The sequence below is a fragment of the Pelodiscus sinensis genome, chromosome 6 (genome assembly GCF_049634645.1).
Source record: "Pelodiscus sinensis isolate JC-2024 chromosome 6, ASM4963464v1, whole genome shotgun sequence".
NCBI classification, from domain to species: Eukaryota; Metazoa; Chordata; order Testudines; family Trionychidae; genus Pelodiscus; species Pelodiscus sinensis.
This window is the reverse complement of record NC_134716.1, coordinates 71,348,401-72,482,500: the sequence shown is the minus strand read 5'-3', so window position 1 is coordinate 72,482,500 and position 1,134,100 is coordinate 71,348,401. Positions and strand designations below refer to the sequence as shown.

At 40.8% G+C, this 1,134,100-nt stretch overlaps 5 protein-coding genes and 2 long non-coding RNA genes across 30 annotated transcripts in view; 4 read left to right on the top strand and 3 right to left on the bottom strand.

Annotated features, from left to right (window-relative positions):
- Positions 1-137,365, bottom strand: part of ARB2A (ARB2 cotranscriptional regulator A) — a 340,644-nt gene extending 203,279 nt beyond the window's left edge. Inside the window, exons 1-6 of one of the 3 annotated variants that reach the window (XM_075932154.1) lie at positions 136,829-137,365; positions 109,075-109,198; positions 102,161-102,262; positions 98,428-98,528; positions 79,512-79,577; positions 71,374-71,565 (exon numbers count right to left, since the gene is read on the bottom strand). In XM_075932154.1, the coding sequence (XP_075788269.1) occupies positions 71,374-71,565; positions 79,512-79,577; positions 98,428-98,528; positions 102,161-102,262; positions 109,075-109,180 (567 nt within the window). In that variant the 5' untranslated portion in view covers positions 109,181-109,198; positions 136,829-137,365. The remainder of the gene's footprint in view (positions 1-71,373; positions 71,566-79,511; positions 79,578-98,427; positions 98,529-102,160; positions 102,263-109,074; positions 109,199-136,828) is intronic. The other 2 variants (XM_075932155.1, XM_075932153.1) reach the window with 2 other exon arrangements.
- Positions 137,366-167,320: 29,955 nt separating this feature from the next.
- On the bottom strand, positions 167,321-547,517 carry KIAA0825 (KIAA0825 ortholog). 14 transcript variants are annotated; one of them, XM_075932132.1, is made up of 25 exons: positions 547,380-547,517; positions 543,972-544,037; positions 532,973-533,084; positions 516,012-516,074; positions 515,750-515,866; positions 512,962-512,994; positions 485,656-485,795; positions 468,488-468,656; positions 464,342-465,017; positions 423,503-423,673; positions 416,591-416,685; positions 413,900-414,127; positions 411,716-411,981; positions 408,704-408,854; positions 402,350-402,540; positions 400,735-400,917; positions 388,214-388,324; positions 376,799-376,938; positions 373,659-373,847; positions 371,256-371,489; positions 366,092-366,500; positions 359,406-359,565; positions 352,658-352,810; positions 341,146-341,240; positions 255,596-256,201 (listed from the first exon to the last, which is right to left on the bottom strand). In XM_075932132.1, exons 7-25 carry the CDS (start codon positions 485,784-485,786, stop codon positions 256,033-256,035), a joined length of 3,921 nt encoding a protein of 1,306 aa, XP_075788247.1. In that variant the 5' UTR covers positions 485,787-485,795; positions 512,962-512,994; positions 515,750-515,866; positions 516,012-516,074; positions 532,973-533,084; positions 543,972-544,037; positions 547,380-547,517; the 3' UTR covers positions 255,596-256,032. The 14 variants fall into 14 exon arrangements, with proteins under 14 accessions (XP_075788253.1, XP_075788247.1, XP_075788252.1 ...); XM_075932137.1 differs by lacking the exon at positions 512,962-512,994; XM_075932127.1 differs by lacking the exon at positions 516,012-516,074.
- On the top strand, positions 286,286-296,462 carry LOC142829903 (uncharacterized). The gene is made up of 3 exons (XR_012904811.1): positions 286,286-286,393; positions 294,035-294,145; positions 296,363-296,462. It is a non-coding gene; the product is annotated as an uncharacterized LOC142829903 (long non-coding RNA).
- SLF1 (SMC5/6 complex localization factor 1) lies at positions 547,497-633,998 on the top strand. 2 transcript variants are annotated; one of them, XM_075932142.1, is made up of 18 exons: positions 547,497-547,641; positions 550,220-550,333; positions 550,519-550,594; positions 560,934-561,177; positions 567,176-567,338; positions 572,334-572,468; positions 575,178-575,231; positions 576,837-576,995; positions 579,670-579,836; positions 583,653-583,790; positions 584,538-584,703; positions 595,872-596,019; positions 603,847-603,992; positions 605,424-605,593; positions 606,060-606,193; positions 608,172-608,264; positions 608,680-608,862; positions 615,908-633,998. In XM_075932142.1, the coding sequence occupies exons 2-18, from the start codon at positions 550,220-550,222 to the stop codon at positions 616,408-616,410; spliced, it is 2,793 nt and encodes a 930-aa protein (XP_075788257.1). In that variant the 5' UTR covers positions 547,497-547,641; the 3' UTR covers positions 616,411-633,998. The 2 variants fall into 2 exon arrangements, with proteins under 2 accessions (XP_075788257.1, XP_075788258.1); XM_075932143.1 differs by lacking the exon at positions 547,497-547,641 and adding an exon at positions 549,738-549,945.
- A 307-nt stretch (positions 633,999-634,305) lies between these two features.
- Positions 634,306-1,025,169, bottom strand: MCTP1 (multiple C2 and transmembrane domain containing 1). 5 transcript variants are annotated; one of them, XM_075932144.1, is made up of 21 exons: positions 1,023,894-1,025,168; positions 886,452-886,566; positions 857,720-857,862; positions 854,954-855,033; positions 853,845-853,953; positions 844,230-844,268; positions 830,940-831,110; positions 813,985-814,115; positions 797,399-797,585; positions 792,519-792,612; positions 780,935-781,037; positions 778,837-778,939; positions 778,406-778,507; positions 777,985-778,059; positions 775,846-775,965; positions 708,749-708,868; positions 693,007-693,060; positions 650,972-651,081; positions 647,859-647,968; positions 637,190-637,287; positions 634,306-636,120 (listed from the first exon to the last, which is right to left on the bottom strand). In XM_075932144.1, the coding sequence occupies exons 1-21, from the start codon at positions 1,024,488-1,024,490 to the stop codon at positions 636,049-636,051; spliced, it is 2,733 nt and encodes a 910-aa protein (XP_075788259.1). In that variant the 5' UTR covers positions 1,024,491-1,025,168; the 3' UTR covers positions 634,306-636,048. The 5 variants fall into 5 exon arrangements, with proteins under 5 accessions (XP_075788259.1, XP_014426800.2, XP_075788260.1 ...); XM_014571314.3 differs by lacking the exon at positions 1,023,894-1,025,168 and adding an exon at positions 908,730-908,938; XM_075932145.1 differs by lacking the exon at positions 844,230-844,268.
- Positions 741,204-745,056, top strand: LOC142829904 (uncharacterized). Its single transcript, XR_012904812.1, has 2 exons — positions 741,204-741,388; positions 744,893-745,056. It is a non-coding gene; the product is annotated as an uncharacterized LOC142829904 (long non-coding RNA).
- A 42,219-nt stretch (positions 1,025,170-1,067,388) lies between the features above and the next one.
- Positions 1,067,389-1,129,804, top strand: FAM81B (family with sequence similarity 81 member B). Of its 4 annotated transcripts, none has more exons than XM_075932122.1 (9): positions 1,067,389-1,067,739; positions 1,071,814-1,071,872; positions 1,090,062-1,090,314; positions 1,103,328-1,103,446; positions 1,115,162-1,115,291; positions 1,120,649-1,120,755; positions 1,122,569-1,122,704; positions 1,126,494-1,126,686; positions 1,129,665-1,129,804. In XM_075932122.1, the coding sequence occupies exons 2-9, from the start codon at positions 1,071,832-1,071,834 to the stop codon at positions 1,129,796-1,129,798; spliced, it is 1,113 nt and encodes a 370-aa protein (XP_075788237.1). In that variant the 5' UTR covers positions 1,067,389-1,067,739; positions 1,071,814-1,071,831; the 3' UTR covers positions 1,129,799-1,129,804. The 4 variants fall into 4 exon arrangements, with proteins under 4 accessions (XP_075788237.1, XP_075788236.1, XP_075788235.1 ...); XM_075932121.1 differs by having other exon boundaries at positions 1,071,810-1,071,872; XM_075932120.1 differs by lacking the exon at positions 1,067,389-1,067,739 and adding an exon at positions 1,070,375-1,070,434 and having other exon boundaries at positions 1,071,810-1,071,872.
- Positions 1,129,805-1,134,100: the final 4,296 nt, after the last annotated feature.

The window sequence follows — 1,134,100 nt, the reverse complement described above, 5'->3', positions numbered from 1 at the left end:
TGCACTTGTAACAGGGATAATGGATCTCACTTACAATACCTACAAACTCAGCTGAGAGCCGTGCAAAGCAAATGGCCATAAATGCACCCATCCTGGCCCAAGTCCTGATGAATAAAAATGAAGATCTTGTCAAATAATAAAGTGACAGGTTAATTTACAGCATGGAATAGTGTGAACAGGGAAAGCACTGCTTTTCCAATCTGTATGAACGGTGCCACCTATCTGCAGATTAGCAGAAAGCTTCAGATATACTAATTCAGAAATCAGGATAAACACATGTGATGTTGCTCAGTTTTGTAAATATCAGAGGAATGGAATTGATGATAAAGGAAAATGTGAGATTAGACACACACAGTTGCTTTCGAACCAAAAAAACAAGATTTTCAACAAAGGACTGCTGTATCAAACAGTAATAAAGAGCCTCAAGCAGTTGTCTGTGCTCATGCCAGTTTTCATGCTTTAATTCTGCTGCCCTGTGGTTCTTAGCTTTGACATTGAGATCTGCACGGCCACCAGAGATAATTATTTCAACCTTCAGGCCATCAGGCGCTTATTTTTGATCATGGATATGTAAGTTTTTTTTTTTTTGCTTTCCAAGCTTGCCAAGTAGTTATCAACAGAAGGGTAAAATAAGCAAAAATGGTGAGCATTTTAAGAGAAACTGCAGACACTCGGCTGAATAAATGTTAGTTTTCCTGTTAGTTTTTCACGCATCACTGTTACTAAATGCTATCCATTAAATATTAAGAACACAAACAAATATTTTAACTGAATTGAATTTCTCATTCCAAGATGGTTATAAAAATAAATAAAAAATAGCTTTGACTTTATAATACTGCTGTCAGTAATGCTGTTCCAATAGCCTCTAATCCACTAAAACTGTTTACACATCATAAACCCACATTTTATATTCTTTTTGCAGCAATTCAGAGAAATTGCAATAACTTTTCTTCAACACCTAATATGAATAAGCTAATTTGCATTCTAACAACTACATTGTAAAATGTCATTGTTGTAGAGCAACAGTTTAAAGATACACATCTTTAATAGTGAATCTATATATTCAACTCACATAAGTTATCAATTAATTTTCAATGTTTTATTGAAATATGATATAGAAGATTCTATGCAATTAAATTACACTGTAATTCAAAAATTTAATACGCCAAATAAAGCACAAAGCTGAAATGCTAAGAATTCATTGGCCTCTAACAGTGATATGTTTAATACAGGACACTTATTTTAGTTTCTATTTCAGAATTAGATATTCCAATTCTTTTGCATTTAAATTACAATACATAGGGACATCAAAGCACTTTACAAATGACTTAAGTCATATATCATCCCTGTGAAGTTGAAAAGTACTACTATCCCCATTTCACAGGTTTACAAACTCGCATTAGTGAGGTTAAATGACATACCTATGGTCATTCAAAAAGTCCACAACAAAGATGGGGATAGATCTTCTGAATGCTGTATTTTAGTGGGAGACCCACCATTCCACTCATGCGGCAAAATAGATCAGTTTTAAAAATCAGAATCCAAACCTACAAATGTTAGTCTGAAGTATATTAGATTTGCTATCTAAGAAAATCTCTTCAGACCCAATGTATACTTAATACAACTGCCAAACTCAATAGCTCTGTTTGAAAGAAAACACCAAACCCAAATTATCTTGTTTAGTGATATATGGAGAAAGATAGAAAACTTAAGCCATCGTGTAAGGAGAAGTCACAGAAAGTTTTATACTATATAATAATGGGTTTTCATGTCTTTAAACATATTTGACTTGATTCCGCACAGAAAGACCACTGATACCACACAGTTTGCAAAGGACTTAGCTGAAGGACTGAGTAGATAGGAGAGGAAAGGGTTCTGAGTGTGACTTTGAAGCTATAATTTATATTGAAAATACTGACTGTAGAAGCCTTTATATCTACAACAACAAAAGGAGAAGGAAAATAAAATTTCTACCTCAGATATATTCTGTTGTACTTTGCATCCACCTCACTGCTCTTCTGTCAACATTTTGTAACAAATTGTATTAATTTTTAGAATGAGGAAAAAGTGGACTATATAAACAAAATGAGTTATACTTACAAATAACATTTGGGAATTGTCTGCATTTAGAACATTTTTCTTAAAAAAAAGGAAAAGAAACATGAAAGTTCCCATTTTACATCAAGAAAGTGGGTAAGAAGTAGCTCTGTTTCTCACAGCTAGCATATTTAATGTGTTCCTGCAATTGCTCTGATATACACTCATTCCCTTTATTGAACAGTAGGAGCCAAAATTAATGTCATCCTCAGGCATTGTAAACTTTTACACCTTCATGTCTCTAAAATACTCATTTAATAAAAATAAGAACTTCCCACATGTGAGTACAAAATATCTTCCAACTCATGGTGTCCATTTTTTGATAGATATTTTTGTTTATGTGGTTTGAATATAAGGACGATAAGAAGCAATCTTGGCAAAGAGGGATTTAGTAATTTGGAAACAAAACTAGATTTTGCTGAAAAAGGAACTCTCTCTGCGCTACAGTTTGCTTGTTTTTTAAACTCCAGCAGAGCTTAGAAGGATTAAAACAGCAAATTCTAGGCAACGGGTGATTACATGAGTATTTGCCTATTAAACCGAAAAACAAGGAAGCTAACATTCCAAAGAGCTATACTCCAATATGGAAAACATCAATCTATAACTTTAATTAAGATATTTTTATATTTCTTACTTCTCAACTATAGTCTGGCCGAATTAAAGAGATGGAGACTCTGAAGTTCTCCTGCTCCTAACCTACAGCAAGCCCCCAGTCTTCTTACCCCACACTCTACCCATGACAATCTCCAATAACCTAGCACTCTCTGAATTATCCAGACTCCCTAACAAAGCTCCAATGTCATGGTGATAGACTCAGTACAAAGCACTGAAACTTGTCCCTCAAGCCATTCCATTAATAGTAAAGGGGCACCTCCTCCTCACATGCTTCAGAGAGATATGTGCATTGTTAGATTGGGTGCAGTGTGCTCAGCATCACCCTTAGACTGAGGCTATAGAGACTAATATCTTAAGATCTCCAAGCCCTTCACAAATACTAACAAAGTAAGCTTCACAACCTGTGTGAAGCACACATTCAGAGTCTCAGGTTTTGTGCATGTCTATGTGTTACATTAATTGCAAGTGGCAAAGAGTCACTAATTTTTCCTTGGGGTGCCCCCAAGCAATAAGACAAATAAGGGAGGCAGACGTCCGTCCTTTGCATCCCTCAGAATAGGGGGTGGCTTGGGGAAGCCAGAGGTGACTGTCTTTTTAGGTTCTTGTAGTGAATCCATCACCATTACATTTGAGCCTGGCTAGGGAATCTGGATAATCCAGAGAGCATTAGGATATTGGAGACAGTCATGGACAGAGTATTGGGGAAGAAGACTAGAGCCTTGCTGTGTGACAGGAACAGGAGAGATCCAGGAGCAGTTGGTTGTTGTAAGACAGCAAGAGTCTGCAGACTTACTGGAGAAAGATTGGAGCATTCTGGATCTGCTGCCCATTAATTCAACATCCTGCACCATCTTATTAATTTCTTGTCTTCGTTCACTTCCTGCCCCATCACTGACTTGCGTCTCCTCACTCTTTTTCCCCTCCAAGTTAAAAAGTTGTGCAGCCAGCAGTCCCCATCTCTGTTTCCTACGTGTTTCATGAGCACCCTCACAGACAGCACTCACTAGCAGAGAAGATAATTTCCACATCCTGAGCACTGGCTTTGCAGTGAACTCAATGGTTAGGAAAACTGCTTGGGAAACCGTTAGAAGTTTCTTGGACATATATCGCTCCAGCAAAAATGTAAGCATGCACAACAGAGATGGGGGAAAATGAAAAAAAACATTTTACTGTTGTGACCACCACATTATTATTATTCCTTCTAGAGATGGAGAAGGTGAAGTTCAGGCAAATGAAGTGCCTTGCCCAGAATCACACAAAAATTCTGTGGCAGAGATATGAATAGCAGCTGGATCTCGGCCTCAGCTATTATCCACATGAACATCTATCCTTCCTACAACTAGATAATTTATAATTGGTTCAATAAAAAAAGAAGTCAGAAATCAAGAGGATTCAGCTTCACTAAAATGATGTCACGGCATTACATACCATATCTAATCCTCTGGCCAACACCAGGTCTAATTTGATTTAAATGTCAATGTCTGTCATGATCTGTCAGCCAGTAGGGAGGCTGGAGAAACTGTGTAAGAGGAAAAAAAGGAGTAGCACTGGAAAGGAAACAGATTTGTATATAGCTACTCTCCAACACCTGTACACCAAGCTGAACAAGTAGAGGTGCAAGGAGATAACTGATTGTTGTGTGTCACTGGGGGAAACCTGGGGGGGGGGGGGAGAAGGGGACAACCATAAAGATCCAATATAGGACACACTGGATTTTTATTTTATTATATTCAAATGAGACGGGCTAATAGGCAAGCAGCATAAGGGTTAGGTGTGTAAATTGTGTTAAGTGAAGAATCCGAACATCATGGCAATATTTATTTATATATACCATCTTCTTACTATATATTTTAGAAATGTGCATCTGTCAGTCCGTCCATCTGTTATTCCATTTGTTCAAGAACTCCTCCTAACGATAAGAGCTAGGAACACTAAATTTGGTATGCAGCTTCTTCTTATCACAACTTAAAGCAACGTAAAGATTTGGTTGTGCCAGGACAATGGGATGTGCCTGGAATTTGATTCCTTCTCTTAAAATGGAAAGGGAGGGACCTGGTAGGAGGGACAGGAATATCATAGAATGACCATGGGGGTGGGGGGTGTCCGAGGCAGAACATCAGAAATGGCTGCCCGTTGCAGGGAGCCATAGCCTGTAATACCTCTGAGGCTGGTATAGGGGGCTCTGTCTGTGAGGTGGAGTGTTTTCCATATAAGGGCATGTAAATTAATAATCTTCCCCTGCTCGCTCCACCCATTGCAGTAACAGATCAGCCAGTGGGCTGACTGGTGCTCAGGCCTGCTACTCCACCCACTGCAGCAAAAACCAACCTATGGGGTGATAAGTTCACAGGCAATAAAACAGGCAGGCAGCCCCTCTCTCACTGGGGATTTGCATTGAGTGAACGCCTGGCCTGATCACCCAGACGCCTTGCACCCCCCGCTCTTGAGTCTTACTGAGCGTACTCCGAGTTGGTCGACCCGAGTGGAGACAGTTTATGAGCGTGTGACCGGTACTTGTGTTCCTGCTGTCTCCAGAACTGGTATAACTCCTCCCCCCCCCCCCCCCGCCATCATCCCTATCCTAATTGATTTTTTAGTTGTCCTTATTGCTTGCCAAGTGACAGTGGCTAAAAAGTTACTAAGTTAGTTTATAAATAGTTGTGGTTTAGGTTTTTTACCGTTTCCTTGTATAAAGTTGTGTAAATAAGCAGCCCTATGGATAATACCAGTGTTAATTCAACTGTTCCTAACCCCTGGGCAGTTATTGGGAATTATTGTGATTTAGAAAAGCCTCAGGGAATTGTTTTGTGTTGCCTGGCAATCTGTTTAATTTTTGTTCTGATGATTGTCTGGCGCCATCAAAATAAAATCAGTTTGTGCTTTTTGAAACCCCCAGTTGCGGTCTCATCCTTTCCGGCATCCCTTCGAACCTCGTGTATTACGGGGACTGACAGGGGGAAGGAGGGAGGGAAACCAAGGGTCCTGAGATGGAGACTGGGACAGCTATAACCCCATTGGGCTGGCAGGGGTGGAGAAAGGCACAGTTATCTTCTACTGTATATTTCAGTGAATTTGTCTCTGTGTCCCCCAATCAGGGGACATGCACCCTTCCCTCAACTATACCCACTGAAGCTGCAATGGACAGGCGTATTTCACCTGTCTCCAAAGCTGCTGGAGCTGTCTTCTTTCTCATGGGCAACGTACACAAAGAAACCCTCATCTCCAACCCCACCTCAGAACAATGATTTAAATCAGTGTTTCTCCATGTGTGCAGCAGTTTCACTTTTGTAAAGTTGCTAGCAGGCACTTGCTGCTTTGTTTACAAAAGGTCCGTAGTCAAAGAGCCTCAGGCACCTACTGGCTCCGGTTCACTGTTTCCAGACAAGTGGAAGAGCCATGGGAAGTGGCATGGCCCTGACCACTGCTTCCCCTGGCTTCCCTTGGCTGGAAATGGGAAACCGGACCCAATGCATGCCATGAGGCTCTTTGGTTCCAGACACTTTGTAAACAAGGGCCTGCTAGCAGCTTTCCCATAGTAGGCCCACAGAACACTTTGAAAAACATGGATTTAAATGAAGAAAAACAACTTATTTAAGGAACTAAATAAATCTTATACATTTTTCTCTTTTTAAATATATAAAAAGTTGTGTGTTGCATGAGACAGCTCAGTCTATTCAATTTCACTGCCAGAAATACGTCTCATTGGGATCTAAGTCAGATCTGAGCTTCCAAAAATGCTTACTGAGGCTAATAGTAAGTACTAACTTATAATTATCTAAATAACATTGTTCATTTGGTTTAGGCTTACACTAAAATTTATTTGGGAAGATTAATTAACACATTTGGATGATATTGCTGGATACTAAGGAGACATACACTGCTCTACCACAAATCCTTAGTTGCTTATATTGGAAGCATTAGTAAGAATTAAGGTTTATTTGCATGGGAATAACATGTATTGCTATTTGTTGAGAAAAAATTCGGTGAAGATAGTAGATCTATGTATTTTTCTTTTGCTAAGTGTAAAGTAAGATTATGAGGTGCTTTGTGAGGGGATACAGCATATTTAACTATAAAAAAATTATCCTGTTAGACCAAATTTGCACAGAAAAAAAACCTTGGTGATATTCTATGGACATTCTATTAGACATTCTATGGACACTAAAAAGAATATAAGCTGAAAAAATTGAAATCTAACTGCATTTTATTTATATCAAGGATGAAGCATAATGGAGAAGAGAAGTATGCTAAGGATATGTCTATACAGTAGGGCTAAAGTCAATTTAAGCTACGCAACTTCAGCTACATCAATTGTGTAGCTTAAGTCGAAATAGTGTCTAAAGCCGAGTTAAACTGTTTACACAGCAGGAGTTCAAAGGAAGAATACTCTTCCTTTGACTTCCCTTACTCCTTGTAAAATGAGGGTTATGGGAGCAGGGCTGGCCCGAGCCCTTTTGGCACCCTTGGCCCGGGTGCACGGCTCCATCCCCGGGCACAGGGCACATGCGCAGGCCCACCCCTGGGGCGTGGGCCCGCCCCTGGGGCACACGGTGCATGCGCGCGCCGGTCACGGCCACTGGTGCGGAGCCCGGGGCCCACCCCTGGGGCGCTCGACACATGCATGGGCCGGTTATGGCCGCTGGCATGCAGCCTGGGGCCTGCTCCCAGGGCGCACGTCACATGTGCTGCCCAGCCTGGCCTGGCCAGTGCTGCTGGCGCGCACGCCAGGTCATGCAGGGCCCCGCAGCCGTGGGGTGAAAGGGCGCTGCTGGCCGGCACTGCAGGAGCCAGGCGTGCGGCTCCTGATGGCAGCTGTACGGGACGCCGCGCGCCCCTTACAGCTGCTATCAGGCACCCCTCATCGGTTGGTGCCCTGGGCAGCTGCCCAGCTCGCCCATGCCTCCGTCCTGTCCCGTACAGGAGTCAGAGTAAGAAGTCCTCCAGCTCTACATTATTTTGAAATAAAGGCTTGAAGTGTAGACATGCCATTTATTCTGAAATAACGCTGCTGTGTAGACATATCCTTAAGCACATGCCATGTCTGAAAATAGGAATTTTCTCTCCAGATTTTACCCGAAAGAGAGTTCTGTAAATTAGGTGTTGATACTGTAGGTTTGCTATAATCAGAAATTAATAACTCTCTGAAGGGCCTGCAAAGTATGTAGCTGGATGAGCACCCACCTGATACAACAACTTTAATAGCATATAAATAACACATTTAAAATAACAATACAATCAAATTAAGAGAACTGTGATGCTATAGTGAGTGGAGCCATATATAGCTGGATACCATCAGGAGTTCCTGCTCAAAACTAAAGGTTGTGAGTATAGGCAAATAAAAAAAACCACACTCTCTCTCTTCTGGTATGTACTCTGGTGCATCTCAATAAATATTCAGTGCTTATTTAGTAAAGCAACAAGCACTCTGGAAACAGTAAATATAATTAGATTATAAAAACACCCCTATATATTCGTGAGAGAGATGCTGAGAAGTAAACCAAAAATCTCTACCACCAAAAATGCATAAGCATAGAAAGTATAAATTTTGTTTGGAAGTAACTGAGGAAAATGTGCCACTGGGTGTTTCAAAAAATGGTTTCTGATTTCACTAAGTTCTCATCTACTAAAAATTATACAGACTACATGCATGTTATATTTTATATGGAGTTTTCAAGTTAAGCTCGTAAAGTTCTGCAGATAGAAGACAACAGTACACATATATTCAGAATTAATGAAATTTCACAATGAACATTTTTGTAAAAGCTCTTAAATTTCTAAGGGAAAGGTTTCTCTCCTGTGGACTTTCCAAAGCACTCATGTGAAGGTTTCCTTTCCACATGTATGGGACGGTATTCTGATTGTGTCTAATGAACTGAAACTTTTGATAATCCATTGGGCAGCCACCATACTATTGCCCCTGTACTGGAAGCAAGAAGCCAGCTGCAAGCATACATTTCTAAAACTTAGATTGCTGACATAATGGCCTTTTCTCTAATGAAGGATCTTTTAGGAACTTTGAACAGACTGGATTTAAATTAGTTTGCTGAATGTTCCCCTTTGTTATCTACCATATTTTTCCTTGGCTCCCAGAACATTTCTCTTGTCTTCTCTTCTCCCTTCTCCCCACTTCACATCATCATCATACCACCCTTTCTACGCCCAACAGCTCTCCTTTATTTTATTGCTCACTCTCTCCCCAGTTCTCTCTGCCTTCCCTTCCCTCTCTTTGATTATATTTGACCTAATCTTTGTCCTTCTTTAATTCACTATGCTCTCTACCTGCCAAACTTTTCCCCACCATCACTTCTGCTGGCCTAGCTGCTCCTTGCTCACCCTCCCTCTTCTCTTTCTCCTGTTCCCTCTGGAATGTTTGCATCATCCCATCTTCTCCACCCTGAAAACATCTCCACTGCCACATAAGATCTCTTCACTTCCCTCTCTTTCCATCTCCAAACTCTGATGCTCTTATGCAGCAGCACCAGAAAGTGTCTTCTCCTCCCCCCACTCCCTCAGCTAATTCATCTTCCAAAAATCAACATGGGACACCACGTTTCCCATTGCCCAGTCCTGCCACGTCTAACATCTCCCCCTTTCCAGTCTCACTCATTCTCTTCCTTTAATCAAAGCAAGAGAAAATCTTTGCTCTTCTTTTCTGTCTTCCTTAGCTGCTGATTACTTCCATTACTTTCTTTCCATCTCCTCTGACACTTGAGTTTTTCACCATCGCAAGGCCTGCCAAGCCAATTCTGGGTCAACTCCAATGCCTGTTGCCTGTTCACTTCTGCTGCTGCTGAGCATCTTTGGCAGAAGTAGCATGATCATATTGATTTTCTCCAAGTTCACTTCTTCCTTTAATTCTGCCATCTTCTTAGCTACCTTCTCTTCCTTCAGTGAACCCTGGACCTGTAAATCCAGATGTCTTTAACCACTCATCTCCCTTCTAAAGCACTCTGATTTCTTCAAAGAAAATAACAAGATCTCACATGACTCACTCCCCCCTTCATGTTCCTGCCACCATATCCCACACTTTTGTACTCTCTCCTCTTTCTTCCCCTTCTTTTGTTCCAGCCACTTTTCCTGGTTTAGTGACTACACCTATTTTATTAACCCCCTCCCCTTGCATCCTAAAACTCTCTCATTCATTGTTTCCTTCCCCACATAGTACAACTGTGCACTCATTTCCCGTATTTGCTGACCTTCAAACTATTGCCCAATCTCCAAACTCACTGGACATGCTGTCTACACCATTATACAGTTTCTGTCTTCAAATTTCATTCTTCAGTATCTCCAATCTGGCTTCTCCTATTCTACATTCAACTGAAAATACTTTCAGGGCCTGTGGCTATCTTCAATCTTGAACTTTTGACACCATCCACCAATCCCTACTTTTTGAAATATTTGTCCCATCCTGGGATTCACAGTTATTTCCTCCTGTTCTTCTATCACTATTCTAATCACTCTTCCAGTGTCTTATTTAGCAAGTCATGCTTTCCCACTCTTCTTCCTACGGGTCTCTCAAAGTTCTATCTGGACTTCTTCCTCTTATTCCATCATACACTCACTCTCTATACATGCTTTTATCTACAAGTGTGGCTTTGATTATTTTTATGTATAAAAAAAATCTCCACTGATAAGCTTTTTTATCCAATATATTATTATGGCCTGTGTTTCTGACATCTTTTTATGGGTGTCCAAATGTCATCTCAAACTCAGCATGATAAAAACTGAATTCTTGAGCTCCCATCCATCTCTTTCTTCTTTAGTAACACAGACCACAGTCCCATCCTCCCTTAAGTTTATAAGTCTGATCTGCTTATAACACTGGCCTCTCTTGAACCTACCATTTCATTTCTACATCTCACCAATTTCCTCTACATAACATATCTGAAACACAGCCTTTCTTCTCTGTTCACAAAACATTGTTGAAACTTTTTTCACTTTTCTATTAACTACTGCCACCTGCTCTTTTCTAGCTTTTGACTAGTATAATGTTGCTCCTGTCAAGTCTATTCAAAATTATGCTAAGATCATCATCTTAGTTAATCACTGTGATCACATCAACTCCCTGCTCTTTGAGTGCCGTCACTGGCACCCTCTTCACCCACTACCATCAAAAAAGACAACTTATTTTCTTTACCTTTAAGGCCCTTCACAACTTAGTCTCACCCTATCTTGCTGATTTACAAACTAACGGGAAATGACTTCTGCCTTTGTTCTGCCAATGTTCCAAGCTACCCACTTGTCAGCTTTTTCTCTAAAACATATCTATGCTTTCCCTGGTACTACTATTTATGCATGGGAAAAATTGCATGATAAAATTGATACAGCCTCTTTATTGTCCTTTAAATTCCTCCCTCAGTACACTTTGCCATAATGCTAGTCTTAGCAAGAGAGTTTCCCCTTCCCCTTCTTTCCTCCCCTCAGTTAAAAGCACCAAATAACAACATATGTAACTTACAAAGCTGTGCCAATTCTTCACCATTCTCATCTACTTGTATGTTCATCCCCAGACTCTATGCTTTCCCTTGTTTGTGTCTTTAGATTGGAAGCTTTCTGGAACAAAGTTTCTTCCCTCCCTCTCCCCATTTGTGCAGACTACATCATTAAGGGGACATCCTGAATCAGGCTTTGGGAGCTATCGTAATAACAAATTTTCTGTCCTTTATCCTCCCATCTCAAAATACATCTAGAAAATTCTGTCAAAAAATGACAGGTTTTTTTTTTAACATAGGCACACACTTAAAAATCATAAAATGACAACATTGAAATTGTACATTTCCCTGGTAAAATTACAAAACCACTCAACATTTATCAAATAAGAGCATATAATATCAGACAATGTTTTCTATAGCCATACATATACATACAGCACCTTGTAGTACTAACTAGTATTATGTGAATGGCTGGTAAACTGAGTCCATTTACTTGTGGAGAAATTCTGCACCAAACAATTACAAATTCAACACCAGTTCAAAGTTTATTTTGGCAATTTATTTCAAAATACCTGATTGCAAGTAAGTCTGTAATGATGCAGAAAACAAAAAAGATTCAGGAAATATTTTGACAGATTCCTTACTAGGCATTTTAATACAGAACAATGAGTAATGTATTTCCCATTCCCCTCAGAAGCATTGCAAAGACTTGGGGAAGTCAGGGGTTATGGAGAAACTACAGTAGAGGGGAGTAGTTGTTGTGAAAGAGCCTGGGAGTGAACCTGGAGAATTGCTGAGTGTGGGTGGGTAAAGTATGAAGCAGGGTGTATTTTTGGAGGAGTGGAAGGATTGTCAGGGAATTGAGGACCCTCCCGCCCAAGCACATTCTCTCTCACCCCTACCTTTTCTCATTTAGTCATATACATCTATCCCTGTCATCATGTGTCCCTGCACTCCCATTCACCCACTTCCTTCCGCCATCCTCATGGGTTTCTGCCCCCTCACTCAGCCATTTCTGCTCTCTCCAGCCCTATATGTTTCTGTAACAAACTCAGCCACTGCTCTTCCATTTGTCCCTGCATCCTGCCCTCATCCCCATGTGTCCATGCACCTCCAATCACCCCCTTTCTTGTATACCCATGTCATGATCATGAGGGTTAGCCAGCATCCTGGGGACTAAGGGGTTAAATATGTCCCTTATTTAAACCAGGTAGCGGGCAGCCAATAGAAATGTAGGTGGGAATTTCAAACTGGGACAGAGAAATTTTGGGTTTTTTCCCTCCTTTGCCTCTGGGGCAGTTTCTCTCCAGATATTGAAGGGGACAGGATGTTTCCCTCTCAGAAAATACTCTTCACAGTCTGTAAGTAGGATAAAGTTTAGCTAAATCCGTTAGGTTTTATTGTTTTATGGTTTGGGAAATGGGATCTGGTCTGTGCATTTAAAATGGGTTTTGCTCTCCTTTGTAACTAAGTTCCTGGCCCATGGTAAATTTCTCCTCCATGAGTATAGTGACTGTTTCATCTAGTCATTATGCTTGCAACAGGAATATTGTGGTGATAATAAAAATGCTTTCTCTTTTCTTTTTATTAACCTGGTATTAGTTAATGTGTGTGTCCTGGATTGTACTTTAGGGATGAGATTTCTCAAGTAGTTTCTCCCTGGTTGCTTTATTAATATTTGGGTGGTGGCAGCGGCGTTTTATTCCCAAAATCTAGGTTAAGATTTTGGGGGGAAGTTTTATACCAAAGCCTGGTAGATAATGTTTTGGGGTACTTTTGCTGGCCCCCACTTCTACATTTATCATGCCAGAGTGCGGAAGGAGCCATGACAACCCATGTGTCCCTCCACTTCCCTCCCCTTGTGTCCTTGCACCTACACTTAGCCACTCAGCAAGCCTGTCCCTATGTACCTCTGCAGACTTCCTGACTTCCCTGTGGTCCCACACTCCCACTCAGCCCCAGCCTAGTCTGTCTTCCCACTAGCCTTTTTCAATCCCAGTCTGCAGCCCCCTAAAGTAACATGTGCCCTGCTCTGTCCATTCCTCCAATATCCTGTACCTCTTCACCTGGCCCTACAGGTTAAGGGTTGTGAGGAACACAGCCTTTTCTTCTCTCTATCTGCAGGGTGCTGCACTCTGCCCTCTCTTCTGCCAACAGGCATGACTGCAGCGCCTCTCCAGCAGAATGTATTGTCTACAAAAGAAAAAAAAATCTGCAGGGAGTCATGAATATTGTATGGGTGCAGTGGCACAGAGTTCCTCCTTGGCTATGTCTAGACTGCAAGCCTCTTTCGAAAGAGAGCGTCTAGACTGCACGCGGAATTTCGAAAAAGCAAGCCGCTTTTTCGAAAGAAAGCACCCAGTGAGTCTGGATGCTCTCTTTCTAAAAAGCCTGTTTGCTTTCAAGAACGCCTTCTTTTGAAAGAGCACTTTCGAAAGAAGGCGTTCTTCCTCGTGGAATTAGGTTTACCACCGTCGAAAGAAAAGCCGCATTCTTTCGATTTAATTTCGAAAGAACGCGGCTGCAGTCTAGACGCAGGTGAAGTTTTTTCGAAAAAAGGCTACTTTTTTCGAAAAAACCCCTGAGTCTGGACACAGCCCTTGAGTATCCATTAAAGGAAATGTGTAAAAAGTATACTGCAAGCCACCCTCTAGCCTCAAATTTAAATATCACATTTCTATCTATTTTTAACTCATTACTAGAAATACCTAACCTTATTACCAAAACAGACTAGAGAAAAACTAGTTTGTTTGCCTTATGCATTTGACAGCACTGTGTGGTGTGTATATCTAGTTGCACTGTTTCCTGTTAATAGTCAGTCAGGTACCAGTTCAGCAAGTTAACTTTACAAATGTACAAAAGCTTCAGAGGGGTGGCCGAGTTAGTCTATAACAGGAAAAAAACCCTTAAAAATCAACAAATAGTCTGGTAGCACATTAAAGACTAACAAAACATGAGATGGTACCATGAGCTTTTCTGGTCATCTAAAGAAGTGGGCTGTGCCCACAAAAGCTCATGATGCTATCTGTATGTTTTTTTAGTCTTTAAAGTGCTACCTGACTATCTGTTGTTTTTTAAGTTTTTACAAATATAAGAAGTTGCCATTGAAGTCAAGTGTTTGCAGGATCAGGGCCTTCATATTTCCTTTGTATTCTGAATAGGGCTTTTGAAATAGCAACAGGAGAGAAGAAAATCATTTTTAAAAACAAGAAAATGAATTGACAGGGAGACTCAAGAGCACTTTAGTGTCTAAGTCATTTTTATTCTTATTATAATGGTAAAACATACTGCTATATATAAGCTTTAAGTTTGTAGCATCATTAAGCTGGGTGTGCACAACACCAATGTGATCTGGCTGTGAAAAAGGGAAATGTGATCTTAAGATATTTTAGGCAACGCATTTACACTACAGATAAAGGAGTATGTATTAAAGCCATTACACAAGGCACTGGCAAGATCTCATTTGGAATAGTGTGGACAATTCTGGTCATCCAGCTTCAAGAAAAATAAATTTAACCGCAACAGATGCAGAAAAGAGCCACTAGAGTGATCATGAGATTGGAGAGCCTATTTTGTAACGAGATACTTGGAGTTGCAAATGCAGGCAGCAGAGCTCAACAGCTCTGGAGCTCACTTCCAGTTGATGTCTTTTGTTCCTAAAAGTCAGGCTTCAGGGTAGTAGCTGGACACTTGCAGGGATCAGGAAGGGACCTTTTCTCCCCAGTATATTCTGGGCGATTTTTTATCGTCTACTTCCTCTGAAACATCAGGGATGGCCATGGACTGAGATGGGACACTGCCCAGGGTAATCCAGGACACCGAGTCTTTGTCTATCCTACAAGTTTTTTCGGCAGAAAATATGCTAATGAGGGACTCTTTAGCATGGGTCGCAATGTCATTAGCATATTCTCTGCCGATTCTTTTTGCGCAAGGGGTTTTTGCACAAAAAGAAGCAGTGTAGCCACTTCCGTTTTGTGTAAATCCCCCGTTTTGCGCAAGATCCTTATGCCTCTCCGTTTTTGCGCAAAACAGAAGCAGCTACACTCTCTCTCTCTCTCTCAGATGCTGGGCATAAGAACAGGCATAATGGGTCCAACAAAAGGTCCATATATCCCCGTATACTGTCTTTCAACAGCGGCCAATGCCAGGTGCCCCAGAAAGAATAAACAGAACACGCAATCAAGTGAACAATCCCCTGTTCCCAGCTTCTGACAAACAGTGGCTAGGGCAACTATATCTGCCGATCCTGGCTAACAGCCATTGATGGACTACCTCTGAATTAATTTATCTAGCTCTTTTTTGAATCCTGTTATAGTTTTGGACTTCAGAACATGCTCTGGTGGCAAGAAGTTCTGCAGGTTGACTCTGTTGTGTGAAGTAGACTTTTTTTGTTTTAAACCTGTTACCTATTACAGTAGACTTCTGATAATCCGGAACCTATGGGACCTAGGTGGTGCTGGATTATCAAATATGCCAGACTATCAGGAGGTACTATAAGATGGTTATATATATATATATATATATATATATATATATATATATATATATATATATATATATATATATATATATACATACACTGTATACATTATATACTGTATATAAAGTGTTCTTAATCCTTTTTATTGTACATACTGTATACAGTATACTGTAATGTTTTAGGTTTTTTAAGCCTTTTTTACCCTTTTTGCTCAGTTCAGCTGCTGCCGCTGTTACCTTGTGACTCATTTTTGGCTGAAGTTCACTCACTAGGCTCTTGCCATTTTGATGCCGGACTATCAGGAGTGCCGGACTATTGGAGTTTTACTGTAATTTCATTTTCTGATCTGTAGTTCTTGTGTTATTGGAAGAAGTAAATAACTCTTCTTTACTCAATTTTTCACACCACTCATGATTTTATAGACCCCTATTATATTCTCCCTTGGGCACCTCTTTTCCAAACTGAAAAGTCCCAGTCTTGTTCTTCCTCATGTTAACTAATCATATGTGGGGTCAGGAAGGAATTTACCCACAGGTCAGATGGCAGTGACTTGGAGGAGAAAGAAGAGGGGCTGCCTTTCTCTGTAGCATGTGGATGCAGGTCACTTGCCAGGATTATCTTATTTAATCATTTATCTACCACTGCAGGGACCTCAAGCACCTTGATCTCTCCTATCTCTGCCTGTGGAAAAAAAAAATCTTCTGTGGTTCTCATTTACTTTGGTCTCAAGTTGTTGGGTTTAGTGGGTAGGTGGTAAATCATGTTGATGGCTTGTGATAAACATGAGGTCAGACTCACTAGATGATCTAGTGGTCCCTTCTGTCCTTAAGCTCTAATAGGTATGTAGAAGTTTTATATCATGCCTGTCTACACTATAACTTTTAAATCATATCCAGGAAAGCAACTCTAGTTCAAAAATAATCAATATGGTTTATGATCATACTACAGGGATTTTTTATAGGTATGTGAAAGGACTCAACTAGAGAGGCATTTTAATCACAGTTCTGCTGAACACAGTTCATTTCAAACCAGTTTAACGCTAATGTGAACAGGACTCTATCGGTTTTATAGCTGAACCATGTTCATCAGTTCCTGCTGGGCAATCTTACAAAGCCCAACAGAATCCCAACAAAGGGCTTCATTCATTATTGTAGTTTTCTGTCAGTAAATCTCCTTTCAGTAAAGTACTCTGATGAATCAGGACCAGGTGTTTTCAGAGAATGTTCTTCCAAAGCAGGTAGGAGAAACACAGAGGTTTGACATGTGTACTTATTTTGATTGCATGGGCCAAACTGGTCTTGAGTGTTACTTAGTAAAAGCTATTAATGAAGGATTAATCTGTCCCAATGTGCAACTCTTCAAGTGCAAAGGGAGGGTGAGCGAGCATCTATCTCCAATTTTCTGGGAATAACTCAGTTTTAATGGCTTGTGCACAGCTCCTCGACAGTCTTCCCTAAACTGGTTCTAGTTTTAAAACACTGCTTTTGCCTCTGACACTCCTGACCTACAGATTATCAATTTCAATACCAGGAGGTCTACTAGCTGAAGAACTGAACATAGAGGATTTCTCACTTTTTGTCTTCATGATTACCTGTAGAAGAGAGACAGGGTCCATATAAGTAAGACATGCTATTCCTGCTGCTGTTCAAATGCAGACAGCCTGTAACTGCTGTGATGCCATAGTTCATCTCCTATCCACAATGGGAACTTCAGCACCATCAGGACAGGCAAAATGAACAATAAGAAAGAAAGAAGGGAAAAGGGCACACAGTCAGGACCATAAATGCTGGTGCTATTACTCTGATTGGCACAGTAAGTGTAGAAACACAGCTCTGCCAGGGAATAAGGCAGAGATGTTGGTGGAGACTGCACTACAGAATGAGGAAAAACATAGGCATCGTTTGCATCTATATTTGAGGGGACAGTTCCAGTCAGGCCAAAAGGGCCATGCGCAGAGAGGCAAATTCCATGCCTGCCTGAGACTCGCAGTTTGGGGAAAAGAACATTCTCTCCCTCCCCCCACCCAGGCAAGAAGACTTGGAGAAGAAGACAGAGTTACAATAAGCAACTGGAGCAGAAGAACCTGGGAAAAAATGGGTGGATATGGCTGGGGAATTAAGAAAGGAGAGAAATAAACTTGTAGGGCTTTGTACAGAAGTGGGAGGAGAAAAACTAAAGAGAAACTAGAAGTGATGAGATTGGGTTTTTATTCCTGACAGAATTCCTGGGGCATCTGGGGAAGCCATTCATGTTAGCATTTTTTAAAAGTGGCTAATTTGACACACTCTTATTATCTCAAGTACAGAGTGTATACTAAGTATCAGGGAGAAAAAAAACCTTATTGACTGTGATATGTATTAGGATGCAGAAAAGTCTCCCATGGGAAATGGAGGAAGCCTCATAGTTTGGAAAATTTATATAAATTTGGGTTGAACAAAGCACTCACTAGTATAATGGAGGAAGGGGAGAGAAACAGTGCTGAAGTCAGGAGGCTAACAATATCTAGATATTTTCTGCATCTGATTTTCTGGACCATTCAGGTGTTTAGCAGTAGCTAAGGAAGGGAAGATATTTTGATAGATTTCATGAGCATCATTCACCCAGAAAAAATTCTATAGTTGAAGGTGGGCGGGGGGGAGGGGGAGAGAAACATTCTTATGGTTATTGTTTTTCCACTAAGGATGTTACCAATATTTCTACATTCCAAGGGAGACTGAAATAACCTAGAGAAGTTCCACACATTATGACACTGAAATAAAGAGGATCTTAAAGGGGCTGTCACAAGTCCCAGCATCAAATTAAATGAAAGAAGAACAGAGTCATGTGTCCTTGGGGGAAAGAGTCAAAAAATTGTGAGGTTAGTGACACTGATAGTGGGGCTAATGATGTCCCATTGAAGAAGACATAAGACTAATATGAACCTAAATGTTGCTTATAGTGTCAATCTAGCAAAGAAGAATTTTTCAGGCTGCCTTACAGAAGTTAAAAAGCAGAAGCATTATTTTCATCAAGTAACATTTAAGTGGGAATCTAGCCATTTGGGCACTATTTTTCAGCATTTCAACAAAACAGCTGGATGGCAGCTAAAGCATGTGTCTAAAATGCAATTTCAGTTATTTATAGATGTAGGGAAGAAAACTATTTTGATTCTCATTTCTAAGGATAACAGTGCTGTAAGCACACTCATATTGTAGATGTTGTATTCAGAGTGTATACGCTGAGCTTTTATCTACAGTCACAACACAATTTTGAATGAATAGCTCTGAAATCAGCAAGCTGTGTTTTGTATAGATGTTTTAAATGTGGTTAATATAATCAGTGGGTTCAGGAACAGTGCTAAAAATCGATAAGGTGTTGGAATGTGTTGGGATTTGAAATACAGGTGCTTAAAATAATTTCTGCTTAAAGTTATAAAGGAAAGATAGCACTGTCTAGCTGTTTAACCACAGAACTGGAAATAAGGAACTCTAATACTAATTGAAGTTGTGCCACTGACTCACTGTGTGGTCTCAGACAAGTCACTGTCTTGCTATGTCTCAAATTCCATATCTGTGGAAGGCAAATAATATTTTTAATTTTAGGAAGTTTAGATTGTAAATTCTTTGGGGCAGGTAATGTGTCTTATTATAGCCTCATAAAGACCCAGGAAAATTAACAGTATTCTTTCTTCTTTTAATTGATTCCACTGTAAGTTTCTTGCAAGCAGTATCCCCTCTAGACAGTAGAAATGAGGACTGTTACATTAGTCAAAGAGTTCTCTTGAACTTGGCATTAGAACTAGCTGCCATGTCAAAGGTGTAATGCTTGACAAAAAGTCAATGGGTTGCTCCATGTTGCAGCTTTGCAGTTCCTTGATACTAACATGTTTCTGAAGTAGACTGAAGATGCTTCATTCGCCCTAGTAAACCATGCCTTCATGTTCAGAAGTTGAGGCTGATCAGGCAGCTGATAACAGAGGGATAACATTGCATGATCCACTGAGAGATTCTATGAAACAGATCAGTTTGGTGTTCTATTGAGCTAAATAAGGCCACAAAGAGATGAGGAAACAGTTCGAAGACTTTGGGCCTGGTTTGGTAACAGAGCACAGTTATGGAAGTGTCCAAGGTATGTCTCCTAGGCTGTGTCTAGACTACACTCCCCTCTGACAGAGGGTTGTAGATTAGGTACTTTGGAAGTACAAATGAGCCCGAGCTTCATTTGCATACTCACGTTCGTTCGGTCGCTGTGCCGATCACGTGCCCTTTCGAAAGTGAAAGTGAAGTCTAGTTGTGGCTCTGCCGACAGCAGGGAGCTTTTTCAGCAGATCCTGTACTCCTCAAAAAACTTAACTTTCAAAAGGACACATGATCGGCACAGCGACCAAACGTAAGTATGCAAATTAAGCCCAGGATATTCAAATCCTGGGCTCATTTGCACTTTCGAAGTGCCTAATCTACATCCCTCTGTCGGCAGAGGGATGCAGTCTAGACGTAGCCCTAGTGTTGAGTTAATCTTTGGGAAGGAGACTGGGTAGATTAATCAATTGATTCAGATGATGCTTGGTGATCACCTCCAGATGAACTTAGGATGTGGTCCCAAAATCACCTTTTCTCTTAGGCTGTGTCCAGACTCAGGGGTTTTTTCGGGAAAAGTAGCCTTTTCCCGAAAAAACTTCCCCTGCGTCCAGACTCAAGCCGCGTTCTTTCGAAATTATTTCGAAAGAACGCGGCTTTTCTTTCGATGGCGGTAAACCTCAATTTATGAGGAAGAACGCCTTCTTTCGAAAGTTCCTCTTTCGAAAGAAGGCGTTCTTCAATGTAAATAGGCCGTCTTCGAAAGAGAGCATCCAGACTCGCTGGGTGCTCTCTTTCGAAAAAGCGGATTTCTCTTTCGAAAGATCCGCCTGCAGTCTAGACGCGATCTTTCGAAAGAGGCTCTTTCAAAAGAAGCCTGCAGTCTAGACATAGCCTTAGAGAAGATGTGTAAGTGAATTAAGCCAGAAAGGTATAGAGCTTGCTGACCCTCTGCACTGAGGAAATGACAACCAGAAAGGTAATGTACTGAACAATCCAATAATTGTTTGAACAGAGGCTTCCTGTGTTTTAAGACAATGTTGAGATTCCACATAGGAATCAGGTTTTTATCAGATGAGTAAGAATGCAAGAGACTCATGAGGAATCTTGACACTTTTGGAGGTCAAAACAAAACACAACTATCTTTTCTCTTAGTTAAACTAAGCACATTGAGATTTTGGAGTCCATCACTATAAAGCATGTTTTCTAGTCCTTCACGGGCTCTTTTCTAAACCTTCTCAATTTATCAGCATACTTGTTCAACTGCAGACACCAGAACCAGACACCGTATTCCAGCAGCAGTTGCGCCCTTGCTAAACTTAATAACCTCTCTACTCCCACACAAGATTCCGGTTATGCATCCAAGGAGCAAATAATCAATGTTGGCTCATGCTCAGCTGATTATCCACCTTAAAATACAAGTCAGGATAGATTCCCTCCTCCTACAAGTACATGTCAGACCTCTCTTGTCCTGCATCCTTGGGACCAGACTGGTCCTGAACAATGGAGTTTGTCAGACAAGGGGACGTCAAGGCTCCCTACCCGGCTGTAGATTCTGCTTTCAGATGGGGGCTGTGCTTCCTGTCACTGCCTCCAGCCTCACACCGTTGCAGGCCTGCATCCCTCAGTGAGCCAGCCTTGGACAGGGCCCAGCTCCGCTGAGCCTCCAGGCCCGGTAGGGGCTGTGCCCCTCTCTTCCTACCCCACCATAGCACCAGTCCGGGCTGCACACCCAGCAACACTCCTTGCCGCTAGCCCCAACTGGGATTGCACTCCTCCACTGCACCAGGCCCCAAACAGGGCTGCACTCCTGGCCCCCGGCCCTTCTCCCTCCAGTACTGAAAGGGGCTGCAGTCCTAGCCACCAGACCTGGCCAGAGATGTGCTCTTCCCCTACGCCGGCCCTGCTGGGGCTAGGTTCCCCACCATCAGCCTAGGATTCTGAACTTGTTCACCCAGGGCTCTCTGGTCCAGCACTATCCATGATCCAGATGCTGCCAGACCAGAGAATCCCAGCTTTTAGAGGTTCAACTTGTATAACCTACATTCTTTACTCCTACATCTAGTAATTTGGAATGATATCAATATCAAGGCCTGACAGGGATGCACTGAAAGCACAGGAGAGACAGACTGTCTGCTGTCAATTCTAGAGCCTGGACCTAGCCCAGAACTACAACTGCAGGGAAAGTCCTGCTCAGCCCTAGAGTTATTCATGTTCAGGGAATTTAACTGTGAAGCTCTCATAAGGCCCTACTGACCATGATTTTTTTCAACATGTTATAAAGTGGCTAAATGTAGGTAAATTTCTATGCATATCGCAAAAAGCCATATTCTTGACACAAAAGTTACTCCTCTGTCAAACTTCAAATCCCTCCTCCTAAGCATACATGTGCTAAAGTTTTTCAAAGAAAAAAAATCATCAAAATTGAATACTGGTGAAACATTTTTCTCTGTCCTTTTATCAGAAAGGACCGATTTGTTTTGGTTGAAATTTTGCAAAAATCACCACTCTGGAGGCACACATTCAATATGGAAAATTTCAGCCTCAGCAGTTAAAATCTGGCACAGGTATATTAAACTGAAAACAGTCTTATAATGAGAATGTTGGATAACTTTAATATAGGCAGTGACACCAACCTCACTTATAATACACACAGACTCCTGAATTTGAAAGAGTGGCTATCTAAAATTAGGCTGTCCAAAATTTGTATTTAGATTCTAAATAGGGATTTAGACGTTAATTTTGACACTCATTTTGAAAAATCATGGCCATCATGACACACAGCCAATTAGTTCTGTACAAGGGTACTAAGTATGCATGCATATGTAAACACATGTGTATCATACACATGACCAGAGCATAGGTGAATCAGTGCATTTAAATTTGCAGAAACTTATGCACTTTTACATTTTCACAGAGATTTAGCATTCCTAGTTCCAACTTTGAGTTATACTGTCCTATATCTTCACAGAAATAGACACATTTCAAACTCTACTAATAAAGTTTAAGGAATCCCTGTACTGTACTATTATTGTAGTTTGAGATAAGCCCTAATGTGCAGTTAAGAAATGACATAAGATAACAGCCGTTATACTTGCAGTTTGTCTAGTCAGAAATCCTACCATCTTTATCACCTAAAAGAAGATAACAATTTCACGTAAAAAGACACGGCTCTTTAATAAAGCAGAAATGTTATTAAAAATAAGCCCATGTCAGCAAGGCTTATCAACTACATGATATAAACCTTAAATACAGTAACTATTTTAGAAAAAAATACAAAAGCCACATCAAAATGATACAAGGCAAACTCAAAAAATAAGGAAATTATTTCTAACAGACTGCTGCATACAGAATTATCTTTCTCTTCAACTCACTCCATTTTGCCTAGGTATTGCAGCTCACATGGTATTGCACAGTACTAAAATAACTCATTGTTCAGAGACCCTTATCAGCTGCAAAGCCAAAGCTGGAGCAGGGCCATATCAGCTGCAGAGCCAAGGCATAACAGAGTGGAGGGTGGGGAGCACAGATTGCAATATCTCCCATTCTTCTGCTCCTACAACAAAATATTAAACTCTGACTTTCCTTGGTGGTTTTTGTTAGGTGAACAGTTTATTTTTAAAACAGATCTGTAGTATATTAATGTGATAAAATGTCTGATACAAAACACGATTTTATAAGATGCTGCCAATAAGCATTTTATCCTTTTATAAAGGTTAATTTGTATATGAAACCTTGCCCAGTAAGTATAATTCACAGTAAGACTGCCTAATACTACACACAAAGGGCACGTCTAGACTTGCTTTCTCTTTCGAAAGATATGCAAATTTGGCACGAATTTTCATATTTTCTTCTGATCTTTTTTTGAAAGAGGTTCTTTCGAAAAAGTAGTCTAGATGTAGTTCTTTTGAGAAAAACCCTTTTTCAAAAGAACAGTGTAAACCTCATTTTTTAAAGAATAAAATCACTTCTAGACTACATTCTTTTTCGAAAGAACCTCTTTTGAAAAAGCAATTGGAAGATATGCAAATTTGGTACAAATTTGCATATCGTCTTTTGAAAGTGAAAGAAAAAGTCTAGACATGCCCAAAGATAGTATAGTGAGAATAATCTTAGTGCCTTTTGTTTTCTAAATCCCAAAGGAATACAAAGTCTAAATTCTTACCTTTAGTTTAGAACTTGAACAAAAACAAATACACTAAACACGCAAACTATCTCCAAAATCCAGCATTTGTAAGAAATAAATGATGACTATCATATCTACACTGGCAATTTTTACTCCAAAGCCTCAGTTCAACAAAATACTTAAGCACGTGCCTAAATTTTAGCATATAAGCTTTTCCACTCCAATGGGAGTGTGTACATGCATAGGTCCCTCACTGAATTAGAGCCTACATCTCAGCCAAGGTGAATTTGATATAGTGAGGTATTAGGTGCCCAATTCAGCAACACACTTAAGCACATAACTGACTTTCTGCAAGAACTTAAGGCCCACTTAAGTCTACAGGATTTAAGAGCATGTTTAAGTATAAATAATATCTAGTCCTTATATATGCTTTTCATTAGGGGATCTGAGAGCACTTCATGAAGGAGGTTGGCATCATTATCTCCACTCTACAGATGGGTAAACTGAGCCACAGAGAAGGGAATTGATTTGTTCAAGATCATCCAGCAAGTCACAGGCAGAGCCAGGAAGAGAAACCCACGTCTCCAGAGTCCCCGTCCATTGCCCTATCCACTACATGAAACTGCTGCTAAAAGAACACTTTGCTGAATAGGTATGAAGCTCAGTTCTTGCGTAAGTATTTTTCTGAACTGGACCCTAAGCCCTGAAATCAAGGTAAAAAACAATAATAAAACTTAAAAGTATATAATGAATCTTTGTTTAAAGATGCTTCCCCCAAATTAAGTAACAGCATACTTAGGTGCAGATGCGGCCGTATGGTGCAGAAGACCAAGCACATGTGCTTTGCACACAACAGCAGGCATGTAAACAGAGACTACAAGGCAGTATGCACCCTGTGCAAATGTGTATACCATAAGCATGTAAAGAACCCAAACTCTATGTGAACCAATTCTGTCATGGTAAAAGATGGGGACAAGATGGTGTCACAAAAGTAGAGAGCGGGGTTGCTGTGGACAGGCTGCCTTATATCAGACACTGCCAGATGTATTTCAGCAGCAGTTTCTTGGACAAGACCAACATCTCCTCTCCAAAACTTGACCCTGTCTCATTTAAGCTAGTGCCAAAACTTCATGGACCTCAACAGAGAAGGATCAGACCTGATTTACAAAAAGAAGTGGAAATGCATACCTGAGCTAGGTTGTACCCAACAGAATGAAGAAAACAGCAGCTATCAGCCTTTAAAAAGCCTCTCTTCAATTTTTACCAGTGCAAGATTTGTCCCATATCCACCAAGTGAGTTAATTGAATTTAAACAATGAGAACATATAATGTTTCTATAGCATCAATACCAAAGAGATTTTATTTTCCCAAATTGTACGCATAACGTTGACAAGGTGTAGGCTAGGGCCAACATTTTCCAACCCAGGAACCCAAGAGTAGACAAATATAGATTTAGGCATGTAAAATAAAAATAGCTTGATTTTAAAATAGGTGATCAACCTGATACTCCCCAACTTGAAGTTAATGGCAGCTGAAAGGTATACACAGAAACTTAAAAAATCATACATTTATATATAAGGCAGAGTATAAGTATAACACCCTTGGAAAGGTTAGCCTAATTGCTTAGGTTATGGCATCATAATTTAATCAATAGAGAACAAAACATTGCCAATGATCATAGCCAGGACTTGTCCAATGAAAACCATCTCAGCCATTTTGAATCTGCTTAATTTACCAGAAGTTAAAAAAAAAAAAAAACACATATAAGCACAGTAGACAAAATGCCAGTATTTATGTTAATTAGCTGTTTATGTTGAAGTTTGGAAATGTAAAAAATACTGAAAATTTAAGAGGTGAACAGAACGAAGTATTTTAAGAACAGTGTATTTTCAAAAGGCATCCAGTAAAACTGTGAAACCAGCTGATAGTTCTGCTGTGGTCAGGAAGTTATCAGGTGACATTAAAATGATCTGAATGCTTTCACTTTCAGGACTAAGACTGCAATACTCATTCCTTACTCTTTCTGACTACCTCTGCCAATCATGACTGCCCCCTGCTGACCATTTGGCTATTCTCTTTTTCCCCACTTTGTGCAACCTTTATTCATTTATAGCACTATAAAAAGATTAGATTTAATACAACTGTGTAGCTTGGCAGTCTTTGAACAGAGACTTTTCCATTTCTTTCTTAGGCAGGCTAACAATTTTCATTTGCAAAGGGGGAAAAAAATCCAACATGAATGTAGTTTGTAAATAAAAACTATAAAATTGGATTCTCAAGTAAACTATGCTAATTTACTTAGTAAATGTTAAGATTATCTTAAAGAAATAAAGCACAAAAACTATTTTTATACAGATATAGTACACACTTGTAAGAGTACATGTTAATTGTATATTTAGAAGCAGTATATTACAACAGCCACAGTTTTTAAAATATACATTATCACTATGGAAAACTTAAAAAATTATAAAAATAGATTAAAACATATTTTGAAATATGTGCTCACTACCTGGAAGTTACTCTTTATTACTCATTCTCTGGTAAAAGTACATTTCCCATAGGAATTATGCAAATACATACATATAAATAGGCAGATGAAGTAAAGTTGAAATGATAGGATATAATCAAGCCACCTAAATGCAAATGTATAAGAAAGTTTTTTTTCCATATCTTTCTTCATCTGGGGTCATAAAAAATGCAAATACTAGAGCTGTTTGTGTAAAAACTCCATATATAATTTCTAAAACTATTTAAACTTGAATAGCTCTAACAAAATTATAAATGGAGATGTTTTACACAGAAGAAAAAAGTGTTTGTGTATAGGGGATTTTATTTTACTTCCCTATTTTACAAAGATTTTAATCACAATAACTGCTAAAGTATTCAGGTACTGATAGCATAGGTGCAAAATCATCCTGGCTGATCAGAAATGGGAAAGATCACACAAGTCTTTACTGGTGTATAGTAGGATGATAAACCACAAGAACAATAATCTTACTTCAATCATGCAAAGCACTTTACTCTCAACAGCCACTCTCTAAAACACAGTTTTAATTTTAAACCACAAAAAACATTTCAGATTCTATACCCTTAGCAAAAGTCTTTCCATGATTTTATTATTGCTTATTGTGGGGCAAAAATAGCAATTGAATAGTTTTTTAACTGTATGTATTCGGGTCTTTTTACATCTATAAAACATGAAAGTATTTGTTAATGTTCATTTGCTGCAAGAACACACACATTCAGGGGAGAGCTATCAAAATTTACTATGTCTGTGGTAAGGAATATTGACGGCATTCTTTAACTTAACATTTTTCACTGAATTTTCCAACTTTTGTTTAGCACTGCTGGGGGTTTTTTATTTAGGAGATTAACTTTATTTTTAAAAACGTACGCTAAGAGTAATGAATTGATGACATGTTGATTAATGCATGAAACACTAAATGTGTATACAAATTGAAAAATAGTTTGATGGGCCAGTGGTACAGAAAAAAGGAAATTTCACTGAAAAAGATTTTCTCTCATTGCATCATCTAAACACATAGTCAAGAACTTACTCAGCAAGTAGCTACCAATCCTTCCCACATCTGAGGCAAATTGCTTAAAATATTAATCTGATCAGAAGGCAAAGACATGAGCTTATAAATGTAATTCAGGAACTTGACTACCTTTCCTTTCTATATTTAAATAGAAAAAAAAAGCAACCTGCGTTCGTCTTAGTGATGTGAGAGATTTCTTATCTGGAATTTCTGCTGTGTGCCTTAAACATTTGTACGTAAGATAAAATGATTCAAAAAGGCTTCTCAACTTCAACTGTGCTCAAGTGGGGAAAGATACATTAATATCCAGTAAAAGTTTCAAAGGAAGACATTTTGCCATTTCAAAGTACTTTGTGAACAAAAAAATTGATTATTAAAGCTAAATAAGAGAGACGTTCTAGACATTTTAATGGATTTGGAATATGCTGCAACAATCACCAAAAAATTAAGAGTTTATAAAAGTAAAAGATTCCCCAGCCTCACATATAGTCTTTTACTGTTTAGAGAGTGCTACAACATTAACAATACAAAATATATTATCAAATTGTTAGTTTTATAAAAAACTAATATTAAAACTTTCCCAAGAAGACCATTTTCACACATAAATATTTGAGTTTTAACTTATTTTACATTGCTCTTCTCTCTCTTTGATCTTCCTCAGTACTCCGGTCAGTGTTAACTATTCTGGGTGGTCTCCCATCAGGATTCAGTGATCAGTGTGTCTTTCCACTGCTTGCCTTCTAGGGGGATTCGTATCAGCTGTGTTCTTACATGCATCTGACAACTTTATTAGCTAACTCAGAACATCACCATAGCACATATACCCTTTCTCAAACAATCACATTTTTGTAGTTGACTCAGAACAAATAATTATATGAACACATCAGCTTTTATACTCGATAATAAGGTTGAAATGAAGAGAAATTCCACACAATGCACAAGTCGGACCTTGGTTTTCATGTTTGAGCTAAAAAAAAAAATCAATCCAGGATTGATTTTTGTGTATATATCGTTATTGTCAGAGGATTAATTGATGAATTTTTCATTTGATGAGTCAGGTGAAATGGGCTCTAAGGCACATAGTGAGAAGAATTCTAATTTACTTTGCTTCTTGGTACTAAGCAGCAAAATCATCCATCATGATACTTTATCATAATGTATTTGCTCCAAACAAGGAATAGAACACATGCCATGCAAAAGTAGACTTCTATTAATACTGTATATACTACATTAAAATATGGTTAATCTGAAACAGTTTTGTAAATTTGATTTATTTGTGTTTGTTGTATCTTTCCTGATGTTCAGATGTTTTAAAAGACAAACCTTTTTGAAATCCAGACATCTGGATCAATCACACCGGGAGTAATAAACTCTGACTATAGCTGAAAACAAGGTGTAACTACAACCTCTTGTTTAATTTACTGCATCTGGTACAAAAACATTTTTATAGCAGTATTGCTTTAAACAGCCAAGCAGAATTCTCAAACATAAAATCCCTCTGTAAGCATTTTCTAACTCAGTCATAGTCTATGATGCAGTAATCTCTCTTAGGTATTAAAATAGAAAACTATTAAGAATTCTTAAAGCTCACCAAAAAGACCTGCTATAGTTTATTTACTAAAGACAATGGCCCAGAACCTGACTACAGCTAAGGAATATGTAGCACAATGCGTAATACATGTGGGGTTGCCACAAAAATTCCTTTGACCCTGGACTTGCTATGTGCTGCTCTGGTTTCCCAATGTTGGTTGCAGTAGTTCCTCTACTTGCTCTTGAGCTAGAAACAGTCCTCAAGAATCTTATCCTGCAGTCAGGTCCATCCAGAATGCCCTTCAACAGAAGGTGATGGTTGAGCAGCTTCTACATCAATTTTGTGTCCCTGAAAGAATGCTTTGACTGAGGTCCTCTTTTGGCTGGTTATGCTTACTTTGGGGCAGGTATGCACTAGCAGAGAGGTTTGCACTAGCAGCTGCATCATAGCCCAGGATATGGACCAAAGTATCTGGGAGATAAAATTCAAGTACCTATTTTCACAAAAGACATTTTACTATTGCAGAAGGAAGAATAAACTGGAGAAAATATAATCTTGTAGCTAATGCATGGGGACCAACCACAGGCAGAGCTGTTCCCAGCTCTGACACAAACTTCCAAGGGCATGTTACTTAGTCTGCTTGTTCCTCAGGCTTTTTATCCATAAAATGATTAGCACTACAGAAATAGAGTACTAGTTGTTTAATATTTGCATTTTGATATAATTTAAGGGCCTTAATCAGGATCAGTGCCCCATTGTATTGGTGCTGTACAAATTCAATAGAAGAACAGTATTTTCCTCTTAAAGCTCAAATTTGTGCTTTCAGATCACATAAAAGGCATTAATAACTACAAATTATTACTAATTTTTCCTATTGAATATCTCTATTCATACCTCTACAACAGCAATTTATAAGAATTCTCACTATTATTTAAAATAAATAATTATACAGTGTAAAAAATGTTCATTTATAAACCCTCCCTTATTTACATTGTTAGTCAGTATTTATGAAATAGCTCTTCAGGGAAAACTCAAATGGTGGTAGTTTCTTCTACTTTGTTTTATATGTTTATTTAGGTTTGTTTTCTTGGGATGGTACCTTGCTTTTGTTTTTGTATGACACTTAACACAAGTGTTGTAAGTCCATGACAGGTGTCCTATGTACTTGTATGGTTCATACAAGGGTTCATACAAATGAAATATAGTAATTTGGACAATTCTTCTTAGAACTTAAAGATTATACCAACTTTTAAAGTTTCAATTTAGTTTAAAAGACCTTTTCAAGTATTACTATTTAAGTTTCAAAAGACAACAGCAACTTCAAGCTTCTGCTGACACCTTTGAATCAACTGTGAACCATTTTGGAGGTATTTAACCATGTACAATGGCTCAACAGGCAAGCTAGAGGACTAAAGTCAATGATTAAAAATTAGTATACGACAGAAACTGAGTACTACATTAGCTCCTAGATGAGTTAAGGGTATTCTTAAGGCAAGCAAATTTGTGAGCATGCTGTGTTTTGTGAAGGATGTAACTAGTCACAATGACAATGTTTTTTCAGGGGGAGGGTCTCTTGTTCTTTGAGACTTGGCAAAAGCTATAAAGTGCCAGATTGGAACTTACAACAAGAAAGAGGATCCTGGCCCCTATATACAAAAATCTGACCCTTAGAGATGGAAATTATGAAGGAACAAATATTTCTGGGTCTTTAGAAGCCGCCATAGAACATATGAATGTCACATTCACCAGGTTATGGTATTACTAGTCACATGGCTTCAGTGGGTCAATGCTAAACAGTGGCCTCACGATTAAAAAAACATTGGTCTATTGTGTCAGATGTCCTACATGAGTGGTTATCCCTAAAATTGTACTTAAACACTTGCCTGGGGTGCCATTTGGTCTAGGGCAATCCCTGATTAAAGAGGATCCACCTCAACACGCCAGTCATCATTCCTAATACGCTGTCTTTGACTCAATTTTTTTCATGATTCAGAATCTGCAGATTATTTGCAGATCTGAGTAAACTATTTTTGAGCTGTAAATTAGTATAGTACCACGTCAGTTATTTGAATTTGTCACCCGAATCTAGAAGTGAACTTCAAGTTATCTGCTGTATTTTTTCAAGAAGCAAGTCATAGGAGCATATGGCTCTAAATTAGGGAAACCCAAAGGATGGCCAGTTCAGACCCAGCTTGTTTTTTTTCCCTTAAGTACAAGATAAAAATAGGATGATTAAATTGTATCTTTTAGATTAAAGATAAAAATATGTATTTTATTTCAATAATGTATAAGACTAGTCAGACTTAAGTGATAATCACCCTAATTCATAAAAGGAACAGTGTACCATGTCCTATTATGGTATACTAAAACCTCAGACAGAACTCTTATTTTCTAATAATATGAGGCACATATATAGTTTATAATTGTGCAAGGTTCTTATAATTATATACTAAGTATTTATAATAAATTAAGAAAAATAATATACATGTAATTACATCTAACTATTGTGTTCTGTCAGATTATACTGAATGAAGTTCATAGAGTGCACTTTCTTTTTTAAAATCAAAGTTAAATCAAACTATCTTTTACTTATATACTTAAAAGTAGAGAGAATTTCCTCCTGGGTAGTTTGATGTAGATTATTTACATAATTTTCTCTGGGTAATGGTGGCCTTTTTCAGTTTTTAAAGACACAGACGAAATATTACAAAAAATGAATTAAAAATATGTATTGCAGTCTTTCTGCTGTCAGAGAGGAGGTCTTCCTAAAACATGTGACTATACCTTGCTTTTCATGCTGTAACCACATCCTGTGGCTCATATCCACTGTTTTTCAAAAGCGGCGAGGAGTCCTGTGGCACCTTATAGACTAACTGAAGTGTAGGAGCATGAGCTTTCATGGACAAAGACCCACTTCGTCAGATGCATGTATCTGACGAAGTGGGTCTTTGCCCACGAAAGCTTATGCTCCTACACTTCTGTTAGTCTATAAGGTGTCACAGGACTCCTTGCCGCTTTTGCAGATTCAGACTAACACAGCTACCCCTCTGATACTGTTTTTCAAGTAAAAGAGCTGCAGAAATGGAGAACAGATCCATAGCTCTTTATTTGCTGCTCGGAATGGGGTGGCTGTCCCACTCCAGCAGGGAGAGGGTTAAAAGGAGGTCAGAGGAAGACTGCACAAACCAAGACAATCAAGGTGCAACTAGCGATGCCCAATCAGAGCATGGCTGGATCCTATAAAAAGGCTGCAGGACAGACAGGAGCAGACTCTTGCCCTGACAATCAAAGGAGAAGCTGCTAAGTCTCAATAAGGAAAAGACCCAAGAGCACCTTGAAAAAAGCAATGCTGGAGAGGCTCGGGGGAGCCTAAGAGAAGCTTCAGCCTGTTACCACTTTGATATAAGGGCTGAGTAGGTGCATAGGTCAACAAGAAATGGCCCAGAGAACAGGAGCAGTCAAGGGGAGTGTAGGAGGGCAGGACATGTTTGCTGCCAGAGGGTTCTGGGGTCAGGACTGAGTGTAGTGGGTGGGCCTTGCACTGTAGCACTATTTGTACTGCATCTTGTACCATATCTTGCCACATTGGAATATGGACTGTGGCTTACCCCAGGGCAAGGGGGCTATACTTTGGGGCTGCAGCTGGCCCCAGTGACAGGTGTAAGGACTGAGGACTGCTGAGGGGGGAAGTACAGAGTGGTGGGCACTGCTGGAGAGCAGTGTCCTGAAGAAGACTCTGCAGTCCAGAGAACAGCAGAGTCAGAGACTGGAGATTGCGGAACAGAGAGCAGAGTGATGACATGCAGGACACTGATGGCTGTGCACTCCAATCGACAGATAATTCCTGGTTTGACCAGTAGGAGGAGCCATGATAGTGAGTACACCCCTTCTACACTGTCCCATACACACTATCCCATGTACGGGTAAGCCCAGAGAAGTGAGAGAGCTATTTATCTCAGTGTGCATGCACTGTCCTCAGAGGCTGCAGCAGGGCCCAAAAACTGTAAGCATCCCATTTTGACAAGACACCCCAGTCCAAAACCGAATGCCTGCCAACACTGGTATCAAATGACATTCAAATACTGTCCAAAAAAGGGGGGGAAAGGGACAAGGTAAGAGTCATGTGGTATATTTGGGACGGATTTAAAATAGATGAACCTAAAGCCATTGACTATATACTGTAGTTTAATTAAGAGGTCAGTCTTTGTGGGAAGCTTTGCTCAGAAATATTTCTTGTTCTATGCTGTGTTCACAAATACTTTTTCAGGAATGAGCCTTCAGTGTAGTTCAAACTATTACAAATTGCAGGTCATAAAAATTCTTCTATATGCTTATAGGACATTTCCTTATAAACAAAAATAACCCCAAACCAAATCCAATGGATGTGATATGAAGTAAGTCTAAGTCCAGACTAGACTGCATGAACATGATATGTACAACTACTGCCTTTATTTTTATTAGAGTAGACCCATATAAAAAACACACAACATAAAACCAAGATATTGGAACATTATAACGCCCATATGAAGAAGCTGCTAGGATTCAACTACACATGTTTTTCATGATGCAAATTGTAAACATCCATAATTCTCAATTTTTATTATTGTAAAGTGAAGTTCTTTTCTGAAATGTGGCTAAGATTGTGTTTACACTGCACCACACTTTGGATTACAGGAGTGTGAATTGAAGTGTCCTCTGAAGTGCAGTGCTACACTGTAACTACCTTGTATAGACACTGCTGGGACAAACTGAAAGGCGCCTAGTTTGTGTTCGCATACTACTCTTCAGGACTACATTACATTACCGTATTTTCCGGCGTATAGGGCGACTGGGTGTATAAGACGACCCCCTATCTTTTTAATTAAAAGATAGGGTTTCATCTTATACCCCAGCGCCCCTCCGCCTCCTTTGCTCCCGGTGTCCCTGGTCTGCTGGAGATGGTCCCCAGCAGACCAGAGGCACCGGGAGCAAAGCCGCCAGGAGCGCCTGGGCTGCCCCCCCCCCCCCCCCCCGCCGGAGCCCCTCCGCGGCTTTGAAAGCCTCGGGGGAAGCCGGCGGCGGGGCATCCCAGGCGCGCATAGGCTGCGCCCCCGCCGGAGCCCCTCCGCGGCTTTGAAAGCCTCGGGGGAAGCCGGCGGGGGGGCATCCCAGGCGCGCATGGGCTGCGCCCCCGCCGGAGCCCCTCCGCGGCTTTGAAAGCCTCGGGGGAAGCCGGCGGGGGCGCAGCCCATGCGCGCCTGGGATGCCCCCCCGCCGGCTTCCCCCGAGGCTTTCAAAGCCGCGGAGGGGCTCCGGCGGGGGGGCAGCCCATGCGCGCCTGGGATGCCCCGCCGCCGGCTTCCCCCGAGGCTTTCAAAGCCGCGGAGGGGCTCCGGCGGCGGGGCATCCGGCGTACAAGACGACCCCCGATTTTTGGGGGATGTTTTTTAACATCAGAGGTCGTCTTGTACGCCGGAATATACGGTAACTAGAAATCTCAGTTTGCATCAGCAGCATCCACATAATGCAGTTATAGCATAGCACTTGCTGAACACTGTAATTCGCATTCCAAACTATAGGGCAGTAGACAAAATGAAAATAGCCTCTTTTTACCATTTATAAATGATACTCCTTGATATACTGACAAACATTTACAATCTAATTTTTTAACAAAAGAGGGGCCTGATTCACTTTGCAATAAAATATGGATTGTACGCATCAGAATATGACTTGCATTGAGGTGGGAAAAATACATAAATTACAAACTTTTTATTTAGTGGAGAGATGACTCTCAAAAACAGCTAATATAATGATAGGCTCAGTGCACAAAATTGTTCCTTGCAGACACAGAAAACACACATACACAAACCATAAATGAAGACATATGCCTTTTTTTTAAATCATAACATGGCTTACATTGACACTGCAAAGGAATTAACATCTAACCCACCTAAAGCCACTTTGCTACTGATTTACCGAAAAAAGCAGAGATGCTATAGAGAAGTAACTTTTCAATGATTAATAAACTAGATTTTCTATACAGATTAATATTAAGTAATTAATATTACTTTAAAAATATTACTTTAAAAATATAAAAGATTAATATACAGATTAATATTAAGTAATTAATATTGCTTTAAAAATATTACTTTAAAAATATAAACGCTCAATAAGTTTACACTGATTAAGGAGAGTTACGCTTCTGCAAATTACAGTAAAACTCCATTGGTCTGGCATCTGATGGTCCAGCACTCCTGATGGTCCGGCACCATCAGGAACCCAGAAGTACTCCGGGCAGCCAGACCATTGGAGCTGCTCTGCCTCCGGCTTCCCCGATTCAGCTGTTGCTGGAACTGACTAGCGGCTGAATCGGGGAAGCCAGCGGCAGAGCAGCTGGAGTGCTCCTGGTAGGCCCGGTAGCACTGCCCCTCGGCACTGTGGGGCCAACCCGGCAGCAACCAGCACTCCAGCTGTCCCCGATTCAGCCGCTGCTAAAACTGACCAGTAGCTGACTCCGGGAAGCCCGAGGTGCCCCAGGCTTCCCAAAGTCAGCCGCTGGGCAGTTTCAGCAGCGGCTGACTTAGGGACGCCTGGGGCAAAACAGCTGGGGTGCTGCTGGGTTGCTCTCGCAGCGCCAAGGAGCGGCACTACCGGACCAACCCGGCAACACCCCAGGTGCTCTGCCGCAGGTGTCCCCGATTCAGCTGCTGCTGAAACTGACCAGCAGCGGCTGAATCGGGGACGCCTGGGGCAGAGCCTGACTGTCAGAAAGGGGGGGGGCTATGAGGGGTCTGGGGTGGCATCCCCCCCACACCACGCTAGACCCCTTATAGCTCCCCCTTCCGATAGTCCGGCATATCTGATAATCCGGCACCCCCTGGGTCCTAAAGGTGCCAGATTATCGGAAATTTACTGTACTCTTTTTATATGGAAGGTTACAACTACCCAACAAACATGACATTTTACAAGTAAGAAAAGTTAAGTTTTAAAACATTTCATTCAAAATGAAAATGGAAAAGTACAGTATGATTAATTTTCTAGGATGAACTCCAGCTATATAGTATAAATTACAATAACTGAATGTAATTATCAGTATGCAACGTTAGAACATTGTCAGGTCAGATATGTAATTACCTATCTTCTTGATGAAATATCACTGTCATCCCCACAGTCAAAGTTAGCCACACTGAGAGCCCAGTGGTTAAGAGAATATGAAGAGAATTATCCCTGCTAAGCATTATTACTCGATTAGATTTTTCAAATTTCCCTCTCCCATTCTTTTTTATATTTTGGTTGAATGCTCTATTCTGGCATGACCTACCTTTTAGGAGCTGTAGGATATATCTGGCTACCTTTAGAATGTGAGGATCGTCGTAATTGGAACATTAAGACTCAAGGGGATATAAACATTCAAAAGAATGTTTCTAAACTAAACCATAAAATTAAAAAGTATATTCATAAGTAAAACAAGAATTTTAAAAGCCTCTTTAAAGTATGCTTTACACCTGGATTTCTCAAACTGTGGGTCCCGACCCCCCGGGGGGTCGCAAGCAACTTAAGAAGGGAGTTGCGAGCAACTTAGAGGGGGGTCACAGTATCATAAAATTTGAGACCCCCTGCTTTACACAGTTCGGTTGCAACAAAAATATCATTAAGATGTAGCAAGTTCAACAATGTATACTTCCTTCTATATCTTTATTTTAGAGGTACAGCTTACTAGTTAATTTTTTTAGCAAGGATATTTACAGTAAAACAAGTTACCCATTGCATAAACACTAAGAATGTTAGCTGTTAGCTGGATAACTGTTTAACCAATAAGATATTGCTCATCAGCTCACTCTCCTGGTTAACCGCAACAATCCCTTCTTCCTCACGTGCTCTGCATTTAAAATTCAGACTGGTAGGAGAGCTCAGTCCCAGCTCACCAGTCTGAGTTTTAGATGAACAGAACACGTGCTCTGCCACCCCATGCTGCTGCCTCTGACACATGCGGGGCAGAATACAGGAGATAGTCCATGTGAGGAACCCTCCTTCCCCCCCCAGTTCAGGTTGGACCTCCCTGGTCTGGCACTCTCAGGATCTGAATGTCCTGGATCAGGGATTTTGCCAGACCAGGGAAAGTGATTCTGGCCCCCTTGACACCAATCCTCTCCAGCCCTGTCCCAATCCCTGGCCTCCTGGTCACATCCCTCTTCTTGCTGGTCCCCACTGCTCTGTTAGCCCCTATTGCAGCACCTGCCAGCCCCACCACACTCTTGCTGCAGCGCCTAGCAGCTCCACCACTTCTGTGTACCCTGGGCTCTGACTGCAGAGCCCAGCCACTCAGAGACATATGCGACCGGGGGCAAAGGTGAAATTTGTGGCCCCTCCCCCCCCCCACCCGAACCTGGCAGAGCCCGACCCTGAAGGGGGAGGGAGGAAAGTTGTACCGTGTGTTCCCCCACCTCTTCCAGTTTGTGGCTGGGCCCCCTCACACACTAATCCACCAGCAGAGATGGAGGAGGGTCAGACTGGGATCCGGGGGGAGACTCCAGCCAGCGGCGGCAGGCAGAGGAGGAGCAGGCAAGCCAAGGGATGACAGGAGGAGTGGAGGGGGACTAAATTAGTCCCTCCCATGTGTGTTGCCTGGGGGCACCTGCCCCTGACCAACTCTCCTCGCTACGCCACTGCAGCCCCTGCTGCTGTGCTGGGCTCCTGCTGCCCTATTAGGCAGCCCTACTACCATGCATGGGACTTGCACCGCTCTTCTTCGTGTTGGTCTCATTGCCCTGCAAGCCCGCAGAGCTCCCATGTACTAGCTCTCCACCAGGACTCTAGTCCTGGAACATCTGTGGTCCAGTTGCCAGACCAGAGATTCCCAGTTAAGAGAGTTTCAACCTGTATCATGAATAACTTGTAGTAAACTATAGAGCCAAAAGCTACCTTTGGAGCAGGATCACAGCAGCCCTCCAGAACTTTAAAGGTGACATAGTTGAGGAGAGAACTACCAAGTCCAAGGGAGAACTATCATTTTGCTGGCAGCTGCAGAATGTTAGATCTAACATTCAAAGCCCACACTTTCCAATAGGTGGCAATTGGGCTAACAGGACTGACATTAGAGGACACTCTGAACAAGCACAGCAGTCTTGGAATGGTGAATACTTCTTACCACCTGCTTGAATATCAAACAGTTAAGGGACAATGTTAACAACATCACAGCTTGGACTTACGTCATGAGAGTTGATAGTTCTATTGGTTAGTCAGGAAGACAATGGAAAGGGTATGGCCCTCCATTGTCTTCCTGACTAACCAACAGAACTATCAGTCATCAAGACTTAATGTAAGTTCAGGGAAATAGGCTAGGCCTCCAAACACAAAATGATCCAGAGAAGAACTCAACTTGCCCCTTTAGGAATGGAGGAGAGGACCAAGCATGGTAGGAAGTTCCCTAGGAGAATTCTGAAGACTACTAGCTACATGGAATAGCTTTCAAAAGTCTACAGGGAATTTTACTGAACAACTTGATTTTTTTGACAGTGTTGTTCAAGTTGTGTAAAATCTTTCTTTTTGTGCCTATATTTCCTGACAACTTTTAAAAAATAGAAACATGAGATTAAAAATGCCAAAAGGCTATAAACCAGTTATTTGCATGAAAAAAGCAGGAGATTGGAATTTGGACTGTATAAATCATAGGTGGAAAAGATCTATTTGGTCACATTTCCATACAAATATGTGGTAGCAAAATATGTTATGAATTTAAAAGTATTCTAGACATAACTTCTGGACAAAACTAAAATAAAGTTAGTTCTGTGGATGTTTAATTTTTTTAGGCATTACTCTTCTAAAACAAGTAGTCAACACTGATAAAACTGAAACAATTAAACAAGGATTATCAAAAAACAAATACACAAGCATAGTGAAGAAATGCGATCTAGTAGAATGAGCAGAGGACTAATATTTGATTTACAATCATGACTCTGGTATCTTTCCAGCATTGCAGAAATCACTTTCTCTTTTTTCCTATCTATAAAAGAGGGCTAATAAAATGTATTCAAGAATGTAAAAGGATTGTGAATGTTTTCTGCTACAAAGGATAGTGTAATTTTCAGGACCAATTTATGCATAACATTAAGAAATATATGGGCATCATAAGAAGCAGAAAAAACTGACTACAAATAGTTTAATCACATATAATAATGGAAACCATGAGCTGCTTCAGGAGTATGTGGCACTGGAATTGGATATTTAGGTGGGGGACATCTGCACGAATTCTCCAGGACTATTCAGAATTAGAGCATAGTAGTTCAACTGGAAGAACAGACTACCATACAACAAGATCAGCCAGGAAAGAAAAACATTAGCATGACAATATTTGTCAATACAGATAATTTCTGAAAGGATTACATACATGTGGTCTCATTTTCCCTCAATTCTGGGAGAAAGAAATAAAGTGCATAATTGTGAATAATGTCTTGTAATTACTGGAATAAGTCAGTATTTTTTTCTGCATATTCCCTTAGCCCTAAGGATTGTATTTATTCTTTCTTTGCATTGTCCTCAAAATTAAGTAGCCCTTGTACATACTAACGAGAAGATATTGAGACTCATGATGTCAAAAGTGGTACTGGAAATCTTGACATCAAAGTATTTTTAAGCAATCTCTCAGACCCGGATCAAGGAGCAAACTGAGAATACTGTTCTTGATTATAGAAAACTATTTAGATTCCAAACACCCCAGACAAAGCAAATATTACTAAATAGGAACATTATGAGAAATATTCTTACAAAAACCTGGTACTGAATTTCTTCAACTCCTCATCTGTCATGTTCAGCTTAATTTACAAACAGAAAAAAAAGTGTTTTTTTCTAAATAAATGATACAACCACACAAAAGTAAATTCTAACTGAATTACGAACTTTCTCGCAGAAACAAACAGACCAGTACATTCTCTTTATAAGATTTTATTCCAAGTACCCCTCTTGAAGCACATGAAGTGATAAATATGACCCCAGATAGCTGTACAATTCTGGGTTTCTATACAGAAATTTTTACATTGGGATCTGCGTTTAAATAAATTGGGAAGATGCTCAATAAGTAACAATAACCGCTTTTTGAGACAAAGAAGAAAGAAGGGCCAAAATGTTACTATAGCAACAGCTACTGGCAAGTCAAACCAGTATATGCAGTGTTCTGGAAGTGACTTGGTTCTGTTCTCTCAACAGAGAAGGAGGAAGTCCATTTAAGGAATGGCTATGGACATGTTTGCTGTATAGTCAACACCCTCACAACCTGGAAAGTAACAGCAATCCATAATGAAAAATTTGGCATAAAGGCCACCATGTACTCACTTTTAAAACCAGCATGGGTTTAGAAGAAAACACGTGTTTCATGGGTAATGTGTTTAAAAAAAAACAAGAGAGCCCAAACCCACCTTTTCCCTTTGCAGGCTATTGGTGCCTTCAAAGGGATGTTTTCTTGGTTCTGGCATGCATGTAAATATAAATAATTAATAAATATAAGGAAGATACACATGAAATTTAAAAGCATTGTTTTGAAAACTTCCATTCAAAACTTAAAACAAATAATTTTCAGACTCCATTAGAAATAATTAATTTTACCTAAGATCAAAAAGTTAATGTATTTTGATAATATCAAAAGCAAAAATAATATAAGTTTCCTCCACTGAAGACTTAGGCTTGGTCTCAAATGATAGTAAAGCCCATAAACCAAAAAAAAAGGGTCTACAAATAAAATTAAAGCCCGCTTTAAAAAAAAACATCCTAAAAATACCTCGTAGCCACAAAATATGTTAAAACCCCCAAAAGTAAACCCCCAAAAGTAAAGCCCTATTAATCCATTGGCAAATACTTGCTTCTTATAAAATCATATGGAAAAGACAATCGCCAGGCAAGTAAAAGTTTCATGGGGGGACATTTTCCCCAATCCAAAACTGCCCCCAGACACCCTTTAGAGAGGTCAGGGGTGGGGCTGAAGCTCCCCTCTCTGAGGACGTTGCTGGCTGTTCCCTCCCTTCATCAGGAAGTGAAGGGAAGTACAGTTTGCTGCATTCCTCATTCTGGCTGTGAAGCACAGAGCAGATGAACCTGGACTTGTCACAGCTGGGGACATGCACTCCTACCCCAGCTGTACCTGCAGTGGCCATGGAGAAATGCTTCTCACCTGGTCAAGCTGCAGCCATGAGAGAGGGCTGGCATAGTCCTCTCTCCCCAGGGCAGCCTGTATACTGAGCCCCTTTCATTTTATGATCCAAAAAATAAAAATTCAGTTAAGGACCCAAGCAACACTGAATAAATCTTCTAGTAGTATGTAAATCTGTATGCATAAAACCTAATAGCTTGAAGTAAAAGCATGCAGTGTATAGCAATCATTTATCAAATCAAAAAGCTGTATTCCCATTCATTTTTTCCCCAAGACCGCTTAACCCCCATTGCCTCTGGTTAACATGCTAGGTAACAATGATACCAAGCTGGGAACAAGCGCTTTGGAGGATAGGATTAAGATTCATTATGATCTGTGTAAACCAAAGAAATGGTCTGAAATAAATAGCATGAGAGTCAATAAGAAAAAATGCAAAGTATTTCACTTGGGAAGGAACTATCCATTATACATACACCAAATGGGAAAGGATTGCCTTGATAGGAGTACTGCAGAAAGTAATCTTAGGGTCATAGTGGACCACAAGCTAAGTGAATCAACAGTGTGACCTTTTTTTTTTTTTGTAACAAAGGAGCAAGAAGCAGCAGCAAACATGTTGGGATGTATTAGAGCAGGAGTGCTGTAAGCAAGAGACAAGTAATGCTTCCTTTCCACTCCCTTAGAGATACAGCCTCAACCAGAGCATTGTTTCCAGTTCAGGATTCCACATTTCAGGAAAGATGTGGACAAACAGGAGAAAGTGTAGAGTCTATTTGGCCGAATGAATGTGTGGGTCATTATGGTGGCTACTGCTTCAGAACTAGTTGGAAACTACAAGTCTAAAGGAAAGAAACAAAAGTTACCGAAGAGCTTGAAAATGTGACCTGTAAGTAGAGGTTGAAAAAAAATGGATTTGCTTACTCTACAGAAGACTTGCGGGGGCGGGGAGAGGAGACATGGTAACAATTTAAAAATACATGAACGATTGTTGCAAGAAGAAGGGAGAAAAAATGTTGTTAACTTCTCAGGATAGGACAAGAAGCAATGAATTTAAATTAAAGCAAGGAAGGTTTAGGTTAGACCAAGGGTAGGCAATTTTTGGTGGAGCCACTCCAAGTTTTTGGAAAGTGGTCAAGGGATGCAGTTTTCTGTGGAGGAGGTGTGGGGTCTAGGATGGCGGTTGGGTACAGAAGGGTGCAGGGGGTACGAGACTGGGGTGCAGGAGATAGTGTGAGGTCTCTCAGGATATTTGGATTCAGGGGGTTGTGACTTGGGTCAGGGGATTCAGATGTAGAGTCAGGGAGGGAGTGGGGGTGCAGGAGAGGATTCTGGCCTGGGGGAGGGTTGTAAGAGGAAGGTTGTGTGTGTGTGTGTGTGTGTGTGTGTGTGTGTGTGTGTGTGTGTGTGTGTGTGCGTGTGTGTGTGTAGAGTGATTGGAAGATGACCTAGGAGAGTGAGTTGGGGTGCAGGAGGGAAAGAGGTGCCAGAAGCAGGCTTTGGCTGGGAGGCACTTACCTAAGCATCTACTGGCCATCAGCCCCGCAGCATCCTCAAGGGAGGTTGGGATCCCTGCCTGCTGCAGCCTCAGGACATTGAAAATGCAACCTGCTCTCTGCACGTGACTCTCCACTCTGGGAGCAGGGAGAGAGGCTTCTGCTGCCCACATCTTCCGAACAATAGGAGCTGAGGATTAAGCTGAGATCACCTGATGCCTCCCCCTTCCCTCTAGAGTAGAGATTCACATAGAGCAGCCCAATTAAAACAAGAGCGACGAGGAGTCCTGTGGCACCTTATAGACAGGACTCCTCGTCGCTTTTGCAGATTCAGACTAACACGGCTACCCCTCTGATACTTGACACCAATTAAAACAGTGGCTGAGGGTCCTGGGAGGGGCGCCGCAGGCCAGATCTGGCTCGTGAAAGGTATCTTGTCCACCCTGGGTTAGACATTTGGAAGAACTTTCAGTGTAGTTAAGCACTGAAATAAATTCCCCAAGAAGGCGGTATATGTTTTAAAGAGCAGATTAGACGATCACCTGTCAGGGATGGTCCAGATAATTCTTAGTCCTATCTTGAGTGCAGAAAACTGGACTAGAAGAATTCTCCAGGTTCCATCCACCTATGATTCTAGGATTCCCAATATTTTCAAGCCCTGGATTTGAGGGTTGCACAGAAGATGCATGTTTCAACAACAAGACGCATGTGACCTTGCCAGACAGCAAACACACTTAGGGTACACAAATGCTTTATTGGATAGTTGAGTCGACTAGTCACTTCCCCCACTTGCTGCCTCTATCAGATAGAGGCAGCAAAGGAGGGAGAAGAGGGGGTTCTTCAAAGCAGCAGTGTTTTAAAGGGGCAATGCCGCACAGAGCCCCGGATCAGCTGTGAGGCACTGCCACTTTGAAATACCACCACAGCATTTCAAAGCAACAGCACACATGGAACCCGGAGTCAGCTGGGGAGTCACAAGTTGATCCTGGGCTCCGCATGGCATTTCAAAGTGGCAGTGCCACACAGAGCCCAGATCAGCTAGGGATTCCTCAGCTGATTCCGGGCTCTGCACGGCATTTCCAAGTGTGCGGAGCCCCAGGGCCAGCTGGCGAATCCCCAGCTGATCCCGGGTTCTGTGGAAATGCCGTACGGAGCCTGGTGTCAGCTGGGGAGTCCCCAACTGATCCTAAGTTCCGTGGAAATGTCACACGGAGCCCGGGGTCAGCTGAGGAGTCCCCTACTGACCCCAGGCTCCATGCGCGCGCTTCTGCTTTGAAATGCACAAAGGCCCCCACTGGGAACTCTTGTACATTTCAAAGCTGGCATGCCACCTGCACCCCGGGGTCAACAGGAACTCCCGCTGGCTCCGGACTCCAGCTTCTGCTTCTGCTTTGAAATGAGCAAATGACCAAGATTAGGAAAGACCTATGTGAGGAGACATAATGTGATTAGGAAGAGCAAAAATAAGTTACAATAATGAATTTGCAGAATAGATGGATACAATTTTCTTTAAGTAGCATTCCTAACATCCACATTGTAATATATTTTCTAATTTCAGAAACCATAGGATCAGATCAGTCCAGCAATTTATCTGTCTTAACATAGCACACATTTAAACAATCTAATTTTTTTCTGTGGGCTAGAGGTAGTAAAGTGAGCAAAATTAATATAAAAAACATCTTCTTTTCAGGTTACAAAGACCTACGCATGTTCAAATAAAGGTTACCAGCGTGTTCTGTAACCACTGTTCTCAAGATGTATTGTACATGTGATCCACTTCAGTGCACGAGTGCCCAGTGCACTGTTGTCAGGAAGTTCTTGCAAAGTTTTTTGGCCTTCATGAGGAACATTTGTGCAACCTAGTGGCTGATGCCTGAGCTCTATCCACAAAGTCATTGGTATCCAAAGCCACTTAAAGGGAGGTCTGGGCTACCAACTTTCCTACTTCATCTATCATAGTGAGGAATTCTTGTCTTGACGCCTCTTGCAATCATATATATAGTAGCCCAATGTCTGTGACTAACGCTGTAGCATTACGAGTCGCCTCTGGGGGGCGTTGTTGCCTCGTGCAGTAGCACTCGGCTGAGTTCTGAACCCCTCTGCCAGGCCGCTGCAGGGGAGAAAGCGGCGCAAGCGGCCGCTTGGGCCCCGCGCTCCCCATGCAGCACCCATGTGCTGCATGGGGCCCAAATGGCCGCTTGCACCGCTTGCTCCCCTGCGGCGGCCTGGCAGAGTGGTGCAGAACTCAGCCGAGCACCATGGCAGGAGGGGAAGGGGGCAGAGCAGTGACGTGCACTGCCCCGCCCCCGGCCATGTACGTCATTAGGGTTGGGTAAAAAAAAAAAAAAAACAACACTTGATTGGGGGCGGGAGGGGGGAGGGACCAGCGGGGAGAGGAGTGGGGGTGGATGGGGGGGAGTGGCGGAGGGAAGCAGAGCTCGGGGAGGGGTCGGGGGTCAGAGGCAGCGTAGCTGGCCAGGGGAAAAAAGGGAAGGTGCGGGGCTGGCGGGAAGCGAAGCTGTTCGGAGGTGGGAGTCAGGGGCAGTGAGGCTGGCCGTGGGAAATCGGGGGAAGGAACTGGCTGGCTGGGGGGCAGGGAGAGGGAATCACCTGGCGGGGAGCCGGACTCACCCGGGTGTGTGCAGATCCCAGAGTGCTTCCTGCCCCGCTCATGGTCCCAGCAAAGCAAGTCCAGCTGCGGCTACAGCAGGCACTGGAACATCACTCAGGAGCAGGGACAGAGCTTCCCCTGCTTCCCAGAGGCAACTAGAGGCTCCCAGAGCCGATCACGCCCCGCCTCCCAGCCACACCCCCGCCAGGCTTCCATCTGGCGCCCAGCCGGAGAACCAGAAAATACCGGACACTGTACATGTCCGGTATTTTCTGATTTTTTTTTTTTAAACAGACAGAGGGCCCGAAAACCAGACTGTCCATTAGAAAACCGGATACCTAGCAACCCCATATGTCACCACCCTGCCCCCACTTCACGTCCCACCATGATGCTCAGCTGAGTTCTGCGTCGCTCAGCTGGGCCACCGTGGGGGAGCCCAAACGGCTGCTTGCTCCACTTGCTCCACCGCAGCAGCCCGACTGAGCGGCGCAGAACTCAGCGAGCGCCACGGCAGGAGGCGAAGGGTGGCGGAGTGGTGACGTACACGCCCAGGGGGCGGGGCCTGGACAAGCGATCATCCCCAACAGAGACAGAGGAGAGCGGAGGGGGAGAGAGAGAGAGAGGCGGAAGAGGGAGAAGAGAAAGAGACACACAAAGCGGAGAGATTGAGAGGCAGGAGGAGGAGAAGAGAAAGGGAGAGTGAGAGGCAGGAGGGGGAGAAGAGAAAGAAAGAGGTGTAGAGAGAAGCAGAAGGCGGAGGAGAGCTGAGAGAGAAAGGGGGAGGCAGTAGTATGACGGGCTAATTGGCTAGTTTATTCATAAATTTCAAAACATTGCCCCAGAAGCCAAAAATCATAACAATCCAGCAATGTCTGCTAATTAGAAATCCTGAGCTGTAAACCAGCTGGTGGTAAAAACCAAAAAAGAATATCAACAAAACATAAGAACATAAGAAAGGCCGTACTGGGTCAGATCAAAGGTCCATCTAGCCCAGTAGCCAGTCTGCCAACAGTGGCCAGCACCAGGTGCCCCAGAGAGGGTGAACCGAAGACAATGATCAAGCGATTTGTCTCCTGCCATCCTTCTCCAGCCTCTGACAAACAGAGACCAGAGAAACCAATTCTATCCCCTGACTAATAGCCTTTTATGGACCTAACCTCAATGAAATTATCTAGCTTCTCTTTAAACTCTATTATAGTCCTAGCCTTCACTGCCTCCTCTGGCAAGGAGTTCCACAGGTTGACTACACACTGTGTGAAGAAGAACTTTCGCTTATTAGTTTAAATCTGCTACCCATTAATTTCATTTGGTGTCCTCTAGATTTTCTATTATGGGAACTAATAAATAACTTTTCTTTTATCTGCCCTCTACACACCATTCATGATTTTATAGACCTCTATCATATCCCCCCTCAGTCTCCTCTTTTCTAAACTGAAAAGTCCCAGTTGCTTTAACCTCTCCTCATATGGGGCCCGTTCCAAACCCCTAATCATTTTAGTTGCCCTTTTCTGAACCCTTTCCAAGGCCAAAATATTTTTTTGAGGTGAGGAGACCACATCTGTACACAGTATTCAAGATGTGGGCGTACCATAGTTTTATACAGGGGCAGTAAGATATTCTGGGTCTTATTTTCTATCCCTTTCTTAATAATTCCCAGCATCCTATTTGCCTTTTTGACCGCCGCTGCACACTGTGTGGAAGTTTTCAGAGAACTATCCACAATAACTCCAAGATCTCTTTCCTGATTTGTCATAGCCAAATTAGCCCCCATCATACTGTGCCTATAGTTGGGGTTATTTTTCCCGATGTGCATTACTTTACACTTATCCACATTAAATTTCATTTGCCATTTTGTTGCCCAATCACTCACTTTGGTGAGATCTTTTTGGAGTCCCTCACAGTCTGCTTCTGTTTTGACAATCCTAAACGGTTTGGTATCATCCGCAAACTTTACCACCTCACTACTTACCCCTTTCTCCAGATCATTTATGAATAAGTTGAAAAGGATTGGTCCCAGGACTGACCCTTGGGGGAGACCACTAGTTACCCCTCTCCATTCTGAAAATTTACCATTTATTCCTTTCCTTTGTGTCTTTTAACCAGTTCTCAATCCAAGAAAGGACGTTCCCTCTTATCCCACAGCCATGTAATTTACACAACAGCTTTTGGTAAGGGACCTTGTCAAAGGCTTTCTGAAAATCTAAGTATACTATATCTACTGGATGCCCTTGTCTGCATGTTTGTTAACCCCTTCAAAGAGCTCTAATAGATTACTAAGACAGGATTTCCCTTTACAGAAACCATGTTGACTTTTGTCCAACAAATTATGTTCTTCTACATGCCTCACAATTTTATTCTTTACTATTGTTTCGACTAATTTGCCCGGTACTGAAGTTAGACTTACCGGTCTGTAATTGCCAGGATCACCTCTAGAGCCCCTTTTAAATATTGGTGTCACATTGGCTACCTTCCAGTCATTTGGTACAGAAGCCGATTTAAAGGATAGGTTACAAACCACAGATAATAGCTCAGCAATTTCCCATTTGAGTTCTTTTAGAACCCTTGGATGAATGCCATCCGGTCCCGGAGATTTGTTAACATTAAGTTTTTCTATTTGTTCCAAAACCTCCTCTAATGACACTTCAATCTGGGACAGTTTCTCAGATTCATCACCCACAAAGGATGGTGCAGATTTGGGAATCTCTCCAATGTCCTCAGTCGTGAAGACTGAAGCAAAGAAATCATTTAGTTTCTCCACAATGACTTTATCGTCCTTGATTGCTCCTTTTATATCTCGATCACCTAGGGGACCCACAGGTTTTTTAGCAGGCTTCCTGCTTCTAAGGTACTTAAAAACATTTTGTTATTTCTTTTTGAGTTTTTGGCTAACTGTTCCTCAAAATCTTTTTTTTGCTTTTCTTATTACATTTTTACACTTGATTTGACAGTGTTTATGTTCCTTTCTATTTATCTCACTAGGATTAGACTTCTACTTCTTAAAAGATACCTTTTTGTCCCTCACTGCTTCTTTTACATGGTGGTTAAACCACAGTGACCCTTTTTTAGGTCTCTTGCTATGTTTTTTTAATTTGGGGTATACATTTAAGTTGGTCCTCTATTATGGTGTCTTTAAAAAGTTTCCATGCAGCTTGCAGGAATTTGGCTCTAATCATTGTGCCTTTTAATTTCTGTTTAACTAACCTCCTCATTTTTGTGTAATTCCCCTTTTTGAAGTTAAATGACAGGGTGCTGGACTGCTGAGGTGTTCTTCCCAGCACAGGAATGTTGAATGTTATTATATTATGGTCACTATTCCCAAGCGGTCCTGTAATGGTTATATCCTGGACCTGATCCTGCACTCCACTCAGGACTAAATCGAGAATTGCCTCTCCCCTTGTGGGTTCCTGCACCAGCTGCTCCAAGAAGCAGTCATTTAAGCCATTGAGAAATTTTATCTCCGCTTCTCTTCCTGAGGTGACACGTATCCAGTCAATATGGGGATAATTAAAATCCCCCATTATTATAGAGTTCTTTATTTTGGTAGCCTCTCTAATCTCCCTCAGCATTTCAATGTCAGTATCGCTGTCCTGGTAATATATCCCTACTGCTAATTTCTTATTATTGGAGCATGGAATTACTATCCATAGTGATTCTATTGAACATGTTGATTCATTTAATATTTTTATTTCATTTGATTCTACATTATCTTTCAGATAGAGTGCCACCCCGCCACCTACCCGGCCTGCTCTATCCTTTAGATATATTTTATATCCCGGTATGATTGTGCCCCACAGATTTTCCTCATTCCACCAGGTTTCAGTGATGCCTATTATGTCAATCTCCTCCTTTAATACAAGGTACTCTAGTTCACCTATCTTATTAGTCAGACTCCTAGCATTTGTGCAGAAGCACTTTAAAAATTTGCCACTGCTTATTTGTCTGCCTTTCCCTGATGCATTGGATTCCTTTATATGCGGTTGTCTGTCTGCTCTGGCCCATGGTTTGTCCTCTCTCCTTCTCTCTTTCTGACTATAGCTTAGAGAATCTCTATCAATGGATTCGCCTCTAAGAGAAGTCTCCCACCAATTTACATGCATCTCCGCACCAATCGGCTTTCCCCCATCTCTTAGTTTAAAAACTTCTCTACGGCTTTTTTAATGTTTAGTGCCAGCAGTCTGGTTCCACCCTGGTTTCAGTGGAGCCCATCCTTCCTGTATAGGCTCTCCCTCTCCCAAAAGTGTCCCCAGTTCCTAATAAATCCAAACCCCTCTTCCCTATACCATCATCTCATCCACACATTGAGACTCTGAAGCTCTGCCTGCCTACCTGGCCCTGCGCGTGGAACTGGAAGCATTTCCGAGAATGCCACCATAGAGGTCCTGGATTTCAGTCTCTTTCCTAGCAGCCTAAATTTGGCCTCCAGGACATCTCTCCTACCCTTCCCTACGCACCCTCCCCAGCACTACACATAAGTCTGTCTAGATGCTTCGAGAGATCCACAACGTTTGCACCAGGCAGGCAAGTGACCATATGGTTCTCCCGGTCATCACAAACCCAACTATCTATGTTTCTAACGATTGAATCACCCACTACTAACACCTGCCTCTTCCTAACAACTGGCATTCCCCCTCCCCCTCAGAGGTATCCTCAGTGTGAGAGGATACCACAACATCCTCTGGAAGGAGAGTCCCAACTATGGGATGGTTTCCCTCTGCTCCCATTGAATGCTCTGTTCCATTGAGACTTTCATCCTCCTTAAGAGCACTTGGGCTCTCAGACTGGAGGTGTGACAGTACTACAGTGTCCCGGAAACTCTCATCAACATATCTTTCTACCTCCCTTAGCTCCTCCAGCTCAGCCACCCTGGCCTCCAAAGCCCGAACTCTGTCTGAGGGTCAGGAGTTCCTTGCAACAGGTGCACACATACGCCACCCGCCCACAGGGCAGGTAATCATACATGTTACACTCGACGCAATGAACAGGATAGCCCCCACTCTGCTGCTGGGCTTCTGTCTCCATTTTTCTTATGAATAAGTTTAAGTATAAACTGGGCTTCTTTTTAAATCTCTGGAATATAGATTATTCTAAGAGTTAAGTTTTAAAGAAGGTCAGAAGTCACTAGTGCCCTCTAATCTCCCCCTCTAAACTCCCTCTCCAAACTCCCTGTTAGCTGCTCCTGTTCGCAAGCTCCCTGGTCACTGACTCACAGGCTTATATAGCTCTGGTAGCCCCTCCCCCTGACTGAGGCTCAGCCAATTAACAGAGGCTTCTAGATTTCAAACCTTTTAGAAGCTCCTTCAAACAAACAAACAAACCAACCAACCACAAGCTCAGCACACTGCAAATAACTCCCCCACCCCCCCACAAACACACACTACAGACAGCCACTTACCAAAAGGGTCCTGTTTTTACTCCTCTTTTACCTGGAGAACTCCCTCTCCAAACTCCCTGTTAGCTGCTCCTGTTCGCAAGCCTGTGGTACCTTAAAAACAAGGAGACCTGTGGCACCTTAAAAACTAACAAATTTGTTTGAGCATAAGCTTTAGTGGGCTGGAGCCCACTTCACTAGCCCACAAAAACATATGCCCAAATAAATTTGTTAGTCTTTAAGGCGCCACAGGACTCCTCGTTGTTCTGCTGAAACAGATCAACATGGGTACCCCTCTGAAATCAGTGATTAAAGTTTACAGCCAAACAGATAAGAATTACTATGCATCTTTTGATTTTGAGGTAGATAATTTCTGTGCCAGTACACTCTCTCATTATCAGCTGATGCTACCATCACCACCACCAGAAAGGGGTGCATGTAAAAACATTCAGCTCTTGGGAGAGAATATAATCCCTTCATATCAGCAAGGTGGTGTTTTCCACAGCACCTGGTAGGTTCGAAAATAGCCTTGTGAATAGTGAGAACTATTTGAGAAGGCCCCTCAAAGGCCAAGATCTCAACCAATCTGTGAGACTTCTCTTGAATGAACTTCACCAGGACATTAAAGACAGAAGCTACTCTCTTCAAAAGATCTAGCAGAGGTGAAGAAGCCAAGGCTGTATGAGGTGGAGCCCCTTCCAATTCTTCCACAGGGGAGGAAGTTCACCATAACAGATTGGTCCTGTTCTATATACATCCCAGTGTCTTCCAGCTGCCTCTGACACAGCTGATCTTAATATCTGCTCCATGAAGTGGTCCCAGGAGTGTTTGACAACAACCTGGAGGCACATGGAAATTCCAAAAATTTGAAAGTGCCATTGATATGGTCCAGGAAACCTAATTCCTTCTTAACTACACAAGTTTCCAGCCTCTACACAGCTTCTGCCAGGTACCTCAGAAGAGAATGGTGGCTAATGCAACATGGCTACAACATGCATGTAAAGTTTCACTTTGATTAATTGGATTATTCTGACCTAGCAGGAGTTGCTCCTTTTAGAATTAGGGATTGGTGCTGGACGCCAAGGGAAGAGGGGATCAGTGAGATTATTGCTTTGAGATGTTTGTTTTTGATGGCAGAGAAGTAAGCAGAGTAAGCAGTGGTGCTCATAGTAACAGTCATCACAAACTGAAAATCTTGACTAATAATTGTCTGTACTGGAAGAGAAGATTCTTGGACCACTGGCAAAACTGGAACCACATGACTCAGGAGGTTGAGCACCAAAGCACAACCAGAACCTGGAGTGGGAGTCAACCTAGAGTTAACTACACTCAAATAGTCTCATGTTGCTTCTGAGCCAATGAAGACTGTACCACTGACCCAGAAGGTACTGCCTTAGGTATCAGTCTCAGTGGGACAATACTAGTGACAAAATTGACAACCCAGAGTGTGGAGATCACTGCTTGAAGAAGTGCCTGGCATCAAATGCCCTCTCTTCTCCTTCCCAAGATGTAAGATGGACTTTGGTGCCTGGAATCTTGCAGGTATCTGATTTGATACTGACAAAGAGAAACTAGAAGAAGGTATCAGACAGGGAAACAAAACTGAGAGTGTGCCCAATTGGATTGAGTACTCCTGACTAAGCCAACATGTTTGGTACACACTCCAAACAAGAAGATTGTCAGGATGGATTCACAGCTGCCTCCATTAAATCTTCCTACCCCTTTTAATTCTTGGTTTAAAGTCCCTGCAGATTTGGCATTTATGTCTGATGGGAGCCTTTCCTATGGACTTCAGGCACCTGGAGTGCAGATCACTAGTCAGCTTCTCTCAGAAAACGGAGGCTTGAAGCCTGGTGACCAAATCTGCTTCAGTACTGGATACCAGTACACAAACAGTGAGAACCAAAGTATTCAAAAATAGTACTCCAAGAAAGGAAACCAACCACTAAAACTATACTAACGTTAAAAGCTATCTAGTATAAATACAGGTAGAGTTTATGTAAATTGGGACTCTCTGGTCCAGAAAAATCTGTGATCTGGCAGGACCACAGAGATTCCTGAAACTACAGAGCTATGGCAGCTGGGAGCCCAGCGGTTAGAGGGTTGACAGCTGGGAGTCCAGCTGGACCAGCGGTAGGAGGGCCAGCTGCTAGAAGGGGTGCTTGAGAGTGCAGTCTGGAGGCCAGCAGAGGAGTTTGGTGACCAAGAAGGAGGGTTGATGCTAACTTCCACTGGTCCAGTAAAGTCCCTCGTTTGGGACTGGTCAAGTCCTGAGGGTGCCAGACCAAAGAGGTGCAACCTATATATACAAATGTAAAAGGGAAAACTTGCAGTAGCAAAATAGACTGCTCCATCAACTGTCATAGGTGGTAAAAAGGAACTAAGGGGGAACAGGAGTAGCTCTGGCTTTTGTATCATTGCATAGCAACATGACATAGAAAAGAATACATGCATTGCCCCAAGGGAAACCACTGAAATTTCTAACAGTGAACTGAGTGCACACAAATACCTGGAGTGGAATGGACATGTGTGATCATTTTAATATAAGTGATTATATTTAAATTTCAAGAGTTCCTCACCTTCAATCTGACACTTCCCAACTAGAGTACATTCTTCAACTTCAGTATCTAATTTTAAAGGTCAAAAAGACAAGCTAACTCATCATATCAAGCTGGTTTTGTGATAGTTAATGTTGAGGGGGTTGACTTACTCCCTCCATTTGATCAGTGGTCCAGAGGACTTCCAGTGCCATCAGCCCTTTTGCTATGTTTTTGTATATATGCACATTTCTTATGCTTTTACAGAAGTCAAATATCTTGCTCCCCTCCTATCACCAATTAGCTTGACACACAACAGCATTGTGTTTACAACTGAACAGTCCATATTTGAACTAGGAAGCACTATGGGATAATGTTGGTTGACTCTCTGAACACAAGCCTGTAGACATGGGTCTTAGTTGTGTCCATGCTGCACAATCAATCAATGAGCTTGGACCAGTGCTAGAGCACGCCTCTGACCCACATATGTAGGAAGTCCACAAACCTAAGTGCTGAAAATGTTAGTGAGAGTTGGAAAGTTTTTTGTATGGACAGTATGGGAGGGTAGGGAACTTTAGGATTCAGTGTGAGCCTGGATTTACTATGCAGAGTAAACATCTTAAGAAAAGAAACCTTAAAAAAAAAAAAGACACAGAAATAAGCAAATGATGATACTGGTTTTTCCTTACTTTTAAGTGCTTTATATTGCAATCTTACCGTCCTATAAATTATTTTGTATAACATTCTTTTTTGTTTTTCTTTTAAAAAAAACAAACAACAACAAGACGACATTCCATCAAGTGGAACTATTTGTTCAACAGCAACAGAAATCCATGACCCACGTAGAATGCACACAAGGAGACAAAGGCTCCCTTGTAGCCTTGCCTCATTCCATAATCCCTATGAAACCTCATGGGTTGGATTCATTTTGGTCAATTTCACAATTATAAGGTTTTGAAAAATGGCAAATTTCATTATTTCAGATATTTAAATATGAAATTTCAAGGTGTTGTGACTATAGGGGTCTTGATCGAAAAAGGAGTTGTGTGAGGGTTGCAAGTTTATTGGAGTGGGTTACAGGACTGCTGCTGCCTTTACTTCTGTGCTATTGTTGGTGGAGTTGTTGCCTTCATAGCTGGAATGCGGTGGCTGCTGGCTGGGAGTCCAGCTCTAAAAGCCAACTACTGCTAGCAGCACAAAAGTAAGGGTGATATGAGTATGGTATTGCCACTCTTATTTCTGCATTGCTGCTTGCAGGGAGCTGCCTTCAGAGCTGGGCACCCAGCCAACAATACAATCCCTGCACTCCAGTTGCCCAGTTCTGAAGGCAGCACAGAAGAGTGGCACTACTGTGGCTCTCCTAAAATAGCTTTGTGATCCCCTTGCAATTCCCTTGGGGTCAGGACCCCCACTTTGCAGATATTATTTCAATGCCAAGTGGTGGCTCCCACATAACAAAATATGCCATTTTAGTTTGTGTCCTTAATAGCAGCCTCAGCATAGGAGATTTGAAAGTAATGAATATTCAGTGACCTGCTTACCCCTAGAGGTGGCCTCTGCAAAGCAAGGGTGAAGCACATTGGCAGGGGCTGCATATGAAAGACTGCACTGCTGCTGCCTGTTTTGTACCTATGTTCAAGTTTGGGGGCTTCACTCTTCAGGACAGATAATATGGTACCTTTCACAAGCATAAAGTTTATTTAAAAAATTAAAAGCAAAAGTAAATCTATTACCAACGATAATAATTACATCTGTGACAAATCACAGACTTCACAAAAATAAGGAAAAGTACATTAATGTTATTAGCATACTTGAGAGCATTAAAAAGAAGTGAAGACTCATGTAAAATTGAAAACTACTTTCTTCTAGTTCAATCCCAATTTGTGAATTTAGAAGAGTGGTTTTTTAAACTGTGGGTCAGTATGGGGCATGTTAAAGATTAAAGATAAGAACAGCCATACTGGGTCAGATCAATGGTCCATCCAACCCAATATCCATCTGCAGACAGTGGCCAATACCAGATGCCGCAGAGGAAGGGAATACAACAGGTAATCCTCACTTGATCCCTCCCGTCAGCCACCTCCAAAGAAACAGAGGCTAGGGACACCATTCCTACCCATCCTGGCTAATAGCCATTGATGGACCAAACCTGCATGAATCTATCTAGCTCTTTTTTTTAAACCCTGCTAAAGTCCTAGCCTTCACCACATCTCTGGCAAAGAGTTCCACAGAGTGACTGTGCTGAATGAAGAAAAACTTCCTTTTGTTTGTTTTAAACCTGCTGCCTATTAATTTCATGTGGTGACCCCTAGTTCTTATATTGTGGGAATAAGTAAATAACTTTTCCTTATTCACTTTTTCCACAATAGTCATGATTATACAGACTTCTATCATAGCCCGCCCCCTACTCTCCTCTTTCTAAGATGAAAAGTCCTAGTCTTTTTTCTCTCTTTCCAAATGGAACCTGCTCCAAACCCCTAATAATTTTTGTTGCCCTTTTCTGGACCTTTTCCGATGCCAATATATCTTTTTTGAGATGAGGCAACCACATCTATACTCAGTATTCACTGTACAAGATGTGGTCATACCATGGTTTTATATAGAGGCATTAATATATTTTCTGTGTTATTCTCTATCCCTTTTTAAATAATTCCTAACATTCTATTTGCTTTTTTGACTGCTGCTGCACACTGAGTGGATGATTTCAGAGAACTATCCACAATGACTCCAAGATCTCTCTTGAATTGTTGTAGCTAAATTAGTCCCCATAATATTGTATGTATCGTTGGGATTATTTTTTCCAATGTGCATTACTTTACATTTATCAACACGAAATTTCATTGCCATTTTGTTGCCCAATCACTTAGTTTGGTGAGATCTTTCTGAAGCTCTTCACAGTGTCTGCTTTGGTCTTAACTATCGTAAGCAGTTTGGTATCATCTGCAAATGTAGCCACCTCGCTGTTTACCCTTTCTCTAGATCATTTATAAATAAACTGAATAGGACTGGTCCCAGGACAGACTCTTGGGGGACCCCACTAGTTACCTCTCTCCATTCAGAAAAGTTATCATTTATGCCTACCCTTTGTTTCCTGTCTTTTAACCAGTTATCAATCCAAGAAAGGACCTTCCCTCTTATCCCTTGATAACTTACTTTGCTTAAGAATCTTTGGTGAGGGACCTTGTCAAAGGCTTTCTGGAAATCTTAGTATACTATATCCACTGGATCCCCCTTGTCCACATGTTTGTTGACCCCTCAAAGAACTCTAGCAGATTGGTAAGGCATGATTTCCCTTTACAGAAACCATGTTGACTTTCCCCCAACAAATTATATTAATCTAGGTGTCTGACAATTTTATTCTTTACTATAGTTGGCCAGTACTGATGTTCGTCTTACCAGTCTCTAGTGACAGGATCACCTCTAGAGCCCTCTTTAAATATTGGCATCATGTTAGCTATCTTCCAGTCATTAGGTACGGAAGCTGATTTGAAGGATAGGTTACAAACCACAGTCAATAGTTACATAATTTCTCATGTGAGTTCTTCCAGAACACTTGAGTGAATTCCATCTGGTTCCAATGATTTGTTACTGTTAAGTTTATCAATTTGTTCCAAAACCTCCTCTGACACCTCAATCTGGGACAATTTTTCAGATTTCTCACCTAAACCCATTAACTAGTTATCCAGTAAGCAGATGACTTACCAGCATGTTTACTGGGTAACTAGTTATGTGAAGGGTCTGCAGACGAGTCTGAGCAGAAGCAGCCTCCACAGAACCACAGTGAGCTGGGCTGGAGCAGCCCCCCTACCTGTGGCCAGTGGTAGGTGGTTTTTACATCCGTAGTCAGGATCCCATTTTAATGGGATTATCAGGGCTGACTTTTTGGGGCCTGGAGCCAGGACCAAAGCCTAAGCCCTACCACTCAGGACTGAAGCCGAAGTCCAAGAGTTTCAGCCCTAGGTGGAGAGGCTCAGGTTACAGGCCCTTTGGCTGGGGATGCCCCCAGTCCAGTATGGTGGGCTTGGGCTTTGGCACCGTCACTCAGGACAGCTGGGCTCAGGCTTTGGTCCTACCTTCTGAAGTCATACGATAAACATATATTGTTGAAAGGGGGTTGCGATGCAATGAAGTTTTAGAACCTCTGATGTAGAACTTTAAAAAACCTGGTGAGATAGAGCTAGGAATGGTACACCTCACCATTATATAGGCTGAAATTCAGCCTAATAATTACCTCATCTATTACTACTGATCCTGTACTTGGTTATTCAGAAACAGTAGCCAGATTTAATCTAATTGAGCACACAGTACTATAAGTCTATTTCTATACTATGGATTTTGCCGAAGAATCTATGAAAATGAAGAGCTGATTAGCATTTTGTCATGCTTCATTTGCATAATCTATTCCGAGCTGTTTCTGCGCAAAATCCTTATGCCTTCCTGGGGGAGGCATACAGATCTTGAGCAAAAAGGGTTTTTGCACAAAAAGGAAACATCCACCCTGCTGTTTTTTGTGCAAAAACCCCTTGTGCAAAAAGGTCTCAGAATAGACTATGCAAATGAAGCATGACAAAATGCTAATCAGCACTTCATTTGCATAGCCTCTTCCAGCAAAAGCCGTAGTATAGACAAAGCCTAATAGTTTTTCAGTTTATACTTTTTTCCACAAGATGACATCAACTGCCATTCTTATGATTCTTTTTCTATTTACAGAGTTACTGCCTATTCTTAACGAAGTCTTTCAACAAGCATGTCTGGAGGAAAAAATAACCACCACCAATGTTAAGTTAAATCATAAAACAAGTTAAGTTGGTATGACATTTTGAAACTTTTCATCATCATAATTCTTTTTAATGTATAAAATTATCAGGTTAAAAGAAAACTAACTTGAAATGGTACTTCTTTCATTCTGTGTAAACCAACATTTCTAAAAAATAGAAGTAAAATATGAATTCAGACCAAAAGTATAAGAAACTGGCTCACATCACATAAAATGAGTCATATAAAATGTTAACATTAATAAAGTTACAAATATTTTAGATACCTAATATTCATTTATCTCTCTATGAGCAAAAGTCATCTTGGGAGATACTAACTCTACTGTCAGAAATGCAGATGATTATCAAAACTGGGGACAAAAATTCTTTGCCTATCCACAAATTAAACATGACTGCACCATAACACAACCATAAGAATGGCCGAACTACAAAATTACTTTGGGGAGAATTCTGATGTATCAAGTTCTTAATGATGAACACTGAATTCATAAAAATGAAAATAGAATATCTTTGCAAACTATTAATTAGAACAAATTGGCAGATGTAGTATAAAGTAAAACTGTTTTGAGTCTGTTGCTTACAGGTTTTTCTATATTAGAATTATTGTGAAATTCTATATAATCTGATATTTAAGCATAGAAGTATAAGAAATTAGTTTCCCAGTGGAAATGTAAGTATTTTTTCCACTGGGAGGATGGATATTTTAACAACCCAGATGGACTCCGGCATATGTCCCTTAATTAGGCTACTCTCTCTTCCTCCACTCCCACTTTCACACTGAACTCCTTTTCAAACAATAAAATTTACAAAAGACTGCAGGACAACATAACTAGACAAAGAGAACAAATATAAAATGTTAGAAATGGTAAATCAGGATCAGACATTACAGAATAGAGTAACAATCATCTCTGCCGAAAAGAAGCATCTGATTAAAATATAGCTCTAGCCTCACAGTGATTAGAAAGATAATAAAACCCCCAAAATATTATGACAAAAATGACAATAGATTTTAATTACATTAATGACACTTGGATGAAGCAATTAAAACTTTTATTGGCTATGATTATTTAATTACACAAACTACTCATTAATTAACTAATGCTAACTTAATTATTAAATGTTTTCAATATCTTTCTGTTCAATAATGCAAGCAATCAGTTAAATGAATTCTAGAGTCACTTAAATCCCATCTTTGTAAATATTAGTGCTAGAGAGAGTTAAAAAGAATGAAGGTACATGATTCATGTTCATGGAAAAAGTTGTATGTCAAATCTTGGAAATCTTAGATCTTAACCATGCATGACATGGAAGGTGCATATTCCACATAAATAATTTTTATACTTCATGGAAAAGCCTAGAGAGATCAACCTTCCGGAACTCATTCCAGAATACACAGTCATGCCACTCTCAAAGCTGGAGTCACAGTTGGGATTCAAAACAACACAATTTCAGTCACAGAGGGTCATCAGATAAGCTCAATCTTCTGTGCACTGAAACACCAAGCATCTTTGCCAGGTACATCTCAAAAGATGTATAGGGTATAAACAAAATATTAACCTATTAGTCAAAACATCTTATGTCCTCTCTCTCTACAACCAGGTCAAAGATGACAGTAGGTAACATAACACAAATATTAAGGCCAATGATAACATTTAACAGGTTAATGTTTTAAAACCCTTTAATGCAGGGCTGGCAAAATATGGCCCAGGGGCTGGATCCGGCCCGCAGACCACTGGATTTCGCCCACAGACCACCCTGCTGGGACCCTCAGGCAAACGTAGCTGCTGCAGTATAAAACAGAGTCCTTGTGGCTCTCTGCTCTGCAGGGAGAGGGAGGCTTTGTGCGATCTTTCCATCCCCAGCCTAATCCTCAGCTCTGATCGGCAAGAAACAACCAGCCAATAAGAATTGACGTGAGCCAATCTCTATTGGCTGGAAACAGCCAGCTCATCAGAGAAGTGTTTGGCCAGCACAAATCTCTTCCTCCACCTGTAGCTGAAAGCCAGGTGGAGGGAGCAGCCTGTGGCTGCAACAGGCAGGGAGCTGAGCCTGTCTTGGGGGTGCTGCAGCCTGCTGACCAGGAGACACTTAGGTAAACTCTTCCCAGCCAGCGCCTGCCTCTGGCACCCCAACTCCGTCCTCCAGATCACCATCCAAACCCTCTGCACCCCCCAGTCCCAAGTAACAACTCCCTCCCAGATCCTGTAGCCCCTCCTAGAACCTCCGCAAGGCCAGAATCCTCTCCTGCATCCACACTCCCTCCCTGACCCTACACTCCAATCCCCTGACCCAAGTAACAACCCCCTCCTCCACCCAAACACCCTTTCAGATCCCACACCGTCTCCTGCAGCCCAGTTCCTTACTCCATGCGCCCTTCAGCACCCAACCTCCAACCTAGACCCTGCAGCTCCTCTACAGAAAAGTATGGCCCTTAACCACTTACCAGAATCTTGGATCGGCCCCACCACCAAACATTATTGCCCACCCCTTCTTTAATGCAGCAAATCTTGTTAATAAGAGCATCTCATTGCTACAACGCCAACAAATTTTGTCATAGAAAGAAGAGCAATTAAAACTAATCTCTACCCAAAAACTTGAAATGAAGGTTCAATAGTTTTCCCTCATGTACCAATAATACATACCCAAGCTTCATTATCTGTTCTTCCCTCCAAAGAAACCTGAAGTTTCACTGCCTTTGGCATTACACAGATTGGGGCTTCATGTAGCATACAATATAACAGGTTAAGAAATCCATGCCAATTTTTTTCTGGTCCTAAGAGGATTATTTCTGCAATATGGCACAACAAATGTTGTGAATAAGCAATATAGTACACCTGGACTATAAAAAAGCCTTAAGTTTAATATCCCCAAATAACTTTCCCCCCTTCTCTTGATGTTGAGAAAAAAGGAAATAAAGTCTAATGACCCCACCCTGTCATGCTTTCAAATGTTTAAAATTAGTAATATGTTCAAAAATTTCATTTAACCACCACAGTAGATTTCATCATTAAACTTTCATTTTCTTAGTTTTCTTGTTTGACATGCAAAATCCTTAGGATATTTTTCTTTATGAAATTATTGTCTAGGGTTCTTAATGACATTTTCACTCCATTAATTGTACATCCCCTCTTCAAATTTCAAGCAGAAGCATTAATTTCTCTATTATATGTATGCTATGAAACCCAATTTTTCTTCCAAAGGGAACACAGCAAATTGCACTGGATGGGTGATAATGAAAAAGCAACACCATTTATTAATTTTGTATAAGATAGCTTCCACCCTAGAGATTCCTTGGAGGGGAAGAACATGTCTGAATTCCACCATACTGTGCCACAGGCAGAGAGTGAGAGAAACTAAACAAGCACATCCTGAAGGGAGAGAAAATGCCTGCAGCAGCAAATGACCTACTACATACCTCACTAGCAAGGTTTTGATGTTCTAATTTGTTAATTTTAGGAATAAAAGAAATTACCAACAGTTTGTTTGTTCTACTAGATCTATTTTACTTTAAAAATGTTTGATCAAAAACAATATTGTTCAGAACAGCTATATATTTTCAGAAGATTATCATCCTAAATTATCTTCCATGACAAGTTCTTTGCCAAGTTTATTTTCTTATTACTTGCATCAAAGATAGTTAAAATATTTAGGATGAACAATAAACAAACCAAATTACTCACATAAATTGCTATGCATTAATGTTCTTTTTAAATATTTTCCAGTCCAGTGCATAGTAAGCAAAAGGTAATTTTATTCAAATATGCATTCCCTGGCATGAATAAGCAAGTACTCCTTTCCCCCCTGAATTGATAACTCTTAAGTAATATTGATTTGAAAAAACCAACAGTGTATTAGCAATTTGCTATAATTATAAATACATTTATATACTGTAACTATATCTAGACACAGTTGGAGTACAGATACATTATATAGGTGGTAGAATACTTGTTTAAGAAATATATTGCAACACACTACACACACACACACACACACACACACACACTTACACACTTTAAGGTTGATCCATTACTTCAAAAATATTTAGGAAGAAATTGCTAACCGATTGTTAGTCTGTTCTTACAATAAGAAATAATAGATTTAAAAATATGTTAACCTTACCTGATAATAAAAAAACTATATAAACTTAATTATGCAACTATCTTTTATGCAAAATATATCCTATACATATTTATGTGCATAAATAAATTACAAGCAATAAAGTACATGAAAAAATAATAAATGTAGTGTTTTAAGTATCTATTTTCAGAAATATTTAAAGTTAACTGTATCCTGAATGAACAAAGAATAAAGTACTGTTAGAATTATTTTCCATGCAGAAAAGTCTGATATCACAATATCACATACAAATATGTATAAAACAAATATTAACAAGACCACTCCAACTGGAAAACACAAGTGCCCAGACTCTTCAAAAACCATTTGAAAATACTAAGAACTCTTCAATATCCAGAGGGGTTTACCCAGCAGTTTGCAATGCTCACAAATATAGTTTCCATTCTTAATAGAGTAATTGTGCAGAGATGGGGAGACTTCCGTGAAATGATCTGATGATTTTTAAGAACTTTAATGAGATCACATATGCTCGAAATGTGAGATACAACTGCAGTTAAAACACTGAAACACAAGTAGTAATATACTATTCTGTACAATCTTTCCCAGATAAATTACAATCAACTGAAGAAATACAATAAATCGGAATTTTTTTCTATGAACTGTTTGATCATGTGTGAACAACTGTCAAATTGCTACCTCTTCTTCCTACTCAAAATACTTTTGAGAACCAAAATGTTGTAGTAAGAGTCTTTACTGTCTTCTAGAGTTCTTAATGGCCTTTAAACAACATAGCATAATCACAAGCCCACACAGGTAACTGTGTTATCTCTATGCACTCATGATTTTAAGTGCAATACATAATATCAATGACAGATTATATTACCACCAATATTCTGGAAATTTTATGATAGTCTGGTCTTTCATCTTTGGAACATCTAGAAATTCTAATTAAGACCTCAATCCTGCAATCGGATTAATTGCAGTCCACTGAAGGTTCTGTGAACAGATACCATGCTCTGCACCCACAGATCTAGTTACAGGAATGTGGCTTTAGTCAACAGAAGTTTTGGGTATACAATAAATGCCATGAGGCCCCAGATCTGAACATTCATAACAAAACCCTGCCAAAATGATCAAATATTCATGAAATATAGGTCTCTTTTGGAGATAAGAAACACAATCAATGCTATATTTATGAAAAATTCAGATGAAATCAGGTTAAGTCACTGTCCAGAAGTCCTGGCAGTGATTTTACATTTTCCTTTAAGAAAAACACAGTGTAAATATTAAATAATTAGTTAATAAAGGACAGGACTCTTTCATACTAAACTTAATCATACATGATTTATCAATATTTAGTATTTTCTACAAAGTTTATTGAGAACCACATTTTATACCACGCATTCTATTGCAAAATATTTTCCTGACAAAGTAACACATAAAAATAGGACGAAACTATGTATTGTAAATACCACTTCAAAGTATAAATGAATCATTTCTTATGTATAAATTATTTAGTTCTTTGTGACCCTAGGCACCATTATCTTTAAAATGTTACGTACTATTCCTAATTTTTGCCAACATTTGTAGATGAAATACATTACATATTTTAAATATTAGCTAAGGTTGAAAAGATCAAGTTGTACTTATAGGACTAACAAGGGCATATTTATAGGTGTGTTATTCAACAAATAAACATAGTATTTGTTCAATAATCCTCATAATTACTTGACTAAAAATATTCTGAAATGGATTGATTTTGTTGGACTGCATAACATTTAAACAAAGGCTTTAAAATTAAAAAGTAAAAGCAAGGGGAAAATACAATCTATAATCTTTTCTTTTTAAACGTAAGCTACTCAAGAGTCTTCAACTAATTATTCCATTTTATTGATGGCATTTTTCTCTAGGGAAGTTATTTTAAAAGTTTAACCCCCTGAGCAAGTCATGGCTTCTCCTGCCTTTGAAAGTGTCAAGTGCATTGATTATAACTGCAGGAAGTGTTACCTTCTACCCAGAGAATCTCACCCTGCTCAATCTTAAACACTATCTCTCCCCCAAAATGGCTTTGATTCAGCAATTCAGACTGTTTCGACTGATATTAAAGGCAGAAGCACCACAGAAAAGGGATCAGCAGTTAAAACGAAATACAAAGGGGGGAAAAACAGATCTTAGATAGTAGCACAAAACTTGAGAGAAAAGCAGATTTGAAAAAGACATCAGAGTGACTAAAAAAAGAACAACATGACAGAAATTAAACAAGATTTTTATGTTCTCATTCTATGAATTTAAACTCATCTCAATCTCTATTGAAATTCTGATCATACCTAAACCCCAAGGCTTTTGACATACTTTCAAAAATCCACACACCCCTTTTCTCTTTTCTCAGTCTCTGGAGTCATCGCTAGGTATCCAACAAGTTGGGGGGGGGTGGGGAGGTGGGAAAGGAGAAGAATTCTAATATGCATATGAACTAATGACAGGCCATTTTATCCTCACATTAAACTTTGTTGTTAAAATGATTATGAACTATTTGAAATATTCAGTGTATGTTTTAATTCTCATGCTTAGCCAGTGAAAAGAAAATTAATATGGTTTGAAAAATTCATCTCTTCAAGTCACACGGGCCCATAAAGGCTCATAGTAATATTTTGCTTAGCTCAATAACAAAATTACAGCAAACTAATGAAAGGTGTTCTAAAATAGCTAGCTACTATGGAAAGCTATTCACTAGAACACAAGAACTCTAAACATGTCTAATTAGTTATATATTCATCATAATTATAAAACTTAGAACAGGAGAATGCAGATACAAACAGCTATCACAACAAGGCTCAAACATATATGTATCATAGAAATGGTGCCCAAAATTCTGGACGGTAATTGGATTTTCAGAACTCCAAGAGGGTTTTTTTCCAATTCAGTCATGACAGGGCCAGAAGGTAATGATACATCTGCCATGATACAACAAGCAGACCTGTCTTCTGTCAAGAATTGAAATCATAAAGGAATAAGCTGTCGTTAACAACCTCTCTCCAAACACTAGAGCTGTCATCTCATTGTTTTCCTTTGCTGGTATGGGGGCTGGTGTGGGCTTCTACACCCTGTCAGTTCAAGATTACTCTAAGCTTTTAACCTTTTCTTGAAATTTTGGCTTAAGCAATCTTCTATGGAAATTATAAAACAGTTTATACTGTGTGACCAATTAATGTTCATTATAAGCCAATAGTAGAACTTATATTTATTTGGTAATGCTTCATTTCAGACCTATGTAACTACTTATGAAATCTCATTTCTATTAAAATATCATTCTCTTTCATTTTCACAAATTTAATAATTTATCATAATTTCCATATTTTAAGAGAGAATTTCACAAAAGTGTATGTCCAGTTAGTTATATTCCCCCTAAAAAGTATTTACAGACAAGACTGTTGCAGATTAACAAGGATGAACTTTACAACAAATACTGTACAGGCAGTCCCCGGGTTCCGTACAAGATAGGGACTGTAGGTTTGTTCTTAAGTTGAATCTGTATGTAAGTCGGAACTGACGACAGCCACTGCTGAAACTGATCAGTTTCAACTGCGGCTGAATCTGGATGCCAGTTCCGACTTACATACAGATTCAACTTAAGAAACCCAGGCGTCCCCAAGTCTGCTGCTGCTGAAACTGATCAGCGGCTGATTCCAGGAAGCCTGGGGCAGAGCAACTCTGCCTCGGGCTTCCTGTAGTCAGCCGCTGGTCAGTTTCAGCAGCGGCTGACTTGGGGACGCCTGGGGCAGAGCAGCTGGGGTGCTGCTGGGTTGCTCTAGTAGCGCGGCTCCTCGGCGCTACTGGAGCAACCCAGCAGCACCCCAGCAGCTCTGCCCCAGGCGTCCTGATTCAGCCGCTGCTGAAACTGACCAGCAGCGGCTGAATCAGGACTCCTGGGGCAGAGCAGCTGGGGTGCTGCCGGGTTGGTCCGGAGCGGCGCTGCGGGACCAACCCGGCAGCCCCCAGCTGCTCTACCCCAGGGGTAGGCAAGAAAAGCCTGGCCTTCTGTGGGGGGGGGCACTATTCCCCCCCCCCCCCAGAAGACCAGGGGGACAGGAGCAAAGCTGCGGAGCACGCCTGCAGCGGGACAGCCAAGGCACGCCCGGGCTGTCCTGCTGCGGGCGTGCTCCGCAGCTTTGCTCCTGTCCCCCTGGTCTGCTGGGGAGGGGTCCAGCAAAGCCGCTGGACCCCCCCAGCAGACCAGGGTCACCAGAGCAAAGCCGCCGCCTGGGCGGTTTTGCTCGTTTGCCCGGGAGCAAAGCCGCCCAGGCGGCGGCTTTGCTCGGGTGTCCCTGGTCTGCTGGGGGGTCCAGCGGCTTTGCTGGACCCCCCCAGCAGACCAGGGAGAATCTTTTCTCGCCCCGGAGGACACGGGTGGTGACCCGCCGCCCGTGATCTCCGGGGCGAGAAAAGCCCCGCTCGTAAGTCGGGGACTGCCTGTAGACATCGCCTACCTAAATTAAAGTAACATGCCAAATTCTTACTCATTATTGAATGAGAATAAAATGCTATCTGCATTATTGCTCATTTAGCAAAATTCAACTTAAATTTCTGCATAAAAGCAGTAAGATGTTCTAATATTTTTGAGTACTAGAATACGGTTTTACTTTTCTGTAAAAATTAGTAAGAAAAACTATCAAAATAAATATCCAAATGTTAGAAAATTTTAATAGTAGGAATATAAAGCAGATGTTCCCAGAAAGTCCATCTTAACTACTAATATGAAAATTAAAATGAACTAAGCACAAACAACAGAACTACATTTTAAAAAATGTCAGTTCTCTAAACTATAAATATGAAAAATGCATGTAAAACCATGAAACTTGTATTTTTCCATTTTGCCCTAAGAAATATCTGTAATGCACAAGTATATACGAGATTTGGGTCTATTATCTGTATACCATGCATTTCTTTGTTTGCCAGCCCAACTTAAAACAAAGCATCTCTGATGGAATAAATTTGTAATGCTAACACATAAAAATATGACCATAACTTAAAACTCTAGTTTCTCAATTGTCTAAATTTTGACAAGTTAAAGATAATGAAAGCATTTTCAAATCACACCAATTAACAACTAGAAAAGATAATTTTTGCCCATAAACATACTCTCCATAAATCTAATCTGCTGGTTTGGATTAGTTAGTTCTTCCTCTCAACTCCATCACAAAACAAACAAAAACCAATGCCACTGCAAGTAACACCTTTCCCTTCTCACAATTTTCTTTTCTATATTGGGCTGGAAGTCCAAAATTAGTTTCAGTAATGAAAATCAAAAATTTTAGATAAGCAATTCTCTTTCTATTCCTCACATCCATGAATAAGAAGAAGTTATACTTCCAAGATGGAGTACCAAATAAAAGGAAGAGACACAATAAGCATCAGGGAAACCAAAAATCAGAACTATTTTTATATTTTATCAGACATGGCTACAAGATTTCAATGGATAATGATAAGCCCAGATTAAATTTCTAGCCCTTTTTGGTGAAAAGAGAATCATAAAAATCATAGCCCTTTAGAGATCATCTAACCCAGTCCCCTCCAGTCATGGTAGGACTAAGTGTTACCTAGATCAGAGGCTCTGAAACAGACAGCACTGGTGGACCACAAGCAGTTTCCTCTAATCTTCTAACATAAGATTTTCTGTCTGAAAACGTACTGGCTCTTGATAAAAAAAAATTAAAGTGATATCGAAGAATATCTTGTATAACCAAGGTGAAAGATCCTGGTGTTGCTTATACCTCTCACCTCAATTAGAATGAATACAGCTGTGAATAGTTATTCTGTACTGTAATTGTAACTCACTGTCAATCATCTTTCCACTTAACGTATATATATTAATTTTAACTAAGCCCCTCTTGCTTTTGCTTATCCTTTTTTCTGTCCTCAGTGTATTCCACAAGGCCAACTCACTTTTGCCTTCCTTAAGTAGATCTCAATGTATTTTTTCTATGCTGTCTGTAATGGCTCTTGAGTCTTTTTCCCCCTCTCTCGTCCTCTATTTCCCCACAGTTAGTTCTAACTCGTCATATATTTTGTTTTCCTCTTCCATATCTCCCTCCAATGCTACTCTTCTCCATTCCAATTAATCTTCCCCTCTCATATACATGGAGACTGGAAATTTAAATATCCAAGGCACTTAATATCCAAAGGATTAAACCTACTAACTAAAGGCTGATAAAAAGATGGAAGCAGGAGCACTATATAGAGGCAATACAGTCAACCACCCCTGGTTGCTGGGATTCCTACCAAGGTGCTCTCCCAAAGCTATGGTTGGAGCCAGCCATTACAGGCTTGATCATTTTAAGGCCTTCCTCTCAATCCTTTTCCACTCCCACCCTCTAATCTGCTGGAATGAAGAAGGCACATTCTTTACCAGTTTCTTCTCTCATGCCAGAGCCTCCTGTTGTATTTCCTCAGCTTTCTGGCTATGAGAACAGCATTTCTATTTACTCCACTTTTTTCCCTTTTTATTTAATTACTCTACTACTTCCCTACCCTCTGTGTTTGGGTGGTCCTCTCTTCTGCTTTTCCTCAGAGCTCTCTCAAATACAGGGAAACCAAACCGATCTAGTCCTTGTGTGTGCCCACAGTCTGCTATAGAGCAACATCAAAAACTGACAACTCTGTTCCATTATCACTTGGACTATGTCTAGACTGCAGCCTCTTTCAAAAGGCTCTTTGAAAAAGAGCGTCTAGACTACAACCAGTACTTTTGAAAAAGCAAGCCGCTTTTTCGAAAGAGAGTACCCAGGCAGTCTGGATGCTCTCTTTCGAAAAAGCACAGTTTGCATTACATAGCACCTTTTTTCGAAAGAGCACTTTCAAAAAAAGACATTATTCCTCATAAAATGAGGTTTACCGCAGTCGAAAAAACTGCCACATTCTTTCGATTTACTTTCGAAAGAACGCGGCAGCAGTCTAGATAGGTAAAGCTTTATTGAAAAAAGGCCACTTTTTTCAAAAAAAGCCTGCAGTCTAGACACACTCTTGGACTAGAATTAGGGTCATCTGTAAGAAGCTACAGAGATTGAGGTTAAGATAGACAGGCCAGCACCCGTTTATGCTCACCTAACATTTAAAATGTTATTTGCACAAGCACTAGATCTAGACATTTTTATTTTATAATGAAAATTTAGATTCTGCAGAAGTTGTTGGAAGTCATCCATCCTAGTTTTTACTCACCACGAGTGGAATTTTCAAGCCTTTGACACCTATTATCCACAGAAAATTCATTTAGTATGTTGATGTGAAAGATACTACACTCCAGAGAATAAATACCTCCTTCTAAAGGACTATATATTTTCTCTACGAAGGAGACATTTTCTGCATGTTTTTTTTTGAAGACGAGACATCTATTTTGTTGCAAGAGTTAACAAAATATCAAGGCCAAACCAACAACCTGGAGTGGAAACAAAGTACCTGAATCAATACCTATCACAAGTTTCAGTTGGGCCATTACAATCATTTTCTGATTTAAGTACAGGTTGAATTCCCCCCTAGTCTGGCACCCTCTGAACCTGAGTGGTCTTGGAAGAGGGAAATTGTTGGAAAGGAGGAGATTAGGTGTCTGAGCTGTTACCCCAGGAGAAGTTGGAAGCCTGAGCCTCCTCCAGCCCACCTACCTGGGTCTCCTGTCTCCAGCCCAGTGTGCAAAGCAGCAGCCACTCCTAGGACTTTTACCCCCCAGGTCACTGGCTCTGTAGGCTGCATGCCACCAATCAGACTGGCTCCTTTCCCATCCACTCTTAACCACTTTGGCCATCGCACACTGGGACCAGAGATGTTGCCAGACCAGAGAGTCCAGATGAGAGAGGTTCAACCTGTACTTCCAACTCCCAGACACCATCTTGGCCCTCAAATTAGGGCAGACCTTCTTCCGTAAAAGTGACAGCCATGAAAAGGGCATTTTCTCTAATGTAATTTTTAACAGACATAAGCCTTGACTTGCTACACCATATTAAGTGCTTTTAGGAGAATATTATAGGTTTTATGGTGCTTAATTTCAACATGCTTTCTTAGGGCTGAGGTGAAATATCTTAATGTGTTCACAGGAGAAATTTAAGTGTTTCATGATATGCGATCCACTTGAGCATTGAGCACACTGAAGCAATTCCCAAACATTTTTTTTCCATCATATACTTTGTCTCAGAGGTCAAAACAGAAGCCTCATACCTAATAATGTGTGATTGGCTATACTGAGAAAACTGATGACAAGCCACACATTCAGCAACCTAAATGCCTTTGGAAGAACTGGATTTGAAAGGAGCCAGATCTGTGTAAAAATTCTGTCCTAACTTGATGTCTCTTATTCCCATTAAAAAAAGATTCAAGTAGGTGACAATCCCATCTATTCTAATATTTTATAATCAAACAGATTTATTTAAAGGTATTTCATTTCTATATGTACTTACCAAAGTTTTAAGCAAAACCAAATGTGCAAGTGCTATGCTCTTTTTATGCTAATAGCAATTACTATCACTAATAAGAGGCCTATAAATTGGAAACAAAATTAATAAAGATGATGAACTAAAAGCTTAAAGCAACAGATGTGTATTTTTGAATTCCTATGTCCTTATGTTGGTTATAAAGATTACGTGATCAATGAGCAAAGTATTTTAATTAAACTGTTTTGAATTTTCTTGAAAATCAGATAGAGAAAAATAAATTCTCAGATCTTAAAGTTTAGTAAAAAGTTAGTGCCTTGATTAAAATCAAGATAGGCCTTAATTTGGCAATGAGCAATAATAATAATTAAACTTAAAGTAGAAATATCACCAGAAAAAAGTTTGGATCCTTATACATGATTTTCAGATGTTTAGTGCAGAAAGTTTTAATTCAGTTAAGAGTGTGAGTGAGAATTCTGATGTAGAAATTTTCCAAATACTGCACAAATTACATACTGTTTTCCTATATATTACTACATATCCATACCATTGTGTGTGTAGGGAGTAGGGAACATCATTTAGCATGCTGTCCACAAAAGTGTAAATACTTTATATTTTCAGGTATGAATATGTGAACCAGAATTCATCACATCTCAGATCTAATATCAGAATATGATTTGTTTTATGAGGCGAAAACAACAACAAAAAAGCCCTTTGCACACCCAAAAACATTTAGTAGAAGATTAAGAAAGCTTGCAGAGATTTATTTAAAATGATCATATTATTATGAGGTTAATGATAGATATTGGAACGAGATCACACAAATCTAATGAGAATTAAAAGTAGTCCTAACTAATTTCTGGATTGCCTTCTTTTATATTTATTTTTCTTTCTTTAAGGTTTTGTCACTAACAGCCATATTATACCACATGGCAGTGCCACCACAAATGTCTCTCTTGCAGTATAAGTATTAGATAAAAGATTTTAAAAATAAGGAAACAAAACATCCCAATCATGAATAAAATTAGTTTATAAGAACACATTTAATATAAACTTAAAAATGTCAGAGATTACTGATGGTTGTTCTCTCTCTTTCACACACACTTACCTCAACAGCTCTCTTAATATATGGAATCTGTGTGCCACTGTCCAGATCTTCATTGATTATAAGCCTTCTAGCCCACTGACCTGCCCTGACAACACCACTACCATGAATTAAAACCATGAGTTTATCTGGATTTGTCAATGCATCCTCACTCATGAAGATAAAACTCTTTGGCTCACTCTCAGTAGCATCTACCTGAAATTAAAAAAAAAAATGTAACAAAAGTATTAAGAAAACTTAATAGCTGTAATTATAAATTAGTATTGGAATTTATACATAAACATCATTATTACTATTTATTAGGTTATAATAGCGCTCAATGCCATGCAGTGTTTGATGCTGTGCAAATAAAGAATAAAGGCAAAACTTGCCCTAAAGACCTTATGATCTAATTTAAAAATTAAAACAATACATTACAACTAAACACTTATCCAAAGTAGATTTTAAATTGTTACATCAGATAGACATAGGAAGTATGATTAATGTTAGCCTATAAAAGATACAAAAAAGAATGAGAGAGAAAGAATATACAAAATTCACATTATTGTCCATCAGTAAAAACTTAGTAAAAGAGGTATCTGGGAGAAAAAAACATTGTCACATCTTATTTGCCAGAAGCGGCAAAAATATATCTGTGATTAGTCCTAGCATTCCATTTCAGTCCTCACAACATAAATAACCAGTAATTCAAATATGAAACCGTACCATAACTGCATCAATTATAAACTTAAAAGAACAGATATCTACATACAAAATATAGGAATTATATAATTATAGGAATCCAATTTTTGACTAAAGAGTTGCTTTGAGCTAAGGCATTATGCTACCCCAGGAACAGACTGAGAAGTAGATTGTGATTCAGAGGGCCACAATCTAATATCTGGTGTCCCTTTTCTCTGGAGACAGTTTCAGTGTGTTTTCTTGGTTCTGTATCTGGAGTGCAGATCATTCAGCTTGAAGCACCAACAAAGTTATGCTGGCCTGAACGTTGAGGGAGTAGAGTCACAGATCACACTCGTCCCTTGCTCCCTTCTGTCCACAAGAATAAGCAGCAGAGCAAGGGCAAGGATGGGGGATTGCAATAGGCTATGCTACCTCCCCAATTACCCGCAGTATCAGCAACTGATGCAGGTATGTAAGGGGGTACCTTGTGTCATCTTCCTTCCCTGTGCAACTATGCAAATCAGACCCATGTGTTTGGGGGCAGGATATAGCAAATCAATGACTACTGATGAAATAGGATGCTCTGCTTCTCTAGGAGAAAAATACAAAAACTTCTGAACAATTAAAACACACCTAGAAGTTTTCTATTACATCAGTTTGCCTTTTGTGAATGGATGTTTATCTTTGTTTCATCCTTCAAAATTTATAGGGTATGGAGCTCAAACTTCTTAGTACAAGTAGTCCTTACCCACACAAGCAGTCTTATTGAAGTTGATAAGATTCATGCGGAACTTAGGACCACTCACCAGCGTAAAGCTCAGAGTCATGGCCAAATAAAACTCCTAGTTCGATACTAACACCTTAATCCCATTGTGTTTCATACATTCTACCTCAAGACAGCATACAATTTTGGGGAAAAAAATAGATACTTGGTTCCCCAGTTTTAATACACAAAATGTATCTCCCTTCTCCATCTTGTTTAGTTAGACAATAGGAGACAGTCCTTACCCAAAAGAGCCTGCAATATGTATGTACAATACAGTAGCACAGTAAGGTTTCAATATTGGTTGGAGCCTCTAGGCATTAGCAACAACAAAGAAAGATGGCAGCCATGTTGGGATTAGGACAAGCAAAAAAAATAAAAATTCTTAAATGAAGGCGAACTGAAGTTTTGCATACAATTTGAACTGAAGAAATTAAGATAAAACAATACAAACTGAAAAAGTATAATTGAGCTGTACATTTTACTATTGTAATAGCATGCAGTAGAAGACATAATATTAACTAGTTCACACTTCTCTAAATGGATTAATGCTGAACCAAGGACAAAAACCCTTATTCCCTTTCTCAACTTAATTGCATTTGGAAACTTTTCTTCAAACCAATTTGCCATCAAACAACAATAATTCATTAAATGAAGCTTTCATTAAGGAATACACATAAAGGTCACTTTTGTGCACAACCTCGCTTTATTGACAAATCAGCATACAATACCATTTAGTTCTAGTCAGAGTGAGACTGAATAAAGCAATTTGTATCTATTAACAATTTACAGGTTTAACACTTAACTATGATCTTAAATGCTCTTTCATTTCAACAGATTAAATAAACTCAGGAAAACTCTGAATTTCAATTAGTTTAGTTTAACAATTAGAGTCAGTATTTCTATTCACATGAATTACAAAGTTGTTTTGTACATAGGAACTTCAAATCTTCCTAAATTCAACTGGCATTTTAGAGGACATGCAATTTTTGACTGTGTTCCTCTTTTCCAGATTCTATTTTTAGTGAATTATATATGCTTTGAAGTTTTTCCTATACATACAGTAATTACTAGTTATCTAATGAGCTAATGCACTACAGATAAATTATGTATTTCAAGTTTCTAAACATTACTTCAATTTTTTCCACAAGTTAAAAGAAAAATTTTCATCTCAGAAAACCTCAGACAATAAAATTATAAATATGCACATCCTTTTCGCCAGCGACATAATATTTTGCACATACTTGATCAATATACGGCATTTAAGAAACTGTTTATTCAATAGTTTAGAGACTGTGTAGTATCAAAATATGCCTAAAATCTTCTCTATTTATTAAACATAGCAATTTTATACCACACTGTCATGCAAGTTCATGCACAAGTTCAGTTTCAAGTCTTCAGGTAGCCCAAGCATTGTGAGAATCTAGATTTTTTCCTGAATAATAAAATAAATCCACTGGTTTTCTGAAGTTTTCCAGGGACATTTTTTTAAATCTCTATATCAATATGAAATAATTTCATGAAACATTAGGCTTTAATTTCTCTTAATGAAATTTTTAACTCTTCTAAAAAACACTAAAAAGGAAATGATGAGATCATTAAAATTGCTTAAGAAACATTACAAAAATCTGTAGGCCTCTAGACCTATGAAGAAGAGGAATGGATGGGATCATTGATGTGTATGACTAGTGAGTGGAAGTAATTGTTATTGGATGTCAGAGAGAAAGAGGATTATATTGTGAATAGCATTGAGGGGTACAGGTTTATTAACTTCTAAAAACATCTGGAATGTGAGCAAGGGGTCTGAACACTAGGTTCTGAATAAAGCTGCCTGGTTCATTTTATTTTCCAGTCTTCACAATATTGAATCAGTAGGTTGTTGAGTCTCATTCTAACCAGGAGAATGTGAAAACTGGTTATACAACAAAAAGTGTGATTAGTATTTAGTGATTATCAAACACCAGTTTGTGAATTCATCTAAGTTATCATGCCTAAAATTTAAGAAGATTCTTTACTTTCTGCTAGATAATTATGGCCCTAAGTGAAATTTTGTCCACTTAAAAGGAAGAGTAAAACACTGCTGATTTTGAAGATACTGCAAAATGAGATTTTTTTTGTGATAGCTTTGCCAATGAAATAAAATTGTAATAATTAAAATTCCTGATTCAGGACTTCAGGTGGCTATAAAATGTAGCTTACATTAGTAATAACCTCTGTTAGATTTCAGCCCATACAACAGCAAAGATCAATAAATGATTATGCTATAAAAACAACAAATGTGATTTTATCTTTGTTATGCTAACTAACAATTCCTTCAATGAAGCACAAAATGAGCAATTTAAAGAAATTATTGAAATATTTCATCCTGGAATATACTCCTTTGATTTAAGCTTGTAAGTCCATTAGTAGATGTTACACATGAAGAAATAAGAAAAAGTGAAAAATTAAAAAAAAGACTATTATATATTTTGAGAGAGTTTCCCTGTCTGTTTGTCCATTAGTTACATTAAGTACTAGGACCACTATGGAATACAGCTTCCTTTTATCATACAAATGCATAACTTAAAGCAAGGTAAGGGTTTGGTTGTGCCAGGAAAATGGGATGTGCCTAGAATGGGATTGCTTCTCATAAAACCACACAGGAAAGAGAATCACCAAGCAGGTGAAAAGGGCTACCTGACCGTCTCCCCTCCCCCATCCCATCTGGAACTGCCCCAGTCCCAAGGCTTCCCCCCCAGGTGCTCTTTCAGAAGGTCAGAGGGGCTCAAGGCCCCCTTCTCCCATTTGTACAAGAACATTACTAGCTGCTCCCCATCATCAGGGAGCGAGGGGAAAACACAGTTTGCAGCATTCCTTGCTCTCGCTGGGGAGAACAGAGGGCAGAAGAATCTGGTCTTGTCCTAGCTGGGGATATACACCTGACAGAGAGAGATGGCTTCTCACTTTGTCCCAGGCTGCAAGTGAGAAAGGGCTGGAGTAGTCCTCTCTCCCCAGAGCACTCTGCATACTGAATCCCTCATCCTCATCCCAGAGTAATGACTGAAATGAAGCATATAAATTTTCATTTTATTTTTCAAAAAACAAAAATTCAGTTAAGAGCCTGAGCAATGCTGGGTAAATATTCTAGTAATGCAATATCAGAGAGAAAAGTTGGCCGTGGTAATATCTGTTGGTGAAAGAGAGGTACACATAGAGCTACCCAGACCTTTTCTTTAATCTTGAGAAAGATTCTCAGTTTATCAGCTAAATACAAGCTAGAGCAGATTTTTAGCATATGTAATTAACACATACTGTAAGAGACGATTCAAAGAACACTCTTGCACCAGCATCAGCAATTGAACCCGACAAGCTGATGGCTTTCTTTTATAGAATAAAGAATCTTGTGCATATGGGAGAAGTGGTGGATGTGGTATACCTAGACTTAGTAAGACATTTGATACAGTCTCACATGACCTTTTTATCAATAAACTAGGCAAATACAACTTAGATGGGTCTACTATAAGGTGGGTGCATAACTGTCTGGATAGCCAGTCTCAGAGAGTAGTTATTAAGAGTTCACAATCCTGCTGGAAAGGTTTATATAACAAGTGAGGTTCCGCAGGGGTCTCTTTTGGAACCAGTTCTGTTCAATATCTTCATCAATGATTTAGATATTGGCACAGAGAGTATGCTTATTATGTCTGTAAATGATACCAAACTAGGGGGGAAGGGGTTGCAACTGCTTTGGAGGATAGGGTCATAATTCAAAATGATCTGAACAAACTGAAGAAATGGCCTGAGGTAAACAGGGTGAAGTTTAATAAGGACAAATGCAAAGTACTTCACTTAGGAATGAACAATCAGTTTCACGCATACAGAATGGGAAGCTACTGTCTAGGAAGGATTACTGCAGAAAAGGATCTAGGGGTCATAGTGGACCAGAAGCTAAACATGAGCCAACCCAAGAGTGTGATGCTGCTGCAAAAAAGCCAAACATGATTCTGGGATGCATTAACAGGAGTGTTGTGAGCAAGACACGAGAAGTCATTCTTCTGCTCTACTATGCACTGATTAGGCCTCAGTTGGACTACTGTATCCAGTTCTAGCCACCACATTTCAAGAAATTGGAGAAGGTCCAGACAAGACCAACAAGAATGATTATAGGTCTAGATAATATGACCTATGAAGGAAGACTGAAATAACTGGGCTTGTTTAGTTTGGAAAGGAGATGATAGAGGGGACATGATAGCAGTCTTCAGGTATCTAAAAGGGTGTCACAAGGAGGAGGGAGACAAATTGTTCTCCTTGGCTTCTGAGGATAGGACAAGAAGCAATTGGCTTAAACTGCAGCAAGGAGGTTTAGACCGGACATTAGGAAAACACTTCCTAACTGTCAGGGTGGTTAAACACTGGAATAAATTGCCTAGGGAGGTTGTGGAATCTTCATCTCTGGAGATATTTAAGAGCAGATTAGATAGACATCTATCAGGGATGGTCTAGATGGTACTGGATCCCGCCGTGAGGGCAAGGGACTGGACTTGATGAGCTCTCAAGGTGCTGTCCAGTTCTAGCATTCTATAATTCTAAGCTATTATTTACAGGCAGTCCCCGGGTTACATGGATCCGACTTACATCAGATCCCTACTTACAAACGGGGTGAGGCAACCCCGCACTAGCTGCTTCCCCCCAGCAGACCAGGGAGACGCTAAGCTAGCGCCCCCCCCCACAGCAGACCTGGGAGACACGGAGTGGTTTTTCTCAGCAGACACCTCAGCTTGAGAATAAAGGACTGAGGGAAGTGAGGCGTGGGAGAATAAAACTGAGCTCTGGAGAAATGTTTGCCTAGAGTTTCCCCTACAATATGTACCAGTTCCGACTTACATACAAATTCAACTTAAGAACAAACCTACAGTCCCTATCTTGTACGTAACCCGGGGACTGCCTGTATAAGAAACCCAAAGATGACCACACTTACCTTCACATATACAATAACCACCCCAAAAACAAGAAATCTGTGTTGTATAGGTAGGTCCCGGAGGGCCCAGCTGATCCCCGGCTCTGCATTATGCGGCCCCTTTGAAGCGCCAGTCCAAAGCTTCAAATGGCAGAGCATTAGGAGACGGAGATCAGCTGGGCATTCCGGGGCAGCCCCTTCAACAGGTGCAGCCCAAGGCAGAGCACAGGATCAGCTGGAGTCCCCAGCTGACCCCAGCGTGGTGCAGTGCTGCCCCTTGGAAATGCCAATCTGGCGTTTCCAACAGGTAGCACCACAGGAGCCCGGGGTCAGCTGGAGTCCCCAGCTGACCCTGGGTTCCATGCACAGCTGCCCCCATTGAAGCTCCGCAGGATGGTTGAGGGGAGTCTAGACAGTCTCTCTACTTGCTTGAGTTGGGAAGACTACTATCGTCAGATTCTCCAGGAGTAGATGGGGTATATACAGACCACTAATGCTGGGCCAGGAGATGCTTGTGGAAAACCTAGTACACCTCCCACTCTATGCTCGGAAGAAGAGGGAGCATCTATTTGAGGTGGGTGCAGGCAAATGAACAGTTTGTTCCAAGTGTTACACAATGCGGAGAGTCCAAATCCAGTTCTCTCCCCCCCGGCAGTCACTTAATGTTCCCAATATGGTGTCCTCTGCACTCTCAGCTATGTCAGCAGCAAGGCCCAGGCTTGGAACATTCAGTGTTTTTGGCTGCCAAAAACTTCCTGAAGCAGTAAGTGAGAGAAGATCATTGTTAATATTTTATAGTTAAGACAAATCTAAAAGGAGTCACATGGGACAGAGCGTCACTTCTGTGGTCCAGAGGGATTCCCTATACCAAAAATAAAGGTCCTATTGCAAATAATGGGGGTGTAAAAACTTCTCATAGCAAAGATCACAAGAATGCTTCATAACGAAAGTTGTTAGGGTCACTATTCTTTTCTCCTATCATGTAAATATACACGGTAAATCATGGTAGTGAGTCTGTATACAGCTATAATTTTTTAATTTGAGGACAGGTGCATTACTATGAAATTTGATCAGACACTTGTGTATTGCATACACACCACATATTACTAAAACAACTACAATACGAGGATCTCTACAAATTATGAAATATGTTAGTGAGACTATTTGCTCCTCTCCTCTGCCTGTAAAGCTACTGACTTATAAGCTTTCAGGCCAGAAGGGATCATCATCTAGTCTGACATCCTACATACCAAAGCCCACACAACCTCACCCATTAATAGACCCATAATCTCTGGTTGAGTTACCTATATCCTCAACACTTTGTGTGACAACTTCAAGTTACAGAGAATCCACCATTATTTTCCTGCCTTTAGTTCCCTCAGCACAACTGCACAGGTCTCAGGAGAATCATGAACACTTATCAAAGTGACAGTTTTTGTATAACAAAAATATCACAGTTTTGAAGTTCTCATATCTCAGATTCTACCAGACTAGAAATGTGTTCTAAGACTCAATTAAATTTATTCACACTGAAATTTTAGATATATTACAAAACCAGACAGATGGTTTTATATACTTCTTTATGTATCAATGAACATGCAGCATGTTTAGTACTGTTTAGTACTGTGGTCCAAGTCAGCACCTTGACTACACCCTGAGCACTGCTTCTCTCATCTGTATCTGACATCTAGATTCCAAACCTCTCAGTGGAGGGATTGTGTTATTATTTATGCATTTTGTAGTGCCAAGGAAATATCATCTCTGAAAAAAAAATTGACTTACTGGGAGAGTTACTTTTTTCAAGTTGCATTCCTTTTCCAGTAGTTCATAGACATATCTAGTAATGATCTAAAAAAAATAAAAACAGAAGTTAAAGCACTTATGGAAACTGCTAATCTATTCATAAAAATCTTGGAATTGGGCTAGTCCAACTGCTTCTTTTTAAAAAACAGTGCATATTTGCTCTATGTTCTTCCCCAAACAAATAATTACAGAACACACACCTTTATGAAAACGGGTCCTCCTTTCCTCTCAGAATGTGCTACTTTTCAGTACAAAGAAATCCGAACTGTACGTGTGCCTCTACCACCTGCTGCTGTGTGAATAATTATGTAGCTCAAAACTAAGGATGATGACCAATTAACAAATACTCAAGGGTACAAAAAAGGCTCTCTTTTGCAAAGGAATACTTTTAAAACATTTTCCCATAAGCAGGGTTCCTTGAAACCCTCTTGAACCTGCAGGTTCACTTCATGAGCTAAACAGAGAGCAGATTCTTTAGTCATCCTGAGCAAAAGTTACCTTGCCATTTCAATTCACTAAGCAGGGGAGAGAAGTCAAAAGGTATTATAAATTGAAGAACTGAACCACCATCCCCTACATTGGGGGCGTGGAGGTTGAGGTTTGCATTCTCTAAGGAGAAATAAAGCTGAATTTTTAGCCTAAAACAAAGTGAATTATTTTAAAGATCCACCCTAAAAACAAAATCCTTCTATTCACACTAAAGACTGAGGCAACAAGACTCTCAAATTTAACAATAGATATTCTAACTTCAAAAGTTTGCCTAATACAGTATTTAGGTGACTTTTTCACCTACATATAAGGGAAAGAAAACTTTCTATCATCAGTTTTTGAGTTAAATTTGGGAACAAACGAAAATGCTTTAGTCCAGATGGGAATGTAAAAATGGTTCTGAAGTAAGTGTCTGGATTTCATTGGCCAAAGAAGCAAAGAAAATATGGCAAATTCCAAAAGGGGTGTGTGTGTGTGCTCATTAAGAAGCTCATATGTGGCTTTCCTCCCCTTTTAAGATTCAGGGAACTACACTTAAATTCCAGAGTTAAAGTAAAGGATAAGAGTGAAGTCCCAAAATATTAACTTAAGAATATCTGGGTGCAAACCCACCTGGTGTTCCTTAATGCAATCCCTCAAGGCCACAATTACAGCCATCCAAAGCACATTAAAACACAACAGAAACATAGCTATAACAGAATTCTCAAGTATGACATCTTAACAACACAGTGAACTAAGCAGGTAGGAACCAGGGCATAATAAATTTCAATTTTAATTTTCCAAATGCACAATTACCAAATAAAGTTTCAGTAAACTCTGAAAGTTTTCATTATGTGCACAAGAACAGATGTAGTACACAAACATTTATAACAAGGTCAATGAATTAAATGTATTGATGAAAGCTAATTAAAAACAAAACAAAAATGCTCTAGAAAAAGTCTTTACTAGGATTACATGATTTTTTTATATTCTGTTCCACTATATTTATTGATAGAACACTCAAAAAGCTTTACGGTTTTAAAGAAAATCAGTTACACTAAACATTACTATCTACAGGGAAACTGCATTAGGAGAGAGAACTTAGCTGTAAGCAATGAGTTGATTTAAGACATGTTTATCCCCAAAGCAGTATGTTAGGAACATGCATACAGTGTAATTTTACCCCCAGGGCCAAACTGTTTATGGTTCACTGAAATCAACTTCAGTATTATGCCAACAGTAAAGCAGTTAAGTTCCTGCAGTCTCAGATGCTGATGGCATACAGACGTTACAATGAGTATAATGATATGACCTCAAACGTAGGGATTTTGTTTTTCACACTAAATCCTGTATCAACTTCCAGTAGCTAGGAGAACTTTAAAAAAAAAAAAAAAAAAGGTATAAAAAATGCTCAAAGGACATTAAAAAAAACTGCTGTGAAGAAAAGCACATACATATATACACAAAAAATCATTTTTCTTGGCTACTAGTTTTTGTCCATTCCTGTTTGTCCATCTTATCTATTTAGACCATCACCTCTTCAGGGCAGGAACTATCTTTTTTTTTTACGTGTTCTGAAGACCTCAGCACTATGGGACTGTGATCGTGACTGGGATCTTTAGGTATTTTTTAAATAATATATAACATAATGCAGTGGTCCCCAACGTTTTGGAGCTGCCGGGTGCCCGGGGGTGGAGCTACTCACACGCCGGGCACCCGGGAGCGGGGCCACACATGCACCCAGGGGCGGGACCGTGCACATGCCTGGGGGCAGGGCCACCCATATGGCGTGCGCCCAGTGCTGGCGTCACTCATGCGCCTTACTCCTGGGGCCGGCGCTGCTCCTGTGCCATGCGCCCAGGGTTGGGGCTGCCCATATGCCGTGCCCACCAGTGTGCTGCATGCCCGGGGCCGGCACCACTCCTGTGCTGTGCACCCAGGGCCGGCGCCACCCTTGTGCCGTGCGCCCAGGGCTGACGCCACCCTTGGGCTGCGCACCCACAGGCTGGCACAGCCCTTGCGCCGCACGCCCAGGGGCAGGGCCACCCAAACGCTGAGCACCCAGGGGCAGGGCAGTCCATGTGCTGCACGCCCGGGGCCGACGCCACCCCTACGCCGTGAGCCCGGGGGCGGTGTGGGGCCAGCCCCGTTCACTCAGCGGGCGCACAGAAATGGCCCGGCGGGCACCATGGTGCCCACAGGCACTGCATTGGGGACCACTGATTAATGCAAATCCTGAAAAGACAGGAATGTTAATGTAAACCAACTGTATAGATTACAACAAAAATATTTAAAGGAATGTAAATGTTTAACCATAAAAAAAAAAGTAAACAAATTAAGCATGTGAGTGGTCCCATGATACGACATGTCCTTCTGTATCAGAGTCTCAAGGTAAAATATTAAAGAAGAAAAATACAAAACTAGACTCTACAATAAAATGAAGGTACACTACGATTTAAAGAGCATTTAATACTAAAACAATCAGAAAAAATTGGCAGCCAAAAGTATGACCACATGGTGGAAAGAAGCCTTGGATAATGGCTCTTCTTAAAATAAAAACCCTAAAATCCTAAGTTTTTAAATAATTAAAATAAATGAATTCTCAAATACCCAAAGCAAAATACAACTGATCTGCTTACTAGTGAACTCTTCCAGAATACCGATAAGCAAGATACATTACATCTGAATGATTTGCTTTACAACACCTACATACTCCAGAGAAATTGTTACAATATGAACCGTGTCAAAAATCTATGCCAGAATGAAGTGCAATCTTGATAGCACACCCCCTTCCATGTTTTACTTTAGATCCAGTACATCATGAATTGTTTTCTCTTAGGTGCATTCCAATTTTCAAAACCAGCTTCAGCAAATCTACCCACCAGAATGTAACATATAACAGCAAATCAGAGAGCCCAAGTGCATAGGAAAACAAACAAAAAATAGGCAATATGTAAATTTTAAAAAAGGCCTTCCCAGACTTGTCAACATGCCAGTTTTGTTTTTAAGAAGATCCATTGCTAAAAAGATAACATATATACTATATGGCCCTGGCTTAGGGAATTGGAATAGGATACAGAGCCTTTCACCTCTATAAAACTTTAGAACCTACAAGTCCACTCGGTCCTCCTTCTTGTTCAGCCAATGACAAAGACCAATGCGTTTACACGTACAGGAGATAACACTGCCTCTTCTTACTTACAATATTGTGAGAAAGTGAAAACAGGCATTTGCATGGCACTTTTGTAGCTAGCATTGCAAGGTATTTACATGCCAGGTGTACTAAATTTTTGTATGCCCCTTCATGTTCTACCACCATTCCAGAGTGCATGCTTCAATGATGATGATGCTTGCTAAAAGAAATGCATTAATTACATTTGTAACTGAATTCCTTGGGAGAGACTTGTATGCTCCCTGCCTTGTTTTACCCACATTCTGCCATATATTCCATGTTTTAGCAGTTTTGGATAATGAACCAGAACACGTAGTTCATTTTAAGAACTAAAAGATGATAGTGTAAGATTTATAAAGATAGCTACAACTCTGGACCCACGGTTTGAAGTATCTTCCAAAATCTGAGAGGGACAAGAAGTTGAGTATGCTTTCAGAAGTTTTAAAAGAACAGCACACTGTTTTGGAACTACAGAACCAGACCACGAAAAAAGAAAATCAACCTGCTAGTGGCATCCGACTCACATACATGAAAATGGAACATGCATCAGTCTTCATAGCTTTGGATTGTTACTGGGCAGAATCTATCATCAGTATGTCACCTGGAATGGTGGTTGAAGCATGAAGGGACAGATGACTCTTTAGCACATCTGGCACAAATCTCACAACACCAGCAATAATGCCTTGAGAATGCCAATTCTCACTTTCAGGTGACATTGTAAACAAAAAGCAATCAGCATTATTGTGATTCTATACCCCCATACTTTTATTGAAATATGTATGAATAGGAATATTCATAACTGAAATATGATAGATTACTTTCCCTGGTTTGAATCAATCATTCAAGAGCCTGTAATCCCTTGAATGTGTATATTCCATTTGTGTGTATGTATTATTCTTATATGTTAAATTAGAAATATTATATGGAAAACTGTTTTATTAATTCTAGGTCTTTCAGTGAAAACCATTCATAGTACTTAAGGAACTTAAAGGCCTGGAGCTCAAGACAATGATCTGTAAATGGATCTGACCATGCCAACTGGTGCTGGAATCCATCTCAAATTTGGTATTTTTCCAGGAGGCGGGAGAATTCCTGCCCTGGGCAAATTCTATTTAAGGGATGGGAAGTAAAGAATGATTGGTCTTCAGCTAGCTTTTGGAACTGCCTCCCCACAGTAAGAGGATACATAAAACACTTAGAAAAGACCAGAACTGTAACAAGAGGGCTAGAGGGCATTGGTGGCCCTGGTCAGAGAAAAAGATTAGCTCTGGCTTATGAATAATCACATGTGAGGTAAGATCTAGGATGAGAAATAATATTTGAAAAAACTTCTCTTAATGTAGTAGGCTTAGCCGGCATGTTTTATTTTAATTTGCTTATTAGATCACTTTGATCTGTCTGTTTTCACTTGTACTCATTAAAATCCTACTTTTTATACTTAAAGCACTTTTGTTTATCAAACCCAATACAAATAATTTTTAAAGGGCAAGGAGGAGAGAAATCAACAGCTATGCTTAACTTTCACTATGAAAGAAAGCAAACTATGAGCTTTCTTTGTGCAAAACTTTTATAAAGAGTAAGATGGTTTTAATTTGAGATTTTGGTACTATATGGGCTGTTCTGGTGCTGACAAGTCCCTGTAGCTGAGCCGTCCCTGAACTCAGCTGCTATCAGTATATGTGGTTCTGTGTTAGGAGGCTTTTTACCCCAACAAACTCCTTTTGCTGAGAAAGACCACAGCATCTAGCCCAGCAGACCAGATAGTAGGGCACCTTCAAGCTCAGTGGTTTGATAAGCACATTAGGTCACAGTGTCATGGGGATCTCTGTGATTCAACCCACCACAATTATCTCCTGCAAATGTATACAAACTTGTTTGTCTGAAGGTACATCTACACAGAAACATTATTTTGAAATAACTCAGTCCGCGTCTACCGCCAACAGTTATTTTGAAATAATGTTCAAATATTATCAAGCTCTTTACTCGGACACCTGTAACCCTCATTGTATGAGGAGTAAGGGAAGTCAGAGGAAGAGTGCTCTATTTTGAAATAAGTGCTGTGTAGATGCTCCCAATTTGAAATAAGCTATTTCAAAATAAGCTACACAATTGACGTAGCTCAATTTGCTTAGCTTATTTCGAGTTAAGCCCTGCTGTATAGATGCACCCTACATGACTAAACAAGATAAAAGACTGAGGGGACATGCAGGCTCTAAAATTTTAGATTGATTTATTTTTGAATGCAGGCTTTTTTAAATAATTCTACATTTGTAAGTTCAACTTTCATGATAAGAGATTGCACTACAGTACCTGTATAAAATTAATAGAAAATACTATGCCTTTTTTTCCCCCCCACAGTGAAAATACTCAAACAAAAATATAAAATTAACACTGTACACTTTTTATTCTATGTTGTAAATGAAATCAATATATTTGAAAATGTAGAAAACATCTACAATACTTAAATGGTATTCTGTTATAGTTTAACAGTGTGATTAATTGCATAATTTATTTTTTAATTGATTGGCAGCCCTAAGTTTTCATCCTCTCCAGCCTTCCCATAAGTTTCCAGCGGTCGGGAAAGACCTGACCAAATAACTTTCAGCTTTATAATAATAGTAATAACGAGCTTTATAGTAATGTAACTCATTAAAAAAAATGAATCATGAAAGAAGGACACTATTCAAATTCAACCTATGTTTTAACTTTTACAACTACAGAAAATTCAAGACCAAATACACAAATTAGGTGTGTTCTCTCTAAAGCTTGAAAATAAACAAGTACTAAATACACAAGTACCACTAAGAGAAAAATGTAACTAAGTTGTGGATTTTTTTTAAACAAAATTTGTTCCTTTATAGAGGATAAGCACTTAAATAACTGAACAAACAGTCTTTTATCATATAAGAAGTCAGCCCACAATTTTTTCACTTTGCAGCATTAGGGCAACAATGTACGATGAAAAACACAAAGCGAATTCCAACTGACTGCCCTGTGGCAAATCTCAAATAGTAGGATTGACTCAAAGCTTGCTACTATTGCTATAATAGCTTTGGCTGAATAAACTTTATTTTGAACTGTAAGTGACAATCCTGCCAATAAGTAACAATGAAAGATGCAAAGGCACATTTTGACACTGCTCTTGACATGCATGGGCTTACCTCACCACTGGAAGCAAAAAAAAAACCACACACACACACACACACACACACACACACACACACACCCTCCCCCTAAAAGCTGAATGATCTTTCTAAAGGCTCTGTTCGCTGCAAGTTTTAAAAAAATCAATAGCATTTTTTAAATCCACAAAAGACCTCACTTGGATTATAGTGTGGATGGACAATTCATTAGGATGGAATTGACATCACCTTTAAGGGATTTCTTGCTTTTTCTATTGAAAGTAATTCAAACAACACATGGATGTGACATTCTGGATTCTGAGTTGACTGATCACAAATAGGATCTCAAGATCTTTTGAGAGAAATTTAAAAAACAAAACAGGGATTTGTCAGAAGCACAACATATGCTGTTGATGTGATTTGACCTAATGTTTGTTACATGGTCTTTGCTGACACCTGTTGGTTTATTTTTTGTTTATTTTTAAAAATCATACTCTTCGTGCCTTAAGCTCTCTGTCTAAAGAAATGCCCAACACTCATCTCTAAAATAAATCTGAAATTACATTCATGAACATCTTCACATCAAGCTATATTATTTTAGTTACAGTAGTAACCAGAGGACACCATCACAATCGGATATTATGCTAGATGCTATTCAAAGTCAAAGATAAACCAGGTCCCTAACCCTAAAGAACTTACAAAGACAAGAAAGAGTGGAGAAAAGGGGCACAGCTAAATATAAAACAAGCTAAGCCCCTCAACCTAACCATCACACATTTGCCAATTGCTTATAGGAGTTGAAAGCAGAAATGGGTCCTGAAAAGTATCTTGGAAGCGGAAAGGGTAGTCGCCTTATTGATCATTCCAAGTATAAGGAAAAGGATTGGAGATAGCTGGGAGAGGTTTGCTAGACAAGCACATGACACAGTTGCTCAAATTGGCATTACTGTCAAAGTAGAACACTAAGAAGCTGAAACTACTTAATTTGGGTGGAAGGGAGGCAGTAGATTAAAAAAAAAAATTTCACTTCTTGTTGATATAAATACTAGTGCATATTAAGAATATAAAATATTCTTATACCTATAATATATGATATTTTGTTTTATGTTCCAGAACCTTTTTATATTTTGGCCATTAAATAATATTACACCTGCTCTTTACTGCATTGAGCACTCAACAACCGGAACGCAAATGTCACTGACTTATTTCCATAGTTATGGAAGACACCTGGGACTCTTACCTGCTTAGTGGATGACAGAAGCTCCAAATTCACTTTTAACAAAAGCAATTAACTTTCTTGCTTCTTTTCTAGTCAGTAGTTATCACATCTTGAACAAAACTTACCTTGAACAAAACTTCAATTAAAAAAAATGAATACAACAGGAAAATTTTGCCCCTCAGGCTCTCTTCTAGCAGTGTTAAGCAGAAGGTTAAAAAAAAACCCATCTCTGACACCTTGATTTTTTTCCTTTTCCTCAGGAAAAGATTGCCCCTTTTCTATTCCAGATGGCAGAAGCCATCTAATTATGTTATTGGATTCTGATGGTAGACAAACTCAGGCTGGCAGAAAACTACAAAAAGCTCAAAATACTGCAAGTATCAAGCCCTGATGAACTTCAGTGAGTTACCACAGATAAGGAAGACTCATACTTAGAATCTCAGGTGGGTTATCTAACCTAATGAACCAAAAAATTCCATACAACATGGCTTCACAAAAATCTATTTTGAAAAAGTTTAGTGATTTTTCTATTTTATTGCAAGAAGAAAATTTTGCAAAAACATGTGTTTCTGCATTTTAGAAATGTAAGTACACATAGTTTATATTACTTCAACTATTGTAATAAAAAAGTAAAGTATTGTTTACCTATGAATAGTTCATTAACTTGGTGACTAAAAGCATATAAAAGCCTCCACTGCCCAGAAATTATGATTTTTAATTTATATACTACATTGTATCATAAATAGGATCACGGAATATAAATTCATAAGAAAAGACATCACCATGTAAAAATATGGTATTTGTAGCAAATTATTCAATTTCTTATTACAAGAATACAATACCTAGACTGCTCAAAGCCAAATTTTAAAAAAATCTCTTTTAAAGACATTATGGGACAAAGCTGATTGAATGAGAGGAAAATCTATTCCTATACTTATTTGCAAAGAACTCACTCCAGATTTCATCCATGTTCATAGCGTTTTTTGTTCACTTTCCAGGGAAACTTTATATAATTAAGTTCCTTTTCACAAAATGTTTGGGGAAGGTACAAATATAGAAGTTGACATACAGCATGAGCCCAGTGGCCTATGTATTCTAATACCTTGTTTAATATTGACCAGTTTCAGATGCTTCAGAGGAAGCAGCAAGAAACTTCTTACTAAACAATTAGGGAATAATTTTCCTATGAGGGAAATTTCCTCCTAACCTTAGTACTTCTTCACTGAAGCACTAGGGTTTATATCTCATTAAAATACACAATTTTATTGATATGAAAAATTGATACTGGTGCATGTGGACAACATATTTGCATCCAAACTAATGTATTTGTGCTAGAACTGCATGCTTGACCAGCTCTATCCAAATTGACTTTTTGTGTTTGTGAGGAAGGGTACTAAAAGGCACGGAGAGATTGGAAGAACAATTAAATGTATATGGCCATCATATGAAACAAACAAATATAACACCAGCATGAGCAACAGTGAGGATGGGGCAGGGGAGGAGAGAGAATGAAAGATAGGGGAAGAAGAGAAACTCACGTAGTATAGAGGGATTTTATCGAGAAACAATCTGAATGTATTTACTGCACCCGAATTCGCAGCAAAGCCGCTGAAATTTGGCCAGATGAGAGTGAAGTAAGAGAACTGTCCGCCAGGGTCTGCTGGTCTATGGAACCACCTCCATGCACACAGTAAAGACTATGACTGGGGGGAGACTGTGGAGTCACAAATGAATAATCACTAAAATACATTCATTTTCCTGTTATCTTGTCTTCCAACTTCTTCATTTTTCCATCCGTCTGTTTTGCCGTGTTATAAACTAAAATATAAGCTCTTGGGGGCAGAGGCTGTCCTTTTAACCAGTGATAATATAATGGTTCCTTGATCAGGACCCAAAGGCACTACTGTGTCATATAGGTAACAGCTACTGCTGCATTTGACTGGAGGGTGGCATAAGCTTTGGGCAGTTTCTCTCGCTGATTGCATTTCTGAGAACAGGAGCTTGCAGGGGGCAAACAGCTACTGCAAAGGGACTAGCAGGTGGTGACAGAGGGCTTTGGACAGCTGGAGGAGGGCTAGCAGCAAATGCAAGAGCAATTGCAAGCAGCAATTTCCCTCACCTTCCTCAAAAAAGAGGCCAGGATTGATTCCCATGATGCCCTCTGCCTGTTTGAATTCCTGAGCTGACAGAAATTGTTGCTCCTGTATAGGAAAATGCCCCATTATTGCTATTTCCTCAATAGTCAAGAGGAGCTGGATTCTTGATAAACGGATTTCCTTCTCTTGGTGGAATTGGGGGAAGGGATTATTATTGTTCCTCATGCTAAGGTAGATATTGTTGCTCCCTCATGCTAATCTTTATTGTGTGTTATTTGCACAAAATAGAAGCAGAGAATACTAAGACTGTTAACTCCTATGGCCTTGTGCCCCAGCTCAGCAGAAATGTACCCCAGAAATTGTTGCACAATAAGGATTCATAGTCATGTCGGCTTCTATGTATGTATAAACAGCTTATTCCCTCAACATGATGTTCCAAAAAATTATAGATCTCTCAAGTCAAGAATATGGTCACACTTCTGGATACAGAGCATGTCAACACAAAATGGTACTTCTAAGCATTCTGTAATTCAATATAGTTCAAGATTTTAAAACTATCATTCTTCAGTTTCCAGCCCAATTTGCTTTATAATTACTGCCTTGAGTGGACCCATTCTCTCTCAGTATTAGAAATCTTTAGTACATGGGAACATTATGACCTTGGGTTATAGGTTATTTTTATGTCAAAGACTGATAGTCAATTATATCGCATTGAAGCCATATGAGGACTGCCTTTTAATGTATATAACAATGTCGTCAATTTGTGTCTCAGGTGAGTGCGAAGAGACCTTGTAAGCTCTTTTTTAAGTTGGTCACCTAGCATCTACAGCTGAAATTGTACCTTTCTTAAAGAAACAGGAAGAACAGACATCTTTAATTTTTAGATACAAGTTGTACCTCCAAAACCCGGCATTCTCTGATGTGGCAACATTCGTCATTTGGCAGGACCACAGATGCTCCAGAGCCGAGGAGCTTAAGGGGAGGAGAGGGCCAGCCAGGGCTGGGACAACAATGGCTGCCACCAGGAGCACAGGATCGGGGCTGGAGCCCCATGGCAGGAGCCAGAGTCTGTGTTGCCTAGGGAGCTGGCAGCAGCTGAGGAAGCAGCCAAGTCAGGTTGGGGGTATGGGAGGTCAAGGCAGGGTGCCTGCAGGAGTAGCCTATCAGCAGCAGGCAATGGGCTTAGGGGCTTCTCTGGTCCAGCAAATCTCCCCTGGTCTGGCAAATTCTCTCATTCAGAACCAGTCAGGTCCCAACAGTGCCAGACCAGGGAGATCCAACCTGTAGTTCTGAAATTTCAAAGAGCTTTTTCGTAACCACAGAGTCCAGACAGTCATCTTTTTGCAGACTTAGTCAAGAATTAGTCCAAATATGCTGTATCTGTATAACTACAAATTTAGTCAAGAAAGAAATAATGATATATTATTACTTTTGAAGTTTTGTTCATCAATGTAAAGCTGATCAAACATGTGAAGCCACATATTTGCAACTGAATATTCCCTCAGAACTAATTTCAATGTATCCGTTTTCAAAATTATTTAAATTTATCCACCTTTAACACTAGATATTTGGAAATAATCTTCCTTATTAGACATTGCAAGAATCCAAACACTGAATATTTCTGACATTTTATTATCCATTAAAAACCACGTTCTCTTTAGCAAATTTGCTTTGAGTTCTCTAGCACACTGAAATACCTTCAATGAAAAACAACAGGTACTGACCTAGAATTCAGGATAAACCTAGTTCTGTGCTGCTGTGCCAATGAATGGCTATGAATGTGATTCAGTGCATGTTTGTTACTTCACTTCTCTGTTCTCCCTTAACCTTTGGCTTGTCTATTCTGAGTACAAGCTTTTTGAAAAAAAGGGGCTACACAATGTTAATTCTGGCACTTCCTAACTTTCAAGTGCTCAACTTAGTAACCCAAGTATACTCTTTTAATATAAGTTTTTGCAAGCAATTTTTTAAGTATTTTTTACAAGGTTTAAAAAAACCTTTTATCTGCAATTGCCTCATCCCTTACTGCTCCAAACATACACACATCTCTTTTCAGCGAAACAGCAGCATCCAATATGTTGGAAACCAATCTAAAATGAAACCCGTTGCAAAATGGTGTTGATGTGTCTCAAAGAAAAATGTCAAGATCCTAGGATAAAGAGTAAAGTGACAAGTTATATATGCTGCTACAAACTATGAAAGAACTTGAAGGAACTCCAACTTCAAATCCATTTTTAAAAATAGAATGCCCTCCCAGATTTTGTACCAATTTTCTATTTTTACTTATGATATTTAAAAAAAATGTTTTCCTTCCTTTGTGATAATATAGGACTGTCAAACATTATATCAAAACAAAAAATAGCCTAACCAGAGCTCCAGACTGCGAGGAAAGCAAAAGATCACACATCTTCCCATGGCCAATTCAATGATGAGGGAAAAATTCCTTCCCTGGCCCTGAAAAGTTATCAAACCACCCTTACTACCAACAGCATATCCAGAAACCTAGTTCTAACAATTAACTAATGTAGCACTGGAATTGGAATTTTGTAACTAATAAGTCAGATATAATAAATGTATGTTATAGCAAAGGTTTGTATTAAACAAGACAGGCCAGGCAGTTTTGTTAACTTAGCTCCAGCTCTGTTTGATGGTAGCATGTTAAAGTGAAGGGATGGAATATTGTAATACATAGTGATATTAGGGTTAGATAAAGCTCTGTAGTAGATAGAAAGAAGTTTAATGTTGAAAGACTTTGTAACTTTGTTAAAGTGACTAGAAGTACCTCTTTGTTCCATGCTGCAATTCTGTAAATGTATTGTTTGCGTGAACGAGAGAGAGAATGTTTCAGGAGAGATAAGTGTGAAGGCCACTGCATGATCAAATGGTCAGAGGAGGAGCCGGAGACAGAGAAGCACCTAATAATCATCAACTAAGTGAAAGCACACTGAAGACGCAGACTACTGGGGCAGACTGACAAACCATGAAGCTAGTGGCAAGCACCCCTTGATAGGGAACCAATCACAACTTTCTCCAGAAAGACAATACCCAGAAGGGGTGTTGTCGGCATACGGATATCAGATGACTGTGAGAACAACTTCTTCCCAAAAAGCATACGTCATAGGAAGATTGACTGATGCTGAATGACCAATTATGACACAAGGCAAAATGCATAGATTTGCATTGAAGGAACATCCTATAAAAAAAAGGGTGTCTTGTGTGTATCTTTGGGTTCTGTACTACTAAGATCAAGACCAAGAGGAAGTCCAGACTGACAAGAACCCGGCTCCCTCCCTCGCACCTGACCTATCTGGCCAACTATTCCATCAGCAGGACGTGTGCGCGGGTGCATGCTACTTTGTTATACTGTCAATAAATGCCTTATCCCCCCGAAAAAGATCCCGTATGGTTCTTTTAAGCATAACACTAAATAGAGAAAGGAGGGAATTTTGATGAAAGCAACAGTAACAGAGCATCATATAGTGGCTCATATGGATGTGCAGGAGCAATTGGCTTCTGCACTGCTTTAAGAACCAGCCAATGAACCACCACATAAAAAAGAGTCACTCCCGTTCCCCCCTCTTCCCAGCTCACAAAGATGGGGGGCACACCACAAGATGAGATAGGGATTACAACTTGCTGCACAAGGGCCCAAGAGATGACTTTCATCTAGCAAAACCAGACAAAGCCCACCACTGCTGAAATGGCAGCAACAGTACGCTTAAGAGCTGAAATAAGTGGCCTGAACTGCCTGAATATCCTGAGCAGAAAGAGGATAAAATATTGAAAGAACAAAAATTAAGCTTCTGTCCTATTTTATAACAGCCAGAGAATTCTTGTTTTCTGAGGACGTCTACACTTAAAACACTGGATCAGACCAATTGAGCCAATTCAGCTATGCTCCTGTAGTGCTTTAATGTAGATGCTCCAAGTCAATGGGAGAGAGCTCTGTAGTTAATCTGCTACCCCAAGAAATGGTAGCTACGTTGTCAATAAAAGATTTCCTGCTGACACAGAACCATCTACATGGTGGAGGGAGGATTAGGTCTGTACAACTAAGTCTCTCAGATGTGTGGATTTTCTCACCCATGAATAATATAATTATACAAATATAGGTCTGCAATAGAGACCAGATCTCAGCTTCTCTCATTTTCTCCAGAAAACTGCTGGAAGTTTAAAAAAATCAGACCAGAAATAAAAATATAATCAAGACATCTTTACACTGTGGCAAGCTGAACCTAAATACTAAAACCTAAAAAGGGCAGGCTTGACATTCTATGGCAGTATTAGTTTAAATATAAAAATTATAAAGATCAATAATGGTATCCACAGTTTCTACTGAATTTATCAAAATGAACACATTTTATTTTACCATATGCCCGAGAAGTTCACATTGACAATGTATAACTGCACTGCCAAAGTTGTCAGAAGAAAGCTGGAAGTTTTGGCAACTAGGTTAAAACAAGTGAAAACTTTCACAGGTAAGTTTGGAGTTCTGGCAAGCAGTTAATGCTTTTGGCTCCAGGAAAGAAATGCTTTTCTACTTTCCCTCCCACTTGCAAACAGGAAGAAATGGGAACGTATATTTTTGGGATGAAGATAGGAGGTTTTTGGTTTTGACCTAACCAAGCTGTGACAGTGTCCACCTGATTCACTTCCCCTACCATATCCAACAACCAGCACATTAACTGGGTATTTCTGCTACACTGATCAGCCGATACTGATGGAATGGCCATCCAACCTGCTCTTAAATATCTCTGGAGATAAAGATTCTATAACCTCTCTAGATATTTTCAGAAAACTAAAAAAAAGTGAAGTTTGCTGCAGTTCTGTTTAAGAACTGACCTTTTATAATTTTTTTATTTTCCAACTATCTAATAAAGAAGCAGCATGTATGTTCACCACTTCTCCCACAAATAGTGGGCAGACTTCATATCCTTACTTTTCTCCTCTGTACAAAGAATGATTCTGCCATCTAGTTATTGTTAGGCAATGTGAACTATTAATATGAGAAATAAAGCTTATTTTGCTGTGCAATATCTGCTTTATTAAAAGCACTAAAATGCCATGGTAAAACTAAATTTAGATAGTATGTTTCAAAAGAAAAAAAAAACTAAAATAAAATACCCTGAAGGGTGAAAGAGATTACATGCTACTTCAAATCTACCATGACCATGCTATGAAGCAGCTGAAGATTTCACACTTATTCTTCATCCTCAAGTCTTCCAACTGCACGAAAATGGTATCTGCAGAAGTATAAGTGCCGACATACTCGATATCAGCCAGGATGCAAGACGTAGGATAGCCAAAATGGCTCCAATTCTAATTGAGATAAAGTTTCCAAAGGTTTTATTTTAAGAAACTCATGACTAACCCATTGAAACACCCACCCTATTTTTTAATTTAAGTGTAAGTAACATTCTTTAAATCAAAGCAACTTGCCAGTGGTTATATAAACAACCATCTGCCTTATTGTATCTTTTCTGTTTTTCACTGTTTTATCAATTTCAAAATGTAAAAACACATTTATCAACAATGTAACATACTCCCATCTGGGTTTTGTGAGACGTTCATCACTTCTTTCAAGAAATGTGCTAACAATAATTATGAAACTATCTGCGAACCCTGCATACTGTCATGTCACTGAGATGAACCTACTGCCAATTGCTGCCTACAAACTAGAAGGGCTCACTGATGCACATCTGACAATCTCTTCAGTAAAACTCTTTCCAAACATCAGATTTTCAAGAGTAGATTTAACATATGCAAATGAATCCGTACCAGCTAAGACATGAATTTGTATTTAAATTTAAAATTTCCATTGATGCTATTTAGTGGTCTCCATTCTTTGAACAGCTGCTTGGCCAAAATGTGACTAATTGTCTCTCCACCTTCTTTAGTCACCAAAAAACAAAGTTCATATTAAAGAGACTATTAAAAGTTAAACATTTCCTGATGCTACAAAGCAAGTTTAAAAATGTTATTTAGAGAGGGTTCCCTCCCTTCTATTAGTAAAAGCCATTTGTTTGAAAAACAAGCTTTTTGATTTCAGGGACAGAAAAAGAGGGAGAAAAAAGGAAACTAATTGCATAAAAATGTACTATTGGGATGGTGCAGGGAATACCCTCCACTTTCCATTATAACACTCCCATTTTCAGTTACTAATTTTTCCAAACTTTAGCCATTTGGGATAAAATTAGCATATTACATGTCCGCCTCAGAAGGAATTTACATTTCAACTACAACAGTTCAGTCACATATAGGAATGGTGTTAGGAAAAAACACAGTGTTATGAAATGACAAGACTGCAGACTAAGCCAGAGCTCTGCCATACAGCCTGGCTGAAAAGGGCAATGGAAGCCAGATGAGCAAGCACATGCTTCAGGGGCTAACAGGAAGCAGCTGAAAGCCTCATTAGCCAGAGGAATAGATAAGGCAGACAGAGGGGACATGGAAGAGGGAAGCCATAAAGTGGCTGAGTGTGCTCCCCAGCCAGAAGGAGAGAGTAGCCGAATTTGATACAAGAATGAGAAACAATGCTCTGTAACTAAAAGGTGGTGGGAAATTGGCACAGACAATAAAAGGCAAGGGTGATTGCACCAGAAAGGGTCTCCAGTTGATTTGTGGATGAAGAAGAGATTCCAAGGCTAGGGGCCTGGGCAAGGACCTTGACACACAGCATGTTTAAAAAAAAAAAAAAAAGACGACAACTGTCTAATTGAGAAGCTCTAACATCACTAAGTCTTGGGCCAGGTCTTGAAATTTAGCAAGTGATGGTTTCTGTGTCAGGAATGTGCTTTTATTATCCCTGTAAAACTGTACCCAAATTTGGCTAAGTTTTGAGCCGGGGGAGATGCAGTTCACGTACAGTAAGTAGAGATTTAGCAGCTTAATTCTCTGAACTGAATAATCTCCATCTCTCACAAACCATCAAATGAACCTGCAGATGTTCCATCCACCAGGCCAGGGCCGTCCTTAGCCATAGGCAGAATAGGCAGTTGCCTAGGGCATCAGTATTTCTGGGGCACCACTTTGCCGTGAAGGACAGGAAGCAGTGAGGCATGTGTAAGCAGGGGCTAAACTACTGCTTGCTATCAGCCAGCTAAAAGGAGAAAGCTGCCCTGTGGGTGGGTGTGCTCACTCCAATTGTTTAGCTCTGGAAGATAATTAACTGTTAACTGTTGATATGTAAATACAGCTCATGGCAGGAGGGGGAACGAATCCAAGGTGTGGTTATGTAAATCCAATTCATTTAGGGCTGATGGAGGATCAGTGTTGGAATGGAATGTGGTGTATTGTAACTAATTTGGGGCTGTTGTGGGGGTCACAAATTATGCCACCCCTAAATGTGGGAACTGTAAAATATGACACCAGTGCTTGCAGGAGACACACCATCATTGTAAGAGGTCTCAGAGGAACAAGCCTCCCCCCTGCCAGAGTTGAGTGAACTGAGTTGAGGGGCTGAGTCAGCCTGCTTCATGCCTGCCAGGTGTGCGCTGTAAGACTGGCTCAACCTACTCCATTCCCCCTGGTTTTAAGGACAGACCTAAAGCATACTTTATGAGGAGTCTTTTTGCTAGTCCAGTGGAAGCTGGAATCTTTTGCCAGCCTAGGTGGTGGCTAAAGAGTTGAAATCACTAAGAGCTGAAATCACTGGTTTAGCTGGGAGCCAGACCCATTGCAGCCAGTGGAGCAGCTGGTGGGAGCAGCCAGCAGACTACAGGAGCAGCACAAAGGTGGCCTAGCCTCAGGCTCAAGGAGGGGAGTCATCCGGATGATGTGTCAGATTCTGCACTGACTGGACAGAACTGTAAGTGGGGCATTTGAAGTGGGGTACAGAGAAAGTTTGGGTAAATGAACTCTGTTGTGGTATTTTCCCAATATAATGCCATATGACTTCTCTCTTTCATTAAAAGTTTCACTCAGACTCCGTGCTTGCGAGTGGGAAAGCACTGCCTCTCAGAGGCGCCCAGGGGTGTGTGAATTTCCCAGGCTACTGGGTGGGGGCTCGAGCTGGTTCTGTGTGAGATGGACCCCTAGATATTGAACCCGGCCCTGATTGCTGCCAGGTCTACACAGTGGAAGGTTTACACATGTAACAGCAGGGCTGGGTCCTAGAGAGGGCCAAATGTGCTGCCTGCAGCACTGTCTGAGGGAGGGGATTGGCTGCTGGGGTCTCTGGGAAGGGGAAGAGGTAGGGGTGGAAGAGCAAGTCAGGCATAGGGGCACCAGTTTAATAATCCCACCTAGGGTACCACAAATCCTAAGGATGGCCCTGTACAGGGCATGCACATCCTGGGGCTCCAGAGGCTGAACAAGATTTTCCCTAAAATAGTTTTTTGCTGAAAATCCATTTTTTTCAGTCCTACAAAACCCATCATGGTTTGGACACAAACTCAGAGAAGTTTGGGCCCAATTTATTTTTCAAGCCAAAGATTCCCATTCACAAAATGGCCAAAGGAAGAGGAGAGACACGTATTCTTCAAAAAGAGTATATGAATATTACTTTTTGTAGCGGTGCTGGTCATAGATATCAGAGAGACAGGATGGCTGATATCTTATTGGTCTAACATTTATTGGTGAAAAGGACTTTCACCCACCTTGTCTCTCTTCTGTTTGTACAGGTCAAACTATATTCTACTTTAAACACAAGAGTCAAAAGACATTGTCAAGAACTTAAACTGCAACATTATAAATTATACAGTAAATAATTCAAGTTATTGTTAAAATATTAAAATGTAGCAATTTTAAACAAAAATATTTAACTTCTACTTGTATTTTTAATACACAGAAGAAAAATATAAATACACAAAACATATACCTCTCCAAGAGCTTCATAGCGCTTTTGGTTCCATCTATGTAAATCTTCACGGTAGTTAAAAACGAATGGCTCTCCAGTTTTTATATGCCTTAATTGCCCCTCTATAAAATAAACAATAATATTATATTTAAATGCACATTTTAAGAGTTTTAAAAGCAGGGGTAACAATTCACTGTTAAAAACAAAAGACTAAGTTCATATGGAAGCAAAACCATGTTCTTTCATATACCACATTTTTTTTTCCTTCCCAATTACAATATAGGGCACTTAAACCAAAACAGACTGCATCAAGACCACCATCACTTGATTTAGAGGTGAATGCAGAGTACAAAAGATGACATACTGAACTTTAGGTGAAAATTTCCAGAGCCCTGCCGGATACAAAAGTGGTATCCCCATCTGAAAAAATGATCCATGGATATCTGCAGATTTACAGAGCACTATAAATTTCAGCCGGTCAGCCTCGTGTGTAACTAATATTTGTGTCCTAAAAGTATGCTATAAATGAAGAATTAGCAGCTGAATAGCTAACCATCTGATCTGTACCAATCAACCTGGTAATTAGATACCAACTATCAACCATTTGTACTCAATTAAATTGCACATGCAGGAAGTGTGAAAGGTACATCGTAATACAAAGTTTTTTAAAATTAAACTCTTAATTTCTAAAATAGTTTGTTATATAAATGTAATGCCTTAGCACCCCAATGCAATCAAGCAGGGGACCTTAGTTCAAGACACACTTTGAAACTCTTGCACCTTGAGTTAACAATAGAAAAATGATGCAGTATGTCCAATAAGAATACCCATAACACAGCAATTTATTTTGCATAGCAACATTACAGTCTCTTAGCTTCACAGCTAAAGAACATTAGCACATCCAAATACCGATGAAGGAAAGGCCTAGAGTGGAGATGACTGAGGAATAAAATGGCAGTCCACGAGGAAGTATACTTCTCCCTACTCCAGTTTACCATGTGTTTTACCAGTTATATCAATTGAAGCATCAAAATAAAATGTTATGGTCACAAAAGGTGATACAAAGTGATTAAAAACTAATATCTAAGCATATTATCCTAAAATGTTGAAATGTCTGACTGGTAGAAACAATGGTTTATTAGCACGATTTTTCTTCCTCTGCAACATAAAGACAAAGACATTAGCTCAACTGACATTTCCTTGTGAATTCTAAGCTTTGATAAAGAATTCTGTGAATGCAAATGTTATTTAAAAGGAGTAAGATAAGTTCTGAAGACACCTGAAGCTTCAAACAAAATAGGCATGTAAGCAACTAGTCGACTAGCGTATAAGCATATGCCTATCGGATAGTCTACTAGTGACTCGACTAACTGCTCCCCACACCTTACTTGCTCTAAAGCCGGTTCCACCCTACCCCAGCACCATCTCTGAGGGGGGCAGAGGAAACAGAAGCATAGGAGGGACAAGGCACAAGATGGGTATCAGCTGTTTCCCAGCTCGTTCCTGGTCGTCCCCCCTCGCCGCACACTTGCTACGCTTCTGCTTTTTAAATGTATCAAGAGCCAGACTCTTGATATATTTAAAAGGCTAAAGCGCAGCAGGGGGGACCAGGCACAAGCCAGGAATCAGCTGTCCCTTCTTGCACCTGGTCCTCCCTGCAGCACTTCAGCTTTTTAAATACATTAAAAGCCTGACGGCTCTTAATACATTTAAAAGGCAGAACAACAGCGGAATTAGCTCCCGGGGCCGGCAGCTAACCCCACTGCAGCTCCGCAGTTTCTCCCACTTATTGACTAGTCGATTCGTTGATTAAATACAATGTAACATCCCTAAAACAAAACATGTGATAGCTTTCTGCTGCCTTCAGTGTACTTACCTGTATACTTACTCATTTAATAACAGAAGATGTTTGACTTTCTCAGTCCTTCTATTACCTCAGTTTCAATATATTATTTTTTCCAATCACTAATCGCCAGGAAAGTGTTCCTTCCCAAGTTCACATCTAACATTTAAAGTTCCAATATCCCAGTCTTCACAGAACAATATAATCTGAGATGCCTACATTTTTAGAATTCTAGTATACATTGTTCCTTTTTTGCTAGTTATGATTCAGTATAGCTTATTTTAAAGTAGGTTACTGATGAAGTTTCTCTCTCCCTAAGAAAATCACAATCAATGTCAAGTAAGAACTGTAATTTATTTTCAAGTATTTCAAAAATCTTTGGAAATCCCATCTTCTCAATTTTACAAGGCAAATAAAAGTTTATTTGTCCTTCATAAATAGAAGTATAGAGATTATATCAGAAATGTTCTACAGTGTATATACACATGTTAGAAATATCAGAAGCAAACATGTCCCTTTTTGATGATACCCTAACTAGAAGCATATGCTACAGTGTTTATTACTCCCTAAGGAAGTCATTCAGAGTATTATGTTAGTGATGGAACTTTTAATAATATAATGCTAAAACATCGCACCCCCCCCCCCATTCACATTTCAACCCTTCTCTTTAAGCAGCCACATGTGCACCATTAGCTCAAGTCAGTAGAGCAGGCAGACAATAGTAGGGGCTGCACATATCTTTAAAAAAAATCTGAGAAGTGACAGAGTTAACCCCTCCCATCAAAGAAAGAGCATCACTTTCATGACACTTTTAGTCTCTAAGTACCTTCCTTTGAAAGCCATCAGGGTATTAAAAAGCTAAGTGTTGCATAAATGACTATCATTTAAAGGAAAGCTCTTTTTTCCCCCCTTAAAAGTGGAAGTTGTAAAATAGACAGCATTAGAAACTAAAGTTCTCTATTCACAGAACAGACACTACATGGCATAAGAGTGTACACTTCCCAGTCTGCCTAAATACAGGTTTTAAACAATTTTGTAGGGACCCCTTTTGGGAATCTGGTATTTGTTCAGCCTCCATGCCTATTTAAACCAGCATTTATCATCTGAGATTGAGAATATGAGTACAAACTAGAGATGTTAAAAACCATTTAATTAAGTAACAATGTAACTGCTGAAAATTTCAAATTGTATCGAGTACATGATTAGTGAGTTACCCACATCTTAATATCCTTATGGGAGAGTCTAAGGGGATTGTCTGTGATTCCTTGGTAAGAGTGGTATAGTGATTCAGGAGCTCTTATTTGTTTCTGGCTTGGTTCTATAAATAATTAGAGACACATTAGCAGTTTGTGGTGTTTGCCTTGTTTTTGACAGTCTGCCCTGAAGCAGACACTCAGGCTATGTCTATACTGCAAGTCTCTTTTGAAAAAGAGCATCTACACTATAACCAGTACTTTCGAAAAAGCAAGCTGCTTTTTCGAAAGAGCACCCAGGCATTCTGGATGTTCTCTTTCAAAAAAGTAGTTTGCATTACATAGTGTTCTTTCAAAAAAATGCGCTTTCGAAAAAAGGCGTTCCTCCTCGTAAAATGAGGTTTTCCGCGGTTAAAAAAAAACTGCCGCGTTCTTTCGATTCACTTTCAAAAACACAGCAGCAGTCTAGATGCAGGGGAAGTTTTTTCCAAAAAAGGCCACTTTAAATTTAAAAAAAAAAAAAAAAAACCCTGTAATCTAGATACACCCTCATGGTCATGACCCATTCTAGGCAGCGTAACAGTTATCTTTAAGGATAAAATTTTACTGCTTTAAACTATGAAATTCTAGCAAGGCTTCACAAGGTATAAACCATGTTCTAATAATCCATTCCTATACAATTTATAAGCGGAATCTTCACAAAGTATATTCTACTTACGTTCATTAAATGCGTATTCAAATCCTTCAAGAGTATCAGGAAACTCAAGTGGCGGCTCATCTTTTTTCATCAGTTCATCCAAATCTATCCTAGACAATAAATCTAAAAAGGAAAAGTACATCATAGTATGCCTGGTTTATTTTAACAAGCATATTGGATAATATTTTATGTAATGCTTGGTTAGTGTTGGTGTAATTAACTGTGTCCAGTTCTTTCTTTTAGAAAGATCCCATTGGACTATTTATTTTCCACTCCTAAGGACATTTTGTAGAGTTCCACAAGGCTCAACACCTGTCTGTGCCTAGATGGTGGTATCTTAACTGTAAGACTGTTAGAGAAGACTAGGAGATGGTTTTGAAAATAATATCCCCAACAACTCATCTCTCTCTCTCTTTTACCCCAGATCTGGATAATTCAATCTCAGGGGACTTTTTTTTTTTTGCTCAGGTGAGGTCAGAAATTATATTGGTTGGTAAAGTCTATGAAAAATTTGGCACAAGTTGTTTCCTTATACAGAGGAAAGGTTGGAGAGAAAGGAGGAGAGCTCCTTCATCAAAGGATTTTTGTTGTGTATTTTAAAATCCTTCTGCTACAGCGTCACTTTGTAGCATTGTCCAAGAGAGCTTTCTTCCAACAGTATTTGGCTGGAAGGTTATGCCCATTTCTATCAGAACTGAATACATCACAGTTCTCATACTTCTGTAATATGCTCTAGTTGGAGTTATTCTTATGGTCCACACAGATTCAGTAAGGGCAGAAAAATACAGACCAATGACCAGTATAGGCCAGGTGGAGCGCATTACATTTGTTCCACATTCAGAATTAGCTTTCTATTGGTGGCATGTGAAATTCAAACTCATAATATAGTTAGTCCCACCTGGGCTGGGTTCTTGTCATCTAGCTGACTACTTTCTACTTGGGTATCCTAAGATTAGATGAAGTACTACTGTTAAATGTCCTTAGATGTGAGCTTTTGGGAGCTTTGCTTAATCATTCATTTCTTACAACTAAGAAATTCTAGCAAGACTTTACGAAGTATAATTCATGTTCTAATTTGTTATTATATAATTTCTAAGTAGAACCTTCATGAAGCTCATTCAACTTACTTTCATTGAAGGCATATTCAAATCATTAAAGTGTGCTGGGAAACTCAAGTGGTAGAGGGCCTTAACTTGAACTCATCTCCATGTTGGTTCACTAGTGTTTAGGTTCGATGGATAGCAGGAGATGGGCTAAGACTTAATACAGTACAAGCTTTGTTATCTGGCACTTTATTATTCAGGAAACTGTTAATCAGCATTTGTCATAAATGGCAATAAAATTTCCCCTTCAGTTAATTGTAAAAATTCCAATAGCCATCCAGCATCATTTTCCAGTGCTTGAGGAAGCCACATTTATAAACTTGCAACAGTAAATGCCTTTCTTGTCCTAACTCTGAGTACAGTACTGTATAATACAGTGCCATCATTGGATATTATCCGATATATCCTGCAGCAGTGGCTAACAATACACCAGCAACAGGCAAAAGCAGAGAAGAAAATGTGTTGTTCTGACTATAACCCAGAAATTGGACCTAATTAGTTGCCTTGAAAGAGGAGAAAACAGGAGCCAACTGATGCAAGAATTTTGCGTTAACAATCTATGGTATTACAGTGCAGAAGGCAGACCTGATGAAATTAGCATTAAGTGCTAAGCAATTGAGAAACTCCATAGTTTGCACAAATCAAAATTGGAGCAATTAGATAACATACGCTATGAATGGTTTTCCTTGAAGAGTTCTGAGGGAACTCCAATTTCCAGCTCAATGTTGATTGAAAAGGCAAAGAACTTATATCAACAAATGGAAATGACGAAGACCTGCATTCTTCCGATGGCTCTTTGGCATGCTTTAAGATGCGACATGGTATCAGAAGGCTTGATGTCTCTGGAGAGAAACAGTCTGCTGATCATGAGGCCGCAGAAAGACACCGAGGCTATGTCTACACTACGAGTTTTTTAGGCAGAAAATATGCTAATGAGGGACTCATTAGCATGAGTTGTGACATCATTAGCATATTTTCTGCCTTTTCTTTTTGCGCAAGGGGTTTTTGCACAAAAAGCAGTGTGGATGTTTTCTTTTTGCAAAAAGAAGCAACAGGGGGTCAAATAGCTCAGTGGTTTGAGCATTGGCCTGCTAAACCAGGGTTGTGAGTTCAATGCTTGAGGGGACCATTTAGGGATCTGGGGCAAATCTGTCAGGGATGACGCTTGGTCCTGCCGTGAGGGCAGGGGACTGGACTTGATAACCTCTCAAAGTCCCTTCCAGCTCTATGAGATATGTATATTTCCATATATTAAAATACGCTAATGATGTCACAACTCATGATAATGAGTCCCTCATTAGCATATTTTCTACTGAAAAAACTCGTAGTGTAGACATAGCCTGAGTATTTTTTAAGAAGCTGGCTGGGGAGCATGGTGTAACCCCAGAGAATATCTACAATGTTTCGCAAAGGGAAAGTTGTGCCTGACCAATCTGATTAGCTTCTATGAGGTGGTAACTGGCTCTGTGGACATGGGAAAGTCAGTGGATGTGATATATCTTGACTTTAGCAAGGTTTTTTATATGGTCTCCCACAATATTCTTGCCAGCAAGTTAAGGGAATGTGGATTGGCTAAATGGATGGTAAGATGGACAGAAAGCTGGCTAGAAGGCCGAGCTCAGCGGGTGGTGATCAATGGCTCCATGTCAGGATGGTGGTCAGTTTCTAGCGGACTGCCCCACGCTTCAGTTCTAGGACCAGTTTTGTTCAATATCTTTATTAATGACCTGGATGAGGGGATGCATTGCACCCTCAGCAAGTTTGCAGATGACACGAAGCTATGGGGAGAGGTAGATACGCTTGAGGGCACAGATAGGGTCCAGAGTGACTTAGACAAATTGGAGGATTGGGCCACAAGAAATCTGATGAGGTTCAACAAGGACAAGTGCAGAGTCCTGCACTTGGGACGGAAGAATCCCAAGTATCGTTACAGGCTGGGGACCAACCAGCTAAGTAGTAGTTCTGCAGAAAAGGACCTGGGAATGAATGAGAAGCTGGATATGAGTCAACAGTATGCCCTTGTAGCCAAGAAGGCTAATGGCATATTAGGGTGCATTAGTAGGAGCACTGCTAGCAGATCCAGAGAAGTGATTATTCCCCTTTATTCGGCTCTGGTGAGGCCACATCTGGAGTATTGTGTCCAGTTCTGGGCCCCCCACTACAAAAAGGATGTGGACGTATTGGAGAGGGTCCAGCGGAAGGCAACCAAAATGATTGGGGGCTGAAGCATATGACCTATGAGGAGAGGCTGAGGGAGTTGGGCCTAATCAGTCTTCAAAAGCAAAGATTAAGAGGGGGATTTGATAGTAGCCTTCAACTTCCTGAAGGGAGGTTCCAAAGAGGATGGAGAGAGGCTGTTCTCAGTACTGACAGATGGCAGAACAAGGAGCAATGGTCTCAAGTTGTGGTGGGAGAGGTTGAATATTAGGAAAAACTATTTCACTAGGAGAGTGGTGAAGCACTGGAATGGGTTACCTAGGGAAGTAGTGGAGTCTCCATCCTTAGTGGTGTTTAAGTTTCGGCTTGACAAAGCCCTGGCTGGGTTGATTTAGTTGGGATTGGTCCTGCCTAGACCATGGGCTGGACTTGACCTTCTGAGGTCTCTTCTAGCTCTATGGTTCTATGAATCTGATAAAATGCTTATTAAATGGGACTTTTTTGGTATTGCCTGTCATCTTCAACCTTTGCCGGTACAGGTGAGGTTGGTGTGCCTGGATTTAAGAGGAACATCATTCCACTTACATGTGCAAATACTGCTGACACAAAATCAAGTTGCTACTGGTTTCAAAATTCAAGCAGCCAAAAGCATTCAAGGGTATTGTCCGTCTGCCAATGGAGTACAAGGCACAGCCTAATGAGTATATGGACAAGTTTATATTTTTGTATTGGTTCCACCATATCTTTGTTCCCGCTGTAAAAGATCACCTGAAAGAATGTGGTGTGCCAGTTATCTGGTTTTAGATAACTGTTGAGCTCACCCTTCTAACACAAAGCAGTATTTTCAAGGAACACTTACTCAGCCAACAGATCAATTATTCAAAATCTAAAAGTCATCTACAGAAGGGATTTTTTGAGGAAATGGTTCAACTTTCAAAGGAGCAATCCAAGATTTTCACTTGCAGTACAGCATCAAGAATGCAGTCTTCAATGCAACATGTTCCTAGTCTGTTATCAAGTCTACAACTTTAAAGAGCATGCAGAAAATTGTGGGTGGAAGTGATATTTGTGAATGGGACCTCTGATGAAGAAGCATTTCAAGGCTTCAATGTAAGACCAAAAAGGAGAGTGCTACTGGAGATAATTCACAGAATCATAGAACACTAGAACCGGAAGGGACCCAGAGAGATCATCAAGTCCAGTCCCCAGCCCTCACAAACAGGACCAAGCACCATCTAGATCAGGGGTCGACAACCTATGGCTCACAAGCCATAAATAGCTCACTTTGGAGCCAAAAATGACTTGTAGCTTCAGCTTAGCTCCCCTTGGTCTCCCCTCACCCACAATTGGGAGCCCATGCTGGTGCGACAGCCTCATGCACCCCACAACATTGGAACCAGCACCAGCTTTCTGCAGAAGGGATGGGGAGTGGGAAGCCCCAATGCTCCACGCCAGATGTGGCTTGCAGTGAAGCGTGTGCTGCTCTTCCCCTTCCCACAGCAACATGCACACTTCCTTATCCTCCCTGCCTTCCCCCCGTGCTCCATGGAGGTGGGACAAAGGAGCTGTGTGGCCTCCCCCTGCCTGAGAGCGCACTTGGCTGTGCTGGATGTGGTGGTGAAGTACATTATGCATGTAGGCGCCAGGTGGTAGGAGTGGCAGCTAAGATGGTGGTGGAGGAGCCGGGCTTTGGGGATGAGGAATATCTGGATTTCCTAAAGGAACAGCTTGTGTGCTTCTTCTAGCACTGTCTATAGATCCTGCTCCCTCCCCTCTGGCCAGACACCCACTCACACCCTGCTCCTCCACAGACACATAGCAACACCCTGCTCCCACCCCCACCCTGACACCAACCAGCACCCTGCTCCTGCCCCCTGTCCTCCTGGCCAGACACCTATCACCAGCTTGCTCCTGCACCCTGCCTTCACATTCTGTATGTGTAAAACTGATTGTTCCTTCCTAAGTGGCAAACTTTTCATTTGTCCTTATTAAACTTCATCCTATTTACTTGACCATTTCTCCAGTTTGCCCATTTTGAATTATGACCCTATCCTCCAAAGCACTTGCAACCCTTCCCAGCTTGGTATCATCTGCAAAATTAATCATCATACACTATATGCCATCAGCTAAATCATTGATGAAGATATTGAACAGAACCAGTCCCAAAACAGACCCTTGTGGAACCCCACTTGTTATGCCCTGCATAACTGATGTCCTTCAAAATGGAGACCCTACAATCCAATCACTACAATGAAAAATAATGAGGCAACTAACTTGCAGGCAGGCTGACATCTGTAAGATGCTTCAAAAAGTTTCTACAGCTTGTGCCACTAGTCCAACACCATCAACACTGACAGCAGAAGTTGTTGATATTGATGATCCAAAGGCAGTAAATAACAGTATTGTATACAGTAATAGTAAAAAAGATGTAATGTTAAGTATGATTATTTCATTTTTTCAACATTTTGGAGTTCAGAAAAATAACTGGCACATTTAATTAACCAGCAACCCCCAGTCTTCATTCATGTCAGATAGCAAAGCTTGTGCTGTATCTATTTCACTTGAGCTAGTGAATAAACAACTTTCTAACACTGATATCTTTTGTTAGATTCCAAATGACTCGTTGTCTCTAAGAAAGATTAAGTCCATAGTAAATTGAACAACAAGTTTTGGTTTTGTAAGTGCACAAAACAATTACCTGTAAATGTATTAAATTATCAAAAATACTATCCTCTTGGATAAATGACCCCCACCCCCCCAAAAAAAACAGTGGAATTTCAACAAACCTTCACCCAAGATCACCTTTATGCTGAGTAACAGCTAGAGAACTTACCGTAATTATACGGAAATTTCTCAAAAGCTTTGGGGTTTTTACAGGCCTATAATAGAAATGTCTACTCTATTCTCGTCATCATCATTTCATGAAAGAAATTTCTGTCAGCATATTTGTAGATCTTATTTTAATGCTGGCATTACAAGGTGTACTGTTATTTCCTTTGTAGAAGAGTATTTAGACAACAATGATTTAATGCAAGCACTTGCAATGTGAGCTTATCCCCAATGCAACAGAAATTGTGTCAAAGCTCCAGAAATCCAGTCTTTGTTAGCTGAGTTGTGGGAATAATATACACTATGTACTTCTACACTTGAAAAAGTGTATCAAGAAGAGCACTACACTTAATTAGCACTGAACAAAATAAACTATTTAATCTATTAAATCTTTTAGAGCCTATTCCTTTTATATAAATATACAGGAATCTGTAATTGTCCAGTTGGTCCACCTAGATCAATGCCTTGGAAATATATTTTGTAATATCTATATTATAAAGTCAACATAAATATTCCTGCCCTTCCCAATGGCTCCTGAAAAACACCATCTAAATGGCATCAATTGTCTTCTCTAATGACAATTTCTGCAAACATTCTTAACAGGTTATTCTCTTACCGAATACTGCAATTCAGACTTGCTGGGCCTCCCTCTAAAGCAACTGAAACTGAACCCTGCAAGAGACAGGATATTGCAGTGGATGGATCACCAGAGTAATCCATTTTGGTAACTCCCAGGATCCTTAACCACAGCTACCTCAAAGGAATTCTATTTTTATTTCCCTTTTCTTAATTTTAATAAATGTCTCTGAAATAGTTTGTATATAAACAAGCCAAATAAGTTTATACCTTTTAGTGCAGTAGTTTTTTCTTTTTCATCCGGGCCTCCTTGTTGGAGCTGTGCCATGTTTGTCCAAATTGTCAGCAAAATTAAAGTGATGAAGGAAAAGGACATCAATCTTCATAGGATGAGCTAAAAATCAATCATTGAAGTTAGAAACTAGCCAGTTCATTGATTTCTACTTCAGCAACTATCACATGTAGATAATTTATTAAATTGTGTGTGATTGTGTGTGTGTAAATAATTATAATTTAATGGTATGCATAATTTCAAAAGTAAATTTTCTGCTAGAAAGGAAATTAAATAAATGTGATATACTAGTCACAAAAAACAAGTTAGGGTTGATTTTTAGCTTTACTTTTAAAAAAACCACCAATGCATTTACTAATCCATTAACAGCAATACAATGCTTAAAATAGAACTACCTCATACAAATTAAGAAAAATAGTGTGGTCCCTTTATAAATCTCCTGCAATAACTGGTGAAGCATTCCTTTCACAGTGGTATTCCATTCAAGCCATTCCAACATAAGGTTAGAAGTATCAACCTGTTGCTCTTCCAGATTGCATATGGTTTACAATTACTGAAGATCAATGTAAGAAATAGAAGACAAACTAGAAGTGCAAATGACCAACAGCAACCCACAATCCAATTAGAATATTCCCACATTTAACTGCAATTGCCATTTACTGTCCTTGCTATATCACATGGGATTAGGTTTCACTAAATGTACATACAGTGACTACAGTTATATTACAGAAGCACAGTTTAGAGATTGAAGGGTTGTGTACAGAAAAACACTCAGGAAAAAAAAAATCAATCCAAACTAACTAAAAGGTATGAATCCTAAGTGGACTTAATTAAACCACATTAAGCCCCAATGTGCACACCCTTCTTCAAAATTAAGAGTGGCCTTACTTCAGTGAATTCCAAATTAAGGCCACTTTAATTAGGAATAGGTTCACGTGGGGCTTAATGTGGTGTAACCAATCCATTTTAAATTCACATCCTTAGTTAATTCAGATTCATTTTCCTGAGTATCCCCATGAAGATTTCACAAACCTGCTAACTGCATCACTCATCACAATATAATTGGCATTATGTTGCCACTGCTTACATGACAAGAGTAACAGCAGTTTGCCTATTGTTCTCTTCATTCTATTACATTTTTACCTCCAAAGTCTTCTTAGATGTAGCACAGCTGGTATATCCAAATCGAGATAATCAATTCCCTATTTTTCTTAATAAAAATTCAGAATTCTAAGTCTGCATAACCAAACGTAAATACTATTGAAAAATACAGCCAAGTAGTTGTTTGATATATTTGATATACATTAATATGTGCACTTGACATAGTTTATGTGGCATTAGTTTTCTGATGGGAGTTAAGTCACAGAGAATAAAGTGGCAGAAGGTTTTCTTGATGTGGATTGGGACACAGAACTGACACATTGTATAGCTCTTGATAACCACTACTGTTTAAATATGGGTTTGCAAGAAATGTTTTTAATCTATTATAACTATCTTTATGCAATTTTGTTCCGTCAACTACATCAAGCAATTATCATATCCTCTTGCATTCTACAATCCCAAAAGAGAATCCACTATGTATTAATGAAACTATAACTTGTCAAGTATAATCTTTATTGAGTCAGCATTTCAAAACAAAGAACACTGGAATATTTTTTGTATACACTCTTAACTCAGTATCTAGAAATGATAAAGAACACGTGTCCAGTCAAAGTATTTGTTTAGCATATGAGATCATTAGCAGAAAAAGATAAATTACATTTTTCCATTTTCAAGAGAGGACTTTCAACACTCAACACTGTGACCTATTTCTAGCCACATGAATTTGACACCAGGGAAAACATCAACATAGCAATTCAGCTTTATTTTTTAAAATAAAGGACTATGGGAGCACTGAACCTCACTGCGCCCTCAAGCTTTTCGGATTCTTGGTTACAGATTTCAATCACGCCATCTATCTGATTTCTCCTTCTCCACAATACCCATTATCATGGCTGTGTTTGCTACAAAAATGTGGTTCATGCAATTTGGAACCTTTTCCAATATAGGTTTGTTAATCTTCCTCCCAGAGACTAATATATCAGACATGATACTACTCCTGACTCTCTCAGACTTAAATCTGCAAGCAGGAAAGCCAAGATAATTTCCTCTCAGTTTTGGTAGTTTACTATGATACTAACTAGTTAAAAGCAATATTTCATATGTAAGCAAATCTTGGAAAGTTAAATGAGTTAGTTTTATTTAAACAATATAAAAACTGCTGTATGTTCTAAACAGATTTAGAATAATATGAACAAGGATGCCTTTATGGTCTCAAAGAAAAAGTAGCATCTAGTAGACTTTTTTTTTCTTGTGACCCAGTTGAAGAAAATTGTTGATGCCCATGACCCAACATAATTTGACTAGAATGTGGGCTCCGGGATGGGGCTGAGCACGAGAGCTTTAGGATTATAAGGGGGCTCTGGCTTAGCAGAGAGGTGGTCAGGACTGGAGCAGAAAGGACCTAACTTGAGCAGTTTCCAGTCAGTGGTGTAGCAGAGGTGCTAAGGCAGTCTTCCTGCCTCTCCTGGCACCGCAGACCATGCTGCACTTCAGAAGCCACTAGCAGCAGATTCCCAACTGATGGGAATGAGGAGCAACTGCTCAGGGCAGGAGCAATGTGCAGACCCTGTGTGCTTTTTCCACCCCTCACCTAGAAGCTGGACCTATTGCTGGATGCATCTCATGTCACCTGATCACCCTGAGGCAAGAAGGAGAATTAGTGCCTGATTTTCCATGACCCAGTATTGGGTCACGACCCTTAGTCTGAAAACCACTGATCTAGATAATATGTTGTATCCTCTGGTTTAATGTATGTGTATTGGCGGGAGGATGAGGACGAGTTATTTGCAGCAACATCAAAGGTTGCTGTTTGTCAGCTAAGGAGTACACAAATTCCAAAAACTGACATTAAGTCCAGTAAGTTATTAAGTAAGAATGATTCATGGGAGATCACCATTCTTTTTTCTGATACATCCCTAAGTTTGAGCAGTCTAATGTAAAATCCTGTTTAACTGGTTAACGGGTTAAACATATTGGTTAGCCAATTAAAGAGGAAGGGGGCTGGACTGTAGCAGTCCCCCACCTCCCCGCAAGCAGGAACAGGCTGTTTGCAGCAGGCTAGCCCCCGCCAATTAACCTTAACCAATAAGCTTTATCCGTAACAGGTGAGGCTTGCCAGTTAACCAGTCACATCCCTACTCAAAATTGACTATAGTGCAATGACAGCACCCTTTCAGTGCCTCTAAAAACTTTAACGGTTCCCCGCAATTCACCACTCCTTTTATGCAGGACGCAACTCAGATTCTGCACTTCTCCAGTTCTGACACATTTCAACATGATTAATCAAAACAAGACTAACAAAATCTACATATTCTAGCAAACTTGCATACTTACTACATAAATGTAATGTTGCAAAGATAACAGCAACTTAGATAATCACTAACAATAATAAAACTAGGTACAGACATTTACACATTTCCTGAAACATACATCTTACCCAACCAAAAAAATTTAAAGGATGAAATGCCTACAACATATAGAAAGTCTGGTCTCAGTTTTGCAATGTTTCCAAATAGACTATTTAAGCGAGAGTTCATTGAATATAAATTCCTGACAATTATTATGTGTATTTGTAGCAAAACAACTGTGATACCACATTGTAAGTAAATACAATAATGGCATTTATGGAAAAAGTCATTTTAATGAACATCTAAGTAGTATTAGAACCAGAACACTTGATCAATGAAACATATTTCAAAGAAACTACATTAGGCACTACAGCATGTGGTGTGGTGTCTGAAATAGTTTATACCTCCCAGGTCTCACCTAAATAAAAATTTACAATCCTATTTTAACAAAAGTTAGTTAAAACAATTACAGTGTGTAGACAAGTATCTGAAGACTTGTTACTGGTCAGGAAAAAAAAATTGTCACCTTTGAACATGTAATGAGATTAAATCAAAAAACAAATAGATCAATGAAAAGCCAACACTAGGGTAATGTCATATACAAAGGTTAGGTAAAATATGGGACTCTGAGTACTCTGCTCCTACAGATTAAGACTGGATTCATCTACTAGGTGAGGAGCCTGCTACTGAGCAAAGAATAGAAATCACCTGCCAACCTGTTTTGAATTCTGCTTTGGAAAAAAGACCATTTGCTGATTTTTCCAATTTAAAAAAAAAAAATAGTATCAGCTACTGCAGAGAGGAGTGATATTAGAATGAAGATAAAACAAACAGTATTTTATGCATTGTTTTGGCTGAACATAGCATTCTGTTGAATTCTTCATTGATACGTGTTTAAATGAAAAATGTGGGAAATTAGAAGAGAGGGTTATATTTCCTTTCTTTGAAAAACAGATGTTGATTCAACTAGAGTTTGTTGCTGTGCAAATGAATAGTGGGAAAATTATAAAGCCATCTGAATGATTATTTATAGGCAAATGCAGGAATTGCAGGCTATTCTAGGTTTGAGTTTCAAGCCTAGGCTTATAGGTTAATCTTGTCAATTACACACATCCCACCCTCCTTCCCCACTGCCTTTGTATGAGAAGCAGCAAGGGTGGGAAGCTGGAGCCCATGGCCGATTCTTCTGCCTGCTCCTCTCTTCCCCCCACTGCATCTGTAGGAGGCAGGCGGGTCTATGGAGCCAGCACGTATGGGGAACCTGCTTGAAAATAGCTCTCCAAGAGCATCAGATCCACCGGCTCCCCTCCCCCACCCACACACACACACATGCATTACTGCCTGATAGAGGGGCAGCAGCGCAGAGGGTGAGGGAGGGCAGGTTGTAGAGGATACGTGCAAGGAGCTGCTTTCAAACAGGCTCCCAGTGCATGCTGCCTCTTTGTAACCACTTGCTCCCCACAGAGACAGCAGGGAGGGGCGGATGCTGAGGCAAGCAGGAGCCAGTTCCCCCCAGCACCAGCTCCGTAGTGCCACCTTCCCCCTCTCCACACTGCTGCCTCTATCAGAGGGCAGGTGGTTCCCCGGGAGTGGAGCCATGAGAGCACTGGCTGCCGGCTCTGCCCCTGGGGACTGTCAAATAGACATGTAACTGCTAAGATTTCATGCAGTTAGATGATTATTCAATTACACAATATCTAACATCCCTAACTTGAAGTATAAATTCACAAATTTTACTAATTTTCTTGCATTAAGTATTCAATTAGATTTCAAAAATTTGTTCTTACACAGATACATAACTTAGATAATCCTTTCTACAAATGATTTATGTGGCCTTTTTTGTCATGAATTGTATCAAGCACAACTTTGAATTAGTGATGTAAAAGATTAACCAGTTACCTGGTAAGCATTAACCTTATTGGCATGCTTGTCTGGTAACCACTTAACCAGAGGGAAAGGGTGAAGCAGCCCCTGCTCGTGGTGCAGCCAGCTGGATACGGTCCGCAGGACCCCTTCCTGGAGCAGCCCCACTGTAGGACCCCAACTGCTCTGCACAAGTCCTCAGTTAATCAGTTAAATCATTTAACCAGTTAACTTTTTTAATGGGCATTACATTCCTACTTTAGTAAATTCCACCTGCAGAAATATTTAAAGTAAGGCAGCTACTTTTGAGGCAAGTTCATATTTATTTCTACAATTGATTGTACATGCACAACCCACACACACTCCTCCCCCAAAGGATCCAATGTATACTTTACAACTGTTCATTCCCAAAGTCTAGAAATATAAAATACAATTCAGTATGAAATATATTTTGGATTAATTGAAAATAAATGTTTTAGTGGTTTATTCAATATAAAGAGCTAAGAGGATGATGTTTTCATCAGACTTCCTTTAATACAATAGCAGAATTGGGAGGGAAGGGTACACAAAGAAATGGCTACTCAGGCACAAAAACAAATTTTCTTCACACAAGGGAATGTGCCTATATATTTAACATCCACATTCATGGAGTGGTACTGGAAATTGGGTCATAGAGCTTCAGGTATACAATAGTGCTAGACTTCAAATCAAACCAGACACCCCTCCGTGTGACTCCAACTACAAGTAAAATGAACATTTCCATTCTAGTTTCATTTGCTCTTGCCTGTATACATTTAGTGAGAGCTGATGTTACAAAGTTTAGCAGGTAGCAGATCCCAGTCTATGAGTGGAAGAATTGCAAAATACCACCCCACATTAGGTAAAGACATGAAATTTAACTCCCAAAAGGATGCACTCAGAGAACCCAGAAAGAGGACACAGATACAGGTAGCACTGATATACCTGCCCTCAAGTCTGCTACTAGATCACCCTTGAATTCTGAGGCATGCAAAGAACAGAATTCATTGTGGAAGTCTGCTATGGAAAACACCTCACAGTTCTATTGTCCAGGTTGAACATCTAAAATCCGGGATACACTTGTCTGGCAACACCCATGGTCCAGCAGGACCATGGATATTGCTAGACCAAAGAGCCCCAGGTGGCCAGGTTCAGAAGCATAGCCCCAACGGGAGCTGAAGTCAACAGGGCCAGCACCTGGGCACATAGCCCAGGCTGCCACTGTGGAGAGCACAGCCCCGGACCTGGCTAGTGCAGTGCGGGGGAGGGAGACCTGGACGCAACGGAGCAGGCAATACAGAGCTCAACCCCAGCCAAAAGCAGAACCCTACACCCAGGTAGAGAGATTGGTCTTCCCCTTGTCCAGCAAATTCTGTGGTTCGGGACCACTCAGGAGCCAAACAAAGGAGTTTCAACCGGTAGTGTATCCAGCACTCAAATATTATGATGGTATGGAAATGTCTAAGATGGATAGCACAGAGATTTTACTGTATAACATGCAAATTAAGTGATTAGTATTATGAAAACTATCCTAAACTAAAACATGTTTCAAAAAACTTGCATTTCATATTTGCACATATAATATTTTATTGCAAAATAATAAGCCTTTAATCTGCCAGAAGCTACATCCAAAATACGTTACCACAGGAGATTAAAATAAAAACCCCCAAAACAGAATTTTAAGGTAGAAATGTAATGATCGTAAGTGGAGAGAAACATATTTGTCACCATCTCTTTCATACTTACATCATTCTCCTCTACTAGATAAAGTTTAATGAAGGTAAATTGAATGCTTGTGATAAGCATTAAACTAATAGCCTGAGCGAACCGCACCACTAACCCACGTAGACTGCTTCAGAGAGGATGGGAGTTCATTGTTGATTTTATTTTCTTACCTTGACAAGATAGGGACTGCCCAAGATATTCCTTTTGCTTCACGCTATTGACTAGTCACCAGAGAATATGCCTAATAAAAGCAGTTAACATGGGAAAGGCAAGGGAGATTAAAGGAAACAGGCAAAGGATTAACTGTTTCCAGTGAGCATGATCAAGCAGAAGAGTGAGTGAGGATTGCATTTCTAGACAAAAAACTGGGCTTCTGCACTGACAGAGGGATTGCTGCCCCAGAAGGTAATATACAGTAGCAATTTACTCTGTTATGCTGCTATAAAACAGAGATTAGCCCTATAAAGTTACGCAATCAAAATAAGAATTTGGGGTTTTATGGTTCTATATATTTATACTGCATCCATGACCATAGCAGCTGAAGAGCTGACTTCCTAAATCTACACATAATGGTCATAACAAAAATAAAGTTAACTCAGAATTTGTTTGTAAAATAGTATAAGAAAAACATTTTTCTCAAATGTACACATCATATCAATATGATCTGTAGTAGTACTCTGTCCAATGTAATGCAAGATTATTCAAAGCTGTGTATGACATGTTACAGGCAACACAAATTTCAATATTTAGAAATCGGATATCAATAAAAATCTGTAAGATATTGCAGGAGTGAGACAAAAGAAAATGTCTTACTTATACAATAATGTGTTTTAAAATGAAAAAAGAAAGCAACTTTGAGTGCTATAAAACTGTTAGCGTCCACTGAAGTCAACTCGGTAATCTCTAGCATGAGGAAGTGCCCCAAATAAACATCACCCCCTACCTCCACCCTCAATACCCTGAACTCCCTCCCACACTCCTTTCAGCCCCCAAACTCCCTACCAGAGCCTATACCCCTCACGGCCTCCTACAACCCCACTCCCTGCCCCATTCCAGAGCCAGCACCCCAGACCCTCCTCCTATACCCACATTCCCTCCCAGAGTCTACCCTTCACACCCTCCTGCACCCAACCCCCCTCCCAGAACCTGCACACTGCATCCCCTTCTGCACCCCAATTCCCTGACCCAGCCCACAGCCTGCACCCAGCAACAAAACTCCATACCAAAACCTGCACACCTCCCCCACCAAAATTCCTCCTCAGGCATGTTGGGGGGGGGGGGGGGGAGAGAATTTTAGGTGGGGCAAGGGTGCAAGCTCAGGGTATTCTGGACACCACTAACATTTCTGCAAACCTTCAACCCTGGGTTAAACATATCCATCAATTTCTGGCCAGTGCAGACAAGGCCTTAGCAATATGTAGGTTTGATGATGGGACGGAGGGGGGAAAATAATTCCTGTAATGCCGGTCACCCCCACATTGATAGGAGCAGACAGGTATAAGGATTGGGATGTAAAATCCTGTTTAATTGGTTAAACATTATGTTTAACCAGTTAATCAATTGAAGGAGGAGTGGGAAGAGGAGCCCCTGACTGTGATGGGCCCGGGAAGCTGCTGCAGCCCCCTACCGGTTAGAAGTTTACTGGTTAACCGGTTAGCCACCCTTAGTAAGGATTTAATAATTCCTCCACTTGACTTCACTCATATCATATCTTTCAAAGTGAGAAGTCTCTCCAACTTTTCCTGTAACTTCACCACTTGCATCTCACAAGTGGTCCATTTTTGTAAGGCAGTTGGGATCCCTTCCTGCTCAGTACTCTGATCCAAAGCCTAAACAAAAACTCAGTATAGTAACTCCCCATTGATCTATGGATGTCATACACTTGCACAAGCTGCTAAGGGATACTGCAAGGTAAAAAAAAGGCTTGAACGGCTTCTTGGAAAGGGACAGGGGCTATGTCTACACTACAGAAAAACTCCTCCATGTCCAGGGAATATGTCTGCTCTTCTGACATTTTTTGCAGAAGAGCAGACATGCTCTTTCAGAAGCCCCGTAAACTCTTTATTTTAGTTCCAGACATCCAGCACTCTGATCATCTTAAGAAGTGGGCTGTGCCCACAAAATCTCATGATACCACCTACATGTGCTATTATATATATATTTGACCAATAAATTACGCCCTGAGGCAAGGACCTGAAACCAAACTCAGATGTGACAAACATTCTTTTCTTGGCTGGTGAGAAAGTCAACCAACTTACACACTAACATACATGATTCTTGGTCACAACCTAGAAAAAATATATTCTGAATTACACAAGTACAACAGTACTATACACTAAAACAGTGGCTTGAAATTTTCTAGATTACTATACCACTTGCAGAAGTCTACTTTGTCTTGGGTAACCCCAAATTTCACCTCAATTATAAATGACTCGCTTATACAATCAGACCTAAAAATAGCAGTTTTTCAGAAAGTTTCTCTTTCTTACCATATAATAAATCTTCTGGACTATAAATACTGTACTTTACATTTCAGTGAACAGTATACAGAATAATATAAGCACATAATTGTCTACATTAAATTTTGGTTTGTACTGCTTTTGCTAGTGGTTTTTACAAAGCCTATTGTAGAACTATTTTGTAAGTATCTAGATGAGTTGATGTATGCCCTGGAAAAAAGCTGCAACTCAAAATGCTAAGGCTACTGTTGCCAAAACATTGACTTGGTGATTATCCTATAATTATTTAAATGGACATTATTTAAATCACAAATGAGTTTGTGGGAGTTCGGGGTGCGATCACACCCTCTCGGCCCGAGAGGGGGGGCCTGCGAACCCTCTTGTCCCCTCTTGGCTCTACATCGACTCTCGGGTCCCTGCTATGGGGCCTCCCGATAATGGGTGCGATCACCCCCTCCCGGGAAGAAGGGGGGGGTCAGCGAACCCTGCAATAGTTACCTGTCTCTGCGGGGTGGGCGAAAGGCCCCCGGTTTGGGATCCCCCCTCGCGAGGTTGCGCCTTGTGCCTTCCCTTCGTGACGGTCTTGGGGAGAGGGATGCTCCCTTAAGGGAGGGAGGGGGACCCGGTCCCACCCTCTCTCCGGGTCCCAGCCCAGGGCCCTAAGCGGCGGGGCGAGTTAACGCTCCGGCGCGGTGGACGAGTCCGAAACTCGTCCACCCATGGCCGCCAAAAGCGCCTTGCCCCGGGCTCCTTCCTCCCTCCGGGTGGCTCCTGCCGATCACGCCCGGCGTCCCCGAACCTACCCTGGTTCGGCGTCCTGCAGTGCCCCGCGCCCGGGTGTGGCCTCCGAGGAGAGTTCTCGAGTCCCGGTCCGCCTCTGGCTGTCCCGCTCCCTTCTGGTCCGGCGCGGTGGGGTTCGTCCACCGTCTGCCAGGGGCAGTGGCTGTCCTGGAGGCCTCGGGACCAGCGCCGGGCCGACAGCCGTGCGGTGTGGTGCTCGGGCTCCGTCCTGCGGCAGGGGCTGCTCCTCCGCCGCCGCGAGGAGCCTGCGCCCTGCCCCGTCGGCGGTGGGCCCTTTTGAATTGGCCCGCCGCGCCGGCCGCCACCCGGGGCCCCGCCACCCGGGGCCCCGCCCCTTCCGGGCACGTCCCGGCGTGTGGCCCAGCCGTACAGCTGCGTTGCTCCGCCCCGCCCCCGCCGTCCGGGGCCGCGGGGAACGGGCTGTGTTCGCGCAGCCAGCGCAGGCGCGGGGGTAGTCCCCCCGTCCGCCGCCTCCTCCGGCTTGCGTTGGGGGAAGGCTGGGGGACTGGAGCCTGGCCGTCATCCCCCTGCCGGCGGGGGCTCCGGCCGCCCCGCCCCCAGACCAGTGACAGCCCGTCACAGAGTTGTTACAGTGATCTTAAATTAATCATAATAAAATATTACATCATACCAAGCCCTCTATGATATCCATATTTCAGAAAAATGTTTTATTCTTTGTCTACTTTTTTTATTCATGCATTTTGAAAGTCAGACACTTTAGTTATCTTAAGTCCCACTATACAGACTTCAGAATGCAAGAAAAATGAAAATGGAAAATGCCTAAAAGTTACATGTAGTATTAGTACAGTAAACTTCTGATAATCCGGCACCTTTAGGACCCAGGGGGTGCCAGATTATCAGACATGCCGGACTATCGGAAGGGGGGGCTATGAGGGGTCTAGGGTGGGGTGGGGGGGATGCCACCCCAGGCCCCAGTTAGTCCTCCCTTCCGATAGTCCGGCTCTGCTCCAGGCGTCCCCAATTCAGCCGCTGCTGGTCAGTTTCAGCAGCAGCTGAATCGGGGACACCGGGGGCAGAGCAGCTGGGGTGCTGCCAGGTTGGTCCCATAGCGCCGAGGGGCAGAGCTACAGGACCAACTGGCAGCACCCCAGCTGCTCCGATTCAGTTGCTGGTCAGTTACAGCAGCGGCTGAATCGGGGAAGCCGGGCGCAGAGCAGCTCCAATTGTCCGGAGCACTTCCGGGTTCCTGATGGTGCCTGACCATCAGGAGTGCCAGAGCATCGGATGCTGGACCAATGGAGTTTTACTGTAATGTGATTTCTCTATATGTAAGTGTCCCAGCTTTAAAGCTCAGAATCTCAGAATTTTGTAGTTTAGTCAATTTCAAAACTAAAAATCTTCCTGACAACATAAGGCTCCAATTTTCTGATTTTGTGCGTCATATTGCCTCAAGCTGCTATAAGTTTGAGGTGAAACCTCTACATCTTGGGAGAAAGCAGAAAACATTTTCTGTAATAATGAATTTTTTTAAAATGTATTTGAAAGCTGTACGGGTGTTTAGAATAAATGAGTCCTATAGGGACAAGACAGCAAGCAAATAGGTCAAAGATGACAAATAAATGAATTGATTATTGTACTCTGCAATGTATCGCATGTATATATCAGATACACACCACTTTTATATGGATCACTTCCCTTTCAAAGTAGCATTATGAGACCTTGGTTCATAAAAAGAGATATAAAGTGAACAGAAGCATAAAACAGCTGTCAATGGATACAAAGGAATTAAAAAAAAAACTTTTGATCTGAGCTTACGGTTTCACTCACCTACAAGGCATTGTGAGGGGGAAACTGTCTCCATCTAGGATTTTGCTTTCCTGACACAACAGAGCTTTTCATGTAGCCATCAGATTTGCCAAAGTCAGGACCAAGGCTATCCCCAAGAGATGTGAGTTGCAACACTGTAGAACCAATAATATCTAATCTTCATCTTAAATATGATGACTCTTCCTCAAACTGATAAAAGCACGGTGTGTGTAAAGCACACAAATTACAGGTTGAAACTCTTGCCTGGCGCTATCTGGCATGCTCACCAAGTATAAGATCTTGGAGATTTGGGATCTCTATTGGCAATGTGTGAATTGTGATTTTTCAAATACTTCTAAAATGTCCAAATTTAGGAGGATTTTCTCAGGGATGGCAAAAGGCACATGCATAACAGAGACCACTGCCTTGGGGAACTTCAAGTCCATACTTCACAACTGCTGGATGCCAAGTGTTTTTATATATGCTGCTAGAATTCTACAGACAAAATATTTTCCCTAGCCTTATTCTTAGAAACAGCTAAATCATTTTGACTGAGATTAAAAAAAACAAAACAAAAAGACCACCCTGAGGCACAAACCTACTATGGACAATTTCAGCCTGAAGCAAAAAGTTTGACAAACTTACAAGCAACTGAAAATAGTATGTTGTAAAGTATGCAAGTGTAAAGTAACTAACAGGCATTCTACCATTTCAATGTATAGTATGTATACCCACACACATTTTTGTAAATAGGATTTTAATTTTTTTTTAAAAACACTATGTTGTTTCTTTGTATCAAAAAATCTGTTCTCTAACGGAGGCATGACATCCTTGAGAGATGGGAGAGAAGAGATTAATGGTATACTATAAGGCTAGAACTATAACAGAGTTTAAAGAGAAGCTAGATACATTCATGGAAGTTAGGTACATAAAAGGCTATTAGCCAAGGGGTAGGAATGGTGTCCCTGGCCTCTTGTTTGTCAGAGGCTGGAGATGGATGGCACAAGACAAATTGCTTGATCATTGTCTTTGGTCCACCCACTCCGGGACACTTGGCACTGGCCAGTGTCGGCAGACAGGCTACTGGGCTAGATGGACCTTTGGTCTGACCCAGTATGGCCATTCTTATGTTCTTATATACAACTCCTATTACTAGGAATACGAGTAATTCATGATTCAAAAAAGCAAAACTATCCCCCGTTATATATGTAACATTCATTTCTGGACTTTGATATGCATACTGTTATTATAAAGTATAGATATCAGAAAGACAATATGATACCCTTCCTTCATGTGAAAAGATTTATCTGTACTACATATTTCCAGATATTTGTATTCATTTCAAATCAGAGGATGGCTTTGTGATTAAACATTGAACTGGTTATCTGGTTTCAATTTGCAACTCTGTCCCTGACTTCATGTTTGTCGTTCGTATCTTTAATATCTGTGTCTCAACTCCTCATATGTAAAATGAGGAAAATAATATTTATAATCAGTGTTTGTCAGTGGTTCATATACAATGGGGATGGAGCCATATACAAGCACTTAGATTGATAAACAAAAGATGTTGGTTTTGGCCATTTTCATTCTTTAGCTTTTCCCATCACCCTTTCATATACCTTGAAAAAATTACTATATAAAATTGGCACCTTCTTATTCAGGGCTGTGTGTTTAGCCAAAGACATACTTTCTTATTGTAGTCAAAACAAATGTATTAGTGATACAAAAGGTTAACCAGTTAACTGACTAACCAATGAGGGCTGGAGCAGCCCCCAACCCGCTGCAATAAAGGTGCTGCTTCAGCCCCAAGGGGCCTGCCACGGGCATGGCCTGGGTGCACCGCGGGAAGGGGGGCTGCCCCAGCCTCCCTACCCTGCTTCCCCCCCCCATTTAATTAGTTTAACTGGTTAATCATTTAAATGGGATTTTACATCCCTAAAGTTTATATCATTTTTTATTAGCCCTGCACAACCAAAACAGCTGAAAGAGAAGAGCTATATTTCTAATACACCTGTGCAATTCAACCGAAAACAACATGGTTGCAGAGGTGACAAATCTCTATTAGTAGTGATGTATGAAAGAATCTCATATCCCGAAGTGAACTTGCAGGAATGTCAATTATACACAAAAAACCCATCTGACTTACAAACTGAGCGCAATTGATCAAGGATCACTGAGACAGCAAACATGAAACCCTATGCTGCCAAACTTATCCATTAACTTTTCAGGGTAGAACTACACTTTAAATTACAGAAGGACCATACTCACGTGATTTTTTTTTCCACACAATGCAATTCCAGTCAACCTCATTAAGTATCAAAATTCTAAAATGCTGAAGCCTACCACCTCCTTCAAGACTGCTGGTTATCAAGTCTCCCTTGTCAGAGATCAAAAACAAGCATTCCATAGTTACTCAGAATAGTTATGAAACTCTTAACCCTGTCTTCACATCATCATCTTAGCCTTGAACCAGTAAAATTCATTACATAGGAAAAAATGCAGAAGGTTAATTTCTAGTTCCTGATCTCCTACTTGGAGAGTTGCCATTGAGTTCTCTCAGGAGTGGGGATTAAGGGAGGCAGAAATGGGGTTAACTTCCCTGAGACCCTATGGAATAAGTGTCAAGCGGTTCACCTTCTTAAAGGTATCCTCCTTGTAGTTCAAGGGTGTGCTCCCATCGCTTCATTTCTCTAGATACTGGACAATACTATGCAAGTTAAATGAATACTAAATAGATCCAAATTACCCAACTGAGGCATCTGCCCTGGAGTTGAGAGAGCGAAGTAAGTGGTAGCATGACAGAAACAATCCATCCACTCTCTGTCCCTTCCCAAACCAAAGAACTGTAATCTTATAAAAAGGCTTCCACTGAGTTTGAGAAAAGTAGAGAAAGACATGACAAAGATGCACACCTCCTCCAACCACATTTATTCACAGAATGGAAGGGAATTACCTAGCCTATTCCATTTAAATTCTATTGATTTCATAAAAATGTACTAGTATTGTATTTACTAAATAATTTATTGTACAGTGCAAGTTAAAATAATTAATAAATAGATGGTATTTATGGCCATTCCAAAAAAGAACCAACCAACCAACCTTTCAAGTGATGAAGAAATGTCTTATGTCACCTGGAATCATGCAGCCTTTCTATTCTTAATCATATCTGATCAAGAGAAATGTTTTTTGCCAGAAGAAAGAACTGTTATTTGCTTTCTAAATGGTAATAACCCTAAATTCCATCCTCAGAGTTCAGTGTGGATAATTAGCTTCTGCCTATCTAAATTCTCCCATTTCATATGGATATCAGTCTTCACTTCACCTAGTGCATACTTGCACACTATCATCACAACTGCATTTTATCCAAGTAATAGCTTAATTCCTTTGGAGAGTAAAATATCTGTCACAGAGAAGCATTGTGTCAATTAATAAAGTCCATGGGTTAAAGGCATGATTTAAAGTAATGCATGATAAAGTAACACATTGATATACAAACAAAAGGAAGTATTTCTTCACACAACACACTGTCAGCCTTTGAAACCCTTTGTCAGAGGATTTTGAAGGCCAAGATACTAACAATGTTCAAAAAAGAACTAAATAGATTCATGGAAGATAGGTCCATCAGTGGCTATTAGCCAAATGGGCAGAGATGTTTCCTTAGCTCTGTTTTCCAAAAGCTGGGAATGGGCAACAGTGGATGGATCACTTGATTGCCTGTTTTGTTCATTCCCTCTGAAGTATCTGGCATTTGCCACTGTCACAAAACAGGGTACAAAGCTAGATGGACCGTTGGTCTGAGCCAGCATGGCCGTTCTTATGGCACTACAGAAAAACTATGTCTAAGCTATTATACCACTATCTTCTACAAAGGAAAAATTCAGATCTGTTCAAATGTGTGACTATATCACACACACAGTGACTACATACTCACATACAAGACATAGTACTAAAGGGTATGCATCTAAATATGTTATCCTCAAATGTATGACATCACTTCTGTGAACTGCCCAGGATTCTTTGGAATTGTTCACAAGATCTCGATCTGCAATAAGGGGATGGGATTTGTAGAGCACACCAGTGTGTTGAGTAGGAATGTCGACATATAGTCAACTATACGGTTAACTGATAATCCTAGGCTAGTCAACTACACACTTTTTCTCTTCTCCCCCCTTTCTGCCTCTGTATCAGAGGCAGCAAAAGGGGAGTGGGAGAAGCAGGACTGGTGCTGGAGGGAGCCGGTTTAAAAGCGGCCTCTGCTCCATGGGAGGCAGAGCAGCCTCTGTCCAAGGGAAGATTGGACCCCCACCCGCCACAGACGGGCTGCTGCCGGACCAGCCTGTGTCTGTGGCCAACCCAGGCCACTGCGGACAGAGGCCGCTTTGTAGCAGCCTCTGTCCATAGGGAGCTTAGACCCACCCTGGACTGGGGCTCCTGCCACTCCACTATATTGCCTCTGTATCAGAGGAGCAGCACGGAATGGCAGGCAGCTGGCCTTTCGGGGAGCTGATTTTTAAACTGGCTCCCCTCGTGGACTGGCTTCCACCAGGCACCCCCTGCTGCTGCTTCTGCAGGGTGCTACCCGGGAGTGGGGCCGGAGTGCACTGGCTGCTGGCCCCACTCCCTGGGGCTATAGAATAGTCAAGTAACCAATAAAAATTCATGTGGTTACTTGAGTATTCAATTACCCAATATCTATCATTCCTAGTGTTGAGCTCCAATTCCCTCTGTGTAGAGCTTGCTAGTGCACATTCATGTAAATCAATTTCAAACAGGGCTATTTCAATGTACACCAAGAACTCTTAATGCATGCCAGAAGAATCCATGTAAGATAGTTAGGATGCAACACACTAGTGTTCTCTGTAGCTCACACTCCACTGTCCAGAACAACATTTAGCAAAACCTCATGAATAGACACACAACAACTTGGTCACGTTTAAGAGGCACAAGTCTGACAGAAGCTGAAAATGTGAGAGAGCAAGGGGAAATGACACTGATAGGCACTAACCCACCTACAGAAGAATAAATACTCAACCTGGAAAGTCAAAGAAAAGGAAACTTCAAAAAAGTCAAAAGAGAAATTCCTATGGTGGCTGATAAAGGGACAGATACCGGTCTAAATTAAAATTAAAAGCAAACCAAAACGGATCCCTTTCCCTTCTACCTTTCCCTTTCTTCATTTCTTTACTCGGCTTGTGGCACCAAGTGGCCATCATTGACTTCCTCAAGAAGAAAAGGGTAAGTCAAGAGTATTGGACAATTTCAAGAGAAATGGAGAATTTTAATGTTTATGTAAACATGAATGGAAAGACCACATACTTGATCTGTGAGCAATAGTTTGCAATTGTAAAAGAATATAGTATTCAAGCCATTTGAAAAATATTTTGAATAAGAAACATAACCATCTGTTACTGTAAATGTATAATTATTAGGATCCAAGCGCATTTATGTCTTTTTTAATATTGCAAAATACACACAGAGAACTGTGAAGACACTTAAAAATTAAAATAATCTTAAAGGCCACTACTTTGAGTCTGCTGTACCCAATATTTTGAGTCTTCCCTCTAGGCTTTTTTATTATTATTATTAATTATTATTATTATTATTATTATTATTATTATTATTAAAGGAAATGAAATTTGCAAAAGAAGCTAATTGTTTGGAGTTCAAGTTACTCTCTCCCAGACAATAAATTATACCATTGGTGTAAACTTTTTGTTGATATTGATTAATTTAGAGGTTTTTGCTGTGATCCTCAGTGATAGTAGTCATGAAAAGATGACTCTGCCCACGGCAGGCCCAGGCTCACTGTGGGCAAAGACTGCTCTGCATTCCGCGGATCAGCCTCTGTCTGCAGGGAGTAGATGAGGATGAGCGTGGTCCCAGCTCCGGCAGCAGCCTCTGTTCACAGCCAGACCTGGCTGCTGTGAACAAGCTGCTCCAGCAGCAGCCCCTGTCTGCAAGGGGTCCCAGCTCCCTGCTGGGACCCTCCGCCATCAGTGGCTGCTGGACCTGGTGCAAGCTGGGACTGAGCAAGCCTTGCTCAGTCCTGGCTCAGGCTGGGTCCAGGAGCTACCCTTGCTGCATCTCTGCAGTTGAAATGTAGTAAATGTCAGGTGGCAGGAAGCCCAGCTCCTACAACATTTAAATTGTAGAGCTGCAACAGGGAGGTAACTCCCGGAGTATTCCTCCCTTATCGACAAATTGTGTAGTTAATAGAATTTCTATTTATTGACTTCTTCATATCTCTAACAGAAACCTTTTGAGTTGTGGATTTCAAATGAGTGATCAGTCTTACTGAGTCAGGAGATGTATAGGGCATTGGCAGGAGCTGCATACCTGCTCTTGGGCTCTCTCATACTGTAGACTACATTCCTGGGTAAGAAAAGTAGATAAGAGCTTCGGCAGAACACAGTCCAATGTTTCCTCTAATTTTTTCCACCCATGTGCAGAATAAATTTTATATGCATCACCACCAGAAAGAAGAACCTTGCTGTGGGCGATCTGATAATCAGCTGGGCTGGATTCTCTCCTGCGCAACTGCACGAGTGCACGGCATCCAGGGAACACTGACCCAGTTCCCTTTCTCCAAAAGAGAGCTACTGAATTCTTTTCCATCCCACTCACTCCTGTACTTCGTGATCTGATCTTCAGGTTCTACATGATAGGGAACAAGAGCAAGTCAGCTGGCTTCAGACAAATCTCTTCACCTCTGTCTCATTTCAGCAACTTGGGAGGAGAGGGGGAACACTATAAGAAGTGGGAGAAAAGGAAAATAAAGTGTGTGATGAGTAGGTCTTTCTGAGAGTAATTTACTGTAAAGTCTCTTCCATTCTCTTGCTGAGGGAGCAGGTTGGCACTTTTCTGAAGAGCTATAACTCTTGCATGGAGATCAGGAAGACTAGCTTATCTTAACCTGCACAGTACTTATAGCAAAAGAGCTGCCAAAATGTATTGCCTTAAGAACATGACACCAGTCCTCCAGGATTTGTACTGTCTTTATCGGTATTGGTTTCTCACTTCAGTTCAAGATTTGGTTATAAAGCCCTAAAGTACTGGGAACCTACCTACTTGGGGAACTGTGTCTATGTGCCAGGAGTGGACAAAATCTGGCCTGGCAAACATTAAGATCTGGTCCACCTTGGTACTCTGGGCTGCAAGTGGGACCTTTGGGCAGGCTCCCTCTCTGCTGTGACCCCACAAGCCATCCAAAACAGACAGCTAATGGGGCCAGTGTGTACATCTCTGTGCAGTACACCCCTTGAGAGTGTCTCCACATAGTGCCCCCCAAACCCAGCACAATATTCGCAATTCTGGCCAATGGAAGCTGCATGGGCTGTGTTTGCAGACACAAGCAGGTCCTGGAGCCCCGTATTACCACGGTGTATGCTGTATACATGCTGGCCCCAGAAGCCTGTTCAAGGGTTCCACTTCACTGTTGGCAAGCAACTACCTAGGGTAAGTGCTTCCTGTCCAGCTTTTGTACCTGGTACTCTTTCGCATTACCCCAATTCCTTGTCCTAGGTCACAACTCAAACTCTCTGTGCCCCTCCTGCATACAGGCCCCAGGTCCACTCATCTTTCTTATAACCTTCCCCAGATCAGAATCCTCTACTCCACCTAACCCCTCTCCCAGACCTTACATGCCAATCCTCTACCTAGACCTCCCTCCTATACCCATTTTCCATCCCAGATCCGGCAACTCTTCATTTTGTTAATATCATAGATAAGTGTGGTGTTTGACCACTTATATATTCTTAGAGTGGTTCCCTGTAAAATATTGTGCTTACTCCTATTCTACGCCACATTGTTCCAGGTGAAATTAAAAGTGGGGCTCATGCTGGTTTAAAGCCCCTTGATTTAAAAGGGAGAGAGAGCAGTTGTCATGATTCAGTCCATCTCCATGACTTTGAAATGTACTCCCTCCCATGAATACTCATTTAAGTTGATCTTTAAGTCTAGTTTCCTAGACCTATGGGAAAATGCAAAAAATTCACGTGTGGATGCATACTAGGTCTGCTTATTTTCTTAGTTACTTTCAACTGCGGAGTCCGAGGTTGTGTGTTAAGGATTGCATTTAAAATATTTGTCAAGGGCTTCTAGGCCTTGGGTTGAGTGATGATGTATTGTTTTCAACAAACCAAAATAAATTGTCAGAAGTGAGAGTCATTCTCTTAGCCATCTTGTACCAATTCCATGGAAGGTATTGAAAATTAGCATCTCTACTTTGAATCTGAGGAATATTCCGTGAGGAGCCAGCATAGAGAGTAGGGTATTGAGATGAATTGTTGGTGACTGCTGCTAGAAAGATTTTTATAAGACATTCATTAAGTCTTAGAGTTATTCATTGTAAAGTGGTTTTTTTGGTTGGGTGTTTTCTTTTAATCATATCCTGGGTTGTATATGTTATTGCTTAACACTGGCCATTAAAGTACTCTACTTGCTTTTGAAATGTACAGACAGTCCCCGAGTTACGCGGATCCGACTTATGTCGGATCCACAGTTACGAACGGGGATTTTCTCGCCCCGGAGAACTGGAGCGGCGGGACGCCTGGTCCCGCCGCCAGCCTCCTCCGGGGCGAGAAAAGCTGCTCCCCGTCTCCCTGGTCTGCTGTGGGAGCCAGCAGACCAGGGAGACGCTGAGCAAAGCCACGGAGGACCCGGGGCCGGACCCGCGGCGCTTCCAGCTGATCTGGAAGCGCTGCGGTCCGGCCCGGGTCCTCCGCGGCTTTGCTCAGCGTCTCCCTGGTCTGCAGACCAGGGAGACGCTGAACAAAGCCGTGGAGGACCCGGGCCGTACCGCGGCGCTGATCTGGAAGCGCTGCGGTCCGGCCCAGGTCCTCTGCCGCTTTGCTCCGCGTCTCCCTGGTCTGCTGGGAGGGGGGGGGAGAACCAGCTAGTGCCCCCCCCCAGCAGACCAGGGAGACGTGGAGCAAAGCCCGGAGCCTGTGGTAGAGCAGGTGGGGCGCTGCCAGTTGGTCCCGCAGCACCGCTCCTTGGCGCTACTGGACCGACCCTGCAGCAGCCCAGCTGCTCTGCCCCAGGAGTCCTGATTCAGCCGCTGCTGATCAGTTTCAGCAGCGGCTGAATCAGGACGCCTGGGGCAGAGCAGATGGGGTGCTGCTGGGTTGGTCCAGTAGCGCCGAGGAGCGGCCGCGCTACTGGACCAACCCAGCAGCACCCGAGATGCTCTGCCCCAGGTGTCCCCAAGTCAGCCGCTGCTGAAACTGACCAGCGGCTGACTATAGGAAGCCAGAGGCAGAGTTGCTCTGCCCCGGGGTTCCTGGAATCAACTGCTGATCAGTTTCAGCAGCAGCTGACTTGGGGACGCCTGGGGTTCTTAAGTTGAATCTGTATGCAAGTCGGAACTGGTGTCCAGATTCAGCCGCTGTTGAAACTGATCAGTTTCAGCAGCGGCTGAATCTGGATGCCAGTTCCAACTTGCATACAGATTCAACTTAAGAACAAACCTACAGTCCCTATCTTGTACATAACCCGGGGACTGCCTGTATTGCTGCCCTATGAAATTTGCTTTGTCCTATGGAAAAAAAGACACTATTTTCTGTGTTTTAAAAAATGTAACCTTAAACTGTATCTGTGTTTTGAGAGTCAATTTCATTGGTTTGAATAGAGAAGAATCCCAGATTACATTTTAAAAATGATTATAAGTGGCTATTTTGGATTCAGATGGTTCCCTTTTTTCACTAAACTCTAATATGAAAATCTTTTTCTAATCAAGTAACAGTTAGAAAAAGTCATTACATCTACATTCTTAGTGCAAGTTGTACTGCCCTAACCGGGGCTCTCTGGTCCAGAAACAAAGCCTTGAGCCGACAGCCTGGTGGTATGGGAGTGGGGGAAATGGCTGGCATCTGACAAGTCCAGTCAGGACTAGCAGGCCAGCAGGAGAGGGGAGGAAGGGCTGGCTGGGCCTGAAGTGGTTTGGTAAGGAGGCTGGTGGCAAGGAACTTCCCCTGGTCCTGCAAAATTCCCTTGCTCGGAACCAGTCAGATCTCAAGGATGTCAGACCAAGGAGATCCAACCTGTATATTTTTAAGTGAAAGGTGACAGATTGACAGCCAAGGAAACTATATTATCACACAATAGGTAAGTACTGTCAGTACAAGCTTCTATGTGACACAATGTTCTTGAGAAGTGTCTGTTTATTCCTTGAGTTTTCTGCTAAGTTTACCAGCTAAGTTGCTAGTTAGTGCTAGGGATTTTGTGTAAATGTGTAACTGCTGGATTTTTTTTTTTTAGTAATTACACGTTTACATGCAGGGCGGTGGGGGCCACAGGCTTAAATGCTTGAATACTATATTCTGTGCCCTACAAATTCTCATGTTATTTAGCTTTTAAGAACCAAACAACATAAACAAAACAGAGTGATTGTCCATGAAGCCAAAATAAAATCATCAACAAATGATGAGCCCATCAGCAGAAAACTATACAGAAGCAAAAGTAGCAAAATATAAGGAGAAAGGAGAACTAAAAAATTAATACAACAAATTCAGTCAAGTAGTTACTGACAAACAACAAAAGCAAACAAAAAGTTGTTCAAAACCAAACCCTTGAAGCTCTGTTTCATGATAGTCGGGTTACCTTTTTAAAAAAGGAACAAGGAGCAGCTAATCTGGAAATCATAGCAAAGGGTTCAACAAGGAGCCTATGAATTTCAAATCCACTTCTATTGGGTATTCAACAATGAAAAGCATACTCTGATAAACAAAAAATAATTAAAAACACTACACTTATCTTATATTAAGGCGTGTTACAAAAATATTAAAACCAATAGTAAAAAAAAAAAAAACCAACTTTCACAAGTACTTTGCCTTGAAGTTTCAGTCTAAACATCAAAAGTGAAAGGAAACCAACAGGTAAGCATCAAACCTCCAAGCAAACATTATTCCGAAGGCAAATTAGTCTTAACAAAAATGGCATTAAAAGAGTAGTAAAATACAGAAGGGGTTATAGAGTACAACAAATTCCTGCTCCAGTCTCTACTACAGCATTGTTCCTCTCAGTGGAATGACACCATCTACATCAGTGGTCCCCATCCTTTTGGGGCTGCCCGGCGCCGGGACTACTCATGTGCCTGTCACCCAGGGACGGGGCCACAAATGCACCCAGGGGAGGGGCCATGCATGTGCCTGTGGGCGGGGCCACCCATATGTCGTGCGCCCAGTGGTGGCGCCACCCATGCGCCACACTCCCGGGGCCGGCGCCGACACCGCTCCTGTGCCACGAGCCCAGGGGTGGGGCTGCCCATATGCTGTGCACCAGGGCCGGAACAGCCCATATGCCGCACGTTTGAGGGCGGGGCCACCACTGCCCGTGTGCTGCATGCCAGGGGCCGGCGCCACTCCTGTGCTACGCGCCCAGGGCCGGTGCCACCCCTGTGTCACGCACCCAGGGGCCAGCGCCACCCAAACACCGCGCGCTCGGGGCCGGCGCTGGTCCTGTGCCACACACCCGCAGCCTGGACCACCCCTTGTGTCACGCTCCCAGGGCCGGCACCCCCCATATGCGTTTGCACCGGGCACCCGGGGGCAGGGCCACCCAAACGTTGCGCACCTGGGGGTGGGGCCGCCCATGTGCTGAGCGCCCGGGTCTGACGCTGCCCATACGCTGTGCGCCCTGGCGGCCGGCACCGCCCATGCGCCGTGCACCCGGGGGTGGGGCCGGCCCCGTTCACTCGGCAGGCACACAGAAATGGCCCAGTGGGCGCCATGGTGCCCATAGGCACCGCGGTGGGGACCACCGATCTACATGAGTGGACAATTTTGCTCACTATGTTCAGTTCTTATTCCTTTTCCAGAGACAGTATGCTAATATTTCTTTTGTTGTGAATTTCATAATAATTTAGTCTGACAAAGTTACTTTCACGGAGATACAAGCTCCCCTATTTATTCACAGATAAATTAAGGGCAGTGAGTAACAGCCTTCCCTATACTGATTCATCAACATACCGCTACCTGGACCAAAGGGACCATCGCTAATGTGAAAATACAAATTGGGTGGATGTTGAAAACAGACAGTGGATTCTCTGCTAAGACAGCTACCATCACATGTCAGGACAAGTCAACTAGGAACTGCATTAGGCTGAAATTACTAGCCCTTTTCAGAAAACAAATAGGTATCACAGTTAAAGATGTTTAAATGCGTGTAATTAGGTAAACAAAGAACCGCTGAAAAATTTCAGCAGTTACACTTGGGGTGGCAGAAGGCTCACTCTGAGCCAGTACACACTGTAAGCCGTCTTTTAAACCAGATTCCCATGTGGACTGGTAGCTTTGCATGTAGCCATGAACATTACCCAATGAGCCCAGGCTCATCAGTTAATCGTTTACATAGTTACACTTTCACATTCCTAATAACAGTAATAATTTTTTATTAGCAGGAATGACCAGCAACCTAGAAAAGGCTCTCTTATTATCACTGTCCTAAGCTGTCCAGTTCTCCAAGTATATCATTTGTAATGTTCATCTTATAACCTACATAAAAGTTAACACATAAGATCAAGTCTTGCAAAACTATTTCCCAGTAGCCAGAATCTATTTAGTGAAAGACATTAAATTTTTGCGTTTCTACTAATGAAAGAGAACAAACAGCCTACAAAATTTAAAAAAAAGAAAATGAATCCAATCAGTTGTATTGCCACTCCTACTATGGAGCATCTAAGAATCAAAGCCATGCCTAGTATCAGGAGTTTGATACTACTGTAGCTCTTGTACACAGCTTACCAATAACAGAACAGCAGTTACACTGACGTGATCTCCGTAAGTTTCACACTACTGTTGTTTGCCTTTCAGGAGGCAAGCGAAATAGAAGTACTGCTAGTTTTACTTCTGCTTCTTTCTATGGAGAACAGCAGTTTGAGAGGCAGGGCATGATGTAGAAACTAAGAAGAAAGATTTTTTTAATGAGATGCACACTACAACTGGCTGTTCAAAGAAAGGTTTGTCACTATCATACCCTGCATCAAGCCATTGTACCCATTAACCAGGTTAGTGCAAACCAAACGTATTGATGGTATAGCTTCCTCATTGCTGTTGGTGCTCCTTGTACAATTCCACAGTGTTCCTGCAATCCCTGTGCTTGACTACTTTCTTGTTTTGAGTTACCACAGCGTGTGTGGTTTTATTCCTGTGAATTTTCTATGTAATAAAACTTTCATGTAATTTTACAAAATAAAAAACAGCATGTACACTTCAAAGGCGAAAGCACTGCGGGGAGCACGGGGCTGGCAGGGCAGTCCTCCACTGGTCCCATGCTCTCTGCAGCGTTTCAAAGCAGCAGCGCTGATGTGGAGCCCGGAGTCAGCTGGGAACTCCCTTGCTAACCATGGGCTCCATGCGGCGCTGCAGCTTTAATATACTGCATGCATCCTGGGTCCAGCTAGGAAGTCCCCAGGCTGCATGAAGCATTTCAAAGCAGCAGCACCACATGGAACCCCGGGCCAGCTGACTCCAGGCTCCACAGGGCACCGCCATTTTGAAATGCCGCACGGAGCCCAAGGTCAGCAAGGGTGTTTTGAAACTGCTTTGAAACATTGCAGAAAACACTGGGCCAGTGGGGGGGAGGGGGGGACGACTGTTGCTACACTTGAAAAGCGGAGTCGCCTCTATCGACTAATGAAATAGAAAATGCAAATTGCATCGACTATTCCATTAGTCAATTAACTGAAATTTAACATCACTATCCGGGACATAGAACAATAACCATTAATACTGATGAATATTACTCGAAAGGAAGAAAAATAAATAGCTATTATTATTCATTGGGGAATGGTAGTAGTTGTACTGGAGGAAAGCACAGGTCAATATTTACTGTCAGGGGTCAAAAATTGGCAATAGTTCACCAGGAGCAAGTAATTGCTATTTCTATGATTAAGGAGACCTCATGACTCATATTGCTCAAGGAGAGAAAGATGACAATAATCAGTATTACTCTCAGGTAGAGGTCCTGGAAATTGTGACACTTGTGTTTTCTCTCTGCAGAAGATCCTGACCATTGTGATTCTTACTTCGGGGGAGGAGGGTGAAGAGGGAGGGAGAGCAGGCAGGCTCTGGCACAGTGATTTCAATTCTGTGGGTAAAGAAGGGAGTAGAACCATTTTACTACTCCATGTGCAGAGAAAAGGATCTGCACATCTTTTTCCATGATTAGGGCATGATTTTTTTTTACTCTGGATGGGAAAGAATGGAGAAATCCAGTAACATAAAATGATGGGCCCATAAGACAGTAACAAACAGATTTCTCAGAATCAGAAACTTCGAAAAAGTCTTATGATTGTGAAGGAAATCTGCTAAATATGAACTACAGACAAATCAATGGAAAACTGAAGATGTATCCTCTTTCTGCGTCTGCAAACAGACTAAACAGCTTTGAGAGTTGATAGTTGTCTCCACTCACCTCAAAAGCTTTTAGCTCTTAAAACACACAATTTTTATACCTGTATATCAGTTAAGGTTTAATTTTTTCCCCCCAATAGTGTTAAACCAGTACAACCCTTCAAGTGGATACTGCTATAAAGTTATAAATCCTCCATCCCATACAGGAACAGATGTACCAGTACAAACCACATTTACACTGGTATAACTATCACAACACTCGGGGGAAAACGGTGGCTTTCAATATACTAGTATAGGTAGAGCAATACCACTGCTGTTTGAAGACAAAACCTATATCAAATAACATTCTGAGAACATAATTTTCCAAACTTGAATGGCACAGCTGTTTGATTTGAACAGGCAATTACTTATAGGAGCATCCAAGTAAGAGCAGAAAGAATAAGAGCTGTAGAACTTGTCATCAATTTTTCCTTGCAGAATGAAATTGCTTTAATACAGTGGTACCTTTACTAAAGGCACAATCTTATAAATGCTTAAGAATGTGAGGAGTCCCCTACAAACTAATAGTACTGCTCACATGCATAAGTAGTTGGGAATATCAGCCATCATACATATAGCCACCACACAAGGAGAATATTCTACCCTTAATCTCAGTTCAAAACTGCATCATAAACTCTTAGAAGCAGGGATTAGATCTTTGCTATATGTTAATGCACAAGTCCCTGATCCCTAGGAAATCGCACAAATAATTATTTGCCTCACATCCATTATCAGGGGAAGTCTGATGGCCACATGCAACCCAAAGAGCATATCATTTTACGGGCTTTGGTCTTCTCGTGGAGTAAGTTTAACACGTGGGCGTTCGACCCCGCTCTCCCCAGGTAAAGTTCTGGCTACTGCGACTTCCCCTATCGGTCGCAGGGCTCGGTGACCATGTAAAAATGTAGGGAGGGAAACAGAAATTCGGGCCCTCTTTGATGGAAGAAGGGGGCATCTCTGGTGCCTTGCGTGCCAGGAGACCCGGAGACTGAGCAACGTGCCACTGGTGGAGAGGGTGGCGGGCTAGCTGCGGCCAGCGGGACTTGCTCTTCTCGCTGGTGGGTGGAGGAGACCCCGGCTCCAGTGTGACACTGTCAGCCGCAGGCACCGCTAAAGTGAGGCGAGGGACAGGCTGCGCCAGAGACTCTCTGGTGAGGGGCGACCCTGCCCCTGAACTCTGGCACCCCGGCCGCGCGGGGAGAGGCTGGGCACCGTGCCCCGGGCAGGGAAGCCGCTGTCACTGAGGGGGGAGGTGCCTACCGGTCTGATCGTGGCTCCAGCAGCAGCGCGGGGACGCGGCAAGAGCCCATTCCCCTCGCCCCGCCACGGCGGAGCAGCACGTACCTGGAGCCCCTTCTCCTAGAGGGGCCGGGCGCGGCGCGGCGCGGCGCCGTTACCCGGAGACGCGCCGCCTCGCCAGGCTATTTCCCTCCGCGATTCACGCCGCCGCTACCAATTTCGAGTTCCACTTCCGGGGTCTGTGGATGTGACGTCATCACGCACCCGCGCGGCAGAGAACCCGGAAGCGGCGCTTCTAGCCACTCGCGGCCGGCTCAGGGAAAGAGGGGACGGGGTTTGCCCAACGATTCGGGGAGGGGTGGTGCCTCACTCTTACGCCACAGGAGAGGGGCGGAGCCTTAGGACACGGAGGGCGGGGTCTGCTCGCGGGCTGCGGTTCTTGCCTTTTTCGCACGGTTGAGGCTCCAGGTCCAGGGCGAGACAGCCTGAGAATCCCCGCGGGAGCGCTGCCCAGCGGCGCGTCCCGGAGAACCCGCCCGTCAGGCCTGCGAGCCAGCGCCGTGTTTCCCTTGCAAAAGCCTCAGGAAAGGGGTTTGGCCGCGCTGAGGTGACGAAAAACGGCCTGGGCGGTCCCAGCAGGCCCGCAAGCCTGAGTCTGTTCGGGTCCATTTGAAACTGACCCAGACGAGTGTGTCAGCGTGGCCGTTTCCCCTGCCAGCAGTGCAGCGTGGCCGCGGGGGCGGGCATCCAGGCCTTGCCAGGGAATGGTGCTTCTTGCCCTTGTTTGCATGCTCTGGGGCAGTGTTTCCCAGTTCTGTTTGGCCATGGAGCCCTTTTAAACTAGAAAGAATTTTGTGGAACCGTAATAAGTCTTATATATGGAACTGAAAAAATACACAACAAATAAGTAAGGATAATAAAAAACAAATGTTAAACAAGGTCATGAGATCAACAGTTTAATTGCTTGTACATATTTAAAAACAAAAATCATATTTAATGTGTACAAAAATAAAGCTCAGAACCTAATATGCTTTAAATATTACTTACTATTTTTTAAATCATAAAATGTCATTGGAATGCAATTTTCTTGCAGAACCCTTATTTTCACTTAGCGGAACTCCAAGGTTCTCTGGAATGCCATTTGAGAAATACTGTTCCCAGTGGGATTGAAACAGCTGAGGAGCAACTGAGTTTTCCATCTCCATGAAAGGGCAGGCTCTAGCTATGCCTGTTTGAGGGGTAGTGTGTACACTTGTTTGTCCCATGTTAGAGCATATAAATGAAATGGAAAGGGGGGAAAGGGAGTATAACTACAGAATGAAAATTTTCTACTGTTCCTGTGGTTTCCCCATTAAATCTGTTTAGTGGGTTTCTATGGAAATCATAGAATCATAGAACTGGAAGAGACCTCAGAAGGTCATCAAGTCCAGCCCCCTGCTCTAGGCAGGACCAATCCCAACTGAATCAACCCGGCCAGGGCTTTGTCAAGCCAAGACTTAAACACCTCTAGGGATGGAGACTCCACTACTTCCCTAGGTCACCCATTCCAGTGCTTCACCACACTCCTAGGGCTCGTCTACACTGGCCCCTTTTCCGGAAGGGGCATGTAAATTTCATGAGTCGTAGTAGGGAAATGCGCGGGGGATTTAAATATCCCCCGCGGCATTTAAATAAAAATGTCCGCCGCTTTTTTCCGGCTTTTAAAAAAGCCGGAAAAGAGCGTCTACACTGGCCCCGATCCTCCGGAAAAAGCGCCCTTTTCCGGAGGCTCTTATTCCTACTTTGAAGCTGGAAAAGCCGGAAAAAAGTGGCGGACATTTTTATTTAAATGCCGCGGGGGCTATTTAAATCCCCCGCGCATTTCCCTACTACGACTCATGAAATTTACATGCCCCTTCCGGAAAAGGGGCCAGTGTAGACGTAGCCCTAGTGAAATAGTTTTTCCTAATATCCAACCTGGACCTCTCTCACCACAACTTGAGACCATTGCTCCTTGTTCTGCCATCTGTCACTACTGAGAACAGCTTCTCTCCATCCTCTTTGGAACCTCCCTTCAGGAAGTTGAAGACTGCTATCAAATCCCCCCTCACTCTTCGCTTCTGCAGACTAAACAGACCCAAATCCTTCAGCCTCTCCTAATAAGTCATATGCTCCAGCCCCCTAATCATTTTGGTTACCATCCACTGGACCCTCTCCAATGCGTCCACATCCTTTTTGTAGTGGGGGGCCCAGAACTGGACACAATACTCCAGATGCGGCCTCACCAAAGCCGAATAAAGGGGAATAATCACTTCTCTGGATCTGCTGGCAATTCTCCTCTTAATGCAACCTAATATGCCATTTGCCTTCTTGGCTACAAAGGCACAATGTTGACTCATATCTAGCTTCTCATCTATTATAACCCCCAGGTCCTTTTCTGCAGAACCACTACTTAACCGGTTGGTCCCCAGCTTGTAACTATGCTTGGGATTCTTCCGTCCCAAGTGCAGGACTCTACACTTGTCCTTGTTGAACCTCATCAGATTTCTTGTGGCCCAATCCTCCAATTTGTCTAAGTCATTCTGTACCCTATCTCTGCCCTTAAGCGTATCTACCTCTCCTCCCAGCTTAGTGTCATCCGCAAACTTGCTGAGGGTGCAATCCATCCCCTCATCCAGATCATTAATAAAGATATTGAACAAAACCGGTCCTAGAAACGAACCTTGGGGCACTCCGCTAGAAACCGACCACCATCCTGACATCGAGCCATTGATCACTACCCGCTGGGACTGGCCTTCTAGCCATCTTTCTATCCATCTTACCGCCCATTTATCCAATCCACAATCCCTTAACTTGCTGGCAAGAATATTGTGGGAGACCGTATCAAAAGCCTTGCTAAAGTCAAGGTATATAACATCCACTGACTTCCACCGAGCCAGTTACCTCATCATAGAAGCTAATCAGATTGGTCAGGCACGACTTGCCCTTTGTGAATCCATGCTGACTAGTCCTAATCACTTTTGTCTCATCCAAGTGCCTCAATATGGATTCCTTAAGGATCCCTTCCATGATTTTTCCAGGAACCAAGGTAAGACTGACCGGCATATAGTTCCCTGGATCATCCTTCTTCCCTTTTTTTGAAGATGGCCACTACATTTGCCTTTTTCCAGTCATCCGGGATTTCTCCCGATCTCCATGACTTTTCAAAGATAATAGCCAAAGGCAACACAATGACATTTGCCAACTCCCTCAGTACCCTCGGATGCATTAAGTCTGGACCCATGGATTTATGTACATTTAGCTTTTCTAAATAGTTCCTAACCTGTTCTTTACCCACCCCGGGCTGTCCATCTTCATCCCATCTTGCGTCACTTGGCGCAGAAGTCAAGGAGCCGACCTTGTCCATGAATACAGAGGCAAAGAAAGCATTGAGTACTTCAGCTTTCCCCACATCATCTGTCACTAGGTTACCTCCTTCATCCATTAGGGGCCGCACACCCTCTCTGATCACCTTCTTCTTGTTAACATGCCTGTAGAAACCTTTCTTGTTATCCTTCACATCCTTAGCCAGTCGCAATTCCATTTGCGCTTTCGCCTTCCTGATAACCCCCCGGCATTCTCGAGCTATACCTTTAAACTCCTCCCTGGTCATTTGTCCAAATTTCCACTCTTTGTAAACTTCCTTTTTGTGCTTAAGTTCACCAAGGATTTCCCCGTAAGCCAGTCCGGTCTCCTACCATGTTTGCCTCTCTTGCTACGCGTCGGGATGGTTTCTTTCTGTGCCTTCAATAAGGCTTCTTTAAAATACTGCCAGCTGTCCTGGACTCCTTTCCCCTTCATGTTAACATCCCAGGGGATTCTGCCCATCAGATCTCGGAGGGAGTCAAAATCTGCTTTTTTGAAGTCCAAGGTGTGTATTTTACTACTCTCTTTTCTTCCTTTGGTCAGGATCCTGAAATCTACCATCTCATGATCACTGCTTCCCCGGTTGTCATCCACCTCCACTTCCCCTATTAGTTCCTCCATGTTTGTGAGCAGAAGGTCAAGCTGCGCATGGCCCCTGGTCGGCTCCTTCAGCACCTGTGTCAAGAAGTTATCCCCAACATTCTCCAAAAACTTCCTGGATTGCCTGTGTACTGCTGTATAGGTTTCCCAGCAGATGTCAGGGTGATTAAAGTCCCCCACGAGAACCAGGGCCTGTGACCTGGAAGCTTCGCTCAGTTGTCCGAAGAAAGCCTCATCTACCTCATCCACCTGATTCGGTGGCCTGTAGCAAACACCAACCACAACATCAATGCTGTTGTTTGCTCCTTTAAACTTAACCCATAGACTCTCAACAGGTTTTTCTCCCTCCTTATACTGGAGTTCAGAGCAATCCTAGTGCTCTCTTACATGTAGTGCAACTCCTCCTCCTTTTCTCCCCTGCCTGTTGTTCCTGAACAGTCTATACCCTTCCATGACAGCGCTCCAGTCATGCGAGTCATCCCACCAAGTCTCTGTTATCCCAATTAAATCATATTTCTTGGTCTGGGCCAGGGCCTCCAGTTCTTCCTGTTTGTTGCCCAGGCTTCTCGCATTAATGTACAAACACTTCAGGTAACCAGTTGATCGTCCTATCTTCTCCATTCGAAACATGGGTCCTCCTTTCTTGCCCCTTCCTCTCTGCATTTCTTCCCGGTATCCGACTTTCCCACTCCCCTCAGGGTTTTGGTCACCGTCCCCCAACGAACCTAGTTTAAAGCCTTCCTCACTAGGTTTGCAAGCCTGCCCGCGAAGATGCTCCTTCCTCTCTTCGTTAGGTGGATCCCATCTCTTCCTAACAATCCTTGCGCCCGGAACAGAGTCCCATGGTCGAAGAAACCAAAGCCCTCTCTGCGACACCATCAGCGCAACCACGCATTTACGTCCTCTATTCGACAATCCTTGCCCAGTCCTTTCCCTTCAACAGGGAGGATGGAGGAGAATACCACTTGCGCTCCAAATTCTTGGATCCTACTTCCTAGCGCTACATAATACGCAGTAACACGCTCAAGATCATTCTTGGCTGTATCATTAGTTCCCATGTGGAGAAGCAGGAAGGGGTAGCGATCCAAAGGTTTGATCAGCTTGGTAAGCCTCTCAGTGACATCCTGAATGCGAGCTTCCGGTAAGCAGCACACCTCTTGAGATTCCAGGTCCGAACGGCAGAGGGATGGCTCAGTCCCTCTTAGGAGTGAGTGCCCGACCACCACCACCCGTCGTTTCCTTTTGGGGGTGGTGGCTGTGGAACCCCCATCCGTAGGACTACGCATCCCATGCCTTCCAGTAGATGGTGTTCCCTTCTGGTTTCTTCCTTGTGAGGTCCCTTCCAGAGCTTTCAGCACTGCAGAGCCTGTGGAGAGAGCTTGAAAGCAATTGCTTACCTCTATAGCATCGGGGGATTCCCGTGCTTGCCTTTTTCCCCTTCTAGAAGTTACATGCTGCCAGTTCTCTTTGGCATACTAGATTTCAGTTTGTTTTGATTGATTTTTGTTTATATTTTCTGTTTTACAAGCTGATGGCCAGAGCTTCAAACAGTATGAAGAAGCTTAAGTATAAAACAAAGAAAGGATATTTGGTGTGATAGAAGACTTCTCTTTTTTTTTTTTTTTTTTTTTTTTGACATTCCCCTCAAAATTAAAACTTTTATCTCCTCCAGCTGACTCACAAGAGGTGGGCAGGACAATCTTATCAAGTAAAATGGCTATTAAAATCACACAAGATGACTCTTACAAGTTGTAGTTAAATCTTCTATAGTGGTAGAACACTATAATCCTTCTTGCAGAGAATGTGCATTTGTGCGTTGTGTGGGATCATTCTAGGTACTAAGCACCCTCAGTTTCCAAGGAAGTTAATTTGCTGTTGAGAACACCTCACGTTGGTGGTTAGTACTTTGTACCAACAAGCCCTTAGTCTTTAAGTATACAAACATCAAGCACTTTATTTTATATGGGCCTGAATCCTATTCACATTATAGTGTTTATACTATTCCAGCAGGGCAAAAGGGCTTTCAAATGAGTGAACAGTGTAACCTAATTTTTGGCCTCTTTAGACTTTCAGGGAAGTGCAGAGAGGTCTTAGTCCAAATGAGAATCAGACCCCTGAATTTATTAGACTTCTACACAGTGCCCTAGTACATATTTTAAGTGACGAGTTGTGGAAGAGTACTAGGGATGTCATAGTGTAGACAACTACACAATTAACTGATAAACCTGGGCTAATCTGTTAATCCTGTTGTCCACATACATTCCCCCCTTTCTGCCTCAGTATCAGCAACATGGAGGGAGGCTGCTATTAAACTGCTACCATCCAATGTTGCTGCCTCTGTATCAGAGACAGCAACAAGGGGTGGCAGGCAGCCAGTCTGTGTGGGAAGCTGATTTTTAAACTGGCTCCCTTCACAGACCAGCTCCAGCCTGCCACCTCACGCTGCTGACACCTCTGATATAGCGGCAGCAGTGCGGGGTGGCAGGAGGCTCGCTAGGAGTGGGGCTGGAGCCCACTAGCTGCCAGCCCCACCCTCTGGGACTATTGAATAGTTGCGTAACCAGTGAACCACTAAGTTTTCATTTGGTTATGCAACTATTCGATTACACTATATATAACATCCCTAAAGAATACCCAACCCATTTCCTCAAACAATGCAACTCAGGAACTGTTAGTTCAGGTACTCCATTGGCTCACATGAGAATGGCTTTCAGGGGCTGGTTAAGGAAAAACCCATAAGAAAAGATGAAAGGGAAATAAATCTCATTGAGGTTATCAATACATTTTTTTTTCAGTTGTTCTGCTAGGGACTTAACATCCATGGAAGACACTTTGTGTATTTAATTCCAGATAACACTGAAATGGGCTAATTCGTTTTAGTAAATGTAATTGTTAACTTTGCTGCAAAATAGGTTTTGTTGGCCACTTTAGAGCATCCAAAAAAATTCCTTTCATTCTTATTTTAAATGAAATTCACAATATTATTAAATAGGTAAAATAAGGCTTCTTAACTTCAAACTTTTAGGTGCTTGCAAAAATATAAACCGTGGAGCTCTGAATAGTTCATAGGATCGATAGTGGATATAAATGTGACCGGTTTGGTCACAGAGATCAGCCCATCAGGTGACTGTCTCAAGAGAATCTCTGTGACTGAACCCATTAGAGTGAAACCCTTCACTTTTACATTACTAGGATGATTCTGACCTAAGTCTGTTGTGACCAAATGCTATTAATCTGCAAATGAGCTATTAGTGAAATCAGTTGGTGGTCTCATTTCATTGCTAGTATCATTTCCATGTAACAAATATAACTGCAACAAATAGCACTAATTAACATCCGTTTTGGAATTCTCACCAGAGAGAGACTTGAAAGGAAATTGAACTATTCTCTCAACTCATTGTGCATATGTCTTGGTCTGTGCCAGCACGTGAAAGGGCAGCATGGGGAAACAGATTGCTCCCTACCCATACATCATCACCATATCAATTTAGGACTAGAAGCTCTACATGGGTCTCATCGAGTAGAGTTTCCTGCTATTGCTGGCAACCCCCTCACATATTTTCTATTCACAAACTTGTCAAATTCTATTTTAAGACTAGTTAAACCTGTTCTGTGGTGTGAAAAATGAGAATGTATGTACTTTATATAAATATATGCACCTCGTTTTACCTTTTTGATATGAGCCTGCCTAACTGTAAGGAGTTAAAGGAGGCTGTTGAGGGGCAACAAAGCAGTGGCAAATGACAGTCTGCAGAACACTGAGGGCCCTTGGGGGAACAGTGAAGGAGTTATTGACTGGGGAATACCCCTGATCAGGAGTGGCAGGTTTGTAGAATTTTGGTGATGCCCAGAACGGATCCAAATCCCTCCCCCCAACACCTACCTAAGGCTCTTAAAGAGTGTTTGGGTGGGGTCAGGGAGTGGACTTTAGGAGTTAGTTTGGGTGTGGGAGGTGATCTGGAGTGCAGGCTGTGGACGGAGTTTGGGTGCTGGATGCATGCTCTGAGCTAGGGGAGATGATTGGGATACAGAAGAGGGTGCCAGGTGCAGGCTGGGAAGGAATTTGGGTATAGGAAAGGATTGGGGGTGCAGGCTCTGGGATAGAATTTGAATGCTGAGAGCAGATTCTGTGGTAGGGGGTGGGGATTCAGAAGAGGGTGAGGGGTGCAGGCCCTGGGGAGTATGGGTACAGAAGAGGTGAGAGTTCAAGCTCTGGTGGGAATCCAGGGTGCAGGCTCTGGGAAGGAGTTTGGATGCTTGGTGCAGGCTCTGGGCTGAAGCAGGGGGTAGGGTGCAGTAGAGGGTAATGGGAACAGGCTCTGGGAAAGGGTCAGAGCAGGAGGGTGGTTCAATGTTTTCCTGGGTCACCCCCTCTGGCAGCAGCTCCTGGAGGGGAGTCAGGAAGTCTGTGCACCCTGCTGCTTGCAGACAATACCCTTGTAGCTCCCATTGGATGCAGGGGCACTCAGTATAGGAGTAGTGCACAGAGACACACCTCCTCCCAGCCAGGAGCTACAGAGATGTGCTTGTAGCCACATGCGGAACAGCTGGGTAGGAAGTTCCACTGCAGCTTAGTCTCTTCGGTTACGTCTAAAGTTGTGTAAAAACTTCTTGCACAAGAATACATCCACACCTCAAAGCACATCGCAAAAGTGATATGCTTTTGCACAAGAGAGTGTCCACACTGCATGGACGCTCTTGCGCAAGAAAGCTCTGATGGCCATTTGCAAAAACCCCTCTGGAGTGGCCACGCTTACCTTTTTGCTCAATAGCTGTAGCACAATGCCTCGTAAAAGGAGGTTTACCTACACTAGCAAAAGCCCTCTCTTCTGCTGTTTAACTGTTGATTTACTTGTGCGAAAGTGCATTTGAGGTGTGGATGCTCCACAGGTTTTTATGCAAAAACCTTGGAGTGTAGATGTAGTGTTGATGTGGGTTCAGGGGATCTGTTGATTATGAGGGTTTGTGCCATTTGAGATCTACTAAATTTATTTACAGGGGTGTAAATCCTCGTGGGAGGTGTCACAGCATGAGTGGGTTTCTGCAGGGATCAATTCTGGGACCAGTTCTGTTCAATATCTTCATCAGTGATATAAATAATAGCTTAGAGAGAATAAGGTTTGCAGGTGATAGCAAGCTGGGAGGGATTGCAAGTGCTTTGGAGCATAGGATGAAAATTCAAAATGATCTCGATAAATTGGAGAAATGGTGTGAGTTAAATAGGATGAAATCAATAAGGACAAATCCAAAGTACCCCACTTAGGAAGAAACAATCCATTACACACATACAAACTGGAAAATGATTGCCTCGGTATGAGTACGGTGGAAAGGGATCGGGGGGGGGGGGTGGAATAATGGGTCACAAGCTAAATATGAGTCAACAATATGATACTGTTGCAAAAAAAAGCAAACATGCTTAGATGCATTAGCAGGTGTATTTTAAGTAAGACAAGAAGTAATTCTTCTTCTCTACTCTGCACTGATTAAGTATCTGCTGAATTATTGTATCCAGTCCTAGGAGCCACATATCAGGAAAGATGTGGACAAATTAGAGAAGATCCAGAAAAGAGCAAAAAGAATGACTAAAGATGTAGAAAACACAACCTATGAGGGAAGATTGAAAGAACTGGGTTTGTATGGTCTGAAAAAGGAAAGACGAACGGGACATGATCTAAAAGGCATCTAAGTATCTAAAAGGATGAGGATGAAAAATTATTCTCCTTAACCTCTGAGACTAGGAAAAGAAACAATGGTTTAAATTGCAGCAAAGGAGGTTTACATTGGACATTAGGAAAAAAAACTTCCTTTCAAAGTGGTGAAACACTGGAATAAATTGACTAGAGAGATTGTAGAATCTCTATAATTTGAGATTTTTAAGAGCAGGACAGACAAACACCTGTCAGAGATGGCACTTGTCATGAGTGCAGGGGACTAGACTTGATGACCTCAAGAGGTCCCTTCCAGTTCTATGACTCTATGACCCTCAAGTCCTTTAAGATGTATGTTACACTTTGGTTCGGTGATGTGATGGGAGCCTCAAGGGTTAAAGCTGACTACCCAGTGAAAACTACTGGATGATGGTGAAACAAATTATTTTTATTAAGTGGAATGATTTTTTTTTAAATCAAAACTAACAGCAAATGGTTTTTTTAAACTAGCAATTGCCCAATGCTTTTACAGGGTAGAAAACCCTAAACTTAGCTGTACTTAACTAATTACAAACTTCTTTTATTACAATTCAACTGTACCAAATCACTGTCTCTAATTTGCTTAACGAAAAATACAAAAACAAAGCCAATATAATGATAATAAAAACTCCGTCCAAAGCCAGCTCAGTTCTCTATGGTTATTTTAGGGCAGCTGGTGGAGTTAGTCATAAATCTACTTTTACAACTTAACAACTCCTGGGCTTCTATTTCTAACACTTACACTTAGCCTAAATACAACACTACTACACAACACAAGATTATACAATTTACACAGAACTCGTGCACCCCTATATTTGACTCGAAGGGTGGGGGGGCAGCCTCAGGGTGATCAATCCTTTAGCCGGGCAAAAAAAGATACGTGCCCTCAATATACGGAACCTCCGTCGAACAAAGGCCTGCTTTCCAACAATGTAGAGAGCTTCATCAAATCCACAAAGAGCTTGTGATTGCTACAAAGTCTTTGACAGTATTCTAAACGTTCCTTGGAAACCTTAATAGCTGCATCTGAGACACTCTGCTCATGTTCACTGCTGTGAAAATAGACCTTGCTGCATTATCTGCTGCATCCAACAAAGCCTACAGCTCTCCCTCTACGAGGAGTTGACCCCCTAGTATAAGGGACCTAAACTGGTCCTGATGTTCTTCCGGCAAATGTTCAATAAAATAAGTGAATTGTCATATTTAACCATGAGTATGTGATGGTTTGCTATTTTGAACTGAATGACCAATAGGCTAGAGCCTCTGGTAGGTCCTTACTGTATGGGTTGACTTTGAGCAATGTTGTCTGCCATGTTCATTCATAGCCTCCCCACTCAGGAAATTTAGAGTTGGGTGAAAAAATCGGAAGTGCAGTTCCTTAGCTGGAACATAATTCTTTTTATCTACCCTCTTGCAGGTAGGCAGTGAGATAGCTAGAGTTTACCAGACTACCTTAGCGGGCTCCATAACAGCTTCATTGATCAGAATAGCACTCTCCATAAAGGTCAAAGTGTGCAAAATATGTAGGGATATGTCTACACTACAGCGCTATTTCGAATTAACTTATTTCGAATTAGTTAATTCGAAATAACTCATCTAGACACAAAAACTAATTTGAAATAGCATTTTTCTAATTCAAAACAGAGCGTCCATATTGAGTGGACCCTGAATCGAAGGTAAGGCTGGCCGGAACCAGTGCCAGCAGGGCATCAGGGTCGGACTTAGTGTGTGGGGCTGCTGCCTCAGGCTAGCTGAGGTCTGTGCTTAAAGGGACCCGACCCCCACATCCCGGACAGACAGTTCTCAGGTTTCTCTGCTTGCTGGTCCACCTCGCTGAGGGACAGCAAAGCATTTGTGTCTTGGAGTGCTCTGCTTGCCCTCGCTCGGGACATCACGGCACTCTGCAACATGGAACCAGACCTGCCCCCAGGGACTCTGCTGTGTCTCGTGGACACATTGCTAGCAGCCTGCACTGTCTGCAGGCTGCCATCCGGGAGCACCAGCGAGGGGCTGTCGGGATCCAGGGGCCCTGCGGGAAAGCTTCCACTCTGAGGAGCGCTAACAGTCTCCTCGGTCTGCCCCACTAGGGGCTTGTGCCCCATTCCTCCCTCTTGTCCTTCCACTTACCTTTCCCAAGCCCCCCCTTCCCGATGTCAAATAAAATACATGTATTTTCAAAAATATAGCCTGTCTTTCTTTAACACAACTGCGGAGGGGAAATGAAACTCTGGGGACACAGGGGAAAGGAGGAGAGAGGGTGGAAGAGGGGAGGGGGGAAACTGGGAGGAGGGAGCTGGAAGGGGGAAGCAAGGGGAAGAAGGGGGAGGGGAAGCTCAGAACTCGGCTCAGGGTCTCACCGGGCCAACTGCCTCCCAGCACGGCGGGGGCGGGGGGACTCAGCATCCCCAGGGGAGTGGGGAGGAGGATGCGGAGGTTGAGGTGGGGGGTGTGGACATTGAGGAGGAGGAGGAGGATGTGGAGGTTGAGGTGGAAGCAGTGGGAGGGAGGGCAGGAGTTGGAGGAGGGACAGTAGTTGGGGGAGCAACCGGTGCAGGATGAGCACAGGGCACCATGCTCTGCAACAGGTCCTGCAGATTAGAGTTCAGCGCTCGGTCCTCAGCAAGCTGCTCCTGGCGAAGCTGCAGGTCCTCCAGCATCCAGGCCTGGATGGTGCAATGCAGGGCTCGCAGGGCCCCCAGGTGCTGGTCCCGGTACTCCTGCTGCTTGCTGGTGGTCCGGAGGAGACCGTGGTTGTGAGAGCATGTCCCGGGCAGGTAGGTGCGCCCTGCACAAGCCGCTGCTGCAGCTGTAGAGAAAGAAGAGAAGTGGTCAGTTCTCTCTGGGGACACAGTGGATGATGCCCAGCCCACCCACCCCTCCTGCAACGTGAGGGCGACCATGCCCTGCACCGTCAGAGCCGCTGTGCTTGTACAGAGACCATGGCCAGGATGCCTGGCTCTTTCTGGGACAGGGAGCTGCCCCAAGACCGCACCCATGCCTCTGTGCCGTGTATAGTGTGGCCGGGGCAGGGAGAGGGGAGGGGAAGATGTCCTCTGCCCCTGTGTAGAGGGGGCGTGTGAAGGGAGAGTGTCCTGCTAGGTCCGACCCCGGGGTCGGGAACGTGTCAGGTCTCTTCACACACGTCTATTGGGCCACGGCCCCTAGTGTCACGCAGCTGGAGCCACCTGCCCAAGGGTGGCATGGCACATGCTCGCACGTGCACAGGTGTCTGCGCAATCCATGGGAGGCATAGCCCATGCGCACAGTCCCTGGTCTTCCTCTCCACCTCCCCCCCGGGTAGGAGACACTGCTGGCACTTACCTGGTATGGCCTCCCTGACCGACCCTGCTGACTCTGGTGCCGGGACAGCTGGCAGTGGCCCCTCTGGTGTGCCCGGGTCAGGGCCCTCCGGTCCTGGCTCGCTGCCTCCCAGGCTGGTGTGGACTGCCCCACCCTCCAGGAGTTGGTCGAGGGTGGGGAAGTAGGGGCAGGAGTGAGCCCCCACTGCGGTGCCGCCCCTGGTGGCCCTGGCGTATGCCTGCCGCAGCTTTTTCACCTTCAGGCGCACCTGCTTTTGGGTGCGCCTGTAGCCTTTCCTGGCCATGGTGGCTGTGATGCGGCCATAGATGGCCGCGTTCCTCTGCCTAGTGCAGAGATCATAGAAGTTGGGGGCTTCCCCCCAAACCTCAAAGAGGTCCATGATCTCCACACTAGTCCACAAGGGCGCACGCTGTCTACAGCCCCTGGCTGGCCCCTGGATGCTGGGGGACTGGGCGGGGGAGAGCCGGCTGCCATCCTGTGGCCACTGCCTGAGGGTCTTCAGCTGTTCGCAGGCCTGGTTCTCACACGTGCCCAGTGGCCAGAGTCTGCCCCTTTAAGGGCTCTGGGGCTGGGGGAGAGGAGACAAGTTTTCCTGGTTGTGCCCAGAGTGGCCACCAGCGGGAACTGGGAAGGGCTGGAGGCCCCCTAATTCGAAATAAGTATCTACACAGCATTTATTTTGAATTAGCTATGCCTCGTAGAATGAGATTTACCTAATTCGAAATAAGGGCTCCGCTATTTCGAAATAGTGGTTTGTATGTGTAGACAGCTATTACAGTTAATTCTAAATAACATCTGTTATTTCAAATTAACTCTATAGTGTAGACATACCCCAAGAGATTAGGATGGGAATTTTGAACCTTTTATAAGGAAATTTGCTATGATTACAAGGAAGATAATCTGAACCCTCTCCAGTTTATCAACATCTTTCTTAAACTGTAAACACTAAAACTAGACACAGTATTCCAGGAGTGGTTATAACAGAGATTGGCACTGTAATATAAACTCCCTACTCCTATTTGAGATTCCCTTGTGTATATATCCAGGTATTGTACTAGTCCTTTTGCCCTAGCATTATAAAGGGAGCTCACATTCAACTGATTATTCACCATGGCCTTTCTCTAGTGTTACTGGCTACATGTACGCAAATAAATAAATAAATAAATAAAAACAAATAACTTCCTTCCCCTCCCCCCACAAAAAATAACAATGATCTGGTAATGCACTGACTTGGACTTGCAAGGCTCATACTACAGGGCTAAAAATAGTAGTGTAGACATTCCTGCTTAAGCTGAATCCTGGACTCTGAGATCTTCTCTGGCTTCCCCAGCTGACAGGAAACTAGGCAGATTTCTTTTGTAACTCTATCCAAGCAATCAGGGGCAGGTTTCCATTGGAATCCTGCCTATGTTTCCGTGGAAATTTGTCAAAACTAAAACATTTCTGGGAAACATTTTGATGAATCATTTTCTGACAAAAAATCTTTTGTTGGAAAATTTCCAGGCAGCTGTAAGAGACTAAGCAACAAACAAACTGAAGAAATGAGAGAAGATGAAGATAACAGTGAGACAAATATGGGGTTACATCTAGGCAAGTACACCTGTTTTTGAGTATTCTGACAATTTTTGTTTAAAGTTTTAAAATATAAAAATAAGCAAAAATGTTAATGAGATCAGCCTACCCTACTAGGTCATCAAGTTGTGGCAGACAGAGAACAGGGAGCTGCCGAAGCCTCGTGGAGGCACATATGCAAGGACTATTTGGTGTCCGGGAGGTGGGTAGGCGTTACCCTGCCCACATCTAAAGAACCTCCCCCCCAGCCTACGGGGAGGCCCCACAAGCCCAGAAAGCCAACTGATTATGTGGGACAAATAAAAATAAAGGGAATGGTTTGAGGGTCAAATGGCTAAAATGAGGGAACCGGATAGGGATACTGAGCAGAGAACCCCAGACAGCGTCCACTGCTCCCCGAAGGTCTCGAGAGAGCCAGCGGACGCTTCCCATTGGAACTCTGCCCAGATATGTGAGCGGATACAGGAACAGAAATAGGCCCCACAGTCGCAGGCCCCTCCCCCGGCCAACCTCTTCTCCCTGGTTTTATAGATTGCCAAATTTGGCCATAGCCAGGAGGAGATTGACCAGGAGGTCCCGTGACTTTGTGGGGCCACGGATGGCGTGTGCATAAATTAACAAGTGGGGGGAAAAGTGCAGCCAGAACCTCAATATGAGGTTCTGGAGGAGATGAAAGAGGGAGTGTGACCTGGCGCACTAGAGGTAGATGTGCGCCAGGGTCTCCCTCATGCCACAGAAAAGGCAAGTGTCGGGAATGGTGGTGAACAGCACCAACTACACACCAGTGCTCACTGCACCGTGCAGGATTCTCCAGCTGATGTCCCCGGTGGGCCATGGAACCAAGGTCGAATGAAGGCTGGCCCACCGGGGTTCCCCACCCTCTATTGATGGTAGGAGGTCCAGCCACTTGGTGTCTGGGCGGGACACGAGGGTGGGGAAGTGGAGTGTGTGAAGCACGAGTGTGTACAGGTGACTCTGACGTGGTTCGGCATTGCGTGCAGCCAGCTCGGGTGACAAGGGGGAGGTGGTCGGGAAGGTACATGGGGCTGGGGGCCAATGGAGAGATTGGGAGAGCGGGGGAGAGAGGTGGGTAAAGTGCGCCCTCTTACAGGACTTTGTTTAGGTACACCCGAGCAGTGGGTGGCAAAGCGTCCTTCACCTCCTGAAGTATGCGCCAGGGAGTACGTAGGGTAGAGAGCCCCATGTGCAGGGTGAGCGCCCAAGGATCCACCCAGTTTCCCCGGTCGTAGTCCAGGAGGTCTGACTCTGGTGACTTCTGCCAAGACCAACCTCTGGCGCACCCAGGGGGACTCTGCCGCCTGCACACATAGATGGGAGTTGTGTAGCAGGGGCTCAGCGAGGAGGTCTACCCCCACAGTGGCTCCCAAGGACCTGGTCGCTGCAAGCAGCTTCCAGGTCCGGAGGAGGTCCTGGTAGAAGGCCAGCAGCCCAGAGAGGTCTTACAGAAGACCTCTCAGATAAAGCCCTCTGAAGCTGTGAAGGAAAGTGTGCCCAAACGTGCTCCACGCTGGACTACCGGCATCAAATAGGAGTCTCTGAAGGGCCCAGAGGTGGAGGATGTGAACCCGTGTGCACAAACATATCAGGCCCTGCCCTCCCGGGGGGCCCTCCAAGCCCTCTCCTCCAGGAGGAGATGAAAAACCTCTGCAGAAACCCAATGCAGTCCTGGCCAGAAGAACCGCAGCTTTAGCTGCTGGATACGGGCCTGAAAACCCGGGGGCGGAACCAGGGTGTAGAGACGGTGCCAGAGCATGGACAGGACCAACTGGTTAAGTACTAATGCTCTCCCACGCAGGGAGAGACACCGGAGCAGTCCCGTCCATCTCTGCAACCGTCCAACCACCCTGGACTCTAAACCTTGCCAGTTCTCCGGCGGAGAGGGATGCGTGGCAGACAGAAGAACGCCGAGACAGAGCAGCGGACCCACACTCCACCTGATGGCCTGAAGCGCGGATGGGAGGGAGCCCGCCTGCCACCCAGCCCCTACCACCAGGCCAGAGCTCTTGACCCAGTTGACCCGGGCGGAGGAGGCCACCGAGTAGACAGCTTGGCAAGCCTCCACCTGCGCCTGATCACCCGGGTCCTCGACCACAAGGAGCACGTCATCAGCATATGATGATAGGACCAGCCTTGTCTCTGGCTCGTGGAGCACCAACCCCGCCAACCTCTTCCGAAGGAGATGGAGGAAGGGCTCCACAGCCAGAGCGTACAGCTAGCCTGACGTACTCCCTACTTGAAGCTGGCCGATGCAGTCAGGGTCCAGTTGAGCTTGACCAAGCACTCTGCGGAGGCATACAGCACCTGGAGAAACCCCACAAAATGGGGCCCGAAGCCGAAGACCCGCAGAGTGCCCAGGAAGTGCCTGCAGGGTGCCCAGGAGGTACCTGTGGTCCAACCGGTCGAACGCCTTCTCCTGATCCAAGGACAGGAGGGCGAACGACAGACCGTCCCTACACCCAAGCTGTAAGAGATCCTGGACCAGAAAAAGGTTGTCGAAGATGGTTTGGCCTGGGATGGTGTAGGTCTGGTCTGGATGGACCACGTCCGCCAGCACGGACTTCAACCTTAGGGAGATGGCTTTGGCAATGATTTTATAGTTGGTGCTGAGGAGCGAGATGGAACACCAATTCCTCAGATCGCGGAGGTCCCTCTTCTTGGGCAGCAAGGCAAGCACCGCTCGCCTGCATGATAAAGGGAGGACCCCGCTCTCCAAGGATTCCGCTCTCCAGACACTAGCAAGATCCGGGCCGAGGATGTCCCAGAATACGTGGTAGAACTCCACAGTCAGCCCATCCATGCCCAGGGATTTATTGCTGGGCATGAGATGGAGGACTTCCGAGAACTCTGCCAGAGAGAGAGGCAGATCTAGCCGGTCCCAGTCGCCTGCTCTGACCGTCGGGAGTTCATTCCAGAGAACCCTGCGGGCATCGGCATCAGTCGGATCCGGGGAGAAGAGAGAGGCATGAAAGGCACGAGCCCTCTCGCGCATCTCCATCGGATCCGTGAGGAGGGTGCCATCCTCTTCCAGAAGGCAGACGATGTGCTTTTTAGCCCGCCTCTTTTTCTCCAGGGCATAGAAGAAGCGGGAGCCTCGGAGATGGATATGAGACTGAACAAAGTCACCCCGGGCTCAAAGGTCCTCGAGGGCCCGGAGTTCCTCCCGCTTCTCCCGGTACGTTCCACCAAGGGGCGGAACCTCTCTAGCTCTAAAACCTCCCATTCCAACTGCTCTATCGCCGCATCCCTCTTCCGGCTGGCCCCCTGGGCGTAGTCACAGCAGAAGAGCCACGTGCTCACCTTCCCCACATTCCACTACCGCCTTGCCGAGGGAAAGGTACACCACCACCTGCGCCAGGCCAGCCAGAACTCCCAGAAGGACGCTATGAAGCTATGAAGCGTCTGCTTTTGAGCAAAATCTTGCCACCTGTCTACACTGGCCACGAGTACTTGCGCAAGAACACTGACGTTCTAATGTATGAAATCAGTGCTTCTTACACAAATACTCTGACGCTACCGCTCAGGGATAAGCCCTCTTGCGCAACTGTTCTTGCACAAGAGGCCAGTGTAGACAGGCAATGTTAATGTCTTACACAAGAAAGCCAGATGGCTAAAATGGCCATTGGAGCTTTCTTGCGCAAGAGAGCGTCTACACTGGCATGAATGCTTTTGCGCAGTGTAGACGATCTCTTACTCAAATACTCTAACGCAAAAACTCTTGCGTTAAAGAGTATTTGCGCAAAATCTTGCCAATATAGACGTAGCCTTGTTATCTGGCATAACCTTCCAGGTGCCCCACTATCAGTTTTCCCTTTTCATGTTTCTCAAGAATACTTCTCCAACATTCTCTTGGGCTAATAACATCAAGGTCATTGGGTAATTTATTAATATGGACATAGTAATTCCCTAAATAAAGTTCAATAACAATTCAAAAGGTTCAAGCTCCCTGCCTTTTGTGACTCTAAGCTCTTCAACAGTCATTCTAAACTGGTGGGCTCTCAAACTTACCGAAGAGTCCCCTCTAAAGTTCAAAAGCACAAACCAAGCAACAGTGCAAACAATATCCACCCATCTTGATCTTAATCAAAGTCTCATATCCCTCTCAGGATTTTCCAAGCTCCATGTATAGCACAGGCCTTGTGCTTGCTCCAGAGTCTCCAGCCAGGCTCTTTGGTTTCTGCTCTCTGCCAGGTGGTGAGAGCCCCACATTTGAGCACTTTCTCTTGTAGCTTTGTAATTTTGTAGGTAATAAATTACTTAGTTATCATGAATGTATTTTATAGCATAAGATTTGGATTAAACTTAAAGATGTCATACAGGCCAGACAGATTTGTTAACTTAGCTCCAGCTTTGTTTGATGTTAGCATGTTCTGATGTTAAAGCGAAAGGATGGAATATTGTAATACAGTAAACTTCTGATAATCCAGCACCTTTGGGACCCAGGGAGTGCTAGATTATCAGATATGACGGACTATTGGAAGAAGGGGCTATGACGGGTCTGGGGTGGGGTGGGGGGGATGCCACCCCAGACCCCTCATAGCTCCCCCTTCTGATAGTCCGGCTCTGCCCCAGGCATCCCCGATTCAGCTGCTGCTGGTCAGTTTCAGCAGTGGCTGAATCTGGGATGCCTGTGGCAGAGCAGCTGAGGTGCTGTTGGGTTGGTCCGGTAGCGTCGCCCCCTGGCAGCACCTTACCTGCTCTGACCCAGGTGTCCCTGATTCAGCTGCTGCTGAAACTGACCAGCGGCTGACTCCAGGAAGCCCGAGGCAGAGTTGCTCTGCCCCGGGCTTCCTGGAATCAGCCACTGGTCAGTTTCAGCAGCTGCTGAATCAGTGACACCAGGGGCAGAGCAGCTGGGGTGCTGCTGGGTTGGTCCTGCAGCCCCAAGGGGCAGTGCTATGGGACCAACCCAGCAGCACCCCAGCTGCTCTGCCCCCGGCTTCTCCGATTCAGCTATTGGTCAGTTTCAGTAGCAGCTGAATCGGGGAAGCTGGGCACAGAGCAGCTCCAATTGTCTGGCTGCCCAGAGCAGTTCCAGGTTCCCGATGGTGCCGGACCATAAGGAGTGCCAGAGCATTGGATGCTGGACCAATGGAGTTTTACTGTACATTGTGATGTTAATATTAGGTAAGGCCTTATAATAGATAGAAAGAAGCTTAATGTTGAAAGACTTTGTAAGTTTGTTAAAGTGCAGCAATTGTGTAAATGTAGTGTTTGTGTGAAGGAGAGAGAGAATGTTTTAGGAGAGATAAGTGTGAAGGCCATTGAATGCTCAGATGGTCAGAGGAGAGGCTGGAGACTGAGAAGCACCAAATAATTATCAACTAAGCTAAAGCACACTGAAGACACAAATTGGACCGAGGCAGATTGATGAACCCTGAAGTCAGTGGCAAGCACCCCTTGATAGGGAACCGATAACAACTTTAGCCAGAAGATAACACCCCTGAGGGGTGTCGTCAGCACACTGATATCAGATGATTGTGAGAACAACTTCCAGATTAACATATGTCGCATATAGACTGATTGTGATGCTGAATGACTGATTAGGGCCTGACAAGGCAAAATGCATAGACTTACATGGAAGGGAAATCCTATAAAGATTGGGGTGCTTTGTATGGTTCTTTGGGTTCTGTCCTGCTATGACTGTGGAGCATCAGTCCAGACTGACAAGAACCTGGCCTCCTCCTTGCACCTGATGAATAGGTGAATAGGTTGGGCCGAGCAACAGACTGGTAACTATACATCAGCAGGACACGCGTGCACACACACATGTGTGTGTGTGTGTGTGTAAATGCATATGCTACTTAGTTATATTATCAATAAATGTGGCATGTTGCCGTATCCCCCTGAAAAAAGCCCTGTGTGCTTCTCTTAAGCATAACAGTCTTGCGCTCCCTCTCTCTCTCTCTCTCTCTCTGTCTTTGCCCCCCTCCTGACTCACACCCATCTCTCCCAATTTCCTTCCCTCTAGGGGTATGTCTACACTACCCCGCTAGTTCGAACTAGCGGGGTAATGTATGCATACCGCACTTGCTAATGAAGCCCGGGATTTGAATTTCCCGGGCTTCATTAGCATAAGCGGGGAGCCGCCATTTTTAAATCCCCGCTGCTTCGAACCCCGTGTAGCGCGGCTACACGGGGCTCGAACTAGGTAGTTCGGACTAGGGTCCTATTCCGAACTACCGGTACTCCTCGTGAAACGAGGTGTACCGGTAGTTCGGAATAGGCACCCTAGTCCGAACTACCTAGTTCGAGCCCCGTGTAGCCGCGCTACACGGGGTTCGAAGCAGCGGGGATTTAAAAATGGCGGCTCCCCGCTTATGCTAATGAAGCCCGGGAAATTCAAATCCCGGGCTTCATTAGCAAGTGCGGTATGCATACATTACCCCGCTAGTTCGAACTAGCGGGGTAGTGTAGACATACCCTCGGTCTCAGGGTTAGATGACCAAACACAGGTGTACTAACCTCCTCAAGCACAAGTGCCACCTGTGATACACTGCCCTGACCGTCGGCTGACAGTAAGGGTGTGTGTGTGTGTGTTTCCGAGAAAAGGTTTAACGTCCGTGTCTTTACTGCTAGGACCGGGGTCCCATCGCAGAGGGTGGCCAGCAGGCCAAAAGACGCCCTGTTATATAGGAACAGCTTATTACACCTTAGATTTTAGCTGCTAGAACACAGGGGTTCCTTCACAGTGGGCAGCCTAGGAAAGGCTGAAAAGGTGCCCCAACGGATCTTGTCACCTGGGAGTGACACAGATCCAAACGCCCAAGCTATTCCTATGCCTGTCCCTTTATGACCGGCTGAAGTTCTTTTAAATTGTGCTTGGTTCTATTACAGCAACTGAAGGAGTCAGGTTAAAGCTTAAACAGTTACAGGTTTATTAAAGAAGCTTATAAATCATATGGTTACAATGGCTATTGCTCTATTTCTTAAATGTTAGCAAATATATATATATATATGTCTTAAAATGATTACAAAAAAAGGTAAAGATAGAAAATAGAAATAATGGTACCAAGTGACAGCTTAATCTTTAAAGAGCTCTAACACTATGTATATATATACTTAAACAAAGGACCACATCCAGGTATAATTTTTACCCCTTTCTGTGCCTCTCGACTCCAGCGTGTCAGGCCAGGGCTGGTCTCTCAATTCCTAGGAAAGACGACTACGAGGTGGGCGTCCCCTCTGGAACCTCGGGAGATCAAACACCTAACCCGACCAGCAGATAGATGGTAGATTGACACTCAGAGAAAATGTGCTGCTGGACCCATCTATATACCCCTGGGGGCCCGTATTCTCTTTCTTATCTAAGAGGCCAAATTGTACTGGTGCGTTTTGTGGCGCCAGTTCTTACAAGCAAGTTTCAAGTTAATTTACACTTGCAAGAGAGATAACTAAATTGTGAGTACTAGACATTTTTTTACTGGGCGAGAGATTCCTCCCCCCGCGGATGGATGTGTGTTCGTATCAATATGGGTTTGAGTCAAGGGCACTCCTTGGCAGCCTCTTGGTCAGCAATTGGCATATCTCTGTTTACAGCCATTCATGGTCACAGCAGCCTGGGCCTTCTGCTCTGTGTGCCCTGTATGCTCCAGGCAAGCAAAAATGGATGTTACAGGGGGGTTCCTGTCTGGCTACACTTACCCATGGTGGTCTTTCCAGGCAAATTAGCATGGCTATGGGGTCAGATCATACTAATGATGCAGTGAATAATCTGGTCCTTAAATCCCTATAGGTGCATCTACTGTGCACCCTTAGATCGAAATAAGCAGCACAATTTGAGCTACGCAAATTGCGTAGCTTATTTCAAGTGTATTTTGAAATAGCTTATTTTGTAATTTGGCGGTGTATACACAGTGGCAAATTTAAAAATAAACCGCTATTCTGAAATGTCCCTTAATCCTTGTAGAACAAGGTTTACAGGAGCATCGGAATAGCGCATCTGTTAGTTCAAAAAAAGACACAGAATAGCTATTTTGGGATACTGGAAATATCCCAAAATAGCACTGCAGTATAGATGTACCCTATGTCTTTTACAGTTATATCTTTCCTTTTGTTGAATTCACTCTGCTAAAATCTCTATATTTAATCTCCTAGCCTTTGTCTCCTAAGGATAAGTGTAAATATGTGAAAGACATTTTTGGACCAACACGCATATTAAAAAAAAAAAGCTAGTATGTAAATTACAGGAGCAATAAATGTATGAATGTCACTTTTAAAAATGAAAGTACTTTCCAGAGATAATTGAACTTTATGTATAATGTACAGACACTATTTTATGGGGAAAGTTATAGAAAGTAAGATTCTGTTGTACAAATATTCTTAATTTTAGATAGCAGTGAAATAGATGTAAAAATAAGCAGTTCTTTCAAGTGCTACTTAGTGTTCTCCTTCAGAAAAGGCATTAAGTAGAAAATAAACAATTTTTCTGACAAATTAATGGCATTCCATTTAGCAATCAAAACTATAAACCTCCACTGCTCTTATTCAGACTTAATTCCACTCAGCAAATACAGACTATTGGAAAAGTGCCTGCGTGGTACAAGTTATTTCCCCTTTTTGCTCCCCCCCAATTACAATTGAGAGTCTATATGAAGAGTTCCTTCTTACTGACTATACTTGTATTCACACTATGATTTACAGAAACTTCAGCTTTAAGTACTAATTAGTTAGAATTCTTAGATTTATGAAGACAGACTATATTTGCATAAAAAAAAATCCAAATAAGATACTGTGAACGTTTTCAGACTTTATTCAGACAGAGGATTCCATCCATCTCTTTAGCTTTACTTCGTAAAGATTAAAAATATATATACCTGCTATGGTAGATATAACTATCCCAGAGCTTTCTACTAAGCTGCTATTGAGCGAGGTGGGTATTGCAGGAAGATATTTCTTAATGTTTGCCCCCACATTTATTTTGGAATAAGGAAGGGTATCATATAAAGCATACCAATTCCAGAGTAACTCCCCATACTCTTAGCCTAGTCTACACTAGAGAGTTATATTGAAATAATCCCCTTTATTTTGAAGTTATAAACAGACCGTCTATGCTACCAAGCTTATGCTTTTAAAATAACAGGCTGGTTATTTAAATATCTGTACTCCTGATTTCCTTGAGAAATAATGCTAATTTTGAAATTTTGAAAGTGTGGACGATCTGGTGCTAATTCAAAATAATTGGCCTCCAGAGGCTTCTCATAGCTGCACTTCTAACAGCTTGGCCATACCTGGCACATCCACTGCTCCCCTTCTCCTGCAGAGCTTAAAACGCCAGGCTGCAGGAGAAGGACTTGTGCCACATGGATAGCTTTGCAAGCCCCGTTCCAAACAGTAGCATCTAAGGGTATGTCTACACTACAAAGATAATTCGAACTAACGGACGTTAGTTCGAATTAACTTTGATAGGCAAAGTTAATTCGAACTAACGAATGTTAGTTCGAATTAACTTTGATAGGCGCTACACTAGCGCTCCGCTAGTTCGAACTTAATTCGAACTAGCGGAGCGCTTAGTTCGAACTAGGTAAACCTCATTCCACGAGGACTAAGCCTAGTTCGAACTTACTAGTTCGAATTAAGGGCTGTGTAGCCCCTTAATTTGAACTAGTGGGAGGCTAGCCCTCCCCAGCTTTCCCTGGTGGCCACTCTGGGCACCACCAGGGAAACTCTTCTGCCCCCCTCCCGGCCCCGGAGCCCTTAAAGGGGCACGGGCTGGCTACGGTGCCCGTGCCAGGTTCAAGCCTGCCAGCACCCAGCCAGCAGACCCTGCACCTGGCACGGCTCGAGCCAGCCACCCGATGCCCCCCAGCCCTCCGCCTCTTCCTGGGACCAGGCTGGCGGCTCTTGGGAGCCTGCCCGGGACCGCAATAGGCGGGCACCCGCCTGGGCTAGTGCGGACATCGTGGACCTCGTCCACGACCTCCGCACTAGGCACAGGAAAGTGGCCGTCTAGGGCAGGAGAGCTGCCAGGGCCACCCAGGAGCAGGTTTGCATGAAAACAAAGGTCATCCACTGAGACCCCCGACACTGAGCCCTGAGCTTAGAATGGCCGTACTGGGTCAGACCAAAGGTCCATCTACTCCAGTAGCCTGTCTGCCGACAGCAGCCAACCCTAGGTACCCTGGAGGGGATGGACCAAAGACAGTGACCAAGCCATTTGTCTCGTGACATCCCTCTCCAGCCTTCCACAAACTTTGGGCAGGGACACCATTCCTATCCCCTGGCTAATAGCACTCCATGGACCCAACCTCCATGAATTGATCTAACTTCTCTTTAAACTCTGTTATAGTTCTAGCCTTCACAGCCTCCTGTATCAAGGAGTTCCGCGGGTTGATTATTTGCTTTGTGAAAAATAACTTTCTGTTACTAGTTTGAAGCCTGCTACCCATTCCTTTCCTTTGGTGTCCTCTAGTCCTTCTATTATGGGAACTAATGGAGAACTTTTCTTTATGCACCCTCTCCACACCACTCATACTTTTAGAGACCTCTATCATATCCCCCCTCCATCTCCTCTTCTCTAAGCTGAAAAGTCCCAGTCTCTTTAGCCTCCCTTCATATGAGACCTGTTCCAAACCCCTGATCATTTTAGTTACCCTCCCCTCTCCCAGCCTCTCTTCCCCTCTCCCACCTCCTTTTCCCAGTCTCCTCCAGTTTTGTTCAATAAAGAGAGATTCTATTTTTGAACACACTCGGCACATCACAGCACTCGGCCATCAGCCCGGCTGCACTTGCCGCAGGCTGCCATCCGGGGGGACAGGACAATCGGGGGGCTGCAGGAGAACTTCCACCCCGAGCAGCCCGCAGAGCCAGCCCAGTCCTCCCCATCAGGGGCTTGTACCCCATTCCTCCCTCACCTCCTTCCACTTACCTCTCCTTTAAATGGCCAAATGTATACTCCATCACCATGCGCACTCCACCACCATGTGTCATCTCCTCAGCCTGGCATTGAAGTGCTCTGTGGTAGGGTCCAAGCAGCCCATGTATGGCTTGATGAACCAGAGGAGGAAGGGGTAGGCTGCATCACCCAGGATTATAACAGGCATGTCCCCCTCTATGACTCTGATGGTGCTGTTGGGGAAAAAGTGCCAGTGTGCATCTTTCAGAACAGGCAGGAGTTCCGGAAGATGTGGGTGTTGTGCGCCCTCCCTGATCACTTGATGCTGATATCAGTGAAGCAACCTTGTGATCCATGAGGGCCTGCAGCACCATGAAGAAATACCCCTTCCAGTTTGAGGTCTGAGGCACAGTGGCGGGGGGCCAGGATGGGGAAGTCTACACCCCCTCTTCCCTCCCACCCTCGCAGTTGGGAAAGCCCTTGGCAGCAAAGCCATTGACGATGCTGTCCATGTTCCTCAGAGTGACGACCCTCTATAGCAGCACGTGGTTGATGATGCTGGCTACCTGCAGGCTATCCCTGACTGTGGATTTCCACATGACAAAGTGGTTCTTGACTTAGTGGTAACTGTCTGTCTTGGCAAGCTTCCAGAGCATGATGACAATGCACTTCTGCACGGGGATGGCAGGTCTCAGTCAGATGTCCTGTCACCCAAGGGCAGGGCCAAGCCACCGACGAAGGTGGCCTTCTGCATGCAGAAGTTCTGCAGCCACTGCTGGTCATCCCATAGCTGCAGGACAATGAGGTCCCACCACTCCAAAGTGGTCTCCCACCACCAGAAGAGGTGTTCTACAGTGTTCAAAGGATTCAGGAGCATGTGCAACAGGAGCACCAGGACCTGAGAGATCAGGGCCTGTAGTCTGGGCTGGTCCTCATCCTGCTGGAGCAGCATGTGGGCAGTTTGGAAGTACTGCATCATGAGGCACAGCTTGAGGCTCATGAGCGTAGTGCTGCTTTGCAGCAGTTCTGGCTCCATGCTTTGAGCACTGTGGCATTTGCAAGGACAATCACAGCACATTGCATCCCTTCTGTGTCCTACGGGGGGAGGCAGTGGAGGAGTAGCGTGTGAGATGCAGCCATAGAGAGGAGCTCCTGAATGCACATGTCACAGCTTGCCTGACCAGGCAGCCATAAGAAGTCTCTGCCCTCCTGTTGCCCTCCCCAGAATGCTTCTGGGGGCTCTAAATCTGAGGGAGGCTCCAATCAGTATGGACATGCGATTTTAAAATAATTCAGACTAAATTCGATGTTACCCCATAGTGGGGATACGCTATTTCAATTTTGTTAACTAAAATTGGCATAACTCTGGATTTATCTCAAAGTAATTTCCTAGTGTAGACATGTCCTTACTCTGGAACAAGAGTTCTTTTTTCCAAGTTAGCTATTTTAGTTAATTTCCCTGTGCAGACAATACAATAGATTAATTAGCTACTCTATACAGTAAAATAAATTTTGACAGAGTAGGACAGACTAATCCAAGTATGCTGATTGACCTCCACACACTCTACATTATTAATATGGGTAGAAGCATGTATGCCTCATTTGCCAGTATATAGCCTCTACCCTTTTAGGCAATTCCTCTAGCCACGTTTCAAGCTTTAAAAGCTTAGTTTTGGTTTGAAAAGTGAAATCCAAAGCACTTCTTTATGATATATAAAAACTGCTTCAAGATTAAAAACAGCAGCTTTTTCATGATTATTTTTAGAGATTAAAATATTTTAGAAATCAAATAAACTTTAGAAATAGGATTGCTTCCTTTCCTTCTCTTTGCTGGTAGAGTCAGGCAAGATCTTTGGAAGACTATGAGATGCAGATGTCATTTGAAATGGTCTAATGTTTGGTTTATGTTTCAAAAATGACCAGACAGGAGCAGGGAGAACTGCACGATGTAGCATCATTATTTATGTTTTAAAGTGATTTCACCAAGGTCATTTGGAAAAAGAGGTCACACTGGGTCCTGACTCTCTATTTGTTTGTCTCTATTATTGTAAATCAGGAGTAATTTTGAACAACTCGATAGAGTTATTCCCATAAAAACCTCCTGGGAGAGAAGATTCAGACCCATTGTTTGCTGATAGTAAGAACCAGCTCTCCTTGCCTAGGAAATGGAACAGGGAGGGCTACAGTTCAGGTCACAGCCCTACTAAACTATTGTTAGTATCTTCTAGCAAAGTAAGGGAAATGAGAACTCCACGCTTCTAATGCAGAAAAGCAAGTATAAAAAATGTCTGACTTCTTTTTACAATAGAGGAATGTTCATGAGATTGCCTTTGTAGGTGACCTCCAACAACAGCCTCAGGCATGTCTTAATGGTTTTTTAAAATTACATTTTTTGAAGGAGAATTTCAGATTAAAATACAAATTTTGACTATGGAGCCAGATATGAATTTTAGATAACACAGCTATACAGGGTTTATAATTGAAAACAGGAGTTTACATTAGAAAGAAGCAGTAGAGGGAAAACCAGATTTTTCATTCATGGTTCACTATTAAAACAGTTGTTGGGAGTATTGTCTACACTTCATAAAAGCATGTGTTTTTAAGCTTCAAATGCTGTTGGGAGCAATGTGCTTCTAAATCTGAGCCACATGGCATGGCGGATGAGGAGATTCTCTGCCTAAGTAGGGGCAGAATGTCTGAAGTAAGCACAGCTCATCTGGGGAAGCACTGGCTAACTCACCTCTGCTACAGTCTTTCAGAAGAGACAGCATGCATCTGCTGCACTCCACATAAAGCTGGGTGCTGAGGTGAGAGATCAGGTCTATGGTATAGCCTTGTGCACCTTTCCCTTCTTTGGGGAGCTAGCACTACTAACCTGAGCAGTCCTTTATAAAGCTGCGTTTGCATTGAACTAGGGAAGAGGTTTTCTGAACTTTGACCTCTATCCTACTGCACACCGACATAGGAGTAGATACATTTGGACCTCAGAATGGTATTTGCAATATACTGGCAAACTCAGGCTAGAGAATGTCCCAAGTAGTAGTATTTATGTAACCCTTGTGCTGGGTAGGGCCAGCAGCAACCAGGGCCGGTTTCTAGGGATCCATCTCACACGGAACCAGCTCAAGCCCCCACCCAGTAGCCTGGGAAATTCACACACCCCTGGGCACCTCTGAGAGGCAATGCTTCCCCACTCACAAGCACAAAGTCTGAGTGTAGAAAAGAAACTTTTAATGAAAGAGAGAAGTGACATGGCATTGACTTGGGAAAATACCGTGAACAGCGTTCATAACCCCCCGCGAGTAACCGTCCTAGCTCAAATGGATTGAGCAATGTCGTTGGCCTCTCAGGTTCACTAGTCCAACAAGGTAAGAGTTCGATTCACTTACCCAAACTTTCTCTTTACCCCACTTCAAATGCCCCACTTACAGCTCTGTCCAGTCAGTGCAGACTCAGACACATCACTCTGAGGACTTCCTTCATAGAGCCTGATGTGATGCCAACTGCGTGCTGCCCCTGCTTCCTGTTGGTCGTTCTTGCCAGCCGCTCCGCTGGCCGCCAGCCACTCATTACCACCAGCAGCTCCTCTGGCTGCCTGCCACTGCTCCTACTGGCCGTCCGCCAGACGTTCCCACCACCCGCTTCACCAGCCGCCTGCTGTTCCCGCCACCCACTTCACTGGCCGCAATGGGTCTGGCTCCAGGCCAAACCAGTGACTTTAGCTCTTAGTGATTTTAACTGTTTAGCCATCACCTAGGCTAGCAAAAGATTCCAGCTTCCACTGGACTAGCAGAAAGACTCCTCATGGAGTCTGCTTTAGGTCTATCCTTAAAACAAGGGGGAAAGAGGAACGTTGAGCCAATCTCACAGCTCAAACCTGGCAGGTATGAAGCAGTCTGACTTTAGCCCCTCCCCCCAACTCAGTTCATTCAACTCTGCAAGGGGGAAGACTTGTTCCTCTGAGACCTCTTACAATGATGGCATCTCTCCTGCAAGCACTGGTGTCATATTTTACAGTTCCCACATTTAGGGGTAGCATGATTTATGACCCCCACAACAGCTCCAAATTAGTTACAATACACCACATTCCATTCCAACACTGATCCTCCATCAGCCCTGGCTGAATTGGATTTACATAACCACAACTCCGATTCCTTTCCCCTCCTGCCATGAGCTCTATTTACATATCAACAGTTAATTATCTTGCAGGGCTAAACAATTGGAGTGAGCACACCCACCCTCAGAGCAGCTCTCTCCTTTTTCATATGTGTTCATTTTTTTAAATTGTATCCTTTGGTATATATGGTTCTGACTATTTTCTTCCACTATTTGATCTAAGGAAGTGGGTCTGGCCCACGAAAGCTCATCATCTAATAAATCATCTTGTTAGTCTTTAAAGTGCTACATAGTCCTGTATTTTCTTTTAGCTGGCTGATAGCAAGCAGTAATTTAGCCCCTGCTTACATTTATAATGCTTTGGTGAACTTTATGCTTCAAAAAACATTTTTCATTTAGCCTTCAGCTTCTTGTCTCCTCTGTGCCAAGATATGTTCTACTATATAACACAGCATTTTCACATTATTCTTGCACACACATTGCTGTTTTAAAGAGGTGACTAGACAGTAACAGAACAACATGCGTTAGCTTCTAACTGCTACTCATCAAGATACAAGTTCCTCAACTTTCTAGCCATGTAATCTATAATATATAAAGGAGAATGTTTGCATGTTTGTGCGCTAATAACTTGGACACTATAAGAGCTACCGCAACCAAACTTTCCATGAGATAACCTTTCATCCAGGAGAAGGTTTTAAGGTACTGTGGGAGGGAAGAGATGAGAGACCGACACCTTTCCCTGGGGCTGCACGGAACTTGGCAGTGCGGGGAGAAGCGACTTCCCAGGGGAAGTGGCAGGGACAGTCATTCACTAAGGCTGGCGGAGGGTGGGCTCGGGCGCCAGTGGCAGGCACATGGCTTTTTTTCCCCCTCCCTCTCCTCAGGCTCCTCACCTCACTTATACCAACTTTCCGGAGCAATGCCGGGTAACTCCAGTTAGTATATGAATAAATGGGATTTTTTTTAATAATCACTAAACAATTATTCTAATCATATTTAATTCAGCAGAAAGTGCTACACAAACTCTTTTCAAGGTGATAGTTCTTTATCTTCTGAGTCAAGAGGGGTTTGTATGAAACACACTTTTTTTAGATGTTCCACAATAGCTTTTTCCTCCTCTTCCAGGACTCCATCTTCTTTCATCTCCCATCTGAAAGAAAATATATGTTTGTTAATTTCCTTGTATTTTTCTAATCAGTCTAAAAAAGCTAATAAAAAATTCAAAATAGATACTTTATGTTTATTGCCAAATATATTGTGTTAACTGAAGTTTCTGAACCATATTAGATATGAACAGAAAAATCACACCCTATGCAAGCCTTCTGGCATTTAAACTGCCAAATCTCTGACAAGCTTCCTCCTGTGTCTATGCCCCAGCATTTTCCCTTTCAGTTGTATATCACACCTTAATAGCAAATTGACCAGAAGCAGTGTAAAACTGACAGAGAGAGGTGGAGCAGCTAACATGTGTTTTTGAGATGAAGGTTGGCAAATACTCCCCAGAGTTAATTACTTTAAAGAGAAAATCAGCTATCACAGGATTCTCTTTTCATGAACAGTATGGCAGGTCATCCTACTGTTAAAGTGGTACAAATTAATTTAAAGATCTGCTTAACAAAATGGCATAGTATTTTTGAAAATGCCACATACACGATCACCTCTAGAACTGACACATCTTCCCTTTCCCTCACAGGAATGCTCTTTTTAACCTACATGCCAGTGCTACCCCCATTAAAATTAATGGTAAAACTGCCATTGACTACAAAAGAATCACGATTGGACAACAGAAAACTGTAGACAGAAAATATGTATTTTAATTACCTTAATAGGTTTCTTTTTACTACATTCCCTTTGTGTCTGTATGCTTTTATTATCAGTGATATATTGGTTTGTTTTGAGAAATACTGTTCATATTTTATAATATTATCTTTCATATCATGATTAGGAACATCAGCAGGGAATGATTGTGCAGATAGTTATTTAGCTAGCACCATTCATATTTCAACATCAGTTATTGTAAGATACAAGGAAAGGTATTAAAACATATTTATTAGTTTAGTAAGCAGAACTGAATTTGCTTACAATGGGGTAAATTTTTACTAAAATCCCACAAACCACTCCATGGATTTTTTTTTAACGTGATAATGTAAGCAGCATTGTCTGGGTACACCAAAAAGGACAGGAAACATTTTATATGGATTTTAATCAGGTCACAATTTTATTATACAGAGTAGTGGATTTACCTGGTGTTGCCCCTTGTGGGGGCTCAGGTTAGAAGGGGGGGAGTTGCAGGGGGTTGGGAGGTGTGGAGGGACTCAGGGCATAGGGTGTGAGGTGTGAGAGGAGAAGACGGGGTAGAGGACTCAGGGCAGGGAAGCATCAGGAATCAAAGTGGGAGGGGCCCAGACCAGGGGACTGGGAGATGTGGGGGCTTACTGGAGCCATCTGTGGTGGTGATGATCACACTGCTCCAGCTGCAGCTCCTCCCAGGGGGGCAGGGTTGCACTGCTCAGCTCTCCCAGCTGGTGGTTACTCAAGAGGGGGTGGGCTGTCTAGTCCCCCTGGCAGCTCCTCAGGGGGGAGCCAGAGCTGGGTTGCTTGCCCCCCCAGTGGCCTTTTGGAGGGAGTTGAGCTGAGATGCCCAAAGGAGTACCCAAACCTCTTGCCCTGTTCTGTTCATTTTTCCATGACCTCCTTTTAAGTCCTTTTCCAGGCCATTTATCTGGTCCCTGGATGCCTTCCCTATAGAGTACCTGCACTTATTGGGTAGGTCTACAAGGAAGCATTATTCCATAATAACTGAGGTTATTCTGAAATAACAAAGAGTGTGTCTATACTGCAAACCATTATTTCAAAATAATTGCAAACTGGAGGACTTCTTAGGATGTGTCTACATTGCATTCCTCTTTCTAGAGAGGAATGCAAATGCAGCTAAGTGAAATTGCAAATGAAGCGCCGATTTGAATTTCCCACGCTTCATTTGCATAATCACGTCCAGGCACTATTTTGAAATACCCTATTTCGAAAAAAGAAATGCTATATAGATGCGGTTATTTCAAAAGAAAACCCTTCTTTCAAAATTACCCTTATGACTTAAACTTCATTTTATAAGTCATAAGGGTAATTTTGAAAGAAGGGTTTTCTTTTGAAATAACCGCATCTATACAGCATTTCTTTTTCAAAATAGGGTATTTCGAAATAGTGCCTGGAAGTGATTATGCAAATGAAGCATGGGAAATTCAAATCGGCGCTTCATTTGCAATTTTGCTCAGCTGCATTTGCATTCTTCTCTTAAAAAAGGAATGCAGTGTGGACATACCCTTACTCTGACTCCTGTAAGTCTCATTTCATGAGGAGTAGGGGAAGTCGGGCGTTCTTCCTTTGACTTCTTGCTCTGTAGACTGCGCTATAAACTGAAATAAGCTATTTCAACTTAAGCTACGCAATTGATGTAGCTCAATTTGCGTAGCTTAATTCAACTTTTGCCCTACTGTGTAGATGTGCCCCTAATGGCTTACCACCTTTTCTTCTTATCCGAAAAGGTTCTCTCTGACCCTTGCAGTCAGGAAAGAAAAAAAAAAAAGTACGTATCCAAGCCAGTCTGGTACTGAGGAAAACTGTTTTTCAAAGCATTTCTTGGAGCATTACTGGGAAAGACTGTCATAATTAGTAATCTAATAAAACTAATACCATGCACAATTCCAGATAAACAAGATAACCATTGCCAAATTATCTTAACCATGGAAGAATGATGATCTTGTGGCTAAAGTACATGATGGAGGTTCAAGAGAGTTAGCTAATATTCCCAATATTATCACAGAATCGTTTTGTAACTTTGATAAACCAATATGTGCCGCCTTTTCCTCGCCTATATAATAATATATTTTCATAAGGAATTGTGATGTTTCATTCATTATTTATAAGATGCTAAAATACTGCTGTGATGAAGTCTATAGAAATGCCAATAAATAAAATATACATTTTATTGATTACCACCACATAAAAAGTCAAAACAAATTACAAAAACTGTAAAACAGAGAAAAATTGCCTTTGCATTTTACAGACTGTGAAATGTTTTATTCATCAGTGCCAAGAAAGATTCCAGCTGTCAATAAAACCATTAATTGATTCTTGATTAAGCAGGATATTGACTAAATAAACTGCCAAGGAAATAAAGCTAATTCTCTCTAAGAAAAAGCAAAACATGAGAAGCTGTCTGATGTTTGTTCCTTTCTGCATATGTACACATGCTTTATTGCAATTTAATACTTTACAAATCCTCAGCAACATGATTATTGTAAACATAATATAGAACGGGATGAAATCTTGTTATTTACTGAGTTTTTCTTGTGTAAATGAGCTTTGCCATAGTTTGACTAATTCTGAAGATGGCATAGTTAATGCAAGTAAGGGGCTTGAAGAGGTTCTTCAGCTGCTCCATTACTGCAACCTATGAGCTGGGAAGGAAGATAAAAATCAATGGGAACCAATAAGAGTGGGATTTAGGCTCTTAAATCAGTTAGTTCATATCTACACTAGGAAACTATTTCAAAATTAGTAAATTTGACTTAATAAATCCCGATTTAACAAACTCGAACTAGCGTGTCCTCACTACAGGGAAACATCGAAATTAGTTAGAATTAGTCCAAAATAGCATGTCTGCATTGATTGGAGCCTGCCTCAGACTTAGAGTTCTTAAGTGATGGCTTGGCATAGCAAGGTGTCCCACCACAGAGACTGGAATAAGGCAGGCCTCTCCAGGAACTTTATGAGTAGGATCGAGGGGTTCTTGTGTGAGAGGATCATGGAGCTGAGTACTCCAGTCTGGTGTTCCACGTGCACACATGTGAACAGACTATTGTCCGACCCCCCAGGCTGAGTTGGCTGAGAGTAGAGTTGCAAGATACTTTCATAAAAAATACCGAACACGGCAGGAAAAAAAAAAGGGGAACCAAGGTTGTTGAGCAATCTGGCAACCCTAGCCAAGAGAATAGTGCATAGGTCTTGCAGCCTGTCGCCTAATCCCACTTGTAGATAGGGAAAATTATAGAACTCACATGAAATGCCTTCCTTGGGTTCCTCAGCAGCCTGGGAGATGTCCTGGGAGGGGGAGACCATCTCTAAAATGAGGAGCAGGTCCTGGCTGGCAGGCATGGTCACCTAGCAAGTCTCCTCCTCCTGCTCAGCCTCTTCCTCCACCACACTGCCCTCCTGCATGCTGATTCTGGGTATGTCTTGGCAAGACTCGATAACGATGGTGGGGGAGGTAACCAGCCCCACTCCCAGGATGGCATTGCTGGTCATAGTAGTGGCAGGTGTGTGGTGTTGCCCCAGAGTGTCAGCTCTGCTCCCTGACCTTGTGGTAGGCCTGCCACAACCCTTTGATTTTCATGTGGCACTGGTCGAGGATCCTGGTGTGCCCTCTCTCAGCCAGGCTGGTGGCAATCCCGCCATAGATAGCTGCATTCCTTTTTCTGGTGCTGAAATCCTGAAGGTTAGACGACTCCTCCTCGATGAGGTCCAAGATCTCCGCATCAGCCCAGGCCAAAGCTCCCCTGTGTCCCTGTGTAGTGGAGACCATGGGAGCATCAGAAATGCTGGCAGCCATTGGAGGGTCCAAGTGAGCACTGGAGTCGCTCATTTCTGCCTTGGGTCCTGGTCTCTCACATAGGGCTTACAAAGCTGGCCACATGCAAGAAGCCCTTCTCCTCATGCCAGGACTTTGAAAGCTCCACAGGAGCGGGAGAGCAGTGGAGATGCCAAGTGTGGCCAGAGGTACAATTGTGAGAGGCCTCAGAGAGCAATTATTTTGAAATAGCAGCAGTGGAGCATCCACACTACCATTGTTTCAAAATAACTATTTCAGAATTAGCATTATTCTTCATGGAAAAGCAGGAGTACAGATTTTGAATTAAGCAGCCTGTTAGTTTGAAATAAAAAGCTTAGTAGTATGGACACTCTACTTATAAATTCGACCTCATTGAGGTTATTTTTAAATAAAGTCCTAGTGTAGACCAGGGCCTGGGCATTGCAATACTAAGTGCAGCAATGCCTAACTACCTTTAGAAATCTGGGCCAAAGCTCTTGGGAGGAGATTTTGTGTAGTGCTTTGAACAATTGGATCCTTATGTAAACTCCTGATGGGGTAACCTCAGTCCTCATGTGAAGCTCAGCAGCACCAAAGCTTTTCAGCTTCGCTGGAGACAATTCTCCTGTGATGAGGGTCTGGCTCTGAGAGTGACTAATGTGAAATGCGAGTGTTACAGGACACCGGCTTGCTTTTAAGTGTTTGTCTGAGAGTGTTTTGTATACAAGCAATCTTCATAGGCTTTTACTACAATTTTATTTGTGGTATTATATTGCTGTTTTAATGAGACAATATTACCTATTTATGTGGGGCACAAGAATAATAAGAATACCCAATAGAAAATGAAAGTAAGTGGACAATCTGCAACTGACTTGAGTAGTTCTCACTCAGAATTAACCAATACATACTCTTCATGGTACACCAAATTCACACAATTTATATCAGCAATTATAAAATAAGCATCCAATAATGTTTTATGAACTTTTATTTATTTAGCTTAAAGAGATAAAAAGATGTTCACATAAAGGACCAGAAGCCTAAAATATATATAAGTCAAAAATGAAAGTAGCATTAAAATGATCTTTTAAACAAGAATTTAGCCCGCTACTAAAAATCTCTTTTCCACCTCTTTGCTGTTTGGGGGAGCATACTCAGTCTATGTCTACACTACAAAGATATATCGGAAAAAGAAACACAATTTGTGGTACAAAAATTGTGTATTTTTTTCTGATTTACTTCCCAAAGAAACTTTTCTGAAATTTGGCCATCTATATGGGGCCAAATTTGAGAAAAAAAACCCTTTTGGAACATTCTTTCTTCCTCGTAAAACGAGCTTTACTGGGATGCCGAAAAAACGAGTCTGCTTTTCCGACATTTTTTGGAAAAGCAGACATGTTCCTTGGATGTGGCAGAGCTTTTCTGGGATACCTTCACAGCCTATCAAACAATAAAATCTCAATTGCTGATCCTGCACTATAGTTTGATACCAGTCTAAGTAATTGTCAAATTCAGTGAAATTACACTGATGTAAAACGTATGTAAGGAAGAGAAGAATCAGGCTCCTGATATTTATCATTTAAGGACAAAGGGCATTTATCCATAAATAGAATGAATCACTGTCTTTAAACCAGTGTTTCTTAAATTGTGTCCCACGTCATACCGGTGTGCTGCGGAGGCAGTCGAAGGTGTGCTGCAGCAAACAAGAGTTAAAAATGGCCGCCCTTAAAGGGACAGGCGACTATTTTTTGTTTTTTGCTCAATACATTTTTTGCTTTGCTCAACGAAAAATCCTTGGTGTTCCTCAAAAAAAAATTGTTTGGTGTTCCTCAGTCTTAAAAAGTTTAAGAAACACTGCTTTAAAACCTTTCCAACTTAATTGAGGTTGCGGGTGGTTCTTGTCTGAGATCTCTCAGTAACATATTTGGCAGCTAGTATGACAATACTGCACAAATCTTTATAGTAATTTAGCCTTGATCAAAAAGTCCCAGCAGAAATGGCTTTCATAACAAAGACAAGTCCAGGTAAGTAATACATATTCTAATACCTTTGCTCACAGGACAAGTGGTCATGGCAACTCTAAATGAGAACAAGACTCCTAGCACTAAAAGCAGAACTAATATAATAAGAGGCACTTTTCAGAGGCTAGAATAGTTTGTGTTATTTATGTTTTACTTAAGATTCTGGGTCAGACTGTGGATCTAGATCTCCGTTACAGTGGTGTAAATCTGAAATAATTTAATTGATTTAAGTGGGGGGTTATGCTGAATTCACATCAGTGCAAGTAAGATCAGAATTTAGTTCTCTGTGCTCAGATCAAACAGCTCAAATATAAGCTTTCCCTCCCTCCTGCAAAGACTGCAAAAACCACTTGAAATGATTTTGGAAGCTGGACACCACTTTATTGAGACTGCTGAGTGGGAAAGAGGCACCTTTCATTCAAGCTACAAGAGGGAATGATTAAATGCGTCTTTGTTTAATAATAGATGAAACGATGGAAAACCACTTCCCACTGACTTGACTGCATGTAAATCTGGGCAGTGGTTGGGCCATGAGGTTTCTGAAAGGTCTCATAAAGAATGGGAACTGATCTGGTTGCACCTGTGTAATCTGTGTGGGTGGGAGAGAAGCAGCAGAAATATTAGAGAAGCAGACTAAGAAAACAGCAAAGAAGTCGCAGGGGCTGGAGAAACACCAGTGTCACCCTCAGAAAACTAAGGACATGTCTCTGCCCGGCCAGAGGAAAAGAATGTTTCTCTCACCATGCTTACATTTTATCAGTTACCTGCCCTTCTGGACTTTACTCCTTGGGGGATGAATCAGCATCACCATGTTAACCTACTCTGCTTTTACAGCTGTGTCCATGAGTCTCTCTTCTTCCCACCCTTGAAGTGATTATCCCTTCTCCTGGCAAGCCTGACAAAGGTCCCCAGCATTAGGCGTGTTGTGGTCAAATCTCACAGAGGTCCTTGGTTTCTCAAGTAAGAAACACTTTACCAAAAGCAATCCTCTCAATAGACTGATACAAGGTGCATGGCCATGAACAAAGTGCTGCAATAATTAATATGTTGTTATCCCATTTATATATGACTCTACTGCCACAGTTCAGCACAGTGAAGTGTTAATATCAGCTTCAGTATAAGAGTATTGTGATTGCTTGCTTCATCTTCAGATTTATGATATGACTAGAAGACTTACCTGGTATTGCCCAGGTGCTTCAGGGCAGGGGGATGGCTGTGTGGGGAGTGTAAGATTCAGGGCAGGGCCTTGAGGATATGGGGGGCTTAGGGCAGGAAGCCAGAGGGAGACCTGTGCAGGCCAGCCCTGCTGGCACTCCCTGGTCCCGGGCTGGAGTGGGAGCCACAAAGGCCAGCCCTATCAGTGCTCCCCGGTCATGGTCCAGGAGGCAAAGGTTGGGCACACAGGCTGGTGCTCCCATGTCCTGGTTTGGAAGGCAAGAGTGGCTGAGCAGGCCAACCCCAGTGGTACTTCCTGGGCCTGGGATGAGAAGTAAGGGGGAACCCATACAGACTGACCAGGAGATGTGCATGCAGGGCATCCCAGAAACATGGGGAGAGGTGGGCTGCGGCTCCTTGGGGGAGGGCTGCACTGGCTGACCCCAGCAGTGCTCCATGGAGGGGCATGGCAGTGGGGCCAGTGGGTCTTCCCACGCTCCCCCCGGTCCATCTTTGCCACTGAGGGCTGGGTGGGATGGGTTTGGGGGAGTAGGGTCACTTATCTGGGACAGTGGCTAGCAAGATGGTGAGTCCTGGCCCCAGCTGGCCACTCTCTTCTTTGTGCAGCAGCCCCCTATAGTCACTCTGTGGTATAGCAGTCCCCTGTGTTCGCTGCCCCCAGTGGTCACTCTTTAGTAGAGCTGTCCCTGTGATTAGCCCCCTCCCTTTTCATGTTATAGAAAAACAAATTCCAGGCACATCCCATGTCTCTGACCTTGCTTTATGTTAGGAGAAGAGGAAGCTGCACAAATTTGGTGGTCCTGGCTCTTACTGTTTAGGAGAAATTCTTAAACAAATGGACAGAGTGACATACAAATCTCTCCCTATATATACACATATATAGTATAACATCTGACCATGTAATTGGTTTTGGCAGCTATTTGTGGAAGCTACAGGTTGGACCTCACTAGTCCGGCACCCTGGGGACATGACTGGTCCCAAATGAGGAGATTTGCCAGATATAGGAATATCCCTCCCCTCGTAGCTGTTCTGTCCCTGGACTAGGGCTCCAGCCCCCCAGTGTTCTCCCTATCCCCGCTACTGCTGGGGCCGGAGTGCCACAGCCAGAACTGCGCAGCAGGAAGAGCTCCACAGCTGCCTGGCTCCACGGCTGGGGCTGGAGCTCTATGGCTTGGATGGAGGAATGGGGCTGGAGCTCTGTGGCCCAGGCCAGAGCTTCCTGGCTCCTGCTGAGGCTGTGTTCCCTGGCCTCTAGAGCCAGAACACAGCTGGAGCTCCACAGCTGGGCAGTGGGCCAGAGTTCCCTAGCTGCTGCTGCGGTCAGAGCTCCCTGGATGGGGCTGGAGGTCCATAGCTGGGCAAGACTAGAACTCCCCAGCTGCTGGGGCCAGAGAGGTCTGCTGGGGCCAGAACTCCGCCCCATGACATCCATCCTCTCCAACATATACATACACTCTGGGCTCTTGGCTGAGTTGCCAGTGTGCCTTACAGTGCTCCTGCCCAGCCGCCAGACCTCCCTCTTGCTGGGCTCTGTGGTCCAGGAATATCCGTGGTCCATGCTGGACCATGGATGTTGCCAGACCAGGGAGTTAAGGGAGGTGCAACCTGTACCTAATGCTATTAAGCAGAGTGGCTGTCTTTTTCTTCTTCTCTTAGTGCATCAGCAAGCATCTTCAAACCCAGGAAGAAGTGCAATCATTAATTTGAATTTTATGGCCTCTAGAGTCATTCTGAAACACCACTGAAGAGGTCTGAGTGATTCATTTTAATTAATCTGATTTGTTGCATATTTGTAGGTAGAAGAATTGTCTGCTCAGAAAGAAGGCAATTGAAAATGCTAATAGAACATGTTTTAAATAGTTCTGCTTGAGGTACAACACAAATAGAAGTATGGCACACTATGCCAATGACTGTTTGACTTACCCAAAGCAATAAATCAGGAAATTCTCTCTAGACTTATTGACTTCATATTTGTCAGTGCATTTCAGTAAAGAATTTGTAAAGTCTTTACACCAGTTCAAAAAGTTAAATAAAAATATTGTATTGTATATACATTATGTTGTTAAATTCACAATTACCTGATAGTATTTATTAAGTGTGTTGGAAAGACATTTGGTCTCTCTTTTCCTTCTAAATCAGTTGCATTAGTGTAAGTAAGCTCAATGTGTTATTACATAAACCTTAATGGACAACAAAAGTCAAGGCAAGGATCTGTTTGTTTTTCCAAAAGGGATGAAAATAATGTCTTTGTGTTCAAATGTAGGAAAGGATTCAACATTTACAACTCCAGGACTATCCAAAATGGAACATGTTTTTACTAGCATATCACAAATGTATGACAATTGTTTTGGCAGTAATAGCTGGCACACATTCAACCATGCAGTAGCCAGTTCAACTAATATAAATGTGAATGAAATTATGATCATGAATTGCTTACAAAATACTGGTTCCATCAGCTGAAAAGCCAACTTTCAAACTCTTTTATTTCAAATTGATACCAACATGGCTTTTAGAAAATACTTTCAAATATATAGTTGGCACATATTTTCGGTTGGTTTAAAATGTTGTAAGATTAAATTAAACCAACAATCCAAAAGGGACTAGAGGTATTTGAACCAACTCATGGTATAATTATTCAATATTTTGTTTGTAGCTCACATAACTATAATAAAATGAGTGTGTGTGTTCTGCAAATATCAATATTTTTTAATGTTTAGGACAAGACTGGGAAGAACACATTGAGCAAAATTTCAAGCTCATTTGAGTCTAGAGGTTTTAACATGGAAACAAATCCTTTGAAAAGTTCAAATAATGTAAGTTTTTAAAGGAGGCAAAGAGACAAAAATAAGATGTTTAAGCAATGCATATGGCACCAGAAAATCATCACTAACTAGGGGTACGTCTACACTTGCCCCCTAGATTGGACTAGGGAGGCAAATGAAGCATACTGAAGTTGCTAATGAAGCACGGGATTTAAATATCCCATGCATGATTAGCATATTCATGGCCGGTCGCCATTTTAAAATGCCAGTCACCTGAATTAACTCGCTGCGTGTAGATGCGGTAGTCCGATCCAAAACCTTTCCCTCAAATTAACTGTTACTCCTTGTGCCACATATTTTTCTGCCAAATACAACACAATGTTTCAGTAGCAAGATCAAACAGTCATTGAACCCAGTTGGCCAGATCATTGCACAGGACACTGGGTGGGAGATGGAGTTCAGGGTCTTTGGACAGTTGCTTCCCTACATATCCAAGTAGAGAGGGACTGTGACTGGGTGTATCTGTACCACAGTGACACCAAAATAAGTATTTTACAGTATCTTTTTAAAGTTCATGCATGGCAATTTAGCATGAATGCATTTAATAGATGATGACATATTTGCTCTACTGTCTTTTGGTTGCAGTATTGCGATAACATGATGTAAAATACATAGATACTCCTATGCAGACAGTTTAGGTTTTATCTATCACAGATTTCCATGCTTTATGTTAGAATTTATTACGGTGATTATTAAATCTAAATTATTTTATTAGTTAATTTGGGAACAAATTTTAATTTTTGATTGATTTGTGATTTATAACTGTGGTAAAAATAAAGATGAAAAAATATATAAAATTATTTAAAGCAAATGTCATTTGTGCCAGAGTAATACTACATTTTTTAATACAAACAAATTTAGAGCTATTAAACCTATTTGGGGGCTTCATGAAGATCTAAGAGTGCATCTACATTGCACCATAGGTCAAAATAAGATATGCAATTTGAGCCATGCAAATTGCATATCTTATTATGATGTTATTTCAAAATAATTTATTTTGAAATATGGTGCTATTTCGAAATGTTCCTTACTCCTCATGGAATGAGGTTTACAGGGACATTGGAATAGTGAGCCCATTATAGTTCAAAATAATGGGCTTGCTGTGAAGATGTGGGATAGCTACTTCGGGATACCTCCACCATCCCCAAATAGCGCTGCAGTGTAGACGTATCCTAAAAGACAAAAAGCCTTGATATCTTCCAAAGACTGAAAAGAACAGTATTAAAAAACAAAACAAACGATAAACATGTATGAAGTTCTGCTTTAATGTAAGTATTTTATAGCGGTGGTTTTCAACCTTTCTTGACAACTGTACCCTTTTTCAGGATTCTGATTTGTCTTGCATACCCAGTTGTGCTGGAAGTTGGGGTACTGTCACATACCTCCTGACTTGCAGTAGTAATAGCAAACAGCAACTACATGGTTTCCATTACCTGCACCCCCATTATAAAAAACAGTTTCAGAATCCAGGTTTTACTTTACTTTAAAAATACTTGCTTACAAAATTCAGACATAAAAAATATAAAAATGTCACAGGATACTATTACTCAAATTCCTTACATTCTACTTTTCTCAGTATGAAATTTTAGTTTACTGACTTTGTTAGTGCTTTTAATGTAGCCTGTTGTGAAACCAGGCAAATGTCTCAATGAGTTGAGAACCACTGATTTATAGGGTTTCAAATAATGCTATATTTTGTGCACCTCATTATAGAAACATTTTCACAGTAATGTATTAGATAAGCCCGTTTAGGCCTTTATGTAAATTCATAAATGTTTGGATTTCCATGTTCTGAGGATGACTTTTTTTATTCTCTAAAATTGCAATAGAACAATTTGCACCATCACTTGGTACTTTTAATTCATTAAATAATCGTAGCTCATAAAATCTTGAGGGCAGGCTGTATATTGGTGTGTGTCACTTTTGATCAGTTTCTGTGTTTAGAATTCAATAATCTATGACAATAAAATTTATGATAAATACGTTGTTGACATATGTATAATCTATCACTCATTATTAAGACAGCCCTTACACAGGAATGTAGTAATGCCATCTATTATGGAAGTACATTAAAGAATTAAATAGAAGTACAGTTCAGTGCCACTGAAAATTTAACTTTTCCCCATGGTCTCCAAGCAAGTACCATAATTATTTCACATTGTAAGATGGAGGGAAAATCTGGTATCTCAGACTCTATTATGTGATGGCATTTTAGTTGTTTTTTTGTACTTCAAACAGTAGGGAATACATATTTCCAATCCTTTATATGGCTGTTTTATTATCATTATTACTATTTGTCAAACAATATGCTTGATATTGGGCAAACAAAATGGAAGACACAATTCAAACCTAAACTAAACCATACACAGGCATCATACAATTCAGACATCATATCACTGGTTAAATATTAAAACTCTAAGCAATGCAAGATTTTAAGCTTACTCTTTTTAATTTGGAGAGTTATTATTGGAATGATCTACAGAAGTACTCTTTTAAAGAGAGATTTGGATGAAAACAACAAGCACAATCTAGTTCCAGCTTAGTATTACGTAAGAAAGCAAGAGTGGGGAATAATATGAAAGAGGTGTTTTGAATTCATCTTAAATTCCCATTTATCTTTGATTACATGGTTCAGGAAATGTGCTATGCAATTGAGCCACATGGCTTATGCAAATATATCTTTATTACTAATTTTCTTAATTAAGTTGTTTTGCCATAATTTTCCAGTATTTTTCTTTAATAATTGATAAATGGAATATGACAGCGGTAGGAGATAAACAACGGAAATATGCAATTTTTGTTCATAAAATCCATCACTGTAAAGATGTTTATAAAAGACTATTTTTCATATGTGAGTGCTGAAGTTAAAAATGTATTCCAGACAGGAAGTACAGATGAACAAATGAACTGGTTAGGTCATATTTTATCAGTGCTTATAATCATGGTAATACAAACTCTGAATTGTTGAAGACAACTTCTTTCTCAGAAGAGTAGGCAGATATTTCTGTTGTGGGAATGTACAAAGAGCCTCCTACTCCTGCCCAAAGATACTAAATCTGTCCCTGTGGGCAGCACAGATCCTATTTATAATTATAAGGGAATTTGATTAGCCATTTGAAGAGCGAAGGAGTCATTTGTGACGATGTGACTAGTGCTGCTTTAAAATAAAAAAGGAAAAAAGGCAAGTGAAACCATTTCTCAATGTCTTTTCTTCCCTGCTATTTCAAAATGAAGTTAAAATGAAGGACTTTTTTTCTTTTTTTGGTCAGCCTCAGGTCTTTGGGATTGATCCTGCGGGCTCTCCACAGGTTTGTGTGGAAATCTCATTGAATTAAGTGAAAATTTCCTGAGGTTCACAGGAACCATCCCATTATCCATAAATATTTCATATCCTCCTATATCTGAAGTAGAAATTGTGGAGAATCTGGTCTTTTTGATATTTCTGGGGTTTGAGACTTCTCTAAGTTAAAAGAATATCCTTTGTGTGTTAATTTATTCAAGAGCCACGGGACTGAGGAAACAAGTTCCTCATGGTGCATGAGTATATCATCAGCATACATGTTTGAATTTATGCTCTCTCTCAACAACAGTAATATGGCTTCTATCATAACATCATTGCTAAGGGTTCATCTTCACTAAATAAATAAAAAAGAAGGTATCTTCTTATTGTCCCCTTCTCAGGTGGAATGTAGAAGGGATATTTAAACTGTCCACAAAACAGTTACATGGACATTTCATCTAGAATAAAAATAGCAATCCAACTCTAAGTTTATTAAACACTGCCAATATAGCCATTCATCTATAATAATAGTATTCTCTGTGACTAACTGCAATGTATTTGTGGGGAAATGAGTATGATTAGATGCCTTATTTTTTATGTATTACCAGCTAATGAAGCATTTTTGGTGCATTATCTCCTCCTTTCATAAAACCTATTTATGAATATGAGAGTGGGTTTAGTGTCTTCCAGTCAGTTAAGCAACAACGTCATCAATGATTTTCACACTATATTTAACAGTGAGCTGGGGAAAGTCTCAACAGCCAAAGTCCAGTTTGTCATTTTTTTTTTAGAAAATCAAAGTAATTAGAGTTATACATATATCTCCAAGAATCACTCAGGCCTCAGCCAGTTCTAAAAATACTTATTATAGTGTAGGCAATGGTAGGCTAAGAAAAATATTTACAAGTCTACTGGAAAGTCAACTCAACCCAATGTTCCAATGCTTTGATCAAATTGTATTTGGTCAAATTAATTTTCTGAAGTCTGAGATAAATATTAAATTGCTTATTAAAATCTAGAAGTTCATTTATAATACATTTTTCTTTCTTGAAAATTTTTGTTTTAATTATTTTTGCTTGTAATTTCATTGCTTTAACTCTTTTAGATATTTTTCTTTAATTGTTTAGCATAAATGTTTCTGTCCTGAAAGAAATACAAAGTGGGAAAGCAGTCACAAAACAAACCTACTGCACTATCTTTAGACCATTCCTGGGAGTCTGTGACAAATATATAGTAAAAAACAGATCGACAGAGCCAAAAGACTACCCAGACATGAACTACTTCAAGACAGGCTCAAAAGAGAAAACAACAGAATTCCACTTGTCATCACCTACGGTCCACAACTTAAACCCCTCCAACGCATTACAGCCAGTCGACCGACTTATGACCATTGTTCTGCATTTTGCTTCAGCTAACCCAGACTAACACAGCTACATTTCTATCACTATTCTACATGTTTTGTTAGTCTTTAAAGTGCTACTAGACTATTTTTTGTGTTTTTTTTTAAGTTTTTAATGTTGTAATGTTCTTGAAAAATGTGACTTTAAGCAAAATACTGTAAAGCAAATCCAATTTCCACATAAGGAAAGGTATTGATATTCTTTGAGGTTATAAATTTACTAACTGCTGGACTTTGATTCAGGCTCTATTGTTCAGCCCCTTATATGCTGATCAGAGTAGCTGAGCTGGTGCAGGACATTGGGAGAGAATGGGTTCAGGTCAACTGTCAATTTATATTGCCTAGTGGCAAAGTCTATGAGCCAGAGTGTCACCCAGGATTATTTCTAGCGCTGTACAATATATGCAATGTCCTTCATTTAGGGCTGTTCCTAAAATAACAATGAAGCCAGATTTCAATCTAAAACTCTTTACAATTTCTCATATTAGAAATCTTCCCTTTGCTTATTTGAATACTTGAATCTACAACCAGAAGAGGTGCTGTCTAAAAAAATCTAAGTTGTAAACATTATTTGAAATTTGCATAGTATTTAAAAGAGAAATAGTAAAAATTATGTGATTTTATAAGGAGTAAGGGTTATTTAAAAAAAAGGTTTTTTTCTTGAAGTAACTGCGTATAAACAGCATTTTTTAATCTTGAAATAGGGTATTTCAAAAAAGCGGCTGGCTGCAATTAAGCAAATGAAGCACAGGAAATTCAAATCCACGCTTCATTTGCAATTTAGTTTATCTGCATTTGCATTCCTCTCTCAAAAGAGGAATGCAGTGTAGACATACCCTAAGGGAATATCTATACTACAGGATAAGGTGGAATTAAGATACGTAACTTCAGCTACATTAATTGCGTAGCTGAAGTTGTAGTACCTTAATTTGACTTTTGGCGCTGTCCACACTGCAGGAAGTCAAAGGGAACACACTCTCTCTTTGACTTTATTTACTCTTCATGAAAACAGGACTACCGGTATCAACCGGAGTGTCCCTCTGAGTTTGAATTAGCTATCTTCCTTCAGTAGGCCCGCTAATTCGAACCCGAGAAGATCGACAGTGGCAGTTCGATTTTTTCTGTAGTGTACATTTACCCTAATTTATTTTGGGACATCTGAAGTCTCAGAATACATACTTTGGATTCCTTAACATAATGATCCTGATTCTCTTGAATTAAGTGGGACAGTTGCCCCTTGAACAGGGATTCTCTATTACAGAGCAATGAATTCTAGGATGAATTAGATCCCAGGATAAGCTAAAGAAGCTTTCTGCTATTGACTGAAACATCAGGAGGAATTGCTGGTTAACAAAACATTTCCCCCAAGATCACAAATGAAGGTAAAAGGGTATATGTCACTGGACTCTCTATGGAGTTTTGGAGAATTATGGAATTGAGGGAGAGTCCTAGTCTTCTCTGAAATTCACTCATTTGAATTGAAACACAGCTACTTTGCATTTCAAATGTTCCCATACTGGTAATGACCATACTTAGTTATTTTAGCAGAAAAATGAACTCTCACGCTCTAGGAAGAGGTAGTGTTTAATATAATTGAGGATGGAAAAGTACAGATGTAATATATAATCTATAGATTATATAATATAACCTATAATCTATATAAAATATAGATTTAATGTTAGCAAAGTCACATTAAAAAGGTTCTTATGTTATTTCTTTGACTAAGACTTGTCAGTTTTCTTCATCTTCATAGAAATGTAGAAGCAGGAATGCTTCTGAAAACTTAGAGAAGTATCCTTTGCTGGGTTAATATTTCATATTTCTTATTGAAAGAGTGATCTCTGTTATATTGGTGTGTGCTGAACACATATTATTCCTATTTTCCTTGTCATTTTAATTGATAATATTGCTATAATGTCCAGTGATCTTAGTCAGGGTCTGGGCCCATTCTACAAGGCACAGAACAAACACACATAAAAACACTTTCCCTGCCTCTAAGATTTTAGAATCTGAGTCCTCAATTCAGCAATGCATTAAGCATGTGCTTAACTTTTGAGCAGATAGTTTAGACATACACTTGCAATGAAAATCCTTTGCTGAATTGTGAGACAAATGTGTGATCCTCCTCCTCTATTCTTTTTTAAGATCCTATCCTGAAAAACAGTGACTGGTATAAAGTTGGTCACATGAGTAGCAGTCCTAATGAATCAACTGGACTTCAGTTGGACTCTGCACATGTGCAAGAGTTCAAATTGGCAGATTTCAAAAGAGGACTGGAACCTAACATAGCAAAGCTGAGCCAAACTCTTGAATTCAATTTTTTTAAAGGTCTTATCTTCTAAGACATGTCTTCTAAAAATGTCACAACTTCACTATACAATCACAATGTTTGTAAAACATGAAGTATACACACATTTTATCTACATAGACATTTATTTCCTAATAATGGAAAATTCCAACACTAAAGATATATTTTGCTCATCACAACTTATTCCATCTTCAGTTTAACAAGGGTCATGTTGAAAACCCAAAGTAAATACTTTTAAAAAAGGCTTAAGTCTTCCAATTTGGTTACTGGCCTATATGTACATTTCATAAATATAAACACAAATTATATTTGCTGAGAAATTATATTTAATAATTTGACAGCCTCATAACACAACGGAATAAAAAATTCATACTTTGTCAACAATGAAATGCACTTTCTTCATTTGAACAGAGCAGGAAATTCCTGTAAGTACTCATTACAATACCATAATAAAGATGAACAATTAAATACTTTGAATACAAATATTATTATAGGGAAGTGATATCAATTCTATTATCTAAGTAGCTATAACCTTACATTATAAAAAAAACCATTTTTGTTTTTAATAGCTTTAAAGCTTCCATGATTTGCAGTGTGGCTTGTGGATAGTCATGGGTTTAGAAAGCTATCCTTAGCTGGCCCCAGGAATATGCATTCAGATTTGTTAATATTACCAGCTGTTCAAAATTATTATATTCTATCTGTGTTTTGCTCAGTATAGCTTTTTCCTCACTTGCTGAAGAAAACCCTGAACCTTCTATTAGGAGTGGATATGCATTGCTGTAGCATCTTGCTTTAGCGCAGTGTTTCTCAAAGCGGGCCACAAGTCTGCTAGTGGGCCTACACCACTTAGTTTACCTAAAGGGTCTATAGCCATGGAGCCGTGCGGCTCCCATTGGCTCTGGTTCACCATTTCTATAGGCCTCTGTCTGCTATAAACTCTACCTCTAAACTGAGGAATTAACCGTGCAGAGCTGGAAAATGAGCTGTTTAAGCATATGCTTCATAGTAAAATATTCAAAGTCCAAATAATAAAGCTGAACGATTGTACAAAATTAGCCTTACCACCATACATCAATCAGGAATCTGATATAACAGGAATAGGAACTGAACACACTATAGTTTTATGAAACTAGTTTATTATTTTAAAAGCTACATTTTTTGTAATTAGTCTTCAGTTATGCCCATCTGCTGCTGAACACAACTTAGGCCCTCGAACAATGTTTCAAATTTGCTGCTTAGAGCCTGACCACCAGAGGAGTGTGGCTGTTGCTTGCGGTTCCTCTGGGTGTGTTGTCTGGAGTGATTGTACTTGTATGGCCTATATTGAGGATGGTTGTAATATGAGTCCCTATTTCTACTGTAGGGGGCGTACTGCCTCTGCCTGTACAGTGGTGCGTACATTCTTAGGGTACGCAGTGCGGTACATGAATTCTTGCTGCGGTGTAGAATCTCATCAGTGTTGGTCACAAACCGTTTGTGCTTGTCAAATGGAAGGTCCTCCACCTTAGTTTGGAGTTCCTTAGGGACCCCTGCGGTCTGCAGCCATGATGTTCTCCTCATGTCCACGGCTGTAGCAGTTACTCTTACTGCAGTATCAGAAACATCAATTGCCGAGAGCAATGGCGTGAGGGTGATGGTGTGACCCTCATGGATGACTGCTCTAAGGATGGGTTTCTTGGTGTCTGGCACGTGTTTCATTAGCTCAGCTAATTTGGAGTAGTTGTCAAAATCATGATTGGCTAGAAGGGCCGAGTAGTTTGCTATTCTGAGCTGTACGGTGGCTGAGGAGTACACTTTCTTGCCAAATTGGTCTAGCTTTTTGTGGTTTTTTTGTCCCTGTTATTTGGTTTAAGGTGAGAAGCTTTTGCCCATTGGCTTGTAGCATCTACCATCAGCGAATTCAGACGGGGGTGAGAGAACAGGAAGTCCAACTCTATAGGGAACAAAATATTTCTTGTCTTCCTTCTTGCAAATTGGCTGGGCTGATACAGGTGTCTGTCAGATGTCGTCAGACACCTCCATAATGCCCACATGCCAAGCCGTCCCCCTGGTCATTCTGGGGGATGGGTTGGGTGGTAGCAATCGGTGGTGAGATCAGGGTCTTCTAATGCCTCTGAGATGTTAAAGAGGCAGAACTATGCTTCAGAGGTTCTGCTGTTTGATTTAGTGGAGGTTTCCCTGCAGGCTGTAAAGCCTTCTCAAGAAGGGTCATGTGGAACCTAAGCTCCCAATCCTTTCTCGCTCTGGCAGACAAACTATGGAAGTGCTCACATTTCTGTGGGGTGTGTAACTCCCCCAGACATTGAATACAGCAGCTATGGCCATCAGAGGCCGCATGGATTCATTACAGTTGCAGCATTTCTTAAATCCCTGTGGTCCCGGCATACTGGAAGCCATTGGTGTTCAGGACTGAGGGCTGAGGGGGGAGGGGTCTTAGTTAAGCTGTCAGCAAGCTTGTGTATAAAAAGCTCGCTGTTTTATGACTTCTTAATTTTCCCCCTTGCCTTTCTTCTTCTTCCTCCCTTTTTTCTTCTGCTTGTCCTTCCCCCCCCTTTTTTTTGTTAAAGTGGCAAGAATGTAACAAAACAATTTGTAACTAAGTGAGGTCAAAATGTGGTCAAGAGAGTAAAAAATTTTCTGTGAGGAGAGAAGTACCCGAAGCAGCAGGAGAGCTGCATCCACAACTGAGGGTGGTAGAAGAGGAACTGAGGAAAGGGTCTCAGGCCGCATTCAACTGTCAAACCGCCAGCAGCGCGAGATGCCTACTGCTAACTTCTATGAAAAAGTCTCCAATCCTGTGGCTCTGGGGATGATCCATCACCTTATGTGGAGCACCCACAGGAACATCACCCGAAGAAGAAGTACACATCTTCAACACGCAGTCAGTAATACCTACGCGGGCTCTTTTCTTCAAACTGACATAGGCCTCATCAAAACCCCAACAAAATGTAATGGAAGACTCCCATTGACTTCATTTGGCTTTAGACGATAGTTTCTATAAGAAACACCTACTGACTTCCACATAAGTCAATTATATCCTCCATTGGGAGAACATTTTTAAATTTACTCAGCACTAAATAATTCAAATTTAAGTGAAAATATTATTTTCCTAGTTGAACTATTCTAAGAGCTCAATAGCTAGTCAATTTTTTCAAATTAGATACCCCAAAAATGTTTTGTACTGCTATATTTTCCTGTTTTTCAGTTATAGTACAAATATGTCCTCTTCAAGAAAACATAAAAATAATCCAGGCCTATGTCCCGTTATCAAAAATTATGGTTACTATAATGAAATCTACAAATATCAACAAAAATTACTCTAGTACTTTTTTCTTCTTAGTTCAGCAATACAGTCTTAACAGTAAATTCACTCATGTTGTGTATCAACACACTGATTTTAATAGCCTAATGCTAAAATAGAGAAATGAATTCCTATCTGAAGGGCAGAGATAGAGATATAATATGCCAAAAAAGGAGCAAACAGAATAAATTGGCTTGCTTGTGCTTTTATGTACAAAAAGCAAGAATTCCAGAAACCCTGAAGCTTAACAGCTGCTTCTTATTTTATTTTCAAAACCTAGTGACTGGTTGTATAACCATGTCACACTCCCCCAGAGGATTACAGAGGCCAGCTTGAACATGGAACAACCAATTGATACTGAGATATCACCTCAAAGAAGAATAACATAATCTAGTAGATAAAAATCTACATAACCCAACAAATCAACCTCAGACAAGAGAACAGGTGAATAAACAAATGCTGACAAGGACATAAAAATACATAAACAGCATCCATATGTCCACACTATGCTCCCACAGTTAACAGTTCAATGTCTATTTAACTGGAGGACTGTAGTCCTTTACAAACGGCTGAGCTCTTTAGAGAAATAAATATCAAGTTTTTTATATGTATGTGACTGAAAATCAGATTAAACTCCCCGTATAACACAGTTCAGTACTTACAACCACTGAGAATATATAATCAAGATGCTACTCAAGTCCAATTAATACTTAAATCTAGAAATTAATATTAATACAGTGTTAAACTGAACCATATGAATGTTCAGAACAGATCACCTAACAAACCAAATCAGAACCATCATACTCTGATGGATTTGCTGTAATCAAAGTACTTATGAGTTTAATTGTATGTAAATACCTGTGGCCTGAGATTAGAGAAAAAACAGCTCTATGGATGACTATGATTTAAGAATGAGCTTTATTTGCATATATTTTCTACCAGAATTCCTCCAGTGATTCACTGATATTCCCTCCCAAATATAACTGCAATCACTATAAACACTCCCCCAAAAGTAATCTTGCCAGCCAATAGTCTATTAATTCAGTTATCTACCTACTGGAATGAATGTTCAAACATGTATATGTATCATATCAATTTCCCCTCCCTCACCTACTAAACCTCACTCAGTTTGGTGTCACTAGGTAGCATAGTCCCAAAGTCCTGAGGTGCACTTGAATAACAGTCTTGTCTGTCTACAGTTCCTTTGGAAGTGCTGCTTGGCTGTGAAGTGACTCCACCAGATAACCTTGAGGTACTGGAGGAAATTGAGGAAGACTAAAGAGACTGTTTTAAGTGAATAGGTTTCAGGCAAAAAAGGCCTTGAAGACCCAGTGGGAAGACTAGGAGCATGGATTTGATATGGACTTCATTTTGAGATTTTTTTCATTATTGTAATAAATCTAGTCCAAGGAGGATTAAGTAGAGCAGAGTTCTTGTGTGGAGTTCTTTAGAGACCTAAAGAGGGAGGAAAAGAAGCAGAGCACCACCTAGCCATCCCAGCTAGGAGGGAGTACTAGGGAGGCAGCCAATCCTACTACGTATGTTTTATTCCATTCTGAGGCTGTGTCTAAACTACATCCCTTTTCTCACAAAAGGGATGTAAATTAGACATTTCGAAATTGCAAATGAAGCCAGGATTTAAATTTCCTGCACTTAATTTGCATAATGCTGGCCATGGTATTTTTTGAAACGGGGCTTTTTAAAAGAAAAATGGCTGTTTAGATGGGGATCAATCGAAAATAAACCCTTTTTCGAAAGATCCTGTACTCAGTTTTTCAGGAGTTCTTTCGAAAAGCCCCGTTTAAAATCTACATTCCTTTTCTCAAAAAAGGGATGTACATTAGACACTTCGAAATGACAAATTATTTACATTTTCTGCGCTTTATTTGCATAATGGTGGCCATGTTTTTTTTTTTAGACAGCCTGAGTTCTTCCTTTCCTTTGGTGTTGAGATCATAAGTAACAAATTATTTCCTACTTCAATTAGATTGCGATTAGGTGGCTATTTTGATTATGCTGGATGTTTCAGCAGCTTTTAATTCAAATGTTCAGAAAACATTGTTTCAAGAATGAAAGGATATTGCTGGTGTGACTCAAATAGCGGTCCACTGGTTCTATTTATGATGGCAAATAATTGCACACTATCACCAATGTTCCTGTTGATTTTTTCCATCCATGTGCAGAATCAATTTTATGTGCAGTGAGGCATGTGTACCACTAGTAGAAACACATGCTGCTGATTGTGGGCACTGTGGAGGATCTCCTAATCATCTGGGCAGCATTTGAATCTCTCCTGGGCAGCCGCCCACGCACCCAGTTTACAGGGAACACTGGCTATCACAAAGAGATCAACATTCAAAAGATTTCTTTCAACTTGAATTCTTTTGTTTGAGTGAGAAAAAAATCAGTTTAGTTTAAAAAAGGAAAGCCGTTCTTCTTGAAAAAATGAGAAAGAATGGCTCTTGCACAAAAGAGGGTTTTTGCGCAAAAAGGAGCCATCTACATAGCTCTTTTTGTGCAAAAACCTCTTGTGCAAAAAGGATCTGAAGAGGAAATGCAAATGTGAGCGTGACATATCCAAATGAGCGCTCCATTTGCATTTCCTCTTGTGGAAAAGCCTTGAAGTATAGATGTAGCTTAGTGTGGGAACAGTAGACTTTATTGGATGACTTGAATAGTTTTTTTTTTGTCTGTACCATTCATGAATAATTGGGCCATCCAAAACGTGTGCTGATTAAAATGTTTATACCACTCTACACCATCATCTACCTATAATTCTACCATGTGTATATCCTCTGTCCAACAGACTGATTCAGGTAGATTCTGCTGTGACTGTCAAAATGGTTGCCAACTAGTGCCATCTGTAGTTGTCTGTGAAACATGTACTTGGCTTCTAGGAACTGGCCTGAAACCACATTTCATACAGGCTTCACATGTAATGTCTTGAGTGACTGGAATAGATTGGACTGGTGACAAAGCTGAAAGCTTTCCTATTCCTTTACAAACTATGCATCTCCGAGTTCTGTACTTTTTCTAATTTGTGAAAATAAAAATAAAAACAAAATCCACAAAACTGCCAGCTGCAGTTTTATCTGAGTAGCTGCAGCTAAAATAGAAGGATATTTTTAATGAAAAATGAAACAAAAGATAATGAGACATGTTTTCTGATCTGCAACAGGTTCCACATTTTTTCTCAAATCAAACAATCCTCTTGTGACCTGTTTGTGGATCATCATGTGAATTTAATTCTAGTATAAAATACTGACAGTAGAAGATATTGAAACAGCTTTAATTTCTCATGCCCTTTCAATGAAGAATGACAGCTTTAGAAATAAAAAGCCCTAGGATCATAAAAATTGGCACTTATAATGCCAACATCAACGGAAGACCGAGTATTTCTGCTTCTGAAGCATCCACACCTCTGCTTGAAACCATTTCTAGAAGAGAGAAATGGGCAATGTGTAAAAATATTCTTTAGGCATCATTTTGTAGTATATTTTAAATTATTCCCCAGATACTTCAAAGGCAGAGATAAAATGTTGATTCAGCCTACATTAAAGGTTTTAGGAGCTTAAGGACCATTGATGGGTGTGACGGCGCGTTGGGGGTCCCCCATCTCCTGCACCCCGAAACGGCACAAACAGACTCCACCAGCCAGTAGAATTGAGGGTGGTTTATTGCTCCTCCAGGATACAGCATAGCACAGATGTAATCTGGTTACAGGAACTGGGGCTAAGAGGCCTCCATGCCCCCTTTGAGATGGGGGGGATCCCAGCCCCCTCCCCAGTTCCTTCTTCCCTGCTTTCCAGCCAGGAACCAACTCACTCTCCTCCAGCCCTGACCCCCACCCAGGGCAGCATTCCACCTTCCTTTGTTCCTCTCCATGGGGGTCAGCTGGCCAAACCAGTTGGGATACCCTCTTTGCATAGTGACTCCTCGCTTGTCTGCTCGGTGGTGCTACAGACAGCAGCCAGAGAGTTAGCAGGTTACCCTCCACTATGTCACAGTTCTCCCCCCTCCGAGAGCGAACTGAGCAGGGTCACTCCGCTCATGACCTAGGGAAGTTCGGGTCCTCTGTGTGGGAACCAGCCCTGGGGACATGGGTGCTCCCCTTGACTCGGGCCGGCCGCGGCGAGGCCCCACATGAATTGGCTTTCCTCTGTCCACTCGCAGCACCGCTCCAGGGCGACTGGCACAGGCCTGTCCTCGGGGGTCACACCCACCCTTCCGCTGGCCTTGATCTCTGGCCAAGGTCTCTCGGGCTGGGGCCATGAGCCCAGTGGGCCTTCTCTGGACAGCCAGGGCAGCTTCCACACCCGACGCTCCATCCAGGGGGGACTTCCCCTCCCATAACTCTCTCAGGGTATGTCTACACTACCCCCCTAGTTCGAACTAGGGGGGTAATGTATGCATACCGAACTTTCTAATGAAGCCCGGGATTTGAATTTCCCGGGCTTCATTAGCATAAAGCCGGCGCCGCCATTTTTAAAAGCCGGCTAGTGCGAACCCCGTGCCGCGTGGCTACATGCGGCATGGACTAGATAGTTTGGTTTAGGCTTCTAATCCGAACTATCTAGTCCGTGCCGCGTGTAGCCGCGCGGCACGGGGTTCGCACTAGCCGGCTTTTAAAAATGGCGGCGCCGGCTTTATGCTAATGAAGCCTGGGAAATTCAAATCCCGGGCTTCATTAGCAAGTTCGGTATGCATACATTACCCCCCTAGTTCGAACTAGGGGGGTAGTGTAGACATACCCTCAGTGAGCCCAGAGGGTCCTCTATATGGGGTAGGGCCCCCCAAGCCGCTTTCCTCCTATCTTGGGCCTTCCCGCCCCTCTGGCAGGAGTCACAGGACCAGCAGTACCGCTGCACGGCTGCAAAAATCCCCGGCCAGTAGAAGTGTTGGAGCAGCCTCAGCCGGGTGCTCCGGATCCCCCGGTGGCCCACAACGGGGACATCATGGGCCAAATACAGAAGCTCAAGGCGATACTTCCGGGGGACGACCAGCTGCCGCTGGACCCCCCATGCCCTCACCTTCCTGGGGGGAAGACATTCCTGGAACAGGAATCCCCGCTCCCACCGGAATCTCTCCTGGCCACCTCTCCCCAGGGGCTGAGCTGCACGGAACCAATCCCAGGAACCAATCCAAAATTTCACTTAAAATATTGTATGTAAATAAAGTTGCTTGTTTGTTGGTTTTTGAGATTTAATAAAGTACTATGAACTATTTTTCACCATTACTAGCTTCTGTGCTTTCTTGTTTGTTGACCAAGTTAGAAATTAATGAGAAAAAAAAAAGGTTCTGGAAATCTTACAAAAATATTCTCACAAGATTTTAGACTTGAATTCTAGTCCAAAGTAGTTTAGCTTAACATCTAATCTTTGTGTGTGTATCATATATTGTGACTCACCCATTACCAATCAGGAAGTGTGCCTTGAAGATAGTGGCACGTGCATGCTCAATATACATGCATATTTATGCTTGCTAGCATACTTGCTTTGTGCTTTCATTTTATATTGTGAGTTTAAAATGTTCTGAGTGCAAGAGTAGAATTCAACCAATAAGCATAGATATGACAAACAATCCATCTTTAATTAAACATGTATAAAATGCATATAAAAATACAATTTCCAATATAAAATGTATACTTGCTTGCACTATGCATAGCTTAATATTCACAGAAATTCGTTATAGGAATTCTTTTCCCTTTCAACACCATCAAATCTAAAGAGGCACGCCCCAAGCACTTTTTTAGTTTAAATCTTTACTATTTTCCTCAAAACTAATTTGCCTCCTGTGGAACAATGCATTCTCATCATTCTAAAAGTCCTTATAGTTCACAATCCTCAAAGCAATTTAGCAACTGAAATGAGTGATGAAAGGATTTCCATTTATTTGTACACATATATAATACCAAAAAGATTTTGTTGTTTTTTCACTCATCTAAATATGCCTAAATATGCATATGGCCCACATTTTTCCTCCACAAAACAGAAATGTACACAGTAATAAGAGAGTAACCCCACTCTACAGCCATTTTTCTGAGGTTCAGAAATTGTCACGTGCATAAGAGCACATATGCAATTTGGTTAGAAAATTCTATAACATTAGTTTCCTGTTTAAAGAGGGTTTTTAAAACTTTTAAGATCTCATTTTTCATTCATTCTCTTTATTTTAAAAATACCATATCTGATTAGGGATGTAATAGTGTAGTCGATTAACCAATAAGCAAAAGCTTATAGGTTAATGCTGTAGACTACACAGTATGCCCCTTCCTCCTGCCAGTAAATTTTTTAGCAGGCTGGCCAGCAGCTGGCTCCGTCCTGGCTTGCATCAGGTCTGAGACCTACCCCTGCTGTGGCTCTGAATTTAAAGTATATTAGGAGCATATTAGCCCAGCTCAGTTCTGGCTCATGCTGGGTCTGGGAGCTCAGACCACCCCCACTCCCAGGACAGGGGCTGCTGCCACCCTGTGCTGCTGGCTCTGTATCAGAGGCAGCAGTGTGGGATGACAGGCAGCCAGTCCACGAGAGAGCTGTTTTTTAAACTGGCTCCCCTTGCAGACCAGCTCCTCCCTGGCACCCCACATTGCTGACTCTGATACTGAGGCAGCAGCATGAAATGGCAGGGGGCTCCTCGAGAGTGGGGCCAGAGTGCACTGGCAGCCGGCTCCACTCCTAGGGACTATAGATTAGTTGAGTTACCAATAAGAATTCATAAGGTTAATCAACTATTCAATTTACTAATATTTAACATCCCTATATCTGAGCCACAAACTTGTGTAATTTAGTTCTAATTCTGTTGCACAAATTGTAAATTTACTATCCAGGTTGCAATTCTGACCCAGAGAATGGCTTTATCCAAGTCTCTGGGCTTTGCATGATACAGATGATAAAGAATGACTGAAATGCTCAGGTACCAAGCTTTGCCAGCTACCTACTTTTATGCTTGAATATTAATCATATTTTAAATTTAACTATACCAGCAGACTTACCTGGCATTGCTTAGAACCTTCTGGGCAGGGGCTTCAGGATATGGGGGGCTCAGAACAGGAGGCTGGAGATGTGGAGGTACAGGAGTCAGGATTGAGGGGGCAGGGATCTGGGGATGTAATGGGGTGCGGGAGTCAGGGGTAGGAGGTGAGGAGAGGCTCTGGGCAGAGAATTCAGGAGTTAGGGCAGGAGGCTAGGAGGAGGGAGAACTTCAGGGAGGTGGAGAGTTCAGGGCGTGTATTGGGGGCAGTCACCAGCTTCTCCCCGGAGCTAGCCCAGGGCAGGAGTGTGTATGTGCACCCTGCCCACCAGCTTCTCTCCAGCTTTATGCTGGCCCGCAGCACATGGATGAACATCATATCCAGAAACTCTAATGGCGCAGTTGTGGTGGGGGAGAAAAGGGTGCTCCTCAGGCTTTATTTTATTTTATTATGAATTTGGAAAACTTCCCAGATTATCTCTCTAAAACTCAAATGTATACTCAGAAGATAAGGCTGGCCAGAATAGTATGCAGAACAGCTAAGTGTATTTGAAGTGGATAGACTTATTTATCTTTTAGATATATCATTGCTGGGTTATCCTCCTAACATGTGACTGCTGGCTAATAATGAAAAGCTGGAAAAAGTGTACTAGATGTGCAAAAACTAATGTGCACCACTACTGATCAATCAATTTGATAAACCACAACTCTTGGGTAATTTGATTTCATGTTGGTCGGAGGTGAGAAGAGACCACTGTTCACAAAAAAGAAGCCCTCCCCTTTTAAATGCTATTTCTATAAACTTACTTCTCAAGCTCGCTGAGAGTATTTATTTCTTTATGTGGTGGCAGTGAAGCAGACTGCTGACAACACAATACCTAGTGCAATGTACCCTGTGCAATAATTTTTCAGGTAATTTCCTCAGACACAAAAAAACTCAACCCACATTTTTTGTACAATGCTAGTGTGTAATTTACTTCTGGATAACAAATTAACAATTTAGTCTTTTCTTTAACAAAAACAAAATAATTTTCCTCTTTTGATTGATTTTAACTGTACTATTACAATATTATCCAATACTACTAGTATCATGCATATTTAATTTTATTTCAGAGATAAAACATTTTCTAGAAGGAGGGGGAGGGGAGGCTGACACAAAATGAAACAATTCTTCATGTTAAAAATAACCTGCATGAAAACACAGTTGCAAGAAAGGTAAATTATAAAGTATGCATTTATCCAATCATTTTAAATACCATAATTACACAGACTGCTCATCAAAAGACTTTTAAGACTCATTAAAATTATAAAACATTTCTAATTAAATCCATATTTAAATAAAGTTTCTATAACTAATCTATGTGGTACATTAAATCAAACAAAAAAAGTTATGTGAAAAATCCAATTAATATAAGTTTTTGTAAGAATTAAAGCCTAGTTATGGAGCAGTGGCATATTCTCCATAGTTAAGACTGAAACTATTTCTCCATTTCCAGTCTTAATTCCAGCCCATGCCTATCCAAAAAAAAAATCAATCTTACTGAAATTTTACATGCAAAATCATATTCCAGGGTACCATTTTTCTGGAAAGGATAGCAAAAATTAGACAAGGAGTCTTAGAGTTATGGGCACAGATTTTCAAAGCTATTGCAAAGATTTGGATGATAATTTTAGGAGTCTAAATTCTAGGTGTCCAAATATCATAGGTGGTTTTGAAAATCTCTACCACAGTTCTTTTGATAAAGTACAGTAAAATATGTAATGTTTTTTGTGGGTCAACATACCAATAGACATGACTAGAAACTCCAATTTATGTATTTATTGGTGGCAACTGCTGAGATGCGCTTTTATTGTTTTAAGGAAAAAAGGCCAAAATATACACTGTAGAGAGTTTTTAAATGTATAAAGGGCAATGTTCATAATATAAACCTTTGCTATGGCTCAGGACTACTTATGACTTGAGTAAAGGTAACAGAACTGGGCCTTAAAGACTACAGCAACAAATTAAGATGGTGAATTTGGAGGCAAACTTCTGTACCATTCATGGACTACTCAGTCCACTTAAACCACCTTTACCCTTTACTCCTTTGAACAGAGACAGCTAGAAAGAGGACAGCCTCACTGTCATGTGAGCTAGGAAATAAGGTTTATTCTGGTGCCTCTAATTTCATGTGTATTTCTACCGCCATCCCTTAAATATAACCACATCTACGTTGGGGTTTTAAGTGAAGATGACATCCCTTTCGTATGTTTATGGTAGCTATGCTCCAGCGTCCACATGGGCACTATGAGGTGATCAGCCTTGGTGTCCACACTGATTAGATGATCTTTTACCATGACCAAGAAACATCCTGAATCCTAACCTAATATAGCTAAGCACTTCTTTGTAGCTGTTTATGGTGTCTCAAATATGGAAGCATATGCAGTGACTATGAAAATGACTGCTGGCAGCAATGTTAGGTTATTTCAGAAACAAAACACAAGTATAAACAATAAGAAGTCCTGTGGTACCTTATAGACTAACAGATTTATTGGAGCATAAGTTTTCATGGGCAAAGACCCACTTTGTCAGATGCATGTAGTGGAAATTCCAAAGGCAGGTATAAATATACAGGCACATGAAAAGAAAGGAGTACCAATCAAGAGGAAGGACAGAGATAATGAGGTCAATTCAGTCAGTGCCACAGGACTTCTCATTGTTTATGCAGATTCAGACTAACACAGCTACCCCTCTGATGCAAAACATAAGTAGAAGATCTGCCTTTTGAAAGGCAAAACTTGTTAGTGAAACAGGATCAAGACAAAGAAAAAAAACCTATAAAACAATGGAAGTAAGCTCTTACAGACACAAAATTATGCCAAGTAACTGCACAACTTGTCACTGACTACTATAAACAATTAGAATACAATAAAAAAAAAAGTGGGGGGGGGGGAAGAGGGAGAAGGGGGAGGAACCAGCTTATAAAAAAAAACAGAGGGAAGAAGTTACACGGGTTCTGATCAATAATATGATGAATTGAAAGACGAGAGTGGTGGGACTGGGCTGCAATTCCTTATAACATCTTGTGTCTGACCTGTCTGTATCATAATGGAGCTTATATATGATGAAGCACCAAAGCTTTTGAGAGGGGTATCGCCAAAGGAACACCCATATACATCCAAGACTATGGATCTGATTTGTGTAGGCAACATACAAACCATCAGTTTACAAATATCCATTACAGCTACCTATAATTTTTCCCCTTCCAGATATACATGTTAAGCAACATTCTCTGGGAATATTTAAGTCATCTATTTTATGGCAGAGCCTCTTTTTTTTACCTCCCCTTCAACTATCAAATTAATGACCATTACCAGGTCTTAAATCCAAAACAATTACTTTAACATGCTTTATTAAGCTAGCCATGATTAATATGTTAATCGGGTCATTCTTCCCAGCTTGACTTCAAAACCCACATCAGTGAAACATTATTTAGATAAAGAATATGAAATTACTTATTACAAAGGTAAGTAGACTTAAAAATTGGACATGCTGGACCTATTACCAAGGTCTTATATATAAAATCAAGTTCTCTAAGAACCTGAAAGTTTCAAGCTTATCTCATTTAGTGATATTGATTGGATGGACTTTTGGTGTGGTGCCATGTATGGTTTCTCATATCTGGAATGTTAAAAAAAAAAAAAAAAAAGCCAAATACTCCAGAGAGTATGGGTTCTAAGGAGCTTGGAAATGGTATTTGGCAAGGTGAAGACTAGATCCTCTCTCCTTTAGATGAGTAAATCACCATACTGTTGATATGTGAAAACACCAAGCAAGGGAGCTTCCTGATGTCTCTTCTATATCAGTCAAATATACCGCTGCATTACTAAGACCAGCTTTCAGACACTTAAGTAAATAGTCTGAAAATAACTGTGTAACTATGGATAGGAACATTATTTTTAATCTATAATTAATACTTAGTGAAAATATATTATAAAAGAAATGTAACATTTTAAAACAAATTATTGTTGGGCTATTTAGCATTCTGGCATTTCTAAACACAAAAGAATCAAGCAGCAAAAATGGTAGTCATCAAAACCCACTCAGAGCCTTTACTATACTGCCTGATATAATTTAATGAATTTGCCTAACCATCCCTATTTGTTCAGAGCTTCTGGTCCCCCTAGCTCCTGGAAATATACACAGTACTTCAATGGTAAATAAAGTTAAGTATTTTAGGAAATAAATTTTAAAAAAATCAAATGTTTAATTCAACAAGATTTGTCCAGATATTGTTACATCTGTCACAGTTTACATATAATGACAAGAATTACCACAATGCAGTATCTCAAAGAAACAAAATGTTAGCAGCAGTTTTAGCAATGAACACTTGTAGTAGACTTCATAAATTCCTCTATACACAGAAATAACTAGACCTTCTTGAACCCTCCTAGTGATTAATTAGAAAGCCTGTCTTACAGATTTTTCTCTCAGGTGTAGTAACCTTGTAGACCTTCCCATTAAGAACTAATAAATAAATGCTTGGTTAAGCACAAACAGGTTGATAGGCAGTGAAAAAGAGTGATGATCTTGGTTTTTATGCAAGATGTTTTTACCTTGTCATTTTACCTTAGAGGACAAAATAATACCAAACAAAGATAAAAATTTGAAATGCCAAGAATAACAAATTATTGAAAAAGATCCACTCACTGTTTTCCCAATATGAATAAAATACCCGAAGGAAATCAGAACACAAAAGATATACCCTTTCAACCAGGGTGCAGTAATTTCATAATATGCTTACATAAGACATGCTTAAAAAAAAAAATCAAGAAAAGAGATGCCTACTAAAATAGATATTATACAGAATGCATGAACCACCAGTACTTGTGTCATAATATGTCTGCACACAGAAAGATAATGCTATAAAACATTTAACCTCCTAAAACATTCTACTTTTCAACTGTTTCCATATTATCACAATGCAGGATATGCCCCTTTAATGGAAATTTGACAGAATAAAAAATTTAATGAAACGATTGCCTATTCTCACAGATTACTTGGAATATTAAATGCAATAAACTTGCCTCTGTATTGTATGCATTATGGTAATAACCCATATTGGTTGCTAACTCTTCTGTTCTCTTTTTTACATAAATCGTATGAAATAATATAACAAACAGGAACTTTCAAGATCATCTGAAATGGTATGATAATCTTAGCACTTTCAGCCTCTAACACAAGTTTTCTTAAAGTACAATAATCATTTTAAGAAGATTGGGGAGAAATAAATACATGATTAATCTTAGACATATAGCTGTGTATTCACTAAGCTAAGAATTAAATAGCTGAGCTAGTTTAAGCTATATGATTTCCATATTCATAGATATGATTCATAGACTCAATTCTCTTACAAGACAAATCTTACAAGAGATTTGTTAGATGATATAGCAAAACTTTTTTTAAGTATAGCACACTGCAACTTTAATTTCACAACCTTATGTATAAGCAATGTGATACAGTCTTTAAACATACAACCTCAAATGACTTTTGCCAGGTTGGGTCTTCAGGATTTTCACCCAGAACTTCCAGATCCACAGGACAGAAATTTTTAAACTGAGTAAATCAAACAACTGGTAGCAAAAGGAGGCTGTTTTACTCTATGGAGAACAGCCCTTAAAGAGGAATATGACACAGATGTGGGAATGTGTGACAGGGCTGTGAAATGAAAAACACTTGCCATGTCTGTGTAAAATTGTTAATACCTGTTTTTGCAGGCATCAGGAAGCCAGTGACTCAATATAATAAAAAGATCTGTTATTACATGTGACAGTTTTTATTCCAATATATTTAATGGCTTTAGAAACTATACATTTTAGAGTTGTTGCATGCATGAAAGGCTTTTAAAAAATATGGTCCAGATTCTCCATTTTACCAGGTAAATGATAATTGGTTTGTGTATGTGTGTGCAGGGAGATGAATGAGAGTGGGAAAGAGGAATGCTATCAGGGAGTCAACTTAGGCTCCCTAATTTTCCAGATACTCTAAATACAGGCTAGCAAAGAGCCCGAGAATAAGCACATAACTAATCTGGCTTTACCTCTTTGACAAGAGGTCAGAATGCAACAGAGAATCTGGCCCTAAATCTACAGAGCAGTTTAGGGGAAAATAATACAAGGAAATTAAAATAAAATCCCTGTACACAGTGAGGTCCAGATCTCAGTATTCCTGAAAAATCTCTTCTTCAAAAAAGTAGAGTTCAGCCAAAAAGCTGGGTAAGCTTGTAATATTCTGCAAAATAAAATAACTGTATTCTGAAACAGCATGAGAGGTCAGATGCTAAGTACATCAGCAGATTTTTTTAAAGTAAGATATGAACTGTGCTGTGCAGTGGTAAGAAGCACATACATTTAATTTGACCTGTCAGCTGATAGTTGAAAGGGGTGTGCCCATGCTTAAATAAATCTTCATGATGCTTTTACTAATTAACAGTTGTAAAAATCTTAGGGTGTTTTCAGCAAGGTTATTTCTTCACTTCAGCAGTTTAAAGTTCATCATTTTTCTTCCAAGCCTCTTACTGAACCTGGAATTGTGCGATAGTCATTACATTCTTGAATTTGTGACAAAAGTGCCACATTTTAACCCTTCTTGTGCTTTTAAAGTTTGAATTCTGCATTTTGACAGCTGAACCTGGTTGATTAATGCCGTCTAGGAATCCCTATATGGCTTGCCTGTTAGCGATCTAATTTTGTGCAGGAATGCTTGGGCTGGTATGTTGAACTGATTCACCACCCAGGTGGCTACATTTGGACTAAATGAGCTGTGAAGGGTTTCATCTCTGCCCATCACAATCTTCCTTCATGGAGCCCCACAGTATGCAGCCACTGCTCCGACATGATTTGTCACAACCCATCAATAGAAAATAAATTATTGCCATTCTCACTTGTCAATGGGCTTGTCTTCACTTCAGCTGGCCTAATGATTGGAAGCTCAAAGGGAACATTTCCAGCCTTTGTGGAGCATGATTATGACTGAGCACACTACTCCCCTATGCATCTTGGCCAGTAAAAACATGTAGGGAAAGCAAATTAATTGGATGTTTTGCGCCAATGATTAGAGCATTATACATGAATACTACAGAAGCTTATATTAGGCAGTCAAGACTAGTTTATTCCTGACATTTATTTGCTTAGTATAACATTATTAGTAACTGCTTCATTCAAGGTTACAGCATTTATTTCTGCAGAAGGAAACAATTATAATGCAAAGATGCAAAAATGCAAGTAACAAAATGACCTTGATAGGATCAGAAATCTTTTTATGATGAAGGTAAACTGAAAGTAAAAGAGATCTCAACTAGTTTTAGAGTCATACCTTTGTCAGATATTCTAAACTAATTTTTTTTTGATTACCAAAGAGAAAGGGATTTGCAGAATGTGTAAGTGCTAAGTTCAGTAAACAAAGAATAAAAAAAATCAATAAGAGTTGTAACTGGCATCTTTGAACTAACTGCAGAAATATGCACTAGCTTTTCAGGCCACAGAAGAGAGAATGAGATAGAGAAACAGATATAGCATGGTGTTAATTCAGATTAAATAACTGAATTCTGTGATACAGTAGATAAAAGGGAAACTATTCAAATATAGATAGAGAACATGTATTGGAGGATATTTCCTTGATAGCTCTGTCTGCATTACATTGGGAAAAGGTTCTTGCAAATAGAATATCTGTTTTAAATTGAGAGATGATGCATAAAAACAGGATGTATAAAAAATTAGATTCTCCTATTTCCGATATTGGAAATGGCTCTAATATTTCACCATATTATACAGAGGCTATGAGAATAGTAACAGATTTTTATTAAAATATTAGTCTTGTATGGTCAAATATGGTCACCTAAAGCACACTTTAAAAATTCTGAATATTCAAAACCTACATTTGAATACATAAATTTGGCTAGCACAATAAAGGTGCCAAGTTTTGCAAACTGGGCCCTGAGACTTCAAAGACGGAAATCATCTCTGTAAATGATGTATTTGAACAATTTATGACATTTCTCTCACAAGAAACTATATTATTTAAAAAAAAAAAAAGCTGCAATGCTGCCAAATCCTGTCATTATATCATGTAGCCCCTGGAGTCATGTGATTATGTACGTCTCAGCTTTTATTTTAAAAAAAGTTTTTTGCTCTTATAGTCGAAAAATTTGAAAATGTGAACCCTAATGATTCAGAAACCAGAAGACAAATAAAAAGAACCTAACACTTTTTATCTTTTTTTAAAAGCTTACTTTTTGTAAGTGAGTCTTATGAATCTGGGACAAGACCCATGATTTTTAGTGTTTGTGATTGGCACTAGTGACATTGCAAAAGTCTATATTATATATAAGGCTGAACGCTATCATGCCCTGATCTTGAAATGACTCTGTGCAGGTGCAGAGAAGCACTAATCTGGACTCCATCATAGAATCGGCATCTAATACTGGATTTGAAATGCTTTTAGCAGACAGACAGATCACATGGGTAGACTTTTAATGAAAAATGGCCACATTAATTGTAATCCATGGTCATTGAAAATATAGAGGGGGGGATACAGTGGAAAAAAGGAAATGAGCAGAAGATTGTGAAGCAAATGTTAAATTAAAATGCATTTTGAATCCTCTTCCTATTAACTCCTATTAACTAAGCATTTATATCCCTTATCCTGACACAAGGGTGCAGTGCGGCTCGTTCCAAGAGTTTTTTTCAGTTTATCTATTCAGAAATGAAAAAAGTCTAGCAGTACCACATAAACAAAATATCTATTGTGCTGACTCTAGATATGCCATTTAATTCCAATTGTTATTGATGATCTTTTATATCTCAAACATAAGTTCATCACCAACTAATCAAAATAACTGTTTTGTCACCAAAATGTAAATACATAAATATTAAATTATGTAGCCCAATTCTTTACATTAAATATAAAGAACTATGTAGTAGTATAGTGTGCTATATATAATACCATACACATGAACTAAATGAAAACGTAATGAAGGTTGCAAAAGACAAACACTCAAAAGATAGGAATTGTCAGAATTAAGGTTGCCATTTCAACCTTAATTCAGACCCCTTGTGTGTCTGCTGTTTGATACATTCTTTACTAGCATGGTCACATTTTTTCCCATGAGACCCTGCTTTAATCAGTGCACAGAATAAATGGTGTCAGTTAACGAGCTGCTTTTCAGTATTTCATTTTTTTCCTTCTTGGTCTATGTGTGGTCCCATGCATTACTTATTGCTCACTATTTCAAAGCCTTCTCTGAAGACAGAATTAATCATTTCCTCATGGGCTTTCCCCTGGTGCTCATCACCATAGTATCTGAGTACTTCACAAATATTAATGAATTTATTTTCAAACACTCCATTGAGATGACTCAAAGAATAATAGAAATCTAAGGCTGGAATAGGGATGTTAAATATCGGTTAATGGACTAGTTGAGTAACTCATGAATTCTTATCAGTTAGTTGACTATTCTATAGTCCCTGGGGGCAGGGCTGGCAGCCAGTCCACTCCGGCCCCACTCCCGAGGAGTCCCCTGCCACTCCATGCGGGGTGCCAAGTGGGAGCTGGTCCACGAGGAAAGCCAGTTCAAAACCAGCTCTCCTCACAGACCAGCTGCCTGTCATCCTGTGCTGCTGCCTCAGTATCAGAGGCAGTAGCACAGGATGGCATTAGCCTTTGTCCGGGACGTGGGGGTGGGAGGGAGAAATGCGTTTAGTCTATAGCATTAACCTATAAGCTTTAGCTTATTGGATAATCGGTTAATCGACTGCACTATTACACCTCTTGGCTGGAAGGGATCACAAAGATGTAATTTAGTCCCCCCTCCCCCCCGCACTGATACTGGATTAAGTAAATCTAGTAAATCTGTCTGTCTAACCTGTTCTGAAAAAGTTCCATTGATGAGGATTCTACAACCTCCTTAGGTCAATCTGATCTAGTGCTTAACAATTATTATGGACAGAAAGTTTTCCAAAAATCAACTTGAATCTATCTTGTTGCAAACTAAGCCATTCATTTCCTTTTTACCCTTTACAAGGTATACATGGGGAACAACTGATTACAATCCTCTATATTGCAATCTTTTTTTGTTATTATGTCTCTTCCCATCTGATTGCCTCTTCCCACAAGCTTTTTCTTCTCATAAACATGGCCCTAGTTCTTTCAACCTTTCCTGACAGGTCATGTTTTATAAAATTCTTTATAATTGTTGCTGCTCTCCTCTGGGCTCCCTCTAATTTCTTTCTTAAAGTGTGGTGCCCAAAACTGAACACAGTTCTCTAACTGAAGCCCAGATGGGCGAGGGAGAGAAGGAGAGGGGAGAGAGAGATTAATATCAACGGTGTCTACTCATTTCAAGTGTCCAATTTAAAACATCAAGGACCTGATTTTCCAGAGGATGTAGCATCATACAGCACTTAACTTATTCAAAGAACATCTTCCATTGACTTGAGCTATAGATGTGAGTGTTCAATACTTCTGCACATCAGATTCACAGGTATCAAGTCAGGCACCCAGAAAAATGAAGAACACACAATCAGGGTCCATCTGTGAAATGCTTATTTTAAGTAATTAGCATCATTTAGGAATTTTGTGACAGAAGCAAGGATAGAATCCAGTTTTCCAAGGGAGCCTTCAACTGCCTTAGCTATCCTTTCCCTTCCTGCAGTCCCTTGCCTCATTCACTACACATCTTCCAGCTTAACAGAGACAGAGGTGCTACAAGCAACAGCTTCCTTCCCTATATAATGCTGATTCACTCCCAGAGCAGCTCCATCCTGTTCACGGAATGAGGTAGGGATACTATAGGAAAAAGTATGCACTAATATAATTTAAAGGCTGTATCATACAGTTGCCATGTGTTGATCCAGTCCTCTTCGCAACAGTCTTCATGTGTTTGTAAGACCTTTTCCCATATCAAATCCTAGTGTGATCCCACTCCTCCTGTGAATCCTGAGCTTGATAAGTGTTCTTAGGCTAGGCAACACTTCCTGCCTTCTGCCTCCAATGTCTGTTCTTCTTTTACATGCTTGTGGTCTGGCTCTCTTGCACAGAGAGACACCATCTTTCTAAAAACTCTTTCTGTCTCTTTTCTGCCCATGTGCTTCAGCTGGGGAAATTCCAGGCCCCTGCCTGCCATCCTCCCTCAACAGACTTGTACAGAATCATTCAAAGTCAGTGGCCTGACCAGTAGAAAACCAATTAATCCTATGGGGCACATTCATTCAGAGTTGATGCCTGTCTCATTGTTAACCCTCTGAGTTGTCCCATATCACCGCAGGATAGTGTCGAGACCTGATTGACCTTGTCTCAATACAATTTGGATGACTTAATCCAACATGGAGGGAGCAAGCAAAGTTATTATCAGTTGGTTTAAACTTCATTGGGTGGAATGTGTGGAACAGCTGAAATAAATGTGAGAAAAAGTTAAACTACAGCATGGAAACATGTAGCTGAAAAGAATACAGGTTTCATCCAAATCAGGCACATGTCACCACCCAAAATAAAGGCACACGTGGCAAAAGAGTTTCTCTAGGTATTGTTTTGTGAAGGTTTGTGTGTCTGCGAAAAAAAGGCAGCAAGTTCAGAAAAGCAGAGGTAGTGTGGCTAGGAGAAAAATCTAGGTGCTTTTAGGCTGAATGTTTTCTAGAAAGGATCTGGAGCTATGAGCAAAGAAAATGGCTCATGCTGTTTCATTCCTGTTGTGTTCAGGGAAACAGGACTTAAACTGCATTCTTTGTAAATAAAACAGAACTCCATCAAAGAAACACCTTGATTTGTCCTACATTTCTCCTAATAATAGAAACAACTGGCAGGATCCCAAATGAAGGAAAAAAACCCAAATATTGACAGGTGCAGTGGAATTTCAGTTGCTAATCATAATTAAATGGCCCATTTTCCCAGAACCATTTTATAAAGACATTTTAGCAATGAAGTCATTTTGTAATAAATTAGGGGATTTTTTAACAATTTTATTTCTTTAAAAAAAGAGAGAAAAAAGAGAAAACAGATTAATCCTGGAAAGGTTCAAGACCTAGAATAATCTTTAGTTTTCACCTTTGACCTGGGGACTGATTCTCCTTTCAATTTTCTTTTAAGTTTATATACCTGTAATTCTCTTGAGTTCATTGGAGTTACTTTTGATTTGTTAGGTTAAATGTGAATAAGGTCCCTAGAGTGTTCAGATGGCAAGTCCCTACATGATAATATTTTTATATGCCACTTAATAAGGAAAGTTTATTTGTTGATCATGGTAAGTTGAGTAAATTGAACATGATTTGCCCGCATATCTATTAAATAATTGCTAGAGGAGGAAATTTATAATGGTCAGCAAGTGAAATGCAATACAGGCAGTCCCCGACTTAGGCGGATCCGACTTATGTCCCGCCACCGCGTCCTCCGAGGTGAGAAAAGCTGCTCCGGGTCTCCCTGGTGTGCTGGGGGAGACTCCCCAGCACAGCAGGGTGACCCGAGCAAAGCCACACAGGTGGCGGGACCCCACTGCCCGTGCGGCTTTGCTCCTTTGTCCCGGAGCAAAGCCGCAGAGGCGGGGGACCCAGCCGCCTGTACGGCTTTGCTCCGGGGCAAAGGAGCAAAGCCGCATGGGCAGCGGGGTCCCGCCGCCTGTGCGGCTTTGCTCGGGTCGCCCTGCTGTGCTGAGGGGGACTCCCCCAGCACAGCAGGGAGACAGGAGCAAAGCCGCAGAGGCGGCGGGACCTCTGCGCCTCCGCGGCTTTGCTCGGATCTTCCTGGTCTGCTGGGGAGGGAGGGGGTGCAGCTAGTGCCCCCTCCCCCCCAGCAGACCAGGCTTTTGTTGTGGGACGCCTGGGGTAGAGCAGCTGGGGTGCTGCCGGGTTGGTCCTGTGGGGACCTACCCGGCAGTGCCCCAGCTGTTCTGTCCCAGGAGTCCAGATTCAGCCGCTGTTGAAACTGATCAGCGGCTGATTCCAGGAAGCGGGGGGCAGAGCAACTCTGCCTAGGGCTTCCTGAAGTCAGCCGCTGATCAGTTTCAGCAGCGGCTGAATCTGGAGCCAGTTCCGACTTACATACAAATTCAACTTAAGAACAAACCTATAGTCCCTATCTTGTACGTAACCCGGGGACTGCCTGTAGTCTAAATTTTCAAAAGTGACTACTGAATTTAGATGTTCAAATTGTAGCAACATCAAAGTTCTTGATTTTCACAGAAGAATTACTCAGCTCTTTCTGAAAAACAAGTATCTTGGAAGGTCTGGAGTTGGGCACCTAAAAACTGAGGCAATCAAAATCCCAAGTTATGTTTGAAAATTTAGGCCAATATAATGTGAATTTCATCACAACCTATAAGGACACTGTGCAACAGATGATGGGAGAGAGATAAACAGTTGCACTAATATAATATATAATTAACTTAGCTAATGCAGCTAATATCAGATGGCATGCTCATAAGAACACAGGAGTTGCTATATTAGATTAGATCTCTAGACTGTCTAATTTTGATACCCTACCTTCAGCAGTGATCAGGTACTTGCTCCTTGATAGGAAGGCAGCAAATAAAATTTCAAACAACCATTAATACAACTAGGGTACAGTTTTTAAAAGCACCTACATAGCATAAAATGTGCAATCCTGTAGTGCCATTTTTTTAAATAAAGATTAATTCAAACTGGAACAGATGCAGAGAAAGGGTACTAGGATGATCCAAGAAATGGAAACCTTATAAGAGCTGACTTAACCAAAAGAAGACTGAGGAGGATAGATACATCAGAAGAATAAATACTAGGGAGCAAGAGGAGTTATTTACGTTAACTGCCAATGTGGACACAAAGACAAGTGGATATAAACTGGCCATCAAAATGTTTCAGCTCAAAATAAGGCAAAGGTTTCTAATACCAGAAGAGTGATGATCTGGAACAGCCTTCCAAGGTAGAAATGGGATCATAAATCCTAACTAGCTTCACAACTGAGCTTGAGAAATAGAACTGCCTATGGTAGCATGTGGCCCATTAGCAAATGCCAGTAGCAAAACCCCCAACACTGAGAGACTGGACATAAGCTGGAAAGAGTTCTGAGTTACTAAAGAGAATTCTTTCCTAACTATCTTTCTGGTGGGTTTTGCTCAGGGTCTAACTAATCATCATATTTGGGGTTGGGAAGACATTTCCCTTTTGATCAGTTTGACAGAGACCCTGGGAGATTTTTACCTTCCTCTGCAGTATGGGGCATGTGTCACTTGCAGGTTTAAACTAGTTTAAATGATGAATTCTTAGTAATTTGAAGTTTTTAAGCTATGAATTGAGGACTTCAATAACTCAGCCAGAGACTAGGGGTTTATTTCAGGACTGGGTAGGTGAGGTTCTGTGGCCTGAAATGTGCAGGTGGTCAGACAATCATAACGGTCTGTTTTGACCTTAATGTCTATGATTCTATGACAATTATATGCCTAAATTCTGCTTTCAAAAACGCCATATTAAAAATTGGGTGTAGATCCCCAGGTAAAAGAAATCTCTCTGCAGGGTGCAGCAGTAGTACAAGCATTCACAGAACTGGTTCAGGCCTACTATCCAAAGCTATCAGATCTATCCAAAGATAGCGTTGTAGACACATATTTGGCAGCCTTATCACGCCTATCCATAATTTAGGCATAATGATTATACGAGAGAGAGAGACGTTACTGTGCTCTATCCCTCACTCCTTCCCAATTAAACACTCTTTGACATAAACCATGGGTTCTAGTCTATTTTTGTATAATGATTAATGTTAGTATTGTCATGCTGTTCAGCACCCTTCTACTGATCAAAGTATCATAAACAGTCCAGTGACATGCAGCTATCCTTTTTATAAATGCTACAATTGAGAGGCTGCTCTAGGTCAGTTTAGGAAGGGCCAGGAATAGAATACAAGTATCTACTGTATAGATTGATAGACCCAAGGTACATAAATTCATCACATTACTTTTAAAAATACATACACCAAATCTGTGCTTTTTGTTATGCTGCCTGTAATTGTTGTATTAAGCAGATACTCACTGAACTATTACTTCTCTCTCTGAGGGCATGTCTACACTACAGCACTAATTCGAACTAACAATTCGAATTAGTTAATTCAAATTAAGCTAATTTGAATTAGTGCATCTAGACCTAAAAACTAATTCGAATTAGCATTTTGCTAGTTCAAACTAGCATGTCCACATTGAGTGGATCCTGAACCGAAGTTAAGGCTGGATGGAACCAGTGCCGGCAGGGCATCAGGTTAGGACTTAGAGTGTGGAGCTGCTGCCTCAGGCTAGCCGAGGGCTGTGCTTAAAGGGACCCGACCCCCACCCCAGACAGACAGTTCTCAGGGTTCCCTGCTTGCTTGTCTACCTCGATGAGGGACAGCAAAGCAGTCCTGGCTTGGAGTGCCCTGAGTACCCACACTCGGCACATCACAGCACTCAGCCATCAGCCCGGCTTCACTTGCCGCAGGCTGCCATCCGGGGGAGGGGAGGTCAATCGGGAGGCTGTCAGGATCCAGGAGGCCCTGCAGGAGAGCTTCCACAACGAGGAGCCCGCAGAGCCACTCCAGTCCTCCCCATCGGGGGCTTGTGCCTCATTCCTCCCTCACCTCCTTCCACTTACCCCTCCCTAGCCCCCCTTCCTGATGTAAAAAATAAAGGACACGTGTGTTCAAAAATAGAAACTCTCTTTATTTAACAAAACTGGGGGGAGGGGATTAACCTCTGGGGAGACTGGGAAAAGGAGGTGGGAGAGGGGAAGAGAGAGGCTGGGAGAGGGGAGGGGGAAACCTGGGAGGAGGGAGCTGGAAGGGGGAAGCCAGGGGAAGAAGGAGGAGGGGAAGTATAAAACTATGGTACGCCATATCTTCAGTACTGTGTACAGATGTGGTCTCCTCACCTCAAAAAAAGATATTTTGGCCTTGGAAAGGGTTCAGAAAAGGGCAACTACAATGATTAGGGGTTTGGAACAAGTCCCATATGAAGAGAGGCTAAAGAGACTGGGACTTTTCAGCTTAGAAAAGAGGAGACTGAGGGGGAATATGATAGAGGTCTACAAAATCATGACTGGTATGGAGAGGGTGAAGAAAAGTTCTTCATTAGTTCCCATAATAGAAGGACTAGAGGACACCAAATGAAGTTAATGGGCAGCAGGCTTAAAACATAAAAGAAAGTTCTTCTTCACAAAACAAATAGTCAAACTGTGAAACTCCTTGCCACAGGAGGCTGTGAAGGCTAGAACTATAACAGAGTTTAAAGAGAAGTTAGATAAATTCATGGAGGTTGGGTCCATGGAGTGCTATTAGCCAGGGGCTAGGAATGATGTCCCTGGCCTCTGTTTGTGGAAGGCTGGAGATGGATGGCATGAGACAAATCACTTGGTCATTGTCTTCGGTCCATCCCCTCTGGGGTACCCGGTGCTGGCCGCTGTTGGCAGACAGGCTACTGGGCTAGATGGACCTTTGGTCTGACCCAGTACGGCCATCTTATGTTCTTATGTTCTAAGCTCAGGGCTCACGGTTGGGGGGTCCCACTGGACCAACTTGATTTTCATGTAAACCTGCTCCTGGGTTCGCATGTGACCTTTTTTACTGGCCAGGCTGGCAGCTATCCTGCTCTAGACAGCCGCATTCCTGTGCCTAGTGCAGAGGTCGTGTACGTTGGAGGCTTCTCCCCAACCCTCGATGAGGTCCACGATCTCCGCACTAAACCAGGCGGGCACCCGCCTCTTGCAGCCCCGGGCAGGCTCCTGGGAACCGCCAGCCTGGTCTTGGAAAGAGGCGGAGGGCTGGGTGGCAGCGGGTGGCTGGCTCATGCCGTTTCAGGTGCAGGGTCTGCTGGCTGGGTGCTGGCAGGCTTGCAACTGGCATGAGCACTGTAGCCAGACCGTGCCCCTTTAAAGGCTCAGGGGCCAGAAAAGTTTCCCTGGTTTGGCCGAGAGTGGCCACCAGGGAAAGCTGGGAAGGGCTAGCCTCCAACTAGTTCAAATTAAGTGGCTATATAGCCCTTAATTCGAACTACTTAATTCGAACTAGGCATTAGTCCTCATAGAATGAGGTTTACCTAGTTCGAATTAAGCGCTCCGCTAGTTCAAATTAAGTTCTAACTAGCGGTTTGTGTGTATAGATGCTATGAAAGTTAATTCGAACTAACGGCTGTTAGTTCCAATTAACTTTGTAGAGTAGACATACCCTGAAACAGTTGTGTAACTGTTTGGCAAAGTGTGTGTAATGTCCTCCCTTGACATGCTTTATTTTGCCAATCCAAGTTTTCTAACATTTTTTTAAAAATTATGCTATATATTGGTGGCCTATAGGTGAAAAGTTCTGTTGTCATATGTGTATGTGTGTGTATACACATACACACGTTCTAAAGTCAGAAGTTTGAATAGGAAATTTGTTCCCAGATAATGCAGGGTTGGCAGTCCCTATATGAGTTTGGTGGGTCTTGATTTTAGTTGCCATGTGTGCAGGGCCAGACGGAGGCATGGGCGAGCTGGGCAGCTACCCAGGGCACCAATCGATGGGGGGGGGCGCCTGATGGAAGCTGTAAGGGGTGCACGGCGACACCCTTCCCCCACGGATGCGGGGCCCTACACGGCCCGGTGCATGCGCCAGCAGCAACTGGGCAACGCTTGTGCCGTGTGCCCTACAGGCGGGCCTGTGCACCCTAGGAGGGCAGGCCTGCACATGCACCGTGCACCCGGGGCAGCGCCGCGTGCCCATGGCACCAGAATACCTCGGGCTGGCCCTGCATGTGCGTAGTGCTATCTTGGGAGGTATTATGGCTAGAGACAGAATCTACTTATAGGGTTCTGACTACAAGTTTAAAATTGTTCTTCCTGGTGTAAACCTCAAGAAAGGGCCACAGGATAACTTCTCTCTGTGCTCAACTGATCCTGCAGCTCCCAGAGAGGGCGGCTTGCTTTAGGGCTGTGCTTTGCAGCCCAGCACCAACTCTGGCTCACGGCTACGTGGTGGCTTCCTGGCTGCTCCTGCCTGGCTTTAGCTCCTGGGGAAGCTGGTGATGGCTGCCTGCTCGGTTCTTAAAAGTGCTGCAGCTGGGCCCCCTCCTTTTTTTTGGCTCATTTTTGCTCAGCAACTTTTTCCCCTCAGCTCTTTGCGCTGTATCCACCACTATTTTGGCTCTTCATCTGTAATGGGTTGGCCACCCCTGCAGTAAGGCTTCATCTTCACTACAAGTTTTTCCAGCAGAAAATATGCTAATGAGGAAGTCATTACCATGAGTTGTGATCTCATTAGCATATTTTCTGCCATTTTTTTTTGCACAAGGGTTTTTGAGCGAAAAAAGTATTGTGGACTTTTCTGTGTGTGCAAAACCCCCATTTTGCACAAGATACTGATGCCTGTCCGGGAATTCCAGAAGTGCAATACTCCCTAAGGCTGTGTCTACATTGGCACCCCTTTCCGGAAAGGGATCATAGAATCATAGAATCATAGAATAATAGGACTGGAAGGGACCTCGAGAGGTCATCGAGTCCAGCCCCCCACCCTCAAGGCAGGACCAAGCTCCGTCTACACCATCCCTGACAGATGTCTATCTAACCTGTTCTTAAATATCTCCAGAGAGGGAGATTCCACCACCTCCCTTGGCAATTTATTCCAATATTTGACCACCCTGACAGTTAGGAATTTTTTCCCAATGTCCAATCTAAACCTCCCCTGCTGCACTTTAAGCCCATTACTCCTTGTCCTGTTCTCAGAAACCAAGAGGAACAAATTTTCTCCTTCCTCCTTGTGACACCCTTTTAGATATTTGAAAACCGCTATCATGTCCCCCCTTAATCTTCTTTTTTCCAAACTAAACAAGTCCAGTTCATGAAGCCTGGCTTCATAGGTCATGTTCTCTAAACCTTTAATCATTCTTGTCGCTCTTCTCTGTACCCTTTCCAATTTCTACACATCTTTCTTGAAATGTGGCGCCCAGAACTGGACACAGTACTCCAGCTGAGGCCTAACTAGTGCAGAGTAGAGCAGCAGAATGACTTCACGAGTTTTGCTTACAACACACCTGTTGATACAACCTAGAATCATATTTGCTTTTTTTGCAACAGCATCACACTGTTGACTCATATTCAACTTGTGGTCCACTATGACCCCTAGATCCCTTTCCGCCATGCTCCTTCCTAGACAGTCGCTTCCCATCTTGTATGTATGGAACTGATTGTTCCTTCCTAAGTGGAGCACTTTGCATTTCTCTTTATTAAACCTCATCCTGTTTACCTCTGACCATTTCTCTAACTTGCTAAGGTCATTTTGAATTATGTCCCTATCCTCCAAAGAAGTTGCAACCCCACCCAGTTTGGTATCATCTGCAAACTTAATAAGCGTACTCTCTATCCCAATATCTACATCATTGATGAAGATATTGAACAGTACGGGTCCCAAAACAGACCCTTGCGGAACTCCACTTGTTATCCCTTTCCAGCAGGATTTAGCACCGTTAACAACAACTCTCTGACTACGGTTATCCAGCCAATTATGCACCCACCTTATCGTGGCCCTATCTAAGTTATATTTGCCTAGTTTATCAATAAGAATATCATGCGAGACCGTACCAAATGCCTTACTAAAGTCTAGGTATATGACATCCACCACTTCTCCCTTATCCACAAGGCTCGTTATCCTATCAAAGAAAGCTATCAGATTGGTTTGACAATGATTTATTCTTTACAAATCCATGCTGGCTGTTCCCTATCACCTTGCCACTTTCCAAGTATTTACAGATGATTTCCTTAATTACCTGCTCCATTATCTTCCCTGGGACAGACGTTAAACTGATCAGTCTGTAGTTTCCTGGGTTGTTCTTATTCCCCTTTTTATAGATGGGCACAATATTTGCTCTTTTCCAGTCTTCTGGAATCTCCCCTGTCTGCCATGATTTTTCAGAAATCATAGCTAAAGGCTCAGATACCTCCTCTATCAGCTCCTTGAGTATCCTGGGATGCATTTCATCAGGACCTGGTGACGTGCTGACATCTAACTTTCCTAAGTGATTTTTAACTTGTTCTTTGTGTATCCTATCTTCTAAACTTACCCTCTCTCTGCTTGTATTCACTACGTTAGGCACACCTCCAGACATTTACATGTCTGCCGCTTTTTTCCGGCTTGGGGATAAGCCGGAGAAAAGCGCCAGTCTAGACGTGATTCTCCGGAAAAAAAGCCCTTTTCCGGAGGATTTCTTATTCCTACTTTCAAGGAATAAGAAATCTTCCGGAAAAGGGCTTATTTTCTGGAGAATCACGTCTAGACTGGCGCTTTTCTCCGGCTTATCCCCAAGCCGGAAAAAAGTGGCAGCCATGTAAATGCAAATGCCGTGGGGGATATTTAAATCCCCCGCGGAATTTGCAATTCCAAAGTCTACATTAGCATCCCTTTTTTCCGGAAAGGGGTGCCAATGTAGACACAGTCTCCGGGTATGTCTACACTACAGAGTTAATTTAAAATAACAGCAGTTATTTTGAATTAACTCTAATAGCATCTACACAGCCAAACCGCTATTTTGAAATAAATTTGAAATAGTGGAGCACTTATTTCGAATTTGGTAACCCTCATTCTCTGAGGAATAACACCTAATTCAAAATAGGTAATTCGGAATAAGTGCTGTGTAGACACTTATTTAGAATTGGGGGGCCTCCAGGTGGCCACTCTGGGCGAAACCAGGAAAACTTCTCTCCTCTCTTCCAGCCCCAGGGCCCTTAAAGGGATAGACTCCAGGCACTGGGCACATGCGAGAGCCAGGCCTTCCAGCAGCTGCAGACCCTTGGCCAGTGGCCACACAATGGCAGCCAGTGGCAGCCAGCCGTCCCTCGCCCAGTCCCCTAGCACCCAGCGGCCAGCCAGGGGCCGTAGATGGCACATGCCCTCATGGACTAGTGCAGAGATCATGGACCTTATTGAGGATTTGGGGAGAGGCCCCCAATGTCCATGATCTCCGCACTAGGCAGAGGAACGCGGCCGTCTACGGCCGCATAGTGGCCACCATGGCCAGGAAAGGTCACAGGTGCACCCAGGAGCAGGTGTGCCTGAAAGCAAAGGAGCTGTGGCAGGCGTACGCCAGGGCCACCAGGGGCGGCACTGCAGCAGGGGCTGCCACCTGCCCCTACTTCCCCGCCCTCGACCAAATTCTGGGGGGCGGGGTGGTCTACGCCAGCGAGATGGGAGCTGAGGGCCCGGACCCAGGCGCAGCAGAGGGGCCAACACCAGCTGTCCCGGCACCGGAGTCGGCAGGGTCATCTGGGGAGGCCATACCAGGTAAGTGCCAGCACTGTCCCCTACTCGAGGTTTCCTTCAAAGTAGGAATAAGAGATCCTCCGGAAAAGGGCTTTTTTCCCGGAGGATCGGGGCCAGTGTAGACGCTCTTTTCCGGCTTTTCTACAAGCCGGAAAAAAGCGGCGGACATTTTTATTTAAATGCTGCGGGGGATATTTAAATCCCCCGCGGATTTCCCTATTACGACCTGTAAAATTAGCATGCCCCTTTCGGAAAAGGGGCCAATGTAGACGAAGCCTTCATGTGTAATATGTGTAATACTGTTTGTGCATGTGCAAATGTATATGTGTATGTGCACGTATGTTAGCAGAAACACACACACACAAAATAAAACACATTAATATTTAAAACAACCATAAGTTTAAGCAAACGCTTAAATCAGCATTTTAAATGGTACTCATAGTTTTAGTAGTTATTCTGAATAAGGGCTCATCTATTAAGAGAGGAATTCATGACAATTCTCTTTTAAAGAATAAAACTGCCTTCTTTAATTATTAGACTGAAGATTTTGTAATTCAACATCATAGGCCCACTAATAATTCAGTCTAGAAGAAATTTGCATGTTTTAAATTAGAGACATTTTAAAACACCATAGTTAAATCTTGATTCAAAGAAAAGTTCTTTTTTGGATTAATTTCAGCTTCTATCAGGTGGCATTATTTTTCCAATAGTCTCTTACTCTACACTTCGCATTTGAAACAGCTTATGTCCAACCTATAATTATTTTCTTCTAATTAGAGTAATTCATGGTTAATTATTCAAAAATGATTCCCCTTCAAAATCAAAGCCATTTCTTGCCATGACACTTTTTAAAAGCAAGGTATAAATAAAATATTCCCAGAATGCAAATTTTTGTAACAAGAGAATGCATATTTTCCTTTCTTAAAAAGCATTAATATCTTTCTACAGTGATACAGAATCTGGTAATGTCTATATTTTAGGCCAAATTTTCTGCTGGTGAAAAATGGTACAAGAGAGAGTTTGGCCACATATGTATTACCAAGAAAAGGTAAGCTAAACAGATGTCTTTGTTTATGAAAATAGGTGAAATGGATTTATATAGAACACATTTAAAAAAGGGAACAATAATATAACAAAATTAGACATAGTCCAAAACAATTTAGCATGATTGGACCAAACTGAGTATGGTATACATCGTGAAGTAAGAAGGTTCACTTCCATGGAAGGGTTTGGGCCAAATCCACAAATGATGTAAACAGTGGTGTAAATTAGTCAGAAAACAGCTGTAACTGTCAATATTGTGTAATTTGCACTGATGCAGTGTGTGTACATAATGGCAAAGGATATATAAACAAATATTTTACATAGTAAGGGTTGGCAGGAAAAATAATTATGTAGAGGGCTCAAACAGACCCTCCCCATCTTACTTTGTTATAAGGAAATATCTCCACTCCTGGATTTAAATTGAAACCTTGTAAGTATATACAACAATCACAGACTTCCAAAGAGTCACACCCATCTTTGCCAGGAGCTGAATTCAGTGTTTCAAATAGTACATACAGCATATTTTATCTACCCATTTTGGATGCCAAATTGTGCAAATTACACTATCTTACCACTTACACTCAAAAGGTAACTTACATCACCAGGGCTGAATGCAACCCAAATAGTGAAAAAAGAACAACAGTGTAAAGTAAGTGGAAAGTTTTACCTGTAAACATACACTGTATATTCTGGTAGAACTTTTTTGATTGATGTTTTCTGACAAACTTTGGGTAGTCTGTGACAGTTGCAAGATTCAAGAGGAGGTTACAATATAGAGGTATTCCTCAATATTGAATTGATATGCCTGATAATAATAACATCAGTTTTATATTTCATTTTTTCCTCTGACTTTACACACCGTATCTTAGATTAGAGGCCAGAAAACAGCATCAGATCTCATTTATGTGGATGATAATCCAGAATAATATGTAACATAAGTGGAAATTTACAATTTATAGTTACTTTATTAGCTTCAACAGAAAAAAACAGAATAAAATCTGTAGTGTAGTACTGTTTTCTAAATAAATTCTTATTTTTTATTTTGCTTCTAAAAGTTGAATGTCATAGAACACCTGATGGTATTAACAGACCTGCTCTATTAGCTTCATCCTTTGTACATGAAATAGAGATGGCCTCAAATAAGCATGGTTTGATTTTGTCTAAACTTGAAATCAACATATTCTACCTTTCACAGTCTTGCCAACCCCAGCTGTTCAAAAAATCATAAGTTTGTCTTTTAAAGTCACAAGATTATGTAAAAATAATAGATTTTTGTGTTCTTTTTATTTGCCTTCTGCTCTTTGAGCCTTTAAAGTGCACCAAGGTCACATTTTGAAGCTTTTCCCAAAGACATGAGGACTAGAAACTTACTTTTTCTTTAATAGTGAAGGCTGAGATCATCACATATTTACCTGACTCCAGGAACAGGGGTTTTAGGCAAAACAGTAAAAGTTGAAGACAAACTATTTCATAATGTTTTTGCTACAATAGACAGCTATTTCTCGTATACTAGTATGCGTACTTCTGCTTTTTGTGCACACATACATTTACTAAAGTCCCGATTACACTTGAAATGCTACAATGGCACCACTTGAGCACATCAGTGAAGACACTACACTGCCTCCTATCAGCATAGGTAATCAACTTTTCTGAGAGGCAGTATCATGAGTTTCCTCTACACTATAAAATTAGGTCAGGTTAATTAAGTTGGCTGGGGATGTGAAAAACCCACATCTCTGAATGGTGGTGTTAAGATGATTTACCTCCCTTGTAGATAGTGCTCCATTGATGGAAGAATTCTTCCATTGACCAAGCTACCGCCTGTCAGGGAGGTAGATTATCTATACTGACAGCAGAATCACTCTCATGGGGATAGGCAGTGTCAGCAGAACAGCTGTGCCGCAGTAGCATTTTAAGTATAGACAAGCCCTAGGTTGACAGAAAAATTCTTCCATCAACCTCATATTGTCTATGCTGGGAGGTTACACTGCTATCTAACCCTGTGAGCTGCAAAGACCCACTGCCTTCGTCATGCTCTCGTCTCTGAATTATAAGACTTATGCCCAGTTTATTTAGGAACAGAAACAATGCTGTATGACCTCAACTAAAGAACAAAACTATAATTGTGAATATCCACAATGGCATACTCACATAAACTGTCTACAGTTCCTCCATGGAAAGAAACAATAAATAAAAAATATTCAAATAATGTATAACGTTGAAAAAGTTTTCTGCTTAAAGAATGTCTAATACATACACGCAGAGGCTAATTTCACTGAGTAAATTATTTGCTGCTAATTACTCATCTCTAGGTTTTAGAAAGGAAGCTCTACCTGTTTTTTGATGAGAAAGCATACTTGTAGTGAATTTTGTTCATACAAGCGAACACCTGTTATTCAAATAGGTTGGTGGAGATATCCAGAATTCAGAAAAGTTAGAATGTGCAGAAAAATGAAATTTTAATTTCAGAGAACAAAGCTTAATTTCAGATAATTTGGGTTTGGATAATCAGAATCTATCTCTATTTAACTTTGGTGGGGAAACTTTTCGCAATTAGTGACTAGGCAAATAGCCTCATAGTAATCTAATCTCTTCCAATATGTCATGACACAGATAAACGACCTATACCCTGAACACCTCAAATCTAGTTTCCACTGTTTTTGTTCTACGATTGGTAGCTGCATTGAGTGCATGTCTCAGTAGGTTATGGATGATGTAGTGGTCTCTGTGTCTTTATCCATTAATAACCTTGTAGATTTAGGCACAAATGTTAATTTGGCTTTAGAGGCCAAATGGGAACCAAGGGAGGATGTAAAATTCTGCAGCGATCCTTCCTCAGTGGCTGTCCCACTAGGGAGATGGCTGTCTCTTTTCCCAGAAGCTGGAGTCTTTCATGCTCCTTCCTTCTGCTTTAGTTAATGTAAATTACAGTTAGTCAATCTAGATTTGACAAAACACCTGGAACACTGTGGCTGTAATATAATACTCTATTTTTGCTTTACACAACACAGCGAATAAACCCAAGTGAGTATTTAGAAGGTTCTAGGGAAAATGAAATGATACTGCAGTTCTCACTAAATAGTTCTCACCTTTGTTAAATGATTAAAGATCCATTGTGATAATCAGAAGCATTAATTCAATTTGCTAACTCTTTCAGATGTTTACATCAGTGGCTAATGTCTCTATATATTTCCTGCATAGTTTCTAATATTACCGAAAATAAGGATTTCCCCCCAAGAATGTTAGTTATCTCATTCTGATCTTATTGCACATCACTTCATGAGCACATTTTTGTTCTGTGTTAACAAACCTTTGTTCTGAATTACTTAATACTGATTATTTCATTTCTTCTACTTTAATTAACCTGCATATTCCAGTCTATGATTCCATTTGGGGGCTATGGGAGAGAAGGGAATCACCATCATTAATCAAATGCTTAGATTATGTTCTGAGATAATTGGACTTGCTCCTTTAAAAAGAAATTACTGCACAACTAAAAAATCATTAGCAGTTTTTAAACATATAAAAAGAGAATAAGTAATGTATTCTCTAATCTGAACCTTTAGGCTACCAATATATTTGGTCACAAAAGCTGTCTGCACTTCAGAGTACAGTAGCTATAATGTTTGCTTTTTGTCTGATGATACCAAAAGAAGGCCATGACTTTATCATTATTAGATATCTGGCACTACCCAGCAGATAAAAATATATAGGTGAAGTAACTCCATGTCCATTTAATATCTACCTGGGGAGCTTTAGCCACCCCTTCTTTTTCCATCCAGGTCCCGGACAACTCATTGCCATCTCCCTCCTCACCCAAGAAGGATTAAAATAGGCTACGAGGAAGGAGGGTTGTCTCCATGCCATGTAAGCCATAGAAGCCCCAACATCCTCCCACCAGTTCTGCTTCTTTAACAAATACCTTAAGTCCTTTACCAAGCCATTTACCTGGTTACTGTATCCCTCCCCTATGGAGTATTTGCTCTGGACAACTGGCCCACTCCTACATAATGAGTTGTGATACCATAGCCTAACTCCCTTCCCTACTCCTCAGAGCAAAGCGCTCCCCAAACATTCTGTGGAGAAGGCAAAAGAAAGGAAAAACCCACTCCACTCCAGTTTGGTGGTAAAAAAAAAATTCTTTTCCAGACCCCTAGAAAGGAGTGACTAGGGAAGGGAGGGCATGTGGTGTCTGGAAAAGGTGCTTCTTCCAACTCAGGATTGTCCCTTCAAGTCCCAGGGTATGAGTCAGTGTCACCACACTGACCTACTCCCCCTTTTGCAGCGGCCTCTGTACCTCTTTCCCTTCCCCACCACCCTCAGAGCACTATTCTCTTTCCTCAGCAAGCCAGACAAGCCCTTTCCCATTCCCCCTCCTGCTTAAAGATGAAATAATTTTATAACAAAAATATGTTGAACAATTGTTCATTTCAAGCAGAAAATGCATATTTGATAGAAATTCCTGTACTGTGCACCATTTTAACCCAGCAATTACAGATTAGACTGCCTATAATCTATCTGCCTACAGTTTCTATATATGTAACCCATAATGCTTACGTGGATCAATTGCCACTACCGTTCAATAAAGTTTACAGTTAAATAAGTAATTAAAGCATCAACAGACTAGATAGTGAATGACTTTTACTCTTTTTTAATCTTTAAGAACTATGATACTGTTCTTGAGGTTTCCTCTATTAGTGAAGTATCTGATTATACACAATACTATGCTTTTCATAATCACAAATGCTGTAAATACATTACAGTAAGTGAAATGAAGAGTTATTACATTGTATACATGGTACACACGTAATCTCATTTTGCTATTAATTTACTCTCTTTCTACACATATATTACAGTATTTCGTATTTTGGTTTGGAGAAAAATGAAAGGAAGCAGGAAAGATCTCTTTATAGTAGGGGGATCAACAGACTCACCGGACCCCTGGGCAAGGTGTGTGGGGGGACCTGGCTCTCTGCTCCCACAAATGGCAGGGTCTCAGGTGGAAGGAGTGTTCTGGAAGCAATTTAAAGGGCCTGGGACTCTGTCCACCCCTGCTCCTGTTTAAGCAGCAGTGGCAACTGGGAGCTCCAGGTCCTTTTGAATGGATGGGCTTCAGGGCAACTACCTCTTTGCCCTGCCCTCCCACAATCAGCATGCCTGACTTATACAAAAGAATAATATTAATGTAGATAATTGCTATATTCCCTAGAAACACTGAATCAATAAAGTGTATATATTTATGTCTTAAGAAAAAAGATATTTGCTTAAATTGTCCTTTTATATTTACAATTAGTTAATTACTTTACTTTGCCACAAATAAAGGTCATTAAAATCATCATGGAGCTTGATTTAAATTTCAGAACTAACCCGTAAGTTGTACAATCTTTAACTATGTTCCATTTAACACATTTAATAGATGTAAAAGCTCACAAGTGATGATATAAAGGATAATTTACGCTTGCAATGCATTTTTGTCCAATTAATAGATTGCCTGCGTGTTGCATATTTTGCATGACAAAAGAGCAGAATATTAAACTGCCATTCATAATGAAAATGCACTTTGCAAATTAAAAGTGCCGAAACAGAAATTTTTCACCCTGTTTAGGAAATAAACAGTCCTTAACCAATTAAACTGCATTGTAATAATTCTATGATTTATTGCAAGTTGTTTAACTTTCAAAACTCGGCTAACCCATATTAAGGTCACAATCCATCATGTCTTGCTTGGAAAGCCAGCAAATAATGGCTGTTGTATTAGCTGCTTTTGATGATAGTATGAAAGAAGTATTAGCACTTGTCAACAAAACTGCTTACAACATAACATTAGCATGCATGGGCTGCTGTACCTATTTATTATTCTGGCAGCTTCACACATATTGTTACAAGCTTATAAAACATTTTGTCGGGTGGAAACCGAATGTACACTGTTTGGTTTTCTGATAGACTGGCAGCATAAATGTCTGGGCTGACTTAGTTTAGTTTAAGTGTAAATAGAGACACAAATTCTTCAACCTGTTCTCTTATTGATACTGAAAAGTGCTGAATTATTCAGCATCCAACTCTTCTGTTTGTGTCTATCACAGTTATCAATTACCCATCAGTCTTCTTGTCAAAACAGAATGGATTAATCTGGCTGAAAACAAGACAAATAAATGGATACTATAACAGGGGTGCAGGGTTGCCAAACTGTCAAAGGGAAATCCAGGCAATGACATTTGCCGTCAAAAGTGGGATATCTGGCTTAAGTGAGCAAATTATTCCCCTTTACGAGCCAAGAATGCACTTAGCTTACCATAAGTAAATTAATCTGACTACTTTGCCTACTAATGCATTATCAACAGTGATAATAGTCACTAAAAATTTTTGTTGTATTGCTCAAATGCCTTCATGCTCTAATGCTTTTTGTGTATAAAATCACTTTAAAATAAAATATATGTATACATACATAATATTATTTTATATTAATAAATTAAAAAAGAAACAGTTGATGAATGAATGAAGCCCTTTTTAATACAGTCACTTGTAATAGGTTTGGGCCATTTTATAGATTTCAGCTGATGAGCTATCATATAACTCCTTGAACAGATGGCCAGTGGAATCCATCCAACTTGTGTAAGCTGCAATTCCCCCCCCCCCCCTTTTTTTTTGCCCCTAACATTTAACAAAGAAATCTCACTTGGCAACTTCTTTCAAACCATTCATTACTGTTCAAAAAGTTCACATATTCATGCCATTTCATTTGGCCTTTTGAGATAAACTAGTAATCTGACTCTTAATTTGGCATAGGTATAAGTGGTACTGATTGAGTCGTGTCAAGTTCCTATCAGAAACTTTTTACAAGAATTTTATCAGAAATTACTCTATTCTAGACCCGTTTTAAGTAATCAAAATTCATGCAGAGGGCCCTGAGATCATGAGAGAGTCAAAAGCCAATAGACCTTGCAAACCAAGAGTTTACTCTCGGTTACTATTATTAATCAGCAAAGTCAGTGCTACTATGCTGTATATATTTCACATATTTTATTGGAAACTCAGCTGCTGAACTATTTACATTCACATAGATGGCAGAATTTTTTTAAAGTATCACATTCTTGATGTCAGTATGCTACACAAAGAAATTCTTTATACTTTGAGTATAAATAAAGTAGCTACTCTCTGAAGTCCAGGACAAAATCTTCTATTTCCATTGAAGAGTTTTGACAGATAGAAAACATTACATTCATCATTCCCAATATTTTGTATAATTCTATCAAGCCTGGTCCAAAATTAGCCCTTCAAGGTCGATTTTCTAAGCAATGCATCCACACTACCAAGGCCGTTATTCTGGAATAAGGGGGATTTGAAATTAAAACTCTGTAGTCCTGTTTTGCACAAGGAGTAACACTATTCCCAAACTTGTAAATCCAAAATAATGTTAGTGTGGACACACCAGTGCTGTTAATTCTAACTAATTAGCTCCCAGGAGGCCTCCCCCAGCTCCTCAGAGTGCTTCCTGGAGCTCTGAGTATGATGCAGACTCCATGAATATGGATGTGCCACCTCAGAGTACATTCGATTCTTCCCCATAATGAGGACATGGAACTTTGAATTTGTAAAATCAGGTGCCTAGAAGTTGAATTTATTAAAGCTCTGAAATAATCGCTTAGTATAGACATAGCCTCACATGCAACTGCAGTCAAGAGTACTACAACATTAATAATATAACATTGAATCATCTTCTTTCTCATGCAGCATTTAGTCAGTGTTTGATTGCAGAGATAAGTCAGTAGAGACAATAATTAGCAGTTCTTGCAAACCCTGAAACCTCTTTCAATAGAGAATTACAGTCCTCTGCTGATATTTCTGTTTTTATATTTTCAAAAATAAATTTTACTCCATATGATTTTAAGGATTTAAACATTTTGAAACACATTTCAATACATTTTGGATTGTTTGACACAGAAAATATAAATTTACCTTATGTAATAAACAGAATCATTGTATTTTTTTCATCACTATTAAGCACAAATAAGTCTAATGACTTTGGCACCAAAATGTTTAGTATATTTCACAACAAAGATTTGGATTTAAAAAGCAATTAACCATGGAAAGTCACCAATTTATGTAGATTATGTTACACCAACATACAAAAAAGTGTAGTGGGGATTCTTCAAGGTGAGTTTACCTCATACTCACGCCATCAGGGTGGGTTATGTTACCTGTGTGGCTCTTGGCATTGTGAATTGGTGCAAAGGGTTGCAAAACGATTCAAGGCTGGTTCATCCATCCCTCTATAGATAGAGACAGAGGGGAGAGTGGCCCAAAGCTGAGTTGCAAGCCCACATATTGTATTGTAACACATTTGGTTTGGGAGTCTAATCATACATTTTTAAGGATGTTTGCAAGATTTCACAGACTTTATTCATATTCATGATTTCAGTGACCACAGGGACAAAAATCATAGCCCTAAGCACAAACAAAACACTGTGGACTTGCTTAATCTCTTGATATCAGACACCAGTTAACATGCATTTAACTGTCAACAATGGACCCTAAATTTAAAAAGTAATACAAACTGTTTGATTCAGCTCTGCAAGGTATCTGGCTAATTTTTCTATCTTTAACAACTTTGACACTGTCCTGTCAGGCTTGATAAAGACTGAGTATAGGCTGCCAAAACTTCTTGTTCACTTTTCTTAAATCTGCTCTGCATCAGTAGCAGAATTATAAAAATGTGGCCAAATTAATCCCAGACATAACTTTATTATCTGTTTCTAAATAAAGTAGTGTAGGGATGTTTCTAGGAATATTTCAAATTCAATTCCTGTAAGAGAGACCTCACCAATCTGGTTTTCAAACAACAGTCTGGCTTAGCAAAAGTCTATTTATAATTATTTGTTTTCTCAAATACGAAACTGTCTTGTAGAATAGGTACTAACAGGAGCTGCAGCTATTATAGAAGTAACCAAATTACCAACTGAAAGATGTGTGGACTTTCATAGCAAAGATTTTAAAATCTAATGTCAGCAACTGAAAATTATAGTGGAGATACATCTGTAGTGAAAGCAGTCCCTCCTCCACTTTAGAACTGTCAGTGCATTCACTCTTTTGAGTCAATAAAGGATTATTTAATTTTATCCCAAGATCAGAGTATTTGTTTAACAGTTATTAACTTTTGAGCACTGCAGTTTCTGAATGAACTCTTGAAGTACTACCCATTTTTCCTTTCAATATTCAGTCAAAGAAGAAAAAGAAAATGTTTTTTTATTACCTCTCTCCTATCTCACTGGGAAGGTAGGAGGACAAAAATTCTAGCGTAATCAGACTGTCAAATAGGCAATCAAGATTTTTCTTTATTTTTAGCCTCACTTGCACACATCTTTTTCATTGTAACACTGTTTTGGTTTTAGTGAAGATGATTTCCAAAACTTATGACCTTGATTTATTTCTTTCCAAAGCAAATTTCTGATGTAGATATAATGACTAGCCTGTTATTTTAGTACTTGATCAAAACAAAGGAACCTATCTCTAGAAAGCTATCCAGAACTGCATTTTACATAGGAAAATGATATGATCTGCTTTGATTTTTATGCTGTGGTTCAGAACCATGAAAATAATTACAAGATCCATATTATATATGTCCCTGAAGTCTGCCAACAAGTCCTTGTTCTAGTTTAGGCAGCAAAAAGCAGAAAGTGGTATAAGGGGGAAGATGAATTTCCCTTGGCATAGGAGAATTTCTGGATGTCACAAAATCAGTGTTGTTCACTCTACACTACACGTTCCCTTGGCTTAGGTACCCACATTGTGGAGGAGAAGAAACATAATGTGGTGAAGAATACTATGCACTGACCACTCTTAAACAAAATGATTCATGGGGAACCATTACATACAAGTGTAATTTAGAGCAGCCCTTAGATTGCTATAATTCATACCAATAGCTTATTTGCCCTTATGGCTGCCCCAAGACGGTTAAAGGTGGAGTAGAGACAAATTTGCCTCTTGCTTAGCATAGCTTGACTCCATTGGAATTAAAAGTATCACCTGCAATAAAACATAGCTAATTTAGTGTCTTTACACTTAGGTCTCCAACCTAAGACTGTCAGACCTTCTAACAAGCTATCACAAATTCATATTATTTTGATATTTTCGTCATCATATCCAAAGATATTGAGTGGTCTTCATGTTGTTTATCATAAAGTTGCAAAGTAATCTTTGAAAGGCAAATCAAAACAGAAAATTGAGGTAAGCACTAAGTTTTATGTTGATAAAGATGTGGCTGTGGGGGTATATAGCAAACTTGATAAAAAATTGCCAAGCAGTCTATTGTCTTATCTTTAGTGACTACTAAGTCCCTAAAATGTCTTACAAATGCCCCCATTAGGTTAACGTATTCATTTTCAGACAAGTGATCTTTCTATTGTACCGAATCCGCCAACACAACTATCTTAGCAATGTTTACACGTGGTTTTTGTTAAATTTAATGAATCTTTGTTGAATCCTTTTCAACAGGATTAAATAGTGTTACAGAATATAAGTATGAATGTTATAATAAACCTATCAGCCTGATGAAGTTTTGACTCTAATCTCAAGTTCCCAGAATAATCGGTGGCCCTTGGTATTAACTTTTATGTTGCAATTTGTAGAACCTGTCTCATTTAAAAACTACCCTCCAAGAAGAGTTAATGGATCAATTAGTTAGATATGTGAAAATATTCATACACTATAACCTCCATACTTTGGGTGTCTCTAATTTAGGAACACCTGTGGTATGAACCCTACCAGGCAGAGGCAGAAGCTGCTCTGTGCTCCTGCTACTATTTCTTCCCATCTGGGGGAACAGCAATACTGTGACTTTGCTGGAAGCTTTTCCCCACTGCTTTGATAGCGGTGGGCGGTGGTGCCTGGGAGCGGCAGAGTATGCAGAGCACCAGGTAAGCATCCTACCCCCACAACTGTCACTCCCTCTCTGGCCTGGCAAAATCTTTAATTCAGCAAACTCTATTTTTCAGGGTTGCCAGATTAAAAAGGTTCAAGTATATAACTGCAAGGTTAGGAAACATTTATAAAGTAATTGTTATTGTATATTTTGTTACTTTCATGTTATGTGCTCAGTTAAACATATATATTTCATATAAAATATGATTAATTTAACACTGAAATTGCACAACTAAGTATTGACAATCATTCAATGCCAATGTTAAAGTTAAATTAGGCACTCTTAATTCTAACAAAGTCATTTACAATTTAGCAATTAACACACCATTTTTCTAGAACTTTAGATAGGTCTCCTCAAAGGAATCTATTTCTTCCTCATCTTGTAAGTCGGTAACAGAACATTCTTTCTCAGAGGACATTAACAGGCTTTAGTGTTGTGGACTTACTATATTATGTTTTAACAAAGTTCTCCCCTTCTGTGGAGTTCCTTAGGTGAAGAATGGCTAAACAACAACTTCTGACTATGTCCATTGGAGCCCTTCTTCAGGCCTTTTGATTCTTATAAGGACACCATCTGAGAAGCACTTGCTTCAGTCCCTACATAACTTTAAGCCAAAAATGAAACCTTTTCCACAGTTCATATGGTCTGCAGAATCTGAGGAAAGGCTCTGCATTTTTCAAAGTCTGCAGAACCTTTCTCAGATCCTTTGTACCTTATCAGAAATAAAAGCAAGACTGTAATGAAGAAAAGCTCACTGATAATCACACTGAAAGTTTCATTCATTGAATTAAAATAACATTATAATGTAAACTTAAAGTAAGTTTATATTTTCAAAAATGAAATGAGCCACCAGTTTTGCCCCTAGACACAGTTTTTGAGGAAAAATGGTGGATGAATATGTCTGTCTCTTTATCCTGCAAAAAAAATCTATTTTAAAGGACACTCCCTCCCTCACATATTTTCTCCTAAGCCAATTTCTCTCTTTTTATTACTATCTCCTCCTTTGCCAGTTCTGAAAACTATATTGGGTCAGAGCCAAAAAACCCTGGCACCATGCCCGAATTAAAGTAATTTTCAAGGGCTACATTCACTGCTCAGGATTTTTACTTTTTTCTTTACAATAAGATTTTCATTGACTTGCGGTGGAGAGGGGAGCAAATATCAATCTTAATAGCTAGCTCTAGGGTGGTCAAGTGTCAAGTTTTCAACTGGAATGCTTGTTCAAAAAGGGACCCATTCAGGGCTGGATTACCCAATAGGCAGATTAAGCATGTGTTTAGGGCACCAGCAAAGCAGGGGAACAAAACAAACAACAAACAAACAAAAAAGATTTTACGATATAGTATTGTTTTTATTTTGAATTATATATGGGGGGCACCATAATCTTTTCAGAGCTTAGGGACTCTAAAGGTCTTAATCCAGACCGGGACCCATTTCTGCATTGACTGGCATTACTGACCATGATGGTAAAAGTCTAGTGCAACAGGGACCCTGTGCTAAGGCAGGCTTTCTACATGCTCTGACTCTGTTCTGCTCCTAGAAGTGACTGCCGGGTTCTTGAGGCCCCTAGGAACAGGGATGGCCAAGGACTGGGAGGCGCCACATGTTGGTCTTGCACCAAGTGCTGATTACACAGCTTCCATTAGTCAGAAACTGTGATCAACATGGGCATCAGTGCTTGAGCAGGTGAGGTTAGCACAAAGAGCTTCCTAGGCCCTGGCCAACCTCCTAGGGACCCAGCAGCCACTTCCTGGAAGCTGAGGTAAGTAACACAAGGACCCCACATCCCAAGCCCTAAGCTGCACCTACCTTAGCCCCAAGTCCTCTCTTGCACCCCAAGCCTCTCATCCCCATCCCAGAATCCATATCTATATCCTTAGCCTAACCCAAGAGCCCATCCCCATCCAGGGCCCTGATCTTTCCTGCATTCCAACCCCCTCAGGCCCAGCCTCCTCCTCCCCCAGTGGAAGCCCTCATACCCCTGCATCCCTGCACCCCAGCCTAGAGCCTTCTCCTGAACCCCAAGCCTTTCATTCACACTCCCAATCATAAGCCTGTATCCCAGATGGAGCTCTCACTTCCTCCCACACCTCAACCCCTTGTCACAGCCTAGAGCCCGCTTCTTCACCTTAAACCCCTCATTTCTGGCCCTATCCAGAAAGTGCACCCCCAGCCAGAGCTCTCTCACCCTCCTGCATCCAAAACTCCTGTCCTAGTCCAGTGAAAGTGAGCGAGGGTGGGGAAGAGTTTGTGGTGAAGGGAGGGGTTGAAGTGAGCAGGGAGTGGGGTTTCAGAGAAGTGGCAGGGCCTCAGAGAAAAGTGTGGTAACAATGTTCAGTTTTGTGTGATTCGAAAGTTGGAAACATTGGCTAGCACCAATATCTCTTGATTCTTTAAACTGACTGTTAGTGAGCACAGTGCTTCACCAGAGACACTCTTTAAAAGTGACCATTTGCATATTCTTAATGCTACAAGATTTGGCTGTTTTTTTGTTGACTCTCTAGTGATCAACATGGATACACAATGAGTAACCAGTCTCACATTCTCATCTACGATTCTCAAACATATAGCAACTGAGAAAAAATAATTGAAATCAATAGCAGTAGCATATGGCATTGGCCTTTTGTAACTGTAAAACACAATTATCAATCAGCATCTACTGCATGAGTGGAGCTAGCTAGGAATTTTCTAAACACACAAACTAAACAAAAAGGTAAATACATAAGAACAATTTTTGGTCAATTAAAATTCCTCTATTTTATGTTGGGAAAATTAAAATTAAATATTGCCATTTAGGTTATGTTGACTTGAACTGAAATATTTAATTTCAGGTTAGTTTGACAATAATCTGTGTCCTCTGACTTGCTCCAATACCTCATCAGAGTTATGTTTCAGAAACTCAATGGATCTGACTACCAGGTTGGACTACCTCTCTAGTGTTATACTGTCGCCCTCTCTCTGGTTGACCCACCACACTGAATTATGGGATTCCCATGTCCATGGTGCATCATGGAAATGTATCCATCTTGGGACCCAGGCTACAATGGAAAATGGGGCATGAGAGATGAACTCAGTCACTGTGGCATCTCAGGCAGACATCGTTTGATATCAGATAGTGATAGAAATGTAGCCGTGTTAGTCTGGTGTAGCTGAAACAAAAAACAGGACTATGTAGCACTTTAAAGACTAACAAGATGGTTTATTAGGTGATGAGCTTTCGTGGGCCAGACCCACTTATGTATTCATTTTTTTAAATTGTATCCTTTGGTATATATGGTTGTGACAATTTTCTTCCACTATTTGATCTGAGGAAGTGGGTCTGGCCCACGAAAACTCATTACCTAATGAACCATCTTGTTAGTCTCTAAAGTGCTACATAGTCTTGTTTTTTGTTTGATATCAAAGTGAGCTGAAAAAATGTTCTGACATTTCTGATTTTTTTTAATTGCTTGTTCCATGAAACATTTTCATAATTCCAGTTTCCCCTCTAGAAACTTACATAGAACATTGGAACTTGATCACTTGGGAATTTGTTCACGGGTCTCCCTCATGAAATCAGTACAGTACACTTAAACCTCTGTACTCCGTGTATAAGTGGCCCTCATTTGGGAATACCCATGGTACAGAGAAGGAAATGTCTCTGTCCACTGATACTCCCCTCCTTCAGAGCTGGGGAATAAGCAACCTGCAGAGTTGCTTCCTCTAAGGCTTTCTCCCGCCACACTCACAGATGCGGGGGGCGATGCCAGAGAGTGTCAGGGAGCGCCAAATCTTGTAACCCTGGATGGAGCTAAGATCTGAAACCTTAAAATTATGACAAGCAAAAGATATTTTAAATATATAAATTTCTAGAGTTCTCATGACATCCACACAGTTGAACTCCCTGTCTCTCTGGTTACTCAGCTCTGAAGGTAGCAGTGAAGAAGTAAGGGTGGCAAGCTGTGGCAAACAGCTGCCACTCTCTGGTCTTCCATCTCTCAAGGCTGTACAGAAATGAGGGTGGCAATATTGCAATCCTCCAGCAATTCCCTTTTCTGTCAGACCCCCAGTTTGAGAAACACTGGTCTTTCCCATGAAATCAATACTCTTAAAACTCTGTACTCCGTGTGTAGGTGGGCCTAATCTGGGAACACCCAAGGTACAGAGGAGGAAATGTTTCTGTGCACTGCTTCTCCTCCCTCACAGCCGGGGAATAGGCAATGTGCAGAGATGTTTCCTCTGAGGCTTTCCACCGCTGCTCCCATAGATGCACAGGTTTCAAGATTAAACTAGATGGGTTTATGAAAGGGATGGTTTGATGAGATAACATGATCTTGGTAACTAATTGACCATTCATTATCAGTGGGAATAGGTCAATGGAGGGATGATAGGAGTTACTATAGAGAACTTTCTGGGTGTCTGGCTGATGAGTCTTGCCCACATGCTCAGGGTTTAGCTGATCGCCATATTTGGAGTCAGGAAGGAATTTTCCTCCAGGGTAGATTGTCAGAGGCCCTGGAGGTTTTTCGCCTTCCTCTGCAGCATGGGGTACAGATCACAGCTAGAGGACTCTCTGCATCTTGGGGTCTTCAAAGTATTTGAAGGCTTCAATATCTGAGATATAGGTGAGAGGATTATTCTGGGAGGGGTGAGTGAGAATCTGTGGCCTGCATTGTGCAGGGGGTCAGACTAGATGATCATAATGGTCCCTTCTGACCTTAAAGTCTATGAGTCTATGAGATGCAGGAGGCCGTGCCTGAGAGTATCAGGGAGTGCCAGTTCATGTGTACGCCTCGGAGGAGGGTGGCAGGTAGGTGCACCTCCAATGCCCTCTCATGCTCTGATCCTGCAACACCTTCCCTGGCCCAGCAAAATTTTAAATCTGGAATATCCTGTTTCCCAGGGGGAAAAGCACACATACACACATAGGCTACGTCTACACTGGCCACAATTTCCGGAAAAGCCATGCAAATCAGGTAAGTCAGGATAGGGAAATCCGCGGCGGATTTAAATATCCCCCGCGGATTAAAAATAAACATGTCCGCCGCTTTTTTTCCGGCTTGGGGAAAAGCCAGAAAAAAAGGGCCTAGACTGGCGCGATCCTCCGGAATAAAGCCCTTTTCCGGAGGATCTCTTATTCCTACTTTGAATAAGAGTAGGAGTACTTTGAAATAGGAATAAGAGATCCTCCAGAAAAGGGCTTTATTCCGGAGGATCGCGCCAGTCTAGACGCTTTTTTCCCGGCTTTTCCCCAAGCCGGAAAAAAAGCGGCGGACATGTTTATTTAAATCCGCGGGGGATATTTAAATCCTCCGCGGATTTCCCTATCCTGACTTACCTGATTTGCATGGCTTTTCCGGAAATTGTGGCCAGTGTAGACGTAGCCATATAGAATAGTGATAGAAATGTAGCCGTGTTATACACACATATAAAACAGATTTCACTGCAGATGATAGATTTCATACTCTGTGACTTGTTTTTCATTGCTGTGAATTTGGTAGTGCCCTACTTATGGGGAACTGGAAAAAGAGTGGTAGTAGTAGTAGGAAGGGCATTGGACTAATTAGGTGGTGAGGACATTGATCAGGAAAAATTGGTGGTGTGAAAGGGGTTTTTCTAAGGTCTATAGGAATATTAGAAATTACATCTTATTCAGTACACTTTTGCAGGTGCACAGAAGTTGAGTTTTCTTGCAGATTTTAGGAAGACCACAGAGAGAAACTAGAGGAAACTTCAGAGCATGAAAAAAGCTTTAGGCTGATATGGGATAATCTGTTTCTATGAAAGTCTCCTAATCCAAGAGATAGATTGTTTTAACCCTGGAGTATAAGGTTTGATATCTCTCCAAGATCTTATTTGTGTCAATGAGCTTCAGTCTAATGAGCACTGTCTACAATTTTTTATCGGTTTTGAATTTGCCAGGTTTCAGTTTTATTGCATGTCCTCTTGTTCTTGCATTGTGAGGCAGAAAGAACAGAAGCTCCAAATCTATCTTCTATATATTATTCATTGGTTTATATATATTCATCATGTCCCATCTTATTTGTCTTCTAAGGTACAATGTTAATCTTTTCAATCTCTCTTCATATAAGGTTTTCCGTACTCCTAATCTTTCTCATCACCCTTCTCTGAACCCCTCTTTAATTCTGCAATATGCTTCTTGAGACGGGAGCATCAGTACTGCAAAAATATTCTAGATGAGTGGGAACCACTACTTTATATAATGGCATTGTAATACTATTTGTACTATTTTCATTCCCACTTTGTATGCACCCTAATTTTTTGTTTATCTTTTGACTGCAGCTGTACATTGAACAGAGGTCTTCAATTAGCTGTGCATAATAATGCCCAGGTTCTTTCCTTAAATTATTAATTTAAACCCAGTAAAGTGTATAAGTAGTTCATATTTTTCTCTCCATTACTCTGCATTTATGAACACTATATTTAATCTTCCATTGAGTTTCCCATTTATTTATCTTGGAGCACAACACAACCATTAAATCAGCATAGTAATCAACACATTTATTTGAAAAACTCAAAAAATAATTCTGAACTCAAGAAGTGAAGTAAGTTTCCTGCAGATACACTATATATATTATTCACAGATAAGATGGTCTAATGCCTGTTTAGGGGCAATTTGCAATGCAACCATACGTATGGAGTCACTATGGTATCGCTAATGCCTGTACGTGCATGCGTGTGAGAACAAGCACACATAGGGTGTGTCTGCACAAGCACAGTTATTTTGAAATAACTGGCATTTTTTCAAAATAACAATGCGAGTATCTACACAGCAATTCTGTTATTTCAAAATAATGGATGGCTTCTTTTGAAATGTGGAAGCCTCATTCCATGAGGAATAATGCTTATTCCCAAGTAGCTATTTTGGAACAGCAGTTGTGTGGGTGATCCACTGCTGCTATTTCAGAATAGCTCCTCCTCAGGGCCATTCAAAGTAATTACTCCCCAGTGCCTCCTTGGGCTCTAAGTCAAGGTAGCGCATCCACATTAGGGAAGTTTGCCTTGGATTAATTTTGAGACTTCCCTGTAGTGTAGATGTGCTATTTCAAAATAAACTATTCTGGAAAAAAATTCTGAAATAGCTTATTTCAAAATAAGCATGCTGTGCAGATGTACCCACACACATTGATAATGTGCAGTGACAATAGTACAGTCTTTTAAATACTGGAACTGATCCTACTCTGACCTAAATGAGAAGGAAGAATTCATTTGTAAAGACCAACAACCAGAATCATGAGCATGACCACGATTCTAATTAAAACAATTAAAACAATGATGCTTTGGTTTTCCTGCTCCCCAAATCCCTCCCTCAATCCACATGCTTTACCTAATATTTCAACACCAGAAACCTCATTCAACTGAGATTGACGAAGTGATCTATGTGTTTAGAAATTAGAATGTATCTCAAAAGCAACAAGCTCTAGCACCCAGCCCTTTTAATCAGTTGTATACTGGTATTAGATAGCTTTAAATAACTTTAATTAAAAATAAAAAGCAAGCACATAGTAATACAGGCCACAAATACCTTGTAAAAGTACCATTCAAAGACCTAATATCTTAACATTTCTCACTGGCATAGAATGAACAATACTATAGAGTCTGATTCATCTCAGTTGTTTCCCTTGAACAGTTAGACTGTATAATTGTTAATACAAATATTGAAATTTTGTTAGAGAATAGAACATAGAGTAATAATTTTTAACTGTGCTCTATTATATTATGCACATTAGCTTTAACTAACTAAATAATACAAAATCAAAGTAAACATACAACTCAAAAACCAAGAAACCTGCTCTCTCATTATCACTACAAAGATGATTTTGTGTAATTGTGAATTAATTTACAGGCTCATGTTAATATATACATTTTGTTCTCAATTTTAAAAAGTTAGGAAGAAAAAATCATTTAAAATATTTTGCTTTCAATCCTTCTCACTGTTACATTCTAAGACCTACTGAATGCCCCCCCCCCCTTTTTTTGCATTCTAACTCTCTTCATTATTTCAGATGTCCATGTAACAACTAGGAATGAACAAAATAAATTACAAGCATTTAGTAAATAAATTCTAGCTAAGGAATGAGATATGCAGTGCAAGCTAAACAGGACAGCATTTGCAATTTAAAATATAATTCATCATAATGAAAATGTAAAGCAGTAGTTCTGTTTTATTTGGCATGGCAGGTTAGGAATCCCTGTGAAGCTACATTGAAGCAAAGAGTAGATTAATAATTTAATTTGGTTCAGAACTGTGCAAGTGGGGCATCACAAGCTTTTATTCTGTAACCAGCTGCTGACCCTAATATGGATCAACCAATTAGACATCTCTATTTAATTGTTGGATGACCCATCTAAAACTCACTAGGAATTTTCATTATAAACAACACTCAACAGCCTGAAAGAATCCTAGTTATCCCCCTGGTGGAGATAGTTGGTTTGAAAGAAGCACACAAAGGAGTTCAGCAAACGGAAAAATTGCAAGATCATTTTAGGCTGTGTTCTGTAAAAGAACATCTTAATATAATGAGCCTTTTTTTCAATCTCCCTTGGCAGAGCATCAGCCCTCTCAGATAACCCCACACAAAGCAAATACCATTCGTCTGAAGTTACATTTGCTCCTTGTTATCACAACTTATGCCACTTAATTCATTATTCAACGAATTCACTTTCTTGTTTATTAGATGCAAGGTAGCCGCTCATCCCTAAAGGCCATGTATGCAAAAGACTGCTTGTAATCCTGTCACTTCAAACCTCTCTAGGCTTTTACATTGCTTCAGGAATTAGGAAGAAAGAAGCAAACAATTTAGATTTATTCATGCTGATACTAAATCTGTATATGATAAAGGAAAAAAGAGAAATGTTACAAATCAAACTTAAAATCCATTCATACCAATCGGTGGAATATGTTACTCCCTGTGTTTGTGAAAGGTAGCACATTCATTTCTGTCCTGTAGCAAACACACTGGATTATATCTTATGTTTTTAAAAAAATCTGATAAAAATAATTTGTTTCTCATACTGGTTGCTTCCACTGGAAGATATCTCAATCCTTCTCAAGTGCATTTGATATATTCAGTCTAACCTCAGTAGCAAAATAATCTGCTCAAGTACTGAAAGCTTGTATGGAACAATTTTCAGATTTGAAATCCATGGCATTTGAATGATAATTCTGCAACTTTTATAAAAGCTTTGACGTATACAGAAACTAAAAACATACTGCTGCTGATTTTGAAAACCTTAGTTTATCCTGTGTTCTTTACTATTTTTCTATCTATATTAACTGACTCTATTAAGCTTTTTGAATAGTATAAAACAATATAAGTATCTCAGTTCAACACATTATGTGATAATCATAGAGATGTTTCAGTATTATTCTGTAACCTTATAGTGTTAGGATCATTAAAATGCAAATGGATTACTGAATTAAACACAGTTCCAGTATACTCTTAGTACAATTAATATTGTATAAAATTATCTGCATAATTATACATAGTATGTTACATAAAAACACTGTACAAAGCTACCAAGCAGAATCTGGGTGAAAAAATGGAAGCACTGTACTGTCTCCTACATTTAGAATTATAATTGATGGTTTATTAGTAGTACTTTTCTTGACTGAAAATAGACTTTTACATTTTATGTTTTTTTAGTTAGAATGCCGAATAACTCCTTTCTTATTTTTCTTAATTTTAGTATATGCATTTCTTAGATGTAGCACTACACAGCTTTGTTCACAAAATTTAGTAGCAATATTTCCTCATTAGTAACTTAAATTACAAATTAACTGTTAACAATTCAATGCTATTTAATCAATAAAAGCCACAAAAACATTGAAAAGTTCCAACGCAAAGGCAGTTACATAAAAGAACAATAGACACCTTTCTCAACAGCATTTTAGAGACAGTCATTTTAAGATTTAAGTTGTCACTAATAAAATAGTTTCACAGAAACTTTTTTAACCTGCTCCAAAGGTAGCATAAGGGAAACCCTTGCTTTATAAATGTATATACACCATGTGTATCATAGTAATTATGCTACTGTTACATTGCACACTCACTGTGAGTATTGTGATGAATGAACTGATTCACCTAAACAATGAACTGTATTGTAGATACATTCAGATAACAGATGAATGCCTACTATTTGGTTTAAGACAAAGCTGTTTGGTTTAAGACAAAGCTACTTAAAAATCCGGCTTACTTAAATATAGTAGAAAAATTAACTGATTTCTGACACTCAGAAATTAATATCACCAATCAGCAGTGCAAGTGCTTTTGTCTGAAATTTTTGAAAATTATGAAAAAATTAATAGAGAATACTAATTATATATATATATATATATATATATATATATAACTTTTTTGTTGACATCTGAGTTTCATAACTTTATTATTTATTTTACAACTCTTGAATTTTTGCATGTGGGAGATTTTAAAAGTCACCTAGTGATTTTTATAGTGCAACCGTATGCTAGATAAAGATATTTAAGCTGTCAGTATAAACTGCTTCTGTTTTCATTTTGCATTTAATTTCAGTGCCAGACTCAAGGCATAAATTTTTCATCACCTGCAATGCTATGAATAAAAGATTAAAAAAAGAACTGAGAAGAAATTCTAACACATGTGGTGCATGCAGCACATTGTGCAGACACAGTGTGCATAACTAGATGTTTAATTTCTATCATTCTGTCTACGTCAGGAATGCTATTATTTGGATTAATACATCATGAAGCTAATTTCCAGTATTTCAACTGTGCAGCATTCAAGTTTACCTAGTATCCATTCAACCCTCTTGATATACGGAGTATAGATTCATACTAGAAGAGCCACACAATATTCAGTTAGCATAAAATATAGGCTCTCTCTGGCCATAGCATTGCATTGTTAAAATACTTTAGTAACACATATTCTTTGTTTTATTAAAAAAATTAGCTGATGAATTGAGCACCTCCAAAGTTCAAAAAACTAAGAATTATGAAAAAATTTCAAGCGAATTTCAATTCCTCATTAAGACTCACTTCATGTTTTAACCCAAAGGATGTGACCAAATCCCAAGAGGTGAAGTTATCAGCTCACTCTTAAAACATTTTTTATTTAGCACTTAAGAATGTTTTCAGTAGCACTATGCATCTTCAGTTTTACTTTATTAACACTGAGAGGGCCATGGTTGAAATTCTCTTACCTTCCTGTAACAGTCCCAGCTGCAGCAGGAAACGTGCTATGCCATACACCTTTTTTTCAGCAGTAATGGCTACCCTTTCACTTGTCAGAAAATAGTTGAGATTCATAGTTTGACTTTCACATGGTACCAAACTTCAAGCTACACTGAAAAATTCAGTCTAATGCTGACAATATTTATATATAGACTTGTGCCTAATATTTGGAAATAAATTGACATCTTTATACTACATCAGTTCATAAATAGGAATTCTGTATAGCTAACCACGCTAATGACACTGTATCTATTATATATTTGAAAGATTTTGTGAGCCAGCAAATCTGTCTGTTTGTTCAAGAACTCCTCCTAAACAGTAGGAATTAGGACCACCAAATTTGTTTTTTAGCTTCCTCTTACCATAATTTAAAGCAAAGTGAGGGTTTGGTTGGGTGGGCAAGAGAGGGCCTGAAGCTCCCTCCCCAGGTCTGCAGGGATACATAAAACTATACTGAAAAGAGACAGAATCATCAGGGAGATGAAAGGACCTGGCTGGAGCATGCCCTCCCCGCACCGCCGGTCCAGGACTGCACCAGGCCTGAGTCTCCCACTTCCCAGGTAATTCCCCCTGCTCCCCATTCATACGGGAACATTGCTGGCTGTTTCTCTTTGTTCCATTCCCCAATTTGGCGAGGAGCGCAGGGAGACTGAGGGGAATGAATTCCTTCCCCGGCTGTGTCCACTGGAACTGCAGTGGCCATGAAAAGGTGCTTTTCACCTGACCCCAAGCTGCTGCAGTGAGAGAGGACAAGGATAGTCCTCTCTCCCCAGGGTAGCCTACATACTGAATTCCTCATCCCCAACCCTATTCCAGAGCAATGATTTAAATGAAGAAAAACAATCATTAATTGACATAAGGATTCAAGCAACAATAGGTAAAGCTTCCAGTAATAATATATGTTTATATCACAACCTTTTATGCTAAAACAATGAAAAATAATGTTTTGGTATCAGGTAGTGTTGGCACAGTAGCATGGCATTACGTAGGACTCCAGTCTTTATACAGGTTGCACTTCCGTAAACTGGGACTCTCTCATTCGGCAACATCCATGGTCCAGCAAGACCACAGACTTTTCAGAACAAGAAAGCTCTGGGGCAGGAGGGCCAGTAGCTGAGAGCCCCGTGAAAGGCGAGGCTAGCGATAGCAGGGCCAGGCGCTCAGCGGACCAGTGGCTATAGCAGGGCTGTGGTAGCAGGACAGGGGCAGCCCATATGTGCCGACCCAACAGTGTTGTTGTGCTGTGGCAGCCTGAGTAGGGCTGCATACTGGCCTGGCTGGCAGTAAGGCTGGGCCACAGCAGCCCAGCAGGGGAAACCTGTCTGGGGCTGTGGCAGGTTGGCAGCCCAATTGGGGCCGTGTGCCAGCCAGCCGCGGGACTAGTAGGTGGCAGCAGAGCCAGGGCTGTGTGCTGCCATCCTGGCAATGGGACTGGAGCAGCAGTTATGGCAGTGGGGCTGGGGCAGCCATATCACCCAGCCAGCAGCAGGGCTGATTCCCTGGTCCGGCAAATTCCCTCATCTGGGACTGCTTTGGTCCCAAGAGTGCAGGACCACTGAGGTCCAACCGGTATGGATGATGATTGTGGGAACATGAATTATGTTGGAGGATTGGTAATGGAACAGGAAGATTTCACCTCTAGGTCACTTATTTGAAACTGTTAAAAAATGGTGCATGTCACCATATTATTTGAGAGATTTCTGGTGAACTTGGTGAAATGAACAACAAATGGTCTGGTAGCTCTTTATAGACTAACGAAACACGTAGATGGTGTCATGAGCTTTCGTGGGCACACAAAAAACTTTTCATATCCCCAACTCATAACTCTGGTCATCTGAAGAAGTGGGCTGTGCCCAAAAAAAGCTCATGACACCATCTACATGTTTCATTAGTCTATAAAGAGCTACCAGACCATTTGTTGTTGTTTTTTCTGTAACAGACTAACACGGCTACCCCCTGAAGCGCTTGGTGAAAGAGTTGTTGCTCTTATGCCATTTTCTAAAGCACAGGCTTAAATAGACACTAACTGGCACATTTGTTGACAGTTCCAGCAGATGCACAAAGGATAGAATGGATATGAATATTAAACTACTCTCTCACCCCTGAGGTGGTACCACTAGCGTAGGGTTGAAGCATATTTGTGGGGCTATGTGCAGAAGTTTGCACAGCTGTACTTTTTCTGTAAACATAAAACTTTATTTAATAGTGTCAATTGGGCAGCACTCACAGTGTTATTTATTGTTTGGCTATACAGAAAGAAAGGCAGGAGATATTTTATATGGGTTTAATCAGGCCACAACTCGATTATTAGATGTCTGGGAATACCAAGCAGATAAAACTAATCAGTGCAGATAACTTCTTGGTTGTTCAATAAATTACCTGGTGGGCTTCTGCCAGCTCCTCACCTTTTTCCTTCCAGGTCCATCCAGCCAATTCACTACTGGGGTCTCACTATTCACTTCCCCTTCATAGTAACATTAATATTGGCTAAAATAAAGGGGGGTTGGCTCCATGCTATACCAATCTCTCATAATGTGTGTCTACACTACAGGGTTTTTTCCGAAAAAAGTGGCCTTTTTTTAAAAAAAAACTTCCCCTGCATCTAGACTACTGCTGCATTCTTTTGAAGGTAAATCGAAAAAGAATGTGCCAGGTTTTTTGACCACGGAAAACCTCATTTTATGAGGAACAATGCCTTTTTTCGAAAGTGCTCTTTCAAAAAAAGGCGCTATGTAATGCAAACTGTGTTTTTTCGAAAGAGAGCACCCAGACTGCCTGGGTGCTCTCTTTTGAAAAAGCAGCTTGCTTTTTCGAAAGTACTGGTTGTAGTCTAGATGCTCTTTTTTGAAAGAGGCTTTTTCAAAAGTTTCTTTGAAAAAGCCTCTTTTGAAAGACGCTTGCAGTCTAGACGTAGCCCCACTTCCATTTCATTCCTTTAACAAACACCTGCTGGATGTGTTGAAATTTTTTTTTACACTTTTGGAGCTCAGTCCTTCAGGTTGCTGAGCATTCAAGCTCTAATCCAGCTAAGCACTTAACATGTTTAACTTTAACCAACTAAGTTAACTAAGTTAAATGTGTTTCTGTATCAGGACCATAGTACTCAGCACTATGCAGAATTGAGCCATCTGCCAATGGAATCTTGCAGTTTCTTGACTTAAGCTTTGAATGCTACAAGCACAGTTGTAATATAATTCTTAAGAAAGAAATTTCATGGCACCACAGGTTTATATTGGTAACCATGCCATAAAACCTATTACATAATGTCACATATGTACAAATAAGAGAATATAAAACTTGAGAATTCAACTTTAACTGCACTCCCTAAGGAGTGTAGCATTCAAGGAGTTAAATTAAAAATTGCTAGTGGAAGCCTGTAAGCCTGTGTTAGGAAATAGGAAGATGTACATGATATATTATGGAAAATAATATCTCTTTTTCTTTATCCACTATTTTAAATCAATATCAGTTTCAAAATACACTGAGAACTGCAAGGGCAGCATATTTTTTTCTATATCATATCCTTGGGGAAACATAATTTTAACACATTCTTAGGATAATTGGTACTATCACGAAGCTATAAAAAGTTTATAATTCAAGAGGCTAGGTGACAGGTATTGGTGGAGAATTGTAAGACTTTCTCAAGTCTCTTCTAATCCTATGTTCTTTGTTTATAGTGGTGGTGGATAATGGAGGTAAGGGTTGTGAACAAAATGGAGACCATTGGACCAAGGCTGCCTTTGTTTCTAATAATTTATCCATTAACTTATTTTTTTTCTAAAAGTAAAGGATGTGACATGATTTTTCAGTTGCATCTTGAATGAAGTTATGATAGTAATACTGCATGTGCATTTGACCACTTGTAAATTGAACCCGGGGCCAGCAGAGTTGTTGAAAAAATAGGTTTCAATCCCCAGCTTACTTGTTAACACTACATTTGGAATATGAAACCTGTAGGTAAGAGAACCCATTACATAAGCAGATATAATGACCTATTGATGTATTTTTAGCCAATATTGTACACAATTGGTCTTTTCATGCCAACACCATTGAAAAATAGAATCATAGAACCATAGAGCTGGAAGAGACCTCAGAAGGTCATCAAGTCCAGCCCCTTGCTCTAGGCAGGACCAATCCCAACTAAATCAACCCAGCCAGGGCTTTGTCAAGTTGAGACTCAAACACCGCTAGGGATGGAGACTCCACTACTTCCCTAGGTAACCCATTCCAGTGCTTCACCACTCTCCTAGTTAAATAGTTTTCCCTAATACCCAACCTGGACCTCTCCCACCACAACTTGAGACCATTGCTCCTTGTTCTGTCATCCGTCACCACTGTGAACAGCCTTCGTCCATCCTCTTTGGAACCTCCCTTCAGGAAGTTGAAGGCTGCTATCAAATCCCCCCTCACTTTTTGCTTCTGCAGACTAAGCAGACCCAACTCCCTCAGTCTCTCCTCATAGGTCATGTGCTCCAGTCCCCTAATCATTTTGGTTGCCCTCCGCTGGACCCTCTCCAATGCGTCCACATCCTTTTTGTAGTGGGGGGCCCAGAACTGGACATAATACTCCAGATGCGGCCTCACCAGTGCCAAATAAAGGGGAATAATCACTTCTTTAGATCTGCTGGCAATGCTCCTCCTAATGCACCCTAATATGCCATTAGCCTTACTTGTGGGAAAAACTTTCAAATTTCCCACAGCTTTGAGACAGATAGTCTCAGTGTTAGTGTTGTTTACACATATATGCTAACTAGAAGATTTACCCAGCATTGCTGGGGTCTTTAACTCCATTTTTATTTTTCTTCATTTAAATCATTGCTCTGGGGTGGGTCTGGCAATGAGGGGTTCAGTATGCAGGATGCCCCAGAGACAGAGGTCTACCCCAGCCCTCTCTCACCACAATAGCTTAGGGACAGGTGAGAAAGCACCTTTCCATCACCACTGCAGCTCCAGTGGGTACAGCCTGGGGGAAGATGCATGTCCCCGGTCTGGGTCAAGTCCAGGCTTGTCTACCCTTTGCACTCCCCAGCCAGACTGATGAAAGTACACTTTCCCCTCACTCCTTGATGAAGAGGAATAGCCAGCTATGTTTCCATATGGATGGGGGGGCAGAGCTGCAGTGCTTCCTTATCCTCTCTAACAGGCTCCTAAGGGGTGGAAAGCCCAGGGCCATGGCAGTTCCATACAGGGGAGGGGAATGCCCCCAGCCAGACCCTTTCATCTGCTTGTTGATTCTCTTTTTTGTATGGTTTTATGTGGCCCTGAACACATGGATGGGGGTGGGGAGGGAAGAGGAGGAGTGTCAGGCCCTCCCCTGAATAACCAAACCCTGACCTTGCTTTAAATTATGATAAAAAGAAGCTGTATACCAAATTTGGTGGCCCTAGCGCTTACCATTTAGGAGTTCTTTTTATGAGTCTCAGTATGACTCGGGGGAGGGAGGAGCTTCAGCCCTCTCTCATCACCCCTTTCCTTCTCCCTGTCTGTTCTTATATCACCAGACCCTCTGGCTCCATTTGTAGTGATGGAATCCTACTGAATTGATTGGATAGTAGCTACAGTCAGTGGTGAGAGATCAGACTGATTGTTTTGAAAGTTCTGTTTTATTTTATGGAATGTACACAGAGTTTCTTATTATGTGTAGTTGTTCCAATCTGGAATATAGGTTTTTTGTAGTTACTAGTAATCATTTACTGAGTTCTCTTCCACTACATTCTATTGTTTCCATGTATGTGATGAACTATTATATAATTTCACCTGCTACCTACCAAATTCACACCATCATGTTACAGCAGTGATATTTCCCTATTGGCTTCCAATGACGTTTCTGGTTGATTTCAGAATTCTTCTCATTTACAATTTGGCACTTTGGACCTTGCCCTGAGCTACAGTGGGTTTACAGAAAATTTCATATACTTCTAGCCACTCATTTGTGAACTACCTCTGAATAGTCTCCTGAAGATTCCTAAAAAAGGATTAATTTAGGAGCTAGATTATTTTTATAATGTGCACCAAGAATCCTAATTCCTTGACTAAAGAGATCAGGAGCATAGAAACCAGGTGTACTGAAATGAAGGGTACGTCTAGACTACATGCCTCTGCCGCCAGAGGCATGTAGATTAGGCTACCAGACATAGTAAAATGAAGCGTCGATTTAAATAATCGCCGCTTCATTTAAATTTACATGGCTGCCGCGCTGAGCCGACAAACAGCTGATCAGCTGATTTAAATCGCCGCTTCATTTTACTATGTCTGGTAGCCTAATCTACATGCCTCTGGCGGCAGAGGCATGTAGTCTAGACGTACCCCCAGTCTAAGGACTTGTTTGTTCAATGGTCATTAATTTTCAGTGGTTTTAACTTTACCTTATTTTTAAACTCTGCAATATTTTAGGGCCCCAAGCATGTTTACTACAACAATAATTAATAATTTTATTTACAAAGTTCTCCTTACTGCTGGGTACTAAAGACTACATGAAGGACATTATACAACTACATGCTATAATGAATTATAATATATACATACCATTCATTTATGTAAATGAAAATACAAAAGTGCAACATAAAGTGTTAAGAAGTTGATAAAAATCATTTTTCAGGGTTACATGTATGCTTGCATGCCTACAACTCAAAGATTTTCTTTCTTTCATAATACACTATAATATGGTTACAAGTGCATTGAAATTCATCTTGTTAGAATGGTAGTAATATATCCCACCAGGACTACTGTTCCTAGTAGCAATTTAAAATAATTATTGTGAGACTTGATGCTAGACATCAGGTTTGCAATAGAATTACAATGAGGGAAGTGTATTAGAGACAAAACATTGCTGGAAGAAAACTTCATAATGGCGCAATTTGGAACTAAGCCTCAATTTTACAGTAATAGATTCTCTTTATGATGGCACAAAGGAGTAAATGCACTTAGCAAATTTAAATCTATTATTAGTCATACTTTGTGGATTGCAGTGCAGGAAGGAGAAAAGAAATTAGCTTTTTAAGTATGTTTTTTATATAAAATAGGTTCTACTAAAAAGAGCATTATACAAAAAATCTCCTTGTTACAGTTCAGAAATACAGTAAATTTTCATAGCTGCAGGGAGTTATACAGATTAAAAATCATTCTAAAATAGTTTTTATGCATTCATTTTCTAATTAGAAGTTTCTCAAATCAGGATCCCCTACATCATCATCCAAACACTTGTGATTCTAGAAACATACCTAGCAAGAAAGACAGTTAATTTGGTACTCATCCACACTGCTTACTATAAGTTTCCTTGTATGGAGAGAAATTTGTAGTTCATATTAGTACTGTTCTGGTTTTATCTATATTACAATTATAGTGAAGAGAAATCTGCAGATTAAAGTTTATGTGGCTGGTTCATATATTTAAAAGCAGTAAGTGGTTTTCATCAAACTCTTTTTAAAGGGAAAACAATGGAAAGGATCCCAGCATGGATTTTAGCAAGGTTTCATACAGCACTAGAAAATAATAAAAACCTTCCTTGTGGAAGTTAAGTGAACATCTGTATTTTAAACTTACACTACATTTTTATTCGTAACTCCAAAAGAACTTACACATTTGCTGCATCTTTTATTTTGTGAATTACATTATTGAATAAAAAATTATGTGTAAATATCATTACAATGATTTAAATGGGTCATTTGATGTAATTGTATTTCTTGAGTAAATACAAATTTTGTCAACATTGCAGACATCAACAAAATAACCAAGTCAGCCACATAAAGATATGATACAGACATCCATCCACATTAGAATGGTAGTAACCATTTAAATGGACATATTAAACTAAGTATAGTTATAGGTAATTGATACTCTCTATCAACACTTATACATGGATGTGTAGAAGTTCTGCAGTAAGACTGGGAACTAAGCTACCTTTTACTGTGCTTTCATTTTATCATTTAAATGGCCAAATCTTTTAAAAACTGATTTATGGATAGGCACCTGTATTGGCTTTAGCTACCTCAGTTTCACACTTGCCCAATTGGTACCGTACTCTGAGAAGTTACTCAGACACTCCTATTTGGCTGTATTGGAAAAGTGACAGAAAACATTGGATGTGCTTTAGTTAGATTGTAACTTCATCCTTAAATGTCTGAGAGTACCCGGCAGACAAAAGTACAGTCCAAGTAATTCCATAATCATTTCAATATATATCCAAGGGCTTCCACCAGCCATTCCCCTTCCCTATCCTAATCCCCAACTAACCTGCTGCTAGGACCTCTCCCCTAAAACTGAGAGTTAAGGGGAGGCTATGAAGGAGAAAGGGTTGGCCCCCTGCTGTACCAGTCACAGGAGCCCCAAACTCCCCATTGCTGCTCTGATAAAGAATATCTCCTTTCAAACCTTTACCAATTCATTTTATCTGATCATTGCATCCCTTCTTTACCTGGCACCTGTTCTGGACATCCATTCCACCTTTACACAGTGAGTGGTGATATCATAATCTAGCTCCCATTTCATGTTTGCCCTCACTAAGTGCCCCCCCCAAACCATTTTGCCTTGACCAGTCTTGGTGGTGAGGGAAAAATTCATTACAGGCTCCCTGAGAAAGGAGTGCATAGCACAATGCCCACGGTGAATGCAGCTAATACTCCACAGCTCCCATTGTCCAGGAATCTGGGTTATGTTGGGCTGCTGACCACCAACATAACCCAGACATGTCTTGTGCCCCAGCTACAGCATGGAAAGGAAAAGGTTAAGCTTTAAGAATACATTGTACACTGGAGCCCAGGAAAACTAACTGTAGGGGTTTCAGTGAACCCAGCCAGAGAGTTTCAGCGGGGGAGGGTGACTAAGCAATGGAGAAGCCCATGCTCCCAGGTTCAGGACCCAGGGTGGAGGTGAAGAGGGAGCTAAGCCCATGCATGGGTGGCTGCTATGTTGCTTGCAGGATCAGGGCTCTAACATCACTTCTCCTTCCCTGCCACTCCAGAGTTTAGTTATGGGACAGAGAGGCTTCCCTGTGCCAGTGCTGTGGGGGGCTTTGCACACACAGGGCTTTGATCCTTCTGACCAGCATGCTGGGCTTCTTGGCTTTCCCAGGGTATCTGCCCACCTAGAGGCTGTGGGGGAAGGAAGGAGCATACAGGCTAGGCTGTTGGTGAGATGAGCAGTCTGACCAGGGATTGGTTCTCCACACAGTACCGTGCCTCGCTGTAGGTGAGAAGGGGGGGGGGGGGAGATATGAAGGGCTGGAGTGGGGAGAAGGGGCAATGCAGAGAGAGGACAGCAAGAGGGGGAGCATATAAATTAAACTCTATTTAAAAAGAAGGCCAGACTAATTTGTGTTATTCAGATGCTTACAGGTTACATGTGTAATGCAGGAGCATGACTTACGCTAAAAAAGACTCTTGTCCTCTGTTAAACCCTTGTTCATGCCACTGTAGGAGATGGATACATATTTACATTAGAAATTGGGAAAGGATGATAACATGATAAATCTGTTCTTAGTCAAATTATAAATTTGATAATCAGAGGGTTTTATGTACACTTTCTCTGAGTTGGAAAGGGTTATCTCTGACATTTGCAGCAAAAATTGTTCTGTGGTGTTCTCTACTTACAATCATTTGGACCTACCCCAAGATTATTTAATTACAGAACAGAAATTCGCTGTCATTGTACTGATGTTGGAAATTCATAAAAGAACTGACATATGCTTAACCTTCATTCTCTTTTTTACTAATGCATATGTGTACTTTTTGCTTTCCACATTACTGTTGGTCAAGTCCTGAGAAGGTAGTTGCAGCAAAGCACTTTTTTCTTGGAATAGTTAATATACACATACAAAGCTGTAGGATTATCCTAATTTGCATGCTAGCTCATTAATAAATTCTCAAAACTGTACTAAAGGCCTTAAGGAGGCTTTCTGAAGATAGATGATTATACTGGTAATCCTGAATGTGTATGGGACGCTTTTCCAGAGATGGTTCTAACTGCATAGAGTTTTCTGTCACACGATAGTTTCCACTATCGGCAACTTCTCTGTGCTGTATTATTCAATTTATGTGATATTGACTTTAAAGTAACATACCATCAAACGTATGTACATCTACCCTAAGGAGAGTTGCTACAATATATATTTGTCCTTTGTTTTTTATGTTTTTTATTTCATAACTTATCTTGAGAAACTAATAGAAAATAGTTTTCTCTGTTCAGTTCTCCTCCTTTAGACTCTTCTTTAAAACCCACTTTTTTCTCATAGATCCCCAACTCTGACTGCATCCTGGACTGTTATTGCTCATTAAAAGTGCTGACAGATGGGTGGAAATCAGGAAAATATCGCATTTTATTAATATCAGCAGAACTGACTTAAATGGGGCCTGCGTGTTGTGTAGTCTTGCCTTATCTTTGTATTCATGCCTGTAAGTGTGAAAGAAGCTATTTGCATATATTTGCATATAAATTTGCATGTATATGCAACTACACTTTAGTTGCAACCTTTGGCATGTGCTGTAAGTATCAAGGTGGCCCCTGGGGCTTACAGAGTTGAGTAGCCCTGATTTACACAGTGTGGATCACGTGCAATGGTACTCAACTTGGCATCTGCCATGCTTTCAGCCTTTCTGCTTAAAACAAAGTGCAGCTTCTCCCACATAGCATCCTGATTAAACAAATTAACTATGGTGCTGACTGCAAATGTACACACTAGAGTGCAGGAAATGAACAGATACAATGGCCAAGTCTGTATTTAATTTTAATTAAATTTCATTCTGTAGCTCAATTAATCCACATCTCCAAATGTCAGCAGGACTTAGGCAAATGGAATGACATCTGCTGCACTGCACACTGACTATAAAACCTTCACTACATGCTACAACTCTGGATGTATACCAGGAAAAATGAAATATCTTTATTAAGTGCACAGCAACATATAGAATTTTAACTGCAAACCTAATAAAAGTAACATAAACAACAAAAGAAAATTAGATGAGGATACTTTTTCCTATCCATCTCATTAACATTGGAAATATCTAGGTAGGTAGGTAAACAATGTCTCACATTATTTTCAAAGAGTTAGTGAGATTTTTAAAAGGTCATCTTCCATAAGATTTCTTTGGAAGATACGCTGCTATCATATATTATGACATTCAAACTACTTAAGAATTTCAATATTTTAGTGTCCAATATCATTGTTATTAATTACAACTATTTATTATTTGCATAGTAGTAGTTCCTGAGGGCTGCAGTAAAGTTTAAGGCCCTCCATGTGACATGGATAGAAAGGTGGGTCTCCTGCCCCAAAATAGTGTTTACCATATAATATAAGACTCCATATGACAAGTGAGTATGACAATCAGGATGAGGTAAATGTAAGAGAATAAAAGAATAATGGTGATTGTTAGCTTGTATAACTATGTGAATTTATGTACATGCTTGATGGATCTGAACCCTATTATCATAGTGAGCTTTGTGTTAGGTTTTCATTTTTGTTGTTGTTCAGCTTATTTTATTTTATTCCTTTGACTTAGCCATCTAGTCATCACAAAAGCTCATGATATATGTTTTGTTAGTCTATAAAGTGCTATCAGACCATTTGTTGTTTTTTTCTGTACAGACTAACTCAGCTACCCCCTGAAGCTTCTAGTCATCATTAGTTGTTTGATTTTTATTAAGCATGACAACAAATGTAATTCCTAACTGTCAGGGTGGTCAAATATTGGAATAAATTGCCAAGGGAGGTGGTGGAATCTCCCTCTCTGGAGATATTTAAGAACAGGTTAGATAGACATCTGTCAGGGATGGTGTAGACGGAGCTTGGTCCTGCCTTGAGGGCGGGGGGCTGGACTCGATGACCTCTCGAGGTCCCTTCCAGTCCTATTATTCTATGATTCTATGAAAAGTAGGCACCAAGAAGGGAGATGATGGACCGTGAATGGGGCCTCCAAGCTAGCTCAGAGAGGTGCTTCTATGCATAGGCAGTGGCATGGATGAAAATTGGGTAATAGCTTGATAAACAGAAAACTATTGATATCAGCATTTCTATCCTGACTGATGGAGATTATTTAGAATCCAAAACCAAGGTCATGTAAAAATGCAATAACACTTGTACAAGTCTATATGAATACAAAAGGTCGGGTTTTTTTGAAAGATCTGGAGAATTTGCATAAAAATGTTGGTGGTTTCCAAATATTGTTATTTAACAAATCCTCTCTACAATTCTAAAATATGATAGACTTTATGATAATAGGTGCTCTACCACTTAGGCCTCAGTCCTGCAACCACTTGAATTCAACTGGATGTTTCAATGCGTAAAGTTACTCACAAGTGTAACTGTTTGCAGGATTGGGGTCTTATTTAAGCCTGTAGGCTTATTTAAGTTTGTGCATCTGTGTGACTCATTTAATGTGATAGAAGACATTATCAATTGTTTCAAGGGAAACAGGGAAGCAACCTTAATGCAGCCCCATTGAACATATCATCATCATCAACAATCATGGGCTCAACACTCGTTGGTGTCCGATGCCTCCCTCACTATTTCCTTCCATCTTTCCCTGTCCAGTGCGAAGTAGCTTAGTTTCTGTAGACTAGCTCCGCACCAATCTACTATATCATCTACCCATTTTCTGTGGGGTCTGCCTCTCCTATTCGGACCATCCATTATGCTGAATATCAGGGTCTTAACTTTTCACTCATTGTTCATTATGCAGATATGCCCGAATAGCTGTAACTTCCACTCTGCAGTAGGTCATATGCATTCTGCAATAGGTCATATGCATTACATTATAATAAAATCATATCACAGAGGAAATCTATGGCTGACCTAGAAATAACACCCAGTTTTACAAGGTTGCAGTGTAGTGCCTTAACCACAAGAGAATATCCTTGTTCTTCTTACAGCCTCTGCCTCATTCAGTGTCCATCCTGAGTACTGAATAAAGCAGAGGTCCTGAAGAACAAATTACTATGTGATCACGTAAAACTGGATCATAGTATTTACTTGTGTAATACAAATGCATTTATGTATGTAACTTTCTAAAGATGTTAAAAAGAAAATGGTAAGAAAAACCCACCACAGAAATTCCATCATGCAGAGAGCCATATTCATTGCCAAAGTCAGTAGGGTTTGTAACCAAGGCATTTTTACACTGTGTTACATCATCAATAGAATAGACATGAGAGTATCTTACTATTTGCTAGATAGGGGTGAAATTTGGGGAATCCTAGAACTATTGCTGACTCTGGACAGGTGTGGTTACAAACAGCATAGCCAAATACATAGAATTTTCATGCCAATTTTGAAAGGAAGTGGATACATAGATAATGGCCCTTGGTCTCCTCTCAGTTCACAGTCTAGCACTCCTTCCCACAGCTGCTACTACTGCATCCTAAATGGACCTCATGCTGTGTGAGGCCTAGAGCATGCACAATGCAGACAGATAGTGATTGGAGCCAGAAAATATAATTAGATGCAAACAAGTTTGGAGATTTTAGTAGAAAGCTCTACTGAGCATATGACAAATAGTAATTTTAAGGCCTTATAACTTGTCAGGATATGGTAGATTTTCACGAGTCAAGTACTAGTAAAGACTCTAATCCTAGAATTATTCCTTCTTCAGAATTTCAAGTTTCTGCACTAAAACAGGAAGGCAGTAAACTCATCAGAGAAATGGTTGTGAAAAAGTTAACATTAGCTAAACTACCGATTTTCCTCCACCTTTGTTTTCAGAAATATCTGGATTCTTTTACAGGTTGGACCACCCTGGTCTGCCACCCTTAGGACTTGACTGACAATAGGCTTTGCCAGACCAGGGAAAGTCCCCTGCCACTGGCCTCCCAGCCCACCACCCCTCCCTGCTGCCGGCTCCTTCTAGCCTGTGCCCAGCCCCATTGGCCCCAGGCTCAGGCTGCACAGGGGTCTGGCCCCAAGCTTCTGTTGCCAGCCTGGTTGGGGTTCCCTAGGGCTGGAGCACCACAGCCGCCGGGGCTCCTTACCGTGCCACCTTCCTGCCCATAATGGGGCTCCCACCAAGTCGACGGCCCCCTTTGCCGTGCTCCTGGACCCATCCCTGTCCCTGGGCTCTGTGTTTCAGGAGCATCTGTGGTCCTGCTGGACCATGGGTCTTGCCTCACCAGATAGTCCCAATATAGGGAGGTACAACCTGCACCTAAAAGATGCCAAACCAAAACAAGCAAAAAGTCTGAAGAAAATATGGAAAATTACTTTCAATGACTAAAGTCTAACAACGTTATAAGCAACTGAAAAAAAGTGGCTTCTAGTAGAAATGTTAATCACCCTTCACTATAGAGATCGCTACCAGATTCACTCATAATAATAATAAATTATAGAATCATAGAACACTAGAACTGGAAGGGACCTCGAGAGGTCATCAAGTCCAGTACCCTGCCCTCACGGCATGAACCAGTACTATCTAGACCATCCCTGGTAGATGTCTATCTAATCTGCTATTAAATATCTCCACCTCAGCAGTTAGGAAGTTTTTCCCAATGTCCAACCTAAACCTTTCTTGCTGCGGTTTAAGCCTATTGTTCTTGTCCTTATGCTTGTTTTGAGACAGATCTCTTTATTTAAGTATATATATTTTAAGAAAACATAAAAATAAGGGTACAAAGGGACACAAAGTTAAAACATTCAATCGGGGCACTTAATTGGTATTTAATAAATTAGGAATAATTGCTCCAGATTTTCTCCATGCTGTGGCTATAAATTACTAGGATAAAGTAGGTGTAAACCTAGCAGAACTCACCCCTGGTCCTAATGATCCGACAGATCCTCTGGTGGCTTAGAACTGCCATAGTAGCTCCTACACTACTACCTTTTCTAAGTTTCCAGCATAAGGCATGACTTAAGAAAAAAATAGGAGCATAATCAGGGAATCCATATATCTTGGCAGTCCCCAGTGACTGGAACAGCTCTTCAGAGCCTCTGGAAGCCAGTATGAAGTAGAGCTACTTTACACAGGCTTTTCATAGAATTTCATATCAAGTACAATGTCTCCATCCACATCTTCAAAGTGGTCAAAGCTAGGCACAGATACAGTGATAACTCCACTCCTTTGGCACAATGGAACTCTCAACGGTAAAAGTAAAGCTCAACCATGCAGAAGGCAGAACTCATGGTGCGAGACACATTTTTTGGCATAGCTTTCTTAATATAGAAACAAGTATATTTATAAAAAACAAAACAACACCTACCAAAATAAGATAGTCCACTGCACAATATTTGTCTCTCTGTGGAGAGGGTGAGATGACAAACAGATGAGTAGTCACATTGCTTAAAGCTCTATTGGAAGGTTTTCCACAACTGTGGTAATAAGCCTGGTATAAAAACAAATGCAAAACAGAATAGAATAGAATAGAATAGAATAGAATAGAATAGAATAGAATAGAATAGAATAGAATAGAATCCCCGAGGCTATTATATCTCATGCTCGGGACTGGACCAGAAGCCAGCCAGAGTTAAAATCAAGCAGATGTAAAAGTATCTTAACAATAACTCTGCCCTCACTCTTTCTTGAGATGTGCCAGGAAGAACTCACATGCAATCTAGGATGTGGCCTTAGTATCTTTATTTCCAAGTGACTTCTCACTGTGGTTGAATCTGTACTTCAATAAAACAAACGTAGGTGTGTGCCTTGAAAAGATTTGGCCAAATGTACACTTCTTGAGTGTCTTCACTTGGGGTGTGTCTAAACTACATGGCTCCGTCGATGGAGCCATGTAGATTAGGCTGATCAGCAGAGGGAAATGAAGCCGCAATTTAAATAATCACGGCTTCATTTAAATTTAAATGGCTGCTATGCTAAGACGACAAACAGCTGATCAGCTGTTTGTTGGCTCAGTGCGCTAGTCTGGACCTCCCCGTTATGCCTCGTAGGATGAGGTTTACCGGGGAGGTCGATAAAGGGCTTTCATGTTGACAGGGGAGCGTCCAGACTAGCGCGCTGAGCCGACAAACAGCTGATTAGCTGTTTGTCGGCTCAGCGCGGCAGCCATTTCCCTTTGCCGAACAAACAAATCTACATGGCTCCATCGACGGAACCATGTAGTCTAGATGTACCCTTGGTGTCTAAATTTAGTGTCAGGAAACATTCAATATTGACAATTGTAAAGACAGGAGGTTTCTTTTTATGCACACAATAGTCACAATATAGACAGCAGCTGTGCAAATTCCCCCACACTGTCCCAACAATGTGCCTTAATATTAGTCCTATGGGACTTTGCCTATGGGTGAGAGATTAAGTCTCTCAATCCATTTAGTCTCTAAGGCCATGTCTAAACTAGGAAATTCTTTCAAAATTATCAAAATTGACTTAACTCCAGATTTAACAAAATCCAAATAGCATGTCCGCACTACACGGAGGCATTGAAATTAGAATTATTTTGAAACAGTGCATCCACATTGATTGGAGCCTTCCTTGGACTTAGAGCCCCAGAACCACTCTGGGGAAGGACTTGGAGGATGGATACTTCCTGTGGCTGTTTGGTCCAGCAAGCTGTGGCTTGTATTTATAGGGGCTCATGGGCCTCATGCTGCACCTCATGTACTTCCAGACTGCCCACATGTTGCTCCAGCAGGACGAGGACGAAGACCTGCAAGATGAAACCCAGCATGGACCACAGGACCTGCTCACCCAGATCCTGGTGTTCCTGTTGCTGTGCATTCCCCTCAATCCCCTGGACACTGAGGAATGCCACTTATGGTGGTGTGAGACAGACAGCAGCTATGCAGCGATGGGACAACCAACAGTGGTTGCAGAACTTCTGCATGAAGAAGGCCACCTTCCATGACCTCTGCGAGTTGCTCACCCCTGTCCTCAGGTTACAGGACACCCACATGAGACCTGCCATCCACATGCAGAAGCGCGTTGCCATCGCACTCTGAAAGCTCGCCACACTGACAGCTAATGCTTTGTTGCAAACCAGTTCGGGGTGGAGAAATCAACAGTTGGGGTCTTGCTTATACAAGTACAAAGGCAATCAACCACATGCTGCTACAGAGGTTGTCACTCTGAGGAACGTGGACAGCATTATGGATGGCTTTGTCACATAGGCTTCCCCAACTATGCTGGTGGAAGGAGGCTATAGACGGCACACAAATCCCCATCCTGGCCACTGACCACCATGCTTTAGACTACCTGAACAGGAAGGGGGTACTTCTCCATGGTGCTGCAGGCCCTCATGGATCACAAGAGCTGCTTTGTGGACATCAACATCAGGTGAATGGGTACATGATACCCACATCTTTCAGAACTCATGCCTGTTCCAGAAGATGCATACTGGCACTTTTTTTCCAACTGCGCCATGAGAATTGGGGAGGTAGACATGTCCATTGTGATCCTGGGCAATGCAGCCTACCCCTAGCTTCCCAGGCTCATGAAGCCATACATGGGCAGGCTGAACCCCACCAGGGAGCACCAGGCTGAGCAAGTGCCGCATGGAGGTGGAGTGTGTGTTCGGCTGTTTAAAGGGGAGGTCCTGGGGTCTCCACACCCATCTGGATCCTAGGGTGCACAACATCCTCTCTGTGGTGCTGCCTGCTGTGGGCTCCACAATCTGTCAGAGACCAGAGGAGAGACTTTCCTGCCAGGGTGGGGGGGCTAATTCTGAATGTCTGGCCAGGGAATTGAGCAGCCAGACACCAGAGCCATTCGGAGAGCACATCAAGGAGCTGTGCTCATCAGAGAGCCCTTGAGAGTTTCACGCAAGGCCAGTTGGGAGACTCTCCCCCGTGTCTCTCCACAAGGAGCCCCAGCATCCCCTCTGTGTGCCTTTCATTCCCCCCCCCCCTCCCTTCCCCTGCTCTCCCTGTCCACCTTCTCCTCTCTCCCCCTCACCGGCAGAGCAAAGAATAAAGCCACCTTTGTGGAAAAAACAGGACTCTTTATTGGGGGGGGCATAGAACAGGGGATGGACTGGGGAAAGAACCTGAAAGCAGCTGGTCCCAGGAGGCCTTCCTCTGCTCCTGCTCAGCTCAGGTGTGTTTCTACCTTTGGATCCTGTGGAGTCAGGTAGATGGTGTGGGAGGTGGGGAATGTGCCAGGCTCACATCTGGCCCAGCTTTGAACAAAAGTTACAAGGGCAGTCGTCACAGGAGACACTGTGTGTGAAGCCTAGCCTGAATGTCTGAGCTGACACTGAAGGTTCAGACATTAGCGATGTGCTTTGAACAAAGTTATATGTTGCCTAGATAGCAGGCCCTTTCCAGAAGGACACAGACATCCCAGGGGAGCACTGCAACACCCACAGCCCAGGGACAAGCAGGCATGGGAAGGTGCTGGCCAGGCCAGGAGCCTGCAGGTGGGAGGCAGTGAAAAGCAGGAGTACAGATTTTGAAATAAGTGGCCATTATTTCAAAATAATGGGCTTGATAGTGCAGACACTTCGTGTAGGGGTAAACTGAGGCAGTCCACGGAATTCTGCTAAGAACTCTCATCTAAATCCTACCTTATGAGGCCAGGTCTGAGAATGAACAGAGTAGGCAGTTAACTTAACCCTGGTCGCCCTGGCAACCACTTACCAAGAGGACCTCACTCCAATAAGGCCCTGGCTGGTACCATAACAAACGCACGGAAGTTCTTCTCATTGTCTCCTTGAATTTTAGATGCTAAGCCTGGATCTCAAGGACCCTGCCAACGTGAGGAAGTAATCATCTTGTAATAGATGCACCATAATTTCAGCAAACAAAGTTGTCATTAACATATCTGTTTGTTTATGTTGGCTTATTTAGTTTTTTAGGAATAATTATTTGTATTATTGATAAAATGTTTAATTGGCAATGGGCGGAGATATTGTGTAACCTTTGTAGTTTATTGGCTTATGTGCTCATTATGTTTCTGCTGGTAGACCTATCAAATCACTTCCCTTCCGTCCACCTGCTGCTTATATAATGTAATGTAATGTTTTGAATAACTAGTGTTCTCCAGGTTAACCCCTAGTTCATACTCCACCAGCACTAGTGTACAATAAATCCTCAGCTTGTTTTCACTTGCATCCACCAGAGTGTTGAGAATTATTCCCTACACTCTGCGTATATATTCAACCTAAGGGAGGTTATTTTGAAATAACAACCTAGTGTAGACCAGGGCTAAAGTCCCTATTGAGACTGCCAGCAAAGTTGCTAAGTAATGGTGTACACCTGATGTGGATTTCAGATGTCTTGAGCAACAGCAAGCCAGAATTTTGACGGAACACTGCATGATATTCTAAACCGTAGCAACAGCCATCAGCATGTAGAAAACAGAAACTAGTTGATTTCATATCAAAAGGTGCAAGAGCTGCCTTAGCAAAATCTATTCATTCTGGTACTTCCAGTGCTGCTTCTTTTGATGTCCAAAAATCTGTTGCACTACATCCCCTGCTGTTGTGTCACAGTAAAATTTCAGGTAATGAAGTAAGCAGTACACTTGGGTTCTCTACATGCCAAGATGAAGAAAATTAATTGTAATGCTAAAAAATGAAAGAACTGGTGCAGACGGTCACTAAATACTACCAGCTGCTATATAGTACTGGACTCTGCATGTTAAAGGAAGAAAAACAAGTGAGGAACAAGTTCTTGTAGTCCATTACTGCCTTGGGATAAGGGAAAGTAACATAGGAAAACTGAAATGTTAATAAAAGAAGGACCGTCTCTATGATCACTATCATAAATATGACTGTGCAAGGAAAAAAAGATGTAAGAAGGCATCTCTTGAAGGAAAGCATGTGCCTTCCTAATGCATTGGTGAAACTGTTCATCTTTATGACAGTATATTACACTAACTGGGTCAGTGTCTGAATAAGTTATCTGACATGCACTGTATATGCCAATCTTATATGTAAAAGCTGATAAGGGAAGATTTAATTTGCATAACAACATTTTTAATTGGCCTATTTTGTTTAGACATTAATTAATGCTTGCTCATTTTGACAAAGTTGCTTTTTTCAAGGAGCAGCTGAATATGGATCTATTACTGAACCAATTTTTTTGTTGTGGCGTTATTTTCCCATTTTATTTTAACTCTTTCTCTAAGATGAAAATCACAAGGAGAGATATAGTAACCAGCTACCAGTTACCTGTCTAAAGCAGAATAAGAAGTCACGGTATACGTTTAATTCTGTGGCCAAGATTTGAAGTACAGAGGTTCTCAAATGTTTTCTCTCCAGATCTACTAGCTACCTGAATAAATCTACCCTTCTCATCGTTGATACTTTGTGTTGTGGAGGCAGGGAAAAGGGAATAAGGGAATTTGTGTGAAGTCATCTTGGTCTTGTTAGCAAGAAAGCAAGAGTCAGGCTAAGTCTGCATCCTGACAACGCGAGAGCTGTAATAAGACGCTGCCTTTGCCTCTCGCCTCCATACGGAGATAAGGATAGAATGCTGACTCTGGCAGGGACCTTGAGATAAGGTGCATCTGGGTGGAACTAAAATAACTGTTAGCCATTGGTGTTTGTAATGGGAAGGACACTAATTGTTTAATGCTGTTATATGTAACCGACAGTATATAAACTGCTTCATAATTGCTTGTATTTGAAGATTTGCCTCGGGGAGGGAGGGACTTGCTGCAGCTCGTAATAAAACTGCCTCTGACTACTTGTTGCTTACAAACGCTGAGTGAGGACAATGTTTTCTTCCACAATGTGTTCTTCTTAAAACTACCTGTCTTTAGCCATCTGTTCACTGTTCTGTACAGATATAGTGTATGTAACCAAAAACAACCCCCTACGTTCTGAGCTTAGTTAGGCTATGTCTACACTGTGGTGCTATGTCAGTATACCTAAAGTATCCCGAAATAGCTATTCTGCGTCTTTTGAGTGTGACCATTATTTCAAAATATAATGGGCTCGCTATTCTGATGTCCTTGTTAACTTCGTTTCATGAGGGTTAAGGGACGTTTCGGAATAGTGCTTTATTTCAAAATTTGGTGCTGTGTATGCAGCGCCAAATTTTGAAATAAACTATTTTGAGGAAAGTGTGCAGTGTAGGCACACCCTTAGACTGGTAAGTTGAACCTGCACTATACAGTGATTGGAGGTGAAGGCTCCGTAGTGTAGCATCTTTGTATATCTGAGATCTTATTGGTTCATCTTATTGCCAAAGACTTAAAAGCTTTGTCTGGTAGCCTATTATGAAAACGCGATAAATGAAATAATTAATAAATAAAATATACTATTACACGGTTTCTCCCATATATTCCCAGCTCTTCCAGCAATGTCTCCCTTACCCCTGGGAATATGCAGATCACAGTTTGGGAACCCCTGTTCTAGCAGGTAAGTAAAGACAGAATTCTAATAAAGAAAAAAGAAAATTATAGGACATATCTTAAAATCAAACCAAAAAGTGGCCTCTAACTAAACTTAAGGAAGTAATAATCCATTATTCACTTGCAATCCAGCTAAGAGGGATAAACTTATGTAACACTTCAGAATTTTTTTGAAATCCCTGACTTCAAATTAAAATGAAATTTCAGAGACACAATGGCTCTCTTTTCTTCCCTAGGTTAAATAAATACTGCCCTAATTTGTTGACTCTCATATTTGTGGCCTGCATGCATAATATTGGATGAAAATAGGCCTGTTGTCCATTTCTGGACACCCTGAGAAGCAGAACAGAGATGGGATAGTAGGATTTTCATTCTGCATAGAGAGGGTAACAGAGATAAATTGGATTTTCTGACCAATCGTTAAACGGTGTATGTGGAAAAATTTCGTTTCTGGATTATATATACAGAATAGGATGTGATACGTTTTGGTCTCTTTACCATACCGTGAAGTTAAGATATGAAGAAGGGTTGTTCAGTCACTCATATTTATATTGGGTTTAACAGGCAAGATGTTGATGTCCCTGGCAAACAGTGAGTTGGAATTCATGAACTGGAAATGGCTTATGGTTTTGTCCGTGAGTCATATGTGGTGCTGATGATTTGACAACCATACTGAAAATATAAATTATATAGGCGCTGTAGTTATATAAAAGATTGTGGTCTATAAGACAAGCTGAGGGATGTGAGCAGTTATAATGGCAAGAACTCATGAATCCATACTTACTGTTCTCTTTTGATTCTGTGAATCCTAATGTGTATTAGTTGTTTTGTTTTAGGAATGGATTTACAACAATAAAAATAAACTAAAACTATACTTTTGCAAACAATAGTATCTAAAACTCTATTTAAAAAGATAAATGATACACCTTTGCATCAAATCACATTTTTGAGGATTTCAGACACAAGGACCACAAATATATTTTTGGGATGTCAGAACACTGGTGGATACTTATCTGAGCAAGAATAGTACTTAGAGCTGAGCCCAAACACAAAATCTTTGTTTCACTGAAGTCCAAGAGGTGCAACCACAGTGAGAATTTGGCAATTACATTCCAAGTTCTATTGACTACCTTCCATTAGCAATCCACAACATTGTAACTTTTCGGTTTTAAAGTTTAATGTATCTGAGAAGGATACCAGGGACAAGATTCTGGGCATCATGAATGTAGTCATTTACTCCTTTGAGTCTTGATTCAGGAAAGAATCCCTACTTAAACAGCATGTGATTACACCCTATTTTCAAAGTCAAAGCTAAAGTTATGCACATAGTTAAGTGCTTTTCTGAATCAGGACCCTATTTTTCATTTGTCTGATGCTGGTATTGAAGGATGAACATTAGGGTTCCAGGTTTTATTCACTCTCAGTTGTGTCCTTCCTTGATAGTTATTCCAGAGACTATTCTGCTAGCACTTTTTCAGCAATAAAGACCTGTCTTAGTTTATTTTAAACACAGTAACAAACGCATTTCTGTTGGGGCTACAGTTTAATATTATTGCTATCTCTACTATATTATTATTTTTATTCATAGAGTAGACACCTTTGCTTCTAGCTTATAGAACTCTCTTTTCATGTGAAAAATACTGCAGTCCTTAAAAAGCGGTTAAAGAACTGTCATACATATTGAGCATCATGTTACTAACTACAGCTTGAACATAAAACTTAACCCCTCAAAATATCTATTTACAACTTCCCACTAATTTTTGTGACATTGTGAGATATATATTAAAAACAAGATTTTTATAAAATATCTCAAAGCCATAAGTTATAATAAAACACTACCAAATCAGAAATAACCTCACTGCAGAAGATTTACAGAAATATATTGGTTATATATCTTACCAATTTCCACCCATGTTCCTTGGACTTACTAATATTAATGTTTGGGAAGTGTCTAAAAGTGAGTGATCAGACTTATTTAAATGATGTCTCTAATTTTATATCTATATTTAAAATATTGAAATAGGACAATATGCAGGATAAGACATAGATATAGATATTATCCATTATATGATCTTATTTGAATATTATTATAATTTCAGATTATATTATACCTTTAAATTATAAATTAAATAAATTACATATTATAATTATATTATAATTTAATTTTGGTATTGTGGCATATCCAGGGTTCCGTAGGATGGCTTATTGTTAGGCACTGCACAAACATACAAGACAGTCACACTCTTGAAGAATTTATCATCTAAAATAAAACTAAAAGCAACAAAAGGGTACAACTAGCATTTGGAGGAATAAAATAATACAGTCTCAGCAGGTGAAAGGAACATGATGATTTAAAGTACTAGCTAGGTGCACAGCTTAGGGTTACAAGTAATTTATATTTTGTATTTTTAAGAACAAGAGAAATAAGGGAGGGGAAAGGAAAGGAGAGATGAAGAAATCTGTTGCTGGAGATCTTCCTAGTTTCAATAAACACAAGACACTTACAGATTTAGTACTGAATCTCTTTTTTCCCCAAATATTTTGGCCACATTTTTGGATATAGGTAAGAGCTCTAGGATTTTGAGTTTCTGCATTGTGTTCTAAATCAATGAACTGTAACATGCAATAGCACCACAACTAATCTGCCTGCCATTGACTGTCAAACTGTGCCATTCCTCAGAAACTCATGAAGAGCATCACAGACTGATGTGCAAAGAACAATTTTCAGCTTCATACTACACTCTAGGTCTGCATTTTTTCCAACAGATTATATTTAGTTTGAACCAGATTGGAACTGGTTAGAAAATACCATACATAGAATGATTCGTAACGCTCACAATAGATCCAGCCATGTGTATTTTTCAATCTGACTGCATGAATCACCAACCTCTTTGGATCCCAGTACTTCTTCATACAAATAGATCCATGAAAAGCCAATAAAACAGAAGTGAAAACTAATGTAGTATTACTGTTTAAACATTTATTTTATCTTCAGCTCATAGCAACTGACAATAAACCAATCATTGTTCACAATAAAAAGGCTCAACTTAGAAAATGCAACTGAAAAATTATGTAGGTCAGAAATGGTGGCTTATGATCTACACAGGCCTATGATCAGCATAGAATCAGCTAGGAGTAGTAAAATCAAAGGGCTCCAAATATACATACACACACTGAATTCAAGAGAAATAGGACAACAGACCCTCTTAAAAGCGTGAAAGGGTATTCCTGTAGCATAAGCCTGGAACTGTAACATTACACAGAAGGGCAAAATCATGAGTGAGTTACTCTAGGTATTTTCAAATGAAAATCCATACCGTATCACCCCAATATTACTTGTTTATGTCACATTTTGGAGCAAAGTTGATTCAGAAATTTATTTTAAAATGCTAGTACTTGTGTTGTTGTTTTTATATACCTCTGACTCCTTAACACAGCCCTGGAGAATTTCTCTTCCTTGACAAGTGGCACATGGAAGCTTTTCGAAGTGCCTCAGTTCTGCAGCCACAGAGGCTAATTGCTCTCCCCAGGCAGAAATATAATTTTTATTTCCCCACCAAAGATAAAACACTTATTTAGAACCTGATCCTGAATTCATTCCTGCATGCTTGTTGAAGACAGATTCTGCACACAAAATTCTCATTGAGTCCAATGGGACTGATGCATCCATAATATTTACAGTATTGGGTATCAGGTGTTCCACTCTATTCCTCTTTCCCAAGTACATTCTCGCTTTGTTTAGGAGAATGGGTTTGCAAAAAGAATGTCAGACTTCTAATGTATTAAAACAGAAGAATCATTTTAACAGATACAGCCAAAATGCATCAAACTCTGTGTTGGATAATATAGGCAGATCTACGCTGAGAGAGGGATAACATGAATCTTTTAAACCATAAATTGTCTTTACTTTGGATGCTTACAAAAAATGAGCTATGAAAAGGCAATAAAATAGTCAGTGTACAGTTTGTTTTGAAGAAAATAATGTGAAATTAATAATTAAAACATTACTAACTATAGTTAATATAGTAATACCATTGTTACACAAAGTGCCTGCAAAACACAAAGGCTGTGTCTACACTGGGCCACTTATTCTGGAAAATCAGCCAATTTTCCTGAATAAGCTGCGAGCTGTCTACACTGGCCCTTGAATTTCCGGAAAAGCAACGATGCTCTACTGTACAAAATCAGCCACTATTCCGGAAAAACTATTCTGCTCCCGCTCGGGCATAAGTCCTTATTCCAGAACACTGTTCCGGAAAAGGGCCAGTGTAGACAGCCCCAGTAGTCTTTTCCGGAAAAAAGCCCCGATTGCGAAAATGACGCTCGGGGCTCTTTTATGGAAAAGCGTGTCTACATTGGCCACAGACGCTTTTCTGGAAAAAGGGCTTTTCCGGAAAAGCAGCCTGCCAATGTAGACGCTCCTTTTCCGGAAATACTTATAACGAAAACTATTCTGTTTTAAGCATTTCCGGAAATTCATGCCAGTGTAGACACGTGTCTAGACTGCATCCCTTTTCCGTAAAAGGGATGCAAATTAGACACATCACAATTGCAAATGAAGTGGGGATTTAAATCTCCCCCCGCTTCATTTGCATAAAAATGGTTGCCGCTTTTTTCCGGCTCAGAGCTTTGCCGGAAAAAAGCACCAGTCTAGACACGGATCTTTCGGAAAATAAAGCCTTTTCCGAAAGATCCCTTATTCCTCTTAAAATAAGGAATAAGGGATCTTTCGGAAAAGGCTTTATTTTCCGAAAGATCCGCGTCTAGACTGGCGCTTTTTTCCGGCAAAGCTCCGAGCCGGAAAAAAACGGCAGCCATTTTTATGCAAATGAAGTGGGGGGGATTTAAATCCCCGCTTCATTTGCAATTGCGATGTGTCTAATTTGCATCCCTTTTACGGAAAAGGGATGCAGTCTAGACACAGCCAAGATGGATTCTTTGTCTCAAACTTATAACTTAAGATAAGAAGACACCTGCAACACAGTATAAAGGTAAGGGATAGATGAGGAGAGAACGATATGACTACCTGGTCACTTTGGAAAGTAGTGGCTTGACAGGTGCCATATTTTAATAAATGTGTTTCTTTCATTTTATTAACTCTATCATTTATTTTTCAATTTTAAAACTGCTACGGGCACAGTATCTGCAGACTCAGCTGTAACACAGAAATTGTGATGTTCTCCATACAGAGGAATATGTAAAATGAATTATGCAAATAATCCATTTTATTTGTATCTGTTCTAAGAGTTGAGGATTGCATTACTGATCTCTCTGTGGTCCTGATTCTGAAGTTGGATCTGCCCAGGCAGGTCTGCCCTTATGCTCATTAGAGTTCCATGGAGATCTACCAGACTTCACAGTTGTCCAGGTAAATCTAGTTGCAGAATCAGAACCTATCATGTTACATTAATATGTTTCATAGGCAATCACAGTTAGTTTCTCCTTTGTCTACCAAATAACTTCCTTAATGAAAGAGGGGAAAATGTTAATCAAATCTGTTCTTAAGTCTAATGTAAACACTATGGCTACAGCTGTACAAGAAGCACAAAGTATTATAAAATTGGAGTTAAATTTCTATACACACACAGTAAAACAGAAACATTTTGTATGCCTGAGAAAAACAACTCTAAAATAGTTTAGAGTCTGAAAATGACCACTTGACCTTTTCTAAACTTATTTCCGTACAAAGTTTTACAAAAAGCCTCTCGGTAAACTTCAATTCATCTAGGAGACAGTTTCTTTGGAAGTTCTCTTAATGAACACTCCTTTTTATCTCTATGGAAAGAAAGGATTACTTAAAGACTTTATCCTTGGATGAGTATGCCCCCAATTTTCTCACACTGTCTCACCACCATATCAAAGAACCACTGCAACTACACACTTTTCCACTGTGGCTTCCAACTCCACCCAGAACTTGGGAAGCAATCAAAATATCACTCATTTGATCAACAGGTGGAAGAACTTGATGGAGGACAGTAGTGAAAGGAGGAAGGTACCAGCAGTAAGAAAAGGAGACACTCACCAAGGCTGTGTCCAGACTCCATGCCTCCGTCGACGGAGGCATGTAGATTAGCCAGCTCGGAAGAGGGAAATGAAGCCGCGATTAAAATAATCGCGGCTTCATTTAAATTTAAATGGCTGCCCCGATCTGCCGATCAGCTGTTTGTCGGCAGATCGGGAGAGTCTGGACGCGATGCCCCGACAAAGAAGCCTTTCTTCATCGACACAGGTAAGCCTCGTGAAACCAGGTTTACCTGTGTCGATGAAGAAAGGCTTCTTTGTCGGGGCATCGCGTCCAGACTCTCCCGATCTGCCGACAAACAGCTGATCGGCAGATCGGGGCAGCCATTTAAATTTAAATGAAGCCGCGATTATTTTAATCGCGGCTTCATTTCCCTCTTCCGAGCTGGCTAATCTACATGCCTCCGTCGACGGAGGCATGGAGTCTGGACACAGCCCAAGGGACAACTTCTTTGAGTCTCTGACACTCAATTGGCCAGCTGGGAGATAAGGGTGCTTATTGGCTAGCATGGTGGGATAAAGCTCAGCTTCCAGAATTTAACCATATGTAGAGGCCATATGGAACCTCTTTTAGATCATTTCCAGCCCTGTAATCCCTGTACTAGAACAAATTACATGCCTGGTACAGTAAAGTATATTTGATGGGCAGGTAGCATCCCTCCCCTGTGCTATAGTTATAGTTTAATAAAAGTTGCAGCTAGCAACATAATTCCATCCACATGGCAATCCTCATTTTGCTGCTGCATCCATGTCAAATGGTCTGCAGTGTGCACCCTAGAGTTGCCCGGAAGAAATTATGTGGCATCAAGTTCTAATGCACCTGCAAAAACACTTAGGCTATGTCTAGACTGCAAGCCTCTTTCGAAAGAGGCTCTTTCGAAAGATACTTTCTAAAGAGCCTCTTTCGAAAGAGAGCGTCTAGACTGCATGCGGAACTTTCGAAAAAGCAAGCTGCTTTTTCGAAAGAAAGCACCCAGTGAGTCTGGATGCTCTCTTTTGAAGAAGCCCTATTTACATTCAAGAACGCCTTCTTTCGAAAGAGCACTTTCGAAAGAAGGCGTTCTTCCTCGTACAATGAGGTTTACCGCCATCGAAAGAAAAGCCGCATTCTTTCGATTTAATTTCGAAAGAACGCGGCTGCAGTCTAGACGCAGGTGAAGTTTTTTCGGAAAAAGGCTACTTTTCCCGAAAAAACCCCTGAGTCTGGACACAGCCTTACTGGAAGTCTTATGAGAGCTACTAAAGGCTTTACTTAATAAATTTTACAAGCTGAAATTTAACTATCCTGCATTGTTTATATGTCAAACATATTACTCTATAAACAAATCATCAACCTCAATGAATAAAGTTTAAGTTTCTTTTAAGTATATATCTATACCAACTTAAAATAAAATATGCAAAATTATGGTCTAATCCTGCAAACACTTATACATGAGAATATTTGCAGGGTTAATCTCTTAGAATCCAAGTATTAAAACAAAACCCTCTAAATTTTGTTTCACTTTATGCAGTTTCTATAGAAAAAAATTCCTGAAACATTAATCAGAGTAAAATAATTTACAGACACCCCAAGGGAAGCAAATTAAACTTTCAGGTGCCTGCGCAATTATTATAATTCCAACCTATGAAGATAAACTCTGCAATTACATTAATAAATATACATGAAAAAATGGTCAAAGCACTCATCATCAGATTAATCAACTTGATACATGTTAAAGAAAATTATGTTTTTTTATAATAATTTTAGAATTCTGTATCAGTTTGGGGATGCATGTTTATGCAAAGATTTAAAAAAATAACTAAGTAAAATTAAGTCACTCTGATTATGCTATTAATGGCACCTTGAAATCTATAACTCTGAAAATTATATTTTATAAAACACCTTTGAAACTGTAAGGTATAAAAGGTTATTACTCATTTATACCTTATTAGATGGTTCCCTTTTTTCTATAACACTATTCATCTGGCCTCCACTTCATGCTCGAGTCATGCAGATTGGAGTTGACTCTCAATTACGCCAAGTCTTTCTCCAAAGATGACAGTCCAAATACAGTAGAGATAAAATACATCAAGGTTTAAAATAGGTCTGTTCAGCCCCAGTGCTGCTTCATCATGAAATGATATTATTCACTGATGCCTCTGCCTAGCCTAACATATGTTCTATTCACAGCCCGCGTCACTCTTCATTTGTAATTATTTCCTTTTTTTTTTTACCCCAATCTTGTAATACTTTGCTTGGTTGAAGACAAATACTGAAAGGCAAAAAGAATATTATCATATGATGACCTGTTCCACGGTGTTAAATCCCTGTCAAGGTTTGATTTTAACATGGGGTATTGATGACAGTACATCAATTCAGGCATCATGTCCTGAATGAGACTATATTAATTATCACTTGAGTGCAGTATGCATGAAAGTGCTGTTTCATTGACTAAAAAGATTTGACTGAATAAAAATCTATTTCTTTTCTGGTTGCTTATGGATAAAGACATTTTTTCTCTTTGCCTTGGATGGTTCTTTATTAAATATGATATTTATAAGATTGTCTGAATAAATTGTCTCACTCAACAACAGATCTCGGTATTTTTAAACAAAGAAAATTATATGGGTTGTCTACTGTTGGCAACTCTTTAACAATGTATCTGAGTTAATAGTTTAGTCAGATACTACATAATAAAATTAAATATGAATAACTAAATAGAGTGTGTATTACATGAAGATCATAAATAACACAGGCTGTTTTTTAATTAATGAAAAACTATTTTAACATACAACGAACTGTAGAATTGATTAAATGTTTTAAAAGAAAATTGCACTACAGCAAGACTTTGGAATTCCTCAGTGAAGTTTAAGTTACCAAAATCTACTACTTTATAGGTGTTTATTCCTCATGGTAATAACTTTATTAGCGAGCAGCTGAATAATTGAAAAGAGTAAGACTGAATATTTAAGATTAAGGGTACATCTATACTGCAACACTATTTTGAAATAACTAGTGCTATTCGGAAATAACTTAATCTGCGTCTACACAGCAGGCAGTTATTTCAAAATAGTTTCAAAATACTGTCAAGCTGGATGACTTTTTACTCCAACTCCTGTAATTATTATATGAGGAATAAGGGAAATTAGATGAAGAGTGCTCTATTTTGAAATAAGCAATTTCAAAATAAGATATGCAATTGACATAGCTCAATTTGCATAGCATATTTTGAGTTAAGCCCTGCAGTGTAGACGCACCCTGGGCTCGTCTACATTGGCCCCTTTTCCGGAAGGGGCATAGTAATTTTTGAGATCGTAATAGGGAAATCCGCGGGGGATTTAAATATCCCCCGCGGCATTTAAATAAAAATGTCCGCTGCTTTTTTCCGGCTTTTAGAAAAGCCGGAAAAGAGCATCTACACTGGCCCCGATCCTCCGGAAAAAGCGCCCTTTTCCGGAGGATCTTATTCCTACTTCAAAGTACATGAAAGTAGGAATAAGATCCTCCGGAAAAGGGTGCTTTTTCCGGAGGATCGGGGCCAGTGTAGACGCTCTTTTCCGGCTTTTCTAAAAGCCGGAAAAAAGCGGCGGACATTTTTATTTAAATGCCGCGGGGGATATTTAAATCCCCCGCGGATTTCCCTATTACGATCTCAAAAATTACCATGCCCCTTCTGGAAAAGGGGCCAGTGTAGACGTAGCCCCTAAGTATTGTCAGAAGTACTGTAGTTAACATAGCATAATAAAATACACATTATAAGACAGAATTTATTTTACTCTTTACGTAATAGAAAATAATTTTTCTAATTTCTCACTTGCACTGCTTCTCAGGACCATTGCAAGTTATTAAATTCTCACTGCATATAAAACATACCCTATAAGAAGACTCAGAGAAATAACCATTTTAGTCTGTACATGTGGGTCCTGTGACACCTTAGGCCAGATCTACACTAGGAAATTATTTCAAAATTAGTAAATTCAACTTAACTCCTGATTTAACAAATTTGAACCAGCATGTCCTCACACAGGGAAGTCTTGAAATTAGTTTGAGGCAGGCTCCGTTAATGTGGGTGCTCTATCTCAAACTTTGAGCCCCAGGAAGCACTGGTGAGTAATTAGTTCAAAATAGCGGCACCAGAGCGTCCACACTACTGTTATTTCAAAATAACTATTTCAGAATTAGCGTTACTCCTGATGAAAAGCAGGCATTCAGAGTTTGAATTCCGCAGCCTGTTATTTCAAAATAATGGGCTTGGTAGCGTGGACACTTCGCTTATAAATTAAACCTGGGGAGGGGAGGTATTTTGAAACAAAGTCCTAGTGTAGACCAGGGCATAGAGATTTATTAGGGCATAAGCTTTCATGGATAAAGTTGACTTCATCTGATGAATTGGAGTGGAAGTTACAGAAGCAGTATCTATAAGGAAGAAGTTGGTTGTTTTAATTAAGCTAATCAATTTAGGGTGGAAGTGGGTCATTCATAGCATTGGCTCTAGAGATGTGAATATTCAGGAAGGGGAAATTGCCTTTGTAATGTATTAACCAATAGAGATCCTTATTCAGTCTGAAATTAATAGTGTTCAATTTGTAAATTAATTCCAGTTCAGATGTCTCCCTTTGTAACCAGTTTTTAAAGTTATTTTGTAGAAGATGGCTACTTTTGAATCCATCACTGAATGACCTGTGAGGATAAATTGTTCCCCGACAGGTTTATTTATGTTACCATTCCTGATGTCTGATTTCTGTTCAATTTGGCCAATATACATAGCAGAGGTGCATTGCTAGCACTTGATGGCATATATCACATTAGTGGATGAGGCCCTGATGGTGTGGCTGTTTCAATGGTCTATTCCTGCACAAGTTCCTTTCACAAATGTGATTGCTGCTCAGAGAGTGTGTCTGTCAGGGAAGACCTGAATTGGGAGTCAAAGACACTTAATTAAAACATAATTGAAGCTAGAACTTCAAAGTTGACTTCTTTTAAGATCTTTAGTGAAGATGGGAAAAAACCCTCTTAAACTATACAAATTTGGAGAAAACCGGCTTGGTATTTTTCAAGTCACTGTGGATTACTTAAATATGGAATGTTCCTGTGTAGATGTCACATCGTTTTCTATATTTATTTTCATAGTTTGGAATTTCCTAAAATTATTTAAAATGTTAGAATGCTGGATATTTACTGAAACTCATCAGGTTTGAAATGCCACAAAGTTCTATATTGTAAACAATTAAGAAGTTGGTTTTCAGAGGTATTAAGAATCCACAAATCCTCAAACCTTGGTTGAAAAATCAGGCCTTACTTAAGCAACCTTTTGGCAGTTTAGCACTGAAGGCCTTAGTGCTAAGGACTTCTCAGATTTTAAATCTGCATAAGCACTGAGCTGTCTTAATGAGGTTGAGTGCCTTAAACTAAGTGCACCCTTCAAGCCATTTTAATGGTGTAGAATTAAAAGCAGCCTTAAGACTCTTCTGCTTTTGAAGGAGCTGGAGAGAATAGGATGTTGAAAAGCACTAACCAATACAAAGGTGAAGATGTGTTGGACACAGTGTGGCAAGGGAGTGTGTGTGGAATGGGCAGAGAGTAAGTAGTTAAATGAAAGTTGGGGAAGAAACAAGAGACAGGGTTGAGTGTCACTAGAGAGGAGAATGATGAAATGGCAAATGAATAAAATTACATTGCTCTGTCCTGTCTCCTTTTGATGTTTCTCTGTGAGAAACATATTGCCACTTAGGGATGGACTTGTAGTAGCAGAGGTAAATGAATGAGCCATTGCCTTTTCCATCTTCCTCCCACTCCTTAATTTGTCTGCATACCAAAGTTCTTTTGACTAAAATGCCTTAGAATTCCTAATCTTAGAATTCCTAATCACTAAAAGCCATCTGTTTCAGCCTTACATTTTGATGCTATCTTCAGAAAAATGTGAATTGAATGAATGATATCACTCATTCAAATGAGAAGAGAATTGGATGTACTCTATATATAACCAGATTGATAGACAACAGAAGATTGTATAGATTATATAATTAGTAAGGATACAGAATGAAAATGAATGAAAGCAAATTGTGTTCTGAATGGATGAGTCACCTCCAATGCTAAAAACCCATGCTCAGCATTAAGGTACTTATAACTCTTGAAAACAAGTTGAGACTAAAAAATGAGTAAAATGTCATTGTACCAATTCTGTAAATTATCAAAATCTTACAAAATTATACAGTCTTTTTATGTAACATAATAATGAAGACATTATTTTGCACAGAATTTTATTTTAAAAATATTTTCTGAATAAAACTCAAATGAGATATGTCAGATCTCTAAAACATAATCACAGAAAAAGTGTCAGTAAAGTTATATTCGTATCTGAATACTCCAAAGACAAAAATAAACCATTACAGCTTTGATCTTGTGGTTACTATGATGTAACCCAGAAAATTTTGATCTGTGTATAACACCTTATAACTTAGTTACTTGTGCAAAAATCATTCTCTCTCATGTACATATATATGTACTTATTCTTAGTTTGTATAATAAAAATCTCACTAGTAACTCACTAGTAGCTCAAAAATCTCACTAGTTAGCAGCATTCTAACATTTTATTATATTTCACGTCTAGTCACAAGGCTTTATTTTATACCTCCTAAACTATGCAATAGAAAGGCCTGGAATTTTTAAAATGTAAAAAAATACAAAAAACAACCACCAGACTTTTATTCAATAAGAGTCCAATACATAAAATTTACTGGTCAACAGTATAGTGATGAAACAAACCACTTCTGATGTCACAGTCGTCCACACAACAGTGAACAGTCTTGAAATCAAAACTTAGTATAAAAATCTGAAATCTTATGTCCTGCAACAGTATCTCTCTGATAAACAATTATCCTAAAAATGTAGTACAAGATTTTTTTAAAATATGACATTAATTTCAAAACATGTTCTCCTGTAAATGTTTTATTCAACATTAGATGATAAACAACATTAACTTTTTATTTTTATGATTATCAGATCGTTTACATAGAAAGTGTTGCTGCATACAGATACAGGATACTACAAAGGTAAACGTGGATGATAAGACTATGTAGACATCAAAAGAGTCTATCACCATAAGGATTGTTTATTAGCTACTTAAAAGCAAAATGATGGCAAAAAGTATAATTTGTATATAGTAAGACTAAATGTTCCTCTGAAAAGGTTATCTAAAGGTGTGAAGTGCCCAAAGCCCAGTCAAGCAAACAATATGGCTCTATGACAGGGCGGATAGGCCCCACCCCTCCAGCCTTGCTGGGCATGCTCCCAGCAGACCCTGGGCATAAAAGCAGAGAGAGTACTGCAGCCAGGGAGGCCGCAGGGTGAAGGAGTAGCCCAGGCCGTACCGCTGTTTCTGCAGCAGCTGAGACCAGAGTCGTCCCCTGTGCCCTACCTGGAGGCAGAGTCAGCAGCTGCCAACCCCAGGGAGGCAAGAACACCCGCAACCCCGAGGGCAGCCCCGGCAAGTACTGACTCGGAGGCAAATAGGCCACAGGGAACCAGGGTGGTGGGAAGCAGCCCAGGGCAAAGGACTGATAGAGCGGCTCGGTGTGTATCGGCCGGATTCCCCGACGAGTGGGCAGGAGCCATAGTCCCTGCCTAAAGGGCCCTGGGCTGGGACCCAGTGGAGACGGAGGGCCTGGGTCCCCCTACCACCCATTTTCCTTACCTGGGATAATCAACCCCTGGTCCCTGAGAGGCTTCTCTGGGCCGCTAGGCCTCCCAAAGCCGTATTTCCCCTGATAGAGGGGCCTAAACTTTATATTGGACTGTTAGTGTCGTATTTACCCTGATAGAGGGGCATGGACTTTATATTGTTAATACCGTGGATGCTCTGAGCTAGGGGCCCGAGAGGAGCAATGAGATCTTAAAAAGGAGGGCGGGGGCGCAACCCACACCGGGTCGTACCCCACGACAATCCCATAATAGTGTTTGTTAACACTAGGAGGAGACTGCTCATGTTCCTCCAAACAGAAATATCAGTCTGTAGCATCCAAATGAAAATGAAATACTGTAGTCCTTGAGCAACTATGAAATTAAACTCTAAAACTCTTTCTTGGGCATCATAATTGCAACTTCTTAGGATTACAAACATTACTGCTAAAAATTCTACATCAATTACAGTACAACTTTTTGATATCTGAGAAAAATATCATATTCTATATGTTCAGCCTCTCTATTCCAGCATTCTTGGGTCCAGCAACAGTGATGGTGTGTTATGATTTTAGTACAATGTCCACTTATCATGGTGTGACCAAGTTTCTTATGATCCCATGAAGTTTGCTTACAGCCACCAGTCCTGGCTCTCAGTGTTCTGTGCTGCTATTTAGCTCTAATTTACTCCTACGTGTCTAAGAGCCCAGCAAGCAGTGGATGTGTTGGTAATGCTGCTAGACAATATTGACCTCCCTTGGTTCAGCAAATTTTCTGATTCAGTCCAGTGAGGTCCAAAGGGTGATAATCTGAGAGGCTCAACTTGTACTAGGCTCCACAAAAAGACATATATCTACCATCGAACAACTGATAAAAGTAAATCAAATATTATAGGGAAACCTACCAAAATGTCAAGTGTTGAAAATGAAGGCACTAGGTATTTTATTGCATGGTGTTAAGTTTTCATGTGATGTAAACCCACATGCATTTGAATAAATCTACACTGATTTGAATGACTATTTTAAATTTTCTATGTTCCCTCTATGCAACTGTCAAAGAGATGCTTCTATGGGGATTTTCACAGGCACCCAACTTAATTTCATAGTCATCTCTCATTAAATTTCAGTGGAATATGAGTATCTAACTTCCTTAGGCTCTTAAAATTTCTACTCTTTGCCCCACAGACTTGCACAACCTTGAATCTGATTTCCTCTCTGTATGCATAAAGGAAAATGAAGGTCAGCAATGACTGGAGCATTATGGTGGCCAGAGTCCTCTTGGAGAGAAGGCAAAAAGAAAAAGAAGAGAGGTTCTTTCAGTAATTAAAGCCTGGAAAACAGAGTTCAGGTTTTTGGCATAACATGGCGGGAAGAGAAAGCATGGTCTGGTCCCAAATCCCTTACGGTCTATGGCCTTTGAAATACATGATATAAAATAAAGAAAAAGTGAGCAAAAAAGACCCAATTTTTCAATGATCATGCAATTTGTGGTCCTGAAAAACGTCACATTTGCACTTAAATATTTGAACACCGTTACTGGATTTGAACATCCATTAAATATGCATGCAGGTCTATGCATACAAGAAAATTAATCACCCGTGAAAACATTTAGAAGTCAATAAAATGTTTTAATAAGGACACTAACATGTAGAAATTATGAAGCATGGGAAAACATGTTTTAATATAAGAATTAAAAGGAACCACTACACATAATTATGAAATTAGAGTTGGAGAAAACATATTATGATCTTGCTTCTAAATATCTGATCTTGGTCCCGTGAGACTTACAAAGTACGCTCAATGGGAGAAAAATTAGATCCTAAATATAAATCTGAAGTCTCATTTTGATTCAAGCTTACATTAGAGAGAGGTCTAAACACACCCGAAATTTGGAGATATATAATCTGGCTCAAGATCTAAATGTCAGGGTTTGGGTTCATCATTTGTATGCAAATGTGAAAAGCTTACAAGCAAAACAGTGGGAATCCAGCCTGGCAGATACTGCATATCTAGTCAATTATTTGTTTAAGGGTCAGAAAGGATTTTTTTCCTGTCATTGCCAAGTACTATAGCAGGGTACTAATCACATTCCTACTTAATCCACTGACAAGAAGGTTAAGAAATTCCCCAGATGCCTGCATTAGATTCCTTGCAATGGATTAAATAGGTATGTGATTAGTACCCAGCTGAAGTACTTGGTTGAGTTGTTAATTCATTATAATTTGTAGCAAAATAGAAAATGTGTACAGTATTTTGGAGGATATATATGCGGGATATTTTTACAGTATTTGACTCTGGAAATGTCCTGCCTCGTGCCAAGATTGTAGTTATTTAAGGGTATTTCTAAACTGCCACCCTAGTCCGAACTAGGGTGGCTAATGTAGGCATTCGAATTTGCAAATGAAGCCTGGGATTTAAATATCCCGGGCTTCATTTGCATGTTCCCGGGCGCCACCATTTTTAAATGCCCCATAGTTCAAACTTCCTGCCCGTGGCTACACGCGGCACGGACTAGGTAGTTCGAATTAAAGCTCCTAATTCGAACTACCATTATTCCTACTGCAAGGAGGTTTAACGGTAGTTCAAATTAGGAGCTTTAATTCAAACTACCTAGTCCATGCCGCATGTAGCCGCGGGCAGGGAGTTCGAACTACGGGGCATTTAAAAATGGCGGTGCCCGGGAATATGCAAATGAAGCCTGGGATATTTAAATCCCGGGCTTCATTTGCAAGTTCGAATTACTACATTAGCCACCCTAGTTCGAACTAGGGTGGCAGCGTAGACATACGCTGAGATCATTGGTTTCTCTGGAAGCTGTTTGAACACTTGATCATGCTGAAAATCTAGTTAATCCTAAAATAAGATTTCTTCAAACTGTGTGGCCAAGTAAATAAAGATGAGGGAAGGGGTGGCTGTTCCTGACATTCTTGATAGGGTGGAATAGACTCTGGGCTAAACAAAATGGAGTAAGCAGTTTAATAAATTTGGGAGCAGAGCACAAAAGGTTAAACATTATTAATTCATTTGTCTTAATTACTGAAAATGAGATAGAGGACTATTTTTGTAAAATTACAGGATGTAGAATTTTGAAATAGAAGAACATCTTTTCTGAGAGTGATAGATTTGCTGCTGTAAAACAGAGTGGAACTATGAATGAGTACAAAGCCAGGTTTAGGAATTTTGGAAATTTGACAGAAGACTAAATCTGGGGATTTATAGTTTCATACCACATGATTAAACAAAGTTTTTATTCATTTTCAATATCACATGGAATCTTGATTTGTTTAAAAAAAATTATCTGTAAGAAGAGCTTCTGAAACTATTTTTTCCTGACTAATTCTGATAAATGTGGTATTTCACAGTTCCACAGCAAACTTTTAAATTTATTTGAGTGAAAATAGTATTCACTGGTTCCGAGATCAACATAAGCAGTGATATATTCTAGTCCTTTTAAAAAGAAGATGCAGCTTTGCATTATACAATTGGTGAGAACACCGGGACTGAGAAGAGCTACAATCTATTATATCTAACAATGTATTTCTCTTGGTTTGGATCTATGAAGAGTCTTCTATATTTTCAGTGAGTAAAGAATCTGACTTCTAGGACTTCTCAAAGGAGAATAATCATAGCAGAAATGAACGAAACTGCAACAGAAATGGTGCAGATTGTACAAGGACAAAAATGTGCCAACTTATGTGTGGTCATGAAGGATTTACACTTCTGGGGACTGTTGAAGGGTGTGACTGCCTTTTAGCTCTTGCTGGCTGAGCAAGGCCCTGCGGGCACACTTCCCTCCAGCTGCCTCTACTGGGAGCCAGAAATAAGCCACCGATCTCTAGAGTCATACACAATATTGCACTTTTCCTGGAGTTAAATGTATACAGCTTTTGCCAGAGAGCTTCCCTTTAGTCTTGGGGATGAGATGATTTTAGAACTGGCCCATATAGTCTGCCCATAGATTTTAGAATCATTCCATTCTCCTCCTGGGGTAAGTTTTCTGTCAGGCTTTTCCATCCTTAGCACCAGAGGTTCATAGTTTCCTTTGTTGGCCTATGCTCATTACCTCAGGCCAGCTGTGGCTTTCAACCAGATTCTGCTTCAGCCCTCTCTTGCTAGTTTTTCCCTCCATTCTCAGGGAAGAAGCAGAATATGTCTACAACCTATTCCTCATAGTTCTAGTTGGAAACAACAGTGGCTCTCAATCTTTCTAGAATATTGTACCCCTTTTAGGAATCTGCTTTGTCTTGCAGACCCCCAAGTTTTTTCTCACAAACTACTTGCTTACAATATCAGATATAAAAATATAGTTGTCACAGCACACTATTATTGAAAAATTGCTTACTTTCTCATTTTTACCATACAATTATAAAATAAATCAATTGAACTATAAATATGGTACTTACCATGTACATACTGCACTATAAATAAGTCATTGTATAGAATTTTAATTTGTACTGAGTTTGATAAAGCTTTTTATGGAATCTGTTGTAAAACTAGACAAATATCTAGATGAGCTGATGTACCCCCTTGAAGACTTTTGTGTATTTCCAGGGTACATGTACTTCTGGTTGAGAAACACTGTGATAGGAGACAGGGGATCCCTGTCCCCTACAAGCCTTCTAGCCTGGTCCCTTAAAGATACAGCAGTACTGGTTTTACCCACACAAAGACTATTTCCCAGGGACTGCATCCTTTCTTCCCATATCTGCATCTTTTATTTTCTTATATCTGTGGGGTACCAAATACTAGAGCTGTACAATGGGACAGGGGTGGAAAGTCTAACTTCCTTTAAGGGGATGGGCCACCGCTGTCACTGGGACTAACTCTGTTCTCACACTGCTGTAAATCAGAATTAATTCCAATGAAGTTACCTAACTATAAAACTGTTGTAAGGAAGATCAGAATCAAGAAGTTTGATCTGGAATATAAATTAAAAGACAAAGATTAAGGATTTTCTTATCTAGTCAATTTTTATTTTTCATATTTAAATAATTCCTATTAATGCTTTGAACAGTAATGGACCAAAAGAGCAACTATACTGCTTGCCTCTCTCAAAGTGTCTCAAATCTGTTGTGTCTAGTCTAAGTGCTCTCTAACTTACTATAGTTATTTGCATTAAAAGTTTAAATAAAAGTCTGGAATGGAGTGAAAGTGCTTTGGAGGATAGGATTAAAATTCAAAATGAAAAGAACATAAGAATGACCATACTAGGTCCAGTATCAGAGGGGTAGCCGTGTTAGTCTGAATCTTCAAAAGCGACGAGGAGTCCTGTGGCACCTTATAGACTAACTGAAGTGTAGGAGCATAAGCTTTCGTGGGCAAAGACCCACTTCGTCAGATGCATGTAGTGGAAATTTCCAGAGGCAGGAATAAATATGCAGGCCAGGATCAGGCTAGAGATGATGAGGTGATCCAGTCTTCATCATCTGGACCCATGGGAAGGAGACTCTGGAAGAATTTCACTATGATTTCAACAGCTTCCACCCCACCATCAACCTCAGCATGGACCAATCTACACGGGAGGTCCATTTCCTGGACACCACGATACAATTAAGTGACGGTCATATCAATACCACCCTATACCGAAAACCTACCGACCGCTATACTTACCTGCATGCCTCCAGTTTCCATCCCGGACACACCACACGATCCATTGTTTACAGCCAAGCACTGAGGTACAACCGCATATGCTCCAACCCCTCAGACAGAGACCTACACCTACAAGATCTTCAACAAGCATTCTGTAAACTGCGATACCCACACGAGGAAGTGAGGAGACAGATTGAGAGAGCCAGACATGTACCCAGAAGCCTCCTGCTACGGGACAAGCCCAAGAAAGAAACCAACAGAACACCACTGGCCATCACCTACAGTCCCCAGCTAAAACCTCTCCAACGCATCATTAGTGATCTTCAACCCATCCTGGACAATGATCCCTCGCTTTCACAGGCCTTGGGAGGTAGGCCGGTCCTTGCCCACAGACAACCCGCCAACCTGAAGCATATTCTCACCAGCAACTACACACCGCACCATAATAACTCGAACTCAGGAACCAACCCTTGCAACAAACCTCGGTGCCAACTCTGCCCACATATATACACCAGCAACACCATCACAGGACCTAACCAGATCAGCCATACTGTCACTGGTACATTCTCCTGCACATCCACCAACGTAATATATGCCATCATGTGCCAACAATGCCCCACTGCTATATACATCGGCCAAACAGGACAGTCCCTACGTAAAAGAATCAATGGACACAAATCTGATATTAGGAATGGCAACATACAAAAACCTGTAGGGGAACACTTCAATCTTCCTGGACACACAATTGCAGATCTAAAAGTAGCCATCCTGCAGCAAAAAAACTTCAGGACCAGACTTCAAAGAGAAACTGCTGAGCTACAGTTCATCTTTAAGTTTGACACAATCAACTCTGGATTAAACAAAGACTGTGAATGGCTTGCTAACTACAAAAGCAGCTTCTGTTCCCTTGGAATTCACACCTCCAGATCAGCTGCTAGAAGTGGGCCTCATCCTCCTTGATTGGATCACCTCATCATCTCTAGCCTGATCCTGGCCTGCATATTTATTCCTGCCTCTGGAAATTTCCACTACATGCATCTGACGAAGTGAGTCTTTGCCCACGAAAGCTTATGCTCCTACACTTCAGTTAGTCTATAAGGTGCCACAGGACTCCTCGTCGCATACTAGGTCCATCAGTCTAGTAGCCTGTTTTCTGACATTAGCCAATGCCATATGCCCCAGAAGTAATGAACAAAGGAGGCAATAATCAAGGTATCCATCCCCTGTCACCCATTCCCAGCTTCAGGCAAACAAAGGCTAGGGTCACCATCACTGCACATCCTAGGTAATAGTCATTGATGGGCCTATCCTCCATTCTTTTATTTAGATCTTTTTTTTTTTGTTTAGCCTGATCCATGAGAGGGTTTACTCCCACGGTCAACACTCATTCAGGCATCAGTGGACCTCATCATCATGGGCGGATGTATGACCTTTTCAGCATCCAACCTTCCTCCTCCCTTTCTTGTTGCCAATGTCCCTATGTGTTCCCGCAAGTCCCACACCCACAATTAATTCTGAAGTCTCCTGGATCAAGTCAATTGTCTTAAATGTTTACCTGGCACACTCTTAGAGGGTGGGGGTGGTCCCACCCCCACTCCAGTCCCCAACCTAAGAACAGGGATACCAGTCCACTGCATGTTTGGTGGGGACACGTCCCATAACGCATCCCACCCACCTGCGGGGGAGCAAGGCCCTACCAGTGGCCTGACGTCCGTTTCAGCCGGTCCTGGGTTACTTCCTAGCCTCTGGTGCCAGTTGGTCAGCAGTCGTGCAGCCTGTTGTCTCTTGCTGAGTGGTCAGTTCCAGCGTCATCAGCTCTCCCACCACTGGGCATGTCCAGGGGTCCAAGAAGCCCTCGCCTGTCTTGAGGGGGTCGCCAGTCCGCCGATTTTCCCTCCAGGCCACACAGCCCTTTTTCCGCTGGGGCCGCTGGCTTTTCAAAGCCAGCACCATTCTTCTGGGACACCCGTGCAGGCCCCATCTCGCTGGCCAGCAAGCTGGCCCCGAGTGCTCCCACGCATGTGCTAGCAGCAGCCAGGGACTAGCCCTGGCACCACCACGCAGGAGCCGCTCCGCAGACCCAGAGCACCTCTGCTCCTCGCTTGCTGGTGCAGGGTTTGGGGTGTTTGGCCTCACGGTAATCGACACCTCATCCCAGAGCCCTGTTTTAGTCTTGGCTTTCTCATCATCGTTGGTCAATGAGTTCCAAGGTTGACTGGGCATTGTGTGAAGAAGTACTTCTTTTTATTTGTTTTAAACCTGCTACCTATTAATTTAATTTGCTGAAATAAGTTCTTATGTTATGAGAAGGAGTAAATTACTCTTCTTTGTTCACTTTCTCCATACCAGTCATGATTTTATAGACCTCTATCATATCTCCCTTTGTTATCTCATTTCCAAGCTGAAAAGTACACATTTTATTAATCTCTCCTCCTACAGAAGCCATTCTATACTTCTAATCATTTTTGTTGTTCTTTTCTGAACTTCTTCCATTTCCAATATATTCTTTTTGAGATGGGGCAATCACATCTGCATGCAGAATTCAGGATGTGAGCATACCATACATTTATATAGAGGTAATATGATCTGGACAAACTGGAAAATGGTCTGAAATAAATATGAAATTCAATAAGGACAAATTCAGAGTGTTCCACTTAGGAAAGAATAATCAGTTTACATAAATACAAAATGGGAAATTACTACCTAAGAAGGAGTTCTGCAGAAAGAGATCTGGGGGTCATGGTGGATCACAGTGTAACAGGGTTGCAAAAAAGCAAACATCATTCTGAGATGTATTAGCAGGAGTATCATAAGCAAGACACAAGATACTCTATTCCACAATGATTAGGCTTCAACTTGGAGTTTCAGACATATGTTGGGAAACTAACACAGTAGGATATAGATTATCCAATAAGTTCTTGGACTGCAATGGGGACATTTTTTTTAATTTCAGAAGGTTAAGAAAACTGCTGGGGGAAGCTGTTCTTGATTTGATTTTAACAAATAGGGAGGAACTGGTTGAAAATTTGGAAGTGAAAGGCTGCTTGGGTGAAAGTGATCATGAAATCAGAGTTCATGTTTCTAAGGAATGGTATAAGGGAGAACAGCAAAATAGAGACAATAGATTTCAGGAAGACAGATTTTAATAAACTCAGAGCTAGTAGGTAAGATCCCATGGGAAGCACAACTGAAAGAAAAACAACTGAAGAAAGCTAGAAGTTTTTTAAAGGGACATTATTAAGGGCCCAAAAGCAAACTACTCCACTGCATAGGAAAGATAGAGAGTATGGCAGGAGACCACCTCGGATCAACCAGGGGATCTTATATGATCTAAAAATCAAAAAGGAATCACATAAAAAGTGGAAACTAGGTCAAATTACAAAGGATGAATATAAGCAAACAAGGGCAAGATTAGAAAGGCAAAGACACAAAATGAGCTAACTCTAGCTAGAGACATGAAGGGTAAAAAGAAAATGTTCTACAAAAATACTAGAAGTAATAGAGGGAGAAACAGTAATAGGAAACTTGGGAATGGCAGAGGTGCTTAATGACTTCTTTGCTTTGGTTTTCATCAAGAAGATGGATAGAGATGGGATGCCTAACATAGTGAATACCAGTGGAAATGGGGTAGGCTTAGAAGTTAAAATAAAAAAAGAACAAATCAAAAAAATACTTAGAAAAGTTAGAGGTCTGCAAGACACCAGGGTCTGATGAAATGCATTCTAAAATACTCAGAGGAGCTGACAGAGGAGGTACCTGAGCCTTTAGCGATCAGCTTTGAAAGATCAAGGAAGTTGGGAGAGATTCCAGAAGACTGGAAAAGGGCAAATATAGTGCCCATTTATAAAAAGGGAAATAAGAACAACCCAGAAAACTACAGATCAGTCAGTTTAACTTCTGTGCCAGGGAAGATAATACAGCAAATAATTAAGGAATCCATGTGCAAACATCTGGAAGATAATAAGGAGATAGGTAACAGCCAGCATGGATTTGTAAAGAACAAATCATGTCAAACCAATCTGATAGCTTTCTTTAATAGGATATCAAGCCTTGTGGATAAAGGAGAAGTAGTGGATATGACATATGTAGACTTTAGTATGCACTGAATCATTGGGGTGGCTCCTCAGACCCTCGACCAAATCTTCAAATTTGCTGTTAAGTCATGGCCGATTGATCGGTGGACGACTGGTTGTGTTGCGCTCTCCTTCTGTTGAACCTGTGTTGCTTAGGTCTGTGATCATATGGTCTGTGCTGCTGTCTCTGGTAGGTGGTATCCCTTGGGGTATGTCTATATTACAGCGCTAATTCGAACTAACTTAATTCGAATTAGTTAATTCGAACTAAGCTAATTCAAACTAACGCATCCAGACTGAAAAAATAGTTCGAATTAGCGTTTTGCTAATTCGAACTAGCTTGTCCACACAGAGTGGACCCTGAACTGGGGTTAAGGATGGCCGGAAGCAGTGCCGGCAGGGCATCAGATGAGGACTTAGAGCGTGGAGCTGCTGTCTCAGGCTAGCCGAGGGCTGTGCTTAAAGGGACCCGACCCCCACACTGGGCAGACAGTTCTCAGGGGTGCCCCGCTTGCAAAGCAGTCCTGGCTTGGATTGCCCAGAGTACCCACACTGGGCACATCACAGCACTCGGCCATCAGACCAGCTGCACTTGCCGCAGGCTGCCATCTGGGGAGAGGGGGCAATTGGGGGGCTGCAGGAGAGGTTCCACCCCCAGAGCCAGCCCAGTCCTCCCCATCGGGGGCTTGTACTCCATTCCTCCCTCACCTCCTTCCACTTACCCCTCCCTAGCCCCCCTTCCTGATGTACAAAATAAAGGACAATTGTGTTCAAAAATAGAAACTCTCTTTATTTAACAAAACTGGGGGAGACTGGGAAAAGGAGGTGGGAGAGGGGCAGAGAGAGGGTGGGAGAGGGGAGGGCAACTACAATGATGAGGGTTTGGAACAGGTCCAATATGAAGAGAGGCTAAAGAGACTGGGACTTTTCAGTTTAGAAAAGAGGAGACTGAGGGGGGATAGGATAGAGGTCTATAAAAGCATGAGTGGGGTGGAGAGGGTGCATCAAGAAAAGTTCTTCATTAGTTCCCATAATAGAAGGACTAGAGGACACCAAAGGAAAGGAATGGGTAGCAGGCTTCAAACTAATAACAGAAAGTTGTTCTTCACAAAGCAAAGAGTCAACCTGTGGAACTCCTTGCTGCAGGAGGCTGTGAAGGCTACAACTAGAATAGAGTTTAAATAGAAGTGAGATTAATTCATGGAGGTTGGGTCCATGGAGTGGTATTAGCCAGGGGGTAGGAGTGGTGTCCCTGCCCGAAGTTTGTGGAAGGCTGGAGAGGGATGGCACGAGACAAATGGCGTGGTCACTTTCTTCGGTCCATCCCCTCCAGGGTCCCTAGGGTTGGCCGCTGTCGGCAGACAGGCTACTGGGCTAGATGGACCTTTGGTCTGACCCAGTACGGCCATTCTAAGCTCAGGGGTCAGGGGTCTCAGTGGACCCCCTTGATTTTCATGCACACCTGCTCCTGGGTGGCCAGGCTGGCAGCTCTCCTGCCCTAACGGCCACTTTCCTGTGCCTAGTGCAGAGGTTGTGGACCACGTCTGCCTTGGCCACTCTGGAGTGATAAGGATTACTGTGGCTGTGTGAGATCTTATTTTGTTGACCACTTGATGGAAGAGCAGGATTGGAGAGAAGGCATAAAGAAGCGATGCATTCCATTGTATTTTAAATGCATCCTGCAGGGAGAGCGTGTCAATGCCCGCACAGGAACAGAATTGTGGACACTTCTTGCTGTCATTGGTTGTAAATAAGTCCACTGTGGGAAACCCCCAGCGAGTGACTAATTGATGGTGGACCCTGGGGTCCATTTCCCATTTGTGAGACTGAGACTCCTGCTGAGATCGGCAGTGAGAATGTCCTTGCCCGGCAGGAAGGAGGCTTGTAGGCAGATGTTGTGTGCTATGCACCAAGTCCAGAGATGGACAGCCTTCATGCACAGATGATAGGATTTTGTCCCTCCCTTCCCCATCTGTTGAAGTAAAACATTGTCACTTGATTGCCTGTAAAAATCTGAACTGTAGTATTGCATATGTGATGTAGGAAATGTTGGCATGCATAGAATACCACCCTGAGCTCTAATACATTTATGTGCAGGTTGCATTCTTGAGGGGATCATTGTCCTTCACTCGTGAGAGGGCCTCTCCAACCCAGGAGAGAGGTATCTGTCATGATGGTCGTGGACAGGAGATGTTTGTGAAAAGGTACCCCAACACACACATTTTATGCATCTGCCCACCATTCCAGGGAGCATTTGATTCTGGTTGGGATTGATTATCAGTTTGTTGATTCTGTTGAATCATGGCTTGTATGCTGTCCTCAAACAATGCTTCAATCTGGCATGCAACACTACTGACTTGGCTGCTGCCATGTATCTATTAACTGCAGACAAGTCCTTGCTGGTACATATGGACTGGCTTGAGCCAGTGATATGAAGTTCTGTATAGTCTGAAACCTTTGTTGTGGGAGAGAGGCTATGGTCTCCAAGCAATTGAGGTGAGTGCCAATAAACTCCATTCTCTGAGCTGGCTGGAGTCTTCACTTGGAGAGATTTATCTGTAAACCAAGGTTCTGAAATAGAATCCAGGTCAGAGAGATTGTACTTTGTGCCTCTTGACTTGTGCTTTCTCTTATCAGGCAGTGGTCGAGGTAAGGGAATATGGAAACCCCTTGTCCATGTAAATGCACAGCAACAACTGCCAGTACCTTTGAGAAGACCCTTGGGGTTCTGGAGAGTCTGAATGGTAGCACTGCATATTGGAAGTGTGCAGCACCCACTGTGAATGTGTGGTATTTGAAATGTGCTGAGAGAATAGATACGTGGAAATATGCGTCCTCGAGGTCGAGTGTCAACAACCAATCCTCTTTGTTTAAGGCAGGTATTATAATGAATAGGGTGACCATCTTGAACCATTGTGGTCATATGCATCTGTTGAGCTTCCTGAGATTGAGAATCAGTCTCCATCCCTCCCCGCGACTACTTTGACATGAGGAAGTAAAGGGAGTAAAACCCTTTTCCCTTGTAACAATGTGGGATGGGTTCCACAGCCCCAAGATGGAAGAGGTGGTCGATCTCCTGGAACAGAGTGTTCTGGTAACACGGGTCCCTGAAAAGGGAGGGGAAAGGTAGGTGGGAAGGAGGGAGTAAAGGGGATACTGTATCCATTCTTTATAACGTCCCATACTCATCTGTTGGTTGCGATGGAGGACCATTGATGATAGAAAAGTGCTAGATGTTGATGGAATAGGTGGATAGGATGGGGTCGTCTTAAGCAGAAAGGTGCAACCTGAGCTTCAAAATGTTTGTCTTGAAGTTGATGGCTGAGCAGTGGAGGGTTGGACAGGGGTGTGCCTCCGTCTGGTCTGGTGCTGCCTCCTTCGGTAATCAAATTGTCTTTGTGCCTGACTAAAAGGCAGAGGTCTGAGTAAAGCTTCTTTCCTGTTTGTGCTTCACTGCAAAGATGTAAATACCTAGCATCTTCAAGGTGGCCCAGCAGTCTTTGAGTGAATGAAGGGAGATGTCAGTGAAGAGCTTAGATCCCTGAAAGGGAAGATCTTCTACTGTAACCTGCGAGAACAAGAAGTCAACCTCATGTGGTGTGACGTAATATTTTCAGTCTGCCCTCTTCCAGACTGGTGGTACCGTTGCTGGTGTCTGCCAGATAGCTTTGGCGGGGTCTATGAGGGCTGGATCCATGGTCAGAGGCAATTTAGTTGCCAGGGATGTGTGCAATATACTGGTCAATTTGTGCTGAGTCTCAGGGAGGTTGACTAGGGAGACCTCAAGCATGTCTGCCACTCTTTTGTAAAGTTTTTGGAATGACTTAAAATCATCTCATGCTGTAGTACTGTTGGGAGAAGATGATGAGAGGTGTGTTGGTGGATGGTAAGAGATGAAAGACTCATCGTCACTTGAAACTGGCTCGTCCTCCTTGTGGAACACTGATCTGTCCAATGATGGTATACAGGTGGCCCTAGATGGTACTGGTGGGGTTAGTTGAGGCTGTACCTGTTGCAGTTACTGGGCTCTATAAAGGGCCTCAGGGATCCCAGTATGGCCAGTTGGCTGGCATTGGCAGCCATTGGGGTGATTGTCATTGGGGTAGAGCTTGCTGCACTTGCTTCTGCTATTGCAGTTAAGGTTGTTTAGGTTGTTAAGGTGCCTTCATGTATGAGCACCAACGAGAGGCTTGTCGTCTTCATCACTCAACGGTGGTAGTGCCGAGCCAACAGGAGTGGACAAACCTGTTATATATGGGTTTACCGTAGTGGTCCACCCCAGACCAGGGCTGTGCATGTCTTTTCGTGTCCCTGGCAGGCTTCTGGGAGCCCTGTGCATGCTCCCTGGGGGGCTTGAGGCTGGGCCATGGGGGCGGAGAAGTGTGGCAGTGTCAGCCGCACAATCAGGTGCAGCTCCTGCAGCTTTAAGAACTTCCAGGAGAGGAACTATATATTTGTGATGAGTGTGGATAGAGTAGCCAGCAGGGCATCTGTGTTATTTCTTGGAGGCCTCTTTTTTTGACAGAACTCCCTCTTCCGCGTCCACACATGCCTTTTTCTGAAAAAGCTTTTTTGGAAAAAGCATTATTCCACATAGAATGAGGTTTAACACCATCAGAAAAAGCCCTGTGTTATATTGACTTTTTGTCAAAAGAACACAATTGCAGTGTGGACACAAGTATTATTTTTCCGGAATAATGACTGATATTCCGGAAAAATGCTGCAGCGTAGACATACCTTTAGTGTTCAAACTCACCTGTTTACTGGGGTTTACTTTTATTGTTAAGTTAAACAACAAAGTTTAAACTTTCTTCTGTTCCATTCTGCATTAGACAGACAGCATCTATCCGCCAACATTTATACTTCTGTATTAGAATGAACAATAATACTGAGAAATTATACCTCTTAAATTGTAATATACCTCTGCCACTGGAAATGACTTGAATATTTGTCAAGCATCCCATATTTTAGTAGGAGGGAAGGATTGAGGCTGTCAAGAACCTCATGCATTTGATGCTATTGATGGCTCTGCATCTTAAAGGTGACACAAAAGCTAAGAGAGACACTTCTATCCTTTTTATTCTGCAAGTTTTTATTTTCTATAATTGTTACATTAAGCAAGAATTAATGCGATGAAGGCTTGTTCCTCTACCCTCTGAACACAAACAACTCCAGTTAACAGCTTGGAGAACAGGGCCTCAGTTCATATTAGAAAAGAATAGAAATTCTAAGATTTTTTTATGGTGCCTTCCTATTTTTTCAACAAACTACACAGCTAAATTGGTTTTCTTATTTTTGAATGTTCTGGGTATACTTTTTATCCCTCCACTTAAAATATCTGGAGACTTTGAGCCTTAAGAGGATAACACAGGCAGATAATATTAAAAGTTATTTTTACTAATTATGCATATCTTTTTTATCCTGTGAGAGAGGATAAAGTTTGACTATATGATCTGAATACAATTAGCTTGCATAGCAGATTTATGTGTATTACAGGATTTTTTTTAATACGACTGTGATCTTGATGGATACATAATTGTTAATAAAATGAAAGGTTGGTTTTTTTAAATATGTATTTTGGCTTTACCGCAATTTGACCATTCTCACATACCTTTTTTGCAAATATAATGTAACTTTATCTCTGAAATAAGTTCTTTGCTATTTACTTCCTAAATGCAAAGAAAAACAATCTGTTCTCATTGGAGTTAGTGCTTTTTTGTTAATTCCTTGAAAAATGGATGTGAAATCTGTGTGTTCTAACTAGGCCCATGGTTGACCCTGGTAGGGAAACTGAAACCCTCCAAACTCCTATTGGCTTGCTCACCACCCTATTGGGAGTCTTAACAATTGCCTTTGTTGTGGGAGGTAGGGCATGAGTCCATTTCTGATTCTCAGTCAATGACAGACTATTCCCCCATATTGCCTCTCTTTGATATTCTTATTGATTGAGGGTTAGCAGTAAATGCATCTTTTACAATTATCATAATTTTTATCACAGTAGCACCAATAGGTCCTCACTATACTTGATGCTGTGTATTCATGATGCTATATCTATTTTGTTGGCACAACCATAGTGAAATTAGTTTGTAACAGCACATATTTATAAGTGAATACAGTAGAGTCCCTATCATCCGACCTAAACGGGACCGACACATGGTCAGATTTCCAAATATGTCAGATAATACGGACTCTACTGTAGAAAGCAAGGGAACAGCAGATGCTGCTCCTGCTGGGACGAAGCGTCCCCAGCAGGAGCAGCATCAGCTGTTCCCTTGCTCTCTTGGAGAAGCTGCTGCTGCTGGGACGCTTCCAGGCAGGAGCAGCAGCTTCTCCAAGAGAGCAAAGGAAACAGCTGATGCCGCTCCTGCCGGGGCCGCTTTTTCCCTGGCAGGAGCAGTAGCAGCTGCTCCTAGGCTGTGTCCAGACTCAGGGTTTTTTTCGGGAAAAGTAGCCTTTTTCCGAAAAAACTTCCCCTGCGTCCAGACTCAAGCCGCGTTCTTTCGAAATTAAATCGAAAGAACGCGGCTTTTCTTTCGATGGCGGTAAACCTCATTTCACGAGGAAGAACGCCTTCTTTCGAAAGTTCCTCTTTCGAAAGAAGGCGTTCTTCAATGTAAATAGGGCTTCTTCAAAAGAGAGCATCCAGAATCACTGGATGCTTTCTTTCGAAAAAGCAAGCTGCTTTTTCGAAAGTTCAACGTGCAGTCTAGACGCTCTCTTTCGAAAGAGGCTCTTTCGAAAGTATCTTTCGAAAGAGCCTCTTTCGAAAGAGGCTTGCAGTCTAGACATAGCCCTAGAGAGCAACGGGACAGCAAGTGGGTCTGTTCTCTCGGCCTATGCTGTATCCAACCCTGCGGCTTCCGGGGACAAAGTATTCATGGGACAAAGTCCCTGGGAGCTGCAGGGTCAGATAAAGTGGAGTGTCGGATTACTCCACTGTAGCAGATTTCTGCTTGAAAACGTTCGACCTAACCGAACACTAGTTTTATATCACACATGTTCTATCTTCTTGTGTTTTGCCTGCTACTAGAACATTTGAAGGTAGCAGCTAGTTTGTTGGTAGTTTCAGGTAGGTTACTGAAGACTATGTATAGTGAATGTCATTTCATAGCTCCACATGTCATGGATGTTTGTGGCTTCTGTTGCAACTTTAGGTCTGTCAGAATTCTTTGAAGTACTGCTGTACTCCCAGTACATACTGCATACTGGAGGGAAAGGCAAAAGGAGCATATGGGCTATTTTCTATAATAAAAGTTAGAATATTGCAAGAAATGTTATTGTGTATAAATGTAAAGAATTCTCATCTGAGCTTCATTTCTGTGGGTATGTCTACACTACAGCATTATTAGAAATAGCTTATTTCGAAATAACGCACCTAAACACAAAATGCTTTTTGAAATAGTGTTTTGCTATTTTGAAATAGTGAGTCCACATTGATAGGATACTGAATTGCATTTAAGGCTGGACGGAACCAGTTCTAGCAGGGCATCAGGTCAGGAGTTTCCTTGTGTGGCTGCTGCCTGAGTCTATCTGAGACCTGTGCTTAAAGTGACCCCACCCCCCAGACAGTTGGTTCTAAGGTTTCCCTGCTTGCTTGCCTACCTCGCTGAGGGACAGCAAAGCATTTTTTTCTCTGCATGCTCTGGTTGCCTTCACTCAGGACACCACAGCACTCTGCAGCATGGAGCCAGAGCCGCCCCTGGGCACTCTGGTGCTTCTCCTGGACCTGTTGCTGCGAGCCTGGCAGCACATTGTGCAGGCAGTAACAGTCTCCCTGATGTGCCCCACTGGGGGCTTGTGCCTCATTCCTCCCTCATGTACTTCCACTTACAGCTCCCTAACCCCGCCTTCCTGCTGTATAATAAAAGACATGTGTTCATTACAACAAAGCCTCTTTATTGAACAAAACTGGGGTCGGGGGGAGGAGGAATGAAACTGAGGTGAGACTGGGGAAAGAAGGTGAGAGGGGAATGGGAAACCTGGGAAGAGGGACCTGGCAGGGGGAGGCAAGGGGAGGAAGGGGGAGGAGAAGCTCAGGGTCGGGAGTCTCACTGGCCTACCTGTCTCCCAGCACCACGGGTGTGGGGGCTTCAGCGTCCCTGGGGGCGTGGGGAGGGTGGGGAGGAAGAAGCAGGAGGGGGAGAAGGAGTGGGAGGAGGAGTGGTAGCTGGGAAGGGAGCAGGGGCTGGAGCAGTAGCAGGCAGCAAGCCCTGCCCCAGGGTCAGTGACCACCTGGGGGGCACGGACTGTCCTGCCGCCCAGGATGTGGTCCACGGCATCAAAATAGGGGTAAGGGTCTGGGTCCCCTGGTTGGGAGCTGCCCCCTGTGGCCCTAGCATACGCCTGCCACAACTCCGCCTGTAGATGGTTGCATTCCTCCATTTAGTGCGGAGATCATGGACATTGGAGGCATCCCCCCAAACCTAAATTAGGTCCCTGATCTCCGCACTGGACCAGGCAGGTGCCAGCCTTTTCCGGCCCCTGGCAGGCTCCTGGGAGCTGGAAGACTGTTCCTGGGGAGCGGTGGAGGACTGGCTGGCATTGGCTGCCTGGCTCACACTGGGGCCACTGGGTCAGGTGCAGCAACTCGTGGCTCTGCGCTGGCAGGCTTGGAGCTGGCACAGGCACTGTGGCCAGAGTCAACCCCTTTAAGGCTATGGGGATGGGGGGAGGGAGAAGAGTTTTCTTGGTTGTGCCCAGAGTGGCCCCCAGGGCACCCTAGGAAGGGCTGGAGGCCCCCTATTTTGAAATAAGCATTTACATGGTGCTTATTTCGAAATAGCAATTTAGAAATTGGCACTATTCCTCATGGAATGAGGTTTACCAAATTCGAAATAAGCCCACCGCTATTTTCATTTAATTTTGAAATAGTGGTTTGGTTGTGTAGACGCTGGTACAGTTATTTCGAAATAATGGCTGTTATTTTGAAGTAACTTTGCTGTGTAGACATACCCCCAGTGAAGAAAGAATTGACCTGGACATTTTAGTATGTGGGTCAAATTGCATTTACCTAGAAATTAATTAGTGAAGCACTAAATATGGAATGTTGTAAAATAGAATGGAATATGATCAAGTTTATTGTTGGATGACAGATAGGGCAGTGTTTTTTCTTATGTGATTCAAATTGTTCTATTAGGCCCCCATTCAGCAATGAATACTATGTAGGTGAAGATGGCTACTCATACAGACCCCATTGACTTTCATGGAACTGCATAGAGCCATATGGGTCATTTTGCAATAAGGGCCCAAATTATTATAATCACATAAACCATAGCCTTTATTGTGTCAGCACTGATGAGAGCAACACAACTGTAATAACAAAGCACTGTTTCTGTTGCATAGGAGAACATATTTTGATATGAAAACAATTCTATTTCAAGCTTCCAAAGGATAATTATTGAAAATGCATTTTTAAAATCTTAGAAAATATGAAAAATAACATAATAGAATCCTTTAAAGTACACTTTATCAAATGGAGGTATGTCTATACTCTGAAAATTCACATTAGCAGGCAATGGGTAACTGGGAGCAACCCTTATAATATCTGTACTAAAAATCACAAATTGCAAGTGAACTTTCTACTATGCCTTTGTAATGATAGTTTGGGAACATGGTGATCTAGAGCACTGGCATCCAACATTTGCAGAAAGAGGACCAAACATATTATTTCAAAAAGTCATAAGGCCATAATCAATACTCAGAGATATATTCACTGACCTACTCTGCACCATGTTGCCTCCCAATCAGAACCACCTGCAACTCCTCCTGTTGAGGAGTCTCCTATCACGGAGGAATCACCAGAGAGGATAAGACCAGTGTATTCAGTTGTGCCTCTTTCCCCACAGCTTCTGGTACAAGTGGGAAGCATAGAATGGAGTGGCATGATGAAGATGGAGGAGAGTCTGAATGGTGGTGGCTGACTCCCAGTTAACTACTGCAACTGAGAAGTCCACCGGGTACTGTGTAACCTGTGTTAGTTCAGAGAAACTGGGAGAGCTTAACTGTACATTAGTTTAGAGTGTAAGATCTATTTAGATCATGCACTGTTTGGGAAAGAGCCCATCTTTGTGGTTGGATCTTTTAGGTTCTGCCACTATACAAACAAATAATAACTGGCTGCTGGTTCTCAATATCTCCTCTTTTTTCACTCTCCTGAACTGCTTAGGTGGCTGTACATGGGATTTGTTTTAATGAGTAAACAACCTGTGAGTTTTACACTTCATTAACCAGGAAAACTTTGTGTGTTCAACATCAGAGCAGTGAGATCTTGGGAAAACCTGTGTGGCATGGTCATAGGATGAGCTCATATAACATCACGTGAGAATTTACAAATGAAAATATGAGGACAGTGGCTCTTAATCTTTCCCTTGTCAATAACTTCTCCCATTGAGTAATATAATAATAATAGATTGGTCATGCACCTCTAACACCTGTTTGCAGGTCAGGAACCCCACACTGATAAATGGTGCATTAGAGCAATTATGAAAATATTACAGGAAGACCCCCCCAACTCATGAATAAGTTGTGTTCCAAAAGTTCATTTGTTAGTCTGTTGTCTGGAGTTCCAAATGCATTTTCCATAGAAAAAAATGCCATAAATGATAATTAGATTCCCAGGCTAGCCCACAAAAGCCTATTTAACCCATAATGTAGCTAAAATACTGTATAACTGCAATACAAAATTGTAGAAATATTTTTTTATTTAAATTTGAATGCTGGTGCTTGAGGAAAGGCAAGTTTAATTGGAGGAGGATGAGGTGGCAGTTGGAGATTCTTGAAGAGGACTTCTGGGCAACCCGCTTAGGCTGCACCTAGCCTCTGTTCACCAGGAAGTTTCGAGTAGTGCAAACAATGATTTTAGATTAACTCATCCTATAGCCATGCCACATAGGTTTTCCCAAGATTTTACTGCTCTGATCTTGAATATACAAAGTTCTCCTGGTTAATGAAGTGTAAAACTCACAGGTTGTTTACTGTAAATAAATAAAAGTAATTATTACTGCACAATTTTAGACCATACGAATAACATCAAGAGGCAGTGGAGTAAATTACTGAGCAAACTCTTTAATGCAGCATTGAGTATCTTATCTAATATATTCAGTAGTCATCATTACAGCTGAATAGTTCTATACTTCATATGTTACAGAGCAAAATTTAGAAATTTCTTCAATAATCAGTGTATCATAAGATAGAAATACACAATGCACTTGAAACTCTCCACAAGAAATTGAATAAAAAACCAAAGTTTCTATTTTGATACCAATAATCTTCATGTTATTTGTACCAGTCACTTGAGAATCCGACTGCAGTTTTACAAATGGCTTTCCCCACTCTGTACTATGAGTAGCTGAATATGGAGTTTTCATAGCCCTAAATATGGACTTGAGTTGAGCTGAAAATACTATAGAAAGCCACCTTGTGTATACTGAAATTTAAAATGGCTGTATTTTTTACAAAAATATAAAACATTTGTAAGTAGCAAGGGTGACCTCCAGTGTGCAATAGGTTTATGCCACAGCATCTTAAAAATAATATATATTGCTTTGTTGGCCCATTATAGATTATGAGTGCTTTACTAGATCAAGTATAAATTTAATTTCTTGCATAAAAGATAAGACTGAGCATGACATTTATCTTCCACTTTTAATTGTGATTTTCAGGTAGGAGCATTTACAGCTTGAAAGTATTATACTGAATATCAAAAGAAAAGGGAATTGTATAAACAAAGAAAGTAGGGGGAAAGTATGTTTCTTTGCAAATGCTGAAACACAGATTATGGTGATCTAACTTTTTTAGAAGTCAACATAAATTTAACATAATATTTATAATATTGTAAATTGAGGAGGTTTTTTAACAGAATGCTGCAAACATTGCATATTATGCATAACATATTCAGATTACACAATTGCTCGCTATGGAAGAATGTAACTATTAAACTATAGAATACATTTACATAGTACCATATATGAACTTGAAAATATTCTAGAGTTCAGGGAATAATAATCTTATATTTCACTTATACTAAAGAGTTTTACCTATGAAAATCTAATATCTTACCACAATGTGTAATATAATCCATATTAGTCTCTTATTCTGAATAGTTCTCAGTACAAAAAATACCTAAAGTCTATCATTCCAAAAGGTAATTCATTATGCTGATCTTTTCATTTCAGAAAGATGTCAGCTGGATAGCTCTGAATGAAACTTCAGTCAATCAGATATCTTTAATGAAACCATAACAAATATAATAAAAATAAATTCAAATAGTAAGAACATTCTTGCAAATTCTTTTTTTGCTGTCAACTTCAAAACATAATTTACCTTTTGCTAGTTCATTTTAATTTTTTTATAACAAATTAAGAAGTTTTTTTTTAAGCTAACTGCAAACACACAAAAGATCTAATTATGGGTCCCTACTCGTACCACGGCCTGTTAATGTAAGTGTTTTTCAGGGTCTGCCAGTGTTTCCAATATACATCCCTACTTCCAGAGGCTTATAATGTGAACATTAAAATTTTGCTTCTGTTTGATTCTTGGCATTCTGTACAAGATATGCTAAAATGTTTTTTTTTAATGAATTCAGTAACAGTTGAGGCATTTTAAAGCTATAACTGTGGTGGAAATTGTAGAGAGCTTAAAGCTTTTTTTGCATTGATCATTTAAAAACATCTTACTGTTTAAAAAACCCAAATGTTTTGCACTTGTTATCTTAAAATAAGTGAGGGACCACCATTACAGCACGTGGGCCAAATCATATTTGCCTTACTCAGTCAGGCACTCATAATGAAGACAATGAACCCATTTTCTTGACTAAGATTAGAGGGATTTGGCCTTGTAGTTTCAAATTATGGAGCAGTAGGTAGGCTTTGAAATACAAAATATAATTCTCTTTCCTTGGATTTGCTATGCATTATCTTGTCAGGTATTTGTGCACTGGTTACTATCATCATCCTCATTGCCCTTCATGCCCACTGGCATATAGGGCAGCAACAAAGGTCCTCCACTTCTGTCTATCTCTGGCCAGACTCTCAATAGTACCCCAAGTGTGATTCATGCTCTTCACTTCTACTTCAGTCATCTGGTACCATGTTGTCTTGGGTCGTCCTCATTTCTGCTTCCCTTCAGGGGTCCAGTGCACAGCAATCTTAAAGAGCTTCCATCTTTCCTGAGCACGTGCCCAATCCATCTTCAGCATTTTTCCATAATGACTGTAGACATGTCATCTTTTTTGCACCACACAAGCAGGTCCTGATTTGAAATTATTCTTGGCCAAAAAATATGGAGGATCCTCCAAAGACTTCTGGTGTGAAAAGTCAACAATTTATTGAGGTCATACGCTATCATCTGCTAGCATTCTGATTCATATAATAGTTAGTGTTGATAAAACTTCAGTTTGGTATGGACGCAGTACTGTGATGACTTCCATACAGCATTCAGACTCATGAACACATTACTGGCTTTACTGAATCCGCTCTGGATATCGCTTCAGATGCCTTCATCTTGCCTGATAATACTTCAAGTATGTAAAAGCTCTCTATGATAGATAGGTTATGGACATCAATCTTAACTGATGCTGGTGCCTCAATATTTAGGGTCATGACTTCTGTCTTCTTCTGGCTAACTCTTAGTCTGACCTGTTTTCCGAAAGTGCAGTCGATTTGTCTTCTCTTGCATATGATGATGTGCATGGGAGAGCAGCACAAGGTCATCAGCAAAATCAAGGTCCTCTAATGTGGAGAAGCCAGTCCATCTGATGCTTCTTGGCTCATCTTCTGTTGTACGCCACATAACCTAGTCAATGACTAAGTTAAAGAGCATCAGAGACATGACGCATCCCTGCCTTACTCCACTCTTAACTTCGAAGTGTAGATCATTGTTCCCCATGCTGCATGTGAAATTGTTATAAAATCTCTTAATAAGCTTGTTGTGGTATTCCATATGCTCTCAGAATATACCAAAGACTATCCCTATGAATGCTGTCAAAGGCTTTTTTGAAATCAATAAAGTTGATGAACAACTGCCTCTGCCATTCAATGCATTGCTCAATGATGTTACGCAGTACAAACATTTAATCTACACATCCCCATCCTTTACACAAGCCAGCTTGTTCTTTCCTCAGTGATTTATCAACAGCGTCTACAATCCGCTGAATAATGATCTTAGCAAAGATCTTGCTTGGCACTGAAATGAGTGTGATGCTGCGCCAGTTGTTACAGTCATTGAGTGCTCCCACTGGTAACTAAGGACTGCTTAATTAGATATTGATATGTAATGGCCACTGGAACTGTTATGGTGTAGTGTGTTGATAGTTTAAAAGGAGGAAACATTTTAAACTATATTTAATGATGATTCAGGATATTGTGTCACTATGCAGATTAGGGAGGTTTTCAGTATGCTCATTGTTCCAGTCATGCTGGGAAAAAGACAAGATGCAATGGATGGGGTTTAATAGGGCAGCAACTTGATTCACTTACCGCATTCTGGGAATACTTGGTAATAAATCATACAATGCAGGTTGTCATTCTTTCCTTAATTGTTTCCACCTATTTGGGAAGGCTTCTATCTGCTGTCCCCATTCTCAGTCTTGTCTCAGCAATGGCCCCAGTGCCTTTTCCACATTTAAGAATTAAAGGGATCTGGAAAAAGGGATAATATGTGGAGTCTCTCTGCTGCACTAAACTCCAATTGCTCCATTCGGTCAAGTTTCTCCTTCCCATTCTCATAAACCAATTCAAATGACTAGCAGCCTTTTTTCTTTTTTGGCTTGATGGACAAAAATCTATCACAGTCAGTTACCGTGAACACATTGTTTAAAGATTGGTGACTTTTTTCAATGAAATGCAGTATTAAATTAATTTCTATACTAGACATCAGGTTTTTTGTTTTGTTTTAAAAATGTGATTTTGTTTGAGTACAACTTAAAGTTTAAAACTATCAACACATATTAATGTTGTTTCTATATTTTTCTAAAAGTATGAAAAAGTCTTAGATTTCCAGCTCCTCAAGAAAGAACTTATCTCTTCATATATTTGCACAGCAATTTATGCAACTAGGCATCAATTTTGATATGGGCCTCAGAGCACAATAGTCATTTACATTCCAAATAATAACAACAGTAATATGTAACAGATTAGATTAAGGAAAACATTTCAACATTACATTTGAATTTCTTTGATTATGTGGGAATAAAACAAAATCAGACTTTTTTCGATCCTTTAACACAGTAGAAATTTTATTTCTCTAGAATTATTTTTATCTGTGGCACTTCACAAATTAACTATAAATTAGACTTAAGTCAAGATAAAACTGATATTATGAATTGAGGATGCATTTTTGCCTGTTCCCATAATGCATATGAAACCCAGTTCTTCTCACACAGACACAACTCCTATTGAACACAATGGGTCAAAAGCAGCAATCAATGTCTAGGCCTAATTCAGCAAAGTAGGAGTTGTAGCAGAATAATGATATAGAACTAGGGTCACTGCATTGAATTACATATCCTGAACTGTTTATTTCTCCCTAATTGATGATACATATATATGCATAAAAGATATAAGGGCAAATTAAAATTATGAGTATGCTCAGATACCATATTAAAGCATGAATGAAAATATATCCTGTCGAGCAATTGAAATTAACATACAAACTTACTCATATTTTATTTAAATTGTACATAATATAGATTATAGTTACACAAAATAGATATAGTGTTCTTTTTGTGTATCAATCTCTCAAGTGTCAGTTTTCCAGCAGTGTTAGATATTCTCTGATTTTTGAGTAAGGCGGGATTTTGTGTGTGTGCTGTTTTGGTTTTCTGTGTTCTTCTAATGCAGTGTTTTGGCAAACTCTGCAAGTTTCTTAAATGAAGATTTTTTTCCCCCTCTTCTATGCATCTGGAGACCATTTTAATTCACTTACCAGCTAAATCCTCAAAGGGACTGGTGTATATGGTAACACAGGAGCCAATATCCTAGCTATCAGTTTTCATACAGCCAGGCTGGACCTTTACATTACTGCTGCCCCACATTTATTGTTCCTTCATTGTAACTGTCAGCATTTCCTGACAGCACATTATGGAGCACATGGCTACAAAGTCGGTATCAATCAGTCCATGATCATGCAGATATAAGTAGTAGACTATTGATAATGGACCTTAAATCAGATCATCATGGCTTAGGCATTAGATTCTTAAAAGGCAGCAACCCTGTGGGATCGCCGTCTTACTGGCACCTGTTACAAAGCACACAAACTAAGCTTTTACTACCAATCAGCTACAACTTTCTAAGAATCAATTTTTAAAAAACACCATTGCACTAGGTAATGCATTCTGAAAGTAGAGATAGCAATTAATACAACTTTTCACTATACCGCCTTTAAATTACATGCAGTAGAAATATTACACAATACCTGCCATTACACTAATGTTCTTTTCCTCCCATTGATAACAGCAGTTTTGTTGTGCTTTGAAAATGTCTTACTTCAAAAGCACTTCAACTTGATATGGCCATTTAACAAGAAAAGTGAGAGAATATGTGTAGTTTAAAAAAGCTCTTCACCAAATTGAAAGCACCATGTTAAAAACAAAAGGATCTAATTTGTCCCAGACATAAATAATAAAACAAAACAAGAGTTGCATGCAAATTTAGCAACATAAAATTTAAGGTGATAAACAGAATGGAGCCTGGCTTCTTGTTTAGTATTCCTTAGTTATCACCATAATTGCTGCATGTCTGTCATCACTAGGAAAAGAAAAAAGTGTCTATCTCTCAGCTGCTCCCCTGCTTGTTTTGTTCACTGTATTCTTGTAAAGTGGGAGAAAATAAGTGTCATTTAATGAATAGTGCTATTCTTTGTCTGACAGCTTCATATCTGTTAGGTGTAGGAGGCCTAGTACTTTCCTTTTCTGATAATGTTTTTGACAGTGTGCTAAATTCCTCCCCCAAAAGGCCGGCGTATATATTCTGCTAAAAGGGGCTTCATCTATCCTGAATGGGTGCCCTCTTTTAACCCCCTTCAGCTTCTGTTCTTACATTAATTGAGCTGATCAGATTGAGCATATGAATTTGTCTTTGATGTATTCGTATGTTTAGTTGACGCAGCTCGCTTTCTCATTGGCAGCGGACAGAGCTCTCAGACAAATAGGACTGTTGCCATGGTAACAAGCAATAGCTAGGGATCTCTTGAAAAATATTTTTATTTCAAAATTCAAACTGGAAAATTCTCACTGGATATGGTTTTCAGTTCTAAACGTGTCATGTCTAATGATGAATGCAATTAGGAATCCCACCAGTGTTTTAAATAATAAATTAGGCTAATTTTCTAGGCCTGGCATGATGACATACAAATAGTAAAAAGGCATCTTTTCTTTTTTCTCCATGACAAAAGACTTATTAATGACTTTTGTTCTTAGGATTTCAAAATTAATAGAATGGTAGACTAATGATACTGCCTTTTTTATGTGCAGAAAACCAGAGGCCTAGAGGTAAACTTTTTTTTAAATACTTCAAGCTGCTCTGATATTTGGTTATTCCATATAAAAGCAGGTAAAAAAAATCCTTCTACAAATGTTGAAAGCTGTAGCAGTTGGTAAATCTCAGAGGATAGAAAATGCCCATAGCCATTTTTAATTACTGAGCATGAAAAAAGGATGGATGTTGAACATAAGTTTTGTAGGCCCCTACAATCTTAGAATACCAGGATTTTAATTCTTAAGATCTCATTTGAAATACAAAGAAACAATGAAAAGAAAAAGGCTTAACTGTAGAAAAGGACTGATGATTAGACTATGATGATTAGTAATTAAAATACATATTTTGTATTATTCTAGCTGCTATTATTTTCCCTAGAAATTAGCTTCCTGACTTCAGCTTTTAAGATACTGCCTGTCAATGCAGAGTAATAGAGTTTCAGGGTTCTGCCTCAACATGTAATTATACTACAATGAAACCCATTGATATTATCATCTTTTATGCTACTTCCAATTAGTCTTGTTCAGTCTTTAAGGGTCAATCCCCTATGTCTTAGTATTGAGTTAAATGTTAAAACTCAGAACATCTATGATTTGATGTCAATTACAAGAAAAATGAGGTTATATTACAGAGATTCCATTTACGTTTATGTAGTAAATCTGTGAATTTGATAATGTGTATGTGGTCTTACTAATCATTACCCTGCATCTTACACTGGGGGTATTTGTTGGGCTAGCTGGGAGAAGAAAACAATTCTTGATGATTTGAGTGGAGAGGGATGTAGGGAAAAAAATTCTTGATGGCTTGGGAGGAGACACGGAACTACTAGAAAAGGGGCTGGAGCTAACTCATCACCCAGGAATGAGGAATTTTAAAGGGTCAGCTTGTACTGGGATCCTTTTATTCATGGAGCAGGATCGGCAGTACCCACTATACTCTAGTGCAGTGTTTCTGAAAGTGTTCCATGAAATCACTTTGAGAAACACATTAACTGACTACTCCGGTTTGTTTATTTACTAGCACTGTGGCCACGGAGCCTTGTGACTCCCATTGGCTCTGCTTCGTCTTTTGCAGTCAAAGGGAGCAGCAGGAAGTAAACATGGAACACTTTCAGAAACACCGCTCTAATGATAAATATACCAGGTTATTAGCTATATCTCCTATGGACATTATGCTAGTCATTCCATTCAGGGGCGCTGGGAAAGAATTTTTCTCTTACGACCATATTGGCCAGGTGCAGTTAGGTTTTTTCACTCTCTCACTGCAGGTTCAGTTGGGCCCAGTTCATCCAGAATATAACGGGTGGTAGGTCATATGCTGCAACTTATTATTTAAGTATATAGTGATGTTCAGTGCAGGTATTCCATAAAAAAAAGCATACAGTAATGGATAAATGTCTGGGGAGAGGTGCTCAGTAATTGAGTGAGCTGGCAGTAGTTGGGGACTCCTATGACTGGAACAGCATGGCACCAAACTCCATCATTTTAATCTACCTTACCCCTCCTATGAGGGGGGTTGTTGGTAAGCTCCCAGCAATTGATTCCCTGGATAGATCTGAATGGAAGGGAGGGAGCTACTAAAGGCACACCTCCACCCCGATTAATTATGGGATAAAACAAGGGAGTGTTACCCACATTGTGCATGTTATCTGCTGGATAGTCCCAGACATCTAATAATAAAGATGCGGCCTGACGAAACCCATAGAAAATGTCTTCTTTCAGCGCAACCAGACAAAATCTGTAAATCAGAATCATACCAAAAAAACTGATGGCATGATGAAAAGAAACTTAAAGAAATACTGGAGAGAATACCTGTTGCTCTGTTAGGTATGTGAGTCTTAAGTATGAATTCCTTACTCTCTGGATGCTCTGAGAGAAAAAGACTAACTATATAAAACATATAAGTGGAAGAAAAAATAGTTCTAATCTTCCATCTTTTATTTGTTTTAGAAGAAAAATGTTTTACATAATGGAGTTTCAAGTAAGCTAAAGAGAGGATCTGCAATATAATTTATAATATAATTAGCAACATATTGTAGATATAAGGTTCTGCATGGTAATCCAACAGCATGTTATACGCACGGAAGTCAATGGAGGTCTTATTATTGACTTCAATAATGCCATTTTACTCTGTTAAAGCAAATGAAAGCAAAATCCCAGGCTCATCTGGTTAGTAGATTTAAGAATGAAGTCCTTCTCTCTACAGCTAGTTGTCCGCCCCAGTGACAGATTTATCAAGTGTAGATTTGACTGCTGAAGTGATTACAAAATATAGCATTTCCAGTTCTTAACACAGAAGATAGAGTTAATAGGAACCTACTTTATGATTTTGTTATAAAAAATGATTCTGTCCCTTTATAAAATGTTTGTTGTGAATTTCTATTGTTATTCTTTCAACCATTGTTCACTTCTCTTTATTATTTCTATATAGATATACATAATCCCCCAGTATTATTAAGATGCATAGATTTTATATTTTAATCTCTTTCACTTACTTGCTTTTATCTGAAAAAATGCTAGAATTATACAAGGCTGGGGAAGGTAGAGTTTAACATGGCACCTTTCAAAAGCACCAAGTGTTATAGAGTTATCCAATAATACAACTCATTGTTGTGCAACATGTAAACATTAATAACAATAGTTAACAAGGGAAAGATGAAAACCTATTTCATTTTCACTAAGAAGGTTCACAAAATTACACTGTCTAACCATTTGATTCAAAAGTAATCAGAGATCATCACAGTCCTTAATCATTAATTCATCTAGTCATAGGTGTTAAACTAACTTCATCAGTACATAAGAGAAAGGTAAATTTAGAGCTTTAAAATACTCTCACGGAATATTAAACAGGGTGGACCTTTGTCCATCTTGATAGAAAAAAGGAGCTTCCCCTTTAATTTTACGAGTGGATCATTTCCCCTTTAAGGCCTCCCTGCAAGAGAAGGCACCGGATTACTGAATCCTGGAAGAGGCAGAAAGCACTTCAGCTGGACTGGGAAGGCATGGGCTTGCCTTCTGCCCTTCTGATGATGAGAAGATCAGTAGTTATTTTAGCACTGGATTGTGCTAGCCAAAGCTCTCTTTATGTTCAGTGTAAATATTCCATAGATAATGGATGCAGTGATCAGATAAAATGGATTGGTAGAAGACTTAAAGATAAAAGACTCATTAAAGGATTGAGAAAGGGAGTTCAAGGCTCCCATGATGAGTGTGGCCAGGGGTTGACCCCCCCTTGACTTGTATAGCCCCACTTATCAAGGGGAGAGAAGCGGGATCCCAGCAGGGAGTTGGCTGGGAATTGAAAGGGAAAAAGGAATGCTGATGAAGCCCCAGAGTTGATTATGGAATTACCTGCACTGTATAATTTTGTCTAACAGTTACTCCCAGATATTAAAGACTAAAGTTTTGACCTAATTAAAAGCACATCTCGTTGCTTCCTGTCCTTCCAGAATAGCCAGACAATGAAAGTCATATTTGAGGATCAGGAAAAGTACATGTTGGCTTTTTAAAAAAAATCTGAATAATATATTTCTCCTTTCACACCGTATCCTTTAATATCCTAATTCTTCAGAAATAAATCGGAAGTCTCAGTAGGGAAAGACTGAACAGAAGCCAAAAGGCCCTCAAAAACTACATCATGCTCAATATTAGCAATATATAACAGTTCATAATCCTTAAAGTACTTTAAGGGAAAGAAGTCAGCAACCATTTAAATTGATTCTATGTCAGCAGAAATCATGTATATCCAAAAGGCACATGTGAATGCTTTAGCAATTCATATTATTTTGAGTTTTTTAAACAAAAGGAACACTTTTTTAAAAAAATAGTAAATATTGAATAAAATATTTAAATGATGTCATAGATCTGAGGAAAATAAGCATTGATAGCTTTAAACCCAGCATATTATAAAACCGTCCTATAGCGTGCGCAGTATGAGATAACTTGACCTTAGTTTTTGGTCAATTAAACTCAGATTGTTAATGTTATATCAATATAAATGTTTAGTTTGGACACACAGATTGTGGAAAATTACATCATGCATATTTATTGACAATTCTGATTTTCTGAGAGACTGTGTAATTCAGATGGTTTGAATTTAGTTTTTAATCTATTCCTTGTTAGATCTTTCAGGCCAAGGTTCATCCCTACTAAAAATAGTAAGAAGCATTTCTACAGTAGGAACTCTGCACTGTTGCATCCTGAAATACAGCTCTGTAATTAAGAGAGACAAGTATTGTGATTTGTCAATTGATTTTGAAAAGATTAAAACACATGGAATATTTTGTGATTTTGTTGCCTTGTATGAGATTTTGTACTATAGTAATACAGCTGTTTTCTTATTTCCCATTTCTACAAGATTGTACTGCACCTGATCTAAAGCCCTTTGAACTTAGACCCATGGTGAATACATCCTGCTACAATGGAACAAAATAAACTGTCGCTAATAAAATAAATCCCATTCAATATTCAGTGTAATAATGAAGACAAATGGAATGACTTTGCCTTCTAACATATGATCACTGGAAAAATTAAATCCATACCTGAATTAATTCCAACTAAACAACCTTTGAAAATTCAAATACTAAAAAGATAATGAAAAAATGCATCATTCAGACCAGAGAATTTCAAGAGATATCATCCCCAAAGGTGTTAATCTACATCACAGCCTAACAAATATTAATATAGTAGGATGGCAGTTTCTAAAGGTTTACTTTCTCACAAATAATGCAATATTTCAAAATATTAAAAATAGTATATTTTAATTCTTTTTCTTAATCCATTCCAATAACTTAGTTTATACAACAACTGAAGAAACCATCTGCTCTCTATGTTACTATTTTAAAGATGAAACTCATTTTTATGCACAGGGCCAGCCCACAGCATCACTTCAGCCACACGTGAGCCCTGAAATAGAACTTAAAGCCTCAAATCAGTAAACCTTTTAAGCACTTGCCTAATAGTAAGCACGTTTTTGTCCCATTCAAGTCACATCCTGAAGGCCCCAGTAAACCACAGCAGTTAACTTGACTTCAGTGGGACTTACCTTCTGTGCTAATTTAGGGACTAACTGATGCATAGGCTTTACACTAGCCCTTTGCACAGGAATGAATTTCAATTTTCATTCTTCTTATTATTATTACAGTTATTTATTTTACATTCCAAACATAACAAAAACTTAAATTTAACAATTTTGAGTCTGATTAGAAAATGCATTAATAAAACATCTGCATAACAATTTTTCAGTGTGCTGTATATGAATTATTATATAAGTAATATAGAAATGGCTCAAATATTTATTACTATGAAGTATTTATAACTAGTGTAAATTTCTTATTTGGTAGACTATTCAATAATCTTTGTAATCTATATTCATACTTTATACTACAGCTGTAGCAATAAAATGACTGAAACTGTATTTCTCTTAATATTTAAATAATATATTAAAATTTAATTTTCAGCACCTGGAAGAATCTTTTTGTGTGCCAGCAAATGAGTTAGTTGGGCCTGGAGCTCCTATACATATGGGACTAAAAAACAACCTATCACAAATAATTACTAAAGCTAGAGCAGCTGTACTCCCCACACTAGTCATTCGAAAACCAGGTCAAAGTTGCAGGATTTCTCCCCCTCTCCCCACCCCATTTTCAAGGGTGTCTGCTAATAAATTCTGTGGTACTTATCTTTTTATTTTTCTATTATTTTAAAATTACTCATTTTTTCTAATAATAATTGCAATGGGGCCATTAACAATGTTAGCATTCTAAACACTTAAAAAGAAATTAAATACATCTATTTTATAGATTATAAAATATGAATTATTTTGAAAATGCATGTATTTGTTGATTCCATTAACAAAATTATTCTTACGGGGTTGTTATATTCTTTTTGAATAACACATAAGCAGAAGCTGTAACTTTGTAAGTTATATATTACTGATATATACTACATGCACAGTGCTACTATGTGCCTCAATGATACTATACACTATTTTTAACAAAATACAATGTCATCTGGCTCATATACAAAAGAAAGATTATTATAATAGGTTTTCATCTATTTTATGTTAGTAGTTTTCAAATGGAAAGTGAATATTTCTTTTAAAAGCATTTTCTAAATTATGTGCTTTCAGACACACTGTTTTTTCAAGTGTCAACGCCTTTCAAGAAGTTGCTTTCTAGAAACCATTACCAACTTTATGATTGTGAAGAACTGACGATATGCCATCTTTCTCTTATCTCCCCTCTTCTCAGAATTTTGGCTAGAATATATTTAGAAAAGTATAGTTCATTTCACCATTTTTCTGGGACTCACATTTGTTTACTGAGAATCGGGTAATGTGAAAATAAAAATGAAATCTGTACTTAAAAAAATAAAGCAAGGAGGACAAACACATTCTTGTACATAAAAATAAAAAGTTCTATAATGCAAAACATATTTTATACTGGTGTACACAGAAAGTAAACTTTTGTGGAGATGCACCATGCATTTATATGCTATTACCTTCAATCATTTTAATGCAAGTCTTTCATACTACCACCATGCTAACAAGGCATCCAATTTGCTAAACAATGAATACTGAAAATACGTTGAAAAGGTACAAATGACTGTCCAAAGAATGACACTGAAAAATATGAAGTAACAGCTCTACCTCAAGATAAGCCTCACAATTAAAGAGTTTTAATGAAGAGAGCCTTCAAAGGCTAAATCAGGAGGCATTGATTAGATTGCCTCTAACTTTGTGTTTTGACACCTTCGTCTTTCGTGGCATTATATTGTCTCTGTGCATCTTACAAAGGAAGCATTTTACTAAGCCCACACATGAACAAGAGACAGCAGTGCTTATAAAAGAGACTGTCAAGGGTGCGAGCCAAAATGGGTCTCATTTGGATTTCAAGTGAAGAAAACTCCTAATGCATTTCATTACAATGTATGCGAACCTCTGAAAAGAAGGATGGATTGGGATTCTCATCCCTATTAATTTATTGAAATGGATTCAGTTTTTTCTTGTATATCAGGAGAGACCATGTGTTTCAAGTAAGGTAACAATATTATAGTCCCAAATAACCAAATATGCTATGATGCAGTATGCCATTCTGTGTGAGATTAAGAGGATGCAATTTTCTTGATAGTTGGGATTTGGGGTTAAAAATAAATCCTACAATAGAGTGGCAACAAATAAATATTCTTTGTTACTATCAGTTTTAAAGATATGATCAAAGAGCAGTGCAACACAGGGACTGATTCAGTCTTTGTTACCACAGCAGGCTTTTTCCTATTTCAAATCATAACCCCCCCCCCCCACCGCAACTACTGTCATTCAGACACTGCATGTTATTTCACTGAAGAATTGTGTTTATGATGTATTTAAGATAACACCAATAAAAGTTGTATTTTATGAAAAGACAGCAGAAAGGAAAGGAAATAAAGTAAAAACATTTCAAACACTGTAACATATAGATTTACTTAACTCCAACAGGATGGCAATAGTTACTAAATCACCTATTATGTTATTCATAGTAAAAAAAAAAAGTTTATATTAATACTTATATTTGCCTTTTCCCCTTATAATGTTGATAATAAAACTTACAATATGCTGTTCAAAAAACTGCAAAACACTACATAACAATGCCATGGTGCAAATCCCTTATTTATGCTAAATAATGTTACAAATACACACTATAAAATATAAGGCATATGCTCTCATTGTTTTTAACACCATTAACATTTAGAAATGATTGATCATGCTATACCAATAACATTCAGTGAGTTCAAAGCTCATCTATTTTTTATGTAAATCTTACAACCTGCTAGTTAAATTAAAGGTTAAATATACATAAAGTCTTAGAATAAAATACAAAGTAGGTGTTTCATATGTATGTAGTTCATATGTACAGAATACACACACACACAAAGAAAAATGGTACTACATATATACTTTTAGCTCCACTTATGAAAGCTGAAAATTAAAAATATACCAAGCCTTCACCTATAAGGTTAATGAATATAATACATAGAACAGTAAGTAACTATGCATTACATATTTAGTTACCTGGAATGACATCATAAACTATAAAAAATGCCAATGAAATAACAGAAACAAACATAGTGTTTCAGCTGTCAACAAGCATTTTATTTCAAATTGGAGAACAGTACTGTTTAGTTAATTTAATATAACCTATTTTAGTAAAGCTTGTGTGTGTATATGTATATAATTTACTTGCATATGTACAACCCAGGTAAAAATGAGCACATCAGTTTTATACATATGCATACAATACATGTATATACATATGCATATAGTACAATCCCAATTATCTTAAATGTTTGGAGACATCAACATTTGGATAAACAAACTTGTGCATAATGGGAGAGTTAATGGGTAAGGATTCACGCCTAGGGATATAACCTAGATTTTATGAGAGGAATTTTGGATTAAAGGGGGTTATGTAAACAAGTCTTAGCAGCATACAGTTATATAGATTTATATATTATTCAGACAAAACAAATACAAATAATGGTAATCACAAATAAACTTAATTTCCAATTTTTAATGATAAAGTTTGCAAATATCCATGTTCAGTATATATAAAACACACATAAATTTTATTTTTTTTAATTTTGAAGAATCGAAATTGAATTAGAATGATGCATGTTCCATATTTTATCTTGACAGCTCCTGTATACTCAAGCAGAGCCCATTAAACACAAACCTACAGCAGGTTACTTGTTGAATAATGTATTTCAAGTACTTAAAATTACTAGGGATTTGACTAAGATCTGCACATGAATATATATTTTGGACTTAATTTTCTGTATTGGCATTTCTTCAACTGCATATACTTGGAATTCAACAATGACTTCAGTTAATATTAGGCTTTTCCAGGACATAACAAAGGTAATAACACTACGTTTGCAATATAAACTTTATGACATTCTGAATAAAACTGACAAGTGTAAAATTTGATCCATAAACTAAGTGATATACTTATGTTAATTCACCTTTTAAAAGATATTATGTGTTGCTCAGTTTTTTTGACAGGGCTCCCATTCATACTGTAGACATGTTGAAAAACAGTATATTTTCTCTCAATAAGGAAAATCACTTTATCCACTATCATTCTCAATCTGTCTCAATAAAAAAATCAATCATCAAATGCTTGTTTCCAAGTTCTACTTGTTAAACTGCCAATTTATGCATACTGTTCAACTCAGTTGAAATTCATTCAACAGCACTTCTTTCATTTACACACGCACGCACAAGCGTGCGCACACACACACGTACTTTCTACAGAGCTCCCAGCTTTGGGGACGGAATAGGGAGAACAAAACTTTTTATGTACATAATTCAATATTTAATTGAACATCTAGGGATTTATGTTCAGATGAAGTTCAGAACCATTATTTTGAAAGGAAAAGCAAAACAAAATTCTTATGCAGTTTTCCAAGTACTAACGGTCTGACTGATCCCACTGACTAAGGCAATTTCATCTGTTGTCTAAGTGGTAGCAACGTCAATGTCAGATATGTGGTTATCTTTGCATCTTGACCTATTCTCGAATGTAAAAATCAAATGTGTGAAGGACATTTCACTGACCTGTTATGGCCTCTGCAACTCTCTAACACAATACTAGTATTCCTTATATAAGTGCCACATTTTGGATAAAAAACATTTAATCAATGATGCCTTTGCGACATCTGGCGGTGCTTATTATATATAAAAATTAGTTTTGTTTTTTACAAACCTATCAGTACTTGAAATTCCAGTCCAAAAGGCTTTGATACCCCCTAGCGGGGGGACAAAAGCAATCTGGTCTATAAAAATACAACGTGGACTACCATGAATCCATACAGTGCAAAAGGTCACAAATCTTGAGATGCAGTGACATCATGACAATAAGACACTTTCTAGACAGAAGCTGACTCATTTTGAATATAAAAAGGACTCTGATCAAATGCTCCCATACATTTAAAACTGGAGAGAAAAAATAGTATGCAAAGCACTCAGTGCAGATGCTTAACTCTGGAATTGAAGTCTACGTTCAGTTTTTACAATTAAAGGATACTACCGCGATGCTCGACAAGTCTATTCTGAATTATCTAAAAGCTACGCTTCTATGTTACTTGTAGCTGCCAAGCAAATGTGAATAAGGAAAAAGAAAGTAGCTGATTCACAGGATTGTATGCACTATCCAGCTCTTTTTAAAAATGTTAATACTGTTGTACTGGAGCTTGTCCTACATGTTGTAGTCTTATTATTTATAATTTTAATAAGTCATGGGACTGCAGCAATATTTTATGCATGTGGAAAATGGTCTGTGTCTTTACCTTTTTGTTCCTTTTCTAGAGTCTTTTCACAATCCAGAAGGAAAAACTCATTTCCATCGTTTCATTACATTAGCCACAGGGATATTTGGTGTTGACACTGGGAAACTATGACTTTGCTAATTCTATCTCACCAGGAGAAAATAGCATAGAAAATAGAAAAGTTGGTTTTCCATTTATTCTATAAAGTTCTGAAGAAGTAGACAACATAGGGCAATAAGTTCAAAACCTAAAATGGACTCTTGCTGATTTAATGTTTTCAGACTGCTTTTTGAATTCTCAACAGAATATTTACGTTAAATGCAAACAAAGCAATTTAGAAAATGTTCTCTTGTGTATGAAGTGATATTTCTTGATTCTGGATGTAATATTCACTGTTCAGCACTTTACATATTTATTATTCAGGAACTGGTAATATATAGTTTCTGGAATGGCTGTTTGCCTTTCTGTATTGCAACAGGTCTGGAGTATATGTAACTGAAATTCAAGACAAAAATGTAATAACTCATAACTGATGCAATTTGACAAAATCCACAAATACTATATCAAAATTGTCACTGAAAATAATAACATTGAATGTATGTTTATTTAAAACTTACTATTTACAAGTTTTAAAACAAGGTTCCTAGCAGCTGAAGTTTGAGAACTAGTGTGATAATGGTAAAAGGTTGCTCATTACTTGGGTAGATAGATTGAAGATCCAAGTTATATTTCACACCTAAAATACCCGGTAAGAAAAAAAAATTAAATGTACTAAGTACTACACGGTATATATTAACAAAGACATTCTAAACTACCAAGGCCATGGTTTTCACACCATGATAATTCCTAAGTCAATTAGTCAGCAATAAATTCAGCATTTTCAGAAAACACTAGCATAACCATAATTCTTACAAGGATTTCTTCTCAGGCCCTAATCCTGTTAACACTATGTGCATGTTTAACATTACATATCCAAAAAAGTCCATGGAAGTTAATGGAGTATTCATATACATTACATTAAATATGTGACTATGCATTTGCAGGATCAGGGGCTTAGTCTGAAGGAAAAAGATTATTTACTCAGCAGAAAGTAGTACACGAAATTTCTGCATGCCATAATAGGTAATAGTATCCAAGGAGGGTACCAAGTTTGAGAAAATTCAACAATGAAATCAAGACACAATAGAAGTAATGTAAAAAAAAAAGCCTCCAGAAAAGGGATAGACTCTACTTTAATCAAAGTGAACAAGATGATGACATATATAATTAATAAGGTTTTGTGGGTGTATCTAAAATATACATGGGGGGGGGAGAAAGAGAGGTGCTAAAGAGCACACAAATTAGACAACTGTTAAAAATGTCTGTAATTCAAAGGTATCTTTGTATCCTTTAAACGGTAGGATACAAATAACAACTAGACTAGTGACAGGTAAAAATCAGAAAGGAAATTTCTGTGAAATCAGCAATGTGAGATTAGGGTCTTAAATAACAGCAAGTACCTAGTTAGAAACAAAACACACACACAAAAATCAAATGTCCATATGCTTTCAAATGTGAAAAGCTTAGAAGCTTAAATAGATTAGCAATGGTGAAGGACCTTGATAATATAAGACATTACAGAAACACACTTGAACGACAATTGCCACAGGGGTATTGTAATATTTGGGTATAAACTATACAGGCAGGACAGGTTATGCCAAAGAGGTATAGATAAAGTGCTATATTTAACAGATTTCATGGAATCGAGTGAGATAAAAATGTTATGTAGAGAGGATCACTCAGTTGATTCTGTAATGATATACATTTCAAGCTGTAAGAACACAACTATACTGGTAAGATTAAACTACTGTCCTTCAGACTAAGAAAAAAAATTAATTGCCCAATGTGAGAGATCAGAGAGACAGAAATGTTTAGCAAAATGATAAATAATGAGGGAGGATTTCATGGCACAATGGGAAAAAATTTAAAGAAGCAATTTCTCAACACTATAAATTATTGCTTCTTGGAACAGTTAATTTCAAAGAATGTAAGAAGAGAGGCTAATATCAATTTACACTTAAGTAGAAGTTAGTTTAAGAGATAACATTAGCTGAGACACTAAGTAATAGGGACCATACTATAATTAGGATGCCTGGGAAATAATTCTTTAATAGTAGTTGTGGATGGGCCTTTGCAGGCAATCTCAGCATCCCATCTCCTCCATACATTTATCAAGCTCAGTCTTCAAATAAGTTATGTTTTTTGCCCTCATGGCTCTCCTTGTAAGGCTATTCCAAAAGTCCATTCTTCCAATGGTTAGAAATCTTAATTTAATTTTAATCCTACATTTACTGAGGACCAGTTTATGTCCATTTGTTCTTGTGCCAGCATTTCCCCTTAACTTAAATAACTCCTCTCTCCTCCATTTTTATTCCTTTGATGTATTTATAGAGAACCATCATATCTCCTCTATGACTTTGGGTGGGGATTTAGGCTAAATAAATCAAGTTCCCTAAGTCTCCATCTATAAGTCAGGTTCTTAATTCCGCTAATCACGCTAACAGTGCTCATCTGCACCTGTTCCAGTTTAAATTAATTTTCCTTAAACACAGGAGACCAGAAGTTCACTCACTATTCCAGATGCGGTGTCATCAGTGTCTTGTGCAATGGTAATAATAATGTCTACTGAAAATATCTTGCCTGATGCATCCTAGAAATTGACATCACATTTGTAGCTCATGATCAAACCCATAAACCTTTCCTTCACTGTTATTTCCGACTGACACATCCCCAGCTTATAGCAATCTTGTTAATACCTTCCCACATTTTGTTATTCACAAACTTTATTAACAAACTCCCACTTCTTGTCCCATATAAATCTGAACTTTTTCAATTTAACTAATAATTTCTCATATGGAACTGCTTTACTGGAATACACAATAATTAGTTCCACTGCACTTCCTATAAAACCAAAAAGAGATGAGACTGATCTTGTACCTCAGCACTGCTCAGAGTGCAGCGCAACCTCCCTCAGCGCTTAGAAGCACCAGGAACACACAGCGTGGCACTCTAGCAGTGATTTAAAGGATCCGGGGTTCAAAGCACCAGTGCTGCCACAGTAGCAACAATGGTGGCCATGAGACCCAGGCCCTTTAAAATCACATGATTTCTTTGATTTAGTCATCATCACAGTGGATCATGGAGAGCCAGCTATCCTGAACCTGTTCTTTTCCGGTATTATGGATGAGGTACTATCAGAGATTGAAACATCATAAAAGGGAGTTCTGGAACAAACCAATACATTAAAAAGCAGTATATCACCAGATGTTATATATGAAGGCTGTATCTACATTTGCAAGATTTTGCGCAAAAGTAGTCGCTTTTGCGCAAAAACTTGCTGCCTGTCTACACTGGCCACGAGTTCTTGCGCAAGAACATTGATGTTCTAATGTAAGAAATCAGTGCTTCTTGCGCAAGAACTATGACGCTATCGCTCAGGGACAAGCCCTCTTGTGCAACTGTTCTTTCATAAGAGGCCAGTGTAGAAAGGCAACATCAATTTCTTAAAATAGCCATCAGAGCTTTCTTGCGCAAGAGAGTGTCTACACTGGCTCGGATGCTCTTGCGCAAAAGCACATCTTTTGCGCAAAGGCACATTCAAGTGTAGATGCTCTCTTACTCAAATACTCTAATGCAAAAACTCTTGCGTTACAGAGTATTTGCGCTAAATCATGCCAGTGTAGACGTAGCCAACAGAGTTCTGAAGAAGCCTAAGATTAAAGTGGATGAGCTACTAGCAAAAATATAAAGGCTAGTAAGTCTTACATTTGTACCTGGTAAATTGGTTGAAAGAGTACCATGGTTTAATTTCTGAAAAGTAAAATGGTGCCTCGGTCATTTATTAGATTTGAGTGTGTCAGTAAAGCAGATGAAGTACTGATTCACATAATTTATTGCAAAAGCCTTCTGACAAGGTCTATCACAAAATGGTATTAGAGAAACTAAATATCCAAGATTGAAAACTAGCTAAGAGACAGATAACATAGTATAGGAATAAACACTCACTTTTATGACACTGGCACTGTTTAGTATATCTATTAATGTTCTGAAAAGGGGGATGAATTGTGATGTGCCAAACTTGCAGATGACATAACATTATTTAGATTGAGCCTAGAAAATACTGAGGAATTTCAGTGACTGGGCAACAAGATGAAATTCAGTGTTAATAACTAGTAATGAACAGTGGAGGGTAAAATTTGAATTACTCATATAATTTATGTGGTTCGGACTTAACTGTATCAAGTTAGAAAAAGAATCTGCACATCACTATGGAAGACTCAATGAAGATGACTGCTCCATGTTATGCTAGGCTGAATAAGGAAAGGGATAGAGGATAATAAACTAAGTATTATCATGCCAATAAATAAATATTTGCTCTCATCTAGAACACTGTGTGAAATAATAGTTACCCCATTTCAAAAGGATATTGCAGAATTAGAAATGGTACAGGAAAAGAAAGCCAGAATGAATAGACATGGAAAAAAATCTCATTTGAAAAGAGATTGAAAAGACTGGGATTATTTACATTAGAAAGGAGATTAATGAGAGGAGACACAATAAAAGTATATAAAATAATAAAGAGAGGGAGATGAAATATAGCTTCTTTTCTTCCTGTTTCATAATAAAAGAACAAGCAGACATTAAATAAAATGTAAAAGAGGCAAATTAAAAAAATGAAGGAAAGATTTTTGTACACATTTCTTAAATAGACTAGAGTTCCGTGCCACAGGCTGATAGTTAATACTAGGACAAAAAAGAAAAAAAATGTGGACATGATACTAAACCTCATGTTTTAGGCCAAAAGTCATAAAGCCGTAATCTGTCTATTATGATGTACAACATTTTTTTTTAGATTACTATGTACTAACTGTGCAGAATGCAAAAAGGTTATCTTCCTCTACCATAGCATTCAGAAAATCTTGGACAGCAGATTTGGATGGCAAATAGTCAAGTAAATCAAGATGGTCTAAATTGAGCTGAGGTCCTCCTGTTGTGAGGAAATTGCTTGTTGTATTTATAAAAAATACTGGTAAGATAAGGATGGGCTGTCTGCTTACTTCCAGGGTCTTGAACCTCATCTTCTCCATTACATTTTTAGCCAGTGGTGCTCACTGAGGTAGTACTAGAGATGTCAGAAGCTCATCTCACAACCTGAGTTTTGCAACTACGTTCCTCCTGGCTGCTGTGGGCCAGTGGTGAAGTACAGGATACTTTGCTTGGGGAGATTGTTGATGCCTCTCTCATCGAGGAGAGGCTGCCTATTGCTTTGAAAGACGTATTGGTGTAGGCTTTGCTCAAGAAATCATTATTTGACACTGACCATATAGTCAACTATCAACCAGCACCACATCTTCCCTGAACAAGACCGTGGAGAAGGTTGTAAGGAAGTAACTCTAAGAGTACCTAGACACCTTCAATTTCCATGACTATTACAAATTGTGGCATAGATCTGCCTTTGGCACAGATCATTTTGGTTAGTGATCTCTTCCTGGTAAAGATCATGAGTCCAGGAGGGTACATTAGCTCTGTCAGCTGTGTTTGAAGTTATTGATTATGAAATGCTATTGGTTTGTCTGGATCTTGATGGAAGTACTAAATCTTAAAACCATTCTGATGGTGCAGAATGCAGCAGTTCAGTTACAGAGCAGGATATCTTTCTGAAAGCACATGATGTGTGCTCCGGCATCAGCAATGACTCTCTATTGAACTTTAAGGTATTGGTAAAATGGGGATAAAAATACCTCTCTACATGAGGGGGGTATTGTTAAGGCTGGAGCTCTAACTTTAAATCTGTTTATTATACTTTGAGGGTATTAGTTAATCACAGAAGAAGAAAATTTATGAAACATAACACATGGATTTACACAAGTCCCATTAACATACATGGTGGTTGTATGGTTAATTCTCCATGAGAAACACTAAATATTTACTATCCCAATTTAATTGAATGTGTTTTTCTGGTTTAATATCCTGTTTTTTAATAGTCAAAGAAACAACAACAAGAAAATGCATATTGTAGAAATATACAAATTTGGTATGACATTCCACAATGTCTTTCTCACTTCGTATATGGTCTATCTTGTGAATATGTAAGTCTCATGGCTGGCATATATATTTTTAAATGTTTATTTCCTTAAAGTGATTGTAATATATCCTTTAAAATCATGTGGACATTTATTATAGTAATCTCAGAGTTTCATTTTTAAAACCACAAAAACATCTAACAATTATTTTACCTGATAAATCTTTCGAAGACCAAGGAGTATATGGTATAAACACATATTTTGCCACTGTACTGTACTTTTGATGTTTGTGCATAATTTGCAATGGCTTTAAAAGTGCTTATGAGAGATAAGGAATAATAGGAATTATATTTTGAGGGAAGAACGTGGCTCTTGGTAATACCTCCTCGTGAACCGTTAAGCCCTATTGGGTAAATATCCATCCAGACTACTACCTTTCTTCCATGAATCTTAGACACAACAGCTGTAACATTTTCTCTCTCTCTGGTAAATTGCTTAATAGTATGAGAAATTAGACAGATCCCCACTTTTTAATAACAATAATGTATATTTGTTTCATAATCTACACCTGTTCCAGTCTGGTGTAAACTTTTATGACCAAATTACAAACTCTTGTAAATATGGGCTTATAACAATATACCTTTGGGGAGTATTACTATAAAATAGCACAACAATCTCCAAATAGCTTAAGTGCAACATTCATAAAAGCCAGAGAAGTTATGCAAGAAATAAAACCTTTAAAATCATATTTATTAGGTCACTTTCCAATGTTACTGATCCTGATCAGATTTAATGGCCTATTTATACATAACATTCTTAAATATCCTCAAGTCTCCAACAAACAAATGCATTACTTTTTTAGGCTTGCCTATGCCTACAGAGCAACATTATGCAGGCTGACCTTGACATTAAAATTAAATAACCACCCTCTCTCTGCTGCCACGTTGATCTATAATCTAAGGATACATTCTTATATATCAACAGATGTTCAAGCTCAGTCACCATACAAAAGCTACAGTAAAATAATTCTGAAATCAAATGACTATGGTTAGTACAACAAAATTATATTTTTTATATTGACAGTTCACTGTTGTTAAATCTTATCTACTGTTAATTTAGCTCTGAAGCTCAGCTTTGGAACTGGAAAACACAAGAAAACACTGCTTTTGAATGATTAAGTTCTTAAGACTATTTATGTTTTCCTGTTTATAATGAAAGGTAATATATTAATTACTCCACATTATGTGGAAAAATTCATGGTGGCTCCAAGTTACTAATCTTAAATCACTCTAGAAAGCAGGTGGGCCTGTACTCTCCTTATTTATAGTGTCAAATGTAAACATTAAAAGATTTCGGGGTGGATTTGAATTGTATTGAACTGCCACAAAATAAAGCTGGATTTTGTTGTTCCAAGAAAATCTATCTGCAAGTATATTTGCAACTGCAGAGTAGAAAATAAATGGTAAAATCTAAGATGTGTAAATTAAGTATGCTAATAGCATAGTCCTCCAGGGAAAACTCCACTGTATTGGGTCCTACATGTGAAGTAATGACTAACTTCTTCAGTCAATTCTGTCACTTTTTGGAACACTATTAACAGTCATTCAATCCTTCCTCTTTTCCCATTATAAGAAAGATCCCAGACAATCAGAACACCAATAATTACTGAGGAAGCAAAACTAATGAAAGACAGATTCCACACTCAGATCAACAGGAAGTTTTAAAACTTTCAACTCCCAAGAAGAGTTGCCAGATATCCTCTTTTCAACTACATCGCTTGGTCAAAAAGGGACCTTGATGGCTCAAGTCACACTCCCAGATGGAACTCACACCCCCTGCCTCATCTTAATCCCTTTAATTCTCACCTTAATCCCATGCTCCAAACCCCTTAAACCCCAGCCTTGACCCCCCATCCTGCACTCCAAACCCCTCAGCCCCAATCCTATACCAGAGCCTGCACCCTAGCCAGGTCCCTCATCCCTCCCATAACCCAACAATCCAGCTTCAAGTGAGTGAAGGTGGGGAGAGCAAGCAATGGAGCAGGAAGGGGGGCTTAAAAGAAAGGGTTTTGGGGCAAGGGACAGGGCAAGGAGGTTAGAAAGTTGGCAACTCTACTCCCAAGACAGTTGAGAATCTCCATAATACAATTCTAGGCTCAAGGATGTAGAATGGCAGATGAAGATAGACTGAAAAAATTGATTTTACAGGTGATTAATTTTCCCTTGTTGTCCCACTTCTCTCCATCTTGTGGAAAATTTCATACAAACAGAAAACATAGAACGTAGACCTATAGAAACAGGTAGACATACTGGCTTGGAAAAAATCTGTAGCTAAATTTGCCTTGTTATCTATACCCACCTAGTAAAGAGTAATGAAAGTGTGTAAAATTGTGTGAAGTGGCCCTTCTTTGGAAAGAATGGAGTCTTATCTGTTTGCAAATATGAGAAGTTTTTACAGACTTGCAGCACAGAAGACTGGTCCCACTAGGGGTATGTCTAGACTACATATCTCCGTCGACGGAGCCATGTAGATGAGTTTACTAGACATAGGAAAATGAAGCAGCAATTTAAATAATCGCCACTTCATTTACATCAAAATGGCCGCCGTGCTGTGCCGATCAGCTGTTTGGCGGCACAGCGGGGCAGTCTGGACGCGCCGCAGTTGACAAGAGAAGCCTTTGTCGACCGCTCCGGTAAACCTCATTTCACGAGGCATAACAGAGCGGTCAACAAAGTCTTCCCTTGTCGACTGCGGCACGTCTAGACTGCCCTGCTGTGCCGCCAAACAGCTGATTGGCAGAGCGCGGCAGCCATTTTAATGTACATGAAGTGGCGATTATTTAAATTGCCGCTTCATTTTCCTATGTCTAGTAAACTCATCTACATGGCTCCGTCGACAGACACATGTAGTCTAGACATACCCTAGGGGTTAAAGACTGGAACCCAAAGTCTATCAGGCCCTCAAGAAGGCTGCAACCTGAACTCAGAGAATTTCAAGAATTATTAAATACGATTGTTTTGCAGAATGACCTGGTCTCAACTTGGTGTGCTCCCCTGAGCCTGGCTCTCCACTTCCATGGTGAAGCATAGCACCCCAACTGGGATGACAGAGTGGAGCAGGCTGGGGCTGGGTTTATTTGCTTCCCGTGGCTCTCACCACTACTGGTGAGTACAGGAGTGGGACCAACCCCTGCTGCAGGCACCAGTTCCCTCTGGTAAACTCCCAAGCCACCATGGGGCCATCAAATCCCTGCCCCGAACTGTTCAATGGAAGGGACAGCTCTGACAGAGCCTTAAGGTGCACCAGGGAACCAGAAGGTCTTACATAAACCAGGCAATGTGCAACACATTAGTGTGCTTTAGAAATTTCACTCTTGTAGTACTAGAGTTGCCAGGTACCACCTAGGAACCAAGGGACATGTCACATTTGTGGAGAGCTGCTCAAGGTGATTGCTGCCTGGAGCCTGTAACCTGAACCTTCTCCTGCACCCCAATGGGGAAGGGAAATAAAAAATAAAAAACCACAAACTGTTGTTAAAAAAAGGAGTGATTTCAAGCCCTATATTTTACTCAGGACATTAAAGTGACTGTATATCTTATTGACCACTTATTTGAGAAAAAAAAACCAAGAAAACCTTAGACCTTGTCTACATTAGAAAGTTTTGCCTCTTTAACTGTATTGGTAGAGTTAAAGCAGCAACACTCCCCATGCCATTAAATGTGGACTCAGTTATTCCAGTATAAAAATGCTTACACTATTAGAACTTATTCTGGGTTAAGAAGGAATATGCTATAATCTATACTGGTTTATATTATACAGGAACTGTTGTGGTGATTGGAATAGAACACATCAGCCCTTGTTAGGTACCGTTATAAAGGCACATATAACAGCCTGGCTTGATTTCGGCATCTAGGTATCACAGCTCTTGGTTGTCATGCCCTCCCATTCTTTATGAAAAACTGACTCATGAATATGCATAACTTGAAGATGCTTTGTATGTAACAGGTCATGCAACTTATTTTAAAAGTTACAGTCTGCTGAACCTGTATATCCTGTTTTTGTGCATGTATCATTCTTGTATGTGATGTTAGAAATATGAAGTATGAATTTGTTTTTAATTCCAAATGTGCTAATGAGGGCTATTAATGAGTTTAGGAACTTAATTGCTCAGTACTCAAACCAATGATCAGTGAATAGTTTTATTTTTCCTGTAAGTCCAAACTGTGGTTGGTCCTAGAAAGACATGTGACCATGGAATCCTTCTAGAATCTGCTACTTTTCCATGGGGATGGGGAAGACTGTAAAAAGGGTTTCTACCACGGGTGAAAGTCTATGTAAGGAACGGAAATCAATCAGGTCTCTGTCTTCAGCTGGCTTCAAAATTGCCTCCCCGCCCTAAAAGGAGAGCTGGAAACAAAGAATTATAGCAAAAGGGTGAAGACAAAACTTCTGGGCCCATCTCAGAAAAAGATCAACCCTGGCCTCAGATAAGAATCTTCTAGGGTAAGATCTTTTTTATATAACAAGTTTCTTAGTGTATTAGAATTGGCATGTTTTGTTTATTTTGGCTTAAGAGTTTACTTTGATCTGTCTGTTTAAACTTGTAATAATGTAAATCAGGAGTGGGCAATAATTTGACAGGGGGCCTCTCCAAGATTTTGAAAAGTAGTCAAGGGCTGCATTCTTCCTTTATATTAATGGGGGAGATACAGGATCTGGGATGGAGGTTGGGTACACAAGGGAGCTTGGGTTAAGGAATTGGGGTGCAGGAGGGAGTTTGGGTGAAGAAGGCGGTTGTGACCTAGGGCAGGGGACTGGAATGTGACCTAGTGTAGAAGGGGATTGTGATCTGGGACAGGAGATTGGGGTGCCAGATCTGGGAGGGGGTATGAGTGTAAGAGGGGAACAGAGGGTTTGGGTATGTTGAGTGTTGGGGGGAGGCAGAGGGTTGGGATAGGAAAGGGCTGTGGTGCCAGAAGCAGGCTGTGGCCAAGAGACTTACTTGCCAGCTGCCAAACTAGCCTGACTACCTGCAGAGCTTAGGCTTGCAGAGCTTAAAACATTTTCCAGCCAGCCAGCCTGCCTGCTTGCCTGGACATGTGCTTCACTGAATAACTGAGCCTAGGAGAGGGGCTATGGTTCCTTCTGGCTGCCTGTTATTCCAAGAAGCAACTCCCATTGGCTGGTTTCTAGCCAAAAACTAGCCAGTGAGATTGTGCTAGGGATCAGGCGGCTCCTGAAACTTCCCCCCTCTCCTCCAATTTTAAAACAGAAACGGAGCCCTGCAGCCATGTTTCTGCATGGCGCGCAAGGCTGTGGGGCAAGCAGGGGAGCCTGCCTGGGGCTCCCTGCTGCCTCCATGGGCTGGATTTGGTGGCTTGGTGGGCTGGAACTGGCCTGCAGGCCAAATTTTGCCCAAGCCTGATTTAAAATCTATTTTGTATACTTAATAAAACACTTTTGTTTATTATTAAGCCCAGTGTAAAAAACTGTTGCCTGAGGGAGAACCAATGTGAATATCTCTTTCCTTGATAAAGAAAGCAGATTTCTTTAAGAGCTTTCTCTGTGTAAAACTTTACACGGGGTAAAACAGATTAGGGCTTTGGTTGCTGGGTGCTGTCCATGGCCTTATAGATGAACAGTCCCAGAAGGGAGGGAGTTGGTTACTTCAACTCTGTTCCTTGGCTGGAGGAGACTAGAGCTTCTGGTCCAGCAGAACAGTGTGGTGGGGAGCCCCAGACAGCAGAAAGGCAGGCTCAGGGTACGTGTACACAGCAACCTTATTTTGAAATAAGTAGTGTTATTTCAAAATAACTTAGTCTGCGTCTACACAACAGTCAGTTATTTTGAAATAATGTTGAAATACTGTCAAGCTGAAGGACTTCTTACTCCGACTCCTGTAACCCTCATTGAATGAGGAGTAAGGGAAGTCAGAGAAAGAGTGCTCTATTTTTAAATAAGTGCCGTGTAGACACTCCCAATTTTGAAATAAGATATTTCAATTTGAAAAGCTCATTTTGAGTTAAATCCTGCTGTGTAGACACACCCTAAGTTGCTTGATCAGTACAGTACACCAGGTGACAACCCTAAGGGGACTTTTGTGATCCAACCCATCACATTGCTAACTAGGGCAATGAGGCCTCTCTAAGGTCCTTCAAGGCCATACTTACATATTATTGGAGACATATCAGTTTTTACTTTTGAACCAAGTTGCATCTTGTTTTTAAATCAGAACATCTGTCTGGTCATTGTTATCTATGCTTATTCCAAAGTCATGAGCAATATTTCACATATATAGCACAAACATCATAAACAATAAGAAAACATTATGCTGAGAATTTAAAAACTTTGTATAAAAATGTCTTACATAGTTGCCATTTTATATACTGTAATAAATTTAATGTTGTGCAGAAAAAGGGCTGGTTATCTTTAAATTTCTTATCTTGAGTCTAGCGACTACATTAAGTTCTATTTTTAAGGAATGAAGAGACAATAAAACCATATGAAACAACAAGTGGTATAATGTTTAAAAATCAATTTAAAAAAGAATAAGTAATGAAAGAGAAAATTTACTTTTTAAGACGTGCAACTACTTAACATTTTGAAAGCTTTCCTTTGTACTTCAGAATCAATAATAAAGTCTTTGATTTTTTTATTTGCCATTTAAAGAGGTTTGACTATATACCATAGAAATGCTTTACATTTTTATCCAAATCTACGTTTAAATTACGCATTTAATTATTTCATGAAAAATCATACTTTTTATTGCTAATCTCATTAACAATTTCATGGCAAGAGTTTGGCTGTATTTAAATATAGTTATCAAATTCTTCTCTACTACAATTAAAGGGATTGTTTCCGTATTCTCATAGAGGACAGTTTTTTGCAACAACAAAAGTTGATAGCCACCAAAATATGGGCAAATATAAATGGCTATCAAACTTAACTTCAAGGAATACTTCTCTGTAATCCTGTGACGGGGCTTGCCTACCTCACACTAGACAAGGGGAAGGGGAGCATGCCTATTGGGTAGCATATGCCCCTCCCCTGCAGCTCTGCTGGGTATGCTCCCAGTGCAGCCCAGGTATAAAAGGCTGCAGAGCTGCTCAGTTGGGGCTGACCTCCGGAGGAGAAGGAGCTACTTCCCGAGCTCCGGAGCCATGGCCGCGGCAGCTGGAGAGAGAGACGCTGAACCAGCTGCCCACGCTGCTACTGTCTCCTGGCCGAACCAGCTGCAACACCTGCTACGCCATGCAGCCCTCCTAGACGCCGTCACTATAACAGCCACTCCTGACCCCGATGCTACACCTGCTAACGCCGCAGCTGCCGCCAGACCAACATCTACAGGTAGGACAGCTGTCGGCCAGGGGGATGGGGTAGGAAGCAATCCAGGATGGGGAGCAGGAAAAGCCCCGGTGGACTTGGCACATTTTGGGGAGAACTCCCTGCTGAGCCAGTGGTGGGAACCACCCACCACTGATAGGGCCCTGGGTGGGGCCAGTGGAGAGAGAGGGATTGGACCCTCCTACCCCTTCCTCCCAGATCCTAAAGAGGGGATCTCGTAATGGACTAAGCCGCGGGGCCTGCATTTAAAGGACTAGGCCGTGGGGCCTGATTTTAAAGGACTAGGCCACGGGGCCTGCATTTGATGGACTAGGCTGTTGGGCCTGCATTTAAAGGATTAGGCTGATGGGCCTGCATTTGATGGACTACGCCGCAGGGCCTGCATTTAAAGGACTAGGCTGCTGGGCCTGCATTCAAAGGACCACACCTCAGGGATAAAGGGTGCGGGGCTAGCACCCTGCCACAAATCCCAATGGCAAAATATATTCTTAAAATATATCACCATTAAAATAAAATACATCAATTACATATTCTTTCTGTAAAAGGTGATACAATGTGACATCTGTATATCCCATAAAAATTTTTGTCAATAAAATACAATTGCACTGAGATGAGTAGTGTAAAGGTGCTAGAGTTGAAGTGGAACATATCAACCTCTAAAACCTCTTATACCTCTCCCCCAGAGATCAATTAAATGTAGGTCTTGTCTACACTGCCATGTTTTTTTACCAAAACCTGCCTTTTGGTGACAAAACAGTGAGGGTATGTCTACACTACAGCACTAATTCGAACTAACAGCTAATTCGAACTAGTGCATCTAGACCTAAAAACTAGTTCGAATTAGTGTTTTGCTAATTCGAACTAGCATGTCCACACTGAGTGGATCCTGAACCGAGGTTAAGGATGGCCGGAAGCAGTGCCGGCAGGGCATCAGGTTAGGACTTAGAGTGTGGAGCTGCTGTCTCAGGCTAGCCGAGGGCTGTGGTTAAAGGGATCCGACCCCCACCCTGGACGGACAGTTCTCAGGAGTTTTCCACTTGCTTGTCTAACTCGATGAGGGACAGCAAAGCAGTCCTGGCTTGGAGTGCCCTGAATGCCCACACTCGGCACATCACAGCACTCAGCCACCAGCCCGGCTGCACTTGCCTCAGGCTGCCATCCGAGAGGAGGGTCAATCGGGGGGCTGCAGGACATTCCTCCCCCATTCCTCCCTCACCTCCTTCCACTTACCCCTCCCTAGCCCCCCTTCCTAATGTAAAAAATAAAGGACACATGTGTTCAAAAATAGAAACTCTCTTTATTTAACAAAACTGGAGAGGGGAGATTAACCTCTGGGGAGACTGGAAAAAGGAGGTGGGAGAGGGGAAGAGAGAGGGTGGGAGAGGGGAGGGCAACTAAAATGATCAGGGGTTTGGAACAGGTCCCTTTTGAAGAGAGGCTAAAGAGACTGGGACTTCTCAGCTTAGAAAAGAGGAGACTGAGCGGGGATATGATAGAGGTCTATAAAAGCACGAGTGGTGTGGAGAGGGTGCATACAGAAAAGTTCTTCATTAGTTCCCATAATAGAAGGACTAGAGGACACCAAATGAAATGAATGGGTAGCAGGCTTCAAACTAATATGCGAAAGTTCTTCTTCACAAAGCAAATAGTCAATCTGTGGAACTCCTTGCTGCAGGAGGCTGTGAAGGCTAGAACTAGAACAGAGTTTAAAGAGAAGTTAGATACATTCATGGAGACTGGGTCCATGGAGTGGTATTAGCCAGGGTATAGAAATGGTGTCCCTGGCCTCTGTTTTGGAAGGCTGGAGATGGATGGCACGAGACAAATGGCTTGTTCATTGTCTTCGGTCCATCCCCTCTGGGGTAGCTGGTGTTGGCTGCTGTCGGCAGACAGGCTACTGGGCTAGATGGACCTTTGGTCTGACCCAGTACGGCCGTTCTAAGCTCAGGGCTCAGGGTCGGGGGTCTCACTGGACCACCCTGATTTTCATGCAAACCTGCTCCTGGGTGGCCAGGCTGGCGGCTATCCTGCCTTAGATGGCCGCTTTCCTGTGCCTAGTGGGGAGGTCATGGATGAGGTCCATGATCTCCGCACTAGACCAGGCAGGCGCTCGCCGCTTGCGGACCGGGGAAGGCTCCTGGGAGCTGCTAGCCTGGTCCCGGGAAGAGACGGAGGGCTGGGTGGCAGCAGGTGGCTGGCTCGTGCCGTGCCAGGTGCAGGGTCTGCTGGCTGGGTGCTGGCAGGCTTGCACCTGGCACGGGCACCGTAGCCAGACCGTGCCCCTTTAAGGGCTCCGGGGCCAGGAGGGGTGCAGAAGAGTTTCCCTGGTGGTGCCCAGAGTGGCCACCAGGGAAAGCTGGGGAGGGCTAGCCTCCCACTAGTTCGAATTAAGTGGCTACACACCCCTTAATTCGAACTGCTTAATTCGAACTAGGCGTTAGTCCTCGTAGAATGAGGTTTACCTAGTTCGAATTAAGCGCTCCGCTAGTTCGAATTAAGATCGAACTAGCGGTTTCTATGTGTAGTGCCTATCAAAGTTAATTCGAACTAACGTCTGTTAGTTCAAATTAACTTTGTAGTGTAGACATACCCTGAGAGCATTTATACTGCAATGTGACTTTTGACAGAAACAACTCTCAGTTTTGGTGACAAAAAATTTTCAGCTCTGTGGGAGACTTTTGTCTTTTCTCCTCCCTTTTTTGTAAACAAGGAGCCAGTGTGAACTCTGCCATTTGTTTCATCAAGAGACTAGCTTCCACCAGTATCCCACAATGCCTGCCCTGATGGCCGTGTTCAGTGTTTTATGATCTCTACTGCCCTGCGGACATGCACCCCCTCCCCTTTCAAAGCTCTCAGTAGCATCTGACTGCTGTGTGTGCTGCTTCATTTGGGGAACAAAGAAAGAACAAATGCTCCTGTTCTGCTGCAGTGGGGAGGCAGACTACTGCTGCAGTGGGGAGGCATGGAGAGACTGCTGTGCTGCTTTGACATTGTTCGGCATGGAGAGCTCACATAGCTACGAGGGAACCCCAAGGAGTACAGGGATCACCTCTGCCTTTCCACAACACTGCACTTAACTACAGTGCTTTGCTCTACCTATTAACAGGGTGCTAGTAATGTTACCATGAAATGTCAACAATGGAAGGCAGAAAAACTGGCTTGACTGGTTTTCACTGTTGGCGATTTTTGCATGTCAACAGACTTTCGTTGCCAATCTTCCCAGTGTAGACATAGCTTTAGAGAGAGAAGATAATTTTGCCCAAGGGTGGGTTACAAAAGAAAGGAATAAAGTTTTGGCAAAGATGGTCCTAGCATCCCACTTATCCTAGGAGATCAAACCATACTCCCTAGCAGTATGATGTGGAAAAATCTCAAGAGTTTTTGTTCCCTGGGGCTCCAGCTGACAGATTTTAGGAGTGGGTGAACCAGCCACATATTTTGTCAAATAAGTGCTGTAATCTGAGATATGATTCTCACTTTAGATCGGTGTTTCTCAAAGTGGTCTGCGAAACTGCTTTGAGAAACCTGTTAACTGTCTGCTCCGGTTTGTTTGCTTACCAATGCCGTGGCCACAGAGTCTCACAGCTCCCATTGGCTCTCTTTCACCCTTTACAGCCAAGGGGAGCTGTGGGAAGTGGTGTGGGTCTGACTGCCAGTTCCCGCAGCTCCCCTTGGCTGCAAATGGTGAAACAGAGTCAACGGGAGCTGCAAGGCCCCATGGCCACAGCGCCAGTAAGTAAATAAATCAGAGCATCTGGTGAACAGGTTTCTCAAAGTGGTCTTAGATCCTGGTCCTCTCAATCTAATTTTATGGGTCTGTTCACACTACAGCACTGCAACAAACCTGGCAGTCTTCTCTCCAAAGAAATTTAGTACCATCATAAAGACTGATGAAAGAGAAAAGAGGTCTATTTCCCTTGCTGTTTACATGCTAGAAAACTCTGTACTTCTGCATTTACTTTAATGAGTATTTTCACTCCCATTTTATGCATACTAAAAATTCTACAACTTAAAAAAATAAGGTTAAAAACTTACACAACTAATTATATAGTTGTCATTGCAATAACTGCTAGGTTTATATATCTCCACATAATTGCTGCTAATTAATTCACATTTGTACACAAAGAGAACAATTTTAAATATTCTTTTGGTTCTTTATAACTGTTATTTTTTAGAGAATGTGAATGCAATATCTGCAAACTCATTATAAATAGCACTACAAGATTGTGTGTTTGAGTTAACACTGAAAGAAAAAGTTTAAGAATGTTTGTAGATGTGTATAATTTGACAGTTTAGTGTGCTGGATGTGACTTTCACAGTCTGTTGGCAGATTGTAGGAAAGCCATCACACCTGTGACTTGGTCGTTGATTAATGAGTCTTTCAACTCATTACTACCATCTGAAGAAAGGCCATGGCCTTTCTAAGCTTCACTGGTTTATTCGTCCTCAACTGCAGTCCTACCAAGGTATCTTCCATAGAGAAAATCACACCTGGTTAAAGCTAATGAAAACCTCAATATGTCATTTTCTAGACAAGTCAAAAAGCATGTAAAACTAGACAAAAGATGTATTCAAGCAACATGAATGCAGTTTTGTCGTAACCTGTCAATCTAGAGACTAACATAAAAGAAGGTTTCCTCAATGACATTTTTCATAGTGACAATTCTGAATTCTCTCTTTACCATACAATATAGGACACACACCAGTTTCATACCTTATGAATAGAACAAGTTTGCTGTTGGAGCCAAAAAGGAATTTGGTCAGGCAAATTGGCCTTTTTGAGAACTTGTCAGTAACAGCGTGGGTTATGCATGGCAAGTTCAAAGGCCATCCAAATGCCAGGAGATCACAGCATCTGTTGACAGATAGCCTACCAACATGGGAATGGAACCCTTCAGTCCCTTAATCTTGCAGCATCTTACCTTCAGGTGAGCTTAATCTTGGTCCCACGTAACCATAGTGTTAAATATCAGAGGGGTGGTGTTAAATGACATCCCTATGTGAAGATGCTAACGTAGTAGGCTTTTTACAGTGACTTGGCTCAATAACAAAGGCGAAGAACTGTCTTTTGGCTAAAGCACTGGTCTGGGATTCAGACTTTCTCTTCAGCTCTGGAAATGGTGCTTCAAGCTCTGTGTCTCATCTCTGTGTATTTAACTGGGATAACAACATTGAATCATATCACTAGTAGCACTTTGCTAACTAAAAGCTAAAGAGTGAGAAGGAAGGAACAGCTTGATGGCAAGCCTAAAGTTTTAGGCTATGTCTACACTGCAGAGTTTTTTCTGCCGTATCCAGGGTATGCGTCTGCTCTTCTGAAATATTTTGGAAGAGCAGATGTGCTTTTTCAGCATCCCTGTAAACCTTGTTTTATGAGGAAGAAGGGATGTTCCGAAAAAGGGGAGGTTCTGACATTTGACCCAGTGTAGACAGGCCAAACATCGGAAAAGCCTCTTCTAAAAAAAGAAGCAGAAAAAGCTACGCAAATTGAGTTTTGCAATTTATGTAGCTTTTTCCAGAAGAACAGTGCAGTGTAGACATAGCCTTAGCTTGCAGCTATGCCTGCTTCTGCCCTTTCTTCTTTCTCTCACAGAGACGGAATCATAAACGAACAGCGCAGGTGAGTGGCTAAGTAGTGATAGTCAGTCCACAAGAAGGATAAACGTGATACTTTTCACTAAAGAAGCAACAATAAGCAACAGGAAGTGGATCAGGCTTGAAAGAAAAGAGGATTAGTGGTAGAGGAAAGACTGCATCTATTAATAAGGAGAGAGGAGTTGAATATAAAACTGAATCTAAGGCAATCCCAATGTGGTTCCAATATGGAAAAAAAACAGGGAATGATAAGGGTAGGTGTGCAAATTTCAAAGGAAATAGATGAGATGTGAAGCTTCATAACAATTAGATAAATACATTTATTATTATTATCTATACTAATAATTCAAATTGACCTAGCATTTTTCATTTAAATATTAAAGTATCCAATTTATAAATGGGAAAAGTGAGGCAGAGTGAGCCAATAACAATAACAATATATATATATATATATATATATATATATATATATATATATATATATATATATATATATATATATATATATATATATATTCAACTGCTAGTTATATACTTTAGTAACTGCACCAGCACAGCTCCACCTTAATGCCCTTCTCAAAGTAAGGCAGATACAGTCAATACATTGTTTCTTTTGTTTTCCCATGTGCAGGTATTATATTCTGGTACTAGATGCAAATCAGAAAACAAGCTAAATTCCAGATACTCTCCTGGTTCCTTTGCTAGAAACAGTTAACATAGAACATATCCCAAGAATGAAAAGGCCCCATCATAAAAGACTTTTGACATTCCTCTTTGTAACAGAGTTGGACCAGTACTTGAAGGTTAGACATGTGAAATCACATTAACTATAGCCAATCCGGAACTGACAGTTCCCTCTCTTTCTAATCTTCAGAGGGGGAGATATTGTTTTACACGTAAATTGAAGGTTATGCAGTTCCAGCAATAACTAGAAAAATGCATGAATATTTACACAGAAGTAGGGCAGAGTTATGGGATGAATTGTGCCCTAACTATGGGACTGTTACAGAGCTATAAATGATGTTACTGGTAGGGCACACATTTGAGACTTAATTCAATTTCCAAGTATTCACTGTAACATTCTTAGAAATATGTAGAATTGATGAACTGGTTGGGAATGGGATAAATCTCAACTAAATGAGAGAGTTTTTAAGAAGAGATTCACTTTGTTTGTACTGGGCATCAAACACTACAACACATATATTTATTTAGAACATGGTCAGCCACATCCACAACCATAATGGGCTTTCATATAATGAACATTCACCTAGAGATTACAGATGTTTCATCCCTATGTTATAACCCAGGCCAAGCAACTTTATTACTGACAATTCACTAATGTCATTTAACTATTTAGTTCCACTTGTATTGCTCCATGTAGGAGCTAACTGACAAATATATAAATCTACTGCAGGGCAGACAAGGACGCTTTGCTGCCCTCCGCTCGGGTTTATCTCGACAAGGTCCTGTGAGAGGGTGCACCCCGCGCCCCCCACCCCCAGCCTGCCCGATCTATCCATTGGCCCTAAGTCCCGCGTACCTCCCCGACCGCCTCCCCCTCGTCACCCGAGCCGGCTGCACGCGTTGCAGCCAGTCCCCTTCCAAACCGCGCCAAAGAGTCACCTGTACACGCTCGTGCTTCACACTCTCCACTTCCCCACTCTTGTGTTCCACCCAAACACCAAGTGGCGGGACCTCCTACCACCAATAGAGGGTGGGGAGCCCCGGTGGGACAGTCTCTATTCCACCTTAGTTCCATGGCCCACCGGGGACATCAGCTGGATAATCCTGCACGGAGCTGTGAGCACGGGTGTGTATTTGGCGTGGTTCACCCCCATTCCAAACACTTGCCCCTTCTGTGGCGAGAGGGAGAACCTGGCACACATGTACCTCGAGTGCGCCAGGTTACAGCCCCTCTTTCGGCTCCTCCAGAACCTTTTGTTGAGGTTCTGGCTGCACTTCTCCCCTCACCTGTTTATTTACGCACACCCCATCTGAGGCCCCACAAAGTCACGGGACCTCCTGGTTAACCTCCTCCTGGCTATCGCCAAGATGGTAATTTATAAGATCAGGGAGCAGAGGTTGGCTGAGGGAGGGGCCTGCAACTGTGGGGCCTATTTCCGTTCCTGCATCTGCTCACGTATCCAGGCAGAGTTCCAATGGGCAGTATCCGCTGGCACTCTCGAGACCTTCGCAGGGCAGCAGGCGCTGTCCGGGGTTCTCTACTCAGTGTCCCCATCTGGTTCCCTTGTTTTAGCCCTTTGATCCTCACACCCGTCCCTGTTTTCCTTTTATTTGTCCCAAGTAATTACTTGGTTTCCTGGCCTCAATGGACCCTCCCCATAGGCTGGGGGGAGGTCCTTTAGATGTGGATGGGCTAACACCCACCCACCTCCCGGATTCCAATAGGCAGGGCAGACAAGGTAGAAGAGCTCACAATTTATTTCAATTTGGACACATTGTGATTCATATGGGAAGGGAGCAAGGGATTAAAAGTTTCTGTTGTTCTCAGGGGAAAATATGCACTACAATCTACATTGGTCAGGCAGACTATAGCATAGTGTCATAAATACATGGATATGGACATTTTCAACCTACATTTCCAGTTCTTCTTAACACATTTCCTTTTATACAGGAAGGGTAAAAGAGTGCAATTTAATAGTGACTGCTCCCTATGCCAGGTAGATCTTATTTAGTTAAGGGCATTATATATTGTAAACTGCAAATCTTATATAGTGTTGGAGTCATGAAGATTTGACACAAGCTACTTGATATTAGGGCTTACCCATTCACAGGTGCATGGTGGGATGCCACACACAATCTAATTACTGGGACTTATGGATCCCAGTGATCAAGACAATAGGGATTCAGATAAATACAGGAATTCCGTAACTGTTTTGCACATGGATAGTAATATTTAACCTAATTGCATTTTATATCCTCTAATTCTTCCTTGTGATATTCCAGCAACTATAGGAATTTTTTGAGACATATCACATCTTGATATAAACAAAAAAGTGCATTTAGAAGCACAGGTCACCTCGTTGACCCACCTTTCAATTTCTGTACTAAATGAATTTTTCAGCATGTTGCTAAATTGGATTTTAAAATAGCATTTTCTGGATATATAAATGATCAACAGCACAATAAACATTATAAATGTAAACATTTTCATAAATAGTTCTCCATATGTCTACCATTCGCAACAGATGGTATCTGTGTATCCACTAGATATACATGATGCAGTTTTGCCTTCCAATAATTCAAAATTCTAAACTAGAAAAACACCGTACACTAGTTAGAGTGTAAATGGTTAAATATTTCATCAGATCACCAACTCCTGATTGGGAAACAAATACTGCAACTTTACCCAGCATCAGCTAGTACAATCAGACCAGTCATATGTTCAGTCCTTATGAAACCCAATCCAAATGTTTTCCCACTAAGAAACTACTGAGGCCCTGCTGTAGACTCTCAGATGAACATGGTCTTCTTGGTCCCAGCACAGCAGCTCAGTATCTAGCATAGGCTCTAGCTACCTACAGGACAGTGTAACTGTGTGATAAGCCCCTGAGATGGCTTACGGGGTAACAATCAATCTTGACTGGGCTATGGCACATTCTGGTATCCTAACTGAGCTATAGTTTTCACCGGTTTGGCAGCAGATACTAGTGCAACCATAGGCATCAATCTCTAGATTTCCACTCCCACTCTGTCTCTTCCCCCAGGGTGCCTCCCTGTTATGGGGGGATACAATCAAATGGGCAGGTTCTGTCCCTCGCCTCATGTCCAGCCCCACTCTCTTCTCACTCCATGTATAAGTGGGAGGGGGGCAGAGTGGGTAGTGTAGGGGAACCGCTTTGACCTCCTACTGACCAGCCCCTCCCCCCAGCATATTTTCCTACTATCTATGGTGGGCAGGAGCCTCAGGAGTTTAGGAGGGAGCTGCTTTTAATGCCGGCTCTTCCTCCCTGGCAGCAACTACCTGAGATAGTCTGGCCAGGGAGGAGTCTTCCACTCCTTGCCTGTGCTCAAGTGCTGAAGCCCAGCACCAGAGCCAAGGCAGGGAGTGAAAGTCACCTCCCCAGCCTGCCTCTCTCAGGCAGCTGTCATGCAGGACTGCAAGGCAGCATCTCAGCAGCTGGTCTGATCTGGAATACAGCTGATCCCGCCCCTTCTACTCATGACATCTAGGCCATATGATGTCCAGCCCTGCCCCTGCCCTGCCTCTTCCTTCCACCTGCTCTTCCCTCCCCAAGCCTCCAGCATTCCACCAAACAGCTGGTAGCAGCAGGCAGGAGACTGGGCAGATGCAGACGAGCTGACTGACAGGGTCCACTGCTGGTAGAAGGCACTGGGCAGTGAAGGAGAGACCTGCCAATGGATGCTCGGCATTCACTTTTTTTTATTCTGGGGCAACCACAGAGCTGGCATCCATGTGTACAACCACATTAAACTATTTGCCACACTAAATTATTTGCCACACTAAATTATATGGTAAAATGAGCTCCCTTGATATACTATATAAACAGCCACATGTACCACAAGCCCACCAACCAGCTGAAGATATCCAGGTAGACATGACATCTGAACTCACATCTGAGAAGTGACCCTGAGGAAGGTGAAACATCCAATGTCCTCCTGTAACAGCTACTTGCTGTTATGTATCTTGTGTATCATGTTGGTTTATTAAGCATGATCAGGTTGTTGACTCCTCTTCAAATTTTTCTGGATAGCAAGCTAGATCACACTTACACTAGATCCTCCGTGGTTGCTGTCCACTGGCCAGCTACTAGCCAAGCAAACTTTATTATGAACAAAGAATTTGGCAAGTCAACCACCAGCTGAATATGCTGTACCTAACATCAAATCAAGGTTTGGGCCAACTTTGTCTAATAAAAATGATATTGTTTGTATATTCTTCTACTCTCATTTATTTTTTCCTCCGTACTGCTACTCTTTTTGACCTTAGTGATTTGGGGTGAAAATTCCCTTTGCCCATACAGATTCTCACTCATGTGTAGCTTGTTTATGGAGCAATGGCTCACATTGTTTTACTGGTCTTTCTCAAAAACAGCTTGTTTATTTATGTTTATCCTGAATGAAGGGCAGCTATTATGACCACCAACTTAAACAAGGCTTCACCCAACCATGAGGAGAACAGTCGATTATATCACAAATATGAAAACAATACAACTGTTCACATTTACAGTAGCATGCAAATTAGCAGTTTTATTTTCTAAAATAAATACTAAAGAAACCTAAAAGTATTTCTTTTAATTTGTGTGTGTGCGTGAGCAAGCATATGCTAACATCTGAATGGAGATTACTTTTTAAGAGTGCTTTAAAAAAGCAAATCCTTTCAACAGGGCCATATTTTCAAGTGTATAAAAGGTTGTTACAAGGAAGAGGGAGAAAAATTGTTCTCTTTAATCTCTGAGGATAGAACAAGAATCAATGGGTTTAAATTTCAGCAACGGCACCTTAGGTTTGACATTAGGAAAAACTTTATAACTGTCAGAATGGTTAAACACTGGAATAAATTGCCCAAGGAAGTTGTGGAATCTCCATCACTGGAGATTTTAAAGAGCGGGTTAGACAAGCATCTGTCAGGGATGGTCTAGATAATACTTAGTCCTACAATGACTGCAAGGGACTGGACTAAATGAACTCTCAAAGTCCCTTCTAGAGTTTAGGAGTATATAATTCTGTATCACAAAGAGTGCAAATGTATAGAATATACAGACAAATGTTCAAAAAGACAATGGAGTAACATATTTGCCAGGGTAAACAACTGAAATCAACTAATCATTTAGCAAACTGCAGCAGATACTTTTGCTATTGAAATTTGCAAATAGTTCAAAGCTGAGAAATGTATCAATTAAATAGATTGTTAAATTATTATTAGAGGCTGCAGTTCTAGTTTGACTATCTTGTGTATTAAAGCTAGGACATTCACTTTTGCAAAGTAAAGCTCTAAAACAGTTGTTCTCAAACTTTTTGGCTCAGGGCCCACCCTTGACAACACCAGCCTTTTCACAGTCCACCAGCTAACCACCCACGATGACAAAATGAGTGCCGGCGACAGTGGGGTCTGGGATCTGGCTGGGAGGTAGGGTGCAGGAGAGGGCTGGGGCTGGGGGAGGGTCTGAGTGAGAGAGAGAGAGGGTGCAGGAGCAGGGTGAAGGTGCGGGAATCTGGGACAGAATGAAAGAAGGAGGGAGAGAAAGACAGTGTAGGAACGAGGTGGGGAGGAGGAGGAATGAAAGGGATGGATGGTGCGAGAGCAGACAGAGTGGGATGTCTGACAGAGAGGAAAGGAGGGTGCAGGAGTGTGGTGGGGCAGGGGAGGTCTGGGTGGGAGGTTGGGTGCAGTAATAGGTTAGGGATGGTGGTTTGGCCAGAAGATTAGATTCAGGAGAGTGTTGTGTGTGAGGCAGTCTAATCGGGAAGGAGGGTGCAGGAGCGGGGTAGGAGTGTGGGGTCTGGGAGAAAGATAGAGTGCAGGGGTGGTGTGAAGGGGTCTGGCTGGGAGGTAAGGTGCAGAAGCAGGTTGTGGGTAGGGGGGTCTGAGTGGGAAGGTGGGCGCAGGAGTGGGCTGGGGGTGGGGATCTGGCCAGGAACTTGGGTGAAGAAGTAGGTTGGGGGGGCTTTGTGGGAGGGAGGGTGCAGGGTCTTGGGATTAGGGGAGTTCGTGTGGGAGTGGAGGTGTTGGGTCTGGGCATGGGGGGGGAGGGATTGCCCATGATTTTGGCTAATGGGAGCAGTGGAGAAAGCCTCCAGATGAGTGTTTTCCTGAGCTGCCATTCCTCCCAGCTGAGGGGAAGGAGAGTGGCAGCTCACAGAGCCACTTCCCCCTCCTGCAAGCCAGATTCAGTGGGGGGGAGCACATGGAGTTGGGGGAGCACCACCGCAAGCTCCCTGCTGGGCTCAACTCCCTGCTGCAAGTTGAGCCCAAAGCCCATGGCCACCCTCCTATTGTTAAGAAAACTAGGTCAAAGTTTTTATGAAGGCTTGATCTGTTAATACAGTAAACAGGGTTATCCCCTAACAGCCAATTAATTAATCTGGCCACTACTTGCAGGTTCAGCGACAAAACTTGTCCCTATCTCAGTTAGTCAGTAACTAGGTTGGGGAGATGTTTCCCTGGTAAATGAATCCCAAAAGTATTTTTTGCTCACTTTTTCCTACTGGAGGAGCATCAGCAAAGCATACTTAGTTAACATAGTGTCAGACAGATGGAATTTAAGCTTAAAAAGGGAAACAGAACTGTCCTCACCGTGGACAGCTTGATGAAAACATGTATCCTCATTGTATAGCAGCAGCTGATAAAGGAATTAAAATGTTACAATTTGTTAAAGAACATGATAGACTATAATACTGAAAATAGTATAGTGGTCTCATTTTAAATAATGTGTTCAGTTTTGTTCCTGTCATCTCAATAAAGACACAGCAAAAACTGGAAGAATCCAGAGAAGGTCAATGAATGGAAAGACTTCCAAAATAGGAGCAATGATAAAGATTCTAACAATTCAGTTTAAAAAGGAGACAAAGAATCGATGACATGGGAGAGGTATATACAGTAATGGGTAGTGTAGAGATGGTAAATCAGGTGTTCCCATTTATACCCATCATGCAAGGACACGAGGATAACTAATTAAATTAGAAGTCAAGGGGAAGTTGGAATGACTTTACAGACCAAGTTCCACCTGTAAATCACACAAACCCACCTGTAAATCACACAAATCACACTGCCTTTGGCTCATAATGATGAAATCAGCAACCAGGACAGAATAAGAGCCAGTCTCAGCTGCTTCATTTTAACTGAGGGCAGTTGTAAGCAGTAGTAGAGATTCTGATATTAAAAAAAAAAGATAAATATTTCATACCTAAAAAGGGCAGAATTAAGGATGAAATATGAGAGTAGTCTCCATTCTTAGTCGATCTCTTAGCCAGTGAAATAAGCAGATTGCTTAAAATAATGGTATTTCTCTGAAATGGGGACATAATATAAGCTTCACATAGTCTGATGCATAAATAGAGAAACAGGTAAATGTAAAGATTAGAGCTAGAATAGTGCCAGATATTTCCAGTTGAGTTCAACATCATAGGGCAAATATAGCTCCCTAGTTTATGCAAACAGTAAATTAGGAAATTGTACTTACAGGTTCAAGAGAACATAAGATGTAAAATATTTTAGGAAACCATAATCTTTGAGATATCTGCCTAAAAGCATGGAGTGCACCTGAGTATCTTACTATAAAAAATGTGGATATTATTCATGCTCTGACTTTGAATGTGTATATATATATATATGGAAAAAGCAGCTGAATTCCACTGAAACCATGCCTTCTCAACAGATCTGCCTCTAGAGAAGTAGTACTGGAGTCTGAGAAGAGAGATTCAAATAATAGCAGTATGGTTTCAATTTTTTGTTACAGTTTCATATAGATTCTTAGATCAAAATGGGGGGGGGGGAATTCTCTTAATCAGTTCAGCTTCTCCTTTATAATAAAATCCTACTATTTGTCTGCTGAGCACCTTGAATCCAGGCTGAACCAATATACAAGTTTCTGCCCAATGGGTGGCATTTCTCTGGAGTTGTTTATGTGCTCCAGATTTTCCCATTTATTTTAGTTCTTGGGGAAAGCTCTACCCAATGGAGTAAGCATACTATCCTTAGCTCACAAATATACACATAACATTTACAGATATACAAGATTATGAATAGTCCCTTTGCCCTTAGCATCTGGCACATCTCAATAAAACAATCTTTTCAGTTTTCAGAGCTTTCGCATCTGTCATACAACCAACATATAACAAATCAATATATTGAAAATAACAATTAGGCTACGTCTAACACTGCAACGCTATTTTGGGATACCGGAGTATCCTGAAATAGCTATGCCACATCTTAACAGCAAGCCCGTTATTTTGGGCTCACTATTCCAACATCCCTGTAAACCTCATTCCACGAGGAGTAAGGGATGTTTCAGAATAGCATTTTATTTTGAAATTTGGCATTGTGTAGACAGTGCCAAATTACAAAATAAGCTATTTCAAAATAAGATTGAAATAAGAGACACAATTGGTGTACCCTAAATTGTGTATCTTATTTCAAGATGCAGTGCAGTATAGACACACTGTTGCTGAACAAGTCACGGTTTCTGCACAGCCTGGTCTAGAACTCTGATCTATCACTTCGAAAAGTCACAGATCACCATCATGTCAGCTACAGAATATCTAACTAGATGTTATTAGCAGCAGGTACCTTTAACCTGTTCATAGACTAGCAAATAAAGGGTAACTCTACACATATAAAATGAGGACATACATATTAGAAAGGAGCATCCATTTCTCCAAAAGATATCTTACTTTAATACAATTAGAGCTCAGAAGCACCTTAGAAATACCTTAAATATATGAGAGAAGATTTATCATGCATACTTAAATTGTCCTGAACCAAGGACAAAATTACTATTTTTGTTGTATCTGATAGGATAAGACATAAATGCTGCACACAAATCCTACCTGAAAAGGATTTACAGTATTTTACTGTAAATGCACACCTCTCAACAATTGATGTATTTTAAGAATACATTGCTTTTGCACTAAATATCCTTCCCTTTCATTAAACACTGAGGTTTTTAAAAGGCAAAAATATCATTTTAAAGAGGAACTGTTAGGACTCAAGTAACATTTGTGTTGAATTATTTTAAAATTGTTTAAATAATGTTTTTGTGCTATCACTCACATTTGCTATGACATCACTGAATGTAGACCTTCATCTATTATTTTAACAAGCATTCCCCGGAGTTCTGTACTACACAGCTGAAATTTATGAGTATTATACATGTGAAAAAGCAAAGTATTGTTCTTATTACTGTGTAAAGTACTGCTTATGGACAATGGCAAACAAATTCTGGTATCTTAATCAAACAACCCATGGGCTTTTATCATTTGACTTTATAAAAATTATAAACTGTAAATTACACATTTATCACCACAAACCCAATCCAGAAAAAAATCTTTTAGACAGTTGCGAGACTAAAATTCTGTAGTTTAAAATTATATTTCCCAATTATTTTACAAATCATGTCAAAATTAACTTTGTATGATCCATTTTAAAATAAAAATGATAACTGGACTCTTTAGTCAACCTATACAAGAATCTTATTACCTGTGTGCCAGCAGTGCCCTGAAGGTCATTTGATTCAATCCCAGATAACTTGGCAGCAAGCTTGACCAATCCCAGTTCCACTCAGTAATGGCTGACTGTTGAGGTATGGGAAGAAGCTATTGTTAGTTATTAATCAGAGTTAATATGATCAGTAAATTAAAGCTCCAGCTGTGATAGACTAACTAAGAAGGAATGGGGGTCTAGAACAAGGACTTAGACAGATGATATCAATCATGTACACAGAAGAAGGTTTTATTTCCAATAAGACAGCAATTAATTTATAAATTCATTTGGGGATGTGGCCATTATTTATAAAAAGATAAATCAATTTTTTAGTCGTTATTCTTCCAACTGTTAATGGCATTTTGCCCAGACACTTTTTCTGAGAGCTTGACTCTATTTGAAAAGCAAAATAATTGGCAACTTTTTATGTATTGAAGCAATTTACATTTTCTACTGTCAGCAAAAAGTTTATCAAGAGAAAGAACTTGATGTAGCTGGAATTCATGCTGTATCTTAATTAGTGTGAGATATTTTACTTGACTATTGTTATATAAGGTATTGCAGTCACCATATGTTTATTATAAATACTGTAAAATACAGACAATGTGAACTCAGGTAAATGCCCTGTTGCTTATTTAATTAATAAAATCTATCCTACAATAACTGTATGGAGACAAATGACTATGTACAACAATATCATGCTTACAAAGCTGTACTTTGCTGCAGTATAACATTAACATTTTTAATAATAGTTCAGCCAAACAGGAGAAGTGACCGTAATACTATTAAGTTCAATATACTTGGGAGAGGGATCATTCTAAAAATTAGTATGGTGAAACTAAATTTGTCTAAGAATTTAAAAAAATGAGGAAGCTAGTCAAAATTGGGGAAATAAAAATCCTTGTGATTCTGAATGGAGGCTACTTTTCCATACCATAATAAATAGTAATAGGAGTTATGTAAAACCCTAAACAAAAGAGGGAAGGCAAATACTCATATATATTTATATCATATATATATATAAGGCTAAAAGACAAGGTTCAAGAGCTTATTTAAGCTATGCAAGTATCCTTCAACAGAGGGGCAGGGAGGACAACAAGCTTGCCAGGCCCCTGGGCAAGTTGAGGTGGGAGACTCTCCCAGAAAGGGTGGGGTCTTGGGCAGAAGGAGCAGGGCTGGGGGCAGCTAGCCTTCAGAGCTGCCCAGAGTGAGCCACCCTGGGTACCTCCTCCCCAGTGCAGCCACCACTACTCCTGTGGCAGTGGCGGCCAGGACCCCCAGGCCCTTTTGAATTGCCCAGCTTAGGGCCAACTACTCCCTTCTGTCCACCCCTACCCATCAGCAGGCCTGTCCAAAAGAAAACGGAAATTCAGCCAGTGAAGCCAGTAAGAAGTAGTGTAACAAACTGTAGCAGTCAGAGATTACACAGGGACTGAACAAAGACATTAACTGAATGGGCCATTACATACAACACCCAAATGACATCATGACTATTGGACACTTACAGCCCTCTCTACCAGCCTCATTTAGCATGGACACCATAACTGACAGAGGTTTTTTTCCTCTTCTCCCACTTTGCTCTTTTTCTGCTTTAAATTTTTGAGGTTTCCGTGCCCCTCTGTGCCTCTTGCTCCACTCATCTGTAGAAATGGGTTGTGCCCATGAAAGCTCATGATACTATCTATGGGTATGTCTACACTACCCCCCTAGTTCGAACTAGGGGGGTAATGTATGCATACCAAACTTGCTAATGAAGCCTGGGATTTGAATTTCCCGGGCTTCATTAGCATAAAGCCGGCTCCGCCATTTTTAAAAGCCGGCTTGTTCGAACCCCGTGCCGCGCGGCTACACGCGGCACGGGCTAGATAGTTCGAACTATGTAGTTATTCCGAACTATCTGTACGCCTTGTGGAATGAGGTGTACAGATAGATCGGAATGGCTACATAGTTCGAACTATCTAGCCCGTGTCGCGTGTAGCCGCGCGGCACGGGGTTCGAACAAGCCGGCTTTTAAAAATGGCGGAGCCGGCTTTATGCTAATGAAGCCCGGGAAATTCAAATCCCGGGCTTCATTAGCAAGTTCGGTATGCATACATTACCCCCCTAGTTCGAACTAGGGGGGTAGTATAGACATACCCCCTATTCTTTTGTTAGTCTCTAAGGTGCTAAAGGACCATTCGTTTTTTAGTTTTTAACGCAGCTACCCCTCTGAGACTTCGTAGCAGTCAGAATTTCCCATACGATTTACAGGGTTCTGCATGCCCAAAAAACCTCTGGTGCTACTGGAAACTGGCCTCCCCACCTTTCTTTTACACCCTCCTTTCTTCTTTCCATTCACACACAATGAAAGTCAGGGAGAAGGAAGGATAGAGAAAAGGATAGAGGGGCAGGGAAGGTGAAAGGGAATAAATGAATAAATGGGGAAGAAGGTGAATGGTGGAAGTGAATGTCTGATTAAGAATAAATTAGGAGGAAAAGACTATCAGGAGTGAGATGAGAGACAGAATGAGTTAATGCAGAGGAAGGAAAGAGATCGAAAGAGGGAGGCATAGAAGCAGGAAAGACAGTGCTATGTTCTAACTGTAAACTCAAGGGCTGCATCTAGACTGGCAATTTTTTTCTGCAAAAGTGTCTGCTTTTGCTGAAAAACTTGCCAGCTGCCTACACTGGCCGCTTTGAATATGGACAAGAAACACTGATGATCTACTGTACGATTGTCAGATTTCTTCCGCAAATACAATGACTCTCCCGTTCAGGAAAAAGCCCTCTTGATGCTTTTGCGCAAGAGGCCCAGTAGACGGCTAGGAACCATTTTGTGCAAAAAAAGCCCCGATGGCGAAAATGGTGATCGGGGCTTTCTTGTGCAAAACCGCGTCTAGATTGGCATGGACGCTTTTCCACAAAAAGTGCTTTTGCGCAAAAGCATCTGTGCCGATCTAGACACACTTTTCCACAAATGCTTTTAACGGAAAAACTTTTCCGTTAAAAGCATTTGCGGAAAATAATGCCAGTCTAGACGTAGCCAAGTAGTCATTCATAAACACCAAATAGAAAAAGAGAGGGTATATTGAAGATGAATGAAATTAGAAGGGCTAAAAAGAGAGGATTTGAAGAATGAACAGAAAAAAAGATGCAAAAAGCAAGAAGAAATTTTGGAAATGGAAGAAGGAAGCCTGAGAGAGAATTTGTCAGTCTGTTGGACCTAAAATAAAGTAAAGTAACAGAGCAGGAATAAGCTCAACTGAGATAAGCCAAAAGCTTTCTTTGAAGCAGCTTTCACCACAGATCTGCAGAGGAACTGAATGGTCTGAGCCTTACTCTTATAAGGGAGTAAAGAAGAGACACTGTTAGGCTACCTGTACATTGCACATAAATAGCTTATTTCAAAATAACACATCTACACTACATGGAAGCTATTTTGGAATAGGCATTATTCTTTGTAGAATGAGGTTTACAGATTTCAGAATAAGCCACCCGTTATTTTGAAATCATTTCAAAACAATGGAATGGCTGTATAGATGCTCGCATAGTTATTTTGGAATAACGGCCATTATTCCAAAATAATTTTGTTGTGTAGATATACCCTTAGGGCACGTCTACACTGCACCTGTAGGTCAAAATAAGATATGCAATTTGAGCTATGCAAATTGTGTATCTTATTTTGATCTAATTTTGAAATAATTTGTTGACAAATTTCTAAATAAACCACTATTCTGAAATGTCCCTTAACCCTATTGAAATGAGGGTTACAATGACATCAGAATAGCAATCCCGTTATTTAGAAATCTATTTCTAAATAATGAGTTGTTCAAAAGACATGGAATAGTGTTCAGTCTAGACGTATCCTTAGAGATTGACCTTTCGGGACGTGTCATAAAATTCAGTGTAACAAGTTGCTGCGAGTAGATGGTAAACATGAGGAGTTTTGAAGCAATGTAAAAATAAAGTGGTTGAATTATAAACAGTGACTATGCATTTTCTCTCAAATTAGCTATGACTGGATGATAACAAATGAGCATAATCTTTAATTAAAATGCTAGGGTTGATCCTGGGGTTTATAGAGCAGCAAACATAATTTCAGGATCCAGTAAATTTGTGAAATTATTATTAAAAATAATTATTAAACCTCTCGATGAAAATGATATGATGAGGACAAACTAGCATGACTTCAGAAAAGGAAAATTATGCCTTCTAACCCAGTGTTTCTGAAAGTGTTTCAGCGGTACACTTTCAGACACACTGTTCTAACTTAATTCTTTGCATAGGTCAACAAAATAGTAAATAAGAGTAAATCCATTAATATAGTAAACTATTTCTTGTTAAGGACTTTCCATAACAAGAACTTACATTAAGGATATGTAATCATGGGGTGAGAGAAAATTGTCTTGGATTAAAAAGTAGCTATAATACAATGAACAAGGAGTGAAAACAAATGTCAAGTTTTATAATGCCTAAAAGATAAGAGTGTGGCCCCAAAATCTGTCCTAAACCCATTGTTGTTCAATGATGTGGTAAGCTATGTGACTAGAGAATGAGGCAGCAAAGCTTACAAATGAGTCAAAATCAATTGCGTTACTCAAGACTACAGAATCTGGGAGAAAAAACCCAAGGAGGCTGATGAAATTCAGTGTTGACAAATGTAAGGTAATGCACATTGTAAGGAATAATTTGAACTATTCATACATATTTTTGTGTTCTATATTAACTGTAGTCCCTGACGAAAAAGACCTGGCAGTCACGGCAGAGAGCTCAATATAATCCCCTATTCAATGTAGAAACAGAAGGGGTCCAGAAATAAATGATGAAAATGTTAATAGTTAAAAAAACCCAAAAAACCTACAACAAGAGTTGTATATGAAAGGAGACTGAAAAGTTTGGAGCTGCTTTGTTTAGAGGAAACAAACAAGGGAGTACAGGATGGCGTATATATAATAATTAATGGAAAAAATAGAGCCTCTAAGTGTTATGAGATTGCAAGTCACACATCTTGTTGCAAAACCTATTCTTTTTGAAGATTCTGCAGAATTCAGCATTTTTTCATTTTTCCATTTTGCTGCATGCAGGTACCAGACACTTTGTTTTCTGTCCCCTTGCTTTATCAGTAATACCCTTCAGCTGCCACTTTCTTACTTGCTTTTCCTTTTTAATTGGGGACCAGAAGCCTAAAAAGCTGGAGTGTGGAGTTTGTTCACCTGAAGAACATAGTGAAAATATTAGTTGAGCATTTTTTCATTTATATTTATTTTTTAATATGGGCCCCTAGTCAAGAACACTTGTAGAAAGCAAATATGTCAATACATATTTTGTAAAGGATTATTTTCTATAAATTTTCCCCATTATAATCTTTAGGTAGTTAAGGAGACTACTCTTCAAAACTTTCTCATCTGATGAATGCCAGGAACTGGGAGCTTATAAGCCACTGAAGTGGATTGTCCCTGGCTTCACTCTCCAGGCAGGCCAGCATATCCTTCTGGGTTACCTGCTCCCTGGCTAATTTAGGATTGATCACGAGTCTGTGCACAGGGATGAAATTGTAAATGAAGAGGATTTTACGGGCACAGAGTAGAATCATAGAATCATAGAGCTGGAAGGGACCTCAGGAGGTCATCATGTCCAGCCCCCTGCCCAAGGTAGGACCAATCCCAACTAAATCAACCCAACCGGGGCTTTGTCAAGCTGAGACTTAAACACCTTTAGGGATGGTGATTCCACCACCTCCCTAGGTAACCCATACCAGTGCTTCACCACCCTCCTACTGAATAGCAATTGCAGGAGGAGTAACGGTAGTTCGAATTAAGAGAGTGTTAATTCGAACTACCTAGCCCATGCCGCGTGTAGCCGCGGGCAGGTAGTTCGAGCTACCGGGCATTTAAAAATGGCGGTGCCCGGGAACATCCAAATGAAGCCCGGGATATTTAAGTCCCGGGCTTCATTTGCAAGTTCGAATGACTACATTAGCCACCCTAGTTCAAACTAGGGTGGCTAGTGTAGCCATACCCTCAGATATTGAGGTCCTTACATGGTTTAAAGACCCCAAGATGCAGAGAATTCTCCAGCTGTGATCCGTGCCCCATGCTACAGAGGAAGGCAAAAAACCTCCAGTGCCTCTACCAATCTACGCTGGAGGAAAATTCCTTTCTGACCCCAAAAATGGCGATCAGCTGAACCCTGAGCATGTGGGCAAGACTCACCAGCCAGACACACAGGAAGAAAGTTCTCTATAGTAACTCCTATCATCCCTCCATTGGCCTATTTACTCCTGATAGGGAAAAGTCAATTAGTTACCAAGATCATGTTATCTCATCAAACCATCCCCTTCATAAACCCATCTAGCTTAATCTTGAAGCCAGATAGGTCTTTTGCCCCCACTACTTCCCTTGGAAGGCTGTTCCAGAACTTCACTCCTCTAATGGTTAAAAACCTTTGTCTAATTTCAACTCTAAACTTCCTAATAGCCAGCTTATATTCATTTGTTCTTGTGTCCACACTGGTATTGAGTTTAAATAATTTCTCTCCCTCCTTGGTATTTGTCCCTCTAATATATTAAAAGAGAGCAATCATGTCCCCCCTCAGCCTTCTTTTGGTTAAGGTAAACAAGCTAAGCTCCTTGAGTCTCATTTCACAAGACAGGTTTTCCATTCCTCGGATCATCCTAGTGGCCCTTCTTTGTACCTGTTCCAGTTTGAATTCATCCTTCTTAAACACGGGAGACCAGAACTGCACACAGTATTCCAAATGAGGTCTCATCAATGCCTTGTATAATGGCACTAACCTCCTTATCCCTCCTGAAATACGTCCCCTATTGCATCTCAAGACCGTATTAGCCAGTTCTCTGAGGGAGTCAAAGTCTGCTTTTCTGAAGTCCAGAGTGTGTATTTTGCTATTCTCCTTTCTTCCTTTGGTCAGGATCCTGAAATCTACCATCTCATGATCACTGCTTCCCAGGTTGTCACCCACCTCTACTTCCCCTACTAGTTCCTCCCTGTTTGTGAGCAGCAGGTCAAGCTGCACATGGCCCCTGAGCGGTTCCTTCAGCACTTGTACCAAGAAGTTATCCCTAACATTCTCCAAAAACTTCCTGGATTGTCAGTGTATTGCTGTATTGATCTTCCAACAGATGTCAGGGTGATTAAAGTCCCCCATGAGAACCAGGGCCTGTGATCTGGAAGCTTTTCTCAGTTGTCCGAAAAAAGCCTCGTCTACCTCATCCTCCTGATCCGGCAGTCTATAGCAGACACCAGCCACATCACTCCTGTTGCTTCCACCTATAAATTTAAGCCATAGACTCTCAACAGTATTTTCTACCTCTAAGTACTGGAGCTCTGATCAATCATACTGCTCTGTCACATACAATGCAACCCCTCCTCCTTTTCTCCCCCGCCTGTTCTTTCTGAACAGTTTATACCTTCCATGACAGTGCTCCAGTCATTTGAGTCATCCCACCAAGTCTGCGTTATTCCAATGAAATCATAGTTCTTTGACTGGGCCAGGGCTTCTAATTCTTCCTGTTTGTTTCCCAGGCTTCTTGCATTTGTGTACAAACATCTTAGATAGCCAGCTGATTGCCGTACCTTCTCCATTCAAGTCAGGGGTCCTCCTTTGTTGCTCGTGCCTCCTTGTGTTTCTTCCCCATATCCGACTTCCTCACTTATCTCAGGGCTTTGGACACCATCCCCCAATGAACCTAGTTTAAAGCCCTCCTCACTAGGTTTGCAAGCCCACCCGTGAAGATGCTCTCTCCTCTCTCGGTTAGGTGGATCCCATCTCTTCCTAACAATCCTTGTGCCTGGAACAGAGTCCCATGATCGAAGAAACCAAAGCCCTCTCTCCGACACCACCTGCGCAACCATGCATTTACTTCCTCAATTTGACGATCTTTACCTGGACCTTTTCCTTCAACCAGAAGGATGGAAGAGAACACCACTTGTGCTTCAAATTCCTTGATCCTTCTTCCCAGTGCTACATAATCTGCTGTGACCCGCTTAAGGTCATTCTTGGCCGTATTATTAGTTCCTACATGGAGAAGCAGGAAGGGGTAGTGATCCAAAGGTTTAATCACTTTTGGAAGACTCTCGGTCACATCCTGAATGCGAACTCCCGGTAAGCAATACACTTCTCGAGATTGCAGGTCTGGATGGCAGATGGATGACTCAGTCCCTCTTAGGAGGGATTCCCCTACCGCCACCTTCTTTTGGGTGTGGTGGTCTTCTTTTGGGGGTGGTGTAATGAAACCCCCATCTCTAGGCCTACATATCCCATGCCTTCTGGTTGATGGTGTTCTCTTCTGATTTCTTTCCTGAGAAATACCTGCCACAGCATTCTCCACCGCAATGCCTGTGGAGAGAGCCTGAAAGCAGTTATTTACCTCTACATGAATGGGGGAGACCTGAATTGGCCTTCTTCTTCTAAACATTACATGCTGCCAGTTTTCTTCCTTGTCCTGTACTGCCCTGACTGGGTCTTCAGCCTGCTGTGTCTGCGGGATTAAATGCGGCCTTCTATCGAGGTTGTCTTCATCCTCTCTGATGGAATGTAGGGTCGATAGTTGGGCCTCAAGTCCCCTAATTTTTTCTTCCAAAATGGCAACCAGCTTGCACTTAGTGCAAATGAAATCCCTTCTTTCTTCTGGGACGAAGACAAACATGGCACATGCTGTGTGGATAAAAACAGCAGACCTATCACTGTCGAGACCTGCCTTCCTTCTGAGAGATTCCTCAGATGTTATTCATGCCTCCTTGAAGGACAGGTGTGTAGCGAAAGGATTTTAAAGAATCTTGCCCTCTCCAAACTCCCTGTTAGCAGTCCCTGGTTGCAAGCTCCATGGTCGCTGACTCACTCCTTTATAAAGCCCTGGACTGCCTGATAGCCCCTTCCCCTGATTAAAGCTCAACCAATGAGCAGAAGATTCTAGATTTCAAACCCTAATTAGATGCTCACTGCTTCCACCTGCCAGCCACAGCACACACTCCATTGGCGGGGGAGGGGGAGAATGGAGAAGGGGAAAAAAACCCAAACAGCCAAACACAAGCTCAGCAAACAGCAAGAAACCCAAACACACTCTACAGACAGCCACTTCCCTCAAGGGTCCAGTATTAGCTTCCTCCATCACCAGGAGAACTCCCTCTCCAAATTCCCTGTTAGCAGTTCCTGTTAGCAAGTTAACAGTGGTGCAGAATTCAGCAGCTCTTGTTCCTGAATTGACTGCCACTGTGCCACAGAATAAAATACAGTTTTTGGAACTGAAAGGTAACAAATATAAAACTGATAGAAGGAAATACTCTTACACAATGCATAATTAGCTCACTAACAAAAGATAATTGTGAAGGCCAAAGGCTTAGTGGGATTCAAATAAGGACTCGACAGTTATGTAGGTATATGCTTAAATTAGATTCTGTAAAAAAAAAAAAAAAAAAAAAAAGAATCAGATCAGTGATTTATAACCTATCATGCATCAATGCAGAGGTCAAGCACTGACTGATAGATTTAAGAAGAAATTTCATATTGACACAGAATAATTGTCCATTATGGGTTCTCTTGTACTGTCCTTTGACGAATTTGGTAGTAGTCATTGTCAGAGACCAGATAATAGATTAGCCTGACTAATGGTCTATTTCAGTATGGCAATTCCTATAAAAATAATTTTTAAGGAAATAAAATAAGGTAAATAAATTCCACTTCTTTAATAGTAGAATTAAGTTCAGGAAGCAAGTTGAGTAAGTTACAAATATGTTTGACATGTGACACTTTCAGGTCAGTGATCCATTAATTACTTTTATTCAAGTGCGAGGATAGTTTTCCAAGTTCTGAAAAACAAATTTCATGCTTAATTTTCTGAAATCCACCACAATCCAATATGAGCTCTCTCTTGTCACCAGCTGATTAATGGAGATTTGGAACTCTGTCATACAGCAAAAGAATTCTGCTCTGAGTTGTCAGTATTTGAAGGTCTTATTCTATTCTCTGTTAATCAATGTAGGGAAGAATTGTAACTGATAAAATAGTAAACAGTAAAAAAAATCATGCATTTCAACTTTGGATGCAGTTTAATTCCCCCCCTCCCCCTCCCAGTTGTCTAAGATAAATAATCCCTTTCCTGAGTTGTCTTCATTTAGGATATTTACAAATAGACTTCTGAAACAAGAAACATATACTTAAAACTAGTTCATCTCTCATTAAGAACCTCAAATTACTATTCATCTCCATCATTCACACCATTAACACTTTCTCTGAAATACATCACCAGGATTAAATATCTATTATATAACATATATGTTTTAGAAAATGGCATATACAATGGAACTGAAAGATAGCAGAGGTGATATCTACCCAACTATCAAACAAAATTATACTGAAAAAAAGAGAAGAGGCAGTAGCGCAAGATACCAGACAGGAACCAATCCACAAGGGGAACCAGTGGATACAGAGGCAGCAGTGCAGGGTGGCAGAGGGCTCCCGGGAAGTCAGGCTAGAGCGCATTGGCTTCCAGCTTCGCCCCTGGGCACTACAGAATAGGTGAGTAACTGCAAAGATTTAATGCGGTTACTCGACTATTCAACTGACCGATAACTAATACGGAGGCAGCAGCGTGGGGTGGAATCAGCTCCTGACTGCAGGGTATCCCAGCTCCTGCAGACATAGGCTGCTTCAGCCTGGGCGTGGGCTCATCGCAGGCAGAGACTGCTTCTTAGCAGCCTCCCCTGAACCCCCTCTTCCTCCTGTGCTGCTGCCTCTGATAGAGCCTAGGCTTATCAGTTAATCGTATACTCAACTACTTGCTTACATCCCTATTATATCACCGGCCACTAAATTTCACCCAATTATACCTGTATTAAGGACAATAACTTCCATTTGGCTGAAGACTATTATTCAGAAAGATATCCATTACTGAAGGCTTCAAGAGATGGAAAATCTTCCACTTTGGGGGGTGGCTTTTTTCAATGGTTTATCACTCATATAGTTATAAATATGTGTCTTTCTGCCCAATTTAAAATTTATCTGGCTTCATCATAGTTTGGTGTTAGGCCTTCCTCCACTAAATAAATAGCCCTTTAGTATCTGTTTTTTCTCTCTATGAAGGTGCTTGTATGCTGTAAACAAATTAACTCTTGATTTTCATTTTGATAAGGTAAAAAGGTTGAAACGTATTTTCTCCACTCCTCAAATATTTTTGTGTCTCTTTTCTATATACTTTCCATTTTTTCAATATCCTTTTGAAAATGTAAACATCAGAACTGCATGAAATATTCCAGTGTCGATTTCAGCAATGCCACATCCAGAGATAAAATCATCTCCATACTCCCTTGTTTTCTCACGACTCCCTTGATTATACACACAAAGATCACATTAGCTCTTTTTGCCACAGCATCACATGTGAAAAATCATGTTGAGTTGCTTGTCCATTGATGCCTAAATCTTTTTCAGAATCATTGCTTTCTGGGACTGCTTCACTGTGTAAGCATGACCTAAATTCCTATGATAGTAATCGAAATTTTTGAAAACTTTCACTAACCTGATCAAACACATTTGTACAATATTGGCGGTGCACCTGGAGAGGGTTGAAAATAGGCTGCTCTTCTTCGCTCCTCAATGTCAAATTTGAATGTTTAATAGGTATTACATCCTCTTCAGAATTCTCACAAGACAACAGCTCTTTCAAAATCCCCTTTTAAGAAGAAATACAAGTCAATGAGTACCACCACTCCTTGACTGCAATATTCTGGTCAAATTCCACATATATATTTACATAGACTCTTTGCTCAGGAAAATCATTATCAGATCTCTCCCTCTTCCCAGCATTTTCTTTTCCCTGCCCCACTGGTTCCCAATCTCAGTCTCCTAGTCTTGCTAGTCCCACTATGCCCCATAAATCTTCATCCTACCTCATTTCCCCCCCCCCCCCCCACCCATCATCTTTCTGTCACCCTCTGTCTTGGGTTTCTTTTCCAGTGACCCGACTCAATGTCCTGGCACAGCAAAGTTCTGCTGCCTGCCAGCACCCTTCCCCAGTCGTCTCCCCAAGCTTCCCACACACATATAACTCTTGTCCCCTTTTCAGCTTCCTCCTGCACACTGCCAGGTTGCCAGTTGAGATAGGTTTAGTCACTGAAAGCACTGAAGACACAGACTTGCTGGCTCTCCATTTTAATTCCTGACTCTAATCAAACCCAGAGCAACTGACAACAGCATTTGCATGTAAATGAAAATTTAGTACAGGAAAAAGTAACTCCATTCCCTCCCGGGGGGGGGGAGGGGGCAAAAAAGTAGTAATATTGATGGGAGGAATAGTCAGGCAGATGACACAAACAGTGAAAAGACTATAGCTAATCTGTTTAGTAAATACTACTTTTTTGTTTGTGGTCCATACTCCTATACTGCGAGGAGTTCTGAGGTTGACAGGGGATGCTCTCAGCATTTGATTTAGTGGGTCCTTACCAGACCTTCCAAATCAAATGGTGGAAGATCAACCTCTGAAGCGCTGATATTCACAGAAGTGAAGACAAGCCCTACAACTAAATTGCAATACACAGGATCTTCCAAATTGGAATACTCCCAATACAAGTCAGAGGCTCCCATAGTAAATGAGGCTACAATTACTTATCCAAACCAGATCTAAGAAAGCATCATTTGTTGGCTCATTACTAGTTGAAGAAATTTGTCTGATGGCATCCAGGAAAAGCTGGGTCACACCATTATTACTAATATTTGTTCTCCAGTTTATATCTAGGAAGTCAGTCTTCTATAATGACACACTTTTCAATAGTATTTTTCTCTCCCATAAAATCAAAGAGATCTCCATAAAATCAAACAGATCTCTATTCATATCCAAATTCCACTGAAGACATGGGGCTAGAACAGACCCCTAATATGACCTCAATAGACTCTCTTTTTACAATCTTTCCCAAAACTGATTTTGAGTCAAACTGATTGTGTTTCATTCAATCTATCACCTTTTATTTCTTGTGTCTGCCATATCATTGATGTACAATGCTCCTTATTTTCTTACTGTAACACATCATTCATGTACAATGGTACCTCACCACATTTATCTTTATTTCTTTCTCTAATGAGCAGCACATATCCATCAATGCCACTATTCCAGTCACATCTGCTATTTCCACCATATTTCTGTTACCTTTATACTATTTGGTTTTACATCTTGCACCATTAATACTAATTTCACTATTATGTTGCCCAGGCTTTTTGCATTAGTGGTCAAACATCTCATTAAATAAAAGAATAATTTTAAAAAACTGGCTTGTAACTAGGGTGTTGAATTCTAAAGGGACAAATGTTGAGAAATTAAGTCAGTAAAGTAAACGGGTATATGTCTACACTACATCACTAATTCCAACTAACTTAATTCGAATTAGTTAATTCAAACTAAGCTAATTCGAATTAGTGCATCTAAACCTAAAAACTAATTCGAATTAGCGTTTTGCTAATTCGAACTAGCAAATTCGATTGGACACTGGGTCGCATTTAAGGGCAGCTGAAACCAGTTCTGGCAGGGCATCAGGTCAGTAGTTGCTTTGTGTGGCTGCTGTCTGAGGCTATCTGAGGTTCTTGCTTAAAGGGACCCCCCTGGACAGCTGGTTCTCAGCTTTTCCGCTTGCTTGCCTACCTTGCCGAGGGACAGCAAAGTGTTTTTCTTTCCGCCTGCCTGTGTCGGTGCTTCCCATTGGGGACACTGCCACAGTTGGCACCATGGAGCCAGAGCTCACCCTGGGCATGCTGCTCCAATTTTTGGACTTGCTGTTGCAAGCCTGCCAGCAATGGGTGGAGGCTGCCTTGCACCATCTGGTGAATGTCAGCCCCCTGCCTCTCCCTCTGGCCTCCCCGGGGGTCATGGAGGAGTGGCAGCAGCACCCGGACAACAGCGTGCCCCGCCGCATCTGGTGTCTGGACACCAGCAGCGACTGGTGGGACCACATCATCCTGGAGCGCTGGGGAGACCAACAGTGGACCCAGAACTTCAGGATGAAGAAGGACACCTTCCTGGAGCTCTGCGAGTGGCTCGCCCCTGCTCTGCGGTGATGGGACACTTGCATGAGGCCCGCCATCACCCTGTGAAGCTCTCCACGCCGGACAGCTATCGATCCATCGGAAACCAGTTCGGCGTGGGGAGATCCACCGTCGGAGCAGTGCTCATGCAGGTACGGCACCCACAGGGGCCGGAGGGGAGGGGGCTGAAAGGAGGGGATGGGCCGTCCCAGGGAAAGGGGGAGGGAGGCGAAAGTGCCCCACACCGGAGGGTTCGGTCTGTCCTGGCCGTACTACATGCCACCCGCGGGGATTGCTTCTGGGAGTGGGGCCAGGGAATGAACACTCCCAGCCACAAGGGCACCCCAGTGATTCGCGGTTTGCTGTGTCTCTCTGCATGTGGTCAAGGCCATCAACCGGGTGCTGCTCCGCAGGGTGGTCCGCCTCGCCAACCCGGACGTGGTCATCCGGGGGTTCGGCGCCCTCAGTTTCCCCAACTGCGGGGGTGGGGGCATCGATGGGACGCACATTCCCATCCATGCCCCGGAACACCAGGCCTCCCAGTATATCAACCGCAAGGGGTACTTCTCAATCCTACAGGCCGTGTGTGACCACCGGGGCCAGTCCATGGATATAATGTGGGCTGGTCCGGCAAGGCACACGATGCCAGGATGTTCTGGAACTCCTCCATGTGCCAGGGACTGCAGGCCGGGACCTTCTTCCCCGACCACCACATCAGGGTCGGGGACGTGGACATGCCTGTCTGCCTGGTGGGGGATGTGGCCTACCCCCTACAGCCCTGGCTCATGAAGCCCTACACGGGGCACTTCAACCCCTCCCGGCAGGCCTTCAATGCCAGGCTCACCCGGGCCCACATTGTGGTCAAGGGGGCCTTTGGCCGACTGAAAGCACAATTTAGGTGCCTCCTCACCCTCCTCGACCTCGCCGAGCACAATATCCCTCCCGTGGTGGCAGCATGTTGAGTGCTGCGCAATTTATGCGAACGGAAGGGGGAGGCTTTTTTTTAAAACTCAGAAAAGGAGATCGGCTAGTCATGTAGCGAGACTGAGAGATAACATACGGAACTGCGCGTATACGCTATTGGTATCCACGAGACATAAAAAGAACAACAGGAAGGTCTCCAGCATGGTGGGTGGATCCTTTATGGGGGATTCATGGGAGAACATGGACGAGAATCGCACAAAACAGGGTGGCATGGAAAAGTTCTGATCTGCATCTGTGGCGTGAATATTTGCATTGATGAAATCACAAATCTTCCAAGTATAAGTATAACTAGAAGATTTACCTGGCATTGTTTAGGTCCTTAACTCAAATAAGTTTTGTTTTTCTTCATTTAAGTTATTGTCCTGGGCTGAGGTTGGGATGAGGTGTTTAGTATGCAGGCTGCCCTGGGGAGAGAGGACTACCCCAGGCCTGACACAATTGAACCTTTTTAATAAGAGAAAGTTATGCTTTAAGTTATGATAAGAAGAAGCTGCATACAAAATTCGGTGGTCCTAGTTCTTACTGTTTAGGAGGAGTTCTTGAACAAACAGTCTCTCGGATGGATGAACAGAGAAATGCACATTTCTAAAATTTATAAGAAGATATATGGTACGAAGAACAAGAAGGGGCAGCCACTATGGAGTGAGGATGGATTAGAAATTAGGGATAATCTAAAATATAATATAGATAATATGACTACAAAACTATTTTTTCAGTTTTTATTAAGGATGCTAATGTTGAACATGGGGACAAAAGCAAGATGGTTAATGAGAATGAATGTATAGAAATGATCACAGATGAGGTGGAAGCAAAACTCTGAAAGAGTTTAATGCACTCAGATTTAGAGAGGTGACGGGAATGGATAAACTGAATTCCAGAATACCGAAAAACTGTCGCATAAAATTGCAAGTCTGACAACCAAAAAATTCAATATATTTGTTAAACCAGAGCTGGTATGATATGACTGGAGACTGGAAAAGATAGTATCTATATTTAAGAAAGAAGGAAAAAATGAATCAGTCAGCTATGGACCTGTTAGTCACATTTCAGAAGCATGAAAGACTTTTGAACATAGGCTGAAGAAAAGAATTACTAAAAACATAACGGTAAATGGAAAATAGGATAAAATACAATATGTGCTGATCATTCTAATCTAAGTTGATATTCTTCTTTGGAAGACAACTGATTTTTTCAGACCAGTGAAATATGATATGTCTAATCTATCTCAATTTTAGTAAAGCATTGGATATGGTATTACAGAGGAAATCATTAATTAAAATGGAAAAAATGTAGATTAGTACAGGAATTGTAAGAAATTTTAGTTCACAGCCTCTGTAAAAGTTCCTGCCTTTGCTTTCTCCATTTCTCTCTTTAAGCAATCAGAGCAATCACAAAGCTAGTCACTGCTTCCCTCATTGGTTCATAGCAGTTAGACTTACACATATTAACATTAAAAATTAACAACAACAACACTTACATATTAATATGTTAATAAATGTTTAATTTTGGTAATTCTTATATGAGTTCTTAGCCCAAACTGTGGTGGGACTTTTGTTGCTTAGCATAATGGGTAAAATCAAGAAGACAAGCATCAGAAAATACAGCTCTTGTTTGCTCTAATAAGATGTTCATCTTGAAAAAATGAATAAACTCTTGGGGTGCATAGCTTATTCCGAGTCTAGGTTGAAAAAGCTTATTTTGAAATTTGGCGCTATATATACAGCGCCAAATTTCAAAATAAGGCACTATTCTGACAAATCCCTTAAACCTTGTGGAATGAGGGTTACAGGGACGCCAAAATAGTGTGCCTGCTATTTTGGGAAAAAGCGGGAGCATTTAGACACACGCTGTTGCTATTTCGGGATACTTCCGGTATCCCGAAATAGCACCGCAGTCTATACGTACTCTTGGAGAGGAGTAGTGGAGCCATTACCAATAAAAGTTTCCAGTAAGCAACTTTTTTTCTTTGTCACCCAAAGATGAAGAATATCTCGAAATTGATTCTGTAGACAGTGTCTGCGCCTCCATCTTCTCAATGAGTAAACTCTATAAACTTTTCTACCAAACCTGTTTAGTTCCAGATACAGGAATGGGACTCTTCAAGAAGCAAGGAAACTTTTACACTGTAACCCAGATTCTTAAGTGCACTTTACCTCTATTAATACCTCTGAGAAGCAGGGATGGGGGTGCGTTAGCAACTTTTGAATTCATTTAGCGAGTTACAAAATATTTAAAATTGTTTCACAGCTACATTGAAGAAATATTTGACCTTGCCAGGGTCCTGCCCCATTGAAAAGTGAACTTTAAGCGCTCATATAAATACACTCTTCACTTCCTTGTATTCAGCTGTTAGCTGGTATTTAGATTCTGTTAAACAGATTACTCCAAATAATGCAAAATTCCAGTGAATTCTTTGCACATGCATACTTTTATACATACATTCATCGTAGCTAACATTTACAAAAACAGATGCATAAAATTAGGATCTGAAGTCCACATTTAGGCAATTAAACAACTGACTTGATTTTCTGAAGTGAAAAGTGCCCAGCTGCGACTACTAATATAATTTGAATTTAGGTGCCTAATCACAGATTTAGGAACCTGATTGAAGGCAGTCGTTTTTGCTTAAATTGCAGTCTCATATATTATGCTATATGCTGTTGCTTATAATTACAATATGAAAAATGATTACCCTAAGTACAATATCAGAAAGCCTGAAATATTCCTTTTATCTTTTCTTGATTCTATGTGTTATAATAAACAACTGAATTTGTTTCCAAATGGTTAGCATAGGTTCTCTTATATTAAAAATGATTAACTACATGGGGTTATATAGATTAAATCAGTCTTTCATCTGAGTGAATTTACTTCACTACTACAGTGGTGGGGTTTGTTTGTTTTCAAATGAGAAGAATTGACTTATGATGTTTAATTCTATTTCCCATAGAGTTAGATTTTACATTGAAAGCTGATTTCCGTACTATGTTCTAACTCCTAAAATAGATTTGTGGTCTACACACTATAAATCTGAAGCAAGTTTATGAGCCATGCTATTGTTAAAATACATAAATAAAATCTATAGTATTTCCTGTAATCTTTACTATACAAATGCAGAAAAGCCTAAACTGAATAGGTTCTATTACAATGCAATATTGAGTTTGGTATTGACTTGAAGAAGCATTATCACCTCCTTGACTAACCCTTAGCTGCCAGCAGACGCTGCCTCAGGCCAGTACACACCTAATTGCTCGGTAAAAAGGCCTTTTCCCTACCTCATTGAGCCGGATGATGTGATAAATTTGCCTCAGGTACTCGCTGCCACCTGGTTTGTGGCAGATATCCAGGACCATCATGTTTATTTTCTCCGTAGTCAATTCAAATGCAATACCTTCCTTCTCTAACACTGCACCTTCTTCTACTGAAATAAAGGCACTAAAATAAAGAAAGCATACATATATCACTAGTGTGAAGTAAAACATTGCTAAACCACAAAGTGTTAATGTTAGTTCCACATTTAACATAATTTGTAAAAATTTAGGTTGTACAAGAATGTTGCTATTTATATACATCTCTGAAATTAGTATGTTTTTGAATGTTGAGTGCTTGAAAGCATATTTAAACCATAAACAGAATATCTATATTCTTATCTATAAAATATTTTCATATTGGTGGAATTGATGAAATTACTGTAATCAGAAGAATGAAAATAGAAGACTGTCTTTTTTAATAAATGCAAGAATTTTTATATTCTCTTAGTATTAAAAATGTTTTTGTTACTAGAAACAGCATTAGTATTCAATGTTTTTCACATTTTTTTGCCTGTCATTGATTATGTTGAAGACTTATTAAAGTGTCAGAAAGATAGCTATTCCACTGAATATAAGTGAGAAAAATTAAATCTTAGTCTGTTTTCCACTGGTTATTCTTAAGTAGTCTTTTGCCACTTGTTGACTTTTTTTAAAACCTATTATTTTCCTCCTGTTTCTTCTCTGCCACATGATTCTCAAAACTAATTAGTATGATGATTATTTGTTTATTTTCCCTCTATAAGAAACATAAACTAATAATTATGTGCTCACTTGGTAACTAGCTGAAATGCATCCTTATCAACTGTAAGCATCATCTAACTCGGAAGACCTAAAATGTTGGAGTTTGTAGCACAAATATAACATTAGACCTTTACTGACCACATCAAGCTTGCTATATTCATTACCACGTTCACACTAAGATCCACAACATAAACATGCTAAATGATGTTAGAGCATTAACATCATCAATCAGATCCCTTATCCTAAATTCTAAATTAATTCAAAAGATTATGCTTGTTACTGAGACTCTGGGGTAACAATGAAAATCAAATTTTTCATTGTTTACGTGTCTGAATAAAATTTGCTGGGGGTGCATACATCTGTAAATTGCAATTTACTGTTCAAATATGCCATATGTGCAAAATAAATTCTGCTGAAAGTGGCTGTTGATTTGAAGTCTCGCTAAAATTCTACACAGCTTCTGAACATTAATGGTGATATTGCTTCCACATGAATCTTCAGATCTTCCTACAGAGTAAATAGTTTGAAAATATAAACTTATAATTTTGTTCTTTGCTAAACAGAAGTAAATACTGCTTTCTTGTTATGACATACTTTTATAGAAAATGTAAAAAAGAAATTGATCTTTCGAATTAAAGCATATTTTAGGGCTGGTCTTTTGATGTTGTGCATAGATACAAACTGAATTTCTTGTTAAACTTCTCAGAGGTTGACATTGAAAAAGTTGAGGCCCTCTGACAAAGGAGTGTATCAGTGTCAGCACCCAAATGGTATCCTTTCCTGTCCATCACTATGCAGGTGAAGCAGATGATTGGATTCAGTCAGTGCTATGATTAATGAGTTCCTCTCTGGATTTGGGACTGCCTATCAATCATGTCATTAGGGAGAATGTGCCCTGAAAGAGGCAGACCTCAGCCAAGGAATAACTGCATTCATCTTAATCTGTATATGCATCCAGTCAGCCAAGTCAGGGTCACCATGATGAAAAACAATAATCTTCAACTCGACAAATTACTTTGCAAAGACAGACGTTTCTTTACTTTTTGGGCAGTGTGTTCTCCAGAATGTAACTTGACTGTTTACAGCTCGGGTGTTACTACAAAGTGAAGGTTGTTTAATGAATAGTAATGCTTTCAGGCAATATACAAGACAAGCAATGCATACAGCTGCCACAGTAGTTTTTAAAAAAATCCATAAAAGCTAAGTTAACTGTATGTTCAACACCTGAAAAAAATCAGAGTAATGTTGTATACAATCAAAACAATAGTTTTGTTTAACATAAACGATTTCACATAAAAACACTATATACTTTTGCTTACAAAAACATTATGAACATCTTGTTCATGTTCTGAGTGGTTCAGGTACACAGAAACTGGAAATTGTGTGTGTGTGTGTGTGTGTGTGTATGTGCATGTTGCAGTTGCTTATGTATAGGTTACAATTGTACACATATAAATATGGGTATACATACATACATATACACACCATTTTAACCATAGGATGGCTCCACAGTGTTTTAATGAAGATTCTTTCAGGTAACTTATCTCAAAAGAATCAGTTTGAGATCAGGATCTTGAAAGATCCTTTCTTAGTTTATCAAACTAAACAATTCTACATGGAATATTTCCTTCTCTCTGCTAATACTCCCAATGTCCTACTTCACTGGATCTGTTTTACAGATTGTTTTAATAAATAACCTTTGGTTCTTCATGGAATATATCAACTATTTAGTCCCAAGAGCAATGGTTGACTTTCTCTTTCAGGCAGACTAGCCTGGCAAAAATTTAGACCCTACTCCTACAAAGAGCCTCATGTCAGCAGACCCCATACACTGGGAAGAGCTCCACTACACACAGGGACCTTTTCATGCAGAGCTGAGCATGACTGGAGACTAAGGGTATGTCTACACTACAAAGTTAATTCAAACTAACACGTTAGTTCGAATTAACTTTGATAGGCGCTACACATACAAACCGCTAGTTCGACCTTAATTCGAACTTAATTCGAACTAGCAGAGCGCTTAACTTGAACTAGGTAAACCTCATTCTACGAGGACTAACGCTTTGTTCGAATTAAGTAGTTCGAATTAAGGGCTGTGTAGCCACTTAATTTGAACTAGTGGGAGGCTAGCCCTTCCCAGGTTCCCCTGGTGGCCACTCTGGGCACAACCAGGAAAACTCTTCTCCTCTCCCACAGCCCCGGGCCCTTAAAGGGGTAGACTGTGGCCAAATGGCACTTGACACAGCCAGCCCTGCCAGCAGTCTGTGCCCCGAACCAGTGGCCCCAGGATGAGCCAGGGAGCCAGTCCCAGCGAGCCGTCCCCTGCCCAGTCCCCCAGCACCCAGGGGCCATCCAGGGGCCGTAGACGGTGTGCACCCTCCCAGACTAGTGAGGAGGTCATGGACCTCATTGAGGTTTGGGGGCAGGCCCCCAACGTCCATGATCTCCGCACTAGGAGGAGGAACGTGGCTGTCTACGGCCGCATAGCGGCTGCCATGGCCCGAAAGGCACACAGGCGCACCCAGGAGCAGGTGCGCCTGAAAGTAAAGCAGCTGCAGCAGGCGTATGCCAGGGCCACCAGGGGCAGCGCCACAGCAGGGGCTGCCACCTGTCCCTACTTCCCCGCCCTCGACCGACTCTTGGGGGGCAGGGCGGTCCGTGCCAGCCCGGGGGACAGCGAGCCGGGACCGGAGGGCCCTGACCCGGGCACACCGGAGGGGCCATCGCAAGCAGTTCCAGCACCAGAGTCGGCAGGGTCGTCCAGGGAGACCGTACCGGGTAAGTAGTTTGAATTAAGTAGTTTGGGGGGGTGGGGTGGAAGGGAGACCAGAGACTGCTCACGTGGGCCATGCCTTCCACGGATCACGCAGACACCTGTCCATGTGTGAGCACGTGTCATGCCACCCTTGGGCAGGTGGCTCCAGCTGCATGACACCCAGGGGCCATGGCCCAATAGGCACATGCATGTGTGAAGAGACCTGACATGCTCCTGACCCCGGGGCGGGACCCAGCAGGATGCTTTCCCTTCACATGTCCCCTCTACACGGAGGCAGGGGACATCTCCCCCCGCCCCACCCCGGCCACACTATACACAGCACAGGGACATGGGTGCGGTCTTGGGGCAGCTCTCAATCCCGGGGAGAGCCAGACATCCTGACCATGGCCTCTGTACAAGCACAGCGGCTCTGACGGTGCAGGGCATGGTCGCCCTCACGTCGCAGGGGGGGAAAAGGGGCTGGGCATCATCCGCTGCGTCCCCAGGGAGAACTGACCACTTCTCTTCTTTCTCTACAGCTGCACCAGCTGATCGTGCAGGGCGCACCACCCCGGCCGGGACATGCTCCCGCACCCGCGGCCTGCTCTGGACCACCACCATGGAGCAGGAGTACTGGGACCAGCACCTGGGGTCCTTGCGAGCCCTGCACCGCACAGTGGAGGCCTGGATGCGGGCAGACTTCTAGCTCCGCCAGGAGCAGCTGGCTGAGGTCCGAGGGCTGAACTCAAACCTGCAGGCCCTGCTGCAGAGAATGGTGCCCCGTGCTGGTCCTGCGCCTGCTGCTCCCCCAACTTCTGTCCCTCCTCCCACTCCTGCCCCCTCCCACCTCTTCCTCCTCAACCCCCACACCCTCTTCCTCATTGTCCACACCCTCCACCTCAACCTCCGCACCCTCCACCCCATCCCCCTGGGGACGCTGAGGCCCCCTCCCTCGCCGTGCTGGGAGGCAGTTGGCCCGGCGAGACCCCCAACCCCAATCCCTGAGTTTCCCCTCCCCCTCCTTTCTCTTGACTCCCCCTTCCAGCTCCCTCCTCCCAGTTTTCCGCCTCCCCTCTCCCACACTCTCTCCTGCCCTTTCCCGCCTCCTCTCCCCCGTCTCCCCACAGTTTTATTCCCCCCCCCCCCCAGTTTTGTGAAATAAAGAGAGTTTCTATTTTTGAACACGTGTCCTATATTTTGTACATCAGGAAGGGGGACTAGGGAGGGGTAAGTGGAAGGAGGTGAGGGAGGAATGGGGTACGAGCCCCCGATGGGGAGGACAGGGCTGGCTCTGCAGGCTCCTCGGGGTGGAAGCTCTCCTGCAGCCCCTCGATTGACCCCCCCCCTCCGGATGGCAGCCTGCGGCAAGTGCAGCCGGGCTGATGGCCGAGTGCTGTGATGTGCCGAGTGTGGACACTCAGGGCACTCCAACTGCTTTGCAAGTGGGGAACCCCTGAGAACTGTCTGTCCGGGGTGGGGGTCGGGTCCCTTTAAGCACAGCCCTCGGCTAGCCTGAGACAGTAGCTCCACACTCTAAGTCCTAACCTGATGCCCTGCCGGCACTGCTTCCGGCCATCCTTAACCTCGGTTCAGTGTCCACTCAGTGTGGACATGCTAGTTCGAATTAGCAAAACACTAATTCGAACTAGTTTTTAAGTCTGGATGCACTAGTTCGAATTAGCTTAGTTCGAATTAACTAATTCGAACTAAGTTAGTTCGAATTAGCGCTGTAGTGTATACATACCCTAAGAGAGTAAATAATGGCATTATTCAATTCACTTGTGTCAAAATGAGTAAAAATATTTTGACCACTTACTCAGCATCTTAATGAAAGAGAGAACCATTGCCCAAAGTCAGATACATGGTGTCACAGCTATTAAATACTTTTTAAAATATTAGGAAAGTTAGTATAATATTATACCTATATGAATTTATGACTAATTTTTCTAATTAAGCAGATACAAACAAAAAATGAAGGGCACTGCTATTAGTGATTAGGACATAGACACGAGTTTAAATTTGACTTCCATTGCTTTAAAAAGGGGTCTATAATTTCAATAAATTATAAATTGAATTCTGACATGATTACGGTCAATGTTAGTCTACAAATTTTACAAAGTATTTTGCCTTATGACTGCTCTTGTGGATTGCCTCTGCCTTTAATCTTTCAATCATATTAAAACGTATAAATTAGTATTAAAAGCAAATGTAAAGATTTTGAAGATCAAGGTCAATGAGGATTTGTGTGATACTATTACCGCTTACTGCTATTCTTGCCAATTGAATACCCCCAGAAAAAAATGCCATACCTCAGACTATGTCTACAATGCAGAAAGCTTCTTGTGCAAGAAGCCTGCAGTGTAGACGTAGCCTCAGTGTGGTACATAAAACCTTTTCATTTACATGGGTGACTCAAATCTGAATTACTATATTGTTTGTATGGATGAAATTAATGACACCAAACTTACAGAATATATATGAAAGTAGTCAACAAATTTATTTTGTGAAATTTCTGTAAGTTAATATCAGAAAACTGACTGAAAAAATTTTGAACAATAACACATGCCACCAAAATTAGACAATTTTCTGCCATAAAACTATTTTTTGATGAGACAGCTATAAATTTATTTAGATCAATTCAACCCATCCAGATACTTTAGCAAGGTTTCAGAACATTGGCCCTTGATGATATTTGCCTCAAACAATTGGGTGCCTTCCCTCTCCTGTTTTGATATGTCCGACTCACCCTCAGGATTTGTTGCTACAAAGTGAAATATGCTTATTTTTTAATCATAGGAAAATATAGAAAATCGTTTAAAGACACTAAGTCCTTCATAATTTAATCATCATAGCAAAATTCATTTACAAACATACCATATTGTCCTCCAGTTAGTGTACCTGTTCACATAAAAAGAGATTAGAATTTAAATTGTCCTGTATAATCACTGTGATAATCAGAAATCTCTTTGTGAGTAGCCTGTTCCAGTGAAACAACTATGCTTTATCTTTTTACTAAGCAGTTGATTTCCACAAATCCTTTAACTTAGAGAATTTAAAATCATTGTTCACCTGTATTTATTTGATACTATTATGAATTTTTGCAAATAAAAGAAAGAAATAAAAATATCATCTGAAAATATTAAATTCTTCTTACCAGTTAGTGCTCAATTTTCTTGCTTTCAACAACTGGCTTTCAATCCAATTTGGTCTTTGTTGTTCTATACTCTGTATAACCTTCTGCGTTACTTGTTTAGGACTACTTTTCTGTTTTCCCACAATACTTTCCAAACACACACGAACTAAATTCAGTTTCTCTTTGCTCCATCTGTCAAGCGTTGCACCTGTTAAAAGTTCTGCTGTGTTTCCATCCTCAAAGATCCGACATATAATTACAATCAAGTTCCAGACAAGCAGACCAGCTTTCTTTGATTCAACAAAGTTTTTTGACATTTTCTTCTCAGACAGAAAAAAGAAGTATTTAATTGGGGGAGGCAAACATGCAATCACGGTAGGTAACTTGCTGATTACAATAGATACAGCTTCAGCTGCAAGTCTTGTGAAGCCTTAAAAAAAAAACAGAAAGAAAGAAAAAGAAAAGTAAAAAAAGAAGGTATCATTAAGGTTAATATTCTGGTTCTATCACAGTACAGTTATGAGTGTTGTGAGATGATGTCTAACTTTTTAGTGAAAAAATGTCTAAAAAGATTAAGAGCTCGAAAGTGTTGTTAGACTTCTACTATATTCTACTATATATTAATCTTTAAAAAATTATTTAAATGAGTTCCTGTAAGGACCTGAAAACTGAAAACCAAGACAATTAAGAATAAAGATTGCTTCTCTATTTGTAACTAGTCCTGTTGTGCTCAGCTATTATAGCACAAATAATAGAGTACAGCTCACATATTATAACATATCTAGTAGAAAAAAAAATATTTTTTTAAAAGACAATCTTTCTGAAAGCACACCAAAACACTGAAAATAAAGTTTTCAGCTACCAATTTAGGAAAAAGGTTGGATGGCTAACAGTTTGCAACTACCTTGAATCATACTTAGCCATCCAATCTTTCTCCTAAACTGGTAGCTGAAAACTTTATTTTCAGTGTTTTGGTGCACTTTTAGAAAGATTGTCTTTTAATTTTTTTTTCATTTTTTTATTTTTGTCTTTTTAGTCTTGGGGGGGTGAAGGAGGAGGGCAGCCTGCCGGGGGTGCTGTGAGTCAGAGCTGGCAGTGGGGAACAGCAAGGGGGCCATGAGCCACGCGGCGCGAAGCCAGGTAGGCTGTGAGCCGTGCAGCATATCACAGGGGCAGGTGGGCTGGGTTCAAGAGGTGATGGGGATGGCCTGCCAGTAGGCCTGTGAGCCGGAGCTGCTGGGAGTCCATGACCAGAGCTGATGGGGGCGACCTGCTGGGGGAGGGGAAGGGAGCTGGTTGGCAGGCTACCAGGGGGGCCGAGTCCTGGAGCTGGCAGCATAGAGGAAGGCGGGCCCGCATGTAGTGGGTGACCTGCCTGTTCGGGGGGAGCCAGGTGGCAGAGCATGCGCACGCCTGCAGGAGCTGCTGTAGGAGCTGGCAGGCACAGCCAGTGCGTATGCAGGAGAGGCAAGGTGCATGTGCAGGAGGGGAAAGTTGAAAATCCCGTGAGACAGACAGACAAGAATGGTGACGACTTAATAGCAAGATTATCTAATAAAGATCACTCGTTATTCTGAGTGAAATGGGACAACTGTTTGACTTTAAAATTGCTATTTTTTTTGGTTTAATTTGCGACGTAGGGTAATGTGGTAAATCTCTCAGAATCCTAAAGTGTATTTGTAAAGTTTACTTTTTTTCCCTTTCCTTTTTCAGATCCACAATGTCCTCACGTATCAGTCTGAATCTGCAAAAGTGACGAGGAGTCCTGTGGCACCTTGTGGACTAACAGATTTATTGGAGCATAAGCTTTCATGGGCAAAAACCCACTTCGTCAGATGCATGTTCTCACATCACTCAGAACTATTTGCTTCTGCCATACCAGAAGTCCTCAACTTACAAAAGGGTTATGTTCCGAAAGTTCATTTGTAAGTCCATTGTTTGAAAATCAGAACTTCCCAAGCTAGCCGACAAAGCCTATTTAACCCATAATGTAGCTGAAATACCGTATATTTGCAATGAAAAATAGCAGAAATAGGTTTTTATGTATTGAACGTTGAATACTTGAATGGTTGAATGGTTTAATTAGAGGATGAGGAAATAGGTGGAGATTCTGAAGGGGACTTCTGGGCATCTACCAGATGCTACCTCACTCTCCCGCGGGCTCTACGCTGACCCCTGCAGCCAGCCCCATCTCCTGGGACACAGGAAGCAGTACAAACACAGGCCGTAAGACTCTGGAGGAGCACTTTAGAGACTAACTAATATATATAATCATCAGCTGTGGTGGGTAAAACCCACTTCATCAAAGAAATTGGAATGAAAATAACAGAATCTAAGGCAGGAGTGGGCAAAAAGGCATCTGTGGGCTGGATCCAGCCTACCAAGAGGACTGATCCAGCGCATGCAGGTCCTGCCATTCCTCTGCCCCTATGCCAATCAGGGCCTAGGGACAGGGGTGTGTGTGGCATTTAGAGGCAACCCTGGTAGTTGACTCTAAGCGCTGCACTCTGGAGAGGCAGGTGTGCTGCCTGCTGCCTGCTCTGAGATGCTGGACAGTTGGCAGGTGACTGTAAGCACGGTGCTCCCTTGTAGGGCGGGGGCAGACTTTGCGTGCTCCTCCCAGCCCCAGGCCCTGATTGACCTGGGGGCAGGAGGGGAGCATGAGAAGTCCCCTCCCACTGCCAGGAGCATGGGTGCCTAGAGGGCATTGCCAGCTGTTCAGAACAGCTAGTGGTTCTCTCTGGAGAGGTGGGGACAAAGACTTCATGCGCTCCCCCATCTACTGACCAATCAGGGTTTGTGGGTGGAGAAGCATGGAAGTGTTCTGACCCCGCCACTTCTGCCCAGGACCACTTAAAAAATTTCTGATGTGGCCCCCGGTCAAAAATTATTGCCCACCCTGATCTACGGTATGTATAATAGCAAAAGCAATTATCTGTCAATTGTAGGACCCATGTTAATAATGAAGCTAATTAAGTAAGCAGGATATGTCCCATTCATAGCTTTTGATGAGAAAATGAGAATGTCAAAGGCAGGGGAAATTGACTTGTACAAGTGACATCATCACAGGATCTAACCATATAAGCCATAACATCAGGGGCTCATACAACAGCACATCCACTAACTTGATATATGCTTGCAATGCCGCTCTGCCAGATATACTGGCCTAACTAGACAGCCTCTGTAACAAATGGACACAAATCATACATCAGGAATAGCAACACATATAAACCTGTCTGGGAACATTTTAACCTACCTGGACACTCAATAATGGATTTAAAAGTAGCCATTCTTCTACAACAGAATTTTACCAGTCAATTACAGGGAGACATGGAATTCATTTACAAATTAGAATATATAAAATGAATATATTAACTGGTTAATGCACTACAAAGCCAATTTCCCCTGCCTTTGATGACGTGGGTTTTACCCACGAAAGCTTATGATCCGATATATTTGTTAGTCTCTATGGGTATGTCTACACTACCCCGCTAGTTCGAACTAGCGGGGTAATGTATGCATACCGAACTTGCTAATGAAGCCCGGGATTTGAATTTCCCGGGCTTCATTAGCATAAAGCCGGCGCCGCCATTTTTAAAAGCTGGCTAGTGCGAACCCCGTGCCGCGCGGCTACACGTGGCACGGACTAGATAGTTCGAACTACGTAGCCATTCCGAACTATCTGTACTCCTCGTTCCACTCCGGTTCGCACTAGCCGGCTTTTAAAAATGGCGGCGCCGGCTTTATGCTAATGAAGCCCGGGAAATTCAAATCCCGGGCTTCATTAGCAAGTTCGGTATGCATACATTACCCCGCTAGTTCGAACTAGCGGGGTAGTGTAGACATACCTTATGATGCCATAAGACTAATCATTGTTTTTAGTTAAACTGAGAATCAGGTCATGATTTTAGTATCAATCATTTTTTTATACAGGTCAAACCTCCCTTGTCTGGAACCCTTGGGATCAGAGTGATTCCAAACAATGGAGTTTGCCAGACAAAGGGAGGTTAAGGCTCTCCACCTGGCTGTAACCTCTGTGTCTGGCTAGGTCTTCGCCCCCAACTGTGCCAGTCCTGACCTGGGCTGTGTCCCCCACCACGCCAGCCCTGGACAGGGGCTGCGCTCTCCACTGCCAGCCCCAGACAGAACTACGCTCCTGCCTACTGACCATTCTGCCTCTAACCCTGCCTGGGGCTGTTCTCCCCATCACCAGCCTTGACCAGGGTTGTGTCCCACCCCCCCACTCGCCAACCCCAGCTGGAGCTATATTCCTAGCTGCTGACCCTGCTGCCTCCTGCCCCAGCTGGGGCTGATCTCTTTGCTGTCAGTACTGGCCAGGGCTATGCTCCCTACCACCAGCCCAGACCTCTAAAATCTGTGATTCTCTGGTCCTGTCGGACAATGGATGTTGACAGACCAGAGAGTCACAGATTTTAAAGGTTCAACTTGTACTTGCAAATTTTAAAATTATTTTTTTTTCAATCACAGTTGGTCAAAAATGTACTCGAAGGAATCTTTGTTCCTTACCTATTTTAAAAATCGTTTCTATTATTATCTGTATTTATCATATTACTTTACTAATTTTAATTATGGGTTAGTGAAAAACAGTCGCAAATTGTATGCTAATTTCAGTGCTATATAAATATAAATCAATTATAAAGTGATAAATAGGGTTACAATGTTTCAACCATAATAACATATCTTAATTAAAACTGTGATGACTATGAGATAGTTACAACCAATGAAATATAAACATTTCACAGTACAGTACTTTCTTCTGATTGAGAAACAAAATAAAGTAAAACAAATTTCTGATTTTCATCACCAAGAGATCATCCTAGGATATTTTGAGCTCTATTGTACTATACTCTAGTGCTATGAGATTTGTGAATAGACTTAAAATAAACATACATACTTAAAAACAAAAAAAGAGGTATGCAAGGATGTAAATCCCAAGTTATTGCAGGATTAACTTAATAAAGAAGAAAAAATGTACTGAATTATAGCAATTTCACTATACTTTTCTTAAAAAGTCAGGAAATTTGCTTGCAAATTACAATAATGTTTGTTGTAAAATCATATCACATATCAATTCTAATTTTTCAATTCTGACGTGTTGTCATTAAATGGGTAATAAGTTCTTCTGACAGATTTATATAAAAACACTATTTAAGTGTCACCTTACATTTCCCAGATTCTTTTCTCTTCATTTCTCTAGGTGTATAATTCCACTCCTTTGGAATGGTCTTCAGCAAACTTTCAGGAACTATTTGCTTGTGTTGATAGGTTCCATAGTTTTCTGTTGCTTCCCATGAATGCATCAAAGAAATTATCTGCTTCACTATACCCTTGACTGAATTAATCAAAGTCATCTTCAAACATCTGATAACCTCTGGCTCTGGTTCACCACAACTAGACACTTGAGGGGGGAAAAAAGCAATTAAACATTCAATATGAAAACAGCCATTCTACTATTAGAATGCCAAAAATAGATGTTATGAAAAGAAGAGTAACAAAATTATGATTCACAACAATTTCATAGTTACAGCCATATAACAAATCAGAGAAGCATTACAAAATTAAAAGAATATGACTTGTATGACAAAATATTACAGGAACATGCATTTTAGAGTTTAATTTCCTTATTTACTTTTCTTTTTTGTTTTTGCCTTTCATTTGAAGTTAAAAATTAAACTTTTTGAATTCATACTGTCCCTTTACATGCTGCATATATTTTTAGATTGTTGTTAATGAAGCCAGTTGATATGATATTTTTTATTTACTCCTTTAACTTCCTAACTGGATCATCAATAACATTGCTTAGCTATACAGAAAGAAGGACAACAGACATTTGACATGGATTTAATAAGGCTGCAACTGCAGGTGGTATTGGGTACAGGCTTTTGAAAGGTGAATACACCCATCAGGGCAGGCAAATTTGCAGATTACCATTCGAGGGGCAATGCAGTATGTTCATCCCACAGCATTAAGGGTTCGGCAGCAGGATCCTTCACAGAATGGCCTGCACATAACTTGCTGGTTAATCTCCTGGGGTTTGGTCTTCAAATAGGCTCTAAGACACTATCCCATTACTTTATTATCTTTTCTGGATTCACACTGGCATAGCAGATATCTTGCCTCACGTTCACATAACAGGTTTCGGAAGTTGGCACCAAGAGCCAGCCCAAAATCTGAGTGAATTCCACTAGCTACATGGAACCTGGAGGTAGGACAGTTTGCAAGGTAGTATGGAGAACCACTGTCTGCTTTCAGATGGCAGAGCTATGGGGACAAGTCTTAACAAATTCATGCAATTACAGGAGCAGAAAGGCTAGTCACCTAATTGCCCATTACAGAGCAACGAGTGCACAGGGTTGTGGGCAACCTGTCAACTGGCATCCCGACCAATCTTGGAATCATCTGCCAGATGATACATTTGTCAGGGACTATATGGTTATCCACATCCACACAGCAGTCTTAATTCAAAGGTTGCTGGCAAGGTGAATTTCAGTTATCCCATCCAGCAGTCATGCAGACACATCAGCCCTGACAATCTCAGGAATCTAAATGGCCTTTCACAGAGCAGCATTCTTAAAAGCAGTTTTGATACATTCAGGATCTGCAAGATAATGCCTGGATTAGATAGAGGCACTGCTGGGTACAGGGACACAGGCAATTCTGACAACTGGAAATTGTTTTTTGGAGGCATGCAATACGCATGTGCAGCTTCATAGGATCAGTCACCATTGTGTTGTGATGCCAGTCCAGGCATTGCAGACCGGCTATGAAGGTGTTGGTGTGTGTCTGTAGGCACAAGATTATTTTTCTTACGCACATGGATAGATGACACTGTGTCTTTATGGATTGGAAAGCAGGGTCCAGTAGCAGGGCAAGTTTGTATTGGCATGGAAGGAGAAGCATGTTATTGAATCAGCTCATGCCACTGATGCTCGCTGAGTAGCCCATCAGAGGTATAATCTACAATGTTTAGGTTTCAGTGTGAATACTCCATGGAGATGAATGAATCAGTTACTCTGAGGCCGGGACTACACTAGGAGATTAGGTCAAATTTAGCTGCATAAGGTATATTTTCTAAACAATGAGTCCACACTACCACGCCTGTTCTATCAACTTTAAGGATCACTAAAGTTGATTTCGGTACTCTTTTCTTGTGCACATGACAAGAGACATGGACCTCTGACTTTACAAAACTGGGTGCTAAGAAACAACCTTAATAAATTCAACCTTATCTTATAGTGTAGATATGGCCTTAGAGGTGAAGATGTGGAGCTTGCCTCTAGAGAAAGTAAGCATTCAACAGTTATAAGAGGTGTTTACTGCTTGCTGCCTAAACCCTCACAGATCTGGAATAGCCCTCAACCCCCATGGTCAGAGGCAAACACTTTTGAACATTGGACTTCTGCTGTACCCTATTTTTCTACAACCACTAATACTGTATCCATCAAGATATCCAGTTTCTACAATCCCTTGATGAGATAATAGACCATAGAACTAATAAGAGTACATATCTGAAAATGAAGATTAAACTCTGGCTTTAAAATGATTATTTCACTAATTGTTTTCATACCTGACATATTGTATAAGCAATCCCACAGTTGCTCTTTTTCCATGTAGCTCTCAAGAACACTACCAAGGGATTTGGGTGATAAAGTGCAGTAAGACAACACTGTAAAGATTGCTTCAGTCAAACTGGCCTCTTTGTTATTTATCTGTTTTATGCAGGAACTTTGTTCATCATATTTTGATACTTCAGTTTCTTGAAAATAAATAAAATAGTGGTTAACAGAATGTCCAATTAATTTCAGCTATGGAAATAAAAAAGTGTCAATCAAATCAAACTGAAAACTATATCTGAAATACATTTCAGAACACAATGCAATTTACAAACACTGAAATCTTTCAAATTATAATATATGATTAATTATGCCTCCTTAAGTTATACCTAAGTCATTAAAATGTATCAGAAGTACTTTAAAAATACAGTGTACACTTACTTTAATTCAAAATACATTCAAAACCTAATTAGAGTTTGATTATCCACTAAAACAGGCATGATCAGTACAGTGCTACTTCTGTACTATAATAATATAAATCAATTGGTTAATATGCAAATCAAATGACATGACAGTTGCAGGACACACTCAAACACTAAAGTTTTGGTTTTTTAATTTCTTGTGATAATGAAAAAAATTTATCCAAAACAAAGTCCTTGTTCTGGCAAGATACTCAGACCAATATTTTCAAAAGTGACTATTCATTTCAACATCTGAAAAGGGGTTTGATTTTCAGAGACATCAGTGTTATCTGAAAATTGGAATCTCTTTAAATTACCCAAACTGGGCACACTAAATCTCTGACCACTTTTGAAAATCTTGGTCTCAGAGTTCTGTATCACTGTGATTCACTCATGTGAATATGGATTATTTTTATACAAAATGGAGGAATATAAGGTCTCAAAGGAAGAGTTGGGAAATCATGCCTTACTCTTCAACCCAGTTACAGTGTAAGGTATTTGAATTCTCCTATGAGATATGAGGCATTTCTGAAATTCAGTTTCCTGTGTGTGAGATCGAAGTTCCATCCACTCTCCATCCTTCTCCCATTTCAGAGAATTGTTCTTGGGTACTACTACTTTTTTGGATAGTTCTTACACACAGGCTACACAAGAAGAAGCTTCCTAATCTTTCCACCTATAACTAGGAATTATTATGGGGAACTTTGCCCTGTGCTTTATGCAGGTCAGACTAGATAATCTCAATAGTTTCTTCTAGCTTTGGAACCTATAAATCTATGAAAATCTACACAGCCACATAAGGAGAGGGGGTACTACAATATAGCCCTATGTATTTGTGCAATACCTCACATAATGAACGCAATGGCATTATGATGATACAAACAATCATCCCCACCCTCTATATACACCTGAAACATATACATACTTATTTACATATCATTCATGCTGATTTTTTTTTTTTGCTTTTTGAGCATAAGAAAGGAAAAAGTTGAGAATTTTTGTAATTTTTATTCCTCTTTAGAAACTCTGTATCACCTGTGTTACCTGTGAAGATAAATTTCAGGTAGTTTGTAGGCAATAATGGAATTTACTCCAAAATCCGAAATTATAATTTGGTTGTATTTTAACTGCTTAATGAGCAATAATTCTGAAGAAATATGTAAGATTTTAGGCCGCACTAAGAGAAAAACCAAAATCTTCTGTCTTTGCTATGACCAAAAAATAGCTCTTGATAATTCTGATTTGCTTTATACAGAAAGCTAGATCAATCACACGTCTACAAATATGTATTGTTATTAAGATCATATCAATTTTTCTGGAGAGTTTTATGTGTAAAAAGTGCACTGTTTGAAATGGTATTTGAAAAATGTGTTTGGTTGATCCATACTGCATACTATTTTATAACACAATGTTTCTTTCCTATAAAATATCAAATTTGTAATGTAAAGAATGTGGTCAGTTGTACCAGCACATATTTAATCAACTGAAATTACTCTAGAATAAAAAGACTATTACAGGTTTCAATGTTATATAAAACAACAGTTCATCAATGTTATTGTAGTTGATATAGTTCTGCAGCATACACAAACAACATAATTTCTAACTCAAAGCAGCATATATTCTCCTGAAGCTCAAGGGGCTGGTCAGTCAATAGATTAATAAATTCTGTCACTTCATCCTTGTGATAATGAAGCAGCTAGTAAAATTCAATAGTGGATAACACCAGGGTAAGAATATTATCCTGATCAAACATTTGTCAGTCTTTGTACAAGATGACAGGTATTTGAATAGGTAAGCGAATGCAGTTCAGCACTCAATAAGAAGCATGGCAGAAGTTGAAGCAATGTTGTGCTTCTGACAAATGTAAGACTACTTTAAAATGACAGAAGTAAATTATGTTATGTTTAATAGTATGTGGACCTAATATTTTCTGTTTGATAAGTTATGAGAATGTTAAAAACTGATTTTTAACAATAGAATATAGTTCAACATTATGGCAAACGTTATGCCAAATCAGTTGCTACACCATAAACTATTCAGAAATTTGATTCATTTATTTGAAAGCTACTAAAGAGTTTGATGTGATAACAATGTTTATTGTTTTCAAATGCAGTAATAGCACAATAAAAATGAAAGCCTGTGTAGAACCATTTTTTCACTTGCTTTCCTATTTCTCTCATAATTACATACCTCTAACTATTAAATATGAGGAAGAATACAGTTACAGTTTACAATAACATAAACACACACAATTTCTTAAGGAAAATCTCTTAGAAGTTTTTCAATGTTGAAAGCAAGTGATCCTTTAGAATCCTAACTCCGAATAGGGTTTGTTTGTTTTTCCCCAAGCAAAATCTATTTAAAGAAGTTTTGGTACTCAAACTCCGAAAAATTCAAATTCATTAATTTATTTAGCAAACTGAAATCATGAAAGTGGTCTATTTTATCAAAATGCTATCTGCCTTCAAAATATGAATGTTCAGATTGACAACAACTCTTTTAGGAGAAAGTGATAAAGGATTCTTTCCCCTCATCCCCACTTTTCAATATTTGTCCCACTGCTAAATAGATGAATACTGATACCCATAATTGGCTAAAATCCTTCAGTCAATATTCAAGTAGTGAAAAATGTAGCAAAACTCACAAATGTATCTGCATTCTTGCTGCTATTCTTACAAAGCACAAATACTTACTTGAACATCTTAGTAAAATTTTCGCTAAGAGGCAATCCTGATGTAGCAGTGTTTCCAAAAGTAAGTTCCAATTACAATACGGTTGGGATAAGAGCAGTTTCAGTTGACCCTGGGCTGCCATTTCTCCGGTTGATGGAATCCTTTCAAAACGTAAGATAAAGACAGAATAATGTAGTTAATTTATCTATGAAATTAATAGCCTTAAAGTGCAGATGTAATGCTAACTCCTTTAAATGTCAATTCCTCCCAGATTACTCAGAAAATGCTTTCATGCTTGCTTACTTTAAGGCTGCTCAAGGAAGGAATTACATTTAATCTCAACTAGCTAAAAGCAAATTAACATTTGGTAGTCTGCCAAGTTTATAACTGATACAAAGTAACCTCACTTATCTCTTTCATGGAACCATGTATGTTCTTGTTCCATAAGGCAAAAATGAATTTTCTTATGCTTGAATAAATTTGAGGTTATTATATTTGAGTACAGTATTACATTAATTGTTTAGCATGAAGCTATAAAATGTCTGAAATCAAGTATAAGAATTGGATAAATAACAAAACCAATGAAATTGTAAAAGGAGTATGTAATGGGGTGTTACAGGAGCTGTTCTTTCAGTGTTAAGGATATTTTTCTAAGTCCTGCAAAATCCACCTGCAAAATGAGATTGCACTCATAACTGGTATGCCAACAAAGAGCCCTGCATAGATAGTGGTTCAAATCTGAGGTAATTTTGAACACAGATTTCCTCAGATACAATCCTTCAAAATTACCTGTTTCAAAATATTACTTATCCCTCAAATAGCTGAGTACTATGGTTGGGAGCCAAACAAATTTATATTTACTGATTTAACTTGAGCTCCACTAATGAACACCACCAAGCTCCAGCTTCAAAATGCAAAAATTGATAAGTTAATTGATTTTTTCTGATTTTACAGTGTGATGTACCTAGCATTTGCAAGCAACTTTCCAAATTGGAGCTTCCATCTCTCCCATTCTCTGACCCCAAAAGTAGACCCAGAGTTTCTGGCTCAGTCTGTTTGGTGGAGGAATGACCCTCAAGACCCTTGCTACTCCACTAAACTGCAAGTTAGCTGCTTGGTCCCCACTCTGCTCTCTGGCCTCCCCAGGGCTGTGTGTTGCACTGTCAGGATGTTCAGGTGCCAACCCTCGTGGGTTTCACTTCAGTCTCCTGGAGGCTGTTGAACCCAAACTGGAAATTGGTTAAAAATCTGGTGGCATGACAGGGCTAAGGTTGGTTTCCTGCCTGCCCTGGCCCCATGCTGTTCCTGGAAACTGCCAACACATCCCTCTCCGTGACTCAAGTGACTACTCTTCAGCTCCCGATGGTTGGGAACCACAGCCAATGGAAGCTGAAGGAGTAGTACCTGCAGACAGGGACGGCACCTCCACAGGGCCCCAGGAACATTCTGGACACTTCCTGGAGTGGCACAGGGCAAAGACAGGAAAGGAGCCTTAGGTATGTCTAGACTACATCCCTCTGTCATCAGAGGGATGTAAATTAGACATACCGACATTGCAAATGAAGCAGGGATTTAAATCTCCCGCGATTCATTTGAATAAAAATGGCCACCGCATTTTGCTAAGTCAGCAGTTTGTCAGTTCACCCTCAATCTCCTGTAACACCCAAACTCTCTCCCGTGGCCCATGCTCCCTCCTGCATTCTAACCCCCTGCCACGTGTTCAGTCCAGAACTCCTTCCCACACGCCAAACCTTTTGGCCCAGCTCAGAGCCTGCATCGCTTTCCTAAGCCCGTGCCCCATCTCGGTTGGGCTGAGTGAGTGATGTGAGAAGAATGGATGGAGTGAGCGAGAGCAGGACCCTGAAAAAGGAGTGAGGCCTCAGAAAAGGGGTGGAACAGGATAAGAGTGTTTGGATTTGTGTAATTAGATAATTGGCAAAGCTGTCAGGATTGTGAGTGGGAGCCATGCCCCCAAAGCTTTCCACAGTGAGGAGGAGCAGGAGTCACTACCTTAAGAGGCAGCAGGGAAGATTTTGGGGTTGGCTGCCACTTGCTGATGGTACACACAGTGCAGATGTCCCCTGCACATGCAATGCCAGGAAGGGCAGGGAAGGCCCAGGTCAAGAACCAGAGAGAAGAGGAGGTGGAGCAGCAGGATTCCTGGTTCAGCAAAGCTGGTGGAGGGTAGATTTCCAACATCTGAGTGAGCAGGAGCTGCCTCCCACCTGTCAGCTTGTTCCCTGCTCCAGGCAAGGAATTCAGAAGGTGGGTGGTTTACAGATATCAGAGGGATGAGGTTCTGGAACAGACTCCCAATAGGTGTTGTGGAGGAAAACAATTTAAAGAGGGAGCTGGACATATTAATGAGTGCAACTGTATGACATGAATGCTTCTCATCAGAGGGAGACAAGTTAAACAGCTCTGGGTCTCACTTCCATTTTATATTTTATGTTTCTGAAAACCCATGCTTCAAGACATCAACTGGCCATCTAGAGGAATCAGGAATGGATTTTCCCCACCCTCCAACATAACCTGTGAGTTTTAAAAACAAACTCCTTCCTCTGAAGAATCAGAAAACCATGGCTGGAGATGGGACACTGGATGGGGAAGGGCAAGGCTCTGAAATGGCCCCCGAGCATTCTCTTTCAGTTGCTTTATTGTCTGTTATTGTCCTCATGCTTAGGGTCAAAATGATTATTATATGTGGGGTCAGGAAGGAATTTTCCCCCAGGTCAGACTGGCAGCGATCATGGGATATTTCATCTTCTATAGCGTGAGGATGCAGGTTACTTGCTAGAATAATCTGGCTATATCTCACTAAATTATGTTCTAACCATTGTGGGGCCTTGGGGACTGGTGAAAATCAGTCTCTTCTATTTTCTGCCTGATGCATGTAATAGTCTAGTCTCCTCTGAGCTGTAATACTTTTGTCTAATTTCCATTGTTGGGTTTGTTGTAAGGGTGCAGAAAGGTGCTGGTGGTTGTGATATACAAGAGGTCAGACAAGATCATCTGATGATACCTTCTGGCCTTAAACTCTATGACACCAATTATGGATAATTTCTGACTCACACATTTTGGTTCACTTATTTTTGGTCTCATGCAATCTTGTTTGCTAAGCATGCTGGCAACACAATTCCAGTAGGCTTTTCCTGGGAACTAATTTGCTCTTTCTTTCTCCCTTTTGCACCTTTCCCCACTAACATTCATTATTATAAGACAGTGTTTCTCACACTTAGGTCTGCAGACCCTTGAGAGGTCTGCGAGGCAACCTCCAGAGGTTCTCTCTCCTTCCCTCCCTGTGCTTCCTGGGTCCGATGGCCCAGAGCTAAAGCAAGCTTACGTCCTCTGGTTCCACACAGCTCCTGGAAGTGGCCTCCAGGAGACTATGGCTCCTACACATATGGGAAGCGCCACATACTGCTCTGCTCAAATGCTAGCTCTACAGCTCCCATTGGCTAGGAACCACAACTAATGGGATATGCAGGAGCAGAGCCTGTGAGTGCAATGGATGCTTCACTTGCCACTCATGCACGTAAGGGCTGCAGGGAACTAGTGGCCATTTCTTGGGAGCTTTGGCCAAGCATTGTTGGCACCTTGAGCCCTCTCCTGCACCCCAAACCACTCATCCCTGAGCCTGCACCCTCACCTGGAGCCATCACCCCCTTCTGAATGCCAATCCCCACCCTCAGCCTGGTGAAAATAAGTGAGGTTGGAGGAGACAGAGTAACAGAGGGAGGAGGAATGGAGCAAGCAGGCGTAGGGCCTCAGAGAAGGGGTGGGTTAGGGACAGGGCCTTGGTGAAAGGGTGGGGCAGGGGCCCCTGAAAAAAATTAAATCAAAATGGGGGCGGGGTTGCAATTGCTAAAGTTTGAGAATTGCTGTTATAAGTTATTGAGACTTCTTATGAACTTTCACTTTCACTATCATTAGGGTAAAGCTGTTGGTACAGTTATTACAACAAGTCTCCCACCTCTCCCTTTTCTGTCAGAGTTGATCAGCTCTGACAAAGATATTGCCTTTTGATAATAATCTCTTTATTGACACAGGGAGCATTGAAAAAATCTTCGTTTTAGAAAACTCAGTTAATGGCTAGCCATTCACAGTCTGGTTGTGTCTACACTGCATCCCTTTTCTGGAAAAGGGATGCAGATTAGACACTTTGGAATAGCAAAATCCGCGGGGGATTTAAATATCCCCCGCGGTATTTGCATTAACATGGCTACCGCTTTTTTCCGGCTTGGGGATAAGCCGGAGAAAAGAGGCAGTCTAGACGTGATTCTCCGGAAAATAAACCCTTTTCCGGAGGATCTTTTATTCCTACTTTCCGGAAAAGGGGTGCAGTGTAGACACAGCCTCTTTGTTTAATCCTAAACAGATAGTGTCAAATTTGCAGATGAATTGTAGCTCTGCAGTTTCTCTTTGAAGTCTGTTTTTAAAGTTTTTTTGTGAATGGCTAGCCAACTACAAAAGCAGTTTCTCCTCTCTTGCTGTTCACACCTCCACATCAGCTTCTAGAAGGGGGCCTCATCCTGCTTGCCTGAATTGACCTTGTTATCTCAAACCTTACTCTTGATAGGAACTCTTTTCTTATGCCTGTATATTTATACCTGCCTCTGGAATTTCCAATACATGCATCTGACGAAGTGGGTCTTTGCCCATGAAAGCTTATGCTCCAATAAATCTATTAGTCTAGTAGGTGCCACAAGACTTCTCGTTGTTTTTGCAGATTCAGACTAACATGGCTATACCTCTGATACTTGCCTTTAATTTTGTTGACTGATTTTAAAAAAAAGACTGTTTAAATGTCATTTTAAAATCAATTTTGCACAATTTTAGCCATTACACTTACTTATTTGAGCTGAAACTGTATGCTCAAGCAGTTGATGATTTTGAAAGTGTATTCGCTGTTCATGTAAATTTTATGCACATAAATGTTACCTGCAATAGCACATTAATTACTAATGCACCCGTGCAAAAACTATACATGCAGAGATGTTATGTACTAGTGCACATACAAAACCTTCTCTATCAGATAAGATCTTTTCACCAGAAGCAAGATGTTTCTGTAGTCTGTAAAGGAGAAGGATTTATATGCAGCTGAACATAAATATTACGTGCCATTTATGTGCAGCAGCTGGCACATAACCCCGAAGAGTTACTGATGGAAAAAAAATCTTTGTCAGCTGCTGCACTTTTACCTCTGTGTGTCAGCCACTGCCCATCCCTCATTCTCCTGCCTCATCAGTCAATTCTCCACCTTCATTTAGGCATTAAAACTCTCGAGAAATGAACACATCTAAACCTCTGTTGTTCAGTCAGGGTTATAACACAACAAGTATACCAGTCACAACCCAGAGAAAGCAAGGAAATGAAAAGTTCTATTCTATTCTGCACAGTTATACTGTGCTCATCACTGTAGTATCTTAAGCCACATTCCATTAACTTCCCTCTAAGCCAATGTTTCACAGAATCATAGAACACTAGAACTGAAAGGGACCTCAAGAGGTCATCGAGTCCAGTCCCCTGCCCTCATGGCAGGACCTAATACTGTCTACACCATCCCTGACAGATGTCTGTGTAACCTGTTCTTAAATATCTCCAGTGATGAAGATTTCACAACTTTTCTATGCAGTTTATTCCAGTGTTTAACCATCACGAAAAAAAGGAAGTTTTTCCTAATGTCCAACCTAAACCTCCCTTGCTGCAGTTTAAGCCCATTGCTTCTTGTCCTATCATCAGATGCCAAAGGGAACAATTTTTCTCCCTCCTCCTTGTGACACCCTTTTAGATACCTGAAAACCGTTATCATGTCCCCTCTCAGTTGTCTCCTTTCCAAACTAAACAAGCCCAGTTCTTTCAGTCTTCCTTCATAGGTCATGTTCTCTAGACCTATAATCATTCTTGTTGCTCTTCTTTGGACCTTCTCCAATTTCTCCACATCTTTCTTGAAATGTGGTGCCCAGAACTGGACACAATACTCCAATTGAGGCCTAATCAGTCAGAGTAGGACAGAAGAATGACTTTTCGTGTCTTGCTCACAACACTTCCGTTAATGCATCCCAGAATCATGTTTACTTTTTTTGTAACAGCGTCACTCTGTTGACTCATATTTAGCTTGTGGTCCACTATGACACCTAGATCCCTTTCTTCAGTACTCCTTCCTAGACAGTCGCTTCCCATTCGATATGTGTGAAACTGATTGTTCCTTCCTAAGTGGAGTACTTTGCATTTGTCCTTATTAAGCTTCATCCTATTTACCTCAGACCATTTCTCCAGTTTATCCAGGTCATTTTGAATTATGACCCTATCCTCCAAAGCAGTTGCAATCTCTCCCAGCTTGGCATCATCTGCAAACTTAATAAGAGTACTCTCTATGCCAATATCTAAATTGTTGATGAAGATATTGAAGAGAACCAGTCCCAAAATAGACTACTGCAGAACCCACTTGTTATGCCCTTCCAGGAGATTGTGAACCGTTAATAACTACTCTCCGAGAATGGTTATCCAGCCAGTTATGCACCCACTTTAGCAGCCCCATCTAAGTTGTATTTGCCTAGTTTATTGATAAGAAGATAATATGAAAGCACTTTGAAAAACCTTCTAACTGGCTTCTCTGGTATGTTTATTTACTGGCTCCATGGCCATGGAGCCTCGCGATTCCCCTTGGCTGCAAAAGGCAAACTGCAACAAATGTGAGCTGCGAGGCTCCATGGCTGTGGAGCTGGTAAGTAAATGGAGCTGCCAGATAGCAGGTTTCTCAATGTGATTTCACAGACCACCTTGAGAAACATTGTCCTAAGCATACACCTTACCATTACCACAAAAACTACTTGCCTCAGATCATGTACGGTAAGTCTCCCTCTCAGAACTTCCTTTATCAAACTCCTCACAGCCCAAAATACCATTATGTCAAGCATTTATAATGAACAGTACTGTAAGTGGTAATTTGGTAAAGAGGTATTGTGAACACATAGGCTACGTCTAGACTGGCCCCAAATTCCGGAAAAGGGATGCGAAGCAGGTAAGTCAGCATAGGGAAATCCGCGGGGGATTTAAATATCCCCCGCAGGATTTAAATAAACATGTCCGCCGCTTTTTTTCCGGCTTGGGGAAAAGCCGGAAAAAAAGCGTCTAGACTGGCTCAATCCTCTGGAATAAAGCCCTTTTCCGGAGGATCTCTTATTCCTACTTGAAAGGGCTTTATTCTGGAGGATTGCGCCAGTCTAGACGCTTTTTTTCTGGCTTTTCCCCAAGCCGGAAAAAAAGCGGCGGACATGTTTATTTAAATCCGCGGGGGATATTTAAATCCCCCGCGGATTTCCCTATGCTGACTTACCTGCTTTGCATCCCTTTTCCGGAATTTGGGGCCAGTCTAGACGTAGCCACAGTGTTCTGATTGTACTGCCAGTGGTGTATGGTAATTATGGGAATGGTACGTGGCTGTGGGTGGAGAAATACCGCTAAGGGATTTCAAGGTCATTTTCATGTTTTTGTGAGTTTGTGTCAGGTATGCTGTTTGTGTAATAACACTAGCTGCTTGGTAATTATGTTAATTGTATATTATATTGTGTATGTACATATAAATATATATATGTACACACTCATATATATCATTTGTATATGACTAATATCAATACACACATACTCAAATCGTAATACAATTTGCACCAAACAGAAAACCTTGACATTTTTACATCAATTAAAATACACTTTCAGGATTAATCTCTTCCAATTTTAATAACTGTTCTTGAAAACACATTATATTTTATCAATAACAGATACTTAACGCAGACATAAAAGCAACAAAGCAGGAATTATATAACAAGAAAGGTAAAAATAAAAAAATACTAGTATTAATGACATTTAGCACTTTGACTTATGTGTAAATTGTACATTTTCATTAATTCAATAAAATTACAGTGGCCAGCCTCAGTTTTGTTTATCTTTATGGCTGGTTTTCATATAGCTACAGAACACTTTTTCTACCACTTATTTTAATTGCCCCCCAAAATATGAGATCGGTGAGGAGTTTGGTCAGTTGGGCACGTGAGCATTACTATTTAAAATTACTTAAATTAAATTTAAAGGCCATTTTTAGAATATTTGGTAGAAATAAAGCTTGTCTGTCATTGACCAGATGGGAAGTTATTATGTTGCAATATACTATATACACCAGTTCTTGGCTCTTTAAGCCTCTTGCAAATTGAAATGTACAGTGGTGTGACTCACTCAGAGGAAAAATAAAATGTTGCAGACATTCCCTACAGCCACTAAGCTCACACCAATAAATGCACTGAGAAGTTTTTGCATTGGACATATGGAGAGGCATATGTTCTCTCATCCTCCCAGCTCATGTAGCCATGAGCATAGCACTAGCCTCATAAAAAGAGACTAAAGGTAAACTATATATAAATATCATATATTTAAATTTTCAGTTTTTTAATAATGGAAGAAAAGAGACGAGTGATGATTTGCAAGTAGTAGAGTTATAAGTCCATAAAACAAATCACTAAAAGAACATAAATATTCATTAAAACTAGTCACTAAGTAGTTTTATAAACAAATTTGTTATTTTTGTTGGAATGTAGCATGAAAAACCAAAGTGTAAAATTGAACCTTCTATTAGACAAGCAGAAGTTAACAATGATTATTTTTAAGAAATACAAAACAAAAAATTTAAAGTCAAAGAAACATAGTATAAATGTATGTGTACATGTATCTAGAATACCTAAAATAGTAAGCTTTCTTCTACCACAGGTTACCTCTAAACATAACACATTACTATCAGATTTATACAATTTCTCAATTTTTCGTATCTAACTCCAGTATAGATATAAGCCACCATAAGCTTAGCACTGCATCGTCCCCTTCTGCCTGAGGGGCCATCCCCTCTGGCTGGCCTGGCAATCCTGTTGGCTTCCTTGGCTGGGGGAGACCAGAGTTTCTGGCCCAGCAAGACAGCACAGTGGAGTGCCCCAAAGGACAAGTAGGCAGGCTCAGGGGCATGGCCAGCACCCAAGGGGATCCCTGTGATGCAACCCATCACAGTAACTTCTAGCAACTCCAGCATGGATCAGGGTCCCACTTGTTTTCAACTTTGCTATGAATAAGAACACAGCTCTATTTTCAAGATGACCCATAAGAGGATTAATAAGCAGGATGCTTTAATACTACAGTCAGGGCCATTCTCAGGCATGTGCAGAATAAGCAGCTACCTGGGATACCACTAAATTTGGGGTACTACTGTGCCCCAAATTAATGAGTGTCCTATGTTGCATATCCTTAGTGCTGGCTGAGGGCAATGCCAGCTCAAGCAGCCCCAATCTCCTACCCCCCAGCTTTTGCTCTGTCTCTTGCTCCTGGAGGCCCAGTTCCATGACCTTTTGACTCCTGCTCCACCTCCTGGTCCTGGCGGCCCAACCCTTCACCCTCAGGCCCCTCGCTCCACCTCCCAAACCCAGTAGCCCAATCCCACAGCCTCCCAATCTGCCTCTTGGCCCCAGCAGCCCAATCCTCCAGCTTTTTACCCGCTGCTTCATTTCCCGACCCTGAAGGTCCATACCATCAGACCCTTACTCTGCCTCCCAGCCCTGACAGCCTTAACCCTCAGTTTCCAGGTCCTCTGCTCTGTCTCCCAGCCCCAGGGGATGAAATCCTCAGCACCCACGATTCCAGCGGCGCCAATACTCTGGCCCCACGCCCTGCACCACTCTCCCTTCTGCCTGTTCCCCCAACAGTTTCCCTGCCTTGTTTCTACTCCTGCAGCCCAGAGCACAACTCCGTTTCCCCACACAGAGTTGCTGACCCACTTCATGGCAGGAGATGGGGGTTCAGGTGCTTGGGTTGAGTTGGGCACCAGAAGTCATAACGATGGCCCTGACTACAGTTTTCTAGTCTAGTCTAGTAATTTGAATACTTTTTAAAAAACTTTATTATTCACACTTTATATATGATATTGGAAAGAAGAAAACTTCCAAATGTAAATATACTGGGCAAAATATTGACAGTAAAATTGAGAATTCTTTGTCCCTTCTACTAATCAGTGTCGCACAGGATTTTGTGAGTAGGTGAAAATGTTGTTGCCAAGGATAAGTACTAAGTGTTTTTAGAGTCTAGCCATATGGATTATCTCCATGTAGACAGCATGGCCATGCTGTTTGTGGGGAATTCTGCCCTCTTCTTAACTTCCATATCCTGTGCAGACCTGCCATGGAATTCACTTCCTCAGTGTATAGGAGAGATGCAGACTCCCACTATTTTATTATTTTTATCCCACACAATGACAATACATAAGTCCTTAGTACTGTTACAGAAACTTTAAGCCACTCCTCAAGCAAAGCTGCTCTAAAGACCATGTGTAAAATCCTGATCCCAATGCAGGTAGTGAGAATTTTTCTGCTGACTGAAATGGGCCATGTAAGGGACCGCAGGAGGAGTTCCCTTACACAAGAGGAATCCATGAGTAGAGTACGAGACAATAATAGCTGCTACCCTACACTCCCTTTCTTGCTGAAAGCAGTGCAAGGTGTGATAAGGACATCTCTTTACCCTGGTGATCTATGTCATAAGTTACATTCTAGGAACTGGCCCAGTAAGAGGAGATCACAACAATGGTGATCTTGGCCATGGTCTTCACCACAGCAGGCCCTTCCATGTTAGCATAAAGTATTTTAAGAATCGAACCAGATTCCTTTGTCTTTTATTTATTGTGTTTTAGACATAATATATACATATATAAATATACAGATTTGCAAACATCTAAATTATGAAAAATGAACTAAAATATCCTTTTGGGGGGCCAATATGGGGAAAGAGGCAAAAGGATTGGGAGAGGATCAACAATGGGTGTGTAAGTATGTTGGAAACAAAATTAGAAATGAAATGACAGCACAGCTTGGAACATATGCTGTGTGATACTTGTCATTATATGCAGTGAAAGAGAAATTATTCATTTGCTTTTAAACATGTAGCAAGTTCCCTAAAATCAAATATAACCAATCAGTAGAAAATACTGGCATATTTTTCAAATTGTTATTTAACTATCAAACTTACTTTTTGGAGCTAGCCTTCTTAAGTGCCTCCTAAATTATACTATGAAAATCACACCTGTGCTGAATTACATACTTGTCAACTACTGCATATTTATATTTTAATTAAAACATTAAACATTGAAAATAATTCAGATATCAAACATAACATAAATACACAACTAAAGAGTTAAAAATGCACTTACAGATCATGGACATTTAAACAGAATAGTTTTCATCAGATAAAACTTACTTGACAAATTCAGAAAAGTGCTTATATATGGTATCAACTGAATTTTAACTACAATATTTATCTAGAAACACTATCAGCACAATCTCACAACAATATCTAACTCGAAGTAGTCTCTGGAGTTTTTTCTTATTTATGTTAACTAGAAATACTCACATAAGTAAAGATGGACAAAATGGTGTTATGCAAGATAGCCAGTATAGCGGGTGACTGATACTTGGTTTGGAGAAATCTGATGGAAGCTCACCAAAACCATTCTGAAATGTCCTGGAAAAATAAATAGTTTTGAGTTTAAAAAATCTAAAAATATCTTTAAGAACAAATATGAAACACGAGAACTAAAAACTTTGTTTCAAAATTATTTGTGTGCTTCTATTTGATCAGATGTGAAGTTGAAAAAATATTTTATTTCTTACATACTCGTGCATTTTTCACAGTTGTGTTTAATACATAATTGTCTCTATAATACAGGCAGTTTAACACTCTGATTTTGTTATATAGTTATTCTTAAATAGTCTCTTTTCAACATAAGATTATGGGTTGAAAGTTGGTTAAAAACCCAACTAAGTAATTTTTTTGTCAATTGTTTCCCTTACCCTTGTCTTTATAGATAATCAGTAGGGCATTTTATCAAGATTATGACTCCATTCTGCAAGGCCAATATTTTCTGAGGTGATGATAACATATCTTACTAGACATGCTACCAAGATATCGACTTTGGATTAATTCAGGCAAATTTGGGGTCCAAATCTTAGGCCATGCTTTACTAGCTCAAAACAGATGGAAAATTAACTGAGACAAATAGCTACAATTCCCAATACAAGGAGAATCTCTGCTTGCTGTAAAGCTGGCATAGATGGCTCTGGGCCCCCATTCATGGTCTTCCCAAACATAGGTGACCAGATACCAAATGTAAAAAATCACTACGGAGTGAGGGGTAATAGAAGCCTGTATAAGTCAAAGCACCAAATACTGGGACTGTCCCTAAAATTGGGATATTTGGTCACCATTATAGAGAGAAAGGAGGGTGTTGCCAGATTGTAATGAGAGTCCCACTAGTGCTGGAATATATTAAAGCAGCCTTGAGACTGCATGAACACATGACTGGGGAATGAGTCCCTTTGCTTCCTCCCTTATCATAGAATTCATAGAATCATAGGGCTGGAAGAGACCTCAGGAGGTCATCAAGTCCAGCCCCCTGCCCAAAGAAGGACCAAACCCAACTCTCCTTTCCCCATCTCTCATGTGTGTCAGTGCAGCTCCAGCATACTTGACAGGATGTAGGTCCTTCTTCCCACCCCATGGCCTATATGGAATTCTCATTTGAAACTTTCACTTCCAATTTTTAATATTTCTTTTACACATACACTCTTCTGCATTTTTCTCCATCTTAAACTGTTTCTCTCTAGTCCTTGCTATTCTATAAGAAATAGGTGGGATTTTCTAAAATGACTTACGTGTACCAGATGCCTCTGAAAATCCTATTCAATGTAATCAGTACTATCTTGCAAAATCAGTCATAATAGATTCATTTTCTCTCTGAAATAACTCTATTAAGTCAAATCCTTGTTTCTAAGTGCCTTTGCACTGACCCAGAAGCCACCTTCAGCAAGAAGGGAAGATTCTCATGGGATAAGTGAATCTTTGGCTGGCATAAAACTAGCTTTATATCACCCTTAATTTAACATATGGGACAGAAGGGGGCATGCCCTAGTCAGGAGGGGCCAAACCCCGTTAGACTAATATAACTGCTACAGCTAGCTGACAATGGCCACAGAGCCCCACCCCCCTGTGGCAGCTAGGGAGCGCCAGGCTGGGGAGTCACAGCTGGGCAGGCAGAAGTAGTAGCGGGCTGGAGCCCTAGCAAGGGGCAGCAGTTCAGCATGAGACGTGTTGGGAGGGACCTCCTCTGGTCTGGCAAATTCCCTCATTCAGGACCAGTCAGGTCCCAAGGGTGCCAGATAAGGGAGGTCCAACCTGTACTTTGTTTCAAATGCTATCAAAATTTCCATATTGTCTCTCTGATTTGAACAAATGGATAATTAATAAGGGTATGTCTACACTAGCCCCCTAGTTTGATCTAGGGAGGCTAATGAGGGCGACCGAAATTGCAAATGAAGTGCGGGATTTAAATATCCCGTGCTTCATTAGCATGTTCCCAGCCGGTCACCATTTTAGAAATTGACTAGCCCGAAGTAACTGCCTGTGTCTACATGTGGCAATGAAACAGGATTCCAAATTAAAGCCCTAAATTAAACCTCATTGCAGGAGGAATACCAGCTAATTCGATTTAGGGCTTTAATTCGGAATCCTGTTTCACTGTCGCGTGTAGATGCGGGCAGTTACTTTGGGCTAGTCAATTTCTAAAATGGCGACCGGCCGGGAACATGCTAATGAAACGCGGGATATTTAAATCCCGCGTTTCATTTGCAATTTCAGTCGCCCTCATTAGCCTCCCTTGATCGAACTAGGGGGCTAGTGTAGACATACCCTCACTGAAATTATAACTACTGCTACATCACTACTGTGTGTGTATTTAAAAAAAAAACTAAAGAAATTAAAAGAAGTGAAGGCAGCCAGCACTTGGTTTCTGTTTAAGCCTCCTCTATACCACAATAGAAGCTCCCCTGCAATGCTCCAAGTCCTAGAATAATATAATATACTGTAATTCTCTAAACTGAACAGTACTGGTAGTTATCAATAACATTTATTTTTTGTATTGAGTTAAGAAGTAGGAATCCCAGTTACGAACTACTACTCCTATTACTCAATTATAGATATCTATACTTCTCCTCCTAATCCAGAAAGAAGGATCACTCTTCCCTCTAAGTTAGTAGCTCTCAGCCTTTGCAGACTACTGTACCTCTTTCAGGAATCCGATTTGTCTTGTACATCCGAAGTTATATCTCATTTAAAACTACTTACAAAATCAGACATAAAAATACAAAAGTATTACAGCACACTACTACTGAAAAATACTTGTTTTCCATATAATTATGAAATAAACCAATTGTAATATAAATATTTTACTTACATTTCAGTGCATAGTGTATAGAGCAGCATAAACAAATAATTTGCTGTATAACGTTTTAGCTTGCCCTGACTTTTCTAGTATTTTTATGTAGCCTGTTTTAAAACTAGACAAATAGCTAGATAAGTTGATGGACCCCAGAAAACCTCTCTGTATCCCTAAGGATACCCTTGGTTGAAAACCACTGCTTGGTTGAAAACCACTGCTCTTGTTTAGCATATTTTATAGATTTGGGTGGTTTGGTTTGTTTAAATTCTATTAAAATTCCTTTTCCCAATCGCCTACAGAAAGTTTAGAGGTGCACATATAATGTAGATAAATTAACTCCTTGGTTTTTAGTGATTCCACGCTCACTTTTTAAATACAATTCCATTGAGAGAAGTGAATCATATCCCTCATTTTGAATTTCTTAAGACGAAGGGGGAATTACATCAATTAAGGCCTAATCTTACTCCAAAAAATAATCAATGAGAGTTTTGCCACTGACTATAATGTGAGCATAATCAAGCAGCTTTGAGTGGAACTGGTGTTATATACCAAGCCAGATACACAACAAAACAGTAAAGGATCATTATAACAGTAACATTTAAGCTTCCTCAGTAACATAAATGTAGTCTTCTGAAGGCTAAAGAGAAGACTGTAAAGCAGATAAAGGGAAATACAAATATTTTCGCAAGGAAACCATAGGAGTTTGAAAATGTTGGCATTGTCGAGGACAATAGTTTACTCTTTGTAACTGTATACTGAAATATATATATATTTTCTAATTTAGCCAAAAGACTGCTACAACTCTTGAAGACTCTGTTGTAACTGGAAATAGTAATTATGTATATTGATGAAAACAGGATTTCTGAATGGAAATCATGATTGATAAAGTCTGCATAGTAATAAGAGGCCATGTTTTCTTTGCTGATAGTATATGAGCTGTTGGGGAGATTTTTGGAATACAGCAGTTTGTTAAATACAGTCCTTCAGAGCCCTTTTAATGTCAAGCAGGTGGCACAGACTTTGGATTCTGAGTTATGAGGTTGGGGAGAGCAAACATATAGGCAGATTTCAAAACTGATGTGGAAACCCATGATTGCTTTATAGAAGCTCGTTGTCTAAATGTAACATCATCTTTAAATATTATAAAGAATGAAGTGTCTGCTAATAATGCAATAATCCTTTGGTGCCAGCAGTTCTCAGTGTCCACTGCTGGTAATGTAATTCTTGCCAGAAAGAAAATGTAACTCTGTGCCAGACAGTTTAATTCAACTGCTCTTCTGACAGAAGTATAGTAATATCTAGTAGAAAAGTTGTTTTGACTATAAGATATATTAAGGCAGCTGCCTATAGTCTCTAAGCGGTGGATAGCATCTGTGAAAGTATATAATACCACAGCAAGATCCCAAGTTACAGTAGTTTTATTCTTCCTTAGAGTATGACAAGGTGAGAATTGATCTTGCAAGCTTCAATGCAGGTGTGAAATGATGAGATGCCTACAAGATACTAATGGTGTTTCCTTGTAGATTTTGAAGGACTTGGTAAGATAAACAATTTAGAATTATGGATAATATGCAGTTGTAGTTGTAACTTGTTTTTCTTAAAAAAATAGAAAACTTCCAACTGCTAAAACGAACGGCAATTCTTTTTTATTTATCATATTGGACAATGAAGAAAAGAAAAGAAAAGAAAAGAAAAGAAAAGAAAAGAAAAGAAAAGAAAAGAAAAGAAAAGAAAAGAAAAGAAAAGAAAAGAAAAGAAAAGAAAAGAAAAGAAAAGATCTCTAAATACTCCTTTCAGCAATTATGCTATCATCATGAATTTTTAATTTGTAAGGACATCTTCTGATGTCTAATACACGATCATATGAAGGGGGGAAATTAGACCTTTTTAATCAACTTCAACAACAGAGAGAACCGTTGACTCTTTATCAGCATGAGACAAGTGAAAACCATTCTGTTCTGCTTTGAGCTATCCTAAGTATATGACAGAGGGCAGTCTGTTTTGAGGGATGAAGTGGGACTTTAGTTGTGCATAGGTCTCGTGCTGGCCTTCTGAATAGGTGAGAATTTTACTCTGTAAGCAAAGGAGGGAATTAAAGGTACAATTGAATCCAGTTATCCACTGCCCTATGAAGATATACATATTGCCAAGGGTTGCTAAAAGCAAATTCTTGTCATGTGTGAAAAATGTGAAGGGATTTCTACATATCTGAGGGTTTCAAAACATCATGAGACTGTTTAGCTGAATATAACACTTCCCTGATGTGGTTTATGGATATAAGTGCAAATCCCAGCTCTCCAAGGAAATACAGATGGTTATTACTATCACTTGGGTATGGTATGTTAGATACATCATTTTGTCAAATTGTTCACATTTAATTGCTGTGACGTGACTTGGCCACTTTGTAACACGGGAGGACTCACTGGAATCTACTTTAGAAGCAGGCAGGTTGCTCTGTATTTGGGCTTGTTTACATTCTAAGAGAGTAATCCATGAAGAATGATCTGTGCTTGGAACTAGTTTTAGTATAGCAATAGTTGGAGACTCAGAAGGGAGAGAACAAAACTTTCCTTCTGTGGCTGCTACATTGACAGAAGTGCTCTTTTAACCAGATCCTTTTGAAATGAAGCTAATGAACTGGATAAGAGTTTGATAGAGTTCATTTAAATGACATTCTACTCTATGCTGAAAATATAATTTATAAATTTTGCATTTTGTGGTAAACTGCACAATGGTAAAGGTGTTCTTAAAACCACAAACTTTGGTTCAATCCTGCAAATTGCTGAGTGCCCTCCAAGAAGTGCTGAATGACCACAATAACTTTTGAAGACTGAATGGTTTACCATAAAGGACAAAATTCTGTGATGTATGGTTTGAAAACCATAAGTCTCTATGTGGGAGGAGGGGGGTTTGTATTAATTTGATTGTCTGATAGATTTTGTACTTTTAAAAACAATTGCAAACAGGTGTCCAGAAATCCAGTTTGTAGTTATAGTATTTCCTGTTGTTTTAAAAAAAGCAGACTAAATAAACAAATTTCATCATATGGCATCCTTTTGACAGCCACATGGCTCATCAGTAGGTTTGGAACCCTGAGATTCACTGCACAGACCTCTGCTACTTGAGCTAGTGGAATATGTGGTAGCATCAGGAGTCATCCTCTACAGTTGGACAAGCATTGAAAGTCGAAGAGACACACCGTTTGCAAGCAGGTTTCACAGATATTTGCTGACAGCAGAGGAATGGTGAACCTCAGGAATCGTATATTCTATTCCAGGCTCTGGAGGGGAGTGCACTCCAGTTGGGCAAAGATTCTTCTGCCAGTTTCTGTCAAGCCTGGCCTTTTCTGCCTCATACCTTGCCTAATTTGTCCCTGTTACAAGCCTTTAGTCCCAATTTCCACTCCTCAGGCATCTCATCCTAATCCCAGTTTCTTTGCCCAGTCAATCCTAATCTCCTCTGGGTTCTTTTCCTAATTACAATTTTCCCTGAACCTCCATTTTCTTCCTCCCCCTCAACTCAACCCCAGTCTCCTTTCTGAGCTAGTCACAGATCCCTTCAAACAGTTTCTTGTGTTAACCATCCCTCTCCTCCCCTGTCATTGCAACTGGATCCTAGTCTGATCCTTTGGGTTTCTCACACAGTCCCAGTCTTTTTTCCAGTTCTGCTTCCCAGTCTCTTTGCCAGTCCCTTCAAGTTGCTTGTCCGATCTGTCTCTCTTCCCCACATGTTGCTAGTCCCAATCTCCTTCTGCTGACAGTCCCAATCACCAGGGCCGATTTTCACCTTATGCACCCTTAGACACAGCATTTTCAGCACCCCCTGCCTACAACTGACCTTTGTGGGGTTTTTTAAATTAAACTTTGAACCCACTTTTAACTTTTAGGTGCCCCTAAAATACCAGTATCTCTGCTACAACTCTTGAAGAATCTGTCGTAATTGGAAATAGCAATTATTTATATTGATGAAAACAGGATTCCTGAATGGAAATCATGATTGATAAAGTCTGCATAGTAATAAGAGGCCATGTTCTTTTGTGCCTAACTGGAAATTCAGCCACGTCAGTCTCTATCTCTCCAACCTATTTGTTGTCTGGTGGCAGCCAACCGGATCCCAACCTCCCCACTGTTTACTTCATTGATTCCCATCCCGCATTTTCTACCTTCATGGCCCCCAGTCTCAGAGTTTCAGCTGAATCAGTTCCAGATGGGTCACTCTCTATCTCTAGGGGTATGTCTACACTTGCACCCTCTTTTGAGAGACGGATGCAAATGAAGACATTTGAAATTGCAAATGAAGCCGGGATTTAAATATCCTGTGCTTCATTTGCATAATCACGTTATGGCGCTATTTTGAAATAATAGATGCTGTTAAGACACGGTTATTTTGAGAGAAAACCCTTCTCTCAAAATAACCCTTATTCCTCATAAAATGAGGTTTAACAGTTATTTTGGAAGAAGGGTGTTCTCCCAAAATAACCACATCTACACCGCGTTTTGTATTTCGAAATAGCGCTATAACGCGATTATGCAAATGAAGCGTGGGATATTTAAATCCCAGCTTCATTTGAAATTTCGATTGTCTTCTTTTGCATCCCTCTCTTGAAAAAGGGTGCAAGTGTAGACAAACCCACAGTTTCCTTGCCCAGACAATCCTAGTATTTTCATTATTTTTCCTGGCACAGATGTTAAGATGACTGATCTGTATTTCTCTCGGCTGTCCTTATTTTCTGTTTTATAGATGGATGCTATATTTGGCCTTTTCTAGTCTTCCAGAATCTATCCAAATTTCCATGTCTTTTCAAAGCTTGCTAAAGGCTCAGATATCTCCTCACTCAGCTCCTTCGATATTCTAGGATGCATTTCAGAAGGCCCTGGTGACTTGAAGACATCTACCTTGTCTAAGTAATTTTTAACTTATTCTTTCTACCATAGCTTCTGAACCTACTCCCATTTTCACTGCTATTTACTATGTTGGGTGCTTAGTCACAACCAGTCTCATTGGTGAAAATTGAAGGGGGGTTAGGAATAGCTCAGTGGTTTTCACATTGGCCTGCTAAACTCAGAGTTGTGAGCTCAATCCTTAAGGGGGCCCATTTAGGGATCTGGGGTAAAAAAAATCTGTCAGGGATGGTACTTGGCCCTGCCATGAGAGCAGAAGACTGAACTCAAGGTCCCTTCCAGGTCTATGAGATAGGCATATCTCCATATTATTATTTAAACAAAGAAGTTATTAAGCACTTATGCCTGGGTGGGCAATAATTTTAGAAGGGGAGGATATGTCACAAATTTCTGAAGTGACCCTGGACTGTCCTAGAATGGGCAGGGCCTTGGGTGGAAGGGGCAGGGTTAGGACAATAGTAAATAGTAAAACCTTTTTTCATCTTGTGAAGTATGTACTCTTCATTGACTAGCAAAATGAGCAAATTTAATAAACAAACTCAACATGTTAACTTTTTATGTAATCTTGACTGTAATTAGTGGGTTAAATTTATCAAGAGTGTCACTAAAAATATATAAACACAAGGATCCACAACAAATTAGCAGGGCTGTGTTATGTCTCTCCCATTGGAGAGACAATCATGAGTGATTGGCACTCAACCATTGTATGTCTATTTGGGACAAAAGGATATGATCTACCTGAGAGAAGACATTTCTTCCTTTTGCTGAAGTGATGGTGGATTTTGGAAGAAATGGAAAATCACCAAAAGGCAGAACAAAAAAAGCAGGTGACCCCAGCAGGAGTTTATAAATGGAATCACATGGGGGAAATGGGTAAGAGAGGAGCCATTTTGCACCAGATTAAGACAGGGACAGGATGTGTAGGGCAGGAAAGAATGAAGTCACAGAAACTAGGTAAGGGCTCCATAGAACACTAGACCTGGAAGGGACCTCGAGAGGTCATCGAGTCCAGTCCTCTGCCTTCATGGCAGGACCCAGTACTGCAACAGCCTTCATGAGGAGGGAATATATACCTTGCCTCCCTTGTACTCCCTTCCGCTTTATTTGTTAAGAGCATAAATCTATTAGATTGAACAAAGTGTGTGTATTGACTGTCTGGGTATGTCTATGCTACAGAGTTTTGTTGAGAAAATGGCCATTTTTCCGACAAAACCTGAGTTATGTCCACACTGCAATCACATTCTTCTGAAAATAAACTGAAAGAACAGAGGGGTTTTTCCGGTGTTGGTAATCCTCTTTCTATGAAGAAGAAGCCTTTTTCCGAAAGAACTCTTTCAGAAAAAGGCATGTGTGGACAAGAAAGAGGGAGTTCTTTTGAAAGAAGAGGAAAGAGGAAAAAGTACAGGTGCCTGGTGGCCACTCCATCCATAATAATCACAGTTTACATGCGAGATAGCATCCATTCAGTATGGATGCTATCTTCCGAAAAAGCAAATGGCTTTTCCGATGTGCTTTGGCAATGTGGACTCTCTCTTTCGGAAGAAGTTTTTTTGGAAGATCTCTTCTGAAAAGAGCCTTCAGTCTGGATATAGCCTCTCACAACTACTACATGATTCTGAGAGAGTTAAACTGTAAGCCAGAAGCTTTAGGCAGGAGTTCTGGGAGTGGGGAGTCTGAAGGATTAGCAATGCATTCAGAAGGGCTAGATGTCTGGCAGCTAAGGGTCTAGTATGCAAAGTGCAGGGATGCCACATGGAAAGTCTGCACTGCGACAGATAGCCTAGGACCCTAAGATGGGGTATTGGCTGAATTTCCTGCAGGCTCTATGGGTTGCAGATCTCCAGAGCACAAAGGTTCAGATTCCCCACACCTAGGCTGTGTCTAGACTACATGCCTCTGTCGGCAGAGGCATGTAGATTAGACACATAGGCAAAGGCAAATGAAGCCGCGATTTAAATGATCGCGGCTTCATTTACATTTACATGGCTGCCGCGCTGAGCCGACAAACAGCTGACCAGCTGTTTGTCGGCTCGCGCGCTAGTCTGGACGCTCCCCTGCCGACATCAAAGCCCTTTGTCGGCAGCCCCGTTATTCCTCGTGGAATGAGGTTTACCAGGGCTGTCGACAAAGGGCTTTGATGTCGGCAGGGGGAACGTCCAGACTAGCGCGCGAGCCGACAAACAGCTGATCAGCTGTTTGTCGGCTCAGCGCGGCAGCCATGTAAATGTAAATGAAGCCGCGATCATTTAAATCGCGGCTTCATTTGCCTTTGCCAAAAAAACAAATCTACATGCCTCTGCCGACAGAGGCATGTAGTTTAGACGTACCCCTAGTGATTGGTTAAGTAGGATCTTTTATTTCTAAAAGTTTTTGATCTAAAGGAAATCGGTTTACTATACTGAAATTTGTTACATGACTCAAACATGTGAGGTTTTGCGATTCTGAAACCCAGTATGTAAATTTTAATATGCAGGTTAATCCTTCACATTCTTTATTGATTCTTTCTGTTAGAGTTCTTGAATTTTTCCCATTAGTAACAACTCTCTCCTCCTATTCTTTCCCATAGTTTGTCTACTGATGTAATAAAATTAAGACCAATCTCACAGGCTCTTGGATTTTTTTTTCAAAATTTGGGGTCTCATTTTAATATATGGCTCTTAAAACAATCTGGATGAAATCTTGGCCCCATTGATAACTAACATGTAACGTCAGTGTAGTTCAAGTCCTTGTTTGGTTAGCAATTGTGACTTCTAAATATATTTTTTTCTAAAGTTAAGCTTTGTACACACTTGTTCTTTACAAGTATATTTGAGACTTAGGGTGTGTCTAAAGTACAGGCTTTTGTTGACAAAAAGTTGGCTTTTGTCGACAAAACTATACCTGTGTCTACACTACCGCCGTGTTCTGTCGACAACAAGTCAACAAAAAGCAACAGTTTTGTCGACAGTGGTAAAACTCATTTTACAAGGAATAACATCTTTTTTCAAAAGTACTCTTTTGAAAAAAAGGCACTATTGCATGCAAACTGTGCTTTTTCAAAAGAGAGCATCTAGACTCTCTTTTGAAAAAGTGGCTTGCTTTGTTGACAATACTGATCATAGGGTGTGTCTAGATTACACATCTCTGTCGACAGAGAGATGTAGATTAGGTACATCAAAATTGCTAATGAAGCAGGGATTTAAATATCCCATGCCTCATTAGCATAAACATGGCCACTTCTTTTTTTTGAAATGGAGTTTTTTTCGAAAAGAATGGCAGTCTAGATGCGGATTTGTCGAAAATAAAGCCTTTTTCGACAGATCCTGTATTCCTCAAAAAATGAGGTATATAGGATCTGTCGAAAAAGGCTTTATTTTTGACCGATCCTCATTTAGACTGCTGTCTTTTTAAAAAAGCTCTGTTTCGAAAAAAGCGGTGGCCATATTTATGCTAATGAGGCATGGGATATTTAAATCCCTGCTTCATTAGCAATTTTGATGTGCCTAATCTACATCTCTCTGTGGACAGAGAGGTGTCGTCTAGACACACCCGTATCTAGATGCTCTTTTTCGACAAAGATTTTGTCGACAGTACCTGTCGACAAAGCCTCTGTCGACAGAGGGATGCAGTCTAGATGTAGCATTAGTGAAGCACATCGGCTTCCTATGTGTCAAGTAATCAGATAATCAATTCAATGAATTATTTCAAGAAGTCCAATAATTCCAAGAAGTCTGGGAAAATATTTCCAAGAGCGAAGGGCAATTAGGAGACAAAGACCAGAGAAGATACAATGGCTGGAAGCTGAAGTTAGAAAAATTCTCTATGCAAGCTTGTAACAGTGAGAGTGATTAACTTACCATGGACTACAGTGGATTCTTTACCACTGAAAGCCTTTCAATCAAAAAAGATATCTTTCTAAAATATTAAGGGCAACAAAAAATTTGCACTTAATGCAGGAATCACTAAGTGATGTTCTATGCCCCGTGTGATGCAGGAGGTCAAACTGGATAATCTTTTCTAGCTTTTATGAATTTATGTGGAAGTATGATGCTCACAGACTTGTTCCAAATCCCATTAAACTTGATTAAAAAAATCTCACTGAGTTTAATGGTCTTAAAATAAGGCCTATAAAGATTAATTGAAGACATCAATGAAGTACAGGTACTCCCTGGTCCAGCACCTGACTGGTTCCAGATAAGGGATTTTGCTGGAGTAGGGGAGGTCAATTTTGGACCCCTGCCACCTGCCCCTCCGGCCTAGACACTGGCCTCCCATCTGGCTCCCATCTCCTGCTGGCCCCACTGCCCTGCTGACTCTGCTGGGTCATCACAGCTGCCGAGGCTCTGGGATCCACACACTGAGACTCCCTGGGCAGCCTCATGCACCACACTGAGGCTCCCTACCCCACTGCATGTGCCACATGCCGGATCTCTCAACCCTGCTAAGCAGCCCCTTTGCCACGTGCTTTGTGGCCCTTCCATCAGCTGCCTCAAAGCAGCCCACTGCCCTGTCTGTCCCACAGGGATCCTTGCTGCTGGCCCTCCACCAGGACTCTCTGGTCCTGCAATACCCTTGCCAGACCATGGATGTTGCCAAACTTGAGAATCTCAGTTAAGAGAGTTTCAACCTATATCTAGATCAGGGGTTCTCAAACTGTGTCCACTGTTCCATTTGCATTTTAATCAAAAATTGTCTCGATGATCATCTACACTTCCACTTGTAAGTTAAATAAGCAACAAGGTCATTTCTAAAATATTAAAATATACGCCCATACTTACTCATAAAGATTCTTCAAAGGTGCAGTTAAAATAGCAAGTGCAGAGAGCAGACTGTTGCAGTAGTCATGTATTTTATAGATCTTGGTGTCTTTCTCTTTATGTGGATTCAAAAGTTCCTGCACTGAGCTGCAAGTTGACCACAGCATATTTTCAGTAGATATTAAAATCGCTGAGATATCAATTCTGTTGAGGAAAAAAGGAGTGAAAATGTCAGCCATGGAAGCACTCTGACAGTGAAATCTCACACAAGTTATTAATGTACTTTCCTACAATACAGACAATAAAAACACCTTACTTGAAATGGATGAAATTGTTAAAGGCTCTCTGCAATAATACAGTCTACAAACCAATACACAATCAATTTCTGATCAGAAGAAAGTTTTTTATTCAATTCTCTTAATAAACAATAGTTGATATAGCACATCACAATGAAGCCATATTTCTGTCTCTTCCACCCTTGCTCCTGCTACTCTCCAGAATAATCCCTATTAACATCCATCCCTAATAGTAACATTTGAGCATGAAGAAATACAGTCTAACAGTGTATCCTAGTTATATTTAAGGCTACAGACAGAGTGACCTTATCACAGAACATTTAGTAGAGGATTAAGCCATAAATGTGTGTTCCCAACTCTTCTAAAGGCTTTGAGACCTTGGACAAGTCACTTTGATTCTCTTTGTCTCAGTCACTCCATCGGTAATATGGGTTTACAATACTTCTTTAACTCACATGAAAATTGTAAGACTTAATTCACTGGCATTTGCAAAGTGCTTTATGAAATTCTTGGATGAGCACATTTGAAATCTTCAGTATCATGAGCAAATTTTAAATCTCAGTTGCCTTTCTGCATTTACGGCCTTCAGCAGTAGTGTGAGCCAACTGTCTTAGGTGGATTCAATGTCCATGCAAATGATTTTGATTTCCTTGAGACTAATTTAAATCTCATGAACACTAAAATCACCATGGATCCTCCCACTTTCAGAATAAAAAAAAGAGGACAAGTTTTAGTAAAGAGCAGGGGGAGAGAAACAGTCCATTTACTAATTGCCCTAATCAAACAGGAGAATGGAAGGGAAGGAATAAGGTATTGGAACAAGTTTATCGCAGGAAATGCCTGTCCTTTTATTGCTTCTAGACAAAGTCCTCGGTTCAGCAAAATTTAGGAACCTCATAAGACAGTTCAAATGGTGCACTTGCCTGTCCTGGAAATGCCAGAAGAGCAGAGCCTTTAATTCATGGATCAATCCCTTGGCCCTCACCCAAAGCTGCAACTCTTTTCTGAATTTCTTTTTGTCTGTTCAGTCACAGCTTGGACCTCTCTACATCAAGCTTCATGCCCCCTGGCCACTTATGTGGAAGCTTTACAAAAGAGGGAGTTATATAACTCCAATTATATACTGCATGATCACATAGTACTTGAAGCCTAGCATATACTTAAATATTCAGATGAATTTTATTAAAATAATCCTTTTAGGAAATATAGACATTTATACATTTATTTTGATATTTACAAATATTTAAATTCAGGTGAGTGACAACAAAACAATACATCACATTCTGAGAACACATGCACTTATATCCACAAAATACTCGTGTTAATCATAAACACATTACCTTATCTGTGGAGTTCTCTTGTAACTGGGATGGGCCTGAGAATATCTGCAGGCCAGCACAGCCAAAGATTTCTCCAGCACTTCTTTTAGAATCTCCTGGGCTAACTTGGGGGGTAGAATAGTCCACAGATCATGATGGAGAGCACAGCAGAAATAATGCCACATCTGGACAGAGAATGAGCATCTTTCCCCCTGGCAAAACCACCAAACATTAAACAACAGAAACACATCTCCCAAAATGTCAGCTTGGTACCTGTGAATCTAATTAGTTCAGGCTGAAAGGAAATAGCTGAAGAGTTTGAGACACTAGATGACCTAAAAAGATTCCTGACAAGATGTAAAACATCTTTATTGACAAAGAAACACATGTTTCGTTTCAGTTACCAAACCAATACTCTACCGCAAAGCCAAACCACAAACATGTGACCTACTATATCCTTAATTCACCTACTTCTGACCTATTGTTTTAATTTTTCATTAAACTATATACAATATTTTGCAATCACTAAACTAACCAGATTAGTTTAATATACTGGCTACCTCACCTTAAGCAAGAGCCAGAAATTACTTGAGTAGTATATCTATTTCCCTGAATCCATAATACGCACTTTCAGATTTCTATGAATCTTAGGTTGCATGTAATTATAATGAAAGAACAGCAGGGAAAAAATATCTAAACAACGAATCTCCTTATTATATATATGCATGTGACATGGGCTGTTGAGAAACATTTTAAAAGTATTTTGATATTTCACTATTGCATTTTAATACCAATACTAGAAACAAAAACCTATAACTGCCCAATTTTTAAGACAGTTTTAAGGTCTTGGCAGATGTTCTCATGCAGCTAAAGCTGTACTGTACTTATTTTCTCCAAGCCAGATCAACAGCTTTTTGTAATTTCCTGATTTCCTTATATAAAATAAACCTTAGCTATTATGGTTAAGTATATTGAGATCTCTGCTAAGAATACTTCCTAGACAAGCAATAACTCAAACGTTCATACATTTTTTGTAACTGTGTGCTTTGGTATTTTATGGTCTCCTAATTATAAAATTCACTATTTTAGATTGCTTCCAGGAGATGATCAAATATACAAATATTTCTACTAAACAGTCTTTTTATTTCTGCAAATATACCTCTTGCATTCATATAATAAGCTCACTCTGGATAGAATAATTAGCTTAGTTTCCATTCCGAATGGAATGGAATGGTTTTTTTTTGGTCAGTTTTAGGTCTTCTGACATGAAATTAAAATTAGAAAATAATTTTTAAAAATGCAGGTCTCACATAGAAATAAGACTTTCTACATTAATTTTCTATTTGGGATAGCTTTCATAAAGTTTTCTTAAGTATCTAGATGCTTGAAAGTTTTGTTAATTGTCTAGGAGCCTATAAGCCTCTTTTCTGAGCATAAATTTATATTATTACACTTACTATTATATAATATTTTTAACATTATATAATCTTCAAGTGTTAAATTTAATAATGTATCTTTTCTAATGTTGTGCCTTTAAAAAAAGCAATAGGGTTTTGGTTAAAGTTTTATATGAGATCCATTCCCTTTTGCTGACCTGTTTTTCTGTTGGTTGCCATTTATAAGATATGCTACTGGTAAACATCTGTTATTTTTGAAGATTTTGTACAGTGTAAACAGATGTGAGCTTTTATTTAGGTTATGTATCAGGAAACAAGCAGCTGGGCTTTATTAACTAAGCCACTCAATATTTCCTTTGAACAGACAATTCTTTATTCTTTGACTATTAGACAATGTAAGTTCCTAGAATTGCAGCAGATGTGAGCTATACTAAAAGCTTGATTCTAAAATGTAGTCTGGAGAGCTGGCTTGGTGCAAAGTGGATGTTCAGTGTACTCCATCAGTGAGATACTGCACTCTAAAGATACGTCTACACTTCAGGGCTTTAGTCAAAATAAGCTACGCAAATTGAGCTATGTTAATCGCGCATCTTATTTCGAAATAGCTTATTTCGAAATAGGGAGCATCTACACAGCACTTATTTTGATTTAGAGCACTCTTCCTCTGACTTCCCTTACTCCTTGTACAATGAGCGTTACAGGAGTCGGAGTAAGAAGTCCTCCAGCTTGACAGTATTTTGACAGTATTTCAAAATAACTGCCTGCTGTGTAGACGCAGACTAAGTTATTTTGGAATAGTGCTAGTTATTTCGAAATAGTGTTGCAGTGTAGATGTACCCTTAGAATGTTAAATGCTTTATAGTAATAATGTACTTAGGCTTTGGTTCATCTCTCACACGTATGGGCACATCTTGATTCTTTACTGAACTTTAACAAGTTGCAAGTCCATATGAACAGACTAGAGCCCATAACCTACAGCTAAGATGTGACTGTCTGCTTTTCTTTTGATCCAACCTACCACTACTTTCATGTCAGTTGGATTAGGGAATAGATATAATATTTGAAAACTTAACTATTTTTACCTTTACTGTATAGAAAAGCAGTATCACTTAATTGTAAAGAGTATAAATAACTACGGACTCCCATATTTAGTTGGGATATTTGGAGGTTATCATTATAATTAATAATAATAATAATAATAATGTCTATAGAAAATGTTGCTCCATGTAATCACAGAGTGCCACATTCTGCCAACCTTACTCATGTTGAGAATGTCTTTCTTTCCATATAGTCTCATCTTCTTTTGTGGTGTGCAATAGTTTATTATTCTGAATACCAGAACATGGTGGATGGCACAAGCAGTGGGAAAACAGGCAGGGCAAAGTCCCATTCCTGTGAAAATCTGAAGGCCAAGCATCCATTTGAACAGGAAGGGAACAATCCCTGAAAATCTCCAGTGTGTAAGGCTTAGTATTCTTCCTGGTCTTTAACAGGCTGCATAAAAATGGGGAGGGGAAGGTTCCTTCCTTAGACACTCCCCTTCTGATGCATACATACATAAAGAAAAGGTACAGACTGGCCCTTAATCTGGCAGAAGAGAGTGGGTTCTGCTGTTTGTGAATTTTAACAGAAGATTTACAAAAGATGCCAAACTGTCCTGAAGATTTAAGAGATACAAGCCTCCCACAAACTAACTTCCTATGTGCCTCAATACTGATCAGAGGAGCAAGGATTATTCGGTTAGTCCTTGCTGTGAGACTGCTAACAATTGGTGTCAATTATGATAGTGTTTTTTGTGAGGTAGACAACTCTCTGCTAATTGTAACTGGCCACAATCATGTGATGATAAGTTTAGTCTTTTACCAGTGCATACCAGATCTCAATCAGGGTGTGTCTACACAGCAGGGCTTAACGCAAAATAAGCTATGCACATTGAGTTTTGTCAACTGCGTAGCTTATTTCGAAATAGGGAGTGTCTAAACGGCACTTATTTCGAAATAGAGCACTCTTTCTCCAACTTCCCTTTCTCCTCGTACAATGAGGGTTACAGGAGTCGCAGTAAGAAGTCTTCCATCTTGACAGTATTTTGACATTATTTTGAAATAAATGCCCGCAGTGTAGATGTAGACTAAGTTATTTCAAAATAATGTTGCTGTGTAGACGTACCTGCAGTGACCCAAGAGATACTGGGCTCTATACTACTGCCAACTTCCTTAATCATCCAGACTGTATTTAGAAAAATAAAATTGGCTTCTTAGTACCATCCTTTAATAGTACCAGCCACGGAAAGTAACATTTAATCAAATGGACTCTCCAGATCCTCACCATCGAAAGAGAAGGTACAACACAATGGGTCTTCCTAACTGGTTTACAGAATGTAAATATCTGATACTGCAGGAAGCCTGGGAGACTGTAGAGTCATGCGCAGAATGATATGGCAGTTGTAACAAATTGCTGTATATTATTAATGATAATAATTTGCAGGGCTCAACAAATGCACTCACCCACTCGACTGTGGCAAGTAGATTTTATCAGCTGGGCGGACTGGCCCGGTGGGTGGTTGTGATGGGCTGGCCAAAGCCCGCACTAACGCTGGCGTGGCCCCATCCGATCCGCCAGCTGGCGGAGGAGCGGAGCGCCACTGGGAAGGGGGAAGCGCACTGCTTCTCAGCGCCGGGCTGCCTGTGTGACGCTCCGGCGCGAGGAGGCAGGGCCAGAGGTGGGATGGCGGCAGACGTCAGGACGCTGGCATAACCTGGCCCTGCTGATTTTAAAGGGCCGCGGCAGCTTGGCTCTAGCTGCGTGGCCCCGGGAGCTGGCTGCGGCGCAGCCGGGCCCCATCCTCCGGCTCCAGTCCTGCCATGGCCCCAACCCCTTCGCCGGTAAGAGACTGCTCCCGGCCAACCACCCGGCTTGCTGCACCCGCCCTGCGCCCCTTTGTCGCCGCACCGCCCATTCCCCACGCTGCCCCCGCACCCCTCTCCTCTGTACCCCGAGCCCCCTGCTCTTCCTCTTCCCTGCGACTCTCTGGCTCTGCGCCATCCTTGCACCCTGCTCCCCAGCTCTGTGCTGCCCATTCCCTACACTGCCCCTAGACCCCGATCCCTCAGCCCCTCCCGTTCCCCGCGTCCCATTCCCCGTGCCTTCATCACACCCCGCACCCTGTGTCCCTCTGGCTCTGTGCCTCCCATTCCCCGCGCCACCCCTGTACCCGCCCCCCACTGTTCCCTGCACCCCTCTGGCTCTGTGCTGTTCCTGCACCCTGTTTTCCGTGTGGGTCGGGAGTGAGGGGTGCTTGTCCATAGGGAGGGGCTGGACAGGGCAGGGAAAAGGCTGCTGTGATCCAGCAGCGAGTAAAAGAGGTAAGGGGCTTGTGCTGAAGGGAGGTCAGGAGAAGAAGAAGAAAGGGGAAGGCACCAAGGGACAGGGGTGCAGGAGAGACAAATCCCAGGGGGCCAAGTGCAGACAATGAGGTGAAGGGCAGGTCTCAGGAAGGCTGAGGGTAGTGAGAAGGGCAGGAGACAGAACAGCGGGGGGGGGGGGTGAGGTGTTGGGGGGGCAGCAGGCACCAGGGGAGCTGATGGAGCAAGGGGCAGAGACATGGCAGCAGAGGGAAAAGGTAGAGGTTTATAAGATATTTATTAATAACTTGGGTGATATTTATTAATAACTTATTAGTGATTACTGTTCTTATTCTTATTAGTGTTTTTTTAATAGCATAAATTCCTTTTTGGGGGGGAGGGTGGCGAGTCCCTTTTTTGTCTGGCGAGTAGGGTGTTCCAGAATTTGTCAAGCCCTGATAATTTGTATATATAATATACAAATTATTATATATAATAAAATTACAAAATGATGCAACAATCACATCCAATCAAGCATTAAGCAATATGTAGTCTATAATCAATAGAATAGTTCACTAGAAGGGGGGGAAGAAACAATACCTTCATCTGTAAGTTTTAGTAATTGGTCACTGACTTTCTTTCACTAAAATAATTAAATTAGAGTTTACGAGTAGGCTTGGGATTTCAAAATTCAAGCAAAAATCACAATAGGCAGGTTAGAAACATATGGCTGGATTCTATGAACAAGGATACTGGTCACATGTGATACATGAGCCCCTTACCAAGTCCACAGTAGGGCTGTGTCCAGACTCAGGGGTTTTTTCGGGAAAAGTAGCCTTTTTCCGAAAAAACTTCACCTGCGTCTAGACTGCAGCCGCGTTCTTTCGAAATAAAATCGAAAGAACGTGGCTTTTCTTTCGATGGCGGTAAACCTCATTTCACGAGGAAGAACGCCTTCTTTCGAAAGTGCTTCTTTCGAAAGAAGGCGTTCTTGAATGTAAATAGGGCTTCTTTGAAAGAGAGCATCCAGACTCACTGGGTGCTTTCTTTCGAAAAAGCGGCTTGCTCTTTCGAAAGTTCCGCGTGCAGTCTAGACGCTCTCTTTCGAAAGAGCCTCTTTCGAAAGAGGCTTGCAGTCTAGACATAGCCTAGGGGAGCAAAATGATCATGAATGACCAACAAGAAATCTATTAAATAAGAAAAAAAACATATCACATGGATATGTATTGGGAGGAAAAGAACAACTCCCCCCCATTCTTATAATAACCACAGGGCATATCTGGTGAAGGAAAAGATTTGCATTGTTCTGGTATTGCTATTTCTTTGTATCTTATACTGTATAAGCATCAACCTTTTAACCTTCTCTTCTTTACTGCATACAGGTACATTTATTAGGCAAACAACATGAGAAGCCTTATTTAATTACCTCATTGATTAATCTTAGGTCTTTTAACTATATTTTACTAAATCATTCCTAAGAAGATATTTACATACAGTTACAGAGTTATTTTAAAAATATATCCCAACAGCCCTTTTGCACAAGTAGCACAGATCTTATGTTTCTAATTAGTCAGAGAGCAGATAAGCAGTAAAACACATTTGTGTAAAGGGGAGGGATAGTAAACTTAAGCTCACACCTCATAAAAAGCTTTGTAGTCATCCCAGTGGTGGCTCTCAGCATCCTGTAAAATACTTGTAGCACAAACTCTGATGCAGTAGTTGGTAACTTGAAACTGGAGAACGCTGATGAATTCCTGATATCCCTGGACAGGCACTAGGAAAAGGGGCCTGTTTGGAGAGAATGATCAAAGAGGCCAAGATTTAAGGCCTGTGCAGTAGGAGGTAAAAATCCCCCATACTACAAATGGTTTTGATTATTAGTTATCAATCATTCATTTCCTCTTGGTTCTGAAGTCTGAGCTCACATTCACTTTCAAAAAAAATCAGGTCTTTGTTTTGCAAGCTCTTTGAAAATGTACATCTGCTGTTCCACAAATATGTATTTCTGTTCCAGAAAAACTGCATTGTCAATACATCATTCAGAAGTAAAAGTATTTATCCCTATTATTACAAATCAGAATGTTATTTTGTCATTCAATTGTCAATGTTTTTGGAAGACACTATGCACTTGTCGTAAGTAACTTTTATAAAGCTAGCATATAAACAAGACTCTCACAGACTTGTGCTTTTTAGTAAAATAAAAAGCATAATTGCATATATATGAATGATCACAAATTGCTTTGACATGCACACAAATAGAATGATTTGGGCAATATGTGGTGGCAGATTCTCTCATGCACCAAGATACACACATTGCAAGGGTGGGAGAATGTTAGGCATTCAATTATGGGTCTTTGATTCTGATATTACCCTGACCCCAACCCTCGGCTGCACTGAGTTACTACAGCTGGGTATGGTCTTGCAGTTCTCTACTTACACCTGCTAGAGGGGAGCGCAATGCTCATACATCTCCGTCTCATCTCATTACACATTTCCATCCTTGACATGCCCCCATGGAAGGATGTGTCGAAGAAACATTGGCTTTAGAACCAGTCCTACCATTTTACACCAGTGCACCAATTCTCTTCTTTGACCACAGGAATTCTCAACTGGTTGGTAGCTCCAGCTTATATCCCCTTTGCCCCATTCAGGCAGAGCAACAGGAAGAGAATAAAAACAATGAAGAGTCCTGTGGCATCATAAAGACTAACAAATATATTTGGGCATAAGCTTTGTGGACTGGAACCCACTTTGTCAGATGCATGCTTATGAAAGTTTATGCCCAAATAAATTTATTAATTTTTAAGGTGCCATAGGACTCCTTATTGTTTCTGCTGAAACAGATTGACATACATACCCTTCGGAAACTTGTCACTATGCCGGGAAGAAAATAGAAGCTGAGAACTGAGAGTCTGCTTTTAAATTCAGTTGTGAATCATAGTGTCCAAATGCACACAAGATACATTTAATTAGAAATCAAAATCATAACACTTTTACTAGATATGGTCAAAGCTGGAACTGTGAATTCAAACCTCTTCAAATTTCTACTAGGGTATGCATTAACCTTTAGATCCCATGATTTTGCACCTGCACTTTATTTTGACTCTAGGTCATATTCCAATCTTCAAGAAGCCTGTTTTCCAGCTCCAATTCAGACATGACCAGAATCACACAGGATGACTGATGAAGAGATTCCTACTATTCTGAGCCAAAATTTCCCAAGAACAACTTATATGGTTTCAGAGCCATCAAGTCAAAGTGTTAGTTTTGAACCTGAAGCCTTACCCAAAATTTTTCTAGATGCCAATGCCCTTTCTTTGGCCTATTTATAATTTTATCCAGCTAAGACTTATTTAATTAATTTTTAACCTCTGATAAAAATCTATTGGAGAATATTTTCAAGGTGCTCAACACAATCTTTATGATGCCAAAGTACAGGAACAAATATTCATGTTGCCAAAGATTACATTTTTAGCACTGCTTTTATCAAATTAAGCTGTTGCTGTAAGGTACAAATGAAATGGAACTCCTCTATTCATCCATACCATCATGTAGCGTAGACAACCATAATATTGGTGTATTTGTTTAAGGTTAAATATGCAAAGAATTTGCTTTGCATTGCCTTGCCAAGTCACACCTTGAAGACAAAAATCAGTGTTTGTAATACAGTAAACCTCCATTGGTCCGGCATCTGATGGTCCGGCACTCCTGATGGTCTGGCATCATCAGGAACCCAGAAGTGCTCCGGGCAGCCGGACCATTGGAGCTGCTCTGCCCCCGGTTTCCCCGATTCAGCCACTGCTGAAACTGACCAGCAGCTGAATCAGGGAGGCCGGGGGCAGAGCAGCTGGATTGCTGCCAGTAGGTCCCGTAGCGCTGCCCCTCGGCACTGCGGGACCAACCCAGCAGCACCCCAGCTGTCCCCGATTCAGCCGCCGCTGAAACTGACCAGTGGCTGACTTCGGGAAGCCGGAGGCAGAGCTGCTTTGCCCTGGGCTTCCCGGAGTCAGCCACTGGTCAGTTTCAGCAGTGGCTGACTTGGGGATGCTGGGGGCAAAGCAGCTGGGGTGCTGCCGGGTTGGTCCGGTAGTGTCGCTCCTCGGTGCTACTGGATCAACCCGGCAGCACCCCAGCTGCTCTACCCCAGGCTTCCCCAAGAGCAACTGGGGTGCTGCCGGGTTGGTCTCGCAGCGTCAAGGGGCGGCGCTACCGGACCAACCCGGCAGCACCCCAGCTGCTCTGCCGCAGGTGTCCCGATTCAGCTGCTGCTGAAACTGACCAGCAGCGGCTGAATCGGGGACACCTGGGGCAGAGCCAGACTATTGGAAGGGGGGGCTATGAGGGGTCTAGGATGGCATCCCCCCCACACCACCCCAGACTCCTCAGCCCCCCCCTTCTGATAGTCCAGCATATTTGATAATCCGGCACCCCCTGGGTCCTAAAAGTGCCGGATTATCGGAAGTTTACTGTAACTACTTCAAGTTACTAATATGCCTAATCTTTTCTAAAAACAGTTCAAATGGTACTTTAACAACAGGTAACATTTTGGGTATCTTTGCTGGAATTATAGATCATACATTATATCACTGAAATTGAATCAAAGTTCCATATTATCTATGTTTGAAATAAAATATATTTGAAGGACTCACTTTTTGCTGGTCTCTCTCATTAAATTAACATACATCATAAAATGTTGAAAGACATATATTGCTGTGGAGAGAACAGCATACAAGTTTTGCAGTGGAGCTTCAGAGGGAACTTCTTTGCTTCTCTCCTCCAATCTTTGCAGAACAGCTGTTGCTACTTTACAGCAGACCTCTACAAAGTTTTCTCTAATTTCCTGAAGAGAATCATCTCTGCATGCCAGAGCCAGTGGAAGCACTGTGTCGAGTTCTTCCATAATGTCAGAACAAAACTAGGGAGAAATAAATGTGGCATCAAGTTATTTGTACTCTGACAGCACTGTGTAATTTATGCACAGGGCAAAATTCTTGAATAATGAATGAGCACAAAACAAATCAGCCTTAAACATTTATTTATAATATAAATACAGTAAAAGCTTTGTTATCTAGCACTCATGGAGAATGGGAGTTGTCGGTTAATTGAATGTGCCGGATCTCAAGCTTATTGCTCTGCCCCTCTCCCCTACCTGGAGGAAAACATGGTGACCAACCATGCCCCCTGGCAACCCTTCCCCTTGAGCCACAAAGCCGTCCCCAGTGGCAGGCAGACAAGTGGGCCAGCTGCCTGGGAGCCCATGAGGCAGGCTGAGGGGGAAGATTTGATAATGATGATGGTAGCTGGTAGTGCTGGCTGTCATAAGACTTGCAATGGTGAGAGGCATCAAGCTTGGCTGGCTGTACAGGTGGGAGTCAGGTGCATGGGCACCTGAAAATGCAGGGGCATAGTGGCTGTGGGTAATGCTGGTTAGACAAGTTTTCTGAATATTCAAGTGCTGGATAATAAATTTTTACTGAGCATCAAATATAACTTCGCAGCCTTTGTGCTGTATACCAGCACAGTACTTGCTAACAAGTATTTAAATATTTAATTAATTAACATAACAAAAATAATGGATACATTGCAGTTATTTGAGTTGGCTACAATGTCAGATATGAAATAATGCTCCGTTGATGCCCTCTCATCATATATATTTAATAGTGTTCAAAAGATAAGACTAGTGCCTTCTAAACAGGGACAATTCTTTAAGCTATAATATCTTTTTCAAAAGCAATGCTTTAATGAATTTCTTGCTGCTAGTTACAGAGGAGACAATGTCATCTTCTAATAAGTATTGTTCTCAATAAAGCCATTTTTCTAAACGCCTGTATGCTCCTTTAAAAAATATTCAATAATTCTGCTTAGTATCAATTATTTTCTATCCTAAACTGGTAAAACACTCACAAAAATTACAATAATAAAGAGCTTTCCTATATTATATATCTATTTAACCATTTAACTAATGAATATATCTGACATTCTAGCCAAATCAAAGAATTCCAATTTGGCCACAATATTAGTTATGTTAATTAATTAAAAGGCATGCTTAAGGAAAGGAAATCTTTTTTTTTAGCAATGCTTCAGATTTTGCAAACATATAATGATCAAATTGGGATAAAGTGCCACAGACACTACATGGTTTTGATCAGAATGGTTTTGAACACTTTTTATGCAAAAAAAAAAAAAGTCAATTTTGTTTAGTGCGGAGTACATGTTAAAGTATAACACAATGTTCAACACTGTATTGTAATGCCTTTCACTTTTTTTTTTTTAAACTCTCAGGCTACGTCTAGACTGGCATGATTTTCCACAAATGCTTTTAACAGAAAAGTTTTCCGTTAAAAGCATTTGCGGAAAAGAGCATCTAGATTGGCACAGATGCTTTTCCACAAAAGCACTTTTTGTGGAAAAGCGTCCATGCCAATCTAGACATGCTTTTCTGCAAAAAAGCCCCGATCGCCATTTTCACGATCGTGGTTTTTTGTGCAAAACAAATCTGAGCTGTCTATACTGGCCCTTTTGTGCAAAAGCTTTACGCAAAAGGACTTTTGCCCGAACGGGAACAGCATAGTATTTCCGCAAGAAGCACTGATTTCAGACAGTAAGAAGTCAGTGTTCTTGAGGAAATTCAAGCGGCCAGTGTAGACAACTGGCAAGTTTTTCCGCAAAAGCAAGTGCTTTTGCGGAAAAACTTGCCAGTCTAGACACAGTCTAGACTGTGCACAGTATATACAACTTGGAATATTAATGGGACTATAAGCATTTCAAAGCTTGGACAGGAAGCAACCTTGACATTCTGTTTCCCTGCAAACTTCAGATCTTTGGAGACCTACCTTTGCAATTTGTTTTGGTTGTTCTTCCTTGTGTACTGTTCCCCAGGACTCCTTCATTTGCTGGATGTTTATTAGGCTCATTGTATAGACTGCAGCTGAAGACTGTTCTTTCTGCTCGTGCTGAAGAATTTTAGTTGAAAAATCTTCAATTGCTATTGTTATACAGTGTGCCACAGAAGAAGACAGGCCATTAAATGCATTCCTCCAGCTAAAATCCAATAAATTAGTCTGAAATATAAATGTATGTAACATAAATCCAAACTCAGCAATGAGTGTTACTACTGCTATAGTTCTAATCATATATGACTACTAGTATAAAAGTTATCTAGAGATACTCTGTCATACTGTGAAACCATTCACATATCTTGGAAAGTAAGACTCACAATGAACTAACATTACAAAGCATATGCATTCTTGACACAGATTAATATATATAGTCATGTTACATTTAAATTGTCATTGGATTTAATACAAATTTAATTCATAAAAATCTATTTCAATAAAACTATATTTATTTCAGGAGCAAGCTACCCTTTACTTATCACATAAAGCAACCTTTAAATGAAATATATTTGATAAAATCAATTACATTTTATAGCAATTTTTTACAGTTTGCAACATCAGACACCATGCAATATTTTCTCTTACGGTATGTCTACAATACCACCCTAGTTCAAACTAGGGTGGTAATGTAGGCAACCGGAGTTGCAAATGAAGCCCAGGATTTGAATTTCCCGGGCTTCATTTGCATAAAGCCAGGCGCCACCATTTTTAAATGTCCGCTAGTGCGGACTCCGTGCCGCACGGCTACACGCGGCACGGACTAGGTAGTTCAGACTAGGCTTCCTAGTCCGAACTACCGATACTCCTTGAGGAAGCCTAGTCCGAACTACCTAGTCCGTGCCATGTGTAGCCACGCGGCACGGAGTCCGCACTAGCAGACATTTAAAAATGGCGGTGCCCGGATTTATGCAAATGAAGCCCGGGAAATTCAAATCCCGGGCTTCATTTGCAACTCTGGTTGCCTACATTACCACCCTAGTTCGAACTAGGGTGGTAGTGTAGACATACCCTTACTTCCTTAGCATGCTTATAATGCAAAACTAGCAAATCAATAATGTCAATGGTAAACTGTTTAGAGAAACTAGTTTTGGCATACTGATGCTAGAATTTGTTTCTTTATCATAGAATCATAGAATACTAGGACTGGAAGGGACCTTGAGAGGTCATCGAGTCCAGTCCCCTGCCCTCATAGCAGGACCAAGTACCGCCTAGACCATCTCTGATAGACATTTATCTAACCTGCTCTTAAATATCTCCAGAGATGGAGATTCCACAACTTCCCTGGGCAATTTATTCCAGTGTTTAACTACCCTGACAGTTGGGAACATTTTCCCTAACATCCAACCTAAACCTCCCTTGCTGCAGTTTAAGCTCATTGATTCTCGTTCTATCCTCAGAGGCCAAGATGAACAAGTTTTGTCCCTCCTCCCTTTAGTACTGCATTTGGCCACAATTTAACCTAATCTAGATCACAAGAGTTCATAACCTGGCCAAAAATTTAGAGACTTCTGAAGTGGGTCTAAAGAATGTCATGGGCCATGCCCAGCTCACATTAATTCAGCTTTGCACTGTTCTGATGATGTAAAGTGAACTTAAAGGTGGCCAATAGTGACCAACTGATACTGTCTCTTCTTTAAGGGCAATATTTCAGTATTTAATCCTAACCCATCTCTGTAAATAGGTGGAGAAGGGAAGAGTTAGAACTCTAACAACTCTAACTTCTGTAATAGCTCATTGCGTGCATAGGCTAAGAAGAAATTAGGCACTGTAACCAGCCAGAAATTGGAAAAGCACTTACATTGCTCTAACTTGCATCAAGGATTTAACTGATCCCACATCCAACCCCATAATCTGGGGAGTACAAATGCAGCATAATCCCATTTTCCTCTCATTGTCCTCAGTTCCTGTGCTAGGTGCAGCTCAGCTAGATCAAAATACTTTTTATAAAGCTAACATTCAAACATAAGTCCCATAAACTGACCCACAGTGTATTTAAACAAGCTGTTTGAGTCCTAAAATATGGTATTGATTAAAGAAAGAACACTTCTGAGCAATGCTGGACCTAGTATGTCTTTTTAGACCTCTTAAGTCCCCTAAATTCAACTCCAATATTTCCCTGGTAAACAGAAGACAGACCAAGACACAATCCTGTATGTGCTTTATGCAAAGCTTACTGCAGTAAATGACTTGTAAAGGAACTAACAAACCCCAGCAGTAAGCATCCTCATGATCAGATTCTAAGATTTCAGTACATTTGTCAGCCTATGGTGTATTCAATCACATATGGAATATTAAATAAAGACTTTTATCTTTCTGCATGGTTTCATGTTTTTTCTTCTTTGTAATGGATTTTGTTCTTCTGATGTATGTTAGCTTTGTTACAGTATAACATGAAAAAATAATAAAAAAGAATATCCCCTTTGTCTCTTCACTTACAAATTTTGTACAGGATTTTTGTTTCTTCCTGAGCTGAGATTCTGCAATCTAAAATTAATTGTAATATTCAAACAATTAACTTCTGGAAACAGGCATTTATAATGAGTATGCCAACAGAATCTATATTGGTGACAGAGACAAAAAGAAAAAGAAAAAAATCCCCATAAAGTACAAGACTCTTTTTATACTCACCTCTTTTACCTGAAGTAACTGTTCAGGAAGCACACTGGTTTCATTTGCTCTAGTTTCCCCTATTAAAAGCTCCCCACTAGCTTTCTTCAGAACTCCTGCACAGTATGATAAAGGGGATCAAAGTTAAGATTAATTCTGTAGAAAACTCTGCAGCCTACAACACCTTCTGATATATCAATATGTAGTATAAAAAAATGCAACAAGATGTGGTAGAATACTAATATTGCAATGAAGTTGAATTCAGGTTATACACAGCTCCTTTTATATAACCAGATGAAATCCACATCACATTGTATTCATATTTTACACATATGCATAGATAACATATAAAATATCATTCCTTTTGTCATTAATTCATTTGTATACTGATTCTGCAGTGACCTATTTCTAAGGAGAATAGATAACTTCAGAGCAGCTGTGTAAAAATTAATATCTATTCTTTGTTCAATAAATTAAACAAACTGTGTGGCATTATATATTTTAAACATTCTAATGATTTTAAAATTCTGACACAATAAGAATAAAATGACAAATAATTAGTGCAATTATTATTTCCAAAATAATGATCAGAACTATAGACTTCTTTTGAATGAATAATTTTGCCAAAGATTTAATCTGGAGTAAAATAACAAACTGAGACAGAGGTCACAAACTGGGGACTCAGTCCTGAAAACACACACAAGAATTGCCCCATGCAGGTATTTGAATGCGTTTTTGTACTATCGATTGCTTAGATTTATATGCCCTGGCTGCGCGCCGGAGCTGGAGGCAGGCTGTGGTGCTGTCCCAGATCAAGCTGTCAGGCAGCCAGCACCAGCTTCCCCAGGACTAGAGTTGGCTTCATCTGAAGGTTCTGAGCAGCACTAAACATACTACCAGTCCTGAACAAGTAAACAAAGCAAATTAATTGATAATTTCAACATCCTTCCCTTTCTTAATATGCAACTTACATCCAACATGGTATTACTAATTTACTATATCTCATGTGAAATTAAAGACAAGAAAAAAAGAGCTCTAACTGATATGAAAGATGCTCTCAATCATAGCTAAATAGTGTTGTTAAGAGCATATACAAAAAAGGTCTTCTGCAGCTTAAAAGCAATGGAAAAATATGTGCTTCAAGTTTGGGGAAAACTTTTCTGTTGAAGAAAATATCTAATTAGTTGAGATTCTTAGACTCATTTGTCTAAAATGGATTTTTCTTTTTCTGTAGATGGTATATCCTTTGAAGGAGGGCATCTTGCATATGCTCTTAAACAACGTTGCATGGATGAGAATGACTTCCTCAAGTACTGTCTTGGGTTGTGTTAACAAAACTAGTTCCAGGGGAAAATAGATTTTTATTTGTAGAAATATGAAAAGTTAAATTGGCAGATTAGAAAGATGGACAACAGGAACCATGCCACCTGCTTCACCATCTTCCCAGTGCTGCAAGTAGTTTTCTGTTATGCATTTAATTCAGCTTATTTTTAAATACAGTATGTGATGGAGCTTCCAATGCTTTCCTTGAAAGATTGTTCCAGATTGTTAAGAGTTTCATCTCAGGATGTTTCTTGGGATATCCAGTCTACGTAGGAATAATGAGCTGACACTGAGAAAGAAAATGTGTACTTCCTCTTAATATGTTAGATATTCATCTAATCATAATGTAGACACACTTTCAGTGTCAGAATACTTACATTCTCTTATTGTCATGACTCCAGCAAGCAATATATATAATTCACTCTTTTAATCTTTTAACAAAAAGTCAAACTGAGTAGTCTCCACTTACATTGTCCTTTTCAGAACTCCCACCACTGACCAGAAGCAAACACAACATTTTGAAGTAGCAGCTCTTCAACTAGTGTAAACTGTCATGGCAGCCAGATGACAGTTTTATGGAACTATGACAGTTTACACTAGTTAAGAATCTGCCTTTAGACTATAGCAGAGCTGTGCAGTGAGGGCCAATTGCTTGAAATCTGATTTGTTTGCATAAATATTCCAGAATTGCTGACATATCTCAGATAAAAATTTACATACAGACTTACAAACTTACATATGTGCAAATTACATACCACTATCAAAATTAAGTCTTTTGGGGTTTCTTCCTCTAAGATCATACTATTACAGATTAAACCTTCTCCAGACCCAAGTGCCCCTCCCCACCAATCCCAGCCAATTTTTGTATTCTCCTTTGACTAGCTCATTACTAAAGATTGAATTTAACAGCGATCCTTCCACCATCTTTTAAACAGGTTCCCTAAGTTTGATATTTATCTGTTTATCATAACTCTTTGTGTAAAGTCCTTCACCACATGACAGTTTTCACATGCAAACCAAGTTGAATTATTTTGAGATAACCTTCGAAAAACATTGTATCAAATGAGATACTTAAATCCAAACTCTCTTCAGCCATCAATTTTATAATTCTATTATAAAAAAAGCCATGACCTTTTTCGGTATGACCTGCTTTTTATAAAACTAAGCTACTTATTTGTTTCATTAAGTCCTAGAGGTTTAGCTATATGTTCTCTCATTTGTCCCATTATTGTACTGAGGATAAAGGTTAGATTTATTAGACTGTTCAAAAAGAAAAAGAAAGGAATGAAATGAAGATTTATAAATTACCTAGGTTTTTCCCAGTCTTTCAGGGTAGATTTTAATGGCAGTAGGACCATTATGATCACTTACTTTGACATCCTGCATAACACATCATAGAATTTCACAACCAAGATTTTTCTATGACTTTTCAAAATACTGTAATTGTTAGTAAGGTAAATAATACTATAATCAAAGGTACCCACAGGTTCAATTGTCCATCTTTTTTATATGGATTCAGGCAGGATTTTTAACTCCACTAGAGATAATAGATTCTAAAGAAAATGAAAAATACCAACAGAAACATTATTAATAAAGAAAGAAAAGCTTAACATGTTTTACTAATCATAGATTCGAAGTCCTCTTAGACTTTGTGTTCCATTACAGACTTCTAATTTGTTCTAGCAAACCAAACAGAGAAAATATACATCTGAAAGTAAAACTCATATGTCTTTCTAAGTGGAAATTCCATCTTCCTGTCAGTATGTTCTTTTGGAAAAAAATATTTACTACAGAAGCTATAGCTGCATCTACCTTTGGGACCAAAGCAAAGATCATATTAGTCTTGCTGAAGTCTGTACAACTTCAAAAGCTGTCTATGAATATGATGAACTTTGTAAATTTGATCCTCTTTTCCTTTTATTATGCTTTCTAGAAATGGATGTAAAGTAAAAAATTTCTTCTTAAGCTGTGAAAGGAAGACCTTTGCAAATCTTTTTGGTCCCCTGAGGCAAAGCTTGTAAACCTAAGGGCTTGACAACTTTGTCCAGGGTGTTTCAAAGAGCTCCACTGGAAAAAGCTTTTTCTTGGCACTCATTATCAGATCTGTCCAAAGTTCACCTTTCTCACTGGAATGGAAAAAAGGTGAGAGAAAGATGAAAGTGTGTTAGATGCTTTTGATTTTTTAAAAGTCTCAACAAGAGTCTTCTGAAAATCAGAGGAAGAGAGAAAACACATCTTAAAGATGGAAGAAAAATGCAATTTGTCAGTGTATTCTTCAGTCTAAATAAGGATCTCGTACTTTTCCCTGAATGCTACTGAATGTTCCAGGTTCCTTCAAATAGAACACATCTCTTGTGATGCTGAATGTACTAGGTATGTCTGAACACTGCAGTGATTCCAATGGAATGTAAATAGATGAGAACATGTGTGATGAAAGACCAGCAATTAAAGGGTTAATTATATCCAGCCCATGCTAGAGAACTCTGATGGCCTACATTTTCCATAATACTAATGTAGGCAGGAAGGGCAGATCCATGGAACAGTGAATATATATTCTGCAGCTGCTAGAAAAAATCCTCCTTCTTTTCTCAACAGGATAAGAAATGTAGACAAGTTCTTGTAATAGACTACAATTTGATGCACAAAGTGCTTTCACGTTTTATTTTCAGTGGTTTCTGAAAGTAACTTTCCTCCCAAAATTCTTTGTGGCAGAAATTTCTCATGCTTTTTTGCCTCTCAAAGGTATACTGTTTAGCGAGTTTAAAATGAAAAATGTTGAGTTGTCTGTGCATGAATCAAGTATTTATAGTTATTAAATCATTTTTCAGATTCCTTATTTATGCTTGGGTAATTTAAGTATATTTTGGATTTGAGCTTAAAACACGATATGTATGTAGTCCTCAGTGAGGAACACTTTCTTTTGCACTATTTGAAAATAAAGCAGTGAAGAAGTAAATCTATGAAAAATGTAAAATGCATACTGAAAATAAATTATACTAGAAAATTCAATATATAGATCATTTTTGTTCATCAATTTGAAACAATTTGGGGGATTTAACCTATTGAATACAGATAATTCCAGATATAGAACTCTCACACTGAATTCACAAAACTGTCTAGATCGTCTCAGTGCAATTGCTACAGTCATCTCCCTACAGAGTTCACTTTGGTTCAAGTGTGTCTCTTGGTGCTATTGTCTGCCATGGGGTTACTATCAGAGAGTACTGGTGGGAAGTACTTCCCTGTAACATCTATTTTCAATTGCCTAAATTGATCTTCTGAGGTTTCCATTGTGCACTCTGTAAAGAAACTACTCTTGTTGGCAGCTAGAAGCATGAACTACTTGTATTTCTTTTCCTCACTGTTCTTTTTTGGTTCACAAGCAACCTCCTACCAAAGCAGAATCTGCAGAAGAGACTACATCCAAGCAATAATGCTATGAAAAAGTATGAAGAGAAGCCCAGGTGGCCACCTTGCAAATTTCCGATGGGGAAGCCTTCGACCTCTCCGCCCAAGAAGCAGCTATAGTACTAGTGTAATGAGCTTTACAAACCCTGGGAGCCTCTTTACCCTTAACTATATACGCCTCCCTAATACAATCCCTTAACCATCTAGCTAAGGAACTCTTAGAAGCCATTTGACCCCTCTTAAGACCCCCTAAGAGTACAAACAATCTGTCAGAAGATCTGAAATCTTTGATTCTTCTGAGATAAACCCTAAGTGTTCTTCTTACATCCAATTTATGCAGCCATTGCTCTTTGTCATTGCTGGGTCTAGGGAAAAATGAGGGCCAAGAATCCTTCTGGTTTAGATAAAACTCAGATACCACCTTTCTCATTTTTTTTTGCCAAACCGTCCAAAGAACTACTTTATTTCTGATGGAACTTTACAAATGTTCTAAATATCAAAGCTGAGGTTCCCATGTGATATTCTGAACAAAGAACAGCTGAACTTGTTATTGCAACAGCCAAAAAATGTTCAGTTACTTCCTGACATGACTTAAATACAAGGCTAATAAGGGCCATGAATGATAGTCAAGAGGAAAAAGAAACATGTGTAGTGCCTCACTCAATTTGGTGTCTGGGAAAACATCACATCATTGGGATATTCATTATTTATTGCACAATTCCCAAATTACCTAAAGAGCTAGAGTAAACTCTCAGTGAACTAATACACAAATTCTTTTCTAAGCCCTTTAATAGGAAAGAAGATACTTCCAGAAAAGTGTACAAGATGGCTGTAAGTTTTCCTAAGTCCTATACCACAAGTAGGACATCTCCCAACCTAAAATAAAGTATTCTTGTTAGGCATGTTTAAGCAGTCCTTCTAGTCAAGACTTTATCAGTGAGACAATGATCAAGATTAATCAGGATAATATAGGACACTGAAAGACAATATCTTATTTCCTGTCTGGATTCTTGGCAAAAGCTGAAACAACTGCAAATATAGTTCTCATTCTCCCATATCAAATTATCTTTTAGGTAGCCATTAGTGGAAATGTCTTGCAATACAAAGTACAGATAATGCCAACTAATATTTTACTTCACAAACACTGTTTTCTTATTTCACTGGTCATGCTGGCACTTCATATTTCTTTCTAGTAATTCATGTACTCCAGCACGATTTTATGACTAAATCCAGATCACCTTCAAATAGCAAGTCTGAAAATGAAGGTGTGCTAGCCAGTTACATTGCCCTACTCTGTAATAAATATATCATCACATTTGTTAAATTTTGCACTTCCTTTGGAACCAGAGGCGCCTCCCAACCCAGGAAGCTGACATTGCAGCTGATTTAATGACACTCATCTGCTCAGAAATGGAAGCTAGAGCCACCACTTCAGAGACAATGTCAGCATAGACAAATTCAGGAAAGGGAAAGTTCAAACCATTCAGCATCAACCATTTTATGTAAAGGTAAGGTCATGCATAAGTGTTTACAGGGTCACAGCCTAAATATGCCTTGTAGAAAGCTGAACATTTCCTTGTTAACATTCCTTCTATCAAAATATATATTATTCTAAATAACTAGAGAAAAGGTGTTCCTGGACAAAATTTTGTTAAACATAATCATGTTGTCTTCCCATTTTCAGAGTTTCTTAGATTAAATATATTTGTATCCAACAGAACAGAAACTATATTACTGACAATTAATGTAGTTAAGATGAAACATTTCCTAATATCAGGGAGAAAGTATGATAGATTAAGTGGGAAAAAAACCTCATTCCACATTGAAATCAATAGCAAAAATAGAGGGCTTTGAATATCATTTGTAAGTGAACTTCAATACATCATCTAAAAATACATCCAGGTTAATTTAGTATTTTGCAATACAAAATGCTTCCATTTCTTTATTTTACTGACATAATGTCGAGCAGTTTCAGGTTAAGAATTCATTGCTCTATTCCATTCACAAGTTCTTTTTTCCATGCTTCTTCATTTTAGTGTTCTTAAGACCATACTCCCAGAATACATTTCTTCCCAGCCCACAGCTTGGTGATGAGATACTGAGCACGACTGCTGCTATCCAATGTATCTCACGGAATGCAAACATACAGCAATTTATTTTTATAATCCTGCAAATTTAATTTAATTTGGAATTACATATTACCTTGAACAGTTTTGTTCTTCTCAGTGAAACAAGGCAATGAGAGAATTTCTGCAGAAAGTTCTTCAATTCTTTTTTCCATCGACAAAAAGAGTTGTATAAGCTGAGAAAGACATTTGAGTTGATACAATGTTAAACAGAAGTTCCTTCCTTTTCTGAGGTATTCTTGGGTAGCTGTCCAAACAAAAAAGTCATAAAATGTATTTTATTTATTTGCAGATGTTATGTAAAATATGCTTATGATAATACTAAATTATATCAAACGCTTTATAAAATCAGTTTTATTATTTGTCATGACACATAAGAACCTAATTGCGTCACCTCCTCTTTTAAGGACCAAGATCCCTGAATCCAGCAGTGAATGGGAGAAAAGATAGTGTAAAGCTACTTTTCTGTTTCTCCAATTGTGGAATAGGCTGGGAGCTCAAAAGACAAATCAAAAGGTTACTCTGAACTACAAGAACCAGAAAAGTCTCCTTACATTGGATCACTGTGCCAGACAAGGATCACCAAATAAGCTGCATTGGCGCTCCTGTACCATTTCTAAACATTGCATCAGAGTGGGTGGAAGAGAAAGAAAAGGAGCAAGTGATGTAAAACCAGCCACATCAGAGAAATCCCCTATTTCCATCTTTGGGCAGTTTTCTGCAGTAGCAATTACCTGAAAACTTGATTTCTCCATCAAGCAAAGTTCTATTGTATTTTATTCCTTGCTCTTGATTACGACCCTTTGAAAGTATTACAAATACTTGTAATTACAAGTATTATAACATAATACATTTCCTGTACTGATCAGATTATGGTAGATATCATAATCAAAGAATCATCAACACTGAACTCAGCATAATCCATAAGATAGTCACTTAGTAAACATCTTGGCAGATAGTAGTGGTTGCTTTTCCTTTTTTGTCTTTCTCTGATTTGATTCCAAAGGAAGATAAGATGCAACATACTGTAGATGAAACTTTTTAAAGTAACATTATGATGCATGCAACTTAACCATTGTTTGCAAACATTAACATTCTTTTTTAATTTCTTACCTTACATAAAATACCATTTTAAACTTTTCTTGTTTTCTCTAAAGTAAATGCTGCATCTTATCGGGAATAATGGCGAAACATACAAGAAGGCCTTAAGACATATGCCAATTTTTCTTTATAACATATATTTATTTTACACAGTAACATCTTCCAAACGATGTCATTTTTTAGTGTTGACAATATTGTCTAAAACTAAATATCAGGAAGTTCAGTCCCCATATTAAAAATCAGCTTTTGTTACTGGAGTTCCTTCCTCATAGTCCTTTGGTATTTCTCATTTGCATATATCATATTACAAAGTAACAACTGAACTCCAGATTTCACTATTAGCTAATGTAGGTGGGGCATATTCTAGCTAAAAGTTTTAATTCAGAATACATTTTTAGCAGACAAAAACATTGTGTTGCAACAAATTGATTGAGCAAATCAAGAAACACCCCTTTTACCATATATTAATGGTTTGGGACATCACATCAATATACTGTCACATCGCAAGTCACCTTGTCAGTTTAACACTCTGCTTGCACAATACAGCTAATGAATATGACATTTGAGTGAAAAGAGACATCAATCTAACTCTCCACAACCCTAAATATGTGGGGTTTGAAAACAAGTCAAACTGTCATTGAACAAATATCAGCAAGCATCACACTCATACAACAGTTATTTTTTCCAGAAATTGAACATTTTATTTTCAATGGCTAGAGCTTGAAACATATAATCATGTCACATCAAGCAGAGAACCCTGCTTGAGCATGAAGCCAGACTACAGAAGACTGTATGATAGTTTTCATTTCTTTTATTCAATCATAGTTTTTAAAAATATTTAAGATTTTTGTTATAACATTTGGAACGTAACATTTCAAATAACGATTAAACTGTGCATAATGTGGTGTACCAGGTCCTTTGAGTCCCCTGTTATAGGACTCACGGTCCTAACAGATTCAGGAAAGGAGCAGGAAAGCAGCCAATCAGATCACAGAAGGTTCAGCTAAAAGAAGCAGTAGATCCCTTTGAAGCAGAGATGATTGAAGTTCAGCTAAGAATCCAAATGTCGCAGCTTGGGAGTGTTTGGATTTAATAAGAATATAAGAACGGCCATATGGGGTCAGATCAACGGTCCATCTAGCCTAGTATCCTGTCTGCCTAAAGTGGCCAATACCAGATTCTCCAGAAGGAAGGAACACAACAAGTAATCCACACATGATCCCTTCCCTGTCACCAATTTCCAGACAAACAGAGGCTAGGGACACCATTCCTACCCATCCTGGCTACTAGCCATTGATGGACTTAACCTACATTAATCTATCTAGCTCTTTTTTGAACTCTGTTAAAGTCCTAGCCTTCACCACATCTCTAGCAAGGAGTTCAACAGGTTGACTGTGCACTGAGTGATGAAAAAATGCTCTTCTTTGTTTTAAACCTGCTGCCTATTAATTTCACTCCGTGACCCCAACTTCTTATATTGTAGGAATAAATAAATAACATTTCCTTATTTACTTTTTCCACAACAGTCATGATTTTATAGACCTCTATCATATCCCCCCTTAGTCTCCTCTTTTTCTAAGTTGAAAAATCCAAGTCTTTTCAATCTCTCTTCATATGGAACCCGTTCCAAATCCCTAATAATTTTTGTTGCCCTTTTCTGAGCCTTTTCCAATGCCTATATATATTTTTTGAGATGAGGCGACCACATCTGTACGCAGTATTCAAGATGTGGGTGTACCATGGTTTTATACAGATATTTTCTGCCTTATTCTCAATCCCTTTTTAAATGATTTTTAATAATCTATTGGCTTTTTTGACTGCCCCTGCAAGATCTTTCTTTTGAGCAGTTGTAGCCAAATTAGTTCCCATCATGTGGCATGTATAGTTAGGATTATTTCTTTCCAATGTGCATTACTTTACATTTATCAACATTACATTTCATTTCCCGCTTTGTTGCCCAGTCACTTAGTTTGGTGAGATCTTTTTGAAACTCTTCACAGTCTGCTATGGTCTTAACTATCTTGAACAGTTTGGTATTATCTGCAAATTTTGCTACCTCACTGTTTACACCTTTCTCTAGATCATTTATAAACAAGTTGAATAGGATTGGTCCCAGGAAAGACCCTAGGGGGACACCACTAGTTATTCTTCTCCACTCTGAAAACTTACCATTTATTCCTATCCTTTGTTTCCTGTCTTTTAATCCATTATCAATTCACGAAAGGACATTCCATCTTATCCCAGAACAATTTACTTTATTTAAGAGCCTTTGGTGAGGGACCTTGTCAAAGGCTTTCTGGAAATCTTAGTATACTATATTCACTTGATTCCCCTTGTCCACGTGGTTGTTGACCCTCTCAAAGAACTCTAGCAGATTAGTAACACATGATTTCCCTTTACAGAAACCATGCTGATTTTCCCCTAACAAATTGTGTTCCCCTATGTGCCTGACAAGTTTATTCTTTAATGTAGTTTCAACTAATTTGCCTGGTATTGATGTTAGACTTACTGGTCTGTAATTGCCAGGATCACCTCTAGAGCCCTATTTAAATATTGGCATCAAGTTAGCTATCTTCCAGTTATTAGGTACAGAAGCTGATTTAAAGGATAGGTTACAAACCAGTTAATAGTTCCACCATTTCACATTTGAGTTCTTTCAGAACTCTTGGGTGAATGCCATCTGGTCCTGGTGATTTCTTACTGTTACGTTTATTAATTTGTTTCAAAACCTCCTCTAATGACTCCTCAATCTGGGACAATTCCTCAGAGTTGTCACCTAAAAAGAATGGCTCAGGTTTGGGAATCTCCCCAATATTCTTAGTCATGAAGATAGAAGCCAAAAATTCATTTCGCTTCTCGCAATTTCTTTATTATCTTTGAGTGCTCCTTTAGCATCTCGATCGTCCAAAGGCCCCCACTGGTTTTTTAGCCAGCTTCCTGCTTCTGAAGTACTTAAAAAACATTTTGCTATTACTTTTTGAGTTTCTGGCTAGCTATTCTTCAGTTTCTGGCTAGCTATTCTTCAAACTCCTTTTTGGCTTTTATTATATTTTTACATTTAATTTGACAAAGTTTATGCTCCTTTCTATTTTCCTTACTAGGATTTGACTTCCATGTTTTAAAATACGTCTTTTTATCTGTCTCTGCTTCTTTTATTTTGTGCTCCAATTTTGGGCTCTCATATAGAGATAGGGCTGAACTGTGAATTTTATATCCAGATTTAAACTTCCCCATAATTAAGAATAAATGCTTTAGCATTAGCAAGTCCATACTTTTAAAAGTTGGCTATAAAGAAATATCATATTTGTATTACTATTGCTAGTAGTGCTGCTGTTGTTTCCCTTTCACCCACCCCAAAAATATAACAGATAATAATAGTTGCATCAATAAATTGCTACTCTTGATTTTTGTGCTTCAGCAGAACTCATGCCAAAACCCTATTTTTTTCATCCTTGGTTGAAAATATATAATTAAGCATAACAGAGTATAACTAATACAGTGATGTCTGTGTGAGTCTGCAAACAGCAAGAAACAACAGTTCTCAGAAGTGAGAACTGTACCATGTATCTCAATGATCTCATTTTAACTCCAAGACCTATTGCTCTTGGGAGACTCATACTGCTGTTCTAGTCTACTGAGAAGAGTAGAGTCCACCTGCCATTGTCACTCAACAGAAGGGACAGAACAATAGAGGGCCTGTAGGGGTCAATTGCAGAAGAACTCTGTATGTGTGAAGTATAGGGGTGGTGAGGCCTGCATTCCCCCCCTCCCCTTTTTCCCATTCCCCCTCCTTCCCTACTACTGATGAGCCACAAGCAAGCCTCTAGGACCATACGCCATTGTAGCAAGAACAAATTGTAGATAAGGGCTGGAACATAACAATCTTGTTATACCTAAATGTACTGATCATGTAAACAAAGTCAAAGGACAAGCAGTATAGCTGAGCCATACTGTAACAAGCAATGAGTAACCCCTGGAAATTTCCAAACTGCCACAAACAAGGTAGACACACAGTATTTAAAGCTGCACCAGAGCACAGCAATTTGGACCTCACCGATGGGCTTTGGGATACCGGCGCATCAGAAGCTGAGACAGTATCCCACTACATCCGCAGCCGAAACGGGTTCCCTGGCTAGCTGAAGGGATGTAAGATATGTCGCTTTTCCTATCATTTTCTTCTAGTTAAGGAGCACAGCTGATAGCTGTCAGGAAATAAATTGCTTGTGTTTGACAGATACCTGTGTAGCATTTTTTGTACTTTGAGAACTCAGTGTCGGACCTGAGACTCACTCTTGCCAGCAACAGAACTCCATGTCACAATGTTCTTGGCCCTGGATTACTTTAATCGAGAACTTCATTAACACCTGTATATCAAATCAGGTGCTCCATATCATATTATCCTGAGCTCTTCAATGAGCAGGAAGTAACAAATTCCTAAAAGCGAATACAAAACATTAACTCTTTCACAAACATTCCATACAATTATGCTACCCCAAAACTTCTTCTCAAGCTCTCAGAAGAGAACTCTAAACATTTTTTTCAATCTCAATTGGCATTTAAAATACATTTTTAACTGGACCTTATAGACAGAATTCAAAGTTTCCCCTCCATGCAAACCATTAAAAAGGCAGAAGAAAATATTTAAAAATTAGCTAAGCTGCACTGTATATGTGAAGCGATACCACCTGTATATTTTTTTCTGATCACAGCATATTGTACTGTAAAACCAGCATTTTTTTCTTTGAGTTTAGAGGGTAAATATGTGCTACAGGAACTCTGACTCTCCTATGATACTTAACAAAACAGTAACTATAGAAATATGTTTGTAAATTTGCTAACCAATATAACTATATTTCAAGGAAATAGGAGGGACTTAATATTTCCTGTCCCAATTAATTTATCAAGAAATAGAGAGGAAAAGGTTGTCTTCTTGTACCTTACGACATATGTAATTCCACACAAGCTAAAAATGTAGCTCCCTGCTGCTTGACATTACAGAAGTAAACAGAATGATGGAAACATGGAACCAAAGACTAAGAATATTATACAGCTAACAGAAAAGATCCAATATTTGGAAGTTGAAACGACACAAAATCAGACTAGGCTTTATAATCTATGAACGGAGAAGAAGGATGTGGATTAAGGAGCTAGAAACAAGGATTATTTACTCTATATTAACAGTGGTTCTTCAACATGTGTTGCCCACATGTATTCAGCTTCTTATGTTCACACATTTACCCTAGTGACACAATCACAGGATTTAACCACATCGGCTATATCATCAAAGGCTTGTTTACATGCACATCTAACTACTGTGATATATGCCATCACGTGACAGAAATGCCTCTCTGCCATGTACATTGCACCACCCAGACTGTCTCTGCAAAAGAATAGACAGAAATCAGACATCAAGAATGGCAACATACAAAAGCCAGTTGTAAACAATTTAAACTCCTTGGACTCATAGGGTATGTCTACACTAGAAAGTTAGTTCGAACTAACGGACGTTAGTTCGAACTAACTTTCCTATGCGCTACACTAGCGCTCCGTTAGTTCGAACTTAATTCGAACTAACGGAGCGCTTAGTTCGAACTAGGTAAACCTCATTTTACGAGGACTAACGCCTAGTTCGAACTAGCTAGTTCGAACTAAGGGCTGTGTAGCCCTTTAGTTCGAACTAGTGGGAGGCTAAGGCTTCCCAGGTTTCCCTGGTGGCCACTCTGGCCAACACCAGGGAAACTCTATTGCCCCCCTCCCGGCCCCGGAGCCCTTAAAGGGCCACGGGCTGGCTACTCACTTTGTGCCAGTTGCAAGGCTGCAAGCACCCGTGCCTGCACAGCCTGCACCTGCCACACTATGAGCCAGCCATCCGAGGGCTCCCAGCCCTCCACTGCTCCCCACGACCAGCCTGGCGGCTCCCGGGAGCCTGCCCGGGGGCGCAAAAGGCGGGCGCCCGCCTGGTCAAGTGCGGAGATCGTGGACCTCATCGAGGTTTGGGGGGAAGCCTCAAATGTCCACGATCTCCGCACTAGCCACCGGAACGCGGCCGTCTATGGACGCATGGCTGCCAGCCTGGCCGCCAGGGGCCACCAGCGCAGCCGGGAGCAGGTGCGCTGCAAGATTAAAGACTTGCGGCAGTCCTACTCCCGGGCCTGCCTGCCAGGGGCTGACCCGGAGGCCTGCCCCCACTTCCATGCCCTGGACCGCATCCTGGGGCCTCATGCCGTCCCTGCCCCCCGGGACGTGATTGACCCCGGGGCAGAGGGACCGCTCCTGGACACCGAGGAGGAGGAAGAGGGCTCTGAGAGCCAGGAGCCTGCTGCCAGCCTTCCCAGGACCCGGGACCCCCGAGGCACCCCACAGAGCCGCTCGCCTGCATCATCAGAGGCCGGGGAGGCATCCACCTGTGAGTACCCTCGTGTTCCCCTTATGTGTACGGGGGGCTGGGGCGAGAGGGAGCCCCGGGACCGTGCGCCTGGGCCTTGCCCACTACGGAGCAGCAGCTGGGGATCCTGCAGGGGCCCTGGCCTTGCAGAGGGGAGCTGGGTTTCACACACCTGGGCCCCTGGGGTAATTGACCGCTGGTCTTCTTGCACCACAGCTGCAGCACCGGGGACTGCAGGGCGCACCACCCCGCCTGCAGCAGCCGCCCGCGCCCGGGCAAGCAGGACAGCCAGGAACCAGGAGGACTACCAGAGGCGGCATCTCCGGTTCCTGGACCGACAGCTCCGTCTCCAGGACCACTGGGTCCAGGAGGACCTCAGGCTGCGCCAGAGGAGTCTGGAGGCCCTGGAGGAGCAGGGCCGTGCCCTGCGAGGCCACCTCCAGAGCCTGCTAGACCGCTTTCCATTTCCTCCTCCCCCTGCTCCCCCTCTTGCTCCCCCTCTTGCTCCCCCTGCTCCCCCTCTTGCTCCCCCTCTTGCTCCCCCTGCTCCTCCTGCTCCTCCTGCTTCCGCTCCTGCTTCCTCCACACCCCCTGTCCTCTCTGCCCCCCCCTCCACAACCATTCCCCACCGACGCCCCCGGACCCGCAGTGTGGCGAGACGGGAGAGGCACCCAGACTCCCACCCCTGAGCTTTCCTTTCCCTTCCTCCCTTCCCTCCCCTCCCCTTCCAGCTCCCTCGTCCCAGGTTTCCCCCTCCCTTCTCCCACCTTCATTCCTCCCTCCCCCACCCCAGTTCTGTGAAATAAACAGACGTTTTTGTTGGAAAAACAGGTGTCTTTATTTGACAGTAGGTAGGGAGGGGAAAGGGGAAGGGGGGGGTAGGGTGGAAGAAGGCCCCGGTGGGGCATGCAGGGAGAGGTCAGTCCTCCTCCTCCTCCACCTGGAAGCTCTCCCGCAGGGCTTCCCGGATCCGGATGGCCCCCCGCTGGGCTTCCCGGACGGCGGCGGTGCGGGGCTGACCGTAGTGTCCAGCCATGCGGTCAGCCTCAGCCATCCAGGCTGGCAAGAAAGCCTCCCCCTTCCGCTCACACAAATTGTGGAGCACACAACATGCCGCCACCACGGGAGGGATGTTGTGCTCGGCCAGGTCCAGACGGGTGAGGAGGCATCGAAAGCGGGCTTTCAGTCGCCCGAAGGCCCCCTCCACCACGATGCGGGCCCTGCTCAGCCTGTTATTGAAGGCCTGGCGGGAGGGATTGAGGTGTCCCGTGTAGGGCTTCATGAGCCAGGGCTGCAGTGGGTAGGCGGCATCCCCCACCAGGCAGACGGGCATGTCCACGTCCCCGACCCTGATGTGGCGGTCGGGGAAGAAGGTCCCGTCCTGCAGCCGCTGGCACACGGAGGAGTTCCGGTACACCCGGGCGTCGTGTGCTTTGCCGGACCAGCCCACATTTATGTCCGTCAACTGTCCCCGGTGGTCACATACGGCCTGCAGGATGACGGAGAAGTACCCCTTGCGGTTCACGTACCGGGACGCCTGGTGTTCCGGGGCACGGATGGGGATGTGCGTCCCGTCGATGGCCCCCCCGCAGTTGGGGAAGCCAAGGGCGCCGAATCCCCGGATGACGGCATCCGGGTCGGCGAGGCGGACCACCCTGCGGAGCAGCACCCGGTTGATGGCCTTGACCACCTGCGGAGAGAGACACAGCAAAGCGTCAATCAGTGGGGCGCCCGGGTGGCTGGGAGCGTGCGTGCCCTGGCAGTGCCCCGCGCCCCACTCCCGGAAGCAACCCCCCTGGCGGCGTGTAGTACGGCCGGGACAGCCCGACCCCTCCGGTGCGGGGCGCTTTCGCCTCCTCCCGCCCCCCCCTTTGTCCCTGGGGCGGCCCATCCCCTCCTCGCAGCCCCCCTCCCCCCCGGCTCGGTGGCCGACGAGCGCCGTACCTGCATGAGCACTGCTCCGACAGTGGATCTCCCCACGCCGAACTGGTTCCCGACGGATCGGTAGCTGTCCGGCGTGGAGAGCTTCCAGAGGGCGATGGCCACCCGCTTCTGGAGGGGGATGGCGGGCCTCATGCGAGTGTCCCTTCTTTGCAGGGCAGGGGCGAGCCACTCGCAGAGCTCCAGGAAGGTGTCCCTCCTCATCCTAAAGTTCTGGGTCCACTGTCGGTCGTCCCAGCGCTCCAGGACGATGCGGTCCCACCAGTCGCTGCTGGTGTCCAGACGCCAGATGCGGCGGGGCACGCCGGTGCCGGGGCGCCGCCGCGGCTCCTCCACGGCCCCCAGGGCGGCCAGGCGGAGAGGCAGGGGGCTGACGTTCCCCAGGTGGTGCCAGGCAGCCTCGAGCCATTGCTGGCAGGCTTGCAGCAGCAAGTCCAGAACGTGCACCAGAAGGTGCAGGGCGAGCCGTGGCTCCATGTTGCCACCTGCGGCGGCCCCCCCGAAGGGAAGCACCGACACAGACGGGCACAGAGACCGACGCTTTGCTGTCCCTCGGCGAGGTTGGCAAGCAAGCAGGAAAAGCTGAGAACCGGCTGTCCAGGGGGGGTCCCTTTAAGCACGAGCCTCAGATAGCCTCAGACAGCAGCCACACAAAGCAACTGCTGACCTGATGCCCTGCCAGAACCGGTTTCAGCTGCCCTTAAATGCCCCCCTGCGTCCAATCAGTGTGGACGCGCTAGTTCGAACTAGCAAAACGCTAGTTCGAACTAGTTTTTAGTTCTAGATGCGCTAGTTCGAACTAGCTTAGTTCGAATTAACTAATTCGAACTAAGTTAGTTCGAACTAGCGCTGTAGTGTAGACGTACCCATAGTTACTTACAAATTGCCATTCTCAGGAAAAAAAACCCCACCACCTTCAAAAACAGATTTCAATGAGAATCTGCAGGTGAGCTGAGATGGAATTCATATGCATATTTGACACTGTCAAAAAGAGGTTTAAATAGAAATGTGGAGTGGTTCTAATGTTGCAGTAGGTAATTTCTCCTTCAGGGTATGTCTACACTACAGCGCTAATTTGAACTAACTTAGTTCGAATTAGTTAATTCGAACTAAGCTAATTCGAACTAGCGCATCTAGAACTAAAAACTAGTTCGAATTAGCGTTTTGCTAATTCGAACTAGCGTGTCCACACTGATTGGACCCAGGGGCACATTTAAGGGCAGCTGAAACTGGTTCTGGCAGGGCATCAGCTCAGTAGTTGCTTTGTGTGGCTACTGTCTGAGGCTATCTGAGGCTCGAGCTTAAAGGGACCCCCCCGGACAGCCGGTTCTCAGCTTTTCCTGCTTGCTTGCCAACCTCGCCGAGGGACAGCAAAGCGTTGGTCTCTGTGCCCGTCTGTGTCGGTGCTTCCCTTCGGGGGGGCCGCCGCAGGTGGCACATGGAGCCACAGCTCGCCCTGCACCTTCTGGTGCACTTTTTGGACTTGCTGCTGCAAGCCTGCCACCAATGGCTCGAGGCTGCCTGGCACCTCCTGCTGCACATCAGCCCCCTGCCTCTCCGCCTGGCCGCCCTGGAGGCCGTGGAGGAGCCGCGGTAGCGCCCCGGCACCGGCGTGCCCCGCCGCGTCTGGACACCAGCACCGACTGGTGGGACTGCATCGTCCTGGAGCACTGGGAGGACCAACAGCGGACCCAGAACTTCAGGATGAGGAGGGACACCTTCCTGGAGCTCTGCGAGTGGCTCGCCCCTGCCCTGCGCAGAAGGGACACTCGCATGAGACCCGCCATCCCCCTCCAGAAGCGGGTGGCCTTCGCCCTCTAGAAGCTCTCCACGCCGGACAGCTACCGATCCGTCGGGAACCAGTTCGGCGTGGGGAAATCCACCGTCGGAGCGGTGCTCATGCAGGTATGGCACTCGTCGGCCACTGAGCTGGAGGGGAGGGGGACTGCAAAGAGGGGATTGGCTGCCCCAGGGACAAAGGGGGGGCAGGAGGAGGCGAAAGCGCCCCGCACCGGAGCGGTCGGTCTGTCCCGGCCGTACTACATGCCGCCAGGGGGGTTGCTTCCGGGAGTGGGGCGCGGGGCACTGCCAGGGCACGAACGCTCCCAGCCACACAGGCGCCCCACTGATTGGCGCTTTGCTGTTTCTCTCTCCGCAGGTGGTCAAGGCCATCAACCGGGTGCTGCTCCGCAGGGTGGTCCGCCACACCTACCCGGACGCCGTCATCGGTGGCGGGGGGGGCCATCGACGGGACGCACATCCCCATCCGTGCCCCGGAACACCAGGCGTCCCGGTACGTCAACCGCAAGAGGTACTTCTACATCCTCCTGCAAGCCGTGTGTGACCACCGGGGCCAGTTCACGGACATTAATGTGGGCTGGTCCGGCAAAGCACACGATGCCCGGGTGTACCGCAACTCCTCCGTGTGCCAGCGGCTGTAGGCCGGGACCTTCTTCCCCGACCGCCACATCAGGGTCGGGGACGTGGACATGCCCGTGTGCCTGGTGGGGGATGCCGCCTACCCACTGCAGCCGTGGCTGATGAAGCCCTACACGGGGCACCTCAATCCCTCCTGCCAGGCCTTCAATGCCAGGCTGACCAGGGCCCTCATCGTGGTGGAGGGGGCCTTCGGGCGACTGAAAGCCCGCTTTCGATGCCTCCTCACCCGTCTGGACCTGGCCGAGCACAACATCCCTCCCATGGTGGCGGCATGCTGTGTGCTCCACAATTTGTGTGAGCGAAAGGGGGCGGCTTTCCTGCCAGCCGGGATGGCTGCGGCTGACCTCATGGCTGGCCACTACGGTCAGCCCCGCACCGCCGCCATCCGGGAAGCCCAGCGGGGGGCCGTCCGGATCCAGAAAGCCCTGCAGGAGAGCTTCCAGGTGGAGGAGGAGGACTGACCTCTCCCTTGCATGCCCCACTGGGGCCTTCTTCCACCCTATCCTCCTTCCCCTTTCCCCTCCCTACCTACTGTAAAATAAAGACACCTGTTTTTGCAACAAAAACATATGTTTATTTCACATAACTGGGGTGGGGGAAGGGAGGAATGAGGGTGGGAGAGGGGAGGAGGAAACCTTGGACGAGGGAGCTGGAAGGGGAGGGAAGGGAAAGGAAAGCTCAGGGGTGGGAGTCCGGCTGCCTCTCCCGTCTCGCCACACTGCGGGTCCGGGGGCGTCAGTGGGAAATGGTTGTGGAGGAGGGGGCAGAAGGGACGGGGGGTGTGGAGGAAGCAGGAGCGGGAGCAGGAGGGGGAGCAGGGGGAGCAGCAGGAGGAGCAGGGGGAGCAGGAGCAGGAGGAAATGGGAAGCGGTCGAGCAGGCTCTGGAGGTGGCCTCGCAGGGCACGGCCCTGCTCCTCCAGGGCCTCCAAACTCCTCCGGCGCAGCCTCAGGTCCTCCTGGACCCAGTGGTCCTGGGTGCGGAGCTGGTGATCCAGGAACCGGAGGTGCCGCCTCTGGTACTCCTCCTCATTCCTGGCTCTCCTGCTTGCCCGGGCACGGGCAGCTGCTGCAGGCGGGGTGGTGTGCCCTGCAGGCCCAGGTGCTGCAGCTATGGTGCAACAAGACCAGCGGTCAATTACCCCAGGGGCCCAGGTGTGTGAAACCCAGCTCCCCTCTGCAAGGCCAGGGCCCCTGCAGGCTCCCCAGCTGCTGCTCCATGGTGGGCAAGGCCCAGGCGCACGGTCCTGGGGCTCCCTCTCGCCCCAGCCCCCCGTACACATAAGGGGAGCATGATGGTACTCACAGGTGGACGCCTCCCCGGCCTCGGACGACACAGGTGAGCGGTTCTGTGGGGTGCCTCGGGGGCTCCGGGTCCTGGGCAGGCTGCCGGCAGGCTCCTGGCTCTCAGAGCCCTCCTCCTCCTCCTCCGTCTCCTGGAGCAGTCCCTCTGCTCCGGTGTCTATCACATCCCGGGGGGCAGGGACGGCATGAGCCCCCAGGAGGCAGTCCAGGGCGTGGAAGTGGGGGCAGGCCTCCGGGTCGGCCCCTGGCAGGCAGGCCCGGGAGTAGGACTGCCGCAGGTCTTTAATCTTGCAGCGCACCTGCTCCCGGCTGCGCTGGTGGCCCCTGGCGGCCAGGCTGTCAGCCATGCGGCTGTAGACGGCCGCGTTCCTGTGGCTAGTGTGGAGATCGTGGACATCGGAGGCTTCCCCCCAAACCCCGATGAGGTCCACGATCTCCGCACTTGACCAAGCGGGTGCCCGCCTCTTGCATCCCCGGGCAGGCTCCTGGGAGCCGCCAGGCTGGTCCTGGGGAGCAGTGGAGGGCTGGGTGTCCTCGGGTGGCTGGCTCATGGTGTGGCAGGTGCAGGGTCTGCTGGCACGGGTGCTGGCAGCCTTGCAACTGGCACAAACTGTGTAGCCAGCCCGTGGCCCTTTAAGGGCTCCGGGGCCGGGAGGGGGGCAATAGAGTTTCCCTGGTGTTGGCCAGAGTGGCCACCAGGGAAACCTGGTAAGGATTAGCCTCCCACTAGTTCTAATTAAGGGGCTACACAGCCCTTAATTTGAACTAGCTAGTTCGAACTAGGCTTAATCCTTGTAAAATGAGGTTTACCTAGTTCGAACTAAGCGCTCCGTTAGTTCGAATTAAGTTTGAACTAACGGAGCTCTAGTGTAGCACCTATGAAAGTTAGTTCGAACTAATGTCCGTTAGTTCGAACTAACTTTGTAGTGTAGACATACCCTAAGGTACTCAGGAAACTACAGACCGGTCAGTTTAACGTCTGTCCCAGGGAAGATAATGGAGCAGGTAATTAAGGAAATCATATGCAAACACTTGGAAGGTAATAAAGTGATAGGGAATAGCCAGCATGGGTTTGTGAAGAACAAGTCATGCCAAACTAATCTGATAGCTTTCTTTGATAGGATAACGAGCCTTGTGGATAAGGGAGAAGCAGTGGATGTCATATACCTAGACTTTAGTAAGGCATTTGATACGGTCTCACATGATATTCTTATTGATAAACTAGGCAAATATAAGTTAGATAGGGCCACGATAAGGTGGGTGCATAATTGGCTGGATAACCGTAGTCAGAGAGTGTTGTTAACGGTTCTAAATCCTGCTGGGAAGGGATAACAAATGGAGTTCCTCAAGGGTCTGTTTTGGGACCCGTACTGTTCAATATCTTCATCAATGATGTAGATACTGGGATAGAGAGTACGCTTATTAAGTTTGCAGATGATACCAAACTGGGTGGGGTTGCAACTTCTTTGGAGGATAGGGACATAATTCAAAATGACCTTAGCAAGTTAGAGAAATGGTCAGAGGTAAACAGGATGAGGTTTAATAAAGAGAAATGCAAAGTGCTCCACTTAGGAAGGAACAACCAGTTCCATACATACAAGATGGGAAGCGACTGTCTAGGAAGGAGCATGGCGGAAAGGGATCTAGGGGTCATAGTTGACCACAAGTTGAATGAGAGTCAACAGTGTGATGCTGTTGCAAAAAAAGCAAATATGATTCTAGGTTGTATCAACAGGTGTGTTGTAAGCAAAACTCGTGAAGTCATTCTGCCGCTCTACTCTGCACTAGTTAGGCCTCAGCTGGAGTACTGTGTCCAGTTCTGGGCGCCACATTTCAAGAAAGATGTGGAGAAATTGGAAAGGGTACAGAGAAGAGTGACAAGAATGATTAAAGGTCTAGAGAACATGACCTATGAAGACAGGCTTCATGAACTGGGCTTGTTTAGTTTGGAAAAAAGAAGATTAAGGGGGGACATGATAGCGATTTTCAAATATCTAAAAGGGTGTCACAAGGAGGAAGGAGAAAATTTGTTCCTCTTGGTTTCTGAGGACAGGACAAGGAGTAATGGGCTTAAAGTGCAGCAGGGGAGGTTTAGATTGGACATTAGGAAAAAATTCCTAACTGTCAGGGTGGTCAAATATTGGAATAAATTGCCAAGGGAGGTGGTGGAATCTCCCTCTCTGGAGATATTTAAGAACAGGTTAGATAGACATCTGTCAGAGATGGTGTAGACGGAGCTTGGGCAGGGGGCTGGACTCGATGACATCTTGAGGTCCCTTCCAGTCCTATTATTCTATGATTCTATACTCTCACCTCATCACTGTTGGAGGTGAGCTACATCCACTCAGATTTAATTTGCACTGATGTCACGCCCCATCTCTGTATCCCTTCCTTTTTTCTTTTCTTTTCAAGGTTTTGAAGAAATGAGTTGTATCTCACAAAGGCTTATACCCTAATAAATGTGTTAGTCTTTAAAGTGCCACTGGACTCCTTGTTGTTTTTGCTGAAACAAACTATCACAGCTACCTCTCTGAAATCTGTCCTTTATACTGCAAGATAAAATGTGAAGAGCTAACATCTGCTAATGATGTGTCTGAGCAACCCAACATCCGGGCTCTGAAATGGAGCAATGCTGGGTGCAGTTGCATCTTGTAGGATGAGGTGTTCAATGAGGCCACAGTAGGTCTCAGGGCCACTTGTTCTTCCAGGAAATCAAAACTTCACATAAATACCCTGGAGATGAGAACTATTAAACTAGCAGGCATGTTTTCATAATCACATCCAATGCATTTGATATTCGGCTGATAGGCTTGTTAAATCCAAATATCAAAACTCTCTGAGGGTATGTCTACATTTGCAGCCTATTTCAGAATAGGGCTGCAAATGCAGGCATTCGGAATTGCAAATCAATCCTGGGATTTAAATATCCCACGCTTGATTTCCATCTTCCCGGCCGGGTGCCATTTTTTGAAATTTACAAGCCCGGAATAACTGCCCGTGTCTACACAGTGAAACGGGCATTCGAAATAAAGCCCTATTTCAAACTACCTGTTATTCCTCCTGGGCTTGATTTGCAATTCCAAATGCCTACATTTGCAGCCCTATTCCGAAACAGGCTGCAAGTGTAGACATACCCTGAGTTGTTAGCGTCATTTGGACTGCATCCTGTCTGATCTTTCACAGTACCCTTAGGAATTGGAGAGTAGGCACATGAGTCCCACTGACTATGGGATCAGGAAGCAGCCTGCAGACATTGTGGGGCAGAATCTACAACACTTACCATTCTGGACTGATGCAAAGAGATTTATTTTTTAGTGTCCCTTTGTGGAAGATGTCTTGTAGAGTGGACTCCTTGAGTAACCATTCATCACTGTTTAAGTATCATGGACTGAGATGGTCTGCTAAGGTGTTTTGAAGATCTGGGAGGTGTGGAGATGCATGTGTAATGTGGTGACTGATGCATCAATCACAAAAGCAGATTGCTTCCTATCAGAATAGATCCTCTTTACTTGTTGAGATAATACACTGCTCTGATGTTGTATGTCAGCACCTGTACTATGGTACATAGTAGTATTGGAAGGAAAGCTATGCCTGCTAGCTTAACAGCTCTCATCTCCAGGGTGTTTATATGAAGACTTGCTTTCTTGGAGGGACAAGAGGCCCTGAGAACTAATGTGGCCTAGGTGAACATCTCATCCTTTTGGATGCAACTGTCACCAGCATTTTGCTGGGATGAGAAAGAACATGGTACTTCACTTCACAAGCCTACATAGTCCTTCTACCAATCTAACAAGGAGAGAAATTCTAGAGGAATCATGAGCAACACATGCATGTAGTGTTTGCCTTGTAGATATAATGATCTCCATCACCCTTATATGGAGCAAAACTCAAGCCAGGCAAATTGCATCACATAGGTGCAGGAGATCTTGTGCTCCATGATCCTGAAAGAAGTCCTGGCTGAGGTCTTTGGGTAGATCAACCTGAAACTGATCAATGAGGCACAAAATGGGTGAGGAACATGTCCTGTGACAAGTGAGTCTTTTCAACTGTGGAAGCTAGTGCAACCCCGATTGACTCTATAAACTGAGCATGGATGAGAAGGTATTTCCTTCTGTTGACTGCGATGCCAAGAATTACAAAAATATTCAAGATTATTTGCACTAGTTGTTGATGTAACTGACCACAAATGTACCATCAAGGTAGAAAACCTTCAGGGTCATGGGAAGGGAAACACTCTATATTGGAAATGAGGACGGTCCCACAAGAAACCTGAAACATTTTTTTAGATTGAGGAATTGCAGGATGGAAATTGGCATCACAGAAAATGGCATCTTTCAAGTCAAGAGTCATGAACCAGCCTTGAGGGTCTCAGGTACATGCTAATGTCACCAAACTGAACTTAAAGTGATGGATAAATTTGAGTTGTCAGAGATCCAGGTTAGGGCATCAGCATCCTTTTGTTTTTGGGTCTAGAAAATAATTGGGGGGGAAAAAACCCACAGTCCTGGAATTCCACAGCTTTGAGTTGCAGAACACAGTCAATTTGCTTTCTGAACAAAATCTGACAAAAATGTCCCTGAAGAGAGATAGGAAAGGGGAAGGAAGGAAGAAAGAAGAGAACAGGAAGGGATTGGAACTGGATAGAGTATTCCTTATCTTCTGTTTCCAGGATGAACTGGTCTGAGGTTATTTAGTGTCATGCCTGTCAGAAAGAAAACAGATAGTTTTCATATATGGAAAGCATAAAACGCAGACAGTGCAAGCCACAATCAATTGCATAATCAATCCTGCTGGCAAAAGGTTAATGTAGAGTATATAGTGGAAGAGAAAGTGGCAGGTTGTTTCCTCCTATGTCACCTCTACCTATTTCTTGGAAGCTTTGACACGTTGCCCACAGTAGAATGAAGAGAATTGCTTCTGCCTCAGCTACTTCTGGGGCTTATACGGTCTCCTCCTGGGAGATACAGCGTATACACCCAGAAAGCATGAGGGAGTTTTCAAGGCCTTAAATATGTGAAGGGACATATCAGTGTTCTTTTTGAAGAGATCATAACCCTCAAAGGGAAAGGGTAATCTTTCCAAGGCAACAAAGGCATTATGTTGTGTCACTAGCTGACCCTCCAGGATTGGGGACTTGAACTTTTCTCTGTGCTTCTGTGGGAGTCTTAGTCCCAATTCAAGAAGACACATTTAGTCAAGAGCTATAATAGTTTGAAATTATCATCTCTAAGCATGCCAAGAAACATATCTTAAATGTCCTGAATTTTTTTATCCTTTAACCTAGAGCTATATGGCTCCAGGCATCAGTGTTTATGAAAATAAACCAATATATCAATTTGAAAATCATTTGCTTATCATTTTTATAAAGGTTAATTTTGTGGTACAGATTTAGTAATGGTAAAGGCAATGGTTTGTTTGACGATCCTAATGAATGAGGTTATCAGTTTTTCTGAAAGTCAGCTAAAGGGCAAGCTTTACACTCATTGCACCTTGATCTTGGTCTAGTGACAATGTGATAATAAGACCTTGATTCCTGACTCTGAGGGGCAGTGAGAGCCTGAGGGTCATCAAGTGTTGGTGCATAAAAGAGCTTTTCATATTTTTCCCATCCGCCTCAGAAACCTTCAGTACTTTTTCAGCTCTGTACTCTTTCTGTCTCTTTTCCAAATCTGCCCTCTTCTCCAAACCCCTTTTTAGAACTGCACTTCATCCCCACCCTACTCAATCTCCATTCATCATTCCCACACACACACGCACTTGCCACTGACACCAACCACTGCTGCCTCCATTCTGGAACTCATGTATAGGCCTCTAACGGCCAATTCCTATAGGTGGATAGCAGTTGCTGCACACAAATTACCTGGAGAAGCAAGATCCTGGATGAAATGTCACCAAATCCATGACATTTGAGAGCCCAGAATATATATGTAGGCAAAGGGAACCAAATTAACATTTTATGGGCAACCCTAACTCTAGCATTTCTTAACTTTTAAATGCTTGATTTTGCAAACTTAGCATTCTTTTAATCAAACACATATTAGATGATATTTTAGCAAATGAAGTTATGTTAACCGTTAAAAATATTTTATTATTAGGCTATAAGCCTCCATTTGTTTTTTTGTTCTGAAGAGAGATTCAAGCCTGTACTGGGATGATACAATCTGAGGGAATGCACATTATTTGAACTCCATGTATCTGAAATTCCTGAGAAGCAGCTGAAAGAAAAATTCTTTCCTTGAAGATTCAGTCCATCTATTCCTAAATATAACTTCTGATAATCTCTTCTCTGGGTCTCCAATAAGAGTATCAACAAAATAGTGAAGAAAGATTTTTTAAAAAAACTTAAACAAATCTCAATTCTTCCTTAAATATTTTTCTGGAGAACATTGTTAGGGAACTCAGAGATGTGCATTCTGAGGTTTCTCAGGCCTTATGTGAAGGAATAGTGTGTCGAATATTTAACAAAGAACATAACTTGTCTTTTAATTGTTTCTCAGATGTTTCAATCAGGATCCTTTTCTCTACTAACTGTGATGTCACAAAACTAGTATTTCAGCACCAACTTCCATACAAGAAGGTAGACGTAAATTCCCAATTAAAAAAAAAACAAGCATGCATGTGTTGTGGGGCTATTTCAGTATATTTTAAAATAAGTGAACATTTCAGGTCTTAGTCTGATATCATCAAGCAGCAATAAATAAAATAAATAAATAAATAAATAAATAAGCAAGCCCTCCATGCGCAAAACACACACACACACACACACACACACACACACACACACACACAGAAACAAAAAGCAAGCCATTTTCCTTTTTTAAGGTTACTTTTAAATGAGCTATGAAAGTGCAGTGACTTCCACCACCTCCAAAATGAAATAGAAAAGTGAACCATACTTCATGGAATATCTAAACCCTTTTCTTTTTCTGACAAACAACTAGCTTAGTTATCTGAACTCCTGCTTCTTCCTTGCTGGTCATAATTTTAACTTGTCATCTTTCAAAATTCTCAGTGACAATGGTTGTTTCTTTCCATTACATCAATCTAAGGTTTACGTTCCTTAGGAATCAAGTATATTTAAACATATTCTTTAACAAATAGGTTAAAGTGACAATGCTGACCATAGAGGGCCTATGTACAAAGAATAAGCCATGTTTCTTCATTGTGAAAATGAGGTTTTACAGTAGTCGTATAAAAAAATCCTCAAAAGTCAAAAGGCAATGATGATTTGTGTAAACACAGAAAAAACTGAATTCTTGTGCCATCTGAAATATGTGATAAAAGTACTGCCATTAATGTATTTTTCATTCCTATGTGCCAAGTTTTAGAATTAAGACATTTTTGGGTTAACTAACTGAAAAAAAAAAAGCAAGAGCACACACAATTTTAAAAAAATTAACTCATAATTCAACAATTTTCTTTGAATATGAAAAACATTTTTATTCTAAACTCTCCTAAGAGAAAAATGTCCAACTTAAACTTTACTGAGCTTCGCAAATAAATATAATTTTGGCTTAAAATAAATATAAGCAATTTCAGTATAAAATATATATAATTTGGAAAGTTGTAAGCACCTAAAAATAGAGGCTTAGAAAGAAACCTTAATTATAGAACAGAAATACCTACAATTCAGGTTTGCAAGAGAGTATTGTTTATCTCAGCCATTCCCAGGGACTGCTAGTGGTCCACAAAACACTTGCTTGTGACATGCTGAGAGTGGGATTTGTACTATGGCATGGCGCTCATGTTTCCTGGTGCTAGACTCCATTAAATGAGGATTAAAACAAGTTACATTTATAGTATCATTGTTCCAGCTATATAACTGTTGTACTTATCTAAGGATGTTTTACAATTGAGAAAGGAAGTGGTCTTTTGATTTCAATATAGGAGTTAACGAAAACACATTTGATTAAACTAACTCATCATAAATGATAAATGATAAATAAATCAATGAAATATACAACACCATATAGTATGACAGAGAAATTCATTAACATTGAGACCACAAACAGCATTTGTGACATCAGAGGGGCCATTATATTAAAAAAAAAAACACCTCTCTCTCAATAATTTAAACTGAATACAGTGTAGAGACTCATCTTAATGCACGTAAATCCTAATAATAGAATTTCAAAAAGTTATTGATGTAGAGGAATACAAATCAGGTTTGTCTATGCCAAAAGAAATTATAAAGGAAAACTAATGATCCATATGGATTCTCCTTGCAATAGTCAAAATAAGCCATCCATACGTCAAGGTTGTTATCCAGCATGTATTTCCTATAACATCTCTCAATCTGTGAATGTCAGTCTAGCCCTCTTATTTCTTTTGCATGTCAGGGTGGAAATTTCTTGAAGAACAATGTACCAGACCAACTGGGATCTCTCTCATTAGATATACAAATATGAAATTAAAAATTTTATTGCACCAGATGAAGTTTAGAAATGCCTGTATCAATTCTAAAACAGCATATATATTATAGATAAATAAGTAAAGGAAGTTTCAAAGGAGTACAAAGCAAAACCACAGAAATCCTATTCTCTGTTTAGGTATATATCTATGAATGATCATTACCACAAGAATAAAAGCATCTCCCAAATATGTTAAAAACAATATCAAGATTTTTGCATTTACTTTACTATTTACCAAGATTAGCCCTTACTGTCTTGAAAGGCAAAGACGTGAGAAATAATGATTTATTAGATCTCACTTAACAGATTACACCTACTAATTGGTGTTTCATTTGTTTTGCCTGGTGTGAAAAAGATGGGCACTAATCAGAGGTGTGCTTATATTCTGCCCAATATTAGTATATTAAGTAGCTCATGAAATAAAGTACCCAAGGATTTGAATAGAAGGCAGTGCAAAAGGAATCACCACCTGGTCCTTCTTCCTTGGCACATCTGAGCCAGAAGACATGAGAATGAATGAATTGTCAAAAACACTCTATATTGAAGAGGAAACAGTGAAGCTTTCCATATGCCTATTTCCATATGCCTATTTGCAGATGAGAGAGAAAGGTTATGGCAACAAGGGGACAGACGTGAAGTGTGAGCTTTTTCGTTGTAAATGTGCTATACACTTCTGATAAGAGCACTGCTTCTACAGCCACAGACAGTAGCCTTCCAACTTTAGCATCAGCCTTCTCAAGTAGATTTCTGGAATTTACTTTTAAGTTGTCCCTCATTTTTCAGCAAAGTGATGCTTATGGTAAGCAAAACCTTGCATTGTTTAAAAAAAGTAAAATGAATCATTTTGAGTTCCCCAACTTTTCCTGTATTTGAGCAGCAAAAGGGGTCTTAAGTGACAAGGTACAGCTGCAGGTAGTTACACACACCTGACTCAGGAAAACAGGTTTCTGTTCTTTCAAAGAACATCAATAACAACAACAACCACAATAAGATCAGTGAAGAAATACGACCTTTCTACCCCATATCTTTAATCTGGAGGGTTGCGTCTACATAGAAGGGCTTAACTCGAAATAAGTTACGCAAATTGAGCTACATTATTTGGAATCAAAAGATAATCTCACTTAAATCTTTAAAAATACATGAAAGGTTATAAGGCTAAAATAGTGACCTATCAGGAAGGTTCTTCTTTTTGCACTCTTAAGATATGTGTGGAGGGTAGATGTCTCCAAAAAGGATCAAACAATATAATATTGGTCCGAAAAAAGCATTAAAAAACAGTAGCTAAAATATAACAACAGCCTAAATGCAAATAAAGCAGCAATTTCATAAGCAGAACTAACATTGTGCCAAAATCTGAAATGAAGAAGCTTAATAAAGCAAGATAATCTCAAATTATTGATAGCTATGCTGTGTATAGGGAGATTTTAAGGGGTACATTTAAAAAGAAGTGTAGAGGAAGAATCATGCATAAATCCCATTAACAATAATGTGTTTCTCTGCTCCCTGTGATATTAACTCTTAAGTGATGCCATAACTATTATAACAATCTAACATTCATGACAGTATTCATTGGCATACTCTCTTAAACCCAACTAGTATATAAACTAGAATTTGGTAATGGCATATTCAGTTTTATCACCTTAGTCACATTTTTTTTTAATGTTGCACTGTGGTGTATAATTTTTTAAATAACTGTAGGTTTAAAAAAATAGTGTTGCTGGATATAATCAATAATTTTGTAAAAAATGTAGTATTTCTGCATAGCAGGTGTAATAAATAAGATTACACAGAACTAAATTATTACAAAGAATGCCAGCAGTTTTCTATACACAGTACTTAACATAATTATAAAAAAAATCTTCATTACTGCATACTGGCATTTTTAACAGCTTAATTTGGATAAGTTACAAAATACATTCAAATCACACAGATATAATTACTGCAAACTCAAGAAGCTATAAAATGTTCACAACCAAATCCCTTTGACCCTGTTAATGTCTGTTCCTTGTTAATCTAAGGCAAACATTGTTTGTTGTATGCATTTGTTACAGAATATGAAAAAAAAGAAAGGAAATCCCTTAACAGTTGTTATTGATTCCAGCATTTACAGACTGAGAGTTAAGTGCTGTTTACAAAACAGAACAGATGCAGATGCTGACAAAAAGGTAAACAATTGTTGCATGGCTTACTGCCAGTCTCTGAAACGATATATTAAACTCCAAGTGAAGCACATTTCCCCTATGGATTGCACTTATTGCCACTTCATTTCCTGTGTGCTCTGTCTCTCTGCTGTTCTGCCTGGCACTAAGCTATTTCTAGTTCTTTGGTGACCCCTGAGGCCTAGTGCTACCTCACACAGCCATTAGTGAAGGGAATTGCATGTGTCTGACACGGCCTGAAACCAATTACTTGATATTTTCTTCAGAATGATGCCCAACTCTGTTGGGAATGAGCAATCATGAAATAATTTACCTCCTGATTTAATTTTTTCCTGCACAAATTAGTTGTAGTCTGACCTGGCTATACAGAGCGGCCTGTGACATATCTCTGTCTTATCAAGATTATACTTGAAATGATAAAAGGGGGGAGGGAAGGGGAGTGAACAGAACAGGTTGGGGACTCCTGCTTTAAAAAGGCATTGACAAGTTTATCAGATATACTGATCACATGTACTCTCTGCTGATTGAAACTGACAGAACCATAAAGAACTATCAGCAGCAGAGGAAATCACATGGATGCAAAGAGTTATCAGAATGTTTATGTTTTTTTTAAACACCTGTCCATTATTAGTTCTGTTTAGTTCCACTGAAACCTTAGGATGCCAGCAAAATCTCCAAACAAAAAAACACCCCACACTCAACCCTCCCTCCCACATATCAATTTCTGATTGTAAAGCCTACATTGTGCTTATTTTTTATCCTTATGTAATTTCTTTTAAAAATGGCCACAGAACTAAAGAAAGTTTATATTTGCCCAGTATGCATCGGCCAACGTGTGACTTTTATTATTGCTTATTCTGTAAATCCTTACTATGCATAAGTCAGAGGAATCTAGTAAAGTGAGGATTTCAACTTATTAAAAACATGGAAAGCTTGTATAAATTTGCATATGTTTAATCAGAAAAGCACATCTAGCATAGAAAGAGATGTCACTGCCAACTATAAACAACATCAGTAAAGACTACACAAATCTGTTGAAGGAGATTCACTAAACATGAAGCTTTAATCAATTCTACTCCATAATGTCTTCCCAATAAAATGAGATAAGATTTTCTTTTCATTAATGAAAGCTAGTTACACATTGTATATCGAATATTTAGAAGCCTTTTGTTAGCATTCAGTTTAAAAGTCTACCACAATACAATTTCACTACAATTGAAGTGTAGTTCAGTGCTATATGCACAAGTACTGTGATTTTGAGCAAATCATCTCACCAGTCTCATTCAGTTTTATTTATACAATGAAGGCAATATCCATCTATCTCAAGGGCATATCTACATTAGGAAATTGTTTTGAAATAATTATATTTGAAATAACTCCCAAAATAACAAAATTGAAATAGCATGTCCCCACTCCAGGGGAACCTCGAAATTAGTCTGAGGCAGGTTCCATTATTGTGGACACGCTACTAGACTTAGAGCCATAGGAAGCACTGGGGAATAATTACTTCAAATACGCTGGGGCGTAGTTTTTTTGAAATAGCAGCAATGGAGTGTCCGCACTAATGCTATTTTGAAATAACTATTTTGAAATAAGTGTTAATCCCCAAGGAAAGCAAGAGTACAGTTTTCAGAATAACCAGCCCATTATTTTGAAATAACGGGCATGGTAGTGTGGACACTCCGTTTTATTATTTCAAAATAAGAGAGGTTATTTTGAAATAACCTCGTAGTGTAGACTAGGGCTCATAGGCCTGTTATAAGGATTAGAAAACATTTATAAAGTATTATGAAAGTAAAAATTGATCAATAGTTATTATTAGTAATAATAATTGAGTTTACACTTCATAAAAAATCACAACTCTGTTGTTAAGGTAGAGCTGAGCATGCATTGACTGTGAGGATTCAAATCTCTTTGTTGTATGTCCCCAAATTCAGAGCACAGAATTAATTTTTCTGATATCTTACAAGTAAATCAATGAATTAGTTTATAAATAAAAATAATTAACGAGTCTGAGATATTTTTTTTCTTTTTAACAATCTTACTAATGAAACAACAGACTCTTCTAAATATTCAAATAGTTAACACTATACTTACAAGTTTATGTGTTTGTTTTTAAAACTATTGCTGGTGATGTTTGGCTGTTGTTTTTCATAATTAAAAGTGAAGCTGAAAAACATGTTCTGTTTCAGAGAATTCCAGTAAGAACCACCCTGCTTCAAAATGTTGCCATTTCCAATTGTTTCAGTGTAACTCATGGAACATGCTGCCTTTAGCAAACTTAGCCAGTGTCTCAGTTCACCAGTTCTTCAAAATTTTCCTCTCTGCCTTTTGGGATTACAGGAAACCCCTTTTTCCTAGAAGTCAGCTAAGATTTGTTCACATGGGGAACATTATTAGAAGAGGCTATTTTTAAAGATGCATCTTAACTAAGGGAATCATATGGCTTCATTTCCATTGAGAAAAATAGGAGGGCAGCTAATTTTAAAAAGTTTCTTTCAGTCTCTGCTGAAGGACAAAATTAATGCCACCAGGTTTGTCACATTATATGGTTTCACAAATCTCATGTTATCTATGCCCAGGGTCTACACTACAGCCAAAGGTCGGGTTCAAATATTCAATTTCAGCTACATAAAAAACATAGCTGAAATTGACATACATTAAGATGAGTTTCAGCACTGTATTCACAGTGGGTGGTCGATGGGAGAAATGTTCCCATCACCTTCCCTTACTCCTCATGAGAAACAGAAGTTCTGGTGTTGATGGGGGTGCCCTCAGTGTCCGATTTAGTGGGTCTTTACTAGACCCGCTAAATTAAAAACTAGGAGATTGATCATTGCAGTATTTATCTCCGTAGTCTAGATGTGACCTAAAACTGGTGGATTTTAGACAGTGTTGCTTATAAATCACTCAAAAAATTAGACTGATAGTAAACTGTAATTTGAATAGTTTAACTCATAATACAAAGTAGTTAATAACCTTAATCAACTCTAAATTACTTTAAAATTTGCACATTGAAAACAAATCTCTCAATCTTCTGTAAAATACATTAAAAATGGAATAGTCCAGCGTGATAGCTGTTGCATTGCAGAGGCAACTTATGCTAAAATTAGACTGTTAGGAACTTTCAGCCAATAAAGAAGTTCAAGAATGTGCTCATTTCTTTATGTTGTCTATATATGATACTGTGTTTTCCCTAAATAACAGATGGAAATGATCCTGTCACTGTTTGCTTTTTGGAAGGTAACAAAAGCAAGCAATGACAGCTTTTATTATAATAAAATAGAAACCAATCTAAAAAGAGGGTATATTGACTCCTGCCTGGTAAGTAATATTCAATTTTCTTCCTCTTGCAATTTCATAACCTTACTTTAGCAGAATCACCACATTTCTTATAAGTATTTTTGGAAAATATATATAGAAATTAGAAGGAAGTATAGGTATTTATAATGTGGGCAGACATTAAATTTGAAGAACTGCTGAAACAACAGGATTGCTCACTGGAAATCTATAAAGTCCTTACAATGTTGAATATAAAGAGTTGGATTATATTCTCATCTTTATGTATAGTGGCTTTATGTGCATAAAAAGTTTCACGTATATACACACTGATATGAGATTATAGTCTTAAAACACCTTTCTCTACATGAACTAAAAATTCTTCTGGTAGACTCATTATGGAAAAACTTGGACTTCCTCGTAGCCTTTTTAGCAAAAGGAGCATTTAACTGAAGCTGTCTGAAATTTAAAAGATGTTAATTGACTGATGGAACCCAAATCCCAGACAAGTCCACAACGGTGTGATTGGACACCATTCTGGAGGTTGAACCAAATGTCCCCAGAATTCAGAGCATGAGTTGACATATTTTGAGGAAAAATGCATGTTTGCTGGGAGGGTTATATCCTTGCTAGGCCAGACACAGAGGGAACATCTGCACTTGATACATGTAGTTAGATCAGCAAGTAATATTAAAAACCATTAAAATAAACAACTTTATTTTTAAAATAAATGTATTATTAAAAGCTCTTGATTGAAGACAACATATTTTTGCATTTTCACACTTCGGTCAATGTGAGAAACAGAAGCATATGCTAACTGAACATATGACATCCTATCTGTTGATGTGTCAAGCCCCTCAAATTTAAATATATCTATTTTTTTTGCAAGATAGCAATACTCTGTGAATAACTAAATTGAATCTATCCTTTAAAATATTGTAAATGTGTTTAGAAATAAAGGGGATACATAAAATATACCAAACCTAAACAGTATCTCAGTAAGCAATACCTAAGTAAGCAGAGCTCAGGAGATGGTAGACATAACTGTTGGAAAGAATCATGTAATGTTTTTCTTTTCAGATATACCACTAGAGCCTCTTTAGGGAAAATTCTTTAAATTCTGTCTTCTCTTCCACATTTTAATATGGTTTCCTTCACATAACTATATATTCCCCAAAGAAAAAGAACCTAATTTAATAATCCTATTTTAACTTCTTTGTCACTATCTCTTTGGTAGATTATTATATTACATTTCATTACATTATATCTATTAAAGAGTACTATTATAAATAAATCTCAAACTGACCCTTGCCCACTCAAGCAAAATAGACTGAAAATATATCACTTTCATCTTTTATACTTGGGAGGAGAATGCAATAAGTATGGGGCATGGTGAGTTAAATGTTCTTTTCACCCTTAAGAAAAACAACTAGGTGTGCTGAGGAAACATTGAGAGGAAGACAATTAGTTTGCTAACTGTTGCTATTTTGAAGCAAAACAAACAAACAAACAAACAAAAAAAGTAAAATTGAAATTATATTTCCTTCAACGTATATAGAATTCAGACAATTGACTTGGGCTAGAAAGACAGACATAAAATTTAATATCTTCCTCATTAACAAAAATATAATATATATAATAAAAATTAAAATTGCATCAGTAATTGCACAGTGCAAATAATTTTAAATTATTATATATTTTTTCAAGTAAATCAAAACAAATATAACAGTAATAGGGACTGTGAATAGAGACATATTTTCATTATGGCAAGGGGTCAGTAATGAGATTCCACGGTCAGTCTTACATTATGTGCTTAATATGTAATTTATAATGTGCTTAATAAGTGATTTGAAGCAACAGCTCTAAAAGGCAGGAAGAAACTCAGGCATGCTACCAGCTTTGAAATTCTGCCAGTTCAAATGACAGTTCAGTAACAACTACTGTTATCTTACCCCCTACTAACAAACTTAAAAAGTAACAAGCATATTGCTTTTTTAAGTTTTAAGGAAATGTTGCACTCCTGCTAGAAGGAGTAGTCCTAGAGTATTTTGTTTGTGGTCCTAGAGTATTATGTTTATACAGCCTTTAAGATAATATTTTTTTTTGTTTAAACTTCAACTCTGTATTTTCAAGCAGATGGTTTTATTTTCTGCTCAAAATTACATATTATTTTCATTTAAGTCCTGTGGTAGAAAATACACACACTACTTACAAAGATAATAATAAATAATATGTGAAAAAGATCTCACAAAACATCATTTCCTGCATTCAATGCAAAGAATCGCTATTTTGTTCTCTCTGAGTAGTGGAATTTGTTTTCGGAGTCAAAATCCTGTACATTTTCCAAGGAACAAAGGTAGTTGCAGAAGTCAGCATCAGACTTTGTGCACTTATTATTTTCCTATTACAACTATCAGCCTGTGCTTTTTGCCCTGTTCATTAAATAAATGGTAAATATTACTTGTTGAAAATTCTGAATCTGAAAGTTAATTAATCTACGAATAGAAAAATTAAAGTAAGATGTATGAAAAAAGACAACTGAGCATCTGATTTATAAAGGAAACGAAAAACGAGTTGCATTGTTTTATCTAAAAAGTCACAGGTTATATTCAATCCAATTCAGAAAGGTGTTTTATCTCATTGGAGTGAAACTACTCAAATGCTTAAAGCTGAGTACATGCACAAGTGCTTTGGGACTCTGATTGGTTTCAAGTATTAATAGTTGAATTTGAAAAAAAATCACCCACATTTTCTGATATTTAAAACTCCAGGGCTGTGTCTACACTGGCAAGTTTTTCCGCAAAAGCACTTGCTTTTGCAGAAAAACTTGCCAGCTGTCTTCACTGGCCACTTGAATTTCCGCAAGAACACTGACGATTTCATGTAAGAAATCAGTGCTTCTTGCTGAAATACTATGCTGCTCCCGTTCAGGCAAAAGTCCTTTTGTACAAAGGCTTCTGCGCAAAGGGCCAGTGTAGACAGCTCAGATTTGTTTTGCGCAAAAAAGCCCCGATCGTGAAAATGGCGATCGGGGCTTTTTTGTGCAAAAGCACATCTAGATTGGCACGGATACTTTTCCGCAAAAGCACTTTTTGCAGAAAAGCATCCGTGCCAATCTAGACGTGCTTTTCCGCAAATGCTTTTAACGGAAAACTTTTCCGTTAAAAGCATTTGCAGAAAATCATGCCAGTCTAGACGTAGCCCAGAAGTTTATAATCAAGCTATTGAACAGAATACCTAGAATTTTAATCCACAGCTTTTTTTTCCCCTCATTTTTTCCTTTTGGAAAAGGTAGGGTTTACCCACCCACAACCTTTGTAAGTAACTGGGGATCAAGCTTCCTGCACCCACAGGAATCCACAGAAGTTAGGGGGTGAGGGTTCTTCAGTTGCAAGAGTTCTTTGCACGTACGCCCTACTCCTTCCAACAATCCTTGTAGTTTTGTATAACCTCCTGTAGCAGTGCTCCTAGAGCCCTACAAGCACGAGAGTGTTATTTTGTTTTCCCCATACCTCAAAGCAAGGCTTGCTGAAAATATGCTATATGTGGTAAACCCCAAACTTATACAATTAATTTATGTCTCTGCTTCTTAGAGTGGAGACATATTTCGACACTATTAAAGTTTCTACACTTCTACATGAAACAGAATTTGTAAGCTTATTTTTTCTATTCTTGGTAATAAATTGCAGCAGCTAAGATCAAAACAGCCCATGACAGAAAGTAACAAGACGATGTTATTTTCTTTTAGAGTGCTCAAAAGCCTTTCATACCAAAATGTAGTGGTACTAGCGTGGCACAAGAACTGATGAAGAAAAGGGGGGTCTATAGAAGACCCATATTTTCAGACAATACTAAAGATTAACAAAAAAAAACCCCTCTTTTGAAGCTTTTTTGTTATTTTTTTTAAAAGTCTTCAGCTTCTTTACACAATTTGATGAGGGTGGGGCAACCCCCATACACTACACTACGCTACACCTTCACATTCAAAATTCAAACCTTTCCAAATATAGCTTGATTATGACAGTTTTGGTGCCAATGAACTATAGAATTGTTTAACAAACACCACACACACACACACACAATTTTCAATTGTACTACCCACATCCATATTTAGGAACCTAAATAAAAGTGGCTTATGTTCAGACACTCAGAGGAACCATAGATCGCTTTGATACTTAGCAGCTTTGGAAATAACAAAACTTTCATTTAGGTGCTAACTTTAGGCAACCAAATTTGAAATTTTGTGTGTATTAAAGATTGATTACTTATTATTCCGAAATAATGTGAGCGTCTACACAGCAATTCTGTTATTTTGAAATAAATTCAAAGTAATGGACAACTTATTCTGACTTCTAAAAACCTCAATCCACGAGGAATAATGCCTATTCCAAAATAGCTATTTCAGAATAGCGGTAGTGTGGATGCTCCACTGCAGCTATTTTGAAACAGTCCTCCCCAGGGCCATTCAAAATAATTAGCCTTCTGAGGCTCTAAATTGAGGTATCATGTCCACATTAGGGAAGCCTACCTCAGAGTAATTTTGAGGGTTCCCTGCAGTGTAAACATGCTATTTCGAAAAAAGCTGTTCTGGAGTATTTCTTTTGGAATAGCTTATTTTGAAATAAGCGTGCAGTGTAGATGTACCTGCATTGGTTATCAGAGACCACTGATCTCAAGAATGCTTTGGGAGATTAAACTGATTGAAACACCACTGTAAATTCATGTGACTTACTATTGCTATCATTTTTGAAGATTCATGTGGAATATTAGTTTCCATTGCCTGTGTTTGAAGTTTGGAATTTGTGGTCTGACTGTTTATCTGTGGGAATCTACAAAACATAAACCCTCATTAGAATCTCAGGAAATCTCAGACTGAGAATATATTATGTCAAATTCAGTTGATTGGCTTGTGAAGAGTAGCATATTAAATTTGGAGACTAATTTTTTAAAATATGATATATAAGTATTGTGATTGTATTTTAAGATCTCAACACAATCTTCACGAGGAAGCTATTCTTATGTATTTTCATTCTTCCTTGGGCCATTTGGCTCTCATTCTCTTACCTCTACTCTATCTCCTTGTCACTATTCACAATTGTCAATTTTAGGAACGTAGACCTTCTTATATTCTAAGAACTCTTCCACTGGAAAAACTCAATGAAAGGTTGTTACATTGTTTTGAGATTTTAAATGGAAATTTATACTGTTTCAAATATTTTGAAAGGTGTTTTTTTCATTTAAAAACAAGCAATGTGATTTGCTTTTCAACTAATATATTACAAATGTAGATGAAGTATGTTTTTTTTATTAAACATACAGATGTAAATTGATATACAATGAACAAACATGTTATTTTCCAAATTCATCATACTCTAATTGATAGCTGAAAAGGTCAGGAACCATCCAGTTCCACCAGCTACTTCTGTTTTCCAGCACTGCCCACTGTCCCTCAGTGTATTCCAGACCAGCTCCTCAACTATAGCCCCATCTCAGGAAACTCATGGAAGCAGGTTGGGCAGCAGAAAGTAGGGGACAAACAGAAGTGGCCAGAGGACATAGAGGTAAGCAAGACTGTCTGAAAGTAAAAGGATAAGTGAGTCAGGCTCAGGAAACTGCAGGGCTGAAGAGTTAGGCAGTGAGGTGGTAGCTCAGAGTGTAAATGGAAATGATACATGGCAGAGTATTTGGGAAGAACACAATATTGCTATATCTGTGTCAGACATTAACACATCCAAATTTGAATCACCATGACGACGATGCAGAACTAAAGGACTAAGCAGGGCTGTAGGTATCATGGGTAAAAGTGGCTATGATGGTTACAGTCAGTGAACCAATAGGGTAATGAAATTGCATTAGGGTTTGAGTAGGGCTATGAGGGACAAGAAGGAAAAGCAGACTTCATGAAAGAAGAATCCTGCAGTGCCTGGGGAAGTTGAGCCGGATGAGATATCTTATGTGATAATGGAGAGTCAAGGGCATGCACCACGGCACTGGCTCATAGGGTATGTCTACACTGCATCCATAGCTCGAAATAGCTTATTTCATATTTTGGCAGTGTCTTCACAACACCAAATTTAGAAATAACCCACTATTCCAAAGCATCCCTTATTTTTTGTGGAATGAGGTTTATAGGGATGTCAGAATAGCAAGCCCACTATATTTCAAAATAATAGGCTTGCTGTTAAGACACGGGATAGCTATTTCAGGATACGTCTGGTATCTCAAAATAGCACTGCAGTGTAGACATAACCATAGAGACTTAGCCACCAGTTGCATTGCTGCCTCAGCATCTTCACTGTACCAAATATGGGCATCATGGGGAGCCTCTAGGACATGGAGGGCAGTGGTATGCAGAAATTCAGTTCTCCTCAACCAGAGGCCCTTGGCTCACTACCATACTTTTAAGTTCTGCTACCTTTATATAGTCCCACTCCCTCCCTTGTGACAAGCGCCTCCACAAAGTACACTTCTCTTTCAGCTCTCAGTCCCAATGCAGACACCCAATTACTATGTTACACTCAGACTAGGGATGTTAAATTGCGAGTAATTTACTAATTGAATAGTCGATGCATTTTGCATTGACTGTTCGATTAGTCAATAGAGTGCGTCCACCTTTGAAGTGTAGCAACAGCCGTAGAGCTGTTGCTACTCTTCAAAGGCGAAAGCGCTGAGTAGAGCCCGGGGTCAGCTGGGGACTCCCCTGCTGACCCTGGGCTCTATGCAGCGCTGTTGCTTTGAAATGCTGCAGGGAGCCCAGAGTCAGGCTCCTCCCAGCATTTCAAAGTGGCAGCACCATGTGGGGCCTGGGATTAGCTGGGGACTCCCCTGCTACTCCTGAGCTCCCTGTCACGCTGCTGCTTTGAAACGCCGTGGGGAGCCTGCTGTCAGGCTCCTTGTGGCGTTACAAAGTGGTAGCACCATGTGGAGCCCGGGATCAGGATCCTCATGGCATTTTAAAGCGGCAGCACTGCGTGAAGCCTGGGATCAGTTGGGGACTCCCGCACTGACCTGGGGCTCCCTGAGGAGCTGCCACTTTGAAACGCTGTGGGCAGCCCAGCATCAGGGTTCTCTTGGTGTTTCAAAGCGGCAACCATGCATGGAGCTCGGGGTCAGTGGGGGAGTCCCCAGCTGATACCAGGCTCAACGCGGTGCTGCCGCTTTGAAACGGTGCATGCAGCCTGAGGACACCCCAGCTGTCCCTAGGCTACATGCGGCATTTCAAAGTGGCAGCGCCACACGGAGCCCAGAGTTTGGCCCCAGGCTCCATGCAGAGCTGCTGCTTTGAAGTAGCCTCTTCTCTTCCCCTCCCTTTGCTGCCTCTTTCTGTTAGAGGTTGCGGGGGGGGGGGGGGGCGGGGGAAGTGACCAGTCGACTCGACTGTCTGATAAGCATTTGCATTTGCTTATCGGATAGTCGACTAGTCCTTCACATCCCTAACTCAGACATAAATCTTTACTCCAACTCACATTCAAAAAAACAATAAATACTTTACATGAATACAAGTACATAACCATATGCTTTGTAAATACAGAAAACATCAAACTAGCGAGCTCAGATTTCAAGTTTGCATTTGAAGGTGATTTAAAGAAAATGAATATGTGAAATGCTGTTAGTTATATGTTGAAAGTGCAAGAGAGTTTTTTGCAAAGGAGAGGTGTTTATAAGTACCTTTGGGCTAAAGCATATGAATTAATGTTACTTTGAGTGTGTTGACAAGAAATGCACTGGAGAAACCTTAATAGATTTTTTGAGAGGCTCCACTCTATAATCAGATTTTTAAGAAGTGGGCCTCATCACACTGTGGCTGTCTAACAGGCCTTCTCCACCTCCTGCTGGTGGCATCTGCATCCTAACACTCCTCACCCAAGAGCCACTCAGACGAGGAGACCAAGAAGGGTGAGGAGAAAATACTGATCACTCAGGAACCAGCAGACCTATGAAAATGGATTGCCTGTAGTTGTTTGGGGGCAGAGTTAGGTGAGAAAGGGACAGAGAAGGAATGTTTCAGCGCTAACCCAGACAAGAGCCTTGCTCTAACTTTTAGAACTAACTAGCCTGCATTTTGAAGGTTTTTTTCTCCCCCTCTTTGTTTATACAACACAGACAGTTGAGTCCTGAGTTGTTATTTTGTCACTTAATTGTTTAGAAATTGATGCCAAGTTATGGGACTGGCTGCCTTGCCCCAAGCAAGAAGCCGAACCTTTTAGAATATGGTGGGGAGCACCTACAGCACCGCTAGTGGAGCATCCCTGCCTCTTCCATATTGATTTTGATCCACATATTGTCACTGACTCACATTTAATAAAGTGAATTCTAATTAAGAATTTTAAAGTTATTAATTATCTAAGCATTCAAAATTTGACTTGTAAGTATGGTAAAAGCCACTAAATTGCTGTTTCTGTAGAGGATGCTGTTCTTTTGGCAAGCCTATTGGTAAATGAAGAATTAAAAAAGTAGGAACTTCACACACTTTCAAATAGTGTATTTTAGAAAAATAAATGTTAAATTTCAGCATTAGAATAATCGTAATAATAATTTTCAAAAAAGAAAATTAAACAATTTTTATATAAGCAAATCAAAGAAATTACACACTTTTAGGAAAATTTAAACATGTAATATGTAAGGTTTTTGTTTAATTTAATATTTTTGAAGTTTCTTCGATTAAAAGCAAATAATTTATAGGAGTACTTATTTCTTCATCCAAAAGGCTAAAGACTATGATGGATTGGTAAAGCCTGATTTAACTAACTTAACATTTTTTTGTAAATAAATGAATTGGGAAAAAGATCCAAAAGGTAAAAAATATGATCCACATTTAATAGACTTACTGCAATTAATTTTTGAAAACTATCACTTTAGAAATCTAGTTAGTAAGTGAGGGAAAGGGCAGATAAAGCAGGGGAACAGGACTGAGTAAGAAGTCAAAATGTCCTATCATAAATTACACTTCTCTGCATTAGATACTAAAATATACCAGGAAACATAATATTTGACTTTACTATATTTTAAAATAGTTTAACTTCTACAACATTTTAAAAAGCATATTTTAATACTAAAAGATTGAAACAGCATTGTTATAAAACTCAAATATAAAGAATTTATTATTGATGCTTTTACTAGTTCATCTTTCTGAATTTTCTTTGATTAAATAATAATAAATATTTTTTAAAAAATCTTTTAATGTTAATTTCAAAGTAATATTTCTGAAAGCAAGTTGAAGTTTCTTTAGGGACAAGATCACATTGTCTTAAAAGCCCACAAATCTGAATGCAGCCTGAGCACTAGGGGCTTGATCCTGCACCATTCAAGTCAATGGGAATTTTGCCAGTGATTTCAATGGAAACAGGATCAAGCCATAATACAGCTGCACCTACTTTCCCTAGACAGGGAGACCAGACGTCCCAACCCCCAAAAGAATGCTTCATTTCAATTCCCGCTCTTCCAGCACTTCTCTTCAATCACACTCTCCTTCTACATGAATAATGGGGGAAGAAAAGTCCATTACAATATTCTGCAGACAACTGATGCAACAGAGTATGACAGCAAAACTGATAAACCATTATTTCACAAATAAATTGTTATATATGAAATATTTGAAAGCTTTATAAATCTTTTAAAGCTTGTTATAGTTTGCCCTTATTTTCCAGACAGAAGTAGTCCATCTATATTAAATTTTGTAAGGTGCTAGTACAGTTTCATTATTTTCCCTTTTTCCTTTTTTTTTCACTCCTATACAGTAGGATCAATTACTATAGTTGCTATCAAAATCACATTTCCCTCAGGGTGCACTTAGTAAATAAAAACAACAGTCCCAATCGAATATCCTAGATTAAATTATCCTGATGGCTTGAAATGTGCTGGTTTGGAGGTTCCCAGAGGGCAGAGGCAGCTTGCATCAAAAACATAGGAAGCACATTGGCAGAACTGTCACTCAGCTTAGAAAGCAGTGAATTTTCTCTCTCCCCCCTCTCCCATGCCTCCCTCCATTCTTAGTGACTGTGGTCTTTCCATGTCAAAATGAAGGTCATTGCCAAGGCAACCTGGTACAGCTGTACAGTACTTGACATACGGATAAATGGTCAATTTTACTCCCAGTGTCAGTGGTGACAGAATGATGTCCTAGGCCCTAATCAAGATTTAAATATGAGCTCTCATTAGTATAGTCCACTTAGAAACTAAGGGCTCATCTACACTTCTAGTAATTTAACAAAAAAGCTATTCTAGAACAAGAGGGTTTTGCACAATGGTTTTGCCGGAATTGAGGCACATGTTCTGCAACCAGCTGATGCCTTTCTTGCAATCTTTGGCAGTCAGGGAGCCATTGCCATACATGAGTATTGTTCACCTGGCTGAAAATGATTTGTGAGTTTGTAAGTTGGTTGACTTGATCATTAGAGAAAAAGAGAGATTTGGGGCAAATCCAGGATCTTATCTTAGGAGTGATTATAAATTGACCTGAAATGCGGCAACAGAGGGTGTGTTGGAAATCATCAGGGCTATATGGGTTGACAAGGAGCGAAGGCATATGAATCAGGAGATGCCTAAATTTGTATGTGAAAAAATTACCCATACAAAAATCATCCATCAGAAAATATTACAAAGTACTTCATGGACAATGGGCTACATACCTAACCAAGCAGGGAGAAGACATATTTTTGGCCAAATTTCAAAAGTGAATTTGTAACTTTCTGGGAACTCATCTAGTAATGAAGCAAAGGTAACGAAGACAATTGTTGCTGTTTTGTGGTAGGTGTCCAGTGAAAGAACTCATTCTATAAGGGGTACAATTTTCTGATAAACTAGCAACAAGTGAAGCTGGGGGAAGCTGAGGAAGTGGGTTTGGGACTTCTAAATTTGAAAGAACAGGAAGACAACCCCCCTTTCCAGCGCCTTCAAAGCCTCATACAAGGGAAAGAGGTGGAATATGAAAGGGTGTTGTCTTCTTCAAATACATGGAAAACAATTAAGAAAAGAATGGACCTGCACTGTGTGGTTTATTGCAGTGTTTCTCAAAGTGGGCCGTGGGTTCACTCTGAGAATGCTGTTAATGGGATGCTCAGGTTTGTTTACTTAACAGCTCCGAGGTCACGGCTGCGGAGCATCACGACTCCCATTGGCTGCAGTTCACAAGGGGAGGGAATTGGGTTTATTTAGTCTGCAGAAGAGAATAGTGAGGGGGGGATAGCAGCCTTCAACTTCCTGAAGGGAAGTGCCAAAGAGGATGGAGAGAGGCTGTTCTCAGAAGTGATGGATGACGGAACAAGGAGCAATTGTCTCAAGTTACAGTGGGGGAGGTCTAGGTTGAATATTGGGAGAAACTATTTCACTAGGAGGGGGGTGAAGTACTGGAATGGACCAAGCCCTGGCTGGGATGATTTAGTTGAGATTGGCTCTGCTTTGGGCAGGGGGCTGGACTCGATGACCTCGTGGGACTCTTCCAGCCCCAGGATTCTATGATTCTATGACCCAGGCCACTGTTTCCCGCGGCTCCCTTGGCCGCAAACTGTGAACTGCAGCCAATGGGAGCTGTGAGGCTCCGTGACTGCAGAGCTGTTAAGTAAACAAACCAGAATGACCCATTAGCAGCTTTTTCAAAGTGGCCCTGGGGTATTTTCCATATGAGTTAATAATGCCTCACTCATATTCCATGCATGGGAGAGCAACAGAAATGATTAGTACTCTAGAAAATATGATTTATGAAGGAAGACTAGAAAAATTGTGTTTATTTTGTTTGGAAAAGAAAAGATTGAGTGAGACATCTTAACAAGAGGACGATAAATTGTTCTTCTTAACCCCTGAGGACACAACAAGAAATAAGGGGCTTAAATTGCAGCAAAGGAGATTTAGCTTAGACATTTTCAAATACTTACTAACAGTAAGGGCAGCTAAGCATGAAACAAATTACCTAGGGAAGTTGTGCAATCTCCATAACTGGTGATTTTTAAGAACTAGCTAGACAAACAACTCTAAGGTATGGTCCAGTCAGTATTTAGTCCTGCCTCAGTACAGAAGGCTGTACCAGATAACCTACTGAGGTTCCTTTCAGTTCTGCATCTACGATTTCATGTTCTAGACAAACTGCTGTTATAGAATGCTGGTGAATCATATTATTTTCTACAAGCTTGATGTCTAACTAATGAACTTGCAGACAATGCACAGTATAGACCATGATGTAGTATACAGAATGGCTACGTCTACACTGGCCCCTTTTCCGGAAGGGGCATGTAAATTTCACCAGTCGTCGTAGGGAAATCCGCGGGGGATTTAAATATCCCCCGCGGCATTTAAATAAAAATGTCCGCCGCTTTTTTCCGGCTTTTAAAAAAGCCGGAAAAGAGCGTCTAGACTGGCCCCGATCCTCCGGAAAAAGTGCCCTTTTCCGGAGGGTCTTATTCCTACTTCAAAGTAGGAATGTAAATTTCACCAGTCGTCGTAGGGAAATCCGCGGGGGATTTAAATATCCCCCGCGGCATTTAAATAAAAATGTCCGCCGCTTTTTTCCGGCTTTTAAAAAAGCCGGAAAAGAGCGTCTAGACTGGCCCCGATCCTCCGGAAAAAGTGCCCTTTTCCGGAGGGTCTTATTCCTACTTCAAAGTAGGAATAAGACCCTCCGGAAAAGGGCACTTTTTCCGGAGGATCGGGGCCAGTCTAGACGCTCTTTTCCGGCTTTTTTAAAAGCCGGAAAAAAGCGGCGGACATTTTTATTTAAATGCCGCGGGGGATATTTAAATCCCCCGCGGATTTCCCTACGACGACTGGTGAAATTTACATGCCCCTTCCGGAAAAGGGGCCAGTGTAGACGTAGCCAATAAGATTATGAACATGACAACCTGTAGGAATAAATGCAATCATGCACACATGCAGCAGATTCATTTTATGGGGCTGAGGTGCTGGCAATTTCCAATATTGTGTTCATTCAAGCTACACAGCAGGGCTTGAATAGGGACCCATGAACCTTATTTGGAGGACCTAAAATATAGGTTATTTAATTAACAGCAAATGAACAGTAAATAATAAAAACAGACATTTCTTTCAGTGAATTTTCTTGAAAATAGAATTACATTTAAAAGCCTCTAATGGTGACCTCTAATGGTGCCATAGAAATAGAGTAGGCAGCTTAGGGAATCACCAGGGGCATGAACATTAAGGCGACTCAAAAACTGTGCATGGTATGCCTGTACACAGCTCCTTTACCAATTACATAGAAAGGGTTTTCATTTTATATATTTCCTTTTTTAAAAACCTTGAGTACTCCCTTTGAGAATAAGGTTATCAGATTCACTAACAGTGAAACAAGTATATAAAGTACCAAATGCCAACAGTGGGATCCTCTTTGCTGTTGTACGTTGCTTTTGAAAAACATGAAATTACCAGTTATAAATATGGTAACTTTTACCAATTTAAAAAGCATTGAAAACTGCACAGTAAACCTTTCAGACCAGTTATGTGGGTTTGCATGTCAACTATTTTTAAATGTATTGCATCTGTGTTGCTGCAGTCTAATTTTTTAATTTTTATTTCAGTCCATTCAAAGTAACTCTGGGGAATAGAATGGTTCTTTTACTCTTTTCAGATTCCATACTGTAATTTGTAATCTCATATCTACTAACACAATCTATTGACATTATCATGTTAGTTTTTTAAATATTCTAACAGGAAAGTATTATTTGATAATATATTGCCCTTTTGTACATATGACTGTAAAATAATGTTCCGTTTAAAAATTTTGGGGTCACATTTCTGATGTTTTCAATAATAGAGCTACAAGAATACTGTTAATTAGAATTGGTAATTTCATACATATTTCATAAGAAATAATCAAACAAAAGAGAGAAAATAGGAACACAAACAAGGTATACAAAAATCAAACCAAAATGAACATAAAAATGCCACTAACCCAAAGCATGAACTGTTCTTCTATGCTTCTTTGAAATCTTGCTTGTCTTAATTATATGTAGCGCATTTTCTTTGAACTGCAGTTCACAAAGTCTTTCAAGAAGAATTGTTATTTCTTCTGTGATGGTATCCAGATAAGCTTCATTAATAAACATCAGTGTTGAGGAAGGATCTATAGTACCACTTAGTATATACAAATCCTCTTTTATCATTGTGCATAGTGTAGGTATTGAACTTTGGTAACCATGCACCACCTTATCAAAGTTTGTTTCACCACAGCTAGATAGAACACAGTTCTGCAGAAGCTCAGAAACCAATTTATTCTGTATGTTTTGGTACTTAGTTAGAACTTCTGATTCTGGATATAGAAACAAAAGTTGCTGTATGCATTGAGTTTTAAACTGTATTTGATGTTTTAAAGTAACAGTATTTGTTTCATGAGGACTCTGAAGTGTATTTACTAAGAATCGTCGAAGGTGTAATCTCACATCATCCCAAACAGATTTGATGTTCATAGATGAATCATCCTCAATGGCATGAAGGGAAGCTCTGGATGTTAATTCAAAAGATGTTCCACTTGGAGTACATGGAAATGAGACTCCACACTGACTGGAGAGATCCAGAAGAAAGTGAAGTATCATTTCTTCTTGGTTTTGTTCATTCCTCAGCAAGCTTTGCTAATAATGGTAAATTATATAGTATTTAGAGATGTTGCATGAATAAACTGTTTACAAAATTAACTTTGTGTTAAAGATGCAAATTATTTTTAATTACAAACTACAAAATGATCATTTCTTTCTAATTAACTTGATTTCTCCAAGTCCCTGCATGTTAGCCCAGGCACAGAGTATGAATTCTCTTACCAATAAGGAGCTATAGGATAAAAAGTACAGTTTTTTTTCTGATGTCACTTTCTGTATAAAATGGCTATCTGGCTGATTTTGTTCAATTAAATATTCCCAAAGCAATGACAATTATAAATAACTACAATATATACAGGAAAACTTTCAAAAATGCAAACTTAATTTCATAAATACAATAAGATGATGTCTATGCGGACATAAAAGGTTTTAAAGTAACCAAACCAACAGGTAGGAACATACATTAACTTTTCTCCTCTATACCTTTCTAAATAGTATTAATTTTAAAGGCATAGGATAGATACTAGAAAAAACAAAGACTGATGAATCATACCCCATAGGAGCTGCCTACCATTGGCAGACACTGTAATACAAAATCTGCAGCAACACGTAGCATGGAAGAACATCCATAGTATCACTGGCAGAAATTTTTTCACTTAAGTACTTTTTGACAAAAAAATGGCTTTTCACAGAAAATGTTCATGTTACAGTGAAACCTTTGTTATCTGGCACTCTATTAACCAGAAAACTTTGTTAAGTTGCATTGCTCCCAGCCACAATACTGTCACATCTTCAGGCACACAGGCCTGCTTGGTTTATCACGATTGGCTTAACAATTTTTTTATTTAAGAAGTACTAATCATCTTTAACTCAAAATAGAAATGTGAGATCAATTGCCTCACACTACAAAACCTGAGTTTTACTATTATTGTCCATTGGTTTTTCCTAGGTTCATGGGGATCCTCAGATAACTGGAATTTTTAGATAACCAGAACGCCCTAATCCCAAAGTGTGACGGATAACACAGGTTTTACTGTAATAGAAATTTTCAAAGGAAAAAATTATTTTGTCTATGTAATTAGAGAACAAATAATTTTTCACATAAATATTTTCATAGTACAACTAGGCAGTTCTCCCAGCATCAGCTCTTCCAATTTCATGGAGCCAGCCCCTAGTTTGTGGTCTGTCCAACTTCATGAGGAGTAAAATTCAGAATATGTCAGCAAAACATATTTTATCAGAAAATGCTGAAAAAAATATTCCTGAAAGGGGTCAGTTTCGATGAATTTCCCATTTTGAAAAAAATAATGTTGAAGTTGTTAAAATGTCCTGTTTTGGCATTTTCTAAATGGAAAAATATCAATGTTGGGGGGATCAAAATGAAATTTTACTTCAAATGTAAGTTAATTTATAATAAAAAAGTAAAAAGGAAGACATTTTGACCCGATCAAATTTATCTGAGGGATTTTCAGTTCACAAACATTCTGAGATGTTGATGTTTTGGATGGCAAAAATATTAGAAATCTTTAGGAATTCTCCTGAGATAGGAGAAAAATTCTTTTCTACCCAGCTCTGCTCTAAAAAGCTACATCACCACTGTGAACCTATTTCGAGACACCTGCAGTATCCCAAAATAGCTATCCCGCATCTTAACAGTGTGCCCTTTATTTCAAAATATAATGGGCTCTCTATTCTCATGTCCCCATAAACCTTGTTCCACGAGGAGGAAGGGGCGTTTCGGAATAGTGGGTTATTTCAAAATTGACTCAAAATAAGCTACACAATTTGCACAGCTCAAATTGCATAGCTTATTTTGAGCTACAGGTGCAGTGTAAATGCACATGTGCGTGTGTGTGTGTAAAACAAAAGCTCTGTCCTAAGTTAGATAATACTGATTAAAAAAAGGATAGACTGAAGAAAAACTAAAAAAAATGACCAGGTAACATAACTTCTCATCTGATGAAGAAAAGAAAACAAAGGAATAGTACAAATCAGCCAACCATATGCATTTATAAAGTGAATGGCATCACAATAATGTTTGTTTTTTCCTCTCTTCCTCTTACTTCTTGCATGATGATTTATATGCACTCTCCAGACTGACAGTAAGGGTATGTCTACACTTCAACAACTCAGGCCCCTCCAATGCATTATACACAATCTACAACCCATCTTGGAAAATGATCCCTCGCTCTCAGAGGCCTTAGGAGAAAAACCTATTCTTGCTTACAGACAACTTCCTAAACTGAAACACATTCTTTCTGATAACCATGCCACAACCACATCACAAACCTCCAGGAACTCGGCCCTACAATCAAAAAAGATGCCAACTCTGTCCACATATCTACACTGACGAATTCATCACTGGAGCAAACAACATAAGCCACAACATCAAAGGGTCATTTGACTGTGCATCTAGTAATTTGATCTATGCCATCAAATGCCAACAATGCCCCTCTGCTAAATATATTGGACAAACTGGACGGTCTCTGTGGGAAAGAATCAATGGACACAAATCGGGTATATATAAAAGGAACACACAAAAGTCAACTGGAGAACATTTCTGCTTGCCTAACCATACTCTGACAGACCTGCAGGTGGCGGTCTTCACACAAGCCAGCTCTTCAAGCCAAATCCACAAGGAAAGCTTTGAATTACAGTACATCCACAAATTCAATTCACATGCTAATGGACTCAATCGATATATGGGCTGATGGGGACTCTACCACTGAAGGTGCTAACAGCTTTCTGAGCGGTAACCTTCTTGTCTCAGCAATCTATTTATTAACTTTGATCTTTATCAGCTTAGGTTTAAGTACCCATTCTCCAGATACTTAATAATGCCTTGTTCCCCCCCAACCCTTCCTCCCTTTTTCCTTTCTCTTCCCCTCTCCTATTTATTTATATCCCCTACTCATAACTTCAGTCATCTGAAGAAGTGGGCTGTGCCCACAAATGCTCATGATACCATCTACATGTTTTGTTAGTCTATAAAGTGCTACCAGACCAGTTGTTGTTTTTTTCTGTCAAGCTGGAGGACTTCTTACTCCGACTCCTGTAATCCTTATTGTATGAGGAGTAAGGGAAGTCGGAGGAAGAGTGCTCTATTTCAAAATAAGTGCTATGTAGATGCTCCCAATTTCAAAATAAGCTAGACAATTGATGTAGCTCAATTTGCGAAGCTTATTTTGAGTTAAGCCCTGCTGTGTAGATGCACCCCAAGTTCCAAACTGCTCTATCTGATTCAGACCAGGGACTTGAACCTGAGTCTCTCATGCATTCCAAGTGAATGCCCTGAGCACTGGGCTAGAGTATTAGTCTCTCTTGTTATTATTTAGACCAAAAGGGGAGAGTAAGAGAAACAGAGATATTTACTCTATTCAAATTATGGTTTATATTCACTCTTGTGAAACTACAAAAGAATAAGTACAAAATATACTACATAAATAGCAGAAAAATAAAAATAAATATTTTAGATAATATATAAAAAACCTGCAGATTTTTTTTACCAAGGTTTTAAGAAATTCAATCAATTCTCCTTGAGGCGTAGAATACGGTTTGAGGGAACTGAAACAGCAGTTATTCAGCCAATGAAGGCAGTCAGTTGTGTTTTGTAACAGCTCATCAGTACAAGTCTCATTTACTTCTGACTGTAGATCCTTAAGGCATTGTTCCATGCTAAAAACAAAAACAAAAAAACAAGCATTCAAACTTTTATTCTAATATTTAAAGATGAAAGGTTTTTATATAGCATATCTTTTCAAGAAAGGAAAATACTTTAAATGTGTATAACATTATAATATAACATATCTGATATAAGGCTTATAAGTATTAAGTCTAATTCTAAAGAACTAACATTTCTTAAAGGAGTGGGACTAGATCTACAGTAAATTTTCTTAGGACCAGAGAAAACCAACCTTACTCGAAATAAATTTCACTTTGATCCTCAAATATTCCTATATTTTCCAGTAAGGACTACTTGCAAAGTAAGGCATTACTCAACATAAAACTGACTTTATTTGGCCCTTCTAGTTAAATGGATAAAAAATATAAGTAGAATCAACTACTGAATTCACAGCTAAATGTGTCATTCTTCTTCAGCAATCAGCAGCTGTTTTATAACATATTTACTGTAGTAGGGATAAGCAAAAGCTTATCGAATAGTCGACACACTAGTCGACTGGTCACTTCCCCCCCTTTGATGCCTCTATCAGAAAGAGGCAGCAAGGGGTGGAAGAATAGGGGATGCTGGGGAGCCAGCTTAAAAGCTGGTTCTCCCTAGCTCCAGGAGAGGGGGTAGGGATGCAGCAGCAGCATTCCATCTTTGAAATGTACAAAAGCCCCAGTTTCAAAGATTGAAACACCATGTGGAACCTGGGACCAGCTGTCTCTGGGCTCCATGCGGGCACTTCTGCTTTGAAATGTACATTGACTGAAACGCCGTATGGTGTCCGGGGCCAACAGGAGTCTTAAGTTCAATGCGGCACTTCAATCTTTGAAATGCACAAGAGCCCTTACTGGAGCTCTTCTGCATTTCAAAGTGAAAGCGCCACATGGAGCCCAGACTCAGCGGGGGACTCACCACTGGTCCCAGGCTCCATGTGGCATTTCAGTCTTTGAAATGCACAAGAGCCCGTAGGTGGGGCTCTTGTACGTTTCAAAGACAGAACACCGCATGGTTCTTCTGCCTTTGAAATGTAGCAACAGTCAGGCAGGCTCCTGCTATATTTCAAAGAAGAAGCACCTTCATCAACTAACTGAATAGCTGATGGAAATTCCATTGACTATTCGAATAGTTGATTAATCTAATTTTAACATCCCTATACTGTAGCAGTTACTTACAAACCACTGATATTTCACTGAAAAACTTAAAAATAACATTTCTCCTGGTAAAGCAAATATTTTCTTTCCCTTGTCCTCACTAGAATATTTGAATGAAAAATTAAATATTTGTTCATTAGAAGCTGATCTACATCTGTTCCTTATTCTTACCTAAAATCATAACCTTTTTTATTATATCAGAAGTGCTTGGAGTAGAAATCATTAGCATTTCAGGTTGGGAGAAAAATAGCAGGAACAAAAACAAACTTTCCATTTCCATGAAAACATCCTCAAAACCAGAAAAAGGAGAAAAAGCAAGAAAAATGTCTCAGAAATAACCGTGTTTAGACAGCCATTTCCTAAATCAAATACTTTTCAAGAGTTCCCTTGGTGTCTATTATTCTATAATAAGAAAATATTAAACATCACTTAGATTTTGGTCTTACAAAAGCAGAACCAGCAGCGATGTGGATCAGTGATATTGGGTGAACTAACCTTGTTGGTATTCCAGTCAGACCGTAACTATATTCCCTTAATGAGATGGGGGTACATCCATGTTTATCCTTGTCTACTTTACTGGTATGGATCCCAAGATCTGTTTTATCAGAATCAGCCATGATTTTGATTATATAAATATTCTCAGTTTGTATTATCTATAGATGATTCTGTTTATTTTGTTTATTTATTTCAAGTTAATTTATTGCTGGTAAAGGATGCAAATGTAAATTTAATCCTCTATTTCTTGTGGCTTTTCTACTGTTGGTTCATGCAGTAGCTAGTTAAACCTGCATGTAACTGAAGCTGGGAGTGTCCCTGCCTATGTAAATGCTAGTGAAAGTGTAAGACAAAGAGTGGTTTAGAGCTCCTCACAGCAGCACAGTGAAAGAGAAAGCCCAGGCTGGCTAGCTAGAGGGTTCCATGGTATACCCTCAGTTTCAAATGTGGCACCCCAGGAGAAACCTGTTACACCCCACTACATGAAAGCAAGAAAACCTAGTCCAAATTTTCAGTTTGTTCTAAATGGCATAAAAAAATCAGAATGTACTAACTTAGGCTGAATTAGAGGTGATCTAGAAATCACGGGTGTCATTGCTGTAACACACTCAGGGATCATGTTTTTATCTTTAAGTTTTGCTTGGAAAATGTGTTTACTTTTTTAATGGATCTTTTCATCTTACATTTAGCAAATATTTAAATTTCCCTTCTTCACTTATTATGCATCATATCCAACCTTGTTTCATCTCATGCATTGCCTTAGTTGATCAGCATCAGCAGGGCTGCCAGTGAGAGGGGTATCATGGCAACAGCAGCAGATGGAACCCTGGGCCCTTTAAATCACCATCAGAGCCCCACGCAGTGTGGTCCAGGTGGCATTGAGGGCTGACTGGGGAATGCTAACCCCTAGCTCTGCTTCTTTCATGGAGGCCCCACCTCTGCTGGAGGCCCTGCAGCCAAGCCCCACCCCACATTGCCTAGAGCCCAGCAAAGTCTTTTGACAACTATGGGCAACTGTGATAGCACGAATGTCATCTCACAGCTCTGGGAATTGGGTTTGTTAATGTGTATTTATTTTTTCATTGTATTTTGGGGTAGGATGGAAAATGACACATGAAATAGCAAAAAGAGTGATAGATACACAGTAACTAGACATTTGTAGTTTCTTTTAAAAATAATAGCAAAATTTATTTCCTCAAAAGATTTCTGGAACCCAGGTGATATAAATTATCAATATATCTTCTACAGACTGAACCGCTCTAATTGGGTACTCTCTGGTCTGGCATGATTTTAGTTAGCTGGATGTCCACTTATCATAGTTGTGGTCAAGCTTCCTTCAGTCCCTAAAGTTTGCTTACAGTCAGGCTCCCGTGTTCTCTGCTGTTATTTAGCTCCAATTCACCCCTAAATGTTTTCTAAGAGCCAAGTAAGCAGAGAAAATATTGACCTGCCATCTGGAAATTTCTCTTGTTCAGCACTGGTCAGGTCCAGAGGGTGCCGGACTAATGAGGTTCAAGCTGTACAATAGGTTAAATTTGGAACTTCTTCTATTTGTCCCTTTAAAATAATTCAAATCAATAATTATATCAGACTGAATAAAAAAAAAGAAGTCCATTGCAAACAGGGAGAGCGAAAGATTACATTAATTGTTGAGATACTGTCAAATTTTGGAGGAAATAAAAATATATTAGGCAAAATATGTTCCTATGTTTCAGAAAAAATCCTCAGGTCATTTAAAAATCACAACATTTTAAATGTGTCCTTTTACAACAGTTTACTCTTACACACTATATTAGTAGCAGCTCTGTATTAAAGATTGTGAGAAAGTGTATTGTAATATATTTAAAAACACAAAGTGAACAGTTCAGAATATCTACTCTATTCTATGAAGATGCCAAGTTTTAAACTGCATCACCATAAGAAACCAAACTCACTGACAACACCCAATTCAAAATTATATGCAAGCCCCTTTAAAATGAATCATGTGTGGGTGGTCTATAAAATACACTACATAAAAAGGTGAAGTAAAGGTCTTTTCAAGAAAACTCTGAGTATGAGCAACTTTAAAATTAAGTGCATTGAAACAAATATCTTCTGAGCATCAAAGGGCCTTTTCATGAGTGCAAAGGACTTCCATGAAAAATAATACTTCTTTAACTGTGGCCCACTCAATTTCCTGATGGGATAACTCCATCCATGAATAGCCATTCTGAACACAATAAAAGATTGACATGTATCTTTTCAACTTGTGCGAACTGTTCTCAGGACTCTGAAATACAATGCCCTGTCCATACACCTTAGCTCCTGGGACACTATATCAAATACTTTTATTTATGAGCCTGATGTGTCCCATTTAATGAAACCTAACAGATTACAGCATTGTGAATTGTAAAGACTCAGGTGTTGTTAGACTACCTAAATCAATTTCAATTAGGTTAAATCAGCTTTCAGACTAATCTCTGACATCTGAATCAGGGCAGTAGCCGATGAACTACAAACCATTAATAGGCTAAAGCCTTCCCAGGACCAGATATTTTAGCAATTTGTCCTAACACTGATAACGGGATTAGTCAGACAAATTTCAGTGGACCTCCGTGCAAGGAACAAATAATAGTTCAGTTCAATTTATTTGATCTTTTTATCCCAATAAACTAAACATATTTTTTTGTCTAAAACTGTACTTTTTACACTGGATAAAAACTTTTGCATATTGTTTAATTCATATCATGCTGTAGTAAAGCAGTATCTCAGTATTACTTTCCCCTCCTGTTCTTTACAAGGTTGTATAAGACACTTTATACTATTAGTACTCGTTCATTTATAGCTCTTTAATCCACTGTAGAATTATATCACTCAATAAAATATTTAGGAATTAGGTGATGAATAAACAACTTTAAACGTTCTATGCCCATTTTTATACTATAGAAAGAGCTAAACTTAAATATGTAATGCTTTTTTCAAATGATCAAAGTAAACAGGCTGTCAGGCTTACAACTATTCTGATAAAAATGTAAATAAAAGCTAGCCTCTTATACTAAATCTTATTCCAGGAATGAGGACCTGTAGCTTTGTCTGTCCTATCACTGAGCAGCCTATAAGCACAGAACTCCACTTGCTTGATCGAGGCGGTCAGATGGCTAGCTCTTAAACCCAGCAGCTGCCGAGTACCAGCGGCTGTTCATTGCATATGGATTGGCTGTCTCCCTGTGGTTACTTCATTCAAAGCCTTTCTTCAACTCAGACCCTCTCTGTATTCACCTTTCTTCCAGCCTGCTCCTGCCTTCCCTGGCTCCAAGTAATACAGTTTTAACTCTCTGCTCCAATTTCTGTGTGTGGCATTTGGACTCTGACTATGATTCTTACCCTCAACCACTTCTGGTTCTCCCTTCCCTCTGGCAATTGCATTCCAGCCCTGGGCCCTGACTCTGCCTAGAGCCTTGGTTCTGTCATTTGAATGCTAACTCCTATTTTCACCATTAAGCCTGACTCCTTTTCTGACCACTAAGCAAGACTGCCTGCAACCCTGTCTCCTGACATTTATTTCAGTCTAGAAGAAAAACAAGTTTCTGATTTCCAGTGTCTTAATAAGGGGATCTACTTCTCAATCTTCTAAAAATATAAAATCATTAAACAAAATTTGTATTAACTATGATGCAAAAATATCATTTTATAAGTTAATAGAAGTCATATAATAGGAAGTACTGAATTTAAAAAGGAAACTTTTTATTAATCATTTAATTCTTTTTCCACTAAAAACAAAGTTATAACTGTAATTAATTGATTAATATAGACTGTTTTAGTGCAGTGTATTAATTATACTATACTAAAATGCAATTATAGCTTACACATATCCCAGTCCTCCAAAGACTTTGGCACATATTTCACTTTATAAATATTCCTGTGTTTCTGTTAGTAATCCCACTGATTGGGGTTGAAGGGCTAGAGCCTCTAAACTTTTAATCAAGCAAACAGTCCTCACTTCTGTGAGTAATCTCAGGGTACGTCTAGACTACACGTTTCTTTCGAAAGAGATCATCTAGACAACCACAAATTTGTCAAAAAAGTGATCCGCTTTTTCAAAAGAGAGCACCCAGGTAATCTTAATGTGCTCTTTCGAAAAAGGGTGTTCTTCCTCGTAAAATGAGGTTTACTGCTGTCAAAAAAAACCCACCGCGTTATTTTGATTTAATTTAGAAAGAACGCGACAGCAGTCTAGGTGCAGGTGAAGTTTTTTAGAAAAAGGCCACTTTTTTCGAAAAAACCCTGTAGTCTAGACATAGCCTCAGTGCCTCCAGGAGAGTAAGGATTATTTACAATCCAAAAGGTCACTAGAGTGGGCCTTTATTCTATTCTTTTATATGCGTCTACTGTTGCTTAACAAAACAAAAACACAATAAACCCTGAGGGCAAAACTTTCAAATGCACCTACATGAGGCAGGCCCCTAAATCCTATTTCCTTTTAACAGGATTTAGATGCCTAAGTCACCTAAGTGCTATTGCAAATGTTATCTCAGAACCTGTTCAAATGAACATAGAAAACAGTAGCTGAATTACCAAATAATTAAAGAATGGACTGAAATATGAAAATAAAAAAGAAATATAAACTTTAGTTTAGCAAATAATCTCAAAGTTCAACTGACAAGAATGTTTTTATAGTGGAAAAATAAAACATATTTGAAAATCACATTACTTAGTTCCTTATTCTGAAACTAGTACCAGCATTATTTTAACATTTCTGATGAAGGAGAATAGTAGAGAGAGAGTAACTTAGTGGCAAAAAGAGAAAGCAAGGATTGCAAATCTTTACGCTAACAACTTTGCCACCAGCTTGTTCTGGTCAAGGAGTTCCAGTGCCTGCATGTGTGCCTTAATCTGAAAACTCAGACTGAGACTTCCTAAATCACTCAATGTTAAATCAACACACTCATTGGAGTAACTTAATCGTATTGAAGGATGATTTTTAAAATAAAGGTGTCACTTCTTGACAGCAGTGGAGATTTATGTCATGTTTAGCTGTAACGTCAGTCCCAGGAAGGAACTGCCAAGGCAAGCTTCACCATACTGATATATCTCATCCTGACCTGGAGAAATCAATCCTAAAAGTAATAGTTCAGTTTCTATATCCAATGCACTATTTCCTATGAGTACGAAATAGTCATTACTGAGGCTGAATTCTGTGATGTGAATGCCTGACCATTACATTCTGAACCTATTCCACAGGCATAAAACAGCAGTCAGATTAGAAGGATTAGTGCCAACATAACTATAGTCTGTTTGTAGTATCCTAAGTAGAGGAGAGTTATCACAGAATTGTCTCCTCCAGCTGGCAATTACACCCCAGCTGCAAGTGTAGACATACCCTAAAGTGCCGTGAGTGCCTAAGATTCTTTAGACCTCTGTTTCTCAAAGTAGGCTGCACGCCCTTCTGGGTAAGCCACTGGTGGGCCTGCACCACTTTAGATAAAGTGTCCATAGCCATGGAGCCATGCAGCTACCACTGGATGTGGTTTCCCATTTCCAACCAAGGGGAGCTGCAGGAATAGTGGAGGGTATTTTAAAAACCATGATCAAACGACTTCATTGTGAGGCTTCGGTGGTCAGACTAATAAGGGTTTGTGTCAGTATGTGCTCTGCATCTCTGGATGCCTTCAAAAATATATCAGCAACTCCAACCACCCTCTAACTTCCACCACACAGTTACTTTTTGCAGGGTGACTCTAATGCCCTCCCTGACTCTCAATGGCCCCCAAAATTATCTGCTCTGTAGTTTGCATCAATCTTGCACAACACTTACAGAAACTAAATTCACTGCCCCTTTTAAAGAGACAGTACGCAGTAGCTTACTACTTTGACACTCATTTTAACCAATGCCCAGAACTGATTTATTTTCAAAGTAAAACTAGTTTATTAAATAATAAGTCATATAAATCCATCATGGCTCAACAGATAGTTTGGCCTGGACTCTTCTCAGTCTGCTGAGTTCCTTTTTCTCCTTGTGTAAAGGGTGTCAAAATGGCTTTCCTCTCATTTCCTTATATCTTCCTAAAGTTCATTGACCTTGCTTTGATGGGAAAAAAAGCTTCCTGGGAGTTTAGTTTCCCATCCCCAATTAAGATTAAGAGGCTGTCTTGCCTCACTTACTCTCTTGATGGTTTTATTTATCGTATAAGTATATGTACCCAAATGAAAGTAATGGGTAGCAGGTTTAAAACTAATAAAAGAAAGGTCTTCTTCACACAGCGCACAGTCAACCTGTGGAACTCCTTGCCAGAGGAGGCTGTGAAGGCTAAGACTATAACAGTTTAAAAAAGATCTAGATAAATTCATGGAGGTTAGGTCCATAAAAGGCTATTAGCCAAGGGGTAGGAATGGTGTCCCTGGTCTCTGTCTGACAAAGGCTGGAGATGGATGGCACAAGACAAATCGTTTGATCACTGTTTTCGATCCACCCCCTCTAGGGCACCTGGTACTGGCCACTGTCAGCAGACAGGATACTGGACTAGATGGACCTTTGGTCTGACCCAGTACGGCCATTCTTATGTTCTTATTGTCTTATGATTAGATACTAAGAGGATTGATATTAGAAAAAAGTTTTTCAATTTGAAATTACTGATGTAAATATGACCCAGATGAATAATGGTGTCAGCCGACGGTCAGGGCAGTGAGTCCCTTATGACCGGCTGAAGTTCTTTTAAATTGTGCTTGGTTCTGTTACAGCAACTGAAGGAGTCAGGTTAAAGCTTAAACAGTTACTATTTATTGTTACAGGGTAAACTTAGTTGTTAAATGCTACTACTGTGTTACAGGTAACACAGACACTACAAAGGACAGGACAGAAATTACACTAATAAGTCACTTACAGGTACCATGAAACCCTTTGGTTCTCTGAGCTCTTATTAAATGCATGCAAAATAGACACATCGCAGGTATATATTCTCACCCCTGCGTTCCAGACTTGGCGTGGCCAGGGTCTTTCTCTCAATCCCTCGGGAAGAAGTAGGGCGAGGTTGGGCGTCCCACAGACCTCGGGAGACAATCAATACCTGCCAGCAGGTATAGATGATTAGAGCTCAAATGGGGTGGGCTGCTGAACCTCTTTTATACCCCTTGGGTCATGTAGGCTTCTTCCTGGTCTCAAGTGGCCAATTAGGAAAAATGGCTTTGAATGCCAAGTTTCCCACGAAGGGTGCAAAGCATAATTCACACCTGGGAAAATGCAGACAATGGGAACCTCTGGTATGTGATGGGCGAAGATTCCTCTCCTGGGACAGTGCAGGCGTGTCAATTACTGGTACTAGCCATCAGGGCGACGGGAGGCCCCGGGTGGTCAGCTAGCCCATTTACTGTCTGGTTTCTGTTTATGGTAGAGTCAGGGGCAGGCAGCACACCTGCGTTCCTAGGGCATCAAAGGCTGACTGCCTTTCTCTTGCTCTCTGGGGGGGGGGGGGGGGGAACAAGATGGGGTTCGTGTCTGGCTACAAATGGCTAAACTCATAACTAGCTGTTAGAGAGAGGCAAGGTGGGTGAACCTGTTCCATCTTTATGTTGCTGTGACACTGGGAGAGCCTTTCCTAGACTTGAAGAAGAGTCTGTGTGGCTCTAAAGCTTGTCTCTCTCACTAATAGATATTACCTCATCCAGCCTCTCCAATATCCTGGGATTGACCATATTATTTGCAAGACATTGAGTGTTTGGTGGCTACTATGAAATTAGCTGGTGGTCTTAGGCCAGTTTATAAGGAATCAGTGCACACATTCCAAAGAGCACTGCTCTTTGTAGCCATAATATATAGACTGAATGGGAATAAAAGTGAATTAAAAAACTTTGGCTCAATGATGATCCTTTCTTATAAACTAGAAGCACATTAATTAAGGCTAGCAGGTAAGGAATATTCCTCCTGTTTTTGTTAAATAGAGGATGATAATATTCTAATATTTTTTCAAAAGCATTAATGTCACAAGAAGTATAATATTGGAATAGTAGATGACCACGTAATAATACAGAAAATTAGAGATGACTTTTCTCTTTGGTTCAAGTTACCAATATCAACATATTACCACCTTTCCCATTCATTCCGTGTGCCAGGACTAGAAGATTGTGAAAACGGTTTCCCCAAATCTCTGAACACAGTTACTTGAGATTTTTTCATCAAGATGCAAGGTCTTTGTTAAAAGTGCCCTAAAATAACAAGGATATGATTATTTTTCCTGAAAAGCCCATAAGGCGGAAAGCCCTGTAGCAAACTATTCTCAAAAATACACAAGGGGAAAGGTAGTCCCTGGGTTTCTCTTGGAGTGCAAGTCAAGTTAAGTGCATGTGAAAAACATCCTGCAAGAGTACTTAGCCTAAGCCCCATTACCTCGGAATGGAAGGGAATCCTGTGAGAAAGCAGAGCCTACAGTCCAGCTCATGTCTCCTCTCTCTCAATATTTGGCTAGAACTGCTAGGTATCATAAGGCTAGCATCAGCAACCAGCAGAACTGACAAATGTTATATCAACATCCTGACAGAAAATGCTTTCACTATATATGGTTTAATTTTTCAATTTAGGAATTTTGTTGGATGCTCATACAGCAAATATGGACCACTGTGACCAGCTGTGCAAGAAAAATAAATTTCTTACTAGTGTGGGATGGGGGAACATACAACAGCTAAGAAGGAGCATGTCCATGTGACTCTACTCCACCCCCAGCCTGGGGCTCCTACTCTCTCCTGGGGGTGGAGGAGAGACTGGAGATGGTATACAATCCTGAGGAGCCTCTGGAAGTTCTGCTGCTTTTCTTGCTCTGCCTCTGACACCAGGGAAAGGAGCAGAAGCTATAGCCCCACTCCCTGCCCTTCCATGGAGCCAGAGAACAGAGAGAGAATTTCTTTTGGATGTGGACCTCTATACAATCATCCAGGCTTTTGTCATTGGAAGAGCAAACCAAATATATAGTTTCTTCCTGGATCTCCATGTTCAGATCTTATAGAAGTTGAAGCTAGTGTGAAATAAAAAAAAACTACCCACTTATTAATGTGGTGAGCATATTACACAAGTATTCTGTAATTGTACTGGCTGTCAATTGACTTCTGGGTAGAGTACTATTTTTGATCTATCTAGCCCTAAAAGGTTTGAATCTGGGCTATGTCAGAAACAACTTTGATTGACGAGACTGCCTACACTGGCATGTAGCAGCTCTGCAACTACTAGTAGAAAAGAACCCTAAAGGCCAGTGATGGAACACTCTATGGGAAAGATTCTGAGTTACAACAGAGAATTCTTTCCAGGTATCCAGCTCTTGGGTCTTACCAAAATGCTCAGGGTCCAACTCATCACCATTTTTGGAATCAGGAAGAAATTTCCTCCTGTTTTTCTTCACCTTCCACTGCAGCATAGGGCACAGGTCACTTGCAGTTTTGACAATGAGTAAATGGTCAATTCTTTGTAACCAGACGTTCTTTAAAGCATAATTTGAGGACTTCAGTATCTCAGAAAGGGGTTAGAGATCTACTACAGAAATGAATGGGCTAGGTACTGTGGTCTGCAATATGCAGGAGGCCAGATTAGATCATGATGGTCCTTTCTGACCTTACAGTCTATGAGTCTATGATATTCAGGACCAGATTAATGGGGGGGCTAGTCGGGCAGCTGCCCGGGGCACCTGATTGAAGTGGTAAGGGACACCGCGCGCCCGAGGGCGGGGCCACGCATGCGCTGCACACCCGCTGCCCGGGGTGCAAGTATGGCTTGGTTCGGCACTGATGATATTATAGAATCTGTGATCAGAGGAACTCAATCTAACAATCTCCTACTTTAAAGAGTATTAGAGGGGGAAGGAATGTAGTGGAACAATGTAGAGAGAAGCTGGATAATGGCACAGTATTTTCCATGAAGCATCTTGGACTCTGGAACTTACTCTTCTAAACTCCCATATCTAATTACTCCCACATCACTGTTGCCAATTTTTAAAATTAGGTTTTTAGGGTGAGATAAGCAGGTTACTAACCTCTGACTGAAGGTTCTTTGAGATGTGGATGCCTATTCTGTATTTTACTGTGGATTTGCACACGCACATAATGTTCCCAGAGCTAGAGATTTGAAAGAAATTCAATTGGTCTGTGCCTGCGTACTGGCTCACATCATGCCTCTGACTGAGGGGATAAAGGGTGGAGAGGACTGACCATCTCTCTAGTTCCTTTTCTATTATAATCGAAGAATATCCAAAGCAGAGTAGAAGGAGGGAGGACCAAACATCTTGAAGAATCTCCACTTCTTTGAGTGATGGGCTGGACTGTATTCCAATGTGAGTGGTTGACAAGTAGTATTTTAAGTAGGAGGAGGGTGTGAGGAAGTATAGCTGGAAGGACCACTGTCCCAATGGAAGCATCAGCAAAGGATTCCTGAACCTAGCCTGCTGCATGATGGCATACTGAGATGTCAAAGTACTTAGTTAGATTGATTATAACTATCAGCAAAACAATGGGAATGCTTGCTACAGCTAAGGCACACTGTTCCAAGCACCATCACTGATGGTAAGAAGGAACTGAGGAGGGAGTGGACAGGGAGAGTCCTATATAGCGTGTCTCTCCAGGAAGGCGCTGGGAACCCCAGCCCCTATGAGTACTACTTAGACAAAAACTTCTGGCATCAGTGCATGTGGCAGGCACACACACCTAGGTTGAATGGACACGAGCAAGCACTTGAAGCTTTATGTCTAGTTATTCTCTGAAAAGTTGCTCTACATTTGGAGTTGAAAAGATCCATGTTAATCTTCTCCACATCAAGTGTGTTAAGTTTACATGTGAAATATACATATTTTCCAACTGTCACCACAGTAAATGCAACCTTGGATCTGAGAATCAATCCTCCTCTTTTGTGCATCAGTTCTGCAGACCAAATAGGGCTCTTTGTGACACCTGTCCAAAACCATAGTCATCAGTGAGTTTATAGAGATGTAACTGATGGAATCTTGGTAAATAATTCTGTTATGTATGCAGAAAAAGGAATGAAATCTACCTCACTCTTACAGAGCTGTGCAAGCTCTGCAGAGCTGTCAGAAGTAAAAAGCAGTTTAAAATGTATCCATTTAAAATAAGCACACATGAATAAATACACAAAGAACTTATTTGCTAAGAATTCATTTTTGCCATTTTTACTGTCTCTTTTGAGGAGAGTTGCATGATAAGCATGGTTTCAAGCTCTATACAGTTATTTCCTGGTGTTCCGCTAGCTACAAGAAAGCTGAACATACAGTGATGTCTGCTGAACTTTTAATTCCGATAGAGTATTTGTAAACCAGTTGTGTTAATTCTGAAAACTCCATATTACATACCGAAAATATTTCTACCCAAATATAATAAAGAAAGTTCAAATGTGTGTAGGAAGGAAGGAGATGAAGAAAGAGAGAAATGATAGCCTACACTGCAAGAGTGAAACATGATTTCACCATAAAATAACCCAAGATGTAGTTTGGCACACAGGGCAGCACTTAAAAATGGTCAAATTGGCTGTCTTCATAAACTGCTATAGCAATAAAGTCAAAATTCAATGTAATACACATCTTTCCATATAAGTGTTTATCATATTTTCCCTTAAAACTTAATGAAAAACTTATCACACAGTTGGTCATTTTTGTTCTGTTTATAACACAAGGATTGTAACAATTATGATACAAAAATACTGAAAGTATTTCAGCTGTTGTTGGTAGTGGAACATAATTGATTTGTCATGACATACAATTTTGTAAAAAGTGTTCTGTTGGAAGGCCATAAATGAGTGTAGAAGCGATTTACACACTTTTAGATCATAATTTTCACATGCTGCTCTATTTTTTTTAAATATACATACTGTATACTATTATGTTTTTTTCTCTAGTGTATTATAAAAACATAAATCTATCTGATGAAAAATGGATTGTATTCTAATTGAATCAACATAACGCACAGAGTAGCTCCCTTATCATACTCCTTGCAAAGATCAATGGTAAATGGAACTTTATTTCATTCCATGTTACCTATAATGTATTAGCAATAAAATACCGTTTTTCATTTAAAAGTCACATCAAATGTTGTTCATCTTTTGTTAAGTTCTTCTCTATTCCTGAAATTGACATTTTACAGATGAAAAATAACATCTGGTAAATTCAGGGCTTATTGGTTGAACTGCTATTGTTGAAAAAACAACAGACTGTAAAAATTCAGAATTTTACAGCAAAAGAATGGGTGGCTTTTATGGCTATCACACCACAATATAACACCAATCCAGAAGCCAAAAAATCATCCTTGCCTCTCTCCTTTGGACAATCCACAGTCCATAGCTGCAGGCCCCTCTAATTTGTGGAGCTAGAATTGCTAAAGACAGACTCAACTATTCTTGAGGATGTGGGGGGAGGGGCTTGAAAAATGTAATTTGACATGAATGGATATAATATGAAACAAAGGCCCAAACAGCTGTTATCTACTTCTGTGTCAAAATGCGGTTTTACCCCTCACAACACACCTTTTAAACTGAAAAAGTAATAAAAGATTGTCAAACACACCTGCCAAATGCTGATGGTGGCCTTTCTGAATGTGTAACACATCATGCAGAGCAACTCAAAACTGCAGATACTTATGACACAGTAAGGACTTCAACTGAATTTTTCTTAGTATGACCCTAAATTCCAGTGATGTCAACAGACTGGGGATTAGCACTACGAAGGTAACTGCAATTTTACAAAAGCTTCAGAGGAATAGTCGAATTAGCCTGTAACAGGAAAAACTTAAAAAACAACAAATAGTCTAGTAGCACCTCAAGGACTAACTGTGGATGGTATCGTGAGATGGTATCATGAGCTTTTGTGGGCACAACCCACTTCTTCAGATGACAGGAGTATTAGCATACTGTCTTAGCATTAGCATACTCCTGTCATCTGAAGAAGTCTATTTGTTGTTTTTTAAGTTTTTCCTGCAATTTTACAGTTGCTAGATTTTCATTATTGTCATTATTTTAAGATTATCAATATCAATGACTCTTGTAAGGAATAAATAATCTACTATATATTTGAGAGAATGTCTGTGTTTTCTGTGTTTCTCTGTGAGTCTGTTTGTTCAAGAACTTTTCCTATATGGTAAAAGCTAGGACCACCAAATTTAGTATGCAGCTTCCTCTTACCATAACTTAAAGCAAGGTCAGGGTTTGGTAATGCCAAGAAAATAGGACGGGTGTAGAATGCAATTGTTTCACATCAAATGGAAAGGGAGGACTGTAATAGCAAGAACAGTTATACTGCAGAATAACAGGGGCAGCAAGCACAGGGGAGTTACGCTCCAGAATGACCACAGAGGGTTAGCAAGCAAGTGTGCCCTTGCAGTCCCAGAGAGCTATGGAGCAGCTGATGGCTGGGCAACCTGGCTTGCACAGCCCAAGTCCAGCCCAGCGGCTGAGCACAGTGGTCCTTGCTGTGCAACGGCAGCCCTGGGAAGCAGCTGCCAGACTCCCTGACCCACTGCCCTGACTCCTGCACCTCCACCCCTTGCCCTGAGCCACCTCACATCTCTTCCTCTCAGCCTTCCCACATCTCTCCCCTGAGCTCTCCCACTCTTCCCACCCGACTTCTGCACCCTCCCCCCACACACCTCTAGCCTCCTGCCCTGATTCTCCCCAAATCCCCAAACCCCTGCCCTGCTCCAGTACCCCTGTAGCCCCCTGCTCTGAAGGACCCAAGCAATGCCAGGTAAATTCTCTAGTAAATCATAAAAACAGAGTGAGGAAGTCTGTGATCTTGACTAGCAACCTGATAGAATATGTAGCTCAGGGAGGACTTAGTTTTCTGCTAGATTAACTTCAGCAGAAAAAGAAAGAGATGTAAAATATAGCTTCTGTGGGTGTATATTATAAAGGACTGCTTCCTGAATAAGGTGGATAGTTTTGTGAGCAGTAGATAAAGTCCTCCTACCCAGGAGGGCCTCATTATTAAGTTATACCATCCTAAATCACACTTCATCAAAGGTATCCTCTGAAGTCTCAGAAATGCTTTCTATAGCACAGTTGGATCCCTGCTGCATACTTCAGATGTACAAGGGATAATAGTACAATCATTACTCTTAAAAAGATAGTATTTATCCAGAGTTATATCTAAAATTCCAGTTATTCCTCAAAACAAGAAATTTCTGTTGTAGCAGTGGGTAAATGTTATTTTTCTAAACAGTGACAGGAGTATTTGCCAGACCCAGCATCTTTCATCCAAGAATCTCCATATATTTTACAAATATTAATGTATTTAGCCACACCACGACTGCGGGGAAGATATTCTTACTTTACAGAAGTGACAATTAAGGCACAGAATTATTAAGTGACTTGGTCATAGAAAAGTCCAAGCCAGAGCAAAGATTAATTCCTGATTAATAGAAGCATTGTGTGTATCTTTTTTGACTAAAAGAATATAACAGATTTACCCATTCTTTGTAATGAAACATTTACCACAAATGTTTTAAAGTGTACTCCAAAACATATGCAGATTAAAAAGTCTTCTGCTATTATTCCAATATGAAAATTTTCTTTAGAATAAGTAAGTTAATGGTTTATTTATAATGAACATTGATAAAGTCACTTTCTTCACTTTAGAACAATGTTTCTCAAAATGGTCTGCAGATCCACTCTGAGAAAGCTGCTAACTGGCATCTTCCACATGTTTATTTACCAGCTCTGCAGCCACAGAGGCTCACGCCTCCCATTGGCTCCGGTTTGCTGTTTGTAGCCAAGGGGAGTCGTGGGAAGCAGCCTGGGACGGGCTGCCATGACCCACAGCTTGCCTTGGCTGCAAATAGCAAACTGGAGCCAATGGGAGCCACAAGGTTCTGTGACTGTGAAGCTGGTAAATAAACCAACAGGAGCAGCCAATTAGCAGGTTGCTCAGAGTGGATCTGTGGACCACTTTGAGACCACTGCTTTAGGAAGAAATACATTTTATTAAAATTATTCTATGATGTTAAAGACTACCTTTATATTCTATAAACTTATCAAATTTTATAGCTCTTTTACCAAGAAATAAAATAAAAGCAAACTTCAGCCTCAACCCAGCCCCATGTCTGAGGTCTGAGAACACTAAAAATATATATTCTCTTCATTTCTGTATCACAACAAATTGACAATTTTCGAGTTCTGTGAGGATTCAAGCTATTAATATTACCTATACAGATTGAAACAAATAAAAAAGTAGCTAATAACTTCTAAAGGCATGAAAAAGCCCCACAAGTGTTGGCTGAATTAAGGCAAAACCAGTAGTGAAATAACTTTCAATATTCTACAATATCACCACAAAAATAAGAAAGAAAATAAATCTTAAAAATGTAAATGGCTCACTGATACATTGGACAAAAAAAGTTTAAAATCTTTTACCTAGCAGAATTTTTCTTTATTTTCTCATCAATGTCACTGAGGATTTGTTGAAACTCCAGGTCCCCAGGAAGAATGTTTAATAAACAATCTAAGTTGGAAGAATCAAGAGAATATTCACCTCCCCACTCCATTTCCAAAACCTGAAATAAATGGAAAGGAAATAGCAAATATAAAAATGGGATTAACTTATGAAAAAGCAAGTTTTATTTTTAATATTAAAGTACATAAAATTTTTCATTTTTTGAATTTATGCTTAGAATAACATAGAATATGTAATTATACAAGGAATATTAAACCAATGAAAAATAAGCAGTCAAAGTGTGACACAGCCCACTGCTTCCCACAGCTATTCTTGGCTGCAAACGGTGAACCAGAGTCAATGGGAGTTGCAAGGCTCTGTGGCTGTGGAACTAGTAAGTAAACGACCTGGAGCAACCCATTAGCTGCTTTCTCAGAGTGGATCCGTGAACCACTTCGACAAACACAGCTGTAGAGGAGTAGCTTGCAGTATATGTTATAGCTAATTAAACACAGTAGTTTATCAGTAATCTTCAATTTAGCAAAAATAAAATCAATTAATATTTTTCACAAAGGTAACAGAATTACTCTTTATAAAACAACTTCGTGATGCAGAAGAAAGTTTGTAACTATAATGCTTAATAAAACTCAGCATTGCAACTAAAAAGTGACATCGGAAAATTCCAAGAACAAAATTATGAATGCTAGTGTCTGTAGGTTAAACAGTGTCTTTTAAAAATGATGATCAGTGTACTTGCTATGTGCACACACATTTTCATCTAAGTATCTCCATTCCATTCAAATATCTCCAAGCATAGAGATAGCGATAGCAGCTACTAGCTTAGTGTATACGTTTCTGAACCTCAGCTTATATATGTAGTTAATTAAAAACAAAACCAAATAAAAACATACCTCTCCCAGAAAGCAAATATATTACAAAGTCCAAGGAAACAGGTTTTCCATTTTTGACTAGCTTACGTTTCATTCCACACATAGCTCATCCATTGACCTATCCACAGGTATCCAACCAATCATAGGAATGTTTACATCTGATGCAGGACACTACCAGCTCTTCTTTCTCTTCACTAATTATCATACAGAAGAATAAGGATACATGTTTTCCAACCAACCATGACTAAACACTTCAATCACACAACAAAGGAAGTAAAAATGGGAATTTCCCAATAAGTAGTACATTTGGTAAGAAATTATTAATAGTATTATTAATAGTATTGGATTATAAGCATCAAGAGACCATAATACAAATGTAAACAGAACATAAATAAGTCAATAAGTAAAACCATTTTATTCATGTCTTAATATGAATTTTCAGAAGCCTTTCATTGCTATATTTGAGCACTTGGCAGCTGATCTCTCTGTGATCTGCTGCACAGTATCTATCCATCTCCTCGCCGGTTGGCCCCTACTACGATTCATCACAATTCCTTCTGTGACAACTTTCTTGACATTATTTCCATCTTTACACCTAATGGGACCTAAGTACATAATTCATATCTGTTTATTTCTTACAGCAGGGTGAATAGCGTTTTGCTATTTCGATATAGCTCATCCACATTGATAGGATGTTGAATCGCATTTAAGGCCAGCCAGAACCAGTTCTGGCAGGGTATCAGGTCAGGAGTTACCTTGTGTGGCTGCTGCCAGAGGCTATCTGCTTAAAGGTACCCTTTAAGGGCTCCAGGGAGAGGGGGAGGGAGAAAAGATTTCTTGGTTGTGCCCAGAGTGGCCACTAGGGCACCCTGGGAAGGGCTGGAGGCCCCCTATTTCGAAATAAGTGTCTACACAATGCTTATTTCGAAAGAGCAATTTTGAAATTGGTGCTATTCCTCGTGGAATGAGGTTTACCAATTTTGAAATAAGCCCTCCACTATTTCAATTTAATTTTGAAATAGCAGTTTGGCTGTGTAGATGCTGGTAAAGTTATTTCGAAATAACAGCTGTTATTTTGAAATAACTTTGCTGAATAGACATACCCAGAGATATTATTTTATGTAGTAGGTTCAGTGCTGAGCAACCAAGATCTTAAAAACTAAGATCATGAGTTATATTATATGGAAAAGCTAAATTTCATAGTGACTTCCCACTAAATCTTAAATTTCTGAGCTTTGGTTATATTTATAAACTGAGGTCAAGATTAGAGTACACCAAAACCAGTTACACATGGTGACTGTGATTCTTCACGAGAATGAGAACTCAGAGACAAGCTGCACCAGGTGTAGTGGCAGCAGCAGGAAGAAAAGGCATCCCCTGGGTGGAAAGCTGTTCCTCTCCCTATATGGAAAGAAACTAAGGTAACAGCTGTCAATGGCTCTCAACTAGATTCCAGTGTAGTAGGACAACAACCTGGAGAGGGGGCAAGGAAAAGCATTTCTGATTGTTTAGTGAATTTGGGTATTTTTTCAATATTTGCTTTAGAGAAATTCTTAGGCCTACCCTGTGGCCCCACTGGGTAAATAAGGAAATATAAAGCAAACTGAAGGAAAAAATCCTCTGGAGTCAGACTAACTATATCCAGGTTTCCCCTCCTCTTCAAAAAAGAAATGCTGCGACCAACAAAAATAAAAGGAGGTACCCTGCCACATGTGGGATTTGATAATGAGACTGTCCCAGGGGGCAAGGTAGATTGTTCCTGAGAATGAACAGCATGGTGAAGGCACTGCTGTAGGAAGTGCCAGCATTATCTGCAAAGGTTCACAGCAAAAGATCATATCAAGTCATATCTCTTCACATATGAAAGAACCACCCTAAACAAGGTCTTACTGTGAGACAGGTGGGTCAATATCATTGCTCCTTTCTTGTTTGGGGAGGCTTAAAAGACCTATTATGACATGACAGGGGAAGCTGCTAAACTATTTCAAATTGAAAGTTGAGAGCAACTACATCCATAAGGGCCCAAAGATTTCACAAGTTGAGGCACCAGGAGAGCAAAGTGCCAGCTGTCCAACCTGATCCATCTAATATGAAGTGTCTGTATGCTGAGACCTGCAGTACAGAACACATCACAACACTTTTGCTTTTGGACAGATTCTTGAGGGGATTTCCACCAGACCTACAAGGGTGGATTGGCGAAAATGACTCTTTTACAATGATTTGGTCACTATTGTAAACAGGCATTTAATGGCCAGAGAGCTTTCTCTGACTACTGGAGAAGAGATACATCTGACCAAGCAGTCAATCCCTGCCTGGATCACTGAAAGTTTGCAGAGGAGGGATGCAAAAGAGCAACCAGAGGTGGGAGAAGCCTGTAGTGTTACAATAGCCCAAAGCATGGAGGATAACCAGTGGCAGGTATAGATGTTATATTTGTGAAGAATTAGGACATATTGCAGCTCAAAACTCTAACACTGAGGAACTCACAGAGTGCAATCTTGGTGATAGTGTATACCTATGCCATCTCATCCACTTTCACTCCCTATGACTCCAAATAGATATACATGGCCAGTTAAAATTAATCATATACAGACTGTTGCTTTAATGAACTGAGGAAGTGCCTATAGGACGTAGTCATTGGGGGTGGGAGGGATATTTAGGGGCAGATAAACTCCTAGATAGTATCCTACAAAAGTTTTTTTTAGCCAGGAGCTAATAGTGATTTCTGATACTACTGTACCTCCTGCCTGGAGTGCCCATTGTACAGCCCACAACTTAAACTAAGGGCTCCTTTAGTACACCTGCCTATTATTATTCAAGTCCCATTTAATAGACTCACTGGAGAAATCAGACAGGGATCATCAATTTTGTGCAGGGCTCCAGGCAATGCTATCTGGCACCTAAAAGTGGTACCCCAGCAAAACACAATGTCCAAGACAATAGCAAGGAAGTTAATCCAAGTACTGAAGGAGATTCTGACAGATTAAAGGACTACCTTGATGTTCAAATTAATGAAGGACCTGTCTGCAATGCTTTAAATACAGGCCCTAAGACCTTGGTCTACCACCCACAAACTGATGGCCATCTCAGGTGCTACACTGAAAAGCGTAATATGAAAAACAGTGACTAAAGATGGGAAAAACTGCCATCTCTTCTGCCTAACAACCTTTCCTATTATTTGTGATAAAGGCATCCACTGATCTCAGCATTTCAAAGGGGCAGCGCCCACAGCTGATCCCCGGCTCAGCTGTACAGCACTGCCCCTTTAAAATGCCACCTCAGTGTTTCAAAGGGGCAGCGCCATGAAGACCGGGGTCAGCTCGGGACACCCCAGCTGATCCCTGGCTCCGTGCAGCATTTCAGCAGAACGCGGAATCATCTGGGTTACGCGTGGCATTTCCCTAGGGTTCCGCGTGGCATTTCCCTAGGGTTCCGCGTGGCATTTCCCCAGAACCCGGGGTCAGCTAGGGAGTCCCCAGCTGACCCCAGGTTCTGGGGAAATGCCACGCGGAACCCAGGTTTAGCTGGGGAGTCCCCAGCTGACCCCAGGCTCCACAGCGCTTCAGCGTTTTAAAGGGGCAGTGTTGCAGATCAGCTGTGCGGCAGCTGCCCCTTTGAAAAACTGCCTTACTTATCGGATAATCGACTAGTCCTTAACATCCTTAGCTGAAGGTCCTTCAAGAATCTCATAGCCCAGTTGTTCAAGAGTACAAGCTAGATGGTACCACGAGATTCTGCAATGAATTCTGAAGACTAAATGAAGTATCCCAGTATAAGAGGAGTAGCCATATTAGTCTGTAACTAAAAAAAAACTTTAAAAAAAAACTAGTGGTCCTGCAGCACCTTAGGGTATGTCTACACTATGGGACAAGGTTGAATTAAGATACACAACATTATTTGAATGCTTAAGTAGAAGGACCTTAACTTGACTTTTGGCACTATCCACACTGCAAGAAGTCAAAGGGAGAACATTCTCCCTTCGACTTCCCTTACTCCTTATGGAAGTAGGACTACTGGCATTGAATGGAGTGCCTCTCTTAGTTTGAATTAGCTATCTTAACTAGACCTGCTAATTCGAACCCTGGAAGATTGACAGTGGCAGCTTCGATCTTTTTCTGTAGTGTAGACATACCCTTAGAGACTAACAAAAATATAGATAGCATAATGAGCTTTTGTGGACACAACCCACTTCTTCAGATGATAAAATCTTCATTTGTCATCTGAAGAAGCAGGTTTTGCCCACAAAAGCTCATTATAATATCTATATTTTTGTTAGTCTCTAAGGTGCTGCAGGACCATTCATTATCTTTTAAGTTTTTGAAGTATCCCAGGTACATTATGGGGAAAGGTATAGCAAAAACTCAGCTGATTAAGTTAGAGGTAAAGTTGGTCACAACTGATTAGAAAGACAAAGATTAGGGCATTTGTATGACAGTGATATATTACAAGTAAGAACATAAGAATGGCTATACTGGGCCAGACCAAAGGTCCATCCAATCCAGCATCCTGTCTGCCAACAGTGGCCAATGCCAGGTGTCCAAGAGGGAGTGAATCGAACAGGTAATGATCAAGCGATCTTTCCCCTGCCATCCATCTCCACCCTCTGACAAACAGAGGCTAAGGACACCATTCCTTACCCATACTGGCTAATAGCCATTAATTTATCTAGTTCTCTTTTAAACCCTGTGATAATCCTAACCTTCACAACCTCTTCAGGCAAGGAGTTCCACAGGTTGACTATGAGCTGTGTGAAGCAGAACTTCCTTTTATTTGTTTTAAACCTGCTGTCCATTAACTTCGTTTGGTGGCCCCTAGTTCTTATATTATGAGAACAAGTAAATAACTTTTCCTTATTCACTTTCTCCACACCACTCATGATTTTATAGACCTCTATCATATCCTCCTCAGTCTCCTCTTTTCCAAACTGAAAAGTCCTAGTCTCTTTAATCTCTCCTCATATGGCACCCGTTCCAAACCCCTAATCATTTTAGTTGCCCTTCTCTGAACCTTGTCTAATGCAACTATATCTTTTTTGAGATGAAGAGACCACATCTATATGTAGTATTCAAGATGTGGGCGTACCATCGATTTATATAAGGGCAATAAATTTCATTTGCCATTTTGTTGCCCATTTTGTTTGGTGGATCTTTTTGAAGTTCTTCACAGTCTGCTTTGCTCTTAACTATCTTGAACAGTTTAGTATCATTTGCAAACTTTGCCACCTTACTGTTTACCCCTTTCTCCAGATCATTTATGAATAAATTGAATAGGATCGGTCCTAGGACTGACCCTTGGGGAACACCACTAGTTACCTCTCCCCATTCTGAAAATGTACCATTTATTCTTACCCTTTGTTTCCTATCTTTTAACCAGTTTTCAATCCATGAAAGGATCCATGAAAGTAATTAGATAACAGGGTGATTCCTTTGATGGGTCTGATAAAACCCAGAGGCCTGGACATAGTAAAGTAGACTGGTGTGGCTGTAGAAGCTTTTGTGGGTCTGAGGACAGCCTTCTACAGTAATTCTGTGCTAATAGCCCAAGACTTTAAGAAGTTCATGTTACAAATGGATGCCTCCAAGGCAGGGTTGGGGGGTATTCTTTCTCAGATGGTAAGAAAGGAAGATTATCACATCTTGAAATTCAGCAGAAAACTCCTTCACAGAGAAAAAAAAGTACATTCTAGTGGAAAAGGAATGGCTTGCAGCAAAAGGGACCAGAGAAACACTCTGGTATTACCTACTTGGATGACAGTTTACCCTAGTTACAGACCACTTCCCCAAGCTGAAGCATCAGAACGAAGAGAAAAATGCAAGAATAAAAATGCAAGACGGTTCCTGCTGCTACAACCCTTCTATTTCAGGGTGCCACACAGTGCAGGAATCAGGCATGATAATGCTGAGGGTTTATAAAGAGAATACTATTTCTTGACTCGAGTAGCCCAAACCTATTGTGTTGAGCAGGTTGTCTTGGGTTTTTTACTTTTTGCTTAACTTCTTGGACCTAACTTAGAGGCCCACAATGTAAATAAGGAAAAATAAAACTAGAGTGAAGTCAGTCTGATTTACTCCTGGTCCCACACTGGTCAAAGGAGAAACACTAAGGCTGACAGAATCAAGGCAGTACCCTGCTACAGTATGCACACTTGTGAATCTATCCTCTAAAACGGCTGATAACTTCTAGATAAGCAGTGCACAAGTATCTCCTCACTGAATGTTCAAAGCCAAGACTATCAGTACATCTCAATGGAACGAAATGGACTCTGAGAGACAATGTATATATACAGACACTATTTCCTTTAATTCTCAAAAGCTATAAAAAGTATAAGGGATTTCCTAAATGCTGCAATCTTCCCCTAATAAAGCCTTTTTGACATCTCACAATACTTTGAGATTTAATTTGAACTCAGATTCCACTTTTGGAAACCTGTGATGCAGAACAGGCCAGCGTCTTATCTGTGGAAAATAATTACATTATTAGTTGGTGAGGATCAGTATTATAGCTTATGACTCAGAAACTCTTCCTGCTGATGTTATTGCAATTAAAAATGTAGCCTTAAATGGGAGATAAAATGAAAAACACTCTTCCAAATACCTGAGTTGTGCATTCCATTAATCCTGACAGCACCAAGATGAGCTCCCTTATGGGGACAGGCTTGCCAACCAGAGGGAGAATATTAATAATTCTTTTAGGGAACCTTGAGACAGGGAGGTCACTGAAATCTCAACTGCCCATTGGTACATAGTGCAGTGGCAGAGGAAAAACTGTAGTTGAAAATAGTTGAGAGCACGCAGATTGTAGTGGCACATTATCTGCTATCAGTAGTGAAGACTTTCTATTTTTAAAAGTAACTGCCATGAACATGAACTTGGCATAATGCCCCCTTCAGGGGCTACGGGAAGCACAAATCTAACTAACCACTTTCCAGCTGTCACGGAAAGTGTGTCAGTCTAGCGGGGCCAGCATTCACCCCTCCAGCTAAGACCTGTTTCTTCCCCTGTCCTGGTTGAAAAAAACAAAACTGACCAGAGTTAGTAAATAAGGTTAAATAAAAGCATAAAGTAAAGGAAAAAGAAGAAAACCTACAGGCAGAATGAGTCAGGATATCAGTCTCACTTCTGAGAGCCTTGGCAGTATCAGTTACCTCAGAATCCACTAGGAGTGGAGTCCCCTCCTATTAATGCTTCCTCCAGTCTTGGTATGATTTGTATATGTGTGGAGGGGTAGTGCCATTCTAGCCTAAAGCAGTTCCTTAAACCCTTGAATGAACCCTTTACAGTAACATTTATAGATACAGATATAAATATAGATATAGATAGTTTTTTGGGTTGCATTAAAGTACAGGCAGTCCCCGGGTTACATCGGATCCCTACTTACAAACGGGGTGAGGCAACCCCGCACTAGCTGCTTCCCCCCAGCAGACCAGGGAGACGCGGAGTGGCTTTTCTCAGCAGACACCTCAGCTTGAGAATAAAGGAAGTGAGGTGTAGGAGAATAAAACTGAGCTCTGGAGAAATGTTTAGCTAGAGTTTCCCCTACAATATGTACCAGTTCTGACTTACATACAAATTCAACTTAAGAACAAACCTACAGTCCCTATCTTGTACGTAACCCGAGGACTGCCTGTATTCAATACCTCTACACACTGAGCTGAGTCAGACTGTCAATGTCCCATGACCCAATCAGCAAAGATGAAACAATTCCAGAATGACAATGTCTTCCTGTGTTAAAGTCTGGCAACACTCGTAGATATTATGGAAGCTCCTGGATCAAGTCAAAGCCGTCAGAATAAATGCTGTTATGCCTGTTATATCTTTCACTACAGTCATAGGTTAAGGCAGAAAATCACAGTGCAGTTTCTACTCCAGTCAAAAAGAAACAAGTTCTATTACTAAGCTGCTGTCCTTCCTTGCTCTGGAACAAAATTGGGGATTGCTTTGCTTTATTACTTTTTGCATAGAAATTTGGTTGATGGATATCTTCAGATCAATAGACCATAGCAGAGTCTACTCTTTCTGGGTTTATTGTCTGAGGGGTAAATTGTCTGTAAGTACATTCTTTTTGCCAGCTAATTGGAGAACAGCTGGTTCTATCCCAAGAGTTAGATGCCAGTATAAAGGGCTACTGCTTCCCAACAAAGTGGCTAGGAGTGAAAAAAATCCCTGCTTGTTCATATAAAGTATTAATATCATGTATAAATGTACAGTAACTATTTTAGCTATTTTAAAGCCAGAAGGGACCATTAAACTATCTATTGTGGCCTCCTTAAAGCACAAGGAATAAAATTTCATCCAGTTACTTCTACACTTTGCGTGATTACTTATGTTTGACTAAAGCATATCTTCCAGAAAGGCATTTAAGTCTTTATTTGACTTCATGAGATGCAAAATCTACCAATTACTTTAATAGCTTGTTCCAGAGCTTAATCACTCCCACTGTTTAATAACTAATACCTTATTTTTAATCTTCTGGCTTTAATTATCAACCATTTGTTTTTTATGTGCCTTTCTGCACAAGGTTGGAGAACCATATAGTCCTCAGTTTTTTCTTCCAGCAAAGGTACTCAACAGTTAAGTCACTTCTTCATCTTCGTGATAAACTAAGCAGACTAAGTCTCTTATGTGTCTCTCTGTAGGTATGTTCCACCTATGCAGTAACCTTTATCAACCAAACTTGTAATCTAATCAAAAAATGAAATCAGGTTTGTCTGACAAGATCTATTTTTCATACAATCATATAGATTATCATTATTTATATTCCCATCTTTTAATTATGTATTGATCGAATCCTTTATCAACTTTTTCCATTATTTTTCCTGAGATTTATGTTAGGTTAATTGTCCTATAATTATCCAAGTCATCATGATTGCCCTTTTTGAATAATGACACACTAACACTCTTCTAGTTTTTTGGAAATCTTGTGTACTTTAAGATTTATTAAAAGTTAGTATCTGTGAGCTAGAGGTATCCTCAGTCAACTCTTTTGGGATTCTTGGGTAAAATTTCTCCAGATCTGCAGATTTTACAATGTTTATCTTTAGTATATTTTATTTAACATTCTCCTCAGTTACTAACTGACTAGTGTCACATATTCAATGATTAAAAGCAAGAAGAAATTTCAAGTCTACATTTTTGGTTGAACATATTCACTGACTGATAACTGTCAGATTTAAGAAATGAGCCTTCCAAGTTCTGATTGGATACACTAGTGATGACTGATGGTAATAGTGACTGAGAACTGACTCCTAAAATATAAGGGATTTGAATGGTTTCCAGGGTGATAAATTAGAAGTAAACTCTTTATATCCAGAATTTAATTAACTGCACAGGTTTCTTCAGAGGTTGGATATAAGGTGTCATGTAAACAAACTAGTCTTAGGGAAAAAAAACTCCCTGCAGGTAAGAGTATGGACTGGCAAGCATGCTCCAATCTTTTGTATGGAACCTACTATCTGAATGAAAGGTATTTTCTCCGTAGGCATGGAGATTTATTTGTCCAGCTTATTCTCAGACTTAGTGACTGAAATCTATTGCATCTGTTTTCTAGGATTCTTCCAAAATGTATGAGTGTGAGCCTGCATGAACCAAATCAATTTTTTGTCTTCAATCAGTTCGTTTGTTCAACTCTTCTTGCATGAATACCAAACACAATGGTTCCCATGCAGACACTGAATTCTACAGATCATTTACTGTTCAACACATTCCTCATGTGAAAAAAAGTCATTTTGTAAACATGACAGCTTAGTTTTCATTTATGCATTTCTGTAAGACTCCTATGTCATATTTGTTCAGTGTACTTGTCAAAACAATGTATTTGCGCCTCTCTGTCTTGCGTGATCTACTTGGCTTATGGGGAAAAAAGCAACCTTTGATTGTTCCATTTTCAAACATCATTGTTTAAAATCGCCAGAATTAATAACTCCAAAACGGAATTCTAAATAGTGTTCTGTTATTTGACAAAGAAAAAAAAGAAGAAGAGGAGGAAGAAGAAGAAGATTGCAGAGAACAATCATGTATTTGTCAATTCTAAAAAAACAGGACAAAACAAAAAAAAACCACCTAATCCAGGATTTTATTAAAAGTATGTTTTCATATATATTCAAACATTAAACAAACCCAAGATGTTTTGCTAACCAAAATAGTCCCAAACTTTCACTATCAAGCATGTCCTGTTTTGAAACGTCAGATTCCTCAAACTTTAATTTTCTCTGTTGGTGATTAATTTAGCTGTTGCTGTTTAGTAGATATATTATTGATCTCCATCATACTTACCTTCATTATTACAATGAAATAATATATAAAATATAACAAATATATATTATACAAGAACATATGAGGCAACTTTTCTTAGGCAACCTGTCTTCAAATATCCTTCTCTAAGACTCCTGCAATGCATTAACTACACTTCTTTCTAAATTGGATAAGACCACCCACCAACACTAAAACAGCAAATCTGTCAGTTTATTCAGTGTTTACTGACAGAGTTTACTATACATAAAATCTATTGCAGCAGATTTTTGTAGGAATACTTTCATTTTAACATACATGGCTAAAATTACTTCTTACGTAACTATATTCAGATAGATATAAGGTTATATTCTCACTGTGGTGTATATGACGACACACATTCAACTCATTTTTAAAATACAGCTTTTATTTTTAAATATAAAGTATAAGTGTAGCATACTTTGAATATATTGGAGAGTAATAAATGGACTACACATTGCATTACCAAGTCATATTTAGAACAGGCAGATCTACTGCAGTTTTCCAATTCTGTCAATTTACCTAATAATCTTGAGTAATTCAAATAGGTTTATTGATTTATACTCTTTATAGTCTTCCATCCCTTTCACCATAGCATTTCCACTAAGACCCTTATTTGACTTGGATATCTAAAAATGTCTCAGGATAGTTTCAATTTCACTTTGTCTGGAGTTGAACCATTAAGTGTTCTGAGACAGATAGCATTAAAGTAATATGAAATAAAACCAGAAACAATACAGGCTAAATACAATTTTAGGCTGCAATTTTCAAAGTAACCTACATGAGTTAAACACCCAATACCCATTGGAAGCTAATACAATCTTGTTAAAGTATAGGTTAAAGTGTTAAACTACATACATTTTCAGCGTGATGGTAGAATTTTAACACAAATTAAAAAAAAAGAATAAAAACCTTTAGTCAACATTCTTCAGTAAATTCTGAGAAGACTTTGGGAAAGTATTGTTTAATGTCTAGAGGCAGGCTTTGAATTCTCAAGTGTTTTGTGTATATTTACTGAAAAGTGTATTGTCAGAGAAGATTTATAAAAAATAGTGTCATTTTGGCAAAATTCAGAATCATAGGTTTCTTAGAATGCTCCACTGTCTATATCCATTAGTGTTAAAGATGCTAATCCCTGATCTACACCAGGGCTATGTCTACACTGCAGGCTTCTTGCACAAGAAGACAGTGTGGACAGGCAACTTATGGCTAAAATGGCCATCAGAGCTTTCTTGTGCAAGAGAGTGTCCACACTGCCATGAACAATCTTGCGCAAAAGCACATGGCAGAGTGGACGCACTCTTGCGCAAGACCTTGCACAAAACAGTTCTTGCACAACAGCATGCAGTGTAGACGTAGCCTACAGCTTTATTTTGAAATAATCCCCTTAAGGATGAATTTACAAGTGGAGCATCCACACTACCAAGCCCCTTATTTCAAAATAAGAACTGCTTATTTCAAAATCTGCTTTTCTTGGGAAATGACACTAATTTTTAAATAGTTATTTCGAAATAACATTAGTGTGGATGCTCCATTGCCGTTATTTCAAAATAACTACTCCCCAGAGTAATTCAAACTAATTATTCCCCAGTGCTTTCTGGGGCGCCAAGTCAAGGTAGAGCATCCACATTAACAGAGCTTGCCTCAGACTAATTCCGAGGCTTCCCTATAGTGGGGACACGCTATTTCAATTTTGTAAAATTGGGAGTTAAGTCGAATTTAGTTATTTTGAAATCATTTCCTAGTGTAGACATGGCCTAAGTTATTAACGAATACATCTGAAGCATGTCTGCAAACAAAAAATAAAAAATATGTATATATCTTATGATTAATCGTTTTACTAGAATTCAAAGATAGCTTTTAGTAAATTGCAAACATGAACTGAAACTCCGGATCTTAATAATTAAAAAAAAAAAGAATTAGTAATAGATGGACTGTCAGAGAAAATGGGTGGAGAAGAATATATTTTGGAGAGCTAAATTCTGAATACACCAACTTTCAATATGCCAAGTCCTAAAACATAAGACATAGTAAGAGATTTCTCTAAAATAAGAGCATGAAGATTAACAAATATTAAATATATTTAAATAAATGAACCCCAAATAATACGTAACAGATACCATTTTGTACTGCTTCTAGTTCCTGATGTCATATTTTGGATGTACATAATTTGTAGAGCAGTAGCAAAAAGTTAAATATCAGATTTGTCTTTACTAATTACTTCTCGGATTAAGAAAATGGACTAATGAAAGGTATTTTATAGCAATAATTTATTTCAGTTTAGCTGTAATCATTTTAGCTTCTTTACTGTCAGCAACACAGTCTTTTTTTGGTTGCAGAACAATTTCTACAATTTTTATTCTGACACAGAAATTTGCATGAAGCATTTTAGTTCAGATCATAGACAATGACTGGCAATTTATTTTTTGTACACTACCTCTAGTTCTTACATTAGAATAAAAATACCTTCCCTTGGTTCTATATGCCTAAGAATAAATTCAAGCAGAGGAAAAAGGTATTTTTATGTTTAGCATGGCAAAAATCAGTGATTTTAAAAAACTCTAAACAACATTTTATGTGCTTATAAGCCCAAATATTAATTTAATCCTTTACACATTGTACATTTCAACTAGAGAATTTTATTATTAGACTTGTTTGGTAACTATAATATTATAGGACTAGTGCATCAGAGTTCACCAACCAAACATGCTTTATTAACATTTATATTTCTGTAATGCCTCGAGTCCTCAGCTTTCTAAATAATGGACCCCGCCAAAAAGGTATTATGATCTAAGAAGACAATGCATAAAAAGTGGATGAGGTAAATTAGCATGGTCAACAGTATTTTTGTGTTAAATATATTTTTGTTTAAAATTCATTTTTGGAGTAGATCCAATCTGCTTACTTTACATGTATACTAAGAGATTTTACAAAGTTTTTGTAGCAGTTTAAATAGCCTTTCAATCTGTGGCTTTCATTCTGTTTTGAACTTGAAAAATGAAAATATACAAGATTTGCAGTTTTTAGCTCTTACTTAGAACAAGACATACTTATTTTCAAATATGACATTGTTAAATGTTGTGTTACACCTCATATCACTAAAATTTAGTCTTGCAAAATTATTTTATAATTTGGAATTTTATTTATGAATATTACACACACACACACACACACACACACACAGGAATTATGAGTTAAATCTGAATTTTGGCATTAACTCAGTTATCAAGATATTCTCCAGAGAGTAGTATTTTATTTTATAGCACAAACTAAAGTATGGCAGCCTAATCTTTCTGGACCTGGACCATTAGTTTAAAATTAATATAAATATTTTAAATTTTATTAAAGTAATATAAAACTTCCTTGCTATATTCTGCACACAATTTCATCCAATACAAAATGATAATGTGATAAAAACAATTTTCATTAGCATTTTTTAAAATTGTCGATATATATATATATATATATATATATATATATATATATATATATAAAAAAATGGGTGTATTTCAAACTGCAGGATTACAGTTATTGGTATAAAAGTTACTTGAATCATATGTATTTTTCTTGACATTACTGTTTGATAATTATTTCTTCACTGAACTCCTGCCATTGTAGAATGAAAGGGAATGAGAGAATTAACTTCAAGATATTTCTTTCCTCAACTAAAAATTCTGCACATCTTTCTAGATGTGCAAGCGAACCTACCAGCTACGCAGAAGAAAAGATCCCATATATGACACATGCGTCAAGAATGTATCTGCCAGTGACTCTAGGTCTGACAAATTCAATGTAAAATTCCTACTGTTGTGGGCTTCACATCATATTCTGAATATTTTACTTTTAATAAATGGAACAGAAGTCTTACAGAAAAATTGATTCTAAAAATCAAACTTTAATAAAGTCAAAGCCTTTCAGCCAAATGTGTGTATTAAAAATCCTGTTTCAAGTTGAACTGCTGATAGATGCTAGATAACAAAATATAAAAAAAGGGAACTTTAAAAATCTGTCCAGTGAACATTTCCTTTATAGGCATCACTGTGTGAGTATGAATGATTATTTTCCAGTAATTTCACTTACATTTTTCTGCTAGCTTCATACTTCTTCCAACCCCAACTGCATATCCTCAAATGTTTCAAAACATTTTCAAACCTGGTGACTGGCTGCATTTTTGGCTTTTCCCAAGTTACCATAAAGTAAATATCCAGCAACATGCAATATCTAACTATGGGACATGTATAAGCAAGCAGCCCCTGACCGCTACCAACTATATCAACATTAAGCAAATGAATTGAGAAAATTAGTAACTAAACTTTTCAGCCAATTCCTGTTTTTGCAAAGCTGAATAAACCATAAGGATTGCAACTACCATCCTATATATCTCAAATGTTTTGATCGTCTTCTTTTCCCATTATCCTTATTAAAAGTAGAAGAGGGATGCCTATGTTTCAGTCTACTTCATTTTTTAATTCTAGCCAATGACTAATAATAAATGTGTGTGTAACGTTAACTCACATAATTTATCTATCACTTAACCTAACATTTGGGCAGATTACCTCAAACATGTAGTCAAAATGTTAATTTTAATCTGGGAGTGATTTTTCCCTCTCTGCTTCATCCATTTGTTGGAATATAAAAATATCAATTGCCACTAAGATTGACAATCTATTATTTAGTTAGTCGTAAAAGTAACCAGGTCTGATGTCTTCCAAAATAATTAAGCAAAGCTGATAAGGAATTATTGGTTTATTTGATCTGATTTAACAAAATTGATAATTAGATTAACTTAATGATTTTATAGTAACCTGCTTTCTTTTCATTTGATTTTGTATGTATTTTATTTTAGGTTTGTATACTTTGCTTAGTTAAATATATATATTTATATATATATTTGGAAAGCTGTGTGGATTGATGTTTTTTCCTTACATGCAGCACGAGGTCTTGACAAAGTAAATGAGTAAAGAGAAATGTACTTAGGGTGGATAACAAAGACAACTCAACAAGCCATCCTGTGGTCGTTCACTGAACTTGCATCTCAATATCCTCATATTTACAGTATATTAAATACTTTTTTAATCTAATCCTTTATCTACTGCTACTCATTATTAAGATTTGAACTGATCACAAATTTGGGACTTTTTTCTCAATGCCATATTAATAAACTAAATGATAAATAATGTTTTATATACTTTTCAATACAGAACTCAGGTAGCAATCTTAAAAATCAGCTAGCCCATCCTAGAAAAACTAGGTAGTAATATTCATACATCTTCTGTATTTACCATTCTTATTTTGATTATAAATATTTACCAGAAATGTAGCTTGACAAAATATTATTGGCTTTTTTAATTACTACTGTGTTGTGTCTAATTTCTACAGCTATTTCCCCAGGGGGTCCAGTTCTTGAATACATTTGACAGGTCCACCTTCAGGAAGCTAAATGTTTTTCCGATGTATCATGCAGTGCTGCAAATAACTGTATTTGTTTTAGATACAATACTTTAATAATGAAAGCTTTGATTTTTTTTAAACAAAGGACACTCAAAAATTTCTGAAATGTCAGAGTTCCTGTAATATGGTGAAGTAGCTTCTCTGATGACTGTGTTTATAAAACTTTACACCAACTGTAAAGGATACGCTACACTGGTGTAAGACCTGCGGCATAGCTATGACTTGCCCCGGTCAGCTGATGTGGGCAAATAGGGCACAGGTTAAAAACTGCTGTCTAGATGTCCAGGCTCAGACTAGAGCCTTACCTAGGCCACTCCCCACTCACAGGTTGCCAAGAGTTCTGGCTCCAGCCTGAGTCCAAATGTCTATACAGCTATTTTAAAGCAAGGCATCTCAAGCCTTGTAAGCCCTAGTCATCTTACGCAGGCCAGCCTCAGGTGTTAATAACTATGTAGAAATACCCATAATGACTTCCTAAGGCCAACTGATTTCAAAGGGCATGTCTTCACAGCAGCGTTATTTGGGAATAACGGATGACATTCTGAAATAACTATGCAAACGTCTACACAGCCAGCCCATTATTTCAAAATAATATCGAAATAACAGATATATTACTCAGGATTCTGTAAAACTCATTAAACGAGGAATAACCCCTATTCCAAAATAGTTATTTCGGGATAGTGTGTGCAGACAGAGGAGCTGATGTTATTTCAAAATAAGAAGCCTCCAGCCCTTCCCACAGGTAGGGATATGAAGGAATCCCCAGCTGATCCCAGGCTCCACCTGGCGTTGCCACTTTGAAATGCCACAAAGAGCTTGATGTCAGGCTCTCCCCAACATTTCAAAGTGGCTGCGCCGCAGGGAGCCAGGGGTCAGCGGGGAAGTCCCCAACTGAACCTGTGCTCAACTTAGCACTGCCGCTTTGTAATGCCGCGAAGAGCCTGACACTGGGCTCCTCGTGGCGTTTCAAAGAGGCAGCATTGCATGGAGCCCGGGGTCAGTGGGGGAGTTCCCAGCTGACCCCTGGCTCCACGTGGTGCTTTCACCTTTGAAGAGTAGCAACAGCCCTACAGTGTGTGTAGACAGAGGCGCTGAAGTTATTTCGAAATAAGAAACCTCCAGTCCTTCCCACAGGTAGGGATGTGAAAGAGTCCCCGGCTGATCCTGGGCTCCACATGGTGCTGCCACTTTGAAATGCCATAAGGAGCCTGACGCCGGTCTCCCTGAGGCATTTCAAAGTGGCCAGCCTGGGGTCAGCGAGGGAGTCCACAGTTGATCCCTGGGGCTGTTGCTACACTTCAATGGAGGAGGAGTCCTATCGACTAATCGATGCAAAATGCATGGACTATTTGATTAGCAAATTACTTGCAATTTAACAACCCTACCCACAGGTGCCCCACTGGCTGTTCTGTTCACACTCATCAAAACTGTGCAGTCCTCCTTCCCCTGCAGCTCTTAAAGCTGCAGCCATGGAGGAAAGGGTTTGTGTCACACAGGAGGCCCTGTCAGCCCCGAGCCACCAGCAGCTGCCAGAGCAGCATTTTTGGCCACCATGAGGAACCCTGTTGCTCCAACTGAGCCCTTCTCTGCTCCTAGGAAGCTGGCAGCCAGCTCCCAGACCCTGCCCAGGAATGGAAGAGGCATGTGCCTTCCTGGTTTGGTGCAGAGATCCTGGACCCCATTGAGGTTTGGGGAGAGAAGGCAAACCTCCAGGATCTCCGCACCAGATGTAGGAATGCAGATGTGTATGGCTGGATGGCCAACTATCTGGCCACCAAGGGCCACAAGCGCACCCAGGAGCAGGTGTGCATAAAAGTAAAGGAGCTAAGGCAGATGTATGCCAAGGCCGCGGAGTGCAGCTCCCGCTCTAGGGAAGCGCCACAGGTTTGCCCATACTACATACAGCTCCACCACATCCTAAGAGGCAGTTAGGTCCCTTCCCTTGCCCCACATGTTGTGGACTCAGGCCTGGAGATGCCCGTTGTCCCCCTCTTGGGGGAAACAGCTGGGGACGAGGAGGAGAAGCTAGACGAGGCCAGTACCATATACATGCCCACCAACCAGGAGGTCATGCATGCCCTGGCGCAGTACCGCTCCCCACCCACCCAGGATGTCTCTTGGCATCATCCAAAGCCAGGGAAGGCCCATCAGGTGAGTATCATTACTTTCCCTAGGCACACACAGGTGGAAGTGGTGGATGGTGAGGTGCTGCTGCATGCTCCTTGCTCAGCTTTTCTGGCCTGGTGACCACACAGAAGCCTGTGCACATGGGTGCATGTGGAGCACCAGTTCAGGGCACACTGCACCAGGAGATATCAACAAAGGGTCCTTCTGCGCTTGCTCACATGGTGTCTGGAGAAGTCTGCCATACCCTTGACACCACAAGCCACCACTAGAAGGCGGCTGGGGACATGAAGACACATGCATACACATCAGTGCCGCACCTGGCACACAGGCATGCCCACATTCTCGGGGAAGCATCCACCTCCAGTGCTGCAAGGTTCAGGAGTGTCTGCCACTCATACACACCTCTCCCCAACACCTTGCTCCCCTTTTCTCCAGCAAGCAGGAAGATAAGTCCTCTCCCTGTGGGACACTGCCACTGTTGGACCTGGCCTATGCAGAGAAAAGACTTTGCTGTCCCTCCATGAGGCAGGCAAAGGAGAAGAGCCTGAGACATAGCTGTACAGGGTGTCACTTTAAGCACGAGATTCAACGGGAAGTGACTGCTCTCCTAATGCCCTGCCTGAAGTGTTTCTGGGTGGCCTTAAATGCGAGTCAGCATCCAATGAGTGTGGACACTCCATTTCAAAATAGATCAGTGCTATTTCGATGTGCATTTGCTGTGTAGATGCTCTATTTCAAAATAAGCTATTTCTGAATATTTCCTCCAAAATAGCTTATTCCGAAATAAGTGTGCAGTGTAGACATGCCCAAAGAGAACATGCTCAGGATTAAAAGAGGCTCTCTCTCCATAGTACAACTTGAAGCAAATAACGAAATTTCAGTTAGCAGAGGTTTCACTAATTAAAGCTTGGCAAAATCAAATGTCATGAATAATTTTCACACGGACCTTTTGCGAATGGACCCTCCCCATTCCTGAAAAAGCCAAAATACTACCTGAGACCCAGACTTAAAAGGTCTCATAACTCGCTCCCCAGCCACAAAAAATTAAAATGCAAAATCTTGTCTCCCCATTAAGAACAAACTCTCCCTATCTACTCCTCCAAACTTTTGAACACAGATGCACCCAGATTAGCCTACTGTGTAATTGTGCCCTTCCATATGGCTACAAGAAAAGATCTAGATTACTACTTGCATTAGCAGCTGGAACAGATGTCAACCTTCTCCTTAGCTGTATTTATTTAAATAAAAATATTTAATCAGAAGCCTGTCCACTGTCAGTTAAAGTAATTTCCTATAGATGGACATTAATGGATGCCACATGAAGATATCAAGAAACTGGAGTAACATGATGGATAAAAAAATCATTTTTAATTTTTTTTAAATAATTAATTTTTTAATTTAAATGGGATTTTTTTTATTTACAGTGGATTTTTTTTTGATAAAATGCTTTTTGAGGAAAAAACCTATCTAAAGATAGCTTTAATTAAGATATATTATAGGTCAAATATATCTCACCAAGAGATAAGGATTATAAATTCTAATTCTATAGTATGAGATATATATTCATGTAATGTTTAAGAAAAGTTTTGTAAATGAGTTCCAGTAGTTCATGGATCTGGGACACAATCTTATGGGGTTCCAGAGGCTTTGGTATAGATTATTTAGGTTAATCTTTCTATCTACCCAATAAGACTCCAGTGTTCAGTCTAAAAGATACCATCAGATATGCTTAGTTTTTCAGTTCTCAAACTGTGGATTTGTGTCTCCAGAGATAACATGCTTGCTAACAGCAAAAATTGGTTTAAATAAATAATACATAGATGTGAGAAATAATAGACCTCAACCCTATTGTCTCTCTGCAAATTTGTATACACAGAGCCAATCCCTTACCTCTCGCTAAAAGTGCAAAGTTTCAATAAGTTCAATGAATAGAAGATTGTTAGAAGAAGAACAGATGTAGAGAAGTCTGGAGATAAATGATAGATGGGAGGCACAGGCTGTTTGAGAAGCATATTTCAGAAACCTTGAGGTCTTCTGAGCAAAGTCTTCATTGGTTTGAGATCTACCATACCATTCTCTCACTAGAAGGGAAAACCTATAATGGCAGCAGGCTGTAAAAGAGACCGGCTGTGTCTACATTGGCAAGATTTTGCACAAAAGCAGATGGTTTTGCGCAAAAACTTGCTGCCTGTTTACGCTGGCCGCAAGTTCTTGCGCAAGAACACTGACATTCTAATGTAAGAAATCAGTGCTTTTTGTGCAAGAACTATGACACGCCCGCTCAGGAATAAGACCTCTTGCGCAACTGTTCTTGCGCAAGAGGCCAGTGTAGACAGGCAACATGAATTTCTTGTGCAAGAAAGCCCGATGGTTAAAATGGCCATCGGAGCTTTCTTGCACAAGAGAGCGTCTACACAAAAGCACATGCCAGTGTAGACACACTCTTGCGCAAATACTCTAATGCAAAAACTCTTGAGTTAAAGAGAATTTGCGCAAAATCTTGCCAATGTAGACGTAGTCACCCAGTTTGGGAATATTTTCATGAAGTTACTCTCCCAATAGGTAAGACAGGCATACGTGCAAAATGAAAACAGTGCAACAAAGAAATGCAAGGCCTGGTTGCCTGAATAAACAACTTCATGAGAAGTATTCCTTCTCAGGAGGAAGCTGCACTGATGATGAAAGGAACATGTCTGAACATGCAGAATCTTCAGGTTGGTAAAAAAAAATATATTACTTCATACTTCTTTCTTAAAGACTGCTTGTCTTCCTTCTGAACTGTTCTTGAATTCTCATGTTTAAGCAAAAAAATATAGTTTTTACTCTATGGTGTTGCTGGTAAGAGTAAGTCTCAGGTCCGACACTGGGTTCTCAAAGTACAAAGACACTCTACACAGGTATCTGTCAAACACAAGCAGTTTATTTCCTGACAGCTATCAGCTGTGCTCCTTAACTAAAAGAACATGATAGGAAAAGCGGCATTTCTTACATCCCTTCGGCTAGCAGGGAACCCCATTTCGGCTGCGGATGAAGTGGGAGACTGTCTCAGCTTCCGAGGCACTGGTACCCAAAGCCCATTAGTGAGGTCCAAATTGCTGTGCTCTGGTGCAGCTTTAAATACTGTGTGTCTACCTTGTTTGTGGCAGTTTGGAAATATCCAGGGGTTACTCATTGCTTGTTGCAGTATGGCTCAGTTGTACTGCTTGTCCTTTGACTTTGTTTACATGATCAGTACATTTTAGGTAAACAAGATTATGTTCCCGCCCTTATCTACAATTCGTTTTTGCTACAATGGTGTATGTTCCTAGAGGCTTGCTTCTGGCTCATCACTAGTAGGGGAAAGGAGGGAGAATGCAGGCCTCACCACCCCTATACTTCACACATACAGAGTTCTTCTGCAATTGACCCCTACAATAGTACTACCATTTTTTATATATTTGATAAAAATAAATAGCTGAAATAGGCAGATCTTTCTTATATAATTTCACCTTCACAGTAGTACTGAGTGTCAGTGAATGCACTGAGTAATAAAAAATGAGCAGAATGATAATAATAATTAAATAACTGCATTGACTTATTTCTTTAGGAGAATCCATGCTCAACATATGGGATTCTGAAGACTATCCACCTTCAAGACCACCATCATTTTCTATAGTCTCAGAGTTATCTGGCAATGATACTGTTTCAGTCACATCATGTATGTCAAATAGCCACAGTAACAAAAAGAAAAAAGAAAAAATCTCCATCATGCAGAACCAACCATAGACAAGTTTGTGATAAGAAGCAACAGATTTCAAAAAGGGGTAATTGATGAAAAAATTGCCCAGTTTATTTATGCAACAAACTCTCTTTTCTGTATGACTGAGCACCCAAACTTCATTAATATGGTTCAGTCATTACGGCCAGGATGCAGTCCACTCAGCAGAGCAGATGTCACAGGCAAATTGCTGGGTAAAGTATATGAAAGAAAAATTGAGCAGTATGCAAAAAGTCTAGAGGATAAAATTGTTAACTTTAGTCTTGATGGGTGAAACCATTTCCACAATGATCCTGTTGTATGTGTGTGACTGGGCGGATAGTCCCAGCACTGGAGGGAAGGGGGTAACCCAGGCCCAGCTGGCTGAGAAGGCCCTGCCCCTCCAGCCCTGCTGCGTATGCTCCCAGCAGAGCCTGGATATAAAAGCAGAGAGAGCCCTGCAACCAGGGAGGCCGCAGGGTGAAGGGGCAGCCCAGGCCGTACCGCTGTTTCTGCAGCAGCTGAGACCAGAGTCGCCCCCAGTGCCCGACCCGGAGGCAGAGTCAGCAGCCGCCAACCCCAGGGAGGCAGGGCCGCACCTGGCAGGTACTGACTCTGAGGCAGATGGACCACAGGGGAGCCAGTGCATGGTAGGAAGCAGCCCAGGGCAAAGGACTGATAGAGCGGCTCGGCATGTATTGGCCAGATTCCCCGCCGAGTGGGCAGGAGCCACAGTTCCTCCCTAAAGGGCCCTGGGATGGGACCCGGTGGAGAGGGAGGGCCTGGGTCCCCCTACCACCGATTTTCCCTTCCCTGGACAATCTACCCCTGGTCCAGGAGAGGCTTTGCTGGTCAGCTAGGCCTCAAGAGCTGTATTTTCCCCAATAGAGGGGCACTGACTTCTGAACCAGGCTGATAGAGCCATATTTACCCCGATAAAGGGGCCGGGACTTTGTATTGGAACTGCAGATACCGTAGCTGCCCTGGTTGAGGGACCCAAACAGGGGCAAAGAAACTTTGGGGGGAGGCGTACCCCTCGACAATGTGCTTGAGCAGTAGTGGACAAATTCCAGCCCATGGGCTGGATCCAGTCAGCAGTGTTAGTCCATGATGGGCCCCCACCTCCATATTTACCTGTACCTCCACAAGTATTGGAGGACTGCAGCTTAGGTTGGCTGTGAATTGCCGTTCATGGCCAATACGAGTGGTGGAATACCCAGTCTACGATACTTCCCAACGCTTGCATTGGCTGTGAATAGCGATGTTATGTCCATACAAAGCACGTGACATCTTTTATAGGGGAGAAGGCAGCATGCCACATTTATTGAGAATACAACAGTAGCATATGCTTTAGTCATTTACACACACACACACACACACACACACACACACACACACACACAGAGTCCCGCCAGTTGATGTTATAGTCACCAGTCCAAAGTCTGGATCAAGCTAGTAGCTAGCCATATTGATCGCAGAGAGGAGCCAGGCTCTGTCAGTCGCGATCCGATGCCTCTAGAGTTGGTGGCAAGACAAACTCAAAGTCCCACAGCAAAGCACCCTGCTCTTATAGTCCTCTTTTCTCTGTCGAAGTCTATGGATTTCGCTGTGTCAGTTTGTGACCAGTTACTCCTTAATTGGTGTTATCTTTTGATGTTATCATTCCAAAACACCTCCAAGAGGGTCAGCCTGTCCTGGATTGAGTAATCAATTGTCTTTAGGGGTACCAGCTCCACCTCCACCTTAGAGTCATCAATTTGCCCCTCCATGGATACACGCTGATGGTTCGCTGGTATCAGTAAGTCTCTCACCCCTGCTCTCTTGATCACCTGGCTTTAACAACGGTCTTCACACCTTATCTTTTTCTGATGCATACATTTCTCATTCACACAAACAGTCTTTCACAGAGACCTTCAAAGGTATATAAACAGCAGTGTTTTACATTGAGAAAAAAAATAATTGTAAATTAAACCTTACTAAATTTTATAATTAAAACAGTTCACATTGTGGCCTGGGCCTTCAACATTCCTCTAATCTTATTAACATAGATACAATACAAGACCCTGTCTTTTACTTACTAAACCTTAAAACAAAGAAAGCTTATATACTAAGCCGTAAAACAAAGAAATATATATTTAACTAAAGGGTCTGTCCACATCTTCACATCTGTCAGAGATTTGCAGCCAACCAGAGCTGCAATCCTCCGATGTCTGTGGAGGTGCAGGTAAACATAACAGCGGAAACCCGCCAAGGACTAGCCTTGCGGACTGCTGGTTTTTTATTGCCCACACTTATGCTTAAGTGACAACAGAAGAAGGGAATGTCTTCCTTTCAGAAACAATTGAAACCTCAGGAAAAGCACACACAGCAAAATGCTTACAAGAAATTGCAATAAAAGCTGTAACAAATTGGGGGGAAAAATCAAATATCTAATATACAGTTTGGTCACAGACTATGTTTTAAATGTATCCAAGACAGAAGAAATTTAGCTAACAACATATGGTTGCAGTGCTGTGCTCATTTTATGCACCTCCTAGCTAAAGACTTCAGTGTTCCAGAAATAAAGGCTAATGTTGCAGAATACTTCTGTAATAATCACTTTGCAGCAGCTGCTTTGAAAAAAGTGGGAGGAGCCAATCCAACTCTCCCACAAGATGTGTGATGAAACTCAGCAGTGGACTGTTTTGAGTACTATATCAATAACTAACCTAATCTGATGACAATTTGTGAACAAAATTGTGAAAAAATAGATGGCATTGTCACAGCAAATGTCCTCAACATTGAGCTTAAGAGAAATGTTGAACACATGCTGAGTACCCTAAAGCCTATTTCTTAACAAAATGCAGGGAAATAGCTGTCTTATTGCTGATGCTGTTGAAATTTGGAAGAACCTAAGGAAGATCTTAGAAAGAGAAAGATGCAATGACAGAGTTAAATTACAAGTATTAAAACAATAAATGGGAAAAGCACCAGGGTCAAACCTTAACTGCTGAAGACATGCTCTTTCAGAAGTCCTGTCTTCCTCATTCTACGAGGAAGAAGGACTCTTCCAAAATAAGAGGCTTTTCCAAAATTTGGCCTAGTATAAATGGGCCAAACTTTGGAAAAGCATCTTCTGACAAAACTATCAGAGAAAGGTACACAAATTGAGGAGTGCAATTTGCATACCTTTTGCCGAAAAAAAGCGGCAGTCTAGACATAGCCTAATTCACTCTAAAATTAGAAATTGTTTGGGACCTGAAAAAACAGGCAAGCTTGTTTCTTTTCTAGATTATGAACAAATAGGAAAATGAAGGAGAAGAAAATGGAATTAGCTGCAGAAGCCAATATTTTAATTTTCTCATGTGTACCTGACTAACATAGGGTGCATCTATACAACAGGGCTTAACTCAAAATAAGCTGCGTAAATTGAGCTACATCAATTCTGTAGCTTATTTCAAAATAGGGAGCATCCACTCAGCACTTATTTCAAAATAGAGCAATCTTCCTTCATGCATACATTTCCTTATTCCTCATACAATGAGGGTTACAGGAGTCAGAGTAAGAAGTCCTCCAGCTTGACAATATCTTGACACTATTTTGAAATAACTCCCTGCTGTGTAGATGCAGACTAAGTTATTTCGGAATAGTGTTAGTTATTTTGAAATAGTGTGACAGTGTAGACCACAGTCACTCTAATTTTTTTTTAATATTTCATTGAACTATTTTAGTTAGAAAGAACTTTATCAAAAACAAAACCTGATTTTAAAAAACTTGAATGTTTAACTAAATTAAAAATTAATATGCTTGTTTTGTTAAAATGTTATATGTTTGCTGTTGAAGAAAAAAATCCAGAATGTTGTTGTTTTAGTTAAATAACAAAATGTAAATGTCTGTCTGGTGATGTTCTTGTCCTAATACAGCATAGCAAGAAAGATCTCCAAATATTAATGATTAATCTGCTGAATTAGAGAAAGTGGGTCTTTGCCCACGAAAGCTTATGCTCCTACACTTCAGTTAGTCTATAAGGTGCCACAGGACTCTTCGTCGCTTTTGCAGATTCAGACTAACACGGCTACCCCTCTGAATTAGAGATAGTTAATCAATTTTATGAAGACAGAGCAAATAAATACATTTTTTTTCCCAATGCTGAAGAGCTCCTATAGACTGTTGGAAAGCGTAGTCAAGTACCTTCTCTCAACAGATCATGAAGCAAAAAGATGCTATGCCTTATCAAAGAGTCTCTGAAGAAACCCATGAGAGAGTATAGGAATAGCTCCTAAAAATACTGATTTTATTTTCAGTTTTTTCTTTTGTATTTACATTTTCTTGAGACAATGGCTACAAAATGCATACTCCTGCAGTTCTCCTATAAAGGTTTCCCCTTATTTAAAATTCAAGTTTAAAATGCCACATTTTCCACATTTGAAGAATTAGGTGGAAATATGAATTGCCTCCATGTAATCTGCAAGCAATGCAAATCCCCCACAGTTTTATTATTTTTGTATTAAATATTTTAAGTGAAAAATCTTTTAAAATGTCATTTTCAATTGTATAATTCATAATTTATGAGACATGTTGATAGATATTCCATCCTTTGGACCTATTATGATAATGGGATTTTTACAATGCATACATTACTACAGGAAAAACCCTTAAAAACAGTGGAATCCTGTGTAGTATCCATGCTACAAATACATATTATAGTGTATAGAACTCTGACGAACTGAAAAAAATACATAAAAAGTTAACAAAAAGCATGTATGCACATTATTTACTCTAAGATGGAAAAGTTGTTAATGGGGATTAGCATCTGAATCCGAAGGTAGTATATCTTACCTTGACTTCTCTCTACTATTGACTTTGTGTTAACTAAAACCAACAGAAGAAAAGGAAGAAACTGTTGGAGCATCTGAATACTTTTTTGCTTTACTCTAAACTGAAATACTGATATAAGGAAAACAATGTTTGGTTTTCGTTGTTTTTTAAAAAAGTTAGCAAAACAATAATAATCATGTGTCTGCAAAATGTAATTCCTTTAAAAAAAAATCAAGCCCTCACACACAGGGCAATGAAAAATTGTGACTAATAATTTATTTTAAAAAAGACTATTTTTAAATGGTCCAGCAGTAATTACTGGTCAAATTAGGCAGGAAAATGAGATTTTGAAATACTTCCTATCCTGAAATAAGACAAAAAGGAAAATCTCAAAAAAAATTAAAAAAGCAACAGCCAGATAAAACTCAGATCTCATCAACCAAAGGCTGCGTCTAGACTGGCAAGCTTTTCTGCAAAAGCAGCCGCTTTGTGGAAAAACTTGCCAGCTGTCTACACTGGCCGCTTGAATTTGCGCAAGAACCCTGACAATCTAATGTAAGATTGTCAGTGTTCTTGCGCAAATACTACGCTGCTCCCGTTCGGGGAAAAAGCCCTCTTGCGTAAATGTATTTGCGCAAGAGAGCCAGTGTAGACAGCTAAAAACTGTTTTGCGCAAAAAAGCCCTGTTGGCGAAAATGGCGATCGGGGCTTTCTTGCGCAAAACCGTGTCTAGATTGGCATGGATGCTTTTCCGCAAAAAGTGCTTTCGCACAAAAGCGTCTGTGCCAATCTAGACGCTCTTTTCCGCAAATGCTTTTAACAGAAAAACTTTTCCATTAAAAGCATTTGCGGAAAATCATACCAGTCTAGATGTAGCCAAAATGTTTTGTTAATGTGAAATGCTGCATTTAGTTTTTTACCTTTTTCAATTTAACACTGTTTTAGTATAAATTCACTAAAATTTCTAAATAAAACCTTTAAATAAAAAAAATCCAAAATAAACTGAAATAAACTAAACTTGTCAGGATTTGTGGTGTTTGTCTTATTGCTAACATTGTTCTGTATTGTGTTTCAAAAAAGAGGGGATACTGCATTAGGCAGAAAAGGACGTATAAGCATTTTAACAGTATGTATTATATTGCAGAAGGGGCATCAGATGGGAATTTCACCCCTCTCTGGATTCCCCTGATACTCTTTTTATTGGACATGTCATGCCATTCCCTTTTGGAATAAAGAAAAATGCACTCTGATTAAATCATTTTCTCTCCCTACCCCTTCACCTCCTGCCAAATTGTCAGTAACATACCTATCTCCCTTACAATTACATATGGAAAGACGAACTCAGGGAACTTCAGGGAGCTGATTCCGCTTCTCAAATGCAAAGTCTGGAACATGCTCTGGGGTTACTGTATAGGGGAGGACTACTGCAGGGGTCTGCATTTAGTTCAACTGATCATCTGCTGGGGAACATCATTTTAACCCTTGAGAATATCACCTAATCCCTCATCACTAAACTAGTAAAGAACATAAAATCTATTTCGTGGGAAGAAGTCTGTGGCTAAGTTCAACAAACCCCACTGTCATTATAGCCTTCTGGATTGGAAGGGAACAATGTAGCTACCCAATTAAAAGAGTACTGGTCCCTTAGGGCCACCTGGCATACAACCCTGGGTGAATGCACACTGAATCCAGTGTATCGTTACTGTTTAGGGAGTGGCTGGAGGGAACTGGATCTCAGCTACCCTTCTGTAGTCAGGATTTGGGAGTGGGTGTAAATGGAAATGGTCCTGAGAACCAGTAAGGAAAGTTCAGATTGGAGTAAAAACCTCCTGGTTTCTAATGGGATCTGAGGCATATAATCCGCATATGGGGTTGGTGTAGGCAGAATCAGGAAACACCTGGGAGGGATGGTCACAAGAGCTACCATCCTTACAATGTACAGAACCAACACTCCTCTAGCACTGAGTGGAACAGGGAAATAAAATCTGCTGGAAGGGATAAGCTGTAATTTAATGGCCAGGCCATGGAAGGTGGGAGATGTGTGGAACGGGTGGGTTTTGGACTCAGAAATTTCTCCCTGCAACTGGGGAAACTCCACTAATCAAATCGCAATACCAGCCATGCAACAACTGAACATAACCAAACACCTAACGATACCAATTAACTGGACTAATGTGGTATCAGAACCCATATGGATTAATTGGGACTTTTTCACACAATTGCTGAGGAAACTCCAGGATGAGCAGCACTGTACACAGATTCTGGAAGCCCGAAACCCCTAGGGAATGTATGCTTTTCAAATAGCAACTGAGTTGCCTGAAGGCTGTGCTTAGACTAATGTGGCCTGGGACCTTCGAACAGGCCTAATGAACACTCATTAGCTTTTTAGTTCTATTACTCATGCTATAGGGTTATTATTTGTACTAACTGTATTGTTATTTGTATTAACGGGATATTTAAAGTTATGTGTTGCCTTAGCCAAACCCTGGAAACCATACTTGTAAAATTCAATAACCCTCCCATTTTGTCACCTGCCTTTCCTACTTTCCCATAGCATGACTGGTGGGGTGCCTTGGCCCTTCTTTGAAGAGAGTGTGGGAGTGTTGGTGTGTGTAAGGATTAAATAAGGGGTCTGGGTAGTTCTGAACATAGTAATGGGGCATGACCCAGGCAGACACTGCTTCTATTGATTTATAGACTTGCTTTGATTCCTCGTTTCCTGCTTGCTCAGGATAGATAAGCATGCAGCTGTACCAAATATGTAACTTTTAATGAATGCTCTATGTGTTAATAATATTACTTTCCTTACCCTCTTGTCTGGTCCCCTTTGCTCTAAAACATACTCAGGGTCACATCTCCTTCCTCCTTGTAAGTTGCTGATTTAAAGAGCTTTGATTTGTGAGAACTGCTTATATCAATTAAAAATCTGTAAACAATAAACAGAGGAAGGTATAATTATATTCATCACATGATTATGATTATATGGGTGTTCACATTACTAAATCAGAGCTTAAAGGGTGATATAACTGATTAGTGTATTTACGTACTAACGAAGATAAAAAAAAGTCTACCTGTGGTTAATTTGTTGTTCACTTGGATCCCAGAGTTTGGAGGGTCCAAGGTAGAATGAGTATCTGAAATAAAGGACCAGGGCTGGCCTTACCATAAGGCAAACCTGAGGCGGCCACCTCAGGTGCCAGACTGAGGACCTAGAGTGTAGAAAATTGTGTATGCTGCTGGTGCATATGTATTCGCTCTGCAGTACCATGAGAGGAGAAGAACAGGAAGGAGGCAGAATTGAGACCTTTCTAAGTTTTGGCCCAAACGAGGGGGTATGGGGGCCTCATTTGAGCTCCCCGCCTCACGTGCCAAAATGTTGTGGGCGAGCCCTGTAAAGCAGACCTCGAATATTCCACCAAACTGTTCCTGATGTGAGGAGAGAGAGCTGGGGAGAATCCTTTATCCTCACAGTAGCCCCAGAGTACCCTTCTTTACACCAAACCTTGGCCAAACCTGGCTCCACCTTCTAGCCTGTATTTACAGCCAGAGTGCTCGGATCTCTCTACTGCAACCTTCTGCTTCAGCCCTGAGTCCCTCATACCTGGCCCTACCCCGCTGCACGCACCTCCAGCTGAAGCCTTCACCTTCTTGCACCCTAACCCTATGTCCCAGCCCTAAGCCCCTTGTCCATGGCCCCACTCCAGACCGGTCACCTCCATATAGGTGCATCAAAAATTAATTCTGCACAAGGGCAGGAAAAGTTAGAGTGAACACTGGACCTGATGCAAATGGGAATTGCAGGGCGGGGACAGGACGGAAGGGGTCACAAAGTTATTTTGGGGAGGAGTCACAATATTGTCAGCCTTCTTTCTGCACTGCCTTGAGATTGGCTGGAGTGCAACAGCTATTGGCTGGGTGCCCACCTCTAAAGACTCATGCCGAATCCCAGAATCAACCTCCTCTATGGCTCTGCATTGGACGCAATTTAGGAGCTGGCATGCAGGCAGGGCTAGCTCACTATCAGCATCAACCCTTTGCGCTGAGTCCCAGCATCAACCCCTGCTGCGGTTCTGCAATAATAGTATTAATGCAGAGCCACAGCAGGGGTTGATGCTGGGACCCAGCCCAAGCTGGGACTGAGCTACAGTGCCTGTGTGCCGGCTCCCTAGTCACCTTATAACACAGAGCCACAGTGGGGGTAGTTGCCAGGACCTGGATTCAGATGGGAGTGAGTCAGCATGCCTACGCACCAGAACTGTAACAGGGGTTGTGGGACTGAGTGCTTGCAGTGCTAACCCTTATTAATTAATCGTGTAGTTGACAATATTTTTGTCCACTACGCAATTAACGAATTACATGCTTCTTAACAGCCCTACTTCATATCCCTAGTAATCACCAAACTCCAAAGAAACAATTTTCATACCATATGACTGACTGGATAATTTTGCCCTTAAAGCATATTTAATTAGGGATGTTAGCTATTGGGTAATCGACTAGTCGTGTAACTGTATGAAATCTTCACAGTTACACAACTATTTGATAGTCCCCCCAGGGGTGGGGCCAGCAGTGAGTGCACTCTGGCCCAACTCCTGGGGAGCCTCTGCTACTCCATGCAGCTGCCTCTCTATCAGAGACAGCAGTGTGGTGTGTCAGGGGGACCTGGTCTGCAAGGGGAGCCAATTAAAAAAACAGCTCTCCATGCAGACTAGTTGCCTGCCGCCTTAAATTGCTGCCTCTGACACAGAGGCTGCTTCATGGGATGTGGAACAATCTCTGTCCATGCGGGTGGTCAGGCCTGCCGCAGATAGAGGCTGTTTTGCAGCAGCTTCCTCTGCCCTCTCCATTGCTGCTGTCTCTGATAGAGGAAGCAGCATTGGCTAGAGGGGAGACACAGGTGGCACCGCAAAGCTGGTGTTGGGGAGAACCAGCTTTTAATGGTATTATATTAATGATATTTGTCATAACAGGGCACTGGCCAGATGGCATCTTGATGGACCTTTGCTGTGCACTGGATGGTGAGAGAAGTGTTCTAGTTTCCTGTGTAGAAAGAGGCATGCTTCATTTCAACCCATGTCCTTTCACAAAGAAAGATGTGGAGGGAAATCTGGGGCCTTCCTATTCTTGATCTTAGGTGGATATTGCAAGAGAGGCCTTGCATTAGCCTCTTAAAAACTCATCTGCCTTTGGAAGACTGAGGTGTGACCATGGTGGGTGGGTGGGGGTATGTGTGTGTAGGAGCCATATGTGCCATTCATACACTAGCTGTGTTCTGTTGTATTTAATAAAATATATGGCTTGTGCTCTAACCCCACTATTGTGTGTGGGCCAATAATTGTCAATTTGAAGAATCATCAGACCCAGTGCATTCATTTGGAAAATGGATCTCCAATGCCCTTCAGCAGATGACCTTTCATAGATTTACTACAAAAGATGTTCCAAGAAACAATGTGAGTCAAAACTTAATTCCACTGATGTAAGTGGGAGTTTTACCATTAACTTAAATAGGAACAGCATTTGGCAATATCCCTGTGTGAGATTAGCATAATAATGTACTTGGACTCATATAGTCTAACAGTTTATCTACTGTGGGCAAAAGCTATCCATCAACTTTAGAGGTGGCACTGACGACATGGTACTCATCTGTTCTCATCACAGAATTGGGAAAAGGGTAGATAGTTCTCCTCTGTTTTAGGCACTTGAAAAGTTTTTGCACTCTTCTTAGTGGGGAGTATCCTTCTGAACCCTGGAATGGCTCGAAGCAATTTTGTGAGTTCTCTTCCTCAGAAGTCCAGGGGAAGGAGAGTAGTCCCTTGTCTACTGCAGATAGAATATAAGTCTAATAGTATAAAAGTTACCAGTCCCAGTTCTAAAATAGTTTGAAGGGCTGGATGATTTATGAAAAGATCCCAAGACCTCAAGTAGGCCTCATGGTTTGGAGTATGTCTCTGGCAACGTGCATTCTCATTTTGAACAAGCAACAGATACTGAACTTTTCTTTAATGCGCATCTCTCCTAGGCACAACAAGCACCGAGTGTAGAGGTCCCTATTCAGGATAGCTACTCCAAAGAATAGCACTTAAAGCCTTGTGATGTCATAGCACCAGATGTACAAAACTAACACATAGCTAATTAAACTATTATACCTACCTACCTACCTACCTACCTACCTACCTACCTACCTACCTACCAGGATACTACTAAGACAATACTAGCACTTTACAAAGCACACAAATAAATCTTTCTTTAGTTCATGAACTAGGAGGGAAAAAAAAATACATGGGACTCTCATAGGGCTGCCAACTTTGACTGAAACTAGGGAGTTGGGGCCCCCACTCGCTTCACTCACCAACCCCCAATCTTGGCTGGGGAAGGCCCAGGACCAAGGCTGCCCAGCTTAGGGATGTTAAACTAAATTAATCAACTAACCGAATAGGGGATGGAATTTCTATCGACTATTCAATTAGTCAATAACGGCGTTGCTACGTTGAAATGTAGCAAGAGCCCGCCCGGCTGTTGTTACATTTCAAAGTGGAAGTACCCTGCGGTATTCCACCTATGAAATGCTATATGGAGCCTGGGGTTAGTGGGGGGCTTAGAGTCCCATGCTGGCCCCGAATTTCATGCGGTGCTTCTGCTTTGAAATGTAGAAGAGCCCCAGAGGGCACTCTTGTACATTTCAAAGGTGGAATGCTGCCGCTGCACCCCTACCTTCTCCCATGAAGCTAGAGGGAACCAGCTTTTAAGCCAGTTACCCCCAGCACCCCATTCTCTCCTCCCCGCCCCCCATTGCTGCCTCTTTCTGATAGAGGCAGTAAGGGAGAGGCGAAGCAACTAGTCGACTTATGTCCCTACCCCAGCCCTGGCTCTTCCCCTACACGCCCCCCGCTCTCTCCCTGATCTCTCTCATCCACCTGCCCCTGCCACTGGGCAGGGCTGAGCCGCAGTGCACCAGTCCCAGTTCTCTCTCTAGCAGTCCAAGGGAGCAGGCCAAGTCTGTGCCAGCGCCTGCTCTGCCCTCCATCTAGGGCATGTCGGAGGGGGTGGATGTGTGGGGAGGGGAAAGATGGCACAGCACCTGCCTCCCTGGAGCACCAGAGAGGGGGAGGCCATGCATCTCCTGCCCCGCTCGGGAATGCAGAGGAAAGAGACTGCATAGTGCCCCCGTCCCGGGCACCGGGGAGGTGGAAGGGAGAGGCTGCGCAACTCCCAAGGCTGCATGGCAGCTTCCATCCCCCAGCACCGGGGATGGGAAGAGTCTGCACAGCTCCCAGCCCCACTGGAAAGGAGGAGACAGAGAGGCTGCATGGCAGCTCACGGCTTCCACATCTCCCCCTCCCCCCCCCAAGCACTGCGATGGGGGAGGGGAGAGGCTGCACCATTCCCAGGGCCACGCAGCTCACAGCTTCCCCCTCCCCCTGCAAAAGTACCGGGGAGCAGCAGACTGTGAGGTGGTTCACAACTTCCAGCTCCCCAGCTGCAGCAATGTGCCACTTCTGCTTTCCCCTATCCGGACAGAGCACGGGGGTGGGGGTCTGGGGCAATGCACCACTACTGCCTTCCCGCTGCAGCACGGGGGAAGTGAACTGGGGCAACACTCTGCCCCAGCCTCATGTTTACTTTGAGGGCCATGGAGGGGTGCATTCGCATGCTTCACACCCACCCTACATACAGGCCTGAAGGGTTTCATGCCATGTATGAGGGTTGTTTACGAGTATTCATGATTGTAGAATACTTGGAAAATGAAAGCACTACACAAGTACTGTATTATAAATTTGAAGATTCTTGGGAGTCAACACTTAAATGTTTTATAGATGGTATTGTGGGTCCAATTGTTAGTTCTGCCATGGACTTTTGCAATTCTCTGTGACTTTTGCACTTGATTTCTCTGTGTTAAAGTTTTCCCACTTGAAAAATTGGGATGATACTACAGGCTGAACCTCCCAAATCTGGGACTCTCTGGTCCAGCAACATCCATGGTCTGGCAGGGCCATGAATGTTGCTGGACCAAAGAGCCCCAGAGGAGGCTGAGGAGCCCCAGCTGGGCCAGGAAACCCCAGCATCAGCGGGGATCGGCGGCATTTGGGGACCCCCGCCCGGGCTGGGAAATCACTGGGGCCAAGTGATCGGAAGTCCTGGCCCCAGCTGGGAAACTCCTGGCTGGAGTAGAACCTTGGTCAGGAATCCCAGCAAATCACCGCTGGGCAACGGGGCCAGGATGACGAGACAGCTTCTGCTGGGGAACCCCACAGCTGAAGCAGGGCTGGTGGAAGCAGGTGGCAGAATCTCCAGTGGCAGTGGGGCCAGCCCTAGCATCAGGGTTGGGTGTCCAAGCGCTTCAGCTGGGGAACCTCTGGCAGCAGCAGGGCCGGTGAGGCCGGGCAAGCAGCAGGATGAGGAGCCGTGCCAGGCCAGTGTTAGGGAGGCCAGCAGCAGGGCAGGGATCCCCAAGGAGAGAAGCTTGGGAGTAGGGCAGCCAGTAGGAAAGCACTGACCTCCCCTGGTGCAAGGCAGATCAGGTCCCGAGGGTGCCGGAGTAGGGAGGTCCAACCTGTATTTCTTTCTCTCCTTTGTCTGCCCTTGTGTACATAATCAATAATTTCTTCACAGTAGTGTCTGATAGTATATGAGCGCCTACCACAAATGGAACCCAACCTCAATTGAGGGACCTATATGTTGAGGGACCTCCCAAAACTGGAACTCTCTGGTCCGGCAACGTCCATGGTCTAGAAGGATCATGGATGTTCCTGGTTCAGAAAGCCCCAGTAGCCTAGTGGCAGGAAGGCAATCCAGGAGCAGGGCTAGGTTGACAGCAGAACGGGACAGGTTCTGGAGCTGGTGGCAGTACCCAGCAACGTGTGGCACCGGGACAGAGTCGGATACAAGCTCCAGCAGTGCAGAACCGGGCTGGCAACAACTCGAGGCAGTATCAAAGTGGTGCTAGAGCCTGCAGGCTGCTGCAGGGAAGAAGCCTGAGCCCTTGGCAGCCCATAGCAGAGGGACCGAGGCTGGGAGCAGCCCCGAGCAGCATAGGGCCAGAATCCCAGGTAGTCTGTGGAAGCAGGGCCAGAATCCACAGGCTGACACAGGACTTGGACCAGAGCCCAAGCTCTCAGCAGCCCCCGAGTCAGAGTCAGAGCCTGTGGCAGCTCACCACAGTGCGGGCTGCTAGAGCCCAGCAGACAGTGCAGACAGGGCAGTGACAACGGGGTAGCCTAGCCAGGGCTGGAGGAAGTGCCCTCTCCATTCCCCTCCCCACACGCTGGCAGTGCTGAGAGTCAGAGGCTGGGGGCTATGTAAGAGAACCTTCCCTGGTCCAGAAAATTCTCTAGTTTGGGACTTTGATGCCAGACCAGCAAGGTGCGACCTGTACAATAATTTATTAGCTGAATTTGATACATAGTTTGACTGAAAATATAGAATGCATATAAGGATACTGGTTGTATCAACTTGGTCTTCTAAAGTAAGTGATATGCTATATTTATCCTTTATAATTTTATTTATTGCATATACATATTAAATATTTCCTATTTATCAAATAGATTGCATAAAAGAATGACTAAATACCTAAACATGCATACAATGTACACTTTATGTTTTCAACAACTAAACGTTCAGCTGACTGAGTAATAGCAGTAATTGGAGATTTTAAATAATATCTAAAAGTAGCATAAACGATTGCTATTTTAAAATAATATAATTCCAGTCATGGAAAATTAATCTACAAAACAGACAACCTATTAGAGTTCATTTTATGAAAAAATAATTAAGCTACACATTTCTTACCAAAATTCAGCTAAAAAAGAAAAAGGAAATCTTATGACCTGTTACTTCAATTCCTAATCCCCAGTTTTATTCCCTTTGAAATATATTTGCTGGCTCTATGAACTTGAAATAAGGCTAATGTGTTGTTGGTTAAGTCTTCTCAAGGGAAGAACTGAATTTCTCCCTCAACTTTCCCTCAACGCTAACACTTTGGGTGGGGTAAAGTCAGAAAATTCATTACTGTAACTTCCTTTTACCATATTTGCTGCTTAACACAACAGTGAATCCAACATTTAGAAACCATCGTATCAACATAGTCATCATGATCCAAGCTGCAAATAATAGAGAGTGTCAGTGTCAATTTTGCTTTCTCACACTTGCTTCCCTTCACTTCATCTGATTTTAATAATCCCTGTCAAACCACAAACAGTTGAAATTACCTTCTTGACACAGAAGCTTTCAAGGAGGAGACAGAATCTCAACTTTCATTTAGTAACTACAAAAGAAATCTGTCCAGCTGGACAAATATTTCCACTCTTGACAATCTCTGCAGTAAAGCACACGTTTTAATTTTTACTGAAGCTGCCAAGATTTGGATATGAGCTTCTTGTTTAGTATAGATTGACTCTCAAGATTAGCAAACCAACAACCATAGTTGTGTTAAAAGTAGCATTTTCTACTAAAAAATAAATCATAAGCTGCATCTAACAGACCGAAGGAACATGCAAGAGATAAAAACAACAAATGGTCTGGTAGCACTTTATAGACTAACAAAACATATAGATGGTATTATGAGCTTTCGTGGGCACAGCCCACTTTGTCATGGCTCCTTCCCCACTCTGGCACGATAAACACAGAAGTGGGGGCCAGCAAAAAAGTACCCCAAAACCTTATCTACCAGGCTATGGTATAAAACTTCCCCCCAAAATCTTAACCTAGATTTTGGGAATAAAACGCCGCTGCCACCACCTAACTATTAATAAAGTAACCAGAGAGAGAGACTACTTGAGAAATCTCACTCCTAAAGTACAAACCAGGAGACACAAATTAACCAATACCAGGTTAATAAAAAGAAAAGAGAAAAAAACTTTTATCATCACCACAATATTCTTGTTGTAAGCATAATGACTAGATGGAACAGTAACAAAATAATATACTCATGGAGGAGAAATTTACTATGGGCCAGTTTTACAAAGGAACTTAGTTACAAAGGAGAGCAAAACCCAGTTTTAAATGCACAGACCAGATCCCATTTCCCAAACCATAAAACAATAAAACCTAACTGATTTATCTAAACTTTATCCTACTTACAGACTGTGAAGAGTATTTTCTGAGAGGGAGACATCCTGTCCCCTTCAATAGCTGGAAAGAAACTGCCCCAGAGACAAAGAACGGAAAAACCCAAAAATTCCTCTGTCCCAGTTTGATATTCCTACCTACATTTCTATTGGCTGCTCGCCACCTGGTTTAAGTAAGGGATATATTTAACCCCTTAGTCCCCATGATGCTGGCTAACCTTCATGATCATGACACGCACCCCAAATCACAGCCTGTGCTGGACAGCTTCTGGCCACATTGGCTGTGATTTCTTCCTGGAGGTCTGAGATAAAACATAGTAAATAAGTACATGCACACCATACTAGACCATTGAATACATAAAATTTAAACAAAACCCCTCCACAACAGTGGAATACCATAACGGATATACTGAGAGTGTCCTAAGTAATTGAGTTCAGAAATGCCTCTCGGGAGAGGGCATCGGCCACCTTGTTAGAGGCTCCCGAAATGTGCTGTACATCAAAGTCAAAGTCTTGGAGTGCCAAACTCTACCGAAGGAGTTTCTCATTGGTTGTTTTGACCGAATGAAGCCACTGAAGAGCAGAGTGGTCAGTCTGTAGATGGAAGCATCATCCCCACACATACGGACTTAGTTTCTCTAGAGCATACACAATAGCATAGCACTCCTCTGAGACAGACCAGGGACTTTCATTTTCAGACAATTTTTTGCTGAGAAACATGATAGGGTGAAGTTGTTGTTTTGGTCCTTCCTGCATCAGAACTGCCCCCACATCCCGCTCGGATGCGTCTGTGCTGATAATGAAAGGCTTGTCATAGTCCGGGGCCCTCAGTACAGGGTCAGACATAAGAGCTGCCTTGAGCTGGTTAAAAGCTTTCTGGCACTGCTCAGTCCACTTGACTCCGTTAGGTTGGTTTTTCCTAGTTAGATCTGTTAGAGGTGCGGCGACCTCACTGTAGTACGGTACAAATTGCCTGTAATACCTGGCCAAGCCTAAGAAGGATTGGACCTGCTTTTTAGACATGGGGGCAGGCCAGTTTATTATAGCCTCTACCTTAACCTGTAGAAGATTGATAGTTCCTTGACCCACCTGGTGTCCAAGGCAGGTCACCCTGTTCAAGCCAATTTGACATTACCATCTACATGTTTTCTTAGTCTATAAAGTGCTACCAGACCATTTGTTGTTTTTTTCTGTAAGGGTATGTCTACACTACAGCGTTATTTCAAAATATCTTATTTTTTTCAAAACAGCTTATTTCGAAATAAGGCGTCTACACACAAAATGCATTTCAAAATACGTTTTTGCTATTTCGAAATAGCACATCCACAGTGAGTGGACACTGAATCGCATTTAAGGCCGGCCGGAATCAGGAGTTACTTTGTGTGGCTGCTGCCGGAGGCTATCTGCTTAAAGGGACACCCCCCCCCCCCCCCCCCCCCCGGAAAGCCAGTTCTCAGCTTTCCCTGATTGCTTGCCTACCTCGATGAGGGACAGCAAAGCGTTTTGTCTCTGCATGCTCTGGTTGCCCTCACCTGGGACACCAAAACACTCTGCCAGAGGTGCCCCTGGACACTCTGGTGCTTCTCATGGATGCGTTGCTGCAAGCCTGGCTCCAGTTTCTGCAGGCTGCCATCTGGGAGGTTCATCGGGGGGCTGTCAGTATCCAGGAGGCCCTGCGGGAGAGCTTCCAGCCTAAGGAGCACTCAGAGTTTCTTTGGTCTTCCCCACTGGGGGCTTGTGCCTCATTCCTCCCTCGCGTCCTTCCACTTACCCATACTCCCCCCAACCCCTCTTCCTAATGTCAAATAAAAAAAACCCACGTATTTTCAAAAATATAAACTCTTTTTATTTAACAAAACTGGGGGGCGGGGAATGAAACTCTGGTGAGACTGGGGAAAAGAGGTGGAGAGGGGAAAAGAGAGGGGGGGAAAGGAGAGGAGAAAACCTGGGAGGAGGGAGCTGGAAGGGGGAAGCAAGGGGAAGAAGGGGGAGGGGAAGTTCAGGGCTCAGGGTCTCACCAGACCAACTTGATTTTCATGCGAACCTGCTCCTGGGTTCACATGTGGCCTTTGATGTCCAGGCTGACAGCTATCCTGCCATAGATGACCGCATTCCTCCATCTAGTGCAGAGATCATTGACGTTGGGGGAGTCATTCCCTCAAATCTGAATAAGGTCCATGATCTCCACCCTGGACGAGGAAGGCGCCAGCCTTCTCCGGGCCCTGGCAGGCTCCTGGGAGCTGGCAGACTGCTCCTGGGGAGCAGTGGAGGGCTGGCTGCCAGTGGCTTGCTGGCTCATGTTTGGGGGCCACTGGGTCAGGGTCAGTGACTGCTCGCTCTGGGCTGGCAGGCTTGGAGCTGGCACAGGCACTGTGGCCAGAGTCAACCCTTTAAGGGCTTTGGGGAGAGGGGAAGGAGAGGAGTGTTCTTAGTTGAGTCTGGAGTGGCCACCAGGGCACCCTGGGAAGAATGGAGGCCCCCTATTTCGATATAAGTGTCTACACAGCACTTATTTCGAAATAGTTATTTCGAATTTGGCGTTATTCCTCGTGGAATGAGGTTAACCAAATTCAAAAGAAGCGCTCTGCTATTTCAAAATAGTGGTTTGGCTATGCAGACACTAGTAAAGTTATTTCGATATAACTTTGCTGTGTAGACATACCCTAACAGACTAACTTGGCTATCCCCTGATGCTCCAATGCAAGAAATGATAAATGCACATTATGAATTAAGCACTTGCACACATTTTATTAGGAAAAAAGAAGAACATAAAAGTAGTGGTTGAAGAAGACTTCTAATCATTTCATATTTCTAAAATGCACTAACTAAATAATGCTAAAACTCACAGACCTAAACAATGATTTAAATCAAACTTGTAAGGAGCATAGACGTTACGGTTTCATTCTCTTGAATGATAGTCGAAGAAAGCTGACAATTTGACTTTTGAAACAGTGTTCCAGAAAAATAAGGTTCTACAACATCATATGGTCTGCATGCTTTTTCCCCCGACTGATTGTCTTCAAAGTAAACTTAATAGCATACCCACTGTTTCACATGTATCAAGTTTAAAAGTAATTGATTTTACTATTGAACCACTACATTGCATAACCCGTATTCTAATTAGAGTTTATGAGAGTCAGTTAAAGCATAGTATGAAAATTTACATGAGGAAAAAAGTAAATTATAATACTAAGCAGCAAGGGGCTTCTGGATACAGCTGATCAATAATTTTCTAACAAAACATTTTTTTCCCATCAGAAAACAACAATTTCAACTAAACCAATGCTGCTCATAGATTCACAGATTCCAGGGCTAGAGGAAACCATTGGGTCTGATCTACATAACACAACCAAGGAACTTTTCCTTTCTGTCTTCAGGAAAAGGTTCATTTTGACAAATTTCTTGTTAAAAAAAATATCATCTGAATGAAATTAGAAAAATTGTCAATAAGTCTCGCTGTTTCAAAAAGAAAAACTTATATTTATGGCTTGAAACTTTTTTTAAATTTAAAAATAAAGGTAATTTTAAAAAATCAAAATCATAACCTTTTTTTAATTGAACTAATTCAGTTTTTTAATTTTTTTGAGTGTTTGACTTTTCATCCTGATTTGGAATGGGAAAAATGTTGACATCTCAAAAATTCTCATGGGCCAGCAAAATAGTGTCCTGCCTACCTCTACTTCTGGGTAGTTACAGAATCTAGGTTCTCTGACTTGGAAAAAAAAAAATCACATTTTATACAAAGCTGTATCAGACTTTAAAGCGCAGTTAGCCATTAGGAAGCAATTTAAAGGAACTAAAGCTATGCCTTTGTCTGGCTATGCCTAAAGAAGGATAAAAGACATTTGATATGGATTAAGTCAGGCCACAACTTTACTATTAGATGTGTGGGACTACCCAGCAGATAAACTGTACAGTGCATGTAGCCCCCCCACTCCTTTTCTTTCAGAAGCAACATGGGTTTAGATTTTGCTATTACTAGTGCTTCCCCACTCCCAGGAGTGGCGTGGATCATTGCTGGGACCTTACACTCCCTGGGGGGTGGGAATGGGGGTTCAACCAACTTCCCCCCTCCCTTCCATATAGGTCCATCCAACATATCCATTGCCAGGACCTTACCAACTACCCCCCTCATAGGAAAGGTAAGATGGAATATAATGATAGGGGGTTGGCTCCATGCTGTACCAGCCATAGGAGTCCCCAATTATCTCCAGCTTGCTCAATTACTGAGCACTTCGCCCTAAGTCCTTTCCCGAAGCCATTTATCCATTACTGTATATCTTGTTTTATGGAGTACCTGCATTGAACATCTCTTGAACACTTAAATAATGAATTGCAACATATTGCCTACCACATCCATCATGTTCTTCATTAACAGAACTCATCTGAACTTGCTGTAAAGAAGGTGAAAAACCCCCAACTGCACCTGGCAGTATGGAAAGAGAAAAATTCCTATCTTGCCTCCTCCCTCATCAGTAGGGCAGCTAGCGACATTCCCACAGCAGATATAGCCAATAACCTGGTATATTTATCTTTAGGAGACTATGCTCTTTATATAGTAATTAAACTTCTAAGACGTTATCTGCTCATACTCTATTATGATGTTCAGCATTATTCAAAAGAAAATAGTCACATTTAGGACAACTGCTATGTGGTGGCATGCCACACAACACTTGAAAGGGTTAATTAAAGTGGCCAGATAGGTCAATTAACTCCTCAAGCTTCACCTGGAGAAAGAGCCAGGGACTAATGAAATGAGGCTGGACAGGAATAGGAGGTGCCTGTATAAAACCCAGAAGCTAAGAGCAGAAAGGAACATCAAGAAGATAGGTTGCAGTCACTCTGAGACAGAGTTGAAAGGCTGGTGAACCCAGAAAGAGGGAAACCCAAGAAGGCAAGAAAGGCTCCAAGAGAAAGCAGAAAGAGAGGACAATGCAGGAAAGGCCGTCAACGGGTGGAGGAGGGGAAAATAAGCAGCTACCCCAGGGCACAGCTATTTAAAAAGGGCCAGGGCTCCTGGCTGCCACTATCACAGCAGCACCAGGCATTTGGGGACCTTTAAATTGCTGACAGAACCCCCAGTGCTGGCTGGGCAGTGCTGAAGGGCTGGCTGGGGGAGGCTAGCCCTGGTCCCTTCTACCCTATCCCTTTCCAGGGTCCCTTCCCCCACACCTTTCCCCCTGGCTCAGCAATTCTGTTGGCTGTCCTGAGTGCAAGCATGGGCTGCTGACTGTAGTGTTGTGAGAGCTTTGGGTTTCCCTATGGGCACTGGGAAGGCAGGGGACAATAGATTGCCTGATTTGTTATAAAACAAATTTGTTGCATTCCCCCCTGGAAGCGGGAACAATGGAGTGACCTGTGCAGAGGGTTGAATCACAGAGAAAGCTGTGGTTCCAGAGTGAGACGATGAGAGAACAACAGGACAGACACTGCCAGAGAAGGGTGCAATGCCTGGCCAGAGCTATCCCCTGGATGAGGTGCCACTAGTCACGAGTGAATGCTGTCACATACTGGTATTTCTGCCCTTTGTTTCTCTTCCTTCACTACCTTTTCAAATGTTTTCCCTTTCTCTTTTCCTTCCTTTTCTCCTATACTAGCTTCCCAATTCTTCAATCTTGGCTCACAGCTCTTTTTCCGTTATATCTGTTAAAATGATCAATCACAAAATAGTTAATGCTGGCATTTGCAGTGTCATCATTAGGCTTAGCATTAATTGTAAAAGATGGATGGAAGCAGGGGAGCTCACACCTCCCAGAGTTACTGTTTCAGGCTGTAGATACAGGTATACATTACTGAATTCTTAATATTTCTTTCACATTTTGAAAGTGATATTTGCAACCATGAATATTAGAAATTTACTATTTTGTTTCTTAAATGAATGCTTGCAGCCTGTAGAATCTGAATACACCATATTGGCCATATCAAATGGCCAGGATCTAGTTCTATACCCCTCCAGGAGTAAATAGGAATCATCCTGTATAAATACCACTGGGCCAAGTTCTTCTGTAAATACACAACCCTTACTAAGGGGAAACACCTATTTAAGTCAATGACCAATTCAATAAATATGTCTCCTTTTAGCTGTTAGGAAAGCACATCAACCATGATATATTACCTATTCCCATGACAGTTCACTCCGTTAATTATATAGTTAACTCTTCTTAGTCTGCCTTCAAGATGGTCTGCAGCCACTTTATGAGTCCTTAAATATTCCAGGACAGTGTTTGTTTTGCCTATTATTTCATGGATTAAATCTACTGAGTCCCTATTTTATAGTATGTGATTACTTGCCATTCATTATGTGCAGATATGCATTTTTCCAAGGAGTGATGTCACGGTCTTTTCTGTTGCATTTGATTATCCCTTACAATATTTGATATATAACAAGTTAATCAATGCCATTGTAGCCCTTTACAAAGCAAGACATGTGTACTGATGAGTTCTTTGATGGCTGTTGAGTCCAATGCATGAGTGACTAGGTAGGGCATACCCAGGCACCAGCAACACACTGAATCTGAGCAGCAGATTCTTTCCTCCTCTGATACTGGTCATCACAAAGCTTGACTCCATTTGCTTCACAATGGTTCCTCACTCCATCTACAAACTGACTCCACCAATCACAGTGGCATTCTGAACTCCTTTCCCAACCATCCATAGAGAATCCCAAGTCATCCTTTCAAGCATCCCAAAATCTGTGCAGCAGTTGGTCTATCTTTACAACTCTAAGTGGGCTTCAGGAAACAGCACACTCTCAGGGATCCTGTTCTCCAACATTCAGGTCCAAGCCACCTGAATCTTTTCTTATTAATCAATGTTCCTATGAATGACATACCAGCACAAATTAACTCTTCCACATTTGTTACTCTTTTTTACCATCTTACAAAGAATTTTACTCAAGCATCTGATATGAAAGCTCTTTTGTCTTTTGGTATGTTTGGTGTAAGTTGTCTGTGTTTGAGCCACATAGAAGAGTGGACAAAACATCTCTCATATTTATGGATTTTCACTTTAGTTGACATCTTGTTATTTTTATGACTCTATTTTGCAAAAGATCAAAATTCTTCACATTGCTGATTCTACTAGTGAGTTCTGCATGAAGATCTACATTGATGGTAATGGTAGAGGCAAGGTAGCAAAACTGGTTAACAACAACCAGACAAATATCATTAAGGTGATACTTGGAACGGATTCTGAAGAGGTTTGGTTCATGACAACCATCTTCAAGTTTATTGCTAGCTCAAAGATTTTGCATGAAGAGGAAACTTGATAAGAAGTTGTAACTCAGTGTTGATGCTCTACAAGGGCTACATTATCTGCAAACGGGTACCTTATGATGATCTCCTTCACCTTAGCTCTGAATCTTACAATATTAAGCAAACTTCCATCATGTCTAGTGCTAAGATAGAAGCCTTCTTGAACATTATGGGACATATGATGATGCAGGAATGAAAATTAAATATTAAAATGTATGAGCCAGTACAAAACCCTCTATAATGTAAAAATAACATCCAAGAAAAATGTAATAAATCTGAGTGATATTTTACCTATGTTCTTTCTCAAACAGATGCAAATAGTAGTATTAAAGTACTTTCAGACAACTGTTAAGTTTTGAATTTGTTTTGAGTTTACAAAGAGTACTTTGGTTTTCTCAAAGAAAAATATTGTAGGTATAGAATACTAGTCTCCTCCCAAATATCCCAATCTCCCATCAGCTCCCTGCCTGGAGAGCAGGCTGACAATATTTCTCTAAACTGAAAAAACGGCACATAGGGCTGACCTGATGTTGCCATAAGTGCCACCTAAACATCCTTCCATGCCCCCAAAGTAGCAGACATGGGGCAGGAAAGAAAATATACAGATATGGGTTGGGATCTGGGCAGCAAAGCAGAGTGTGATTATGTGAGTACTTTTGATCTTAGAACCTGGATGAAACTATTAGATATAATCCAGCTAATACTGTGATGACCCTTTTTGGGAACCTTTTTGATGCAGAGGGGAAGGAAGAAGGTTCTGGATAGTGGAAGGGATCCAGGAGACTCCACAAGAGAGGTGGGAGTGGGGGAGGCCAGGATGTTGCAGAAGCAGAAGACTGGAGGTGAAATGGAGAGAGAATGAGACTGTTAAGCTCCCTTAAGCTTGTTGTGCTACCGGTGGGACTGTGACTGCACAAGCAGCCACCCAGGGACACATTGCCCAACCTTTTGCACTGTGCTGGAATGTCCTGCACTGGGGATCAGTTATGACTCCATGTGGTTCCAGCTTTTGCTCACCTTCAGCCCAAGCGGTCCACTGAAAAGTGTCTGGTGGTCCAGTTTTGAATCATGGACTACTTACTGATGACTCCTAATGTAGAAGAATCTTTAATGTACTATACCCTTAAGGTAACTCACTCAGCATATAAACAATTTATAAACTAATATAATAATAATTGCTATGTCTGTCTATGTACCATATGACAAGAGTGAACATACAGTATGCTGATACATACAAAACAACTACATTGCACTAACCTAGTCACATTGTACAACACAATCACGCAAAGTATATTCAGAGTCCAGATCTCCCTATTTCTCTATGATTATGTCAAGTACATCTGGTCCACAGAGCAGTTATGAATTTCTATAATAGCTCACCATGAACAAGTTCACTTTTAACTTTTCTTTTAACTTAAAAAACCCCTGAAATTCAAAGTCTGCAACTGTTATATGGTTCTCCAAACAAGAGTTTAAATAATAAAATCTCACATAGTTTTGATTAGAAACATCTGACCTGTATGTCAAAGAGTTTTTAAGATGTACAGTTATCTTTCATCCTTTACCTCTGGTCAGTGGGAGAACTGTGTTTTGAATATCATAGCTCGTGCCATACATGTGTAATCATCACATTAGACTTTCATAAACATATATAATTTATAACAGGTCAATCTTGGAAAATATCCTTTTTGTGAGCTGCATATGTATAAAGTACAGTACCTTCACTAAAAAGATTTTCTTTGTAACAGCATCTTGCGATCTTCAGTTTTAACAGATTTCTTAAGGGATCATGTTGAGTTCCCTCAGCATTACCGGAAATTTTTCAATAGCCCTGTGTAAAAACAAACAAGTAATATGATTACCTACTGGTAGCATTTTAGGAATAAAAAAAGTCACAAGTAAGTCTTAAGCACATTTAAATGTTACTAAAACATGTTGCAAGAAAGAGAGAAACATCTTATTTCTCAGTGATAAATTGTTAAATTTATCCCTGTCCAATAGCATAAGATAAGTGCTAGTTTTAATTTTGAGTTTCTTCACTTCTGATTGTATATGCTTCAAATGTTTGTGTGATTGGGTGTAAGTCTTCTCACCAATAACTTAGGGTATGTCTACACTACCCCGCTAGTTCGAACTAGCGGGGTAATGTAGGCATACCGCAATTGCAAATGGAGCCCGGGATTTGAATTTCCCGGGCTTCATTTGCATAAGCGGGGCGCCGCCATTTTTAAATCCCCGCTGGTTCGAACCCCGTGCCGCGCGGCTACACGCGGCACGAACTAGGTAGTTCGAACTAGGCTTCTTAGTTCGAACTACCATTACTCCTTGTGGAATGAGGAGAAGCCTAGTTCGAACTACCTAGTTTGTGCCGCGTGTAGCCGCGCGGCACGGGGTTCGAACCAGCGGGGATTTAAAAATGGCGGCACCCCGCTTATGCAAAGGAAGCCCGGGAAATTCATTCCCGGGCTTCATTTGCAATTGCGGTATGCCTACATTACCCTCCTAGTTCGAACTAGCGGGGTAGTGTAGACATACCCTTAGTCGGAATCAGATTTAACTGGTGGGAGCTACATAAGTGAAAAATACTGCTTGGTATAGATAAGTTCTATATATCTTATCCATCAACTGAATATTCTATAATACAACTCTGTGAAAAGAAGCTTCCTGCCTCTTTCATGTCAAGTAATTTTAAAAAATGAGTAAAAATTATGGAGAGTTTTAAAAATTCATTATTTTGTATAAAAGAATGGAAATTCCTTTTAGAGTGCTCTCCAGGAATGATCAGCTGTGGCAATGTAATGAACTCACAACCAATAGCTGTTATGTAAGCTGGAAATCACTAATACCACTACAAACCCTAAAAATTAAACTCCTGCATAATATGCATTTAACAAGCAGACCAAAACTATTGAAGAACCCATTACTGTCTCTTGGGTACAAAAACAGGGTTTTTTTTAAAGAAATAAAAATGCAAAAAGCTGTATGAAAAATGACATTAAGGTTGTGACACCAGAGAACAAAAGCCAAGAAATTTAAAGTTAAGCTGACACTCAGTCCTTAAATCATGCTATTGTGCTTCTTTTTAAAAAGCAACAATGTGAGTTAATGACAAGTTGTCATCCTTAACTTTGAATTGCCAGAAGTTTGTCATTTGGTGTTTGTGTCACAACCTTAATGTTATTTAAATGTAGTTTTTAGTATCTATTATTTAAAAAGGTCTACTTTAAGACAGCAAAAAGCTTTGATGGAATAAACCTCAAAGTACACAGTATTGCTGGTATGCCACTTCATTAGAAGTAGTGCATAAAACATATGCTGTTGACAAATCTAATTCATTAAAGTTGAGATAGATGCACTTTAAAACAACCGGCTGGCATCATTATCTACAGTTCCTTTTATAAATTATTCCTCTTTTTTCCTTTTGACTGAACTTGTCACTGTTCCCTTTTCAGAGTGTGAATGTTATGCCTTAAAATTCAGTACTTTCAACATGTTTAGACAAGTCATAAGTTAAATAAAGTACCTTATTTACTAAAAATGAATTGTGTAAGCAGAAAAACCTACATAAATTATTTCAGTGATTTTAACTAAAGACTAGTAAAATTAAGTTTAAGTATACCAGTTTCAGATTGATCAATAACATAAAATAAAAATGTATTGAATAGGAAGAAAGAATTAAAAAGTAAAAGAGACAGAGTCATTCTGGCAGCCCTGTTGCATTGCCATGCAGATGATTTGGACTTAGAACTGAATTGTGCTCTGCAAGAGAGAAATCAGGCATATCGCAATGGTGACAGCTGACTGACACACTTACTTTTAAAGGGAAATTGCTAACTGCATTACTCTTAGAAAATGAAACAGTGCTGCATTATGTTGATTGTCTGGAGAAAGCTTTGAGCTGGCAAAGTACACTTAAGCAGAGAAGAAAATTTCTCACATATTAACTACAGTACTTCCTTTTCTGTGAATTAGATGTTCAATTAAAAGATGTTTAAATAAAAGTGGTTGTTCATCCTTCCTTGGACAAAATGTATGGCTGGCTACAAAGCTCCTCTAAAAGGTTCTTCAGTGAGAGAAATGAACTTTTAGTTTCAACAAAAACTACATAATGCTATACACAACTGGAAAATTATTATTGAACCTATATACAGTAAAACTCCAATAGTCCAGCATCCAATAGTCCAGCACTCCTGATAGTCCGGCATCAAAATGGCAAGAGCCTAGTGAGTGAGCTTTGGCAAAAAATGAGTCACAAGGTAACAGCAGCAGCAGCTGAACTGAGAAAAAGGGTAAAAAAGGCTTAAAAAAACTAAAACATTACAGTATACAGTATGTACAATAAAAAGGGTTAAGAACACTTTATATACAGTGTGTATATATATATATATATATATATATAAAACCATCTTATTGTACCTCCTGATAGTCCGGCATATTTGATAATCTGGCACCACCTAGGTCCCATAGGTTATCGGAAGTCTACTATATTAGAGATTTGTGGTTCTGTCTGTGGGTGAATCCATCTGTGTCTGCCTGCAAGTCTATTTGTTCTAGAACTCCTCCTAAATCAGATATCCGAAAAGGTAACACACAGAAACCTGTTGGAGAACATTTTAACCTGCCCGGGCACTCATTAATGGATCTCAAAGTTACCGGCTGTGTCTACATTGGCGTGATCTTGCGCCAAAGAGGCCGCTTTTGCGCAAAAACATGCTGCCTGTCTACACTGGCAGGGAGTTCTTGTGCAAGAACACTGACATTCTAATGTGTGAAATCAGTGCTTCTTGCGCAAGAACTATGATGCTCCAGCTCAGGAATAAGCCCTCTTGCGCAACTGTTCTTGCACAAGAGGCCAGTGTAGACAGGCAACATGAATTTCTTGCGCACGAAAGCCCAATGGCTAAAAAGGCCATCGTAGCTTTCTTGCTCAAGAGAGCATCTACACTGGCACGGATGCTCTTGCGCAAAGGCACATGCCAGTGTAGACGCACTCATGCACAAATACTTTAACACAAGAGTATTTGCGCAAGATCATTTCAATGTAGACATAGCCACCATGTTGTGTTAGGCCAATTCCACAAGCCAAATAAACAGGAAAGCCTTGAAACTTAACTTCATTTACAGAAAAAAAAAATGTTCTGGAAGCACTTTATAGACTAACAAAACATGTAGATGGTACCATGAGACCGGAGTTATGAGTTTAGGATTCTTTCCTGTAGAGACTGTCCAGTTTGTCCAATATATATAGCAATGGGCAGGGCTTGACAAACCACGGCGAAATCTACTCACCAGCCCTGCACTGCGCAAACACAAGACCCGCATTGCGCATGCGTGCGCCGTTGGTGAACGGGGTGACCAGCTGAAATCTACTTGCTATGGTCGAGTAGATTCACTGATTTGTCGAGCCCTGGCAATGGGGCACTGATGGCATAGATCAAATTATTGGATGTGCAGTCAAATGACCTTTTGATTTGGTAGCTTATGTTGTTGGCTCCAGTGACGTATTTACCAGTATAGATATGTGGGCAGAGTTGGCATCGTTTTTGGGTGCAGGGCTGGGTTTCTGGAGGCTTGTGATGTGGCATGGTTGCCAGAAAGAATTCGTTTCAGGTTGGGGGGGTTGTCTGTAAGCAAGAATAGGCTTTTCTCCCACGGCCTCAGAGTGAGGGATCATTTTCCAAGATGGGTTGTAGAATGCGCTGGAGGGGTCTGAGTTGTGGACTATAGGTAATAACAAAAGGAGTTCTGTTATTTTCTCTTTTGGGTCTATCTTGAAGTAGTTCATGTCTGGGTACTTTTTTGGCTCTGTCAATTTGTTTTTTCACTTTCCCAGGTGGGTATTTCAGTTTTAGGAATGCTCTGTAAAGATCTTGTAGGTGATTGTCTCTGTCTGTGGGGTCGGGGCAAATTCAGTTGTATCTTAGGGCTTGGCTGTATACAATAGGCTGAGAAATGTGTCTGGGATGGAAGCTGGAGGCATGAAGGTTAGTGTAGCGGTCGGTGGGCTTCTGATATAGGGTGTCTGAAGAAGAGTGTTGTGCCCATGAAAGCTCATGATGTTTTGTTAGTCTTTAAGGTACAGCTGGTCCCCGAGTTACGAATGTGTTACGGACCAAATGCTTGGCCGTAACTCGGAATGGTCGTAACTCAGAACCCATTAAGTTACATTGCGACCACACTGTTCATAAGCGTGGATCACGTTCGTAACTCGGAGCCCGCATTTACGACCGCTTTGGTCGTAAGTGTGGATGGTCGTAAGTTGAGGTGGCTGTAAGTTGGAGACCAGCTGTACTGCTAGACTATTCGTTGTTGAAGTTTTTCCTCTTAGATGCCATCAAATTTGGTATGCAGCTTCCTCTTAACTTAAAGCAAGGTCAGGGTTTGTCTGTACCAGGAAAATGGGATGGGTGTGGAATGCCTGGAATTTGATTGTTTTCCATAACATGGAAAGGGAGAGGGCTGATAGAGGAGGGACAGGATGTTGGGGGAGAGGTGTCACAGACTTGCCACCTTTACTTCTGTGTTGCCTTTAGAGCTGTGCAGTCAGAGAGTGGCGGCTGTTGGCCACGAATCCAGCTCTGAAGTCGATGCCCCACAAGTAGCACCACAGAAGCAAGGGTGGCAATACCATACCATGCCACCCTTACTTCTGTGCAATTGCCTGCAGAGATGGGCTCTCAGTCACTAGCCACCAGTCTCTGACTGCCCAGCTCTGAACCCAGAAGCACAGAAGTAAAAAAGTGGCAATACCATACTATTCTTACTTCTGCAGTGGCTCTGCCTTCAGAGCTAGTTTCCTGGCCAGCAGCTACTACTCTCCAGCTTGTAACATGGTCCCCCGCCTTCTCATCAATATGCATGTGTAGTGACAATGAATATGTAATGACTGTCATAAATATTTACATAGATGGTTCTAGCTTCTGCTGCATACGTCACCATGTGCTACTGCACACAGTACACTCACCCCAGACTGTTAAAGCTGTTTATTCAGACACCCAATCAGAGACTCTTGTTTACCCAAGCAAGGTCCAATGAATTTAAAGCTACGGCTCATAAATATTCATGGGGAGAAACTACTTAAGTTTTGGTTCACCTTTCCCGCTTGTTCGCTGTTTGCTGTTCGCTTCTTCTGCAGCGTTCCACCCTATCCCCTGTCCATGTCTATAGCTAGCTAGGTTAGTTAGAGGGTCATCATCGAGTCTGTCCATTAGTATAGTGCATCGGTTCTACGCTCAAGCGGCCGGGGTATTATATCGTGACGGGAGGTGTCGTGTTAGTTTAATTAGGGATTTTGTGTATCCAGTCTGGGTACAGGAGTAGCTCGTCCATCGCCGGTTCCAGCTGAAGGGCGGAATCAACCCGAAGGCCAGCGCCAGGCAACCTACCAGCAGTAAATCCTGCGTCCAGGAGCGGAAGGCCCCGGAGGAGGACTTCACCACCTGCTTGCATTCCACCCGTCCCTCCAGGGTCTACGAGGGACCGCCTCTCTGTTCCTCGCCAAGGGCTCGGAAGGAGCCTAAGGCTTGAGGTCGAGAGCACCGCAGAGGACATCGCTGCAAGGGATCGCCTCCTAGTCTCTCGCTAGAGGCTTTAATTAGCCAAAGGCTTGAAAGACAGGTGCATCACCTCCATCGTCGACAGCTGGATAGTGTAATTATTGTCTGTGTAATCCTTGTGTTTGTGGGGTACTTTACTATCCTCCTATTTCTTCTTGGGTTGGGATATTAAGACTGTTCACCTATTCCCTTGTTGTACCTTTCAAATTTTTAAAATATATGGTTTGGCCCCTTTAAATTGTGTAACGTTTTTATTTCTCTGCAGCAAGTTAATCAACAAACACCTATGATAGATGAGGTTTGGTGGTATCTGCAACTTCCACTGAGGTTTAATTAATCTGTCAGGGATGGTGTAGACAGAGCTTGGTCCTGCCTTGAGGGCAGGGGGCTGGACTCGATGACCTCTTGAGGTCCCTTCCAGTCCTATGATTCTATGACAGAGTTTCATTCCATGTACGGGCAATCCCTGGACCTGTGCCTCGAGCCACCTCATGTAAAACTCCAGTCCCGATCTTGAATGGTGCAAGGGTTGCCTTCTCAGGGTGCCTGGGCACTGGGCTGCAGTGGGATTTCCCGAGTCCTGGGTTAAGTAGTGACCCTGGCTTAGTCTCTCGTAAGGCCATGGTCTCCCAAACAAGGAGATGGGGAGACAGTGCTGGGCTATGGAGTTGGGTCATGAGGGTACCCTGGAACTCCTAAACCCTTTGGGGGCAAGGGATGGGGAGAGGATGCTGAAGCTCCCCCTGACCCTGGGGCCACACGTAGCTCCATGTATCAGGGCTATGGTACTCTTGATTGCTCTGAGGCTCAAAGGGGGTGTCATCCCCTGGGTCCTGGTAGCCAGGTAGCTCACCATTAGTTTGATGGCAGTGGCTATTAGGGTGATACTGTACAACACATTCCCTCCCCTGTCACAGGATAAGATCTGGGTAAACTACTTGAGCAGAGTCTGAAAAGTAACCTATGCCCCGGTCTTTGGATATGTCTAGACTGCATCCCTCTGTGGAGGCTTTCTTTCTCCACAGACCCCCCTCGAGCCTGTTGCTTTTTGCTGACAAAGTGCTGAGTCAGCAAAACACGGTGGCCATTTTATGTAAATTAGGTACGGGATATTTAAATCCCTGCCTCATCTGCAATGTCGACCTGCCTAATCTGCATCCCTCTGCCGACAGAGGGATGCAGTCTAGACACACCCTTTGTATCTAGCTTCAGCCATCTCCAGCAAGCATCACAGAGCTTTTGGGCAACGAGACAGAGATGGCCTCCTGTGGGGTACTGCTCCCCCTGGAAGTATTGTTGGAATGTCTCTTCCGAGATATTTAGGGCATTGAAGGTTACTGGCTTGACCTGGACATAGTCCTGAGCCCTGATGGGATCTAGTTTGCGGTGTGCAGGGCTGGGCTACTCCAGTCAGTTATAGGGCCAGCACAGCTGTCCACTGTTCCTAGGTCCACTGGGTTACCAGAGCCCCCCATTCAAAGGTTTCCAGCCACTCACTTCATCAGTGGCTCTATCTCCCTTCCTGGGCTGGTCTCACAGACGTCTCTCTCTTTATTTTCCGTTAGTAAGTCCCTTCAGCAGGGCTAAGGTTATACCCACATTCTCCACCACTTGTGACGAGGTCCCTGATGGCTGAATATCCTAGTGGGTAGGTTGTTGAGTAAGCAAGTTGAAAAGGTGGGAAGAAGTAGGGGGCACTGGGACACTCAAGCTTGGGACGTGGTGCCAAGAGTACAGATTCCACTTAGAGCTTCTCAATAGATTCTCCTGTTTTCCCAGAGGGGTAGAGTGGGGCTTACTTGCTCCTGTAGCTGCTGAGTGGACAGGCTCTGGTCTGCGTTTTTAGACTGCTGAACCAGGCTCCTGACTCTTTGCTACTCAACCCCCAACTGAGACAGGCTCCTTCCTTTTCACCTCCCTCCAGGTCTAGCATTGGTTGCAAGTAAAGTAGAGCAGAGCTAGAGGCTTTCTTTATCCCAGGCCTTCCTTTCTCCGCTTGCTCACAATCACATAGGTGAGAAACCAGGAAGAAGCACGGGAAAGGAATTTGGATCATTAGTTTTTGTAGCTACAGGAGACCAGTCTCATTAAAGTGAATTATTTTATGCAAGTACAACAATATATTACAAGATAAGAGACATTTGACTACTATAATCATAACTCAGGCAGGCTGAATATGGAATGGGAAATTTTTTTATGAGAATCCTGAAGACATGTGATAGCATGTCTTTATTAATTTTAAAAAGTTCGTACTAGACTGAATATGATGCAAGTATATATTTCATGTTCCTTAACATTTTCATTTAAAGAGTAATTATTTTACATTGTTACCTAACTGTTATCACTGTAGTAGCATGGATCATCATGTATGTAATGTTTTGATGACAAATCTGTTCTCTTGATCCCATACATTTGTGTCAAAGTGAGAACACAATCCCGTATAGAAATACATTTAAAATAAAAACAAAAACTAGAGAACTTGGTAAACATATAATGATCTAATTACCATCACATAAAAACACAACTTCATCACTATTCAGAGGATAAAATTACTTCCCTTTTTAAACTAATGCATTGCAATTTCAGCTGTCTAATAATTATAAGTCTCGGAACTAAAGGAATTAAACCTGAGAAATCCCCAAGCCATTAATAAACCTCCATATTAGGTCACTTACATCTTTTGAGTTTAGATTCAAGGTATCTTTCTTTGTTGATGTTATGTAGTGCAAGGGAAGAGGTTTGTTTACTGTGTAACTGGAAGTGTTATTTTAATGAGTATTCTGGCCTTGAGTTTACTATTTTGTAGGCTGTATTGCCTATGGTTTTGTTTTCTAGTTTGTGAAATTAAGTGCCTTTGCAGCATCCCTATGTAAAATAGATACATTAAAAGGGACATGAAGATTAAAATTTACCTGTAAGTTAGGTTCATTTAAAGTCATCATAGCACCACAATTTTGTTTTCTACATCTCAGCAGAGATAATTACGTTAAAAAATGTACTTAGTTCTACTGAATGTTGTAACTCTTTTTCTGGGGAGCAGGAAAAACAATGGGGCATCTTTACTATTCCCTACTATATTTAGGTTTTGACAGCGGGGAAAAGAAAACAGACCTACCTGACTGAATCCAAGGAGAGAACAGGAAGTGACTTGACCAGGTGAAGGCACTGACCCACTATGCACAAGAAGCAAAGGGGAAGGAACTTATACCAGAATAAATTCTCTTTCCTAGTCACTGATGAGCAGTGCCCACCCTCAGCATCAGGCAGGACCAGTTTCTAGGATCTACTGTGTGTTTGTGCCTGCCAGGCTAGTCACCTTTTGTTTGAAAGGTGGGAAGGAATTTTTCTTTCCATGATCAGATTGGTAGAGTGGATGTTTGCACCTTCCCCACAACAGGTCAGGTAAAAAGGTTAGGTCAAGATGTTTCAACCGAGTAGATAACAGGTATGGCAGGTGTCCTGTGCAAACACTTGTGAGAGACAGACAAGGTTTCCAAATCAACCGAAGTTGGAAGTAGATTTAGAGTGAGACATCTCCTAAGGAAGCTAGAAAAAGAGGAATTGGGGTGCCTAACATCTGGTACTGCAGGGGGACATGCTCCCTCTTTTCTGGGCGCCTCTCCCTTAACTCATATGAAGGGAGGGTTGTGGAGTCCTAGCAATAGACCTGATTGGGAAGGAGGAGGAATGATGGGAGCCCTCCCAAATAGGTTAAAATTATTAAAGAAAGATGATCTGCACAGTATAATTTACTGCAGCCTAATTAAATCACATCCATCTCCTCTTCTCTTTATTTTTACATGGCTAGGAAAATAAGCATGCACTTCCCTTTGCTTTTTGCCACCCAAAAAGCAAACATGTAAAAGTGATACTGGTAGATGGAACATAACTGATTTTTTTTGTCCAAGATGAGAGAAATGCAAGGAGTAAGGTTGAAAACTGAAGTTTTCTTTAAAGCACTGAGGTTGCAAAGTCACGCACTTAAAGTTAGGAAATGCCTGAATAAAGGATGTCTAAACAACCATACTTCAACCCCACTGTACGCCTAAAATATGACTAGGCTTAGAAGGATTGAATCTTAAATCAGACAACGTCAGTTTCATTGCGCGCACACACACACACACACACACACACACACACACACACACACACACACACACCCCCCCCCCCCTCCCCAACAAAGTATTTCCATCGGTCAGTGTTTCTCAACGTGGTCCATGGACCCACTCAGAGAGCTGATAACAGGTCCACTTGAGTTTATTTACCAGCACCGCAGTCACAGAACCTCAGGGCACCCATTGGCTGTGGTTTGTAGCACTCCTTGGCTGCAAATGGTCACCTGGAGCTAATGCAAACCAGGCCCATTAGCAGCTCCTTCAGAGTGGGTTCACGGAACACTTTGAGAAACACTGGCATAGGAAATAATCAAAATGTACAGATAGGCAATGTAAGAAAAATACTGCTTGAGAACTTAGAGTTAGATTTAAAGAGATTTTGAATATTTTGACAAATGATATTGACAATTTCTGTTTAACTGATATAAAAGCTTTAACTTTGACATCTACTGTCATTAAATAATCAACTAATTTCTGCTGCAATAATCCATAATCGTGTTTACATTGATAAAAATTGCTTACTCCCCCTATTTTTTTTAAATGTGCAAAATTCACTAAAAATCAGAAAAATTTGAATACTGTCAATGTTTATTTTATCACAATTTAAAAAAAGAATTTTGTCAAGCCTAATTATGATAGTCTTATACAATACCTCTGCTTCACCCATTTCGCAAGAGGGACAGCACTTAGGGATGGATAACTATTGTCTTATTTATTCAGATTTAAAAAAAAAAAGTGTGTGACTACATGTTTTATATATTACACAATATCCAAACCTTCCACTCAAAAATTAATAATTTCCTCATGGGCCTTCTTATTACACTCATCAACGTACCAACCAAGTGTTTCACAAATATTAATTAATAATCATTCCAATATCTCTCTAAGGAGGGGTAATTTCACCCTTTTCATTTGGGGGAACCAAGGCACATAAAAATTCAAGGTCAAAATCATCCACTAACTTGGGGTGTAGAATATGAGTTGCCTATAGACTGACTTTTCAGAGCACCTAGCATTTTATACATTCAGAGGAAAGCTTCTACTGACTTCAGTTGCAGTTGTGAACCCTCAGAAATTCTGCAACTCTAGCTCCAGGTGTCTCAAGTTTGGCACCTACAAAATTAGAAGACACAATTAGTGGCCACCTAGGAAGAGTTTGGTTTCAGGTGACTTGTTCTGAATCAAACTGGTGGAGGGGAGCTCCACAGAGTAGGCACATTCGGAGAGCTGGCTTAAGAGTCAGCTCCCCACATGTATCAGCTCCCACATGGCCCCTCTGCTGCTGCGTCTCTATCAGAGAAGTGGGGGAGCAGTTGACTGGCTTAAAAGCCAGAACCCCATGGGCACTGGCTCCCACCTCCCCCCCGCGACTTGCTGCTGCTGATACAGAGACAGCAGAGGGAGGGGAGTGCATGTAGTCGTTTGGATTAACCGATAAACCCAGGCTTATCTATTTAATGGGTACCACTTTAATTTTATATTGCCCAATTCTGTAATCAAAATGTGCAGTACTAAGTCAAACCCCACACAGATATCTAAGAACGTTACATCAACACTATTTTCTTCATCATCAAACTCAGAATGTCCATTGACTAGTCGACAAGGAAAGGGGGGCATTTGCTATCCCTGCTGCACCTCTACTTTTAAAGTGTAGCAAGAGCATCCACGGCTCTTGCTCCATATCAAAGGCAGAGGTGCAGTGGGAAACCTGAGAGGAGAGGCGGAGGTGAAGCGGGGGACTGGGCACAAGCCAGGAATCAGCTGTCCTGGCTCATGGTAGGTCCCGACTGCTGTGCCTCTGCCTCTGAAGTGTAGCAAGAACCACAGGCAGCACTTGCTACATTTCAAAAGCAGAGGCGCAGCTTCTGGGACTGGGCACGAGACAGGATAGCTGATTCCTGGCTTGCGCTCAGTCCAACGCTGAGTCTCTGCCTCCCCTACCTCCTACGGAGACAGTGCTTGAGGGAACCGACTTAAGTCAGCTCCTCCCAGCACTGGCTCCTCCTCCCCCCTTGCTGCCTCTATTAGAGGCAGCAAGGGTGGTGGTGGTGGTGGGGGGGGGGGGGGGAGGAGGAAGTGACTAGCTGAGTAGTGACTCAACTACCCAATAAGCATATGCTTATCGGGTAATTGACTACTCAACTAGCAGCTTATATCCCTAATAACTACAACATATTTTCCCTCTGCATATATAAAACAGAAATATTTATTGAACACTTGCTATTTTCCTATAATTCTATCATGTCCATTTAGTAACAGACTAAAAATCAATTGAGCAAGCTAACATTAGATACACCTAGCATTTATAGAGGACTTGCATTTCCAAACCAGTCATAAAAATGAATAACATCTCTTTTGAAGCAGGTGGTAGAGACTGACTCTTCTAGCAGAGAATTGGAGGCAAAGGCGGCATGATTTTTGATGATAGGATGCACAAGAGGTTAGCACAGAACAGGAAAAATACCCTCCCATTCCATTGTCCTAATTAGTTCCATTCCGTTCTCCTAACTCAGGGGTCAGCAACCTATGGTTCCAGAGCCAAATATGGCTCTTTTGCAGCTCCAGCTCAGCCCCACCCCCACTCCCTCCACAGCAGGTAGCCTGCAAGAGTTTAGTGCCAGCACCCGGCTTCCTGCAGTGGGTGGGAGAGGAGAAAGCTCCGAGGCTCCCTGTCAGATCGGTCTTGCGGAGCGGAGCCAGAAGCAGCTGCATGCATGGTCACTTCCCTTCCCCAGCTGGGGTAACAGCAGCTCAGGGATGTACTTCCTGGAGGCTTTCCTGGCTGCTCGTATTGGCCGAGCAGTGGGAGGCTGTGCCTGAGAGCAGGGCACAAAAGCAAGTAAATGCTCCCCCAATCCATCATGCCCTGACCCTGTACCCCACTCACTTAATCACTCCCTCCACAGAAACCCTACACCCGTAGCCTGGTCCTGCCTCCTTCCCCCTGGCCAGACACCTTACCCCCAGCCTGTTCCTATACTGCCCCCACTGAGACCCCGCTCCCCCCCCCCACCACCTCCACAGACACCCCACACCCCCAGCACATTCCTGCCCCCTTGGCCAAACACCCTATCCCCAGCTTGCTCCTGCTCCTCCCCCCTGACCAGACACCCAACCTCCCACCCAGACCTCGCACCCTCAACTCCTACTTCACCCCAATTCTAACCCAACTCCTACTCGCTAAAAGTCCTGTCCCACACTTTGAACCTCTCATTTCTGGCCCCATCCCAGTGCAGCCCACAAAATCCCTGGAACCCCAGAAGAATTCATCTATGCTGAGGACTTGAACCTCAATCCTCCCTGTCCCTTTCCCCCACGGGGCTTCAGAGAGGGATGGGGTTTTTGTTTTCTTCTCATTTGGGGTCCCCCTCTGATTTTCTGTGGGCCAGTGGCCCCCCAACAGAAAAAAGTTCCCTACTCTTACCATAAATAAAGACAATGTTGAAACCATGTGTTTTGGACATAATATTTTACTTTATTTAAAATGAAGCCTGGCGAACAAGGCCTCAATGCAGGGTGGGGGGGGGGGTAACTCCGCCTCCCCATTTGGCTGCAGGGCCCTGCCCCTGGCTCTGATCGTGGGGTAGGCCCTGCGGTCCAGCACCCATCTTGCCACAGGAAGGGCTAGTGGTGTCCCCGCTCCTGCTTGTGGCATCTCTTACCCATGCCACAATCTGGCTGTGATGATCCTGCCCCCGCCCCTTGTCCAGTCACTGCTCCCCAGGCGCAGTAGCGCAGCCCTGGTCAGGCAAGATAATCTAGACCCAGGACTCCCCCTCCACATACTCTATTTCCCAACCCGGGCATCATGCCCTGCTTTCTGCACCTCCCATACACCCCAGCCCCCTGCCCTGAGCCCTTCATACACCCCAACCCTGATTCCTGCACCCCCAGCAGCAGAAGTCCCATTAAATGAAGTCTGAGTACAATGTTTCACTTGTGCTATTATTAAGTCACGTGAATGATCAATACTATTAACTCGTATATTTTCATTCTTATACGGCTCTCCACTGACCGCTTCTGAATTCTGATGTAGTTTGGCTCTCTGGTTTGCAAAGGTTGCCGCTGCACCGGCCCCTGTTCTACCCTAATGCACCGTCCTCCGTGCACAGCCTCGCCACCGCTCCCTGGCAAAAGGAATCGCCCGCAGGGACTGCAGCCTGGGGTCGCACCAGCTGCGCACGCGGCAAGGAAGCCGGCCAGCGGCCCCGGCCAGCGCAGCCCGAGCGCCCCAGGCTGTCCGCCAAGCACCCTAGTTACTACACGCGCGGCGGGCGGGGGTGTCTAACGGGCAGCCCCAAGGCGCGCCCCGAGGCGGGGGCTGCCGGGGAGCCAGGCCCGGGAGGCAGGAGAGGGGCTAGCGGGTGCCGGGGTCTGAGGGCCCCTCGGGCGGGGCGTGTTGGACCCGCGATCTCCCCGCCCCGCCGGCGATACGGCAGCGCCAGGCTCACTTACCGGCCGGGCCCGCTCGCCGCCGTGTTTACAACCCCGGGGAGCGTCGGTGACAACGTCCCGGAACAGCCTGGACCCACATCCGGGGGCGGGGCCGGCGAGCGCTGCTGGCGGGAAGGAGGATGCTGGGGCTGGTGTAGCGGCTCCGGGGCTTGTCCCGTCGCTGCGGCGCCGGGATCCGGGCTCGGGCTGCCAATGCCAGCGGGCACCAGGCAGGTGTGGGATCCCCCCCGCACTGGTGTGACGGTCGCCAGGGCGGGCCAAGGTGAGCGTCCCGGGCGCTGGGGTGACCGAGCGCGGCTTCCAGCCACCGGAGGTGGGGGAGAAAGAGCTGGGAGCCCCGCACTGGTGCGCGGCCTGTGGCCGGGACTGCGGTGCACACGATGCCCCAATACCCACGTTCGTGGTGTCCCGTTGAGTGCAGCTGCTGGTCCGTGTTTGAATACCCAGTTGTAAGCGCCACCAACAGCCAGACTCCTCCCCCGCTGCTGTTCTGCTTCTCCTGTTAAGAGACCCTGGAGTCCCTTTTTAGTACAGCCTCCCTTGCCTAGCACAGCTGGTTTCACTTTGCTTATTATGGCCCCTTGCTCCTCCAGTGGCGGAGTCCCTCCGTCTAGACCAGGGGTGTCCAAACTTTTTTCAGAGGGCCAGATTTGATGAAGTGAACATGCGTGAGGGCTGACCATTTTGCCTGACATTCTTTGAACCATTAAAATTCAATGCAAATTAACTATTTTATGCAAAGTTTATTGCAAACGGCATACTTTTCATTTCGTCACATGGATGACAAATCTAAACAGGTGTTAAATCACTCTGCCTTTCAAATGTGAAGGCCAGATGAAAAAAAAATCCAGGAAGCTGAAATATGTCAGGAACATTGTAAAGTACATTACATATTATTGGTAATAAAGGTTGTCTATCAACTTTTAAGTTCAAAAAATATGAACAGGAACATAACACCAAGTATACAGGTTGTGTCCAAATATATTTATAACTGATTTAGACCAACTGACATTAACTGAGATTTTACAATGTATTCATCTCAATACATATGGATTCGTTGGGGGCCATAAAAGATAGATATTGCCAAATTACCTGGGGGGCCGTATTAAACCGGAACACGCGCCGCAATTGGCCCGCGGGCCGGACTTTGGACATGCCTGGTCTAGGGGTTTGGTTAGGAAACAGCCAGCTTATAGAGCAGCCTCAACTACAGACCTTATTGACAGATCTATCTCAATTCTTTGTGGGCAAGGCTGGCACACAAAGGAGAAGAGCTGGGGACATCATGCAGAGAGGTCTCAAACTCCTGGTCTCTGTCAGTGTCTCTCCCTGTGTCCAGGAGCCCAATCAACTTGCAAGTATTGTATTGCCAATCCCAAGCAGTCAAAACTAATAAATCAGCCTCTCTCTTCCCAGAAAAAGAGAATGGCTTTTTAAAATCACAGATACAAATTAGGGCTGTTAATTGATGGGTTAACACTGGCAATTAACTCAGGGAAGGATTAATATGTTATTTTTTAATGCATTAATCGCAGGTGTTAATACTGCACTGCCCCTTTGAAGTGCTGCTCCAAACCAGCACTTCACAGGAGTAGGGCAAGGTGGAGCTGGGATCAGCTGGAGTCCCCAGCTGTCCCTGGGCTCCCTGCAGTGCTGCCCCTTTGAAGTGCAGCACTTTGTTTGTAGTGTGGGAGGTCTTTCCAAGTGGCAGCCTCACTGAGCCTGGGGTCAACTGATCCTGAGCTTCCACAGCACTGCCCCTTGGAAACACCGGGGTGACCTTTCTAAGGGGCAGTACTGCACCGAGCAGAGGTCAGCTGGGGACTCCAGATGATCCCGGGCTCTCACAGTGCTGCCCCTTTGAAACGCGGCCTCAGTGTTTCAAAGGGGCAGTTCATGTGATTAATCGTAAGATTAATTGTGATAAAAAATTTTAATTTCTTGACAGCCCTAATAAAAATACATTTGGGATCTTTTCATTTCACATCTGGTGTTTGAGGTCTTTGGATGAACTTAAGGCATATTTTCTAGCTTTTCTGCACAAGCCATGAGACCTAAAGTCTTCCTTTAAAAAAAGAAAAGGAAGACTGGGATTGTTTTCTAATATGATGCACGAACAAACAATCATAATCTACTAAATCAGAGCAGCCACAGTTGATACAGGTGCATGAGGCATCACTTAGTAAACTTCCCAGATCTGGCTTAATTCTAATAACGGGACTGGGACTTTCCAGAAAAAAAATCCCCAATTATCAGTAGGCTTGTGATCAAATCAAGAAAGTTGGCATCACCTATATCTAGTCAGTTTCACAAAATGAGTTAATAGTTTCAGCAGCTTATACCTATGGAAGAGACAGCTCTGCACACACCTCTCCCAGGCAACAGAAAGCCTCTCGAGCTCCACTGCACTGCCAGTGGATTTTATATCACCCAGGCTGGTGGGTGGAGGTGGAAGACACAAGGGAAGGAATGCATAGAGACACTCTCCCTCCCCTCTGCCGACTCCAACTAGAGGGGGGTGCCCGCTGACTGCCTAGAGGATTTGAGGACTAGCCCTTGCCCTAAGGTAAATTGAGTTTGGGACCCCTGATTGTGTAGGTTCTCAGCATTGTCTGGGATCCTCTGCTATAGGCTACTATTTTCTTTCTAGTGTACATTAATGCTACTTAGTAACAATTTTAAAATGGTTATATTTTGTAGTATCTCAAAGTAGCATTGCTCTAATAGAATCATTTTACTAGGTCTTTAATTTTATCAAAATATTTGGAAGAAATAAAATGTTCAAAGAAAACTGTACAAACAATATATACATATACTTTCTTTTTTCCAAACATTTATAGATGGCAAGTACTGTCCAAAAATGGAGAATCCAACTAACTGGATTTAAGAAACAAGAAAAGGAGGCTCTAGTTAAATTACTACTTACACTGGACTGTGTTTTTCTTGATACTGAGGTGAGCATATACCTTCTCTGTTCTCTTCATTAACTCCACAGAAGGAACAAGAGGAAGCAGTAGATAGACAGCTTCAACTAAATAGGCTGGATAATGGCTTAGATGTGAGTCTGTGCTAGTAGCTAAAAGATTAAATTTTTTAAAAAATCACAATTTTTAATGACACTCTGTTTTTCTTTTGTTAGCAATACAGAAATTGCACACATCTTATAGCAAAACAGCTTTCCAAAAGTGAAAAGTTCTTAGCAGCTTGTGCAGCAGGTGAGTAGCAAATTGTGATATCTTCTTTTAACTTTATCAGTTAAATGAAGAAATAACCTAATTAACCTCATAATTGTTCTTATCTTTGCTCATAAAGACTTTTCCTCAGTCTTGGATTTGTTTCCTCTCACCTTATCCCTTCTTGTTTGACTGACATCAGTAAGTCTGTTACCTTAACCAACAATTACTTTTTTGTGGGGTAACAGTTAAGACTGAAGTCACAAATTATTTATTAGCAAATAAAAGTATTGGATTACTTGCTATTGGTAGCATACAGTTCTGATACTAAACTTCATACTAACATTGACTCACAGACTGCAAATTTCTGCCTGCACAGCAACCCCTGTGGCCATAAGAAAAGCCCCGTAAAGCTGTACCCCAGTTTTACACCTTTGTTCTTTTCATACTTGCGGCCTGATTCTGAAAAACCTTATTCAAGCAAGGTTTTCAAGATAAGACCTCTATAATGTAAGCATGTAGGGCTTCCTGGAAGGGCTTTATGATGATTACAGGCTACGGTTATGGATACGGATATTAGATATTGGGTAACTGAATAGTCAAGTAACCCCATCAAACCTTAGAGGTTACTCAACTATTCTATAGTCCCCAGGGGTGGGGCTGGCAGCCAGTACAATCCAACCCCACTCCCAAGGAGCCCCCTGCTAGTCCATGCTGTTACCTCTGTATCAGAGGCAGCAGTGCAGAGTGCCAGGTGGAAGCTGGTCCACAAGAGGAGCCAGTTTAAAAACCACTTCCCCATGCAGATCAGCTGCCTGCCTTCCCATACTGCTGTCTCTGATACAGAGGCAGCGGCGCAGGGTGGCAGCAACCCCTGCCCACGGGGAACTGGGACTCCCCCCTAGACAGGGACTGCTGCCGGGGACTAGGCTCTGTCTGCACTGGGCCTATGCTCGCCACAGACAGAGACTGCTCTGCAGGAGATGGAGAAGCCTGGACCCCCGGTGGACAGGAGCTGCTGCTATGTAGCAACCTCAGCCTGCGGGGAGCTTGGACCCCCAGCAGACGGGGTTGCTGCCACGAAGCATCGGCTCTTGCTCCCCTTTTCTCCACCCCTGCTGCCTCCAATTTGACTACTCGTTTACATCCCTAGTGATTAATGTAAAATTTACAATGGTAATATATTAATATGTTACCATTTCAAGTATCAGCATCCTGCTTTCTTTTCATCATTCTTGTGTCATAAGGGGCTAAAGTGTTTGTATAGAATATGCTTAGTGGTTAGATGTCCTAGTTGTATACCAGGAGGCCCCATTATATTATGGACTACACATGGGGCTGTACATACATCCAACAAAAAGATGGTCCATACCCCAAGGGGCAAATTAAATTTAATGTTGATAAATGTAAAGTAATGCACATTGGAAAATATAATCACAACTATATACACAATATAATGGGGACTAATTTAGCTACAACTACTCATGAGAGAAATCTTGGAGTCATTGTGTCTAGTTCTCTGAAAACATCCACTCAGTGTGCAGCGACTGTCAAAAAAGCAAACAGAATGTTTGGAATCATTTTAAAAGGGATAAAGAATAAGAAAAGACCGACCGAACGTGTAACTTCTTTGGTTATAGAACATCTTCCTGTTAACCAGCTAACCAGACAGGGAGAACTTTTCACCCATTTGATGTCATTACCTCCTCTGTCAGCCAGTCATTTGTTCCCACTTTAGAGAGGGCCTGCAAACCTTCAGTTTATCAATGATCTTAAGTTCCATAGAGTATGTGTTAGCTGTAGTTGGTCAGTGTTGCGAGCAAGAGTAATTCTGAGGTCTGACACTCGGTTCTCAAAGTACAAAGACATGCTACACAAGTATCTGTCAAACACAAGCAGTTTATTTCCTGACTGCTAACAGTTGTGCCCCTTAACTAAATGAACAACATGATAGGAAAAGCAGCATTCCTTACATCCCTTCTGCTAGCCGGGGAACCTGTTTCGGCTGCAGATGTAGTGGGAGACTGTCTCAGCTTCTGAGGCGCCCATCGGTGAGGTCCAAATTGCTGTGCTCTGGTGCAGCTTTAAATACTGTGTCTCTACTTTGTTTGTGGCAGTTTGGAAATTTCCAGGGGTTACTCATTGCTTGTTACAGTATGGCTCAGCTGTACTGCTTGTCCTTTGACTTTGTTTACATGATCAGTACATTTAGGTAAACAAGATTGTTTTGTTCCCATCTTTATCTACAATTCGTTCTTGCTACAATGGTATATGTTCCTAGAGGCTTGCTTCTGGCTCATCAGTAGTAGGGAAAGGAGGGGGAATGGGAAAGGGGCTAGAATGCAGGCCTCACCACCCCTATACTTCACACATACAGAGTTCTTCTGCAATTGACCCCTACAGTCAGTAGTGCCTTCAAGTAAGGCAATCATCCACATGTTCAAAATCCTGTAAAAAGGATTCTTCAAATTTCTCCCCTCCTATTTTTGGCTTCCATCGGTTCCATCATCAGTTTAATACTCTTGATTTTACTGAAAACCAGTCTAATATTGCTTTCACAAATGTACCATGGTAGTGTTCCTCCAGTAAGGACGCTACATCCTCGGACACTTCATACTGATATAGCAGTGCCCACAGCATTAGCTGATAAATGGACTGATTCAAAAGTGGCTGCAAAAGTCTCTGTAAACACAATGTTAACTTCCTTTTGCTGCTCTAGTAATTTTTCAATAATATTTCATAAGACATAATGGATTGTAGATCAACCTCTGTCAAACATATTGGTTGTCTGAAACATTTTGATGTGGCAGATACCAGTCTCTGAAACTTGATTTAAGTGGAACATCATTGTTGCTGTTAGTAGTTGATCAGATTCTGGAGCTAGATCAGCACTTCTAAATATACTTAGTTTAATCAAGGGTTTCTGAACTAGAACATGATCTAAGATTGCATTGTTGCCAGACAGATATCAAAATGTGTATTTATGGCAATTCCTGTTCTGAAACAAGGTAGCATTAAAAGCGACGAAGAGTCCTGTACATGCATCTGACGAAGTGGGTCTTTGCCCACGAAAGCTTATGCTCCTACACTTCAGTTAGTCTATAAGGTGCCACAGGACTCTTCGTCGCTTTTGCAGATTCAGACTAACACGGCTACCCCTCTGAAGGTAGCATTAAAATAGCCCAGATGTTGACACAACAAATGTAAATAGCCCCCTTTTTTTTTAACTGTCTAAAATTCTATCTAACTTTTAACTCTTATGAAGTTCACAACATAGGCCTGGAAACTAGGGGTGCAAAGGTATACAGCATCCCCACATTTTACACAGAGTCCCAGCTGCTGGCCCTAGCCTTAGATCCTGGCTGCCAATCCCTTTACTGAATATGTTACCAGTAAGACTGATGCTTATCGGTGAATTGGTTAACATTTTACTCCCTAGAAACAAACCCTAATGGATGTACACTATTATCTGATCTCTCTTCTAGTAAGCTGTGTGGCCCCTGTACAAGTTCAATCCAGTAGTCCCATGACTAGTTCTTGTGTTTGTACAGGCAGTCCCCGGGTTACGTACAAGATAGGGACTATAGGTTTGTTCTTAAGTTGAATTTGTATATAAGTCGGAACTGGCTCCAGATTCAGCCGCTGCTGCTGAAACTGACCAGGGGCTGACTACAGGAAGCTGGAGGCAGAATTGCTCTGCCCCCAGCTTCCTGGAATCAGCAACTGATCAGTTTCAACAGCGGCTGAATCTCAAGCCTGGGACAGAACAGCTGGGCTGCCAGGTAGGTCCCTGCAGGACCAACCCGGCAGCACCCCAGCTGCTCTACCCCAAGGTCCACAACAAAAGCCTGGTCTGCTGGGGGGGACACAGGGAGCAAAGCCGCAGCAGCGGCGGGGTGCCGCGCCTCTGAGGCTTTGCTCTGGCCACTGCCGCTTTGCTCCCGGTGCCTCTGGTCTGCTGGGGACTGTCTCCAGCAGACCAGGGACACTGGGAGTAAAGCTGCAGCGGCAGCGGAGTCCCACGCCTCCCCAGCTTTGCCACAGCAAAGCCTCAGATGCGCGGGACCCGTCCACCTCCCCGGCTTTGCTCCAGGTGTCCCTGGTCTCCAGCAAAGAGATGGTCCCCAGCAGACAAGGGGCACCCGGAGCAGCTTTTCTCGCCCCGGAGGTCGACGTGGTGGGACCGCTGCGCTCTGGGCGGTCCCGCTGCCTGTGAGCTCCGGGGCGAGAGAGCCCCGTTCGTAAGTGCGGATCCAACATAAGTCGGATCCGTATAACTCGGGGACTGCCTGTACTTCCAAAAATGACAATATGATTTGAAAGTGACTTGCTTGATAAGTCATCTAGCATGGCATTCAAGAGTTTCAAAGATCCAATTCTAGTCATGTCTTTGAGTTTTGCTTGAGGCATTCCTACTAATCATTATTTCCCATAAAATATTTTCTCAAGGATGCCAGGAAAATTACTGTAATCGTGTTATATATAGCTCATCTCTAGCACTATTGCATTGGGGAAAGGGTAATTGGCCCATGCTTGAGAGGTTGCCCAGACACATCAGTCTGTATAGCAGCATGAGAGAGTGTAGCTGGTGCTGTCTGATGTAGCAACTGTTGAAGGGACAAAGAATGGGCAAGTGTTACGGAGTCTCCAGAAGAATTTGGGCAGCATGAGAAGAGCTCTGAGCAGTTCCAGTGTGGTAGTTTCCAATTTTCATTGTGCATTCTTTGTTGTGTAATACAGACCAAGACTATTTTATGTCTTAATTTCCTGTGTCAATTTGATTTATTAGGGTATATCCACAATATGAAATTAGATTACATTTATTGAGGTTGACTTTTAGCATCTGATCTTGTGGTCAAAGGTGCATGTCTTCATTAAGCATATGTGGTCAATGAAGTGCATCCTCACTGCAACAGCTGACATCGATTCAAATTACAATGCACTGTGGGTAGCCAGCCCACTTCCCATTTGAATTCTAGGTTAGGCTCCCAATGCTTCATGTGACAAAAATATTGTCACGAGTGGTTGTGGGTACATATCATCAGTCTCTCATGATGCACTTATCTTCTCTCTCCCTCCCTGCTTGAAAGCAACAGCAAACAATCATCTTGTGTCCTTTTTTCCCTGGTTATCTGTGCTGATACCATAGCACAGCAAGCATGGACCCTGCTTAGCTGCAAACTGCTAAGGCATGCATTGTAATCACCTTGCGCATTATCCTGCAGTTTGTCCAAAGCCGAACCAGGAGCTGCCTGTGCAAGGAAGAAAGTGAGGAGACCATGAACACAATCATGCAGGGACATATTGAATGAACCAATTGTCATACACTGGCAGAAGTCAGGCATGTTGACACAGTGTAACACTGATTCTGGAAACAAGCGCCAGACATTGTTTGTCCCCACAGTTGCATGTGACCAGTGGCTCCAAAACTTTTGCATGTGTAAGGCCACTTTCATGGTGCATCAGTACCAGAAATGAAACCCCCTCTGGAAGTAGAGAAGAAAATGTTGATAGCCCTGTGGAATCTTGAAACAACAGATTGTTATAGGTCAGTCAGGAATCAATTCAGAATGGGTAAATCTACAGTTGAGGCTGCTAGGATCCACATAGTCAGAGCAATCGATACCCTTCTGCTAGGAAGGATCGTGACTCCGAGGAACTTGCAGGACATATTGGATGACTTCACCATGATAGGGTTCCCTAACTATGGTGGAACAATAGATGGAATGCATATTCCTATCTTGGCACCAGACCGCCTTGACAGAGTACATAAACCACCACAAGGCTACTTCTCAATGGTGTAGCAGGCGCTGATAGATCACAAGAGCCATTTCACCAACAGCAGCATAGGATGGTTGAGAAAGGTGCATGGTGCACACATCTTTAGGAACTCAGATCTTGTCAGAAAGCTACAAGATGGAATTTCCCAGATCAGAAAATTACCATTTGGAGACATTGAAATGCCAATAGTTATCCTTGGAGACCTAGCTTTTCCTTGGCTCCCATGTCTCATGAAGATGCACACAGGCAGTCCAGACAGCAGTATAGAGTAGAAAAACCTCAGGACAAAGAGCTTCCTGCTTGCTGTGTTCTGTATTATATCTGTGAAAATAAGAGGGGGAAGTTTCTGGCCGGGGGAGAAGGAGGAGGTGAGGCAGATCACTTGGCAGCCAATTATGAGCAGCCAGATGTCAGGGCAACAAGAAGAGCACACTGAGGTGCACTGCACTTCAGAGAGGCTTTGAAAACCGGTTTCATGAATGACCAGACAATGTGACAGTTGTGTATTGCTTGTTACCAAGCTGCCTCCTTTTGTACAGGTTCTGCTCTTTAAACCAACCCCTGCCCACCCCCAGTGTAGTTGGTGCAATGAATAAAGATCCTGTTCTGAAATCATGCATTTTTACTTAGGATGGAAACATAGGGAATACAAACATAACTGAATAGAAAAGGAGTTGCAGGCATGGGTAGAGCCTGAAAATGGAGAAATGGAAGCACAAGGACATGTAGCTTATTACAGTCATCCTGTGTAGCAATAAAATTTGTGGGAATGACAGCCTTCTGTCCCCGGAGCCAGTGCTTGGAGTTGAGTTAAAGGCTTCCTAGGCTTTCTCCCTTCCACATTCTAGGATGCCTGGAAGAGGAGGGTATGGAACTTGGTGAGGAAGGCATGTGATTTTTTTTCAGTGGATGCAGGCTGGCTCTGTGCTCCATCTGCTTTTCGTGCACCTCTACCATGTGCTTCATCAGCTCTATTTGCTCCCCCATGAGCATCAACATTTTGTCCTGTGTCTTACACACGTTATCTGCATGCTTTTCTGTCCTCCTGTTTGGTGTGGATGACCTCTAATAGCAGGTGCATCCATACATTCAGGTATGTCCTGTGAGTGCAGAGGATTACATGAACTTGTTGAACATTTTATCCTGTATCCATTTTTTTCATCTTCTCCAGTAGTTGAGCTCCAGTAGTTCTCCTCACACATCAATCAGATCCAAGATCTGCAGTCCTTGCTGGAGCTCATTTGCAACCATGGGCATTTGTAATCAGATGTGCTGCTGCACTCACCACACTAACCAAATAGGAAATGAAATTAAAGAGTTCCTAGGTATTTTCCTGTATACTGGGAGTGCAGCACAATTGAAAGTGCTGTCCAGAACAGTCACATTGGAGAACATCTTCCAGAATCCAAGAATGTCAAATTGAACAGTACTCCAAATTTAAACTCAGAAGGTCAAATTTAGTGCTATTGCTCCCATTGCGAACTTTAAAATCCCGTAAGGGTGGTGTAGACTCATTCATTACAAAATTGACATAACGTGCCTAATGTCGACATAACTTCATAATGTAGACCAGGCCTTATATTTTTCTGAAACATGAAGTTACGTGTTCTATAATATAGGCATAGCAATTTTCTAAATCACTTAGTGCAGACTATCTGACAATTGAGAAACAATGCTATAAACAGTGATCATAGAATCCTAGAACACTAGAACTTGAAGGGACCTCGAGATCATCGAGTCCAGTCCTCTGCCCTCACGGCAGGACCCAGTACCATAGACCATCCCTGACAGATGTCTGTCTAACCTGCTCTTAAAATTTCCAGAGATGGAGATTTCACTACCCCCCTGCCAACTTATTCTAGTGTTTAACCACCCTAACATGAAGTTTTTTTCCTAATGACCAACCTAAACCTCCCTTGCTGCAGTTTAAGCCCATTGCTCTTGTCGTATTCTCAGAGGCCAAGGAGAATAATTTTTCTCCCTCCTCCTTGTGACACCCTTTTAGATACCTGAAAACCACTATCATGTCCCCACTCAGTCTTCTCCTTTCCAAACTAATACATGGTACAATAGGCAACAAATCAGAACTTTATATATGTGGCTCAGACCTAGTTTAAAAAAAAAAAGAGAGAACTTTGTCCCCCAAAGTGAAAAATGTACATTTTTAAAAAATCAACTTTTGCTATTAAAGGTAGTAACAATATTTGGAGTTATAAAATATGATTTTTTTGACTACCGAGTAATAGTCATGCTAATTATCTAAAGTATCTTAGCAAGTCAGCTCTTCAATAAAGACGGATAGGCCACCTATTTATGAATGGTACTTAAATTTTGTGAGTGTTTACATGGTTTACAATGTAAATCTTCAACTCAGTGCGTTCTGAATTGTTTTATTTCTGGCTCAGACCACAGTGGATGAAATAAAATGGAGTGTACATTTATTCGTGACTGAAATCTTAATTTAGTGATAAATTCCACTACCCATCTCACCAAGCATTATTATAAGGAGTTTGTTCAAGCATTACTTACTGGGATAGGAAGGATTGGAATCCTTTCAATTCACAGAGTGCCAGTGGGACTGCACTTTGGTGACTGTTGCATTTCTTCTATCAATGGATCTCCATTGTCATGTATGCTCTAGCAGTATTTCTGCTCTCTCCATCATAGAGCCTTCCAATGTACTATTCATATGTGTTGGAGGCTTCACACATGCCAGCATCTCCCCAACAGGCTCTCTAAAGCTAGCCTGCTTCTGCAGCAGAATCACATTTGTTTTGCAGTCATTTAGGGTCTATACCCCTACAGAGGAAGGTCGGGATTTTGATTACAGTGTAATTTCAGAAAATACTTACATGTGCCAGAGCCCTGCTGAGGTTGGAAAATATAATAGGGTGTGACCCAGAAGAAGCTACAGAAATTTAGAGTGAACACAGAAATTAGTCAGTGATACCCAAAATAATAATAGCAAAGGTATGAGTCTAAGGTGTTGTTCCCTGAGATTGAATACCACTATATTTTTAAAATTGTAATGGTTTTCAAAGACCAAATGTAAACTTACTGACTGCTTTCAAAAATTACATGGGGATGTGCATATTTTCAATTAATTTCTTTAATTAAGCCATTGTGAACTCATGGCACTTATGCAACAAAGTTTATAGCACTGATTTTTTTTTTTTATTATTTATGGAAGTCTATAAAGATATGCTTTTAATATATAGACAGTGTTGTATTTTTTTCAATTTCCATAAAGGATAAAGTAATGCAAAATTGTATTTTGGTCTTGTTACCACCACTGTACTTGTTACCACACAGTATATCTTCCAAAAGAACACAAAATATGCTTCCCGCCTTATATAGTTTTGCCCATAGTCATTCCTTAGTAATGTCCAATATTGCTGAATATTGCCTTTCTGCACATTTTTGGGTGTGGGGGGGGTGGGAAACATGCATTTTCTCCACCTTTTCATGGTAAAACTGTTGAGAACTATTAAATGCAGTAGATTCTAATCCCCTTCAGTATTTATCCTCACACAGAGATTTCCAACAAGCATACCAATGTGGATGGATTTTTAATTATGTGGAACCTATTGAGTAAGAATTGGTGACAAAGGGTTTATTAAGCTTAGGTTATGTTCCAAGCACCTTTTTGTCTTTCCATTAGATGTCCGCTGTCACCCAATGCTAGTTCCTATAGAAATAGCATCTGTGCTCCTGTGGTGAAGCATTTTACCAGTCAACCCTGCTGTTCTGAGAAATTGATTAGGATCACACAATTAGTCTGTTTCACTTACTGTATGCTGTAAGCAGTGTTTTCAATACACAATTTCTGATGTGAACTTGAAAGTACTGCAACATTTAGAAAAGAAGAAAGACCTTTACCTACAGAAAAAGAAAGAGTCAGAGGAAGTGAGGCCAAGGGAGAGGAAAGTATATGGAAAGGAGAGAGATTAGAGTAGTATTCTAAAATCATTTCTCCCAATATTGATATCCACTAAACTTACACAATTAGGAATGTCTGGACTTGCAGGGTTTAGAGATGGACTATATGCTTTTAGCATGTTAAAAATTTAGACAGGTTTGTTAGCTGGTAGTGCAGGGGTATTTATGACTTCAAAGAAGAAACTACCACTTAATTCGTACATCCAAACTGATAAAAGATGATTTGAAAGAGTTGTTGCATTTTCTGAGTGTACCGAATTTCTGTCCACAGTCAGGAAATCTATTTGTATAAAGTATCAGATAAGACTACTAAGGCTAGGTTATTATTGGACAAAAGACACTGGAGAAAAATCTAGAGGGGAAAATTAATGTAATGATTATTCTTTTTTATCTGGGGTTATTTTATTCTGGAAGGGCTAAGAGAATAGTGTGTCATTAGAAAAAAACTAAACCACCATGTCTGGAGACTGTGCAATTTCTAATGTTAAAATATTAGGAAAGGAGAACTTTTGGAGTAGAAGGAAAAATTGTTTAAATGTTACTTTAAACTGTAATGTGGTATTTGAATGAGAGAGTTTGAAGCTAATTTTATATTTGATCTTCATTTGCCATTTGTCTACACAAAAATTCTTTTGTGGCTGACAGTTCATTTGCTTTCTAGGAAAATGGATACTAACTAAGGACTACATAATTAATAGTGCCGAAAGTGGCAGATGGCTTGATGAAACAACTTACGAATGGGGATATAAAATTGAAAAAGACTCCCATTATTCACCTCAAATGCAATCTGCACCTAAAAGATGGCGCGAAGAACTGACATGCTCTGGTGCTCTAGGGGCCTTCCACAGATGGAAAGTTGTCCTCCTTGTTAAAGAAGGTGATAAACGAAGGGATTCTATTGCAAGGTAGGATGACACTACTTAAAGCTGAAGTAATGAATGATAAAATAGTTGATATGGCTGAATTATATTGTTGTTTTTCCTGTCCCATCCCAATTAATTTGATCCATAACAACTCCCAGTGCTTTAGTTTAGCATGACATACTGTTCTATTGTTGTGTTTTTTCTCTTCTTGTTTAATTTCTTTTGACTTAATACTATTAACACATTGTTGACTATAGCACTTATGTAATTTATTTAATATGCATAAAACCATAGGAAGACTTTTTTTTCCCCCTTCCTGATTTGTGCATAGCCATGTCATAAGAGTTCATTTTCATTAGCAGTCTTCTTTTTTATTTTTCTTTGGTTCCTAAATGAAGTGTCCAGAACCATATTTAATTTGTGTAATGCCACTCAAGCTCTCTGAATTATGACATTCTACCTCTTTATCTAGGATTTTATTAACTTTGATTAATGTTTAGATCTGAAAATACCATTCAACTGTTTCATTACTATGGCATTTTTAGAATAAGGGCATCTAGGTCTAGTTTAATTTTTTTTCCCCCATCACTACTTTTGGTCCCTCCAAAACTATATTACCTACTTATCTAATATACTCCTGTTGAACTTGGAGAGGCAAGGAGTGTGATAAAATGTCAAAGATTACAGTTTGATCTGTGATTATCTCAGTTTATTGTAAAATCACTCTCCTTTTCTCTTGGATGGCAACTTTGTCTTTTATCATATGAGAATGGCAATCAGAGAGGAAAACAAGACTGTCTCATATGGTAAGAGTAAAATAGTATGCTATACACTTGGTAAGATTGGACATATTGTAAAGCCCCCTTCGGGACTGACTTAGGCCTTTTTTGTTCTGCTCATGCAGCAGCTCCCCAGTGCTACAGCCTCAGAACTAAAAAAAAATCTCATCATGATAAATAGGGAAGATTCAAAAAGGAAGAGGACAAAGATGGTAAAGGAGGGGATGGTAGAAGAAGGAACTTAAGGAGAAAATGAGTTTTTAAAAGTGCTCAGTTGGCTGCCACTTTCACATTTTGTGTTTAAAAGCAAACATCGTCTTTAATATTTCAAGACTTACTTCTGAAATGGATGTTTTAATGATCTGAAAGTGGCCATTGTGCCACATCTTGCTACTGATAGGTTCTGCAGCTAGGTGTTTAAAGGATAGAAGTGAATGAGAAGGGATCTTAATGCTCAAATGAACCTTCTATTATGAAAAAGTTTCTATAGGTTGTATCTGCCTGGTCCGGCATCCCTAGAACTTGACTAGTCCCAGACCAGGGGAAATCAATGTAGTGGGGGGGGGGGGTGGGTCTGCTTTACTCCTGACACCCCAGGGGCTTCATTTTTCCTCAGGCAGCTCCACTGCACCCAGAGCTCTGCTCTCCTCACGGTACCGAGGGAAGGGAGCTATACTTTCCCCCCTGTGACTTAGCTGCTGCCCAAGGCTCTACGCTCCTGCTGGGGTTCCACTGTCCCCACAGTGGCAAGGGAACCCACAGCCATCCAGAGCTCCATTCTGTCCCCAGTTGGTTCACTGCCACCAGGGGCTCCACTTTCTCCCCAGCAGCAGAGGTGGCCTGCGGGCTCTGCTACTGCCCAATAGCCCCGCACTCCCCACAGTACTTTGCTGTCGCCTGGGGCTTTGCGCTCCACCCCAGCAGCTTTGCTGCCACCCTGCAGATTGCACACTCCCCCAAGCAGCCCCCCTGCCACCTGAGGCTCTGGGTTTCACAAAGTGGTTCCACACTTCCCCACAGCCTGCTGCCCCATTGGAGTGCCGCACTCCACCGGGCAGCTCTGGGGCTCTATGCTCCTCCAAGTGGTTATGCACTCCCCTCCAGCACCCCGCTGTGGCCCAGGGGACTCAATGCTCCCTTCCAGCAGCTATGGGTCTGCCTTCTCCCTGTGACAGGGAGCTCCACCTCTCTCCCAGAAGACTGGGGGCTCTGCCATCCTTCCGACAGTTCTGCTGATCCAGGGCTTAGTCTCGGGCCCTCTAGTTTTGCAACATTCCTAGCCCTAGCCCAACGGCTTACCCCTGTGAGTACTTTCATGGAGTTACTTGATGATATCAGATCAGGGGTGTTGCCAGACCAGGAGGTCTGGATTAAGGAGTTTCAACCTGTAGTAGAATATAGGGGATAATGCCTGCTCCTCGTGTCCATAAAACTGTTTTTTTTAATTAATATTTAAAAAATCTCATTCTACTAGCCAGTTAATCCATTAGTGTATCAGGTGGTTATTGTTGTATTACTTGGGTTGCTGAAGGAATTCAGCTGTCAGTCTCATGCCCTAACATTCAATATATGTAAAAAACTTTATGGTCTGCACCTTCTTGAGACTTATTGTGATGTTATCGTGGTCTGCTAAAGACTTTCCCTTCCTTACATTAAGTAAGTTTTAGGTCAATCATCTGAAGCAGAATGACTATTTTCCAACTGGAATTTTAAACTAAACGTTTAAAAAAAAAAAAAGCCAATCAGCTGTTTAAAATTGCATATATAGTGGTGGTAAAAGTGATTTTCTTGATGAAGAGGTTTTATAGTCCCATTTGAAGAATGGTTTTTCTATTAAGTAGTAGTCTGACATATCAGCTTGGAGAGGGGTGTTCAGGACTGCAGATTTCATCCAAGCCATTTTCTAAAGCAGATTGAAGTCAAACTTACTAAACAGTAGAGATCTGAACAATTTCAACTCCTGCTCATATGAGACTAATGTAATTCCCCTCAAGACAAAACCCCATATTTATTCTTTATGTAGGGCCTAAGCTCCTTACAGGTTTTATGTAGCTTTCAAAGTCTAACTCAAGGCACAGGCCATAATAACGACTAGTCTTTTCTCCTCAATCTCAGAATACTAGAACTGGAAGGGAACTTGAGAGGTCATCAAGTCCAGTCCCCTGCCCTCATGGCAGGATCAAGCACCATCTAGATCAGAGGTGGAATCACCATCTAGATATATTGTGCCCGATATATGCCCGTCTAACTTGCTCTTAAATATCTCCAGTGATGGAGAGTCCACAACCTCCCCTAGGCAATTTATTCCAATGTTTAACCACTCTGACAGTTAGGAAATTTTTCCTGATGTCCAACCTAAACCTCCCTTGCTCAATTGAAACCCATTGCTCTTTGTTCTATCATCAGAGGTCAAGCAAAACAATTTTTCTCTCTCCTCCTTGTAACACTCCTTTGGATACTTGAAAACTATTGGCATGTCCCCTCTCAGTCTTCTCTTTTCCAAACTAAAGAAACCCAATTCTTTTAGTCTTCCCTCATAGGTCATGTGTTCTAGACTTTTAATCATTTTTGTTCCTCTTCTCTGGACCCTCCAATTTCTCCACATCTTTCTTGAAATGTAGTGCCCAGAAGTGGAAACAAAACTCTAGCTGAGGCCTAATCAGCTTAGAGTAGAGCAGAAGAAATACTTCTTGTGTCTTGACCACAAGACTCCTGTTAATGCATCCCAGAATCATGTTAGCTTTTTTTGCAACAAATGTCACACTGTTGTCTTATATTTAGCTTGTGATCCACTAGGACACCTAGATCCTTTTCTGCAGTACTCCTTCCTAGACAGTTGCTTTCTATTCTGTATGTGTGAAAGTGATTGTTCCTTCCTAGGTGGAGTACTTTGCCTTTGTCCTTATTTAACTTCATCCTATTTACCTCAGACCATTTCTCCAGTTTGTCCAGATCATTTTGAATTTTGACCCTATCCTCCAAAGCAGTTGCAACCCCTCCCAACTTGGTATCATCTGCAAACTTAATAAACTTACTCTGTATGCCAATATCTAAATCGTTAATGAATATGTTGAACAGAACCGGTCCCAAAACAGACCCGTGTGGAATCCCACTTTGTTATGCCCTTCCAGCATGGCTGTGAACCATTATTAACTACTCTCTGAGAATGGTTGTCCGGCTAGTTATGTACCTACCTTACAGTAGTCCGATATAAGTTGTTTTTCCCTAGTTTATTGATAAGGTCATGTGAGACCATATAAGATGCTTTACTAAAGTCTAGATGTACTACGTCCACCCCTTCCTAGTTATCCATAACACTTGTTATCCTATCAAAGAAAGCTATCAGCTTGGTCTGATTTGTTTTATTAATTACAAATCCATGCTGGCTGTTTCCTATCACCTTATTATCTTCATAACATTAACTTAGGTTACTACTAGACTGAAACCTCTTTGTAAGTGTATAATCATCTTGCATTTAGAAACTGTGGGCCCTGGCAAATGTTTCCTCTAATTATTTCCATCCAGGTGTGGAATAAATTAAGTGCACCAAGGTATGTGCAGATATGCACCATCAGTAGAAACAAATGGTGCCAGCTGTGGGTGCTCTGCTAATCATTTCGGCTGTATTTAAAGCTCTCCTCGGTGGCAACCCAAACACTCAGCTAATAGGTAACACTGGCTATGACCCCATTCCAAAAGATGCAGAACCATTAACACCTACTTTATTAAGTTGTAGATGGTTTCTTCTTTCTTAGCAGGGGGAAATTAAGCTGTCCTGTTCCCTTCTCCAGCAAAATGTGTTAAGTATTGTTTTAATGGCAGAGAATATGAACAAGCCAGTTTCCTTCTTATCAAGGACAGTAAACAGCTGTGGTTCAAGAACATTCCATTACAAGTTATCACTGTTGCATTTTCTTCCTTCATCTTCAGTGCCGGTGTTCTAGGTAGGGATGTGAAAGTATAAGGCTGTGTCTAGACTGGCCAGTTTTTCCGGAAAATCAGCTGCTTTTCCGGAAAAACTTGCCAGCTGTCTACACTGGCCTCTTGAATTTCCGCAAAAGCACTGACCTCCTACTGTAAGAAATCAGTGCTTTTTGCGGAAATACTATGCTGCTCCCGTTCGGGCAAAAGTCCCTTTTGCGCAAAACTTTTGCACAAAAGGGCCAGTGTAGACAGCTGAGATTTGTTTTCTGCAAAAAAGGCCGATCGCGAAAATGGCGATCGGGGCTTTTTTGCGCAAAAGTGCGTCTAGATTGGCCATGGACGCTTTTCCGCAAAAAGTGCTTTTGCAGAAAAGCGTCCGTGCCAATCTAGACGTGCTTTTCCGAAAATGCTTTTAACGGAAAACTTTTCCATTAAAAGCATTTCCGGAAAATCATGCCAGTCTAGACACAGCCTAACTGTACACAGTTAATCAATGAGCCTTGTACACAAAAGATAAAGGTGCACACAAGACCAGATTTCATCCTCCATGGTACATTTTTTATGTCTATGAATTTGGTAGATCCCAAACTGTTCTTAATAGCAGTGTTGCTTGTTTTTTCTCCTCTGATTTTCCCTGAATTATGACTAACCTAGCTGGTACATATATAAGTAGGCAACACCAGGACATTTTGTTTTTTAATTTGATTTTTTTCTAGTATATGCAACCACCAATTTAGAAGACTCCCTTTTCTCCTCACCCCTTCTGTTACCTGTCATCTTTTCTTAGAAATATAAATTGCAGCAGTGCATCTCTGGAAGTTGTGTATGGGGAAGAAATTACACCTAATGGGCCAGAAACATTAGTTGAGCTGTTTGGGTATTATGTTAGGTAGGACTAACTGTACCCAGTGCCTGCAAATTATACAGTATAGGTCTTTTTTGTGTAAGTTCTAATTCACGGGTAAGGAAAACAATATCTCATTTTCAATAAATCCCTCTTCATTTAGTTAAAGATCCACTAGATATCTTGCACTATATTTTAATAAACCATAGCTATATTGATACTAAGTTTGAGTTTTATAAAAGTGCACTTGTTAGAAGCTTTCTAAAAGATTAAAGAAATTAGTACTCCATTCTAAACTGAAAAGACAGTACTATCTACTTGGGTTACCTGCTTATTGCAGGGCTCTCAAATGCTAAGTTAGCTTGCTATGGAAGGAAGAGTGACTCGGTGCCCGCTCATTTTGTGTTAATTTTGGATACATTGTAGTTTAACATTTAACAATGCTTTTTAAAACAAATTATTTACAGTATATACATACTTTAAACTGTTTTAGAGTTCTAGAAGCTGGAAAGGCAACTGTCTATCTACCACAAAAGGCAGTAAAAGCTATTACTCATGTATTCACTGATAATAAAAGTGTCACCACAGAGAGAGAGAAACATCGTTTCGAGGCATCATATTATCCTGTGCAATATATAGGTGACTATCTTTTTGAGGTAAGTAAAACATTTTTAACTGAAATTAATTCTTCATTATTAATACTGCTAAGTTGATAAATCACTGGGTTGTAATCAATAAACAATAGAGGAAGGGATTCTCTCTACTTAATTTTTTAAAAATTAACTCCTTTTAAAAATTTTTTAATGCTTTTTAAATAGCATATACTAACTGGTTTTAAGTATAATTGAGAAGATAGTGTGTATCCATGTTTTCCATTCTGCTTTTGTCTGGATCAGATACAATAGCACCCTCTTTCTTTGTGCACACAACTGGCTAATGCCTTCTAATTACTGTTCATTCACTACTGTTACTTGTAAACATACTGTTACAGAGCTACAGGTATACTCTTTGAGCAAACTGACCAGGAATCTCATTGGGTCTTTCTGGCCTGGCTTTGTTGGAATTGATTGGTGTCGGTGCTGCCTTAGCTATCTAATTATCCAACCAATCTAGTGATGTTCGATTAATATTTCTGAGCTGTTGGAACTGGTATTCTTTGAGTCTACCTCTGCATAAGCAAATTCTCCATCTTCCTTCCATAAATGAAGTTAGGACTCTGAGGAAGAGGGGATTTAAGGAGGTGGTAGAAGGAACTGAGACAGCTGGAGCATAATACTTCTGTAGCCTCCCCCTTAGAGCATTCAAGAACAGTGAGGGGGTGGGGAAGGGCCCAAGACCTGCTAGAAGATTTGGTCCATTTATGCCAGGAATGTGCATGTGCAGAAGACTCAACTTACAAGGAAGCAACCTTCATTTTATCTTGTTTTTTGATTGAGTCTTATCCCTCTTAAAATGGTGTGTCACTAAAATTACTTAATGTCAAAATGAAACGTGGTGCTATCTCCACAAACTTGAACTGAAATTTTTCTTGATCTTGACATTGTGACAATTGTACGTTTAAACTTATCTCATTTTTGCATTGTGGGCTAAAGGCATACTAGGGTTTTCAGAATTTTGCATTAAAGCTTCCTATAGGATTGGCATTATGAATGCTATTTCCTCAATTGTTTGGCACTGGCAGATCAGCAAACTACACAAACATGTTCTTAATGCTCAGCACATGAGTAGTCCCATGGAAATCAGTAAGACTTCTTTCTTGCTTAAAGTTCAGCACACATTTGAGTGCTTTGCTGACGTAGCAGGAATGGTACCTCCAGAGCATCTCTTCATGGCAGGGCACCTTCAGTACTCACTAACTTTCCACAGATTGAAGTATTTAAAATCAGAATTTCCTTCTGGAGTCTAACACATTAACTCTTCCCACATAGTTTCCAGTGGCTCTCCAGACCCAAATCCTTTTCTCTTAGCTGAGGCTGAGGGATTATACATCTTACTTTCCAGGGCTTGTGTTTTGCTTCTCTCTGCTCCTTTTAAATTGCCCTCCACCAGTTCCACCTGAGCTGACAAACCTTTAAAAAAAAAAAAAACCCCAGAAGTAAAAACAAAAGTTTCCTAATAGTTCTTCCATGCATCTCCATTGGAGTGCAGACTTTCTGCCTCCTTTTACAGTTGGGAAGTAAGATCGTACCACCCTAGCCCTTTTTCACCATGAGTCTCAGGGGCTTCTGCAGGAACCTCTTTGCTCTCTGAATCACTTCTGATGAGGGAAGAGGCACTTTATGCAGTGTTCCTTCTAAGCAGAGCACTTGGGAAGCTACCCAGAAGAGATTCAAATGCTGCATAGATGATCAGCAGAGTGCCCACAACCAGCATCATGTGTCTCTACTGGTGGTGCACATCTACACATGCCTTGGTGGACATAACAAAACTTATTCCATGCATGGAAGGGGGAAAAAAAAGGAACATTTATGTTATGTACTACTTTTGTCCCCAAGCCTTGTCCTGGTTGGCTGAGAGAAGAACCTCAGCCCACAGAAATTGCATCGCTTAAAGAGACAGGTACCAGGGTTTTCCTAGACACTCGGCTATTGCACTCAGACCAGTTGTTCTTCCCCAGTATCTATTCTAGAACTCTGTGAACAGGATTTGGCTGGCCACATTCCCCTCTACCTCTTAAACCAGGCAGACCTCTTTGTTACACAGAACCTTGCAGGATTGGGCCCTAGTTTATTACTCCCTCAAAGTGAATCTCAAATTCAAATGGTTATAACTAGGGCCCTACCAATTTCACAGCTATGAAAAATACATCTCAGACTGTAAAATAAGTCCTGCCCCATGAAATCTGACCTTGAAATGAGCAGGCTAGAGGGGGACGGGACCTGTTCTTCTATTGCGTGGCTGTCGTGGGAAAAGATCAGACCCACCTCCACAGGCAGTGCTGAAGTGAGGGTGGTATATCCCTTTGGCTCCTTTCTGGGCTCAGGCTTCTCAATTTAAGGGCTTACGTCTGCACGTAGCTCCTGCCAGGGCTTGGTGTGCCTGAACTCTTGGATTTCTGCTGCTTCTTATCTCTGGCTCCTGCCCGGGCTGCTGCTCCACCCCTCCCCCAGTGGCTGGGGGATGCTCAGGTTCCAGCTGGGGCTTAGGTTTCTGCCCTTTGCAGCTCCTGCCAGGCTTGGGGATCTGAGCTGGGGACTGTCACCCTTTGCATCTCTAGCCTTCATAGCTCTTGACTGGCTTGGGGCTGCTCCCATTTTCCCCCCACCCATACATGGCTGCACCCAAAACTTGGAGTGCCTCAGCCTAGGGCTGTTGTCTCTGACAGCTGCTACGTGAGTTTCAGGTCGCTCAGACTCAGGGCTTCCACTCATTGTCCCTCCCCCACCAACTCCTGTCAAGGCACTTCTCAAATTGTCTGGGGACCATTAATCCACCACTGACCCTGATTAGCACCTAGGAGCCCACAGCTGGGGCACTCTCTGCAAGTACTGAAGAGGCTGGATTTACCTCTGCCTCTAGGAGCCTCCCAGCTGGGAGGGCCAGTTACAGGATTGCCTTATTCTCTTCTATGCTGCTTTATAAGCCCACCTCCAAAGGTAGCACCTGCAGTTTCCTTCTGGCCTCTGAAGGCAGCACAGAAGAGCATATGGCAATCGTGCAATCCCCCTACAACAGCTTTAGAACCGCACCCCTCCCCCCAGCCTCCCTCCAACTCCTTGGTCCACAGGATCCCCACAGTTACAACACCATGAAGTTTCAAATGTACACTTTAAATCATGAAACTGACTAATTTTAAGATCTGTAGCGATGAAATTGACCAATGTGAACAATGAATTTTGGTAGGGCCCTAGTGATAAAATAACAAGGAATATGGCCAAATGTACAGAATAGGGCAGGGCTTCTTAACCTTTTTCTTTCCAAGGCTCCCATCCCCCAACATACTATTAAAAACTCCACAGCCCATCTACATCAGAATAATTGGTTTTCTGCAATTAAAAGCCAGGCCTGGCATTGGAGGGTAGCAAGTAGGGCAATTGCTTGGTGTCCCTGAGAAGCTACATTACTTAGCTTCATCCCTGAGTGGTGGAGTTCAGAACCCCAGGCTTCCATCCTATGGGATGAGGCTTCACCTTTCTGCCCTGTGTCTCAGCAAGTCTAGTACTGGCTCTGCATAGTGGACCCCCTGAAAAGTGCTGACAGTCCCCCCCTACCTCCAGGGTTCCCAAACTCTTGGGTAAGAACCACCAAAATAAAGGACTCTATCCTGGAAAGTAGTTACTCTGAAAAATATTTAGTGGTCATAATAGACAAGCAACTCAACATGAACTTCCAATGTAATGCTGTGACTAATGCGATTCTTGGAGGGAGGTGATTTTTACCTGTCAGTGTGGCATTGGTGACACTGATACTGGAATATTGCTTGCAGTGCTGGCCTCCCTGTTTTTAAAAAGAATATTGGTATTTTGGAAAGGGAGCATAAGAATGTCACAAAAATGATTTAGAGACTGAGAAAAATTCTGTGCAGTGAGTGACTTAAGTTCAGCAAAAAAAAGTTATTTGATAACAGTGTAAAAGTACCTATACCGGAACAAAATATTTGGTCTAAAGGTACCTAATGGTTCATCTAACGGAGAAAGGCATACAAGAACCAATGACTGGAAACTGAAGCAAGACAAATTCTAATCAGAAGTTGGGCACAAATTTTGAACTGTGAGGATGATTAATGATTATAACAAACTACCAAGAGGAGTTGTGGTTTCTCCATCACTTGCTGTTTTCAAATCAAGACTGGATCCTTTTTAGAAGACATGTTTTGGCCAAATACAAGTTATTAGTCTTAATACAGGGATAACTGGATAAAATGCAATGATCTGTGATATTCAAGAGGTCAGACTACGTGGTCAAATGGATCGTGTAGCCGTCAACTCTGTGAATATGGGGGGTGGGGAACCTGTTCCTTGTTCAAGGACCACTTTATTGGGGGAAAGGAGGGCTCTTAAATTCTTTTCCCAAATTGCCAAAAGTAATTAATTCTACAATGTGCAGCAAACTTATCTTTTTAGAAATATAATACAACATTTTTTATATCGATCTGTAGCTTTGAGAGGTAAAAGTCTGGAATATGGGGTGAAATATGCAATTCTTGAAGCCAAAAACTGAAACTTTTTATCAACATAACATCACCTTTTATTAGTTGCCTGCTTATTACTGTGTGAACTAGTCTTCTAGTTCTTACTGCTAGCATTGCTGCTCTCACTGAAGTGTAAGGATGAACACATCCCAACTAGTTTGTTTTGCAATAGGTACTTTCACTTCAGCTCCCATTCTAAAAAATTGACTTTTGGGAAAGGTGGGGGGGAAAGGGAAGGAGACAGGCGCCACAACCCTATTTATTCCATTACCTGTATTTTGGAATAAGAGGGCCTTTACGTCTGGATCAAGCTAATTCAAAATGAGAGAGCTCATCCTCACAGAACTAATCTGGAATAGCTATCTTTTAATTTCACACTCTATTTTAGTCCAAAATAATGTTATAATAAACTGTATAAAAGAATATATGGAAAAATATCTAAAGACGACAAAAAAGTGTAGAGTTGTTTCAGACATCTGTCTCTTTATACGCAAGTTAATACATCTTTTGACCTACACAGAATGAAATACAACATATTACTGAAGATATCCAAATAAACCATCTTTTAGCTGAACAAGAATCCAGAGATACAATGTCTGATATGCAACTTACTGCAATGAAAAATGCATTAATAAAGCATATGTATTTTGCTCAGGTAAGAAAAAAAAAAACAGGACTGTACAAACTTTTAATGGTAAAAATGTAATAAAATTCTCCCTAGATATTTGCCCTTCAAGCACAAATGTAACAAAGATAACATTAGATTTCTTAGCATCTGCAGAAATTGTAACTTGATATAATTTGTGAAATTTAAAAATTTTGTACTGTATTTATTTAGTACAATACCATCTTATTACCGATTTTAGATCCATTCTGTTATGAGGTGATCAATATGTATCTAGTGTAGAAATGATGGATTACATGAAATAGTGGTAATGCCATAGATTGGTCATTTTATTTAATTTTAGTTTTTAATGGTCTTGCAAAACCACTGGATTGTCTTTTAGTCTTCCTATGGCTGGCCTTTAAATAGCTATATTTATATTAACATGTTCTTCTCAAAACTGAAGATATCTCTGAACAAGCAACATTTTACTAAGATTTATGAAGAATTCTGATTGCTCTGTGGAGTTTGTTAGGGACAATAATCAATGCATTTTACCATTTTAATAATATCACTGATTTAATCATGAAGTTCAGGAAGAAGTAGAAGGGATATCGGTGCACTGGATGAGAATTAACAACTTGAGGTTTGTGGATGAATAGTTATCATTGAGGAAGATGAAGAGAAGTTGGCAAGAACAGTGCAGGTGCTAAGTGAGGAAGGGAAGCGGTACGGACTGATTATGAATATTGATAAAACAAAGAGAATGGTATTTGAAGATAAGGAAAGAGGAAGGAAGATCAGTGTAGATGGGATCGAACTAGGGTATATAGAGAAGTTCACATACTTGGGGAGCAACATGATATGATCTAGACTGTAAGAAGGAAATAGCGACTAGAATAAGCAAGAGCAAGTTTGAAGGTGATGGATTAAGATTTGGAAAAGCAAAGCGATTAGCTTAGGAATGAAACTAAGTTTCTTGAAAACGTGTGTATTCAGCAGCAAGTTGTATGGATGTGAGACATGAGTGATAATGAAAGATTTGAAGAGAAGGATATTGGCATTTGAGAGGAGTTGTTATAAAAAGATCCGAGACTACGATGGATGCAGAAGGTCACCACAGAGGAATTATATAGGAAGAATCACCTGAAAGAGAACCTATCGCAGAAGGTTATATAGTGGAAGCTACAGCTATTCAGGCATATCTGCAGAATGAATGACAAGCGAAAAGTCAAGATCTTGATATTCGGCATAATGGATGGTCCGAATAGGAGAGGCAAACCCCACAGAGAATGGATAGATGATATAGTAGATTGGTGCAGAGCTAGTCTACAGAAACTAAGCCACTCCACATTGGACAGGGAAAGGTGGAAGGAAATAGTGAGGGAGGTATCGGACATCAACAGGCGATAAGTCCATGGTGGTGGTTGATGATGATGATGATGCAAGTAAGGACATTATTTCACATTTAGAAAAGTGAGCAATTAATTGTTTTGAATTAGTACAGCAGATATAACCACCATAATATATTGATTGCAAATTGTTGTTTAGTAGTTTTCATGTATTCCCTGATACAGAAAACACACATTAATAAATTTAGACTTATGGAGTCCTCAGCTGATCCTGGGTTCTGGGGAAATGCCGCACAGATCTCACGGTCAGCTGGTGAGTCCCCAGTTGACCACGGCTCTGAGTGGCCTTTCAAAGCAGCTGCGTAGCCTGGATCCCAGGGTCAGCGAGGGACTCTGTCTCCTACTGACCCCAGGTTCCATGCTGCACTGACGCTTTGAAATGCACAAGAGCCCCCGCTGGGGACTCATGTACATTTCAAAGGTGGAATGCCCGGGTGCAGCCCAGAGTCAGCGGGACTTCTCGCTGGCCCAGGGCTGCAGGTGGTGTTCCGTATTCCTCCTTTGAAATGTACAAGAGCCCCTACTACTCGACTAGTCAATTAATTTAACATCCTTATCTTACACATCTCTTTACCACATTATTTTCCTTAATGGTAATTGCTGTGGATGTTTGGATGGACAGATGGTTGTATTGGGAGGTCATTTACCAAAGGGTTGTTCACAACGATGGCTGCACTTTTTGAATGTCCATTAATAGGATGATACTGGTTGCCCCTCGCTGGATGTAACAATGAATTTACATTTATATCTAGTTCTTTTTAACTCATAGGCTCCCAAAGCACTTTACAGAATAAACACTAGTGTATATACCATATCGCAACATAAAATCGGCCATAATGGGTCAGACCATAAGTCCATCTAGCCCAGTATTTTGTCTTCAGACAGTGTCTAATGCCAGGTGCCCCAGAGAGAATGGACAGAACAGGTAATCATTAAGTGATCTATCACCTGTTGCCCATTCTCAGCTTCTGGCAGAAGCTAGGAATATCATTATTCTATTGATGGGATAGCCATTGATGGACCAGTTGTCCGTGAATTTATATAGTTTGAAACAAAAAGTGGAGAATGATGCATTAATTCATATTGCTGGGCAAGTTAGATTTGAAAAATAAAATTGCCCAGATTGTTAGCTCAGGAACCTCTTGCTAAAGCCTACTCTTATTAAAAGTTTCAAAAGTGTACCGTCTCATTTTATAGAAATATAACTAACTAGATCTCCATGTTAAATTTGCCTAAATATATAATTTTAACACTGTAGCATGTTTTGCTGGTCATTAAATGATACTATTTTGTCATTATCCAGTGTAATGGTTTTCATTTATGCCCTTGATTTACTTCTGTTTTACAGACTGTGAAACAGAAATTTACTCAAATAGACCAAGAGAATGGATGTGGTAGAAAAGTAAGTATTTTAATTCTTGATTTCTGAAGGTGTAAGTTAAAGCAGTTTAACACTTATCCACTCATGTTCACCAAATCAAGAGATCTGTTTTTGGAGCAGGTTTTTCAGTTGATAATTTTTCACCTCTCCCAGAATAGGGATGTGAGTGAGTAGTCGAGTACTCGACTACCCAATAAGCCTAAGTCGAGTATTTGACTACTCGCTCTTGCCCCCCCACCCCCACCATTGCTTTCTCTGTGACAAAAGCAGCAAGAAGTAGAGACAGGAGACGGTGCAGGGAGGGCTGGCTTTTAAGTTGGTTCTCCCCCAATGCTGGCTCCATGGTGTCACCTGATCCCCTCCAGCAGCACCCGGCTCCTACTTCATTTAAACTGCGGAGACTCAGCAGGGCTCGCTCCTGGATCTACACGAGCCAGGCAGAGCACCTTCCCTTATCGACTAATTGATAGGACAATTAACCACCTTTTAACATCTTTATCTCAGAAAGGAACTGACAGTTGCAGGCATTGGAAATTGCTGTGAGTTTCATCATGGGGGTGATTATGTGTGGCATCCTGTGGCTTAAACTTTGTTGTGTGGAAGTTTCCTACCAGAAGTCACACACATGAGTGAAGACTGCCTACAATATGTACCTTTAGGCTCCATATTTACTTACGGTGCTGTATACGGTATATTCTGTACCCCCCCACCCAGGACAGGTATAAATAGCCGTATAGATGGTGAGACGCTGCTTAGGTGAGTAAAGATGCACCAGAATCTCCGGTTCTTCTTCAGGTGGTCCCCGTGGGTGCTCCACTCGTGGTGTTGGGCTCGTCCCAGCGCCGGGATGAGCCCGACACCATGAGTGGAACACCCACAGGGACCCATCTCAAAGAACCATCATTACTGCACGAAGGTGAGTAACTTCCTCATGTATACCCTACATGGCTTTCTACATGCCTAAGCAGTGACTCCCTCAGTTTATACGACTGTTTTTTAGCAGTGTAGCATCCTGCTGCTGGAGCAGTCCTTGTGGTGAGGAAAGGCTCCAAGCCACTGTTTCCCCCCCTACCAGAGCCTTTCACTGACATGCATAGCTACACACTGCAGTGTGAACATTTCCTCTGCTTCAGTGCAGCATGTAGCTACATATCCCCCACATGCCAGTGTAGATGAGGCCTGAGAGAGTAAATAGAGAAAAATTGCTGGGGCCTTAATAACAATTAATAATAAAAGACTCCATCTCCGGAGATTGTAAGCATATCCTGAAAAGTACTGAGTGCTCTTAATGGGAGTTGAAATCAGTAGGGTTAGGAGCAATGAAGCCCTTGCAGAAGACAGTCAGTATATCTCTGGATCATGCTACAAATTAGGGATTACTTTACATTACATTACAACTGCTATTTTCTGTAAAATAAATTCTTACCTTTATTACTTTACTTTATTATGTAATGAACAAAGTTACATACATTTTGTATAAAGATTCATAAATGTTTTCCTTTTGTATCTAAAGGGACTGAACTTTAAGTTGCCTCTCATTTTTCTTTTTAAGATAGTTCTGTGTTTATAAATCTTTTATTCAACCATTCTTTCTAAGCAGTTATTCACAAAAAAATTCATTCCTAGGTTGAAAATACTGATCTCTCCAGAGGTGTATTGTGTATAATTGAAGAACTAGTAGAAGGACACTTCTTTACAGATGCAGTCACAGAACTTGCTGCCACTCAAAAATACTCCATTCCTACTGTGCAACTTCTTCATTCTCTTCTAGAGCATATGCTGCAGGTGAGAACTAAAGGTTTGGGTTTTCACAGTATTAAACAGGGGAATATAAAAACTATGGTATTAATCAGATACCAACAGTATATATTTTTTTTTTTTTAAAAGAGAGATACTGTCTTCATCCTTCATTTCTTTAACCAACAGTCCCTTAATCATTATTTCATCAGAGTATACTGTCAATGTATTTTTGATAAAGTAAAAAAGGCAATGGATAAGATCTGGAAAAGCAAAACGATTAGCTTAGGAATGAAGCTGAGCATGTTGAAGTGTGTATTTAGCAGCATGTTGTACGGATATGAGACATGGGTGATAACGAAAGATTCGAAGAGAAGGATATTGGTGTTCAAGAGGAGTTGTCAAAGAAAGAGCCTGAGAATGGGATGGATGCGGAAGGTCACCAACGAGGAATTATATAGGAAGATACACCCAAAAGAGAACCTACTGCAGAAGGAGTTACAGAAGCTGTTAACAGAAGTTACAGCTATTCGGACATATTTGCAGAATGAACAAAGAGTGAAAAGTTATGCCAAATACCAGGGTCTTAATGGATGGTCCGAATAGGAGAGGCAGACCCCACAGAGAATGGGTAGATGATATAGTAGATAGATGTGGAGCTAGTCTACAGAAACTAAGCCACTCCGCACTGGAAAGGGAAACATGGAAGGAAGTAGGGAGGCATGGGACACAAACGGGCGTTGAGCCCATGGTTGTTGATGTTGATAATAATGAAAATCCCAGCATATCATACAAGACAGAAAATTATTCACATTGAGTAAATAAATATATTTTTCATACTATTGGCATTACTTCATTTAGGAGTACAGGCAGTCCCCGGGTTACATACAAGATAGGGACTGTAGGTTTGTTCTTAAGTTGAATCTGTATGTAAGTCGGAACTGGCGTCCAGATTCAGCCGCTGCTGAAACTGACCAGCGGCTGACTACAGGAAGCCTGAGGCAGAGTTGCTCTGCCCTGGGCTTCCTGGAATCAGCCGCTGATCATTTTCAACAGCTGCTGAATCTGGATGCCTGGGACAGAGCAGCTGGGGCACTGCAGGGTAGGTCCCCAGAGCACCTCACCTCGGCGCTGCGGGGACCAACCAGGCAGCACCCCAGCTGCTCTACCCCAGGCGTCCCCAAGTCAGCTGCTGCTGAAACTGATCAGCGGCTGACTTGGGGACGCCTGGGGCAGAGTAGCTGGGGTGCTGCTGGGTTGCTCCAGTAGCGCAGCTCCTCGGCGCTACTGGACCAACCCAGCAGCACCCCAGCTGCTCTGCCCCAGACATCCTGATTCGACGGCTGCTGAAACTGACCAGCAGCGGCTGAATCAGGACGCCTGGGGCAGAGCAGCTGGGGTGCTGCCGGATTGGTCCAGTAGCGCCGAGAGCGGCGCTGCAGGACCAACCGGCAGCACCGCAGCTGCTCTACCACAGGCATCCCGAGAAAAGCCTGGTCTGCTGGGGAGGGGGGAGAGGGGGCGCACTAGCTGCGCCCCCCGCCCCCAGCAGACCAGGGAGACGCGGAGCAGCTTTTCTCACCCCGGAGGACGCGGGCAGTGGGACCGCCCAGATGTGCCGTGGTCCCGCCGCCCGCGTCCTCCGGGGCGAGAAAAGCCCTATTCGTAAGTACGGATCCGACATAAGTCGGATCTGCGTAACCCGGGGACTGCCTGTATACTGTCTATACTATGTATGATTAACGAGTTATAACTAGTATAGTGAGTTACATGTTTGTATTATCTGAGACTTTAATGTATATTATATATAACTATTTTAGGACCATATGGATCAACCATGAATAAAAGCAAAATGCTTGTGCATGAGCTTCAACTCTCATTTTTTGTCCAGCAAAATTTATTTAAATAATTGAAAAAATCAGAAACCAAACAGTATTTTTCATAAGCCTTATTAATGTTGTATCCATGTACTGTTAAATATTGTCCTTTAATGTAAATGTAAAAACAGTTGCAGAAAGCAAGATTGAACAGTGAGATTGAATCTTTTCTGCACTTTGAGAAACTTCTGGATTTTTCAGTAATTTGGTATAAAAAAGGCATGGATATTGAGCTGACTTAGAAGAAATCTTGTCTAAACAATGCCAGAGTCAAATGTATTTATCAAATCTTGAGTCAAACCAAAAAATAATCTTACCAAATGCAATGTAAGTCATTTGGGTTGGCAGCAATAGAAATCTTGGTCTCTCTGGATAGACTAAAATTGGAAGAAAACAGGTAAGGATTGGAAAGAATTGTAAGTTGGTCAGAAAGTGTTAAACAAGTAGTATAATGTGCACTTTTTTGCAAAATGAGTGACTTGCACAAATAGGGATCTGAATTGGTAGTAGCAGGCAAGACAATGCACAGGACGCTGTACATTAAAGTAACTGCATGCATACTTACACTACATTATCCCTACCCCTGAAAGAGATGGAAATCATTGGTATAAACTCTGGTGCAAACTAGTTTCTATTAGATCTGAATACCATTTCGGTTCAAGTTAGCCTTTTTTTTTTTCTTTTTCTGTGCAAATTACAATATTTTGTCTCTTACATCACTCCTCTTGCCCACACAATATTAAGTCAACATTTGTCAGCAGTGTATTTGAGTTTAGAATGAGTATAATTAACATGAATTCTTCACAAATTCTTATTTTACTTTTTATTTCTTATTTTTAAAACAGGGAAATATGGACACAGTATTCTCTGCTAAATTTTTTCACCTCTTATATATGCTTCTTCAACTTGATCCTCCTTGGAAGTCACCTTCCATGTTAAGATATTATATGGAATTTTTTCAGTGTCCTGTATGCATGAGAGGAACATGGTCTCTAGTAGAGATGCTTGTGAGGTAAGATGTGGCTGGAAAGGGTTTTCTTTGTTTGCATGTTCTCTTATTTCGAGTTTGGGGCACCCTTCTAAAAGCTTAGAAAAGTGGAAAAAATAGTATCACACTTTTTTATTTTTTAATTAAAACATTTATAGAATTTACAGACATGGGGAAGCTCTTATATGGAAGTCACTTTTTCAATGTAATTAGTTCATTATAAGTGGAGGTTTTCTATAGGTAGAGTAGCATTTGTACATTTCAGAACTTTTATTATAAATTTCATTTAATCTGAGCTAATTGAAAATGGTTGTCAATGGGAAAAATTATACATTTTTTTTGTTTCTCCCCTTGTTTACATTTCTATAATTATTTGAATATTCTGTAGCTTTTTGACAGTCTGAATCAATGTATTTTAGTATTGGGTTTTGTATATCTATTTTCCTGCAAATAAAACAGTACAAATCATATTTTGTCAAATATGCAGTTTCATGCTGCATTTTGGTTTTAAACATGAAGTTTGCAAACTTGTGCACTGGTCGTAATTAATCAATATACAACACAAGTCATTGCACAGCAGCCTTTTGGGTTTCTCCTTTTCCACTTGATAGAAGGAGAAATTCAGGTTTCTATCTATGATTTTTGTAAAATCCAGAAATTAATTCTATCTCTGAAAGAGGGACTGTACCTCACTGCTCATCACTGTGATATCTTGTCTAGTTTAACATGTTTTAAATACATCAATCCATATTCTCAAACAATTGTAAGTCTAAAGTGTTGTTACTCTCACATACAAACTCCATTCACTTACAGGTAAGGCCACTAAAATGCACATTTCTCATTTTTAAATCACGAGTTCAAGGCAGCCTTTATAATTTGTCTTAGTGTGCATTTGGGTAATATGATGACTGGCTGTTGATTACTTCCCTCCACAACAAACTCCATCGTATTTCCTAACACATATCCAGCCAAAATGCACATTCCTCTGCACCACAATCAGACACACAGGTCATCCATCAAGGCTACAACTGGATAGTGTGGAAACCTCTTCCGGAGGTTTGCAGAGAAGACATGAGCTGCATGTATTCATAGCCTTGTTGCATTCCTAGTGTACTGTGTGTGGAGTTACCAGGAGGCGAACAAAGGTAAGTGAGTTTGTACTGCAATCTTCAGATGGGAGGGTTATGCACAGGTAGACAAGGTCAGTGCAGTAAGCCTAGGACGGGGAGCCAAGTCACTGTGGCAAGCCGTAAGAGTTTAAGTTGTCAGGTGCTAGTACCATAGCTGTGTAGCATGCCAAAGCTCTGGCTGTTTAGGGAGTCTTTAATGTGGTCATGTTTTCCTACCTCTATCAAATAATTCAATACTAAAATTTTAAAATTGATAACACCATACTTTTAAGTACAGGCAGTCCCCGAATTATGCAGATCTGACTTACGTCAGATCCGCACTTACGAACGGGGCTTTCTCGCCCCGGAGCTCGCAGGCAGCGGGACCGCCCAGAGCGCAGTGGTCCCACCACCTCGACCTCCGGGGCGAGAAAAGCTGCTCTGTGTGCCCCTGGTCTGCTGGGGACCGTCTCCAGCAGACCAGGGACACCTGGAGCAAAGCCGGGGAGGCGGAGGGGTCCCGCGCCTCTGAGGCTTTGCTCTGGCAAAGCCTCAGAGGCGTGGCACCCCGCCGCCGCTGCGGCTTTGCTTCCGGTGTCCCTGGTCTGCTGGAGACGGTCCCCAGCAGACCAGAGGCACTGGGAGCAAAGCCGGGGAGGCGGAAGGGTCCCGCGCCTCTGAGGCTTTGCTCTGGCAAAGCCTCAGAGGCGCGGCACCCCGCCGCCGCTGCCGCTTTGCTCCCGGTGCCCCTGGTCTGCTGGGGGGAGGGGCGCAGCTAGTGCGCCCCTCTCCCCCCAGCAGACCAGGCTTTTGTTGTGGACCCTGGGGTAGAGCAGCTGGGGTGCTGCCGGGTTGGTCCTGCAGGGACCTACCTGGCAGTCCAGCTGTTCTGTCCCAGGCTCGAGATTCAGCCGTTGTTGAAACGTTGTTGAATCAGTGGCTGATTCCAGGAAGCTGGGGGCAGAGCAATTCTGCCTCCAGCTTCCTGTAGTCAGCCCCTGGTCAGTTTCAGCAGCAGCGGCTGAATCTGGAGCCAGTTCCGACTTACATACAAATTCAGCTTAAGAACAAACCTATAGTCCCTATCTTGTACATAACCCAGGGACTGCCTGTACAGACTGAGGGAGTAGATGGAAACTAAACAGATTAGAAAAGAGATTGGGGTGATTTATTCTTTTGTGAGTGGATGAAAAGCAGGAGGCAACTCCATGTATTTAAAAGTTGTATGTTATGTGTAGGGCTTGAAAAAGCAACTCACTCAGAACTAATAGTAACCTTTCCAGGGTGTGAGTGACGAGGGAAAAAGTTCAATTAGTGTAAATCGACAACTAACAATTTTGTATAGGAATTCATTGCAAAGCACAATTCTCAGAAGGCTTCTGCCAAGAGAAGGAAGGCACTCAAATGCCGAATGACATCAACAGACATGGGATATTGGAATAATAGATGGGTTATGCAATTCAATGTGGGAATCTTAAGCTAATGAGGTTTTAATTAAAAAAGAAACAAGAAATAAACCCATTAATGTTCAGATACTAAACAAATCTGAGATTTTGGAATATAATCGTTGATACAGCTTTTTAAATTTTTGGCACAAGACTTAATTGCAAAAAAACAAAATGATTCATTGTTTGTTTTTCTGCAATTAAGTCTTGTGCCAAAGATTTGAAGAGCTCTATCGACAATTATATTCCAAAATCTCAGATATTTACTTACTCTTCTGCTGTCAAAATTCTCCCAAAAATGTAAACTGGAAAAGATTTTCTGCTCTTGCTCCTAATACAGTTTATATTGTTCAATTGTGAAGTTTTATCAAGGCACAGCTTAAATAATATGCAAATAGGATCTAATCATAGAAACCCTTACTCACCTGAATAAAGGTTTAGAGTCTCATACTATATTTTGAAACGTGAGAAGCAATCTTTTTTTGAAATAAAGCCTTTTTATAAATGTAACAAGAACTCTGCCCCTCCACAAGGAATTCCCTTCCTCCAGTGTGCAAGGAAATGTGCTAAATGCAACAATAATTTACTTCGCACTATAACCTACACCTTTAATTAAATTTCTCCCTCCCCGCCAGCAGAAAACACATGAGCTCAAACCCTTAATCAATGAACATGCCAGCTCAGAATATATATTTTCAATATTTCTCAAAATCTGGCCTTAAATCAGCAGTGGTATTAGTATGTAAATATGTATTTCCTTGCAGTATATAAGAAACACAATTTAATGTCTTTTAAGTAAAAATTAATTTGAGTAAAACTCACCCTGTACATTGGGCCAGCACAAGATTTATTGATCACTTAAATTCTATTCAAGGCTTCAAAATAGAACTGTAATGAGTAGTGCCTTGCATTGGCCCTTTGTACACTAGTAAGTTCAAGCTTTTTGCCCAACTAACTTATTGTTTGTTTTTAATCTGGACATAGAGAAATTTCCTCCTAAATTGATATTGTATATGCCAAGTTCCATCCTGAGCAAGCTTTTTTGATCTAGTTAAAGAATCCTTACGTTATTCTCACTTTCATGTTCAAATGACACACCAGTAATGGGGTCACTGTTTTGTCACTTTATTAATAAAGATTATTTCTGAAATGATGATATGATTGCATTTACAAAAACTCTCAAGTATGTTACTGTAATTTTGGAACTAAAATGTCAGAATTGCCTCATGCACTTATTAGTCAGTAGATCATTTGAAACTTAAAGATTTTCCTGTTTTATTTTTCAGATCTTGCCTTTACTCCAAAAGCTTTTGTCATACAGTCTCTGTTTCAGAAAAAATAAGTGAACAGAAGGTGGTTCACAAAACATTACTCAAGTTTTTCTTTAATTTAGTGAAGGCAGAAGTACAGGCTTTAACCATAAGGTAAGTTTTATAGGAAAATACTTTACATTGTTTAAAAATTCAAACCCTATTCTTAATTCTCAATGGAATTGTACTGTGTCTTTACTCACTGTCTCTGAAATGAGATGCTATACTCCTAGAGGTTTGCAAGTGGTGTTTGGCCGTGGTCTTGTTAAATGTTTCCTGTGAAACTTCACATTTGTCTGCCAATTTATAGCTACCTTTCATTATTTTAACAAATATTCTGCCTGCATGTTAGTATGGAGAATTTTGTCTAATTTTTTCATATTATTTTCCCATTATATTATATGTATGGATTGGTGTTTATTTTATTTCATAAGGGTGATATTTTTAGCTTTGGAGTTCTTAGATTTTTTTTTTAATGTTTAGCAAAATTTTATGTAGAAGACCTTTCAGTTAAAATATGTATGCTGTCTATTCTTAAATCTATAAGCACGTGTATTATCTCTCATCTTCACTAATCAACGTAAACGGTTGTATGATTGCCTTATGCAGTAAAAATGTTCCTTCACCTGTAATTATATTTATATAATATTAACACAACATTTGAATTCCTTCAGTATGGCTGTCATACCCATCATTATTGTACATATATTATTCATCAAAAATGGTGTATGATCTTTCTGTGCTTAAAAATTACCAAATCTTTGTATGTTTTGACAAGAGACATGTTATCTGTCTAGTAACTATTGTAATCAGATTGGCATAAAGCTTTAAGTTTGTTCACTTTCTCTTTTTCATGTATAGATTGTGTGAAGGGGCCAATTCACAGCTTCTGCAAGTTATGCCACAGACAGTTCTTCTGAAGACCTTTTGGTTGAGAAATGAAACCTCTGTGCTTTTTACCAAACAGACAAATATTCTGGTAGACTGGGTCATACATTCCCATAGAGAAAAGTACAAAACAAATGATGTGAGTAGGATTCGTTTTCTAAAAAAAAAAGTAATAACCAATGTATTTTTTGAAAAAGCATTTATTTCTTCGCTCCTTTCTGAGAATCTACATTCAAGTATCAAAGCTGCTTGTTACATTTTCCTTTTGTTGTGAAGCATGCTGACTTTTTCTTCACAAAAGGAAATGAACTGCTCTATAAGGTACTCATATATTGATCTGTTAAAAGGAAATGTAATGGAATCATGAGTGGTTTGCTGGTTGCTCTCAGATGTTCATATGCCTTTACCAGCAGGTGCTATTGCAGTCTATAGCAATATAAGGTTAGGACACCCTATCAAATAAAGTATGACCAATGAGGTAATTATATTATTTTACAATGAAAAGTACTTTTTGGAAAAAACTATATTCAGTAAAAATTACCTGAGGGATAAAACAAATGGGGTTTTGTTGTTTTTATACATGGTTTTTTTTACCTGAAACTTTTTTGTTAACTCACCAGTTTTCTTCCCAATCCCTTGAGTTTTCTTCAGTGCTTCTCTAGTTCTTTTTCATCCAGACAGAATGGACGACAACATAACTGCTGTTCCATGGCATGCTGGCCAGCAGGACAATGACCTGAACAGAAACTGGCTGTCCTCTACATCACCCCTGTCTTCCTAAAGCCTTTCTGAAGTATCTTTGCCTATTCAATTCACATAGAAGTACAAACTAGAACACTATTCTTTGCATTCTTTGAAAATGATTGTGAAAGTATAGAATAAATTGGCAACACACATCTTTCAGCACTATCACAAGGCAACTAGGGAAAATGAAGTATTGTAGTAAAACATTTCCAATTATCTGATCTTTATAGTGTGAACAAGGCAGAAAGGTTTAAACACATTGAAAGCTTTGCTTGGTTTACTTGAATTATAACCAGTCAACTTACCACTTTTGAGAGATGGTGAAACAAGCCATGCAGAAATGAAATATTGTCCTTTATCCATGGTCAAGATATATACATATTTTCTACGTGCCTAGATGTAGGCTTTTAAATCTAGATTATCATCTTTAAAAATGGCATGGTTTTTTTTCAAAGGTATTAAGCACCAAGAAAGCAAATGTCTAGTTGACTTCAGTAGAAATTCAATAATGCTTGAAAATCAGACCATTCTTTTATGTTTCTGAGTATAAATTCTGGAACCTAAATGTAGGCACCTGTTTTCTTTTTTAATCTTGCCCTTTCTCCTTTTCAAAAGTTCCATCTTTTTAAACCATGTTTCTTCCATAAGCACAAAATTCACTTGCAGACTGACTTCATTAATATTGATTATATATTGATTAAAAATAAACAGAACATTTTTGACAAGATTCAACTGTAGTATCAAACATATGCAGACTTATGCAATAGACTCAAATCTTAAACAAGACTTAAACAAGTCATTTGGCCTTGTTCTACAAAAACACGGTTCCCATTGCTGTTCAATTTTAGTTTTATACATTTCGTCATATAACATCCCAGAAGATGTGAAATCTGGCCTTTAAAATGCAGCTATATTATATTTTTCCCTGACAAACTTCCATGTTGTAGTGTTTCATTTTGTTTGTTTGTTTGTTTTAAATAGCACTCATTCCTTAGCTGTACCTGTAATTTCCTTGCCACACATTTTTAACAAAAATGGGACACTGTAAAAATGTTTTGTTAATAATCTCATATGAATAAGTTGCTCCCTGACACAGGCAAAACTCTCTATTATCCCATTCCATGATTTCAGTTTTGAGCTATTGTCTACAAAACTTGTGTAGCAAATTTTGTCCAAATAGTCCGTTTTAAATCCCTTAATATAGATGAAATGATCATTTCAAAAGAAATGCCCACAGGCAAATCCTCCCCATCAGTATATAGTTAGCTGTGTCTCTCTCTTCAGTCTTTTTATTTTAGAGATACAGAAGGAAAATTTGGCATGTTTCTATAGCATTGAGCTTAGCAAATAGGGGACAGAATTCCCCTTCTCTCTATAGACTTATTTTTTTTGCTTGAGGTAGGTACTCTATTGATATAGTAGCAATAATATGTACTGCCATGCAGAAACATGGGTTAAGGAATGACATTGGTATTCCTATTGTCTGTGATGTAGAGCAGGAGTGGGCAATGATTTTTGAAGGGGGGGGCAGGATTTTGGTAACTGGTCAAGGGCCACACTTTTCTGTGGGGCGGGGGTGCAGGTCTGAGACAGAGGTTGAGTGCAGAAGATAAGCTCAGGCTACAGGAGAGAGCGTAGGGTCTGAGAGGGAGTTTGCGTGAATGAGGGGATTGCTAGCTAACACAGAGTTGGGGTGTATTGTCTGGAAGAAGGTAGGGGTGCAGGTAGGGATATTAGATATCGGGTAATGGAATAGTCATGTAATCACATGAAATCTTAGCAGTTACACAACTTTTCAATAGTCCCTGAGAGTGGGGTTGGCAGAGGCAGCAGTGCAAGGTTCCAGGCAGGAGCCAATCTGTGAGGGGAGCCAGTTTTCAAAACAGCTCCCCATACAGACCGGCTGTCTGCTGATGCAGCAGCACAGGGTGGAAGCAGCATGGGGGGTCCAAGCTCCCCGCAAACAGAAGCTGACCATGGACAAAGGCTGGTCGCCAGTAGCAGCCCCTGTCCGTGGAGGGACTGAGCTTCCCACAGAGGGAGGCTGCTCCAGTCTCTTTCCATGTGGAGCTTGGACCCCCACGGACAGGGGCTGCAAGGGGAGGCGGGAAATGCATGTAGTCAACAAGATTAACCAACAAGCCTAGGCTTATTGGTTAATCATATAGTTGACTACACATTGACATCCCTAAGTGCAGGAGTGGATTTATAACCTGGGGGACGGGTGCAGGAGACAATGCAGAGTCTGGGAGGGAGTTGTGGCCTGTGGGAGGAAGAGTTCAGAGAGTTTGTGTGGTGACCTGGGGCAAGGAGGTGGGCAAGAGTGGCATGCCAGAGGTAGGCTCCGGCGGGGAGGTTATTTTAGGCGGTTCCTGGTGTAGCTGCCCTTCAGGGACCCCTAAGGCAGGCTCCCTGTCTGTCACAGCTCCAAGCTGTTCAAAATGGCTGGAGGCTCTCTCCATGTGTTGCACTGTACTGTGCTCCCCAGGCAGGGGATAGACTTTGCGCGCTGCCCCCATCTCCAGGCCAGCGATCACCACTTCAGCCAGGGACACACGGTGCCTAAAGGGAGCTGCCAGCCATTTTGACAGTCTTAGGGTGCAACTGGCAGAGAGCCTGCCTTGAGGTCTGGGCAGGGTGGTCTGTGGGCCAGATCAAAAGACTTGGCGAGCTAGATCTTGCATGCCCCTGATGTACAGAAATTATTTAATTATTGATAGCTAGAGATGGTGGAGAGATACATGCCCTTCAGCTAAGTGGTATGCTGTGACTCTTGCTGATCACTGATGAAAACATCATGGGAGATGAAGATGGAAAAACAATTGTATTGTTACTGTACTGAACAATTTTAGGCAGAGCTAACAGATCCTTATGTAAGTGTTAAAAATGATGTAATCTTTATTTAAGATATCTAGAATCTGCTCAGTTTCTATTTGTGATACGGCGATACACTTGAACCTCTTTAATCCAGCAGCCTTGGGAAACAGGAATTTGCCAGGCCAGAGAGAGTGCTGCAGAGTCGGGGGGTAGGGCACTTACCTGGCTTCCTGCTCCCAGAGGCATATGTGGTTCTGCACCCGCCACTACACCCAGCCACTGCCCCTGCTACTATGTGATCAGCAGGAAAAAGCCTCAAGGGAAGCACATCGCTGCCCTGCTGTTCCCCCAAATGCATGGAGGGAGAGCATCAGTGCACAGAGTCGCTTCCTCTCCTGTACCTGCCAGGCTCCCTACCAGGTGTGTTCCTGAATAAGGGACACCCAGAGTACAGAGATTCATGTGTATTGCAACAAAACAATAAGGAGGAGGAAGGCTATAAAAGGCAAGCCAGATTAGGGATGTTAACTATCGGGTACTTGTGTAAAAGTACATCCGCTGGAAACTTTAGTGGTTACACGTTTACACGTGGGGGTTGGGGAGGCAGGTGAGAGCCAGTGATTGCGAGGAGCCGGCTTTTAAGATGATAGAGAAGCAGCAGCATGAGGAGCAGGCAGCTCCATAGGAGCCAATGTGCATGGGGAGCTGGCTTGAACGCCACTTCCTGTGTATACCAGCTCCCTCCTGCTCCACCACTCCCCTGTGCTGATGCATCTCTGTCAGAAGTAGCAGCACGGGCACGGAGGGCGGGCAGCTTCATGGGAGCTGACTTGAAAGCCGGCTCCTCATACATATTGGCTTTTCCCTCCAGAGGCAGAGACAGCAAGGTGGGGAGTGTGTGTGTGTAGTTGATAGGATTAACTGATAGGCCCAGGTTTATTGATTAATCATCTAATCAACTACACATTGACATCCTTAAGCCTAAAAGTAGGTTAAGTGAGGACATTTATGCTGAAATTCAAACAGGGAAACTCTTTCAAATGAATTAGAGTGGAAGTAACAGAGGCAGGGCTTTATATACGAAAGAAGTTGCTTGTGTTAATAAGGCTAATCAAATCAGGGTGGAAGTGTCTTGTTCACAGCCTCTTATTCATCTGAACTGGCTTTTAACCATGAAAGCTTATGTCCTCATAAATCTGTTAGTTTCTAAGGTGCCACAGGACTCCTTGTTTTTGCATATACAGATTAACACGGCTATCCCACTGAAACGAAAGGAAGTATTTCTTCACACAATGCACAGTCAACTTGTGGAACTTCTTGCCAGAGGACTTTGTGAAGAGAAGGATTTGAAGGGTGCGTTTACACTGTGGCGTTAGCTCAAAATAAGCTACACCATTTGTCATCTCAAATTGTGTACCCTATTTTGAGCTTATTTCAAAATACACCGCTATTCCGACAAGTCCCTTATTCTTCGTGGAACGAGGTTTACTGGGATGCCAGAATAAGGGTACATTTGCGCATGCATACATACACATAACAGGGTTTAAAAAAACCAGACAAATTCATAGAGGATAAGTCCATCAATGGCTTTTAACCAGGATAGCAGGAATGGTTTGTCAGAAGCTGGGACTGGGTGACAGGGGAGTAATCACTCGATGCTTACCTGTTCTAGTCATTCCCTCTGACTTGTGGCATTGGCCACTGTCGGCAGACAGGATACTGGGCTAAATAGACCTTTGGTCTGACCCAGTTTGACCGTTTTGTGCAGCCAGCATGAGGTTCTCCTTTTGCCGTGCTTTCCTTCTAGCTATATTGGCCTATGTTTCTTGCTACTGGACTTATTTATTGGCCCTCTCCATCCATAACTTCAGTCATAAGTTCACCTTGGAAACGCTTCCTCTTGCAACAGTCCAAGGAGATATGTTGGCCCATGCTTCTGCCACAACGTAAGTGAGCTGTGAAGGCATTGAAGCCAGTACAGGTTGAGGGGCCCAGAATAGATGAAGACACAGAAGGTTATTGATTGGAATAGCTCAGTGCAGGAATACAGAAAAAGCCACCTCAAATTTAAAAGACATAAAATGATACTTTTCCAAACTGAACTGAAGTGTAATGTTAGAGAGATTGCATCAGATCATAAAAACTCCTTGAACACAACCAAGTTAATCACAGTGAAAGAATTGTAAAGACAATCATAAGTTAAAAATTCAAAGCTGTTTTTTTTAAATTGCAGATTACAGGGGATGGAACATCAGTGGCCATGCTACAAAAGCTTTTCTATAACTTCAGGCCCTCCACATTTCGGAGGACATAACGATTCTGTGGTGCCTGATTGGCAAAGGAAAATATTATTCCAAGCAGTGTATGCAACTGAAAATATTCACACATATAGGGACTGAACAGTGTATCTATGAGTACAGGCAGTCCCCGGGTTACATACAAGATAGGGACTGTAGGTTTGTTCTTAAGTTGAATTTGTATGTAAGTCGGAACTGGTACATATTGTAGGGGAAACTCTAGCCAAACATTTCTCCAGAGCTCAGTTTTATTCTCCCACACCTCACTTCCCTCAGTCCTTTATTCTCAATCTGAGGTGTCTGCTGAGAAAAGCCGCTCTGCGTCTCCCTGGTCTGCTGGGGGGGGGGGGTGCTAGCTTCGCGTCTCCCTGGTCTGCTGGGGGGGAAGCAGCTATGCGGGGTTGCCTCACCCCGTTTGTAAGTAGGGATCCGATGTAAGTCGGATCCATGTAACCCGGGGACTGCCTGTATAGCAGTATGTTGGTCAGCCGCTAATGTGTCCCTAGAAAATATGTGCTTCCCTGAAAAGTGACTACCTATCTGGATTTCCTGCTTCAGGAAAACTTTTCAGATGTTGCTACTTGGGATTAGGTCAGAATTCACAAGGGAATCAACATGATGCTGTGTTAGCTCTCCATGTTAGCCATAGCCTGTTATAACTGTATACAAACTAGGGATGTGAAGGTGTAACTGGTTAACTGGTGGGGCTGGAGCAGCTGCTCCAGCTGGGACACTGAACAGCCCCTGCCTGTGGGGCATTCTGACCTTCTCCACCCCCGCTTGTCCCCCTTTTATTGGTTAGCATATTAAACAGGATTTTACATCTCTAACATAAACACACCAAACTCCACAGCCATCCTCCTAACCTCTACCTCTCCTGACATCTGGCATATTTTTGGACAAATTTCAATAGGCCATGCCCCCGAGGTTGTATTTTGGACAACTGATTAATCTGTGGACTGCATTGACTTCCTTTAACTAAGTGGACTAGATTTGTAAATGTCCACCTTCTCCTAACATGGTTAAATGGATTCAAGCAGTTTGTTACACCACTGAGTATTACAGAATGGCATACTAACAGGCATGACAATGTAAAGTTATTTTTTAAGAAACAGAAATGCCTTGACAAAAATCTGGGCTTTTCCTGTAAAAATTCATTTTCAAGACCTCTTTTTCTCTAAGTTTCTCAGTCATCTCTTGGAACTTCGTTTGGGAGAGGGAGCCAAACCATCAGTAGATTCATGCTACTAGCCAAGGCTTATAATAATTTTTACATTGATTCATAGACTGGGAATTTCTCCCACCCCTGTATTAATGAACATTACAAGGGAGCAGAAACTTACCAGACTCTGAGATGGATTCTGTTGCTTCCATGTCCGTGGCAGGCTGTTCCTCAGGGAGTTATCAAAAACTTCCTCCAAATAGGGTCCCAAAGATGTGCTGCTGCTCCTTCTACAAAGCCACCCTTGAGACTGGTTTCAACAACAGGGTCACTTCTCCGTTCTCACTCCTGCCTGAAACTTTCCCCCATCAGTTCCTATCACTCATGCCTGCTGCTTGCTCTCATCAGTCCCCATTTGGGACCAGCAGAGCTGAGCAAGGTCATTGTGCACCCCTATGGGCTCTGCACTCTGTACAATGGCCAGCACCTGATCAAACTCATAAAATGGGCTTGTGAGCAAGTTGTCCAAGAGGCAGTTCATGTCCATGATTTTCTTGTACTCGGTTGAACTGCTGAATTAATTCCTTGCATTTGTTCACGCATCTGGTAAATTTGCAAACTGCCAGCTTCTTCACTTTTTGCTGGAATGTGTGGCCATTCCAGGTACTCTTCCTCACTGAACTCCCATTGTGTAGCTGGCCTCACACTAAAATCCAGATGTACTCAGATGACCATGAGGCAGTGTGGTTTGCAAAAGACTTCTGTTCAGTTGAGTGATATTTTTTTTAAGCCGGGTAAGAGAAGGCATGTGAGATAAGTGCTCATTTCGGAGTTTTTATACTTTTTCTGTTTTCATTAAGTCATAGAAAAATACATCTCATTCTGGCTTGTTTAGGGTAACGGTTATTGGCTGATTAGTCAATCATCAGCCTTTCATTAGCTCACTGTCTTTATGGGGTTGTCCTTAGGAACATCTTCATTTTATGAATATGTAGTTAATGTCTATAAGTATTAGGATTGTAATTCTTTCTTGACAGTTATATTTCCTTTGCCTTTGTGACAGGAGTGGTGTTTTAGTCCTCTATTCAGTCCATCTTCAATTTTATTAGGATTTAAAAGAAAACAGAATTCTGCCCTCAAAAAGTCCACGCACTCTTATGCTTTTATATAAAAGGCTTTTTAGTTTGTAAACTTTTTTTTTTTTTTTTTTTTTTTAAACTAGTAAATAATTCTTTGGCTTTAACTTAATTATTTAAGTTGCTTCATCAAAACAATTTTTGGGGAAAAAGGATTCTTGTCTTCCTGAGTTGGTTAAGAGATCTACTTGCATACTGTGTAATTATTTTCCCTGTTATATAAATAGTCTATAATTAAGTAGCTTTTTTTTGGTAATTAGTTATATCAGGTTAGTACATAAAGTGTTTGATCATTTACAAATTAATTATATCAGGAATCCTAGGAGCTTTGCCTTTACTATGTATTTCACAAAGGTGCTTGCCATTTTAACATTTAAGAAATTGACTCAGATATACCAAGCTGTCATTTATTTTAAGGTACCAAAATCATCATTGATAAAAGGTGTCTTCATCATGTATAAGATTCTTGCTTTCAATTATATGATAAAACTATTCATGAAAATAGTTCACTAAATTGCACAAGGATTCTTACAAGTATAAAAATGTTAGGAAGTAGAGCAGCATTGTACAATAGCAGTATAGATTATTTTAATGCTTTGGTTTGAAGTTTTCTATTATGGTTAATAACTAGGAGCTATATAGTTGCACAGTGATTGTTGCCACATGATAGTAATTTTCATATTTAATGCGGAAATTAACTGAGGCTTTTACACGTGTACTTTTTGTATTTGTATACATCACATGTATATATCACTACTAGAATTCAGTTTTATACTTGCTATTTTGGGCAGTTTGTATTTAAAATAATTTCATGAATTTTCATAAACATTACCTTTAGTGGATTAGGATATCATTTCCTTTATTTGCATTCGCTTCAAATCATTAACTAAACAGAAGTGCTTAGTTTATGCAAATGTTATTTTATCACGTCAGCCAACTGAATGTATGCCAGTCCTGCCAGCTGACATCATAGCAGTAAATTTCATTGTCAGGAATCTGAGAATACAGTAGGCTTTCCTTGGCAGTGGACAGAGGTGAGATACTTAATTGTGGAGGAGTTGTAGCTGCAATTTGTGCATCTGCCAAATTGCTCTGCAGCTCTTTGCTCTCTGTTTTGCAGAACACCATTAACATATGCTCTATAAGCAGGGTGCTGGAATCATGCCAAAAGAGGCTCTATGTGGTATCTGCACTAGATTAAATCCCTGGAGTGGCAGGAAAGATGGCCAATCAGTACCCTTCCCCCACCACTGACCCCTACTGACCAGTGGGAGCTATAGATTCCAAGGAGCAGTGGGAGACACTACCTGGTGTCCCTCATCAGCAAGTGTCTCCCTCCCTCACTGCTGAGGATGTCACCTTCCTCTGCTGGCCTCATCGATTTAGGTAGATGACTGATATTTTGCTCTCTTAGAAGCGGTTAGCCCCTCTTAAGTGTTGAGATTTCTCCGGGTGGGTAGTTGAGGTTTATAAATGCTTGGTAGAGATCCTAAAGCTTCTGGACTCTGTCAGTGGGATTAGAGCAGATGCGGTTGTATCGAAGGGCTTGGCTATAGACGATGGATCTATATGTAATGCCCACAAAACAGATATCAGACAAGATCACAAAGAAAAAACAGTTTCTTGCCATTTTAACCAGAAAGGACACTCTCTCAATGACTTAACCACCTGCATTCTGCTACAAAGACCTTTTACATCTGCACTTGAAAGGGAATCCTCTGAACTGTCATTCATGTTAAAATTCAACACTCTCCAAAAAGGAATGAACAAACACTCACGCTATCTTACCCATTACCAAGATAGCTTCCCCAATTATCACGTCTAATACCATTAACTCACAAACATCCCACTCTCCCCACCTCTAATATCATCAATTCACAGACACTTACCTTCCTTCCTTCCCCCTCCCCCCCCCCCCCCCGCATCCCCCTCCTGTTCTGCAATGTGATTTGTCCTTTTCATATTTGTTCATTTTTTTAATTGTATCCTTTGGTATATATGGTTGTGACTACTTTCTTCCACTATTTGATCTGAGGAAGTGGGTCTGGCCTACGAAAGCTCATCATCTAATAAACCATCTTGTTAGTCTTTAAAGTGCTACATTGTCCTGCATTTTGCTTCAACTACCCCAGACTAACACGGCTACATTTCTATCACTATTCCCCAGCTTTGAGACAGACAAACCTTCTGAAATAAATAGTTGTCCCTTTATTCATCCCATCCCAGTTCCCATCTCTGTCCCCTTGCTGCCCTTTGTGATCATTCTATCATATAGCTATTCTTCCTACCAGACCCCTCCCATTCCATTTTATGAGAAACAGTTGAATTCCAGCCACATCCTATTCTCATAGCACAACCAAACCCTGATGTTGCTTTAAGTTATTATAAGACTTAAAATGTGGTGGTCCTAGCTCCTTGCCATATAGGAGGAGTTCTTGACAAGCAGACAGACTGACAGATGCACATTTCTCAAATATAGGTAATTAGATTGCCTCCCGTCACCACACTCAAGATCTATTAAAATATCTGGTACACCTTTTCAACAGCTGAAGTTTCCCCTATTGCAGGCCTGGAGAGAATGGATAAGGCTTACATCCCCAGCTGCATTCCTCCCAGACATGCTTGCATTGGGCTGTTTAGAATTTTTGGTAGTACTAAAAATGTTACATTTTTCCAAAATGGTAGTTGACAGAAATTGCCTGTTTCATGCACTTGAGTTCTGTGTCACAAAAGGTTCCCTTAGTCTATCATAATGTGGCTTTAATCTTACATTGATGATACCTTTGAAAAATAATTGTAATCTGCAACAGGGGAGGTAAATTTCTATAAAAGTAAATAAGCAGCTTAATTTAAGTAAATGTACAACTTGAACTTGTGCATTTAAATCCAGACTTAACACAACCCCTTTTGTGTGACAGTAAGTATTGATCTCATTTTACATATGGCTTTTTTTTTTGTAATACTGTAACGCACTTTCGAGTGTTCAATTGACTTTGGTTAATAAGTTAACATGTCATTAACTATATCTGCAACATGTACATTGTCAGTGGAGTGGATTTTGTGATTGTTACCAACACATTCTTTCTTTTGTTTTGTTTTGGTTTTGGTATTTCATAAGGCTATTCTACAAATACTGCATATTCTATTTTAGGCCTTCAAAGATGAAGTAGCTCTCCTACTAACTGGAATCCTTGGAACTGTAGTAGATTATTGGATTCTTTCAGGCTTCATGATGGACAGAAATGTGTTGCATCAAGTGGCAGCTGACCTGGCAAATTACATTGCCATTTCATGTGATGGTGAGTGTCTAGGATATATTCTTTTACATGTTAGTCTCAGATTTAAAATCCTAATTGAAATTTCTGTTAAACTATTTTGCTTGTACTATGCATTTTCATTGTCCAGGTATTTTTAAAAGAAAAACAGCAATGATTGACTCTTGTCTCTGACCAATGCAAGGGCCAATTTTTAATCAGCTTTCTTGGTAGATTTCTGTCAGAAAGTTTTGTTTCCATCAGGCCTGAGTTGCAGAATTGGAGCTCTGCTGCAGATGCTGTCACCCCAGGAAGAGGTTCAGAGTCTGGAAGGCTTATTGAGATCTCATCATAAACCAGACTTGCTGGGATTCCACTAGGGATGTAATAGTACAGTCGATTAACCAATAAGCAAAAGCATATTGGTTAATGCTATAGACTACACGTATTTTTCCCCTCCCCCCCCCCCGCCCCTGCCCCCTCTTTGCCAGTAAATTTTTTAGCAGATTGGCCAGCAGACTGGCTCAGTCCTGACTTGCACCGGGTCTGGTACCTACCCTGCTGTAGCTCTGCATTTAAAATGTATTAGGAAACAGGTGAGCAGGCAGCCTGGCTCAGTTCTGGCTCACACCCAGTCTGAGAGCTCAGACCCCTCCCCCTCCAGATTGGCAACTGTTCTGTGAGGGGGAGCTGGTTTTTAAACTGGCTTCCCTCGTGGACCAACTCCTGCCTGACACCCCACACTGCTGCCTCTGATAGAGAAGCAGCAATACAGAGTGGCAGGGGGATCTTCAGGAGTGGGGTCACAGTGCACTGGCTGCAGGCCCTACCCACAGGGTCAATAGAATAGTCGAGTAACCAATAAGAATTCACGAGGTAATCAAAATTCAATTAACCGATATTTAACATCCCTAGATTCTACTAGAGACATCTCTGCTAGGTCAAATTGTTCCTTCAGCTCTTGAGAATCATTAAACTAGACCATCTTTTGACCAAGAACTTTTTAACAAATCTAGAATTTCCCTGTCTATGCGCCTTAATGGAAAAGCACCAGTATTCCAGCCCACGTCCTCAAATCAGTTAGGGTACATCTACACTGCGGGCTAAAGTCGAGTTAAGATACACAGCTTCAGACACAAGAAGTGTGGCACCTTATAGACTAACAGTTTTATTGGAGCATGTGGCGGGTTTACGGGTGCGAGCGCCTCGTGCCCCCTCTTCTTGGCTTCGAACAGAGCCAGGGGCAGGGCTCCGCGGACCCACCGCCTTCGTTACTCTCCTTGTCCCTAACCCCAGGGTTTGTGGGCAGGGTCTATTGCGGGGGGGGTGCGATCACCTCCCGACCAGAGGTGGCCGAGAGGGCTAGGCGAACCCCGAGTTCAGGCCCCCTCCTCCGGCCGGAGAGGGGGGGTTTGGTTGTGGCGTGTCCGGGGAAAAAGGGGTTGGGGTCCTGGCCCTTAGAAGGTTCCGCGGCTGGTGCAGTTCACCCAGCTTCCAGTTCTTGAGGGTTGCAGGGAGGGTGGGGGAGTGGGGGACCCGGGCCCTCCCTCACCACCGGGTCCCAGCCCGAGGCCCTAAGTGGAGTTGGCGGCTAATCGTCGCCCTCCACGGCGGATGGGGCGGCAGCCCTCAACTCCTCCGCCCACGGGCGCCAAAAGGGCCCTGCCTCGGGCTCCTTCCACTCCCTGCTTGTCCGCCCCGGCGGTGGGGCTGATCGGGGTGCACTCACCACGTCGAAGTCTCCGGGTGCGTCCCAGTGCGAGCCGCCAGCTGCCGACTCCGTCCTTCCTGGTCGCCCCGGGGGCCGAGCCCTTGGTGCCCCTGGAAGCCAGGGTCGCCACCTCCTCGCTCCTGCCCCCCCTTCCGTCTGCTCGGTCGCCACCTTTATGGGCGCCGGGGAGTGACGTCTGGGCGTTCCGCCACGCCCGTGCGCCGCCGCCGCCCCCGTCCCAGCGTGGGCCCGTGCCCCGTTCAGAGCCGCAAGCCGGGGCGGGCGGGCTGGCTGCTTCCGCGCGGTCCGCGCCCTCCCCCGCTCCTGGCGGGGTGCCCCGGGTTGGACTTGCCGCTGCCCCAACTCCGGGGCTGCGATGCCGGTCGGCGCGCCGCTTGCGGCACGTGGTTTCTCCCGAGGGAAGGGGAGTCCCGCTCCCTCCTCTAGTGCGGACCCCGCCGGGTCCGTCACAGAGCATAAGCGTTCGTGGGCAAAGACCCACTTCGTCAGATGCATGTAGTGGAAATTACAGAGGCAGGTATAAATATACAGGCATAAGGAAAGAGTTCCAATCAAGAGTAAGGCTAGAGATAACGAGGTCAATTCAATCAGGGAGAATGAGGCCCACTTCTAGCAGCTGATGTGGAGGTGTGAACACCAACAGAGGAGAAACTGCTTTTGTAGTTAGGTAGCCATTCACAGTAGTTGTTTAATCCTAAAATGATAGTATCAATTTTGCAATTAAATTGTAGCTCGGCAGTTTCTCTTTGAAGTCTGTTCTTGAAGTTTTTTTGTTACTGGTGGCTACTTTTAAATCTGCTACTGTGTGTCAAAGGAGATTGAAGTGTTTTCCTACAGGTTTATGTGTATTGCCATTCCTTATATCTGATTTGTATCTGTTTATTCTTTTACATAGGGACTGTCCAGTTTAGCTGATGTATATGGCAGAGGGCATTGCTGGCACATGATTACATACATTACATTGGTAGATGTGCAGGTGAATGAGCCCATAATGGTGTGGCTGATGTGGTTAGGTCCTGTGATGATGTTGTTGGTATAGCTATGTGGGCAGAGCTGGCACCGAGGTTTATTGCAGGGATTGGTCCCAGAGTGGGAGTTACTGTGGTGTGATGTGGTGAGACTTTGCTTCAGGTTGGCAGGTTGTCTGTGGGCGAGAACTGGCCTGCCTCCCAAGGTCTGTGAGAGTGAGGGAATCATTGTCCAGAATGGGTTGTAGATCGCTGATGATGTGTTGCAAAGGTTTTACCTCTGGACTGTAGGTGATGGCCAGTGGTGTTCTGTTATTTTCTTTGTTGGGCCTGTCTTGTAGCAGGAGGCTTTTGGGTACACATCTGGCTCTGTTGATCTCTTTCCTCTCTTCCTCAGGTGGGTATTGTAGTTTCAAGAATGCTTGGTGTTAGTCTCTGTCTGAAGTGTTGGAGCAAATGCAGTTCTACCTTAGTGCTTGGCTGTATACAATGGCTCGTGTGGTGTGTCCGGGATGGAAGCTGGAGGCATGTAGGTAGGCATAGCGATCCATAGGTTTTCAGTATAGGGTGGTGTTTAGGTGGCCATCACTTATTTGCACTGTAGTGTCCAGGAAGTGGATCTCTTGTGTAGACTGATCCAGGCTGAGGTTGATGGTGGGGTGGAAATTGTTGAAATCACAGTGAAATTCTTCCAGAGCCTCCTTCCCATGGGTCCAGATGATGAAGATCTCATCAATGTAACATAAGGAGAGGAGGGGCGCTAGTGGACAAGAGTTGAGGAAGCGTTGTTCCAGGTCAGCTGTTAAAATGTTGGCATATTGTGGGGCCATTTAGGTACCCATAGCGGTGCTACTGGTTTGGAGGTATAAATTGTCCCCAAATCTGAAATAGTTGTGTGTGAGGATAAAGTGACAGAGCTTGGCCACCAGTTGTGCCGTGGCATCGTCGGGAATACTGTTCCTGGCAGATTGTATTCCATCTGCATGTGAGATGTTGGTGTAGAGAGCCTCTACATTCATGGTGGCTAGGATGGTGTTTTCTGGAAGATCACCAATGCATTGTAGTTTTCTCAGGAAGTCAGTGGTGTCTCGGAGATAGCTGGGAGCACTGGTGGCTTAGGGTCTGAGTAGAGAGTCCACATATCCAGAAAGTCCTGCAGTGAGAGTACCAATGCCCGAGATGAGGGGCGTCCAGGATTTCCATGTTTATGGATCTTTGGTAGTAGATAGAATAACCCTGGTCCGGGCTCTAGGGGTGTGTCTGTGTAGATTTGTTCCTGTGCTTGTGTAGGATTAAACAAAGACTGTGAATGGCTAGCTAACTACAAAAGCAGTTTCTCCTCTCTTGGTGTTCACACCTCCATATCAGCTGCTAGAAGTGGGCCTCATCTTCCCTGACTGAATTGACCTCATTATACTAGCCTTACTCTTGATTGGAACTCTTTCCACTCCGCGAAAGCTTATGCTCCAATAAATCTGTTAGTCTATAAGGTGCCACAGGACTTTTCGTTGTTCTTGCAGATTCAGACTAACATGGCTACCCTCTGATACTTAGGTACATTAATTAAAAGCCTTAACTTGGCTTTTGGCGCTGTTAACACAGTAGGAAGTTGAAGGAAGAATACTCTTCCTTTGACTTTCCTTACTCCCTCCTGAAATGAGGGTTACAGAAGTCAGAGTAAGAAGCCTATTATTTTGAAATAAAAAGGGTTGCTGTGTAGATGCGCACTCTATTTCAAAATACCATGTGTTATTTCAAAATAAGCAGGCAGTGTAGACACAGCGTAACTGAGTCACTGGTCAAGGAATCAAAGTCCTTTTTGGCTTACCATTTCCTCCAAGACTAAGGCCTAGGGCCTTGAAGCAAAATATCACAACACTAACAATGAGGAGTTGAATGGCACTTAAAAGACTGACAAAATTAGGGATAAGTTTTGGTGGCCTGGAACCCACTTCGTCAGATGCATGAAATGGAAACTTTAGTTTGGCAGGTATGTATACACATGCACATACACATGTGTCACATTACTCTGCAGAGGACCAGTGCTAAAGAGGTCAACTAAATCATGATGAATGTGACCTATTCTCAACAATTGATGAGAAGGTATGAATACCAAAAGAGAGAAAATTACCTTTTGTAGTGAGCTAGGAGCTCTCAGTCTTTATTCAGACCAAGTCTGATAGTGTCATCTTTGCATATTAATTCTAGTTCTGTAGTTTCATGCTGAAGTTATACTCACCTTCCACAAGCTCTTACTCACAAAAAAGTACCATGAATGGACACCCTTCATATTACCTTCACTCAGAACACCAGAAAGAAGTCTAGATTATGGAATAGATTTATCTCCTCCTCATCATCATACAAGCAATTAGCATTACTACAGTAGGGCCTGCTTCAGTGTAGGAATACACATGGTGGAAGGCATTTCTAGTCACCTGGCTCCAGTTATCTTTAGCCAGAATGGTAGGTGTAATAGGTGATGCTGCTCTGATACTTTCTCGAGCTTCGGGTGATTCTTCAAGTGCCTTATCCAGGTATGTTCCTCTAGGCACATGCACGTCAATAAAGCACTCAAGTTTAGATTATTTTGACTCGTAGTGGCTGTTGGGGGAATCAGTCCTATTCCTTGAGTATTTTCATTCCTCAAACTGAGAGCTGCCCTAATACCAGCCCTTGTTCCTGGTCCCCCAGTACCTACCACATGCACCATCATCCCAGCCTCGGACCAAGCCTCCGTGCCTCTGGCGCAAGCTCCTTGTCCGATGCTTCCATTACTGCTGATGGGTCCACAGACTGCTCAGTGTCTGTAAACCTGGATAACTCAATGGTATCCCTGGAATTTGTGGGGGGTTCCCATGCCATCCCAGGTACCATGCTCAGTAGCCAGTACATTGATGGCTGTATAGGTCAACTCCGCCTCCTCTAACCGCTTTCTTGCACCTGAAGCTTCCAAGGTGCCCACCCTGCAAGTGAAGCAGGTGGTTGAGATGCAGACTTCTGTGTCTCCTAGTCCTGAGAAGATTCCCTGGGTGCAGGCTGCCACCACCTCCTCCTCACCTGACGAGGCTATCATGGCACCCCCTGTGGTGGTGCCCTTAGATGATGTTTGGGCCTACGAGGAGTTCCTCAAGAGGGTGGCTGCTAATTTAAATTGGCAGATGGAGGAGTTTGAGGAACCTGAGTTTACCCTCTTTGGGTGTTGGAACAAGTATCCCTTGGCAGGGTGGCTTTACCTCTCCACAATGGGGTGGCCAACTGACACAGCACTGTGGCAAACATCCTCCTTCATTTCCCTGATATCTTAACAGGTGTAGCACAAATTACTTCATCCCAGCTAAGGGGCACCTCTATTCCTACCCAGCCCCTGACTCCATGGTAGTGGAGGACATTAACTACCAGAAGAGGCAAGGTCAGCCAAGAGCAGCCCCAAAAAACAGAGAGTCAAAGAGACTTGACTTATTTGGACGAAAGCTGTATTCATCCTCCATCCTACAGCACCAAGTGGCGAATCACCAAGCCCTCATAGTCCACTATGAGATAAACATGTGGCAGGCTATTACCTAATTTGGGTCTTCTCTTTTGGAGGACTCAAAGACTTTTAGACATTGGCGGAGGAGGTGGCAATAGCTGCTCAAGCAGCGCTCCTGGCTTCCTCAGATGTGGCTGACATGGCGGCTCATTCCATAGGTTTAGACATTTCCGGGGAGGAGGAGGGGTGTCGTGGCTGCTTCTCTTTGGCCTGTTCCGAGGCGCAGCAATCTCTGCAGGATCTCCCCTTCGATGAGGCAGCTCTGTTTGCAGAGCAGACCGATACTGAACAGTTTTTTCACAAACTGGCCAGGCTAGAGTGCCCCCGCCCCCTCCCCCCGCCCATTGATGCTACAGTCCCCACCTGTCCACCAGTTAAACATTCACATCCCTCATTCCAGCCCTTTTCCTCTTTCTGAATGGTGTGAAGCTGGATCTCAGCAGAGGCCCATAGAGTTTCCACATAGCTTTGGACATATTCTGTTATAAACACTGCAGAAAGATTAAGACCAAATCCTGGAGCTTCACAGAGAAGTCTGAGCTGCCTGAAGGCTTCCCAAAAACCTTGTAATGAAGAAAAGGCCATTTCCGGAAAGAAAGTGATCCAGTAAAAACATCGCTGTTCTAAATTCCCTTGCTCTCTCTAATGATGACCCCTTACCAAAATAATTGAGAGTATATTTACACCAAATAAAAGACCTGTGGCATCTGGTCTAGGTCAGGTAACTTGGGCTCATAAGGATTACATTGCAGAGCTATAAAATTGTAGTGTAGACACTGGGGCTCGGGCTAAAGTTCGGATTTCTCACTCAATGAGAGAAGAAGGTCGTGGAATCCAGGCTTGTGCCTGAATCTGAACATCTACATGGCAGTTTTTATGAATTTGAGTCTCATGACCTAGACTCTGAGAGTCAATGCTAGGGTTTTTTAATCAGAATATAGCCATACCCTCAAAATACTGAATTTAAAAATAAACCTTGTTACTTTAACCAGACCTTCATTGTATACAAATGTAGCATCTAATTGTTAGTTTGGAGAGGGGAAAGCATTCTAAATGTCTTTATATGAAATTTGTAAAAACAGGTGATAAGTTTGGTTATAAACACTATTGAGTATGTTTGGGGGACATTGAATACCAGTTACATACCTGTCAGCATCATAACAGCATAAAAAACATCCAGGATTTGTTACTGCATTGTGTTGTTTTTGTTCTATGCCTTCTTGACTAGTGTTTCGTAGTTTTCGTTTTATTTTGATATTGATGGTGTTTATATTGTCCCATCTAAAATTTAAGATTATCACTAGTATAACTTCCATGAATAAATATTTTCTTTTCAAAAATCTTAGTATAACTGTTATACAAATTGTATTTGGGATAGTATTTTATTTTTTTGGAAAAGTAATTAATATTTTAAGCAGATTCTCTTTTTAAAACCCAATGAGCAGTGTCATTAAAAACTCCGTTTGTTATGGGATTATGTGGTATTTTCCTTGTATATTGGCAGCATTGATAATTTAATTTATGAATCAGCCTTAGTTGGAAAGAAATCCAGAAAGGGCATGAACTATGACTCATTTTCATTGATTATGGTTCTTGCATTGTATCTTTAATTTATTTGTTTGTTTAATTTTTTCCTGACCTAGACTTTTCAACACAGGAATTAAAAATGTTCGTTTGTTCCATACCATCTCTCTGGCTTCAAATGTTTGTTGCAGAAGCAGTCTTTAAAAATTTATGTTTACGGAGGAATATTACTATTTCTGCTGAACCTCTTTCACTTCACAAAGTAGTAAGTAGCATTTCTACTGCTTGATGCTGAACGGAGTTTTGGAATGTAATATGACTAACAGATTAATGAGATGGAATTCTAGAAACAGTTCTTGTTTGCTGCCTTCTTGCCCTATTCCACAGTCAGAGGATAAATGCATTGCTTGTGTGGCATTCTAACCTTGGAGAATCCAAAGCATTTTAAATGAAAAATATTAGGATTGTGTGTTTAGCCACAGTTGAGAGCATAGTTCAAGTATGATATGACTTTTTTTCTTACCAGCCCATTCTTAATTACAACTGTCTTATCAAGGTAGCAGCCTACATCATCAGATAAAGTGAAAAACTTGAAACATTATCTTTTTCATTACAATATTATATTTTAGGCATAGAAATATGCTCAGATTTGTGTGATAAAATCAATGCTGAAAAAAGGCATTTCTTTCCTTTGTTTTTAAGGTTATCCACTGTATTGTTCCCGAACGCTACTTTGTTTGATGATTCAAGGAAGCAGTGTTTCTTCTGTATTTTCTGTTAATGTTCCATCCTTTGCATGTGTCAAAGCTGCTACCTTCACATCACAATTTCTGGTGCTTGGGTAGGGATTGTCAAAAATGTCTTCAAAGGATATGTTTTGGCAGGACAAGGATAGGACAGAGTAAAAGGAGAGCAGAACAGTGGAGTTAGCTACCTTTGATCCTTTACTGGAGTAAGTTAAGAATGCCTTTGTAAAACTCTAGCTTGCACTGGAGTTGGGAAATCACTCCCGTCTGCGTGGCCCTCCCTTAAAGTGGAGAATCATTGCCTAAAACCCTAAATTCTTGAAGGTGGATTCAAAGTCAGACAGCTTCACAAATCTATACAGAACAGTTGCCTTCAGTTTACATACAGATATAGAAGAATTCAAGATCGATTGGAATTTTTTTATGCAATGTTGACCATAAATAATCTTTAAGTAGAGAACTGAGGAAAGACGTTTGTAAGCTGACAAAACAAGCCAAGAAATGAACATAAGAGCTAGCTGTAACATATATAATCAACACATACACAATAGAAAATTCAGCTGATGTTTATATAATGTGGTCAGCATTACTAAGTCTTCATATGACAATTGCACAAAACAGTAAATCGAAACCTTTTTTCAGTACAAATTCTCATTCTTTTTGTAATTTTTTTTATTGGCTTCATGGAGACCCTTTCTGTCACTTGAAGTTCTATTGAGTAGAATATTGCTACCTAAGTAGTCCCATTTTAGAAGTATAAACATTATTAAATATTTTTAAAGTAACGGGTGTAGTAATGTGATTATGGTAGGAGACTGTTTTAAGTAGAATGAATGCAGCAAAGGATGGAAGGGAAATGAATTGCAATTTCTAATTACCAGTTAAGCAGTCCTCCTTTTTCCCTAAACACAGTCATAAAAATTGTAACCATCATATTACTTTTGCATCAGGTTTGTTCCTATTTGCCTGCTTTAGGAGAAGTAGGTATGTATGAGACTGGGAAAGTACAGAAAGTGAAGAGAAAGAAAATAGGGCAATGGCCTTGCCCTGAGTCTCAAAGGGCATTACTGATGCTAAATGGTGATAAGCAGAACCAAGCCAAACTGCTGCCTGATCTACCGTAAGTAATACCTATAACATCACCAGTTTTATTCTGCTTTGGGGGACAGCTTCTGACCTGACACATTTCTTGAACTTTATGTGACCTGTGTTGTTGTCTGCAAATTACTGTGACTGGCAGAAAGCTCCACTTTAAACCTGTAACACCTCTGGGTAGATTTTTCCCTCTCTCAGTGTGTATGTAAATTGATGTTTATATATGCTAGGGAAGCATTTTACATTAATGTGAAAATGTAAATATTTACAAATTTATTTTTTAAGTTTGATCCCTGTCTGAAAACCATGTACTTTATCAAATGTTTTTAAAATACAATTAAGATTAATTTTCAGAAAGACACTAACTCTAAAATTTATATGCATGAAGTATATATATGTTGTAGCAACATTAAATGCATACATATGTTTTAATAATTTTTCAAAAATTAGTGTACTAAATATGTACTTGTCATTGCTTGATTTCCTTTTAGTGAACTGATCTTCAGTAAATTCCCTCCATTATCAAAGAAATTAAGAATAAAAGCAGAGGTTGAGGGGTCACACACCAAAGAGAATCGCCACCCTTTGGATGAAGCGATGCACTTTTACAAGTCTAATATTAAAGGTATTGTGACATCTAATTTTATGTTAAAAATTTCACATGGTTAATATCAATACTTTCAGGTTTGATATAGTTGTCCTGATGAATGCTGAGCTAAAGAGATGGCCCAAGCCCAAAAAATACTTCCTTGTGTATCATATTTGTTGTTCTCAACATTTATTTGAGAGAGAAACCATTTCATACATGGTGAAATAAAGCTGCTTTCTTTCCTTCCTTCCCTAAATATTAAATAGAGTGTACAGCTTGTGTGAGCTCATTCCAGTCTTGCCCGTCTTACTTTGCTAATCCACCTCAACCTGTACTTGGTAGGATCAACGTCTTCTGATTTGAAAGTATAATTCAGTCTTCATCTCTTTCAGACCTAGACATTTTGTGAACAAAGACTGAGAAGTATGCTATGTTGCATAGCTGTGTTAAGCATATGGACGGTTTTCTTCCAGGCATTGAGCCCAGACTATGAAATGCATTTGGCTTTTAGTCTTAACTATACTGGAACCAAGTACCTTAGGATGAAATAGCCCTGCAGTAATTCACTCAGGCCTCACTTACTATACAAATTTAATAAAATGCCCTGTACGCAGCTCTGTACCTGGCCAGAATCACTTGCTGGAACTGCTTTTCTTTTTTTAATCTGAACCTTACCTATGATGTTTCTAATATAAGTACATCTATCATGTAGACACTCAGAGGAGAACTGAAGTAAAACTAGCTACAAAAAAAGCCCTCATCAGTCAAAGTTTTGTATTCAGTGGATCACAAATAATGAAGGACAAAAAAACTCACCCCATTTTGGGATTTTAAATTTAAAAGAAAAAGCTCATCAGTAACAGAGCCAGACCATGCATTTTAAAAATTGGTGCCCTTTCCTTTTACTACATCTGTAAGTAAAATGAATGTGAATGATTGTATGCTGCCTTTATAAAGGCAAAATGAACAAGAGGAATAGGGCAGGAAATGGTCAACATTTCATCTTACCCCATCTCACTACCAAAATGTCAAATAGCATCTCAATAAAAAATAAAAATTCTATGGAAAAGAACTAGTAGGGATCTGACAGTTGTACTTTAATGTGTGCTTTAAATATTATAAAAAGACACTGTCTAGGCACTATTGTATAGATTGAGAAAATTAGCCTGATATATATTTAATTTACAACTTGTTTGCTATTGCATCTTCAGTCAGCTTGTGTCAAGATTTTGTTCTGGCTTTTGTTCAGATATAAGTACTTATTGATGACAAATGTACACATACAGTAGGCCTGAAGTTCTTACCATGTATACATTAAACTGTGTGTTTAGCTGTAAATAGCAGCTTAGTTTTTTGTTGTTCAGTTTGTCACCCTTGTTTCAGCTTTAAATGGTACCTTGATTTTGTGGAGGATTTTCCCCCCTGTGGGTTTTTTTTAATTTATTACAATTTCTTCACTCCCCTCCCCCCATGCTATGGTAGCCAAGTCAGACAGCCTATTGAGAAACAGCAAACCATCTGTTAACGGATTTGAAATTCTGAATTATACTTGAATGTGTAGAGGCACTCATGCTTAGCCAGAAACATTCATTTGAATTAAGCTATAAATGCTGTGTAAAAAGAACCATACATTTAATGTAGGTTCATGAATAAATTTTAAGGGAGGGCAACTTGCATGCTAAACTTTTATTGCTTGAAAACCCAGTATTTTGGTGTTCTGTGATCATTCAGTGCTTTTATGGTGTGATTGAAGCTTTAAACCTTGAACTGGGGCGAGATAATTCGAGTGTTAAACCTTTTGCAGTACAATTTCATTGCTGGATCTGTGATGGAACAGAAGCTCTGTGGGTTTTTTGAATTTTTTTAAAAGATGTTTAAACAGGACAAAGGAAAATCTTACTCATTATTGAATTTTCTGGCATGCAGCCAGATCTCCTAGTTCCATGCATGTTGATTATTTTCTTTAGTTGCTATCTTGCCTAGTCTAGTATAATCTATTAATTTTTTATGGTAGGAGAGACAGCCCTGCATATAGCTTGCATAAGAAACAAAGTGGAGAGATTGATTCAGCTGCTCTCTTTCCCTGGAACAGACATTAATGTTAAAGGTAAGCTTGTTGATTAACTATTGAACCAACATATTAAATGAACCAAATAATAGTATTTTCATTTTGAAATACAAACCTTCACCTTTTAGAAATAATTAAAGAAAATCTTAATTAATTTAATAATGTGGAGTCAGGACTTAAAGCATAGGTTTTATGAATAGCTAACTTATTACTCAAGTTCAATCATGTTTTCTATTAAGTCTGAACAATTTTCCATGTGTTTTTGAATAAATTTCTTTTTATTATTTTTAAATGGTAAAATAGGATCCGACTTCAAATGAAAATATAAAAAGGTACATTTGATGCTATTTATCAGAAAGAAAATAGTGCTGTTTTAACCAATCAGAATTATAATACTATGAATAGTTTACTATTACTTTTGCTCTTTTAAAACTTCCCTTGATTTATAATTCAGACTATGCTGGCTGGACGCCTTTGCATGAAGCCTGTAACCATGGTAGCACAGTATGTGTCCGTGAAATTTTGCAACGTTGTCCAGAGGTAGACCTGCTCAGTCAAGTGGACGGGGTGACTCCTTTGCATGATGCACTGTCAAACGGACATGTAGAAATTGGCAAGCTTCTACTTCAGCATGGGGGTGAGTGCATTTATGCTAAACTGGTTTTAGGAAATTTTCCATTGTTAAATGAGTCCATATGAAGTTCATAGTATCTTCCTTTGCTGATGGATAAAATCAATACTATTTTGAAAGAAAGGTTTAAAATAAACTTTTTAAAAACAGTTTGATCACTATAGCCAAAAACCTTATTTTTTTTCCACTTCTTTAGATTATCATAAAAATGTAAAATTAACGTAACATATATCCCTGACTTCTAAATTCTTTTCAGTGTTTGAGTGATTTGATTGTTTTTGTTTATTTAAAATGTTTTATCCTCCTATGATGAGGTAGTGAGTTATAGTCTGAAGTTACAGTCTGAGGTAGTGAGTTACAGTGACCGAACATGAAAATTACCCTATTATCAAGCAAATTTACAGATTTTTTTTTTTTTGGTCTTAGTCCGGATTTGCAATGACTTCTGTAGAAATTTACTAAGCTAGTTTTCCAGATCATGTTTCTATATTTAAATGAAAATTTTGCTTACTGTTTATGAAAATGTATCCTTCAAAGATACATTTAGTTTGACAAACTAGCTGAAGAAAGGACTTTTTTGTAATAGTGATAATTGGGGGGGGGGGGGAAGCACCAGTAGAAGGGGGGACATTAGTTTAATATGCATACATTGATCCCAAAACAATTTACAATGCATGCTTTTAATATTTTTTTCTTTAGTGACAGGATTCTTAGATCGTGTCCTTATAAATGTTGTACCAGCTGAATTAACGTACCATGTTCATAAACAAAGCAAATGCAAAAAAAGACTGTTTTTAAAAAGACAGTTGCTCTCTCATCTGTTAAAACAAAGATTTATGTTGCTTGTACTGTTCACACCTACTTTGTGTCCATCTAATCTCTACGCTATATCCTGTGTCCAAATCTTTGTGATAGTGATCATTCTGCATATAACCACATAAAGCAAAAGAATGCACTGTATTTAGATGGATTATAACTTAATTCAGCTTGGTTTCTGACATTATAAGAGTTCTGTATTTACAGTCTTCTCCTGCCCCCTAAAGGCTACTTCTGTGTCTGTTGGGCAGACATCATCTCATAATCAATACATTCCTCTGCTTTTCTGCCTTGGTATGTTTGTTGAGCTTTAGTGCTATCTTCCCCACTGACTCATGCATCTGACATGCCAAGCCAATACCTGCCCTCCCTTCAATTGGTCTAAGTGATGCAAGAGCCAATATTATAGTAAGCACCAGTCTTCAATAGAAAGTGGCACTGCACTGACAGACGTGGTTTTTTTCCTGGGCCTTTGTGAAGTATAGGCAGTGGATAATCCTCTTGTCCTTGGGGAGATCTACTTGCACTTGCATTCATCAAGGTCTTGTGGCAACTGCACTGACTGTGTGCAGCCTTATCTTTGCCTTTGTCAGATTCTAGATTTTGTCCTGTCAACCAGTTTGACATCACCGTGGTGGGAACTGTTATACATTCTTCACAGATTTACTCTTGTTGGTTGTAATTTGGAGCATTTCTGCATTAACTTTCATTTTTTTGCTCTCTTGCTCTTGTTTTCTCTTGTTTTTGTTCGCTCTCTCTTGCTCTGAGTCAGGTTTTTACAAGGTATTCTGTTTTTTCTCCAAAAGGTTATTGTAGATATTTTAGAACAGTGTATCCTTAAAGCAGCATTAACTAAATAAAAATACTCTAGCTACTGTGGTTAGATTTAGTGGTAGAATAATTTTCTGTTGAAGTTAAAACTGCAATTTCTTTTTTAAAAGATAGGCTAATAGAGAGACATTATGTTAAAGAAATGTTGCCATTTTATAGCAACTGAAATTTACAGCTTAAATAAGCAGTCGTAATGCATAACAGGTGGTATTTTCAACATATTTCTGGTCTGGCCATTTAACATACTCTTGATCAATACATTTGTAAAATGTTACAAATTGAACAGACTACCTAAGTAATAAATTATAGGGATTATTAAAAGGAAGAATCTGACATAGTCTGAAGAGCTAACATGTTAGCCTACTTAAAGTAAATTGAACACAGTTTAATATATTACCTAATGTCTGTATTGCAGAGATTGCTAACGGGTATTGTAACTGAGATCTTGTCTATACTTACCGGGAGATCAGCACTGGAGGGATCAATCCCCCATGTGTAGATTTAGTGATTCTAGTAAAGACTAGGGATGTAACAGTATAGCCGATTGACCGATAAGCAAAAGCTTATAGGTTTATGGTGTAGACAGCATGCATTTCATTCTCCCCTTCTCCCTGCCAGTAAATTTTTTTAGCAGGCTCGCCAGCAGCCTGTCTCAGTCCTGGATTGCGATGGGTTCAAGACCTACCCCTGCTGCAGTCCTGCATTTAAAGTGTATTAGGAGCCGGGCGGGTGGGCACCCTGTCTCAGCCCTGGCCCACGCTGGACCTGGGACCTACCCCCGTTTCAACTCTGCATTTCAAGTGTACTAAGAATGGGGCAGGCAAGCAGCCCATCTCAGTTCTGGCTTGCACTGGGTCTGGGAACTCAGACCTCTCTCCCTCCCGCCCCGACAGGAATTGCTGCTACTCTGCGTTGCTCCATCTCTCTCACAAGCAGCAGATCAGGGTGACAGGCAGCTGGTTCATGAGAGGAGCTGGTTTTTAAACTGGCTCTCCTCATGGACCAGCTCCCCACTGGCACCCTGTGCTGCTGCCTCTGATACAGTGGCTTCCGGCCTCGCTCCGGGGGCTATAGAATAGTTGACTAACGGATAAAATTTCAAGAGGTGACTTGACTATTCAATTAACCAATATTTAACATCCCTAGTATAGGCCCTCTAAATCAACCACTGATCACGCTCCCGTCGACTCCAGTACTTCATCAAGAAGTGTAAGGAAGACTCACATAGCTGGAGTTTTGTTCCTTAATTAACATTGCCCTGTAGTGTAGACCTGGCCTTAGTATTTAGTAGCTGAGAGGGACCTGGATTCTCATCTTACTATCTGACTTGATGCATGACTGCAGACAAGTTACTTGACCAGCTTGTGCTTTAGCCAGCCCAACAATAACATCTAGTAAAATCAGGATTATGCTAACAAATAGATTCAGCATATGGGCCCAGTTTCCATAAGCAGGGCTTGACAAATACACTTGCCTGTGGCAAGTAGATTTTACCAGCTGGTGAGTGCAGGGGCGGACTGGCCTGGTGGGCCGTTGTGATGGGCTGGCTGAAGCCCGCACTACGGGCAGCGTGGCCCCATCCGATCCGCTGGCCGGTGGAGGAGCAGAGCGCCGCCGGGAAGGGGGAAGTGTGGTGATTCTCAGCGCTGGGCTGCCTGCATGCAGCTACGGCACAAGGAGGCGGGGCACGAGCAGACGCCAGGATGCTGGCATGACGTGGCGTCCTGACGTCACGGCTGGCGATCACCGGATTCAAAAAGGCTCCGGCAACCCCACAAAGTGAAAGGCAGAAGCCAGGGAGGGGAGCGGAAGGGGCTTGTGCTGTGCTGTGCTGTGGGTAGGGGTTGGGGGAGGGGAAAATATGGGGAAGGGGCTTGTGCTGAGGGGATAGGAGGAGAGGAGGTCAGGAAAAGAAGAAAGGGGAAGGCACCAAGGAACAGGGGTGCAGGAGAGACAAATGCCAGGGGGCCAAGTGCAGACAATGAAGAAAAGGGCAGGAGGGGAGGTGTCAGTGGGAGCAGGGACAGGGTGATGCTGGGAGAGGAGAGAGTAAAGGCATTGGGGACTGGAGGAGGGAGGGGAAGGTGCTGGGAGAAGGCTTGAAAGAAGGGGTGGGCATGAGGAAGGGCATGAGGGAAACGGGGGCAGAGGGTGGTGAGGGGGTGGGTATTGGGAAAAGAGGGCAAAAGGGAAAGGGGCAGTGAGGGAAGGGGGAGGCACTAGGAGGGTGCAGGTGCCAGGGAATTTTGGGGGTGAGGCAGAAGGGCAGACACCTGTACCGGAGGAGAGATGCAGGGTAGGTGTGTAGAGGAAGGTGTTAGGAGAGGGGATGAAGAGGGGTAGCTCACATGATCAGAGTGGGGCTACTGGAGGAGTGGGCACAGTGGGGAGAGAAGGGCTGGTGGAGGGGGGCAGGTCTCAGGAAGGCTGAGGGCACATGAGAAGGGCAGGAGTCAGGACAGCAGAGGAGGGTGAGGGGTTGGGGGGCAGCAGGAGCTGATGAAGCAAGGGGAGGAGACACGGCAGCAGAGGGAAAGGTAGAAGTTTAAGATATTTATTAATAATTTGGGTGATATTTATTAATAACTTATTAGTAATTACTGTTCCCCTTTTTTGTCTGGCGAGTAGGGTTTTTCATAATTTGTCAAGCCCTGTCAGTTACACCAAGTAACTGATCACTAGAAATCCTTACTGAAATTGACTAAATTGCACCTTGAGTTGGTGGGAAGATAGGAAAGGCATGGTTTGGCTTACCAGAAAAAGGAGTATATCAATTTAAAGTCTGGGGGAAGAAAGGCAGAATTTCAACACTGACTCAGGGACCAGAAAAACTGAGGAGATAAGGGCAAACCCAATGTGAGAAGCTTCTTTTTCCCTGGACCACATGGAACAGTATCCACTCTGCCACCCATTGAAGTGGCGAACTATCAGGTTTGATTGGGACCTGCTGTGGGTATTGCACTAGCTGCTCCTTTCTTGGGGAGCTGGAAAGAAAAATTTCCCTCACTACCAGATTGGCCCAGGCAAAGTAGAGTTTTCTTCAGCCTCCACTCAGTGAATTGAGGAACTGGAATTTTTCAGGGTGAGTAGAGAAGAGAGTTGGGCTAAGATGCCCTACCTCATTATGTAAGTGTGGGACAGATGTCCAGTGCATAGCAATGAGATACAGTTGTGGGAGGGCGGTCACCTTCCTTTGCATCATGGCTCACAGGCAAGTTACACTAATAACTTGGTGTTTTTTAAACCATGATTTGAGGACTTCAGTAACTCAGCCAGAGTTAGGGATCTATTGTAGGAGTGGGTGGATGAGGTTCTGAGTTCTGCAGTGTCTAGGAGGACAGATTAGATGATTGTGATGATCCTTTCTGACCTAAAAGTCAATGAGTCTATGATACAGTGATCAGACAAATGGTTTGGTAAACAACATAAAGGAGGTGTTTGCTAATGGAACTGAACGGGGTGGAGTTTGTGGTACTTATGCCTGACACAGCAGTAAGCCAATCTCCATTCCTTTATAGCCCTTCTTAACCCTCATTTAAGGTGAGGGAATGATAATGTCCCATCAGTTCGTTGTCTGGGACCAGGGGATGGAGGTGGGCTGGCAGAACCTCCCAGGTAGATACCGAAATGATCACATACTGTATACTTTTATCTGATGGGCAGTCCCAGACATTTAAAGTTGTAGCTGGATTAAACCATGTACATGTCTCCTTTCTTTCTTCCAGATATCCAATATTATTTTTATGAATACTGTCACTTAAATTTAAAACAAGATGTATTTTTTTCCTTTTCTAAATATTTTGCTTTTCAATATAATATTTCAGATGGTAAACCAAAGCTTTTATAATTCTATAGGAAACTAATTAGGCATTTGATTTGAAGTTGCTTTCTAATATGCCTTTGTTAGAGAAGAAACAGGCTACCTAGGAGTGGATGGGATAAATGGACCACTTTATTGCCGATGCACGCTTACCTTAGACCCCCAACACAATGTTCCGAGTGGCAATAATTAGGCATGTTTCACTCCTTTATCCATGTTACTATGTAGATTCACATGACTATCACTACTTCCCCATAATCCTTATTTAATACTGTCAACTCCTATACAATGAATATTAACAGGCAGGTGATGAATATTATTCTGCCCACCCCTCATTACTGTTTAGAGAATTTCAACACTTTTCTACACCACAAACTTTCTGATTCAGCAGGTTACAGAGATTACAAAAAATGTGACAAAGTGAGAAGACAAAACAAAGTAACAGTGTTCAGTGCAACTATTTTTCTAGGCTGCAAGGACAAAGGGGGGAAAAACACGCTCAAAGGGCAATGCCTGCTCAGGCTGGACTGCTTACCACTAATGTATAGCCATTCCAGACCCCTAATAATTCTTACATATCCCAACAATCTTGACTAGGAAAGAGATTATAAACAGAACCCTTACATGGTCTCCCTCCCCAATAATAGTACAGGCAGTCCCTGGGTTACGTACAAGATAGGGACTGTAGGTTTGTTCTTAAGTTGAATCTGTATGTAAGTCGGAACTGGCGTCCAGATTCAGCTGCTGCTGAAACTGATCAGTTTCAACAGCGGCTGAATCTGGACACCAGTTCCGACTTACATATAGATTCAACTTAAGAACCCCAGGCGTCCCCAAGTCAGCTGCTGCTGAAACTGATCAGCGGCTGATTCCAGGAAGCCCGGGGCTGGGGCTTCCTGTAGTCAGCCACTGGTCAGTTTCAGCAGCGGCTGACTTGGGGATGCCTGGGGCAGAGCAGCTGGGGTGCTGCTGGGTTGGTCCAGTAGCGCCGCCGCTCCTCGGCACTACTGGACCAACCCAGCAGCACCCCAGCTGCTCTGCCCCAGGTGTCCTGATTAAGCCGCTGCTGAAACTGATCAGCAGCGGCTGAATCAGGACTCCTGGGGCAGAGCAGCTGGAGTGCTGCCGGGTTGGTCCAGTAGCGCCAAGGAGCGGTGCTGCGGGACCAACCGGCAGCGCCCCACCTGCTCTACCACAGGCCCGGGGCTTTGTTCCATGTCTCCCTAGTCTGCTGGCGGGGGGGCGCACTAGCTGCGTCCCCCCCCCCCCCTCCCCAGCAGACCAGGGAGACGCTGAGCAAAGCCGCGGAGGACCCGGGCGGGACCGCGGCACTGATCTGGCTCCTCTCCTCCCCCCCACCCCAGCAGACCAGGGAGATGCAGAGCAGCTTTTCTCGCCCTGGAGGACGCGGGCGGCGGGACCGGGCGTCCCGCCGCTCCCGTCGTCCGGGACGAGAAAATCCCCGTTCGTAACTGCGGATCCGACATAAGTCGGATCCGCGTAACTCGGGGACTGCCTGTACTGCTCAGATGCTGTCTTCTAAAAATGCAATTACTATTAATATTTCATTTTTTTTTCTTGCAGGACCACTGCTTCTACGGCAGAAGGACTTTTATGGAAAATTGCCACTGGATTATGTGGAGTCCCTATCAGTAAAACAAGAACTTTTGGATATCGTCCATCCAGAAGAGACTGTCAAGGATTTCCATGAACGCGTGGAAAAAGATTTCCACAGCCAACAAAGAGAACTTTGGTTAATTTTATTTAATAAGATGTTGCTAAATTTCTGTTCAGTTTATAACTTAACTTCACCCTCTCTTTTACCTTTTAAAGAAGTAGCCCACTTAAGTTCACTTCCATTAGGAGCTATTAATGGCTTTAAATTGAAAAGTAGTTATCTTACTGATTGGTTAGTAGATCATTACCTTAGAGAGCTACAGACTTTCCAGAAACTACCAGAGTTAATTCAGGAAATATCTGAGAATCTAAAAAAATCTTATGGAGAACAAGTATATCCCTTACTGGCAACACTAGAAACTTTGGCAGTGGCAACTCAGCTGCCTGCTTTTCATCTTTCTAACAACTGAGACTAATTTTTATATCAGTTCCATTGGTTCAATTGTGATAGTTTATTGTGGACACTGGGCAAGATTCATTCTGCCTAGGTACTATTTGCTGGAAACTGCTTGCCCTTCTGGCACATTAATGTTCTGAGCCAAGACTTCCATAGTTCCACTGAAGGGAACTGTAACTGAACTGTATCCCTATGCTTACTGCACTAGAGGAGAGTTCACTTGCACCTATCAACCCTTCTGTTTTCCTATGCTGGCACATTTTCCATTACAGGAAATCTCGTACCAGAATTCTTGCTGGTTTCTAAGGATGTTGCCCCTAACATTTATCTGATTTAGACACTAAAGCTGTTTACTCTTTTCCAGGGTGTATAGCTACACATGTTGGTCTCATGTGACTGACTTTCTGAATATTTGTCAAATAAAACAAAAATGGAAAAACTATTACCACAATCCATTTTCCTATCTTCTTATCCTAGGAAATACATATTTTTAAAATATATTTAAAATTAGCCAAGAAGTTACTTTTAAAAATTTGTGTATTTATTGTAACACTTGACCAATTCTTCCCAAATTGACTTGGTTGTCAAATACCTTGACAAAGTTCATGCAAATGAGACATTAAACTTTCTAATATTTTTCTGTAGCATTATGATGCTCATTCCCAATGATCAGCTTGACTCAGATCCTGGCAAATCTGACTAGGGAAGGGTTAAAAATAGCCATGCTTTCTTCATGGTGTCCAAATTCATAAGGCTGCTGAGGCCTAGTTTTGTCTCCAACATAAATTACACAAACACTGCTCCAAACTAAGATGGCTTGAAATAGCCTTATGTAGGTTTGTATTACTGGCAAGGATGGCTAAAGCATAAAATGCTGTGAGGAATGGGGATGGTATTTGTGCAGAACTGACACTTTAGTAGCCAGGGAACTCATCCTCTCAGGATGTGGCAGTTTTAAGTTCAATTCCATATAGTTTATTTGAGGTTGAAGCATCAGCCTCCTTAAAAATTGTAGCCCCATTAATATTAGGATTTTGTTCTCAGTACTAAGAATATATGAATATTATACAAGATAAATCCTCTAAATTGATAAACTAATCCTCTAGCCTAATTTAGGATTGTGTGCTTATACAGTATTATGTTGGCTGTGCTTAGTAATTAATTACATAGAAGGGATAAATCCTGCCCCCTCTTCCAAATGTACAGAGGGCTATTCATGTGAGAGAACTGAGTTGATTCTAGTTCATAAGATGAAGAGATGAATGGGGACAGAATTTGTGGAGCAAGGGGGAGCTGAGAATGAGATGGCAATAGAGGATCTGCCAAAATACACTCCCTCCCACCCCCCACTGACTGCTCTGCACATATCCAGTGCCCAACTCAATTCAGGTAGGAATGTGAGGAGAGAATTTGCCAGTAATGGAAAATACATAGAAAGGATGCTTACTGAAATGGTAGAACAAATTATAATTAATTAAAAGATTAAGAATAATCTAAAATCTTAATTTTAGAAGGAATGGACTCATTAGTTTTGTTTCAGTTTTCAGTTCTTTTCTAACAGCAATGAATAGTGTTAAAGAAACTAAAAGACACGGTAATAGCAGTTTTTGGAATTGGTATCGCTTGACTAGAGGGAATAAGTTACATTGACATAGCTGGTTGAGGTACATTAAAACTTCAATTTAGTCTTCATGCAATGGAGATGTGATCTCAGCAATAAAGCCAATGATGATGCTCCGGCTAGTCTGGACTTGGAACCAGATATTTATTACAAATGTTCAATAGTTATTTATGACTGATTACTTGTATTAGGCATATATAGAGAGCAAACTGTTCTAGTGAGGATAGAGAGTTGTCTTGGGTTAGATTTGTTTGCTTTAAGCAGTTTAACTTTTCTACTCTCTGATACAATTATGTTATATTAATGTAAAGTAAGTGAAATGTGATAGTAATTGTAATTTCAGTGAATGCTGTGGTAAACAGGCATAGTGAGAGGGTTCTTATGTACACACCTTGCAAAGAATGCAAAATATGTCTTTAATTTATGGTATTTTATTAGATTTATAAAAATAATGAATGTGAGATTCAATTAAATGTTCAGGTCAGAAAGCCATAGCGACATCTTATAAGTGGTTGGTTCAGATTTCAGAATGAAAAAATCTTAGATATGAAGATGAGACACTTCGTGACTTTCCCTTGAGCTGTTGAAAGAATTTCTTACTTGCTTCCTTAAACATATATTTCCCATAGCTACATGTTATTTCGTCATTTTGTCAGGGTGACAGAGAATAGTACAACTACCAATTCTAAGTTCTGTTTATATATTAAATGTATTTCAGGTGCATCTATATAGCATATCGGTAGAACTACCATGATCAGTGCTCTCATGCAAAGCAAAACATGGGATGTGAGAATCTGAACTGTGCCTGTAAGACAGTAGGAATTCAAGCCATCTTTGCACCACCTGCACCTTGCATAATTTAGACAGCCCTGGTGGCCCTGTCAGAGTTATGGCAGCCTGTCCTTAGCTGCCTATAGGCCCAGCACTGCCTAGAACCTTTCTTTCCCATAGGCACAATGTTATAAATCAGGGGTGGCCAACCCATTCTGGGCAGAGACACAAGATAGCAGCGCGAAAAGCCAGGACAAAGTTGTTGAGGGGAAAAAAAAGACTGCCCCTTTAAAAGCAGCCCCCAGTCACGTTTGGTCGAGGAAAAAAAACGCTCTTAAAAAAAGGCTCTGCCCCTATAAGAAACTGCATTTAAATGTATTTTAAGGCTTTTTGGCCACAGCAGGCTCCTGCTGCCATCTTTATTTCTGCAGCTTTCATGGCCGCGCCGGACGGCTCCACTGCCCAGGTCAGCACAGAGAGCCAGGAGGAGAGGGCCATTTTGGTGGGTGCAGGGGCAGCTTTCGAGGTACGGGGGGGGGGGGACGGAGAGCTTTGCAAACCACACTGCGGGGGGGGGGGGCACGGGAAGAAGAGCCACATGCGGCTCATGAACCTCGGGTTGGCCACAGGTGTTATAAATGGTGATTCCATTCCTGGAATCATGCCTATGGAAGCGGAGGAAAGTAAATAAAACAATAATATATGCCTTTACAAACATTTATTAACTTAAAACAAACATTCAGTCTGAATATAAAGCACAGAAAATACCTTCATTATCTTCACTTGGGGAGGGAGATGGTTATTGGAGAAAAGCAATAAAGGAGGGGACTGGGACTGCATCTGGGTCATCTGGATTGTCAAAATCTCATCTTGCAAGAGGAGGAGGGCTAGACTGAGGGAGTTTGGTTGAGATAAAGTTAGTTTCTGGCGGGCTTTTCTCAATGATAAAATAGGAATGAGGTTTGGACTGAAGACGCCTTCTTCTCATAGAAAATCTCCCTGTAGCAAGCGTAGGCATTCTTAATTGTTGAAATGACCTTCGAACTAGGTTTGAAATTACGATTATCTGTCTCAAAAATTTTCAGCGCTGACTCAAGACCCTGGAATGCCTCCAAAAGTCTTTGAATGCTAAATGCTGGGGGAGAGGGAGTCTCAACGGTAAACTCTTCTTCAATTACCCGTGGTTCTTAGATTTCCAAAAGATCTTCATTGGTGAGCTCCTGAGCATGAGAATCCAACAACTCAGTCACGTCTTCAGGAGAGACTTGGAGAGCCAGTCAATTTGCCATCTTGACCACAGATCCAGTGACTTCTGCTAAAGGATCTTGAAAGTCCTCAAAATCCTGAACAAATTCAGGGCAGTTTCTTCCAAACTCCCCTGAGGTTGGATTCGGTGACAGCATTCCAGGCTTCTTTAATGACTTTCATGGCATCCAAAACATTGAAAGACTTCCAGAATTCTTTGATTGTTGGTCCACCTTCTTTGTCAACTGCTTCTACCAGCCTCTTAAAAGTCCCTCCAAAATAATAAGCCTTGAATGAACTGATGACACCCTGGTCCATTGGTTGAAGCTATGCAGTCATGTGAGGGGGTAAGAAAACAATCTTGATGTTCAGATTTGCATCTTGAGGAATTCTGGGATGGCCTGGAGTATTGTCCAAAATGAGCAGTGCTTTAAATGGTAGGTCATTTTCAGCACAATGTTTTTGGACCTCAGAAACAAAATTATAGCTGAACCAATTTTCAAAAATAAATGCAGTCACCCAAGCTTTGGCGTTTGATTTCCAAATGACTGGAAGTCATTCACTAAACCCTTAAGAGTCTCAACATGATAGACAAGCATCAGTTACAATTTGCAGTCCCCCGCAGCATTAGCTCCCAACAACAAAATCAGTAGATCTTTAGCTGCTTTGAATTCAGGCATTGACTTTTCTTCATTCACGATGTAAGTCCTCAATGACATTTTCTCCCAATAAAGTCTTGTTTCATCAACATTGAACATCTGTAAAGAACAATAGCCTTCCTCTTTGATGATTTTGGCTAACATCTGTGGAAAATCCTTTGCTGCTTCCGTGTTGGCAATGGCTGCTTCTTCCTGGACTCGAATGTTATGCCAATCAATTCTCTTCCTAAAGTGGTCAAACCAACCCTTGCTAGCATTGTAAGAGTCATCTTGGATGTTTCACCATGCTTATTCTTAAGTGCCTTGAAAAGACTTTTAGCCTTAGCCAAAATAGTCACTTGATTGAGAGGCATATGGAGGCACTGCATCTGATCATTTATCCACAAAATTAAATTTTTTTCCATCTCGGGAATGAGCCCATCACGTTTTCTAATCAGTGTTGTTTGCATTGAGCTTGCACTCTTCACTTCCTGTAGATATTTAGTCTTGTCCTTCAAAATCGTACTCACAGTTGAATCAGAAAATTCAAATTTATTACCTAGTTTACAAACTTCCATGGCTGATTTGTGAAGCTTCAAAATTTCATGTTTAATTTCTAAAGTAAGGGCTTTCCTGAGCTTCTTTGTTGATTTTTCCACTCTCTGCCTCACTTTTCCTTTTCTCAGACATGGGGTATGTCTACACAGCAAAGTTATTTCGAAATAACTTTCTTAGCGTCTACAAAGCCAAACCACTATTTCAAAATAAATTTGAAATAGCGGAGTGCTTATTTTGAATTTGGTAAACCTCATTCTACAAGGAATAATGCAGTCCGTCTTGCAGCAACGCGTCCAAGAGAAGCACCAGAGTGCCCAGGGGTAGCTCTGGCTACATGTTGCAGAGTTCTCTGGTCACCTGAGTGAGGGTAACCAGAGCACGCAGAGATAAAATGCTTTGCTGTCCCTCATCGAGGTAGACAAACAAGCAGGGAAACCTGAGAACTGGCTGGCCGGGGGGGGGGGGGGGGGGGGGATGTCCTTTTAAGCACAGACCTCAGATAGTCTCAGGCAGCAGCCCCACACAGTAAGTCCTGACCTGGTGCCCTGCCGGAACTGTTTCTGGCCAGCCTTAAATGCGATTCACAGTCCACTCAGTGTGGACACGCTATTTCGAAATGCATTTTGTGTGTAGACACGTTATTTCGAAATAAGCTATTTCAAAATATGATATTTCGAAATAACACAGTAGTGTAGACAGACCCATGGTGAACAGCAAAATACACTCAGTTGCATTTCCTGTCTGTACGTTTCCTGTTTTGTGATGAAACGTGGATGACGCCGTCATAAATGTGAGCTGCAGACGTAAATTGGGGGTTTTAGGAGCTCTCTTACATGGGGAAAAAATGGTCATAAATGCAGGGGGTTGTAAGTCAGGTGGTCGTAAGTTGGGGGGGTCTCCTGTGTATCTAATTCTTAACTAACACTTTATTTCTAATTAATTCACATAAGCTTTTCCCATGAATTTACAATTAGGCTGTGTCTAAACTGGCCAGTTTTTCCGGAAAATCAGCCGCTTTTCCGGAAAAATTTGCCAGCTGTCTACACTGGCCGCTTGAATTTCCGCAAAAGCACTGACTTCCTACTGTAAGAAATAAGTGCTTTTGTGGAAATACTATGCTGCTCCCGTTCAGGCAAAAGTCCCTTTTGCGCAAAACTTTTGCCAGTGAAGACAGCTCAGATTTGTTTTCCGAAAAAAAGCCCCGATCGCGAAAATGGCAATCAGGGCTTTTTTGCGGAAAAGTGCGTCTAGATTGGCACAGACACTTTTCTGCCAAAAGTGCTTTTGCGGAAAAGCGTCTGGGCCAATCTAGACGCTCTTTTCTGAAAATGCTTTTAACGGGAAAACTTTTCCATTAAAAGCATTTCTGGAAAAATCATGCCAGTCTAGACACAGCCTCACAGTAAAAGGAGACCTACTAAGTTGATGAAAAGTAATTTTTTTCCCCTCCCTCCAATAGTGAGGAGATTCTCTATGTCCTCTTGAAGTAGTTTTCTTGCAGACCCTACTTTGTCCACTGGAAAAGCACCCTTTGTTATGGTACCCTAGTAGGCTGCCCTGCTATCCTGTCACTAGGTGTCCCTGAATGCATTTCCCTTGGGTATCAAATCATGTCTTTACCTCTTCTGAGATGGAATTCCACAATTCACCCACTCTCAGATTGGTTTCTGGATTATAGCCCCTTAATATCAAGTGTAACTAATTTAGCAGGTTTAGCTGGGGTTGGATCCTGCATGGGTTCTCTCTCTTTTGGGAGCCTGTGACAGCATGCATCTTCAGTGAGACAGAAACAGCTTCTTCAAAACAAAGCCCAATTTATTTTGTTGAAAAGATACATGGCACTTAGAGATGTGACCTACACACACTTTCCCTTATTGAAGTGTAGCCTCTCTAGCCAGAGCTTGGCCAGTCTGGCTGCTTCTTATTTGAGAATTAGGAGAAACCACCTACTTTTTGCAGTCTTCTCCCTCTGGTTCAGCAGGCTGTCATTCTCAGGCTACCAATCAATAAGTTAAATATTTAATACCAGTTAATTGCTTGTTTTATAAAGTGCTGTGCAAACCTATCATGGGTTGTAAGTAATACTAGCAGGCTGTGCCCCGTGCTTGCTATGCTTGCCAACCCCCCTCTCCCTGGTGGCTTTCGTGGCCAGAGAGCATTAGAGCGTGATGATGTCATTCTGCAGGTTGGGGTGCAGGGTCTGGTCTTGGATTTAGGGATTTGGAGTTCAGGAGGGACCATGAGCTAAGCTTGGGTCAGTCAGTTGGGGTGCCAGAGGAGTTCTAGATGCAGGCTTGGGAAGGGTGTTCGGATGCAGGAGGGGGTTCATGACTGGGGTAGGGTTTCAGAATGTGAGCTCCAACTGGGCTCTGCATATCTCAGGTGGCTCCTGGGTGATGGTGCAGTGGGGCTAAGGCAGGCTCACCCCTACCCTGGCCCTGGCCCACTCCCAAAACCAGTCAGCAAACTCCCTCCCAAGTTCTGTTGTACCCCCTCTCTGCCCACAAGGTGGGAGAAGGAGCACCCTGACATCAGAACCCCTCTTCTCTCTTCCTGCACAGCAAGCAGGAGGCTCCTCGGGGTGGGGGGAGGCAGCTCCAAGGCAAAGGGCAGGAGGTGTACAGCAGTAGGGGGAGGAGCAGCCAAAGTGTGGGCAGTTGATAGCCTCTTGGCCAAACCAGCCAGGATCATCTGTCAGAGGATCCAAGATCTAATAGTAGATCCCGATCTAGTGGTTGGTTACCACTGCTTTTAAACTTTCTCTTTAGCTTGATGTTATTGAATGTACAGGAACATAATGTCAATAGTATTTAAGTTGGGATTATACAGTACTGTAATATTTTTTCTTAATATTTTATCATTTTTGAAAACAAGCCCAATAAATAGGCTAACTTGAATCTTAAATCCAAATATCTTTGATTCAGATCATTTGAGGATGCTTAAATATGTGTGTCCTACAAAAGAAGTTTGTAGTTTATGTATCTTTCTGATGTATTAATGGCAGAAATAAAAAATACTTATGAGCAATATTATATTGATGTCTGCATTTGCAGCTAAGTCTTAAATACAAATATTAGTGTGAGTAATTGTCAATCCTATTTAATAAATGTTGAGAAAATGTCCATAATTTGGATTGAGATCATAACCACCAGATATAAAACATTTACACAAGTTGTTGAAACCATTGACACAAGTGCCAGTTCTTCAGCTAAGGTAGAATCATGATGGGGGGGAGGGTGTGTGTCTTTAAAATGAGGCCTTAAAAAATTCCAGCCTGCTTTGCATGGATGTTAAAGATGACATGGTGCTTTTAGTAAGGTGAGAAGTTTGCCTTCATGTCACTGACCAAAACATTTCCCTTTCCCCTACTATTTCCCCCTGTGTGTTGTGTTAAGTTTATTGCCTCCTTACTCACCCTGCTTTATTTCAACAATGCTGGTACATATTTCATGCATAAAGAGTGATAGTCTTTTTCAACAAAAGGGACAGTAAAAGTGTATAAATTGTTGATTTATAATGATTATATAGTCTTCAATATTTTCAGTACTGGCTTAATTTTAAATGTGTAGAACTTAACTATATTTTATCATCTTAACCTAGCAGCTCATTAATACACAAATGCTTTTTCCTCCCATTTAATCCAGTGTGGTTCAAGGTGAGTTATTGTAAATGGTTTCATCACTAAGCACCACTATTAGCATATGCAGGCTGTTCTGAAAACTCAAAATGACACCTCTCTAAGCAAAATTCCCTTGTCTTGGAATTTTAAGGCTCCAAGACTCTAGTAATGCTACACTGAAATAATTGAGTACCTGTAAGCAACTGTGGTTTAAATGACTGATTAAATTACAGGCAGTCCTCGACTTATGTCAGATCCGACTTATGTCGGATCCGCAGTTATGAACGGGGCCCCGGAGGACACGGACTGCGGGACCTCGCGGTCCTGCGGCCCGTGTACTCCGGGGCTTTCTCCGTGTCTCCCTGGCGGTTCCGACTTACATACAGATTCAATTTAAGAACAAACCTACAGTCCCTATCTTGTACGTAACCCGGGGACTGCCTGTACTCCAAAAATACATAAGCGATCCACTAGGATTGAGACCCTTTTGTCCCTATCTGTTTAAACTTGATAATAAATAATAAGGGGAGAATGGAATATACTTGTTTCCTTTTTCAGTGATGCTAGTAGGAATTACTGTTGTTGACTACTACAGTGGAAGAGATTACTGATTAGGAAGGAAAAGATGGCAACACTTAATGTAGTGTTCTAACAAAAAACCATTAAGAAACTGAATCTGGGATCTTGCTTTTCAAATTTGTCCATTCAAGCTCTCCACCAGTTTTTCAGATGGGTTGTTGCTGCATTGGCTTCTGAAAGTTGATTCACCGAAATTGCAAAGAATTAAAAACAAAAGGATGTTTGAATATTCAGTCTCTCAAGATTGTTAATCTCAGAGTGAGTATGCACACAAAATTTTAATCTGTCACCACAGTCCCTTGTAAATAGCTAAAGGTTAGAGTAATGTTTCTTTAGTTTCATCTGGAGAAGTGGGTTGTGCCCACGAAAGCTCATGATACCATCTACTTTTTTGTTAGTCCTGCAGCACCTTAGAGACTATTTGTTGTTTAAGTTTTGTTAGAATAGTGAACAGTAATTCTCATAACTGAACTTCTTTTATGCATTTCTTAATTTTCCACAGATATTCAGGTTGGTAATATCTCACAATTTTCTTTTAACAGCTGGTACATTTAATTCAACCAATATTGCTGTTGTATTTACAAATAGGGCATGTTTTAGTCAGACCATATTTTGCCACAAGACAACAATTATTGTTCTGTTACATCTTTTTCAAAGAATCAAGAGGTACTCTATTGAAAAGTCATTACAGATAAATATAGAGCTGGTATGATGTAATGATTTGGGTTTGAAGCTCTTTTTAGAAAATAAACCATTATTTAATATCTATATCATATATATATGTATCCTATTACAGTACAATGTTTTCAAATTTTATTTTTTTTCTAATACTCTGTGCACTAGTTGCCCATTTATTAATAATTTCGTATTTTTACTTCACATTAAAGATGTGCTGCTAGAACTCTATTGTTGTTTTTGTTTTTTAAATGAGGTCTTATATTATATAGATGGGTATTTTGGGGACATTTAGGGTACGCAAAGAAATTTTCCTCAGAGTGATTATTTGTCAGTTTGAGATGGTCAACCACTCATTAGTTTAAGCCTTCTCAAAGCAGACCTTCTCTGTGTGAGGGACACACTATCTATAATGGCTCTCAAACTGCTAAAGATTGAACTTTTTCATATGGATACCATGTGGCTTGATGATAACATATCTTCTCTATCAACTCCTTATGATTTTAGGAGTGTTCATAGAACATGAAGAATTACTTGTTCCCTGATGGGTCTTTTCAAACTCAACACAAGAAAGCAGGGAGGGAACTGATAAGATTAAATGATGGGTACACTTATCAAAGGCTCTACCATTGATGTATTTATAGGGAGTTCACTACTGTTATTAGATTAAGGGTCTTTTTTTTTTGTCAAATTCAGAAAAATGCTTTCAAATGCATATTGTATGACAGCAGCATCAGTTTTAAGAGACAGCTTTGAAATGGTCTTACCGAGTTTGCCTATAGCGAGTCCTAGCTACCAGTAAAATTGCTGAATTACTGTTCTGTTAAAAGGTGCTCTCTCATGCCTCCACAATGGAAAACAGGAAAAAGAACTAAGCAAAAGAAACTTTACACAGGTGTATTGTCTAATTTGAAAACTTTTCATTTTATAATATCTCCTGATTTTTTTTTCTAAAGCTAAAAAATCTGAGCTAAAACCACCTAACTGCCAGCAAACATCAGGGACAGACATATCAACCACTCTGTAACTATAGCATACGTAAGTGATATACATCTTTAGTTTCTCAGTAAATTCCCTTTACTTGCCTTCTGTCTGCCTCTGTTATCCCAGCCAGGATTTTGAATTCCTAAACATGTCACATTTTTATAATGCAGTAGGTAAACATGGGGCTTCATGGAGCTGTGTAGACAAATGGCCCATGTCCTGGAGAATGTACAGTCTTAGGTCCCATATTCCCCTCTGTTTCCTGGGGATTACAAATAGATGAGTGCCACTGTCCCACTACCTGAATTTCTGTAGGCACTTCAGGTGGGGCATGGAGTTTCCAGTCAGCAGGGGCTCTACCTCTTCTGTTGCCAGATTTTCAACCTACTCCCATTTTCAACCTACTCCCATAGCCCTTGGGGAAAATTGGCCTAAATTACTGTAAATAGTAGCTGCAATAAAATCTGCTGTTTGTTTGCCTCTATGCTGATTTGAACCCCTTTAAGTTCTATAAAATTCCATGCAGAAGTAAAGGTACCTCATCTGAGCCGCTGGCACCGTCACCTTCCTTAGCCCTGTTATGTCTTCATATTTACTCTGGCATAGCAGTGCTTATTCTGGTCCATTCTCTTGTGGCTTATACGTATTTGTGATTTAATTATAAGGTCACTTTGTCCTAAGTGAGAGTTTTATCTAGTTTAGCTTTCTAAACTAACCATTTATTGTCTGTCTGTGGTGGCAGGCTCTGCAGATGATGCTGTAGCTGAAGTTAAAAGGTAAGGGGTTTGGCTTCAGAGGTTGACACATTTGCAAGTCAAGACCAGTTATCAGAAGTTCCTATGAAACTTTGGTGCCTAAGTGTCATTGACAGCCAATGGAACTTCGGCGCTTTTGAAAATGTTTGGCCTTAGGTCTGTTTACTTTTGATAAATGATACATGCTAAATAGATTTCATTAAGACTGTATGAGAATGTTTGTGGATTTGAGATTGTGAAGTCAGTGTTTGAAAAACAAACAACATTTGGTTTCCTAGAGTTCATTTGTACATATGGTTTAACATCTGAGATGGGGTAAGCATAAACCAGCAACTTTTGCATTTAGTACTTCTGTACATACCAAGTTTAGACACTAGATAAATAGCTGTTTTTTTGTTGTTATAAGGATTTAAAATGTAGGATAAAAGGTTGCTGTTAAATGAGTGTGCTGGATGTTTTCTATATAGGGGTTTGTGAACTAGAATTGAAATGACATACATTACTAGAGCTGCTCAACAGGGTCTGTGTTGTTATACTGATATTTTATCAACCATATGTTAACTGCAAAGAAAAGCTTAACTTTCACAGCCGAGATATAGGCAAAACCTAGGAAATTCAAAGGTAAACCTGACAGTTCTGTTGTTTGCTTTTTAAATTGGTCATTTAATTTAGTGCTAATGAAAAACAAGATATAATACACCAGGTTGAACCGAGAGCAGCTTGGGCAGATACTGTGCAAGCCTCCACACACAGATCTATCAGTGCACCTAAAGCCTCATTTGCAATGCCCTTCTCTTATAATCCTGGTTACTTTCAAGTGTGCTAGATTGTGACGTGGGTCTGTGATTTAGGGTATGTCTAGAATACACAGTTTTTTCCGGGCTACCATGTCCAGGGAACGCATTTGCTCTTCCGCTTTTTTTTTTGCAGAAGAGCAAACATGCTATTTTGGAAGTCCCTGTATTCCTTGTTCCACAAGGAATAAGGGGGCTCGTCCGAAATTTGGCCCAGTCTAGACGGGCCAAATGTCAGAAAAGCCTCTTCCGATAAAAATTGAAGCACATTTTGCATAGCTTTTTCCAAAAAAAAAAAGATGTAGTCTAGATGTACCCTTAAGGATTAAGAGACACCAAAACTCTTGAGTATCTGTGTCTGAGATTTAAACCCGTTTTCCAGCCAGGCTGCTGGTATAATAGTCAAGTTGTGTGTCTATGACTTTTTTCCTCTCTTTGATTTCTCTCTGGTTGGATTAAAATCTAAACAACATCCACAATTTTGAATATCCCCACATTTGACTGTGGATCAATGAAAACGGTTAATTATTTAAGATTTATTTAAGAATCTTAATACCAAGGGATAAGTGATCAGTTTCTCATAGGTGCAGCAGATCTTGTTCATATATTCATATATATATATATATACACACACACACACACACACATATACACACACACACACACACTCTAACAATTCTTAAATGATTTCTGCTGACCTATTTGCATAGTGGGATAGAAGGGGAAAGAAGGCCCTGAGATTTCTTTAAGGAAGTCCATCTTCTTCTTGGGCTTGAGGACCAGGATGTTAGCTGGGGCAGGGGAATTTCCTAGTTGATGAGGCAGATTGAAGAAAGCAGTGGAAACCTATTGGCTCCTGTACACCCAATGTGTTAATCGGCACCCTGGACAGAGGAAAGCATTTTGTTTTGGGGGGTTGAGGATCAGAAGGAACGTTTCCCTTGCTGACAATCGGCCTGGTCTTAGTGGACTTTTTTGATTTCCTCTCAGCTGCTCATCCCTATTAAGTTAGGTTGTAAAGATCATGGTGCACCTTGGCAGGTGCTCAATCCCAGTCATCATTCACTAAGGAGTCTGGTTCCATGACAAACTACAATTGGAAGCAAAATTTAGAGAATGCATCTTTGAAGAGAGTGTAGGAACTGGGATTGAATCTCCTAATTTGTGTATAGCAAAGATCCATTCCCTTGTATTTTTTTAAGCATCTTGGGGGAGGGGGGAAGGCAGTGGGATTCCAGAAGGAGTATTTGAGATCAAGTTAAATGTGTGGAAAAATGGGCTAAGACTAGCTTCCCCCTGGTGTTATAGATTGCAGAAAACAAAATCACCTGAACCTAACAAGTTATTGCCAGATAGCTTCCCACATGTGTTTAATGAAATTGCAACCTAGTTAAACCAAAATGATGACATATTGTCTGTGTTCCTGCAGTGTCCAAAACAATCTGTTACTTGAATCATATGGTATAATAGTTTCAGGTAATTTTTCTAAATTAATACAGCAAGGAAACTGAATCATGCTGATATTCAAGGTTCCCATTTATTTAATAAGAACTTCCAGCTGGTTGTCCTTTCTTTGCCATTGGTCAATGCACAGCATTGTACCTAAATTCAATCACAAAGTTACATGCATTGGAATTAATATTTGCCTATTTGTTTTCAGTGTGTTTTTTTGCCCCAAAAAGCTTATCAACTTTTAATCTAAAAGTATTTTAAGAGCAAAGTTTATAACATTATGAAAATCTATTCACTAGTGATACAATTGTACTATTGCCTTAGCTATAGCATTGAATGTCAGCTTATTTGATGGCCAAAGTAAATGTTATTCTTGAATGCTCTTTAAACAGCTTGAAATATAATAAGCTAATAATGTGAAGTCTTTTTCTGTGAATTACCTGGTCTAACTTCTTTGGAATTTGACTGAGAAACATCAGTTTTGACTTGGCTCTCTAGTGATCTTTTGTGTTAAAAGTAACATTGTTTGCTTATTGCTAGACCACTAGAGGCTAAACTATTTAGGATTTTCTACTTGAATAATCTGACAAATATTAAAAAAAACTTGACATAATTGGATTTGTGTTGTTAAACTTTACTTCCAAGATAAATGTTATATCGCCATCTTACTACGGCTCAGTTTAAATATTTTTAGAAAAAAGTCCCAATTTTATTAAAAATATGACTATTCTTTAGGTGATAAATTCTGACATGAGAAAACAATTCTGTAGAACTATGACTCAATAATATCCAGATGTAAGCTAATCTCAGAGCAGTAAGAATCTATTAATACAATAACAGTTCATGAAATCATGAGATGTGCTTGTCAGTTTTTAAATGAATATTTTATTGAGCCGAAATCTTCATTTATAAGTAAAATTTAAATTCACTGGATTTATTGCTATAATTTAAGGTATAGGTATTGCATTTATAGTGCTCTGTGTTGCAAAAATAATCTACCTTGCCTGATGCTCTGATCTTGTCCAGATTCTTTTCAAATCCCTTAGTTCTACCAGCAACAGTATTACATGGTTCTTTTTTTTTCCCTTTAAGGGTCTTCATTATCTAGTTTCTACATCTCTCTATTTCCCTATCATCATGCTCTTAGCCTTGGACATCTTCTACCTGGTTCTGTAAGTGCTCTTGTAAAGATATGTTTTCATCAATCCTGTTAATGACCTAAATATCTCTCAGCTCTTTCCATGAGCAATCAAAGCTCCCTACTAAAGCATATGAAGATTGGTTGCCTTTGTGCTTTAGCTCTCTTAAGATGAAGTTTTATATTAAATTGTTCAAGATATTTCTATTGCCCTGATGCCTGTTTGTTAGTGCAGTCCTGCTTCCCACAGCCTTCTCTGATCTGACACCATCCTTCTACAGAGTTAATCTGTGGTAGAAGAATGGGGTGGGGGGGAATGCCTCTTCCTAGAACCTAACAATCACCATTTTGAAAAGGAAGTGGCCTCTGTGTCAATCAGCTATTTCTTGCAAAGCAGTCTGGAAATCACCTCACCAAGACTGGCACATTGGCAAGGAGAAATAGAAAGATGGTATAACCTGTTTAGAGTCAGTGAACATATTCTTGAGACTAAACTCTAAAGTTTTATATGGATTAGTTAAGTGATTAAACAGGGTAAAGTAGGGTTGTGATGGTTTTCTTATGGGCGGGAGAGTAGATACCTCATTTCCCAATTTTTTGCTGTCTATTCTAGAAGAAATGTGATTTTCTGTTATCTTTATAGTGAATACCCATTGGTAGTTTTAATCCCTTTCCTCTTCCTCCTGAAAGTATAACACATCATCTTACTGCCTAATAAATACCCTTGTATAAAAGTATTGTTATAAACATGCAACCTTCTTAGTTGCACTAATATTTTAACTATTATTTATTGTAGAATGTACACATTTCTTATTCAGAATGTTATAGTACATACAGGTTAGCACTTTTGTTAGCAGTTCTCACAGTAGTGAGAAACTTAAGCTACTGTCAATCTGAGTCGCTAGCGGAGCTAAGAATAAAGTCCTCCTGACTGCTAATTTCCTGGCCACATGCGATGCTAGACTATATTTCACCCTTTGACCTAATGCAACATCCCTTTCTGGAAAAAAGCACTAAATGAGTGATGAAACTATATTTTTCCTTCTTTTTGGCAGAAATGAGAACTTTTAGACCAAACCTGGTGAGAAGTTTTTGGTAATGTGAATGGAGAATTTATAAAAGTTAATTTTTTGGTAAAATGTTACTGTACAAAAGTCATTTATCAGAAATGACATGTGAAATTCTTAACAGCTGTAGAAATTAGATATCTAGAATTAATCAGAGGTGCAAGTCAAAACTATTCTCCAAAAGGCATCCTGCACAAAGCACCATGGACAACTTTGGCTACGTCTAGACTGCAAGGCTTCTTTCGGAAGAAGCTTTTCTGGAAGAGATTTTCTGAAAAAACATCTTCCAAAAGAAAGCATCCACATAGCAAAAATGCATCAAAAAAGCAATCTGCTTGTTCAAAAGATTAGCATCCACACTGAATGGATGCTTAGTGCATTTAAGCTGTGATTACTATGGATGGAGTGACCACCAAGGCACCTGTGCTTTTTCCTCTTCTTTCGAAAGAATTCCATCTTCCTTGTCTACACACACCTTTTTCTGAAAGAGCTCTTTCAGAAAAAGGCTTCTTCCTTATAGAAAGAGGTTTACCAATGTTGGAAAAAAACCCCTGTTTCAATTTTTTTGTCAACAGTATACGATTTTAGTGCACACAAGACTTTTTTTTGGAAAAAAGTCTGTTTCTCAAAAAAAATGCTGTAGTGTAAACATAGCCTCTGAGAGCAAAACTGGCAAGTCAGCAAAAAATCTTGGTGAAGCACTTGCTTTAAAAAAGTTATCGTGGTAAAGCATGGACTTGAAGCACTTTAATCAGTGTTGCTTATGTACATTTTGTTTGCACCATGTGATGGACTGAAGCATTAAAATATTAAGTGGTAATTCTCTACTTTTCATTTTAATCTGGAAAAATGTACTGCAGTTTTCATTCAGCTCTAGTCCATGCTTCTTCCAGCATATAAAATTAATGAGAAAACAAGAGTACAGGTCACCAAACAAAAATGCTGCCAAATCTCTAACATACTTGACAGCATGTTTTTGTTTAATGATCTTGTCGTACATTAAGCAGTGGAGGCTGTTTAGATAGGAAAAGGTGCACGCATTTTAAGGGCAAGCAAGCTCAAGAGTGACTTTTTGCTACAGAGCAGGTCAGCTGATGGAGGCTGACCCATTTGTCCTCACCTGCTGCTGCCCAGGGGATAGGGAGGATTCTCAGACCCGATAGGTCCATGTCAGTCGAGCAGCACCTTCCCTTAGAAGTGGAGAAATAGCCAATCTGATGAGGTGGGAGGGAGAAGCAATTATTACAGTGCCCTGAGTGCATTCTGAAAATATAGGCTAATGTAAAGTGTGCGGGGTAAGGGGGTAATCTTCCCCACAGCAGGGTTGGAGGCTTTGGCAGTAAACATGAAACAGAACTTAAAGGATGACATCCTAGCCCAGTGGTCCCCAACCTTTTGGGGTTGCCGCCCCCCCCCCCCCGGGGGTGGGGCTGCGCATGCGCCGCATGCCCGGGGCACAAGAATGGCTTGTACCAGCCCTGCTCACTCAGCAGGCGCCATGGTGCCGATGGGCACCACATTGGGGACCACTGTCCTAGCCTATGTAAATGTGGCGCAGCTGTCCACTGTGCATACTGCATAAATCAATGGGTTGGTGAAGGAGTTTAAAAAGCTATTTGTTCCAAGGAGCAGAAGCCATAGAGGTCCTCCATAGTTTCTCACACACACACACACACACACACACACACACACACACACACACACACACACTCCATTTAATCCACATTTGAAGGGGGCAGAAGAATAGCAAAGAGGGGACATTGATGGAAGCCCCTTCCCTATCTGCTTATGGAATTACTCACACTTTCTTAAATGGCTCAGAGTACCTCACACATGAATGAAATTAGCAGCTCAAACCACTTTCCAGTGTAGCTGGACAATACTGTAAATGTTCATAAGGTAGACGTTACCACAGAACTAAATATTAGAAATGCAGAATAGGAAATTGCACAACATCTGATGATACCGACTACAAGGCTTTCAGTACAACAGAGAAAGTCCACACAAATGGATAAGGGGACAAAAATTTTTTTACAGTTTATCAAATTGAAAGCTATTTCAAACAAAAGTCCCATCAATAAGAATGTTTAAGTATGGAGGAGTTTTTCATTAATTGTGTATTGTTCTTCAGCAACCAACAGTGAAAGGATGGGTATAGGTGCATTTTAAATAGATTCCTATAACAATGATCTAACTGAAGCACATTTAGGTCAAAGCCTTTTCATAGAATGGTAATAGGAGTGGCATTTTTTCAGGCATGTTATACAAACAGAAAAGATCAAAATAACTATTATAGGAAACACTGAAATTAGCAACATATCTTTACAACAAAACTAAGTTTCCAAATTAGTTCTCATGAGCAATGCAGTTAATTATTTAGGCACATATATACGCATTTCCCTGCACACACTTTAACTGCAATAGTAGTGCAATACAACTTTCTTTGCAATCACAACATAAGCCAGCTGCTCTACAACATATGGCACAGATAATTTCTCTTGTGGTTACAGTCTTGCAGTTCCTACTCAGTCAATACTCCCAGTAATATTACAGGGAATTTTGATAATTGATCTAACAATTAGGGTTCCAGTTATTGTGTATTACACACCTAGGTGGGGAGTAACTTTAGGTATAGAATTCTCCATGCAGAGAGATGAGAATATATCCCTAGGTATTATTTATACAATAGCTGTTAAAACATTTGAAATGTAAATTGTGTGTGTCATTTAATTTACAAAATAGACTTTCATGCGTTATGGTAGGTCTCTATTAAAAAAAGAAATAGAACTGGCATCACTTTTATCACACTGAATTTTTCTTCTACTCTGCATGTCATTAGTAACAGGTAAGATAGTATGCAATCAAGTATTTTAATATGTCCTTGTAATTAATTAGAAAGGAAAAACATTGTCAGTTTAACATTAAACAACTGTATGTGCACAAATGATGTTCATAGTCGAATACCTGAAGCAATATTGATTTTGTTTGGCAGAATCTTCTTTACAACTGAACTATGTACTTCCTTCACTAAACTAGTTAGTACAAATTAATATTAGTGGTACGTATAAAAAGTAAGATATGCAGTCAGTTACAAATCTGGCAGTATTTTTATATATGTATTTTAAAGTCTCATAATGGAATGATAAAGGCAGGAATCTCTTCAATTAATGGAGCTCCAATAAGAGATTTGCACTTGGTGCATTTCTCATCAGTTTATAGGCATCCTGAGTCAGTCTGAATACACTGAACCAGAAGTTAAGAGGGTCTAAACGTAGTAAGTTCCATTATACTCTTGTTTTCATTGAACGGTATAAAACAAAAAATTGTAATGGAAATATGTTGGTTAAAAATATTAATGTTCAAATAAAACTGCACTTACATTTTCAAATCTAATTTATATTTTTGGCAAATTTAATCAGCATGACTTGAATTTTAATAGTTTTACGTGTCTTCTACCATCAAAAGATATTACGCATCTACCACTTAATTTACATTAGGTACTTTTATTGTGTTATGTCCTCAGTCACGGGCTTTCCACACAGCATAACCCATATGTGAAGGCTTCATCAAATTTGTCTGTACAGTATTACTATATTTTCAGTGAAATGCCTTTGTACAGTATTTACAAATTCTCTCCATTGTGATTAAAAAAGCAAATAAATAAAAAGCTTAAGTAAAGTAATGCTTTCTAGGCCATGGGCTTTTTCTTTTATCTTGCCTCAGCAGATGTTAGACTCCTCAGTAGATGAAGTTGGCTAGCCAGGATTGTTTCTCTTCCTCTTATTTGGGCTGTGACTGGGATCTTGTTTTAGTTCTTGATATTGCACCTGTTTAAACAGAATGTTCAGAAATAAACTGGTCAGGTAAGCATTCACCAGCAAAGAAAGAGTACCAAAAAACAAGAGGCTTTTATTTTTCTTCTTTGGGCAAATTACTATCCTGCCTCAAGCTTATGATTTTTGCACCCCAGCTGCAGATCCATACAAGTGATAGATGTGGAGTAAGCAGCAAAATCAGTATTAGAAAAATCTTACCAGGAAATAAAAAGGGCATTGATGAAAACTAGTGAAGTCTGTGTTTTCCTCAAAAATTATTACACTGAAAATAAAGGAGTATCCAGTTGAAAGAGATCAATAAAAATTCTCTGCAGTCTTTTATTTAATACATTCTTCAGTAATGCAAAGCTGACACTATTATGATAGTGCAACTCCTATTCACACAGAGTATGAATTTAATCCAGCATCTGAAAATGCTGAAAGCCTAGCCTCTTGCTCTACTTAGAGATTTATAAAAGCATCATTCTGCAACACTTAACAGTTCATGTAAGATCCCACACCACAATATAAGTGCACAAGCTTCATAACTTTCTTAAAAGGGTGACCTCATCACCTATAGTAAATAAAACAAAAAATTCTCACCTTAGAAAAATAGGTGGTAACAACAACTCAGATTCACAGTGCTGTCACAAAAGAGCCTGCCCCTGACTCTGCACTATTGAATTTTCTTTCATTATGTGCTCTCCCATTTCCTCTCTTCCGGGGCTGATGGCCTAAGGCAGCAGTACTTCCTAAACAAACCCCAGCACTATGTTACTCTGGTGATATTTACAAGAGCCCCGGTGATTGGATAACAGCAACTCCATCACATGCTACCATTTCCCAAAACGTTTTTTTTTTTATTAACTGATTGCCCTGAGGATCCCTCAAGCCACAACAGTGGCAAAAAATAGTAAAAAAACGTATAGAAGACTCACCAGCCTGTTGATATTTTAGACCATAAAAATTAAAAATCAAAGTCAAAACAAAATGATTTTTCTTATTTTAAAACTAAGCCATAGAATTAATAATCTAATGTTAAACCAACAACTATATGAGAATTTAAAAAATATATACACACCACTTGTACATCTGAGGGAACTCTGGAAAGGAAGTCAAGTACCTCATTGTTATCAATCGCATATGGACTGCGAAGTTTCTTAGTAAATTTATTGATGCCTGAAAGAGGGATATTTCAAATATTAAAATCTCTGGATTTTTTTTTATACCATCTGTTAAAAACATTTCTGGCAAACTTCTGACAAAGATTTTAAGATGCATTTCATAGTCTGATTTTTAGCAATCACTTAGTGAACTTGTATACTCGGGCCTGGCCTATATTACAAAGTTATGTCAATGTAAATTGACTTGAATCCACCTAGTTATGGGATTTGTCTACATCAACATTTGAACATCATTACAGTGATGCAGTGATACCATCTTCCCAACTGATGCAAAGCCACAGTTGATCTATTTCAGAGTGAAATGGTGTGAGTATAAATGCTGCACTCCCTATGTCAATACTAACTGCACTCCAGTAGCTGTCCCACAGTGCCCCTAATTCTTTCAACAGTGGCCACTTTGTGACCTTGTGGCTATGGAGTTGAAATTTGTGACCAAAGACCAGAAGCTGTGCATCACCCACTCACCCCTCCTTTTGAAACTTCCTGTGTTTTTAAAATTCCTTTTCCTAACTGCCCCCACCAGCTCCCTGTGTGCATCAAACCTACCAGCACCAGTCACAACCACAGCAGCACTCCTGCTGAGAACAGGCAAGAAATTCTGGATCTATGTGGCCTATGGGAGAGAAAAGGCTGTGCACACACAGCTATTGAACAGCCATAGAAATACTGACATCTGTGTGGCAACAGTGCCACCTGAAAACAAAGGAACTTTCCCTAGGATACCAGAAGGCAAGAGAGGGCAACAATAAATCTGTTGTTGCCACCAGACCTGCTGTTTTATAACAAACTTCATGCTATACTTGGTTGTGTGCCCACCAACACACTATAGACTACCCTCAACACTTTGTTTGCAACCTCAGATAGAGACCTGTTTTGTGAACAGTGAAGAGGGGACAGATGGAGTGGAAAAGGATCATTTTAAATTGTTGGAAAAACAAAGTAACTATTTTAAAAATTACTAAAATATTTAGCTGAGAGCAACACAAAGTGGTAGGCTAGTTCTTATTGTTTTTCTGGCTACCAACTCAAAGAGGTGGCTCCCACTATTTAGTCAGAGGGTATCTTATGTACTTTAGGAGACACCATGTTTAAGACTAAGAAAAATAGTCACAATTATTAAACATTTTTATTATTAAATAAAGCAAACAAAAAATACCACAAGTCCCTGGTGATTTCCATTACAATATCTTTGTCTCCGCAGAGAGCTTTAAAAGAGATTACACCCTGTATAGTAAACCACTCCTGGGGGTGCTTTTCTCGAGTTAATTCCAAAGGAAATTGTTTCTCAGAATTATTGTGAATGCAGTTTACCATTTTATTAGATACATATATTTATGTAGGGACAAAATAATTTGTTTAAAGCCAAGTAGATTTTGTTTATTAATAAATAAATAACTAGGCAGTTTATAACTGCTGAAAATAAGCAATCTTTTAAAAGTCATGGAAGACAGGAGAGACTCCAGAAGACTAGAAAAGTGAAAATATAATGCCCATCTATAAAGAGGGAAATAAGGACAACCCAGGAAATTACAGACCAGTCAGTTTAACTTCTGAACCAGAAAAGATAATGAATCAGTTTGCAAACATCTAGAAGATAAGATGATAAAAAATAGCATGAATTTGTCAAGAACAAATCACATCAAGCTAACCCGATAGCTTTCTTTGATAGGGTAAGATGGCTTGTGGATAAGGGAAAGTGGTAGAAATGGTATAGCTAGACTTCGGTAAGGCTTTTGATACAGTCTCGCATGATCACCTTATGAATAAACTAAGGAAATACAGCCTCGATGGAGCTGTTATAATGTGGTTCTTAACCAGTTGGATAACTATTCTTAGAGAGAAGTTATAACATAAGAACATAAGAACGGCCGTACTGGGTCAGACCAAAGGTCCATCTAGCCCAGTATCCTGTCTACCGACAGTGGCCAGCACCAGGTGCCCCAGAGAGGGTGGACCGAAGACAACCGTCAAGCGATTTGTCTCCTGCCATCCCTCTCCAGCCTCTGACAAACAGAGGCCAAGGACACCATTTTATCCCTTGGCTAATAGCCTTTTATGGACCTAACCTCCATGAAATTCTCTAGCTTCTCTTTAAACTCTATTATAGTCCTAGCCTTCACAGCCTCCTCTGGCAAGGAGTTCCACAGGTTGACTACACGCCGTGTGAAGAACTTTCGCTTATTCGTTTTAAACCTGCTCCCCATTAATTTCATTTGCTGTCCTCTAGTTCTTCTATTTAGGGAACTAATAAATAACTTTTCTTTATCAGCCCTCTCCACACCACTCATGATTTTATAGACTTCTATCATATCCCCCCTCAGTCTCCTCTTTTCTAAACTGAAAAGTCCCAGTCGCTTTAACCTCTCCTCATATGGGACCCATTCCAAACCCCTAATCATTTTAGTTGCCCTTTTCTGAACCCTTTCCAAGGCCAAAGTATCTTTTTTGAGGTGAGACCACATCTGTACACAGTATTCAAGATGTGGGCGTACCATAGATTTATACAGGGGCAGTAAGATATTCTGGGTCTTATTTTCTATCCCTTTCCTAATAATTCCTAGCATCCTATTTGCCTTTTTATCAATGGTTCACAGTGATGTTGGAACTGCAAAACAAGTGGATCAGTTCTTGTTCCAATTCTGTTCAATATTTTCATCAACATCTTTCAGATAATGGCATAGAAAGAGCACTTATAAAGTTTGCAGATGTTACCGAGGTGGGGGAAAGGAGTTTTGTAAGTGCTTTGGAGGATGAGATGAAAATTCAAAATGATTTGGACAAACTGGAGAAAGTCTCAGATAAGTAGGTTGAAATTCCATAAAGACAAATGCAAAGTTCTCCAATTTGGAAGTAACCGTTGCATACGTACAAAATGGGAAACAGCTACTTAGGTAAGAGTATAGGAAGTCCCCGGGTTACGTACAAGATAGGGACTGTAGGTTTGTTCTTAAGTTGAATCTGTATGTAAGTCGGAACTGGCGTCCAGATTCAGCCGCTGCTGAAACTGACCGCCAGTTCCGACTTACATACAGAATCAACTTAAGAACCCCAAGCGTCCCCAAGTCAGCTGCTGCTGAAACTGATCAGCAGCTGATTCCAGGAAGCCCAGGGCAGAGCAACTCTGCCTCGGGCTTCGTGTAGTCAGCGCTGGTCTGTTTCAGCAGCAGCTGACTTGGGGACGCCTGGGGCAGAGCAGCTGGGGTGCTGCTGGGTTGCTCCAGTAGCACTGCTCCTCGGCGCTACTGGACCAACCCAGCAGCACCCCATCTGCTCTGCCCCAGGCATCCTGATTCAGCCGCTGCTGAAACTGACCAGCAGTGGCTGAATCAGGACGCCTGGGGCAGAGCAGCTGGGGTGCTGCCGGATTGGTCCAGTAGCGCCCAGAGCGGTGCTGCGAGACCAACCGGCAGCGCCCCAGCTGCTCTGCCAAAGGCGTCCGGAGAAAAGCCTAGTCTGCTGGGGGGGAGGAGGGGCGACGTACTAGCTGCGCCCCACCCACCACAGCAGACCAGGAAGACGCGATCGGCAGACCGAGACGCACCGCGGTTCCGCCGCCTGGGTCCTCCGTGGCTTTGCTCCCAGTCTCCCTGGTCTGCTGGAGACCAGGGAGACTGGGAGCAAAGCCTCTGAGGACGCCAGCAGCGGGACAGCCACGGGGCGTCTGGGCTGTCCCGCTGCCGGCTTCCCCCGAGGCTTTGCTCCGCGTCTTCCTGGTCTGCAGACCAGGGAGATGCGGAGAAAGCCCTGGAGTACACGAGCCCCGTTCGTAACTGCGGATCCGATATAAGTCGGATCCGCGTAAGTCGGGGACTGCCTGTATTTCAAAAAGGGATTTTGGGGTCAAGCTAAATAGGAATCAACAGTGTGACACTATTGCAAAAAAAGAAAACATCTTTCTGGCATGCATTAACAGCAGTGTTGTAATCAAGACAAAAGAAGTAATTTCCCCTTCTATTCTGCACTGATTAGGCCTCAGCTGGAATATTGTGTCCAGTTCTGGGTGCCATATTTCAGAAAAGATGTGGATAAATTGAAGAAGGTCCAGAGAAGAGCAACAAAAATGATTAAAAATCTGGAAAGCATGAGCTCTCAGAGAAGACACAAAGAATTGAGTTTATTTATTCTGGAAAAGAGAAGACAGAGGAAACATGATAATAGCTTTTGATTATCTGAAAGGTTGCTACAAGGGGGAGGGAGAAAAATTATTTTCCTTAGCCTTTGGTGGTAAGACAAGAAGCAATGGGCTTAAAAGCAGCACGGGAAATTTAGGCTAGACATCAGGAAATACTTCCTGTCATAGTGGTTAAGCTCTGGAATAAATTGCCCAGGGACATTGTACAATCTCCATCATTGGAGATTTTTTAAGAGCAGGTTAAACAAACACCTGGGTGGGATAGTCTAGATGGTGCTTGGTCTTGCCATGGGTGGAAGAGGACTTGACTTGGTTTCTCAAGGTCCCTTGCAGTCCTATGATTCTAAATCCTATGAAATCTTTCTCTCTCTCTCTATATATATATATATATATAAAGTTTTTCCTGCCACACGACAGAATGATAGTATTTATCTTAGCATTCAACAAAGGCATCAACAAGTTTGTAATGACTTATGAAATTAAGTTGTAATCATTTTATTAATGCTATTTTTGCATTACTATTGAGGCCTTTTCTACACAAGGAAGGGGACAGGGAGGAGATGTGGCAGAGACCACACAGAGGCAGGATCTGTTTCAAACTCTGCTGGAGTCAAGCCCATTCTGCCAGGCAAATGCATATGAGCTGATGACAGGGAAGGGAACTACCTAAGGTGGTATGGTAGTCCAATTACACATTTCACCTCAGAACAGGTATTGTGCTCAAGTTTTCTTTTCAATTCTTTGCTTATTGAGGTAGTCAAGAGGGGCCATGTAAAATACCTTGTTTATCTACATAGGGATGTCTCTTATCCTTGTGGGAGATGTCAGTGAAGCTTTCATGGAGGCACTTTGCAATTCTATTCCAAAGATTCCTTAGGAGTACATCCTTGTTTCATCCCTCGCAATAGGATACCTTCCCATATCACTCTGCAAGTCTGGCTGGCACTGCTGCAGTAAACAAACTAGCCACATACAGAGCCAGCTGGCTTTGGGACATCAATTGCAGCTGAGTTCTCTGGGCCTTTGTCATCCTCAGCAGTGAGATATCAGCCAAAAAAATCATCCTCAATGAAAATAGTGCCTTTATTCTCTGCACTTTCTTTAAACCCCTATTCAGAGAGGGGTGCCAAATAATAAAAACTTCAGTGCAACAGAACACTCACCAGGATTTGAACTGCTGAGCAGTGCTGTAGTGAGATGCCAAAAGCTAAAGTGACAATGAAAATTTCACATTAAAGATATTATTGGGGATAGATAGTGTAAGCGTTTGTAGAATTATAGGGTTGGAAGAGACCTCAGGAAGTCATCAAGTCCAACCTGCTGCCCAAAGCAGGAGATTTAGCTTTCCCTTTCCATTGTGACTCTCTATCAGTGCTGTATCTGTCTGTTTTAATCAGTAGCCTCTGGGGTGCTGGCCTTGAATGTATGACCTTGACCAGGAGAAAGAGAAGATTGGAATAGAGAGCAGGGGAGGGAAAGAGACACTGTAGCATTAAGAAGCTCACCAAGATACAAGTTTGCTAAGGCTATAAACTCAGACGTGGTAGAGAAATATTGACCCACGTGCCCAAAAATCCTGGATGCAGCAGCCTTTCCAACCATGGCAGAATACTACAGTCACAACTCCCTACATCCCATAATATTTCAAATGGCAGCCTCGTCTAAATCCCGATACACTTGCTTGTCCACTGCCAATATAGCTTTCATTTTGGTGTCACTGTAGAGACTGATATTGGAGTGTAGCTTGTCATATCCAACAGTTCTGAAGCCACTGCTAAACCTACCACTGCTAAACATCCTAAACCCGCATTACAATGCGATCCAATTATTGGGCCCTCATTTCTAAGGTCCTTAAATAGGTGATCCAGCACATGGAGCATCTCCATAAACACCAGCAGCACCTGACTTTTTTTGCATTGTCCCCATCAACATCTGGTTGTTGTGCTTGAACATCCCTGCATCTTCCTCATCACAATCTTGGATGTGGTTGTACTGATTCAAGTTCTGGAAGCACAGGAGAATCATGCATCCTGTAGTAGCAACACTCATGAGAATGATGCTGAGTGGTGAAGGATCCATGTTTCTACCAGAGAGATGGCAGAGACTAAAATGCAGCAGACAGGGCTGTAGGAATTTTTTTTAAATGGTGTGAAAATTATAGGATGTGGAAAGTGCTTCAGGATGGAGCAAGATGCAAGATGGTAATTTGCCTAATCACTGCCAGAAATACCTAAGCAAATCACTGGCATCCCACAAAGTACAGGCAGTCCCCAGGTTACATGGATCCGACTTACATCGGATCCCTACTTACAAACGGGGTGAGGCAACCCCGCACTAGCTGCTTCCCCCCAGCAGACCAGGGAGACGCAAAGCTAGGGCCCTCCCTCCCCCAGCAGACCAGGGAGACGCGGAGCGGCTTTTCTCAGCAGACACCTCAACTTGAGAATAAAGGACTGAGGGAAGTGAGGTGTGGGAGAATAAAACTGAGCTCTGGAGAAATGTTTGGCTAGAGTTTCCCCTACAATATGTACCAGTTCCGACTTACATACAAATTCAACTTAAGAACAAACCTACAGTCCCTATCTTGTACATAACTCGGGGACTGCCTGTACTGCAAAAGTGTCCCAAAGGGCATTTGGGCTGGGCAGCAGCAAAAGGTAACCATCTATGGTGAGCCACATTTCTCACGGTGGATAGGTGTAGAACCAACAGAAGCACAAACCTGCCTAAGCAATATACAAATATCAGCAACTGTTTCCCAGTACAACTTGCATTGACCAAACTTTGTAGTATGGAGATTGTATCAGTCTTTAAATGTGCTCTTGAAGTATTTTTCCTCAGTAACTCCCTCCTTGAATTTTAATCTTGGCAGTAACACCTAGAATTGATTGGAATTTTTGAGATGGAATATTTTTCTATGAAAAAATTCCAATTTTGTCAAAAACAAAACATTTTGTAGTAACATGTATATATTATGACAACACTACCTTGCTAGTCATGTTTCAAAACCTGTTTGCCAGGCACATTTCAGTCAAAACCTGCTTGGTTTCTTGCTAGCTTGCCTGCCCAGCTCTCTGGCAGGTGGTCTGAAGAACTTCCTCAGAGATGGAACCCCAGAGCTTCTGGGGTTGACAGCTCCAGGGAAGTTCTGCAATGATACCGGACCCAGAGCGGCTGGCTGCCCAAGTTCTGGAGGCAGGGGAGCAAGCTGCCTAGATAGCTGGGGATGACATTCCACAATATTTCATTCAAGAACACTAAAAGATGAAGTTTCTAAAATACGCAACGTGTTGCTGGGGCTAGCAGGCTCCCTAGCTCTAAGGCAGCCTCAACTCTGAATATTTAGGGAGAGTCATGGATCTGAGGATCCTAGAAGCCCCAGAAACTCTACTGCTTCTGGTTACAAAACTGTATGCTAGATTTGACCCAGCAGCCACTCCAGATCATGAGGAGCATATTTCACTCTAGAAATATATTTTGGTATTTCTAAAATTAAGTACTGCAGGAGCTGAGTTCCACAGAAAATTTAGTGTCTCTGCACCAATTGGGACAAATTTTCTGAACACTCTCATTACTACAAAATGAAAATTCACTGTCTATCAGCTCTAGAGGCAATTGTTAAGTTTTCTGCTTTACTTTACAGTAAATCAAGGTAGTAATCTTTACTTCTCTGCTTCAGAACCCCTGGGCCATATTCAAGCTCCTTTTGCAGTTTTCTTTGAGGGATGTTAATATATATTTTAACTTTGGAATACTTTTAGAATGCAAGGTTTGATAGTTTATTTTTGCACAAAATAAAAGATGCACTAGTTTCCTCAAATCAACAACCAGAGTTCAAAGGCACCACACACAGCTTAGAAAAACTAAGCTAAAACAGCATTTCCAAATTACAGTTGCTATTGCATCATTAGATACCGGGCCTAAAACATTCATACCCAAAGTATGTACAAACAAAATATGTCAAAGCAGAGCCCACAGTGGCATTAGTCTCCCAGATCACATTACCTCAGTAAGCTGGGACATGAACATGGCCTGCTCTGGTTTGGGGTTAGCTAGCTGGGATATAAACTGATTCAATTTTTCAGCTTTTGCTGGTAGATCATCTATGGAAATTTGGCCAGGTTATAAAATTTCATGCCTTTAACAGAATGTGCATAGCAGAACAGCAGTGGAAACACTGCTGGCCCTCCACAGAGCGAATCGACAATCCTACACAATTGCCCAGAAGTGCAAGGCATGAAGAGAGAAGAAATTTGCAATCTATGGAAGTAAATTTGGTAACTGGTGTAAGATTTGAAATTCTATCTCTTATTAAAATTAGTGAATAGAGAATTTTAATACTCAATCACATCCAACTGAAGACCCAATCCAGCATGGAGGCACTGAGAAATCAAGTGTCTAACCAAGATATTCTAAAACTGTGGGCAGTGGACTACCTATTTGTAATTCCATCAACAGCTCACAGACCATATAGGACCAGTTGCTTCTTGGTAGCACCAGAAGAGTCTGGACATCTGTGAAAATAGCTATAAATAAGGATGTACAACCCTAGGATCCTCCTCTTAATTTTACCTCATAAGAGGAGTAAGAGGCAAGAGTCACTCTCCATGACTGGAGGCTGCAGCTGGACAAGAGCTACCATTGGGACTGAAGCATTCAAGAAGGTAACCAGGAACCATGTGGAAAAAAAGGAGTGGGTGAAGCAGAGGACTGACACAGGGTGGGGTGGGGAACAGAACAGCAGAAATGCAGAATGGGTGGGAGGAAGCGGAGAGTAAGAGGAAATGGTGTGATTAAGCCTTTTCAAAATGCTTAAGATGAAGCATTTTGATAAAAGCTAAAAATACACCAATAATTTCCTAACATTACTCTTCCATTTAGGCATCTGTATTAGCCATAGTGGTGCTACACAATTTTGAACAGAATTAGATTGCAAGTGGACCATAAGAGACACTGGACATGTTTAAGAATTCTAAGTTTATGTAGAGGAAAAAGCAAAGAATCCTTTGGAACAGAGGTTTCAGAGAAAAAAGTCTATGGGTGCAAAAAGAGAAAGATTTAGTGATGCAGATGCTATCTGACATTGCATGGAGGACATTTCTTAGGTGAAGAGTTGCCTCATTAAACAAACAGCAGCATGGCCACATGAATTTGCAAAGCAACTCAAATTACTTTCCTAGAGGTGACCAACTATCTTTCACTAAAAAATGAAATAAAAAGAAGTATTTATCTTTAAATGCAGAAAAAAAATGAATGGGAAGATAAGTTGAATATACACCAAATAAAGTGAAAATGAGTGTGTGTTTTTTGCAGAGTTCCATTTCAAGAGCAGTTTACTGGACTTAAGCCAAAAGTTTAAACTTCAGTCAAAAGTCTATGTGAGAGAAAAATGGAATTTTGTAAAAAACTAAAAGACTACCCCATGCCAAGGCAGTGTTAGCAGTAGAAGTGTGAAATCAGATGAAATCCTTGAACAAGAAACTCCTCATTCCTGATGCTTTCATTTTTTCTAGATTTTTCTTAACTGCTCCCTATTTCTTCTGTGTTCATAGCTCATCAACTACAAGCTTTCTGAACTGTATAATCACGTTTGGTGTTGGGTCTTTTAGTAAAGACTACAAATATTCCACCTTCACCCAATTTGCTTCAAATTTTCTAGTCTTGATTTAGAAAATATAATAAACTATTTGAAGTCATTTCTGTGATTTTGTGTGTTGCCATTGAGTCTGAACAATGAATTCTACAAGACACACTCCCATAGACTTAATTGAGACTATTTTCTCTGTACAAGGTGTGTACTTATAGAATGCAGGTACAGCTGCAACAGGGATGGGTTTGTGTTAAAAATGTATTAAAACATTGAGCAATCTCTGTAACTGATATATTATAGGTAGCTTTTCTAAATAAGTGCAAAGAAAGCCTAAGTGAGAGGTTAAAGTGTCTCAGAAAAATCCCCCAAACTCCAACTCCCTTTTGTTCAGTATCCACCAGTAAAATAGCATATATGTTTTTGTTATCCTAAAGGTGACCCTTTAAGCAGGTGTCTAAGCTTTACATACACTTTCACAAGATAAAGTGCTGCAGCAAAAACATATTGTCCTAAATGCACTATATAGATTGAAATGCCCCTGTTTGTGTATAAGTGGTGAAAATAAATCAGAGTAATATCTAGACAAAGCTACACTTTGATATATGAAGAATCCTCATGGCTGCATGTTTATAGTATGCTGAAGCCTAGAATGCCAGACAAGAAAAATGCACTTTGCAGGTGGGCCTAAATCTTTACACAGTTGTGATGTTTAACTAACCTGTCTGTTTCCATCATGGAATAGCTTTGTGACCATAAATACTGAAAACTACTGACAGTATAACTCATCCCTTAAAAAACAGTTTGTTCTAAGTGGCACAGACAGTTAAAAAAAGGCTTTACTTACCCCAGACAAGGACAATGTATCTCAGTGGAATGAAATACAGGATGACTGTGAACACACAGAGGGCAACAATTGCCAGCCAGCTTAAGAATGGTACAGTCCAGTTGAATGTACTGAATGAAAAATTAACATAAGTCAGAAGCCTAATCACTTCACAGAACTAAGAACAAACAATGAGCAGGTAGATTACAGCTGTAAATGGAACAGTCTTCAGCAGTGAGAGGACTGTAAGCATGCATGGATGCTGAATATGTTGGAGATCTGGGACCCCCTGAGAAGATGAAACTGGGACTTAGAGGTACAAGTGCCTGGGATAGAAGGTACAAGTGCCTGCATGCCACTGAAAAACCAGTGTTTATAGCATTGGAAGTTCCAATATTTTCCCCTATTTTTGTCAGACCTCTGTCCTCTGTTCATTTGCTCAGAATTCAAGGGATCCCTCCACTCTTAACTGGAATGAGATTATACAGCCCTGTTTGGATCATCTGATTTGATTCTCCCCTGTGTTCTGCATGAAATACATGGTCAGAGAAAGAAGCTAAAAGCTGTTCAGAGGGCACTTTTCTTAAACACGTGGCAGCACTCTCCATCAGTGATCATTTAATCACGATGGGGGAGGACTGAGTGAACAAACATGGGTACACAAGGTAGGTGACTCTTTCACACAACTGCTAGTGGGTTAGTTAATTAGGTCCGATGGGTAGTTTTGCTAAATGAGTGGCAATATAAGGAGGAAAGGGAAGGGGAAAAATAAACAGGACAGCAAAGGACAGGAAAAAAAGGGGGTGGGGACAGAAAAAAGGGGAGGGAAAAACAAAGTGGTTAAAGAGAAATGAAAATACAATAAGGAAACCACGCTGTACCAGCCTAAGAAAAATGGGAAGGGGCATTATTCATTCAAAGATGGGGGGGGGGGGGGGGAAGAGGAGTTGGGCTCCAATAAAAGTTTCAGGGGAATGGGTTGATGAAAACCTTCAGATTAAAAAACCCGTCAGTGTGGGTCCTAGATCTCAAAGTGTAATCAACTGCTGAGCAGCCTGAGATATGGGGGAAAAGGAAATGCCAGTCAACTAATCTGGAGGCAGCTTTGTTCTGGGTCCCCCACCCTGAAATGCAGTGAAGAAATGAAGGTCAGGAAGACCAATTTAAAAAAATCCCAGGGGAACTTTTGTTCAATGGAGTTTGGTTAAAAGGAATTGTTATACAAGTTACAACGACCACAAGGGTGCTCTCTGGCATTTGCCTTCCCATATGTATGTTTTTGGCTCTGAACCAATTGACAGTGTCCCTTTAAATTATTATTGCCAGATATATACCTGGATCATTTTGGCTAAATGTTTCTGGCTTCCAGGGTTAAATAATTACTATTGCCTGGATTGCTAGCTATAATTTATTATGATCTCTGGCTTCTTTCGGTTGTTTGTCTTTTCCTCCCCAGTAATTTTGACTTGTCTCCAGAGTGAACATTATGTAAGTGTCAATTGCTGTAGGATCACTCCCTAAATCCTGGGGGACACCTGCTCTTTTTCCTTCTTCTGCGTATATCTGGGGTGAACAGAAGGTTGAGGGTCTGCTCGCATTCTTGTGACTTGCATTGGGTGCTATGGATCACAAACACCCCATGTGTGGGAACACTGGCACCTCACTTAGCAAACCTCCTTATGTGCTGTGTTAGCACTGTATTCAGTACAATTTTCCTTTTACATTTTTAGGAACACATTACAAAGATTTATAGGAAGTGTCATTAATCACACTTGTTTAGCAAATTATGTTGCTTTCTTATACAATGGAGCAAAGAAATTAATTCCAAATTTTTCAAAAAATAATCATCAAGATAACTTCCCTATGCAGCTTTTTAATGAAAGTTTTTTCCAAAAGAGGGCTTGTTCTTAAAGCTTGCCCAGTATGAAGTGTCCGTGCCTACCTCTGCTGGTGTGTGTCTAGCCTGGTATAAAGTTGCAAAGTGCACTTTTAGGCATATTTTCCCATGGGAAGATCTCTCAGGTTCTTCTTTTAAAGTCTTTTCTGAAATTTATAAACTACGACTTTCTGTAACACCATCCTCATAGAATCACAATGTTTAAGGCCAGAAGGGACCATCAGATCAATCTAGTCTGCACATATGGCAGTCTCATAAGCATGAGACACAAATGACCACATATGCTAGATTCACCAAACTTTGTACAGAGATGTGTGAAGCCTGTATCTTTGTACCCAGGAGAGTATTCACAATGAGGCAGGAAAATAATACTTACACTGTCACCCTGATCTCTAGATTTCATTGAATGCACTGCCGGAACCTTACAGATAGAGGCTGTTGAGGGGATGCTCTGAATCAGTGCAGCACCCTACGTTTTTGGCTGCAAATATCCCTTTGAAAGGAGAGGGAACGTGTACCTGACATTCTGCTGGCAGAAGTCCAGGCTGAATTTAGCCCTGTCTTTTAATTGAGAGAATCTTTATGGAATGTTTCTGCTCTTTAATAAACATTAAATTACTCATTCATTAACATGCCAACCACATACCAAACTTTCTGTTACAGGCCAGAATCACATGCAAACACTGCATAATTTTGTTTTCCAAAACAATCCATACATATGCTGTATAGCTTTAACCAGTGCTTATTTTTTTAAAGATTTAAGTATGTGAATTGTATTTTATGTTGAAAGAATAAAAAAAATTGCACATAAAATAGGGTGAGAAACGAATCTATATAAAACCTTACTAGTAACAGAATACATGTGTATATTTAAAATTTCTGAAATATTTATTTAGGTCTATTTATTTCATCATGACTTTGTATTGCTGTTTTTAATGTCTAGGTTAGAAAGAGTGTTATGTCTCGACAGAAAGATAATCTTATTTCTTACTTCAAAGCCACAGTTCTGATTCTTTTCCAATTCATATATTTCTAAATTCCAGAATTAAAATGACAGGACTTTCATGCATCCAAGGGCCAGCATAAAGCAAAGTAAATAATGATGAGGTTTAAGCAATACATCATCCAAAACTGCCATCCTCTGCCAAAAGAATGTAACATTTTGCAGCTTGGTTGGAGAAAAAAAAAATGTGAACACCATCAGAGAGCAATCCAGCACCAATATGTCAGCACTCACTTCTTTATCCTTTCTCCAAAGGAAGCCACTTCATCAAGGACATTCTGGACACTGATACACACCTCCTGGATGGCATAGAGTTTATTCATAAATCCTTTTTTTTCACTATCCTGAAAAATAAAAAAGGGAATTGCAACAATAATTGAGTGAAAACTTTTTTGACCATAGTAATTGTCCTAAATATTTCTGAGGTATATTTTAAAATCATACATATTACAGACATACACAGAGCTCAACAGTAAAAAGTCAGAATTTAAAAACTCTTACCACATGGTAGTATCTTAGGCTTCATCTAGACTATACGTCTGCTTTTTTGGATTTTTTTTTTGAAAAAGCGGACGCACTCTTTTGCCATCCCTGTAAATCTTGTTTTATGAGGAATAAGGGATGTGGCAAAAAGCATTTTTTTTTCTGAAATTAGGCACCATGTAAATGCACCAAATTTTGGAAAAGCCTCTTTCAACAGTAAAGCAGAAAAAGATACGCAATTTGAATATTGCAAATTGTGTTTCTTTTTCTGACTTACCCTTGCAGAGAAGACCTAGACTTAGATACTACAATTCTTTCCCTCTAGGCTGTCTACGCAATATTCAAAATATTAACTGGGTACACAATGGAGCATAGCTTAATTTGCCATTGTAACCATTTTCTAAATACATATTTCTCAAGTTCCGCTCACTGGTATATTATCTTGAGGATGCCAATTTCATATCCTGTGAACTCTGGTCACCGATAAGAGTCAGGCAACTATATTACAGCTCAGATTTCTGAGCTCACTTTCTTCAGTCAATGTGGGTTTCCACATTACGAGATAAAAACTCCTTTGGAAGTACAGGGAGTAACGAACCAGACACACTTCAGGTCCTGAGGACAGGCTGCTGACCTCAGAAAGTAACCTGTCAAGTTCCATATAAGATTTTTTTCCCCCTTCTCACACCATCAGGCAGGTATTACTTTCAATTGTATTGACACAATATTGGGAAATGCCAAATTAATCTGAATATATTAGGAAGGTTTGCAGCTCCTCCTTTCAGGTCTGAATAGTATAGGCACACAAAGAAATGCTTACACTGGTGGCCCCCGCTGCACTCACTATGCTGTTCTCATCCATTAACATTCCAGTAAAACATATAGCCTGTTAGGGCATCCTGATACACCCACATCATGGCAGGTGCAGTCTCCCCAGACAAACGTCTGTGCACTATTCAGCAGCAGACAGACATGTGTCTAAATTGTCAGGCATATCAGTGACCTCAACAATCAGTCCAATGAATACAGTCAATGTTCCTTTTGCCCCAAGTGTCATTGTACATACAGTCTACATAAGGTGTTGCTACAACTTTCTTATGACATGCACTGTATGCTGCTTCAGAGGCTTTTAATGAGTCAGCTACAAAAAGAAAGATAGATTCTGGGAATGTCCAGGAAAGGGTATTCCATATAGTAGTTTGATTACTTGCATAGTTAGGTTTCCAAATTGTATTGGATTTTGATTCAAAGAGCAATTAATTTATCTACATGATAAGCATCCAGGATTATCACTTCATGTTGTCACTGTGAGGCCTAGAACATCTAGCTGCACAGTCAGCTTGTGTCTAATATCCTAGGACTAACATGGCTATGACAAAGTGGGTCAGGCAATATCTTTTATTGGGACCAACTTCTTGGTGAGAGAAACACTTTCAATCTTGCCCAATTTTGGAGAAGAGCAGCTCTGCGTAAACGTGAAAGCTGCAGTTGGTCCACTAAATTATATTACCTGACCCACCTTTCCTCTGTACAATCAGTATGAAGCAATGTCAATAGCTATAAGCCTGGTTGAGAGTTCTTGTTTTCATCAGAGTGTGAATGTGAGTGAGAAAAATTACCACATTATTGTGACCACTTGCTTTTGAAAACTGGGAATCATCTCTTACAAGTCGTTATCATGCTGATGGTTTTACTAAGAGCAATGTTTTGTCAGATTTTTCTTTTCCTCCTGAAGAAACAGTCAGCTGAACAGATGAAACATACACACCCAAAGGACCACTCCTCAGGACATAACATTTCATGTTGATACTCTCCTCCCCTGGAGAATTCCCACCCAGTAGCTACACAGCATCAGATCTACATGCCATCAAATTCTACCACTGAGAAATGCTGCATGTAACAACTCTGCCACTGCAATGGCAAAAAGTCATTTTCTTGTGGCCTCTCTCAGAACACTTGTGATTTGGATGTTTTTAAGTAAGCCCAATATATTACACTGTCATCCTGCCTAGAATGTATTTTCTTAAGAGTGTTTTATTTAAAAAGATGCTTTTCAAGGTTAGTAAAGTTTTGAAAAGCAAAAATGTTTGGGTAGATTGTAATGGAAGATGTAAAGTTAAAACAAAGTAAAAATTAACTATTTATTGTATCTGACCCAAAACCACAGAGCCCTGCAAATCTATGGATATCCACAGCTCATTTTTGTGGATACAGATGTGCATGCAGATACATTTTATATTTGTGCAAGACTCTAGATAATCAAATTGCTCTGTGTTGCATTCTATCTATCTATTACTTTTTCCATTAATGTTCAATAGTTTATTAGTGGAAAATACTTTGGTGTCATTTTCGGTTTTTCCTTATAAACCAGTTCGAATAAGGGACATAATCTAGCATTTAAACATCCAATGTTTCTCAAGAGACACTGTGTTACCCTAGAAAAGGGGGCTATATTATAGTTTGGTTCAGTGGATTCCATTTTGAAAGACAGTTCCTTTTCTCTACATGATGGAGGTTTTCCCGCTCAAACTGTTAATTTGCACACAGTACTACCTTGTGTACCCCTCTCAAACAGGCTGTGCACCCGTTACTATCTGATGCACTCAGCACCAAAAAAGGTGCACTCAGCCCCTAGGAAGCTGCACTCAACACCTAGGTTCATTAACATACTTTTCCCGCCTCTGGGCCAATAAAAGCCCTGAGGTATCAAGGGCTCGGGTCCTTGGATATTCCCCAGCCTTGGATCTACTCATTTGTTGCTCCTCTGTATTGTTTGCCTGAAGCTTGGATACCATCTATGTAATCAGAGGCCTGGACTTTTGAACTGTGCTACCCTTGTGTGGTAAATACCCACAAGGTTTTCCTGTTTGCATTGGTCACTGGAACCGGGACTCTCTTTTCCTATCATCTTCATTGGATTACCCGCCTACTGGATCAGACGGTGTTGTCGAAGGATGGATCAGACTGTGTCCAGGTGGGATTCCTTTCCAGATCGAGGATCCATATCGGGGTCGTCTCTTCACAGAGGACTCACTACCGTGGGATCTCCCTGCTTGTCCTCCCCAGAGGCTTACAAATAGCCCGAGGGTTGAAGGTCGCAGGCATCGATCGCCTCAGGCTTTGTATATACCTTATGTATCTAGAGAACTGTTCCATCTCCTTTCTTCGGGTTAGGGAGGGTTGGTTTGTTGAAACTTGCTGTTAACTGTATATCTGTTCCACTATTCTACTCAAATACGTGGTTTGGCCCTAAATTGTGTATGCCTGATTTGTGGCTAGAGATCCACCGATGATTAGATACGGCTCTCAGGTCGGATCTTTCTTCTGTGTAGGGACTCCTTCTCCCCATTTTATATCCACACCATTGGCCACTTTATTTTAAATTGCTTGTCCATGTCCCAAGGGCAACAACTGGTTCAAAAATTTCAGTGTCAAGATTTCTTCTGAAGATGTTAGAAGAATTGAGACACAAAACATGGGTTGGCTGTAATGCAGCAATCATATGAGGGATATATATGGCAAAAATATTGCTAATGATTTAACGTATTTTAAAAGCTGTAAATATAAAACATGTATTTACATGGGTCACAAAAGATGTAAGGTTTTTTTGAACCCACTTATAAGAGTCAGATTGTATCCTCAATTTGTGAAGTTAATAATGAGCTGCTGTTAGTTGAAATAATGTATTAATCAAGCAAAAATATTCTCTGATGATCAAAGTCATTGAAATAAAATGTGTGCCGAGCTATACAGCATTACTGAGTCTGAGTGACTTCCTAGATATTTATTTCATTCTTTTCTAGCTTGCCATTGACAGCAGTAATTCACTGCAGATACACTAGAGCACCTTTGGATTTACAATATATCCAGTGTATTTCATGTAGCCCAGAAAATGCAGATTAACGTTTTACTTTTCATATCACTACAATGTCATTATGAAAGAAGTCTGCACTATTCACTCAAGCAGAAATCACTCATGCACTATTGGATGAATATCAAAAAAATCTGTTTTTAATATAGGAGGAAACAAACAAATCACACAAGTCATAGCTGCTTTCTGCTCTTTATACTATATGTAGTTCTGCTTCTTTGGTTTACATTCTCAGATGCTGCTCTTGTTATAAATGTGTCTTGATTTATAATCAAATTATGAGAGAAACGAATTATATCAATATAATAAAAAATGCCCTTTGTGACATCTCCAAACCTCAGCAGTGATTACTTTAGGAGATCCTCTGGCTATTTTTCTTTACAAATATTTTACAAGACAAACTTGTACCATTTTTGAAAGCACATCTGTTTTAAATTATTCCCTTAAAACAGAGAAAGCAAGAGAATCACCATTTCTTCCCCCTACCTTCTGAGCTCAAAGGAAATTTGACGACATATTCTGAGGCAGGCATAGACAAAACAGCAGAGGAAAGACGAGGTGGTCAAAGGATCAGAGTTTGGCTTTGTTTAAACTAATTCCACATGCCCCTGCTCCAAAGATTTGTAGAGAAAATAATCTGGGATAGGGAAAAGCTGCACTTATTTTTTTCTCTAGTAAGATGCTGTGTTAGCAAATAGAACATATGAGCCACCTTCAGTGAACCAAGGTCCTTACTAATCCATTTTTCAAACACTACTGGCATTTCCTTTCCAGACAAAGATAGACTGTGACGGGAATCAATTTCATCATTTGTATGGCTACAATTGCCAAGTTTCTGGAAATAATTGTCATTTAAATACTGGATAACATTTATTATATGAAGCCAACAACAGTTTTATTACTTTTTAATTTCTATGATTTGTTTGTTTGCAGTAGGCTTAGGGTAACTCAAAAATCAAGATGGTTGGCGAGGGATGGGCTTAAGAATAAACCACAAGAAATATGTCAAATTAATGCTGATGGCCTGACTTGAATTCATAAAAGGAAGGGAATGGAGAATAAGGACTGAGACTATTGTCTCAAATTGTGGTTTACAGTGGATATACTGCCTGGCAAATAAAACCACTTAGCACTGATACTGTGATTTTCAACCATCTCTCTATTTTAGATATAGTGAAACTGAGGAAGAAAGTTAAATGAGCTCTCCCAGTTCACACTGCTGATCCATAGGAGAGACAGACAATAGAACACAGCTCATCTATGTCTGATGCCTTACCACTGACCCATACTTCCACTAGCATATCATAATGGGGTGTTTTAAGGAAAGAACAATAGTAATAGCACGGTTTCTCCCCCCCAACCCGTGTTAAAGTGTAACACTGAACCATGCATTTTAAAAAAAGGCAAAGTGTCAAAAATCAGTAGGCCAGATTCTTCACTCATGTTGGTGTTAATCAGGAATAGCTAATGAAGTGAATTGACTCAAACACATGAAGAACAGGTTCTAAGTGACAGGAGAATGTTTTAAATGTAGAAATCAAAGCTCTAAATAGGGTATAGTGGATACATGCCCTGGTCATAGACATAATGTGACAACCTGGAATGAGTGGGGCAGGTTTCGAAACAAGACTGATATGGGTGAAGTTAAGAAGAGGGGAAAAGAATCATAAGTGGAAGTAGGCAATTTCTAAGTTTATAGGTGGGACAGTGGAGGGGAGCAGGAAGACAGAGCATCTCTCATTGACTGAGCCTTTCAATCCACCTGCTCCCTCAGGATAAGGAGAAGCAAAGGGTGTGTTCGGTGGTTATTTGTACAAAGGCTGGTGATAAGAGGAAGCAGACTGGCCTGTAATAGATAAAACAGGAGAAGGGGAAACTAAACTATCAATTGTATACTAAATGCAAATCTCCTAATTGTGCCAGAGGGATCTTTTTATTAACTTATCCAAGAGTTGTGGTAAAGACAAACATTTCATTCTTTAATTCAATTTAACTCTAATGCCTCTGTCCCACCGAATTACCAGTTATTGCAGAAATACAGTAGCTATCAGTGGGGACTCAGTCTGTGACCTTCAGCACTAAAACCAAAGGTCTCAATAATTTGAGATGAGGAAGAACTGCTTTCTCTGAGAAATAGCAAGAATACCATCTGCAAAATCCTTCTAGCAGACCTATGCCAAGTCATGGGTCTCCCCATTAATATACAAGGTTTTAGAGTTGACTGCTTCTCCCCATGAGGAGTTTCTCATCATCTCTGCAAATGAGAGACTAGATTTGGGTCAGTCTCAGTAGTTGCAATATCAAAGCAGACGACTCAATTTAAATGCACTTGTAAATGTCCATTCAGCCACCTGTGGATTAGACCCATGTCAGTTGGGAATACCTTAGTCCTTTATTGGCAGGAATTGTTAATGCCTCCCGTAGGGAGGTCAAACAGACGGTTATTGTTGCACTATGCTATGGCCTGGCCTTGGCTCAGAAAAACTGTCACTAGGGATTAACAACCTCACCAATTACTTGCCAGACTGTAACTTTCCGCAGAAGATCACTGAGAAAGTGATAGCCTGCCAACCCTAACAGTATTTTATCTCCTCCAGTTTTTCTAAACCAGAATCAGTCAGGCTTCAGGAACTGGACATGGCACACAGACGATTCATTAGCTTTTCATTTCCTCAGGGAAATGAGTAGTAGTCAGGCATCCACAATGATACTACTGGATCTAAACAGGCTGTGATGCTGTTGGCCATGAGATGTGGCTGATTTGTCCTCAGGACCTGACGGGGCTCTGGAACTGGTTTAATTCATTATTTTTGAAATGATCTCAAAGACTTAGAATGTTTTAACTGCTCCTCTACCTTACACTTGTCACCTGCAGAGTACCATCATGATATAATTTTGTCATCCCTCTTGTTTAACAAGTATGTGAAGAGATTGTGAGATTCTTTCAGTGGCAGTTGAGAGAGTTTAACAATTCACAGAATCCAATTCTGAATCTCCTAGCTAGTGATACACCATTTCCTGGTTCTTTTTCACAGCAGCTAGCTGGAACCTGAAAAGAGGTATCAGATACCAGTATGTGCTTCCCATTTTGACTAAATCATGCTATTTCCTAGCCTTAATCACAAAGGGAATTAAGATACCAACAAGGAGGGGGAAAGAAACTTAATATTTTTCACTTTATTTTTCACATTACATGATACATTATAGTTATTCCAAAAGAGACTCCTAACATGAAGCAACATTCTGGACTTCCTAAGCCAGGCCTTTGGAGTCTACTATTATATGAAAGGCCAGAATCAACTGACAATATAGAACAGGAAAGTCCAGAATCATAAGTTGTCTAACTCAGCCAAGAAAGATGAAAAAGCAGAGCCTTATTATAGTCATACCTACCATGAAAATGAACCATTGAGGCAAACTTTGTGTCAATGCTAGCAAAGATTTAATACTACCTGATCATCAGAACCTCATTAGATAATAAAAGCTAGATTTTCAGATTGTGGTCTGCATTTATTCATTGCAACTTTGCACAATCACTCAATGACTTGCAATGTTGGTGAACTGACACCCTGTAAGCAAAAATGTCAAATGTTTCACCAAGAAAGTCCAATCTCTGATGTAATTCTGTATATGCCAGTTGCATCCCCTGCATTTATGGGTATTACTGCACAGACTGTGGCTATGTCTAGACTGCAGGCTTCTTTCAGAAGAAGCTTTTCCGAAAAACCTTCTTCCGAAAGAGTGTCCACACTGTGAAAGCACATCAAAAAAGTGATCTTTTTTTTTTTTTTTTTTGACAGATATGGTCCACACTGAATGGACATTATCTTGCATTTAAGCTGTGATTACTATGGGTGGCACCTATGCTTTTTCCTCTTTCTTCTTCTTGCAAAAGAACTCCCTCTTCCCCATCAACACACGCCTTTTTCCGAAAGAGCTCTTTTGGAAAAAGGCTTCTTCCTTGTAGAAAGAGGATTACCAATGCCAGAAAACTCCTCTGTTCTTTTACTTTCAAAAGAACACAGTTGCCATGTGGACATTACTCAGGTTGTGTCAGAAAAATGTCCATTTTCCTGACAAAGCTCTGTAGTGTAGACATACCCACTATCTGTATGTATAGCTAGCTGCATGTGCAGAGATTGTGGCCGTAGTGTAAGTCAAAACTTGGGGCAGCAGGTAAAATGACTAATAGCACTTTTTCCTTCTGGAAAAGTAAAGCAAAATTACTAACTAGTAAGTGTTCAATGTTGAAAACTGCAGAAACTAGGCAAAATGCAAACAAACATACATACATACAAAAATATTATCGCAATCTGCTCTGCCTCAAACATACCATGCAGAGCTGATAAAAATCATTTTGAATCTTCTGTTGCGTGTCACTTTTTTGGCATTTCTACCCATGTTACAAATTATACTTTTTACATGTGAACTGCTGCTACTGGGAATATAAAAACTGCCTAAAGGAGCTAACTGATTAACCCCTGGCTGCAGCGGGGAGGGAGAGGGCTGCTGTGACTCTGGCCCTACTGCAGGCACAAACAGCAGGAGTTGTGGGGGCTGCTTTTCTGTGGGTGGGGTCCTGCTGGTTTGGCTACCATAGGTGGCCAGGCCCTTTGGTTACCTGGTAAGCATGCCTGGAAGGATAATGCTTACTCAGCAACTGGTTAACCATTTAACATTTTGCATTCCTAGCTGCTATGGTAAAAAAATAAAACAAAATTAAATCAAGAACTACACTGATAATCTAAAGAAACAACATTCCGAGGGGTAGCCATGTTAGCCTGCTTTAGCAAAAACAATGAGGAGGCCTGTGGCACCTTACAAACTTAACACATTTATTTAGGAATAAGATTTTGTAAGCTGGAACCCATTTCATCAGTAGCCTATGGAATATGGTATTGGAGTGTTGCCTAGCAGCTTCCTGTTCATAATTTGATGTATTCTTCATGAGGACTACAGCACCTACTTTCTCAGCCTCTTTGATACAGTTCAAATAAGTGATGGTCACAGAAACACCACCCTATGCTGAAATCCTTCTGACCGCTATACTTACCTACATGCCTCCAACTTTCATTCACAACACATCACATGATCCATTGTCTACAGTCAAACCCTAAAACAGTCCATTTGCTCCAGTCTCTAGGACAGAGAGAAACACTGACAGGATCTCTATCAAGCGTTCTTAAAACTACAATAACCACCCAGGGAAGTGAAGCAACAGATTGACAGAGCCAGATGGGTACTCAGAAGTCACCTACTACAGGACAGGGCCATCAAGGAAAGTAATAGAACACCATTGCCCATCGCCTACAGCACTCCAGGAAAAGCCTCTGCAGCACATCATCAAGGATCTAGAACCTAACCTGAAAGACGATCCCTCACTCTCTCAGACTTTGTGAGGCAGGCCAGTCCTTGCTAACAGACAGCCCCATCCCCAACCTGAAGCAAATTCTCACCAACAACTTCACACTACACCACAGAAACACTAACCCAGGAACTAATCCCTGCAAACAAACCCCATTGCCAACTGGTCCACATATCAGTGACTCCATCATGTGACTTAACCTCATCAGCCATGCCATGAGGGGCTCATTCATCTGAACATCTACTAGGTGCTATATGCCATCATGTTCCAGCAATGCCCCTCTGCCATGTACATTAGCCAATCTGAACTTTGTCTGTGCAAAAAAATAAATGGACACAATCAGAGATCAAGACAGACAACATTCAAATAACCCATAGGAAAGATGGTATCTCCTTACGCACTGAATAACAGAGTTGAAAGTTGCCAGAGTTGAGGAAGAAATCTTGAAAATCAGATAGTGTGAAACCACAGAACTGGAGTTCATATGCAAACTGATCTGACAAGAAACTAGGATTGGCTAGCTACAAAAAGTAGTTTTCCTTCTTTTCTTATTCAGACCTCATCAACTATTGGCAGTGGACCACATCCACTCTGATTGAATTGACATCATTAACACTGGTCCTTTCCAGAGTAATGTAACATACACAACTTTGCATGTGTATGTGTGTGTGTGTGTATACACACACACACACACACACACACACACACACACACACACACACACACACACACCTACCAAACTGAAGTTTCCATTTCAGGTAATTGATGAAATAAGTTCTAGCTCATTAAAGCTTGAACCTAAATACATCCGTTAATATTTAAGGTGTTAGAAAATAAAGAATTGCCAAGAAAATCTTGATATTTAAGATGAGTGAAAATTGTCTTTAAAATATTTTTTCTCTACCCTACCCGCCCCACTCCCCCCATACACTATGACCAAATATAATTTAAATCTTTTCCTTCCTTAATCCTACTTTTATTGTAAGCTTTAATTCAGAGGTAACACACCAGATATAACACAAAAACAATAAAGCAGTAGTGCCAATTAATAATCTGACATGCCATTTTACTAAAAAACCATGTAGAAGAGAAAAATAAACAATCCGCTTAAATTTTTACTGAATAATACAAACGCTGGCCAATTTTGGTGCGCACAACACATTTATGAAACACGGTTTTCAAAAATTTTCTGAAACAATATAATACTTCAAGAGGACCAGAAAGTTTATCTATTGATTGCATAAATACTTAGTTCCTTAGGTTTTCCACTACAAATAGTGCCAAGAACAGGTATACCCAGCCTTGGGGAACATTGACAATCTGTCCCTAAAATTCTAGGCGTCTGTTGTATGGTGAATTATTGTGAGAAAGGGAATCTATTAGGCATGCATGCCTATAGTACAAAATGGAAAATCCTGTGATTTTCTTTCTGGCTGTCCTTTTCATTTTTAATTAGGAAAAAATCAAATCCTCTATTTTAAGTGAAACTAAATGAAGCTAGAACTCAACTATTATCTCTGTGGCCTACCTGTCTTCTCTTGTTAGTCTAATCCACATCACTTTCTCCTTTGTGAAAGTCCCACATAGATTAAGTCTCAGGCCAATAAGGTTAGGCCAATATGCGGGCATATCAGTTATTGGCCTTGCCTTTAAAATATTTTCAAAAACAAGTTTATTGTAGATGGGAATATAGGAATTATGTGTCTCTCTCACTATGGTAGATAACAGTATTGTCACCAAGCAAGACGACAATCTTTTTTGTGTCTTAAATGCAGTGCCATAACTAGCTAATTTTGCGCCTGAGGCAAGAATATAAAATTGCGCCCCCCTCAGCAGCAAGCAGCCTGACATGTAAACTGCAGGCCGGCCGATGCTAATGGATGAGAGAGGGAAACAGCACTGTCTTAAAATAAGTAGCTGTCTTAAAATAATCAGTTTTCAATATTATTTTTCTGTTCCGCCTCAGCTATGCAACCGAGGCAAGTGCCTCACTTACCTCCCCCTTGTTATGGCCCTGTTAAATGCTTGTCAGGGTGTAAAATTATTGGGATTAAATAAAAGAGATATAATCGTCTGATTCTGGTTACTGTTTGGAAAGCATGTTATATGACCATAGAACAACAATTAGCCACAAAATGGGCTTTCCTAACAGAAAATCTAAAATATCACTAGGATAATGCCATCAGCCCTGCAAAGTGGTGAACTCAGTCAGCTCCTTTAAGACAATTTAAACTTGTATCCATCCTAAGTATGTTCCCCAGGACCGTAGTATCTAGAGGTCTCAAAACTCCCCGTGAGGCAGTGAAGTATTATCCCCATGTTACTGACGGGAAAAAGAAAAAGTAAAATCTCCCAAGGTCACTTAGAGCATCTAGAAAATTAACACAGATTTCTTGATTCTCAGGCTTGGTCTTTAATCAGAAGCCTATTCTTCTGCCCCAGATTCAAATAGTTCACCCTTATCCTTTATTATCTTTGGTAGTAGAATCTCCCTTTGGTGGTGTGAGCTCTAAACAGTCTTCCATAGCACCTTAAACACCTTGACATTCTGGAGGTGTGGGCGGTCTTCAACACTAAGGCTACGTCTAGACTACACCCCTCTGCCAGCAGAGGGATTAGATGTTTCGAAAGTGCAAATGAAGCAGTGCTTTAAATATCCCGTGCTTCATTTGCATAATTGCATCATAGTGCTCTTTCGAACAAGTGCCATTTCTAAAGTAAAACCGCAGTCTAGACGCAGTTCTTTCGAAAATGGGGCACACTTTTTTCCTGAAAAAATGAGTACAGGATCTTTCGAAAAAGCACGCCATTTTCAAGAGAACCACATCTAGACCGCAGTTTTACTTTCTAAATGGGGCTTGTTCGAAAGAGGCATGATGCGATTATGCAAATGAAGCATGGGAAATTCCCACTTCATTTGCACTTTCGAAACGTCTAATTTATATCACTCTGCTGAGAGAGGGGTGAAGTCTAGACGCGGCCTTATTTACACTGAGTTAGAATCTAGCCTTGAGGAGCTGTGTTACTGAATAGGATTGGCCCTATCTACATGGATTCCCAAGTTTCAGGTAACATTGTATTTGTTAATATAACTCCTCAAGGTTTTGTTCTCATGTGACGTAAACTTTTAGCAGAGACAAACCGAGAAAGTAAAACCACAAAGGAGTCACAATTTAAAACAGGCAACAACCGATCTTGCCAATGTTAGTGGAAAGATGTGTACTTGTACTACGAAGGGCCCTTGATGTTAGACTAGCTAGGTAGGATGTAGGGGGGGGAAAAAGGGCACAGCAATCCTCCCTGAAATTTCTTATGCATTTAAGGGGACTGGAAAAGAGTTGAGGAGCAAGAAAGGGAAAGAAAAGGTTGGGGATTAGGTAAACATACGAAATTTTGGATACTTATACAAGTCAGACCTCCAAGACTTTTGAGATTCAACCTTCACTCACAAGAATATTCAATAAAAATAATGAACTATTTGATTCTGAATGTTTAAAATAATTTTGAGTAACTTGTCTAATCATGAGAGTCATCTTTCAGTGTACATCTTTCCATCTCTCCACTATGTAAAGAGAAAGGACTATAAACTGGCATAATTCCAGCAGAACTACATACTTTTAATCACAATTGTAAAGTACGTGGGATTAAACATATCATGGAACATAATTTTCATTTTCTTCTTGAAAACACTAGAATGAACAAGGCTATGGAAACTAAATAGTTAAGATCATCATCATACAGATTTAGGACTTTTTAACTCAGACTGTGCTTTGAAGATTTACTGTGTCTTGAAAGTCCTGTATCAATAAGATATTATAATTTTATAACTCTTATGAGTAATTCAATTAAATAGAGATGAAGATTTTAGACTCAGTTATACCCGTACCTGAACACCCAAGAGAGGGGAGTCTAAAAGAGAACTGCTAAATGGTGCTGCTGTCTCAGAGATCTGCAGCTCTAGAAATGTTGCACCAGTGAGAGGACAGCTTAAAGGATGCTACCACTCCTGCAATAGGCTGAGCAAGTGCAAAATGGTGGTTGAATGTGATTTGGGGCATTTAAATGGAAAGTTTAGGAGTCTACTAACTAGATTAGACCTCAGTGGATACAACATTTCTTTTGTGGTGGCAGCCTGCTGTGTGCTCCATAATATTTATGCGAGCAAGGGGGAAAGTTATCTGGTAGGGTGGGAGGGCTGAGGCAGAGAGTTTGAGCAGCCAGACACCAGGACAATAAGAAGAGCACAGTGTGGGACAGTGCAAATCAGAGAGGCTTTGAAAGAAAGTTTTGTGAATGGTCAGTTTTGAGAGTCAAGCATGTTGCTTTCAACAAGGTACCCCTACAGTCAATGTGTTTGCCTGTAATCCGCCACCACGCAACTGTAATACAAGCAATAGTGACTAAGATTATGCCTTTTTGTTTAGAAAGCTATGGAACTCGGCAATGAGGGATAGTTGTTCTACAATGGATGGCGGTGGGAGAGCCTTTACAGGCATGCTACCATGTGCTCCATCATAGCCATCAGGGATGAAAAGACATTGTCCTGGTGTATCACTTGCAGTTCCCTCCATGCTAGCCTCTCCTGTCGCTCCATTATCCCCTCCTCCAGTAACATATTCCTCCACTCCCTTTGCTTCTTAAATATGTCTTCCATTTTTGCCTATGGATTTGTACGAGCTAGACAGCTACTGGACCTGGTAGGGGGAGCCTGCAAGTGAGATGAGAAATGGGGTCCGGTCATGCAGGCAGGGCAGGGCGGCAGGTCACACTGCTTCCCTTCTCAGTCAGCCACACTGTACTTCCCAGAAAAGTACTTCTTTCTCATTCTGCAGGAGTCTATGGGCAGGAGGGCAGTGGTGCCAGAGGCTCAAGCCATTCTTGCAGCAGAGACAGCAGCTAATAGTTTCCCTTCCTCCTTCATCCAGGTTGCCATGCGAGATATCAATCTTCCCTGAATCACACAGAATAATTGGGAGCATATTCTGACAATGTGGCCAGAAACCTGGGTCTTATGATGCAATGCCTTGTGCTACAGTGATGCCAGACCACTTGCTACTGGCTTGGCATGAGAAGGTGTCCCACCATGGAGGACAGAATAAGGCAGGCCTCCCCAGAAACCTTGTGTAAAGGATCACAGAGTTCCTATATTAGATTCCTGCTCCATCTCCAGACATATTATGCTGTATTGTCACAGAGTATGCCACACATCACATCCAATTGCCTTAAACCACTTGTAAGAAAAACAAATTGTGAACTTATCGGAAGTGTCCTCACCAAGATCAGTGTTCAACTGAGATGTCTTGAGAGGAAGGGATGAAAAGTTCTTGGCTCGCACTGCTCGCCATTCTTCTCATCCTCTTCCTCCCGCTCCACCACCACACTGTCCTCCATGCTTCTGCTCCTCCCCATGTATCTTGGGAGGATTCCATGGTCTGGCATGGGAACCTGGTTAGGTCTCCCCTCATAGGATCACATCATGCAGCTGGTCATAGAAATGGCATGTTTTTAGGCATGCACCAGACCATCCATTTGCCTCCTTTGTCTTGTGATAGGATGGCCTCAGCTCTTTTCTTTTAACCTGGGACTGCTGGGGATCTATGGAGTATCCTTTCTCCACCATGCATTTTGCAATCTTCACATAAGTATCGGCATTTTGTCTTCTAGTTCAGACAATGGAGAATGGATTCCTCTCCCCACATCTCAATCAAGTCCAAGTTCTCCTTCACACTCCAGGCTAGTGTTCGTGTGCGCCCTGGGAACTGGAGCTCATGCAACTGGAACCCATGCTGCTCAGGTGTGTTGTGTGCTCTGAGGTGTGCTCACAATGCTGGACACATGGGAAATTAAATTCAAACTTTCCTGGGGCTTTTCCTGTTTACCTAGGAGAAAGTTCTAGCCAGAGCATTCACAGCAGACTCTAGAATGGCTCCTGGAGGCAAAGAATGTAGACTTTTGCAATGCTTGGTCTACACTACTGTACATTTGACCACGTCAGGTCGAATTTTATGTTACTCCTCGTGAAAAGCAGGTGTACCAAAATTGACTTCAGTGTCCTTTAAAGTTAACAGAACAGGCGTGGTAGTGTGAATACATTGTTTAGAAAACCGACCTTATGTGGTTAAATTCAACCTAAACTGCTAGTGTAGAGCAGGCCTCAAACTGAGGCTCTCATGCCACAGGCACTTTTTAATGTGTTTTGTGCCACTTTTTGCAGCACATGATGTTAACACACTGTATATATATATATATATATATATATTACTACAATAAATGAAAAAGTAGAATCACACTATTACTGTGGTTCTTTTGAATTGCTAATTTGGCTCCTGAATCACTGAGGTGTGAGTATCCCTAATCTATCTGAAATCCCTCAGAAAACTTTCTGCAAAGAGATGGATGCCCAGAACAGAGATCTCACACTACAAATATTCCATGATACGCTGGGAGTAACAGGCCCAGAGAGGAGCTTTAGGAGGCATGTTGTCTGCCTATTGTCAACTATATCAGCAGATTGAATCCAGTTAAGGAGCAGGTTGAAGCTAATCTGAAGTGAAATAATGCTATTAGGTATTTGTTACCTTCTTGAGGCATTTTCCCTTCTACTTTCTGGCCTGTTTGTGCTAGACTAGAGGCACTAAAGAGTTACTGTCTGATCCTGCTGAAGGATGCAGGACTTTAAAGGATTAATTAGCTAGAGCTGCTTCAGTGTTGAGATTCTATCCTACAGCTGCCTATCTATGTTCAAGAGACAGAAAAAATACTTGTGCTCTCACAGAAAACCACTGATGCTGTTTACTGGTCTACCTGGCCATTCTATAGGAGGTCAGAGATGCCACCTGGCATAAATCTTTCTTGGGGACAAAGTAGGCAGTTGTCCTCTAAAAAGGAGGCCCTGCACTTGCAGCAGGATACGGTCCTCCTTTTGTTCCTTCTGCTCCGGGCTGCTGGGTTTGGCTGGTTTAAGTTCCTGGGGACAGGTAAGGCTAATTTGCCATGAGGTGGGAAGCAGGGGACAGAAGAGGAAGGAGAATACATTTAAGGCAGATGGTAATGTTCTGAAAATAAAGCTGTGAACTCTTCCCCTGTAGCAGGGGACTGACACTATTTGACAATTCACTGTCAGGTAAAGGATCCAACAAAAGCTGGTGGAAAATGGGGTGAATTTTCATAACTTTTTTCAAGCAAAATATTAGCCCTTGTTTTGTTGGAAAATTTTGAAATTTGACATTTCCAAACATTAGCATTATCAGGCTCGCTAAATCTACAGTCTTGTTGTTCAGCTAATATGCCACAATATGATTTTACTGTGCAACTATTTGTAGGGTATTTACATTATATCTTGTTCACCTATTCGTCCATATTCACACAATGAATTAAAGTCTGAGTAAGAACTGGAGTAACATTTTCAGGATTTGAATTACAAGTTACATGTAAATTTTAAAAAAGCTGTTTGCAAGCAAACATTTTAACAAACATCTATTTACTTCTGTAAATAAACAAACATTATACCCATTATAACTTGCCAAAGCTTTGAGTGTGCACAGTAGGAACACATTACAATACAAAACCTTGTAGAAAAAACATACTAGATTGTTTTCAGTCACCTTATGTGCATTTTCTTTTGAGAAATGAATAATGAAACTCTCTCAGTTGAAGTGATAATGAATGTGAATGTCTCAGAAGGCAGCACAAAAACTGCTGCTACAATTAAATGCAAAATCCACATGATTGGTGCAACATTAAGAACCCGCACTGAAAAATACAAATGGTAAAAATAAGATGTCTTGGTAATGTTATCTAGTCCACATTGCACTCATTATGAAGCATTTTGAGTCACTCCTTATGCTATAGACAATAAAGCGCACATTCAGCAACATTACAGAAATCTAGTATACTGGAACAAAGTAGTATGTGTGTATATTTCATTTTCTCAGCTTTCAAAAGAAAATAAGTAGTAAGTGGCACTACTCAGGGGCCCCATTTAGTGGCCAACTTTCCCACAACTCTCCCAGATTATGTACTATAATTTGAACAAAGAGCTATGGATGTCTGAAGGGCTTCTGAAAGTTGAGAGGACTGGTGGGCCTGCCAGTATTGGGAAGAAGGAAAAATCTCCAGAAGAGGATTTCTACAGCTTTGGCTTTTGAGTTTATCATACTGGATATGATTCTGCAGGATTTGTCAGATTAACTGTGAGCAAGAGTGAACTAGTAGAAGAAGGGGTCAATTAAAAGTTTGATAGTTGATTAAAAAGCACCCATTTGGATCACATTATAGACCCAGTGGACCTGCAAGGGAGTTTGCATGAAGTGTCACTTTCAAAGGTGAAGGAAGACCAGCAGAAAGATCTCCAGACCCCATAACAAGGGTCCTTTCTGTTTTATTCTAAAGAGTTAAATCCTAATTTTCTCTTATTTCTACAAGTGTCTGTACAATCATATTTTTGGCCCAAGATTTCAAACAACTCCCAAGGCCTGAATGGGGATTTCTCAATTATCGGTGACCTTGGCAACTGCCCCTCTGCCTCCACTTCTGCAAAGTTGCTATCCCTGGGTAACAGAAAATTATGCAGATCACAACAACAAGATAAAAAGCATTGTAAAAATACTGTATTAAAATCCCATGGGTTTTGCCAGTGAAAGGGATGATTAGGCCCCATTTCTTCCAAAACAGAAAACTCATAGCTTATTTTAGTGAGACTCAAAAAGAAAACATCACCAGCCACAGAATGTGAATTCAATGACAGCTCTCATCTTCAACATTTGGCAGGCAGTTTTTGTATTATTTATTGTCTAGTAAATAAAGTTTAAATGTTTTTCTGCCTTGGTTGCAAACTATCTACCCATTTGCAGTCCAACAACAGCAGGGAATAAAAGCTGTCATCATCTAATGTCTTTTTTTCCTCCTGTGTGTGCCTCTTTTCCATAGATTTCATTATTACTACTGGATCTGCACACATTGTCATATCTAGGGCACAGCAGTACTAAGTAAACAGGGAAGAGAGACGTGAAATTTTTATAATAATTGAAACAACTGGATGGGATGATATACTGTACTCAGCCTTTCCCAAATAAAACAAAATCAGGAAGAGACCAAGTGCTATTCCTCCAGACAATGATCTGCACTTTTCTAGTCTGACAGTTTGAGATTAAAGGCACAAACCTCTCAGATGTTTATCCTTCACTGCAAAATAGTTAGGAACAGACTGCTGAATGCAACTAGATCAGGGTTAAAATAGCTTTTTAAAGAGGTCAGATTTATGTTACATTATTTTGGTAATATACAGAACAGTTTTAAGTTGATTACTGTTGAAAACATGTGTTGATTATTCCTCATAACAGAATGGCTTAAGCACTAGATGCTCAGGGTAAGCCAACCTTAGTAAACAGCCACATCTGAGTGGGATCAGGTATTTCGCCTTTAAGAGCAGGAGAAAGCTTCAGCTAGGAGGCGGCCTGGAAGTCAGAGAGCTAGTAATGGTTCCGCGTCAGGGAGAGTGGATTCCACATGAGGGGGGAGGGGGAGAGAGGAGACAGGGAAACAGACAGGCTGCAGTTCTTCCCTGCTTTGGCAGTCACTCTCAGTACAGTACCAAGAGCAGAACTGGTGGGAAAAGAGACACCTCGGGAATTGTTTGGTGTTTTATGCCAATAAATTAGATCCTGGGAAAAGGGGCATTACTGATCAAAAAGCTCGTGTATAATTAATTTAAGTAAGCCCATTATGGGAGCACTGAGGCAGCGCTGCTACAAAGAGGCTCCAGGAGAGGAGTGCTGGGGAGAGGACTGACTGACACTCATGTAGTCTGTTGAGGGCACAACTGTGAGCCAGGTGGCAGTTCTAAATATTGATTGCTGGTATCTGATGGCCGAGGATCTTTGGGTTGTTTGCCATGCAAAGCTCTCACACAAGACAACCAAGTGCTAATGGGAAACTATTGGTAGTAGCGTACAACTTGACCAGTGATGGTGTTGTAGGAGAGAGGTTCTGTGTCTGAAGGACATTCTGACCAATTTCGGTCAATGGGACTTCTGCCACGGGCTTCGATGAAGCCAGGATTTCACTCTACATTTAGATTAACAGGAAAAGCGCTTAAGGCCAGGACCTCTGTGATTGCATCTACACAGAAAATAAATAAATGCAGTGAGACAGAGACAGAGACAACTGATTCCGGCTCACAGGCTCTTGATAGGGTGCTAAAAATAGCACTAAAGACTTTCTTGCTCTGGCTGGAGCCTGGGTTCTAAAACCTGGGGATGGTTTCAAAGGACAAGTTAGCCAGAGCAAGAACAACTGCATTGCTAATTTTAGCCTGAAGCACAAGCACAGCATGCCTAACTCAGCTGAGTTAGGGTTCTTAGGCTATGTCTAGACTGCAGGCTTCTTTCAGAAGAAGCTTTTCTGGAAGAGATCCTCCCGAAGAAACTTCTTTCGAAAGAGTGTGTCCACACTGCGAAACCACATCAAAAAAGTGATCTGCTTTTTCGACAGATAGTGTCCATTCAGTGTGGACGCTATCTCACATGTAAGCTGTTATTATGATGGGCAGAATGGCCACAGGGGCACTTGTGCTTTTTCCTCTGTCCTCTTCTTGCGGAAGTGCTCCCTCTTTCTTGTCCATACATGCCTTTTTCTTCCTCATAGAAAGAAGTTTACCAATGTCATAAAAACCCCTCAGTTCTTTCAATTTTTCCCCCCCCCTGAAAGAAATATGATTGCAGTGTAGACATACCCTTAGACTCACTATCATAGGGTGCTTTGTTTTGTTTTTCAGTGTAGATGAAGCTTTCTTTGAAATGCTGCTAGTTACACGTACAAGGCTATTGGGTAGACTCAATGTATCGAAGACAGTATGATGCAAACAGAAGAGGGTTAAATTCATTAGGAAATGGGGAAACTTTACTATTAAAATTGGTTAGTACATCAAAGATATAGAAAAGTACATGATCTTTAAAATAAGAAAATCAATTAACTGGTCCCTGGAATTTCAGATCAATACACCTAACATCAAGACTGGTAAACTAGTTGAAACAATTAAATACAGCATTATAAAAAAACCTAGATAGGCATGCTGGATTAGAAATAAATCAAGTATGATTTTTAAAGTAAAACTGATGGTCTAATTTATTGCAGTTTTTAAGAGTATAAAGAAAATACAGGAGAAAGGAAAAGCAATTGATAATTATTTTGGCCTTTTAAAAGCTTTCCATGTAGTCCCTGACAAATGGGCATCAAAGAACTAAGCAGTCAGGGATGAGGTATAAAATGCTTACTTCAATTGGAAAATGGCTAAGAGACAAAATGAGAGCAGAGATATGTGGTCAATTTATAACATTTCATAAAATTAACAATAGAGTATCACTAGAGTCTCTATAATTAATTGTTATTAATATATTTATTAATGTTCTGGAAAAGGAATAAAGATTGAGGTAGCAAAATTTGCAGATAACAGAATTATTTAGGCTGGTCAATACCAGAAAACACAGAGGGACCTAACAAATCTTAATGAACTTGCAACACAGTGGCAGATTAATTTCACTGTTGACAAATCAAATTATAATCATGAGTTATAATATTATTATATAAATCAATTATACGCCCTGGCCTAGAATATCATGTTCAAGTTTCATCTTAAAAAAGGCAGAAACAGAAAGAGTGCAGACAGTGGCAATAGAAATGATTAAAAGTACAGAGGAGAGATTGAAAAAAACTGAGTCATTTTAGTTTAGAGAGGAGATGAAGGAAGGACAAAAATCAGATCTATAAATGAATGGTTTAGTGATGTTGAACTAGGCACTCCTAATTACTCTGATAATACTATAACAAGAAACTCTCAATTAAATAGAAATAGAATACATATAAAGCTAATAAAAGGAAATTATGTTTCACTTAATTCACAATTAACCTATGGAACTCACTGCTAAGACAACAGAGGGAAAGAACATAGATTCATAAAAGTATTTGATATTTATTTTAATAAATAAGAACATTCACTGCTGAGTTAACTATTCTGCTTAAAATATCTGTAATCCCACATGCTTCCTAAAATAACCACTGACTATCAGGAATTAGGAAGACATACTTACTTTTGGAAGGTTATTCCCACACTGTCCAGTATAGAGTCTCTCTAGAGAAGGTTAAACTATCTAATACTGGCCACAGACTGAAACAGGGTACTGGACTAGACAGACCACTTATCTGATCCATCATGACAATTCTTAGACTTCTAAATGCTAAGCATGTTGTTTTTATGAGATGGCAAGCAAAATATGACCAAATTAACACACATTTATTTCCCCCCCTGCCAGGGTAAAAATTGTTGCTGTTTTTTATTTATTTACTTTAAGGAATTTTTCCATAGTCTAAATGATATTTTCTCAAATTCATATCTTCACATATCCATTTGAACTTTAGGTACTCATTCCCTGTCATGATTAGGGCCACAAAAAGGTTTGGGGTGATTAAAAACTACTGTAAAATAATACTCCAAGACCTTGAGTTTTCGGACCACATTCTGCATTGAGCACTTAATCCAGCTACTTGTTCTACTGCCATGAAGACAGCATCTAAAATGACATCTAAATATATTGTAGCATCAGATGTGTAATATTGGGCTAGGGAATCATTAGACTATGAGTTCTGCTTTTACCTCAGTTGACAACTAATTATATTTCTGTGCACTTTACAGACCAAATTTCTGTTCAAAGCATTATACCCCAGTCATAGAAATCAGTTCAATAGTATCTCTCCTGTTTTTGTAAATGAGAAAGCAGTTATACAAGGTCACTTTTAAGGCAGAACTGAGAACAAAAGCCAGCCTCTAATATAGCAGATCTAAGCGTAAACATTCATCCACTGGCCACACAGCCTTTTAGATGTTCAGGCTTAACCTATGTGCTTTGATTAGGGCTATAGCTAAGTACAACTCTCATTCCCAAGATATGGATACAACCAGGACTGGTCCTAACCAACTGGCAGCCCTGGGCAAATTTCTTTTTGCGACCCTTACAGCAACATGGCGTGTTAGCCCGAATATTCGAAAAATGTTCTTTGATCCTTAAATTTGCATATATGGTAATTAATTATTTTAAATTAATTATATTAATATTCAAATTATTTTTATAGATATATTCAATATTAAAGGCAGTTAAGGTTTGGTCTCACCCTGGGTGACAAAATTCCTTGCTACGGCATTACATCTTACCTACACCTACACCTTTCCGACTGTTGGATGAGGTGCACTACTGATACCACTTCTGAAGAATGAGAACTTATCCAGTGTGGTTGATTGATTTGCTCTTTGAAGAAAGGCAACAAAAGTGAAGAAAGGCCAGAGTGATTTTTATGCAATTAATAGGGTTCCTATCTTCCAGCCACGCCTGTTGCCTCGCACGCCCCGGGTCCGGCTGGAAAATACAGACACTAGGAGGAGCTGTCCAGAGACGTGAGACTCTCCCAGGAGTGTCTAGTGGGGAGGGAGCCACCGATGCGGAGAGGCAGAGGTGGGTTCCCAGCACCAGAGAGTCAGAAGCAACCTCAGTGCAGGGCAGAGTGCTGGGCAGGACAGGCGAAGTAGTTTTGCTGCCAAGAAAACATGAAAAATATCTGGCCAAAGCTCATTTAATTTTTCCTATTATATATACACAATTCATTGTGTTACATTTCAATGGCCCCTTGAAAATGGTGACCCCGGGCAACCGCCCAGCTTGCCCACCACTAAGACTGGCTCTGGATACAACTCATGATTCCTGATAGCTAACATGCTAATTCAGTCTAATAAATAGATATTTAGTCAATTTCTAAAATGTTTGTCAAGCCCTACTCCAGTGACAGGCCCAGAAAGGAGAAGACAATGATTCCTGTAGCTAAGTAGTAGACCTCCCATGATGGAATGTGAAAGTCCAAGACTTCATATCCTGCTGATGAGCGATGGGGGAGAATCTCTTGAATGCATGTAAGAATATGGGGGTTTTAAAATTTCTCTCTTAAAATGGTTTAATTTGCCCAGTGAGAAACCATCTTTTAAAGCAGATTTTATAGTTTAAAAACTTTTAACAACATCCATTATGGTGAAACATGCAACCAAGTGCAGGTGTTGCATATTATGGTCATTTGTGGCAAATTTTGATTGTTTGAGCCATATTGGCATTTTTGAGGTTTCACAGATCAGATAATGATATTTTAACTTTATTAAAACATTATGTATATACACGTGTACACAATATAGCTACTTGATTCTATGTATACTAATTCTCTACCAAGCTAGTTAAAATTTCCACATTTTAAGTCTAACCACTCTGTGCATGTATGCATATAAATTAACAAGTCATAATTTTTCAATGAGATTTCAGAAAGTGGCATCTTATCTTTTTTCCTTTTATTCTTGATTTTTCACTCTTTAATGTCTACTCACTTATGTGCATCCTGATTTACATGGTTAATGCATTACAATTTCTTAGCATATGTTTAGTACTACTCTTTTTAGCCTCTATGGTTACAGCTATCAATAGAATACATTTGTTTTCTTTTCAAAGCACTGTATAAATTGTTCTTGTTTATTAAATTAGGTTTTCCAGTCTTTCAGAAAGAGAAAGTTAATTGAAATGCTATATGAATTTATTCTGTTCCTTGTAACTGATTACTTTTGAGGATTTTCCTTTAATTTCCTACAGGGTTTTTTTCCCCTCTTTACAATATTTCATGTAACATTCAGACATACAAATGAAGAGAGACAGATTCTGAAATTCCACTCTCTGCTTCCTAAGTGAAACACCAAAAAAGTCAAAATTTCCTCTTCATCTTACAAATACAGAAAAACACTTCCTTAAACCAGGTAAGACGACGCATGTCTTATTTACTGCAGAAATCTACTCAAAAGTTCCTACAGATGACTGCTTTCTGAATCTTCAGCGGGTAGCCAAGTTAGTCTGTGAAGTGCTACCAGTCCATTTGTTGTTTTTAAGTTTATCCTGTACAGACTTATCCTGTACAGACTATCAAAACATGTAGATGGTATCATGAGCTTCTGTGGGCATAGCTCACTTCTTCAGATGACCGGTCATCTGAAGATGTGGACTGTGCCCACAGAAGCTCATGATACCATCTACATGTTTTGATAGTCTGTGAAGTGCTACCAGACCATTTGTTGCTTTCTGAATGACAACAATTCTATTGCTCTGATTTCCTTTCTTCTATTCCAATCGTAAAATCCAGCTTTGTTAAGTTATAGAAGCTTGCTGCTCATCATACACCATTTTTATATTCCTTTTTTTTTTTTTTTACCCTCAGCTATTGGCTACCTGGTTCATCAGTAGTCCCCACATGACCTTCCATTTAAGCTGCATATTACTCAATCATCTTTCTCCAGGAGAACTGATTAGTGCCTAAGTGATCAGAGTGCTGGCTCACCTGCTAGCTTCCAGCATTTAGTCACAGTAGGTTTTACTGTGAATGAGTGGATTATGAACACATTTTACATTTTTTTAAATCATCTAGGCAAGTGATCATCACAACCTACCTTCTAATTACAAGTAGCATAATTAATGAAATAGTATTCTTTCTCCTTTTTGTTTTGCAGCCAGAAGAGGGATATGTTATTCATTGGCAGCCGATCCAATTCCTATTGTCTTTAATGGGAGCTGGATCAAGCCCCAAGAACACATTATTAGCACTTATTATGCCAATTATATTTTACATGTATAAACAACTGTGCTTTTCTTTCACTGGAAATGAGGGGAAATTGCATTTTAGCCTTTGTTTGTAACTTATCTTTATCATAAGAAACACTATACAAACCTGGGATGCATGTTTTCCACACATGCAGCCCTTCTATGGCACCTGAGAAGAGCAAAGGGGCTGCAACCTGAACACAGAAGCAATGCTGAGAGATCCTGCAGGAGAATTCTGACCTGGTGTAAAGCAGTCACAGCAGTTTCTTCAGCCACACAGCTCTGCTATAGCCTTACTGCGACTTAAGGATATAGAAGGGATACATTTCATTCTAAATGTGTAAGCCTCAACTCTTCTGTGAGACAGATTGATAGAGTTTAAGACCAGAGGGGACCACTAGATCTTTCTACCATAGCAAGCATTATGATTTCTTTGTACTGATAGGAAACTGGGAATAAAGGATTTAATGACTTGCCCAAGGTTGCAGCTTTAGTCACTGACACAGCAAAGTGTAAAACCCAGGATTCCTGAATTTTAGCCCTAATCTCCTAACCATTAAGCCCTGTTCCCTCCTACTCTTTAAAATGCGCCACTTGCAGCTTTGAAATGAATTGTACTTTATTACATGGTCCTGTAACATTTGGTAAGACATAAAAACAAATTTAAAAGACAAATTCCTCCAACCCATGACAAGAATGCCATCAGAGCATCCTCACTTGGTTTCTATTAGAAAGTTTCCTCTCCAGTCCACACCAGAATCTCCATGTTACATGGATATATGTGAACACCTTGCAAAAGTCACAGCAAAATATAAAAAGTATGCGAAGATGTTTTTAAAGGGGTAAGATTTTCCTTGGTAGTGGTTTGTTTTGTGTTTTGAGAATTGTGGATTTGTTTGGATTTTTTTTCTGATAAAAAAAATCAGTTCACAGGTTCTGTCAGAGTCCTTGCTTCAAAGTGAAATGGATATGGCAAAAAATGCTTCTTCCCATTCAGAAATAGGGAGCTTCACATTCACGGGGAATGAAAACTTACGGTGAACCTCAGCGTTCTCTTGAGCTTGCATCTTCTCCACAGAATTCCATAATACTACCACAGCCAAATCACCAAATCGGCCCAGCTATGTTATTCTTTCTGTATTGATGTTTATGTTTTTGATTCCTGTGACTGAGAAAATATTAATATATTTCTTGCAGGGAATTCAAGAGCAAGGCTTATTCAAAGCACTAGATCAAAGACTTCAGAAGTATCTAGCGTGCAGAGCATTTTCCCCCAAGGTACTTGTAAGCAACTGGGAAATACCCCCATTGTATTATGCTAATATGAGGTGAATATAAGGAAGTTCCCTTGGCAACCAGAGATAGCAAGTCCTGATTGGATGCAGTTCAAGTGTTGTGTATAACATCTCTCCTCACTGAAGGGAGAAGGATTATTTTTTATTATTCATCATTATTATTATTATTATTATTAAGAGGTTTTTGTTCAGGAGGAAGGGGAGGGAGCTACTGGGATTCTCTCTCTCTATGCTAAGAATGAGATTCTGGGTAGACAGACAGCCCCAGAGGCTTAGCCTGCTTTGAGATCTTAATCAGGGGGCAGAAAAGAAAAACAACTAGCTAGGTCAAAGAAGGTGGGGCACAGGCATTAGTGAGACTAAGTAAGTGTCTTTGAACAAGCTTAATAATATTTGGAGCCATTAGCTGAAGGACCAGAGTTGCAAGGGTAACTGTGTTCACAAAGGCCCAAGTGAAGCATGAAGTTGAACTGATGGCTGACTGGTGGCAATTATTAATAATATTTTCCTTGTACACAACTATTCATCTCACTGACTGATTACTAATTTTTACTGTTAACACAATGGCGAGAGGCCCCTTTCAGAATTTGGCTACCATTATGCTAAGCACTTTAGATACATACACTAAAAAGACTTTAAAAACTCCAAAGGGATTAAATTCTGCACAACCCTACTGACTATTACAGGCAGTCCCCGGGTTACGTACAAGATAGGGACTGTAGGTTTGTTCTTAAGTTGAATCTGTATGTAAGTCGGAACTGGCGTCCAGATTCAGCCGCTGCTGAAACCGACCGCCAGTTCCGACTTACATACAGATTCAACTTAAGAACCCCAAGCTTCCCCAAGTCAGCTGCTGCTGAAACTGATCAGCGCTGATTCCAGGAAGCCTGGGGCAGAGCAACTCTGCCTCGGGCTTCCTGTAGTCAGCGCTGGTCAGTTTCAGCAGCGGCTGACTTGGGGACGCCTGGGGCAGAGCAGCTGGGGTGCTGCTGGGTTGCTCCTCGGCGCTACTGGACCAACCCAGCAGCACCCCAGCTGCTCTGCCCCAGGAGTCCTGATTCAGCCGCTGCTGAAACTGACCAGCAGCGGCTGAATCAGGACCTGGGGCAGAGCAGCTGGGGTGCTGCCGGGTTGGTCCAGTAGTGCTCAGAGCGGTGCTGCAGGACCAATCAGCAGCGCCCTAGCTGCTCTGCTTCAGGGTCCAAAACAAAAGCCTGGTCTGCTGGGGGGGGGGCACACTAGCCACCCTCCCCCCCCAGCAGACCAAGGACACCGGGAGCAGAGCCGCAGCAGCAGCGGGGTGCCGCGCCTCTGAGGCTTTGCTCTGGCAAAGTCTCAGAGGCACGGGACCCCCCGTGGCTGCGGCTTCAGTCCCGGTGCCTGTGGTCTGCTGGGGACGGTCCCCAGCAGACCACAGGCACAGAGACTGAAGCGGCAGCAGCGGCGGTTCCCCGCGCTTCTGAGGCTTTGCTCTGGCAAAGCCTCAGAAGCGCGGGAACCCGCCTGGTGCCCCTGGTCTGCTGAAGACGGTCTCCAGCAGACCAGGGGCACCAGAGCAGCTTACGAACGGGGCTCTCTCGCCCCGGAGCTCGCAGGTAGCAATCCGCCACCTCGACCTCCGGGGCGAGAAAGCCCCGTTCGTAAGTGCGGATCTGACATAAGTCGGATCCGCGTAAGTCGGGGACTGCCTGTACTCACAAGTTTTTCTGTAGGTGCTCGTGTCTTTCCATTTTTATGATTTTCCACTATGCACCATGAAATTATATGGACCAAATGCACTGTAGGTCACTATTGCAAAGTTTTTTGATTGGTGTTTTTCTCCTAAAATTCTCTCAAGTTATAGAAAGAAACAAATAGATGAAACAGTGGAATGTTAATATAAAAACAGAATAATCTGTTTGGAGTTATTATTAGGATGCAGTATATTTTAACTTTATTTACATATCTACTTTGCCTTACTGCTACTATGAACATTTTTTTTTAAATTATAAAAAGTTTCTAAGCCATGATTTAGTGGTTTAAAGAGAAAGAAATTTAAATTTATGAAATGACAGTGATGACTTAATATTGCAAATTATAGTTTTTAGTACAGGTAATTTAGCATATCAAATCACAGTTCTAATTTATTCTACAGAGGAAAAGCAGGAAGGGTTGTACCTGAAAGAGGTGGGGGGGGGGGGGGAAGAGGGGAAGAAGAGGAGGAAATAAAAGTCCCATAAATACCAAAGCAGGGCTTCTGATTTTAGGTGTTACTGGATATACTTACCTGATATACTGCTATAATACTCCCTCCTCCCCCGCCTCCCACACACAGGCTGCTTGTATCTAAGGGCTTATCTACATAGAGTAATGTGGACTACAAAACTGATTTTTTAAATCCATTAATATGTTGTACATTAATTGGTCCACAAAGCCCTACTGGTGTGCACTTACAGTTCCCTAGCATGCTTCAATGTAGTGCTGATCTAAACAGATATTTTAATCCAGATTATTTTAATGCATATATTACCGTACATAGACAGGGAAAGCCACAAATCTTTTGATTTTTAGACAGCTAGATAAACCTCAAAAATTGATAAAATTTACTCCCAAAAATGAAAACAAACACTAAAGAACAAGTTATATGTAAGTCCTAAGTATTAATAAAATGTAACCCGCCAACCAAAGCCTGTACTTCATAAACACATGAGGTCTCTGGGTATTACCTTCTGAAGCATAATTGTCTTTCTGCTTTTGTTATGATATACTTCTGTATATCATCAACCTAGGAACATAGTGCTTAGAAGCAAGGTACAAAGTATGCATGGTACTGACAGCTCTGAAAAGAAAGAATGACATTTAGAATGTCGAGGTTAAGGAGGTATATTTGAATGGCTTGTATCCTTGAGTATGCCCTCTTTTCCTCATTCATTGTTGAGCAAAGAAGAATATTACAAGAATGTAATCTTTCCTATGTTTAGCTTCATCCTTGGCACAATACACTACCTTTGATTTCCAAGCAACTACTGCAACCCTCTTTCTTGTAAATGGCCTCTTGACATTTATCCAAAACTCATCTAGAACCTATAATTTAGGCACATATAATGGAAGAGAGAGATGTTAGAAGTACATGAAGGCTTTGATTTTTAGCACACCAAAGTTCCAAAGATAGCAAGCTTTTTTATTCCACGATTCTCTTTTGAAAGTGGTTACATTACATTCTTCAGGTATTTTTCAGCTGGGAATCATGAAGACTTATTTCTTCAACCTTTTTTCACCTTGGTGTGAAATTGACAAGAAGTATGGAAACAATTGTTGGAATGGGGAAACAGGTAAAAAATAGAAATATGAGAATGTCAAATTTTCAGCTCCTAACACTGATTTTTGGAGCGCATTTTGATTAAAAAATAATGGCCAAAGGCTCTTAAATTGAAGGCTGTGTGGATTGTTAATTGGAATAGTTGGTGGACTGATGAGATCATTTTAATGTATGGTAAATTAATTTCTAGTGAACATTTTGTAGACTTTTAAACAAAATAGACGCATTTTATGTCAGAATGTACACACAGATGTTATTTTAAATGGTATATGCGTTATAATGATCTGTGCCCCTTGAAAATCCAGAAACTGAAGGATCCTCAACATTTCATTCCTTCTAACTCCAAACCCATAGAAGCCTCTTTATGGAGCTGGATGGGGTCCTGGATCTGAATGTGGAGAGAAAGAGTCAAAGGATTGCCCTGTGGTTGGCCCTAGATCTTTAGCCATTTTTTCCTCTTAAATGTATTCTGTTCTTTTACTATGAACAAAAAACAAACATTAAATTACAAGGAGCATTACCCTTTAATGTTTGAAAACTGGTACTGTAATTTGTTTATCTCTGGTCTTTTGATACCTTTTCAGTTATCCATGAATTTCCAAAACCAAATGTCAGTAATGCAGTTAAGAATCTTAGATAGTGACATTAATAACCTAAAAAGTATGCCATTCTTAATTATCATATTTACTTATTTTCCAACTTTTCCCTTACCTAATCTTTAATAAGTCTTCCTTTCTTTTTGCTTACAATTATATAGGGTTTGTTTTCAAAACTTGTTTTATAAAAAAAGTTCAGTGCCAGATATTTACAAATAATTAATTTTGTTCCTCCCCATGTATTACTGCACCTAATTTCTCTTGAGCACTTCCTTCTTCACTGTTGCACTTGTTGGAGTCCTTCTTCCTCCCCTTAATCCTTTTGGTTAGCAAACTAATCAGTTAAGGCTTTTAGGGCAAAAATAGGGGCAGTAATCAATCTGATTTGGTCAAATCCTTTCCCATTTTAGGTTTGCTTTAACCTCAGTTTTTTTGAGTCTCTTATCTCACATTCTTTGCTTTCCAGAAGAACTGTAGACTTGCTTTCCTGAAATCTAATATCCTTCATCTGCTGCATTTTATAAATTTCTTAATTTACTGGACTCAGGTCACTTAATCCTAAACTTTTTAAATTTTTTCACCTTCTGAATAAGTTTCAACAATAAGCAGATCTGAGCTGGCTTTTTTCTGCTTGAATATTCCACATTCTGGTTCATTGTCTTCAACATATTTTAATAATCTCTAAGTTTACATTTCCTGCTGTATTTTTGTCTTCACAATACTACTTTCCAAAATGTCATTTCCAGGAGCAATTAATACTTTTGACATGTAACACCACTCCTTGTCTTTTACTTGTTAGGGATTAGTCCCTTTATGAGGTGGAGGGGAAGTGATCGAAAGCGGGGAGAATGGCCCCTTTCAGCATCCACATACTGGGTTGGCACATTTTGGCCCTATTCTTTCTGTATAGGATTTTGAATGTTATTAAAATGAGACCAAAATGTATTAGTATGCAATATATATTAATATTTTAATGTTAAAATGAGAAGTCCGGGGGAGAAGAGAAACCTCCTTATTTTTGGTACCTCCAGTAGTGTTTCATATAGGTTTAGCAGATCAATGTTAAAGTTTTACTGATACTCATCAAGATTCAAAGGAAGCATTATCTATTCTTCGAGTCAAAAAAATAAGCAGCAGACCGGCTCTTGCACAAGAGGGGGCTTTTGCGCAAGAAGGAGCAGTGTAGACAAAAGCCCCTTGCACAAAAATGGCATCTCATTAAGTATGCAAATGAGGCACAATATTCATCACCATGCCACATTTGCATATGTTCTTCCGCAAGAGAGCGCAATGTAGATGGAGCCACTCTGTTCTAAAACAGATATATTTCTATACTTCCCCTCCTCTTCCTTTTCTTATAAATTAAAAGCAGTGCAGAGCAAGTATTTAAAATTTTATTTAAAAAACCTGAATTCTTAGGCTAAGGTTCTTTGTACTATATGTCAGTTCAGGGCAAATTTTCATAGGTTGTTAAACTTTGAAAAACCTTGTTTTTCCTAGCCGTGACTACACATTAAAGCTATTACTATGCAAACCATCCCACTCAGAATGCACAGGTTTATGTTAAACTTAGGGAAATATCGGTCAGCTATTTTACCATCTGCCCTTGTGTTTTGGATGTTGATCTGTGACATATGTTTATGGACACCGTACAGCACAACAGAACTGGAACGTCACAGAATGAACTCCATGACAATTTTAAGTCATTATATACTTTTGACTAAATTAAATCAGTAATTAAATAATAATTAATTAATTAAATTATATAAAACAGCCACCTACCAGAAGAGGAAGTAACTCTTGGGACTGCCATCTATCTTATCATATAGTTACCATTATTTAAAGTTTTAATCAAGAAGTATTCAAGGGCAACAGAGAACATGCCTGCACTTAAATTTGAGTGACAGCTAATATGGTGCACTAACAGTGTAAAAGAATACTTGTGGTGGTCACATATACCAAAGTTAAAAGCATTACAACATTCATAAGACATCCTAATTTTAAAACACTTAAGTATATTTGCTCTACAGCTTATGTTAAATTATTTTAATTCAATGTAAGAAGCCTTCAGTATTAATGTAGTTCTGACTTTTCACATTATTAAAGAAAAATATATATTAATCATTTTAAGTAGAGTAACATCAGCTTCCAACCAGACTTTTTTCATAACCTCATGTTACTTAGCGGCCATTAAATATCTGTTAGATATTTTCACACCAATGGATTACGTACATTTTGTTTTTAAAAGTCATTAGCCTTTGGAACAAAAAGAGTTTGCTATTTTATAGAGTTTATTTCCCCCAATTACCATCCTAGACCTTATCACCTATTGACTTGAACAAAAAAAACAGAAGAGAGAAAATAAAAGAAACAAAGCTAAAATATTTAACAGACATTTTACTGATGTTTTTGAAAAGTATGAAAATAATCCTGTTACATTCTTTAGCTCAATTACTTACAAATAACTTATCTGTAAATCAAGTAAATCTGTCAGTTGTGCAAGTTTATTTTTCCATGTGCTATCTAGAGATAAGCAGGTCTGTAATATTAGATTTCTGCTGACATAATTGTGCATGAATTCTGATCTGATTTGGTATTACGTGGTGCAAAAGGTGACACATTTTCTCTAATATAGCCCATTCGAAAAGGAAAGCAATTGCCAGTATATGAAATCTGAGGAGTCTGATTCAAAGACTGGAGAACTCTGAGGTCAACTCAATGGAAAAGCAACTTGTTCGACTACCCCAGGCACTAAACACTGTGACAAGCAAATGTAATACCCATGGTAGTTACTCAGTTAGAGAATCAATAAAAACATTACATTATCAGACTGCTGCAGCTGTATGTTAGCCTATCACATTACTGTGTCTGTTCCTAAAATGCTCAAACATACATTTACTGATCATTGAGAGAACAGATACCACCCCAATGTCTCAGTTGCACCTCATATTTAAAAAGGAGAGTGCTGCAAGGAATTTAGTGAGCATTTATGTTTTTCCATACAACACAATGAATTATCGTTTTAAAAGTCATACACACATAGGCGTCATACACAATGGATATCTATTGTACTGAACTGCAAAACCATTATTCTTTCACTGGTTTTGACTGTGAATATGGAGGAAATCGGGTGTGTATCAGATGATAAATGGCACCAAAATGTCAAACAGTTGCAAAATTTTTATGGATTTTTCTAAGGCCATATCATCTCATTTGCCATTGGAGACCGTGGAGTAGGGAGTAGAAGGGACTGAGGTTTTTCCACCCTCTCCAAATCTCTCCTTAACATGCTTCTCTTCTCCTTTACCTGGGAGTGGAAGCTGGGCAGTGGCTATTGAAATCAATCCTGGAAACTTGGGTTTTTGAAGAAAGCACAAGGTCTCCAGACATCACAGGCGGAATGATGAATCAGCTTTAGAGACTAGCTTCTGCTGGGATGGATGGAGCAAACCACATCCCCTCCTTTATGAATAAAATTATAAATACAGTCTTATGCAGTTTCCTAGCCCGTACCCTCTGTAGGGGATGATATAAGCTCTATAGTTACCCCCCCCCCCCCCCCCACACACACACACAAACACACACACACACAAATTAGAAGGCATAAGGGGAAATCTGGCAGTTTAGTCTACTTCCTTTTCATGGTATGGAGACAGATCTCCCACCCACCCACCCACCCACCCACCCACATATGAAAAGGAAGTAGACTGGACTGCCAGATTTCCCCTTATGCCTTCTAATACATGGAAGTTCAGCAGCTCCTAAGACTGCTCCCTATTGCAAGAAATTCTACCTTCATAGACAGCATAGAACTGTACAATACTAAATTTGTCTTTCCAAACTACACTAGTCTCTAGGTGATTTTGTACTTACAATCCAGACAAAATAAAACAAAAGCATAAATCTATCTACTACTTCACATGTAAAACTACCAGTAACAGCTATTAGCATTATGTAAATAATAAACAAACATATCCCAATATTGCAGAATCTAAACAGCATATAAAATATACAAATTGTGAGCACAAAATACACTTTGCAGAATATTTGTTCACATTCTCATATTTTTATTAAAGCACAGCAACATTTGATCAGATACGCTGCCAAGTTCTGCTGTTAGGATTGCAGCTTTTTGTTACATGTCTCTCAGTGAAATGAAAAGCACATCAGATTCACAAGCTAGATTTTCACTTGTGATATGCCATAAGCCTTATTGGCATGCTTCAAATGAAAAACTGGAGTGATATGCCTTCCATTTCTCAGAAAACCATGCTGCAGTGTATGCCAGAAACTACTCCATTACATGTGAGTTTCAAGCCTTCTCTCCCACTTACCTTAATACTGTGTCCATACAACACTCTCCCCTATGCTAGCATGCTTGATCCCAGGCTAGAAATTTCTGAAGTACTTCACCAGGGGCACTCCTGGTGTCTGGACATGATCCTGCCATATTCTTCATCCCCTGAAGCCTATCAGTTGGCCCCTGTAGATCTTCTGTGGCTCAGTCACACAGCCCAAATCCCTGGGTACATTAAACTCTATTAGACATGTTCCATATATTTCAGTTATAACTAAAATGGTCTGGTCTTACATCCCTTTCCACAATTAACACAGCCAGGGTTTGCCTGTCTACCAGTCTGCCCTTGATTACAGCCTGTAGTTGGCCAGAGTAAGTCTAAGGTCCGACACTGGGTTCCCAAAGTACAAAGGATGCTACACAGGTATCTGTCAAACACAGTTTATTTCTTGACAGCTAACAGCTGTGCCCCATAAATGGAAGAACAACATAACAAAGAAGAGGCATATTTTACATCCCTTCCTGCAAACCTGGGACCCTGAGTAGACTGCGGACAAAGTGGGAGGTTGTCTCAGCTTCTGAGGCGCCAGTACCTAAAGCCCATTGGTGAGGTCCGATTTGCTAGGCTCTGAGGCAGCCTTAAATACAGTTTTCCTGCCCTGTTTCGCAATTTGGAAATTTCCAGGGATTACTCATTAGTGCTGAAGTAGAGCTTAACTGTTAGTTATCGATCTGGTTCTGATTTGGATCTTCTTGTCCTTTGGCTCTGTTTACGTGATCAGTACGTTAGGGTAAACAGAATTGTTTGTGTGTTCTTGTGCTTTACCCTTATCTTATAATTGTTCTTGCTATACTGGCAACAATGCTTATCTTAAGTGGCATATGTTCCCAAAGACTTGCTTCTGGCTCATCAGATATAGGGAAAAGGGAAAGAGGGAGGAAAGAATGCAGGCCTCACCATCCCTAAACTATCACGTACAAAGTTCTTCCGCAATAGACTACTACACTGCCAAAAACGGGGCCTGAGTGGGTTCCACTGGCTGTGGCCAAGGGCTCATTCTTTCCTAAGCCATTGGCTCTAACCAAGAACTGTTTTGCCAAGCAGCAAACAGCTCCTTTTATTTCCATCTGCTGGGTTTTGATTGGCTGTTACTGGTTCCCAGTCCTACCTGCTGGAGAACCAGATCTCTTAGTTTACAAAATGGTTGATCCCAGAATGCATCTCTAGGCAAGCCTGAAATTCTACAACCCATCACTCTTTTCCTCTCAGAGAAGTATTTCTTGAGACTGGGTGGACTTCCACATGGGGATCGAGAGGACAAAGGCTTAGTACATCCATCATAGTTCCCAAAGTTGTGCCTCAGTTTTACAATGTCTCAGATTATTTTGTGTTCTAGCCTTGTATTTGAAAAATAATGGCTGGGTGCTTAGTTAATGGGTCTCAGAAGATTCTCTCCAAGCTGGAGATATTCATCCAGGCTGTATCCACCACTGTTCCCAATAGGTTCTGGGAAAGGCTAAGGTGGAGGGTTGCAAAAGAGTTTAAGCAGAAATTTGTGTGTTCAAACTTTAGTGTTAATATGACCTACCTGAAGTTACACAGGTAGAAGGGGCTGTACAGAGTCCAGATCTACAGACTTGCAGTCCTGTGTTTCAACCTATACACAGTCTCAAAAGTTTCCACAAGAGTAAAAAATGTCTCTTCCCATTGGTTTCTAAACTTCCATGATAAATGAATGCCCTCTTAGTGATTTAGGAGTGAAACAATTATTTGGCCTGCATTCACATTAAGGTCCCAAGGAAGGCCTACCCATTAAAGTGTCTGTTGAGCAATGAGGCAAATAAGTATTTCCCTTCCCTTGAGTCACAAAAGGGCTACTAGAGACACGTCTTATACCCTTTTCCCTGAGTAGTTTAGTTAAAAATTAATTCTTTCCTAGACTCAAAGGGGTTTCACTATGCTTAGATAACCTAGGAAGTAATACTGAAAAAAAAAATCAAGGGTAAAATTATATCACATTTTGTAACGCTCACATAATTTAGAGATGGTCATTTGCTGTAATAGCTTATTGAATTATACTTGGATTACTTAATAAATGAAGACTATTACCTATATTATATTAGTCACAGGTGAAAAAACTATATATATATACACACACACACACACACACACACACACACACATATATATATATATATATATATATATATATATATATATATATATATATATATATATATATATATATATATGGATGAGTGTAATCTATTCAATAGTTTATGGACCCAAAGTCCCCCAGAGACTATCACACATGCACATAATATTCTTGAGTGTTGAACTTCGCATATGGATTAATAATAAATAGATAGCTCATGTGTCATTTACATATGAGTTATCTGTATGTAGTCAGTGGTAAACATTCTGACCCCAATTCTCCAGTCACTCCAATGACATCAACAGTCATTCCAGAATTATACCAGTATAATTGAGATCAGAATCTGCCTCCATAGTCACTAATGATTGAGGCAGCTTCTCTCAGTTGTTCCACAAAGAATATACTGAATTTCTGAATGTGTCCCAGATACGCCAATACCAGGCCAAAACAGGTGTGAATTTTTCCTTTTAGAGGAGGTGCTCATGAAAAGATCCACATGCCCTAGGGTAGTTTGAGGACCTGGGAAAGAAAAGACCCATGGAGTGGAGTGTTAGGGAAGAAAATTCCATGATTGTAGTTTGTGTGGATGCAATGGCCACAAAACCCCTGTACAGGGTCCAGAGGAGGACACCAGCTTCTAATCTAGTCTGCAGACTGAAGTAGCAGACACAAAAGGACCACAGTACTACCACACCCTGGTAGTAACTTCAAGGTAATGACTTCTATCATCCTCTCCTGTGTGAAGAAAAACTACATAAAACTCATTTGGCTTGTCCGATTTATGGTGATTGTTCTACTATTGCTGTAAATGAATAACAGGCGTACAGAAAGAAACATTTACACTTTTATTCCAGACATACATTTTTCAGATTATTCAATGACATAAGTGTATGCATCCTAGCTAACTTTTCAGATATCATCAATAGCTACAATTTTAGCGCGAGGCTCAAATAGGCTCAAACACATACATTTTTTCTTGGTAAAGTGTTATACATCTAACACTAGAATCAAACCACAAGTGTATCTGCAGATGTTTCTATTCAGCTTCAGAAAAATCCCTTTTCATCTGCTCCCCTATTTTTTTAATGATTTTTCTATAAAATAAATGCTCCATAGGAAAACAACTGCCATTTTGACAGATTAGATTTTTTTTTATCATAACAGTTATTTCCTCTTCCCCCCTGGATCTACTCAAGATTCACAGCCATTCTTCTGAGGCAGGTTACAAACACGTTTGGACTTGAAAACAAAGCTGGTATGTCTAGGCAGCTATGATTAAAAGATTACCCAGGACAATTATGTTTCATAATAAGAGCATCAAGGTATCTTCGTACTTGATAGCATTGACTTAGAATTGCTGAGATTATTTTTCCAAAGTACAAATGGTTGAAAGAAAGAAGCTGAAACTGCAAATGAGCTGAGTATTTTTTAAAAAGCCTTTTAACTAATATAGTTAAAATCTAGACTTTGCATATTTTCCTCTTAGAAATCTGAACTATTACTACTAGTTGGAGGCATGATTCTGCAAAGTACTGAGCTAGATGTTCATCACCTCACCTTTCTATCCCTGTGACTGCCTGGACCTTGTGAAAAGCATAAGAAACTACATGAAAAGCACTCCTAAAAAGTCTTAAGTCAAAGAAAGAAATCTTTACTTCATTACTTAGATGACAAGAGTATGCATATTTACCATTATCTTAGTACTACAGAACACTGTAAAAAGCCATTTTAGTTTGTTAATAACGTGTCTACAAGTAATTTAACGAATCCTTATTTGCTAATATTTGTATTAGCCACAGAATTAGAAGAGGGTAAAAAAATCATATAAAAAAACCTGTAAATTTGTGATTGGCACAGGTTTAGTGAAAAGTTCAAAACATATGGAATGTTGAATGCAATGTTATCTTTTTGAAACATCAGTATTACATTTATGACAAATGTCTGAACCAAACAGCAAACTGCTACAACATTTCAGTTTTTAAAAGCATATTAGTAATACTATTAAGAATGCAGTGTCCAACTGTTAAACAGTAGATTGAAACTGATATAAAAGTGCACTCATGATTTAAGTATTAATCATATTTCAATTGAAAACAAATGTTAATGTCCTCTAGTTAAAAAGAGCTTTAGGCGTCACATGACCTTAAATCTTTAATCTTGCCTGACTGATAACTTGCAGTGTAAGGTGAAATAAAAATGTAAATCTGGAACAAAATCAAAATAAGGTTTGAAGAAACAAGTAACAACCTGATTCCACCTCTACTTTTCCAATCTTAAACTCTATATAAGTATTAAACGTCATTTTTAATAAAAAGATTTTGCAAACTATTATTTTAGCTAATTATAAACATTTGGATAGTTATCAGTCTCAATTTATCACTTCTGTAATTCTGCAATTTATGTAGGGATGTAAAAAACAGCCTTCCACCACACTTCCAGAAACTTATTTCAGTGTGCGCCCACACGGACCTCATCAAGCAGCCAATGAGTTGCCCTTTCATTATGACTAAGTGACTAATACCTATATTGGCTCTAAAGAAAGACACTTTTCATGATCACACAACAATCTGCTAAATGAAAACATATGAATAAGCTTAAGCGAAGCCTGCCAGGGGTCTTTACTGAATGGAAAACAGGTGCGCTATTTTTGTGCCATGTAATACCCATTTACCCCCAAGTCCAAAGGTTACAGGACTAATAGCTGCCTTGTGGTAATCAGGGAAAGCAAAGACACTGGCCATGGTTAAACATCTGGGACATATTTTACATACTTGCAACACATGCTTCAGGTTCAATTAAAGTGAGGCTTTGGCACATTTATTAATCTTTTTACTTTTATCCTGTAAGAGGACCCATTGGCCTGATTTTACTATTATACCATATGAGAAAACAGAAGTAATGACAGCTGGGGGTCAGTACCTGCCAGTACTGCAATATGTGCATGTTTTCTCAGAATTTCTTTATGCACAAAACTTTAAAATGATCAATCTATGAATTAAAAAAGGAGCATAACACTGTGCTCTTTGAATTCAGACATGTCAATATTAAAATCTTTCCCATCTTCATCAACAAACAGTACATGATACAGCCAAAAGGAGGAAACTGGCAAAAATACTTTTTTAAATCTGTTTTATAGTTTAGTGTCTGAAATAAAATGCCCATTCTAAGATTAACTTATTCACTGTAAGGTACAAGCATTTTCATCACAAAAATTATGCATACCATTTTCTTTTCCATTCAAGCTGTGATATTCATGATAGTATATTGAATTACAAGAGCTCAAATAAAACTTACATATTAATGAAATATGACTTTGAATGTATAGAAATCAACTCACATGTCTTTCATATAAGAAACACACTCATTTTAGGTATTCAATAAAGATTACCACTGAATTCACACAGTTACAACATAAGCCCTCACCTTCAGTCACTGTTGGTAACTATATCTGTAAGTGTGTTAGAACACTGGTGTCAGTTTCAGACAGATAAAAACTAGATTTCAATTGATACAGCTCCAGAGATTTAGTGTTATTTCTAACCTAGTATGTTTGGCATGTAGTTTAGACAGACAGTAAAGGGCTTTTTAAATAAGCAATAAATAGCCATTTTTAATAACTCAAAAAAGCCTGACAACTAAATAGTAAGTAAGCAGTACTTTCATTACAAGTACTGTACATTGCTAATTGATCAGCTATTCACACTTCCAGGAGTATGTACACTGTACTACTAGGATGAAGCTCGTATAGTTTCTTTAATAAAGCAGCAACAAGCAAGGGGAAATGGCTATAAATGGATGGCAGATCAGTGTTTATCAGAAGAGAAATGATGATTCAGAGCTAGCATGTTGAGTTAAAATACAAGCTTTCTACACTTACATGATTGACCTTTGCAATAAATCATGCATTTTATTGCCAGAAGTATATTCTCATATCATTTAGCACTAAAAACTAGCATGTGTTTTGTAAAAAGAGATTGTTACTGTGTTTGACTATTCTAAATGATGTAGCCAACAATGTAAATGATGTACAGAAGATTTTCACATAATATCTTTCTATCGCTTCTCAAATGTTTGAGCTAGCAATAGAATGAGGATATACCCATTTTTTATCCTCTCTCAAATCTTGGGGTAGCTAACAGAAAAATAATCATTCAGGGGATTAACTAATCACATTGAATTTTCTGACATTTCAAATACTTGCTGCCAGCACAGGAGTTCTTACAGTGGTATATAACGGTACATCTCAACTAGAAACAAAGGTCAAGGGCATAAATTAAGACACACTGTTTTTCTCCTCTCTCTCAAAAAAAGAACTAATTGCTTTACCACAACAGAAATAGGAGAACATTTATGAAGGTCAAAATTGTCTAATTCAAAGCTGTTGTAAAATAATCTGTATTTATTCTCTTTTACATATTTTTGGTATGAAAATTACACAGACAACAAGGCTGTTTTACTGCACTCGTCTCTCCATCAAAGCTATCCTGCCAACACTAGCCAATGCTTCAGTGGTGCAAGGTCATTCTAATTTCCTCCCTCTGGTTTTTCCCTCTCCCCAGGGGACAACCAATCCAAACAGTCCCATAGCTTGGCTCAATAAGATGTGGAAACAATCTGTTATTTACTGTGGTTGCAATCCTCAACCCAACCAGCAGCCCATGTATTGAACCACATTCTCAAAAGCTGAAAGATCCGCAACAGTCTCCTAGCTTGCTGGACCGCAATACCAGCTCCAAATCAAATGGATGTCTATGAGACTTATGATTATTTAAATGTCATATAGAAGAGTGCAGAACATATTAGCCATTCCTCTACCAAGTATTTCACTGAAAATTACAGATGGTCCTATCCCATTTTCAACCAGTGTGGAGTTATTTTTATACCATTTCCCCCACTAAAGTGCAGTGCTATTTGTAATAGCAAAGACAGGACAAATGTTTGTCCTTCAAAAACAGTTGTCACTGCAGTTATCTTCACAAGAGCTATCAAGTTCCAGACAAGCTGAATTATTTTTGTTCCTGGCAGAAAAATATTTGACCCAGCTCTGGACAAAAAAAGAAGAGGATTTATAGTCCTCTATCCCTTTCTACAGCATACAGTAGCATTGTTAGGATGATAAACAGCTCTGTCCAATTTCCTGGACTAAAACACTTCAACTCTTTTTTTAACTGTCTGTAAAAACAGTGTCATGTCTAAATTCTCCCATCCCCAGGTACCCAAGTGCTAGGAAAGATAATTACCTTGTCATCTCTGTCATCCTCTTCTTCCTCGTCCTCTAGCATGTCCTCCACTACCTACAGACAGAAACAGCAGTAGTTGTCAGTATTTAAAAAGGAAGAATTTCATTCTGTCAATAGCAAACCTTTTGTAGATGAAAACTTTATTAACATTTGCAATAAATGAACAGAAGGAAAATGTACAACTACAAAAACATTTGATCTTGTGATTCAAATTTAAGAAGTGACATAACTTTAATTGACCTACATTAGGGAATAAGACACTTGAAAACCTCTACCTGTATAAAATGCTATCTTGACAATTTAAGTATTTAAAAGGTAATTCAAAATTCACTCTAGGATATTTTTAACTAAGGAATCCTTTTTATCAGCTTTATTGGTAGCTATACAGTACAGTACAAGTGCTTATTTTGGATTTACAGCTAACATGAGAAACTTACATTTTGAACTTAATTTACATTGTTCATCTGGAGAGAGAGTATGTTTTCAATCCCAAGAAAAAAATTCATACTAGCTTGCTTCTTTATAGCAGTGGCCCAGGTTGCATGCTGTATTATTATCAACACAGTATTTCCTAAAAGTGATTTTGTACTATTCATATACATAATATACTGCACATGCATCTTTCCTTAGTTATGTGAGAAGAGAAAGAAAGAAAGAAAGAAAGAAAGAAAGAAAGAAAGAAAGACAGACAGACAGACAGACAGAAAGGATACCTATCACATATGATATTGTGTTCAAGGCACTTTACTCACATTAATTATTGATCATCATATGGTTGTGAGATAAATAATTATTATAACCATTTTACACTCTAAGGGTACGTCTAAACTACATGCCTCCGTCGACGGAGGCACGTAGATTAGCCAGATCGGCAGAGGGAAATGAAGGCGCGATTAAAATAATTGCGGCGTCATTTAAATTTAAATGGCTGCCCCGCTCTGCCGATCAGCTGTTTGTCGGCAGACCGGGGCAGTCTGGACGCGCTGCGCCGACAAAGAAGCCTTTCTTGATCGGCACAGGTAAACCGGAGGCATACCTGTGCCGATCAAGAAAGGCTTCTTTGTCGGCACGGCGCGTCCAGACTGCCCCGATCTGCCGACAAACAGCTGATCGGCAGAGCGGGGCAGCCATTTAAATTTAAATGACGCCGCAATTATTTTAATCGCAGCTTCATTTCCCTCTGCCGATCTGGCTAATCTACATGCCTCCGTCGACGGAGGCATGTAGTTTAGACACACCCTAAGAGAAGAAGTGCCTTTCCCAAAGGCACATAGAGAGTTAATGGCAGAACCATATTAGAACTCAGAAATTCCTGCTTAATAGACCCATGATCAAACTTCTAAACTATAGGCCAAATTCTCTGCTGGTATAAATGGGGGTAGAGTTGTACCCCTTTTACATCTAGACTGCACTCTAAAATCGAAATAAATATGCAATTTGCACATCTTATTTCAATTTTATTTCAAAATAAAGCACTATTTTGAGATATCCCTTATTCCTCGTGGAACAAGGTTTAAAGGGATGCCGAAATAGCACGTCTGTTATTTCAAAAATTATTTCAAAATAGTGGATATGTTCCTTGGACGTCTTGCAGTCTGGACGTACCCTTACACCAAAAGGAATTTTATCTCTATATTTGTACATACACAAAAGTCAAGACGGAGCTGTAAATACAAAAAGTGAAAATTCTGATGCATTTTACATTGAGTTATTATAAACTAAAACTATAATGTACAACAGCATTAGAGTTGAGGACGTTACAAACCATAATTCTATATTATAAAGTATAATGACAAAAGAGGATATCACATTTGAAACTTACTCAAGGAACATATTCTTTGCTCTGTAGGAGGTCATATAGACATTCTCATCAACTATAGATAATCACTCACCAGAGTTTCAGGTGCTATAGTGAATCAAGATTGCTATTTTGACCTGCAGTCCTGGAAGGGTGCAAAGCAACCTCTAACTCAGACTCAAAGCTAACCTTTAATTTGTACGTCAATTATGTAAAGCATATTACAACCAATTAGTAAGGTAAACTGTTGACTATGATATGAAATTTACAAGGGGAGTCTATTTTCTGTCAATTTACCACAGAATTAATAAATTAAAGACAAATAAGGAAGTTCCTGCCCTAAGAATTTAATAATTGTGATCATATCTTGCATATGTACAGAAGGTGAGAAAAAAAGTACAAGAAGCCTTCTTCCATTTCAGATCCCAATACAGGGGCAGGACAACAATACAATTTTACACATATGCACGCTGTACTGATCAGGCTGGCCAGGAAAGACAACATTAACTGCTACACCTCAGGAGAAGGTGCAGTCTCAGAGCTTCCCTTTTATATCAAGGATCTATGATAATGAAACCCATCCCCTCAGTTGCTGCCTTAAAGACACAAGAACATTCTAAATTTGTCATGTACCATTTAAAATAATAGGTATAGAGTATTTCTTTTATAATCTTTAGTCCAAAGAGTCAACAATAATGGACTGGATAAGATATTTATGGCTTAGTGTGAACAGTGATCCCGCATTAGTGCAGGGGGATTTGCTAAACAATCTACAAAGTTCTGTCTTGTAATTTTCTACAAAATAAATACTAATGTACTTGAAAACTGTCCCATATCCAGAGAGCTAAAAGTACACTAGCTAGAGTTCTGAGACATGCTCTATTAAGTCCTTGACCAGTACTAAAACAAACACTGCCAATCCAAGGGATAAGTGATTAATCCAGTGACTGATCTCTCATGAACCACTAGGTAGAAATGAGTATGCCATAACACTGAGCGACTGAGATCCACAGCCTCCCTGTGGTATGTGGTATTCATTTTAAAATATTAGATCACAAGAAAATTGAACACTTATGCGTATCATTCTGGCCTGATCTGAGTGACCACTATCTTGAGAAGCTCTGGACCTAGAAACAATGTTTTATGCCATTAGAAGCACCAGCTTTCAGATTATATAAAATGTTAAAACTAAGTCTAGTGGTTTGAGAGATTACTAAAACAAACAAAAATATAGTGTTTTCTAGACCTAGATCTCAATTAAAGGAAGGTAAATATCAATATCCTCATTTTAAAGATAGGGAAATGGAGACATTAAGCGATAAAACAACTTGCCCTAAATCAGACCAAAGGCTGTTGGAAGAGTTGGAAACAGAATCCAGGAATCTCCAGTATCAGGTCAGATATGAAAATGGGCACTGAGGGATTGCAGAAGCCCTACATTACGTGTATGGCAATTGCATTTAAATGTAAAATTGTGATACAAACTGATGAGAGAGACAAAAACAAAAAAAGCTGCTAAGGACAAAAGTGTCAGCTTCAACTCTGAATGGTTAGCTACTTACTGGTTCTTACTATAAAACTTATAAACATTTAATCTATGGAGAGATTTTTGTGATTAATCCCCTAAAATAACCAAATCCATCCTCTGAAACATATGTTTATTATCTAAGTTAATTGTTTAAATAAATGTTTAAAAATATTTATATAAGCCTTATTATCCCTTAGCACTTGCAAGACCAGAATAGTTTCTTTAGCGATAAGTGTAAACATTTATTCAGAGTCACCATTAAGGATGACATTCATCCCACCCTGAACAAAGTTCAAACAGAGTCGGTCTTAGTGTAAAAATATTTCAGGAGCTGGGAGTGGAATTTACCCTTCCCAACAAATGGCCTCCAGAGCTATAACAGTTCATCTAGGGCTTCTAATTTATTTCAGGGTTATTGCCCTGAAACACTATATGCTGCACCTCTCAGAAGTTCAGCACAGAAATTGCTACCCAGTGGGAAATGGGGGTGGGCAGAGGAGAGATGTGGGCAATGTAGCTTTCAGCCACCATTGTGTTCTCACTCTCCTAGGCTATGTTGGGGCTGGAGAAGCTCCCATTGTAACTGACAGAACTTTTAGTTACAACAGCCTCTGTAGAGTTGCCCTACTATGGGCTACAGTCTTGCATATTGTGGCCTTCCTCCTGGCACATTCCAGGGCTTGAGAGCAGGTATGCAAGAGAGAGTCTTTCTTCAGTTCCTGCACTGAAACGATCCTCCCCCAGCCAGTTATGGTGCTTTTAGGGCCCCTTTGCACCACTACTGCTCTTTGATATAGCACAAAGGCAGCTGAGCTGAAGGTGAGAAGCTCACTTTTCCTTTTTCAGTCATTGGCCTCATGTAAGTTTTTCTTCTATGACTCTCAATGGGGATGCTGACTACAGCGACCCCAAACAAGCAGTATGGAGAACAGGTATGGAGAACAGTCCCTCAGAAATGATGTGTGACCACTTCATTTGCATCCCTCTGTTCTCCTACAAACCCACCATAGGACTTAATGTCGTTCTTGCATGGGACCTCTGCACCTGGGGGGATTTCACCCCTAAGGGTGAAGTTCTGAAAAACAGAGTAAAGTCTAAAAAAAAAATTAGCTAAGCCATGCCCTCATCACACCGGCTTTCTCTCAGAGTGCATCTACACAGCACCCTAAACTCAAAATAAGATATGCAAATTGCACTATGCAAATTGCAGATCTTATCTCAAATATATTTCAAAATAGCTCATTTTGAAATTTGACATCTATACAGTGCCAAATTTCAAAATAACATGCTGTTTTGAGCCATCCCTTAACCCCCATGCAACAAGGTTTACCGGCATGGCAAAATAGCATGCCTGTTGTTTTGAAATATTTTTCAAAGTAACAGGTGGCTTGTGTAGACACCTCCAGTGTCCCAAAATATGCATGCACTGTAGACAAACCCTTAAGGTCTGGCTACATGCAAAATTCCGCCAGTGTAACCAATATATGAAATACATTCAGTTTAATTAAACAAAATACTCAAGGATATGTGGCAACATTTAATTGAACTGTAAATCTCTATAAATCAGGGTTTACAATGGAAATGCAGACAACAGCTTAGCTGTCACATTGCAAATGCTGACAGTTTAGAGAATAAACACTTATTCTAGAAACTCAAAAAACAAATGGTCTGGTAGCACTTTATAGACTAACAATACATGTAGATGGTTAGTCTATAAAGTGCAGCCAGACTATTTGCTATTTTTTAAGTTTATCCTGTACAGACTAACTCAGCTATCCCTGAAGATTCTTATTCTAAATAATCAGGAGGACAATATTTCACACCTATCCTGATTTGCATCCAAGATCTAAAAAAGCATTTCAGACATTAATAATATTAAGCCTCTCACTGCTACTACAACTGAAACAGTATTATTATATTTACAGCCAAAGAAGTTTGACTTGCCCAAAGCCAACCAAGAATTGAATACAGGTCTCCAATTTCCAATGACTCCTGTTTAATCAGAAGACAATCTCTCTCGCCCAACGTTATTCCATCCTATTTTCTCATTCTGTGTTAGTCACATCATCAATTAAACTAAGCTTTAGGAGTGTCAAATTGTCTGGAAATGAAAAATGATTTTACTCAGTTATTGTATCAAAATAAAATGTAATAAAACTACTTCTATCTCTGGGCAGCATAAATTATTCTTTATGGCATAGGAAGCTTTGACCCTTGTTTTTACATCATAAAACTTTGAAAGAAGAGTTAGAAGAAAAGATGTAGAGTGAAAGCGCATCACTACAATGATATGGTATATCAGGAGGAATCCAAACCCTCACGTTTGCTATCCAGAATTGAAACAATGAAAACAGAATCCTTATTACGATATGTTATATAAAGAATCTGCCATCTCAAGTCTTTTTTTTTTAAGTATACTTAAGAACATCCTACTTACACAGATGTGTAAAGCAAGGATTTAAAGAATCATTACAGAAAATGCAACTTCAACTTATTTCAGCTTTTGAGTTTAAACACAATACCAAGGATCAAACCAGAAGTAAGAAAAAGGATTTTTTTTCTTTGACTAGTAGCTGCCTTTCAAATAAACCTCATATGTGCTACTTCAGGCTTTAGCAACACAGCACAGTAATCCAGATATCTAAAAATATTATGCTTTTTCAATGAGAAAAAAATTAAAGGGGAAAATAATTTAAGAGGGGAAACATAACAGTTAAACAAAATATCAGTTATTTTATAAAAAGTTTTAAGAAAAAAAAAATCTCAGATCAGCCCTAGGATTCTCACTCTAAATTATGCTTTCCGATACCTTGCTCAAAATCAAAGTAGTATTAATCAAACAAAGGAAGGGCACAGGGGAAATCAGAAAGATCTAATGCAAGCAGTTAAAAGTGACATGACCTTCTGTAATGTCACTTGTCACAGACTTATATGCCACATACTGGTAGAAGGTCTTGAAAGAACCTGATTCTTGGTACTGTTCCTTGAATGTAAGACTAATACAGATGACATTTTAAAAAACACACGTAGACGGCTTCAAATATGGAATGTCAGCTACTTTATGGTCAAACAGTAAGAAGAAGATATTGAAAGGTTGCAAAACAAGGCCCTTTCTGTACTAAACAAGGTCCTTTCTGTACTAAATAGTTTTGAACAGTAAATATTTTACAGGAAAATCCCACACAGAATAATTTGTCTATAATGACAGATCACTCCTGCCCCATTCCCACCTTCCACAATGTAAACAGAATTCTGTTTGCAAACACTAATTAAAACTGTGTTGTTGGAGCACTTGTTCCAGAGGAAAAGAAAATTGGACTAGGATGCACTCTGGTAATTAATTACTTCTTTAAGTTACTCCTTTTAGAATTAAAAATCAAACTATTACTTCAATAAATGATGGAATTTTGGAGGAGGTGGGGACCATTTAATGTAACATCTAACAGCAAAATCAATAATATAATAGTACAGATTCTGCTTATTTACAACCATTTTAGGTCAGAATTAGAGCGAAGAATAACTCAGTCCCAAAGATGCTTAAAAATCTCTTCTGAAATTAAGAAATTCCACACAAAGTACATTAGCTGCTTGTATAATGTTTACAGAATTATTTCTTGCTTTTAGAATACTCCTGTACTTTCTAGAAGCAAAGTTACAACATGATCAGTGTAAATGTATAGTAATTAAGTATTTATTTATCACCAACTTTTCTACAGCTATTCCAATGGAAAAAACTGTTTTATTTAAGGGGTATCTTGACACATTTCCAAATAAGCAGTAGTATGATATTCTTTTACTCTAATACACAATGCAAGAAAATTCAAAAAGTAGAAGAACCACAGTAATCCAGATATGTTTAATGACTGACCTCTTAGTATAATTTAAAGACCCAATCCTATGAAATGCTCAGCAAGTCCTAAAAAGGAATAGATGCCCTGAACTGGTAGTTCAAGTGTTTGGAACTTCTCCCGAGTTGCTTAGCACCTCAATGGATTAGTATTTAAAACAAATTGTTTCAAACTAAAAACAAGTAATATTATAATTGATTTGGTTGAAGTGCCCAAATACTTGCAGAAACTAATATTTTGACATACGGTATTACCAACCAGGAGCCCACTCCTGTTCTCATTGAAATAAAAGAAAACAAAACTGGGTCCCAATTGAACATTTTCACCCTCAAGACTGTTAGAGTGGTATTCTTCAGCACAGAGTCTGGAGTTCATTTAGATCATTATATCTCCAAATAAAGTAACTACAGCATGTGTTTGTGTGTCATTGGATTTACAGCACTTCTGTATAAAAGTAACAAAATTACTGAATATGTCTTGACTGAGGAGGATGCACAAAACCACTCAGGCTATTTCAGGCATCTTCAAAGTCAAGGTCAGACTGAAAACTTTCTTAGTCAGTAAGCTGGTTGTTATGTGTTTATGTTGTCAGTCATAAAAGGACACCTGCTTTTCTCACAAGGTTGTTGAGGAGGAAGGAACTTTTCAAAAGACCTAGCTTAATTAAAATAGCCATCTATTGCATATCATATTTATAAAGAAAATGCACTAACAGATTTTGATTCACAACTTAGTGTATCTGAAATACAATTTAACTTATGGTATCTCCTGAGTTTGATTCACACGATTGAAGATTTGGCCTTGAAGTATTTCATTTACAAGAGTCATCAAGATAGCTGAATTACTAGATGTAATAATTAGTATGATAAGCTTGCCAGTAAGGCAGAATATATTGTAGTAGAAAAGAGGAGACTAAAAAAAAGCATTAGTATTTTACTAAAACATCCGGGTTTTTACAGATACAATTATTTTTTCTTACAGAGTACATTTCCTTGGTTTATATGGTAATCCAGTGTCTGATTTTTTATAGGAAATGTGACTTTAATATGGCTATCAGATGCTTTTTGATACATGCTACTGATTACATGGTCCTGTAATATCAACAAAATAATTTTTATTTGCAATGTAATAAATTTCTTTGCAATATATTTGGAGAAAATATACTTTTTGACACAAGAACATGTAACTTTTTGTTTGTTATCAGCTTAATATGCACACAATGTTCATTTGCTAATGTAGTAAAAGACTAAATTTTCATATAAAATATGACATCAGTAGAAGAGATTTCCAATGCATTTCTTTAAATATTTGGATTTCAATGTTCTCAGGATTTTTAGCTGATATTTATATAAACTATTGAGAACAGAATACTAAGTATTTATTTGAAGTATGTCTCCATCTAAAGACTCCAGAATGTACCATATTGTGTGTGTCATATGCAAAAACTGATCTGTTTGGTTTTATGATTTTTTTAACCAGTGGAGCAGAAAAAATATTTTATGTTTGGCTAAATATAAAGTATTTACAACACTTTAAAACAATTGTAAAGAGTAACATTTTTTGTTTAAAAATGATCACCTAGAAGTTTAAATAAAACATTTGTAATAAAGTGGTTTATTGCATTTCTTATCAACAGAATTAACATGTAATTATCTTAAATTTAATCTTTTTTTTCAGCTAGTGCTGAGTTTCTAGTAGAACAAAACACTACTCATACACATGCATATTTAATGATAATTAAATTTGAGTGGTGCTAATACTTAGGATATTTAAAGTTAGGGCTGCCTTCCCTTTTTAGTGAATAAAAACAGCATTTTTGCCCTGTTATATATATTTTATGCAATTAGTATATTCATATTAACTAAATGTTTCTTAGTTTAACAATTAAGACATTTTGGAGTTGCTACTGTATTAAATCAAGCCAGTAGTTATATAAGTTTGGACACAAACAAAAAAACATAAGAAGACATTTTATACAAAGGAACGGCTATGCATTTTCTATACACCTCTATAACGCTTCACAGGGAAAAACAGTAAAATTTCCCTTAAAATTATTCTGTTTTGAGGCTAAAAGTATAAACACCTTCCTAAAATGAACATTTCTTGGATTTGTTTCCCCACCTGTAAGAAAAAGCAAGTGCAAATAATCTAGGATTGGAAAAATTTCTAAAAAGCATGGTTGGGTTGAGACCTTTGCCCAATAGCAAACTTCTATGGAAGCGATACAGTATAAAACCCTGAAGGCAGAAAATCATAATGGAAGCTAAGATAGCCTCCTTAATGGTAGTAGCAGGAATAGCCAACTTTAATGAATTTCTTTTCATTGTAGAAGAGAAATGCTGTATAACCAAACTAATTTTTTTATGTAGTGTACTATGTGATTGCTAAATTAGTGCATAATGTATTTGTAATATTTATAGCACCAACATTTAGTTAACTAACATTTATGTAAGATTTATGTTGATTTTTTCATTTCTCATTTAATGGCAGATTATGAAGAGTCTGTTTCATAAAGATAATTCTCCATTTAAATTCATCAGGCCATTAAATATTAAAATTATGTTTCTGATGCAATCTAGAACAAATTTGTCCAGCTTCAGTGATTATTTGCATTCATAAAAATTAGGCTTGATTAATAAAATTTAAATGCTTGATTAAGCTGACATTTTCATGTCTCAGTTGTGATATTAAAATGAGCCCCTGTCCCGTGGTCTGGTTAGGTAAGAGAGAGTTTACTTTTCTTCTATATATGTAGAATATAAGGAATAAAAATTTAGCTCCATATAAAGAGCAATGTTTCTCAGCAGATTGCTGAGTAATCAAGCACATGTTCCTTGTGGTCTTTATATTCTGACAGAGCCCAAAGTGAGTATACAGTATACCAATTTTAAAAGGCTTTTTTGTTGTTGTTTAGACTATCACTGTGCTGTTCAAAGTATAAGATGAGAATATGTTATATTTTTGTAGAAGTCAGCATTCAAGGAGACAAATTTCAGGAGAAGACTAATTTTTGAGAGAGAACCTTTGTGCACTTTCCTGAACTGATGACAGAGTTTTGAATGCCATTTGCCTCAAGCAGAACCAACGTCAGGACTAGTGTCACATCACATTGTACAGTATATAGGAGAACTAAAGCATCCTACTGAAAGTAGCTAGTTATAGTTGGTTTACACCATTGTCATGTAACCCTAAACTGAATTATAGCAAAAGCAACTCTATGTCCCTTGCCTTTGTGAAATTACAAAACAAAACTGAGTTATGAAGCATAATGAAAATGAAAAGCACTAGATATATTGCTTGATGGCTAAGCAGTAGTAGTAAAAATACTAGTACTTTGCTTCCCCCTTTTTTGTTCTCCTTCAGTACACCAAGTGTTCTCTCATGGTGCCATGCTCTACTAGTACATGGAGGCCTAAAACAGATTGCAAGTGTAGAAAGATATCTTTTCTTTCAATACATTTACACATACAAAACTAATCAGACTGCATCTTGGAAAAAACTTCCTCACACCCACCCACCCACAAACCCCCGGAGCATGCTCACTATAGCCTTAGGGCTCATAACAGGAAAAATCTATGTTCCCATTGGCCACACAACACATTATACTTGCCATGAACAATCTGTTGAGCTGGTCTCATGCAGGGTCAGCACTTCATATCAGTGAATGACTCAGTGCAGCTGACAAGGAAGGGTGGGCAGCAGGGTAAAAAATGTCCCAGAAATAGGTATCGCTTTGTTAGAAAACCAGAAGACTGAACAATAGAGAATAAATGATTATGCTAGGTTATTTTTAAGTTACAAAGATTTTAGAATAGAAACAGAATGAAAAGGAGTCCAGGAGCCAACATAAAAGGACAGATGCTGTTGAATCCCAGGACAATGTGAAAAAGTTAACCTTTGTCTTGTGTGTATGTGCATTTTCATAAAGATGTTTTAGGAGAAAAAATATTTATAAATTGAAAAAATATTTTAGTTGAGGAAATATTCAAGGGCATAGTTATTGTCAGGAGACTGTGTAGTGTTTCTTTAAAAGAAGCAAGAAAAACAAGGGTGGGTTTCATGCAGAACCTTTGCAAAGAACTTAGGAGTCTTTATACTAGTCTTGACACAATGAAAAAAATTTAATTACTTTATATGCATCATAAGTACAGCTATGCAAGCCTAGTAGCACTAGTAATTCACATCACAGCCTTAGCAAAAGGAAACAATTACATTTTGAAGATACCTGAAATTAATGCCCAGAAGTCTTACCCCTTTTATTTGTATTAATTAAAATGAATCAGCTGGACAAAATTATCCTCTAAGTAGATGACCTGCAGAAACAGTGATGCTCATGACCCATCCTCATCTATAACTTATTTTGTATTCATTCTTCTTTATGCAGACAAAAATGGTGCAAAAATATAGTAGAGAGCGCAGTGTTAAAAACAGCTAAACAATGGTTCAACAGAATTGCTTAAAATGTGGAAAAATTGTTTAGAAAGATGGGAAAACAGAGTGTTTCTTGAAATATGTGGAAGCTCTACATTATAGGGCTAACCTTAACTGTAGCCCACAAAGGAAGCTCCAAAAAGTAATAAATTTGTAGTGTTCTTCTGGAAAAAAAACTCCCTGCAGTCTCTGCACTCAGTCCACTAATGTGGGTAAATTCAAGAGTTTGCCTGCCCAAACAGTGGTGTCCAAGAACTTGAGCTACTATTGTGTCTCCTTAACTCTCAGTGAAGGTAGCTCTTCCTCCTCCAGTCATTCTCTCTTCCTGGTGTGTTTTTGCTTTGGTCTTGCTTGCTGTATGTTGGTGGCAGCTTCTGGGATTAGAAGACACCACCGGAGTTATCATTGATATTGGATTGGGCAGTGGTGAGTACCACCATAGACAAGAAGCCTAGCCAAAGCTGGCACATGTGTTGGTGACAGCTAATGGGGCAAAGAGAGGGAAGTCAGTCTGCTGTGGTGACATTGGTGTACAATGAGAGCCTGGTAGGGGATAGACATGGGACAGTTACTGTAGAGCACCTGGACAGGGGATGAGAATTTGGATCAAAGAAACTATGAAGAAAGTAGGACTTTGTCACTTTAGAGTGACAGTGCCCTTCAGACTGCTTTCCCATTATATGGGCTCCTTTCTGATTTTCCATCAGGTTTCTCCTGCTGCCAACTTTACTCTGGGATACCTTGTCTTCTCTGGCACTCAGTCACCATAAGATTACTCCTCTGCTCTGGACCCTGTACCTGCACAGGTGCCCAGTAGTCCAGGATGAAAAACTGTCAAGCTGCTACCTCACAAAATGGAAAATATGCATTGCTATGTTCCAACACAGAAACCAAAGTAAGAGTTGAAGTCCCACCTCCTGTCTTTCATCACAGGGGAGAGATGCAAGGAGATTCGTCATCTGGAGAACAAGGACAAGGGAGTATCACTTTTGTGGGACTTTCTGAGAAAATCATTATTAAATAAAACCTATTGTGGTCAGATAGAATTGAGGATAGGTGATGAATTAAAATTGGGGAGTATACATATAATTTTGCCAAGAACACCCAACATATAGCTCCAGCCTTGTCTGCTGATGCTCTGAGAAAAAAGTTCCTTCTTCAGTGTTGGAACATAGCAACTCATATTACCCAGACTAGCCCAGTGGCATTTTAGACCACACCAGACTTACAATATTTGCATAGAATCTGTGGGCCTTTGAGTAGAGACTGACCAATACCATATGGCAAACAATGATAAAAACTAGAATTTGCTCTCTCAAACTCATTTTACTTTTGATCCAAGACAGGACTTGCAGTAAATTAGTGTATATAACTCATGTCCATGTATAACACGCACTTGTGTATTACCCACGGTTTTTCTTTCATGTGAAAAAAAAATCTTAGATTACCCACGGACGTACATAACCCACAGGTAATGAACTGCAGCTAAGGCTGCTGAGCAATAAGTACTACCCTATTACCGGTATATAAGCCCTACAAACCACACCATTTTAAACTTTAGTTTATAACAAACTAAACTAACAAACTTTAGTTTATAACAAAAATATTTGTAAGGATGCCCAAGCAAAAATCATATACAGCCAATTTTAAATTATCTGTTCTGACATATGCAGAAGAAAATGGCAATAGAGCAGCGGGGAGAAAGTTTTAAATCAACTAAAAGTCTGTTCGGGAGCGGAGAAAAGAAATAGCAAAGATTCAGAAAATAAATCCTTGGGAAAGAGCATGCCGAGGAAAGAAAGCCAAGTGACCAAACTAGAAGAAAACCTGGTGAAGTGGGTTCTTGCACAGAGAGAGATAGCCAACGTGCAGTATCGTGTTGATCTTGTCTTCTTTTAATTTGAGTAAAAATCAGCTTGTATAAGACATGGGCATATATACCCCACAGTGGAGGGAGGGATTGGGGTTTGTAAAAACATGTATAACCCACAGGTTATATTAGTTAATTCACGGTATTTATTAAGCACCAGACTAAGTGGCAGGTTAACTTTGCACGCAAATGATCTGGGTGTGTCTTGTAACAAAATTCTTCAACTCATCTGACAAGAGAAGAAAGGATTATGTCACAACAGAATAAATGCTAGAGTATTACAAATGGTTGGCACCTATAAGGTCAGAGAAAATGATTCCTCTTCTGTAAAAATATCCTAAGAAGGATGATCTGCAGCAGAGGACAGTGTCTTATGCTACAACTGGTAAAACCATTGAGATTGCCATTTTAATACCCCCTTGCTCCATACTGAAGACCTTCTCAGAAGCTACTTTTCAAGGTTCTCAATGTGTCTGATTATTTTTCATTCATATTAGACAAGTTTAAAGAACAGTTCTTTATTAATTCATGGAAATTCATATGCTGTTAAACTTATAAAAGTTAAAATCACTAATTAATAATAAACATCCTTTGAACTTACAATGTACAGAATATTTGGTTGACATCTCAAAGCATTTTAAAAAGGTGGGTGATAAGTTTACTGATAAGTACAAAGTGACTTGACTGAGGGTACACAGCAAGTAACAGAGAACCAGAAATAGAACCCAGATCCTCTGATTTCCTTGACTTTCTTTATCCAAAAGACCACCTTGCTTCACTAGATCAGTTAATTTTTTCATTAGGTAGTAATATTTGGTCAAACTTCCACATGATGTGCGTTGGTGAGCTCAGTTAAGACCATCACATGCAAAGATACGTCACAAACCTTGAAACCCACATGACAAATCTGCAGTTCTTAGTGAAAGAGAGGTACTAACACAATAATGATGGTTTTGAACCATCAATTTCAAAGAATTACAGATGATGTCCCATCTTCCTCTTGATAAACTTCAGAAGCTCAGATAGAAGCATGCATATCATTAGGAAATAACATTACTAGAGTCAATTGAAATTATTTTGAGCTTTGTCTGAAGATTGAAGCCAGCAAGCTGACTATTTTGAGCTGCATCAAGTATCTACATCAGATGAGATATCAAATGTTCATTATTTTATTAGGATGGCTAGATAGCTAAGGGTAAATTTTCATGCAAGCAATGTGTTTTTGATGGAACAGTCACATAGGTAATGTTTAAATTTTTCTTTTCAGAGAAGTTTTCATTTTACCTAGGTATATTGCCATTTAAGAAAAAAGATATTTACATTTACTGGACATTTTTCATAAATTCAGCTTTAGGACTTAATGCATTTTGCCACCCTGCATCCCAAATCTTTAAATGACCCCAGTACTATATATGTGCAATAGCAGGATAAGAGATCTGCAAACTTCACTTTTTCCACTAGTAATTATAATTGCAGCATTATATGCTGCTTTTGTGACAGCAAAATGTAATATCTACATCAATTAAAGGAAAAAATAATAATTTACATGTAGAATGCCAAAATGGTATGCACAGTGGAAGATTTGTACATCTAAATCAAGCAAACAAAGTATCATGTATGCTTCCGTAGGCATATTTTTGAAAATCTGGCACAGAGTTTGTTATCAACATATGCAACTGTAAATAAATCTGCTGCTTTTTATGTCAAATACTTGAGTGTTCTGAGTTCCTGTATTCAGCTGAAGAGGAGATGGGAAAAAGTGTACATGAAAAGCTCCTTGAGTTGTACATGCTACTGAAAAGCTACTAAAGAAGATCAAAACAGACTGCAAGTATATCTCAAATATGCAATAATTTAATGTCTTAATTTTGCACCACATATTGTAATTTCAGTAACTAAAACATTGTCAAACTTCTGGCTTTTAAAAACTTTCAAGAAGGCTACCCACACAACAATTTTCACAGAACTTTCCTAACCAGTAAAATAAACAAAAACACATACACCTGCTTTGAGAATGGAGCTTGTTTTAATGTATTTTTAAAATTAGTTTCAACAAAAGTAGAAACATTTACTGAACAGCTGGGGGAAAAAAGTTCAAAATGGTTAGGAATAACTGTCCATCAAGCATCATGAACTGAAATGTCTTTGAAAGGCCATTGTATTTAAGTTGAGAGATTCCATTTTTTAAACCTACTCCACTTTAAAATCTTGTCTTGAGTAAATTAAAAAATAAGTACAAGTATGTGCTTAAAGTAGTAAATACTTACAGTATCATGTTGCCTATTATCTTTCCCTGACAGGATCAAGAAGTGGTTCCATGTCAATAGTAACAATAAAGCAAGTGGTATCATGTAGAGCTCAAAGTTCCAAACCACAAAAAGAAAAAGCTAGAAGACAGAAGAGAGATAAATGTTTTAACACTGAATTTATTTACAGTAATGAGTTAAGTATTAAACTAATCTAAACAAACACAACACTATCTCTGAACACACACCTGGAAAGATTGATTAAGGATGTGGCTGAATGTGCAATCACAACCACCAGTTTGAAAGTTACTACACCTCTGAAAATTAGCTGTGACATATCTTGAAAGAAAACATTAAATTTCTACAAAGAAAAAATTAATCATTCCAAAATGTGAAAACAATTTGAATAGCCATTAAATACATATCACAGATTGTTTCCATCTACATATTACATATCTACATTACATATCAGAAATACCTCAGTAAATATATTTTTAACCTGGAGGAAAAAAGCAATTACAGGCAGTCCCCGGGTTACGTACAAGATAGGGACTGTAGGTTTGTTCTTAAGTTGAATCTGTATGTAAGTCGGAACTGGCATCCAGATTCAGCCGCTGCTGAAACTGACCGCCAGTTCAGACATACATACAGAATCAACTTAAGAACCCCAAGCATCCCCAAGTCAGCTGCTGCTGAAACTGATCAGCAGAAGCCCGGGGCAGAGCAACTCTGCCTCCGGCTTCCTGTAGTCAGCGCTGGTCAGTTTCAGCAGCAGCTGACTTGGGGACGCCTGGGGCAGAGCAGCTGGGGTGCTGCCGGGTTGGTCCAGTAGTGCCCAGAGCGGCGCTGCAGGACCAACCGGCAGCGCCCCAGCTGCTCTGCCACAGGCGTCCGGAGAAAAGCCTAGTCTGCTTGGGGGGGAGAGGCGTACTAGCTGCGCCCCCCCCCCCCAGCAGACCAGGAAGACGCGGGAGGCAGACCGAGACGCACCGCGGTCCCGCCGCCTGGGTCCTCCGCGGCTTTGCTCCCAGTCTCCCTGGTCTGCTGGAGACCAGCAGACCAGGGAAACTGGGAGCAAAGCCTCTGAGGACGCCAGCAGCGGGACAGCCGTGGGGTGTCTGGGCTGTCCCGCTGCCGGCTTCCCCCAAGGCTTTGCAAAGCCGCGGAGGGGCTCGGGCAGCGGGGCAGCCCAGGCGCGCCTGGGCTGCCCCGCTGCCCGAGCCCCTCCACGGCTTTGCTCCGTGTCTTCCTGGTCTGCAGACCAGGGAGACGCGGAGAAAGCCCCAGAGCACACGGGCTGCAGGACCACGAGGTCCCGCAGTCCGTGTCCTCCGGGGCGAGCCCCGTTTGTAACTGCGGATCCGACGTAAGTCAGATCCGCGTAAGTCAGGGACTGCCTGTATAGGGTTTATTGAGATACTTTTTATGGCTCGTCTTAAAATACTAAAGAAAAAGTGAAGATGACACGTACATATGTTTGTTGAGATCTTTCTCTTCTCTTCCTGCTCTCACAATATTTTTAAAACACAAGAATAATAAAAAAAAAAAATACTTCCTGGTTTTCATCTCACATGACAAAAATAATAGCTGAAAGCACAATGGAAAACAACACTGTTGCTGAATCTGCTCTAAGTCTTCAGTCATCATGTACTGGAAACGCTACATGCTTTTCTTCCAAAAACTACAAGGCACTGCCTTACATTTCTTCTGCTTTCCAAAATTAATTAAGGGCACTGGTTCCAGAACTATGGCAAACCCAAACCATAGCTACCAGACTGAAATTTTAAAAAAGCCAAACAAATAGCTCCTCCTGTTTAACTCTATTATTTCCATTTGATCAAGAACTAAAACAGGTATTTAATTATACCTTAAATTGAGGATTTGTTTAATAGAACCATAACATTATATCTCAAAAACTAATGCAAATTCTAGTGTAAAAACCTACATTTAAAAAAAAATCCACAGTAGCAGATCACCTAAATTTCTTCCTTCTTTGCCACTAAATGGACTATATGTGAATGTCTTGGAAAACTATAGGAAAAGGTTGATAGTTAATGAGATTTTTTGCAAATCTTCCTAGCCTTCATTTCACATCTGGGGACCATTAGATCGAGAGACAATCTTTCAAGAAAAATCCAGCTGCATATGTCTTTGTAAAATAAAAACATCCAGAATTGCACCTGGTGACCAGTGTCATCTATAGAATGTAGTGTGCTCCTGGTCTTTAGGGGTAGTCCCAAGCAGAATTTGCTGAAATAATGTAATTGGAAGACAGATAAAATTAACTATGGCAAAGTCCACATCCAGAAATAAAGGGTGAAATGAGGAAAAACATTATTGGTTATTGCTGCAAACTCTGAATCTCTGCATAAAAATGAAAGGACTCGCAGTTTGGGTTTTTGACATGAACAGAATAGCTATACATGGTCATCTCCTCAAAGTAATTTTCCTGGTCCACCAGGATTACTTCCATTTTGTCTGGACTGAGATTCAACCAGATGTCTCATTGAAGCGCCTGTCTCAGTCAGCCACTCATAAAGCAAGGGCACTACATTTGCTATGAAAATAAAATGAACAGCTATGGAAAAACAGGATAATGATAGTACCGCAGCTCAAACTGCCTCAGTATCTCCTCTCAGCAGAAAACTACAACAAACAAGACATGTAATAATTTAGAAACTCTCAATAGAAAGAGATTTTAAGATAGATGATCAAGCCTCAAAACTATCCAGGGCATAGTGTGAAAAAATAACGGTGATTTTTTTATTTTCCACAGAAAAAGCATCTTATAATATTTTTAAAAGAAAAGACTCTGTGTGAACATATTCCTTTAATTTCATTTCCTCCAGGAAAGAGAAGGGAAGCTACATATTCCTCCATTAAACTAGTATAGATAATACAGGAAAAACAGTTGGAAAAGAGGATGAAGGTTCACTAGGCCCTATCCACTAAACATTCAATTGAACATGGATTGCATCTGCTATAATCTCTTTTCAAGAAATAATGTATCCTCTAAAGCTTAAAAGAAAAAGAAAAAAAAACCCTTCATTACTATGAAACAAGCCGACTATTTTAAGGGAGGAGTGAGTGTCCCATAGGTTATAGTTTAATATTGCTGCCGTTTGCTACATAAGAGGTATACATGGGAGGTTCCCCCCCCCTTTTTTCCCCCTTGGAGGCAAGGATTTCAAGAATTACAGGAATGAACTGGTCATTTACATCACCTCAGTGGATACCCTTAGTGAGGAATAATATGTATAACATTATTATTCAATGACACACGTGATTCTATCCCTGGTGTACCACACTTCAAAAAATAATTTAAGTTGGAATACTGAATATCCCATTCTTCTGCAAACTATAGCATTTTAAAAAGAAATCTCATCCAAAATGATTAACACTTCCCACTGTTCAGGAAAAAGAGCCTGCCCTTTCAGGATAGCAGCTGTGGATCATTAGCTTTCCAGTGATGAGATGCATTTGATGAGTATTTTTCTTTCTAATTAAGAGATGAGATTCTCTATTGGACTCTCTCTTCAGACAGAAGAGAAGAGAAAGCTCCCTGACTATGTGGAAAGGCCATATCCTACAGAACAATTATTTTAGATGTCTTTATCTACTCCCTTTCAATTTCATTTTTGTAACTGAACCTATATATTTGCGCCCAAGCCTTCATAGCCTTTACTCATTTGTCACGCAAGCTTTCCACTACCATATTACCCCTATTTTACTAGAATTAAAATTATTCAATCATTTTACTACTATGGAAGGAAACTCTGAAAAACAGACATGTCCTTGATACTATGGCCCATGTGTTCAGATACAGCTGAAAGTGCAGGGAGGGAAGGTGCAAACATGGCTATAAATTACCTTTGTGCTCCCTAAACCTGGGTTGGCTATGCTAGGGTAGTTCTCCAGGATTAATTACATTAGAAAACTGAGGTTAAGGCATGATCATGCAACCTTCATTAATAAATGTAATTTTTACTCCAATAAAATGTTCACTGATGCAAGTGATATTTCTCTCATAAGTAATGGATGTACTGTGTTATTGACCCCCTAAAGACTTACTCTGTATGAGGATTGGGGTCTTTGCTACAGCCAGGCATGGAGCCTATGTTTGTGACTCCAAGTCCTGTGCTTTATATAGAACATCATTATTTTGCCCTTTTTAGCTTAGAAGTATTATTGAGGGTACTATTCTCATCTCATGTTTTTGGACTCTTAGATGCGCTCTCAGAAAATGGAAAGAAAACCTGCATAATGTATTGCTTGGATCTTCAATTATGTGCTGTAAATGTTGAGGCTTCAATGAACTAGTGCATGTTCTCTTCACTGTAAAAACACTTGAAAGAGTTGTTTTAGTTGAACTTAGCCTGTAGTCTGTTGCCTGTTCCATTACAAACCAAAAATAATTAAACAAACAAACAAAAAAATCAGAACAAAGGGAATTGAAGTACAAGCAGTCCCCGGGTTACGTACAAGATAGGGACTGTAGGTTTGTTCTTAAGTTGAATTTGTATGTAAGTCGGAACTGGTACATACTGTAAGGGAAACTCTAGCCAAACATTTCTCCAGAGCTCAGTTTTATTCTCCCACACCTCACTTCCCTCAGTCCTTTATTTTCAAGCTGAGGCGTCTACTGAGAAAAGCCGCTCCGCATCTCCCTGGTCTGCTAGGGTGAAGCAGCTAGTGCAGGGTTGCCTCACCCCATTTGTAAGTAGGGATCCAATGTAAGTCGGATCCATGTAACCTGGGGACTGCCTGTCCTGACTTTTTGGTCAATTCCCATCTCAGCACCAGTGATATTTTTAAAAAGCATTTTCTTTCATTAGATCCCATACATCCTGCAAATGTTAACGTAAATACACAGTGGACAAAATCAGGGAGGTGAGCAGAAAGTGTTTTATAAATAGTTTTTCAGTCTGATAACCTCATCACAAGGTGTAGGAGAAATTCAAGAGGTCTGAATCTTAGTCACATCATATAAATCTACAGTATGCAAAAGTAGCTTGGAAAAGAGTGAAAACATGATGTGATAGATAAAAATATCAGGAGTCATGAGGAAACAGAGCTTTTCCTAGCCACCCCACTCTCAAATTTGTAATCTGACCTTGAATAAGCCACAGCCTCTTACCTCAGCTTCCCCCATTAAGAAATACCAGGAAAGTGTTCTAGGTCCATTAAAGAGCTATGAATAAGCATATCTGAGGAAGTGGGTTCCAGTCCATGAAAGCGTCCATCCAAATAAATTTGTTAGTCTTTAAAATACCACAGGACTCCTCATTGTTGTTGCCTCTCTAGACAAACAACTTAGGTGTGGTATACAAAAAAAAGCTAATATTATTAATACTATTTCTCAACAGGCAGGACGGTTTTGGTCTTGATCTTTGCATGATAGCTTGTATTATAAGTCAATAGTTATATTGCATTTAAATTCTTTCATGTAACCATGGTTTGACTACAGCTGTTAAAAAAGTAAGTATAAGAATTAGATTCGACTCATTTGACGTATTTCAACCCACCCAATCTTCTTTTGAAGCATCTCTATAGCTAAATGGACTTATTTCACCTGAACAACCTCAAAAATGATGCTATCATCCAATCATAATATAATGTAGGCTACCTGTGTCTTGACAAGTTTGTCAGCACCAATATAACCTGACAGCTAGAGGCTTGAAAGATTTTTATTTAAATTTAGATTCCCCCCCACTTACAACTTGTACTGACATTTCACATCATTTTAAAGAAGTCAAAGATGAAAGTGCTATGACTTTGCTTTGAGGATACTGACAATTCCAAAAAAAGTGAGCCTCAGTGTCTGAATACGAGCATCATGTTAACAGTTTGTGAATTACTGATGTAAAATTCATGCCATTTATTACTTTCATTTAACAAAAGTTAGGTAAAAATAAAAATGGCATATTTACAAGGAAATCTTCACAAAGTGTTGACTCTCTCTTGGGTCACTTTTTCCCCACTGATGAATTTTTGAGCTGTATTAATGCAAGTAGCCAGGCTGAAAATCTAAAGCTTGGTTCATTGAAAAGATCAATGTATACAGGTTCTACCACCATTCTAGACTGCAGTCCAATACATATTTGTTCTCTCATTTACAAAACACGAAATTAAGAGAAATTTGTCTTAGGCAGAGTAATGCCAAACATAACGGTATCAAGTAACCACTGGTCTATAAAGCTACATTGGGAACTAGATCAAAGGAATGCCTCAGAATAAAGCTATTAGGTTCACTGCACCCAGACCCTTTTTAGGGCTCCATTTCCCCAACAGTCTCAAATTTTCTCTTGAATGACCCATGTCTTCTCTGCAACATTACCTAGCAAAATCATGCTATATATTAATTATTTTAAATGTTAAAGTGCTTTTAATGCCTCTCAATTTGTTTTTGTTTTACTTTTCCATATGTATCTTTAACAGTTACAGTTTTCAATGCAGCACTGAAGAGGGGGTAATGACTGCCTAAAAGATTCAAGACATTATACAATTCAGTTATATCCCTATTAAGTGTCTGATCTTTCTCTATGCACACAAAATACTGCATTTTAAGTCTTCCTTCATTACATATACCTTCTGGGTTTAAGATCAATCTAATTCTTCTTGCCTCTTGAACTCTCTCAATCACTGTTTAAAACAATTACAGAACTGAACATGCTATTCATTTCAAAATGCTTTGATACAAAAAATAACATTTCTGTACAATACACTTTTGCATTTTAGACACATTTTCTAAACACAGATCTATTTCACAACATTGTCTCTATTTTTACATAGGAATTTACTGCTTTAAATTTTCAGCAGGTTCTTTACAATTTCAGGATTTGCGCTGATAGGAGGAGGTACTGAATGTGGAAAGGACTAAATGTGTATGACTTTACAACACATGCAAAATGAAAATTTCTTTCCCATAATAATCCAGGTGAAAATAGTTATGAATTACTTAGCTATCTCTATGGGCTCACAGCAATAATCAAATATACATGATCAATATGTATAACCATTTTATGACTTAGCTACACGCAAAAGTTGCATCACTTTGTCTGCTTTAACTATATTGGTATAACTCCAGCCCAGCATTCAAAGAGAATAAACTTATCAGTACTAAGTACTTTTATGTCAGTATAACTGTGCCCACACTAGGAGTTGTACCTGTTAAACTATTAAACCATCACACTTAGGTTTACCAACTTTCTAAGTGCACAGTATTAAGGATCTCTGCCCTTGCCCCTTCTCCAATACCCCACCCCTGCAAGTCACTCCATCCCCCGTCTCCCCAGTGCTCACTCTCCCCCACCCTAACTCATTTTCCCAGTGCTGGGACAGGCAGTTGGCATGAGAGCTCTGTCTGGAGGTGCAGGCACTGGGAATGAATGGTTTAGGGTGCAGAAGGCGGCTTTGCACTGGGTTTGGGGATTGAGTGCAGGGGAGTGAGGGCTCTGGGTTGGGGCCAGGGAATTTGTAGTGCAGAAGAGGGTTTGGGCTCTGGCTAGGAGGTAAGGGCTCTGAAGTTGGGTCAGTGATGTGGGGTTTAAGGTACAGGAAGAGGCTCATGGCTGTAGGCATGGGGTGAAGGCTCTGAGTTTGGGTGCAAAAGGCAGGGCGTGGGAGGGTGGGGTCCTATTGGCACTTACAGCAGCTCTCAGGAAGTGGCTGCCAGGTCTCTGGGGCACTTAGGCACATGGTGGGTGGCCAGGGAGGCTCTGTGCACTGCCTACAATCACTGCTCCTGCAGCTTCCATTGGACACAGTTCCTGGCCAATGGGAGCTGCAGGGATAGCATCTGCAAGCATGAGGGCAGCACATGGAGCCTCCCTGGCTGTCCCTGAGATTAAGGGCCCACAGGGACCTGCCAGCAACTCCAGAAGCCCATGGTAGGAGGGACTCTCTCTTAACTCTGAGCATGTACAACTGACTGGTCTCAAAGATCCAGAGAGCAGATCCCTTTTCAACCCATCATTCCCATAAAAAAAACTGGATGCCTGGCAATTTTGATATCACTTCTAACCAAAAGAATGATGCTGGTACATCATTATATGAGTTTAGTCCAGCCCTCAGTTTGTGTCATCTTGCTGTTGTAACTACTTTGGCCTGGCCTACACTTAATATATCTATGTTGGGAAAAGCAACATACAAAAAGAGATACAATTATACCAATACAACCGTGCTCTTATACCAATAGAGCTGCATCCACATTAGAGAGTTTTGCAGGGTCAGCTATAGTGGTATAGCCTTCCAAATTTTCCTAGTGTAGACAACATTTACCATAATAATGTTGGGTGACATTCACTGTTTTCTCCAAAAACTTTTGTAATTGTGTGGAAACTCAGTGGGGCTGATTCAACTTCAGGCAAGTTGTACAAATGCACTCCCCTTCTGTGGCCATTTTCCCAGTAATGTAGGTTGGAGGAATCTTGGTGAGTTCCTTCTTCAAGCTATTGAAAAAGGTTTTTTTTTTTTTTTTTTTTTTCCAATTCAACTATAGTCCAAGCTTCATTTAAATGGCTTGTTAGCTACTCAGTTCCTTCTGCCTGGTCAGTTTCATATGCCATTTCATCTTCAACAGCTTTTTCGCCAAGCCCCAAATTATAACCTACTACAGAAATCCTTCCCATAGCAATTCACTGGCCCAGTAGGCCTTGATCCCCAAACATATCGCTAGGGACACAGCAAAACTACACAGCATTTCAAGACAGGATTTCAATGTACAATTATGGAATTATACAATTATAGAAAACACCACTTTGATTCTTGAAAGATAGTGCTCGATTTTTCTACCTCTATCTCAAATAACCCATGACTATCTAAACATAGAGAAATAAATGAAATATCTGCATTTCTTTTTCCTGAATAAAATGAGTTTTTACTTCCAAAAGTTATGTATAAATGTACCCATAAATGTACACAGGATAATGTCAACATAAATGTACATTTATTAAAAGCCTTTATTATTACTGGAACAAACATGTTCGAACAAAGAATCTCCCTCCAAATGTACAGAACAGTTATAATTAGGATTCAAAGCCACCGGGTTAAGAGGAATGTGGACAGTCTAATCCTTTCTTTGTAGCTTTGATTTTGTCTGTACACTAAGATATTTTCTAAATGATTAGGTACCAAAAATCATAGAATACTACAAGTGGAAGGAATCTCGAGAGATCATCAAGTCCAGTCCCCTGCACTCACAGCAGGACCAAGCACCATCTAGATCATCCCTGATAGATGTCTATCCAATCTGCTCTCAAATATCTTCAGAGATGAAGATTCCACAACCTCCCTAAGCAGTTTACTCCAGTGTTTAAATACCTCGACAGTTAGGAAGTTTTTCCTAATGTCCAACCTAAACCTCCCTTGCTGCAGTTTAAGCCCATTGCTTCTTGTTCTATCATCAGAGGCCAAGAAGAACAATTTTTCTCCCTCATCCTTATGACACCCTTTTAGATACCTGAAAACTGCTATCATGTCCCCTCTTAGCATTCTCCTTTCCAAACTAAAAAGTCCAATTATTTCAGTTTTCCTTCATAGGTCATATTCTCTAGACTTCTAATCATTCTTATTGCTCTTCGCTGGACTTTCTCCAATTCTCCACATCTTTCTTGAAATATGGTGCCCAGAACTGAACACAATACTCCAATTGAGGCCTAATCAGCACAGAGTGGAGTGGAAGAATGACTTCCTGTGTCTTGCTCACAACATTCCTGTTAATGCATCCCAGAATCACATTTGCTTTTTTTGCAACAGTATTACACTGTTGACTCATTTAGTTTGTGGTCCATTATGACCCCTAGATCCCTTTCTGCAGAATTCCTTCCTAGATAATCGCTTTCCATTCTGTATGTTTGAAACTGGTTGTTCCTCCCTAAGTGGAGTACTTTGCTTTTTTCCTTATTTGTCATTTTATTTCCCTCAGACCATTGCTTCAGTTGTCCAGATCATTTTGAATTATGACCCTATCCCCCAAAGCACTTGTAATCCCTCCCAGGTTGGTTTCATTTGCAAACTTAATAATCGTACTCTTTATGCCATCACCTAAGTAGTTGATGAATATATCGCACAGAACCAATCCCAAAACAGACCCCTGTGGAATCCTACTTGTTATGCCCTTCCAGCAAGATTGTAAACCATTAATAAGTATTCTCTGAGAACAGCTATTCGGCCAGTTATTTACCCACCTTATAGTATCCCCATCTATGTGGTATTTCCCTAATTTATTGATAAGGTGGTCATGCAGGACCATACCAAATGCTTTACTGAAGTCTCGGTATGCCACATCCATCTCTTCCCCCTTCTCTACAAGGCTTGTCATCTCATTAAAAAAAATTAAAAACAACAAATACTCTTGCAATACCTTAGAGACTAACAAAAATGTAGATGGTAGTCTCTCAGGTGCTGCAAGACTATTATTATACAAATTGGTTACATTGATGCTCAGGGGAATTTGTTCCTGCAAAGTACTGCTTTTCCAAATATAGCCATTCATTCATATCCTGAATTTTATATCATTCACTTTCCTCCTCCCTCAAAAGAGAAGTAGGAAGATCAAGTTTTTATACCCAGGAGAAATAATTCAATTGCTGCTATATGTGGATTTGTTTACATTTCTATTCTTTTTTTAAAGTTTTGAACATTAGGCCAATCCTGCAAGGTGCAGATTAGGCCCAATAAGAGTTAATATCAAAGTAATTTGAAATAATGTGGATTTATTTTAATTCTTCAGGATACAATCCTACCTTAGTGAGCTTTCCATGATGATTTTCATCAGGCTCCTAATTTATGACCTGCTCTTGTTTACTGTTAAACACTGGCCTAGAATACTGGCTAGAACTAACTGCTAAACATACATATCTTCAGCACTGTTTGTTCTCCATTCTCCCAAAATACTTAATTGGAAAGTCATTCAGAAGTTGTTACCTTTTTTGCTATATTCCACTGTAAACATATTTTAAGGAATAATAATATATTTCAGTTATCTTACCCCCCCTTTATAACATTATCTCCCAGTCCGTCTTGGAATTTTCTAATTTTCTCCTTCACTCTTATTTCCTCAGTTTTGGAAAAAACTTCCCGAGTTATGTTTAGTATCTCTAGCAATGTCCGTATGTTTCTCTGCAATTCAAATATTAATCTTAGGCTGATTTAAGAGAATTATCTTTATAGTATTTTAGTCTTGTTTATAATGCCTAAAGGGGAAAATATTTTTTTCTTGATTGATCTGTTATATAATTCTGAAGATTTCTATATGTTTGTATACTAGAAATATGTTTCTCTTCTATGTTTACCAAAGCTCTAAACACTCTTGTATTGAAAAAGCTGCTGTAATAAGAAGTCAACAGGGAATACCAGTTTTGACAGCTAAGCAAGTCAGGCTCCAACTGTTCAAACAGTCTGAATTCTATAGTAAAAATAAAAAAAAATAAAAATAAAGGCCCTAAGCCAAGGCTACTGAGACAAGCAGGCATTTTTAGCTCACTTGTAGGATGACGAATACAATTCTACAATCCTTTCTTCAAAGAAAATGCAGCAAAACATAATAATGTAAGCTCTTTCAAACCTGGGTTTTCTTTAGGAAAATACATAGATTTAGAGGAAGCAAAAGTACATTCAGGTAGAAGTAAAAAACACGAGTGCTATAAATAAAATACTGACATCTGTTATTAACATAAATGGTGGCAATAATGTCCTATAGACTTTTCATTGGACATATTTACCACTGTACCAGAAAAGGAATGGATGACAGAATGTTGTTAGTACCGTATATTCCGGCATACAAGACGACTTTTGATGTTAAAAAACATCCCCCAAAAATCGGGGGTTGTCTTGTACGCCGGGTATACATCCTAGGCGCGCCTGGGCTGCCTCCCCCCCCCGCCGGCTTTCCCCGAGGCTTTGCAAAGCTGCTGCGGCTTTGCTCCCGGTGCCTCTGGTCTGCTGGGGACCGTCTCCAGCAGACCAGGGACACCGGGAGCAAAGGAGGCGGAGGGGCGCTGGGGTATAAGATGAAACCCTATCTTTTAATTAAAAAATTAGGGGGTCGTCTTATACGCCCAGTCGCCCTATACACCGGAAAATACGGTATTTATTTTCCCATCCAGAGGTTAAGAACAACTAAGATATTAGGTATTAACTAGGACTTCATTTTATTTCCTAGTGCCTTCACTAGACTCAGTCCCCACTCCCCTTTGCAGCAAAAAGAGACTTGTGTAGCCCTTGCACCTAGGGCCGGATTAAGGGGGGGAGGGTTAGGGAACTAGCCAGGCAGCTGCCCGGGGCGCCAACCTATGGGGAGTGCCTGATGGCAGCTGTAAGGGGTGCTACGTGGCGGGTGCAGTACCCTTTACAGCTGCCATGCACCCGATTGCAGCTGTAAGGTGCACAGTGCACCGGGGGCGGGGCTGCACATGCGTTGCTCACTCGCTGCCCGGGGCACAGGAATGGCTTGAGCCGGCCCTGCTTGCACCACATTTGGAGACAGGATGCATGTTCAAAGCCAAGAAAGGAAGGATCAGAGAATGGTTCACTTCAATGATCTAGCATTCTTCCTGATGGTACTGTAACAGGGTCAGCTACCCCTTGTGCGTCCCCTCCTAGCCAGGAATCACAATAGATGCAATCTGCAGCCACTCTCTCCAAGACCCTTAAGAACTTGCTCACTTCAAACAGTAGCTCAAAAAGTCCCCTTGTAGGGGTTACATTTGTTAAATCCTCCAGTATGTACTGGCTAACTTGTCCCAATCTTAATTCTATGTTTCACTCCTGGAAGTCCAAACCCCTTCCCTCCCCCCTCTCGTTTTCCGAAGTTTCAGCTAGATATAGCCCCTCCTCCCTGATGGCCTGTCTTGTGTTTCCCAGCTCCTACTGGCTGGAGTTTACTTTTTTCCTTAAGTAGTCTCAAATCGTACCCTTCACCCCATGGACTCAGGACCCTGCAAGAACCTTTTTGTTCCCTTCTGTATGTCCAGACACAGTTCCAGTGTTCTGGGCTTCCCCCTTTCAGTGCAGCTTCCTATTGCTTTTATACTGCAGTCATCTAATTCTTCTCAGGTTGGGCTTATTCTGTAATCACAGCAATTTAGTACCAGCTGTCCAGTCCAGAGAGCAAGTCAGTCTGTTCCTGGTATAAATTACAGGATCCCTGGGCCCAGGCTTGTAGGAGCTAGCAGTGGCAAAGGGAGTATGACTATATTCATCTCAGCTGTATGAAAGTCAGCTGCTTCTGAGTGTTAAGCTCTGTATCAGAATCCCAATTGCATTCCAAAAGACTAGAGAAAGAGACACATTCTAAATAGATTGAGATAGCAAGCAATAGAGGACAGGGCCTTGTACAGGTGAGAATGAAGACTATTCTAGTTGCGCATATTTGGTGATGGCTGTGATACCTTTCGTGAAAAGTCTTTGTGAACACCCACATAACAGGTGCACATACCAATTTAGCTTACAACTATTAATTGCTGGGAAAGGTGGAGATTAGAAGCAGTTGGACTTTTAAAATGAAATATGTTCACCAGGTAAAGGAAACGTGTGCAGACAAAAATATAAAGAGTTTGCTTAGCAAAGCCAAGTAGAAGTCTAGTGTTTCCTTGGGGCTTATTACTAAAGGAACAACATGACATTTGGGGAGAGTTAAGAAATGGATGTTATAAAATAAGTAGCTGTTATAAAAGTTTGTCAGGTGGGGACTGAATGGAAAATGAAGATGGAGAACAACCATGAGTGGGTAGAAAAAGAGGCAGAAAGCTTGGTGGTCAGGAGAACTGGGAAGGACAGAGATTAGAAGAAAACATGTCATGAAAATAGAGATCTAGTTGTATTATAATCATGCTGACTAACTCTTAATTTTGGCATGAGATCTTATATATTTTCAATTCAATTTGTTAATGTTCACTCATCAACTTGTAGTCCTGCCCATTCTGCTAGGAAAAATTCTCTTCCCATTCATGCCACAGACACAGCAGGAAAGCTCTTTGAAAGAGATCAGCAATAATTTATTGGTAATGCTGGTCAGTGAGACTGACTTTGTTTTGTTGGGTTTGTTTTCCTCACTATATTACATCAAGCAAGCAGAAATGAAAACTGATGATCACAGCAGGAAGAGTGAAATAAAGCTGGAAACTGCTTCCCACTGTTTTTGTTCAAGCACTTAAAGTATTGCTGAACAATCCTGTATTTTTGTACAATTACAAAACAATCTTGCCATTCCAATTGCTTCTTTATAATGAAACTTATCAATGTGTTTTTACATGAACTAAATTAAATCAAGTATAGAAAAGACAGGTGTGCACAGGCTGATTTCCCATTTTTAGGGGTTTTTTTTTAAGTCACCAAATGCTGCAATCTAAGCTGGCTTCCTCTTTACAGTCAGCTTTCTCTGCTACATTAGCTCACAGGGAGACAGGTGTGGCTTTGTGCACAAAGTATATGACACTTTGCTGAATCCTGCTTACCTTTCAATAGTTCACTGTTTCAGCTACATTACACGCTTCATGTATTTATACTTTTTCATTCCTATCAGGTTTAGTCATACTTTGTCAAAGAAATGTTAGAAGACATCTTACTCTGATTATTTATACATTTATTGAACAAGCTACACCATCAATAACATTGTATTATAGATATAATTTTAAAGTAAATCTCATAAAGGTAGGAAACAGAATTCACAGTAGGAGCTGACTACAAAATATAATGGACCCTTTCTTCCTAGCACTGACTTTGTAGCATGGACAGCATCTTTCTAACAATTTATTTATATATAGTCAAATAGGAGAAAATTGTTATCCTTACAAGACATCAGGAAGTTGAACATTTCAAAAGCTTAAGCAAGCAGAGTCTAAAATTGGAGGTTTTGGTTTGCTTATATGTTATGTGCAAGATTTGTTAATTCAATGTCAGGATTATTTCAGCCAAACCAGGACATCTGGTTATGGTACAATGAGGAGCACTGATAGTGCCCATTATATGCAGGTTGTCTAAATTTGCCATTATAAAAGATTCTTGCAATTTTCTGATCAACTAACACCTGTTCTGTTTAAAACAGGCTTTTGAAATTCAGCAGAAAGACACACATGGCCAGAGGAGTACTTTTTCTTTATCCCATTAAATTACAGAGTTAGTGGAGTTAGAAATTGTTCAATATGACCGCTCGTATATCATTTCAACCAGACTGGGCATTGTCTCAATGACCTCACTACATGTATATTACTTCAAAGAGACTTACACCAGACTATGAAGGGAACCCTCAGAACATTCATTCATGCTTAAATTTGACACTTTATGAATGGGCCTTAACAAAGATGCTAACTACCTTACCCATTACAAAGATAGCTAACCTCCCCCCCTCAGACCTCCCAGTTCTAAAATCTGATTTGTCAATTTTATATGTCTTCACTTTTTTTTTAAATTGTATCTCTTTGCTATATATGGTCATGCCAATTTTCTTCCACAATTTGATCTGAGGAAGTGGGTCTGGCCCATGAAAGCTCATCACCTAATAAACCATCTTGTTAGTCTTTCAAGTGCTGCATAGTCCTGTCTTTTGTTTCAGCAAGACCAGACTAACACAGCTACATCTCTATTACTGTAACTCTAGGCTGTTTTCCAGTAGAACAGCCACTAGAGGGCAACAAGATGCACTTTGCCAGCTATTTGCTAGATAGCAGGGGAATGTTGAGACTCAACAATTCAATTCCTGTTTTATTGGGGTGTGTTCTCTATTGGTTATAGATTCTTCTGTCCTATTCCTCCACTTTCTCTTTGCACTGCTTTACTCCGGACTTCCTCCTCAGTTCTTGATCTGGTAATTTCCAGCTGATCTCCCTTCAGTTTCTGCTTGTCCTGTCACTGCTTCACTCCTGATCCTGTCCTACATCCCTGCTCATATTCCTCTCCTCCTCTCTGCTCTTATTCTTCCTCATTCGCTGACTCTCACCCTTTTTGTGCTATCTGATCCTCCCTTGGTCCCTCTCCCCACATCTTCTTTCCTGTCCTCACTTCCTTTCTTTGCTGCTGTCCCCAGCTGTTGCCCCCCTCCCTCCAGCCTATTCTTTCCCTTTCCTCTGCAGTTGTCTCTTTCTCCAGTCTTTCTTATTAGGCCTCTGTTCCTAGTCCCCTACAGCCTGCATTACTTCTCCCTTTCTCCTCATCACCTCACATTCAAGTCAGGATCCTTCTTTCTTCCCCTCAGTGTTGCAGGACACCAGCATGCAACACACAAAATGCAGAAGAGACAGTCCCTGCTCTCAGTTCCTATGCATAGCAGTCCTCAGGAACTGGGAGGAGCACCTGCAGGGAAAGTCTTGCTTATTCCCTGGAGCCCCACACTGGAACATGCTCAGTCACTCTGCCAAAGGGACATGGCCAGTGAACATGGACTCTTTTGGGATTATAGCTAAGAGCCTATAGTCTGTACTGTGCATAGGTTAATGGATAATTTTTAAAATGCTCATAAATTGGCCAATTTTGAATATTTTCATGGGTCTGACAAAAAACACTCCCTTCACACAGAATGAGCCCCCTACCAACTTTGAAGTTCCTAATCCAAATATTGGAGTTGCTAAAGTTTCACAATTAATTGGCTGAAAGTATTTTAACATGGGCAAACCAATGTTTTCAGAAACTGATTTTTTTTTTTAGCAGAAACATCTGAAAAAAGTTGGAACAAAGTTAAAATTTGTCAAGAGTTATAAGCAACTAAGAGTAGAGTCTCATAATGCAAAGTGTTAAGCAACCTTAACTACAGACAGCACTACCACCATCATCTGTAATAAATATTAGACATAATGATTTGAGATTAAAAGGATTGGAAAATAAGATCACAGGAGTCCCACATTAATCAAAGATACCTTCCTCTAGTTTCCAGTTTTTACCAAGCTATTTTATCAAAATAACGGCAAACCATGAATGTCCCTTTAGATATCTTCATAGTGTTCAAACTCCTAAACAACATACATGCCAAGCTCATTTCTCCAGAGCTCACCTTCTGATCAAACCTGTTTCCTACTCCCTTTTCTAAGGCTTTGGAGTAACAAAGCACAGCAGCAACTCATTGTCTGAAGTCTGTCTCCACAGTCTTAAGAGCACTACTGAGTAGGGGTCAAGAACGCAAGACAACCGTTAGGGGCACCAGCCACACACACACACCCCATTATAGGAAGCAGTGAATGAGCCTTAATGAAAACATTTAAGTAACAATCATCTTCAGATGCAGAGGCCTGGCTTGGTTTACCATGTTTGGTTTAATTTTTTATTTAAGTACTACTAGTCATCTTTAACTCAAAATATAAACGAGACCCCAACTGCCTCACACTACAAAACTACCAATATTAAAAACTTGAGTCTTACTATTATTGTCCATTGGTTTTTCCTAGGTTGATGGGACCCTCAGATGACCGGAATTTTTAGATAACCAGAATGCCCTAATCCCCAAGCGTGCTGGATAACACAGGTTTTACTGTAGTTATATTTTCCTACCTCTATTATGCGTCTGACAAATATTGTAGGCTAAATACTGTTCTCAGTTTCACCTGTCTGGGACTGAGTCTCCATTGCTTTGGACCTTGTGTAATCATTTAAAGTTGTGAAACGGGAGTGTAAAATACCACAAATGAGAGCCTCACACCCCTGGCACACTCCCTCCGCACAGGTATAAAAGACTATAGAAAGTGCTAGGCAGAGGAAAACTCAGGCTCATATTCTCATGTACAGGTGAGAAGAGCACACAATGTAGCTTAGGAGTGATGGGTGAAGAGGACTTTTGCAGGCCTCCATTCTGCCGCATGAGCTTTGTTGACTGTTAATGACTTCATGAAACCAACATGGCAACTTGAGATGAATGGTGTGTACACAAGCCTCAACTCTACCCCTTTTTACTTGCTATAACCTCTATACCCTCAGGAGGGAGATGATGCACAAACCTCTAGACTGATTCTGCACCACTAAGGCATGGTGGGGTGATCTTCCCATGGCCAACTATGTTGCTTTAGGGCCACTTCGTACTAAATAAGCAGAGTGATATGGCTGCACTGCAGGTAAAAATCTAGGATTAATTCCTTTAGAACCATTTGTGATACAGCATAAGTACAGAGTGGAACAGGTGTATTAAATGGTACTGATGTAAGTGATACAAGGTTTTGTGAAAGTTAATGCTGGCCCGAGCTACCTGCAAGTTTTCTTTGGAAGCTATACTTTGACCCCAAGTCTGACACTTCTCCCAGCTCTCTATGCTTAACTCACACTATTATTTATGTTGCATCGTTGTATGGTTCCAGATGGCTGTGTCTTTGATACCCAGCTATATTTTTTAACATTTGATTAATCTGTTTTCCCCTTACTACCTTCCTCACATGCAGAGGGATTATGTTAAAGAATAAATGAACAGAATCAGGAACTAGCAGGCAGTTAAAAGCCTGCCCAAAAAATCAGTTGAGAACAGTAGGAAATATCAGCATTGAAAAAGCCTAGGGCTTTCATTTGAGGCTATTTTAGAGCATCTTTCTGTAATCGCTTTCTCCAATTTTAAAGAAAGGTTTGCATTAAAAAATTCATACCACTTTATCTGAAGGGCCTTTGTCCTTTAGAAGCTTAACAGATTTGTGTCTCTTTTCTAATAATTTTTTTCATTCTGAAATATCCAGTAAGCCAAGATTCTTAATTTTTGTTGTTATTGGCTTCATTCCCAGTTAATCAATATGTGGTTACTTTTGAAAACTAATGTAAACATTTCAGGAAAATACCATACTATTTAATTTTCAGATTAAATTCCAGGTTTAGTTTAAAAAAAAAAAATCAGTGTTTCACCTTCTCTGTACTATACGGGCTTTGTCAGGCTACAAGCAAACAATCTTGTTAAAAACTTGGTCGAGCAGTCTTTTTTCCACCGTGTGGTCAGTATGTAAAACTTTGTGTGTACTACCTTAGTGTCGTATATTAAGGCACTATCGCATTTTACTAGTCAGTAAAATAGCTGTCAACAGTTCAAAGGTCTTTAGGAATATCCTTAAGATTTTACATAAATCCTTCAGCGTACCTTACATCAAATCCTGCTACAACATTCTCACCATAATGAAGTGATGTGAACCAAATAGTGTTTGAGATTTTTATGCAGAGGGGAGGTTCAGTGTTGGGAATTTATACCAGAACTACATATCATTCATTAGGCCACCTATCAGACTCCTACTAGTGCATACAGTCTGCATGTGTTTAAGAAGAGATTTTAAATTAGTGTGAAAGATATATACCCTACATATTAAATGTTATGAAAAAATGTATTGTGTCATGTGACCTATTGGCTAAAATACTGCAGGTTCTTATTTTAAAATATATCACCAGTAATCAAAAGAAACTCAAATTAGAACACTCTCCACATACAATAAAGCATTTTTTTGACACAAATGTCTCCAGATTTGCCATATTTGCAGTCCAAGAAAATATAGTGAAAGGCAACAGAGAACAATACAAAGGGAAATAAAAAGCAAGAAAGCAAGCAAAAAAATCTGTTTCATAATTATGCTACAGAGTATCTTATTAGCGAGCCCAATCCTAACCTGCTCTATCACATTGGCATTTGACATGCCATTCTAATGGATGAACAGGTATTTGAGTTTTGACTTAATGGCACCATCTGAAAAATGTGAAAACTCCCTAAGGTAAAATTTAAGATCCTGGTTTTCTGCTGAAGCAGGTGAACTCTAATTGCAAATGCGGATTTCAATGACTTTCTATCCAGGTTCTTATAGTATATCCATACCATGGAATCTCAGAGCATTCCAAAACTGGGAAATGTCTGTCAAATTCATTTATTCTCCCATGAACACTTTGGAAAGTATAAAATGTGTGTGTGAAAAGCTTCTTTGAGCATGGTTAGCAGGGAAGAAGCAGATTGCTTAAGGCATTTCAGGTAGATTGCACAAAACACTACAAAAGATTTTATACGACGTAACCCTGAATCAGTAGAGGGTCCAATGGACAAAATAACCCAATAGGCCTTCTCTCATCACTAGCATCTATGATTCAAACAAACAACTCCAACTTTTAATTTATCAAATATGGACAATGCCACCATAGTGGATTCCCTGTGGGAGAAGCAAGAGACCCCATAGCCACTTCATGAATGTTCAAAGCATTTTTCTGTTTGATGAAGCTCCTTTGAGCAGGCAATACCTACAGAGCTTTTTCAATACAGTAAACCAATTCAGTTTTCCCTCTTTACTTATTTTCTGTGGAAAAGGCACATAGCTGTAATGTGTTAGTGCTTCATCTGTTAACTACCTTTTTCATTTTCTCTCTTTCATAGCCCTCATCTAGGCACTTCCAAATCCTCACATGGGCATCACCAGCAAAAGAAAAAGCTAGTAAAATTTTGAAGAGATACTGACCATTTAAAGTCCCATTTTCAAAAATGGCTATGTACCAGATCCTCAATGGGAGTTCGGAGGTACCTAATTAACTTCCACTGATACCAACTGTCATCAATGGTCATTCAGTGCTGAAATACCTGTGAGGATCTGGGATTCAGGATCTTAACTCACTTTTAGATGCTTTTCAAAAATGTACACAGCAGTTTAGGATTGAATTTGACTGAATTATAGTATTATGTTACTATATATTTTTGCTGCCTTACTGGCTCTTCTATTTGCAATATTTGAATTTACTAATGTATTTTTTGATATCTTCATTACATTCAATCTACATCAGTGGTGGGTAAAATATGGCCTGTGAGCTGGATGTGGCACAGAGGCACAGTGGGAGCTTCAGCCAGTCTCCTGTTCTTCCTGCCCTACCCTTGCATGTTGCTCAGAGCAGCAGTTGCAGAGCCATGTGTACATCTGAGTGCTGTGAGCTCAGGGGGAGACATTCTCTACATTAGACTTTTCTCCTTAAAATGTCCCACCAGCACAGATTTGCCAGTGGTAACAATGGTGGAAGTTTTCAGTAGCCAAGCCATTGTACCACATCTAGACAACATAATAGTTAAAACACTGGCAGCCAGTTTATACAAGTGCTCCCATCATTGCTAGTATTTCAGGACCTATGTCTTTTACTAGAGGGTGACTGTCAACTAGCCTGAAATGATGAAGTGGAGGTTACCAGGAGAAGCCAGCAGGTCACTACTAGTAGACAAGGCCTATCCCATAAAACCGATCACATTTGATACCTGAGTGACTCAAAGATGATAGAGTACCCCTCTGTGACTGGGGAATGGATATATTTTTAGTTGATATTTGGGAGACAATTGTTTAAAAAAAATCTGGAAACGTGGCTGAATCCGAGGTAAGTAACCCAGCTATCTGCTGGTGCTGCCTTGTGGTAAGTGCCCAGGGCAAGGACTCATTCCACAAGGTATCTAAGATCCATGATGAATCTGAAGTGCTTTTAACGGACGACATCCCCTAACAGAGATGAGGAAAGGTGTCAGTTTCCTAATTTCTGGTACAGCAAGGAGAAGCCCCCCCCCACTTTCTCCTGCCCCTCAATCCTCTCTGAAGGGGGAGGGTGGTGGCGCTCAGCAACAAGAGGACATCAGCTGTGGAGAAGTAGAAATCTGATGGCAACCATCCACCAGATCCAAACAATTAAGGAAGGAATTTTATGCATTACAGTACAGTGAATAGCTCAGATAAATATAAAGTTGTATCCTAATTAGAACATATCCATTGCATCCTGTCCCCCCAGTCCCCATGAGACAAGGACAAAACACAATCCTTTGCAGTCTTAGTGCAGGGTATGGATTAGGGCTCTATCTGGACTGGCAGGAATAAAGGATAGAAGGTGGCCTCTTCACATGTCCCCTCTTCCCTTAGGCAAGCTCTACACTATAGCCTTTTGTGCACCAAAATTCGCATAGTTTTTTCCGGAAGAGGCTTTTCCACCATTTGGCCCCACCTAGACAGGGCCAAATGGCAGAAAAGCCACCTCTTTTGGAGGAGCCCTTATTCCTCAGAGAATGAGGTATACAGGGCTCTCTGAAAGAGCATGTTTGCTCTTCTGCAAAAGAAAGCGTTCCCTGGACATGGTGGAGTTTTTCTGGGATACCAGAGGCATCCCAGAAAAACCCTGCAGTCTACCTGTACCCTCCCAAGAGAGATGGCCACATGGACAAGGCAGCATTCCTGAGCTCTTGTGGCTCAGGTAACTCACTGACCCTGTGCACCAGGGGGACGATACATAAAACCCATCCCTCCAGCCTGAATCCCTTCTAATTCCTGGATTAACTGTTGCCACACGAGATCAGAGAAGGGTACTTTTTTTGACCAATTTATGGACATTGAGCTAGTTGCTAGTTTGAGAGCTGGGCACTATCCCCCCCACACACACACACACTTTTAAATTGGCCAGAGAGGGGTGGCTTTTTCAGTTTACCACAGAAGCTCAAAGACCTAGTGGTTCAAGTCAAGAGAAAAGTTTCAAGTTGTTGCAACTTAGCAGGTATCCAGATCAGGTACTCATTTCATAGAGCCTCAGTTCTTTGATAAATCAAAATTGGCAGCAGATTCCCTGAAGAAGCGGAGGGTCCTAATCTCAAAATATGTTCCCAATCCCCTGACACAAAGAGAAGGTGGTAGGGTCCCAACAGTGGACAGGCTCCATTGAAGAGGTGGCGTGATGAATTGATGGCAGAAAACCAGGATGGATTAATTTACATCAAAGTGATATAAATCAAGGATATTGTTTTGCATTTGCATTTTTATTTACTAAAGAAAGGTTGATCTGGATGGTAATCATTAAAACATGTTAATTTGCAACCAATCATAGCGTTGCTCTGAATGTGGTACCACTATTTCTATGCAGTAGGATACACCAGATCCCTACACATTCTATTTTAGAAAATGATAAATGACATTTTTTTTTTTACCAAATGATGAATAATTTCCTTATCATTGTGTTAAGCTGTAATTTGGATAGAAATTTTAGTTCAGTGAAAGGGCACAAAACCAACATTTTAAAACCATGTTTATTAGTTTTATAAAACCACCTGAAGTGTGCTGGATACATAAGACAGGAAAAGTAAGTTTATCAAAACCTGTGCTACATTTAAAAGTAACTGATTTTCTAAACAAAGGAAGCACCTGTATTCAGTGAATTGAACTGACTGATTCCAGTCCCCATGCATTCCAAGTTTTAGAGCTAGTAGATCTCATCTCAGAACTAGTTTTTACTCTGTTTGGAAAAGAAAAATAAGCTCACCCGCTTTTTCAACTTCTAACTATTTTCTCAACTTTGAATGAAAGAGTTATTTAATTAAACTAATTGAATCAACTGAAATAAAGAAAACATTTTTTCTGCACCTGCAGAAGAGGACACTGTTGGTAAAAGTTGTTTGTAGCACCTTAACCTACTCTGGTACCATGTGCTTAGCACTGCATTCCACCAATCCAGCAGTATGACTTTTTAAAATTTTGGCAGCAAAGATTTATTTTAAAATATTTCTATTTCATTGATATATTAATAGATTATCCTAAATTCAAGCCTTAACATAGAGACTGCATTTCAAATTTGATTTTAAATTGATTTATTTAAAATATTTTTTTTAAATCAGATTTAAAATTAAAAATGTTTGATTTTTTGAAAGCACCCTGGTAAAAACAATTAAGGAATGACGGTGATCTGCACTATATAAATTAATAAAGTTTCAGCATAATTAAATCATGAGCCTTGTGTCTCAAGAACAAATAAGGAAAAGACTGAAGTTTGAAGTAGACAAGACATTGTTTGGACATGGTTCAGTAAGGGAGTTAAGAAAAATTAGTGGCCAGTTAATACTTGTGTTCCCAGGGAGGCAGACAGAATTGCTAGAGCCCTGGGCAAGGTAGCAGGTGGTCAGCTCTGTGCTCACTGAAGGGACAGGTCTGGGGCAGCTAGCCATCAACACTGCCAGGACCACACCATATTACTTCCTCACCAGCCAGTCCTCAGAGCTGCCTGAAGCATGCCGTAGCAGCAACAGCAGTGGCTAGGAGCTCCGGGGTGGGATGAGGAAAGGGGTGCAGGGGGGAGAAAAGGGGCAATTGTCCCAGGGCTTGGTGATTCAAAGGAGCCCGAGGCTCCAGCCACCACAGCAGCAGTGGCTCAAGTGCTGGGCCCCTTTAAACCACTGCCCAATCACTGCACCGGAGTTCAAGGCCATGTACTCCAAGGAGCACTAAGGGCTGAGGGGGAGGCCCATGCCATTTTCCAGGCAGCGCTGTTCCCCCATGGCCCTGCCCCTTCCTCTTGAGGCCCAGCTCTTTCCAGGAGTGTGGAGATGGTGGCCCACACACATCTTACTCCAGTGCCTGTGATAGCTGTTGGCCCTACTGTTATTATCAGTGGAACTATGGAAGTAGTAGCTATACAAATTTTAAAGAAAATCTAGTGAGAACAGCTGAGACCATATTCTTCAAGGCCATATCCAATGTACACTAAGCCTCGGATGAAGGACTACACAAAAGGGTGTGTGGTATTGCGATAACACATTTCCTGAGATGGTCACCTCTTACTTCCATGCTCTAAGATACTTAGTTCTCTCAGTATGACTGTGCAACCACCACCAGATGGATTTAAACCTAGGACCTCTAGAGCTCAGTGTAGGAACCTCTGCAGTTTAAGCTATAAAGCCATCTAGCACTCAGCCTAGGCTATAGAGCTCTCTTGTTCCTATCTCTCGCTGTAAGTGGTCTGCATCCCCTTACATGGGATAGTGACCAGCGCTAGCTGTGTGGGTTACAACTGCACACACAGGAAGGGTAACAAATAGCTGTCAGGAAAGATGAAGAAGGAAATCAAAAGACATACAACTAAAGAAAAGAGACCACAATATTGACTAAAAGAAAAAATCAATTGGTGCAAAAGTGTATTCACATACAAATATTTTAAAAAGGCTTCAGAAATTATTGTATTTTAATCATATGTAGATATATTCTTATGTTACAATGCTAATCAGCCCGTGTAGTTATAATAAAATAAGGGCAATGGCAAAACATCTAATCACATCACTTCTTTCATGCTAGGCATTTTAGCAATATATAATTCACCACCGCACCATTGGAATTTTATTTGTGTAAATAGCTCTTATTCAGGAATTGACTATATATAATGAATTATATGTAACGTGTCCAATTACAAAACACTTTCTTTAATTAAAGTATTTGTTTAACTTTAGTGCAGGTAGTGTTGGGAGATGGAGTTAAATTGATATTTTAAACATTGAAACAAAAGAATTAGCTGTTAAATTATCTTCATAATACATTTTTATTTCTAAATGATATTAGCTTTGTAAAACCTTTCTCTATGGAGATCTGACAGCAGCCTTAGACTACTGCAACTTTCTTCTTTTCAGCAGTACAATTCTACTATAATCTTAAGATTCAAAAAGAAAATAGATCAATTTCCACAGTAAAAGTTTAAATAGGTGGGAGCAGCAGGAGCAGGATTTTTCAAGCTACATATTGCAAAAGCAAGATGAATTGGGAAAGTTAGCAGAGGAATATATTTATAAAACAAATTTAGCATATACATTGACCAAAAATTTGAAGAAAACAATTTTTAATTCAAATCAATCAAGAACCAATATTTATCACTTGCATTCCCTCTTTTATGAAGCCCTTATACATAATTGATCATCTGCAAGAACCCTGTTTCCATGTTTAAGTCCCTGAGCCACTTCTACTGTGCTGCCTAACTTTAGGCACATAAATAAACCTTCATCTCCCCCACCCTAGCTCTTTCTGCTACCTCGTTTCTTGATCCCTGTGGACAAACATCTTGATACACAGGACCATAAGCTGGTTGAAGATGGTGCCTTAGATCACCTTTAGAGTTCTCATATCCAAACTGTAGCTAGATATGGTGGTTACTTACCTATAAATGGAATTTCTTTAAGATATGTGGTGTCTAGGTGTATTGCATATATAGACACATGTCCACCAGGCACTTGAGACTGGAAAACAGTACGAGTAGTGCCTCTTAATTCATACTTCTGTCTTGGAGCTTCTTCTGATCAATATCAAGGTTATAAGACGTAATGCAGAGCAACCACCTTTTCATTTCCTTCTCTACTGTGATTACAGGCAAACTGTAGCACCAGGCAGAGAGTAGCAGCTAGTGAAATTCAGGGTACGTCTAGACTACAGGCTTTTGTCGACAGAAGTTTTGTCGACAGATACTGTCGACAAAGCTTCTGTCCACAAAGAGCGTCTAGACTTCAGCCAGTTCTGTCGACAAAGCAAAATGCTTTGTCGACAAAACCCTGTAGTCTAGACACAACCTTAGATGCAATAACACCTTCTGTTGACAGAAGTCTGTCGACAAAAGGCGTTATGCCTCATAAAATGAGGTTTACCAGCGTCGACAAAACTGCTGAGTTCTGTCGACGTTATGTCGACAGAACTCAGCGGTAGTGTAGACGCAGTTATAGTCGACAAAAGTCCACTTTTGTTGACAAAACTCTGTAGTCTAGATACATCCATAGATAGGAACTATACATCTCAAAGGCCTGGTCTATACTAGACCAGGCAGATTGGCTTAAGGCATGTAACTCTAGCTACACAAAATGCAGCGTCCACACAGTAAATGCTCCCATCTGCTTGCTTCTCTTACTCTTCACAGGAGTACGAGTTGCCATCGGGGGCTGTCGTCAGCCTTTGATTTATGGGTCTATACCAGACCTGCTAAATTCAATGCTAGAAGATTGACCACCAGAGTATCGATCTTCTCGTAAATACAGATAGGCCCAAAGAGCCTCCAGTTACAGGGAAGTAACCTCCATTTCTTTTTCAAGTGCTGGTCCCCACTTGTATTCCATATATCAGTCACTGGTAAGCAGTAGGGTAGTATGAGCAGGGTATAAGGATGGCTACTGTATTTATATATACGTAATACAACCATTCCAAAGACTCCATCCACAGAAGAGACTTGGATTAAAGCATAACATTTTGTGAAGGCAGGGATGAAAATTCATGTTGTTACCTTAAAAATGCCCAGCACAGACACTTCTCAAAGAGATGCTACTGAGGTTTCCTGTAATCTAGTGAACTAGACCTTCACCCAATACAGGGGAAGGAGATGTGTTAAATAATAGCAAAAAAAGGTATAACTAGAATTCCGGTAACAGTGTCCACTGCTGTTGCTTGACCCCATTTTGTTTCTGTTACAGCAACAAGTAGTTAGGTATTTTCTTAATTAGTTGAATTCTTTATAGGTAGAACACCAAAGTTCATCTGACATTGAGAGAAGGAAGCCTCCACTCCATAGTTGAGGAAAGAGGTTGTAGTAAAAATGTTGGGAAATGAATTGATGTATGTAGAAATTAGAAATTACAGTAAAACTCTAGTGGTCTGGCACCATCTGGAACCCGGAAGTGCTCCGGGCTGCAGGACAATTGGAGCTGCTCTGCCCCCGGCTTCCCCAAGTCAGCCGTGGTCAGTTTCAATAGGGTCTGACTTGGGGATGCCTGGGGAAGAGCAGCTGGAGTGATGTCGGGTTGGTCCCGCAGCGTCGAGGGTCGCATCCCCCCCACTCCACCTCAGACCCCTCTAGTCTCCCCCTTCCTATAGTCCGGCATATCTGATAATCCGGCACCCCCTGGATCCGAAAGGTGCCGGATTATCGGAAGTTTACTGTACTTAGTGAAACCTTTCAAGAATATAGTTATTATCAGATTGATAAAAACAAAGTAGCCCTCTATCCAAAGATGGAAGGTAATAACTGGAGATAGGAGGACCAGCAGTAAGCCAGGCTCAAAGTCTTGAGAAAGAGGTAGTCTAGAGTAGCAGAAACATCCAATGTCTCTACGGCCAATTGATTTTGTTATGCCCTGACAAAGATATGCCTCCTTTTGGCTAAATAACATTTTCCGGTGGTCTTTCTACTGTGATTAAGAGTAGTTTGACCCACCTCTGAACATGAATGCTGCAAGTTTGACACCTATCCAAATGCTGGGTCATGAGCTGAACACAGTCCTAACATGGATGCCTGAACCTGCCATTGTCCTGAGTTAGAACATCTGGATATGGGATGGGTAGACTGATATTTGCAGGAGGTTAAAGAACCAGAATTCCCTGAAACATCTTGGTGCAATGAGAAGGGGACACATCCTTGCAGCAAATCTTCTGCAGATCTTCTGGTAGCAATGTAATAGGAGGAAAGAAGCACCATAGATATCTGACCAAGATAACAAGAAAGGCATCATCCTGGCAATCCCAACTCAGTGCTGCTCATGTGAAATGTATGCAGAACTTCTTGTTCACCAGATCTCAGGAGCCTGTCACCCATTGAGTGAAGAATTTGTTGAGCATGCAACTACGTACCTCCTACTCATGTTTGGTAGAGAAATGTCTGCTGAGATTGCATGCCAGAGCATTTGCACATCTAAAAAGTAGGTCACAGAGCCTAATGTCATTCTGGATACACAGTTCCATAAGTATATTGCTTCTATGCCGTGAGGAAAGATTTCATTCTTCCTTATTTGTTTATATGGAAGATGGTCTTCATTCTCTGACATTTTCTGGACACTTGGGCACTATATAAATGGGAGGAATGATTGCAGGTCAGCTGGACTCCAAAAGATTGATATGCATCCTTGTCTCCCAAATTATCCACCTATTTGTGGCACATGGTCACCCATCGTAGCCTATGAGGTATGTGCCTCTGATAACGGTCACATTGTATGTGGAATGGGAATCCAGTATGCAACTGCCTGCTGGATAAACACCGAACCAGAGAACTTCCCAACTAGATCAGCCTCGTAGGAGCCAATTATCCAGTTCATCTCACCCAGGCAGGCTTACCTGGGCTTTTTCTTAAACCCTGGAACACTAGACACAGTCCTTCTCCTGAGAGGGGGAAAACAGGGAGGGTCCCAAGACTATAGCTTAGATTAAAGACAACTAACCACATTAAGAAATATATACAATAATATGTGGTGATCAGGATGATAATGCAAAGATGGAATCCTCTGTGTCTGAAGCTAACTCAATGGAACTAAAAAGGAACTAAGGAGGCAGTCTGTCTTCCCTTATGCCTCACTGCTGATCCAGGGTGCAGATGCGTATCTGAAGCTTCTTACAAGTTTCCAGACCCAGGCACATGGTGTGTGCATACATCCACTTTTGTGGAATACAAATAGGGACTAGCACTGAAGATCTTTGCTGATTCTTTCTGCATAAGACCTGCAGCATATTGCTTTTCCTAGCCATCAAAATGGCTAAAAAGCTCATCATCTTGATTACTACAATATGCTTCTCTCTGTCCTTAAACGCAAACTAGACCTGCTCAGACTCACTCAGAATACTGCTACAGGTTGACCCTCTTTAGTCCAGCACCTTCGGGATCTGACCGGTGCTGAAGCAGAGAATTTGCCTAACCACAGGAGGTCAATATTGTCTAGCAGCATTACCAACACTTCCACTGCTTACTGGGCTCTTTGGAAGACATTTAGGTGTATATTGAGCTAAACAACAGCACAGAACACTGAAAGCCAGGACTGGTGGTTGTAAACAAACTTTGTGGGGCTGCAAGAACCTTGGTCACACCAAGATAAATGGACATCTGGCTAACTAAAATCCTGCTGAACCATGATGTTTCCAGACCAATGTGTGCTGGACTAGGAAGTTCTGTACAAGCCCTTTGCTTTGATCGTATTGTCTCTTATTGTCAATCCCTCCACTTGTTCCTCCTTTTCTATCTCCTCAAACACACACTTTCTTAATCTTTCAGGGTTATCGCTACTCCATCTGTCACTAAATATTGAAATGTCAGTTCTTACTGCCACATCAATTAATACCAAGAAATGGTTCAGAAGAAAATATGATAAAATTCAATAAGGACAAATGCAAATGACTCCACTTCAGAGCGAACAAACAGTTGCATACATACCAAGTGGGGAATGACTGACTAACTAGGGGGTCAAGCTAAATATGAATCAATAGTGTTATATTATTGAAAAAACATACATCATGCTGGGATGTATTAGAAGGAGTACTAGATACAAGAGGTGTGACCAACCCGTGGCTCTCGAGCCACATACGGCTTTTTAATTTAAAAAAAAAAATGTGGCTCCTGCTGCTTCTGAGCCCCGTGCCCAGACTGCTCAGGCCAGCTGCTCTGAATATGGCATCCCAGCACCTGGAGGGAGAAACACGTGGCAGCAGCAGTGTCTCCGGGACCCAGTCATTAGGTTAGAGCCGAGGGGGAAAAGGGGTGGTGCCTGGCTCTGGGGGAGGGCAGGAGGATTGGGTTAGAGCGGGGGGCGGGGGGGGGTGTGCCTGGCCCTGGATGAGGCCAGGGAGGGCACTGGGTTAGAGCAGGGGGGCTGGGAGAGGGAGGGCATTGGGTTAGAGCAGAGGGGCTGGGAGTGCTTTGGTCTGAGCGTGGGGGGGTGGTTGGGAATGCTTGGCTCAGGGGAAGGGGAGGGGCATTGAGTTGCAGGGGGAGGGGGAGGGAGTTTGAAGTACCTTAAACTCAAAGTCTTCGTGGATGCAGAATAAGGCAGCCAACACATATGTCATATTTAAATTCCAGGGCAAAAAAAGAATCAGCATGTACCTGGTTTACACTGTATTTCTTTAAAGAAAACTGAAAGGCTATTGTTTGCCAGGCTGACGCAATTGTTCTGAGATATGAGTCTCTCCCTTGTTTTTTAACCTCTCGTATTTGCAGTCTGGGACTGGCACTTCAAAATGTGCTAATTTAAATCTCAGTTCAGTTTTAATTAAAAAAAGCTCAGAAAATATAAGGGAAAAGTGTTAAATTTAAAATACATGGTGGGATGCTTTTTATTTTAGGGTAAGAATATTACTGTATTTTAAAGGGTTTTTTTTTTTATTTGATGTTTATTTGTTGTCAAGTTCTCTGAAGATCTATGGACTAGCCATGAATTTTTTAAGTGATTAGAGACTTTTTTTATTGTTTTTTGTCCGAAATGTCCTGTAATGTTATTTTTATCACTACATTTTCTATCTACCTTTCTATATATAGATAGATAAAAATAAATATATAATACATGGCTCTTTGCACTCTATCCACCGCTATTTTGGTTCTTCGTCTAACTGGCTGGCCACCCCCGCAATACAAGATAAAAGTAATAATTCAACCATTTACTCCATTCTAATTAGACTCCGATTGGAGTATTATGTCCAGTTCTAGGCACCATATTTCACGACAGACATTGAGAAATTGGAGAAAGTCCAGAGAAGAGCAACTAAAATGACAGATGGTCTAGAAAACACGACCTATGATGGCAAACTGAAAAAGCTGGATTTTTTTTTAAGTCTGGAGAAGAAAAGGAGGACAGGGACAAAACATTTTTCAATACATAAAATGTTACAAGGACGATAGAGGAAAAATTGGTTGCTTTAATCTGACAATAGAACAAAAAGCAGTGGTCTTAAATTGCCTCAAGGGTAGGGTTGGACAATAGAAAAAACTTCCTGGCAGGGTAGTTAAGCACTGTAATTGCTTAGAGAGGCTTGTGGAATCTCCATCATTGTTTAAGTTGCTCTAAAAACTCTCCAAACACCTGCCAGGGATGGTCTAGAATAAAACTTAGCCATGAATGCAGGGGACTGGAATTGATGACCACTCAAGATCCCTTTTAGTCCTATGATTCTATAAATGCCAGCCTCCCATGCAGTTAAATGCTCACTCAAATATTTTCATGTGCTGCTACTCATATTTGGTAGAAGCTCACTGGAAGCATCCATAAGGTTACCTCATTATCTTCAAATCTCACCCTCAAAAATCTCCTTTGCAGCGATATTTACAAAAACTTGGCTGTGATTAGGCAGCTGGTATGCTGAGACCAATTCTTGCTATGCTGATCAACATTGCTTCTGTTTCTTTGCACTAGCCTATCCATCCATCCACAACTGTGTCAAGTTATACTGTATGATCCTTGGGGCAGGAACCATTTTTATGCTGTGTTTGTTCAGCACATTAAGGGTCCTGGTCCATGACTGGGGCTCCTAGGCACTAGAGGAACACAAACAAGTAATGTCAGAATCTTGACTACAGGGAGTCTGAGAAACTTTCATGAATCCTACCTGCAACTTGGGGAGAGGAGTTAAATCTTTTCAATCTATGTTGTTCCTGTCTCTCAGAAACAAAAAACAAACAAACAAACAAACAAAAACTGTTGTGAGAAGGAGTAGGGGAAGAGAAGCTACAGAGGCTCAGGGTCTCTGGCAGTCAGGCCACTTGTTATTCGGGTGCATAACTTCAGATACCAACATTTTAAAATGTTGGTATCAGTTTTCATGATGCAGGAAGAATTAATTTAGCAACTCTTCCACTACTTTCTACCCATCCCAAAACTGCATCACCTGTGAGAAGTCAATTCAATCACAAATTTTGGGTCAGTGTGACGGGGCAGACCAGCCCCACACTGAACAAGGGGAAGTAGAGCACACCTATGGGAGGGAATATGCCCCTCCCCCATGACCCTGCTGGGCATGCTCCCAGTGCAGCCTGGGTATAAAAGCCTGGAGCGCAGCTCAGTTGGCCCATACTAAGAGGGGAAGGAGCTCCTGCCAGAGCCATGGCTACTGCCACCAGCACCACCCTCGAGACGATCTCTACCACCTTGCCAGCCACACCTTGCAGCTAATCTTGCCGCCATCGCCACATGCACAACTGCCGTAGGACCAACCAACACAGCCACCGATGTGGGATCTGGACATGACGGTAGGGTCCATGGTAGCCAGGGGCATTGGGTAGGCAGAAGCCCAGGGCGGGGCATGTGAAGTGACCCAGGAGGCTCAGTGCGTTTCAGGGAAAGCTCCCTGCTGAGCCAGTGGTGGAACTGCCCACCGCTGACAGGGCCATGGACTGAGGTCCGGAGGAGAGGGAGGCCCCTACCCCACCCTGGGCCTGGGGGGACAATGATTCAGCCTCAGGGCCCGTGGACCTACGACTAGGCCTCTGGGCCTGCAGGACAGTGATTTGGGCTCTGGGTCTGCAGAACTGCGAGTAGGCCTCTGGGCCTGCAGAGCAAGGCCCTGAGCCCCAGGGTGCCAGGTCAGGGAGAGACCGGGGGTGAGACAACCCAGTACAGTCAGTTATAAAGCATGTGACATACATGGAGAAAGTACTATTTACAATTGCTGGAAAATCATTTGCTCTCACTGCAACTGCTTCTAACTTAAGAAAACAAAACATCATTATCTATGCTGTTGCTTCTTACGAAGGCAAGAAATCCCCATATGTTGTAGAGTTATTTTCAGTGTCAATTTTTTGTTTACCACTTTTTAATCCTATTTATTTTTTAGTAGCTGATAAGTCTCCATGGGATCTAGATACAGCTCTGATAAAGGGCTACTTGACTTTTGCATTCTTGACACACACATTGTTATATGCATTTTATCTCTGTATAAATGTATGTAACAATACTATAAAAACACCTTTGTATGTGTGAATGTTCCTGACAGTATATTGAAACACATATACAAAAACATATATGTGTACTCATATATATAATTCAATGGGATTTCTGCAGAGAAACGTGGAAGTTATTGTCAAAATGGCTGTCATCTGTATAAAGGAAACAGCAATGAGCTGGGCATTAAATTTGCATACAGCCCCAAGCATTGAGGTTCCTGTATATGAACTGTTCTACTATTCTTGATGGCATAGCTGGCAGGAAGATTGTCAGGATTAGCTCAGGAAAAAACACCCCCAAGGAGATAATTTGAAGACATACTGAGATTTTGCCTCAATGCATGAAAACAAACATGAAAGCCTCAGGAAACTGTGCACACTAAAAGTTACCACAAATGCTAAGCCACACACCAAAGGATAATATATTTCAGCTAATTAACACACAGCTATATGCAACATTGTTAGAAGTGGCTTCCACTTAGAACTGGTGTAGATCTTGTATTGGTTAAACTTGGGAAGAGAAGGTTTTTTACAAATGTGAAAGGAAAAAGGAAAATAGCTGAGAAATAAAGGTGGAGGTTCTTTGGATGTCTGTCTTAGTTTTCCAGAAGATATTAGCTCAGTGTTCTAACACTATTATGATGTAAACTGACCAGTACTTTCCTTAACTTTAACTGTTTTCTCTGAACTCCCCCTCCATACAAATGGATAGAATCTTATACCTATTATAGCTTCAAAGTATGAAAAAATAGTTTGACTTGACACTTTGTAAACATTTTCTAACAAGAACCACTCATATTTTGTCCACTGCAAATGTTAATGACCTCTTAAGATTTAGGGAGGAAGCAATCTATATTATACATATTGTACACTAAGCAATCTTACCAACTATACAATCAAAAATAAAAATGTCTAACAATTCTCTAGATTCAAAGGATGTACACACGAGCATCATTGCTAGGAATGAGAGCAATTTGTAACAGCAAGAGTATGAGTAAGAGATTGATGCAATTTCATATCAGACCAAAAATATCTAATTGAAATAATACAACAGTACAAAACTAAAGGGCAGGAAAACACATTTACAACTCATAGCTACATGTCATATGTAAATGCCTGTACTTGTTGTAAGAGACATGGAAAAGACTTCAAGTATCTTTAGTGTTTTATTTACCAGGCTAATTAATTTAACTGTAGTTATATTATGCATATCTTAAGGAAAGTGCTGATAATAGAGAATAAGAGACTGAAGACTTTCTATTGACAACTGCTCATTTACAAGAAAAAAGCTCAAAGTTACTTTATACACTAAGTGCATATTAACACAGAAAATATATTCTGTGAGATCAAGGGATCTTCTCAGAAACATCTGAAAAAAATTAAGTGTTTAAGAGGTTAGAGGAAGCAAGGATACAGTAGGAGAATGAGAAATGGATCTAACAGAACAATACATATCCATAGCTACAAAACACAGGAGTCCAACATCAAAATGGCAAGCTTTTGGCATATATCTAACATGACAAATGACAGCCAATTTTCAAAGTCCAGTAAGGTGAAACATTGATACTTTCCACCAGGAATATAAAATTTATGGGAAAAACTGAAGAGGTTATGTGAGCGCGAGTAGCTCACTAGAAGAATTTTCCCCATCTCTCTCATTAACCCTAATGTTAAGAGAAAGATGGTGTTATTTAGAAGTAAAATGGCACCATAAGATTTGATTAATGATTGGAAAGGGAAACAGAATGTTTGAACTATCAGGGAAACTAAAATAGATTCTCATGTGCCACCGTCAGGGAAAATACATTATGCTCTATTAGTTAAGGGGGCACAGGCCTCATTTACCCAATTCCTTTCTAAATGAAAAAGAGCAGATACATTTTATATGCAGGACAACTTAAGACATAATAAATGCAGTCTACTGAGCAATTTGATAAGAAGCATTACCACTGAACATTTGGCCAGAAAGTATTGCTATGTCCTTTTAGATTTTGGTGTTGGCCATATGGTCAGTGGGAGTAAAATTTTCAAAATGTCTAAGTGTTTTTTGCGCCCAATTATGTTGAAGAATTAGAAACTTAATGAGTAGCTTATGGAGTGGAATTAGAAACAGAAAATGAATGAATGACAAAGAATAAGCTGAAGATAAAGTTCTGGGGAGATATAAGGAACAGGTGGAAGATATGAATTCTCTGAGGCAGAGAACTTCTGGAAATATAAAGAAATCAAGTATAGCTTTGGGAATAATGAAACTGCAAATGAAAATGAGAAATAGATGGGAGTACATTGGGCAGAAGGAGAAACTCCCAATGTCCTGTTGAAGTCTTACCAGTATGGAAGCCCTCTCATTAGCAATGCTACAAAAGGGCTGTGTCTAGACTGGCAAGTTTTTCTGCAAAATCATCTGCTTTTGCAGAAAAACTTGCCAGCTGTCTACACTGTCCACTTGAATTTCCGCAAAAGCACTGATGATCTCATGTAAGATTGTCACTGCTTTTGCGGATATACTATGCTGCTCCCGTTTGGGCAAAAGTCTTTCTGAAAAACTTTTGCACAAAAGGGCCAGTGTAGACAGCAGAGAGTTGTTTTCCACAAAAAAGCCCCGATCGCGAAAACGGCGATTGGGGCTTTTTTGTGGAAAAGCGCGTCTAGATTAGCCACGGACGCATTTCCGCAAAAAGTGCTTTTGCGGAAAAGCGTCCTGACAATCTAGACACGCTTTTCCGAAAATGCTTTTAACTATCATCAGAATCAAGCATTTCTTACAAGCAATTTTTCTCATAATACTTCTGTCTTGTCTATATTTTACAGATGGAAATTTGACACAGAGATTAAGTGACTTGCCCTAAATCACAAAGAACTGAACACAGTTCTCCTAAGCCCAAGTGCAATGCCAAATTCAGAAGACCATTCCAGCATTGTGTGTGTGTCTCACACTCACTCAGTTGTGCAGGTATTAAACTTAATGACAATTTGGTGAGGATTGCTCTGGCATGTTATCTTAAACATCCCTCCTCTGGTGTTTAGGCATCAACTTTTCCCCTTCCTTCCCTTTTGGTGGTAAATGTCTTTTCTGCTACCTTAGAAAATAAGTGTGCGCGGGGGGGGGGGGGGGGGAAGCAACGGGAAGCGAGGGAGGAAGAAGAATGAGAATACAGGACAGGCACTTTATGACCTGTCATTGTCATCTGCACTTCCATTACCAATGTGTGGGATCAGTTATGGGGAAAGAAAAGAAAAAGGGGGAAGCAAAGGGAAAGCACTCTTACCTCTAATGAAAGGGAAAACTGAAGCAAAGGTAAAGTGGGAGGCTTAAATAAGGCAAAGGGTAAAATAAGAAGGTGGCTTATAATCAAATGTGGAAAAGGAAGCAAGATATGCAACAGGGGAAAGGTGAAACATGGGAAAAAAAGAGGAAGGCTATGTCTACACTACAGAGTTTTTCTGGAATACCAGAGATATCCCAGAAAAAGTCTACAGAATCCAGGGAACGTGTTCTTTTTTTGGATCAGTTTCTAAAAAAGCAGGCACACTCTTTTGGAAGCCCTGTATTGTTCATTTTATAAGGAATAAGGGTTCTTCTGGAAGAAGATGTTTTTCCCCACATTTGGCCACATGTAGATGGGCCAAATGTTAAAAATGCCTCTTCCCAAAAAAAAAAAAAAAAAAAAACCACACCAGAAAAAGGTACACACATTTTCCAAAAATAACCTGCAGTGTAGACATAGCCAATCATAGGTAAAGCAGTATTGTCAATATGGCTACTACAGTTCACGAACCTTAAATCATGAAAGTCCTGAAATTTGTGGTTACTGTAGAGCTGCACACACATTTTAATAATACAGGAACAGAGTACAAGTGAGATCACGAATTAATATGGCTCCTATCTTTCAAACCATGCTGGTTTGAATCACAGAACTATAGAACACTAGATCTGGAAGGGACCATCGAGTCCTGTCCCCTGCCTTCATGGCAGGACCCAGTAATGTCTAGACCATCCCTGATATTTGTCTGTCAAACCTGCTCTTAAATATCTCCAGAGATAGAGATTCCACAACCTCCCTAGGCAACTTATTTCAGTTTTTAACCAACCTGACAGTTAGGAACTTTTTCCTAATGACCAACCTAAACCTCCCTTGCTGCAGTTTAAGCCCATTGCTTCTTGTCCTATCATCTGAGGCCAAGGAGAACAATTTTTCTCCCTCTTCCTTATGACAGCTTTTTAAATATCTCAAAACCGCTATCATGTGCCTTCTCAGTAGTCTCCTTTCCAGACTAAACAAGCCCAGTTCTTTCAGTCTTCTTTCATAGGTTATGGTCTCTAGACTTTTAATTATTCTTGTTGCTCTTTTTTGGACCTTCTCCAATTTCTCCACATCTTTCTTGAAACGTGGTGCCCAGAACTGGACACATTACTCCAATTGAGGCCTAATCAGTGCAGAGTAGATCAGAAAAAAGACTTTTTGGGTCTTGCTCAAACATTCCTGTTAATGCATCCCAGAATCATGTTGGCTTTTTTTGCAACAGCGACACAGTTGACTCATTTAGCTTGTGGTCCACTATGACCCCTAGGATTGCTTTCTGCAGTACTCCTTCCTAGACAGTCACTTTCCATTCTGTATGTATGAAACTGATTGTTCCTTCCTAAGTGAAGTACTTTGCATTTGTCCTGATTAAACTTCATCCAATAACTCAGATCATTTCTCCAATTTGTCCAGATCATTTTAAATTCCAATCCTATTCTCCAAAGCAGTTGCAACCCCTACGAGCTTCGTATCGTCTGCAAACTTAAGCGTATTCTCTATGCCAATATCTAAGTAATTGATGAAGATATTGAACAGAACCAATCCCAAAACTGACCCCTGCGGAACCCCACTTGTTATGCTCTTCCAGCGGGATTGTGAACCATTAATGACTACTCTCTGAGAACAGTTATCCAGCCAGTTATTTACCCACCTTATAGTAGCCCCATCTATGCTGTATTTGCTTAGTTTATTGAGAAGATCATGTGAGGCTGTATCAAGTGCCTTACTAAAGTCTAGGTATACTATATCCACAGATTCTCCATTATCCACAAGGCTCATTATTCTATCCAAGAAGGATACCCGATTGGTTTGATATGATTTGTTCTTTACAAATCCATGCTGGCTGTTACTTATCACCTTATTATCTTCCAGGTGTTTGCAGATGAATTCCTTAATTACTTGTTCCATCATCTTTCCTGGCATAGAAGTTAAATTGACTGGTCTGTAGTTTCCTGGGCTGTTCTTATTTCCCTTTTTATAGATGGGCACTATATTTGCCCTTTTCTAGTCTTTAGCCATCTCTCCTATCTTCCATGACTTTTCAAAAATGGTAGTTCGTCTCAGATACCTCCTCTATCAGCTCCTTGAGTTTTTTAAGATGCATTTCATCAGGTCCTGGTGGCTTGCAGACATCTAACTTTTCTAAGTGATTTTTAATTTATGGGTTTTTTTTTTATTTTATCTTCTAAACCTATCCCCTTCCCATAGTATTCACTATGTTAGGCATTCCTTCATGATCAGACTTCTTGGTGAAGACTGAAACAAACAAGTCACTAAGCACCTTTGCTATTTCTAAGTTTCCTGTTTCTGTTTCTCCCTCCTCACTGAGCAATGGGCCTATCCTGTCCTTGGTCTTCCTCTTGCTTCTGATATATTTACTGAAAGTCTTCTTGTTTCCTTATGTCTGTAGCTAGTTTGAGCTCGTTTTGTGCCTTTGCCTTTCTAATTTTGCCACTGCATACTTATATTGTTTGCTTATATTCATCATTTGTAATTTGTCATAGGTTCCACTTTTTATGACTCCATTTTTATTTTTATATCATGCAAGATCTCCCAGTTAAGACGAGGTGGTCTTTTGCCATATTTTCTCTCTTTTCTATGCAGCAAAATAGCTTTGAAAAAGTGCCAACTCTTTAGTTGTTTTTCCCTAGTCTTGCTTCACATGGGATCTTGCCTACCAGCTCTCTGAGCCAACCAAAACCTGCCTTCCTGAAATCCATTTTGCTATTCTCCCTTCTACCATTCCTTAGAATCATTAACTCTATGATTTCATCATCACTTTCACCCAAGCTGCCTTCCACTTTCAAATTTTAACCAGTTCCTCCCTATTGGTTAAAATCAAATCTAGAACAGCTTCTGAATGCAAGAGGCATAATAGTTACAATATCATAGGAATTCTGCTTATTTTCTCTTTTGAACTGAATCCTCTGATGTCGAAAACAACAACAATATGGTTAGCAGCAACAGTTTTTCAAATGGAAATTATAAATAAAAATTAAGAACTAATTCAGAGAAAAACGGAAGAATTGTTTGGAGGCATGACTTTGGGGGGTTGATTCTAACTTTTGAGCATAAATACAAGGAGTGTTAGAATGAGGACTCCTTGTAAGGAGACAGTGAGTCAGTATGTGTTTAGAAAAAAAAAAAAGGATTTTGACTGAGTGTAGCCAGACAGGAATCCCCCCCCCCCTCCTTGAAACATCCATTTTGCTTGCCCCTCTTAGGTGCCTGGAGCATACAGGGCATAGACAGAGCAGTAAAATCAGCATAGTCCTTGAAGCCTTGACAGAAGGCCCAGATATGCTGGCTGCTGTGACCCTGGATGGCTGTAAACAGAGATACGCCAATTGTTGACCTCGAGGCTGCGAGAACTGCCTTGGCTGGCACCTATATTGATATGATCACACAGCTGTCTGCAGGGGGAGGAATCTCCTGCACAGTAAAGAATATCCAGTACTCACAATTTAGTTATCTCTCTTGCAAGTGTAAATTAAGTTGAAACTCCCTTGTAAGAACTGGCATCACAAAGACGGACCAGTACAATTTGGCATCTTAGATAAGGAAGAGGATACAGGCCCCTATGGGTAAAAAGATGGGTCCAGCAGCACACTCACTCTGAGCGTCAATCTACCATCTATCTGCTGGTAGGGTTAGGTAATTGGCCTCCCGAGGTTCCACGGGGTCGCCCACCTCGTATACATCTTTCCTAGGAATTGAGGGACCAGCCGTGGCCTGATACACTGGAGTTGAGAGGCACAGAAGGGGGTAAAAATTGTACCTGGATGTGGTCCTTTGTCTTAAGTGTACACATAGACTTAGAGCTCTTTAAAGATGAAGCTGTCACTTGGAACCATTATTTGTTTTCTATTTTTATTTTCTTTGTAACCATTTTTCAGATCTATATTTGCTAGCAGTTAAGAAATAGAGAAATAGCCATTGTAACCTTATGATTTATAAGCGTCTTTAATAAACCTGTAAGGCTCTGTCTACATTGGCACCCCTTTCCGGAAAAGGGATGCTAATGTAGCACGTTGGAATAGGCAAATCTGCGGGGGATTTAAATATCCCCCGTGGCATTTGCATTAACATGGCTGCTGCTTTTTTCCGGCTTGAGGAAAAGCCGGAGAAAAGCGCCAATCTGGATGTTATTCTCTGGAAAATAAAGCCTTTTCCAGAGGATTTCTTATTCCTACTTTCAAGTTGACTTTATTTTCCGGAGAATAACGTCCAGACTGGCGCTTTTCTCCAGCTTTTCCCCAAGCTGGAAAAAAGCAGCAGCCATGTTAAAGCAAATGTCACGGGGGATATTTAAATCCCCCGTGGATTTGCCTATTCCAACGTGCTACATTAGCATCCCTTTTCTGGAAGGGAGGCCAGTGTAGACGTAGCCTAACTGTTTAAGCTTTAACCTGACTCCTTCAGTTGCTGTAACAGAACCACGCACAACTTAAAAGAACTCCAGACGGTCATAAGGGACAGATACAGGCAGAGCTGGGCATTTGGATCGTGTCGCTTCCAGAGGACAGATCCGTTGGGGCATCTCTCAGCCTTCCCTAGGCTGCCCTCTGCGAAGGGATCATGTATCCTAGCTGTCAAAGTCTGAGGTGTAATAAGCTCTCCCTGTAAACTCTGGGGCGTCTGTCGGCCTGTTGGCTGCCCATCGCAAAGGGACCATGGTCTTAGCAGTCAAAGACACAGACGTAAAACTTCTCAGGGCGCCTGTCGGCCTCCCCTGGGCCACCCACTGTGACAGGACCTTGTGTCCCAGCAGTTGAAGACTAGGGTGTAATACACACACAGCCCTGACCATTGGCTGACACTGAGTTATGTGCAATTATTAATGGGAAATCTTGGGGTGGTACGAAACACCAATGTGTTTCTAGGTGGCTGAATACCTTTTGTCAAGGGACAGTTAGCAGAATTTTTAATAAATTATCATTGGGATATCAAGTCAAGCTACCTTTTCTGGGGTCAGGCAAGAATGCTAGGTCCAAATGTGATTATGACATCATGCAGCAAGCTTCATGCCACTAGAAAATGAAACAACCAACCAAGAAAAGCTTGTGACCTTAGCAAGATTTTTACAAGAGCAGGATCAAGGTTACAGAACTTACTGCTACATGAAGTAAGAATGATCACTAACCTCACCAAATTCAGAGATGAATGTAAAACCCATACCTCCACCCAAAATCTTTCTTGCAAGAGCATGTTCAGCACTCAGTACCCACTCACACACCTATATCCAATTAAAATAAAACAGCTTAAAATTCCTTGACCCCTTATGCCTGTCTCTTGCATATAGGAAGGAAGATGTATTGTTGTCATTCCTATTGTTAGGAAGTGTCAAGATATGAAGAGGAGAGCTGCCTAGACAGAGAAAAGACACACATACAAGCACTAATTCTGCCACTTTCCTTCTAAGAGAATGCCTTTTTATACAGGCTCCACCTAAATCCCATTTGGAGTAGTTCTAAAACGGTTGGTAGAGTCACTGTTGAGCAAAACTAACATTTACATAAGAACAGCCATATTGGGACAGACAAATGGTCCATCTAGCCCAGTATTCTGTCTGCAGACAGTGGCCCATACCAGATGCCCCAGAGGGAGGGAACCCAACAGGTAATCCTCATGTGATTCCCTCCTCTGTCACCCATCTCCAGAGAAACAGAGGCTAGGGACATCATTCCTACCCATCCTAATAGCCATTGATGGACCTAACCTCCACGAATCTATCTAGCTCTTTTTTGAACCCTGTTGAAGTCCTAGCCTAACATTCTATTTGCTTTTTTGACGGAGTGGATGTTTTCAGACAACTATCCACCATGACTTCAAGATCTCTCTCGAGTAATTGTAGCTAAATTAGTCCCCATCATATTGTATGTATAGCTCAGATTATTTTTTCCTGTGTGCATAACTTTACACTTATCAATCTTAAATTTCATTTGCCATTATGTTGCCCAGTCACTTAGTTTGGTGAGATCTTTTTGAAGCTCTTCACAGTCTGCTTCAGTTTTAACTATCTTGAGCAGTTTGGTATCATCTGCAAATTTTACCACCTCACTGTTTACCCCCTTTCTATAGATCATTTACAAGTAAGTTGAATAGGATGGGTCCCCGGACAGACCCTTGAGGGACCCCACTAGTTACTTCTCTCCACTCAGAAAATTTACCATTTATTTCTACCCTTTGTTTCCTGACTTTTAAGCAGTTCTCAGTCCATGAAAGGACCTTCCCTCTTATCCCATGAGAACTTACTTTACTGAAGAGCCTTTGGTGAGGGACCTAGTCAAAGGCTTTCTGGAAATCTGAATATACTGTAGCCACTGGATCCCCCATGTACATGTGGTTGTTGACCCCTTCAAAGAACTCTGGTAGATTATTAAGGCATCATTTCCCTTTTCAGAAACGATGGAGATTTTCCCTCAACAAATATGTTAATCTTTGTGTCTGAATTTTATTCTTTACTAAAGTTTCAACAAATTTACCCAGTAAGGACGCTAGACTTACTGGTCTGTAATTGCCAGGATCACCTCTAGAGCTCTTTTTCAATAGCGGTGTCATGTTAACTATCTTCCAGTCATTAGGTACAAAAGCAGATATAAAGGATAGGTTACAAACCACTATTAATAGTTCTCCAATTTCACATCTGAGTTCTTTCAGAACTCTTAGGTGAATCCCATCTGGTCCTGGTTACTTGTTACTGTTGAGTTTATCAATTTGTTGCAAAACCTCCTCTAATGACACCTCAATCTGGGACAATTCCTCAGATTTGTCACCTAAAAAAATGGCTCAGGTCTGGGAATCTCCCCAATATCCTCATCCATGAAGACTGAAGCAAATAAATTCATTTAGTTTCTCCAAAATGACTATCACCTTTGAGTACTGCTTTAGCATCTTGATTATCCAAGGGCCCCACTGGTTGTTTAGCCAGCTTCCTGCTTCAGATGTACTTAAACATGTTGCTATTACTTTGTGGTTTTGGCTAGCTATTCTTCAAACTCCTTTTTGGCTTTTCTTATTCTATTTTTATGCTTAATTTGACCAAGTTTATGCTCCTTTCTATTTTCCTCACTAGGATTTGACTTCTTTTTTTTTTTTTTTTTTTTAAAAAGATGTCTTTATCTGTCACTGCTTCTTTTACTTGGCTGTTAAGGCACGGTGGCACTTTTTTTGTTCTGTTTTTAAATTTGGGATATACATTTTAATTTGGGACCTCTATTATGGTGTCTTTGAAGAGTTTCCATGCAGCTTGCAGAGATTTTACTTTTGTTACTTTACCTTTTAATTTCTGTTTAACTAACTTCCTCTCCCAACATGCTTAATCCCAGATTTTTGAAGTAATGTTGGTCAAGTCAACTTTTTGAAAAGGAGATTTTGTCTCCTAAATTAGTTATGTATTGCAACTCTGACCACAGCAACATCTAAATAACTCTAAAGCGGGCCCTAGGTGCATTCCCCTCACAGTGCTTCACAGCCCAGAGGCTTTAGAAAAAATATAAGTGGCCTGATTCTGATATTAAAAATGATGCAAAATCACAAGTAACTTCAATAAAGCTAAATCTTACTGTAAAACTGGTCTAAGCAAGAATAAAATCAGGCTCCAAGATTTCCGCTATATACTCCAAATCATCGCTAGTAAACCTTCATGGCAGTGAATACTCTGCATTAATGATGTTTATTCATGTCATCTTTCAGATAGAAAAATACATTAAGAAGAAGGCCATGATTTCCAGTGTCTGTTTTCATTCTTGAAAGCTTATGATTGCATTCCAGTTTGCCTTTGAAAATTTGATCTTGTGGCTTGACAGTGACAAAGCACTGGTTTTTCTGCTCAGTGGACCTTCCTGATAATAGAAGATATTCCTCTGTAGGCCAGGGAAGATTTCAGGTGAACTAGTTCATATGGACTGAGCTTGCTCTTTACTGAAGAAGAGATTAATCTAACTTCCTGAATGACATCAAATAAATGAAACTCTTAAAATGTACTACAATTTAAATTTTAAATGGCTGAAAACATCTGAAAAAAACATTGAAGTTGTATACATTGTAATTGCTCAAGCATCGTGAGGATCCATTGACTGTTAATATACTGACCAATCCTTGAATATTATTTCATTTCAAAATTTATTTTGCGGAGGAAGAAAGCAGGGTTTAAACAAACTTGCATTGTAACAGTTTCATCCTAAACGTTCCATAAGACATTACTTTGCCAGTTTCCTTTTAAAAAGTTTTTCTAACCTTACAGCCCATCACAATAGCAAGTATTAGCACATCATCGTTGTCACCTCCAATTTAATGACTGGGAAACTTGATTAGATCTACAAGGAGCCAGACAGCTTTAGTATAAAAAGGGGCATGTGTACATTATAAGGTCCTCTTCTCCCTGGGTGATATGCTACCAGGTGGCTTGCCAGAGAGATGCAAGCTGATAATGTTGCTTCCCACAATCATTTATTTAAACCATGCCATAGGTTTCTCAGGACGTTTGCGCCATTTTTACACCTGTGTCTATCCTCATTCACATGCATATCCTGATCAATTCACAGCAATCTCTGACACAGTTTTCCAACTACTATAACTGCAACTATAAAACTAGCAAAAGATCAGTCAAAATACACCTGCTTTCCCACAAGCACCCTCCTTCAACTCAAACAGCAAAACAATTATAAAAAGCAGATGTAGAGTTGCCTGCACTTGTGACAAGCAGAAATGTTTTTAAGAGAACGATATATATAGAAGGAAAAAAACCCTCTTCTCTGTACTTGTTTAGCCATTTGTCATTATGCAAATTAAAATCTATGTATGACTTGCATGTAAAACAGCAGACAAAAAAAAAGAAATATGCATTATTGTGATGCCATGAATGGGGAGCTTTCAAAAAGAAAAGCAAGTGCCATTAAAAAAATCCAAACCACCAGATTTCATGACCTAGAGATATAAAAGCCTCCTTTCCACACACTAAATTTATTTCTCTCTACTCTCCACTAGTTTGTGTTTCTGTTGACAGAGCTCAGTCATTAAGAATCTCTCTTTGGAGGCTTCTTTCTTTCCCCTCGGGACCACCATGTTGAAAATGACTCCCTTGTCTAACTAGTCAAGATAGGAACATTTGCTGTGAACACCAGCTGCAGTTCTAACTTGGCTAGTGACACTGTAAATTGAAGCAGGGTCTTCAAGACCCAGTAAGCTCTTCTTGTTAGCCTTACTGCATTCACACAGGAACAAGATTTAATCAAAAAAGCATTCTTCTCAGTTTCTTTTGTGGCTGGATTCCCTTTACAATTTAGAAAATTAGAAGGCTCACGTTTTATAAAAATCCATGCACACAGTGGTGCAGTGTGCGTGAAGAGGCTATCTATGCGTCTTTCCTTTATGATAAAGATACAGCCTATTCTAGTGAGACAATGGAAGGCTGAAAACTCCCATGCTGATAGTCTTAAATATTTTTGCTGCTACAATGAGTCAAAGGTTAGCTCCCTCCCACCTGCATCTGACTTTGCATGTTCTGGTATACGCACAAACGTGCAGATAATAGGATTAGAAAACAGCTTGTTCATACAAGGCTCTCGCAAATGTGCAGTGTTCCCTTCTCAAATATCCCATGGTGCATCAGGCTGACAAAGGAATAATAAAAATACATATTAATAAGTGCTTTTAAAAAATTTTTTAACCTCACTTAGTGAATTTCAATGAATTTTACATCCACAGCTGTCATAAGTTAGTCAAAAAATAAACCAAAGGAAACTAATGCGATAATTAAAGCCCACCTTTCTTAATGGCACCTCATAATATTATAAAACTTAAACAGTATTTTTAAAATAAAACTAGAATATAGGTCAAGATTTTTATCCAGCAAGCCATGAGTGCTGGTTAGTATGATAACTAAATCTCTGATGCATATATTAACAAGAGGCATAATGCAAGAGGATTTCAGCAATGAACAAGCAGCTATCATTTTGGGAAGCAGCATGCTACTTAATAAGGATGGAGAAAATGGAGGAATGGGTAGTAGCACCAGCTCTCTTCAGGACAGTTATCACAAACTCTGAAGATAATATTGCGGTGAATCTAACAATAGAAGATTTTAAAATTAGAATTTTTATATTTTTTATATTCTGTAAAGTATTGAACAAATGTGATTTGAAGTATTAGTGCATTTATTAAAACACTAACTGCTACTATCCACAATATCAGCAATGGCAATGATAGAAAGCTTGAACGTGTAAGGTGCTGATTTCAATGAGAACTAAAGGCACCTCCATACAGGGTATAGCAAATCACAGGACCAGTCTCACGGGGACTTTTACAGCTCTTACTGAAGCCTGGAAAGAAATTTAAAGGCTTGATCCAACTCCTATTCAAGTCAATAGTGAAGATGACAAAGAAGCAAGATTAAAAACTGCATACATAATCATCAGAAAATTTATCTGACTATTGAGTTAAAAATAAAGCAGTGTCATAACATTTTCTTCCCTGTGTTACTACTTATCTATGTTTGAGGAATTCCACAGATTTATCAATATCTCAATGGCAACAAATTAAATTATTACTTTTTAGGCAAAAGGTCATGATAGCCTCAAGCTTCCACATTCTTCAGTTATTCCCTATATCCAGCAGGCCAGAGAGAAAAAACAATTCATTACAGAGGAAAACGTGAATCACACCGCCGAACAATTTAATACACAAACTGTGGGCTGCTGTTTTAAGTACACAGTCATCAAAGTCTGGAAATTATGCAAATACCACCAGCTACATTTAGGTGGTCTGCACTCAAAGACTTCCCAACCTAAATAAATGTCTCAACAAAGACTGATTGTTTTGTGGTGCAAGGGTGCTACCTACAGGTTTGAATGGAGAAAGACATCAACAGATGTAAAATGCTGACCCTACAAACAAGTGCAGCTTGTTTATCTTCAAACAAAACAAAAGCTTAGTTATTTATAAGGTAAGCAATATACATTTTTAGAAAAAACACTTAAATCCTTGTTGAGATTTTTACAGATAACTAATATTTGAGACTATTGTTTTCTATCGTTAACTTTTTTGCTACCAAGAAATTTAATACCAGCTATAGTTCAGAGACTGCATTATTTTAAATTATTTTGACATTAATAACTATTGAAAGATCACAGTTGTAGCTTCGGTCTCCCAAATTATTAATAAGCATATAGACAAGAAATATATGTATCAAAACTAAACATTACTTGAAACTATACCACCAGTATAAGATATTTGATAAAATAGGCCCCTTTAATTCAGTAAAGTATCATCATATGTAAAGTATTTATAAAAGCTTAACCATTCATATTTCCCCAACAGCTTTGTTTAAGATTTAAATATTTGGGAATTGTAATTGTTAAGTATATATTTTAATTTCTATTTCTTATATCCTTTGAATGCTCCTTGCTAGTCTTAACATGATCCTGCAAACATGTACACATATGAGTAACTTTATTTATGGAAAACACTCAAATTTCAACAGAATAGAGTGCATTTGCAGCATTAGGTTCTTAGATTATGATCTCTTCAGGACTAGAAAAGTATGAGTGAGTGAGTGTTCGGACAAGCCAGGAATTTTAATTCAAGTATTTTGAGACTTTTTTAAAAGGCAAAATATTTTTGTGATATTGGACTTCCCTATTTCCTTTTATCAACCACATTTTCCAAAATAGTATAAAATAGACAAAAGACAGAGATCATCATATGATCTTCATGTTGCATGGGAATGGCAGTGAATTTATTTCTCCTTCTAAATATAGAATTTCGTGTTTTTTTAATGTAAGGATATATATTTTATTGGGCACATCAACTTGTCAGAAGTGTCAAAAATTGGATTATCTGAAATGGGAAACATTGTTTCTCCAAAATGTTGTATAACCACTAGGCATAAATATTAAGGCACACCTTTACTTATATGTACTAATTTCAAACTTTTAACTACTTGCCTAGCAAAGAACAACCAAACCCTTTAACAATGGTCAAATAATTTCTGAAAGTAGTCAGGATGAATAAGTATATATACACTATCATTAATTATAAGCTATATTAAATTTCAATAAAATAAGAAATGTATTAATCCTAAGTATCAGAGAAAAAGGTCAGTACTCATGAAAGCTAAAATATTAAAAGGAAAAGCATAACTTTATAGCTTTTATTTTATATTACTATGATAAATTCTATTTATATTACTGAATATTTTAACTGATTTAAAAATGAAATAATCCTGAAATAAGTATGACAAAAATTAAATATTGCACTAGTCATTTTCCGATGAAAATTTGAACAGTAATCATTCAGTATTTAAAAGATATCCAATAACTATTCTTTAACTGAAAAACAGCAATTGTTGATTTTATTTTATGACATTTAAACTGCCTATAATAATATAATTATAACAATTAAATGAGCTCAATTCAATTTTAATTAAGGAGATCATGAAATATTTTTGAGAAACATCTCACTATAATTAAACTGTTCGGACAACATTTTAATAGATGTTTCAGAGAACCATATAATCTGTGACAGTATGTTGCTAACAAATTTGCACTGAAATTTATTTAAAATACTTCTTACCTCCAACATAGCAGTATGTTAATTATTTTGTTACCTTTCCCACTGATTGAACTTTTTCATATTTCATTCATTTAGCCAAATTTAAAATGGTATCAAAGTTAGTACTTGTGATCATGAGTTACTAGAAAAACATTAATAAGGAAAATATTCTTATTACCTGCCTGATTAGGAAAATTAAATTTTAAATCATATGTCCAAGTGTGGAGTCAACAAATATACAAACATGGAGTCTTATTGTAGCATATGAAATACTACTGAGTTACTGAGATTTTTTTCTGATCAGATTTTAACAAAATGTAATTTCCCTAAAAGGGCAGGAGGCACCTAAAAATCACAGGTATGGAGAAATGACAACACATGGTCATATCATCCAAAATTGGCAAAAAAACCCCAGCAAACTAGTTTTATGTAAAAGTATCTTATTCCTAGTATAAGTTTTAAAGATAAGACAATGTTTCTCTAAACCTGCTATTGCTTTAAAAAAAGTTTTAGTGCGAGTCTACTTATAGTTCCCTATTATCCTGGCCCTCAATATGCACTATGACTAAAAATTATTTCCTGTTTAGTACTACTAAAACATTATCCCCCACCCACAGTTTCTCTGTAACAGGAATACTAGTATTTTTTTTGTTATGGTTTCTGGAAGCATTCACATACATACTTTTTCAGAAAACCCATGTAAAATAAATAAAACATTTTCTTTATGAAAACTCTATAACCTTTGGCATTATTCACTATTTGAAAACCCATAACAAATATATGACACTCAAATTATCAGTTGTGAAAATAATCTGCTGCAGAGTTGCTGTACTAATGCAAAAAGATGCATTGCTTGTCATACACCAATAAAGCTTTGGTTTGTGAATCCAATATCTCATTTCTGCTATTAATTTTGAGTAACTTAAAATGATTTTTAAACCACATTATCTTAAAGCAATGCAATTGTTATAAAGGCGAACACTTAACCATCCCCCAGACAATCTATCATTCTTTAAGTAATTTATTGTTTGTATTCAACTATTACCCCTAAAAAACAGTGATTAAGTCACCAGGGGCTAGATGCATCATGAACAACCATACACTACTGTACTTCAGGGATGGGTGAGGGTGTTATTTCAACCATACAAACCTTAAAATGGTCTCAAAGATGTGCCAAGTCTGTCATTTCCAGACAACCGTATTTCATTAGTCCATAACTACATTTTAGAGCTCAGACAACCTGTTCAAAGGCTTGTCTGATCTTTGTTTTGAGTTGGACAGAATGTTTTTTCTTTTTTTAAAATATTACAAAGTAGAAGTGGAATGGATATCTGGATAACATAATATGAATGCCAACCAGGGAGCAGCACAGCATAATGTTACTAGCCTGTGAAGAGGATATCTGGGAAAGGACCTGACATAACACTCCCCAACAAAGGGACTGATGTAACACTTTCCATCTAGCAAAAAGACAATACCACTAAAGTATTGTGTTAAAAAAACCTTAAACAAATGTATGGGATTTATTTCCCTTCTGAAATGCACAAAAATCCATCATCCATTTCATGCACCCTTTTGCCTTGTATGTACACTGTAGTTGCACTCATTGTAGCACAATTATGTGAAAAGAACATATACAGGAGTATGAAAGGCTGGTACTGCATTTACTATTTGTTTAATTTGAGACTTATGTCAAACAACTGTCACTTCCCTTTCTACCCAACTCAGAGCTTCCTACTGATTTGGGTTGAATCTATGACCTTGAGCGGGTCACATTACCTTATCTTGGTTCCATCAAGTTTAGATACATATTTTAAATTAATATTTTCACATAGGATGTTTAGCTCTCTCTCTCTTTGGAAAATATAGGACTGTCCCTCACAAACAAAAATCTATCTGCTTTACAACTGGGGGGATAAATGAGAATGTACTGGATATTTTGAATGAAGCAATAGAAAGGCAGCTCTTGTTTTCTAGATATAGTGAGAGACATTAACCAAGCAACAGATTCTGAGCCTCATTCTCACTCTCTGTTCTCAGCTAAGTTTGGGAGCATGCTTATAGGTGATGTGTTTTGCACTTAAGAGTGGGGAAGGGAACAGGGGATTAACCACATTGCCATTCAATAATGACAGTGGCTGGCTGATCAGGAACCACATTAACTAAGCTTTTAACTTGAAACTTTACAAATTACTAAGGTCAAACTTGTGCAAATGATTTGAACAAATGAACAAAGCCCATGGATTTCTTATTATCTAATGAGAATTCAAGGCACTGATCGACTACAATATCATAAAAAATAAGTTATGCAGTGATAAGACACTGTGCTGACTGAAGCTGGTCAGCTTGTACAATGACTCACACAATATTTTGCAAGTGGTGTACTTTTCCAGTAATGAAACAAGACAAAACTTATCAGCAACTAATATTATTTCATATCAAATGGTTAACTAGAGCCAACCAATAAAGAGAAAATAAACTAAGCAATTTAAACATTTATTGTGGAAAAACAAATATCATATGCACAACCCAGAACTTTATCCATTCATGGGGGGAGGAGGGAGGAAAAACACACCTACATCTATATCCAAGCTTAGATTCATCAAGAATTATTTTACAGTATGGTTTTATTGTAATCCTTAACTGGCTAAGCTTTAAGTCAAAGGCAACCTGCATATATACTTCCAGGAAACTTGTAAATTCACCATGTGTACAAGTTAGACAAAAACCTTCCTTTTTCAACACTACTTTTAAGTTAAATTCAAAACAGGTGTTTAATGCTATGGCTGTAACCAGAATATTTCCCCTCATAACCTATGACTCTGATAAGACCTCCTTCGGAAATATAATGGTTACACATCCCTTTTATGGCTTTAACAAACCCCTATTTTCTCTCTTCTACTCACACAATGTAGCATCTATTTGCACCCATTCAATACTAAATTACAGATAAAGTTACAGCAAATTTGTTTTCTCAAAAAAGCAGTGAGGCCTAATATCCCTTGAGTAATAACAGACTTGTCATTCATTCAGAAGTAGAACTGGCATAATTCTCTCTCAGAAACAAACTCTACTTCCTGTGACAATGGAGCTGTTCTTAAAACTCTGAATGGGATACAGCTCAATTTGCAGGTGTTCAGGTAGAAAGGTAAGAGGGCATTTGACCCCAAGTGGGCAATCACTGCTGTGGTAGGTAACTTCATTCTGTTCAGTTGTATCATTCTATTAAATGGGCTGCCAGGGTTTTCAGCTTTGAACTAGTGAGGTATACTCAAGTGAATCAATAATTTATACAGATATAGCTCATTCATTCTGATGATATAAAGATACATATTAATAGCCAGCTGCAGCTTTGGAACAAAGCAAGATGTATGAGTAAAATAAAACATTGTTCTGCGTGACAGAACAATTACGTAATAATTATCTAAGAGCTTCTTAATTTCATTTTCTAACTGCTCTTACTGAGTGTGATGACAAATAGATTATTTTCTGTATTTTACTCAAGTTGCTTTATAAAACGTTAATAACTCCTTTCACATGAAATAGATACACAAGAGAAGCACCAAAAATAGGAGAGTATTTAGAAATTTGGTCACCCTTTTTATCACACTTAAGAGGGCCCCCTAGCCAGAAACCAGCACCTTTACCCAGTTTTTCTTTAATAACAATCCAATTCTAAATAAGTGATAAGTAAAATACTATATAATATGTTAACATTTTTATTGTAACTTGGCCTTATAATATTTTTAAAAGCCACTTTTCAGATTGAGTTAAAATTATACTTCTATTGTACACAGACTCACAAGGGAAGACATTTAAAATATAAAATTTAGAAAGCTAAAAAATTATATTAATTAGCTTTAAAAAACTAAATTCTAAAATATTTAATATTTCTGGAGTAAAAGTACTTTATAAAAGATGAAAATCAAAGGTCTTTAGGGATTGAATGCTAAGAGTGTTGTTAATATGGCCTTATGCTGTTAATCATCTTGGGAAAATTATATTGTGCTTCATATACTGATACTATGACATTTTTATTAACTCATAATCCCTTTGCTAATAGTGGTGCATTAAGCAAGTAATAATTAAGAGGGCAGCAAGTATTAAAAATGCTTACTTTTAATCCATCTGTCATCTTAAAGAGATACAGTATCTTCTAGTATTAGAGCTTCTTTATGGACAAACAATTAAACTTAATATTCTATCAAGCAGAAACCAGTAATGTACACTTTACCAAGGAGGCTTACATAATTTCCAGTATGCATTATACCATCCTTTATATCTGTTAAGGGAAGTAGCTTATTTTAAAATTACAGTATGTATTTCCTGTAAGGTGACCAGGTGTCCTGTTTTCAACCTGAACACCTCGTCAAAAAGGGACCCTGGAGGCTCCAGTGAGCAATGCTGACCAGCCCCATTAAAAGTCTAAGCTGAGACAGGCTATCCCCTACCTGTGCTATTGCACCACGCTGTGCCCTGGAAATGGCCAGCAAGTTCCACTCATAGGTGGGGTATTCTTAGGGCTGCACATGCTGTCCCTTCAACCCTAAACATCAGCCAATGGGAGCTGGGGGAGGTTGTGCCTGCAGACAAGAGCAGCACATCAGAGCCTCTTCCCCCTAGCTTCTGTGGTGCAGTGTGGGGCCCAAGGACAGGTAAGCAGCCTGCCTTAGAGCCACTGCCTGGACACTGCCCAAGGTAAGCCTGAAGCTATCTAAGCCATCCTGTAAGCTGAAACAAAGGACAGGACTATGCAGTACTTTAAAGACTAACAAGATGGTATATTAGTCTTTAAAGTGCTGCATACTCCTGTTTTTTGTTTCAGCAAGACCAGACTAACACGGCTACATCTCTATTACTATCCTGTAAGCTGTTACAGGTAAGAGGGAGAGAGCCACAGAAAACAAACCTTACAGGAAGTGAAAGAGAAAGAAAAAGGAGATTCTCCCTTCTCTATGCAGGTCAAAACACAAGAGAGTGGAGCCCCCAAGAGATAAATGTTCACAAAAGCTGATAACATTAAGAGGAGAATAAAAGCAGAGTGAGCATTTCACAGCAGATGAAGACAAGAATTTGTCTTATATTTATATAAGATGATAAATATGGGGCATGACAAGACATATTAAGGAAAAAGCCTGGTTCATTTGATGCTACTGTTACAGTACAGATTTGCCTTCAACTTTACAATTTTACTTCTGCAGTTATGATGAAGCTTCAAAAGAAGCTTATTGTACATGGAGGATCATGGTGGTGTATGTTAATGGTGATTTAAACATTTCCTCAATATACCATATAATTTCTTCTAGTGACAAATGCAAAAATATATGCAGTGTAACCGCATATAATTGGTTTCATTCACTTTATTAAAAAAATAGCGAAGAAAATTCTGGAGTAACCAAGTCTGCCATTAATGAGCAGCGTCTTGTTAAAGAAGCTAGTCAATTAGAATCAGAGTACAGGCATGCCTAATCATGACTACTATTGGTTATGGAGAGAAAATCATGTCTACTACACAGTCTGTTCTTTGTATTAATTACCAAAGAAGTTCTAAGTGCCTAACACACGTTAATAATACTCAACTTTGCAGAGATAATGGTAGATATTCGGGGATAGAAATGTTGATCTTATATAAACAAGATTAAATTAGGTCAAATTTTTCTTTTGCTAAATAGTTGTTAAACTTTAAGGTATGTCTAAACTACATCCCTCTGTCGAAAGAGGGATGTAAATTAGGCAAATTGAAGCAGCAAATGAAATGGGGATTTAAATATCCCATACTTCATCTGCATAATGGCATCCGAGCAGTTTTTCAAAAGAGGATTTTTTTGAAAGTGAAAGCGCTATCTAGATGTGGCTCTTTAGAAAAAAAAAACTACACACACACTTTTGGAAAGATCCCGTACCCCTTGAAAAAGGGTCCCGTCCCCCCAAAAGTACTGAGTCTAGACGGTGCTTTTACTTTCGAAATACCCTTTTCCAAAAAAGTGCTGTGACATGATTATGCAAATGAAGCATGGGATATTTAAATCTCTGCTTCATTTGCCCTTCCATTTGCCTAATTTACATCCCTCTTTTGACAGAGTGATGTGGTTTAAACATATCCTTAGTGTGCCTATTAGGAAAGCAGTTCACATTGTTTAACTTTAGGACTACTGTAATTCTGATTATATTTATGGGAACAGAGTCAAATTTTAAAGATCTGTAAAGCAACAGAAAAATCTAGTATGTAGAGCTTCCATTCTGTATCACATGCCTAACCATACACTTATAAACATTCTCTGGGACACAGGGATGCAACCCCATTTTTCAGAGTGTCCCTAGCCACTGTGTGTCAAACACTGGGACTTGCTGACAGAGGATGGGATCCCTTGATAAACTATCCTATTCTGTTCATTTCTTCAAGCATCTGGCACCAGCACTGTTGAAGACAGAATACTGGGCTAAATGCACCATTCGTCTGTTTCAATATAGCAAGTCTTGTGTTCATTATTTGAGCTCACTTTACTGATTACTGAACTGATTTAACAACAGTGCATAATTGCAAGTTATAAGAAGTTTGCAGATGATACCAAGCTGGGAGGGGTTGCAACTGCTTTGGAGGATAGGGTCATAATTCAAAATCATCTGGACAAACTAGAGAAATGGTCTGAGGTAAATTGGATGAAGTTTATTAAGGACAAATGCAAAGTACTTCACTTAGGAAGGAACAATCAGTTTCTCTCACAGAACGGGAAGTGACTATCTAGGAAGGAGTACTGCAAAAAGGGATCTAGGGGTCATAGTGAACCAAAAGCTAGATACGAGTCAATGTGAAACTGGGATGCATTAACAGGAGTGTTTTGAACAAGACACGAGAAGTTATTCTTCCACTCTACTCTGTGCTGGTTAGGCCTCAGTTGGAGTATTGTGTCCAGTTCTGAGCATCACATTTCAAGAAAGATGTGGAAAAATTGTAGACGGCCCAGAGAAGAGCAACCAAAATGATTAGAGGCCTAGACAACATGACCTACGACGGAAGATTTAAAGAATTGAGCTTGTTTAGTTTTAAAAAAAGAGAAGACACGGAGAGCAGTTTTCAAGGATCTAAAAGGGTATTACAAGGAAAAGGGAGAAAAATTGTTCTCCTTGGTCTCTGAGGATAGAACAAGAAGCAATGGGCTTAAATTGCAGCAAGGGAGTTTTAGGTTGGAAATTAGGAAAAACTTCCTAACTGTAAGAGTGTTTAAATACTAGAATAAATTGCCTAGGGAGGTTGTGGAATCTCCATCTCTGGAGATATTTAAGAGCAGTTTGGATAGACATCTATCAGGGATGATCTTAGATGGTGCTTGGTCCTGCCATCAGGGCTGGGGACTAGACTAGATGATCTCTCAAGATCCCTTCCACTGCTAGTATTCTATGATTCTATCATTTCAGAACTATTTTAGTCAAAATAAATAAAATCTAAAAATGGAATAGAAATAAATAATATATTCCTAGCTCAAAATAGAAACTGTAGTACCTTGTCAGGGAGAGACTTGAAAATAATTCTTGATGTGACCGTTTTCATTTAAATTTAAAACCTGAAAGTTAAATAAACTAATGACATGGTTTCTTGTATGACTTGTAACCACTTGCTGAATCTAGGTATTTTACTTCAAGGTCAATTACTATTTATTTGCTGCCATCTGGAAGACAAACCACTTAAGCTTGACATTCAAACCCACTGTTCCATGTGTTGAAAAACTACATAGGTGATACTGTTTGCTGTAATCCTACTGAACAAAAATTAGTTTAAAGGTACTCTTCATTCATCATTACAATGCTTTAACCAGTATTAGACTAATATCTAAGGGAACATATACATTTGCTCCGTAGTTCGGACTAGGATTCAAATGCAGACGAGTGAAGCAGCTAATGAAGCCAGGATTTAAATATCCCGTGCTCCATTAGCATGATCTCGCCAGCACGCTAGTTCGAATCACAGCTGATTTGAACCAGGACGTCCGTGCCGGGATGCGTTAGTTCGAACCAAAGCCCTTGGTTCGAACTAACGTTACTGCTCATTATAAACTTTAATTTAGCAGAAGAAAGTATAGCAGGACCAATGGATGGAAAGCCAAGCTAGACAAATTCAGTCTAGAAATAAGAAACATTTTTAAAAACCGTGAAATAATTATATATGGGAACAATTTACCAAGGTTTGTCACTTTTTACTATCACTTTTTTTTAAATCAAGATTGGATGATTTTTCTCAAAGATGTTATAATTCAAAGATGTTATAGTTCAACCAGAAATTAATTCAGGGAAGTCCCATGGCCGTGTTATGCAGGAAGGCAGAATAGTTGCAATGGTCACTTCTGGTTTTATAACATATGGATCTGAGTTTTTAGGGATCCCTAGCTTTATTATACATATTAACTGTGTGATACAAAAACAGAGCCTTTGTAATATAGTACTCGTAACACCACAATATATCATATCTATCCTTGTGCTAATCAAAGGAACTGTTCCTATACTAGTGTTTTTCACTTTTTGTGAGAAAATCCCTCTGATTAAAATAAAGAAATGGAGCAACGTTTTCCTACCTGCATTCAAATCTGGCATGCAGATACATAACATTTTCATAAACTGCATCAAAAAGTTATTTTGAGCTTATTTCACCTTAAATAATTACATTTATAATGACAGAAGGTCTGTTATGCAGAAGGAAGCAAAGTTCTCAAGAGATGAGGAAAAGATTGTCAGGCAGAGTGAACTAGCCATCTCTAGATAGCCACCCACAGCCTTTCATCTAACTGAATACCTCATCTGCAGGGGGAGAGGGATAAGAATGAGAAGGGAGGGGCCACATCTGCCTTCACTCCAATATAGCTTCTCCATGACAGTTCTATTTCTGGAAAAGAAAGGCCATCATGAGCTTATCACATTGGTCATCCTCTTGCTGTCTCCAACGTGGAAAGTGAGTTCTCAAGTGTCTGTCTGCCCCAATTGTGCCATCTTTTGGAAAGGAAGCATATACAACATTGATCTCTCCCCAAATACAACTAATGCATTTGCCATATCATACTCAAATTAAACCATGGTTACATATCATATTCATTAAGGTTTTATTTATCAAGTAAAAGCAACTGAACACCAGTACAATTAGCCATACTGTATGTGCTGAAGTAATGAAGTTATGAATTAATAGGGGAAAAAGTACACTTTCACCCTTCCTCCTGATCAGTTTCCAAGATGCTTCATTATAATGTCCAGACTTCTGTACACAGATTTAGCCAACATAAGTTGATTTTTTTTTAATAGACCCTCAAAAATTGAACTGGTAATGGAAACATCAACTGACCATTAAACAGACACAAAATTATGTATTTGCAAGCAAAACTAAGAGAAATATTTAAGACAATTCACATACACGCCTGCTGATAAATCAACCATTCTTTCTTCCCAAACTCCTTTTACAAAAGCAACCATTGCAAATGCGGTTGTGGGCATTCTGGGGGAAAAAACAAAATATCATGTCAGTTGAGATAATATAGCATAGTTAATTCTTATTCTCAGTTTATCTAAATCAGGGATGAGCAAGAGAGTCTCCATGAACCGGATTCCAGCCCGCCAAGCGAGCTGATCCAGCCCGCCAAGCGAGCTGATCCAGCCCATGGATGTCCTGCTGCTCCCCCACCCCCAGGCCAATTAGGGCCTGGGATAGGGAAGCATGCAAAGTCTCCTCCCCAACCAGGGGCTGTTCAGCTGGTGGTTCACTCTAGATGTTGTGAACCCCTTGCAGGGCAGGTGCAGGGAGTGATAGAATTCATGCGCTCCCCCTTGCACACCAGGCCTTAATCGGCCTGGGAGCACGGGAGCACACAAAGTCTCCTGCTGCCCGGCAAGGGCCACACAGCTGGTGGTTCACTTGGGGTGGGGAGGGGAGACAGGGCAAAGACTTGGTGTACTCTCCCAGCCCCAAGCCATAGAGGCTCAGTGGGCGGAGGGCACAGAATTGTCCTGGCCCTGGCGCACAAGGCCCTGCCCCTTCTAGGGAAGGTTGGGACCACTTAAAAAAAAAAGTGTGTGAAGTGGCCTCCCTTCCAAAATTTTTGCCCACCCCAATCTAAATCCTATCTTCTTTTTTGGACTTTCACATTAGATGACATTATAACATCACTACTTTACTGTCTAAGTCTGAGAGCACTTACACTTCACAAAGAGCCTGCTCCTCTCAGGAAATCATTACACTATTTACATACACCAACTGTGTGATATTGGAAGAAGAAAGAAAAAGGTGAAATAGGTATGAACAATTACCTAAAATTGAAGGTAACTCATTTAATCATAGTTTAAAAGTCCATGAAAACACAATTCCCCTCACCTGATATAAACAAAAGTATGAGGAGTCAGAATAGGAAAAGGAAGATAAATGCATAAAAAATCTTCATCTCTCTGTGCACTGGAAAGTAGGGGTGACAAACAGAAAAGTAGGTCTGGAAGCAACTTTGAGGCACTGAGGCAAGACTCATGTCCTAGACCATCTCTGACCAGTGTACGTCTAAGCTATTCTTATAAAACATCCAATGATGGGGATTACACAACTTTCCTTCGTCTATTCCAGTGCTTACCTATCCTTAAAAATTTTTCCCAACTATAATGTCTAATCTAAATATCCCTTTGTACATAGCAAACCTATTATTACTGGTCCTATTTTCAGTGGACATGAAAACCTTTATGATGGCCCTCAACAGATCTGAAGACTTATCACGCCTCACCCTTTGTCTTCTTTTCTGAAGGCTAATCATGCGCAGATTTTTTTTTAAACCACCTCTCATACATCAGGTTTTCTAAACTTATTTTGGATGTTCTTCTCTGGACTCTCCAGATTTGTCGTCTACTTTTTTTAGAGTGATGGTGGCTCTAGTCTTCCAATTGAGAAAGGAAATAGTTTATTTTATGAGTAAGAATTAAACTTCCAAATGGTCAATTAAAGTGCTTCATTTGGGCCATTTTTGGACACCAAATGCTACGATAATCAGATATTCCATATTTCATGCTCAATGTACCTGCAAGTAAAATATGTAGTCCCCTTTAGTTATTCTGTTATGAATTGTACTTGAAAGGCAAGGGGACATTTTTGATAATGCACATCTTAAACTTTTCATTAAACTACCAAATTTAAATTCTACCTTTTTGTGCACTCTTGACATTTTTGTCTGGCATTTTCATTAATTTTGCGACATACATAAATGTAGCTGAAATGTTAACTGATCAATACTTTGTCTCGCTCATGTAGCGCTAGAGCTCAGTTCCCGAAGGACCACGTAGCAGTACAGAAATTAAATGTGTAAAATATCAAATGTTAATGTTAAACACAGCAGCACTTACTGCATAACAACCGAAAAGGCTAAAACAATTCAAAATGGACAGATGGTAGCACAAATTATCTACAATCACATTTAAAGATTAAAGTTTGTCCTGTAAAATAATTCATTGACTCATGCTGAAGTGTGTCCTTTTACTGATAGCTCAGTTGTCCAATTATTTTTGTGCTCATTACAGTGAAAAATGACAGTACTAGAAGGAAACAGTGTACACTTCCCCTCATATTGCACCACTGACATCCACGAGAACACAAGTGTCTGGTCAAGAGGATGATGGAAATTAGGCCCAATTTAGTAGACATTTTATTGCCTATAGTAGATTAGTCCAAAGAGAAACCTTGCCACTTTTGCATAGTATATGACTGTTGTAGAATTCTTATGCATAAAACGTATGGTATTAACTGAATCTAAGAACGCTTTTGAAAGAATGCTAGAGATCTGTGTTAAATATAGAAAAGCTAGCACATTTAAAGTAAAAGCTTCTACTCTGTATTCTCCTCACTTCTTTTTTGCCTGGGTCTTTCAGAAGAAAGAGTTCAGAAAGATAACATGCGTTTAAGTATTGGACCTAGAATGTAACAAAGCCATTTTAAAACTAACATTAATTTAATATTTTTCTGTTTTGCCTTTAAAAGTTAGGCAAGAACTAATATTGGCAGGACACAGAAAACTGTGTCAATTTCAAATCTTCTGGTATTTCACATCCAAAGGCATATCATTGTAATCAGAAAAAAAGGTCTAACTATTGCTTTTCGAATTATGTTGCTCATATCCATTTCATGTTTGGTGACTCACAAGCAGTAGCTGAGGGGGGTAGGCTAAGAGTTCATGGACACGTTGACTCAACACTGTTCTTCTGAACCTGGTGTCATCCCAAGGCTTTACAGTGATGGCATAGTGAGAAGCACTGATGACAAAGTTGCTGCCTTGCAGGTGTGTAGCACTCTTAGTTTATTTAAAACTAATAAAAGAAAGTTCTCCTTCACACAGCGTGTAGTCAACCTGTGGAACTCCTTGCCAGAGGAGGCTGTGAAGGCCAGGACTATAATAGAGTTTAAAGAAAAGCTAGATAATTTCATGGAGATTAAGTCCATAAAAGGCTATTTGCCAGGGGATAAAATGGTGTCCTTGGCCTCTGTCTGTCAGAGGCTGGAGAGGGATGGCAGGAGACAAATCGCTTGATTATTGTCTTCGGTCCACCCCCTCTGGGGCACCTGGTGCTGGCCACGGTTGGTAGACAGGATACTGGGCTAGATGGACCTCTGGTCTGACACAGTACGGCCGTTCTTATGCTCTGAGTGGGCACTGAGCAGGGAAAGAGTTGCCATAGGGCCTTGACCAGATGTATCAGTTTCACTAATAGGTAAGGCCACTGAGGGAGATGTTGCAGCCAGAATGTCAATAAGAGCATGTGATGTTGCTTTAAAGCACCTCAGTTTTCATTCCAAGGTCACTGCTACCCACTTGAAGAAGTTCTGATGGGCCCTGAAATTATCCTATGGAATCAAGTTATTGAGTTTCACGATAGCCTTGTCTGGTGAGGAAGAAGAGGAAATGGAGACTTACACCAGAGAAAGAGCTCCTTCCTCTTTCTTGGCTTCAATGACAGCCACAGAAGCCTCATCCTGAATATTGGTACTGCGGGTCAGTACTGGGGTCAGAGTCCTTTACCAAGGTCTATTTCAGAGGTCAGTAGCCTGCCTCTTGGAAATCACCAAGTAAGAATGATGGGAAGACCACCTACTACTGGAGGAAACTCCAGGGTTCCAATAAGGCCATTGCATTGGCCAGTGACCTGCTGGCCAGTGCCCATGGGGAGACCAGCACTAAAATTCAGGGTTACATATGCTGGGTACTGATTGTGCATAGGATTCCTCTTTAGCCTTAAAGGAGGAGTCCACTCAGAGACCACAATGGTATGCCATCCACCTCTCCCTCTCTGTGGCGCTGGAGGGACATGGACTGGCAATGGACTAGAGGTGGCCGGGGTGCCAATCAGAGCTGACTTCTCTCAAAGTTATCTGAAATCAGCTTGATGGCTTCTTATTCTTTCCTGCTTTTGGTCATCAGTGGTGGCAAATGTTCCATCAGAGTCAAGGCGGTGGGGACCAGGAGAAACAGCAAATCCCTGGATGCTTCAAAAGGCTCTGGTGTCAATGGGACAGTCAGACTGCTGGTGCCATGGTGACTCCCAGATGTCAGTAAAAAGTACCACACTAAATTCAATACTCTGGTTGTAGTACCATCATAGGGCCAAGGATGTAACAGTGGTTGAGGATGGGTCTCACTGCATTGCTGGATTGTCTTTTTGGACCCCAGTGAGTACGCTCTTTTGGTGCACTGTGTTTTGTTTCTCTTCGTTAGCAACAGAGATGATGAACACTGTCAGGAAGAGCTCAATGCTGGAGGAGCACTTTGCACTGATGCCAAAGTGCTCTACACTGAATCACAGCAGCTTGGCTTTGAGGTGGGTCTGATGGAGGCTTCCACGAGAATGTCTTCAATGTCATCTCTCTGACATTTTCAATGTGGGTGTAAAGTCCCAAAAGATTTTGCACTTGTCCCTCATGTGAATACTTCAAGCAAGCATAATGCTCCTGGGCACAGGTTTGCCACAGAAGGCATAAAGTTGAAGCCCAGGGACTGAGATATGCTCTACCCCTGGGATGAAGAAGTCCCTTGACAATAGGGACTATTTATTGGATATGTACACAAATACTAATTACAACAATATATACTAAACTATGATAAACCAAGAGTTAAAATCCAAAAAAATCACCGGAAAGAGGTTTTGCTGAAGGAAAAAGAGTGGTTCCAGCAACCATTACAGGTGCCCCTTTTACCAACATGCAATTCCAGAGGGAGTTGGAGTTGGCTCTGACACAATGGATATCATTGAGAGAAAAATCTTTGACAAGAGTGCATGTAACACATGCACACCTAACATGGAATGAAGATGAGCAAGCACTCGAAGATGAAACTTTTTTATGAGTTGCATACACATTAATGATATATTGCCTCTGAATATCCCATTTAAGTAAATGATACATTTTTTAATGATAGCTTGTCTATCATTGTCTGCTCAAAAATAAAGTGTTCCTTCAATATGGTTTTAGTTACTGTGACACTGAGGCATAGTAAAAAAGTGAGCTAAATCCTTCAACTCCCATTCAGAATATTTGTATTAGAAAGTGCAACAGGAACTGACAAATATTTAGTATAGGGGATTCATGAGCCAGAATGCTTCAAACTTTACTTTCAGACCCTACACGGCATTTGTAAAACAGAGTTTCAAAAAAATTCTTACTTACAAACTGAAGAAATACTGTCAAATTCTTGAAGCCCCTTCCCTCCCAGAAATCAATTATGACAATTTTACAAAGTAGTTTTTTAGAGTATTTTTACATTCTGAAGTTCTACAGGCAAATGGATTCTGAAACAAAAACAATCACCAAACATCCACTGAAAACTTTTGAAATCTCTGAAATTAGCACGATGGCTGATAAAATTTGAAATGTTTACTATTAATTCCACTGACTTTGAAACGTGCATCAGTGAACATTTCTATATGTAAAAAAGGCCAAACTGAATGCCAGTAGCTTATTATAGCATCATAATATTAAAGGTCTGCATGTGTTTCCTTTCTAATGTCTGTTTCTTTGTGGTGTATGAATAACATATTAAGGAAATTTCATAGTTAAAGTTTAACTTCACCTCTAAATTTGTGGAAGCTAAGTTAGTCCTTTGTGAGAGTGTGAGGGGGGAGTGGGAGCAGGAGGTTAAAAGAACAGGTATTTTATTTTTTAACTTTTGAGTATTCCGATAAGATGTTTGTGGATTATGATGATGTGAAAAATCATAGCTATCATATTTCATTTTTGTAACATTGTTCTGAATCTTTCCAGGTGTATCAAAATCAGAGCTTCAGTCTAGAAATTCCATATTGGATTTTTGCTGCTGTCTTCTAGAAGAACCGGTATTGGCTTTCTGGGAAAGGCTTAATTTATTTAAGTTTAAAATTAACCAATGTTATTTTCTTGTCTGCAAATGAAGCTGGGAAATAGGAACACACTATTTTTAATACATGCTGTCTGATACTGACTCATACTGTGGTCTTTGGAAGGTTGCTAAGAGCTATGATTAGTATAGGATTTTGAAGCTGAATAGTGATATAGATGAGCTAAGAATTATTATACAAATAGATTTCCAAAAAGAAGTGTTGGATTCTGGCATGACCTTAACATAAGACAACACAATAACATCAACTGAATTAAGTCAGGTTTCCACAAGGCTGTGCAAGATTTTCCAGAGCGTCATGGAAGCTGTGAAAATCCTAGCCACCATTTTTAAATGAAAACTCTGCCCCAGCCCTGAAATCCCTTTTTGAAGTTCTAGCTTTAAATTAAAGTAACAAATTCCTACTGTACAAAAGGCAACACTACAAGTACTTTTTGAAAATGAGGGACGAGCAAATGATTTAAATGCTTCACAAACACCCATAGAGACTTGCACCTCAGAAAGAGACTGCAAAATTGCAGCCATGAACTCCCCTCTTCTGCAGGGCAGGAGCACAATGCATTTAAACTCAACACTCAAACTGGTACAGCTTATCAATATCTGTTCCTAAAGTCAATCTAATTACGCAACAATTCTCTTTAGAACTTCTGCGCACAAGAAAAAGTTGCGTTGGTGAATAGAAAAGTAAGTGTGCAGTTATATAACCAGAAATATATTTTTCTTGCACTATATAATAGCTAGTGTAAAATATATATTTACTGTGGCACTAAAATAAAAATAATCTGTATTCATCTATTCTCAGCTGTTTGTTAAGAATGCTCCTGGTCAGGCCTTCTCACCCACATGGGGGGAAAAGGGGACAACTGCCCCAGAGCCCACAATAGAAGAGGACCTGGCCTCCCATCTGCCACCACTGATGGACACCCAGGCCCTTTAAATTGCCACTGGGATGCTGAGAAGTGCAATCTGGGTGGCTCTGAGGGCTGGAGTGGACAGGCATGGCACCCACCCTCCACCCCTTCCATCTGAGTCCCTGCCCCTTCCGGAACTGCAGAGCTTTCCCTCTGTCTCCCCCTCACCCCACACACACACTTGTGCAGGGGCAGTCAGCTCCCCTGCTTCTGGTCATACAAAATTTCTTCTGTTAAGATGTAAAGGTGACACAGCCTTCTTGATGGTGATAGCACTGCACCATAAGAGACTGGCAGGTGAAGCAGACTACCAATGCAACACAAAGCAGGATACACTTTGCTGTACTGGCTTCTATGGACATTAAAAGAGTTTCATGTCAAAAGGATAACTGAACAGACTTATTCAGATTAAGTCTAATACCAATACAACTAGTACAAAATGCTGCAGCACAACTCCTCTACAACTCAGGCTTAAGTGAGCGCATCAAACCGGTCCTCTACCCTCTACACCAGCTTTCCACAGTACTGAAAACCAAGTTCGAGGTCTCAGACCTTATCCTCAAAGTGCTCCATTTCTTGTGCCCAAGATACCTAACAGACTGTCTAAAGCTCCAGGAGAAAGACTGTAGTCAAAAGATTCGCTCCTGTGGCACACTGGAACTCTGAGCAGGAAGAGGAAAGCATGTCCATGGAAGAGAGAGAACCTCAGCCCATGGAAGGTCTGAAATGCTTTCTTCTCCCAGCACAAGGCACATTTCTTTGACCCTGACATCTCATGTGAACTCATAGCAACAGGTGTATTTATTTAATAAACAAAGGAATATACAAACCAACAAACAACTCCTATCAAATCAAGACACTTCACTGCACACACCTCTCCCTTTGATAAGAGAGAACAAACAGCACGTGGCAGATGGGGTCATGAGGCTTAATGCATTGCTGGAGATCCCCTCAGGTATAAGAACAAGAGGGACATAAGAATTTAGAGGACAGAACAGTGTTTTATGGAGAAACATTCATTATCTTAGTGAAGTTTTATCGTTCTGAACTCAAACATGAGAAAAATCATCTCCCTTTTAAATAAAGTACTAAAAAGCATATAAAAGTATTTTAGATATGAGGATAAGCTAAACACAGTGAATGACTGTAGCACAAATTGTCAATCACATGTTAGGGCATGGCTGAAGTGCACTCTGGTAGAACCTGCAGCCAAGGAAGAATTCATTTTCTAGGTTAGTGATATTGTTGCTGTTCTCTGCCAGGGAATGATAACTGAATTTTAGCCATTGTATGAAAACAGCCCTGCTACCAGATGCTTCCTGGAAGATGCATTAATTTAGTACAGCTCCAAGATGCCACAGGCAGCTCTTCCCACTTTGTGAATTATGACACATGGCTCCAAGCCTCTTAAAAATGTGGTGCATATACAGCACTACTGCTACAACTGGTCTTCTCAACAACAGAACCCAATCAGTACAGTAGGTCCCATTTCAAGCCTGAAGTAAATGTATACAGCCATTCTGAAGACTGGATTTTAACACGGCAACACTGACATTAACTTTGACACAAAACACACACACCTATCATTTACAGAAGGTAATTAATAAAGTGTTATAGGATGATCATACCATAAAAGCAGCCAGACTCCTTTGGGGTGAATCCCAGTCAAGGCAACTGTTAACATAGTAGGCAGCATTTATGAGCACCATGACACAACGCTTCATGCGGATGAAATTCCGTAATAGCAACTGTAGGAAAGATGAAGAGATGTAAATCCATTCAGAAAAAACAAGACTTTGAACTATTAGGAGAGCTTACATCATCTTTAAGATCATTCTTATTAAAGCAAGTTGAAAACTAGTTTAGTGTACAGATCTAGACTATCAGTATGCAATGAAGAATGGAAAGGGGGAATGAATCTAGACAGTCGTACAGGTCAGTTTATCACCTGTTGAATTTAACTCTAAAGTTTATCATTTTGAATGCCTTTCAAATGATTGTGTTATCCCAGACATTTCAAATATTGTGTTTAAAAATATAAACAAGAATATGAAAGGTCATTTGCAAAAATTCAAGCATTATTTGATCACTGAAGTTTGGAAGTTCAAGTAAATAAGTTGACAAAAATTTTCAACATTGGGTACCTAAAATTAGGCTCTGCAGTCTACCTAAAATTAGGCTCTGCAGTCTACCTAAAATTAGGCTCTGCAGTCTATATTTAGGCAGCCAAGTGACTGGCTTGATTTTTCCAAAGTGCTGAGCATACTGTAGTTCCCAAGTACCTCAATGTAATTTGAAAACATCTTGGCCTTTATTTTAAAATTATGTACAAACCAGAGCTCTAATCAAACAGAGTTCACCTATATTCAGTACATCCAATTTCCCCCCTTTGCTCTAAAGTATCTTTCTATAGTTGCTTTTGCAGGTCATCCTGTATTTTCTAGCATTTATCACTGTAACCTTAACTATATCTGCACAAAACCAAGCCATGAGGAGGAATAGGTTTCAACTCACAGTGAAAACTCTTTAAATTACCTCAAATGATGATACCTAATTTGTAAGAGAATGGAATGTAATGATGATTTTTTAAATTTAAGTTTTGAATTAACACATTGAATGTAATCTGTGAAAGCAAAATCCCAATGATCAGGAAATTTAGACATTCTAAAACACTCCTGTATCTCTCTCTATTTCAAGACCTCTCTTTGTAATTTTTAAACTGTCCTTTTCCTTTATATGATGTATTATAAGTTAATACCCTAAAGCTAAGGGAGGGTATTTAAAAAGTTGATTGCCATTGCCAACTGCAAGTACAATAATGATCATTTTCTGTTAAGAAAGTAGGGAGAACAAACAACTCTTGAATAAAAGGCCTTCTTGTTTGTTTGCTGTAATGATGGGGGGTGGGGGAAAAGCAGTTCTAGAACTGCTTTCCTTACAGTAGTGAAGACAGACAAGTATTTTGCCCTTTACAATCTCTTTAGTGAAATACAATGGACAGTGCATATATAATTCATGTGGCAGATACTGCAAATCATATTAATGTTTATGAAGGCTCATTACTACATGAATAGGCTACCATCTAACAAAGTAAAATTATTTAAAACCATCCACATACCTAACACAAACTACAATAAAAACTCTACTCTTCACAGCCTGAATACTCAGCTCCCCATAACTAAAATACAGAACTGTGGAAAGTAAAAAATACATCCAATGTAATTTAGGATAAAAACTTAACATTTGTCTTTATAATAATTACCAGAAAATATTGTAACAAGGAGGCAAACATATTTGAAAAGGAAGATGGGTTTCTGATCAGACACCCCTGAAAACTTGTAGGTTACTTGATTTTGGTTGTCTCATTTGAGATTGTAGTAGAACAAATTAAAACCTAGCTAAAGCAATGTTAATATACTCCTTATATGTGAAACAAAATAGAATACTTTCAGATTAAGGTTAAGGGCAAAAAATTGTGACAGACTAAATTTACGCCCACCTGTGCTACAACCTGACATGTGTGGACACACTATTTCTATAGAGTTCTTCCCCACAAATTTCCTGGAAATCAAATTGAAATTTACAATGAACTGATACATCATAATATATGTATATATGGTTTTCTTTCTTCAATCTCACTATTTAGTTTTGTAACGGATAATGGAAGTGTAATTCTTTTTCTCCTCTGAAGTTTGACATGAGGTGTTTAGAAGCTTACACCCAATAGTAAGTCATTGCAAAAGGATTATTTTTTTCCTACACTTTACCTGTTTAGACAGTCTGTTTTCCTCTTCAATGTACTTCTGTTCTTTGGGCATTAATGTTCGTATGCCGGCTTTTACCTATACATCAAAATGTGTGTCAATGTTATTAATTTACTTAATATTTACTAATAATACAGACTTCAATTTTAAATAATTAAGTTTCAAAGTCGTAACTGCCAAGCCCATAAAATATAAAAATATATATAGGCACAAGTTCCTATATCTTACATTATCAGAAATAGCAGCAGCAGCACAGCGTAACAAAAAGAGTGGGTGTGCCAGGCAGTGGCAGAAGAGTATTCTGTAGTATACATCAAGGTTTAGAGAGAATGAAGAATGACAGAAATTCTCTACAAATCAGGAACAAAAGCTTTCATGAAACTGAACTCTTTAGCAGTACAAAAAAGCCAAAGTTAAGACTTACAGCATTAAAAATCACATCTATTTCAAGATAGATGACCCCCTTTGTTGGCCCTGTCAGCTGCTTGTTTTTCAAGACGTAGGCTTTCTGTTCACCATTTTGAATCTGCGGGAAAAGGACATGACAGCCGTCTGTCTCGCGGTCTCCACTGAATACACTTCCACAGTAACCTTTGACCCCCAGCTGCTGAAACTGACAGAGAACCCAAAACAACTGTGGCAATTCTGACAAGTACCTGTTCATTACCAGGACCAAGTCTGTCAGGAAAAATTAACTATCATGGGATTCAACATGGCCGTGAATTGAGTATGTTAAAAATTTTAGTGTTCTTATTACAGACCTTGGTTGAGAAATGACAGACAGAGCGGAGATATTTTTATGTTTTTCTTAAGCAAAAGAAATACAGTGCAATATGTCAGGTGAATGAAACTTACAGACAGCAATGGTATGGCAACTTTGCCCAGAAAGTCAGCACTCCGATCTCTATCTTCGTCATAAACTGTCACTTCAAGAACTGAGTGGACATCTTTAATATTGCTATTCAGGAAAAAAAATATACAGAGAGAAGTGGGGGGGGGGGGGAGGGAAGAGGGGGAAGAAGAGTAACCTGCATCAATGGTTACCAAGGACAAAAACAAAGTTAGCAAAGAACATATATATTTTTAAAAGGCAACCTGGGTACAAAATTTAGGTAAATTAAATGCCCCTGAATGCAGGCAAACCACAGCATCGATCACTTCACATGCAGCATGGCAGCCCTACTATTTGCACAGCCTTACATCATGAGACAGATTCTTTAAATACTCTACCTGGTTTGTGCACTGCAAGAGTTACAATGAATGACAATGCAGAATAGTACTAAGGGATTTACAGACACAAACAGCAGATTTGATCGCCATAAAAGACTATCACTTAAAATATTACCATCCTTGAAATAATTTCAAATTACAACCTCTGATAGCTGTAGCTCTCCAAATTAAAATAAATAATCATGAACTAGCCGAGTATATTTTGGACTCCGAATGAGCCCTCTACTTCCAAAATTCCAGCAATCCAAGCTATGCAACAGACGCACTACAACAAATTTGGAAAGAAGTATACAAAGCATATAACATTATTCGGCTGCTAGATATTAAATAGTCCATTACTGTGCATAGCAGATGGCACTGTATGTTATAAAATCCTATCTGAGGTATTCAGATTTTTGGTTTGGAAAAAGAAACAAAAGTTGTTTGGCAGCTCTTGTTCTTTGATCTAACTGCTAACTCAGAAACATATATTCAAGAAAAATGATTCAGCTTGAGTGAAAACACACATGTAAGCAGTTTCTTAAAGGCAAAAATCAAATTTGCAAATATCCCAAACAACTGATACAATTATAATATTACAGAAGATCCTGTGAAGATCCTTCTTGACAATCTGTATGGGATTTTCTATTTGATTTCTGACCAATTTTTTTTTTTTTTTTTGAAAAGGACAAAAGTGATTCCTTATTCATAGAGCACTGTCTGGTAGTAAAGATTAATTAGTTAGTGATCCTTTTAGCAGATAATTAAAAATAAATGAATGAAGAATTTATCATGTTTTTACAGATCCATAAATGAGAACTATGTGAGGAAACTACTATGAAGTACAATTGTGGAATTTTCCTTTTGTTCTGTATTCATTACTGAGGTCCTATCACAGAGAAAGGGAGCTGAAGTCTACAGATCGTATAGCATAGGCTGTAGATGACTGCCTAATTTTGAAAACAGGAAAATTAAATTAGAGGTTATTTTGGGATCTAAAGCAATACTTAATATTCTCATTTATGCCAAACACACAAAGCTAATGGTTTTAGAGGGGATTGTTTTCAGATTTGAGCAGCAGAATAACTCGGAGCCAATAAATTTTCTGATCATCGGTGCTGTGCTGCACTCAGGAAGAAACAAAGTATTTAAAAAGAAAGAAGGTGGTAGTTAATTCTCAGAAGAAAAAAAAATCGGCTTTGAATTTGTCAAAACTTATTGTTTTCAAACCCAGAGAGAAAAAAAAACAACTTGCTCCAATTCCCCAACAAACTGAATGTTTCAGAGACTACATTTTGTCCAGTAGCATCACTGCATGAGAATATAGAATAGTGTTGTGGCAAAGTATCACTGGATATTATTGTGGCAAAAAGAGGAAAACAATAATATATTACAGATAACGGATCTGCTTTATTTTTTCTTCCCACAGTTAAATAGTATTTACATTTTATAAGTTAATAAGCATCAACCTATTTCCAAACTCTAGGCCCTAGTCACGTGACGTTAGTTCATTCAACTGTCACTGAAGTTAACGGCAATTTAGAATGCTCAACACTTCACACTTAGCATCTCATAGCAATGGAACTTCTTTTCTTTCCGTCAAAGCAACCAAGTCTTCATTTTTTGAAAACATTTGTTATCCTCAACTAAATTTCTTTTCAACGAATTATTTGGTTTAAAAATAACCATGTTAAAAATCTAGCTTCCTGGTTTAGTGGTAGGTAGCTCTGATTTTAAAACTTACAATGTGAAGACTTTGTTCCATTCAGGGTTGAGATTCTTGTAGACTGTATGCGTCAGCAGTCTGTCATTGTTCAACTCAACTACACAAAATGGGTCACTTTTACCTAGAGAAAGAATATGGAAGAAAATCCATGAATATTCTGCACCTAAAACCTTATAGAACCCTCCTCTCAGCTTGGATTTAAAAAAAAAAAAAAAAAAAAAAAGAACGTAATGACGAATTCACATGTACTACTCTTCTCATCACAAATTGCATGATCCTTCAAGGTGCTGTGCACAAGGACACTTCATATAGACTTACCCCCTATAGGATAGGTTATATAGTTGCACAGATCAGATAATTAAATCATTCTGGCACACAGGAAATTAAGAGGCATAATGCAAAGCAAATTATTCCGCTAATACTTGGTTACATATTTTTCCTCACATAATAACAAAAATTAATTCATGAAAGTGAATGGGGTAAAGAACATCCAGCTCCAAGTCTATTTTTATTTTCATAACCATTACTTGAAGGCAACCACTTCATTTGTTGCATCATTTCCCCCTCACATATGATCAATAAAATGAAGTACCATTTGCTGAACATTACATGTAAATTTCAACATGACCTGATGCTGATGACTTAAAACCAAATCTATGCTTATTTATATGCACAAGCATCCTATTTAAATCAGTGTTTAATATAAGGTACATGTGTATGAAAAGCTGCATATATGGTTGTGAATCATTAAGAGTTTCAACGCATAAGTGCCAAGCACCAAAATAACTTAGTCCTATAGATTGAGGGAACTACGCCTCCCTCACACAAATTAACAAGAACTAAAGAGGGGTTCATCTTTGTCTTTGGTTTGTCCATAGAAAACAAAGCATTTGAGAGTTATTGAATGTTAGCATAAGCTCTCCACAGTCAAATCTGCATCCTAAGCAATTATATTTCACAATGTCTTCAATATTCCTGTAATACAATATCATGTATGGTAAGAACACAAATTCAGTGGTTTGATGGAGCTATATTAATGATATTAGGAAGGCATGTAATTTGTTCATACCTTATACAAATGACAATGAAATCAATATTTAGACAAAGCTCTCTAGAGGTCACATCTTCCAAACTGCAATATTGATTCGGACTACAACAGAGGTTAATGTGTATATTATTAAGTTTAATGATAAAGAATAATTGTTTTAAAGACTGTGAATTACAAGCACAGTGGACATTTACATTCTATAGGAAACAGAATATCACTGAATCTTTTACATTAAATTTGGAGGGGGGGGGGGATGCGGAAGAGATGGATATAATACGCATCTTGGAAAGTTTACCTGCCATATAACAACTCTAGAAGGAAGTTAGAGACTGATTTCTCACATTTCTTATGTTTTCAATATTTCAAAAGAAAATTAGAACAAATGTAGTAGCTGAGCAGAGTACACTTATTGTATCACATCCTTTGTTCACTTGTATTTGCATATGATTGTACAATATGATGTGTGAAATCACTGTATAGACACAGGAATGTGGTTAAAAAGTTTTCTTGCACTGCCATGTCCAACATACCCTTTACTATAGTAGGAAAAGGAAATAATGAAGACACTCCGTTTGTTTACTGCAAACTTTGAAAGATACAGGCAGTCCCCGGGTTACGTACAAGATAGGGACTGTAGGTTTGTTCTTAAGTTGAATCTGTATGTAAGTCGGAACTGGCGTCCAGATTCAGCTGCTCCTGAAACTGACCGCCAGTTCCGACTTACATACAAAATCAACTTAAGAACCCCAGGCGTCCCCAAGTCAGCTGCTGCTGAAACTGATCAGCAGCTGATTCCAGGAAGCCCGGGGCAGAGCAACTCTGCCTCGGGCTTCCTGTAGTCAGCGCTGGTCAGTTTCAGCAGCAGCTGACTTGGGGACGCCTGGGGCAGAGCAGCTGGGGTGCTGCTGGGTTGCTCCAGTAGCGCCGCTCCTCGGCACTACTGGACCAACTCAGCAGCACCCCATCTGCTCTGCCCCAAGCGTCCTGATTCAGCCGCTGCTGAAACTGACCAGCAGCGGCTGAATCAGGACGCCTGGGGCAGAGCAGCTGGGGTGCTGCCAAGTTGGTCCAGTAGCACCCAGAGCGGCGCTGCGGGACCAACCGGCAGCGCCCCAGCTGCTCTGCCACAGGCGTCTGGAGAAAAGCCTAGTCTGCTGGGGGGGGGGCGTACTAGCTGCGCCCCCCCCCACCCCAGAAGACCAGGAAGACGCGGGCGGCAGACCGAGACGCACCACGGTCCCACCACCTGGGTCCTCCGCTGCTTTGCTCCCAGTCTCCCTGGTCTGCCAGGGAGACGGGGAGCAAAGCATCTGAGGACACCAGCAGCGGGACAGCCGCAGGGCGTCTGGGCTGTCCCGCTGCCGGCTTCCCCGAAGCTTTGCAAAGCCGCCCGAGCCCCCCCGAGCTTTGCCTCGCTGCCCGAGCCCCCCCGCGGCTTTGCTCTGCCTCTTCTTGGTCTGCAGACCAGGGAGACGCGGAAAAAGCCCCGGAGGACACGGGCGGCAGGACCGCGAGGTCCCGCAGTCCGTGTCCTCCGGGGGAGCCCCGTTCGTAACTGCGGATCCGAGGTAAGTCAGATCCGCGTAAGTCGGGGACTGCCTGTATATCACTGTTTTACATAACTCTCTTCTTCACAATGTTATATAAACACCAGTCCAGCCAAGAAGGCCAAATAAGAAGTTACAAATAAGAAGTTACGTGAATCATGATAGCATGCTCTTGCTCCTATAGATTGGATCTAATGTTTTTGGAAAGCAGACAATCCCCTGTACATGCATAGTACAAACTTTTTCAATTTGTCAGACAAAGGAAGAAACAATGTTGACCTCGCTTTAAGACATAAGGCAATACCATGACAGTTTACACGAGGTGTCCCATATCCTCTTTGCTACGTGGAAAGAAGTTTTATCACCACAGCCACCTCCACCAAGCAACAACATCTCATTCTAAAAGGAGGGTAGAACTCTCACACGAGAAGACAAAGACTAATCAGTCTCTGACCATAAGCATATTTTTCCATATACTAGAGCCCTCATATCCAAGTTAAGCAGGTATATAACAAAGCATCTAGTTACAAGGTGAATTCAGCCTTTAAAGGTCCTTGGGCTATACCAGTGCTAGTGTTAGCTTGCCTCATGTGGAAGAAGTAAGTGGCAAAAGATCACATGATTAAGATAAGGCCTGTGGTGAGAAGAACAGCAGCTTGTGTTTCAATGAGGGAGGAATAAGAATGGGGGTACAGGTTCAAAGAGAGAGACTTGGAACTATTCTTTATAAAGAGATGGAGAGCAGCCAGGAGGGCCAGGAATACAAGAAGAGACAACAGGAAGATGACAATGCAATTTTGGACCATAAAAGACAAAGAACTGGTTGTTTCAACTCTGATAACCCACAGTAGAGGGTAGACATGGTCATATACTGCCACCTGTGACCCTCCCCCCCCCCCCGAAAACAAGGTATGAATGGAGGAACTAAAACCTCAAAGGGGTAGAAACTGAGCTCAGAAGAAGAGCAGCATTTGTTTGTTGTGGGCTAAAGGGCTAGATCACCACAGCCATCTGAGGACACTGGGAATCAGGAATTCTAGGAACTGAATGACATACTAAAGAAAGACTGACACAGAGGCATCTATCATCTTCCGCTGTATGGTAAAGGAGTGAGCAAACTTTACTCAGAGCTGGAAATCAATGTTTCTCATTTTGAATAAGAGGACATCATCCACAAAAACTAATCCAGAGAAATCTTCCAATTGCTCTTTCCAGACATCATCTTTTTCTTCCTTGTCTTCAAGACACAAACATGAATTGGTGGCTCCTCCATGGTATCTACGGTGGTAGATCTCTCAACAGCCTCAGCACATTGTTCTCCTGAGCAAGTCAAGTGGGTATGGCCCTAATCAATCTCTTCCACCAAAGCTCTATATGTGCAAGATGCAGCAGCAGAGGAAACCTTGTTTATTTTAACCACATCATCTTCCAAATGAAAATTATTTATTTCAGAGCAAATTCTTCAAGTAATGTAGCTGCATGTTTGTATCTCTTTCCTACTCTACCCTGCCATGCCACTAACACACTGCAAAGAATTAAAATATATTTAGAACTATAAGTATGGCACGATTTGGTTAAAAGCCTGGGTACCAAAAGGTATTGATGTTCTCTAACACACAGAAAGGTCAATTAGATGATCATGTTTCTCTCGGCTTTAAAATCTGATTTAAAAAAAAGACAAATATGGGCAACCAATTCTTCAAGATGTTGTCTCCTCAACTATTTATTTTAAATACTGTCATGAAATTGCCAACAGGTAAACTTTATTCAGATGCCTTATAGGAAGACAAACAAAAATGAGACTATTGGTGGTGCTTTTCAAAGTCTCTTATTATTTTAGAGCCTATTTCAAACTAAATGAAGTCAATCGGAGTCTTTTACAACTAATTTCAATGGCTTTGGAGAAGATCCATAATGCTCCCAGGGATTCATACTTAACTTGTGATTTACCAGCCTACCTATTTCAACTACCTCAAAGTACTCAAATCCTCTTTAAAATGTAGTTCTTCCGCAAAACTGCCCAATAATAACTGCCCCAAAGAATTAAGACAGACAATACAAAATTACATTTTAAAGAATTGTGGCATTTTATATTTGATTTTGATTCAGTTTTCTCAGTGGTACACTTTGATATTTGATATTTTCTGTTTAACTTCATTGTGCAAGAATGAAAAAAGCATTTGAGAGAATGAAATGGATTTATCTACTATATTTCCATGCTATCGACTCCCCTCTTTAGCCCGACCCCCTTAATGCAAAGTAATAAATGGGAGTTTTTCCCTGATTAATGGCCATAAGATGTGGCCCTTAAATTTCTCCCTAGTTATATTTTTCATAGGTTAATCACAAAAGTGTTTTCTTTATAAAGTAGTATTAACTATATATGTAACTTGAAAATATTAATCGTCAGAACTCTCTGCTGCATAATATTATTGGCTTAAGTAGTTTAGACATTTAAAAATGAGACTTCAAATGCATAAGACTAGCATTTGCAGATGCATTCATTTGGATTAAAATGACAGTTGCAAATATTCATTCTACAGGTAATAAGATTACTTCCAGTTAGGATCAGATAGAATGTTTCCTTCAGAGAATTATGTGCACCATGTTTTTTTGTTTGTTTTTCACACCTTCTCTTAAAAAATCCAATGTTTCTGTTGAATAGAGCAGAGATAAAAGATTTAAGGATGGGAAATCCCTCTAAAAGGGTAATTTGTATGTTCTTAATTATAGCGGTCAATCTATTCTGTCCCTAAAACTGTTAACCTTCACAGGGCTAAATTAATTTCAGAAGACAGAAAGTGGTGTACAGTGCATCTTTATATTCCTCAAAAAGCCCACCGTGCCCAGTGAAGATTTACTTGCAGCACTACACCAGCCCGTCAGCTACACAGATGGTGGCTATAGCAAGGATGCACTGAATCAGCATATGGCCCTTGCCATTGCCACTTTCAACATCATGGTTACATTGTTCCTGTGGCACGTGGCACTTCATTTACACTAAGAATGACTGTGTGCCAGTATAAATCATATATTAATCTAACCTACAAGCTCTATTTGTGCGGGCTCCAATAGACTATTAAGCCCTATACTACTATGATCGTTTATTATAAAGCAAATTTCAATATAGGGTTTGCTAGATTAATTAGGGAGAAACACAAGCATCAATTCTGTTGCCAAGACAAACAATTGGAATTATTTTTGCACACTTCATGTAATACTAACAATCTATCCCTTCCTACCACCTCCTAGTCTTGTGCAGACCTTTGGGGCATACAACATTGATGACTTTATTTTGAAGACTTAGAAGTGTTAAAATTATTTACAATTCCACTTACAAAAAATAAGTTAATAGATCTTCTCCTTGGGAAGATATTGACATAAATGTAATTCAGTTGCTAGTATTTCAAGTTTGTCATTTATTCTTTGAAAATATCACAAATCATCATGTACTTCCCCATTGCAATCTATGAAACCAACTGCCAAAAATTTACTCACTTTTGGAAAAACTACAAGCTAGTTCGTGGCAGGGGTGGAGGGAGAGGTGTTAGTGCCATTGGGGCAGCTTCTAATGTCACAAAAGGTTGCTACAATCTCCCTACTAGTCAGCTGCCTATAATTGAGCTGCTAGTATGACCTCTGCCCACAAGGACCGATAGCTCAACAGCGTGTTTATAGTCTATGCTATATAGAAGGTCAGACTAGATAATCACAATGGTCCCTGCTGGGTTTAAATGTGTGAGGCCGCCTTATCTAAAAGACAAAGACCAAAAGACTCCTATGTGCTAATGGCAGCTTTGACAATAACTCAGTCTGTGGCCTCAGTTGAGTCACTTAACTTTTCTTTGTTTTCTTTCTGTAAAATAGGAATGATGGTAATAGCTACTTAACAGTGATGTTGTTGATTAATTATATATTTGATTTCCATGAATGTTCAGGATATCTGACAAGAACAGTCAGTGCAACAACCACATTTAAACAAATATTGCAGAATATTTGTATAAATCAAATATTAGGTTAGTAATTACAAGTATATACACCAAAATCTGATTCTAAGAGCTCTTCTTTATCAGGGAACAGAAAATAAACATCTGATACTTGTTACTCATATTCTCCTTTAATAATTAAAAAAAGAAACAACCAAAGTTAAGACAGTTAATTGAACTGTGAACTAAAGCCTTTGAGTACATAAAATATTAGGGCCAGTTTGAGTTTCTTTACCTTATAGTATTGTCTATTTTGCATGATTGAAGTTATTTTTAGAAAGACTGATTTAAAAACTTACATGGGACACTGGACATGGTGCTACCAGATGATGCAAATTACATATGGAGCCTTGCTTTCCAAAGGCTACTAAATTTGCTCCAGCAATTGGTGTGTAGTGTCTTCCATATCTGTACTCGGAATTACCATCTGCCCTCAGAAATTTGACATGCAAAAATTTACAAACATTTCAGGAAAAAATTCAAGTGTTTTTTGAAATCCTGGCCTTAAAAATGTACTGTTAAAAAAATCCCATCTGTACTCCAGAGTCATGAAATTTTATCACCTTAATTCTGATCCTACTTTCCACTAAATCCAATTTTTTAAACACTGAATTTACTGGGAGTAGGATTGTGTGGCTTTTATATAAAACTCTTTATATTTTTTTCAAAGTTCTCTCAAACTCCATTTTTTTCTTTCCTCTGAAAAAGCTCATAGCTGTCTATGATAGTAAATCTCACTACTGTAAAATCTTTAACAAAATATGCCTTTTATACAAGCTCTATCTGGAAATCTCAGAACCTAAAACACACTGACAGTCAACTGATAATGAGGTCAGAAATACAGGAAAATTTACTTCTAATGAAGTCCGGAGACACAGTAATCAAAGTGTTAAAAATTCATTTCATGCATATCTCATTTGCCTCTTAGCTGATATTTATCACACAATACTGTGAGAAAGTAGAGGTCTAAGATGCTCCAGATAAATGGCTCAATTAATTGTACAGAGGTAGCCCTCTTTGAGCTGAAGCAGAGCTGTGAGCTCTTTATTAAAAGCACTATTCTGTAGCCCATAACCTTGTTCCTTGACTCCTCTCTAGTTTCCAATTTAAACAAGTCCCCATGCGGCCTGCTCTAAAGGGCTTTGTCTCCCTGTCATTGTTAAGAGAGCCGAGGCATCCTGGAAGTGTGAAATCAGACCTCATGAGCTGAACGGTTCCCCAGGGAACGCTGGACTGCGTAGAAGGTCAAAGTCATGGGCTGGACCATCTGAAAGCGTCTGATCACCAGTCTGTGTCGCAGTAAGTGGGGTGGGGAGAGCTAGGAGACTAGAATTGAACACATCTTAATTAAAGCCTACAGACAGCAAAACAAACTGTTTTCTAGGCAGGCTGTCAAATGGAGCTTAGATTTAGCACTACTAATGAATCTAAGTTGCTAACTCTTATTTAAGATAATAAGTCTGGGAGAACTTGATAAAAATGGAGAACTTGATAAAAATGGAGCCATCTCTTTTTTCCTCCCTGTTTTCTTCCTTACATTATATGGCATCGTTATAAGGCAATTTTTTTCTAAAGAAAAGCAGGAACACCTTAATAAAGAAGCAGCAAACACCATCTTATTAAGCCAGTGGGTTTCCAGTCCAGAAGGCTAAGCCTTCTATGTCTATCTATCTATAAAAACTTTGTTACAGAAAGCAGAATATATTTTTACCTGACTACTGCTTTAACTGATACTGTATTTAATTTTGAAAAATTCCTATTGCTTTCTGAAATACAATTAGGTTAGGAAAAAAATACGAGTAATTTAAGCCATCGGTTTATATGATGATTCCATTTTGCATTTCACTATATTGCCAATATATACCTACAAATGGGCTTGATTGTGGCTTTCTCTATAACAAGTGGCTTTGCTGAGGAGACTTTCATCACTTCCTGGACAATCACAAGCTAGCTGAAGGGAAAGTGAGGGAAAGGGATGGAATAACTTTTGTTTGAGGATTTGGGGGGTGGGAAAGAGAAAAACTGATCCCAACCATGCACCAACCCATCCCCAAGCATCGAATAAGTAACGCTCAGGAGCGGATTTAAATGAAAACGTCTAAAAAAAGAATAGAACAGCCAAACAGTATTTTTTGTTCCATTCCCTTTGTTCAAATTACAATTCTAAAGTTATATTTTGTAATATTTTTCCCAGTGAATGCCTTTTGCTCCAGCACAGTTCCCAACTTAATTAAATCTGACGTTGAAGGCCCTAAAATTTTTGGCCTGAGGCAGGAATTCTATGACCACATTTGAGATATACTGCTCTGTATTTTTCCCTGATGAAAGGAAAATATATTCTTATAGTAGGTCACTTCTTTTAGAGACCAGTCATACAAGTGCTCATCATTCCCCACTCTCACTGAAATTAAGCTGGAGTGCTGAGCACTGAACACTTCAGAGGACTGTCCTTTTGTGTGTTTGTCTAAATGGATTGACCGAATAGTACATTTCAATAAGTCTCAAACTCAGTTATATCACACTTCATTTTCAAAACTGTAGCACCCAGTTTTTCAAGCTGTGAAAGCCTGCTCACAAGTTGGCTGAAATTTCAGTCCACTTTCATGTCTTGTTCAATGTATGTGTATGTATACGAGTTGTAAACTGAGGCCTTAACCACTGAGTTAATCTCTTTTTAAAATCTGTATTAACCTTAATGATTTGAAGTGCACTGTCCAACACTAGGCTATTGAATCTAAAGAAAAAACTACCCTCTACTATCAACAGTTTATTAGGGGCTTAACTGAAGTGACCTACTGTAGTAGTATTCAGCTGAACAAGGCTATGGGCTTTTGTGGAAAGGAAAAGAATTGAGGGTTTCATTAAAAAGTAATTTGTGCTTTTTACTCCCGCATTCAATGGGACTCTCAATTGCTCTTTATTCACACAGAGTTAATACAGTATTACAGTGCTTCTCAATGAATGTATGGTAACAAAAGGAAAATTTTACATTTTGAAAGAAAAATTCCTTTTAACTGTAGCAAGATTGATGACTACTTAAAAGATTACAGAAATCTTTCCCACTCTGTGCTTATGCTTAATGATGGAATATTATGATTTCTTAAAACTATTCAGCCTAAACTAATGAATTTTGATTTATTACTTTTAGTAAAACACGCCTGAAAGTGAAATGGGATATTTTCAGCCTACAGGAAAGGAAGTAAATCATACAAGTACTGCACAGGGGTATCTATGTGGTGCTATTTAGACTCCAGGGAAAAACCCTAAGATTAACACAAAGAGTATTTGTATTAGATAAAAAAAGCAAACCAGCATCCTGTACCATATTCATATGAGCAACCCTTAATCACATATGTAACATTATTGAGGCCAGCTGGTCTACTCACATAAGTAAGAGTTGGAGGATGAGTTCCTAAATGCTATCTGTCTACACTTTGCTGGAGACGTATGTGGAATGAACATACAATGAAGAATTAAACTCAGCCATCAGCAAATCAATCATTTCTAAACATATATTATTCAAATTCAAAATTGAATCTGAAGGTCACCTACATAGTTCTAAAGGTCATTTTACAAAATAGGTGTAAATTATAGCATTACTTAATACACCTTTTGCTCACCTTTCAAACTGATGGCAATTTTTTTCTCAAAATGTACAGTAATTTGCATAAACTTTGAAATATATAACCCTTTAGAAACCTCTATATTTTGTCAGTAATTGCTCTGGCTATTCCTGGAGAATAAAAAAATTTAGGATCCATGTTTCTTCCATTTGCTAAACAACAGTCATTACGAATGTACAAAGTCTGAAAATGGTTTTTGATAGCTATGCACATCTCTAACTGAATCAAATATATTCCTCAAAACTTCTACAACTGGCACAAATGACATGTTGATCACGAAAAGTCCAAGCCTGAACAAGGTCAGAGACTGAATTATCCCATTGCCCCTGAATAACTTAATCTCTCTCTCTCTGCTTAGAGCACATTGGATTATAAGGTCAAAGCAGAGTGAGGAATCTCTAGAAATGTTTTTCCAATCTCTGCCAAAGAATCTGTTATTTTGTATTTCACCAGCTAGATATCTTATTTCAGCAATAAAATTTTGTCCTGTTTGATCTTCTAAGATAACAAACTATTGATATTCATCTTGATTTACACAGAACCATTAGGACAGGAATTTTTACCATGTATTTGTACTTGTGACAGAACTTTAAATTCTGAAGTGGCAGCTAAATCAAGTAGGTTAATCTAGTCAGCTAATTCATGAATCCTTACAGCGTCAGTGGTTATTCTTAGAGACAATTTCATCTCTTATTCAACATGTGCACTGCGCAGGAGGGCGTACTTTTAAAAGAACAAATTTCTGAAAAAAATTCTATGACTCCAGTGATTATTCTTAAGTTTCCAAAAAGAAGGGGGCAACATCATCCAATCAATTAATTATTAATACACAGAGAAAAAAAGAACATTTAAAAATGAAGGCTTTCAAAATTATTTTCTTTGGACTATTTTGGAAGCAGTTATTCAAGTCATTTTTCTATAATGGGTCATTTACATTTATAATGCTGGTTGCAGGAAACTATTTCTTTGGAAGATTTTTTTTATTTTAGACCACATACAATGTGGCAAGTTTTTTAGTAGTACCAAAACATTCCTCTTTAATTCAGTTTTGATTCTGAGAATTTTATGTATTTGTATCCATTAAAAATAAAGTCTTACTTTTGTAGCACATGGAATGTCTTTGCAGGACCTCTGATGGTGAAACAGGTGTATTTCTCTTTCACATAAATACTGTGTATAGGACTCTATTCACTGGTATTACAAGGACTCATAGCCCAGTATATAGTACGTTTTGATCGCTTGGAGATTTTTTTGGGATAAAAGGTTGGTGAAATTCTGACACACTTATCTTCCTTAAACTCTATACTTTGTAGAAGCTAATCAATTTTTATAAAATGACCCAATCCAAGACTCTTTCATTATACTATATATTATATCAGAAAGTGAATCAGATCTTGCCTGTGACATCAGCTGCCATCAATGCTTCTGCTCTGATGACCTTGACTTGTAGAAATCCTACATCCTTCATGTTGTGAAACATCCTCATTGTGCTCTAAACAATAATAATAAAAAGTTACTACAGGCTACTGGAGAGGAAAAAGGCTAATGATTTTCCCTCCCTGATCCAAATTTCATTAAATACAAGGATGTGTTTCAAATGACTGCCTTCTTAATTTTTAATTTCAATAGGAACTTACTGTTCTCAGTCTTTATTTCTATACATTCCATTTTAAGATAAAAATTGAAGAGTATGTCATGATAAAATACATTAATAAGAAATTAACATTACTGCATTACTCTAAGATTAGATATCTGAGCAGTTAACTACTTAGATTTTAATATCCTATTTAGACAACAAGAGATAAAATATACAATAGCTCCTCTTGCTCCCGAAAATCATTCTTATGTTTTCCCTATTACAGTTTGTGTAAAATAATTTTATGAGTAATGTTTAACAAGGGTGACACCTGCAAAGACAGAGTAAGAGATTAAAGTATGTGTCTCAGTATATTACAAGGAAAGCTCATAATAAGAGTATTGGCCTCACCATCAAGATTTATATATAATTTTGACTTTTTTTAAACAAAAAACCTGGAATGAAGTACTAGCATTTAATCATGGTAAAGCAATATTTTTTGGAAATCTGTTAGATGACTATTTAGAAAAAGTGTTTTAAATAAAAAGGAACAGAATAGCATTACAGTTAGTTCATTAAGCCAGAAAGATTTTCATAAAGCACGAATTCAGTGGCCAGTTCCACAGATGCGTTTTTAATCCCACAGTTAATTGAGAGAATGCTTGCTAACATTTATTTTTAAATTATTTATATATATTTGGATCTCCAAAACTGCAAAACCAAAATTAGGCTCCCAAATCCAGTTTTAAACATTTAGGAATATGGTCCGATTTTCAAAAGTGTTTGAAGATCTTGACCTTAAAAATTAGCATCTATGTACAAAATCACTCGACAAAACACTCGAAGACATTTTTAAGGCCCAATAGGTTTTATGCGCATGGCCTTCCCATTCTACTATTGTGACTCAAAGCATGTGAAGCCTCTTGATCTGACTATTTATAACAATGTTTTGGTTTGTAGGCCATGCAAGCATCAGCACAGACACTAAGTCAAGGACTTATAATTGTATTACAGGACTAAAACCGACTTATGGAAAATTAAGAATTTGATGCGAGTAAACTAACATTACTGTTCTAAATGGTTATGGTGCACATAAGCTTAAATGGTAGGCTGCTTAAAATATATATTTCTGCATACCAAACATAGCTATTAAAACGCATCCTTGTCTTTTATGAAAAAAAATTTGACAGTCAAATCATACTTTGACATTAATTTTATAAGTCCCATATGACTGTTTATTATTTACAATGAAGGTTTGACCTTGGTATACTAAGCTGAAGAAATTCAATTATGTGCAGTCTCATACGCTTTACTTATTTTCATATATTGACAGTGTTTATCAGAAGGATTACATTTTAATCTTTTTTAACATTTGTTTATCTTCAGAAATTTGTTTAAAATAGACAGATGACAAAGTTTAATCAAAATATACTTCAGCTTCTGTTTATGTACTTGCAAATTGAGGGTATTAGAGGTGATGTTACAGAAAGTGATGTTATAATTCAAATGCTTATTGGCATATCATTTTTACAATAATGATTACATTTTGGAATCCTCTTATTAGGTCTGACATAATACAAACAATTTCCCTCTTCTAATGCAGTGTGGAAAGGGAAGAGATATACTGTACGCCCTCACCCCCCAAAAAAAGGGGTTTTGAACCATTTTTTTTTAACCTATTTAACCCAAGTTTCATAGTGGCTACACCAAATATTAAATAGTGGATACAAACAAATCCCCCAAGCTCCAAAAACACTGCAAAAAAGCAGCATTACTGTATTTCACACTGTATCTGATACCCCCTTTACAGACTCTGGAGGATAATTATGGTTTCAACTTTTAGTTTCAGCAAATCAGATGATTTAGAGTAATTCATTGCATATTCTGACAAGATGGGTCCCTGGCATATGGTACAATATTATTGTAGGGACTCTAGGATATATGAATTATTTTAATACATTACTTTAAATATGTAACTAAGTAATGATTTATCAAAATACATTCGGTCTTATTTATGATTATTGTTGAAGGCCTCGAAACCTGGATGGTTTCTGAAGCCTGAAATTTCCATAGCAGAGGAATCTATGATTTGCTGTGAATCCTTTCAGCCCTCAATAGATGGGAAAAGATTGAAATGCTCTGGAGATGAGTCCTCTTTATTTTTTTAATGAAAGGCTGTATAATATATTTTCTGTATGGCTGCAGCAGCTGTCAGGGAGAGCATCTCAGTTCAGCTCTATTATGGGAGAAGCAATACCCCATCCTATGGCGTCGAGATACACTGAGGGGCCAGTACTGATTGACAGCTTGTCACCGTGACGTCTTATTCCATCTCTGTTATGGAGAAAATTAATGTCACACCACCAGCCTTATGACTTGCTGTCATCTTAGAACTGCTCACCTTTTATCAATGCTCTAAATAACATTTCAAGCCCATCGTCTCACGGTGGACAATCCGGTCAAGGGACATTAAATCGGATGACTGTGAAATGTCATAATAAAAATGGAATGCTAACAACTTCTTCTCTAAACTAGCTTCTCTGGTTTTTAAACTGTGACAAGGGGGAGCAGGGGTTCAGCACACCAGTTCTGAAAAGGTCATACAATCTCTCTTGCTCTGTACCCATTACTGCCCTCCTCCCCCAGCCCAAAACAGATTAATCTTCTCAGACAATTGTGGTAAAATAACGGTTCAAATAGTAATGTCTGTTTAATTTGTAGGGCTCTGATGTTCAGCTACAAATGGTTAAATGACAGTAATAGAGTCATTTTCCAGGGCTATTTGATCTGATGCCAGGGTCAGCTCATTAACTGCTTTTGGCCACAAGAATGGATGCACAGCACATTTCAGATAGCAACTAACAAAAAAAAAAGAAAAAAAAAATCTAAAATATAGTTACCAAATGGTATAATGTATCTCACTAATTGCATAATACTGGTTTTTTACATCTCTGTCCTTTAAGGCAGATACTACGCAAACACTAAAGATAAGCAGACAGCTAAGGAAAGAAATTTTGAATTCTGAAATATTGTATTGCAAGTCTTAGCCCTCTATTTCTGCTGCTATTTATTGGTCACTTCAGTGAACAAAACACTACGCAGGCATTTCAATGTTAAAATGTAAAATGCATGCAATTGTAAAACTTCATTTTTCTGCCAGATACTGGATTGAATACACTCTTCAAACAATGCTTATTTGTTTTCTTAAATTTCAAATACACAAAAATGTGCATATTGAAAATATTTAAATTTTGAAAAAACTGTGTTTTGTATATATAAACGTCAGAATAAGAAATCATTTGATTATTCTTTTACCACATAAATAATCCTATGTATTTAATTTATGAAGAAAAAAGAAATTAAGAAAGCTATGTAAAAATATGGTGCAATAGTATTTTTCTATACTGATGCTAAATGATCAAAACTATCACTATCACTTAACTTGCATCATATTACCATAATGATCCACAAAAAATATGGTATTTTTACACTTCATATCAGAATGTGTGTCACTATAAAATTTATCAGAAATGTTTTATACTATACTTATAAAAATCTACACGCTGTATTGGTAAATGTCAAAATCTGAAATAATTCTCATAATTGTAATTATATTTCAGAGATGGTACACAGTACTTTAGCTCTAAGTTGAGCTAGAAAATATAATGTTTAGTCTTGCTAAGTCACCTCTATTAAACTGTGTTTATGATAACACTATTGGTGTATGAGTTGTACAAGCATTAGCAGACAGCTGATTCAGTGGAGATAGCCTGAATAAATTTGCTGAAGCGCACATCCTGCTAATCTGTTTGAAGAATATTGTACAGCATTAGTACTAGCACTTCATGTTATCTGCACAGTCTGATAAGGTACATCTTTATTAAATTCAGTTATTGAAAGGATGTCAGTCAGGGAATAGGAATATTTTAAAATCTTTAAAAAAAAATTAAGCGGCCCTTTGTTCGTCGGAGCTTGGTTTAATGGTTGAGTGTCTAGAGAAGCCTTCTAAACACCTGGCAGCATTGTACAATAAAAGCTTTGTAATTTTAAGTGGAAATAGCTTCACCCCCCCCCCCCCTTTCTTCATCTGTGGAAAGACAGTTACTTTTAGTGATTTAGGTATAAATAAATGCTGGAGTAAGAGCTCCCCTCTCTGTTGCTTTAATAAAACTACACAGATTCTGCACAATGTGAGGATGCTGGGAAATAAAATAATTTGCTTTAGAATATTCTAAAATGGAAAGATGGCTTAGAATATTTTAATGATACAAACCACTGCTCCAAACTCTAAGTCAAAAGTAAGAAGTCTGTTTGCTTTCTAGTATGCTATATAACAACTGACAAACCTTTGCAAAAGATATGGGTACCTTACTCAAGCTGAAATGAATAGTTGCTATTGTACAACTGCAAAACAACATCTTAAATTTTACTGCATTTAGAAAACAAAAATAATCCAAATTACATCAAGTAGTTTGACACATGGTCAAATACAGTAGCTGAATATTAATATACACAACACTTTATAGAAAGGTTAAATTTAAGGCTCTGATTATGTTAGCCAGGTATTTAAGCCAATTACTATTAATAGCAATTAGCTTATATCAGCATTGATTATATAGCAGATAAATTCAGAAATTTTTCTCAGAGTAGTTAATTATTTGTAACATTATGCTAAAAAAGTTAAGAGATAGGTACTACATACATATCTCTTCAGTATTTCCTCTCGCTCTTTCTGATCCTCCAAGGAGTTGACAGAGAGGTCAGAAATACTGACTGCAGCTGATGCTGTCAGGGTGACCAGCAGCACCAAGCATCCTTCTCCGTCTTCCAGATGCAACTCCAGCTTGTGAGTTTGTTCTCTACTCAGAGCCGACAGGTCAACCTGGCACCTAGAAACAAACGTTTTGAATCAGTGAGTGGCTTTCTTCATTAGATCAAACAAGAGCCATATGGCCTGACCTGCACTCCACTATGTAAAAAGTAGAAATTCCTTCTCAGTCCGTGGAAGGATTTATCTTCAGTTTCAGCCACATCTCTTGCCTAATTTTAGCTTTAATTCATTATATCGCAGAGGAACTGTACATTTATTTTAAATATAAACTCCAAAGAAGGGTCAGAATCAAAACCTACCACAAATTAGGGTACTAGAAATCCAGATTCAAATCCAAATTGTGAAGCTTTGATCTGTCTCTTATGTGTACATAACACACACATACACACAAAAGAGTGTGCCTTTAAAAATAATTGAACACCAAACTAATACTAGTCATGCTTTTTTGAACAAAAATTCTTCATTAAATTGACCATGATAGTGGATAAAAAGACTGGATATAAAAATAAGGGGAACAAGGCATCCAACCAACGGCTACATTAAACCTCCTGTGATGGTTCTAGGTACAAGAGGCAGAGCAGAAACTGCACACACTATATATTCCCACTTTGAGGAAAGTAGACAGGAGTAGACTCTTCATGAGCCAGTGAGCATGCATGTCTGGGGACAACTGAAGAATGCTTCAGCCTTAAAAACCAGAGAGAAGCAGAGAAAGTATTGTCAATCACCACTCATGGAATCATAGAATCCTAGGGCTGGAAGAGACCTCAGGAGGTCATTGAGTTCTGCCTCCTGCTGAAGCAGGACCAACCCTAATTAAATCATCCCACCCCTCAAACATGGGCACACCTAAATCAAGCCTTAAAGGACAATATCATATAGTCAAATATTCTACATATATATTCTAGGCATCTAGTAGTTAACGCTGTCAGGTATTTTAAATATATTAGTGTATTTTATAGATTTCATCTTTCCTAGAATATAGCTGTGAATTTCTTTACATTTTCAGACTAAAACATGATATGAACGGTCATACTAGCATGGACAGGACTTATTAAAAGTAGTAATTTAACTATTTACATCCATAACTTTTTTCTTAACATTATAACAGTAGATTAAGTATATCCATGAAAATAAAATCCAAATAAATGGGTAACATTCTGATTACAGTTTGGCCATTTAATAATCTGGTTTTAACCATAATTATTTAATCTGACATGTCCACGTTCTATATGCCACTCTGACTAAGCTAAACAGCTCACAAATTCTTTTCATAAAAACATGAACAGATTTTGCAGAGAGATAGTGTGCTGACCGCAGGGCCAATAAACGGAGAGAAAGGTGACAGACATTAATAAATAGGCATTTTAAGACAGGAAATAGCCAATCGTGAGACTAAATGGGCCCCATAAAATGGGCACTCTGCTATTATGAACACATTAAATTTATTGGAAGGATATTTCACCCTCTTTCCTGTTTACTGTACATTGTTTAGCTGTCGTTTAGCCAAAACAAACCTCTCCAAAGCTGATACAGTAGTTAGATTCAATTAATTATCTTAAATGAAACATTTTAAAACAGAGACAAAGAACTTTCTGGGCTTTGCATTTGCCTTTTATTTTGGATTTTTATAAAGTTACAGTCTAGCTGAAATAAAAACAAACAACAAAAGTTATATTAGGTGTTGTGTGCAGCTGTAGAATTGTGGCTATAGACCTTTTGAATAGTTTTGATTTTCAATTTGTTGGTGTTCCTATTAACATAAACCAAAAATAGCAATTGGTGTGTAGAATGGCATATTAATGTTTGAGGAGAAGAATAGAACTGTTGGAATTTCACTATCCTGCATCTTAAGGTGGAGGGTTGTTTATCTGGCTATCTGGAAGAAGAGTGATTCTTGATGGCTCAGAAGGGACGGGGAACAAGACACACAAAATTGCTGGAAGAGGCCAGTATGTATTCTCTTCATGACTGAAGACTGAGGGGGTTTAAAAGGTCAGGCTGTATTGAGACCCTCCCTCTTATTCATGTAGTAGGATCAGCAGCACCCACCATCCCTCCCTATTTTAATATATATACCAAGTTATTGGCTATTTCTACTGTCCACATTATGTTAGCCACCCCGATAAGGGGGTTAGAAGGAATTTTTCTCTTTCCACCAAGCTGGCCCACACGCAGTTGTGGTTGGGGTTTTCCCTTCTTCACAGCAGGTCCGACTTGGTGGTAGGCCATATCCTGCAACTTACTATTTAAGTTGATAGCAGATGTTCAATGCAGGTATTCCATAAAAGTCAATATGCAGTAATGGATAAATGTCTTGGGAAAGGACTCAATAGAGACGTAGAACATAACATAATAATGGCCATACTGGATCAGACCAAAGGTCCATCTTGACTAGCATCCTGTCTTCCATCAGTTGCCAATGCCAGATGCCCCAGAGGGAGTGAACAAACAGGAAATCAGCAAGTGATACCTCTCCTATCATCCATTTCTAGCCTCCAACAAAGAGGTTAGGGACACCATTCCTATACATTCTGGCTAATAAGTATTGATGGACCGAACCTCCATGTATTTATCTAGTTCTTTTTTTGAACCCTATTCAAGTCCTGGTCTTGACATCATTCTCTGGCAAGCATTTCCACATATTGACTGTGTGCTGTGTGAAGAAAAACTTCCTTGTGTGTGTTTTAAACCTGCTACCTATTAATTTCATTTGGTGACCCCCTAGTTCTTATGTTTTGGGAACAAGTAAATAACTTTACCTTATTCACTTACTCCATATCTGCCATGATTTTACAGAACTCTATCATATCCTCTTCCCCCTTTTCAGCTCTCTTCACATGGCACCCATTCCAAAACCCTAATCATTTTTGTTGCCCTTTTCTGAACCTTTTCCAATGCCAGTATATCTTTTTGGAGACGAGGCGACCACGTCTGTATGCAGTGTTCAAGATATGAGTATACCATGGATTTATATAGTGGCAATAAGGTATTCTCTGTCTTATTCTCTATCCTTTTTTCAATGATTCTTCAGTAATTGAACCATCTCAGAGTAGTTGGGAACTTCTGACTGGTCTGGCATAGAGCCAACCCCCAACATTACAGTCCACATTACTACTCCTGTGAGGCTGGCGAGAGCCCAGCAATGATGCTCCTGGAGGAATCAAGATGAAAGTGGTATTGGTTGAATCTCCCCCTAGGAATTGTCAGATCCCAGGAATGAAGTTGCTGGAGGGACCTGAGCGGTAAGGAGGTCTAGTAAAGGCATTCCCTCCTTTCCTACCTAATTATGGGAATAATCAAGGGAAGGTTACCTCCACTGAACTTTCCACTTAATTACCATTATTCATTATAGTAAAGAAAAATCTTTTTTTACTATGATGAATAATGGTAACTCCCCTTCCTTTCCTTAGGTTCACTGTCACCCAAACTGCTTTTCACATCAGATTTTATACCAATTTCTCCTTGTTGGTCAGAATCAAGTCTAAAATTGCGGTCCCATTGGGTTCTTCCTCTACTTTATAAACTAAAACACTCAAATGAATTCAAGGACTTACTGGAAACTGTGCATTTTGCCATACAACTTTTCAAACAGATGTCTAGGTAGTTCAAGTCCCTCATTGCTACAAAGATGTGCTCTCAACACTTAAGTTACTTGTTCCAGAAATGCCTCATTTAGTTCTTCCTATTCTGGTGGTGCATAGCCTACTATCTGCAGTATGACAGAGTTAACAGTATGGATGCCTTTCTGGACTCCCAATGGGTCACCCAGGATGGAGACTGAGGTCAGAAGGGATAGGGGTTCTAATGAAGACAGAAAGGCAGTGCAAGTCTTCTCTAGGTGAGTTCTATTTGAAGTTCTGGGTCTGTACAGTATGAGATGAAGCAGTCATCTACCTTGCTTCGTTTAAGATGGCATCTTTTAAGAGGTCTAAGACAGAAGATTCTGGTACTGGACTGATAGAGAAATTTCCCAAGGAGGGAAGTAAAGTCTTATATAATCAGGAAGCAAACAAGAGCAAATGGTGCTTAGACTCTTTGCTTTGAGTTGTCAGACTAAGAACAATTAGAAACGGTAGCTATTTTGAGAACTGTATTTTAACTGAGTTCTGAATCTGACCATTAATGCCCCTGGAACCATTTCAAATGAAGGCCATTCTTTATGGAATGCTCAGAAGCAAAAAAAAAAATTCAGGTAAGAATTAGGACAAACGTTACCATTAATCCTAATCTAGGTCTGCAAACATAGCCTGTACACAAGATTTTACATCTACTAGATATTTTGTTCCCTAGCCTCTGTTTGTCAGAAGCTGGGAATGGGAGACATGGGTGGGATCACTTGATTACCTGTTCTGTTCATTCCCTTTGTGGGCACCTTGTATTGGCCACTGTCAGAAGACAGGATTCTGGGTTAGATGGACCTCTGGTCTCACATAGTGTGGCCACTCTTATGTTCCAATGGTTAATCATCCTCACACCTAAAACCTGTATCCTGCTTTCTTCCTAATTTGAGTCTGGCCACTCTTATGTTCCAATGGTTAATCATCCTCACACCTAAAACCTGTATCCTGCTTTCTTCCTAATTTGAGTCTATCTGGCTTTATCTTCCAATTATTGGTGCCTGATGGATTGTCATCCCCATCTAACCACTCAGATGGCCTGGCCCAGCCTATATTGCTTTGCTGGTGCATCAGCCTCTCCAGAATTCTATCATCTTACACTGCACAAAGATCTGTACAAAAGTGAGCTCATTAATAAAGTTGACCTTCACCTAGATGTGAGAAGGATATGCAACAAAGCTAAGTTGTATCCAAACTGACACTTCACTGGTTTAGATAAAGCAACAAGTTTATTAATTACAAAAGGTTAAGTGATTATGTATCATAGCAAACAGATCCAAGCAGATTACCTAGCAAACAAACAAACAAACTGCAAACTAAGCTTAAGATATTAGATAGTCTCTCACCCTGGCTGATAATACAAGTAGTCCACCAGGTTTCCATACGCAGGTTAGAATACCCTTAGCCTGAGATCAGCACTTGCCCCAATTCAGTCTTTGTTCATCAACTGCTTCTAGGAGTTTACTTGTGTGAGCAGGAAGATCACTAAATGATGCTACACCACCCCTTATATAGCTTTAACACAGTGAAAACCTTTGTTCCAAACTCAGTTCCCATCTCAGTTTGTGGAAAAATACACATACCAGAATGAAGTTCAGCATCATGTTGGGTCACATGCCTTTGCTGAATCATAGCAGCCATTACTTACAAGCAGACTGAAAGGTTTATAGGAAGGCGAAGCTCTTCCATAATGTATTGTTTTTGTTGATGGACCATCATCACTGTTTAGCTACTTCATTGTTGTACCTGAAAGACTAACTGTGGGTCTTCCCAGATTAAGCACATTTGAAATACAGATACCTACTCCTAACTTCACATTCATAATTTCAGACACAAAGTGATATATTCAGACAACTACGATAATCATTCATAAATCATAACTTTTCCAAAGACACCTGAAAATACATATCTTGTAAAATGCATTATACCATTACGAAGACTATTGGGTGCAGTGTCACCTATCTCTTTCTCTGATGAGTACTAACGTGCACTTCATCCTAAGTACGGTATTCTCAGGAAGCTGTTTATGTACCACAATCAAGTTACTGCTACATTTATTTTTTGATAATGAGATCTCTTTCAGTCTCACTCACAAGAGGTCTTCTCCAGCTCCAAAATCATTTCCTTTCTGTGCCTCTCCATTTTTTGTTACACAGCTCTAAATGGTATTTGGACTGCACACATGCACCATCCCCACAAAGCAACTGAAAATGCTCTAATTCCAGTAATGGGAAAACTAGGCTAGTGAGCGGGCTATGTGAGTGGCCCTCCATCTTAGAGTCATAACCAAGACAGTCTCTTGGGATAGGGGATCTTTGCTAGTTGCTCTTGTGTACCTAGTTTTTGCAGGGTCTGCTGATTGCATCCTGTCAAAGCACTGCTATGTTTCAGAGCGAGTACATGGTTCTCATGGTCAAGCTGCATGCAATCAGCATCAGACTAAGTCAATGCAACTCAGTATGGTGCATGAGTAACAGACTGGCCAGCTAAGATGCTCCAGCCCCAGTGCTCAGGTGACTGGGCAGTGGTTCCCCACTGCCTCAGAAAGCCCCAGGGATCCAGCAGCTGGGCTCTGAATAGGGATGTAAAATCCTGGTTAATCGTCAGGCCACGGATGGGCAGGAATGAGGGGGAGGCACTCCCAGGGACTGGTTAACTGGTACCTGACTTACCGGGTGACTAATTAACCAGTTACCCATTCATATCCCTAGCTATAAGGTTGGGTTGCAATGCAACAGAAATGTAAGTTACTTTTACATCAGCAGGCAGTTTGCATGCCCTTGCTTTACATACTGGTAGGAAAAAACTTATACTGATAGAAACCAGTAGAATCTGACAGCTCTGCATTTGTGGACAACAGTAAACAAAATGTTTCTCAAGCCACACACAAAACCCCGATGGGCTACGTGCAGCTTGCAGGTTCCCCACCACTGCTCTATTCTGAGGCTGCAGAGACTGACAGAACAGGATTGTCCTTGCAGTTGCTGCTCCAGACTGCTGTGCTCTCAGGCACAAGAATTAAGAGCAAGGAGACTATTCCTCCTGTGCTTTCAATGCTCCTCTTACTGGGAACCAAATACCAAGAAAAAAGAAGCCTGACTTAGAATGCAGATGGGTGAGGTGGTTACGGTGGAATAGCAATTAGACGAGAGTGAGTGGGAAAGTAGTGAGCCACAGAAGCTCGGAGGCTGGCATATTGTGATGGATTCAGGAGCCAGAGGCTAGCATGACTGGGTATCAGCAGAGGAGGTGCCAATCTTCGAGGATATATTGATCAAGCGGAGGAAGAGGAGGATAGGAGCAGAACGGGAAAGGGGCAGTAGCCTGGAATTAGGGATGATAGGAAAAAGGAGGAGGATACAAACTTTTTAGGGGCAAAAAGAGCAGGGAAAGAGAGGACATTGGTGGAGCAGGGGTGGGGTTTTAGGGAAAGGAAGAATGAAATCAAGACCTAGGACTGAGCATCCCTTGGGGAAATTAGATGTTTGTAGGCTTGAGGGACTGCAAAAAAATTAAATAAAAATGGGGGTCCTTGAGTTGCTAAAGTTTGAGAACCATTCATCTAGTTCATTTTCTTTTTCTTAAAAACTTTAGCAGTTCTATAGCTTTAACAGTAGTAACTACAAACATGTACATGTTCTGGAATATCTTGAGGGCCAAATCCTAAGAGTTGCTAATAGTAAGAAATTAATGGGAGATATAGGTGCTGAGCACCTATCAGGATTCAACCTAAAAGGCAGATGTGCTGATACTGTTCTTACACATTCACATATCTGATCATAAATGAACTTGAAATAAGGAGGTGCTTCTGTTATAACTTCATCTATTAATCTACTAAATATATTATAAGCATATAATATATTGTATGCGCATGCACACATTTATGTATATAGTCTGGAAGGGACCCCAAGAGGTCATCTTGTCCAGTCTCCTGCACTCATGGCAGGGTTAAGTATTATCAATACAATTCCTGAGATAGGTGCTTCTCTAACCTGCTCTTAAAAATCTCCAATGATAGAGATTCTACAAACTCCCTGGGCAATAGGTTCCAATGCTTAACCACCCCAATAGGAAGCAAGTTTTTCATAATGTCCAAAACCTCTCTTACTGTAAATCCATTACTTCTTATCCTACATTTTTGAGAACAGAACAACTTTTCTTCCTCCTCCTCGTAGAAACCTTTTAGGTACTTGAAAACTTATCTTCAGCTCAGTCTTCTTTTCCTGACTAAACAAACTCAATTATTTCAGTGTTCTCTCATGATCATGTTTTCTAGACCTGAAATAATTTGTTGCTCTACTTTGGACTTTCTTCCATTTTCTCCACATTTTTCCTGAAATGGCATGCCCAGAACTGGACACATCACTCCAGTTGCAACCTAATCAGTGCAGAGTAGAGTGGAAGAATTACTTGTGTCTTGTAATGTGTAATTTACATATGCACACACCCAAAAACCTAAATCCCAATAGTCTACTCTTACTGTTGTATTTTCTAAATTTAAATGTGTAGTGTCTCAAAAATTACATGTTTTCCCAATAAAACCTCACAAGTTCATGATTATGCAGATGTTTGAGACCACCATGTGAACAAAATTCTGTTGTTTCCAACAATCATTAGTAGTTATTTGTCTCAGCTTAACTCTACAAAATTGCTAAATTCTCTATTCAGCAAGTTCTATCATGAAATGATTGAAACTGAATTTCACACTAACTATTCAGAAATTCTTTGCTAGTCATCAGTATTAAAAAAAAATGCCCATACTTTAATACAAACTGCAATCTGCCCACAACTCTGAAAACACATTTACAATGAAACATTAGCAACAGAGAAGACACTGTAAGCGTAACTCCTTCACTCAATTTTAGCTATATCTTAGAGAATTGATGCAAAGGTTAGCAGCACCAGTCAATTAAAAAATGTAAAGGAAACTGTGAGATGTTTTAGATACAAAGCCCCACATTTTAGTTTAAAGATTTCTAACAAGAATATCACTGTGCTTTCAGATAAATAAAGCAGTGGTACAGTTCTCATTCTGCTTTTATTTGTGTGTGCTAACAGAATTCCTATAACTTACATACTATGAAAAAAGAGTAGGTAAATAAACCATAATGAACCGGGTGTCAAACATTTTTTTAAAAATTGCAATTTTTAACCACATTTTCATAACATTAATTTTAGCAAAAGAAAAAGTCAAAGACAGAAATATGTATAATGCACCCATAAAATTGTAGTAGAGACAACAATATGAAAAAAAGGAAATTTCTCCCAATAAATATAAACAATATGCAGGTTAATGAACATACAATACAAGGTGTTCCACTCATAGCTTGCATCAATTTTGGAGGGTAGCAGAGACTCAGATGCTGATCAAAATACACACAAACATACAGGGATTACCATAGATTTCATATTTATATCACATGCACACATACACACATTCTTCATATCTAAGTCAACAATAATCCCCTAGCATAAAATATGAGGAAAAATTAATGTCATTTTGAAGATAAGCATGCATTTTCCCATTAATAAATACTATTATAGATCCTACTGTATTGGATTGAAAATAACTTCAGCTGAATAAAATTGCATGACATGGGATTTACTTATCCTGTATGTTCATAGAAACCACTTGTTCTCTGACAGCACTCATTCTTGACAATTTATGGCAGCTGTCAGCACCCAATTTGTTCCAATTACTGCTATGCATAAAGGTATAACAATCATAAGGATTTATTAGTTGATTATTGTAAAGGTGACAGAGTCACAATCGCCTTAAAAAATGCAGGCAATAAGAAAACTAGATAATTAGAGAGATTTAAAATTTCCCCTGGGTTTGATATTTATCATAATAGCTGCTTCTTATTAGCAGCCTAAACTTTCTATAGTATCTCTTTTTTATCAAACTAGACTACTTTCTGGCTCAACGGGACATAGAAAAAACATTTACTTCTAGTTGTGGTAAATCTGTAACTAATTTATTCGTCAGCTGTCTGATCTGGATATTCAAATTATGTTTTTCAATATTGTTGGTGTATATAGTATAATACAAACATTTGCATGAAAAATTAATCTTTGGGAGGTTCAGAAAACTATCCCAATATTCACATTTACCAGAACTTACACTGATTGCCCATAAGCCTCCAGATTCTGTTGCTCTCCAGAAAAATCCCTACATAAAGTTACCTGAGACAATCTCCTGGTCCCTAGACCTTGGTGCCTCTAACCTTTGTATAATCTTTAGTAGACTGAGTGCTCTCTTTCCAGGTCCTAGTTCCTGTGTTTAGAAAGCCACCTAGTTTCATAGTGTTATTACACAGAAATCCCTCATGTCTAAATTTATTTGTATTCTTGAGTCTCCCCCAGGTCTTTTGTTCAAGATTGTTCTGTGTACTTTTGAATGCTACTATATATATAAAATATATAAGTAATTTATATATATATCTATTCTAGATTTATATATTTTAATACTCTGATGCACACATTACACTAAATCTCTAGCCTGCAGTTACACTCTTGTTCTTGTTTACCCAGTAATTTTACCAGTTCAAATACTGTACAGTGTAAACTCAATTGAACTTTGTGGGTACATTGTACTAGAAGAGGATTACAAAATGTTGTTTCCAATTATTTCATTGCATTCAGGTACACAGTTAATATTATGGCCTATTTTAATTACACGAAAAGGACAAAACTGGCAAGCAGGGTACCCACCCTGGTGTGCGCTGGAATAAGGAGTACATTTTATTATTAAAAATAAGTTTCACTGACCCTTTGTGAAAACAATTGGTTCCAGACCAATTTTCTTTTCTGGCAAAGACAATATAGGAGAAAAATTCCAGAATAAAGCATTTTGTGTTTGGGAGGGACTTTAGGTATGAAATTGGGAATATGTAAAATATATAAATGATGTGGGAGATTATATATAGATATATATATTACAAAGAGAGAGAGTGAATATACGGATTTTATCCAGAAATAAAATTATATCTTACGTGTTACTCAGCTAACCAGGATAGTCTGTGTACACACTCACACTCACTCTTCTGGTTGGCTGAATAGCATTCCAGACAGATTTTAATTGGATTATCTAGAGGTGCACTGCTCCAACCTACTAGTTCATTTAATGCAGGCTACAGGTGCAGTGATACAAGCCAAACTGGCTAACTTGCACAGATAAGACTCTAGCACCATCAGGAGACTGTAATCCTGACCATAGATTGGGTGGCAGCCTGGTAACAGCACAGGAACTTTATGCAGCTCCACTGTCAGTCCTGTGACAGCAAGGCTGCCAAGGCTGCCATGCAAGAGCCTTCACCAGCACAGCAGTCTTCTCTGTCACCTGGATCTCTGTTCTATTATCCAAACTTTACATTATCTGAACCCCCATCTTGGCCCATACTGCTATGGTTTGGAGAACAGGTTTCAGAAATTCTTTTAGAAAGAAACACACACACACAGTGACCAAGTGCCACACTCCATTTGGAGTATGTGTTTTGGTAGCCTTATCGGTAATCCTTTGCCTCATTGGACTGAAGTCCCAAAATAAGGTGCTTGCCTTGTTAAAGTCACCTGGCATGATGATGGGTGTGGAGGGGGGAGGAAGGAGGGAAGAGGGATTCTGTGACCTGGCAAGAGACTGGAAAAGGAGATTGAAAAGTGAAATTATTCTGCTCAGGAGCATTTTCTCCAATATATGAGGAAGAATAGACCCAGCATCTAACAGCCAGTGAGAGGGAAGGGAGCCTGCCTGCCTCCTTGGACACAGATCATCCTCACAAGGCCTCACAGGGGACACTAAGGTATTTATTGTTTGTACTCATTCATGCTTTATATGAGTAAGTAGAAGAGCAGCAAGGGGCTAGAGTCTAGGAAGTTTTTCTGTGTGTCAAATGCTTCACCACCACTGCATGTCTCTGGAGAGAGTTAAATTGTAAGCCAGCAGCTTCTCAACCTTGCAATAGGATTCTGGGACAGTGATATATGCAACTGGGGCATCATGGGAGATCAGCATTCTCCCTAGGAGCACCATTTCTGTGAAGGCATAGCAGACAGTCCGTGCTCAGGACATGTGCCAGAAAGAGTGTGGGTAGCCTGCTGAGACACATTCATGGGAAACCACAGAGTTGGAGTCCCTTCTCAGCAGTCCAGTTGGTAGCTGGACTGGAGCCACCAGCTGGATTCATAACATACACTGTTCTAAAGGAAAATATATTTTCTGAGATCCATAAAGCAACGCTTTTAAAATATATATTCTGCATTTATTCCTCACAAATTCTGCTGACATTCATGAGTGCTCTGCAAGCAGAATAAATGTAAAAATGTGCCATAGAGAACTGTATTGTGGATCAAAGATGTAACTTGTTCCCTAAATAACAAATGAATATCTTTTTTTCTATTTCTCTTCTCAATTTGTTCCATTTTTTCTATTAGTGGAAACACTCTCCATCCAAAAACATGGTTTCTTCCTCAAACTATACTGAGATATGGAAATCATTTAAGATAGAATTTTAGCATGGATTATACACAAATTACTTCTAGAAGAGAACTGCTAGTGCCTGAAAATTAGAGTAGGAAGAAGTCCTTATTTAAGATAAACGTAAAGATGCCCAATCGCTAAGCTAAGTAGGAAGAACACTTCACAGTTTCCCCTTCAATAGCTTAAGCATATCATCTCTTCTAATACTAGAATCAAAAGATCTTATGTCAGTCCTATTTTTTATTGAAACAAAAAAACAGGACTATGTAGCACTTTAAAGACTAACAAGATGATCAAATTCGACACTGTACACTTAAGTTTGAATAAAGACTCTAATTATCTTACCCATTACAAAGATAGCTTCCCCAATTATCAACTCTAATATCATTAGCTCACAGACATTTACCTCCCCCCCCCATCCCACTTCTGTTCTGAAATTTGATTTGTCCTTTTCATGTGTGTTCATTTTTTTAAATTGTATCCTTTGGTATATATGGTTGTGACAATTTTCTTCCACTATTTGATCTGAGGAAGTGGGTATGGCCCACAAAAGCTCACCACCTAATAAACCATCTTGTTAGTCTTTAAAGTGCTACATAGTCCTGTTTTTTGTTTCAGCTACAGACTAACACGGCTACATTTCTATCACTATTTTTTATTATTTGCCTTACCATGGACCAAAACATCTTTCTGCTGGATGTTATCAACACAAAAGAAAAAGACTGTACTCCTCCCCAAACAGTTCACAATCTAAACCTAAGACAAGAGTCGGCAGCTAGATTAAGACAGGGGGAATACAAGGAAAAAAGTGATAAAATATTGATCAGTATGATAAGTAGGGTATCAGTGCATCAGTGACTTAATAGGTATCAGTTTGTAGTGGACAGCACAGCAAAAGGGGGCTTTTAAGAGGGGTGCTGAAGGAGGACATTAAGGTAGCTCTGTGGATATTTATAAGAAACTCTTCCCAAACATGAATGGCAGAATGCACAAAAATTTTACAAGTGGGTGGGAGGCTAACATGATTGGTTAAGAGGAGAAGGAAGTCCATATTTCAGTACTAAATGGGGTATGGATAAACCATAAAGGACCTTGAAAGCCAATACAAACAGCTTATGTTTGAGGAAAAAGAAGGAGGAGCCAGTGGAAGGATTAAAAGAGAGGGGTGATATAAATTAAAAGCTAGGAGAAAGCTCTTCTTATCAGCATGATGAATGGATATGAGTAGGGCAAGACTGCAATGGCAGAGAAAAAAGGATGCAATACTTGAGAAACAAGGTGAGGAGAGCCTGGATGACCAGTTTTAGTAATAAAGGCTGCATCTTAGACATGTTATGTAGAAAGAATATGCAAATTTTAAATATCACCTGGATGCAAAGAGCCAGAAAGAGCTCCTAAATGAAGATGGCACCCAAGTTACAGACCTGCATGACAAGCAGGATAATAGTGTTGTGCACAATAACTGAGAAAGTAAGTGTGGGGGAAGACACAGAAGTGCTCTGATTTAGCTTCATTTAGCTTGACCTACTGGTTAGACATCCATAAATTGTCAGAAAATTTTGTATGAAAAAAGAGGACAGAGGTCTGGAGGACAAAGGAAGTTCTGTATATTATCAGCATGGAAAAGGTAGTTTAATTTGTGTTTGTGGAGGAGATCAAGGATGGAGCCTCCAAAGGAGGCACAAACAGGTTAGAGAGGTAGGAATACAAGCAGGGCAGAGTCATGGAAACCAAGGGGAAACAAAAATTCAAGAGGAACAGCATGGTCTCAAACTCTGACTTTGAAGCTAGAGGGGACAATCATAATCTAGTCTGCCTGTATACTATAGTCCACTGAACCTCACCCACCCACTCCTGTAATAGACCAATATTCACTGAGTTAGTGAAATCCTCAAGTCATGATTTAAGGACTTCAAATTGCAGAAAAGCCACCTTTTACACTATTTTAAACCTCCAAGTGACTTATGCAGAGTAAGGTAAAAGCACTCTGAGGATCTCTGCCAATCTGAACAGAGAGGAACAATTTTCTTTCCTTCAAATTTGGTGGTTGATTAAAAAATTAGCATGTGTGCAAGACCCACCAATTAGATACCTGGGAAAGTGTTATCTGTAGTAACTTAGATCTCCTCAAATAGGATTCCATCACTGGCCATTGCAAATACTTGTCTCAGACAACTTGAATGCCGTTGTTGGCAGTTCATCATATTATACCCTTCATAAACTTATCAAGCTCAGTCTTGAAGCGAGTTACATTTGCCCTCCTTCCTTCTCCCCGCCCTCACTCACACACACACACACACACACACACACACACACACACACACACACACACACACACACACACACACAGAGTTCTTTTCCTCTTGGTCAAAGGTGGCTGACAAGTCAAGGGGGATGAGGATCTTTTACTGGTTCTGAGATGTGCCCAGAAACAAGTCTGTGAATATTTCAGTATTTATATAATTTGAATCACTTTTATATCTTGAGGCAAACCACCAAAACCATTCAAATTATTCCCCAATTTTAAAATGGCAAAGGTTACAAGCAGTCTTTAGAAAAAGGTATTCTCTTGGTGTTACCCATCAGGGATCTTGATGAAACAAGTATTGTCAGGATGCCCACAAGTTTTTTTTTAAAAAAACCCTCAAAGCTATGTTACTCTTCAAGATGTGTGCATAATTATCTACACAATTATCTCACGTTCCTGTGGTTAAAGACATCTCTTCCTGCTTTGTAACTACTTCTATTTTAAATGTACATGTTTTGTCTTTGTTTAGGCTCTTTGCAGCAGGGACCATGTCCCTCTGAGGTCTCATGTTTTAAATTCTCATATTTTTATTTATATATATATATATATATATATATATATATATATATATATATATATATATATATATATATATATATATATATATATATATATTTGTTTGTTCTTGTAAGCCACCTTGAATATTTTAAATAGAAAGGCCAGGTAAAAATATTAAAATAAATAAATGTCTTCATCTGTAAAATACTTTAGTGGTAATAAGATCACTTAATATTTTTTTAAAAAAAATCAAAGAGCACAGCAAAGTCAATTGATGGAATTGAAAATCTCATCTTTTGGAGACAAAATTCTGTAGTAGATGAATGGAGAATAGCAGGTATTTTCCAAGGCATAACTAATACTCACATAAGACTGACTCATTCAACTACTCAAACTAAAAAATATTCACTCACTGCAAATGAGAAGGGGACAAAATGTACCCATATTAATCCCACATAATAGGCTATTATAAAATGCAACTTGGATTAATATATATATATTGTTAAAAATCCGATTGACATCAAAGTGCTTATATACTAAAAAATTAAATGTATTTTGATTTTTCACATTATATAAAAGTCTGTCCCCGAGAGAATGTAAAATGTAATAGTATGACCAGTCTGCCCCACTATCTAATAGGATAAACAAAGGCACCACTCTAAATACAAGCATAGAGGGGGAAACATTAACACATTGATATGAAGAACATATGGCTCAGTTAATACGAATTCCATTCATGAATATGTACTTTCAACAATGACCAATTCTATTGATTACAAAGCATCAATATATTAGTCATAGCATCTACAAATTTTTAATATTCTACTTTGACAGACAACTACCCAAAAGGAATAAGATTAATGCAGTTTACCAGAATGTGTTGTAACTTTGTAGGATTTAACTAAATATTTAAATATCCCAATAAGTAGCTACACGCATTTAATACTTCTGAGATTTTTTTTTCCCTATTACAAGCTTATACAAATGGGCTGTATTCACCCTGACCTACCGCAGTAAAACTGCTTGAGCTTGGTGACTCAGATTTATATCATTTCCTGAACTCTGACAAAGATCCCATAGATTGAATCCTTTGAGGGTTAATTGCGTCAATATCATATTTCATTGCAAAAAGAGCTGTGTCCAGTGCTTTTAAGATTTTCAATTTCACCCACATGGTACATTAAAAATGAGGACGTCTGTTTGTCTTATAAGCATTCTGTAATTCAGGATATTTCTTTCACCTCTACCCGCAAGCCTGAAAATGTTGCCACATGGAACCTCCTGCATCTTGACTGTACTTCTCAGTGCAATGTATCCACATCTGAAAATCATCCTATGAATAGGTAAAATCTGCCACCTACTGGTCAAGCAAATTATTTTTCAGCATCACAGTGAGGACTGCCATAAATGCAGGAACATGTACTTATGCTTAAAGCTCAGTGTGTCCTTTACAAGGAGGACAGACCGTTACAAGGAATAGTTTTAACAATAAGACTCACTGTAATCATCTGCTCCAATCTCCAGAGTACTAGTAGGATATAATTGCACACACCTGCCAATAAAATCATCCCTTTTGCCAGCATCTTTGTCCCACACAGTAACATCAATAATTCCACCTCGCTCTTCATAGAGATGAAAGTCAAATTGCTCCCTCCACTGAGGATTTAAAGTTTTTGGCACAATCTGAAAGGAAAGAAAGACATTATTGCACTGTGCAGCCATGCTCTTTCCTGAACAGTGAAATTAATCTTTAGATGTTTCCCAGAATGTCTTACTCATACAATTAATGGCTTTAGTGCTGATTTTTTAAAAATAAGGCTACCAAACAGCACCATGCTCCTGTTGCACATAGTATCAACCTCCAGAATCTCTCCGTTCATTATCACTCAAAGTCTGTAAAACAATGAATTTGCCCTCAGAACTGAACCATTTTTCTCTAGAGTAATGATTCCTCATCTTGAGTGACAGGAAAATGACAAAGTTGTCTTTCTAAAGCAAAGCCAAAAAAAACCCTACCTGAAAATGACAAATAGTCTTGAAATTGAAAGCACTTAAGCAGCAACTGCAGTCAACCAACTCTGCATGATCTCCTCCTCTTTTTCTTGACATTATAATATTTGGAGTTGTAAGGATGAGGAAAAAAATCAATTTACCAAACTAATTTGATATTTATTTTTAATTACAGGAGCAGATGCAAGTACTTAGTGAAATATCAAGTCTTAATTTATTGTTGAATTCAGGTTGAAGTGAACAACTTCACTGGTGTATTTTATTCTGGATATCTCTGAGAAGAAGATATTCACCTTATGCAATAACTGCAGTTCTTCAAGATGCATGTCCCTATGACTGCACAACTTCAAGTATTCATGCAACCTGTGCACCTATGATCAGAGATTACATGTGCTCCAGATATCCTTATGCTTTGTACTAAGAACACAAGGCTGTACAAGCAAATGACTCTCAGTTCTTTCTCTACCGTGAAGTCCTTCAAGACAACTCTGAATCAGAGAGGGCAGAAAGTGGAGCATCCATAGGGACACACGTCTAGAAAAATTCCAGTTATTGCACAAGATGAGAAAATTCTCCTTCAAGGAATCATAGAATCATAGAACTGGAAGAGACCTCAGGAGGTCAAGTCCAGCCCCCTACCCAAGGCAGAACCAATCCCAACTAAACCAACCCGGCCAGGGCTTTGTCAAAAATCTTTAAAAACCTCTAGGGATGGAGATTCCACCACCTCCATAGGCAACACATTCTAGTGCTTCACCACCCTCCTAGTGAAATAGTTTTTTCTAATATCCAACCTAGACCTCCCCCACTGTAATTTGAGACCATGGCTCCTTGTTCTGCCATCTGTCACTATGTGAACAGCCTTTCTCCATCCTCTTTGGAACCTCCCTTGAGGAAGTGGAAGGCCGCTATCAAATCCCCCCCTCACTCTTCTCTTCTGCAGACTAAACAAACCCAAATCCCTCAGTCTCTCCTCATAGGTCATGCGCTCCAGCCTCCTAATCTTTTTGGTCGCCCTTCACTGGACCCACTCCAATGCATCCACATCTTTTCTATAGTGGGGGACCCAGAACCGGACACAATACTCCAGATGTGGCCTCACTCGAGCCGAATAAAGAGGAATAATCACTTCTCTGCATCTACTGGCAATGCTCCTCCTAACGCACCCTATTATGCCATTCGCCTACTTGGCTACAAGGGCACACTGTTGACTCATATCCAGCTTCTCATCCACTGTAATCACCAGGTCCTTTTCTACAGAACTGCTACTTAGCCATTCAGTCCCCAGCCTGTAACAATGCTTGGGATTCTTCTGTCCTAAGTGCAGGACTCTATACTTATCCTTGTTGAACCTCATCAGATTTCTTTTGGCCCAATCCTCTAATCTGTCTAGGTCACTCTAGATCCTATCCCTGCCCTCCACCATATCTACCTCTCCCCCTAGCTTAGTGTCATCTGCAAACTTGCTGAGAATGCAATCCATCCCCTCATCCAGGTCATTAATAAAGATGTTGAACAAAACCAATCCTAGAACAGATCCTTTGGGCATTCCACTAGAAACCAATTGCCAACTTGACATCGAGCCATTCATCACTACTGGTTGGGCCCGACAGTCTAGCCAGCTTTCTATCCATCTTACAGTCCATGTATCCAATCCATATTCCCTTAACTTGCTGTCAAGAATATTGTGGGAGACCATATCAAAAGCTTTGCTAAGTCAAGGTATATCACATCCACTGACTTTCCCATATCCACATAGCCCTTTACCTCATCATATATCAGAGGGGTAGCTGTGTTAGTCTGAATCTGCAAAAGCGATTCAGACGACATACATCTGACGAAGTGGGTCTTTGCCCACGAAAGCTTATGCTCCTACACTTCAGTTAGTCTATAAGGTGCCACAGGACTCCTCGTCGCTACCTCATCATAGAAACTCATCAGATTGGTCAGGCACAACTTGCCCTTCCTGAATCCATGTTGACTATTCCTGATCACTTTCCCCTCTTCCAAATGCTTCAAAATGGACTCCTTGAGGATCCCCTCCATGATTTTTCTGGGGACTGAGGTAAGGGTGACTGATCTGTAGTCCCCTGGATTGTCCTTCTTCCCTTTTTTAAAGATGGACAGTACATTTGCCTTCTTCCAGCCATCCGGGATCTCTCCCAATCTCCACGAGTTTTCAAAGATAATGGCCAAAGGCACTGCAATGACATTTGTCAACTCCCTAAGTACCCTCGGATGCATTAAATTAAATACATGGATTTGTATATGTTTAGTTCTTCTAAATAGTTCCTAACTTGTTCTTTCCCCATCAAGAGCTGTCCACCTCTTTCCCATACTGCATTGTCTAGTGCATTAGTCTGGGAGGTGAGCTTGTACGTGAAGACAGAGGCAAAGATAGCATTGAGTACTTCAGCTTTTCCCACATCATCTGTCACTACGTTACCTCCCTCATCCAATAAGGGCCCCAAACCCTCTCTGATCACCCTCTTATTGCTAACATGCCTGTAGAAACTTTTCTTGTTATCCTTCATGTCCCTTGCTAGCTGCAATTCCAATTGCTCTTTTGCCTTCCTCATAACTCCCCTTTATTCTTGAGCAATATATTTATACTTCTCCCTAGGCACGTGTCCAAGTTTCCACTTCTTCTAAGCTTCTATTTTGTTGTTTAAGCTCACCAAGGATGTCCCTGGTAGGTCAATCTGGTCGCCTACCACATTTGCTTTTCTTGCTGCAAATTGGGATGATTCCTTCCTGTGCCTTCTTTAAAAGACTGCCAGCTCTCCTAGACTCCTTTCCCCTTCATGTAAGCATCCCAGGGACTCTCGCCCATCAGTTCTCTGAGGGAGTCAAAGTCTGCTTTTCTGAAGTCCAGGGTATGTATTTTGCTACTCTCCTTTCTTCCTTTGGATAGGATCCAGAAATCTACCATCTCATGATCACTGCTTCCCAGGTTGTCACTCACCTCTACTTCCCCTACTAGTTCTTCCCTGTTTATGAGCTGCGGGTCAAGCTGCACATGGCCCCTGGTCAGTTCCTTCAGCACTTGTACCAAGAAGTTATCTCCAACATTCTCCAAAATACTTCCTGGATTGTCTGTGTACTGCTGTATTGGTCTCCCAACAGAGGATAGGATGATTGAAGTCCCCACGAGAACCAGGGCCTGCCATCTGGAATCTTCTCTCAGTTGTCCAAAGGAAGCCTCGTCTACCTCATCCACCTGATCTGTCGGTCTATAGCCAACACCAATTACAACATCACCTTTGTTGTTTCCATCTCTAAACTTAACCCATATAGACTCAACAGTCTTTTCTCCCTGTAAGTACTGGAGCTCCAAGCAGTCATACTGCTTTCTTACATATAATGAAACTCCTCCTCCTTTTCTCCCCCACCTGTTCTTCCTGAACAGTTTATACCCTTCCATGACAGTGCTCCTGTCATGCGAGTCATCCCATCAAGTCTGCGTTATTTCAATCAAATCATAGATCTTTGACTGGGCCAGGGTTTCTAATTCTTCCTGTTTGTTTCCCAGGCTTCTTGCATTCGTGTACAAACACCTTAGATAACCAGTTTATCTTCCTACCTTTGTTGCTTGTTCCTCCCTGCGATCCTTCCCGGTATCTGACTTCCTCACTTACCTCAGGGCTTTGGTCACCGTCCCTCAACGAAGCTAGTTTAAAGCCCTCCTCACTAGGTTCACAAGCCTGCCCGCGAAGATGCTCTTTCCTCTCTTGGTTAGGTGCATCCTATCTCTTCTTAACAATCCTTGTGCCCGGAACAGTGTCCCATGGTCGAAGAAACCAAAGCCCTCTCCCCGACACCACCTGCGCAACCATGCATTTACTTTGTCAATTGGACAATCCCTACCCGGACCTTGTCCTTCAACTGGAAGGATGGACAAGAATATCACTGCAGGTTCAAATTCCTTGATCCTTCTTCCCAGTGCAACATAATCTGCTGTGACCTGCTCAAGGTCAATCCTGGCCATATCATTAGTTCCTACATGGAGAAGCAGAAAGGCGTAGTGATCCGAAGGTTTAATCACTTTTGGAAGACTCTCGGTCACATCCTGAATGCGAGCTCCCGGTAAGCAATATACTTCTTAAGACTGGAGGTCTGGATGACAGATGGATGACTCAGTCCCTCTTAAGAGGGAGTCCCTGACCACCACCACCTGTCTTCTTTGGGGGAGAAGGGGGGGCAGGGTTGTGCAACCCCCATCCCTAGGACTAGGCATCCCATGCCTTCCAGTAGATGGTGTTTCCTTCTGATTTCTTCTCTGAGAGGTCCCTGCCAAAGCATTCTCCACTGCAGTGCCCGTGGAGAGTGCCTGAAATCCATTTCTCACCCCTGCATGAATGGGGGATACCTGAGTTGGCCTTCTTCTAGAAGTTACATGCTAAAAGTTTTCTTCCTTGTCCTGTACTGCCCTGACTGGGTCTTCAGCCTACTGTGCCTGCAGAATTAAATGCTGCCTTCCATTAAGGAAGTCTTCATCCTGATGGAATGTAGGGTCAATACTTGGGCCTCAAGTTCTCTAATTTTTTCTTCCAAAATGGCGACCATTTGCACTTTCACTTAGTGCAGATGAAATCCCTTCTTTCTTCCGGGAGGAAGACCAGCATGACACATGCTGTGAAGATAACAATAGCAGACCTATCAATATCCATTCCTGTGTTCTGAGAGCTTCCTCAGTTATTAAATGCCTCCTTGAGGAAGCAGGAGTACGGTGGAAGATTTTAAAGAATGGTGAGTATCTCTCGCCCCCTTTCCACTCTGCTTCCTAACTCTCTCCCCAAACTCCCTGTTCACAAGCTCTCTGGTCACCGACTCGCTCCTTTATAAAGCCTTCTACTGCCTCAAAGCCCCAATTAAGGCTCAACCAATGAGCAGAGCCTTCTAGAGGCTTCTAGATTTCAAACCCTGATTAGAAGCTCAGAGCTTCCACCTGCCAGCCACAGCACACACACTCTGTGGGATGTAAGGGAAGAGGAAAAAAATGTTACTGTTGGTGCTCCACTTCAGATGATTCTCAAGCAGTATCACTGAAAGTTGAGTCCAACACTGAAAGTGCAGCTGCATTGCCAATGACAGCATATGGTCTGGCTTTATGAACCACGGCATATGGAGAAAGGATATATTGAAGACTAAATGGCCTCTCAAAAGAGACATGAAAAACAGCCCATTTTACAAGCTCTCAGTCTAACTCTCTACAAGGAAGCTGAATGGTGGCAGCCTCACAACAGGTGATAATACATCCCAAAATCCATTTTGAGAGTCCAAGTGGAAACTCTAGATTTATCTGTAAATCAAACAAAACTGGAAGACTTTCCAAAGTCTTGGTACTGTTCAGATTCCATGTCAAATGGATATTAGCCACCTAAGTATGGAGGACATCATCTTCCGTGGTCTGGTGTAGTTTTGGAAAAAAGACTGGAACATTAACAACCTGATTGATATGGAAGTTCAGAAGATACAAAACAAATCCTAAATTTCTACCGAAGGTAATAAAATTTTCTCCTTGAAAAAGGAATAATTATCAGTTAAAACACTCATTTCCACAACTCTTCAGGGATGGACGGTTATGAAAAAGGTTTTCATTGACTTAAAGGAAGGTTTTATGAGACAATTAAGGACGAAATTTAAATCATGTATAGCAGTGTGCTTTCTATTTTGTGGGAAAAGGTTCATTAACTCCTTGATGGATTTTCTTGTTGTATGATGAACAAAGACTGAAAATTCCTTTATAGAGGAGAGAAAAATAACTAAGTTTGAGATGCAAGTCACATTCTCGTCTATCCATGTTGAAGGAAACCACTCAGGTAGGCATCATTGAGTTGTGGGGGTAAATGTATGATAGCACAGTAGGTATCAGAGAGGGCTTTGGATTATTCAACCATGGGATCTTGTTCCAGGAACAAAGATTGCCAGGAAGAGAGGGTCCACCTAATGGAGATGGAAGAGCATTTTCACAGGCAGGCTTGCTAACCTAGAGAGGAGGGCTTTAAAATAGGTTCCCTGGGGGATGGTGACCTAAGCCCTGCAGTAAGTGGGGAAGTGGGATATTGTGAGGAAGCACAAGGAGGAGCATGCAACAAGAGAAGCCTCCTGATTCATACTAAGAAAGTAGGACAATAAACTAATTATCTTAGGTGCCTGTACATAAAAGCAAGAAGCCTGAGAAAAACAGGAATTGGAAGTCGTGGCAGTTTCAAAGAACTACGATGTGATTGGAATAACAGACTTGGTGCGGTAATTCACATGACTGGAGCACTGTCATGCATAAGTATAAACTGATCAGGAAGGACGGGGATGGAAGCAAAGGTGGTATAAGGGTATATCTATACTGCACCATAACTCAAAGTAAGATATACAATTTCAGCAATGCAAATTGTGTATCTTATTTTCATGTTTTTTCAGAATAGCTTATTTTGTCATTTAGCACTGTCTACATAGCGCCAAATTTCTAAAATATGCACTATTGTGAAATGTCCCTTACTCCTCGTAGAATGAGGTTTACAGTGATGTCGGAATAGCGAGCCAGAAATAATGGGCTTGCTGTGAAGACCTGGGATAGCTATTTCAGGAGACTCTGGTATCCTGAAATAGCATTGCAGTGTAGACATACCCTAAGAAAGCAGTGACATTGCTCAGAGCTCCAGTATGAAACTGGGGGAAAAAAAAGCCTATTGAGTCCTGTGTTAAGATCAGAGGCAATAGCAACAAGAGTGATGTCCTGATGGGCATGTTACAGATGACCAGGTCAGATGAAGCATTCTTTAGACAGCTAAATAGAAGTTTCTAGATCACAGGCCCTGGTTCACATGGGGGACTTTTTAATCCCTCTGACATCTGTTGGATGCAATTTCTTGCCAATATTTGGGAAATCATTAAGTCTTGTTAAAGTCATAAAACTGTCCAGAAGGAGGCAATATCTGGCTGTTGTGGCATTCAGGGAAGCTCTCTGAAGTGCATTTATAACACTAGAGTCATAATGGACTTTTCAATGTTGAGCTGAAATCCTAGTACAAGGAAAGGAGACATTAACTTTGTGGCTCTGCAGATCTGAAACTTAGAGAAGTGGATCACTGTGCAGTTTGAAACTACGTTTTCTTTCATTTGTAGGCATATATTTCTAGAGACTTGAATGTGCACTGAGACTTTTAAAGTATCTAAGGATTTGTCCCCCGACTCTGAAAAGACCTTGAGTCCACCAAAAGGCAGGTTCTTCCACAGTCCTGAACCTCCTTAGGAAAACCAGGTAATTGTAGTCAGGTTGCTTAATGCGTGGCAGCAGCAACAGAGACAGTGAGCGCCACAGTCTGCTGCCTCTACAGAAAAGGGAGTTACTCACCTCGTGCAGTAATGAGTGTTCAAGATGTGTGTCCCCATGGGTGCTCCACTCTAGATTGGGTGAAGGGTCACCCTGAGCCACAGATCGGAGCTTTGCAAAGCAGTTTCCCTCTGTTGAGCCGCGCATGCTTAGGAGGCATCTCGAGCCCTTCCCGCCTTCTGCGGCGCGCGGCTCAACCCCCTCCCTTTCAGTTCCTTGTCTCCACCCAAGTAATTTAGACTCCAAGAAGAGGAGAGGAAGGGAGGGTCGTGGAGCACCACGGGAGGACATCTCGAAGAACACTCTGCACGAGGTAAGTAACTCCCTTTTCTTCTTTGAGTTGTGTTCCCGTGGGTGCTCCACTCTAGGTGACTACAAAGCAGTATTCAACATATGGCTAGAGGAAGCCGGAGTCAGTGTTTAGCGGTGGTAGAGAGCACCGCTGTAGCAACTGCTGAGCCATCTTTAAGTTGTGGTAGGATAGAGTAGAGTAATGTCTGGCAAAGGTATGGTCTGAAGACCACATTGCTGCTCAGTAAATGTCTCTTAAGGGGACAGTGTTCAAAAAGGCTGTAGAAGCAGCCATGGCTCAAATGGAATGTGCTCGTGGCGGGCCCTATAGTGGTTTATTACCCAGGGTTTGACACTTGACTATGCATGTTGAGACCCATTTTGAGATTTGTTGCGATGATAGAGGTGTTCCTTTGGAACGCTCAGTGATGGATATAAAAAGCCTTTCAGATTTACGAAATGGTTTTGTTCTTTCCAGGAAGAAGGCAAGAGCCCTCCGAATGTCTGTGAAGCATGCGGTTTTGGGAAAAAGGTAGGTAGTATGATCGGTTTGTTGACATGGAATTCTGTACAGACCTTTGGCAGGAATGTCGGGTGAGGTCTAAGTATGACCCTGTCCTTCGTGAAAACTGTGTAAGGGGGTTCTGCCATTAATGCCCTGAGTTCACTCACCCGCCTGACCGACGTGACAGCTAATAGGAAGCAGACTTTCATAAACAGAAAGGAGAGTGGTACTGTAGCCAGTGGCTCAAAAGGAGGTCTGGTGAGGTGGTGGAGAACAAGGTTTAGGTCCCATAAGGGGGTGGGGCCTTATAGAGCAGGTATACGTTGTGGAGCCCCTTAAGGAATCTTTTAGTGATAGGATGAACAAATATGGAGAAGCCGTCTACCAAGGCATGGAATGCTGCTATTGCAGAAAGATGGACTCTTAAAAAAAAGAGATTGACAGTCCTGATACTTTAAGGTCTAGAATGTAGTCCAGGATGATATTTAGTGGGGCAACACGGGGTTCTACTTCGGCCCGCTGGAACCAGTGGGAGAATCGTGCCCATTTTTGCAGGTAAGTTTTGAGAGTGGATTGTCTCCTACTATGGAGGAGGATGTCCTTCACTTGCTGGGAACAATGATTTTCTCTCTCAGAGAACCAGAGAGAAGCCATGCCTCAAGGTGTAGGGTATGGAGCTGCGGATGTAATATTGTGCCATTGTCCTGAGATAGCAGGTCTACACGGTGTGGTAGTGGATAAGGAGGGTGAACTGCTAGCCTGTGCAGGTATGGGTACCAAGTTTGGCGGGACCATGATAGAGCAATCAGGATGACTAGAGCTCCGTCCCTGCAGATCTTGCATAGGATTCTTGGGATGAGCAGTATGGGGGGGGGGGGAGGTATAGTGTAGGGGGGCTGTCCATTTGATTAGAAAGGCATCCCCCAGAGAATGTCTGCAAGTCCTGCACATGAGCAGAATTGAGGGCACTTGGTGTTCTGTGTAGAAGCAGAGATCTATAGATGGCCATCCCCATTGGTGAAAGATTGAGTTTGTGACCTCCGTGTGTAACTCTCACTCATGGTCCGAGGTGAAGTTGCGGCTGAGGGAATCCACTCTGGTGTTGTTCACCCCGGGCAGGTAGGATGCTATCAGGGTGACATGGTTGCGGATGCATGAGTTCCACAGGCAGATAGCTTCCACACACAGGGAGAAGGAGCGGGCGCCGCCCTGTCTGTTTATGTAGAACATTGTGCAGATGTTGTCCATTAGGATGCGGACTGTCTGATTGGTGATGTTGGAGGCCAAGTGTGCCCAGGCATTCCTTACTGCCCGTAATCAGAGGAGGTTGATGTGCAGTAGTGTCTCTGATGGGGACCATCTTCCCTGAACCCCTTGATCGTTCATATGTGCTCCCCACCCAAGGAGGGAAGCATCCGTGGTAATCTATATAGTGGGTTCGATTTGTTGGAATGGAACCCCTGCCAGAAGGTTGTTCGGTACCGTCCACCATCGTAAGGATGCAAGAACGTTTGGAGAAATGGTCACCGTCTTGTTGAGGGAGTGTCGTGATGGGATGTAAACGGTTGCTATACAAAGTTGGAAGCATTGAAAATGTAGGCGAGTGTGGAGGACTACATAGGTGGTGGAAGCCATGTGTCCCATTAGTCGGAGACAGGTAAGTACTGTGGTGGTGGGAGTTGTAAACATCACGCTTATAATTTCTTGTATAGTTATGAAATGTCAACGTAGGTACACTCGAGCTGTGATTGAGTCCAGGCATGAGCCAATAAACTCTATATCTTGAACTGGGTGCAACTTTGATTTGTTTTAGTTGACTAGAAGACCTAAACGATTGAGGAGGGATGTGGTCATACTCATGGAGGTGGTTTCGTCCCATGTCGAGCCCTTTATAAGGCAGTCGTCTAGGTAGGGGAATATGACGACATTCTGTTGTCTGAGGTACACAGCGACGACTGCTAGTACCTTCGAAAATACTCTTGGACCTGATGAGAGGCCGAAGGGGAGAACATTGTATTAGAAATGTTCTGGGCCAAGCGTAAAGCATAGATAGCGACTGTGGGCAGGATGGATAGTTACATAGAAATACGCATCTTGCAGGTCGAGGGCTGTGAACCAGTCCTCTTGATCTAGCGCAGGAATGATTGTTTTAAGTGTGACCATCTTGAAACGTTGTTTCCTGAGAAACGTGTTCAGTTTGTGGAGGTCTAATATAGGCCTCCAACCCCGTTTTTTTCCCTCGATCAAGAAATAGTTTGATTAAAACCCCTTCCTGTGGAACTCTACTGGTACTCTTTCTATGGCTCTGATTGAAAGGAGTCGATTGATCTCGTTTTAGTAGAGTCTCGTGAAAGTGGGTCCCTGAAAAGGGACGGGGTAGGGGGAAGGGTAGGTGGAGTAGCGGTAAATGGGATGGTGTAGCCTACTCGAATTATGTCTAGAACCCAGTGGTCCGAAGTTATAGATTCCCATTGTGGAAGGAACGGCCGTAAACGGTGGGTAAAAAGATGGCCATGTTGTGCTGTTGCTAGGTCATGAGGGAAGTATTGCAGACCCTCAACCACATCTTCAAATTTGCTGCTTGGAGGATTGAGCAGTTGGTGGGCGGCCCTGATTAGGGCGCCTCCTCTGAGGTCGTTGTCTTGGCCTAGTGTCTTCAAAGTGCCTTTGTGGGCGGTTGTATTGCCAATATCTGTAGCGATTGTATGTGTTATATGGGGTGTACCGTTTGCGTTTGAAAGGCGGTGTGTACATGCCCAATGTGCGAAGTGTGGTTTTTGAATTCTTACTGTTGTGTAGCATTTCATCTGTAGAAGCTGCAAATAATTTTTGCTTGTCGAATGGTAAGTCTTCTACTTTGGGCTGAAGTTCTTCGAGAACTCCAGATGACTGTAGCCAGGAAGTTCTGCGCATGACTACCGCCGTAGCTGTAGTTCTGGCTGTGGTATCAGCAACATCCATTGCAGTTTAGAGAGCGGTGCGAGCGATCGTATAGCCTTGATGGACTATTGCTTTCAAGGTAGATCTTTTGGATTCAGGGAGATGTGGTATCAGTTCTGCTAACCTCGAATAATTATCGAAATCATGATTCGCTAAGAGGGCAGAATAATTTGATATTCTTAGTTGTAGGGAAGAAGAGTATATTTCACCAAAGAAGTCTAGCTTTTTACGGTCCTTGTCCGTATTGCCAGTTTTGTATTGTGGCAATTTTGCTCTTTGCTGTGCAGATTAAACAACTAAGGAGTTTGCTTGTGGATGTGTAAACAGAAAATCGTTATTTTTTGGTGGAATGAAGTATTTTCTGTCAACCTTCTTATTAGTTGGTTGGATGGATGCGGGTGTCTTCCACAGATCCTCAGAAGTTTCTATGATTGCCTCATCAATTGGTAGGGCAATCTCACTATGCAATGTAATTTTGTACTTCTTGGAGGGAGACATGCTGACTTGTTGCTACTCGCTTGAATAATTCTTGAAATTGCTTGAGGTCATCAATCGCTACTGTATCTGATGGTATAACTGCGTCGTCCTGTTGGGCACTTAGTTCGTCAGGGTATGTGATGTTTATTGATTGAATATCTGATTCGTTGTCCGAAATTCATTCCTCCTCCTCTTCAGTGTGTGTTGTGGGAGGTAGGGGCTGTGGATGAGGCAGACTCCTTCGAGATGGTGTGGAGTGGACTGAGGACCGGGGTCCCATTGATCCCAGGGCCCCCATTGCGGTGGGTAAGATGGGGGTGGTTAAGGCCAATAGGGGTGCCATGGGCTTTGTTGTGGTCCAGCCCTATGATAGTAGGAGCAAGACCTCCTGGGTGACATGTGCCGCGAAGAATATGTCATGTGTCGGTCATCATCAGGTAAGGGAGCATCTTGCAAGAACACTGGAGACATAGATCTGGGAGGGGAATGTCTTCCAAAGTATCTCCCAGGTGAGTAGTCAGTGGGAGGCAGGCATGAATGCTGCTGCCTGCTGTGAGTGTCAGACGCTGCCTGGGGCTGTTCTGTAGCAGGCTCACGAGGATGTGTCTCGCGGTCTGCTGCCAGTGCCAGTGGGGGTGTGGAGATCTGGGTTACAGTTGTAGCCGGTGACGGCTGTGTATGGGATCTCTTGTGCGGCGGTGCCGAGGGTTTGAGCGGTGCCGCCACTTTAAGTGGCGCCGGAGTTTTCTGCAGTGCCGGGGCTTGAAGCAGTGCCACGGTTAGAAGCGGCGCCGGCTTTTTTTTCCCGCCCTGGGTGGTTAGAGTGTTCCCAGGACGGCTCGGAGGCAGCGCACACCGGTCCCTGTGCCGAACGTGAGCATCTTCCCTCTTCTTTATTAGCAGGGGTCCTCAGATTTCCATGCACCTCCCCTGGGTTTTTGGGGAGGAAGAAGGCGGGAGAGAGCACGAAGGTGAGGCTCTCTGCCTTGTTGCAGTTTTGGGTGGCGAGGGGGTTTCATGTTGTGGTTCCCCGTTGTTCTGTAGGCTGTAGAGCCTTCTCAAACAAAATCATCCTCAGGTGGAGCTCTCTATCTTTTCTAGCTCTCGCAGTGAGGAAAGCACAGTGTGCGCAGCTGTGGGGTGAGTGAGTTTCCCCCAAGCAGTGAATACATTTTGTATGGTCGTCAGAAGCCGGCATAGGCTCCCAGCACTGTTCACAGTTTCTAAAGCCTGAGGAAGCAGACATAGGGGAGATTTTTCTTTCTTTAAACTGTTGTTCTCAGTGTTTTATTTATTTCTGACTGTTATGGTCCTTTTCTTTTGTTTCTGTGATTTATTTGTTTTCCTAGCTGAACAGCAGGGAGAGCCCTGGTTCACCAGGGCTCTGGTCTCAAGCGAGTTTCAGTCCCCGAAACGAGATTTTGTTAGTAGTTTCATTCTTCTTATAAGAATTGTTATAATTATTTTAAAGAGAAAAAACAAGGAAAACAAACTTGGAGTATAACAGGGGAAAACTGTGGTAACCTAACTAATGGAAAAGCAGTCTGAGAGACTGAGAGGGAGCTCTCGCTCGCTCTGCCCGCTGACGAGGGCGGTTGAAGAGGAAATGAAAGGGAGGGGGTTGAGCTGTGCGCTGCAGAAGACGGGAAGGGCTTGAGATGCCTCATGAGCATGAGCGGCTCAACAGGGGGAAACTGCTTCGCAAAGCTCTGATCTGCGGCTCAGGGCAACCCTGCACCCAACCTAGAGTGGAGCACCCACGGGGATACTACTTGGAGAAGAATCTTGTGATACGGTCTTTGCTGAGAACCCACCTTCAGCTGTGATGACTCTGAACTGTTCTCATGTGTTCATCAGAAATATCTTCAATAAAGCTTTTGAATTTACCATGGTGAAGTTGTATTTTGCCTTCAGATCTTGATAATTTGTCATCCTGAATTGCAGAGTCACTTCAGAGTAACTGTTGTGACCAAATAGATCTAGTCACTTTTGGTCTTTGTTGTAAGGCTCTTTTTTTTGTGGGATGCTGTCTGACACATTCATTGATTAAAGCATTTGTTGGTGGGAGGGAGAACAGAACACTCAGAATTTTTGTCTTCCCATTTACAGCTAAATAATGCCATAGCAGAGGTCTTCCAGATGGTTTTATCAGGTTCCAGAAAAGCCTTGTTGATTGGTAAAGCAATTTGGCCAGAAATTATTGAATATAATATGTCCAAAAGTTCATGTTCTGACCTCTTGGCTCTCTTCTAAGGAAACCGGGATGAGTCAACAACATGTTTCATCAGTTCCTGACATTGTTCAAAACCATACAGCCAAGGATGTTGGTTGAGGCATTACAGCTTCATTTGGTGGTGACAGATATTTTCATTGGGTGGGAAAGGTCATCTCTGTCACTTCTACCCTCTTGCTCTTTGAGAGTTTTCTCCGAAGCAGAGGAGAAAAATATGGTACCAGAGAATTTTTTTTCTGTGTTCCCCCTTGGAATAGCTAGGAGCTTAAAAAAACAAACAAACAGCGCTTGTGGGTCCCATTATGGCTACTGAGGGGGACCATAATAGAGAGGACAGGATATCCAGTATTAGTCACACTAACAAGAAGGGCCCTAAAGCTTTCTCTCAATGCATTTTCCTCGCAAGGTAGAGGACCTAAGAAATGTTCTCTCCATGGTATATAGGAGACATCTGAATAGTGATCTGAGCACAAGAGGAATCATTCTTAATGTAGTCCAACAGTGAGGAAGAACTGAAGACAAAGACAGTTGTCTGCTGTCTGCAGCAGGTATTAGAGAAGTCCATCACCAGGAAAAGATAAGATAATTGACCTGAAGATCTTGACACGGATGTGTGCTGGGTACCCATTAGCAATGGGGACTATTGTTCTTCAGAAACAAAAAGACCCCTAGAGAGAACTCCTCCCTCAGTTCTCTCTCCTCACAGCAACACGTGGCTGCATGGGAGAGGCACCTCTCCCCACTGCGGAAGCTCCAGGGCTGGAAGAAAGGCATCTCTTGCTTTGCAGCACTTAATAGGCTGCTGGGCGGCTCCGTAGCTGAGTGGGAACTTAAGAGCTGACTTTCATCCAACTGATTCCAACATGTGAAGAGCTTTATAGCATCCAATTCTAAGCTAACAAAACACATGGGTATTATTGCAAAATTCCTTGAAATCTAAAAGTAAAATCAGAGTCTGGGAGTGAAAAGGATAAAATTAGGCAAGAGTTCCCCATACATACAGTAATTATGATTGAAGCCCAAACACAAGCATAGTAAAAATAAGGAATATTCATTCCAGCTGTACAGAATAAGGACTCCAAGTCAGAAAAAGTATGGAAATATGTGAAATAAGGAACTATTGTCCAAAGACAACTGGTAATTTCTAACATACACATCACATTTAAATCTACAATTTTGTCACGGAGCATGCAGAAGCCACCGAATCTGTGACTTCCATTAACTTCTGTGTCTTCAGCCTGCAGTGACAGAGCTGAAGGGTCCCCTAGGAGACCACCAGACCTGCTGACAGCAGGAATATCTTTCAGCTCCCAGCCACCATGGGAGAAATCCCCAAGTTCCTGGCCCCTAGAGTTACAAAATGTACCCTTATGCAATGTAATGTATCCCCGAGGTATGCCAACCATACCTTCTGACTAGGAAAAAAGCAACAACCTACTGCTGTTGGTAAAGATGCACTAAGCAGGCTGTTTATGTTTCTTATTAATGATGAGGTAGGAATAGACCAAAAAGGACCCTGTGACTCACTACTGTCATCCTTTTACCCTTAGGATTGTTTTCTTCTTTAGCTAAAGAGTTTAAGAAAGTTTTTTGTGTTATGGAAAAAATTGTAATAGTAATAGTTTCTTGAATCTGAGAATATTTCATATTAGATCTGTTTTTACAAAAGCAACTAGGTAATCCTTACTTGTACGAAGCAAGTATGTCATTTTTGATTGCGAGAGTGAAGAATAGTCTAATCTCTTTAGGAAAAAGAGACTCAAAGGCCAGCACAGCACAAAGATGGTCAGAGAAGAGGGGCTGGAGACTTGGGGGTGGAAAGGAGCTATCCAATGTGCCCATAGTATTTGGTGATGGTGAGGGGCAGGCTGGTGACCTTGAGTTTAGAAACAAGCACTCCCAATGTGTGAAGATAACAAATCCCATCAAAACCAGGGTGGTGCAACACCCAGAGAAGTCATCATTAGACTGATATTAAACAGTGGAAACAATTTCCAGATGAACATATGTTGCAAAGTGACTGATTACAATATGATACAGCAAATTCTATATTGTTGCATGAGAAGGGATTCCTATAAAAGATGGAGTGTCTTGAATGGGTCTTTGTACTACTAAGATTGGCGTATCGATCTAGACCTGACAGAAGCCTTGCTCCCTTCTTGCACACTGCCTAACTTGCCACGAGGCTGATGCAAGCAACAGACTAGTAACTAGAACACCAGCAGCGTGTCATTAATTGAAATGAATCTCTCTGAAAAGGCTGAAATCAAACAATATTTAAATGAATATCATTTTATTATTGTTTAACAGCACAATTAAAACTGCAATTATTTTTTTAAATCTCTCAACAGTCCTAGTTTTAATCCCTTCACACAGCAGCCTGGAAATCTGACCTATTAGCTAGGACCATCAAAAAGGAAAGGACAGGCACCAACAACTTCCTCACAAGGGCATAAAAAGCTGACACTAGCTGAGAATCCCTAGATGGAAGTACTGGGAGTAAATGTCAACTCCTGAACATGTCATATTAAAAATAAATAAAATTACTTTCTAATGCTTCATTTTTATCCACATATTTAACTTCAGTTTTAGTCATAATAAAAGACCACTATACAAAGATTCTAGGTACTGTAACACCTAAGTAGTAATATAATTCCAGAAGTATTAAAATAACCAGTCAAGCAGCAGATCACAAATGTTAAGTAGTAATGGGGTTACCTTACTCTTGTACTTCTGATGTCCCAGCCGGAACTTCACATAGGGATCGCTCAATCCATTTGCATCCATGGCCTTTAATTCACACCCCTCTATTAAAGTGACACTGACTATTCCTCTCCAGAGCTGAGATTTTCTGTGCATGTCTGACAGGCGTAAACTCTGGGGCTGAAACTTGAGGTTAAAGAAAATCTAGATTTAGTTATAATACACAAAACATTTCTGTAATGTATCCTTCAAGCTTTTATCAAAACTGTTCAACTTATCTGTAGATTTTTTTGGGAGGGAGGAGTTGTTTTTAATTAATCAAAAACACAGTGCCAATTACAGAAGCAAAATACTCTCTCTACCCTAAGATTCCAGTGTTTGTACATCAGAGGATAACATTAACTCATTGGGACACAAAAATCACATTGAGAGCTTGAGTTAAATTGATTATCCACCCCACCCCACCCCCCATTGCAATCCCCAAATCTTTTTCAGAGTCACTGCTTCCCAGGACAGCATCTCCTCTCCCAACCCATAGCAATGATTGTGCTGCAAATAAATAAATATGTTAAGGTCTAATGAAGAGGCATTGTATGAACAAGTGAACCTGAAAAAGGAATGTCAGATACTATGCAAGGATGAAATTTTGACTAAAATAATCCAAAGCATTAGGAGAAGCAGTAAGTGAGGAAACAAAGAGCACTACAGAAAAGGAGGGAAATAAAATTCACAATTACTGTGTAAATGACAATCATCTGCAGTCAGTAAAATGATTTGTATACCCACATACACTATTATGAAAAAACGCCATGCAGCCAATCTAAAATGATGTTTCTGTAAGATACTCAGCAGTCATCCCTTCAGTTTTGCTGATGTCTATGTAGGTCATTTCCTAATTTGTCCTTTACTTGATATTTAAAAAAAATAAAAAGCTTAATTGAACTTTTAAGTACAACTGCTAGTTTAATCCAATATCCACATGTTCCAAAACATAGAGAATAACTTCACTGGCTGTGGAAAAATCCTTATATCCTTTTGAAAACATTGCTACTGATTACAAAATGTTCTCTCAAATCTGTTCTGAAAAACAGATCTCTTGATTTCTATCACATTCTGACAGAAAAGAAGTATCCTTTTTTACAGTGGTTTGATATGATTGGCCACCCATAAATTTACTTGACTTATTTCAATAGTCAGTAAAGCATGCATGCATCAAAGTAAATATTTCCGTTGTCAGTATTCCCTCCTGTTTACTTGTAATTATATTTTGTAATTCTGAAGACTTCTCTGCCATCTCCCACTCTGATTTATAAAGCACACCACCACATCAGGTTCTTCTACAATTAGGGTCCAGATTAGCAGGGAGTCATTATATAGTCTTTGTTTTCCATCTGGTACAATAACAATATAATTGTCACAGATAAATCAACAGTGTTTAAATATTTCATTCAGCAATGTAACTGCTCTTTTCACATGTGCTATAAGTATTGCAGAAAGTTAATATGCTTTCACCAAAGTGAGTTTGACTAGTGCATATTCAAACTCTGCAAAGGAAAACGGAATTAAACTTCAACATATGGTAACATCAATAGTATTCTTTTCAAGACATCCAGGATTAAACTAAAGTGATTATAAAAACTATGCAGAATCGTATACTTAAATCCATCCGAACTTGCATTAACAGAGAGTGAACACTAAAAACATTTACACAGAAATATTACTTATGTTTGACAATTAACTAGATAGGCACTCTTCCTCTACACACAGTTAACACAAATATAAGCCCTACTGGATATCTGGTTGTCTTTTCAAATATAAGTGTGGAAACCACTCCTCAAGTGTTCTCCTCTGCTATTAATTTTCACTTGCTATCATTTTACAGGCAGTATCTATCTCCCTGGCCCTGACTAGCACCCTTGGGACCTGACTGGTCCTAAACAAGGAATTTTTCCAGACCAGGGGAGTTCACTTCTGCACCACCACCCCAAGTCCAGTTCCTCCTGGCCTGACCCCTGGCCTCCTCTCCCCCCCAGTCCCCTGCCAGCCCACTGCAATGCTGGGCTGCCAAGTCCTACCAGCCCTGCTGCGGTAGCCTGCAGTCCCACTGTTGGGGTTCCCAGCCCCACCAGCTCTACCATGGCTGACCTGGGTCTCCCGGGCCCCCCCAGATATGCTGCTGCCCCATCATTGGGGCTTCTGGCCACTGACCTGATGAAGCCTGCTGCCACTTCAGACACCCCAAATGCGGCTCAGCTGGAACCTGCAGCCAGGCTCCCAGCCACCAGCCTGGCTACACACTAAGCCCCATATAGGGCTCCTGCCTCTGGCCTTACACAGGGACTCTGGACTGGCAACATCAGTGGTCATTTTGGACCACACCTGTTGCCAGATAAGTGAGTCTTGGTTTACAGAGTTGCAACATGTAGAAATTTTTCTTTAAACATTACTTATTGGTGATATTGACATCCAGATGTGGATATTTTATGAAAGTGAAAACTCACATACTTTATAAATTTTTAAATTATCATTTCCCTCCTACTTCCAAATTATACTAATTTATTATTGCAACATATTACTCATTTTCTAAATTAAGAAATATCACAAAACCAGTGTTTTTGTTTACTCTCATAATCCTTATATCATGATGTGCTATTTCTCATTTTTATTCTCAGCCCATAAAGCCTCATGCAACACTGGAGAGTGTGACTCAATTCTAATAAGGGAAACCATTTGCAAACATTGGGAGTAAGAAACCAGTGACTACACAATTAAGCATCTTCAATCAGACATAAAATCATCATATATTCAAAGGCTACTTTCAGCTTTTCCCTTTGTACAAACTCAATCTTGTTTTGAAAGAGTATAAAATTTATTTTAAAAATTCAGTGGGATGGGTAAAGCAACTGTCATATGGTTACAGCAAATCCTTTTTATAAATGTTAATACACAAAATGGATAGTTAAACACACACTACTTACATAAGAACATAAGAACGGCCGTACTGGGTCAGACCAAAGGTCTTTCTAGCCCAGTATCCTGTCTACCGACAGTGGCCAACACCAGGTGCCCCAGAGAGGGTGAACCGAAGACAACGATCGAGCGATTTGTCTCCTGCCATCTCTCTCCAACCTCTGAAAAACAGAGGCCAAGGACACCATTTTATCCCCTGGCTAATAGCCTTTTATGGACCTAACCTCCATGAAATTATCTAGCTTCTCTTTAAACTCTATTATAGTCCTAGCCTTCACAGCCTCCTCTGGCAAGGAGTTCCACAGGTTGACTACACGCTGTGTGAAGAAGAACTTTCTTTTATTCATTTTAAACCTGCTACCCATTAATTTCATTTGGTGTCCTCTAGTTCTTCTATTATGGGAACTAATAAGTAACTTTTCTTTATCGGCCCTCTCCACACCACTCATGATTTTATATACCTCTATCATATCCCCCCTCAGTCTCCTCTTTTCTAAACTGAAAAGTCCCAGTCACTTTAACCTCTTCTCATATGGGACCCGTTCCAAACCCCTAATCATTTTAGTTACTCTTTTCTGAACCCTTTCCAAGGCCAAAGTATCTTTTTTGAGATGAGGAGACCACATCTGTACACAGTATTCAAGATGTGGGCATACCATAGTTTTATACAGGGGCAGTAAGATATTCCGGGTCTTATTTTCTATCCCTTTCCTAATAATTCCTAGCAACCTTTCCTTGCCTTTTTGACTGCCGCTGCACACTGTGTGGAAGTTTTCAGAGAACTGTCCACGATAACTCCAAGATCCCTTTCCTGATTTGTCGTAGCCAAATTAGCCCCCATCATACTGTACATATAGTTGGGGTTATTTTTCCCCCCAATGTGCATTACTTTACACTTATCCACATTAAATTTCATTTGCCATTTTGTTGCCCAATCACTCAGTTTGGTGAGATCTTCTTGGAGTCCCTCACAGTCGGCTTCTGTCTTGACTTTTCTAAACAGTTTGGTATCATCCACAAACTTTACTACCTCAATGCTTTCTCCAGATCATTTAAGAATAAGTTGAAAAGGATTGGTCCCAGGACTGACCCTTGGGGTACACCACTAGTTACCCCTCTTCAATCTGAACATTTACCATTTATTCCTACCATTTGTTTCCTGTCTTTTAACCAGTTCTCAATCCAAGAAAGGACCTTCCCTCTTATCCCATGGCCATGAAATTTACACAAGAGCCTTTGGTGAGGGACCTTGTCAAAGGCTTTCTGAAAATCCAAGTATACTATATCTACTGGATCCCCCTTATCCGCATGCTTATTAACCCCTTCAAAGAACTCTAATAGATTAGTAAGACAGGATTTCCCTTTACAGAAACCATGTTGACTTTTGTCCAACAAATTATGTTCTTCTACATGCTTCACAATTTTATTCTTTACTATTGTTTCTATTAATTTGCCCGGTACTGAAGTTAGACTTACTGGTCTGTAATTGCCAGAATCGCCTCTAGAGACCTTTTAAAATATTGGTGTCATGTTGGCTACCTTCCAGTCATTAGGTACGGAAGCCGATTTAAAGGATAGGTTACAAACCACAGATAATAGTTCAGCAATTTCCCATTTGAGTTCTTTTAGAACCCTTGGATGAATGCCATCTGGTCCCGGAGATTTAACAACATTAAGTTTCTCTATTTGTTCCAAAACCTCCTCTAATGACATTTCAATCCAGGACAGTTCCTCAGATTCATCACCCACAAAGGACGGTGCAGATTCGGGAATCTCCCCAACGTCCTCAGCCGTGAAGACTGAAGCAAGGAAATCATTTAGTTTCTCCGCAATGGCTTTATCGTCCTTGATTGATCCTTTTATAGCTCGATCATCTAGGGGACCCACAGGTTTTTTAAGCAGGCTTCCTGCTTCTAATGTACTTAAAAAACATTTTGTTATTTCTTTTTGAGTTTTTGGCTAGCTGTTCCTCAAAATCTTTTTTTGCTTTTCTTATTACATTTTTACACTTGATTTGACAATGTTTATGTTCCTTTCTATTTATCTCACTAGGATTGGACTTCCACTTCTTAAAAGATACCTTTTTGTCCTTCACTGCTTCTTTTACATGGCGGTTAAGCCACGGTGACACTGTTTTAGGTCTCTTGCTATGTTTTTTAATTTGGGGTATACATTTAAGTTGGGCTTCTATTATGGTATCTTTAAAAAGTTTCCATGCAGCTTTCAGGGATTTGGCTCTAGACACTGTGCCTTTTAATTTCTGTTTAACTAACCTCCTCATTTTTGCGTAATTCCCCTTTTTGAAATTAAATGCCAGGGTGCTGAACTGCTGATGTGTTCTTCCCACCACAGGAATGTTGAATGTTATTATATTATGGTCACTATTCCCAAGCGGTCCTGTAACGGTTATTTCCTGGACCTGATCCTGCGCTCCACTCAGGACTAAATCGAGAATTGCCTCTCCCCTTGTGGGTTCCTGCACCAGCTGCTCCAAGAAGCAGTCATTTAAGCCATTGAGAAATTTTATCTCTGCTTCTCTTCCTGAGGTGACATGTATCCAGTCAATAAGGGGGTAATTAAAACCCCCCATTATTATAGAGTTCTCTATTTTGGTAGCCTCTCTCATCTCCCTCAGCATTTCAATGTCAGTATCGCTGTCCTGGTCAGGTGGTCGGTAATATATCCCTACTGCTAATTTCTTATTATTGGAGCATGGAATTTCTATCCATAGCGATTCTATGGAACGTTTTGATTCATTTAATATTTCATTTGATTCTACATTGTCTTTCACATACAGTGCCACTCCGCCAGCCACCCGGCCTGCTCTATCCTTTCTATATATTTTATATCCCGGTATGATTGTGTCCCACAGATTTTCCTCATTCCACCAGGTTTCAGTGATGCCTATTATGTCAATCTCCTCATTTAATACAAGATACTCTAGTTCACCCATCTTATTAGTCAGACTCCTAGCATTTGTGTAGAAGCACTTTAAAAATTTGCCACTGCTTATTTGTCTACGCTTTCCTGATGCATTGCATTCCTTAGAATGTGGTTGTTTGTCTGCTCTGGCCCATGGTTTGTCCTCTCCCCTCCTCTCTTTCTGACTACAGCTTAGAGAATCTCCATCAATGGATTCTCCTCTAAGAGAAGTCTCCCTCCAATTTACATGCATCTCTGCACCAATCAGCTTTCCCCCATCTCTTAGTTTAAAAACTGCTCTACGGCCTTTTTAATGTTTAGTGCCAGCAGTCTGGTTCCACCCTGGTTTAGGTGGAGCCCATCCTTCCTGTATAGGCTCTCCCTCTCCCAAAAGTGTCCCCAGTTCCTAATAAATCTAAACCCCTCTTCTCTACACCATCGTCTCATCCACGCATTGAGACTCTGAAGCTCTGCCTGCCTACCTGGCCCTGCGCGTGGAACTGGAAACATTTCCGAGAATGCCACCATAGAGGTCCTGGATTTCAGTCTCTTTCCTAGCAGCCTAAATTTAGCCTCCAGGACATCTCTCCTACCCTTCCCTATGTCATTGATACCAACATGTACCATGACCACCAGCTCCTCCCCAGCACTACACATCTAGATGCCTCGAGAGATCCGCAACCTTCGCACTCTATCACAGTGCGTCAGAACTCAATGCAAGATAAAATTAAGTGCATAATTTAATGTTGTAAATGAAAATGGAAATAAATGTTTTCAAACAACGTTCTTAAACATTCATTCTTCTTTTGGCAATAAATTTCATAACTATTTTACCACAATTTGTACCTCTGGTGACCCAAAAGGAATTCCAAACACACTGTAGGATGCCAAAAGTATTTTATGGGGACCTGTTAATTCAACTAAAAAGTTGTTAAATTGAGAATATGTCTACCTGAAGGAATAGATTTGTCTTGTTCATTATACCAGCTTTATATCCCATCCTACTATCAAAGGTAGAAATTTTAAATTTAGAATTTTAAACTAAGTTGAAGGAGCACTAAGAGAGCTCAAAACCACTTTTCCTTAATAGTTGAAGGTGGAGAAAGGAACAGGGTTTTTTGTCATTTTTAAAACCTTTAAAGTTTTCTACTTTGAACTGCATATTGGAACTAAAAATTATACTGACTACACACCTAACTAAGAGCAAAGACCTTATTATAAAAGACAATTTCTTACCTTCACATTTTCTCCTACCTTTTAACAGGATGCCATGACATGACAGAGAAGAGCTGATAATTGTTAAATAACTACTTTTTCCCCATTATGTTTGACTAAAGGTGCAAGATAATCTGTTACTGAACCTTTCCCTCAACTAAGGCACTTAGAGGGTTTTATTAATGTGTGATAATGTGTCATTAATGTATCAAATTTAAAAACACCCTCCAGATTTAAGACCCTATCCTGCTCCAATTCATGTCAATGAGAATTCTGCTGTTGATTTCAATGGGAACAGGATCCAGGCCACTATTGAGCTGAAAATAAATTTTCTGTCTAAATGAAAAATATTCTTTCCAAAACTTTATTTTGGAAAGCTTTTGCTATAAGGTATTGTCTTGAATTAAAATTCCTCTGTCAAATTGACGATAAGTTTTACATTAAAAAAAATGTATCAGCAGCTGGATTAATTTCTTGGCATGCAAACTGTGCTTAAGTGCACTTAGCATGTTAATTAGACACTCATGATAGTGCAAAGTGCAAGTGGCAGTTATAAAATAAAGCTATTTTATATAAAGGCATAATTCGGTCACTGATCATGGCATGCACTGGTTGGTTTTCCACCAAAACTACTGCTGAAAAGTCTATATTCAGATGACAGAACTTCCATGTAATCTCTTGGGAAAACTACCTGGTTCAGCAATCATTACACTGGAAGATGTTTTTCAATTTAACTAGTGTTTTTTTATGTTTTGGACGCCCCCTCTCTCTTTCCGCGAATGGCACTCGGGAACGCACACTGTAACTATTTACTGAAAAAACAACAACACTGGTTTCCAGTCCGTGTCCTCATTACCCTATCAGTGTCCACGCCCTAATCTCTGCCATGCCCTTAAGAAATTTTACTCCCCAAAAATAGTTTTCCCGCTTCCTCCCTTCAACCTCTCACACTTCTGATTCTTCCACCTGTGGTTACAAACCAGACTGTTGAATTTTTCCTGGTCAGAGGTAAAACCTCAAAAGCAAATTGCACTTGCATTATCCTTTAAGGGCTCGTAAACAGGCTAGTTGATTATCCTGACCCCATCTCGTATAGATACAAGCAACTTCAGCTAACCCTGTAATCATATAGCAAACACCACCATATCAAACAAATGGATGGCACATATGTTAATTAAATATTACTGGCATTCTTGTTCTTCATGACAGAGGACAGTATCATTCATATATATATATATATATATATATATATAGTAGTCCAATGTCTGAGAGTCTGTAACGCTGAAATGCTGGCTGTTCCCTTTGGGTGGCGCTGTTGCCTGAAATGGGAAGCCCATGCTGCATGGGGAGCGTGGGGCCCAAACAGCTGCTTGCTCCCCCGCTGTGGGCTGGCTGAGCAGTGCAGGAGTCAGTCAAGCGCCATGGCGGGAGGCAAAGAGTGGTAGGGCGGTGACATACATGCCCAGGGGGCAGGGCCTGGACAAGCATGCATCCCTGACGGAGACAGAGGAGAGCAGAGAGAGAGCGAGAAGAGAAAGAGACAGAGAGAGGCAGAAGGCAGAGGAGAGCTGAGAGGGGGGGGGAGGCAATAGGAGGAGGGAGGAGAGAGAGAGATGGAGTGAAAGACTCAGGAGAGAAGACCGACATGGAGGACAGTCCTGAAAATCCCGTCTTATGACAGGCTAATTGACTAGTGATATATATATAGTAGCCCAATGTCCATGAGTCTGTAACGCTGAAATGCTGGCTGTTCCCTCTGGGCGGCATGTCCTGCATGGGGAGTGCAGGGCCTAACTGGCCATTTGCTCCCCTGCAGCAGCCCGGCTGAGCAGCGCAGAAGTCAGCCGAGCACCACAGCAGGAGGTGAAGGGCTGTCGGGTGGTAATGTGCAGCTTGACAGCAGCTCCAGGCCCCACCCCCTGGCCATGAACGTCACCCCCCTTCGCCTCCCACCATGGCATTCGGCTGACTTCTGTGCCGCTCAGCCAGACCACTGCGCGGGAGCAAGTGGCGCAAGCGACTGTTTGGGCTCTGCACTCCTCATGCAGCACAGGCAGTGCGGAGCCCAAAAAACGGCCATTTGGGCTCCATGGTGCCCAGAGTGAGAGGCAGGAGGAGAAGAGAAAGAGAGAGACAGAGAGAGGCAGGAGGCAGAGGAGAGCTGCGGGGGGGGGGGGGAGAAGGTAGTAGGAGGAGCAGGAAAGAGAGCGAGAGAGAGATGGAGCAAGAGACCGGAGGCTCAGGAGAGAAGACCAACGTGGAGAAGACCCCTGAAAATCCCGTCTTATGACGGGCTAATTGGCTAATCATAAATATAATAACCCAATGTCTGTGAGTCTGTAACGTTGAAATGCTGGCTGATCCCTCTGGGCGGCACTGTTGCCTGAAAAGTTGGCTGTTTCCTGTGGGCAGCCCATGCTGCATGGGGAGTATGGGACCCAAACAACCGCTTGCACCTTTTGCTCCCCCACTGCGGCCCAGCTGAACAGCACAGAAGTCAGCTAAGCACCACAGCAGGAGGTGAACGGGGGCGAGGCAGTGACATGCGGCATGACAGCACCCCCTGGCCCTGCCCCCGGCCATGAACGTCACTGCCCCCCTTTGCCTTCCGCTGTGGCAGGCTGCCTCATGGGAGCAAGTGGTGCAAGCAACTGTGTGGGCTCCGCGCTCCCCATGCAGCACGGGAAGTGCGGAGCCCAAAGGGCCATTTGGGCTTATCAATTCCATTAGGATCCCAATTCCAATTCCAAAATGGGATTATCAATTCCTTTAGGATCAATAATACAGATGATGTATTTTAACCCTTTCTAGATAACACTGCACTTAATAGATGTTATAAAGGCAAACAATTGTCTTTAGTATATTTTATTCAGTGATAGCCTGCGAACATTTTAATAAGGGGCCTGGACATCATCTTTCCTTTGGATAGCACTAAAGTGATTGTACTACACAAAGGAGGGGAGAGGGACTCGTTTTCCAGTACATTTTGGGTAAACAACCAATTCAAGTTGATCTTTGTTCATGAAAGCTCCAATTATATTAATAGTTTGTTCTACAGTATTATGTGCTGGAAACAAGTTGGGTGTCACAGTATAGACACACTGCTGACTCAAATACAAATTACTACAATTAATTATGAACAGATATTTTTAAAATTCATGCCCCACAATCTGTAAAGCCAGATTCCCTTATTATAATGGAACTGTAAAGACCGTGGAGGATTAGAAAGATACGTAATACATTAAATACACCTACAAGTTATTGGTAATATGATTTTATTAGAGAACCTATCACAATCACAGGGTTTGATTTCTCAAGCTCCTATGTCCAAAATAAGCACTGTGTCCCACTGAAGAGGAAGTGAAGCAAGAGATCTCCATCCTACACAATATGAAGTACCTATTTCCAGACATTCCTTAAATCTGTCAATGATAATTTATTTAATACTGACCCATCCAGCTCCTCAAAACACTGCATTTTTAAAAAAGAAATTCTATATTTGTGAAGAAAACATCTTTAGTACAGATCTTTTTTATTAAAAATGGAGCTGTTTGAAGTTGCTCCAGTGTTTAGAATTGTAAAAGCAGTACTGAGAAGATGGATTAAATTGGTATAATACAAGGGAAATAGCTTATGATGCACAATAAATGCAGCATCACATGGACATGCAATTTATCACCTGGACTATCTTTATTATAGATGTGGTAGAAATGTGTGTATGTATATTAATTCCAGTGAACTAGATAAATTATTACAATATTTTTATTAATACATTTTGTATGTACCAAACCTTTTATATACCTGTCAGTGAGAGCTGCAACTGTTAAATGAATTGTTGTTAAATAACTAATATGAAAGCAAATATAAAAAAGTCAGCTATTTTGGATATTTCATAACTATGGTATCAAGCATTTTGGATTATGAAGGCTGCCAACTGCCCACCATCAGATATAGAATAAGAAATTGCTTTTCAAATTAGAGAAGTCCCACTTTTAAATGAAGTTACTACAACATCAGAAGTTAAAAATTCTTTTTCAGGAATACTAAACCAATGAGTTTCACCAATCAACAATACATCATTAGCACTTCAGTAGAACATCAATCTGATTTCCCTGTGTATTATGGAAATTACTGGAAAATACTTCAATTAGCATCTTCCATCTAAGGAGCTCAACAATTTGTAAAAATATTAATTATTGTTCATCACACTATTGTAAGACCAATCATTCTACAGAAGGGGGAGGTGGTAAGATAAGTGCACTGCTTATTCTTACACAGAAGTTTGAGAGAGCCAGTAACAGAATTCAGGAACTCTCAAACTCACACTTTGCAATCAATGTTGGTCTTGGAGATGTTGTCCTACTTTTTAAAAGTTACATCAGTAAAAAGGGATACAACTCAAAATACACACTATGGGCACGTCTAGACTATGTTTTACTTTCGAAAGAAGATATGCAAATTTGGCAGGAATTTGAATATCTTCTTCCGATCACTTTTTCGAAAAAGATTCTCAAAAAAGCAAACAGTCTAGAAGTGGTTCTTTAAAGAAAACCATTTTTCAAAAGAACCTTCTTCCTCAAAAATTGAGGTTTACAGGTTCTTTTGAAGTGTTTTTTTTTTAAAAGAAGAACCGGGTCTAGACCGCTTGCTTTTTCGAGAAAACTTTCGAAAATGTGATATGATATGCAAATTCCTGCCAAATTTGCATATCTTTTGAAAGTAAAACAGTCTAGATGTGCCCTAAATGTTTAATCAGAAAGCATAATTTAAGCAGCATCAGTGCCTTAAAAAGCACCAGTAACGTCTAAAATGGGTACTAACATCACAAATATACACAGAAAATACGTACAGCTCAAGTCTCTTTTGGTGTTGGTCATCTTAGTAACCAAATATTACAAACAACCATAACTGTTTACACAACAGTGAAGGGTATTATCAAAAAGACCAGCATCTGAACTGGCTTGGAGACAGGCCTATTCAGCTACCATTTTGTTACTCCCTGAACTGGTCCCTCAAAATAATGGTTGAGGCACGTTCATAGAATAGTAGAACTGGAGAGGTCATCAAGTCCAGTCCTTTGCACTTACAGCAGGACCAAGCACTATCTATCTAGATCATCCCTGACAGATGCCTATCTAACTTGCTCTTAAATATCTCCAGTGATGGAGATTTCACAACCTCTCTAGGCAGTTTATTCTAGTATGTAACCATCCTGTTAGGAAAGCTTTTCCCAATGATCAACCTAAACCTCCCTTGCTGCAATTTAATCCCATTGCTTCTTGTCCTATCATCAGAGGCCTAGGAGAACAATTTTTCTCCCTCCTCCTTGTAGCACCCTTTTAGATACTTGAAAACTGCTATCATATCTCCTCTCAGTTTTCTCTTTTCTAAACTAAACAAGCCCAGTCCTTTCAGTCTTCCCTAATAGGTCATGTTGTCTAGGCCTCTAATACTTTTTGCTACTCTTCTCCAGACCTTCTCTAATTTTTCAACATCTTTCTTGAAATGTGGTGCCCAAGACTGGACGCAACACTCCAACTGAGGCCTAATCAGTGCAGAGTAGAAGGGAAGAATTACTTCTCACTCCTCTAAATGCATCCCAGAATCATGTTTGCTTTTTTTGCAGCAATGTCACACCGTTGACTCATTTAGCTTACGGCCCACTCTGACCCCTAGATCCTTTTCTGCAATACTCCTTGCTAGACATTATTGCAGTGGTGTACAGTAGGAAAACTGGACTATTGTTGCTTGTCTTGTGTATCTGTCCTGTGGTTAGAGGATTTAATTACTTAGAACTATGATGCTAGAAATATTTAAAAGCATAATTTCAATGCCAGTTAATCAAATTTGAAAAAAAAAAAAAACGAAAACTTATTTTTAGGCTCTGTTGTATGCAAAAGAAAAAATTACCAACTATGATAGGTTATCAATATTAAGGAAAACATCGCCATGGTAGTCAGTTGCATAAATAACTGGAAATGTTCAGATGAATTTGAGACAAGTTAAAACATGGTAAACAATACTCTTAAAAAGGAGTATTACACTTATTGAAAAGTTTTACTCTGTGTCCCCAAAATTATACAAAAATATAACTTCATAAAGAATAAACCCTTTGCCATGGTTGGCAATGCTAAGACAAATGTAGTATGCAATATTTTTTCCAAAAAATAATGCTGAAGACCACATGCTAAGAATTACCTTACTGGATCTTTTCCAACTCTTCCTCATTAGCATGGTCTGTAAATGAAATAAAGCATTTTTATTACCTTTTTACTCTGACACACGTAGAAAAAAGGAGACCAACTATCTTCCAATGAGACAATCCACATTAACCACGGCTATTAGAGTGACAACACACATTTTCCAATGACAACTACACAACACTGAAATCAAAGCAACTAGACAAACCACTCATGCAAGCCCTTCACAGATGGATTCGACTCTAATATTTCTGGAAACATTAGGGTAATGAACATGAATGTCTAAAATTAAAAAAAATAGGGAAATGGATAAAGCAATAAAAACATTATTTTGAAAGAAATAGCTATTTTGACTGATCACTTGACTAATAAAGCTTTGAATTTTAGAACACTAGCTCCAATACTTCAGAGTACTTTACTTCCATTGCACAGCAGATACAGTCAAAGATGGATATCCCTGGCATTTAATATCACCTTGCTAGTAAATAGTGGTGTTGGAATGTGGTCAGGGAGAAGATGCGTGACTGGGGCTCCCAAGTATCTAGTTGATCCTTGGCCACCAGTGACAGATGGCATAAGGTAGAGCAGTCTTTAGTTTGACAGTCTTAGCTCCAGGCTAGTGCCTGCTAATCCTCAGATCAAGCAAACAGACTATGCAAAGTTGTTCTCTGTCTATCTCCAGTCATGTACCAAGCACTCCTTGGCTGTTCAAGAGACTTTGGCCAATGCCTTTTTTCTGGGCATTTATTTTCTGCTAAGGTATTAGAAGAGGGTAAAATATGGCCTGCAATCTGGATCTGGCCCATAAAGCCACCAGATCCAGCCCAGCAGGGAGCCTCTGGCAGATTCCATGTCTGCTCCCCCATACTCCTGTAGAACAATCCCATTGGCCAGTTTCCAGCCAATGGGAGCTGCCTGTTGTCAACAGGGAGCTTGCATAGCACCCTCCCCCATCCCCTTAGGTTTGTAGCTATCCAAATGTCACATGGCCCCAACAGCAAGCGTGGGGGCAGGACAAGCAAGGTGTTTGCCTGAGAAGGCAGTTGGCCAGAAGTCAAACAATTAAGTCTCCTAGGCAGTACCCGCCTCTGGCACCCCAACCCTCTGTCCCCCACCCCGCATAACCCAAACCTTCTGTCTCCCCTCCTACATCCTTTAGGGATGTCAATGCGTAGTCAACTATACAATTAACCAGTAAGCCTAGGCTTATTGGTTAATATTGTTGACTACACGCATTCCCCACCCTGCATTGCCTCTGTATAAGAGGCAGCAAACGGGGGTGGTGGGGGGGAAGCAGGCTTAAAAGCTGGTTCCCCCCAGCACTGGCTCTGCAGTGCTGCCTCCTCCCTGCCCCCCAACTCCTGCCTCTATCAGGGCAGGGGAGGCTGCCATGAACCAGCCTCTGTCCACAGGCACCTGGGCCTGCCATGTACAGAGGCTAGTCCCTGGCAGCAATCCTTGTCTGCAGGGGATCCTAGCCACCCCTAGGCTTATTGGTTCATCTTATAGTCAACTACACATTGACATCCCTAATGGGTGCAGGGGGAGGGGGAAAGGAGGAGGGAAGGGACAGAAGGTTTGGGTTATGTGGGGTGGGGGCAGAAGGCTGGGATGACAGAGGCTGGATCTGGCCAGGAGCTCACCTGCTTGACCCAGGCTTGGGCCAGGCTCACCTTGCCGGCTTAGCCTAGGCTTGCCATGGACAGAGGCTCGGATCCCCTGTGGACATGGGCTGCTGCCAGAACAGTCTGTCCGCGGCAGGCCCTGCACCCCAACCCTCTGCCCCATGGTCACAGCCACCTCCTTCACCCACATGCTCTCCCAGACATCTTCTGTACTGCAGTCCCTTACTGCAAGCTCCCTTCCATCCCAGACCCCATACCTCCTCCACTAATATCATGGAAGAGGGTAGCTCTTGACCACTTCCCAAATTCTTGGAGTGGCTCCCATCAAAAAGTATTTCCCAGCCCTGCATTGGACCATTGTCTAAATTCAGTTGCTGTGCAATGAAATATTGGTCACTTTCCACCTTTTTTATAGTTAAATTTTATCTAGAGCACTGAGAAGTAATGTATTTTATAAGTTGTCAAACATCTAGCCAGGATGTCATGTACTAAAACTACCAAAATATTAAAGGTTTCAAATAACCTTTTTTATTGTTGGCACACTACACTTTCTGGCATTCATCTTACAAAATTATTATATTTGTTCTCACTCATTTTTAAACTAAGAGGCTCACATGACTTTACCTGAATAATCTTCCAAAATCAGCATTCCCAGAATCATAACTGTAATTTGAGGGTAGAACTAACATGGACACAAGTTCATAATCACTGAACAAGATAGAGCCTATTAGTCAGGATGGAAAGAGCAATTCAGTTGACCTCCAACTATCACATCAAGTACTTAAATTACAGAGCAATTAAATTGCATTGTTAAAAACATTAAGGTTAATGTTATTTTGGCAATATAAATGTTCATGTAGTGTGATCAAATAAAATGGTATTAAGTTCCATTGAAACACTTTGTCACTTGGAAAAAACGGAGCAAACCGTGTACTATGCTTCGTTTTAGTTGCTTTATTTTTCAGGTAGTCTGAAAGATATAAAAACACGAAATTTCACCTATCAGGAAACAAAAATACTGCATGGAAGAAAAAAATATGGAGGGGTAGAAAAATGAATGTTACTGATAATTTTGAAATAAATCATGTGATTTTTCCATACCAAATATAAAACCTTATTTAACTGGAAAATAGGAAGAAAAATGGTTAAACAATGTGTATTTATTTAAGCTGCCAAAGATAATTTAAACCTTAATGGGCTAAATTCCATCCTCTATAAATAACATTCAAATCTCAGCAAGTACTCTTCATCGATAGTTGTCAGAAGGCTTTACCATGTTGGGTAACTCCTTACCCTCATTTTTTACAATGGGAAAACTGAGGCATAGAGAAGTTAAGTAACTTGGCTAAGCTCACACTCTGAGGTGACTTCAGAGGCAAGACTTCAACTCAGATTTCCTGAGGTCTATTCACGGTACCACACTGCCACTCACTGACTACAATGTGTTTTGGATCAGGTCCTAAAAGAGGAGAACATGGCCCCAAATATAAATCAGAATCTAATAATATTTCATCTGAAAATTTTTGCCTTCTAGCTACAAAAATGTTTGGGCTTATCAATCTTAATTGACTATTGCAGCACAAGTTTAAAGTTGCAGCAATAATTTGATCAACTTTCCTTAATAGTCAATAAAATAAACACATAGCACAGGAAATGGGTTCATTTGAAAATATTCCATGACCTGGATGAATTCCCCTCTTTCATTCTCTTTTTCTGTGATATTATTAACCTGTAGACAGATACATAAACATCACAGAGGCAAAAATAATAGATTCAAGGGAACACACAAATCAATAGCATTTTAACAACGGGTTTATGAAACAAACTAAAATTATGCCTCTTCATTTTGGATAACATTGTATTTGCATTCGTCAGCAGTGAACAACATTGATACATGAGGATTTATTTTTTCTTTTTAAACTAATGTTGGCCAAACAGCTTATAGGTCTATGAAATATAAGGGAACATGCAGCTTATATGAACTTACTAAGTAAGTCACTTAGTGAGTTCTCCAGTGATGAAATCTGTGCATTGAATTCTACTAAAGAAAGAGCTAGAAAGATCTCATGCGTGCACAATAGCACAAATGACCATGATACTGGACACAAGTTTACAAGAGGTACACCAACATATTTTTAAAGTCAGTATTTATGCAGTTGCAAATCACTCATATGGCATGCTTTATATTACACCTTACAAAACAAAAGTTGATCATAAACAAATGCAGAGAGTTAAAAAACAAGCTTTATTGACATATGACTCAGATCATTTTAAAGCTAATTTTAGGCCTCATTGTCTTCTAACTAGTTTTTGATATGTATCAATTAATAGTGTAAAAATCTCATAATTCATATAATACTGCCTAATTTTTTATAATTAGAAATGACATTTTTCTACTGCTCATATTTTATATTTTTCAACTCATCTTATAATTGCATTGATTAACTGAACTGCCAGTCCACTCAGTGACAAATGATTCAAACTGCGTGATCATGTAGGCAAAAGGACACCATGCAGCATATACACAATATTTTTTATTTAGAATTATTGAAAGAATGCTGCTCCAACACACACGTATTTAGAATCCATTTCTGGTATGCAACTCAAGAAAAACGTTATAGTTAAAACTGCCCTAAAAAACTACACAGCTACCTTTTTCATTCCTGATATTTTAATACAAATAGGCTGGATTAGTTCATATTTTCCACAGATTTGTAAAATAAATGTCAAATTTTGGGGAAAGGACACATTTTATTAAACCTATCTTCAAAATTAGCATGCATGTGACATCTTAATTTACAAAAATTCTGTGTAATTGGAGGGTGTTCTATTCATAGATCTAAGTATGCATCTGCTTCTAAAATGTACATAAGAATTCAAGCATTAAGAAAGAAAATTTTTGATGACCTTAGACTTCAGCATTAGCTTACAGCGAGCTAAGGGTGCATGAGCATTACACTTTGTCTGCTGTTTTATTTTCAGTTACCTGGCTTGATTCAGCATCCAAAACCTCAATTGTAAGAACCATCTGTGAAATATTTATGTGTATTTCCCAAGACAATCCTACAATAATGCATTATGAATGTGCTTAAGCCAATACTGTACTGAATCTCCTTTCCCCTAAAAAAGTAGACTATTTAGCATAACTTTATACAAATTATACCAGCTCACTTTTCTCAGCACCTAATATGCATTAACAGACATTGGAGAGTGACATTTTTATGAGTGCACGCTTGACACATGAGCTGCAGAGATAAAGAAAAATCCTCCTACCAGTAAGTATTCTGGATCTTGACCTCATAAGAGCTTCTATAAGGCAGATAAACCAGAGAGAAGAGGAGAGCAACACTGGGTGTGACTCACCTCTCTTTTGGGTATCTCTAAACTACAAAGTCTGACCACCCTAAAAAATCTAACACTAATGTTGAATCACTATTGTTTGATGTTTTCAGTGTTCCACATTTGGTATCACTCATCTCTTGGCACAGATGAACATGCAACACGCCTAAAAATATCTTCATCATGTGAAGGACTAACTCTAAATCTCCAATATTACCATCTTCTCTTACAATACAGAACCAGGCCACCACAACATTTGACAAATAAGGTAAAAGGATGTGGTTCCCTCCAATACTCAGTACTCAGTACCATCACTCTTGATAGACCATCAGAAGTTAATATTTGATGCATTTGTGATGCAAGTTGCAAAACCTGATTGATCCTTTTCTCCCTATTGAGAAGGATTTTGGTGTATCATAGAAGCTAAGTATTGAACTGTAGTGTGTCGAAAGAAAGTAAAGCTTCAAATAATATTATTTATCAATTCATAATTACTGGAAATGTTTGTTCATTCAGGAGGACTGGAGAGAGGCATGATTACCTGGACTAATCTGCCAAATAGCGGTATAAAAGTTACAAAGCACCTAGTGCACTATCCTCCAGGTCAGTAGCATAGGAACACCTACCAAGGGACCTTATTACACGCTAAAACATAGTACTTTTAACTCCAGTATTTATAACTGTTGAAACCATGTTTGGAGATGCTCCAAAGATTTCAGTCGTATCCCAAACTACACTTGAATTAATCAATATGCTGTACCAATACAGATGGCAAAATATTAATTACTCAAACACTTCAGATTATCCACTCTTATTTACCCTGGGAGCATGTGTGTTATTCGAATAATTATTTTATAAGGACCACATCTTGCCAATGAAGTTGCAAAGGAGTAACTAAGGGAAACGTTCTGCCTTATCTCTAACAATTAACTATTTTTTGAATCTCATCTACATTAAATTCCATTACAACTACTCTCACTATTACAAGATCTTTTAAAATAACACCCTAAAATGATGGTTTAATTGAAATTATAAACCTTTTTAAAAATCCCTATATTCAAATAAAATGAGTCAATGTGGAAACCGAACACAAGATGTGTTATATCATCAGTCTTTAAATATGCATAACTTGGCATACTGTTTTTTATTAAAAATTTCCATAATCAAATTACAAAGTACAATAATGAAGGTCTCAACAAATAATAAATCAGTTTGAATGGAAGAATAAAATTGCTCCTCTTGCTAAAAATAAGATACAAAAAGTAAATGGAACTGAAGAACTAATACAACAGCATCTCTTTTACTGCTGCTACCATTATAATTCATGGAATCTAGAAGAGGCTGCCATCCAGACAACTATGCATGCCTGTCCCATCTCTCATTCAATATTTATCCCATCAGATGAAGATTCTACTGAGGAGCAGAAATGGAGATGACATGCTGTTATGAGATAATTGTCAGCATATTTAGATTTCACTGTGTAAAAAATTATTCTTCTTTCTGAATAGCGAATAGCACAATGTGTCTGTGTTTGAATATAGGTGTTTAAAAAAAATCTGTAGGATGTTACTTTCTAAAACAGATGTTTTCCTTACAAAAAAAGCACTATTTTGACTGCTAAGCCAGTATTTCACTCCAGTAAGAGCCAGCTGCAAGAGGTGGTCCAGTGCATTCCCAGCTAGGCTCCTCTGCAGGCTGCTGCACTAGACAGCAGGCAGATGAAAGGGGTTGGCAGGGGGCATGCCCCACAACAGTCTGGATTGCCCCAACCTTAAGTTCCCAGGGCGTGGGGAGTCATTCCTACCGATATTTCCTATTGCTTGCTGTTTTCCTTCTGTCATTGTCTGGGAGCAAGAGGAAAGCACACACTCTCCCGGCATTCCTCTTCATCCTGGCTGGTGTGGGGAGGGGGCAGACAAGTGAGCGACCCATACTGTGTGCTGTGTTCTCATTCTCTGACAGTAACGGGAAAGGGAAGAGAAAGCAACAAGCAGCAGCAGGAGGAACTGCACTCCCTCTACTCACAGGAACTTCCTGTCCAGAGCTCCCCCACACACCTTCAGCCTCAATTCCTATACCCCTCCACACACCCAGCTGCCTGCTTTGAGTCCCTCTTCACACCCTCCAACCCTGATTTCTGCACTACCTCACACCCAGTCTCATGCCCTGACTCCTGCAACTCCTACATGCCCAACATTCCACCTCACACAAATTTCTTCAGGTACTGTCATATCCCACCCCCAAAACTCTGCTCTGAGGCCTCACCCAAAGGGGGCAATACAATAGTAAGAAATACCTGTACCTGTAAGAAATTTAAATTACTTTCACCCCTGAAAAGTAGAATTCCAATTTCTCGAATTAGTCAATTTGAGAAACAGGATCATTAGCTGTTTGCTCATTAATGCTTTAATTACAAGATTTAATCTCCGATATTTTACAATTTATTATCAAAAGTTGTTGTCATTGTGATGTAAATTTGTAGAGTATTGCGCTGAGCAAAATGGATTAAGCCGTTATTTAGAAGAGACAAGGCACTTGCGTTTTTTGAACATGAATATAATATGTTTGTGTTTTTTTCCAAGTACCTTTTACAGAATGTCATGAGGAGGGATAAACAGTTGGAGAATTTTTTTCAGAACTCTGAATCTACATCACTCTAAGTACCTGACATAGACATCCATGTAGTGGCATGTTAAATAGTTTAATTATAGCTGGAGGAAAAATGAACAATGTTCTAGTCCTCCACAGCATTCCTCATTTTGTAGTACGTAGTACAGTAGTAGTTTGAGATTCCAACAAGACTACGTACTGAATTCTACAACCCTGTATCATACACAGTAAAATATCATCTGTGAAAGACAATTTTTCTTCTTCTATCTACTTTTAAGCCACTTAGCATAGTAGCATTTGACCTCTGATCCTTGGTTCTGGCAGTAAGACTTCTTATGTTTGATATTGGCTTTGGTGGGCAGATTTTACACTCCCTACTGAACACCCAGAATAGCAAAAGGATTATTTCAGTGTTGGTGTGCAGGAGGGAATACTTATTGAAATCTATTTCACATAAAATCTATTTCTAAATCACAGCAATAAAAGACAAATATGCCAATCCAAATGCCATGAAGTACCGGTTATGTTCTTAGGTGGTCCACTGAGAAGAAGAATGCAAAATGCAGTGAGAAGGATTTACCAAGAAGTCAATGATCATACTGCGGGCCATAAAACTCATTTAACTGTAAAATTTGTCAAAGAGTTGATGATGCTTTCCAGAAGGGATTGTTGCCACTTCCTTTGTGAAATTCTAGGGGGTTAGAATAAGGTTTCCTAATAATTTAAATAAAGGAATTGTTCATGAAATTACAACAGTTTTCTGCCCCTGAAGAACTAAAGATGTGTGTTATAGAAAAGAGAATCCAAGCTATTTTATAGGACTTGTTCAAACTGTAGTCAGTTACATTTCTAATGTAAATTGGCTTGCAGCACTTGCAACTCAAAAGTCAACAGAAGAAAGGAGCCAAGCTAAATGATGAATTTATATTAGGGCATTTTGGAAAAAACCTCAAAGGATAATATTTTCAAAATCACCTAAGTGTCTTGACACTCAATAGGACATATACTGGAGAAATTTTACATAACACATCAAATTTAATGACATATGTAATAATAAAAAGGTATCCTAAACTTCAAAAAGTCAAGTATCCTGCATCTAATGGCCAAAGTGCCGACAAAGTCAACTTTTTCCACTTTGATGTTACTGCTGTTGTCTCCCTGATTCTATGACATCATCCTTTGACTGAAAAGTGATAGATTTTCAGTAGGGATAAAAAATAAAAGTAAAAATGTTCAGGAATAAAACCTGATGCAACATACATGTTAATACTTATTACTTAACCTTCACATTTTTTAAATCTACAGCTGCATTCAAGTTCTGTACTGTAAATTATATAAAATTGTGTCTATAGATTTCAACTAAAAATGAGAGAGAACTAGTTTATAAAGCTGCATCAAGTACAACATGTTGAAGATGTCACTAATGGTTTCTTGAAGCAAACAGCTATCTGGTAAAAACTTGACTTAATTAAATACATCCTTACAAAAAAATGCTTTATTAAGTTATCTAATGTATTTATTTTTGTGCTTCTCTCAATCTCTGAACCCTTGTTCCCGACCATCATCTTTATGCAAAGCCCTTGACTTTCTCATGGCAGAAAAGAAAGGGCAATTTCATTTATAGCACCTTACGAAGACATCAAAGTGTGTCCTGGATTTCCACAATTAAATGCCAAGAAGTAGAAATTCTAATTATTGCAATTTTGGACACTGCAGTACCAGGTCCAAAATTCTATAACAAGAAAATAGTTCCTCGGGGTACTTCCACATTGGTTATAAACATTCACCTAAAGCTTTATTTGAGACTGTTGTATATTTATGTTCCATCCAGATGCCTCACTTTTTTCACAAGAGGATCTGGTCTGAAGTAGGTCATTTGATGCTCAAATGTGTCAAACAGTGACCAGTAGTGTTTATTTATTGAAATGGAGAACATAAATTTGTTTCAAGATACTAATCATCTGATCATGGAAGAATCACATTATCTATACACTGTAAGTGAGAACAAGTTAACGCTTACTTGAAACTTTAAAACTTACCATTTCCCTCTGTTCTTCTTTGGGAGCCAGTAGAACTGATAATAATAAAGTTCCCAAATCATGATCAGGATAGTGAGGGTCCTTCAAAGTCAAGGTGATATCTGTTGGTCTAGAGGACCAAAGGACACATTTATTTTGTATTTCAAGCACCAATTCAATGACCTTTCTGAAGCATTAGGCTCAATAGCATCCACATTTAAATTAATCTTAGAAAATAATCTAAAAAAAACCCTATTACTTTAATGTGGTTTAGTTTACCTCTATTCTTAAGGACGGACCTCTGAATACATTTGTGTAAGACAGCCACTCTCAAACCTGGACCTGCGGAGTTGCCAGGCTGCCACTCAGCAACAACTATAACCAGCGCATGCCCCACTACCTACGATTTGCTGTGGACACAGACTATGGAAATAATGCCTCAAAAGATCTACAAGGCAGCAGCCTCCACAGCTGCTGATTAGCTCCCTGCCACATATAAAAATAAGAGATGTTCCCCAAGTGTCCTGGCAACTGTATACTTCTGCTGTAGCTGCCACAATTATTTCATTCATCCTCTTGTATTTTTGGCTTCAACCTCAGATTCTTTTGGCCTTTTCCTCCTGACCTGATCCAGACTCTGAAACCCCTCTCAGACTCTGATCTTTCACATGCACCATGGCCTGGAACTTGTCTCTGAATGCCTCTGCTACTCTCAGGCTCAGACTTGTCCTGCTTAAATCCTTGGTCCCAACTGGTTTGGTCAGAGGCCTGATAATTTCACACTTCACGCTTTCCAAGCATCTTACTGTACATTCAATAATTCAGTCTGAATTTTAGTTTTCTTCTATTTCATTGAAATAAATATGCCTAAAGATGAGGTAAAGCTCAGAACAATACTCATGAACAGAAATAAAATGGCTGCAGAGTTATGTACGACTCAACATGGTATTACCATTAGCATTAATGTTACAGCAATGTCCTAAAGCTATGTGCTCTTTGCCTGATAAGCTAAAGTGGCAGGGGATTGTTATTTTTAAAAATACTGTTGAAAATATTACAAGTATGAGATTAGTTGACACCTTGAGGACTGTGCATGTATGACTCCATGGACTTTCACACCTATATCATACCTGTTTAATTCTAGTGAAGTGAGATCCAAGAAGGCTGAACCAATAAAGTCATCTTGAAGACCAAAATCATAGTCAAAGACCTAAGATGCACAAGAAAAGAAAGTATTTATAGTATTAGATTTTTTTTAAAAGCTTCCTTAATAAGTGTTCATTTCTCAGGGTGGATTTTCATTCTGTTAAAGCAGGATTACCGTAGGGTTCTTACTTGAGGTAAGTAAATCAACATTTGAAGGTGCACAGTGTACCTACATATGGAAATGTCCAAGGAACTATCAGATCTGGACTGCATAAATGAACAATATAAACCTTCTATTGACAGAACAAGAAATTTGATAACAAACCCATTGAGACTGAAGAGGAAAAATGGAAGTAAGATTTTAAAAAACTCCACAGATTCAGCTTCCAGTTTATGAAGTATACCTAAATTGTTGCAGTGAATGAGTCTATAAAGCACAGGCCAGAGGACTGAGATATAGTTATCAAAAGTAAATGGACTGTAGTTGCAGTATGACTACTAATACACTTCTAGTAATATAATTTTGCATGATGCTTTATAGAATTTTCTTTAAAAAGGCATTCCCATCTAAATTAAGGAATCAGAAGATGTATATAGGAGGATTTTATCACTGGAAAAGTCAATAAATCAGTATGTGGTAGCTGTTAACTGACTTGCCTACCATATGGTGGCAGATCTCATACAGCATCTACACCAGTGGAGGCACTTCTACAGTTCAAGTGCAGATTGCGGAGGCCCCTCCCCATTCTCCACCTACCAGACTAGGGGGAAGAGCTCAGAACTTCTGCCCTGCAGCAGAAGTTGGGATAGGGGCTTCTGCCCAGTGGGGAGTTGGGTCTTTAGTCTCATGAGGCATATCTACCAGGGCTCAGGACTTCAGCAGAGCAGAGCTGAATTCCTGAGTACTCTGGTGCCTCCCCTGGGAATGAAGCCCTGAGCCCCAGTAGGTGCACCCCGGCTCTTGAACTTCTGAAGATTGTCATTTGAGCACCCAGGAGAAGTAAATTTGGCCACCTCTCATCTTGACAAACCTCTTACAAAAACCTGGAGAGAAGTCTTTGGTCACTGCATAGATTAGTGCCAATGATGTGGGGGAAATTATTCCTTCACCCTTTTAAAAGCCAGAGAGGGGGACCTAATTGAGAAAATGGATGGGAAAAAAAAAAGAACACAAAGAAAACAACCATTACAAGTTAGACAAAACAAAAATTTAGAAAACTAGGGACCCAGCAATGGCACCTTTACTCAGATTAACTTCAGTTGGCACTGCAGTTGGCACTAATCAGGCTTTGAAATTTCACAACACTAACATTATATCAGATAATACGTGTTGAACCTTTCTGGCTCAGGACTCTTTGGTTTGGCACCATTTATGATCTGTCAGGACAATAGATGTTTTGGACTAGAGAGTCCCTGGATCAGAGCCCTAGCAGCTGTTGGCTGGGAGCCCAGTGTGGTTCACTGTCCCACGTAGTAGAACTCAGACCACTTACAGTGAGAGGTAGGAACAAGGGAGCTTTATACCTCAAGCTGTAGAGATTCAGATACTAAGCTCGGGAGGTTCCAGGTTCAAATCTGCTTGGTGGTGATTATAAGTGGTACCAAACTGCCACAAGGCAGATTTGAACCTGGGTCTGGAGCTTAGTGTAGGAGCATTTACAGCTTGAGCGATAAAGCCAGCTGGCTCTCTGCTTAGACTGAAGAGCTCCCTTGTTCTTATCTCTCGCTGTAAGTGGTCTGAGTGCCACTACATGGGACAGTGAACCACACCAGGGCTACGTCTAGACTGGCCCCTTCTCCGGAAGAGACATGCAAAGCAGGCAAGTCAGAATAGGGAAATGCGCGGGGGATTTAAATATCACCCGCGGGATTTAAATAAACATGGCCGCCGCTTTTTTCCCAGCTTGGGGAAAAGCCGGAAAAGAGCATCTAGACTGGCGCGATCCTCCGGAATAAAGCCCTTTTCCAGAGGATCTCTTATTCCTACTTGCAAGTAGGAATTCCTTGCTGCTTGTGTGGGGTGGGGCAGGGAAGGCAAGAGCCAGTGCCTGCAGGGAGCTGGCTTTTAAGCCAGCTACTAGTGCATGCTGCTTCCTGCAGAGCTGCTTTCCCACCCCCAAGCTCACTCCCACAGAGGCCAGCAGCACAGAGGGCAACTGGAACCCCTATGCTGCTGTCTTTGACACAGAGGCAATAGTGCCAAGGGTGAGGGGGACAGGCTAGAGCCAGTACACTCAGGAAGCTGGCTTTCAAGCCAGCACCCCTTGTGTATTGGCTCCTGCAATGCGGCCTGCCCTCCCCCTGCGCATGCACACGCACACACACGGCCATACACACACCCGGAAGCCTTTAATAACCGCATAAAATTGTTGGAGGGTACTCGATTACTAAAAGAAATTATATCCAACAACCCTAGCACTTATTTCTTAATTTTGCATTTGCTCATCTTGGATAAGGAATATAGACGTATTGTTTTTAATCAGCTTCATTTTCTGACTTTCATGCACTATCATGCTATTGTCTGAAATGACAACATGAAAGATGTATTTACATTTTAAAATTGTTTTTCATTCTATTTTTGTAAAATCAGGAAAGTTATTTCAACTGCTTTGCTAAAAATGTTAAAGAAAATTAGCTAAGCTTGTCCTTTTGACATGTACAATTACACGATAAACTTTTTTCAGAGAACAAACAGTATCTAGAATTGTTCAGCAAAACTTCTACAGAAGCAAAATAAGTGCATGACTCACCTTTATATACAATGGTTCTCTCAGATGATCAATAAGAATGCAAGTTTTTTCCTCCCACACAGGATTGAGGTTCTTGTGTATAGTTTTACTTCTAAACACTTCTTTTCCTCCAATTTTAAACTTGACATATGGATCACTGCTCCCTGTTGGAGAGACACGTTGATGCAGTTTAATTACATAACATCTGAGTAGATTGGAAATTTAAATCACAGTAAAATGAACTAAATATAATTTCACTGACTGTATCAACTCTGTTTTCTCCTATCTGAAGTTTATAGAAGGGGCAAATAACTGTTTTGTTTCTTACAAATGTATAAAATAAAATTCCTAAGTATCACCTAAGCTGCATAAAACTATGTTATTAGGACAATAGGAAAATATTAAGGGTGAAATCCTGCTCCTATTGAAGTCAACAGCAAAACTCCAACGGATTTTATTGTGTCAAGGATTTTACCTTAAATTGGGGAAGTTTCTCTTCTACCACCATGAATAAGCAAATTTCCCACGTCAGTCTCCTCCCCATACCCAGACAGGTTTAGTATCTACACTCATCCCTTTCCTGCAGACATCCTTGCTGCCTATCTAAAAGAGGCTCCAATTCTTGTTAACTAATTAACTCATTCTGGCATCAGTTCTTGTGCTGTTGCTTCCCAAGCTGTATTCTATACCGAATACACTGGCAAAGAGGGACTTCAATACTTACACTACGAAAGCATTAGGAATGGCAATTTTCAAAGGCTTTCATATCATAAATAAAATTTCTACTATGTCCTGCTTTAATAATGCTCTGACCTAGAATCCAACTGGTAAAGTAAAGAAATACTACAACTCTTTCCCTGTAGTTTTATAATATATACAAGTGAATTTTATAATTTTGTAAAAATATGAAAATTGGCATCTTCAAAGCATTTTCAATTTTACCTACTTTTGTCAAATTAAATTTAAATTTCATAAAAGATCCTGATTTGACTGCAAGTTTGCTGATTCATTGTTACAAGCAATTATCTGATAGTGAAAATTCTGTTTTGCTCCATTTCATGCAAGGTGATTTTAGAATAAATTCAGTATCTTCCATGTCACCAGTTACAAGAGATGTGAGAAGAGACTGCTAACAGAATGCAGAACTTTTCCAAATTTTCTTATTTTCATTGATTGTAAAAAGTTTATGCACCTATCTACAAAGAAATTTAATGAATGCATTTTCTGAAACTACTTTATAACACTAAATAAAACTGACATTTTACCAGTATTTTATATATCCACTAGATGGCACTATTATTTATCTAAAAACTGAACACTACTCTAAACCACAGATGTGAGTACAATGTCTCACATTTTAAGCAGGTTTAAAGTGAGGCTTATTATAATAGGATCTTCATTTCATAGGCAACACTATGTATAGTTCAAGGGTAAGAAACAGTGAGTTAACCTATTCTTTCATCCTTCTACTAATGATGGATCTCTTCAAGGCAGAGATTATGTCTTTGCATTTATTCTGTAAAGCGTTTAGACAATTAGGTGTGTTCAAAAATAATAGCTAAAAGGGGTTGGCCTAATGTCCTGTCAAAGTTATCCCTCCCTTCACTATTAAGTGTGCTCTATACCTGCTAGCCGCATAGCTGTTGCCTTTCACCCTGCATTTCAGAATACATCTACACATGCATCCATACATCTATCTAAATTCTTGATGCTTGAGAGGTGAGTAAGTTGGAACTGCTGAGGGGTCCGGGTAAGTACAAATCTTTGACGGAGAAAACTTTGTACCAGTTCACAGCGTGAGTGAGGCACAATGTCAGATCATATTTCAGTAGTCCACCACTCAGTTCTACAATGCCTGTACCCTTTTTTGTGTGATCCTTACCCAATCTATAATGGTCCCTGTCTTCTTCCACTGCACACCCTTTTTGCTGGTAATCATGAGTTCACCACATCAGAACACTCTACTACACTTCAGACTGATCAATATAGGTGAGCCTAAGAACAGGTGCCTGGTGTACCAACCACACCATGTGCTAATGTGCTGATGAATGTATGGTCAGAGTATGCCATCCTCCATCTGGACTGACAAGAATATTCACTAGCACCTAGAAATTTCACAAAGGCTGAAGCAGGCAAGCAACTCAGACAACTCTGGCTCAGTGCCAGGAATTCCTTGACAAGAGGACAAATGACTAATAGTTGCTTTGGAGGGATCATTACACCTTTTACGATAAGCTAGACTGGGTAATGTAAAGGGCTCCCAATACAGATCCTGAAGTAGGTCATGACTGCCTCCTCAACCTTGCTGGCCTCGTTGTCCAATGGGTTTGCTGATGAGGGCCAGAGTTAAGGGGCAGTAGAGAGTGTAGCAGTCACCCTGGAAGACAAGGAGCATGTGATTCTACACCTGTAGCTGGGAGAGCTGGCAGGGGAATCTCCTATTGTATGAACCAAATGAAGATCCACAAGTGACGGCAGGAACCAGAACCAGATGCAGTTTAGTTACAAAGGGCCCACATTGGCTATGTCTACACTACCAGGTAATTTCGAAATACCTGCCAAACTATCTATTTTGAAATAAGCTTATTCCTCTTCACAATGAGGAATTATTTAGAAATACAGGCAGTCCCCGGGTTACATACAAGATAGGGACTGTAGGTTTGTTCTTAAGCTGAATCTGTATGTAAGTCAGAACTGGCGTCAGCCGCTGCTGAAACTGATCAGTTTCAACCGCGGCTGAATCTGGAAGCCAGTTCTGACTTACATACAGATTCAAATTAGAAACTCAGGCGTCCCCAAGTCAGCTGCTGCTGAAACTGATCAGCAGCTGATTCCAGGAAGCCTGGGGCAGAGCAACTCTGCCTCGGACTTCCTGTAGTCAGCCACTGGTCAGTTTCAGCAGCAGCTGAATCAGGACTCCTGGGGCAGAGCAGCTGAGGTGCTGCCGGGTTGGTCCAGAGCGGCACTGCGGGACCAACCCAGCAGCCCCCAGCTGCTGTACCCCAAGGGTAGGCAAGAAAAGCCTGGTCTGCTTCGGGGGGGGGCACTAGCTGCACCCCCCCCAGCAGACCAGGGAGACGGGGGTGGCGGGACCGCCCAAGTCCTCCACAGCTTTGCTCCGTCTTCCTGGTCTACTGACCTGGGAGACGCGGAGCAAAGCCACAGAGCACGCCCGCAGCGGGACAGTCGAGGCGCACCCGGGCTGTCCCCCTGCAGGCGTGCTCCGCGGCTTTGTTCCCCATCTCCCTGGTCTGCAGGGAGACGGGGAGCAAAGCCTTGGAGCACGCCTGCAGCAGACAGCCCAGGCGCGCTTGAGCTGTCCCCCTGCGGGCGTGCTCCGCGGCTTTGCTCCCCGTCTCCCTGCAGACCAGCGAGACGGGGAGCAGCTTTTCTCGCCCCAGAGGACAGGGGCGGTGGACCGCGGTGCATCTGGGCGTCCCGCCGCTCCCATCCTCCAGGGCGAGAAAAGCCCCGTTTGTAACTGCGGATCCGACATAAGTCGGATCCGCGTAACTCGGGGACTGCCTGTAACTTATTCGGTAGCTTGGTAGGGTGGACACACGCCTTGTTATTTCGAAGGAAGGGGAGTTTTTTTAAAATAACTTCCCAGTGTAGACATACCTATCAAGATCTTCCCTTATTCTAGCGCTACACTTTTGATTTTAAGACCAAACCCTGATCTGTTCCAACCCTTATGAGGTCCCCAAGCAAGACAGCTATAAATCAATAATTGTATTGATTTTCCCATGGACTAGGGTTGTAAGTGACTAGTTGACTACCCAATAAGCTAACCCCGCTGTGGCTCTGCAGTTTCCCCCCTTATTGACTACTCAATTAGTGGATAGAAATTTAAACATTCCTATCATGAACCACTATTATCCATTTGCCAGAAGCTATAAAATGATTGTTTGAAAATAAGAAATGTGCTCCAATATCTGTGAGACTTGCCCGCAGCCCACAAAAAAGAAGACTAGTGGGAGATGGAGCTGTTAGAGAAAATGTACATTTGGTTGTCTGAAGTTAATAACAGCCATCTTTGTTCCTTGGAAGATTACACAGTTTCATGTTTCTTCCCTCCAATCATGTCTTACCATCTCCTTACAAACACACCAAGACATACTGCATAAGCTAGGGGAAAACTGAGTGGGAAGGTAGGACAAGGAACCTATGTGGCAGCTGGATAAATACAGTGCAGAATTGCTTTACTATGGAGAGGCAAGATAGTGGTTGCAAAACTTGAGGACAAAATAAATGAAATAAAGTTCCTTTTTTTTCCACTTGTCAATTTCACCATTGTTAAATGGTCCAATAGGCAGGATTTTCTTGTGAATCTGAGGGTTGTGGGGGAGTAGTTGACTTATGCTTAGCGTCTCGCATGCTATGGAAACTCCTATCCTAGCTGAGAATATTGTCAATCTCCAGTCAAATTGCATCCTAGTCCTGTAATCCTATCTAGCCTATTAGTTCATTTTATCATCCATTTATAATTGTATTATGTGATATTATGGTCAACTTCCATGCTACTTATATATAATCAAGTTATGATAAATTTCTGTTGTAGGATTAATTAAATATAGAATTGATACATATTTAGTAATAATGAACATGCAATAGTTGTTAGTAAAGCATGGCTGAAATACAAAATCTGCAGTGACATGTAAGGTTTTAGCTTTGCCCGGTTAGTCCATAGACTTAATGTTTTACACTAGTGGTGACCAAGGAATAAACCTATGCCAACAAGGTCATAATGTTACTGCATAAGATGTGCCAGTAGGTCAAGTTATGAAAAATGGATTGCAATCAACTACAATGTATTTTCCAAGACCTTGAGACACCTGATTTTAACATCTTTTAATGTCTGTGACTGGAAGATACCTGGCATACATACATGATAATGAGAAGAAGACAAAGTGTGAACAACCTCTGAAAAATGGCCAGCTCAGTGTTCATGGAGCATGAAAGTATAGATAAGGAAAAGAAGGTTGACACCTTCCTGTATATGAATAAGGCACAAGGTGTACTATTCAGAATTACAATATAAAAGAAGGATATTTCCCTGGTCAAGTAAAAGTAAAAGAGCCCTGGATGACTTAACAGGAACAACTCCTCTACTGATTACCATCTATTGAGTAGTACACTAGACCCCAAAACATTTTTGAGGACATCTCAGAAATCCGAGCCTCACAGACGGGAATGATGAGCTAACTGGAGTCCCTGAAGTTCAAATAGATATTTTGAAATAGCACATCCACACTGCACTATTCTGATGGCCATGTGTTGAAATAGTGCATCCATACCGATTGGGGTCTGAACTGTATTTCAAGCACTCCAGTCAGGGCATCACTTCCTGGAGCCGCTGCCAGAGGTTCATGCTTAAAGGAGCTAGCCTCTACAGCCATGTCTCAGACTTTTCATCTTTGCCTACCTCCTCAAGGAACAGCCTACTCTTCCCACTTCATGCTTCCATTACCCTTGTGGATACCACAGCACTTCTGCCATACAGACCGACCTGCTGCAAAGCACTTGCCAGCTCAGGCCTCCTGCTTCATCTCCTGGCGCAGTTACTGCAGGCTGCTCACACGGCACTATAGGCCCCACAACTCATGCTGGGGCACCTCCTCACCTCTCTCCATATGCAGCACAGCCAGTCCTGCCCTCCCCTGCATACCATGCACTGCCCCTTCTGGTGCCAGGACACCAGTATTGAGTGGTGGGTCTGGACAGTCATGGAGGAATGGGATTACCAGCAATGGCTCCAGAGCTTCTGTATGTGGAAAAGACACCTTCATGGAACTGTGCGAGTTGTTTGCCCCTTCCCTTAGGCAACAAAACATCCATGTGTGACCGCCATGCCCCTTCAGAAGCAATTTAGAAGCTCACCATGCTAGACAGCTACAGTTCGATAGGGAACCAGGTCATGCTCTTGCAGGTATGAGACTCTTGCTATTGTCCCAGAACGGTAGTGAAACACTGGAATGGGATTTCCTAGGGAAGGGAGGGTGGACTCTCTCCCTGGAGGTTTTACACTCTTGCGTTCACAAAGCCCTGCAGGGGATGGGGTAGTTGGGGGTTGCTCCTGCTGTGGGAACAGGCTTGGGATTGGGGACCTTCTGAGGGCTTTGGCAACCCTGTGATTCTGTTTGAATCCTCTCATAGGTGGTGAGGACCATCAATGCCATCCTGCTTTACAGGGTTGTCATCTTGGGTGACGTGGACATCATAGTCACTGGCTTTGCTGCCATGGACTTCCCCAAGTGTGTGTGGGGGGCAATTGATGGCACCCACATCCCCACCTGGGACCACAATCACTGGGCCTCTGATGATATCAACAGGGAAGGGTACTTTTAAATGGTGTTGCAAGCCCTCATGGACCACTGAGGCTGCTTCGCTGATATAACAATGGGTGATCAGGGAAGTCACATGATGCCCATGACTTTAGGAAATCCAGCCTCTTACAGAAGATACAAGCTGGCACAGGACCTGTCAGGAACCCATCAGGATGAACCCCGCATCCTGACAGAACAATCCTGACAGAATGACAACCTGGCTAATGAAGCCATACAAAGGACACCTGGAACCCACAGAAGAACGGTTTAACACCAGGCTCAGCAGGTCCTGCATTGTCATGGAATGCGCCTTCAGCCATTTGAAGCAGAGGTTCCACCATCTCCTTGCCTGCCTGGAGATCAGTGAATGGAACTGCTGGAACTGCCTGGACCTGAATGGCCACCTGCTGTATCCAGCACAACCCAAATGAGAACAAGAGGGAGATGTTCCTATAAGGGTGGAGAACAGAGGCTGAGCAGTTTCAGAGGAATTACATTAGGAATTAACTAGTCCAGAGTAACTTTCAAAGCCTATTTTGAGGGGGAAAAGACATGCCCAATCAAGGTATATTTATTTAGAGAGTTCTTGAGGCTTTCATATAGACTTGTCAGAAGCACCTGGCGAACATTTGAACAGCTCAGACTTATTTTAATGACACTATTGAAGATAGAGAATTGAGCCATTCATTAAGTCTAATCCACTGCAAATGAATCTAAATTAATCCTCATTTTATGTTTTGTTTTAAGCAGCAATTTTTCAAGGCTGACTAAACTAAGGGTAATGGGAATTGGTTATGCAAATCTTAGGGTAGTTGTGAAAACCTACAGCTTAAAAGTTAAAAAATAATCCCAAATTGCAATTAAATGTAGAGTAAGCAGAAATTCCATTTGGCACATACCTATTCCTTATGTGTAAGATTTAGTAAATATTGGGGGGGGAGAGGAAATAGTGACTGTTTAGCTCTTTCTGTTGGTACCAACCTAGTACTTCATAAAAAAGACTTTTTAGGAAAATGGTCAATTCACAAGTATAGTTTAATAGCTAATTAATGAGTTTAATTATAAGTTATTTAATTATATTGAAAGGAAATTTTTAAAGCATCATTTATTCACTGTACATGACTGAACAGTATAGTTGAACTGTCAGTTCAAAAACATTATATATTTAAATAAAACTAAAGAAAATTTGAAAATTAAAGTGGTTTAAAATGAAAAAATCAGAACTTCATTTAGAAAATGTCTAAATTAATATTTAATTTTTCTTATGTTGGCAGTGCATGAATTCTGATCTAAGAAATCTGGCAAAATACAAATTGGTGAAATTCTCAGTTTTGCCAAGCCTGAAATTTTTACCCTCTCAAAAAATGTTTAGTGAAAAATGTTTGCTCAGTTCCAATTCAGAATGCTCATCACCTCATAAGACCAGTCTGTGTGCTGGAATTCACATGTAAAATGATGTACAATGTCCCCTTTAGCAGTATCTCAAAGATGTTTTTATCTCAACATTTTTAAGAAAGTGGTAGATACAACAATTCCAGTAGGGGGCAGTCTTCTTTATGGTGCTGTGTGTGTTTTTACTTTTAAAAATCTGTCATTTTAATTTTTCTGGTGTGTTCAGTTTTCAGGCTCTTGAAGCAAAGTTTGGTAGTATTCTGATATCAGGGAGAAAATTAGAGCTAGTTTGGTTAAAAAAAAAAGCAAAACAGATCTGCTGAGAAACAAGGGAATATTTCTTTCCCTATGGCAGCACCGGGGAAACGAGGGGGGGAGGGGAAGGAGGAAAAGACTCTTAAGACTTACTAGAATCCCATTTTTTGTGGGCATTAGGAAAAAGCAGCAACTCCAAACAGCTGCATGGGAACAATCTTGACTCCCCTCCTCAAAACTACAGGAAAAGCAGGAAATAAATCCACTCAAGCTACTCCAGCCTTTCCTCCAGTACCTTTTAAGTTCATTTACACATTCCCTCCCTCAACTCCTTTTCCTGCCATGTGCTTGATGGTAAAAGATGAGACTGCAACTGCTTCTAGTGGGAAGTGAAATATGATGCTGTTCTACCTGCCAGATAAAAGAAACTGCAAGAAATGTACCTGACATGTTGAAGAATGAAAGACTTTCTTTTGCTAATTTGAAGAGGCAGTCCAATCTCAATGATTTCCCCCACATCTATCTCTGAGTCACTGATTCCCATCAGCCCACAGATTGCAGGGCCCTACTATGCCCCCAGAAGCTGTAGTTCTCTTCCCGTTGCCCACAGAAAAGTTCCCATAATTAGAAGCAAAACTCAAGCATTCAGTGTGTTGTTCTGCTCTTTCCCTATGAGTCACGATTGCAGCATTCTTCTAGGACCTATCTAAACCAGGAATTAAAAAGTCTCTCTCATTCAACTTTATCTGCCTTTCTTTGACATTGCACTGAAAGGGCCTTTTTCATGCCTGCAGATGCTCACTTTCAACTTCCATTGTTTCCTTTAGGAAGACAGTGATACATGCTCATCGAGGTGTCCTACCTATGGTTTCCCCGTCTCAAATATTCATATCCAATTCAGAGTAGTAGTTTAAACAGATTAAGATTTAACTAAGCTTCACTGAAAGTTACGTAAATAGACAGGACGTGCTCCTATACAACATGCATGAATTTTTAAGACTGGCAGCCGCGTTAGTCTGTAATAGAAAAAAAAACTTAAATGGTAAATAGTCCTTCAGTACCTTAGAGACCAACAAAAAAAATGTAGATGGGATCATGAGCTCATGTGGCCAGCATTGCAACCACACCTTAAAGTGGGCAGCACACAGTGGTCTTGACTTTCAATACTTCCATGACTTCCAGTTCTTTGAGTCCCATGAGCTCCAGTTCCCAGGAGCACAAGAGTGCGCCAGCATGGAGCATGAAGAAGCTGTAGGACCCCTTTAAGATATGGGAAGAGGAATCCATTGTCTCCAAGTTCCAAACCGGCAAAAAAAATGCTGATGTCTAAGTGAACATCTCAAAGGCAACGGAGAAGAACGGATACTCCAGGAACACCCAGCAGTGTGGTGTTAAAATAAAGGACTTGAAGCAGTCCTACCACAAAGCAAAGCAAGGAAAATCAACAGTCTGTTGTATCACCATACACATGCCATTTCTATGAGCAGCTACATGTGATTCTACGGAAAAAGCCAACTGGCTTCCCAACCCTGACTGTAGAGTCTGGCCAAGACATACCTGGAAGCAGTAGGGGCATGGTAGTGGTGGTGGTGGTGAAGGAGGAAAATAGTCAGAAAGTAATTGGTGGGAGTCAAGTACTTTTTTATCACATTGGAGCCAGTACCCTCCTCCCACGACATATCCCAGTCAAGCACCGATCCCAGGGAGGGCACTTCTAGTGAGTTCACAATTTTTTTCTTATTACACGCAAGTTAAGGCAATTGGGTAGGATGCGCTTTTTGGGGGGGGGGGGGGAGAGGAGGAAATGAGCTCGGAACACCTTCTTAATGTGCCTGGAGTAATCCTCTCCACACATCTCCATGAAGCTCTCAGATTTCAACTCTTAGATCCTTCTAAGAAGGTTTCTGGGGAGGCCAGCCTTATTCTCAACAGTAGGACACCTTCCTACACCAAGCCACTGAACCACCAAGCATTGCAGCATAAGCCACAAGTTTAGGGCCATATTCAGTCAGCATCCACTCCCTATCACTCTGCATGATTTGGAGAAGACTGGTAACTCACATGGCAACCTGAATGAAGGAGGATAGGAAGCTATTAGCTATGGTCTCTGCTACTAGGATGGCTTCAGCCTCTGGCACCCTCTACCTCCTACCTGCCCTCCCAGCTGCAGGCTGCCTCACCAGCATGAGCAGACCCCATTTCTTCTCTTCCTCTTCCCCTGCCAAATGCAGGCTGCTGTGGGATGGGAAAGTAGAACAGTCCCAGGAAGCCATGTGTGCCAGACAATGCCCTGCTCCACTGGCATGAGTGGGCCCCTCCCGTCCCTTCCCAACTGCAGGATTATATCCTGACAGGCCCCTTGCAGTCTCTGAACTGCTTGAGTCCAGATGCTCCCCTGAGAAGTTTATTTATAGAGCCCTTCACTGTATGTTAACAGATAAGGGGTAGGTTTAACAATGCATCTCCTGTAATGTGTGCCCTTGTAAACTTGTTACAGCAGGAACAGCAGCCTGCTCACTGCATACTCCCCCAGCTCCACCAGCTGTTTATCTGATGTAAATCTGTGGCTAGGCACTCTGCCTCAGCCCCCATCCTGCCAGATAAGTTCCCCCCTTGCTCTCGCAGCTATTATGGAACATAGAACAGGCTGACACCACAATCAGCAGGGCTGGACAATCTATTGAATCTACTTGCCCATGGCGAGTAGATTTCAGCCCAGCACCCCATTTACCAGCGGTGCATGCATACGCAATGCAACTCTTACGCATGCGCAGTGCGGGGCTGGCAAGCGGCTTTCGCCAAGGTTCGTCAAACCCTGACAGTCAGAATGTTGCCTTTGCTGAGGTCCAACCTAGTCTGGAGACTCCTAAACCTTCCCTTTTAACAACCAAAAGCACATTTAATCACCATTCTGCACTTGCTTAGCCTGTAGTGAACCACTCCTTACTAGGGTCCAGTCTGCCATGGCAACAAGGGATTGGCTGGGTTGGCATGGATCACTATTGGCATTTCCACTTATCCCATTCTGACTTTCCAGTCTGGGGAAAAAAGTGCCACTCTGCATCTTTCTGAAGAGGCAGAAGTTCCTAAACATGCAGGTGTCATGCACCTTTCCCCGATCATCCCATGCTTATGTTGGTGAAATGGCCCTTGTGATCCACCAATATCTTCAGCATCATCAAGTACCACCCCTTGCGGTTTATGTACTCTTGGCAAGTTAGTTGGGGGCCAAGATGGGGATGTGCATTCTGTCTGTCATCCCAATGCGGATAGGAAACCTCATCACAAAGCCATCCACTATAGTATCCACTTTTCCCTGAGTCACAACCCTCCATAGGCAAAATGGTATTTGATCATCTTAGCTACTTTGTATAATAGCCCCCACTGTAGATTTCCCCACTCCTAACTGACCAGTAGCTATCTGGTGTTGCAAGCTTCCACAGGGCAATTTCCACATGCTTCTCCAATCAGAGCGGGTCTCATTTTGGTATTCTTATGCTTCAGGGTGGGGAAAAGCCATTTTCAAAGTTCTAAGAAAGTGGCCTTGCACATTCAGAAGTTTTCCAGTCACTGCTGATTGTCCAACATCTGCATCACAATGTGGTCCCATCAGTCTCTGCTTGTCTCAGGGCACCAGAACCAGCATTTCACTCTGTCAATAGGATTGAATGCCAGCTACAGTTCCTTTTTGCTCAATGCAAGGACTTGTCTGACCAGTGTGGGAACCAAAGAGGGATGAGATTCCTCCTCCTCATTGCCATACTAATGCTCTCAAAATACTGCGCCATTAGGTGCACCAAGGCAGATATCACCATCACAAAAGTTTGTTGTGGAACCATGCTCACACTGCTATGGCATCCACATGAACAACCAGTGCCAAAAAGGGTGTGAAAAGACTGACAATCAAGGGGAGGGACTGGATGAGAGCATTATTGGAAGCTGACAGCATTAATCCAGAACCACCCGCTGCACAGCTTTGGTCCCAGTGAGCACAGGGAGCATAACCCAGAATGCTAAGCAGCGTAAGCACTGTGGGATAGCTACCCACAGTTCACCACTCTCTAAGTCGACGGCAGTCCCCCTAATGGGGATGTGATCATTCGAATTACGTTCAATTCTTCCCCAGTCGGGACACGGACCTTTAGCTATGCAAAATTGGGTGACATGACCAGTCCGAGTCCGTGTCCCGACATCAACCATAATAGATTCAGCTTTACCTCCTAGCGTAGGGGTGGCCTTAGCTGCCCCTAGATATATGCCTGCACTTCCTGATAACTACTTAAATGGTGAAGTAAATAGCTGCTCCCTTCCTACTCATCCACAAAGATGTCCCAAGAGCAAACTTTGAAAGGCTAAGGGCTTGCTTGCATTGCCACTTTACTCCTGAAGTGTGAAGCGTATCAAATTACGAGCATTAAACTTTCCACCTGAAGGGTATGTTTACATTGGCAACATGATGTGGGATGGAAGCTTGGTACTAGACATACTAACACTAGCATTGCTAGAAGTAGCCATTTTAGATGCAGCTAAATTCAATGCAGGCTATACAAACACACCAAACACGCCCAGGTTGGTACGTACACATACTGTCAGCCTTCTACATTGCCACATTCACACTGCTATTTTAGCCATCTTACTGCAAGTAAACTTAGCATGGGTTTGTTTGTCCAAACGGTGATCACACTTTGCATTGGATTAATTTGCCTTAACTTTGAGTGTCCCTTGCAGACATGCCTAATGTTAAGAGTCAATAATAGAATGAATTCCAATAGAAATCAATGTGTGTAGGAGTTAGGTGCTAAATGGATAAAGGCAGGAAGCCCATTTGAAGCTGCAGGCTCAGTTTAAGTAGACAAAACGTAATCATCCATACTGCGGTTTGCTTAGGATGTTTGAGCTACCTTCCCAACTTTACGTCTAAATATCACCTAGTCAGCCATATTTACCACAACATTAAAACAGACTGTTTTTAGCTACTGTTCTACAAATGACTATAGAAAGCACATAATATTTCATCATATCTAGGGAACAACAACAACAAAATCTTAGAACTGGTACTTATTTGCTTTGTTTAGTAAAGCAAAAACATGTTTCTATAGCATTTTTCCCCCTGAAATCTCATAGGGAACATTCAATGTTTGATGAAATTTCAGAAATAATTTGTGGTGTCTAATCTGAAATTTCACAAAGACTTTCAAGGTTACCAGGCAGGTAAAATATGTTCTTACCGTTCAGAAATATTGACTTATCACCATACAAATATTTGCATCTTTCTATGGTGGGGAAAAAAGGCATAAGAAATGCATGATAGATTAGTTGGTCAGACCAAACTACAACTCAAAACCACATCTCATCTGTGAATTACACATTTAACACATTTGTTTTTCTCTATGCAAGTTTTTACACTTTAGTATTCCAACGGCCCAGTGATGAAAGACCTTAAATTATGAGTGGTTCTCCAAAGTAAATCCAACATCCCTTAACATACACTTTTCCCAGAGGACTTGTATACATGCAAATTTCCTTTTTATTTTCCTTAAAGAAAACACTTGGAAGGAAAAAAATCCATTAGGGAAAATTAGGCTGGGGAAGGGTGGACAAATATTATAGCAACAATCTTAAAAATATGCTTGATGTTGCTATAATCTTTGTTGAACCTTCCCCAGTCCAATTTCCCTCATGTTTTATGACGTCTATTACAACATCCTATCTTAACTTGGATTGTAAATACTTCATTAGGATGAAGTCTTGAATCCAGTGAAATGAACACTGTATACAGTAAGGTAGGATTTTATCCCATTATTCTATCTTTCTGTGGAGTGTTTTGCATGTTTATGGTGTTATATAAACAGTAATAAATGATCAAGCATAATTCGTTCATTAACATCAGCTCTTGTGAGTTTCCTGAACCGAAAACCTGATTTAAATGCATGACCTATGTTGAGCTGAGAGTTGAGGATATCCATCCAGACCCCAGAGGAGGAATTCTCCAGCCACTAAAGTCACAGTTACTTTATAAATGAGAAAAGATTAAACACAAGCTCATTTCAACAAGGGAATTTAAGATACAGCCAAATGACCAACACACCATTGTAATACCCACTTAAACCTATATTACAACCGCACGAGACATAATATTGGAACACATGCTACACTGAATATCAAATTCAACTACTCCCCTTCCCCCGCCCAAATGAACTAAATGCTCTTACTGAACTGAATACTTGCCCGTAGGTGCTGAAGCCAGTGGTGCTGCAGCATCCTCGGGTTTGAAGTGGTTTCCATTCTATACGGGGTTATAGTTTGGTTCAATAGCTCACAGCATCTCGACTTTATATTAATTGTTCCAGTACCCTGTACTTGCCTAGAAACAACCGAGCAAATATTGCCTCTGCAGCAATCTAGCCAGAGGCTAGCAAAAGACCACTTTAACCACTGAACTTGCAGCTGAACACAGTCTCTTGAGTCCTAGTGCCTGTTGTGCTCCTCTTGTGTCTGCTAAGAGCCTTCCTGTTTTCTCTAACAGTGTCTGCAGTGGGGTGGAACAACAGGTGAGGGAAAATGAAGGTGGAAGAGTAAGGCAAGGAATAGGGCATAAGGCAATGAGGGAGATGAGCTGGGAAAATAAAGGGAACAGGGAATTAAGGGGTTAAGGGAATTAAGGGAATTAGGTAAGTCACACAGAGTGAAGCTGGAGTCAGGTATGCAGCATCCTTTGGCAGAAGCTGGGGCTCCCATGTCAAGCAAGCCCATCGAGTCCTCACCCTGACAACCTGTGGACCCAGCCACTGAACCCCATAACCAGACCCCCCCCCACACTCCACTGAGGCCAACCAGCTACATCTGGACTCCCATCCCATGAAGTCCACACTCCTCAAATACTGATTTCTCCCCACCAACCACCATTTCCTCATGTCCAGACACCCCCATGCTGAGCCCCAAACACCTTCATCTGGCTTCCCTGGAGAGTCCCATTTCCCCTGCACCCACAACCTTCCAACAAGCCCCCGCCCCCCTTGCATCTAGATCTCCCACTGAGCCAAGCTACACCCAGATTGCCTCAACAGAAATCTCTCATCACACACTTGGATCCTCCCCCAACACTGTGCACCTCCACATTTGGATCCTGCTGTGCTGAGCCTGTTCACGCACACCTGGTGCATCCCAGTCACAGGGTGTTTGAGGCAGGCCCAACCTTCACAGTGTGTCAGGGTCTGGTGGTGGCTTAAAGGTCATCTCCCACCTTGACACAGCTGGTGACCTGTGCGCTTCACTACTGACACCTCATATTTATTGACACGTAACGTGCAGAATTTTAAAATATTGTGCACAACATTTTTTATTTTTTCACTGCAGGTTTTAATTTTTTGGCACAGAATTCCCTCAAATTAACCTAATTGCAACCTACATTGATGAGACTGCTCTACTGTGAAAGACTGACAACACCATGAATGAACTTTATGGAATGAAGATACATATAACTAAAGTCAAATATTATCGATTTACAGTCAATGTCTTTGGAATACATTGTATTAAAATGCAATTGTATAGGTGTTACTACATCACAGTATGAACCTTCTCCAGTGGTAGTGGAATGCTGCTGTACTTCTGTTATCAACACTTTGAAAAACTTGCCCTATCGAGGTTCACATATATGAATGCATACTCATGAACACAAACTCATACTGGATTCTCCAGGGACCAACAGGCAAATGAAGGATTTTTAGATAAACAGACTTTTAAACTGGTTCAGGGCTTTAAGACCCAGCAAATGCACAGGACTTCTAGTCCACCAACGGCCCTCATCCTTACTGAAGGATTTGGCCCACTGCAACCCCATTAGAGTGGGTGCTTGTTCTCAGCTGAAGCTATGAAGAACACGTCACCAGAAAATAAACCCTGTGCATGAATTGCGGGACAGAGCCAGAGCCCATGTTAGTGTTGATATGGTGTCTGACAAGCTTATCAACATGCAAGCAGATTCTTTTGTTGATATTAATATGTTTTCTCTGTAGAATTCACAAGTAAAATTGGTTTATGTAGAAAGAACAGTATGGCAACTTTAACTCTTCAAGTACATCTGTTAGCCATCTCCGAGGAGAAAGTGAGCAAACGGGCAGGGATAGCAGCCTCTCTCTGCTGGGAATAATGCAGCAAACTGTGCAGCCTGGAAATACCATGGTCAGAAGGAAGTTAGTCTCTACCCAAGAAAGAAAATAGCTGGAAGCCTGAGAGGGAATCCTTGCTGGAAATACTGGTGCAGTCGTTCTGAACAGAGACACACACTTGCAGCAGGTTAGATTGATCCTCAGACTAATTTTACTGAGAGTCTGGTGACAATATGAACCACATATGGGAAGCTTTACTAATGTACCTAGAATAGTGACTACTGAACAGAATTACAGCCTACCTTTTCTCATGAACACATTATGGAGCCAGGTTGTCTGCTGTAGTCTGCCACACACTCACCTTGATTACCTCCTTTACTGAAATCTTTCAAGTCCAATGAAAATGCAGTTTTGGGCCCAGCTTCCCAGGATGCCATTCCTCAAATGAATTATTTAGATAAGCCCCTTTAACAATGAAAGGGGGAATGTACAGAGCTAGTCTTAGGGGCGGTTGAGCCAGACAGTTGCCCTCAGCCACCATTTTCAAGGGGCCACTGACAGAGCCCGATAGAAGCCTGCTTAGGACACATGGTAATTAAAGGGGCTGCAAACACATTTTGGCCTTTTTTTCCCCCCCTCATCCGCCAATTGGTTAGGACCGGCCCTGGGAATGTACGCACGGATCGGTCCCCCCAAGTAACAAGTATTAACACCGGGCTTTATAGTAAATAAAAATCATTTTATTAAGTACAAGCAGTAGGATTTAAGTGATAGTGAATAAGAACAGGCAGAGCAAAGTAGATTACAAACTTAAAATAACAGAAAACGCTTAACTAATTCTAACACTAAAACGTCAAAACCAACATATTACAAACTCACCCTTAAGTTGTTTCTTTTCCAGCTAAGCCATCAAAGCCAGGGCAGCTCTTCACCCTGGGGTCTTTGGTTCATTCCCTTCAGTGTGTCATGCCAGCCAAAGACAAAGACAAAGACCCCCTAGTTTCCTATTGTTTTAAAGATTCTCCCCTTTTGCCTAGGAAATTACCTGGCCAGTCCTAACCAGTTAGAGGGATCATGTGTCTTCCCAAGACCAGCCTCTAACTAAGACTTTACACCATTGCCCAGACATTGAGGCATCTCAGAACTGGAAACACCCTCGATAGCTTTCCTTTGCACATTTAAAACCATAAAGCATTCCTTACGCCATAGGTCTAATTTTACACCTAAGAAGGATACATACACCAAAGATAAACAGATCCAGCAGATTAGGACATGAAGACTGATAGGTTACATGAGATCATTTGTGTAAAGTACCTTTGAGTTAGGCATATCTGTGTCCACAAGTCCCTTTCATAAAGCATGGAGCGTGGTCCGTCACACACATATTAAACAGTTTATGTACTTTTCTAAAGTATTAATGGCATTTATGTTTTGGAAGCATTCAAGAATCAGTGAGGATCAAAGCTCTGTGGTAGACACTGTACAAACGGAGAAGTAGACAGTCATTTTCTTAGTCTAAAATTAAGTACTGAACAAGACTAATCACACAAATATCCATTTTCTCCATAACCCTGTTGCAGAATTACATAAGAACGGACATATTGGGTCAGATCAAAGGTCCATCTAGTCCAGCATCCTGTCTTCTGACAGTGGCCAATGTCAGGTGCCCCAGAAAGAATGAACAGAGCAGGGAATCAAGTGATGCCTCCCGTCACCCATTCCCAGTCTCTAACAGAGGCTAAGGACAACATTTCTACCCACACTGGCTAATGAACACTGATGGACCTATCTTCCATTAATTTATCTATGTACTTTAAATTTAGAGAGAAACACAGAAATCTTGCTAATTATTATTTTGACTGGCAGTTTTCCAACACTTAGCAAAAATAGTAAAATGTGGCCTTTGAAAATAAGTCCAGTAAAGATTAGCAACCACATTTAATGAAAGTTATTTTCTACAGAGGCCCAAGGATTTTGTTTCATTAACTATACTGGGTATCCATAATTTTCACAGAATGGTCAGACCCACACTATTCTGTATCCACAAGGTAACATCTAATATCCTGAAGATACATTTTTCTTCTTATGCAGGGTTTTTTAACCTCTAAATGTTATCCATGATCTGAGACAGCCCAGGTGGGAGCTATACATAACTCATTTGGATTATTTCTTCCACTATTATTGTCTCTATTACAGCATATGCACACATCTGATTCCAGTGTTTCTCATATGCAGCCACCAAGTTCTTTTCTTACAACCAAAACCTTGGTAGTGATGGGGGGCCAAGGGAATAGAAAAAAGCAGTAGCCCCTTCTGTGGGGGCACAAGGAGGGGTTGCATCCTATTCCCATCTTGAGCCACAAAGCCAAAACAGCAGACAGCTGGTGAGAGTTCCCCACCTTTCTGGGGGTGCTAGGGCTCAAGGTTCTGGCTTCTCCTTTATGGTGGTTGTAGGGGTCAATTGCCGAAGAACTCTGTACGTGTGCAGTATAGGGGTGGTTAGGCCTGCATTTCCCGGGCCCCTCCCCCCCCCATTTTCCCATTCCTCCCCCTTACTACTGATGAGCCAGAAGCAAGCCTCTAGGAACATATGTCATTTTAGCAAGAGCCAATTGTAGATAAGGGCGGGAACATAATCTTGTTTACCTAAATGTACTGATCATATAAACAAAGACAAAGGACAAGCAGTACAGCTGAGCCATACTGTACCAAGCAATGAGTAACCCACGGAAATTTCTAAACTGCCACAAACAAGGTAGACACACAGTATTTAAAGCTGCACCAGAGCACAGCAATTTGGACCTCACCGATGGTGAGACAGTCTCACATTTCATCCACAGCCGAAACGGGTTCCCCGGCTAGCAGAAAGAATGTAAGAAATGCTGTTTTTCCTATTATGTTGTTCTTTTACTTAAGGGGCACAGCTGATAGGTGTCAGTAAATCAACTGCTTGCGTTTGACAGATACCTGTGTAGCATTTTTGGTACTTTGAGAACCCAGTGTCAGACCTGAGACTCACTCTTGCTGGCAACAGTGGTGTGCATCAGACTCTGGCTGCACATAGTGGTCTGTGACCATGAGTTCTTACCATGGGCCTTCAGGCTCCGGACTTTGGCAAGTCCAGACACTTCTACTGGGTTTCAGATTCCAGTCACTGGGCTTCAGATTCATCCCTCCTACCCAATTGCCTCTGGCTCCCACTGCCTAACTCCTAACTCCTTGTCCATCTACCCCTCTACCCCAATCACTCCCAACTCCACAGCCTCCCTACTCACCTCCACATCCAAGGCCTTGTGCCCTCACTTGGGAAAAAAGTGACAAGTGACAAGTGACAAAACACTTTTCACAGGAGCAAGCTACTAGTTAGCAAGTCTACAAGAACTTACTCTTTGTGTTTGTATTCTGTTCAGGTACAGTAAAGAGAGACAGACAACTGGACCTTATTAAGTCTCCAAAAAACCCTCTAAAGAAATTACTGTGATTTTTTATATGCATATGCACATTTCTTTTAAGGAAAGTTGTTTTCCAGGCAGGTCTCTGCTCCCTCTCAGGGCTATGCCATCAGTTGATTTATTTGGCTTAATTTTAGCTTTCTTAGTGCTATCTTTTGACACACAGCTGAACCAATCACTCCAATTCCCCTCACTTGCAACCAATACCAGGAAAATCCTTTTTATTCCCCTCTCACTTAAATATAGATCAGGCCTTCCCTTTAGTTCCAGTGCCTTCAGAGGTGGCTTCTATTATTTCAACTATCACTAAATGAAGGGGCATTTAATTGTTCTTTCATCAGGCCTGAAAGAAAGGTAGCTAGCATGCCCACTAGCTTCAGTTAGGTCTGTGACTGCCAAAAGATCAAAGATATACTTGCTGGCAGCCTCTAACACTCTAGTATAACAATAATTAAAAACTGCCCTTAATTCAGTTCTCCACTTTCTCTGCCATGCAACCAGAACAGTTATCAAACCCTTCTGGGTGCAGCACTTCCTCCCAATAATTACTGAAGGTGAAGAGGGACTCAATGACTAAGCTGTAGCTGAAGCAACCTCGTATTAATGTTTTAAAATTAGTATTTGAATAGGAATGGGCTACATCATTTGTTTACTCACTGTCTCTGCTGGTATAACCCACACAGGTAGTGTGGTTCACTAACCAATGCAGTGGCACCTAGACCACAGCAAAAGCTAAGATCAACAGACTTCTACAGAACTGGCTGAGAGCCAGCTGGGGCAGAGACTCCGATATTCAGCTCCAGAGGTTCTGGGTTCAAATCCACCCGGTGGAGGTTACAAGTGGGGGCTTGTCTGGGATCTCAACTGGGTTTCTAAAGCTCAGGATATGCTTCCTCACCTAAAGGAAGCATGTAACCCACACACCTAGTGTGGTTCACTGTCCCATGCAGTGGCATCTAAACCACAGCAAGAGTTAAGACCAAGAGACCTCTACAGCATGGGCTAGGAGTTTGCTGGCTTTTAGCTCAGAGGCTCCTATACTCAGCTTCAGACATCCCAGATTCAAATCCACCCAGTGGCCATTACACTGGTAAAACAGGAGATCTATTTAATTGCACTAAGTACTCCAATGGGAACCTTTACACAAAAGTAACTGAATCATATTACAGGAGAAAATGTTTTCAGAGGACCAGACACTTACTCTGATTCACATCAAGTAAGGTATTATGTGTAAACAAATACTATTAGTATTAGTATTACAAGAGTAATAAAGCTGGTCATTTACGACATTATTCCATGTAATTCAATTTTTTTTAAAGTCTACTTCTACCACCGTTACTTTTTTACAGATGTTCCATGCTAGGAAACATTGCTCCATATTTTAAAAAGATTACATTAGAATGTCTTCAATCTTTGTATTGTAGTGTGTTTCTAGATTGGGGGCTGTCTTTTCAAAACTACAGTGTTCCCCACAGGTTGTATCTGGTTGTGTTTAAGTAGTTACTAGACAGTGAATTTAGAACAAGACTATTTCCCCTCTCAGTTGAAAGCCAGAAATCAGTTCTTGTGAAATATGAATGGAGATTGCCTATCTCCTAGAACTGGAAGGGACCTTGAAAGGTCATCGAGTCCAGTCCCCTGCCTTCACAGCAAGACCAAGTACCATCCCTGACAGATTTTTGCCCCAAATCCCTAAATGGCCTCCTCAAGGATTGAACTCACAACCCTGAGTTTAGCAGGCCAATGCTCAAACCACTGAGCTATTCCTCCTCTCCTGATCCAGCAAAATCCCTCATCTGGGACCAGACAAGTCCCGAGGTTGCCAGACTAGAGAGGTCCAACCTATTCTATTCCATTCCTACTAAAATTTTTATATTAAGTTACACATTTTACAGCCATAGTTGTAATTGGTGCAATTCTGGCCCCTCTGAAATAAATGCAATTTTGCCATTGATGTCAATGAGGCTGAGATTTCACGTAGGATTTTTTTTAAGCGCATCTCAGTTGAATAAATGCAACACCTACCATGAAACTGAATAACTTTAATGAAAGAATGGAAAAGCCTTCTACCTTTTAGCCCATAAGCCACTAAGTATTTAATATGGCAACTAGTTTTCAGACTTGTAATTATCCTTTTTAGCATAGTGTCCATTTATATGACTCTTGTATCTATAATATCTGAATGTGAGAACATATTGTGTGCTGAGATTTTAAAACTTGAGTGCTTAAAATCAGATACACCAATAACATTTTTAAAAAGGATAAAAAGTATTTAACTGTGTTTCAGTACCATGTGGTTTTTTTGAATTCCGCATCTATTCAGCCATATATCCATTTATATAGATGAAAAATGGCCTTTGACTCCATTTTCATCACCAGAAGTTACTATATTTTGAGTGGAGGAATGTCTGAGGCAGGAAGAATCAAACATTTCCTTTGGGAATAGGCCAAAAATGTCAAACGTTAGTGTATAAGATTAGAAACTGATTGCATAAACAGGTTGATGTTTTGGAGGTTGTGAGCATGAGCACTGAACTCTACCGCTCCAAAATTAAAAAAAAAAAAAAAAAAAAATCAGGAAAACTGAATGCCACGTGGATTCCCCCCTAAGATGGATTACAGGCATGTAATAGATACAGTACAAGATGTGTCTTCTAGATTTGTTGAATTGCATAAATCACTATGAAAAGCCAGATCTTCATCCAATTCTGAGCAGGGACAGTGAGCAACAGGAGCCATCTGCAAACTCTGAAAAGCATGCCAGCTATTCACTGTGCACTTATTTAAATATTCATAAACTATTAAATACGATAAAATTTCCACATTCATTCTACATTGTCTTACTAACTCAACATTCTCATTGCAATAGGTTATATCAACAAAAGTGCACAAACATGCATATTTACATATTTAAAAAGTCTTAAATAGACTGACAGGGAAAGCGACACCATGCACCCTTGCAAAAATCTCAAGGAAATGAAGAGGGCAATGGACAGTTGGGGGTGGGGTGGGGTGAGGGAGGCCTAGTTAGCAGATCTCCATGCAAGATGCCCACATTATAAAACGCAATAAAGTAAGCAACAACTTGCAGCACTCTAAGGAGATTCAGAAAACAAATCAACTTCTACTCTACTCAAAAGTAGATGTTATTCCTCTGCTGAGCTGGACAACAAAAAGTCTAACTGGTTCGCACTGACTGCCTCCTGAGCCTTTCAGGATTCAGCATCCTATCCCAAAATGCCACCTAGAAATTCAGATGTAGCCTGAAGTGACAAGCAACAAGAGAAAGACAGCTTAGAACAGTCATTTGAACAACAGGTATTGATCATTCACGGTTAAGAGTTGCTCATTTAACTTGTCTCCTATCCAAAATATCTAGTAAGAGGTTTTATAAGCCAGGGAAGCAGAAGAGAAAGCTGGGTCTCCCAGAATGGCAAAAGTTTTTAAAAAATATTGTTTTTATTCCATTTCTCATTGAAGGAAAAAAGCCAAAGTTTCTGGATATCTCAGCACATATTAACATTACTGTGATTAACCTTGTAGCAATCTAGAAAAATACACTTTTTTAATAAATTCCAAGGCCTGAAGAAAGTGGGGTGGCAAGGAATAGATCTGGGGATCCTGTGATAGCCCCAATACAATTCAGAAGCCCTTGCCCTACAAATCCATCAATAAACCTGGTTCACTACTAAGTCTTATGACTGAAAGAATAGCACCTTTATGTTAGCAGAGCCCATATCTTTTAGAGCAGGCATGTCAAACTCAGAGCCTACTGAGGGCCGCACATATGAAAACAAATAGCTTTCAAGGCCACCTAAGGTTCCCAGGTGGTTTGCTCAAAAAAGAAAAAAAAACCTGTTGTCGAGCACCAAAAACAAAAAAACAACACAACATTTTAGGTGCCAAGCAGAAGGCACCAATACTAGACACCTGGCAACTGTAGGGCCACCAAAAAAAAATGTACTTTGTTGGAAACTCAGTTATCTTATAGATTCTGTTTTAGGTATATTTTATAATATTACAATAATTTGATGTGTAAAGTTATGTGGTCATATTAAATAAATTTATGTTTAAAATAAAAATTATGTAAAATTAATTTTAAAATTAAGGTACATTTAAATTTTGTATAGGATACATAACTTGTTTTGTTGAAATACAAACAAGTATAGACCATGGTTAATCAAATAGAACAGGCTTCTGTGAAAATTTCAGATACTTTGTAAGTTTGAGATTTTGCATGAAGATGTAATTCATGCAATTGCAAAAAATTAACATTTATTGATATAAAATTAATATACTTGTGATTTTATTTGGGAATAAATAAACCAAAATGTTTAACCTTCTCCTCTCCCCCATATCCAAGCACTCCCGTACTACCATTCTAACCCAATCCCCCTCCGTTCCCCAGAGCCAGCCCACCCCCAACCTTATGCCTCCCTCCTTCCCCAGAGCCAGGCCCCCCCAACCTTATACTTGGGTCCCGGAGTTGACATTGCTGCCCGAGGCACTGGGGCAGTATGAGCACAGCAGCCAGCTGAAGCGCCTAGTGGTCTGTGTGCGCATGCACAGAGCAGTCCAGCCAGCCCGTGAGCAGTTGCTGTGGTGTTGAGCAGCCCGGCCAACTTTGAGCAGACACTTGGTCACATGCTCCCAGCAGCTAGTGGGCTGCATTTCATTCTTTTATAAAAGTGTTCTGGCGGGCCGCAAAAAATTTCTATTGGGCCGCGTGCTCTAATACAGGCATGTAAAACTGTAGGCAGCCTTTGACATCTTGGAATTTATTACTATCACTGATCATTGGCCTGTAGCACTATCTAGAATCTCATTAGGCCCTGCTAAGTGGCTGATCCCACCAAGTTTTCAGGAGAAGGTTCACATTCAAGCAAGAGCGTTTGCTCAATTTCAGCTCTCACCTCCCTCCTCAGTTCTTACTGATCTGTCTCTAAAGTCATTTAATAACTTGAGATATATTTGCATCACCCCGTTGCATTAAACACTGAGGATCACAGCATTCAGCAACCTCTCTCAATGCTGCCTGACAATGCTTTGGAAATAGCACTTCTTCATAACAAGAAGCTCTGCCTCAGCCTCATACACTGTTGCTGCAGTCAGATTTTATGAGGTAGAGGAGAAGATGGGTAGAGATTAAGGTGGAAGCTGCATATTCACAAATAACTCCATTTACAAGCAAGCAACCTTCATTTCTTCTTCCAGTATTCTCTGCATTTTCCCCTTCATAGGATACTTTGGTAGCACTACAACAGTAGGTGAAGTGGGATTTGGCATCCCCATTAACCAAGAATTGAAGTACTTCACTACCAAACTGAGCAGGATATGGATACCAGTTCTTCTCTGCAATTTTCAGCACAAGTATGTTTAGAGCACCCAAGAAGCAGCCCTATGGATCTCTGACTGGAAATGCCTGTGGTACGTCAGTGTAACCACTGTTCCAAGGAAAGGGTGTTCTAATCCCACCAAGGCAAAAACAGAAAGATATTTGGAAAATCCTTCAGTCCTCACAGTAAATTTAGGATCCTTTTAGCATCCTTAATATGAAAGCAGAATCACCAATGGGACAAGGAAAGAAAATTTTACTGCACTTTTGGCAAGAATCTCAGATTAAGGGGGGGAGGTGGAGAGGAATATCACATTATTCTCCTTAAACTTTCCTGAGCATCTGCACCAATTACTGTATCATTTATCTATGCCAGAGTCCATATATTTTCTAGGGTCTCAAATCTTTGAGTTTATCTTTGGGGAAACAAAAAGCTGAAATGAAAGAAAAATGCTAATAAAATGCATGTGCAAGTACAAAAGTTCAGTCACCAGTTAGTGTGTCTCCTTGTGGCTGGCCATGGTCTAGCAATGCCTTTGTGTGTCTCCTCCCCATCAGCAGATATTTGAGCCATACAGCTTCTTGTAGCTCAGCTCTCCAGCCAGGTTGCTTACTATCTACCCTCTGTTACTGGCAGTTCAGGGGAACTAAGGCTTACCCCCAGTGATAGGTTCAAGCTCAAGGACCCCGAGTTAAGCAGCTACGGTCTGGTTCTTTAAATTCTTTCCTGCTTTCTCTGGGTTGCTTCTTGTTTGTAGGTGTCTTTCATAAAGCTGCCCTCTTAAAAAAAAAAAAAAAAAAAAAAACACCTCTCTTCCTGGCCTTCCATTTCCTCAAGTAATTTCCTTCCAGTCACTGACTGAAGGGCTTTGAGTCACTTCTCAGGATGAGGTGGCCACCGCCCCCCTGTGCCTCCTTATCTCAGCTCTTGCTAATTGGCCATTTAGTCACATCTGGAGAAATAACTGATCTATCTATTAACACCTGTGTGACCGCAGCAGTGTGGAATCTATTTATCCAATCAGTGAACTGTAAGATTACGACTTCATACTGCTCCCTACAAAAACTGATTTACATTGTTTTAGCCCTAGTTCACATTGCCAAGGTAAGTTCTCTCTCAAGCACATGAAAAATCCAAAGCACCATTATGATGATGTACAGTACAACAGGAGAGGATTACTGCTTTAAGGGTTTCTGAGAAAAAAATCCCTATATGTTGTCCTTCACTATAATATACATGCCGCCCTGCAAAGCTACAAAAGCTGTTCAACTCTAAGATGAAAAGAATACTAAGCAAGTATTTTGTTTATATGTACTAGTTGTTTCAGCATCTTTCTCTCTAGGTAGAATTTATGCTTGCTTATTAAACTGTTTTGTAATTAAACCATATCACTATGCTTCTATAGCCACTGACCACATTTCTTGAGAATTCTTAACTAATATTTATTCAAGAAGTATAACTTTAACTCAGCTAGGATCTAACAGTCCTCTTACAAAAATTTTAATTAAAATTATGAAAGGTAATACAATTCTTAACCGATTTGATTTTACACCTACACAGGGTTGTAATACCATTTATTGGCTGGCATTTCAATTTTAATATCTCCCTAATCAATTTCTAGAATTTAAATGAAATTTTCTTTTACTTGCATCAAAAAGCATGCTAATTTGACAGTTAATGTTTTTAAAGTAATGCTTACATTAAATGAAAGTGCTTTTTATAACCTGTGTTTTCCTTGGCACGCATACAAATATCCAATAGGCATTCTTAAAAGGTAACCAGACGCCAAATTATTTTATGTTGTATATAATGCTTCCTTTAATTTAGTACTATGATTTCTACAGTAGGAAGATATTGGAATTGCCATACTAATGATCTATTTCAAACCTACCTCCCGGTAATATTTCAGAGTAAAGTGAAAATTCCCATACTCAGCTGGTGAAGTAGAGTAACATTACACAATAGGGATATTTTCCCCTGATCCAGCTAGCATATACTTTGAAGAGTAAGGATTAAGAACTCCTGAAATTATTTTAATGTAAGTGCAGCTGGAATGCCTTAACTTTTAATTGAGCTAAAACTTTGATCTCAATGGATAGCCTACAAAAGGAGTAGGAAAAATTCACTCCTTCAAGCTGAGTTTAGAGTAAAAAGCTACAGTGAAGCACTCCTTTTCATTGTGACAGCCAGTGGATTAGAATAGCACAGTGAAACCTCTCTTCTTTTAGCCCAGTGTATAAGGACACCTGTATAACTCTTTGTGGACAGCCCCATCACCGTGTTCTGCCCTGCCTTCTGCCCAGGCAAATACAGAGCATCTCTACAACATACAGGGAGCTCAGATGTTCCCTAGCATGGTTGTTTGATAAATGTACTCATCTCTCTAAAAGCCTACCAAAAATTGAACTGCTAAATTACAGAAAAAACAAAATGCGATTATGATGCTTAGTTATAAGACTCTTGCTCACACAAAAACAAGACATTTGTACCTATTGTAATTTCACATTTAAATAACTAAGTTATGTTTTTATTTTAATACATTTATGATTCAGAGACTGAGTCAATGCTATGGGCATCTTTTAACCTCATGGGACACCATAATATCCTGTTTTATGAACATCAAGCACATTTTGTTAATGCACCTATATGCCAAAAGGAAAAATAGAGTAACAAGTTTTTTTTCTTGAAACAGAGAGCATTTTCAGATCTACTACATGGTGTGCACCTGAAGTAACATCACTGACTTAAATGGAGTTCCTCCAGTTACACCATTGTAGCTGAGATCTGAATCTAGCTAGGCAACTTTACACTGATCATAAGAGGTGACCAATGAATCTTTCTTGGAAAGATTCTGGACCATATTATTGTTACTATTAGAGTTTCCAAACAGCTGCTCTGTGTCTGAGAGGGTCTATTTTGCAACAGATTCAAAGTATTTTTAGTCAGATTGTCATATCAAAATTGATCCTCAGAAAAATCTGAATGTACTATGTTCAAGTAGTCTGATTTTCAATGCAAGCTGCAAATGCAGGTTCTGCACCACTAGAAGAAGAAAAAAAACAAGGACACAAAAAACAATGTATAGGTCACTTTGCCCTGTAGAAACGTTTCCCAGTGCATGACCCAGATGTAACTTGTGAAGCACTAATTCATAACCAACAGTTGGAAACACACTGTATTTGCAAGAATATGACAAAACTGATCAAATAGAGTTGTTTAATGTGTTTGTATTATTTACTGCAGGAAAAAACATTTTGGCACAGGTGTTCTTAACTAAAGATTGCAGTTTAATACTTAGGGCTTGCCTACATGGGAACACTTGGGAAAGTTATGCCTAGTTAACTGAAGGTGAATTTAAGGCCTGGTCTACACTAGGGGGGAACTGTTGACTTAAGATATACAACTCCAGCTATGTTAATTATGTAGCTAAAGTTGATGTATCATAAATCACCATCTAGTCAGCTTCCCCTACTCCTCATGAGGAGCAGGAGTACTGGCACCAATGGGGCACCCTCTGAGTTCAAATTAGAGGGCCTTCGCTAGACCCACTAAATCAAACCCCGGAAGATTAACCATGGCAACTTATGTGCATTAATCCACATTAAAATCCTGTGTAGATGCTCTCATTCAAATGTAATGCATCCACAGTTCACTTTAGTCCTAGCTTCTGAATGAAAGCACCCATGCAGAAGGTTAATATGATTTAACTAAACGCACTGTAAATTCACTCCTTTAGTTCATTTTGCTTAACTTTTCCTGCATGTGCTCATACAGACAAGCCCTTACAGATTGAGGGCAATAAGCCACTGCAACTATTTCTATTTCATTTCATTCAACTACCAAAAGTAACACACATAAAACCACATTTATCAATATATTCTTACCTCCACGATCCCGTGCTGCTAAATTTTGACCCCTTTGTAATGTAACGTCCAACTGGTACATTCCGGGATCAGCCAAGGGAAAATCTGCATTACTAGTTCCAACTGTATTTGTTCTCTGAAAAGCAAAACACCCCAGAGTAACTAACATATCACAGAATACAGAACAAACAAAAAATACATCCTAGAACTAATGCTGCAACCCTGCAGAACTGTAAGACCACACAGAGTCCTTTTGACTGAAACGGAGTTCCTCACAAGAGAGTTAATATCCACTCTAATGGAGTGGAGCCAGGTAGACCCATTCCAGAAGTAAGTTCTGAACTCCACCCCACCCCCTCCAATCTAGACTAGTGCAGAACAAGGGAGACTGAGAGGACTGCTGGGCCCCTGGACCAGGTGGGTGAGGGCAGCTTCAGAGTCCTGAAAGGGGTGGGGTTGGGGCTATCCTCCCTCCTGCCAACCTTTCTGTGCTGCTCAGAGTGCACTGTGTGGGGTTCTGGCAGGGATTTAAAGGGACCGGAGTGGCAGCAGCTGGGAGCCCCAGGCCCTTTTTCAATCTCCAGGTCCCAAAGCAGTTGCCCCCATTGCTGCAACCGGTTAGAGGGCCCGTGCAGAATAGGTAATATATGTTACAGTACTAATCAATCACTTTAGGTCACTCATATTGTATGCTGGTAATCACTGTTCTGAATTAACAGCTGAGCTTTCACTAACACATTAGTATTATTAGCAAACTCTTAGCCTATGTCTACATTACTAGCTCAGGGGTGAGATTCTCAGCTCACATACACATATTCATGCTAGTTCTGTCAACTAGTTCAAATCCAAGAAACAGCATAGTCAGAGCAGCCCAACTTAATCAACCCACCCTCAAAACAATGGAAATATCCATGCCATGTGTGCGGTGTCACTGTGGCTGCTTCCATAGCTATGTACCAGAGTGGAAGGTTTGCCAAATTAAAGGAAGAGGGATCTGAAGAGAATAAGAGGACAGGAAAGGAATGGAAGCACTCATACACCAAAGTCCCAAAAGAACACTGACCAAAGTTTTAGTGTGACAGGGCAGGTTAAAGGGCTTGATAGAGGAGAGAAAGGCAGCTCTGAAAAACAAACAAAAAAGAACAGCAATGACTCTTGTTAATTAGGAGCAGCTTAGGCAGCGCAGCTATAAATCAATTAAGGGCCACATGAGCTGACTTTAGGCTGCCAGGAGACCTCTTTAAAAAGCTTCCCAGTGGAGGGAGAGTGGAGAAGGAGTTTGGAGGTGGAGAGGAACTAACAACGAGAATCAGAGGTGCTGAGCAGAACAACATCAGCACTGCTAAAGGCTGCAGGGAGAGGTGAAGGGCTCTGGCAGGGAGTCTGTGGAGACTCTCTTCCCACGCTAGTGGCCATAAACTTCAGCCAGTGGCTGAGGAGGACTGTTTACTCAGCTCCGACTAGTCAGGGTCATCAGCCCCAAAACCCCTGTGTTTTGCCAAGGGACAGAAGACCGAATGCCAAGAAAAGGCAAGTGGGACTTGTACCGTGGCCCCTAAACTGAAGGATAGTGGGAAGAACAGGGGTCTGGGACTGATTCTGCCTCATTAGATAACACCATTGACATCCATGTCATTTCAACAAATCAGCTCTAGAAATACCAGTGCAGGAATGGACAGCTGTTCTCCAACTCATTCTTTTATCACCTTGTCTGATTTTCAACAAGTTCTCTTTAGTTACACCATCCAGGGGCAGCTTCCCAGAAAATACATTATCCGTCTGAACACACAGAGCTTGGCTATATTTTCATAGGTTTTACAAGTTTCCTTTTATTTACAGCTGTTTAATAGTGATGTGTCATCAGTTATAAAATAAAATTCATTGAGCATAATGCTAATTTCACTTTGTCTAGCGTAAATAAGAAATAACTCCACTGAAGCCTATGGTAGAACAACTGATATTAGGATCACAAGCAGGTTCACGGAAGAATCATCTTATCAGTTAAACTGCTAACCCCTAAAATGGGGAAGGGGGGACAGATAAATGAATCTTTCACTTTGGAATATTCCCACTTATATTGGGTTTCTACTACTTGGAGAACAAACCAAAATCAAGACAACAGCTGCTCTTATAAAAAGGAGCTTCTGCAATGTGGACAACAATCTCAGGAGCATGGCTCAGCCTGGTCCCCTCTATATGACCAGCCAGCCAGGGGGATGCAAGCTTATAGCCCTATTCATTTCTGCTTCTTTGTGAAACAGAAAATGTTATTTAAGTGTTCAAGTTCTCAGTCAACTAGGAATCCTCCTAAGGAGCATGATTTAACAACTGCTTGTCAGCTCTATACTTAAAAATTACTTTATTATGTTGGTAATTTGTCTCATTCTATTTAGGAATAAACTTGTTAGTTGTATGATATACTTTTTGGGTCCAATTTTAATTCAAAGAAAAAAAATCGATGAGTTTAATGCCCGAAGAAAAAAAGTTTGGTTAGTACAACCATCATTTCCACAGAACTCTGAAATGCAAGCAAAACTGTAGCTCACAGAATCATGAGCATGATGAAAAGAAGGTGTATGATTAAAAAGATCAGGATAGAGATATTAATTACCTTAGTATTTTATGTTGAGTAGACATTGTATTAAACTCCCTGGATCAGTGCTTTTATGAAAAATCAGTGAGTGCTGTTTTAGATTTCATTTGAAGGTCTACATTAGCAGTATAACTTTTTCAATAGTCAAAAATTAAAGGTAGATCTTCAGTTAACTTGTTACTGACATAACATTTTAATGGAATTTCTTAAAAATGTTTGGAAAGGCATAATTTCACTGAACTTTGTCTAAATTCATAACAAACTTTAGTTAGCTTTAGTTAAGGTTGCTGTGATCAATAAATTCTATTTCCCATTTTTAATTGTTCAAAATTAAGGATTAAGTAGTATTAAATTATTTTTACGTCAAGCACTCTCAAATTAGGAAATGCCAGAATAAATGTTACCCATGTAACCTCAATTCACCCCCTCCACATGCTTTATGATATAGCCTTTAATTGTATGCAGAAGCAACTCTTAACAGTTTGGTGTAAGTAATTTGCCTAGCATCACATTGCCACTGAATGCCTGAGGCACAAATGGACTGAATCTCTACAGAGGCATTAACTGCCCTCACCATAAGATCAATATTCCTTCATCTTGCCTCATTCACAACAAGTCTTCAAACTTCAAATAAGCCAAGATTCCTATAGACAACCATTTCCTTCACAACACAACTCTGAGAAGATCTGCCCTCTGCACCAAAAGATCCTTTTGAAGAAGATGATGATGAACTACTACCCTTTGGAAAGCGAAACAGCCATTTGTACTAGAGTAAGTTTTAGTCAAGGCGGTCAAGGAGACAACCCCATGTTTCAGGTGATCCTAAGCCACTGACTGCCAGAAAAGCTGAGATTGGATGACAAGGGACGGACCACGCACAACTGACCTGTTGCATACTTCAAAGGGAATGAATCTGACACCAGCCACTGTCAGACAGAATACTGGGCAACACAGACCACTGATCTGACCCAGTGTGCCAATTCTTATAGTTGAAAAAATTTACTCTTTTCACCAGTAGTTACAAAAGTGATGCTCCATATTTTACATATTTACACCCACACCCACACCCACACCTCTTCCATCACATCAATCTTCAGATATAAGATCTTGTACCTAGAGCTGGCTAGAAAATAAAATCCATTCAAATGAAAAAAATCACTTCTGGAAAAAAAAGAAAAACACAACCCTCATCCCGACTCATGACAACTTCAGAGATAATGTTTTCATGGAAAAGGTTTACAAGAAAAATCCCATTTGTGGAGAACAAAGTTTTTTTGGCTTCCTTGCAAATTGGAAATTGACAAGAGCATTCCAGCCTGGCTGCCAGAGAGTCAGGTGCATAGACACACATCCTCCTACCACCAGACGATGTGTCTGGGAGGGCAGTAGGAGGAAAGGGAAGGCAGAGCACCCAAGGGGCTCTCTTCTATACTCCTCCCTCTCTTCCCCTCCCTCCATCCTCAAGCACAATCCTGTTTCCCCTCAAACCTCAAGAGAGGGAGTGATGGAGTGGGGGGGGGGGCAGAGTGCCTGGGCTATCAGCCTCTGCAATGCTCTGGGAAAGCTTCTGTTAATTTCTCTGAAAACACTGTTATTGCACCACACAATGCAGTGTGTTCTTTATCATGACAGCTTGATGTCATCTGCTGAGGAGTTTGTTAACACAGCTGATAAAGTTTAATCTATTTTGGCTTGAGAATTATTATTATTATTTAGTCCTCTTGGCTCCTGATGGAGCATAAGGCGCCAACGAATCTTCTCCAGCCTTCACAGTCCTGAGAAAGCTGGCTGACTTCTTCCCAGGTCATGTCCTTCCTTTTCATGTCCTCCTCCAATGTCCTCCTCCAGGTGCCCAACGGCCTCCCTCTTTTACGCTTTCCAGGTGGAGTCCATCTGAGTGCCATATGAGGGAGTCTTGTTTTGCTCATCCAAAGGACATGCCCCAGCCATCTCCAGTGTCTCTGCTTCATCTCGTCCACAACATTGTTGATGCCAGTGCATTGTTGATGCCAGTCTGCCTTGTTGGTAACATGCTGTTCCCAGCAGACTCTGAGGATACGACGAAGGCACCGTCCTTCAAAACCTCTGAGTCTGCTCTCAATCTTGTTAGTCCTCCAAGCCTTTATGGCATACAGCAGGACTGAGCGCACATTCGACCTATAGTTCTTCAGTTTAGTCCTGGTCTGCAACAGTGACGACGTCCAAATGTTAAGCTTTTGGAAGGCTTGCGCTGCCAGGGCAATTCTAGTGGAGATCTCTGTCGATGTTGCTGTCTGTCGAGATGCAACTGCCGAGGTACCTGAAGTCATTTACTTTCCTTAACTCTTCGCCCATGACAGTGGTTTTATCAGTGTTAGTTGTCCTCAGTTTCATCACTTTGGACTTGCCAGGGTGAATTCTGAGCCCAACGCTTCTGGCTGTCCAGGCAACAATGTCGGTCTTTTCTTGGATGTCCCTGCTGATCGTGCGCAAGAAGCGCCAGGTCATCTGCGAAGTTGCAGTCCTCAAGCCGAGCAGTTGGTCCCCATAGCACTCCCCTTGATCTGCCCTCAATGGCTCTGCGCATCACCCAGTCGATGACCACAAGGAAGATAATAGGTAAGATTACACAGCCCTGTCTGACCCCTGTCTTCACGTGAAACCAGTCACTCTGCTGTCCTTCATGTCGCACACAGCACTGATTCTCAGCATACAGGTCCTTCAGGATGTTAATGACCTTCTCAGGGAACCCGTATGCTTGTAGAATCCTCCAGAGTGAGGGGTGGTGGATGCTATCAAACGCCTTCTCAAAAATCAAAGAAATTAATGTCGAGCAAAGAGTTCCACTCTATTGACTGCTCCACTATGGTGCATAGGACGAAGATCTGGTCCGTGCACGACCTTCCACTTCTGAAGCCAGCCTGTTCTTCTCTGAGGATTTTCTCAGTGCCCATTTGCATTCTCTGTAGTAGAACTCTACAGAAAATCTTTCCCGGCACAGACAGCAGATTAATGCCTCTCCAATTCCTGCAGATGGACAGATCGCCTTTTTTCGGTAACTTCACAATGATGCTCTTCTTCCCGGACCCTAATGAAGAGACCCCTCAGAGCTTGTGTGCTTGCCTTGGGGTCTGCCTTAAGCATTTCAGCAGTGATCTGGTCTTCCCCGGGGCTCTGTTGCCCTTCGTCTGTTTGATAGTGTCTGCAGCTCACTGATGTCCCCACATTCCATGTCTACTTGGAGGTTCATACTTCTAATATCAGCCTCTTCCTCTGGGTCTGGTCTGTTGAGTCTCCCTGAAGTGTTCCGTCCACCTGCTGAGCTGTTCTTTTGCTGTCACCAGCATTTTCCCGTTCTTGTCTCTTACTACAGTAGAGTTGTTGGTAAAGTCTCCTGTAAGAGTCTTGCTGATCTTGTACACTGTCCTAGTATCACCTGTCTACTGCTGACTGGGCCTCCAAGGCAATATTGTTCACATATGCTCTCTTATCTCTTCACGGCAACGTTTAGGTCCCTGTGGACCTGTACAGCTCTTATTTTATCTTCATCACTGCCTGCAGGTGTGTGCTGTTTAACCGCCTTTCTGTTCTCAATGAACTGCCATGTAGCATCTGAAATCCACTCCTTTATCTGTTTCTTCTTGTACCCCAATACAATCTTGCTGGTTTCCAGGTATACCTTGTAGATCTCCTCACAGTAGATATTAATATCATCTGCTATCAGGTCTTCATGCAGGCTGAATCTGTTGGACAGCTCTAGAGTGAACAGGATCTTCACTGCTGGATGTTTTAGTCTACTGGAGTCAAAGAGCTGACCACCAGTCTTTCTGTCTGTCCTTTTCAGCCGTTTCAGCTTGAGCTGCAACTTGCAAAGAAGATGATGATGATCGCTGTTGGCATCTGCTCTTCTCAGCTCTCGGACATCTCTCAAGGATCTTCTCCACTTCTGGTTGATAGCAATGTGATCAATTGTGTTACCTGGTCTCCAGGTTTACAACATATTGCGCAGTCCAATGAGCAATTGGATGATATGCCTTTAAAAATTTAATTCACTACACTGTTTTTAATTGTGAATAAATGGATGTGACAAACAAAAAGTCTTTAAGCTTATGACCTGTTAGTCTTGTCCCAGAAGCCAAAGAGCTTCCCTCAGCAATACTGTCAAAGAGCTTAAGGACCATTTAATATTAGAGAAAACAGGATATCATACTTCCAATGTGCCAGGTAGTCACTGGATAACGTGCTATTAAAAATGCAACATGGAGAGGGATGCACATTTCAAATTTTGATGCAGACAACTAAAATTGTTGCTACACACAAACTGTCATTTAAAAAGTGCTAAGGAAGCTCAAAACACAAAGAATCTGAGCTCAGTTACATTAGAGAAATTAGGAGTTCCATCTATATCAACAGCTGGAATTATACCAAAGTACAATAAAATTAGAATTCGGACCATTATTTGGGACACCTCCTTAGAATCCAATTGGAAGAGTTCTCCAAAACCACACATTGATTGAATGGTCAATACATAGGATCTATATTGTTTTGTCCAACAAAATTTCTGACCATCTATGTGGCCACAGACACTGGGATTCAAGGCCCATAAAATTTCAATTGTTTGCCCATCTGAAGAACTTGAGTAATAAAGTTACTGCTACAACATACTTTCACATCTGAACTCCAATATGAACTCTTTCCAAATTAAAGGACTCCTATACAGGAAAAGGATCTTACACAGAAGAATAAAACGTTTAAAGGAAAGAGGATATTTACAAGCTCATTTGGAGAAATATCAAATCTAGTATAAATTAACCACATATACATCTACACAGAGGGTGGACTACTAGTGGCTGAGAGTGGGCCAGGTCCTCTGGTACAGATCAGCATAGTGCACTGAAGCAGGCTCAGATGCAGGTCTATGACACTGTGCAGGAATAAGGGTTTCACTCTTTTGAGGTCTGAGGCTTGGCTGGCTGATTAGCTGAACACACAGCAACTGAGAAAGAGGTGTATCTTAATTAGCTGACCTTTATATACAGGCAACAGCAAGCAATGGTTGAGAGGTGAAGGAAATGGGGTCAGAGGCAGGGTCCCAACACCAGTGGACTGCTGTTGAAGTTACTGTTGAAGAGAACTATATCGGACAACCAAATGGACAAAACAGGAAATTGATTGGGGACTCTGTTACTGATGCCCTGAGGCAAAAGCCAGGAAATCTAGTTACTGGAATTGTGGGTGGAAGACTAAGATTTCCACAGGGATTTCAACAACTTCCATTCCACCATCAATCTTAGCCTTGACCAGTCCATACAAGAGATCCACATCCTTGATAGTACAGTACAGTGAAATGATGGCCACATTTCCACCACCTTATACTGGAAACTTACCAGCTATTACACTTACCTACATACCTCTAGCTTCCATCCTGGGCATATCACATGATCAACTGTTCACAGGCCCTAAGATACAACCAGATTTACTCTAATCTTACAAAGAGGAACACCTACAGCATTCCTGAAACTTAAATACCCACCTAAGGGAGTTTAAAAAAAAAATTGACAGAGCCAGGTGAGCACCCAGGCATCAGATTCTTCAAGATAGGCCCAACAAACAAAACCACAGAGCCCCACTAGTCATCACCTACAGCCCCCAACTTAAACCCCTCCAGTGCATCAACAACAATCTGGAAAACACTGCCTCATTCTGAGGCCTTAGTAGACAAGCCAGTGCTTGCCTACCCACAACCCCATAACCTGAAAGAACTATTTTTGGTTACCCCACATTACACCTCACCCAGGAACCTACCTCTGCAATAAACTATTGCCAATTCTGTCCACAAGCGACATTATCAAAGGACCTAAACACAAGCTACCACATCAGAGGCTCATACAACTGCACATCCTCTAATGTGGTATATGCCACCAAGTACCAGCAATGCTCCTCTGCCATGTATATTGGCCAAACTGGACAGTCTCTGCAATGAAGAATTAATAGATACAAATCAGATATTTGAAATAATACAGAAACCTCCTGGAGAACATTTTAACCTGCTTGGATACTCACTAATCGATCTGGAAGTGGCCATTCTCTTACAGAATAATTTCAGGAACCAATTAGAGAGAATCTGTGGAACTGGTCTTCATATGCAAATTTGACACATTCAGCCAGGGACCGAACAAAGACATTTCTTGGATAGGTCATTATATTCAACACCCAAATGACATCAAAAGTTAAGTATTAGATACTTATGGCCCACTCTAACCTCATTTAGCACCACCACTTTAATTGACAGGTTCCCCCCTTCTCCTCTTCCTTTATCTGCTTTATATTTGTCCCGCTATGCCTCTTGCTCCATCTGCTTTATATTTGTCCCTCTATGCCTCTTGCTCCATATTTGTCATCTGAAGGAGTAGGTTCAAAAGCTCATGATACTAGCTATATTTTTTGTTAGTCTAAAGTGCTACAGGACCAGTTGTGGGTTTTTTAAAGACTAATTTGAGGGAAAATTTCTATTCTTGCACAGACTGAAGAAAGGCTCTATAAAAGACTTCTAGTTTTGCTAACAAGGCTCAATTGCTTCCCACAATTCCCAGAGAAAGTTTAGTCAAAGTAGCCTGAGGGAGTGGGCTGAGTGTAGCCCAATAAGAAGCATTAGCTACCCAATAGGCCTAATCCCTTACATGCATAAAAATACTAGTCAAGATCCGAGTGCAGAGAATTAGGCTCTCTGTCAACACACAATACTGCAGGGGACTTGGTTTTCTTTAAATTTTCAGGAAGGATGTTGTGGTTAAGTAAGGATTCAAGTAGCTGGGTAAAACAAATGTTTAACTGTTTTATGAACGAAGTCTTAAAGAAACCATCAGCATTAAAATAATTAATTGTTAACTCTTGGGAATATTTGCTATATTTTATTTGGATGCCTGTAGTAAATATTGGTTTCTATTTTTGATTAAAATTAAGAGCTTCAGAAGTATTTGCTCAACATTACACTAATCACTCTTGATCCTCTGCCAGAACTTCTTCCTGCAATCCAAATACGCTGATGCAGTTACAATATTAACTATTGTAATTGGTACATGAGGCATTTTAGCATGCAGTGCTCCTTCTTATCTTTGTTTTGTTTTAGATGAAATGCTAACCCCATCTTACCAGCAAGGGAAACCAAGTCAACAGCAGCAAACAAAATAAAAGAGTCAGCCACATGCCTCCATTCCTGTCAAACTAGAAAGTTTCTTTTCTTCTTCTTTGATCTCTTCTAAATCTCACTTTTTCCAATATTACCTACATGGAGTTAATGTACTATATAAAGAGGAAAATTTAAAGAGAAACAACAAGGAACATTCTTTAAACAACTCTCCACAAAATCCTATTTCAATTCTTATGTTCTCTCTCCCCTTCCCTGTATTTTGCTTACTGAACTCACATGACTGGAGAAGAACAAATATAGTGCCCATCTATAAAAAGAGAACTAAGAACAACCCAGGAAGCTACAGGCCAGTCAGTTTAACTTCTGTGCCAGGAAAGATAATGGAGCAAATAATTAAGGAAATCTGCAAACACTTGGAAGATAATAAGGTGACAGGGAACAGCCAGCATGGATTTGTAAAGAACAAATCATGTCAAACCAATCTGATAGCTTTCTTTGATAGGATAATGAGTCTTGTGGATAAGGGAGAAGCAGTAGACATGGTATACCTAGGCTTTAGTAAGGCCTTTGATATGGTCTCACATGATATTCTTAACAATAAACTAGGCAGAGACATCTAAGATGGGGCTACTATAAGGTGCGTGCATAACTGGCTGGATAATTGTTGTCAGTAGTTATTAGCAGTTCACAATCCTGCTGGAAAGGTACAACAAGTGGGGTTCTCCAGGGTCTGTTTTGGGACCAGTTCTGTTCAATATCTTTATCAACATTTTAGATAATGACATAGAGAGTACGCTTATTAAGTTTGCAGATGATACCAAGCTGGGTGGGGTTGAAACTGCTTTGGAGGATAGGGTCATAATTCAAAATGATCTGGACAAATTGGAGCCATGGTCTGACAAACAGGATGACGTTTAATAAGGACAAATGTAAAGTGCTCCACTTAGGAAGGAACAATCCATTTCACATACAGAATGGGAAGCAACTGTCTAGGAGAGAGTATGGCAGAAAGGGATCTAGGGGTTATAGTGGAGCGCAAGCTAAATATAAGTCAACAGTGTGATGTTACAAAAAAAGCAAACACGATTCTAGGATGCATTAACAGGTGTGTTGTGAGCAAGACACAAGAAGTCATTCTTCCACTCTACTCTGCACTGATTAGGCCTCAGTTGGAGTATTTTGTCCAGTTCTGGGCACCACATTTCAAGAAAAATGTGGAGAAATTGGAGAAGGTCCAGAGAAGAGCAACAAGAATGGTGTTCTCTAAACCTTTAATGACCTACAAAGGAAGACTGAAAGAAATGGGTTTGTTTAGTTTGGAAAAAAGCAGATTGAGAGGGGAAATGATAGCAGTTTTCAGGTATCTAAAAGGAGGAGAAAGAAAAATTGTTCTTCCTGGCCTCTGAGGATAGAAGCAGCAGCAATGGGCATAAACTGCAGCAAAGGAGGTTTAGGTTGGACATTAAGAATAAGTTCCTAACTGGCAGGGTGGTTGAACACTGGAATAAATTGCCCAGGGAGGTTGTGGAATCTCCATCTCTGCAGATATTTAAGAGTAGGTTAGATAAATGTCCATCAGAGATGGTCTAGACAGTACTGCGCCAGGCCATGAGGCCAGGGGACTGAACTCGACCTCTCGAGGTCCCTTCCAGACCTAGTATTCTATGATTCTATGACTTGTGTATGCCAGAATTTGAGCCTCACACCTGCAATCTGTTGCAACCATGCAAAGCACCACTGAAGTCAGAGCCAAGGGAACAGAAGTCCACCCAGGCTCAACAAATTGCAGGACCATAGCCTTAGGACTGCAAACTTTTCAAGAAAGCCCTGCCTTTGTAGCCTAGTGATATCATTTTAGGAGTTAAGTGATTTATAGCTCTACCATTTTAAATATTCTGTATTCTGGGAACTCCTGATGGTAACCTTTGAAAATCCTCTATCTGCCAAGTATATTTATGAAAAATTGTTTCCAACAAGACCACATACAGTAAAATTCCATTGGTCCGGCATCCAATGCTCCGGCACTCCTGATGGTCCGGCACCATCAGGAACCCGGAAGTGCTGAGGCAGCCAGACAATTGGAGCTGCTCTGCGCCCAGCTTCCCCATTCAGCCGCTGCTGAAACTGATGAGCAGCTGAATCGGGGAAGCTGGGGGCAGAGCAGCCAGAGTGCTGCCGGGTTGGTCCTGCAGCATCGAGGAGCAGCACTGTGGAACCAACCTGGCAGCACCCCAGCTGCTCTGCCCTGGGCTTCCCGGAATCAGCCGCTGGTCAGTTTCAGCAGCGGCTGACTCAGGGACACCTGGGGCAAAGCAGCTGGGGTGCTGCCGGGTTGGTCTCCCAGTGCCGAGGGACAGCACTACCGGACCAACCCGGCAGCACCCCAGCTACTCTGTCGCAGGCGTCGCCGATTTAGCAGCTGCTGAAACTGACCAGCAGCAACTGAATCGGGGACGCCTTGGGCAGAGCCGGACTATCGGAAGGGGGGGGCTATGAGGGGTCTGGGGTGGCATTCCCCCCCCCCCCAACCTTAGATCCCTCATAGCCCCCCCTTCTGATAAACCGGCACCTTTAGGACCGGGGGGGGGTGCCGGATTATCATATATGCTAGACTACCGGAAGTTTACTGTACTATTCTCTGTGCTAACAAAAACAACTTCATAACACATTTAAGTTTAATGAATCCCACAGCCTGAGAGCAGTCATATTTGTTACCATCCTTCAAACTTCCATCATCTTTTGTTTCAATGATCAAGCAAATATTTTTAAATTTTACATATCCTTTCCCTATGAAACAATGTGACTTGGTTATCATCTGCTACCAATGCCATCAACAGCTCTCATTGTAAGAAATTATGCTTCAGTAATCTTTACTGTATAAAAAAAGACTAACGACTGAGGGAAAAATGTGTAGGAATCTAGCATTTCCCAGTCTCAGAAAACACAGAAGTAAAAAGCAGCCCCACAGTTCTGGTCCCAATATCTGCCATTGAACCTATGCCATCAGAAAAATCTAGTCATTCAGCTAACTTTCACAGTTTACACATAGGTTAAGGAAGGAAATTTATGCATCTTGTATTGCAATTGTTGCAGGCACCTGACTGATCTAGAAAAAAACTATTCTGCATTAGATTGTTAGTTTTAAAGTTTGAAAGGTTTTCTGCAGTATTTCCCCCCCAAGGAAAGCTTAGATTTTGCTGCACATTTCTGACATAGAAGGCAGATTCTGCAGCTAGTTCCACAAATGCAGAATCACAAAGTAAGTATGATCCTTATTACATACTCCTTTACTAATAAAAAAAAAAAATCACAGTAGTCCTCTCAGACTGCACAGTTCTCAGGGGGTTTAAAATGCTATTATTGTACTGATTTAAGTTTTTATTAAAAAAACCTGACCATTGACCATAAAAAAAAATGTGTTTTGTTTTAAATCTGCTGCCTATAAATTTCATTGGGTGAATTTCCTGTGTTATGTTAGTGAAGGAATAAACAACATTTCCTGATTCTATTTTTCCCCACATCATTCATGCTTTTTCTAGACCTCTAAAGCATCCCCCGATCCTTTAATCATGTATTTTACAAGCTGAAAAGTCCCTGTCTTGTTAAACTTTCCTCATGTGGAAAGAGTTTCTTACCCTTTTTCTATATCTTTTCCAAATCCAATTATATCTTTTTTAGATGGGGTGACCAGATCTGCATGCAGTATTCAAGGTGTTGGCACACCATGACTTTGTATAAGGTATTTGTGTTACCTATTCCTTTCCCAATGATTCTCAATATTCTACAATTTCCCCCCCTTTCTGAATTTTGTATTAAGCATGATTTAACATTTTGTTCAAATTAATACAATTACACAAAGCTGGATGCAGAGCCATGTTCCAGTGGTATTTGGTATTTTCAGAACTGCTATCATCTTTATTCTTGCATCTGATGCAAGTATCTCAGCAGAGCCTCAAAGGCACTTTTCTGTGGAACATGGGCCAGTTCTTCCTCTCAGATCTCACTAACACAAGTGAATTAAGATAAATAAATACAATTTCTGAAAAAGCAACAGAATACATTATAACTGATCATCATTTAAAAGAATGATTAATACACAGAAATTACTATTGATAAGTGGATCCATATGGTATTTCTTGTGATCCTGTTTGGCAAATAAGTTAATCATGCTTATATTGGTTTTCCCAGATAACTCTACCACAACTATTGACCAGTCAAACATGCTTCCTCAATTCTATTTTATATCTGCATTTATATATACACATGAAATGTGTGAATCTGTTAAGATAATTATGTGCATTACTATTAGAAAACAATTACAATAATCTAAAATTAAATATGCAAAGAGTATGTAAGCTTTGGATAGCCTTTATTCTAGAAATGTCAAGAAGGTACTCCAAGTGACTAGAAACATTTAGTACATCTTAAGACCTTTTTCATACACTAAAGTTTAAAATACTCATATTCAATACCCATTCCTCTATTATACTTCTTGCTGTAAGCCTTAAAAATGTTGCTTTCCTTTTTTTCCTATCAAGTTTTTATTAAAAGTCATAAACAGAAGATTATCAGAGGAGAAGCCATGTTAGTCTGGATCCAGAACTTTCTGGAACTTTCCATGACATGCATCTGATGAAGTGGGTCTTTGCCCACGAAAGCTTATGCTCCAATACATCTGCTAGTCTATAAGGTGCCACAGGACTCCTTGTTGCTAAACAGAAGAGTTACACTTTACACCAAAACAAGAGAATTATTTTTGGTAGGAAGTTATGGTTCAAGTTACCTATTTCCTCACTGATCTTCAGGAACTTATGCAAGGAATACTTTTCTGAGCTTGTACTTATGGTTCATATCTCAACTGCCCAAGTGCAGAACATCAGACTCAAGTGGACCAGTGTGACTAACAGCTCAGTGCTAATTATCTGGACTATATTCATCCCATAGGTAGGAACAGTTTGGATAGGAGATATCAATATAAAGAACTCATCTATCTTGAACGAAATTAGTATTCCACTAGCTGCCTGAAGATGGTGGCAAGTGATGAAAAAAGTGAAATTTCTGAAGCAGCCTTATGAGTTGTGTCCAAGTTAAAATGCCTGAGCAGGACACATCTATAAAGGCAATACCGTCACTGACCTAACAATGTAAACCACCACATCAGAGGCTCATACAACTGTACATCCACTAACATTATCTATGCCAGCAATGCCCCAGTGCCATGTATATTGGCCAATTCTGACAGGCTTTACTTGAAAGAATTAATGGAGATAAATCAGATATTCAAAGAGGCAACACACAGAAACCTGTTGGGAAACATTTTAACGTGCCTGGGTACTAATTAATGGCTCTCAAAGTCACCATATTATCCCCAGCTAATTTCAAAAGCCAGTTTGACAGGAACGCTACATAACTTTCACTTACAAGTTTGATTCCCACAACAGAAGTCTAAACGAAAATATTGGCTGGATGGCCCACTACATTCGACATCCTAATGACATAGTACCCTTTGTTTGATTTAATTGGGTTCGAAGTATTCTCATCAGCTTCATTTAGCATGGACACTCTAATTGACCATTTCTTCTTTTCCTCCTCTTCCCTCGCACCATCCCTTTGCTCTGTTATTTATTTGAAAACTGTACTAACTCCTTAAACTCCAGTCATCTGAAGAAGTAGGTTGTATCCACAAACGCTCATGACACCATCTACATTTTTGTTCATCTTGAAGGTGCAAGACTTTTTTTTTTTAAGTTTTTACCAGCATACATGACTAGACACAGAAGGACATGCACTGCTGAATGAGCTTCAGAAGAGCTGTTATTATTTCTTCTTTCCTCAGATATGCATATACTCTACAACCTAGAATCAAACTCCAAGATGTTGGATCACTGGGAAAGTTTATTATAATGCCATAGTCCTCCCCAGCCACCCTCCCCATCGTTGTAGCCATATCCTGAACTACTTTGTTCTCCAAAGATTCCCAGTTAACAGGTTCTCCAAAAATAAAATTCATTTTTATTCTGAAGGTTAAAAATCAGAAAAATTACAATTTTGAAAAACACTAAAAAAAGTTGCAAACTCAAGGAGAAGCAATTTGTATTGTATTATTGCTGTTATATGAAGTGGAGAATCTAAGTTAGAAAGAATAAGTAGGTATGCTGAAGCAAGCCTCTGAGGTTTATCAGTTACAAAAGCTTTACTTGCAGAGGTTATATTTTGAATTTATGGTTATATCTACACTACAGAGGAAGATCAAAGCGGCTGCTGTCAATCTTCCAGGACTCAAATTAGTGATCTAGTTAAGACAACTAATTTGAAGTGAGGGGGGCACTTGGGTTGATGAGGAAAGTCAAAAGAAGACTGTTCAGGTTCCTGCTGTACAGACAGCCCCAAAAGCCAAATTAAGCTACTTCGACTTCAGCTACACAATTATCGTAGCTGAAGTTGTGTATCTTAATTTGACTTTGTCCCATAGTGAAGGCATATCCTTACTGATGAAGAGCAGATAAATTAATCTTTACAATTTCACTGCAACTGAGGTATCAATATTTGGCTGAAATATTGCAAACTGTTGGGGACTCATTGTGGCTGATAAGGAAACTGGATCCCGATATTTTAAAAGGGATCTAGAGGTGATCCTGGCAATTACAGACCAGTAAGTCTAAGGTCAGTACCGGGCAAATCTGTCAAAACAATAGTAAAGAATAAAATTGTCAGACACATAGAAGAATATAATTTGTTGGGCAAAAGTCAACATGGTTTCTGTAAAGGGAAATCATGTCTTACTAATCGATTAGAGTTCTTTGAAAAGGTCAAACAAACATGTGGACAAGGGGGATCCAGTAGATATAGTATACTTAGATTTCCAGAAAGCCTTTGACAAGGTCCCTCACCAAAGGCTCTCACGTAAATTAAGTTATGGGATAAGAGGGAAGATCCTTTAGTGGTTAAAAGACAGGGAAGGAATAAACGGTAAATTTTCAGAATGGAGAGGGGGTAACTAGCGGTGTTCCCCAAGGGTCAGTCCTAGGACCAATCCTATTCAACATATTCATAAATGATCTGGAGAAAGGGGTAAACAGTGAGGTGGCAAAGTTTGCAGATGACGTTAAACTGCTCAAGAAAGTTAAAAACAAAGCAGACTGTGAAGAACTTCAAAAAGATCTCACCAAACTGAGTGATTGAGCAACAAAATGGCAAATGAAATGTACTGTGGATAAATGTAAAGTAATGCACATTGGAAAAAATAACTCCAACTTACATACAATATGATGAGGGCTAATTTAGCTACAACTAATCAGCAAAGAGATCTTGGAGTCATCGTGGATAGTTCTCTGATGTCGTCCACACAGTGTGCAGCGGCAGTCAAAAAAGCAAACAGGATGTTAGGAATCATTAAAAAAGGGATAGAGAATAAGACAGAGAATATCTTATTGCCCTTATATAAATCCATGGTACGCCCACATCTTGAATACTTCATACAGATGTGGTCTCCTCATCTCAAAAAAAGATATCCTGGCATTAGAAAAGGTTCAGAGAAGGGCAACTAATATGATTAGGGATTTGGAATGGATCCCATATGAGGAGAGATGAAAGAGAATGGGACTTTTCAGCTTGGAAAAGAGGAGACTAAGGGGTGATATGATAGAGGTCTATAAAATCATGAGTGGTGTGGAGAAAGTGAATAAGGAAAAGATATTTACTTGTTCCCATAATAGAAGAACTAGGGGCCACCAAATGAAATTAATGGGCAGCAGGTTTAAAACAAACAAAAGGACGTTCTTCACACAGCGCATAGTCAATCTGTGGAACTCCTTGCCTGAGGAGGTTGTAAAGGCTAGGACTATAACAGGGTTTAAAAGAGAACTAGATAAATTCATGGAGGTTAAGGCCATTAATGGCTATTAGCCAGTCTGGGTAAGGAATGGTGTCCCTACCTTCTGTTTGTCAGAGTCTGGAGATGGATGGCAGGGGAAAGATCGCTTGATCATTACATGTTCGATTCACTCCTTCTTGGACACCTGGCATTGGCCACTGTTGGCAGACCGGCCATACCGGGTCAGACCAAAGGTCCATCCAGCCCAGTATCCTGTCTTATCCACTCTATCATTCATTTCAAAGGAGAAAACTGAGCAAACATTGTTCACAAGGTGCACTCTAGTGGGGTCAGAGGGAAGAAAGGATGATGTAAATTAGGGCATAAACTCCTCACATTTTGGGCTATTAGTTTTCTGATCATTTTATCCCTTCTAAAATAAAGTCAGAAAGAGTAACCCTTCATTAGCAAAAATATTCTACAAGACATTACCGAGGCAATATTTTCAATCAGATCTTCAGCTTGATGTTAGAATTCTAAGTAGGCTTACCCATCCCATATGAATGTTGTGCAGTGTACTGTCCTTTGTTAATCTAAATAACTATTATCCAATATCCACTTTAAAATTATATAACTTTAAGATGTACAGAACTTCATATGCTATCACAGGAAAGAGTAAATATTCAACATGGCAGCACATCATGACAAATCTATTAGAGGCTAACAATTTACAATACATTACAGAGACAAAAATCTAAATGTTTGGTTCTAAGTTTTTCTTGAACCCTTTTTATTTGTCATGTTTACAGTGACATGCAGTGTTCAGACATGGCACGCTCAGCTAGTACAGATACAAATAAGCACAGTGTGATGGATAGGAGTGGTGCTGGCCAGCACCTGGTGACTAAGGGGTTACACTCCAGTAGCTAGCAAGGTTGTTGGCAGGGAGCCAGAAGAACCAATGGGGATAGAATGCTGAAATTTGAATTATGTAAGACACCTTGCCTGTTTTCTTTGTGAGGAAGAGTTAAACCAGGAGTTGACACGCACAAAATCATTCAGACCCAGGCAGGATTACCATGTCTCCAAGGAATATGGGGCATGGAAGTGGACTGAACCCAGAAGGGATCGTGAGTAAATAAAGGGGGAAGTGTATCCCATCGCAATCAGGGTATCTCTCTTTATTTTTGTCGTTTGAACTGCTCTTTGTTAATCTATACCTCTCCTGCCCCATTCACTAAGAGTTGTTTTACTTAGTTGCTCTAACACCCAGTAATCAAGTACATCTTGTTTTGTAATAAAAATCACTTTAAAGTGATTTGATTTGTGTGTCCTGGAAAGTATAGAAGGTCTATCTGCGTGTGTCAGCATCTCTCAGACTAAGAGGCCAGCTACCAGAGACTGCAGGTTTCCCCCCCCCCCCCCCCTGCTTGTTTTTCAAGCTCTTTTGTGGTAAAAGTGTTTGGGGTATCCCTGGGGGGGAGGGGAGGAGAATTCAAGTGTCCTCCCCCCCCCCCTTTTTTTTTTTTTAGGGTAAAGCACTTGACAGTAGCAGCCACCTCCCGAGTCAGCAAATCTATGACTGGGGTGTTTTTTGTAAGCAAAGCTTAGAGGCCAAACTATTTAACCTTTTTGCAAACCTTCTGCATTCGAAGTGCCAGAGCAGGGAATAGTCCTGACACACAGACTCAACACACTGCTTACGTGAGCATATAGCGTCCTACAGGCCTGAATCTTAGGGTGTAGGGTTTGGAATAGGATAGAGCAAGCAGTGTCTCCCCCATCTACCATGATATTTTTAGCAATTTAATGGCCTGCTACAAAAGCCTTTCCCTGTCTCAGTGAAAGAATCCAGCAGCAGGAGGCACTAGCAGGCAGCTGCCAGAGCCTTTCCCTGCTACTACTCCCATGATGGAGAGCCTTTCACTGCTGCCTATAGCTACACACCTCACTGAGCATGGACACAATTTATCTCACACCATAGTGCATAGCAGTATGTTTCCTACGCTCTGACACAGCACAGGCAGCAGTAGAGAAGGTAGACGTCAAACAGCTGTTTTCTGTTTCTTTTAAAGCCCAGAATAAACAATAACTTTATAATAAAAGCTGGCATATGGTTGAATCTATTCTCTTGTCACCAGTCCACACTAATTCTTGCTGGATCTGGTGGAAAACTATTGCAACTAATGATTCACAAATAGTTTCTTCACATTTTTCCTGTTTACCTATGTACTCAAGAGACGCATAAATGCTGTACATTTCTTAAGCTAGCTAGAGAACGCATATATTATCGTGCTCATGCATGATATCAATTTAGCCCTCTCCATACAATCCCCCACAACCCGATGTTGCCACTGTTTATCAATGCCCAAAGTCATTCTGAAAGCAAACCCATTCATTTCAGTGATACAGCTATACATGGCTATATACACGTATGAAATATGTAATTGCTTCCTTCGTACATGTACAGTGTCACATGCCTTCAGGCAAAGAACTAGTAAAACAGCCTAGAGCTTAGTTTTTTTTAGCATAACCAAGGGAATGGTCACTATATTTCAACACCACTGATTTCACCGAAAAAACAAGCACTTTCAACCAACAAATCAGGATTCATCTGAGCCTTAGTACAATAAATTCTAAGAATTATTGTACTATGAAAGAAAAGGTATCTGTACACACAACATGACTGGTGCTTAAATTTCACCTCAGGAAAAAACCTAGTACATTAAAACCGTACATCACACACCATGAAAGCCTAATTGCTGATTTTCATACAGAATATCATGTAATTGAAATAAAAAAGATGGTGTCTTCAAAACAAGTCTCAAGATGAAAGTTGACACCAACAATGGAAAAAAATTCTGTGGAACTGTTAGGTGACAGACATTCAAATTTATTGCTGGTGTAATATCAATGAAATGAACGGAGTTACACAGGAATAAATTCAGTATTTGAAGTCTTGCACAGAATCCAAAAGATCTCTAGACACATTTGAATTCAAAAAAATCCCATGAGTACCATCATCACTACTAGTGGAAAAATCTACTTGGAGAAATATGAAGAGACTCGATAAAATAAATCAGTTGACCCTTTTACATACGTAAAAAAGCGTTCAGTTCTCTGTGTATCTGAAAAAAAATGGGTTTTTCTTTGCCATTTTGGAAACATATAGGTGTGAGAGGGCAGAAAAACTGCAAGGAACTAACAGATTTCACAGATTTCAAAGCTAAACAGGAGCACTGCATTATGTAAAAATATAGTAAGGATTCCAAGTCCATGAAAAAGCATAAACTATTTTAAATACACTTCTCCTTCCCAAAAATAAAACTTGACTCCAAAAATCACCTTCATGTGCCAGTTAAATACAAAAATCATATGTTCAATACCTTATCACTGTTTAGTAGTCTGAAAATTATAATCCCAGGCATATTTAGTTCTAAGCAATTTCTATGATTAAAATTCTAAACAAATTAGTACTTAACACACGAAAGACCTCTGATTTGTCTGAAGAGTGCAAGATTACATTGCAAGTGTATCATAAGCACTGCACACAAAAGCATAACTTAATATCTACAGACAGATGTCATGTACATGCCTGTGCAAGATCCAAAACCGAGGAACTGCCTCTTTCAAAAGGTGAAAAATAAGTAATTGTTTTAGTAAATGTAACATTCCCCCCCCCCCCCAGTTTACCTCCAATAACTGTATTTTATAAAAAAGAATAGTTTGAATAGCTTAATGTACATAATGCAAAATAAAATTAAAACGTCCAATTTTAATGTCGTTACCCATAATTCCTGGGAGGGTGGTTAAATGATGGAATAAGATTCCTAGGGAGGTTGTAGAACTGGTCATTGGCAATATTAAAGAGAAGGTTAGATAGACATCTATCAGGGATGATGTAGATGGTGCTTTGTCCTGTCATGAGGGCAGAGAACTGGATTTGATGACCTCTCAAGCTCACTTCCATGAATCTATGATTTACTATTGTAATATTTACCTTCTGATATCACATAAGAGTATTTTAGCACTGCTTCTATAAAACCAGGACAAATATATTAAAAGAAAATTTGCAAGCAACCTCTGCTCAAGTACAACCAAATCAATCCAGTAAATATGCCAGATATGTACAGCTACTGAAAAAAAAAAAAACCATCTAAACTGGCTATTCCAGCTGCAGTTTCCTTACAAAATCCATATATTGCTCAGCAGTATGCAAATGTATTCAATGGCAACTGGGCTGCTGATTTTAACTATATTTTAGGAACAACTCAAAAAGCTTCCATTAATATGGAAATCTTAATATGAGCATATCAAGGATACAGTGTTTTATTTTCTAACAAGATCTTTAGCTACATGGTGACAAAAACACAGTGTAGGATGACCAAAAGTGTCTCAGTTTCATAATTCTTAATCTATAAACATACATTATGCTTGAAAGGGAGATTGTATTAATTATCTGTATTAATCAACACAACACATACAATGCATGTTGAAGTCAGATAACTAATGTCATTCCTTCCCTTTAGCATTCTGAAGTTGAGAGATTCATTTTTCTGACTGTAGCATTTTCATACACAAATTTCTATTTAACCTTACCCAGAAAAAAGGTATTTTGAAGTACTTGGTTTTCAAAACTGATGAGAGCCTTTGCTATTTAAGAGAAAGAACACAGCATCATTTATTGTACAATATCATACAGAATTGATTTAAAACAATTTGTGATTAGCAGAAGTCATTAGGGTAAGCCAAAAACATTCTTACCTTATTGCACCCAAAGTGCAAAGTTTCTCCAGTTTTCAGCTTGGAGCTATCTAGCATAGTGAAATAGGAGTGAACAGATCATTTTACTTAAAAAAAAAAAAAAAAAAAAAAAAAAAAAAAAGGTACTTGAACATCCAAAATTAGTTGTTCTGAGCTGATAACAGCTAAGCAACACTGTTAACCTCCAGCTGGCAGCAACAGCCTCTTTGCAAATATCACTTGCCTGCTGCTCTGAAATGCAGCTACTCAGAATGAAAGTAAGGGGAAAACGTGATCTGTGAATACTGTTGCTTCATAGTTGAGTCATATCCTTTGAAGCTATCTCCCCACCTCAAAAAAGATTAAGAACTGCCTCTTCCTCCAGATCTAAATGCTCAACACAGAGTGCACCGAAAATTAGTAGGGAGTGTGGGTTTTACATGTACATAAAAATAAACAATCCAAATGTTCAACATTTACCAGTTAAAACTTTCATTTACTATTTTACATGTTTTCCCCAAAAGTCATGTATGCCTCTATCGTATACGTGATGACAGAGCAAAATAATCTATAGAAAAAAGGATATGTACTATAATAGTGACCACACATGTGGTTACAAGCTTGTCCATGTAAAGATGTCCAGTGCATTATAAAAATGTAGGAAAGAAATTGTTAATGAGAATTAATTTCTTTTAAAAAGAGAGTCTATTCTTTTAAAAAATCTTCAACTGTAGATATTTATTATCCTTAAAATATCCTGAACTGCATTGCCAGTCTCTTGTGACAACAGAACATTTGTTGCCTCTGAATTGGAGCTATTTTTCAACTTTGTCAACATTCCATTGTTGTATCAGTCTTGGTCCTAGGATCTGAGAGAAATGCTGATGAGGTCCAGTAAAGATACCAGGTCACCACTTTGTCTCTCTAGTTTTCTACATTCAAGTAGTTCCAGGGTTAAATATTAAAATAAAAAAAACCCCACAATTCAAACACTATCTAGAAGATTCACAAATGAAATTTTTCTACCAGGAGAGAAAAAACCATGGATTTCATTCTGAATATGGGGGCATGAGGGCAGAAGAAGGGTTCAGGGGGAAATCATGAAGGGAAATGAAGCAAACATGAAGTTTGGATTTACTATGAAAGCATGTTTATGTATAGTAAAATTAACACAATCATTCCACTGCTACTTACGCTACATTCATGACATCACTACATGGACCCACAGGAAAGAGACCCTTTAAGAGTCTCTCGGGCATTTCAACTTCCACTCCACTATCAACTTCAGCCTGGGTAAGTCCACATGAGAGATCCACTTCCTTAACATTACAGTACAATTAAGTAAGCAACACATTTCCACCACCCTATACCGGAAACCTACTGATCACTACACTTACCTTCATGCCTCTAGCTTCCATCTCTGAACACATTTCTCAATCTATTTTATACAGGCAAGCCATAAGATACGATCGTATTTGCTCCAATGAGACAGAGACAGAGACAGACATACCTATAGGATATATATAGGTCATTCATAAAACTGAAATACCCAGCCGGAGAAGTGAAAAATCAGATCAGCGGAGCCAAGGAAGTACCCAGACAACTACATCACAACAGGCCAAAAAAAGAAAAGAGAATTTCACTTACCCTACAGTCAACAACTTAAACCCCTCCAATGCATGATCAACAATCTACAGCCTATCCTGGAAAATGACCCCTCACTCTCAGAGACCTTGGGGGAAAAGGCCAATCCTCACTTACAGACAATCCCCTAACCTCAAACAAATTATTTCCAATAACCACAATAATAATCAATCATCCAGGAACCCACCCTGCAATCAGCCCCAGTGCCAACTCTGCCCACACCTCTACACAATCAATTTCATCACTTGACTCAACCATATCAGCCACCAAATCAGAGGCTCATTTAACTGCACATCCACTAATGTGATCTATGCCATCAAATGTCAACAATGCTCTACTGCCACGTATATTGGCCAAACTGGGCAGTCTCTACAGGAAAGAATTAATGACATAAATCAGATATCTGAAAATGCATTACACAAAAACCTGTTAGACAACACTTTAATCTACCTGGACACTCATTAATGGATCTCCAAGACACCATTTCATTTCTGGCAAATTCCACAAGCCAAATATACGGAGAAGGACTGGAACTTAACTTCATTTACAAATTTAATTCTTATGCAAATGGTATGAACAAAGACATTGGCTAGCTTGCACACTACCTTCCACATCCTATGACTTAACCTACCAACCAATGGAGGTGCTAATGGTTCTCATCAACCTCTTATAACTATTTAGTCTTTAAGGTGCTAATAGACTATTTGTTGTGTAAGCTTTGCCTGTTACAGACTAACCTTGCTACCCCTCTGAAACATATCTACTCACTGGTTCCATTTTTTCTTTCATCCCCTCGCCTCCTCCCCCCTTCGCCCATTTTTTTTCCCTTCTCCCTAACCCCTCCCTCCTTCCCTTATTTATTCTTTGATCTGAACTTCGAATACTCCTTTTATTTGAAGTAGTGGGCTGTCCCCATGAAAGCTCATGATACCATCTTCATGTTTTATTAGTCTTTAAGTTGCTACTAGTCCATTTGTTGTTTAAGTTTTTCCTGTTACAAACTAACTTGGCTATCCCTTGGATATCATTATCTACATGCCCCTAGAGTCTTCCAGTTTTCTGTACTCTTGGTAAGAGATTTCACTGATTTCTTTAATCTTCACTCTGGTAAGAATATGTTTGCTTCAATTTAGTTTGATGGGCAGGGAGTTGCGTTTTGTTTTTGTTTTCATTCAAAAGGTCATTTATGATTTACTATTTGGTTTACACTCATCTTTTAAACAAAATGTAAGACGTGTGTTGGTTAGTCAACACCTAAAGAAAACAAAGTATTAACTACTTAATCATTGTTACCCTTGTTTTGCAGGTGGAGAAACAGGAGCAGATAAGGAATAGGTGTGTGAAACTTACAATACGAGCATGACCACACTTTCATGCAGAAGCAGTGGAGGAAAAGGAGATGCCTTTTATCTCAAAGTATTTTCAATATGTATGTTGCCTCCTTACTGGTAAAGAATTTAATTCCCCACTTACTTAATACTTGTCTAAATGAGGAATGACTCTACTGAATCTGAACTGATATAAGAAGTGCCAGGAGAATCAGGCTCGATAAATGTCAAAATTAAAGTGGTTTTATTTAGTAATTGCCACACAATTTTAATATTTCTCAACGCAAATACTATCAAGCATTAAACATTTGTTCTTGCTAATAAAAAAAATTAACCATGGCCTCCTGGAATTTCCTGTTTTCAGTTATTCTGCTGGGAGTGAAACCTTAGTATTTGTGCATCTTATGGATCCCTTTACTCAACCACAGCCCATGCTACAGGCGGACGGGGCTACCACCAGGGGTGCCCCATTGTAGGAGGTGCTGCATGGGGCTGCCAGACTGGCCATGCACTGAGTGCCCGGGGCCGCCGCGCGCCCAGGGCGGGGCTACGCATGCACCACACTCCCGGGGGCAGCGCCACATTTCTGGGGCCCGGGGCGCATGAATGGCTCAGGCCAGCCCTGTACTCAGTATGCAGCCCACAAGCTGTTTGTGGCCCATTGTACAGTTTGGATTTATGCAGGGCTCAACACATGGTCTGCAGGTGGGATCCTTAAAACATGGCCTCCACTGGCAACATGTTTCAGAACTGCATGGTGTCTCCCTGATGAGGTGAGCACTGAAAGATGCAAATAGATGGATTAGCTGGAACAGATGGGTACAGGGTGTCGGCATTTCTAGCCCCCAAGGAGGCAGTCCTGGAAATGCTGGGGCATTGTGTGAAAGAATCTATTTGCATGTATCTGCATATATATATTTGCAACCACATTTAAGTTGTGGTCCTCGGCATGTGCTTTAACTATCAGTGTGGCCCCTGGAGCTTCCAAAGTTTAGTAGCCCTCATCTACCGCTTTCCTTATTCAAATTAACCGTGTGGCCCCTTCCCTCAAAGGGTCCCCCTGGGGAGGCAGGTCAGCATTATATATTGCTAACACTGTTGCAAGCATCGCAGGGCATTTTGGGAAAGATCAAAGGTGCGAGTGTGGAAGGAAGGATTCCTTTGCAGGTTGCGAGAGGCCAAAGTGGGGGGGAAGACGAAGAGAGCAGAGAACAAGTTAACTCCACACTCTGACTAGGCCCGAAGAGAAGACGCTGCCTCCAACCAGCTCAAGGCCACAGCACACATCTGACTCTCAGCTGCATGCCATAAGACAGATTCAACAGAACAAATCTGCAGATCCAGCCCATATCAAGCAAGAAAAGCAAAGGCCAGCACAGAGGAAAGCAAGGAGAACAATAGAGTCTAGCTGGTGTGTTTGGGAAAGTCAAAGAGACCACAGAAAGCCAGTTTGGACTGTCACAAAGAACACCAGGACCAGAGGTCACGGAATCGAACACCCCAATAGGAGCCCAGGACTTAAAACCCTCCTGAGAGCTGGAGCAATTCAGAGATCACAGCGGACCCTGGACTACCTGTGCTCCCAGGACCCAACTCCCATCCACTCTTCCCCCTCTTCTTCTTTCATTACACCCAGGCCTGGCCAGCCTCAGGTAGTGAGCATGAAAGTGGGTGAGGGCTTGGGGCATTAACGCTTTCTTCCTTCCTCTAAGTGACGTGGGAAGCGCCCATCACTCTGCTGTTATTTATTTTATCAATAAAGCTTCAAAACTTAGATACTTGGTGTGTTCTGTCATCTCCCTTAATGATCCTGTGGCTTCAGCCTGATCATCTGACACCTCAGGCAGATTGGTAACAAAAATCTGTGAAAACAGTGCCACAGAAATCAACGGGTCTACATGGATGAAAGAGAGCAAGATATAGCCTCACACCTAAAATATAGCCTCACACCTAGCATTAATGCATTTATAATGATCATCAGTATGGAAGCATGTTCTCTGGAATGGTGGCTGAAGCATGAAGGAGCATGTGAATAGTTAGCATATATGGCATGTAGCTGGCATTGCAAGTTCTTTAACACAGTGCCATGTAACCACCTCTTCTCGCTTTCAGATTGCATGTAAACAAGAAGTAGCATTATGTCCTACACATGTTAACAAACCTGTTTGCCCGAGTAATTGGTTAAAAAGAAGTAGGACTGAGACTATGCCTACACTACCGAGTTTCTCCCAGGATACTGGAGGTCCAGGTCCAGGGAATGTGTCTGCTCTTCCAAAAATTTTTTAGTGCACTGACTAGCTTGGAACAGGATGTTTGCCCTCCCTAGCAAGACATCTCCCCCACTTCCCCCCAGATAGAAATTGCAGGAATGGATTCCATAGATGGAGAGGAGGAATGGGAGTCAGGAGCTCGATTCAGTTTCTCTGAACTGCTGTATGTGATTTTGGCCATACCACTTAATTCCTTTGTCTCTCAGGTCTCCATCCATAAATGGAGAATTATACTTAACCTCATAATGGTGTTGTGAACTGAAATCCATTTTTGGGGATACACACAGACAGTACTGTGAACCTACATAAACATCTACAAATAAAGCATTTCCTTTTGGTCCCTCTATTTACATAAGATAAAGCTTCAATCTCACTCAACATGACTAGACCCTCCCCCAGCAACTGCTAGGAGTTCATCTTAATGAACTACCAAAACACTCATACTAGTCTCACCTCTAATTTTATAAAGATGCTTACATGTAGAAAAGCAGCTACTGGATAAAAGCCACAATAGAAGGAGGAAAGAAGTTTGAAAAGAGAAAAATTTTAAGCAATGTTATTTACCACCACTGACTGGTACTCAAATTAAAAGGACAAGAAACCCCATCTCTTCCAATTTGCTAGAAATTAACAGACAAGACCCGAGATATATTCAAAGTGTACACAACACAATACTAGGTAGTGTAATATGCAAAGGTGACAAACTGCAATTTAGGATCCTCTAAACCATCAAAAGATAATCACAAAAGCTCTGCCATCAAAGGACTAGTTTTCCACTCAAGTGATCCTCCTTGAGCCAACTAACATCCATCTTAGGGCCAGTTTACACGGTCAGTATGGCACAAAACAACAATTCTCAGGTCTGGTTTTTTTTCTGTGTAGATTGGTTAACAAAACTTAATAATCTTTCCTGATTAATTTAAATACACTAGCACTGAACTTTAGTGCCTAATTTAATAAATTACATGTTAGAAACAGTATGAGTTTTATATGAAGAATTAGTAGAGATTGGTATTTGAGATTTGAGGACAGAATGTCTTCTGGGAACTGAACTTGCCTATCAAATTTAAGCAATCATTTTTTACAATATGAAGTAGCACAATATTTGAAAAACTTAATATTTTAAACAATTCAAGAAAATAGTTTGACTCATGAAAAGCATACTATTGAAATATGAATGGTGTAGTCTGAAAGACAGTTGTAACCTCACATCCCAAGTTCCACATAAAAGAGTCACCGACAGCAAATTGGGAGAAAGCAGTTGCTAGTACAGGTATGTAAAGAAAAACATTTGAGGGCAAGGAAAATGGAAAACAGTAACCAAATCAATGTACAGTGTATCTGCATAATGCAATAAATATTAAAGTGGGTAGCATGTGTGATTTTAAACTCAATTTTTTGTACTTCCCTCACTTTGTTCAAGTTTAATTTCCTTCAGTAGTTGATACTTATATTTGAAAGCACACTTGCACAGACATACAGTCGAAGACTTCTTATTCCTTTATAGCAAAATTATGGAGGTTATATATTTAGTCTCCTGGTTAAAAAAAAAAAAAGAATAATTGAAAGTTATGGGACTAATCTTTCAAAAGTGCTGAGCACTAACCACCCAAATTGAAGTCAAAAGAAAACACAGGTGATAAGCACTTCTGAAAATCAGGCCCTATTTGTTCAGGCTCCATAAATGTGATTACTTGGAACAAATGTGCAGTCAGTGCTGAAGGAGTGAAAGATTACTCTGCAACCAAACAAAATTATTTTAAATGAGCCAAGTCCAAATAAATTTTGCTTCAGCCTAGTCTCTCCCTTTATTTCTTCTTGCACTCAATCTCAGATTACTAGTAATCACTGAAAGTTACAAAGCTTTATAACTGAATAGCAAATCTGGTAACTAGGCATATATCCTAGGGGTTATGAACAACTAAATGAGAAAATAATTAAACTAATTTGTAATGCTAATAAAACACATTAGCCATGTCACTGATGCTATAAACTTTCCCTTACATAGTACCACTCAATAGTCCTCTTTACCCACAATAGGGACACTACATACTTCATCTACATTGCTCCATACATGTGCCTATCCATAATCTGTAGGAGCCATTTTTATAGATAACTAGATGATGTACCTGTTGTTGTTCGGGTCTTAAATTGATGTAATTTTTCTTTTTTGGAAAATACAAGAAAAATGTACATGCTTTATTTCAATTATTGTATTTTTAAACAAATGAAGGGAAATAAGGGCTGGAGTGAGGGTGTGGGGGTAAGGAGAGGCAGGGATCCATGGCTTAGGGCAGAGGGTGGGGAGGTGTGACAGAGGTTCAAGGCAGGGCTCAGGAGAAAAGAATGGGACAAATCTTAAATTAAAGGAGGTGCAGGACTCAGGGCAGAGCCATCAGGACAGGGAGCTGGAAGGGGGGAGACTTACCAGGGCCTCATGTGGCAGGGAGGGTGGCGCTGCCCTGGCAGCAGTTCCTCTCAAGGGACTGTGGCAGTGCTCCCCCATACACCCAATTTGGTGGCTCTAGCTCTTACCATTTAAGAGGAAGAGTTCTTGAACAAAGGGATGCACTGACACACAGATGGACCCACTCTAAAAAATAGACAGACCGACCTTCCATACTTACTAACTTGGTGAGCTTTCTAACCTTTCAAACAACAAGGTTAATTTTAGTAGTATTTTTGGTGATGTAGATACTCATGAAGAATCTGAGACCACCAAAACAATGGAAACAAACATACACGGCTTCCATACAAGTACTCTGGAAAACTCTGAACTTTCCAATTCTTCCCCATGAGTGGCTTGTAATTACCAATCTTAAGGAAAATTGGAAAACATATGCAGGCTGTTCATGTGTATGAGGTCTTTTGCTTCTACAGAACACTCTCTCTCAGCCAGCCAACTGAAGACTACAGTTTTTGATTCAATTCCATGCAGGTGACTGGCATCTGACCTAGAACATAAGTGTCATCTGTTCATTCTATAGCACCCTACCAACTTGTAAATGCTCCAAGGTTTCCAAAATGCACATTTTGCTGCTGTTAAGCCACCTGCTTATTAATTATTTGCTTTTCACAAAATCAATTCAGAAAGTACACGCAGCTTGAAATGGGAAAAGTGATGCGAACACAGCCTCTGATTACTAATGCTTTCAAAATATGGAGTCTTTTAAAATGCAGTTGAAGAAAAGCAGCACCTATACGTTTTTGGAGAAAAATATCCAAGCATACAAGATTATTTAAATTTCAATCTGATCAGAAAAGTTTTTCAATTCTTTTCCTTCAAAAAACTGGAATTCAAAATATTTAAGTTTTGGCAATTATTTCCATTTCCAAGTTCTGTATTTAACTTATACTTTATTATTTCAACTGAGGTGTTTTGTTTGTTTTTTTGAAGATAGCAGTCCTTTCTGATTCTAGTATTGGAAGCTCACCCTCTTCTGGAAGCTCACCCTCTTCAGGCACTTTAATGTACAAGATTGTTTTCTAAAAACAGATGCAGTTGCCACCAACCAGTAGATCAGGATCTACTGGTAGATCCTGGAGCCTGAGACAGGTGATCCTGACTGGTTTGGCCAAGAGGCTCTCAAGCATAGCACTTCAGCTGCCCCTTCCCCCACTGTTGCACATCTTCTGCCTTTTGCCTTGGAGTCCCCCAACCCTCCATCCCTGAGAGCCTCCTGCTCGCTGTGCAGAGCAGGGAAGGGAGAGCAGAGTGCTAATTTCGGGGCGCCCCCCGTATTCTATCTCCACAAAATGGAGATGGGGGGCACGACAAGGCTTGGGATAGAGGAAGCTTGCTGGATGCTTTTGGGAGTAGCACAGGGCCAGGGCAGGAGTGAGCCTACCTTAGCCCCACTGCATCACCACCCAGGAGCCACCTAAGGTAAGGAGTATCCAGCTGGAGCCAGAATCTCAAAACTCTGCCCCAGTCATGAACCCACTCCTGCACCTCAAGACCCTGTCCTAGCCCTGAGCCCCTTAGGCTCTGTAAGGGAGTTTGGATCTATCTCCTGAACCCTCTTCTACACCCTAGCCCTCTGCCCCGACTCAGCTCAGAGCCCTCCCCCACCCCACACACTCCAAATCCCTTAGCCCAAGACCAAAGCCTGTCCCACAACCCTCTGCCCCTGGTTAGTGAAAGGGAGGGAGAGTGGGTGGGGGAAAAGGAGGAAGAATGGAGTGAGAAAGGGCAGGGCCTTACAGAAGGGGCATGAAGGAGGCAGGGCAAGGGTATTTGGGTCTGAGGTACATCCTGGATTTCACTTACATTCAAAAAGGTTGGAGACAACTGCCATAAGGTACTGATGAATAACGTCACAAATTTTTCCATAAGGTTATTTTTTAGGAATAGTTTATGGAAAATGCACTAAGAGAAGAAACATCAACAGATGTTCCAATTAATGTGATTATAAGTTACCTGTGTCCAAATTTTATGTTCTAAGACTGTATACAAAATAATGTGTTTATGTGATATAACACTACCTTTTACTATGGAAACTTCAAATTTCTTCTAGACAATTGCCTTAAAAGCCCACCTGTAAAATAGTCATGTGTCTACAACAAACTTCAAATGTTGGGGACTAACCTGACCTTTGCCTCTTCTGGGGGGGGGAAAACCAAATCAAGAGGCTAGGTGATTGGATAGGTAAAAGAATATACAGTATAGTAACGTTTAAGGAACAAGTAGTCCTGTGGCACCTTAGAGAATCTCACACACACACACGCACGCTTTCATGGGCAAAATCCATCTATAGCCGGCCAGAGTAAGTCTAAGGTCCGACACTGGGTTCTCAAAGTACAATACACGCCACACAGGTATCTGTCAAACAAGTAGTTGATTTCCCGACAGCTAACAGCTGTTCCCTGTAACTGGAACAACAACATAACAAAGAAGCAGCGTATCTTACGTCCCTTCCTGCAAGCCTTGAATCCCAGATAGGCTGCAGACGAAGTGGGAGGTTGTCTCAGCTTCTGAGGCACCAATACCCAAGGCCCATCGGTGATGTTCAATTTGCTAGGCTTTGAGGCAGTCTTAAATACAGTTTTCCTGCCTTGTTCTGCAGTTTGGAAATTTCCAGGGGTTACTCATTACGTGCTGTTGTAGAGCTTAGCTGTTAGTTATTGATCTGGTTCTGTTCTGGACCTATTTGTTCTTTGGCCTTGTTTACGTGGTCACTACGTTAGGGTAAACAGAATTGTTTATGCATTTTTGCCCTTTACCCTTATCTTTACTTGTTCCTGCTCTACTGGCAACAATGCTTATCTTAAATGACATATGCTCCAAAAGACTTGCTTCTGGTTCATCAGATATAGGGGAAAGGGGGAAAGAATGCAGGCCCCACCACCCCTAAACTAGCACATACAAAATTCTTCCGCAATTGACCACTACACCATCTGAGGAAGTGGGTTTTGCCCATGAAAGCTCATGATTAACAAATATATATTTAAAAGCTTTAGAGGGGTAGCTGAGTTAGTCTATTCATTGTATACGTTTTTCCTTTTGCAGGCTAACAAAACATGTAGATGGTATCATGAGCTTTTGTGGGCACAACCCATTCCTGTCATCTGACGAAGTGGGCTGTGCCCACAAAAGCTCATGATATCAAATATATATTTTAGTCTCTGAAGTGCCGCAGGACTACTTAATGTTTTTAAAGTTACAGACTAACATGGCTACCCCTCTGAGACTTTTAAAGTTATATAAATCAATGCTCAATTTTTGAAACTACCGCCATACTGTTCTCTTTAGAGAAACAAATTCTACTCCCAAAGTATTCATACTCTGAGATTCTACTAAAAAAGCTATAATATAGACACTCTTACTTGAGAGATACAACAGGGGGCAGCCTCATGGATTCAAAGATAAGTTTCAGGAGTTGAATAAGAACTTAGTTGTAGGTTTTCTAACTAAAGAGCAGATGTTCTTGTAACCCTTTCAAGAATTGTTTACTATATTATTAAGACTAAAATAGTCTTTTGCTTGACTGAAATGGGGGAACTGAAATGACTAGAAGATGTACTTTTACAAGTGTTAGATTCCAAAAGATTTTAAAAGAAGTAAATTCTCCAGGAGGGACTGAAAAGGAGCTGAATCTGGGTTTAGATTATTGTTGATTTCCCATTAACAGAACCTTTCTCACTTATAGCCAAGGAAAATTGACAGCTTCCTACAGTTTAACAGAACGTTCTTCACTTTTTTCCCCCAACAAGGTCATTCCAAATATACCAAAATGCTATGGCCCATGCTAGAGAGACAGAGAAAGTATGGTTGGTAAATCCAACCTCACTACTGGGTCAGGCATTTGTAGTTGTGTCTTTTTGCAATTAGGTCCATTTCCAGGTAGCTCCAGGGCGGGGGGGGGGGGGGGGGGAGCAAAGGGGGAGAGAGAAATGTCACTCTACACTGAGAATGCTTAGTATTCATTCATGCTTATTATGTACTACTTTGCTAAATCAACCTGTCAATATTTTATCCTTGCCTTCAAGGTAAAGAGCTAGAGAGTATATTTGGTGAACAATATACACCACTCCTACAGAGCTAAATCCTCTTTACACAGTTGGCTGGAATCCATTCCCTCCCACCACCCACAGATTAACATAAAAGCATAACTATAGTGTTGCCAATAACCACTTGATCCACTCAGCCATTTAAATGAGAAAAGGGCTTGTTAATCCCGCTGTATAACTCTTAAGTCCAGAATGTTGCTAGGTACTACTTCCCCTGAGGAATTCCATCAACTGCAATTCTCTCAATGATTTCCCTAACAGACTACAGGAATTAAAGTGACCATTGTCAATGGAATGGCGTGTGGGGGAGTAAGTGTTTGTTACATGAAAAAGGAAGATAAGGAACACATCCAAGTAGTATCAATTTCCTAAATGTCTGTCAGTTTTGGCAAGGCCCTCCCATGAGAATGTCTAGATGAACCAATCATTTTTAAAGATAGATACAGATAGCTGCACATGAGATGTTAGGGTATCATTGATAGAAATGTTATGAATATTCCTCAAGAGCTGAAGATGGGTTAAATTGATTGTTTGGAACAGTAATCATCTCCTTCCACAAAAGCCATAGGAATTTTCAATGCCAAGGTCTGAGTGGGATGTGAACATAGGCACCTAGCCAACTGAGCACCCCAGACTTTTGGTCTTTTTTAAATAAAAAGAGGGGATGGTATGGAGGCTATGGTAACCATGCTAAATTGAGCTTCAAGATTTAGAATGGGTCACATCTTAATAGGTCTTTGGGATCAAAAAGCACCTGCAATAAAATCTCTTCCCCTGAAATTCCTTGAGAGTTACCTCTAAGGCATCCAACTCTAACAGTGATAAAAATCTTTGAACCTCTCTACTGTTTGGTTTGAAATTAAAATCATGTAGACATGAGGCATGGTTGGTGGTAACACATAGGTACCTCAAACCCTTTTGTAAGTAAAATCCCCAGGAGCCTTGCAGAAGACCTGACTGTATGCTAAAGAAACTGAAAGACATGTTTTGTAGTGCTAAACAGCTGCTCACCATGAAATGGGAGGTCTTCTGTAAAGGTTCTCATTTCCAGAAGAGCTCTGGACAAAAAATTAGCCATGAGATGTGCCTCAAAAGGAAGACAAGTGCTATAGCTATAGCTGTAGAGGTGATACAAGAGACATTGAAGGACATGGTCAGAAGTGCTTAGCAATTAAGTGAAAGGCAATGCGGCCCCTTGAATAGCGCACCTGACTGGGACAGACCACCTAGATCCTATGCCTTGGGTCACCCAGAGAGCTGGAAAGTCACTGTGCCACAGTTCCCCTTTTCTTGAAAACAGGTAAAAATATAATCTTCCTTTGTAAAGTACCTTGAGATCTACTAATGAAAAGCACTACTATGAGACTTGAGTCTATTAACTGTCCTTAGTACAGGCCCACCAAATGGGAGGAAGGGGGAGAAGTAGAACAGAACGAATGCCCCAGGGCCCAGTGGTTCAAAAGGGTCCTTAAATCACTGCCCAAGCCCTGCTTGGTGTGCTCCAAGAAATTGAGGGCTGCTGGGGGGTGGGTATGTGTGTGTGCATGCCACAGCAAAGTCCATATGGTGCAGCCCTGGACCTTCAAGGAATGTGGAGCCAAGCCCTCACACCTTGCCCAGTAACTATTTCTTTTTGTCTACCACATCTAGCATCTTACTCTTGCTATTTGAAGGGAGACAGGAAACTTGACACCTTTTAGCACTATGAGTGGCAACTGCCATCAACAATGGATAGTTAAGTCTGCAAGAACAAGAAAGTCTAAGGACACAGCTGATGTAACAGGTGTCTTTTTTTCAGAAGTTGTCACTCCAGAAACTATTTTAAACCTGTTATATAAGTAAGTGAAAACCAACTTAAAAACCAGGCAGAGGCTAAGCCAACAGACATTATCCCCATTTTAAAGGCAGGAAAACAGGCAGAGAAAAATGAATAAATTTTCTGAACTCCCAAACAAAGCCTAGAGAAGAACCAATAATCAAACTGAGATCTAACCAATTATTAAAACCTCCACTCCTTTCTGCCTATACTCCTCTTTGCACAAGATCTCATTGATTTCTTCCAAGAGACAATTGATTAATGACAAGATTCCTCCTCCCTTCAGCTTGTTTTTCCTTACCTTCTATAACTCACTGCCTCCTATCAGAGAGAAGCCTTGCATATGCTCTCTACCTCTTACAGCTTCAGTTACCCCAGTGATTCCATCCCATTCCAGCCTACCTAGGCCCACACTCATACCCTAACCTCACTCTTCTCCTGACCCTCTTGCTCTGGCTGTTTTCCCCTCAATGCAAGCATCATGTAGTGCATCCTACCTTAAAAAAAGCCACCTTTGACCACGTCTCTCTAATTGCTGACCCTTCTCACTCACCTGTAAGTTCACCACACATGCTGTTTATGATTCCTCTCTGGAGTTCATCTTTCAATTCCACTCTAGATGCTCTCCAATTCTGCTTTTGCTCCTTGCATTCCATTGAACCATTTTTGCTCAATTCTTTACTGGGATTTAGTTAAGAAGTCATTACTACTTCCTTATTCTTCTTGACCTGCTGGCCAATATTGTCTCACTGTTTTCTTGCACACCCTGTTCTGCCTGTACCCATTTGTTATCTACTATCTTTGCCTGTAAACTCCTTGGATCAGAAAGTGTTGTTTGTACACCAAAAATAGGAACCTAATCCCTGACTAATGCTTTCATGCACTACAGTAATATAAATAATGATAATAAATAGATCACACTTCAGTATTTTGTTCTAGTAAATAAAAATTAAAGATTAACTTGTAATTAAGGCACAGGTCCCAAGCTTAACATTGGATATCAAGAAAGTTTTAGTAGAATGTGTTTTTATAAATCTATACAAATCAAGTATTGTGTATGATGGACATTTATTACATATCCAGTGTTTCTGAATACTCCCAGAGGGAACATGAGATGCAGCTCTTGTTTAGCAATATATATCAGTTATTCAATAATACTTCAGACTTCGGCTAAAATATTCAATTTTCAATAATCATGTATTTAAACTATGCAATTATCTAAGAGTAACCTTGGAGTAGAAAAATTTATGATCTTATTTGTTTCCTATTTCAGTCCCTTTTCCTAGAAAACACTCCTTTTAGAAGTATATTTATCCATATAATGAATGCTGATTCTACCCTTACAGACTGATAGTTCTATATGTTCTAGTGTCCTTGAGAAAACATCCGTATTGTAAAATTACAGCTGGCCAAATTATAGGACAGAATATGGGGATAGCTTGCATCTGACACACTGGTCTCTGTTTCATTAGCAATAGGCACACAGATCTATATTTTCAAATTCAAGCAAACTAAATCATGTGTGCACTCATGGATGTATAAGTTAAAAAGCACATGCATAATGTCAAATGAATGCATATTTAAGATTTGTACATAACTCCCCCAATGGGTGCAGCCTCAAATTCAAGCATCAGCAATACAAGTCAGGATATAAAGGATGTGCCCATGCACAACTGAAATTGTGAGTCTTGCTTATGTGGCTCCACTATGCAAAAAGTTTTTATAGATCTTTAAACTTTACTGACATATACCCTATTCTCTCTAGCCACTTATTCATAATTTGTTTTCTCATTTGTTGCTTGACAGACTATACATTTCTGCTGTAACTACTCTGGACTGTCTCCATATTTGGTACTATATTTGCAAGAGTAGTCTTTAAATAGCTAATCAAGGCAATTCATGATAGGGGAAGCTCAAGCCGCAAGAAAAATAGTTTAACAAGTACATATTGGAGACAAGCTCCCCTACTTAAGGTTACGATATTCCAAGTTCCTAGGTAGAGTACACCACTGGGAGAAGGAGGGACTGGAGCGGACAACAGCAGCTGGCACTCTCCATCTGCCAGTTCTGATGGCAGCATTGCTGCCAGCAGCAGCGTAGATGTAAGGGTGGCAATACTATGCCATCCTACCTATTTCTGTGGCTGCTGGCAGCAAACCTGCCTTCCAAGCTCAGTGGCTGACTGCCCACTGCTGGTTTCCAGCTGCACATCTCTGAAAGCAGCACAGAAAAAAGAACCAAATCATGAACTTGAACTCATATTTCAAAATGGGAAATCAAAGGAACAAAAAATGTCATGTCTGAGAAAACTCTATAGGTAACCCAACTCATGCTATGGGACAGGAGAATTCTGCCAGCAAGGAAACCCCTCTAACACTCTCTAAAAAAATCCTGCAGACAAACATCTACTGAACTAGCCATAGGGAAAGAGGGAAAAATCCTTTGAAAGCCCTCATTTTACAGAGCTTCAGAAAAGTATCTTTAAGATGAGAGGAGTTCTGAAATGAACATTTGAGATGAAGGCAAATGACAGATTCTTTATTTGTAAAAATGTCATTATGTATTAAGGGAGACATTATCTCCCCAAATGCTAATGGAAGCTGACACTTCACTCTATCAGGAACAAAGGAAGTCTTTGTATAAAAATCTAACACTAGGAGAAAGTACAGACTCTGGGAGCTCACTGAACACACCTACAAACTGAGTTATTAAGCAATAAATAGGCGCTCCAAATTCCTAATAAATTGTCTCTGCTGTGGGGTATGATGGAACAAAGGTTTCAGTAAGGGATGCATGTGGACACGTTGGCCAAATGAGGAGACACACATTAATGGAATTAAGTGTCAGGCTGAAATTTGTGCACACCACATCATGAACCATGAAATCAGCTCTCCTTTGTGTCATCTAGCTAGCAGAGGTGAGGTTCCTACCAGTCCTAAAGACTCAAACTCGCACAGGAAGGTTAGATTACAAATGATTTAGGATAGCTTTACAGAGGATACCCTGTCCATTGTTTTGCACAAAGCTGGGAAAATAAAAAGCCCACCAGAAAGTTAAAAATACACTGGGAAAACCAGTTTCTCAAATGTAGGACAGCCCCCCCCCCCCCTCACAACCATGTTTTACATCTACATTTTATTCTGGTTTTTTGTCTTCAGTTCAAAGACATTGCTCCAGTGCAAACGTTTCAGTTAACCTTCAAGGCTTTCCTTTCATTATAACTTTAGTAACAGAGGATGAAAGCCAGGACTTTAGCATTACACAAGAACATCTAAAAGCTTTGACAACTTATTTAAAATTCACAGAGACATGTTTCAAACACATTGACATAAAATTGAACTTCATAATTGAAGGACTTTCTTCCACCCTTTAGCTTTGCTCAAGCTAAGCTAATGTGGACAGCACTTATACGATGATGTCTTTGAGAAGCCCTGATCAATGGGGGACCAAGAAACAATGCATGTTCAGCTGAACTTGAGTAAGGGGGAGAAAATAATGACTTGTTTTCAAGGGAATAGGCTCTGTCTATGACGTATTTTTGTACAATGTCATAATAACTGGAGAGATCTTCCTATTCAGAATTAAATGTAAGGTGTGCCTCTAAATTATGCAGACTTTCACTGTGTTTTGAAAACTCAGGAAGTCAGGGTAATTCAGGTAAAGTTCAGATGAATTTCACAATTTTAGAAGCTGATCTAGACTGAACACTTTGTAGAAGTAGAGGAGGCTGGATCTATATTACCCAGTTAGGTCAACTTAAGGCAATTGAGGTCAACTTAATTATGTCAGTGTCTACATTACTACCTTCCTCTTGCTGATGTAAATGCCCTACACCAGACACAACTCCTCCACCTCCAACAGAGGCATAGAGATTATGCCAGGATAGTTAGGGTGATGCAGTGTCTGTGCAAACACTATGTCCCTTACATTTCTTAGTAGCTAGAGCACATCTGTCCCCCAACAGCTGAACCCTGTTTCTGGCTTGACCCTCTTCCTCCCCTCTCTGGGAGCAGAACAGCCAGGTCAATTTCAGCAGAGTGAGGAGTAAAGCCTGTGGAGCAGCTAGGCTTCCATCAGAGAGCTGCCTTCAGAGCTGAGGCTCTCCACTGCCAACACTGACCTCCTTATGTTATTGCAGGAACCCATCATAAGGATGTGCACCACCAACTCAATGAGGGTAGTGTAGACAAACCACCACAGCAATTATTGCAGTGGCTGTAGGTTGACGTAATATAGGTCGACTTACATTTCTAGTTGAGACATACCCAGGTCAAAGAAATGCCTGTTCCTGAACTTTGATGTTTTGAAGGCCAATCCTACAATCTTTGCACCCAAACTATCCCTGAAGTCAAAAGAGATTGACTAATATGTGAATACCAGTTCAGACTGTCAATCACAATCAGTTTAGCTGTTGCTGACAGTACTAACAGAAAAGCACTGTTTAGCAGGAGCTCATACAAAATCATGCCTAATTTGACATAGTTCTGTCACTGGGTAAAGCAAAATAAAGAACTGAATCATGCAAAATGCCCTTGACTCCCACTGAAACCAGTGGGTGTTGACAGCTTACCACATAGGGGGTGACAAAACCTTGCAAGAGAAAAATACCTCATCCCTTTTGAGTTAACCACAACTGTTGCAACAACTGATTCAGCAGTTTAAAAAGACTCTTAAAAATGATCTCATGTGGGGAAAGATAATTGCAACAAAATTATCTTGCTTTTGAAAATTATTTTGCATATTCTTTTGCTAGTTTTATCTTGTATTATTGACAAATTTGGACTAGTAAGTACCTGCAGCACAAGTTATAGTCTCATAGCAGCACAGAAAATACTGAGCAATTTTCAGGAGATAGGAATGTAGGCCAAAGATCCACCTAACCTAGCATTCTGTCCTCTGACAATGGCCAATGATAGGTGCCCCAGAGGGAATCAATGGAACAGGTAATCAAGTGATCCATCCCGTCACCCTGTTAGTTTTGATAAACAGAGGCTAATAGCCATAAATGGACCTATCCTCCATGAATTTATCTAGTTCTTTTTTGAATCCTGTTATAGTCTTGACCTTCATGGCATCCTCTGGTAAGCGGTTCCACAAGTTGACTGTGTTGTGTGAAGTATTTTAGCCGGTTTTCAACCTGCTGTCTAAAATAATTTCAGTTGGTGATCCCTAGTCCTAGTGTTATGGGAAGGAGTAAATAGTTCTATTCTTTTTTGCCACACCAAATCATAATTTTACAAACATCATATCCCCCCCTTAGTTCATCTATTTTCCAATATCTCTCCTCACATGGCAGTCATTCCATAACCACTAATAATTTGTTGCCCTTTTGTGAACCTTTTCTATAGGTTGAACCTCCATGGTCCAGCATCCTGACCTGGTGACAAACAAGAAAAATTTTCCAGATCAGGGAAGGTTCCTTGCCACTAGCTCCTAGCCCCCCACTGGCTGTGCTACTGTACCCTTCAGTCCCAGACCTCCTTGTGGGCTCCCTATGCTGCAAGAGCCTCATATCCTGGGGCTCCCAGCCTGCTATGGCCTCCCGGCCCATGGATTCTCTGGAGTAGAAATATCCATGCTACTGACAGATGACGGATATTGCCAGATCAGAGAGTCCCAGTTTAGGTATCAAGTACCAGAGGGGTAGCCGTGTTAGTCTGAATCTGCAAAAGCGGCGAGGAGTCCTGTGGCACCTTATAGACTAACTGAAGTGTAGGAGCATAAGCTTTTGTGGGCAAAGACCCACTTCGTCAGATGCATGTAGCGGAAATTTCCAGAAGCAGGTATAAATATGCAGGCCAGGATCAGGCTGGAGATGACGAGGTGGATCCAATAAAGGAGGATGAGGCCCACTTCTAATAGCTGATCTGGAGGTGTGAATTCCAAGAGAGCAGAAACTGCTTTTGTAGTTAGCAAGCCATTCACAGTCTTTGTTTAATCCAGAGCTGAGGGCCGAAATGACAGTCTGGACCTCTACATAGAATGCTTCCGCTGACGTGCACAGGCAGAAATTGTGGAAAAACAGCATCGCTTGCCTGGTAACCTCAGTCATGCAGAACGCAATGCCATCCACAGTCTCCGGAACAACTCTGACATTATAATCAAAGAGGCTGACAAAGGAGGTGCTGTTGTCATCATGAACAGGCCTGACTACCTAAAGGAAGCTGCCAGATAACCCTCCAATACCAAATTCTACAGGCCTCTTTCCTCAGATCCCACTTAGTGTATTCCTAAGAAACTGCACCATCTGCTCAGGACACTCCCTACACAAGCACAGGAACAAATCGACACATCCTTAGAGCCCCGACCAGGGTTGTTCTATCTATTACCCAAGATCCACAAACCTGGAAATCCCGGATTCCCCATCATCTCAGGCATTGGCACGCTCACTGAAGGACTGTCTGGCTATGTGGACTCTCTGCTCAGACCCTACGCCACCAGCACTCCCAGTTACCTCCGTGACACTACAGCTTTCCTGAGAAAACTACAATGCATAGGTGATCTTCCAGAAAACACCATCCCAGCCACCATGTAGAGGCTCTCTTCACAAACATCCCACATGCAGATGGAGTACAAGCTGTCAGGAACAGTATCCCTCATGATGCCACAGCACAACTGGTGGCTGAGCTCTGTGAATTTATCCTCACACACAACTATTTCAGATTTGGTGACAACATACACCTTCAGACCAGTGGCACTGCTATGGGCACCCGCATGGCCCCACAATACGCCAACATTTTTATGGCTGACCTGGAACAATGCTTCCTCAGCTCCCGTCCACTTACACCCCTTCTCTACCTACGCTACATCTATGACATCATCATCAGGACCCATGGGAAGGAGACTCTGGAAGAATTTCACCATGATTTCAACAGCTTCCACCCCACCATCAACCTCAGCATGGATTAATCTACATGGGAGGTCCATTTCCTGGACACCACAGTACAAATAAGTGACGGTCATATTAATACCGCCCTATACCGAAAACCTACCGACCGCTACACTTACCTGCATGCCTCCAGCTTCTATCCTGGACACACCACATGATCCATTGTTTACAGCCAAGCACTGAGGTACAACCGCATATGCTCCAAACCCTCAGACAGAGACCTACACCTACAAGATCTTCAACAAGCATTCTGTAAACTGCGATACCCACACGAGGAAGTGAGGAGACAGATTGACGGAGCCAGACATGTACCCAGAAGCCTCCTGCTACGGGACAAGCCCAAGAAAGAAACCAACAGAACACCACTGGCCATCACCTACAGTCCTCAGCTAAAACCTCTCCAACACATCATTAGTGATCTACAATCCATCCTGGACAATGATCCCTCGCTTTCACAGGCCTTGGGAGGTAGGCCGGTCCTTGCCCACCGACAACCCGCCAACCTGAAGCATATTCTCACCAGCAACTACACATCGCACCATAATAACTCGAACTCAGGAACCAATCCTTGCAACAAACCTCGGTGCCAACTCTGCCCACATATATACACTAGCAACACCATCACAGGACCTAACCAGATCAGCCATACTGTCACTGGTACATTCTCCTGCACATCTACCAACGTAATATATGCCATCATGTGCCAACAATGCCCCACTGCTATATACATCGGCCAAACTGGACAGTCCCTACGTAAAAGAATCAATGGACACAAATCTGATATTAGGAATGGCAACATACAAAAACCTGTAGGGGAACACTTCAATCTCCCTGGACACACGGTTGCAGATCTAAAGGTAGCCATCCTGCAGCAAAAAAACTTCAGGACCAGACTTCAAAGAGAAACTGCTGAGCTACAGTTCATCTTCAAGTTTGACACAATCAACTCTGGATTAAACAAAGACTGTGAATGGCTTGCTAACTACAAAAGTAGCTTCTGCTCTCTTGGAATTCACACCTCCAGATCAGCTACTAGAAGTGGGCCTCATCCTCCTTGATTGGATCCACCTCGTCATCTCCAGCCTGATCCTGGCCTGTATATTTATACCTGCCTCTGGAAATTTCCACTACATACATCTGACGAAGTGGGTCTTTACCCACGAAAGCTTATGCTCCTACACTTCAGTTAGTCTATAAGGTGCCACAGGACTCCTCGCCGCTTTTCCAGTTTAGGTAGGTACAGCCTGTATATCTTTTCTGATACGAGGCAACCGTATCTGCCTGCAGTATTCAAGACATTGGCACACAATGTATTTCTGTAGAGTCATTCAGATACTCTGTGTTTCCTCTGTTTCTTAATGATTCCCAATATTCTGTTTGACTTCTGCTGCATGTTCAGTGAATGTTTTCACATAACTATCCACAATGATGCCAAGATTTTTCTTGAGTGCTAACAGTAGTGCCCATTTTAGATGTACAGTTGGATTTGTTTGGGAAGGTCCTCCCATGGATTAATAACTGGTTAAAGAGACAGGAAACCATGGGTAGGAATAAATCATCAGTTTTCAGAATGGGGAAAGGTTACTAGCGACTTTCCCCAGGGATCCATACTAGGACCAATCCTATTCTACCTATTCATAAATCTAGAGAAAGGAGTGAACAGTGAGGTGGCAAAATTTGCAGATGATACTAAACTGCTCAAGATAGTTAAAACCAAAGCAGACTGTGAAGTGTTTCAAAAAGATCTCACCAAACAAAGTGATTGGGCAACAAAATGGCAAATGAAATTTATTGTTGATAAATGTAAAGTTATGCACACTGGAAAAAAAATCATCCCAACTATTCATACAATATGAGGACGACTAATTTAGCTACAGCGAAAGAAAGAGATCTTGCAGTAATTGTGGATAGTGGCAGCAGTCAAAAAAAGCTAACTATGTTAGTAATCATTAAAAGGGAATAGAGTGTAAGACAGAGAACATCTTATCATATATAAGCATGGTATGCCCACATCCTAAATACTACATACAGATGTGATCGCTTTATCATAAAAAGAGATATCTGCACTGGAAAAGGCTCAGATAAGGGCAACAAAAATTACGGGTTTGGAATGGGTCCCATATGAAGAGATTAAAAAGACTGGGACTTTTCAGCTTAGAAAAGAAGGTACAACATCTATAGATAGAGGTCTATAAAATCATGATTGGAGTGGAAAAAGTGAATAAGGAAAAATTATTTACTTGCTCCCATAACATAATAACTAGGGGTCATCAAATAAAATTAATAGGTAGCAGGTTTAAGATAAACAAAAGGAAGTTTTTCTTCATGCACCACAGGCTGACAGTGTGCAACTCCTTCCCAGAGAAGGTTGTGAAGACCAGGACATTAACAGGGTTCAAGAAGAATTAGTTAAGTTGACGAGGTTAGGTCCATCAATGGCAATTAGCCAATTTGAGCAGGAATGGTGTCCCTACCCTCTGTCAGAGGCTGGGAATGGATAATGGGAAAAGTATTGCTTGAAGATTCCCAATGTTGTTCACTCCCTCTGGAGCATCTGGCATCGGCCATGGTTAGAAGACAGGATACTAGGCTAGATGGACCTTCGGACTAATCCAGTATGGCCATTCTTATGTTACAAACATACGTGAGAGTATTTCCTTGTTTAACCAACTAGAATTATCAGACCCAAACTGCTTAGTGCTTGTCTACACGTGAAAGACATTTTGGATTAAGATAAGTGTCAATTTAAAGTGAATCAACTATTTCTAATTAATAATGTATACAGCAGCAATGGGCAACCCAGGCTATTGAGTGGGCCGGCTGAGTGGCCCACCATCTCAGTGGGCTGCAAGACTGTTCTTACTAAATGAGGTCATGGGCTAGGGTAGTTTTGCTAGCTGAACTCTGATACCTAGAACTTGCACAGTGTCCACATGAACCATACAAGCACTTTAAACAGAGAACTGTGCACTCTTTGCTGCCAATCAATGTTGTGTGCAGTTAGCACCACCAGATTTCACCTGCCCTTGTTTTACATTAGTGTCACTTCAGTAATAGTGGAAGGGAAACAAAACAAAAAAACCCAACACACACACAAAACCCAGAAAAATCTTGCAACCCCAGGTCTGGCAATGGTGAACAAAACATCTCGTGAGCCATGCATAGAACCATGGTGGGCTACAGGTTGCTCATCATTTGCAATAGGAGCACCTTATCCCCTATCCAGCATGTTAGGGGAATGGGAGATGCTGGTTAATCTAATAGGCTGGTCAACGAAGTTACACTTTAATTACTTGAAAATTGGTAGTCAGTCAGTAGAGTAAGATCAATATAGTATATAAGTATTCACCAATCCATTACTAATACTGTACTGCAGGATGGTTGTCTTCTTGAAGCACTTATGTGTATACAGGTAAAGTTTTCTAATTAGTAGACTTATGAAATATGTATTACTATAGGCAGTGCATGGCACACACTCAGATCACTACAAATACACTTTACTCTAAAAGTACACTGAGGGTTCATCTTTGAGGGTTCAAAAGACACTTAATCCTGCAGTGCCTCAGGGTCATCATCAACTTCGGTGACTGCAGATTGAGAAAGTGTAGGAGATGGGTCATTACAGATTGTAATGGGATGGGAAAAGAAAAGGGTGAGGCCTTCTGGAAAGGGAGGGCTAAGGCCCACATTACCCCCCTCTTTTCACCATGAAGAAGCTCATGCTGCCCTTGAGCCCCAAACATATACAGAGCAGCGCTGCAGGGAAAATGGAACAAATGCTATGTCAGAGTCATTCAGCCCAGGATCCAGACTTGAACTCTGCATTTCAGGACTGGCCCACCCAATTCAGGATTGGTGGTTACCCTATAAAGCAGGGCTATTCAACTTTGGAAGCCCCAGGGGCCACAATGATACTCACAGCACATGCAGAGGGCCGCAACTTAAGTGCGGTTACATATACATACAAATATATATGCAAATAGCTTCTTTCACACTGATGGGCATAAATACAAAGATTAAGCCATAAGACGCAGTGCAGGACCCCAAAGTGGCCAGTGTGAGCCAGTCAGCATCTCTCAGCCTCTGCCCATAAGGCTAAGCAGCCAGTACTTCTCAGTGTCCTGGCACTTCCTCCCTGGAAACTAGAAATACCAACACCTTGTACCAGTCTGTTCCAGCCAGCCCATCCGCTTGCATCTTTCAGTGCTCACCCCACCTGGGACAGGTCTCTCTATTGTGCTTTCCAGTGGAAGCCATGTTCAAAGGATCCCATCCCTGCACCATACGTTGAGCCCCACGTAAACCTAAACCATACTATGGGCCACAAAAACAGGCCACGGGATGCGTGTTGAGTAGCCCTGCTATAAAGGAAACAAGAGAAAGAAAGAAAAGCAATCTACTCCATACACGTGGCCCCATTTTCTTGAAATTATACCTCTTGACTCCATTAATTCAGCTTTAAACAATATACATTTAATTTATATTTTAAGACCACTTTTGAAAATATAATCCTCACTTTAAAACCTACCTTATTTTGTGCCAATGCTATCACTCTATACTAATTTCTTTCAAGCAGCTTGCTTCTAGGTTTTATATAACAATCTTTAGGAACGCTTAGTACACGAACTATAAAAAGCTTCAAAGTTAATGTTTAATTATTAGTATTAATTTATGAATGGAATTATACCATTTACAGCCTGACTTCACTAAAAAAAAAATCATGTCAGTTCATTCAAAAACAAACATTTACTGTAAGTACTTTTATGCACATAAACCTATAATGTGCTTTTCAAAAAGTGTGTTACGATTTCCAACTAACACACTAGATTTTAGAGTAATATCTACCCTACAAGCATTAGAGTTATAGAAAGTTTTTCCCATCATTATAGTAAATTCACTCCCTCAAGAGCCTGTAGCAAGCCCAAAAGATTCCTTTCATCCACCTAGTGGTGACTTTTCCAGAGCTTGTCAGCTTCACTACATCTCTTGGGGATATTAATTTTTCACACCCCTAAGCAACAGAATGAGATCAACCAATGTTGTACATGTAGACCAGGTCCTAGTTTCTCTTATAGATTTATTAATTAAAGAAGATTTAGTAATGACAAACTGAGGACAATTTAGTCATACATTTTAAATGTTTTATATGTTAATTACACAAAGCATCTATCATTACTTTATACCATTTGACTACCTGTAGGCCAGAATTCACCAGCAGATCAAGTTTTAGAAGGATTTATTTTAATTGATTAAATAGATCATTCCTATAAATGGTCTAGAAAAAAATATTTGTAAGAAAATTGTAAGTAATATTTTATAGACCACTAGACACTAAAGAGATTTTTGCCATTGTGTCCATATGCATCAATTGTACAGTACTTAGGAACACATCAGTAGAACTGTATATTAAAATAGGAAAGAGGAGAATTATTACATTCTTTTAATTGGTAAAAGTTACTACACCACATGTAGGACAACAATTACATGGATCTACACTGACAACATTTCATTCCTTTCACTGTCTATGGCCTCTGGTATTTTAATCCCTTTACTGATCTGTATAAGTTAATGGCCTGTCATCATAACAAGTTACTTTTATCCAATACTCCGAGATGCAAAGGTCCCCATTACTCCCTCCTGAGAGTAAGTGAGCAGCAAAGAGTAGTAAGGGGTAGGTAATGGGCAAAGTCATGCCCCACGAGGCCCTCTGAAAAAGTTCCATATGCTCTCCTTTTAGCATGGTGAAGGGAGAATAAAGGAGAAATGAGTCAAGTCAAAGGATCAGTCTAGACTGAATGGGCAATAAAATGGCAGTGGTTCACCAGCATTAGCCCCTGATGGGCCGCTACACTTACCTGCACCCTCCACAGGTATGGGCTACCACAGCTCCCACTGGCTGGGAACAGCTATCTGTGGCATATGGGAGCTGTGATCACCCATAGCTGTGGATGTAAAAGCAAATACAGTAAGGTGTGGGTGCCCACCAGGGGCTAATCCTGGCAGACCAGATCCAGCCTGTAGGGCAATATATGTCTACCCCCATAGAGACCTAAAATTTGGATCATTTCAAGTCACCAACTTTTTCTTCCCAACTTTGAGTGCATCAGGATCATCTGGTATGGGTTATGAAAATTGCTGAAGAACTTTCTTCAATGTTTTATTGGAGTCTATGTATCAAAATATTTATTAAAACTTTACACCAAAGTTTGGGAACACATTTCTGCAACAATGTTTTCTGGTTTTCAGACATCATAGCAATGGGGGGAAAATAGACAAAGCAGAAAAAAAAAACAAATCTTTCCAAATGTAGCTGCTTAAATATGTTCAATTCATGTCAATAGTTGTTTTTAATACATAGTAAAACTATACAGAAGGAAATAAGCCTAGGATTTAACACCTATTACCATGGGTTTCCTTTATTAGGCACTTAAGCACTACTGTGATCAGTACTATACAAAATGCTAAGAGACATTTCCTGCCTTGAAAAAGTTTGTCTTTTTCCCCACTGTCCTTTTTATATTACACTTAGAAAACCAGGGGTAAGACAGATTTGTGTTTTACTTTTTGAAATAATTAGTGTGGTGTGAGGATGAAAAAGGCATAAAATTAGGATTGGGTTTTTGACCATGCTGATCTTACAGAAGCCAAATCTGGCTCTTTGTTCTGGTTTTTTAATTCACTTCATAGCATCAATTAAGCATCTCTTGGAAATTTCTACTTAGAGAAGAACTGCAAAAGTTTTGCTAAAATTTAAACTACCAGTAAGGCTCCAAATATATTTCAACTATGTGCAGTTTCATCTAGGAGCTCTGTATTTTAGCACTCCTCTCCACAGAACTAGAGCTGACTTTTTGGTTTCATTGCCAAAATGACATCACACAAACTATGCCATCCAACACACACACACACACACACACACACACGAAAACAGGATTTGGGGCAGCCCCCTGCCCAGGGTGCTGAATTGGAGCTGCTCCAGCCCCCTCCTGGTTAACCTTTTACATCCCTCATCCTGTACCCCATCCCCAGCACTATCAGAGAGCCCAGTCTATCTCCTGCACCCCAAACCCCTGCCCCAGCCCAGCAAGTGTGAGTGAAGGTGCATGGGACAAGTAAGCCATCGAGGAAGCAGGCCTAGAACAACTGAGACATTAGGTTTTGTCCTATTAGAACATTCGCAATCCTAGTTCCAGTAACCATCAACTCATCACAAATGTAGCAGGAGGCCTCATTCAAACCAGAGAATCAAACCCAATGCAGAGTTGTTTTGGATTCCCACCCTCCATCCCCCAGGTAGCCCCAGAGATTCTGTACTGCTGATAATGAATTTGGCATAGAAACTAACAAAACAGTGGTTCAAACTTCTAACGTGCATTTATCAAAAGTGTTCAACTAAATCTTAAGTGTATGGACAAACAAGTAACAGTTTTGTGAATTAGAGCCATACTGTCAGTGCTGGTTCCAATTAAAGAGTTGTGCTGTGGTCATTCACGGCTTTAAAGAGATACTCAAGAACACTTACTTTGTTTTCCCTCACAAGTCAATATTTTGCTGAACAACTATTGCAGACAAAAAAAAAAAAAAAAGTTGCCGCCTCCGGAAAGAACTATACTTGGGTAAAAGTAAAAAGCTGTGGCAGCTCCATGATGAGGCTGGAGAAGGAGATGCCTACCATCCAGCCATCGCACCAACGCAGAGCTGCCGCTGCCAAGGATTAAGCGTCCCTTCCATGTCTCCCTCACCCCCGACATAGAAAAGCATAAACTCAAGTCACACCCAAAAAAATTCACATTGGCAATACAAACTTAAGTTTCCTAATTTTATTTATCATGTACAGTAACATACTTTGATTGTTGCTAAAGAAACACATCATAAATGATGCTGGTAACCCATCAAATTCATAACAGACAATACTTAGGGTTTTATATTTGTAAAGGATTAACACAGAATACTGACAAGACAATTTGTCAGTATTCGATCTTGTACTGCTCATCAGAATATAAAGTAAAAAGTGAATCAACTAGAGACGTCCAAATAAATTGTGAAGAGCATTGGCAGTGAAGCAATAGGACACTTACCTTGTACCAATATCATGTATCCAGTCCCGTATATCCTGGAAAAGTTTACATGAACTATAACTAGCTTAGCTACACCTAGACACTCTTGAAATTGATCAATGGCAACATTATCGGTAATACCAGATTCTACTGTAGTAGCACTCAAATTTGAGCAAAGGAGTTAAATTTCCTGTATTATTGGCACTTTCACAAGTATACATAAACACTAAAAAGCCACAAAAGAAATTAAAGTCAATAAGGTTCCAATCATGAAAAATTTGTTCCATCCAGTGGTCCCCTGTACTCTCAGGGGACCACTCAAATTTGCATGGTTTCATCCCGGCTTTCAGAACAATAGCACTATTTCCAGAAGTGTAAATTGATTTCCTTGTTTGTCAATTTAAAAGAATCTCTTTTTGCTATCTCTTTAATGAGCAGACTTTGATCTTCAACATTTTAGCGATTGCTTATCATTTGTCCTCTAAAATGTACTGCTTTCATAAGCTTCATGTAAAAGGTGTAAATTACCTAACAGAAACTTCATGTTTAATAGGGACTACATAATTTTCTATAATTTTGTGATTTAGACTCGAAGTTAAAGGAGCAAAACACCACTTTTATTTTATCTATTTAACACAGATATTGAGGGAACAGGATGAAAGGTGATGTTTGGTAGATGTGTCTTTCTAAGTTGGAGTACTCATTTCTTAAGAAGTCTCCTAAATCTGTTCAATCAGAAGTCTAGTTCAGAGCAATATGAAATTTCATCATCTCAATTTTTCTTCATATACATCTACAGAATTAACTCGTGCTAACTGTTTTGTTGTCAGCTGAAAACAAACAAAAGCATCCAAAGCACAGGATTTGGTGTGGTGGGGGGAATTTCAACTACCCAAGCACATGTTGGGACACAAACAGCACAGAAAAATTATCCAATAAATTCTTGAACTGCATTGGAGACAATTTTTTATGTCAGAAGGTTGAGAAAGCTACTATGGGAGAAGCTTTTCTTGATTTTATTTAACAAATAGGGAGAAACTGGTTGAAAATTTCAAAGTGCAAGGCAGCTTGGATGACAGTGATTATGAAATCATAGAGCTCATGATTTTAAAAATGGTAGAACGCAGAACAGCAAAAGAGAGACAATGAATTTCAGGAAAGCAAACTTTAGTCAACTCAGAGCGGGTAGGAAAGGGGAAGGTCCCATGGGAAGCACAACTAAGGAAAAACAACTGTAGTTGGTAGTTTTTCAAAGGGACATTAAGGGCCCAAAAGCAAACTATTCCACTGAATAGGCAAGAAAGTATGGCAGGAGGCCACCTTGGATCAACCAGGATATGATCTAAATAAAAAAAGGAAGAGTTACATAAAAAGTAGAAAGGAGGACAAATTACAAAGGATGAATAAAAGAGCACACACACACACACACACACACACACACACACACACACAGGCAAGATTAGAAAGGCAAAGGCACAAAATGAGCTACATTTAGCAGGAGACAAAGGTAACAAAAGACAATCTACACACATATTAGAAGCAAGAGGAAGACCAAGGACAATGTAGGCCCTTTGCTCAGTGAAGAGAGAAACAGGAGACTTGGAAGTGTCAGATGTGCTTAATGACTGACTACTTTCTTTCGGTTTTCATCATGAAGATGGATGCTGACATGATGCCTAACAGTAAATGCTAGTGGAAATTGGGTAAGCAGTTAAAAGAAAAGTTGGGTGAGCAGTTAAATAATTTTTTTAAAAAAACTGGTTAAAAATTACTTAGGGAAGTTAGATGTCTGCAAGTCAACAGGGCCTGATAAAATGTATCATAGAATACTCAAGGATCTGACAGAGGAGATATCTGAGCCATTAGCTATCATCTTTAAAAGTCACGGAAGGCAGGAGAGATTCTAGAAGACTGGAGAAGGGCAAATATAGCAGCCATCTATAAAAAGGGAAGTAAGAACAACCCAGGAAGTTACAGATCAGTCAGTTTGATGTCTGTCCCAGGGAAGATAATGGAGCAAGTAATTAAGGAATTAATCTGCAAACATGTGGAAGATAATAAGGTGATAGGTAACAACCACCATGGATTTGTAAACAACAAATTGTGTCAAACCAATCTGACAGCTTTCTTTGATAGGATAACAAGTCTTGTGGATAAGGGAGAAGTGGTGGATGTGGCATACCTGGACTTTAGTAAAGCATTTGATATGGTCTTGCATTACCCTCTTTTCAATAAACTAGGGAAATACAACTTAGATGGGGCCACTATGCAGCTAGTTATGCACCCAGCTTATAACCATTATCAGAGAGTAGTTATTAATGGTTCACAATCATGATGGAAGGGCATAAGAAGTAGGGATCCACAGGGGTCTGTTTTGGGACCAGTTCTATTCAGTATCTTCATTAAGGATTTCAATATCGCCATAGGAAGTAAGTTGGCAAATACTACTAATCTGGGAGGGATTGCAAGTGCTTTGGGCAATAGGGTCAAAGTTCAAAATGATCTGGATGACCTAGATAAATAGTCAGAAGTCAACAGGATGAAGTTTAATAAGGATAAATGCAAAGTATTCTACTTAGGAAGGAACAATCAGTTTCACACATACAGAATGGGAAGTGATTGTCTAGGAAGGAGTACTTCAGAAAGGGATATAGGGGACATAGTGGACCACAAGCTAAATATGAGTGAACAGTGTGGCACTGTTGCAGAAAAAGCAAACAGGATTCTGGGATGCATTAAGAGGAGTACTGTGAGCAAGACCTGAGAAGTCATTCTTGTTCTCTACTCTGATTAGGCCCCAAATGGAGTGCTGTGTCCACTTCTAGGCATCACATTTCAAGAAAGATTTGGAAAATTTGGAGAAGGTCCAGAGAAGAGCAACAAAAATGATTAAAAGTCTAGAAAACATGACCAATGAGGAGAAACTGAAAGAATTGGGCTTGAGTTTTAAAAAAGAGAAGACAGAGGGGACATGACAGCAGTTTTAGATACCTGAGAAGGTGTTACGAGGAGGAGGGAGAAAAATTCTTCTATGGCCTCTAAGGATAGGACAAGAAACAACGGGCTTAAACTGCAAGTAGGGAGATTCAGGTTGGTTAAACAATGGAGTAAATGGTCTAGGAAGGTTGTGGAATCTCCATCACTGGAAATATTTAAGAGCAGGTTGGATAGACATCCATCAGGGACTCTCTAAACAGTGTTTATTCCTGCCATGAGAGCAGGGGACTCGACTCAACCTCTCGAGGTCTCTTCCATTTCTAGTATTCTTCTATTTCATTTTACCCTAATTTTAACTGAAACCAGAATTTGGAGATAAGTGATGGGTATCACTAAGGCTATGTCTAGGCTGCATCCCTCTGTCGACAGAAGGATGCAAATCAAGCACATCGAAACTGCTGATGAAGCAGGGATTTAAATATCCCATGCTTCGTTAGCATAAACGTGGCCACCGCTTTTCGAATCTGAACTTTTTTGAAAAAAGCAGCAGTCTAGACATGCATCTGTCGAAAATACACCCTTTCAACAGGCCCTGTAAACCTCCTTTTTTGAGGAATATACGATCTGTCGAAAAAGGGTTTATTTTTTGACAGATCCACGTCTGGATGGCCATTTCTTGAAAAAGCGTCGTTTCGAAAAATCAGCAGCCACATTTATGCTAATGAAGCATGGGATATTTAAATCCCTGCTTCATTAGTAATTTCAGTGTGCCTAATCTACATCTCTCTAGACAGAGGTATAATCTAGACACAGACTAAGATAAAACAAAATATAAAGTACTTGAAATTTGAAGAGCAAAAAATACTAGTTAAGTGCATGAGCTCTATTAATAGCATTTCATTTATCTTACTGCATAAGAAAGGCAGTGAGTTATAATTTAGCTTATAAAAACTTTAAATTAATTTTAATGAAGTGTGCAACAAACTCTTACTCCAACGAGTAGCTCTCATACATACATGAAGTTTATGAACTTCAACCGGACAACTCAACCAACATCACCACCTAGCTCTTAGAAAGCACTTCGTCCTTTGTGGGTGATGAATCTGAGGAACTGTCCCGGATTGAAGTGTCATTAGAGGAGGTTTTGGAACAAATAGAAAAACTTAATGTTGTTAAATCTCCGGGACCAGATGGCATTCATCCAAGGGTTCTAAAAGAACTCAAATGGGAAATTGCTGAGCTATTATCTGTGGTTTGTAACCTATCCTTTAAATCGGCTTCTGTACCTAATGACTGGAAGATAGCCAACGTGTAAAATATTTAAAAAGGGCTCTAGAGGCGATCCTGGCAATTACAGACCGGTAAGTCTAACTTCAGTACCGGGCAAATTAGTCGAAACAATAGTAAAGAATAAAATTGTGAAGCATGTAGAAGAACATAATTTGTTGGACAAAAGTCAACTTGGTTTCTGTAAGGGGAAATCCTGTCTTACTAATCTATTAGAGTTCTTTGAAGGGGTTAACAAGCATGCGGATAAGGGGGATCCAGTAGATATAGTATACTTGGATTTTCAGAAAGCCTTTGACAAGGTCCCTCACCAAAGGCTGTTGTGTAAATTTCATGGCCATGGGATAAGAGGGAAGGTCCTTTCTTGGATTGAGAACTAGTTAAAAGACAGGAAACAACGGGTAGGAATAAATGGTAAATTTTCAGAATGGAGAGGGGTAACTAGTGGTGTACCCCAAGGGTCAGTCCTGGGACCAATCCTTTTCAACTTATTCATAAATGATCTGGAGAAAGGGGTAAGCAGTGAGGTAGTAAAGTTTGCGGATGATACCAAACTGTTTAGGATAGTCAAGACAGAAGCAGACTGTGAGGGACTCCAAGAAGATCTCACCAAACTGAGTGATTGGGCAACAAAATGGCAAATGAAATTTAATGTGGATAAGTGTAAAGTAATGCACATCGGGAAAAATAACTCCAACTATACGTACAGTATGATGGGGGCTAATTTGGCTACAACAAATCAGGAAAGATCTTGGAGTTATCGTGGACAGTTCTCTGAAAACTTCCACACAGAGTGCAGTGGCGGTCAAAAAGGCAAATAGGATGCTAGGAATTATTAGGAAAGGGATAGAAAATAAGACCCAGAATATCTTACTGCCCCTGTATAAATCTATGGTACGCCCACATCTTGAATACCGTGTACAGATGTGGTCTCCTCACCTCAAAAAAGATATTTTGGCCTTGGAAAGGGTTCAGAAAAGGGTAACTAAAATGATTAGGGGTTTGGAACGGGTCCCATATGAGGAGAGGTTAAAGCGACTGGGACTTTTCAGTTTAGAAAAGAGGAGACCGAAAGGGGATATGATAGAGGTCTATAAAATCATGAGAGGTGTGGAGAGGGCTGATAAAGAAAAGTTACTTATTAGTTCCCATAATAGAAGAACTAGAGGACACCAAATGAAATTAATGGGTAGCAGGTTTAAAACTAATAAAAGGAAGTTCTTCTTCACACAGCGTGTTGTCAACCTGTGGAACTCCTTGCCAGAGGAAGCTGCGAAGGCTAGGACTATAATAGAGTTTAAAGAGAAGCTGGATAAATTCATGGAGGTTAGGTCCATAAAAGGCTATTAGCCAGGGGATAAAATGGTGTCCTTGGCCTCTGTTTGCCAGAGGCTGGAGAGGGATGGCAGGAGACAAATCGCTTGATCATTGTCTTTGGTCCACCCTCTCTGGGGCACCTGGTGCTGGCCACTGTCGGTAGACAGGATACTGGGCTAAATGGACCTTTGGTCTGACCCAGTACGGCCGTTCTTATGTTCTTAGCTCTTCAAGCACTTTACAAAGGACGTCAGTGACAGCATGTCCAATTCACAGAGAAATACATAAAAGGGAAGTGACTTGTCTACAGTCAGCTAGAAGGCAATAACACTGCAATAGAACTCAAGTCCTAGTCCGCCACTAAACTATATGAATAAGGGTTGCCCAGATCAACTCCATTGCAAATTATTTTGGTATACTTTGAAATATTTACAAGGCTCTGATCACATAAGCACCCCGCCACACACACAGATCTTAAGACCTCAATCCTGCAATGAGCTCTGCACTTTAGTATTCCATCCATTAATTGAGCTTGTATTGGCTCAGAATGTCATCCTTTCCTGTTAGGCTACAAAGTATTGTAAACCACAATGGCCTTCCCAACTACTTCTGTGAATGAAAACAGATCTATACATTGTTGTAAAGCAGGCTTTTTCTGACCATGGTCTTCGCGTATAGCCATCCTGCCACACAAGGCCCCTCACAGAAAACCCAGACCGTGAGATACTCAGAGGAGCATGGGAAGCACAATGCAGCTTTCTGTAAACGGAATTTAACCTTACAGGCATCCTGGGACTTACAGGCTCTGAAAAATAGGGAGGTGAGCATGAAAAGATAGAACACAGCTGCAAGAAATAGTTAAGACTCTCTTGACCTGTCCTTGAAGGTAGGGAGGTAGGCATAGGGAGATAAGACGCAACTGCCATGCACACTGACCATGCCTGCACCCGGCACTGTCCATGGGGCCATCAGGTGGGCATCATGAAAAATCCTATAGGGCAATATTGCACATTACCTCATTACTAGCCTATCAGGCCCAGCCAGGGAACAAATCCTAATAAGGTACCGGATATCAGGTTATGTTATAAAAGAGCCTCGACCCCTTTGTTCAGTGAGGTTCCGAGTGTTGAGGGCACGTGTCTTTTTGCCTGGCTGAAGGATTGATCACCCTGAGGCTGCCTCCCCACCCTTCGAGTCAAAGATAGGGGTGTGCGAGTCGTGAGCATGCTCCGAATTCTAGTGTGTCTTTACGCTGTTATCATTGCTGGATTTGTAAGTATTGCTTAAATATATTAGTTATTGGTTTACTTAACAGTTGAATTGTGTTCATTTCACGGTGTAATTCTGTAAAGTGTAACTGAGTGCTATTAACCACACTGTGTACATTGTATAATCTTGTGTTGTGTAGTGGTGTTGTATTTAGGTTGTTGTATTTAGGATAAGACTAAGTGTTAGAAATAATAACCCAGGAGTTGTTAAGTTGTAGAGGTAGATTAATAACTAACTCCACCAACTGCCTAAAATAACCAGAGAGGGACTGGTTGTGGACGAAGTTTTTATCATTATATTGGCTTTGGTTTTATATTTTTTGCTTGCATACTGTGCTGCCTTAAGAGAATTAGAAACAGTGATTCGGTATAGTTGAATTGTAATCAAAGTAGTTTGTAATTAGTTAAGTATAGCTAAGTGGAGATTTTTCCACCCTGTATAAGCATTAGGTAATTGCTTGCTTTTTAAAATCATTTGAAAGTTATTTGGTTTTGAAAAAAGAATCATTCCATTTAATAAAAAATCATGTGTTTCACCATCATCCAGTAGTTTTCACTGGGTAGTCGGCTTTAACCCTTGAGGCTTCCACTACATCACCGAACCAAGGTGTAACATACATGACTAAGTATTTTAGAGAGACCAATTATTTCAGTTTACCTTGCTGTAGCTTCTTTTGTCTTGTTCTTTCACCATCAGCACTTCAGTTACATAAAAATGCAATGAGAACATTGACATTCACAGATTAGTCTCAGTCAAGGCATCAATTATAGAGTCAACTTTCAGATATCTATCTTTCTTTTCTGTATATTTGGTTGGTGTTTGCGCCCAATATCACAGCTGCACCACTCAAGATAGCATCTCCTACTCAAAGTCACATTAAGCGGAGAAAAAGCTGTCTCCACAGAAGCTCAGGTAGTTCTATATCTTGAAAGGATTCGGTCATCTCCAACAGGTTTGTCTGTTGCAACTGTTAATTGTAATGGTCAAAACTTAACCTGTCAGTTAACATTCATTGTATATGCCCCCTGCAGAGCATTCTTTCAGGAACATGGCAATTCAGCATATGGAGTAGGACTGTCGAGTAATTACAAACAGGCCTGCTGACAGATGGGATGCAGGAGGCAGTTGTCTTGGGACCCAGTGATTCTAAGGGGCTCCAGTGATTCTAAGGGGCTCCTGCTACTGCAGCAGTCATGTCACCTGGAGCCCTGGGCCCTTCTGAACCACTGCCAGAGCACCAGGCACTCAGAGCTCAGAGCAGAAGGACCTGGCTGCCTCCAGCTCTGCCTCTGAGGCCCCGGCTCATTCTGGGGATGTGGAGCTCGGGCTCCCCCCACCCCTTGTCCCAGAGCCCACAGTGGCTGTCAGCCCTGCTAATAACAAATTAGATTGTGATCATTATTAGATAGAATACCATTTATTTAACTACTTTGAGGCTGTCTACATTTTCTAATATACTGAATTACAATTGCAACAGAATACAGAGTTTAGTGCTCACTTAATATCTATTTTATTACAATATATCTGCACTGTAAAAAACAAAAAATATTTTTCAATTCTAAGTAGTACTGTAGTGCAATCTCTATCACTAGCCAATTAGCCTGTCAAGATGGGATTTTCAGGTCTCTCCTCCACCTTAGAATCACCAGAACCATAGAGCTGGAAGAGACCTCAGAAGATCATCAAGTCCAGCCCCCCACTCTAGGCAGGACCAATCCCAACTAAATCAACCCGGCCAGGGCTGTGTCAAGTTGAGACTTAAACACCTCTAGGGATGGAGACTCCACTACTTCCCTAGGTAACCCATTCCAGTGCTTCACCACCTTCCTAGTGAAATAGTTTTTCCTAATATCCAACCTGGACCTCTCCCACTACAACTTGAGACCATTGCTCCTTGTTCTGCCATCTGTCACTACTGAGAACAGCCTTGGTCCATCCTCTTTGGAACCTCCCTTCAGGAAGCTGAAGGCTGCTACCTTGGTGGTCTCTCCAGAGCCTCTGGTTTCTCGTGCCATCTCTCTCCTCTCCTTCTGCCTCCCCCTCTGTCTCAGCTCTCCTCCACCTCTTGCCTCTCTCCGTCTTGTTCTCTCTCTTCTCTTCCTCCTGGCTCTCCATCTCTCCCCGCCCCCCTTCCCCTCCCGCCATGGCACTCGGCTGAGTGCTGCCTGTTCAGCCAGGCCGCCACGAGGGAGGGGGGCAGTGCAGTGACTTACATGGCCAGGAGGCAGGGCCATGTACATCTCCGCCCCACCCCTTCTTCCCCTCCCGCCATGGGAGAGCCCAAATGGCCCCTTGCACTGTTGGCTCCCCCACAGCGGCCTGACTAAGGGGCACAGCACTCAGCTGAGTACCACAGCGGGAGGGAAAGAGGGGGCGGTGATGTACACGGCCCTGCCCCCTTCCCCTCCCATCGTGGCCGCTCGGCTGAGTGTTGCGCGCTCAGCTGGGCCACCACGGGGGAAGAGGCAGATAGGGTTTCCAGGTGTCCAGCATTGTACCAGACAGTCTGGTATTTGCACGCTCTGTCTAGTGTTAAAAAAAAAAATCAGAAAATACCAGGCATGTGCAATGTCTGGTATTTTCTGATTTTTCCAGCTGTGCACTGGACAGAAGACTGGCATGGGCAGGGGGAGCAGCTGGGAGTCCCAGCTGGGAGGCAGGGCCACGATTGCCACTGGGAGCCCTCAGTCGGTTGAGCGTGAGGAAAAGGGGAAGGCTTCTCCTTGCTCGTGCATCACCGGGACCCTATGCAGGACAGGCAGCAAGTGCCCAGGTCAGTCCCGCTCCCCACCAGCCAATTTGCTCACTCCCCCCCTTCCCAGCTGGCCAGTTCTCCCCCACTTCCCCTCCTGATCCCCTCAAGCCAACCCCTCTGCACCCACCCACCTCCCCCCAGCTCTGCTTCCTGCCATCCCGCTCCTCTTCCTGATCTCCCTGGCCAGTGCTACTGCACCTCTCCCCGCCCCCGCCAGCTCTGCTTCCTGCCCCCCCCTTCCTCACGACCCCCAATCCCCCCAGCTGTGCTTCCTACCTCCCCCTACTCCCGGCCAGCTCTTCCCCCCCCCCCCCCATATGCCTCTGAGCACCACAGCAGTAGGGGAAGGGGGGGGCGAGGCGGTGACATACACGGCCAGGGGGAGTGGCCGTGTACATCAGCATTACGGATTCACAGACACTGGGCTACTATGTATAGGATTACAGTTAAACATACAAATGTAGAATTATGTACAAAAATGCATTAAAGTTTTACATCTTTTTACTTAATGCCTACAAATCCACTCAGTCCTGTTACTTTTTCAGCCACTCTGACAAACAAGTTTGTTTACATTGGGGGGGCGAGGGAAAGAGACAAAGATGCCTGCTTCTTGTTTACGGTGCAGTAGCACTGGCCTGAAAGTGAGAATGGGCATGCAAATGGCACTGTTGTAGACAAAGTTGTAACATATGTGCATACCAGATACGCTGAAGATTTATGAACTGTTTCATGCTTCAAACATCATTCCAGAGGTCATACCTCCATGCCGATCATTGATTATGCATGAATATTTAAAAAAAAAAAATCAAAAGACTGACAGACCACTGCATGTTCATTTTCATCATCTGGGTAAGATGTCACCAGTAGGAGATTGATTTTCTTGGGAAGTTCGGGTTCTGTAGTTCTCAAATCCACGTGTTGCTCTTTTCAGACTTCTGAAAGCATGCTCTTCCCCGCCTTCCAAATTCTAAGAGAAAGGCACTTCAGATTAAGCCTTGGGTCAAGTGCTGTAACTATCATTAGAAATGTCACATTGGTACCTTCTTTGCGTTTTGGCAAATCTGCAGTGAAACCTTCTTAAAATGAACACATACTGGGTCATCATCCAAGATTGCTATAGCAGGAAGTATATGGCAGGAAAAAAAAAAACAGCCAGGGAGATAGTTCTTCCCGAAGGAGTTTAGTCAAATTTCACTGAGGACATTCATTTAAAAAAAAAACCCACACGCATTAGCATGGAAGCATGTTCTTTACAATGGTGGCTGAAGCATGCAGAGACATGAATCTCTGGCATATCGGACACACACATACATTCTAATGTGACTACAAAAACTCTATACAACTACCTTTTCTCACTTTCAGGTGGCCTTGGAAAAAAGCAGGTACCATTATCTCCCATAAATGTTAACAAACATCTTTGTCTTAACAGTTGCTTCAACAAGGAGGACTGAAGGGACTTATAGTCTAACATTACTTATTTAGTTTAACTGCAGTGAACAAAATCTACATTTGTATGTTACACTTTCATGACAGATTGTGCTACAGTACTTGTATGAGGAACTGAAAATACTATTTTTATAGTGCAAGTATTTGTAATCAAAAATATAAAGTGAGCACCCTATAACTGTGTTGTAACTGAATAGGTTTGAAAATGTAGAACATCCAAAATGCTTAAACCGTAGAAGGTCAGTTGAAATTAACAGTGCATTGAAAACTGCCATTACTTAAGATTTTTTTTTAAGTTAAATAACAATTGTTTTAGTTAATCACATGAGTTAACTGATTGACATAACTAACCAACACATCTTTTCTGTGTGCTACTGTTTCCACAAACACACAATAGGACAGAAGATGGAGTTTGGAACCAATAAAGGGAATTAACATGCTTTATCCCTTATGGGCATGTAGAAAATTATGGAAGGGGCGTAAGTGACAGATAAAAAGGTCATTAGCTTCAGGCAGTACAAAGTCTCAGCATAACTGAGTAGCCGCCTGTGGAATACCTCTGAGCAGACACACAATCACTTACTGTCAAAATGTACACACATTTTCATTACCTAAGTGCTGAATCCTGCTACTTGGATTTTTTTTTTGGGGGGGGAGAAAGATTAATAATTTGTAGTTTACCCGATTTTTACTAAGACGACTATCCCAGTAATGTCTACACACTGTATAACCATGTTCTTTCAACCTCATCACTGATGAGTAGGTTCAAGTGTTTTGCTATTTCTTGGCTTACTTCCTTTGTATCTCCCCAAATGATAGTAATGGCATCTTCCCAGAACTAGCCTAAGAAAACCTTGTAAATGTGATGTCCTGCAGAAGCTAGTAAAGCTTCTGAGGTAGACTGCACCCTTGTGGAATGGTCTGATATACTGTCAGGCAGCTATATGCTCAAAGAATCAGGACTGGTTACTAACTAGTGGGCAATCTGATTGGATATCTATCCTGTGTAGATTGGTCTGCCATTTGATTCTCAGTGTAAAAGCCAAAACACAGCTAGGAGACTTTCCAAAATATTTTGTCTTCTCAAAATAGAACATGGCTCTACATGTGTGTGTGCGCAACTTCTGCTCCACTCTCCCAGCATGAAGCTATGTGAAGAACATAGGTGGATGTATGGCCTCATTGACATGGAATTCCAATTACTATGTTAGGACCTGATTAAGGACAGCTGCTTGTTCTCCTGAGCAGAGAATGAGCAAGAACATTCCTCCAGAATAGGTGACGCTCAACCCACGGGATAAGAGACCCCTGACTGGGTATCAGAACCATCTACCAGTACCAGATCTAGAATCCTAGATCATCTCAATAGGCCAATGCAGCTCCAATAGCTGTCAAAATACCAGTCTTGGTAAGAAGCCAGGAGCAGCGAAGCCATTATCAATCAACCTGCACAGTTGCTGCTATTCTCCCAGTTCAAAGGCAACAAGATAACTGGTGCCAAAAAGTCAGACTTCCACCAGGTACTGCACAAGTTGGTGCTAGTTCCCATTGTCTCAGTACCAAGCACATTGGTACTGACATGAAGTCTTCTGACAGATCTGTTCAGACGTACTGGCTCCAACGCTCAGGGAACGTTTCCTGCATTTTGAGACATCCTTAATGTCGGACAGCCTCATGGTTTTATGCAGCCTCCAAGTCACATCAGGGGAAGCAAATATCCACTTCTTTTCCTTTGAAGACTTGTGCTCCAAATTAAAATTAGTCTCTGTGCTTCCCAGATTAGGCATTCGTAGGCCTGAGTGACCTTTCAGACAATTTCAAAGTCTATGAAGAGGCATATTGACAGCCTCCACTCTACTGAAAGCCGAGGCACCTAGAATCCAGGGTTGGAGCCGGGCTATATTGCCTTCTCTGAGGAAAGCCCTCAAGTACCAGGTCAATATTAAGTACAATCAACAGATACCACAGTTCTTTGGGGCAGAACAGACACTTGGCCTTTCCTTTGTTAAAAGGCATAATCATCTGGAAGGAAGGGTAGTTCTTGAGACCCAGGGATCTGCTAAAGTCATCCATGGTAACTGGTACCCCTGGTGATTGGTGTAAGGGGACGAGGGGGGGAGAAGATGAGCCCATTACCCTCTAATGTCCCATAAGCTGCCCTAAGCACCAGTAGATAGTAATAAAATGCTGAAGTGGAAATTAATCCAAAAACAGCTGTTCCAAGATGTATCACAGGTGGTAGAGAAGGATCTGGGATGTAAGAAAAGCAATTCTCTCCTTAGCAGAATGCATAAGGACAGGAAAGGTTTTTGTAGTGCCCGGACAGATGCACGTACACTAGAAAATTCTCTGATATAGGAGCACTGGATGTGTGTTCACCACATGCTGTGAAACATGTAGACTAGCACTCAGAGTTCTATATTTAAATCAGTAGCTTGAAGTAAATCATATTCTTGGCATTAATTTTTTCCAAGTAAGGTTTTTATAAAATGGAATATTGAACCAATCTTTTTTAACCTCCAGTCCTGTACACATTCATATTTATCTTTATGCACACAAGTAATTCAATTGGGACTATTCAAGTGCATTAAGGTAACCACATATGTAGGTATTTACAGAAATGAGAAATGTGTGTAATATGAACCCAATATATCTAAATTACATTTGCTCACTGAATAGGCACCTGGCTATTCACTATCCTTCTTTATTCCCCATCATTCAGTGTGTGGACCCCAGTCTGTTTTTATTAAACATTCTACTCTTGTGCTGAATACAGAATTATTAATCTCTTAATAGGAATCTTCAAGGCACCATAATAGTCACAATAGCCAAGTGTTTCACAAACAATGTATCGGTGATATAGTGAGGCATCATACTCCCCATTTCATGGATGGGGAACCAAATCAGAGAAATTAAGGCCCAAAGCTGTTCACTGTACTCAACTTTTAAAAATGCCAAATATTCAAATAATACTTTATACAGCCAAAGTACAGCTCCTAATGACTTCAGTTGCAACTGCAAGCGTTCAATACTTCCGCAAATCAAAAACTGGGTATCTGAAGTTGGGCATTTTGAAAATTAGGTACACAACTCAGTTGTGAAGAGCTTGATTTTGTTACTTGCCTAGCATTACACAAGAAGTCTGTGACAGAAGCAGATGAAGAATAGTTATCCAGGATAGGAGGAGTTGTGCCTAGCTACATTTAAGTCCCTAATAACTCATGTCTCTCAACCGTGACACTCTTGAATAGCAATAATGCGTTTTTAAATCTCACAAGATGATGGCCAGCATACATCAATGTAAGAAGAGGAAAAAAATTAATCCCTTCCTCTCCCACCCACACTACTAGGGGGAAGAAAACAACTGCTACACATAGAAGAAAAATTAGATGGGGTGATCAAATGTCCTAGTTTGCAGAAAACTCCAGATATCTAGGCTGGATCTTTCTTGAGGTAGGTTTTATGCCCAACTTTACATGAATTAGTTTGCTGCCCTTTCACCATGCCAGCCCTACTTAAACTTATGTTAGACACAAAAACCCTTATCAGGAATGGTCTATATGGTAGTCTTGCCTCAGGGCAGAGGACTGGACTAGATCTACTGAGGATCCTTCCAGTGCTATGATTTTATGTCAGTGGATCAGGGTGAAGCAAGACTGAGGCCAAGTAACAGATGGAGGTGGGTTAGGAGTCATAAGCATGGCTACACTGCCAAACCCTTCCACAAGGTGATCAATACCTAAGCATCACAATGCCAACTGCCATAACTACCATCTTTATCCCTGGCTAAAGATACTCTGAAAATTAGTCAGCCTTTTTTCCAAGTCTGGTAGGCACTAAATTTGAGTGAAATTTTGACATTTTAATTAAATGCACATTTATTTATTAAACTCAATTATTCCATTCTGATATGTTCTTTCTGCTTGACTCAAGCAGTCACATAGCCAATAAGCAATTCATCAAGCAAAAACTTTAATGGAATACAAAATTACTCTTCCACAAAACTGCTGTGCACAATAAATCAAACAAGGGCCTCAGAAATACTATTTCATCATCTCACAAAGCTGGAAGGCCATACTTACAGTGAATTTACCAACACTTAAAACAATTCTTCAGCATTGAAATGAAATGAACAGCCTCACTACTTTTAAGCAATACTCGTAACAACTTACATAATTTTATGAGATTTCAATGTAACATTGGTATTATTCCAGAGTTAGTTAACATCTAATTTGCAGATTAGTGTCTAATGTCTATTTGTGTAAACTTAACTGCTGGATTTTTTAGTGGTTACACATTTACATGTGCAGTGAGGTAGGTGGGAGCCAGCACTCACGGAGAGCCAGCTCCCACCTGCCCCCCGACTTGCTGCCTCTGATAAAGCAGCAGCAGCATAAGGAGTAGGCAGTTCCACAGAAGCCGATACACGTTGGGAGCCAGCTTGAAAGCTGCTTCCCGCAGTACCGGCTGTCTCCTTCCCCACTCCCTACTGTGCTACCTCTCTTATCACAGGCAACAGCACAAGGGGCAGACAGCTCTGCGGGCTGCAGAGGCAGCAAGTGGGGGGTATGCATGTAGTCATTAGGATTAACCAATAAGACCAGGCTTATGACTTAAATGTGTTAACAACTACATGCCATTGCTACTGCAAACAATGGCAAATGCCCATCTTCATTATAGCAGCATAGCCAAACTGCTGCAGCTGTGCCTCAGCATCGTAGCCTAGACGCTTTCTACACCAACAGAAGGTGGCTGGTTATCAACACAGTTAATCCAAACCTCAGAGGCAGTAGCTAAGGCTCAGGGAAGAATTATTCTGTTAACCTAGTTTTGCCAACACCCAGGGTTAGGATCACCAAACTATGGTTCTTACACAACAAAACATTCACAGACCTGAGAAACTTAACTAGGTCATCTAATTTTTAAGGGTGGGCCAGGCCTAAGATTGTTCTGTATTTGAATCCTCCAAGAAGTCTCTTCTGTCCCAAGTGTTACCTATGATTAGAAGATAAACAAGAGCACAATACACATGTTCTTGTTTATTATAACCAACATGTATCAAAGGAATGCAAATTTTTAAGATGCACCATTTTCTCTGAGTGACAAGGCATGTAGGCATATGGTATATTGCTCAGATACATCTATAATAAATATACATGCAGCAAAAATAGTTGAGGCTAGATTTAATTAATATTAAATATTCATGATATAAATCAAAGAATCTAAAATATGCACAAGGTCATACCGTTTTCTATTGCAAGTTCATTACATGGATGGACATTTACCATTTTGGGTATTTATAATTTATATTCTGTCAAAGTCAAAGTTGTGAATATTAGTTTATTCTTATTTATGCTGTAGGTTAGAGTTTCTGTGCACTAGTGGAAAACAATAATACAATAGCTCTCCCAGGAGGGCTAATAATTATATAGTCAGCTATAAAACACAAGAGGTTTATATCCTTTTGAAGCAGAATTTCAATTCTTATTAAATTCTGACGGAACAAAAAAAAAAAAACCAACAACTCTCAGGAAAGAGTCTGAATAGAGACAGGACTCCAACTACAAATGTGTTCTGGGACTTTCCTGCCACAGAATACAAACAGTATGATTATCAAATTGAGGAGCTATTAATTACAACCCTTCATCAGCTGAAACCGCTAACAAGACATGGTCCAGAGGAGCTAAGCCAATGAAAGAATGATAGCAGTTCATTTTTAATCTAACCAAACCCCTGAAAGAGGAAAGCCTTCCCCTTTAGTGAAGTTACTGAGAGATGATTGTAAAAATCTCTGAATTCAACATATAGCATATACTGCTTTCACCCCCTTCCCCCCAACTTTATAGCAATGCTAGCTTATCCTATTCCTCATTGCAAACAAGGAACTAACATCAGTGATAAAACAGAACTGAAAGAAGAGGGAAAGAATAATATCAAGCAGCAACAACCTTCCAGCTCAGCACTGTTTCCTCATCTCAAACATGATGAAGAAGTTTGTCAAACCATTGCCAAGGAAATAGATTTAAAATGATTCTTGTAATATTTCTAATGGGATATTAAAATGTTATTAAATATGAATAGGAGAAATGTTTCGACGTAAGTGATTAGACTACATAGTCCTGAACAGCAACCATCGGCTATCCTTGATAAATGAAGAAACATTCCAAGTTAGGAACCCTAATCATCATTCATTGCTTGTTTCAGACCCACTCCTTCAATGACTTCAGTCATCTTGATAGACCCTCTGTTCAGTCTAGCAGATAAATGGAAGACCACAATCCAACAGCAGCAAGTGGAAGTTAGCCACTCAGAACGGAAATAAAAGCGTACATTTTAAAGTGAAGGCAATTAATCCTTGGAATAATTTACCTAAGGATGGTGATGGATTCTTTATCACTAGCAATTTATTGGATTTTTTTTCTAAAATATATGTAATTTCTGTTCAATGCTTTCTGCAGAGACATTTATGAAAGAGGATGTAACTGAACTAATTATTTGTAATTTAAAGAAAAATAAAAATCTAGTCATAATTGTAATTATTTCAGCAGACAAAGAACCATATGTGACTAAAATAGAGCAAGTCCTATCCCTACAGGCATGGAGAGATTGTTAACATCTGGTCCACTCTTTCTTGGTCCTCTAGTGTAGGCTATTTTTAAAAAATTCTAAAAAACTCTATAGTTAGTTGGCTCAACAACTAGAAATACTATTTTCTATCCAATTCCTGCTCCTTGGTACCACAACAGTTCTGAGGCAGCAGATTTTTTTGGAAACACCAACCCATTTCTGCTGTGAGAATGTTTTGATGTTTTAAAAATAAAAATTATGGAATTTCAGTTCAAAGAAAAAAATCCAAGTTTTTGCTTTCTCCAATTCATGCCATAAAAGGTCCCCTCCTCCCCAAATCAACTTTATGGAAATGAAACTGTTTCCCAGCCAGTTGAATTCATCACCTCTCTTGGCCATTTGATCTCACACTGAATTGCATCTCTCACTTCTGCACATTTTTAGCAGGCCAGTCCTCAATTTGTCTCCTGTTCCCAATTTCCATGACAAATCTACTTGTGAAGTAAGCATATTAGTATAAACATTGAAATAGCCAATTCAAAATATTCAAAATTCATGACTCACCCCAGCTTCCAAGTCATGAGACTTGTTTTAAAAGAAAATCATGGAGTAATATATGGTAGGGCAGAGTTTGCCTCTTGGATTTTGAGCACTTAGGTCATATTTTCAGTGATCTTCACAATCATGACGGCTAGAAACTTGCCTTTTCTTTCAACTTACACATCTTGCATAATCACAATTTCAATAGCTGAGGTGTTAAGAAATAAATTATTTGTGAGCTGCCCATTCTGAAACACAGAAGTTGAGGAGTTATGAACAGCCAAGTAGGTATTTTATGCATTGTTAATTAGAAAGATAATGTATAGTCTAAGAGTCAGTTTAGCACTTCAAACTATGGTGAGTTCTTTCAACTAGCCAGGCTTTTCTCAATTTATTTTTCAATACTGTGAAAAGGGTTTTTTGTGGTCTTGACAATTGTATTTGATGTTTTAAGCACAACATGACATTCCAAGAGAATTATCATAATGCATTTTTCCCTCTGCCTACATTTCAGGTAGCTGTAGGAGTGAAATTAATGGATTTTATTAATGCTTATGGAGTGACGACCTGACAGACAGAGATAAAGCCAAACAGTTTTTAAAAAGTGCTCTAAAAGCTTCCACACACAGCTTTTACACACACACACACACACACACACACACACACACACTAATCTGGACCCATAATGCACCCACTCTTTCTGTTTGGGGCCTCTCCAATACTATTTGAGAATTCAGCTAGACAGTTCTGAAGACATCCATTTGTTTTGAATTGGAACTCTAGTCAGTGTTGCTGCCTACTAGCTGTATTGCAAAGAGTTTGCTCATCACTATTGACTTAATAGATATAAATCTACACCTAGACATCCTCCCTTAACTTTATTTTAAAAGGGACTTTTCTTTCCACACAAAGAAGTGATAACCATTGGTCAACATTATAACCCACACAATGAAAATTCTCCAAGAGGCATGTAAATATAACCATCCCTCTAACTTAAGTTCCTCTAAGCACTCCCCAAATGCCCTAGAGAAAAAGGAGATTTTAGAAAGTTAATTTTACATGAAAAAGTAACACATTACAGACCAGTGCACTCATGTCCGTAGAGAATGAGACTGTTACGTTTGAGGAACTGAGTGCAATTATTTAAAAGACTGTGTGCACTTTTACATTTGTTACCTTTTACATTTGAAATGGAGCTTTCCATGGAGCTGACAAGTCAATGATTCTAGGTATTTAGCGCAAGGGCGGGCAATACTTTTTGAAGGGGGCCACTTCAATTTTGGAAGTGGTAACAGGCTACCCCAAGAGGCATGGTCTCAGGCCCAAGAAGCAGGACCGGGAGACTTCACATACTTCCCAGCCCCCCGGGCTCTGATTGACCTGGAGCGGGGAGAGCGCACAAAGTCTCCTCCAGCCACCAGGGACATGCGGCACCTAAAGAGAACTGCCAGCTGTTCTGAATGCTCTCTTGGCCCCAGATCTTGATTGACCTGGAGATCAGAGGCCACAGGCCAGATCAAAAGGGTTGGGCAGCCAGATCCAGCCCACGGAGGCTGTCTTGCCTTCCCCATGTTTAGGGATGACTATATTTCTCTGTGCTAAATATATGACATGTGGTAAAATTACCTGCATTGAAGTAAAAATCTATTGCAATCAATCTATTTAATGTGTTAACGTTCACATGGGGGAGCAGTGACACACACACACACACACACACACACACACACAGAGAGAGAGAGGAGACACCACTCTTAGACCTCTCACATGGTGGGGGGGGCTGACAGATCCAACCCTCCTTGCCCATCCCTCTTCCCCCTTCATTCCTGGCTAGGTTCCCAGGGTGAACCTGCCTCTCCTGGTACTTGGCACTGTATCAACCAGAAGAAACATGTGCAGGGGGAGCAAAGGTCACATGCCCACCCTCCACAGATTTCTGCCAGAATGTGGTCTTTTGGCACAGTGTGAAAGGGAAGAGATGGGAGCTGCTTCCTGATGCAGGGAAGGGGGGAATGGATGACCTTGTTAGTGTCTTTGCAGAGCTCTTCTTTTCTCCTCCCCACCCCCCACTTCCTGCCTCCCTACCATGTGTAGAAGAAACCAACTTGTCCCTTCCTGTCCACACAGTATCAAAAGGCAGCTAATACCTCCAGGCTGCTTCTAGCTATCAACATAACCCAGCCACCTCCTGTCCCCTGGCTAAATGTGGGCAGGAAGAGGTTAAGCCCTAAGCATGCATCCTGCACCAAGGTCCAGGGAACCTGACTATAGGAGCTTCTGCAAACCTGGCCATGGAGGTGGCTCATCAGAGAAGGGCACCAAGGCAATGGAGTAGCCCCATACTCCCTGGGGGCAGGACCTGTGGGGAATCGGGAGGCATGAGTGAAGAGAGTGCTAAGCCACTGCCTCAGGAGCTACTGTGGAGCCTGCAGGTCAAGGGCATGAATAGGCTGGAAGATAGCAGGGTAAGAGGGGAAGAAGCTATTTCAGGGCTTAGCTGAGGGGCAGAGGGGCTTCCCCATGCGATCATCATTCAGGGCTTTGGCCAGGGCTGACATCCATTAGGCACAATGCGTAGGGCCCATGATATTTTCGTGGGCCCCTAAAAGTGTTTTAATTTCTTTTAAAATGAGAAGAAAAAAATTATGAACTTTTAGGGCCCATGAAAATCTATTAAATTTTGCCTAAAACAGAAAAAATAAAAGTTGTGAAGTATTTAAAGTTACATCAAAAATAATTTTTAATATTTTTTGTTAATGGAGGAAGGGGCCCATGAAGGCAAAAGTGCCAAGGGCCCACGAAAGTCATAATGAGGCCCTGGCTTTGGCAAATGCAGTACTTGGCTCCTCCTAGCCAGTGCCCCAGGCTGGAGGGTCTTAGAGCTTTCCCAGGCTGTTGGCTTAGCCAGAGGCAGTGAGAGGAGGAAGGAGCCTGCTAGCTAGGCTAGTACTGAGCTGAGCACTCTGACCAGGGACTGGTTATCTGCGTAGCACTGTGATCAGAATGCAGCAGTTCTGAGGTGAAGGGGCAAAGCAGGGAGAGCACAGCAAGAGGGGGAACACAAAGAGCCAATGGGCAGGCAGCTGAGGCACCTCAACCAGCCACTACCTGGTGTCTGCCCTTGCACACCAGCCACCGCAGCTCACAGCTGCAAATACAGGAGAAGGTTGGAGAGCCCCCACTGGCTAAAAGCCAGCAAACAGTGGGGACTGTACTGATGGACCAACTGGGGAATGGCTAGCCGGACACACTACATCTTTGCCCTGCCACCAACCTTGCACACCCACCCACTTAGCTACTGCTGGCCCAATCACCACTAGTGGGTAGGCAGCTGGGACTCATCAGTAATGATGGGGGAGTAGAGAAGAAAGAGAATATGCGATAAGGTACCCTTTTTAAAGAAAGTCACAACTCCTACAAGAGGGGTTAATGGCAGCAATGTCCATTTCAAAACAGGACATCTGTTCCCTCTTGTTAGGATAGGGAGGATTCCAATGAGAGGTTGGTCTGGATACGAAGATCATATTAATTAGTGATTTCCTTGATTTCCTGTGATTGCATAAATAGGAAATGTATTTGAGCAAACTAATTGTGAGAATGATGTTTCTGTATTTTTCAGCGAAGAACCCAGCAATCATGTCCTTTCCCCATCTGTCTCTCTCTCCAAAAGAATAGCTATTCCTTACTTCACAAATCAACTGTTTTCATAACTCTCAAATGAAATAGAATTGTCTCAGTACAATTTTTTAATTTTACTGAATTCTTGCTATTTGCCGATTCTCCTTTCTTGCTCTGAAGCTTTGCTTTAGGGAAAAAAAGCAAAAGTTATCTGAAATGATTGGTAATGTGGTTGGATTTTTCCTCCCCCTTAATTTAATATGGACATCTGTCAACTACTATAGATACCAGGTTAAGGGCAATAATTCCCGCTTCCCTCCCCCCATTTTTAAACCTGTTTTAAACTCAGAGGTTCAGATGACAGTCCAGTAACAGGTAAAGCATTTAAGTCCTGGAAACCTAAACATTTAAGGAAAAGGCAGTATCACTAAACCTTCCCATCTATTATATGGAGTCTTTAGACCATACTCCATATAATAATATTCTATGGCTATTGATATTTTCTTTCCTGTGATACACAATTATACAAAGTGAATGCTGTACCTAATAGATGAGGAGTTTGGAGATAAAAATTCTCACAGCCTTCCAAAATATTTCATCCTCAAATGGCCTTGGTTCTTCATTAGTTCTCTTCACTCATTTCTTTAGCAACATGATCTTTGGCAAACCATTCAGTAAACTTTCTTTTTGTGGCAGCTCTTCTTCAGTAGCAGGCCTCCTGCCATCTCCCTCTTTATTCATAACTAGTCTGACTGCAAGGACCTGCATGTTTTGGGTTGGCACCCACTGTTCTGTTTAATTACATGGTGTTTCCCCATTATAGAGTCCCCACTATGCATAGTACATCTTGAAAGGGAGCACCACATGGCCTGAGATTTGATTGTTTTCCAAATTAGGTACAGGATTACAAATCCTATAAATATACACAACAGTCATTACGTTCTTGTCACAATTTAAAACAACCTATTAGATTATTTAAAAACCTCTGAGATATAAGGTACACACACAAGTCCTATTAAAAATATTCACTTGTCAGTTTTAAAATATTACATCTTCAAGATAGAGATTGAGTAATACTGCACTGAAAAGCATATTGATGTTATGTTCTCTGCCCAAAATAACCTGAAATGAATTTGTGTAAGAGGATTAATATGTAGAGAGTCAATATTTAAAATTTTATAAGCAAAATAAATCAGAGCAATAACAAACAACTCCCCTACTCTTAATGATATGAGATAGCACAATGATACTACTCAGGAAAGTAATATCTAGCACCTAAAAGTGTGTCTCAGATACAAGTCATATTGCTGTACTTCAAAAGACAAAAAATCTGCAATACAACATGATTATTTTGATAGCAGCAGGATCCAGTATATGCAAAAGCCCTCTGCAGTTAAGATGATTACAGCCAGCTTTACCATACTGGAGGTAGAGCAAGATGATTGGAAACATTCTTGCAGGCACAGCAACAACAGCTGCAGTCCTCTACAATCCATAATTCACACTGCAGCTGGGCTCTGTTCCAGAGAAGCTCAAAGGTTTTAAATTATTTATCATCCAAACAACTTGAGCCATTTGATTTTGAGCAATATACGAATTCTGATTTTGACTTAGTATATTGACTAACACCTTTCCTACATCCTACAACTAGCCCTCTCTTCCCTCTAAACAGAATCTTTTGTAAGTTTTGTTGGCTACCAAAGCATAAAAGCTAGAGCATAACCAAACATAATGAAGGACACAAACTTTAAAAAGCCAAGGAGGAAACTGGAGAGTGTTAAGACATTTCAGGAATGGGATTATGAGATAGAGGAAACAAAGAAGTTACTAGAGCTAATCCATTAGCATGACACTTTAAAATACACATAATGTGATCACCCTGTTGAAAAGCTACCTTTTAAGGCACTGAACCTGCACATTTTTGCTTCCCAACAGCAGTCCGTGTGATTTATTTCCCCTTTGACCGTCACCTGCAACTGCAATTCCATCCACTTGTGGTCACAGAACAAAGATACCATCTTCTGACAGTTTATTTAGCGGTAAGATAAATGAGGATCATATTTAAGATATTAGCCATAGCAAATATCCCCCTGAAATGATTATGGGCAGTATCATTCTCTCATTGTTTCAGGCATATTTGCAGATTTACACCGATGCCACCACATTGGTTTACATGAGACTCACATCTGAACTAATTCTTCTATCGGAAGACTGTAAAAATGCTCAGCCTCTGGAGCAAAAAAATTCAGCCACGCATGAAATTACTGCTTTGTTGATCCACTGCAATCTGGCACAATTGGTCCCATGCTACTGATTGTAACAATTACTATCGTAAGCTAACACATTGTCTTCAGGTCAACTACACTTAACAGCACTATACTCATAGGTTAATATAAGCACCTGTCCTGCATTTTCTTAAATACTTACATTAACCTAAGTACAACAAAAGAATATGGAAACACAGGAAATGGTAGGAGAGATGACGACAATATTATACAGTCACTTCATAGGCTAATACACTTGAATAAAGTATCTTTAAAATGCATATAAGTTCTCATGTTTTCCTTCAATTCATTAATCAGGTGGCATTTCCAAAGACCTAAATTTCAGCTGCAGGTACCATAAAAACTTTATTGCCCACAGAAATCACACAACTGTACCATTAACAACGCTTTTTTTCTTCTTATTTTTTTTGTTTGTTTCTTGCCAATATAAGACATTAGCAAGCAACACTTTCACTTGTAAAATGTCTCAGCAGTATAGCCAAGTTAGTTTGTAACTGGAAAAAAAAGTAAAACAAATGGTCCTGTAGCACCTTAGACACTAACAAAAGAGGTAGATGGTATCATGAGCTTGTGTGGGCACAACCAACTTCAGATGAATTGGTCATCAACAGCACAATTCTGACTCAAGAATTCTCATTTTCAACTCCTGCTAATGGTTTTCCAGACCTGACAAGCCAGAAAAAGATTTTTTCCCCCCTCTCAAATATTGTAACAGAAATGAGAACTGGTGAACAGCACCTGGAACTCATGTGTTTTTCCTCTCAGCTGCCTATTCTAGTTTCTGCTTCCTTTACTCATTCAAATGCTAGAACCAATGTTTTGTTTGATTTTTCTTTGGTAAACCAGAAGATGCAACAAGAAAGCCAGCATTTTAATGTACTTAATTCAGCTGTGAGGAACTTCTGGCACACCCACCACCCATGGTTCATCAGGGTTACCCATTAGAGAGCTGCTGGATGACTTGTTCACCCACACATCCACAGGCACAACTGCTCTCAGCTCCTAGTGGTTATGGTTCACCATTCCCAGCCAATGGGAGCTGTGGGAAGTGGTGTGGGCCAGGCCACCATTAGGGATGTAACAAAGGTTTAAGTAAGCATGTAATTGCTAAAAATCCTAGCAGTTACATAGTTAACCATTTTTGGCAGGGTTGGTCTAGGAAGAGGAGGATGCTGGAGGGATGCCCCCTGCGTCCTCTGCAGCATGACTCTTTTGCTCAGCAGGAGTGCTTCAGGTGTCAGGAGCAGGGCTGGCAGCCGGTACATAACTATTTGCCCTGCAGGTAACCACAACAGAAACCATTAAGCTGATGCTCATCAGTTAACTGGTTAACCGGTTAGACACTCCCATCCCTACAGGCCACTGCTTCCCACAGCTCCCATTGGCCAGAAATAGTGAACCACAGCCACTGAAAGTTGAGGAGTTTTGTGAATGCTCAGGTAACCATCTGTAAGTCAGCCCTGGCAGCTCCATTCAAAGGGGAACATGAATCACTTTGGTGTCCTGACCCACAGTTTACGTAGAGCAGTAGTTCTCAATGTCTATTGGGCCATTTCCTCCAGCAACTTCACAACTCTAATAAAAAAAAATATTAAGGCCCATACCCTATTTCAACTGCTTCCAGACACTTTTATATACATCTAAACTGTGATTTTGACTTTTGAGGCCAATGCTGTAGATTCTCTCCCTAGTGCTTTTGATTGAGGCTCTCCTGCCGTTTTGCTGATTACACTGTAACCTGCAAGTGGAGTTTGAGCAGCAGTAATCTTGGGTAACCATAGTTCTGCTGCTGAAAAAAGAATATACATTTGAAATTAACTGATGCACATTGGCTAGTGAAATATGTGTTTTTCCAGTTGTCTTCAATTTTTGGAATTGCTTTTATATTTCTGAAAGGAAGAATGAAAAAAGTTAAGACCCTCTTGAGACTACTTCTTCAGTATGTTTCTGGATAAACCAAAAACCTGCATTTGCAAATAAATAGATGTGTTTGTTTTCTTCTACTCATATGGCCACCTTTGAGCTTGAATGACTTCAAAGCCACATACAATATGCTAAATATTTAGGGATCGCATTCTTTGAAAGTTCTTGGGTTTGAAATGACCAAAGGTGCCACTGAACTTTTAACACCTCCAGGGATGTACTCTTGATTTCTCCCCTAAGAACACATTGGTGCTGCTTCTTCCCATTTACTTCTCATAGTAAACTATTGTGACAAACGTGCAATAATGACAATTACGGATATGAAACAATTTGACAAACATTGAGATAAATGAAAGTTACTGTATATTCAGTTAAAATATCCTGTATAATTGTCTTGGGAGAGGCAGAGAAATGCATATTGTACACCTATAATGTTTGAATTCAACAAGGTCTGTTCACGAAGGTGGCAATGGCTTCTCAAAGAAACACCATCTGCCCTTGGGCTGAGATCACTATCACCTGCAGACAAGAGAAGTGACCTTTATGGAGTCTAATTAAAATACCAAATTAAATATTTTGCTTATGCCAGTCATACTTTGGAGAATATTAGCTAGGGCTTATTTTTAGCCAAATGTGTTAATTCTTGCTGCTCTGCAACTGGTAGCTATTTTTCCTGGCATCAGAAGGTGAGCTAATGCAGGGCCAGAGAGCAAGTTATTTGGCAAGCTGACCCACACAAATGGAAGGTGAGGTAGGAGCTCAGCCTAACTAGTTCCCTCTAAGGATGTGCTCAGTTGGGATGTAACATCATCAAGTTGGCATACAACAGTAAGAAGAGCTATAGAAAAGATTTTAACAAAACTATTGAGCTGTTTGTAGGTGATTGTGACTATACATATTGGTTACTTCTCTGAAAGTCACTAAGCAGCAGGGAAACTCAGATTTGTCAACTGAACACTGACTTATTTTCTAATTAGGGAAACCAAGAACTCACTAAAGGTTGTCACAAAATAGTTAAGTTTGCAACCCTGTTGACGCAAGGTATTTGAAAGATAACGGGGTAAGCTGTTGCTTCAACAATCCTGTTTCCAAACAAACAGGAAACACTGATATGTTTGCGATGTTACCAGATCAGAGGGCTATGAACAGATGAAAAGCAATTCAAATCCAGAGAAGGGTAATAGAAGAAATGGGCCATAATCTAAGGAGTGAGTTCTCACAGGGAGGCTGTGGGAAAGACTCTAGAGAGTACTAACAGTGTCCCAGTGTTGGTGATTATTAGATACTTGATAAGATGGATACTTGTGAAGTAAGTCTTCTTATTGAGATCTATTGTCCTAAAGTACTTTTCTAAAAGATTTCTATTTTATTAAGGCGACTGTTCCCATGGTTGCCCCACAGGGAACAGTAATGCAGGACCTGAGCCCAAGTCAGATGTGCTAAGGCAGGAACTGCATGCAACTCAGATCCCACTCAGGATAGAATCACACAGTTCTCACTCTGAGTTGAGTGATGGCTTGAAGCCCAAGATTTGGGACAGGGAGCACTCAGACTGAGGAGGGATCTGAAGTGCAATTTGTCCAATAACTGGGACAATCAGTTGCTGCTACTTAACCAGCATGTTACCTAACCCCTACCACAACAGGTCTAACCCATAAGATAGATAAAATGCCAGCAGCTACTGCACTTCAGCTATACAAGCACTTCCACGGATTCAAACATTCAGCCATAATTGCTGTCTTGTCCATTCCTGCACTAAGTTTATGCATCCTAATACTTGGAAATAGTATCTTTTAACAGTAATCTTTCAACAATAGTATCTTGTTTTGGAGAAAGGCTAGGATTTCAAATAGCTATTATGAAATTATTTCATACAGAATCATCCTGGACAAGTAATATGTCAAAAAACTGCTGCATAACACAGTATGAGCACACATGTAATTCCTGCAATGGGTTGAAATTTCTCTGTTTCTAACTTGTATTTAAAAAGCTTCAAGGACTTCAACGTTGTCTCATGTAGGATGTGTTTGTGCTCGCCTACACAAAATAAAATGGGAATATTTGTATAAGACCCTGACAAGTTAAGTAATCCAGTTGATGCTAGTAACTTAGTAAAATCAAGACGTCAAATTTTAAATAGCCACTTACTGCAGATGAGGCCATATCAGCCACACCCATTGCCAGGTACCAATAATTACCCAGGCCCTTCAGTTTACACAATATTGGCACATCAGGTTTCTTCCAGCTCCCTGGCAGTTGCCTAGTGTGCCAAGACATACTGGAAAATAAAAGTCAACATTTAATTGTCCACCAAACTCAGCCAGCTCTGTAAACACTTTTGGATTCAAGTTCTCTGGACCTGTTGATTTTAAAAAGTGTCTAACTTCCATAGCTTCCACTCAACATCTTCCAGAGAACAGAACCACCACCACCATACTAGGTCAGACCAATGGTCCACCCAGCTCAATATCCTGTCTGTAGACAGTGGCCAATACCAGATGCCCTAGAGGGAGGGAACTCAATAGGTAATCCTCATGTGATCCCTCTCCTGTCACCCACCTTCGGAGAATCAGAGGCTAGGGATACTATTCCTACCCATCCTGGCTAATAGCCATTTATGAACTTAACATTCCATGAATCAATTCTGGCACTTTTTTTAAATAGAGATCTCCACAACACTTCTGTGAGCAAGGGAAAGTACTATTATCATTATTTTTAAAAGAACTAAGGGACAGATTAAGCTACCTCCCATGGTCAATAAAGAAGTTTGTGATAGAGCAGGAAATTGGGATGCCTAATTCCCAGGCCACTGCCTCAATCTTTACACTCATTTCAGTAATCCAGGAGGATTCCAAAAGCACAACAGAAGAGCACATATACTGTTAGCACCACGAAAACAAATGTATTACTCAATTTTATAGCAATATCAGTATCTGAAGGCAGGAACAAAACCTTTTAGATTCTATTTGTCACTGGTATTTTTCAAGCACTTGCGTGGGAGTAGGAAAGACGGTCCTGCAGAATCAATTCTTTTCAGAAAGTCGTTTTGATTTTATTTTAATTCTCTATCAAGTACAGATGCTGCTTGTCATGCATGACCTGGCTGCCAAATGTTACTGATTTGTACTGTTACTTACTGAAAATATAACATTTCCTTGGGACATGACAGGTTTATTCCACATCAATGTGACACACAAACATCACAGCCCAATTAGAAACCATCTTTAAAAATCCAAATCTCAGTCTTTCAGTTGGACATCTGTCATGGATACCCCTGTTTCAAATCATTAAATTCAGCCCCAAGACTACAGAAAAGTCCAAATGGCCTGGGTAATTTTTTGTAAGAAGAGAATGCTGTTGACAGAGTAGCAACCTCAGGAAGAGACCTACAATACAGTATGGGACATGTCTACAGATTTCAGCACACTCTATGCACTACATGAATTTATCATTAATTAGAGGGGCAGTAATGGGCTAGAAAGTGTGGTGCATTTGCTCTTTTCCTTCAGTTGGGGAAGAGATATAGGTCAGCCAGCAATGGAAGTTTTGATGCCATTTAGGGGAGGCAATATAAAGAGCAATTCACAGAGGCAGGATGCCTGAAGTCTTGATAGAGGCGAAGTAATGGAAGCGTTTGTGGTGAGAGCTTATATTAGGATCCACCTTCTGGGGTCCTCAAACAGACTTTGTTGGGGAAAGTTGGCTACTATGATGCTGGCTGACTAAAGCAAGAGAAGGAGAAGCAGCACAATTCACCATCATGGGTGTCACCTCTACCGTCTCCTGGGATCATTAGGTCCAGAGTGATGGCACTGTAACATCTCAGGATTAGAAGATACCCTGACCAGGCTAGGACAGAGAAAAGAACCCAGATGACATTACCACATCCCACATGGTGTACAAGATTTAGTTGGACTTGGAGTAGGCAATGTCTCTCCACTCCCTCCCCACCACACACTTCAAGGATGCTTCTAGACTGACAAGATTTTGCACACAAACTTGCCAGCTGTCTACACTGGCCATTTGAATTTGCGCAAAGTATTTCCGCAAAATCATACCAGTCTAGACGCAGCCCAAATGTATCTTTTCCTTTCCTATCTTCTTTCCCCTCTGCTCCCTTTTTCCTTCTGTCTAATAAGAACTTGCCTAGGCCCATTAAGACTGCATATTTTGCAACATTGGTGTAAAGCTGTGATATTTTCATTCATCAAAGAGCATCACATTGAGGGAAAGGCTACTTCGCCACTCCCTGGGCCTCCTATCCTGCAGAGCTCCCATCCCCAAACACTAGGCTCGCATTAGGGACTCTGCCCTAATTAATGTCTTTGTTAAGACCTGGGCATAAAGTGTCAAATTTAAGCATGAATGACACTTTACGCCCAGGTCTTAAACATTAATTATCTTACCCATTACAAAGATAGCTTCCCCAATTATCACCTCTAGCTTTAGCTCACAGACATTTACCTCCTGCCCCCCCCCCCCCCAATCCCTCTTCTGTTCTGAAATTTGATTTGTCCTTTTCATATGTGTTCATTTTTTTTAATTGTATCCTTTGGGATATATGGTCATGCCAGTTTTCTTCCACTATTTGATCTGAGGAAGTGAGTCTGGCCCATGAAAGCTCATCACCTAATAAACCATCTTGTTAGTCCTGTTTTTTGTTATATCTATCGTAGTTACTCATACACTTGCTGGGTTAGGGACCATTTTTTGTTCCTAGTACAGTAAAACCAACTGGCTGGCATCCAGAGATCTGGCACTCGTGATGGTCCAGCACCAACTGGAACCCGGAAGTGCTCCAGCCAGCTGGACTATTGAAGCTGCTCTGCTCCCAGCTTCGCCAAATCAGCCGCTGCTGAAACTTACCAGCGGCTGACTTGGGGAAGCCGGGAGCAGAGCGGCTGGGGTGCTGTCGGGTTGGTCCCGCAGCGCCGCCCTCTCCCAAGCTGCTCAGTTCCCCACTGACCCCTCAGCCCCCCTTCCAGTACTCTGGCATATCTGATAATTCGGCACCCCCGGGTCCTAAAGGTGCCAGATTATCGGAAGTTTTCTGTAGTTAGCATCTGCTGTTCCCAGACAACTGCCACAAAACAAAGCACAAGAAGATTGCATTTACAATGAACAATGCAACAGTCTACTTCTATTTTCCTTCCTCCTACCCAAGTTATCTACACAGCACGTTTATCTAGGCTACTTCCAGCTCTTTTGGGGGGGGGGGGGCAGGGGGCACGGAGAAGCTGTTTGCTTTGTTGGCAAATAAAATTAAAAATCCCAAAATTATGTGAGCTTCAGATTGTGAGTTTTGCAAACATTAGAACTATACCAAAGAATATAAAATTTCTATCCTATTCCTTCTATCCATCATAGATCGTCTATACATCTTCTACAAATTTAATACAAGTTGGACCTCCCTAGTCCGGTACCCTCAGAACCCGAGGGTTCCTGAACAAGAGAGCTTTGCCAATCCAGGGGTGGTCAATGCTCCCCTTCTGCTGCTCCACTCCCAGGCTCCTCTTCTTGGAATTCCCAAGGCTAGGCTCCCACCCTGCTGCCTTCTCGCTGCCACCAGACTTCCCTAGCACTCTAGTTGGGACCACCTGGCCACTGCTAGTCCCCACTACCACTGGGGTTTCACTGGACTCCCCAGCCAAGGCTCCTCTGCGGCCACAAGGCCCCCACTCCCACTGGAGGTTCCCCTACCAGGGCCTTCCAGCCACTCCCAGCCCTGCTGCTATGGGGATTCCCCAGATTCTCCTGCCAGGGCTCATGGGCCACCTGGCCCCACTACCACCAGGGGTTCCCTGGCAAGGGCAGGGGCTCCCTATTCACCACCTAGCCCTGCTGATTCCAGGGGTTCCCCAGCAGGGAGGGGACGCCACTCCACCTCCCAAGTCCTGCTGACACCAGGAATTCCCTATTATGGCTGGAGCTCTGCCACCAGGTCCAGTGGCTGCAGTGTTCTCACAGCTGGCTCCCACTCCTGGCCTCATAAGCTACTTGGTCCAGCAACATCCATGGTCCTGCCAGATCGTGGATATTGCTGGACCAGAGAGTGCTGGATTTGGGAAACTCACCCTGTAGCTTCTCTTCCAACCTCTTATCACTAGTTAGGGCATTACAAATCAGTGAATTTCACCTCCTACTGTTGTGCATAGATATATGAAAGCATTTAACCTCAGTTCATTTCAATTAGCTACTGAGTGCTTAAACTAGTTTTATTGCACAATGTTTTCTGACTCATGAATAAAATTTGCCATTTAATTCTTCACACCACACACACACACACACACACACACACACACACACCCCTGAAAGTTGCAAAGCATATCCAGAAGACTACTGGGAGTCCTCCATGCTTACTGAAGTCATTCAGTTGCTATTGCACAAGCTCCAACAGCATAAAAATGGTGAATTACAGTTAACATCTATTTTGCTTCAAGTACAGAAGAAATAGTTATGCTCTTCAGAGTAATTCTGACCTTGTGTATATAAATTGAATGTTATCAATTTACTAACTTACTCATCTAAACAGAGAATAAATGAGTCAGACACCATGTCATGCTAACAAAAAGGGAGTTACAGCTCTTCCAGTCATCATGGTCACATGCATTTTCAGCTTTTAGCCCATTAGCCTTCCTCCACTACATTAAAGCACCATGTAATTGCCCTCCAGGTTAGTGGCACAGCTATGGGCACCTGCATTGCCCCACAATATGCTAACATCTTTATGGCTGACCTCAAACAATGTTTCCTCAGCTCTCGCCCCCTAGGATCCTTACTCTTACACTACATGGAGGACATCATCATATGGATCCATAGGAAGGAAACCCTTGAATTGCAGATATTTCAACAACTGCCACCCCACCATAAATCTTAACCTGGACCATCCACACAAGAGATCCACTTCCTTGACACTATAATAAAATTACACAACAGCCACATTTCTACCACCTGATACCAGAATACTGACTGTTACACTTCCCTACATGCATCTAGCTTCCATCCAAAACATTCCCCAATCAATTGTTTACAGCCAGACTAAGAATTAGATTTCCTCCAATCTCAGACAGAAAAACACCTACAGGATCTATATCAAGCGTTCTTAAAACTAATACCCATGAGGAAAAGTGGGAAAAAACCCAGACAAGTACTCAGACATCAGCTTCTTCAAGGTAGGCCCTACAAAAAACCCCCAACCAAAACCAACACAACTCCACTTATCACCTGCAGCCCCCAACTTAAACCCCTCCAGCACATCCTGAAAAATGACCCCTCACTCACAGGCCTTGGGAGACAGGCCAATCCTCACCTACTAACAACCCCCAACCTCTAACAAATTCTTTCCCACAACCACACAACACCTCCATTATACTTACCCTGGAACCCACCCTTGCAATCAACTCTGGTGCCAACTCTGTCCACACATCTGTACAAGTGACATCACAGGACCTAACCCCAAACTACCACATTAGGCTCATTTAAGTACACATCCATCAATGTGTTCTGTGCCGTCAAGTGCCAGCAATGCTCCTCTGCCACATATTGGTCAAACTGGACAGTGTCTATGACAAAGAATTAATGGACACAAATCAGATATTCTAAAAGGTGATATCTGTTAAAACATTCCCTAACTGGCCTGGGCACTCACTTATGGATCTCAAAGTTTCTATATTATTACAAGCCAATTTAAAATAAAATTAAAAAAAACCACAGCTTGAAAGGGCATCTACAAAACTTAATTTCATTTACATGTTTGATACCTACAATAGAGATTTAAAAAAAGACCTTAACTAGATTACCCTCTACATTCCACATCCTAAGGACATAAAAAGCCAAATTCCGGGTACTTTGAATTCACTATCAGCTTCATTTAGCATGGACTTTGACTATTCTTTTCCCATTCCCCCCCCCCCTTTTCTTTATGGGCCCATCCCCCATTTGTCCTCTGGACCCCTTAACGCCATTCATCTGAAGAAGTGGGTTGTGCCCACAAACGCTCATACCACCATCTACATTTTTTTATTAGTCTCTAAGGTGCTGCAGGACTTTGTTGCTTTTAAAGTTGTTTTAATTTCCATAATTCTCCCCCAATGAAGGTACTTACACACTAATCAAATCATATCTCAATCTCCTTTTTGATATTTATCTGTTCAGATTTATCTGTCTGTTCAGTTGAAATTTCTCACTTCAAGGCATATTCTCCAGCCCTCAAAAAGATCAACATCCTTTCTAAAAGGGCAGGCTCCAAAATTGGATGCTTTATGCCCATATCCATCTCACCAATGCCATATACTAAATCACCTCCCCACTCTAAATCACTTTCTCCCTGTTCATACATCCAACCAGAATTTAAAATAGTCATTAAGCATTTCCTGGAGCCCCAAAACACACTCCTCCTCCTTTCCAGGCTCCAGACTTCAGGGCAACAGGGGACTGGGGCACCCCCTGAAACCAGCTTATGCCCCAACCTCTGAAGGCAGCAAATCCCCAGTTAATGACTCCAACCTGATGCTGTTGATGTTAACGTTTGAAAGTGTTTACTAGAACTCTGCTCCAGACACCTCCCACTGAATTTAAGCCCTTCATCCAAGCATTGCACTAGCCATTTTTGCCATAGGATTGCACTGGAAGCGCATATTCAGTCACTTGCCCACTATGACCCTTAAATCCTTTTCAGAATCAACAGTTTTACAAGATATAGCCCAACCATCCCCACAGGAACAGGGTTTGTTCCTAGATATATAACTAGGCACTTAGCTGTATTAAAAGGGATGTTTTCTGAAAAGCACAACCCAAAAGACTGCTGTGCAGGACTGCTCCTTGATCATTTACCACTCTTGCAATCTTTGTGTTATCCTCAAATTACCTCAGCAGTGATTTTATCTTCACTCCAAAAATCACAGCTAAAAATGTTGCATAGCATCATGTAGACCTAGTACTTACAGTTGTCAGTGTTACATTTAAAATTCAAGTCTTTAGCCTCTGCCTGACAGACACCTGCACCCCCCCCCCAAAAAAAAATCTAACTAGCTGGCCATGACTCCTTCCTGCTACACAGCAACTCCAACCCTGTGCCCAGCTTTGTGTAGCCTGATTTCACTGCTGCCTCCTGACTTAGCCAAACCCCGTTACTGCATATGCTCTGGCTTTATCTGCTGTAGAGATCCCTCCTGAGTGGCTGTATCCTGTATAGTCCTGCTTCCTAGGGAATAGGTCATCCAAATCAGAACTTGGTACTAAGATATTAAAATAGTACTTGACAGTAAAACAGCCAATGAACTTGGTACTAAAATATAGCTAATGAACACTGCTTGCTTCATCCTTCAGCATGTGTAGAGATGTGTGCAGAAGAGGAAGGAGTAACAGAAAAATGCAGGATAAATCATAACGCATTCTAATTGGTAAGCAACTGGCAATTTTTTATTTAAATAAGGGATGGACTTTATGTAAGTGTGGCCATTCCTATAAGTACTGACCATTAAGGAACTTCACAAGGAAACCCCAAACCAGGTCTGTCAGCCAGTTTGTAATCAGTTCATGTTTTACAGATATATGATAGTTGCGAATTTAAAAATAAAAATTAGCAGCCGTGCAGTACTAGCATAGACCTCAATGATGTCATCAACCAAAAACTGATTGGCCTACACCCATCACCATCAATGTACCTCCACACCATGCAAGGAGTTACATGTGCATGCCCCACATTGGCATTTTTAGGTCCCCAACATTTCACCTTTATTACTCAGTTTCGCCCTAGCACATGTAGAGAACACTGTAAGGCACATCCCGATGTGTTCTGTACAGAGGACAGACCTGAGCCTCACATGATAGATATAGATATAAATATATATATACACACACACACACACACACACACACACACACCCCAGTAGCAATAAATATCCATGTATTTGTTCTGAAAACATTACTAGTTTACCAAATTCTTCCTATAGAGTTTGAGAGAAACAAGTGTGACCGCTGTCAGTGATCTGCCACCAGTTAAATGTACTTATTAAAATATGAACTTGCTGAACTGTTACATGCAATAGCAATATACAGTATCCCAAAATAAAACCTATTCTGAACAGATTTAAGACATTTTATTTTTTGTCAGTTCACAAATTCAGCTATCCAGCTCCATTGTATCACCTGATACAATGAAAGAATCGTACTATGTACCCCTAGATGACACACATACCTGTCTAAACAGTGCACCGCAGCAGAAGATGAGAAGTATTAACACTTTTTGCTTTATGTATATAAGTAAAAAGGCACAACATGTGTGCCAACTTATCAGAAACAGGTAAGACTCACTAACCCATAGGCAACTATCAAAAATGCTTTAAAAGTTGGGATTATTTTATTCAGATGCTGACAGCTAAAAATTCTAAGATTGTGGTGGCTTTTAAAAACAAGGCGAGTTGCAGTAGCCGTGGGATCTCTCAAAGAAGAGATTCTTTTTCTCAGACTCATTACAAGTTGAGTAAATAAGAAGATGGCTCCTCCAACTCCTATTTCAAACTAAAATTCAGAATTTTAATAGTATGAATGTTGTACACCAAGGTCACAACCAATACATCCCCAACTTTCCACCTAAGTCCCCGCCTCTTCTGAGAGCATGAAGCTGTCCCACCAGCTTTGCCCAAGGGTTCAGCAAGTCTGCTATGCCCATTTTAAATAGTTATAGGACAACTTAGAACATTGGTTTTGGATGACACTGCAGGGGTAAAAGGTTTTTTGGAAGGAGCAGAGAAATGATCAAGCATACTACTGACTACTTTGTCTCCAGTCAAAATGTATGAACCTAATCACATGCTTCAAGTTATGAATCTGCTGCCACAAAAGCAAGCATCAGTATCAGTCACAAGGAATAGAGCTCTCTATTGCAGAGCTTGACTCACCTAAGGCACACAGACTTCATGATGAATATTTTGAAACTCAGTTCACTGTTTATCCTATTTCAGCCATCTGTGTATTAAATTTCACTTGAACAGCATTGAGGCAATTTGGAACATCAGACATCAAGCATATGACACTGTAGTTTATAAAGAGCACAGCAGAGGATTTTGCTAAACTAAGCAACATGATGCACCTGAATACCTCAGATCTGAGATCAGGCCATTGGTCTCAACTTGAATGTGATCTGTATTGAATATTCTGTATGCCATGCAAATAGATTTCCCCTAAACCATGACACCAAGTACAGTAGACTTAGAATAATCCAGACCCTTTGGTTCCTAGGTGGTGCTGGATTATCCGAGATGCCGAACTATCAGGAGGTACTATAAATTGGACACACACACACACACACACACACACAAACTATACGGTATATAAAGTGTTTTTAACCCTTTTTACTGTAGCAGAAGCACTGTCCAGCATCATAGGGCCAGGGGCAAATTGACTTGGTCCCATCCGGTTTCGCTCGGTTCAGCTGCTGCCGCTGCTGTTTTGTGACTCATTTTTTGCAAAAGGTCACTCACTAGGCTCTTGCCATTTTGATGCCAGACTCTCGCAAGTGCCGTACAATTGGATGCCGGACTATTGCAGTTTTACTGTACATAGAAACTCATGATATCAAGTGTAAACTGTTGGGCCACCTAGAGAGACATGGTGACTCGTCAAAAAACTATTTCGTGGTCTAAAACATTCCCATTTGAGAAATGAAAAAAATCTCATCTCTGTCTCCTGTCCAACACTGCCCAGGATTTTATGCCCTCATTCCAGAGAATGATACAGCATCTATCTCTAAATTAAGAGAAGCCATAAACAGATCAGAAAATATTTTCAAGAGCTCAAAACTACAAAGTGATCAAAAAGCAACATGTTCAAAAATTAAAACCAATTGTAACTGAAGAGAAAGAAAAGGATGAGATTTTAAATGAAAACTTTGGAAATACCCAAATTAACAGAACTGAGATGAGCCATAGTTTTGGACTTCATGGCCAAAAGTTAAATGACTCCAAGACAAACTATTATTTTAAAAAAAAAAAGCTACAGGCAACAGAATATGCATTTAATGAACCAAATCCATTATTATTTTAGACGATTATTTTAGCATCTGTACCTACATTAGAAATTCACAAAAATGACACCTATATGTAGAGATTAGGCACATGAATTTAGGCACAGTAAACTATCCTACTCCTTATATACATTTCAACATATTTTAAGATTTTTCCCCCCCCAACTGCTACCACATTGCTCAAACAAAAAACAAAAACCAGTTAGCTCGTCATAATCTGTATTGGGCAAGTTGCACATCTATTTTAAATATTCGCATAGTAAAATCCTTGCTTCTTCAGTCTCAATCACAAGCAGTTTGTTTGTTTTTAAGAAATCCATCTCAACTCTAGAGAAGTTATAGCCACAGGTTAGAGGGGCTGTACTTTGGCTGGCAGAAATTTGATAAACAATACAAGTCATCTTTCTACTAACACTTAAACACACTTACCCAGAGCTACCTTAAATTTTACTACTTCATTAATTAAAAAATTCAGCTGAAAGCAAGAACATCCACTACAGTCCTGCCTTGTCACTTTTGATGCTGTCTTTTTAGTAAGCCATAGCTAACATCAGGAGCCAAATATATTTTTCTTCCAGTGCATGTAACTGTCACACTCAAGTCAAAGGCTTTGGTGGGGAATAAACAAAGGGAGGAAAAGGAGCAGCAGGAGGTTGTTACATTAATTATTAGGCTATTCTCTAATGCCTCTAAATGCATTATTCATCAAGTAATGAATCACATGGTATTAGGTGACTCATCTCTTCTCTTTACCTGATCACCATCACAACTATTTGTCTCCTCACTTCGTCCCTGTGCCTGAATTTTCTTTCCTGATCTGGCCTGCTAAATTTCTTCTTAAAACACATTCAGCTAGGGCTTGTAGGCATCCAACCAAGCGTCAGCTGTGGGGGGAAGTATAGGGAAGCAGTTTGATGCTGGTCAGGAGCTCATCTATATGTTCTGCAGCATAATTCCTTCCTTTGGGTGTTCCTGAGGCAGAAGAACTATACACTATCACTTACAAATTACTAAAGCACACTTGGCCATTCAAAAAAGCATTTGTGAAGCTCTGTGTATGTCTGCCAAGACAATCATATGAATTATCTGTTATAACCCGTGTCTGTCTGTCTCTCCCTCTCTCTCTCTCTCTTCAGCCCCAATGTTTGACATTCTCCAGGACAGCAATACTACCTTGTCTATTAATTATCATGCACATTCCTGACATTGCATAAATATAAGTGAAGAAACCATTACCTTAGTATTTATCCAGTTCAGATCCACACATCTGAAAGTACCTAAAGTAATGATGCCAGCTTGAAGTATTCCAGTGAGAGTCAGTGGCAGAAATGGAAAGGACACCTGGGTTCCATGAGTTTCCGACTGGCATGCTAGCCTGAAATCACACTTCCCACTAAATGAGAGCACTTGTAGCATAGTTGGTTCCACATGAGCAATGTGCCTCTAAAGCACAAGTGAGTGGAGAGGGCAGAAACCAGGATTTTTTTAAAATAAAAAATACAAGCTCAGAATCTTTTACTTCTTCACATTAGAATATAAATACATGCAAGTAAAAAGAAAATAAAAGCACATGTAGGAATTAGTAAAACTTAATATAAATATAAATATATATATAAAAATAAAACCAGGATGCTACTAAATTCCAGGCCATGAAAAATACCAGTGGGCCATGAAATATGGAATTTTGCATACTTCTAATCTATAGTAAAATCCAATGCAGTTGTATGTACCATTACATATTCCTGATGCAATTAACTCTTTTCAATATTAAAAAAGGTCATGAACTGGACAGAATTTATTGAGGCTTTATAGCAGCAAATACCACACAGTTCAATCACCGATCAGTAGATTTAGGCATCTGGAATGGTTGTGTCAGTTATCTCAGTTACTAGCCTATGGTGTGTCTCAACTACATTCCTCTTTGAAAGAGGAATGTAAATGGAGGAAGTCGAAAATGCAAATGAAGTGCAGATTTTCCAATCTCACACTTTATTTGCATAATCACATCCCATCTTTTTCTAAAGTAGAAGTCTAGACATGGTTCTTTCGAAAGAACCCTTATTCTCAAAAAAAAGAGGTTTACAGGGTTCTTTCAATAAAATTTGAAAGAACCGTGTCTAGACTTCTTTTTGGAAAAAGTCTTGAAAAAGCAATCAGATGTGATTATGCAAATTAAGCGAGAGATTTGAGAATCTGCGCTTCATGTGCATTTTCGATTTCCTTCATTTACATTCCTCCTTCCAAAGAGGAGTGTAGTTAGGACGCATCCCTACTGTAAAACAAGTTTTAAAAACTAACATCCACAGTAAATCAAAAACCTCTACAATCATTATTGCAGTGGCTGATGTGAACTAAGTTGGAAAACTAATTCTACATGACAGTGTGGCAAACTGTTTTGTACAAGTTGTTTCATTGGATATCACACACAGCATGCAACAGTTCTGTGCCACTAAAGCCTCAGAACACAATCAAACAGGAGAAGACTCCAAACAGCACATGGCTGGGAAACAAAAAGTTAGAGAACAAAACAAATTCATTTCTTTTTACGAAGACTACAAAAAGCTCCAAGACCCATCACTTAACTATAATGGTACTTGTGGATGTATCTGCAAGTGCTACACTGTTGGAAAACCATGAGAACTCAAAGCTGCACAAATTCATTTAACAGAATGCACAAAATGCCAGCTGCTTACCAAGTGCAAGCAAGCTACCACAAGACAACCTTACAAAGCATTTTGCTACACATTTTTAGGAGATGAAGTATCAAATTACATGTGAATGTTAATTTTTGCAATTATTTCTGATGAGTCCACTGATGAACAAGTACATACTGCATGTTCTGATTGATTTTGTTCAACAAGGCCCAAGATGTGCAGACAGGAAAGCTAAAGACAATTTTCACCGATAGCATTCACATGGATGTTGTTAGCTACACTACAGTTTCTCAAACAGTAATTAAAACCAATTTAAAAGATAGTGGTCTTTTGTCAAAGTATTTGCTTACAAAATGAAATGTTTACAAGCTGTTCTCAAAGATTGGTCTACTACCAAATGTGGCCCATATTATATGTAATGCACATACTCTCTCTGTTGTCAAAGACTTATGGAGATGCAAAGCTGGTAACGTTTGATACACTCAAACATTAAAAAGTTGTTTCAACACTTGCTCTAGTCACAAACTTCAATACAAGCAAAACATTGCAAATGCAACAGACATCATGAAATAAAAAGTCGTCCTTTCCCCAGAATTACTACTTGTTGGAATTCCTAGTTTCAGGTCGTAAAATGCCATGCAGCTTACCATGACATTTACAAAAAAGTGTACCGATTTGGTAGGACCACTCAACCACTTTGCATTTATGCAACATCTCTTTCTTATGCCACTAATATATTCCCCATTCAAATTTCATATTCATTATGGTGGGGACCTTTTCTTCATATAGGTCTTTAAAGGCCCCAAGATAACCTTGGTTGCTGTATAAATATACTCACAGAGCAGATCACTCCTGAGCTGCTGCCTCTCTTCTTCTGTCATTGGGAAATCTTGCGGGCAAGGGAACATCAGGGAGGAAACTAGCATGAGGTCCTTGCACAGAGGTTTTAAAAAAAAAAAAAAAAAAAAAAAAAGCTTCCAAGTCTGTCTAGTCAGAACATAAGCAGGCACTACCAGTTTTGCTCCATGGGGCAATTTCTGGTTCAAATTTTGGCTTGACAGCAACTGTGACCTTCAAATGACCTGAACTTAAGCTGAATTCCAGAAGAGCTCACCGAGAGGATGGACTTGGTCACATGATGAATGATATCCCAAACTGAACTTTAGCACTGCAAATTCTTTTAACAAAAACTGAAATATTTTACTTCCAAAAGTACAACCCCACCAAAGACTAAATGAGGGAAAAGGTGCAAACACAATAGACAAAGGGTCATTTAGGTTTTTCGCCATTTCTATGTGGTAGCAAAGAACTATACCATGCAGTATTGGGCTGTTGTAGGATAATTATCTTGAAGAATATAATGAACATCAATACTGGATCAGGCAAATGGCTCCTCTAGCTTGATATCTTGTTCTCTTGGGCTGTGTCCAGACTCAGGGTTTTTTTTTTTTTTTTTTTTTAAAAAGTAGCCTTTTTTCGAAAAAAACTTCACCTGCGTCTAGACTGCAGCTGCGTTCTTTCGAAATTAAATCGAAAGAACGCGGCTTTTCTTTCGACAGTGGTAAACCTCATTTCACAAGGAAGAACGCCTTTTTTCGAAAGTGCTCTTTGGAAAAAAAGGCGTTCTTGAATGCCAACAGGGCTTTTTAGAAAGAGAGCATCCAGACTCACTCACTGCTTTCTTTCGAAAAAGCGGCTTGCTTTTCCAAAAGTTTCGCTTGCAGTCTAGATGCTCTTTTTCAAAAGAGGCTTTTTCGAAAGTATCTTTCGAAAAAGCCTCCTTCAAAAGAGGCTTGCAGTCTAGACATAGCCCTAGAGTGAGAGAGCAAGACAGGACCATTTATCAAGTGATCCATCCCCTAACACCTGGATGAAGTGTGTAGCAAACTACCAACTCAAATTCAATTTAAATCTTGATAGATACTAAAACTCAAATGTTTAATTTAAATTCTTCTGTCATCTGCTTTGTCCCCAAATGTGCATATGAGGCAATAAGGAGAATTAAAGAAAAGAGTTAGTAGAAAGAAGGTATGGAGCTCTATGATCACAATTCAGCAAAGCACTCAAGCATATATACTAACATTACAGGCAGTCCCCGGGTTACGTACAAGATAGGGACTGTAGGTTTGTTCTTAAGTTGAATCTGTATGTAAGTCAGAACTGGCATCAGCCGCTGCTGAAACTGATCAGTTTCAACAGCCGCTGAATCTGGACACCAGTTCCACTTACATACAGATTCAAGGTAAGAACACCAGGCGTCCCCAAGTCAGCTGCTGCTGAAACTGATCAGCAGCTGATTCCAGGAAGCCCAGGGCAGAGCAACTCTGCCTCGGGCTTCCTGTAGTCAGCCGCTGGTCAGTTTCAGCAGCGGCTGACTTTGGGACACCTGGGGCAGAGCAGCTCGGGTGCTGCTGGCTTGGTCCAGTAGCACGGCCGCTCCTCGGAGCTACTGGACCAACCCAGCAGCACCCCAGCTGCTCTGCCCCAGGCATCTTGATTCAGCCCCACCTGCTCTACCACAGGCCCCCAGCTTTGCTCCACGTCTCCCTGGTCTGCTGGGGGGGCACTAGCTGCATCTCCCCCCCCCCCCCAGCAGACCAGGGAGACATGGAGCAAAGCTGTGGAGGACCCGGGCCGAACCATGGCGCTTCCAGATCAGCGCCGCGGTCCGGCCCGGGTCCTCCACGGCTTTGCTCAGCGTCTCCCTGGTCTGCAGACCAAGAAGACGCTGAACAGAGCGGCGGAGCACCCCGCAGGACCCGTGCCGCTTCCAGCTGATCTGGAAGCGGCTGCGGGTCCGGTCCCCGGTGCTCCGCCGCTTTGCTCCCGTCTCCCTGGTCTGCTGGCTTCGCCAGCAGACCAGGGAGACGGGGAGCAGCTTTTCTCGCCCCGGAGAAGGCGGGCGGCAGGACCAGGCATCCCGCTGCTCTAGTTCTCCAGGGCGAGAAATCCCCGTTCGTAACTGCGGATCCGACATAAGTCGGATCCGCGTAACTCGGGGACTGCCTGTATGCATATGTTTGTACATTTTGATCAACTATGACCTATATTTTAATATCAGATTCATCCAGTGCAGCCGAGTGACCTATTGTGGGAGTTTTTCAAAAATATAAGGTTTTAGGAACGTAAGTCTTGGTAATTTTCAACACCTTAGAAAACAGTGAAGTATAGACTTCACCCAGATTCTGCACACTCAGTCACTTCACTAAAACCAACTGTTCTCACTCTGCTGCCCCACCGCAGTCGACTTTCAGCAGGCATGGGTCATCTCTGGCACTAACTAACTTGAATATCAATCCAGGTAAGACTGAGTTAATACTAATAGGATAGTGGATGCAATCAGAGGAAATGGGAGGGACGTCTCCCCATTTATTACTCAGCAGCCTGTGGTCTTTCTGGATACCCAGTTGCTTCATTAGATTTAAATTGAAGGATTACTAAGTGCTTTTATTCTTTTTTCACCCTTGACAGAGGGATCCAGAGAAAAATGTAGATCCTTTCTCTCGTTTTTCCTCTTCACCTTTTTTCTTCCACATGCTCTCTGAAATAGCAATCTTCTTAAATCAGACAGGAAAATTCTGTCTTTTCCTTTTTAAGAAATGTTCTAGGTTCCTGGGTTAAAAAGGGGGTAGGGAAATCTTTCTTGTGCATCTTTCTTCAAATAAGGCTAAGAATTATGGCACAGTACTTTTTTCAGTTTTAAAAGACTTCAATAAGTCATTCAATAAAGACTGGTGCAGGAAAATGAGACATGCTAGCAATCGCTCTTGAAATACATTTGTAACATTACTGTTCTCTTACAGATGGCTTTAAAATGTAACTGAAAATATACAAGTTAAATACTAGTTTACCATTTTATGGGTATGCTGTAGTATTTTCATTTGGTTTTGTAAGTGGGGTCATTCCAAGGTAATTGCAAGGTGTGTTTTCTAGAGCATACAATTCTGTGAGCTCCATCATTCTTAGGTGGGCATGTGAAATAAATATGTAACCCATTGCTATTTATATGAACGTTATAAAACAATGAAATTCTTATTCTCTGTTTCTTCCAAAGAAGAGTCTAATATGCATGGGATTATTCTGAAGAGCTGCAAAGTATCATTTTGTCAACTTTCAAATACTACCTAATGTTATTTTACTAGTTGAAGGACTGTATCGCAGTGACAAGAGGAAGTGACTTTCACGTGCTTGTACTCATTGTTTGAATTTTAACCTATCTATATTTTCAGTAGATCATTTGAGTTCACATGTTCTGTGGTCCCCTGTTCATACATCTGATTTTTTGCTTCAGTCAATGTGCCATTTGATGAAAGTCTGATTGGATTTTACCCTTAAAATGCAGGGGTTTTGGTTGTTTGGTGGAGGTTTTCAGCTTTAAAAATGCTTGCCTTATTCAGACTAGCATTTCTTTTGGTTGAAAGTTGTGGTGGGACTTAATCAGAAGCTTCCAAAAGAGTATTTCAGAGTGTCTGTATCAGTCCATCCTCACGGCAGACCATAAGACTACCACCAGTCTTAGACCCTGCTGCCCACTTTTTACACATCCCATCCTCAAGACCTCACAGAATAGCCACCAATCCCTTCCAGAACTCCATCGAGGTTCATCGATGTTGCTCACCAAAATCTGGCCCAAACTAAAGTTTTTCAGAAGTCACCTATTATTGTGCTACCACATAATGATGGGAGCACTAGCCTAGCAAAGCTTACACGTTTTTGCCACTACTTTTTCCTCAACTTCCCTAAATAGTAAGAGACAACATAGTAGCTAATGGACAGTTTAAATTAGCACTTAATTATTGCTACCACTAGTGGAGTTATGCCGGCAGTAGTGCAACAACAAATAATTACAATACAATAGCAATTCTCAATAAAACAATTTAAATATCTGGAGAAGTGGCTGTAGCATGAGTGCATTGCCTCTATAGCATCTTAAGATTGGTGAAAGAGGCCCATAGTTGAAACCAGCTCATCTATGTGACTGAATACATCATCCTACCTTTTGGCAATTCACTTGCTCCCATGTGTCCAGAAACTATGGACTTAGGGGTTTCATTTCCAAAAAGCGTGGGACCCAGGAAACTAACTTACTTGTCAAGAGGGACAATCTGTGCTAGAGAGGAAGGGATGGACTGCAATTCCTGCCTGCAATAAAACCTAACCAGATCTGTTCCTACCTTTTCTTGTAGCTGTGTCTTACCAAGAGCCTTCTAAGACCAGAAAACAGAGAGGAAGGCACAGGCATACAACAGACGTAAGATCAAACTTTTTGGCACAGCACCCAGAGTGTGTCCATGCTGAAGATAGTCAGTCCGTTCTCTGTGTGCTTATCTACTCAGTGTGGAGATGGAGCCTCAAGTGATCAAAAAGGAATTAAGGAGATGGAGGATGGACTTATTTTGACAAGAGAACAATTCTGGAGTGGGTCTAGACCTTATATTGGATGGGACCTAGGATGTCCAGTACAATTTACTGGACATAAGAGTTCTACTCATCCTAGAAGTACTGCCAGTCCCACTTCAGTCATTCAACTATATTTTCTTATCCACAGTATCAATAACATTTCCATTTTTTATTTTCAACTTACTTTCATCTATGTCCATAAACATTGCCCTGATGCATTCTGCCTGATTTATGTTACTGTCTGCATTTTCTATTTTAAACTTCATGCTGTCAGATTCAGGGAAATTTTCCCAGCACCCTGTCAACTAAGCTCTGATGTGTTTTGTAATTATGAAATTAGAAATATACTTAATTTTTAGATTTTAGGAAAAGTAGCTTGTAAGTTTCCTTAATAATACACCTACTTTGCTATCAATCTACCAAGAAAAAACTACTTAAAAACAATATTTTGTTTGCTCATACATGCATTAGATTAGCAGCACAAACACATTCTAAGCAATGAACAATTAGAAAGAAATCAGGATTCTCTTCCCCAACAGTCCCAAATGCAAGATAGCTAGATAGACTTGTATAATGCTGGGGAGGAGCCAGTGGTCATGGTACACATGGGTACCAATGACATAGGGAAGGATAGGGGTCCTGGAGGCCAAGTTTAGCCTGCTAGTTAAGAGAAATCCAAGACCCCCATGGTAGCACTCTCTGAAAAGCTTCCAGTTTCACTTGTAGGGCCAGGCAGAACTGCAGGGTCTCAATGCATAGATTGAGACTATCATGTAGGGAGGAGAGGCTTAGATGAATTAGGAAATGGGGAACTTTGGGGGAAAAGAGGAGCCTATACAGGGAAGATGGAATTCACCAAAACCAACACAGAACCAAATTGCTGGCACTAAGTTACAAAGCTTGTAAAAGCAGTTTTTAAGCTCAGGACTGGGGGGGCGGGGGGGCTAGACTGAGGTGCAGGTGCTGAGGAGCATGTAGATAGGTTAATACAGATTCTCTGTGTCCTAGTAAAGAGGAGACAGTGGAAGAGGATCAAATACAGGTAAGACCAGTTGAGAAACAGTCAAATTAAAAAGAGCCCCATTTAATGACATGTAATAACAGCTAAAAAACAAGTTTCCCAAGTGCTTATATACAGACACTAGAGTCTAAGTAAGATGGATGAAATAGAATGCCTTGTATTAATTGAGGATATTGATATAATAGGGATCACAGAAGCTTGGTGGACTGAAGCTAATCAATGGGATACTGTAATACCAGGGAACAAAATATATTGGAATTACAGAACAGGTCCTGCTGGTGGGGAGAAGTGGCACTATGTAAAAAAGCATACAATCAAATCAAGTAATTTGATGTAATTCCATGCTCTAATATGAATATAGCAGTAAGGATCTATTACCATCTACTTGACCAGGATGGTGAAAGAAGTGCTGAAGGGAGATTAGAGCAGCTATAAAAGTAGACTCAATAATCAGGGCTTGACAATCTATGTAATCTACTCGCCCATGGCAAGTAGATTACATCCCATAAGAGCTGGGTTCAGGTGATCTGTGCATGTGCAGAATGCCGGACAGTGCGGCTGGCAAGTGGGGCTTGCCGCAGCTTGATGAGCCCTGTCAATAATAATGAGGCATTTCAATTATCCCCATATTGCCTAGGGATAAGCCACCTCAGGACAGGATGGAGAAATGAAATTTGACACCCTACATGACTGCTTCTAGGAGCAGCTGGTTCTGGAACCCACAAGGGGAGAGGCAATCCTTGATTTAGTCTTAAATGGAGAAGAAACAACAACAACAACAACAACAACTCTACAGTAAAAAAAACAAAGAAAATTTAACCACCAGGTAAAAGGAGGCAGAAAGAGATAAGTTAAATCCTAGTGAGGAAAATAGAAAGTAGCATAAACTGTCAAATGAAGTGTACAAATAATTAGGAAGGCCAAAATGGAATTTGAAGAAAAGCGAACCAAAAACTCAAAGCAAAGCAAAGAAAAAAAAAAGTACTCTACATCAGAAGCAGGAAGTCTGCTAAACATCCAGTGGGAACACTGGATGATCAAGATGCTGAATGAGCACTTGAGTACCACAAGATCATTGCAGAGAAACTAAATGAATTCTTTGCATATGTCCTCATGATTGAGGACATAAGGGACATTTCCAATCCTGATCCATTCTTTGTAGGCGACAATCAGAGGAACTGTTCCAGTTCATCATTAAGGTGAACCTGTAGACAAAAATCTCCATGGCTACTATGATCAACACATCTCTCAATACTCCTTTCAGGATCCATGGGTCTTATACATTTCTATCACAAATGCTAGTGTTCCTCATACAGTGTACTAAATGAACAACTATGTGGGTCAAGTCAGATAATTACTACACTTTCAAACCAACAGACATAAGTCGACGAACACCATATCACCCACGGTTGAACACTTTTCACAAAGTGAACACATTATTTCTGACCTTTCAGTCCTCAAAAGGAAATCTGTCCAAAACCTTCAAAAGATGATCCTAGGAGTTTAGATTCATATCTTTGCTAGACACTACAAATCATGGACTTAAACACTTTGGATTCATAGCGAATTATAACAACCTACTGCTCCTTGTCCCCCACTCTCTACTTTCAATGATGATAATGGGACTCTTCACCTTGAACCGTCCCTTCAGATATCCGTTAAGTTCTTATGCTAAACTGGAAGGGATTGCTTATCTTTAGCTGTGACTGTACATTTTCAAAAAGAAGATTTCTGCATGAACTTGAAAAGTCAGAAGTTGGTCCAGTAAAAAGCTATTGCCTCACCTAACTTCTCTAATATTCTGGGACCAGCACTGCTCACATTTGACTGTTCAAATTACCTCCGTAATGGTAAGTACTTGGACAACTCACAAGGAATAGAAACTTTGATTCCCCTTGACAGATTCCTTTTTTATAGGCAATATTCTGCATTATATCATGAAGCAACATGAGGACTTTTGAGGTCAATTATCTCCTGTGATCACCTTCCTTAAAAAAAAAAGTCAGATGTTTCATATTTCAAATACTATTATGAAGGCTTAACCTTAATTTAATTTTTTTACAGAACACGACAGTAAGTTGTAGTTTATGTATGCATTTAAAAGGCTTTGCAGGTCAATCAATTTAGGTCATTGGAATTTTAATCTTCTCACTCCCCCTCCCCCCCCCACCACCACCACCAGGAAGAGTCAGGATTTTACTTTGTGCTTCATCAAGATTCCATATTCAGAGTTAGATTTGATTCTTATTTCTATTGCTACCACTTCAAATTGCAACACTATAGAAATAGGATACCTAGCGAACCAGTATGAACTCAAATTACTTGTTAATTATGACTTCAATGTAGAATATTTCTCTGGCAAACATCACAAAGACTATGTTTCCATCTCCCACGGGTAGCCAAATGACAAAACCAGCGTTAATTATATCTTACACACCTTTGCATAAGGCTCAGGAAGCTTGATAACAGCAAAGTAAGGTTTATTCCCTTCACTCTTTCCCTTTATACCAACCCTAATGCATCCTGGGAATCTTGATTCCTGGACTCAGCTACAGGAACCAGATAGGAACAAACTTACTAACAAAAAGAAGTAGTTGTTATTGACACCTAGCTAGATGACATATGCCATCAAAACTGCTCACCTCTTCCAGAGCAAAAATCTAAGTGACAATTCTTAAAATGGGAATAATACATGCAACAGGAGAAAGTGAGCTGTCACCCAGATTCCTATTCCTTCTTATGTACAGCATGAGGTGGAATGCTCCTTCATATAAAAAGCTGGGCTTTTACTCATTTATCCTCCACTGAGTTGGTGCAAGAAATAATGCTATTGCTCTATTGCCTAACCTCACCAGTTACAATTGGTTGTAGAAGCCATGCTATCAGACACTTGCAACTGCAATTGCTTCATGGAATTCCACAGCAGAGGTTATACATACCCCCCTGTAAGTATGAAGAGAGAATCCAAAGGTGCACAGCCCACTTCAAGTTCATGAAAAAAGACTTCTATATGGTCCAAGAGTAAAGGGACTTTCTTCCTAGAACAAAAGAAAATACTCATACTGTACTTAATAGTTGCAGGCTTGAATATAGGTTCTGATTTATCTGGTTACTCTCTTGCACAGCAGACTCATCTGAAGTGTTCAGCTAGATCACACAAGGTACAGTTTTCCATGAGTGGCGATCCATCCTAGTGGGTTGCAAGATTTTCATAATCAAGATGGCTGCCCATGATAGGGTAGTTTTGCCAACTGCCCATGATAGGGTAGTTTTGCCATACCTAGAAAGTTCTGGGTGTGCCGATTTAACCCTAGTAGCACTTTGACTGGACCCAGAGGGAGCACACAACACTCAGTCAATGTTGTGTGCAATCAGCGCTCACACACACACACACACACACACACACACACACACACCCCACCTCACTTCACGTGCCTTTGTTTAAGTAATACTGGTAGTTCCTTCCCCGATGTGGCTGGAAGCCAGTAGAATGGGACAATCATCTGCATGGGCAACAGTAAACAAAATGTCTTGCAGGCCACACATAGAACCCAGCTGGACCACAGGTTGCCCATCACTGGTCTAGCAGAATCCAGAATTTTTGGTCTGGATCGGAAAAAATGTAGATATGCTACCTAGAAAGATTGTTTTACTGGGTAAAAAGGAAGGAGCACATTGGCAGCAGGTATCCTAGGCAGGGAAAGGCATTGCCTTCCCAAACTGCCTCACCTGGCCTCGCCCATGCTTCACCCAAGTCCACCAGACCCACTCCCCAGCCTGCTGTTGAGATACCAGACAGGCAAGTTGGGAGCTGTGCTGTCTGTCATCCCAGTGCTTGGGCCACTCTAGCTGTCCATTTCTGGGGCTGGTGGCTCAGCCTCAGGGAGGGCCTTGCTGCTCAGAGGTGTGAGGCACAGCGCCACCCCTGTACCATTCCTGTTAGCCACCTCTGAGCTCTAGGGCTGGGGGAGGTTGGGTTCATGTCACCTGCTGACTCTCTGGAACTCCGGGTCTGGGGAGAGGTTGGAGGGTCACTAACCTGGGGCAAGAGCCTGCAACCACACTGCGGAAGAGGCTGGGCAGGGGCCAGCAGGCCACAGATTGGTGGAGGGAAGGACATGTGTTTGGTGGGTGGGTCTTGCCTCTCCAAGCTGTGGGCTGACCCACTGCCCATGGATGGGAATAGATTTCATACTGCTATTCATGCCAACAAACAGACGGTCCTGCGTAATAGTCCAATTTTTCAGTTGCTCCTGTACACTGTCCCTCCTGAAAGCATCTTATCACGTAAGAAATGAGAGACTAGAAGATGAACTCTCAGAACCCTATGCACATCATCAACAGAAGACCAGAAATTAAAAGCTATGTTCAAAGACTGAGCTAGCTGGTTTCCAGAACTATTCACCAGAGACTAACCAAAACAGCAAACTCTAGTCACTTAAAATCTCAAGTTACACTTTAAATGGAGCATCCTAGAAGACAGATAAGTTCTGCATCCACTAAAATCCCAAAGTGCTTTTTAAAAGCTTCTTTATTCTTCATTAAAAATATGAAAGTATAATTAGTTTCAAAATCTGAATATAAAGCCAAATCAGCAATTAGTATTCGGCTTCTTTATACATCTCCCGTTAAATTCTGCTTAAAGATTTTTCTTTTTTAAAGCACACGTGAAAAAACAAGCTACTGGTCATTACCCTCACAATTAATCCTCTGCTGAGAAAAGATGGTACAATTTGGCCTTTTGTTTTTAAACTCAAAACATCCTGAGAATAATTTCAAAAGGAATAACATATGGTGTGCTCTAAGGAATCCAAGACCTAGTCAGGATACAGTACATAAAAGCTCCCAATACAAAGCACCGTGGAACAGTGTTTATTGGGAATAAGAACAAGGGTAAGATCCCTGATGTCTCAGACGCAGACATAATGATCTAGCTCATAAATGCATACACAGCTATCAGTTCATTTCTCCAGGTCAGTGCATATAGCATAATGCTATTAAATAGCAGCAACAAATAGCTACAGGCCAGGCTATTCTCCAGAAAACCTCTTATCTCAGGAGCTGTGAAGGAGAGTAGCACAGGACTAGTCCACCACTTCTGTATTACTTGTGGAATTCTCTTATGTGGAAGGTATTCCCAAGAAAAGTGGTTTTCAACCAGTGGTACATGTACACAGGGATCTTCCAGGGGGGACATCAACTCATCTAGTTATTTGCCTAGTTTTACAACAAGCTACATAAAAAGCACTAGTGCTATAAACTAACACTTCTATCACTCTATATAGAGATTGAACCTCCCTAATCCAGACTTCTCTAGTCTGGCCACACCCCTAGTCCATTGTCAGTGACCCGGTGGGTGCCCCGGTGCTAAAACACTGAGAAAAACTGGCAGGATGGAGTTTTGCAAGGCCTGGTAGAAGGATGGTGGTGGGAATTGGTGCCCTGGAGTCCAGTAGCTAGAAGCAGCGGGGTCAGTCTTTTGTCCTCTGATGTTCCAAAACCGTTTATCTGGTATTTATGAGTCTTCTGCTGTTTGGCAGATGATAAACACCGCTTGCGGCAAATAAGTAAGTATTTCATACTCTAATGTGTCTCTCCTGAGTGAGAGAATTTTTATTTCACAAACCTTAAACTAACTTTGTAATACGGGTGTAGATATAAGTGAGATTATGAAATAATTGCCTGTTGCTGTGTGCATTGAGAATATCTATTTTGAGAAACACTTACCTACAGGTAACCTGGTCTGGTCTCTAGCTACAATGCTGTCAGTTCTTACCGAATGCCTGCAGCCTTGGCAAGAACTGGCATTTGGCCTGGCAGCATCACAAAAAACATTTCTACTGTTTTTGAAAATGCAGTGATTTTACTGAAACTGACATGTCTAAGACAACACTTTCCAAGGGAATCCAGATAGCTCTTACACAGAATAATGAACTTGGAAGCGGTAAAAAGATTATGTTCAGCCTCCCTATAGTAAGAATATAGATATTCTTCTTCACATTGGAAGGAGGTCTAAGTAAAACCCTGAACAGCAGCACAAAAGGTCATGTCAAAGGAAATAAAAAGCTACACCTATCTAAGATGAATGGGAGTTATGTATGAAGCATGTAGTCTGGGAGGAAGAAAAGTCTCAGTGAAACACCTCATATGTACTACTGGGCACACATCCCTTTAAAATTTTCTTCTAGCAGTCAGCTTTGTCTCAAGGGTAACCCTGTCAGTCAGTAGCTGCAAAAACGAGAAGTGTCGAGATTAATGAATTTATTAGGGCACAAGCTTTCATGAGTAAGAGCCACTTCAGATGCATTGGAGTGGACTTTACAGAGCAGGGGTGTGCGCGCGCACACACACAAATATAAAAAAAAACACAAAATAAAGTGTAGGTCCAGTATTAATGAAGCTAATTGGATCTATCAGTCAGCAATGGAAGATCATATGAACATACTCCTTATTAGAACCTGGTTATAGCTAGGGGGCCCACAAGACCGTTCTAGGGCAGGAGTTCTGAAGGTGGTTATCATCAGGATATAGCTTTCTGTTAGGAGATGCCAGAAACCAATTGCTGTTCTTTCAAATGCACACATTTTTTTGTCTCATGAACTTATATAATTATGAATCTTAACCAAGTGGCTTAACCTTAATGTCAAAAGAAACAAGGAAAGAAATATAGGACCGGAAGGGACTTTAAGCAGGACCATATACACCTCATCATTCCCTAACAAGCTCTTCTGAAAGCCTGTTCCAGGGCTTAACTACCTTTATAGTTCAGAAAAATTATCTAGTATCTAAGTCTGTCTTAGTGCAGATTACTTCTAGTTGTACCTTCAGGGCACATGGAGAATAATCACAGTTTTCTTTATAACCGGCCCTTAACTATTACCAGGCCTCTTGTGTCATCGTCTCAAGATGAAATTTTTTTTTTTTTTTTTTTTTTTTTAAGAATAAGAGTCTCATAGGTCAGGTTTTCTAAATGTTTTATTATTTGTGGGGATCTCCTCTGAGCGCTCATTCTTCTTGGCATGTGATACCCAGAATTGTGCATAGCACAGATGAAGCCCCAGCTGGAGCAGAGAAGGACAACTATTTTATGCAACTTACACGTGATGCTTCTGTTAACATATGCCATAATTCTATGAGAATGCAAATGCATTGTATTGCCAACTTGTAAAGAAGGCTATTTGAGAGCCTCCATAACCTCCACATCTATTTCAGCAGTATGGGCATTTATTTGGTTAAATGCCCAATTGTGAAATGAGGAGTGATTATTCTCTCCTAAGTGGAGTACTTTGCATTTGCTTTTATTGAATTTCATTGTGTTGATTTTACACAAGTTCTCCAACTTGCAAAAGAGTTAACTGAATTGTAGCCCTGTTCTCCCAAGTGTCTGCATTACCTCCCAACCTCTGAATATCTGCCAATTTTATAAGCATATTTTCCACTCCATTTTCCAATCAATTGAAATATTGAACATTACTGAACCTCAGACTAACTCCTGGGAAATGTGGGGGGTTTCACAATTTCACAGCAGACCACTGATAACTATTTCTCTCACACTCACACTCCGTTAGTTTATGAAAATGTAATGGGACGGTCAAAAACTTTACTTTAAAAAAAAAAAGTCAAGATGTATCAAATCTACTGCTTCTTTCCTATTCACCAAGACAGAATTATCTCAGAAGAATTTTAGGCTGGTTTGCCATGATTTTGTCCTTGACAAATCTATGCTAACTATTCTTTACAACCTGGTTGTCCTATGGATGCTTAAAAAGCAACTGACATCTTCTCTGACTGGAATATATTTAGTCTGAATAGTTAAATCCACAGTAAAATGTCTCTGCTTTCACTGGTCAGCACCAGGGAACAAAGATGTTGTTTGGGTTAAACCCAAAGATTGCAGAAAAGCAGCTTTGCATCCAGTCACTTGTTTTTCTAGAGAATCTCAATTAATTTTTAATAAAAAAAGACTATACACACACAGTGGTCAAGATTTATAAATGGGTGCTTACATTTATTTCCTACACCTATATTGAGGCATGTAAATAGGTGGGTGATTTTCGTGAGTACTGAGCATCCTGCAGCTCCCACTGCGATCAGTGGAAATTGCTGGGTGCTGAGCACTTTTGGGGGAAGAGGGGGAGAATCAGACCTCTTTAGGTATCTAAATTGGATGAGACACTAATTTGAGGCACCTACTTTAGAAAAAAGGGAGTTACTCACTTTGTGCAGTGATGACTGTTTTGAGATGGGTGCCCATGTGGGTGCTCCATTGCTGGTAACAGGTTGCCCAGAGCTGCATATTGGAGCTGTACAAAGCATTTTACTCCATTGGGTCGCACATGCGCAGGAGGCAGCTCACGGCACTCCCACTAGAGTGCCTGTCACAAAAGGATGCTGTTGCACGGGTGATCAGTCTGACAACAGTCCCATGTACCGGGGTGACACGGAATGATGAATCCGCAGCAGACAAAATATGCCTTCAACAAACTTTATTGCAAGCAATTTAGAAGCAGTTCAAAAGCAATTTTCAAACTTAATAGTTTGTCTAATTCTTAACCTAGTTTTGATACACACTCTCACAGGCACATTCTCACACACACACACACACACCACTCATCCCCTGGGGCTGGCCAAACCGCAGATAATGTTGGTTACTTTGATTGAGGCAAGAGTGATGTGCACGTCACCCCAATATGCTGAATTGATGGACTCCAACTCGTGTGGCAAGTTGAGGTATATATATCCTCTCAGCGAGAGACATTTCAGGTGGGGTGACATCCATTGATCACACCACCTGCAGATGTGCTTACAACCAATCTTGGACCATCCTGTTTACAACACCCAATTCTGACCTAGCCATGAGCTATAAGCAATGGAATGGCCTTGGTCAGGTTCCTCCCTTGAGGACTCCTCTTATTTGGGAACTCTGCCTCCTTTTGTGCAGTTTTGCTTCCTTAGCACAGAGTCTCTCTCCTCAGAGTGATAAAGTCCATAATCCACCGGGGCACAGACAGACCCTATTATGGTCTCTCCAACTCATTTACTATTAATTCACTCATGCCAACCATTCACACTACCCATGATTCGTGACACACCTGCTATGTGCTGCCCAACCCCCTCCCTTTCAGTTCCTAGTCTACATCGGAGGAAGACTCAGAACAGAGGCGAGGAAGTGAGAGTCATGGAGCACGCACAGGGATACATGCCTCAAAGAACATTAATTACTGTATGAAGTGTGTAACTCCCTTTTCTTTGAGTGATGTCCCCAGGGGTGCTCCATTGTTGGTAACTATAGAGCAGTATTTGACTTGCAGGAGTTAACCATTGTTTGGTGGTGGTGGAAAAAAACTGCAGTGGCCCCTACTGAACCAGATGCAAGTTGCGGTAGTATCACAATGTTTGGCAAAAGTACGGTCTGATGACCACAGGGCAGCTCAATAAACATCTCAGGCAGACATTGTTCAATAAGGCTATGGAGGCCACTGTAGCACAAGTAGAGAAGTGGTGGGAGCTGTAAGGGCCTATCGGCCAGAGTAAGACCCTACTCCTGACACTGCAGGTTGAGATCTACCTCGAGATCTGCTGGGATGTAATAGGTGTACCTCTTGAGTGTTCAGAAATAGAAATAAAAACTCATTGAGATTTATGAAAGGCTCTTGTTCTAAGAAGGCCAACACTTGTCATATCTAGAGCATGCAGCATTATGTCCCTTGGGGGGGCTTTGGGAAAAAGGTAGGTAATACAATGGGCTCATTCATGTGGAATGCTGTACAGACTTTGGCAAAAAGACTGGGTGATGAGGTCTTAATGTGACTATCTTTCATAAAGATAGTGTAAGGGGGCTCTGCCATAAGGGCCCCAAGCTCACAGACTTACCTCAGAGAAGTAATGGCTAGTAGGAAACACACCTTCATAAAGAGGAAGGGTGGTGCAATGGTGGCCAAAGATTTGAAGTAGGTGGGGCGGGCTGGTCAAGCAATCCAAAACAAGTTTTAAGTCTCATGAGGGAGGTGGAGTCTTATGAGGTGGGTATATATTCCGGAGATCTCTAAGGAACCAGTGTGTCTCAGAATGAGCAAATATGCAAAGTCCATCCGCAGGGGTGCAGAAAGCGGTTCTTGCAGAAGGTGGACTCAGAGAAGAAAGTCAGAGTCCAGATGTCTTGAGCTGTAGTGTGAGCTCGAACAATGTTCAGTGGAGACATGAAAGAGTCTATCAGCAACCTCTGGCACCATTGAGAGAAACATGCCCATTTTTGTAGGTAAAGTCTTGTGTGTGGAAGATCTCTTGCTAGGGAGAAGAATATCCTTCACTTCTTGAAAACATCAGGCTTCTACGTCCCTGAACCAGATAGGAACCACGCTTGAAGATGAAGAGCATGAGGCTGGGGATACGGCACCATCCCGCTATTCTGGAGAGAAGGTCATGCCGGCATGGCAATGGATAGGGAGGTTGAATTGATAGCTATAGTCTGTGCAGGTATGGAAGCCAGGTTTGGCAAGCTATTACAATGACACGAGCCCTGTCTGTGCAGATCTTGTGTAGGACTCTGGGAATAAGTGGGGGGGGGGGGGAGAGAAGAGAAGGCGTAATGTAGAGGGGCCCTCCATTGAATTAGGTGCACATCACTTGGGGAGCCTTTGCCAAGTCCTGCTTAGGAGCACAATTGGGGGCATTTGGTATTCTGGGGAGAAGCAAAGAGGTCTATGGGTGGCCAACCCCATTGGGAGAAAATTGAGTTTGTGACTTCCCAAAGCAGCTCCCATTTATGGTCTGCAGAAGAGTTGGGGCTCAAAGAGTCCCCAGTGGTGTTGCCGGCTCCAAGTAGATATGATGCAACAAGTGTAACTTGAATGTGGACACACCAATTCCACAAGCAGATGGCCTCTGCACATAGAAAGCAAGAGCAGGCACTGCCTTGCCTGTTTATGTAAAATCTTGTGGAAATACTGTCTGAGGATCCAAACTTTGCAACTGGCAATTCTGGGTGTGAAATCTGCACAGGCATTTCTTACTACTCTGAGCTCCAGCAGATGGATGTGGAACAATGCCTCATCCCTCCCTCTGGGACACCTGGTATTGGCCACTGTCATCAGACAGGATACTGGGCTGGATGGACTATTTTTCTGACCCAGCATGGCTGTTCTTGTGTTCTTCTGTGCACTACCTCCTCTGTTTTAGCTGCAAATAATTTGCTTGTCCAAGGGAAGGTCCTCCACCTTTGTTTGAAGTTCATGGGGAACACCTGAGTCCTGTACCCAGGATGCCCTTTGTATGACCACTGCTAGGGCCATTGCCCTTGCTGCAGTACCAGCAACATCCAACACCATTTGTAGGGCAGTGCATGTGACCCTCATGGACTATCACCTTCAGGATAGTTCTCTGATTCAGGAAGGTGTTCAATGAGTTCCCCCAGCTTTGAATAGATTATGAAAATCATGATTTGCCAAAAGGGCAGAGTATTTTGCAATTCTCAGTTGCAGAGTAGAAGAGTAACTTCTTGTGGTCATTGTCTTGATTACCCATCTTATATTGTGGGTAGTTTAGATCTATGCTGGGCCAACTCTACAACCAAGGAGTTTGTTATAAAAATTCCATGTCTTTCGGGGTGGGGAGGGGGAAAGGAAAGAGAGAAGAGGAATACTTCCTGTCTACCCTTTTACAGGTAGGTTGAATGTATGCAGGGTTTCGCCATAGTTCATCTGATGTCTCCATAAATTGAGTAATTTATGGGCAAGGCAATTTTTCCTTGCAATGTGGGGTGTAAATTCTTTGACAAGTGGTGCTATTTTTCTTGTACTTCTGAACTGAACTTGTTGGGCTTGCTGCCACTTTTGAATAAGTCCTGAAGTTGTTTAAGATTGTCCATTGGGCACGTGTTAGATGGTATGACTGCATCATTTGGCAGTGATGAAGAGTTATTTGTTGGAGACATGCCTGGTGCATGAAACTCTGGATCCCTGTCATCTGTTGGTCCTTCTCTGTGTCTTTGGGCAGGGGAAGGGATCAGGTTGGAGGCAAAGGTCTTTTTTGCTGGTGTAGAGTGAGTCGAGGACCACTGTCTGCATGAGTCCCCATGTTCCCAGGGTGCCCCCTGAGGTGGGAAAGGTGGAGGGAGATAAGCCCAGTGTGGGTACCGGGGGGTTGATGAGGTCTGACTGTGACCCCATCACTGATGCGTGCTGCAATGAGAATGCACTTACCTAGTCATCATGAGGTAAAAGATTCTGCTGAGCATGCACCGGAGTTTTAATTAGGCAAGGAGAACTGTGGGCTGGAGATACTGCAGATGATAAACCTGTAGAGGCAGGGCATGAGTGATGATGTTTGCCCTGGCTGACAAGAGCTGAGTGTGGCCTCCTTGCTGTTGCCCACACCCACTGCAGATCTGTATCTAGTGGCAGTGCAGCTGAAGCTGAGAGTAACAGCACTGAAGCGGATACTGTTTTATTTCAATGTGTTGCATCTTTTTGCAGTGCCTGGTTCTTATGCAGCACCACAAGCATAGAGATCCCCTGGGCTTCTGTTGGCACTGAGGAAGCACGCACCAGCATCGGTGCTAGTGAGAGCTCTGCCCACTGTTTTCATAGCAAGGGTCCCTGCGGTACCAGATCTCTCTCCCCTGCTGACTCTTGGGGAGGAGGAAAGAGAGTGTGCTGGTGAAGCTCTCTTTTTCAAATATTTTCTGGGCAACAAGGAAACGGCTCTTTTCTTTGGTGAGCCTTCCTGTGCTCTGGTGGTGTTTTGTGCTTCAGCAGGCTGCATAGCCGTATCGAATAATATCATTCTAAGGCAGAGCTCTCTATCCTTTCTGGCTCTCACCATGAGGCTGCAGCAATGATCACACTTTTGTGGGATGTGGGTTTCCCTCAAGCAGCAAATGCATAGGGAATGGCCATCAGATACTGCCATGGGCTCCTAGCACTCACCACATTTCTTGAAGCCTGAAGAGCCAGACATATTGATTTGTCTGCACTGTTCTCTATTTAAAGAAAAAAAGTAAGCGGGGAAAACCAGAAAGGAGCCTGGTTCATGCTGCCCGAGTGGCTAAGCCACATTCAAATCCTGTGAGGAGAAGAAAAATAAGGTAAAATTGAATGAGGGAAATTTACGCGAATTTCTAACACTACAATGTTAAAATTCTGAGGTAAGCAGAGAGCATGTTGAAGCTCCATCTACAGCCAAGGGCAGTTAAAGAGTAATTGAAAGAGAGGGGGTCAGGCCATGTGTGTTGGACGCTCAGGAGAAAGCATCGTGAGCCGCCTCTTGTGCATATATGGCCCAATGGGGGAAAAAACTGCGTTACAAGGCTCCAACTTGCAGCTCCGGGTGACCTGTCTCCAACAGTGCAGCGTCCATAGGGACACCACTCAAAGAAGAATGTTTGTATATGCTCTTTCAACACCAAGATTATGGTAAATAACTCAATTTTATAAAGTTGAGATAAAAACTTGTTTTTATATAACAGATCTTTTAAAACTACAGATTTATAATAATTGAAAGTCAAATGCTAAACATTATGCTCTCAGACCATGAATGACAAACAAGATTTAACAATTTACCGTATTTCATTATTTTGCAGAAAGATTCGGGGGTGGGGGGGCAAGAATGGGGGGAGAGAAGGGGAAGATACAAAATGTACATGGCCACTGGAGATGGGGAAGCACTCTGAAATCAGAGGTGGGAAGAATCTTCTCTTAACAGAAAAATCTTTTTTTAAAAAGCCCTAAATTGATATTTGTATTCTACAATGTAAAAAACCCCACCACTTTTAACATCTTTTATACCATCTAAAAGACTCTCCAAACTCATCAGAAGCAAGCTCCATATGGACCAGGGCCAAACAACTCAAAGCAGCTCCATACGCTGCCAGAACAAATGAAGATCTGTCACGATAATTAACACCCTTCCCACAACATACCCATGAATCTCAAAAATCTTACACATCTCACAATGTGCTGTACTTCATCTACTGCACCACAAAACTATTAAGTGGATGAAGCTAGAAAGACAAATCACTATGCTCTCAAATGGACTCAGAAAAAATTATAAGACAAACCACCACCTGAGGATGAAAACTTTTCATAACTCACTAGCCCCCCTTTTTATCCTAGGGCTACACGGGAGTTAAATGGGCCACTTCATTATGAATGGCCTTTCACAATGTATTAATCTATTTCAACTTGTATTTAGCTTTGTCAGGAAGTAACTTTCCCAAACCTGAAGAGCTGTGTATAAGCTCAAGAGACTATAGTTTTTCAACCAAAGATACTGGTCCAATAATATCTCATCTTCCTTGTCTATCGCCTTGTCTGTGTTAAACCAAAGATCACCACTTTTGTGATTGATCTTCCAAAGTTTGATTTAGCGAGTCAAGTTAACACATTAAATCAAACAGAGGGAACCCCCACTGTGTTAAAGTAAGTTTTATATTTACATTACCTTACTACATTATTAAACCTAAAATACAATACATTTAATAATTAAGCCCATTAGTTAAATATACTAAACTTTAAAACAAAGAAATGTAAGTAAAAAGTCAGGGTTTTGATGTTGTGTATGTTAATGAGATTAGAAATATTGAAGGCCCGGGCCTCCAATGTGAATTGTTTTCATTTTGCTTAAAATAAAACAATATTTGCTTAATATAAAACAATGTTTACCTTTGAAGGTTTCTGTGAAAGACTGTTTTTCTGAATGAGAAATGTATCATTATAAAGATAAAGGCATGAAGGCCACCATTAGAACCAGATTGCCAAGAAAGGAGGAGGCAATATGGGTGAAAGACTGAAGAGACAGATCAGCATCAGAAGAACCATCAGTGCATACCCACGGTCAAAGATTGACAGATTCACAACTAAAGTGGAGCAAGCACCCTCAAAAGACAACTGATTACAAGATGAGCTTTTCAAAGAAGTTTTGGAAACGTAAAAATCAAACGATAACAGTAGCCAGTCACAGGCTGACACCATGAAATCCATAGTGGGAAGGATTATAAAAGCAGGGCGCTTTGCCATTGAACTTTGGGTTCGTCTTGCCACCAACTCCAGGAGAGCATCAGATCACAACCCACAAAGCCCGGCTCCTCCTCTGTGATCAATCTGGCTGGCCACTAGATTGACCCACACTCTGGACTGGTAACTATAACATCGTCTGGTGGTACTGTGTATGGTTCTGTGTGTGAGTGACTGAAAAGCATATGCTACTGTTGTATTTTCAATAAATGCGGCGTACTGCCTTTTCTCCTATAAAAGATCCTGCGTGCTTTGTTTAAGCATAACAACTGGCGTCCAATATTTTGACTTTGGCTTCCCTTACTCCTCACAAACCAGAGCATTTGCTCCCATTGGCCTACTTCTATAGGGTAGCTGAAAAGGCGTATCTTAAGCAGAGCTACCAGATCTAGCATAGATCTGGCCTAAATATCCAGGGACCAGTACATCTACAAAAGCACCACTGCCTAATTCTGGAGGAACCTAAAATGTCTTAGCACCCACTCTTTCACTGTGAAAGACCCAGAGTTAATGCCATCATTCATCTAGCTCACTAATAGAAATAAATATGAGGACACATGCTAACAGCAGGCCAGATTCTCAGTTTCTGTAAACTAATGAAGCTTCTTAACTTTAAAGGGGCTATGCATATTTAAACCAGTTGAGGATCTGACCTATTGGTTAATTTAATTCTCAGTAAGAGAAACAGTTGATATTAGCGGCAGTAATCAATGTAATCAGGTCAGATGAGTCTCAGGGAGTTTTAACCTAGAGTGATTAGGAAGATGTCGCGTAAAATTCCCAAACAGATAAAGTTAGTTTTCATTCAACTGCCTCATGGAAATGAAGCAGCTCTGTATCATCTTTGCTCCTTTTCGGTCTGGGTCAACCATTAGAATGACAGAGTTCCACAGAGAATTCCATGTAATTGAAGTCTGCTCACAGAAGTGATAGAGTGAAAGTAATTCACTTGGCAGCAAATCTCTAGTTGCTGAATGATATAGGGAGAAACTTACAAAATAGAAGGTTGACAATCTTCATACACTTAAAATTTGCTAGTAATGATGCTCAGAGGGCTATTGAAAGGCTGGGTATTTTGCTGTTCTTGCACTTTCTACACACTTGGCAAATTCAGGCTAGAAAGGTTATGTAGCAATATCCCCACAATTGCATTTTAAAAGAACCGGGCTTTAAGTACAACTGTGAACAGTAGAACACACCATCTCACTGCCCTCTTGCACTTCCCTCTCTCTCAGATTCACCTGTTGCCTTCCGCTATAAATTTAGATGGTGAAAACCTTTGTGCAGTGACTATCTTTTGGGCATGTGCAGCACCTAATATAATGGCATTTTAGCTTGCATGTGCTCACAATAATATAATTGATTATTCAGTTAAAAATTACTCTGCTATTTTGACAAAGACTCTAAACCACCTGCTAACCAGGAAGTGAGCAAGAACAGGAAACTGGTTTCGGTACATTAGTTTAAGTAAAAGGATTCATAAATGTGGCCATCCCCATTTTAATGAGGATATAACTACAGGCAGTCCCCGGGTTACATACAAGGATAGGGACTGTAGGTTTGTTCTGAAGTTGAATTTGTATGTAAGTCGGAACTGGTACATATTGTAGGGGAAAACTCTAGCCAAACATTTCTCCAGAACTCAGTTTTATTCTCCCACACCTCACTTCCCTCAGTCCTTTATTCTCAAGCTGACGTGTCTGCTGAGAAAAGTCACTCTGCGTCTCCCTGGTCTGCTGGGGTGGGGCGCTAGCTTCGCGTCTCCCTGGTCTGCTGGGGGGGAAGTAGCTAGTGTGGGGTTGCCTCACCCCGTTTGTAAGTAGGGATCCGATGTAAGTCGGATCCATGTAACCCGGGGACTGCCTGTACAATATAGATCATCTATATTTCAATGATTTTATAGATTCCTAATTGCAGGAGAAGCTTATATCCATAAGCCAAACTCTGAGTTGTCAATGCATCAAAACTAAATAGGATTCAGATTTGAAATTACTGCATGGGAAGGCTCCTCCATGGGCAAGATTTATTTCTATTCCTGTATCTTACAAGTCTAGTTTTTTGTTCCCAGAGCTATATGGAGACAGAGGTATCTACTAAAAAAGGAAATGAGATTATATTTAATAACCTGTTAATATAGGGCATTGTCCGTGTGGAGGTTCGGGGTGTGATCACCCCCTCTTAGCCCGAGGGGGGGGTCTGCGAACCCTCGTGCCCCCCTTGGTTTCCCACCAACTCTCAGGTCCCCGCTATGGGGCCCCCGATAATGGGTGCGATCACCCCCTTCAGGGAGGAGGGGGGGACAACGGACCAGGCAATAGTCACCCATCTCTACGGGATGGGGCGAAAGGCCCCCGGTTTGGAGTTTCCCCTCGCGGGGTTGCGCCTTGCGCTTTCCCTTCGTCACGGTCTTGGGGAGAGGGATGCTCCCTTCAGGGAGGGAGGGGGACCCGGTCCCACCCTCTCTCCGGGTCCCAGCCCGGGGCCCTAAGCGGCGGGGCGTGTTAATGCCCTGGCGCGGTGGACGAGGGGGGTCATTCCCTCCGCTACTCGTCCACCCATGGCTGCCAGAAGCGCCCTGCCCCGGGCTCCTTCCTCCCTCCGGGTGGCTCCTGCCGATCGCGCCCAGCGTCCCTGAACCTACCCCGGTTCGGTGTCCTGCGGTGTCTCGCTCCCGGGTGCGGCCTCCGGGGAGAGCTCTCGGGTCCCGATCCACCTCTGGTTGTCCCGCTCCCTCTGGGTACGGCAGGGGGGGTTCACCCCCCCTCCGCCGAGGGGCTGAGCGACCGCCAAGGGCAGTGGCTGTCCCGGAGGCTTTGGGACCAGCGCCGGGCTGACAGCCGTGGGATGTGGCGCTCGGGCTCCATCCTGCTGCTGGGGCTGCTCCCCCGCCGCCACGAGGAGCCTGCGCCCCGCCCCGTCGGCGGCGGGCCCTTTTGAATGGGCCCGCCGCGCCGACCGCTACCCGGGGCCCCACCCCTTCTGGGCACATCCCAGCGTGCCGCCCAGCCAACCAGCTGTGTTGCCCCGCCCCGCCCCCGCCGTCCGAGGCCGCGGGGAACGGGCTGTGTTCCTGCAGCCAGCGCAGGCGCGGGGGTAGTGCCCACGCCCGCCGCCTCCTCCGGCTTGCGCTGGGGGAATGCTGGGGGGGCCCGATCCTGGCCATCGGGCCCCTGCCGGCGGGAGCTCCGGCCGCCCCGCCCCGCGACCAGTGACAGCCCGTCACAGTCCCCCTGAGGTTAACCTTTCCCAACAACATGATTAAAATCAATGTTTGTCCTATATTGCTCTATACTGTCAGTGGCTTACTTGTATATCCTTCTCCATCTTACTTTAAAAATTTTAAATGGCATGTAATAAAGTCCTACAACTCCTACTTAAAGCTACAAGGGTAAGAAGGAAAATGTTAGATTGCCAGACCTACAAAATTATGATTTTATCAAGTCACACAAATTGAGTAAGCAAGCTAGAACCACTTATACAAACACTGTGGAAACTGAACAAGGTATTCAAATATCTGATTCACCTACAGGTCTACTAAGTTTCTTTCTGTCTAGGTCAGGGAAAAAAAAAAAAGTCAGGCCCCTACGGTGATGGCTGAGGGAAGGATCTGAGCTGCAACAGCTGAGAGGTACCAATTTCATTCTTGCCATCATACAAAAGCACCAGTCTGGACAAACTAGACTTACAAATTTTAGGTTTTGTTCCCAATTTGCAAGACCAGCTGAACAAGGGCATCATATAGTAGTCTCAGTCAACGGAGGGCTTTATCACTTTTTTGTCCTCTACAGCAGTACTTTTGCCCACAACCCATGGCTGAGTGGCAGTACTTTCAACTAAGATTCTTGCTGTGCTAAAATATCAGTTTGGCCCAGATACTCTAAGACTATCAGAGGCCACACAACTTTAGAAACTAGGCATGTTAAATATCAGTTAATTGAATAGTCGATTAACCTCATAAATTCTTATACATTAGTTGATTATTCTATAGTTACCTGGCAGCCCCTATTGGGGAGAAGGGTCTGAGCTCTAGGAACTAGCACAAGCCAGAACTGAGCTGGGCTTCCTGCCCCTCTGGCTCCTAATACACTTTAAATGTAGAGCCTCAGCGGGGGTAAGTCCAGGACCCAGTTCAAGACAGGACTTAGCTGGGCTGCTAGCCAGCCTGCTAAAAAAAAATTTACTAGTGGGGGGGGAGGGGGGGAGAAAATGGATGTAGTCTATAACATTAACCTATAATCTTTTGCTTATCGGTTTATCAACTACACCCATGGTCACCAACCCATCAATCGCAACACTGGAAGTGCTCTGGCTGCTCCCCTCCCCCATGTCCGTGGCGTTCCAGAAAGTTGCCTGGGTGGGGGAGTCCACAGAGGCAGTGCACACCAGGGTTTCCCTGCTCTGTGGTAGGGGGACAGTGGGCCTCAGATGAGGTGGGTGAGGGGGGACTCCCTGTCCCCTACCCCCTCCTGCAGAACCCTGTCCCCAACAGGCACCCTGTTCCCCTGCCCCAGCACACACTAGCACCTTCCCAAGTACCATGTTCCCTGCTCCCACCAGCACAGTAGGGGGGCCACAGAGAGGCTTGGAGGGATTTGAGGGGTGTTTTTGCATCTCACTTGTGTGGCACCCCTACTGACTTTTCTGTGGGTCAGTGATCCCTGACTCAAAACAGGTTCCCTGCCCTTCTCAAAGACAATGCAGAAACTGTGTGTTTGATCTAGTATTTTATTTAAAAATGAAGCCTGGCCAACAAACCCCCAATTGGAGCCAAGACCCCATCTGGCTGCAGCATCGTAACACTCCTGCACACACACCCCAGACCCTAGATCTGAGCCTATCGAACACTGGATACTGCCCTGAACTCCTCACATATCCCAACCCAAATTCCTGTACCCTCACATCCACAAGCCTGTGGCTTGCTTAGTACCCCAACCCTCCATTTGACCCCAATGGTCCCCAGCCTGGAGCCCCCTCCCCAAGTCAGCATCCCCTTTGCCCACCTCCTCCTGCATCCAAATTTTCTCCCAGAGCTTGCACCTCTCACCCCTTCCCACACCCAAATCTGTTGCTCCCACTCCAAAGCCCACTCATCCTGTCTCAACCCAGTGAGGGTTCAGCTAGACCGCAAGAATTTTTCCAGGATTCCAGAGATATCCTGGGGGGAGGAGGGGGAACAAAAAAAAAAACCCAAACATTCTTCTGCATCCAGGGACACATTTGTTCTTCCACTTTTTTTAATGGAAGAGCAAACATGCTCTTTCGGTAACCCCTGTATCCCTTGTTCCGTGAGGAATAAGGAGCCTTCCAAATAAAGAGGCGTTTCTGACATTTGGTCCAGTCTAGACAGACCAAATGTTGGAAAAACCTCTTCCTACAGAAGAATAGAAAAAAAAAGCAGCAGTGTAAAGTGTATAAGGGCTCGGGATAGCAAGTGATGGAGAGGAGAATACAGAGGGCGAAGCTTCTAGGAAGGGGTGCAGTCTTGGGGGAAGGATGGGGGTAGATCTTGGCTTGTTCTGACATTTAAAATGTGATCTTGGGTATAAAAAGGTTGGAGACCACTGGACTACACTATTACATCCCTATTAGAAACACTTTAAATTTCCCAGACCCTTGTCAACTGTATGTTCTTTAGGAAGCATGGGAAAGGAATATATCACAACCCTTTAAAAATCCCAATGATAGTGCATATTATACAATGTTTAAAATGCCTCTGCTGATCTCAGACTATGTTTGATAGAACAAAAAGATTCTGTTCAAAATGTACTGTGTGCTACAGTGATTATCAAAGTCCTTATTATTTGAAATTTGTTGACACTGTAATAAAGAAAAAGAAAAGCCTCCTCTCATACTATGGGACTGCTCAATAATCAGGCAACCTGGGAAAGAGATTGTATAAGAGTTAAAAAGATGCTTGATTTCAACAGCTGTGTATCTGCCAAAATTGAATCCTAACATAGATGCCGGCTAAACTGCATGTGACATGTACAAAAAAAATGGAAGAATAGGCTTTTGGCAACAGTAGTGGTACTCAGTCATGTCTGATTCAATAGCCAAAGAATAGATGACTAGTTATGGATCTGATAGAATTTGGACCCCCCTACTTCTAGACTAATTTGGATTTTAGAAAGATAAAATAAAGACTGTTCAAAGAATGCCACACCTTCATTCCATCTAACATCTCCTTCTCCTTCCTTCCCCCACCCCCCCAGCCACCCCTCTGTTCCCCTACTTCCCTCTTTTCCAATTTTATCACTGTTATCCTCACCTTGGCATGTTAGGTCTATGCAGTATTCTCTGGTTTTGTAGGTCTCATCTTACAGCTATGGTAAGGGGTGAAACTTTTAGTGATTCTGTGAAGTGTGCAATATTTGGAAATACAGGCAGTCCCTGGGTTACATGGATCCGACTTACATCGGATCCCTACTTACAAACGGGGTGAGGCAACCCCGCACTATCTGCTTCCCCCCCCAACGGACTAGAGAGACGCGGAGCGGCTTCTCTCAGCAGACACCTCAGCTTGAGAATAAAGGACTGAGGGAAGTGAGGTGTGGGAGAATAAAACTGAGCTCTGGAGAAATGTTTGGCTAGAGTTTCCCCTACAATATGAACCAGTTCCGACTTACATACAAATTCAACTTAAGAACAAACCTACAGTCCCTATCTTGTACGTAACCCGGGGACTGCCTGTATACACAGTAGAACTTCAGTTAGAAACACTTCAGGAATGGAAATTCTAACTGACAAGTTTGTAAGGAATAAAACATTATGGTTATCTTGTCAACCATGTACAACTGAACATTGACTTAATACACCTTTGAAACTTCACTATGCAGAAGAAAAATGTAGCTTTTAACAATTTAGTTTAAATGAAACAAGTCCAGGAACTTTCAATAGTTTATGTTTAACGTAATACTATACTGACTTTATTGTAGGGAAGAGAGGGGTGTTACTGCTGCCTGATCACATATTCTAGTGTGCTTGACTGGTCAACTCAAGTTCATCGCACTAAAGTTCTACTGTCACTCACTTTTTTTTTTTAAATTGATTTGTTTAAATAAAAGTGAAATATTAAAAAGGATCAGCTTGGCCAGCATGTTTATTGTAAAAGTAAAGTTAATGGTCTTGAGCAGTGCAGGTGTCCGCTAACAGTACACGTTCCACAATTAAGGTAACTAGAATAGTTGACAACGTATACTTGGACCATTCAATACCTTAACCTAACTTCTTAAAAATCAAGTGCATTTTTGTGCAATCCAATTAGAGAAGGTGCTTCTGAAATATCAGACCTCACACGGATTCTCCCCGACTACGGAAATAATGGAAGAGGTTCACAACTCCTTGGCAGAGACAGAACTAGTTTGCAACACTACAGCAGAACCAGGGTTGGGCTCTACTTTCAGTTTCGGCTGCGTTTGGTGGGGTTTTTTTTTTTTTTTTTTTTTTTTAAATAGGGAAAAGAATTAAAGCCAAGGATGACATTTTTACCTTTGGTGGGAATGTGGAGGGAAGACCAAGTCCTTTGGGGATTCTGAAGATATTACATTTTGTCATCTCAGCAAAGACCAGAAATCCAAGAAGCAGAGCAGAGATTCAAGAGTCAGGCTATCAAAATATCCCCTCCTTATCTGTATATTAGAATACAGATTAAAGTCATAACGACCATACTTGGTGTGCATATATTGTAAGAGACATTCTTGTTTATTTGCTATTTTGCTTTCAGACTGCCTTCAGAGCTGCACCGTTAATTGAAGACTGATTAACTATTGTTTGGGGCACTAGGTGAGAGGACAGAGTGCTTCATACTGGATATACATGTTGAGAAGAATAAAATGTACATATTGTTGGTTTTGACCTGTGCTAACCTGATCCCCTTTTCCAGTGATCCCTATCCTGAGTTCACCACACCTAATGAAGTTCCAGATTACTCTAGGAATTGCGATTGTGGTTTTTATTTTTTATTGTTTATGTCCTGACACTCCTCTAACTGTGTTCTGTGCATTAGGTGGGACTTCCTAGGGTGAAGGTTGACTGGTGTCTTATTGATGAACCCAGGAACCATACTTCAGAGGAGAAAAAAGCGAAATGGCTACAGCAGTGCATTTATTGCATGCAAGGTTACATTTATTTTTCTAATAGTGAAATAAATGCTATAATCTTGGAAAGACAGTTTTGTTAAATGTTAACAGCTATTAAGATGTAGGGAGTACCATGCCATTTGAGTTAATACAGAATCTAGTTCCATGACACTTAAAGCTAAGAACTGAGTGATAGTTTAATTACAAGTCAATACTGTACATTTGTTAAAAAACATGCAATACAACTTCATGTTTGTCATTATACTTTGCCTAACAATAACCTTGCATCATTTTACTAGTGGCTTGCAGAGCTTATGATTTTGTGAAATGCTTTTAGGCATTTCTTCCATTATAGTCAATGGAGCAGCACATACAAAAGCCAAATATTACTTACAGTAGATTGCTTTTTTCTAATGTAGAAAAAGGCTGCTTGTTTATTAATTCCCTCTGGATTATCTTGAATGCTACATAGTCCCTGCACATCCAATGAGGTGTCATGATTATTTTTCATCAAACTAGGATAAGAAAGGAAACTCCACAGTTTTTACATCCCGGTGGCAACTATGGAGTTAGAATAATGAGAATGGCATCCAGGTTAACACAGTTTCATTTGGAAAAGCATTTCCTCACAGTGCGTACAAAGAAGAAAAAGAGCTTGATTACAATGTTTGCTTTACTTATGAACAAAAAACAGAAAGCCACATGCTAGCTCTACACATTCAGCATTTTGAGCAGGCCTAGGCATATCTTCAACACTGTCAATATAGTGTCTTTATAATTCTTGTTTCAGATACTTCCAGTCTTTACCATTTACCAAGCATTTTAATCTATAAACTGTTAAGCACAGCCACAGGTTACTACATGCTCACTGGTTAGGAATACCACTAACAAGTTCTAGTTAATATTAAGCATCAAATATAGCCCCTAATTGGCATTTCATATCCATTTAGCTAGCCATGCAACCACCACAAAAGCAGCAAATAGAGCAAGTTAACGAGAATTAAAGAATAGTCCTGAGCTTTGTAAAGATAAGCATCTTGCGGTACTAGCTTTTAAGTAGCTGATTGATGGAGTGGCACTATTTTTAAAGAAGATGTGTGCCAGCAGTCATGTTTATTTATGTAGGTGTGATGTCTCCCCTCTAGTGGCAATGAGGCTACTTAGAGATTAATAAATCTTCTAGCCTTACATAAGGGCCATGTGACTCATGCAGTAAAGGCTCACACATTAAGCTCCAGGGGTCACTGGTTTAATCCCATCTCCCAATATTCAGGGTTTGTCAGCATTACAGGCATAGAACCACCACTGAAGAATAAAACTAGTTTCTAATTATGAAAAGCTTCAGGATAAAGGATGGAGAATTAAATGTACACAGTCCTAATATTATTGAGCATTAAAATAAGTTGCATCTTGAGGCAGTCTGCACTAACTTTAAAAGTGAATATTTTGTAATTCATAACCAGTGGTCCAAGAGTCAGTTTGCAATGAACTGGTGATTATGCTAAGTATCAAAGCCACGCCCCCCTCAGTCTTAAGCCCAACCACCACCACCACCTACACCATTAATAAAATCTTGGTATTTTTTTCAAATAAACTGAAGTCACGATACTGACCTGCTACTAACAAACTCAGTCAATACAAGAGTCTTGGTTCTCTGCCAGACTTCAAAGTACTAAATATTTTAGTCAGCATGCATTGCAGTACAGCTACAAACCATTTCCTTCTGATGAATTCTTAAAGCCAAATTAAGACTAACTCAACATGAATGCCGTAGATAGAGGGGGACGCCCTGATTTCTTCTCCACCCTTCCCAAAAGGCCCCTGCAAAGGCCAGAAATAATTTGCCTGCAGGCTATGGGAAGAAATTAGGTATATGCCTAGATAACCTCTGAATGCTGTTAATTATGGCTCAATCCCTCTACAGACGAATTATATCTGTTGAACACAGAAAATCCCACAGGTGTATACACCTAATGGCAGATATTCTGAACATTTGCTAGGATAGTGCCCTTATTACATCTTCTCCTCCCCAGAACACCTATCTGAAGAGATCTAACTGAATCCTTAATTTTAATAAGCATTTCAGAACTATTTTAGGGGGGCCCTATGTTTTGCCACAAATACAACATTGGATACAAAAGTTATTAGGATGTTCTTACAGAAAATTGAATTTTGAACCCTGATTACTGTAATCTGTTCAGAATAGGTTTGTCCAAGGTCAGTATTAGACTTGTAGGATGTCATTCATTGTTCCACTGTAGTACCTTCCCCAGTGGCTGAAAGAATAAAATAAGCTTACACCAAATAACCTTATCTTTAATTTTAAAAGACTTTCACAGTGTATTCTCCCTGACGTATCAGCTCCTATCTTCCAACCACCAAACATGTAGCTTCCATTACCCACTTAATAAACTTCCCAATACCTTTTTGCTCCTGCCATGCTGCCCCTCACATTCGGGAGGAGCTCCAAGTAAGCATCCGCAAAGCTACCTCATTGCCTTCCTTAGCATTCTTTTAGGGACAAATTAGAATACTTTACAAGGTTAGGTATCTAGCCATTTTTTTAAAAAGGTACTGTTTTCTACATTAAATTTAAAGAAAAATAAGTCTTATCTATGCCATTCTGTGCTCATGAAGGCTTCTCTCCTTTCTTCACCTAAACACATGTAACACTAGAATTTATGAAGTAACAGTTTTAGTGTTTTACTGATGATTGTCTAATCAAGTGCTTCCTTGGTACCATGATGCCGATTCTAGATACTTGCCTCAATAAAGCACTAAAAAAAAGTTCCTGGCTCATTTCTGTGTAAGCTTGGTGGCAATACTCTGAGCATTATCATGAACAGGACCCTACAATTTCACTATTCATTTTGGTCAGTTTCAGAGTTCTAGGATTTTAAACGTGGCAATGTTCATTATTTCAGATTGACACTAATATTTCACTGTGTTTTAATTGTTGGAGTACTGATCCAAAAAAGAGTGGTGTAAGAGGTTATTGAATGGGGGTTGTGGTATCATTTGCTACCCTTACTTCTGTTCAGCTGCTTGCAACAGCATTGCATTGAGCTGGAAAGCTGGAGTGGGGCAGCTGTTGGTAGTTCTGCCTTAAGAGCTGGGCTGCTGGCCACCAGCAGCTGTGCAGCAGAAAGTATTATCTGGTATGGTATTGCCAACCTTACTTCTGTGCTGCTGCTGGTGAGGTGCTCTCTTCAGAGCTGGGCATCTGGCCAACATTACAACCACCGCTCCGATTTCCACCTTTTCTAAAATAACCTTGTGATCCCTTTTGGATTAGGGCCTCTATTTTGAGAAATGCTGGTCTCCCCCATGAAATCTGTATAGTATAAGGCAAAAGCACACAGGCCAGATTTCACAGTCTATGACAGGTTTTTCATGGCCAGCAATTTGGCAGGACTCTAATTATGGTTGATACATGAGATGCAACAATTATAAAACACTTATATGGTAAAGCAGTATAAAGGTGTACCTGAGAGCACAGCAGGTCCATTCCCCCCAGATACATGGTGCATATTCAAATGTACTAGCCAAAAGGTGACAGACTTGTTACTGTGTGATTCTGTAACTAACAATGGATTCTGAGAGTACAGAACTGCAGGTTGCATTATGTAGTATAGTGTATTACTACCAATAGATCTACAGTGTGGCAGAATTTTTATCCTAGTTAAAATCACAAGTCATTGAAACAGGGACAAAATAGTTTTCAAAGCCATGTAACTTAAGCTGGTTTTAATAGAATCAGGACTGTACGTTAAAGCACTAATTTTGGCCCCTAATAATTTGAAAGCATAAGGATACAGGAATTAGATACGGGCTACCTTCAATATTTTCATATGTTTGAATTATTTTAGTAAATTGTTGATAGTACACTTCAGTGACAGCATTTCTTATTGGCAAGATTCATTCATCACTTCAGGTCTTTTGAGAATATTGGAGTTTAAATGAATGATTAGAAAGGAGAGAGCAAGCATGTGCTAAATCACAAAAAGGGAGGTCATTCCAGCGTTAGGGGGTAGCAAGAATGAGGTACAAAGTTTCAGAGGAGATATATAAATATGGTTACATTATTCCACTGCAAAATGATATACATTTTACTTAAGCCATCAGTTTCCACAGGACACTTAGTTTTCCCAATCTTGATCAAATATTAACATTGTTGTTTGAGACCAAGACTATTAGTAAGTCTCATGTGACAAGCATTACAGGACTCATGATAGCTGAAGTATATCTAGTAACTGAAGACTAAGTGACCCACTAGAATTCGTTAGTCTTTTTAAGCCAGAGGACTCCAATTTGAAGTTCTGAAAAAGATACCAGACCTCTCTGTCAAAGGCATTTTCACCCAACATATTATCTGCAGTACTGTGTGGAAGACTGACACTGCTAGCATACCACCACCTTCACACCCAATGTGCCATATGCACAAAGAATTGTATAGCCATCTACCATACGTTTCCCATCTACATGCCAGGCAAAACAAGCATCTTACTCTGAAACAAATCTCAGTTTTGCCTAACTGTACAAATCTTCCAGAGAAAATGCTAGCATTCCAAGAACCCCTATTAGAAAAATATCGACTTCTACATTAGAATATTCCTATTGTTATGGTGCATTAAATCAGCTCATTAACTTATACTAATGTACCTCAATCTTTAACATCTGAAATTGTCATATTGCTAGAGATGAACTTGCTTTAATGGTATTTAAAATTATGTGTAGATATATGTGTGTGTGTGTGTGTGTGTGTGTGTGTGTGTGTGTGTGTGTGTGTGTGTATACACACACACACTAGACTTTGTCATCAATATTTTAGTTCTGTGACTAGCCTGCTCAATTATTATAGTGATCTTTGTATGCTCTCGGAAAATGCATTCCTCTTTCCATGTTCACTTCCGTCCTTCCAATTTTCATAGTGTATCAATGTTAAACAGTGTAAGAACTGTAAGCATAAAACCAAGAAGCACAGCTCATCCTTGTGACATCGAGACAGAAAGTGTTACCAACTGATTACAAAAAACTGGGAAGCAAGGATCAAGTGTTCATAGCTCTTTACAATTAAAAATGACTTATTAAAATGGTAATCACATTTCTTGCAGGGGACATTCTCTGCCAAGTGAAGAAAGAAGATCAAATACCACATCGACAGTATAGTATTAAGCGTCCCTGTTCAATTGTATGAAAATATCTTAATCAGTCCAGTCAATGAGCCAAACTCAAGATTTGTTTTGTGGGTCTTGTTCAGGAAAGTTTAGTCTTTTCTTTTATAGAAGGAAGATGTTAATGAGAAAGTTATGAAGAACTGGCGTTCATGTACCTGAAGTGACGTTACCAATGTAATGGTTCATAAATAAGATAACCTCCTGCTTCTGCTGCCTCCAGGCTTTGCTATAGCAATTGCTAATCTGAGCTCATGATAGGTGATGTAAGAAATGGGAAAGGCAGAGGGGAAGGGAAAATAATTAGGGATGCAGAGAACCAAGAAGAACATAGACTGAAGGAAAAGAATAAGGTGGGCACAGAGGTGAGCATAAAAGCTGAATTCCCTGATTTTAGAATGGGAGGGAAGGATAGGGAAAGGGATAATATTCCAAGATGGATTGGTTGTCAGAGGAGCACAAAGACAAAATGGGGAAGCAAAATATACAGTAAGCACCAAACAATTTCAGGGGAATGTGGTAGCAATGGCAGGGAACCAGAAGAACATGAACACGGGTGATCAGAGAACTAGATGGGTCACAAAGTGAGGAGGAAGAGTGCAGAAGGCATGAAAGGAGGATGCAAAGTATCAGGTAGGTACAGAGAAGAACAAGGAAAGTTCTACTTTATGAACTATGATTTTTTGTTAATTCATAAATATTTTCCTCACAATGGGATTAAATATAGTATTTTTACATTTAAATAATAAAATAATATTTAGATTCAATATTAAAATCATGCATTATTACATTAGCATGCCAAGTGAAGAGCAGATGTTAGGGTCTAAGAAAATTTACTTCATATGGGAACACACTGGGAGACTGGAAGGGTTTAAGGAACAACCAATGATTATAGCCTGCAGCTGCAGAGCGTACAATCCCCTTAGTCATAATTAACAACAAATTTGGGAAGGGATGGTAAAAAATGCTTCACTGTTTAAGCCAATTCCTCATAATGATGAATAAGGATGCTATCCAATATATGGGATAATCTACCCCCTATCATCTTACTGCAGAGTTCTTTTACCTTCCTCTGAAAGATCTGGTACTAGCCACTGTCAAACATTGGCTTGGACCCAATATAGGAATTGCTATTTTCCTTAGTTGATAGCAGCTTTGGGAAAGTTCCGTTTCTCAAACATGCACCTCTAACAGTTATAATGCAGAAGAGCAGCATAGCACTACATTTCACTGGCCATTTAATATGGTATTAGATTTTGCAAGGGACAGCTCTTTGCTATGCTAAAATTTCAATAGACTTCACTAGGCATCAAGTTATAACACAGGATAATTGATTTAGTTAGCCGATAAAGGCTTCTGCTTATCAGAAAGCCAGGAACAGTGTGAAAACATACAAGACATCATGGAATGCTATCAAATGAGGATACCATTACAAGTATCATCCATGCTAAGCATCAAAAACATAGCAAGGATTCAATTTGGTTAAAACCAGTGTTTCAAAAAACATTAATTTGAAAGAATAGCAATTATAAAGCACCAAATGATTGTCAGCAGTCAAGAGACAAGGTGGGGGAGGTAGTATCTGTTACTGGACCAACTTCTATCGGAGAAAGTGGCAAGCTTACAAGCTACTCAGCTCTTCTTCAGATCCAGTCATCAGTTCAACTGACTGGAAAATTCAGGACACTAGTTTCAGTGACGGAGGGGAAACTATGTTAAATGCATCATTCATGCATCATTCTTCCTGGGAAAGTAACCTTTGAAATGGCTTGGATCTCAAACTATTAAAAAAAACATTGAAAATCATGCTATGATGGATATTCCACGTGCTCCCAAATCCAATTCTCATTTACAAAATATTCTAAATGATAGCTTGAGTGTGGGTGAAGGAACCATCTTTGCACAAATCTAAGGCTTCGGATATAAACATATGCAAAGAGCAAGAAATACTGGAGTATACCGAAATGAAACCTCTATGTGTTTTACATTAGGGATAGGGTTAAGAAAGAAGCAGACCTGTGGAATGGTGGGACAGTACTGTCAATCCCAAAAGAGTAAAAAAACCCACACACAAACAAGAACTGAACTCCACAGATTGACACCAAAGATTGTGAAATTGCCCCTGGAGTCCTCAGATTTTAGCAGACAAGTTGTCTTGTGTTTTTAGCTTAAATCCCATGTGACTGAGTGGGGCAACAGAGGGGCATGCGTATGGGGCATTTCTGGCCTGTCACAGGCACTCACTTGATCATGTTAAGGCGTGGAGCTTCCAGCTTCTCCCCAAACTCAAAACATCTAGTTCCAACTCACAGCAGAATGCATTTTAATAGCAAATAAAGTGATCCTTTTATGTGTCTCCCATATGTCCCCAGGCAGTGAGACTTTGATTAACATGTGTAAAGTACAAAAAGATCCCTGAATGAAAAGTATTAGAGGACTACAAATTAGGTCTTTCCCCTTTCACACATTTTGCTATTTATCTTGAAGTTGAGATAAAAACAGTACTCCAAGAACAGTTTTTGTAATGCATTTCTATATCCGCACTCTTACTGAATTTATACCATAAGGTGTAATCAAGTATTTGCAAAATTACACGAGCTTCCTCTAAGGTGTCACTAGCCCTTTTAATGACCAGTTCAATAACATACAACGGTTTGGTTGAATATAGCGGCTCAAACCCCCTCTTTAAATTCTTAAAGCCTGGCTTGGGTTGGATAGGATAAGATTTTTAAGTTTGACCTACTAGGTACTTTCACTTCCCCACTCAAGTACTTTGAGACTATAACAGTAATTACTGTTATCTGAGGAAAGCCACCATATAAAATTTTAAACACCCAAGTGTGAGATGTCTGCCAGACTCCTCAATCATGAGTAACTGACTGTTTTATTGAGGTCTAAAGTTCTTAGAAACAAAGCTATAATCACTGAGTCAATGGTGGTCTTGTGGACAGCAGAAAATGGCTTTCCTCACTGTCAGTTCTCCAGTCCCGAGAAATCTTTACCACCAGGTCCCACTCCAGTTACTCTGTAAAGGGTTCTGAATTGCTGGCCTGAAAACCCGGCGCAAAGATCAAGTGACTGATTCCCTGCTCTTCACATTAGCATTCCTGATATTTGACACAATATACTGGTGGAATCTGATTAGGGAACACAGATTCAATCAGGAGGACTTCCCAAAAGATTGTGATCATTCACATTTTGTACCCTATTTCATACATACACTTATGATGCATAACACCCTTTTCTACAAAAATGCCGACATTGCAGAAGTGAAAGGAGGAATAATTATTTGTATAAACTAAGTGTCACACCTAAAGGTACTAGAACTTACACCCCCCCCCCCCCCCCGATGTGAAGTGGTTTCCATTTTGTAAAAGATTTACAGTTAGATTCAATAGCTCTCAGTATCTACTATAAAAATGATTCCAACACTCCAACTCATTTAGATTTCCATTCTCCTTTTAGGGAAAGCAGAGAACCACTTCTCTCTCATTTTATGCAAGACAGAATGATGTCATCACGTTAGTCAGTGTCCACAGGAACCAACCCCCACGCCAAGAGCTTGGGCTGCCTGCAGCCCCAGCACTCTCCTCCCCAGAGGCAGGGCAAAGAGCCAAGGCCACTTCAGCCCCTCCCTGGTGGCAGCAGGTGGGAGCCCTGAGGGAAAGAGCTGGACCCAGGCCCTCCTTGGTGGACAGGGGAGGGCTGGGGCATCTGAGGCCTCATCTGCCAAGACCCCACCCCCCAAGCCCACAGCTGCCTCCCCCTGCACCCTCTCCATGGCCAGACCTCCTACTCCCAGATACAGGGGAGAGGGCTCGATGAGAATGGCGAGCAGGGGACGCAGCTCCTTAGTATTTTTAAACCTTATTAGCATTGGGGGCTGACTTATTTAGTTACCGAATCTAGACCTCAGTGATATATTATGAATTATGCTATTTAAATGAGCGACAAAGCCAAACTCTGTCCTCAAATATTCACAGAGGTCTCATTGAAGTCTGTGGAGCTCCACAGAGGCATCCCATGGCAAAATCTAACATTTAGATTTTTAACTATACCATGACATACCATAAAAACCAAATAGTTAATTTAGGAGTACTTAATGCAACTGTATGATTCATAGATTCCAAGGAGAGGACCACTGCGATCAGTACTCTGATTTCTGTCTCCTGTATACAACACAGGCCACCTTACCCAAAATTATTCCTACAGAATATTTTACCAAAAAAAAAAAAAAAAACCACCACACACACAAAACACAAACCACCAATCTTGACTTAAGTTGTCACTGAGGCAGAATCAACCATGACCCTTCAATAGTTGATTGCTGTGTTAAATATTTACAGCTCATTTTCGGCCCAAAATTGTCTAGTTTAAAATTCCAACCAGACTGTGCTAGACTGAAGATACATCCCATTGTTAAATATTTGTTCCTCATGTACCCACCCTTTAACCTTTTTTGTCAAGATAAATAGATTCAAAGAGATCAATCACTATTAAAGCGTGTCCAATTTTGAACTGGACAACTCAGGCAAACAGGGATCTGGCAGCTCTGAACAGCACCAGTGACCAGGTCATTGATTGTCCAGTTGGTGGCCCCACACTGGGACTAGCAGTCTTCTTGCCAGCTGCTGTGCTCCCAGTTCTTCAGCCAGTGGGGCTGCATCAGGGCTGAGACAGCCTGAGAGCAAAGGAAGCTCTAGCTTCCTGCATTGTTCCCTGGTTCCCTCCTTCCTCTGCCAGGATGCACTGCCATAGCTGTAATCCCAGGTGCTGTGTAGTGCGCACACAGGAAAGGGGGGGCAAGAACAGCAATGCCCTACCAGGCAGGGGGCACAGTAGGCTAAGCCCAGCCAGAGGAAGGGAATAGCTGCCTGGGAAAGCATCCAACTGCAGGCAAATTGGTGGGGGGGAGGGGCAGATGGGACAGCGAGGGGGTCACAGAAGAAGAGGGTAGATGGGGGAATGTTGTGTGGGGCAGGGAGAAGGCTAAAGGGATGCAGATGGGGCAGAGGAGTGAGGCAATAGGAAGGGGAGTATTTGAAGGGGAGAGGGGGAAGACAGTGTTGAGGACAGAGAAAATGCTTGCAGGTGGGAGATCATGAGGCAGCTGGGTAGGGATAGGTACCCAACTTGGTGGACGCTGGTAGAAATCAAATCTAGCACTGCTGGCCTGGCACCTGGCAAGATGGGGGATACACTGGCTCTGTGCTCCCAGAAGCACATAAAGGTACAATAACTTTAGTGAAAAAAAATCATGGAGCTGGTGACAAAAAAAGGGACAACAGGGAGGGGAATTAAAACCTTTGTGAAGTTTCATTTTAATTATCCTTTTTTGTTGCCAGTTCTAGTATCCCGTAGCTAATCAAGCCTGAACTTAGCATCTGTCCAAACAAGAAAATGTGCCTGCTTGGGTTTGCAGTGAAGATTAACATGTAAGCAAGGGGGCAGAGGGAGGGGGAGAGCAAGCAATGGAAAGATGCAGGAGGGAAAGAAGGAGCGAGCAGGGACAGGGCATTGGGAGAGCAAAGGTGCTAGACTGCCAAATTTCAAATTCCAGAAAACCTAATCACTAGAAGGCATCCTTTAATCATTTTCATGGCTCTTCTTCAAACCCTCTCCAATTTATCAGCCTCCTTCCTCAATTATGGGCACCAGAGCTGGACATACGTATTCCAGCAGCAGTCACCCCAATGTCAAATACAGAGGTAAAATAAGTTTACTCCTATTCAAGAATCCTTCATTTAGGCATCCAATTCACTTCATTTAGACCAGCATCACACAGAGCTCATATTCAGCTGACACTAAATTTTTCAGAGTTACAAGATGGAAGATACTTACTTTTTCATAAGATAGAATGACCTACATTCTTAGTTCCCAGATGTATTAAAAAGCATAATTTGCTTCTGCCCTGATAATGAACTGATCCGCATCACTATCAGTTGATGTGTGTTCTTCATTGGAAATTTGTGTCAGCATAAGGCTCTATCCACAGATGTGAATAACCTACTTTCTATCAGTGGAATCTGCTGAACCACAATGCTCTACTCCAAGAAATTGCAGCAGCCAACCGAGAACATTGTGTTGCCTCTTGCAGAAGCCAGAGCTCTGCGCTGGCCACTCCTCCCAGTCATATCATCTCTAGCTGCTCCCCCAGTAGGATTGTATGACTCCTGACAGAAAAAAATATTTTTTGGAAGAGTTGGTGGCAATATAGCCGCACACCAAAGAGGAGCTGCTGGCATGGAGTATTAGCACCACATTCTTCTCCTTTGACCACTACTCTTGGGAATTGCAGCGTCCAGCAGTTCAGCAGATAGTTTTCTATTTGGAAAGAAATTTGTATCTGCAGGACTCAACTCTTCATGATTTACCACTCCAATTATTGCATCATCTGCAAACTATCAGTGATATTATGTTTTTCTTCCAGGTCATTAATAAAAACGTCTGAGTTTTTAAAGTAGACAGTGTATCCACTCTGTGCTCATGCTTTTAAGTGCTAAAAAGCACTTTTCTTTGTAATGAAATGGTAGGTAGAGCTATATCCTGTTAAGAGCAGCAATAACTTTTCTTTATTAACTTGATCATAAATGCTGCATAAGCAGCTACCTTGTCTAGAGGCAAGATATTTAGGGTCTCTTGCAGGACCCTACTTTCCGCATAGTGCCAGAGTGGGAACAGCCGTGACAAGCTCCCTTTTCCAGCCTTTATAGGCATCATCTGGGCCCTTCTATGGTAAAGGACATCCAACATTTGTCCTTACCCTTATACAGTTCAAGTTGCAGATGGCACCTATCATAAGCAAGGTGAAGCTCTGAAAGAAAAAAAAATCCCACACCTCTCAGACATTCTACCATAGTAGCAAGTTGTTTTAGACTTCACTTTAAATTAGGGATCAAACATCAACTTTAAAACCAGTATCTACAGAGCACACATGGAACAGTTCTGCCATAACAGACCTTATTCTTTACCAGGCCTTGCTGCTCGAAGTTAGTCCCCTTGAAAAAAAAAAAAAGTTTCCTTATAGATGCTACTATTATTGAAAAACAATGCAACTATGATCACTGAAGAATTTGGTTACTAACTACCATGCCATAACAACTGTGATAAGACACTGTATAAGTCTTGTTTTAAAAAACTGTATTCAGCTGTCACAAGTACTACTGTTCATTTGCCAAAGAAAAAAAAATCTTTAAATAAAGTAATCCCATAAGTAACCCATTCACCCTATACTGTGTTCCAGACTTGGTTTTCCAGAGTCATTCATTCCTACAAATGCAGTTTTTGTTGTTAAGTTATAACCCCATATTCACAAAGATTAAGGGGAAAATGAAAGTTCAAAATAAATGAGGTTCCAGGTGACAACAAAAGTTACTATTTGGCTTGGGTAAGTCTCTATTCTGGTTACCCTAGCCTAAAGGAAGATTACTAAATTTAGAATGTTAGCTAATTTTGAAACTAAAAACTACTCTGAAGAATCCAGGGACCAACTTTAGTTAATTACAGTATAAGCATAGGTTAAGTTGGACTAAGTACAGTTGTATTACTGTCTTAATTTTCAGGTCAACTGTAAGTGCATACAGTTATTGTGAGGCAAGACATAGTTCAAAGACAGCTGAAAAGATGAGAAGCAGACAAATACCGCTCACACTTCTAAAGGGAGCACCTTAGACCAGAACTGTTTCATTAGAGGGGAATGTGGGGGGAGGGGGAGCGAGAATCCAGAATTTAGACTGATCCACTACTAACATTAAAGAGCTAGTGAAAGATAGAGCTGCCAGAAAACACAGTATCCTTCTGAATAGAGGAAATCTGTATTAACAGCTCCTCTCACGTCCTTATCTTACTTTTCTATTAACTGAGAGTAGATTCTCTTGGCCTAAACTCAAGCACTCTCTCTTTTTTGGCATCCCAAAAAATAAATGTTTGCCTGCTTCCATGCCCAGCTGTGGAGTCCTAGGGAGGACAGTATAGATACTCAGTTACTCCACCTGCACTTAGAACACACTACTGTAAAAATTCACAATTGGCTCTTCTTTTTCTAACCTAAGAATGACCATACTGGGTCAGACCAACAGTCCATCCCAGTATTCTGTCTGCTGACAGGGGCCAATACCAGATGCCCCAGAGGGAGGCAACATAATAGGTAGTCTTCACATGATCCCTCTCTTGTCACCCATTTCCAGACAAAACAGCTCAACAGCCACCCATGACTGCTCAGAAGATGGGAGGAGGGAGGGGGGAAAAGATGCTACTGAGAACCAGTGACCAGTTTGTGATGTAGTGGGTGGTGTTGTCCATTCAGCCATTCTCTGGTTACTATGCTTGGGCTGTGGGTGACCCCCTACTGGCCTGTGTCTGTAAGCACTGCCCAGCAGTGGGGGGAAGGGACTGGGGTTTGCCCTGAGGACACTCATGTCATGTAGTCCATGGCCCAACAGGTTCTTACCTGTCCAGGGAAGGGGTTTGAACAAAGGAAGGGTGTGGTTTGCATAAGGGCAGTTTTTGGCTGGAAAGCCATGAAGAGAACAGACTAAGCAGAGTGCTGGGCGTTGAGGAATTTATGCACCCCTACCCCTAGGGGTCTAGGGCTGCCAGCCCCCAACTCCTTATATCCACATCACATCTATGCTATATCCCAGAGAGGCAATAAACCCTCTTATTCTCCTGGCTGGTGGAGTCTCATCTTGCCATAGATGGGGTGCGAGATCGGGGGAGAGGGGGGTCACAGTTACAGCTCCCTCGTGGTTAAACATGATTGAAACAGGGAGGGGGGATGCTCATGGATAGAAAGCACTGCTCACCCAAGCCACAGCAAGGAGGAGGCTACTCCCTCTGCTTTTAGCAAAGAAGGGTGATTTGTGCTTCCTCTACTTACTTTAACCTCATGTCAGATAGCTAGAAGTAACTGCATCTTTGGTCAAGTGGAAGAAGTGCAACTGGGCAAAGAACAGACAAAGCATTGACTGTGGCCTTTGGACTTTATATATTATGTCCATTCCTTAGACAGAAAAGATTGCAGGATCATTGCTTAGGTAAGTTGTGGTCAAAGAGCACCTGGCAGGTACACCCCTCTCTACCGATACAACTCTCGGTATTGGATGAAGTCATTAGATAGTAACCCCTCATCTCAAGCATTCATCTTTATTCTACTGATAAGGTATCATGCACACTGATAAGAGTAACACTGTTTTTGCTAATTATAAATGTGTGCCCAAAACAATGTCCTCTAATTATAAATCTGTCATACATGTAAACTTTTTCAAAGAGTTGCATGTTCTTGGTTTTCATTGTAGAACTATGACAACTTCTATAAGTTAAGGACCCAATGACAAAATGCTGAGCAAATTTCTCCTTAAACATGAGAATATTTTTGAATTGCCAGATACCATAGACTCTAAATGGGTAAAATATACTCCAGCTGTTGTAACCACATAACTCATGTAATCCAGAATAGAGGAAGGGCACATAGTTGTATTTTAAAATTTGAAGTAATAAATTAGATGGTATTTTACATACCTTCCTTGTGAAAGTAGCCTTTAAAAAAATCCCCACCACCACCATTCATTATCTGCAATATCTGTCCTTGTTTTGACAAGTCTAGACATGATACCTAGGACTTCCTGCTGCCATTTTCAATTCAACTAAAAATAACCACCCAGTAACAGAAAATTTCCACTCATTCTAAAGACAACTTAAAAAAAAATTAGTCCTTGTGATGAAAAAAGCACTGAAGAAAAATATCCATTGTATAAACTTAAAGTGATTTTGATCTCAAAAAGGAAAAGTAACTTAAGTTTCCAGATTTTCCTCCAATATTGGGAAATTATATAAAAGCCCTGATTCAGCAAAGCATTTGTAAATCAGTGGGACTGAGAAACCTCGTTAAAATTAAGCAGAGGCTTTAATTCTGCCTAGATTAATGCAAATAATAGAAATCCTCATGTGTGAAGTCAAAGTCAATGTAAAATTCAGAATACCTAAATCTTTGAACAACTCTGTATCTAACTGATTCTGTAGTGCTGACTAAAATCAAATGTATACAAACGCTCTATAGATTATTCTTGACCCTTAAAAACCTGAAGTGCACATTGTAATTCTCCCATAGCTAAAGATTAAAACAGATAAGAATATGATTTTGTACCACATTTTCAATTACTTCTGCAAAAGTACTTGCATGTTTAGACATTTACTAATTCCAGAGAGAGAAAGACTCATATCCTGAACTTTTCTAGTAGAGAATCCATTGTAGGAACAGCAGACCCATCAATAATAAGCATCATCACTTAACTTCCAACTGACAGCCACAAGAGAGCTTTGAACACCTTTCTCCAATAATCAAATATTACTTTCAGCCTGAAATTTTTGCAGTGTGCATTAAACACTTGCTAGCAGTCTGATAAATATTGCTCAAGTTCATGTATTTTTAGAAAACTTGTATTACCACAGTTGCTGTTTGTGTTTTGTGCATATGCCACCAACAGGTTCACTTTTCTATATGGGCCAGTATGGCCTTATGTTATTAAGCACACATGTGATTATAGGGCCAGGACCAGAGTTTCAGTGTTCCTACGTCACAACTTTTCTAAGACTCAAAAACTTGCAAGCCAACCTATGAAAATGAAATCTTATACCTACAAATTTCATATGACAGGTTGGAAGCCTAGAAGTACTGCTAGCACTATACAAAGCACAGTTTCCAAATCCAAATGGAAGCCTAGTGTGCGTGTTATTGGCAATGTGGCCTGATTAAAAACCTTAAGATTTACAGGGCGCAGGACATGGCCCACAGTGGGGCGTGTGCACGCTCTGTTCTTTTGTACAAGGCCGGGAAGCAGAATGCTATACCGGAATCGTTTGCACTATGAAGAGAGAAGGCCATTCAGCGCGCCGGATGGTGGCGTTGATCAGTTTGCCCGGGGCGTGCTAGCCCCGACGATCCCTGCTACACTCGCTTTTCTCTCTTCCACGCACCGTGCCTCCCGCGCATTCGGTTCAGAGAGCGCACGCTCCTCCCACCGCCTCGGGCTCTCAGCGCCCCGCGCCACACACCGCTGACACGAGCGAAGCTCACGCAGTCACGCTCCACTCGCCTAAGCGAGTCTTTCTAGGGCGCTGCAAGGGGGCTGGGTTTATCTGCAACCCCAGTGCAGCGCGGGGCCCGACTTCCCTCTGCTTGGCACCTGCTGTTGTTAACACCAGACTGGGGGGGAGGGGGGGGGGAGATGCTGTCGACCCAAGAGGCTCCTGTTTCCCGCCCAAGCCGCAGGGCAGTGATCATGGGAAGCCCCAAGCTCGGGGGGATACGGACCCTCTCCCGCCCCCTCAGCCGGAGCTGTCCGTGGTACGATGGGGGTGGGGACTCACCGCGCTGCCTTCGGCTCCCTCATCCTCGCTCCGGATGGCGCTGGGCCCGTCCTGCAGGAGCTGCTCCAGGCAGGTGGTGCCGGGCAGGGACGAGCTCTTCTGGTGGGACAGGTGGGCAGCAGGCCGGCGTCCCTCCTCCCCGCCAGCCCTGTCCGCTCGGGCCGGGGCGGCTGGGGGCAGCGGGGACGAGGCGAGCGAGGAGGAGGCGGAGGAGGAGCCGGGCGGCTGCGGCCCCTTGCCGGGGTGGTGGAGCAGGTGCTCGCGGAGGCGGCGCAGGGCGGAGGCGGGCTCGCCGCCCGGCTCCAGGGGCTCGGCCGCGGAGCAGCATAGGTTGGGCTGGGAGGAGGAGAAGACGCGGTCCAGCACCTGCTTCCGCCTCTTGAAGCCGCCCCACCGGGCGCCGGGCAGCGGGTCCCCCTTGCTGCCGCCCACAGGGGACGCGGCGGGGGGCTGGGGCCCCGCAGTGCGGCGCTCCGCGCCCGACCTGCAGCTCCGGGCTTTGCTGCCCAGCTGCAGGTTCTTCCAGAGCCGGGCCTGGAACGAAGCCGCCGGCTCGGGCTCGCCGGGCTTGTCCTCGGCAGCAGCCCGCGGCTCCATCCTCTCCCTCCCGCCGGCGCTCCCCCGCGGGCTGCGGCTCAGACTGCGGCGGAGGCTGAAGGAGCAGCAGCAGCAGACCCCGCCGGAGCGCGACCGCTTCAGCCCAGCCCGGGCTGGGGAGGAAGCTGCGACCGCAGCTGCAGGATGCGCTCGGGGCCGCCGACTCCTGGTGCCGCAGCAGCCCCGGCGCGTTGGCTCCTGCCCGGCCGGCTGCCAGCGGCTTGATCGACCAAACGGGCGGCCCCAAAGTTTATCCGCCTCCCTGTCGCTAATTCCCTTCTGTCTGCGGCGGGCTGTGGTCACTGGGCGCGGCGGGCTGCTTGCTGGGGGCTACCACACACGTGTGCGATCCAGGAGCGAAAGCAAACCCAAGAGGAGTGGGAGGAAACCATCGCTGAGGCTCAGGAGGCAAAGTTTGTAAAGGCTGAAGCCGCAGACAGTCCCCAAGCGCTTCCTGGCTGCTGTGAACTCAGACAGCCGTGCTGCTGCTCGGGCTTTTCGGCGGCGCGGATTGGGGAAGGAGCTCCCAGGTGATGCTGCAAACGCTGTTATCACGGGGCCAATCGTGAAAGTTAGGAGTGTACCGAGGGACGCTGATTAATTGGCCCACTGGATAGTCACAGCTGAGGAAAGGATGATGCGTGAATGGCTTATCACCGCACGCACCTAAAGTTGCAATATAAGCGGGGTTTCCCTCCTTCCGCGACGTGTGTGTGTGAGAGAGAGAGAATTACAACCAGCAGCTATTTACTGTCATTTAAGTAGTAGGCATGGCAATTAGAAAAATGATTGCAACACTGTGATTGGCCACTTCGGAGAAGTGGGCAAATTAAAGTCTCTGTGGAGACTAAAGGTTGGGAGTAGGATTTCCATTAATAGTATGAATGTTAGCTACTTCCTCCCCCTTCCTGAGACTTGTGGGTAGGGCCAGGCTGCGAGTTAGAACTAGGGTCTCGGACCAGTTCCCCACCATTACCTTGAGCTGCTACATTGCCAAAAGTTTTTCTTCCGGAGCTCACCAACTATTTTACACACGTGAGGATTAGTTTGCTCCCAATGGAAATTGGGTTGTCTATGTGGGAACCCAGGCTGAGGAAATTAATCTGAAACTATAGGCAAGTGAAGGGTGGCAAATCTCATTTGAGGAAAGGCTGAAAAAACTGACTTTTCTGCCAAGCACGTTTGCTGGGGGATGAGTCTTTAATTCTCTGCACTTTCTGCTGTAATTTACTGTAACACTCTCTAATAGAAATTCTGAGTTCCTGAAAGCAAAGGTTAATAATAAAAAGAAAGAGGAATGTTACAGGTACCTCTACTCTCATGGATCCACAGCAATATCAAAGTAAAGCATCAAATGGACTACTTCAGGGAGGAAGAGAATAGAGCCTGTAAATAGAAGTGGACTTTACAGTGTTTGATATGCTTCAGGTTCTAAATCTTTCAGCATAGATAATTATGAATACCTGATCTATTCTCCCAGTAGTATTTTCTCTAAATTAATTTGCGTAAGTGTCACTGTTGAAAGTTAGAATATAGAAGTGATGTTGGAATAATGGTTATTTAAAATGATTCAGTAACAATCCCCAATATCACAGAACACATTGACCTTAGTATACAATTTATCTAGAAGTACATCTTACTTTGAGTGTGTGGCTATCTCCATAATCCACCCTTTGCCTACTTTTCTGAAGGTATGAGAAAAATCATCTAGTGGGTTCCAGATTTTCAGTAAAATAATCATTAAAAATTTCTTTACAAGAATAGATCTATGAAAATCATAAATAAATAAAATAAACAAATTAGGCTACACTTAATTATGCAGTATTTCCACCACCTTGTTAGTCCTGGTATATTAGAGAGAGTAGGTGGTCTGAGGACCCTGTATAGCTACAAAGTTTGTCTCTCTCAACAAAAAGCTAGATGATTACATCTCTCCTCTTGTCTCTTATTACATTGAAATGTCTGTTGTCATCACAACACATGCAAAATATGGTGTAGGTAAATAATAGAACAACAATCCGTGGTTAGTTTTCGCAATACAATTTTGGATCTCTCTGAAACTTTGTTGTTCATTTATTTTAAAAGTTGAGGGATTCAAATGGTGCATTTTAGAACTGCATTCTACAATCATGGGCAAGGCCAAAATAAGAAAGCATGGATGCTTACCCCATAGCTTTAGTGACATCACTAATGTATGCTAGTTGAGAATCTAGCCCTGAGAATTAAGGATACTTGCTGAAATTGGTGCTCCTTTTTATGTTAAACTTTAAATCTAATGATGAGTATATTGCAATGCAGTACACAAGGAAGTTTTGTTGATATAAATTCAAGATATGGTAATAGTGGGCAAAATGATAAGAAGATCTGAATTTCCTCAGTTTATTGCATCCAAGAAAATAAGAGATGATGGCTTGTCAGATTAAAAAGAAGCAATTATACACAAAGAAACAGTCAGGACCCAGGTTCTCAATCACGTTTTGACTATAGAATATAGGAATGCAAACATCAGCACTTGAAAAATACATCATGACAAAGTGCAAGTTTGCAATATGTAAATACATATTTTGCACATGTAGCTTCCAGTTTGCATATGAAAACATATTTTTCAAATCATCTTCGGCACCTTTGAAAATCTGGCCACAAAAATCACTCTAGGAATATGCAATATTCCCAAGAGATGGAGAGAACAAACAAACAAACAAACAAAAAATGACAGCAACCAAGATAAACTTAGTTATTTAACCACAATAGCCAGAGTACAAACCCAAAAATATTTAACATGATTCAGACTAACATCCAAAAGACAAATGGAAAAAAAGAAATGTGGGTTTTCCCTTATTTTTTCAGTTTCTGAACTCTGATGCCTAGTTAGGTAACTAGTTAGGTTGCTGAGCTGCTACCATTCCAGGCCAGCTATAAATTATATTGTGGTAGCAGTGGTGACTGGATCTCAGGCCCTTTAAATTTCCACCTCACATGATATGGTTCAGGCAGCTCTGTGGCCTGAGCCCCAGTTTGGAGTACTAATTGTGCAAACTCGTAGAGTGTGTCTTTACTGCAAAGTCACTCTGGATAATTGACATGCAGGTCAGAAAACCAGGTCTAGGCTAACCCAGGTATGAGCATCCCTAAAGGATGGAGTCTGTGAATGCTTAGGTGAAAAAAATGGGACAGGGTTGAGAAGCCATAGGTGGGGAAGGGGCAGAACTTGGACAGGGACAGTTTGGAGCGAACAAGGCAGAAGGAGACAAACTTGGGAAGGAATTGGCAGAAGAGTCTGCCTACTAGAGAAAACTTCTTAGAGTTTTGAGTGGAACCTAAGATTCCCAAGTGTCATTTTTCCCCTGACACCCACAAATACTTTGAAACCCACACCAAAGTGTGCCCAAGTATCCCATCCCCCTCTAGTGTTGGTCCACATAGAGCATGAGAAGTACTGCTATCTATTAACTCACAATCCTGCTGGAAAGGTATAACAAGTGGGGTTCCGCAGTGGTCTGTTTTGGGACTGGTTCTGTTCAATATCTTCATCAATTATTTAAATATCAGCATAGAGAGTACATTTGTTAAGTTTGCAGATGATACCAAGCTGGGAGGGGTTGCAACTGCTTTGGAGGACAGGGTCATAATTCAAAATGATCTGGACAAATTTGAGATATGGTCTGAGGTAAATTGGATGAAGTTTTTAATAAGAACAAATGCAAAGTGCTCCACTTAGGAAGGAACAATCAGTTTCACACATACAGAATGGGAAGTGACTGCCTAGGAAGGAGTACTGCAGAAAGGGATCTATGGGTTATAGTGGACCACAAGCTAAATATGAGTCAACAGTGTGACTCTGTTGCAAAAAAAGCAAACATGGTTCTAGGATGCATTAACAGGTATGTTGTAAGCAAGACACGAGAAGTCATTCTTCCGCTCTACTCTGTGCTGATTGGGCCTTAGTTGGAGAATTGTTTCCAGTTCTGGGCACCACATTTCAAGAAAGATGTGGAGAAATTGGAGAAGGTCCAGAGAAGAGCAACAAGAATGATTAAAGGTCTAGAGAACATGAGCTATGAAGGAAGACTGAAAGAATTGAGCTTATTTAGTCTGGAAAAGAGAAGATTGAGAGGGGACATGATAATGGTTTTCAGGTATCTAAAAGGGTGTCATAAGGAGGAGGAAGAAAAATTGTTCTTCCTGGCCTCTGATGATAGGACAAGAAGCAATGGGCTTAAACCACAGCACGGGAGGTTTAGGTTGGACATTAGGAATAAGTTCCTAACTGTCAGGGTGGTTAAACACTGGAATAAATTGCCTAGGGAGGTTGTGGAATCTCCATCTCTGGAGATATTTAAGAGTAGGTTAGATAAATGTCTATCAGGGATGGTCTAGACAGTACTGGGTTCTGTCATGAGGGCAAGGGATTGGACTTGATGACCTCTCGAGTTCCCTTCTAATACTAGGATTCTATGATTCTATGAACTGGCAGAGATTTGTGCCATGGATCTAAAGGTTCCAACCTTGCTGATGAATCATGTAAATTCGACTAAGATGGTTTCCACATGATGACATTTTTGCCTTTTCAGTTTGCTTTTCAAAAAACCTAAGAAATTACACCCAAAAATGTTAAAAGAATATTATTGCAAAGTCAAGCACTCAAAATGCTAGAATGAAGGTTGCCGGGACAAAATAAATTTGGCTATGTATTATAATATAGTCGTTAATTACATGGCTGCATACTATTTTTTTCCACAGGACCCTTGCATCATTCAGAGCATAGGATGGACCTGCTATAGGGATGAATTAGTGAAGGTTGCACTGTGAAACTATTGTCTGAAGGGTCTTGTCTTATTTGTTGCATAAATTGGAAGATGAATAGTAGCAGGTCTTGTGCATCAGGTTAGTTTAGTTACAGCAACTCACACAATCCTTGGGATGAAACATATCCAAGACTGGAAGGCAGTCTAATGATCCATGGTAAAATTGCAAGAAGTCATGGTGGCAGAATTTGGCATATTCAAAATCAAGTCATCATAAACAAGTCTATATAAAAGGGAATTATTGCACATGTGGAATTCTCTGACCTAAATTACCTTTTGAAATATTTCTCTGGAAAGAGGATCATAGCAAGTCTCTTGGTGGCAAGTCCCTTATGCCATTGTAAAACCAGAAGTCACATTAATTTTAAAATTCTTAGTTTGAATGGAAATTTCACAACTGAACAAGAGTGAGCATTCAATGGCATTTGGGAGTTGGCACCAAAAATAAATAATATTTTCACAATGTAGAAATAAGTTTTTATATCATTCAAACACATAATTTATATTTAGGAAAAAGTACTTATCCATATTTTGTCATTAGTTGCTGTGCTGTTTCTATAGATTAAACTGAAACAAATACAGAGTGACTTGGTAACTCAAGTGAGAGGCAGAAAAAATAGAGTAGAAAACTAGATTTTCGTTTTCACTGTTATTGTCAGAAAGGAAGGAAAATCTTGTGAAATAAAAGCAGTTTTTGGGGCCATTTATAGTTCATGCTGTAAGTCACAAAGCTAATCCAAGCCTGTTCCAAGTTGAAAAATAAAAGTGACATTTTTATAAATTTAAATATTCCAAGGTTAGAAGGGACCATTGTGAACATGTGGTATGACTTCTTATACACAACACAGACCATACAACTTCCCCCAAAATAATTATTTTTGGGGGAAAAAATCATTCTTGATTTAAAAATTGTAATGGTGGAGCATCCACCACAACTCTTGGTGAATTGTTCCAATGGTTAATTACATTCACTGTTAAAAATGTATGCCTTATTTCCAGTCTGAATTTGTCTAGCTTCAGCTTCCAATCAATGAGTGGATCTTATACCTTGTTCTGCAAGACTGAAAAGCCTGTTAATAAATATGTGTTCCCTATTTCAGATATTTATAGACTGTAGTCAAGTAACCCCTGAACCTTCTTTTTGTTAAGCTAAATGGATTGAACTCTTTGAGTCCATCACTATCAGGCACATCAATCTACCACTTCCTGCAGCTCCCATTAGCCAGAAACGGTGATCCGTGGCCAACGGGAGTTGCAAGTGGCCATACCTATAGGCACACAGATAAATAAAATGTTTGACACCCTGCTGGGGGCTAACTTTGGCAAACTGCATTCGGCCCACAGGTTGTTTATTGCCCACCCATCTTAAATGGTTGCCAATTAGCATTCACATTTTTCTGATTAAATTCTTCCTCTTAGTTATTTTGGCTCATAATTGTTTTCAATTTTGTTAAATTAGCTTTATTAAAGCACCAAGCATATATATTATTGGTCTAGGCTTTATTCTGTTTGAGCATTTTACAGGTCATCCAGTCATGACTACCTGTACCTAAACTACCACAGTTAAACCACAAAGTAAAAGAAGCAATGAGAAGCAAACAAGCATCCTTTTAAAAGTGGAAGTTAAATCTTAGTGAGGAAACAGAGACATGTTGGCTGCCACTTCTCACAGCTCCCATTGGCTAGGAATACTGAACTGCAGCCCCTGGGAGCTATGGGGGAGGGCAGGGAGACCATGCCTGCAGATGGTCAATGTCAGCAAAATGTCTTATGTCCTGCCAACATATTACACTGATGGGCCACGTGCAGCCCATAGGCTGCAGGTTAACCATCACTGAACTAAATAATCATATGTCAGCAGGACCAGATGGTATTCACCCAAGAGTTCTGAAAGAACACAGATCTGAAACTGCAGAACTACTAAATGAAATCCTTAACCTATCATTTAAATCAGCTCCTGTACACAATGTATAGAAAATAGTTAATGTGATACCAATTTTTAAAAGGGATTCCAGAAGTGATCCGGACAATTACAGCTTAGTTAACCTGACATCAGTACTGGGCAAACTGGTTGAAACCTTAGTAAAAAACAACATTGTCAGACATATAGATGAACATAATGTGTTGAGAAAGAGTCAATATAGTTTCTATAAAGGAAATCAAACTGCATGGAAACTTTTTAAGGACACCATTAAGAGATACTCAACTACTAGAGTTCTTTTAAGGAGTCAACCAGCATGTGTAAAGGTGGGGAATCCAATGGATACAGCACACTTAGAGTTCCAGAAAGCTTTTGGGGGGGGGGGTTCTATCCCCACAGACTCTTGAGCAAAGTAAGCTGTCATGGGACAAGAGGGAAATTCCTCTCCTGCATTGGAAACTGATTAAAAGATAGGAAACAAAAGGTAGGAATAAATAATCAATTTTCAGAATGGAGATAGGTAAATAGTGATGTCTGATAGGGATCTCTGCTTGGACCAATCTTATTCAACATATTCATAAATGATCTGGAAAAAAGAGGTAAACAATGGGATGGTAAAATTTTCAGATGACGCAAAACTACCCAAGATAATTAAGTCCCAAGCAGACTGCAAATAGCTTCACAATGATCTCACAAAATTGGCAACAAAATGGCAGATGAAATTTAGTGTTGACAAATGCAAAGTAATGCACATTGGAATACATCATTCCAAATACACACATAAAATGATGGGGTCTGAATTAGCTGCTACCACGCGAAGAGAGATCTTGGAGTCACTATGGCTAGTTTTCTGAAAACATCCACTGAATGTGCAGCAGCAGTCAAAAAAGCAAATAGAAAGCAAATCATTAAAAAGGGCTGGAGAATAAGACAGGGAATATCATGTTACCTCTATATAAATCCATGGTACACCCACATCTTGAATACTGTGTGCAGACGTGGTCACCTCATGTCAAAAAAGGTATTCTGGCACTGGAAAAAGTTCAGAAAATAGCAACAAAAATTATTAGGGAAATGGAACAGCTTCCACATGAAGCAAGATTAATAGGCCTGGGACTTTTCAACTTGGAAAATGGGCAACTAAGGGGTGATATGATAGATCTCTGTAAAACCATTACTGGTATAGAAAAAGTAGATTGTAGGTGTTATTTACTTCTTATCATAAGAACTAGGGGTCACCAAATGAAATTAATAGACAGCAGATTTAAAACAAACAAAAGGAAGTATTTCTTCACACAATCAGTAGTCAACCTGTGGAAGTCCTTTCCAGAGGATTTTTGTGAAGGCCAAGATTATAATTAGGGGAGCCAACAGGATTTCCAGGCCCCTGGACAAAGGAATGAAGGCTATCTTAGAAGGAGTAGGGATATGGGTGGAAGGGGCGGGGCTGGGTCACCAGCCCCCAACATTTCCTGGACAGCTCAATATGCCCCTCTGACTGGCTCTCAGAGCCAGTTGGAGTACACAGCACTCCCACTATGATTCTAAAGGGCCCAGGATTCCAGCTGCCACTGCTGCTTCAGTAGCAGCAGCAGCAGCCAGGAGCTCTGGGCCCTTTAGAATTGCCAGGCCCAGGGGCAATTGGGATTTGGATAAGATCTTCAGAGTTCTCTTTACTAATCTCTTTCTTAGAAATGGCTGAAATATTTTTGTTACAAACATTCAAGCAAAATTCAGCCATAGGCAAATATCTGTCATGAAAACTTTCAGTCAAAGTGCTTCAAGTTTGGCAAAGTAATAAACAACTGAAAAACAGAGACTTATAATGGGAAGTGTTAGGCAACTTTATCAATAGGCATCGCTGTTAACCCCACCTAAACCACACACACATACACTTACATCTCCACCACGAAGCACAACACAGTGGGATTCATTCTGCAGGTCTGAGTAGTACCCTTGTGCACAACAAGCATAGCCCAAGGGAAAATGTCCCCTACATTTTAAATAAAGAGCTAATGTTTTAAAGAGATACAATAAAGAAGCTGTCTCCTTTGCCCCTTGCGTTCTATTATATATAGGTGGAGAAAAGCCCCAGAAAGGGAAGGCTACAGTTGTGTTTTCTCCCCTCCATGTTGTGTTTCCTAACACCAAAATGTTATAGTCAGCTTAACTAAACAGACATCAATATGATGTGTAGCTATGAAGGGTGCATCCTGTCCCCTACTGCAGCTGGAACTTGACAAGTTGAAAGGCAGTAATCTTTTTCCCTGACTATGGCTGCCCTAATAATAGTATATATGGCTGTGACTATTTTCTTCCACTATTTGATCTGAGGAAGTGGGTCTGGCCCACGAAAGCTCATCATCTATTAAACCATCTTGTTAGTCTTTAAAGTGCTACATAGTCCTGTATTTTGTTCTAATAATAGTAGTTATGGAAAAGCTTTGTATCTGTCTATATGTAAATATCTAGTTAACAGCAGCTCGTGCTCAAGCTTATTCAGCATAGATCCTGTATTTTGTAGATCCACTGAGACTTGTGCACTGGAAATGACTTTGTATCTCTTTACATCAATTATTAACAGGAGATAAAGGTTGTTTCACTTGGAAGCTCATTTTTTCTTATCTTACACTTGGTACCCATGGATTTTGGACCTTCCAGAAACTAAACTGTTGCCTTCTCCTTTTGTCCTTTGTTGTACTGGGGGCTTGGCAGAGGTATGATGATAGAGTCAATTATAGGAATTCATCTCTACTGACACCAGCCATGTGACAGAGTGATTTGTAACTCTGATTCATGTCATGTGACTGTGGCCAGGCATTAACAAGAAATCCTTTATTAGTATTCTTAAGTATTAAGGTCTTACTATAGCTGTGTCTTTGTTATCTTACTACATTATTTCATACCTTTCTGTAATAATCCAAAATGATTGTTGGATTGGAAACCCAATATAGAAAGCAATGTGTATATTTCACTAACACCAAAATCTTATAGATAATTTCTCATCTTGTGCAGCCTCCTCCTCCAAATTACAGTTATTTTAACGGTCCTTGAGTCTTCTCTTCCACTGATCTTTACAAATTCATGTTGATATTCTGCTTTTCCCTTCTGCCTACATTCTCCCTAAAATATTTGGTCTTTGTCTCACTCTTCTTCTGACTTATATACCCCATTTTGTTGACTCTGTACTCCTGGGTTAATTCTGCCACGCCTCCCCCCATGAAAATGCACATCATATTTTTTTAAATGCACATATTTTAAAATTCTGCATATTTGATTTGTCAAAATAATGCAATATAATTTACTTAAACTACAGTGGATGGAGAATGGGAGAGGGGAGCATTGGAGGAAATCCCTAGACTGCCTTGCCTAACAGTAATAGAGTTAGGTTTGACCCTTTATTTCTAGTTATTAGTCAACACATATCGGCATCCATATGCTCAATGCCTCATCATAGTCAATTGATGAGCAATTGAGGGTTCTGGAATCTGACTCACAATTCATATTGGCTACTGATCATGTCCAAGAGGTCAGTAGCAAACAGTAATTGAAGCATATTTTGATAGGAAACTTTTTCAGTCCAAAAAAATTAGACCAGTTCTCATCACTAAAGCACCATAAACATTTATTAGGCCACAGTGTCCTTTACACCATTTTGGCCATGTAAAGGAGCCTTACAACTTTTATACCTGTTTTATACTCCTGAGGGAATTTTAAGGACTTTTACATCTGTTTTATACTCTTGGGAACAATTCACTAAGCAGGTAAGCTGCTGCAATCTGCTGTACCTGAGAAAAGAGAGCCTGCCCCACACCTAGTTCTTCACAATCATCCAAAACCCTGCCCCTCCATGACCAGTGAGCTGCAATAGTGTAAGAGAGGGACAGAGTGTCTCTTTTTCTCTCACACATGCAACTGCACAGCCCCAGTGATTTACATCTCTACTGCCTGCTCCAGGCACTGAATCAACCCTTCCAGGGAGGCAGGTGTGACCGCTCATGCAGCTTCCTTTTACTTCCCTGTCAGCAGTCATTTTTCCTCAGGAAAGCAAAAAAATCTGCAGGGACATCAGAATTCTCCCCAAGAGTAATTCTTACTTAGAATTCTCCTTGTCTTTTCTCTCATTGTTTCACAGTGCTTCAGACCAAAAACTAAGACTCAGTCTTAGTTCTTTTATTTTTATTACAATACATATGTTAACCTTACCAACTGAAGCTGAGCAAATCTAAGGGTTTTTAAAATTTCACAGTGCTTTAGGTGATACTATGAAATATAAATAAACTGAAAATCAAGCAATTTATGTTATAAAAGGATCTATTCTTGCTGACAATTCAGGCACTTTAAAGAGATTTTTTGTAAAATATATTTCAATTATTAATTATTAGTTGTGGTTGAATATATTTATTAGTTAGTTATTTTCCAGTCTTAAAAGAATCCATAAGAAAAAATTTGTGTCGGTGGGACTGGAGAAATTATTGCTATTAATAATTTCCCTTTGGTGATGAACATTACAGATTTTTTTTAAGTAATTATACTAATCAAAAACTGAATAAATCTTCATTGATTTTTGCATATTCAAAAATAATTTTGAATTTATTCACAAAATAAGTCAAATTGCATAAGTTTAGAAAATACTTATATGCTACAATAAATAATTTTACATATAATGCATTCATCAAATACAAACAAAATTTGTGAGGAATATATTATATTTATAATAGTTGACCAATGGTAATATATATACACACAATTTCAATATTTTATTGTAGTGAATCATGCAATTATTGAAATATTTATTTTCTTAGATTTATAAGATCTTTGAAAGATACCTATACTATGCTTTGTACACCCATTACATAAATTAAAATATATTATTTAAATAATCATGCAGTGCAATATACTGTAATACAAAGGTCTGCTTATCTCACCTTGAAACATACACAAATATATCCACCAACAAATATAGCAAAATACCCACCTTTATAACCATATAATAATCATCTCCCTTAATCTTTAACCCACTCTGTTCTTTGAAGTATATTTAGAAAGCTAAGAAATGTCAACTATAGTGTACCAAAAAGGGATGAAGAGGAAATTATTTTCCAAAATCTAGCCATTCTCAGGTAGATGCTAGTAGCCATTCCAAGTTAAAATAAGGAGACTCTGGTTTTAGTGCCTCCATTAATTTAAATTATGGCAGTGTTACCAGGGAAGGAAGGTGATTTCTCAGGAACCCTGAAAAGCCCTAAATAGATAAGGCTCTGGTTTACATCTTCACCTTGAATTTCATCTGGAAACCTGTAGAAGCTAGCACAGATTCCAGAGCACTGGAATAAAGTGAAACTACTTATTCAACAGCAGCTTCAGTTTCTAGCACAGCTGTTAGGCTACGTCTACACTACAAGGTTTTTGCGCAAAACTGGCCATTTTTGCACAAAAACCGGTGGAGCCACCACACCTCAAGCACGCTTTTGCTCAAGAAAATCAGCAGAAGAGAAGGCTTTTTGCAGTAGAGTGATTTCTCTCCCCACGATAAATAACTCCTTTTTGCACTACAGCTCTTGCGCAAAAAGGCAAGTGTGGATGCTCCACAGGCATTACTTGTGCAAAAAATAGCCTATCTGAAAAAGCACAGGTGCTCTGATGGCCATTCTGTGCAAAAGCGTCCATGTAGTGTGGACGCTGTCTTGTGCAAAAGCACATCACTTTTGTGATGTACTTTGAGGTGTGGACACACTTTTGTGCAAGAAGTTTTTGTGCAAGAACTCTTCCACAAAAGGCTTCTTGCACAAAAACCCTGCAGTGTGGAGGAAGCCTTAGTGTACAGCCTCCACACACAGTGCATTCCCTAAATCTGATTTTGAGATTACAAAGGCATGGATAGTAGTTGAAAAGACAAATTTAGGAGGAGAAAAGGTCTGACTCAACTCCAAATTAAGGTAGGCCCACTATGGACATATGCCCAGGGTCCTGGATCCTGAAGTTCTGTGATGCCTTCAAAATATCAGCTTTATTTTTTAAAAGATGTTTATAGCTCTAATGGTTATGAAGGAAAACTTGAAAACATGCCCTGAACACTAACTACTGCCTGAAATTGCAGACAGCCTGAATCCAAAACTTTGACAGGTATGAACTGCCCCATTTATCTTATAGTACTGTTAATTCTGAAAACCATTGCCCCCTACTAAAACATCCCAACAAGGGATGTGCCAGAAATGTTCTCTGCTAGGGTATTGTTGGTATCAAGCTCTCAGTTCTTTTTCCAGTTTTTTGACAAACTCACTTACCTTGTTGTTTAATTGGATTACAAATTTTTGGGGAGGGACCAGGTCTTCCAAAATGTTTGTACAGGCACAGCTCTTTTAGGTTCAACTACATGTAAATAAATACTTTATTACTGTGTCTTTCTCTGCCCACAGAGACTGAGGAACCTAAGCCCTTGTAAATACTGCCTCCATGCATCAGGGTCCTTTTTCCAACCTTCTCAGCTCCCCTAAAGTGGTAATTGAAGAGAACTAGTTGCTGTTGCTGAATGCCCAAATAAGAACACCAGGGCAGACTGCAAAGTTTGTCTTGACCAATGACTCTTGCCCCTCCCCAATACCAGTCTCCAAATACTTCTGTCCAACCCTCCTCACAGAACAGTTTTCCATCCAACTATCCAAAAATATTTAATCTGCCTATCCTAACCACTATCAGAATCATTTTATGATGCTGTCAACATATTTTTAAATATGAAGGATAAATACGTGCTGTAAAATTCATGAGCATCATGAAATGGAGCAGGTTTGGTTTCATGTAAAAAATACAGATTGATGAATCACCTTCAAGAAGATGAGCCCAAAATGGATTATAAAAAGCCCATATTCTGCACATTTTTTCTAAAGGTTTGTAATGAGTCTTTCTAGCATCTCAACTGCATACAAACACTGCCTTTAATAGCTCTAATAGTAGTATGGATTTCTGATGAAAGCAACTGTCTGGACTTTAGGCAATAAAAATGCTTATCTGCCTTTTTACTTTGTTTTGATAATTCCCAAATACTTTTTAAAATATTCAGCTCTATTTCTAATTTTGTTTGACCACCATCTTCATTTTCCACATGCAACCTTCTGTCTTGTGCTTTGTTTTATCAAAATATAAACACTGAGGCATGGAGCATGCTTTACTCAGTGATTTGCAAAGTACCATTCATCTTTACAGCACCATCCTAAGCATTATAGAATATGAATATAATATTTAGTATGCGCAGGTAATGGGAAGCTAAATTAATGAATCTTTGTAAAGAGCTTTGAGATTCTCAGATGCAAAGCATTCTATAATTGTAAAACATTACCCACAATTAGAGTTGGTGCAAAAGCTATGTGTTTGCCTATCATTACAGTGAGATGTTTTACAAGAAATCAGTACACTAGATGTAAAAGGATACTATACTTAATGCTGTAGACATAGTACTCTGAAAGTCACTGTCATGTACATACAAATAGGTTCCCTGAATCACCATCCCTTTGCTTACAACTGGCTCTGCTGACAGGAGGGGGGAAAACAAGCAATTGCCCAGGGGCCTGGCAGTTGAAAAGAGCCCTGTGGCCCGGTCATTGCCACAGTAGATCTGCCAAAAAGCATCTCTTGATTGAAAGACACTTTTGATATGTCCAATGCTGGCCCTAGGGTGGGGTTATTTGGCTCCAGAACTTGCATGGAGCATATGAAAAGTGTCTTTTAAACAAGAGATCCAGCGGCTTTCCCCAGAGCAGGCAGGTTGGTTCTGGGGAAGGGAGGGAAGACAGGGAATAGGGCCAGCTGGCCCAGGGTTCCTCTGATGTGGGTGGGAAGTGCTTGGAATTTCTCCAGGCAGAGGCAAGGGCTTGTGGGCCTGACTGAGGGAAGGGAGTGAGGGCCCACTGATTTCTCCCCTACGGCCTGGAATTGCTGTCAGTGGGCCTGATGGCAACCCTTCTTCACAGATTGACAGTAATATACAGAGTGGACCACAGATCTGTACTTATTTAATAAAAACAGAATATCGCATGCTGAGAGAGCCTGCTGTGTGCATCTTTCATTACTGCTATTTCCCATTTATGTAATTAGAGTTAAAAAAAAGACTATCATGAGTTCTGCACTTTTACAAAGATCTGACTAGCCAGCCATCCACACAGATTTCCAGACTGCTCTGCCTGTTTGGATGATGGGAATAGTGATGATGAGGTCTGCTTGGGCTCAGTCAGGCTGACATCTTTTTCAGCTGAATTCATGTCATTCTACATTGTAGGGTTAATTGACATCAAACTAGACCCATGAAGGACAGTAAACAAGTAAAGCTCTTGAGGCTTTCCTAGTTTTAGCATAATGGCTCTGTAGCAGCAATCAATGAAACCAGACAAGATATTTTCAAGCATTCGTCAGAATCAATAGTGTGGTATATGGCCTCTGTCATTCAGTATCCCCTTTCTTTCAATAAATCTGTGCATCTGTGTTTGCTTTCTTGTTTACATAGGCAAGTATATGTTGTTCAATATCTGTGAACCACAACCTGATCCCCATGCTGGACCAAACAGTGAAAAGCAGTCATAAAGCTGATGGATCCAATCTTCTGAGAATCTCTTCCCCTCTCCCCACCCACCAGTGTGAGCCATTCCCCAGGTCTCAGGTGCAATAATACTGCTGAAGGAGCCCTGTAGAGGAAAAAAAAAACAGAACTTGTAGAAATAGTGCCATCTGTCTAGCCCCAGTTTTGCTTTAAATCAGGATTTTCTCATGTTTCTTGTTTGGCTATTGATCTGTCATTTTCATGGCTATTGGCAGACAGAATAAAGAAAAGAAGTGCTGTGGCCGACCTGTTTAAACTTGGAACTGCTCTGGCCTCTGCTTACCCAAGGATTGAGTGGGTTGGAATAAAAGCTGTATTAAGGCATCTTTGAGCCATCATCTCCTTGTACTGTGCATAACACAAGTGGTTATTTTTTTTATAATCTTCCTGGCTATTTTTTCTCTTTGTATAACTACACCTTTACCCTTTTCTAGTTAGAAATGTACCTCTCCTTACTCATGGTGTCTTGTGCTTAAAAGCTTTTCTGAAAAATCTCAATTTTCAAAGGTGACAAATTTCAGCAATATCACCCGGCTAGATATGAACATAAATTTGAGTTTGGCCTCATCACTCTCTGGACAAATGGTGCAATTAATTCTACCCACATCTGCTATTACTCTCTTGTTCTCAGTTTAGCTGCTTGAAGTTGTTGAAAAAAATCTAATTGAGCTACCTTGATTCAAATTGCACCTCTTGTGCACTGAAAGGCTGCATCTAGACTGGCAAGTTTTTCCACAAAAGCAGCTGCTTTTGCGGAAAAACTTGCCAGCTGTTTACACTGTCTACACTGGCTGCTTGAATTTCCACAAGAACACTAACTTCCTATGCTGCTCCCATTCAGGCAAAAGTCCTTTTGCACAAAGCTTTTGTGCAAAAGGGCCAGTGTAGACAGCTCAGATTTGTTTTGTGCAAAAAAGCCCCGATCACAAAAATGGTGATTGGGACTTTTTTGTGGAAAAGGGTGTCTAGTTTGGCACGGATGCTTTTCTGCAAAAAGTGCTTTTGCGGAAAAGCATCCGCTCCAATCTAGATGCTCTTTTCTGCAAATGCTTTTAACGGAAAACTTTTCCATTAAAAGCATTTGCGGAAAATCATGCCAGTCTAGACGTAGCCATTATGTAGCTAACATAGGCAAAACGTTGTCTCATTAATGTAGCTATTACTGACTTATTGCTTTCATCTTTCAGGGACTGTGTTACCATATACTTTGAAATGGTGTCTTGCACAACTACCAAAGAGTAGTTATAGCCAGGGCTCCTGCAAATAATCCATTCAGTTCATCATTTGAAAACTCTCATGGTCTACTACAGTAAAGTGGCCCATTGAGGAGAGGCACAAAGTGTGCAACTGCCATTGGGCCTGGCGATTCAATAGGGTCAAGGGTTCCAGCAGAGTCCCAATGTGCTGCAGAAAGCACTAAGTGCTGGCTGCACACAAACCTGTCCCTTCCACCAGAGGCACTGCCCTTTCCGGGAGGGCTGAGCTAGCCCCCTCCCCCACCACGCCCAAGGTCCTTACAAGTGTGTCAGCCCCTCTCAGAGTGAACTTGGGAATGAATTTTTACTAAAGTTACTGTCCCAAAGTTAGTCAGAAACATCAAGCAGCCAAAATGATAAATGTTAGTATAATTAATTATCAAATAATAATTGTCCCTGAGTCTTGCTGAAATATCGCTTGTTAAGCTTGGGTCTCCTCTTGTGGATTGCTTGAAATGGTAAAAATAAGGTTTGTAAATTGCAAATGTGTGTTCCAGTAGTGAGCTGATGTTAGTGCTACATTACCTGATTTTACATTAACTAATGACATCCAAGCCCAGTAATACAGCCTAAGTAATGTCACTGTGACAAAGTTGGTCTCTTCAATGGCAATACTTTCTGAAGTTGTAAGCAGGAGCTATAAGGAAACTCCCTTAATTGCTGTTTGAACGGGAGATGAAGAGTTCTAGAACATGTTTTCATTGAGAAGCAGGAAAATAAAACTTGGAGGTGGATTTGTTCTGGAGAAGGTTGGCTAAGGGATGGTCTTTACTCTGAGAGTGAGCTCAAATGAATAAGAATTGGGATTCGAGTTATTCCAATTAGATTAGAATGAAAGCAATGTGGAAAATGTGGTCTAAAAATCTGAGGACTGACAACAGCTGGAAGATTCCAGGTTACCAAAAATACAAATGTCTGCCAGTGCCAGAGAACTGAAGAGGGGGTTTGTTGTCTGACAACCATTCTCTAGCCTAAGACTGGAATATCTGATTGTCAGCTCACTACAATATTCCAGGAGCAATCTATGTCTGTAGTGGCTTCCCTCTAGTTGAGCAACTATATTTTCTGCAGTCTTTACCACTGAATATTTTAATTGGCCTGGGATCATTTTACAGAACATTAGTCTCTCATCTGTCAGGATACTTGCTTACACTGTCAGGTAAAGAGAAAAAATGCTGGAAATGCAGTTAATCACATGCACTTCAGTAACAACAATTTATGGTATTGTTATAGTATAATAAAGTCTCTGCAAGGGAATTGCCACTAGCTGCATGAAGAATTGTCTGTTTCTAATTCCATTTTTGCATTCTTTCTTACCCATAAATGTTTATTATCCATTAATATTGAGTCTCTCTGCTCACCAGTCTTAACGCATAGGTGAAATACCATATACCAAAATGAATGATAAATATCAGGCAGGCTTTTTAAAGAAATACTATTGGGAAAACTAATTAATTTAGCCCTTTCTTCTTTTAAAAAATTATAAGCAAAGAGGCTGTTTTTTTAGCAGTCCTTTGGTACCTTAGGAATTTCCTATGACAGGGAATATTAATAAGGCGGTCTCTGCCACCTTTATGGCTCCTTTATACTATCACAAAGCAGCTGGAGCTAAAAAGAGGATCAGATCCATATCTGTGGTTACATGGAAAAGTGAATTTCCTTTTTGTTTGCCAAGGAGGGGAGTTTGAGCCTACACTACTTCATGCAGTGAGACACATGGGGCATGTCTACAAAGCACAGCTAAAGTCAGATTAAGCTACACAACTTCACCTACATCAATTACATAGCTTAAGTCAAAATAGCTTAATTTGGCTTTGAGCTGTCCACACAGCAGGAAGTCAGAGGAAGAGCACTCTTCCTTTGACTTCCCTTACTCTTTGTGAAGGTTACCATGAGTCAGAGTAAAAAGTCCTCCAGCTCAACATTATTTCAAAATAATGGCTTGTAGTGTAGACATGCACAATATTATTTCAGAATAACATAAGTTATTCCAAAATAATGCTGCTGTGGAGACATACCCATGGTGTCCAAAGGTTTTGTGAAAGAAAAGAGACACAGAAAAGAGTGATTGATTCAGAACAGACACATTCAAAAGAAGTACATTCATTCCAGCTGAAAAGATTTCTCTAGCTCCCATGATATTCAGAGTGAACCAACTATGAGGAGACCTCCGCATCAGTGGACTCCACTGGTCTTCTAGGATCAAACACAAATCTTCTGTAATGTCATTTCACTGAAATGTTGTTACACTTTAATTCCAAATTTTACTTTTAAATAGATTAGTCTACATTTTAGGGGAAATGTGTTGGTGAAATAGTCACATTTTCTTGTTAATGCCTAAAAAAATTCTGGAAGGATTACTAACAATTACTCAAATTCAATAACCTCTGAAGTAAGTTATTTTTTTACCTCTACCCAATCTGACCTTCATAATAATATTATGAATATAATATTTCATACTGCATATCTGAATTAATTTACAAAACTGGTAACTATCATGGTCTCCATTTTAAAGAAACTGAGGTTCAAAGAGGCTTTGTATTTTACTCAAGGTCACGCACAAATTCATGTTAGAAGCTAGGTGTTAGTATTGTGACATGCATGCCTAATCCAGTAGGCCATAGCATCTCTCAGCTACATACATACCAAAATACTTTTGGAAAGTTTAAAGTTATTGTTTGAACACAAATGGATCTCCACATCTGACTTTCTCCCGCATTACTTCTTGTGTTTATTTATATGTATGTGTTTCACTACCTTTCAATAAAAAAAACTGTATTTAAAAAATGTGGAGACATTTTTCCAAAGCAATTTGATTTCAAAGTAAACTGTTTAAATCATCAAAAAATCATATAATTGTTATACCCAATTCCTCTTCCAGATAACATTACACTCTTGAAAAACTTTATGATGTTCAGTCAACAAATATTGCATAGAAATTACACACTAGAACTATAACTTGAGTACAATAGAAAAAAAGAGGGCTGAGGTACTCTTCTCTCCCTGGGTATGTCTACACTACAGCACTAATTCGAATTAACTTAATTCGAATTAGTTAATTCGAACTAAGCTAATTCGAATTAGTGCATCTAGACGTAAAATCTAGTTGAATTAGCATTTTGCTAATTCGAACTAGCATGTCCACATTGAGTGGACCCTGAACCAAGGTTAAGGATGGCCGGAAGCAGTGCCGACAGAGCATCAGATTAGGACTTCAAGCGTGGAGCTGCTGTCTCAGGCAAGCCGAGGGCTGTGCTTAAAGGGACACGACCCCCACCCCGGATAGACAGTTCTAAGGGGTTCCCCACTTGCAAAGCAGCCCTGGCTTGGAGTGCCCTGAGTGCCCACACTTGGCACATCACAGCACTCGGCCATCAGCCCGGCTGCACTTGCCGCAGGCTGCCATCCAAGGGGGGTTCAATCGGGGGAATGCAGGAGAGCTTCCACCCCGAGGAGCCCTCAGGGGGCTTGTACCCCATTCCTCCCTCACCTTCCACTTACCCCTCCCTAGCCCCCCTTCCTGATGTACAAAATAAAGGACACGTGTATTCAAAAATACAGGTCCCATATGAAGAGAGGCTAAAGAGACTGGGACTTTTCAGCTTAGAAAAGAGGAGACTGAGGGGGGATATGATAGAGGTCTATAAAAGCATGAGTGGTGTGGAGAGGGTGCATAAAGAATAGTTCTTCAATCGTTCCCATAATAGAAGGACTAGAGGACACCAAATGAAATGAATGGGTAGCAGGCTTCAAACTAATAACAGAAAGTTCTTCTTCACAAAGCAAATAGTCAACCTGTGGAACTCCTTGCTGCAGGAGGCTGTGACGGCTAGAACTATAACAGAGTTTAAAGAGAAGTTAGATAAAGTCATGGAGGTTGGGTCCATGGAGTGGTATTAGCCAGGGGGTAGAAATGGTGTCCCTGGCCTCTGTTTGTGGAAGGCTGGAGATGGATGGCACGAGACAAATGGCTTGGTCATTGTTTTGGTCCATCCCCTCCACGGTCCCTAGTGTTGGCCACTGTCGGCAGACAGGCTACTGGGCTAGATGGACTTTTGGTCTGACCCGTACGGCCATTCTAAGCTCAGGGCTCAGGGTCGGGGGTCTCACTGGACCACCCTGATTTTCATGTAAACCTGCTCCTGGGTGGCCAGGCTGGCAGCTCTCCTGCCCTAGATGGCCACTTTCCTGTGCCTAGTGCGGAGGTCGTGGATGAGGTCCACGATCTCCGCACTAGACCAGGTGGGCGCCCGCCTCTTGTGGCCCCGGGCAGGCTCCTGGGAGCCGCCAGCCTGGTCCCGGAAAAAGGAGGAGGGCTGGGTGGCAGCGGGTGGCTGGTTCGTGCCATGCCAGGTGCAGGGTCTGCTGGCTGGTTGGTGGCAGGCTTGCACCTGGCACGGGCACCGTAGCCAGACCGTGCCCCTTTAAGGGCTCCAGGGCCGGGTGGGGGACAGACGAGTTTCCCTGGTGGTGCCCAGAGTGGCCACCAGGGCAAGCTGGGGAGGGCTAGCCTCCCACTAGTTCAAATTAAGTGGCCACACAGCCCTTAATTCGAACTGCTTAATTCGAATTAGGCGTTAGTCCTCGTAGAATGAGGTTTACCTAGTTCGAATTAAGCGCACCGCTAGTTCGAATTAAGTTCGAAGTAGCGGTTTGTATGTGTAGCACCTATCAAAGTTAATTCGAACTAACGCCTGTTAGTTTGAATTAACTTTGTAGTGTAGACCTACCCCCTGTGGCTGCCTGCATACTAAACCTGGCATCCCTATCATACCTTTCTTAAAAAAGAAATTGAGTTAAGGACCCAAGCATCACTGGGTAAATACATTTCAGAATAAAATGGCCTCTAATAACATAATTTTGGGTATGTGATGATGGTGATTAGATGTGTACATACTAATTAAAATAGCCTAATTCTTGTATTTTTAGGGTACTATTCCACAATATCCATCAAGTTTGATCTTGTATAGTAACAATAATGCTCTTAATATATCTTGTCATAAGTCACTATTGGAACTCAACACTCCATTGTTTTCACCTGTGGGCCGAATCCCTCAGTTATTACTCTTACAAAAATGAAAGTTTTATCAGAGGATAGATTACATGTTTGGGCATGTCTACACAGCAGGGCGAAAGCTGAATTAAGGTATGCAACTTCAGCCACGTTAATTGCGTAGTTTAAGTCAAAATAGCTTATTTCAGCTTTTGGTACTTTCCACGCAGTAGGAAGTTGAAGGAAGAACACTCTTTTTTCAACTTCCCTTACTCTTCATAAAATGAGAGTTACAGGAGTCGGAGTAAGAAATCTTCCAGCTGACCATTGTTTTGACATGTCAAAAAAACTGCTTGTAGTTTAGATGCAGACTATGTTATTTCAGAACAATGCCAGTTATTCTGAAATACTGTTGTATAGACATACTCTACCACTACTAAGACTCCTTAAAGATTATAAAAAATGGTCGAGTGTTTCTGGCACTGGCTTATATAAAAAAAACCTAGATTCAAGTCCCTGTTCAGACACAGGCCATCTCTGGGTACATCTACTGCAGGGCTTAACTTGAAATAACCTACGCAAATTGAGCTACATCAATTGCGTACCTTATTTCGAAATAGTTTATTTTGAAATAGAGAGCATCCACACAGCACTTATTTTGAAATAGAGCACTCTTCCTCCAACTTCCCGTATTCCTCATACAATGAGGGTCACAGGATTCGGAGTAAGAAGTCCTCCAGCTTGGCAGTATTTTAACACTATTTTGAAATAACTGACATCTGTGTAGACACGGACTAAGTTATTTCAGAATAACACTAGTTATTTCAAAATAGTGTTGCAGTGTAGATGTACCCTCTGTGACCTTGAGCAAGACATTCTGTGCTTCAATTCCCCATGAGTAAAATGGGGTAACAGTACTTTGCAAGGATGTTATGAAGATAAATACAGAAAGATTATAAGGTGTTCAGAAACTATAATAATAGGAGCATTATAAATGTCTAAAATAGATAGTATTTCCCTAGGTTTCAGTTTTGGTATGATATTGCTTAATTCGTATATGGTTCCTTTTGATGCTATTTGAATATGTTGGTTTATTTTATCGTGGTTTTTCAGCTTTCAATAACAATATCACTGAGCATCATTAAATATTCATCAATATGCGTGTCTCAAAACTTGGTATTTAGATGAATGACATTTTAAAAATCAGTTCAGATAAAATAGAATTTTTTGTTTTGGTCCCAAACATTTACCAAGCCCTTTTTTTCTTCTTTGTTCTGCCCTCACCACTTAACAGCTGAAGTGTTACTTCAGTATCATCTAACAAAAGTCCTTGACTGGGAGTTCTGTGTGTAGGAACATATTAAATCTGCCTCCAAATGTTCTTTCTGCTACATTAGGAGCACTCCCAGAGCATGCTGCTCACACTCATACTGCCAAGGAGACTATTTCATTTCTTTATTACTTCAAATTTAAATTATTGTAATACTCTTTCTGCTGGGCTATCAACAGAGTCTATTCATAGATTACATTCTCTATAGAATGTTGCTGTGCGAATGTTTGTTCAAACTATTCAAATAGATGAATAAATTATTCATACCTTTACCATATCCCTCAAATAAATCAGCTCCTTTCTTTGGGGATACAAACACAAATAAAAAAGGCAGCAGTAAGAAACTTACAGTGTGTCTACATTTGCAGGTGGAGGTGTGATTCCCAGCTCAAAGAAACATATTTTTGCTAGCTCTCATCAAGCTACTGTGCTAAAAATAGAGGGTAGCTGCAACAGTGACACCATGAGCAGCGAATGGGGTAAGCATGTACCCCTCTGTATTCAGCCAACCCAAGGCTTCCACCACTGCAGCTACATTATATTTTTAGCGTGCTAACTTGATGACAGCTGGTACAGGTATGTCTCCTTAAGCTGGGAATTACACCTCCAGGTGGAAGTGTAGACATACCCTAAGAAAACATCCCAATACTGATTGCTGCCCAAATCACAGTTTAGACAAAATCCCATAAGTATTTGTAAAATACATTGCATTATCCATACAGATAATCTAATATTATAATTTACTGGAGGAATTGGAGAATTTTAATAATTTTCCCTACCTTGTAAGTTCTCTTTCATCCAAGGCAGATATTGATGTAGAAATCCAACATCATCTGAGCTGAGCTAGTGCAGCCTTTGCTTGTTTATAGCACAGGGGTTTTTGAAGATCATGACATTCAAACAGACACCAAACTTCTTGTCTATCAAGCCATCATTCTCTCAATGCTATTGTGTGGGTCTGAAACCTAGAAAACCTACAGATATCATTTGAAAATCCTGGAGGGATATCACTAATGTTGACTCTGAAAGATCTTGAAGATCAAATGGGAAGACGGGCGCACTAACATCAGGGTTCTGGAAGAGGCAAAGACCACTGATATTGAGACAATGACCATCTATCAGCAACTTGGCTGGACTGGTCATGTTGTTCAGATGCCAGACCATCACCTCCCAAAACAGATCCTGTTTTCTCAACTGAAATAAGGATACCATAATGTGGGAGGACAACAGAAGCGTTATAAGAATTTCCTAAAGGATAACTTAAAGAGGTGCAACATTGATGTTGACACTTGGGAGACACTCGCCCAGGATCGCTCAAAATAGAGAGAACTGAATAGACTGGGAAAAGAGTTGAATCTTCTTCAATTTATTCATAAACGATCTAGAGAAAGGGGTGAGCAGTGAGGTGGCAAAGTTTGCGGTTGATACTAAACTGTTCAAGATAGTCAAGACCAAAGCAGACTGAGAAGAACTTCAAAAAGATCTCACCAAACTGAGTGATTGGGCAACAAAATGGCAAATGAAATTTAATGTGGATAAGTGTAAAGTAATGCACATTTGAAAAAATAACCCCAACTATAAATACTATACGATGGGGGCTAATTTAGCTACAACTAACCAGGAACAAGATCTTGGTGTTATCGTGGATAGTTCTATGATATTTTGGCATTAGAAAAGGTTCCATTAGAAAAGAGCAACTAAAATGATTAGGGGGTTGAAACAAGTCTCATATGAGGAGAGCCTAAAGAGACGGGGACTTTTCAGTTTAGAAAGAGGAGACTGAGGGGGGATATAATAGAGGTACAGCCTCTCCCCTACTTACGAACCAGTTACGGACCAAGCAATTGACCTGTAATTCAGTTTGTTCGTAAGTCGGATCCCATAGAATTACATGCGACCGCGCTGTTCGTAAGCGCGGATCTCATTTGTAACTTGGGGTCCGTCATTTACAACAGCTTTGGTCGAAAATGTGAACGGTTGTAAGTTAACCGTTCGCAACTTAGGGACCGGCTGTATATAAAATCATGAGTGGTGTGGAGAAGGTGAATAAAGAAAAATCATTTACTTGTTCCCATAATATAAGAACTAGAGGACACCAAATGCAATTAATGGGTAGCAGGTTTTAAACTAATAAAAGAAAGTTCTTCACACAGCACACAGTCAACCTGTGGAACTCCTTGCCAGAGGAGACTATGAAGGTTAGGACTATAACAGAGTTTAAAAAAGAGCTAGATAAATTCATGGAGGTTAGGTCCATAAAAGGCAATTAGCCAGGGGGTAAGGAATGGTACCCCGGCCTCTGTTTGTCAAAGGCTGGAGAAGGATGGCAGGAGACAAATTGCTTGATCATTGCCTTCGGTCCACCCCCTCTGGGGCACCTGGCACTGGCCACTGTCGGCAGACAGGATACTGGGCTAGATGGACCTTTGGTCTGACCCAGTATGTCCATCCTTATGTTCTTATGAGATTGGGACAGAAAGTACAGAGGGAAATGGTGACTGTCTGGGCAGAGATGGGCTGGGAACAAGGACAGAAGAGACTGAGACTGGAAGCCTCTTGGGAGGCCAGTACTGGTTCAGCAAAGAGACTGGGAGTCATAGTGCATAGAATGGGGGAAGAGATAAGACTGAGATAGGGATAGATTGGAGACAGGGAACAAGGAAAAGGGGTCAAGTTTAGAGGAACAGGGGGAAGAGTCTGCATTCATTTAGGGGGTGAAAAGGAGCCCAAAATTCCTTTCTTACCGTTCTTCTGCTGACCTCAAATATCTGAGAGTCCCTTTGGCAAAGTGTCCTATCCTCCAGTTTACTCCATTAACTTCAGTAGCAGAAGTCTGTGCAGTCAATCTACAGATTCCAGCTCTCTTGATGAACCAGGTAGGTGTTAATATTATGTCATAGGTCTGAATTTCTGGAGATGAGATGTTAAGGTTTTTTTTAAAACTTAGGAAATTACACACATAAAATGTATGTGAAGTGAAGATTAAATTTGCAAAGTCAAGTATTCACAGTATGAAACACCAGAATTAACTTTGTCTAAGAAACTTTAATTATGCCCCTCGTGCATATGCATTTTGATATAGCCTTTAATTAGATAATCACATACTATTTTTTCCTCAGGTCCCTTCTTCATTCAGTGCCTAAGACAGAACTGTTTAGAAGTTAATCATAATTTTGTAGTGAAGGAGGCAGATATCTTTATAATCCCTGATTCATTTCTTGCAGAAGTAAATGAATGAGGAAGAGAAGGGAAGTTCTCATGGTTAAGAATGCTGTTGAACAAAACTGGAATCTATCTCTGTATTTGTCTCACCGTTCTTATGTGGTGCTAGACAATTCATTTAATTTTTTTTCACAAGTGCACTGTGTGTTCTTCACTTTTTTGGGGTGCCCAATTTGATACCCTAGAATCCAAAAAATCATGTAAATGCTGAGAACTCACAATTTCAATTGAAAGCAATGAAAGATGTTCTGGAATACATGCAGTTCCTAAATAATACTAAGTATTCTGAATGGCCTAGGTATCTCAAATTAGTCACTCAAAATCAGTGGATACAACTGAGTAAGCTCTCTGTGCCTCAGTTCCTCCTCTGTAAAATGGGGATAAAACCACCCCTCATTTCATGGGGGTGTCATGAAGAGAAAATAATTAATGTTTACAAGGCAGTCAAATAGTTTGTGGATGAAGATCATAGACAAACACACAAAGAAATCTCTAATTCTGTCTTCACATAAAATAGATTTGAATAGCAGGTGGTAAGTAAGATGCAGGACCATACACTAATATTCTGTTTTTTCTCATTGTTCAATCAGCTGCTTATTAAGTATGCACCATCCATCCTGCACAGTAAAGAAGGCAGGGGTCCTTTAGTTAAAAACAAAAACAAAAACAAAAAAAATCCACAGTATGTGAATATGTAATTGAGGACTAACATGCCACATATTCTCAAGGGTGCCAAATTAAGATTACTGAGGCAGCCTTAATTCAGCATTTATTAATTTAGTGCTTGGCTATGTAACTTAATAATGTTCTTTTATGAAGTTTTTGTGTGTAATTTATTTATACTCATGCATGCAGAGATAGATACATAGCATAAATATTGTGCAATATCATTTATTAAATAAACACTATTAATTTGACAATAACATTGCAACTTTAATCACAGTACATGCTTCATTTTTTTGTGACTCACTCATGGGTACATAAAGTAATTTTACTGGCAGTATTAGAATTACTGTACTGTGAGTATTGTGCCACACATATCTTCCCCTAATGCATACATATAATCTCAGTAATTGCAAAAAATGTTCTTCTCATCGTTTTAGGATTAACCTGGTTTAGAAGTAATGTTCTTTATGTTTCATCAGCATTATGGCTACTAAAAATAAGCCTTTCCAAATGTGTTGTTTGAAATGATACACAAAGCTGCAAAAGTGCAGCCTGATTTCTATGAGAAGAGTGAAAGGAGAGGTATACAATGCCAAAAGGACCAAACTCACATACTGCCTGCACTAAAATAAAGTGAGAAAATAAAGCTTGTTATGTAGAGATATAATTGCAATCAAATTCCTTTCCTTTTCACAAAATAAAACCTTTCCTCAATTTATTTATTTATTTTGCAGAGGCTCTTGGAATTTATGTTTGAGAATATATAGGGGAAAATCTAATTTCCAACCCATCTAGCCCAGACTCAATTACAGTATGCAGCTCAGAGGGAGCAATAAAAGGTTAGTTATTTAGCTTATGTACTGTACAAACAACTAGACACACATTGCTAAATTAGTTTTCCCAGTTCATTCTCTGTGACTCAGTATTATGTATTTTAAAGAATTTCTTATTGATAGACTGAAAAGTTAAAAAAAATGTATAAACTGACATTTAAATGTAGATTTGTCTGCATCAACCTTAAGATTAATTAAAATGCTGCTTTTTCTGTTTCCTGCAAGTCTTATAAATCTTTTCATCCATTCTTATTATATTCTAAAATAAACTTCACTTGTGCCTTATTTCTTCTAGGAGGAAATTACAACAGTTCATAGTGACACAAAGTTAACAGAAGATTAAGAGATACACAAACACAGGGTAGTCAATATCAGTAAGACATGGAAAAGACCAGATTCACTCCTAGTATAAACAAGTGCATCCTAGTATGTTAATTTACATTAAAGCTGATCTCTCTTACCACTGATTTGATTTCTCTACCAGTACCATATATAATCCACTTGCAGCAACAATCCCTTTAAAAAGCTAGAGATGCACAACAAACAAAAATCCAACAAACATTTCTGAGGTGAGATTTTCCAATTTTGCTAAATAGTACAAAGTGGCCTTAAAATGTCCAGGGATACCTAGTGGATAATTTTCTTTGTGCAGAGGAGCCCCCCATCAGTGGAAGTCTGAAGGAGGCACCTCCATAGCTCGCTATGGCAGCTGCCTCTTGTTCCTGATATAAGGAAAATGAGAAACATGTCAGGAATATTCTGGAGGGTGAGAGGAAACCTGCTGGAGTCACCGTGTCTCATCCTTAAACCTTGTGCCAGTGATGGAAGTTGTAAGTCACTATTCTTGGGTCATACATTTTGGATAGCAACTGAAAAACACATATCTAGGCAATATATTTCTCCCTATTGACGTTAATGTCAGAGCTTCTACTGACGTTAGTGGGGTCAGGATACCATGAAATAATCCAGTTCTCCACTGCACTCAGATTAAGTGGAGAGTGTCAGGCACAGGAAGCCGTATGCAGCTCCTGGATCCCTATCCACATTCCATAAACTAATCATGGAAGAAATTAAGAAATATTTCACTTAGCTTCTCTTTTTAAAAGTACAGTTTAATAATCAGAGGAGTACAATGTGCACTCAAGTATATATTTAATTTAATAAACATTTATATGGGGCCTATCACTGAAATACATTATAGTGCCATGTGTATGGCTAAGATTATGGCATAAAAAAACCAAACCAACCAACCAACCCTTTCTCATTGGTAAGAAATTAATACCCCACTTGCAGGGGACCATCAAAATGAACTAGAGCAGCTCTAATCATACAGCAAATTACTCAAAAATGTAAGCAGCATTGCATACCTTTGTACTGGGCCAACTATTCCTGTGCATAGAAGTATCAATGGTACAGTGCAATTTTTGCTACACAGATGAGTTAACACCGAGTGACTGGGATTTTAAGGGACCACTTTAGTGTTAAAACATACCAATGAAAATTATTGTATGTCCAGCTATCAGGAGTTCTTCTGTCATTACACCATAACCCCTACTTCCATTTTAATGCACATATTTCTCAGCTCAGTTTGATCCTTATCCATTAATACTAGACTGTTCAGACATTAAGGTGCCTGACTTTCATTTATTTGAATGTAAGAAAACCCAACAATTCCTCAGTGATCATCACAGCTATATCAAGGTATTTTCTTTTTCAATCAATTTAAGAATTATCAGAAATGTTGTCTTTGAGTTCCAAAAGTAGGTTTGTAAATATAATGGGCTGACCTCTGCTCCAGTTTAAGGGATTCAAGTATGCGTATTGCTCCAATTTAAGTATGAATATTGATATTTCAGTTGCAACAGCCACAGATCCATTGTGAATTCAAATATAGTTAGACATGTATCATGAAAAAAATAAATATCAACAGTACTCTTAGATGGAAAAAGATCTTAAGTGATTACAAATTATTTTAGTGATTCTCTTTGATATTTCCTTACTTTACTAAATTCTCTCTCTTTGGAAGCCTAATGTAAAGTCTATTGAAGCCTGTGGGAATCTTTCCAAAACCTTTAGGAGGCTTTGGATCAGGACAGACTTAACTCCTAGATCTGTCTATAGCCCCAGAACTAGCCTCTCCCATAACTCCAGGACACTTTCTCTTTCTTAGCTCTTGTATTCATGGCATGGTTTCTGCTTACAACTGAGCTAAAAATAATCCAGTACAACTAGTAATGCATTTAATGATATTTTTCCCTTGTCATTCAGTAAGACATAATCGAGATGTGTATACTGTCCCACCCTCTCCTCTGAGCTACTCATCCCTAACTAATTTCTCTGAAAAGGTAAGTCTACACAGAAGTGTTATTTTGGAATAACTAATGTTATTCCGAGATAACATAATGCACATCTATACTACAAGCTTTTATTTCCAAATAATGTCAAACTGGAGGACTTCTTACTCAGACTCAAAGGAGTGTTCTTACTTTGACTTCTTGCTGTGTAGACAGCGCCAAAAGCCAAGTTAAGCTATTTTGACTTAAGCTACACAATTGACGTAGCTCAAGTTATGTGGCTTAATTCAACTTTAGCCCTGCTGTGTAGCCATGCCCTTAGATACCAAGCCTTCCTTTTCTTTTCTGTGCCTTCTGTTCCAAAACATCCTTTTGTTTTTCTCATGACAAACCCCATTTTAAACCTTTTTTTAAAAAATTCATAACATATATGTTCATTAAGCTACTGACAAAAATATTTCCTAAAAATCTTTTCCCTATCTGCTCTCTTGCTCTTATTCTCTCTGTCACATACAGGGTCCACTCCCAATTTTGGTTTTCAAGTCTTTCAACTTAACAGTCTGAAAATAATGAATAAGTTCACATCTGTTACTAGTACCCAAATAAACATACAACATATATTTGTACTTTTGGTTTTCACTGGCTTTTTCAGTGACATTTACAGGGCTAAAGTAGCATGAAGTGTGAACATTTCCACTTATAATGGAATCAATTACCAGAAGAAGTTTTAATAAATGGCTTCTGGAGGCATTAAAAATCTCATGGGTAGTTTAAATACACATATACTAGAAACACAAATATAAATACAGGACTGCACATACACTACTTGATGCTACTTACTCTGCTGAAAAAAGGCAAAGTGATATGAAGCCAGGAAAATGCCATATGACCAAAAGCAAATTGTATCATAGAAACATGAAGTAGAATGATGTAAAGGCAGTCTACCATTCTGGTGAAACTGTATTATTAATGAAAACCCAGAATGATAAAAAGCAAACTACTTTTCACAAGAGTATACCTAATCACCAGTTAAACCATTTTGGGATGCATACATAATTTTAATATTGCAGGAATCTAGTGTACAGAAGCCCAATCTGAACAGTCCATCTGTTCATCCCCAGACTAAATATATCACTCAGGAATCTAAAGTACATGGCTCAGGAGGAACTTGCTCAAGAAACACATGGTTAGTTCAAAGCTCTGCCAAGCCTCTAGAGAGTTTTCTGAGGTACAAGAGAAGTAGTGTCCATCTGTCTAAAAATATCTCTTGTCAAATGTACCATGCTATATTTTATAGTCATTTCTAAAAAATGACTGTAGAGCTGTGAAAGGTCTTGTCTGGCAGCCTGAGAGATGAAAGTCTCAGGCCACAAAATAGACAGGCATGGGCAGCAACAAGCCATGCTTCCTCACACTGTCTTATGAATATACCTCAAGGCTGCCCTAAAAAGGCTAATTTAAAACATTAGTTTAAATGAATACAGACTGCCAACTTCACTATTAAGATTCCCACCAAAGACATGTCTACACTAGGAAATTGTTTCAAAATAACTTATTTTGAAAAAAATAACTCCCCGAATAACTATTTTGAAATAACATGTCAACATTAAAGGGAAGCCAGCCTCAAAATGAGTCTGAAGCAGGCTCCATTAGGGTATGTCTAGACTACAGGCTCTTGTCAACAGAGGCTTTATCGACAGATACTGTCAACAAAGCTTCTGTCGACAAAGAGCATCTAGACTACATCCAGTTCATCCACTTCATCCAAAGCAAGCTGCTTTGTTGACATGAGAGTGTAGACGCAAAGGACATTGTAGATGCAATAACGCCTTCTGTCGACAGAACTCTGTTGACAAAAGGTGTTATTCCACGTAGAATGAGGTTTACCGCCGTTGACAAAACTGCCGAGTTCTGTCGACGTTATGTCTACAGAACTCGGCGGTAGTGTAGACGTAGGTACAGTTTTGTTGACAAAAGTCCACTTTTGTTGACAAAACCCTGTAGTCTAGACATACCCTTAATGTGGATACACTACCTTGACTTAGAACCCCAGGAAAACCTGGGAAGTAACTGCTTTGAATGACTCTGGGGAGTAGTTATTTCAAAATAGCAATAGTGAAGTGTCCACATGGCCACTATTTTGAAATAACTATTTCAAAATAAGCATTATTCCTCGTGAAAGCAGGAGTTATTATTTTGAAATAACCAGCCCCTTATTTCAAAATAATGGGCTTGGTAGTATGGATGCTTCATTTGTTATTTTGAAATAAAGTTATTTTGAAATAACTCCCTAGTGTAGACCAGGACCAAGAGTTCTAACTGTAACAGTGATATAAAAGGGGGTTGGGGAAATAGATTGTACTCTAGGAAACTGACAGACACCACAATCCTTGTTTCACACTGGCCATTCAATAGCCATTAGATAGTAAAAACTGTTGATCCCTTTCAGCCTGGATCAAATTTTAGCTAACTGTTAGCCATCTATCTATCTAATATCATTGTTATGGGCCAAAATATTAAATTAAATAATCCATCAGTTCAAACACAGAGAAAGTGGTAGTCCACTGGCACGTGAGTTTTTATATCCCTTTGCCAAGAGAAACATAGAAAATCCATGAGTTTCCAACATCCCTTGGGACTACTCGTCAGAATCACCTCAGCCTTCTAGAATGTAATTTTAAAACTCTGGATTTTGTAGGAACTCAGAATCTTTGAAAAGTTAACAACCTCTCTAAATGCACAAGAGTCTTAGAAATGGTGATCCAAATTCTGTTGTCAGTTATACTGGCAAACCAGCTTCACTGGTTTTTGCAGTGAGGTAATATTGTTGAATCCACTAGATTTACTTAAGATTTATATGTATGGTCCAGTGTGTATGTGGTTTCATCCCTTCCTTCTTGCTTTTACAATATACGACTGATGAAAGGAAGTGCTGCTTCTTTGAGATACAGAGAAAGGATGCAGTCTCCAGTCTTATCCCAAATTTAAGGGAAATTGGCAAATATATGTTCTCTCAAAGTTGGTATACCTTTTTGAATGTTAGTATATCTGTATCAGGTTTCATGCAGAGGCCCTCAACTTTTGGCCCTTTTGCACCCACAAACCGGTTGGAGACCCTTATTTTGGTGCAATCCCCCATGCCCTTTATTACCCATATCAATTCCCACCACCTTCTTCATAGACTGCTAGCTGGGGAAGCACATCCTTCCACTCCCTGGCTCTTCCCCTTCTTTTCTCTATGGCTTATGAGGCCTGCAGCTTTCCCCATTTACCCCTCAGGTGTGGGCTTAGCTGCTCTAATTACCTTTTCCTGCTGAAGCTGTCATGACAGAGCTCTGGCCAGCAGCCTGTCAAAATACCTATTGGATTTTATTTGTCCAAAACCACTGAAGAGCTAATTTCTGCAATATTTTTTATTTGCAGCTGAATAACCTTATCAAATAATGATGGGATATAAGAAACCAAAATGATGGGCATCACAGAAACCAAAATATTCTTGTTATTTATCTACCCTCATAACCTTTATATTACTACCCATTATTGTAGCATCTTTCAGATAAAATAGATTAGGAAAAGCAAGGTCCCTACTGGACTTCTTGGAGTCTATGACTTTTAACCTTTTTAGTTTATAGGAAATTTGACTTTGGATAAGTATTTCTGTATGTTTATTTCTAAAGGAAGATGTGAATTATTCTAATTATCTAGTTATAAATCCAGTACAATATTTTGGAGCTATATTTACAAAGTACAATACCCATTAAGACTTTATCAGTAACAAGTAGGCAGTATTGCCAGACCCAAATGTTCAAAAATAGTAAGTCTACCCATCCACCCCAAAAAAGTGAGGTTTTTTTTTAAAAAATTATTACTGCTGATTTCTTTTTATTTGCCTTTTTTGGGTTTTGACCTTTTTGGTGAACTTATCTCACACTTTCAAGCTTTACTCTGCAGCCAAAAGTCTGAGGGTATGTCTACACTACAGCACTAATTCGAACTAACTTAATTCAAATTAGTTAATTCGAACTAAGCTAATTCGAACTAGTGCATCTAGACCTAAAAACTAGTTCGAATTAGCGTTTTGCTAATTTGAACTAGCATGTCCACATTGAGTAGACCCTGAACCGAGGTTAAGGATGGCCGGAAGCAGTGCCGGCAGGGCATCAGATTAGGACTTAGAGCATGGAGCTGCTGTCTCAGGCTAGCCAAGGGCTGTGCTTAAAGGGTCCCGACCTCCACCCCGGACAGGACAGTTCTCAAGGGTTCCCCGCTCGCTTGTCTAACTCGATGAGGGACAGCAAAGCAGTCCTGGCTTGGAGTGCCCTGAATGCCCACACTCGGCACATCACAGCACTTGGCCATCCGCCCGGCTGCACTTGCCACAGGCTGCCATCGGGGGGGGGGCGGTCAATCGGGGGGCTGCAGGAGAGCTTCCACCCTGAGGAGCCCGCAGAGCCACCCTAGTCCTCCCCATCGGGGGCTCGTACCCCATTCCTCCCTCACCTCCTTCCACTTACCCCTCCCTAGCCCTCCTTCCTGATGTACAAAATAAAGGACATGTGTGTTCAAAAATAGAAACTCTCTTTATTTAACAAAACTCGGGGAGATTGGGAAAAGGAGGTGGGAGAGGGGAAGAAAGAGGGTGGGAGAGGGGAGGGCAACTAAAATGATCAGCGGTTTGGAATAGGTCCCATATGAAGAGAGGCTAAAGAGACTGGGACTTTTCAGCTTAGAAAAGAGGAGACTGAGAGGGCATATGATAGAGGTCTATAAAAGCACAAGTGGCGTGGAGAGGGTGTATAAAGAAAAGTTCTTCATTAGTCCCCATAATAGAAGGACTAGAGGACACCAAATGAAATGAATGGGTAGCAGGCTTCAAACTAATAACAGGAAGTTCTTCTTCACAAAGCAAATAGTCAACCTGTGGAACTCCTTGCTGCAGGAGGCTGTGACGGCTAGAACTATAACAGAGTTTAAAGAGAAGTTAGATAAATTCATGGAAGTTGGGTCCATGGAGTGCTATTAGCCAGGGGATAGAAATGGTGTCCCTGACCTCTGTTTGTGGAAGGCTGGAGATGGATGGCATGAGACAAATGGCTTGGTCATTGTCTTCGGTCCATCCCCTCCGGGGTAGCTACTGTTGGCCGCTGTCAGCAGACAGGATACTGGGCTAGATGGACCTTTGGTCTGACCCAGTACAACCATTCTAAGCTCAGGGCTCAGGGTCGGGGGTCTCACTGGACCACCTTGATTTTCATGCACACCTGCTCCTGGGTGGCCAGGTGGCAGCTATCCTGCCCTAGATGGCCACTTTCCTGTGCTTAGTGTGGAGGTCATGGATGAGGTCCACAATGTCCGCACTAGACCACGCGGATGCCCACCTCTTGCGGCCCCGGGCAGGCTCCTGGGAGCCGTCAGCCTGGTCCCAGGAAGAGGCGGAGGACTGGGTGGCAGCGGGTGGCTGGCTCGTGCCGTGCCAGGTGCAGGGTCTGCTGGCTGGGTGCTGGCTGGCTTGCACCTGGCATGGGCACCGTAGCCAGACCGTGCCCCTTTAAGGGCTCCGGGGCCGGGAGGGGGCCAGAAGAGTTTCCCTGGTGGTGCCCAGAGTGGCCACCAGGGAAAGCTAGGGAGGGCTAGCCTCCCACTAGTTCAAATTAAGTGGCTACACAGCCCTTAATTCGAACTACTTAATTCGAACTAGGCATTAGTCCTCGTAGAATGAGGTTTACCTAGTTCGAATTAAGCGCTCCGCTAGTTCGAATTAAGTTCGAACTAGCGGTTTGCCTGTGTAGTGCCTATCAAAGTTAATTCGAACTAACGTCTGTTAGTTCGAATTAACTTTGTAGTGGAGACATACCCTTAGAAACATACCTGTTTCAAAATGGAAGTTGAGATTCACAGTGTATCTTTACACTGCATCAGGGTATCTCTACCTGCACCTTGCCCATGTCATCTGACTCAGGCTTGCAGAGGTATTTAATTGCAGTGTAGCTGTTTGGGCTCAGGTTGCAAAGAACCCTCCCACCTCCTGGGGTCCAAGAACCTGAACTCCAGCTAAAGCCCAAATGTTTATACCACCATTAAACAACCCCTTGGCCTAAATCTGCTAGGACAGGCTAGCTGCAGGTTTTTAATTGCAATGTAGATGTACCCTCAAGATCTGGCAATGAGAACAGTGTTTTTAAAGATTTTACATTACATTTAGTTAGAAGAAGTAATTTTATATTAATCACCCTTTTACACCACAGTTTTTATGGTTTAAAATGTGGGTGGCTTCAGTCCTTTTTTTTTAAGTTTTCCATTTGGGAAAGGAATTCCTGCCACTTGCTTTGAATAATAAAGATTTTTTTGATTTTGAAGGAAGCCCAGTTCCTTAAATATGACTATTTTTATTGTCAGAATGGTTCACTTTACTCTTTCTTTATGTTCAGACCAATTTGAAATGCCCAGTCAGTAGAGCTCTGAGCAGATACAAAATTTGTATCCACATCCGCATCTGAAAAAAATGAGCCATGGATATCTGCATCCACTTCTGTGGATGCGGATATCTGCAAATCTGAAGGAGATATCAGCGGATTTGCAGGGCTCTACCAATCAGCATTTCTCTTGCTTGGTTGTTACAAATATATTCCAAATCTGGAGGATGGACATAAGGATCTTTGTGAAGCCAGAACCCTAGAAGGCCTATACCCTTACAGTTCATAGTGTTCTTTCTTGCCACAAGACCAGAATACAATAAACAATCACAATGTTAGCTTTGAACGACTTAAAATGCTAAACACTGGGCACTTAGAATACTTATAGCCCACTCTATTAGCCTCATATAGCGTGTACACTAAATTGACAACATTTATTTCTCCGGCTGGGTAGTTGAGATTTATAAATGCTTGGTAGAGATCCTGAAGCTTCTCAACTACCCAGCTGGAGAAATAAAAAAGCAAATTGAAAGAGCCAGACGAATACCTAGAAACCATCTACTTCAAGACAGACCCAAGAAAACCAACAATAGAACACCACTTGTCATCACCTACAACCCCCAATTTGAACCTGTCCAACACATTATCAATAAACTACAGCCTATACTGGAACAGGATACTAAACTCCAAGAGGCTCTGGGAGACAGACCCATAGTCTCCTATAGACAACCACCTAACCTCAAGATGATTCTTGCCAACAACCACAGGACATACCACACTAATACCAACCCTGGTTCCTTTCCTTGCAACAAACCCCGTTGCCAGCTTTGTCCACATATTCATTCTGTTGATACCAATATTGGACCTAACCAAGTGAGTTATAAGATCAAGAACACATATTCCTGCGCATCCAGAAATATAATTTATGCTATCATGTGCCGAAAGTGTCCGTCTGCTATGTACATTGGACAAACGTCTCAGACACTTCGCCAAAGGATTAATGCCCACAAAACAGATATCAGACAAGATCACAAAGAAAAAACTATTTCTTGCCATTTCAACCAGAAAGGACACTGTCTCAATGACTTAACCACCTGCATTCTGCTACAAAGACCTTTTACATCTGCACTCGAAAGGGAATCCTCTTAACTGTCATTCATGTTAAAATTCGACACTCTCCGGGGGGATTGAACAAAGACCCCAACTACCTTACCCATTACCAAGATAGCTTCCCCAGTTATCACCTCTAATACCATTAGCTCACAGACGTCTAACTTTCCCCACCTCTAATATCATTAACTCACAGACACTTACCTTTCTTCCTCCCCCCCCCCCCGCACCTCCCTTCTTTTCTGAAATGTGATTTGTCCTTTTCATATGTGTTCATTTTTTTAATTGTATCCTTTGGTATATATGGTTGTGACTATTTTCTTCCACTATTTGATCTGAGGAAGTGGGTCTGGCCCACGAAAGCTCATCATCTAATAAACCATCTTGTTAGTCTTTAAAGTGCTACATAGTCCTGCATTTTGCTTCAGCTACACCAGACTAACAAGGCTACATTTCTATTACCCTTGTAACTATTGTTTTTCATTATTGATTGAATATGTCCATGTATGTTTTACAAAGGCATTTGACATAAATTGCTAGCACTGCACAGACTTTTCACTAAGGAAAACAAGTTATGGGTATAAAGAACACTGAATGGAATGCTGCAAAGAGGGACTTAGCAGAACTGTTTGGGTTTTACTGTTCAAGGCAATCTGGATACCAGGAATGTTTACATGACTATACTGCATGCTAGTGAGGCACAGCTGTATTGCCCCAGTTATTGAGTGGACTTTTGGGGAATGGCTGGAGAAAGAATTAGGCTAGTGACAGAGTTGCTCTAGTAACACTTAACAATATGCTCCTGAGTCTTGGTGATCTCTTCGGCCAAATAGGGTACCTGTATTTTTCTGTTCATTAGTAAAAAGCCCAACAGATTAGCAACAAATCTGTCACTGGCTTCCATAGAAGTTGGATCCAGCAATAAAACATTATGTCTGGCTATCTATGGCACCAAAGAGTATTATTGCAGACAGAAATAGAGCAGAGATGTGTCTTGGCCATGACATCCTTTCCCGGGCCATATACTAGAAGTCTGAAAGAAAGATGATATTATATGGCCTCTATGGAATTCTTAAATAGCCACTAATGCTAAGATTGCTCCTAATTGTTGGCTATGCTTATTTTATGGCCCTTTTTATGCAAATGGAGCAAGAGTTCCAGAGTACACCTGAAAATCAGGTCCCATGTGTTCATTCTTGGTGCAATTTTGGTTGTAGTGGTAGGTTTGCCCAATTACCACTTGTATGATACATTATTTCTACTACGCCAAAGAATGACTTACACAACAGCTTTTTAATCTATACCACAGAATGACCTCCATCTTTTCTAATCTATTCATTTTATCAAGATAGTATATTGCTTATTGTCATTAAAAGATGTTTCTTTCCATCAGCTATATTTCACAATGGCCATTTATTTTATCACACATTCAGCTATTGCTTTTTAATGTATGCTTGTAAACATTCCACAGTCCTTCTTCAAGCACTATAGCAACAATTAAAAGCCAGAAAATCATAATTGTCATTTGTATTTCTGACAGATATTGTCAAGTCTATGGATATTACATAACGCAAGCAAAACACCTACATCCTCCAGATGAATTTACTGCTGTGGAACGGCAGTCAGTTTGGTTCTCTTATTTTATATAAACAGACCTTTTAGAATAGGGTTACTGTGTTATGATTTAAAATACAGCCAAAGGTCATCCAATACCAAAACCACAACCAAGATTTAGTAATATTCTGACACAGTTGTGGCATAATATACCCAGCAAGAGAGACCTGTGGGGAGGAGGAGGAGCAATGTTGCAACATGATGAACAGTTAATGATAGACACACTAATACAAATGGTTGTCAAAAAAACATAATAGAGATTTTTTTAAACCAGAAAAATGAAACTGGACTCTACCTATCTACACAAACATTATACAAATGAAAATATATGGTATATAAACAGATGCATGATAGTTCAACTATACACACACTCTATAATGTATTACTATGTGTACTTAACTAAATATAATGCTCTATAAATAAATAAAAGTATCTCCATCTATTTCTATAAGCACAGGCTATCTTCTTACAGGTTATTATTTTATTTATTTTTAGTCCAAAGTTCTTCTTTCTCTTAATAGCTCATTGAGTTCAATCTAATGCCCAAGTCAATGTTTGAATCTCAGATGCCCCTCATGACTTCCTCAGATGATGGATTTCATTCTAGTGATGCTTGCCTGGGGGGGTGCACATCAGACCAGACCCATGATGTCACGCAGTGGGTTGCCTATCCCCCTGGGGGATTGGATGGTGCACCTCCCCCCATAGACTAGGCTGCTGAGCCAGTATGCCTGGCCAAGAGAGGCTATAGCTGGGGCTAGACTATCACACCCTGATTGATGGGGTACTAAGGCCCAGTGGCCAAGTTTATAGTGTCCCTTTCTGTGGGGCAGTAAGACCCAGTGGTCTACTCTCTCTCACCCCAATCAGCAGAGTAATAAGGCCCAGTGGCTGAGTCTATAGCACCGCTGTCTGCAGGGTGGTAAGGCCCAGTGTCCAAGTCTATACTGCGATAGATTGGCTCCCCCCTGTGAGGATCGATGGAGATGGGGATGGGGATAGGGAGGCTCGGGCCCTCCCTCTCCACCGGGCCCCAGCCCAGGGCCCTGTCAGTGGTAGGTGGTTCCGACCACTAGTACGGCAGGGAATCCACCAAAACATGCCGAAACTACCAGGAGGCCTGCTGCTCCCCACCCTGGGCTGCTTCCTTCCCCAGTCCACTGGCTAGCGTAGTCCCCACCTGCAATAGCTGATGCTGCTATGACAGCGGTGGTGGCTGCTGGTGCTGGTGCAGCTGTTCCTATGTTCTGGCAGGACCTCCTTCCTCCCCCTCTCCCACCTCCCCATGGTCAACCCTAACTGAGCTGCTCTTCTGGTCTTTATATTGGATCTGCAGTTGGAGCATGCCAAGGAGAGCTGTGTGGACAGGGGCTCTCTCAGCCCAGCAAGCCTGGTTAACCCCTCTCAGGCTAGTGTGGGGTTGGTACACCCCATCACACATGAGATCTAACAGACATTAGGTTCTCCTAGTCCAGATTTTCAGGTTCACATGGATCAATGCCAGGTGATAATGAAAGCCAATGACCAGGAACAAGCAGGATCAGATGCTTAGGATCAAGTTATCAAACAAGGACTGACTTGACTAGTCAGCTTTAAACTGAAGGGAGCCTCTTCTACACGTCTGTCTGTCCTGCTGAGCCTCATTCTATCCACTTACTCTTAGATTCCCTCCATCCTTTTCTCTGACTTTGTCCCTCTCCCTTAGGAGCTGCATTGCCTGCCTCTGCACTGAAAGAGACAGCACATTTATCCAGAACCCACCCTAAATCATATATATCTCCATAGAGCAATGGTGGGAAACCACTGGCACACCAGCCATACGTGATTATCAGAATTAGCCACTGGTGGCCCCAAGGTGCTTTGTTTACTTGAGAGTTCACAGGCACAGTTGTGCACAGTTTCCAGTGGCTGCAGTTTGCCGTTCCTGGCCAATGGGAGTCATGTGGCTCCATGCCTGTGGATGCTCAAGTAAACAAAGCATCTGATGGCCCATACAGGGTTGAGTCCTTTTACCATATTTACCATATTATTCATTGCTAATAGCTGACTGGTCATATTGTCATCTTCTTCCAAAGCATGTTCACTTAAGGTTATTTTCTAAATACTGTCAGGCTGACAGCAGGACTGCTAAATTATTGACTTCAGTCTGTTCTAGCAATTAACTAACTCGGTGAAATGAAGTACACTAAATGAGATACCACAGCTATCACACACAGGCATCTGTGATTAATGAATAACTCAACTTATCTATGGAGACTACAGAGAGAGGGCAACATTATTTTTTTTATTTTTATTTTTTTTTGACAAACACACATTGGAAGCAGAGGGTAGAGAGAAGATTGCTGTAGTGTTCAGGCAGAGATACTCCAAGTAAGTCCCCTGGGCAGTGCAGAGATTCAGAGGACCAGAAGTAACTCATTCAAATCTCCTGACAGATGGCCCTTCAGAAAGGAGCAGTATGCACTGCCCCTAGTGCCTGCCTTAGGACACAACAGCTAAGCCACAGGTAAAGTAAATGGCTAAAGAACTCTCCCTCCTTCCTGGATCTTCCTCTTTAAGGATGAGGAGCGTCGTGGATATTTACCCAGGCTCTCTGTGAATGTGAGCACAGCTTTTGGAAACCTTCTCGCAGGGATGTGAGGTCTATTTAGAAGCACCTCATTGAGTTAGCCAAGCAGTTTGAAGGGTATTGAGCATTCAAAAACAGCTGAGGGTTTCACAGCCAAGTGGGAGATAATTATGTGCAACTGACACTTAAAGCACAGGTCAAGAGGGGGAGATAAAGAGGAATGGCTAAATTTTGTGTGTGATATTTATGCAAATGATTTACTAATATGCAAATTAATTTGTTGCATAATTTGGTGGTTATTCAGCCATAAATTTCATTTTAAGGTCAAAGCACTGCCCAAGCATGAGTGGTGCTTCACCAAACTTGGCAGCATGCTGTACCAGAGTGCCTGAGCTTTGATGGCTATATTTGTGGAGGCACCTGCACAGAAGATGTGAAGTTGTGGAGAGGCATCTGATGGAGGCAACTGGTTATGAGCGAAGTTTCTAGAGCAAGAACTGGGTCCTCTTCATTGTCCCTGAGACCTCTTGCCTGCTTCTTCCAACTTTTCTTCCCTATACCCATCCAGCAGAGGGAGCAGAGAGGCAGATAAGTTTGCACGAATTTCCATAAGGAGCAGCCTGCATGTACAAGTGCCCTAAAAAATAAGTGCCACTTGATAGGTTTGTGCACAGAACTCTCATAAGGAGAGGGATATAGATAGTGGATGAAGACCAGAAGGTGGGGCAAAAGAGAACTGGGCAGACAAAAGCTACCCTTAATGCTCTGTTTTGGTTTTTGTTTGTTTTGGTTTGTTTTTTGTATTTTTGAGCTCATTGCCTATAAAGCTGCATGGAAAACTGGAGACTTTTTCCAAAATGGTGTCAATTGGATTAACCCAGAATACTTCCAATAAATCCCTACTGAGAGAGGGTGATTTGTCCCTTCAGATCTGCTCTTCAGTTAAACTTTTCTCTCCTGTTTCATCACAGCACTGTAACACTCTTTATCCCTGCTACAGTCCTCACTTATATTACTGCTTGTATTAGTTCTTGTAATGCACTTGTATTACTGCTTGGCATGATATCTGCACCGCTGCAAGAGCGCAGATGCTCCCTGTGCTCTCTCCTCAAATCCAGGGCATCCCCCTAACAAAGAGCATTGGAAATCCTTTCACATTAGTCTGCAGAATCCACGTCAATTACAGACAGCATTAGATCAATACAGCAGCTCATTTTCCTGTACACATCCTCATCTGAATAGGCCTCTCGGTTACCTAGAAACAAGAGTAAACACAAATGGCTCAGCACAGTGATCCAACAGACTCAGAGAACGACTGACTCCTGTGTGTCTGTCTGCAAGTCCAACAGCTTCTTCTGGTTTTATTTTCATTTCAAAACAATGTCTTTGATCCAAAAAATGTGCAGAATTGTAGAGAGTTTACCAGCAGATATACCTGGGGAGTCTGCCATTTTTCTGAGCTGCCCGGTGACCTTGCAGATGGACTGATGATGGCATGGGGACGCTGTGTTTGGGAAAGTTTAGCTGTTCCCTTGACAAAAGCATTTGGAGCTCCCTCGCACTGTGAATGGAGACAATTCATGGAAATGACTTAAAGAATTAAAAGAAGAACAAAGAAAACTTCAGCTGCAAGGTAATGTACGATAGGTACCCGGAGAATATATCAACAACCCTTGGCTCTCTGCCCTTCCAAAGACTTACGGTAGCTAACAGCAAACAGAACAAATACAGGGTGTTTCAATGTCTATCAGGTAGAAAGTTATTTTGTTATCTTGATGAAATGTCTATAACAAAGTTAAAGTATGCAATACTAATATTCTGCTGACCATAGGTGCCAGAAGTAGGTATGCTGGTGTTGCTGCTGCTCCCCTGGCTTGAAGTGGTTTCAATTATATATAGGATTTACAATTTGGTCAAAGTCTTTCAGCACCCCTACTTTATACATTGTTCCAGATCCTTTCTTTTTCATATTATTTTCCCTTCATCTGCTATATATTTTAGAGAGTTTGTGTGTTTGTGTGTGTGTGTGTGTGTCTGTTCAAGAACTCCTCCTAAACAGTAAAAGCTAGCACCACCGAATTTGTCATACACCTTCCTCTTATCATAACTTACAGCAAGGTAAGGGTTGATTGTGCCAAGAATGAGATTGCTTCTCAGAAAACCATACAAAAAAGATACAGAATCACCAGACAGTTGAAAGAGCCTGGCTGAGAGTGCAGCCTCTAGTCCAGACTGCCCCAGTCCCAAGCCTCCCTCCCAGTCACTGGTTAGGCATCGTTTGCAGCATTCCTCACTCTTCTTGGGGCCACTGGGGGCAGATGAACCTGGACCTGCTCTAGCCAGGGGACGTGCATTCCTCTTCCGGCTGCAGCAGCTGTGAAGAGACACTTCACACTAACCCCAAGCTGCTGCAGTAAGAGAGGGCTGGGGTTGTCCTTTCTACCATGGGCATCCTGCATACTGAACCCCTCAGACCAATCCCCATCCCAGAGCAATGATTCAAATGAAGCAAAACAAAAATTGAGTTAAGGAACCAAGCAACACTGGGTAAATCTTCTAGCTATAAAATAATTTATTTTCTCTGCATTGCTATTATATATATATATATGCAGCACTATTTCAGTTCCTTCTTACAGAAATAGTGATAAATTCTTTATCATACCGTTGTAGAAGTCACAGTAAATAAGGTGATACAGTGCAAACAACTAACTGCAAACACACAGATGTGGTTTATACCCATCTGCTACAATATGATTTAATATCTAGTAACATTAGAAAAAGGGGTTTACATTCAAAGTAACTCTTCAGAGTCCATCCGTTCTATGACTAAGATGGCAGGGCTACAGTGTGTGGCCAAACTGAGTTCTTAGTGACAGACTCGTTGACTTTGATAAGATTGTTTAGCGGAATTTGTCGTGCGTGTATGTGTGTGTGTGAGAGAGAGAGAGAGAGAGAGAGTCTTTATTATTACAAGGCATCTTTACCAGTTGGATTACTCTTTTTCTTTCTTTTTCTTTTTCCTTTGACCTGTTTTGGTTCGTGTCAACCAATAGTTTTCTGTTATTATATTATATTATATTATATTATATTATATTATATTATATTATATTATATTATGATCACGTCATGAATACATATTTTCATAACTGAAATATTCATAATTGAACTAAACATGATGGTGATTCTTAAAAAAATTATAGCTGAACACTGAACATAAGAATAGCCATACTGGGTCCTTTATCATTATTCTACAGAATACTCATCATGATCTTTGTGGAGGAGATACCCTGGATTTGGGAAGAGAGGGATCACTAGATTATCTGTTCTGTTCACTCCCTCTGGGGCATTCTTCATCAATTACAGTCAGCATAAGATCAACACAGGTTAATTTTAGCATAGGTGCTTGTCACAGATAATTAACCCTGCCACTAAGGGACTAATACATTCTATAGACATGAACTAAATGGAATTCAAAGTGAGCAGTTTGCTTTCTTCTCTGTGGTTAGAGTCAAAAGATTATATATATTGTTTGCAAGTGTTGCTTCCGCCTAGATTTACTTATGTCAGGAGACACACTTGTGCACAAGAATAGTATGAGAGCTGCTAGTAAGAAAGTGTTCTACTAAACTACTGTTTTGATCTTTATCTCACTGCTTGGAAACCTCTTGTTTAACAATAATTAATCAATTATTAATAAAACTCCCACTAAGATTTCCTTATTTGTCAGTACAGAACAGATAACAGCTTTAAATAATAAATATTCATTGGCTATATATCACAATGGTTATGAAATATGTGTGATGATTCTGTCAAGAAATATGCTTGCTAAATAATATGCACATTGCCCCGCTGCTTGCCTGTAATTTAATTATTTATCCTAAGATTTTATGTCTAAGATTCTACTCTATGAGAATCTATTTAATTTGAGAAACACAGTTGAAGAGCAATGGAATAAGCACTAAATAACTAAAACTCAGTTCACCTGCTCACAAAAGTAGTTAGATCGCAGCCTATTTGTGAAAGCTCATTTTAAGGAGGTACAATGTGCTAACTGAAGGAACTCAGTGTATCGGTGGGAGCTGGCTCTTGGGTATGTAAGGCAGTCCTCCAGGTTAAAAAATTCTGTAACTGCTCTGGAGCGTTATTCACTGAACTTCAAGGTTATAGCTATGTGCCACAGGGCTGGAAAGATGACATCACAACATCTCCAGGGAAACAGATGCTAATTCTAAGCATCTTTTAGAATGGGAGCAACTGCCCCAGTATTTAATGCAAAGCAGAACACTCACTGGTTGATGAACAGACCTATTTCTCTTTCCGAGTTTGAGGTAGAATAGAAAGCCCTATGTTTATCCATTTCCTGACTTTTGAGGGACTACATTTATCATCTTTAGTTCTTTATTTTAGTATAGTCTTTGTGTAGAATTAAATGTATCTGACTTATGAACTCTTGTAATAAGCATTTAATAACAAAAGAGTGTTTTACTTTTTTCCTATGTATACATTTTTGATCTTGTGCAGCTCTTAATGGTGATCTGCTTAGCACCAATGAGCTTTATACTGTACAATGTGCAAAAGCAGAGAAAGCTCATAGATCATATGTAAGAACTAAGAATGAGGTACTTTACAAATTTTTACTCCCTTTATATGTTGGTAGTTACAAAGAACAATAATTTTAGGAGGGAATAAGTCTTAATGTGAATACTCAGGGATACATGCCACTACTAACTACATAAATATAGAGTTATCAGAATTATTCTCTTAATTAGCTTTGGATCTAGAAGATCCTGTCCCACCATGTCAGAATTGTGAAAAATAGGGCCAGACTCTCCTCTCCCCCAGCCCTGGGGGAATGTGTGCAGGAGAAAGTGGTGTCAAGAATCTGATTATGGATGTTTTTGATTAACCAAAGTATTTGAATTTAAAGAGTACATAACTCTTACCCAACAGAAACCAGAGCCTGGTTCACTGTGACATGCAGTTCACTCTCAGGCCCTGTATGGAAAGTCACAGGTACATGCTATATCCTTACAAAAAGAACAGCTATTCCACATATTACCTCTTGCTTTGGACTATGCCTATCTATACTACCCCTGACTGTGGGGCAAGTAGGCTGCTCTAACTTGCAATCTTGGCCACTGAGGGACCAGAGGCAGCTGGAGGATTATGACAGCAGTGTTGAGATCTGCCTTATCCCCTTCCCAACTTGCTCAGACATGTCCCTTTTTCTGAACTCTCTTGACTTTGTGTCTGTGTTCTCTAGCTAAGGAACTTAGCTGCTGATCAGATATAGCCAAAGTCTGGTCTTTTGCTCTCCCTGAATGGAAATCAGAAATTGCTCAATACTCTTCTAATTCCCTACTATACGTTGTAGAATGTTTGCTGTCTATGAAATATATATTAATGCGTGAAGTCCTGTCCTGTAAATATAGATGGTATAGATCAGTGTTTCTTAAACTTTTTTAAGACCGAGGAACACCAAACAATAATTTTTTTATGAGGAACACCAAGAATTTTTTGTTGAGCAAAAAAAAGGTCACCTGACCCTTTAAGGGCAGCCATTTTGAATTCTTGAATTCTGTTGTTCTCCGCGGCACACCGGTGTGCCTCGGAACACAGTTTAAGAAACAATGGTATTGTTTGTATGCTTGTTTTAGTTATGTGCACGAAAACCACAAATAAACACTTTAACCTTCGCTTTAGACAGGAGTTTCTTCAAGCAAACATGTCAGAGAACTCCACTGAGCTGGTTAACTATCCTGACAAGTAAGTCAGTAATTACTTATAATCACAACTTGAACAGAAATTTATTCCAATCAAGGGCTTATTTAATGGCATCCTGGACATAAAGCACTGTCTTGTACTTATCACTACAGCTATGGTGAACAGGGAACAATGTGGATTCATTTGTATGTATTTGCTAATTGTGATTCATGCTCTCTATATCAATGGTACTTAATCTGGGGGCAATCTAGGTTGGACCTTGAATTGCAGAAAGAAAGAGAACTATTGCATTTTTATGGCTCAGGTTCTATTCCATGCATTGCCTCCACCGTATCATACCATTTTCTTCAGAATGTAATAAAAAAAATCACTCAGCTGGTTGCTTCCATGGTCCATGTCTCTTTGCAAGAGCTTACTTTCCATGGTGTTTTGAAAGTAAGGCATATTAGACTTTTGAATTGTGAGTAACTGGAAGATATCATAAAATCATAGACGTGTAGGAGTGAAAGGGACCTCAAGAAGTGTCAGAGTCCAGCCCTTTGCTCTGAGATAGGTACAAATAAACCTAGACCACCCTTGTCAGGTTTGTCTCACAGGCTTTTAAACCTTCCAATGTAGAGGATTCCACAATCTCTCTTAGAAGTCTGTTCCAGAGTTTAATTATCCTTATACTGAGAACATTTTTCTAATATCTAACCTAAATCTCTCTTGCTGCAGATTTAAACCCATTACTTCTTGAACTGCCTCCAGAGAACAATTGATTACCATCTTCTTTATAATAGCCTGTGGCAGTACCACTCACCTCACATGAATGCCCCTGTGGTTGAGTGTCTGCATTTGCAGTCTCCCAGCTTTACTTCACTTGATGTGATCTCTGTTGGTAGTTAAATTTTTCAAGTAATTTTTAGTGAGGGTTGAGCCATGGACAGAGTCTGTAGGTATTCAAACAAAGTAGATCCCTTCCAGGGAACAAATCCATTAGGGCCTTTCACAGGGCCCTCCATAACATCTTGGTCCAGACCTCTCTCTCCAGGCTCAGTTATCAGTCCAACAGGACCTATTGCAGTATTTTGATTATCCTTAGCACCTTTGAAGCTAGCTTCCAATGGTACTAGCTATGTTACGGAGCAGTGCTACAAGGTCCCTCCCTGGTGACTCTTTGCTCTGTAGCCAGCTTCCCTTACCCCTGTCCGCCACCTGAGTCACTTGTTCAGTTTCTTGCTGGTGTTAACACAGTTCAGATAAATGCTGGCCCTTTCTGAGGTCTTATTCCCCCTTCTGTGGGCTTTAAACATTCTACCTGTGGCTGGTGGGTGGGACCAGGCCTGCCCACTATTCTGGATTTCAACCCTGGGATCCTGCAAAGCAATCACCACCATCTGTTTCCTTTTAACTTACTGCTTCATTTCTCTGGGCCTCTTCCCTTCTTAGCCCCAGCTTTTTCAGTTTCACTCTTACTCAGGGCTGAAATCTTTTTTTTGAGTCCCAGTCATCACCCAGGTGCCCCTTCTCTGCTCTCTGTCCAGATAGTGCCACTCCTGCACCTAGCCAGGAGCACCATCCCTGTTCCCCTGACTCCAGCCAGCAACTGATCTGCCCTGTCCGGCAGCTACTTTTACATGAGCCTGCTGGGCTCCGATTGGGTGCTTATTGCAGCCTCTCTAGGCAACCTAGAGGACCCACCTTTACTACTCTTTCTTGGAGAAGGTTGTGGTAGAGTGCAAGGCCTCCAGCAGAGGGCCTCTCTCTAGCAGAGAGCCTTTAACATATATGAGGAGTTTTATCAGCACCATATTCAATCTTCTGTTTTCAAGACTAAACATGCCTACTTTAACCTTTCCACAGGTCAGGTTATCTAAATCTGTTATCATTTTTGTTGGTCCTTTCTGCACTGTCTACAATGTTTCTTAAATGTGGAACCCAAAATTAGATACAATACTTCGCTGAGGTCTCACTGAGTAGAGTGGGACAATATCGTACAAGCAATGCTCCTCTTCAATATCGTACAAGCAATGCTCCTGTTAACACATCCTAGTATATTAACCTTTTTCTTAACAGCCTATATTTCACCTTTTTCTCAGTTGCACCAAGAAGGCCTCCTTTGCTTTTTCTCCTCAGAAGCTTTAATGTAATTACCGATGAGAACCAGTTACTACACATTTCTAAGCAACCGCATTTATTCTTAATGTGACAGCATCTCAGAGAAAACATTAAAACAGAAGATCCTACATGCATGCTAATAACTTTACCAGAGATCACTTCCAGATCCAACAAGGGCTGTGGCCACTGAGTAGTCCTTCAAACTTCACAAAGGAGTTTTCTTCTATGATCACAAGTTCACAGCAGCTGTTAGCTCAAGCAAGCACACACAAGAATCTGTGAGTCACTCTGTGAATACAGTTTGGGTCTTTGATCTGCAGAGACTATGACTAGGTAGTCAGCCAGACAAGAATCCCCTTCTCAGGGCAAAGCTTCAAATGGTGAGGGTCTTTGCATATCTGGACATGGTGATTTGCATTCATCTCCTTCCAGGTATTTCCTAGAAATCCTCTTTACTTGGTTTGTCTGGCACATTGTTTAAAACAATCCTCTGAGGTTAATAACACTTCCCAGTGTTTTCATTGGCTGTGTCTTCTTCCTAGAGAAGTTACAATCACAAAATAATACATCAGCTTTGCATTTTTAATACAATGAACTTCTAAAATACTTAAACTTAATTCAGTAAGGTTTAGTGCAATTCATTGCCATAGCTGGCATATCAATCAGTAGAACTAGGCTGGAATAAGGAGGAATATTCGCTGCATCCAAGTAGAGAGAGAGCAAAAATCACTGCCATGCCATGCAAAAATCAATGCGATGAGGCATTGAACCTGCCTGATTGTTGCACAATCTTTCCTCCTCCAGCATATAACAGGAGATGGTCTTTGGATCTCAGAGCAGAGCTGGAGTTATTTAAAAATTACTAGAAGTGATGTAATCATTGCTGACATGAATGAACTGCAGGACTGAATCAAAAGCACAAACTACAGGATTTCTCATAATAAACAATTTTCAGGATGCAAGGTCATTGGCAAGTTGCCACTAGGTTATCATTTAAAATCTACTAAGATATGGATTTTAAAAAACTAAATAGGATAAATGATTTATGATTTCTTCCAGTCAGTGAACTCAGTCATGCAACAACTGAGTGATAGCTGCTATTTTTCAGACTTAAGGAATATCTTTACTTTTTTAGCATTGTACTTAACCTCCTTTTTAGTCATGTGCTGCATATTTTGCATTATAATACTACCAACAAAAAAGTGCTAGATAGGCTGCCCTGGTAGTTAGTGAGCCACGCTCTGATGAAAGTTTCTGGTTCAGTTTCCAGGCTCAGCTTTGCCTTCACAAGTGCAGAGGTGTACAATTTGCATTCTCCCAGCCCTGTGCCTGCTAAACAGTTGGGCTGGAAAAGGAATTCACTCTTGTGGAAAAGCAGCAGTGGTCCTTGCAGTGCCCTTCCAAGTAGAATGTCCACCACAGAACTGCACTTCCTGAATCATTCACACTCTGTGTCTATAACCAAGGTTGCTGAGTTTAGAGCACTGTTTCCATAACGTGCTAAAGTCTATGGCAGAGAGAATGAAAAGCTCTGCAGTGACCCAACACTCAGCCAGTAGGATATCACTCACGTCTTAATGAGGACTAAACTAGACAAAAAGTAAGATGGAGTCATTGGAAAACAAATGTTATGTGGTGCTGTTCATTATGCCAGTTTGAGGGTCAAGGCAATAGACAGTTCGTGCAAATAAAGTGTTTTATGGCTGAATATCGAATGTGCTCCCCATCAAACTGTTTAGCTAGTAAAAGTTATAGGTTTATTCTGCTTAATACGTAATACTTTTTGTTTAATATTCAGAGAAATGAGGATGTATTTGCTTCTAGACTGAACATTCATGGTTTCTAGGAGTTGAATATAAGGAGCATGTTCATTACTCATGACTGTGAAGTGCCATCATGCTAAATTATTCTTTTTTGCAGAAATAAAAGAACTTGAAGTAATGCAAAGCTGATTAACTACCCCTTGTATGACATCTAAAAATATTCCTGTCATGAATTTACTTGATGTGTTCTTGTGTTAATTTTTATTTCAGACTTGGCTGCCTAAACTTAGAATTGTCAGAATTATAGAATTGCATCATAATTGACTCTTGTGGAAATGGTTACAATGTAACTGATGAATAATTTTTAGTTCAGATAGAAAATAAGTAGCAAGAGCAGATGAATTCTAATGAAACAAAAATATCGTTTTCATGCAAATAAAGGAAAAAATCCAGAATGTAACATATTAGAAAAATTTTTCCAAAAGAAAATGTCTCAATTTTCCCATTGTTTTTCTTAAAGATATTGTTTGATTCACTGGGGCAATGGTCACTAACAACCAAGAGTTCTGCTCTCCTCTGCCTATCTTCCAAAGAAGCCATGTGATCTTAATGATTTGGGATCACATATATGTATATCTTGGCATCTGTACTCTTCAGTGATGGCAGTGAGAGCAGAGCAATACTACTGATCACTGAGGGATCTAGTGCTTCTAGAGATCTCTCAGATTCCTCTCATAACTGATGTTAGAAGAGTAATATAGCTGATCCTATGACAGCTTTTTTACTTTGTCACCTAATTTTACTGCCTTAGACTCCTTTTTTATTCCTCTGGAAAGAGTATATTGTGTTTATTATAAACACAATTTTCCACTAGCCTACCTCTTTGGGCCTGGAATGCACTCCTGAATTTGTACCCCCAAAGTATTGATGCAATTTGCTGTTGCTTGCTCTTTGAACCAGTTAAACAAAGTGATGCTGACAGGCAGAGGAAAAAAATTGAAGAGCTTGCATTTGCAGTGGAATCTGTTTGAAGATATACACCTATGATTGATCAGTTCACTCCATGGTCTCTAGGAGTACGTGTGGATTCCTCACCTATGTTGAGCTCTCATATAGGAAGCATTATGCACAGATGCTATTAACATACTTGACTAGGAGACTCTCTCGCATCCTGGCAGGTGAAGGCCTGGACTTAGTTATTTATCACTTTGTCAGCATTAGGAAACTGATACTAATACAAAATGCTGCAGCACATCTCAGCAAAATAGGCAGCCACAAGCATATCAGAGTTTTCTATGTTGGTTTCTCATAGAATTTCAAATCTAGCTCAACATTTCATCTGTATCTTCAAAGTGCTCCATGACTTGGTCCCAAGAGATTTAAAAGAAGTTCTGTGATGAAGGCCATGCTTGACAATGCTGTTCATCTGGGATAATGGAATGGTCAAATAAAGAGTAATGACCATCTGTGCATGAGACAGAACTTTCTGTGAGATTGGTCTGCAAGTGTGGAATGATCTCCTTCAGGAACCAAGGACAACCACAAACCTTACTGCTTTCACTTGTAGGTACATAACACACACACAGCAACAGTTTTTAATAGTCATATATTAAAAAACTTGTTCCCCTCATTGTATACCTCGTATCAAAACAAGATACTATCCTGCACACTTTTCCCTCTAGGAAGATGATAACAGAACAAACAACTGGATTGCTTTGAAAATCTCAACAAACATGGTAAGGCCCACTTTAATGAAGCCAACATTTCTAGTAGGAGAATGAAATGAAATCTCAACAAACTTTACAGTTTTATGATTACAGCCTGAACAGCCTGATTTCAGGAGGTCTTCGAGTTTATGACACATGTTTTCAGATATTTTAAAAAGGCAATTGATGAGAAAATTGGTTTAGAAATATAGCAGATATAGTTCTTCAGTTTTATATTCATTCTACCAAAAGCATGACCAAAGCTTTCTATTTCAAGCCAGCTGGGCCAACATGATGAGTATCAGTGACAGTGATTTATGGTAAATAAATTACCAAATTTTTTGACAATTCAAAGTTCTATAATAGTTCGAGAATCTGGTAAACCACTTTCTCAGATTTCTATTTCCATACTGCCCTCTTAGATCAGCATTATATACCATACAAAGTGGTGGGCTGGAGAAAGAAAAATAAAATCCTTATAAAATGTGGAGGAAATCTGAAGGATGATGCAAAATATCAGCAGCAAATGCTCCCATTTTTGCTGTTTACATATAAAAGTATTTGAAAGCTGTAGGTAGCACCTCTGAAAAGGGGTATTCTCTGTTTCAGCTACATCCATGGTCCAGCAGGACCACAGGTGCTCCTGGACCAGAATGCCCCGGAGACAAATGGCAAGAGGGCCAGCAGCCTGGTGGGGCTGGAGACAGCAGGACTGGAGAAGCCCCACAGCAGTGCTGGGACTTGCAACTAGAGTACCTTGGCACCCCACCTGCAGAAGAGCGGGGGGAGCTGTAGAAGCCCAGGTACCCGCAGCAGCACCTGGTCAGGGTCCGGAGAATCCCAGTTGTCTGTGGCAGCCCATGGCAGCATAGAGCCGGAGAACCATGACAGCCGGTGGCAGGATAGAGTCAGGGAGAAGCCTGGCCACCCATGGCAGCATGGGGCTGGGGAAATCTGGCCGCACATAGCAGTGCAGGACAGGGCCGAAGAACCCCAGCCACCAAAGGCAGCCCCAGGGCCAGGGCTGGTGGCAGCAGAGTGGGAAAAAGAGTAGAGGGGGTCAGAGGCAGGGGACCAGCTGGCTCGGGACCTATAGCCAGGGACACCTCCCTTGGTCCAGCAAATTCTATCATTTGGGACTAGTCAGGTCCCGACCGTGCCAGACCAGGGAGGTCCAACCTACACTAATGGGCTTTTTCTGTTCCAACAGAACAAGTCAGAGTAGTTGCTGTGGAGAAAAAAGAGAAAAAGTCAAATGTTCTGTATTGTAAGGGAGCTGAAGGCCTTATGCATCTTGCAGGATCAGGCCCTTAACAAGAGAAATCTGATAGAAGAAGAAAGTAGATTTTCTTTGCATGTTATACTGCTGAATCATGGCTTGTTCTTTTGCAGATAGTTGTTCAGCCATCTACTCAGCATGGTTCTAGCATGAAATACTACATAATTAGTAACAGTGATCAATACTAATATGGTTCAGAAGAGAGCTATACATTTTACTTTTCTCTGGCTCCCAATGATCACCTCTTTCAAGTGACATTCCTACTACACTTCGCCCAGCATTGAATCTTGCATTTCATCCCACTTTTAGACTCGATCATCAGGTTTCAGCACCTTTGTTCACCAACCTGAGCACTTCGGCAGTACCAGATGGCTTTGATCCATGCCATTTACCTCTCTCCAGGAGGTACCTTTTTATGATTGTTTTGTCGGAAGAGGCTTTTCCAACATTTGGCCTGTCTAGGCTGGGCCAAATGTTGGAAAAAAAACCCTCTTTCGAAAGCCCACTTCTTCCTCGTAGAATGAGGAATACAGGGGCTTCTGAAAGAGCACATTTGCACTTCCACAAACAAAAAGCAGAAGAGCAAACACATTCCCTGGACAGTATCCTGAAAACTCCTGCAGTCCAGCCGTACCCTGATGTTCAGTAACTGGACCTCAAAATCTTTCTCTAGTCAGACAGCTAATATGTCAACAGGCTTTATTAGAATTTCATTTTCATACAATTACTGGAGCCCTTTTCTTTGTTAAACAAGATGGTCTTTGAGAAACAGCAATGAATTTTAAAAACAAAAATAAGATTTTAAATAAATCTGAATTACACTGCAGGATTCTCAGTCAGTCTTCTGCAATCAAGGTTTAGCAGGCACTGATAATGCACAGCATACACAATCTTAAGAGGTCAGTTTGACATTTAAACTGTACAGAGCAGTGACTGACATTAAGTGTTTAGTTCCATTGCTGGTTCATGCCTGGCAATGGTGATGTTTATTTTAAAATCATAATTGCACAGCTAAATGTAAAACAACTCTTGGTACACACACAGAGCCCAGGAGCCAGTTGCAGAATATCTTTATAGTCCATATGGTTATAAAATTTGTTGTGGATTACCCTTAGGCACACATCAATCAGTAACTGCCATCTCTGCATTTTTTGTATTGATTGAGCAGGACAGTTGAACTTTCTTCTCCTCTTTAAATTATTTTTATAGCAGAACATTTATATATAGCATTCAAAAAGTAAAGATCATAATAATGGAAAATTCATCTGTCTTCTTTCCAGATTACTATCTGGGTATTTTCTTTCCTATTCAATTATGGATTTCAGTTAAACCATGTTATAAGGTATTGTGTTCATGCCATTTTAGTTAAATTAAGAGACGTGATACAAGTGGTCTTTTGGATGAGATGTAAATCCAAGATTCTGACCTATTTGCAGTATTTCAAAGATCTCAGGGGACTTTTTACAAGAATAAGAGTGTCTTGATCAAATTTCAGCTTGGGCCTGTCTATCTAAAAGGCCATTTCTAATGGCTATGATATTCTTCCTCCCATCTGACTCAAGACTATCTGTGTAGTTTTGCTACATGTTCCTAAATATCCGGCTCATTCCATCCCAGAGCTGGTTGCATTTCACTCTGTGTGTTTGTGAAATAATCCCTCTGTCCACAGTCCTATGTTCCCACATCCACAAGCAAATCGGCCCTGAATGGCAGTAGTAATACAATTCTGCTATACAGTATAGTCAAGTAGGTAGACAGCCTAAGAAAGGTGGCTTAGCTGCAGTCATTGTACACCATAGAGCTGTGCTCTGTGGAGATCAGGACACCAACCGCAGTAGCACCAAGAAAATTTTGTGTGTGAATAGATAGAGGAATAATTTACACACACACAAAAATCATTCATCCCTGTGCAAAGCCCATGTACTAATTCTTTCTGTGTAGGAGCTCTTCATGGTGAATGGAGTCTTCCTCATAGGTGCTCTAAAGTGGCTGTGTGTATGGAAAGATTTAGTAGTGGATCCACCAAGGTGCTCAGATACCACAGTGATAGACCCAGTGCAAAAACCTTGAGGGGGAAAAGGACATCGAGACCATTATGCAATATGGTCCCCATTTCTCACTATGATAGTAAATGAGAATTGTAAACTTATACAAAATGGTCACTAGAGAGGCAGACCTGATATAAAAATATGTCTATAGTAAGGTAAATGAATCCTTGATCCAAGGACAAATTTTATTTGGATTGATTTTCTTTATTGCTAAACGTAAGCTACCGAAAGAAACATTAACCAGAGCAAGTACAAATTGTGCAAGTCCAGAAGTACTATAATTTCTGACCACACTATGCATTATGAAACAGTTCTGCATTAAAACGACATTGTTTCATTGATGTTCTGTTCGGCTCCGTGCAAATGTGTGAGTAAAGTTAATATTGAACGACTCACGGGACTGGTAATGGAACATAAGGTGTTTTGTTTCGAGGTTCCCAGTTCAAACCCAGTTAGCATTAGTAATTACTAGAAATGTTTTCTGTTTAAAGACTGTTAAGGGGTCAGATGTGAAAGGAATTCAGGATCTCTGTCCAGTTTCCAATGGAAAAGTGTCATCATTAAGCAAACTACCATTACAAATGTAATCAATTACCACCCTACAAAGGTCACAAGGGCTGAACTACTGAACTACTCTCTCAAAGGAAGTAATGGTCACTCCAGGTAAGGACCAAGACATAATGACAGGACAGAGGGAAGTCTCAGAGGGGTATCTATGTCAGTTTGTATCTGCAAAAACAATGGCACCTCAGGGCACAGATACACAACTTGAGCTACGTCAATTGCATAGCTTAAGTTGAAATAGCTTAATGCAGCTTTTGGTGCTGTCCCCACTGCAGGAAGTTGAAGGAAAAACACTCTTCCTTTGACTTCTCTTACTCCTGCTTATGTCTACACTCCACTGTTCTTCTGGAAAAAGCAAGGCAAATTGCAATTTGTGTAGCTTTTTCTGCTTCTTTTTTCAGAAGAGGCTTTTCCAACATTTGGCCCATCTACACTGGGCCAAATGTTGGGAAAAAAAACCTTTTTGGAACATCCCTTCTTCCTCATAAAATTAGGTTTACAGGGATGCCGAAAAAGTATGTCTGCTCTTCCAAAAAATAAAATGGAAGAGCAGACGCATTCCCTGGATGTGGCAGAGTTTTTCCAGGATATCAGAAATATTTCGGAAAAACTCTACAGTGTAGAGATAGCCCTTGTGAAATGAGGGTTACAGAAGTCGGAGTAAGAAGTCCGCCATCTTGAAATTATTTCAAAATGATGACTTGCAGTGTAGACATGCACTTCATTATTTCAAAATAACATCAGTTATTTAGAAATAACACTGCAGTGTAGACATGCCCCTAGAGACTAACAGACGTATTAGGGCATAAGCTTTCATGGGTAAAACCCACTTCACTAGGTGAATTGGAGTGGAGTTCACAGCCCCTGCCTCAGGTGCAAACTGCAGTCTGAAATGGCCACTCGTCATTTGCAAGGGGTTGTGGACCCGCTGCCTTTGTCTATCACTGGCTGTGTCCCTGCAGCCATACTACAATTAGGCCTTGCCTCAGGCCCTGCAACCTGGGACTGACGTCAGGCCAGAGCTCCCCAGCCCTGCCTGCTCTTCCCCTGCTTCAGCTTCCCCGGCACCCAGGTCCCTCCTGCTCCCCAGCTATGGCAAGAGTGTGTTAGTCCTCGTTCTCTCCAAGAGCCCTTATTTATGCAATCCCACCTGGGACCTAATTGTCTGTCTCTTCCTCATCTTTTGGCTCCACTGCTCCATACCTCTCCCTTTAATCCTTAAAGGGCCAATGCGGGGCCGATGCCCCATTATTTTTTGTATTGTGGTAGCACCTGGGGCCCCATTGTGCCAGACATTATATACCCTTTGAGCACCATACACAGTCCATACCATCCCCTACACCTCAGTTCTTCTCACTTTTCATGGAAAGCCTTATCTTCTAAACAAACTGAAGCCCTGTCATTGCCTTCAGTGGCAGTTAGACTGGACACCCAGATATGTACAATGTTTATCCAAGGTTCACATATATGTTATCTGGCTAGACTGTGTTTTGTGTGTCCCTTGGCATTCATGGGACTAGCTCCTTCATTGTCACACACCTGCACCTGCACCAGGCCTTGTCTTGTGAAGGAATTCTGATGGTTTGCATTGAAATGGTGAATGGAATGTACAAATTATTACCATTATTAATTATTTGTGTCACATTTGCATCTTAGAGACCTCAGTTAAGAATCTCAGCCTGGTGTGCTCCAAGCTTGTGACAGTCAGGGTCCAGATACCCCAAAGTAGAACAAGGGATTTGAACCCAAAGAATAAGCAGTAGAATCAACTGATTGTATGTATTATTGTGTTATAAAAACATGTTGAGTAAGGTCTTTTACATTACAGGTTGTAATGTTCTAAAATGATAGGATTTGTATAGCATAAGAACATCAGAACGGCCATACTGGGTCAGACCAAAGGTCCATCTAGCCCAGTATCCTGTCTGCCGACAGTGGCCAATGCCAGATGCCCCACAGGGAGGGATCACAACAGGTAATCCTCATGTGATCCCTTCCCTGTCACCCACCTCCAGACAAACAGAGGCTAGGGACACCATTCCTACCCATTCTGGCAGATAGCCATCGATGGACCTGACCTCCATGAATCTATCCAGCTCTTTTTTGAATCCTGTTAAAGTTCTAGCGACTACAGTTATGATTTTATACATTTGTATATATAGAGAACTGTGCTCAAAGCTTTGACTGCACCTCACAGCAGGACAGTGAGCGATCAGAAAAGTAGAGACCCCTCCCAAGCCTGCTGTTTACAAGAAATCACTTCAAGTGCTCATCCATTGTCCAGCCCAGGAAAAGACAGACATAGCCTCCTTAGAGCTAATGGAAAGACACTGAGACATCCCAGTTCTTAAGTCCAGAGAGGTTTTCCACTCTGAATAAAACTGAGTCACTAGAGATCAAGAAGGAGAAAACAAAAGGACCAAAAGCTTAAAAAAAAAAGATTGGTGTCTGCAGTTTGACATCCAGAAACTGAGAGACAGTCACTTGACAAATACTGTACATGAAATACTAGATCCTCACTATGGCTAAAGGGTATGCTGAGAAATTGTTCAAAGGCAATATGTAACTTGAATTAAAAAGCAGATTTGATCTCATATGGAAGTGTAAAGCCTGAGGTTGAGTCTTTATTCCGATATAATCCTTATGTGTTTGCTTTCCCTTCTGATTTCATCTTTCAATCTGAACCCTTATGTTTGTTTTTACCCCTAGGCAGTATCTGCTGTGCAAAATGTGTGCAGTGTCCCCTCCCCCCAAAGTAACTGTTTTCTGATTTCACACCTCTGCAGGTGATGAATCAGAGTGGGAACAGACAGGGTGTGAGATAGTTAAGACTTTGGGAAGGATGGATTTGGGAAGATTCAGGAGTAAAGGGTTGTTGGTGTCACACTTCAAGGAGTAAATAAACTGGTAAGACACTGGGCAAGATCTTGTGCTTGTGGGCTGGTTACTGAAGCAGGAAACTGAACTAGAGCTGCACAGCACAAAGGACCCCATGTCAGTGACAGTATCTCTTACTGGCCATATTGATCTCTAGAGCATAACAGTCCCAGCTCCAGAGATCTCAAATAAATCTTTCTCAACATAGGGAGTAGCATGTCACTTGGCATAGCACAGTGTATAAGAACATAAGAATGGCCATACTGGGTCAGACCAAAGGTCCATCCAGCCCAGTACCCTGTCTGCTAATGCCAGGTGTCCCACAGAGAGTGAATCAAACAGGTAATGATCAAGCAATCTCTCTCCTGCCACCCATCTCCACCCTCTGACAAACAGAAGTTAGGGACACCATTCCTTACCCATACTGGCTAATAGCCATTTATGGACTTAGTCTCCATGAATTTATCTAGTTCTCTTTTAAAATCCCTGTTATAGTCCTAGCCTTCACAACTTCCTTCAGGCAAGGAGTTCCACAGATTGACTATGCACTGTGTGAAGAACGTCCTTTTATTTGTTTTAAACCTGCTGCCCATTAGTTTAATTTGCTGGCCCCTAGCTCTTATATTATGGGAACAAGTAAATAACTTTTCTTCATTCACTTTCTCCACACCACTCATGATTTTATAGACCTCTATCATATCTCCCCTTAGTCTCCTCTTTTCCAAGCTGAAAAGTCCCAGACTCTTTAATCTCTCCTCATATGGGACCCATTCCAAATCCCTAATCATATTAGTTGCCCTTCTCTGAACCTTTTCTAATGCCAGGATATCTTTTTTGAGATGAGGAGACCACATCTGTATGAAGTATTCAAGATGTGGGGGTACCATGGTTTTACACAGAGGCAATACGATATTCTCTGTCTTATTCTCTAACCCTTTTTAATGATTCCTAACATCCTGTTTGCTTTTTTGACTGCTGCTACACACTGTGTGGACGTCTTCAGAGAACTATCCATGATGACTCCAAGATCTCTTTCCTGATTAGTTGTAGCTAAATAAGCCCCCATCATATTATATGTATAGTTGGGGTTATTTTTTCCAATGTGCATTACTTTTACATTTATCCACATTACATTTCATTTGCCATTTTGTTGCCCACTTTGGTGAGATCTTTTTGAAGTTCTTCACAGTCTGCTTTGGTCTTAACTACCTTGAGCAGTTTCATGTTGTCTGCAAACTTTTCCACTTCACTGTTTACCCCTTTCTCCAGATCATTTATGAATATGTTGAATAGGATTGGTCTAAGGACTGACCCTTGGGGAACACCATTAGTTATCCCTCTCCATTCTGAAAATTTACCATTTATTCCTACCCCTTGTTTCCTGTCTTTTAACCAGTTCTCAGTCCATGAAAGGATCTTCCTTCTTATCCCATGACAACTTAATTTATGTAAGAACCTTTGGTGAGAGACCTTGTCAAAGGCTTTCTGGAAATCTAAGTACACTATATCTACTGGATCCCCCTTGTCCACATGTTTGTTGACCCCTTCAAAGAACTCTAATCGATTAGTAAGACATGATTTCCCTTTACAGAAACCATGTTGACTTTTGCCCAACAAATTATGTTCTTCTATGTGTCTGACAATTTTATTATTTATTATCGTTTTAACTAATTTGCCCAGTACTGACGTTAGACTTACCGGTCTGTAATTGCCAGGAACGCTTCTAGAGCCTTTTTAAATATTGGCACTACATTAGCTATCTTCCAGTCATTGGGTACAGAAGCTGATTTAAAGGATAGGTTACAAACCATAGTTAATAGTTCCGCAATTTCACATTTGAGTTCTTTCAGAACTCTTGGGTGAATGCCATCTGGTGCTGGTGACTTGTTACTGTTTTCAATTAATTCCAAAACCTCCTCTAATGACACTTCTACCTGTGACAAGTCCTCAGATTTGTCACCTACAAAGGATGGATCAGGTTTGGGAATCTCCCTAACATCCTCAGTCATGAAGACAGAAGCAAAGAATTCATTTAGTTTCTCCACAATGACTTTATCGTCTTTAAGTGCTCCTTTTGTATCTCGATAGTCCAGGGGCCCCACTGATTGTTTAGGAGACTTCCTGCTTCTGATGTACTTAAAAAACATTTTATTACCTTTTGAGTTTTTGCCTAGCTGTTCTTCAAACTCCTTTTTGGCTTTTTTTATTACATTTTTACACTTAATTTGGCAGTGTTTATGCTCCTTTCTATTTACCTCAGGAGGATTTGACTTCCGCTTTTTAAAAGATGCCTTTTTATCTTTCAGTGCTTCTTTTACATGGTTGTTAAGCCACAGTGGCTCTTTATTATTATTATTATTATTATTATTGTGTTATTCCTACCATCAGAAATGTAAGAAAGGTGCTATTTTCCTCCACAGGGAAGGTCTAATTGAAATCACAGCAGCTTCACCCCAGCCCATTCTTGTTGCTATATGACTGGGGGTATTTATGTTTACTCCATCTAGAGCAGGGGTTCCCAGCCTGGGGTACATATACCCTCAGGGGGTCCGAGAAGCTTGTCAAGGGGGTACAGGGAATATTTGGTAAATAACTAGATTATCCTAATTGAAATATTCCAAAAGTAGTAGTGTTAGTGAAAAAAGTTGTGGATTCTAGAGTCTAGAATTTGTTTCCTTTCATATTTAATAGGGGGTATGGGAAGGTTTACTAAAAGCCAAGGAGGTACGAGGACCGAAAAAGGTTGGGAACCCCTGATCTAGAGAGTGCAGCTAATAGATTAATCTGCTTGTTTAAAAGGTTTATCAGCTAGTCACATTACTCCCTCATATAGGTGTGTTTACCGTAAATTAGCATATATAATCCATGCACAAGTATTACCCGCACCTGTGTATACCCCGCAGTTTTTCCTGATTGAGTAAAAATAGTCTTACATACCCCACACACGTTTATGGCCCACGGGAGAGGAACTGTTAATGAACAGCACCTGTAATGAAGTGTTAATGAGCCTCAGATGATAACACTGAGCAGTAAGTATGCTACAACCCTTATTGCTGGTACATAATCCCTTTTAACCACCGTTTTACCATTCATTTATTCCTTTAGTAGTTTTAACTTGTACTGAATTTTAAAAAGGTATTTTAAACTTTTTACACTTTTTAAACTTTTTAAATATGCCTAAGCACAAATCCTACACAGCCAATTTTAAATTGTGTGTTGTGACATATGCAAAGGACAATGGAAACAGAGCTGCAGGGAGAAAATACTCTGTGAATGAAAAGTTGGTTCGGGAGTGGAGAAAGGAAGATGCAGAGCTTGAAAAATTACACCCTAGGAAAAGAGCGCAATGCGGAAAGAAAGCCAAGTGGCCAAACCTGAAAGAAAATTTGTTGAAGTGGGTTCGTGCACAGAGAGAGAGAGAGCAAAGGGACAGTGTCAACGGTAGCCATACAACTCAAAGCTCGACTTATGGCTATGGAACAGAAAATCTATTATTTTAAGGGGGGCTCAGGAAATTGGGTGTACAAATTTATGTGGAGAAACAATCTGTTGGTTCACACATGGACATCTGCTGGGCAATGGCTTCCCGATGAATGGGAAAAGAAAATGGATGATTTTAAAACTTTTGTACATAAAGAAATTGACCAGCTGGGCTTGCAACCAAGAAATGTTATTAACATGGATGAGGTGCCCATGTCATTTGACATACCCACTACTCGGTCTGTTGCAGAAACGGGAACGAAAACAGTCTGTGTAGCAACCACCAGTCATGAACACACCAGTTTTACTGTAGTGTTTGCATGCACAGCAAATGGTGATAAATTAAAACCTATGGTGATTTTTAAGAGGGTAACGATGCCTAGAGAGAAACTGCCGGCTGGCATTTGCATGGTTTGTAACAGAAAGGGCTGGATGAACACAGATGTTATGAAGACAGACAGACAGCTGCTTTCATGCATGAAAAGGTGGTGGTGGTGGGAGGGGGTTAATCCTAATTCTCTGCTGGTTTTAGATTCTTTGGCCTCCCACAAAGAAACTTCAGTTCAGAAACATATAAACTCCGTGGGTGCACATATTGCCATAATTCTAGGTGGGCAGACCGGCAAGTTGCAGCTGCTTGATGTGGCTGTCAACCACCCGTTCAAGTGCTGCATCCGAGAGGAATAGGACAATTGGATGACAAATGGGAAACACACATTCACTCCGGCAGATCGACAGTGCTGTGCAACTTACGTGAAAGTTTGCAGATGGGTTTTGGATGCTTGGGACAGAATAAAACTGGCTACAATTTGCAATGGGTTCCGTAAATGTGACATTCTTCCCAATGTTGACTCTTCTAGCTCTGAATCCAACTACAACAGCAATTCTGATTCGGCACCACAGACGTCAACTGTCACCAAAGCTCACCTAGCCTTGGCTATGGATTTTATGGATGTTTTTTGTGACAGTGACTATGATGAAAGTTTTGATGGTTTTGAAAACTCAGATGCTGAGGAGGATGCTGCTGGCACTGATTCTAAAGCGCAGAGTGAATGAACTTATGTATTTGATGACAATGCAAAGATGGCTTTCTTTTAAATAGTTTTACCATATATTTATTCTTTTACTAGTAGAATGTATTTTAATGTATTTTAACATAACTGCCTCAATTATTAAATTAAAATATGTGATTTTATCAAGTAAGAGTCAGTCGTATCTTCCTGCACTTTCAGTTAAAAAAAACCTTTATTACATGTGGAAGAGTATAACCTATGGGGGAGGGGAGTTGTAAAATTGTGCATAACCCGCGGGATATATACACTAAAACACAGTACATAAATGATTATCATGGAGCTGTATTATACAGCACCAGGGAAAGAAAAAAGAAAATGGTTTGTTATTCCAGCACGCTTGATGTCAGATTTTGATCTTACTATAGCTATTGTCATATGAAAGTGTCACATGTAGCATACAGTAAATCCTCACCATTTGCAATGGATGCTTTCATTACAATATCATGACTAGTCACATCTGCAAACACAGGTTGTACCTCCCTTAACTGGGACTTTCTGGTCCAGCAATATCCGTGGTCTGGCATGGACCACAGAGCCCAGGAACAGTGAGGTCTGGCCACCGCCATAGGGGGCAGGAATGCCATAGGGTGCACCAGCAACTCAACCGGGAGCCCAGTATGTGTGTGGGGGGGATGAACTGGCAGCACGGCAGGGAGCCCCAGCCCCAGCCCCAGCAGCATCCATGGAGCTCCACTCTAGCACTGTTTCGGTTCCCGCAGCGGGGGATCTCCAGCCCCAGCCCTAGAGGCAGCCAGGAAGCTCTGGGACCAACAGCAGAGCTCTTGCTCCGGCCCTCCACCCCAGCCCTTGATTGCGCAGCTCCAGGCCCAGCTGGGGAGCCAGGCAACAGTCTAGCTCTGCCCCAGCTGTGGAGCCAGGCTGGAGCCCCAACCCAGTGACAGCACAGGCCAGGAAAATGGGACCTAATCCAGCAAATCCCTTTGTTCCAGACCAGTCAGGTCCCGAGAGTGAGGTCCAACCAGTGAGGTCCAACCTGTACTGGGGGAAAATGGCCTGAGTGCTCCATTTCCCCAAGGCTCCCAGCCTCCACAGGGAACTCCCTGCAGCTCCTGGTTTGCACGGTGGGTGTGGGGGGCTCTGACCACTACTGCCGCCACCACAACAGGCCCCCGTGAGGCCCTATTCTCCTCTCAGGCAGGGGAGTAGGGTGTAATGGGGGATGGGAGAGACCCATGAATACGCAAAATCATGAATAGCAATTCCACTAATCACGAGGGTCTCCTGTATTTCAAACTTAATGCACACTGGCCAGTCTTCAGCCTCATTCATACCTTACCCTGTACCATGGTTTTTTTGTTGTTGTTTTTTTTTTTTGGACAGGGGCCAGTCTTTCCTTCCTGCAATTCCCATGATTCCTGGAAGCAGAGTGAATCTTCTAGAAAACCGACTGTCCAGTCAGGAAAGGACCACAGCTGTTCTCCTAGATCAGGCCTTTCGAATCAAAGATGACATTGTTTCTTATCTTCAGGGAAGTAAGGGCCATCAACAGGGGGAGGCAACAGCACGGCAACTGCTGGAAAACCACATACAGACCATTACAAGCATAGTTAAGAAGCTCAGCCATGATATAGAGGTAGGTCTGCATTTATTCTTGAAGCTGGTAGGATTTGTGGCATCTCAGTTTCTTATGTTTCAGTGAGGACTAATATATTTTTCAACTATAGAAAGATACTTCATATTGTTTAAGCAGCTAATATTAATCTCTCCCTGAGAAGCCAACTACCCACTTCTGCCCTAGTTACTGAACGTGATACAGTTCTCAGAAGCTTCTAGGTCTTCTCAAAAGGTTATATTGTCTCCTGTGGCTAAGATCTGCCTTAGCAGGACATCAAGGAGCCAAATACAGTTCCCTGATTCACCTATGCAATGGAGATTTACAAATGATCAAATATGGACAGACTCTGACCCCGTTTTGTTTCCAGAGTGGCACAAATGGCCTGGAAAAGGGAGAGGATTTGGTCCCAAAATTCTGCTCATTAATAGTTATAACATTCCTAGGACTTGTTAAAAAACACAGGGATACATAACATACCGGTTGATCTAATGAACAGAGACACCCAGAAATTGTTTTGGGTTTTGTGATCCAAAAGATTTGTATCCAAACCCTTTAGGGCTGGATATCTTCAAAGACCAAGCTTTTCATCAGATTTCTAATCTATCATTATTTCAGATGAATCAAGGAACACCCTCTCTCACCCTATAGGAGTGTTTGCAATTCCGTATGAAATCAGGAAATGCAGAGGCTTATGAAAGTAAAGATAGAGCACTTAATAAAGTATTTTATAAACTCAAAAGTTAATGTTTTGTTCTCTTCCAGCTTTGGATAAAATTAAGAAATAACATGAACAGTCACTAAAGTGTTGAACCAAACTCAAACTGAACTCTGAAGTTCATATTATTTTGTTACATTTATACATTTTCTTAGCAAAGAAGGTCTACTATTTCATACTAGCAGAAATACCCAGCGCCACCCGGGGAAAATGTAGTAAAAGGTGTGATGAATGAACAATGTCAATGACATTAACGTAGCACATTTTTTTGGAAATACTTTTCTCTTATATATTACTTCAAGAAATTAACATAGCCAGTACTTTTTCTGTTATCATAGGGAAAGGATCTCGTCGTTGCAGTTTATGTGACATGCTTAACAGAAGAGTCCAACAAATGCCTATGATCAGGCGCTACTAAAAGCTAATTAGTGGCCCAATTGGAACTCTGGGGGCCTAATTGGGATTCTGGGGGAATCGATTTTGAGATATAACCAATCCAATTATTTAAGTTAGGAAATCAGTAGTATCTGTGCAAAATCTTGTGATTCTATGATCAGGCGCTATAAAAGCTAATTCTCAGTGAATCACAGAATCATAGAGCTGGAAGAGACCTCAGGAGGTCATCAAGTCCAGCCCCCTGCCCAAGGCAGGACCAATCCCAACTAAATGAACCCAGCCAGGGCTTTGTCAAGCTGAGACTTAAAAACCTCAAGGGATGGAGATTCTACCACCTCCCTAGGTAACCCATTCCAGTACTTCACCACCCTCCTAGTGAAATAGCTTTTCCTCATATCCAACCTAGAGCTCTCCCACTGTAACTTGAGATCATTGCTTCTTGCTCTGCCATCCATCACTACTGTGAACAGCCTTTCTCCATCCTCTTTTGAACCTCCTTTCAGGAAGCTGAAGGCTGCTATCAAATCCCCTCCTCCCCTCCCCCCCCCCCCCCCCCCCCCCCCCACACACACTCTTCTCTTCTGCAGACTAAACAAATCCAAATCCCTCAGTCTCTCCTCATAGGCCATGAGCTCTAACCCCCTAATAATTTTGGTTGCCCTCTATTCGACCCTCTCCAATGCATCCACATCCTTTCTATAGTGAGAGGGGGCCCCAGAACTGGACACAATACTGCAGATGTGGCCTCACTAATGTCAAATAAAGGGGAATAATCACTTCTCTGGATCTGCTGGCAATGCTCCTCCTAATGCACCCTAATATGCCATTAGCACTCTTGGCTACGAGGGCACACTGTTGACTCATATCCACTCAGTTCCCAGCCTGTAACAATATTTGGGATTCTTCTGTCCCAAGTGCCTGCACTCTACACTTATCCTTGTTGAACCTCATCAGATTTCTTTTGGCCCAATCTTCCAATCTGTCCAGGTTACTCTGGATCCTATCCCTGCCCTCCAACGTATCTACCTCTCCCCCAAGCTTAGTGTCAACTGCGAACTTGCTGAGGGTGCAATCCACCCCCTCATCCAGGTCATTAATAAAGATGTTGAACAAAACCGTCCATGAACAGATCCTTGGGGCACTTCACTAGAAACTGACCCCCAACCTGACATCGAGCCATTGATTACTACCCGTTGGGCCCGACAGTCTAGCCAGCTTTCTATCCATCTTGCAGTCCACGTATCCAATCCATAATCCCTTAACCTGGTGTCAAGAATATTGTGGGAGACAATATCAAAAGCTTTGCTAAAGTCAAGGTATATCACATCCACTGACTTTCTCATATCCACAGAGCCAGTTACCTCATCATAGAAGCTAATCAGATTGATCAAGCACAACTTGCCCTTCGTGAATCCATGTTGTGTTCCTGATCACTTTCCCCTCTTCCAAGTGCTGCAAAATGGATTACTTGAGGATCACCTCCATGATTTTTCCAGGAACTGAGGTAAGGCTGACTGGTTTATAGTTCCCTGGATTGTCCTTCTTCCCCTTTTTTAAAGATGGACACTACATTTGCCTTCTTCCAACCATCTGGGATCTCTCCCGATCGCCACGAGTTTTCAGAGATAATGGCCAAAGTCTCCGCAATTACATCTGCCAACTTCCTCAGTACCCTCGGATGCATTAAATCCATGCCCATGGATTTGTGTATGTTTAGCTCCTTTAAATAGTTCCTAACTTGTTCTTTCCCCACCAAGGGCTGTCTACCTCCTTCCCATACTGTGTTGTCTAGTGCATTAGTCTGGGAGATGACCTTGTCCGTGAAGACAGAGGCAAAGAAAGCATTGAGTACTTCAGCTTTTCCCACATCATCTGTCACTAGGTTACCTCCCTCATCCAATAAGGGCCCCACACCCTCTCTGATCACCTTCTTATTACTAACATGCCTGTAGAAACCTTTCTTGTTATCCTTCACGTCCCTTACTAGCTGCGATTCCAGTTGCTCTTTCGCCTTCCCGATAAGTCTCCTGCGTTCTCGAGCAATATATTTATACTCCTCCCTAGTCATCCGTCCAAGTTTCCACTTCTTGTAAGCTTCCTTTTTGTGTTTAAGCTCACCTAGGATGTCCCCGGGAAGTCAATCTGGTTGCCTACTATATTTGCTTGTTTTGCTGCACTTCGGGATGGTTTTTTCCTGTGCCTTTAATAAGGCATCTTTAAAATACTGACAGCTCTCCTGGACTCCTTTCCCCTTCATGTAAGCATCCCAGGGAGTCCTGCCCATCAGTTCTCTGAGGGAGTCAAAGTCTGCTTTTCTGAAGTCCAGGGTGTGTATTTTGCTACTCTCCTTTCTTCCTTTGGTCAGGATCCAGAAATCTACCATCTCATGATCACTGCTTCCCAGCTTGTCACCCACCTCTACTTCCCCTATTAGTTTCTCCCTGTTTGTGAGCAGTAGGTCAAGCACTTGTACCAAGAAGATATCCCCAACAATCTCCAAAAACTCTCTGGATTGTCTGTGTCCTGCTGTATTGGTCTCCCAACAGATGTCAGGGTGATTAAAGTCCCCCATGAGAACCAGGGCCTGCGATCTGGAAGCTTCACTCAGTTGTTCGAAGAAAGCCTCGTCTACCTCATCCACCTGATCCGGCGGTCTATAGCAGACATCAAACACAACATCACCCCTGTTGCTTCCACCTCTAAACTTAACCCATAGATTCTCAACAGTCTTTTCTCCTTCTAAATACTGGAGCTCCGAGCAATCACTGCTCTCTTACATACAATGCAACTCCCCCTCCTTTTCTCCCCTGCCTGTTCTTCCTGAACAGTTTATACCCTTCCATGACAGTGCTCCAGTCATGAAAGTCATCCCACCAAGTCTCCGTTATTCCAATCAAATCATAGTTCTTTGACTGGGCCAGGGCTTCTAATTCTTCCTGTTTGTTTCACAGGATTCTTGCATTTGTGTACAAACACCATAGATAGCCATTTGATCACCCTACCTTCTCCATTCGAGTCAGGGGTCCTCCTTTGTTGCTCATTCCTCCTTGTGTTTCTTCCTCATATCCGACTTCCTCACTTACCTCAGGGCTTTTGTCATCATCCCCCAACAAACCTAGTTTAAAGCCCTCCTCACTAAGTTTGCAAGCCTACCTGCGAAGATGCTCTTTCCTCTCTTGGTTAGGTGGATCCCATCTCTTCCTAACAACCCTTGTGCCCGGAACAGAGTCCCATGGTCAAAGAAACCAAAGCCCTCTCTCTGACACCACCTGCACAACCACGCATTTACTTCCCCAATTTGACGATCCTTACCCGGACCTTTTCCTTCAACTGGAAGGATGGACGAGAACACCACTTGTGCTTCACATTCCTTGATCCTTCTTCCCAGCGCTATATAATCTGCTGTGACCCGCTCAAGTCATTCTTGGCCATATAATTATTTCCTACATGGAGAAGCAGGAAGGAGTAGCGATCCGAAGGTTTAATCACTTTTGGAAGACTCTCGGTCACATCCCAATTGGGTCTCTGGGGTAACCAGGGGAACTGATTTTGAGATATAACCAATCCAGTTATTTAAGTTAGGAAATCAGTAGTATCCATGCAAAATTTGGTGTTTCTAGCTCTTACCATTTCAGAGATCTTTCGGGACAAACAAACAAACAAACAAACAAAAGCTTTCGGAAATATTTATAAAATAATCTACACCTAAAATTCAGATCAGCCGAGCTACCTCACTCAGGGTATGGCTAGACTACAAGTTTTTTTCGGAAAAAGGTACGCAAAACGTGCTCAGCATTTTGCATACCCTTTTCCATTTCTTTTTTTGGAAGAGGCTTTTCCAACATTTGGCCCATATAGACTGGGCCAAATGTTGGAAACAAACCCTCTTTCGGAAGCCCCCTTCTTCCTGGTAGAATGAAGAATTCAGGGGCTTCCAAAGGAGCACATTTGCTCTTCCACACAGAAAAGTGAAAGAGCAAACGTGTTCCCTAGATGCGGCAGAGTTTTTTCGGGATACCACCCCCGCAGTCTAGCTGTACCCTCAGGAGTATGAAAAATTCACAGCCCTGAGGCTTAGTCTATACCAAAAACTTAGCTATCCTTCTACAAAAGAATTCTACCACTTGATTACAGAAGGAGACATCTGAACTGGAGTTTATTTATAAATTCAGAATTATCAACTTAGGCTTGAACAAAGATTTTAACTGGTAAACACACTACAAAGGCAATTTCCCGCCTTTGGTATTCACATCTCCACATCACATGCTATGAATAAGACATATCCAGCCTGACTTAATTAGTTTCATTAACACTGGTCCTACAATTGACAGGTAACTTCTTTTGCTGTTATATATACTCTGGCTTCTGTAATTTCCACTCCAACTCACCTGATGAACTGGGTTTTACCCAAGAAAGCTCATGACCTAATACATTTGTTAATCTCTAAGATGCCAAGAACTGCTTGTTGACCAAAAATTTAGGCAGACCTAGCTACATTGCTCACAAATGTGAAAAATATTGTGCCCTGTGTAACGTAGCTAGTTTGAAATAACCCCCACTGCAAACGAAGCAAGATCATTGGAAGAATTCTTGATCAGAAGAATTCTTCCATCAGCCTAGCTTCTCCTTCTTGAAGAGGTATCTTTAGTGACAGAAAAACCCCTTCTGTCACTTCAATCTGTGTCTATGCTGCAGCACTATTGCCACACAAACTGCTGTGCTGTAATACTCATCTGTAGTGTAATCATGGCCTCAGTAATAAAAACAACCAAAGTTGCTGAACCTCAAAATTCAATTCAAGATTGGAATTAGGGTTCAGGTCATGCATTATTTATCTGAGCTGTTTGGCTCTGCCTTACCCAAACTGGAAATGAATCAGTCTGTACCTCACACCTCTCTCAATAAATAGGTTATTGGTGCTTTCTGTCATAATAAATGAAAGCGACATACTTCCTTTTTCAACCAAACGGCAGGTATCTTGCATTCTACATTGCAACTTTGTGGATTTATCACAGTGCATTTGCCTTGTTAGATATACTATACTTGACTCATTTGAGCTGTACTAATATATTTTCCATTTTGAGAATAACATTTTTCTACCAAATAACAAATATAAGGGTGTGTCTAGACTACAGAGTTTTTTCGAAAAATGTGGCCTTTTTTCAAAAAAACTTCACCTGAGTCTAGACTGATGCTGAGTTCTTTCAAAATTAAATTGAAAAAACATGGCAGGTTTTTTGACAGCAGTAAACCTCATTTTACACGGAATAACATATTTTTCAGGAGATCTTTCAAAAAAGGTGTGTGGACGTGGGGGAGCCTTTTGTTTGGGAAAAAAAAGGTCTCCAGGAAAAATTCCTGGTGGACATTCCATCTCCACTAAACATCTCTATTGTTCCTGCCGACAGCCATGTTTTAAGGCCACAGGCAACCAGGAGAAGCATTTTGGCAGGAAGCCAGCTCCCAGCAGGACCCTGACCACATGGCTGTCCCTGGTACTGCAAGACAGAGCCATGAAACAGGCACAAGCCCCCAGACAGCCCCCTGGCCCTTCCAGGGACACATCCCAGGACCAAGCAAGGGGCAGCAAACGCCAGGCACCATCATGATCTGGCCCAGAGATAAAGACCCTCTTGGAGCTGTGGACCGAGGAGGAGTCTCTGCAGGCCCTGCAGTCCAGGCCTAGGAATGCAGATGGGCTTGCAAAGAAAGGCCACCACCCCCACCCCTAGACCAAGTCAGAGCAAAGGTCAAGGAACTGTGGCAGGGGTATGTGAGGGCCCGTGATCATAGCTCCCGCTTCAGGGAAGCACGGCATTACTGTGCCTACTGTGAGGAGCTTGACTGAGACAGTTGTGGAGTCTGGAGATACTTGTTCAGCAGCGGCTGCAGCTCCAGGATGGTCCCTGAGAACCAACAGCTCCCAGATGAGTAGGATGCCAGGAGCATGGTGACCCTCACCCAGGAGCCGGTTCCCCAGTTGCAGGAGGCCTCCCAGATGTCTTCGGACAGTGGGGATGAAACATCAGGTGAGTGCTGTGAGGTCGCAACACACAGTGCAGGGGAGATGGGTTAACAGGGGATGTGTGCTACCATGACATGTCATGCTGATCACAGCCTGGAGGGGCCCCATACATGTCCAACCCCAGGGAGGACTGTCCTACCCCCACATGTGTGAGAGGCACCACCTGCTCCTGCAGACAGTGCTGTCAGGTTCAGGCATATGGGTTGGGGGTCCTAGGAGGGCCAGGCTGCTCCAGGCCCCTCTGTAACTGTGGCAAGACACTTCCTTGTGCTGCTTGGCCATGGTGGGGGGTGTCAGGATGGTGCCCTGTACACCTCTGGACCCCTGTGAGGCCAGGGCTGCTGGCCAGGCCAGACCTGGGCTTGCTGTGAGAACATCGGCATCTCCTGTCCCAAGAACAGGTACTCACTGATCTCAAAGAAGGCGTGCCCTTAGGAACAGTGTGAGCATGCATGACTGACTGCTTCTCCCTCTCGTCCTCCACAGCTGGCCCAGCCATCCAGGAGGGGCGAGCCACACCTGTCCCACCACCCAGCTGGGTGCATGGAAGCCACCAACACTGGCGCGTATATCAAGACCTTATGCGCCAGCACATCGGGGTCCTCCAAAGAATGCAGGACACATTTGCTGAGAGGATGGAGGCAGAGGAACAGTGGCACAACCACTTGCTGGACAAATTCATCCAGCAGTGCACCACTATATCTGCCGCTATCTGGGAGGTGATGGCCTTCCCAGGTCCTGTCGTTGTTGCCGTTCCTCCTGCTCAGCCTGTCCCCCCTCACCCGTTCCCCCCCCAGCCCCTGGTATCCCATCCCCAGCTGCAGCCCCACCTCCTGCCCAGCCCCCTACTGTCCCTGGCTGCATGAAAGCACGTCGCTGGCCTGGCCCCCGTACACAAGGTGGCAGGAGCTATCGGTTCAGGTGGCACCGTCAGTCCTGAGCCTCCCTCCACCCTCCCCCTTCCAGGTTTACAGCCCCCTTCCTACCAATGAGTGAAGCACTTTATTTTTGAATGCAAAGTTTATTTTACATACCAACAGAGTGTTAATATTTTTACATAGAAGTTTGTATTAAAATCCAAGCATTTTTTAAACCAAACTGGGTGTTTCTCTGTCCACAAAGTGGGATAGGGATGGGTTTTGGGAGGAAGGTACTGGGGGGGCCATTAGGGAGGCCCTGGGGAGAGTCATTGGCCTCCTTGTGTGAATCTTTCCCTCAGTGCCTCCCGAATGCGCAATCCTGACTGGTGAGCCTGGCGGATAGCAGCTGCCCTGGGCTGCTCAAACTGCCTCCCCTCCACATCAGCCCATGCCCTCCACCCTGGGAGGAAGGCCTCCCCTTTACTCTCCACTGGGTTATGGAGCACACAACACGCAGCAACCACATTGGGATTGTTGTGTTCCCCCCTGTCGAGGCAAGTGAGCAGGCACCTAAACCTCCCCTTCAGATGCCTGAAGGCGCATTCCACTTGCAAGCGAGCCCTGTTCAGGTGCGAGTTAAATTGTTCCCTGCTCGCATCCAAGTGGCCAGTGTAGGGCTTCATGAGCCAGAGCATAAGGGAGTAGGCCGCGTCGGCCACGATGCACATAGGCATCTGCACATCCCCAACCACAAAGGTGCACTACAGAAAGAATGTCCCAGCCTGCAGTACAGGTACAAGTTCCGGAAGATGCGGGCATCATGTGCCCAGCCTGACCACCCAACACAAATGTCCGTAAACTGTCCTCGGTGGTCAACCAAGACCTGCAGCACCATGGAGAAGTAGCCCTTTCTCTTTATGTACTGGGCTGCTCGATGGGGCCACATGCAGATCAGGCTGTGAGTCCCATCGAGCGCTTCAGCACAGTTCAGGAATCCTAGCCCCACAAATCTGGCCATAATGGTGTCCAGGTCTCCAAAATGGACAGTCCTATGCAGCAGCTCTGAACTGATGGCCCTCACCACAAGCAGAAAGGGACAAATAGAAACACACAAAACAGGAAATTAGAGGGGGTGCCTGAGCTCTTGAAAGGTGCTCCTCCACCTCCCCCCAGACTCCAGGAGCCCCCCCTCAGGCGGCCTCCCTGCACCAGGGCAGGGTGAGGCCGAGAAGGCTTCTCCTACTCCCACCCCATCCCCCCACTTCCCCTGCCCTTTCCTGATGGTCCCCCTCTTCTGTCCCCCCACCCCATGGACTGTCCCCCAAGAGTAATGTACCTTCATCAAGACAGCACTAACAGTAGACCTCCCCATGCCACACTGATGTCCCACCGAGCGGTAACTGTCGGGGGTGGCCAGCTTCCACAGGGCAATAGTGACCAGTTTCTCCAGGGGGATGGCGGGATGCAAGTGGGTGTCCTGGCATTGTAGAGCAGGAGCAAACCAGACACACAGCTCCTGGAATGTGGCCTTCTACATACGGAAGTTTGAGCCAATGCTGGTCATCCCACCACTCCATGATGAGATGGTCCCACCAGTCTGAACTGGTGTCCAGCCTCCAATATCGCCTGTCCACTAATAAGTTCAGTGGCAAGGGCAGTGGTGCTGCACCCTGGGCGAGGGACTCAAGGCTGGGTTCTGAGCCCAGATGGGGCAGGAGCATCATGACGATATCATGGAGGTGCAGCAGAATTTGCAGCATGGCAATGTGGGGCCATCTCCTGCCCAGGGGCAGCTCCGGCTCCATGGAAAAAAAAAATCAGAAAAACCAACACAAAACCAAACTGCTGTGGCATCCCAGAAAGCAGAGCAATCACAGCACGCACTGCAGCAGCTTTCCTGTCCCTTTGAGAGGTAGGCCAGCCAGCTGCAGCAGCAGAGAAACGGCTGTCCAGGGAGGTCCCTTTAAACACCCATCTGTGCGAAGGGCATGCAGCAGCACCCGGAAGTAAATGCTGCCCCCATGCCCTGCCAGAAGTGTTTCCTGGTGCCCTTTTTTTGACAAAACATCCACGCAGTCTGGACGCTCTCTTTCAAAAAAGCAGATCCACTTTAAGTTGTCTAGATGCTCTGTTTCGAAGAAGCTTTTTTGGAAAGATTGTCACTACGTTTTGCTCTCAACATTACCTAGTCCCCTCAGTTCTCCCATGCACCATCTCTCTTGAGCCAATGTCAGAATGCCTCCTTCTGCTTTAAAGATGGTACAGAGATTATGTAAGAACCGTCTATGTTAGGGGTATGTCCTGGTGGCAGTAGGGCCCTTATGCCTGCTCTATTACCAGTTTGCACCAATCAGAGTGGTAGAAAAAGTACTACAATGAATTAGGCCTATAATTTTTTCTTTCTGGTTAACAGCATGTTAAAACAAGTCTGTTAATTCTCATAAATACATGGGATGGGCTCAGACTGTCAGGGATTCAGAACAAGGGTCATGTGACTTTCATCTATATCGCTTCCACAATATAACCAAAGTCAGTCCGGTATCTGCAATGTATCATAAAAGCCGCCTTCAAAACATTTAAGTTCTTTGTAACAAAAAGAAAACTATACCCAGCTTCAATGATAATTTTACCAATTCAAAAATGCTGCCTTAAGCACTGTGTGTTTGAGAAAGCTCCAGGAACTTGACAACTGGCAAATCTCAAGAGAATGATTTTACAGAGAATGCTTTACTCAGCTGTAATCAACAGATAGCTTGAAAAACCTGCAACTGTGTTTGTGCGGTATGGGAGTTTTCAGCATGTGTGTCTTCAATCCTACTCAAATTGGAACACATCCTAAAATGTTTACTCAACTCTGTCAATTGTATCCGACAGACAGCAGCATAGGCTGGGCTGGTAGCACATGTGCAAGTTAAGATTGCCTGCCAGTTCCCCTTATATGATCCTGTTTTCAGTTATTTATAACTTTGCCAAATCTTATATATCCATGTTCAAATTTCCTGTGCAGGGTGTCTGCCTCTCTATGTTTACATGTGTATAGATGTGTGTGGACGTGCGCATGCACACGCACAAAACTTCAGTCAAAATAATATAGCCACTTCTAAGAACAAAGCTTAAGAACAATGTTGATTTGCACATATTTAAAAAAATAGTTAATTCAAAATAGCTTATTTCGAAATAACACGTCGACACACAAAATGCATTTCAAAATAGCTTTTTGCTATTTCGAAATAGTGCATCCACACTGAGTGGATGTTGAATTGCATTTAAGGCTGGTTGGAACCAGTTCTGGCAGGGCATCACGTCAGAAGTTACCTTGTGGCCAGGGCGGCCAGCAGGGCACCCTGGGAAGGGTTGGAGACCCCCTATTTCGAAATAAGCATCTACACAGTGTTTATTTTGAAATAGCAATTGGCACTATTCCTTGTGGAATGAGGTTTACCAATTTTGAAATAAGTCCTCCGCTATTTTGAATAAATTTTGAAATAACGGAATGGCTGTGTAGACGCTAAGAAAGTTATTTTGAAATAACTGCTGTTATTTCGAAATAAGTTTGCTGTGTAGACATACCCAGAGGGAATTGTGACCTGGGTCAGGGGCATGCAGAAGGTTGGGATGGTGACCTGGGGGAGGAAATTGGGTGCAAGAGGGGCTGGGGTGCCAGAGGCAGGTTCTGTCTGGGAGATGTTTACCTAAGTGTCTCCTGGCTAGCAGCCCTGCAGCATCCTCCAGCTCCCTTCATGCTGCTCCCATCCCCCAGGCCAATTTCTCAGCTCCTATTGGCTGGAAGGCTGTGTGTAATCTCCCTACCTCCATCTGAGGATTGGGCTGGGGGCAGGGAGATCACACAAAGCCTTCCTCTCTCTGCAGAGCAGAGAGCCACACAGACCGCACTTTAAACTGCAGCATCTGTGTGCCTGAGGGTCCTGGCAGGGTAGTCCGCAGTATGGATCCGGTGGCTTGAAAGGCCAGATCTGGCCTCCAGGCTATATTTTGCCCAGTCCTGATCTAGGCCCTTCCTTCTGGGGCACTTTGGATTCTGACCTGGCCATTTCATCATTGGAAAGGGGGTAGAGTGGGTTGGATCTGCTGCCTATTCATCTGCATTCCTAGTACCTTCCCTGGGTCCCTTTCACTGGGCCTCAGCCTGGGGTTTCCTCAGGCCTGAGCTCCCCTGTCTCACCCTGCCTTCCCCCAGCACTGCGCTGTCCAAGGTACCCTGCTGGCATTCTTCCTCCAGGGCTAGAGCAAGAATAAGCTCCTTTTAGACAGGCATCTTTTTAAACAGCCCCACTGGGCTTGGATTGGCTCCCTCAAATCTTATCCTGATTGGCTTCCAACTTTAGCTATCTCCCTGAGCTGTTTTACTCCGTCTATTCTAACATGGGGCAACCGTCCTGTCACAGGGAATAATACCATACCCTTACCTCACAGTATGTTTTTAAAATAAATTCATGTTTGAGAAACACACAGATATTATATGAGAATCAGATGGGTAGCCGTGTTAGTCTGAATCTGCATAAACAACTAGAAGTCCTGTGGCACCTTATAGACTAACAAATTTATTGCAGCATAAACTTTCGTGGGCAAAGACCCACTTCGTCAGACATGCTCCAATAAATCTGTTAGTCTATTAGGTGACACAGGACTTCTCAGATATTATAGTGATGAGTGCCTTTGAAAAGCCTATGGAAATTAACAACTCTGTCTTCAGAGTACGGTTTGGATAGAATTTAGTAAATAAGGTGTGTGTCCATACATTGAACAAGGATAAAATAGTTAATGCTGTACATTTGAATGAGGCATGGGTCCTTTGTGAAAAAATAGCATGTGATCACGTAATATTGAATCATAAATGCATATATACAAAGGAGGGCAAGTTACATTTTTATGTAGAGTACAACTGTGCTATAGAAATTCAAATGAAAAGTTTGAGAGTTTCTGTTATAAAGGATGTTTTTGCTGAGCTTTGAAATAATGAATAATGAAGTAGTTAAATTAAATAAGCTAACAAGATGTAACTATGAATTTATAGGTTTTGGAGAAACAAATAAGAACACGAGATAATGTAACAACAGGGACTACTTTTGCCGTTCAAAGTCTTGATCATAAATACCTACATGGATTTGGAGACCTGCGTGGAAGGGTGGCTAGGTAAGTAAAATATAATGGGCCTAATTCTCATAGGGTATGTCTATACTACCACCCAGTTCAAACTAGGGTGGTTAATGTAGGCAACCGAAGTTGCAAATGAAGCCCGGGATTTAAATATTCCAGGCTTCATTTGCATCTTGCCGGGCGCCACCATTTTTAAAGCCCTGGTAGTTCAGACTCTGTGCCCGTGGCTACACGCGGCACGGAGTAGGTAGTTCGGATTAGGCTCTCTAATCCAAACTACCGGTATACCTCGTTCCACGAGGAGTAATGGTAGTTCGGATTAGAGAGCTTAATCCAAACTACCTACTCCATGCCACGTGTAGCCGCGGGCACAGAGTCCGAACTACCGGGGCTTTAAAAATGGCGGCGCCTGGCAAGATGCAAATGAAGCCTGGGATATTTAAATCCCGGGCTTCATTTGCAACTTCGGTTGCCTACATTAACCACCCTTGTTCGAACTAGGGTGGTAGTGTAGACATACCCATATATACTTTTCTAGATGGGTCAAGGAGCCTTAAAGTGGGTACACAAGAACTTAAGAATGGCCATAATGGGTCAAACCACAGGTCCATCTAGCCCAATATTCTGTCTTCTGATGCCAAAAGTCCCAGAGAGAATATACAGAATATATAATCACCAGGTGATCAATCCACTGTTGCCCATTCCTAACTTTTTGCAAACATCCCTAAATCTTCCTCATAGCACCACTGAGGTGTGTCTAGACTACATGGCTCCGTCAACGGAGCCATGTAAAGTAGTTTACCCAAAATAGTCAATGAAGCGGGAATTTAAATAATCCTTGCTTCATTAAAATAAAAATGGCCACCGCGCTGTACTGACAATCAGCTGAGTTAGCACAGCGCGGCAGTCTAGATGCAGATCGGTCGACAAGGGAAGCCTTTGTTGACAGCTCCCTTATGCCTCGTGAAACAAGTTTTACCAGAGCAGTTGACAAAGGCTTCCCTTGTCAACCAATCCGCGTCTAGACTGCCGCGCTGTGTTGGATCAGCTGATTGTCGGCACAGCGTGGTGGCCATTTTTATTTTAATGATCCAGGGTTTATTTAAATCCCCACTTCATTGACTATGTTGGGTAAACTACTTTACATGGCTCCGTCAATGGAGTCATGTAGTCTAGACACAACCTGACTGAGCCATCTGTTAATCATCATAATCTAGTCTTTAGGCTAGGGACAACATCCCTTCCCATCCTGGCTAATAGCTGTTGATGTCCATGACAATTTCTGTGATTTCACGACAGAAAGATTCTGACACTATGGGATGCCCCCTCTGCACAGGAATGAAACACTGTTGCTCATATACAATGGCCAGAATATGCATGGGGTCTAAATCACCACCTGTACTGTTCTAGAAACTAAGTCCAAGGATCTCATGTATTTTTAAAGAGAGATAAGGGCATATCTCCAAACCTCAGCAAAATTTGCAGATGTTACACCAATGGTGGCTTTACTATCTGCACTTAAACAGTCAATTTTTAATGGAGTTGTGTATGAATAATTGTTGTTAGGTTAAGGTGTAGTACAGTTATATGTTTTCCACATCGTAAGCACTTTCAGTTTGCTTACTACTAGCGTTTCCCTCTGGAAATGCTGAACTTTAATTGGGAACTTTACTTCCAGTATTGGGAAACACTGAAAAAAAGGAAATGACCCAATCCTGAAAAAAATGAGTACCATTAAAGTCATGAACTATACCTTGGTTTGTCACTTTATTTGCTCTCCACTCTAACAAGAAAATGCAATTTAATTCTTTTATATTAGTCAGAGTTCAAAAAGTCACATACACTTTGTGAAAGACGTGACCTAAAAGATCCCTGGCTTCAGTCTCCCACAATGCTCATGAGCAACACTAAATTGTATCTGCACAAAGCATGGCAAATGGAAAACTAAAGACTGTTCAGTGCGTGACTGTGGATCACTAAGAAAAGGCCCTGGAACACATAACTCAGGGTCATATGTACACATATACAAAAGAGACATCATGGCAATGTACTCTGCTACTCCTGAAGAAAATATCTAGTTTAAACTATCAAAAGGTAAAATTATAGTTGCTACTCTACATTTACATGAGCCATAGGAAGAAGAAAAGTTAATGTTCAGACGGGAAATTCCGTAACACAAGAGTGTGGAGACTGATTATAGGTAGATAACTAATTTAGTATTTTTTAAACAGAGGCCTTACTTGCCTACCCATAATTATAGTTTACCACTGAATTTGTAGCTTAAGTTTCCCTTAGCACAAAACTATTTGGGCTGAAATGAACATTAATTAACCCTGGTCCTCTGTTACAATCTATAGCCATTCATGCTTCTATGGTCTGTCATACTGTATAGAGCATGCTAATGTACATTGGATCTTGTCATTCCAACTATGTCCTCCTGTCTCTTTACTCTACCTCTTTCCCAAATTATCACTTCCATAATACCTTTTGTCTATTCAGGAGAGAGAGATCAAATTCAAGATTTGAATTTCTTTCCCTTGGCGTGGTGTAGAAGCCCCTTTACCAGAAAATGGGTCATCAAATAATTCTTGAAAGTTTTAAAGACATTTCTGCCTAACAAGGAAAACCTACTTACAACATCTCATAACTATTGTGTTCCAATTCTGTGTTTGCTCTCAGAAAATATATTTACTAATTGCCTTATTTTTAAAATGAGCCCAAGCACAATTGTCTTTGGGCATATGGATGAATGTCAACATGATACAAAAAACTGATAAAAAGAGAAAGACCTCCATAGACATATGAGTACTCTTTTCACCCACCAGCAAAAGACTGAACAAAGAGATGTTCTGAGGTTACATTCAGCCTATTCTTTTTTCTTGCACAATTCTCTTTATCGCAAGGTAATGGAAATCAGAAAAGTAAAGCACTTCATCAGATTATTACAAGAGGACACACATGAAGTTTTTAGAATGAGAAACAGTTACTAGGCACTTTACAATGTTTGATTCCATGACACAATGGAATAAAAGCAACTGTTCTTTTCATTGTACTCCTTATATTTGCAAAATTGAGGTCCTTCAGGTTGCAGAAGGAAACTCTGAGGTGAGAGTCATGACAATACTGAAATGCTTAAATATATCATTTAAGGTTTACTTATTTGTATGCAAATGTATTTAAATCTCAAGGAATTATAGTGTCTGAGTCATTCCCTAATCTCTTTCATTGCAAGCTGCACTCTGTGTAGCTCCTCCACTGCCTGAACAAGAAACAGGAACCTAACCTTAGGCAGCTCTTGTTTTCATCTTTTATAAACAATTAGATAAATACATTAAGCCAGGGATTGGGAACCTAAGGCCCTGAGGCCAGATGCTGCCCCCCAATTGCCTACATCTAGCTCACCACGGCTGGTGCTCCAGCTGGTACTCTCCCTCCCCTGCCACCTGTGCATGGGGCTGGAGTGCACAAAATCTACTACCTGGGTTCCCCTATGGTCTGGTGTGGAAGGGGAATGTGGAGAGTGTCTTTCTCCTCCTCAGTTGGGGGCCATATCAGTGAAAGGGGTTGGGGTTTTTTTTGCACCTCTCACTTGTGTTAAACAGTCTACTGTTTCATTATCCTTTTGGTCCAGTAGCATGTGAGCTACTGGCCCGCATGTCAGGGTTAGCTGCTGGTGGTCCACTGGACTGTTGTTTTCATGAGCATCTGCATACACAGAGCCTTGCTGCTCCCAGTGGCTGCAGTTCAAGGAAACAAATCATCTGATGGCCCATCAGCAGTTAACCCTGACAAACTGTGTGTGGCCCACAGGCCAGAAGTTCCCTACCCCTCCTATAAACAATACCCTAGACTCTTCTTTGGTCATGTGCATATACAAGCTTGCTAATAATACCTAGCTCATATAGAGAATTTTTCCTTGGGCAATTTCAAAGTGCTTCAGCAAGGAAGACTCATTATCTTCTTTTTAGAGATGAAAAAACTAAGGCATGGAGAGGTAAAGTGACTTGCCCAAGGCCACTCAGAGGCCCACTGGCAGAGCCAGAAATAGAACGTGTTTCGTGGGTCCCAGTCCCAAGCTCTAAGCACCAGTTATACAGACACAATTGTCTTTACCCACTTATCAAAATCTGGCTCTTAGTCCATTGTGACTCTACCTTTTACATACTGTATTAAGCATTTTCTGCATGTGATCAGAGTGATTTGTTGGTTTGCTATAATTTAAATTATTGCTTTCTATTGCTAAGGATCCCTTAATCCTCATCTGTTTCACATTAGTTCCTTTTTGAAAAGCCTCCTCCATATTACTTAGAGTTGGGATTTTAAAAAGGAGTCTCAGGGTATGTCAACACAGCAAAGTTATTTCGAAATAACAGCTGTAATTTCAAAATAACTTTACTAGCATCTACACAGCCAAACCACTATTTCAAAATTATTTTGAAATAGAGGAGCACTTACTTCAAATTTGGTAAAGCTCACTCCATGAGGAATAACACCAAATTTGAAATATCTAATTCGAAATAAGCGCTGTGTAGACGCAACCCACTGGCACCTAGACCTCCACCGCTCCCCAGGAGTCTGCCAGGGGCCACAAAAGGCAGGCGCCTTCCTGATCCAGTGCGGAAATCATAGACCTCATTGAGGTTTGGGGGGAGGCCTCCAATGTCCATGATCTCCGCATTAGATGGAGGAACGCGGCTGTCTACGGACAGATGGCTGACAGCCTGGCCACCAAAGGCCACATGCGCACCCAGGAGCAGGTGCACATGAAAATAAAGGAGCTGTAGCAGGCCTATTCCAGGGCCACAGGGGGCAGCTCCCAAACAGGGGCTGACCCAGACCCTTGCCTCTATTATGATGCCCTGGACCGCATCTTGGGGGGTCAGACAGTCCATGCCCCCCAAGTGGTCATCGACCTTGGGGCAGAGGGCCCTGAGCAGGGGATGGAGGAGGAGGAGGAGGATGGCCAGGCGTCGCAGGAGCCTGCAGGGAGCATGGCACTCACCCAGGACCCCCGAGGTGTCACAGCAGCCATGTCACCGGTGTCGTCCAAAGCCGGGGAGGCCTCGACATGTGAGTTCCATCACTGTCCCCTTATGCGGGGCGGGGGGAAGGAAGGGGAAAAGGGAGACCAGGGACCACACACATGGGCCTTGCTGACCATGGAGCATGCAGCAACCTGTGCATGTGTCATGCCACTCTGGCCATGTGGCCCCGGCTGACTGTCACACAGGGGCCCTGGCCTGTTACCCACACGCGTGTATGTATGAAGGTACGTGACATGCTCCTGAGCCTAGAGAGGGACCACTGCATGATGCCCTCCCTCCCCAAGCTCCCTCTACGCACAGGCAAGGCACATCTCCCTTCCCCTCCTCCTACCCCCACACTATATACAGCACAGGGGCACGGGTGCAGTCTCAGGCCAGCTCACACTCCCAGGGATAGCAGGACATGCCAAACATGGCCTGTGTGCAAGCACATCGGCTCTGATGGTGCGGAGACCTGCCGTCCTCGCCTTGCAGACGGGGGCTGGGCTTCACCCACTGTGTCCCCAGGGAGAACTGAGCACTTCTCTTATTTCTCCACAGCCGCAGCAGCTGTGAGTGCAGGGTGCACCACCCCGCCCAGGACATCCTCCCACACCCGGGCCAGCAGGGTGACCCGGAACCAGGAGTACCACCAGCAGCAGCATCTGGGGATCCTGTGAAGGCAGATCTGCATCCTGGAGCACTGGGTGCATAAAGACTTGCATCTGCAGCGGGAGAGCGAGAGGGAGCTGCTTTCCCAGGGCTGTGCCATCTGCGACCACCTGCAGACCCTGGTGCAGAGATTGGTGCCTCCTACCTCTCCAGCCCCTGCTGCCACCCCAGCTATCGCTCCTCCTCCCACTCCTGCTCCGCCTCTTCCTCCTCCCCTTCCCACATGCCCCACCCTCCATACCCACTCCTCCCGGGGACGCCAAGGCCCCCACACCCACAGTGCTGGGAGACAGGTGGACCAGTAAAACCCCCAACCCTGAGCTTCTCCTCCCCCTTTCTCCCCTTGCCTCCCCCTTCCAGCTCCCTCCTCCCAGGTTTACCCCTCCCCTCTCACCTCCCCTCTCCCGCCGTCATTCCCCACCCCACCCCCACCACCCCAGTTATGTTCAATAAAGAGAGTTTGTTTTTGGCACCACACGTGTTTTTATTTTACATCAGGAAGGGGGGTTAGGGAGGGGAAAGTGGAAGGATATGAGTGTGGAATAAGGCACAAGGCACCATTGGGCATGCCAGGTAGACTTCACTCCTCCTCCCTCTGGAAGATCTCCCGCAGGGCCTCCCAGATACTGACAGCCCCCCGATGGGCCTCCTGGCTGGCAGCCATGTACAGGCCAGTCAAGTGGCCAGCCTGGCAGGAAAGCCTCCCCCTTCCTTTTGCACAAATTGTGCAGCACACAGCACTCTGCCACCACATGCGGAATATTCCTCTCAGAGAGGTCCAGGCGGGTGAGGAGGCATCAAAATCAGGCCTTCAGCCGGCCGAAGGCATCCTCCACAACGATACAGGGCTTCTGAGCCTGGCATTAAAGGCCTGCTGGGAGGGGTTGAGGTGTCCCGCATAGGGCTTCATGAGCCAGGGTTGTAGTGGGGAGGCCTCATCCCTCACCAGACAGACGGGCATGTCCACATCCCTGACCCTGATATGGTGGTCGGGGAAGAACATCCCGGCGTGCAGCCTCTGGCACACAGAGGAGTTGCAGTAAACCCGTGCGTTGTGTGCTTTGCCGGACCAGCCCACGCTGATGTCCAGGAAGTGGCCCCGGTGGACAGAGACAGCCTGCAGGATGACCAAGAAGTATCCCTTCCGGTTTATGTACAGGGAGGCCTGGTAGTCTTCAGTACAAATGGGGATGTGGGTCCTGTCGATTGCCCCCCCACCCGCAGTTGGGGAAGCCCAGGGCACCAAAGCCCTCGATGACCGCGTCCACATCAGTTAGGTGGATGACTCTGCGGAGCAGCATTCTATTGATGGCTTTGACCACCTGCAGATGGCCACACAAAACTGAGAGTCAATGGGGTGCCAGGGTGGCTTAGAGTGCTCCTTCACCACTACCGCCACGCACCCCCTCCCCAGGAGCAACCCACCTGAAATCCTGGCCACCACGGGCAGTCCATAGTGTGACTGGGACAGAACAAACCCTCCCGGGGAGGGGACTTGTACCACCTCCCCCCCTTTTCCCTGGGAGAGTCCAGCTCCTCCTTGCCCACCCCCCGCAGACACAGTGGCTGAAGACTGCCATACCTGCATGAGCACTGCTCCAGTGGTAGATCTCCCCACGCCGAACTGGTTCCCCATGGATCGGTAGCTATCCGATGTGCAGAGCTTCCAGAGGGTGATGGCCACACGCTTCTGGAGGAGAATGGCAGGCCTCATGTGTATGTCCCATCGCTGCAGAGCAGGGCTGCTGCCATCTGAGGCTTGTGCTTAAAGGGACCACTCCTGGACAGCCGGTTTTCAGCTCACAGAGCTCGAGGAAGATGTCCTTCCTCATCCTGAAGTTCTGGGTACATTGTTGGTCTCCCAGTGTTCCAGGATGATGTGGTCCCACCAGTCACTGCTGGTGTCCAGACGCCAGATGCAGCAGGGCACGCTGATGTCCGGATGCTGCTGCTGCTGCTCCTCCACGACCCCCAGGAGGGTCTGGAAGAGGGCCTGGGGGTTGGGCTGCAGCACATGCTGCAAGGCAGACTCCAGCAATTGCTGCCAGGCTTGCAGCAAGACATCCAAAATGAGCACCAGAGTGCCCAGGGGCAGCTCTGGTGCCATGATGCCAAGTGCTGTGGTGTCCTGAGTCAGGGCAACCAAAGCAGACAGAGAAAAAAATGCTTTGCTGTCCCTCAGCAAGGTAGGCAAGCAAGCAGAGAAAGCTGAGAACTGGCTGTCCAGGAAGGGTCCCTTTAAGCACAAGCCTCAGATAGCCTCAGACAGCAGCCACACAAAGTAACTACTAACTTGATGCCCTGCTGGAACCGGTTTCAGCTGGTCTTAAATGTGATTCAGCATCCAATCAGTGTGGACACGCTATTTTGAAATAGAAAAATGCTATTTTGAAATGCATTTTGTGCGTAGACGTGTTATTTGGAAATATCTTATTTTGAATTAACTATTTGGAAATAAGGTATTTTGAAATAACGTTGTAATGTAGACGTACCCTAAGGGAATTAAGAGGCAAATGGGAGCTGGGAGCCCAACTTTTATAGGCTCTCGTGTAATATTAATATTTATGCAGGCTCAGATTTGTGTGACCTTCTATCTTCCACTAGGTTTGATTTCAGTTGTATATAGATGCTCTCTCCCTGATCGTCTGACTCTTTTAGAACACTATCCTGCATATTACAGAACAGAATTAAAAGTGACTTCGCCTTCTGCATGCCAACAAAATCAACATTTTTTAAGTTATAGGGTCAACATAGAAACAGGAGCAACTCTCTCAACTTCCACAAAGTTGTGCCTCCTTACACCAAAATAAATTTGACTCACCCAGCTGAGAATTTCTGCCACTCATTCTTGCCCTCACAAGCAATTTACAGCAAATAATTCCATAATCTTTAGATTGTAGAGGCTTTTTACTTCATATTATTCGTGGCTTGTTTCCCAGGGTTTGGGACCAAAAAAGCTTCTGACCAACAAGCTGAGTAAGAAGGCAATCATGCTGTCTCTAGACATATGTTCACCTTCTTGGCTATTATGTAATTGCTCTCCAGACCAGTAATCCCTTTTGATCAAAGTTCTGGCCTACTTACAAGGTCTCTATAATCTACAATGACATTTCCTGTTCCATTTTATCTAAATGCTCTGGAGGTCTGTCACAATATTCAGGAATCATGAGAGGAGCTTTATTGTCATCTTTTAAACGCTGTCAATCGCATCCACCAAAATCTCTCTTCAGACTTTTACCTAGCAGTCATGTTGACATTCCTTCTCCTGCTTTATCTAGTGTATAGGAAAATACTCTATTCAAACATTTAAAATTTAGTTCATTTCCTTTCCTACCTTTTATTACATTATTAATATTACATTGCATGGTATGCAGTGTCCTTAAAAGTCCTATTTCAACCTTCTTATTACATTGTACTCTTAGCATTTGAACTGAAAAATCCTCTTATAGGGCTAACTACTACAGTCTCCAGAGAAGTAGTAGGAGTCCTCTACTGCAGTGATACCAGCATGGATATGCTGCACTGGGGAAGGCACTAACTGTGAAGAGATGGTGCTGGTACTTTCTGCTTCCCTTCCATGCTGTGGAGCAGTACCTGGTATAGCTCTCTCCAGGCCACTGTGCGAGTCCATTGGCCAATTCTCTCACATATTGAAAGAGGTGCCCAGATTTAATGCATCTGAGGGTACTGAGGGAGTTGGCAAATGTAATTGCCAAATCTTTGGCCATTATCTTTGAAAATTCGTGGAGATCAGGAGAGATCCCAGATGATCAGAAAAAGGCAAATGTAGTGCCCATCTTTAAAAAAGGGGAAGAAGGACAATCCAGGGAACTATAGACCAGTGACAATCAACCTTATCCTAGTCCCTGGAAAAATCATGGAGGGGAATCTCAAGGAATCCATTTTGCAGCACTTGGAAGAGGGGAAAGTGATCAGGAATAGTCAACATAGATTCACGAAGGACAAGTCATGCCTGACCAATCTGATTAGCTTCTAGGATGAGGTAACGGGCTGTGTGGATATGAGAAAGTCAGTGGATGTGATATACCTTGACTTTAGCAAAGCTTTTGATATTGTCTCCCACAATATTCTTGCCACCAAGTTAAGGGAACATGGATTGGATACATGGACTGTAAGATGGATAGAAAGCTGGCTAGACTGTCGGGCCCAAAGAGTAGTGATCAATGGCTCGATGTCAGGTTGGAGGTCAGTTTCTAGCGGAGTGCCCCAAGGATCTGTTCTTGGACCGGTTTTGTTCAACATCTTTATTATTGACCTGGATGAGGGGATGGATTACACCCTCAGCAAGTTCGCAGATGACACTAAGCTAGGGGGGAAAGGTAGATACGCTGGAGGGCTGGGATAGGGTCCAGAGTGACCTGGACAGATTAGAGGATTGGGCCAAAAGAAATCTGATGAGATTAAACAAGGACAAGTGTAGAGTGCAGGCACTTGGGACAAAAGAATCTCAAGCATTGTTACAGGCTGGGGACCGAATGGCTAAGTAGCAGTTCTGCAGAAAAGGACCTGGGGATTACAGTGGATGAGAAGCTGGATATGAGTCAACAGTGTGCCCTTGTAGCCAAGAAGGCTAATGGCATATTAGGGTGCATTAGGAGGAGCATTGCCAGCAGATCCAAAGAAGTGATTATTCCCCTTTATTCAGCACTGGTGAGGCCACATCTGGTGAGGCCACATATCGTGTCCAGTTCTGGGCCCCCCACTATAGAAAGGATGTGGACTCATTGGAGAGGGTCCAGCGGAGGGCGACCAAAATGATTAGGGGGCTGGAGTGCATGACCTATGAAGAGAGACTGAGGGATTTGGGTTTGTTTAGTCTGCAGAAGAGAAGAGTGAGGGGGGATTTGATAGCAGCCTTCAACTTCCTGAAGGGAGGTTCCAAAGAGGATGGAGAAAGGCTGTTCACAGTAGTGACAGATAGCAGAACAAAGAGCAGAGGTCTCAAACTGCAGTAGGGAAGGTCTAGGCTGGATATTAGGAAAAACTATTTCACTAGGAGAGTGGTGAAGCACTGGAATGTGTTACCTATGGAGGTGGTGGAATCTCCATCCCTAGAGGTTTTTAAGTCTCAGCTTGACAAAGCCCTGGCTGGGATGATTTAGTTGGGTTTGGTCCTGCCTTGGGCAGGGGGCTGGACTTGACCTTCTGAGGTCTCTTCCAGCTCTATGATTCTATGAAATGATAGATGTAACTCCATCTTAACAACATGCCTAACTGGTATTAAATAATAGATTCTAAAGAGAGAGCCAAACACCAGTTTAAACTGCCTTAGAAAGAATGTTCATTAAATAGTATTGTCATTCCCTTATCCAACAAATGTTGTCGTTGTCAAATAATTTGGCCATTTTGAGTCAGCAAAGATTTTGGTGTGGGAAGTTGAGAGAGTTAAAATAGATGGTGACGAACTGCTTCAATATCAATATGCTTCTATTAGTAACAGCCCTAAAACCACTGTACATTAGTATCTGCCTCCAAACTAGGTACAGTAGAGTGACAAGTTAGAACATCAGTTGCAGTAATATATCATCTCTGCTCCCTGGCAACTGTTTCTACCGGAAACACAGTAACACTGGCAGGCTAAATTAGCCCATATGCATATATTTTTTAATTCATTTAATGTCTTAATTGTTGGATTGTCTCATATTAAAAAAACATGGAGGAACTGTTCCACATGTTGCAGCACTCCCTCCATTTCCATTGGGTCAATGGGAGCTCTGCGGTTTATCAGGGGTGTTCAACATATCAGTCCTACACTTAACAGTTTCAAATTTAGAGCCGACTGCTGACTGCCTTCAATACCATTGACTTTGGTTATTGCAAAAAAAAGGAATGATTTCCTGAGGCAACCAGCATTGGAATCAGGGTTGGTATCTAGCCCAGCCCATCTTGCCACCTGTCAGGATGCTGTCAGGGGATGAAGGACAATTGAGCAGGACATGTTCAGACTAACAATTGTCACAAAGTGAAAAAATAATATGGCTATTCGACTGCTGCTACACTTCATGTTTTGCAGTTAACCTCTTTTTTATTCTAGATGCGATGCAAGTATTGCAAAGCTATCTGGAGACATAAATATAATCAGGCATGAGATCCAGAAGCTAGAGAAAGAGATTGGTGGAGTCCGCTCTATCTCAGAAAGTTATGCTAATAATTTAGAGATGAAGGTGAGCAGATGATCGTAAAATGAAAAAAAGATCTTTTGGCTGTAAGATCCATATTTAAATTTTCTTTTTTTTTTCTCTTCACAACTACTGACCAATGATAATGAAAGATGTGATATTGACACCAGTTTATTTATTTGTTTAAACTAACCCCTTTCCATTCCAATAACTTTCAATAGCACTGATGGGGTTATACACACATTAAGTAGTAATGCAAACTAAGCAATGCAATCCTGGAATGTAGGGCTCATGAAATGCTAAGAAAACTCCCATTACAATTTGCTAATCATGTTTCATTACACACAAATCCGAGATCCTTGTTTTAAAATGGATCTCGAAATTCCAGATACAAGGGCTACGTCTATACTGGCCACAATTTCCGGAAAAGCCATGCAAATCAGGTAAGTCAGCATAGGGAAATCCGCAGGGGATTTAAATATCCCCCGCGGATTTAAATAAACATGTCCACCGCTTTTTTTCCGGCTTCGGGAAAAGCCGGAAAAAAAGCGTCTAGTCTGGCGCGCTCCTCTGGAATAAAGCCCTTTTCCGGAGGATCTCTTATTCCTACTTTGAAAAAAAGTAGCCGGAAAAAAAGCGGCGGACATGTTTATTTAAATCCGCGGGGGATATTTAAATCCCCCGTGGATTTCATTATGCTGACTTACCTGATTTGCATGGCTTTTCCGGAAATTGTGGCCAGTGTAGACGTAGCCAAGGACTCTGAGGCTGGAAAACACCACAGAAAATCATGATTTTGTTCTTTAGTTTCAGCTTCAGAAAGTAGATGAGACAAATCTAGTTGCTTGAATGCATTACTAATCAGTCATGCAAATTTTGGAACCATTCCAAGATGTTCCTGAAATTGTCATTCTTTGGGTAAAACTTCTCTCAGTCACATTTTATGCTTAAGTATGTTTCTGCAGTATATATACACATATTATAGGTGTACTGATATTTTTATAGCCACCAGGAAAATTGTGCAGTATCATATTCCTAGCATTCAATCTCTTCTGTGAGAGACAGGCACCTTTAGGTCCCTCTGCCTTCAATACAAATACAGGCTGCTCAGCATCATACAGGACTGATAACATAAAGAGTGCCATTGCACAAGAGTAATTTGGCTCATACTAAGAAATAATTGTTGGTCCCTCCATCTCAGAGGGTATGTCTACACCAGTGGTCCCCAACCTTTTTGGGTGGTGGGCGCCGCGCGGGGCTGCTGGGCCACCCAGGGGCGGGGTCTGGGCCACCTGGGGGCAGGGCCACCCGGGGGAGGGGCTGTGCATAGGCCGCGCACCTGGGGGGTGGGGCTAGGGCTGGCTCTAGGTGTTTTGCTGCCCCAAGCAAAATATTTTTTTGGCTGCCCCCCCCAGGACAGGCACTGAGGAGGAAAGCGCCACTTTCTCTTTGACTCCCACCACACTCTCTGGCCAAACCCAGCCTACGTCCTGTCTCCCCTCCATACACATCCCTGTCCACACACATCCTGACTCTCTCCCCCCCCCATGCACACACAGAACCCAATTTCCACCTTCTCTCCCCTCCCAGGCAAACCCGACCTCTCTGTGACTGGACCCAGTCTACCCCTCTTCTCTCCCCCACCTGATCCACCCTGTACCCTCTTCCCTCCCAGCCAAACCAGATCCCGACCAGACCCAGTTTGCTCCCCTCTCCCACCTCCCCCCAATGACCGAATTCCGTCTCCTTTCCCTCTCCCCACCAAATCCTTGTGTCCCCTCCCCACAGCACGTGCAGAAATGTCGGAGCACTCTGGGGGAGAGGTGAAAAGTGTCACGGGTCCCCCTACTTCCCTTTCTCTGCAGCTGTACACAACTTTCCCCGATGTGAAGTGGGGGCCCCTCCCCTGCAAGAGGAGAGAGAGGAGCCGCCAGGCCAGGGCTCGCCTGCAGCCGCTGCAAGGGATTCTGGGGCCAGCAGCTCCCGGGGGTGCTGTGGAAGTGCAGAGGGGCCGGCGTGGTAGTGCAGCTGGCTGGCAGCCCTGTACAAACACCTGGGAGCAGAAGCGAGGCAGAGCACTGGGTGGGGCGCTGCCTGCGCCAGGGTCCAAGCTCCTCGTGGAGCAGGCAGAGGGTCTCCCGAGCTCTCCCGGAGCTGATTAGACAAGAGACCGGAGGGAAGGGGATAGATGGGGGGAGGGGCTGAAATTAACAACAAGCGGCGCGGCGTGGCAGCACTGCGAGTGGGGAAGCGCTAGGCGGGCGCACATAAATGCCCCGGCGGGCGCCATGGTGCCCGCGGGCACCGTGTTGGGGACCACTGGTCTACACTACCACCCTAGTTCGAACTAGGGTGGTTAATGTAGTCATACGAACTTGCAAATGAAGCCCAGGATTTGAATTTCCCGGGCTTCATTTGCATGTTGCCGGGCGCCGCCATTTTTAAATGTCCACTAGTGCGGACTCCGTGCCCGTGGCTACACGCGGCACGAACTAGATAGTTCGGATTAGGAAGCCTAGTCCAAACTATCTAGTTCGTGCCGCGTGTAGCCGCGGGCACGGAGTCCGCACTAGTGGACATTTTAAAATGGCGGCGTCCGGCAACATGCAAATGAAGCCTGGGAAATTCAAATCCCGGGCTTCATTTGAAAGTTCGTATGACTACATTAATCACCCTAGTTCGAACTAGGGTGGTAGTGTAGACATACCCAGAGAGTATCCCGCCATATTCATTAGAGGTTGTTATTCAGATTAGTCTTAAATTTCCTTCTTTTAAATAGTCACTTCACTGGCTTCTGAGTATATACAGTAAAACCTGTGTTATCTGGCATGCTTGGGGATTAGGGCGTTCCAGTTATCTAAAAATTCCGGTTATCTGAGGGTCTCATCAACCTAAGAAAAACCAATGGACAATAATAGTAAAACTCAAGTTTTTAATATTGGTAGTTTTGTGTGTGTGAGGCAGTTGGTCTCACATTTTTATTCTGAGTTAAAGATGATTAGTACTTCTTAAATAAAAAAATTGTAAGCCAATCTGGTAAACCAAGCCAGGCCTGTGCACCTGAAGATGTGACAGTATTGTGGCTGGGGGAAATGCCAGTTAAAGTTTTCTGGTTAACAGAGTGCTGGATAACAAAGGTTTCACTGTATGTTTCTGTATAAGACAAGCTTCCAGTCATTTCATATAGTGCAAACATCAACTTCACCTGCTCCAAGATTGAATGACTCATGGCAATTTAGAGGAAGCTATTTTACCTGGAAATTGTATAAGACACTGTTTGGACATCTGTCCTATTGAATAGATATAAAAACATCCTGCCTCCCAACTAAATGGAATGCAGAACAGGTGTGTGCTAAAATCACAAAAAGCAGTATTCAAATGTATGTAAAAACCAAGTCAGACACTTCATGTGAAAACTATTAAGCAGAACATTAAACAGTGTCCATCAAAGAGAAAACATTTCTTCTCACAGAATGACCTTGAACAGAATGCAAAAGAGCAGAGTCTAAATGCAAACTAATCTGTTGATCAGAAAACTATAGTAAAGAACTGAATTATCAGACATAGATGAACGCAATTTGTTGGGGAAGAGTCAACATGGATTTTGTAAAGAGAAATCTATTGAAGAGAGGAGTCAAACAACATGTGGACAGGGTGAGCTAGTGGATGTAGTGTACCTAGATTTCCAGAATGCCTTTGACAAGATCCCTCACAAAAAACTCTCAAGTAAAGTAAGCTGTCATGGGATAAGCAGGAAGGTCCCATCTTAGACCAGTACTTCAAAGACAGAAAACAAAGGGTCAGTTTTCAAAATGGGTAGAGGTCAATAGCTGTGTCTCCCAAGGATCTGTACTGGACCATATTCATACATTTTCTGGAAAAAGTCCTATTCTACATATTCATGCATTTTCTGGAAAAAGTATAAACAGTAAGGGGGGAAATATGAAGATGATACACGGCTATTTATGATAGTTAAGTCCCAAGCAGACTGCAAAGAGCTGTAAAAAGATCGCACAAAACTGGTGACTGAGCAACAAAATGGCTGATGAAATTCGGTCTTGACAAGTGCAAAGTAATGCACATTGGAAAACATAAGCCCAACTATACATATAAAATGATGGTGCTTTAATTAGTTGCTACCACTCAAGTAAATTGATCATGGATCTCTGAAAACATCATCTCAATGTGCAGCAGAAGAGAAAAAAAACAAACAGAATGTAGGGAATCTTTAAGGAGGCATAAATAATATGACAAAGAATCATATTGCCTTTACATTAAGCCCTAATGAAGTTCATCTGCCAAATGTACTGAACATAACTAAACTCTTGGTATTCCAAATATTCTCAGATTTGGCCTCCCAGTTTCGGTAGACTGCATCCCAAATTCTCCACACCACACCTTTATTTAGCACGAAATATTTGCAATACTATAAAAAATACTGCCAGTATATCATCATGGGTTTCAGTAAGAGTTGGGAGCCATTATAGCAAGCCTTATGGAAGCCTTATGGAAGACCTTTCTAGAACACTTACTCAGTGTTCCTAGGTCCTTCTGGGCAGGAATCTGGGCGGGGTGCAGGAGTCAGGGTAGGGCCTTGGGGATGTGGGGACAGTGCAGGAGGCTGGGGACAGCAGCAGTGAGTTGTGTGCAAGAGTGACGATTGGGAGGTCCCATCCTGCTGGGCCTTTTTTCTCCCCCAATCGCTCCTCTTGCCACCTGAGGCCTTTTCTCCTCCCCTCCAGTGCTGCAGCCAAGGGTCTGGAGGGATGGAAAGGCCTTGGGGAGAGGGGACTACTTACCCAGTGTGCTGGCAGGCAAGATGGCAGAGCCCCAGCACTGCTGGCCATTCCCTTGATGGTACGTCTGCCCCCAGTGACCACTCTCAGCATCACATCCCTCTGAACAGCCCCTCTCTTTGCATGTTATGAAAAACTGTCCCTTTCCTGGGGCTTCTGGTTGTCCTGGCACAACCAAACCCTGACTTTGCTTTATTTAGGATAAGAGGAAGCTGCATACCAAATTTGGTGAACATAGGTCTTACCATTTAGGAGGAGTTCTTGAACAAATAGACTCACCAACAGATGTGCAAACAGACAGATGCACACAACTCGAATATATATAGAGAGAGAGGATGGCAGGAAGGAGGGGTCAGTCCCCACTGACATCAATGGGAGTTAAATATCAACAAACATTTTGTACAATAAGGTCCAAAGAGAACAGAGTATACAGTCGAAGAAGTTCAACTTTAGCTTTCAATGAAATTAATTCTGGAAAAAGCACTTTCAATTACACACCCACCTTAAATTCAGGCTGGTTTCCTAGCTATTGTAGTCATAATGTACTGTTAATGTAAGTGCTGGTACTTTGGCTCATGAAAATGTTCCCCCTTGAATTCTCATTAGGTAATGCGGCTATTAGACAAGATTGAAATTTCCAACTCGGAACAAAACTCTCATTTAAAGACAGTCCAGGGCGATCAACACCATGAATTGCAACTTCTGGATTTCAAGTAGGTGCTGGAAAGTTTTTAACTGTATTAATGCACTCTGAATGCTGTAGTCTGAATGGTGTTGGCATGAAACAACAAAACAGATCCATCAATATATATGCATTCAACAATGCTGAGGGAAGACATATACAATACAATCATACTTTAAAAATATAGAATGGAAGACGATTGTTTTCAAAATGAAGCAACACTAAATGCCACCCCAGATGAAATAATCAATACAAAAGGCACTGTATACAGGGGAGAGGGGAGGGGAGAGGTTTGTAAAATGTGGTATTCGAGAGTTGTCTGGTTGCCTCCTGGTTATAGTCGGCCTACAACCCCCATCTTAAACCTGTCCAACACATTATCAATAAACTACAGCCTATACTGGAACAGGATACCATACTCCAAGAGGCTCTGGGAGACAGACCCATAGTCTCCTATAGACAGCCACCTAACCTCAAGATGATTCTTGCCAACAACCACAGGAAATACCACACTAATACCAACACTGGGACCTTTCCTTGCAACAAACCCCGTTGTCAGCTTTGTCCACATATTCATTCTGTTGATACCATTATTGGACCTAACCAAGTGAGTTATAAGATCAAGAACACATATTCCTGCGCATCCAGAAATATAATCTATGCTATCATGTGCCGAAAGTGTCCGTCTGCTATGTACATTGGACAAACATCTCAGACACTTCGCCAAAGGATTAATGCCCACAAAACAGATATCAGACAAGATCACAAAGAAAAAACAGTTTCTTGCCATTTTAACCAGAAAGGACACTCTCTCAATGACTTAACCACCTGCATTCTGCTACAAAGACCTTTTACATCTGCACTTGAAAGGGAATCCTCTGAACTGTCATTCATGTTAAAATTAGACACTCTCCAAAGAGGACTGAACAAACACTTGAACTATCTTACCCATTATCAAGATAGCTTCCCCAATTATCACCTCTAATACCATTAACTCAAAAACATCCCACTCTCCCCACCTCTAATATCATCAATTCACAGACACTTACCTTCCTTCCTTTCCCCCCTCCTCTGCATCCCCCTCCTGTTCTGAAATGTGATTTGTCCTTTTCATATGTGTTCATTTTTTAAATTGTATCCTTTGGTATATATGGTTGTGACTATTTTCTTCCACTATTTGATCTGAGGAAGTGGGTCTGGCCCACGAAAGCTCATCATCTAATAAACCATCTTGTTAGTCTTTAAAGTGCTACATTGTCCTGCATTTTGCTAAAAAAGAACTTGTGAGAGTTCAAGACTCTCTGTGTTTTGGGGGCAGATGGGAATCTGGAGGATTCCCAGAAGCTGATAGAGGATGAAGGCCAAAAAGCAGAGATAGTAGAGAGAGAAGTCTTACATGCATAGAGAGGGATCTTACATGCAGAGTGACCAAAATATAGGATTCTGGGAGAAGAGAGCAGTCTCAGAGGTGAGATTTAGGCTAACAAGAACTAATAAATCATAGCTGGGAATTGTGTCTATTTAGAGAGGCTGTATGCTTTAGATGTTTGTCTTTTTATGCTGCAATGTGATAAACCATCTTGTTAGTCTTTAAAGTGCTACATTGTCCTGCATTTTGCTTCAGCTACCCCAGACTAACACGGCTACATTTCTATCAAGTTCTTTTTTGTCTTTCCATATTTCCCTTTCTAGCTCAGTCTTGACTTATACTGAATTTCAGGGTTGGGAAACCATTATGGAGATCTGGAATCATTTTAACAATTTACTCAAGTGACTAAGACTTTCACACAACATTAACTAAAGCTCAGTTTTATTGATAAAAGATTAATTTTTCTTAATATTAGAGTGAATGGTCTTCTAAATGACCTCCGGGATCAAATTCAGGACCAACGAAAGTGGACAGAAACCCAGCTGAGGCGATCTGAGCAAGAGCAAGCCTACCATATAAATCAGTTTCTTAATGCAATGAAGGAGAGACTGGTAAGATGTTTTATCCTGGACTGATAAAATCAGTATCAATTAATAGATCTCCCAAGACTGATTACAAAAGATTTTTGTAATCTGTACAAAAGATTACAAAGATTGTGTACAGATTATGTACAAAATATTACAAAGATTTTTATATTCCATAAAAAATTCCAGACATTTAAATTAAAAGAAAAATTTTAAAACATTCCGCATGTTCTCAGGGTCAGGAAATGAAGATTTATTTTATTAAACTGCTTAAATCAAACTTCCAGCATAACATCCTTCCAGCTGCATTAGGGATTCTTTCTTTGCATCTCAAGAATAGTTCTGGAGAGAATATGGTATATTTATCTAACTTCTTCCTTTGTTTCTTACAAACACAAGACTCAGAGGTCTCTAGAGCACATGTGAGAGCTGTAGGATGTATAACATTTGTCTAGTCATAATTTCATAAATGTATTTCAGTTCAGAACCTCACAGTTTTCCAAATGTTAAATTTCATAGGAATAATAGAAATTGATATTTAAGTAATTCATTTTAAGTATAAAAAGTTTTTGAGCCGTTTGATACACTACATTCTACTTCAGGTTTCATCATCAAATACATTATTATGATTCTCAAAAGCAGCTATGATTTTGGGTGTGTGGACCACAGGACAATGTCCTTCAAAACAAAAATCATATGAAAATGTCTTTGAATTTGAATCTTGAACAAAATCTATATACATATTTTAGAGATTTGTGTGTGTCTGTGTGCAAATCCGTTTGTTCAAGAACTCCTCTGAAATGGTAAGAGCTAGGACCACCAAATTTGGTATGCAGCTTCCTCTTATCCTAACTTAAACCAAGGTCATCAGGGTTTAAGAAAAAATGAGGAAGAACGGCTCTTGCGCAAGGGGGGGAGGGGGTTTGTGCAAAAAGGAGCATGTAGACGGCTCCTTTTTGCACAAAAGCCTCTTGCACAAAAACAGACTAATTAATTATGCAAATGAAGTGCAGCAATATGCTAATCTGCACTTCATTTGCATAGGCTTTTGCACAAGAGAGATGCAATGTAGATGTAGCCCAAGGGAGTAGCCAGCTGGGGACAGGACTTATCATCTTGCCTGCCACCAGCCCAAGTAAGTGGCTCCCCTGTCCCAATGCTGAACCCGGCGGGGGTGAGGAGGAATAAAGCGTTGCCCGCCCCACCATTGTGGATCCTCCCTGGAGCACCACCGGGGCCCAGGCAACACAGGAATCACAGTTTGACTCTTCCCTCCTCACTGCTGTCCCAGACCCAGGGAGGACTGGTGGGAGACCTGCGTGTCCCTGAGGGGACTGCTTGTGGGATACTTGTGAGGCCCGCCTCCCCTATCCTCAGGCTGGACTTGGGCAAAGCCAGATAAGTGTTCTAGTGCTTCTATAATTTATTCCATCCAGTCATCTTCTGTACTAACTAAATCAAATGTATTTACATTCGATGATACAGTGCAATAGAGAAAACACTGAAAACATTTCCAGCCCTATAAAACACAGCATCTTTGTTGCTGTAGAATTTGCTGCCTCTGATACCAGCATTTTTGTGAGTGTTTTTTAGACAGCACACCTATGTGCAGTGCTATTATCTCTGTACAGAGGTCTTGTACAAAAGTTTTGCCAAAACATACAGAGTTGACATTAGCCTGAGCTCACAACACTACTTTTAAGTGAAAGAAATAGGGCAGAGCATATTTTTACACACCCACTCCCTCTTGAAGCAGCCAAACTGAACACAAAACACAGCTGGAAATGCTGTGGTGGGACTAGGTGAGACTTAGAGGAATCTTCAAAGCAGAACCTCAGAGGTGACAGCAGTGTATGTGGGGGATGTTCAATGCTATTCACTAAAGTTCCGATCTTTGTGGGAGTACTTGGCACCAGTGTGCTATGTAAGCTGTGACCATGAAAGATTCAAATACCACCCAGCTGATTGGCAGAGTTCCCCTCCCTTCATGAACCACAGGGCTAGCTGTATAATAGCTTTCAGTGGCTTTCTACTGGTGGTGCACATCTGCATATTCCTCAGTGCACATAAAAAGTTTTCCGTTAAAAGCATTTTTGGAAAAGCGCGTCTAGATTGGCCATGGACGCTTTTCCACAAAAAAGCCCCAATAGCCATTTTTGCGATAGGGGCTTTTTTGCACAAAACAAATCTGAGCTGTCTACACTGGCCCTTTTGCGCAAAAGTTTTGCGCAAAAGGGACTTTTGCCCAAACGGGAGCAGCATAGTATTTCCGCAAAAAGCACTGATTTCTTACAGTAGGAAATCAGTGCTTTTGCGGAAATTCAAGTGGCCAGTGTAGACAGCTGGCAAGTTTTTCCGGAAAAGCGGCTGATTTTCCAGAAAAACTGGCCAGTCTAGACACAGCCAAAATGTATTCTGCACGTCTGGAAAAAAATTGAGGGAACACTGTGTGGCACCACTAATAATCAGGCTATAAATATGTAGCCAACCATTCCATCCTACTGTCTAGACTCAGCAAATTTTAAACATAGGATACTATCGCTTATTCTTCACTCCGAAGCTGTATGAACTTGAACACAGAATACATGTTATAGGTTGGAGTTATTTAACACGTTCAGAACAGCAGTAGGTTATTCTGGGAAATGACTCACTTCATCAGCCACCTGTATACAATTTCAATATTTGTACATGCAAAGAGATTGTTTAAACCAACATACTACACTCTGGTTAGGTTTCATCAACACTGCACGGTTTGTAAACATTTTAATTAAGAAGCAAATTCTGCCACTGTTCCTGCTACCCTACAGGGCCCCCTGGCAGTGAAAATGTGCAGTTCTGCTGTGTAAGGCCTGGGGATGCAGACCATAGCGTGACTCTGCTGTGATTCACAAGGATTTTCTGTGCTGCAGTGGGGCAGAGCAAGGTAGGGGTGGAAGAAGGCAGCAGCCACCTACTCCCTCCCTTCATGTCCCACAGTGGCTAGCTGTATAATAGCCTTCAGAAGCTATTGCAGCCATTAGGCTCATATGTGGGGAAGAATTTCTCTCCATGCCCTGATTGCAAATCTACTTTTGCTATTCAGGCTAGGCCCTGGTCTCCGGATTTGCTCCTTAACATTTAGCAGTTTGGTTAGGAAGCTTTGTGTGAGATAAACACATTAATAGAGAACTGCACTGGAGTTTCCAATCAATTATTCTAAGGTGAAAGACTAAAATACTGGTTCTTAAAAAATGCCCTACACCAGCATCCATTCCACCTTGTCTTAACCCTCTGGTGTATGTGGGTGGTGGTGGGGAATTGGAGGATATCTTGTAAAGACACATTTATATAGTTAATAGTGTAAGGTTAAGAAGCCTAGTTTCACTCTTTCCAGTCAAGAGACAACTTTGTGGTGAGCAGTGTAATCCTCTGAGGCCTTCTCTACACTGATGGCAGGATGCAGGGTAGGTAAGGACGAGTAAGGCTCTGATAGGGGGAAAGGCTCCTGCAGATCTCAATGGCAGGCAAAAGCTCCAACAGTGGGAAGCTGCTAGAGTCTTTCCCCATTCCCAAAGCCTTTCCTTGCAGTGGGAAAAGGCTCCAGAAGACGGGAGATGCTGCTCTGCAAAACCCAACAAGAGTACATGGCATGGGAGGCATTGCTTGGGGATTTAGCTATGTAGGGTATTTACCATAAGGTTCTAGTGAGTCTTTACTCACCTAAACAATGCCTCACCGTGTACACCAGTGTGTGCACTTTATAGACTGCCATAAGTGTAGATATAGCCTTATTTACGATGGAATTTATATGACGTTCACATGCTATCTATTTAAAAGGAAACAGCAGAAAAGAAACTGGAAGAAAACATGCAACTCTCACTAAAGCTAGAGAGCACCAATAAATCACAGCAAAATGAAATGGTGCCGAATCAGGCAAAAAATGATGAAAATAAACTGCATGCAAGAATTACTAGATTTGAAAGACAGATCTGGAGCGAGCTGGAGGAAATCCAGAATGAATATAGATCCGGTAAGAAGGGTTTATTTGTTATAGCTGTACAGGACTTTATCTTGGTCCCTTAGAAAGTGCTTCCTAATCAAATGGGAACATACTTCTTTCTCAGTCCCATATAGTTGCCTTTTTTCCCAAATAGGTTTTCCCCTACCTCGCTTCAAACAGACCTTACAATAGGCCACCAGAACCCATTACTCCACTTTCCTTTTTCCATGGTCTTTTAGTACAGGTCAAACCTCTCTAGTCCAGCACTCTCTGGTACATCAGTATCTGTGATCCGGCATGATTTTCGTTAGTCAAATGTGCACCATGGGTGTGGCCAAGTTTCCTGTAGTCCCATAAAGTTTGTTTAGCACTTTCAGTCCTAGCTCTCAGTCTTCTGTGCTGTTAGTTAGCCCTAATTTACCCCTAAATGTCTTCTAAGAGCACAGCAAGTAGTGGAAGTATTGATAATGCTGCTATACAATATTGACTTCCTGTGGTTCTGCAAATTCTCTGGTTCAGCACAGGTCGGGTTCCAAGGATGCCAGACTAGAGAGAGTTAACCTGTGGCTTATTGCATGAGACCTAAAACTGCTTTCAAAATGTAGCATTTGGGTCTGCATCCAACGGTGAGAACCCTTTGTGCCATCATCAGGAGGCTGCAGCCCTTCCATTTGGACAGGAGCCCTTGCTATTGAGATCTTAGCTTGGTGCTGTGTGGCTGTGAGTATTTCCACGTAAAGTAACTGAGACCAAAGGCCTTTTGTAGTTTTAGCTTGCAACAATGAATGGCACAACACAAATCTGTGCACAGATAATTAAGCAGGCCAACACACAGATACCTGTTCAGTATTCTATGATGAATGCTAGTGACATCTGCCAGTTCATTGGCAGACCAAATTCTAACCTAGAAAACCCTTCACGGATTTGCATGTGGCTGCCTCAGAGACCATCTTGTAGTCCACAACCTAGCAAGGCAGGATCTAGAAGGATGATGCAATTAGAAAAGCCTTGAATTTAAAAAAATGCAGGTGCTAGAGAACAAGCTCCTCAGCAAAAAGTCCTTGGTTGCTGTGGACTTTGTGTCAGAGATCACCTTGCTAAGCCCAAACCCAGACACATTCAAATCAAAATGCAAAACCCACCTTTTCTATAAACTCTGCCCCAGTAACTGTTTCTTTCCCAACTATCTGAGGGGAATGATAAGAAATAAGAATAAGGAGAGAGAGTAGGCAGAAAGGCAAAAAGAGCACTTTCTTTCTAATATGCTGTCTCAATAGCTGCTATTAGTGCTTATACACTGCAGTGACAGGCACCTTGGAAATGTCTGAAATGTGAGAGAAATCTGTTTGGATTTTTTATAACTTTAAATACTCTTCAATTACTTGCTTAAATCATATCTGAAGAGGTGCAGTGATCAAATGAACTCCACATTGTCACTTTTTGGCTTTTGAAATTGGTGTTTAATCTGGCATGTTTCCATGTTGGCACTTTATTCAGCAGGAAACCATGGTTAAGATATTTTTTAGCAATAAAATAAAAAAATCTGTTCTGCCAAACTGAGCAAACATCAGAAAGGATTAGTTGGCAATTTGAGAGACCCTGTAATTTGCAAACTAGGATGGATAAATCTGTTAGCTGTTCAAAATCTTCGAGTCTTTGGTTAACCACAGTATAAACAAACATTATTCATAAATAAGCTGGGATGCTTTCAAGTTTGTCTGTTTCAGAAAAATACCTCTCAGCTCCAACCTCTTCCTTTAAATTTTTACTTAAGTACCTATAAGGCCTCCATAAAAGCAGTATCTGAATTCCTCTTTATATTGTCTCAGAAATGTATGTACAATTTCCATCAAAACTATCTTTTATTCTTATTGTTACCACATAGTATACTATAAAGTAGTGTCTACTTCAAGTGAAGACTAGCTCTCCTTCAGAATGATTCTCAAATGTTGACTTTCTTGGCATGGATTCCAATATTTAGCATCCAAGTGCTTGAAATTAAATACTTGTATGTATCCTGATGGGAACTATTGTCACTGTCTGAGGTTGCCACCTATTAACAGATGATAAACTGTCAGAATCAGACAATCTTAATGCAGTGGCATCTGTGATGAAGCACACCCCCAGTCCCAAACTGGAGAGGTCTAATGAGCTTCTCTGGGTTCAATCCCTATCAAATAGACACATTTGCCCACTGTGCCAGTTGGAGAAAGCAAGCTAAAGGAGAGCTGGTCACAGGATCGGATGGCAACCAGGAGGGATGGGGCCACACGTCCCGAAAAGCAGAAAGCAAAACAGCTGACAATTTTCTATTGCCCAATGACTTACCAAAACCACAAAAGGTTTTAAGAAGGGGGAAAGGCTCTGCCTATCATAGTGTTGATGGCTAAAACTATTAGGCCCCATAATTGCAACTGATAAGAGTGTGGGATGATTGCTGCCCAGTCACTCAACTCTCTTGACTTCAGGAGGGGCTTCTGTGCCAAGTACTATGATCTCCTGACACACTATCAATTGCAGGAGCAGCTCAATACCATAGGGCATGTTAATGTGATTAGAGAATTTCATGGGTACAAAAGTCATGATTATAAACTTAAAAATCAGTTACTGGATAAACAATGTATTAGCTATGCTTTCAACAGTGACATGGCACAGCTGGACCAAAAAAACTTCAAGAACAAGCAGGACAATAATTTTGTTGTTTTTGGACAGCATATTGAATTCAATTTTCATACCCAATAAATATGATGCAAGTTCCGCTTCTATTTCTATAATTTTCGGAGCATTGCCAATGTTTGGTGCAGCCCAAAACACAGGAAGACATGATTCCAATACCCTGGTGGTTGTCATTTCAAAGGCTCAAGTGCCTCCATGACATGCAATAAAACAGATTAGTTTATTAAAATAGCCTTAGCAGGTTTAAGATTAAAAGGTAGCTATTTACTGCAGAGTACATAAAAGCCTTTGACCATAAATTAACTAAATATACCTATTTTTTCTTTCTCCAGGATTTCAGTCTATTCATGAAGCTCTCAACTCACTCCAACAAATACAAGCAACAAAACTGAAACTAGAAAAAAAGAAATTCCAGAAAGACATTAAAAAGATACGATGTAAGATAACTGAACTTCAGGAAGACTGAAGCTTTCTCAGCATTTGCAGTTGTTTTCTCAACATAACCAGACTGCAGGCTTAAACACTGAAACAATGAAAATCTTATGTCTCCAAAATATGTTATTCCTATGTTTAAATCATATTTTATAGTAGAACCTTCATAATCTATTGCAACACTAAAGAAAATCAATTTTGGTGATTTTTTTCTGTTTTAATACATTGAAATTAGGTGAGTATCACAAGAAAATACAGTTTAAGGACTTACAAATTTGAAAAGGATATTTCACAAAAAGTTAGCTCTTATTCGGGTATTTTTAGGATCCACTTGTCCATTTAACTCCCTGAAAGTCTTAAGTATAACAAGTTCACTTCTAGTCTAAATTATGCTGGTTCTACATTGGTACATTTTAAAATTAGGCTTACTACATTTTCTCAGTACTGCTCTATGCTCATACTTTCAGCCTAGTAATATCAAGTGGCAGTTGAAGGAAGCATAATAATCCTCATCTCAGTCTCTTGAATATAGCAGAACATTTACGGCAGCGTAATTTTGGTTGGAAATAAAAAGAAGTTAAGTCATCCAATGCAGCTAAGGAAACTGGTGCACATGATAGTTCAAAGGTAAAATAATGATAATTGTCACATTATCAGATATATGGTATCTATTTCCAATCTGCTTTTCCAGTTCATGGGAAAAGGGTGATAGTAAGAACTAGGTTCCAGATTATTAAAGTGGGTAAAATGGAATCTTAAACACATATTTATGTGCTTCAACTTTAACAAAGGAAACAACCCGGAGATATGTTTACCTGGTAATTCAGGCTCCAGGATTCCAAGACACCAGTACACACTAAATACCAGCCCCACTAATGTCAGAGACAGTTCTGTAGGGTTGATTGAGGGAAAAAATTATCATAATTCAATTGTGGTAGATACTATGGTACGGTCATTACCTCTGGGACCAATGCCTGCTCTCTCCAGCAAACCCAATGGGACAGAACTTGGATAATCCTAGTGGCGCTGGTTTTCTATGTATGGCTAGGACAGCACACAGGGAAAAATTCCCCAGGAAGGGGCTCTTTCAGCATAGTTGTGAATGAGTCTCAGTATAGATAACAGGAGAATTCAATTCAGTAACAAATATACTTTTCTTCCTACAAGAAAACCTTTCTTTTCAGTGGTATATTCAAAAAAGCTAGAATCACAACAGGAAATGGTGTAAAGAACATAGTGACTGATGTCAAATGCGTTTCTTCTGTATTTCAATTTTGGTTTGACTCACCTTGAGCCTTGCAAATAGCACTCTTATGAGACATGTGTCTGCACATGGCTCTGATCATATCTTGGCAAATCTTTAAAATCAGATCACTCTATGCATTTTCAAGGAATCACAGAAAATCTAGAGCCACCTGGAATCCTAATATATTTCTACAGACCCTCACGCAGCTGTCTTCTGAACTCATCCTATAGGTTTCACATTATTCCCTACTTGTGATGTTGACAGTGGTAGGTACCATATTGTTACTGCATTAACCACAATGTTATGGTAAAAATAGGGTCACCACAAAATTTATTCCAAACCAGCAACGTGGATCACAGATGTTTGAACAGCTCCAGCTCATTCCACACAAAGCCTGTAACAAGGGGAAGACCATGCAGGTTTGTAGACTTGAGTGGGAAAAGTTTCCCCCCCTTCCTCAAGTCTCCTTTCTGCTCTAGCATGACAGCACATGTAATCTTGTCCAAAGCACTGATTTTCATTGTCAAACTGCTAGCTTGACATAATTTAGAATTTAAATGTCATATGAATTTAATGTGCTATATGAGCTTCAGTATTGTTATTGCTGAACAGGCAGTCATTGTGCAAGATGACATGTTCACAAGCTTCTAGCCCTCTTTTCCTCCTCTTTGCTTCTAACCAAAGGTTCCCAGATGTTCACAGCTTCTCCTCGTTAGTTGGCTTTGTGGAATGCACATTGGTCTGGATAGATCACCGGGCAGGTAACAAAATTCAAGGCCCAATCTTGTAAGTTCACATACTAGAAAAATGTAGAACTGGGCCTTACACAATTTCTTAAAAAAATGTGGGCTAAAACTATAGCATTAAGTTGAAACTTTACAGCATTAAACCAGAAGAGATTTCAGAGCTATAGACAGCTCACAGTACTTTGGACGATTAGATGGCCATAACCCCATTTGCTGATCAGGTGGAGTTAGTTAAGTTTACTATTGTTTTTGCCACTCTATACTGTTAGTATTTATAGTAAGGGGGTTACTATCCCTCACAAATGCTTTACTTTCATTTAAATTATTACAGAATACATTATCGATTTATATATAAGATCAGTGTGCTGATCATGTTGTGTGATTTAAGTTTGTGTGAAACAATGTTTGTATAAGAGAAACCCAGTTGGTAAAAGTATTATTGAGCAGAGGTATGCTTATTACAGGCAAGTAGGAGATTCAGACAGATAGCCTATTAAGATTTTTTTTAACAAAAAAACCTCATTAACTGATTTTATTTCATGTATACATTAGAGAATTAAAGTATCATGAATTATATCCTAGTACCATTAAAGGCAATGGGAGTTTTGTCTTCGACATCACCAGAGTCAGGATTTATGATATTTCTGCTTTTGAGGAAGGTGGTATGCACCGCTATCTGGTGAACCTGTTTTGTTGGATGAGTGGACTTTTTTTATTCCCATCTCTACCACTCATCTTGGCCAAGTCACTGCATCACGCTGTATCAATTTCCCCATATGTAAAATGAGGGTACAGCTTGCCTGTATTTGTAGAGTTCTGTGAGATCTACAGATGAAAAGTGTTAAAACCTGTCCAGCCTCTACAAACCCCGAATTCTTTTGCTCAGGACATAAGAGGCACTTTGCATACCCTAATATCTGAAGGATGTACATTTCCTTTGTCTATTTCTTGAATTTAATTAATTTAGCTTAGAGGCTTCCCTTAATAGTTTGCACATCATTTTTACCTCTCACACCTAACTTCAACATATATAATAAATTACTTGTTGATAAAATTAATGTATTAGCAATATCAACTAAAAGTTTCTTCTAATTCAAAGGAGATTGCATGGGTACTTTGAAAGTAACTTTTGTAATCTGATAACATGCTAGCATATTTTGCATCATTTTAATGCATGAACATTTTTGACAGTCATATGACTTATTTGGAGTGCTGTTGCAGTCATGGTGGTCCCATGATATGAAGCAGACAATTGGTGAGATAGTATCTCTTATTGGACCAACTTCTGTTGGTGAACAAGAAGCTTTTGAGCTATACTGAGCTCTTCCTTCAGGCATGGGAAAGATACTCAATGTCACAGCTAAATACAAGGTGGAACAGATTGTTCTCTGGAGACCGTGGTTCTATGTCTTATTACAACAATCTGTAATCCACTAACCCTCCTTGTCCTATGGCTGCAGAGGTGGTAATTGCCTACTTCATCTTGAACTATCTCTTGCAACATATTTTAACTCTACATGTCACCTGTTCCATCTTGTATTTAGCTGCGACATGGAGTATCTTGCCTTGAGCTAAACAATGCCGTATAGCGTAAAAGCTTGTCTCTCTCACCAACAAAAGTTGGTCCAATAAGTTATTACTGAAGCTGCACAATTGATTGTTATTAGCCTTAATTTGACTGCATTCACTTTCCTGTTCCCCTACCCTGACATTAGAATATACATGGTCTTTAGATTTACTGGCTAAGAGAAGGTCTAACATTCAACTCAGAATTGCTTCTCTGGATGTTTGCCTTTAATGTGATAAAACAGGAAGGAAGGGAAAGGCAGAACTAGTAGCTACAGGTAAAAAAAACCTGATAGTTGCAGCCTTTAAACACATTCCTGCATAACAATACCTTCCCAGTCAGCTCTGGTGATCCTCCCAATACAATTTGTAAGTGATGATGCTGAAAGCAAGCTGGATAAAGACAAAATAAGAAGGGGCCTGAAAGTGGGGGAAATAGGGCTGCACTGAGCTCTTGGTATTGGGAACAAACACTGATTGGAAGAATGGAAGACCATGTCATGAGGGCACACAGGGGGAAGGGCAATGAAACAGAGGTGGCATAAAGAAAGCTTGTGGAAGAAAAAAAAATGGAGAAATGTAAGGAATCCAGTAGGCCACAATGTCCTAGTTAGGGTAATTATTAAAACCATAAATTTTAATTGAATTACTGATTAAATCATCTTATAGGATTATTGCTAAAATGACAACTGATATGAACCATAAAGGCATGGAATTCACAACACTGTTTAAAAAAATCAGAGGAGACAGAAACAGGATGGTGGCTAGTAATAGTATA

Excerpts from the sequence above, each read along its gene's own strand:
- KIAA0825 (XM_075932130.1), bottom strand. The coding sequence starts at position 485,786 with ATGGAGTGGGGAGGTGAATATTCTCTTGATTCTTCCAACTTAGATTGT. Across the intron at positions 414,128-416,590 it reads AGTTACTTCAGGTAAAAGAG|ACTAATTTATTGGATTTTAG; the intron begins GTGAGTATAAAA and ends TTTATATTTCAG. Across the intron at positions 352,811-359,405 it reads ACATCATCCGGCTCAATGAG|GGGATTTTGAAAGAGCTGTT; the intron begins GTAGGGAAAAGG and ends TCTTCTTAAAAG.
- SLF1 (XM_075932142.1), top strand. The coding sequence starts at position 550,220 with ATGGCAAGTACTGTCCAAAAATGGAGAATCCAACTAACTGGATTTAAG. Across the intron at positions 572,469-575,177 it reads AGCATATGTATTTTGCTCAG|ACTGTGAAACAGAAATTTAC; the intron begins GTAAGAAAAAAA and ends TCTGTTTTACAG. Across the intron at positions 605,594-606,059 it reads AAACTGCTGCCTGATCTACC|TGAACTGATCTTCAGTAAAT; the intron begins GTAAGTAATACC and ends ATTTCCTTTTAG.
- FAM81B (XM_075932118.1), top strand. Across the intron at positions 1,103,447-1,115,161 it reads CTGCGTGGAAGGGTGGCTAG|ATGCGATGCAAGTATTGCAA; the intron begins GTAAGTAAAATA and ends TTTTTATTCTAG. Across the intron at positions 1,120,756-1,122,568 it reads TTGCAACTTCTGGATTTCAA|AGTGAATGGTCTTCTAAATG; the intron begins GTAGGTGCTGGA and ends TCTTAATATTAG.
- MCTP1 (XM_075932144.1), bottom strand. The coding sequence starts at position 1,024,490 with ATGGAGCCGCGGGCTGCTGCCGAGGACAAGCCCGGCGAGCCCGAGCCG. Across the intron at positions 778,940-780,934 it reads TGGAACAAAGTCTTCACATT|CAATATTAAAGATGTCCACT; the intron begins GTAAGTTTTAAA and ends TTTCCTGAATAG. Across the intron at positions 651,082-693,006 it reads AGGATGACAGAGATGACAAG|GATAGTGAAAAAAAAGGATT; the intron begins GTAATTATCTTT and ends TTTATTTTTCAG.